We start from the raw sequence: 854,676 nt of genomic DNA on the forward strand, positions 1-854,676 counted from the left end.
CTAATTGGTGCCGCTTTTAGCAGTGGACTGTAATTTGAAAATGCTAGTGGGTGGATTACATATGTAGGGGGGGGGTTTACACAGGATGCCAGCTACTGACCTGTTATGTTGAGAGCGCTGGAGCCGGTTCGGTGTTTACGTACTCCGCGCGTAAACGGACGGTTCGGAATATCACTCTCACGGTTTCACTTTTGTTTTGGGATAAATGATGATGACAAGTTCAAGATGGATGCTAGACGCGACGTCCGCTCAAGCCGTATCAGATTTAGCGCAACGAAGGTTGAACATATACGTGTTTTGAGTCACTCTGTTGTTAACACGGCCTAGTTCGCATCGTCTCAGATAGAGCGGGATAGCTTTAACCAGCCTACGTATGGCAGCTGTCTTGAAGTAACTCAAGCTAACTCTTTCAGTCTGTATAATTGAATTAATCAATAAACGGTGGTTTAGCGGTAACAGGTCTATACACACTCGTTGTCTTGAGCTAACTTCGAAATGGTACTCGATAGATGATCACCTTATACACACAGCGGTGGACGATCAATTCACAAGTGCCAGTTAGCGATGGCTACGCTATAATAAGTCTGCACACGTCCGCTTTCTTGATGTTACTCGAGCTAACTGAATGTTATTCGCAATTACGGTTGTCTCATGACCCGTAATTGATAGTTACCCGGTCTTGTGATAATAATAAATAAGAATGTGAGGCAGGTGGGGAAATACGGAATGACGGCCACCATATTTGGCTCAACCACTAATAATATATGTTCAATATATTGAATGTAACATTCTCAAAGCTTGTGAATTATTTGTTGAATAAAAGATGTGGTGTATTAAGGTAAATTACGTTAATAATAGTGACAAATTTAAAATATCCAAACAGGCAGGGATGATTTTATCCTGTCTTCATATTATATCAATAGATCCATTTTTTCAATATTCTTTTCCAGTGCTATAAATGCTTACTTTAGAGTTTGTCGCAATCACAATGCTTACTTTTGCTATAAAACATCTAGTTCAGAATAACTTATAACGCTAAGGGTCGTCAAAAAGTAAAAGTAAGTGTGGCGCACACTAATATAATATGAGAAGGAGTGAAATAGGATGCGTCGCTTTTATATGAGAAGTGTTTTTATGGAAATTTTTATTTTAATATCATTTTCATTGAATCTCAGAATGGGGGTGCGAGTCCTATGTTGTCACACAGTTCGTCGCCAAAAACCCTGCACATACTTACTATATATTAAAAAATACACTGTAAATGTAAAACAATGATAATATTGAACGTACATAATTTTGAAAAATACTTCTGAGAAAATATATTATAACCAATAGAAAAAATCTTTTTGAAAAAAGTAAAACACCCGGCAGGATCGAACCTGCATCTTCTTGGAGATTAGGAAGAACACTGACGAGCAGGTATTAAAAGGCCAATAGTTTGTCGTCATAAGTATGTCATCTCGTAGCATAGTGGATAATGCGCGGATTGGGGCGTAAACCCAGGAGATGCAGGTTCGATTCTGCCGGGTGTCTTACTTTTTTTCAAAAAGATTTTTTCTATTGGTTATAATATATTATTTGTTTTTCAAAAATTATGTATTTTCAATAATTAGAATGGTACATTCTTAAATCTTGTGAATTACTCGTTGAATAAAAGAATTAGTTAATCAATGAAAATATATTCAGAATAAATACGTTGACAGCATACAATTCTTCTTTCTTCTTTTGAATATAATAATAGAATAGAATAATAATTCAGCATATGGGCCTTCACGAGGTGAAGGTTTGTATTAACAGATTTTTTTACGAGAAATGGATGTTAGCCACTTGCTCAACCTATTAGGGCCATACTTAACGTGACCATTTATTTTTTCCCCAAGCCGGCACACCTAAAAAAGGTAAGTACGTATCCATTTTAGGCGCCTCGCACTTTCATACTCGTACAATACAATAATTATTGACAAGATAGTAAGTAATGTGTTTTCATGTCATATTAGGTTACCTTTTTTATTTATTTATTTGAATATTATCGGTAGGTATGTTTGAGTAGGCGCATACAACACTTGAGTTCCTACATCTTTTTTAATAGTACATTTATTATTTTATTTATTAATGAAAAGTACACAATATAGGTATGATGAATACATGAAAATTTATATTTTTCCAAAAAACAAATTTAGTAGGTATATGGTGTTGATTTCTAAAACGAATGAAATTCTTGGCAGTGCTTTTTCGAATTTACTTTTATAATTAACATTGATTTAACGACATATACTTTCAACTGTGTTTTTTCACTCGTCTATAACTTATTCATAAGAAAGAAGACCCTTTCTATTGGTGCATTAGTGCCGGGTAGACATAAAATATATTCAATAATTATACGAAAATTTTTGTGACCTAAATTATCGGCGCGAAAGTGTTTGAATAACTCCACCCAACAACTTACGGTTGAAACATTCCTAGTGTTCCATTCAGACACTTTTTGCGGTGTAATGTAATTAAAAAAAATGGATACTCATCAAATATTTCTGTATCTTGGTCACAAGTTTCTTTCTTTTCGAAAACGGGACAATTTGGTGTCCCGAAGCTGTTTGGAAACACCGGGACACACCGCCTGAAAACGGGACGTCTGGTCACATTATCCATACTCTGACTTCAAACACAAATTGAAAAACAATATGTAAATTTGCCAGACCCAGGATTCGAACCTGGGACCCACGACACTATACGCCGACGCTTAAGCTGCTTGGCCATCGTTGGGCAACTGCATATAAAATGAGAGTATATGTTTAAATTAAGGAATTAAATGTTAGGTTAGCTTACATACAATAATTTAAATAATTGCCATTACTGCTACAGGATAGGGCAAAATGAATTTTAGATTTTTGAGGAATCTTAGTGAACGTTTTTTATTAGTTTAGAAACATTGAGGTCTGAGGCGCCCTCTTGATTTTTTTATATCCAATAAACCGCCATTCGGTGTTACAATACAAAATATGAGTAATTGGATTGGTTACTGGGTTTTGAAGATATACTTCTTTTGGGGCGAGAGTGAAATTAATAGCTGCGCGCCCACACCATTACGACAGTATGAAAATATCTGCGAATCAGTCAGCTGTTTACAAACGCAAGTTTGATAGTAGACTTGTTGTTTTGAAACGAATTTATTATTGTCGGCTGTTTGCAATTCCTTACGTAAACAAACGATTAAACGTCAGAGTGACAGTTGTTACTTTAAAAATAAAAACAACGAGAAATAACAAGATAATTAAGAGCTGGTAGAAGAATCTAGGTTATCACAAGTTTTGTTTATGTTTTGTTACGCCAAAGAAGTATAACTTCTAACGCGCGTACATAAGTACACGCACCGATTCTTTTTAATACTTCCATTATTTTTTTAACTAGGATCTCGGCATTTTCTAACGAAACGAACGCATCAGCTGCTTCATCGAAAACCGATACTGATCTCAAAACTTGTAATATTCGTGTACGTTCCTTCATTTGCCGCCCTTAAGTTTGGCAGGTACCCCTACGGTATGTCACTGGGTTGAGCGGGGTTCACTCTACCAACAAGAAAAAGTTTATCTTAAAAAAACTAGCATTAAGATGACGAATTGTTTTCAAACAATCGATGCTGAAATAGAGACATCTGTGGCCAGGCCTGGAAATGATAATAAACGAGAAAAAACAGTTCCCAAAGAAAACAAGGCTTCGATGTATGCACGCATCCTTTTGTATGGATAGCACTTAGGTGATATACTCAATTGTATATTATAGTGCATACGTGAAGGGTCTATGTATGAGAGGGTGTAAGATATTATTCTATAATTTTAGAAAGGGTGTTATATTACAGAGAATGCTAGAAAGTTCTATATGCTGTGGCTATATTATTATTTCCGGAATCGAATTTGAATATTTCAATTATTTTAAAGACGTGTCCGGAAACTTGTGCATATATAGTTGACCGTATTATAGTTCACCGTGATATTTTGTATCAGAAACCGATGTCCGTATAGTATTGAGATTAAATTCATATCCAAATAAAACACTTAAAAATATATAATGAAAACCACTGGAATACAAGCAAGCGACAGAATAAAATGTGTAGGATAGTACATTATAAATTATACAATCATAAATACAAATATGTATATAAAAATCTGGTAAGTACTAAGTCATACCCAATCAACGCCTAGTATAACTGAGCGGCTTACGTCGTGTGTCCCAGATTCAAATTCTTGGTCTAGCGAAATACAAAAATTGTTTTTTTTTAATTTGTGTTTGGAATCAGAGTATGGACCTAATAAGTTGAGCAAGTGACTAACGTCCATTTCTCGTAAAAACAATAATCTATTGATCCATCCCGCGTTTGACATGCCTGATATATATTATTATATCGCTGACATTTTTGTTAGATTATCTATGCTCAGCTTTAGCTCTATGTTTAAGTAACTTTTTCCAACTTATCAACCAACCAACGAATCTTTTAATGTTTAGAATTGAAAGATTTTTACGCGGGAAAAACTATAGCCAATTCAAAAATCGAAAGTCAAAAAAATGCCCATGATAGACTATGGTCACCCACGATTTACCTACCTTTCAGTTTGACAACGAAGCGCGTTACCAAATTTACTATTGAGACCATGGCAAATTTTAATGCACATGATTACTTAACAATGTAGATGAAGTTAACGAGACGGATTGGTTTCATTTTTAAGGGCCGGCTAACCGCGTAAATCGCTCAACTTCAAAATTGCTAATTGAAACTTAAATTCAGTACATCATGTATTCGAAGCATTACAGGCCTACAACATATAACTCGTCTAACATTGACACCTCGTATCTGACGTTCAATATTTTCGATAGGGGGAATTAAAATGTTATGAAAAATCAGGTTATCAATTTAAATACAAACAATTATTTTTGCACTAAGCGTATTTTTATTTTTATTTAATTTAATTTATTAGTTTTTTTATAGATCAATTTGACTCCCCCTGTCAAAAATGTTGAATGTCTAATACGAGGTGTCAATGTTAGATGATCGTTTGCTTATTTTACGTACTGATACAGTACGCCTTCAATGTTTTCAGGCTTAGCTCCCAAAAATACCCTAAATTCTTATTATATGATCATTATACAGTATTCATTCATTCCAACCATGCCCGATCCTAATAAGATCATATAGGCCTCTACATAGTGGTGGTTTGTGTTAACAAAATTTGTTTTTACAAGAAATGGATGTCAGCCACTTGCTCAACCTATTAGGTCCATACTCTGACTCATACACAAATTGAAAAACAATATATTGTGTACTTGCCAGACCCAGGAATCGAACCTGGGACCCTCGACACTATAGGCATATGCTTAAACCGCGCGGCCATCGAGGGCCCACATTAGGGATTGCAATACCGAATGAAAATATCAATACCGGTTTTTGTGTATTTCTTATTGAATACCGGTATTCGTTAAAACATAAAAAACAGAAGTAAGTACTTATAAGTAAATATAGCTATAAAATCTTTTTAAAACATTATTTTATAGCAAAAACCTACCTATCTACATTTATTATGTAGACATTTAAAAATATGTATTGATCATAATATTGTAGAACTGGTGATTTTTACAAATAATTTGAATATATTGATAATTTTAACCAAAGCCTCCAAAAAGGCAAATTCATTAAACAAATGCAAATAAGTGCGACTGCAGGAAAAGCTGCTTCAATTCAACACGACGTAATTTAATTATAGAATAATTGAATAATTGTCACTGATGTTTTCTATTTCGAAATGAAGTTAATTTATCGCGACATTTTTTAAATAGGTAGGTATATTTGATGGATTTTGTTTTATTATTATTTCACTTCTTTTGGATTCAGTCAATATATTTCCACTTTAGCACCGCATAACTTATACACTCAATTTAATAAGCAATGTAGTACAGAATAATGAAGAAATAACATCAAATCTATCAAATCATTTTCAAAACAGTAAACGAGTGTGGTTTCTTAATACCGAAACTTCCGATATTATGAAATTTTAAAACCGGTATTTCGGTATTGATAAATACTGGAATATCGGTTTCAAAATACCGGTGTTGCAATCCCTAGCCCACAGTATGCAGGTCCTTAAAGGAAATGAGGACGCGGCAAATCAACGTCGTTAAATTAGTAAATTTTACCTAAAAACCGATAATTTCACATACAAAGTAGTCCAAAACTTAATTATCTTCTTGTATTTCTGAATAGCAGTGATTTAATAACTTGTCTCATTCTCCCTTATACACAAAGATTTGTTCGTAATGGAAAAGTATCTTTCTCTTTTGATCGAAAGTTATCATATATATGGTGAGTTACATTTTCAATATAATATATTTTAACATACTTCATATTACTATCCGAGCATTACAATAATGGCCAGTGGCGTATCGATCCGCGATACAAAAGAGGCATATTATTTATTTTATCAGAGAAGATTAATATTATATTTTTAGCACAATAACGGAATTCCGGGCAGTCATTTTGGTCGGGCAGCTTTGCAAAATGATTGAAATTCTTTGTGCACGCATTGTGATTTCCAGCAATTCTTTTCCATCTCGTTCTATTTTTTTCCTTTTCTTCCACTCTTTTCTTTCCTTTATCGAAAATTGGGAAGGGGCGACTGATGCTATCGGCTGGTCTATCTGAGAAATCCAAGTATGTCACAATTTCTATTTTTTTTTTTTTAATAAATTATTTCATCTATTCCGAAATAATTTTCTACGTAATTAATTTATATTTATAGCACTAATGCAACGTGATTTTATAACAGTGTGGCTAGGGATTGCAATACCGGTATTTAAAAACCGGTATCACACTATTTTTGATACCGGTTTTAAAAATCAGACAATACGGATATATTCGACATTGAAAATGGTAACAATATGTATTAATTAACATAAAAGGTTTAACAGGCCTGTAATTTTTTGTTGGATTACGCAGTCTGGCTTATATCCGGTTGCATTTTAACGTCCTTGACTAGCAATAATAGATGGATGAATATTTTTGGCTATTATCTATTATGGCGTGGTTTACGTAGGGCTTACTTGAAATCAAAAAACTAACGAAAACTATCTGAAAAATGTAGGCGGTTCAATGATATCGAATATGTATGACTAACAAAGTTTAATGTGCACTATTTATGTCGGATCTTAACAGCCTACCTCCACCCTTTCACCACTGCTATATTATTATCATACCTTCACCAATTTTAACGGATTACGTCATATATGTATATACTTAATTATGCTATATGTTTTGGTATAAAATATTAATATTTTTATATCTATATTTTATTTCTAGATATTTCTGTTTCTTCCCCATATATTTCACGAATACCGGTATTAATACCGATATTCAATTGGAAATACCGAAATACCGGTATTCGTATTTTCATTCGGTATTGCAATCCTTATGTGTGCCACTAAAAAAACATATCGTACTTGCAACAAATATATTTTTAATTTGAAATGACTTGTAGTAGGAAATGCAAAATTAATGGGTACTGAAATACCTAATGGGTGTAGATTAATAGGCAATCGATCTCGAATGTGGAAGATTATAAGATATACTTGAACACGTGTCAAGAATACGTTATTCTAAGCTTATCCTTCGTTCTGACAACTGCCCTCAGTTTATGCACTCTCATTCAATATTGGTGTATTTGAAGGTTGCAACACATACTATTGCACGTCTATAACGTGTTTCATTTTCGTATGACACTCACACATCTAAAACCCTGCGTCAAAATGTAGCGTATTGGGTAGGGTATTTATATATAGCCTATCTGAAATATATTTATTTATCTGTTCTGTGCTTGTAGCAAACTTAATTATATATATTCAGTGATTTGCCATATAAGATTTGCTCTTCGCTAATTTCGTATATGTTTAAAGTGTGTATCATTTTTGACATTTCGTAAGGAATTACAAATGGCCGACAATAATAAATTCGTTGCCTAGGAATGGAACAATTCTACTATCAAACTTGCGTTTGTATACAGTTGACTGATTCGTAGCTAACTTCATACTGTCGCGCTCTTTCGTAACGGTGTGCGCGCGCAGCTTTCAATTGCACTCTCTACCAAACGCCCCAAAAGAAGTATAACTTCAAAAATAACTGTTTATATAAATAGTTAAATATTATGACGATATAGTAGTGTTATGGAATAATATTATGTGAACATTCCTTGTAAAGTTCCTTAACCATAGTGTCACAGTATAAGTGTATTTTTGTCATGAAAGATATCAAAAACATTTCTGATACAATATCTGAATTGTTAAAAAGTGAAATGTTTGGTTTTTCTACGGAAGCCTTATCAAGTTCCTAATGCGTGCGTTTTCCTTTCAGCATTTCTGACTCCCCGGTACCGGATGGAGCAAACGAATGCTGCCGACTGATTTATTCGCGCGGCGAAGTTTATTGAAAAAAATGTACGGCATCCGAATACAAGGTTTCTCCACGAGCTATCAGCTGATCGGTTCTTCTTCGTTATTAATCTGGGGAAATTAATAACCGGAAATTGAGAGCACGAGCAACATATTTAACAAGACATGCAACTCCACGCCTGCGGAAGTGTTATACACAATCGCCAGAACGGAATATAACCGCAAACATACATTCCCTTCATTTTGAATTTATGTAAATCGGCCTCAAAATCAATGAATTCGAAAGAAACGGTTTAGACTATTATAACTAGGTAGTGGCGAAGGCTCCATAGTAGGCGACTATTTAAAGCCTATCTTAAAAAAAAGATAGAAAGTATTTAAATTTAAATAAATAAAAAAATTGCGGGAACCACTCTATCATCAGAATAATTTATTAATTTTTAAAAAATAAAAGTGAGAGCCATCTATCGTTAGAATTTCGAATAAATAAAAAAATTAGTGTCAAACAGTGCCACGTGTTCTCTAGCGAGTATTGAAATATCGATTCATTCGAGATGATTTTGGCGTGCTTTTTGTATGAACTGCGTGTCACGTGACATCGGGGTAGTCTGGTTTTTTTTCATACGAATCTATGAGCTTAAAAGGCGAAATCTAAAATCTCCGCATATATTTAGTGTATATGACTGCCACTTTATTCAAATAAAAAATTGAAATGTATTATTGTGTATTAGCATAAATATTGAATGAGCGTTAGTGCATAAGCCAAGAGTAGTTGTCAGAACGAAGAACAAGTTTAGAATGACGTATTCTTAACACGTGTTTAAGCTTATCCCATATTCTTTCACACTCGAGATCAGTTGCCTGTTACTCTCCACCCGTTAGGTATTTCAGTTCCCATTAATTCTGTGTTCTCCAATTGACACATTAAAAGATACTAGCTGACTATGACGTTGTGTTATTAATTATTATTATTTACGTATAACATACGCTATTTTTATGACTGTTCATCCAATTATGGTGCGGTTATTTCACTGTTTACCTTTATTCAATAATTAGCATGGTCTGTTATTATGTAGGTAACTATAACTATACGTTGTATGATAAGATAATGTAAATGTGTTGTTCCTGCCATTCAGATTCACCGGTATTAGTTGATATAAGTAAATTATATTCAGATATTAATCGTATTACATCTTATAATGCTCGCAAGTTCAGTTCCTATGTGACATTTCTTCCATTGAAAAACTGCTATATATCGCAGTCTTTAGAAAACTGCATTTCCCGATTTCCAGGTTTTCTTGCAATATGGCTTCAGAGACTCCTTAGCCGAATTCAAATCAGCCATTCCTGATGCAGGTAGACGAACGATTTCCAATAAGGCATTTTTCTCAGCTTACACATGTTTTCCTTTTGAATTAGCATCAAGTAGAGTTGTTTTCGTGTCAAAGTTCTTAAAGAAACCTCGATATTAATCGCAGGGTATCCATAAAGGCTTTTAAAAAAGTATAGTGTTTCATGATCAAAATGATTTATGTACCTACATAGTTAGTAATATAACATGTATTTTTATAAGATTAATATATCAAACGAAATATCAAAAGTTTGCATAGAAATATCTAATAACCAAAAGTGAGAATTGTTTATCTTTTATAGCTTCTATAATATCATCCTAATATTTAACTATTTATATAAACAGTTATTTTTTTGTTACAGTTTTTATGGGACTATCTACAATAAAATTAATCAAATTTGCTTTGTAAAATTCCGCCAATATTCGTCAATATAGACATTGGTGTTAGGTGAAGGTAAAACGGAGGACGTCAATCCGTTTTTATGCCATTGTAACTATAATTATTGTAAAATTACAAACACACGACTGAAAACTCTATAGAATTCCGAACATGATCATAATATCGACCTCTACGGAGTGGAGGTTTGTATTAACAGATTTTTATTTTTACGAGAAAATGGATGTCAGCCACTTGATCAACCTATTAGGTCCATACTCTGACTCCAAACACAAATTTAAATAATTACAAGATAAAAAGAACTATTTATATACCTACCACGTTTTTAAATTTTCTGTTGAATCATATAAACCTGACAATTCTATGTATTAATAAATATAGGATACTGAAATTTTACATTTGACATTTCATTTTGATTTTCATAGTAACGCACGTATATATTAATAATTAAGTTGCTAGGACCCACATAGCAACCAATTAATAATAGTGAATAGTAAATATTACTTTTAATGATTTTTTTCGGAAACATACAATACAGAATTAACTGAAAATGAATTCAATTCTGCTTAAAGATGGCCAAAAGGATTTTAAGAAAATCATTCTTTACGTATTCTGATATATTCTAAAAGTTTCAAATGTCTAGCTAATCGGGAAGTTAGTTAAAAATCTTGGAAAAATAAGAAAAAATTTGTACGGGACAAACAAGAATACGAGCTAATAAAAACATGGTAAAAATAGTATATAGTAATAAAAATATGTGTATTTGCCAGACCCACGATTCGAATCTGGAATCCACGACATTATAGGCCGACGCTTAAACTCTATACCTACTCCCACTAAAAAAGAAAAATTTTAATGAAATATTTGTCTACGCATAATAAATAATAATGGTAGAAGACAGCGTTTGCTTTTAATTTAGTAGACAAAAAATAAGAAACCATATTATTAAATTGTCATTTAATGACTGAATGAATAACATTTTATTCAGCGATGGATTGAATTAAGATCGCTAAACACTAAACTCAGGTCATTTATACAGTTCTTAATGAGAGAGTACAAAAACATATTTGCCAATGGAATTTTAAATAATTAATCTTTTAAAATTATAAAACTTTTTTAAGGTCACCCGCCTCAAAAGCGATTCGAATCTTTCATCTTTCCTATCCTTAATCGGTCCTAGAAGAAATAAAAAGAAAAAAACCTTTAAAAAGCCATCCAAAACGTGTGTTTCCCCCCTTGCTGGAATTGACCACACATTCCGACACAGTGTCCCTGATTGAAATACATCCGGTCACCTTTTCCTTCCGCCAGACATGGATGTAGTACATTACTATAGAGTTGTGAGGTTACCTGACCTATATCCGAAACAGGTAATTCGGTACAAACTTAAAGTGGGACAGGATATGCTTTGTTGGGAAAAATACATATATAAACAAAAACCAATCAGATAATAAGTAATGGGTTTTTAATTTCAGTATTTTTTTTTTATATTTTCCAGAAGGAACTTGTCATTATTTATAAAAGTGTAGTTGGCTATTTCAGGCAATGTTAAGTAGCACGTAAATTAATAAATATTCTGTACATAGAGTTTCAATTTTGTTGGAATAAAAAAACAACGTAAAAATCAATGGGTTAGTGTAGTAGGGATTGCAATACCGCTATTTCAAAACCGATATGTCAGTATTTTTCGATACCGAAATATTCGGTATCGAAATTGAAAACAAAATGTTTTAACTTACACAAAAGATTTAATATTACTGTACATTTTTGTCGGGTTGCGAGATGCCTAGTTTACTTCCGTTGTCATTCGACGTGCAGTATAAAAAAATGCAATAAACTAATAAAACATTGGGTGGAATTATCAGTGGGGCATACACACACATCTAAGATCACTTCATAATATAAAGTTATTGAAAGTTCATTCGAAAAAGAAAATGTTAATCATGCAACTACTAAGTATTTGTAGACATCAACATCTCTACCATATCTTACTTTTACCTATTTTTAAAAGTTTACATATTATAATTTATGTAATTACGTATTTAGATATTTTTTCTTTAAAATATTAATATTTTAAAGATTTTTTTCTGTATAAGTATATATTTATTGGTAGATTTTAGAGGTATATCTATTTTTTCTTATATTTCACGGATACATACCGATGTTCAATAAGAAATACCGAAATACCAGCATTGGTATTTTCTTTTGGTATTACAATCCCTAGGTTAGTGCATAACCGATATTTTGTATTCAGTTTTTATTGATATTGAGTTGTTATACATACAATTTTGTCAGGATCACACATACTGTATGTGTGATCCTGACAAAATTGTATGTTTAAAAAATTACATTTCAATATCAGTGGTAAAGACTTGTTAGCAATCGATTGTTTAACATGTAATAATTATTCACGTTTATTTGTAAGCAAATCATTTACTTATTATTAAAATGTAGTTATTGGTAGAAAAAAATATGTATAATATATTTGTATTTTTATCAACCAGTGAAATCTCTTGGAATCATAGATATTTGAAGTATACTCAACAATATGCCTTGATTTCTTATTGATTATTGACTCATTTTATCGTGATTAGCTTCAGATTAGTATTCAGGTGACTTAATTTGTAAAGCATATTAGCCGGAATCCAATGGATGCGGGTTCGTGTCCCGATGACACAAATTTTTTTTTCGACCTGTCTGTTTCTGTCTTACGGATTATTTATGTTATATAGTATTATATATTTTTACCATATGGTTATATTATGTATAGTGTACGTATTATATTTCGCCGTCGATATCACAGTTCACCTTGACTTGCCGTACCGGAAACAGATGGCCGAGTTTAAGTGATGTTCTCGTAGCATTTCAGAGAGTAATATTCCAATTTCATTAGATTCAAACATAACATTAATTTGAAACTGATTGGTATCAAATTATTGTCGGATATTTGATAGGTACGATACTTCGAGTACCTACTTTAGTTACCTACTTTTTAATCATTCGGAATTTTTATTTATTTATTTAAAAAAAAACAAATAGAGCAAATTATTAATTCAAGACGTTCATCGACAGCATGACATTTAAAATTAAAAGTACATTTTATATCAATATAGGTATACGATATGATTTCATTAATTATTCTAAATTTACTTACCTACCAACATATTTACTTATATCTTAATCTTGTGTTCCGATAAGGTATATTAGTATTTTAAGTGTTTCATTTGGGCATGATTTTGGTCTCAATGCTATACGGCCGTTGGTTTCCGATATAATATTACACGGTTCTCCTTTTGGCCACGGATATAAGTATACAAAAAGTCTAGCATGTTGATTTTAAAGCAAACTTTGAGTAGAAACTTCATACTTTTTGCGGTGACAAGCATATTCCGTTGCGTAAAGCACAGACCTTTCATCTGGGGCCTCCGGGCTCGATGCCGGTGAGGTCACATTATATTTATGTAATTTTCCCAAAGTCTGAGTGTTTGTGATTGCGATTGTTTCGCATATAATTATTAACTACATTACTATTTCACTGCAGTACTGTCATTGAGCCTCACGGTCTGTTGTAGTGTGGAAAAAAAGAAGAGTACAATTTAACGTCATACGCCAGATGCATATTTTGCAAGATGCTTTTACATAAAAGATTCACACAGTTAAATTACTTCTTGCAAGTGAGGATTTTTTCAACTCAAGAACATTATATTAAAATCTTTTTCTCACAAAAAGCCTGGGATACTTGTGCATTTATTTTATTTTAACCGTGTTGGGTTAAATAAAAAGATTAGAATGATCGAATAAATGTCTCACTCGTAATACTCACTCGATAAGCACACTCGATCTTGCCGCTTCGTAATATCACTCCACATTGTATCTTGTTAGAGAACTTAGTGCTTCGGACAATAATACTTATATACCTCTCTGTTATATTGTACTATTCTATCATTGTATCACTCTACTTCTGTCCAACTCACAAATAAACATGCAATCTAAATCATCCTCAGACTTCAGTTCATATCCTCATTATAACACCACCACAACAACGTATCTAAACGTCTGACAAGATATAACACTAAGTTAGTAATACTGGTCAGTGGTTTGACCAAGCCACACAGGCATTTTTCGAAATGCAACGAATAAGACTAATAAACTAATTCAAATTTAGAAGACGACGTAAAAGTAAAAGTAGTATTTATATTTTTTTAATTAATTAAAGTAGCCGACATTATAGTCCATAAAAACCCCATGATTAAATAAGACATGGTAATGGTTTACTCAATAGATTATATTAAAGAAAATGTCTGCATAAATTTTAATGAGCACATATTTAATATTCAAATTGATAATAAAACGCCGTACATTTAATTTTAAAACTCCGTTTTAAGCAAAGTAAGCAATTTAAATTTAATTTAATATTCAAATTTTCTTAGATAGCGCAACGTAAGTGCAGAATTTTTGGTTCAATATTATATCATTACTTATAATGGCAACCCTAACCGCTTCCTAGTATATAGCTACACCATTAAAGTAAAAAATGTGCGCAGATACAATTCGGCTTTGACGCGCATTAGTGAAAATAGCTAGCTGACGTTGACAGTTAAGTAGAAAATTATGTTGTAACTAAGAACCTCTGCAACTCGACAATACGACATAGTAACATCTATCAACATAAAATAGAACTAACGATCACAGTCGATAATGAAGTACTCGATAGTCGATATCAAACCTTTCAATCAAGCACCACACAAATAATCTCTCAATTGAATAATCGTTCAACGCATACTGTGTTTTTCTAAGATTGGCGTAAAACTATTAATTAATACTTAATTCTTAACCTTAACCTTATCACCCAATGGGTTAGACAAATGGCTACATCTACATATAAATACATATAAATGTTGTATATTAATACCATTTACCATATTATAGTTTCGCATGTAAACCATCATTTATAAGATATAGCAATGGACTATTAGGAAAGCTAAGTTGATCATTCAGGATATGTAGGCTCTGCGACTGTTAATTCTCTACTGTTAGTTACTGTTAATAACTCGTAGAATAATTTATAATCACCCGTATGACTGTGAAGTAATTTTGCACCATTAGAATTCAAATTCCATCAAGTACCTTCGGTCGATAGTATTCACTTTTATTATGTTTACAACTACGAAATCATTGAAGAAATGGTTACATAATAAATAGGTAGGTAGAACGCTTATACCATAATCAATTCATTCGATTGACAGGAAAATTGATTTCACTTGTTTCAACTGTTCGATGTTTAAAATTTTACTTTATTTTTTCAGATCCGTTTCAGAATTGAATAATATCTACCTCTTTAAGTATTATGATACCCTAATATATGGTGATATTTCGTGTTGATTTTTGGTCTCACATTCCTTCCTTTAAAACGATTTTACGCCACAGCAGCTAATGAACTTTTACTTCAAAAAATATAACCGTAAATAGACGACGTGTAAGAATAACAAAATATTGTATAATACCCTTGGGAGGCAGTAATAATTGTATCGCGAACCTTTTGTTCGGACCCATTCATTCGTGACTGGGAGAAAATCGTAAAACCACGAAAGAGCACGCGTTTTTTTCACTCAGGAGTGTACCGTAATGAGTTTTTCTTTTATGCGTTTTCGTCGGAAAATGTAACACATTATACCGCTCTAAGAAAACGTGCTGCAAGAAGAAACGTATGGGAATGGGACCATTTGGCGCCAGTATATTCGGGACGCCGCCGATTTGGACAAAATCGTGTTAGCGTGTCCTTTGTATGCGTATAATTTGTACTATTTTATTACAACGTTTTTATTAGCTCGTATTCTTGTTTGTCCGGTGGTTGTTTGTCCAGTATAAATCTTGCAATCGATTTTTAACTAACTTCCCGACTAGCTAGACATTTTAAACTTTTAGAATATATCAGAACACGATTACAATGCATTCTTTTAATACTTTTAGCCATCTTTAGGCAGAATTGAATTCATTTTCAGTTTATTCTGTTTTGTATGAAAAGTTATTTCGGAAGAAATCCGTAATCCAATCCACTATTATTGGTTGCTAAGTGGGTCCTAGCAACAAAATTATTAATATATACGTGCGTTACTATGGAAATAAAAATGACAATTCAGTATTCTATATTTGTTTGTTTGTTGCAAAATAGCAAAAAAATGATTTGTTGACAATTTATTATCAATTGTCCTAATTTATTAATACATAGAATTGTCAAGTTTATATGATTAAACAGAAAATTTAAAAACATGGTATATAAAAAGTTATTTTTATCTTGTAATTATTTATATTACATTATTATAGTACATAAGTACATGCACCGATTTTTTTAATTATAAACTATACCTTTGCTTTGGCTTGAATTAAGCAGAGTTTAATTGAATTTTAAAAAGTAATAAACACTATCTACACGTTGTACTCTTAGCTCAGTGCAAAAAAATCTTGGAGTGATCCGTGACGTCGGTTAGTAATTGAAATAATACCTACATTGATTTAAAAATACAAAAGCCGATCGCCAATAGTAACTCAATTTGGAAAGTGCTTCAGAGAGTATGAAGACCCAATAGTGGTATATGTGCATGGGCGCGAAACCCGAGTGATGCTGGTTTGATTCCAGCTGGGTGTCGTATTTTTTTCAAAAAAGGATTTTTCCATTAGTTATATATTTTCTCAGACGTGTTTTCAAAATAATTTATGTTCAATAATTATAATGTTACATTCTTAAGTCTTGTGAATTATTCGTTGAATAAAAAAAATAGTTAAGCAAACAAATATGTTTGACTGACAAAGTTAAGTGTGCACTATAATATTATATAGCGCGGTTTAAGCATTGGCCTATAACGTCGTGGGTCCCAGGTTTAAATATAAGGCTAGCAAGTACACATATTGTTTTTCAAGTTGTGTATGAGTCAGAGTATGGACTTAATAGGTTGAGCAAGCGGCTGATATCCATTTCTATTAATATAAACCTCCACTCTGTAGAATGTAGAGGCCCACATGATCTTATTAGGATCGGACATGGTCGAATAAAATAATAATATTTATGTCGGATCTTAACAACCTACCTCCACCCTTCACCACCGATACCACCGTCAATTGACATTTGTTGTCCAAGATAGACTTAGTTGTTGACCTGCTTGATTTTAGTGCCATTATTGAGGATCGCTTTTGGTTCATGAAATGAGTTTTCATAAAATATAATAATTTTGAAGGTGAAAACATAGCATTAAAATACAACTTTGTAAAAAAAAATACAACAAATACATAAAAAATCTTCTACATTTAATGTTAACTTTCTTGTATGTTCATAGATGTCCATAGTAAACAACTGCTACAGGCTTATACAGGTAAACTGCGAACAAAACAGTTAGCTGTGTTAAGTCGCACACTCTAAAGGTAAGTAGGTAAGTAAATACTAAAGGTAAAAGCTGAATTCTCAGCGAGTGCCCAAACATGGAATGTTTTGGTAAATGAAATTCATTTTGGAGGCTCTTATTTCGTGCCAACATATTTGCAGATGCCTTTCAGGGGGTCCATCTGTAAGGGGATAATCGTAAAAAGCTTTTACTTTAAATACCTGGAAGATTAGGGAAACTATTTTCACCTAAGTTGGGGATAAAAAGCTCTCGATACGGGATTACATTAAGCTTTGTGTTTTATACAATCGTTAGGTACTTTGTACAAGATGTAAGCTTTGGAATAAAATATTTATTACAATTTTTATGACACATAATATTTTGTATTAAAATCTTCGTTTTAATATTATGTTCAGAAAGAAAAGCTAAATTCTAAAATCTTGTATTAATTCATTTATCTCTTTTCTTTTAACCATGTCCGATCCTAATGAGTTTAGTGGATGTGGACATAAAGTAGAGTTTTGTATAAACTTTTTTTTTGTTTTTTTACGAGAAATGGATGTTAGCCACTTGCTCAAACATAGAAATATCTAATAACTAAAAGTGAGAATTATTTATCTTTTATAGCTACTTTAATATCATCCTAATATTTAACTATTTATATAAACAGTTATTTTTTTGTTACAGTTTTTATGGGACTATCTACAATAAAATTAATCAAATTTGCTTTGCAAAATTCCGCCAACATTCGTCAATATAGACATTGGTGTTAGGTGAAGGTAAAACGGAGGACATAAATCCGTTTGTATGCCATTGTAACTATATTTATTGTAAAATTACAAAGACACGACTGAAAACTCTATACAATTCCGAACATGTCGTATCCTAATAAGATCATAATATCGACCTCTACGGAGTGGAGGTTTGTATTAACAGATTTTTGTTTTTACGAGAAAATGGATGTCAGCCACTTGATCAACCTATTAGGTATATACTCTGACTCCAAATACAAATTAAATACAACATGTATATTTTCCAGAGCCATAAATTGAACCTGGAACCAGCGACATTATAAACCGACGCTTAAGCCGCTCGGTCATCGTGGGCGGAACTAGTACATATATCGTATAATTGAAAAATGAGTTATTAACCGTTGTTTGCACCATCACATACATATATAACTAATATGCTCGAAGATCAAAGCTGGGATGGAGTGCTTTCGGACGTCTGAATAGTATATTCAAGAGTGACCTACCATTGTGTCTTAAGCGTAGGGTGTTCGACCAATGTGTGCTACCCGTGCTCACGTATGGCTGCAAGACGTAGACCCTCAGCACGAGAGATGTCCAAAGGCTAAGAGTCGCACAGCGAGGCATGGAGAGGTGTATGTTGGGCATCACGCGAAAGGACCGTAAGAGAAACGAATGGGAAGCAGACAGGAGTACGCGATGTAATGGACGTTGCCAAACAGCTGAAATGAAGATGGGCGGGGCACATTGCTCGCTGAAAGGACGGCCGCTGGACAAACGCCGTCATCCAGTGGTACCCAAGGGGCACGAAACGGCCACAGGGTCGCCCTAAAAGCTATATTGTCGCTGGATTGACAAACTGGTAAAGTTCGGCGGAAATACGTGGCAGCGAACGACACAGGGCCGAGAGTGTTGGAAGAAGCTTGGGGAGGTCTTCATCCAGCAGTGGATTGACCCCGGCTGATGATGATGATGATGATACATATATATTTATGCGTGAAATAAAATTCAAACATGTAACTGGTTTACATGAAAATTTACAAGCATTTTAGTCATAACATTTTATTATATTCCATGAATTCCTGTGTATATTTTTTTTTATTTTTATTTGAATTTTTACCTAATTTCTGAGTCATTTTTAAGATATTGAGCCACTTCAAAATTTACCCAGGACCGCCTAAATTCTAAAATGGCGGAGATAATTTAAATAGTGTATAGTTGCTGTCTGATTTGATTGATTTTCGGTTTGTATATATTAAGAAACTATTAGTTTCAAAGTCGGTTATCTTCATTATTACTTTTTTATAGTTTTCTTCAATCTCATTCTGTACGTACTTTTCCATCGTATATATTCATAAAATATCAAATCTAGCCCCGTTTTTTAGTCAAATAGAACTAAACCTGAAGTTTCAAATTCGTTTAAATTCATCATCAGCCATTTTTTTTTAAATATTTGACGACTAACTTCAAACATGATTTTATATTTATATTAATATGGTTAAGTACCTACATTTTATTAGCGATATGTTTGCAAATAGAAAATATTTTATTTGCACTCCTAAAATGTGCTTCACGATTTTTTGCGATTATCTGAAAATAGCGGAATATTGAGATTGCCTACTTTGAAACTAACCACCTCATGTATTTTGTGATTTTGTATAGTAATATTAAATTACACTTCAGATTTTGCCATAATTATTGGAAGCCCTATAATTTCCATCTGATTTGATTGATTTTCAGTTTATATATATAATATATATATATATATTGTATGAAGCTGAGAGGTTAAGCATGACATTTTATAATAGGAAGCCCATAAAATACCAATATGGCAACATATATTTTAATAACGGGGACCTGCTCATTATAGTATTATTATGAAAGTCAAAATTACACTGAACAATAACACTGTGCATCCATCACTTCAAGGTAAGTCCCAATCACAACAGATTAATAAATATAATTCCGATAGACTAAACTCTCACAAGACCCGAAAGACCTCCAAGGTAGAATGCAAGAACTCGCGGATGTCAGTCAAACGGTCGGTCTAAAGATAAATGTCTCAAAGACAAAAGTGATGAGGAACTGTTTTTCGGACCCTGCGATTATCTGTATTTCTGGCACCCAACTCGAGCAAGTCAGCAGCTACGTCTATCTCGGACAGCAGGTGTCCATAGACGGAAGCATGTACGATGAAATTGCTCGAAGAACAAAGCTGGGATGGAGTGCTTTCGGACGTCTGAATAGTATCTTCAAAAGTGACCTACCATTATGTCTTAAGCGTAGGGTGTTCAACCAATGTGTGCTACCCGTGCTCACGTATGGCTGCGAGACGTGGACCCTCAACACGAGAGATGTCCAAAGACTAAGAGTCACACAGCGAGGCATGGAAAGGTGCATGTTGGACATCACGCGAAAGGACCGTAAGAGAAACGAATGGGTTAGGAAGCAGACAAGAGTACGCGATGTAATAGACGTTGCCAAACAGCTGAAATGGAGATGGGCGGGGCACATTGCTCGCCGAAAGGACGGCTGCTGGACAAATGCCGTCATCCAACGGTACCCAAGGGGTACGAAACGGCCACAGGGTCGCCCTAAAAACCGCTGGATTGACGAACTGGTAAAGTTCGGCGGAAATACGTGGCAGCGAACGACACAGGACCGAGAGAGTTGGAGAAAGCTTGGGGAGGCCTTCATCCAGCAGTGGATTGACCCCGGCTGATGATGATGATACCCTAATAAACTACATTTTAAATCAATTAATCACATATTATAGACGTACAATGTGTTGCAACATTCAAGTACCCCAATATTGAATGAGCGTCAGTGCATAAGCCGCGAGCAGTTGTCAGAACGAACAACAAGTTTAGGATGACGTATTTTTGACACGTGTTGAAGTTTATCCAATATTCCTCCACACTCGAGAGCGATTGCTTGTTACTCCACACCCGTTAGGTATTTCAGTTCCCATTAATTCTGTATTCCCTGGTCCCAATAATATTCGTATTATGAACATGTTTTAACACTTAGATACACTAATAATTAATGTAAACCACATTAACATTAGTTTCTCTTCTCAGCGCCTCTTTCAACATTTTATCTAACATGATTTAAGGTTGTCTATTCATGGTGGTATATTATATAATATACCTACATGCAATTCTCGTAGATAATATATATTCAAAATTAATAGCTTTACTCTTGTGTGTTTTCAGTATTAGTAGGGGAATATAATAATGCAGTTGACGCCATGCCAAACTACGATAATTTGCACTGTGTGGTAAACAGTCCAGTCAATTTGCCAGTAATGGTCAGTTGTTGTTTACTTTAACAATATGGGTTCGGATACTAGCTACAATAGACTATTATTTAATACAGAAAATTAATTAAATATTTATTTATATCTTTGTTTTAATGTCCCTCACTATTGATGATAGTGACTTAAGCGCGAATTATAGTATGATGCATGTCGCGGACTATCACGTGACGTCACAGTAAGCTGCGGCTACGGGAAAAAGGTTTGTAATGTCGTTTTTCTTGGTGTTTAAAATGTTATCAGACTGATGCTCCAATCCCGTAGCACATTTTGAACCTTTAAACAAACATTGTCAGTGGGCAAAATCTGTCAAAATCACCAGAACAACAATGAGGTCACCTCACGTTGAACTGCACTGCATCGACACCTGCATGACTTAATGAACGTTTTTATCATCTTCTACATACTTACACTTACACTGACTGTCATGTCAAAATTTCGTTTTTTTTAGCGGTTAGCATTTTCTATAAGAATTATGTCTATTATCTATGGTCTGCAGGTTGGGCTCTGTTCAAAATATTATCTATGGATGTCATGTCGCAAGTCATTTTAACGTACGCACACGTAGAAACAGTTAATTGAAATTAGCATGAATAATGAATAATAATTCAAATTACTAATACATTATATGAATTTACAGAAATAGTGATCGTTCAAAATATTCTTCAAAATGACGAAACCATAGACTAAATTTGTCGCCGCGACAGCGTGACAATAGGCGACATGTAGACGACTTGCACCTCAATTTGATCAGAACTTTATTCAAATGATGGCAATAAAATAACATTTAAGATTCTTATAATTGTATTCGAGGCCCTTTTTTAAATATTTTGACGAATTGGTTAAACTTAGTTAAAAAAAATTCCCCCTGTAGTTATGCCTTTCCAGAGATTCGTGAAATCTATCGGCCGCATAGCTGAAGATATTGAGGGACTTGTAACTTCCTTCACTTGGTAGGACCATCGTGTATGTGACATGGCTCTTCCACGTCAACCTTTTTTGGGCAATAAGTCATTTATATTACTTTTCCTTCTTGCTATGTGACAAAATAACTACATAACACTCTGTGAGGCATATTTTTGACTTTAGAGAGTCTATCTTTCATGTTTATTTCTTTCAGTGCAAAGATATTCTTATTCATGCCATTCATGAAATTCATAGCATATACCTCGAACACCACATTATTTCGAATCCATACGTTTAATAGCGTCTATTATCTTTGTCAATAATATTATGTAGTTTTTGGTTTTCTTTTAAAATATTTTTTTTATCTAATTTACAATTTTTATAACTACTATTAAGTAGCGACGTCACGTGGAGTTACCTATACAGATAACGCACTACAATAAGGTGGCACATTCTAAAAGGCTGCAAATAAATAAATAAAAGATAGTAATACAACAAAAGAAGGTATCATCAAAACGTAATCTTTTTTCGCCTGCGGTGCTGAATAATAGAACCTACTCTACATTAGTAGACAAGCATATTATTTAAGTGAACCAAGTCCATTCTGGTTAGTTTTGAGTAAACTTGGTTTAAACATAATAATTGAGTATTTCTAATTCTGCAAGGTTTTTATGTTTGAATTATTTCAAATTATTATGTTTGAATCAAGTTTGCTCAAAAGTAACCAGAATGCTTTTAATTCACATGGTTTATAAACCCCTCATTTATATAATATCTGTATTCTAATTGCATTTCTGCAAAATTTGAAATAAAAGTAGAAAAATGATAGATGAAATTAAAGTAACTTCCAATAGATGAAAAAATACCTGTTATCCAACTTTTAAAAAAGTCTGCAGCTCTTGTTTTATTATTTTACTTGTTTTCTATAAAATAATTTTTGCTTTATTTTTGTTCTCTAGTTGATTTACTTGTGTGTACTTCTTATTCTAAATGTCATGTTGCATACGTCTTGAGTTAATAATTTGTTATGTGCTAAACGTGTATTTTTTTAAATAAATAAATAAATTACAAGTCACATCAAGACATTCAGTCATTATAAGAATGGTATCATGATATCACCAACAACGTCAGTGAATCTATATAATATCTTGGTATATAGGTATTATAATATCGTTACTTGCACGTATTTAAATGGACTGCATAATAGTTATGGTTAGGTCGGATTGACAAAAGTGTGGGAGTACAGGAACCAACGATGATATTGTCTGTAGATGATGATAATCTCACTATGTTCTTTTAGCCATCAAATGTGGGTCAAACACTCACTAACAATAAGCATGGTGAATGCTTGTAATATGTGGAATACATGTCGCGTTGACTGCAGGTAGATCACTAGTTTTTTATACTGCACTTGCGCGAAGATTCGTAATTTTTGTACGGTTGTGAAGGTAAGATGAATGACGTAGTAAATAAATATTGGTCACAGAAAAAATCGGTGTGTGTACTTATGTACGCGCGTTAGAAGTTATACTTCTTTGGCGTAACAAAACAAAAACAAAACTTGTGATAAACTAGATTCTTTGACACTCTCTTAATTATCTTGTTAAATTACACACCTAAGAAAAGGTACCGCTTATTGGAACGGCGTTGGTTTATTTCTATACACTTTAACTTATATTAATAAATTATATAATGGTTTCTCGTTGTTTTTATTTTTAAAGTACCAACTGTCACTCTGACAATTAATCTGTTGTGAGGGGATGTGGATGTTGGATGTGGTAGGTAGGTTGACTTCAATGAATCGAAGGTGGATGCGTAATTAGTAAATACCCAATTTATTTCCCTCAACAATAAATGATACAAAAATTACAGATAGTACATTGGTAGTTAAATATGAATTTGACAATTTAGATTACGACGACGTGTTATGAGAAAAGTTACTTAATCGGCGATCAGAGATTCGACCGTAGGTTGGAAAGATTTTATGACGTGTGGTAACAGATCTCTCGCGCTCCGAGCTTTTATATCGATTGCAAACAAAGTAAATCTATAATGGCTTGGGAGCTATGGCCTGAAGATGCATGTCACTGTTTATTGCATGAACTACGCAATGTTCACGCAAATATGACACCATCAGCATTTCCTAGTTGCATTATAAAATAATATAAAATAATTAACGATACATTTCTAAATACAATGTTGCTGAGAGTGCGTTCTAAATTATTACAAATAGCTAATTTTATCAAGAAAGCATTGTGTGTTGTTATGAAATTGGCGTCGGGCAAATAACTGAGGCGAGTTGACTGACCCCAGTACGTGCTGTCAACCAGATTTCATAAATGATATAACAAGCCTTTCTTATCAACTAACTTACAAAGTAACATTATTGGGTACTTAAACAAATTATCATAACTTATATACTATGATGGGAGATTTCATGATACACCCACAAATCGTTTGTTTACGTAATGAATTGCAAATTGCCGACAATAATAAAATCGCTGCCTAGGCAACGGAACAATTCTAAACTATGATATTATACTTTATAATCGTCATGATTGCAGTACCATACCGTGGCGTAAAGGTAGTGCGTTCGGCTGATAACCGAACAGTCGGTGGTTCGAATCAATCGAGTGCGTTTTATATATATATATATATATATATATAAATACACTCTGATCTGATTTCCCAAACGCGCCAAAAGAAGTATAATTTCAAAAATCTTTATTTATAATATATTGTCCTGCGTATTTTGTTTCAATTTCCAATATACGGTCTACTTTTCATCCTTCAAAAATTGCGACCACCTTGTTCTAGACAATTTAAAGTTTTTTCTTCGTAACTTGACTGACAATCTTCAATATAAAAATACCAAATAAAACTTTGAGATGCCTTCGAGGGCTTTCGCGTACAATATACTTCGTAATGAAAATTCCACATTTTACAACATTCAACAAATTATTTTTTTTACCGAGCAGTCAGGTCGGTGGATATGAATTATATTTTTTAATTTGTATGTAATTTGTAGCGAAGAAATTCGCTCACAAAATTCCAATATATGAAAATGTTATTACGATTTCATTTCAGTCGGTACCTACTTAGGTACTGCTTTCAAGGGGTAATTTGAAATATCCATACCTAACGGCCATGTGGGCCTAAAATATGACTATATTCTAATGTTTTAGAATATAGTCGTATCTCAGTACATACATGTGAAGTGGTGTTAAGATTTTTTATATTTATTAATTTTTAAAAGCATTTCTAAAACCATTAGTAAAATTTATGTCGACATTATTATAGTGAAATATTTACAATAAAAAATAATATTGATAATCTCTGTGATCCCAAATGTGACAAGAATTAAGCATTTTATTATTCAAAAAATGGGCAAGATTTATACATATAAAGATAATTTTAAAGATACCGATTATAAGCTATGTCTTTGACAATTCAAATGTGATAAACATTCTACCAATAATTTTTGCTTTATAATAATTATTGACCTAAGAATAAGGTAGTATTTTTTTTTGAAATACGCCATTTCTATTGGCATTTCCCAGTGGCTAAGCTACAACATACGGCCGTAGCCATGAATTGACAAACGATAAATGAAGTAGTCAGTAAGATCATGTTAACGCGCGTGTTTGAACATGTACCTAACAGAAAAAAAAATTTAAAAGACAGAGGGGGATTAATTTCAAGAGAGTTTTTGTCACGTTACCTTCGAGATTTGGCTATATAGACGCTTCCTTAGACTGACACGTAGACAAAATATGTTGACGTCCTCAAACGAATGGAAAATGACTAAGAAGTTATATGTAGTAGCAAAACCAAAAAAAATCAGTACATTGACATATTGTCACCTTACTATTAAAACCACGTAAGTCTGTTTGAGAAGAATGTTGAGGGGAAGGAAAAAACGTAATACAACTATATTTTAAACACCTCTCTAACCGATGAATCTGCCAACACTGGTTGTGATATACGAGGTTTTAATTCCATGTTTTAAACCATGAGACTTACGAGTTTTTAAAAATTGTCGATAGATGGACAGCGTATTAGTCTATAGAACCGATGTTATGATATGATTAAAAATATTTTTTTTGTTTACATTTTGTCGAACAAACTTCATTATCACGTTTTTCTTAGCTCGTATTCTTGTTTGTCCGGTCGTTGTTTATCCAGTACAAATCTTGCAATCGATTTTTAATTGAATATATCAGAACACGATGCCAATGCATTCTTTTAATACTTTTTGCCATCTTTAAATAGAATTGAATTCATTTTCAGTTAATTCTGTTTTGTATGAAAAATTATTTCGGAAGAAATCCGTAATCCAATCCACTATTATTGGTTGCTTAGGGGGTGGTCCTAGCAACTAATTTATTAATATATACGTGCGTTACTATAAAAATCAAAATAACATTTCAGTATTCTATATTTGTTTTTTTATTGCAAAATAGCAAAAAAATGATTTGTTGACAATAATTAATTGCCTTATTTGTCCTAAATTATTAATACATAGAATTGTCAAGTTTATATAATTCAACAGAAAATTTAAGAAACTTTGTATTTAAAAAGTTCTTTTTATATTGTAATTATTTTTCCATAATGTCGGACTTACGAGGTCTCAATAATAAGGTGACGATTATGAGAGCATTAATGTATACCAGCCCCAACACATTTTCAGGGGAAAGATCAACTGTATACATATCACATGCCGACACCGTACTTCGTCGCCTAAGAACCCCCGTAATTAAGATGTTATAGCAAAAACTGTCGCCATGATTGTGACCGACCCCCGATAGGAAAGAAGTATTTTCATGAAGAGTGCCTCCCTATATCTTGTATAAATCACATTTAATGGATCAGAAGACTACGACTTCAATGACATGATGGCATACAACAGTGGTTTCTAATCTTTATCTTACTATCTATACCCAATATTTAAATCGTGCAATACAGTTAAACGAAGCATTAAAGAATTAAAAATTAGAGAGATAAAAATTGCGGAGTTAACATGGAGTTAAATCCTAATCCTCCGTTTACATAGCGCTTGCAGCGTGCAATCAATGAGACACGGCATATATGGGTCTCTTTTCTAAGTCACGCCGCTACAAGGTTAAAGTTTTTCCGACCCCCTTTGAAGTAGTAGTTTAAATCGTGCCCCTAGTTTTTCATACAGAAAGATAATATGCCAGTGCTGCGAATAGGGATCCAATACCGGTATTTTAAAACCGGTATTTACTAATTTATCGATACTGAAATACCTGTTTCAACAATCTAAAATACCGTTATTTTCGGTATTAAGAAAGCATACACGTCTATGTTTTTTTTAAATGAATTGAATGCTCTTTTTTCATCACTTGCTATAATGTATATTAAATTTAGTGTATAAGAATAACGCTGCCAAAACGCAAATATTATATTGACTGAAACCAACAATAATTAAATAACAATAAAACAAAATCCCTCTAATATACTTATAGAATTGACATATTTTGAAAAAAATACATTCGTGGCAAATATTTTCAATAACTATTGATCCAACGTTGATAGTACATCAAACACACGTTTAATTTGAGAGAGATGTTCCTGTACCTGCACTCATAGTATTTGTAAAAATTAACAGTTTTAAAATATTATGATCTATACATATTTTATAAAGGTCAACATAATAAATATAAGTAGGTTCTGTAGGTTGCTATAAAATAATGTTTTTTAATAGATTTTTATAGCTTTATTTATTGATAGGTACTTTATTTTGTTTTACTATAAATTTTTTGACGAATACCGGTCAATAAAAAACTCCGAAATACCGGTATTGATATATTCATTCGGTTTTGCAATCTCTAGCTGGAAGTAATCAATTGAAAGAAGAACGGAATACCAAACAGAATAGAATTGTCAACTTGAAGTTGTCAGTGTCCTCCCCGGGCTGTAGTGCTAGAAAAAAAGAAAAATAAATAATATATCACATATAATGGCATCACAATATAAGTGACTGTTTTTCCAACAATTTTCATTGACTGCACCGGGTCTCTCGCTGTTAAGTTTGTAGCATAATCCGCTTATGTCAGACATCCACAACCGCGGGTAGTTACCGTTGCTTTAGTGCAGGTCATTACCAACTTCAAGTGCAACAATGACTATGTACACATTTACAAGTAGATATTACTAGCTCGAGAATCGAAACTTAACCACTTGTCTCCGGGTATCTATAGTTGCACGTTCAATACTCACAATACCTACAGGCAAAATTTAGTTTTTTAAGTTTTCAATTTTTTCTCGTAAACATTTTTGACGACTTGAAATCCTTTTTTATTTATATTAAATCTTATTTAGGTAGGGTCCTAATATTTAATCTAGTTAAATGCGTATCTTAACACACTGACTGCTGACTAGTTAATTACTTTTTAATTACCACATTTAAGTAGCATGCTAATTATATCGAATGGCCACCTTAATCGTTACGTGCTGGGCGCGTTTTTAGCATCCAATGTATTAAGTAGTTATCCACTTATTTATATGTTAATCAGTGATATATTATTATGATTAGGGATTGCAATACTGAATGAAAATATCAATACCGGTTTTTCGGTATTTCTTATTGAATACCGGTATTAAAACCGGTATTCGTTAAAACATAAGTACTTATCGGTGAATATAACTATTACAATCTCTTTAAAAACGTAATTTTATAGAAAAACCTACCTACCTACATTTATTATGGTGACATTTAAAAATATGTATTACTCACAATAATGCAGAATTATTGGTGATTTTAACAAAAATTTGAATAATATATTATTAATTTTAACTAAAGCCCTCAAAAAGGCTCGTTCATTAAGTGTAAATAAGCACGGCTGCAGGCAAAGCTTGTTCAATTCAACAATTGTACAATCATCAATAATGTTATTATAGGATAATTGAACACGTGTCACGGATGTTTTTTATTTCGAAATAATATCAGTATCAGTTTAGGTATGTTAATTTATCGAGACATTTTTATAAATGGGTATATTTAATGAGTTGTGTTTTATTGTTATTTCACCTATGTTGGATTCAGTCAATATTTTGCATTTTATCAGCAAAACTTATACACTCAATTTAATAGGAAATACAGTACAAACTAATGAAGAAATAACATTAAATTCATCGCCAAAAACGTAAACGAGTGTGGTTTCTTAATACCAAAAATTTCGGTATTTTGGATTTTTAAAACCGTTATTTCGGTATTGGTAAATACTGTAATACCGGTTTTGAAATACCGGTATTGCAATCCCTAATTATGATGAAGATAAATAAGTCCAGGTATGAGTTTTTTCGAATACTCATCTCAAACCTCCCTCCAACACGCACTCATCGCCACTGTGTAGTATTGTAAGTATAAAACGTGAATAACTGCTTAATACATATTACACGCGCCTCGGTGATTCGACAAGAGCTTTTAGGCAATTAAATAGTTGAGGTTATTGGTTTCAAAGTCGGTTATTTCCACTTTTATCTTTAATTTTTTTGTGACTCTGTTTTTTTAAGTAGGAATGTACTTGTGTTGTGTGTGTGTATGTGTAAATTTATTATAATTAAACCAGGGTTAAGTAACAAAATCGATTGTAGTCATCGGTCGTTGTTTTTTTTTATTTGTAGATTATTTAAAACATGGTTTTCTAGTCATTTTATTCTGCATTATTTCATTGTATTTCACCATTCGCCTTTTCTTATAATTTTATTATAGTCCCTACAGCCAAACTAGCCACTTCGTAGAAATGAATATCATTGTCACTTTCTCTCCGCGGGTTATTTAATAATACAATACTGTATGGTCAAAAAATAGGTCATACAATATATTATAGTAAAATATAAATTCGAATTAAAATTTATTTAGTTTACATATAATCAACATGGCAAATAAATTCAAAGCGTGCGACATGGCATAAAGTAAGTTTTAGCAATTTTCAAATAAATAATTACAAGATAAAAAGAACTTTTTATATACTACGTTTTTTAATTTTCTGTTGAATCATATAAACTTGAAAATTCTAAGTACAGTATAACCTCGTTTTTACGTGCCCGGATATTACGTTTTCCCGGCAATTGCGTGTAATTTTTTCAGTCCCGATGTATTTCAGTACATTTAATACCCGCATTTACGTTTTTCTTTCCCGCGATTTACGTCGGAAATATTCAAAATATGCGAGTTACGCGCGCTTGACAATGATTGGGTCATGACATTCGAACGGCGTAAGGTGTTTGCAGGGAAAACTCCGTATCTTTAGAATGGCGCACGGTGATTGGTCTTTACATAACAAAAAAACAAAAATCAATAATTTTTTTAATTGACTGTTGTTTTTTAATAAAACGTTATTTTTTTAGAAACATAATATTTAAATGTTCTTTTTTTCAATACCCCCCTTTTACATTTTCCCTCCAATTAGGTTTTTTTTTTCAGTCCCTTAAAAAACGTAAAATAGGGGTTATACTGTATTAATAAATACTTTTTTTTTGTACATGATAGAAATAGGTACTGCATAAATATTATAGAATACTGAAATGTCATTTTGACATTTCATATTGATTTCCATAGTAACGCACGTATATATTAATAATTTAGTTGCTAGGGCATCCGCCTTAGCAACCAATAATAGTATTTTAGTTTTTACGGATTTCTTCTGAAATAACTGTTCATACAAAACAGAATTAAGTGAACATGAATTCAATTCTACGTAAAGATGGCTAAAAGTATTTAAAGAATGCATTGGCATCGTGTTCTGATATATTCTAAAAGTTTCAAATGTCTAGCTAGTCGGGAAGTTACTTAATAATCGATTGCAAGATTTGTACTGGATAAACAACCACCGGACAAACAAAAATACGAGCTAAGAAAAACGTGGTAAAATACAGGGTAATTGTAAATAAATAATACAATAATAAACAACAGTGAACTAGGTTGATAGACCCTATCTTAGAAAGTCAATCAGATAGAGCCACAGATAATATCCATACAACCAAAAGTAAAGGAGTCTCAAAAATTTCTTCTAGACCCTCTCCACCATAAGGCCGTACATAAACTGATACGGGATCCAGACAATATACCCACTCTCAAATCTGCTTCTAACTAAGGAGTTATCGAAAAAAATTAGTACCGTAACATCCGAAAAGACCCGGGAAGTACGCAAGACAAAGCCCAACATTTGTCGCGACTTTTTACAAATAATGGTAACCATAATAATATGGTCATAATATTATGACTACTAAATGTCAGATTTATGTCACCCACGGTGGCCGCGCGGCATAAGCGTTGGACTATCATGCCGTGGGTCCCAGGTTCGAATCCTGGGTCTGGCAAGTACACATATTGTTTTTCAATATGTGTGTGAGTCAGGGTATGGACCTTATAGGTTGAGCAAGTGGCTGACATCCATTTCTCGTAAAAAAAATCTGTTAATACAAAACCTCTACTCTGTGGAGGCCCATATGATCCTATTAGGATCGGACATGGTCGGAAAAAAAAAAAAAAAAATGTCAGATTACTGTCAAACGTAATGCCAAGATTCGTACAGATGATATTTTCCAGAGAATTCTGCCATACATCGAATACTGGAAAAACAATACTTGTGAAGCTTTAGTAACCGATAAAATATTGCATTTATCAATATTGAAGTACACTTTGTTATGCCTGCCCCAATCTTATACTATTTTATTATTAAATTCATAGATGTTCTCATCATGAATCAAAGATAGAACATTCATTTAAACAAGTGAAATGCTATAAATTTGACTACTTCTAGGTATTTTACTAATATTGTGTTTGCAAAATAACTTTATTCTATTTACCATCCTATGTGTAAGTGTTTGTTTTTGTGTTAAAATATATATTAAGCTAACCGACTTTGAAACCAATTGCCTCAATTGTTGTTTTAAACTTTTATGAGTACCTAGACATGTTCAAAAATGACAATATAGTCAACTCTGTGTTAATCAACCAAAAATTGGTGTCAGTTATCACAGCGCACCCCTAATGAAATCTCTCGTACAGTTGTGAATATTTTAAACACGTCGGGTAGTTGTTCATTTTAATGTTTGGCAGTTAAGGGTTGAAGCCAGGGCTTAATTTGATAACTTGTCACCTTAACTATTTTACACTAAACACTTAAAATGGTCGTTTAGCGTGTAGTACAAAGTTAATCTCGGTTAAAACTATGCATAACAGAGATGAAATTCAATCTGAACGTAAAGCAGTGCAACTTTGGTTATAACTATTACTATCTCTCTTTCGGTATGAAAGTGCATTTCATTAGTGACATAACAAAGTTATTTAAATAAAATGTTTATAATAATAGTCCTTTGATAGTTAAATCTACTATATATTATGCAAAATGAAATGTCTATGATTTACTATTGACTCTCTTTCTTAACAACATCATAAATGGCCCAACAACCAGCCTCCTTCTAGAGTTTCTTTCATCTCCCCCTATCCTGGGCCAGTGTCCTCCAGGTGATTTACGAACGCTCTGATAACTTTGTCCGGAGTCCACGCTTGGCAGTCGACCTCCAACAGTACGGTCTAGCAGTGGCGATGGGTGGAGGTAGGCTGTTAAGATCTGATATAAATAGTACACATTAAACTTTTTTAATTCATACGTATTTGTTTTTATTTATCTAAGACTATAATAAATTTACAGATGTTGTCGGTTAGTTTTTATAAATCAATTAAACCCTGGCTTAACAAAACCATAATAATGATCGTATAGTACAAAATTGTGCTAACTTTTTAATTCATACTTATTTGTTTTCGTTGGATTAGGTTTGATTTATAAAAACTAACCAACAGCATCTGTAAATTGTAGTCTTATTTATATGAAAACAAATACGTATGACTGATAATATTTAGTGTGCACTACTTATGGCGGATCTGAACTGCCTACCTCCACCCTTCGCCACTGCAGTCTGGTATCCATGATTTCCGTCAAAGAGGTTTGACGGTATTGAATATACGGCCATATATTTCCGATACAACATTTCATGGTGAAGTGTGATACGGTGAACTGGATACGTACAAGTTTTCGGACACGGGTAAATACACACTGACAATGAATACAGTTTATTTTAACTTATATAATAAATTAATACAATAAAGTAAGTAAAAACTTTATCACCTACATATTAAGTCAAAGATCACGATAAAAAATATAACAAACAAATTATGAATAGTTGAAGTATTGTTGCTCCTTTTGAAGATGCCGAAAGGCGAAACTCGGGTCGTAAAGAATCGACTCAAATGGAATAGTACAAAACTTAAATCCATTAGAATTTAAATTCAAATTCCATCAAGTACCCTCGGTTGATAATAATTATTAAAATCCTTCTTCTTATTGTGTCATCCCCTAGCGGAGGTCGGCCACCATCAAGGAGATCTTATCTTTGTCGTCTGCTACCCGGAACAGTTCAGTGGAGCTGCACTCATACCAATCGCCGGCGCCGTCTTCTGCTACGCTTACCATTGATCTTTCCTTGAATGACAAGTTGGGGAATGTTGCATTTTTGTCCTCTCATAATGTGGCCGAGGTACTGTAGTTTCCTGATTTTGATACTACGTAGAACTTCTCGGTCCTTCCCTTATTAAAATCCTAATTAAATTAAAATACCATATTTACTCGCATAGGAGGCAGTACCAGGAAGTAAGTGTAATTTTATTTCGGCCTTTATTATCTCCAAATACACATAATACTAAATTTAACTCGTTTACTGGCCATTTTCATTATTTAGATAATGTATTACCTTTAAAACGTAATAAACGCTAAAGCTTTGATCGAAGTGCTTATAAAGCCTATTAACAACCCATTAATTATAACTATCTCAGTATTTGATCTTAATTCCAGGTATTGGGCTCCAAGGGGTATAATGGGTGGGTTGGCAAGTAGTAATATTATTTATTATATCAAAATGAATTCTAAAATTAAGTGTATGATGAAACGGGTTATGCGACATGTGTAAAAACATTAAGGGGAGTGTAATGAATATATTATACTACATCAGTTATCGCGAACATTTGTATGCTTATATTCCAAATAAATAAACAATTATGTTTAATATATTAGTGGTATATCAACGGTTGTTAGTTAATTAGAAACAATATTGATCTGTTTTGCAAATGACCAGTAAAATACAATTATACTCTTTTGGTCAATTTTTTTTGACTATGTCCAATCCTATTAAGGTGATGCCTTTACTGAGCCTTTTTTAAAGAGGCACCTAGCGGAAAAATATGAAGCTTGCAATTGAAGACATTTTTTTGATAAGTTACAATTTCAACTCTAATAATTATTAAATATGTATCTGAAAACTTAAAAAGAAAAATATTTTTTATTTTAAGTCAAAGATAAACCTACACTTTGAGGAAAATGTTATAAAATGTGAAAGGGTCCCACGTTATTATTACATATTATTTTATAGTCATATTTATTATTAAATTTTCTATTTTTTGACATAGAGATTTTTGACTAATTCATAGTTTTAATATTTGTATATAGATTTTAAAAAACATGGATTTTTATAAAAATATAAATGTGTATAACTTGAAATCCTTTTTATTTACTCGTATATCAAATCGAGCTTCAATATTTTTCAACATTTTTCTTAAATTGTAGGTTTATATTTGACTTAAAATAAAAAATATTTTTCTTGTTTTTCTAAATTACCAAAAACATGTCTCAAATTGCAAGCTTCGTATTTTTCCGCTAGGTGCCTCTTTAAAAAAGGCTCAGTAAAGGTTTCACCTTAAGATCACCACAAACCTCCACAAAGTGGAATTTTGTATTAACAGATTTTGTTTTTACGAGAAATGGATGTCAGCCACTTGCTCAACCTATTAGGTCCATAGTCTGACGCGTATGCGTTACACATATTGTTTTTCAATTTGTGTATACAAATTGAAAAACAATATGTGTACTTTGCCAGACCCAGGAATTGAACCGGGGACCCTTGACACTATAGGCCGACGCTTAAACCGCGCGGCCATCGAGTGGCTATATGATAAATTTAGAGTGTTTATACTACACCTAGAGACTCCTTGGTTGTGCAAGGCGTCTATAATTAAGAATTTTTTGATATAATCAAATGACTTTTCATAATCAATGAAACCCAGGTAGAGTAGTAGTCAATATTCTTAATGTCGTTCTATAACTTCCCTGACCATATATCAATATTATTAAAAACTAAATATATAAATTATAGAGAAACATACCTTCGACACAAACATGTGATAATATTCCATGGTTGCTCTTTTCAGTGGACAAGAACGGGGATGATTTGGATGCTGGGGGGGGGATTATACTAAGGATGCCAGGCACTGACCTTTAATGATGATGAGGCTGGTTCCGTGGTCTAGTTTTCACTCACTAGCACTACCACTCTCGTGCGTTAACTGGTTATTGAGTCACCCTGGGCACCGCAATTGATAGTCAAAACTACAGCACGTAAAGACGTATTAACACACGTCTTACAGGTTATAGGTATTTACAATCACACGGTTAAAGAATCACTACCTGTTAATAGTAGGCCCGGCATGAGTAATGATGTTCTACTTCTTCTTCTTCCACCCTGTCACGTCCCAACATTGGGGCATAGGGCAAGCACACATTGGCGCCACTTCCCTCGGTCCATCGCCAACTCCTGCGCCTCCCGCCATGTCAGACCTGCAGCACGTAGATTGCTTTAGTTTCACCACTGCAGGGTGAGGGAGGACCGGCCACGGCGACGGAACCCTTGAGGCTGTGCCACAAGGGTACGAAGTGCCGCACTCTTTGGCGGCATCCGGAATACGTGTCCCAGACACGTAAATCGTCTCTTCGTGATAATTTCAATCACCGAAGGCTGTTGTGTCTGCTCACGAACTCGGGTGTTTGAAACGCGGTCGTACCAATGTACCCCTAAGATTCGGCGGAGACATCGATTCTCAAAGCTCAAAAACCGAGACTCTTGAAGCTTAGTAAGATGCCATGTCTCACAGCCATACAGGAGCACAGGTAGCACGCATGCGTTAAACAAACGACATTTGGTCCTGATATTAGGTGGGGCAAACATTTATATTGTATTGTACTGCCATATTTGGCTCAACCATTCCATTATAAATACTGAAATCATATTTTACTTATCCCGTTATACTAAATATTGATAATAAATTTAAAAATATATTCAATTAGACACACAACAGTGTTAAATAATATTAATGAATTAAATTGCAAAACAAATTTATCCATGGTAATTTATCAATCATGTTTATTTATATTTAATAATTAATGGAGAATAATTCATTTATTAAATCTGTTAAAAATAATAAAATTTATACTTAGTCACAATATTCGTGAATAATAAATAACACAGCAGTTAATGAAAATTATCACAATAAATGGATTACCGTGATACTTTGATCTACTTGGAAGCAAATTATTTCAGGAAAGCCATTTTGTTGTTGAAGATTTATAACTTAACAAGGATTTACTGTGTTTTGTAATTTAAAAGCCTGCGAGTCTAATTAAAGAGATAATTGATTAGACTTAAGAATAAATAATTACTCACTAATAACAGTATTAATAAAGTAAATCTAGCTTTTCTGTTAAAGATACATAAATTTGCTTTAATACCAATCTATTACGAAATCACAAACATGCGTACATTTGCAATACCCGATAAGTTCACATAATAGCATATACGTAAAAAAAAATATATATGTAATTTCACATAACGTGTATTGATTATTAGTTATTTAAAAATATAATTACTTACTAAAGTCGATTAATCAGAATTATTGAAATAAATCCCGATTGTATGTCTAATATTATTTTGCTCTTAAGTATTACAATTATTTACAAGTTATTAGGTAATTGTACTAGTTTAAAATAAAACAAACTAACTAACGTTAAATAAATAAATAAATAAAACCAACCACTACACCATTCAAAATTATGAGTCAATTGCAAACTCCAATGGAGACTTTACCGAATATATTTTACTATAATAGTGCACGTTTGGCATAATAACAGCCAGTCAGCTTAGTCTGTTTAACACTGGCCCTTTTGAGATTCGTTTCTAGTGATAAGTGTGGTTTCTAGTTATCAAATATGATACCTACCTGAACTGAACTAATTCTTTGGCAAGTTCATCTGGTTATTTGTTGATTAAATCTCTCTGAACTCTGAATAAATACTCAATCCCCCCCCCCCTAAGAACCAAAATAATACAAAATAATTAGGCGAATATTACTTCGTCCTTTTCTTCCTCAAGACCTCATGACTGATGATAGTGCCGTCGGAGAGCCATTTTACAGGTTAGCCCCACTTCTCTTGACATTCTACGATACTCAAGGCCTGTATCAGTGGAAGACCCGAAGCACTGTACTATTATTGGGCTTCATGACGTATTGTATTTTTAAAAAGAATGCCTAGGTATATATTTTAATTTAATTCAAAAATAACCATATATTTAAGACGCATTGTGCAGATTTTTGGAAATACTGTTCGTCACGAACAAAATAATCTGGAAAGGTCTGTAGTTTTGGGTATCCTCAAGGGAAAAGGAAGCTGAAGAAAAGAGTTGGCGTGCTAAAGCGACCAAGATATTGCTTTTACTGAGAACTTCACTATGCCTTAAGGGAAGCAGAGGATCGTCAGAGGTGGAGAGTCTTGGATACTCAGAAGTTAACTGCATTTCAGGATAGTCACAATCTTCACCCATGAGAGATCGACCGAAAAGAAGTTACTAGAGCACGTACCAAATATTATCAGACTGATGCTCCCATCCCGTAGCACATATTGAACCTTTAAACGAACATTGTCAGTTGGCAAAATATGCCGAAATCACTAAAACAACAATGAGGTGACCTCACGTTGAACTGCACTGCATCGACACCTGCATGACATTTTGAAGGTTTTTATCATATTCCACATGCCTACACTTGTTGAATGTCATGTCAAATCACGTTTTTTTTATTTTTCGATAAGAATGTTGTCTATTATCTATGGTCTGCAGGTTGGGTTCTGTTCAAAATATTATCTAGTGATGTCACGCCGCAAGTATTTTAACGTACGCACACGTAGAAACTGTTAAAATTAATTGAACTTAGCATGAAGAATTATTAATAATTCAAATTACTAATACATTATACACTCTTCATCAGTGTCATTCATCAGCGAATTTACAGAGATGGTGATGGTTCAAAATATTCTGCAAAATGACGAAACCATAGACTAAATTTGTCGCCGCGACAGCGTGACAGTAGGCCACATGCACCATGACATGCACCTCAATTTGAGTCGCGCTTAGGAGTATTATTAGAATAGAAAGTACGCCGGGCTGTTGAGCTTCTGATGATAATAATGAAAAAAATAATTAAGTTGAAATATGTTCTTCAAATAGGAATCTATTTCGCTATCTTTCCAAGGCACATATAATCGCATTAAATTAAGAATAAATGTAACACTAAAATACGTCAGCCCCTAACGAATAATAAAGTGCATTATTCCCGATGCGATTCGATTCGACATTTCTCTTTTCCGTGAGGACGATAGATGGCGCCAGAGTCGCCTTCAATGGGACTTCAAATTATTTCCGGTAATTTCCATCGACAATGGCGACCGGAAATGGTATTGCAATCCTAACTAACGCTACGTCTATGGAAAGATTTCGCAAAGTTATAGGGTGGGAATTAATCGCACAATGCAATAATCAAAATTCACAAAAAAAAATTACTTTTACATTTGGAAAATAGTTTTCACATATATTAAATGATTTCACAAATAAATAGATGAAATCACATAAAATAGTTTGTTTCACAAAACAAAAATCACAAATCACTCATTGTAAATATAAATTCACTCAATTTTGACAACTGCACACATTTGTAAAATTGTTTTCACCGATAAATAATATATCGCACAAAGAAAAGGTAGAAATTCACAAATGTCAAACTAATAATTGTAACAATACAATTTTATTAGAAGGCAATCGCAAAAATGATGCTTAGGTGTCAATATAATTAATGTTTAACGCAGTAATATAAATGTGTATATATTATATTATTTGATGTAAATCTACAACCAAATAACACCACCTAGGTATACTTATCTTTTTCGGTTCATCGATATAAATTTTGGTAAATGTGGCGCAGATGCCGTCATGAGATTGTATAAGTATCTTTTTTGAACTAAACCTAATCTAACCTAACCTATTCTAACGTAACCTAACTTAATATAACTTAACCTAACCTAACCTGACCTGACCTAACCTAACCCAACCTAACCTAACCTAACCTACCCCAACCTAATATTACCTAATATAATCTTAGTTTGTGATAATGAAGTAAGTATCAAAATCTATGAGTATTTTAAATTAACAATTATTAGATCGAAAAACCTATGCGCCGACAGAAAAAGGTATTTATTATAATTGTCTACATGGTATAAACTGTCTTCGTAAAAAAAAAATCATAAAAGCTCGTGACGGCATCTGCGGCACAATTACCTAAGTTTTAAATAACGTCACTTTTTAAATAGGTATTTATAGTATTATTTGAATCTGAAAGTAGGTAGGTACCTAATACATACTTATGTTTGCCAAAATATTGTTTAAAATCATTAAACCTAATTTTCATAGTGTTTATATTCTTTTACGATTAATTGGGTTACAATAGTATATTAATACGTGAAGACTACTTTTCCTTGGTGCAAATCGATCATTTGATTGTTGTAGTTGATTTGTGAATATCATCCATTTCCGATGTGACGAACATCTTTTTAAATGTTGTCAGCGCTTTGTGAAAACAGTCTATTCAATTGTGCGAATATATATTCCCCAAAGTTATATGCTTTTCGATCGTCTGCTGATTTGTTAGTTTAATTTTGCAAAATTGCAACATTCTCATGAAGTGAAATTATTGTAATATAGTTATGATTCAAAATGTTATTTGACCGAAGTAATGTATTTTATAAATTTATTTTTTAGCCTTGTCTTGTGTATTTTTGAAGTTATACTTCTTTTGGCGCGTTTGGTAAATCAGATCAGAGTGTATTTTTGGCGTGTGACATGTAACACATAATTAATTTTTTCACACGAAAAAAACGCACTCGATTGGATTCGAACCACCGATTGTTCGGCTATCAGCCGAACGCACTACCTTTACGCCACAGTATGATACTGCAATCGTGATGATTATACATTATTATATTATAGTTTAGAATTGTTCCGTTGCCTAGGCAGCGAATTTATTATTGTCGGCCATTTGCAATTCCTTACGTAAACAAACGATTAAACGTCAGCGTATAGAAATAAACCAACGGCGTTCGGGAAGTTAGTTAAAAATCGATTGCAAGATTTGTACTGGACAAATAACCACCGGACAAACAAGAATACGAGCTAATAAAACGTTGTAAAATACAAACGATTTTCTGTTTAATTTCTTTAATTTTTGACAAAAAAACCTCTGCAGTTTGGATAAATAAACAAAAAATCGAAAAAATATGCGTGTATTTATTATTTATAGAAATATATTAGTCAGCTTTCAAAAAAATCATAACATTATCTTGTTATGAGAAATACTGTGTTAAAACCCGGTATGTTTTCTATTCCACTCAAGTTTCCTTTTAAAAGAAGTATCGATTTTAATCTTGTAATACAACCATAAAATTGTGTAAAATATGTCTAATTTCAGGCTTATTACGACATTTATAAAACAAAAATCGGTGTGTGTACTTATGTACGCGCGTTAGAAGTTATACTTCTTTGGCGTAACAAAACAAAAACAAAACTTGTGATAACCTAGATTCTTCGACTAGGTCTTAATTATATTGTTAAATTACACACTAAAAAAGGGCCGCTTATTGGAGCGCCGTTGGTTTATTTCTATACCTACACTTTAACTTAAATTACTAAATTATATAATTCTTTCTCGTTGTTTTTATTTTTAAATTAACAACTGTCACTCTGACGTTCAATCGTTTGTTTACGTTAGGAACTGCAAATTGCCGACAACAATAAATTCGCTGCCTAGGCAACAGAACAATTCTAAACTATAATATTATACTGTATAATCGTCATGATTGCAGTACCATACTGTGGCGTAAAGGTAGTGCGTTCGGCTAATAACCGAACAATCGGTGGTTCGAATCCAATCGAGTGCGTTTTCTTTCGTGTGAAAAAATAAATTATGTGTTACATGTCACACGCCAAAAATACACTCTGATCTGATTTCCATAACGCACCAAAATAAGTATAACTTCAAAAATATTAACAAGTTCAAGGAAGTTACAACACTTAAATATCTTTGAGTGATCCGTGACCTCAGTTAGTAATTAAAATAATACGTACTTTGATTTAAATACAAATGCCGATAGCCAATCGTAGCTCAATTAAGAAAACGCTTATATGAGCCATTAGTTAAAATTTGTCGTAATTAAGTATGGCACCTTTAGCATAGTGGACTATGTGCGTGTGCGCGAAAACCGAGAGATGCAGATTCGATTCCTGCAGGTCTTACTTTTTTCAAAAAGATTTTTTCTATTGGTTTTAATATATTTTCTCAGTGTTTTCAAAAATTATCTATGTTCAATAGAATATGATAAATTCGATTGACGAGTACTTTAGTATTGACTGAGATCGTTAGTTCTTGTTTACAACGTTTTTATTAGCTCGTATTCTTGTTTGTCCGGTGGTTGTTTGTCCAGTACAAATCTTGCAATCGATTTTTAACTAACTTTCCGACCAGCTAGACATTTGAAACTTTTAGAATATATCAGAACACGATGCCAATGCATTCTTTTAATACTCTCAGCCATCTTTAAGCAGAATTGAAGTAATTTCAGTTAATCCTGTTTTGTATGGAAAGTTATTTCAGAAAAATCCGTAAAAAGTAAAAGACTATTATTGGTTGCTAAGCGGTGGTCCTAGCAACTAAATTATTAATATATACGTGCGTTACTATGGAAATCAAAATGAAATGTCAAAATGACATTAGTATTATATATTTGTTTGTTTGTTTGTTTTTTTATTTACTTCATATCAAGTACAAGTTTAAGCATATTGAGCATAATAATTCAACAGAAAATTTTAAAACGTTGTAAGTATATAAAAAGTTTTTTTTTATCTTGTAATTATTATATACTTATATTTAGTTTCATGAAAAATCTTCAGTTGCTTTTTTCCGAAAGAGTTATTTTAAAATGTAATTTTCACATGATTCTCGTGTACATAATATTATATAAAACATTCAAATTATAAAATTCAGCACTTGGCTGTCAGCGCTCGGAGCTCCCAGCTGTGCGGCTGCGTGACCTAACGAAGGGAGATATTCCCTTCACAAACATGACATCACCGTACCTTAGGTCCTGAGCAACTGTATTAATAAAAAACACCTTTTTTTTCTTTCTTCTCTTCAAGGCGACACTACTAAAACCATCTTGCAATGCCGCGAATATAATTGGAGAAGTGAAAATGTAACAAACGAGAAGAGAGAGTGGACCTATTTTTAACTCAAATAATAATATTATACAATTTTTGCTGCACGATTTTCGTGTGAATGTATATTATTTTATCTGCAAGGTGTTTACAGGTGAGATAAACTTTGATCCGTATATATGTTACACCGAATGTGTGAAATTGCGTATTACATGAAATCGGCAAAATTTAGCCTAATTCATGAAAAATGCAAGCCCGTTGCCTTATTCATGAATAATTAGGCAAATTATCTGCCGAGTGCGTTAAAATTTTATGGAATACTCTTAAGTTTACCTCGCAGAACTCTTGGGTTCCGCGGATTACTTTTGGGTACCATTGTGTAGAACCTTATTTATAGGTAGTGGGGCCGCGAAACACCCTGCCCTGGGAACCCGCTTCAGGATGTGGAGGGCATGCCGCCACGTGTAAACCGTGTTTGGAAACTTGTACGTATGTAGTTCGCCGTATCACATTTCACCGTGAAATGTTCTATTGGACATATATGGCCGTATATTAAAGACCGTCCAACCTCTTTGGGTTGTATAGTACTGACATAAAATTCATGTCAAAATAAAACGCGGTTCTTATCGGTTTACAGGAAGTTTTACAGGAAGCCAGCGGCAAACAAATTTTGAAAATAGGCGATATAGGTACTGGATTATTTGTTAGGTTAGGTTACGTTAGGTTTTCATTTTTAATTCATGAATTTTTCCAAAATCAGCTATGAACATTGAATTTATGTTCATATTGAATGTAATAAAATTACAAACAGTATGACATACGGTCATCTCTTTCTAATAAGAAAGCTCACGGCGAACTGTGCAACGGTGTAATGTTTTACGTACAATTTACACCGCGGAATACCATTTGGATACCATAGTGTAGATCATGGGTAGTCATCCTGGTCCCTACTGCCCACTAGTGGGCATTTCAGCTTTCATGGTGGGCGGTAAGGGCTTTAAAAACATTTTCATTATGTTTTCATTAAATATAATTTCACTAGACTTCATGCTTCTATGTATGTAAAGTATAAATACAAAGGTAGGTTTAACTACAGTTAATTGTTTTATACAGATTTATACTGCCAAATTTAGCGAAGTATTTGGTAAGTAATTATTATTATATGCTTTAACTTGTCTTGCTGTAACTCTGTTTTATAAAGTAAAATTACTTCCCTACTTTATAAACCACCATTACTGTGGAACCGGTAGGCGGTTAGAAAATTTTACTACGGACAGAGATACAAAAGTGAGCGGTAGGTATAAAAAGGTTGAATACTCTTGGTGTAGATTGTAGAACATCAAAACACCTTTAAGCTTGGGATTATGTAGTAAGGCCGCCAAACATCCTGGCCTGGGAACCCGCTCCATTATAGGTCTGCATTCGTGCGAGTAGCGAGTGCTGATGATTATCATAAATCCCTTAATCATTTCCTAAGCAACCTTTTTTATTTCACAGCGGCATTCGCTTACCTCTTCACTTCCCCTGGTCCCGCGCCATTGCGATTAATTTTTACGATATCCCAAAAATGCTTAATGACATCAACCCGACGGATATCTGTTATGGCGCCCATGTAAATGGTGTATGTTTAACTTAAGCAAATGTTACTTATCAATGGGCGAGTGGCAGCGGTCGTCGACCCTCGCGATTAAGCGCCGCTAACGACATCAGTATGGTAATAAACCTTCCTAGCTGGAGCGCATTTATCAAATCTCCTCCTATTTCTCGAATAAACGTGTTTATAATGTTAAAAGGCTTTGTTATATTATGGCAGAAGCGAAAACATAAGAAAACATTTGAGGGTATTAGATGCAAATCGCCTACGACAATTCATCGCCGATAATTCACCGCCGAAAATTCAACTTCGATAACTTAAAGATAGAGAATATTATTTCTTTTATTCAACGAATACCCTGAACGGACCCTGAAGGCAAGGGAACGGAAGGCAATTGATGCTTTTGAGATGTGGTTGGCCAGGGAAGGCAAAGCAGATGAAGAGCGTGTGCGCGCTGGAGCGACCAAGTGAAAGAGCTGACTGGGGGCACCATCCATTCTTCCCTGAGAGAAGCGGAAGAACGAGAAGGATGGAAAGTCTTGGTCGCTCAAAGGATGACGAAATTCAAATGTGGTCACGATCCTCAGCCATGAGTGTACGATCAAGAAGAAGAGAAGACACAAGAATTCAGATTGTAACATTTTATATACTGAATATACATAATTTGATGTAGCATATACACACTAGAAAAAAATCAACGGAATTCGATATGCATTTCATGTTACAACTACTAGTCAAAGTTGTCGTAATTAACTAAGATGCCCGTAGTTCAATTGGAAAAAACACACTGGTGCGAATCCAGCAGATACAGGTTCAAATCCCGACAAGTGACGTATTTTTTTCTACAAAATGATTTTTTCTAGTGTGTATATGCATGAGATGTTTTCAAATTATGTATATTCAATATATGGAATGTTACATTCTCAAATCTTGTATCTTATTCGTTGAATAAAAGAAATAGTTTGAATATTTAAAGTGTGTTTTTAAATCCGTAGTAAATAACTTACATACTATTATAAATATTATATATCTTATAAATTAAACATACTTAATTGCTAGTTTAGAGTATTATAAATTTTAAATAATATATTAAAATTGTTACATAACTGAAATCAAGAAACAGATTAAACTCACGAAACTCATGAAATGTGGGAAACTATAATATAATATTTCGTCTTTTTATGCTCGCTGGCAACATTATAGTAATGATAAAATGTGGTTTCCAGTATACAGACATGTTTCTATCCTTAGGCCATCTGGTGAGTTTTTCTTTTCATCTACGTAAGTATAATTTAACTTTTTCCGGCGAGTCACGACGGGTAAGGAAGGCCCTTCCTCCAATATATTTTCCCATTAATCTAAAACCTTTTATTTTTCACTTCATTCTTGTGCGATATATCAAGTCGCCGTCCTCACGTGGGTTTTCAATCACAAATACAGGCTGTTGTCATAATAAAACAGACAGACATTTTGTTATCTTTTATCTCGATTTCGAACATTTCAAATCCTGTAACGCAATGTGTAAAACAAAAGTAAGTATGTCATTTGTTTTGAAGTTATACTTCTTTTGGCGCATTTGGGAAACAGATCAGAGTGTATTTTTAGCGTGTGACGAAGTTGCGCTCGCCGATGTAACGCATAATCTATTATTGGCGTGTGACGAAGTTGCGCGCGCCGATATAACACATAATTTATTATATTCATTTCGGTCGCAAGGGTACATACGCATGCCCATGGTGTCATTTAGTTAGTCGTTTAATACAACCAAATAAAGAGCACGTATTATGAACATAACTAATATTGTGTCATAATAAATATATATGTTTATAAACAAAATTCTGGAGACTAACATTCTAAACTGTTATTTTATATTCATAAAACTTTATTTATATTGGAGTGTATATTTATTTTTCATTGTAAAGATTGTGTATGAAGATTTGAGGCTATTTCTATGTTTTATTTATGAGAAAAATTATATATCAATAAATAAATAAATTTTGTGAATGATGAGTTGGTAAATAGTTCAAAAAACATTTTTATTTTTTATTAATTCATCATGGGCACTTCTGAATCGATTATAACCGTTGTATGGCAAAGATGAGTTTTGGTCCAATACAATAATTAAATTACAATTATCATGTGCTATATATGAGACACAGATGAATCGCGTACGTTTTCATCAACCTAATCCACTGTAATATTAATAGACTCAGGTAACGGCTTATTTTGTTTTGTTACGCCAAATAAGTATAACTTCTAACGCGCGTACTTAAGTACACACACCGATTTTTTTTTATTATATTACATAATGTGATATTTTAATAACGAATTCTAGTAATAACTCAAAATTCCATAATACATAAATTAGATAAAATAGTACATACATAATTTGAAAACACCTCAGATATGCACGTACTAGAAAAAAATATTTTTTGAAAAAATACGACGCCTGACAACATAAACCGTAACCACTAGATTCGCATCAATGTAGTTTACAAATTAAGTTACGGGCGTCGTATCTAATTACGACGAAATTAACTAGTAGTTTTTACATAAAACTCCTATCAAATTGTTAATTTTAGCTATCGGTTTTTGTGTTTTAAATCATAGTATCAATAATTATTGAGTCCCTACCCTAATAACTAACTGACGCCTGGAACACTCCAAATTTTAGTTATAACGTACTTGCACTTACTAATAATTTAATAAACTATTTCTTTTTTTCAACGAATAGTTAACAAGTTTCGAGAATGTAACATTCTATATATTATTGAATATACATAATTTGAATACACCTCAGATAATATATACTTATATACTTACTAAATAAACTCTTTGATGAAAAAATAAGACGCCCGATGGGACATGAACCTGTAATTGGATTCACATCAATGTGTTTTACCAATTAAGTTACATGTGTCATTAATTACGATGAAATTAACTAGTAGTTTCTACATGAAATACCTATCAAATTATGTTAATTTTAGCTATCGGTTTTTGTATTTTAAATCAATGTATCAATTGAGTGTCCTAATCACTCCAGATTTAAATTATAACGTACTTGTACTTGGTAATAGTTCATTAAACTATTTCTTTTATTCAAAAAATAATTTACAAGATTCGAGAGTGTAACATTCTTTATATTGAACATACATAATTTTAAAACATCTTGAATATATGACCATATTCCCCACATCCTGAAGCGGGCCCCCAAGTCAGTAGCTTTGGCGAGCCGCCCTAAGTATCGACACACAATAATCAAAAATTGTATCGCAAAATCACATATTTTGTAATGTTATTTTTTACGTAAAATAGCTACATTTTTACTATTAGAGCAAATTTCTGATGTAATATGTTTATCATAGTTATCTGGTCGACCCGACACACTGAGACCCCCTGAGCCCGGGCCCTCAGACTCAGACTCAGTCCTGTCACTCCCCCACCTCTTGTGGAGGCCATGTAAATACCAGATACCTACTACTTACCTACTTTTCAAATCATATAATATAATAATCTCAGAAACCCAAAAATTTAATCTTGATAATATTTATAAAACGTAATTCTCTAAATCTCAAGACGTATAAAAGTCTACAAGCAAACGACTGAACAATCGTAAAACTGTCATGATTTATAAAGGCAAATGAATTAATCAGAGTATGATATTTTTTTACGTAATTAGTTATAAAATTTATTTAAAAAAATACCTGTAGATAAATTCATTTTAGGACACCGCATATTTTTCATATCATAATAATATACTCTCATAGAGAATGAAAGTCGAGGTGTGTAAGTAGATAGCGAAATGTCATTTTTACTTTGGAGGGAAAAAAATCCTTCACTTTAATTCAAAACGAGATTTTTTCAAATTACCTACAATTCATCTTGGCGATAAGTTATTTGCTAAGTATATTCTTTCCTGCGCTAAGAATTTTAATATAGCCTCCCAGATTTTTATTTCTGCTTTTCAATTTATTTCAACACTCAATCTCTGTTCATAAAAAATAAAACTTCGTCATTCTATTTTTAAATTAGATATAAATGATGGCAACATTTAATTTAATATTTCATTGTTGGTATAACTTATAAGACTTATAAATTTAATAATGTAATATTTTTTTTTTATTCAACGAATAAGACACAAACAAGATTTGAGAATTTTACATTCTATATATTGAATATACATAATTTGAAAATATCTCGTGCATATACACACTAGAAAAAATCAATTTGCAGAAAAAATACGACACCCAACGGGACTTGAACCTGTATTTGCTAGATTCGCGCCAGTATGCTTTTCCAATTAAGCTACAGGCATCTTACGAAATTACAACGATGTTAACTAGTAGTTGTTACATGAAATCAATGACATTATTAATGGACGACTCACTTAATACAGTAGTTAGCAAATAAATTCACGCATAGCGACATTCGCACATGTATAGGTATACGTCACGCAATTTCCATTATGCGAGATCACGCATCGGGAATTTATAGCAATATCACCTTTATTGTAATGGCGTTAGAACAGTGTTTCTAGTGACAATCATCGTTTGAGCGAACCCGTTCGAACCGAACCATTCGGCAGACCCGACACAAAGCATCGGGAATTTATAGCAATATCACCTTTATTGTAATGGCGTTAGAACAGATTATGCCATTCGGCAGATCCGACAAAAAAGTGAGTGTCATTTTTCTTTCCAGATGCGTCGTCCATATTAATATGTCATTGCATGAAATGCTTATGCAATTGCTTACAAAATTATTTCTTCTAGTATGTATATGCATGAAATGTTTTCAAATTAAAGAGTTATAAATCAATATTTTGATTACATAAACATCTAATAATTCTTTTTTAATAACACTACATCAAAAATCCATATGGTTACCATTTATAGCAAGACGACAGAAATTAACCCGGGTCTACATACAACACATTATGAAAATCATTACTTATTTATTATTCATTACATCCAGTACTCGAGATAGACCGGAAGCCCAGAGCGCAGCTCTAGTTTGTAAATTCCTGAAAACTACCACTCCAACTCGTGAAAAAATAAAAATTTATAAAAAATTGTATTGTTTTAAAGTTTATAGGCGATCTGAAATGACTAAATAAATAAATTCTGATTAATGAAAGTTTTGTAACATTAAATTGTATGCTATATGATTTGGGTTTAGTATTTCAGGATTCGCTTCCGATATCATCAATGTAATGTCTGTAGATATTTATATTACTGATTGAACTAGTTAAACGATCGTTAATAATGATGGCCAAGCGCCTTACGCGTCGGCTTAATGTCGTGGATTCTAGGTTCGATTCCTGGGTCAGGCAAATACACATATTGTTTTTCAATTTGTATTTGGAGTCAGAGTATGGACCTAATAGATTGAGGAAGTGGCTAACATTCATTTGTCCTAAAAACAAAAATCTGCTATTACACACCTCCACTCTGTGGAGGCCCATATGATATCAGGATCGCACATGGTCAAAATGCTGCCTATATGATTAGCTTCGTTCTTTAATTTAATAAACAAGTAGCTTCATTTTCTATTTAGTAATTTCCATGTGCTTTTTCTCTCCCTGGCACTTTGCATTAGAGTAAACTCAGTAAACTCAGTCAGAGCTCACTTTGAGCGTAGCAATCTAAGTCTTGGGCATCTTCTCCCAGGACACTCCCAGGCCAATTCTTAGATGCTTCACACCACCACTCTCAATTAAGACCGGGGCTGGTACGGGGCGGGTTTGGTGAAGGGACTTTAACTTCAATAGTCAAAAGAAGAAGAAAAAAGAAATAATACATTATTTAAAAGTACAAAACAGTGACATCCCACTGGGTAGACAAACCATTCATTGCTTATATGCCGTGGATATATGGAGGAAAAATAATAATACCATTTTTGACAGCATATTTCGTTAACATTCGTTTTTTCCCCTGCGGCGCTGACAAACGTTGCCTGCATAAATCTTTAGTAGTAGTGTGATTTAGATGTCTAAAAAAATATGTTATTGAATTTGTCCGTCTAATAAATGTAACTAGTTAAATGTATGTCACTTTCATTCAGGGCGTCGATCAGTGTTATACTTACATTCAATTTGTTCATATTACTCGATGTTAAAACCTAAAAAATATTACTTACCAATTTGATCTTATCCTTATAATATATAACATTTTTTCGACCATCATGCGAGTACCGACGAATATCTGCGAGTTATCTGTAATGTATTTCCCCGAAAGTGTTGCGACACCCGTTATTAACAGGAAACTGTAAAGTGTGTATACAATATTGCTGGGATTTCCCTTAATTTCCAGGCTAGCTAAAAGCTTCTAATTTTTAAACTAAGCTGTTCATATTTACTTAAAGGTGAAGTGAAGAGACTATGGGCATGTTGTGGAATTAGCGAAAACTAATTAACAGGATTCGAAAGAGATTACAAGATTTCCACTAGATTAGCAAAATAAATGGCCGTTGACGGTGTCTATTCGAAAAATCAGTGGTACGTAATATTTTGTTTCGTGTAGGGGTAAAACAGGTGCTAAAAACCTAGAACAATAGTTCTAGTTTCTTCAGTTCAGTTAAAAGCCTAGGTACCTACAATACCAGACTCGCTGACTTACCACGCAGACCGTTGTCAGCAACCGTTGTTTTAAAAAAAATAACAATAATTACACGAAAAGATTCAGCTATCGACCCGATCGTGTTGATACTTGATTTGATTGGGTAGTAATACATGTAAAATAATAAATTTTTTCTTTCTATCTCGAGAGATGGTTTCCAATGCTGGCGTCCAAAAGAATTTAAGTTTATATGCGCCTATCAATTACCTACGTGGTCGCAGCTATGACCTATTCTGGGACAGAACTGTTTTCTCGAGTCATGCGTATCAGGCACCGTTAGCGAGGGTACAATACTATCAAATGCGCTCCACAGAGTGACACATCTAAAACGCATCTGTTCGATCTTCATTGCGCTAAATCTGATACAGTTTGCGTGAACGTCGCGTCTATCATCCATCCTGAACTTGTCATCAGTATTTATCTCAAAACTTAAGTAAAACCGTGAGAGTGACATTCCGAACCGTCTGTTTACCAGTGCGTGAGTGCGTGGACACCGAACCAGCTCCATCGCGCGCCAGCCCTCTCAACATAAAAAGTCAGTGTCTGGCATCCTGTTTAAACCACCCCTCACCCTAGATCCGTAATCCACAAGCATCTTTAAATTACAGTCCACTGCAAAAATCGCAATAACTACCTATATACTAAAATATAACTATAATGAATCGAGTATAAAATTAATGTCTACGGTTACCGCTTTCAACTCTACAATATTTCGATGCACATTTTTCATGTTTCATGGCTTTTAAATACATCCCTACACAAGAAGGGTTTCATTAACAACTTTGATCGGAACTATTCAAATCTGATTCTGAAGGGCATATTGTCAATCAGTTGCTCGTAAATTATATTTTTTGAAGTTTTCTTTTATAGAGAGTGAAATTGAGAGCTGCGCGCGCACATCGTTACGAAAGTGCGCGACAGTATAAAGTTAGCTGCGAATTAGTCAGCTGTATACATACGCAAGTTTGATGGTAGAATTGTTTCGTTCCTAGGCAACGAATTTATTATTGTCGGGCATTTGCAATTCCTTACTTAAACGAACGATTAAACGTGAGAGTGATAGTTGTTACTTTAAAAATAAAAACAACGAGAAATAATTATATAATTTAGTAATATAAGTTAAAGGGTAGGTATAGAAATAAACCAACGGCGCTCCAATAAGCGGCCCTTTTTTTGAGTATGTAATTTAACAAGATAATTAAGAGCTAGTCGATGAATCTAGGTTTCACAAGTTTTATTTTTGTTTTGTTACGCCAAAGAAGTATAACTTTTAACGCACGTACATAAGTACGCACGCCGATGTTTTTTCTTAGATTATATTTCGTTTGCTACCCCTAAAATGTACCCCAACTAGACATCACTGAACATAGCCACCATTTAAAATTAAAAAGATTTGCAACAAAAAATTCATACGTTATAAAATATTTTACATCTCCAACTGTTGGAAAAACGTCATAAATTGTAAAAGGTTTCAATTGTTGTCATCTTTTGCATCCAACATTATCTGTTATTATGTCATGAAATAAAAATGAAATAAAAACCACGGTATCATAAAATAATTATTTTTATTACATTTATTATTGAACTAGTTATTAGATTTATTCAAGTAGTATCAACCGATAAACTTTCCAATAATAATTAATACAATCGCTAAAACTAATGGCCCAAAACTAATTAAGGGTGACCTCGTTTTGCGGCGCCACTGCCGGCGACCTTTCACCTTGCCTAATCTTCAGACTTAACTGGAAAAGGATTTAATTTATTCAAGGGATGACATCACTTCCACTTAACGCGTGTTTGGGGACAACAGAGGAAAAAAACAAACGTAGAGCCTGGGATTTAAATTTTGAAAGCCTTTTTTACTTAACTAAGATGAAGCAATCAATGAAATCCTTTGCCACACGGACCGTTTTCATTTAGGTGATTCTAAGTGCTCTTTATTTTGTTTCATTTAAATTTGCATTCATAATAAGCTACGTACACCTCTGTATTATAGTGTATAATACTCGTATGTTACGCCAAATGTGCGAAATTGACTATTTCATGAAATGGGCAAAATTTTGCCTAAATCATGAAAAATGCAAGCCCGTTACCTTATTCATGAATTAGGCAAAATATCTGCCAAGTGCGTGAATTCGGTAGTAATTTTTCTGCCTCGTTCATGCATTGGGAAAATTAGATAGTAGCGCTACGGTGGTGTTTTTTGCAACTTAACCAAATGTGTCAAATGCTCATGCATTGGTCAAAATAGATGGTCGTGATCCGGTGGTGTTTTTTGCAACTAATCAAACTAACCAAATGTGTCAAATGTCATATAAAAATATACCAATCAATAACTACAATGACGTTCATATTCATTTACTATGCCCAAAAAAAATCTAGAACTATAATATGATAACAGAAGAATTTTATTAAAAGGTATTTTCGAGATTTGATTCGTGCTTGGGTGTATAATCTTGCAATGGTCGATTGTTTGTTTGTGATAGTATGATTTGATAGTTTGTTGACACTGCCTATATACTCACATATAACTATAATGAAGCGAGTATAAAAATGTATACCTACGGTTACCGCTTTCAAATCTACAATATTTCGATGCACATTTTTAATGTTTTATGGCTTTTAAATACATCCCTACACAAGAAGGGTTTCATTAACAACTTTGATTGGAACTATTCAAATCTGATTCTGAAGGGCATATTGTCAATCAGTTGCTCGTAAATTATGTTTTTTGAAGTTTTCTTTTGGGGCTTTTGGTAGAGAGTGAAATTGAGAGCTGCGCGCGCACACCGTTACGAAAGTGCGCGACAGTATGAAGTTAGCTGCGAATCAGTCAGCTGTATACATACGCAAGTTTGATGGTAGAATTGTCAAATGTCATCGATTATATAAAAAATATACCAATCAATAACTACAATGACGTTCATATTCATTTACTATGCCCAAAAAAAATCTAGAACTATAATATGATAACGGAAGAATTTTATTAAAAGGTATTTTCGCGATTTGATTCGTGCTTGGGTGTATAATCTTGCAATGGTCGATTGTTTGTTTGTGATAGTATGATTTGATAGTTTGTTGACACTTGTTAGCTAACCTCAAAATGGACATTCAGTTGAATTCAGAATTACAAAACCTAACCTAATAATAATAATATTATATTATGTCCAATTATAACTAATAAAACCATCCGTATTAAATTTACTTTTTCTACTGTCATGTTGACAGTTTAAGAATTCCATACCCTGGCGAATTAACGCACTCGGCAGATAATTTACCAAATTCATGAATAAGGCAACGGGCTTGACGATTACATGAATTAGGCAAAATTTTTCCCATTTCATGTTATAGTCAATTTCGCACATTCGGCGTAACATAATATATAATATTATATTATATATTGCTTTCCTATAAATAGTCTGAATTATGTAGTTGTTCATCACTTTCTGTCGGGATCACCATTTTTTTGTAGTTGTTTGGTATTTTAATTCGGTATGATGTCCAACTACTAAGTAATTTGAAGAATACATATTTGTTTTATAAAAACATAACTGGTTTTATGTATTTTTTTTATTGTATGCACTTGTACACTTCCCTTAAGCATGCTTACATACTGCAGTCTGCAATTTAGAAGAAATCTTTATTTAGCTACGTTTTTTTTTCGACTTATACGAGGTATAAATAAGAACTCTGCCAATACGGGCAGTGTTGACCTGTGTGTCCCTGATAACTATCATAGAAATATAGACCACCAGTTGTTTATTCTCCCAAGGTGCAGAACCAACCTGCCACTGGTAATGCCAATTGGGACGGCGATAACTATGTTCAACGAAATTGCTTCGGGTGTTGATATATTCCAGCTACGTGAGGATGAGTATAGGTGGACGTCGTTTTATAAATTCTTAAAATAGGATCTGCTTTACTCATCCGGTGTACTTCCTTGTACCTATCTAATTTATATTTTTTGTATTTACACATTTCTACTGTTTAATAACATACTATCTATCTCTATACTCATCTATCTCTTTTTTTATGTAATACTGTTTTATATTTCTTTATTTCTAAATGTCATGTTGTGAACGTCTTAAAATTATAATTTGTAATGTCCATAATATGTTAAAAAATAAATGAATTGAAATAATTTGAACTGTATTACATTTTGATAATGTAGATATATATTTAATTATCTGTGTGAATTTAGTATTTAACAGTTTTACGTCATTCTCGGACAAACACAGTATGCTAAGAACAATTATTCTATTGAGAGATAATTTGTAAACTGCTTGATTGAAAGGTGTGATATCGACTTATTATTATATCTAATACAGTTTAATATGATAATTTCGAGTGATGAATAATTAATTATTGTCTGAGATCATTAGCTCTATTTTATGTTGATAAATGTTACTATATTTCCGTATTTGGTGAAGAGGAGATAAATGGTTTTTGCTTTTGATAAAATAATTATAACCTTTCTTCAAACTCAATATACTGATTATTTTTACTTTTTAAGTACAATAAAATATAATCTGAGAGAAGAGCTAATGAATAAATAATCACAAGATAAAAAGAACTTTTTATATACAACGTTTTTAAATTTTCTGTTGAATCATATAAACTTGACTTGACTAGCTTAAACGATCAAAAAAAAATTTAATTGATAGAAATAATACTGAAATGTCATTTTGATATGGTTTATTGATTTCCATAGTAACGCACGTATATATTAATATTAATATTTAGTTGCTAGGACCCACTTAGTAACCAATAATAGTTTTACTTTTTACGGATTTCTTCCGAAATCACTTTTCATACAAAACAGAATTAACTGAAAATGAATTCAATTCTACTTAAAGATGGCTAAAAGTATTAAAAGAATACATTGGCATCGTGTTCTGATATATTCCAAAAGTTTCAAATGTCTAACTAGTCGGAAAGTTAGTTAAAAATCAATTGCAAGATATGTACTGGATAAAAAACCACCGGACAAACAAGAATACGACCTAATAAAAACGTTGTAAAATACTATGAATCTCTCGGGAGTGCACAATAAAATAAAATATTAGGTTCTTTAAAAAATGACATATTATTTGTATTTTAGAAAAAATAGCACACATCGAAAACGAAAATATTTACTTAACGTTTTTAGGGAAGTACTTTACATATTTTGCTTCACCACATTTTGATACAAGAAGTGAATAATATTTATATTGGATCTGACTGACGAGTCTTCAAAAAATCATATTTCTCTCGGGTATAGACTAGGGGTTGCAAATACAGACAATATTTAAATACCGGGATTTTGGCATAAGTATTTTTGATCCCGGGAGCCCAAGATTAATGAAAACATTTTATTAAAAATTACTAATTTTACTTCACAGTATTTACTTATTAATATCAATGAGAATGTTATTAATATTATTATTTAATATTATTATTTTATATTGTTATATTAATTATAAATGTTAATAATTGTCAATGTCAAAGAAATGTAATAGTGTTTAATGATATAACTATTTTAATAGTTTTTAAACAAAGTTTTTAATGAATTCTTTAATATTTTAGTAATTATTTCCACAATTGTTTCGGGCTTATTAACTAGTTTCAAAAAAATTTAAGATAACTTAATAATCCCAAAATGATCCTAAAATATAACAAAAATATAACGGTACCATGTGAATAATTGCTTCGCTCCTTTCGAATTGTCGTTATTTTCATTTAATTATTTTTATTTAATTTTATTGTGTATTCTTCATTACCATGTAGTTATAAGGTGTAAACAATATTACAATAGACGTGATGTGAACTTGTGCTTGCTGCTTTAGAACCACGTAATCAAATCAACTGTCTGTTAGTAGCAATGACATTATTAATGGACAACGCACTCAGTACAGTAGCTAGCAAGTAAATTAAAAGCATAGCAACATTCGAACATGTATAGGTAGACGTCACGTGACAAAATTTCGCAATTACCATTATGCGATATCACACATCGGGAATTTATAGCAATATCACCTTTATTGTAATGGCGTTAGAACAGTGTTTCTATTGTCAATGTTCATTTGAGCAAACGATATTGATATTAAAATATGAATTATGTCATTCGGCAGACCCGACAAAAAGCATGGGGAATTTATAGCAATATCACCTTTATTGTAATGGCGTTAGAACAGTGTTTCTAGTGTCAATGTTCATTTGAGCAAACGATATTGATATTAAAATATGAATTATGCCATTCGGCAGACCCAACAAAAAGCATGGGGAATTTATAGTAATATCACCTTTATTGTAATGGCGTTAGAACAGATTATACCATTCGGCAGACCTGACAAAAAAGTGAGTGTCATTTTTTTTCCAGATGCTTCGTCCATATTAATGCCATTGGTTGGTAGACTCTCGGTGAGAGAATTTATAAGCGTGTAATGTCGCTTTTTGTATATAAAATGTTATCAAACTGATTCTCCCATCCCGTAGTACTTTTTGAACCATTAAACGAACATTGTCAGTATGAAAGTTTTTTTATTATTTTCTACATGCCTACACATTTTCGACTAATGTCAAAATCGCGTATTCTTTGTTTTTAGTGGTTTTCTCTGTTGATTTTCTGTTAAATTATTATCTATGGTCTGCAGGTTGGGTTCTGTTCAAAATATTATCTATGAATGCAATATTCCAAGTAATTTTAACGTAGGCACATGTAGAAACTGTAAAAATAATTGAAATTAGCATGGATAATGATTAACAATACAAAATACTAATACATTAGAGTTGGTACTTCCATCATTGAATGTATAGAGATAGTGGTCATTCAAAATATTCTGTGGAATGATGAAACCATAGACTTAATTAATTTTTCGCCGTACCAGCATGTGACAGTACCTACGTCACGTGATCATAATGTATTTGAACCTTTAGACTTCTTCTATCTAGAGTTCAAATTCTTTGTAAATATCAAATTAACCGGAAACCCGGAAACTTCGAGCTTTCGCGATTGAAAACCCTGCTATAGACACGCAGAAAAGATTATTTTCCTACGCGCCAAATATTTTCACAACGTCATTTTAGCTCGCGTCCTACAAAAAAACTTCTATGAATGAGGGTATCAAAAACGAGCTCCGACGAGAATATTTCAACATGTACTGCTATATAAAAATAAGAAAAAAGCCTTATCGTCATTCTATTTTTGCCATATCCGGCTTTTGGTATATAACCGCGAGGCAGCGAACCGTAAAAAATATTAAAAATAATGCAAACACGTTATACTGTGCGGTATTCAGCCATCTTATATATTTGCAATATTGTTATTTGTCTATATTTTTAAAAATGCTTCCGTTAAATCTTAAAATAGAGCCTTCATAATAATATGTTACGTTATAATGTTTGCAAATTATTTACTGAAGTTTGTTTCTATTTAATATCGACACAACAAAATAACAATACCTACATTACATTTTAGGGTGAATGATAGTTATATATACATAATTTGATGATCCGATGACGCTGTCATATTCGACAACTCAATCGAAGGCATTCAAGAGACAATCAACAGGTTGCATAACAACTCCTTTCGCGTTGGTTTGAAAATCAACGCGAAGAAAACCAACGTCTTGTGTAATATCACCTGTCCTGATCCAGATTTCTTTCTGATTAGCGACGGACAAAACATCGAGAGCGTCGACAGCTTCAAGTACCTGGGGGTAGGTACACATCACGGCATTTTGCAGAAAGAGCTCGCTTTTCGAATGGGAATGGCTTTAGCAACATTCAACTCGATGCGGAATGTCTGGGACTCGGTACTCGGTCAAAACCAAATACCGCCTATTCGACGCTTGCATTCTGACGGTGCTGCTTTACGGTAATGAATCATGGCACCTTACGAAGTCTCAGAGCAACCGTATACTGAGCTTCGAAAACAGATGTTTACGACGAACACTGGGTGAGTGGTGGTATGACTTTAGGAGCAACGAGGAGATAAGTGAACGCACGAAGCAGCCTCTCATCATGCTGAAAGTGAAAAGGCGACGTTGGACCTGGCTCGGCCACGTGCTGTGGATGCCAGAAGAGAACTTCAACCTGGCTTGCCTGTTCTTCAAGCCGACCGGATTCCGGCGTCCTGGAAGGCCGCTAAATACAATCTACAGAGTGTATACGGCGGAGCTACGGGAAGCTGGTTTGACCTGGAACGAAGCAAGAAGACTGGCGAGCGACAGGGATTCTTGTAGGCGCCGCTTGGTATCCATATGCTCCAGTTAAGGGCGGGTATGGCAAAAGAAGAAGACATAATTTGAAAATACTTCTGAGCATATATAACCACTAGAAAATTCTGTAGAGCATCAAATTAACCGGGCTAAAAATACTACCCGGTCTGCGGTTTTTTTCGAAATACTAACCGGTTAACCAATTTAAACTGTCAGAATTTTTAAAAAATATGCATTTGCATGTTAAAATATCTTTGATATACCTAAATAATAACATTTGGAAACACCTCACACGCATACCTATTTGAAAAAATATGACGCCGGACAGGACATGAAACTTAATCCTTAAACTTAAACTAAGTAGACTAGCTCTCATGAATAATAATCAGGATATTATTGTTCTGTGGTAAACCAATTTAGTAGGTAATGTTTTATGTTTGTCATGCCGCACTGCGTAGTATTTTTCACATAATTCTAGTTTTTCCTTCGTACTAAAAATTTGGCCGGTTAACCGCGTAAAATTATCCGGTTTTCGGTTAGTTTACAAACGCGCAGTTACCTGGTTTAAGCCGGCTTGTATTCTCTAAAACAGAGCACATGGGCTATGGTTCGAATCCTGCTTCTAGTGGTTATATATATCTAAAGCTGTTTAAAAGAGCGAAATATTGTAGTAAATTTGCGACTATTGTAAAATGTGGAGGAATTTTTTAAGAGCAGTATGTTACTGTTTTTAATTTGATGCCCAAGAATTATTTTCAGTGAGTAATTTTGGTGGGCTGAGGAAAATGTTTAGACAGGAAAGGCGCCGAGTGACGTTATACGAAAAGTTTTAATACCACTGTTATAACTTACATTCTAATATTGTATACTTCTGAATGGTCCTGTTGCTTGACCTTAATAAAAAAAAAATTAAAAAACACTGACAGTAAAAATAGTGATAATATGCAGTATGTACCTATTTAAAGCTAATTGTATATCTCTATACGTCTATCTCGGACAGCAGGTGCCCATAGACGGAAGCAAGCACGATGAAATTGCTCGCAGAACAAAGCTGGGATGGAGTGCTTTCGGACGTCTGAATAGTATCTTCAAGAGTTACCTACCATTATGTCTTAAGCGTAGAGTGTTCAACTAATGTGTGCTACCCGTGCTCACGTATGGCTGCGAGACGTGGACCCTCAACACGAGAGATGTCCAAAGGCTAAGAGTCGCACAGCGAGGCATGGAGAGGTGTATATTGGGCATCACTGCGAAAAGACCGTAAGAGAAACGAATGGGTTAGGAAGCAGACAAGAGTACGCGATGTAATAGACGTTGCCAAACAGCTGAAATGGAGATGGGCGGGGCACATTGCTCGCCGAAAGGACGGCCGCTGGACAAATTCCGTCATCCAGTGGTACCCAAGGGGCACGAACGGCTACAGGTCGCCCTAAAAGCCGCTGGATTGACGAACTGGTAATGTTCGGCGGAAATACGTGGCAGCGAACGACACAGGACCGAGAGAGTTGGAAAAAGCTTGGGGAGGCCTTCATCCAGCAGTGGATTGACCCCGGCTGATGATGATATTCTCTATACAGGGTGGCCAGTGCGTCGATTGCGGACATAATAATATATTGTACTATTTCTTGTGAATTCTTATAAATTTCTTGTCAATAAATGAAAAGAGAATTCTTTTTCACTATGGCAAATGAAAAATATATTTGTATTATTTGTACTTCGAGTGTATCAATTAAGAAAAGATAAGATAAACTATGATGGAAATTATCCGCTTGGTTGAGTTGCATAAAAATAAAGTGAGACAATTTAAATCACAATTGTCTGGTCAACAGTGTTTTCTCACCAAGTTTAATAAAAAATCCAAGACAGCTACCCTGGCTTCTTTGGTTGTAGCAAATATTTTAATGAAACATAAGAAACCCTTCGATAAAGCCTCAATTACATTGAGCTTCTTTACGAGCTGTTTGTTGGCGAATTTATAATCTGCCTGTAAAGTCGCTCAGTGTAATCATCGAACAAGCTAACATGACATAACAGCTCGTAAAGAAGCTCAATGTAATTGAGGCTTAATGGTAAAATATTGAATATTTAAAAATTTTAAAAATAAAACTGAATAACTTGTCATCAAATAATGCAGTCATTCGAAAAACACAGGTGAAGAAACACAGAAATTCTATAGGAATAAATGTAAATTCCTATCCTTGCAATTTGACGAGTCTGTAGATTAGACGGATATTGCACAACTATGCGTTTTCATTCGATCGGTTTATGTCTATAATTGATTAGATAATATGTCTATAATTGTGTAACTATGTCGAAACTACGGTTAATGTATACCTATTTTTTTAGAAGTGAAATACATAATAATATGTACAATATTTATTTTCAAAATACATAAATACATATTTGAATTATAACAATTGGGTTTTTATTATTCTCGCATGATATAATTACAACTGAATACGTTTATTAATTAAGGCTCTAAGTACGAAAAAGTAGTATTGCCTGTAGTTACAAAATACCGAGTCATTGCAGTAAAATTGCATGAAGCAGACCTTTTGAAAAATGTGGTTTCACAGCGTGATCTGCTTGGCAGCTTCTATAATTTTAGGTATTAAGAACTCAAGTGTCAACACACCTTGGTCAGCCATTTTATATTGAATGCCGTTGACCACTGCAGTGGTAATTACACCATTATAAATAAAACACGCCAACGGACTGGCAACGTCGACAGGTTTAAATGTTTTGCTGTATTTTTTTTGACTTGCTGAGGCACTTAGACCATAGTTGAAGTTATTGTCGTTGGTATGTAGAACATTTTTATATAAAAATGTCAGTTTTTATTTTTTTGGTACTTAGCGCCTTAATTAATACACGTATTCAAGTGATATCAGTCGATCGCCATAAATATTTTTTTCAACACTAGTCGATCCTAGAAAAAAAGGTGTGGCGACCCCTGCTCTATAACAATACATTAAAATACATAAATGTACATTCCTCCAAAATACTCGTACTATCATCTTTCCGATCATAATATTTCCCTTTGCTCTTTGAAGTGAAACAATAATAATATGAAATTGTATTATGTATAAGTCGTTATAAATTCTATTAGCACGTTTAGTTCCTTTTAATCCTGATTTAATTATGCGAAAAATATAATGAGCAAGAGGCTTCAAAGGAATTATCATTATTGTATAAAGAAAAGCTCGAAATCTTCAAAGTTACAGCGAAATTCCATAGATTTGATAAAAGAGATACCTACTGAAGTAAATAATATTTATAATATTATATTATTATCGTCGTCTTGAATTTCAAGCATTGCGTACCTATCGAGCTTTTAATATCTGTCAGTTGTAGAAGCTTATTAAACTTCTACAATTTATTATTAAAAATTCTGTCATGTTTTTACTAATTATTATAAATGTATAATATAATATTATATTATTTTACTAGTAGCCATCTTTGGTACCCTGCCCTGATCCTCCGACAGATCCCGCACCGTACACGCATAAAACGACGACTCGCACTACTGACATATTTTAGTTCCATTATTTTGTAAAGTACATCAACGACACATATGTGCTTTTTTTTACATTTATTTAAGAAGAAAAAACATTGTGGACATAACAAATCTAAATTTAAGACGTTAAGAGAATATATATACCTAATAATAATAAAAAAAAACATGAGTACAATTTTATACAGAAAAATAATATTTCGAATACAAAATACATAGCACGTCACCGAAAATGTTTACGTCTTTGGAGAGCGCATTGACCAGTCTCGCACCCCTCGCTAATGGTGCCTGATAGGCTTGACACGAGGAAACGGTTACTGTCCGATAATCAAGCAATCTATGATTCTATATAATTACATGTTCTCTGACGTTTTCAATTAATATTTCGTCTATTTTCAGACATAAATATAACCTGACAACCATAGACTAGAAACAAAGATACGTGAGATCATTCATTCCGACCATGTCCGATCTTAATAGGATCATATGGGCCTCCACAGAGTAAAGGTTTGTATTAACAGATTTTGTTTTTACGAGAAATGGATGTCAGCCACTTGCTCAACCTATTAGATCCATACCCTGACTCACACAAATTGAAAAACAATATGTGTACTTGCCATACCCAGGATTCGAACCTGGGACCCACGGCGTTATAGTCCAATGCTTAAGTCGCGTCACGTGAGTTGAAAATAATATCTAAAATTACATAAAATAAAAAAACTTTTTATAAGGAGTGAAGTTATGGTGTGACGTCATACGCATGAACTGATGAACTTTACTATGGTTCTGATTTCTTATACATGTAATTACCAAGTAAAATGATGTTTCATATTTATTGATCATGACGCGAGTTGACTTTAACTCGCGTGTTAGCACGTGATATGATAATAGTGTGTTTCTGACTTAATTTCAAATTTCAATTTATTTATTTATTTTTAACATGTTGTGGACATTAAAAATTATAAGTTTAAGACGTTCACAACATGAAATTTAGAAACAAAGAAATATAAAACAGTATTACATAAAAAAGAGATAGATAGTATGTTATTAAACAGTAGAAATATGTACATACAAAAAATATAAATTAGATATGTACAAGGAAGTACACCGGATGAGTTAAGCAGACCCTATTTTAAGAATTTATAAAACAACGTCCACCTATACTCATCCTCACGTAGGTGGAATATATCAACACCCGAAGCAATTTCGTTGAACATAGTTATCGCCCTCCCAATTGGCATTACCAGTGGCAGGTTGGTTCTGCACCTTGGGAGAATAAACAACTGATGTTTTCTATTTCTAAGATAGTTATCAGGGACACACAGGTCAACACTGCCCAGAATGGTAGAGTTCTCATTTATACCTCGTATAAGTCGAAAAAAATACGTAGCTAAATAAAGATTTCTTCTAAATTGCAGACTGTAGTATGTAAGTATGCCTAAGAGAAAGTCAGTTGGATAAAGCCATGGATAGTATCCATACAACATCAAGTAAAGGTGTCTCAAGAATTTTTTTCTGAACCCCCTCCACCATAAGGCCATACTTAAGAGTTAGACAACGTGGCATGGAGATGTGTATGTGAAAAGACATAATCGAATACGAAATGACGCAAACGGGCGTAAGCGAAGTAATTAAGTATGCCAAAATCATTCAATGGAGATGGGCCAGATACATATCTAGCAAACAAGATGGCCGCTAGATGAATTCAATAATTGAATGAAATATCATGAATAATAAGACAACCGAAAGGCTGCCCCAAAGTACGTATTTAGATTCGACGGTAATACGTGACAATGAGAAGAACAGAGATAGTTTGAGGACGCTTTCATCTGACAAATAATTAAAACAATCTGATAATGACACGATTAATTAAACGTTTCCTTCTATATTTAGACCAATAATTCGTATAGCTCTTCTGACAAAGTATAGAACACAAAAAAGTAAATTACGTCATCTCGCAAACTTATTTCTTCTCTACATGTAAGATTCTTTAGTTTCCACGTGTTATCCCTTAATTGCATTCTATACAATGGAAGATGTTTTGAGAGTTATATTATATAAAAATCAGATATCTATATATAAAAAGTAGGTTCTTAATATATTACATAAACTAATATTTACAGAGTAACCAACCCTAAGGAGAGTACAAAATGGTATTCGAGACAACAGTTAGTAACTATATTTTTATATATATGAAAAACGTAAAATGACGAACTCATCATATTTCTATATATTTTTTTAAGTAGTGTGAATAAATAGGAAATACTATTATCTACTTTCCTAAGCTAGTGCTACAGAGTCTATTTTATATCTTCTTTTTTTTAATTTCAACCAAATAGACAAGTTTAACAACAAAATTATCGTTCCTAAACAATTTTGCCTCAAATTTCAACATTATGAATTGACCCTTTTATTTCATTTTTTTTGTGATAGCCAGCGCTGTTCACAATAGTATCGAAGTGAGGTTTTGTTAAATTAGTCTCCATATTTTCAGACATGTTTGCCCTTTTATAGGACTGTTTTTTTATATAGTTTATAGCTAGCGGCCGTTTTATAAACTATGCATTTGCAAACTGCAAACCTGTGGATAAATTAATTGAGTTAAACTTTTCGCGCCTCCCTTTGCAACACTCCGCGCCTCCCAGTTTGGAAATCGCTGCTATAGATCATTCAGACCCATGTCCGACCAAACAACCGTCATCCAGGTATCACTATCCCGCAGTGGATTATGGTTTGGTTGGGTCGGACTTTTAAAGAACTAACTAACACCATCTATAATATATAATATTATTAATTCAACGACAACAAATAAGTATGACTGAAAAAGTGTACGCTATTTTAGCATACTTAAATTATTATGGTTTGGCTTAAGCTGTGTGTAATTGAATTTTAAAAACTAACTAGCACTATCTGCAAGTTCAATGAAAACAAATAAGAATGTCTGACAAAGTTAAGTATCCACTATTTATGTCGACTGTGAACAGCCTACCTCTACACCTCGCCATTACTATCCCGAGCGTATTCTCTCAGGTTCTCTCCGTGAGGGACCCAGAGACCGAGTGCCTGGAGGCCAATTACCGAATGAAGCACTACCGAAGTATGGTCGAGGTGAGTAGCAAACTCACAAAAATTTCATAATGCGATAGTGTGTTCATTGACGCTTCCACGAAAGCATACCGCTTCTCCCTGTGTCCAATAATGCAACTAAAGTATCTGTACAACATTGCCAAAAATTGGGTGTACATTTATGATCGCCTAAGAGTTTGCATTATATTTTTGTCAATGCCCTCACTGACAGCTAAATTTGGCACGCAGGAGACGTTTTATATGAACAGATACGTCGGTAAGTGAACATTTATTTCAGATATATTGTCTCTTTTATAGAATAGTATGTAAAAATCATCCTGCGGGGGCTACATAATACGTTAAACGTATTTAATAACATGAACGGTGTATCTAAGTCTTCTTTTTTATAACAAATAAACGATATTATTCGAAAAGTTTTGCAAGACTATCAATGAGCATTTTTCTCACGTGTATGTTCAAGTCATCATAGTCACATGTCCACAACCTTTTTTCCTCTGCCTGACACGTGTTTTTCGTGCGGTCACTTTGGTAATTACATTGCTACGTTTTATAAACCCACAAACCTTTTTCTTGGCGTCTGCTTTTCGTCATTTCACCACCTCTATCTTTGCGGATTTCGTGGAAACGCTCCTAAATGTCACAATATATTTTGTTTGCAAACCTCTGAGCGTATTTTTTTGTTAATCCATATTGCCAGGATTAGATAACGTGATTAAATCAAAAGCCATACAAGTGAAATTTTCAAGATTTAGGCATGATTGTATTAAGGTTCAAATAGACTATATCGCACCCGAGGAATAATACTGGCACAACTCAAAAAACCTGTTTTTGCAGGAGAGCAGTTTTAATATCTTATTTTGATGTGTTAAATCATTTTTTTAACTTACTTTATAATAGCGTGAATATGACATACTTGAGTCATCTCATTTTGAACGCTATCCGCAATAACAATGTCATAATGATCATTGTGCCACTATTTCTGCTTGAATTCAAATAAAATATGATAATGACAAAAATGCTTTTAAGGCCACCATTATATTTTAAAGAATTATGCCATTCCGACATATACATACATATTGTATGACAGCTATGACATTGTATTTACACTATGTGACACTCTGTGACACAGGAAGCCAACATAAGAAACGGGTTTTTCGGCATTTATATGACCGATCGTCATTGAGTCTATTTCAGCCATTAAAACTCCTATCCAGAGACGTGTCTGTAAGAATATTTCGATCATTTGTGCAACAAGCATGCACATGCGCACACGAAGCTCGTTGACAAGATATATTATAAACAATTAGTAGGATTATAATATAAGAAGATGGTTTGAATTATTTTGATTATATTCACATTTTTTGTAGCATTATAACAATTTACGATATACGATGGTTGTCCAAGAGTTATAGACTTTCATTCATTTTTAGCGACGCGGGTGTACTTGCATGTAGCGTAGACTTCTCTCTCCAGAACGAGTGGTGAGCCGGCTCGGTAGATGCTTCAGTGTGGACTTTGTGTCCGTTTGAGATAAACGCTCCGCTGTCGAATTCCGCCGCCTACGAGGTGCGTTCAATCATTCGGTTTTTCAACCAGGAGGGAGTCCACCCTGTTGATATTCATCGTCGTCTCACATCCAATTATGGTAATGTGATGAACCAGCGGAATGTCAGAAAGTAGTGTACTGAGTTTTCGAGTGGTAGAACGAGTGTTCATTATGAGGAAGGGGGTCCTCAATTGATGAAGTTTTGTTGAAGAAAATCAATGATAAAGTTCGTGAAGATCGCCGTCTGACAGTCCGTGAGCTCGCAATATTGATCCCAGACGTCAGTTCTTAGAGCTCTTAAGCCTACCATAAAAACGATTTTGAGGGAAAAATTTGGGTATACAAAGGTGTGCTCGTTGGGTAGGTACCCAAAATCTTGACGGAAGCTCACAAAAAAAATTATGTGAAAAGCGCTGAGGTCTTTTTGAACCCCGACCTGGCGCCGGGTTATTTCCATCTTTTTCTTCACCTGAAGCAACATTTGGCCGGAAAACGCTTCGAGACCGACGAGGACGTGGAAGAAGAGGGTAGAGCCTTTTTTGTGGATGGCGACGCCTGAGTTCTACGACAAGGGAATCTAGTGCCATGGCTCACAAAGTGCATCGATCGTAACGTAACGTCGAAAAATAGTGGGGATACGTACCTAAAATTTCGTATGCTTATATGATATTTTAAACAATAAATGTCTTCAATTCTTGGACAACCCTCGTAATATTAGAATGGATTTCAACTCTCAAAACATGACGTCAAAATTTTACTGTACACGAATTTAATTAGGTACATGCTTTTAGTTTGACTTCTGGAAGGAAAGTAATTTGTATATGTTAAGATGTTTATGAATGAAGATAGTTGTATTTAAGTGGTCTCCGGTTTGTAATTCACTAGAGCATTTAATAATCAATTTCTTTTATTCAACGAACAATTCACAAGATTTGAGAATTTACCATTCCGTATATTGAACATACATAACTTGAAAACATCTCAGATATATACCTACTAGAAAAAATCACATTTGAAAAAAAATACGACGATTTGAACCCGTATATCCACTGGTATCACGCCATGTAGGACCTACTACTTTTAAGTATCGTAATTAAGTAGTAGGCCTGTAGCTTAATTGGTTAAGCTATATATTAGCTCGATACCAGTGGATATACGGGTATACGATGCCTGATGGAATTTGAACTAGTATCTTCTGGATTCACGCCAGTATGCTTTTCCAATTAAGCTACGAGCATCTCATTAAATTACGACGATTTTAACTAGTAGCTGTTTTTACATTAAATGCTTATCAAATTGCGTTATAATGATGGCTATCGGTTTTAGTAGATATATTAAATTAAATTAGGTATCAATTAAATCCTTAATTACTTACGTAGCTTAATTGGAAAAGCTTACTAACGCGAATCCAGCAGATACGGGTTCAAATTCCGTCGGGTATCGTATTTTTTTCAACAAAATGATTTTTTCTAGTGTTTATATGCATGAGATGTTCTCAAATTATGTATATTCATGGTATAAACGAAATGCTTTCTACTGAATTTATATATGTATATTTTTTGATGGTATAAAATGTAAATAATGTCGTTACCAGAGACTTAAATAATATTGTGTACAGCTTCATTTATTTTTATTTTATCCTGGGATTGAAGTAATACTATATTCCTAATTCAGTAATTCTAGCATTTAAAATTTCATTGGAATTGCAAATGCAATTTCTACCCCAAGCAATTACAATATAATATAAACGTTTCTTTTGTATTCTTACTCAATGTATAAAACACAATACAAACAACACAACGTAGTGATATTTTTTTAAAGTTATAACTATGGCTACGATTTTTGTAGTGTTTTATTATTATACGAACAAGGCAAATGGGACCGCAAATTAAACCTAATTGCTTTTTTCATGCAACAAAAAAATGCACGCTCATTTACCATCCGCCACGACTGCCTCACAATCAAGCCCTATCCGTGCATAAAACAGGGCTGTTCCCCATTTTCTATCCTGCAGTCTTCATGATGCAATTTGACCTGTGCGCCAACAAACTAAATACATGGCGTTTGCCATATGACAACATACAGTGTGATGAAAATAAACAATGTGTTAAGTTCAGTGTTCTAATTTCAAAATTTTCCATAGTTTATTTCATTTTTTGTTTGCATGTATGAGTTTCAATTCATAAGTCGTAATTTCTGTGATTACTAATCCAGTTAGGTAAAAAATAACTCTTTACCTATAAATAAATTACCTTAAGGGAATTCTTTACATAATGTTTATGTGCAGAGTAATAAGATACCAAAAATCTACACTCGTATGTGTTGTGCTACGGTCGCCATCTTGTAAAATGGTGGAGGATTTTTAGTTTTTTAGCTATATCTTATTTATGGCTGAAAATATCGAAAAAATTTACAAATAGAATTCTAAAAAACCTTAAAAATCTCATATGAAATGGTTACGGGTAGGAGAAAATGTTTTTTTATTTTGAATTTTGAGTTTTAATTTATTCAAATATAAATGTATTTATTTTACTTACAATGACCATGACAAATAACAAATTGAAAGCGTTCATGACATTACAAAAAAATGTTAACAATACATACTTAAATAATAATATATAAATATAATAATAATAATACAGCCAATTCACCGCGTGACCCTATTTTAAAAATATGTAAAACAACGTCCACCTAAACTCATCTCACGTAAGTGGAATATAACAATATCAAAAGCGATTTGATTAAACACAATTGTCGCCCTCCCAATTGGCATTATCAATGGCATGTTAGTGAAAACAAACATTGGATGCTGGATGTGATAATTGTGTTAAGACACTGTGTCTCATGAATGGCTAAATATTTTAAATCGACCGCTGTTTTCCAAGATGGCGGCAGACGGCAGTAATATTTACCGGAAACTGATGCTATACATATTATTCAAATCCTTTCCTTTAGGGAAATTATTGAAACGTTAAATATTTGTTATTAAAATTAAAATAAAATAAAAACAAAAGAATACCTAGAAATATTAGTTCAGTTCAACAATTATTGACATTAAACCTTTTCATATTATGATATTATTAGTATTTGACTTGTTTGAATCTACGGACATTATTGCTAACTCGTCATAAATGCCAGCGATATAAAATTATTCCATTTCGCTATGGGCTATACTATAATGTTATGTATAACCACATGAAAAAACACTGTCCTTAAACTTTACTAGCCTTGTGGCCTACATGCACAGTTAATCGCGTTACCTATTTAGAATACAGTTTGAGACTCAATCCGTTTAGTTAGGTCGCAGACGAGGTTGTGACGTCACATCGTAGACCAGAGGCGGAGTGAGGGACTACGGGTGTAAATTAATTAGGCGGCTGCCAGGAGCGATGTGGATTATTCGATTACTGCCTGCTATGTATGCTTAAAGTCAGCCAACAATCCTGGACCTTGTACATCAGTCGTAAAGTTAACAGGACGACATAAATCAGGTGATAGTTTTTCGTCTCATTCATATGTCCATATGGCAGCTGTTTGTCTATGGTAAAACTATAGCATAAACATTGATAAAAATATGCAAAATCAAATCAGGCAAACTTACTGTGACTTATTTGGTGAATTGTAATTTATTTACAATTTACTAGTTTCTGAAACTATTTTTGAATATTTTTCATCGTTGCCTCGTCCTAAATTCAGGCAAAAATTATACATTAATTATCAGGACTAAATCTGGACATATTACAACTAAGCTGACTTATAATATATTTATAAATAGTGACATCCCTAGATAAAATACCGCCCCATGTTTTTATACAGTATTTTTATCATCCTTTCATGAGTCCAATATCTAAGAAATATGTTGTATGGATACATTACAAACAAAATATCAGACTGTAATTAAATTTCGCAAATTTGCACGTGTCGTTTCTGGTCACCAAGGACATCGAAGGGCAACGGTAGTAAACAATACATCGCGAACCCGACAAAACCAGTGAGCTCAATTTCTTAATGGAAAGATAATTTCGTTATTATTAAGTTTAGGTAGCTATTTCTATATATACCAAATGATTCTCCTCGATTTGCTGCCCCCAAGCGACGCTCAATCTACCAACCCCCACCCCAATCACTGGTTAATCTAAAACAGGTACGCTCACAGAAAAAATGTTGTTGTGGTGTGTCCATTACCGAGATACGTAATATAAACAATAATCTGCATTATACTGTGTAGCGTGGATTGGACTCGCAACGGAGTTCAGAAAATCCACAGTTAGCTTGTGTTACTGACCTCCGTTCTTATCCCACTTACTACTTACTTCGCCTCGTCACTTCCACCGCAAATTACGTATACACTAATATTAACGTAAAATAATATCGTAGAATTAGGCGGCTATTGTGGTGCAGTGGGTAAGGAGCTGGTCTTCCACCCGAGAGTTCTGGCTTCGATTCCCGGTCATGACAAAAAACATTTATGTGTTTCTCTCAAAGCCTGGGTGTTTGTGATTGTTCAAAATTACTAACAACCACCTTGTACGAAAAAGCAAGGACATGGTTATTAATAATTCTAAAAAAAAATCGTAGGATTAAGTAAATAGGTGGTGTTAGTTCGTTTTAAAATTTTAATTAAATCCCGAACAAGAGATAAAATTTATAATTTATTTTGAAATCTTGTGTCATTTTCAATTATAGTGCAATTTGCTGATTTGTTTCGATATTTTTTTGGCAGTTGTCACAATAATCTATACAAAAACATTTTACATTTACGTACGGATTATTAAAGCCTTTGAACGCATGGACGTAAGATACATTGCGACAACTATTACATCGATGTATCTGCTAGTCAGCTACTAACATTGTAATATAAACTTATTACCACGTTTTTCTTAGCTCGTATTCTTGTTTGTCCGGTGGTTGTTTATCCAGTACAAATCTTGCAATCCATTTTTAACTAACTTCCCGACTAGCTAGACATTTTAAACTTTTAGAATATATCAGAACACGATGCCAATGCATTCTTTTAATACTTTTAGCCATCTTTAAGTAGAATTGAATTCATTTTCAGTTAATTCTGTTTTGTATGAAAAGTTATTGCGGAATTATTATTATATTTCACTATTATTGGTTGCTAAGGGGGTGGTCCTAGCAACTAAATTATTAATATATACGTACAGTACTATGGAAATCAAAATGACATTTCATTATTCTATATTTGTTTGTTTGTTGCAAAATAGCAAAAAAAATGATTTGTCGACAATTGCCTTATTTGTCCTAAAATATTAATACATACAATAGAATTGTCAAGTTTATATGATTCAATAGAAAATTTATAAACATTGAAGTTAATCCCTCCAAACCAAAACCCGCCACGCACCACACCCGGTCTTAATCGGGCGTATCACGTGACCCTACATTGGCGATGTGAAGCATCTAGTTAAGTTTTAGACCGGGAATGCCCTAGGAGGAGATACCCAGGACTAAGGTTGCTACGCTCAGAGTGAGCTCTGACTGAGTTTAAAGTTACTTTCTAATGCAAAGTGCCGGGGAGAGAAGAGCACAGGGAAATTATCAAAATAAAAATGATTCTAGTGTATATAAAACAAAATAATGAAGCTAATCATACGGACAGCAAAAATTATGTGAAGAGATCTTCACGCCCGCAGTAAGACGCCGCAAATTTTTTAAATGCAAGATAATTGGCCTTAGTAGCAACCAAGTCGGACGGCCCGATGGGCCCAACAGCTGGTTGGACCGACCTGAGCATCTCCTCCCGTTCGGAGCACATTCATTCCCAGAGGATGTGGTTGGCATCCTGAATCTCCCCTCCGCATGGACATGTCGGACGGCTTACAAGTCCAAGCTCAAAGAGCTTGCCAGCGAACCCACCGTGTCCAGTCACAAATTGACTGGTGTGATGGTCAGGAGTCAGATATTTGGTTATCTCCAATCGCCATTTAATATTTGGAAAAAACATATATGTGTGCCGGCCCTTGGTTGATTCATCCCACCGTCGCTGCCAGGTCTTCCACGCCGCGTCAAGCGTCATGAGACGTATTGTCCGCTTCAACGAGGTTACTTTTTCAGCAACAAGCCGAGGAGGCGGGGCTAGGTGAAAGTCACCAACAACGGCCTCCTCGCCTTTGAAGAGCATCGTTCACGCGCCGCTGACCTGTATGTGCAGATCTAGTGGGAGAATGCCGGCCAGGACCGGGAGCGCGGCCGTAGAAGTTGTTCGGTAGGCCTTGGTTATGGAAAGCAGTGCGCTGCGCTGTCCGCTTAAAAGAGTGCTTCTAAGTTTGACACTTTTCGGGATACGCAAGCACCACGCACTAGCAGCGTAGGCGGCAATCCCCATATAAATGGCGCCATAGGCAATCTTAAGCGCCCTTACTTTTAAGCCCCATCCATCACCAGCCATACGGCCCACCCTCTGGAAGGCCCTCCCAGCCTTATAGACTTGGGTAAAGGCATGGTGATGGAAATTTAACATAGTGTCCATTTGGACGCCCAGGTAGGTGACGATCTTTGACACTTTCACTCTCGTATCACCGAAGCGGACTGTGGGTGGCCGCTTACAGTTTAGTCGTCCCGGTCCTTTCAGGACAATGGCTTCTGTCTTGGAAGGTGCGAAAGATAGTCTGCTTACTTTACCCCACGCCTCAATTGACTTTAAGGCTTCGCCGACGGCACTCTCAATCTTCGCCCTGCTGTCGGCCTCCACCAACAGCAGCGCATCGTCAGCGTAGGCGATGACAGTGCAATCGGTTGGAAGCGGGATCCTAAGGAGATCGTCGAAGAGCACGTTCCAGAGGAGGGGCCCGAGGACAGAGCCCTGGGGGCAGCCCATGCTGGTGCGCCTCTCTATTGTGGTAGAACCAACACGAAACTCGATCGATCTATTCGTGAAATAACTCTGAATCGACGCGAACAAATTTCCTGGTAGTCTCTTGAGCCGAAGCTTTTGAAGTATAAGAGGCCAGGATGCACTATCAAACGCACCTGCAATGTCCAGGAAAACTCCTAGGACGTATTTACGGCGAGAATTTTCAGCGATGGCAATCACGTTTCTTATGGCGTCTGTCGTTGATTTGCCTCTTCTGAATCCAAATTGCTTTTCAGAAAGCGGCGCATGCTCTTCCAGGTGGGCTTCAATCCTGTAGCACAGAAGTTTCTCCAGCACCTTACCGAGAGCCGGCAAGAGTGTTAGAGAACGGTAGGCTTTGGGGCTTGACGGTTCTCGACCGCCGGCTTTGGGGATTACCTTCAGTAAGCCCCGCTTCCAGCAGTCGGGGAACGTGCCGCTCTTGATGCAGTCACTGAAAAGTTTGGTGATTTCTGGCGCGGCGATGGCCCATGTGCGTTTGACAAGTATATTGTCAATGCAATCCGGGCCTGGGGCTTTGCCAACAATCAACGTTCTAATGATGCGATTGATCTCCTGTTCAGAGGGCAACGATGAATGGTCGGTGTCGATAGGAAGAGAAGCCTCAAAGCGGACCATACTCATGGTGGCATCGTCCCTGGACTCGTCATCCAGGGGGATGAGTGCCTCGAGCAGGACCGCAGCCGTTTCAGACTCGGTACTGGTGTATCCGCCACCCGGTTTCTCGATACCGCACAAGAGGCTCGTCTGTCTGAGACCAAGCTTTATTGCACGGTATGGAGGACCCCAAGGGTCCGAACCCCCCTCGATGGTGACGAAGTTCCTCCAGTAGTCCTTCTTGGCTTGAGTAATTGCTTTCTTGTAGTCGTATCGGGCGGACTTAGCCATGGATGCAAGAAGATCAATAGAGGCAGGTGGTTGCTTGAGTCGGCGCGCACGTTGATGGACCTTGCGTGCTTTCCTGAAAAAGTCGCGCAGGTTCGAAACTTGCTGCGTCCACCACGGCGACTGGCTGGGTGGCTTGGGCTTGCAGCGTCCGAGTGAAGCTTCGGCTGCTCCGGTGATATCTGCAGTCAGTCGTGAAGCGGCCGAGTGCAGGTCCGGAAAACGGTATCTCGAAGTCCTATCAAGCTTTTTGGAGAGCGCCTTTTCAAACTTTTCCCAATTCCCGTCACGCGTTCTGAAACGCATGGGCGGGGAAGGAGTACGTCAGAGACGCCATCGTGCGAGGAGTCAGCGGCCAGCTCAAAAGTGATCAACCGATGATCATTCATGGAGGCGCTCGCATGGACCCTCCAGCCCCTGATACGTCTTGCGACGGACTCAGTGGCAAGAGTGATGTCGATGTGAGTGCTTCCGGAGTTTGCATGCGACGTGAAAGTCGGCATGCTATTCGGATCGTTGAGGACGACCAGGTTGTGCTGGTGCACCAGCTCCTCGATGACGTCCGCGTCGCACAAGGGGAGATCCACGGGCGCCCAGAGGGGGCACTGCGAGTTGGCGTCCGCACAGATGATGACATCCCTGCCAGCAACTGCGCGGAGGATGCCGTCAAGCAGCGATACCACGTGTTCCTTTGTACTCTTAAAGCTGAAATAGGCGGAAATAACCACCACGCTGCCTCCTCCGGGTAAGCTGATGTCTGCACACGCGACCAGCTCAGTCGACAGATGCGAGAGCGACAGCACGCCAAGGCGAGGGTCAAGAGCGAATATACAGGCCTTTGGCTCTGTACAACTGGCGCTGACAACGAGGCCCGCGCACCTAAGTCCCTTTTCAGCGAGCCTGGGGCCCTTTTCAGAACCCCAGTGGTACGGTTCCTGCACCAGCGCCAGCGACATGCCGGCGGCCTGCATAACCTCAATCAACTCCGCAGAGCCGGCGTCGCTCAAGTTCACGTTCAACTGGGCGAAGGTGATCATCGAGCGGCAGTGTAGTCCACCATAGCCCTTTCGCGCAACTCGGCGTGGAGTCTTGCAGGGCATTCGAGGCTATTGGTGGGATGGTCATGCGGCTGTTTGTGCTTGTAGCAGGCTACGCACTTGGGTGGGATCTCCTTGTGAGGGCAGTCTGCGCGATCGTGGCCGGAAGCAGTGCAGTGGCTGCATGTGGGAGTCTTTGAATTGCATCCCTTTGCCATATGGCCGTAAAGGTGGCACATATTGCACTTCACTACCCCCACAAAGTCCTTCAATGGGAAGGATTCCCATCCCATATACAGCCTGTCCTCCACCAAAAGGGCAGACCAAATTGCACCAGGGACGAAAACCACGAAGTGACATCTGCCGGTCTTCGGGCCAGCTTTGTGGCTGAGTCGAATATCCCTGTACGCCGATTCCGGCAGACCAGTCTGCTCCTTGGTGGAGGTGTAGATGGCTTCCCGGAGCTGGGGTTCTGTAAGGGTTGAAGGGAGATTAAAAATAATAACCCGAGGCTGTTTTTTCCCGGCGAGCTCAGCTCTTAGGGCAGCCTCCGAGGTCTCCATGGCCTTAACGAGGGCCGTGGCCTCGACTTCGAAGCGGGGGTGAACAATAATTCCTCCGTTTCTCACGTTTCGGATCCCTGTAATTTGGACCCCGATTGATCTGGGGTCAAATGCCTTCTTCAGGAGGTCCTTTGTGGCTTCCGATGTTTTTTCCCCAGAGCCGGTCGGGAAAAATAGGACGCCCGGTCTGGGGGCTAAAGGCAGGGACGGGAAATGGCTGTTGACGGTGGCCGGAGGTGGAGCGAGTATTGTGGAGGTTGCAGTGGGAGGGCGGCTTCTTCTGCCGAGGGCTGTGGCCCACGATGTGGGCGCTGGCATCGTTGCGGCGATGGTGGTGTGGAAGTTTGCCGATGCTGTTGGTTTTGGTGAATGAAGCGTCTTAAGGGTTTTGGTTTGCGTGTGCAGGTCTTTGATAGCCTTCTTTTGCATATTGAGGCCAATTGTCCTGTCCTTTAGTAGCCCCTCTAGGTGTTTAATATTGGCTTCTTGGGCAATGGTCTTTTTTTCTAGTTTTGCCATGGTCATGTTCTGCCTGCCTTGTGCTTCTGAGAGGCTCAATAGGGCGTTATTGATGCGTTCCTTGGCTCCTGCTTGCTTGCCGCGGAAGGCCGCAATTACTTCATTCATATAGGTGGACACGTCTTGATAGACGGATTCATATAAGTCCGTGTCGACGGCAGTGTATTCCCCAGTTTCCTCGTATTCGCTGCCGGAAGACGATGAAGAAACGTCGTTGTCAGCATGCCGAGGGGCTGGTTGGTGGTTCTTGGATTTTGGTTTTTTGGCTTCAGGTTCGGTGATAGTGTCCGGAGATGTGGCTTTTGATGATGATTTCTTCCCAGGTGACTTAGGCGAGCGCGTCTTGTTTTTTGACGATCGTATAGTCGTTAATGGGGCGTGGCCAGATGTGGATGCCGCAAGGGATGGTGTGTTGTGAGGATCAGGACCTTCCCGAGGAGGTGGAGTACGCTCCATGTTAGGCATTTGGGTTAGATAGCAGAATCAAAAGTAATTAGTAATAATTTATAAGTTGAGGGTCTTAATACACTAACATAATAATATTGTCTTTCGATCGATGCACTGGTCGTCCCTGCATATAATATATAGCATTTCCTACACTAAAACAATGTCAAAAATAGTTCCAGCAAAAACAATTTATCACGCAATAAATATTATATTATTACAATAATTAATTATTATTACAATACTATTATTAAATGAAGGAATGGAAATACTTATTTTAAAACACCAAATCTAACAACAACAACGCTAATTACATCTGTTTATAACTTGTAATGATAATTAAACTAATTAATTTAATGGTTATCAATTACACGGGAGCAATAAATTTATACAGAAATATGATTGTTCGCGAGTTCATTGCTGGTTGGCAAGGAAAAAGGCACATTTACCGGGAAAGTCCTAGGGGAAAACACACAAAAGTTTCACAAATCGTATTCCATGGGCAGGCGAAGGTATTAGTTAAAAAACGGGATCAAAAACTTGTGAATAGCAGGGTCAAAATTGAAAATAACGAAAGCGAAATGATAACGATGCAAAAACACGTCAGAACGGCTCGACCGTTATACTCAGTATTTATAAACGTGGTAAGTATATAAAAAGATCTTTTTATCTTGTAATTATTTTTATTAAGGTAGAATATAAATAATTGCCTGGTAAGGAATGTTCGCCGCTGCTGTGACACCCATAAAAGGTTATCATGTGTATGTAATCTTGCGGTTCTAATTAGTGTCCGTTTGTATCATCCGCGCCGTATTGACCGGTCTCTATATTATCTTCTTCTCTCTTGTGATGGTTATATTTGTTATAATGTAAATCTCATATTGTGTACGTCTTGAATTTAGATTTGTTATGTCCACAATGTTTGATTTTCTTAAATAAATAAAATAAAATCAAACATTTGATTTAATATGTGTGCAAAAGCAATCAAATGATGACTCATAAAAGTCAGTAAATCCACTTCTAGTGTGCATAATATTATGTTCTGTTCGGAAGGGGTGGATAAAAAATGCAATTAAATAACGAATACGGCAATATATTGCACAATGCCATTTCGCTTTATTAATGGCCACAATCTCAAAAATTGCATCGAGATTTTTCCTCCCTTAACCGAGAAATAAATGCGGAATTTCCGTGCGAGATAGTGGAAACGTTTAACCCCAAGCATCTGACCCCGTTTTGCCCTTAAGGCTTTCGCGCAACCCCTTTTCGGCGATACGCGTTATTGTGGTATTGAATTATAAAGATCAGCAACTGTAGGGGCCAATTTTATGCCTCGCTGGATCGAATCCGTTCCACGCCACTGGATTAAGGTTTATATGAAAAGGCGACATAATGTATACGTATATGTACCTACTACCCAGTCAATAATGTTTTTTTTTTACAATACTGCAATGGCGAAAGGTGGCCCTATACTTATTTTTGCATACACAGCGATTCCCAAGTGAGGTTCCGCGAGAATTTCTGTTTTTTTATAAAATCGTCACCTCAATACTAACTAATAACTTGATTTTCACCATTTTTGAGATAGCTGTTGAATATGTTTCTACATTTCTTTCTCTACGACATGATAAAACTAGGCAAGTCTGAAGTTAATGAGAACTGTATTTTGTGTTTGATTATATTAGATAACTTTAAAACCATAAATGCATTAAATAAATAAAATAATTGATATTATATCTACAATATTTTTTCCTAGAATTTAATATTATTTTATTATTGTTCCCAATCAGACAAGCACAATTTTATATTTTTATTTTAAATAATAGCCTAGATTTATGTTAATACAGTTGATAATGTCCCCTTGAAGAGGACGAACCGGTACAAAAATTTAATTAAAATGTGGAATAAGTACTGAAAAATTAATCAAATAATACAATGCAGTTCCACCATGAATTGACAGTTAACACTATAAAATAAATTATGTTAATCAAGTAAAGTTTAAATTTCATTTTCCCAACAATGACCAAATCAGATTTATCTAGTAATATTGTGGTGACGAAATATACTTTTGACAAAGTAGTTGAAGAAGTCTAGCTAAAATATTTAAACCCCAATTTAAACTATGTAGATGAAAACGTTCAAAATATTAATTATATTGAAAGTCCATCATTATAGTTACGATAATTTTATATTGAAATGGGTAATCACCACGTGAGCCTGCTTTTGGATCGGAAGTTTAGTGGTATCCCGAAATAAAGTTTTCGTTAGGTTAGAACGTTTAAACAGAGACAAGAGTAATTTTATTGTTTGTATATTTTCTGAATTATTATAGATTTTGCTTACCAAACATTTCGTGCTAATAAAAATTGCATATTTTGACAATATACTTATTACTTCCCCTCCACCACCCGCCATGTCTCCACACCCATTATGCAGGCGTATACCGTGGCGTAACGAACGATAGGCGCTGTTCAAATTTGTGCTGAAAGTGTCCCAGGAGCAACTTCCCAAGACCTTGGTTGGCGTGCACTAAAGTGTGCGTGATCTCTACTTCCATATAATGTATTACGGTCAATTCTCGATGAGAAAAGACCTTCTCGCTCGCCGTATAATGCCGCAAACTTTTTAAAAGCTGAGAAATTTTCTCTCGTAGATACCAAGTCGCAATGGCCGACCGGTCCAACTGAGGGTCGGACCGACTTGAGAAGCTCTTCCCTTTCAACCGACATATGGGGACACTCCCAGAGGATGTGATAGGCATCCTGCAAATCGCCACATAAGCAAGTCGGAGATTCTATTAGGCCAAGCTGACAGAGCTTGGAGGCAAAACCACCGTGTCCGGTTAAGAACTGAGAAGTCCAATGGTCTGGAGTCAATCTGGTTATCTCCATGCGCCACTTTATATTAGGAACAAAACAAATGTGTTTGTCTGCCCTTGGAAGAAGTGGTCCATCGCCCCTGTCACGTACGCAGCGCCGTGTCATACGCCAGGTCGCGTACAATACTTATTACTATAAGAAAAAGTATTTAAAAAATATGTTGCAAATTATAAAAAGGTTCCGTAGCTAAAACTAATTGGGAAACGCTAGTATAGGTACCCATGCTTGTCATGCATGCATTGAATAACAACATGTGAATAAAATGTCAGAGCCGAGACCCATCACAGAATGATTCAAAGACATGAACACCAGTGGCGAAGGGTGGAGGTAGACTGTTAAGATCCACCATAAATAATGCACATCAAATTTTGTCAGGTATACGTATTTTTTTCATTGAAATAAGACTACACTTTACAGATGGTGTTTTAAAATTCAATTAAACCCAGCGAAAACCGAGCCAAAATAGATAGTAGTCAAATAATACTCGTCTATCTATAAAATATCTAAAAATATTCAACTAAATCATACGTCATTATGGTTATTTATATATATAATAATATTTTTATATATTATAGTTTGGTTTCGGCAGGGCTTAATGAATTTTAAAAAAAATGGTACTATTCGGTTATCAGGAATACAGCGGAAAACACATTTTGAAAATACCCGATATACTGGATTATTTGTTAGTTTGGGTTAGTTTAGGTTAGGTTTGGTTGGGTTAGGTAAGGTTAGGTTAGGTTAACCTAACAAATAATCCAGTTTATCGGCTATTTTCGAAATGTGTTTTCCGTTGTATTCCTGATAACCGAACAGTACCAAAAAAATGAACCAACAATATGTGTAATATGTATTATTAATCCAACGAAAACCAATAAGTATGAATGAAAAAGTGTGCACAATTTTGTTGTATCACCCAAAATATACCAAAACTATTATGGTTTGGTTTAGGCAGGGTTAAATTGATTTTTCTATATGTAAATTATAGTCTTAATTCAATAAAACAAATACGTTTGACCAGGGCTTTTTTGTCCTTTTTACCTTTACCTTTTTTCACGATATTTTTAACGTTTAAAAAGCAATTAGATTAGACGAAACAGTGTTTGCGCTTACATAGTACAAAGTCAATTTTCCATAATCACCTCATATGAATAGACATGTCCTGAAAAACTATCGTGTTTGATACGTATATGCATTGAATTCTATAACCATTTCTTCAAGTGAATGTGAACGCGAATTTTCGCAAATGAATCTAACTATTACCCCAATAAGAGCTTCTTTGAAGACCGACACAGTTTCGGCACTTTTGTTTATCAAACTCGTCGGACCACCTTTCACACTTTTCGATCCTTCAAAATACGTTGATCAGTGGTTACTCAGTGGAAGACATTCGGCCACTAAGAAAAGGAATCGAGACGATTTGCCAGATGAAAATTGGACTGAACTTTGGATAATCACCATGGCCCTCACAAAGGGAGGGTTGACAGGCCTCTAGCCCAGGGAATCGACCAGATAAGTGAGATAAACGCACATCACGAATTTGTTCTAATCGTAAAAAAATCTTAAAATATGTTGTTGTGAAATTGCATTTTTCGGTTATTTGTTGATACACTGAATACCCTTAATTTTACCTCGAGCACCATTTTAAAAATGATACTATAGAACGTCACGCTGCCTTTAACCTTAGTGATAGGTAGGGGGCCCGACAAAGATCCTGGACTGGGGGCCCGCTTCAGGATGTGGGAGCCATGGAAATCACTATATACTTTTATTCAAATATATGATGTTTTTACAACTTTAGTTGTTTATTTGTATCTATTTGTTTGTTTATTTTTTATGCACTTCGTCGCATAGGAAAAGTTGCTTTAAATGATATTTGAATATAATTTTCTTTAGTAGGTAAGAAGTTTGGCAAGAAGTGAGTTCCGGCATCTTTTTTTGTTAAAAAAAGCCCTGCGTATGACTAAAAAGGTATAATGTGCACTATTTATGGCTGATTTTAGCCTAAATCCACCTTTTGCTACTGATGAACACAATAATTAAAATAAGTCTTTTTCTCGCAAATTTACTGTTAAGTAATTTTCTCTGGTAAAAAGCTGGTTACAATAGCCGATCAGTCAAACAGACTTGATCAGGCTTTCCCTTTCAACCAATCGACATATTATAGGGGTACCCCCCAGAGACTGTGATTGATATCTCTAGAGTCACCACATAAGTGACATCAGCATGTGTGATATTCTATTATACCAATCCATTGATTTAGGAACGTATTAAAAATAAAAGCATGCTCGATTTGTCAACAACCAAATTCGATTGCCAAAACTAAATATCTGGTTTAACAACGTGCAAGTTGTAAGTTAAAGCAGTTCATGTGACGCAAAATGATCCGTAATTCTCTGGCGATGCAAATTTATGAATATAAAAATGCAAGACGTTATATTAATATGGTTTCTCAAATTGATAAAATTCAAACAAATCGCACACGATTGTCAGTAGCTACAACAAAATAAATATTAAGTAGATGTTTTTGCAAAGTTAATATTAAAATTACAAATAAATGCATGAATTAATAATGTAGCACCAATAGCTGCCTTGAACTAGATGTAGGATGACTCAAATATTTGCTACGCGAAGGACAAATAAGTAAGAATGTACAAATAGTCCCGGCAAATTGCAATAATTTATCAACGCTCTAATTGCCGGGTCAATAAAATAAGCAAAATAGTTCAATATTATTATAATATATATTCTTTAATCAACACCACAATAGGCCGTGAAGCCCAATAATAGTGGTAAAACACCCAAGCTTGAGGAATTTACATATTAGATTATGTAAATATATTTTGACCTCACTGGGAATCGAACCCAGAACTCCGTGACGGAAGGCCTATATCTACACACTAGAAAAAATCATTTTGTAGAAAAAAATACCCTATATCTGCTGGATTCGCACCAGTATGCTTTTCCAGTTAAACAACTAGTCTATATCAGTGGTGGTGAACCTGCGGCACGTGAGATGATTTTGCATGGCACGCGTTTGAAGAGTAAAAAAACTTATAATAATAATAAACGCAGATTGCATTTTATAAAAAAAATAGTAGGCAAATACTCTTCAAGAATAAGCATTATGTTTAATGTAAATATATAATTGCATTGGTCACTCCTTAAACTTTATGCATCACATATAACATTATCGCACTAACCTCTCAGGCGGTGGGGAAAGCCGCGTCGCGATTTTTGATCGATTTACAATACTTGAGACCACTTATAGCGAGAGAATACATCATCTGATCGGAGCAATTCTAATATCAATTTGTGCGTAATAAACCACAAAAAAATGACTGCACCAAATAAGAAACAAAAACTTGGTGAAGCTAGGAGCAGTAATTCTGGCAAACAGTTTCAAAATTGGTGGACCCAGGGCTTGAAATGGACTGAAGCGCACCGGAGCGCCGTTCCGGTCCACGAAATCCCCAAAATTATCACTCCGTTTCGCTGAAAAATTTATTTGACCATCTGAACTAGATAGGCCATATAACAAGAAATCTAACGCATTTTTTTTAAATATAAATAAAATTAGATAACTACGTCAATATTTTCGATAAATTATTGAGCGCTCCGGTTCGTATATTTTTCCATTTCGAGCGCTGGGTGGACCAAGTGTATCGCGTAATTGAAAAAAGTTATAAAGCTATAAGTACGTTTAGGTACTATGTTCTGTGAGTGGTATCTAGAACATCATCATTTTTTTAATAGAATTTTTACAAACTATTTTTCCCCTTAACTCCTCGCCACGTTAGACAAGTTGAAAAATATTATTTGGGAAATTTGGGCACGCGTACGTAACAGGTTCGCCAACCATGGTCTAGATTCTAGAATGATTCTACAGTTTACCACGGCGGCATGTATACGAAAGGCTAGTGAAACATAACTAGGACATTTAAAAGTAAACAAGATCCTCAACGACGAGGAATACGTAAACGAACATCTAATAATAGCCCTTACTTCAGCCATTATAGCCAATTGTTGTCAGATGTGTTTTATTCTCCTCAGAAATACGCATTTACCTTTGTATTCTTCTCAAAATACATTTTCTTGAGCGCGACACTCGGAAATAAAAATAATGCAATAAACATGTATACCGAGAAAAACATGTGTGCTAAAGCGGTCCATAAATTCACTCGGTTTCCGCGTTCGCAAATGCTCGCCGTCCACATTGCCATGACTGCTACTTACTCGTGCAACGTGTGAAAATATTTCGCTAGATTTTGCGAACGAGCTGGTAAAACACTTGTACGGGGTTGAACGGGGATGTGATGGGACGCAGTGAATCTCCATGAATGAATGACAAACTAAATTGGTTTTATTATTATTAATATTATTTCACTCGTATGATAACAGTTTTTCTATTTCAAAATAAATGCAAATATTGCAATGAACCCTCTACCACACCCAACGATGTTGAAAACACCTTTTACTGTTGTAGTGATTGACCCTAAATATATTAAATTGAAGCAAAACAAAAACAACCAGTATAAATAATGCAATCTGAATATAACGGATTTCTATAAAATGTTAACAGCCCACGTGTGCCACGTAGGTCAAAATGGAGGTTTTATGGTATTTTCAGAGCATAATCCTGGACATTCTTTAAACGTTGTTGATAATAAATTTATACAATTTTGAAGCCTTCTTATTCTTTATGTTTATTTTAAACATTTGATGACTGCATAAAGTATTTTTATTACATAAAATAGTATTCTATTAAACCTCTCGATCTAATGTTTTAGAATATAGTCATATTTCAGTACATAATTGTGCAGTGGTGTTAAAATTTTTTACATTTATTTACTTTTAAACGCATTTATAAAACCATCAGTATAATTTATATCGACATTATTGTAGTGAAATATTTATGATAAAAAATTATATTGATAATCTCTGTGATCCCAAATTTGACAAGAATTAGGCATTTTATTATTCAAAAAATGGTCAAGATTAACACATTTGAAGATAATTCTAAAGATACTAATTATAAGCTATGTCTTTGACCATTCAAATGTGATAAACATCCTACGAATAATGATGGTTTTATAATTATTATTGACCTAAGAATAAGGTAGTATTTTTTTCCTAGTGGTTAAGCTACATCATACGACCGTAGCAATAAATTGACAAACGATAAATGAAGTAGGGAGGAAGATCATGTTAACGCGCGTGTTTGAACATGTACCTAACCGAAGAAAACGATTTTTTTTCGGTTCGGTTAAATCATTTAGAATTCTATAAATATATACGATATGATTATATTTCTAATTTACTTCCCTACCTATTTTCTTCTGTCTTTCCATTTAATCCCGGTGGTTTTTATTATGTATTATTTTTAAGTATTTTATTTAGTTTATTTATCTATATATATAAAAGAAAGTCGGGTTAGTTACACCATTTATAACTCGAGAACGGCTGGACCGATTTTTACGATCTTTAATTTGTTAAATTTGTTTCAGCCCTGAATAGCAGAATAACTATTAAAACATCGGAAAATTCACGGAAAAGAAAATTATGAATAAAATTAATTTTTCATACATTTTGTATCGAACGGCTTTTGACTGATATCAATGGATTTAAACGATGGATCTCGCGCATACGAAAACAAAAGAAAATCACAAAAAAATTAAATCCGTATACAACGCCATCTCTGATACATGACAGAAACAATAAACAAAAAACAAAAAAACAGAAGAAAGTATGAACATGGCGTTTTTGACAGTTGATTCAGTTCAACCTCAGATAATACCGAAAGATTTTGTTATAGACAAATAGCGATCTTGATCGTGATTTTCAAACAATAAGTTGCCTTCTAAAATGTTCACTTTCTGAGGTTATGAAATTTCGCGTATCGATAATTGCTTCATTATGTAATTTTGAATTGTGTGATTAATTTTCCAGTGTTATTTACAATGCCGCGAGCCAGAAGATCTAATCTATCTATCTATATAAAACAAAGTCGGGTTAATTACACCATTTATTTTATAACTCAAAAACGGCTTGACCGATTTTTATGATCTTTAATTTGTTGGATTTGTCTCTGCCCCGAATAGCAGAATAATTATTAAAACATCGGAAAAATTCACGGAAAAAGAAATTATGAAGAACATTCATTTTCTTATAGATTTCGTATGGAACGGCTTTTTTGATGATGTCTATTGATGATATAGAACTGATTGACTGATTTCGATGATTTTTTTTTGTTCGTAGTAAGAAAATCACAAAAAAATCCGTATACACCGCCATCTCTGATACATGAGTATTGCAATTCAGTAAAGTACATCAAATACATCTGCAAATATGTCACCAAAGGCAGCGATATTGTGGTTTTTGGCGTTCAAACTCCCAATACCAACGATAAAATCACGCACTATCAAGTTTGTCGATATGTGACCTGCAATGAAGCGATTTGGCGTATTTTCTCATTCCCCGTTCATGAACGTCATCCCACTGGTGTACATTTGGCGCTGCATCTGGAGAATGGTCAACGAGTTTATTTCAATGCATCGAATGTTGCTCAACGTGCTGTAACACCTCCAGCGACAACATTGACCAGTTTCTTTTCAATTTGTCAAAGCGATTCGTTTGCACGAACGTTGTTCTACTCTGAGACGCCACGTTATTACACTTGTAACGCTTCATCGAAGAAATTTCAACGTCGTAAGCAAGGCGATGCGGTTCCTGATCTTCCGGATGTGCATTCTAATAATGCTCTTGGTCGCATTTACACGGTTCATCCGAAGTATGACGAATGCTTCTACTTGCGGTTGTTGATGGTAAATGTTCGTGGGCCGACATAATTTGAATCACTTCGAACTGTCAATGGTGTAGTGTGTCCAACATTTTGTGCTGCATGTCAACAGCTCAATTTGCTTGAAAACGATATTCATTGGGACATGAAAATCGCTGTAGCAATTGTTTCTGCATCTCCAAGACAGATACGCACATTATTTGCTATCATTATTTCGACATGCTTCCCAGTGAATGAGGAGATACTCGTACATAACCAGGCTTTGCTTTTGATCGAAGACATGTGTTATCTCATGTGCGGCAGTTTGTTAGTCAAGTTAGGAATGCCAACGCCACATCATGGAATGAATGACGCTTTTAATCGAGAATTGGAACGTGAACGTGAATATGATCGAGATGCATTGAACCTATAGGTTCGATCGAATGTACCAATGTTGAACCCCCAACAGAAGGAAGTGTACGATACGTTAATGAAGGCAATTGATGATGGAAATGGTGGTTTATTTTTCCTCGATGCGCCTGGTGGAACTGGGAAGACATTTCTCATGTCATTGATTTTGGCCACTGTTCGTGCGAGATCCGAAATTTCTGTAGCAGTTGCTTCTTCTGGGATTGTTAGAAGGATGCCGAACGGCTCATTCAGCGTTGAAATTGCCGTTAAACCTTCAAACGACTGAAACACCGACAAGCAGTAATGCGAAACACTCAGCAATGGCCAAAGTTTTGGTAGCAAGTAAAAACATTACCTGGGATAAATGCACAATGGCGCACAAATGCGCATTGGCAGCACTCAATCGAACTATGAAAGATCTGCGCAATTACTCAAGATGTTTTGGTGGCGCAATGATTCTACCATCTGGCAATTTCCGCCAAACACTACCAGTCATTCCAAGATCGACCGCTGCCGATGAAATGAACGCTTGCCTCAAATCATAGACTCTGTGGCGCTATGTGAAGAAACTTCAGCTGACGACAAACATGCGAGTTGCATTGCTAAACGATCCATCTGCCGAAAAGCAATTGCTGACTATCGGTAACTGCCGTGTTCCTGTCGACGAATCGAACGGATTGATTTCGATTCCGCTGAATTTTTGAAATTTCGTCTCAGCGAAGGATGACCTCATCAACAAAGTGTTCCCGAACGTCATTGCTAACCACAAAAATCACAATTTATTGAGTGAACGAGCAATTTTTGCGGCAAAGAACAAAGATGTGGATCACTTAAACTTCACAATTCAAAATCAAATCGTTGGTGCAATGCATTCCTTCAAATCTATCAACTGTGTAATAAACGAAGACGAAGCAACCAACCATCCAAATGAATTTTTAAACTTATTGGATCTGCCTGGCTTGCCACCGCACAATTTACAACTGAAGATTGACTTGGTAGTTATCATGCTTCGAAATCTGAACCAACCAAAACTATGTAATCTATTTCATTTTGATTTGATTTTTGCACATTTATTGAACTTAATTCATTTTGAGTATTTTAATTCAGCTAATAAGTTAACACAAGATTATTGATTCTGAGGCGGTACGAAGTTCGCCGGGTGAGCTAGTTTACAATAAATAATACATTATATTTTATAAGCCGATAGTATTAATATTTCTTTACTGATATAGGGTATTATTAGAACACTTTTGTCTTGATTTCCTTTTTTCCCTTGGTATAATAGCGCCTGTATACAAGCATGGATTTATTGGCAGCAATAGAGCGTATTTTGACTGTCTCTCCAATATTCTTCAAGAGTAACCGAGATGGGATGTTTTCATTTTATGGTACTATTTGACAGGTAGCGAAAATCTGTTAACCTCAAAATGAGTATAGTTCGTTTTTTTTGCCGGTAGGTTCGCCACTATCGATTCTAGTCGGTTATGTGGATTACAGCGGCAAACAAATTTTGAAAATACCCTATATACTGGATTATTTGTTAGTTTTGGTTAGTTTAGGTTAGGTTAGGTTTGGTTAGGTTAACCTAATAAATAATCCAGTATATCGGCTATTTTCAAAATTTGTTTGCCGCTTTATTCCACATAACCGACTTGTACCCCACTATCATTCTACTGCGCAGGTGCAGATCGAAAGAATCCCTACTGTCGCATGAAAATTCAGAAGCTTCCAAACTTTTTGATTCATGCATGCAAGCTTGCAACTGCAGGATAATACAATATGTTTACCCATACATTTCCTTGTTATGGCCGCGATAATAGGTACTTACTGTCAACAGTAAATCCATGCACGTGTAAACGGGGTATAAGACTCTTTTCATATTAATACATCCTCAGCTCAGTTCTAACTTATTGTATGTTCGAATTATTAGCTGTGAGTTAAATGAATTCCATGATTGATTCACAATATATGCAATGTTAATAGAATGACACAGTAGAATTTCGCGTATTACATATTATTAGACTGAATGCTGGTTTGTAGTGGGAGTGATTCCCAGTATTTACTTATTTATGTATTTTTTTTAATATGTATTTATTTTGCAGAAAACATGTTCTTCGAATCGACTCACTCCATATCACATAATATACCTACGCATATCTCAAAATGCCCCATATGATTTTAATATTTACTCATCCGTGACAAGTGTTCGCTAATACTTCCTATATGGGAAAATATGGTCTGATTTGGGACTTGCTAATTGTTACTAAAGAATAAAATTATTACTTATAGCGATATGTACCTATAATTTAATGAGATATTTAAGAATATAATGCAAAATACAGCAACACCGCATGAATTAGAATATCTGGCATGAGAAAAAATGTTACGTCTCAAAATACTTCCTATGTGAAGAAATGTAGTCTGGATATGGGACCTGCTAAATGTTACTTGCATTCCCCTCCACTACCCGCCACATCTCCACACCCGTTATGCAGGCGTATACCGTGGCGTAACGAACGTTAGGCGCTCTTCAAATTTGCTAATTGTTACTAAAGAATAAAATTATCACTTATAGTGATATGTATAATTTGATTAGGTATTGGAACTATTTTTTAAATATATTAATGCGAATTACAGCAACACTGCATTAATCTACTCTGAAAATCTGACATTAACTTGTTGACCGCGGAAAATTTAATTACTTTTTAATTACCGCATTTAAATAACATGCTAATTATATCGAATGACCAATTAATTATTGTACAACAGGTGTTCCGTCCGCGTGGAAAGGATTAAGTGCTCAGTAGAAATAATACATTTCAAAATTAGAATATCTGGCGTGAAAAAAATGTTACGTCTCAAAAAAATACTTCCTATGTGAGGAAATGTGGTCTGATAATAATATGGAACTTGCTAATTTTTAGTAAAGAATTAAAATATTATAGTGATATGTATAATTTAATTAGATATAGGAACTGTTTTTTTTTAATATAATGCGAATGACATCAACACTACATTCATTTACGTTGAAAAACTGTCATTAAGTATTTACTAAAAATAATAAATTTCAAAATTAGAATTTCGGCTTGAAAAAATGTTACATCTGAAAATATCCGTAACGATTTCATTATATTAAATGATTATACTTCTCTGTAAAAAAAAGTCACGAACTTTCATTTGAAAACGCCTGCTTTTGTGAACACTAACGACACTTCCGGAGATTCAGTTATGCGAGGGGTTTTAGGGACAGGCCAGGGGGATTCTGATTATGCGCTACATACGATTCCTGATTAGTTAACACGGGTTAATTTGAGCGTTAACAAAATTGTCCCGCGCAAAACACGGCCGCGGCCATTTTGTTCGCGGCCCACTTTTGACACGGAACGTTAATTCCATTTTCGAATTAGGCGCTGCCTCGCAAATTGGCGCTTAAAACTTTTGTGAATATTGTCTATGGTTCGTTTATGACATATGGCTGAATATGAAAAGGAGAATTATAATATGTGGAAGTTTATGAAATGTGCCTTTGCACGGCTGTCTGTGAACGTATGAAGCACGCATTCTTAATTAAATTAATAATATTCTTAACTTTGTAAGAAAATTTTGCTCATTGAAATTAGTAAAGTTGGATAAAGCGCTGTCGTTGCCTTAGTACATTATGTATTTGAATGTGTGGCTTATGTGGTTGGTACACTGCAATTACTACATTTAAACATAACGTAATATAGTAATTATCAATTCAATTAAGACCTTATACATGGACTAAAAAATATAAACATGTATCGTTGTAATCATTGTACAAACAACAAATCATTGTACTTAACTTACCCATTGCCGACTCAAGTAGAAAGCCGATACATTCATAACGACTGGTCCTACTTTTTCCGCCCCTCACGTTGTTGTCTATGGATTACCTGTCATTGTTCTATAGAGTGCTCATACTGACGCGGCTGTCAGGTAATGGTTTGATTTGAATAGATGAGTTACATGATAAATAATAGCATTAACACACTTTCTACAAATGTAATGCATAGATCAATGCTACATATTTTTTGGAAATCGATATTACTACCGGTTTTTATGTGAAGGACTAGTCTGACTTTAACAGTTGATGAATAACATGAATGTACATTATTTATAAATAACACTGATAGTAAGTAAATATATTTAATTTGAGAATTTTTTATAATTCATTTTGAAACGAGAAAAGACGAATCAATATGTCAAGCAATCTGAGATCTGATTTTGACAGCTGAACAGTAGACCACTCGTTGCTTGTGTAAAAAGTTATGCTCAGGCTTTATTAATCTAAAGATGGCGCAGACTTACCTAAATTTACGTAGTCACCTACCTCTAGTGATTTCATTATAATATGAATAAAAGAACAATATGTCGTATAAGTACGTAGTAACAATCACTGTCGTTGAATTAAGAATACATATTACAGGTGGTGTCGGTTAGTTTTTTTTTAATTCATTAAGCCCTGCCTATATAAAACCATAATCGACAAAAAATATTCTTCTACATACTTATCTATAAAATATCTAAAATTATATATGGTTTAATGGCATAATTTTAGATGTAATTAATAATATGTAAGTAATAAACGAATATTTTTTAATTATTATCTACTATGGCTTGGAAATTAAGCAGGGCTTAATTGAATTTTAAAAACTATTAGCACATCGTAGTCTTAGTTGAATGAAAACAAATACGTCAAATTTTAACAGCCTACCTTCACCCATTGCCACTGTTATATTGGTTCCTTCATAAACTTTATGGTGAGCTTTAGATCCCAACTGAGTCTTCGCGCCCTCAAGACATTGACTATATTGGGCTTAAATTGTTCGCAAAGCACAGCATTAGTATGTATGCGCCACCTTTCATTTCCTTTAACCAGTCCATGTATTCTTCCGAAAAATAATTGTTTTCGAATACTTTGATAGCCTTCTCTTGTTTCTCCGTTAGACTACAGGTTTCACACACATATATTATAGCTATTGGTATTACGGCTACAGTGTATTTTGTATTTTTTCGTTAATAGCTTGGATCTGAACAGATTCGTCATTACAAAGAACGCTGCATATCCACTCTGCTGGCAAGTTCGAGATTCATCTCGTTCTTTTGGAAGATGTTAGTTTCCAACAACTTAAAAATATGTATTCTCTAGAATGTCTAGTTATCTGCCAAAATCCGGGTGTTGTTTATTCTTCTTTAACACTTTTAAGCACTTTATCCTGTCAATGATATAGCAGACTATAGTGAGATTATTATAACTATATGACAGTGTTTGTCAACGATATATATTGCACCTACGATGGCCGCGCGGCTTAAGCGTCGGCCTAGAGCGTCGTGGGTCCCAGGTTCGAATCCTGGATCTGGCAAGTACACATATTGTTTTTCAACTTGTGTATGAGTCAGAGTATAGACCTAGTAGGTGGAGCAAGTGGCTGACATCCATTTCTCGTAAAAACATTTTTTTTTCAATACAGACCTCCACTCTGTAGAGACCCATATGATATGATCCTATTAGGAATGGACATGGTCGGAAAATATATTGCACCACAATAAACTTAGATAGCATTTTGCAATGTCATAAAATTTTCCTATAGGAATACCTACTATGCTTTATATTTTAGTTTATGGACACAGTAAATGGTGCTGAGTCCGCGAGTCGTAGAATATCACCAATATAGTGCTAAAAAATTGGTTCAAAATAGTCAACATATCATACCGAAGTTCTCTAGGTTGTTGAAATAATTCTATGGATTTAATTTTTTTATGTACTTACTATTCCATTTGAGTCGTTTTTTGCGACCCGGATTTCGCCTTTCGGTATCTTCAGGCTCTGTGTAAAGTGTACACTCACCAAAAGGCCAATAAAAACTGACACCGAATACTATTAACTCTATATTATAAAACAAATCAATACAATAATGTAGGTAAAAACTTATCAACTACCTACCTATTAAGTCAAGGGTCACTATAAAGAAATATAACAAACAAATTATGAATAGTTTTGTAAAAAACCCTTTACATTATCAATAATAATACACTCGATAAGCAAATAAAAAATCGTCAAAACCTAATAATAGATCATTAATAATTATAAACAATAAAAATACTACACTCACATACACACACATAACATACTCACATACTTACATAAATATAATACTGACCCTTGACTTACTGGGTAGGTGATAAGTTTGTACCTATTTTATTGTATTGATTTGTTATATAAGTTAGAGTTAATAGTATTCGGTGTCAGTGTTTATTTGCCTTTTGGCTAGTGTACGCAGTGCCCGAAGATGCCGAAAGGCGAAACCCGGGTGGCAAAAAACGACTCAAATGGAATAGTACAAAACTTAAATCCATTATAATTTAAATTCAAATTCCATCAAGTACCTTCGGTCGATAATATTAATATTATAGAATAATTAAGCTTACTTAAGCCGAAAATAAATCACAATGCATGACCATGGATCGAGAAAAATGGAAGAAAAATGAAAGATGACGCTGAAGCATGATGTAAATTATACTCTGTTGACATCCTTTTTCGTGTACAGAAAATTTTCACAATAATAATAACACTTCTTTTGCGCGATGAATGTAATTTGTGGAAAAACTGCGACGTCCGTAAGCGCAATAAAAAAATATATGCTAAAACCAAGCACCCTCGCCGGACGTTCGGCCTTTTTTTGCAATGTGTGACGGAAAAAATGAACAAAAAAAACATGGCCGCAGTCAACGCTGTGAGCCCCAGCGGGACGTTGATGAAAATGGATTATTAGGATACGTTGATTCAAACGGAAAATGGGCGATCTTCGAAACAGAATGCAATATGGGAATAAAATTTTCATTGAAATCTGTTTACCCGATATGTATTTTTAGCACACCTTTTATTAATATCACAATAGATTCAAATATGTTGAATGAAATAACAATATCTGCAAAAATGTTGTTTGTTAAATAATATTAGAAGATAAAAATAATAATCGGTCTTCAATGAAACAGTTAACAAAACTATCTGTCAAAAGTCTCTGATAGCTACCTTAGGAATCGAGGGCATCCGTTGATTGTTATCACAACGTGCAGAACTAACCTGCCATTGGTAATGCCAATTGGGAGGGCAATAACCATTATAATGAAATCGCTTCGGATATTGAAATATTCCACTTACGTGAGGGTGAATTTAGGTGAACGTTGTTTTATAAGTTTTTAAGATAGGGTCTATCAATAGTTCCATTTACTTTTATTTTTCTTATTTTATTACTATATGTATTATGAACTCACATTTTGCTGTATTTTTATTTTTTAAATTGTTACTTATTTTATGTCATGTCGTGAACGCTTTGAATTTATAATTTGTTATGTTCACCATATGTAAAAATAAATAAATTTGATTTGATCATGATTCAATAATTAAATTATCATGGGCATTACAAATTGTTAATTTAAACGCTTACAATAATTACAATATTTCTCAAAATAACAAGGGATAATAAAAGTACCTAAATGATATAAACATAGTATCGTTGAATTGCATTGAAACAGCCACCATCTTTGGCAGCAATTTTGACTTTTCTATAATGTACAACTCCATATTATTATAACGCAATGTGCCATTTTAGTAATTATTATTTTATCTTATTATTCTAAATAATAATGTTTCAATATTTTTGTCTGCTTACCTAGGTACAAAATTTAACGCGGTCTATGCTTGGACATGCTACATTTTCATTATAATATGAATGTTTTAATTTCGGTACAAGTCACCCGTATGTGACGTTTGTCAATGTATATAATTAGGTAGTAATAAGAAAACAATTCCACCGATTCATAAAAAAATCAAGTTTCAGGGTTTATCGTGGTAGTTAGGGATTCCAATCCCGGGATCCCGAGCTATTTTCGATACCTATGAATTCCGGGATTGATAAACATAATCCAGAAACTTTCGGGATTGATATTTTTATCATTTTTTATGGAAAATAAAATAAAAAACAAAAATATAACAGAAAAAATACTTTTAATAACAAATAACTACTTTAGAAATAAACTGAGTTTGAATGAAGTTTGATTTATACCCATGTGTAAGGAGCCAATTCATTTTATGTTATCACATAAATTAATAAAAATGAGAAAGATTGTAAAAAAAACAATGCTTCGCACTTTTAACAAAGAAATTCCACCATGATCTCATACGTTTTACGGCAGTTTCATATTTGGCTGACTAATTAGATTTATGAAGCGGAAAGGCCAAAGTACATCATGATTTGCTTTACTATTTTAAATCTCGCTAACCCATTCATTAAGTTTTTACTTTCAGAAACAGCAATCTCATATTAAATTCACATTATTATTTATATTACAATATTATTTACTCCATTAAACTTATGTATTTCCAAGATTGAACGTAGGTATACAATATTAACAATAAATGTCTTAAATAGTATAAATTATACTAGATTAATTTTTGACCGATTTTATCAATGTTATTTGTAAATATAATTTTTTTATATTAACAATGAAAAAAAATTCCAATCCCGGGATTGTCAAATTGTAATCCCGAAATCCCGGGATCAGAATTTTGGCTCGGGATTGGATTCCCTACTGGCAATATATTTATTTGTATTAATTATTAATTTATCTACTCTGATTGAACGGATTTAAAATTGCATGTGATTTCTACAAATGAATCTGCAATGCGAATTGACTTACAGCTTAATTAATCATTAGTAGTACAGTTTTTATTTTCAGCTTCACTTTCTCATATTTCTGCTCCGTCGTACAGATTAGAGTTTCCCAACCATTGTACCATAAAATCTCATCATATTTCCCATTCTAATAAATAATATAACATGTAAATTCTGAAGTGATATTTTTTTTCATATTTTCCTCAAAAATTTAACTACTCTACTTCTTCTTTTTATTGTGCCATCCCCTAGCGCAGGTCGGCTACCATCAAGGCGATATTAGATCTGTCATCTGCTACACGGAACAGTTCAGTGAAGCTGCACTCGTACCAATCACGGAAGCTCTTAAGCTACGAAATGCGGCGTCGTCCTCTGCTACGCTTACCATCGATCATTCCTTGAATGACAAGATAGGGAATGCTGTACTGTTGTCCTCCCATAATGTGGCCGAGGTACTGTAGTTTTCTGGTTTTGATACTACGCAGAACTTCTCGGTCCTTTCCCATTCGATTGACAACTTCAAAATTTGTCACCCTGTCAGTCCAAGAAATTTTGAGGATGCGTCTTCTATACAGTCACATCTCGAAATCTTCAACTATCCGTGACATCTTGTATACATATCATCATCATCATCAGCCGGGGTCAATCCACTGCTGGATGAAGGCCTCCCCAAGCTTCTTCCAACTCTCTCAGTCTGTGTCGTTTGCTGCCACGTATTTACGCCGAACTTTACCAGTTCGTCAATCCAGCGGCTTTTAGGGCGACCCTGTGGCCGTTTCGTGCCCCTTGGTTCCACTGGATGACGGCATTTGTCCAGCGGCCGTCCTTTCGGCGAGCAATGTGCCCCGCCCATCTCCATTTCAGCTGTTTGGCAACTCTATTACATCGCGTACTCCTGTCTGCTTCCTAATACATTCGTTTCTCTTACGGTCCTTTCGCGTGATGCCCAACATACACCTCTCCATGCATCGCTGTGCGACTCTTAGCCTTTGGACATCTCTCGTGTTGAGGGTCGACGTATCGCAGCCACACGTCAGCACGGGTAGCACACATTGGTTGAACACCCTACGCTTAAAACATAACGGTAGGCCAGTCTTGAAGATACTATTCAGACGTCCGAAAGCACTCCATCCCAGCTTTGTTCTTCGAGCAATTTCATCGTCAGCAGCTACGTCTATCTCGGACAGCAGGTGCCCATAGACCATGGGAGGGCAAACTGCGGCCCGCGGGCCGCATGTGGCCCGCCGGGTATTTTTTGCGGCCCGCCATCATTAATTGTACTTCTGATTACGAATAACTTTTTTTATATTTTTTTTAAAAAATATTGACAATAGATTAAAATTTGAAGAATTTGTTGTTTCGTTAATGTATTATCTCAGTACGTCTTCCTTGCGTCTCGTCTCACACTATGTAACCACTATTTTCTATGTTGAACATCGTGACACATTTAAATACTTTTAACTCTGCGTTGCAAGGAAAAAAAATATATGCCCACGATATGGTGAAGAGTTTGAATGGATTTCAATTAAAACTCAAGTTGTTCCTTCGACAAATATCGAATAAGAACGTGGACCACTTTCCAACTTTGAAGTTGCTGAATATACCAGAATATAAATTTGAAGAATATGGTAATATTATTAAAGCTCTGAATGACGATTTTTTACAAAGATTTGGTGACTTCCGAAAAATTGAGACAAGTTTAGCGACAGTACGCGATCCATTTTCAATAGATATTGATAGTGTACTGACAGAGCTACAACTTGAGATTATTGGTCTGCAGTGTGACACTGATTTAAGAGAATTGCATCGTCGTGAAGATATATCCAAATTTTACAATGCCCTTAATTCAGACAAATTTGAACAACTTAAAGGTTATGCAAGAAAAATGTTCGTTGTTTTTGGATCAACCTATATAATATGTGAACAAACATTTTCGATCATGAACCTCAATAAAAATTCTTTACGATCAAATATCTCCGATGCCCATTTACAAGCAGTTTTGAAAATATCAACCACAAAATTAACATCTGAATTTGAAAAAATGTACAACACTTTCATTCTTCTCATTAATTTTTTTGTAATGTTTATTTTTCGTGATAATAAATAGTGTATATTATCTAAAAATGGTGTTTTACTTGCGGCCCGCCGCTCATTTTGAATTCTTGAATTTGGCCCTCCATCCAAAAAGTTTGCCCGCCCCTGCCATAGACGGAAGCATGCACGATGAAATTGTATACATATATATTATGTTGTATATTGTAAAAATTGTAAAAAATCAATATTATTTGGTATTTATTAACATTTTTAAGAAATTTTAGCTGGCGTCCACAATATAATATTTAAAAGTCGATAGTAAAATATTGTTTATCAATTCATTCTGACATATTATGTGTAATTCTTATTTAGAAATACTGGTTGTAATTTTGTATGACTAACCAAATCATATATCCTGAAACGATGTTTAATCTTCACGAGGTGTGATTTATACTAAATGTCATAATATGCTACCTTATAGTAATAATTGAAACTAAAATATATTATTCATGTACTTATTAGGTCCATTAGTATTCGTCAGTACACCGAAAAAATATATAATTCAGATAGTGTGTCGCAGTGGCGAAGGGTGAAGGTAGGCTGTTATGATCCGACCTAAATAGTGCACATTAAACTTTGTCAGTCAAATGTACTTGTTTACATTGAACTAATAATACAGTGTGTAGATTACTGTAGATAGTGTTTGTTAGTTTTTAAAATTCTATCAAGCCCTACAAATACAAACCATAGTAGATAACAGTCAAAAAATATTCGTTTAATAATTAATTAAAGTTAATTTATTAATAACTTTAGATATTTTAAAGATAGAAGAATATTTTTTATCGAATATGGTTTGATTTAGGCAGGGCTTAATGAATTAAAAAAAACTAACCAAAACCATCCGTAAAATGTATTCTTAATTCAACGAAAACTAATAAGTATGATTGAAAAAGTGTGCACTATGTTGTAGGATCGCCCATAGCATACTTACACTATTTTGGTTTGGTTTAGACAGGGTTTGATTGAATTTTTAAAACTAACCAGTACCATCTGCGAATTATTGTATTTTTATTTCCATTAAAACAAATAAGTAAAGCTGACAATGTTTAGTGAGTCCTATTTATGTCGAATCTTACAACAGCCTACCTCCACACTTCGCCACTGTTATGTCGTGACGCGAAAAATGTTGGAAAGCATTGGTCTAGAGTAGGGATTCCAATCCCGGGATCCCGAGCTATTTTCGATACCTATGAATCCCGGGATTGATAAACATAATCCCGAAACTTTCGGGATTGATTTTTTTATCAATGTTTATGGAAAATAAAATAAAATCGAAAATATAACAGGAAAAATACTTTTAATAACAAATAACTACATTAGAAATAAACTGAGTTCGAATGAAGTTTGATTTATACCCATGTGTAAGTTGCCGATTCATTTTATTTTTTCACATAAATTAATAAAAATGAAAAAGATTAGAAAAAACAACGCTTCGCACTATTAACAAAGTAATTTCACCATGATCTCATACGTTTTACGGCAGTTTCATATTTGGCTGACTAATTAGATTTATGAAGCGGATAGGCCATAAGTACCACAATGATTAGTTTTACATATATAATTTAGAAAAACACTTTCTGAGAGCATACATTATAACCAATAGAAAAAATCTTTTTTGAAAAAAGTAAGCCAACCCGACGGGGATTCGAACTCCGTATCTCCCAGGTATACGCCCTGATCCGCTGCATTACCATTATGCTACGAGGTGACATACTAATAGCGACAAATTTTAACTATTGGTCAATATTAATACCTACTCATCAATGTTATTCCAAATCAAGCTACTTTGGCAATCGATTTTTGTTTCTTAAATCAAAGTAGGTAACTATTTACTTATTACTTTGATTACTAACCGACGTCGTGGAATTTCTCCAATATTTTTTAGATGTAACTACTTGCACTTGCTAATAATTTATAATTAACTATTTCTTTTATTCAATGAATAATTCACAAGATTTAAGAATATATCATTCTGATTATTGAACATATATAATTTAGAAAAACACTTTCTGAGAGCATACATTATAACCAATAGAAAAAATCTTTTTTGAAAAAAGTAAGCCAACCCGACGGGGATTTGAACTCCGTATCTCCCAGGTATACGCCCTGATCCGCTAAATATTGGAGAAATTCCACGACGTCGGTTAGTAATCAAAGTAATAAGTAAATAGTTACCTACTTTGATTTAAGAAACAAAAATCGATTGCCAAAGTAGCTTGATTTGGAATAACATTGATGAGTAGGTATTAATATTGACCAATAGTTAAAATTTGTCGCTATTAGTATGTCACCTCGTAGCATAATGGTAATGCAGCGGATCAGGGCGTATACCTGGGAGATACGGAGTTCGAATCCCCGTCGGGTTGGCTTACTTTTTTCAAAAAAGATTTTTTCTATTGGTTATAATGTATGCTCTCAGAAAGTGTTTTTCTAAATTATATATGTTCAATAATCAGAATGATATATTCTTAAATCTTGTGAATTATTCATTGAATAAAAGAAATAGTTAATTATAGATTAGTTTTACTATTTTAAATCTCACTAACCCATTCATTAAGTCTTTACTATCAGAAACAGCTATCTCATATTAAATTCACATTATTATTTATATTACAATATTATTTACTCCATTAAACTTATTTATTTTCAAGATTGAACGTAGATATAGAATATTAATAATAAATGTCTTAAATATAATAGATTTATTTTTCACCAATTTTTTCAATGTTATTTGTAAATATAAAAATTTTATATTACAATAGAAAAAAATTCCAATACCGTGACGAGTCCCGGGATCCCGGGATTGTCAAATTGTAATCCCGAAATCCCGGGATCAGAATTTTGGCTCGGGATTGGATTCCTTAGTCTAGAGTGGATATGCCACCTTTATCGGTTGCATTTAATGTATTAAATTATGAAGCTATTATTTTTACACTTTGTCAGTCTACCTGCTATAAGAAACACCTGGCTATTTCACTAATAACTAATGCGTTTAATAAAATCGTAAAAATGCATCATATTTTCTTAATATCAGTAAGTAGGTAAATTTATCATCCGTTATTGCTTTCGCCCCTACGGTACCTTGAGCCAAGAAAAAAAAGAGCCACCCCATGTATATTTATTTCCCATTATTAATCTGAGCATGTCCATTGCAGGTGACTACTAACGTACCTAGCCATTTACCTTTTTTCGCCTTACCCTGCGTAATTTATTTTCTAATAAAATAGTCTCCTAATGGCGCGGCCCAATTCATTCACGTCGCCCCGAACTCGAGAGTAATGGCGGCCAGTGTTTAAGTTTTCATGTCCTCATTTATAACTCTTCTCGGGCTAAGGTAAGACATCTCAAAACCCGACTACACCTTCGCAAGTGGCGCTGGAGTGGAATTGGCTGAGACTTAAGCGATTCTCTGTTTGAAATAATAAAGCACCTACCACACGCCGATGGAGATAATAATAAAATCATATACTTACCCACTCTGCGAATTCTAAATTTGAATTATTTTGACAGGTAAGAATTATCCTGGATACAGCGGCAAACACATTTTGAAAATAGCGGATATACTGGATTATTTGTTAGGATAACCTAACCTAACCTAACCAAGCGGCTCTCGTGGTGCAGTGGGTAAGGCGCTGGCCTTCCATCCGAGAGTTCTGGGTTCGATCCCGGTGAGGACACAATATTTAGGTATTTTTCTCAAAGCCTGGGTGTTTGTGAATGTTCAAAATTACTAACAACCACCTTGTACGAAAAAGCAAGGACATGGTTATTAATTATTAAAAAAAACCTAACCTAACCTAAACTAACCCAAACTAACAAATAATCCAGTATATCGGCTATTTTCAAAATGTGTTTGCCGCTGTATCCAGCATAAACGTATAGAACCAAATTTTCTTTTGTTTTAAATTAAACATAGAACAAACAAGCATAACCAAAAGATTAAATTTTGTGACATTTTCAATGTGACAATTTATGTAATAGGTAATGCAATAAAATATTATAATAGGTAGGTAATAACTTAATATTAAATAATATACGAAACAAGTTAATAGTATAAAACAAAACAAACCTAATGCAATTCTCAGCAAAATCTATTTAATTTCCATAAATTAATTTATCTTACTTCTTACTAAATAATGACGCTATACTCGTATATGTAGTTAATTTATTAATCTATTTATTCAGAAAACAGTAATATTGCATATTCAAAAGTGGTTGACCAATGCGCCATAATACACAATAAAACATATGACCAAATTACTTAATAGTCAAATGGGTTAATATTTTTTTATTTGACACTTCCACCATTAATAAATTATACTTAAAAATATATCTTTTGGTGGGATTACATAATATGTTAACCGCATGATAGATAGCATCATGCCCGTCCTGCGATGGAATATCATGTTACTTACTACTTAAATCACCTTGTTACGGTCCAGCATTGGTGCGTAAATCAAGCAGAATTCCTTCGGTCCATCGCTACGTCTCGCGCAACCACCACGTGAGATCTGAGATCGCTTTTTAGTACCACTGCATACTGAGTGAGGGTCGGCTATGGCTATGCCTACTACAATCGCCGAGGGCTCACGATCTCGAGTGTCTGTATCGCGGTCGTACCAGTGTACCCTTAAGATATTCACACCAGACTAATATTTGCTAGTACAGAAGGATTATATATTATGAACCCGTAAAGAAGTTGGAAGAAATAATGTTTAAAAAAATCGCTCTTCGGGTTGACATTATAAATTCTCTAGTTCAGCGGTTCTCAAACTTGGGTCCGCGGTTTCGGTAGGACTGCAAAAAACGAACGCATATAGTTTATACTATTTATATTATAAGCAAAGCAGATGCATCCATCCCATAAAATTATTATTTAAATTTAATGATTACCTACATAACATGTAATATTTTTTGAATACATAATTGTTTGTAAAAAAATGTTTTATTCACAACAGCCTATTAGTAGTGCCGCGCCGTAGGTATGTGGCACCCTTGTGCAAAGTATTTGGCGCCCCCAATTTCTTTAAAATGATTTATTAAAGGGGTCCGCGAGTCATCGAACAATTTTTAAACGGACCGCAACGCAGGAAATTTTAAAAAGTTTGAGAACCGCTGCTCTAGTGTATTTCATTGGAACATCTTTTTATACCCGTGATCTCGCACATCAGTAACATTATTCTATCCTCATCCTGTGCGTCGTGTGTAATCGCAACTTTACGAACTTTTTTATCATCAATTCGCAAAAATCGCACGGCCCGCGCGGAATCGGCCATTTGCAATATTGAAAACGATAGTTTTTCCCGCTCGTGCGTGTGTTGCCACGTGAAATATTTATTTACGACGCATTTATCGGGGTTATCAGTTTTTAATACATGGCTTTTTAACGGCGGTACGAGGCATAGACGTCATGTATACCGGATCTTGTTATGTGACATATTTTCGGGATAATACACTGATATAAGACACTTTTTACGACTACCGAAATTTGTTTGTTTACACGACGGATTTTATATTTCCCACACAATAGAATGATCTAAGACAGATTATATTATATATACTACATGTAACTCACAGCATTGAGGAATTCTAACTATTTACAAATTAGTTACAACGTATTACAATATATTCAAATTATTTGTAAAAAATCACTAGTTCTACAATTATGATCAATAATAAATGTATGCATTATAGGTTTCTAATAACACAATTATTTGCATCTAATTTTGCCATTTGACCTCCGATCGAGCTGAAATAAACGCCAATATTTTTTTAAATGTACACATTCTAGCGACATTTTTAATAAAACTGGGGGTTGCAGCATTAACTTCCGCGTTTCAAGGCACTGTAGGTGCCGCTCTTTTTTGGCAAAAACCGTAAAACTGTCCCCGGAGTGCAACGGATTAAATTTGAATTTTGACACCCCAACAACGCACTCCGACAGATTGGCCTCCGTCTACTGTCCAAATTTTGTTGAAATCCAACAGCGCGTGTAGATTTGTATAAAGAAAGACCGAAAGACGATAGAAACATCCAAATATATATTTCCGCAGCGTATGAGACTTAGTACTACGATGTATTTTCAGGCTTCTGGGAACTCTTGCATTGGGTATATTCCCAATCTCCTGGTGCCTACAATATACGACGCTAGACGTCTCCAAGCACATCGTTCCTTTAAATCAGCTCATTTCCTGCAGTTGAATACAATTATTATCCAGTGATCAAAATGGAACCGAAAATAATACTGTCTCCTGGTTTCAGCAGAGTTAATAAAAATGAAAAAGAATAAATTTAAAACAGTTAAATAAATACAAAAAAAAGAGTTCCTTGTAAACGTTCTATGTTACATCTCGTGACAGAATAAGTAAGTCGTTTTTCATATAGATGGAGCCCAATATGCACTACAGAGTATAAAAAAAATAAAGATTTATAAAATGCCCGAGAGAATTAATTTGCCAGAGACGCGAAACAGCTAAGAAAAAAGCTGAGAGCTTAAATTCCAGACCCGCATTGACATGTTAATGAAATGGCCCTTTTTCGCTCGGGCAATATTCTAACAAAGATCTATACAAGAGATATTCCGGATAAAAGAAAGATTGTGTCTTGATATTATAGGGGGAAGTATGTAGATGTACAGTGTATATGTATATCCGCTCCGTGCCTCGGCTCAAATGAGACGTTTTCAACAAAAAATACTGATTTCTGACTTTTTGCGTACCGGCGTAATTTTTTTTTAATATTGTATTTTGCGTTATTTTAAGTGGTTGTATAATATTGAAACCACTTAACCGTTAATCTGCGTAAATGCAAATTTCTTCTCATACGCATGAACTAGGCAGCACTGTTGTGTTTATTATTATCATACATAATTTTTAAAGCACTTCTAACAAAATATATTATAACCAATAGAAAAAAATCTTTTTGAAGTTATACTTCTTTAGGCGCGTTTGGGAAAACAGATCAGAGTGTATTTTGGCGTGTGACGAAGTTACGTGCGCAAATGTAACGGATTAATTTGGCATGGGACGGAAGTTTTGCCCGCCGATGCAACATAATTTATTTTGCGCGGCGTCGTTCGTCAAAATTTAGAATTTAAAAAAAAATTAAATATTCTGCATAGTATACGTAATTGAAAGATAATATATTCAGATGGGTCTTTAGAGCCATATGCGATAAACATGACATGGCGAGGAATTTATAACCAAGAACTATTTAGTCAATCCTCCTGTAATCCTCTCGTACCTAAAGTAGGACGAATCTATTTGACCTTTTTTAGCTACGAATTCTCAGCTGAGGCTTATTTAACATTAAATAATATATGAAAGACTTATCTGCAAACAATATTATGTACATAATCATTATGAAAAATATGTATTTTTCATAATGAGTATAATATTCATAATATCATTTGCAGATTACAGTCTTTCAGAAACATTTGGATAGACAAAAATGCTCTTATATTTTGGCTGAACTACAAACATTTCAAGATGGTGTTTGATAATTATGATTTTTTTTAACTTCGTCTTTGACGATCATAAAACGGATATTACCAAACAATGTGATATATCTATATTATAGCTTCCGCATTAACATTTAGGTTCATTTATTATACCTAACTGAGCTAAGGTAGCAGACCACTTAACTACTAACCGCACATAACATCATAAGTTACTAAGAAAACTTCGAATTTAAAAAAATATTTCACACACTTATTCTCATACAGAATAATAATTTAAATACCTAATAAACATAAACATATTATTTTTCTGATAATCAATTCATTGATCTGACAGGAAAATTTTAATCAATTTACTTATTTTGAAAGATGTTTGTATATTAATTATAATTTAAATTCACTTATACGTATATTAGGTACAAGTTTGTTCACCGGAAGTCAGGCGGGAACTGCGCCAATTTTCATAGCCGGTTTTGGCAAAAATCATCAATTCAAGAATGAAAACCTAACCTAATCTAACTTAACCTAACTTAATAAATAATCAAATATATCGGCTATTTTCAAAATTTGTTTGCCGTTGGCTTCATGTAAACCGACAAGAACCGTATTTTATTTAGACATGAATCTTATCTCAGTACTATACGACTCAAACAGGTTGGACGGTCTTTAATATACGACCATACATTTCCGATATAACATTTCGCGGTGAAGTGTGATACGGCGACCTGCATACGTACAAATTTCTGAACACGTATATTTCCAGGTTCATTTAACGTGGAATTGAAAACCTCCTCGCATACCATTTTATCTTAAGGCTATACTTCAGCTGAGGCGTGGTCTAAAAAGATCGTGACTAGGCGATGCGCGGATTGTGCAAATGACGCGAGCCGAACGAAATATAATTTGTCATAAAAGTTCAACATGCGTCCTTTTAATGTTATGTTTATTATTATATTCGTGATAATAATAGTATATTCATTGAAATGTTTTATTAAGTACATACGTAAAGTTTTTAGTCATCTTTACACGACTTAAGAATATTTTCATCCGACGCCATGACAAAACGAATCGACGTGCTCACACCTCTACCGTCAGTCTCCGATTGGCGACGAATGCGAAATTTCGTTCCACCTACTGTTGAAAATTTGCCGTTTCACTTATGTATGCTCATAATAATGTTTAATATTTTGTAATAAATTTCGATCCCATATATTATATTACTGTAAGTTTAGTTTACGCTTCCGCGTTCATTAATATAATAAATTAATTCTTATAGCGGACGTATTTTGTATTATTATAATCCGACATTGAATGTGTTAACGGTCGTATCATTTTCATCAGACTGTTGGCAGCATCAATGCTGGCAGTGTGACACAATGCGGGACATTTCAGTCGCTGATTACGTCGTTTCATGAGACGCCTGATTTTCCCTTCAGTGAATAAATTGGTCGATGGAAAATTACTCACTCGCCGATTTAATGAAACGCCCAATAATCAGAATAATGAAATCTAGAATCATCTTTTTTTCTCCACCATATCCGCTATCGGAAGCCGAGGATATTTATGGCTATCTTTTCCCTCTACGTTACTAATGTACTTAAATAGAAATAGAGTCATCATCGTTAGGTATCATCAGCCGGAGTCAATGCTAGATGAACGCTTCCCCTAGTTCAGGGGTCGGCAAACTTTTGGACCAAAGGAGCCAAATTGAGTAGCACAACGGTAAAAAAAAAATCGAGAGCCATACTTATATTTTTATAAATATGATTTATTTAAGTAAATTAATTACATTTTATAATTGTTTATTTATTAAGTGAAGAAGATTTCCCGAATAAAACTAACGTAAATGTATATTTTTATTGTTGAAATTACAAATATAATTTTTACAGAATATGAATTACTTACAATATCACGCATTCCTTAAAACTAATGTGAACAATGACCTTCCTTGCATTTCTTTGGAGAGTTTCTGTATGTTGGTAATTTATGTAACTTGTAGCTTTTAATTTCAGGCGCAACTCCAAATTCTTATCGGTTATTTGGCTTCTCTAAATGCTATTTATATTGTTCATGTTTAAAAATGATTTTTCACATACATATTATGTAGACTCTAGTATGAGTTCGTAAAGCTATTCCGTGTATTAAAAACCGTAGTATCTACCCAAAGAGCCACATGTGGCTTGCGAGCCGCAGTTTTCCGACCCCTGCCCTAGTTCTTCTCTTCTCGGTCTCTAGTTTTTCGCTACCACGTACTTTCTCCGAGCTTTATGAGTTTGTCTATCCAGCAGGTTTTATGGTATTCTTGTGGTCGTATGGTACCACTGTATGATGGCATTTGACCATCATACACAATTCGTCCCCTTAGAACAGAACAAGCCTAACTGATTTTTTTTCAGTTTACAGGAGAGCACTTCTAAACTTTTTTTGTCGTTAATTTTAAAACTGTACATAAATATAAGAATATTGATTTAGAGGGCATCCATGGACTTAAGCCGTATGCGGTTTAGATCCGTGCGCCATACTAAACTTATGGTTTTTGTTCATGAAAATATATTTTCACAAAATTTGTAAGTGTGAGTGTATGGTATAAACGGATACGAACAAATGCTTATAATAGAGGAAGGGTGCCTATTATGAGATAGGTGCCTAATATGAGATATAGCAATAACTCAGCAACCGGACGATAATAAAATATGGTGCTGGTGTCACGCGGTAGCGAGGAGTAATAGCTCCAAACGACTGTCAAGCATGCAGCGCCTGTCTTTGGTGGTATATGTGTGTTTTTGTCAATCACTCGTCCAAGAAATTTTTCCGCGTGCTACTTTTAATGATCGTAGAACATCTCTAAGGTATCGTACAATGTTTATTTCTTAATTATACACTTAGTTTGGTAGTTTACTTTATATTTGAGTATCTTGTGTATCATTATCGACTCTAGAAGAAGAATAGTTAATTTTTTATGTCAAATTTTGAATGAGCCTAAAATGAGATACTTGGGTGTGCCCAATATGAGATATCTCATATTAGGTACACATTTTACTTTGAAACCATATCAACGTTTATAATGTGTGTGTATGTTTTATATTATATTTTCCATTGATGCCTCCGTCAAAAAGGAAAAGCTGGGATACCGAGTCTATGTTTCAAGCTCTGAACGCCGTTTGCAAGAAAGAAATGGGATATCTGAAAGCTGCCAAACAGTTCGGAGTACCAAAAGGCACACTGGAGCGTTATGTCAAAGATGATCGACACCCACAAATTACAAAAAGAAAAGACGGCTGAGGAAAAAAAAAAACTAGAATGGAAAAAGCGATGGGAAAGAAAAATTAGAAAGAAATTAAAAGGAAGAAAGAGGAATCTGAGTCGTCGTCAAGCGAAGGTGGAGAAGAGATGATATTTAAAAATTAATAACATTTTATGATAGTGCTGATGACGACGATGAAGAAAATGATGCCATGCGTATTTATTTACTGTAGTTGGAATTTTACGGAAGATCAAGAGTATAAAAATGGGCGCAGGTGTTTCAAATGGAGTCATGAAGATTGTGGTAATTTAACAGCAGGAGATGTTTTTATTTGTGTTTTTGTTATGATAATATTTGAATAAAAAGTGGATTTGGATTAAACGAGACCACGTGAAATGTAAACAAATATATAATTATTCATATCAATTACAGCTGTTGTTTTTTTCATAATGTTCCCAATATGAGATAGTCTCATATTAGGAACAGCGACTATCTCAAATTAGGAACACTTTTTGGAGAAAAGCTTATTTGACATTTTTCACTAAAATGCGAATCTAATATAAACTGGCTGAAAGAAAAATCTCATAACTACAAATTTATTAGTAAACAGTATGTTTGATGTATTTATAATAATAGATACCCTGCAATGAGTTTATTTTAGATTTGAGAATGTCACAAAAAAAGTATCTCATAATAAGCACCCTTCCTCTATACTTTGTGAAAATATATTTCCAGGAACACAAAAGATAAGCTTAGTATGGCACACGGTTTGAAACCGCATACGGTTTCAGCCCATGGATGACCTATTAAATATACAATAATGCATTAGTTAAAACATTGCTGAAAAAAAACATTAAAAAGTATATTCTATTACATATTTCGTCAGATGACGTCAGATGAGTTAATTTTGATCGAAAATATTTTTAAGATTAAAGTTAAGTTTGGAATGATCTAAACTGATAACCTTCTTTATGTTAATAATTCAGATACGCTTGTTCTGACTCCATATATAGAATCAAAAGAGGATTTTTTTAGTACAATAAAAATATTTTCACAAAAAATCAGTTAGGCTTGTTCTGTTCTAATGGGACAACCATGGCCCCCACAAGAAGGGGCTGACAGGGCTCTAGCCTGGGGGCCCGGCATGGCAAGTCGACTAGTTAAATGAGAAAAATATTCACTACAAATTTGCTCTAGTAGTAAAAAAAATTCGCCAGCGGCGCTATTTTCCTTGATGGTTATCAGCAATTCAAAATATGTAACTGTGCGATGCAATTTGATGCGGTTTGAAAGTTGATATAATAATTCATGCGTATAATTTTATTTTATGCGTATTTCCTTTCATATAAATGGCTTTTTATCCAATATGCCGAAAGGTTCTATAGTACCACAAAAGAAGGTCGCGATCAGTAATATTATACTGAGTGCCAACAACTCAATAAATCAACTAGATTTATTTAAAATCTCTAAATATACACAGAATACTCTTAACCCTGGGTTTCCGTAGAAACCACCTGGGAAACACTACTGTAAAAAATCACACTGCCCTTAACCTTAGCGATATTTAGGGGGCCCGCCATAGATACTGGCCTGGGGGCCCGAATTCAGGATGTGGGGGCCATGGGGACAACAATATGTTCGTTCACATTTTAAAAGCTTTATGCATGCACCAACCCTGGCCAATAGAAAAAGTATCAATAATTGTAGGTACCTACCATTGGAATTGTACAATTATAAGTTATGACGTCCGAAGGGTTGGCTATTCCCGAAGTGTTGTTGCGTTTATTCGGATACTCCAAACTAGAGGCGGGAAAACTGATCGATTTTGAAGACTAAGTATACTTACTACCAGTATAAAAAAACACTTAGTATCAAAACTTGTTCCAAAATACTTACTAGTATTTGGAATACTATATAGAGCGGTTGGCGTGCGTATGCGACATAAGTCTCATACTAAACTGGAACTAAAACTTAAATCCATATTAGTATTTGAAATATCGGCTTCAATAGAATCGCTAAAAATACACTGAACTGGGCTTTTCGAAATGTCCCAATTATTATAAATTTTTTAACACATTTTAAATTTATGAGTTGTTTTTATGTTATGTTATAATATTCTTGTTAACATAAAATGAATAACAATGATTTTTTTTTGTAAATTGCGTCCTCACCTGACCACATTTTTGAGGGAATAATATGCTGCTACAGAAAATTTATGACCTATTTGTTCATACATAAGATGATGTCATTCGCATGCATAGACTAATAAATTAAAATACAATTGTATTCACCTCGCTCGCGCGCATTTAACGTCAATAGTTATTGAAAGTCTACCAACTAGCCAGCGACTCGCGATGATATCATCACAAGTTTATTGGAACAACTTTATTGGGCTCACGTACTGAGTATGGATAGTTTCATCCGATACTTGAGTACACAAACTGGTGACAGTATTTCCAACTCACCTCTACTCCAAACAAATAAATACAGTACGCATATTAACTATACCGATACTGTCAGTAGAATGACTTGTCACCACAGTATCCCCTTCGTAGTGAAATTCTTTCACAATCGATAAAAAAGTATTCTTATTGCTGATGATGATGATGATGCGGCAATATTTTGGTGGTATCAATATAATTTTAATTATAATTTTAAATAAGAGTTTGTCGTGCATGTAAATTGGTATTGACAGTTGATAGAAAAATATTGTGTACAATATATTATTACATAATTATATTATATTCTTTATAACACTAAACCAGGCCAAGAGGCCCAATGACAGTAGTTTATGTTAGTAAAATAAGTAAAACAATCACAAACACCCAGGATTTGATAAAATCGCATAAATATATTGTGAGTTGTGACCCCACCGGGATTGAACCCGGAACTCCCGGATGAAATGCTAGCATCTTACGTACTGCGCCACGAGTGTTGATTGTGACAGTGGAAGCACCGCATTATTTACGGGATGATAGTAGGTATATCATTGCCATTCTAAATTTAATTTAATGTTGTCCATTGGCTCATTTACACATACGATGGCCGAGCGCCTACCACGATGACTTATAATGTCGTGGGTCCCATGATCAAATCCTGGGTCTGGCAAATACGCATATTGTTTTTCAATTTGTGTTTGGAGCAGAAGATGGATCGAATAGGTTAAGCAAATGGCTAACATCAATTTCTCGTAAAATACAATAATTGTTGATACGAAACCTCTACTCAGTGTAGGCCTATAATAAAATGATCTTATTAGGATCGGACATGGTCTAATAATAATAATTGGCTCATTCAAAATCACTGATTTAGCGCATTTTTTGCTAATAAATTACCAAAGAAATGCATTAATAATTTTGTCAGATTTACATAAATTTTCGGAGAAAGCGAAAAACGTATGTAATAAATGAATGAATACATTAGGTTTACACAACGATACTTAGGCATCCGTCTGTCAAGACCGATCCAGTTTCTCACTAAACAAAATTGGTTTGCTTTTGAAACGAGAGATGAAATACTTCTGATATCTCTGAATTCAAAATGGAAGTTGGATTTCCTCTAAATTACTTTTTTCAACGAAGCAACTTTACTAAAGGTATCTGTATCAAAGGTACGTAAGAAGTTATTTGTGTTTACTAAGAAGAGGGTATTGTTGATACGATAATATCATGTAATATTATTAAGCAGAAATATTTGTAGCACAATGAAAACTCGAGTTATATTTTATAAATAATATTTATAATTTTAATTTATAAAATTAAACATCATTTTTGTAATCCTTTTATTCAACGAATAATTCACAAGATTTGAGAATGTAACATTCCATATTGTATTAAACATACATAACTAGAAAACACCTCAAATATATACCTACTAGAAAAAATCACATTTAAAAAAATACGACGCCTGACGGGATTTGAACCCGTACCGTAAATGTCATTTTTTCTAGTGGGTATATAAGTCTGAGATGTTTTCAAGTTATGTATGTTCAATATATGTAATGTAACATTACATTGCTATTTTTACTAGGTACGTTGATAGTTAGATAGGTTAGTTAGGTATTGTTTTTATTTTATTTTATCATTGGGGCACAAAATCAATCAGTGAATCGGGTCTCTAAGTCCGCTACTGTCTAACTGTATTATTATGCATATCTCAATATTGTATAAGTGATGGAGAGAAGCTTTTTTATTTTTTACCTATCTACTCAATATCACACGTATTTTGCACATAATTATGTTAGGCCCAGAAGTCGAAACGTTAAACTAGATTACTCAAAGAGGAAGATTCAGTGACGTCCCGTGGGGGTAGGCAAATTGAGCGTCGCTTGGGAGCGGCAGTTACCCAAATGGCAGCAAATCGAGGAGAATCATTAGGTATACATAGAAAGCTACCTAAACTTAGTAATAACGGAAACATCTTTCCATTAAAAAATCAGCTCACTGGATGGAAACAAAATATATTAATTAGGTAACAACTATAAAAGTTTTAACAGGGTTTAATTTTTTGTCGCGTTCGCGATATCTAGTTTACTTCCGTTGTACTTGGAAGTCACATTCTTGGTGAACAACAAGGACACGTTCATACCTAATTTGAAATTTATCTTAATTTGTTTGCCAGTCACTCGCGAGTTTTGGAAGTTGTCAGGTGTATTTTTAAATGTACATATCTGAAACCAGAGCAATATTGTCTATTGAAGCAGAGATGGCATTTAAATTAGATTTAGTGGGATACCTACTGTCATTTCTCTCCATTTTGGCAAGTGAAAACACAAGCTGTCACTTTTATTTTGTTGTCTGGTTTTTCGTCTGGATTCGGGATATGGAGGTGAACAAATAACACACAGGAATTGTTTTGGAAACGGCAAGGTATATTTAAGTTAATCTCTATATATATAAAAATCTCGTGTCACGATGTTTGTGGTCGAACTCCTCCGAAATGGCTCGACCGATTTTTATGATTTTTTTTATGTATATTTGTTAGGTATGAGAATAGGTTAACAAGTATATTTCATACCGCTTGGTGATTAGGGTATCTCTATCCAGAAAAATTTTCTTTTATTTTTTTGACAATTTTTTTTTTGTATTTTTTTTATTATTTGGCATAAAAAAATACCTATAACCCAAAATTTTCACCCTCCTACCCCCATCCTCCCATTTTTTAATCGCGATTTTATTATTTTTGTATGAACAAATTTAACCGTCGTTCGTATTTCAAACAGAACGAAATTATTTATATTGTTGAATGACAGATGGCGCTACGTCCGAGAAGAATTCAAGAGAAGTGTCGCGTCATTTTGACATTTCATTCGGCATAATTGAAGCGTGCGCGCAAAATTTTGTACGATTTATTTTAATTTATCTATTTTTATGTGCATGTGTTACAGTGCACAATGCCAGCAAGACGCAAGGAGGGCCATTTGGGCCGTCGAACGAATAAAGCAACAAACATGCAACATCGACGCGAGAAATCGTGATTCGAAGAAGAAACAATAATCTGGAGTTCATCGCTGACACACACCGTTCATACGACGCTCTCCAATATCCGCTAATTTTCTGGAAGGGACAAGACGGATATTGCATAAACATTAAACAACGAGATCCTGTCACAGGTAATTCATTCATTATGAACATCATTACTCATTTTGAATTGAGAAAATGAATGGTTGATGTTTTTTTGTTTTTATCGGCGGTCATCGTATACAGCGCTCTATTCCTCTTTCTGTCATAGATCCCATCCTCACACACTTACGATACATTCGTTATTTTTTTATTTAACAACCAAAATATTCACTAGAAATAATTTATATGGCAGAACAACGTTTGCCGGGTCAGCTAGTATTATATAATAGTTACGAATCGTAAACGTCGAATCGAATACGTTTCAAATGGGGACCATACGGGGGTGTCACACTACCCATATCTTCTTAGTAATGTATCCATACAACACATTTCTTAGATATTTGAGTCATGAAAAGATGATAAAAAGTACTGTATAAAAAATTGTGGCGGCATTTTGGCACTGCTTAAGGGCGGCATTTTGTCTAGGGACGTCAATGGAAAGATTAGAGTATATAATTTTCTTGTTGTAAATTTAAACTATTTCAATATATCTGCTTGTTCTTCTGGTTAAAATTAATGATATCCAATTAAGTGTTGTTAATCTCTTCGCTGTTTGTTTCAATAATAGATACACTATTTCGCGAAGTAACATGACAGATTAAATTGAAAGCCAAAACATTTTACTAAAACCCACAACTTCGTGCGAGTGGTATCCAAAACATTTTAAATAATTTCAACTTTGAACTTTATTCTATTCTATTAGTTTCGTTGTTTTGTTTATAAGCACCTTGAGATACTGATTAAATAAGCTTAGCTTTTAAAATACACGATGTGTTTGAAACATAAACAAACTTAAACTGTTACCGAAATATTTTAACCTAATATTTTAATTATAATTATTAAAGGGTGTTTTTTAAGCTCGGTGTAACTTACAATCATAGAAAATTATATCAAAATTAACTTTCTACAAGGCATGCTCACTGTTCACTCTCTTGAATTTCGGAGGTCACTTTTTCTCTTGAGAAATTTTTGCCTGCTATCACGAGGGATGGTTTCCAATCCTGGCGAAGAATTTAAATTTATATTCGCCTGTCGATTACTTACCTGGTCACAGCCATGAGCTATTCTGGGTCAGAACTGTTTCCTCGAATCAAGCTTATCAGGCACCATTTTAGCAAGAGGTGCAAGACTAGTCGATGCACCCCATAAAGACATTGACATTTTAAATGACGTCTTGTACATTTTGTTACTGAAAAGTTAATTTACTATATAAAATTATTTATCTTTATTTTTTATTTTTTTCTTCTTCTCTCTTGTGAGAGTAATATTTTTTGTAAGGTAGATCTCATGTTATGAACGTATACAAATTTTGATTTGTTGTCCGCACGGCTGTTCTTCACGAAGCACTTTCTTGACTCCAACTTTTGGCTACTTTTTCATCGCTGCTGGCCGTACCTATATCACGAATAACACCAGGTAACTCAGAAATAATGGTAACCGAAATACCTAACGGATGTGGTGAAACAGCCAACCGATCTCGAGTTTAGAAGAATATGGGATAAACCTAAACACGTGTTAAGAGTATGCTTGTATTTCATTCTGACAAATTCTCTCATTTTATGCACTGACGCTCATTCAATATTGGTATATTTGAAATTGCAACACACACTATTGCACGTCTATAATATTTGGTTCAATTTCGTAAGACACTCACACATTCAAAACCCAGCTTCAAAATGTAGTGTATTGGTTTATAGCCTATCGGAATTCTATTAATAATCTTTTCTGTGAATAACACGAATAATGTAAGCTTCCGGTTTATCAGCATACACCTGTGACTTAGTACCGTAAGCTAACATAAAATAATCCAGATGTGTCAATTCACACGATCTCTAATGCCAATTAATAAGACCATTTTTCGAAATCAGCCTATCACCAGATTTTATTGCAATAAGTCGATTGTTGCGGTCACCGTATGGCACATAACGCCATCCTGTTGAAACCACATCTCGTCCGAATCAATGCCATCCATAAATTTAATCATTTATCCGGTAACGATCTTTATATATCATAAGCATTTCAAAGCCTCAGACATCCAACTCCCTTTTGCCCTTTAAAGCTTTTGCCAAATACCTCATTCATATCTTACTGCTTGCATATAATATATGTGTTCTGCCTATCAAAGTCGTCGACTCGAGATATGGCATAATATGAACCTCAGAAAGTAAATTGTATTTCCGGTTTTAAAGAACTATGAATGTATCTGTATTAAACTGTTTTTAAATGCCATATGAAAGTTAAATGAGTAATTATATTATATTTTTAAATTGTGAGAATCACAAAAGCAGCTATTAAAAATGATTGTCTCTGGGTGTAATATTCCACTACGGTGTTTGATTGGTTTATCCCTATGCAAAACCACGCAACCACCGAGCAGAATGTTGTTTTAATCAAAGAGATTGCTTCTAACCACGACCACAGCTCCGTAAGTGGCGTGCGGTATACCCACTCGATCAGCAGTGGCGTACTGAACATCAAAAATCATAACGGTAAATAATTACAATATTATTATATTATTTAATCCTACTATGATTTACAGACACTTTAGATTAAAGACACTTTCCAAAGCAGACTAAAGTAACAACCATCATCAATCCCATATTAACATTATTATAAATTGGAGTGTTGGGATCAAAACAAAACTAAAGGAAGTCAGTTATCTTTATAAGGAAGGCAGCCGCGCATTCAAAAAAATAGTTTGGGTAGGGTCTCATCGCTTCCGTGAACACCAGCATTTTTCGGGTATATTCCCCATACCAAGAGACTCCACATTTTGAGTCTAGCGATAAACACCTGGCCTGCAGATATAACTAAGGGTGGTCACATATGTTGGAGTTATTTTCGAATGCTAGTGGTTATTGTGATCGATAGTGTTCATTTGTGTCATCTACACTTCTGTATTTAAACATGCCACGTCAGAATATTATAACAAACGCTTTGTATATCGTAGAATGCCAAAAGGAGAAAGGACTATCTACTAAGAACGCTGTTCATCAGCCAAATTATCTGGGGCACGATCCTCGGTGATGAAGTGAGGTCCTGATGAAGATGAAATCATATTTCCTTAATCTACATAATTTGCATTGTTTCTCGGATCGGTTGGGACTACATTTCTCTCTCTCTCTCTCGGGTCGATCTCGAGTAATCTATACAAGTAAATACTTTCACAATAAGTGTATGTGTGCATCTTTGGATTATTATTTGACCATCGGGCAGGTTTCTTTACGGCTTTTCTCTACTCTTTTAGTCATTCAACGATATGCAGAGCCAATTTCAGTGGAAACCTGTGGCATTATTGATTTGGACCATATATCTCAAGTGAGCTCTTTCTTGTCCTCATTAACAAAGATGCTCGGGTTGAGATAAATATATTCGCTGGTTTTCAGCAGTAAACTTTGCAGCATTATATTATTAATTATTAGTATCTAAGAACATCGATTTCATCTTGTAATATATTATGCTTGTCTGTAAGATTTTAGTTAATTTAACAACTTCTTGTACAATCTACAAGCTCGACTACCAACCCGATACGACAGTAGAATTACGTATCCGACGTCAGGTAAATAATAAACATATGCCATGAATTTAATATTCATTTAATAGCCCCCTCGCGAGTACACCACTGTATTTTATGTATGAACGCCTCCTTTACGGACTATCATGAAGTTCTGTTCAGCGCGTAAAGCGGGTTACACAGACGGGGGTTGTTGTCACCGTCGTTAACCATACGTCAAAATATAATGACGTTGGAATAATTAAAAGATCCTCAGTCATTTATTATTGATTACAGTTGATGATAATATTGGTTACCTGTAAGTTGTACGTATGCAGTTCATCGCGGGACACTTATTCGTGCGCCGCAGTACGTTAAACATGAGTTCGTATAACATTTTATCAAATGACGAGTTCTTCGTTGAACATTTCACCGTGGAATACATTTGTACATATCTTACAAAATGCGGCGATAGTTTGCAAATAGTACTGTTCCAATTAGATTAACCCTAACCTAACCTAACCAAGTAAAGACATCTCCACATGTTGTAATATACGTACAAATATACTCCACGGTGAAATGTTCAACGAAGAACTCGTCATTTGATTAAATGTTACACGAACTTATGTTTCACGTACTGCGGCGCACGAATAAGTGTCTTGCGGTGAACTGTTTACGTACAAATTTCCGGATACGGATAATATTATGTGTATAATCCTCACAACCGCTCCCCTGCGCCACGCAATCATGTCACTTGAACGCAGCAACAGCTTTTAAATCAGAGCTTTCCTATCCGGTGTGCTACAACGCCCAAAACCGATTAGGAAGTGTGCCGAAAGATTTCATTATATTCCTTTATAAATTTTATGAATCCAATTAAAAGAAATTTTCTCCTACTTCAGTGGCAAATAGTGGACGTAGGCTGTTAAGATGCGTCATAAATAGTGCACACTAAATTTTGTCTGTCATACGTATTTGTTTTCATTTAAATAATACTACAATAATTTACAGATGGTGTTAGTTAAAATCCAATTAAACCCTGCGAAAACTAAGCAATAATAGATAATAGTCAAAAAATACTCGTCTATATATAAAATATCTAAAATTATGCAACTTTGGATATTTTATAGATAGAATAATATGGTTTATCTATTATAGTTTGGTTTAGACAGTGTTATACGTATTCTTAATGAAACGAAAACAAATAAGTATGAATGAAAAACTGTGCACAATTTTGTCGTATCACCCAAAATATACCAAAACTATTAGATATGGTTTGGTTAGGCAGGGTTTAATTGATTTTTAAAAACTAACCAACACCATCTGTAAATTGTAGATTTAGTTCAATAAAAACTAATACGTGACAAACAAAGTTTTATAATAATACTAGCTGACCCGGCAAACGTTGTTTTGCCATATAAATTATTTCTAGTCAGGGCTCGAAATGAACCGGAACGCACCAGAGCGCCGTTCCTATTCGTGAAATCGGTAAAATTTTCGCTCCGTCTCGTGGAATAGATAATTTGACCGTCTGAGCTGGATAGGCCATATAATAGAAAATCTAACACTTATTTTTATGAAAAAAACACATAAACTTTGATAACTTTACTATGAAAAAATCTTCAGAAAACTGTCGAGCGCTCCGGTTCGTAATTTTTTCCATTTTGAGCGCTGTTTCTGGTGAATATTTAGGTTTTTAAATAAAAAATAACGAATGTATCGTAAGTGTGTGGGGATGGGAACTATGACAGAAAGAGGAATAGAGCGCTGTAGCCGATGACCGCCGATAAAAACAAAAAAACATCAACCATTCATTTTCTCAATTCAAAATGAGTAATGATGTTCATAATGAATGAATTACCTGTGACAGGATCTCGTTGTTTAATGTTTATGCAATATCCGTCTTGTCCCTTCCAGAAAATTAGCGGATATTGGAGAGCGTCGTATTAACGGTGTGTGTCAACGATGAACTCCAGATTATTGTTTCTTCTTCGAATCACGATTTCTCGCGTCGATGTGCGGTCGCCAAACCATGATCCCAGCAATTTCGTCAACAACAGTCGCATTGAATCGACGTACGTGCTCTCCAGCTGGTGTTTTACCAGGATTGATGACAATACCGTGATTGTCACTTTGCAATTCGTGCATGTGTGCTTTGAAGAATTTCAATAATTCATTGTGCTCATTCAACAGGGCGTCCAGTTCGCCGACGATGCGCCTGGTATTAGGCGAATTGAGGCTATTGTAGCCGCAACGTGCATCCACATGATTGATGTCCTCACCGCCCATGAAGTAGATTTGTAAAAATGTATGTGGTTCGTTTGGCATTGGCAGCAATGAGCCTACTTTGTGGTATACTTGGCCTTTGATTTTGAACGTAGAATGGAATTGTTGACCATTTGCCGCAGTATTGTGAACTATTTCTGTTGCTCCGGACGAAGTCATTTGGAAGCATGAATTGAATGTGCGAATGGACTTCAGGAACAGGTTTGAATCTGAAACCGTGCCGATGAGCAAGCCGTTCAATGGTTCTGGTGGTATCTCAATTTCTGGTAGTTGCACTTTTCCTGATGCGCAACACATCCCGGCTGACTCATGTTTGAATTTGAGCGCATGACAATGGGGATATTCTTTGTCCATAGCACCAATCAGCACTTTCGGATGAGCGGAATATTCAATATCTGGCTCGTACTCGAATGCGAGACGAAGGAACGAAGCGGATGTAAATGTTCGATGTACTTGTTGGCGTTGTCGGTCATTTGCTCTGCGTATGTTAACTACAAACCAGCGCGTTTGGCTCCGTTCCAATTGTCGTTGTTGATTTCGTTCAGCTCGTGCCTCTTGCGATTGAGATGCACGCAATTGCGACATGCTTACACGCACGTTTTTGTTATCTTGTTGGATTTGTTCGTCTATTTTTTATGCTCTACTATTTCGCATGTTTGTTGCTTTATTCGTTCGACGGCCCAAATGGCCCCCCTTGCGTCTTGCTGGCATTGTGCACTGTAGTACACGCACATAAAAATAGATAAATTAAAATAAATCGTACAAAATTTTGCACGCACTGCGTTGTGATATGCCGAATGAAATGTCAAAATGACGCGACGCTTCTCTTGAATTCTTCTCGGACGTAGCACCATCTGTCATTCAACAACATAAATAATTTCGTTATGTTTGAAATACGAACGACGGTTGAATTTGTTCATACAAAAATAATAAAATCGCGAATAAAAAATGGGAGGGTGGGGGTAGGAGGGTGGGGGTAGGAGGGTGGGGGTAGGAGGGTGGGGGTAGGAGGGTGAAAATTTGGGGTTATAGGTATTTTTTTATGCCAAATAATAAAAGAAATACAAAAAAAAATTTCAAAAAAATAAAAGAAAATTTTTCTGGATAGAGATACCCTAATCACCTAGCGGTATGAAATATACTTGTTGACCTATTCTCATACCTAACAAATATACATTAAAAAAAATCATAAAAATCGGTCGAGCCATTTCGGAGGAGTTCGACCACAAACATCGTGACACGAGATTTTTATATATATAGAGATTATGCATAATTAGCTTTTTACAACTTTGTTCTATCTAAGCACTTAAAAATAAATTTAATTCAGTAGATAGTATTTTTATTAACGGTTAAAAAAAATTGCTTATAAGATATTATAAGCTAGGCATATTTTTTTATTTTCGCTACATCTGTTTGTGCATAAAAATACAGTAGTTTTTTTCTATCGCTGATTTACATAATTTTGTTTTTGAAGATTATAATATGATAGTTTCTTTTCCCTCCACCAACCCTCTACGTTTCCACACCCATTATGCAGCCGTACCTATACTGTGACGTAACTAACGTTAATTTTGTGATAGGGCAACACAAAATCAACTTTCAATACCTTGGATAGTATTCATTATTTGAATCTCATGCATATACCACTACTACCACTACACACTAGAAAAAATCATGTTGTAGAAAAAATACGCCACCCGACGGGACTTAAACCTGTATCTGCTGGATTCGAGCCAGTTTGCTTTTCCAATTAAGCTACGGACATCTTACTGAACTAAGACGATACTAGTAATTGTTACATGAAATGCTTATCGAATTGCGCTATAATGTTGGCTATTGGTTTTAGTATATTAAATTAAGGAAAGTAAGGTTGGTTGGTGTGTATGAGAGTGTGTTTAATTCCTATCGGGTACATGGCCCCCACAAGGGGGGGGCTGACAGGGCTCTAGCCTGGGAGCCCGGGCTCAGGTGGGGCCTGGCGTGGCGAGTTAACCAGATAAGTGAGATAAACACATCATAAATTTGCTCTAATAGTAAAAAAGTCGCCTGCGGCGCTATTGTCCTTTAATAATATTTTTACACAGTTTCTGTACAATATTTAATTGTGTATGGATACTCGACAACTCCATAATAATTAAAATATACAAAAAATATATATATATACACATTCATTTTACTGCGTACAACATTTGGAAAACGCTAAGTACTGTAGAGCGTCACTGCCTTTATCCTTAGAGAGAGGTAGGGTCTGGTATATAAAATATATAGATTTGGGAAGTCTGCTGCCATTGAACTGTAGAACTGTTTCAAGACGTGGTCATAGATGGTTTCTACCACAGAACAATAGGCTATACCCCAATACACTACGGTGTGACCCAGGGTTTTGAGTGTGTGAGTGTCCTACGAAAATTAACCACGCATTATAGACAGTTACATGTAAATTGTACGTAAAACTTTATAGTGTTACAGGGGACATTATTGAAGAGGACGAAGCCGGTACAAAATTTAATTAAAAAGTGGAAAAAGTACTATAAAATTGTTTCATTTAATTACAAATAATTAATCAAATAATGCACGTAAAACATTTTACCCTGGCACAGTTCACCGTGAGCTTTCTTATCGGAAAGAGATGACCGTATTTTTATTAGATTCAATATGAACATTAATTCAATTTTCATAGCTGATTTTGGCAAAATTCATGAATTCATGAATGGAAACCTAATCTAACCTAACCTAACAAATAATCCAGTATATCGCCTAATTTCAAAATTTGTTTTCTGCTGGCTTCCTGTAAAGTGTAAACCGACAAGAACCGTGTTTTATTTAGACATGAATTTTATGTCAGTAAGTACTGTACGACCCAAAGAGGTTAGACGGTCTTTAATATTCTTGCTATACGGCCATATCTTTCCAACGGTACTCTACAATATTCCACGGTAAAGTGTGATACGTAAAACTACATACGTACAAGTATAGAAGTGCAATAGTGTGTGTTGCAACCTTCAAATACACCAATATCGAATGACTGTCAGAGCATAACCCGAGAGCGGTTATCAGAACGAAAGACAAGCAAATTTTTGATACGTGTTTAAGTTTATCCCATATTCTTCTACACTCGATATCGGTTACCTGTTACTCCACACACGTTTGGTATTTCAGCTCCCATTATTTCTGAGTTCCGTAGTTTCTATGTTCAAGTATGTATGAATAGTGATATTGCGAACAAACCATGGGGCATCTGTGATCATTCTAAGATATATTTTGTTTAGTGTGAAGTGTTTTAAAATGTCAAAGGTCTCACAACAAATTTTATATTCATAACTTACATTTTGTTACTGCCTTCGCTGGATATTTTTGATATTCCTTTGAAGGTAAGCTGTAACTGATAAAATGGTTTAGCGCAGCCTTTATTGGTACATTGATAAATTATAAAGATTAATTAGTAGGTAGACATAATATTCTTTCATAACTATGCGTTGCATAGGGGCGGCACATAATAAACTGCGGCGAACGAAGAAACGAATATTATTACAACTTTTGAGAGCAGCTTTTCACAAAGCAGACAATAAAGTCGCTTTATTAGACAGCATCAACACCTTAGTTTAAATAATAATCGAATCATAAAAAGTCCTGCCAAGATAAATGGTATTGTATTAATTATTGTAATACCTACGCATTGTAATTCAAATTCAAATTTTATTTATTTTTACATAGCGAACATTACAAATTATTAATTTAACACGTTCATAACATGACATTTAGAAGAAAAGAAATATGAATAAAACAGTATTAGTATATAATATTACATAAAAAAAGATATATCAGCATTAAACAGTAGAAAAGTGTAAATACAAAAAATATAAATTAGATACAAGGAAGTACACCGAATGAGCTAAGCAGGCCCAATTTTAAGAATTTATTTAACAATGCCCACTTATACTCATCCTCACACAGGTGGAATATGTCAATATCCGAAGTGATTTGGTTGAACAGATTTATTGCCCTCCCAATTGGCATTACCAATAGCAGGTTAGTTCTGCACATTGGGAGAACAAACAGCGAATGCCCTCGATTCCTAAGATAATTATCAGAAAGTAGGTACCTAATACATATTATTTTATGGCGGTTTACGGCCCAGGCAAAATTTTGTCAAAGGTGCCTCCAAGCCTGTCAGCGCCTCTACGTCCCTAAAACCATCTCTGTTTGAGAGTTAAGTAGGTTTCCTGGAAATGCTCTAATTCTCATCAGATGATGTGCATGTAAATTTAAGAATTTTGGTGTATTTCAATTTTTAATTTAGAGAGTTTGTTTAATGGCAGTACTTTGACCAGGCATGTCACTGAGTAATATACCTACAACTGTCGGGAATGGGACAACTGGACGCCAGGACAATTGGACGCCGCAACATAACGTAGACGAGGAATTTTAATCAGTTTCTATCTACAACTTAGTAGTTTTAATTCATTTCACTCTCAACATAATGTTTTTTTTATTGCGGATTGAGAATTACCATGCCTAAGGCTTTATATAAAATAAAAACTCTGTTTTCGCTGTAACTTAAACATATGCATGATTAAATCATTATTTACGTGTGCATATTTCAATTCTCATCAACTATTAAATCATAATATAATAATTTAAATATAAATAATAATTTTAAATAATTTTTTTTAAGTTCGTACATATAAGTATCTAACGTCTATTTAATTTAGAATTGCGTGGCGTCCAGTTGTCCCGGCTCCAAATCGTCCTAGACCCCTACTGTCAACCCCGGAAAATTCAATTGCCGTAATGCACAGTAAAATGTTCACCCCTACGGCGAATGGATTGGTAATGCACGTTCTGCATATTATAGGTTATAATATTATCTGCAGTCATTTTTCAAAACTTCCCGCGCTCTGTCGAAGGCTACCACAAGATGGCTGATTTAAATAGGTCGGGAATACCCTCAACTACATAAACCAGATGCGGCAGACATGGAGAGTTATGGACGGAGGTGGTAGTGCTATTCAAGAGTAGATAATAAAAATGTCAAAAACCGAGGATTGCCGATTGATTTATATTATGCATGAGAAAATTTTGACAGGCGCACTGAATCGTTTATTTTTCAAGATGCTATTCGTTGTAGACTGGCATAGCAGTTTTCAGAGATATAGTGTACGGTTGACTATTATAGTTAGTTTAAAATAGAAAATTTCACAAGTCTCTTTGTAGGATAGGTAGACACACGAGGGGGAGGTTTTCAGATTCGTACCCCATCCCCTTGGGAATGTGAAATATATGAACTATTGAAGTGAATGGAATATACAGTCGAACTTAGTTATTACGAGGAAGATGGGGCCGACTGAATTTGCTCGTTATAAGCATTACACGTTTTATCGCTATATAACATTTTTTGCGCCACGTTGCATACAACATAAAAAATCTGAAAACCATCATACAAATTCCAAAAACAAGCATGGCATCCATAAACTACAATTACATATATACATAAACCAAAAGTTGTTTATTATAATAAGTGCTGGGCCGCCTGGTAGGTACCTACTGACTTCACAAAGCTTGGATTTTTTACATGCAATTTCAACCATATGCGTGGATACGTTTTCAATGTTGTCGGCGAAAACACCAATTAGGTACTTAGACACTTAACTAGTGTCATAAACGTAATCCGATCCCGGCGGCATCAGTCTAGCTAACTGCACATTCACGGTTTTGCTCGGTACACCCGAGAAATACCTCGTTATAAAAGTGAATAAATGTATAGAGAAAATCATAAACTAAAATGTCAACGAATGTTTCCTCATTACATCCGAGATCTCGGTATTTCCGTAATCGTAATAACCAAGTTCGACTGTACTTCTAATAAACGTTTTTATATGTACACCTAAAATATTACACAATTGATAATAATCATTGTGTCGTATGCCATGTGAATTTCCGCGCGTCTAAAGCAATCAATTTTCCGTGAGTCCTTTAAATCATAATTAACATAATCATTATTAATGTACCTGATTTCGATGTTTAGTTCCATGACACGACAATTATTAGCATATGGATTTCTAATAAACCGTTAAATAGAAGCTCCCAATATAATAATTATTATCCTTCGAGGGGAACTCTGAATTACATGTGCTTTGTTTGTGTGTACTGCATTTCCGAGCAATAATGCAAACACGAATTCGGTTCATTAACACGACCAATATAACTCAAATTGGTATGTTCGACAATGCACATTGCATTGTTATACGGGACAGGACTGTTGGTTGTTTCGCTCTGCGGAGCGTGCATTTGAATAAACTAGCCAGCTTCGTTGTTAATCGGAAAATTTTAACCGTAAACAGTGCATACGGCTTGTCATTCTACCTATGCATTTTCACATTCACCCTAATGAATGGCTACATTGTGAATTAGATCACATAATGTCAGTAGCGAAGGGTGGAGGTAGGCTGTCATAAAAAGTGCACGTTAAACTTTGTTAGTCATACGTATTTGTTTTTATTGAACTAAGACTACAATCTACAGATGTCATTAGCTAGTTTTGAAAAATCAAATAAACCCTGCCTACCCAAACCACAATATTTTTGGTATATTTTGGGCGATACGACAAAAGTGTGCATACTTTTTTATTCATACTTATTTGTTTTCGTTGGATTAAGAATACATATTATACATATTGTTGGTTCATTTTTTTTTTAATTCATAAGCCCTGTCTAAGCCAAACTATAATATTATAATAATATTAAAATATTATTCTATCTATATACTATTCAAAGTTTTGTATGATTTAATTACATCATTTTAGATATTTTATAGATAGACGACTATTTTTTTAGTATTATCTATTATGGCTTGGATTTTGCAGGGCTTAATTGAATTTTAAAAACTAACTAACACCATCTGTAAGCTGTAGCCTTAATTCAATGAAAACAAATACGTATGACTGACTAAGTTTGTGTGTAGTATTTATGGCGAATCTAAACAGCCTACCTCCACCCTTCGCCACCGCATAATGTAGTCTCCTGTAACCAAAAGGGTTTAAGAAAAAAATCTTATACCTTATTCCTCTTCTTAAATGTCCGCTCCTTAGTTGGTGAATATGGACACCACACGGTGCCTTTAAAGATCCTTGTCACTCACGAGTCTTCTTAGGTTAGGCCAGCACCTGTATATTCTCTAGGTCTAGCGTATACACCATGTGAATATTATTTAGTAGCCTACTGAAACACCATAACTGATTGGCTTGAAGAACAGGCAGTGTTTTTTTCCGACCATGTCCGATCCTAATAAGATCATATGGGCCTCCTTATTCTCTAGGTCTAGCGTATACAACATGTGAATATTATTTAGTAGCCTACTGAAACACCATAACTGATTGGCTTGAAGAACAAGCAGTATTTTTTTCCGACCATGTCCGATCCTAATAAGATCATATGGGCCTCCTGGGAGTGGAGGTTTGTATTAACAGATTTTGTTTTTACGAGAAATGGATGTCAGCCAATTGCTCAACTTATTAGGTCCATACTTTGAGTCATACACAAATTTAAAAACAATATTATGTGTTATTGTCAGACCCAGGATTGAACATTATTGAACATTGTTGAAATTATTGTCTTTCAACGTAATGAGATGCCGCGTGGATGGAATACTTATTCACAAATTCATACTTACGCACCCCCAGTATGTACCCGCTGCAAGCATCAATTCTCAAGCAGTAAAGCACCACCATCAGAATGCAGGTGTTGAACAGGCGGCATTTAGTTTTAACCGACTAAAGCCATGAGTCCCAGACATTTCGCATTGAGTTGTATGTTATCTTACCATATAAATACTATTCACCGAAGGTACTTGACATTTGAATTCAAATTCTAATGGATTTAAGTTTTGTACTAGGTATTCAATTTGAGTCGTTTTTTGCGACCCGGGTTTCACCTTTCGGCATCTTCAGGCGCTGTGTATACTCACCGAAAGGCAAACACATACTGACAACGAACACTATGTCGACACTACACCTGAAGATATCGAAAGGCGAAACCCGGGTCGCAAAAAACGACTCAAATAGAATAGCACAAAACTTAAATTCATTAAAGTTTATCTTACCATTCTCATTCAAAAAGCGAGCTTTTTCCGATCGAAAATCATGAGAAACACTAGATCGGAATAGGGCTATTGCACAAAACATTGATTTTTTCACCTTGATTTTCAAACTGACACTATCTGACCTATACATATTTCATATATTATGTATCCTCAAAGAAAAGAGAGACAAGTCAAAACCGTAAAATTGAGAATCTGATATGTTATATGGACAGTTTTATAACAAAATAAAGAGTGTGTAACCACTTTAGTTGTTTTCTCGAGATACGAGAATTTATTTACTTTGAATAGGTCAATGGTGGAGAATTCGGAGATGATCGTTTTTTTTTTTTTGTCTTCCTCCTGTTCTCAACGTTCAGCTCATTGCATAAATCCTTCATTCCAATCCCAACGAGAATTTTCATACGCTTGAACTTTTAAATGATCTGAGATCTACACTGAGATAAAAATGCTTTCGCTTTAGTGTCACAAGCCTAAAATAAGTTTTATACATTTTAATAAATTTATATATATATATATATGTATCGATCGTCCAGTTCATTAGTCAGACAACTTCAAAAAAATGAAATTTGAGAAAAAATATGCAGTTTTGTGTAAAACTGTACACTCTACCTGGTTCAGTACTCAGATATCTCCATAATGCCATCAAAAAAATGCTAAATGAAATGTTGATATTGTCTGGTTCGTTAAAAGAATATTTCTAAATGTCCTCTCTAAATGTCTCTAAAAGTACCTAATCTTTAAACACCTGTTGATAAAATATATAAAATTCGGGCATAAATCAATAATATTTGATTTTTTTGTGAACATTAGAATATTGCTTTTGCTATTAACTGAAAACTAGTTATTTGGAGTTGTCTGACTAATGAACTGGACGATCGATTATATATTAGTAAGTCACCAAAGCAAAACGTCAATCGCAGGCAGCCATTTGTTTTTTTTTTTACAAAAATATTACATAGTAAATTCAGTGTCACCGTTTGCTATCTAGGGTCGATCTTAAAATAGCATTAGCGAATTCAGATGACTGACTAGAGCACAACTGTACACTGATCACTTTCTTTACTTTCAAATAATGCCCCGTTCAGCCAGACACAATATAATCTGTCTTCTTCTTCTTGGTCGTTCCCTCATGGCTGAAAATCGTGACTGCCTTTGAATTTTGGGTAATTATGCCGCAAAGGTAGCCATGACCTTTTATAAAAAAAAAATTACAAAAACAGTTTATTCCATGTAGACAATTATAATAAATACCTTTTTTGTCAGCGCATCGGCTTTTCGATCCAAAAATCGTTGATTAAAAATTTGAAATTTTCATACATTTTGATACAACATTATCACAAACTAAGATTATATGAGGTAATATTAGGTATGGGTAGGTTAGATTAGGTTTGGTTAGGTTGTAAAGTTGTAAAATATCATGGCCACCTCTGCGGCACATTTACCGAATATTTTAATCTTTGGGCGATCAAGACTTTTCATCCCCCTCGATCCTCTCCTTCTCTCAAGGCAGACTGAATGCTGCCCCAAGTCAGCTCCCTTACTTGGTCTTTCCAGCGCGCCGATGCTCTTCCTCTGCTTTGCTTTCCATGGAGGCCACTCAAAACTATCAGTCTCTCCAGGTTGTCCGATCCGCGCCGACCAATATATCCAAAAAACTGCAGAATACGTCTCAGACATATTATCGAGAACCGTTCCTTTATCTGCAGTCTCTATATGATTGACTGGTTCGTCCTGTGCTCTGTTCAAGAAATGCGAAGCATTCGGCGCCAACACCACATTCCGAAGGCACCAATTGCCTTTCACTCCCTTGCCTTCAGGATACATGACTCACTCGACACCGTATAAAAATATGGAGAACACTGTTTTTTGCACAAGCAATCTAAACGTAGGTATATTCTATACTAAAAAACACGAAGTTTGTCCGGAATTTAAAGCCTACAAAACGACAGGCTCTTGAATGTTGAAATTTCTACCGAACTTTGGATAAAATTTAGATAAACGTATCTATTTTACACGTTTTTGTGTAATTTAATTCACGAGAAATTAACTTTTGAAGTTTTCCATATTGTATTATACAAATTTCCTTGATTGTGTATTCTTTTAATAATCGGTAACCTTGGTAACGGAACAACAAAATTCGACAAAAAAATGTATCGATTAAAAATTTAGAATCAATAATATACAGTCGAACTTGGTTATTACGAGGAAGATGGGACCGACTGAATTCGCTCGTTATAAGCATTACTCGTTATATCGTTATATAACATTTTTTGCGCCACGTTCTATTTAAGCATAGAACATAAAAAATCTAAAACCATCATATAAATCCCCGAAACAAGCATAACATTCATAAACCACAAAAGAAGTTGTTTATTGTGATGAGCCGCCGGCGCTGGTAGGTACCTACTGACTTCACAAAGCTTGGATTTTTTACATGCAATTTCAACCATATGCGTGGATACTTTTTCAATGTTGTCGGAGAAAACACCAGTTAGGTACTTAGACACTTAAATAGTGTCATAAACATAATCCGATCCCGGCGGCATCGGTCTGGTTAATTGGCCGGTCGGATATTATTGCTTAGGGTCGAAAATGTTGTTTTTAAACGATCGACACCTTAACAGTTTTGATCGGTATTATAGCCGAGACATAGAAAGTTTTAATAATGATAATATGCATATTACAATCATCCGTGCTGGTGATTTGTCAAAATATTGCCACCATATTACCAGATGAAACCCCCAAATCAAAACTGGGTATGAACGCCAGTAAAAATATATTTTATTTACTTCTTTTGGTGTTCTCTTCTATCAAAGGTTGGCGACAAAATTGCAGTACACACCTCCGTATCTGGAAATTAAATTTGTACGTAAACAGTTCACCGCAGGACACTTATTCGTGCGCCGCAGTACGTGAAACATGAGTTCGTGTAACATTTGATCAAATGGCGAGTTCTTCGTGGAACATTTCACCGTGGAGTATATTTGTACGTATGCTACAACATGTGGCGAATTTTATGATATGTCTTTACTAGGTTAGGTTAGGTTAGGGTTAATCTAATTGGAACAGTATAATTTGGAAACTATCGCTGCATTTTTTAAGATACGTACAAATGTATACCACGGTGAAATGTTCAACGAAGAACTCGTCATTTGATAAAATGTTATACGAACTCATGTTTCACGTACTGCGGCGCACGAATAAGTGTCCCACGATGAACTGCATACGTACAACTTACATATAACCGTACACCTCTCTATACTGTGGCAGTTGAATTAGATCTCCGAAGTCTTTAACATTTAGGTATTTACGTAGGTTATGTAGCAAAGATATTCTTCTTTTTTATTATCCTAAAACCTCCTCATTGGTAATGTGATCAGTACATTACTTACATTATTAACGCATGCCAATATAGCCACATTTCAAAATAATCCAATCTTCTTTTATAATAATATATAATATATACCTACCCGTATTGTGACATCGAATGTATATATGACTTTGATCCATTTTTTATGTTTCCGTCATATTTTGAAACGAATCTAAAACTTTCCTTATAACTGTCCGTTTCTATATCACAACGAAGATTGATGGAAAACCGTGAGAAACTTACAAAATTATTATTTTTATAAGCGAAACTATCCTCTGGGCCCTCTATCGACTGGCATCACCGAATAGTAATAATAATAAAAAATATAGACAACCCAATTTTATTTTCGCTGGCAACACTCGATGTAGTTATTGATGCTGACCATGATTAATTGTCTTTTTGTATTTCCCGCGGGGATGTTTTTTTTCGCTGTATGTAACACTGTAGAACAAAAAGGTTTTCAAATAAATATACCAACAGTGATCCCATGATTCAACCAAACTTAATTGGGATAGTGTCCGTTTGAAATATTATAAACGTTTGGTTTTGTGTTATTTTATTGAACATTTTGACTCGAGGCTATACTTCAGCTGAGGCACTGTCTAAAACGATCGTGACTACGCACGCGCAGATTTTGCAAACGACGCGTGACGAACAAAACATAATTTGTCATAAAAATTCAACATCCGTTCATTTAATATTATGTTTATTGTTATTTTAGTAATAATAATAATATATTCATTGACATGTTTTGTTTTTCGAGTAAATACGTAACATTTTTTAGTCATCTTTACGCGATTTAAGAATTAATTCCTCCACCGCCATCACAAAACAAATTGACATGCGAACAGGTCGACTATCGCTCTCCGACTGGCAACGCATGCAAAATTACGTCCCACATATTGCTGAAAATTATTTGCCGTTTCACTGAAGTATGCTCTTAAATTATAGCAACCCCAAATGATTAACCTTAAAACTTAATAAAAGCATTCATAATTAAATCATTTAATTACTATTTAATTACCGCATTTAAATAACACGCTAATTATATCGAATGGCCAATTAATTAGTGTACAACAGGTGTACCGTCCGCGTGGAAAGGATTAAATTCCATGATAAGTAGAAATAGATAGATTCAACCTATATTTCTCTTTTCAGTAAGTATGTATTTGTCTTCTTTTTTCTTCTTTCGACCATGTCCGATCCTAATAGGATCATATGGGCCTCCACAGAGTAGAGGTTTGTATTGACAGATTTTGTTTTTACGAGAAATGGATGTCAGCCACTTGCTCAACCTATTAGGTCCATACCCTGACTCATACACAAATTGAAAAACAATATTATGTGTACTTGCCAGACCCAGGATTCGAATCTGGGACCCACGACAAAATAGGCTAACGCTTAAGCCGCGCAGCCATAGTGGGTGTCGTATTTGTACCAAACTAATATTATTAATGAATAAAAACGGGGGGGAAAATACCGAATTTTAAACGTTTTAAAATTTTAAACCCTATAAAATACAAACTTTAATTTTAGCATAGAGTATCTGGGCATGGGGAACGCACGCGATAATGTGTGCAGGTCGGTAGTGGAAGAGACGAGATGTGGTAAGTAATAGTGGACGTTACGATGTTTAGATGTGGATATTTTAACAGTATAGGAAATGCACCCCACATCATGTGGTTAAGCCTCAATTACATTGAGCTTCTTTACGAGCTGTTTATTGGCGAATTTACAATCTGCCTGTAAAGTCGCCCAGTGTAATCATCGAATAAGCTAATAAGCAGGTTGTAAACACTCTATCGAGAAAAGTTGAAGGCCCGTCAACTTTACACGCTACACGCCGGCGTGTGGGCCTACTGCGTCTGCGCAGTAGGCCCACAGCACTGGCTTGTGGCTTCTCAGCGAATGGAAAGTTTTGTGTGTAATCATGAAATCGCAGTAGCTGAATCGCCCGCTTTTAAATTCGCCAATATACAGCTCGTAAAGAAGCTCAATGTAATTGAGGCTTTAGTGATCATAATATTATTTGTGTGAAATGTAAATATAACGATAAACGAACAATGTTGCTTTTAATTGTCTCACAATGCAATGTCTACAGTGCATAATGGTATTTTTGTAAGTATGTATTAAAACGAGAGAACATAATAATATTGGGAAGTCGGTTGCCTTCTGGGTGATGCTGTAACAAGGTTTAATTCTCGGGTATGAAGACATATAATATGTTAAAGAATATGTTATTTTCAATACTAACCTATTTATCATAATAATATGAATTAAAGTAGATATGTCACGTAAACGTGAACGTATTTGAGAAGATTCAAGCGGGCTTTGTATTTGTTGCGTTTTATGGCCTGACTGTCATTAAGTCGTAACGCGAAATGAGTTTCAAAGCTTCCATCTATGGCGACTGACTTTTCCATTTATGTATATTATAATATGTGATTAAAAGCAATTTAAATTTGCCGAACATCACCGCATCGTCTGGAGTTGGCTTTAGTTTTATAAGTTCAGTTGATTCATGTTGATAATATAATAATTATTGTCCTTAAAGGTTACAAAACTGGTCCCTGTCGTTAAAATTATGTGGATTAAGTATCAAGAAGAGACAATTAAAATTGTTTATTTTTAACATAAATAATGTACAGACCTACAAACTTATCTGAAGAATGGGATGGGGGAGCTACTGTCGAAAACTACCCAATCAAGACTCGTAACTGGACAAAATCTGACATTTTCAAAATGGCGTCCTATGGTAGTTCGTACAGACCTACAAACTTATCAGAAGAATAGGATGGGGGAGCCACTATCGAAAACTACCAAATGAAGACTCGTAACTGGACAAAATCTGACATTCGAATGACATTTTCAAAATGGCGTCCTATGGTAGTTCGTAGTTCCATTTTTGGCCATTCTACAGAATGATAAGTTTGTAGGTCTGTACACCGTACTTATTCCATTTTTAAATCGAGAAATTATGGAACACCTAGTTATATTTTAAATTTTATAACAATATTATCTGTAGGTACGTAATATAGATGGCAGGATTAATTTATTTGTGACGTGTCTGCGTTACGGCCCGACAAAGAGAACGCGTTTTCAGTCCGATTTTATGGCAAAATAAAAGGCAATTATTTATAAATTAATTGATGAGCTTTGCCGGCTGAAAAAGGCATCACTCAAAAGGCAGAAAGAAAATAAAATTTAAAAAAAAAAAACGAAAAAGCCCGCGCAGCAATTCGCGATAAGCCTTTGTGGATTTGACAATTATTATTTACTACAAAACGGATTATTCCGATGATGAAAGGGATTTCCCAGCGCGAAGAGAAATTTTTTTAAAGCAATTTTCTCTCAAGTTTTCAAACTGTGAAATGAAAAATTTATTTATTTATTGAACAACAAAATTATGTAGTTACAGCAAATAATTATATAAATAGGTACTAAATTACAATACCAATGTTTTACTTCGTATCAGAATCTTCATCTGCTACAGAACGTCATTCCACAATCTGGCAAAAGCAACCCCGTTCCCCTCAGTTTGTATGATCTCTTTGAAGTTGTATTTCAGTGGGCATGGTTTGCAGAGGAATACGTGTTCAATACTTTGCAACTGGTGATGCAGGCTGGTGATCGAAGATCACCTATTTCACCATTACCTTGATTACGTCCTACTTGAGTTCGAAGTCTGTTGAGGGCTAGAGTATCAAAACCAGTTTTAACCGAAACCGTATAATCGCTCGTTTTTAAACTAACCGAAAACCGGGTAATTTTACGGGGTTAACCTCCCGAATTCTTATTACGTATTAATTGTACAAAAAAACAAAATAGAATTATGTAAAAATATGTATAACCAACTGCGCTTGACAACACTTATCATTTTCGACAGTTTACCTGTTTACCATATTGCATTCGAAGAATAAGCAACAACTATTATAGCAATTTCAATGTTGTTCTACTAAATAGTAGCCTTTAACCTTGAAATTGCGCAGATTCCTATTTCTTCTAGTGCGCACGATTACATCCTTAGGGTAAATTTAATTATGTTTACCATTTTTATTTCTGACTGCTCTTACATGTAGACTCTTGCATCGTTTTCTTTCTCTCAGTGTCGCTCTAACTACCTCATATTTTCTGTCAAAATTATCGAAATTCACAGCTTCGTACCCCAGCCTGAATATAGTCGGCATTTAGTTTGCACATTGCAAACCACATCCTCTGGGAATGTCCGAAAATGTGCTCCGAGAGGGAAGAGGTGCTTAAGTCGGTCCAACCAGCTGTTGAGCCCATCAGGCCGTCTGACCTGGTCGCCACAAAGGCCAATTACCTATATTGCATTTTTTTAAATTGCGGACGTGAAGATCTCTTCACATAATTCAGTTTGTCCGTATTATTTTAGCATTGTTTTTTGTATCGTAGGTATATATCATTAAATTCGTTTATTTCTGTTAGGTCTCCGTGCCATTTCTCCCATGGCACTTTTTATTAAATTACGTCTTTCAGTAAACCCAGTCAAAGCTCACTTGGGCATCTGCTCCTGAGACATTCCCAGGCGTAAAAAACTGCTGATGCTTCACATCGAAACAAAGGGTCTCGTGATACGCTTGATTAAGACCGTGTGTGGTGCGGGTCCGATTGGCTTGGAGAGGTCTATGTTTGTGTTTCCATAGTACAGTAACAACGACGATTTATTAATGATTATAAAAATAAAGAAGAAAATGAATAATTTCACTTCTCTCACAATGTGTACAATATTATGAGTAGGTATGCGTGGCGAACTCATTTGTGTAAATTATTAATATTATTTTCATTCCTAATAAGTAGTGAAGTTTCGTTGTATATCATATAAATCAGTTCAGCACTAAATGTGTTCTATAAATAATAAAAGAAAATAAAACAAACACGTCGTAGCGACAGAGCTTGTCACAAAGGCGGATTTATTTGCGGCGAGTCCCGGCCGGACATTATTTTATTTCAAGTGTATTGAATGGTTTTTTTTTCTATTCCGTAGGTAACCCCCGTAATCCACCCCCTCTTTTGTACGTGTTTTCACCCTCTTTAGTCGAACATCCCATAGAATCAATTCAATTCACACCGACGCGATGCGATGATTGCTTCCTTTTGTGTGACGCGGTAAAAAATTAACTGGCAAAGTTCTCGAGCGGACGTGTGGGAAACGCAGCTAGAAAGTTCACTCTCCGATCTATAAAGCTGAGAAGTTACACATTTCCAAGTAGAATATATAAAGTTTTTCCCACCAACCTTTAAAGTTTAAAGGTTTTATTTGACAGTTGCTATCCATGCGTTCAGCGCTCTCGGAGTGAATAAGAATAATACTTCGCCTGCAGGGGCCCTATGTTAGAACTTGCGAGTGCCAGCTGCCCGGTCGACATGACGTCATATGACATTGTTGTTTTTATTTAATAAAACGCAATTTTTTTTATAGTACTTATTCCACTTTAATTAATATATTAATATATAGTATATCATATGACATCATTGTGACGTACTACCGGAGTGATAATAGCATTCGAGAAAATAACGCTACTCAGACAGCGGCGCTATTCATTGTCACCATACACATATAGGTGTTTCATCGTAATAATATCTACGGTGAGCACTGTGCGCTGGGCGACATGCCTCGAGCGTGTATTGGCTGACGTCACAATTACGTCATGTCGTCTGGTGCCACACGAGTCGATAGTTAGGAAATCGCGGTGCAGGCCTATATTATAACTGGTGATATAAAGTCACCCGACGACATGACGTAATTGTGACGTAAGCCAATACACGCTTGCGGCAAGCCATCCAACACACACTGCTCACCATAGATATTATTATGCTGAAACACCTATTTGTGTATGGGGACAATGAATAACGCCAGTATTTGGCTAGCGTTATTTTCTCGAATGCTATTATCACTCCGGTAGTACGTCACAATGATGTCATATGACGTCATGTCGACCGGGCGACTACAACTCGCAAGTTCTAACATACGGCTCCTGAGCATCTCCCACCTGGAGCCAGTCTCGGGTACCGTACATGGAAAGCCCTAAACAGGCTGAGAACCATGGTAGGGCGCACCCGAGACAACATGGTGAAGTGGGGGTTCTCCGATGATCAAACCTGCGAGCGCGGTGAAATGCAAAGCATGGAGCACCTACTTTCATGCAAGGCTTGCCCAGTAAGCTGCAATTTTGACGAGATCCTACAAGCCGAGGAGAATGTTGCCTTCACTAACTTCTGGAGCGACACATTGTCGCTATTGAAGACCCTACACGACGATGATACTTCGTTAACCCTGCTTGGCAAAATAAAATCAAAAACCCAATGCAGTAACGTCCAGTGGGGATAGGCAGTTTATGCACTGATTAAGGGTGGCATATTGAAAAAACCTAACACAACCTGCATAATCTCCCTATACTCGTAATATTTTGGCGTACTATTTCTGACCTAATCATTCTGATTGCTCACAAATTATTGTCAAACATTAACGGCCCACACGCTCAGCGTACGTCAAAATGAAGCTTTTATGCTATTTTCAAAGCGTGATCCTGGACATTCCTTAATTTTGAAATTTTTTAATAAAAATACTTTATGCAGTCATGAAATGTTTAAAATAAATATAAAGGATAATAAGGCTTCAAAATTATGTAAATAGATTATCTACAACGTTTAAGGAATGTCCAGGATCATGCTTTGAAAATAGCATAAAAGCTCCATTTTGACGTACGCTGAGTATGTCCCCCTTAATTATTGACATGAGTCAATATTCGTCCCCCATCTTTTTACTTCTACACATTCAAACATAATATAAAACCAATCTAGGTTACTATTGTCCGGTGGCTCGACTCTGCAGAACTATGAATCATCACTAATCGAGTGGAACTGTTTTGTTCTCTTGCCTCTTTTAAATAAAGTTGCTCCAAACAAAATGTAGGTACCACTCTTTGTAACTGGACGAGTGTATTTTTTCTTATATTGTCTGTCTTCTCTTCATGTATATTTGTTATACATGTCTTTCAGTATTTATAGGGCTCAAAATGGACCGGAGCGCACCGGAGCGCCGTTCCGGTTCGTGGAATCTGTAAAGTTATCGCACCGTCTCGTGGTTAAAATATTTTGACTGTCTGAGCTAGATATGCCATTTAACAAAAAAACTAGCACACATGGTAATATCCTCAGAAAATTTTCGAGCGCTACGGTTCGTAAACTTTTCCATTTCGAGCGCTGGTGTACTTACCTATATTTTGCAGTCTCTTATAAGTACTACCTATGTGTTTTTTTTCTTTTAATAATTTTAAAAGCTGTGTTCAATATTTGATTTAATTATGCGGTTCGCCTGTTATTGGGGACTATCACTAACTCTTTGATTTTATATTTTTATGTGTCATCTTACAGTCTTCTGTGATCAATCCTGTTGGTTGACCTACATAAAAATGATAATTAAAATAAATAATATTCTCATCTCATCCTTAGTTTGCCACCCACATGGGGGTGGGCAGATTGAGCGTCGCTTGGGAGCGGCAGTTATTTGCAGGGCGACAAATCGAAGAGAATCATTAGGTATTTATATAGAAATAGGTACCTAAACTTAGTAATAACGGAAATATCTTTCGATTAACAAATTAAGTTCACTGGTTGGAAACAAAATGTATTAATTAACATAAAAGGTTTAACAGGACTGTAACTTTTCTCGGCTTCGCGATGTCTAGTTCACTTCCGTTGTCCTTGGACGAATTATATTTTGAATTATAGGTAGGGACATACTTATCTATTTTTGCCAGTCATTCGCGAGATTTGAAAATTGTCAGGTGTATTTTTAAATGTATCTGAAACCGTTGACTCGCAATATTGTCTATTGATGTAGATATGGCATTTAGATTGGATTTAGTGGTAGGTATATATTTTGTTAGTAATGTATCCATACAACACATTTCTTAGATGTTGGAGTCATGAAAGGATGATAAAAAATACTGTATAAATAATGGGGCGGCATTTTGTCTAGGGATGTCACTGGCCACCCCATAAAATTTGCCGCCAATAAGCAACTTATAACGTATTTACTCTCACTGGACATCACTCACTGAAAATAGGCACCACCTAAAATTAAAAAGATTTGCAACAAAAAATTCATACGTTATAAAATATTTTACATTTTCAACTGTTGGAAAAACAAAATAAATTGTAAAAGGTTTCAATTGTTGTCATCTTTTTCATTCAACATTATCTAAAACAGAGCACCATTATGACATAGATGTCCACCATTTCCCTCGCAGCATATTCGCGCGTATTCGATTTGTCGCATAGCATAGGCACCGAGTTTAGTATAAAAAGTGTACAGACGCGCGTCCCAATGACAAATTGCGGAAAATGCAGAAAATGAGATAACCGGAAATAAACTTTTGAATAAATCACCCGCCATCAAAATGGAACAAACGTTTTTTGAATTTTAAACGGCTATTATAAAGAGTATTATTCGGTCATTCATTTTCAGTTTTTACGGCAGTGAAAATACAATGAACATTTATATTTTACGACTTTTCAATATTTTTATAGTCGTTTTATGACGGATATGAAACCGTTTTGTAATTATGATGAAGTGAACACTGAACAGATATTATAACATGACACGCCATCATTATTACAAGACTGCCATGATAACCAAATATATATTATATTATTGATGATAGATACATTAAAATAATTTATTTACTTTCAATAATATTCATTAAACTTAAATAAGTAGGTAATTTAAATTACTCAGTTCTGACCAAATAAAACCGAGGTTTTTACATACATACCTACATTTACATAAGTACGTAGGAACATAAAATTGAATTCGACCAATATCGATTTATTTAATACTAATAATATTATTTTCATCTTGTCAGCCATTATCAATCCACTGTTTGTTAAGCGCAGTCTATGGTAGTTCTCTTAAGACCCTTGTAGATTACAACATTCAATAAAAATATTTACTTACTTAGTGTTTTATATAAAATAATATTATGGCACTGCTAATTAGGTCTTCTTCTTCTTCTTCCACGGCGCTACATCCCGGGGTGGGATTTGGCCTCCTCCACTACCGCTCTCCACTCACTCCGGTCTCTCGCCACACTTCTCCAGTTACCGGGTTTTCCTATATGAACCCGGTCCACTTATACGGCGTCAGCCCATCTCCTTCTTGGGCGGCCTCTGGGTCTCTTCCGTTGGGGTAGCCACTTTGTCATGATCCTTGGCGCTCTAACTTCAGGCATTCTCTCCACATGTCCCACCCATCGTAGACTTTGGGACTTACAGTATCTTATGATTGTTTGCTGTTCAATCAGCTCTTCCAGCTCGTGGTTAATTTTTATTCTGTAGTTCCCATTTTCCAACGTGGGTCCAAAGATTTTGCGGAGTATTTTGCGCTCGAAGACAGCTAATTTGTTTTCCTCCTTTTGAGTTAAGCACCAAGTCTCACAGCCATAAGTGACCACTGGCCTTATAATTGTTTTATAAATTAGAAGTTTACTTCTTCGGCCTAGAATTTTCGACCCCACCAGTCGCTTGCAGGCATGCCAGCATTTATTCCCGGAGATAAGGCGGATTTTTATCTCCTCTGCTGTCTTATTTTGGGTATTTAGGCTGGATCCGAGATACGTGAACTTGTCCACCCCTTCATATGCATGCTGTCCTAATATATCTATATTCTGCAGCGGTACCTGATCGCGTGTGCTGACCATATACTTAGTTTTTGACTGGTTTATATGCCGCCCAGCGTTTTCTGCTTTTATTTTCATAGTGCCACCATGGTCGATCATCCTCTGCTTGGATCTGCATGTAATTACTATGTCGTCAGCATAAGCGCACATCTGCGTTGTATTGTTATCTACCCATCCTCTTATGTTGGTTTCACGAGCTATGGATTCCACCACAAGGTTAAATACCATAATGGATAGCGCATCCCCTTGTCTCACAACTGATTCTATTTTGAAGCTTTCAGTTTGCTCATTTTGCACAGTGACAACTGCTTGAGTATCCGTCAGTGTGGTCTTTATTAGCCTTACTACTTTTAAGGGAATTCCCAGTATTTTTAGGCTTTGCAGCATTTTATCCCTATTCACGCTGTCGAAAGCTTGTTTAAAATCAATAAACAGGTTGTATTCGTGCGCTTTCTCCATAGTTTGCCTCATGAGATGGATGTGATCTATGGTGGATCTATTTGCTCGGAAGCCGCATTGGTATTCTCTCAGGATTTCCTCACCATAGATCTGCTAATTAGATACAATATATTAAATGTATCAATATTATTATTAATCTCTAGTAAGTAAATCATCCAAAAATACTGCATAATGTTATTATGTACCTACCATTGAATTACACCCACGATGGCCGAGTTGCTTAAATGCCGGCCTATAGAGTCGAGGGTCCCAGGTTCGAATCCTGGGTCTGGCTAGTACACATATTGTTTTTCAATTTGTGTATGAGTCAGAGTATGGACCTAATAGGTTGAGCAAGTGGCTGACATCCATTTCTCGTAAAAAAACAAAAATCTGTCCATACAAACCTCCACTCTGTTGAGGCCCATATGATCCTATTAGGATCGGACATGGTCGAAAGAAGACCATTGAATTAAGTAAAATAGTATTATGATCATTTTAAAATAAGTGTTTTTACATTTTTTATTTTTGTAAAAAATACCTCCTCTACCCTTGGCCAGTGATGTAGTGTTAATTAAATAATAGTGTCAGGTCACATTTTTAAACATCTTAATTCCCCCACTTTTTCTAAATAATAATATAATTATTTTAATATTTCGACAGCTGCTACATACCAGTAATTGCATTTGCCCATAACCGGTAATGAATTGGACTGACTAATCGTTTTCTTCGCATTTTGATTTTAATTGTTTCCAAGTTAAAAAATAATAACAGCAAAATATTTTTTTTATATTCCGCTCGGGGTGCTCCGACTCACTACACCGCTGCCGAATGCAAGGTAGGTACTTCCACCACTGTCTGATGATAATATTATTCTTATTTGTTTTCACCTATTCACGACAATAATTTTTTACAGTTTTCATTTACAAATTCTTTTATTACGCTTACTACTTGACAGTGGACTACTTCCTTTTGATTCAAAATAAAATATATAAATAATATAAACAAACCATGTAACTCCTCTATCTTCTTTATTAATAAATATTTGGGGAAAATGGCCAGATTTACGCATTTATAACATTAAAATACTAATAGTGTTTTTTTAGATTTTCCTAAACCTGTCCGTTTAATTTTAAAACAGTTTTTTCTTCCTCCTGTAAAGTTGGTCAATATGGAGTTGCAAGTTCCACGCATTTAGAAGACGATATACCACAATCAAACCAAATTATTGCATGCATGCTATGGTTTGAGTATTCCAATATTCAAGTATTCACATTTATACGTATTTTTTTAACTTACTTTACTGTTAGTTGTCATTTTAATATAGTAGCAATACCACCTGTCAAAAGTTGTTTGAAAATGGCTGCCATGGAAATTTGAAAAGACAAACATTGTCTTGAAAGACATTTTTACCTTCTTCTGCGCTATTCTTGTCATAGTTTAAGTATATACATACATAAACAATGACTCTCTATTTCGATAGTAAAGTTAAATTCTCTGAAGCAGGAATAATTAGCACAATTGTACAATGGCACTCAACTGAATCACTTTTAGCAGTTGCTTCTTACAGCCAGGAAAAAGGAGGCTTTATCACTGTTTTTGACGAAAATGTAAGTGTACGAAATTACTAATAAACTACCAAATGTCAATACGGATGAATCATAATTAAAATAATTATCATTTCAAGCTAATAAAGTACCCACTAATTGATGTCATAGAAACTTAGTGAAAAGTTTTTCTATTAGAGATATTTTTTTATTAGAATTGTTTTTACATTGTTAAAGTTGAAAAACGTAATATTGTTATTATCATTTCAATGCATTGTACCCATTTTGAAAATGATAAAACTTTTAAAATCATATTTTGGATTAAAATTTTTTTTACATTCTTCCTGGGTAAAAGATACAGTAGGTCACTCATATCAATCACAGGTTCGGGTCTTTTTACTGATTCTCCGCCACCGCTCGTTGTCATCTGTCAGTGAGCGCAGTGTTGCCAACTGAACTATAATTATAGTACATTTTGGTTCGCGTACTATTCAAAAAGTTACATTTTCGTCCGCGTACTATTTAAAACGTCAAAAATACCACAATTTTGAAAAATTTTATTAATTGAATTCGCCGGTTTGGTTAGGGGTTCATATGTTGCGATGTTTAAAGTTCCGTAAAATGTTCGTACTTCAATCACAGAAAATCGTAGTAACGTGAAGCGAGGGACGTAGTAAGTATAATCTAGGTGTATAATAATATAAATAATATAAGATCTGTGTGCGATATTAGTCTATGGACGTGGTTTTGCGTTGTATACTTACTCTAAAAAACTAACGTGACAGTTAATGACGGCGGCCAGTGTTAGCATTTTTCGGTCGTAAGAGGTGTTATAATAAAGCAGGGCATCAGAATTTCTCGAATTCTCCGTTATGTTTATGTGACAAACAAAAAACTTTCATTTTCTACACATCCTATAATTTTTGCCGAAATACTATAATGGCTTGGACCGCGTACTATAATTCGATGACAAAAAGATAGCTAAAATCCAAAATGGCGACTGACAGATTACGATGACGGAGAACCAGTAAAAAGCACCACAGGTTCTTTGATATGAAATGCAGTGTCTTCTTCAGCAATGGATACTGTTGAACTTTCCTTGGATAACTGGGAAATACTGTACTTTTATCCTCTCTGTTTGAGATTGTCAATATTTGTCAACCTGTCGGTCCGAGGGATTTTGAGTGTATATGTGTTCAGTCACATCTCAAAGATACTCGAATCTCCTTGATATGTCCTGTATGGATACATTAGCGTCCATACCTTCATGCCATAGAAAAGGATTGAGACGACATAATATCAAACTATACGCAGTCTCAAGTCTAAGTTGAGGTCTCTATTCAGAAAGAGGTGTCTCTTTTAGAGCTCATAACTTCCGTGTTTCATGCTCATATAAAACAGAAAAACTATATCAAATATTTTCTGATTTTATCACCAGGGCAATGCGGTCGAAGACAGCAAAGACACTCCTCACTCCGGACAGCAAGCCAGCGCACTCGCTTGGCATCCCAAAATCCCTACCCTGGCAGCTGGCTGGGAAGGTGGATCGCTCCGAATATGGCGGTCAGGATCTACATGGCAACCACTGCAGGCACCACATTCTGCCCCACCACTACTTCTATCCTGGAGCGAAGGCGGAGGAAGGTTAATCGTCGCTGATGCAGCCGGCGCCGTAACTGGCTGGCGGTCCGTTCCGGCTGGATTATTAACCGCTTATCATTTAACCCTGGAAGAACCTCTCACAAATGTCGCATTCTGTTCTATTAGTTCCAGTGAAGGACTACTCCGAGGACTTGCAAAGGCTGCAGTAGCCGGTGACGAAAGCGCTTTAGATGTACTGGCGTCATGGCGCCCAAGAACTGCACTACGAATGTCCAATCAAACCGGAGATAACCACGCATTGTACGCCGCACAGCAAAACGGAAGTTTATTGTACATTGACGAATCCGGGACATGTTCCGAAGTCTTACCATCAACTGGAAACGTTCGCTTTATGACTGTGACCCAAAGCGGGTTTCTAATCGTCGCTTGGGAAATAAGCGGGACTCTTAGCCTAACTAGATTTACGATGAGCTCAATCAAAGGTTCCCTCGAAGCGAAAACCCACGTTAAAATGTCTACTAGGGTCGGTCTAGGTGTGACTAGCGTCGGCGGGTCATCAGTTGCTATCGTGACAGGCGAGACGTCAGTACGAATTTGGGACAGCGAAACAAACGACAATCTCGTTTTACCGCTTGAAGAATCGTCCCCATCGCATGCTTCGGAAATGTTTACGAGTATGGGTTTCAGTTCTTTCAGTGGCGGGTTGTGCTGCGGTTCTAATCAAGGCAGGATCTTCATCTGGCGTAAAGGACCGAACGGCCAATGGTCACTGATCAACATGAGCTCTGTCAAGGGAAGTGTAAAGCAAGTGAATTGGGGGTCGGAGTCCGGCTTAAGGCCCCTCCTGGCAGTGAACAGTATCACCAGCGTGTCAATTCTTCGTGAACAGCCGATTTGTTGGGGTTACACGAGGGAAGTATGGGGTGTACAAAAAGGACCGTCTCACATCTTGGTTGAAGGCCCGAAAGGAGTTCAGAGTAATGTTAAAAGCAGCATTTGTATCAGAGCAATGTGTATTAATGATACTTATATTGCGGTGGCGGATGGAAAAGAAGTTCAGGTTAGCACCTAATAATATTATGTATAAAATTTGTATTCATCAAGTACAGTGTTACTGTAGTCCTACTGGCCATACCAATGGTTGATTCGATATATTTCATTGAGCAATGTTCAGACTCAGACTAAATCAAAAAAAGTCACATTTCCCTAAAAATTTAATGTTTTAAAATTGAATTAAGAATTTATGTGAAAATTTCAATCCCCATTATAGAACAAGGTTTTTTGAGTGGAACTATTGTATATTATATAGAAGGATTTCGAATTCAAGTTAAACACATTTTTATTATAATAGGTATAGAAAAATTCTTTTTCAAAATACATTGAAGCCATAAATTACTCATGTTTCTCTCACCCATTCAAGAGAACCTATTAAACTTTAAGTAGGTACTTATAACAGTTTTGTTTTTTAATTGTAAATGTCTAATATTTATTTTTCTTTGTAATTTTTTTGGTATCAAATTGATTGCTTAAAACACTTTAAAATTTAAATTATCAGTAATAAATTGCATCTTTCATATTCTGTTGATAGACAGCCCAAATGAATTGAGTCTATGTTGCAATCAATGGGCATTTAAACATGCCCAAAATGAATTGAAATCAAAGTTTTTACCAGTTAATTAACGTATTTTAAACTATCGACACTCGTTGATAGGATTAAAAAATATCAATTTATTATCAGACAAGAAATATCAGTTATTTTAAACAAATCCAATCACATATTTTATTAATTAAAACATAATTTGCCTGTCTATCAAATTTTCTAATTTGTCAGTATAATCTAATCAAATTACCTCTTCACGTACAATATAAAATATATGCTCAAGTCATGCAGGCAAGTACTCATTTATTCTATATCCAGTTTCTGGTTCTAACTATGATAGGTTACTGTTTTCTAATAAAATAATGAGCTCACAGTAATTCTGTGAATGTCTTAATCTACAATGATTGCAATGTTCGCTCATGTAAATTAACGAATTTTAATTTTATTAAATAGATTGTAGGCTTAACATCAATATCCCTTGGATATTGGCAATTTTATTGTCCCCAAAACATAACAAAACATGTTTGAAACTAAATATAATATGTTTAGCTATATTATTAATCATATTATGACTTTATATTATATTTGTTGTATGATTACTTTAGAGAAAGCTTGAAATCTTTTTCAGGTTCTAAAAATGGGGAAAGACACGTTCAACTTTTTGCCAATCTACAAATTTACCTGGCAAACCGAAACCTTGCTCCTGCACGACGAAACTCTCGTCGGAATAGTCGGTGCACGTGTCGAAGCCAAGACAGTCTCCGGAACGGCACTCGGACCTCTGCCATCGGAAGACAGCGAAGGAGAACCCATCGGTATATCAAGAACCGATCGATATTTAGCCGTAGCAACGATCGACGGCTGTATAAAAATTGCTGAAATCACTAGAAAAGGTTTACGGTCACCGTACGCTGCAAAAAACTGTTACCAATTGTTTGATGACTTCGGTGAGATCATGTACGCTAGCGTAAACAGTGCAGGACGTTTGGTCTGTATGGCAATAGCTACCGCTAATTTAGTGCCCGAATCAAAGCTTTATTTATGGGACGCTGCCAGCGATGTGCTTTCACATATTATCCTCAAAGGAAAGACCGGAGAGCCGTGTATACCAGTTACTATCTGTTGGGATTCTTTCGATGCTAGATTTCTAGCTTGCCATGTGAGATCACCGTCGGATGATTCAATACGTTGCTTATTCGCGTATAATGGCAATTTAGTCGAGCATAAAGATTGGGGAGAAACGGTTTTAAACGAAACGGTTAATAATTTGTGTATATTAACCGCACCGTATATTGTAACTCTACAAGAAGGAAGACTCGTAAAGAATCCTTTAAGGGAATTTATCGGTAATGAAGAATGCGATTCTACCACGCGATCACACTTACTCGATTATCTATTTTACATGACCGTAGGACAGATGGAATTAGCTGTAGCGGCAGTTGGAAGTACAGGAGCCGGTGAAACTGTGTGGAAAGGTTTGGCCAAGGCTTGTGTACCACAGAAAAGACTCGATGTAGCAGCGGTATGTCTAGCGAGGATGAACAATGTCAAAGGAGCATTGGCTTTACACATCGCCATGGAAGATCCCAGTCTTAATCTCGAATGCCGTACCGGTATTCTGGCGATACATCTCGGTATGCTAGATGAGGCAAAGGCACTGTTTAAGGAAGCCGATCGACATGATTTGTTGTTCAGGCTTACGGCTGCTACGAGAGGCGGTCTGGATAGGTTGACGAGGGAGTCCGTGCAAGGAGAGGCTGCTCTTTTGATAAAGAACGCTCATTTTAAAAACGCCTGTTTGAAAAGGGATGCTGGTGAATTGGGAGCGGCTGCTGATAGCTTCGAAAAGGCTGGAGTGGAAGTTCCACAGGTATGTAAGTAGTATCAAAGAATTTGAACAAATAAAGAGCTTCCTCTTGAAAGAAGAGTTTGAGCTCTGTATTAAAATACTTCAGAATATTTTTAGTATGGATGTATTGTTAATTACAGAAATGTTAATAATATATTCCATGTTAACACCACTAATTACCTACATCCTACATTATTTCTATATAAAATTCTATTGGTGACCTACCTCCTTTGGTTATTCATTTACATATTGTTATTTTATGCGATTCTCATCTAAATAATCTTGGCTTATTGTATGAAACACTTATTATAGGCATTTTTATGCCACTAGAAAATAAATCTCACAGCAGAAAATGTGCAACCTGCTACAATGCAAAAAGACTTGGCGGCTAATCAATTGATGGCTATTTACACACTGTTACAACCGAAATTGCTATCAGCTGATAAACTAATACATATTATTATGTATGTAGAATTTGTATTATACTTTTTGTAAAATGGAATTCTCAAGAAAATTCTTAGTAATGTAATTATCAGCTTCATTACATATCGTCTCTGTTGTTCTGGCAGAACACTAACTGGAGAATACTAGTTTTGAGTAATTTGACTTTGAAGTTGTTAAAATTTTTGAAATGGTCTATCATGTGAGTTTATTAAGTAATCTTAAAAAGGATGACTTTAAAATAAAGACTGTTTATTTATTAAGAAGGTTTCCAGACGGTAAACTTTGCAATAAGGAACATTTTGGTATAACTAACTCAATATGTCATTTTTTCTAATTAGTGTCTTCTGTCAGAACAGTGACGATATATTTCTTGTTAACTTTTTTTAAATTGATAGGTACCTCGAATGTTATTACACAGCGGCCACGTCGATACTCTCAAAGACAAGGTGTTGGAGTCCAAAAACCAGGATATGCACCGATGGTGGGCTCATTACCTGGAGAGTCAGGGAGACCTCGAAGGCGCTCTAGACGAATATGAGATAGCTGGAGATGTGGGGTCGCGGGCCAGGCTGCTATGCCACACAGACAGGGTGCAGGAAGCACAGGCATTGGATAACCCAGCCGCGTCATATTACATAGGAAGGCATCTAGAGTTACAACCGGATAAAGCAGAGGAAGCCGTGAAGGTTTGATTTTTGATACAGTTTTATTTAGTTTAATATATATAGATATTACTTACAACACCCTGTTACGCTCCAGCATCAAAGGATGGGGCAAGCGCATTCCCTCGGTCAATCACTATGTCTCACACCTCCCGCCATGTGAGATAGAACGGTGGTTGCGCTTTTTATAGTGGACTGTAATTGATTTTGACGGAATGATTACGATGGGGAATGTGGATGCTGGAGAGGATTATGTTAGGATGCCAGGCACTGACCTTTTATGCTGTTGATGATCTTGCTCCATGGTCTGGTTGCACTATCACTCGCGCGGTATTGTTTGTTGGGTCACCCGGTGCCTGGCACTTGATGTTCAAAGGTGGTTTAAGTGGTAAGTGTTTGTAAGCGGGCGGTCAAAGTTTTTATATTAATAATCGGTTGACTACTGACTCGTAACTGCATTGTGCCTGGTCTTGCGACAATAATGAGGACTTGAGGTAGGAGGGAAATATAGGGATGAGGGCGACCATATTAGCCAAACCAAACGGTTTTGTTGCACCACTATAGGGTGATAGAAGGTTGCCAACGGCAACGGAAATCTTGATGCCGTGCCACAAAAGTATACTCACTGCAGTAATTCCTTATCAAAAATTTATTTGATCCAGTGCATGGACCCACTGAGTTGGATGAATTACTAACAACTATTCCTTGTAAATATAACCTCCACCCAATGGAGGCCCATATGCTTATTTTAAGAGCGAAAATGGTAATTTACTTTTAAATAAAGTTTTAAAAAATGTGCTGTGATTTCGTGTATAGGTCCATAATCGCCAAAATATTGCTTTATCAATCAATGTACATGCCATCATAAACCTAATTAATCAATGATATTCCGTGATCAGTGGTATCTCCGGGCCGGCGCGTCGACTGCAGCTGTAAGATGCGCCGCAGAAGCTGGTCTGTGGGAGCGAGTGGAACAGGCAGGATCCGTGGGAGCAGCTGGCTCAGGCGGGCCTACCGGCAACTCTCACACCCTAATGGCCGCCGCCACCTTGGAGAGTGCAGGACGGGTTCCTGCCGCTGCTCATCTTTATCATAAGGCTGGTAAGTGATTTAGAGAAGCTTTGAAAAAATACTCGAGATGGTGGTTAGTGTAATCTTTTCTATGCCTCACGATATTACTATGGCAGTATCTGACAGGCCGCATATTTTTAACAACACACGTTGAATGTAGAGCGAAGCTCTTACTAAAATCACTGTAATACAAATATATTGTGGCTTAGTATTTCATAATCGTTCAAACAAATGTCACTGTGTGCAAATCAATCGACAGTGGCTAGTAATTTTAGTTTAAAGTCAGACAAGATAACTCGTATGTGCGGCCTGTCGATCACGGCCTCATAGTGCGAGAAAACTTGCAGAAGGCATAGAATCGGTTAAAGAAAAAACTTTCTTCTATGGAGCTATGAGTCTTTATAATATAATATGAAAGTGAAGCTTTAGAAATTACAAGGGCTTACACCTAGTCGATATTAATATACAACTGTCTGCCACTACACAAAATGTGCACAAACATATGATTGAAACTCAATTTAAATATAGTTTGGACAGTATCCACAACTTAAAAATTTACTTCCTTTAATCAAAACAACATTCCACGAGACCACGTCATGTCATGACGTTTGATGAAACAAAAAAAATTCACAAACATGGCCATACCTACTTACTTATTTGTACCAAAAAAAAATATCCAAAAACATTTTATTTGATTTCATTTTAATACAAATGTTTGCAAATAGTTTTTAAACAATTACTTTTATACTTTATACTCTTATTTATTTCTTTCCGGATAAATATTATGTTGGTTTGCACTAGTAACAAGCCTAAAATGAGCTTTTTCACAATTTATTTACCATGGTGTGCAGTGTCTTCGTAAACCTACCTTTTATTTTTGTATTTGTCAGGAAAGCTGCACAAAGCTGTTGAAGTTGCACTGAAGGCGGAAGGCGATGCAGGAGCAGAGGCACTTCGAAGAGTAGCGGAGTCGCTTGCGGCAGCCGGCAGTTGCGACCCGCAGTTGGCTCGCCAGCTTGTGGAACCACTGCTTCAAGTCAATCAGCACCAACTGGCTTCATCTATCCTTGCCACTGCACATCTGGTATATCTTGTTTATTCTATATTGCAAAATGCTGTCAGTCGGCAAAAATCTATCTATCAGTACCTAGTCATTATTTCAGGAGAGAGAGATCCATATTTACCAAGTTCGCTTCTATCCCAAGCATTTTATGGTTCTTCATGGGGTGGAGCTTATAATAACAGACCTTTTATAATCAATGGTTGTTATCAATTCACCCAACCCATAGGATCCTTTCTATGGATCAAGCACACATTGAAATAATATCATTTTATCAGACATGGGCTTCGAACCCATGACCATAGGCTTCAGAGAAGGATGCTCTCCCACTACTCCACTATGGGTTTCAGGTGTGGGTGAAGAGAGGATTTACATGTTTCAGTTGATTACCAGGAACACGTTGAAGAAAGCCTTCTATAGAATTGGAACCCAAGTATTCAAAATTGAAAAAGTCATTTCGCATTGCAAACTCACACACACAAAATAATTTCACCTCTGTTCTCTCAGACTTGTTTGTCATGGCTGCCCTGAGATAAAAATATCTGTTCCCTGGTTACTTTAAGAAATATTGAAAAATGAGAATTTAATAAAAAATTGCTACAGATGTATGATTGCTGATAGATAGTCTGCTTATATTTCAGTATACGGAAGCCTTAGACCTGATCGAAGAGCACAGCATCGAAGTATCGGAAGACGCTGCGGAGAAACTGACTCCCGCCAAAGACGTGCCGATGCGGCAGGAGATCTTGCAAAGGCTGGCCGACTTGCTCGGGAGAAGGGGACTCTATCATTTGGCAGCCAAGAAGCTTACTCAGGCGGGAGATAAGGTATGCATGCTTTTAAAATAGGGAGAGAAATTGTGAATAAACTAAAACCACCTAACTTAAGGGGGAACATGCTCAGTGTAGGTCAAACACGCGCGTTAACATCATTTTACTCCCTACTTCAATTATAGTTTGTCAATTTATGGCTACGGCCGTATGTTGTAGCTTAATCACTGGGGAATGCCAAAAGAAATGGCGTATTTCAAAAAAACACTACCTTATTCTTAGGTCAATAATTATTATAAAGCAATCATTATTCGTAGAATGTTTATTACACTTGAATGGTCAAAGACATAGCTTATAATTAGTATCTTTAGAATTATCTTCAAATGTGTTAATCTTGCCCATTTTTTGAATAATAAAATGCCTAATTCTTGTCAAATTTGGGATCACAGAGATTATCAATATAATTTTTTATCGTAAATATTTCACTATAATAATGTCGATATAAATTATACTGATGGTTTTATAAATGCGTTTAAAAATTAATAAATGTAAAAAATCTTAACACCACTGCACATTTATGTACTGAAATATGACTATATTCTAAAACATTAGAGCGAGAGGTTTAAAAGAATACTATTTTATGTAATAAAAATACTTTATACAGTCATCAAATGTTTAAAATAAATATAACGGATAATAAGGCTTCAAAATTATATAAATAGATTATCTACAACGTTTAAGGTATGTCCAGGATCATGCTTTGAAAATAGAAAAAAAGCTCCATTTTGACCCACGCTGAGCACGTCCGCCCTTAATTAATTATTGATCTCGATAGCATGCATGTTGTTAATATTATACTCTTCTTCTTGGTCGTACTCATGGCTGAGGTCATACTCAACTGTACTTGGATGCATTGATTTAAACATATAAGCTAAACAATCTTATTAATTAACATGGCACGTCCGTTCATAGGTGTCCGCAATGCGATGGCTGGTGAAATCAGGCGACGTGGATAAGATAGCGTTCTTTGCATCGGTGTCACGGGACCGTGGCGTGTACCTGATGGCGGCCCGCGCCCTGCAAGCAGGCGATTGGCGGTCGCGGCCTGACCTTCTGAGGAGGGTGGCCGCTTTCTACGCCAAGGCAAGAGCCCCTCGACCACTCGCCGCTTTCTACGTAGCGTGTGCACAGCAGGAGATCGATGAATATGAGGTAAGCCTTTAAAATCAGCTTAGATTATCGTTTGAAATACTTACAGATATTCTCTCAAGATCTTGCAACTAAATTGTCACTCTAGATCTAAGACTGCCTAAACAATCGTACTCCAGACGTTTCTATCTCGCTCGTTCTCTTGTAGACCTTTTGAAGAGCTCTAGATCTGTCGCATTTTCACTAACTAAACATTTTATCTATCCCCACAATGGCCGCGCGGCTTAAGCGTCGGCCTATAGCATCGTGGGTTCCAGGTACGAATCCTGGGTCTGGCAAGTACACATATTGTTTTTTTCAATTTGTGTATGAGTCAGACTATGGACCTAACAGGTTCAGCAAGTGGCTGACATCCATTTCTCATCGGTTAATGCAAACCTCCACCCTGTGGAGGCCCATATGATCCTATCAGGATCGGACATGGTCGGAAAAAAAAACATTTTAACTAAAAACTGACTTATCATCAGCTCACCTTCGTGGTACATGATTAGTAGTGTAGTAACGCATTAATTCAACAACACTTATTATTCATACGCTCGACGAATAAGAAGTTCATAAGAGAATAGCTACAGGCATATTTTTATGCCTGTGTTTTGTGATTAATATATTTCTTTCTAAATCTTTCAGAATTATGACAAAGCATCAGGCGCTCTTGGAGAAGCTCTTCGATGTTTATCTCGTGTTACCGACCCACTCGCTGGTAAATATCTATGCAATATTGTTACATAAAAATCATTTTCATACAAATTTTTCAAGATATTATAATAATATGTCACTGTATAGTCCAGCTCAGGGTATTTTATAATTCGGTGTTTCATAACTGTCAACCTGTCAGGTCGATATTAGATTTTCGATAGTGCACTTTAATCAAATAAGTTACCGCATATTTGTGTAGTGAACAGTGAGAGACAAGTGCATTTCCTAGTGCAACCAGACGGTCATCGCAAAAAAGCATTATTGTTTATTTACTTTGGTAATTATGCCGCAGATGCTCACATAAGCTTTTATAATTTTTTTATTACGAAAACAGTTTATTCCATGTAGACAATTATATTTAATACCCTTTTCTGTTGGCACAGATGCTTTTCGATCCAATGATAATTGCTAATTTAAAATTTGAATTTTTCATACATTTCGATAAATCATTATCACTTTTTAGGATATATTAAGTTGGGGTAGTGAGATGTCCGGGGTTTCAGCGGCTAGCTCAAGCGTTGATCGAACCCCGGATTCACAAAAAAAAGTTAAAACGATTGGAGTGGAAATAAAACAAGGTCTTTCGTGTTCGTAACGTGGTCTTGTCTTATATTTTTTTGATTTTTAGTTTCACAAATTTATATCTGGGTTTTTACAATTATAGCTGCTGGTCCGTACATATTGGAAAAGGGACGCTTACTAACTTTCTTTTCTCTTTTTAAATTCCCCGTACCCACGCCGACCAGCAAAAAGGTCTCTCGTGGTTGGCCAAATTTTATCGCGTGATCCTTTTGATTTGACGAATCACGAGGACCACCTCGGCGCAGGCGCGCGGAGATTTTAACGTTGCCGGCAAAATTTATTAGATTTAAATACTTGTATTTTATACATTATATTTAGTCTTAAAATTATCTCTTTCATCCATCATCATTTATACTTTTTAAATCAAATAAAATTTATCTTAATTACACCTCCGCCCAGTATATGATTTTCACACACCGGACGAAGGCCTTTACTTATGAATAAAAAAAAAAATTTCGTAGTTGAGCAAGGAATCAGATTAGATGTTTTATGAAGCCGTTTCTAGAGGTCAGGGTTACGTTTCGACTTATGACTACTAAATGATTATTTTATACCGGGAGAAGCCCGCCTGTAACAGAGGTGTATCAGTAGGTTAGGTTAGGTTAGGTTCGGTTTGGTCTAGAGGTGAGTTAGAAATACTGTCACCAGTTTGCATACTCAAGTCTCGGCATGTAATACCCATACTCAGTACATACGTGTGTTGGTTTACTAGTTTTTACACATTAGTTTTAAGGAATGCGTGAAAATTGTGCGTAATTCATATTCTGTAAAAATTATATACTTACATTTATAATTTCAACAATAAAAAACATATAAATAATATAATATAACATAAAAAAATAAACAAATGTAACATGTAACTAATTCACTTAATAAATCGTATTTGTGAAAATATATTTATGGCTCTCGAAAAAATTCTAAACCATATTTGGCTCCTTTGGTCCAAGAGTTTGCCAACCCCTGGTGTAGATTATAGACTTTAATATCTAGACTCCTGAAATGTTGTGTTGATTTCAGCTTCAGATTCTGTGGCCATTCAAATGCAAGCAGACCAAGTCCAGAGGTATCTCGACATCGAGAAATCATTCCATCGCGGTGACTATCAAAATGGTAAGATTCAACAGCTTGTTATTACAACGATATATCGTACGATTATTAAAATCGATCTGGTAATATTTGAACCAAACCAACGGACTTGTTTAACATTGGAAAGCCAAATTGTAAATGAACATATTTTTGAATAGTCAGCTATATCAAAAACTATCGATACCGGCAACATTCAACTTGATGTGGAGTGTCTAGGACTCACAAGTATACTCAGTTAAAACCAAGTACCGCCTGTTCGATGCTTGCATCTTAACGGTGCTGTTTTACAGTAGCAAGTCATGGAAGGACATCTTACGAAGGCTCAAAGCAATCCTATAACAATGGCGAGGGGTGGAGGTAGGCTGTTAAGATTTGACATAAATAGTGCACACTAAACTTGTCATTCATACTTATTTGTTTTCATTGAACTAAGAACTAACAATTTGCAGACGGTGCTGGTTATTTTTTTAAATTTAATTAAACCCTGCCTAAGCTGTGGACTTTTACGTGATCACGTCGGATCTGTCTATCGTTTGCTACGCAGCATATGGTTACCATCGGTAGCTAAGGTTACTGTTCAAGTGTGCAGTATTCTTTTAAATCACCCATCGTTTACTTAACTCCAATTAGTCAGTCCTAAATACCCAGTAATTAGGTAGTCTTTGCCCACTGTATTGTGAATGATTAGATTGATTCTTAATTTTTGACTTCTTTTAGCTATGTCCAGTGGCCATCGATTCCTCAATGAACTTGAAAGAAAGGGTGCCATGAGTAATCCTGAAACACCAGTCAGAGCTCATCACCTCCTGCGCCTAATGGCTTCAAAGGCATCCGCCGCAGGGTACACTGACGATTCTAAAGGTGACATTTATTTACATATTGTAATTTTATTAATAATTGACACTTTTTTTTGTTAAACCTTATTGGACCTAAATTCACTAAATTACTCAAAGATGTTGAAAAAACCTTTTTCTATTAAAGTGATAGAGTCTAAAAGTATGAAATTGGTCTATTGATTAAATTACCACTGGTCTATTGATTAAATTAGCTACATGTGGACTTCGCATTGCATGTTCATTGGCAGAACTTCACACTACCTACTGTTATGCATGGGCGGCTGGCTCCTAGGGTCAAATAGTCAATGTGATACCGTCTAAACCATGGCATCCTCAGAGGATCCAAGGCCATGAGGCCTGAATCATCATTGGGCTGATTCATGCAAACATGAACAGATCGACTGCGAAGCAAATTTCTAGCCCGTAAGCAAATAGTAATTATTAATATCATTTTTTAATATTATTACCTACATTAGCCTTCATCCAATTTTGACCAATAGGTATTAAATTCGTACACTTAACTACATAAATATTGAAAGCAAAGTTCCCAGCCATACAATGTACCTAGCATCTAGAATATCTGATTTGAGATTACCTACTTTAAAAAAATATGTATTTGTACCTAGTTCAAATATTTCAAAATATGTACCTACCTAGCAAAGAAATGCAGTCCCTTTCAAAGCAGGTACCTAAAAAAGGTCTGACTGACTATTTCTGTTGTGAGCGAAATTCTCAGAAATAAGCCAGGTACATAATATGCAGAGTGTTTTTGTCATTTTTGAGTGACAGAATTTGTTTTATTTTATTCTTGCCTAGAGTTGACCTGCTCTCCAAAAAGGGATTATTCATCCCCATTCGGGTTTTGGTCTCTGCTGATCGGCTGTGGCGCCGCGCTCCCGGCGTCACTGCCATTTTAAATTTAATTATTTTTTTTTTAAATATTTTTTTGTTAAATATTTTGTACGCTGTACTTTATTGTATTTATATTCCGAACAATAAACGCCCTGTTTTCGCCTGTACTTCCGCGTTGTCAATCAACACAAACATGTCCCCGAAAGAAGCAGACGATACCACCGTGACTTGACATGACATTACATCATCAGGGGGGTCCAGCCCAGCGCATTTACCTACACCCCCCCCCCCTTTCGGAGGTGACAAATGACCTCCCAAAAATAAATATCTTACAATCTACCTGTACCGAATACTGGATACTTTTTGTTGAAAAATAATTAAAAATAGTAGTAGATATTATTAAGCCTTGAATTTTTGCATACATGTTAGGAATTTAACCTATAATCACATGTTACATTAATCAAAGTGTTAATAAGAGGCTTAGATTTATTGTTATTTTTTTAATGCATTTGTAGGATAAAATTGTCAGAAAAAAATGTGTCCCAATATTGGATATCCAGTATTAGGGAGCTGTGTTTCCTAATACTGGATATCCAATATTAGGAAACAACTTTTTCGCATAAATAAGAAAACATGTGACTATATTTATTTATTTATTTATCGGAGAAAATGTTTCATATACACAATATGTTGTCTTATAATAATGATTTGGTGATAAAACAATGAAAATGCTTACTGGATCAGGCATACGTATTTCACAAATGAAGTCAATCACATTGTTGTCTACCCCAGCACATAACTCATGACACCATCTTAAAAAGCAATGCATCGTATCCATTTCTCTCCGGCAACGTCACTTGAGTACAAATTAATACAAAAAATACATTCAACGTCCTCATCATTAGTGTCTTCGTCACCACTGTTGAGAAAAATTAGTTCTTCATATTGACTTTCTGATGAGCTTGAGTCTGCACGTTTTCATTTAGGTTTTTTAATAGCTCCCCTCTTAGAGGCTTTCCTTTTTCTATCTTCACTGGAGCTTGTTTTTTCTGTTATTTGTATTTCAAGTTCATGTTTGTATGGTGAACTCAGGGTTGCTGGTCTCTCTCTGGATCTGCCTGCTGCAGTATGGGATTTGAGTTGAGGCACTGGACTGATATCTGCAGGAGTAATAAAAGCCGAAAAAGGTCCTGGTGGTAATAATTTAGATGCTGCTACTGTTGCTCCTTCGATTTGTTTTTCTTCGGAGTCTGAGCTGGCTGAACCAGTATCAATTGCATCGTCCACATCAAGATTGCTCGTGCCCAAATTATATTAGTTTTGAAACTCTTGCACGGCGAAGTCAGTATTATTTATACAATGTTCCACGAGCAAAGCCTCTAGCTCTGCGTTGAACTATGGTTTACGTCCCAACATTGCGTTTATCAATTGATTAACAGTCATTGTTTTCTTTTTAACATAACTTTTTAATGTCGTGCGAGGTACAGCGATGTTTTTAGATAGCCCATTTCCTTTTTTTAATGGCATTATAAGCGTTTTCCATTGCCTCAGCGCTTTTGGAAACAAACAACAACAAAACATAAGCTTTGTAGACCAAATTAAATCCCCAAAATGCTGTATCCCAATACTGGATATCCAATATTAGGACGCACCTAGTATCCAATATTGAGAACCAAGTACGCCTAAATGCAACTGTCATTATTTTTTTTATGAATACGTTTCCATGCTTATAACATACCCTACATCCATCCAACATATGTATACTATAGCAACAAAATCATAATAGTACTAATTTAAGACCTTACCTGTATCAAATCGTATCTAAAAGGCCACTATTTCAAAAACTCCGATGACGACAAAAATCTGTAAATCACCTCGTGTCACCATTTCTCACAAATACTTCGATATATCTCAGCAAGTCGTGTTATTTACCAAGTAGCAAACGTTATGTAAACTTTTCGCTAGATGATACTGCTTACTTCTCCAGGAAGTCTGGTATCCAGTATTAGGAACGTATCCCATATTCGGTACAGTTCCCCTATTATCCTACGCCTTTTTCCGTTTTGGCGAGCGATTGTAACGTGACGCACGCTAATTTGTATGTACGTGTATCTAACCACCATACACACACACGTATCTCAACTCTCACAAGCGTTTCTCGGTCAATTTCATGAACGCCAAGATTCATATTTCTTAATAATATTTCTTTCTCTCTCTTTTCCCATATGTGAGACGGAAAGAAAGCACAAAACACGCCTTTTTTTCATATTGTTTTATCGCTTGCATACACTAAATTTTGGTCATTGCCGAAAACGAGACAGCTATACTATTTTCAATATGTAAAATGAAACAGAATGATATAAATTTTTCCTTAAATGTTTCAAGAGTTTTGTTCTGTGGTTTCAAGGTCTCATTTGTGCGCAAACCTTTTTATTCTTATTTGTTGTCGCTTATTATTTCAAACTGACCATTGTTCTCTGAAAGTTTCATATTATTATGTTATTAATTTGTAGTTCAGTTTAATTCCAACCTTTGAGTAAAACCCATCGACTGCATTTTCTGTATTAAACCATTGTGTACAAGTTACCGATTAAAATGTAATCTGCTATATTAATCATAAAGTTACCTTCTAATGAGATCAGTGGAAATATAAAAAGTGTTTATATATAAATAATCCCGCCATTCCATAACACTAGGTATTATAACGGAGTTTTTATTAAATGTGTTTGATTGTTTTAATCTTATGTTCTTAAATAGTATTAAGTACAACAGTTATTAGGTGTATAAATAGACACACAAAGTTTATTTTTTGACCTAATTTACAAAAAATTATAACGTGTTGGGTGCAATTTCGGTTAACGATGAGTTGACAACGTGAAAAATGGAATTTTTTTAAGGGTAAGTAACCTACATATAAAAATTTATAGTACTTCTTCTATAATGTATAAAAAGCTAATTTGCAATACGTCTTTTAAGTATACAACGAAAAGGCAAATTAAAATAATATATTCAAAATTGACCTACCCCGTTGCCAGGCTTAAGGCCGCTATTGCTGTTATGTATTCGTAACTCCCCTCTCTATGATATCTTCCTAATGACAATAAATTGTCTTTTGTTTAATTCATTGACACTTTAAGTTACTAATTATGTACCATTGTTAAGAATATTCGATAGGTGTGATTTCGACTATTGCAATGTACCTACTCAATACATATTACATTATTGATCAACCCCAATTTACCCACCTTATCTAGCTGTGTCACTACACACATAAACCCGTGTACGTGAAGTAAGTGTCACTAATAATATTACTTACTATTTCATATTCATTGTATACCATTGTAAATGATTATAAAATCATTCAACTCAGACGAGGGACTCAACTCTCTGGGTTGTTTCACTGCGGATCGAACTCTCCTGAGTTCTTTCCCTTTTATTTTTACACCTTGTAATTGTACTCTGAAACCATGACGAATAAACATCACTGAAGATAAACATCCATCGAGTCTTATTACTGATATACACCTTCCACTGGAGCACATGAAGGATCGGGGCCCGTTCCGTTGGTAAGGATTTCTGTTGCCGTAAACATAACACTACTATGACATTTATTTACCAATTTGCAGGGTGTATAAAAAGACTATCTGTCTCAATGAGTAGATAAGCAGTCAATAATAAATTAATTCTTTAAAATCACTAGACTAATAATGAGGTAATCTATCAATTTTTTTGTATGACTTGGCAGCGATTCTGGAATAATTTCATTATGTGTGCTTTTATTTCCTTCGTACATATTAAATCAATTAGAAGTCGTCTCAATCGATAGTAGATAATAATACTTCTATTGTTTCTACGAATCGTGACACCATTTTTTTTGTTTCATTCTTTGATAGAATTATCGGAGCAAGCCCGGCTGATGGAACGGCGAATGGAGATGCTGGGAAATAACAGAGAAGGCGCTGAATCGCCTTCGTCTGATCAAGACGTCCCCGAATATCTTCCAGAAGAACTCCAAACATAAATAAAACTTGATAAGTAATTTATTTTGCCATCTTTAACTGTTTAAATTAAAAGCCATCTACCCACAATTCTACGATTAGTTCACAATTAGTTTTATACTCGATATAACAAACTGCAAGTCATTATGATATAATTGCTGAAATATTATTGTCTTTAATACGTTTGGATTATAATTTTTTTTTTACTATCTACATCTTAACGGAAATTTTGGACCATTCTAAATTTTAGTTTTAATGTCCTTGTTAGTATATTTTTAATTAAAATGACTGCTTCTTTATCGTATGACATTTTGTTCAACAATATTTAGTCAGTTCGAGATTTGACAGTGTCAATATTGACGTTTTAACTATATCGAATAAACAGTCAACAAAAGCAATCATTTTGGCTTTTCTGTCTCATATTTTTACGTTGCGTCGACCGCCTTGGTTACATAATATCAAACTTCTATATATTTTACTAAATATTTAAGTTTGCAATATCAGTGTTATCTTAATGTTTAAAAAATCACAAATAATGCAATATATACTTAATTTAATAATCATTAATATTGATTGAAAAGTGACCAATCCAGGAAAACATTTCCGTCCGTAAATAATAATATTTGCCTTATGAAAGTTAATCAAGTAGGTATCGTAAATTATATAAATATTTAGCTGTATGTATATGTATTTCCATATTATGTCCATTATCATAGGTAAAATCTGTGTTCGAAAGGAAAACAAAGACGAGTCTAAAATCACTACTTTTCAGGAGAGCCAAAAGAAGATTGAGTTTTGGGCAACATTGTATGGGAACTTGTATAAATGTGCTATGTGAAATTGACTCTCCCCCTTTCTCCTTTTATGATTAATTTATCATGTTTAACTCATTTTTCAATACGCTTATCGTCTTCTTCCTTTCGCACACAGAAATGTTTTGTTTAAAATTAATGATCTCAATCATTGTACGTAGGCTCTTAATAATATTTTGAATCCATCACCCCAGATCTAACTTGTTTTAAGTGTTTAATAGATTAGTTTATTGAATTTGAAAATTGAAGTCAAATATAATTCGCAGTCCCAGTAAAATACTCTCATAAGTCAGAATTGTCATTTTAGAGTTATGAATCTGGTTGAATTTGTATTTTTTTTACTATTTTAATAAAATACTTTTGTAACTAAGTTACGACACCAGCTGATGTTATCGAAATAACTAAAACTTCGTTTTTAAAAATTGAAGATGTCCATATAAAATATTGTCGTCACCCGAAAAATTAAAATATCTAATTTTTTAAAGAAAAATATAATAATCCAGACTTTTCCTTGATTTACAAATATTTGAAACTTTAAATTACTCCTGAAAAAAGGCCAAATCAGACTTATGACAGTATTGTATTGGGGGTGCAATATGTGATGCTGGCATATTTTATTAAGTAGACTTCTAGGTAGTGAAGACTTCAGCCGATCGATAAAATACGACAACTTACCTGAAGAGAGACAAAACTACACACATTAATGACAATTCAAGTCATTTCTACCTTAGAGTAATGTCATTTGTAGTATAAATTATCAATATTTTTTTGAATTTACAACTAGAACAATATCTTATTATATAAATCTTGCTCCCCTAAACGGAACGGGTTTAAGACCAATAATAATCCTACGTTTAAAGCAGGATTTCAAGCTCAATGAATTAGTTACTATAAATTTAGATTACATAACACAAATAATTACATTTATATTATAATTGTATGCTATCAAATTTTCCTATGATTGTGTTTACATCGCTTCTGTCGTATCGGCTTGTCTCGCTCACCCCCATTTCTGCTCTTTCTTCTTACCTAACCGAATTATCGAACCTAACCTACAGTGTGATAGGTTATTTTATAAGTAGAAATTGGAATTATTGTTATTGACGAATGAAATGAATTTACTTACCATTATGTATTATTAATTTTAATATTTCTATTATGTGATATAGTATTTTAAATCATTATTTAATCGTGCAAGTAGGATCCGTTCATCTTTAACAGTAGAAAGGTATGACTGTGATTTAGTTATTACGTTTATTTAATTACAATATGTACCATTTTTACCATACATATAAATAAAATATATTTTTAATTAAATTAGGCCTCTTACGCACTGTCGGCTTGTCACAGCAACCACATGCATAAATGCTGATTTCCTTTTGTATGCCTCGTAGTTGCTGGTGACTGGTTGATGGTGCGTAAGGGGTCTTAATGAGTTTCATTTTTAATTCTGTTATAAAGTACACATTCAAAAAACAACCGTCAACCATAATTTGGAGGGGAAAAAAAATGAAAACCGCAGTTTAAATAATAAAAATAATTTATTCAATATTAATTTGTAAAATTTATACTATTAGTAAGGGTGTCCGATAAGGCGACACGATCTCACCCAAATTATTCACCACTACTCTGGAAGATCTATTCAGGTGACTTGACTGGGAAAACAGTGGAATCGTCATTAACGGCAAATACCTCAATCACTTGCATTTTGCAGACGACATTGTTGTCTTTGCGAACAACCCAGAAGACCTTCAGAACAGAATGCAGGAATTTGCAAATGAAAGCCGCAAAACAGGTTGAAAGATAAATGTCTTAAAGACAAAAGTAATCATAAACTACTTCGCTGAACCAAAAACAATCCTCATCAACGGCACTCAAATCGAGCGGGTCAACAACAACAACTACACCTATCTTCGACAACAATTGTCAATTGACGATGGTATGTATGACAAGATTCCACGCAGAATCAAACTGGCATGGAGTGCATTTGGGCGCCTGAATAGTATCTTAAAAAGTGACCTCGCATTGTGTCTTAAGCGTAAAGAAATCCAAAAATTACAAGTAGTACAACATGGCATGGAAAGATACATGGAAAGGCACAGACAAGTGTACGCGGTGTGATAGAGGTCGCTAAGCAATGGGCTGGACATGTCGTTCGGCGAGTGGACAACCACTGGACAAATGCCATTATACAGTAGTACCCAAAGGGCACTAAACGCCCACAAGGATGCCCTAGCTGGATAGACGAACTCATAAAGTCCGATGGACCGAGAAGAGTAGAGGGAGCCAGGGGAGGCCTTCATTCAGCAGTGGATCGACCCCGGCTAATAATGATGATGATTTATAAAAATTTTGTACCACGTTATACATTACATTACATTGACAGTCAAATGGGTAGCAGATTGTATTTACAATCTGAAATAAGAAGCATTGATATCGTGTTTCTCAGTTCATGTCTCCAAAAATCTTCAAAAATTTCGTCCAAAATCAAAGTTGAGAGTTTTTGTTTTAGCTCTTCAAATTGAAAGGTTAAGAACTTATACTTATAAGCTTTTCTACTTATAAATAGGTTAGACACTGCTACGCTCATCAGAATTGAATGCATGAGAATGGTATCAGGAAACACACCGCTACATTATCTTCTCTATTACATATATTTAATTGTCTTTTACATTAAATTAGTGAGAAAATTCGTAATTACAGAATTTCCCATACATATTAATTACATGATTATTATCTTTGAGTAGGTTCTATATAATTTGATTTTCCCAAAGGTGTTATCTTTTCAGAACATTGATAAATGTGTCTCGAGGTATATTTATGTTGGCAACACTCTTCATTTTCTTCTTTCCTTCGGCTTGTTGTTTCAGAAGTTTCATGCGTCTGGTTACGTCACCTCCATACTAAAAATAATACAAATCTAACAATTTAATAACAAGTGGGTACATTCTTTTCAGTTGATAGTCATATTATGTATATTACAGTAGAACCTCGATATAATGTACTAACCCGGGTGAGGGGGTGTGCGTTAAAGCCGAAAGTCAGTTATATAAGAACACAAACAAAATCCTGTTTATTCGTATTCGGATACTTGCAGACACACCCGTTGTAGAGTGACGTTAATGTTCAATGTCAACGCGCTTGCTTTTGGTAATCCTGCTTTGAAAAAAGAATCAAGTTTTGTTTACACTATTGAAGTCTGCTGTTTTTTTATAATCAACACTAAAATTACGAAAATGCGTGTTATATAGTTGAATTTCATTATCTGACGAATAGTCAATAAATATAATTAGATCATCAAGATGCGATCTTATCACTGATAACTTTGTCTTTGGGTGTGTTGTTTCTTCTTCTTCGCTATCTTCACTTTGATCCTCATTTTTCAAGATCATAACTTAATCTGCTATTTCACTTTCAATCGTGATGTGATACCCAGGCTCACCTTCATCTGCTTCTAACTTATTAAATGGAGTAATAAATGTATCCATTCGCTTTGAGTAAACAAATTAAACTGCTGTGCAACCGTGTGAATTTGCAGACAGTGTTGCAAACACCTTTGCTAGGTTAAGTCTACGAGCAGGACGGCATTATGACTCAAATTCAAGTGCGATAGGTATGACGTTATTATTGTGCGCAGAACATTTTTTACAAGCGGTGACACTTGGATTTAAACATGTATAACATTAACAGGATGTTATTAACAATTTACACATTTGACCAGTTATTTTGTCCATTATATTCAAAGTCTGTTATATTGAGGTCCGTTATATCGAGGTTCTAATATATATAAAATATATAACAAACTAAAACATGAACTACGCAGATGTCTTGACTATGACAAAATTGATGAATATTTGACCAACTATTCACAAATCGCGAGTACGATTTTTGGTAAAATAAAAGTACAGTAAAAGTACAGTAAAGTAATATGAATTCCATGGGACCTAAAATCGAAAAAAAATTCGAATTACGAAATATGAAACGTATGGGGAAAAATATTAAAATTTTGAAAAAAAAAACTATGGTTTTTTAATAATTTCGTTTCCGATCATAGATGTGCCTACCGAATTGGGTCATAAAATGTCAGGATTATTTTTATTACTTTCTAGTATTAGTAATTTTTGATGTTTTAAGAAAAGTCTGTCACAATTTTCAATGACTGGCTCATGAAATAGTGTACTTTATTACAATTTATTGAATATTTTTATATGCCAGGACTCTGAAATCATTTTGGATTACGAAATTCAAATTAAAGGTATGGTTTTATATGAAAATAATGTTCAAGGACTTTTTTTCGGGAAAATTTCGAATTACGGCGAATTTCGAATTATCAGTGTTCTTACTAACGAGGTTTTACTGTAACCGTGAAGCAGTGTTCTAAATTGCAATCGCTAGCGCAATGTCCGTGGAAATATACTTGAAAACTACATTAGTCAACTATTTTTTATTCTGAAGCTCAGGATACTTGTTCATGCTATTTTCTGATTGCCAACTAGTACCAATAATTCGAGATACACAAATAAAATAAGTCTTACTAGTTTTGCGGTGACGTCCTTTCTGTATGCCTTCAAAGTCTCCCTAGCAATAACTTTTCCTCCTATCATAGCTTGGATGGCAATCTGCAATTAAAATTTTATTTACTATCACAATAAGTGAATTTAATTTTTAGGATAGGTGAGCTGGTTGATTGACATTGACAATACAGTTTCTCAAATCTGGGAATGAAATTAAACATCGCCGTCCTGGAAGCAGACTGTATAGTATCTCGCAAATGCAATTTTGAGTTAACAACATATTTTTTATAACTATTCAATTCTCTATCGAATGGTTAAAACTGTCATATCTAAATTAAATTTTATTCTGGATTATTCCATCAGTGGAAAGGGCGGATGCGAAGCGGAAATAAGAAGGCGCACACAGATTGCAAAAAATACGATGACACACCTTACCACTATATGGAAGGATCGGGGAATTTCGATTGCCACAAAAATTATGCTTGTGCAAACATTACTGTTCTCGATATTTCTATATGGAGTCGAGTCGTGGACCCTGAAGGCAAGAGAACAGAAGGCAATTGATGCCTTTGAGATGTGGTGTGGGCGTCGAATGCTTCGCATTTCTTAGACGGAGCACAGGACGAACCAGTCAATCATCCAAAGACTGAAAATAAAGGAACGGCTCTCGACGAGATGTCTGAAAATAATTCTGCAGTTTTTTGGACATATTGTCAGGCGCGGACCGGACAACCTGGAGAGACTGGTAGTTTTGGGTAGCCTCCACGGAAGGCAAAGTAGTGGAAAAGCATCTGCACGACGGAGCGACCAAGTGAAAGAACTGACTGGGGGCACCATCCATTCTGACCTGAGAGAAGCGGAAGATCGAGAAGGATGGAAAGTCTTGGTCGCTCAAAGCATGGCAAAATTTTAATGTGGTCACGATCCTCAGCCATGAGTGCACGACCAAGAAGAAGGAGTTATTCACAAAAATTTTATCTTACTTCTCATGAAATTTTGTGTAAGCACTGCAGTAAAATATTTAATACAGTTTAGCCGTAGCTTGAAACTTATTACTTTTTACCTACTACGTGCTTGGATTTAATTATCTCAAAACTGATTTTTCACATTAGTATATAGAATATAAAAAGTGTAACTTGATGTGCGGCAGCTTAGTGAACTAAAATCGCCGCTCGCACTTCCCTATTCATTCCCCTCACCATGAAAACATTTCTTATTTGTGCGTGTTGTAAGTTATTTAGATGTGTTAATAATGGACAGCAGTGTTCATTATTTTTATGAGTACAAGCGGCGAATATTACCTGAATCATCTGCCTCGGTATCATTTCTTTTAATTTCTCGACAATCCGACGGCCCGATTGTTGGACGCGACTGGCATGTACAATAGTACTTAACTCTTCGACCAGTACGCCATTCAAATGTATTTCCATCTGAAAAAGGGCAGATTTTCAGAACTAGGGAATAAAATACAACAATTAAATGATAATTTATAAACTCTCATTAAAACTTACTTTGCAAAGTGGACTAACATGGAATCCATCATCATAATAATCAAAACTGGCATACCCCGATGTTACGCTCTTCAAAATGTCATGAAAATCTAACACCACCTGAAATTATTATAAATTTTAAAATAAACCTTCACCGACTAAAATATGATATAAATCCACTGTACTGCCCTCAATTACAATTTATCAGTATTACCAAACTTTTTCAGTTCATGGTGCCCAAATGTGCCGTATTTTTGGTAAGCAGTATTAAAAACAATAGAAAGCAAAAACAACCCAACATTTAACTAAATTTTGACATAAATGTGAGTTAGGGACTAAACATTTTTTCATTATGGACAAGTGGTAGAATGTCACTTTTGTAATTGTAGGTGGCGGGTTCGCTTCTTGCTTCTGTGCAAATTCACGTGTTTTTCAATGATTCTTTGGAGTCAAAGCAATGGATCTTATAGGATGAATGAGTGGTTATCATAGAGGTATTAAATAAAAAGAGGGGCAGGGAAGAGACTTTCTCATACAACTGAGTGAAGCAGGCCAGCAATAGCCGACAACTTACGAGAAATAGCACCGCGATAAAAAAAATTCAGGCATCACGGAGGATATACTTTGGTCATTATAACGTACCCATACAATATCATGTTAATGTGGAAATTTTGCCACAACTTGATTACCAGCCCGCCTCACCATACTTTTACACCATATCAGCCTGCTTCACCATACTTTCATATAACCAGCCGCCAGTGGCGAAGGGTGGAGGTAGGCTGTTAAGATTCGCTATAAATAGTGCACACTAAACTTTGTTAGTCATATGTATTTGTTTTTATTGAACTAAGACTACAATTTACAGATGGTATTAGTTAGTTTTTAAAAATCAATTAAACCCTGCCTAAACGAAACCATAATAGATTTGGTCTAATTTGGGCAATACGACAAAATTGTGTACAATTTTTCATTCATAGTTATTTGTTTTCGTTGGATTAAAACTACATATTACACATATTTTTGGTTCATTTTTTTGATTCATTAAGCCCTGCGTAAACCAAACTATAATAAATAAAAAATATTATTCTATCTATAAAATACTCAAAGTTATGTATGATTTAATTGCATAATTTTAGATATTTTATAGATAGACATGTATTTTTTGACTAATATCTATTATGGCTTGGTTTCTCAGGGTTTAATTGAATTTTAAAATCTAACCTACACTATCTGTAAATTGTAGTCTTATTTCAATGAAAACAAATATGTATGTCTGAAAAAGTTTAATGTGCACTATTTATGGCGGATCTTAACAGCCTACCTCCACCCTTCGCCACTGCCAGCCGCGCCCCTAGGTGGTTTTCATCCATTTCAATTTAAAAATACATGTCAAGAAATCTGAGCGTAAAAAAAAACAACAATAAGATATTTTTAACACCCATTTGCACTGACAATTTTTTTGCAGGGAGGTCTCCAAACCTGTCAGCACATCAGGCCTCCACTTACCTAAAATGGCCACTGGTTAATTGAAAACATAATACTGTCTCATTCAAATATGTCCATTTTGTCTGATTTTTAAATCATTCGAATCTTTCAAAATTTGATTTTCTCAGGCGTACAAAACATAATATGCGACGTCTGTAAACTAACCCATCGAATTATACTAAAACTAATGGCTTGTTGAAACAATAGCCACATCTAGGCTACTAATTGACCTTGCTCACTTGAGTAGTGTAAATTCTTCTTCTTCGACCATGTCCGATCCTAATAGGATCATAGGCCTCCACAGAGTAGAGGTAGTAGCAGAGTAGAGGAAATTATATCTTGAAACCCATGTCCCTCATTCAATCCATTAATTGAAATAGGTAGGTTAAGTGGTTTTTCATAATTTTAAGCATACACTACAGAATTATATATTTAAAATTAAATTCACGATAAAGAATATACCTCCGCCAGTGGTAATTTGAACTGCATCATGACGTGATTATCATCCATGGGGCTTGAGGGTAAAGCTACAGCTCTTCGCTCCATGCACAGAGATAAAACCGTACCTATATACTCTGTCGGTGTTATAATAGTTCCTAGAATTTAAAACCAATAATATAAGATATATCAATTATTTAACTGGCATTATAATACCTTACAAAGATGCAACAACTGTAGATGCATCTACTCTAACATTATAATATATTATATAGTTCGGATTTCAACTACGAGATAGCAGCACATAAATTAATTACAGACAACTGTCATTTTTTGCAACTCACTTCATACTGTAGCAGAATTATTTCAGTTACCCATTTGTATTCAAAAAGTCAATTCAGTAACATCTAGAATGTAAAAGATCAGGCTTCCAGGGGATCAAATCCAAAGAGGTTAGATGGTGCCACTTTGTTCAATGACTTAACTTTTCTGTCATTAGGTTGTAGTGTCTCAAACATTGAATTAATTAAAATTCATTCAAATGATTCTCCTATTAAATCCTGACATTTCCATGCGAGCCCATGACCTTCAACCAACTCTACATGTAATACAAAATTAAAAATGATTTACTCTAGGTTCACGTTAATGATGACTTTACAACCGTATACTGAGCCTCGAGAATAAACGGTTGTGGAAGATACTGTAGTGCAGCGATTTCCAAATTGGAAGGTGCGCCTCCCTGGGGAGCCGCAGACTATTGCAAAGGGAGGCGCAAAGAGGATGATCAATTTGGATTGACTACTGTTGAAAAGTCAAAATTGATTATTATAAATTATCATGTGATACTTCGTTGAAACAAAAATTTCGGGGTTTTCACTCTTTTCACTAGTTCAATTTTGGTTGAATCGAAGCAAAGCAATGCAAGTACTGCTACCATTCGTAACATCATATGTATGTGAAACGGGATTTTCTGCATTAGCTGCAATGAAATCCAAATATTGAGCCCGTTTAGTAGTAGATAAAGAGCTACGAGTAGCACCTTCCTCAATGACACCTAGATGTAATAAACTTTTTGCTAATAAACAAACACATCCATTGCATTAATTACCAATTAATTTAAATATACCTATATGATAAAACCTTGTTATTAGTCTATTAAAAACTTTTTAAATTTTTTGTATTGATACATTTTTTACCATTTATTACCAAATCAGTCTTTCTTTTTCAAACCTTTTTAAATAAAGGGTGGGTGGGAGGCACCAAAACTTTTTTTATGGGGGGGCGTAATAACATAAAGTTTGGAAATCACTGCTTTAGTGACTTTGCAGGAAACGAGGAGATCATGCAGTCTCTTATTACATCCAATGTGAAGATGCGATGTTGGACCTGAATTGACCATATGCTACGGATGCCTTAGAGGTCAAGCCTCATTTTCTTTATTCCAACTGAATTTCGGGATTCTGGAAGCCCAGTATATACACCAGAGTTAAAATACTCACCGATTACGAAAGGCTCATAATACTCAACAATGTTCGAGGCGAGAGGCAACTGGGCCGGATTTGTAATCAAAGTTATTTCACCTCGAAACTGTTTTATAACTTTTGCACCGCAAACTCTGAAAATATTAAATTGAAACGTTGAGAATATTTGTGTAATTAAAAATATTTTAATGCAGTTATTTTAACATAACATTATTTAAACTTTTAGTCAAAATCATAAGTGGAATTTTAATTGAAATGCAAAAAAATGACAAAACTATCAACATAAATAACTCTAATATAATAATCAAATAATCATAGAAACCCATTATAACAGAATTATATCATTAACATTATCATTAACGTAAACACCAGTCCAATTACATTAATAGGTAAAAGAAGCCTTACTTAATCTTGTAGGGCACGGATGGTGCTGTCAAGATAGCTTCAGCTTTATGCTCTTGGAAGAGCCGCTGTGTGAACACTTCCAGGTGAAGCAATCCCAGGAAGCCAATTCGCCATCCCTGGCCTAGAGCAGGACTGTAAAGTAACATGGATAACAATTTGTTGAGGATTAAAGGGATTCAAATTGACTGCTGACTAGATAATTACTCTTTTTAATTACCATATTTAAATAGCATGCTAATTATATCAAATGGCCACTTAAGCGCGTTTTTAGCGTCTAATGTATTAAGTAACGTAACCAAATTGAGTAAATCGGTTTCAAATTTAATGTTAGCACCATTACAAGCTGTTTTTAAATACATATAGTATACTGGTCGTCTGCATATTTCTCAGAAGAATACTATTTCTGTAAATATTGTATTTATAAATAACCTGGCAATATAATCACCTTGAATCTTGTGCAATACTGACGGCAGAATCGTTTAACACTAGTTTATCCAACGCACTCTGCAATACCATATGCTGTGACTGATCGATCGGAAAAACCCCAGCATATACCATGTGGTTAGCTTTAATTACATCCTGGGATACCTCAGCACCTTCGTCAAAAGGGACATTGCCGGACAACATGATGTCACCGACGGACCCGCCTCCTCGCGGCCCGCATCCCAAAACAGCCACCTGTCCGGCGACGACTCTACCTGTTGTTTTCTCTTCCGGTGTTAACAGGTACATATTCTTTATCATCAATAGTTTACTGGTCGTTTTCCATCTTACACTATCACCAATATTTAAACTGCCTCCTTGTATATACGACAGGCATAAATTACCTCTGTATCTGTCGTACCAACTGTCAAAAACTAGCGCTGAAAATTTATCTTCTTTTTTGACAGGCGGTGGCGGTATTCTTTCTACGATTGCGTCTAGGACTTCGGTTACGCCCCAGCCTTTTTTAGCTGATACCTGTAGTATTTCTTCTGCGGGTATTTTAAACAAAGCATATAATTGGTTTTTTACCCGTTCTGGGTTTGCACGGGGTAGGTCAATTTTATTGAGAACTGTTACCAGAGTCAAATTTGTTTTTTTTGCTAGTGAATGGACGGCTACTGTTTGCGCTTGCGGGCCGTCAGCCGCGTCCACGAGTAATATGGCGCCCTGGCATGCTTGCACTGAACGAACAACCTGTAAAAAAAAGAAAAAATAAAAACCACATTTCACATAATCTATTCACAATGCTACACCGCCCTCCATGTATAATATTCCCTGTACCTGGGAACCTCGCTCACACTCCAATTGGGCCACACAATAATTACTAGATCCACCCCTGTGTAAATTCCAAATATATTTTCTGTCAATCAAATATCATTAATAATTATTGTACATTGCCCAATAATTGCAACATTTCTTTAATTTCCATGACTTACTTCATAAACTTCAATCTACAATCCATGTAGGGTGCTTGCAATGACATTAATATGGACGAAGCATCTAGAAAATAAAATGACACTCACTTTGTGTCGGGTCTGCCGGATGGCGAAATTCATATTTTAATATCGGTATCCTACGCTCAAATGAACATTCTGCTTGCAAGCGGTCTGGCGACACCGCTGGGTCTGCCCATACAAAATTTCTGACTGTCAAGTTTCGACTCCACCGTTATTATTGTGTTACAAAATGCCAATGTGCCTAGTTAAAAATTGTAAAAAAATCTACTAAACACTCCAAGAAAGATGGGATATCACTTTGCATGTGTTAGTATTATTTATTATTTATAAAATGCCATTTTAAGATATTGATGAATGTTTATTCAATGCAATTGAATGACAGGAACCATTGGACAGTCAGTCGCCTGTGATTCGCTGAGCTCACTGGTGTCTAATCTCCGAGAAGTCGTAAGTAACCGAGAATCTGTTTCTAACGCAATGAGTCATGACACTAATACGCCATTACAATAAAGGTTATATTACTATAAATTCTCGAAGCTTGTATCGCATAATGGAAACGGATACGTCAATGGTCACGTGACATCTACCTATACATCTGTGAATGACTTTCATGCACAATTTCTCGTGCGCGCCGGGTATGAAGTGAGTCGTCCATTTAATATGTCATTGGGTGCTTGGCTACACATATTATATACCGAAGAAATAATTTTCTATAATAATTACGGGGGGGTCCTTATTATCCGAGTCCCCACAGTTACGAATTTGCAGGGAAATGCAAAAAAACTATAAAAATACATAAAATAATTACAAGATAAAAAGAACTTTTTATATACAACGTTTTTAAATTAGACCCACATAGCAACCAATAATAGTTTTACCTTTTACGGATTTCTTCCGAAATAACTTTTCATACAAAACAGAATTAACTGAAAATGAAATCAATTCTACTTAAAGATGGCTAAAAGTATTAAAAAAAATGCATTGGCATCGTGTTCTGAAGTTAGTTAAAAATCGATTGCAAGATTTGTACCGGACAAATAAGAATACGAGCTAAGAAAAACGTAAAATACACGCACAATAGCTCACAGTCGTCAACTGTCACTTTCAATCCAACAGTCCTACGTTATTTTTGTCTTGCTCACGTGACGTTTTCTTCTCTAAAGGTGTCCCTATTAAACCCATTTACTTAGTAATTTTGGTCCCCGTTTTAAGCGGATTCGCTCTAAGAGGTATTTTTTCAGTCCCAATTACCTCGGATAACAAGGACACCCCCCTGTAGCTACTATCGTATTCGTGTGACTAAAAATGGGTATGAAATTATTTAAATTATGACAAAAGATTATCCATTCAACTCAAGGCAAACAAACCACACAATGTCTATAATTGAGATTATAACTTCCCGATAAAAAAAAAAAAACAAATTGCAACATTATAATTTTAGTTAGATAAAGATTGTATATATTGTATTACATATTACTAACCTCGTTTGAAAAATCAACATGTCCTGGGGTGTCTATCAAGTTTAGTAGATACGGTTGTCCTTTATAAACGTAATTCAAAGAAGCAGTCACAGCTTTTACGGTAATACCTCTTTCTCTTTCAACCTTCAAATAAAAATCATATTAAAATAGATAACATGGCTACAAATACTTCATTATAATGTGAATGTTTTGGCTCTAGTACAAGACAACCATGTTGTGTTTTCGAAATGATCAACATACAGTCGAACTCGGTTATTACGATCACGGATATAGCGAGATCTCGGATGTAATGAGGAAACATTCGTTGACATTTTAGTTTGGGTTAGGGTTTGTGAAGTCAGTAGGTACGTACCAGTGTTCATTACAATACACAACTTCTTTTATAATTTATGAATGCTATGCTTGTTTCGGGGATTTTTACGATGGTTTTCAGATTTTTTATTTTCGACTTTTTGTGTTACGTGACCGCTCATTTAAAAATACCTATTCTCTGATATAACGAGTAACGCTTATAACGAGCAAATTCAGTCGTCTTCATCTTCCTCGTAATAACCAAGTTCGACTGTATTAGTATGTTGTGGGTAATTAATAAAACAAATTCAAGTCTCATTGGGGTTTATCTTGGCAATATTATGTACATTTAATAATCTATGGTGAATCTTTGTCAGATAAAGGTAATTATAGTAACATCTATTGACATAAAACAGAACTAACGATCTCAGATGATAATGAAGTACTTGTCACAAAAACAGTTGACATTAACTGAACTTATCATATTGTATTAGATATAATGAGTACCTAGTTGATATCTAACCTTTCAATCAAGCAGTTCACAAATAGTCTCTCAATTGAATAATCGTTCCTCGCATACAGTGTTTGTCCGCAATAGACATAAAACTACCAAAATAACAAACCCATATCATGTAATATTAAAAAAGATATGAAACAATAGACAGTTCTGTGTTTATAAATCAATCATGTATCCATATAAAAAACTAAACTCGGTAATTGAACGTAATACCAAATTAAAATATATATAAAATGACAAACATCTACATAATAACACTTCGAAGTTTGCTTCAAATGAATCCACAATGTGAATTAGCAGCGCAGGCAAAAATGACATACCATTCAGGAATCTAATCTGAAAAATTGAATTATTCGCATTACTTCCATAATTTATCACCCCTAAGCAACGGATGACCTTTCAAATACCTACGATTACTTATTGCATCTTATGACACATAAGTTATTTCAACATATTATTTCAATGGCATGCTAAAACTGTAACACTTTTTAGGTCTTTTGACTGGTTCTCCGCCGTCGCTCACTGCCATCTGTCAGTGAGCGCAGTGTTGCCAACTGAACTATAATTATAGTACATTTTGGTCCGCATACTATTAAAAAAGTATAATACGTCAAAAATACCACAATTTTGAAAAATGAAATTAATTGAATTCGCCGGTTAGATTAAGTTAGGTTAGGTTAAATGGAAAAATGCAATTAATTGAATTTGCCGATTAACATTTTTCGGTCGTAAGAGGTGTTTAAATAAAACGGCATCGGAATTTCTCGAATTCTCCGTTATGTTTATGTGACAAACAAAAAACTTACATTTTCAACACGTCCTATAATTTTTGCCGAAATACTATCATTTCTTGCACCGCGTACCACAATTCGATGACAAAAAGATAGCTGAATTCCAAAATGGCGACTGACAGATAAAGACGGTGGAGGACCAGTCAAAAGCACCCACTTTTTTACTACCTACGTTATCAAAAAGGATTTCAATATGTATTTTTAAACAATGTAGGTATTGAAAGTTTTCTGGGAATCATTAACATAATATTATCAGTTGTCCGTACTTGTAATTGATCCAGCATTTGTGCTTTCCCTTCACCAGCCTTGATAACCCCAGTTAATTCGAGGAATCTATCAGCAAGTGTACTTTTTCCATGATCAACATGAGCAATGATACTGAAATTTCTGATTCTTTCAATGGGAAAATCACCATTTTCGTCATGTGGAAATATCTGACTTGATGAGTAACACCTAAAAAGATATAATTCTTTATTAATACAGACAGTAAACAATAAATATCGATTTAAGGTTATGTTACTATTTTTTATTTAACATTGTCTCTTTATAATATTTGAATTAACCTCTTAGTCAAATAAAGCCTTGAATAAGATAATAAAGATGGAAAGCGTCTTATAACACATATTTCAATTAACGACATGTCAAATAGTGGTTTTTTAGTTCATCATTACACAATTTTTAACCTAACACTATTTCCAAACAAGAGATGTCAAAGTGACAGCAGATGAGAAGGTATTTTGTGGCTATTCAAATTTCAAAATATTTATTATGGTTACTTAATCATTGTAATTAAAATTTTAGATCCATTTACCTGGATCACCCAATGTTAAAACTCCAACTAGAGAGAATATAGAGGAAGAGGTAGGTACTAGAAAAAAGAGACTATAATCCTGTCAACCAATTTTATTATCTGTTATAATATACTATTACCTATTATAAAAAAAATCTAAAGAATTAAAAAAACTACTGCTACCTACCTAATTGCTACGGTTTAGTCATAATATTTAAATTATTTAAAACTTCTAAAAGAGGTGGAACAGTTCTAGAATTTTCAACCAAAACCTTTTTTAAAATAAGGCCCCTGGCCGTCGCTCGCTGCCCACTAAGCCGCGACTGCCGCCGCACCAGCTGCGTCCATTGTTTCCGCTCGCCTACCCACTGAGCGGCAATTGCCACCGATCCAACGTCGCCACTTTGACAGTTAGATTCAGTTTTGTCACGCTTTAACTAACTTCAGTGCTCGCCCGTATACTTTTTAACTTCAGTGTCATCGTGGAGAAGTACCTCGCCAGTGACTTTACCTTATTATCAACTTTGCCTAATCTTCGACTTTATAATAATTGTAACCTAATTAATAAGAAATAAAAATAAATTCTGTGTAATAATATCATCGAGTGTTTCTGTTCCCACCCCGCATCTTGGCCTTGACATTGTCCTCGGTCTGCATCTCCGCTGAAAAGCGAAGAAAGCCGGTGACAATATATATACGAATACCTACATGCTATGCAAAAAAATGCGTCACTTGCCACTATAAGTGTTCAACTAACATGTTATAGTCAGGTACATAATTATAATTACCTGTCTTTAAGCAATTATCCAAGCGAGGGTCTGTGAGCCTTGGTCGATATTTTGATTAAGTATCTTAAGAATATGTCGTAACACAGAATGAAGACATTTGTCTTAAATTAAGATAACTTTACTATTCTCTCCATCTATTTTTTTTTATGAAATTCAACTTGTTAGTGGAGTGACAGTATTATAATTTTATGGTATCTTGAAGGCGTATCAAATCGCACCCGGGGGATTAATAGTGGCACAACTCGAAAAACTTGTTTTTGCAGGAGCAGTTTGAATTTTTTATGTTGGTATGTTAAATCACTTTTTTTTATTTACTTTATAATAGCGTGAAATTGGTACACTTGAGTCATCTCATTTTGAATGTTATCCGCAATAACAACGGCACAATGATCATTGTGCCACTATTTCTGCTCGAATTCAAGTAAAATATTGTACTTAATATGATAATGACAAAAATGCTTCTAAGGCCGCTATTATATTTTTTAAGAATTATGCCGCTATTTGTGCGGATAGAAATGATATATAGGAAGATTTTTGCATACTTAACTCAAAAATGACCAATTGGACTTGTGCCACTATTATTCCCCGGGTGCGAAATATTCTCCGAGGGCGCACTGGCCGCATTGCCGATCCCTGCTTTAGAGCACTGTGGATTCCTCCAAAAGTTCAATTAGTAATATTATGCTCTCCGCAAATATAATAATATTAAATTTTATACATAACTTGATAGTTGATCGAAGGAAAGGGAGAGAAAATGAAATTCAACAATTATGATAAAACATAAATTTATTAAAATACTTAAAACTACCTATCTATTAACAATCATCAATCCCAGATGTACTTAACTGGTAGTCGACTTAAATTCAAAAATGTAAAGCAGGTGTAACGTATAATTTCTTTGCTTGGTCGAAATACACTACAATAAATCATCAATGTTATAAAGGAAAAATCATGAAATTTATGATACAAAAATTAATCAATTTTCTGTAGGTAGGTAGGTGCATAGGTAAGTATTGAAAGTAATACACTTCTGTGACCAATCAAAACGTGGGCGGCCAATCTTCTCAGGATGAGCACCATGCTGTAGAGTAGAGAGCCGTTACACGGCGCAACTCTTTTGACTCGTAGCAAAGCAATTTTAGATTCCTAGAGACGATTCGCTTACGACACAGCTCGAGCCATGCAAATCAAATCGTCCACATAGGTACATAGGTAAGTATTGAAAGTAATAAACTTCTGTGACCAATCAAAACGTGGGTGGCCAATCTTCGCAGGATGAGCACCATGCTGCAGAGTAGAGAGGCGTTACACGGCGCAACTTTTCTGGCTCGTAGCAAAGCTATTTTGGCTTCTTGGAGACGATTCGCTTACGACACAGCTCGAGCCATGCAAATCAAATCGTCCACATAGGTAAGTATTGAAAGTAATAAACTTCTGTGACCAATCAAAACGTGGGCGGCCAATCTTCTCAGGATTCGCACCACGCTGTACAGTAGAGAGCCGTTACATGGCGCAACTCTTCTGGCTCATAGCAAAGCTATTTTAGCTTCCTGGAGACGATTCGCTTACGACACAGCTCGAGCCATGCAAATCAAATCGTCCACATAGGTAAGTATTGACAGTAATAAACTTCTGTGACCGATCAAAACGTGGGCGGCCAACTTCGCAGGATGAGCACCATGCTGTAGTGCATGACAAACAAAAAACTTACATTTTCAACACATCCTATAATTTTTGTTGAAATACTATAATTTCTTGGACCGCGATCTATAATTCGATGACAAAAAGCAGAATTCAACAATGGCGACAGACAGCTGAAGACGGCGTACAACTAGTCACAACCACCGTAGCTTTTTAATTCCTTAGATTTTTTATAATAGGCAATAGACTAATGGTTTATTATCAAAGATACCAATGCCAGAGCTTGGTTGACAGGATTATAGTCACTTTTTTCTAGTACCTACCTACCTCTTCCTCTAGATCAGTGCTCCGCAACCGGTGTGCCGCGAGACGATACTAGGTGTGCTGCGGTGCAGTGCTTCCAAAAGAAAACAAATAAGTTTGTATAATATTATACAATACTTACTTAGTAGCCAAATTTGCGTACATGGTTGGTAATATATTTGAGCACCTGCATGAACTTAATAAAACAGAATGAAAATAATATATTGACATGCTCTGATAAATTAGAAGGAGTTGAGACAATGATTTCTACAAATGTACCAAAGGACCTACCAGACCACCATTGAAAACAAGCAATTAATTTTGGATCAGTCTCAAAAACATGCAAAAGAAATTTCATCATTACTTTCATACATGAATCAATACGACAGGATTCGAAACCCTTTTGCAACCAATGCCAAAAATTCTATAGAAGCGCTTTCCATTCATCCATTGTTAGTTCAAAAATTACAAATTTCATTTTGTAATGTGATATATGAATCATAAAACAACTAAAAGAAATATCAGAATTTAAAATGTGTCATAAAAATAATGTTTTATTATTTTTATGACCCTCTTTGGTCTCAAGTTCGACAGCAGAGCAATTATGACTTGTGAGTTATTAGGGTATGGCATAATTATAAACAATGCCAACACTAAAATAAATGTTAGTCACCACCCAACACACAGTGAATATAATGCTTCGTCTACATGAAGGAAATATGACGGGAAAAAATTTGGAATAAATCGTAAATTTGGTTCCAAACTTTCGGCCGATGGATCGGCCCAGATGGAGTTTTCGCATAGGTATGGTGGGCCGAAATATCGGCCCCGTGGGAGTAAAAGGCTTAAATTGCATAGATGGGTCCTTAGGCTTTATGCGTCACACATAATAATATTATAGCACTGACCTAATCAGGCGGCGGCGTAAGCCGTGTCGCGAACCTCCAATTTTGATCGATTTACAATCATTTTACAATGCTCGAGACCACTGTAGCGAGAGGATGCCTCATCTGATCCGAGATATTTTGACGTCAATTTGTGCGTAAAGAACCAAACTAAGTAGGTATTATAGTAATAATATTGAAGAACTCATTTGCTTATAATTTTTGACCTTTTTTAATATCATTCATATAACTATTTTTTCATTTTTTTTCCTGCTCGAACTACTCGAAAAACTGTTCGGCACGTCAGTCAAAAATTAATATTTGGGAAATTTTGGCACGTGAAAAAAGGTTGGCCATTCCTGCTCTATATTCTCTCTAGTAGTTTGCAATACAAATACCTGGCTATCACCGAGGAGCGAGAGTGTGAACCATAAGAAGTAGTATATTAGTATATTATTCTCATCAGAATATTATTTTCATAATATATTTTTCAAACCATGAGCTAATAAATTAGCCAATTCGCCATACAGTTAAGCAGTAATAGTGTATCAATGCTTTTACATTTTAAATTAATTGAAAAACAATCAAGTGGTCAATGGTTGAACCGACATGTATAATTATCTTTTTTTTTTAATTATGTACACATGTCATATCATACATACCTATCATACACATGACATTTTCTGTAAAATATTATTACGTTTATTTTTATTGAGATGGTCATCAAATAATACTTTTGACACACCTCTATATTAATACATCAACATCAGTGCTTCGAACTGTAACTAAACCGAAAACCGGAAATACACTTATTTTTGTCGGAACCAAACCAAAAAACCGATTTTTTTATTCTTCGGTTTTATATATAAGTTCAAACATGCACGTTAACATGATCTTACTTCCCATTTCAGATGCTGTTCAGTTATTGTACGCGCAATATTTGTTTTACGTCTTGGGTCTTGGAAACATTAAAAAAATAATCACTCGGAGCTGAACCGAAAACCGGAACCAAACCGATATATATTTTTTTACTTGAACGGGAATGAAAACCGAAATGAAAAAAAATAACGGTTCGAAGCCCTGATCAATACATTTGCAAATTTATGTTTGTTTCACTCGGTGGTGAGTCGATTACTCAAGAATTACGATTACAATACCATGAATTGAGGCTTTAGGGTACCTCGTTGCTGAGAACAATTTCTTGACAACCTGATTTTACATTGGTGCCTGTGGTTTGGTTCTGTGTGTATTGTCTATCTTTTACGCCCTCCCCGTCAACATTGGTATTGAATGAATGTGGTGGCCAATGTTAAAAATGAAAGAAAAAAACAATTCATTATATTTTATAGATTATATATTTTTATTAATGTAAACTCATTCACTTCAGTATCAATTTAAGTACAGACACATCTGTAAGTCGATCCACTTATAATAATAACGTTACAAGTCATTAATCATTATGATATTTTCAAGCATCAATATCGATCTCTTTCCATAAAGTATTGAAATTATGACAAAGATAAGGCAAAAGTTATTTTAGAAAGAAATTCTAATATTAAAAATACATTTTCAATATTAATTTATAGCAATCGTTAGTTTCAAATAGATTTTTCAATTACCTAATTAATACGCGATCAAAAAGATTTCAATTCTGTTATCCTAGCAATTGGAGAAAACATTTCCAATGCGTTTCAAAAAATATTTAGGTATTCGATTATAATATTATTTGTACATACTTTTTAAGATCAAAATTTCATACAATAGATATACCTAGCAAATTGCTTTTTACTTATTTACATCTATCGGCAGAATTGGATTGGTAGAATTACATAGTAAATATGCCAATGTTGTTTTGTTTTAAAACGGCATATTTACAAGATTTTCGTGTTTAGAAGTTTGCCACCACTGCCATTAACAATACTGTAATTATTTGGCAGTGTTTCGGTTTGAACAATTTTCCGTTTCATATTTTAAACGCATCTTCAATAAATTTAAGTACATGTTAAATATTACATTAAGAAATACTTTTCGATGGGTTTAATATTAGTATGGGGTGCTTGAATAAAAAAAGTTATGAAATTACCTCCTGAAATCTAAATATTATATTACATTATCAACTTCCTTCAGCACCTTTCAAGTTAGAAGTATGTATGTATTATTACACAATATGTAAATTAAATGTTTATTTTACATAAACTAGCTTAGTTTTATATGTCATACAGTCAAAAAGTAGATTTAACAAAGTATAATATAAATGCCTGTTTATATTATTATGATTAGTTTTGTCAATTTGTTTATTATACATACTATGGCAGTGTTACATACTTATTTTGACATGATAGTCATTCAAAAAATCAGTCGCATCCAATGGGTACATTCAAATTGTGAATTGGTGTTTGATTCTACAAACTGTTCATGCGTGCATATGAATGTACTGATTGAATACGGCTGCATTTTACGCGTGCACAGAACGCACATGCAAAATCCCAGCTATAACACGTTATGTACTGTTTCAGTTTTAATTGCGACACTCTCCGCATCGATTTTTAGGCCTATTGAAAGGTTTAAAACATGTTTTTTCATCAAATGGATAAATATTCTTTTTATAAGGTTTATCATTAAACAATTTTAGATTTGCATTAAAAAAACACGGTAAATAATATTAAAAATACTTCAAAGTTTACAAAAAACAAAACTATCTTTTGCATAAATAATATCTAATAATACCTATTATAGAATATTATTTAATATTATGTTAAATTAAATATGTAGAGGAAAATTAAAAAAAACACAAATTTAATAAACGGAATTCGTCGTTGAAACTAGAAAACTGTGTAACTCCGCTGTAATCAAAAATTTACTTAGAATGCCATCTAGTGGTCGTTGTTAATATCTACCCGTCTTGCAAAAATGATGTAATTCCAAAAAAAATTATAGCATTGTTAAATCATGGATGATTTAACTCCATAACCATTTATATTTGTATGGGAAACCATGTTTTTTTGTCTCTCATGTAAAGTAGTGTTATTGGAAATACACAATTTTCTAGTTTCATTGTCGATACGCAAAAATTAAGCAATCAAAATTATGACATTATATATATAATATATACATATATTTTTCCAATGAAAATAGGTTATAATGAACGTATAAGCGAAAACTTTGACTGCTCATAAAAAATTATAAACTCCATCATTATATTAAAATAATTATATATTTTCTTCAGTTTACATTTTTTTTTAATAAACCATTTTATCAGTTATTATGTTACAATCATAATGATTGTTCTTTGAAATTAATAATATGTACTATAGATCCACCAGCATAAGTTGTCCGTTGAGTGAGGGCGCCACGCGTTAACATTTGACATCCCATTCAATACTTCTTCTACTGTGATTAGCTTAGTTTTAACACCAGACGATTTATAATGGTCTACCTATAGCATGATATCTAATTCTAAAACAAAACCATTTGCGAATAAGAACAACGCAAAATAGATTGTCAAATTTTATTTCTCAAAATAATAAACTGTATTTTATCACCGCAATAACTTCAATTTTGACATTGTTGGTAAATTTTATTTGAAACATAGTTTGTACAGAGCTTGTATTAGATTTTTGGGATGTCATTGCATGTTCTTCTTCCTTCAGTACTTGAAGTTTCAGGCGTGTTACATAAGCTATTTTGAAGCGAATATTGTAGTATACTGTTAAATTAGGTTCATTCAGCAGGATCGAATTTATGATACCTGGTCGTAACTAACACATCAGTACTAATACTCTGAGAATTGTTCGCTGTCAGCTTAACTGAACTCTTTTCGACACACTTAGAGAAGAACACAAGATGACAACCAAGCATAATGGTCTCAAGTAATAATTCTGTTATGTTGTAAAATGTCAAATGGTAAGCAGCTGCCAGGTAACTGTAGAAATCTAACTGCAGATTTCAAGGCAACGAGGTTCCTGTTGAGTTATGTGTTAACCAGTGGCAAAAATTCCTTACTAAGCAGTTATTTATTAAAAATACGATTGCCGTAAATTTAAAATCGTTTACCTCGACTTTTTTGACAGAAATCATTTAATTATTAGAATTTATTAATCACTAAAATGTAAGAAAAAACAATATTTACTTGTGATTGATCATTCAAGCTTACGCAACGCTTTTAAAATTGAAAATGTCATAAACAATTTTCAAAAATATATGAGCGGATGAGGCAATTGGTGACTTTATGGCATACCAGAAAAACAAAACTGTATGTTTTTAAAATAACAATTTTATGGTAATGGTAGTGTGATATGGCGTCTGATGGCAATCATATTTTTTGGGTGGTTCGACTTTTTGTCGTGGCGTGAAATAATATAATGTAAATGGAAATTTTAATACACTGACTAAAAATCATTATTAAAATATATCTGAATAAAAATATACTAATTTTAACATATTATATAATTGGTGAATAAAAAATACTACATTATATTTATGCCAATAATATTAATCAGTAAAATGCTGAAGATGTAAAAAATATGACTTGTGAAGTGTGCATTGTTTTTTCAATTACCCATCGCTTACCTCCTTCCAGCAGGCACACTTCACCACTAGTTACAGATTGCATCATGCGGAGAATGAACTAATGAATCAGATTCTGAAGACATTTACTCAAAAACGGCGTAAATCAATTAGGACTTAGTTGTAGTAATAATGAGGTCACGATTCAACAGTGAAACTTTTTCGAAATAGTCAAGAACATGCACATATTATTATTATCTATTGTTTGTAAAAAAAAATAAGAATACGTACATAGAATGCAAAATACACAAAATAAAATAAATATGATACTCTCGTATCAATAAAACTACCCATATGAGACTTTCTACTACCTAACCTGACCTACAATTCAATAGAAATTAATCAAATTCATTAGTAACCCAATATTCAATACAGATTAGTACATATTAGGTTAGGTTAGGTAAGATGATTGTATTTAAAGTAACGCCACGCCATTGACGTAATACTTGGACACAGCTTATTAAAAATAATAGCGTTCTCATAAACCACCCTAGAAATAGACACCAAAAAATATAGTAAATTGATTCGCATTCTGCAACATTTTTAGTGTTATAGCTTTTCAAGTTATATTATGTAAGTATGGCAAACGCGTTTTCTGTAATTGTTAATTTAAATATTGTAAATAATCACGGTTCAGTGTATTTGGCTGCCATTCTACATACAATAATAATTGATGCGATCTGTTATGTCACAGGCAGCTAGAGCTGCATTTTCATTATATTGCGCGTGTTCTCAGAACAAGTTTCGAAATGGTCAATGTATATAGGAAATAATAAAACCATCATCAATTCGTAATAAATTCGAGCTTCAGCTTATCTTGGAATCTGCACATTCAATTTATGGAATTGATTGTTTGAGTAAATCTAAAATATGCGTGTGAAGTTTGCTACAAACAAATCTGCAATGCGAAATGACTTGCAGCTCATTTAATCACAGCCTCAAAACGCGATGCAGAACCATTTGGGTTAACTTGATAATAAACACCATTCAGAGTTGCAGTTAGGCGTATCTTCACCGTATTTTAAATGGTTTCATACTAGGCCACTGCCTTTTTTCCGTAGATTTTCTACATATGATGTATTATTATGTATGGATACTGTAGGCGATGCAGTCTAAGTTGCGGAAATTGGCCTCTTAAAGATAGGCGCGTATCTTAGGGACGCTTAAGTATGGTTCTGCATCGCACTCTGTCTTCTTTTCAGGTTCACTTTCATATATTTAGGCTCTGTCTCTAGATAACGTTTTTGTGGTTCTGCTAACATAAATTAAGATTTTGCTTGAAATGCTGTGTCCAAGTGTAAGTCAATGAGTTAAGCGGAATTCCCTCAATTATCAAATAAAAAAAAACAATATTTTATTACGTGCCCTACGATGGCACATGTGGACAAAAATATATAGTTTATCAAAATACAACGCCTTCCATTTAAAATATATAAAATTTATTATTACTCTGCCATTTTTTTTTCAATCTCACGCTGCGATTTACCAATCGACAATCCCAAAAATAATTTATAAAAATATCCCCGACATCTTATACAACACTGGGGAAAAGGAAAAATTTGTAGGAATTTTATTACAATAATTCAAAGATTTAATACAAAATAAATTACAATTAATTTTTTAAAAGAATAAATTATTCTTTTGATTCACAGTGAACTGGTTTGGTGTGTTGATTTTTTTATTTTACTATGATTTAGCTAATTTTTATTTAATAATCATGAATTTCACAAAATCTTAATAATATTTAGTTAATTTATACTTTAATTTTCATTTTAATTTCCAAAAATTAGTTAATCCGCTGAAAACTTTTACCAATACGAAGTCAGCATTTTTTTTCCTCTTAATATTGTCCAAAAGGATGGAAAGATTGTTAAATATTTAAATTAAAATCAATTTATTAATATGATTTATATTTTTAATATATTAATGTTGATTTTGACATTTCAGTTGACTGTCGATGTACCAGAGTGTATTGACACAACTACGGGATGCTGGTTTGACCTTGAACGATGCAAGAAAACTGGCAAGCGACAGGGGTGCCTCATGGTGTCAATATGCTCCAACTAAGGGGCGGATATGGCCGAAGAAGAAGAAATACCAGGATCGTGTTAACCAATTGTGATCGAGTCTACAAGTTACAGGTCAGTGATTACAACCCTACGTTTCACGCTTACCGTTCCCCCCTGTTGTTGCAGTAACCACCATTCAAATAGTTTTGTCAATGCAGAATTGCAACCAATAATTCTTATGCATTTGATTTGAATTCCGTGTGTATATTTACGGATAACTCGAAATTGGGTAAGAATATTAGGTATGATTATTTCATAGTTTTGAATACTATTGAAGATTTACCCGTCTACCCTGGTAAATTGAGAGTCAACTATAGTTAAAAAAGAAGAACCTATCATGTTAAATTTGAAACTATCTAAATTCTTGACGACACAAATAGATGTCACTCACGTACATAGACATATATTATACACCCATCGCTCGTAGTATAAGGCAAATTTGACAGAAAAGCATTATTATAAATATTTCATTGAAAAATTATTCCCCCTACCTTCGCAATAAATACTTCAAGTATTTTAGGCCGTAAGTACCTACTTCAATTTGGTGGACATAATACCCTTCATTCATAAGTACATTACATAACCAAATTCCAAAATGATAATACAATATTATAATGTATTTTTTAATATCACACACCAAAGATACAAACAAGTCAATATTATGATTGTGTAGATTGGCAACATTTTATCCAATTCCAGATTGCACTCATTTTTGTTGTCCACAAAGTCTCCGAATGTTGCTTGCAACTTTGGTGTGTCGATTCTTTATATCCAACAATTTTATAATACACTCCACAGACTCCCGTCACTTTTGATTTAATATTAATTAAAAGTGTGCAAAATTTTTATAAGAAAAGAAGTTATTTATGTCGACAGTAAAACTACGATTGCAAGTTTAAAATGATTTCTCCGAAGAAGTCTTTTGAAAAATCGGATAATAGAAACTCTCAAATTGAGACCGATTCAAACATTAAAAAAACGCTGTCTTTACAAAACCATAAAGAAGCCTCAACAACAATAACGTAAAAAAATATAACATACATACAAGATTGCGGCAATTTTAAATAGAAGGTTGGCAGTTTGAAAAAACTAAGAAACTCACAATACTGATATATGATTACATTGTGAGAGTAGCCATCTTGTTAAAGTTGCCACAGTCTATTAAAAATATTCAATACGGATACGAAAAAAACGAAATCAACATGCATACATACGTGTAATTTAAAAAAATATGTCTTCATTCGTAACACGTTAATTTTCTAAAAAATATTTTTATTACAGTGTATCCAAATATCTCTAAAAGAAATATATAAAAAATAACGTATTACAGAATTTACGGTAAGTTACGGCATATTATTCGAGTCTAGTTTAAATCTAATCACTCCAAAAAAATTATCAATTAATAAAAAATACACATAGATCTTCGTACGTTTCGAAATATTTCAAAAAAACATATATAAACATTCGATTCGAAGAAGATCCTAAAAATTACACTAGGCAATATTATTATAATACTAAAACATAATGCTTTAATTACATGAGCGGACACGCAGACTTGATGACTCACGCCAATCGTCAACGTTCTTTTTCGACCATGTCCGATCCTAATAGGATCATATGGGTCTCCACAGAATGGAGGTTTTGTATTAACACATTTTGTTTTTACGAGAAATGGATGACAGCCTCTTGCTCAACCTATTAGGTCCATGTCGTCAACGGAATCGTCAACGTTATACAGCAATAATTACATGCAACAATTCAGACACCAATTCAATTATTTCAACGCTTGTTTTGATTGATCCATAACATATCGTGGGTGTTACTGCCAAAAGTTGGTAAGTCTCTAAATCATTTTATGGAGTAATTTTAAAGTTTGACATGTCCTCTATAATCAGGCAAAATGCTAAAATTTCTTCGTGCTTTATGTGCATGTTCTATATATCGGATGACTTGAATATTTTTTCTAGCATACATATTAATATATAGACACATAATCCGCTATTATCTCTAAATACCTAAATTATCAACTTACCAACTTTTGGCAGCAACCCCCACATTATGTGGTTTTGCTTGTGTTCAAAATTATAAGTAGGTAATTATTATTGTTCAGCACGGAGGCTACACTGAACAGTCTTCCATCACATTTTATTATTCAAATGTCACCGCAAACTGTTCGAGATTGTATTTCAACAAAAACAAATTGTCGAATTATTATTGTCTATTTAAATAATGAATTAAGTCAGGTGACTATCATTATAAAAGCAAACGTCAAACTGACAGCATTCATTGACAGCGGAAATTAATGTCTACAAGCCAATCTGTTAACACAATCGTGAAATTAGATCAGATTAATACAAAAAAAATTCTATTTCGCTCACACTATAATTTAAAATATTCAAAATGATATTTCTCGATTAGACCAGACGGTCCAGGGGAGTCGTCAGGCCGGCAAATCCGCTCGTGTAATTTAGATATAAGTAAATATAACAAATAATCAAAGCGATTCGTTTCTTCGACGCCTCTTAAAAACAAAATGACAACAAAATAAGATGAGATCTAAGCGATACTAATACTGCCCCTTTGCGACAACTGCGACAGTTGTGAAATCTTCTCCATGTCTTTTTCCAGAGGGGCTGATCCGAGTATTCGGAAGTTCCTGGTGTAAGGGATGATGCCCACGAGAATGCCCGAGATTATGATCCAAACTCCGGCAAGGTAGAAGGATAAGTCCCAGCTTTGCGTTATGTCAAAGATATATCCTGGAAAAATATAATCACAACAAATCATTAGTTGAATGTACATATTTGTAATAGGCAGGGCTGTGGAGTCGGAACCGTAATTTAATATGTTCAGCGCATCTATTCTATACACAAGACTGCTTTCGGCCATTACGGCGGCTATCTTGGGTAGCTTTGTACCAACACTTATTGTAACAATTACAATAAGTTAGCCATGTAAACAGTTAAAACTGTCTATTTCGCTCTAAAATTTACTACAGCCAAAAGAGGTGCTGTTCAAATATAGCACTTGTTGTAACAATTAGAACTAGCTTATTGTAATTGTTACAATAAGTGCTATTACTTCGATACAAACCTACCCTAGATAGCTGACGTAGCGGCCAAAAGCAGTCTTGTTGTATAGAATAGATGCGCTAATTGAGTAAAAGTTGTCATAAATCGACACACTCACTTCACAAAGGAAATAAAAAACAATGACACCGGGCAGGATCGAACCATAGACTTTTGTTTGTTTACTGTACTGTATATTTCTTCGTCTTCTTTGGCCATGTCCGCCCCTTAGTTGGAGCATATGGACACTACGCGGCGCCTCCAAGAATCTCTGTCGCTCGCGAGTCTTGCATCGTTCCAGATCAAACCAGCATTCCGTAGCTCCGCCGAATATACTCTATAGATCGTATTTAGCGGCTTTCCAGGTCGCCGGAATCCGGTTGGTTAAAAGAATATATATGGTAGAAGAGACTTCCAATGAGTAACTCGTGGTTGCTATAGATATCGGTGCCTCAGTAAGTGCGCATGTCGAGAAGTTCCTTTCGGTACTTCAAGCTGTACAAGAAGTGGTCAATCTGTGTCCTAATGTGTACATCATGAGGCGTCCACGTGTATTTGTGGATGTCTTTATGGGGATAAACGGTGCCTCCGATGGCGAGCTCGTTCAGGGTGGCGAATTCTATGAGCCACCCACCATTGCCATTGGGGTCACCGAAGCTATGTCGTCCCATCACCGCGGGGCTGAGCACCGGGTCTGCTCGTAGTCTAGCATTATAATCCTCTATTTGTGTATTTACCCAAACGTCAAATATCAATAGTTACATTCTTTTACACAATAATTCTCTTACCAGCCAAAGGCGGCCCGAGAAGATTGCCGATTCCCTGGCACAGTAAGATGAGTCCATAAGCGGTAGTGAAGCGTTCCAGAGGGATGAGTTCTACCAGGATCACGGGCGTGAAGGAGAAGCTGCTGGCGAAGAACAAGCCGAAGAGAGCGGATGTGAGCATCAGAAGCCAATAAGTGTCAGTGACCAGTGGGTACATCAATGTGGAGATCCCACAAAAGAAGAGGCACACCGCGTATGTTTTGGTCACATTCATCCATGGCTGATCACCGGCCCAGCCTAGACCCACCTGATAAACAAAATGCATTTATATTCAACTGTTTTTGCGACAGTCCACTGAATAAAACTAGATAAATCCTACCCCTATTTTCTATTTAATAAATTTATTTGCCAAGACTGCACTGAGATAAAAATGCCTTGTGTTAGTATAGAAAGTATACATGTCGCACCGTGAATGTAAAACCAAGGCATCTGCAAAAGACATATTTTGGATATATTAGGGTTTGAAATCTTCGTTTTGTTAGGAGAAAATAGTTTCTAAAAAAAACCATAATATTTGGTTTATTTCTACATTATATTGCATGTTCTTTCAGTTACTTCACTTTTACATTTTCAAGTTCACGACTTTTGCAGTTGTTTTATGCCAGCGCTCCATTGGCGAGCCAAAAGTCCGAGGACAATAAATCGTCCGACTTGTCTATGCCCTGCTACTTACTGATCAACGAACGAATAAAAAAGTCGAGCTGTCAAAAGTCTAAAGTTGCGATTTTCGTAATGTCTTCCGATAATCCTACAATTTTGTGTTATTTATATATAGACTTGCATAAAATAATAGAGCAATGAAAACAACACAAGTTTTACGTTTTCTTTTATGAATTTCATAAATACAAATAAAAAAATACTTGATAAATCTCCATTTTAGAGTAAATTAACAAATTAATCAATGAAAATGTTTAAAACAATTACAGATTTTTTTTCGGTCCGAATGATTGCGTATTAATGTCAAATCGAATTTACATAGTGATCGACGGACAAAGTCTGGCAACTCGGAGAGTAAAATATCAAACATGTTTGAAATCCAACGAGCCTGGTCTGCGGATTAAAAAGTCCGCAGATCTGGGATGCTCCACGCGAAAAAAAATCTGAAGACTGTAAATCATCTGACTTGCGTGCCAATGAAGCGACATTACGATAATCGCAACATTTGACTTTTGACAGCTCGACTTTTTTATTTGTTCGTTGATTAGTAGCAGAGCATAGACAATTCCGACGATTTATTGTCCATGGACTTGTGGCTCGCCAATGGAGCGCTGGCATTTCATTTAATCTCGAAATTGAAAAATTTGCAGATGCCTTGGTTTTACACTCACAGTGCGATGTGTTCTTCGTGTATTGACTTGAAACACGTCAGTCAGCACAGCTGCTCATAATGCACCCAATGCACATTCGAGCCAACAATCATTTGACACAAACATTTATGTACATATTTAATGGAGACATTTCGTATGGTTTATTGCAAGCTTTGTTTTTTGGTGCATTGTATTTCTTGCATTTGCAATTGCATTGGTAGTGATAAGATTAGTCAAGAAATCACAGCATGGTCATGCATATTAAATGAACACCAGCGCAATCTTGTATTGTCTGGATTCTATTGAATTGGTATTCAGAAAAACTTCCTTAAGTCATCCACGGAGACCTCATAACCACATGCAGCGGAAAGAATAGCAAGGTGGTGCAAGAGTTATGACTACACGGACTATTCAGTGGCGCCCGACGAACATCACTGAACAAGTGATTGTCTGCCTGCTCGTTGCATACAGCTGCACCGTTGATGATATTTTAATCGATGATTGTGTAACATACCTAATTGCAAGCTTTTAACCCGTACACTGTGCTGGGATCAGTGTTGCCAACCGTACTATAATTATAGTATTTGTACTATAATTTTGGTCCACGTATTATGTACGATATAAAACAGGTATAGTACGCTCAAAATACTATAATTTTGAATATCTGAATAAAAATGTAAAAAGTACTAAAATTTCGATATTTCAGTTCAATAAATTGGTGCAAAGTACTATAGTTTCGCAATATAAGAAGATTTGGAGAACTTGGAAAAAAATTGCTCGAAAAACCTAAAACAAATCCCTTGACTTTGGTTTAAAATGAAATTTCTTGAATTCTTCTGTAAGCATTTTTGGTCGGAAGAGGTACCTAAATAAAAAGGGGTCTCGGAGCATCTCAAATTCTCCGTTATTTTTTTTCTGAGAAACATAAAACCTATACATTTTCAACAGATGACAACGCGTACTATATTTTTTCCCCAAATACTATAATTTTAGAGGCTCTGTACTATAATCCCAATTTGAAAAGATGGCAACACTGGCTGGGATTGTAAACATTCGCAAACGAATCGAGTCTATATTGCGATGGGTAATGAAATATACCAAATAATCAATACATTCAAATTTATTGTATTTAGTGTATTTAGACAGTTAAAAATTATTTGGACGGTATACCACATCAGTAAGAGTGAATAATATTAAATTCGTACCATTCCAATTGTGTTGGTGATGCCGATGATACTGAGCTGGAAGGCCGCTTGATCGTCGGAATAGCCACTCCTGGTCATGTGCTCTGCCAGGTAAAAGTACGGCACGATGAACCAAGTGAAAAGGAGGATTGTGCCCAAGCTCATCAGCAGGAAATGCAGCTCCAGGAACATTTTGAAGTCAAACATCGACTTTATCAGATTTACTGCGTCATCGTACCATTTCTGAAATCATCAATCACTTTTATGTTACCAGTTCAAAATTACAAATTTAAAGTCTAAATTGATGTATATTATTATCATGGCTGTGGATGTCTTAGAGGCGATCTGTGGAACTACAGCAAGTACATATCTATACCGCAACCCCCGCTTCTGTCTATTACACTACATGCATATTATGTAGAATAATGGATGATATTTACACATTTTTCATAAAGTAATGCTCACAAATATTGGTCAGTGGACATTTGCTCCCTTTTCAAGGGGGTGACACAAAGTTAGGGTTTAACACTCAACATCCAAATTATTTTTTCATACTTTAATTTAAGCTGTCATTATAATAATGTGTAACCAGAATCGGCATATTAGGCCAACGGTTAAGGATGAAAATACTCCAAATAATATAAGCCTCAACAATCCGTTAACTTTGTAGGAAAGACATTTGTGTCATCATGATGCTCCATCATTTCAGATAAAAAAGTATATCTTCTAGAATTCAGAATATAGCCAGGTTTTACTATATCAGATATCTGTGGTTATGGCACTTTTTCAACTTAAAAAAGTTTCTTTAAATATATTCAGTAAAGTTTTCTATTGGAGTTTGTAATTGACTCGTAATTTGCAAAAAAATTATTTATATTTGCCACAATATGATTTTGCATATTTTTATCTCAAGATATATTATTCTTTCCTAGGAGGAGGTCGCTAAGATTGTGCACCTTTCAAACGAAGTCACATTATTAATAAAAAGGCAATAGGATCGACAATGACTGAAGCAACAAGATCAGCGCAGAATCACTCCAGATGGAAGGAGATTGTTGGTAACACCTGTTATTTCATTGATCACCATCCTGAGTAATGTGACAAAAGAAATGAAGAGATATTCTCTACCATTTAATAAAATGTGCTCGAGTGGATTATAGCTTTACCGGTACCTCTTTAGTGGGCACTATTTCTTGCAAACGAGTTGTTGACTGTGGTTTTGTTTCCATGTTATTCTACACACATTCATAAAGAAAGAGAACTTTCCTAATTTAAAAATTCATTATGTACCTCTTCTTCCTCATGTGCGATATGTATCATGGAGTTTCTGTAAATATTAGGACAAGACGACGCCCTCAGCCTGTACTTCGAGATATTCATCATGGCGCCGCGGTACATCACCGAGTTTCTGTGCATCTTGATGTCTCTCAAGTAGTGCTGGTTCGTCGAGAATTGTCGCCTCAGCCACGGACCCTGGGTCTTCGCCGGAGACTTAAGGATGGGGCTCTTGAGAATGGGACTCTTGACGATGATTTCCTTGGTGGCGTCGGCAAACTGGAGAAGGGGCGAGTTGACGACGTCCGTGTTGGTGTCGAAGCTGGTTGGCTGACCTTCTGCCATCTTGGGCGCCTTCTTGGAGGCTTTCAGTTTCATGGACATGGTGACGGGAACCCGAGCGATGGGACTGTCGGCCGGCATCTTGTTCAGTTTGTTCTCGGAATTGCTCCTGCATGTTAGCAGCGAAGGGTAGTTTTCGAGGATGACGTTGTAGACTTTTTTGTTTTTATTCAATGCCTCCAGAACTTCCAGCGGAACCTAAAAAGACGAATAACAAATATTATTAAAGATATTTTAATAGTGGTGTTGATTAGTGACTGGTGACATCATCAGTTAGAAGCAGGTAAGAGAGTAGGTCTATTATCTGGGCCCCGCATCAGTTGAAGTACGGCCTTATGGTGGAGAGGGTTCAGAAGAAATTTTTGAGACTCCTATAATTGGTGCTGTATGGATACTATCTGTGGCTCTATCTGACTGACTTTCTCTTAGGTATGCTTACATATTGTAGTTTAAACGCTAGAAGATATCAATATTACATATTTTTTTCCGACTTATACATGAGAACTCTGCCATTATTGGTAGTATTGACCTGTGTTTCCCTGATGACTATCTTAGAAATCAGAAGCATCAGTTGTTAGTTCTCCCAAGGTGCAGAATTATTGCTGATGGCAATTAGGAGAGCAGTAACTCACTTTCAGATATCAATATATTCCACCTATGTGAGAATGAGTTTAAGTGGACGTTGTTTTATAAATTCATAAAATAGGGTCTACTTAGCCTATGTAGGTGTCTACTTTATATTTTTTGTATTTACTCTTTATACTGCTTTTATTAAGTACCTACTTTCTTCATATTTTAATACTTTTGTTTTTTTTTTCATGTGACGTTGTGAACTTCTAGAATTTGTAATATTATTTTAAATTTCTAGAAATAAATATAACTAATAATATTTTAAATCCTCCCATACTTAATTACAATATTACATTTTAAAAAATACCAAAAATCGTATGACATCATTTATGGACAACCCCTAAAGGTGTAGAGAGCGGGAGTAAATTAAATAATTAATTATCCCAATTTACTTAAAATTATTTTTTTTGGGTAAATGAATCCTAAAAAAACAAATGGAAGTATGGAAATTTTGTAATGTTGATTTTACGTTTGAATAATAAATATTTCGCATAATGGATTTACATCAAAACACTGTTAACGGTATTTTTTTCGACATTCATTTCCACACAGTCGAGCCTTGATTTTCAGTATATTTACCGATTTAACAATAATATAAATTGGGTTGGTATTGGATATCTTTCAGTAAAAAAAATAATATCCTGGTGAATAAATAACAAGGTAAGCATAATATTACAACATTGTAATTATTTCAAAGTGAATTCAGTACATATTATGCATTACTTTCTGCAATACGGAATTCTCCAATATTTATTTTATCTCCATATTATAAAAGTCAACAAAACATTGACATCCTTTGTTATGATAAAATTTTACCTACCTACTGATAAAAATAATAAACATTTTTTGTCATATTATATTATTTTTATCACTGTCATTATTCTATTTTTGACAGTGTTGATAAACCCACTCGATTAATTATTACAATATTACCTAAATGGATTCTTTATTAATAGAATTGCAAAAAACTAAGCCTTTCGTGGTTATATTATAATATATATATATGTCCAATTATTTAGGTCTATTCAAGCTAGTATGAATCCAATGAAGAATATTTTTTTCGAGAGAACAAAATAAGGATACAAATTCGATATGGGGCTTTATCTATTTTGTTTGCAGTCTTGACGAAAACGTGTATCATCCGATCGTGCTCAAAATAAATTGATAGGTGCCAAAGATTTTAAATCTTCATCCGGATGAAGCCTTCGGTTTGGCGGAGGTAAGTGCCACTTTTGTATGCACACAAGAACCCTGGACCGTGTTCGGAGTTTGTATACAAATTAGAGATAAGTACTAGTGGTCCTTTTCGCCAGCACTTAAATGGGTTTAGATTCCATCTCTATACGAGAAGGTTTTCTTCAACATCTTTGACTGATACTTGTTGTCATTTTGTTTGTAAAATGGTATCTACTCTTTTACGTTACGCCAAAATTAATTACGAAAAACTACGCCAAAAATATTTTAGCAAATAACGTTCGAAAAGCTAAAAATTACGAACGTTAATAAAATTTTCCATTTTTTTTAAAGGCGCATTGATTTTTTTTGCAGTACCTCTTTGATAGGAGAATTTTTTAAATCTCACATCCACATTTAATGCAAACTATGATAGGCAAATTATCAACGCCGCAAAAGAAAAATGTAATTTTTACGAAATCTAAGACAAATTACGTATTAAATTATAAGAGACAATATATTATAAAGTAGGTGAATTTAAGTATTTTCACGAACCGATGCTGTGCTCCGGTCCGCATCGGACCATTTCGAGTCCTCCATAATAGGTAATGGATGTTATTAAATTAATTTAACAATAAAAAATACATTTTTGTTCAATTTTAAAGTAAATTTTAGCGTAAAGTGACAAGGGTTGAATGAATTCCGCCGTAGGTATATTTTAAAATGTAACTGTAGTTATAAATTCTAAAACAGTTAAAATAAATAAAAATTCTAGTGTAGAACTTTTACAAATAATATGGTTTCAGTAATTCCTTTGGTTTGGATCATGTGTGATTCACATCGTCAAGACAGAAACAAAACCAAATAGTATTGCTTATTATTATGGTATTTCAAAACAAATGTCTTACCTTTTCACTCTGTCTCACAAAGGTTGGCAGATTGACGACCGAATTGTACAGTTGCTTCTGAGGTTTCTCATTCTGTATCGTGCCTTCCAGCTTCTCGCCGACAGCAATGGTCGTCGCCAGAGTGGTCAGGATGTACTCCGGAGTCTCTCCGCTCTTCATCAGCGACCTCAGTTCTTCAACGCCAGGAAAAGTGGACTCCACCCCGGCCGAAAGTCTTGAAACTGATCCACAACTCGAAGCTCCACGAATGGACTTGTTATTGAGAGCAGCTTGTTTCTTCTGCTCTTTAATCCACCATTCTGGTTCTCTCATCACCGCTCCGCACACGCACATATTGAAGAATGTTCCAGCGAGGAGCAAGATGGTTCCTCTCCAACCGTATTCTTGGATGAAGTATTGAGTCATGGGAGCGTATACGAAGGTTCCGATGCCGGTTCCGCAGGCGCCTAGACCCACGGCGAGAGTTCGCTTCTTGTCGAACCAGTAAGCTATCGAGACCACAGCGGTGACATAGCACATACCCAAACCCAGGCCTGCGATGGTTCCGAATGTCAAAAACAACATTTCAACCGAGTTGCAAAAGGCGGCCATCACGAATCCGGCGCAGGATATGACACCTCCCAGCATAGTCATTTTACGACAGCCGAAGTTATCAACCAAGGCGCTCATCACCGGTCCAGACATCAGAGGCACCGACATGAACAGACTGCCGATCCACGCAGTCTTGGATTTACTTTCGCCGAAGTGCTCCAAAAACTCTATGTAGAGCAATCCAAACGAGAAACTGATTCCGTCAGCTATCATCGAGAGAATCATGGAGGAAAATACAACGACCCAGCCCCAGCCTCCGTCGGGTATCTTCGGCTGGCCTTCGTCTTCATCTTCTTCGTCGCTCTCATCGCCGTACGAGCTGGTCGAGCATATACTGTCTTTATCGGGAATTCCCACAAACTTGACACCTTCATAAGTCGGGTTTTCTGTGACGTATGTCAAAGAAGTCGGTGGCGAAATGCGGTTCTTTCTATTAATCAATATCGGAACTAAAGATTTCTCATCCGGTTCTGGGATCTTTCCGTTGACGATATTTTTGTTATCGTCGAGATCGGGTCGGTACTCCGGATCATCTTCGTTTAGCCTGTCGTCGAGGAGATTTGGGGAAGACGGGAAGGTGGGTTCATCGCCTATGCTGGATATGGTCGGAGAATACGCAGAAACACTGGCAGAGGTCGATTTGTCGGGGGCGTCTTGCCCTATGCCGGAGCTAGCCGTCGAGGGAGCCGGGGAGACGGGCGGAGGGACGCGAGCCGGAGAGCCAGCTCGCTTGTCGCTGAGCGGGGAGCCGACGGGGGACGGTTCCGTCCACCCCACGATGGGTGCGAGCCCCGACTCTCGGGGAGCCGGCGAAGGCTCCATTCACCGCGGCGCGCGACCCGGGAATAATAACTAACTCGAAAAACGACGGACCACGGCGGACCGAAGCAGCGTCGGCGACGGACGCCGGCCGACGCGCGGGGCGGCGAAAAAAAGCTCGCTAGTAAACAATATATAACAATAATAACCTAACACAGAATACCAAGTAATGACTCGAGAATTATCACTCACGTAAATTAATTTCCTAAAACTCTCACTTTAATTATCACGTTCAGATATATATGTATGCACATATACCTCGGCGGCGCTACCTCCTCCCGTGCACTGGCTCTAGCACTCTGTCAAACCAAGATTTATCACCGATGTCGATACTACAATACCGTTAATATACTAAAATAGTAGCGTAGAAAGAGATAACTTTACGTATTTTATTTTAAAGACTAAAAGAGGATTATTTCGCGCAGTTAATTTTCTCTATATATTTATAAATTTATCAATATAAATATAGACGTACACATATAGCAACGATTTTTTAATCATTAAAAGGAGGATGTATGATCACAATGAACGCCGATCTCGTTAACGGCGCCGCCGATTAGGTCAGCGGAAGCGCAATTGGCCAATCTTAACCTGGGGTCTCTGGCAGAGTACCGACACGCGGAAGGCTCCAACTCCCTGGTTCCGTCGACGAAACGATTATCCGACCCAAGGACCATCAATGACCGGCTGCCGGGGTGCTTCAGAGGTGATGATGTGTTGGAAGCCAGCTCGACCGGCTAGAACGCCCCCAGGGCAATTTGTCACAGGACTTTCAGTCTCCCACCGGACGCTCGCGCCCTAACTCTTCGGCCTTTTCTCAGAAGGGCGACGATAAGGTGCCTTCCGATTTAGCTATCATAATGTCGAATTTAGAAATCAATCAGTTCCGTCACTTATTACAATATATCTGATATGTTTTTTGATCCCAATCACACCGCTGCGTCTGCAATAAGATACCCTTAGTTTATTTGTCTGAGTATTGCTTTTATATCTGTATGCTCCTGGTCAAGGTGTCCGTCTGATGTGGCAATCAGTCAGATCAGCAAGTTGAATCAGCGATTCTGTAAAAAAAAAAATATTAATTAGTTTAATGCATTCAGTGGAAATGCTCATCGTCAGCGCAAACATCGAGGGAGGTCACCTACGCTAGTGTTTCATAATTATAATAAAACATGTCTTCATACGTTCTAATATACACGCTTTTTAAGTCTAAGGAATTAACATATCTTTTATTTAGTGTGACCTGGCGACTGATGCAAACTAACAAGTTTTTTAATGTCTAGTTGCGATTTTGTTACGGTTAAAATATCGCGTACATTGTCGACCTACAGGTGACTGACTAAATCTAGATTTCAACAAAATAATATATGGAAAATGCAATAAAATATAAAAATAAACTCTCTCCCAGAGCTGTAGAAATGTACCCGCCATTTCCCTACTTATCCATATAATATTATCGTCGTTTTGTTTATATCTAACGTAGGCTCTCATCAGCAGCTCAGTGAGACTGTCTTGTAATTTAATTTCAATATAGATACATTTCATTACCACCGAATGGATATAATATTATTATGTATCACCCAATCTGAGGTATTTATATATTATTACACTCACACATTGACATGTCATTGTTTACATGTTACAAATTATATCTAAAGACAAATTAATACAACATTTTAGCTACAATATTATCAGGGAAATTTTCCTTATCGAATTTACTGCATTTTATTTAAATATACTTTTTAATAAATTTAACAATTTAATTGGTATTGAGTTTCAACAAATAATTGAATTCCTTTCTTTTTCGAGTGCAAGCATACAATACTTAAATTATGTTTACTATTATATTACAATTAGGTACAATAAAACGCGTTAAAAATGATGCGGATTAATGTCAGGCATCATTCTCTGCTGCACCAATTAGTATCACTGACATTTTTTTGCGAATTTCTCCGCTAAAGTAAATAGTCCCAGAATATAGCAATAATATTTTATAATATCGAAAAAAAGCTACCATTATCAATAGTTAAATATTATTCCAATATAGTAGGTATAAAAAACAGAGGTTTGTATATTTTGTTCGCTATTTCGACGAACTTTTGGATTTTTTTACCATGATTTATAAAAAACAAAAACACTGAAGATTGTATAAATAAACAAACAGTAATAAAATATTTAATATTCATTGAAATATAGATGTCTTTCAAAACAATATGAAAATATTATCTTAAACCCCTGCGATTTGTTGTGTTCCATTCAAGTTTCCTGATTCTGGAAATAAATGAGAAATAAGCGACACACTCTACGCTTCGTAGAACCATAGAGCGGAATGCACAATCTAAGATTTCGTTCCTAAGGATAAGTCGCCGAAAAGCATGACTTAACTATAGACAATCCTGAGTATAGAGTTAAGGAATCCTTAACCATAGACTACTTTTGTTATGAACACGCCCTCTTCTGTATTACCATTTACCACTGACAGCTGCTGTCAAAATAAATTCGCATGTCTATAACACAGTCCATACACTCAAATTCATTTGACAATGTATCTCAATATGGATATTGATAGTGTTAATTCGTTTGGCATGTACTTGCAGAATATTATTTTATTTTTATACGCCAGCCCGCAGAAATACAAAATACCAGATGAAGAATGACACTTGATGCTAGTGTTACCATGTAAAAAAAAATTTTGTGGTGCCTGTGGAATCACGTATAATGACTTATAACGGAAACATAAGAGTATTATAATTAAATATTAATATGTATTTATAGTTATTGCATTTATAAAATGCAGTTGTCATATTTTTGTCATCGTTTCACGATTATAAAATAATTTACCAAATTTACCTAACGAGAATTTTTAAATATGGTATTATTTTCAATAAAAATGATCTTAACTAAGGACAGTGTTTCTGCATAGTGTTTTCTGCTAAGGAAATTTTAGTCATGACAAATGTTTCTGCATTCCGCTCATAGCCAAGCTCTCTCTCTCTCTCTACAAGCATTATTGGGAACAGAATAGAGTAAGAAACTTTACTATCGGAGATAACTTACGTTATAATATATATTTTATACACTTGATGTTTACGCTATGATATTTAATATAGTTTAATTAAAAAAATGTTTATATTTCAGGCTAGACTCTTGCGACAGTGACCCAATTAGATAATAAATACTCCATAGACACGTTAGTATAGTGACTAGGGAATCTAATCCCGAGCCAAAATTCTGATCCCGGGATTTCGGGATTACAATTTGATAATCCTGGGATTGGCATTTTTTTCCATAGTTAATATAAAATTTTTATATTTACAGATAGCATTGATAAAATCGGTCAAAAATAAATCTAGTATAATTTATACTATTTAAGACATTTATTGTTGTTATTGTGTACGTTCAATCTTGGAAATACATAAGTTTAATGGAGTAAATAATATTGTAATATAAATAATAATGTGAATTTAATATGAGATTGCTGTTTCTGATGTAAAGACTTAATAAATGGGTTAGCAAGATTTAAAATAGTAAAGCAAATCATGGTGTATGCCGTATGGCCTTTCCGATTCATAAATCTAATTGGTCAGCCAAATATGAAACAGCCGCAAAACGTATGAGATCATGGTGGAATTACTTTGTTAAAAGTGCGAAGCATTGTTTTTTCCAATCTTTCTCATATTTATTAATTTATGTGAAAAAATAAAATGAATCGGCAACTTACACATGGGTATTTAATCAAACTTCATTCAAATTCAGGTTATTTCTAATGTAGTTATTTGTTATTAAAAATATTTTTCTGTTATATTTTCGTTTTTATTTTATTTTCCATAAAAATCGATAAAAAAAATTAATCCCAAAAGTTTCGGGATTATGCTTACCAATCCCGGGATTCATAGGTATCGAAAATAGCTCGGTATCCCGGGATTGGAATCCCTAATAGTGACAATAATCTATGCCAAGATTGCCAAGGTCACTTGGTCAAAGACACCAATATGTCGATCTTACCGTAATTTTAAAATGAATAATATTATTAATAATTATTACCACATAAGGGCATATTATAGGTCATATTGATAAATAAACGACTCGTATTCGTAACGGCACAACTTTACTATGACAATCACTGAAAGAGCAGTAGAATTAATAAGTATTATTATTATCGATGTAATAGAGTTAGCTAAAAACCTCAAATGGAAATGGGCTGAACACATAGCTCGAAGACGGTACCAAGAGGTACAAAACGTCCGAAAGACCTAGAGGCCGCTGGATCGATGGAATGATAAAGTTCTGTGGAAGTATGTGGCAACGCAACGCACAAGACCGAGAGAAGTGGAATCAGCTTGGAGAGGCCTTCATCCAGCAGATTCAGGCTGATGATGATGACGATGTCATAAATGGTAGAGATCTATGAAGGTGTGGGTGCGGATTCGATCCCGCGTCTGGCAAAAATTACACGCTATTTTTCAATTGCTGATCCAAATCTCGATTGATTGATTGAAGATTGAAGATTGATCCAAAATCATGACCTTATGGATACCTCGCATTTACCATCGAGTTTCTTTAAGTACTTTGTCACGCAAACTACTCTGCTTGATGCTAAGTCAAAGGAAATTTTTGCTGGCTGAGAAAAATGCCTTATTGAAAACAATTATTTTACCCGTCTACCCGCATCGGGTAATGTTTATTTAAATTCGAATTTTGAATCAAGGCTGTGGTGTTTCAGATGAATACTCATGGGTTGGGGGAATGGATAATAGTCATTCTTTGCAAAAGGTCTAATAATAAATTTAATGCGGACGCCTATAAAATACATGGTCCACTTAGGCGGGAAATTAGTGATTTTTTATAACTTAGTTTTATTATACTCGCGAAAGAATTATCAGCAGCAATAATGCCTTGGCATTTTAAAACCGCATATGACTCTATTGATAGAGAAGCTCTCTGGAATATATTGAAAGAATTTGAAATACCGTCAAAACTTTTAATAATATAAAAGTATGCATGGACGGATCCAGAAGTAGAATACATATGCAAGGCAGTATATCAGAATCTTTTGAGGTGACAGCAGGACTAAGACAAGGCGACTCCCTATCACCAATGCTGTTCAACTTAGCTTTAGAGAAAGCCGCTAGAGAAGCTCTGAAAGCAGAAGGTGGAGTTACCCTGAATGGGTCCCATAAAATATTGGGCTACGCAGATGATTTGGTGGTGCTCGGAGAATCTGAAGAAGAAGTCAGAGATATTTTCACTCCTCTGGAGGACACAGCGAAAAGGTTGAACCTACGAGTAAATGTGGGAAAGACCAAGTATTTGAAAATGACAAGAGGCATTGAACCCTCTGGAAACATTGGAATAAGAAACTCCTCGTTCGAGAGAACCTCTCTCTTCAAGTACTTGGGCTCCAACATTACCTCTAAAAATGAAATGTCCCTAGAGCTCTCTGACCGACTGAGAAGTGGAAATGCAGCGTACTTCGCGCTGAGTCGTCTGTTCAGGTCCAAAATGCTGTCCATCAAAACGAAATTCCGGGTGTATAACGTGGTCATCAAGCCAATCGTCATGTATGGATGTGAAACGTGGGGTTTAACAGAAAAATAAGAAAAGGCGCTCCAAGTGTTTGAAAACAGAATCCTCCGGAGAATACTTGGACCCGTCAATGAGAACCACCGGTGGCGCATCCGCACAAACGCTGAGCTCTTCGACCGATACCAACCTAGAATCACTAATATTCTGAGGTCAAGAAGGCTCAGATGGGCGGGCCACGTTGTACGATCTGAAAGATCTAGAACTCTCTATAGGATTTACAAAGGCACACCAGCTGGCACTCGACCTCTTGGCCGCCCTCGACGGAGATGGGCGGACAACATTCAAAGGGATGCGGAAAGGCTGGGGATAGTCAACTGGGAAGAGAGAGCGCTGGACAGAGATGCCTGGAGAAACGTTGTGCATTGAAGTTAAATTCCCTCCACCAAAACCCGCCCCGTACCACCCTCGGTCTTAATCGAGAGTATCACGGGACCCATCAATTGGTGATGTGAAGCATCTAAAAATTGGCCTGGGAGTGTCCTGGGAGAAGATGCCCAAGACTTAGGTTGCTACGCTCAAAGTGAGCTCTGACTGAGTTTACTGAGTTTACTCTAATGCAAAGTGCCAGGGAGAGAAAAAGCACATGGAATTTACTTTAAAGAAAAAGAAGCTACTATTTAATATAACAAAGAACGAAGCTAATCATACAGGCAGCAAAATTTATGTGAAGAGATCTTCACGCCCGTAGTAAGACGCCGCAAATTTTTTGAATGCAAGATAGTTGGCCTTAGTAGCAACCAGGTCGGACGGGCCGATAGGTCCAACAGCTGGTTGGACCGACCTGAGCATTTCCTCTCGTTCGGAGCACATACTCAGACACTCCCATAGGATGTGATTGGCATCCTGTACCTCCCATCCGCATGGACATGTCGGATGGCTTACAAGTCCAAGCTCAAAGAGCCTGCCAGCGAAACCACCATGACCAGTCACAAATTGACTGGTGTAATGGTCTGGAGTCAAATACTTGGTTATCTCCATTCGCCACTGAATGTCTGGAAAAAAGCTGTATGTGTGCCGGCCCTTGGTGGATTCGTCCCACTTTCGCTGCCAGGTCTTAATGGCCGCATCTAGCGACATGAGTCTAATTTTGCGCTTCAGTAGTGCTAATCCCTCGCCGGCTCGTCGAGGGGGGGGGGACGAGATGAAAATCACAAACGTTGTGCAGTCGGCCATGCACCTGAACGGCCCCTAGCGCCAGTTTAATAATAATAACAATAATAATAATGCCTTGACAGAGTATTTGACATCGGCCATCGAATACAAATCCAAGCCAAATCAAAATAAATACCACTTCTAATGGAGTTCAACGGACTTGGTTATCATCGTCAATTCTTCCTCGCACTACAGCGATGCTATAAGAGCGATGTACGCGTTACATGGCAAAAACTGTTGGATATGACACGACCCTGTACTTACCTTACTCTCCGAGGTTGGAGATGATGGTCATAATAGAACGAAAGTGAATTCAATCGTTCGTTTCTGCATGTAATAGCGCCTGTACACGTCCATGGATTTATTTGCAGCAATAGTGAGCATTTTAAATTATCGTGACAGTAACTGTTTACACGTAAAAGTGCTGACTGTCTAGCCAATCTCATTATTCAAGAGTAAACGAGAAGCGTTGATAGTACTATTTGACAGGTCGTGAAGATCGGTTAACCTCAAAATGAATCTGTGCAGTGTAGTTTGTGTGTTTTGCCGGCAGGTTCGCACTATCGCTCTACTGCGCAGGCGCAGATCCCAACTGTCGCATGAAAATTCAGAAGCTTCCGAACCTTTTTGATCCATGCATGCAACCTTGCAACTTGCACGACAATAAGTATTTACACGTGCATTTTCTAGTTATGACCGCGATAATAAGTAGTCAGCAGTATATCCATGCACGTGTAAACGGAGTATAAAACTTAAAGAATATTCCGTGGCGGGTTTAGTGACGTAGAGGTCGGACACACAGGCTGGCAATGTAATTTCAATTTTCCAAATAAATCGATGTATTCAAACAATTCATTATTTTAATTTTGTATAAATAATGCAAACACGTTTTAATTGAAACAGTCTCCGTTCTTACATATCACAATACATACAGCAGTACACCAGCCAATTTAGTATTCGGAAAAGAGCTTTCATGAATTTATAATATTAAAACGAAGTAGGTGAATTACAATAATGAAGGTATATTTCGCACCGTGAGTGTAAAACCAAAGCATCTGCAAATTTTTCAATTTCGAGATTAAATGCAAAACAACTGCAAAAGTCGTGAACATGATAATGTAAAAGTGAAGAAAATGAAAGAACATGCAATATAATGTAGCTATAAACCAAATATTATGGTTTTTTTTTAGAAACTCTATTTGTCCTAACAAAACGAAGACTTTAAACCCTAATATATCCAAAATATGTCTTTTGCAGATGCCTTGGTTTTACACTCACGGTGCGATTAATCAAAGCATTTTAAAATCTACATATTATATAAACTTCCATTTACACGATGTGACGTTAGCGCCGCAGGCAAAAAATCTCTTTAGCACGAAATCTACCATCAAATATGTGTGTGATATTCGTAATATCTGCCTTAATTTTCTGTCTCTAAACAACGCATGACCCGCCTGTATTAATCTACCAAATTACAAATATAGGAATTTTATTATGTTTTGGGTAATATTTTATACTCAGTTTGTGAGAAATACGTATCTTTTTATTTAAATTTCAATATAGTTTAATAATAATTATTGTGAGACTGGTTTTAAATCTTCGGAGGCTCGGAGAGTCGAAAAACGCGCCGTTGACTATATTATTGACAACCTGTCGTCATATGAGTGAATGAATCGTAATATTTGTATTATGTTGATCCGGTGCACTTATATGGTGATTTGTGAGAAGAATTAAAATAATAATTAAATAAAGATAATGTTACGGTTACATTCTTTGGCAGATATCAAAATGTCATTCACTATTACGCATTTCTGATAAACTTTTGGTTCATGGACACAGTTTATTTTCGACAACCCGTTTTGTTTTTGTTTTTATCAATATCATTGTTTTGTTAATGAAATAATAATAATATCTGATTATGTCACTTATTAATTTTGAAATTTCTTTCCCCGGTCTCTAGTTTCATTCGCCAAGGACTGATATGCAACAACAATTATATCGACAACTGAATGCATGACAGTAAAAACATTTAAGTGCTGTCAACATTCAGTATTATAAGAAGTAGTATTCTCGTACCTTTCTCTTATTTGTGGCTGATGTATTTGCTCGTGAGTTTTATAGTTGTGATTCCTCGCAGAACTTCTTGGTTCTTTCCCATTCGTCACATGGCGTCGACTAGGTATCTGACTTTATACATGTCCATGTCGCGGAGAAGACTGGACGTTATAACTATTATAAGTAATATAAGTAAGGCTGACTCTGCCTCTGTTGGTGCCAGTAGCGAAGGATGGAGGTAGGCTGTTAAGATTCGCCATAAATAGTGCACATTAAACTTTGTTAGTCATACGTAAGTATTTGTTTTTATTGAACTAAGACAACAATTTACAGATGGTGTTTTTAAAAATCAATTAAACCCTGCCCAAACCAAACCATAATAGTTTGACATACTTTGGACGATAGACAGAAGAAGAAGAATTGGTCACCTTGTCAACGGATCGTACTCTAAAAATTAAATTTTCTGAAATAACTATGGAGGAATTTTGGATTTCTGTCCAAGACGAATACCCAGCTCTCTACATGAGGGCACTGAAAATCTTTTTACAGTTTTCAACATCATATTTTTTGTGTGAGCTCGGTTTTTCAACAATAACTAATATAAAAACTAAAAACGAGAAAAACTTACGAATTTAGAAAAAGAATTGGGGATATGAAATATTCGACCTAATATTTCTGAAATCTGCAAATTCCGACAAGCTCAGGAATCACATTAAGTAATTGATTTTCACATCAAATAAATTCCATTTTGTTAAGGGTAATTTTAGTTTAGAGTTTTTTCCATATCTATACATAATATATTTTCTTTAATATTTTTTTCTTTGACTGATGTAATCTGTTTAATTTGTAATAAAAGTTATGTCCGCATTTTTTTTATGATCAAAAGTGCACCGTGACTTCGAAAACGTTAAGAACCACTGGTCTACGGCATAATATTACGATATCAAAAATTTCATAAAAATGATTTTGGAATTTAACAATTTAAATTAAATATATTGAATCGAAGTGGGAGTGGAGTAGATGGGTGACAATATTTTAAATTCTAATAATTAGGTAGGTACTGTTTCCACGATTTTCCCGCTAAAAACTTCCACCTAATCTACTCAATTCTAATTCAGAAATGTTAACTATGTCAAATATTTTTCTACCCATTGACAAGATTTTTGTACTTACTTCTATAGGTTACATAGACACGGTAAAAGCGCCTTGCAGTTTAGCTGCAATTTGTTTGATAGCAAACAGACATTGCAACACACAATTCCAATACATCCGCGAATCGTCTATAGTGCCACAGTAATATATAGAATTAACTATACTAGAGCTGTATAGCTTACTGTGTGAGTGAAAAACGTGTGGAATCAAACAGTGTGTACGTGGTAAATACGGTGATATACTTCTTTTGACATTATATGTAATTAAATATGATATGTCGATAATTAGCGGGTATTACGTTCGCGCAAGGCCTCCAAATAGTGTCCCAAGAAGCCACACTAAATTAAAGCGTTAAGAGCATACATAAGTGAAACGGCAAACAATTTTCAACAGTAGGTGGAACGAAATTTCGCAGTCGTCGACAATCGGAGACTGACAGTCGAGGTGTGAGCACGTCAATTTGTTTTGTGATGGCGTCGGAGGAATATATTTTTAAATCGTGTAAAGATGACTAAAAAACGTTCCGCATGTAGGTACTTGAAAAAGAAAACACGTCAATGAATATATTATTATTATTACGAATATAATAATAAACATAACATTAAAAGGACGCATGTTGAATTTTCATGACAAATTATATTTCGTTCGGCTCGCGTCATTTGCACAATCCGCGCATCGCCTAGTCACGATCTTTTTAGACCATGCCTCAGCTGAAGTCTGAAGTATAGCCTTAAAAATTAACAAATCATGTGATCAATTCTCTGTGTTTCGTTACGGAGTGTCACAAAAAGACACTTCAAATTAACGAACAGATGTAAAAGAAAAAAAAAGAAATAATGAAAATTCAAAAGCATTCCGTTATCACAATGAAAAAATTGGCTTTGCTTGTGTCAAAATTTTGTTTGGTAATTAATATAACAGTCAAATATTTTCATTCTCGTTTGCATTACAAAGGAATACGGTTGCTTGGTATGTGCCTACTTAGTACATTGTACAAAGTTATTGTATTACATTATGTTTTACTTTGTATTTGCATACCGAATAGCTAAAACATTTGAATGAATCGACTGTGTACTTTAATAATAATGTATTGTGTTTCGAAAAAAAAACAAATGGAAACGAGAAAACATAGCAAGCCAATCAGCCAATTTAAGTACCTAGTAACCAGGGCTTCCAACCGGAAACTGGAAAAACCGTTATGTTTTATCGGAACGAAAACCGGAACCGAACCGGAAAAAAAATCGGTTTTTTTCGATTTGGTACATGTTCAAACACGCGTTTTTTTAATTTATGGCTACGGCCGTGCGGTGCAGCAGATCCATTGGTTTCGGAGAGTGGCGCCGGGATTCCGGCTTTCTTTTCCATATCTTTGTATCAGTGGCGAAAGGTGGAGATAGGCTGTTAAGATCAGCCATAAATAGTTCACACTAAACTTTGTAAGTCATACGTATTTGTTTTCATAGACTACAATAATTTGACAGTGTTGTTAGGTTTTAAAATTCAAATAAACCCCGCGAAACCAAACATACATATTAGTAAAAAAAATACTCGTGTATCTATAAAATATCTAAAATTATGCAATTAAATCATACATAACTTTGAATATTTTATAGATAGAATAATATTTTTTATATATTATAGTTTGGCTTAACGGCCCACGTGCTCGTCGTAGGTCAAAATTGAGTTTTTATCGTATTTTCAAACCATGATCCTGGACACTCCACGTTGTAGATAATCTATTTATATAATTTTGAAGCCTTATTATCCTTTATAGTTATTTTAAACATTTTATGACTGCATAAAGTATTTTTGTTACATAAAATAGTATTCTTTTAAACCTCTCGCTCTAATGTTTTAGAATATAGTCATATTTCGGTACATAACTGTGCAGTGGTGTTAAGATTTTTTATATTTATTAATTTTTAAACGCATTTATAAAACCATTAGTATAATTTATTACGAGATAACTTTTGTAAAATATTCACGATAAAAAATTATATTGATAATCTCTGTGATCCCAAATTTGACAAGAATTAGGCATTTTATTATTCAAAAAATCGGCAAGATTAACACATTTGAAGATGATTCTAAAGATACTTATTATAAGCTATGTCTTTGACCATTCAAATGTGATAAACATCTTATGAATAATGATTGCTTTATAATAATTATTGACCTAAGAATAAGGTAGTGTTTTTTTGAAATACGCCATTTCTTTTGTCATTCCCCAGTGGTTAAGCTACAACATACGGCCGTAGCCATAAATTGACAAACTATAATTGAAGTAGGGAGTAAAATGATATTGACGCGCGTGTTTGAACATGTACCGTTTAAAAAATAAATAAAAAAAAATTCGGTTAGGTAGGTAGGTTAGGCCTCATTCGACGAAATGTTAACACTAATTATTTAAAAAAAAAAAAATAGCAAAGAGCACTCCGATGCGTATTGTATAGTAAAACAAAGTGGTCTATAGTCAGTACACAGTTACATACTGTTTTTACCACGTTATTCTTAGCTCGTATTCTTGTTTGTCCGGTGGTTGTTTATCCAGTACAAATCTTGCAATCGATTTTTAACAAACTTACCGACTAGCTAGACATTTGAAACTTTTAGAATATATCAGAACACGATGCCAATGCATTCTTTTAATACTTTTAGCCATCTTTAAATAGAATTGGATTCATTTTCAGTCAATTCTGTTTTGTATGAAGAGTTATTTCGGAAGAAATCCGTAATCCAATCCACTATTATTGGTTGCTAAGGGAGTGGTCCTAGCAACTAAATTATTAATATATACGTGCGTTACTATGGAAATCAAAAATATATTTCAGTATTCTATATTTGTTTATTTGTTTGTTGCAAAATAGCAAAAAAAATGATTTGTTGACAATTGCCTTATTTATCCTAAAATATTAATACATAGAATTGTCAAGTTTATATGATTCAACAGAAAATTTAAAAACGTGGTACTTATATAAAAAGTTCTTTTTATCTTCTAATTATTATGTATTATTTCTTCAAAATCTCAGTAAGTACTTGATAATATTTTTAGTTACCTTGTGACTGTCATCGCGTGCATCCCTAGTGGTTAACAGTCCGGGTACGTTGAAAAGCATCCCTTGAACCTAACAGGCCATTTCCCAAGGCCACTGCCGAACTAAATATAGAACGTCTTTATAGCTGAACTTTAGCTGAATTTCTTTGCCGCTTCGCTATCTCGGTTGCGCTATTATAATCTTGTTTGCCATGGTCAAGGTATTGATTTTCACCTATTCTTAATGCTTTTTGCACCTGTAAATAGGCATAAACGAGGTTAAACAGCCCTTAGAAAATTTGCTCGCATAATATGTAGGTATAAATTAGAACAGGGTTGGCGAACCTTTATGCGTATGCGTCCCAAAATTTTCCGAATATTATTTTTCAACTGTCTGACGTGCCGAGCAGTTGTAACGAAAAAGTAGCTTTTTAAAAAATCTATCGAAGTGAAGGAGGTTACTTGGGGTAGCCTTCACTCTGCCCAGAGAGAAGCAGAGAACTGAGTGGGGTGAAGTCTTGGTCACTCAGAAGATAACTGAATTTCAAGGTGGTCACATCAACTACGAGGGAACGACCAAGAAGAGAGATAATATCTTCATTATATATTTAAATTACTTTCAATACGTCAGAATTCAATTTGAAATTCTATCAATTTCAGTCGATATAATTCGATCAATAAAGATTTATTACCGTTATTATAACATAAACATATTTAGAGAAAAAAATCAGTGATCATTTTTAAGTTGAAGTATTAAAAAAACGTAATAATATTGTTCTTTCATCTAAAATCTTTCCCGAGTAAATAAAGCTCTTGAGCTTGAAATAAAGCTCGGCAAATTGAGAGAGAGAGAGAGCTTTGACTCTGAAATAATCACAGCGTTATGACGTCTCCATCTGCGTGTTGTTATACCTACCTACCTACGACTGTTTACCTACCTACGTGCGGAGAAAGAAATTCCGCCAATTCTAAAGATAAACAAAGTCGCCCTGGCTCGGGTCCCGCCAGAGGCGGTACCGTCACCTGACGTCTATCTCATGTTGTGGAATCACGAGACGAGATAATTTTGTCAAGCATACCAGACAAGATTTAAATTATACAATGTTAAAGCGATGCTTTAACGTCCGTTACCGTTTGCATTAATTCATCCATATACCCCGTTTACATGTACACGTAGGTACGTATTATCGCGACTAAAACAAGAAAATGCACGTGTAAACATATAGTACCTATCATGCAAGATCACATGCATGAATCAAGAAAGTTCGGAAGCTTCAGAAATTTCACGTGACAGTTGGGATTTGTTCGATATCTGCGCCTGTGCAGTAGAACGATAATAAAGAACGTGCCAGTAAAAAAACGAACTACACCGCGCAGACTCATCTTGAGGTTAACCGACTTGCACGACCTGTCAAATAGTCCTATAAAAAATGACAACATCGCGCCTTGCTTACTCTTGAAGAATGAGATTGGCGAGATAGTCAGCATTTTTACGTGTAAACACTGTAAACAGTAGTTATTATCGCGATAGTTTAAAATACATACTAAAGTGCGGCAAGTATACCTATGCACGTATAAAATGGTCCATGTGCAGATGAGGCGGTAGCTTAGTCAGAGAGAAAAACCCGTCTTTTTTTTTTAAGTCCTGGCTCATTCGGGTTAACTTCTTACTTTTTTATGTTTTCGTAATCATAAGATTACATTAACCGGACTGAAGATACAGCTGCTCTAGTATAGATAGGTGCATAGTTCTTGATTTCCATTCTTGAGTCATTCTTGAGACTCCTTTACTTGAGGTTAGGGAATCCAATCCCGAGCCAAAATTCTGATCCCGGGATTTCGGGATTAAAATTTGACAATCCCGGGATCCCGGGACTGGTCCCGGGATCGACATTTTTTTCCATTGTTATTATAAAAATTTTATATTTACAAATAACATTGATAAAATCGGTCAAAAATAAATCTAGTATAATTTATACCATTTAAGACATTTATTGTTGATATTGTATACGTTCAATCTCGGACGTACATAAGTTTAATGGAGTAAATAATATTGTAATATAAATAATAATGTGAATTTAATATGAGATTGCTGTTTCTGATAGTAAAGACATAATGAATGGATTAGCGAGATTTAAAATAATAAAGCAAATAATCATGGCGTACTTATGGCCTTTCCGCTTTATAAATCTAATTAGTCAGCTAAATATGAAACTGCCGTAAAACGTATGATATCATGGTGGAATTACTTTGTTAAAAGTGCGAAGCATTGTTTTGTTCCAATCTTTCTCATTATTAATAATTTATGTGAAAAAAATCAAATGAATCGGCAACCTACACATGGGTATAAATCAAATTCATTCAAACTCAGTTTATTTCTAATGTAGTTATTTTTTATTAAAAGTATTTTTTCTGTTATATTTTCGCTTTTATTTTATTTTCCATAAAAATTGATAAAAAAAATCAATCCCGAAATCCCGGGATTAGGTTTATCAATCCCGGGATTCATAGGTATCGAAAATAGCTCGGGATCCCGGGATTCCGGGATTCGGGATCCCGGGATTGGAATCCCGGGATTGGAATCCCTACTTGAGGTTGTATGGATACTATCCGTGGCTTTATCCAACTGACTTTCTCTTAGGCATGCTTACATACTGCAGTCTGCAATTTAGAAGAAATCTTTATTTAGCTACGTATTTTTTTCGACTTATACAAGGTATAAATGAGAACTCTGCCATTTTAGGCAGTGTTGACCTGTGTGTCCCTAATAACTATCTTAGAAATAGAGACCATCAGTTGTTTATTCTCCCAAGGTGCAGAACCAACCTGCCACTGGTAATGCCAATTGGGAGAGTGATAACTATGTTCAACGAAATTGCTTCGGGTGTTGATATATTCCACCTACGTGAGAATGAGTTTAGGTGGATGTTGTTTTATAAATTCTTAAAATAGGGTCTGCTTAACTCATCCGGTGTACTTCCTTGTACCTATCTAATTCATCTACTGATATATCTCTTTTTTTATGTAATACTGTTATATTTATATATCTTTGTTTCTAAATGTCATGTTGTGAACGTCTTAAACTTATAATTTATAATGTCCACAATATGTTAAAAAAATAAATGAATTAAATGAATAGTATTTAGTTTAAATACATAAAAATTCTAAATAAAACTTTCAATAAAAACACAATACCGTAGTAGAAATGTCAACTCTTCGCTTCAAATGCTCTTGACCTAAACCGCAAATATAACAATACGAGTTACGACCTGAACTAATAACGTTTATCGATTTCTTGTTTGTATACCGATATTTTCATATTATCCATCGTTTAGTTCTTCAGATAAGTATTGAATTCTCATAAAACAATATAATTTAATACTTCCGCCACCGGTTGTTTTGCGCTAAGTAGGTTCCCACAAAAATAGTTTCTGTAGTGAAACCAAAATTTTCCGCGTTATTATGAAAGTTGAAAAAGCGTAATATCACTGATAGTGGGTAGGGAAAACCAGCGTTGCCAACTCAGCGTTTTTCTTGCCAGATCTAACATTTTTGAATAGACATCTGACGTACGGCGCAAACAGTTTAACATTTCTTATAAAACGTTAGAATATTAACACCAGACTAACTTGTAAATGTAAATGTTAATCATCATGCAGGCCTTATGTACCCCATACCTCAACAATAAATTTAAATTATACATAATTTGAAGACATCTCATGCATATTATACACACTACAAAAAATCGGTTCCATGACAAAACAGAACAGTGACAAAACAGAACATGACAAAACAGAACAACGATAAATATAACTATGACCTTTCGGGAAAAATATAAATTTAATAATGAAATTGTCCTATCTCTATTATGTTGATAGATTTTTAATAGCACAGATTTTAAATACGCCATAATAAATCAAATTATATACCTAATTTCTGCATTCCTACTCGCTAGAAAGCCTCAAATAAACGGGACTTAACTCAGTGTTGCCGGCAAGCTTAGGATATATCATCTTAATCAATATAATATGTTCAAAATGATTGGGTGACTAGGTACAACAAAATAATGACCTAACCTAACCTAACATAAACTAACCTAACGTAACCTAACCTAAATAGATTCCACAAAAATTAATGTTTCATTTTCCCCCTGTTTGTTCTGTTTTGTCACTGTTCTGTTTTGTCCGGTTACCAAAAAATCATTTTGTAGAAAAAATACGACACCCAACGGGATTGGACCTGTATCTGAATCAATTAATACTTAATTCCATAAGTTCATTGTCCACATTATTTTTGAATCTATAATCGTATGTTGAGACTGAAATCTGCTTTTGGTTTAGGCAATTTATACATTATTTATTATACTATTATATATAATATGGCAAATGTCTTCATTAATTCTTATTGAAAAATACAAGATTTTCAACGCAATACTTACTATGAAACGAGATAATATATAAAATAAATAACGTAATCAAATTCCGAAGTAAATGAATTCAATACTATTTGTTTATTTACAAGTATTTTAATCGTTCATTGAACACAACCAGTTTGTTTGGAAAAACACTATCAATTGAATAAATAATCATATAATATTTAAATTACTGCAACAAACATACAAAAAACTGAATTAATTTGACATAAGGTAAATAAACATGTGACAAACGAATTTCGAATTCTAAGATGAAAACAATAAATGGTTCACAAAATGACAACAGGTTCTGTATTATTTAAATCCACGATTTATTTTCTTACTTTATGTTTAATATATTATACAGTATCTAATAAGGAAAATCCACGTGTAACTCTTTATAATATGGGTACTCAAAATTACATAAAAAATAAGACGATTTGCTACGTTATTTGTGGTGAAACAAATTGGTCCAAAATACACAATATTATTGTTTGGTTACGATATGGTGATTATAATTATTACTACGTTTTTATTAGCTCATATTCTTGTTTGACCGGTACAGATTTTTTCTTGTGCAGTACAAATTTTTTCTTGTTTGTCCAAGATTTTTAACTAACTTCCCGACTAGCTAGACATTTGAAACTTTTAGAATATATCATAACACGACGACAATGCATTCTTTTAATACTTTTGGCCATCTTTAAGCAGAATTGAATTCATTTTCAGTTAATTCTGTTTTGCACATGTCGGAAAAAAATCGTAAAAAGTAATATATTTTACTACTCACTATTATTGGTTGCTAAGTGGGTCCTAGCAACTAAATTATTAATATATACGTGCGTTACTATGGAAATCAATATGAAATGTCAAAATGACATTTCTGTATTCTATAATAATTATTTATTCAGTATTTCTATCAAGTACAATAAAAAGTTTTTATTAATACGTAGAATTGACAATTTTATATGATTCAACAGAAAATTTAAAAACGTGGTATATAAAAAGTTCTTTTTATTTTGTAATTCTTTTTCATTAAGATCACAGTGTTGGGCAACAGTTTTTTTACATGCGACGTAATCTTGCGAATCCATTCGCCCGTGCAATTGTAAATAAATTGTCCAGGTGGGGAAAGCTATACCCCGAGTTCCCTGACAAAATGTTTTATAGAACTGACTTAGGTACTCTTAGGCATGCTTACAGCTTACATATTATTATAGTTTAAAAGTTAAAACAGATCTTTGTTTTAGATGTGCATTGTTTTACGCGGTTCAATACTATTCATACTATGTACATAATATTTACTTCTTCGATTCCGAATTGTGCTATTGACATAATAATTAATTTATTAACTGAAATAACGGCTTAACGTGATTGTAATGGATTTTAAATAAAATTTTCTGTTATATCGTATGTATTTAAGATATTCATGTTGACATCTATTTCAGGCTATAAACCCATCTTCAGAACAGGAATATGAATGCCATTGCCATGCTGAAAAGATGGATTTATAGCCCGAAATAGCTGTCAACATTAATAAATCAAAAACCATAGAATTAACAAAAAAAATTCATTCTAAAACCATTAAGTATAACTTCTAAAATGTCATAATATTGTGAATATATTTAACTTATAATGTATAACGGAAATTGAAAAATACCTCCTTTTCAGCCGTCTTCCATAATTAAAACACGAAAAGTCATTTAATTAAATCAATAAACTCGAACAACACTTTAATTCGATCAAGTCAAAAAATAACAATTAAAATCCATAAACTCCATCGTGACTATTCACAACATCTCCCCACAATAGTTTTTTTTCTCCATATTATTTAGTTGGGTATTTTACACATCACACATTGTTGTCAAATAAGAGCACTGCGCCGGCTGACTTTGCATAACAATCGTAATAGATTTGAGTTTAAGAATAAATATTGTGTCTAGGGTAAAGAGAGCAGTGGAGGGAAGTTGTTACCGCGAGCGCGTCAGGCGACAGTCCCGACCTGATTGCTAGGAGGAAATTGGCAGACTGATTTTATTTGATCATATTAGAGCTGCGGAAAGTATATATTTTTATTATTTGGCAGTGCGTTGCGTGTGAGCTTTTTTCGCGATGTACGCTCGAGGAAATATATTACATATACTGTATACTATATTATCGCGTGGGTTTCATATACTTAACTACACGTATTTGTATTTGTTATTTTTTCAATTCGTATAATGTCGTTTACGTGGCTTTGAACTTATAAACACTCAAAAATAAAATTGTCGTTTTACAAAACTATCGCATTATAAATTATGTTGACAGATAAACAGACCAGTAGGTATATAGATAAATTATACTCAAATTACGATTTTTTTAAGGCTTCGGCCACATAGGCAGGTGCTTCGCTAGTCCTGAGCTAGATGCTATGCTTGTCTACTAAAAACACTACTGCCACATTGCACGCTACGTGCTTAGGTACAAATTCATTTCACATTTGGGAGCGTTCAAGTCAACAACGATATGTCACTCTCAAAACTAACCAGAAAGCTACTTCTCACAGAGAAATTATGTTTAAAATTACGAAAGTCTCAAATTCGAACTTGTTGGATGCATTCATCCCATGCGACATTATTCATGACCTCAAAATATACGGTGTTCGACGTTTATCATACTGAAGAAACATCCACCATCTTGCAAAATCCATAGACAATGGCAAAATCACTAAGTGACACAATAAAAATAGCCAACACGTTTGTTCGCCGGGAGACTTACGAGGTGACTCATAATCACGTAGCGAGGCGCGAAGCGTGCAGTGCGACCATTGCGATATAATAGTGTGCGATGGTTCACTAGGACATGTCACCTAGAACGTAGCCACCAAGCAAGGCACCTGCCTATGTGGCCGAAGCCTTACACATACATCATCGGCACCATTTCCATTTTCAAAACTTTATTTTCAATACTGAATACGCACCAAATTTAATAATGCAAGGTTTTTGAAAAGCTTCAGAAAATATACACTTGAAAAATTCATAGAAAAAACATCGACTTCTCAGACTCGAGACTCTCAAAACTCACCGGGACAGTGTGAGGTTCGAGTCCAATTTGGTCGGCCTGTTTTTTTTCCTAGATTTTTTTCTAATGCGTGTTTTATAAGGTCTTATATTATGCACGTTAAAATATTATGAAAAATTACTTCTAAATGTACGGCAGATAGGTACATACATACTAAATTCCCCTCTGGCGTTTCTCTGTTCCTTCCCCTCTCCACGAAACCATTTCGTCACCTCAATACTACAACTAGATAATTTTGATTTTCATTGTTTTTGAGATAACTATTGAATACGATTCCAGATTTCCTGCTCTACAAAATGATAAAGCTATGTAAGTCAGAAGTTAATGGAAACTGTATTAATTTTGTGTTTAAAAATATTAGATAAATTTTAAACCAATACTAGATATATCTACAATATTTTTTCATACAATTGAACATTATTTAATTGTTCCCAATTAGACAATCACAATTTTCCATTTTTATTTTAAATAATAATTATAGCCTAGATTAATGTTAATCAAGTAAAGTTTAAATTTCATTTTCCCAACAACGACCAAATCAGAGTAATCTAGTTGTAGTATTTAGGTGACGATTTGAAATTTCTTATTTGTCTGTACATTGTAAGTCGTTATGTAATGCGTTAATAACGCAAAAACTTTTGGAAAGTTATAATAGGAAGATTATAATTCGTACTGCGAAGAAGAAAAGCGACAAAAAGAGCTTATTCGCCCATAATGTTGACGAAAAAATCGTGGGGATGACAGGACAAATCCCAACTCAATGAGGAAAACATGCCATGTCATTGTATTTTATATTTTTGTTTGTATCAAGAAAGTGGGGAATAATATCTTGCAACCCTGGCAATACTATCACAATAGGCACTCCGGTAACAGCGTGAACGCCCCCACCAAACCTCGAGTTAAACTTGTCGTATTCTACAATGCCGACTGTAACGCAGTTAAGGTGACGCACCAGTGAAACGGCAAATAATTTTCAACTGTAGGCGCGACGAAATTTTGGACTCGCTCGCATTCAGTGAGAGAACGTCGAGCTAGAAACACGTCACTTTGCTTCGTGATGGCGACGGGCCAATTAATTCTTAAATCGTGTAAAGATGACTAAAAACGTTACCCATTTACTTTAAAAAGAAAACATGTCAATGAATATATTATTATTGTTACTAATAGAACAAAAGTGCCCACCACCACCCGTCATATATGCACAACCGTGGATATGCACGGCCGCTTTCTATGACGCTTTAAACGTGTCTGAAAGAAGTGATTTTAAGTGCTCATTCCGTCCCGAGACGGAGCCGCACGGGACTGATGCTGCAACCATGCACCGTAGTGCTTAAAGAAGAAAGTTAAGAAAGAAAATGTTTGTTTTTGGACTGGCCCTGCTGTCCGCTGACGTTAAACGCAATAGAACAATAAACAGAACATAAAATGGACGTATGTTGGATTTATATGACAAATAATATTTCGTTTGACAGGCGTCATTTGCACCCGCGACCCGCAATCCGCGCATCGCCTAGCAACGATCTTTTTAGACCGTGCCTCAACTGATGTACGGCCTTAACATTGCGGTATCAATATAATATCTTCCTCAGATGTATACATTTTTTTCAAACATAACTACGAAAAAATTGTATTACTGTAGGTATTATACATATATATCTACCCTTTTTTAAAGCAGTGATTTTCAACATTTCTTGGTTGGCGGGGCCCTTTGTAAAATCTGTACCGGATAACACATTAAGATACAGAAAGGTAAACATATACATCCATATACATTAGCATACCTAAGCAAAGTGGCATCCATAAGCAGATTCAAATTACCACCCTTCACTATGTGCTTGGTAGCCTCAAATTTTATGTATTTTCTACAAGGCAATTTTAAATGAATACAATATGTATTTATATTCTGATATAGACATCTCCAAAAATTTTAATAATGTTCGCGCCAAAACTTCAGTCCCTAAATAATCCATGATCCACGTACCTACACGGGACGTGACTGGCGTTTCCTACTACTATAATACTCCAATAATACGTTTCACTGGATATCAAACAAATATTTCAAAATACTTCATTGTTTAAGTTAAAACTTTCTTTTACTATATTAACAAAGGATTTATGTGAATTCTCGCGGAACCCCTGGCACTATTTGCGGAGCTCCATGGTTTTGCGAAGCTCTTGAAAAGTGAGAAATGGGAATGAATTCAATTCACGCGATTTTTCAACTGCAAAGTTGGGTTTATATGCAGACTTTTAAATTTTTTCATATTTTTAACTTTTTTTTGACCACGTCCGATCCTAATAAGATTATAATAATGTGGGCCTCCACGGAGTGGTCAGCGAGGGTTTGTATTAAGGGGGGACATTGCTCAGCGTAGGTCAAAATGGAGCTTTTATTGCATTTTCAAAGCATGATCCTGGACATTCCTTAAACGTTGTAGATAATCTATTTATATAATTTTGAAGCCTTATTATCCTTTATATTTATTTTAAACAATTGATGACTGCATAAAGTATATACGCGCGTTAACATCATTTTACTCCCTACTTCAATTATAGTTTGTCAATTTATGGCTACGGCCGTATGTTGTAGCTTAACCACTGGAAAATGCCAAAAGAAATGGCGTATTTCAAAAAAACACTACCTTATTCTTAGGTCAATAATTATTATAAAGCAATCATTATTCGTAGGATGTTTATCACACTTGAATAGTCAAAGACATAGCTTATAATGAGTATCTTTAGAATTATCTTCAAATGTGTTAATCTTGCCGATTTTTTGAATAATAAAATGCCCAATTCTTGTCAAATTTGGGATCACAGAGATTATCAATATAATTTTTATCGTAAATATTTCACTATAATAATGTCGACATAAATTATACTAATGGTTTTATAAATGCGTTTAAAAATTAATAAATGTAAAAAATCTTAACACCACTGCACATGCATGTACTGAAATATGACTATATTCTAAAACATTAGAGCGAGAGGTTTAAAAGAATACTATTTTATGTAATAAAAATTCTTTATGCAGTCATCAAATGTTTAAAATAAATATAAAGGATAATAAGGCTTCAAAATTATATAAATAGATAATCTACAACGTTTAAGGAATGTCCAGGATCATGCTTTTAAAATGCAATAAAAGCTCCATTTTGACCTACGCTGAGCACGTCCGCCCTTAAGAGATTTTTGTATTTACGAGAAATGGATGTTAGCCACTTCCTCAACCAATTAAGTCCATAATCTGACTACACACAAAATTGAAAAACAATATATTGTGTAGGTACTTGCCAGACCCAGGACTCGAACCTGGCACTCCACGACATTATAAGCCGACGCGTAATCCACTCAGCCATCGTGGGTGTCTTATTTTTTACAATTTATTTAAATAATATAAAATGCAAAAAAAAAGACTAATTTCCTGACATGTAGGTATGCAAAATTCAAGCATTAGCTACCATCCACTACTACTAAGTAGCCAGAGTAATTATTAAAGTTCCCTTCATTATAATTTATTTTATCCACCCCTCTCCTTATATCGGTGATCAATAAAAAAATACGAATTCCATTAAAATAACCTATACTGAGTAAACATCATTAGGAGTATGAGATTTTCTTGAATAACAGCCACCCAACGATAGCCTGTAAATTTTAAAACGTCCCTTAAAAAAACCACCCCCAGAAGACGTTATAAATAAATCCCCAGTATTACTGACAAAAATAATTTTACTGCCGGGTTTTCCTTTATTAGAGAGACAGGCTATCTTCACCGCTTGAAATATACGGCCTATTAAAAGGAGAGATAGAAATTATGGCCTATTACAATTTATATAGACGGCAAAAGAAATCTGGGGAAAATTTTGCATTATTATTATTATTACAACTTCAAAAACATGAATCCGTCCATCAAAAGAAGCCCAATAATTGAATTATCGGGCTATATTTCCCAACGGACTGTGCTTATCACGAGACGGAAAATTAAATCAAATTTCATTATATTCGTGTATTTTAAGGTCATCACCGAAAATAGAAAATATTTTAATTAACTGCGATGGTAAATAAGAATGCCTTGTATTGGTCGTTCTTGACTTGACTGGGTTGGGTTTGGGTGATGGGCGTTTTGAACGTACCCTGTAAAACCCTGTGAAGCCACACGAACAGACCTCGGGTAGAACACACCAACAAACGAAATGCTGGAGATCAAAGATAATAAAGGTGGAGAACCAAGAAGCTAAATTTGGCCTGTAGTACCATCCATTAAAAGAAGAATAATTTTATTTAAATAAATACAATAGTAAAAGACAGTATTAATATATATTTTTTTAAATTTACTTCTTGCAATATTTTATTATGAAAATCTGTCATACCTACCTCAAAGGTAGCGTTTTTCCTGCGGTCCGTTAAGGGGGGACATGCTCGTCGAAGGTCAAAATTGAGTTTTTACTGTATTTTCAAACCATGATCCTGGACACTCCTTAAACGTTGTAGATAATCTATTTATATAATTTTAAAGCCTTATTATCATTTATACTTATTTTAAACATTTGATGACTGCATAAAGTATTTTTGTTACATAAAATAGTATTCTTTTAAACCTCTCGCTCTAATGTTTTAGAATATAGTCATATTTCGGTACATAACTGTGCAGTGGTGTTAAGATTTTTTACATGTATTAATTTTTAAACGCATTTATAAAACCATTAGCATAATTTATTACGAGATAATTTTTGTAAAATATTCACGATAAAAAATTATATTGATAATCTCTGTGATCCCAAATTTGACAAGAATTAGGCATTTTATTATTCAAAAAATCGGCAAGATTAACACATTTGAAGATGATTCTAAAGATATTTATTATAAGCTATGTCCTTGAACATTCAAGTGTGATAAACATCTTATGAAAAATGATTGTTTTATAATAATTATTGACCTAAGAATAAGGTAGTGTTTTTTTGAAATACGCCATTTCTTTTGTCATTCCCCAGTGGTTAAGCTACAACATACGGCCGTAGCCATAAATTGACAAACTATAATTGAAGTAGGGAGTAAAATGATATTAACGCGCGTGTTTGAACATGTACCTAACCGAATTTATTTTTATTTTTTTTTAAACGGTACATGTTCAAACACGCGCGTCAATATCATTTTACTCCCTACTTCAATTATAGTTTGTCAATTTATGGCTACGGCCGTATGTTGTAGCTTAACTACTGGGGAATGACAAAAGAAATAGCGTATTTCAAAAAAACACTACCTTATTCTTAGGTCAATAATTATTATAAAGCAATCATTATTCATAAAATGTTTATCACACTTGAATGGTCAAGGACATAGCTTATAATAAATATCTTTAGAATCATCTTCAAATGTGTTAATCTTGCCGATTTTTTGAATAATAAAATGCCTAATTCTTGTCAAATTTGGGATCACAGAGATTATCAGTATAATTTTTTATCGTGAATATTTTACAAAAATTATCTCGTAATAAATTATGCTAATGGTTTTATAAATGCTTTTAAAAATTAATAAATGTAAAAAATCTTAACACCACTGCACAGTTATGTACCGAAATATGACTATATTCTAAAACATTAGAGCGAGAGGTTTAAAAGAATACTATTTTATGTAACAAAAATACTTTATACAGTCATCAAATGTGTAAAATAACTATAAAGGATAATAAGGCTTCAAAATTATATAAATAGATTATCTACGACGTTTAAGGAGTGTCCAGGATCATGGTTTGAAAATACAATAAAAACTCAATTTTGGCGTTCGACGAGCATGTCCCCCCTTAAGCTTAAAGTTTTATATGGTCTTCAGTGCCTTTATTCCATTGTACCCACCGGGAGTGGAATCTATCTCGCCGGGATTATTGACTTGTTAATTACCTTAGTTACTCTAACCAGTCTAACCTCGGCGACTCTCGTGGTGCAGTACGCAAGGCGCTAGCCGGCCTTCTATCCGGGAGCTCTGAATTCGGTCCCGGTGAGGACACAGTATATTCATGTGATTTCTCAAAGCCTGAGTGTTTGTGATTCTTTAAAATTACTAACAACCACTCTGTACGAAAAAGCAAGGACATGGTTATTAATAGTAATCAATTATATAGAGTAACCAAGATAATAACAACGCAATAATCCCGACGCGGTAGATTCCATTAGTCAGTAACTAAAATATTGCCAACCCCGGTAGCGTTGCCAATTTAGCATTTTTCTTGCCACATCTAGCATTTTTCGATAGACATCTACTTTGCAAAAAACGCGTCTGGCTTGTGGCGTTTTAACTAGCGTTTTGTATGCCTTTTTTTCATACGCATTAAATTTCTGACTATCAGATACGTATGCAAATTTCATGCATTATTTTATGTTTTTGTAAGTATATTATTCCGAATCTAGGTATATAAAATAATAATTTAACAATATTTGTTAATCTAAAAGGTATGTTCTTTAAGTATATATGTCTGCCCTACAGGCACTCGCCTTTAAACATGAAACAAAACTTGAACGCCGTTGACACAATGTTGGTATTTATTGTCAATTTTAAATAAGTATACTTCTGTTAAAATGTGTGGTTTTTACACGTATCGAAATTTTTCGATTTTTGCATTTTTTTCGATAAGCGAAAGCAAAGAGGTATTGACTTCGTTCTTGGTAAAATAAGTAAACTTACTTGAAATTTTATTTTCAAAAAATCAAGCGTTTTTTCCTACCAAATAGCTTGTTTTCATACCCCATCTGGCATGTTTTTGTCAGCGACAGTTGGCAACACCGGACCCCGGAATACATTATTAAATAACGTTTCTTCATTATTGCAATTCGTTTACCTCAATATACCTGTATTATTTAATAATGACAATTGGCCGAGTCCCAATAAAAAAGAAGAATTTAAATTTATTTACATTAAACTGAAAAAACTAAGTTTAACGATGTTATGATAAATATATTGTATAACTATCTGAGAAGAAATCACAGTATTACAGAGTTAGTAGTCAATCCAAGAATTGAAACTATGCTAAATTTTGGCAAGGAAACCGATTATAATCGACGGTCCGATGCCGTCCGTATCTTATTACGGAAAAGACACGATGTAATAATTGCAAATGATTATTAGATAACCATTTTCAGACTGAACTAGGCGCCGCATACGAAGGGATCTTAAAAATCGGGAGCATCAGTTGTTTATTCTCACAATTTGCAAAACCTATTATTGCCAATTGGAAGGACAATAACCCTGTTCAACGAAATCGCTTCAGATATTAATATATTCCACCTACGTGATGATGAGTATAGAAAAATTCTTAAAATATGTGTACTTCGCTCATTCGACGTAACTCTATAATTCATGTATTTGTTATTTTACTCTTGTACACTGCTTCTATTTCCTTCCTTATTTTTTAATACTGTTTGTTTTTTCATGTTAAGTTGTAAACGTCTTAATTTTGTAATGTACACTACATTTAAATAGATTAATATGAATTTAATTGATTTGAATCTCATGACAAAATTACGACATATTAAAATAATAATTTAGAATTCCTTTGAATAAATAAAATAAGGAAACAGTCAAGAGATTTGCGATGTAATGGAGTTCGCTAAAGGCCTTAAATGGAATTAGGCTGGACAGATAGTTCGAAGAAGCGACAATCGTTGGACGAATCTAGTCATCCAGTGGTACCCAAGAGGTACAAAACGTCCGCAAGGTAGACCTAGAGGCCGCCGGGTCGATGAAATGATAAAGTTCTGCGGAAGTGGGTGGCAACGCAACTCACAGGACCGAGAGAAGTGGAATCAGCTTGGAGAGGCCTTCATCAAGCATTGGATAGATTCAGACTGATGATGATAATGAAATAAAATTAATAACATTTAAAATCCTACTTGATTTATTATAAATTATATATTCCACACACACCGTTATTTTATAAATTCTTAAAATAAGCTCTACACTTGGTTAATACTGTCATGTCAAGTTGACTGTATAAGTGTGTAAATAATTAAATTTGGTTTTGAATTTGAGAAGCTTTTCATGTGTACTTATTTTTTTATAAAAAAACACACCAGCTTTATTATAAAAATAAAATCAATGACTGATATTACTTGCCCGAAGACGTCACTACTGTCATCGAAATGAAAACACTCAAACTATTTGTCGTTATAAAACAGAAAATACCAATGAATGCTTCTTGGCATTAGCACAAATAATAATAAATATATAAACAGTCGGGACATTTCAGTAAGTATACAAACGAGCTATGTACATAGTAATTTAAAAAAAACGTGTGAATATTTATTATTAAACAGATGTGGGTCTGCCTTTCGTCGTTTTATTGGTAAATTCATTTTATACGAATCACTAAAAATCAAAACAGCAATAAAACATTTAAAAAAATTACTAAAATTCACTCACAATAATTAACAATTTATTCACAGGTGTGTTTAGTATGTTTTTCAGTTAACATCTTTTCAACATATCTGCCATCATCAATGATTCTACAATACGGTGTGGATTTTGCATTGATATTATCATCATTGTTTGCCGGATTCGATCGTATCCTGAAATTTGTACGTAAACAGTTCTCCGCAGGACACTATTATTCGTGCGCCGCAGTACGTGAAACATGAGTTCGTGTAACATTAATTTAATCAAATGACGAGTTCTTCGTTGAACATTTCACCGTGGAGTATATTTGTACGTATGCTACAAACATGTGGCGAATTTTATGAGATGTCTTTACTAGGTTAGGTTAGGTTAGGGTTAATCTAATTGGAACAGTACTATTTGCAAACTATCGCTGCATTTTGTAAGATACGTACAAATGTATTCCACGGTGAAATGTTCAACGAAGAACTCGTCATTTGATAAAATGTTATAAGAACTCATGTTTCACGTACTGCGGCGCACGAATAAGTGTCCCACGATGAACTGCATACGTACAACTTACATGTAACCGGATTCGATCCACTGCTGGATGCAGGTTCAGATGGTAACACAATATGTGCTTGTAGACAACATGGCAGTGATGTTATTACTTATTAAACTAATGACATAACCATATAGATATATTCATAAAATAATACACAATCGATCACATTAATATTCTGGGTAGTACCTACCAAATGAACTTCAACTTTGCACAGAGATTTCTATATTATGGTCGAAAATATTGTTTTTAAATACTGCTGACGCGGACAATTTTGAACATGTCATATAACGCATGTCGCCATATATTCACGCGTTCACATCTAAACTCGCCTCGTCTGCTGCACAGCCGTAAATCAAACCTTCTAGGAACATCGATCCGATATTGCATATTATGAATACCGCGCATATCTACCTAGCGACAGTCGCACGTAACCTCTCGAAACGTATAGATATTTTGGAAGCGGCGAGAAGCGAGCCAGTATAGGAATGACCAATTCGTAGGTGTGTGTATGCGTTCTGGCGTCTTCGACTAGCAGCCCGAAACGCATTCGATGTGTTGATAGCAGCACTAGATTTTTTTTCAAACTAAAAAGTCGCATTCGACCAATGTGCGGAGCTCCATTTGGCAACGTGTGTTTTGTGAATAACGATGACGTCACATCGACGTATTCGGCACGTTGCAGACGAGACGAGTTTTGGTGTGCGAGCCGGCTAAAAATCAAACGCAACAACATGCCCCCATAGCAACTAGCCCCGCCCTCCCCTACTTCTTCACGACCAATAGTTTTTCGCATTTTAGATCTTGGCGGTTATCGATCCAGCGGGTTTAATATGGACAATGAAATGATTATTATATACGTTATTATATGGCGATAGTAAGATATAAAAAAAATAGTAAAAAAAAATACACCAGAAAACCAAATCATAAACTCGTCACATGACAAGTCACAGCGGATTCGGCAAGGCATCATTCAAAAAAACATGCTAACAAGTTGCAGGACTCCACGGGCATGACAATAATATTATACTCTATGTCTAAAGCGGGTATGGTGAAGAATGCTTATTGGCAGTTGCACACGTGTATTACTAATTAGTGGTGCACATGATACAGTACGTGTTGAAGTCTAATCATAAACAATTTGATCGATACGGATGTGCCAAAATTTAATTTCGATTAATATCTTATAAAAATATGTATTTATTTATAGTGCACGGAAAACGTGCGAGCTTGTTGCCAAAAATTTTATTGCGTCTTGGATGCAAACCAGTCATTGATCAGCATACTATGTAGGTACATATAAATATAATACACAACGTATTTCCTATATTAATAACAAAAAGTTATACAAACATTAATTTAATGATATCCGTTTCGTTGATTATGTTATGGATGGTGTGATCAACTTCATATTAACACCTTTTATATTAAAACTGGCTTTATTAGAAGGTAATATACTATAATGTTATAATCGTTTATGTTTTAGAATTTTAGATAATAACTAGTGAACAGTCTGATTTGGTACAGCGATTGAATGCAGTCGATGCGTTCTTCTTGAAGGTTAAATGAAAACTGAATTAAAAAGCTCTTTTGATTCTATATATAATATTACGTATGGCATTCTCAGACGTTGATAAGAAAAGTGGATACCTATACAACAATATCCGTTAGGTTAGGGTTAGGCCCGTTTCAGACGGGACACCGGTGTCGCGCTCGATATAATATAGCAGGCCTTTGTATTCGAATAAAGGGGTCTTTGTATTACGTTTATGAACGCCGCAGAGCTAATGAGTCAACGCATATCCGGTACACCTTTCTGTCGGCCGCTACATTCTCAAGCCGCCGATACACTTGTTTTTATTACCGCAGCCAGTTTTATGTTCTAATTTATAACGCGAAATTATGCGTTGACTCATTAGCTCTGGGGCGTTCATAAACATAATACAAAGCCCATTTATTCGAATACAAAGGCCTCCAATATTATATCGAGCGCGACACCGGTGTCCCGTCTGAAACGGGCCTTAGAGAGAAATTTGAAACAGTGGGCGATAAAGATGCATTGCATTACATTCGATTAGATCGACAAGAACAATGGTGCGATAAATCAAATCTTTATCAAATGCATTCTCAGCCATTAATTATGCATGCGTATTAATACTTGATAAGAATACAAAGATAGGCTCAAATCTGTGAAGTTATAACAATTACAAAAATGAATTAAAAAACGGCAATAATACCTTGTGCAACCAAGGAATTTACAAGCACTAAATATATAAACACCCTAAAGAATATAATATACAGTGATGCAACGGCGTGCTTAAGACTTCATATGCAGTTTTTTTATTAGTAAAGTAGTAGTGTCCGGCAAGGCGACACGTTCTTACCCAAACTATTCACCGCTACTCCTGACAGATCTATGCAGGCAACTTGACTTGGCGAACATATATATCCCCTTTAAAGGCGAATACATCAGTCTAGTGAAGAATGGAAGGAGGCTAGGTAGACCTTCGTAGCCTAGGCCAACTTCTTTTCATTCACTTTTGAGCTCATCAGTATACGGTTGTTCTGAGCCTTCGTAAGTGGCCATTACTCGTTCTCGTAAAGCAGTCAGAATGCAAGCATCGAATAGGCAGCATTTGCTTAGTAGAGAAATAGTAATTTACATAAAATTTCATACCTACTTAAAATGGTAGGATGGCTGTATGTTAATTCTGCAAAGGGTGGCACTTTGTATAGGCACGCCACTGAGTGTATGGAAGATATCACCTATCCACAATACATACCTACTTATTACAAACTGCATAATATATATATATTTCTTGTGTTTTTATCATCCTTGACTACGACCTTGAACTTCAACTTCATGTGTTTTGAATGCAAAATATATACAAACTGTAATGTGTATACATATACGTTATTATTTTATGTCACCTGCCCCAGAACTGGTTTTACATCACGTTGAATACAAATAACAAAAAGTACCATTGCCATTTTTTTTATTATTTAACGAATCTGCAATAAGCGATAAATCATAAAATTGAATTAATACTTAGTGTCTATTAAACACGCAGTTTTATTGAAATATTGCCTATAATTATTGGTAGGAAGATTAAAAAACAAATAGCCGACTAGCGACGCTAACCATTGATGTCTCATTAAACTTAATGACTATAGTTGAGTATATCGGTTTACAGAAAAAGTATATTAATGTGATCGAAATAGTATTTTTTTTTATATTTCTCAAATATGGAACGGATGTACGAAATTTTACAAAAAGTCGTAAGCGACTTGAAATGAATTTTTGACAGCTGATGGTCACCATGTTGTAGAAAAACTAGAAAATAGAAAAGCGTATTTTTTAAATACAATGCGTACCTACTTGAAGGTTGCATAATGCACATATTGTGAGATATTCAAAAAAAGTGTATGACTCAGGACGTGTCATATTTTTCTCTACATCAGGGAGGGGCAAACCGCGGCCCGCGGGCCGCATGTGGCCCGCCGGGTATTTTTTGCGGCCCGCCATCATTAATTGTACTTCTGATTACGAATAACTTTTTTTATTATTTTTTAAAAATATTGACAATAGATTAAAATTTGAAGAATTTATTGTTTCGTAAATGTATTATCTCAGTATGTCTTCCTTGGGTCTCGTCTCACACTATGAAACCACTATTTTCTAAGTTGAACATCGATTTCAATAGATAGTGTACCGACAGAGCTACAACTTGAGATTATTGATCTGCAGTGTGACACTGATTTAAGGGGGGACATGCTCGTCGAAGGTCAAAATTGAGTTTTTATTGTATTTTCAAACCATGATCCTGGACACTCCTTAAACGTTGTAGATAATCTATTTATATAATTTTGAAGCCTTATTATCCTTTATAGTTATTTTAAACATTTGATGACTGCATCAAGTATTTTTGTTACATAAAATAGTATTCTTTTAAACCTCTCGCTCTAATGTTTTAGAATATAGTCATATTTCGGTACAGAACTGTGCAGTGGTGTTAAAATTTTTTACATTTATTAATTTTTAAACGCATTTATAAAACCATTAGTATAATTTATTACGAGATAATTTTTGTAAAATATTCACGATAAAAAATTATTTTGATAATCTCTGTGATCCCAAATTTGACAAGAATTAGGCATTTTATTATTCAAAAAATCGGCAAGATTAACACATTTGAAGATGATTCTAAAGATACTTATTATAGGCTATGTCTTTGACCATTCAAGTGTGATAAAAATCTTATGAATAATGATTGCTTTATAATAATTATTGACCTAAGAATAAGGTAGTGTTTTTTTGAAATACGCCATTTCTTTTGTCATTCCCTAGTGGTTAAGCTACAACATACGGCCGTAGCCATAAAATGACAAACTATAATTAAAGTAGTGAGTAAAATTATGTTAACGCGCGTGTTTGAACATGTACCTAACCGAATTTTTTTTAATTTTTTTTTAAACGGTACATGTTCAAACACGCGCGTTAATATCATTTTACTCCCTACTTCAATTATAGTTTGTTAATTTATGGCTACGGCCGTATGTTGTAGCTTAACCACTGGGGAATGACAAAAGAAATGGCGTATTTCAAAAAAACACTACCTTATTCTTAGGTCAATAATTATTATAAAGCAATCATTATTCATAAGATGTTTATCACACTTGAATGATCAAAGACATAGCTTATAATAAATATCTTTAGAATCATCTTGAAATGTGTTATTCTTGCCGATTTTTTGAATAATAAAATGCCTAATTCTTGTCAAATTTGGGATCACAGAGATTATCAATATAATTTTTTATCGTGAATATTTTACTAAAATATCTCGTAATAAATTATGCTAATGGTTTTATAAATACGTTTAAAAATTAATACATGTAAAAAATCTTAACACCACTGCACAGTTATGTACCGAAATATGACTATATTCTAAAACATTAGAGCGAGAGGTTTAAAAGAATACTATTTTATGTAACAAAAATACTTCATGCAGTCATCAAATGTTTAAAATAACTATAAAGGATAATAAGGCTTCAAAATTATATAAATAGATCATCTACAACGTTTAAGGAGTGTCCAGGATCATGGTTTGAATATACAATAAAAACTCAATTTTGACCTTCGACGAGCATGTCCCCCCTTAAGAGAATTGCATCGTCGTGAAGTAGTCTCCAAATTTTACAATGCCCTTAATTCAGACAAATTCGACCAACTTAAAGATTATGCAAGAAAAATGTTCGTTATTATGTGTTATTATTATGTGAACAAACATTTTCGATCATTAACCTCAATACAAATTCTTTACGATCAAATATCTCCGATGCCCATTTACAAGCAGTTTTGAGAATATCAACTACAAAATTAACACCTGAATTAAAAAAAATGTTAAAAAATGTACAACAGTTTCATTCTTCTCATTATTTTTTTGTAATGTTTACTTTCGTGATAATAAATAGTGTATATCTAAAAATTGTATTTTACTTGCGGCCCGCCTCTCATTTTGAATTCTTGAATTTGGCCCTCCATCCAAAAAGTTTGCCCACCCCTGCTCTACATAATGATTTTTTCTAGTGTGTAATACTGTGTATACTGTATATACATGAGATGTTTTCAAATTATGTATATTCAATATATAGAATCTTATAATCAAATCTTGTGTGTTATTAGTTGAATAAAAACAAGAGTTTATTAAATTATTAGCAAATCTAAGTACCTACTTACGTTATAAAAACTAAATAATGGAGTAATCCGAGACGACCGTAAGTAATTAAGGAATTAATTCATACCTACCTTAATTTAATATACTAAAACCGATAGCCAACATTATGACGGAATTCGATAAGCATTTCACGTAACAACTACTAGTTAAAATCGTCGTAATCAAGTAAGATGCCCGTAGCTTAATTGGAAAAGCATACCGGCGCGAATCCAGCAGATACAGGTTCTAGTCCCTTTGAGTGTCGTATTTTTTCTACAAAATGATTTTTTCTAGTGTGTATGTGCATGAGATGTTTTCAAATTATGTATACTTATTAATTTATTATTTATAGTGACATTAACATGTGTAAAGTGAAACTATGTGAAAGGTTACCTGTATTAGTATTTACCTGTACCTATATACACAATGATTAATTATCTCATCATGATAATATATATTATAAACCTATGCTGCATTACAATTATTTACAATGCGCCGATAAACATAGTTATATTATTTCACGAACATGCGCCGAATAAAGAGATAAGAGTAAAAAGATAAAGCGAACATATTTGATTAATTAACATACTAACCTAGCTGTCTTTATGCAAAATGTCACAAAATATGCCATCACAATATTATACTTAATACAAATATACATTACAGATATCCTTACTAGATTATCCTAATATATTTTACCACAAACACGTCAGGCTAACCGCTAAGGAACTAATTAATGCATTGAATATAATATAATGCGCCGATATTCGGGTAACTAAATTTTACAACGGGTGCGTAGGGCCGAAACAAGTCTGACAACTGTCATATTACAAAGTTTAAGGAAATATCAATTAAATACAGTTTTTAATGTACCTAACCGAAAAAAAAATAGTTTTTTTTTTAACGGTACATGTTCAAACATGCGCGTTAACATGATCTTACTCCCTACTTCGTTTATTGTCTGTCAATTTATGGCCACGGCCGTATGCTGTAGTTTAACCACTGGGAAATGCCAATAGAAATGGCGTATTTCAAAAAAATACTACCTTATTCTTAGGTCAATAATGATTATAAAACAATCATTATTCGTAGGATGTTTATCACACTTGAATGGTCAAAGACATAGCTTATAATCAATATCTTGAGAATTATCTTCAAATGTGAATCTTGCCCATTTTTTGAATAATAAAATGCCTAATTCTTATAAAAATTTGAGATCACAGAGATTATCAATATAATTTTATATCGTAAATATTTTACTATTTAAATTAACGTTAATTTTACTAATGGTTTTATAAATGCGTTTAAAAATTAATAAATCTAAAAAATCTTAACACCACTGCACATGGATGTACTGAAATATGACTATATTCTAAAACTTTAGATCGAGAGGTTTAAAGAATACTATTTTATGTAAGTAATAAAAATACTTTATGCAGTCATCAAATCTTTAAAATAAATATAAAGGATAATAAGGCTTCAAAATTATATAAATAGATTATCTACAACGTTTAAGGAATGTTCTGGTTAATGCTTTGAAAATACCATAAAATCTCCATTTTGACCTACGTTGGGCATGTGGGCCGTTAATCAAGATTTATTCAACGCTGACAATCTACACATCTATAAATAGGCTATCCGTGGAATGAAACCGTATGCGGTTTCGAACCGTGTTTCTGTTCATGAAAATATATTTTCAAAGTATATTATAAGCATCTGATCGCATCCGTTTATACCATACACTTACACTTACAAATTTAGCTAAAATATATTTTCATGAACAAAAATCAAAAGTTTAGTACGGCACACACAACCGCATACGGTTTCAGTCCATGGATGACCTCCTAGGCCTGTGCGGAACATTTTTTAACATCGCTATATATAATTAAAATAGTTATGCAATGAAATGTCTACGGTATGTAGCAGAAGAACACCCCCCATCTCGATGCTTACGAAGTTCCGTGGTTGCTACGAGTCCAACACCACGGAACTGTTCCGCGTGTCAAGGGCATGGCCCCCACATGCCGAAGCGGGTCCTCTGGCCAGGATCTTTGAGGCCAATGTCAAGGACAGTGTGATGCTCTACAGTAGCTTTTCCCAAAATAATATACACGTGGATTATCATATAAGTATATCAATCATTATAGGTAGGCGGCTGTCGTGGTGCAGTGCGGAAGGCGCTTGCCTTCCACCCGAGAGTTCCTGGGTTCGATTCCCGGTCAGGACACACAATATTTATATGTTTTTCTCAAAGCCTGGGTGTTTGTGATTGTTCAAAAGTACTAACAACCACCTTGTACGAAAAAGCAAGGACATGGTTATTGATAATTCAAAAAAAAATCATCATAGGTACCTACCTACCACATAAAATTGTATCGCATAATCATATTTTAAAATTGTAACATTAACATAGTAAAATAGCGCCGCAGGCGAATTTTATAAAACCATTAGAGTAAATCTGTGATGTGTTTTATCTCACTCTGCCGGTCGACTCGCTACGCCGGGCCCCTGGACTAGAGCCCTGTCAGACCCCCTTTGTGGGGGCCATGGTCGAGGGATACAACAAGGATCCCCTGATGCTGGCCGATCTCCGCCGGGGGATAGCACATGAAGATGATCAGTGAATTTTCTTTTTGACAATATAGCATTATCGATATTTAAGCGAACAGAGGTATTTTCGTTTACGAAAAACAACAAGTTCAAGTAATTCGTCGGCTTAGTGTAAGAAGTCGTTAACTGACAAAATGATGGCATTATAGTAATGATTTCCTCCTCTTCGGTATAAATTCTTTAATGGGAGATAATGACTTTAAAACTATGTGTATTAAAAAATCAGTCAACGTTTCACACTTCGTGACTTCTTTCATTCATGGACTGCCGTTGAGAATAATGAAAGAAAAACAACACCAAAATCTCACTTAGTGGCTTCTTCCACTAAGAAAAAAATATCAACTTTTTATTCCCCCCTTTATCCACATTCAATATAAATGTATAATGGTATAATCACGTATAATACAAACCTAAAAATGATTGATACTCAAATAGCACATTCTTGCAAAGAATTTGACACCAGATGATAATATCCATGGTACGAGTATGTAAACATCATCAAATCTTAATATCTAGTTACAGTTCAGACTTTTTGCCACGTTAATATGAGAAAATGCGCTCAGAATAACACAATATTATTATTGTTACATAGTATACTTGTCGATGTGAAATTTTCATACATTTCTGTGGTTTGGTAGGTAGGTATATCAGAATCATGGCCTCCACATCCTGAAGCAGGCCACGATGTTTGGCGGGCCCCCCAACCCATCGCAAGGGCAGTGTAATGTTACACAGTAGTGTTTCCCAAATGATATTCCGCGGAACTCTAGGGTTCCGTGTAAAATAAAGATATTCCGTGTATTTTTAGCGATTTTTGGTATTTTTAAATAAATCCGCTTGAATTGTAGACGCTCATATTATGCAGCACTGATCGCGACCCCCTTTTGTAATAACCAAGTAACATCTGACCCTTCGCCATGTTGAATAAATAGTCATATTTATTATCCAGGAAACACACTAAAAGTAATTATAAAATAAAATTCTACTGCTGCAATAGCGATGCAGGCGACTTTTTTTACTATTAGAGCAAATTTGTAGTGTGTGTTTATCTCACTTAGCTGGTTGAGCTGCCACGCCGGGCCCCCAGGCTAGAGTCCTGTCAGACACCCCCTTGTGGGGGCCATGAGCATAATAATATTATCGAACAGTCTGTTGACGTGAATGGCGGCCATCTAGGACAGTGGTTCGCACGTGAAGTGGCCGCACAATTGACATTGACAGTTCTATAAAAACTTCTGGTGGCCGCACCGAATTTCACTTTTGTTGTGATTGAAAAATGAAAGCCAAATTTTTTTTAAGTACTAAAAAATGGATCAATTTATGTATAGCCAAGTCCATTTAATAAAAGACATTTGAACATTTTAGTACATATCTATTTATTTAAAAATAATAGAAATGGAAATTCCTCAATACTCATTTATTCCAATGCAAGCCGCATGGTTGCTTCTAAGTTTACATCTGTCAACTGGCTTCGATATTAAGTTTTTTATAAAGTGCATTACACTGAATATCTTTCACAGTGGGTATATACAGTAGTAGGAAAAATCGACTATATTAATAAAGCAATTGTTGCCAATTTATTGAATTGACTTGATTCTTGGTCGACGTATAACTTGGTGGCCACAGCAAAATCCTCTAGTGGCCGCATGAGGCCACCAGGACCGCACATGAGAACCACTGATCTACGATAAGGAGCTCCGATTTGATAATAAACAAAATGGTAGAGCTCCCAGAACCCCAAATCTCCAGCAAATAATCGTAGTCCTAAACCGCATCTGTTGTAGATATACCCACCCGATGTTCGTGTAACATGGATAGGTGGGGATTAAATCCGTCTGTTTTATATGAGAGCGGAGAAATCCAAGCCGCTGAGTATATTGTTGAGACCTACGCCCTGTACGCTAATGAGCAATAATAGCACGTTACGCGATGTCTGGTTTACTTCCGTGGCCCTTCATCGTTTATGGTAACAAACAATGACACATGCTATAAAATATTTATATTTTAAAGATATTTTTAGATATATTGTATTTATTGGTAGATACTTCTGTTTTTTACAATTATTTGACGAATACTGGTATTGGTATTTTCATTCGGTATTGCAATCCCTAATCTCTATGCTGTAGAATTCGCCCTGGCGCCATGAACTATTACCCTATATTAATCTATAGAAATCCCTTTATTACAAAAAATCTCATTAGGTTATTTTTCAATGTAAATATACGAATAAAACTTCAAAAAAACTAAGCACGAATGTGTTGTTCAGTTTGCCGCGATGTTATAATTTGAAGGGTTCCGTGACACGAAAAGGGTTATAAAGCACTTCACTACGTGATCCGACGGAAACGTTGATATTTTTCCTGTAACTGTACAAATTCCTTAATCCGGCGTAGTATTTCACTTATCCCATTACCATACTACATGTACGAGAGCACGTCATTAAGTACGAGGCATATAAATTTTCCCAGAACGGTCGATGAATTAAAATTCCCGAAATTGCGCGAAAATTCCTCTCGCTCGCTGGCGTATTAATCTCACACTGGCCTTTGCGATAATCATTTATATGTACGGTTGCCATACGTCCCATATTTACGAGACAGTCATCGTATTTCACCTTTTTGTCCCGTATTTATTTCCATCCCGATTTGACGTAAAACTTCCTGATACACATCGAGGGTCACCTCTGCGTTCTGACATACCTACACCTATAGATTATTTATATTGCACCACGCATACTTCGACTAGACCAGGGGTCGGCAGTTTGTCAAGTGCTTTGATAAGTACATCAATGTTCAAGTGAGAAGAACCAAATTGTCAAGGCAACAGGATAACAGAGGTACCACAGACCCGCATATGTAATGTTAATATACATATCTATATGTATCTTTAGGGGGAAAGTTCAAAATTTTTTATTAAAAAAAAAAAATTAGAATGGCGTCCATGCATCGCTGTTGATAGCTATACTATATCCGGCAAATAGCTACTTATTTTTAATTTAATACAGTCATAATTGTAAATTTTAATCCATTATTCTGTTTCTAAGTTTATTTTTTATTTCGTTCATATATTATGAGAATGTTTGTTCGCATATATGTACGTAGAGCCAAAGATTGTAAGAATACCAAAAGCTAGTTTTTTTTAACGCGTCATATCGACCCTTAATCGGCAGAACAACGTAAGCGACACTTTTTGGTAAATTACGTTTTAAATGGAGAACTGTTCAATATCACCTAGCGCATAAGTGACAAAAATATTAGAGCCCGATCTCAATCGCGTGACATTTTTTTAGGGCCTGTGCCTTTTAGCGTTTTAACTTGTATCGCATTATAAAGTAGAGCAAAACAACGTAACCGACATTATTTGATAGTGTAAGCTACGGTACGGTTTATTCGGTGGTCCGTCTGGTAGTGAGTTGTGCGAAAACCGATTTGGGAGCAAAGCTCGCGCCGTCCAGTAAAACTGGCTGAGATAAAATAAACCTGGTAATAGAGTTTATTAAACAATAATAACCCGCCGTTCCATCTCACTACTGTCGGAATAATCTACGAAGAATAGTATCTTCCTGTAGATTTTTGAAATGTTAAAAATGTATAAGTATAAAATTTATACTGAAAATTTGGATTCTTTGAATGAATCCACTAATGTCGTGATTCGGAATGTTTTCAGAAACGTATTTAATAGACAGTAAGTTCAACTTGGGTTTTCATCTACCAAAAAAGATAATAGTGTTCTTTTTGCGAGAAAGTAACAAATATGTCTGGTGACGAGAGACTTCGGCTAATTGAAACGGATACTTACAAATGTCCCCTTACCGTAAAGGATAAATGCAAGGAGATTTTCTTTAATGATCTGGCCAAAAGTAAAAATCACAATGACATTTTGTGCGCAAGTTTTGACCTCGAGAAGGTGCTAAACACTCCCTAGTCGAAATACGCATACTATAATGAAAGTATCTACGAAAGTGGAACAAATAATGGATATTGCTTTTTAAGGGGTGAAACTGATGGTAAACGTGGCAGTAATGAGATCTCAGCAATCATGCACAAATCTTTGGGCAGGACTGACAAAGCGGGAAAAAAATCAAGGAATTATTTTACTGTGATTGGTCAGAATAAGAACCGGTCAACACTGGGTATGCTATCTTATTTTATGAAAAATTCAACTTTCATTGAATTGATAGAAATACATTTTCTATTACCAGTGGGTCTATTCTGTATTTATCGATCGCTAAAGTGATAAAGTGATAAATATTATCAAACTTAGGGTAGGTTTGTATTATAGAATTAGCACTTATTGTAACAATTACAATACGTTGATTATAATTGTTGCAATAAGTACTAACACTTTTATATAAACCTACCCTAAGTTTGATAATATCTATCACTTTAGCGGTCGATAAGTATAGAATAGACCCACTGGTCGTACTACGATGCCGGTCGATTCCCTTCATGCGACAATTGAGTCATTTATATTCAGAGTAGTTTAGGCACTATCAGAATGACCCACCATCATTTCCAACGCTAGGTCATCATGTCATATGCAGAATTCCGTGACTGGAAATCTTTCGCTGCTACTTGCATTCCTTCAAAGTTCAAAATTAAATTTGGTGAATTACGAAAGGCATAATTTAAAAAACTTACCAAATATTGTACCTACTCTGGTGACAGTAGGACTAAACTGTTAGACCTAGAAAACGTCATCAGATCCCGATCAAGTGCTGTGATGCTTTAAGCGCAGCCACCCTTGCTGTATAGTGCTAAATCACCAATATCGGAGATCCAGTATAACGATCTTAAAAGTCTCTGTGTTAAATGTAATATCCCTCAGAGATGACGGATGAGTTTGTGAAACTGCCACATGGATTATCATTGGAAGATACTTTACCGGAATCCGATCAGGAAGATGTGAATGAGGATAATACAGCGATTACTGCTTAAAAAATGTGGGACAATATTTTTTTTGTAAAACTGAATAGTTGATTACAATTTTATTTTATCATAATTAGTAGGTCCCCATATTTAATTATGTACGAGTAGATACGTACCTATTTCATTTTGAAAAATAGCAATACCTGATAATATTAATAATATAAGCGAAACCTTAAAAATACCAATCATTTATTTTTATTTTACCTATATGTGATTAAGTATCTACAAGCAAAAATATTAATTTAAAAAGTCAAAGTATTTTTAATTTATTTAACAACGTCCCCTTTCGTAAAATAAATGGGTGCTTATGTTATTTATTTTAATACTTAATTAGTAATGCCCTGTGATGATAATTAGCATGAAATTTATAAATAAAAACGACTACGCCAAATAGCGTAAGCGACATGCCTGGAAAAAATATCGTGTCATAGACATAAGCAAAACAGCGTTACCGCCACTATCTCGAAAACTAAAAGCACTAATGCAATTGTTTTATAATTTCCGTATAGGCAGTAACCAATTATTATTAACCACATTAACAGAATTCATTTTTGGAACTAATTATGGAAATAATTTAAAAAAAACCTTCTCCTCTAAAATTTATGAATTGTCGCTTACGTTGTTCTGCCGATTAAGGGTCGATATGTTTCATGCAAACTATTCCATGTATCAAATATTATTGCTAAGGAATCAAAATTCATAAGTTATAAGGCTACTTGGTATTAGGTGAAATTTTAGTTTATGTCTGAAGAGCCGCAAACGTCTATGCAAAGAGCCGCTTCTGCTGACCCATGGACTAGACTGGTGAAAGGTAAGGAATATGTGAGTTGCCTAGTCATAACTCGCATATTCCAAAAATCGAATTTGGAGATAATCGCAAAAAACCATAACAGCACAGTTTTTTTATAATTAGAAGAAAAGTATTGAACTCTCTGGACTCTGGAATATTAATAAGCGAGTGAGTTGATTTACATTACTTTTTTTTTTTTTTTAATATAAATTATAATACTCCTAAGGCTGCAGACACACAGCACACTATGAACAATAGAGCTCCCTTATTGGTTAGAAAAGCTGTGAAAAAAATAATGTGTTATGATACCAACGGTCAACTTTGTCAACGATTTTCACATGGTTTAAAGTAACTTTTGATACCCAACTATTGGTCCTTATATAGATTAATGCATTCAGAATCACTTGGTATATTTAACTCAAAAATGATAAAATTGCAAAATGTGAGCTATGACTCTAGGAGACTCATGTGTATGTAAGTACCTACACGCTAAAAAAAAATATAGAAAAATCTTGAAAACTGCTAAAATGGCGGCCATGTCAAAATCAACTATGATTTTCACACTCTTACCATCTAAATCAGTACTTCCCAACTGCCGGTTCGCAAATAGTTGTCCCCCATTTCAAAATTCATATTCCGAAAATTCTAAGCAAATGTGAGAAGACATTATCGACTTTGTCAGTAAAAAACGAAACAGAGAAACCGAATGGTTGTCAATGTATCGCTTCCACTCTAGCAATGATGCAGCACCAGATTTCGCATTATTTTTTAAAACTAACTTTCTCAATTTTCCAGAAATACTGTGATAAATGACAATTTATTTACTGATCGGTATCTGATTTTTTTTTTTTGGATTCACAATCAGACCGTTATGTAAAATACTTGTTATAATATAAGATTTAAAAATGAATGAACAAAATATATAGATTCCGTATTCAGCAGAATGATCAAAATCCTCAGTCATTAGGGTGACTGAGACACTATGAAAATTTAATCCCCTCAAATCCAACCAACACAGAACTACCATCTCATATCCTAGATATTTATGGTAACCCTATTTATACGCCATGGAATTCTCTTGACTTTTATCCCTGATATGAAAAAAAATCGCTCATTTAATTTGGGTCGCTCTTTCGCGTGAAATAATAATGCGCTACGTGCTTCGGCTTAGGCGCTCGCTACCCGTTTGGCATTGACACACATTTGAGATTTGAGTCCCGGCGAGTAATACAACTGTCATAATACGTACCCATCTACATATAACGTGGAAAGCTTCATTTCGAAAACCATAATGCCAAAAGAAGGAATGGCAAAGTGTTGTCTGAAGTGTTTCAAAGAACGTGACTGCATTACACACCCAGTGGCGAGTCCGGCAATTTGTACGAAAGCAATTGTACGAATAAATTTTGACCGAAAACATTAGGCCGATAGACAAACGCCATAAACACATTCAAGTGGAACGGAATTTTTATCGATCAACAAGTTATCGAAGCGGTAATTTGATGAATTTGAATCCAATTATGTTAACCGTCAATTCTTGATGGAAAGCTTTGTATTAGTTAAAAAAAACAATATATTATTATCACATATATTCCACATAAATTAATACAATATGCCTCCTTTCAACAAATAAAACTGATGCCGTTGAGAAAGTCTTGTCAAACGAGCGAAACCAATCCTGATAATATAATATGCTATGTTATTTTAATTAAGGCAAATATGTAGGTAACATTTTGAATAACTAAAAAAAACACATTAACTCACCAATCGCTAACAAATGATAAAATACAAAAAATCGACTTCCATTATAATGTCGCTAGATTTCAAAATCAGCCAAGTCCGCCTTTAGGTATTTTTGACTTTTTGTGAATTGCTGAAGAACTACTGCTTTCTAACATTTCTGCATTATCGAAATGTGGAACTTTTTAATTTTAAATATTCTATAGGTACTTACTAGAAATAATATAAACTTTCACCCTTGTGACTGTGTATTTGAGAAAACAAAAAAACTGTTTTTCTCCTATTCATCCATTATGGACTTGGCTGATTTTGAAATCTAGCGACTTTATTAAATATGTCGATAGTGTTGACTAATCAATCAACCCTCGTACCTTTAGATCTCGCAATAATTGTATACCTATTGACGAATAGCTTATGATCCTTTTTCGTGGATCTAAGTGAGGGGAAAATAAAGGGGATAGAGGGGAGAGATTGTAATAATAACACCATCAAATCAACGGACAGTCTATATCATGAAAAATGATTATGCCTACCGATGGCGATGAATGTTTTAAGAGCATATATAAGTGAAACGGCAAATAATTTTCAACAGTAGGTGAAACGAAATTTCGCAGTCGTCGCCAATCGGAGACTGAAAGTCGAGGTGTGAGCACGTCAATTTGTTTTATGATGGCGTCGGAGGAATATATTCTTAAATCGTGTAAAGATGACTAAAAAACGTTCCGCATGTACTTGAAAAAGAAAACATGTCAATGAATATACTATTATTATTACGAATATAATAATAAACATAATATTGAAAGGACGCATGTTGAATTTTTATGACAAATTATATTTCGTTCGGCTCGCGTCATTTGCACAATCTGCGCATCGCCTAGTCACGATCTTTTTAGATCATGCCACAGCTGAAGTATAGCCTTAAACAGAGATGACAGTCACCCCTAATCCGGATCAGAACTCATGTTTCACCCAAACTATACGTATAGTTTGACATGATGTAACTTAAGATAACAATTTCAGACAACGACTAACCCTTATCAAAAAGTTATTGAGATTATAATGTGTAACATAATAAATAGAAAATAATTATGTTTTCAGATGCTTCCATGGTAGCGTATAAACAATGCTTTCCTCATACTACGCAAACCTCCTAATTTCATATCATTTATCTCCAAAATTACTTACAATCCAATGCGAAGTTTGTACAATTAAGAGGCAATCAAGCAGCCTACGAGGTGATAAAAAGATAAACCCGTAAACGTAAGTAATATATCATTAAAAGTTTGATAATTTGATAGGCATGGGGAATGGGGTGGCCGGACGCTCGAATTTACGGGACATTTTCCCCTTTTTTAATATCTCTGTCCCGATAAAGACTGTAGGTTAATAATAATCATCGGTATGACTTATAAATACTTATAAGATATAGATGTTGCACAACTAAATTATTAAACGACTGTACTTGTGTGTTTGCAAACTAAACAACCACAAGTGTAAAGGAGTGAACCTTTAAACATTAAACAAATCAGACATATCGACTGTAGAAAGGAAAAAGGGCGTAACCCTCAATTTTTTTAGAACAGATTGTATGTACACGACTAAATACACGTTGTGTCCAAATGATATAAACTGCAAATGCCGATTTATTATCTAAATTTAGGTAGCAATTAAAAAAAGAGACGTGGAAAAACGACTTGACTTAACCATATTTTTTTTTTTAATTAACTCAATAATTATTATCAGATTAGGGATATAAAACCAATTTATTATGCATCATGCACTATAAGGTTATGTTTATTTTGTATTTTAACTTTGACCAAATACCATTACATATACGTTTTTGGGCCTCTTGTAAAATTTGATTTGTGTGTATTACGCCCTTTTTCCTTTCCAAAAACTTTACAACTTTAAAAACCCGCCAAAACCACACGAAAATAATATTGAAAGATAATGAACTACAGAAATCGATTAATTCCCAGAATTAAATTAAAACTGGAGTCGGTCTGGGCCCTGGAGGAAGTCGCCTGATAGGGGTACAATAACCTGAATTGTGAGGGAATTAGAGTAGAGCTGCGATTAGCACACCTGCCAGATACCCTGAGAACGTCGAGGAACTGAAAAAATGTGCTCTGGCATTAGAGAAAACGGAAGATTGAAGACAGAATTAAGCCTCACTCAGAGAAGACGAGGTAATACGAAGGCGCATTGCATTCACAGCCTCGGTAAATGTATAAAAAGGAATACAATAAAATTATAAAACAGGGAAAAGACACATTTACAAAAAAATGTGCTGTTATTTTAAAGAATATAAAAATATATCCTCACATATAATATTGTCATGTATAGGGATTGCAATACCGAATGAATATATCAATTCCGGTATTTCGGTATTTATTATTGAATACCTGTATTAATACCGGTATTCGTCAAAACATACTATAGAAAAAATAAGTACCTATCAATAAATATAACTATTAAAATCTATTAAAAATACTGTTTTGTAGCAACCTGTCTACATTTATTATGTTGACCTTTATAAATATGTTGTACCATAATAATTTAGAACAGCTAATTGGACATAGTTAAGCAGAAAGTAGCCATTCCACAAAAAATAAAAAAATGAGATATGATATAGATCAGATGTGAGAAGGTTTTCTCTACGTTCTGCCGAACATAGCCAAGCCGCAAAAATAAAATATTCTTGAAATAAAATACTATTTACAATTTTACATACATTTTTAATATCATGTTGTTGCTAAAGTGCCATTATCTCAGCTCGACATTATTGTGAACTGGCTACATTCTGCATTACTACGTTCAATTTGTATAAATACTATAAGTACGGGTACAGGAGAATCTCTCTGAAATTCAACGTTTGTTGGATGTACTCAACGTTGGATCAATAGTTATAGAATAATTGGAAATATTTGCCATAAACGTTTGATTTTTTGAAATATGTTAATTCATCGCAACAATTCTATAAGTACTTATATTTGAGAGATTTTGTTTTAATGTTATTTAACTTTTGTTGGTTTCAGTCAATATATTTGCATTTTGGCAGTATAAAACTTATACATTAGATTGAATATACAATATTAGTAGTAGGTAAGTAATGAAAAAATATCATTAAATCCATTATCAAAAAAACATAAATACCGAAAATACCGGTATATTGAATTTTTGAAACCGGTATTTCGGTATCGATAAATAATTGAATACCGGTTTTGAAATACCGGTATTGCAATCCCTAGTCATGTATTTGCAAGGTTTAAATGTGGCCACTGTAGTAGCACAAAAATTAATGCTATACCTACATATAAAATAAATATAATATAATTAAGTAGGTATTTCAAGGAAGGACTCACCAGCTCGACGAGCACCGAAAGCTGGTACCACTGCTCTGTACGTTTCTCCACTTCGTATAAGTACAGAATTCTGTAACAGGGCAGAAAATATTTTTATTGTAAGGCTTCTTTTCAGTATTTAAGTCACGTTACCGCATTAAGTAATATGTATATCGATATTAAAATGAGGATTCCACTGTGTTTAATTAGAGGCATTTGCCAGTGGCGAAGGGTGGAACTAGGCTGTCAAGATCCGCCATAAATAGTGCGCATTAAGCTTTGTTAGTCATACGTATTTGTGTTTATTGAACTAACACTACAATTTACAGATGGTGTCGGTTAGTTTTTAAAAATCAATTAAACCATGCCTAAAACCAAACCATAATAGTTTTGGTATACTTTGGGCGATACGACTTAATTGTGTACACTTTTTCATTCATACTTAAATACATACATTCAAGAATACATATTACACATATTGTTGGTTCATTTTTTAAATTCATAAAGCCCTGCATAAACCAAACTATATTAGACAAAAAATATTATTCTATCTATAAAATATTCAAAGTTATGTATGATCTAATTGCATAATTTTAGATAATTTATAGATAGACAAGTATTTTTTGACCATTATTTATTATGCCTTGGTTTCGCAGGGTTTAATGGAATTTTAAAAACTAACCAACACCATCCGTAAATAATTGTAGTCTTATTTTAATGAAAACAAGTACGTATGACTGACAAAGTTTATTGTGCACTATTTATGGTGGATCTTGACAGCCTAACTCCATCCTTCGCCACTGGCATATTATACGCATGCCGATTAACATACTAGCATCCTCTTCGCTACTTCTGGCGTTGCCCTGGCTATACGAGAACTCCTGCAAAGACTGCCAGCCCCGATTACTTATGCGAAATGGTTCTGATTGTTGATTCAATAATTGTAGTCTCGAATTACAAAATTCCTATGCATCTCCAACGTATAAGTCACTTCGCTACCCCTGGCCATAAACCGAGTCACTGTGAACGATTTTTCTTCTTCCTTCACTTTACGCGGCACTTCTCGCTCTCTTGCAGGCCTATGTTATAACTGGTGATATGAAGTCACCCGACGACATGACGTAATTGTGACGTAAGCCAATACACGCTCGAGGCAAGCCGCCCAACGCACACGGCTCACCATAGATATTATTATGCTGAAACACCTATTTGTGTATGGGGACAATGGATAACGCCAATGTTTGAGTAGCGTTAATTTCTCGAATGCTATTATCACTCCGGTAGTACGTCACAATGATGTCATATATATGACGTCATGTCGACCGGGCGACTTCACTCGCAAGTTATAACATAAGGCCCCTGCAGCCCGATTTCCTAACTATCGTCATGCCGCCCGCTCGAGCGTGTATTGGCTGACGTCACAATTACGTCATGTCGTCTGGTGCCACACGAGACGATAGTTAGGAAATCGCGGTGCTGATCCACAACCACGTCTGTCTGACTAGCTTCTGTTTTCATATCGTTCATGAAGAGTTCTGACTGAAACGATGTCGTAGCTTTTGACCAATTACGTCATCAGTCAGTCGTGACGCATCCGCTGACAATATGCTTACGGCCAGCCTTTAACTCACGTGTCAAGTCAGTAGTATGTATGTCATGAATGAGACAACGCATATTTTGTTTTCGAGAATGACGATAAATAAATCACTACCTAACCTAACCTAACTTAACGGCGTACCTTTACTGTCACCTTTCACTACCTTTTATCGCACATTCAGCAAAGCCATTCATTAAAATTTAATTCCACAGTGCACCCATTGACCAAGGATTCGCTATATAGGTACCTATATAAACTCTGTGCTACCTCTATGCTAGGGACCAAATATTGCGTGGTGTGGAAATAGCTATTTGGAGGTACAACAATATGGTATAAGTGGTTTAATCTTAGTTTTAATATTACTATTACAATGAAAAAAAAATATTTACATTAATACCTATAACTTTTGTTTTATTACCTACGTCCTATATAGACCTATCTATATAATTAGTGTTAACATATTATTTTCTTGCTAATAAATATTCACTTAGAAAAATAGTATGATTATGAAAGTGTGAAAGTATGATTTATATACATTTTCTGGAAAATATAGGTAGGTCTACAAGAATTTGATCACAGATCAATAAAAAAAATAGTTAACGTGTCTCGTGCTATAAGCACTGTTCGGCAAAATCGGCGAGATGGCCCCCAAAAGGGCTTTGAATATAAATAAGCACTGGAAACAAAAAAAAAATGAAAAAGGTAGCAGTGGGCCAAATAAGTTTGAAAATCTCTGCAATGCAGTATGAATAGACGTAGTGGCTATATGCATGGCTCCCACGTCCTGAAACGGACCCCCAGGCTAGGAGTTTTGGCGAGCACCCCTACCTATCGTTAAAGATAAAGGCAGTGTGATGCTCTACAGAAGCGTTTTCCAAATGGTGTACGAGGTAAAATTAATGTGTATATTTAGTATTGTTTTATTACTATTAGAGAGAATTTGTGATGTTTGTTTATAAATCTATTATCTGGTCGACTCGCCACGCCGGGCCCCCAGAATAGAGCCCTGTCAGCCCCCCCTTTTTGGGGGCCATGGCTATATGGGTACTGAAACTATCCTAATACTCCAACCATATCACAAGTGGACGATCTAGTTATATAAAAAAATATTGCTGCTTCATTGATGCCAGTCAAGCACGATCCGAAAAAGCTCTATTGGAAAACCTTCAAAGCTTTTAGGCCCATATACCATATTATCTGGAAAATTAAAAACGCTAAAATGCGGTCGCAAATAAGTCTGCTGTGTAATTCATGCGAAACATAAACCTCTCTGTTTCAGTACGTATATATAAACAATATTAATATAGGTAACTGCCAACCGGTATAGATAATTGGAAATTACGCGGCCAATCTTCGGAATGGGCCGTTCCTCAATTTTCCACAGTGAATAATGGTCAGTTAAAATTTATATACACACACACAAACGACACCACGAAAAATCTCACTACATACAAACAATGAAAACATACGCAGGTACAGGTAGAAATATAATGTAGCAGTCTTTTGTCTTACGACCCCAGGTCACGCGAATATCTTTCCATAAAGTCTCTTACCTTGAAAATTAAATGAAGTCTTTTTCGAACTGTAGAGGCAGACAATAAATTTTACGATGTCGCCAGCAATTTTCTATTTTTAAAATGAATCGATACAAGAGACTTTGGTATTATAATGTAAATGCACAGTGGAAAATACACCCCTGAGCAATAATGCTAAAGAGAGAGGGTATGTCCAGTTATATGAAACCATTTTCTTAGCGTATTACGCACAGTCGAATATAACAATCATCTTGCTTTTCAGTACGGGAACTACATTCAACTGCATACATATTTCACCAACACATGTAATGTAATAATATGTACGCGGAGATATATATATTTTATTTATTTTTACGAGGGTAAAACAAAGTTATAATTATTTATGTAAACATATTATTTTATACAATATAATATAAATGTTAAAATTTTAGAGAGCATTATAAATATTAAGTTATTGTGAAAGTATAGACTAATAACTCAGTATTCAAATTTTATTTATTGTATGTAGTGAATATTAAATTATTAATTTAAGATGTTCACAACATAAATTAATATACATCATTTGTGAATGACAATGTCGGTAAATCTAAATAAAATATACGTATATATTTTAATAATATCATAGTAATTAATTATTATACTGATGATTGATGTAAATATAATTTTGTGGCATCTTTAAATTTATTGTATATAAAATCAATATATAAATATTACCGTATTCTAAAAATATGACCAAATAGATAAACACGAACTCATATTATGTCCATTAAAGGTAATAATTTATTCAAAAGAAAAGATTATAGATCATATTAATTTATATTTACACGAATGTGTTTAATATTGTTTCGGTGAATCGATAAAATACACAATCCACTAGTGAAATCATGATTTATTTTACCAACGTCATTAATGTGTATTTTATATCAATTTGTTTCTAATAAAAACAATTATAATCATAATAAATTCAAAGTAAAATTATTCGTGTATCAATATCGTTCAAGTATACCCTACTTAAGACTAATTTAAACACTACCCCTGTGTATTATCTCCGCGAACCTAATCTCCATAGTTTTTGACACTTGCTCTGCCACAGACAATAACTGTACGTATATGGGCACATCTGTTGACAGTTCGACAGATTTAAATGGGGTAGTTTGAACTGATCTGTGGTGTGCCCACTAACGTACAGTTATTGTCTGTGCCATGTTCAACCTGTTACTCAAACTGTACGTGTATAGCCACCTTATGGGCCTATATCGATTCGGCGGGTTTGTAAGATTTTAAAGTATGCACATAAATTATTATTTTACGTCGCACTTAATAAAAAAAACTCGCCTAAAAATTCGGAATAATAATATACTAATTCCGATTTCGCAATTTAATGAACATGCCAAAAAAATGGAATATTTTTTCGCGCTCAAATCATAATATTGGGTAGTACCTACCTATATTAAACGAACAAACGTAAGGGCGTTGCTATGGCAACGGAAAATTAATATTGATGGAATAGTTAATTTATTTATGTAGGTGCCCACCGTCGCTATTTATACACCAAAAATAAAAAGCAGGGCGTATTCCACATTATTATAAAAGAATTGTAAACAAATGAGCTAAGTTCCTAAACGTACATGCCATTATATATTTTTTTCATAACACTCATTAGGTATATTGTGCTATTCATTTTTTCACGGAATCGGAAAACATCCTCAAATATTGTATACTAAGAAAACATCTAAATTATCGAGCTTAGTCGTCAGAATATTTTCCAGGCAATCGAAAGGCGTGTCTTCAAATCCGACTCGTCCCGAGTGTTCTCGTAATATATGAGTTTCTGAGGATTTTCAGGTAGGTAATGTTTTTCAATAAAAATGTTTATCATAAGAAAAATCTGTAGAAGTCTGTTCACCGGAAGCCAGACGGGAACAGCTGCCATTTTCATAGCCGATTTTGGAAAAATTCAAGAATGATAACCTAACCTAACCTAACAAATAATCCAGTATATCGGCTATTTTCAAAATTTGTTTTCCGCTGGCTTCCTAAACAGACAAGAACCGAAAAATCTTGTATAATATAATAATTATAGCCAATCTTCAATGAAGTAATAAATTGACAAACAAGTTAAAGTGAGCATTCATTGATTTAAATAAATGACTTTTAGTTCAATTCGAATATGTTTAACGCGTAGGTACCTACATAGTTTAGGACATTTCGTAAGGCAATCCTGGACTTTCATTGATCAGTTTATAAGTATTAAACGATACATAACGTGGCCTATTCATATGGAGCGGGTAGCAGCCATTGAGGTTTTAAATCGTTAAGATTTAGTTAAGTCAAAATTGAAATTGGGCCAAGTACCTTAATTGCGCGTAAGGGCGTCTCCACTGAGGCAGCAAAAACTAAAGTGTTAAACCTCATTGGTAGTTAGTGTTAGTACGTTCAGCTTAATTGTAAACGTGGCACAATAAATACCTAAAAACACACGTATTGTTTACTACGAAATCCAATCGACTTTCATCTTAGATAAAAAAAATAAAAAATTGTATAATCACATACATGATAAGCAGCATTGTTCGAAAGTAGCCTAAATGATTAATGATGATCAATCGATTATTATCGTTTTAATAAAATTATTTAATATAATCTTTAAATACTTGTGTAATCGTTTGTATGTGTTGTATGCGTGAAATGTATCGAATCGGTTGAAACCTTTACTAGATTGTGTTCGTGTTATAACCTAGCTCGTCACGCATTAGTAAAATTGCTACGTGCCGTCTGGTTGACCAGGCCCCCTATGTTAGAACTTGCGAGTGCCAGCTGCCCAGTCGACATGACGTCATATGATATCATTGTGACGTACTACCGGAGTGATAATAGCATTCGAGAAAATAACGCTACTCAGACAGTGGCGCTATTCATTGTCACCATACACATATAGGTGTTTCATCATATTAATATCTATGGTGAGAACTGTGCGCTGGGCGGCATGCCTCAAGCGTGTATTGGCTGACGTCACAATTACGTCATGTCGTCTGGTGCCACACGAGACGATAGTTAGGAAATCGGGCCCCTGGTCGACAATCAATTTATATTACCTACATACCTAAAGACAGATGTCGTTGTCAATTATATTTTTTTGAAGAATATAAAATAACGAACTTATATTTAAATACGTTAATAGGCAATTATTCTTTTTTCATTAAGAAAGTACATAGTTTTTAAATAATCGCCTAGTATGGTGTATCCCCCACTGATTCGACGGATTGTAAAAACGAAACCTGCCATGAAGTACCTAAATAAAAATAATACAAATAATTACAAGATAAAAATAACTTTTTATATACCACGTTTTTAAATTTTCTGTTGAATCATATAAACTTGACAATTCTATGTAGGTATTAATAAATACTTTTTTTTGTACTTGATAAAGATATATAAATATAGAATACTGAAATGTCATTTTGACATTTCATATTGATTTCCATAGTAAAGCACGTATATATTAATAATTTAATTGCTAGGACCCCCTTAGCAACCAATAATAGTGTTTTACTTTTAACGATTTTTTTCCGAAACATACAAAACAGAATTAACTGAAAATTAATTCAATTCTGCTTAAAGATGGCCAAAAGTATTAAATCAATGCATTGTCGTCGTGTTCTGATATATTCTAAAAGTTTCAAATGTCTAGCTAGTCGGGAAGTTAGTTAAAAACCTTCAATCGTCCAATACAAATCTTGGACAAACAAGAAAAAATTTGTACTGGACACACAAGAAAAAATGTATACTGGACAAATAAGAATACGAGTAACGTACGTGGTAAAATTAATATAAGTAAATACAATATCTATTAATTAGGCACAAAAGAACTATAAAAGCTGTTCTGTAATACTAATAATATATTACTAACATATAATTAGGACGAATTTGTTATTATCTTTTTAATGAATATTAATTAAATAATATCGTAGCACTCATGTCATTACAAAGCTCGGTTTTCCACGCGTGTCGCATCGGTTATGTAAATTTATTTGCAATTCGCGCCGAAATCACGCAACGAACGGGAACGAAACAATATACAAATTTCCAACATTACCACCAGAGTTCAGTGAATAAACATAAGTTTCCGTGGCTCAACAAAAGAGACAACAATACAGGAAGCAACTTACAATACTAGAACATTAAAGCGTAACCGAATACGCATTATACGGGTTAATCACTACTTCTGCAATGAATATCGCCGTCTCACCGTTTCAGCCGTCTGCAGTACGCGTCCTTGAGCGGATTTTTGAGGGTATAGGTTGACCTTCCGCGGGGTTAACGGAAGAGGAGGGGTGGAAAAATTTTGTGGAGTGAGTTTTATTGAAGGACGATTAAATGAATATTATTTTACAACATTCGACTCGATAAGTTTCCTGGAATTTTGAAAGTAAGTACTTATGTCAAAAACGTAGAGCAGGGTTTCCCAAACTATGTTCCGCGGAACACCAGTGTTCCGCTGAACCTGAATAGGTGTTCCGCGACAATTTGGAAAGGTTTTATACACTTTTGCAATATTTTCCGAAAACTAGTAAGGACGATTCCTGGGTTCAGAAATCATTTTCCGTGACAGCTAAACCAGGAAGCTTAAGGGCAAGTGACTATGAAAATCTAATTGATTTAATTGGTGACTGTGATTTGAAACAAAAATACAAAGATCAGCCTTTAAATGATTTCTGGTCGAGTTTGTCAAAAGAGTACCCCAATTTATTGTTTTACTTCCGTTTTCTACAACCTACTTATTTATGCGAAGCGGGATTTTCTTTTTGTGCTGCAAGTCAAAGTGAATGAACAGGGTCGACGCCACACCAGATGTTAGAATGCAACTTACCAATATTGTGCCTGATATCAAGAAGATATGTAATTCAAGGACATAAAATCATCAAAGTCATTTATTTTTTGCTTTATTTATTAATACTTATATGTTTATTTTATATTATAGTTTTATATATTTTTTTAAATAATTACTAAATAAATACATTATTATTTTAATAACATTTTTTTTAAATTTATACTGTTAGGAATTGCCCAACCTAAAAAATAAGCTACCTAAGTGTTTCTAAAAATTTCCGGGTTTGCGAAGTGTTCCATTGCAGAAAAAGTTTGGGAAGCCCTGACGTAGAGAATAAAACGCATATAAATATATAAAATTAATAACGTGGAATAGTAGTATGTAGTAGTATAGAAATCATTGAATTTAATATTTTTCACTGTGCGTATCAATAAATAACTCATTTTAAATGAATATTGACTTACTGACTTCCTACTTACTTACTGACAATAAAATTATTGTCTGGTTCTATCTTGATTTAAAATAAGGTAAGTACCTGCTTACCTACCTGCGATTGTTTTAATTATTTCACATTATGTATTGAATACTAGATGAAAAGCTCACCCATGAATGTACGAAAAATATTAATATTCTAGTGATTTTTTTTTACTTTATTCTGGCATAATAATGTTTTAAAATTTGAAACGCGCAGAAGCCCTCCCCCCGTACGTATTTCTGGCGTATTTATTTTTGGAAAATTTTAAATTCCATCTTCATGTAAAAAATATAATTTTCATTTCCACTTTCGCCCATTTCTATATCAACTTCAAAAATGATTTCAACTACAATTGAAAAGGGGGAAACCAATCTGTTCTTCTAGTACCCACCACCTAAAACGTGGGTTCTAAACATTAAATTCGGCAGTCAAAACAATGTACAATGTGATATGCATGTTGGGCATAACGCGCAGGTATCGAAAGAAAAATAAACGGTTAACGGAACAAACAAAAGCGGTGGACTCGAACCAGCATCACCGGATTCCGGTCAATGTGATTTACCAATTTTGCCGCCTGTACCATACCTAATTACGGCGAAATTAACTAATATATATTATGCAACTGAATTGTTAATATTGACTACCGGTTTTTGTGTTTTAAATTAAGGTACCTACCAATATTCGATATTTGGTTTGCCCTCGATTCATAGCCGGCGTCAGGATATCTATATTTTTTTACCATGTTTTTATTAGCTCGTATTCTTGTTTATCCCGTACAGATTTTTTCTTGTTTGTCCAAGATTTTTAACTAACTTCCCGACTAGCTAGACATTTGAAACTTTTAGAATATATCAGAACATGAAGGGGATGCATTTTTTTAATACTTTTGGCCATCTTTAAGCAGAATTGAATTCATTTTCAGTTAATTCTGTTTTGTATGTTTCGGGAAAAAAATCGTTAAAAGTAAAACACTATTATTGGTTACTAAGGGGGACCTAGCAATTAAATTATTAATATATACGTGCGTTACTATGGAAATCAATATGAAATGTCAAAATGACATTTCAGTATTCTATATTTATTACATAGAATTGTCAAGTTTATACGATTCAACAGAAAATTTAAAAACGTGGTATATAAAAACTTCTTTTTATCTTGTAATGATTTTTGTCTTAAAGTACTTACACTTGCTAATAATTGAAAATAAACTATTTTCTTTATTCAACAAATGCACATATCACTAAAATTGTTTAAAAATTGAATGTTCTTCAATGTTGTAAATCATTCATTGTATAATAAAATGTTTAATTTAGCATACTTTTACTGTACATAATCACCACAAAAATCCACTATTATCAACATAATTTTAATTATCGAATCAACGTAAGTAACTGTTTACTTAATTTTAAAAAATCTCGAACCTGTTTTAAAATGAACCTCTGATGAAAAAATCGTTAATCACGGTAATGTCTATTACGCGTAATCATCTTGATTTGCATGTAGTCCCACAATTGTGTCCCACAAAATGTTAAAAACACATCGAAGATACATATCGTGTAGTATAAACCAGCCATTTCAAGAAAGAAAGAAAGAAATCCTTAACAATAAATCACTTGTATAGTTTTTAGTCCACAGAACTCACTAAACAATTTTAATTGTTACTACATTACTAAAATAAAATTGATTAAAAAAAAACTGTCAACCTATACAAGATTATGAAAATAATGAAAAAAATACATACTTGACTCTTATCAACTGCTGTTATCTGCGGTTGGGAAGATTTGCATTGGGCGTTCTTGAGATAAAAAAAAGCAGCAGTGCTCTATCAAAATAATTTTATACTATAGTAGCTATACGTAACTTTTAGCATTATTGACAGCAGGCAACAGTGTTAACCAACCTAGTCTCAACGTAAAGAAAAGAAACCCTTACTTATATTCTTTTCAGTGACAAAAGTCTCAATTTACAACAAAGCTTCTTAAAAAAAAAACATATCTCAATATTACGTGATTATTATTATATTAGGGGAAGGGACAATTAGGCGCTGCCAAAATATCCTGGCGCCTTTACGGGTAATGAAAAATACACGTATATATGTGTCGCTAAGTTTCAAAATCAGCCAAGTCCATAATGGATGAACAGGAGAAAAACAGCTTTTTTGTTTTCTCAAGTACACAAGTCACAAGGGTGAAAGTTTATATTATTTCGAGTATAGAATGTTTAAAATTAATAAGTTCCACATTTCGATAATGCAGATATGTTAGAAAACAGTAGTTCTTCAGCAATTCAGAAAAAAGTCAGAAATATCTAAAGGTGGACTTGGCTGATTTTGAAATCTAGCGACACATATTCACGTACACGGTACGCTACTGCTTGAAACACCAAGTAGAGGTGAATTTAATATTTAAGACGGTTAATAACACCAACATAATATTTGTTATCCGATAGAATTTGCTTTATATGGCTACCGATTGGCCGATATAAATAGTCAGTATTATCAGTTATTTTAATTAAATTTTATTGTATATAATCTTTCAGTTTAAAATATTATTTTTGAGCACAAAAAGCTACACAAAACCGTCTTATAAATTTGTACTGAGTCTACCTGCCTGTCCAAAGTAGAAAAAAATGACGTAGGTAGGTACTGTATGTAGAAGTTGTGGTATATATTATTTTATAATAATATCGCTTGAATATGTATGGGTTTATATACAATTTTATTGTGTGACACTATTAATAAATTGACGATCAAAACTAAACATATATAGACAGCGTAATAATAACTCTAACTAATTTTGCAAAAATTTACGATGTGTATAGATTATACCCTGTCCACACGCGCATGGATTTACTGCTGACAGTACGTATTATCGCGCCCATAACAAAAAAAAATCACGTATAAACACGTATTATTGTGCAAATTGCAAGATTGCATGCATGAATGAAAAAAAGTTCAGAACCTTCTGAATTTTCGCGCGACAATTGGACCGTGCAATATCTGCGCCTGCGCAATAGAACGATATTAGCGAACCTGCCGTTGAAAAAACGAACTGCACGGAGACTCATTTTGAGGTTGAACTCTTTTCACGACCTGTCAAATAGTATCTACCAAACAATGATAAAATCGCGTCTTGCTTACTCTTGAAGAATGAGATTGGCGAGACAGTCGGGACTTTCACGTGTAAACAGTTATTATCGCGATAATTTAAAATACACACTATTGGTGCAAGTAAATCCATGCACGTGTACTACAGGCGCTATTATATATTATTATATACCTACACACATATAAAAAAAATGGTTAAATTTATTAAGAATAGGACCACCGAGTTATGGTGCCACACTTTGCGCCTGGACCCGACCGATCAGTCCAGTGCGTAAGGCGCTGGCCGTTTCATCCAGGGGCTACGGTTTCGATCCCCGTTGAGGTCACAATAATATAATATGTAAGTATATGTTTTTCTCAGTCTGTGTGTTTGTGAAAGCTTCATTTCTATTACTAATTACACTACTGTTATTGATCATCCTGGCATGTAATACAGTGGAACCCAGATCTACCGTTCTCGCATAAATCGTTTTACCACACGGATCATTCATTTTTGAAAGTCCCGCCAAACAACCATAAGAACAATGACAAAACATAAGAATATAAGCACAAAAACAATAATCCCGTATTAACTGTTCCCCGATTTATCGTTTTCCCCGATCTATCGTCTAAATATTATGGTCCCGTCACAAATATCATCCTGATTGGCCGTTTTTGTTGAATAACTAATAAATAAGTCGCCACTAAAATGCCCCCCATGAAGAAAACTAGAACTCTGGCTGAGAAACTGAAAATAATTCAAGACGTCAAAAAAAATCTAGGAGAAAAACGAGTTTTTTTTAATTGTATATCCCGCATGTATCATCTTTTTTTAGGGTCCCTTGAAAATCATAGAATCGGGGATTCACTGTACTGTTGAAAAGAATATATTTATATAATATTATATAACTCAAGCTGTCGGTTACATGCTCGTGAAGCCAACACACATCAATAAGACTAACGTGTAAATTGTTGCAAACACAGGATTGGAAACCGCGACCTACAGATTCAAGGGCCGGCGTTCTGACCATTACTACATTACAGGAATTTTCACCACCCTTTTGACTGCGAAGCGCTTAAACAAATTTAAGATAAAAAGGTTGAACTACAAAAGGAATGATTTCTTCCAACGTATTTGGTTAGTTACCACTGACGTAGACTATAAAAATAAAACCAGTAGAGTAAGTTTAGCATTTATTGGTCGGATGAAATGTATTCCGACTGAGGTCTGGTTCCGTGCATCGAAAAAAACGCATTTTTTACAATACATTAACAAAAAATGTATTTCCGACGCCGATAAACTGCGCCGAACGTGCCGAGCTGGTTTGGCATCGGCCGATTACTAAAAAAAACCTAAAACGTTTTAATTCAAAAAAAAAATACGACTTGAGATTGGTAAAGTAAATGAAAAACTTCCATTATTTCTAGATAAGCAAATCCAGCCATAGCTGGGCGCCTATTATGTAAGACGTCTTTACTGTGAACCCGGAATCCATGATAATAGCAATAAAGGTGAGCATACACTATTCATAAGAGCGCATGCAGATACTATATTCCACTTTAATAATAATTGTTAACGTATCTGCTGGATTATAATATAAATAATATACACTCGTCACATGTTTCCGATTTTGAGAACTCCTCGTAGAGTCAACTCTAGATACCTCCAGCTAACCGTACGGTATCCGTTAACACCTGCGACTATAAGTATTATTATGAAATCGATGCTGAAATAACAGTTACCTACTGAGGATAATTATTATTAACAGAAAGTAATTTCAGGTATATTTATAACACGATTAACACGTGTAGGTACTCAGAGATTTATTGGATAAGGTCTCAACGAGATAGAAACGCACCAAGCTTAAAACAAATTCTCATTATTTAGTTTAGTCACTTTAGTTTAGATGAACGCTAACTGAATAATAAATATGAAAAGAAAGTAAGAAAATAAACACACAGTGTTTTTGAGTCAGAAACGTTGAAGCTCTGCCTTGAAAGTAACCCACCCTGTCAATGAAAATCCAACTGCCCTCGCTTGATACAATGATAAATAAGTATATTAATATATATATATATATAGTATAAATTATAAATTACTGTGCTTCGACAAAACAACGACGCGTACCGATGCATTGCTTCATCATCATCAGCCGGGGTCGATCGATTGCTGGCTCCCTTCACTTTTCTCGGTCCCTAGTTCTTCGTTGCCGCGTACATTCACCGAACTATATAAGTCTAGTAATACAAGTAATATATGTCTATCCAGTGGATTTTAGGGCGTCGTAAGTGTTTAGTGCCCCTTGGATACCATTGTATTACAGCATTTGTCCAGCGGTTGTCCGCTCGCCGAGCGACATATCCAGCCCATTGCAAATTCATCGGTTTAGCGACCTCTATCACATCGCGTACTCTTGTCAGCTCCTCATCGATTGGTTTATTTTGTGATCTTTCCGCGGTATGTCCAATACGCATCTTTCCATGCCACGCTGCGTTACCCGTATTTTTTTTTTATTTTAGTTACATTAAGAGCCCATGTTTCACACGCATACACGAGCGTTAATAGCATACATTGGTAGAACATTTACGCTTAAGAAACAGTGGGAAGTCACTTTTGAAGATACTATTCAGACGCCTTAATGCACTCCATGCATTGTATATGTTCGATTACTTCGAAAAGAAAATCGACGCCACTCATTTTTTTACATTTATATCTGGAAACATTACACGCGGAATCTATCTGTTGAGGTTTCAGATCGAAAGAGTAATATTGACAAATGATTTTTTTAAAGTACATTGTATGGAGTACGTCTGGGTAGGTACCGTACCGGACCACCTAAAATTTTTAATATAATATATTGTCGCTACATTATCACACATGACTGTGCCGAATTCCAAATCTCTAGGTATAAAGAAATATGGGAAAATTGAGTTTTTTTTCTATTGTATAATATGACGTACAGTAGGTACATATATGACTACTAAGATAAAATGAAATCGATTTATACGCCGTTATCGAAATGTGAGGGTGAGGTCTTATATCAAATTCAGTATTTAAGTCGGAAAGCCGATCAGCAAAGAGGCGTAAGTTTTGACGCATAAATAAATCGACTAATGGTTGATTTATTGTTTTAATTGCGTAGCTTAAATTTTAATCACAGGTATTGATCAACGCTACGAGTCGAGTAAGCAATTAGTGAAAACCCAATACATTTCAGCTGTATCCACCTGCCATAATGTCACGGTACAGTTTACTAGGTCTGAATTGGTAATTAATTATTACAGTGTAGCCCAGTCGATACTCAGTTGGCCCCTAAGGGTATTGTAAATTGTTAATACTTTCTTACTTATTTGCTGAGTTAAAAGCTTTCAAAGTGTTTCCCGAGAGAATTCATAAAAACAAAAGCACGCTACATTGTGAAATATAAATTTCCCTAGAGTATGCGGTAAGTACGGACGTAATGAAGAATAAAACAATACAATACGTTCCTAAGTAGTAGGTACACGTCGTATACCGAAAACATGAAGTAGATAAAATTGCACCGATTAAATTAGGAGATTACATGGTGGGAAATATTACTACAATACGGTTTGTATGTTTGGTTATTAATATAATATGTAATTCAGTGATTGCTTCATCTTCAAGTTTAAGGTGACGCATCAGTGAAACGCCAAATAATTTTCAACTGTACGCGCGACGAAATTTTGTACTCGCTTCGCATTCATTGAGAGAACGTCGAGTCAGACATACGTCACTTTGCTGCGTGATGGCGACGGGCCAATTAATTCTAAAATCGTGTAAAGATGACTAAAAACGTTACCCATTTACTTTAAAAAGAAAACATGTCAATGAATATATTATTATTGTTACTAATAGAATAATAAACAGAACATAAAATGGACGTATGTTGGATTTATATGAGAAATAATATTTCGTTTGACAGGCGTCTTTTGCACCCGCGATCCGCAATCCGCACATCGCCTAGCAACGATCTTTTTAGACCGTGCCTCAACTAATGCATGGCCTTAATAAATTTCAAGCCAGTAAAATTTCCATCAAAGATTTTTTAAACTAAATTCTATTATACCATATAGGTGGCAACCTCTGCCAAGTTCTGTGTCATTGAATTAGGGCATGGTTGGCGAACCTTTTTATGTACGCGTGCCAAATTTTCCCAAATATTATTTTTCATCTGTCGGACGTTAGGAAAAAATAGTTTTTAAAAATTAAACTATTACAAGATAAAAAGAAATTTTCATATACAACGTTTTTAAATTTCCTGTTGAATCATGTAAACTTGACTTGACTAGCTTAAAAAAATTGTACTTGATAGAAATACTGAATAATGAAATGTCATTCCATATTGATTTCCATAGTAACGCACGTATATATTATTTAATAATTTAGTTGCTAGGACCCCTAGCAACCAATAATGGTATCCAAATAACTTTTCATACAAAACAGAATTAACTAAAAATGAATTCAATTCTACTTAAAGATGGCTAAAAGTATTAAAAAAATGCATTGGCATCGTGTTATGATATATTCTAAAAGTTTCAAATGTCTAGCTAGTCGGGAAGTTAGTTAAAAATAGATTGCAAGATTTGTACTGGACAAACAACCACCGGACAAATAAGAATACGAGCTAATAAAAACGTTGTAAAATGATATCTTAGATACCACTCACACATTAATATTATTATAACTTTATCACTTTTTTCAATTATGCCATACATTTCGGTCCACCAATTTTGAAACTGTCTGCCAGAATTACTACTGGTGAATATAGACCAAGTTTTTATTTCTTATTTGGTGCAGTAATTATTTTTTTTGGGTAGAAATGAAATTGTTTGTTAATGTATTAGGTAATCAGCTTGGTTCTTATCGCACAAATTGACACGATAATTGCTCCGATCAGATGAGCTCAAGCATTGTTGATCGAACAAAATTAAAAGTTTGCGGCACGGCATCCCCCGCCGCCTGACGAGGTTAGTGCGGTAATATTATATGTAACGTCAATATGAAAGTCTAAGGACCAACCTATGCAATTATATATTTACATTAAACACAATGCTTATTCTTAAAGAGTATTTACCTGCTATTTTTTATACAATGCGATCTGTCATTTATTATTATTAAACGTATTTTTTTCACTTCAAACGCGTGCCATGCAAAATCATCTTGCGTGCCATAGGTTCGCAACCCCTGACTTAGGGCAACTTTACTCGTAGATTGTACAACTTTAGTGCATGCAGCAAACTCAATATCATATTCGCAGTTTGTGGGATCATTGGAGTATCCCAATTCCTCATATTATCATTTATTCTATACAGCTTATCGTCCATCAAAGTGATTTCCAACCAGTGGTTCGTTGAACCGTGGCCTCGCGAGAATTCGAAAATCTTCAAATCTTTTTGGTAACATGCTAAAAGTAAGGTTTAACGTGGCAAACAATGAAGTGTCACTATTTGTAACGTTGAGCTTTTTTAGATTTAAATTTTGCATCATAATTATGGGAAAAGGATAATTGGGCGCCGTACTGTCGAATGAAAATATAAATAATATACGTTCGATACGATTTTATACAGAAAATAGACGAGAAATTTTTATCAGTTTATACCTATCTACTACTTAGTAGTTTTAATTAATTTTGCTCTTAACATTATGTTTTTAATGCGGATTGAGAATTATTACCATGCTTGATGTTTTATATGAAAATAAAAGAACCCTCTTCTCGTTGGAACTTAAACATAATATGCACAATTAAATCATTATTTACGTGTGTATATTTCAATTCTCATAAAGTATTAAATAATAATATAATAATTTAAATATAAATATAAATAACAATAATAATATAAATAATAATAATAAATATATATTTTACTACCTAAGTACCTATCATTTATGAACGTCTATCTATTTTCGAATTTAATACGATGGCAGTTGTCCCGGCGCCGAATTGTCCTAGACCCATAATTATTGTTGAACTACTAGTGCAAATTCTACATAGGAAGAGAATTTTCCTAATCGCTATATGAAAGAACAAAATTGAGGAATGTAGTTGTATTAAAAACTGTAATATATTTTTAATACGTAGATGATGCGTAGATGAGAATTATTATTGCGTACTAACCAGAGGGTTGGAGCGGAGCTCGGAGCAGGAGCACTAAGCATTGGAGCAATGGGATTTTACCCGGAGCAGGAACGGAGCCGGAGCACCGAAAAAATTTAGTGCTCCATTGCTCCGGATGTTTTTTTTTATTATTAAATTTTCGTCTTAAAATTCAATGAAAATAGTATCTACATTTTGACACTTTGCAACACTGGAATTATTTGAAATATGGCAACACTGCCGAGTGATAAATAACCTCACTTTTTTGGCAGAAGAGGCAAATAATGAGAGACGATTAAAATGGTGATTATTTTAAATCTACGTATTTTTTTTTTTTTACATTTTGTATTCATATAATACTTGATTTCATTCAGGAGCGGAGCAGACCATGCAGCGGAGCCGGAGCATGTATTAGGTCCCGGAGTGGAGCTGGAGCGGAGCAACTCAAAAAAGGGTCCGCTCCAACGCTCTGGTACTAACCTTACTGGCAGTGATATACCGTGCCGATAGGCAGGAAGTACGTTGCTTATGGCAATATATCCTAAGACGACAGTGGCTTAACTCATTCGCTGCTGACTATATTATGAGATTTTAATTAGCACCTTTAAAATGCACGTTAATTACATCGATCGGCCGCCTGGTCATTACGCGCATGTGCGTCTTCAGCGTCCAAAGTATTAAACACAAAAAATCGAATAATAGAACGTTTTATGGTAGATTACAAATTTTTTAGCTGTGAATATGAGTAAATTTCGCATTTCGCTAACACACTTCTTAAACAATTCACTATATTATATTATTAAAGTCGGCACGTTCTTTAACTATGAATTTTGTTACCATACATTGCTTTGCTTGTGATTATGATATAAAAAAGTATTATTGTTATCATCGGCAAGAATGTTTATAGGTAGTAGGTACTGCCACCTGGTATTTTTTTTTTAAATATAGCTTCTAACGCTAACAATATTCATTCAACTATTGGTATTCAAAAGTTAGTATAATTTCCTTGTATATGTAATATATCTCATTGACGATGTGTGTTACTTCGTTAGGTAGTTTCCAAAGCAACAAAGATCTGAGGAAAATTCATTTCCACAATTTAATGACCTTTATTATAACGACGGTCTAGAAGACCGCTTATTCTTCCGAATCGTAGCACTTTTACTTTGTATAGTTTCTATACAACGTTCTAAGCTCGCTTTTCTTGAAAAAAGCACGTGATCAAAAAAGCTTTTACGTGTGTCAAGAAAACTCCCGGTGGGAATCAATATGAAAAGTGAAAGCTCGACTTTATTTACTCATGACGTCATATCACGTGACCGATATATTTCATCACGACTCACGTGGAAATGTCGTAAATCTGGCTTTTTGTGATTAAATAATACAACCTGCCAGCGGGATATAGGTACCTACGGCTAGAGACACAATAAAAACTACTTAATAGGGTGAATGCATATACTTTACAATACTAAGTAGAAAGTAAAGCAAAAACGAATACATCACGACAATAAATTATGTCATTTCTTTTTTGTATGACAACATTTATTCGAAAGAAAATTGCCCGAAACAAATTTACCGATTTACAAATGGAAGAAAATTGTTTAAGCCAAATGGATCACCACTTTGTCCTCTGATTCGCACATGTTAAATTGCTGAGGCTATTGTGGAAAGGACATGTCTACCCGATGAAATGACGTCTGATGGGGTAGAGCTACTTGGAGTGCTCAGCACTGACTGGAAACTACCGGGACCCGAAGAGGATTGAGCAGCATAAGGCTCGGAGGAAGGAAGCACGACGCCGAATCAATCAAACCAATACGTATCAAGTACGAATTAAGGCTATACTTCAGCTGAGGCATGGTCTAAAAAGATCGTGACTAGGCGATGCGCGGATTGTGCTAATGACGCGAGCCGAACGAAATATAATTTGCATTAAAAATTTAACATGCGTCCTTTTAATGTTATGTTTATTATTATATTCGTAATAATAATAGTATATTCATTGACAAGTTTTCTTTTTCAAGTACATGCGGAACGTTTTTTAGTCATCTTTACGCGATTTAAGAATATATTCCTCCGACGCCATCACAAAACAAATTGACGTGCTCACACCTCGACTGTTAGTCTCTGATTGGCGACGACTGTGAAATTTCGTTCCACCTACTGTTGAAAATTATTTGCCGTTTCACTTATGTATGCTCTTAATAAAATAAGTAATTACCATCGCTGTATTCTCTGAGGAGTGCATCATGTCAGACGTTTTAGGGGACTTCACACATCCATACGTGATATGCAATTAACAGAGATAATACAAAATTAAAATTGTTCGAATGCACTGATTTATTTGGAAAATTAAAATTAAATTGTTAATTTTTTATCGCAGAGGCCTCAAAATCAGTCAGTGCGTCGGACCTCTACGTCACTAAACGCGCCACTGCATGAATGATTACTAATATTATCGTAATATGCATATATTAAAGACATATTTAAACATTAAATCATAGCACAGAACTTCATTCGTATAAATATTATTAACTGCCTTATTAGTGATAACTGATTAATAACAAATTCCAACTCGTGCCAAGTACTGACTTAATTGGGTTTTCAACGAACAGTAAGAAACGACAAATGAGTTAAACTCCTGACGTATTTATAACAATATAATTACTCAAATTAGTATAAATTACCGCATTTTCTTTCACACCGTATTAATGAGTTATTTAGGACAACATGTAGTAATCAATAAATAAATTCTTCAGTTTTCTCATCTACAAAGCGCATGAATTTATAATGCCTAATAAAGCCTAACAACTGTGCGTAAACAAATGGACATTGTAAAAAAAAACTGTGTTAAGGTTGCATAAAGACTATTCAGGAACATTTAAAATATTTTCATACAAATGTTCACTTTTTGTAAGAAAACATGGATGAAAAACATGTGCAAAAATACTAACAAACCACGAAATTCAGCCATGTTTGAGGGTACATTTTTGGTGTTTCATCGGAAGTCGCTACATATGAACTCGTGGAATGCTATTTTGACCGAAGCGCACTAATTTCTACGATGTAAACCAGGGGTAGTCAACCTGGTCCCAACCGCCCACAAGTGGGCGTTCCAACTTTCAAGATGGGCGGTAGAGGTTTTAAGTAGAACTGTTAGAAATTAGATATGATGAAGAAAGTAAGCATAAATTCGATAATGGTGGATATGAAAACCTATGGCAAAATAAAAAAAAATGCCTGTCGTATATCCAAATACGTAGAAAATGATATTCAGTTGTTTATTGATACTTTTCCCTACCTCCTATCTTGTGGAATCGGGCTTTGCTGTTAATCATATTATGACCAAAGAAAGAAACCGCCTGAATATTTCCGAAAGAGGAGACCTTCGTTTGTTCCTCACAAAAATTTTGCCAGATATCCAGTATTTAGTTTTGCAGCTTCACCCCCAGGGATCTCATGAATAATTAAATTAATTAAATGTAATTTCGTCAGACTTCATGCTTCTATGGATGCAAAGTATAAATAAAAAGATAGATTTAACTACAGTAAGTAAATCTATAAATCACCATTTCTGTGGAACCGGTGGGCGGTTAGAAACTTTTACTACTAACAGAGATACAAAAGTGGGCGGTAGGTATAAAAAGGTTGACTACCACTGAGTAAACTGTTCAAATTATATTGAATTTTGATAAAGTCTGCGGGTGTGTACGTACAGTTTTAAACAAATGATTATGTACAGACATCGGTTATTGGCACAGATGTTTACAGACATTTTTATAATATATTGAAGGACATGTGTGTACACTAGGCTAGTAGTGCTGTCATATCGAAATAAAATTATCGATACTTGGTATCGGCTTCGTAGCCCAATAAAGGTATCGAAATATCGGTTAAAATCTATTGATTCTTTACTTACAATGAATATAATATTGGACAATAAAATCACAAGCGATACATTAAAAATGTATATTTTAAACGTAAGAATTAATATCAAATAAAAAATTGCCTTGAGTAACGGAGTTTTCTCAAAAGCCCATATAAGGCTAAAAAATAGTAAATTGTTATGTTGATATCATTTAACTTAATTCCAAGTCCAATGCCAAGTCTCAGAATAACATGACGTGATATATGAATAATTAATCTAAACATTAATTTAACCATATGCTTCCTACTTACAGACTGGACCAAATGTTGTCAAAGTGAGCGTCCCGGCGCCTCGAGGGGTCGCAGTTATTCCCCAAGGGCGCCACAGGATATTTGAGAAATCTTGGAAAAACCGTATAGGTAGTAAACAACAGGATCACCCTTCTCATTAATTGGTATTTTTAGAGTTTCGTGAACAAATCTTTATATAGGTGCTTTTATATAAAAGAACATGTTTGAAAACGGCTTGTATGAGCCAAGTATACCTACATACTAAAGTGAATTATTTAAAACAATTATTGGATCTAACATAATATTTATGAGATTATATATTTATATAGCCTTGCCTTCAAACTTATGGCAAAACTCATAAATCATTGGAAGCATATTGTAATATAATATACTACAATATACTCTTCTCTATTTATCCATTAGGGTAGACTGAGCATACTCCGTGATACAAATCTTTTTTTTTATTATTTTCAATAGAAGAAATGTATTTTTGGGTACATCTTTAACAATATTATTGTCACAAATAAGAAATGTATTTAGCAAAAGAATTATTGGCATATGAAAATAATGGTAAATATTGAGGTTACTCAGTGATATGAGGTAACTCTTTGATAGTATGCTGCCCCATAAACAAAAAGGCAGCTATTTGACAAAGTCACATTTTGAGATAATGAGACATTCACGTTTTTTCAACTTAAAAAAAATCAATAATGTGGATGAATATTTTGATTTATGGAATAAGCAAAAACCAGTATATTTTCAATCGATACTGTGTTTTTGCTTATGAATGTCTTTATACTGTCTTCTTGTTTAGAATAATTACTGTTTTCGCGAAAAAAACAAAAAACAATATGTGCGATTTTATACTTAAATAAATTTTACACTGCTTTTGACTTTGTCAAATGGTTCAGAATTTCACGTAGAGCATTATCTGTACACTAACTCAATTTGTCTGAAAAGCTGTCTTTTTTCCTTATGAGGGAGGGCAGTATGGCTCTAACTGCGTAATAGAGAATTTGTATGAGTTTTAACAAAAAGTGGAAAATACAAATAAATAATTCAATAGGTACCAATTTTAAAGTATCTCAACGCAAGACCACGAAATCGATGATTTGTGGCTGACAAAGAGACTTCTAAGCGCTAGGAGTAAAATTAATTAACTGGGAGAGTGGAAGACCGAATAGAATATTATTGTCGAGCCTACTTGAGGCGACCAAGGTCTAATGTAGAGGCAGAAAAGAAAAATAATATTATTGAAGAATAAAACTTAATTATATAATTAGATAACGAATGTCGAGTGGAGCAGCATACCTTATTTTAAAAATAATATAATATATCCTCCACAGCAGGGTTGGCTAACCTATGGCACGCGTGCTAGAGGCGGCACGTGAACGATTTACAAATTCTTTTTTTATGCATAGTGTTTCCGAACTCTTCATTTATATTTATTATCTTTCCGTACATCTATATTGTTATATTTGTTATCATTTTAGGTTATGCTTATTATTGGTTGCAATAATTATTATATCCAACTGATGTTCGTCGTAGCATGCAGTTAAATCAATCTAAAAATCCTATTTAACATGACTAGTGGAAATAAAAAAACACAAAAAATATTAAAATCAAGCAGCAGAGACTGAGTGAAACAGACAATATTGGCGGACTAAGGAGTATGGAATGATTAACGAAGACTATAAAGCAGGATATATTTTGTATTTTAGGACAGTTGTATGTATAATACGGTAAGTATTATAAGACAAACAATAAATCACTCATTGAGACAAACAAAAAGAATTTTTCGATCGGAAAATTAAAAATAAAAATAATCAACCAACAAACCTAATGAAATTTATCGGTAGTCATTCAAATATAACAACTGCATGTTATTTTGCCTCAAACAGAATCGCTAAAAATGGAAAACCGGTCGGTGAAATTTTGAAAACAAGGAAAAAACCTTTTAAAGAATAAAAGATATACCTTCGTCTAGAAACAAGAAGAATCTCAAGAACTCAATTGTAATTTTTAAACTTTTTCAATAGAAATTCTAATGGATTAAAGTATTATACTATTCTATTTGAGTCGTTTTTTGCGACAAGGGTTTCGCCTTTCGGCATCTTTAGGCACTACTGACAACGAATACAGTTAGTTCTTACTTATATAAGAAATAATACAATAAAGTAGGTAAAAACGTGATCACCTACCTATTAAGTCAAGGATCACAATAAAAAATATAGCAAACAAATTTCGAATAAGTAGTTGAAGTGTTTATAAAAAACCTCCTACCATATCACTAATAATACAATCAATAAGCGTATAAATCGTCAAAAACTTAATAATAGTTCATTAGATTATAATCAATAATAATACTTTCAATAGGTGTAAAATCGTCAATACTGGAAATTTAATGGAGTTAACTAATGAGATATACCAATAATATAACTATTTATGTAACCCGGGTCGCACTCAAAAACGACTCAAATGGAATAGTACAAAACTAAAATTAACATTTTAATTCAAATTTCATTTCAAGTACCTTCGGTCGATAGTATTAGTATTAATATTTTTCAGTAGAATTCTGAAAAACCTATTTTCATTTTTCCCCAACTGTCCGGCACGTAAAAAGGTTCGTCAATCCTGGTTTACGGCATATTATTATTTTGACAACAAACCAATCCATTTCATTCCCACGTCCGCCCAATTAAAATCCAAATACGGCGAAAGAAAATTCTCAAGCAGGCAAGTTAATAGACTTTCCACGAACCCAATTTCGGATACCCTTCGCAGCCACAAAGGCCCGCGACCTTGGGGGAAAAGTCAAGTGCAAAGCGACTCGGCCGTATTGGAAGGTATGCAACAAACCAATCCATTTCATTCCCACGTCCGCCCAATTAAAATCCAAATACGGCGAAAGAAAATTCTCAAGCAGGCAAGTTAATAGACTTTCCACGAACCCAATTTCGGATACCCTTCGCAGCCACAAAGGCCCGCGACCTTGGGGGAAAAGTCAAGTGCAAAGCGACTCGGCCGTATTGGAAGGTATGCGTGCACATATATTTATTTACAAGCCAGTTTCCGCTTCCGCCGCGAGCCGTTCGCGGGAGTTTCCGTGTTGAGTTGATATTTACCAGCCCTTAATATACAAGGGCCTTATTTAATTTCGTACACGTGTGGCAATAAGCGCGGCTTAATTCTACGATACATTACGTAGGCCAAATGAAAGCCCCAAAATTCATTGCCAGGTGATTCACACCTAATATACTTCGCACGAATACCCGTTTCAATGAAAGTACCTATTTATTAGGCCATCAAAGGAAGGACATGTTCCCATGAAAAGTGGTTAGAGTGGATGTTGCAAGGTTTACAATAAGAAGTAGTTATTTTTTTTATTATTATTATTAAGCGAAATCAACACGATCGAAGGCTATACCTCAGTTGAGGCATGGTCTAATAAGATCGTAGCTAGGCGATGCGCGGATTGCGGGTCGCGGGTGCCGCATGCCGACCGAAATATAATTTGTCATATAAATCCAACATGCGTCCATTTAATGTTCTGTTTATTGTTCTATTAGTAACAATAATAATATATTCATTGACATGTTTTCTTTTTCAAGTAAATGGGTAACGTTTTTAGTCATCTTTACACGATTTAAGAATTAATACCGTCGTCGCCATCACGAAACAAATTGACGTATTCACACCTCGACGTTCATTCTCCGAATGCCAGCGAGTCCAAAATTTCGTCGCGCCAATAGTTGAAAATTATTTGCCGTTTCACTGATGTATCGTCTTAAGCTCTAGCCGGAAACCATTCGACACCATATATTACGAAAGCATCAGTTACTTGCTTTCCACAAGATGCAGAACTAACCTGCCATTGTAAATACCAATTGGGAAGGCAATGACTGTGAACAATCAAATCTTTTCATAGGTATTGATAATATGTTATTTTATAAATGATAGGGTCTTTTTACTGATATGATACTTTTCTCCTAATACCAGTTCCGATACTTTCTGTCAAAATGGCATCCCTATATATACCGCATCGACATATCAGCCAAAATTAATATAGAAATTACTGTATTCTACATATTCCGTGATCATAATCGTAAGTATATAATTATTGGATCAATGAGATTTTTTTCTCTAAAGTAAGAAACTTTTTATGTTAATAATGTTAATATTTGGGCTGTCAACTTTTGAAATGTCTTTACTCCATGTTGCCTACCGCAAGCACCCTCCACTGCCTTAGCTACCGTATTTTTCGTCCTTGCGACATGGCCTGCCTAACGTAGTAACGTACTTACACGTCTGGGACGACATGGTCATTATTGACCAACGCGTATAAATAGCTTATGCCCGTACCTTACCTTCCTCGCCACGTGCCATTATTTTCCTACACTGTTCCGATGACCTTTCTCAATATATTCCTTTCAAAGATACAAGCTTCCTCCTGTCTTTTTTGATTAGGCCCACCACTCAAATAAATAGGTGAATGTGTGCCTAATGAGGGTTTACACAGCTTTATTTTAGATGTCTTCGTGAGAAGTCTTGATCAAAATGGTTTATTGGTTTGATGTCGTTGGGGTATTAACCACGAAATATATTAAGGTGCACGTCGCGTACTGTCACGTGACGTCACAGTAAGCTGCCGTTATGGGCAAAAATGTGTAATGCTTTTTTTTTTGTAGTTCCCGTAGCACATTAATAAACGAACATTGTCAATTAGCAAAATTTGCCGAAATCACTAGAACAACAATGAGGTCACCTCACGTTGTACCGCACTGTATTTTTTTTTATCATTTTCTACATGCCTACACAGTTTCAACTCATGTCAAAATCGCATGTTTTTTGTTTTCAGCGGTTGGCACTGTTTGGGTTGGGTTGTCTATTATCTATGGTCTGCAGGTTGGGTTCTGTTCAAAATATTATTGAGTTTACAGAGACTCATTACTAGGTTACTCCATCATTGAATTTACAGAGATCGTGTTCGTTTACAATATTCTGCAAAATGACGAAACTATAGACTAAATTTCTCGCGTGACAGTTCCCAAACTTTTCGAGTTGGCATTTTCTGTACAGTTATCCTCTAGCCGTCTGGCAATACTAAAATAGCGCTCGGGCATATGGCACTGGATTCAAGGGTTACATGTAAGTTTTACGTATGCAGTTCATCGTGGGACACTTATTCGTGGGCCGCAGTACGTGAAACATGATATCGTATAACATTTTATCAAATGACGAGTTCTTCGTTGAACATTTCACCGTGGAATACATTTCTACGTATCTTACAAAATGCGGCGATAGTTTGCAAATAGTACTGTTCCAATTAGATGAACCCTAACCTAACCTAGTAAAGACATCTCCACATGTTGTAGCATACGTACAAATATACTCCACGGAGAAATGGTCAACGAAGAACTCGTCATTTGATTAAATGTTACACGAACTCATGTTTCACGTACTGCGGCGCACGAATAAGTGTCCTGCGGTGAACTGTTTACGTAAAAATTTCCGGATACGAGATTCAACCAGTCCGGTTTCTGTCTACTGTATTTTTACATAACCTCCGATTCGCCGCATTAATTCCGAGTCGATTCAATTCAAATATCTGACATTATTATCTAAATAATATAAATTTTACTGGAATAATAAATATTGCAAATCCTTAATACTTTAAAACATAAATAAACATTACAACTGTAAAACCCTTCCAGATGTTTTACCACCGGCTAAAGTTAAAGCCATCACGTCACACGCAGAGACGTCCGTGACAAGGGGGATACAAAGGAAGAAAAATTCAATTATGGAAAACGAGGTCAGGGCCAACAGGAAAAGCCTCTCGAATTGAACCAGAATCCAATACCTACATACTTGAATATTCATTTCGAAATAATATGGGACCGCAATAACGCAAACAAATACCGACAAATCCAGTTAATGTAAGAGAAAATGTACGGAATAAATTATGAATGTTCTAAATGATTAAATATCTACTCAATTCACAACATATAAAATATACTTAATATATTTATAAAGACACCTGATACAATAAATTAATGTACCTACTTTTTAATATTATTCAACGAATAATTCACAAGATTTGAGAATGTAACATTCTACATATTGAGCATACATAATTTGAAAGCACGCATGCATATAACCTCTAGATAACATCTTTTTTAGAAAAAAGCGACACCCAACGGGACTTGAAACTGTAACCGCTAGATTCGCGCCAATGTGCTATCCAATTAAGCTATGGGCATCCTACTTTTATGTCTGTTCAATACACATAATTATAATATACATACCTATACAATAAACATAATGTACTAAATACCATCAACTGAGGGTAGAATTTGAATTTAATTCTAATTCATACTAGTTTCATACTTTTCCATTAAAATCCGTTTTATCAAACACTGTTTCACCTTTTGACATCAACATATTCTGTAGAGACCAAGGCCTGAACAAAAACGATGCATGAGTGCGAGTGAGAAAGTATTCGGCACCCTTACAATCTTTGCGACACGCGCTAGAGTAAGATAAAAGGTCTACATATCTGTGGGCTAGTTTCCAAAAGTATCGCCATCAAATCGGGGCGAAACGCTTCACATAGCGTCGATAACTTGCGAGCTCGAGTTGCTAAAATTGATATTTTTTGTGTTAAACAAAGTCAATGGTAAATATTTTTAGTTAATTAAGTAGAAAAGATGGTTCTGTGTGTTGTCATAAAATGTGGTAGCCGTACTGATAAGCAAGAAGATGGCATTACGTTATAATATGTAAGTTGATAAATGTTCGTGATAATTTATTTGTATTTTATTATATATTTTAATATCAATGACCTAGTGTTTCTTTAAAATAACTTAAATTATTGATATCTTTACCTAATGGTTACATGTTGACCGCTTAAAAATACTATATAACGTAAAAAAATAGAAAATTATATTTTAATTCTGAGCGTTTAGTGCGAGCACTTTGGGCGAGCACTAGCGAAATGGTCTATGGTCTCGAACATTTGTAAACGAATGCGTTCGCTCGCCCACAAACCAAACGCAAGGCACGCAGCTTCATTTAGAAATGCAACGGGTGGCGTCTAGATGTATCTATAGTCTAAGGTAGAGACACATCTGCCAAATGCATGCATACAGCCGACCAAAATTATCGTAATTTAATTAAATTTACGTAATTATATGCCAGATTAACTAAACAAACGATCGTTAAAATGACATAATACCTACAACAATATGTCATCATCATAGATGAGGTTTATTTAACAGTCCATCACTATAGCTGAGGTCATTAAAGTCGCTATAATACAATAGAAGTCTATCGGATTATTTCAAACAATGCCTACCTTACCAATTCAACATAAATACGGGAAGGAAAAATCATAGACTTTGTATAATGTACCTACACCGGACATAAATATTGTATACAATATATTTAAAAAAAAAACCCCTATCAATAACGATGGCGCATTTTCTACGTTTAAACTGTATCGTCAAATGGCAAAAAAGCCGTGTCCGGAAATTTGTACGTATGCAGTTCGCAATATCACACTTTACCGTGAAATGTTGTATCGGAAATATATGGTCGTATATTAAAGACCGTCCAACGTCTTTGAGTCGTATAGTACAGAGGTAAAATTCATGTCTAAATAAAACACGGTTCTTGTCGGTTTACACAAAGCCAGCGGCAAACAAATTTTGAAAATAGCCGATATACTGGATTATGTGTTAGGTTAGGTTAGGTTTTCATTCTTGGATTCATGAATTTTGTCAAAGTCGGCTATGAAAATTGAATTAATGTTCATATTGAATGTAATAAAATTGGAGCCCGTATAGTATACTGTCATCTCTTTCCGATAGAAACCTCACGGCGAACTGTGCTATGGTTAAATGTATTACGAACAATTTACATGTTACCAAAAAAAACCTCTTGGAAACACAATTTCTTACGATATATCCACATCTATTACGATGACGTATTACATCAATTACACTTAGTATTTATTCTTTTTCGAATAGTAAGGCCATTCACATATTCAATACTACCGTTCAAGAGCTCGTTTACAATAAAACTGTATAAATTTTCATTATGCAAATACACAGTTAATAAATAAATAAAAAAGAAGTACGATTGTATGAATGAATAAAGTGTTACTAGCGATTAAAGTTTAAAAAAAAAAAAAAAAAAAAAACAACATCAAAATGGTAATCGTGAAAAGGAAATAAATATCAACAGTATTTACCCAAACTTCTGAAAAAAATGCAAAGAGAGTTTTCAAAACAACTCATTAAAAGATTTAATTAGCTATGTTAATAATAATAACACGGGCAAAAGGTAAACACAATTTATCAAGTATTTCACCAAAAGAACAAAGCTAATTTTGCAAGCTTATCATTTTTAAATAAAAACGTTGAGACTTTTATTACGCCCAATTAGAGGAAATAAATTAAGCGATTAAGGCATTTTTTTTTTGTAAATTTCGTTTTTGCATTCTTTTAGTAATATATTCATAGTGAAAATTTGCAAAAACACAGCAAAATTATACCTAAACATGCATGATTTTTATTTTACAAAATAAACCTTATATTTTTAAACAGTATTCAAATAATATAAAATCAGTCATATTATTTGAACATAATTATTATCAATGACGTTTACTTAGTTAGATAAAAAAATAAGAATGTTCGTTATCTATCTGATTAAATTTCAGTAGACATGACGAGAACAACTGAGTTGCCTAGGGCCCTAGAGCGTCATTAATCATTACTCACATATTCCAAAAATCGAGTTTTGAGATAATCGCGAAATCCAGCAGAACACTGTTTTTTTGGAATTATAAGAAAAGTATTGAACTACCTCGAATATTAATGAGTGAAAGAGTAGATTTAATTATATTATATTATAATTTTGTATATTATATCTTTCGAGATGTGGCTGTAGGTATAGACGCATCCTCAAAATTCATTGTACTGACCGGGTGACAAATGTTGAAGTTCTCAATCGAATGGGGAAGGACCGAGAAGTTCTACATAGTATCAAAACCAGGAAACTACAGTACTTCGGCCACATTATGAGAGGACAAAAATACAGCATTCCCCAACTTGTCATTCAAGGAAAGATCAATGGGAAGCGTAGCGGAGGACGGCGCCGCATTTCGTGGCTTAAGAACCTCCGTGATTGGTACGAGTGCAGCTCCACTGAACTGTTCCGGGTAGCAGACGACACAGATAAGATTGCCTTGATGGTGGCCGACCTCCGCTACGGGATGGCACAATAAGAAGAAGAATATTATAAAACTCCTAATGCTGCAAACACACAGCACAATGTGAGAAATAGAGCTCCCTGAAAAGCCTTGATGACATAACTCACACTATTCATTGAAAGTGTGAGTTATGATACCAACAGTCAACTTTGTCAACGATTTTCACATGGTTTAAAGTAACTTTTGATAGCCAACTATTTTTCTTTATACCTATATAGATTGATGCCTTTAGAATTACCTAGTATATTTAACTCAAAAGTGTCAAAATTGCAAAAATGTGAGTTATGACTCTAGGCGACTCAATTATTCAGATACATTTTATTCGAAAGCTTACATAGCTAGGGACGTATATTATTGAGCTTCAATAATTGGCAGAGAGGTGGTGACATAAAATCTCATAAATATTGAATTCAATTATTGTTCAATAATTTCATATAATCGACGGAAACCAGTGATTTATTTGTGTTAATTATTCTCAATTGAATTAAATTTTTGATAATAATCATTTATAAAGTACCATCTCCACTATACCCATACTATATAATACATAAATAATAATATAACAAAGTAAATAATATATTGTCAGGCATTGCGACATTTACTTAGATTTCCCTATTCAAATATGATATGGGATGACGCGCGATCTCCAACCGTATTATTTTACCCAAGAAGGTATTATCAGAGGGATTCCCGGAAGGCCAATAACATTAAGACAAATAGCCTAGTTGGGCAATTCGGACACGTTAGCATTAAATTTGTCCACTTTGAAAATAGGGAAAGAACCTTCTCTGATCTTGATATGAATGGAATATCAGAGTGACAGATAAGCCATTGTAATATTATCAAAATGTTTATCAGGTCGAAATCAGCTTTGCAAAATGTATAATGGAAATATATGATTTTAGATATATATCTCTTACATTGTTAGATGATATTATTTTCCCACGATACATAGCTGTATTTTTACGACAATCTACAGATTTGATAATAATTATAATACTACATAATCTCAAACGTAAATTTATATAATCATACTTGATAAAGTTAACCATGTTAGTGAAACGAGTTTCGTAATGCATTTTTAATATACTACAGTGTTTCCCAAAGTGTGGTACGCGTACCCCCTGTGATACGGGAAGAATTTGGTGGGGGTACGCGCTGCACCGGGGTTGGCTGCGCCTGGTGCAACAAGCATTAATACGACATCCATGCTAAAAGGTTTATCGCATGCGGAAGAAGAGCGATTCTTGAAAAATAAATATAAGGAGTGTACTTTAACATCATTTTGGTTGCAAATGCAACATGTGTATCCAGTTTTAACAGAGAAAGTCCTGAAATACATCTTGCCTTTCCCTACTCTATATCTATGTGATGTTGCTTTTTCAGCATTCGTAGACATTAATACTTACAAAAAAAGGAACAGGTTTTGGATGTGGAACCGCATCTCAGATTAAAATTAGTAACCAAGCTACCAAATTGCGATGATCTGTCGTCTCAACATAAACAATTTCATCTTTCTCATAGATTATAATGAATGTTATTTATAATATAACTTTTATTTATTTTATTTATATTTTATTATGAACGAATTTTATTTTTCGTTCATTATTATTTTGTTTATGTACCTACTAAAAAAGGAAAAAAATAAATAGAATTTGATTGTTAATAAAGTATGTATATGCAATTTTTTTGACGAGGGGTACTCAGTGTTACGAAAATTATAGAAGGGGTACAGAGATGTCGAAAGTTTGGTAAACTCACTTTTTAAATTTAATTTAATAATTTATTCAATTGGAAACTGACTTCTGAACCTTTTGTGCATTAATCATTTGCTTTACAAAACTATTCAAAATCGCCAACGTATATTACATAAATTGAAATACTTCTAGCAATATTATCATAATATTATAATACTGATTTCGAAGAAAACCAAGAAGATAAAGAATAGCACACAAAATGAATGAATAGTATATTATATATACCTACAATAAATAAGCCGGAGGATATCCAGAATTCCTTTCATCGGCCCGAATCTAGGTTATTAGATGTAGGCTTTGCTCCCGGCACGTACTATACAACCTCATTGTGAATTGTTTATACGGAGCTCGTGACGTAGGCGGCGTCGGTCGATGCGCCGGCAGTGACGTCACGCCGTCGCGGCGCCCGCCGACGCCCCTTTCATTACAATATTCCCGCGCTGAATATCGTCAGTGTACAGACGCCCCCGAAAGCGTTCGACGATGTTCATGCTTTTATTAATTGATTAGGTTGCCCGAGTCAATTTGGGGCTTGTTCCTGGTGAATAGGCGTAAATTAATGGCATAGCAATTAATTCCGGACAAGGTTTGCCTGTTTTTAAACACGCCTTTTAAAAACGATCCTGCTGATTGTATAGATTAATAATTGAGTATGTGAGAGTACACTGGTAACAAGTACAGTGATGAAATTCAATTAAAAACAAAAATATTTTCGAAAATAATTGTTTTCAGGAGCCCAATAAAAATCGTCTAATGAAAATTAAGAAATATATATCGTATAATCTTAAATGAAAACAAAGAACAACATGACAACGATTCCTGGTATTTAGGATGTATTTTTTACACATTTTCCCGTTATATAGATACTAGTTCAAGGCCCTTCGCGTTTAAATCCGGCCATTGACTCAACATTAACCAAAGCATCCTGGACGTAGAGTATTGGCAGACACAAATCACGGTGGTTGGATGACGTAGCCAAGAATGCGCGAGCGATTGGAAGTGGATTGCCGAGGATAGACCGAACTGGAGACAACTTGGGCTCCAGACACACGGCATTGCAGTGGACGTGCGTAGACATGCGTCAACGCTCGAGTTCTAGTTATTAATTCAACAGCGATAAAACATGTTTTTGATATAGGTAGTTCAACATCTTCAATATTCATATTATAATATATTTTCTACGAAATTTGACCGCTTAACCAATGTTAATTTTACTGCTTATTATTACGTTATAGTGCGTACGACGTCTTGTCTGCCGGCCAGCTGTTGTCAGGTTATTTTTGGCGCCAAATCACATAAGTATTTCTTTTCTCGAAACTGTCAAAATCATGACAGTGCACGTCTACTCTATTTGCCCAATTTGCTGGCGCGGTAAATTAACATTTCGCTGATCATATAATAACAAATATGTACACAGCGCAGCTGGATTGTCGTCAATTTCCTAAGTTCAAGTTGATACGAAAATAACGACATAATATAGTCTAACGACGGTAAACTCTAAAGTAAAATTGCCAAAATAAATCAAATAAAATAGTGAAATAGGCTTTAATAATAGTAATATATATTTTCCATCCCATTCATTCACATAATTTTGTTTTAACTATATTTGCCCAGAGCTATCTACGTGTGGTGTGACCCACAACTTTACCCATATACCGACTCGCTTGATTACCATAATACTTCGAAGAAACTCACTAATACCTGGTTAGCGCTAACAGATGAACTTTCACCGGGACACGAACTGTCTTTCAATGTTTAGAAACCATTTTATATGCTGAAAGTCGGTTTCCCAATAGCAAAAGGAGAGTCAAATGGCGAGGTATCTTAACTGTTGAGGACATCCCATGTGAGTTTGGTGGGGTGCAGGATAGGTATATTAATGGTCTGCCCCAGCGGCGGCTCTACCTTAAGGGTTCGTAGGGACCATCTCCACATCGTTATGTCAAAAATACAAGTTCGATATTTTTATCACTGTCACGACTCACGATATACATACTTATTTACATGATTAAATTAACTATTTAATTTATTTTATCATACTGGGGAGCGAATCAAATGACCCCATGGTGAGCAAAAACGCTCGCTGTACGTCGTTGTTCATAACTGATAATGGTAAATCTATAATAATTATTAATAGGTATTAATTAAGTTAATATTTTAAACACGCTTTTTCGATGTGACTAAGGACGACTCAGATAATTATATTATTTATATATAAGAATAATTTGTATAATATGAGAAAGTAGGTAGGTAGGTATGTATATTTAATAATTAATGGCTAAACCCCACCACCTAGAAAGTCGGTGAGCCGCCACTGGTCTGCCCACGTATCGAGTGCAAATCGCCTTTTATCTATTTTGAGTTACTTATTACGGTAAGCGACAAAGAGACCCATGAAAAAAAATCACGAAAGCAAAGCTAATTCAATACATAAATCTTTGGAAAACACTTTTATGTCAGTGGAAGGTAAATTTACTTAAGTTTGGACTCTCCTCTAAAGCAGATCAAATGAGATACGAAATGTAATGAGGATGACATGCTGAATTCGACTGAAAAGGCAATCTCCTCTGCAATATTTTGGAGAGAAGTGATACGATTTTGGACACACTAAGTATAATACTTAGTACATACTCAAATAATTCACCGATCGATCACTAACCTAACCTAAACACGTATTTCTAAAAACACTTATACGCGAATTTAACTGCGTTTATCGTTCATATAAGAAGGTATCTTAAATTCATTTTATTTTCATGATGGAGGGCCATTTTCCCAAAGATTTGCTATCATGGTATACAATGTTATACTCTTGCAAAAACCTGATAGCAAGAGATTATTCATCGCGTACTGCATGAAATTTTTTTTTTTAGTTCACGTCAACATTTGTGATTAAATTTTACCTATTAGTATGCGAGTGCTTACAAACAGAGCTATGGATAAAGGCTAAGTAAGTTGTGCGCTATATTTCAACGCACCCGGTTAACCTGTGTCATACTTAACGCGACCATTTATTTTTCCCCCAAACCGGGACACCTAAAAAAAGGTAGGTACTTACCATTTTAGGCACCACACACTTTCATACAACAGAATTGACAAGATAGTAATGTTTTTCATGTCAATGTCATATTAGGTTACCTATTTTATTTATTTATTTGAAGATTACCGGTAGGTATGTTTGAGTAGGCGCATACAACGCTTGAGTTCCTAAATATTTTTTAATAGTACTTACATATTATTTTATTTATTAATGAAAAGTACACACAGGTAATGAATACATGAAAATTTATCTGATTTTATATTTTTCCAAAGAACAAATTTAGTATATCTGGTGTTGATTACAAAAACGAATGAAACTCTTAGCAGGATTTTTTCGAATTTACTTTTATAATTAATTTTGCTTTAAGGACATCTACTTTCAACAGTGTCTTTTAACTCGTCTATAACTTATTCATAAGAGAGAATACTCTTTCTACTGGTGCATTAGTGCCGGGAAGACATAAAATACATTCAATAATTAAACGAAATTTTTTGTGATCTAAATTATTGGCGCGAAAGTGTTTGAATAACTCCACCCAACGACTTTCGGTTGAAACATTCCCAGTGTTCCATTCAGACACTTTTTGCGGTGTAATGTAATTAGAAAAAAGTGAATACTCATCAAATATTTCTGTATTCTTTCTTTTCGAAAACGGGACATTTTGGCGTCCCGAAGCTGTGTTCGGGGACACCGGGACACGCCGCCTGAAAACGGGACGTCTGGTCACATTAGTCATACTACATATAGGCAGCGGCGGCTCCTCTAATACCATGCAAGTGCTACGCACTGCCTGCATTTTTGAAGACATCGCTCAACTTTTCATTGTTATTCATACGTGTATCACTCACTTCGCGAAGTAGAACATGTAGCAGTATTATGAACAATGCTCGGTTCATGAGCGCAAAGCGATTGCGATCCAAATAGATTTTCAGTTTGCACAGGATTACAATGAGGTCATTGTATACTACTTAAACGATGGTCGAATGTTCCTGAAATGGCGTTTTGTGTAGAATTTTTTACACTTTTAGATCGGCGCACGAAACGAAGGACTCTAGAAACAAAAACGCCAGTTTCTGTTTTATAACAATGTTGGCGAATTAATTTTTAACAATTTTACAGTTAACATATTTAATGAATCGCCAACATTTTACGAAAACACAAACTGCCGCGTTTATTTCTTAGCCACTCAAATACATTCAAAATAATAAAAAAACAGATCAGCGGTTATTTATTTGACTGACGCATTGTTCGCTCGGAGCGTAAAGCCATAAACTGTGACATTTATATTTTTTTATTGCTATTAAATCATTCTAGCTGTTCAAAAACTTTTTTGAGAAATAGTATAAATAAACAAAGACATATTTAATTTACCTTCTGAGAAGTCGGTAAGAGAACACGCCAGCCTTCTGTGATTGAGGTAATCATGAAAAGACGCTTTACGACTTAACGTGGCTAGGACACGTGTTCTGGATGCCGCCAAAGAGTGTGACACTTCGTACCGTTATGGCACAGCCTCAAGAGTTCCGTTGCCATGGCCAGCCCACCCTCACCCTCCAGCGGTGCCACAAAAGCGACCTACGTGCTGCAGGTCTGACATGGCGGGAGGCGCAAGAGTTGGCGGTGGACCGAGGGAAGTGGCACGAACTTGTGCTTGCCCTATGCCCCAATCCTGGGTCGTGACAGGGTGAAAGAAGAAGATCTTCTCTTTATAGAAGGTAAACCATTGCGCGCTACCAGAAAATGCTATTCTGAAGACCACCGGCCGCCACTGAATAGATAGGTATATATATTTTTGGCTAATGCCATGGGTTTCAGTTTCCTTTGACAGCGGATTATGAATTCAATCTGATTATCAATAAATCTGACAAAATAATAATAGAATTATATTAGTAAATAGTTCGAAGCCTCATACAAGATAACATGATGAACGTTGTAGACCAAATACCTACATGTAGTTATAATGTAGACAGTAATAGGTACAATGCTAAGTATAATATCAGTTGTATTTTAAAAATAGATTAAAGAATATAATACTCGTATTATAATCCCATACAATAAAAATATTAAAATAATTGTCAGTGATTGCCCTTTACACTCATAAATTTATTATCTAAAGATAATAATTCTTAAGCAAGTTTAATGCCAAACCAATTATTTTTATAATTTTTGTTGTTATCTGCATTAGTAACTGAGTTTTACCGACAGCTTTACTTTCAAATACCATATAATAGATCTTCTGCATAATGGATGGGTATATCTAATAACAAAATAATTATATCTTATTGGCACCGACTACACATTTAAAACACTAATAGGTAATACCTGTTTTCTCTAAGAGACTCTGTACATGACTAAAAACAAGGAAAGAGCGTTGCGCTCATTTGAGCGGAAAGTGCTGCGTGGTATCTTCAGACCCATCAGTAACGCACAGTTGGGGTAGGGACGAAGATACAAATATATGAGATGTACGCTTTACACGAGGCCCGCACACTGTACAGTCCATCAAATTTAGGCGCCAAAGATGGCTGGGCCAAGTATAATGGATAGACTTGTCACGCATAACAAATAAAAGTAAAACGAAAACCTGATCGACTTCGTACAAGGAGGGATAGTGTCGAGTTGAATTTATAGAAATTGGGTGTCCTAAACTAGATGACAGCAGCTCTGGACAGACCTAAAAGTAGGCATATGCTGGAGGAGACATAGGGTCACATTACCAGGAAGAAGAAAATAAATTTAAAATATCATTAGTCTTTGACAAAGTTGTAGAAATGAAAATTGGCGACTGACTCAGATGAAGTTATTACCCAAGTACCTTAATTTAATTAAGGCTCAAAAGCTAAAAAGATCGTGACTAGACGAAGCGGGTTGCAGGTGCAAATGACGGAAGCCGAACGAAATATAATTTGTCATAAAAGTTCAAATGCGTTCTTTTTATGTTATGTTTATCATTATATTCGTAATAATAATAGTATATTCATTGACATGTTTTCTGTTTTAAGTACATACGTAAAGTTTTTTAGTCATCTTTACACGATTTAAGAATATTTTCATCCGACCCCATGACAAAACGAATCGACGTGCAGACGCCTCTACTATCGATCTCCGAATGGCAACGCGGCCGTAATTTCGATCTACATACAGTTGAAAATTATTTGCCGTTTCACTTATGTACGCTCTCAATGTTATACACCGTTTACACGTGCATGGATTTACTGTTCACAGTAAGAAAATGTATGGGTAAACACGTATTATCCTGCAGTTGGCAAGATTGCGTCCATGAATCGAACAAGTTTGGAAGCTTCTGAATTCTGATAAGAACGATCATGACGAACCTGCCGGTAAAAAAACGAACTACTCATTTTGAGGTAAACCGATTTTCAATACGTCCTGTCAAATAGTAGGTACTATAAAATGACAACATCGCGCCTCGTTTACTTTTGAAAAATGAGATTGGAGAGACAGTCAGCACTTTTACGTGTAAACAGTTATTGTGATGATAGTTTAAAATAAGCACTATTGCCGACAGTAAATCCATGCACGTGTACAGGCACAATTATTAGACTAACTCACTTATAAGTTATAACTCATAGCACATCACGCATATAGGACTTTAGCTCGGAAAATACGCGGAGAAGGTTAACTTTCCAATAACCGAATAATACAAGTTGCAATCCATGGTCAGGTCCCGACGAAGAAAAAGATTTTCACCAATTCTGTGCAAAAAATTTATAAAGTTTTTCTGCATCTTCATTGCATTATAAATAAATCATAAATACCGCAATCGAGCGATAACTGAATCCTTCAATACCGCAAACCACAAGTAAATGTTATAATTATTATATAAACTGTAAATCTATGTCAACAGAGAGGGCGTGCTGAATTATAAATTACAATTATAACTGACAGTTACTGGTTAATAGTGTTATCGTCATTATACATTGTAAGATACCAATCGGTGCAGTCGCTATCTATTCAGACGTTCGCAACATTTCTATCTTTAAGGACGCGTAGGCTCAAGGCAATTAGTACGTCGCCTCGTAGCGTAGAGGATAATGCGCGGACGGGGCGTAAACCCAAGAGATGCAGGTTCGATTGCTGCCGGGTGTCTTACTTTTTTCAAAAAGATTTTTTCAATTGGTTATAACATACTTTCTCAGAAGTGTTTTTCAAGATTAGGTATGTTCAATAATTAGAATGGTACATTCTTAAATCTTGTGAATTATTCGTTGAATAAAAGAAAAAGTTAATTAGTAGATATAAATTCATAAAATCCCGGCACTGGTAAGAATTTCTTTAATCCCGAAATACGGGGTCTGAAAAATCCCGACAGTGAAAACTCTACCCGGTGTTCGTCTTCATAGATTCACCAAATTATATAATTAGTCAGCATCATGTCCGGAAATTTGTACGCATGCAGTTCGCCGTATCACAATTCACAGTGAAATATTGTATCGTAAATATATTATCGTCAGCTGAATGCAGAACTATTCTAACTTACATTTGAAATTTTTCAAGAGTTTTTTGAAACAACTTACTGAAATTATTTATTATCTTTATGGATAAATGTACGCATCATATTTTAGTAGGATTAAAATTTATAAAATATATAAAAAGATATCAAATAAATAACTGAAGTAGGCTGTTTCAAAAAAATCATCTGCAAAATATTTCAAATGTGAGTTAGAATGGTTATGCATTCAGCTGACGAATGGTTGTATATTAAACCGTAAGACCGTCCAACCTATTTGGGTCGTATAGTAACGAGATAAAATCCATGTCTAAATAAAACACGGTTCGTGTCGGTTTACAAAAAGCTAGCGGCAAACAAATTTAGAAAATAGCCGATATAATGGATTATTTGTTAGGTTAGGTTAGGTTTTCATTCTTGAATTAAAATAATGAAAGCGTTATTATCAGATAATTGAAACCAGTAAATATCAAATTAATGTTCATATTGAATCTATTAAATCGATTATTCTGTGCAATGCTCCACGAAACACGCGTATTTTTTTCATCTCAGAAAGAATGCAGAATATATTATATTATAATATTGTATATTATACGGTCATCTCTTTCCGATAAGAAAGCTCACGGCGAACTGTGTTACGGTGAAATGTAATACGTACAATTTACATGTAACCTGTATGCATATCACCGAATAATTGCAAAATATGTTTCAGAGCGCTTACAAAACGAATTTGCTTGGTTACGATCATTGTATCTGCATTCGGAAGACTACTCATATATATATATATATATATATATTACAATAATATATAGACAGTAAGTACACAAAAATAGCTCTCTCACCATCCGCTAGAAAGCTTCTTCGCTTTGATGTAGGTTAGAAGGATCTATTTTCGTGTTGCCCAAAATAATAATAATATATAGGTATACAAGTAGATAAGCATAAATCTCACAGCGCGCGTCACGGGAATCGATTCGACCATAGGAAAAGTTGGCAGTCCATCCCATGATCCAGGAATGTAATGAATTCCAATATTCCGAATGAAAACATGACTAGAATATTTTAATAGAAATGAGTCGAGTCCGAGGAGGGACGAGTTATGCACAGAATCTCTTTCAATATAAAACTAATATTTGTATGGTATATAACAGTAATTTTCAATTTATTGCCAATTTACAGTTTACAGTCATAATGGCCAAGGCTTGTCGTGGTCAATATTATCGTAGGTTTCAGATTCAAATCCCGGGTCTGACAAAATGTTGTTTTTCTCCTAAAAGCAACATCTCTGAATTCTCAACATTTAGTTAATAAACAATGCTTACAAAATCAGAGTGTTGGAGCGGAGCTCGGAGCGGGAAGCAGTGGAGCAATAGGGTTTATCCGGAGCACCGATAATCTGTAATACTCCACTGCCCCGGATGTTTTTTTTTATTATTAAATTTTCGTCTTAAAATCCAATGAAAATATTATATTTGATGCTTTACACACACTGGAATTATTTTAAATACGGCTACACTGCCGAGTGATAAATAACCTCACTTTTTTGACACTTTGGAAACACTACTTTAATAAGTTCGCAGATATTGGTTTTTATAGAATTAATAATGAAAATGATGAAAAATAAACCTTATTTTATCACGTTTGTATTAGCTCATATTCTTGTTTGGCCAGTACAAACTTTTTTTCTTGTTTGTCCAAGATTTGTATTGGACGATTGAAGATTTTTAACTAACTTCCCGACTAGCTAGCTAGACATTTGAAACTTCTAGAATATATCAGAGCATGACGACAATGCATTCTTTTTATACTTTTAGCCATTTTTAAGCAGAATTGAATTCATTTTCAGTTAATTCTGTTTTGGATGGAAAGTTATTTCGGAAGGGGGTCCTAGCAACTAAATTATTAATATATGCGTGCGTTACTATGAAAATCAGCATGAAATGTCAAAATGACATTTCAGTATTCTATATTTATTCAGTATTTCTATCAAGTACAAAAAAAAGTATTTATTAATACATAGAATTGTCAAGTTTATATGATTCAACAAAAAATTTAAAAACGTGGTGAGTATATAAAAAAATCTTTTTATCTTGTAATTATTTTTAAACTAAGTACCTACTTAGTTACTTTTTAATTTATTAACATTTGTGTAATATGCATAGTAGGTACTACTTATTAAAACTTTAGGAGCGGATCAACTAAAAAAGGGGTCCATTCTAAGAGGCTGTCCACATGGCGCGTTTTTACGCGCGAGTGACAAATGGCGCGTTCTCCAGGTACATGTGACCCAATTCAGCTGTCCACAAGTACTCGCGCGTTTTGACTCTCGCACAACGATCGCCTGCAAACGCCAGACTCTGGACAATCGCGGCGTTTACAGCCATTACAAAATGAAATACGACCGCTTAGCGCTCGAACGCGAGACTTTTTATTGCTACTCCCAAATAAATTACATCACCTAGGTTGTAAAGTACGAAGAATAGGTACTGGAAGTAATCGCGAAATACAAAATCTCATAGAAACCGACCAACACCATCGAGTGTAGTGCTTTTTTCTACACTGGCGTTTGTTTTTTTATGCCGATTCAAAAATAAATTACTTCACCTAATTGTTTCAAACGCGCAAACTATGCCGTATCTGGACGGAAGCCATTTCTGGTTCTCGAGCGTAAATCGCGATGGGAATCGCGCCACGTGGACAGGCCATTTTTATATCATATTTTTATATCATAATATATCACATTTTTATATACCTGCTGTACAAAATTGCTGAAATATAAAAAAAAACATAACACCATACCCACCGGTAGTGACATTTTCGACTAGATAATAATGTGACAGTCGAAATAGCTACGGCATAAAAATGAATTTATTTTATTAAGATATTTATTACAGGGATCTCAGAAATAATGGGAACTGAAATACCTAACAGTTAAGGAGTAGCAGGTAGCCGATCTCGAGTAAGGAAGAATACGGGATAAACTTAAGCACATGTCAATAATACGTCATACGTCGAATACTGACAACTGCTCTCGGTTTATGCGTTGACGCTCATTTAAATTGGTGTATTACACACACTATTGCACGTGCATAATGCGTGTTTCATTTTCGTAGGACACTCACATATTCAAAATGTAGCGTATTGAATCATAGGAATTCATAGCCTATCAGAATTCTATTTATTGTCTGTTCTGTGTCTCATGTTTGTGAACACACAGCTTGTGCAGCGTGCAACAAAGTAAAGTAGAAAAGAGATTTAGTAACAATGATAAAAACCAGTCTCGTCGGTGTTCTATAAATACACTTCCAACAGCGCATATAAAAGGTTTTTTCTGCTCTTTTGTACACAGCAGGCCGTAGCATAATTCAATCTGACAGTGGAAAATTTTGTCAAGAGATGTTATAAATAAAAGCTACCCACCACCGGGTAAAAAACCACGTTCTCAAAACAAAATTAGAATACACTATTAACCTACAATAATTATTTTATTGTATTCATCGTGGTGCACGTATAAGTCTGTGGTTTTTGCTGAATAATTAATAATATACGTAGATAGCACTGATATAGTGATATTTTGACTGATATATTTCTTAAAGCCGTGTTGACATGGTCCAAGTACGATCCAAGTACACTTGGACCGAACGACATCCAAGCGCACTCATACGGGACATCTTCCTATCCAAGCTACTTGGACCGCGTCCTACTCATCCAAACTAGCTTGGATAGGAATTATTAGTATGAAGATGTGTGGAACGAGTGCGCTCGGTCCAAATCAACTTGGATCGTGTCAACGATATTTATACTTCAGTTGAGGCATGGTCTAAAAAGACTTACACTTTATGCGGCACTTCTCGCTCTCCTAATCCATAACCACGTCTGTCTGACTAGCTTCTGTTTTCATATCGTTCATGAAGAATTCTGACTGAAACGATGTCGTAGCTTCTCACCAATTACATCATCAGTGAGTCATGACGCATCCGCTGACAATATGCTTACGGCCAGCCTTTAAGGCTATACCTACTGACACCCACATGATTTTCCGCCCCTGTGGGGGGCGCTCCCATAAGGAGTGGTGCCTCCCAGCCGCTCGGTCTGACCCTGGTAGTCAATGTGCCACCGGTGTAATGATTACGACCCTCGACAAAGCCGAACAAAAACGAACGATATTACATATATGTATAAGTCCCGCAGTTTGCTCTGGCAGCAGTGGCGATTCTCCCTTGAGAGCGCTGGAGCGGTGCACACCCACCCACTCAATTTATGCGAAAAGATTTTTTTTAAATGAGTATTTAATTTATATTTGATTAATTAAAAGTGTTCTGATCTATTACCGTAGTCATTAATTCATATACAAAAACAAATTCTAATATGTGTTTTTAAACGGCTATTTTAAATAATAATATTATATGTTGATGGGAGCGATATCCGACATCGCTCGTACCAAAGCGCCCAGTAATCTAATTTCGATTTCTTTGCAATGAGAAAGAGCGTCGTCTGTCGCGTGGAATAGCAATACGTAAATATTTTTTCTACGTGCTCCGGAGCGACGGTTTCGGTCGCTCTCGGCCCGAATGCGGCTCATCGGTTTTAAAACAATACAGCCCGTATCACACGTACAATTATTGTTTGACAATTTTTATTCAATATAATTATAAAAATTCTTTTCACAGTACGTACATTAAATTTCCGCACATGTTGACAACATTTCTCAAATTTAGGAGAAGTACAATTTAAAAACAAACTTCAAGTCTTTTTCAGTTTGATAACTAAATTCACAGTGTTTATCAATTATGATATCTCTCCAAACTAGCTCTGTAATACGTCTGACTTTTTAGATAAAAATAAACTCAAAAATGAATTGTCTGTTATTTACAGCTTGGATAATTTTTATAATGCTGATGGCGCCTCAGCATTATAAAACATTTAAATCGAAAAAAATCTCATTGACACATTTACGGAAACGGTTTTACTATTAAATTTAATTTTTACTATTCCGATGACATCAGTGGAAAGCGATAGATGTTTTTTCACACTCAAACGGATCAAGTGTTTTAGTAGAAACACCATCGCGCAATCAAGATTGAACGCATTATGTATGCTCAGTATCGAAAAAAGAATGATACAAGAGATTCCTGACTTCAACAAACGCGTAATTGAAAAATTTGTGTCGATGAAAAACAGAAGAATGGATTTCTCATACAAACAAATGAACAATAAATCCCGGTCACTGCCAGATACGAGATATTTCGGTAGTCGGTTCGGTCAAAACAAAATAGTTCGTGTCAACTAGTTTGTGTTAAAGTTTAAAATCCATTTTTTTCAAGAAAAACTGTTTTTAGAGGTACAACAAATAATAAATAGTGAGTTATTTATGATTTCTTTTAAATGTACTAAATTAAAAAAACCAATAGTTTTTTTTTTGATTTTTTGGTGAAGTTTTGATGAAGGCAAATGCCTTTTTACGGCAGTCAAAAGGTGAAAAAAGTGAACTCCCAGTAAAATAACTCACCGGTCGCCACTGTCTGGCAGGTCCCGCTACTTCCCAGGGTGAACTGTGGATGTATAAGTCGGTCACGGACCATGTATATATAAGGTAAAGTGTCATAGGATTAAATTTGGATTAAATGTATATTGGGTAAAGGGGTTAATTAAATTAGATTAGATGTAATATAAGATTTGATTTGTTATTATAATATGTATTGTAAATTGTAAATTAATATATGATGCAAGGGTTAACGAGGTAATAAAGGGGGACTTATAGATGGGCGTTAATAGTACATAGTAATTAAAGTAATTAAGGTGTATGTTATATTAAGGGTATATAGATCGATGTCGCTACGCATCGCGCGTACACGGCACAATAATTGTTAACATATGCTCATAGGCCTGTTGCGAAAACTTCCATTTGTACATATGTGCAATCACAAAGTATAGCAACACATAGGGCAATCATCGATCCGATTTTAATCACGATCCCGCGGAAATAATTTTCATACAAATTCGATTTCTAATAGCCCCGGCTGTTCCGCGCGCGACGTTTCCGAATCGGTATTCTGGCAGCTTTCCTGCTCTGACATACGACGGCGTCTCTGTCGTATGTGTTTGAAACCGATTTCGCGATCCGAATTTCCCCCTCTGCAGAGACAGAGCCCATCTCGCTCGCGTGTATGAATGACAGCGTCACGCTCACGCGCGACGGGAGAATTGGATCAATGATTTTTGTCGATCAAGGAGACCACGTACTAGAATAAAGTGCGGGAAATCTTTGATCGACGGAGTATGAGTATGTACTAAGCAATTATTACTGCCTATATGCTTGGTTGACGGAATAACATCCGTCAACTAATCGTAAGTATGTGCCTGTGGCGACACCGAGATATATTAGTTGATAAAGTAGGAAAGATTGCACGACCAGCACAAATACATATTCAATTAAAGTAACGTTCCCGCTGGATATTATTAAATATTAAGCCATCATTTTTTAAGTAACTTCATTACCTACCGATTTCATATTCTGAGACCGACGCCAAGGAGGTATTCAGGCCGTCGGAGGGCCTCAAAGATTGTCCCTCCCACGGTAGTTGGCCGAAGGGTTGGTATGCGCTATCGTAGGCCTGGTGCCGCAAATATGCCAATTTGACCACTGGGATATGACGCCTTACCACCCAGGCTAACTCTGGAGTACTCTTGTTTCTGGGTGAGAGGTACCCTCACGCCGCTAGAGCCTCTAGAGCCGGCCGCCTCTGAAACGCCCCTCCCTCAGCCATGGGGAACGCCACCACGCGGGGGGTGTGCTGTATCGATAGGTAATTCAATGACGAAGCCATCGGTACCAAGCGCTCTTTCGTACGTGCGTTTTTCGCGTGGCTGGACCGGAAACAAGGTGCTTCTGCTACTCTAAGTACGTACACTCAGTACGGACAAGTACTCGAGGCACGTAAGTGACGCGAGGCCGGCATAGCCCATCTGGAAGTGCCGCCTAGCGCCTATGAATTGACGTAACCGGTAGTTGTGTGGATGTTGCGGGTAATTAGTGATTGTACGATTTCCGCCCATCTTCATAATGAAACCGTTACAAGATTTTTTCGCCCTCTAAACGTCGGTCGAAGGGATGAAATCGGTCCAATTTGCATATAAACCCCTGATTTTTAAATTCATCATTAGTGTTCTTCCGCCTACACGACCCTGAACCTGCGATGGTCAGCGGCGTGATTTTTGCTCGCGTTTTCATACAAGTTTGTCAAAGACTTGTGAGATAGATCCAGTAGTACTGGAATCATCTCTTAGGAATATTCGCCGAGGTTCAAATACCTATTCGACGAATACCTACTGTCAGTCTGACAGATCGCGAAGCGAAGTGTCAATCATCGACTTAGACTTTTCTCGAACTTTAATATTTTTTTTATTAGACCCGGTCTTCAAACTTTTGCTGCAGTGTCCAGTGCTCGCGCAATCTCTCTTGTGAAATAATATAGAGTTAATATTAAAATAATAAGTTCTTAAACAATAAATAATAAGTGTATCTGTTCCTATAATTAATTACTATAAAATAAATTAAACTTTTATAAAGGTTTTGGTTTCGAACTTTAATAAGTTGAACTTTTCTTTGTTATTGTGGTTACGGTTCTTAATAAACTAGTATATAATATAGTAACCCGGTGTTTTAATGACTATGATAAGTGCCTACCTGCTCTCCAAGAAATTGAATGTACCTCCACTCCAGGCCCGGAGCTAGCCGAGGATTCGGAGGCCTACACTACCTCAGTTGAGGCATGGTCTAAAAAGATCGTGACTAGGCGATGCGCGGATTGTGCAAATGATGCGTGCCGAACGAAATATAATTTGTCATAAAAATCCAACATGCGTCCATTTAATGTCATGTTTATTGTTATATTACTAATAATAATAGTATATTCATTAATAGTTTTTTAGTCATCTTTACAAGATTTAAGAATATTTTCATCCGACGCCATGACAACACAAATCGACGTGCGCACACTTCGACAGTCTGTCTCCGATTGGCGAGTCCAGGCGACGAGTGAGAAATTTCGTCGCACCTGCTGTTGAAAATTATTTGCCGTTTCTCTGAAGTACGCTCTTAATTCGTCGCTGTAAACTGAGAACAGAAACGGCAATGGCATTTTTTTATACAAACTGTATATCAGCTTACTAACACTCCTTTTTAATAACGGTACCAATTTAGAGGTTCCCCGCCTGTGCGTGTTGTAAAAAAACCAATTCGCCATGCACTTGGTTGACGTTACCTCGTATTCATAAAGTTCATTCACCCTCATTTTGAAAGTGATTTAGTATCCACCATTCAGCGCGACGCCGCGAACTTTGGACTGTACCCACCTCCATGTCGAAGCAGTTCGAAGCTTTCTAAATATTATACAATATACTCCGAATCTTTTCCGCGCACACGCGTTGTGCCACACAATATTATATACCATCTATATAATTTCTACTGTGTCAATAAATCGGTTCACCAAAACAGTATTCATCTTGAGACAACCCACCCCCTCCCCCCACCAAAATCATTACGCCCCTCTCTCCAACGATTCCTACAACGATACGATAGCTATTTCGGTTGAACATCACTATCTTGATAATAATACAGACGACGACGCCGCATTTCGTGGATTAAGATTAAGAACACCCTTGATTGGTACGAATGCTGTTCCACCTAACTGTTCCGGATAGCAGATGATAGCCAAGATCGCCCTGATGGTAGCCGACCTCCATTAGGGGATGGTAATATTTAGTACACCTATGGTGATATGGGATGGTACGAGTATGATAAGAAGATTAGTATTTTCCAGACGGTGTAGTGCTAGTTTTCGTCTCCGGTGCTTTTAATTCCAAATAATATGTATTCGATACAAAAAAATAGACCGAGAGCTGGGATCTAATCCTACATAATACATAATAATTAGAGAGACGCACTTTATTTTTTGATTCGTCTCGTAAAGACAATAGTTAATAGTATGCACGAAAAATAAGGTGAGTAGTGGAAGCCAAGACCACTTCCGGGCCTGGCAGGGTTTAATTGAATTTAAAAAAAAAATTAAAAAACCAGCACCATCTGCAATTTGTATTCTTTTCATTGTTCAGTGAAAAAAATACGTATACTTAACAGCCTACCTCCAACCTTCAGGTGCAGACGATGTTCATAGTCTGGAATAGGCATTAAAACGAATATTGAGTGCCCCGCGTATAATAAAAATTATTTTCTAAATAATTTAAGTATAGTATTATGCTAAAACCAATGGATGAATATAAAACATGTTGAGGTATTCGACGAGATGTATTAAAATACATAAAATTAGTGGACTTAGCATAAATTACGAGCACGTTGTTTGTATTGATTTATTTTTTATTGAAATTCAAAACCAAAACAATCCAAAACCGGATTTTAAACCAGATATCTACAGGTTATAATATTATGATATGATAACATTAATAACAAAAAACACATATATATTAAAAATAAACTTGATTACTTCCTTAAAAAAGTACCTTCTATTTACACAATCTGCCATACAATATTCCCAGCAGGATCTGGCCCTTGATGGCAGTGCCAAAAGCAAACAATCGTGTATTTATAATTAAGGAGTAATGTAATGCTGACTATATTCAGGCCAGTGCTGATGCTAGTGCTGGTTATTGATTATCTTTGCAATGCGGTAACGTGTTCGCAATAAATGAAGATTAATTTCTATTGCATATATCATTCAAATTACATATTACCCGACTTGACACCCACGGTGGCCGCGCGGCTTAAGCGTTGGACTATAACGCCGTGGGTCCCAGATTCGAATTCTGGCTCTGGCAAGTACACATATTGTTTTTCAATTTGTGTCTGTCAGAGTATGGACCTAATAGGTTGAGCAAGTGGCTGACATCCATTTCTCGTAAAAAACAGAATCTGTTAATACAAACCTCTATTCTGTGGAAGCCCATATTTTATGATCCTATGAGGATCGGACATGGTCGAAAGGTACACACACATATTACCATTTATTTAAATGTGCAACAATCATCGTTTTCTACACACAGTTTACCATATTGCATTCGAAGTATGAGAAACAACTAGTTTCTTTTATTTTGTTAACTGTCAATTCATGGTGGAACTGCATTGTATTGTTGTTTTTATTTAATAAAACGAAATTTTTTTGTAGTACTTAATCCACTTTTAATCAATAGATTAGGACCGGTTTTGTCTGCCTCAAAGGGACATTTTCAACTCTTTCAACTCAGTTGAAAATGTCCCTCTGAGGCGGACGAAACCGGTCCTAATATATTGATTAAAAGTGGAATAAGTACTACCAAAAAATTGCGTTTTATCATATAAAAACAACAAGAAACAACTAGCACTACCATAGAAGTCTAGTTTCGAGTCACGGCCTGACTCTAGTGAACCTTGATAAGGAGCTCTTCTTCCGTTAACAACACTTTTTTGTATCACGTTTTCATACACCCCTCTGTCCAAATACGTCACATTTTTTATTTCCCTCACCATTTTAAACCGATTCGTTTAATTAAGTGATTACAGTATAATGTTCTCACGAAATATTTCATTCACAGGTAAAAATGAGTTTAAATTTTGTTGGTTTTGACGACCCCTAAAATCAGCTACAAACGTAACTGCATACTTGAGCGGTATACTAATACCGAACATGAAATCTGTAGCAATCATGCCACTCAACATTACATAGGTGACACACTTTAATATGTATGTTATGTTGTCAAAACAGAACAACATAACGAACACGATTGCCAGCATTTCCTCAATCATAACTAGATCAGTAGGGTATGTTATGATTTGTTAATTGCGACAATGTCCCTTGTAATATAAGGACTGCATTTGTATACATAAGGACAATCCATAAATCCTCACTCACTCATCGAGTCCGTCACCCGACGCACTACTATCGTCACGAGTCCGTCACTCAGTTCATTAATATAATCAATCTCTCGATCACATCGATCTCACAAGTACATCCGTATCCGCGATTATAGTCTTACGCTGTCATCTTTATCATCGTATGTATTGTATTATTGTAACGATAAATAAATTCTCCCCCCACAACATCCGTTCGTCTACGATCTTTTATGTTCTACACCTACCGCCAAAATACATATGTATATTCAATGTTTATTTGCGGAATGTATTTTATAGAATGGAAATTGTATAATTCAGCTGCGCTTACGATGTTTGTGACCTTCCAATGGCGGTCCGGGGCTAATTAGTTTTTTTTATCTCCCGACGTGAGAATTGTCAAATGCTTCTGGGTTGCTCGACACCATAAAAGTTGGTGATAGTAGACACTAGACATGCCGACGTAAAGCGCCATATCTTACCCGCGTCAAATAGTAAAAAATCAAAAAGCGAAAACTGGATTTCGTATGTAAAATTGAATATTGTATTCTTGATTATTAACAATCGGTAATAACTGTAATTAAAATCGACGTATTTAATAAAATGTAAAATAATTATCATTCTGTTTTTAATACTCAATGGCGGTTTTTCTCAGATGCTACAGATTTACCTAAAACCAACACTAAATACGATTTAAATAAATTCAAACGAGAAATCTAGCAAGGTCTCGCCAAACCGAATCATCGAAGAACGTCTGTCGAAAAAGCCGTCAGTGTGTGCCAATTAGTTAGAGATTGGAGACACTCAGTACGAAACAAGTTGAAGTCCCTCACGGAGTATTTTAATTGACGCCTCGCGTGTTGCCTAAGCACTGAATATTGTTTTGATTTTTTTTCGCTTTATCGGTCTTGACTTGACTCCTCGCTTCTGCTGGTGTACAACACTTCAACGAGGTTTTCAAATCTGCGCAGAGGAGGCGGGGGCGCTCTATTATTAACTTCATGAAATGCAGTAAAGATTTTAGTAGTAATGACTGTTTAAACGTTTAAAAAGCATTGCTTTGCAGGCCGAAGAGTTATTCGTCATATAGATAAACGTACATATTGTTATGATGAAATTGTTCGCAGAAGAAAGCCGGGCAGGAATGCTTTTAGCCACAAAAGTACCGGTGATCGCGGTGGATATGCCTAGGACACTTTAAGATCAACGGGGTATTTTAGGATTGTAAAATTGTGTACCAACCTAGATCTCAAAGAAGTCATCAAAACGAAGATGATAGATAATTTGATCTTCTCATTGGGGACGAATCGCAAATGTGTGGGGAATATTACTTTCATGAAGGTATTGTACATAAAGCATGGCCCCAACATCCTGAAGCAGGCCCCAAGGCTAGGATCTTTAACGGGCCTCCCTACCAATCGCTAAGGTCAAAGGCAGTGACACACTCTACAGTGGCGTTTTCGAAATGGTGTTCACATAGCATTTGGTATATTTTTAATACTTACATCCAATTGAATTATGGAGTTATCAAGTAATGACACACAATTATTGAAATTTGCATCGCAGTCATATATTTTACCACGTTTTTATTAGCTCGTATTCTTGTTTGTCCAGTACAATTTTTTTCTTGTTTGTCCAATACAAATCTTGTTTAATTAACTTCCCGACTAGCTAGACATTTGAAACTTTTAGAATATATCAGAACACGATGACAATGCATTCTTTTAAAACTTTTAGCCATCTTTAAGCAGAATTGAATTAATTTTCAGTTAATTCTGTTTTGTATGGAAAGTTATTTCGGAGAAAATTCGTAAAAAGTAAAACACTATTATTGGTTTCAAAGGGGGTCCTAGCAACTAAATTATTAATATATACGTGGGTTACTATGGAAATCAATATGAAATGTCAAAATGATATATCAGTATTCTATATTTATTCAGTATTTCTATCAAGAACAAAAAAAGTATTTATTAATACATAGAATTGTCAATTTTACATGATTCAAGAGAAAATTTAAAAACGTGGTTTATAAAAAGTTCTTTTTATCTTGTAATTATTTAATACTTACATCTACTTGAATTATGGAGTTATCAAGTAACGACACACAATTATTAAAATTTGCATCGCAGTCATATATATATTTTTTTTTTTTTTTTAATATAACCATTATTGACGGAAATAGACTTTTTTTACTAGTAGAGAAAATTCGTGATGTGTGTTTATCTCACCTATCTGGTCGAATCGCCACGCCGGGCCCTCCATGAGCCAGGGCCCCTAGGCTCTTGAGCCCTGTCAGCCTCCCCCTTGTGGGAGTCATGACAAAGCTTTATAACGTCCCAAATTTAGGCGACAGACAGTACTCGCAGATGTCTTGAAAAATATCGAGGGACTTTATCCTGGCATCGAAGAAGACGGAATACTTCGGTAAAATTGAAAACGTCTTCAATGAAATTGTAGTGAGCGTCTAAACCTAAACAACGGATCCTCAGATAGGATCATTGAGGCACAAAAGACGCTCTGGCGATTTTTTCTACTGTTTTTATAATAATAACTGACATAAAACGATAATGACAAGTACCCAAATTTGCAAGGAAATGTCATGCAATTTATAAAAAGGGGGTTTTGATTATATCAAAAGCGGATATGCAAAATTTTCAGACTGGGGTTTGCGAATCGATGACACATAGGTATTATAATTTTCTTCTGAACGTTGTTGCACGGAAGATGGTGTATAAAATGCCATTATTATTTTCATAGTAACCGTATCTAATTGACGAACCTCAACCTAGCTTGCCTGTTCTTCAAGCCGACCGGATTCCGGCATCCTGGAAGGCCGCTAAATATTAATTATAGAGTGTATACGGCGGAGCTACGGGATCCTGGTTTGAACTGGAACGAAGCAAGAAGACTGGCGAGGGACAGGGATTCTAGAGGCGCCGCGTGGTGTCCATATGCTCCGACTAAGGGGCGGACATGGAAGAAGTATCTAATTACAATGTTTTAGCCTGACTTGTCTTCTGTCAAACGTAAAGAAATATCATTATTTTTTCAAGTTATACTTCTTTTGGCGCGTTTTGGGAAAATAGGGAAGTTGCGCGCCAATGCAACACATAACTTATTATTATGATTATATTCATTTCGGTCTCAGAGGTACATGCGCAAGCAGCACGTGTTGTAAATATAACCAATACTGTGTTATAACAAATATATATGTTTATAAACAAATTTCTGGTGACAAACATTCTACACTGTGAATTTATATTCATAAAACAATACCTCATTTACATAACGTTGTAAACAGTTACGTAGAATTAATAATCGCATAATTAAACTTTGAAATCGATTCACTCAATTTAGTCACAGCACAGGCCCCCTATGTCAGAACTTGCGAGTGCCAGCTGCCCGGTCGACATGACGTCATATGACATCATTGTGACGTACTACCGGAGTGATAATAGCATTCGAGAAAATAACGCTACTCAGACAGTGGCGCTATTCATTGTCACCATACACATATAGGTGTTTCATCATATTAATATCTATGGTGAGCACTGTGCGCTGGGCGGCATGCCTCGAGCGTGTATTGGCTGACATCACAATTACGTCACGTCGTCTGGTGCCACACGAGTCGATAGTTAGGAAATCGCGGTGCAGGTACACTTGCGCATATTTGAGAAATACCCGCTATCACAATCACCCCATGTCTCCCCGTCTAGCAGAAGCACAGAGATAAATCACGTACACCGTCTGACATGTAATAAAAACAAAAAAGCACATGACTACCAAATCAGATGAAATTCAATTTGTTTTATTGATATTATTTGGCCATTAACCTATACAAGCGTGCAATATGTAGGCCAGTCATGCACAGTGCACTGTAGATGATTTTTTTGTACACGTCATGTTATTTATTTATCAGCAACAAAGGTTTTCCGAATTTTTAAAATTGTCATAACCTTCGGTTGAATTTTGTTATCTTTTTCATTATAATTATTTGCTTCGATAGCATATTGAATTTAGTGGCGAAACTACATTACGCAATACTCCGCAGCTAACGAGAAACTGGACCCTTTTTATTAATATTAAAATACATATTCCCATGTATATATTTTTTTAAATATGCACAAATGCTAGGTGGGTAATTTACATAGTATAAGCCGGCTCTCACATCTAAAGTCGTCTCGACTGCAACACGTCGAATATGTTCATATTTTTTTGTTTTTAAATTTCAAGGTGGTCAATTTATTACATTTCGATGGTTCAATCGGTTTATAATCCGGAATAGCTATCAACATTAATACCTCAAACATCGTATAATGCAGGATGTGGGGACCATGCTTATAGATATGCATTCTGCTGTCGTTGTTTGAGTTTGGCATTTTTTTTATTAAGTACCTAGTAAAACAATTACCTAATCAATATTATGTACTGTATTTCAAGGCGTCGAAGGAAGGAAGTCGTGCCATGAAGACGTGTGCCTACCTTCATCAATAAAGCAACGAAGACTGAGCTAACAACGGCTGAAATAATACAATACTTACTTCCTATAACATTGGCCTTTATTTAATTGTTTTATTTATTTCTATATTACATCATAATACCCAGTGACGTCCCAAGCCAAAGTGCCAGCAAAATTCGTTTAAAAAATTACATACACATCATCTACTTGATGATTTGAGCATTTCCGCGAAACCTACTCTGAAACATCGGTGTCTTTAGGTATCTACATGAAGGTCTGAGGCCGTGACAGGGTTGGAGCTCCACTCGTGAAAAATCTGCCTGTGCGATCAACCGCAATTTATTGTCCGTAGATATCGACACGTTCTAACGGAGCGACCGCACCGTTTGATTCATGGAAAATTGCCACTGCCCTCAAAAGTAGTAATATTTCCTTTATTTGCCACCTTTACAATTCGTCGCCTCTAAGCAATGCATGACATGCCTACCCCCACCATACGGAACGTCACTGATAATGCCAACAATTACATACGGAAAACCTACAAATGTAATTCTCTATAGATTTATTTATTTTACATACCTACTTAAATGAACATGATAAATTATATTCAAAGAGTTCACGACATGACATAAAGTACTTAAGTATTAACAATTTTCAAATAAACATAATGGTTTAAGTGAGTAAATAATATCTATAAAATAATAAAATAAGAAAAATAAAAGTACATGGAAGCACAGAGTGAACTAGGTTGATAGACCCTATCGTAAAAACTTATAAAACAACGTCCACCTAAATTCACCCTCACTTAAATGGAATATATCAATGTCCGAAGCGATTTGATTAAACATAGTTATTGTCCTCCCAATTGGCATTACTAATGGCAGGTTAGTTCTGCACCTTGTGAGAACAAACAACGGATGCCCTCGATTCCTAAGATAATTATCAGAGACATACAAGCCAATGCCACCAAGAATGGCAGAAGTCGGAAAAAATGTGTAGCTAAATAAACATCTCTTCTAAACTTTAAGCTACAGTATGTAAACATAAATAAGAGCAAGTCAGTCGGATAGAGCCACGGATAATATCCATACAGCCGATAGTCAAGGAGTCTCAAAAATTTCTTCTGGACCCTCTCCACCATAAGGCCGTACTTCTTAAACTGATGCGGGGCCCAAACAACAGTGGCGAAAGGTGACTTTTTGAAAGAGGTAGGCTGTGGGAGTAACCATGCATGTCAAATATATTTGCGGGAAATAAGAAGATAACCCAATATTACTACTGATGAATAGGTACGCTAAAACGAAGAAATTTCAAAAGCTTAACTGGTTTGTTATAATTAGTTCATAAAAATAAGCAATTAGCTTGAATTACTTATGTATTTTCCTAAACATTTATAAACGTAACATTTACGCTCAAAATATATTACCTCATCTATGAAAATATCCGTTGCTGTATTGTATGTATTATGTTCAATAACAATTTATAATTTAAACCGTAAAACTAGACATTTTAAAATACTTATATATTTAAAACACAGACTTAGGTAGGTACAATATCAGATATCTTAATTGTCTAACGAGTGAACTAATAAATAAATAAAAATCATGAGATAAATTATTTTATATTTTTAACAACAATCAATACATATTTATGTGATTTAATCCCATAGAAATATTTTTTTTTAATTATCTTCTTATTAATTATTTTGAATAAATGCGCTCTCGCGACGTAAGCGCTAACGAAACAGCTTGTACATTTGTATGCGGGACGCCAGACATTTTGAAATAATGAGAAAAAAACTTCATATTGAAAAACCCGTCGTTTCACGCGAAAATAATCCTATACAATATGTGAAGCGAAACGCGGTGTGTTCTATTTTTTTTAACTTTCGAGAGATGCCATAGATGGTGCTTATTGAAATATGGGAAAAGATCTTAAAATTATGACAATTTTACGATAGATGTCTTTGGGAATATTGAATATATTATTATTTGTGATTATATAAAAACGTCAACATGAAAATAAAAATTATAGAAGGTAGGCTTTAAATAATCGCCTAGTATGGAGTCTTCGCCACTGCCAAACAATATACCTACTCACTCTCAAGTCTGCTTAAGATAGTTAGGATATAATGACAAATGACGCATTTAATATCCCACAAAATTGCAATGAGAAAACCATTTGTGACAAAGATAAACTAAGTTATATACTCGCAGTATTTGTCTAATAGCAATTACAGATTATAGTTAACACGGTTTAACGTCAAACTGTTAAAAAATCAATTAAATCAATTATTGACGGCAGTAAAATGTAAATACGAGCTCTTAATGTCAAACAACACTATCTACAAAAGTGCAACTTTACAGGAGATCCAAAAAACGTTCTTTTAGTTTCATGTAACTCAACAAAGGAGATGTTTATTTAAAACCTAATGCCGGGTCCATACAGGCAACATATCGCGCGAAAACCTCGTTAAATTTTACGATAAGTATGATAATTATCGTAAAATTTTACGAGGTTGTCGCGCGACATATTGCCAGTGTGGACCCGGCATAATGTTCATATTTTATAATTTATTGTGTATTGTACATTTATCTTGCTTATGCTGATGCTAAAATTTATAGGTATGGTTTTCAAAAAATATTAAACAGGTAACTTTTTGTAGTTAACGTTAAGCTTTGCTGACGATTTAAGAAGAATCTAGAAAAGATTGACATAAAGGCCCGTTTCAGACGGGACACCGGTGTCGCGCTCGTATACAATATAGGAGGCCTTTGTATTCGAATAAAGGGCCTTTGTATTATGTTTATGAACGCCCCAGAGCTAATGAGTCAACGCATAATTTCGCGTTATAAATTAGAACATAAAACTGGCTGCGGTAATAAAAACAAGTGTATCGGCGGCTTGAGAATATAGCGGCCGACGGAAAAGTGTACCGGGCAGGCGTTGACTCATTAGCTCTGGGGCGTTCATAAACATAATACAAAGGCCTCTTTATTCGAATACAAAGGCCTCCTTATTATATACGAACGCGACACCGGTGTCCCGTCTGAAACGGGCCAAAGTTGTTTGACTGCCATGTAGCCGAGAATGTAAAATAATAGACTTTAAGCACTCGAATATATCTTAGGCATTACAATTTGCTACACTACATATCTGCAGAAACAAGTATGATACGAGGGTGGGTCAATAAGTCCTTAGAAAAGCCGACAGGTGGCGCGACTAGTACTGTAAGCGGTTTGTTTTCATGCAGCGGCACTACCGATTCAGTATGCTGCAAAGTTTCAATCAGATTGGTCGGGTTGTTGTGTTTCTCGTACATTTAAAAAAAAAATTGCTTGTGGAAAATGGAAAAATGGAAAATGGAGAAAATTGAGTTTAGATCTGTTATTAAACATTTTAATATAAAAGGGTTAACAGCAAAGGAAATAAAAAAATGAGTTGGATTTAGTTCACGGCATATCTGCTCCTTCACTTGCAACTATTTATAACTGGTTAAATGAATTTAAACGTGGTCGTACATCAACAAAGGATGAACCACGCTCAGGACGTCCTGTAGAGGTGACTACACCAGAAATGATCAATAAAATCCACGATGTGGTGTTAAGTGACCGAAGATTAAAGTTGAGTGAGATAATTGAGGTTACAGGGATCTCAAAAGGTAGCGTCATTTCTATTTTACATGACAAATTGGGCATGAAAAATATTTCTGCAAGATGGGTGCCGCGTTTGCTCACAGTCGACAATAAACGCAATAGGGTGGTGGCCTCTAAAGCCCTGTTGTCGCTCATGCAACGCAATCCGGATGAATTTTTTCGTCGCTTTGTGACTGTGGATGAAACATGGATACACCACTATACTCCCGAGACGAAAGAACAGTCAAAGTAGTGGATTGCGAAGACAAACCATGTCCAAAGAAGGCGAAAACCGTAAAATCAGCTGGTAAGGTTATGGCTACTGTATTTTGGGATGCACGTGAAATTATTTTCGTTGACTATTTGGAAAAAGGAAAAACAATAACAGGGGATTATTATGCATCTTTATTGGACCAGCTAAAAAACAAAATTGAAGAAAAACGGCCTCATTTAAACAGGAAAAAAATCCTCTTTCATCAGGACAATGCCCGTGTTCTCACATGTTTACGATCAATGGCTAAAATTGAAGAATTGAAGTTCGAATTGGTCGACCACACACCGTATTCGCCAGATTTAGCCCCCAGTGACTTTTTCCTTTTCCCAAACTTAAAAAAATGGCTAAGTGGACAACGTTTTTTTTCAAATGAAGAAGTCATCGATCGGACAAATGCTTATTTTGAGGACCTTCCGAAGTGTATTGAGCTCCAAGGAGATTATGTTGAGAAATAAAAAAAAAATACAAAAATAAAAACTGTTTTAATGCTTTTTTCTAAGGAATTATTGACCCACCCTCGTAATAAAAAAAATGCATAACATTGTACCTATCAAAACAAATAAGTACTTAATATAAACTGTACAAATAAAATGTAAATATTTATTCAGTTGTCAGCGACATTACAATGCATACATTAAAAAAAAAGATAAGTACGATGTACAATAAATTTATAAATAATATGTTCATAAAACGTAATTTTGATACAGAAATTACAACGTTTTTGTAAATTCTATTTGTTGGCACCTACATAGATATTTCTAGTTAAAACCTATGCAAATGTTACGTAAATGTACATTATTTATTTATGATTATAATACCTATAGCACGAAATATGTATTAATTTGACACGCACGTAAAAATTATTGCAGACGAACGACTTATTTTCAATAGCAGTTTTATTTCAGCGAACTATTAATAAATTTATGAGACACCTTTTCCTACAATCATCACCAGATGTCACTTTCTCTTTTATCCGAAATATTTTATTACGAGAGCGACAAGGATAGCAATGCAGAGAAAAACTTATCGCTATTTCCCTTTCACCAGTGGCGTAGTATTTAATTTTCATTTATATTAAACATTAAATTATATATTGCAATTTTAAAATGTCGTATATTTTAAAATGTAGACATACATTATCCAAAAGGAGAAATGTAATCAATCAGTTTCGGCCCTTCGTTATAAGGATATATTAATGTTGTATAATATAAGTACCTAATACAATGTTGATTTTTCTGCATTTTTACGCACATTCGCGAAAGTTTTTTTCCCATGGAACATCATATTATATTGTTATAACAAAAGTCCATAACATTGTGCTCATCTGTCGCTTACGACGTTTTAATATTACATATTATAGAATTTGCTTCTCCAAAGGGTCGTAAGCGATGATTTGCAATTTCACAAAAGACCAATAATTGTAAAACAAGACGTGTTTTATTGGTTTCGTGATAAACCTATGTATTTTTCATAGACCAAAAAACGCCCTAAGGGCCGCCAGACTTTTCTATACTTTCCAGATGTCTCGGTGAGACACGTGACGAGGAGACTGATGCCGACCCAGTCGACCCACTGGACCAGTCAATTCATGACTGGTCATGGAAACTTTGCGGCCAAACTGCAGGAGTGTGGTTTGGCAAGACATGGGTCGGGTTGCTCATGTGGACACGACCAGCAGGACGCAGTGCACGTCCTGTGGGACCGTCCACTTATGGGCCCCGAACGAGCGGAGTTGTTTGCCCGGGTCCGACCCCATTCGGGCCCAATAGGACACGCGGACATGGTGGCAACCGAAGCCAATTTTGCGGCCTTTACTAAATTCGCCAGAGCGTACGGGGAGCGGGACACTCTCGACTCCCCTTGCGACTCTTCAAATTAAAGTCACTCTGATAGTTTCCATATAAATTAACATCATGCATTCGCACTTCGGTGCAAGGTTGCATCACCAGTCCCGTGCGGCTCTGCTCGGGACAAAATGAGGGCTTAAATTCTTTGATCTGGCACACGTAAGGGTTATGTTAGCCGGCCGCGTATGACGTGCTGCATATACATAACGGGTGCGGAGGTGGGAGTTTTACACACCAGACCAAAAAACGGAATCACTGATTTTCGCCAAAATGTCCCGTTGTTGGTTTAGAAATGTCGATACATATTCTAAAACTATCCGGTGGAAACATTTTAAAATCTGTCCCCATGTGTACTTATCGGGCACTATTTTTTTCTAGTAGACATTTTCACTAATTTTTAGCGAGTCACCAAAGCATGGCCGTAAGATGACGCAAGTAGACGGTCTATGTATCCACGACCCGTGTGGCATGTCTTATCGACTTATCTTATATAGTGTTTTTTTCACCAACCACACTAGTCACACTAGACTGAGGAATCATTAATAACAATTTTAAATATAGCCACGCCAAACTATCATACTTCGGTATATTACTGGACGACACATTCCGATGTCATATTATGCAGACATAAATGTCACCCGTGCCTGTCACTGAAAACATGTCGGACGTCAGTGAGACAGAATATCGATACCCAATTTCTACAGGTAAACAACTCAAAATACCTTGTTCCAAGATAACGTTTGAAGATTTTGCACAAATTCTCATTTCAATGTCAAAGACTTGATTTTGAAGTGAATGTGTTTATTTTTTATTTAACTTAAAACTTTACAATACACAATGAAATTTACAGTTTAACAAATAATCAACACTGACATTTCCGTTTATAATGGAACTAATAACTGATCCTTTTTATTTAATCATACGGATAATTCACAAGATTTAATAATGTAACATAATTTTTATTGAATATACTATAATATAATTTGAAAACACTTATATAACCAATAGAAAAAATAAAAATAAATGAAAAAAACTTGACACCCAGCAGTATTCGAACCTGTGTCTCTCGGGATTCGCGCCCACGTGCATTGACCACTGTGCTATATGAATCTTATCGAATTGCGACGAATTTAAGTTAACGGTTCTTACAATACTCTCTCAAGCGCTTTCTAAATTGCTATGTTTAATAATTAATCCCAGAAAGGTAGGAATCGAATATGACCCGTTGAAGAAATTTTTGATTACTATTTTTTTTTGTTAAATTATAAAGAAAAGATCTTTCTACATCGAATGGACATTATTAACTCAAAACCTTAAAATTTTAAGTTGTTTCCCTATAGAAATTGGGTATCGATATATAAAAAATACAAAAAACAGCAAGATTAAGGCCCACTCACAATGTGCAGATAGTCTATGGAAAATGTACTCGGGAAAGTGCTGGGATCAGCAACGAGGCACATCTGTGATCTTTCTGAACTTCGTAGCGAGTTGCATCAGTCGCAGGAGATCGCACACTACGCGGCGTTTGCGGACGTCCCATACAAACAGTGCCGTATGGTTACCACCGGCGAATGTGTATTCAGTGGCCATGTCTTCCCGCGGCGTAAGATAATTCACATTTATATTTACACCTCTTGAATGGTATTTAGCTGGACGGTGGAATCCATTTGGCCTGGAGAAAAGGCAGATCAGGTGGAGACTCTTCCAAAGCATCAACGCCATGGTCAAGTCCAACAACAATTGCACTAAAGAATTCACCTGATGTTATAAGACCATTACAATTTGGCATTGAAGGAGTGTGCTGTACCATTCATAAATATTGAGTGGTAGTTTACTTAAAAAAAAACCATCGTTGTAACAAAATTTATATGAATAGTATTATGCAAATATTTATAAGCTTATTTTGGATTTGAGCTTTCGGGCAGTTGAATATATTTTGTTTTATCAACACCACAATTTGTGTAGACAAACTTACTGCATAGCAAGTACAATTAATTGACATCAAAAATATACTTTGTACATAAATTATATAACTCACCTTTCACTAATGAAAAAAGTAGATAGCGAAGACACAGTCAAGAGAATCGCCTGCAAGAAAAATTAATACAATTTGTGATTAGGGAATACTCTTAAACAGACAGGCTAGGTATTTATATCCTAAACTAAATGTCAGCCACGCCAGTAAAGAAAAAAAAATGTAGGTACCTACGTAAGTTAAATTTAATAACCTTTGACGTTTTATTTATTTTGCATCGAGAATCGCTGACCTTCAACATCACCCAAGGGAAAATAACTTGACATTGAAAGGACAAGTCTGGTAACTATACTATGTATGTCTATCCTGGGGACGTTTTAATATATGGATTTTAATTGTATTATATTGATGGTACGTATCTACGAAAAGTATAGTACAATTATTATATAATAAATACACAACGTTAAGTTTAAGTACCTATAAGAAGGGCGTAAGTGTTAAACTTTTGAGAAATATGCGTCTCTACGTTTCACTTAAGAGTGAGATTCAGCAAAAACTGTAATTTAATATATCTTACTTAGGGATTGCAATACCTAACGAATAAAAATACCAATACCGGTATTCATGAAATAGATAGGTAGGTACAGGAGTATCTACCAATAATCGTAGATACAAAAATATAATATTTAAAATATTGATATTTTATAGCAAAAATATCTACTTAAATATTATTATGTACCTACATGTAAAACTTGTAAAAATATGTAAAAGTAAGATAATATGGTAGAAATATTAATTAATACATTTTGTTTCCACTTTCAATAAAGAATATATCAGTATTGTCTGATTTTTTAAAACCGGTATTTCGGTATAGAAAAATACTGGGATGCCGGTTTTTAAATACCGGTATTGCAACCCCTAATCTTACTGATGACTTTCATTTTGAATAGTCAATACGCATCGAAAAAAGTTAAGAAGATTAAAAAAACCAACATAAAATGTAAATAAAATCATTTTTTTATCATCACTAGAATTTAATTTGATGGATTCTTCAAAAGGTGACAATCTAAACGATTTTTGAAAAAAATCATAGTTTTGTTATATTTTTTTTTTAATTAAAATTATCGATTTTTCTAAAAAAAATAAAATGAGGACAAGTAATAGGTAGGTACAAAGTTAATCACCATGTTTCATCCCAAGACGATTATAATATATGAGTGGTGGGGTTTGTATTAAGGCCATGCATTAGTTGAGGCACGGTCTAAAAAGATCGTTGCTAGGCAATGTGCGGATTGCGGGTCGCGGGTGCAAAAGACGCCTGTCAAACGAAATATTATTTCTCATATAAATCCAACATACGTCCATTTTACGTTCTGTTTATTATTCTATTAGTAACAATAATAATATATTCATTGACATGTTTTCTTTTTAAAGTAAATGGGTAATGTTTTTAGTCATCTTTACACGATTTTAGAATTAATTGGCCCGTCGCCATCACGCAGCAAAGTGACGTATGTCTGACTCAACGTTCTCTCTATGAATGCGAAGCGAGTACAAAATTTCGTCGCGCGTACAGTTGAGAATTATTTGGCGTTTCACTGATGCGTCACCTTAAGTAACAGCCACAGAACAGATAATTCTGGGTTCCCTGGTAACAGCCTTTTTTTGTTTTTGGTCAACCTATCATCCTAGGATTTAAATCCAGGACCCACGACATTATAAACCGGCACTTTACCGCCGCTCGGCTATCATGAATTACAATGCATAGTGGTATATGGATAACACAATACATTTAGTTTATTTTACATACAGCACTGCGCTAGTGGTATATACACGTTTTTAGTAAGGATTATTAGACAAATCTGATACTGCACAAGAGCAGCGAGATCAGTAGACTGTCTGATTATCACGATTCTTCGAGCCTCGAAGGATTCATTGTTTTTGGTAATATGTTCGGTAAAAGGATCAGAGATCGAACACCGATAAAGTGGAGTGACCAAGTGAAGGAATTCACTAAAAACGACAGCAAGGCTTGCAGAGGATAAGGAAAGGTGGAAAAGCCAATTCAGAGTTTCGCAGTACTCGAGTATTACGTCGAGGAAGAGAGATTAAGAAACAATTTCATACAATCGACTTATTACTTAATACTAATAAATTAATTCACACTATTACATTATGTATCGTAGTGTTAAATGAATATATTGGTCGCGGCGCCATTGATAGGTTTCGACGCCTCCCCCACATCCGGTGCCGCGTCGGGCGGAAGTCCCAGCGTCTTTGGGAGCGGCCTAAAGGGTAACATTACGAGAAGGTTGATTGCTGTATAGTGTATGGATGCCGACATTCTGTTCCGGTTCACGTGGCCATGCCTCGCAGACAAGGTCGTACGGTTGAAATGTCAGACAATATTGTCGATGACTCGTATGACGAAATCGATACAATAAAGACTTTCAATCCATTACTAATGTATATAAAGCTGCGGATGTATATAAGGATGTGTTCAAGATATTGTTTGGATACACAGACAACAAAACACATTCGCGGTTTTTTCGATAGTTAATATATTTTTTTATTTATACAAAGGCATTGATAAAATCGGTTAAAAATGTCTAGTACATATAATTTATACCTACTATTTAAGACATTTAATGTTAATATCGTGTACGTTCAATCTTGGAAATACATGGGTTTAACGGAGTAAATAATATTGTAATATAGATAATAAATGTGAAAGTAAAACATCTTCTTCCACGGCGCTACATCCCGGGGTGGGATTTAGCCTCCTCCACAACCGCTCTCCACTCACTCCGGTCTCTCGCCACACTTCTCCAGTTACCGGGTCTTCCTATATGAAGCCAGTCCACTTCTACGGCGTCAGCCCATCTCCTTCTTGGACGGTCTCTGGGTCTCTTCCGTTGGGATAGCCACTTCGTCATGATCCTTGGCGCTCTAACTGCAGGCATCCTCTCCACATGTCCCGCCCATCGTAGTCTTTGGGATTTACAGTACCTTATGATTGTTTGCTGTTCAATCAGCTCTTCCAATTCATGGTTCATTTTTATTCTGTAGTTCCCATTTTCCAAATCCCGGGTCCAAAGATTTTGCGGAGTATTTTGCGCTCGAAGACAGCTAATTTGTTTTCCTCGTTTTGAGTTAAGCACCAAGTCTCACAGCCGTAAGTGACCACTGGCCTTATAATTGTTTTATATATAAGAAGTTTACTTCTTCGGCCTAGAATTTTCGACCCCACCGGTCGCTTGCAGGCATGCCAGCATTTATTCCCGGAGATAAGGCGGATTTTTATCTCTTCTGCTGTCTTATTTTGAGTATTTAGGCTGGATCCGAGATACGTGAACTTGTCCACCCCTTCATATGCATGCTGTCCTATGTCTATATTCTGCAGCGGTACCTGATCGCGTGTGCTGACCATATACTTAGTTTTGACTGGTTTACATGCAGCCCAGTGTTTTCTGCTTTTATTTTCATAGTGCCACTATGGTCGACCATCCTCTGTTTGGATCTGCTTGTAATTATTATGTCGTCAGCATAAGCGCACATCTGCGTTGTATTGTTATCTACCCATCCTCTTATGTTGGTTTCACGAGCTATGGATTCCACCACAAGGTTAAGGAAAGTAAAACATAACAGTCATAAAATACGGCGTAGAAACAAGTGCCTGCCTGCACGTCCGTGGCACTGGCGGTTAGACGTCATTCGCGTGCCAGACCGTCAGTGGCGTCTAGCTGGTTAAATGAACGAATTTATTATCTTTACGATATTTTTACGATTGCGTATGGCAACAAAAAATGGTTATTTATTATTCGTGAGCATCCGGCGATTCCTCCTGTGACATGTGCAGGTACATACACTTCACTAAGATAATTTTGCATACATACTAATTGAGTGTAACTGATAAAAAAAACCAATCCCGAAGGTTTCGTGATTATGTTTACTGATTTCATATGCATTGAAAATTGTCCGGGATACCGGGGGATTGGATTCCCTAGACACGATAAAGAAGAAGTTTTGAACGATAGAGAATACATCTCAATATTAGTAGATAATAATAAAAATAAATCTCTGGCTCTTTACAAACTGATATTAAAACTGACCTGAATAGATAGTTGTGTATCTTGACTAAGTGTCATATTGATATTGTTGTATGAATCACAACTATTTATAATAATACGAGGGTGGGTCAATAATTCCTTAGAAAAATGCATTAAAACAGTTTTTATTTTTGTATTTTTTTTTTATTTCTCAACATAATCTCCTTGGAGCTCAATACACTTGGTAAGACGTTTCTCAATTTTTTTTAAACCATCAGAAAAATAAGTTTTCGGAAGGTCCTCAAAATAAGCATTTGTCCGATCGATGACTTCTTCATTTGAAAAAAACGTTGTCCACTTAGCCATTTTTTTAAGTTTGGGAAAAGGAAAAAGTCACTGGGGGGGGCTAAATCTGGCGAATACGGTGGGTGGTCGACCAATTCGAACTTCAATTCTTCAATTTTAGCCATTGATTGTAAACATGTGTGAACACGGGCATTGTCCTGATGAAAGAGGATTTTTTTCCTGTTTAAATGAGGCCGTTTTTCTTCAATTTCGTTTTTTAGCTGGTCCAATAAAGATGCATAATAATCCCCTGTTATTGTTTTTCCTTTTTCCAAATAGTCAACGAAAATAATTTCACGTGCAACCCAAAATACAGTAGCCATAACCTTACCAGCTGATTTTACGGTTTTCGCCTTCTTTGGACATGGTTTGTCTTCGCAATCCACTGCTTTGACTGTTCTTTCGTCTCGGGAGTATAGTGGTGTATCCATGTTTCATCTGCAGTCACAAAGCGACGAAAAAATTCATCCGGATTGCGTTGTATGAGCGACAACAGGGCTTTAGAGGCCACCACCCTATTGCGTTTATTGTCGACTGTGAGCAAACGCGGCACCCATCTTGCAGAAATATTTTTCATGCCCAATTTGTCATGTAAAATAGAAATGACGCTACCTTTTGAGATCCCTGTAACCTCAATTATCTCACTCAACTTTAATCTTCGGTCACTTAACACCATATCGTGGATTTTATTGATCATTTCTGGTGTACTCACCTCTACAGGACGTCCTGAGCGTGGTTCATCCTTTGTTGATGTACGACCACGTTTAAATTCATTTAACCAGTTATAAATAGTTGCAAGTGAAGGAACAGATATGCCGTGAACTAAATCCAACTCATTTTTTATTTTCTTTGCTGTTAACCCTTTTATATTAAAATGTTTAATAACAGCTCTAAACTCAATTTTCTCCATTTTCCATTTTTCCATTTTCCACAAGCAAATTTTTTTTTTAAATGTACGAGAAACACACAACAACCCGACCAATCTGATTGAAACTTCGCAGCATACTGAATCGGTAGTGCCGCTGCATGAAAACAAACCGCTTACAGTACTAGTCGCGCCACTTGTCGGCTTTTCTAAGGACTTATTGACCCACCCTCGTACATAAAGAACGAACATTTCCACCATTTTTTTAATGAAAAGGTCAATAGGCTCTGTGGTGGGTAAGTAAGTGACCTTTGTCACAATAAAATTACGTTAAGTACCTAGACCAGGGGTAGTCAACCTTTTTATACCTACCGCCCACTTTTGTATCTCTGTTGGTAGTAAAATTGTCTAACCGCCCACCGGTTCCACAGTAATGGTGATTTATAAAGTAGAGAAGTAACTTTACTTTATAAAATTTATAAAGCAGAGTTACAGCAAGTTAAAGTTTATAATAACAATTACCTACCAAATACTTTATGTCAGACTTTCGCTAAGTTCGGCAGAATAAATCTTTATAAAAACAACTTACTATAGTTAAATCTATAATTTTATTTATACTTCGCATAAATAAACAGTATAACTATTTTCTAAAATTTAAATTGTCACGGGGAATTTTATGAAAACATAATGAAAATGTTTTTAAAACCCCTACCGCCAACCATGAAAGCTGGAATGCCCACTAGTGGGCGGTAGGGACCAGGTTGACTACCCCTGACCTAGACTGTACGTATCCCTTTGTTGCCGTGCGACGATGAACAAAATACGTTTTATTTTATTAATGTTGCGTGTTTCCACTACTTAATAAAAAAAATGCCCTTTGGCGTGTTTATAATAAAAATTTTGAGGCAGACTCGATGAAAAGGGATTATTAATTAACCTTTATATTGACCCTAAAATAATTATAATACAAGCGTTTTTAAAGATAATATGTAACCGATAGCGACTTTTTATGACAAACAACCGTCTGGTCACTTCCAGGCCGGTCTCGTTCTTAAAGAGCATTTTGGGTTTACAATGCGGTTACATGTAAATTGTACGTAACCGACATGACCACACCAAACCCTCGCGAAAAACATTCCGCCGCTTTTGATCCGCGATTTCACCGTACCGAATCACGAGGACGGTTTGTTAGTAGGACCTACAAATCAATTGCCACAATCAGCACGGATCAACTTGGTATTCCATCCACAAGTCATGAAATTACAACGACGAGTCAGGATAACGACAGTCCAGGGACGTATTTACGTTCGAAAGCCCCCTGGACTAATAATAATAATAATACGCAGGGGCGGCTCTACCTTAAGGGTTCGTAGGGACTATCCCCACATCGTTATCATGTCAAAAATACACGCCCGATATTTATATCATTGTCATAATATACCTACTTAATTGCATGATTAAATGAACTATTTAATTTATTTTATCCATCTAAACCCGCCAACGTCGCAATTTTATAGAGATATTTATTATTATACAAATAAATAAAGCAATGGTTGTAAATTATGTAATAACACAATGATGATTACGCGGTATTAAAATAATTACTTAATTAAATTAAATACGCCCTATTTCGGTGACACCTATGTACAAATTAAGAAAGCTATGGCGTCTATTTTTCGCTAACTGGCGTCACTCGGTCTCATCCCGTCATCGCGGTACAAATCTCGTTCTACAAAAGATGTGAATGCATTAGCGGTAGTATACGCATACTGGGGAGCAAATCAAATTACCCCTAGGTAAGTAAAAACGCTCGCTGTATGTCGTTGTTTGATGTTTGATAATGGTACTTACGTCTATAATAATTATTATTATTAAGTTAATATTTTAAGCACGTTTTTTAGAAGTGATTAAGTAACGACTCAGATAATCCTATTATTTATTCTGAAAAATTATTATAAGTATAATGAATAATATGACAAAGTAGGTAGCTATATATATTTAATAATTAATGGTTAAACTCTACCACCTAGAAAGTCGTCGAGCCGCCACTGATAATACGTAAGAAATATGGACCCCAAAACATGTTATTAAAACATAATTTTAAAATACATGTTGGTACTTCTTTAATTAGAGCCAATTAACGTTAGCAATAATTGATTTAAACTTAAGATAAGTAATTATCATGAACGGATAAAATTACATTTCGCTTTGGCAATTAGCTTCATGTAAGTATATTGTATACGGTTCGAATCCTGGGTCTGGCAAGTACACATATTGTATTTCAATTTGTGTCTGTCAGGGTATGAACCTAATAGGTTGAGCAAGTGGCTGACATCCATTTCTCGTAAAAAACAAAATCTGTTGATACAAACCTCTACTCTGTGGAGGCCCATATGATCCTATTAGGATCGGACATGGTCGAAAGAAGAAGAAAGAAGTATATTGTATATATACTTAGAGAAATCTGACATATTTGTGCATTGTAAATATTTCTTCCGATTCGGTCCCATGTACTCATTGAATTAGATTTCAATAATATTATTTTATACTGAAAATACTTATAAGCTTTTTTTGTACCCCCAAATTCTTCGCTGCGGGGGCTTTTTTTCAAATTTATTTTTTAGGCCCCGGGGATCATACCTACTTGGGGGTTGAAAATGTCATACAGAAAGTTAATCCGGCTCTGAGCGATATCTTTAAATAATTATTGGATTTGTAATCGTAACATGTTTGTACGAACATAGCTTACAAGAATTTAAAAAAAAATAATCAGATTACATTATTTTGTGACATTTTCACTAAGAGCGTACATAAGTGAAACGGCAAATAATTTTCAACACTATGTGGAACGAAATTTCGGCCGCGTTGAGGCGCGTTGCCATTCGGAGAGGGATAGTCGACCTGTTCGCACGTCAATTTCTTTTGTGATGGAGTCGGATGAATATATTCTTAAATCGTGAAAGATGGCTTAAAAACGATACGCATGTACCTATTTGAAAAAAAAACATGTTAATGAATATACTATTATTATTACGAATATAATAATAAACATAACATAAAAAGGACGCATGTTGAATTTTATGACAAATTATATTTCGATCGGTTCGCGTCATTTGCACCCCCGACCCGCAATCCGCGCATCGCCTGGTCACGATCTTTTTAGACCATGCCTCAGCTGAGGTATAGCCTTAATAGTGTGTTTAAAAAATGATGGCAACATTACGTATTACAATATTGGAAACTCTTGAGAATGACCTCTACAACGAGAAAACGGGAAGGGATAACAGAAGGTGAACAAATACAATAATAATTATTATAATGTTTATCACGTGATTTGGTACATTATATAAAAACTAACTGTCACTTCACTTCAATCAACTACGAAAAAATATATACATCTGTTTACAATAAGAATTAAGATCTTGTTACAAGTATGTTGGTATATCAATTCAACTAATTTATTCATAACGTGATATAACAATAATAATAATATTATGTGCAACTTGTCTGTCATTGTGCTCTATTCGTCAGCACACGCAGGCGGATTTTCCACCAGATTTTGATCATTGGAATGGGCGACGATCGCACTATTATAGGATGTGTACTCTGCAAACCAATGGTTCAAGTTAGTTCAACATATTCCTGTGCCCATGCGCGAATCCAAAGCAATTTAAGGGTGGAATCAAAATTACTATAACGCCACCGAAAATGGCAGGTTAAATGTATTTAGTTCTAAAGAATTTGTCGTATATTTTCGTATTAATATCTCTGTCTCCGATCTTTGTATTGTTTACTATACGTAATGTAACAATAATATACAATCACCATAGTTGTTTTGGGTTATAACCACTTATGTCACATTGACTGCTGATTCTCATTCGACTTGACTGCCTTAGACTCTCACAGGATAGTTCTCTAAGAAATTAACGTAAATATTCTTCTTCTTCTTCTTTGGCAATATCCGCCCCTTAACTGGAGCATATGGACACCACGCGGCGTCTCCAAGAATCCATGTCACTCGCCAGTCTTCTTGCTTCGTTCCAGGTCAAACCAGCATCCCGTAGCTCCGCCGTACACACTCTGTAGATTGTATTTAGCGGCCTTCCAGGACGACGGAATCCGGTCGGCTTGAAGAACAGGCGAGCCAGGTTGAAATTCTCTTCTGGCATCCGCAGGACGTGGCCGATCCAGGTCCAACGTCGCCTCTTCACTTTCAGCGTGATGAGAGGTTGCTTGGTGCATTCTCTTATCTCCTCGTTGCTCCTAAAGTCATACCACCCCACCGCACACCCAGTATTCGTCGCAAACATCTGTTTTCGATGCTCAGTATACGGTTGCTTTGAGCCTTCGTAATGTGCCATGATTCGCTACCGTAAAGCAGCACCGTCAGAATGCAAGCGTCGAATAGGCGGCATTTGGTTTTAACCGAGTACAATCGTGAGTCCCAGACATTCCGCATCGAGTTGAATGTTGCTCCAGCCATTCCCATTCGGATAGCGAGCTCTTTCTGCAAAATGCCATCTCATGTGATGTGTACCCCCAGGTACTTGAAGCTGTCGACGCTCTCGATGTTTTGTCCGTCGCTAATCAGAGGGAAATCTGGATCAGGACAGGTGCTATTACACAAGACGTTGGTTTTCTTCGCGTTGATTTTCAAACCAACGCGAGAGGAGTTGTTATGCAACCGGTCGATTGTCTCTTGAATGCCGTCGATTAAGTTGTCGAATATGACAGCGTGATCGGCGTTCATATTCAATAAACCCTTATTTCAATTTAAGTGGAGTACAGATTTCACCTACATAGGACATGCGGATACTTGTTCATACGTTAGCAGAATAGGACAACAATGATGTAAAGACAGATTTTCAATTATCATCCGTATTGCAATGTACACAGATATTGTTTCAACCACTTGAGAATATCCAGAGCAGGGTCGTTGACGAGAGCCCTTATACTTTTAACAAACAGCGTCCATTAAATGCAATATTTCGAGACATCGGATTTCAAGTTAAGTACATTTAACAATAATTTCAACCTCATTTTCATTCTAGAGCTGGATTGCAATGTAATGAAGCATATTATTATACTCTACTTAAAGATTCTAGTCGTTAAATAGATTAGAGTATTACTGTAAAGTGTAAAAGATTTAGAGACATTTCCTGGAGGGGTGTCCAAAGTAATCGGGAAAAATCAACCGTTGTCCGCCCAAAAATTTCGCTAACGTGTGCGATAATATTCCTTTCTGGCCTTGTCAAGTGAGACTGCCAAATATATACAAATTAATTTATTAATAATATGATTGCGGTCTATGTTGTCATAATAACTTCAATACTGACTATTTATACACATTAAAATAATACTTATAAATAATTACAAGATAAAAAGAACTTTTCATATGCAACGTTTTTAAATTGTCTGTTGAATTATTATTTATTACGCTCAATATGCTCAAACTTGTTCTTGATATGAAGTAAATAAAAAAACAAACAAACAAACAAATACAGAATACTGAAATGTCATTTTGAGATTTCATTTTGATTTCCATAGTAACGCACGTATATATTAATAATTTAGTTGCTAGGACCACCCCCTTAGCAACCAATAATAGTCTTTTACTTTTTACGGATTTTTCTGAAATAACTTACCATACAAAACAGAATTAACCGAAAATGATTCAATTCTGCTTAAAGATGGCTAAAGGTATTAAAAGAATGCATTGGCATCGTGTTCTGATATATTCTAAAAGTTTCAAATGTCTAGCTAGTCGGAAAGTCAGTTAAAAATCGATTGCAAGATTTGTACTGGACAAACAACCACCAGACAAACAAGAATACGAGCTAATAAAAACGTTGTAATAAGTACTTATATAATATAATATGAAACGAAACCTCCAGGAACAGGACGATATCGACTCGAAGACGAGTAGATATCAATACACAACCACAGTACCAATAACAGCAAAAAGACTCGATTACATTGTCAACGCAATTAGAGGTCGTGATCGAGAAATAATCAAGTAACCAAACACGAACCTTGAGAAATCGATAAATTGTCACTAGAATAAGTTGCCGAAGAGAATATTTTAATCTCTCGGTTAAAAAAAACTCTTGACTTCTTTTTCTCCCTTCTTACTCTTAAGACTAATAAGACCTAAAATAAGGTCTCGACTTTCAATTCGAACGGCATTTCTTAAAAAAAATACTGTAAAGAAATTTGCCGGAAGAACTTTTTTTTAAATCGAGAAGAGGTCATTTTGTAATCGATGAGTATGTATATGTGTAAGCATCTTGTAGGTAAGATATTGAAGTGTACAAGATAAATATAAATTTGAATAGAAATTGAACTTCCATAAAGTATCATCGATCAAAAGTATTATGACATAATATCATGTCATGTCTTACTTACGTATTACTTTTTACACTACAACATGCCATGAGGCCCAACGACAGTAGTGTAGTGAAATAGTAGAGTAATGAGTAATACAGGTGAAACAATCACAAACACCTAGGCTTTGAGAAAATCACATAAATATATTGTGACCTCGCCGGGCCGAAACCGGAGCCCCCTGATACAACGCCAGCGCCCTACCCGCTGGACCACGATGTATAATTTGTACCTACTTTAATTTTGGTTCGCGTACCTATGTATTATGATTACGCAAAAAAATATATTACTAGCGGATGAAAAAATAAAAAATATCGCACATCTGATTTTGAAATCTTTTCGACTGATACGACAGAAGACCAAAAGAAAAAGTCTCGAATCTGGTGGTTTTGAAAGAGAATTTTAACTACTTACAAGATTTTTTCACAATTTTATTATTATTTAATTTCATTGCTATCGGCGACTATCGAGAGTAGTTTATCACAATTATGTATTGAGGTATTATAATTGTTACAATAAGTATTGAGGCGGTTCATTGTTAATAAGTATAAGTTGATCGTTTGAAATGTCAAAAAGTGCTATGTTTTAACAGCACCTCTCTTAGCTGTGTTAACTTTTAGAGCGAGATAGACAGTTTAGACGGCTAACTTATTGTAACAATTATAATACTTCGATACAAACATATGAGAAACTACCCTTGATAGCTGCCGATAGCAGTCTTGTGTATAGAATAGATGCGCAGAGGTGGATAAAACAGAATAATCCACCGTATGTACATAACTCATTCAATTGCTGTAAAAATCAAACCGTATTACTTATCGGCGCTACAAAATATAATTGTGTTGTAATTTACATTAATTTCAGTGATGTTGAATATGTTAATGCATCTATAATAATTGCACCTCGAATGTTGACGACGTTTGACTTGAGCCGAGGGTCGACTTGAGCCATTGCTCCTAGAGAATCCAATCCCGAGCCAAAATTCTGATCCCGGGATTTCGGGATTACAATTTCACAATCCCGGGATTGGCATTTTTTCCATAGTTAATATAATTTTTTTATATTTACAAATAACGTTGAAAAAATCGGTCAAAAATAAATCTAGTATAATTTATACTATTGAAGACATTTTCATTGTTAATATTGTGTACGTTCAATCTTGAAAATACATAGGTTTAATGGAGTAAATAATATTGTAATATAAATAATAATGTGAATTTAATATGAGATTGCTGTTTCTGATAGTAAAAACTTAATGAATGGGTTAGCTAGATTTAAAATAGTAAAGCAAATCGTGGTGTATGGCCTTTCGGCTTCATAAATCTAATTAGTCAGCCAAATATGAAACTACCGTAAAACGTATGAGAACATAGTGGAATTACTTTGTTAAAAGTGCAAAGCATTTTATTTTCCAATCTTTCTCATTTTTATTAATTTATGTGAAAAAATAAAATGAATCGGCAACTTATATATGGGTATAAATCAAACTTCATTCAAACTCAGTTTATTTCTAATTTAGTTATTTGTTATAAAAGTATTTTTTCTGTTACATTTTCGTTTTTATTTTATTTTCCATAAAAGTTGTTAAAAAAAACCAATCCCGAAATCTTCGGGATTATGTCTACCAATCCCGGGATTCATAGGTATCGAAAATAGCTCGGGATCCCGGGATTGGAATCCCTAATTGCACCATTAAATAAAATATGCATATTACATAATGCAAAACATATTCAATTAATTATCGCTAAAAGACAAGGTAGACATTAGTAGACACCCACACCAACAATAGTCCATCAATATACGGTCACGTAACTCGTTTCGGCTGAGGCAATTGATTTGAGTATGAAAAATAAGTGAAACGCAAACTCGCTTAGATACTATTGTAAATTGTCAATACATATCCATCACTTCCTCGACGGAAATTAAAATTTACAACCGCAGACAAAAACGAATAAAAAATAATTGTCAGTCTCAATACTTTATTTTTATACCATGCGATTTGTAACAGTTCTGCGGTTGTCAAATTACAACTAACACGTCTTATTATGTTGCTATGCTACATTTATCTACTTATATGTTTATTCTTTTGTTCTTATAACCTGACAATTTTATTATTATATAAATTAAATGATGTTATGGAATAATGTTATGTCTAGTAATTATTAGTCTTCATAATTCATCAATGTATCAATAAAGGCTTCGCCAAACCATTGTACCAGCATAGCTACCTTCATAAGAGCATCCAAACTAGCCAGTAGAGGCAGTAACAAAATGTATGTTAAGAATATAATTCTTCTTGAAGAGACTGATAGAAAAGGCTCACAAGAAAGCTACACTATTTCCCAACAAAATACAAAATTTTAAGTACAAGCACAAGCGCAAGGACGTAAGACTCCGTCACAAGATGATGCCCCCTGACCCTCTAAGTAAGACTCTGATGATCCACCCCCTCCCTACTCAATTACAGGTGCCTCGTCCACAGCGGATGCGACCGGCAGTACTCTGACCCCACGGAATCCCTTCCAGGGCTTAGCGGTAGAGGTAAAAGAATGTTTGGAAGCCCTAAGAGTTAAACTAGATAGCTTTAGAATGTACATCAGAATGAGACTCGGGCTCAAAGCCCAGGTGAGAGCTAAACTTGTAGAAAATAGGAAACGGGGTATACCTCGTAGGAACTGTTTTGAACATCTTTGATGCTATAAAATGATCCATACTAGATCATAATTTCAAGCCGAACATTCCGCTAACGGCTAAACGATGAACTTTTCGTCTGTTGGACCCATGAGGACAATATTCAGAAGAGGGCATTTCTCAACTGTTTTCGCTCGAAAGACTTGTTTGAAAAGCGAAGGTAAATGTAAATTAAGGGCTCAATACTTAGCTAGATCACGTGTGGGAAAGGCATTAATGTACTCACAAGACCCAACCCTAAAAATATAATTAGTCAGGAAACCAAGGTCTGCCTCTCAGACCTCACAAGGTATCAGTTTAAAAGAAAAGGTAGGGAAGAAAAAAAAACGTTCGTGACTTGATGTATAGGAAGGATACGAAGACTGGACCGTCTATCAGCCGGAGCTCCCGTGATGATTGGCGATCTGTATAATGCCGTATCATTAAATATTTTACTAAACTGCCGATGTAAATAATGTTAAAGTAACTCAGATTAAATAATGTCAAACAGTATGCGATTTAGAGTTCATTATTGTCGCGGTAGATGGCATGCGGCGCTCCCTTCACCTTTGCGTTGCTGTGATGGGCTAAGGCTTCATGGCCTGTCGCACATACGAAATCGCCTCGACTGCGACACGGTCATACATCAAACCAGTCGGCAATGATGTAACCACAGAGCAGATTAATAAGACAGAGATGTAAACGTTATCACCGATGACCACGGTTTTGAAGCAGAGTATGGCGGTCAGGCCATAAAACCTAAGTAAATTGACGTCACGAACTTTAATAGATACTATTACGAGCATGGCCCACACATTCTGAAGCTGGCCCCCTGGCCAGGGTCTTTGACGAACCCCTATGTATCGCCAAGGTTATGTGATACTCTACAGTAGCGCTTCCCAAATTCTACACGTTAATCATCATATCACATGAAATTGCCGCTCAACCATGTATTAAAAAAATACTATTAGAGCAAATTTTTGATGTGTGTTTATCTCACTTAGCTGGTTAACCCGCCACATAATAATAATGTGCCGTACCCATGTGACGTATGCCCTGCCTACCACTACGGGACTTAACTGACTGTGCACTTCTGGTCTATTCGAACAGTTTAATTTAAAACCAATCAAGCGAACGAATATCAGCTGTTTGCGTTGATTCTACCATAGAACACATAAATTACGAATTTATGTAGGTACATATTATATACTAATACTGAACCCTACCATTCGATCAATAACTTCTAGCGGCCGATTCTCTTTCTAATATATTAGCAACCTTGTCACGCACCAAACGACATTGCTGCAAGATCGGTACCTACTCCGTCTAAGATTATCATTCCTGCACTGGAAATACCGTTGTTCATGGCAAAATTCCACATTGCTGCCCGTTTGAATTATCTTGTTTATATCACTGACTTTGTTAAACAAATATACCTACGTAGTGGTAGATATACGCATAGGTATTAATTTTGCGTAGGACCGCCTCAGTCACATATAAACGAATCCAGATACAGTAGGGAGCCCTTTCGCACATAGAAACTCGTCTCGACTGCAACACGACGATTTTAGTGATATGATTTTGTTGTCATTCAAAACTTAAGGCCGTGCATTAGTTGAGGCACGGTCTAAAAAGATCGTTGCTAGGCGATGCGCGAATTGCGGGTCGCGGGTGCAAATGACGCCTGTCAAACGAAATATTATTTGTCTTATAAATCCAACATATGTCCATTTTATGTTCTGTTTATTGTTCTATTAGTAACAATAATAATATATCCATTGACATGTTTTCTTTTTAAAGTAAATGGGTAACGTTTTTAGTCATCATTACACGAATTTAGAATTAATTTGCCCGTCGCCATCACGCAGCAAAGTGACGTGTTCCTGGCTCGACATTCTCTCACTGAATGCAAGCGAGTCCAAAATTTCGTCGCGCCTACAGTTAAAAATTATTTGGCGTTTCAGTGATGCGTCACCTTAATGAACTGCCGCACATAGCGTTGGTGCGATTAAAAAAATCTGCTTGTCGCATGTACTTAACAAATTTCTCTCGATGAATGCGCAGAAGATGCTTTTTCATTAATTTCGGCTAGCTGCATGACGTCATTGTCCCTTCATAATCCCGCATGTGCGCACAGAAGAGAGCTACAACCAGGGAACACAGAATTAACGAGAACTGGCCTACCATACTGGATGGGTTATATCAGGCTACGGATCTCGAGTGTGGAAAAATATGGAATAAACTCAACCACACGCAAGGCTCGAAATGGACAACTAAAATCGGCAACTTGTCGTTCCTTCTGATGGAAAAAATTATTTTACCGCCATAAAACAAAAAATCGAACACACTTATTTTTATAAAACACACATAAAATTAGATAACTACTTATGTGAATATTTATAGAAAATTAACGGACGCTCCAGTTCGTAAAATTTTCCATTTCAAGTGTTAACCACACGTTAATAAGTCCGTCACGTAAACAAAACGAGCATTCAATATTTAAGGGCAGTCGACGCGATTTGTGTTGGGTTATATAATTATAAAAATAGCCCGACTTCAAAACCTTTGTCCAAGGCAACAGGCTTTCGCATATATTTTATTAATCTGTTCTGTGGATGGATGGTGTCTTTTCTCGTAAGCAGGTAGGTACCTAAATAAATTTTGTTTTATAAAATACATAATATGTTTTCTTCGATTCAATAACTAATTATTGGAGATCTCATGGAAAGCATAATTCGGATTGGAAGATTATTAATCAAGCAGTTAACAAATGAAGATACGTATCAACAACAAAAAAACCGACCGTTGACCATTATGGCAAGATTGGCTTTGGATAGGATAGACGATAGACACAATATAAATAGATTTTCTACAATATGAAAGATATACAAAATATATTATATGTTGGTAGGTTCGCTACGGTCTATCCGTAGATACAGTATATCTATAGGTACATATAACTAGCAAGCATATTCGGCATATGTATAGCAATTCAGACGGAATAAAAATGACATACCAGACGGTACCGGTTCGTACTGGTTCCCCCAGACAACCCAGTTGGTGTGAGAGGAGGCTAGGCGATATTGGGATATTATGAAACTTACTTGATATAATCAACAGACTTGCAAGAGTGATGAGAAAATAAGCTGAGAGAACCAACTAAGTAGGGTTTGCAATTTCGAGATCTCACTTGAATTCTTGTTCACGAAATACCATAATTCAAAATGTTGATATCCCGATATAAATTTTTAATATTTAATAAAAGACATGGCTATGTTCAACTGAAAAGGTTTAATATTAATACTATCGACCGAAGGTACTTGTGGGAATTTGAATTTAAATTCTAACGGATTTAAGTTTTGAATAGTACAAAACTAAAATCTATTAGAATTTGAAAAGGTTTGAAAGATATCCCAGAAAATCAAAATAAAATCATGTAAGTATCTATCAACTTTCGTAGCATTGCGAGAACGGAAATAATACGCACAATCTATGTAGTATAGGTATGCCAAAAAATAAACAAAAATATGTCACTTCTTAACTTCCCGAGCTTGAATATTCTGTCCAGATGTTGCCAAATAAATGCAAACTAACTGACAACTATGTATATTGGAGCACGTTTAAGCTGTATGTACACTACACTACAGATACATTTATTATAATATAAATATCGTATATTGGTCCATTGGAACGTCTCATACTGATACGAGGATAGATTGGAGGCTGCATTGCTGTCGGTAGCGGAAGGATCTTTTAGCTATGAAAAATTGAATCAATGTTCAGGGCGATGGACAATTTATTGATTCAACTGGGGCAACATGCATTGCTATTAAAATTTATTGGTCACAAACCTTCGAAGAAGACAAAACAACAGTGCACATAAATATATCGTAAGTATATAAAATATATCATTCTAAAGAACATACAATATATTGATTTTTTTTTAGAAAAAAATTGGAACGAGTGTGACTCTAACTAAAATATTAATTTCATTATTCAAAAGACTAGGAACATCAATAATAAAATTAGGCCAGCGCTGTACGTCGGTTACGATTAATACACAGTGATAATATCAATTCTACCAAGTAATTTCTAACTCAATTAATTAAGTTTGGAATTTAATTGACGATTTCGGTTCGATTCGTAGAATTTGAATTGGTACTTCGTCAGATAAACGTAGTTATTAGACTAAGTCGCAAGGACCGTAAAGGAAACAATAGCTTAAAGGTAATTCAAAAAGAAAAACATGTCGCAATTACTATGTCGCCTCGTAGCATAGAGGATAATGCGCGGACCCAAGATATGCTGGTTCGATTCCAGCCGGGTGGCTTACTTTGATTGAAAAAGATTTTTCTATTTGTATATTTTCTCAGAAAGTGTTTTTCAAAAGTATGTATGTTCAATAATTAGAATGATACATTCTTAAATCTTGTGAATTATTCGTTGAATAAAAGAAATAGTTAATTAAAAATTAATAGCAAGTTACAGTAAGTTACATCATGAAAATATTTGAGAAATCTGTGACGTCGGTTCGTAATTGAAGTAGTAGGCAACTACTTTGATTTAATAAACAAAAACCGATTGCCAAAGTAGCTTGATTTAGAGGAGCGCTGAAGAGCAGGCACTAAAAGGACAATAATTAAAATTTGTCGCAATTAGTATGTCGCCTCGTAGCATAGAGGATAATGCGCGGACGGGGCGTAAACCCAAGAGATGCTGGTTCGGTTCCAGCCGGGTGGCTTACTTTTTTCAAAAAGATTTTTTCTATTGGTTATGTTGTAATATATATTCTCAGAAAGTGTTTTTCAAAATTACGTATGTTCAAAAACATGTGAGTTTGAATCCCACGAAAGTCACAAGGTATAAATAATCTAACATTCTCCTAGAATCTAACATTCTTAAATCATAATTAAGTATATATTCAGTAAGTATTGAATATTACTTTAGTCAAGGCATAAAGCCCACCAAAAAAGCGTTCGGTGCGCTCACTACTGAGTAGGCCCCCTCCCACCCGCGCATTACCCTTAACCTATGTAATAAGGGGCCCAAGAAGCACAAAATAATTATTATTATCAGCGTCTCTCGTAACAAAGCAATAAAAATATTATATTATTTCTTGGGGCTTGTAATTATGCAATAACTAAACAATGAGTTCTCTGTTATTAAATAATGGCTTCTCGCCGACGACGACGGCTTCTATCGACGACGCTTCCAGCACCACGATTTCCTAACTATGACTCGTGTGGCACCAGACGACATGACGTAATTGTGACGTCAGCCAATATACGCTCGAGGCATGCCGCCCAGCGCGCAGTGCTCACCGTAGATATTATTACGATAAAATACCTATATGTGTATGGTGACAATGAATAGCGCCGCTGTCTGAGTAGCGTTATTTTCTCGAGTGCTATTATCACTCTGGTAGTACGTCACAATGATGTCATATGACGTCATGTCGACCGGGCAGCTGGCACTCGCAAGTTCTAACATAGGGCCCCAGGAGCGTGATTTTGCTCGCCGTGTTCAATGAATGGACTACGTTGTATTTTCGTTAATTCGTCCGGCTGAAAAGCCACCAACGGTGACTCATGGGGCAGGCGGGCACAAAGCGTCGTTAAATCCAGTGTGCGCTGGCGTATTTGATTACGTTGTATTTTCGATGATTTACACGCTACTTGTGAAATTTTGCGCACTCGCTCCGTTAAGTGGGTTTTATGCCTTAGTGTAATAATTTTGTAAATAGAATGTAAGTACGATCTTCGGCCAATGATACATAATATCGTGCGATAACAGTGTTGTCTGTAGGCATAATATTAGGGGTAATATAAGGGGTGAAAATAATATTAAATATAAGGTTTGTAGGCCCAAAGATGATAGATTGGAAAGCATGCAGACCTTCTGCATCTGTGTCCCCGCTGTCAAATTCGTAATATGGTGGGTGGTGAATTTTGGTATACATAATAACCATACCGAAGTAGATATTATGCGTGGCCTATATAATATGTATGTATGCAGTAAATATTCGAAAAGAATGTGAATATATTGAGAGATTCCTCAAAGTACGTGATTCAAAACCAACCAATTGCTATATTTTAAGATTATTTAAGGCTATACTTCAACAGAGACATGATCTAAAAAGATCGTGACTAGGCGATGTGCGGATTGTGCAAATGACGCGAGCCGAACGAAATATAATTTGTCATAGAAATTCAACATGCGTCCTTTTAATTTTATGTTTATTATTATATTCGTAATAATAATAGTATATTCATTGACATGTTTTCTTTTTCAAGTACATGCGGAACGTTTGTAGTCATCTTTACACGATTTAAGAATATATTCCTCCGACGCCATCACAAAACAAATTGACGTGCTCAAACCACGACTGTCAGTCTCCGATTGGCGACGACTGCGAGATTTCGTTCCACCTACCGTTGAAAATTATTTTCCGTTTCACTTATGTACGCTCTTAAATATTAGAAGAATATCAAATTTGTAATTGCTCTTTAGTATGGTTAGCAATCGCATATTCACGATTGATTTCTTGATTCCGAAATGCCGGAAATGTAAATGCTGAAATACCCGGAGATCGGGATTAGTAGTTGTAGGTATGTATGTGTTTTTTGAGAAATATTTATTATCAGTCAAAAAATAAAGTAGTGATTAGAGATGAAAAATTACTTTATAAAATGGTAGGTACATATATTTTCAAAAAAATATAGATTACACTAGTTCTGTAAACTTGAGTAGTAGGCAGAGACGTGTTAGGTATATTATTTATCTTTCCGTGATTATCCTAAATAGATGTGGCACAGTGTCGCTTTAAGATTCCAATCCATCACGAGATGATTCCACGGATTGTTTTCGGTAAAAAAAAATGTACAAAAGAGAAGCGTACTTATTATATCCGACCCCTTTTCATATTTTTTTTTCACAGAATAAACCGTCGGATTATCCCTTGATGGGATATACCATATTATACCACCCTAAAGCGGAAAAAAACAGTATAAAAATAATCCTATTTTTTCTTCGTAACAAATCCCAGAATTTATTTTATGAATTAAGATTTTAAAAATAAAACGATTTGCTGATAATTAAAATTTTCTTTCGAGGGTAAGTATATTATATAATATGTCGTCAGCTCTGTATTTATTCAGATTTTGCGCAGTTTCATCCCAGTTCTCCTTCCATCTTTTTAAAATCTCTTGGGAGAGGATTTCTCGGATGTGTTTATTGTATAATCTCTGGAGGTTTAACCAGCTATGCATCCTCAGTTTTAGGCTCCACAACATAACATACAGTTTTAGGTCCCGAATGTCATAATGTATGTATATAATATGACATGGGTTTATTTCTGCAAACAATGTCTTGTGGATGTCCCGAGATGGCTGCAAGTGTATTTAATTTCACAATTGATATTTTGGTAGCAGATTAGATCCACCCTTAATCTCTGAACCGCATAAATAACTTTATTAGTATATTCTTAATCTTAACTTTCCATCCGCCAATTTTTTTCAATACAACATAAAATTTAATGAACTACGTATTACACCGTTGTACTTTAAGAGTATAAAAAGATATATAATTTAAAGTACCATATGTACCAAATAGCCCATGTCCAACGAGTGGACCCGGATCGTCAAGCCCGGATTTTTGTTTATGCACGATTGTCTGATCGTAGGAATATTAAGAGGTTCAAGTTACGATAGTTTGGCAGCTTAATCAAATGCCTTCATTCCATTGCACTCTCATAACTCGCATTGCACGAAGTAACCAAGTTAGTAATACATAACTCAATAATCCCGTTGCAATACATTCCACTCGCAGTGGGTCCAATGAAATGAAAGCGCAAGATGAGCAATCAATAATTGTCACATCAGCTTTGAGGACGTTAACAGAAGACATCTCGCAAGGTTGCTGCCAAAAGTCGGTAAGTCATAACATAGATATTTAGAAATAAAAACGAATTAAATATGTATGCTAGAAAAAAAAATTCAAGACCATCCTATATATAGAACATGCACAAAAAGCACAAAGAAATTAGCAGTATGCCCGATTTTATAGGGCATGTCAAACTTTCAAATTACCATTACTCCTGAACACTCTTTTGAGACTTACTAACTTTTGGCAGTCGATTTTATGACGATAGCGACGCTAAGCCGGCTCGCACATCACAACTCGCCTCGTGTGCCTAACCGCCATAAATCAAAGCTTCCGAGAACGGGCAGGCGGTGTTTCTTGATAAAACCTCGCAAATCTGCCTAGCGATATCGACATTCGCCGCATCGGAGAGTCTCTCGTCTGCCATTTTTATTGTGTTGATTGTATGAACACACGTCCAGCGATGAGCGAGCAATGACAGTGTAGACAGAGATAGAGACAGAAATGGCCGATGGCCGCGGGCTGTGCGCTTGCGCGTAGTCGACTTTCTTTAGATACGACATGCAGGCTGTATTAAATTCGACATGTTGCATCTGCGGATCGTCTTGCGTTGCAGTTGCAACGGCCAATCTGCGAAGCTCCATTTGATAACGTTTGTTTCTTGGTTTACGATGACGTCACATCGACGAATTCGTCGTAAGACGCATGCGGCGAGTTCTGATGTGCGAGCCCTCTTACTCGAAGACACGGCTTACCTCAAGCTGTTACGCATGGTACACGGTATACGATTGTACCACTCTAAATAGATTTCATGAATAACAAATATAATTGATTTTTTTTTCAAAAAGCCATTAAGTATTTGTGAAGTTTCTAAAATACCACAGGTTTTCAAATGCAAATTTATTATTATTCGAGTGTCAGCGGAAATTTTACAAAATTAAAAAAATGGCGCCGGATTTCAACGCTTACTGTCAACCGGCGCCATCACATACCTGCGAAATTAAATACTAAGTATTGTTTGTCCCTTTTTTGTATGGCTGTCACTCATTTCTGATATTCGATACTTGGGTGTCACGAATGGAAATATACTCAAGAGTCAAGAGGTAAGCAGGCCATAAAAAAAACTGTCAATGGGAGTTTGATGGATTGCTCGATAGCCAGTAGCAGTCGATTGTTATCTTCTCAACCACACTATCGGCACATGTCTAGCATATCAATGCATAGTGCAATATTTCAATACTCTTCATAAAAGTGTTAAGTATCGACCAAAAGCAAAGTGTAAGTAGAGATGACATAAATAATTAATTCACACCTCAAAACAAAAACCATTAAGCAATATTGATTTTAATATTATACCTATTAATGTGTCGTTATGGTAGGTATTAGGTTAGACATGTCGCAGCTTACGTTAAAGTAGTTTTCAAATTAACTACGAGAAGCCCGCGTGACCTCGTTGTATCAATTGATTTGAATCGCATCACTCACGCCCTGCCGCAGGAGTGAGATAAAGAGAATATTCGAATATCCGCGCTTCAAATTGGGCCGTCGTTTTCATTTAATGTCACGCAGTAGAATCTTTGTATAGCAAAAGCATAGTTTGATGATCAGTTCGCAAAAGAAGATCAAAACTTATCATTTTCACGACGAATAGGAAATTTAGTATTTCTTTATGATAGTGAAAGACAATAGTGTTTTTTTTTATTTGTAATGACTCAGTGTCCTTAAGTATGTATATGTTGAAGAATGTCAATGGTGGAGTGTGGTAGATCACTGCCAGCTTTGATACTGGATAGATACTCGTAGATCACAGCCTATGTGAAGTTGGACATGCCTGGTGTAGGTATTTTTGACAACGATTTTCTTCCCAAATAATATGACATTTAAAATGTCTACATTCGAATAAATATTATATAATAATCTTGAGTAGGTACCAGTGGCAAGGGGTAGATGACATAAATAATGCACACTAAACTTTGCCAGTCAAAGCCATTTGTTTTCATTGAACTAAGAATACAATAATATATTGTACTTTATTTTATTATATTTGTTAGTTTTTAAAATTCAATTAAACCCTGCATAATCCAAACCATAGTAGATAATAGTAAAAAAATATTCATTAACCTATAAAATATCTAAAATAATGCCATAATGGCATTAAACCAGGGAACTCAGAAATAATGGGAACTGAAATAGGTACCTAACGGCCTAACGGGTGAAGCAGGCAACCGATCTCGAGTTAGGAAGAATACGGGATAAAAAAAAACACATGTCAAAAATACGTCATATGTCGAATACTGACAACTGCTCTCGGTTTATACATTGACGCTCATTTAATATTGGTGTATTACACAAACTATTGCACGTATATAATGCGTGGTCTATTATCGTATGACACTCACACATTCAAAACCCTGCGTCAGAATTTACTGTATTGGTATATAGCCTATCGGAATTATATTTATTATCACTGTTCTGTGGCAGCCTAGGGACGTCACTGAATGGTAATTTATTCTCTAGTGTTATTTACAGAAAAATTACAACTTGATTTACTAACTTTGGTCATTTTGTATAAATTGCTCTTGCAACCCCTTTTGAGTAGGTAATAGCCAGGATCATTGTATAAGGTGGGTTAATGGCTATGATCCTATGCAGGTATAAACAGGTAGTCGTGACGACAATAGTTTACACCAATGTAACTGAAGAAGTCGATAAAATCGCATTGTTTACAATATACCTATAATATACAAATATAATATTTATATTACGAATAAAAAATCGATGTTCTCAGTACAATTGACTTATGAACATAAATTTTATATTAGTATGAAGGTAGGTACCTATTCGATGTTATCTACAAATTGAACTTGCAGAAATGCCTCAGGTTTTCTGCAAGTCACTTCATAACAATAGGTTTTTACTGATAGGAAAGCTATAAGTCGGTTTGAACATAAACTAAAATATACCTAACCCATCGAAGATTGTCACTGCTTATATTGATAATAATTTTAACATCATAAATAGTTAGATACTATTCATACATTACAAAGCAGATAAAGTATAATCCAGATATAGAAGTTTCATTATCATCAATTTTTTGATATTTTTTACAATCAACTAATCCAAAGTTATCGAAGTTTTAATTAATAGTGATCAAAAATTTAATGACAATGACATAGGACATAGGTGATAGATCGTAGACAATGTTCTTTCAATTTCACATTTTTGGATATTATTAGAAATTTACAATATTGCGGATGTAACAAAAAAAATTTTACAATCAACATTTTTTTTCAATGAAGTGTAATTCAAATTAATAGCAAGTAGAGGTCTTTCGTTCTACAGGGACAATGTTGTACGCTAAAAACGATTTGCAGTTGCGTTGGTGTTCTTTGGTAGAATACACAATTACGGAAAAATAAGCATATTTTTATGGCTTATTGTTTTAATAAAATATGGAATAAAAATGCGTACATTAGAACGTAGGTACCTGTATATTATTTACTTATATACTGATAGTTACAATTCAATGAAAACATCGTGTATTATTATTTATTTAGTTGGGATTGGGAATATACAATGTTTTGGAATTTATGAATTAGCCTTAACGATATCATTATCGTTATTTAACAGATTAGTTATAAATTTATAGAGAACTAAACAATTAAAGACAATTATTACCGTAAATACATAATTTTGTTGGCAATGTCATTTAATTATACATATAATCATTAGGCCTTCTGAGAACAATTACAAATGGCATTTTCAACTATATGTATAATGCTGTCAAAGTAAAATAAATAATAGGAAGAACATAATTTCATACATTGGACACTAAAGACGCGCCCAGCTATATAGATAACCAGATAACCACTGTAGACGATCCCAAAGAATGAGTTTATAACCTGTTTATGACCAGCGACTCTCAATAACAATAGAAACTCCGCCCTTTACGCCCCTGCACTGTACGTCTAACCAATTGGTGATAAAGTAATAATTGCAGGCGGTTCTAAGTAGGGTTTTATTACAGGCCTTGATGCATACACACAAATAATACCAATCCAGATGCGAAGCAATTTTAGCGTACAACAGTGACTCTGTAAAGTGCGTGGACTATACTTAACCTAGTAAATAATATTTCTGTAAACACCTTCTCACCGGCAAAAAATAGCAAACCAGTGCTGTGTTGACATTTTTCAATTTTTCTGCCGGTTAGTTCGAAAATAAAACGTCGTCCTAGGCGTTATCAATGTGATTTTTTGACAGACAATGTCGTGAAATAATATCGAGTTGCACATGTCAACACAATCAAAACCCCGCCCCGCACCACACTTGGTATTAATCGAGCGTATCACGAGGTCATGCGTTTAGATGTGAAGCATCAGCAGTTTTATACGCCTGGTACTTAACGCGTCGGGAGCAGATACTCAAGACTGAGGTCGACACGCTCTCAAGTGAGCTTTGACTGAGTTGACTTAAGTTAATTAAAAGTGCCATGAGGCATAAAACGCACGGAGAACTAACATAAAAGAAAATGAATTTAATTATAAACATAACACAACAATTCAAGTGTACAAAAACTATGTGAAGCGATCTTCACGTCCTCAATGAGACGCCGTAATTTTTTTTAAGCTATAAAGTTGGCCACCACGACGACCAGGTCGGACTGGTCAACAGCTGGTTGGACTGACTTGAGCATCTCTTATCTCTCAGAGCACATTCTCAAACATTCCCAAAGAACGTGGCTTGCACCCTGTACTTCTCCGCCACACGGACATGTTGGTAATTATTAATAAGAATTAATAAGAGTCAAATTGGTTATCTCCAATCGCCATTGTACATTACGGAAAAATAATTATGTGTTGCAAAAAACAGGACATGCGATTATTAAAACTATGTAAGAGCCCCCACAAGGGTGCGCTGATAAGGCTCTAGCCTGGGGCCCCGGTTTGGCAGGTCGAGCAGCTAAATGTTATGGACAGAAGACAAAAGCAATTTTATAAAATATCGATTTTTGTTTTGTCCATCCAACAATTGTCATTTTTTTTCGACCATGTCCGATCCTAATAAAATCATGATGGGCCTCCACAGAGTGGAGGTTTATATTAACCGATTTTGTTTTACGAGAAATGGGTGTCAGCCATTTGCTCCATATTCTCCATACTCTGACTGATACATAAATTGAAAAACAAGATGTGCACTTTCCAGACCCACGATTCGAACCTGGGACCCACGGCGTTATAGGCTGACGCTTAAGCCGCGCGGCCATCCTGGATGTACATTAGGCACATTCTATTATCCTTTTGTATCATCATTTCAACTGTACAGTAGCGTTTCATTTATTAATGGACGACGCACTCAGTACAGTAGCTAGCAAGTAAATTCGCCCATAGTGACATTCGCACGTGCATAGGTAGACGTCACATATCCATTATGCGATATCAAGCATCGGGAATTTATAGCAATATCACCTTTATTGTAACGGCGTTAGAACAGTGTTTCTAGTATCAATGTTCGTTTGAGCGAACCTGTTCGAACCGAACCATTCGGCAGACCCGACAAAAAGTTTCGGGAATCTATAGCATCATCACCTTTATTGTAATGGCGTTAGAACAGATTATGCCATTCGGCAGACCCGACAAAAAAAGTGAGTGTCATTTTTTTTTCCAGATGCTTCGTCCATATTAATGTCATTGGTGAATAGTAAAAATAATCACCAGCTTCACATTTCAATTTATGTAACTCCGCTGCCCGTTAACAATTGGTATGGAGCTCGCCAAAAACCTCGATCCGAAGGCCCGTGTCAGGATGTAGGGGGCATGGATGCAAGTATCTGTGACTGTCTTAATTTCTTTAAAAATATGTGATCCTCTGTCGAAAGCTCTCGAGGATGTGGATCTAGGGGCGGCAGGTTATATGAAAGTATGGTGAATCAGGCAAGTATGGTGAGGCAGGCTGGTAATCAATTTGCGGCAACATTTCCACGTTAACATTATATTATATGGGTACGTTATAATGACCAAAGTAAACTCTCCGTGATATCTTGCATTTTTTTTTCGCGTCGCTATTTCTCGTAAGTTGTCGGCTATTGTTGGCCTGCTTCATTCAGTTGTATGAGAAAGCCGATTAGTTGCCCCTCTTTTATTTAATACCTCTATGATGTGGGTATTATATCGAAGTGAAATGTGTACGATCTTCAAAATTGCATAGCTTAACAATATTATGAACAATTATGTATATTTAATTTATTCACTTGACATCATTAACGACGACATTCTTTGAAAAATTAACCTAAATAATCTACCTACCTACTTGTATTAATGCATCACGCGATGTTAATTAAAGTGACTTGTTTTTGGACACATATAATATTCTTGGAATATTGACTTTAATTTATCTGCATCTTTGGATAAATTAATTTTACAATTACATTGTTTATCTAAATAACTGTCTTTAGAAACGTATTTTATATCAGTGTATAACGCACGTAGGAATAAGGTCACTGTCGTTTTTAAATTATGTAGTTTTGATATTGTGTTTTTATTGAAGTTGTACTTCTTTTGGCGCGTTTGGGAAATCAGATCAGAGTGTATTTTTGGCGTGTGACATGTAACACATAATTTATTTTTCCACAAGAAAAAAAACGCGCTTGATTGGATTCGAACCACCGATTGTTCGTTTATTAGCCGAACGCACTACCTTTACGCCACAGTATGATACCGCAATCGTGACGATTATACAGTATGATATTATTGTTTAGAATTGTTCCGTTGCCTAGGCAGCGAATTTATCATTGTCGGCCATTTGCAATTCCTTACGTAAACAAATGATTAAACGTCAGAGTGACAGTGCGTACTTTAAAAATAAAAACAACGAGAAACCATTATATAATTTAGTAATATAAGTTAAAGTGTATAGAAATAAACCAACGGCGTTCCAATAAGCGATCCTTTTTCTTGAGTGTGTAATTTAACAAGATAATTAAGGGCTAGTCAAAGAATCTAGTTTATCACAAGTTTTGTTTTTGTTTTGTTACGCCAAAGAAGTAACTAACGCGCGTACATAAGTACACACACCGTTTTTTTTTCTATAACTATTTAAGATATGTAGGTAAGTATGTCTTTCTTGCAAGAATTGACAGTTAACACCATTAAATTGTTAAAAATCAATAAATGGTCACCAACAAGAATAGAGTAAAGTTGTAGTATGTTATTTCACGAGCTTGTGTTTGTTTTTACAATAGAAAACAATATTATCATTAAATACATGAATGAATAATACGATAATAGTAAAAACAGTTGGTACTATTTTTCTATTCATGAAACTATTAATTCATTGATAATATTATTACTATATCGATTCGACGACCATTATAAACCCATATATAATTCTATTAATTACAATAATTTTCGTCAGACTGCAGTAATAATGAAAATCAAATTTCATTCATAAGGTTTGGTAACATGGAATACGACATAATAATAAAATGATTATTAATCTCTTTTATGTTTCGTCCATGTACCTACATATTATTTATTATTCATTTAAATTTTAAATTAAACACTCCAATACGTTCAATAGTCCATACGACTAAACGACAGTAATTTTTATTGCAGCAGGTAGGAGAAGTGAAACAATCCCATAAACATCCAGTCTTTGAGGGGTCCGACCATGGCCCCCACAAGGAGGGGGCCGACAGGGCTCTAGCCTAGGGGCCGGCGTGACGAGTCGCCAGATGAGTGAGATAAACACAGACCACAAATTTGCTCTAATAATAAAAAAAATCGCCTGCGGTGCTATTTTACTTCAATAATTTAAAATATTTGATTGTACGATGCAATTTTTAACTGTGTGCCGATACTCGACAACTCCATAATTCAAGTGAATGTACATGTACCGCGTACACCGTGAAAAACGCTAATGTAGCGCGTCACACTGCCTTTAGCCTTAGTGATAGGTAGGGGGCCCGCCAAACATCCTAGCCTGGGGGCCCGCTTCAGGATGTGGGGGCCATGGGTCCGACATAATATAATTTGTGACGAAAAGGATAGGATAGGGTTGTATAAAATGCGACGTCACAAAACCAACAAAACATTAACCATCTACCTGCCATTTACAGGTTCCATTGGGGAGTTCAGAAAAGCTCGGTAAAATTGTTGTTTTTTTTTTACAAAATTGGAAGGCCCCAAACAACGGATAAATACTCACTCAGAGGATAGGAGGGTTTATTATTATCATGACAACAGCTCACAGTAAACGCCTCGGTAAAATTAGATTTAAAAAGGTGATAAACGTACATCTTGCTTCGGCAAACAATATATCGATAACTAAGAATGTTATTTTTAAAACATACGTATAACGTATAACTATCGAAGTTTTGCATTACATATTTCAATATACTGAAATAAAATATATACTTTTACAATAGACATGTAGTGAAATGAAAATGATAAAAATATTCTACAAACAATACAACAAAAAAAGGCTCTGAATTCCACTACTATGCTGTCTCGAACATTTACGATTTTCCTGATTTTCTTCGGATTCCGAAATTCCAAAAGCCCCCCGGCAATCTTAGAGGATTCTAGTTTATTTTTTTCCTATCTAAATACAACTACAATAATCCATGGAAAACAAAATCTTTGACACGTGTCTTGCTAACAGCTAAGGAAGAATCATGGCCTGCGGAGCTATATTTTAGTAGTATAGTATTTTTACTATGATCCTCAAAAATAGTTTGTTCCTGGTACGTCCAAAAGGTTCTATCCGTCGATTCCCGTATTGGCAGGCAGGTCATGTATCGCCTAGGGGTGGAAAATTCTATGGGGCGACGTATAAAGGGAAAATTGAGCGTAATATATACATAATTGTCGTGAAAAGGAGAAATTTGGGGCACTGATAAAGCGTGTAGGTATATTCCGAACGTTAGCAGATATACTGTTTACAATTTAAGAAAGTACAGTCAAACTTGGTTATTACGATCACGGAAATTGTGAGATCTCGGATGTAATGAGGAAATATTCGTTGACATTTTAGTTTACAATTTTCTCCATGCATTTATTCACTTTTATAACGAGCTACTTCTCGGGTATACCGAGCAAAACTGTTAATGTGTCAATCGTTTATAAACAAAATTTTCGACCCTAAGCAATAAAATCAGACCGGACCGATGCCGCCGGGATCGGATTACGTTTACGATACTAGTTAAGTGTCTAAGTACCTAATTGGTGTTTTCGCCGACAACATTGAAAAAGTATCCACGCATATGGTTGAAATTGCAAGTAAAAATCAAAGCTTTGTGAAGTCAGTAGGGACCTACCAGCGCCGGCGGCGAAGCACTTCAATACAATAAACAACCGCTTTTGTAGTTTATGAATGCCATGCTTGTTTCGGGAATTTTTAAAATGGTTTTCAGATTTTTTATGTTATATGCTTAAATACAACGTGGCGCGAAAAATGTTATGTAACGATATAACGAGTAATGCTTATAACGAGCAAATTCAGTCGGTCCCATCTTCCTCGTAATAACCAAGTTCGACTGTATTTGTGTTGTACCGACTTGCTAGGCAGGGGAGATAATAAAATACAGTATGAAATCAATTTACATACAGTTTGAGACAGCGAATAAAAAATAGCCTATTTTCATTCTGGCGCCACTAGGGACGGCGAACGTCACTCTATTCTGCCACCGGTAATGAGTAGGTAGCAGTAGCGAAGGGCGGAGCTAGGCTGATCCGCCATAAATAGTGCACATTAAACTTTGATAGTCATTCGTACTTGTTTTTATTGAGCTAGGACTACAATTTACAGATGGTGCTGGTTAGTTTAACAGTCAAAATAGTCAAACCATACTAGTTTTGGTATATTTTGGGCGATACGACAAAATTGTACACACTTTTTCATTCATACTTATTTGTATTTGGAGGATTAAGAATACATACTCGTATTACACATTATTTGTACATACAAATTGTAGTCTTATTTCAATGGAAACAAATACGTATGACAGAGTGCACTATTTATGTCTGATCTTGATAGCCTACCTCCACCCTTCGCCAATGATCGGTAGCAAATTAAACAAGTGTCGCGTATAGGTAAGCGGATAATAACATGGTCATCTGGACTCTAGAGCGCATATCATCTTAACCATCAATGTATTTAATATAATACATCGATGATCTTAACAGACATTTTACAAGAATGGTCCATTTACAATCCGCTCAACTGATCGCATCTTTGCAATAGTGAATAGACCAAACACACGTTGAAAAAACGATACGTGAATATCGCCGGACGCGGGATTTGAGACGCGCTGCCAAAACATAATAACATTTAGGATTTAGAAACGCATGAAAGAGTATTTTATAGCTTTAGCAAGGATAAATATTTAATAAGCCGGGCATAAAATTGAACTAGACACATAAGTGTCACATTGTAAATAAACCGGTTTTAACTGAGGATATCGTCCTAGTAATTTTATGAACCGCCTGCGCAACGTAGGTATTTTAACTTAGATCAGTTATGTTATAAATACCTAAGTAACGGTAATTACATTAAGGCTATACTTCAGTTGAGGCATGGTGTAAAAATACCGTGGCTAGGCGATGCGCGGATTGTGCAAATGAGGCGTGCCGAACGAAATATAATTTGTCATAAAAAATCAAAATACATCCTTTTAATGTTATGTTTATTGCTATATTACTAATAATAATAGTATATTCATTGAAATGTTTTCTTTTTCAAGTACATACGTAAAGTTTTTTACTCACCTTTACACGATTTAAGAATATATTCATCCGACGCCATGACAAAACAAATCGACGTGCGCACACTTTGACTATCGATCTCCGATTTGCGACTAGTGCGAAATTTCGTCGCACCTACTGTTGAAAATTATTTTCCGTTTCACTGAAGTACGCTCTTAAGGCTATACCTAAGTTGAGGCATGGTCTAAAAAGATCGTGGCTAGGCGATGCACGGATTGCGGGTCGCGGGTGCAAATGACGCATGCCGAACGAAATATAATTTGTCATATAAATGCGTCCATTTAATGTTCTGTGTATTGTTCTATTAGTAACAATAATAATATATTCATTGACATGTTTTCTTTTTCAAGTAAATGGGTAACGTTTTTAGTCATCTTTACACGCTTTAAGAATTAATACCCCCGTCGCCATCACGAAACAAATCGACGTGTTCCCAGCTCGACGTTCTCTCTCCGAATGCCAGCGAGTCCAAAATTTCGTCGCGCCTATAGTTGAAAATTATTTGCCGTTTCACTGATGTATCGTCTTAAGCCTCAATTACATTGAGCTTCTTTACGAGCTGTTTATTGGCGAATTTACAATCTGCCTGTAAAGTCGCCCAGTGTAATCATCGAAATGTCAGCTTGTTCGATGATTACACTGGGCGAATTTACAGGCAGATTATAAATTCGCCAACAAACAGCTCGTAAAGAAGCTCAATGTAATTGACGCATTAATATAGTAAGTATGTATAGTTGCGAAATTATCTGTAATCCACCACGATATACCTACTTAATTTTTCGCGTAGGTACTAAATTTAAAGTGATAGGTTTATATTATATAGGTAGCTATGTTTTTAATGTTTTCGTGCTCGGACAAAATATTCATTGGAAAACTTTCTTTTCGTAAGCATAAAGAGTGTATGTCAAAACAAAATAGCTAATGTAATAAATAATAGTTGATACGATAACAATAAATATTGTATAGTAGGAATAAAAAGAGAAGTTTCTCTATATTGATATTTAAACTACAAAAAAAAAAACTCAGAAGATCGAATGAACAGGTATGCAAAACATTTATCTACTTATATCTTTCGAAATAATCTCATATTGTTACGTATATTCATAAAAATGTTTGTTACGAAAAATAGTGTGTCGAAATCTTGAATTTTTTGTGTTTCAATCCAAGTTTCCTCTTAATCTAGTACCTACCTACCTAAATTAAACCGAATTCTAGTAGGTACGTACCTAGGGGCGGCAGGTTATATGAAAGTATGGTGAAGCCGGCTAGTATGTCGAAAAAGTATGGTGGGGCGGGCTGGTAATCAATTTGTGGCAAAATTTGAACGTTATCATTATATTATATGGGTACGTTATAATGACCAAAGTAAATCCTCTGTGATGCCCTGAAATTTTTTAATCGCGTCACTATTTTTCGTAAGTTATCGGCTATTGTTGGCCTGCTTCATTCAGCTGTATGAGAAAGCCGATTGCTTGCCCCTCTTTTAATTTAATACCTCTATGGTACGTACCATAATCATCTTTGTTCCTTCCAATCCCACGACAAATACCGGCTTTTTACCGCGGATTCTTCCAGACGCATCCCGCAGCTTGACGATGTTACCCATGTTTCAGTTGGTTGCTAGGAATATCTCAATATAATGAAAGCATAGTGTAGGTATACGATTTTTAAGGTTAATCATACGAAAAAAAATATCAATATTTCATATCGATATTTACGATACCAACCAATAAAGATTCATAATGGGATATTTTCTCCACTCTGTGGAGGCCCGCCTATAATATCATCCTATCTGACCGTCATTAACGCTTATACAAAATTCTATGTCAAATTATTGTTCTATGGAGACTTTGCACTATCTACCCCTATTTTATTTTAAAAAAATCGAGCGTTTTTTCCTACCAAATGCTCGATTTTTTTAAAATAAAATAGGGGTACCTTTGCTTTCGCTTATTGAAAAAAATGCAAAAATCGAAAAATGTCGATACGTGTAAAAACCACACATTTTAACAGAAGTATACTTATTTAAAAATTGTCAATAAATACCAACATTGTGTCAACGGCGTTCAAGTTTCGTTTCATGTTTGAAGGCGAGATCTTGTTGCTTGTAGGGCAGACATAGATAATTAAACAACATACCTTTTAGATCAGGGGGGGGGGGGCAAACTTTTTGGATGGAGGGCCAAATTCAAGAATTCAAAATGAGCGGCGGGCCGCAAGTAAAATACCATTTTTAGATATACACTATTTATTATCACGAAAAATAAACATTACCAAAAAATGAATGAGAAGAATGAAACTGTTGTATATTTTTTAACATTTTTTCAAATTCAGGTGTTAGTTTAGTTGATATTCTCAAAACTGCTTGTAAATGGGCATCGGAGATATTTGATCGTAAATAATTTTTATTGAGGTTCATGATCGAAAATGTTTGTTCATATATATAGGTTGATCCAAAAATAACGAACATTTTTCTTGCATAATCTTTTTTAAGTTGGTCGAATTTGTCTGAATTAAGGGCATTGTAAAATTGGAGATTTCTTCACGATGATGCATCTCTCTTAAATCAGTGTCACACTGCAGATCAATAAGCTCACGTTGTAGCTCTGTCGGTACACTATCAATATCTATTGAAAATGGATCGCGTACTATTGCTAAAGAAATTTATTTTAATCTATTGTCAATATTTTTTAAAAAAATATAAAAAAGTTATTCGTAATCAAAAGTACAATTAATGATGGCGGGCCGCAAAAAAATACCCGGCGGGCCTCATGCGGCCCGCGGGCCGCAGTTTGCCCTCCCCTGTTTTAGATTAACAAATATTGTTAAATTATTATTTTATATACCAAGATTCGGAATGATATACTTACAAAAACATAAAATAATGCATGAAATTCTTCGTGTTTTATTTTTCACTAAAATATGTACCGATCTACCTGCATACGTATCAGATAGTCAGACATTTAATACGCATGAAAATAAATAAACTAAATATCTAGTGTTTTTAAGTTATGTTAACACATTATGAATAATGGAATAAAAAAACGCTAGTTAAAACGCCATAAGCCAGACGCGTTTTTTGCAAACTAGGTGCCTATCGAAAAATGCTAGATCTGGCAAGTAAAACGCTAAATTGGCAACGCCAGCGGGGTTGGCAATATTTTAGTTACTTATTAACGGTTACGCATGATTCATTAGGAACAGTAAAACTACTAAATTAACCAGCTTTCAAAATCCAGTATAAAATATACGACATGGAACATGTCGGTATTTTTATAAACTTATAAGCACTACAAAAACTAGCGTCCCTTCCTTCCAGCTGAGTCGGAAACGGAAATTTATAAATTCCCAAAATCATGGTCCATCAGCCATATGAACCTCTTGCGCCTTTTATCTCTTTATACCTACCGCGAGTGGAATCTACCGCGCCGGGATTATTGCGTTGTTATTATCTTGGTTACTCTATTTAATTGATTACTATTAATAACCATGTCCTTGATTTTTATCTACCCCTATCGTATTAAGGCTATACCTAAGTTGAGGCATGGTCTATAAAGATCGTGGCTAGGCGATGCGCGGATTGCAGGTGCAAATAACGCATGCCAAACGAAATATAATTTGTCATATAAATCCAACATGCGTCCATTTTATCTTCTGTTTATTGTTCTATTAGTAACAATAATAATATATTCATGACATGTTTTCTTTTTCAAGTAAATGGGTAATGTTTTAAGTCATCTTTACACGATTTGAGAATTAATACCCCCGTCGCCATCACGAAACAAATTGACGTATTCACACCTCGACGTTCACTCTCCGAATGCCATCGAGTCAGTGTTGCCATTTTTTTCTATGCTGATTATAGTACAAAGGCGTAAAAAATATAGTATTTCTAAAAAATATATATAGTACAGGAACATTTTTCATCTTGAATCTTTGAAAATTATAGTATTTTGGTATATTTGGCGTAAAATTATAGTATTTTACATTTTTCGCAGAATTAAAATTATAGTATTGTACTATAATTATAGTACGGTTGGCATCACTGCATCGAGTCCAAAATTCCGTCGCGCCTATAGTTGAAAATTATTTGCCGTTTCACTGATGTATTGTCTTAATAAGTTATGTGGTTATAAACGTACAACATACCACATTACCGCGAGGCTTGACGTAAGTACAGTCGACAATATCAACCGTAACAATAGTCGCATTAGCCCTTCCTGCTATTTACGCATGCTCATGGTTAAATGGTTCAAATAGCCACTCGCCCAACGACACGCACAAGTAATGGTCTGTATTCCAATATCTACACAATATAGTTTCACTATAATGTTATACGGGGATGATTTTCGTTGACGCAGATGACGCAATCGATTCATCAGAAAATTTAAAAGGGCCCTCAAAACAGTTCAAACCAGTCATAAAATTATTAAATTTGGTAAATACGTATTTTTTTACAAATTGAGTAAGTACCTATACAATATTACCCGAAGCATAACAATACCGATGCGTATAATATTTTATAGAAGTAGTTGAAAAATGTCCTACGACCTACACCAAGATGGAATTTTTACTGCGGTTGATTATCATTGATATTCGCAGAACTTCTATTTACGGGTTATGCATAGTCAGTTTGTTATCTAGAAATACTTACCTAATTGATAATCATTTAAAATCATGTCTCGATCAACAATTCATTTTACTTACCTACCTACTTAAAATCAATTAAATAAGTACCTACTGTTCCAGTGGCACAGCGAGGGCGGAGCGTGTGGGGTAGGTGCTCCCCAACTTTTTGTCTAACCCCCCGTTTCAGACGGGACACCGGTGTCACGCTCGTATATAATAAGGAGGCCTTTGTATTCTAATAAATGGACCTTTGTATTGTGTTTATGAACGCCCAGAGCTAATGAGTCAACGCATAATTTCGCGATATAAATTAGAACATAAAACTGGCTGCGGTCATAAAATATGTGTATCGGCGGCATGAGAATGTAGCGGCCGACGGAAAAGTGTACTGGACACGCTTTGACTCATTAGCTCGGGGCGTTCATAAACATAATACAAAGCCTCTTTTATTCGAATACAAAGGCCTCCTTATTATATACGAACGCGACACCGGTGTCCCGTCTGAAAATGGGCCTAAGACTAGTGCGCGACCCTAAATATTTTTAACTATGCTAATATCGCTTTTTTTCTTTCAAGCGCTCTTCACAACTGGATCATTTGAACACATCTTGGATAGATGTACTGACCACACGGCTAACTTCTGACTGACTTTTCATCTTCGAATTTGGCACAAAATAAATATTACTACTTAGGAACGAACCGTCATGAATGACGTCACGCTCTAGGGGGTCTGATATAATGTGACGTCACAAAGTAAAAAATATGTAATCGGGGATTTAAGGATAAACATTAAAAAGTTTAGGTGGGGGTGTCAAAAATGTGATGTAATGACAGGGTAGTAAAAGGTTATATTGTGACGAAATGTGATGATGGGGGGAGGACGGCCCCTTATTCTTTAATTACCGGTTCATAAAATCCCAAAAACTATCAGTCTCGTAGAAAAAAATATTTCACCGTCTGAGCTAGATAGGCCATATTATAATAAAAAAATCCAACACACTTATTTTTATAAAATACATATAAAATTAAATAACTACATACCTATTATGTCGTAAAATTATCAAGCGCTCCGGTTCGTAAAATTCTCCAATTCGAGCGCTGTAAATAACACAAATATTGTGTACCTACTTATCTTGGCTTTCATCCCTCTAAGAATATTACAATTAATCAGCGATCTGGGACGTTTCCCCATAATTTTAATGAAGTATTTATTTGTACCTACTATGTATGTAATAAAATTATAGTAAGTATAATATTCTGAATCACAAGTACCGTTTTTCCAAAGTTGATTTTCTGCGTTATATTATGTTAGGTTAGAATTGGTAGGATTTAGAAAATTTAGATGTTGAGAATCGAAAAGGTGTACATATTTTAAAATAGGGTAATTGTGCCGCAGAGGTAGCCATGAGCTTTTATAATATTTTTTTTACGAAAACAGTTTATTCCATGTAGACAATTATTATAATAAATACCTTTTTCTGTCGGCGAATCGGGTTTTCGATCCAATAATCTTTAATTGAAAATTTGAAATCTTCATACATTTTGATGCACCATTATCACAAACTAAGATTATAATATGAGGTAGAGGTAGGTTAGATTAGGTTATGTTAGGTTAGGTTTGGTTTGGTCTAAAAAGAAAGTTGTAAAATCTCATGGCCACCTCTGCGGCACATTTACCCCTACGTATTGACATTATTTAATTATTTATTCATTTCAAAATATTTATTTGAAAATTTTCCAATTTTCAAATTAAGAATCTTCTATAAAAAATTATATATTAAATGTTTCCCATCCTGATAATTATTATTATGAAACAGAACCGATACTAAATACCTAGCCAATTTCTAGTGAATATTTTTTAATGTTTAAACTCTTTAAGTAAATGTTTCACAATTTAAAAATACAAATTAATAACTCGAAGGCTAGATCTTCGTGTTAACTGCATTCTATAAATAAATGCACGTATCTAATTAAATTCGCGTTTACTGACTACTATAATTAGAACACACATAAAATTGTATATTGTGAAATTAACATTCGATTTCCATGGAAATATAATAGTATTTATGTGGAAAATGGTTATTTTTTTAATGAGTAGAATAATGAAATTGTTGCCCAATTATTTGACAGTCAAACCACGACTGATAACGATAAGGTAACGTGGGCTGCATAAAAGTAATGCAATAGATTTTATTATAATGTGGAAATCAGCCGCACATGTACCCAGCGAAATGTCATTTCAAAAATATAAATACACATCGAAATACTCACGTTTATTTGTTTGCACTTTAAAAAGTAGCGGGCTAGGATGTAGTCCTTTATGACAGTCTGCTTTCAAGACACAATTTACCAGGCTTGCAATAGTTTAATATTTAACAAAATAATGACGAAAGGGTCATTCGATAAAAAACACACAAGAGCCAGAGCAAACGAACACTAATGAAGTTGCAGCGAATCGTTTCGTTGCTAGCAGTTTGACAAACTTGACGGTGCGTACACCATAGACGAGCGACGAGACCAGAAACTACGCGAGAAGCAGTGTTGCCAAGTCAAAATTTTAAATTTCAGTTGATTTTGACAAAAAATTCAGTAGATTTTGGAAAATTAAGTATATTAGATATGATTTAAGACTAAGAAGAATAACAATAAATAATAATATTAATTTATTATAAACAATGATGATAAAAGGGTTAACTGGCGCTCTTGGGTAGAGTTACAATGATTTTTTTGTCAATGCAGAAGTGTCACTCATCAAAAAAGGGCGTGCGTAAATCATTTCACATTTATTATTAAAATAATCATCTGTTTACTTACAATTATTATGGAAAATACACAAATATCAGTAGATTTAATAAATATCGAAAAAATTAAAAAATCATTGCCTAATATCTACATCAATTTAATGCTATTAGGTAGGTACTTGCAATAAAAACAAAATAAAACAATGTTGTATGAATGACAATAATAAAATTATTAGTTGCAAGCATAAATTTTGTTACAATAATAAATGAAATAATAAATTACGATAAAGATTAGATATGAATTTTTTGATGATTAATTTTATGGATTTTATCATTATTATAGATAATATTTACAATATCAATACCGACGTAAAATAATATAACAGTTTACGTAGGAAGTACCGACATATATATTATGCATAGATAAATGTAGGTACATAATGCTGTTACGTAATAATTCTGCATTCGTATTTTGGCAATGGCAGTGGCGTAACTAGTAAAATAGTGACAGGTCCATTCTTAAAACATAGGTAGATAATTCAATTTTCTTGACATATAAAATTAATTATTATTCATATTACACAGTTTAAACATACAAATTGTCCGTTGTACCGTTGCTACTATTAACAGTGCAGATGCAAACAGGCACGTGCTGGTAAAATGATTAAATGAGAGTTAATTTATTCTGCTTCTGGAATGCTACAAATAAATTGAGGATCAATTAATTCTTGGATACGACATATTAAGACGAATGTATATACCTAACCAGCTTAAATTATTTCCATATACTTTTCTTTGTATTTCAAAATCAATCAGTTCGTGTACAACTGAGTTGATCACACTGATTACTTAACTAGGTACCTACTAGAGACATCTAGCAACGGAATTAATAATTATGAGATGGCAATCACATACAATAATAATTTACTGAACGTATTTTGAAATGAGTATTAATTTATTCAAACATTATTTGTTTAATATTCAAAGATAATCTACCAATAAAAACTGTAATCACATTATTTCATTCTTGTATCAACAAAATGTGTTTATATGTCTAATCGGCGCATGCTCCGACAATAAAGTTTTTTCATTTAATTTAATTCATAGTTTTAATGTTTTTGTAGTACATACAAATGCGGTTTACTATAAATTGGATATTATAATATGTAGGTAAACTAAGTCTAGCATCTACAACTTGACAATATGAGTATTTATTTTGATTAAATTACCATTTAATTGTATGCAATTTCGGCACTAGATACCTCTAGTAAGTAGATAACTACATATTATAATAACTTATTTATTTTTACATCTAATTTTAGTGGTGTATGTGTATTCTATATTAATTAGGTATTATATTAGAATTAGATCAACACAGTGATTTAGGTAAAAGTAATCTTTTGTCCTACCACTGTACTTTTTATACTACCCAATACGTAGGTACATGACAGGCACCTTGATTAGTTGGGTAATAAAGTAATATTATGAAATAATTTAATTTACATGCTAATTTGAGTATTTTGTTATTATTTAAACATCGAATAATTCTAATTCCTATAGAGAAAACGTAAAATCTCTCTAATCTAACTAGACCTATCTTCTATTTTTTTGAATATACACCTAGGTATAGGTACCTACAGTTCGGCGCATCCAGTAAACTGTGTGTAAACAGTTGTACGTGTACATTATATAGCCGTGAACATTTTATTCAAATGACAGAAGGCAGAATATCATTGTGACCAGATAACACGTTCTTCATCGAGCGGTAATTTGTACACATTCTAAAAACATCTAAATGTATATGAAATACAATACAATAATCGTAAATTATATTGTTTATTACATTAATATTAAAACTATATACTTAATTAAATATTCACGGCCATAATGTACCTACACCATGGCCCCTACAAGGTGGGGCTGACGGGGCTCTAACCTAGGGGCCCAGGCTCAGGGGGACGGTGTGGCGGGTCAACCAGATAAATTAGATAAACACACATATTAAATTTGCTCGAATCTCTGCGGCGCTATTTTACTTAGAGGTTATTACCATTTTAAAATATAATATGGTTGTGCGATGCAATTTTTGACTGTTGTGTATTGATACTCGACAACTTTATAATTCGATGCGTTAAATCATTAAAAATACACTGAATTTTATTTGACCTCGAACACCATTAAATTTGTAAAAATGCCACAGGGGGCGTCAAACTGCCTTTAACCTTAGCGATAGGTAGGGGCCGCCAAAAATCCTGGCCTAGGAGCCCGCTACATGATGTGGGGGCCATGACTTATACGTATAACTGTTTACGTGCAGTTTAGACGTAACCACAATTGGGTGTTTAATTTTATATTTAATCTTATCATATATGCACACATTAGCTTAAATTCAGTTTGACAACTGACGATTTTTAAGTTAATATAATAAATAAAACTTTCTCAAAAAGTTTTAGCAGTGACGGGCGGCGGAGGGGGTGGAATTCGCGAATGAAGTCTGCGCGCAGCTCGCGACCAGTGGCGTGCAGCAGCACAGTGGAGAGGAGACAAAAGAGCATCCGCCATGACACCAAGCCTCACCACGCCCGCATAGCGTTGGATTGTCAAAGACATACCTGAAAAACAAGTTAAATCTAATTACTTACATAAATTATCTACTATAATAGTACCTACCTAAAGAGTAAATAAAATTTACATATGGGCTTCCACGTAGGTCGTAGCAGATGTTATTTTAACAGTCTTTTTACGATGAATGGTTATTAACAATTCGCCCAACCCATTACGTAGATACTTTCACTGAGTGAAACTCACATTGCAAACAACATCAGCATGCATTATAGCCAGCCAGGGGGGGGGGGGGGGGGGGGGGTTGTACCCGCATCCCATGGCTTCCATGAGTCAGTGACGTCCCGTGAGGGTAGGCAGATTGAGCATCGCCTAGGGGCGGCAGTTACTCGGAGGGCGGCAAATCAATTGTTATATATTAAAATAGCTACCTAAACTCAGTAAGTATGTAATAACGAAAATATTTTTCCAATAAAAAAACAGCTCACTGGTTGGAAAGTAAATGTATTATGTAATTTATTAACATAGAATGTTTAACAAGACTGTATTTTTTTGTCCGGTCTAGCTTATTTCCATTGTCCTTGACCGATGACCTTAGTGACTAGAAAGGCACGTGATCATTAGGTACGTCGAGAACACGTGCAGATTTACGATTTGCATTATTTGAGCGCAGTTATACACTAAGCAGCCAGGCCACAATTTTGAAAAAAATGATGATGAAAAATGTGATTTTCATAATATTCTCACACGTTCGTTTTACGTTCTGCACAAATCAGTCAAGCTGCTTTCATACAAAAATCTCATAAATGCGTTTTAAAGAATTTACGAATCGCAGAATATGACATTTTCGATCTGAATAAAGCGACCAAGCTGCTGTCATACAAAAATGTTATATAAATGCGTTTTAAAAATATGCCATTTTCGATCTGCATAAAGCAACCACATGCTATTATTATGTAATTATTAAAATCCTGACTGTGTAAAGTGTGTTTTTCTACATTCTTGATAAACGTTTTTTCTCAATTATTACATTATATGCAGCGCTCGAAATGGAAAAGTTATCAAGGTTATCAAATTTTATGTGTATTTTATAAACATAAGTGTGCTAGATTTTTTTGTTATATTTTTCTATGGCATATCTAGCTCAGATGCTCAAATTATTTTGTCCGTGAGACGGAGCGATAACTTTACAGATTTCACGTATCGGAACGGCACTCCGGTGCATTCCGGTCCATTTCGAGTCCTGATTATATGTTTTTCATTTTATTATAAATATAATATATACAATATAATATAATATAATATACAGATTTTTCATGTAAAAATTAGTGGCAGGCAGCTAAATATTAATTTATAATTTACAAGTTTTTCGAATTATTTTCAGAACTTTGAAATTCTCATATTACTTAAGGCCGTGCATTAGTTGAGGCACGGTCTAAAAAGATCGTTGCTAGGCGATGCGCGGATTGCGGGTCGCGGGTGCAAATGACGCCTGTCAAACGAAATATTATTTGTCATATAAATCCAACATACGTCCATTTTATGTTCTGTTTATTGTTCTATTAGTAACAATAATAATATATTCATTGACATGTTTTCTTTTTAAAGTAAATGGGTAACGTTTTTAGTCATCATTACACGAATTTAGAATTAATTTGCCCGTCGCCATCACGCAGCAAAGTGACGTGTTCCTGGGCTCGACATTCTCTCACTGAATGCAAGCGAGTCCAAAATTTCGTCGCGCCTAAAGTTAAAAATTATTTGGCGTTTCACTGATGCGTCACCTTAAGTAATTTAAGAAAATAGATGCAAAAATAAAGATTGTTCATACAAAAATAGAGTTAGCTGCATTCCAGGATAGACAATCGAAAAAAACGGTTTTGCAAAACAGCCTGGAATGCTAAAACACCAAAATTTCATAGATTTTATGCTTTTATCTCTTTAAAAGTTACACAAAATCATATATGTATATATAAAATATCTATCATTTAAAATGTATAAACAGTATACAGAGGCTTTGTGGATTTAAAGAAACACACTTTACATAAAAGTGCTTCTATCAGTGTTTGAGGTTTGTGTGGACTGGCTGCTTTGCGTATAACTACGCTCATTTTGAATAACAGGTAAGTTACCAAGGCCTAAAAAAAACAAATCATAAGTGCGAGTGAGAAAACATACGACACACTTATAATAATTTACGTTATATTATGTGTTAGAGTAAGATAGAAAGTTTTAAGTTCTAAGAAATTATTTTTATGAGTTGTTTCGTACACGTAGCTAATAAATAATATTAGTTGGTTAAAAACTGCGAGCACGTCAAATTTATAGTTTTTGTGTGAAATATAAATTTAGTGGTCTAATGATAGGTACTTCATTATTGTTATTTAATTTAGTAGAAAAGATGGTTAATTGTGATGTGGATGTATTCCTACCTACCTACCTACCTACAAATGTGCTGTTGCCGTACTAAGCAGGAAACTGGTATTACGATTCATAGGTAAGTTTCTACATATTCGTGATAGTTTATTTGTATATTAGGTATTATATATTTTAATATCAAGTGATGTAGTGTTTTTTTTTTTACTAATAACTTAAATTATGGACCTCTTTACCTAATGGCAGTGGCGAGGGGTGGAGGTAGGCTGTTAAGATGCGACATAAATAGCGCGCACTATACTTTTTGTAAGTCATCCTTATTTGTTTTCATTGAACGCAGAATACAGTTCGCAGATGGTGCTGTTAGTTTTTAAAATTCAATTAAACCCTGGCTAACCAAAGTATAATAGTTCAGGTATGCTATGGGCCACCCGCCAAAAAATAGCGCACACGTTTACAGTCGTAGAGCGGAATGCAGAAACATTTGTCATAACTAAAATTTCCTTAGCAGAAAACACTATGCAGATACATTGTCCTTAGTTAAGATCATTTTTATTGAAAATAATACCATATTTAAAAATTCTCGTTAGTTAAATTAGGTAAATTATTTTATATTTGTTAAACGATGACAAAAATATGACTACTGCATTTTATAAATGTAATAACTATAAATACATATTAATATTTAATTATAATACTCTTATGTTTCCGTTATAAGTCAATATACGTGATTCCACAGGCACCGCAAGATATTTTTTTAACATGGTAACACTAGCTTCAAGTGTCATTCTTCACCTGGTATTTTGTATTTCTGTGGGTTGGCGTATAAAAGTAAAATAATATTCTGCAAGTACATGCCAAACGAATTAACACTATCAATATCCTTATTGAGATACATTGTTAAATGAATTTGAGTGTATGGAATGTGTTATAGACATGCAAATTTATTTTGACAGCAGCTGTCAGTGGTAAATGGTAATACAGAAGGGGGCGTGTTCAAAACAAAAGTAGTCTATGGTTAAGGATTCCTTAACTCTATACTCAGGATTGTCTATAGTTAAGTCATGCTTTTCGGCGACTTATCCTTAGGAACGAAATCTTAGATTGTGCATTCCGCTCGTAGGTACCTAATTTAGTTGTTTTCGTTGAATTAAGAATAAGTACATATTATTAAAGATGGTGTATGTTAGTATCGATAAAAAATATTCTTCTATCTACCTACATGATATATTAAATCTATGCTTCTATCTATAAAATAGGTATCTAAAATTGGTTTAATGGCGTTATATTTTATAGATAAACGAATAATTTTTAGTATTACATCGCTTAGATTAGGTAGGAATTGAATTTTAAAAACTGACAAACATTACCTACCTGCACATTGCAGTCAGTTCAATGAAAACTAATATGTTTGACTGACAGAGTTTAGTATTTATACATTATGTATACCCGATATGCACAACCTACCTCCACCTTTCGTCACTGTCTAATCTAATGGTTGCATTTTCACCGCTTAAAAATACTATATCCGTGGCCAGCAGGAGAAGTGGTATATATATGTCAACAATATTCCGAAAACGAGTTAAGCATGCAGATGTCTAAAATTTCGATCTTTCTATGCAGGAGAACAACGACAAGTGATGAAAAATGATTATGCCTGTTTTCGATATTTGATTTCGGTTTATGTCCCACGACGAATTTGTCATATAAATCCAACATGTGTCCATTTAATGTTCTGTTTATTGTTCTATTAGTAACAATAATAATATATTCATTGACATGTTTTCTTTTTCAAGTAAATGGGTAACGTTTTTTAGTCATCTTTACACGATTTAAGAATTAATACCCCCGTCGCCATCACGAAACAAATTGACGTTTTCACAGCTCGACTTTCGCTCTCAGATTGCCAGCGAGTCCAAAATTTCGTCGCACCTATAGTTGAAAATTATTTTCCGTTTCACTGGAGTATGCTCTTATGTCTAGGGACGTCACTGTCCATGACACCTGCGCTGCTAACTAGTCTACTGTATGTACAATAATATTGTTAGTATTGACATGTTCATAAATTTTCGTCAAAACAATAGATATATTACAACGGTAACATTATGCAAATTCAAGAGGTGCTTTATGTTAGTACTTCTCAAACTGGGGGGCGCGGCCCCTAGGGGGCCCTAGAGCTCCTACCAGGGAGCCGCGAAATATTTCAGTACCTATTTGAAAATTAAAAACAATAATAAAAACGTGAACACTGGACGATACCTAATACAAATCAGTAAAAATCTATCTAATCTCAACAAAGACTAACATTTTTGAGGGGAGCCTTGGAATTTTTTTCTGATTTAGGGAGCCATGGTATGAAAAAGTTTGAGAAGCACTGCTTTATGTCATGCAAACCTACCTACAATAAATTAGCAAGATGACAACATAATAATATATTATTGTTACATACGCATGTACCTACTTTTTGTTAATGATGTATTTAATTGTAGTTTATAATAAGTAGGTATATAAAATAAATTATTTACTTATTATTTTTTAAGTGGACATGTAGGTCAATAATAACTTATAATAATCCACAATCCAAGTAAACAGTCAAAATAACACATTTTAAAAACACAAATTAAATGTTGGCATTTTTCCAAAATGTCACTTAAGTGAAATGACTTCTTAGGCTGCGCGCACACGGCAAAGCGAAGTTTCGGATTCATCCGCCAAACGTCGTTTTCGGGTCGAATGCGTTTTGTTTGCGTTTCGTTTGCGTTTCGTTTACGGCGATATATCGACGATGCTGTCCAAACATCTGGACAGAGAAAACACAGTTTTCAAGGAGATTCATAAACGCCTTTTTTTGAAACTGCACCCTGCTGCGAGAGTATTTATCTCTCAGTACAGTGGTGTACAAGGGTAAATAAATCAATATAAAATCAGTACATAATATTGCATTATACCTACATTTATTTTCCCACTATTGCTTCTTTTGGAGCTGGACTGTTTTATATCGATAGCGTTTTGAAAATTACCTATTATTGTGCCTATTATGTATCATCATAAACTTTGTCTGATCAATACTATCGACCGAGGGTACTTGATGGAGTTTGAATTTAAATTCTAATTGATTTAAGTTTTGTACTATTATTATTTATTAATACAATAAAAAAAAAGATTATAAGTTAATACACGAAGAAAGGGTAAAAACCTTATTACCTAGATACCCACTAAGTAAAGGATGAAGTATAAAAACATAATATTGTGAATAATTTGAATACTTGCATTGTTTCTAAAAACTTGTTGTAAATACTATTAATACATTCGGTAGGTAAGCAGTTTTACAAAATAAAATAAAAAGTTTTGACACAGCACAGCTATGAGAAGAAGTATTTCATCAGAAGAAAGGCTCGCCATAACTAGAAGGTAAACTAAACTAAAAAACATACATATACCTATACAAGTACATAGGCACATACCTATCAATAGTAGTAGGTAGGTATTCATTATTCTCACTACAATATATTATTATTGGTACCCGTTTACATTTTAGTGTATATATATATAGATCATCTAGATGGACAGATTTTAAGGGAGATATTTCAAATGTTTATTTATAATATGTGACAAAACAGAACACCCGGAAAAAACCTGGCTGTTCTGTTTTATCATGTTCTGTATTGTTATTGTTTTGTTTTGTCATGTTCTGTTTTGTCATGTTCTATTTTGTCATGTTCTGTTTTGTCATGTCCTGTTTTGTCCGGTTACCATCTAAGTCATACCACGTGTCTGGGCAGTGTAAAAATAAAACCCAATCATGATGAATTGTTTGCAACCAGAAAGATTCACTTGAATGCTTAATGCTTATTTGGACTATGTCTGCATTTGCATATAGCTAACAAAAATCCGCATGAAAGTCATTTGAAATAATTTCTACACTATGAAAATATCTAGGTAAAACGGTAAAAAAGATATACTTAATAATATGTAGGTAATGTTTACATCTTAGTTCGCCACTGGCCTCTGAGACAAAAAAAGGTTTTTTTTTAATTCTTCGGATAGTGCAATAAATAAATTCTTCCATAATAACACTAGGGGTGAAAACAAAGACTACTACTATCAGTTTGCAGAACACAATAAGGCACAAATTGTATGACATAATTTATTACTTTAGTCCGAAAAATTTGAAAAAATTCTTCTTTCTTAATAATTAGTGTCATCAAGAATTTCACAGTGGCGCTTATGCAATGGGGAAAAAAACAGATATAATTTAATTAAAATATTTTATAGATGTTTTGTATATAATTTGTTAGAACAATGTATTATATTATAGGTAATCTAGGTAATATAGGTAAATATTATAGGTAATCAGTACCTACCTACATACATATTGTATTGTACCTACCAGTGGCGAAGGGTGGAGGTAGGCTGTTGAGATCCGCCATAAATATTGCACACTAAACTTTGTCAGTTATACATACTTGTTTTCATTGAAATAAGACTACATTTTAAGATGGTGATGGTAAGTTTTTAAAATTCAATTAAACCCAGCGAAAACCAATCCATAATAGGTAACAGTCAAAAAATACTCGTATATCTATAAAATATCTAAGATTATGCAATTAAATCATACATAAAATTTGGTATTTTATAGATAGAATAATATTTTTTATCTACTCGTATTATAGTTTGGTTTAGGCATAGCTTGATGAATTAAAAAAATGAACCAACAATATGTATAATACGTACTTATTCTTAATCTAACGAAAACAAATAAGTAAGAATGAAAAAATGTGCATAATTTTGTCATATCGCTTAAAATATACCAATACTATTATGGTTTGGTAAGACAGGGTTTAATTGATTTTTAAAATCCAACCAATACCATTTGTAAATTATATTATTTCAATAAAAACATAAGTATACATTTCACTGAAAAAGGTTATTGTGCACTATTTATGGCGGATCTTAACAGCCTACTTCCACCCTTCGCCACTGGTACCTTTATTTATTTTCCCACTATTGCTTCTTTTGGAACTGGACTGTTTTATATCGAAAGCGTTTTGAAAATTACCTATTATTGAGCCTTTTATGTATCATCATCAACTTTGTCTGATTAATAATAATTAATAATAATAAGTACTGATGGAGTTTGAATTTAAATTCTAATTAATTTAAGTTTTGTACTATTCCATTTGGGTATTTTTTGCGACCAGGCTTTTGCCTTTCAGCATCTTGCGCACTCGCCAATGGCAAATACACATTGACATCAAATTCTTGCTTATTAATAGGTACAATAAAAAAAAATTATAACTTAATACACGAAGAAAGGGTAAAAACCTTATTACCTACATACCTACTAAGTAAAGGATTACGTATAAAAACATAATATTTTGAATAATTTGATTATTTGCAGTGTTTCTAAAAAACCTGTTGTAAATACTATTAATACATTCGGTAGGTAAGCGTATTAAAATGTCATTTCTCGTAAACAATTCTCTTCCAAATCAAGCAATAATGGAAAAATTAAATTTACGTAAAATGGTAAAAAAGAAATACTTAATAATATGTAGGTGTTGTTTACATGTTATATTTTTTTATATTTTATTTATCTTAGTTCGCCACTGGACTCTTGAGACAAAAAAAAGGTTTTTTTTTATTCTTCGGATAGTGCAATAAATAAATTCTTTAGGGGTCACAAGGGGCCGAACACAATAAGGCACATATTGTACGACATAATTTATTACTTTAGTACGAAAAATTTGAAAAAATCCTCCTTCTTCCTTAATTAGTGTCATCAAGAATTTCACAGTGGCGTTTATGCAATGGGGAAAAACAAATATAATTTAATTAAAATATTTTATAGATTTTTTGTATATAATTTGTTAGAACAATGTAATATATTATTACACCTATTGTATCTTTTATCAAATAAACATTTAAAACATATTATAAATAAACATTTGAAATATCTCCCCTTAAAATCTGTTCATATTTCCAATAGAATACTATTGCTTAGAATTCAATAGCTACATTTTAATATTATTAAAAAGATAGCTATTTTAATGAGACTATATCAGGTAATTTTGTGTTAGTGTAACTACTAAAATTTCAATCTATTTTTTATGAGGTGTTTTGAATTGATAACTGCCAACTTTTTTAAAATATGTAATTTAATATGGTACTGTAGCGGCTGAATAGATAAATTATCTAAATTTTATTGTCAGTAATCGCAACTAATATATTATAACAAAAAAACAATAATTAATATAAATATACATATACCTATATAAGTACACAGGCACATACCTATCAATAATAGTAGGTAGGTATTCATTATTCTCACTTCAATATATTATTATTAGTACCCGTTTCCATTTTATTGTATCTATAGAAGATAAAAGTGTCAACTAATAAAAAAATTAATTAAATAAGTACATACTACAAAATAAATAATAATGGTTATGGCGAGCCTTTCTTCTGGTGATATACTTCTTCTCATAGCTGTGCTGTGTCACAACTTTTTATTTTATTTTGTAAAACTGCTTACCTACCGAATGTATTAATAGTATTTACAACATGTTTTTAGAAACACTGCAAATATTCAAATTATTCAAAATATTATGTTTTTATACCTACTTAATCCTTTACTTAGTAGGTATCTAGGTAATAAGGTTTTTACCCTTTCTTCGTGTATTAACTTATAATTTATTGTATTAATAAATAATATAGTACAAAACTTAAATCAATTAGAATTTAAATTCAAACTCCATCAAGTACCCTCGGTCGATAGTATTGATCAGACAAAGCTTATAATGATACATAAAAGGCTCAATAATAGGTAATTTTCAAAACGCTTTCGATATAAAACAGTCCAGTTCCAAAAGAAGCAATAGTGGGAAAATAAATGTAGGTACCAGTGGCGAAGGGTGGAAGTAGGCTGTTAAGATCCGCCATAAATAGTGCACAATAACCTTTTTCAGTGAAATGTATACTTATGTTTTTATTGAAATAATATAATTTACAAATGGTATTGGTTGGATTTTAAAAATCAATTAAACCCTGTCTTACCAAACCATAATAGTATTGGTATATTTTAAGCGATATGACAAAATTATGCACATTTTTTCATTCTTACTTATTTGTTTTCGTTAGATTAAGAATAAGTACGTATTATACATATTGTTGGTTCATTTTTTTAATTCATCAAGCTATGCCTAAACCAAACTATAATAGATAAAAAATATTATTCTATCTATAAAATATCCAATTTTATGTATGATTTAATTGCATAATTTTAGATATTTTATAGATATACGAGTATTTTTTGACTGTTACCTATTATGGCTTGGTTTTCGCTGGGTTTAATTGAATTTTAAAAACTTACCATCACCATCTGTAAAATGTAGTCTTATTTCAATGAAAACAAGTATGTATAACTGACAAAGTTTAGTGTGCAATATTTATGGCGGATCTCAACAGCCTACCTCCACCCTTCGCCACTGGTAGGTACAATACAATATGTATGTAGGTAGGTACTGATATTTTTATATTTATTTATTTACCCTTGTACGCCACTGTAATGAAAGATAAATACTCTCGCAGCAGGGTGCAGTTTCAAAAAAAGGCGTTTATGAATCCCCTTGAAATCTGTGTTTTCTCTTGGACAGCATCGTCGAGATATTGACGCATTTGAATCGCAATCGGCCCGGAAACAAAACGCAAACGACGTTTGGCGGATGAATCCGAAACTTTGCTTTGCCGTCTGCGCGCAGCCTTAATGACATAAATTATTGCCGCTTAAATTTCCACACAAAATCAGGCAATAAGTACTTAATTTATATAAATGTGAAATGTTAAAACTTACCAATATTTCCCTGTGGAGGTCTCCAGCACATCAAACTTAAAACTGTATGGCCCCATCTGGTCTCTCTTTGTTTACCGTCAGTACTTTCTGCCACTTCCGTCAGAGCAACTGAAAACCGCCTGGAACCATAATTCAGCGCAATCCTGGCTAGAACTGACGGTAACGCTTTAGCAAGCAATTTTCGTTTCCCTCCCAAAGCAAACAGAGCGCCCTGCTTATTCCTTACTCTTCTCACTTCTTCGGCCATGATATAAACATCCTCAATTCCTTCTCTGGTTTCACTTTCACCAACTGGAAGAGACAGGCAGACAATTCCAGGGATTTGTCCGCATCCACCAGTACTTTCTGCTGAGGCCAGTAGTGTATCACAAGAAACAGTCCTAGCTGTTGCTAATACTATTTTGGGTACTGGTAATGCTGCATGATGGAAGTATTCCTTTAGGCAACTCGTCGTCATTGCGAGAAGCACTTCTGTTTCTGATACTTTAGCTGCCGATGCTATTTCACCAACAGTTTTTCGTGACACTGGATGCGACCATGCCACAACTTTTCTTCCACACGTAGACATCGTTTGCAACTGATGAGGTTCCGGATTATCACTCATCAATAATTCTTCAATAAGTATCATTGGAGCAGTATAAATTAATTTACTAATATAAAATAATTCTTTGACTGCGGTGAACATCAATGGTAAGTAACTGTTCAAAAATGCAATTACAGTATTTGGATATGCATAGTATTGTCGATTTAAACAACAAAACATTGCCATAAATTCATAATAAGCTAAAATTGGTAATTTTAATGTACAAGTTATGCTGATATACCAGAAAAATCCCAATACTCCCTTGATTATCGTCAGCGGATTAAATGATACCAATCCTGAATTCAGCAAAGTCGTAAAAGAGATTCCTCGCCTTGCAGCTTCTCTGTGAAAAGTTGAAATTAAATAATTCACATACGAAGCAGGATCCGTTCTATTATTTTGGGACACAAATTTACAGAATTCTTTGCAGACAGAAACTGTAGTTATCAACAACATCGCAGCGCAATGAAATATCCCGGGGGGTGTTCTTAAAAGCTTCGGTGTTTCTATTGGATCATAATCGGATATGAACTCATTCCATCGATTTGAGAAACTATCACTGAGACGGTAATATAAACTTGGTAAAGCAGTTGGAGTTTCCAGAAAATCACTCAATGGACTCTTGCCCGTGTTGTCGGTAATATCGGGTGCTCTGTTTTCAGGAGACTGGCATTCTGGAGATCTGGCCAAAGGTTCGCCATCATCTGGCTTCATCAGTAGAAAATCTCCAATGTTTAGTGATTCATCGTCTTCCACAAGTAAATGGTGCACTCTAATCAGGATAAAGTATTTTTCTTCGTTTGCTAGCATGTTTGGGATGACTATTATCTGCCAGGGGGGATTGTCCGAGGGCAGATATTTCGTCACGATTTCGTTCACATAGTCCTAGAAAATAAAGTAATATATTGTTAACAGTATTTAAAAGTGTTTCCCATTATTTAAAACGAGACGGTTTGCTTAGAAAGTCTAATTGACTTAAAGCAATGAGTGAGCGACAAACAACCAATTTAAAATATGAAACAAATACACGAGTAAGTATGTCTAATTAACAAGACACGTATAATTAGTAACATCACAATTAAAATTTATTAAGTCATCTCGAAAGAAATACAATCATATTGTGAACATTATTTTGAGTGTATTTTTAAGCACGATTTTTTAAATACGATTAAAAACTAAATTGAGCAATTTACTTGTGAAAGTAGAACAATTTCACTAAAATTATCGTAAATGTCATGACGTGTTATCGGAGCGATATCCATCTTCCTTTTACCTCCACCACCCGCCACGTCTCCACACTTGTTATGCAGGCGTATACCGTGGCGTAACGAACGATAGGCGCTCTTCAAATTTGTGCCGAAAGTGTCATAGGAGCAACTTCCCAAAACTTTGGTTGACGTGCATTAGAGTGTGCGTGATCCCTACTTCGATATAATGTATTACGGTCAATTATCGATGAGAAAAGACTTTCTCGCTCGCCGTAAAATGACGCAAACTGAGGGAAAAAAGTTGAGAAATATTCCCTCGTGATATCAAGTCGCAATGGCCGACCGGTCCAGCTGAAGGTCGGACCGACTTGAGAATCTCTTCCCTTTCAACCGACATATGGGGACATTCCCAGAGGATGCGATCGGCATCCTGCAATTCGCCACAATATAAGCAAGTCGGAGATTCTATTAGGCCAAGCTGACAGAGTATGGAGGCAAAACCACCGTATCCGGCTAAGAACTGAGAAGTCCAATGGTCTGGAGTCAATCTCTAAACTCAAACAATTTTATTAATCCTTTAATACTTTGGACGCTGAAGACGCACATGCGCGTAATGACCAGGCGGCCGATCGATGTAATTAACGTGCATTTTAAAGGTGCTAATTAAAAAGTCATTATCTACTCAGCAGCGAATGCGTTAATAGACTGAAAATTTGATCAATATGTAGGTACATTATGTTTTTAGAATGTACTATTTCAGACGAACACCACGGGGGTTTTGTGGCATAGCCAAATCGCCCCACATGCCCAACGAAGGTGAAAATGGAGATTTTATGGTATTTTCAAAGCTTTAGCCTGAACATTCCTTTAACGTTGTAGATAATAAATTTATATAATTTTGAACCCGTATTATCCTTTATATTTATTTTAAACATTTGATGACTGCATAAAATATTTTTATTACATAAAATAGTATTCTTTTAAACCTCTCGATCTAATGATTTAGAATATAGTCATATTTCAGAACATCCATGTGCAGTAGTTGATGTTAAGATTTTTTAGATTTATTAATTTTTAAACGCATTTATAAACCCATTAGTAAAATTAATGTTAACATATAGTGAAATATTTACGATAAAAAAATATATTTTATAATCTCTGTGATCCCAAATTTGAAAAGAATTAGGCATTTTATTATTTAAAAAATGGGCACGACTAACACATTTGAAGATAATTCTAAAGATACTGATTATAAGCTATGTCTTTGACCATTCAAATGTGATAAGCATCCTACGAATAATGATTATTTTATAATAATTATTGACCTAAGAATAAGGTAGTATTTTTTTGAAATATGCCATTTCTATTGGCATTTCCCAGTGGTTAAGCTACAACATACGGCCGCAGCCATAAATTGACAAATGATAAATGAAGTAGGGGGTAAGATCATGTTAACACGCGTGTTTAAACATGTACCTAACAGAAGAAAATCGTTTTTTTTTGTAAAGCTCAAAATACCATATAATCTCCATTTTGACCTACGTTGGGCATGTGGGCCCTTAAGTCGCAGATGCCGGCAGTGTACAGGTTAGTTAAACATCACTAACTCACATAAGCACACAAGTTTGCATTTTGAAACTGCATTTTCAACAAAACAAGCAAATATCAACGCACGCCACTGCTACCGTATTATCTCTTATCGCTCTTATCGGATTTATCTAATATTAATAATAATACGTATAATATTTAATATAATAATATCAAGACCAATGTCACGGTCCATGTTGATAACATCCGGAAAATACTTTAATTATATAATACTTAAATGTCTTCGCACATTAAATCAGTGGCTCCCAAAATAAACGACGAAAAAAACGACAATATACTACTTCTTCCCCGTTTTTCAGTGACTTTCGTTATTGAAAGCTGACAATCATTAGACACTGTGGGGTGTGCAGGGCCCGTGCCAAGGGTAGTTGCCACATATTGCAAAATTGTCATCTCGCTACCCAATAATATAATTCTAATAAAATATAAAATATTTCTTTTAAATTTGAAATAAGTAACTATTTCATTTTTATTTTAAAAATTAATAACACTCGTATCCTACTATACGACTATAATAACGTCGGGCGATATGAATCTATTAGAAGAGTACCTACTATCACTCCCCTCCATTTTGGTATGAGAATTTCTCAACTGTCACTTTTATTTTTAGTTTCTGGTTTATCGTCTGCGTTTTAGGATTTGGAGGTAGATAATTGATACACCGGAATTATGATGGAAAGCGGCGAGTTTATTTACGTTAATATACTATATGGTTACATTTTTTTATAATATAATTCTACGGAGGGTGAAATGTACGCGTTCGCGATTTTGCTGCTTGTCGCGATCTCCGCGCCATCTTGTGATTTTTTTTTACGAAACCGTCGTCGAAAAGAAAGCGACGTTGCAAATCTCCAACGGTTAACAAAATTTACGGCATTGCCGGCTGGGCTCTTTTATTATTATTTATTTTCGTAATCAGCGCTTTATTATTTGTTGGCTTTGATACCGATTCGGGCGTCTCCAGGTACACAAAGACATCCCCAAATGGGGACCATACGGGGGTGTCACAAGCGCACCTCTCCGGAAAGGCCCGAATGGGGATCGGGCCAACTAAGGGCTGATTACGATAGCGTGTGTAACTGGACAGTGCGGCGGCTTGATAAGGGGTGGTTGCGTCTCTAGACGTTGAAGGATCGAAGCCCTTCCGGTACGTCGGCGGCTGGAGAGACTCGGATGCAGCACTGTAGCATAGTGGTTCGCGGTTCCCGGGCCCACCGTAAAGCTGCTGAGAGAGGAGGGCGTCGCGCCCAGCCCTCTCAACACCCTCGGACCGTCGGCAACCGGAGAGTTTCGGATGCAGCACTACGCCGCTTTGTGGGCGTAGTGGTTCGCGGCTCCCCATGTCTACCGTACGGGCGGATGCTGAGAGAGGACGTCGCACCCAGCCTTCCCAACAGCGACCGTCCGAAAATCAGTCGATCCCTCACGAAAATGCATACCGGCGCATTACTCGACCCCCTTTTTTGCTCGCTTGCCCTGCTGTGGCTATCGAATTACACGCACTACACTGATATTATACTAATATAATATGCAGAAAACTTAATTTAATACTTAAATGGCTTTAAAGTTTATAAAAATAATTTTAAAAATATATCAGGGCCCGAAATGGACCGGAACGCCATTCTGCCTCATACAACCGCTCCGGGTTGTAAAATTTTTCACTTCGAGCACTGAAATAACTTATTATACATCGCTTCCAAACACAAAACACTTAAAACTAACTAATCTATGATGTTAATGGCTGAGGATGCTGCTTGGCTGCTATCCGCTGATGGAGGCTGCTTTGCTCAGCTGAAGAAGGCCGCTTTGTAGCTCTTTTCATCATGGTGCATCTGGGCCAGGGCTGCTTGCAAGGCTCACAGACACGCTGCTGTTGACGAAGAGGGCTCAAGCGGCTGATGATGCAGGGCATTTGACGCCGTTTTCCCTCGTTGGAGCCAGGGTCTTGCCCGATACACTCGTCCGTGGGCCAAGTTCGCTGGCGGATGCAGTTGGTCGGGAGTACATCGGGAGCCATGACTTCGCAATCCGGGTTTTCTGCTCTTTTCTTCACTGGCTTGGCTTTGGCAGCATCCTCTTTCTACTGCTTTTTTATTATAGTTTGTTGAGCGCCACCAGAGGCAAGCCTCTGGATGTTTCTTCCTCGCCGTTTCCTATTCCGGTGTTTGGATCTCAGGGTGTGTCCGGGTGAAAGAAATTTCACCTGCTTCTTGATTCCAGACGATCAAAATCAAGAAGCGTAGTCCCACGTTGACTGGGGCCACTTATCACTCCCCTCCATTTTGGTATGAGAATTTCTCAACTGTCACTTTTATTTTTAGTTTCTGGTTTATCGTCTGCGTTTTAGGATTTGGAGGTAGATAATTGATACACCGGAATTATGATGGAAAGCGGCGAGTTTATTTACGTTAATATACTATATGGTTACATTTTTTTATAATATAATTCTACGGAGGGTGAAATGTACGCGTTCGCGATTTTGCTGCTTGTCGCGATCTCCGCGCCATCTTGTGATTTTTTTTTACGAAACCGTCGTCGAAAAGAAAGCGACGTTGCAAATCTCCAACGGTTAACAAAATTTACGGCATTGCCGGCTGGGCTCTTTTATTATTATTTATTTTCGTAATCAGCGCTTTATTATTTGTTGGCTTTGATACCGATTCGGGCGTCTCCAGGTACACAAAGACATCCCCAAATGGGGACCATACGGGGGTGTAAAAATACGAATACCTATTTTTTATAGTTGCCAAATATACCGTATTACCAGTAGCGAAGGGTGGAGGTAGGCTGTTAAGATTCTTCATAAATAGTGCACACTAAACATTAAACATCATACTTATTTTTTACCATTGAACTAAGAATACAATTTACAGATGGTGCTGGTTAGTTTTTAAGTTTGAATTAATACCTGCCTAAACCAAACCATAAGAGGGCTCGAACATCAGAACTCGCCGCATGCGTCTTACGACGAATTCGTCGATGTGACGTCATCGTAAACCAAGAAATAAACGTTATCAAATGGAGCTTCGCTGATTGGCCGATGCAACTCGACGCTGCGACGATCCTGCATGCAACATGTCGCATTCTGCTACAGCCTGCATGTTGTATCTAAAAAAAAGTCGACTGCGCGCAAGCGCACAGCCCGCGGCCATCGGCCATTTCTGTCTCTATCTCTGTCTACACTGTCATTGCTCGCTCATCACTGGTCACCGCGTTTGACGTTTGTTCATACAATCAACACAATAAAAATGGCAGACGAGAGACTCTCTGATGCGGCGAATGTCGATATCGCTAGGCGGAAGCTTTGATTTATGGGGGTTAGGCACACGAGGCGAGTTGTGATGTGCGAGCCGGCTAATAGTTTAGGCATGCTATGAGCGATTCAACAAAAATAGTGGACACTTTTTCATTCATGCTTATTTATATCGTTAAATTAAGAATACATAATATTATAGATGGTGTTGGTTAGTTTTTTAAAATTCTTTAAGCCCTGCTTATCGATGAAAAATGTTCGTTTATCTATAAAACATCTAAAATTATGTATGGTTTAAAGGCACAATTTTAGATATTTATAGATAAACGAATATTTTTTATGTATTATTAATCATGGCATGGATTAGACAGGTCTTAATTGGATGTTAAAACTACTAACCAACACTATCTATATAGATACATTGAAGTTTTAGTTTAATGAAAACAAATACGTTTGACTGACAAAGTATAATGTGCACTAAATATGTCGGATCTTAACAGCCTACCTCCATCCTTCGCCACTGCCGTATACGTAATATTTCAACAGAGTGAGAACCACTGGGACACAAAGAACTTCCAAAACTTATCAACTGTAATTAAATTAATTATCAACATCGATTATGAAAGCTGTCGTAATCCATTAATTTATAATATTAATATAATAAACAACTAACCGAAAAATGAGTAGATACTACTTACTTGTATGTTGTGATCCGTTACTGGCCGACCCCTGAATTTAGCAGTCCCTGCAATGACGTGGTTGTCCAAATTGAATTGCGTCCCCCTTCTCCAAGCATAGTTTCCCCAGCAGGAGACCAGCGCCGCCCGCAGCTTTGGGAACCGAAGGTGTCCGGTTCTGTCTCGCTTTTCCAAGACATGGTCTATCAAATTTTTTCGTACTAACTCTGGCACGCATGGACCTAAGAATAAAAGCCATATTGGTTAAGTTAATTGTGTTTTTATTTATATCCGGTCTCAGACGTAGCATATAGTCATCACTCTTTGGAGTAAGTATATACACTGTTTATTTTTTTGGTTACTTGTTACAAACTTTCAATGTTGTTGATTTTTTGTTGTACAAGAGTTTATATAGAATATAGAATCTGAAGAGGTTCCGGACGGTTACGACGATTAGTCATTACATTATCTATCCGTTTAAGATGAATACTCAGCCTACTGGAAGCATCTAGCGGTTGAATACGAAGCATTAAATTGTATTGATAATTTAAATTAATTAATCAATAAGTAGGTATCCAAAATGAAGAAAAGTAAATATTTAATAAACCATTTCTTTTATTCAACAAATAATTCACAAGATTTTGAGAATGTAACATTCCATATTATATTGAACATACATAACTTGAAAACACCTCATACCCACTAGAAAAAATCATATTTGAAAAAAATACGATGGTCGACGGGGTTTGAATCCGAATAACCACTGGTATTGCGCCACTGTGCATTAACCAATTAAACATGCGAGACAATACGATGTAATGGGGGCTCTCTGGAAACCTGTGATTGTGGCGAAATGCTTAGCATGCAATGACATTAATATGTCATTGATAGCATGTAACCAATATGTCCACTAAAATGTAATTTCAAGGAGATCCTGTTGAGGTAAAATTGTTGCTTTTGCTAACTTCTGGAGCGACACCGTGTAGCAATTTAATAACATGTTGATCCAGTTTTAATTCAAGCGTATGACTTTCCGTTAGCAAGCGCGTTATTCTGCCAAACGTTGAATGACGAGAGTTATTGCTACGATTTTTCGTAGAAGCGTAGAAGTCACGCCAACTGCAGTGCATTGTTTTTGTTTCTTATTTGGCTCTATAATCCTACGTCGATCTTTTACGACTCGACCGCATTGTCTATTGTTTAGAAACTAGTTTTAAGGATTTCCAAGATTGGCAGCATTTCCCAGAATGTCAACAGAATTTGAATTACTCCTTACGTGCTCAAATATAAGTTTAATTAGACTTAGTAGAATATGTCACCTCATCAATTTATTGAGATTATAATTAAGAATACAGCAAGTACATATCGGTAATAATATGTGGTAATTTATGGACTTATTATGTTATGACGTCAAGAGTGGGTAAACACTGTATATTACCAATATAATCTAGTCTATCTCATTCTCAATTGAACCGGTTGTTACCAATACAAATTCGACAGTTTTGGCTAGATTCATATGTTAATAGTGAGTAATAGTAATTAAGGCGTAGGTACCATTTGTTTTTTAACTTTTACGTTCTGATATCTTTATCGTTTATCATACATATGTATCATAAAACTAAATAGGTGCATTGTTGTTGTGTGTTGCCTACGCATGTGTCAGAATTAAAGGAATAGTCAATTAAACATTAAACACAAACATAGACCCCTCCAAACCAATCCGACTCGCTCTTAACACGGTCGTAATCGAGTGTATTACGATGCTTATGAAGCATCAGTAGTTATTTTAAGCCTATGAATATGTCAGGAGCAGATACCCAAGACTGAGGTCACCACGCGCTCAAGTGTGCTTTGTCTGAGACTTTCTAATAAAACGTGCAGATGGGAGAGAGGTGCACGAAAAATGAACGATTCTAATTAATAAATATACAGCACAAAAAACAAAGCATTTTCAATGCCAGCTCACAAAACCAATACAACTGCGAATCGCTTTTGCCGAATGATTCCAGTCTACGTTACGCGCAGCGCTCGAAATTGAAAAAAAATTACGAACCGGAGCGCTCGATAATTTTACGAAAATATTAACATTGTTATCTAAATTTAAATGTATGTTATATAAATAAGTGTGTTAGATTTTTTATTATATTATGACAATCTAGTTCAGACGGTCAAATTAATATTGTCACAAGACGGAGCGATAATTTTGAGAATTTTATGAGCTCGGGTGCGTTCCGGTCTATTTCGACCCCTGGTTACGCTTTTTCTATATGTATTTAAATAATGTGTTTTTATTTTTTTCATGTTGAGTTCGAATCGAATCGAAAACCTCCCTACACAATCATGTTACCCTGATACTTTATGATATTTCGTGACGATTTTTTGGTCTCATATTCCTTATATTCTAGCAATCTTACCATGATTCGTCTAAGCTAAGGTTTATGTTTAATGTTAAGCAACGTAAATATTTTAGTCTACAAGTATGCCTACCTCATAATATAATAATACTTACTTGCACAAAATGGTACTTACGGGTGTCGGGTGCTGCAAATGAATACAGGGATATCCCTATAAACCTATAAAATATTTCTTTTATTCCACGAATAAGACACAAGATTTCAGAATGTAACATTCTATAATATCTGAATACACATAATTTGAAAACATCTCATGCATATACAGTATACACACTAGAAAAAATCATTGTGTAGAAAAAAATACGACACAACATAGTACACAACGACACGACATAACGTTATAATGTTGGCTATCGGTTTTTGTATATTACATTAATGTATGTATTTTAATAACTTAATTACTAACCACCGTCGCGGATAACTCCATTATTTAGTTTTTATAACGTACTTATACTTGCTAATAATTTTAATAAACTATTTCTTTTATTCAACGAATAAGACACAAGATTTCAGAATGTAACATTTTTTATAGGTACTGAATATACTTGATTTGAAAACATCTCATGCATCTAGAAAAAATCATTTTGTAGAATGTTCCATAAATTTCATCACAATTTATTATGATTTTCAGTAATTTTCTTAAACTCCCGTTTCCCCTATTTCCACATTTTTTTTACATCCGTTTAAATTACATCACATTTTCCGTCCTATTCGTTAAACTTCAGTATAATGTTTTCGCGGTATATTTCATTCTCAGAAAAAAATGAATTTATATTTGAATGGTATTGTGACGTTTACTACAACCCCCTCCTCCTACCCCCCCTCCTACCCCCTCGTTATAAATCATCACATTATATTATAAGACCCCACTTAGGGCGTGACGTCATATTATATGATCGATCCTTTACCAACCTAACTACATACTACAGTGATGTAATATAATTAATTACCTTTTATGGTCATCAGCACATTAATGACGCCCTGGTTTCTGTACGTATCCAGCAGAGTTCTGACTGACGCTGTCTCCACAAATGCCAGGTGTGGGAATCTGTTTGATAATAACTTCATCCATAATTTTCTTGATGTTCGTACAACTGTAAAAATAATGTAATAAATATAGAGTTATGTATAATATATATTGGTATATATGAAAGAGCTTCGAATATTGGCTATAAATACAAAGAGAAATTGCTACCTACGCCCTATTTTTTTAAGCTCGTTTTTAGTGAGATCGAATTGTTTACGAACGTAATTGAAGCGCCTAGTTTCAAAAGCCCCTAAAACGATTTTAGGTAGTTCTGAGAAAAATGAGATAAAAGATTTTAGGTAGTTTTGAGAAAAATGAGAAAAACTCATATCTATTAAATCTGTGAACTTTATGTATTTATTTTTTAATTCGTTACATTCTAAAGAGTATTTTGGCTTTCCATTTTAGCGGTATTTGAAAAGCACACCCAACCATTTTAGCTGGTTTTGAAATTTACCCTAATTTTAGGTCATACGTATTGACGAATTTTGGCGTTTTTTAAAGTTCAATCTTAGGCAATCATATAGGTCACAAAAATATCCATCTAACTACAAATATCTAACTCAAAAATTTTCAAAAACCGTTTTAGGGGCTTTTGAAACTAGGCGCTTCAATTAATCAATTATTATCATCTGCCCCCGGCGTTGAATGCAATGGGTAATAGTAAGTACTATGTATTGATTAACACACTCGAAAGAAGTGAAACTTTTGAATTGTTCTCCATATTTTGTATGTTTATGTTTAAGTAGATAATGATTACCACCCATAATAAACTGTATTTATTTTTTAATTTGTGTTTTAATGATATTAGTATTTTTATTATAAACATTGAAATATATGGTGTCACGTACCTAAGTGATAGATTTTCAAAGAATTATATAATTAACCGATTTTGTATTGCCATCAGCTCTGCTGTTAATCTTAAAACAACCTTGTTTTTGGGTAATTGGTTTGCGTCTGTAATAATAGTTTTCATATTTATCGATTGAAAGAAAAATCTTGAAAAATCGACACTCTAATTTGAATTCCACAATAGGACACAGAATTCTCCTGTCTCGATGTGATGACAGAGAGAACCACGATATGATTTTATAACTAAATTTGAAAGAAAATTAAATGTTTAAATAATAATTGATCAGAATAATGCAATCATTGGCAGCATGCATCAGTTTGCTAATCTAAAGATCTATGAATCCATGGATCCCTCCCGCTTCCATGAATTTATATTTCGTTTGTCGGGTAAATCATGACGTTTTTTCGTTACAGATCAGCAAGATTTAATCCCTCGGAAGTTTTCGTGTACCACGCGTAAAAAAGTTTCACTTTAAAAATTGGCGGGCTTTTGTTGATGTCGTGTTTTGGTTAGGTTATTCGAGATATTTATACGATTGGGCGCCAAAATAATGATAGTTAATAACTTCTAGAGGAGTGCATTTAAGTTATAATAAATTAATATAAATACATTTCAACGTTTTGCAGCGAACAGCAACAATATCCTGCATTTCTTTAGTACTAAAAATGGCTGTGATTTATGTCAACCGCAATGTAATATTTAAAATTCAAATTTGGAATTATTTCACCAGTGTAGCCAACTTACCAACATAGGCGACCAACAACGCCGGTAACGCACATGCGCAGCAGACGAATGTCACCAACGTAAGCGCATGCGCGACAAAAGATGTCTTCGGTGACGTTTCGACGATCCGCACGCCCCTAAAGTTGGCGAACATTTTTGTTTTATACTGGCAGTGACATCTAGCGAATCTGTCGAGAAGTAAAACAACATTTAGTCAGTAATATTAAAAAACTTTGTGAAAAATCCGTGTTAGGGAAAAAAGCGCTATTGATATAATATAATATTATATTAAATTTTAAATAAGGAAACATAGTATGAACAATCAATCATTCGTCAATTTATAATACAATGACAATCGTAGATTATTATTTGTTTTTTTTTCAATAGATTGTCGCTATCTCTGTAGTAATAAATATCATTGTAGTTTACATTTAAGTTTGTATTTTTCACTAATGTTACCTACCTAAATAAATCGTATTTTTTTTAAATTTGGTATTTAAAGGCCCACGTGCGCCACGTAGATCAAAATGGAGATTTTATGGTATTTTCAGAGCATAATCCTGGACATTCCTTAAACGTTGTAGATAATCTATTTATATAATTTTGAAACCTACGTAGCGCACGTGGGCCGTTAACGACCAAATCACAGTAGATGTAGTTGTAGGTTTAGGGACGAAAAAATTTTTTTTTTTTAAATTCGGTTTTATCGAATTTTTATTTTCTCAATAGGCTTTACATATTCAAATATTAACATACCTACATCTAGGGCTGTCATATCGAGAAAAAAAGGATCGATAGCTGCAGGTGCGTACATAGAAAAATGGTTGGGGGGATCCATTTTGAATAATTATCAATAATATGTTTTTATTGATTTTTAAGACGGCGACTGCCACTGATTTCTACATTTACCCCGCCGTCTACTCATACATTCTCATCGCTCACTCAGCGCTCGAAGTGGAAAAGTTTACGAACCAGACCGCTCGACAATTTTCTGAAGATATTTACATGGGTATCAAATTTTATGTGTATTTTATAAAAATGAGTGTGTTCGATTTTTTATTATATTATAGCCTATTAAGCTCAGACGGTCAAATTACTTTTTCCATGAGACGGAGCGATAATTTTACCGATTTCACGAACCAGAACGGCGCTCCTGTGCTCCCCAGTCCATTTCTAGCGTTGCATACACTACATACTTCATACTCAGACACTCCACACTTCGAGCACAGCTATAAACACCTGACCTGCAGGTATAACTAAGATTCACCCACGAGTTATTGCGAGCTGTCGCAACTACAACAACAGTCATAATTGTTAGGATCATTAGTGTCCACTTATGTCATCCCGCTATGTTGTCTTTTAGGTATGTACTAACGCTGTTGACATTGAGCCTCTTACGTAGGTTGCGTCCCCAAGATATTATACTGCCCTCTACCTTTCCCTATATTATAAGCTGGAGTAAATGATGAAGGCTTTCTGGACTTGATTGTAGATCGTGATAAAGAAATCAGATGACTAAATATTGTGGAAAGAGCTGGAGATGTTGATGATGACGTCTAGTGGAAGTTGACGCATCATTCGGTAAGTGGCGGTAAATAAAGAAAGGAATTTGAACCTTCGATTGACTGTATGTTTAGAGGACACGAGTTTTTCGCCTGCAGCGCTACTAAGGTAAGTTCGCTCACAGCGTGATTGATTGTGTATATGAAGGTTACATGTAAATTGTACATAATAAATTTCACCGTAGCACAATTCGCCGTGAGCTTTCTTATCGGAAAGAGATGACCATATACTGGCGTATACTATACGGTTATCTCTATAACACCTAGATGAAAAAAATACGCGTTGTTCTGTATTTCTAATTTTCTACATACTGTCTTTCCCTTGTATTTCGGTAGTTTTTATTACGTATTTCATTATTATATGTTTTAGGTACAAGTCGTTTTACAGGAAGCCAGACGGGAACCGCGCCAACTTTCATGGCCGATTTTGGCAAAATTCACGAATTCAAGAATGAAAACCTAATCTAACAAATAATCCACTATATCGGCTATTTTCAAAATTTGTTTACCGCTGGCTTCCTATAAAGTAAATCGACAAGGACCGTGTTTTATTTAGACACTAATTTTATATCAGTACTATACAGGTTGGGCCGGCGATACTCAACCTGCGGCCCTTTAAGTTTTTATGTGCGGCCAGAAACACATTTATTATCAGGAATTTCGTATATCTTGAGATTCGTTTCGACTTTGACGCACAGATAGTGACACCCGAAGAGGATTGTCATTATGGTCCACATCAGATCTGGTATAAGAGTATCGCTATTGCACACGATTAATTTAAAAAACACGCATAATTTTTAAAATCCATAAATTTTTTCGTCACACCAGTAGTGATGCGGCCCGTGTTACTTTACAAATATATGTATTTGGCCAGAAGAAAAAAAAGGTTAAGTATCATTATATATTTCCGAGACAATATTCACGGTGAAGTGTGATACGGCGAACTGCATACGTACAAATTTCTGGACACGGTATGAGAAGATTTCAAAGATGTGCATTTCATAAATTCTTGTTCATTTGAGATAGCTAAAACATAAGCAGTAGATACGTACCTACTTATCTATTTAATATTTTAGACAACAAATGAACGAGGGCGCCATTTTACCTAGTGACGTCACTGGATGTTGATTGAATTAGTAATATCGAAAATAGATAACAGGTAAAATAATTATGTCAGTTTGACAACTTTAATATTTTCTTTTTAAATAATAAATGATGTTTTACTGGCGTATTCACTATTATTTAAACTACTTTATCCATTATTATAATTTTGTTTGGCTAGCTAGAGAAACTAAAGCGTAGTGTTTATTAATTATTTACAGTCCATATAACAACATGCGAGAATCGACAATGGACGATTGACAACTTGGTGGGGTTACAAAATAAACTTTATTTGTGTAAAAATGACAATAATATATTCCATACAAAATACGCGGTAGCAAGGTCAGGGCTAGATTAAGGCACGGGTTCTATGTGCTACATCCCAGGGGTAGGGGGCCAATACAATATAAAACAGGGTTAGCGAACCTTTTTAGGTACGCGTGCCAAATTTTCCCAAATATTATTTTTCAACTGTCTGATGTGCCGAGCAGTATTTCATGAGGAAAAAATAGTTTTTTAAAAATCTATTAACAAAATGATGATGTTCTAGATACTACTCACAGAACATAGCACACATAGCTTTATCACTTTTTCAATTAGGTACGCCATACATTTAGATCCACTAATTTTGAAACTGTCTGCCAGAATTACTACTACTAGCTTCATCAGTTTTCATTTTGTTTCTTATTTGGTGCAGTCATTTTTTGTGGATAGGAATGAAATTGTTTGTTAATATATGAATTAGTTTGATTCTTATCGCATAAATTGACATGAGAATTGCTCCGATCAGATGAGGCATTCTCTCGCTACAGTGGTCTCAAGCATAGTAAATCGATCAAAATTAGAGGTTCGCGGCGCGGCACCCTCCGCCGCCTGATGAGGTTAGTGTGATAATATTATATGCGACACATAACGTCTAAGGACCGACCTATCCAATTATATATTTACATTAAACGTAATGCTTATTCTTTAAGAATATTTGCCTGCTATTTTTTATACAATGCGACTGTCATTTATTATTATTATAGGTTTTTTTCAAACGCGTGCCATGCAAAATCATCACGCGTGCCATAGGTTCGCCACCCCTGATATTATACAACTAAAGGCTCAACCAAATGTACGATAGGTTGATGAAAAATTAAATTTTGGCGGAATTACGGAACAGCGAATAGCAAGGAGCCAAAAAGAATGGAGAAAGCTCGAGGAGTCTTTATGATGTGTATGATACTACATACATTATTATCTCAACCACTGGATCTATTGCTGATTAAAGACTTAACGTTGTGTCTTTAAGTTTCTCCTGTGACGTCCCTAGCTAAATTGCCGCCCTTATGTAGACTTATTAGACTTATTAGCCATATAGTTACCATTTGTAACAAGGCGCTTAAAATGTTGGGCTTCGTCATGCGTACTTCCCGGGTCTTTTCGGATGTTATGGTATTAAAACTTTTATTTAATTCTTTAGTTTGAAGCAGACTTGAGAGTGGGTCTATTGTTTGGGCACCGCATCAGTTGAAGTATAGCCTTATGGTGGAGAGGGTTCAGAAGAAATTCTTGAGACTCCTTTATTTGAGGTTGTACGGATACTATCCGTGGCTTTATCCAACTGACTTTCTCTTAGGCATGCTTACATACTGCAGTTTTCAATTTAGAAGAAATCTTTATTTAGCTACGTATTTTTTTCGACTTATACGCGGCGTAAATGTGAACTCTGCCATTCTTGGTGGTGTTGGCTTGTGTGTCTCTGATAATTACCTTAGGAATCGAGGGCATCCGTTGTTTGTTCTCCCACGGTGCAGAACTAACCTGCCATTAGTAATGCCAATTGGGAGGGCAATAACCATGTTTAATGAAATCGCTTCGGATATTGATATATTCCACTTACGTGAGGGTGAATTTAGGTGGACGTTGTTTTTTAAATTCTTAAAATAGGGTCTGCTTAACTCATCCGGTGTACTTCCTTGTACCTATATACTTAATATTTTTTTGTATTTACACATTTATACTGTAGAATAACTTAATACTGATCTATCTCTTGTGTTATGTAAGTACATAAAACTGTTTTAATAATATTTCTTTGTTTCTAAATGTCATGTTGTGAACGTCTTAAAGTTTGGAGGCTCCTTCATGCAATAAGCCGCCACCGGGTATTACAATACAAAATATAAATATTAAGATAACTCGATATTATGTGTTTTCTAATGGTACGATAGCGTCATCAGTTTCTTGGAAAACCGCCACTGATAAAAAAATCGGTGTGTGTTCTTATATACGCGCGTTAGAAATTATACTTCTTTGGCGTAACAAAACAAAAACAAAACTTGTGATAAACTAGATTCTTTGACTAGCTCTTAATTATCTTGTTAAATTACACACTCAAGAAAAAGGACCGCTTATTGGAACGCCGTTGGTTTATTTCTGTACACTTTAACTTATATTACTAAATGTATAATGGTTTCTTGGTGTTTTTATTTTTAAAGTACCTACCAAATGTCAATCTGACGTTTAATCGATTATTTACGTAAGGAATTGCAAATGGCCGACATAGAGCCGACCAGAAGAGTGATTGTTCTTTTAAAGCATTTCTTTTTACTTCTTCGTGGGTTCATTTACAATCCGTATATACAGGCAAATATTAATTTTCATGTTCCCACCAATATCACTCGTAGCTCTACGGTCTTCAAGATACCTCGTCGCACGACAGATGTTATGTTTCATGATGCTGTGTATCGTGCAATTAGCTTATTTGATGGCACCATAAAGGTTGATTTATTTATTATTAACTATATAATGTTTGTGGACGTGTTAAATATGTCAAATTTATAATTGTATATATTATCATGTTTCTTTAATATTTACATAATATACACATGCTGTCTTTTCTACTTTCTTGTTATATTAGTTGTTATTTGTAATTAAGATATTTTTATAATTTTGTATTTATTATGTATTATGGCGCATTGGCCAATCGCTGTAATGCCGTAATACTCTTTTTCTAAATAAATAAATAATAAATTCGCTGCCTAGGCAACGGAACAATTCTAAGCCATAATATTATACTGTATAATCGTCACGATTGCAGTATCATACTGTGGCGTATAGGTAGTGCGTTTGGCTGATGACCGAATAATCGGTGGTTCGAATCCAATCGAGTGCGTTTTTTTTCGTGTGAAAAAATAAATTATGTGTTACATGTCACACGCCAAAAATACACTCTGATCTGATTTCCCAAACGCGCCAAAAGAAGTATAACTTCAAAAAATGTCTCTAATTCTCCGTAGATGGTGTCAATTTAAAGATTTTGTATGTATTTGTCTGTTTTAGATCGCCGAAAATATATAATAACATAGGAAAGTAGGTAGGTACTTCTACTTAACGAATTTGTAGACTATTTTTAAGTAAAAATGAAAGGTGACGGCATTCTATGTCTGCTTAACGTGAACGCTTTTCCCAAGGAAGGTTTACATTATATTTCGTTAAGTCTGTTACTGATATAATCTAATACAGGGATGGCGAACCTATGGAACGCGAAATGATTGTGCATGGCACGCGAATGTTTCATTTTGAAGAGAAAAGAAATATTACTATTTTATATATATTTAAAAAATATTTTTTTTATATAAATTTTTTTAAAAATAAAATATATACTTAAGTACTCATATAATATTATATTAAAAAATAATGACGACATAGCCGTGCGTATTTTCTTCGGTTTTTCATAATATGTTTCTGTACCCTAGAACTGAACTATATTAAGTGCCATATCCAAAATTTCTCAGTAGAGCCATTTTAAATTTATTGAAATATATTTCTTCTTCTGTATTAAAGTTTTGGCAAAAGTTTTATAGTTCTTAATTTTTTTTGAGAAGACATTTGATTATTTTATATACTTACTTATCACAGTCTATGTGCATATTTCAGTGTTTTAACTTAGTTATATAGAAAATAAACACTTAATACTATTTAGCTTTAAGAAAAAAATATTATGTTACTTTTAGTACTGCTTCAAATACCAAATAGTATTATGTGCCATTAACATTCAGTGAAGGGATATATTATGTTGAATAAAGTACACTCAACATTGATTTAAAAATGTATATTAATTAATAATATTACAAAAATAATATATTTTTTAATAATAATCTCTAATAGTGGGATTGCAAAACTGGAAATTTATTAATATGATCTCGAACATTTTGTTTAATAAATTCTGGTATTTTTGTTGATGGCGGTTGCTTTCCTCTTTTATCGTGTTCAACACACAACAGACTTTTTAGATAGTGCAGTAGTAATAAATTTTTGTGAAATATTTAAGGTATTTAAAAAAAATACTTTACACACTTTAATAGACTGACCATCTAATTCAAAGTAGTATTGACGTGTATGATTTCTTTTATCGATCCTTTTATCATTTGTTATTCTCTTCCTTTTTATCGGTACGGACTTTACATTTAACACAACAAATTGCCGTTTGTGGTCAATGTTTTTTCACTTTTCCAAAATGCCTTGTGAATTTCATTTCTATGATGAGCTGAAAAATGTATGGAACATTTAAGGCGACATTCTGTCTTGCAGGGTGCAAGAACTCTTTGTGCTGGGATAGTTTGTGTTTTAATCGTACGTTCCTCTCCTGCTGCTACTTTTTGTTTTCTAATGTTATTTTTCCAATTTAATGGATTTCTCTTTCTTTTTTTTCCCTTTCTCACATTCAGTTGTGCTTCGTCCACGATATTAGTCAAATTTTGATTATCTGTATCTGAAATTTCCGAAACTGATACATCTGATTCAGAACCATTCTCGCTTTGATGGTAATCAGGATCGTCAGCTATACAATCTTCATCGATATATGTAGATGTTTCATGTACAATATTAATGTTATCGCATTGGAGAAGATCTGAAGTCTCGGAAGCGAGAGTGGGTTGTATTGGTTCAACCGATGTTTCCAACACTTCATAGTAAACGATGTTACCACTCTGACCAAATGCATACAGATTATCATCACACACAATATCACTATGGCTTATTTCTTGATAACCAGCCACAGTTTTGTCGACATAAATCAAGTCATCCAGAGGTGCATTTATTTGCCTTTCAATTGATGAACTCCCTGCATCGAAAACGAAAATGACCCATTATCAATCTTAAAAAATAAAAATATGAATACTGTATTTTTGTTACACGGATCTTTTGTCAAATCAAATTAATGGATTTAATACTATGACATTCGGCTAATACAAAATTAAATAATACTATTTCCAAACTCGAATAATCGAGCTACACTATTATCTTAAATATCAGCCAGGTTTAACGTACAATTTAATAACTTTTTTTTTTTTTTTAACAATTTAATAACATTGTTTGATTTCATAAAACTGATTATAAATTCCTACCTTTCGTTTCTGAATCGTTGTTTGACACTGCGGTAGTAATTCATCACAGTCATCAATAATATTATTGGTTTGTATTTTCACTAAGTCCAGAATACGTTTACTTCTCTCCGACATTATTGTAATTAACTTTTCTTATTTGAAATAAATGTTTCAATACAAAACTGTTTCAAACATTCGCACAAAGGAGTTAATACAACAAAAATGTGCGGTCGTCTGTCAAGTGTCAAACATTGTTCGTACTAACTCCGCAAGATAACACTTAATACTGTTTAATTGTATTGGTTGTTTCGACTGAGTGGACTTAATATCAATAAATAACAAAACACCCACAACTAAAGAGTATTAAAAGACTTAAGTATTCTTTGATTCCAAAATCAAGATGCACTTAATATTCTTTAAAACGCAATATCTCAGGAAATAATTGATATATGAGTTAATACTGTTTACCATGGGAAAGAAGAGGCAAAATCATGAAGTTTAGTGCAATAAAGTGACTTTTGAAAATTTTGGAGTTAATACAGTTCGGTTCTAGGGTACAGGTTTAGGTACCAATCGATGCGCAAACGGAAACGATGAAATTCGTGCATAAATAATGACAAATTGCATTATACAAAAAAATTGCAGGCAAATCATTACGTTTAATGTAATCATACGATTGCATAGATCGGTCCTTAAGATTGGGGAGTTAAATATAAAATTATACAATCAACAAACATTATGAAATTAATTATTGGCAGTCAATCAAATATTTTACCTCAAACATAATCTCTAAAATGGAAAACCGCTCAGTGATAGAGAATATAATATGAAAGAAGAGTGGTTTAAATGCTTCCACGATCACTTTGAGTAATTTGAAAACAAGGAAAAAAATATATAATGAATAGAAAATATACCTTCGGCTAGAAATACGGTGAAAGATAGAATGTCAATAACTCAATTGAAAATTTTAAACCAATTTAATAGAATTATTAACTATTTTTTTATAAAACTTTAAAAAAATCGCCTTAAAAAACTGCTTGGCACGTCGGACAGTTGAAAAATATTATTTGGGAAATTTTGGCACGCGTACGTAAAAAGGTTCGCCATCCCTGATCTAATACATAACTTAGATTGTAAATAGTCTGACTCGTCGCAACTGACTCATAGTACATTACCTACCTACCTAGCCCAGCTGCCAACAAAACCTTAATGCGGTCCTGAGCAGGATTGTAATCTATTCCAATTTCTTTACAATATTTACTTTATTGTAACTATGGACAAACTTTTGTCATGCATTTGAATGTTTGGTTATCAAATTCAAATATCAGCATTGAAATAACACTGTTGGAATGCCAACGTAATGGTTCTTCAAATTAAGGTTTGATAAAATCACTAATCACGATAAAAATACGTTTGTAAGTATGTAGTTAGTGTAGTATTTATGTGGTTTGTAATTATTAACTTTTTTAATATTCTAGTTTTCTACTGAATATGAATATGACACACAAGTCAGTAGCGGATTAAAACTCCTAGGTACCGAGCTTTGCGATTTGGTTTATAAAATAGCGAGAGCTGTGCGGCTGGTCAATGCACTCCCTAGAGATGTAGACATTTTTAGCGATGCATTGTATATTTTGTTTTTAAAATTCTATTTTATTGTCTAATTTGTATTTTTCATTACAGTATTGTATTATTTTTAACTCTGGGGTTTCGTGGAATACAATTTAGAGACAGTTACGTCCCGTGGGGGTAGGCAGATTAACCGTCGCTTTGGGGCGGCAAATCGCAGAAAATCATTTGGAATAAGTATATAGAAATAGCTACCTAAACTTAATAATAATGAAAATATATTTCCATTTAAAATAATCATCTCACTGGTTTTATCGGGTTCGCGATATCTAGTTTAATTCCGCTGCCCTTCGACGTCCTTGGTGATCAGAAACGACACGTGCAGATTTGCGAATCACATTTCTTAGATATTGGACCCGTGAAAGGATGATAAAAATACTATATAATAAAATGAGGTGGCTTTTTGGCACTGACGAGGGGCGGCATTTTATCTAGGGACGTCACTGTTTAGAGAACACTACTGTAGAACATAACACTGCCCTTAACTTTCGGGATACTTAGGGGGGTCCACTTCAGGAGGCACTGAGACAACTAGACGCCAGGACAATTAGGCGCCGCACTGTCGAATGAGATAACATCCATTAAATAAAATGACGTTCGTTACGGTTTGATACAAAAGTAGAGTGGAAGTTTAATAAGGTTCTAGTTACTACTTAGTAGCTCAATTCATTTTGCTCTTAACATAATGCTTTTTATTACGGATTGATAATTATTATACCTGGCGCTTTATACAAAAATAGTAACAAGATAAAAAGAACTTTTTATATACCTACAACGTTTGTAAATTTCCTGTTCAATTATTATGCTCAATATGCTCAAACTTGTACTTGATATGAAAAACAAACAAACAAACAAATATAGAATACTGAAATATCATTTTGATTTCCATAGTAACGCACGTATATATTAATAATTTAGTTGCTAGGACCACCCACTTAGCAACCAATAATAGTGGATTGGGTTATGGATTTCTTCCGAAATAACTTTTCATACAAAACAGAATAAACTGAAAATGAATTCAATTCTACTTAAAGATGGCTAAAAGTATTAAAAGAATTTATTGGCATCGTGTTCTGGTATATTCTAAAAGTTTCAAATGTCTAGCTAGTCGGGAAGTTAGTTAAAAATCGATTGCAAGATTTGTACTGGATAAACAACCACCGGACAAATAAGAATACGAGCTAATAAAAACGTTGTAATAAAAGAACTCTCTCTAAAGAAAAAGTCTCGTTGGAACTTAATAATATGCACAATTAAATCATTATATACGTGTACATATTTAAATTCTCACCAAGTACTTATTAAATAATAATATTAAATGTATATTTTAAAAGTAGGTAAGTACATATAATTTACGAACGTCTATTTATTTTCAAATTTCATTCGATTGCATGGCGCCCAGTTTTCCGGCGCCAAATCGTCCTAGACCACTTCAGTATGTGGGGACTATGACCTACCACAATTGTATCATTAGCCTTCGATAGTAGATAGAAGGTAACACTGAAATAAGAAGAATTAATTAACTTATTGATTACTTCAATTAGTTAAACTATTTATCTTTTCTTATCGTAGGGCGTAAAACCCACTTAACGCAGCAAGTGTGGCTCTCGCGCAAAATTTCACAAGTGGCGCGTAAATCAACGAAAATACAACGTAATCAAATACGCCAGCGCCCACTGGATTTGACGACGCATTATACGCGCCCGCCGCATGAATCATCGTTTTTTCGCGAATCACCGCTTCTCGGCGATACGAATGAAAGAAAATACAATGGAGTCCATTCATTGAACACAGCGAGCAAAATCACGCTCTGGACGGCGTCGTCGATCGACGGGCGAGAAGCAATTATATAATAACAGAGATCTCATTGTTTAATTTTATTGCATGTCCTATATTTCGCTGGTTGAATAATGTCGTCGTAAATATTAATTACAAGCCCCGAAATAATATAATATTTTATTGCTTTGTTATAAGAGGCGCTGTAATAATAATTATTTTGTGCTGTTTGAGCCGCTTATTACATAGGTGAAGGGTAATGCGCGGGTGGGAGGGGGCCTACTCAGTAGTGAGCGCGTCGAGCGCTTTCTTGGTGGGCTTTATGCCTAGGTCTTTGCAATATAAATCGTTGTTTACTAAACTAGTACCTCACACAGAGCAATCGATATAAATGGGTGGTTGGTTACACAAACAAGTTCCTTACGTATATGTGTCTGTTTGTTCTAACTACGCATATACCCACACCATAAAATTAGTGAATATTTTGATTTTGTTTGCTCTATGTACACTGAACTGACAATAAAATAACAAAGGCATACTGGGACAAAACTACCCGTAATATATGATAAACTATTAGAGTAGTTTTATGGCGACTCTTTCGTATATATTATATCAGTGGCGAAGGGTGGAGGTAAGCTGTTAAGATCCAACATAAATAGTGTACACTATACTTTGTTAGTCTTACGTATTTTTACCACGTTTTTCTTAGCTCGTATTCTTGTTTGTCCGGTGGTTGTTTATCCAGTACAAATCTTCCAATCGATTTTAACTAACTTCCCGACTAGCTAGACATTTGAAACTTTTAGAATATTGAATACGTGTATTAATTAAGGCGCTAAGTACCAAAAACATGAAAACTGACATTTTTAAAGAAAAATGTTCTACATACCAACGCCAATAACTTCAATTATAGTCTAAGTGCCTCAAGCAAGTCAAAAAAATACAGCAAAATAATTAAACCTGTCGACGTTGTAAGTCCGTTGGCGTGTTTTATTTAGTATTGTGTATTTATTAAGTAGCACTGCAGTGGTCAACGGCATTCAATATAAAATAGCTGACGATGGTGTGTTGACACTTGCTAGTTCTTAATACCTAAAATTATAGAAGCTGCCGTGATTGATTCACACTGTAAAACTACATTTTTCAAAAGGTCTGCTTCATGAAATTTTACTGCAATGACTCGGTATTTTGTAACTACAGGCAATACTACTTTTTGGTACTTAGATCCTTATTTAATACACGTATTCAATATCAGAACACGATGCCAATGCATTCTTTTAATACTTTTAGCCATCTTTAAGTAGAATTGAATTCATTTTCAGTTAATTCTGTTTTGTATTAAAAGTTATTTCGGAAGAAATCCGTAATCGAATCCACTATTATTGGTTTGCTAAGGGGGTGGTTCTAGCAACTAAATTATTAATATATACGTGCGTTACTATGGGAATCAAAATGACATTTCAGTATTCTTTATTTGTTTGTTCGTTGCAAACTAGCAAAAAAATGATTTGTTGACAATTGCCTTATTTGTCCTAAATTATTAATAGGTACATAGAATTGACAAGTTTATATGATTCAAAAGAAAATTTAAAAAGTTATTTTTATCTTGTGATTATTACCATGTGTAGATAGTGTTTGTTAATTATTTTTTTTGATTCAATTGTTAAGCTCTTCTTAAGGGGGGACGTGCGCCGCGTAGCACATAAATTGACAAACGATAAATGAAGTAGGGAGTAAGATCATGTTAACGCGCGTGTTTGAACATGTACCTAACTGAAATAAAATATCTTTTTTAAAAACGGTACATGTTCAAACACGCACGTTACCATCATGATCTTACTCCCTACTTCATTTATAGTTTTTCAATTTATCTCTACGGCCGTATGTTGTAGCTTAGTCACTGGGAAATGCCAATAGAAATGGCGTATTTAAAAAAAATGCTACCTTATTCTTAGGTCAATAATTATTATAAAGCAAACATTATTCGTAGAATATTTATCACATTTGAATGGTCAAAGACATGGCTTATAATAAGTATCTTTAGATTTATCCTAAAATGTGTAAATATTGCCCATTTTTTGAATAATAAAATGCCTAATTCTTGTCAAATTTAGGATCACAGAGATTATCAATATAATTTTTTATCGTAAATATTTCACTATAATAATGTCAAGATAAATTTTACTAATGGTTTTAAAAATGTATATATATAAAAAACTGCACATGGACGTACTGAAAAATGATTATATTCTAAAACATTAGAGCGAGAGGTTTAAAAGAATACTATGTTATGTAATAAAAATACTTTTTGCAGTCATCAACTGTTTAAAATAAATATAAAAGATAATAAGGCTTCAAAATTATATAAATAAATTATCTACAACGTTTAAGGAATGTCCAGGGTTATGCTCTGAAAATAGTATAAAACCTCCATTTTGACGCTGAGCATGTGGGCCGTTAATCTAAGCCATAGTCGATAAAAGATTTTAAAAACCCCATCCTCTCACAGTACCTTTAAAATCAATAAAAATATATTATGGACATTTTTTCAAAATGTATCCCACCCAAATTAATTTTCTGTGTGCGCGCCTGAATATATTGTTTTAAATAATAAGTTTCCCACAACAATTGACCATACAATTTATTGATAACATTGTTTGCGATCATATCAGCTGTGAAGTTATCTGTCATAGGGCAAATATTTTTGTCCAAGTATATTTTTTTTGTTATCAGTGCACAACGACAATTAATTATTATTGAATTAACATTAGTACATACCTACTTTATTTGTTTCACATTATCATAATTCGATTTTCAAATTAATTTTGAAATTAAATAACAAAGACAATACAGACCTACAAACTTATCTGTATAATGGCCAAAAATGGAACTACAAACTACCATAGGACGCAATTTTGAAAATTTCATTCGAATGTCAGATTTTGTCCAGTTATGCGTCAATTACATTGAGCTACTTTACGAGCTGTTTGTTGGCGATTTTTAAAGTGGGCGATTAAGCTACTGCAATTGTGATGATGACACACAAAACTTTCCATTCGCCGAGAAGCCAACAAGCTAGCGACTATTTTGACAGAACGTAGTTCGTTTTTTTACCGGGAGGACGCTACTACGCTTTACTGCGTAGGCCCACACGCCGAAGTGTGGCGTGTAAAGTTGACCAGCTTTCAACTTTTCTCGGTAGATTGTTTACAATCTGCTTGTTAGCTTGTTCGATGATGATACTGGGCGACTTTACAAGCAAATTGTCGATTCGCCAACAAGCAGCTCGTAAAGTAGCTCAATGTCGTTGACGCTTTACGAGTCTTGATTATGTAGTTTTCGACAGTGGCTCGCCCATCCCATTCTTCAGATAAGCTTGTAGGTCTTTAAATACCTAACACTAGTTGAGTGTAACACAAGTTGATGTGCGGTAGCTTGAAGAACTAAAATCCCCTCTCGCGTTACAGTATTCATTCCCCTCACCTTGAAATCATGTGACGTTTCTTATAACGCGGTATCAGTCATTTAGACGTGTTAATAATGGCAAACGTTTTGAAAGGTGACAGCAGGAAGATTATAAGTCATCTTATCTCATACTGTGAAAAAGAAAAACGACAAAATAAGCTCATTCTGCCCTTCAACAACGTTATCGAAATAGTTGCCGCGATGACAGCTACAAAACACACTTGAAATTTTAATGTTGCCATATAAAATTTATCCTAAGTTTCTGGGAAAAAATTTATGTACTTATATCATTGTATTTGAAATTTTCGAAAATATATACCTATTTAAGGAAGTGGGAAATAATATCTTTCAATCCTGGCAATACTCTCACAATACTTCGTATTCGAAAATTATACGTGCGCCGCCGCCAAGCATCACGTTAAACTTTTCGCTCTCTATTGACAATATTAAACGAGGAATCAAAATAGGTAGGTACTACAAACTATAAATAATGTCTTTGACGGTATTTGTTATTGTGTTTTTTTTTTATTGTCGCAGCGTGTTCTTGGTCCCTGTCAGAAGATAAATGACTCTATTACTCTCTTCTCTCTTGATAATGAATGGTCTTTGCAACTATCACTTCCGAAAGTAAGGGAGAGGAGCTTTTGGTACTCCTTCACACTGTGTTTGGAGTAGGAAGGGATTGCAATACCGAATGTAAATGTCAATACCGGTTTTTCAGTATTTCTTATTAAATACCGGTATATCTTAAACATTAAAAAACAGAAGTAGGTGCTTATCAATAAATATAGGTAGCTATTAAAATCTTTTTAGAATATTATTTTATAGCAAAAACCTACATACCTACATTTATTACGTTGACATTAAAAATATGTATTGATCATAATTGTAGAACTAGTGACTTTTTACGAATAATTTGATTATATTGATAATTTTAATTAAAACCCTCAAAAGTTCATCAAGTGCAAATAAGTCCAGGCAGTCTGCAGGCTTCTTAAATTCAACGCTTTTACAGTCATCAATAATTATAGAATAATTGAACATTTTTGTCATGGATGTTTTCTATTTCGAAATAATATTATGATATTTCATCGCGACAATTACTTATATAAATATATTTGATATTTGTTTTTTGTTTTTTTTTCATCTCTGTTGGATTCACTCAATTATTTGCATTTTAGCAGCACATAACTTATAATTCATTTTCAAAAACGTAAACGAGTGTGCTTTCTTAATACCGAAAATTCCGGTATTTTGGATTTTTAAAACCGGTATTTTGGTATTGATAAACACTGGAATACCGGTTTTGAAATACCGGTATTGAAATCCCTAGGTGTAGGATGACATGCTCTGCTGGTTACTTTGGATGATAAAAAAACCACGAATGGTGGAGAGAAAAACGGCAATATTTAATTACTGGAGAATGATATTTGAATGAATTTCTCGTAAATAAATATTTAAAAAAATGTAAACAATATTGTGCAGGTTATAAGTAGAGGACAATTTGATCTTCAATCGAACATGATAAAAATGACTTCAACAGACACCGTTCGCCACTGTATGGAATACACAGGCACTTTGTATTAATTAAATGAATACAAATTACTTCAGTGATATTTATATTTCTCATAAATTCATATATGTATCCGGGATATTGATAATAATATCCGTTTATTGATAACGCAAAATGATGATAATTTAAAAAAAAAATAGCACTGTATAAATAGCAATATGCTTTACCAATATTACTTATTATTGTAGTATTAATTTTTGTAAAAACATTACAATGCATGAATTGTTACTATACTATCAAATATCAACCAAACATTTTGTCATACATCCTGAGACTTCCTTAGATAAAATGTCGCCTCTAGGCAGCGCCAAAATGCCGCCCCATTTTTTATTCAGTATTTTTATTATCCTTTCATGAGTCCACTATCTAAGAAATGTGTTGTGTGGATACATTATTAACAAATATCAGACTGTAATTATTCGCAAATTTGCACGTGTCGTTTCTAGTCACCAAGGATGTCGAAGAGCAACGGAAGTAAACTAGATATCTCGATCCCGACAAAACCAGTGAGCTGATTTTTTCAATTGAAAGGTGTTTTCGTTATTAATCAGTTTAGGTAGCTATTTATATGTATCCCAAATGATTCTCCTGGATTTGCCGCCCTTTGAGTAACTGCCGCCCCCAAGCGACGCTCAATCTGCCTACCCCCACGGGACGTCACTGCATACATAATTAAATATAAATTATCAGCTATATATCTATTTATTTTCTTATTACTACATATCTTTACCTTACTATTGAAACCTCGTAAGTCGGTTTGAGAAGAATATTGAGGGGAAGAAAAAAAATATTAAAAACAATATTTTAAACACCCCTCTAATCGTTGAATCTGCTAACACTGGTTGTGAGATACGAGGTTTTAATTCCATGTTTGAAACTACGAGACTTACAAGTTTTTAAAATTTGTCGATAGATTGACAGCATACTTGCCTAGAGAACCGAGGTTTTAATATGATTTTTAATGTTTTTTGTTTAAATTTTCTTGAACAAACTTCATTTACCACGTTTTTCTTAGCTCGTATTCTTGCTTGTCCGATGGTTGTTTATCCAGTACAAATCTTGCAATTGATTTTTAACTAACTTCCCGACTAGCTAGACAATAAATCAGAACACGATGCCAATGCATTCTTTTAATACTTTTAGCCATCTTTAAGTAGAATTGAATTCGTTTTCAGTTAATTCTCTTTTGTATGAAAAGTTATTTCGGAATAAATCCGTAATCCAATCCACTATTATTGGTTGCTAAGGGGGTGATCCTAGCAACTAAATTATTAATATATACGTGCGTTACTATGGAAATCAAAATGACATTTCAGTATTCTATATTTGTTTGTTGCAAAATAGCAAAAAAATGATTTGTTGACAATTGCCTTATTTGTCATAAATTATTAATACATAGAATTGTCAAGTTTATATGATTCAACAGAAAATTTAAAAAACGTGGTAAATAAAAAGTTGTTTTTATCGTGTTATTATTTTTCCATAATATCGGACTTACGATGTCTCAAGGTGACGATATATTAATACAAGTGAATATCATTTGATCTACTTTTATGCGAGGTAATCAGGTATCAGTTTAGTAAATATGTAGTGGAAAAAAGTGCAAAGTTAGAAAACGTATAACTACAATATTTTCAATATCGTGTCATACATAATATTATTATAGATAATATAGAAGGAACGCATGTCTAGGCCATAATAATGTTGAAGGTCTCGCGGTGTGTTTACGCTAATTGCTGCTAAACAGGTGAAACACATTTTATCGCATCTCTGAATACATTATATTTTAGACGTGTTAGAATTCGCTTTCAAAATATTTTAATTCGTTTTATAAGTGTGCTTCCACTGCCTGGTTGTACAATATTGTGTATGAATAGTGAATACCTATCTAATTTGTTTTTAGACGAATTTTCGCTTTTCTGTGTCTATTTTATCAGGGCTCAAAATGAGCGGAGCGCCGTTCCGGCAATCAATATATCGGCAACATTGTCGTTCCGTCTCGTGGAAAAAAATATTTTACCGTTTGAATTAAAATGGCCATATTATAACAAACAATCAAACACACCTATTTTTATAAAATACATAAAATTAGAAAACTGTGTTAATATTTTCACAAAATAAACGAGCGCTCCGGTTCGTAAAATTTTCCATTTCGGGTGATGATTTTATGCTATTGTTGTAACAGACAATAAAGGCTCGATGACATTGAGCTACTTTACAAGCCGGCGAATTTACAATCTGCTTGTAAACTCGCCCAGTGTTATCATCGAACTAACTAACAAGCAGATTGTAAACAATCTACCGAGAAAAGTTGAAACTCTCTACTCGCTGGCGTGGGGGCCTATCTGCGTCTGCGCAGTAGAGCGATAGTGAAGAACCTGTCGGTAAAAAATCGAACTACTCAATACTTCCTGTCAAATAGTACCAAAAAATGACGGTTTCAACTCGCTAGTTTGTTGGCTTCTGAGCGAGTGGAAAGTTTTGTTTGTCATCATCACAATCGCACGAGTTGACTCGCCCGCTTTTAAGCTCGCCGACTAGCAGCTTGTAAAGTAGCGCAAAGTCATCGACGCTTAAGGCTATACCTCAGTTAAGGCATGATTTAAAAAGATCGTGGCTAGGCGATTCGCGGATTGCGGGTCGCGGATGCAAATGACGCATGCCGAACGAAATATAATTTGTCATATAAATCCAACATGCGTCCATTTAATGTTATACAACTTGCTCCTGCTTGTTGGGGCGACGAGCTGACCGGCACTTGAGCGTGCAACCATGGACGCCTTGGGCAGAATCCTTAAATGGGGGTTGCTGAACAAGCTGACCTTTGCCCCGAGCAAGACGGAAGCTGTCCTCCTCAGGGGTAGTTCTCGGGTCAACATAACTCGACGGCCGCCCACGTTTCGTTTTGGCCAGACCTCAGTGCGTTTCTCCGAAAGGGTTACGTATCTGGGAGTAATAATTCTTGATGACAAGCTGTCTTTCGTTCACCACGCCAAGACGGCCGTCTCTAAGGCCAATTCGGCCTATCAGAGAATGGCCCGAATGGCGGGCAGCAATTGGGGACTTAAGCCTAGAGCCCTTAAGGTTGCATACGGCGCAATTTTCATGGGAATTGCCGGTTACGCCTCCAGCATTTGGCATTCCCGAGTAAACTCCTTAACTATCGTGAGACGCGCACTACTAAGCGGGCAGCGACTTGCGCTGATCTCGCTTACCAAAGCCTACCACACAACTTCTACTGACGCGCTTGCCGTACTCGTGGGGGTGCTACCCCTCGATCTGCATGTCCAAGTCAGAGGATCGATCACCCTCCTCTTGAGGGGGATCAGAACAACACTCGCCGGTGTCCATCTGACACCACCACAGAGATCCGAGGACGTTCCTTACAGGAAGACTGTAAGTGACATTGTGTACAAGACCGCATTTGCGGCATGGCAGGCGAGGTGGACCGCCTCCCCCAAGGGGCGGCACACTTACCGTTTTTTTCGAGACGTATTCTGCAGGCACTAAACTAGAAAACTCCAACCTTCGCACTGGATTAGCCAGTTCCTCACCGGCCATGGCAACTTCGCCGCCAGACTCCACGAGTTTGGCTTGATAGTAGATGGGCCGGGTTGTACCTGCGGGCATGACCACCAAGATGTTGAACACATCCTCTGGGATTGCCCGCTTATGGAATTCAAACGAGCGGAGCTGTTTGCCAGGGTCCGTCCTCACATGGGCCCAATTGGTCATGGAGATCTGGTAGCAACCGAAGCCAACTTTGCGGCATTTGAGAAATTTGCAGCGTCGTATGGGGAGCGGGATAGTCCCGACTCTTCTGTAGACTCATCCATTTCAATTCGTGACACTCAGTATGCGGGTACACAAAGCGCTTAACGTCAGCGGACAGCTGAGCCAGTCCAAAAAACAAAAATTTTCTTTCTTAACTTTTTTCTTTAAGCACTACGGTGCATGGTTGCAGCATCAGTCCCGTGCGGCTCCGTCTCGCGACGGAATGAGCACTTAAAATCACTTCTTTCAGACAGGTTTAAAGCGTCATAGAAAGCGGCCGTGCATATCCACGGGTGTGCATATATGACGGGTGGTGGTGGGCACTTTAACGTATGTTCTATTAGTATCGAATAATAATAATATATTCATTGACATGTTTTCTTTTTCAAGTAAATGGGTAACGTTTTTTAGTCATATTTACACGATTTAAAAATAATACCTCCGTCACCATCACGAAGCTAATTGACGTATTCACACCTCGACATTCGCTCTCCGATTGCCAGCGAGTCCAAAATTTCGTCGCGCCTATAGTTGAAAATTATTTGCCGTTTCACTGAAGTATCGTCTTAACACCTTGACGCCTTCTTTCAATAATAACTTCACGAAGCGGCTTCTCAATTCTCTCAATTGGGGAATAGATTTGAAGAATCTAGTAGAATCAGAAGTAAACTGGATGTCATAATCGGAAAATTATCGAATAATTAAGTACCTAATCTGGTTTGTAAAATCATTTATTTTATGAATTTAGAACTATGACTGAAGTTTCTTCAAATCTTTGCCTCAATTGTCCAATTGTAACAATTGGGGCACCTCTTAATAATATTTAGAATGGAGAATAGCCGAATAGGCAATACACCAATAATCGAGCAAGTAGATTTTAAATCAATTGAATAAAATTAAGGTTCAATTGAAAATACCAGTATGCATGTAGGTACAGTCACAGCATAATAATGTATCCAAGAGAAACAACAAAAAACACACAGCATATCGTCTCTGTTCTGGCAGAACACACTTACTGGAGAATACAAGTTTTGAGTAATTTGAATTTGAAGTTGTTAAAATGTTTGAAATGGTCTATCATGTCTACTGCCTACCGTTAATAAAAAATCGGCTAGGTACATGTTCAAACACGCGCGTTAACATTATTTTACTCCCTAATTCAATTATAGTTTTTCAATTTATGGCTACGGCCGTATGTTGTAGCTTAACCACTGGGGAATGCCAAAAGAAATGGCGTATTTCAAAAAAACACTACCTTATTCTTAGGTGAATAATTATTATAAAGCAATCATTATTCGTAGGATGTTTATCACACTTGAATGGTCAAAGACATAGCTTATAATTAGTATCTTTGGAATTATCTTCAAATGTGTTAATCTTGTCCATTTTTTGAATAATAAAATGCCTAATTCTTGTCAAATTTGGGATCACAGAGATTATCAATATAATTTTTTATCGTAAATATTTCACTATAATAATGTCGATATAAATTATACTGATGGTTTTATAAATGCGTTTAAAAATTATTAAACGTAAAAAATCTTAACACCACTGCACATTTATGTACTGAAATATGACTATATTCTGAAACATTAGAGCGAGAGGTTTAAAAGAATACTATTTTATGTAATAAAAATACTTTATGCAGTCATCAAATGTTTAAAATAAATATAAAGGATAATAAGGCTTCAAAATTATATAAATAGATTATCTACAACGTTTAAGGTATGTCCAGGATCATGCTTTGAAAATAGAAAAAAAGCTCAATTTTGACTTACGATGAGCACGTCCGCCCTAAAGTAATCGTAAAAAGGATGACTTTTGTTTATTTATTAAGAAGGTTTCCAGACGGTAAAGTTTGAAATAATGAACATTTTGGTATAACTAACTCAATATGTCATTTTTTCGAATTAGTGTCTTCTGCCAGAACAGTGACGAATTTAGGCGAATGGAATTTCACCATGTGACATAGGGTAAAAAGACAGGAAAACGCGGCGTGGATGACAAAAAGATAATAATTATTATGATCGTTATATTTTACCAGCTGTTAGGCCCACCGGGCCGTCCGACCTGGTCGCCACAAAGGCCTTGTTTGATTTAATAAAACGCATTTTTTGTAGTACTTATTCCACTTTTAATCAATAAATTAGGACCGGTTTCCGTCCGCCTCAGAGGGATATTTTCAACTGAATGTCCCTCGGAGGCGGACGAAAGCGATCCTAATTTATTGATTAAAATTAGAATAAGTACTACAAAAATACTGCGTTTTATTAAATCAAACAATAATACAATGCAGTTATACCATGAATTATTGAAAGTTAAGTTAAGAAAACTATACCTATCTGGAAATGCGTTTGATAAAGATTTGATTTATCGCTCATTGTTTCAGACTTCTTTCTAACGGATATTGTCGTCTGAGAATGCCATACGTAATATAAGTGTTTGTTGTATAATATATATAAAATAGCTTTACAATTCAATTTAAATTCAACCTTCGAGAAACTCGCATCGACTGCATTCACTGTATCAAACCATACTGTAACAAATTATTGACTGACATAATATAACCTGCTATATATATATTATATTAATTAGCTTCTAATAAAGTCAGTTTAAATATAAAAGATGTTTAAGTATATGAAAATAATCCCGCCGTTCCATAACAATCTGTACCTACTGATTGATTTCTACTAATCGATAAAATATCTTGTGGTAAGTTTTCCAATCGTCGTGGTTTACTGGACGCTCTGCTGCTGACCCATATCTAAATATTATTATAATCTTGAAAATCGTAATTTCTAGTTACACACACTCGTCATAATAATATTTATAATAAATTGGTCTTTGGCCTCAGAAACATGATTACGTCCGTTTTATTTACACGACATTGATTATTTATACAATATATATTTTGATTTCATTTCTTACACACAGACATCCTGGTGATATGAAACACAATAAAGATTAAGATGCAATAGGGCAAAGGTATATTGATTCACCGGTGCCAGGGAATTTCCCGGTATTAAAATTCATTCCCTTTATAAAATATGGTATCCTGGTAGGTAGGGATTACAATACCGGTATTTCAAAACCGCTTTTCAAGTTATTGAGTTCCAGGTTTTCTAGCAGGAATAAATTATAAGTTTATGCCATAAAAGTAGATGAAAATGATTAAAAAGACAACAAGTTCCGACTTTGATTTAACATTTTTAAGGGTGATCAATTTAATTGTATGAATAAAGTTTATTTTGCTATGCAAAAAGCAGTAAGCAAAATATATCTTTATAAAAAATATTGTTCTATCAGGGTAGTCAAATAAGAATATTAAGTACTCGTAGTCTCAAATAAAAATAGATTTTTAAAATTATCACTTTCTTTGATTTTCTTCGCCTTTATTTTATTGATTTAAGGTGGTAGGTACTTGTGTCAAATTGGGATATTTTTTCTCATTATTTGTCAGCAGTGGGAACGAAATTGGTAGTGACAACCGGGAATAAACCTGCTCTGCTCCATCCCGCTCCACAATCCCTATAATCTTAAATACTGAAAAAAACTGAAATGTTGAGAACCACAATCTTTTCTTGGGGTAATTCCGAATTAATATTAACAAAATTTAGAGATTATGGATACTATTAGCAAAATTGATGATATGTTGTGTTAGGAGTAATTACAATCGAAAAAGAAAGATAAACCTTCGGTGAAAGTGCAATAAAATCAACTTTTGAATAATTTCTGAATTACCCCAAGATATTTCGTAATTTCCCCAATGCCAAAAAAATGAAATTCTCAATTTAAAGAACCCAACTATATATTTAAGAATCTATTATATTATATTTATCATAAATCTTTTCATTAAGTAAACAAAGGTATAACAATAATGGCAGTAAGTTTAAAACACTTTGAATAATTAACCGAAATATATAACCTCTAGTCATCTCATAGAAATTCCTGTCGGAATTACCCCAATACACCTTATATTAAATTTAGTGTATAAGATTAATGCTGCCAAAACGCAAATGTATTGACTGAAATTGACTAAAGTTAAATAACAATAAAACAAAATCCCTCAAATATACTTATAGAATTGTTGCGATGAATTAACATATTTCGAAAATTAAAATATTCTGTATCTATTGATCCAACATTGATAATACATCCAACAAACGTAATTTTCCTGTACCTGGACTTATAGTATTTGTAAAAATCAGCAGTTTTAAAATATGATGACCCAATATAATAAATGTAGGGAGGTACGTTCTTTACGTTGCTATAAAATAGTGTTTTCGATAGACTTTAATAGCTATACTTATTGATACTTACTTCTTTTTCTTACATAAAAACAGAACATGACAAAACAGAACAGTGAAAAAACAGAACAACCAGGGGAAAATAAAACATCCATTTTTGTGGAATCTATTTATTAATTATTAAATACTTATAAAACTTTAGTTTATAAACGAAATATATAAAAATATTTAATATTTTAAATTTTTTCAATTTTTAAGTGAAAATCATCAAATGTTTATTAGGAATATATAAATATTTTTTACAAAACCGTTATGTATTTTGAAAATAATGCATTTTTTATGTAAGTAAGTATAGAGATTTTCCAATATTGTCATGCCATTTATACAGCTGATAAAACATGCTGTGTGCTTTATCAAAATGTTCCGTCTCCATAAATGACATCTTTGTTTAATTCTGAGAAGCAGATCACGAAGCTTTTTGGGTCATCAGCTTCCGTATCATGCAAAATTTTATACACTACATAATATATAAAAATGCATTATTTTCAAAATAACGGTTTTGTATAAATATGTATATATACTTACCAAATAAAGAGTTGATGATTCCACTTAAAAATTGTTTTTTTTTTTAAGTATTACATATTTATATTTCGTTTATTTAATTAATAAATAGATTTCACAAAAAATAAATGTTTTAATATTCCCCCGGCTGTTCTGTTTTGTCACCGTTCTGTTTTGTCACTGTTCTGTTTTGTCATGTTTTTTGATCCATGCATGCAATCTTGCAACTTGCATGATAATACATGTTTACATGTGCATGTTATTGTTATGGCCGCGATAATACGTACTGTCAGCAGTAAATGTACGCGTAAACGGGGTATCAGGGGTAGTAAACCTGGTCCCTACCGCCCACTAGTAGGCGTTCCAGCTTTCATGGTGGGCGGTAGGGGTTTTAAAAACACTTTCATTATATTTTCATAAAATTATATGCAATTTCATCAGACTTCATGCTTATATGTATGCAAAGTATAAATACAAATATAGTTTTAACTACAGTAAGTTATTTTATAAAGATTTATTCTGCCAAACTTAGCGAAAGTGTGACATAAAGTATTTGGTAAGTAATTATTATTATATGCTTTAACTTGCTGTAACTCTGCTTTATAAATTTCATAAACTAAAGTTACTTCCCTTCTTTATAAATCACCAATACTGTGGGACTGGTGGGCGGTTAGAAAATTTTACTACTAACAGAGATACAAATGTGGGCGGTAGGTATAAAAAGTTTGACTACCCCTGGTATATATTGTCAACATTTGGAGCCATTTCATGCTGACATCAATCAACGATTTGATGCTATTCTTAAAATGAACATACCCGATTGGGTTTTACGCCCCTTTTCAATTACAAACACAGAGGAATCTATAAAATTACAAGAAAAACTTAATTATACAAGTAGCAACGAATGAAGAATCGAAATTTAAATTCAAATATAGCTATACTTTATCCTGGATATATGGGACAGTGGGCCAAATAACTTTGGGAATGTATGCTCAGAGTGACAAGTAGACCGAGTAGGTACAGCATTTTGGGAATCACTGAACTATTTAATAATAATACTAAAATGCAATAAATAATGTGTGTCTAATTAATTACGAATTAAAATGACGTTATTATTCGACTGCAAGAGTTGTAATATTTTTTTCACTTACCATTTATTTTGTTTTGTTTTGTTTCAATGACATTCATTCAGAGTAATAATAAATGATAACCAACTTCTGCGAACACTTGATTATTATAACTTTTGACTGAAAACATGTGCACTTTTTTTAAAAACAGATGTTAAACATAATAATTTATCGAATGATTGTTTTTTTGTTTACGTATTATCCTTCATAATATTATGGATTCACTAATAAAACAGCGCGATGTTACAAAAATGTTACCGTGTACATTGTAACGATTTAATTTATTTTATAATTACACCAAATATTAAGAATCCGTCTTCCTCGATAAGTCGACGACAACTAAAAATGATGTAAAAATAAAATTAATACTTGAACAACTTTGATCTTATTAGAGTTCGAAGTTCAATATAAATACCTTATCATCTTTTACGTTGATAATATTGAAGTAATAATTATTTATTTATACATAGCATATAGTCACCAAGAATAGTCTTATATTTATTCAGCGTACCTAAGTAAATTAAACATAGGTACCTACCTAAATAATAACATTATCATTATTATACAAGCTCGCACACGAGGGGAAGGTATTCGGGTTCGGAACCCCCCACGGATAAATAAAATACAAATTATTTAAGTAAATTGAAAATAAAAATAGAATATTATACCAGATTTGCTTGAAAATCAACATTCTGGTGTTATGTACACTTTTTCTTAAAAGTAAGATAAATCTTACATGCTAAATTTCTTACCTGGATTAATTTTTAATTTTATAATTTATTTTATTAGTTAAAATACAAAATTCTTTTTCGATCTTTGCTATTATAAAAACAATGTAAAAATGTTAGAAATAATTATGAGATAATTTTTTGAAATGCTAGTTTCTAGACACTTTACAAATATGAAAAAATCTAGCATTTATTTTTATTCTGCCATCTACTTTATTTTTTTATCCTATCTCGCATGTGTTTTTGTGAATGACAAGTTGGCAAAACTGCGTGTTAATAGAAGACCTGTATCGCCATCTTAGGCATACGATATTTGTTTTAATAGTATGACAAGACAAGACAGCACGGACGACACAAACGGACATTGATGATCCTAATAATCATGATGACAGTGCGATTCACATTCGATAACTACTTGTGAATACGACAGGTCACAATAACTGGTAGGTGTGAACCCGTAGCTATAGATGCAGACCAAGTATTCATCGCTAGGGTGTCTGGGTATGTAGAATGTGCCCTGAAAATTGCGGGGGGAGCCCGCGGTTAATGATATAAGTAGTACGCGGGGTAAATGCCGAAGTCAGTGACACCAGCTGCTGGTCCCGCCCCCTCCCGCCACCTTAAAAATTCAAAAATAAATTGTTATGTACTTTTTTTTAAATTAACCTCCCCCCTTCCCATTCAATTTTTCTGTGTGCGTGCCTGATTAGGTATCACATGGAGGTGTCCTTACATAGCGGGCGCGCTCACAGGAGTTGTATACGAGGGCGGTCCGATTGTAGGCCGTGAGCATCATGCTAAATCTATCAACTGCTAAATTAAGGTCTTTCAAAGCACGCGCGTTGCGTTGCAGTTACTTCCGCAGAACATAACTTAACTATGTCGTCGAACCAGCGGCCTCTAGGTTTACCTTTCGGATAGTATTTTATACCTTATTGGTACCAAATCCTAGATGTAAGATTGATGGGTACCACTGGATGTAGTCCTAGATGTAGGATTACCCTTGCGCATTGATATAGGTAAGGTGAGTGTTCATGCTGTTGCCCTCCGCCCAACGCCACGTCCGGCATCTTTCATCCGGCAGAAAATCATCCGTCCGCTCATGAACTCGAGTGTTTGTGATGCGTTTGTACCAGTGTATCAGTAAGATTCTGTCGAAAGATCGATTCTCAAAATACAAAAGCCGATACCCTTGAGTATCGGTTAAGTTCAATGTTTCAGAGTTATACTTGATCACAGGTAGCACGTACGCATTGAAAAGCCGGCCTTTGGTCCTTACAGAATACAATGGTGACCCACATTTGTTGTATTTTGTACTAAAACCATAAAAAAATCAGATAATTAATCAGGTAGGTACATTCTCTTAGAGGTTTACATTAGTATCTTATCAATGTCTGTAGAGAATTGAAGATTAATATTAATTAGTGATAACAATTAATATACCGAATTGAATCACCTACCTAAATATTCATTGATATAGTAATTAGTTGCTTATCGGTTATTGGTTATTACATTTTATGATTCATATCTGAGAGTGTTTCATATGCACTGTCGGACAATACGAATTTAATTTGCACTTTGCCCCAATGCCTGATTGCTCTAATACATGGCCCCCACATCCTGAAGCGGGCCCTCTACCTATCGCTAAGGTTATGGGCAGTGTGACGTTCTACAATAGTGTTCCCTAAATGGTATTAAACGGAACCCCAGAGTTCCACAAGGTAAAATTAAGGGCATTCCGTGTATTTTTAGCGATTTTGGTATTGTTAAATAAATCTAATGGAATCATTCAGTGGAATCATTCTAAATATTAAACGCACTAATGGCAACACCTTTTCTGGTAGCCAAGTAACGTGCGACCCATCACCATATTTGATAAAAAGCCATTTGTATTAGTCAGAAAATACATTAAAAATAAAATCCTACATGTGAATTATCATTTTTAATTATATTATTCATCATACCTATCACATCACATTCCATCACACAGCAAAATAGTTTAAAATGCTTGGAAAATAGCGTCGCCGGCAACTTTTTTTGCTATTGGAGCAAATTTGTGGTATGTGTTTATCTCGCTTAACTGGTCGACTAACCATGCCGGGTACCCCCTAAGTTCGGGCTCCCAGGCTAGAGCCTTGTCAGCCCGTTTTTTTGAAATACGCCATTTCTATTGGCATTTTACAGTCGTTAAGCTACAACATACGGCCGTAGCCATAAGTTGACAAGCGATAAATGAAATAGGGAGTATGTACCGTTTAAAAAAAAGATGTTTTGTCGGTTATGTACATGTTCAAACACGCGCGTTGACATTATGGTAGTCCCTACTTCAGTTATCGTTTGTCAATTCATGGCTACGGCCGTACTATGTTGTAGCTTAACCACTGGGAAATGCCAATATAAATGGCGTATTTCGAAAAAATATTATCTTAATCTTAGGTCAATAATTATTATAAAACAATCATTATTCGTAGAATGTTTATCACATTTTAATGGTCAAAGACATAGCTTATAATCAGTATCTTTAGGATTATCTTCAAATGTGTTAATCGTGCTCATTTTTTTTTTAGTAAATATTTCACTATACACTTCAACATTAATTTTACTAATGGTTTTATAAATGCGTTTAAAAATTAATAACTCTAAAAAATCTTAACACCACTCCACATGGATGTACTGAAATATGACTATATTCTAAAACATTAGATCGAGACGTTTAAAAGAATACTATTTTATGTAATAAAAATACTTTATGCAGTCATCAAATGATTAAATAAATATAAAGGATAATAAGGCTTCAAAATCTACAACGTTTAAGGAATGTCCAGGATCATACTCTGAAAATACCATAAAACCTCCATGTTGACCTGCGCGGCGCACGTGGGCCGTTAAATAATTTTTAATCAGGTATTTTTGTTTTTTTTGTTAATTACGATTGATCATTTTCTATATCCGCTAGCGGTAAACGTATTATAATGATAAAACAGATGCCATATATTTTTATTATTTGTTGTATTTATCTAAATATTTTACATGGCAGCTGTATCAATAATTTAATGGCAACTAAATATTTATTTATTTATTTAAGAATACAAAACATTGTGGACATAACAAATCTAAATTCAAGACGTACACAACATGAGATTTACATTATAACAAATATTACAATATAGAATATAATAATAATAATAACACAAAAACAAATTAAATCAAAACATACTTAAGTACAATTTAATACGGAGAAATAAAATTTTGAAAACAAAAAACATACAATTTTACACAGAAAAATAAAGTTTCAAAAACAAAATGCAAAGTACATCACTGAAAATGTCTACGTCTTTAGGGAGCGCATTTACTAATCTTGCACCCCTCGCTAATGGTGCCTGATAGGCTTGACACGAGGAAACGGTTCCGATCCAGAATAAATCATGGCTGCGACCACGTAGGTAATTGGCAGGCGCACGTAAATTCAATATTAGTACGCACCTATCATAAAGTTTAATTTATTCCACCGTGAGGTCAAATGTGAAGCGGAATATAATTTAAATTTCATGAACAGCTGAGAAGTTTAAATATTATTATTCAATTTTTCTTTCAGATGTTATATTATGGTGATTAAAGTCTTACACGGTTGCCATATTTTTCACAGTTAAGTTCGTAAATTTAATCAACTAGAAAGGTGTTAGAATCAGCGTTCGAAATGGACAATGTTACGAACCGTAGCGCTATGTAATAATTGTATGTACGTAAGTATTATATAAACATTATAAACGTATTGTATATATTAGATCTTTTTGCTATATACTTGCTGAGATTATACGGTTAAATGAGATGTGGCATGCAATATCTGGGCATAGTATTGTCGGCGCCGCAGATGAAAATTGAGGTTTACCTCACATCCGATAAGTTTCGTATAAACTTAATTGCAATAAGTGATTATATTTCTTTTAAATAATTCACGAATCGTAATGCAATTTTTCATTTTACGAAACCGACGAACCTGACGAACCTGACGAACCGTTAATCTCGGGGACAGAAACTGCGCTCCGGTGCGTTCCAGTCAATTTCGAACGCTGGTTAGAATAATAATTAGAAATAAAAAGCCCATATTCATCTAACCTAATGATTCCGAACATGAAAATCTATTCCAACTACCTAACTCCATAACGCACAATAACACCGTTTTGTTATAATTCCAATGTAACTCCAATGTTGCACGGAAACGTCAACGTGTACAAGTGATGTTTTTTTTAAATGAAAATAAAAAAAAAATATTAAAACTATGGATTAGTCAAAAATCTCATCACAACAATATAGGAAACTAAAATAAACTAAATTATAATAATAAATATGACCATAATTTCAATTTCAATTTATTTATTTTACATATTGTGGACATTACAAATTATAAGTTTATGACGTTCACAACATGACATTTAGAAACAAAGAAATATTATTAAAACAGTTTTATGTACATAACACAAGAGATAGATCAGTATTAAGTTATTCTACAGTATAAATGTGTAAATACAAAAAATTTTAAGTATATAGGTACAAGGAAGTACACCGGATGAGTTAAGCAGATCCTATTTTAAGAATTTAAAAAACAACGTCCACCTAAATTCACCCTCACGTAAGTGGAATATATCAATATCCGAAGCGATTTCATTAAGCATGGTTATTGCCCTCCCAATTGGCATTACTAATGGCAGGTTAGTTCTGCACCGTGGGAGAACAAGCAACGGATGCCCTCGATTCCTAAGGTAATTATCAGAGACACACAAGCCAACACCACCAAGAATGGCAGAGTTCACATTTACGCCGCGTATAAGTCTGAAAAAATATGTAGCTAAATAAAGATCCCTTCTAAATTTTAAGCTACAGTATGTACCTAAGCATCCCTAAGAGAAAATCAGTCGGATAATATCCATACAGCCGAAAGTAAAAGAGTCTTAAAAATTTCTTTTGGACTCTCTCCACCATAAGGCCGTACTTCAATTGATGCGGGGCCCAAACGACAGACCCACTCTCAAGTCTGCTTCTAACTAAGGAGTTATAGAGAATTTTTAGTACCGTAACATCCGAAAAGACCCGGGAAGTACGCAAGACAAAGCCCAACATCTTAAGATAATAATTATATACCTAATACCTAATAAGATGGGAACTTTTAACCAATTCACATTTTATAACATTTTCTTAAAATTCCAAGTTTTTCTTTGACTTTTTTTTTTTTTTACTTTTAAATGTTTTCATTTACATATTTATTAATTAAGGCGTATGGGTTTATTCGCAAGAAAAATAACAATGCTCGAAGCGTAAAAAAACAAAAATCGTTTCGCTCGGCTTCTCGCGTAGTAGATACGAAATCAGAGGTTTTAAAAGTGTTGAATTAATAATATTTTTTTCCTAACAAATTTTATAAACATTTTTGTAGTCGGTAGAATAAATTATAAGAATAAAAATAGTAGACCTCTAAATAAGAACCTCATATTATTGATATGCTGAATTTGTGAAGTGACACCTTTTCTTGAACCTATCATATTTAGGTTCAAATTCAGTGCAAATATTTTTCAAAAAAAAAATCTAATACTAAAAAACACGAAAGTGTAAACAAATATAATTTTATTCATTTTCATAAGCTAACATTACAAATTATAAGTTTAAAACATTCACAAGATGGCATGAAAGATTTCTGTTATTTATTAAATTATAAAAAAATGACTCATAAAAGAAAGCAATTCAATGAATATTTGTCGAGGAACGTTTTTTTTTTAATTTAGTACACAACAATTATGATTTAAGAAACAATTATTACAATAGCATGTATTTGACGGCAGTACGTTTTGGTCGCCGCGGAGGATTTCGGAACATTAGTGTATAGAAAATTAATAATTGGTTCCTTAATTAGTGTATTGGTTTAACGGTATGCAATGTATTAGAATAACTATTATAAATTGTTTTTTTTATAATTTTATTTTCTTTTCTATTGATAGCTATTAATTGATAATTGATATTATTATATTGAAAGATATTAATTGTTAACTTGATAATTATTATATTGAGGGTTTCTTATATCCATCGACCGTATTAGTCTAGGATCAAAGAGTTCAGGCAATGCACAATTCATATAAATCTTGTCACTTGTGATGTGAAGAGTAATATTGTTTTTATTATTCAATGAAATAGGTTCTTACCTCAATATATGTTTTACTTGAGTTAAATAATTACTAATAAATGCCTAAGGTGATTCCATTCAATTCAACTCGGCATTAAATATATTAAATTCTAAAAGTTTTGTACTATTTCATTTGAGTCGTTTTATGCGATCCTGGTTTCGCCTTTTGACATCGTCAGGATGCGCACTCCTCAAATATACACTGACAACGAAAGCAGCTAATTCTCACTTAACAATAAATTAATACAATAAAGTAAGGTAAAAACTTTATCACCTACCTATTAAGTCAAAGTGCACAATGAAAAATTTAACAAACAATTAATTATGAATAGTTGAATTGTGGCAGTATGAAAAAAAAAGATTTTACCACAAACCATCTGAAAAATACATACATCATAAAACATATACGTGATTTTGTGCCCCAAAACACTTATTTTATTATTATTTTGACGATTAGGAAAATTATGACACATGTTTCAGTGGCCATTACTATGACAGCATTCGAAAACGTATTTTACTTTAAATTTTCTACAAATTTACTATTTGTGACATAAACCACTTAAGATCGATAATAAATAGACCTTGAAAAATAATATTATTTTGTTTCTATTGATAATGCCAATAAACATACTCCTGGATACGTCCCTTTGAAAATAACAAAACATGGCGACCCAGGTACATAAAAACAGTATTAAGTACATGCAAAGTTTTTCAAATCGTTTAAAGCCCAACCAAGTAGGTATTTATCAAAATAATTAAAGTCCACCTATATTTTATCTAAACTGCTCAAGTCCAAAATATTTTTTTTTATAAATGTTGCACCGAACGAATACCTTTAGGACTTCTTTGTAGCCATCGTGGTTATAAGATTCAATTATCTTACAATATCTCACATGCTGCAACCATTTGTATTACAAGATAATAAATAATATAATATAACTACATTTTTCTCAGTTTGACATTCACTGGTATTTTATGATGTTTGATTTGTCAACACAAATTATAACACATGGTCTACGTCATGTGGTCTTGCCAATTTGATTGTTACTGCAATGCGAGTAAAGGTCATTTTTCTATGAGTTAAAATACTGTTCGCGACGGATAAAATTTTGGAAAAAAAAGACGTCCTCACCCGTTGAAATTTAGAAGCCTACTAAGGTTAGAAATGAGAAATTAGAAAAACTATATGGATTAATCGATCAAATGGTCTCTTTTTGTTAATTTTGCAAAATAATTATATATCTAAATTGTCTGAAAATAGGATAAATACATGAAAACGTACGACGTGTTTTGGTAATATAGCGTCACTAATTGTACCGAATTTATAGGGTTTTATTTATTTTTTCATTGTTAATTATTATTTATAGTATTACGGAAATGTTATATTATAATAAAAAAATATTTTTATTGTGCAGTATATATTATTTTGTGAGAAAAAATCATTCAAAATTGGCTGATGTATACTCAAACTAAAATGGCTTTAAAATCTTTATTTTTCTGAAATTAAAAAAAGTACGTGAGTTAATCAATGAAATGTATTGTTTTACCCATTTCTTTCATACAATATATACCTGCAAAACTATTATTAAGTTCAAAAATTCACTGTGGCGTGACAGTCGTTTTGGCCAATTTCGAAAACAGGACCGACTATTTGTCATTTATTTTAAAAAGTAAAGCGAATCAGAAAATTTTAATGACACAAAAAGTGTTATTTGAATATTATTTATTAGATTTTAAATAAATAAAGTGTTTATTATGTGTCAATTCGTGTCAAACGTCCTTGCCATTTCCACGATTCTGAGAAGACAGGAAAAAACGGGTCCAATGGCCTTAATACAATGATTTGAGTTTCCCCATATCCACCCGCCATGTATATGTAGCCGCGGTTTGTGCACGGCCGCCTTGCATGACGCTATGAACGTGTCAGAATGAAAAGATTTTAGTGCCACACTTCCTTGTCCCGAAGCGATGCTGCACGGGACTGATGTAGCAACCATGCACCTTAGTGCTTAAAGAAAGAGTTTAGAAAATAAAAAGAATCTTGACTTGCTCTGCCGTCATTTATCTTTAAAGACATGAAGTGTCCTCTGTACCCGTGTACTGAAACTCTGCCGAAACAGAGGAGTCAGGAATTGAAAGTGTATTAATTGTAAATTAACAAAAAAAAAAATTGCTAGCTTCGTATTTTTCCGCTAGGTGCCTTTGGTAAGTAGAGAAAACGCCTTAAGTGTATTGTTGGAGTTCAATAGACCAACATGGGGTGACATTTTTTACATATTTATATAAATCTGTTAGTTATCATGATTGCAAGGTTTAACGCTCTACTTTGAATTGCGAACAGAAATCAAAGTTTTTTTGGAAGGGGCGTAAATGCAGTGACGTCCTGAGCCAAAGTGCCGCCGTCTGCCTAAGGGCGGCAGTTTGGCTCGGGACGTCACTGAATTATATATAACAAATACAACCTATATTTTGGAAAAATTATTAATTACATAGTACATACCAACTACTGAGGATTGGAGCATTTCAATGAAATCTGCTTTCAAACAACGATGGTTTTAGGTACATGGAGGTCTGCGGCCCTGACAAGTTTGGAGACCCCCTTGTGATTGCTTAAAAATAAGATGTCGGTACTCTCTAACGAAACAACCGCATCGTCTACCGCTGTTTTCAAAAGTTGTAATGATCATATTCGTTTCTTTATATGCCGCCCCTAAACAACGCATGACCTGCGTACCCCCACGGGATATCACTGTGTAAATGTAATCTGATTAGAACATATCGTCACTTTACTATTAAAACCTTGTAAGCCTGTTTTAGAAGAATGTTGAGGGAAGGAAAAAAACGTAATAAAACAATATTTTAAAAACCTCTCTAATCGATGAATCTGCAAACACCGGTTGTGAAATACGAGGTTTTAATTCCATGTTTGAAACCACGAGACCTACGAGTTTTTAAAATTTGTTGATAGATAGACAGCATATGAGTACTAGTCTAGGGATCTGCGGTTTTAATATGATTTTAAATGTTTTTTTGTTTAAATACAAACTTCATTTTTCCATAATATCGGATTTACGAGCAGTGACGTCCCGTGGGGGTAGGCATATTGAGCGTCGCTTGGGGGCGGCAGTTATTCGAAGGGCGGCAAATCGAGGAGAATCATTTGGTATATATAGAAATAACTACCTAAACTGAGTTTTTTTTCCGACCATGTCCGATCCTAATAGGATTATATGGGCCTCCACAGAGTTAGCTAAGTTAATTAGCAAAAACACAATTTTGTGCGGCCCGTAAGCTATGGGTTAACAGATTTTGTTTTTTACGAGAAATGGATGTCAGCCACTTGCTCAACCTATTAGGTCCATACGCTGACACACAAATTGAAAAACAATATGTGTACTTGCCAGACCCAGGATTCGAACCTGAAACCCACTGAGTGATAGTCCAACGCTCAAGCCGCGCGACCACCGTGGGTGTCTAGCTAAACTGAGTAGTTACTTAATAAGAAAAATATATTTCCTTTCAAAAATTCAGCTCACTGGTTGGGAACAAAATGTGTTGATCAGCATAAAAGTTTTAACAGGACCTAAATTTTTTGTGGGATTCGCGATGTCTAGTTTACTTCCGTTGCCCGTCGACGTCCATGGTGACCAGAAACGACACGAGCACGGATGATACAAAATATTGTACTTCTAAAAAATGGAGCGGCATTATAGCGCTTCCCGGGGGGCGGCATTTTGTCTAGGGACGTCACTGCTTACGAGGTCTTAATAGTAAGGTGGCGATATGTATGAAATGTGAATGTTTATTACTCCGTGTTTTCATCCCATGAGGATTTGGAACCTGGATTCAGTTTGCTTTTGTTGATCAAGAAAAAATATATAAGAATCTCATGAATCCGAAAGCAAACCTGCGAGTTTCAAGAAAATCACACGATTGACAAACTCACAAATGCGGAATGAGCACCAGAAACAATACGTAGTTGAATTTTATGTTCACAATTGGTATTGATTTATTTTGATTGGTCAATTTATATTTGAATTCTATTTACTAAGTTAGAAGCTTATGTATTAGTTCAAATCAGGCGCGCACAAAGGGGGGGGGGGGGAGCTCGGTGCCGGAAAAAATATTTAGGTAAATGAAACATTACTTAAAAAATACACATTAATCGTGCATTGCCGACAGTTTTATTCGACTCAATAAAAATATTGATTTGAAACCAATCAACATCAAACGAATGTTATTATTGACAGGAAAAAAAAATCGTTTTTTTAAACGTTACATGTTCAAACACGCGCGTTAACATGATCTTACTCCCTACTTCATTTATCGTTTATCAATTTATCGCTTCGGCCGTATGTTGTAGCTTTACCACTGGGAAATGCCAATAGGTCTTAGCGATAGTGCCCATAGAACGCGTCGAGCGGGCGAAGTCGGCGTATGAAGCGTTTATTCATAACCATAATCACACGTCTCTTGCCGCGCATTACCATTCACCTATGTAATAAGCGGCCAAAGCAGCACAAAATAATTATTATTACAGCGTCTCTCATAACAAAGCAATAAAAATATTATATTATTTCGGGGCTTGTAATTAATATTTACGACGACATTATTCAACCAGCGAAATATAGGACATGCAATAAAATTAAACAATGAGAACTCTGTTATTAAATAATGACTTCTCGCCCGTCGATCGACGACGCCGTCCAGAGCGTGATTTTGCTCACTGTGTTCAATGAATGGACTCCATTGTATTTTCTTTCATTCGTATCGCCGAGAAGCGGTGATTCGCGAAAAAACGATGATTCATGCGGCGGGCGCGTATAATGCGTCGTCAAATCCAGTGGGCGCTGGCGTATTTGATTACGTTGTATTTTCGTTGATTTACGCGCCACTTGTGAAATTTTGCGCGAGAGCCACACTTGCTGCGTTAAGTGGGTTTTACGCCTTAGGTCAATAATTATTATAAAACAATCATTATCCGTAGGATGTTTTTATCACATTTTAATGGTCAAAGACATAGCTTATAATCAGTATCTTTAGAATTATCTTCAAATGTATTAATCGTGCCCATTTTTTCAATAATAAAATGTCTAACTCTTGTCAAATTTGGGATCACAGAGATTATAAAATATAATTTTTAATCGTAAATATTTCACTATATAATGTTAACACTAATTTTACTAATAGTTTTATAAATACGTTTAAAAATTAATAAATCTAAAAAATCTTAACACCACTGCACATGGATGTACTGAAATATGACTATATTCTAAAACATTATATCGAGAGGTTTAAAAGAATACTATTTTATGTAATAAAAACACTTTATGCAGTCATCAAATGTTTAAAATATATATAAAGGATAATAAGGCTTTACAATTATATAAATAGATAATATACAACGTTTCAGGAATGTCCAGGGTTATGCTCTGAAAATACCATTAAATCTCCTGTGGGGCCTTAAGAATAAACACAAGAAAAAACTTTGTTCCGAAACCAAGTAATTTATTTTTCAGCAATGTAATTATTATATAATATTTAAAATTAGGTACTTAATCATTTTATGAACTATGTGCCATACCTATTTTCTTATGTCTACTCTTACTTACATACCAAACTGCGATACATACGTTTACTATCGATAAATAGTTTATTTTTAAATATACAATTAATATTATGTAAATATATTGTGTTTCGTAGAGTTTTTTTGTGTTGGCATATTGTCGGCAACTCTGACAAAGACAGCTGATTGAAATCGCTACGCTTTTGCTCCCCTCTCGTATCGGGGCGACATGGGGTTTCCCTTTCAATTTTATCCACCCTACGAATTATAAATCCATTCTGCGCATGCGCGGACAAAATGGCGAAACGTCAAAAAAATAATATTCAGCTTTTGCCACTTTTTACCGCTCGTATTTACAATGTCATTTAGCACTTAAAAACGCCGTGGAAATATTCTGTTGCCTCAACAAACCGAATTAGAATCGTCTCAGTTTTACGCAGGCGGCGCCAGAATACGCTCGTCTGGAATTTTATAATGTTTCTAATAATATTATTTTGTCGATTTAAATTATCGCTTCGAAATGAGGTTATGTGCGACTAGTGTTTTATTATTTTTGTCACTTTAATTCGTTTAATTTGGTGCTGCCCACTTTGGGAGTGATTTATTGTGAAAAATGTGTTTTCTTTCTGTGCTTCATACCAAAACTAGTTTCCACACGAACTAAGGTAATAATGCCGAAGACATAGTTAATTATGTTTTTTCATCATGTTATTTTCAGTTAATCTTTTAAAAAAAAAGGTGTGATGGTATTAATATTTCATTTTTTTCATAATACTCGTAATTATAGCAATTGATATAGCCACAATACAATATTAATTCAAAAAAAAATCATTTCTATAAAGTTTTATAATGGTGGAGTAATGAATGCTAAAGCTGTGCAAATGAAGGTTTCTCCAATCACCACGGTTATTTCGTTCAGACTATGATAGATTAATCATGTAGGTATCTTCACCAAATTCAATTTTCGCTATACGACTGTTTTTTTTAAATAAATCTTAAATGTAAAATTACCTATGTAGTATTTTGGTAATTTTATAATACTCCATAATATTATCGTCATTCAGATTACAGTGTTTTGAGACCAAAAACTAAACCAAAACCTAACAATCTACTCTAGTCTGTAACCCAAAAATAAGTAGCTTGTGTTGTTTTTCAGTACCTAGGTTGTGTTAGGTTTTGGTTTTGTTTTTGGTCTCAAAAGACCTCGACCACAAAAACGATATGGAGTATTATAACTACTTTTCCATTATTTTCATTTCTTCTTATTGTGCCATCCCGTAGCGGAGGTCGGCCACCATTAAGGCGATCTTAGCTTTGTCATTGCAACTCTGAACAGTTCGGCGGAACTGCACTCATACCAATCACGGAGCTTCTTAACCCGGCACCTGCCTCAAAAATCGTATGACGCACCATAACTACGCATGAATTTCATTATCGTCTTTGTTCTATACTAAAAAAAGCAATAAAAAATATGTCACAGCTCCAGTCGAGAACCCAAAACCATTAAAATAATTTCGACACACTAAAAAACCGTAATAAATCAGTTATAATATCAGAAACACTCGAACAAACGAATGCTATCCAAATTTGAAAGAACTCACCGTAAGACGCCATTTTGTAGCCAATAGTTAGAGCTCTGCGCGGTGTGTACTATTTCGACACTTGTGCATTACGTTCCCACGAATTGAAGTGTTACTAATTTTCAAGTGCATATCGATAAATCACATATTAATGTCTTCGGGTTGAGTCGTAAACAAATATAAAGGGGACCCTTTTAATATATTTAAACTACACAAACACTTAACTTATTGAATATTATTGATAAATTAACACGAACTCAGATATTAAAAAAAAAACAAATACAATAATAAACCTATTTTAAAATTCTTTTGACGTGTGATATATTTTAAAGCAAGGTGACAGACATAACGCAACATCACACGTTGGGCACATATAGCGAGAGAGTTTTGTTTTTTTCGGATTTTTTTTAGAATTCCCGCATACGAAACATCTCCTTCTAGGCTTATCGGTATTTTGTGTCGGTAAAATGTATTCTGGCAAATGTCCCGTTGCACTTTTGGGCAATAATCGTACGGGATTATCGCTAGTTGACGCTGTCGGCTTGGGCAGGGGTGCATTTGAAATTCTCACACAATATTTGTTCACTAATTGTTTTATTACACAGAGTTGAAAATCGCCCAATGTTTTTTTGTCACATTTAATAAATTTATATAAATAAAAAGCATTTAATAAATATAAGTCGATCATGTGGAATGCGACCTTTTTATACCACTTGATCGACTTTCTCATACACGACAAGTTGCTAAGCATCATGTCGGACTTATCTACCGTACCCATATTTTTGTTATAATCTATAACACATTTTGGTTTTTCGATGTTTTCGCCAGTTCTATAGTTCACTTTTCCCGTTGGTCCAAATGATGCATCGTGGAGGGTGGATAGCATGTGAACATCCCTCCTATCGTGCCATTTCAGAGCCAAAAGTGGACTATTGTACTTAGACTCGGTATCTCCCTTTTTCAGTTTGCTGAACTCTGGCATATCTTTACGATTTTTTCTCACTGTACCGCAAGCATTCGTTTTGTGAGAGTGAAGGTATTTAAAAAGCGCCGGACTCGAATACCAGTTATCACACCATAAGGTGTGACCTTTCCCGATGTAGTCTTTCATTAGCGTTGTCACTACCGCACCGGAAATACCGAGATTTTCATTGTCTTGTATGTCAGTCCCTTCCCCACAATAAATTATAAAGTCAATAATATATCCTGTCATTACGTCACACATCACAAACATTTTTATTCCAAATCGATGTCTTTTGGAAGGAATGAATTGTTTAAAAATTAATCTACCCTTAAACACGATTATGCTCTCATTTATGCAAAGATTCTGATACGGTATCATCGTTTCCCTAAAAATTGTTCTTGTGTGTTCTAACAGTAATCTAATTTTAGCTAGTCTATCATTTGAGGCGGTCACACTAGGATCAGAAAAATGAAGCATTTGTAAAATAAGTTGGTATCGATTTCTAGCCATTATTTTCCCAAAAATGTCTGCATGCAGGTAAGGATCGGTACTCCAATGTTCCTCTATCGACGTGTGCTTATTTCGAGTCATCAGCATTGATACGGCAAAAAATGTATACAACTCCGGCACTGACGTGTCTGTCCAATTGTGTGATCGCGATTTCGGTCCAAGGTCTCCCGCACTGTACGAATGGTTAAAAAATGTATTCGTTTGGTTCACTATTTCCGACATTATATTTTTATTCAAAAAATGTTCAAAGAAAAGACATTCGGGAGAGGATTCGTTCAAGTCGTTCGATGTCACGCCAGATCGACAATCATTGAATTCGTGAACTATTGGAATATACGGGCCAGTTCTCCACGACCGCAAAAATTCAATTGGCTCGTCAGAGTCCGTATCGTCGACGTCATGATCAGTCTCATGCTGTTCCAATTCCTCTTCCGACATATCATAATCTGAGTCCAATTCCTCATTAGTACGCACATTTTCTTCCTCCATATTTACGCACTATAAAACTATGAAATGTTTTTAAAATGTTTAACTACAGTATTAGGGAACGCCAAATCACAGAAACCATTAAACTCACACACAATAGTTATTGATATCAGTATTAATTTTCACATTCACTAAAATGGGACACGGTAGACAGTACAAAAAGTATTTTAAAAATCGCGGTAAAATAAAATCATACGTTCAATAGTTAATCATGCCAGTTTTAATGTGATAAGTACACCAGACAGCAAAAAAAGTATTTATCAACGATTGCGGTAAATATTCAACTTGTATGCGATAAATACAATCCCGCGCAATGGCCCGCTCGGTTGAAAGTCTGTCGTATACTGCGCAGTCGCGGCGCGCAGTTCAAACTGATTTCTGTCGACCGGCAAAACTTGGCCGTACGAATTGGTTCGAAACTTTGGTGATTATTTTATATTTAGAACCAATGCTTTTAAAATATGTCATAGGTGGCAGGAGAAGGACAAATCAAGCCAAATTTACGTGAAAAAATCAGTCCCGTATGATAAATATGGACGCGGTGACATCGATTTATACACATGCGCATTGCGAATTTGGCCGATTTGTACAAGGTGTGTGACATCGGCGCCGGCCGGGTTAAGTCTCAAAATGCGGCGTCATCCTCTGCTACGCTTACCATTATCTTTCCTTGAATCAACTGGCTTACCCTACCGTGTTTAGCCGTTACCTACAGGGTACGGATCATGAGTGTGAAAAATTTGTGTTAAATAATATTATCTTATATTTAATAGTTAGATATGTGTCATAATATGCATTCAAGTTTGTCACGCATTCAATATTTGAAGACAGTCGGTGTCCCTTGGTTTTATAACCTAAAGTAATAAAGTGAACCTTGCTTCAAAATTGCTGCCCTAGCCGTTAGGTTAAGTCAGTTTCCAGTAATTTTGTGTTCCTGGTGCGGACAAAATATATTCGCTTTACAAGTAGGGATTGCAATACCTGTATTTTAAAACCGGTATTCCAGTATTTATCAATACCGAAATACCGGTTTTTTAAATCCAAAATACCGGAATTTTCGGTATTAAGAAAGCACACTCGTTTACGTTTTTGAAAATGAATAATAAGTTATATGCTGCTAAAATGCAAACAATATATTGAGTGAATCCGACAGAGGTGAAAAAATAATAAAACAAATTTCATCAAATATATATAAGTAATTATTGTCGCGATGAATTATCATAATATTATTTCGAAATAGAAAACATCCGTGACAAAAATATTAAATTATTCTATACTTATTGATGACCGTAGGTACAAGCGTTGAATTTAAGAAGCTTTTCCTGCAGCCGGGATTTATTTGCACTTGATGAACTTCTGAGGGCTTTAGTTAAAATTATCAATATATTCAAATTATTCGTAAAAAATCACTAGTTCTACAATTATGATCAATACATATTTTTAAATGTCGACATAATAAATGTAGGTATGTAGGTTTTTGCTATAAAATAATATTTAAAAAAAAAATAGCTATATTTATTGATAAGCACCTACTTCTGTTTTTTTTAATGTTAAAGAAATACCGGTATTCAATAAGAAATACCGAAAAACCGGTATTGACATTTTCATTCGGTATTGCAATCCCTATTTACAAGTAATTCAGAAAAATTAAGTTTTGGTATTGTCTTGAATTTCATAATGCTATATTTTCCTACCATTATTCAAGTTATTTCTTATACGTGTATATTTGCCATAATCTGTAAATTTGATAATTTTTGTTTATACATACCCGCCGAAAGACGTTGAAGAAAATAATATAACACCTGTCAAAAACCGCGAACATTTTAACATGGCTTAAGACAATAATTATTGAAATGTGCGGATATTGCCGAAATCCTGTTTCTTTGTAAATGGAAGATTTTATTGTTTTATGAATTATTACATATTACTCACATTACATCGACCATTTCCGATACAAAAATTTGTATCGGAATCAATATATTAATATTAAGTACTTATACCTAAAACACGTGTACCTGCCTAATTACCTGTAGAAGAACAGACTAAGTCAATAATTGTTATCGTAGCAGCATACTACCCCGAACCAGGGTCGCGCCAAGTTTAATGTAAATAGCCCGAACTCAGAAATAATGGGAACTGAAATACCTAACGGGTAAGGAGTACAGGTAAACGATCTCGAGTAAGGAAGCACCCAGGATAAACTTAAACACGTGTCATGGATACTCATACGTCGAATACTGACAACTGCTCTCGGTTTATGCATTGACGCTCATTTAATATTGGTGTATTACATACACACTCACACATTCAAAAATGTAATAATATAGCCTATCGGAATTCTATTTATTATATTCTGTTCTGTGTGTAAAACACTCGGGCAGTTTGTAATATGAATTGTCATTTTGACATTTCATATTGATTTCCATAGTAACGCACGTATATATTAATAATTTAGTTGCTAGGACCCCCTTAGCAACCAATTATAGTGTTTTACTTTTTACGAATTTTTTCCGAAATAACTTTCCATACAAAATTAACTGAAAATGAATTCAATTCTGTTTAAAGATGGCTAAAAGTATTAAAATAATGCATTGTCGACGTGTTCTGATATATTATAAAAATTTCAAATGTCTAGCTAGTCGGGAAATTAGTTAAAAATCTTCAATCGTCCAATACAAATCTTGGACAAACAACAAAAAATTTGTACTGGACAAACAAGAATACGAGCTAATAAAAACGTGGTAATATGTATAATTTAGTAAATACTTGATATTGATTATATATCGTAATTTGATAGTACAAATTTCTCAAAAAAACTATTTTTACGAAATACTTAGGTAGGTACCTGTTTTAATTTTTACCATATTCTGTATGTATGCACTATAATCCGCCGCTTTCACTAATTGTACACTCGTCTGGTTTTGGGGGTGGCGGATTACTGAGAGAGTACTAAACAAACTTTTTATGTGACTCCCTCCAATTATTATGTAGGGCATTAGGCTCTTTGTATTTTCCTAATAATAAGGGAGACGCTCCATTACTGATGATTGATGGTACATAGTGTCGTATAAAAAGGATATAAAAAATATAAATATTGCGATACTAATGTGATTAAATCGCTGAAATGCCAGTTAACTAAAAAAAATACCAATGAACCATCCTCTTACTACAGTGGTGACTAACCTATGGTACGCGTGTCAAAGGCCCGTTTCAGACGGGACACCGGTGTCGCGCTCGTATATAATATAGGAGGCTTTTGTACTAGAATAAAGGGGCCTTTGTATTATGTTTATGAACGCCTCAGAGCTAATGAGTCATCGCATAATTTCGCGTTATAAATTAGAACATAAAACTGGCTGCGGTAATAAAAACAAGTGTATCGGCGGCTTGAGAATGTAGCGGCCGACGGAAAAGTGTATCGGACACGCGTTGACACATTAGCTGTGGGGCGTTCATAAACATAATACAAAGACCCCTTTATTCGAATACAAAGACCTCCTTTATTAATAGAAGCGCGACACCGGTGTCCCGTCTGAAACGGGCCATAGGTGCCAAGCGTGGAAATTATGTTAAGATAATATTAGTTATTACATAAATAAACAAGCGACGTGTTAAATATATTATACAAATCGTTCAAATGTTACTGTTGCCAGAATACGTCGATGACCAATACTTGTATAAACGAACGATTGTTAAATTCTGATACATTTAATTTTTTTTTAAGTTATACTTCTTTTGGCGCGTTTGGGGAATCAGATCAGAGTGTATTTTTGGCGTGTGACATGTAACACATAATTTATTTTTTCACACGAAAAAAAACGCACTCGATTGGATTCGAACCACCGATTGTTCGGTTATCAGCCGACCGCACTGCCTTTACGCCACGGTATGGTACTGCAATCGTGACGATTATACAGTATAATATTATAGTTTAGAATTGTTCCGTTGCCTAGGTAGCGAATTTATTATTGTCGGCCACTTGCAATTCCTTACGTAAACAAACGATTAAACGTCAGAGTGACAGTTGGTACTTACTAAAAATAAAAACAACCAGAAACCATTATATAATTTAGTAATATAAGTTAAAATGTATAGAAATAAACCAACGGCGTTCCAATAAGCGGTCCTTTTTCTTGAGTGTGTAATTTAACAAGATAATTAAGAGCTAGTCAAAGAATCTAGTTTATCACAAGTTTTGTTTTTGTTTTGTTACGCAAAGAAGTATAACTTCTAACGCGCCAACATAAGTACACACACCAATTTTTTTTTGAAAAAATGAGAAAATTAAAAAAATGCATCTCATTAAAATGTTTTACTCGAATACTTATGTGTTATGTGTCACATCACATTTTGCGTGCATATCTACAAACATGATGAGGATGATATGGTCCTTCATAAAGTGGAGTTTGTATTAACAGATTTTCTTTTTACGAGAAATGGATGTTGGCCACTGGCTGAACTTATTAGGTCCATATTATTACTCCAAACACAAAATACCTGGGATCCTCAAAATTATAAGCCGACGTATAAGCTGCTCGGCCATCGTGGGTGTGAGAAAACACTAATAAATATCTGTAAATTTACAATTTTATCAGTAATTAATTATAATACCTTCGTATGATGGTAATTTACCATATTTTTCTAACATATGCGCCACGTTTCGAAACATTTTTGACTACTCTCAAGAGGGATGGTTTCCAGATTCCAATCATGACGTCCTAAAGAATTTAAATTATATGAATCCGTCAATTATCTACGTGGTCGCAACTCGCAGCCATGAACTCTTTTGGGTCAGAACTGTTAAGCCTAGTACCCACACACGTTCTTGCTCGACGGTTTTGCTCGATCGAGCATGTTGACTTGGAAGCATGCTCGTCGTTAAAGTGCGGCCACACCGAAAACAAGTCGCGCGACAACTCGTTAAATTTTACGATAAGCATGATAATTATCGTAAAATTTCTTAAGCAATTATGATAATAATCGTAAAATTTAACGAGTTGTCGCGCGACTTGTTGCCGGTGTGGACCAGGCATTACGTCCACACAGTTGAGCAACTCGACACAAGACGCCGTGAAGCCACCATCGCACCGCCACGACTTCGACCACGAGTGAGAGCGAGGCCACACTAGCCTTGCCGATGCGTCCTCACTCCCTCACTCAAATTACATCGCGCAAGAATTACCCATATATTTCCGATACAACATTTCACGGTGAAGTGTAATACGGCGAACTACATACGTACAAGTTTCCGGACACGTTTCTTGTGAGAATAATATTTGCTGTGTATGTATTTTTTTTAATGAAAACAGTTATTTTTCAAGTTAAATCTCATGTTTTGAACGTCTTGAAGTCTGATTTGTTTGTCCGCAATGTTTTTTTTTTAATAAATAAATAAAAAAGGTTCAGAATCGCTGCCATTCTTCTAGCATTGTCCACTCCTAGCTTTCAGGGCAGGTCATGAAATTAAATGTCACGCGATGTCTTTCTCCAGAGACGATTATTAACTGACTTTGGTGCCTACCTAATTACCTCGATGGACTGCACTGAAAACTAGTTAGGTAATTCATCGATTTTCTAATTAACTAAAAATGAGTATGTATAAGAGGCGATGGCTCGGTGCTAAACTAATATTTAACGTTTGCATTTAAACATTATTTAATTGCGAGCACATAACATTCAAGTATCACAAACAGTGACGTCCCGTGGGGGTAGGTAGATTGAGCGTCGCTTGGGGGCGGCAGTTACCCAAAGGGTGGCAAATCGAGGATAATCATTCGGTCAGTATATAATAATATATCGAAATAGCTACATAACCTTAGTTATAACAGAAATATCTTTCCATTAAAAAAAATCAGCCCACTAGTTGGAAACAAAATGTATTAATTAGGTGCTGCAAAAGTTTTAACAGGACATTATTTTTTTGTCGGGTTCGCGATGTCTAGTTTACTTCCGATATTCTTGGACGTCACATTCTTGGTGAACAGCAATGACACTAGGAGATCTGCGGATTATATTTGAAATATAGGTAGGCAGATACTTATTTAATTTAAAATTTATCCAAATATGTTTGCAAGTCACTCGCGAGTTTTTGAAATTGTCAGGTGTATTTTTAAATTTACCTATCTGAAACCGTAGACTCGCAATATTGTCTATTGAAGCAGAGATGGCATTTAAATTAGATCTAATGGTAGGTATATCTTGTTAGTAATGTATCCATACAACACATTTCTTAGATGTTGGAGTCATGAAAGGATGATAAAAAGTACTGTATAAAAAAAATGTGGCGCCATTTTGGCACTGCCTAGGGGCGGCATTTTATCTAGGTACGTCACTGATCACAAATAGTGCTACTTGCTCATATGCCCATAATACAATTATTGTTTAATACCTACTATCACCTCCGAAGGTGGGAAGAGAGAGCTTTAGGCATCCCTCTCGCTTGGTTTAGTGGTTTAGTCGTTTAGTGTAGGTTGTAGGTTAAATGGCGTCGTCTGTTGTTTGTGTACTTCGGGTGATAAAAAAAACACGGATCGATGCTCAGAAAATGGCCAGATTTATTTACTGGAGAATTGAATATGGTTTACAATGTTTACATTATGATTTCTACATTACATTACTGAGCCGCATCGCAAAACAAACGGGCGGCCGAAAAAAATTAAATATGCTACTGGTTTCTTATCAGCGCAAACTCTGTCATCTGTTGAAATTTTAAAAGAAAAGCTCATCTGTGCGAGTGCAAAAATGCAGCATCAGACACAGAGCGTCTCGCTGGAGTCAATCGGCAACAAGCCAGATCACGTGACTCTGTGCGCATGAAAATTGCGGGTACAAAACAAAATTTGAATGACATTATTACCACCAAATAATTATATTTTTAGCTTGAAAATTACTGTTTTGTAGTCAACGATGCTCATATTTCTATGAGTCTGCCCGATAATTATTCCGGCCTCTTTAGTGTTTAATGGAATTAGATCCTTAGGGAATGATTATAGGATATTACTACATACTGTGATAAAATAACTGATAATAATTTATTAGGTTTAAATTAAACATAATATGTACATAATAGTAATTCTATGTATTAGTTTAAAATCTCTGATATAAACTAATGGCATACATCAGTTTGAGTAACCTATGGCACACACATAATTGGAATAATAGACACATTTTGTTATCATTCGGAAATTTATATTTAGTCACTAATTGTCACATGATAATCGGTATTAGACATATGGAATAATGCAAAGTACTGACAATTTGAGGGCGTCTCCTCATACATAGAAACTAGATACTGTATGTGGATCAATCCACCCAGTGACGTCCTTAGACAAAGTGCTGCCAGACTGAAAATTCCGCCCCAACTACCAATTAAAAAAAATGCTAGCCGACCATAATTCTTTTCGCAGCTTCATCGGTATCTGGACACTTTTTTGTGTTTTCCATAAAATCAATGAAAGCACTTTTTTTTTGTTTTTTTTTTTGTTTTGTGATTTTACCGAGGCTTTGACTGCGACTCTCTGTCATATCGCCTCTTCTCTTCTAGAAGGGGATCCGTCGATCAGGTCCTCACTTCTATTCTGTTAAATAGCTTTATAATTATTTTGCCTATCTCTTCCGTTTTTCTTTCTTTCTTCTTTAGACGCCAGTGTTTTATGCACCAGAATCGCTCTCGATACATCGTGTAATCATTGAATTTCAGATAGTCTAATTTAGACCTCAGCCAAGTCTCTGAGATTAATGCTATTGTTATTTTTTGTCTTATTTAGTAAAGTTCTATATCATTCTTTTTTTGCTTCATACTTCTGGCATTCCATTGTAAAATCTTAATTTGTTTTTTCTTATCCATTTTATTGCAGAACCTCCCCTAGAATTTCTCCTAAATTTCCTTCTTTGAAGTTTTTGCATACCCAGTCCACTGCTTTAATTATTAATTGTTTAATGATCTGCTGCCAGTCTCCCCCTTTCAGCAAGACTTTCATAATTTCTCCCATCGCATTAACTTCTGTCTTCCCCTTTGACTTTTTCTTATTTTTTGTAGGCTTTACGCTACTACCTGTTGCTGTTATTGTTGAGCCTGAAGCTTCTACCACCACTTCTTATTTCTTTTTGTTTTCCTTTATTTTTTTAATTATTTCGCTTTCATCTCTTACCACGATTTTTTGTTGTTTTAATATGTCAGCATAGCTTTTACTTAACATATTTTTTTTGCTTCCTTGAAAGGTATGTTCATTTTTATCATTGCTTCTTTGCAATTCTTTTCTTCTTGCCACTTTGGGCATTTTTGGCTGTTTGCCGCGTGGTTACCTTTGCAATTGATGCACGTAATTTCCTCATTTTTTTCGCAAGTTTTGTGGTTTTCACCGCACTTGGGGCACGTTTCTACTTTACTGTCGCAATTGTTCGCAATGTGCCCATATTGCCAGCATTTTTAGCATTGCATTACCCTGAATACACACGGTTCTACAGCAAACGAGACGCCATATATGTAAATTGTTCTCGGCAATATTTTCTCCCCAAATTTAATACTGCCTGACGAGGTCTTCGTAAGCTCTCCTGTTTCAGTTTTTCTTGCCAACCTCTTACGGTTGGTCACTTTTGCATCACTTTTGATTTCCATTTGGAGTTCTTGGAGGTCCATATCAATGTCGACTTTTCATTCTCTTTACTCACAAAACCGAGATCTTTGAGTTCTCCAGCTTGTTTCGTACATAAATGTAAGTACTTATTATTTTATTATTCTGTCTAAAAATATGGGTCATCTTTGATTTATTTCTAATGACCATATTATAAGGATAAGGGAATATCTGAACATCTTATTTATTACAGACCATCATTTAAAAAGAATAAAAGGTATTCAATCAGTACTAAGTTAAATTTATTAATCGAAAAAAATATTTGTCATTTCATTAAGCGTCGGCTAGATGCTCATGCTTTACCACAAGCTTACCTGCGCAAACCGGTTTGTATCGGGAAGCCTGTGTGTATGGATGGGAAAACTGTAGCTCGCGCAAACCGCATTTTCTGCACAAACTATATAGCGCAGGCAATCGCTGCCCTCTAGCCTGCGCATTACATGTAAATCTTCAGATTCATTCCTTCTTAAATTTGCCGCCCTTCAAATAACTTACTGTCGCCCCTGTGCGGCGTATATTCTCTCTGCTCCCACGGGACGTCACTGAATATACCTACTAAACTGATATAACTAAATATTTAGATATTCGAAACAATTATCACATATTATAATAATTATCACTATTCAAAATTCAATCACAGCTACGCTTATTCTAACCAGAAGTGTGCTGGGTTGACGACCCTAGAATTTTTTCTAGAAATATCAAAGCATTACTTACTCAATAAGTTCTTTAATTTAGCTGTATTTTAATAAAGAAGAATCAAAATATTTAATAATGTAGTAATCTTTCTTCTTATCTGGCGATACAGCCCAGGGTGGACATTGGCCACCACAAGCAGGCTCACTGTGCCCTTTCTCTGTTAACCACCGAAGTTGTAGTCTTCCCATACTACGTTTCCTTTCTGTTTACGAAGTGAGGCGTTTTGTTGGTGTTTCTTCATCCATTCTATACGCCCTTGCTACCATGTCGCAGGCGTTCTTCTTTTTATTGTGCCTTCCCCTAGCGGAGGTCTGCCACCATCAAGGCGATCTTAGATTTGTCGTCTGTTACCAAAACAGTTCAGTGGAGCTGCACTAGTACCAATCACGGAGGTTCTTAAGCCACGAAATGCGGTGCTGTCCTCTGCTACGCTTACCATTGATCTTTCCTTGAATGACAAGTTGGGGAATGCTGTACTTTTGTCCTCTCATAATGTGGCCGAGGTACTGTAGTTTCCTGGTTTTGATACTATGTAGAACTTCTCGATCCTTCCCATTCGATTGAGAACTTCAACATTTGTCACCCGGTCAGTCCAAGGAATTTTGAGGGTGCGTCTATACAGCCACATCTCGAAAGTTTCAAGTCTCCGTTACATATATCTTGGTTTAGTGTCCATACTTCCATACCATAGAAAAAATTGAGAGAACATAACAACGTACCATACGCAGTCTCGTACCATACCAGGTTAAGGTCTCGATTGCTAAGGAGGCGTCTCATTTTGAGAAAGGCACTCCTTGCGATCTCAATTCTAGTTTTTATTTCCTGAGACTGGTCCCATTTCTCATTGACCCATGTACCTAAATATTTATAGTGGGTCACACGCAGGCGTTGGGTTTTGATAAATCTGTCAAGGTCAGGATCGTCCAATATATAGGTAGATCTCGTGATTATACGGAGCCGAAGAGCATTCCAAGTACTATGTTGTGGGTAGAGTTGGGTTTCGGGAATTTCCCGACGGGAATTCTCGAGAATTTTTCGGGATTTTCCATCCCGAATCTCGAGAATTTAACATTTCGGGAAATTCCGGATCTCGAGAATCTTTTCTCGGGATTCGGGATTTCTTTATTATCAAATATCAATTGAAAAAAAAACTATTTTCTATATGGAAAATGTGGACAGAAAACACAACATTCAAGAATTGATCGGGGCATTTAACACAATTAAGCCAACGTCGAATCAAAATGAGCGCAATTTTTGCAACATCAGGGAATTTTGTGTCTCAAAAGCGTACGCGTTTGTCAGACGCAGCGATTGACAGTCTGTGTTTTTTGAAATTCTATTTTAATAAGTAATGTTTTAAATTATTTTTGTTTTCCTACTTCTATTTTGTTTGTCTTCTTACATAAATAAAAAAATCATATTTTTTTGGAATTAGTCTGTTTTTACACAGATTTTAGGATTTTTTTTTAAGTTTTTTTAAATTGCCCGATTTATCGAGAATTCTTTTCTGGAAATCCCGAATCTCGAGAATTCAAAATTTCATCATTTCGGGAAATACCGAATCTCGAGATTGAGATTTTCTCGGGAAATAACCAACTCTAGTTGTGGGTACAAATATGTAGGTATCTATATATGTTCCTGAAATGCCCCTAATAAAATTATGAAAATATTACATTTTAATAATATGTTGGAACAACCCAAAATAGCATTAATTTTCCATCTGCACTTATTTCCCACTCATGTAAATAAATAATCACATATCAGATTTCCTTCGGAGTGAATGGCACCAACAGCAAAATAAATGGGTTTTAATTTCACGCACGTTTGATTGTTGACACCAATTGCAAATTTTAAATCGCTCTGCAGAATAACCATGCGAACCGGTCATAAATTCTGGGAATAAAGATCATAAAGACCGGGTGCTAACTAGAGTTTCGTATACATAATATAAGTAGTTTCTATTGTTGTTTTTATTTAATAAAACGCAATTTTTTTGTAGTACTTATTCCACTTTTAATCAATAGGTTGGACATTAATATTTCATACTACGTATTTCATACTACGTAATAAAGTAAAGTTAACTGTTTGATTTGTATGAAACAAATATTAAAGTTCAATTATTTCTATCGCTTTGGATTTTGTTTGATAAATATTGTTTTAAAAAATGTATTCAGTTGAAAATGTCCCACTGAGGTGGACGAAACCGGTCCTAATATATTAATTAAAAGTGGAATTAGTACTATAAAAAAATTGCGTTTTATTAAATAAAAATAACAATACAATGCAGTTCCACCATGAATTGACAGTTAAAAGAAAAAAAAGAAAAAAAATGTACGTAAAACATTTCACCGTGGCACAGTTCGCCGTGAGCTTGCTTATCGGAAAGAGATGACCGTATACTATACGGTATTCAATTTTATTAGATTCAATATGAATATCAATTCCATTTTTATAGCTGGTTTTGGCAAAATTCATGAATTAAATAATGAAAACCTAAACTAACCTAACAAATAATCCAGTATATCAACTGTTTTCAAAATTTGATTGCTGCTGGCTTCCTGTAAAGTTTAAACTGACAAGAACCGTGTTTTATTTAGACATGGATTTTATGTCAGTACTATACGACCCAAATAAGTTGGACGGTCTTTAATATACGGCCATATATTTCCTATACAACATTTCACGGTGTAGTCAGGTAGTGTGATACGGCGAACTGCATAAGTCCAAGTTTCCCGACACGGGGTAAGTGCTGCCCTCAGTCAGCTCATATACTTGGTCGCTCCAGTGCACTGACGTTCTTTCTCTGCTTTACCTTCCCTGGAGGCTACCCAAAACCACTAATATATCCAGGTTATCTGGTCCGCGGCGAACACCATGTCGAAAAAACTTCAGAACGCATATCAGACATAATGTTGAGAACTGTCGATTTTAACCTGATCAAATACCATGGGCTTTATCAGGTTGTTATCCTACCTGCGCGGTATGGAGCCATAAACTGGGAACCCTAGTACAGGTAGTAATGGCGGATGATTATTGGCTACCTGTAAGACTCTACTATATAACGTTTTGAATTTGCAGTCATTTCAAATTAAGATAAACTGATTTCTTGGTAACAAGCCGGGATACAATATGAAATTTTCTTTGACCTCGTATACAAACGTTACTTGATTTAAGGGCTCTAACAAATGGGTGGTTCACAATAATTATGGATCAAGTCCAATTTTCATAAAATTCGTTTTTTTTTTTTGTTTCAGTGGCTAGATAATGTTATATTGTGTGTTGATATCATAATCGTAGCTTTACAATTTTCCGCATAAATAGCAATAACTAGTATTGATAAGACATCAAATTGAATGTGAATCATGTCCGTTTTGACGGTTACTTCAGCAGTATAAAGAGATATTTGCTAATATTAATAAAGTCTGAATATACTTTATGTTTCGACTATTTATTTTAATTGTTCCATGTACTATCAACATATGGTAAGTACATATGCCTATACAGTGAAAACATTCCTGAATTTTATGAAAGGAGTTTTAAATTTAGGTCCAAATATCTCAGGATCCATTTTGATGTACTTGATCCATGATTATTGTGAACCACCCAAATGTAAGTGTGCATTTTACGACACCTCAATCAGTTAGCTAGTTAGCAGGACTTTTTAACCGACCGTAACTTATCTGTGACTTTTTGTTGTATCCTATCATAGAATTTAGATAGACGAATCTCGAAAGAAACTGTATCATTGATATTATACATACGAATTTGAGGCTTGGTTCCAAGTTATGGAAGGGAGGAATAGGATCCACGACCGCACCGTGGCACCGTGGCTTTTTATGTAAATTATCGTCTCTGGAAGCCGAATCACAAAAATAACTGTCTCTCATATTGTGCTTACGAAACTCCACTCAAGCGATGGTGCCCACAGAACGCGTCGGGCGCCGCACTCGCGCAAAATTTCTACAAGTGGCGCATAAATCATTGAAAATACAACGTAATCAAATACGCCTGCGCCCACTGGATATGGCGACGCATTATACGCGCGCGCCGCATGAATCATCGTTTTTTCGCGAATCACCGCTTCTCGGTGATACGAATGAAAGAAAATACAATGGAGTCCATTCATTTAACACAGCGAGCAAAAACACGCTGCGCGAGGCATCGTCGATCGACGGGCGGAAAGCAATTATTTAATTACAGAGAAGTCATTGTTTTATTTTATTGCGTGTTCAGTTTATCGCTGGTTGAATAATGTCGTCGTAAATTTTAATTACAAGTCCCGAAATAATATAATATTTTTATTGCTTTGTTATGAGAGGCGCTGTAATAATATTTATTTTGTGCTGCTTGGGCCGCTTACTACATAGGTGAAGGGTAATGCGCGGCGAGAGACGTGTGATTATGGTTATGAATAAACACTGCATACGCGGACTTCGCGCGCCCGACGCGTTCTTTGGGCACCATCGCCAAGACTTAGTATAGACCGACGATATTAATATAATATGCATCTCCATTTCTAACTGTTTGTTTTAATGTGTCAAGCCAGACGAAAAACGAATAAAAAATGAAGTACCTAGTCATAAAATTTGAAAAATATTCACGTTGACTGTTCGTAAGGCAGAAAATACATAACAGATTAGTACATTGTGAAGGCAGTCGCCATAGAGTCCCTTATTTTCAGCATCTGCATATTAATAGGCGAAAATGGAATGGCGGGAAAGATAATTAATTGTCCAATGAAACTTACATAACTTAGACAGAATATTATATAATAAAAAATGAAAATTATCCTAGTCAAGACAGTTTATTTTGTGATTCGTTTACCTGAGACGATATTATACACGAAAGGTCATAGTGCTAGGGACATTGGCCGGATTTTTTTTTACTAGGTATGTTTCTGTCGTATTTTCAAATTACGTATTCAACGACATATTTTGATGTGAGTACCTAGGTACTTTAAAAGATTCTATTATTGAGTTTTCTATGTATATAGGCATTTTTAGTTGGTGTTTGTGTTCTTTAATTAAAAAATTATCGCGTACCTAGGTAAATTAATTTTCTAGATTCGCCCTTAAATAATAACACTTCAAAATATTAAAATAAATTTATTCAAAAAAATAGTATTATTGTATTATATTTTCGTAAAATAATGTATATTTAATTAAATCATGGCCAGCATCTACTACGAAATCAACGTATGATAAATCATCAGACCCGCCCCAATGGATTCAGTCGCCCCCGTGCGAAATATTAAAAAAACCGCCCAGATCGTTTTAAAACGGTTTTAAAATGGGTTTTTTTTAGTTATGACGGACAACACAAATTAGATTCCTGAAAACCTATTTATAATGTGTTTTCTTGTGTATTGTATGCAAATATGATGGAGTAAACTACCAATATATTATTATAAAAAAGGTCGCAACCCAAAAGAAGTAGTTGGGAGTCTGTAGTGTAAGGAATATTACTCACAATACATTAGCCAAACTAAAATGTGGCTAAAATCTCAACCCAACCTACCCCTTTCCTTGTGGGCGCGCATGTGAATTCGGTTACATGTAGCTAAATTGTACGTAAAATATTGCACCATGGCACAGTTCGCCGTGAGCTTTCTATCGGAAAGAGATGACCGTATACTATACGGTCTCCAATTTTATTAGATTGAATATGAATATTAATTCAATTTTCATGGCTGATTTTGGAAAAATTCATGAATTCAAGAATGAATACCTAACTTAACGTAACAAATTAATAATCCTGTATATCGGCTATTTTCAAAATTTGTTTGCTGGTGGCTTCCTTTAAAGTGTAAAGTGAAAAGAACCGTGTTTTATTTAGACATGGATTTTATGTCAGTACTATACGACCCAAAGAGGTTGGACGGTCTTTAATATATGGCCATATATTATATCCGATACAACATTTCACGGTGAAGTTGTGATACGCCGAACTGCATACGTACAAGTTTCCGGACACGTGTGAATTCGGGTGTCACAACAAACAAAATACCTATATTTAAATGGCAAGTGAAAAATTGATTTTTCAAATGGTTGATTGTAAAACATCGCGAGGTCCTTGACTGTATCTATAGTTAAAAATCGATCATATTATGCATACACATCTTAGATGTGTTTCTATCACAGATATTCAGGGAATCGCATTCAAAATGACACCGGGGTCAAAACGATCATGTTTGGCGATTAAAATGGACCTTATCTTTTTTGCTGTCGTGCAATAATTACACGTGTTGTTACTGCCAAAAGTTGGTAAGTCTCAAAATCATGTTATGGAGTAATTGGAATTTTAAGTTTGACTTTCCCCTCTAAAATCAGACATAATGCTAATTTCTTTGTAATTTATGTCATCATCATCATCATCAGGGGCGCGACAACCCGGTGGCTCCTCCAACAGCTCCTTCCACCTGTCCCTATCCAGTGTGGCCGCTTTCCAATTTGGTACCCCCAGAATACGGCAGTCACTGGCAGCTCCATCTAATCAGCGAATCTTTGGCCTCCCTCTTCTTCTACGTCCTATTGGATTGCTGGACATCACTCTCTTTGCCGGTTCATTGTCATTCATACGGTGCACATGACCTAACCGTCGCAGTCTCCCAATCTTAATTGATTGAACTGCGCTGCAATCTTCGTACAGCCCGTAGAGCTCAGCATTATATCTTCTCCTCCAATTGGTGCCATTCCTGATCGGTCCATATATACTGCGGAGAATTTTTCTTTCAAAGATGTTCAGGGCTCGTTCATTTCGCAGAGTTAATGTCCAGGTTTCCGATGCGTAGGTGAGCACTGGCTTTACAAGTGTCTTGTAAAGAGTGCTTTTAGTTCGACGAGATAGTAAGCGGGACTTAAAATGTCTTAACAGACCAAAGTAGCATTTATTCGCAGACATGATTCTCTTGTTGATTTCTTCTGTAATATCATTGTGTCGAGTTACAAGAGATCCAAGGTATATGAGACTGTCGACCGTATCAAACTTGTATGCACCAATATCTAAATTTATGTGCCTGTTCTATATATCAGAAGACCATTATTTTATTATCTAGCATACATATTTACATTTAAACACATAATCCGTTTTTAACTTTAAATACCCAAATTATCGATTTTGGCAATAATTTAGGCAATTTTTGGCACCAACCCCACGATATATTATATTATGTTTATTAATTCATTTTTACCGAATAACTTAAAAATAGTTTAAAAAAAACATGAAGAGAGAAGAAAAGTATCACGTTGGTTCGGTAAGATATTCAATAAATGGTAATACTTACCTACTTACTATTGAAACAATGATTTTTTTTAATATAGTTTTTTAGAATTAATAGTATTCGCCTCTTTTACCTAGGGTCTGATCGGATTTTACATTGTCTAGGACCGGCCCTGATCGTTGTAGTATATACGGGGCGAGCCTGCCAATCATGATCATTGATCAATCACACTATACATACGTTGATGACTGATTATTGATTAGTATACTCGTCAAATTCTTCCAGCACGATACATTGTTTCAATGCTTGGGCCCACATGCCCAACGTAGGTCAAAATGGAGATTTTATGGTATTTTCAAAGCATTAGCCTGAACATTCCTTAAACGTTGTAGATAATCTATTTATACAATTTTAATGCCTTATTATCCTTTATATTTATTTTAAACATTTGATGACTGCATAAAGTATTTTTATTACATAAAATAGTATTCTTTTAAACCTCTCGCTATATTGTTTTAGAATATAGTCATATTTCAGTATGTCCGTGTGAAGTGATGTTAAGATTTTTTATATTTATTAATTTTTAAAAGCATTTATAAAACCATTAGTAAAATTTATGTCAACATTATTATAGTGAAATATTTACAATAAAAAATTATATTGATAATCTCTGTGATCCCAAATTTGACAAGAATTAGGCATTTTATTATTCAAAAATGGGCATGATTAACACATTTGAAGATAATTCTAAAGATATTGATTATAAGCTATGTCTTTGACCATTCAAGTGTGATAAAACATCCTACGAATAATGATGGTTCTTTACAATAATTATTGACCTAATAATAAGATAGTATTTTTTTGAAATACGCCATTTCTATTGGCATTTCCCAGTGGGTAAGGTTACAACATACGGCCGTAGCCATAAATTGACAAACTATAACTGAAGTAGGGAGTAAAATCATGTTAACGCGCGTGTTTGAACATGTGCCTAACCGGAAAAAAATCGTTTTTTTTTAACGGTTAGGTTGGTTAAAAAGGCTATTGCTTTGAAAATACCATAAAACTCTCTATTTTGACCTACGTTGGGCATGTGGGCCGTTAAGATGTTAAAGGCGTATAAACCAGGTGTTATTAATATGACGTGTTTTCGAGAAAACCCTGCAAACTGAAGAAATCATTTTTGTGAAGTATACGTGTGTTGGAATTTAAAAATAGATCTTGACGGAGACCATTGAGACAAATGCTTGGCTCCCTGCCAATCGCGTGTTATTTCATTTCTCCTGGTATCCGCAATTCGGTGAAATCGGTCACTACAGCTGATATCAATACAATAACTTGCTACGTTCAATATCATTGAGGTGATGTTTGGTGTCTGCAATCGTTCGCATTTACCGACAGAATTACTCACGAAGACCGCATCAAAGAATAACAAAACTCTGCAAATCCAACTTGCATTATTTAACAAACATATAATTAGCAGTTGCGAAGAGTGGAGGTAGGCTGTTAAGATTCGACATAAATAGTGCACATTAAACTTTGTTAGTCATACGTATTTATTTTTATTGAACTAAGACTACAATTTACAGATGGTGTTAATTAGTTTTTAAAAATCAATTACACCGTGCTTAAACCAAACCATAATACTTTTGGTATATTTTGGGCGATACGACAAAATTGTGCACAACTTTTCATTCAAACTTATTTGTTTTTGTTGGATTAAGAATACATATCACACGTATTGTTTTCTCATTTTTTTTAAATTCATTAAACCCTGCCTTACCAAACTATAATACATAAAATATTATTCTATCTATAATATATCCAAAGATATGTATGCTTTAATTACATAATTTTAGCTATTTATAGATAGATGAGTATTTTTCGGCGCGATGGCCGCGTGGCGTAAGCGCCGGTCTATAGTGTCGAGGGTCCCAGGTTCGAATCCTGGGTCTGGCAAGTACACATATTGTTTTTCAATTTGTGTATGAGTCAGAGTATGGACCTAATAGGTTGAGCAAGTGGCTGACATCCATTTCTTGTAAAAATAAAATCTGTTAATACAAACCTCCACTCCTTGGAGGCCCATATGATCCTATTAGGATCGGACATGGTCGAAAGAAAAGAGTATTTTTTTACTATTATATATTATGACTTGGTTTGTGCAGGGCTTAATTGAATTTTAAAAACCTGTCTGTAAATTGTAGTCCTATTTCAATCAAAATAAATACATATTAAGTACTGATAAAGTTTAATTTCCAGTTTGTGTAGCGGTTCTTAACAGCCTACATCCACCCTTCGCCACTGATAATTGGTAGGTATGTATACATGTTTCGGAAACATGGTTACATGTAAATTGAACGCAAAACATTTCACCGTGGCACAGTTCGCCGTGAGCTTTCTTATCGGAAAGAGATGACCGTATCGACGTATAATATACGGTCTCCAATTGTATTAGACTAAATATGAACATTAAACCAATTTTCATAGCTGATTTTGGCAAAATTCATGAATTCAAGAATGAAAACCTAACCTAACCTAACAAATAATCCAGTATATCGGCTATTTTCATTTTTTTTTGGTGCTGGCTTTGATTGTTTGGGATTGATTGCTGGATGTTTTGGGGGCCAATGTGCAAATCGTTAATATTTGATACATTTTTTTGTTTGTTAAAAAACGCATTTTCTAAACCATGACTTTCCGAGAAAATACTGTAGTCATTTCCATTATAATATTTAGTCGAATGCGACGAATTAGCGCTGTAAATGATTTGTTATTGAAAAAAAGAAATCATTTTGATATCACAAACTGTGGAGATTTAAGATTAAAATTGAACAAGTTAGTACCTCACATAAAAACTCTTTGCAGCTCACATTAAGCACAAGGATTGCACTAATTTTTTCCGAGTTGTACATCTAATTATACTGAATATACATACCTAGGTACTTACGAAAGTTAAATTGAAAATAGTATTGCCTATGTGCATTTTTTATTTGAACCAATTCATTTTTTTTTTCAGAATTTGTTAGTTAGCATAGCTAGTGACATCGGTTTTTTCGGCACTCATCTTGGCGCCTCTTAGCCGGCGCACGATCGTTAAACCGATTTGCACACTTATTGGATTGACACTTACCCCAGAAGACGCTTTTCAAGTTCATTTCCCTTCATTTGAAGGCGCTTTAGTATTTGAGTATCTATCTGCCTTTCCGGCGTGTTATTAACCCAATAGGTACTCTTCACCTCTAAACACGTTGCACAAGAAGTAAAATAATATTTAGACGCGTTCAAAATAATAATGTTCCGACCTCGCTATCGAACCAAGAAGAATAATGATCATTGGTTAGAAAGCATTATTTCCTCACTTAAATTAAATTGTGACTAAAAGATTTCCGTCTATTTTAGTCACGGTTCGTTCTCATTTTGTTCATTTGACTATTTTTAGAAATCACAAAATTTTCTAGTCAACTGATTTCTAAATAAATAACAATAGCTGTCGTCATGCCGCAAATGCGTAAGTAGGTACAGAGGTATTACCTAAAAAGGTAAATTAACAAGGTAATTTTACTATAAGAAGAGGTATCCATACGAACTGTTTGTGTGACAGCGTTACCATTGTACACAACAGCAATCATATTGTATACTATCATTGCCGACTCAAGTAGAAAGCCGATACATTCACAACGACTGGTCTTACTTTTTCCGCTCCTCCCGTTGTTGTCTATGGATGACCTGTCATTGTTCTATAGAGTGCTCATACTGACGCGTCTGTCGTGTTCACACGGGGAATGGTTTGATTTGGATAGATGAGTTACATGATAAATAATATACTAGCATTAACACACCTTCTACAAATGTAATGCATAGATTAATGCTACATATTTTTTGGAAATCGATATTACCACCAGTTTTTGTGTGAAGGACTACCTAGCCTGACTTTGACAGCTGATGAATAACAGGAATGTATATTATTTATAATTTATTAATATTTGATTTGAGATTTTTTTATAATTCAATTTGAAACGAGAAAGGGCGAATCAATATGTCAAGCAATCTGGGATCTGATTTTGACAGCTGAACAGTGGACTACTCGTTGCTTGTGCAGAAAAATATGTTCAGGCTTAATTAATCTAAAGATGGCGCTGATATTATTAATCAAATTTGAGACTTCCACCGGTTATAGAGTGCATTGTTGATATCGAAACTCGAATATTGTAGTTTGTTATGGAACTCTCACTACAGTATTTATGTCAATAGGTTTACGTTGGAATGAGAGCAAAAACTTTTTGTAAATCAACTATCTTCCATCAATTACTTTCATATTGACTACCTACTTAATTAATCTTACCAAATCGTAATGGCTTAAAAAAATTCTTAGGAATTGCGCGTACTATTTCTGACCAGTGTTGCCAACTGTCGTTGACAAAAACATGACAGACGGGATAAGAAAACAACCTATTTGGCAGGAAAAACGCTAGATTTTGTGAAAATAAAATTGCAAGTAAATTTAGTTAATCTACCTAGAACGAAGTCAATACCTTTCCTTTGGCGTATGGAAAAAATCGGAAAAAAATGTCAATACGCGTAAAAACCACACATTTTAACAGAAATATATAATTTAAAATTGACAACAAAATGTCTATATTGTGTCAACGGCTTTTAAGTTTCGTTTCGTGTCATTCTGATAATCGTCAAACTAATGTCACATACCTAAGCACATATTAAATTATATCGTACCATTTCACTATAAAGCCATGAATGCTCCTATTGTTTCAACATGTTAAATTATTTTATTTTATTTCCCGCGGTACTAAAATAGGTACTGACCTACCCATGGTCCCCACAAGGGGAGGGGGCTGACAGGGCTCTAGCCTGGGGGCCCGGCGTGGGGACTCGACCAGATAAATGAGATAAACACAAATCACAAATTTGCTCTCATGGTAAAATTTTTCGCTAGGCGCTATTTTTCTTCAATAATGTTATTATTTAAAATTATATGCTTGTACGATACAATTTTTAATTGTGTATCGATATTCGACAACTCCACAATTCAAATGAATATATTCAAAGATACAAAAAACACTAAATAAATATACACATTAATTTTACCGCGTACACCATTTGGAAGACGCTACTGTAGAGCAGCACAGTGCCTTTATCCTTAGCGATAGGTAGGGGGGGCCGCCTAAGATCCTAGCCTGGGGGCCTGCTTCGGGATGTGGGGTCCATGGATCTACCTACCTGCATTAAGTGGGTATTTGATAAGTCAGAAATTTGATCCGTATGAAAATAAATAAACTAAATACACGTATCTAGCGTATTTTCAGCTCTTGGAGGCATGAAGAAATGCTAGTAAAAACGCCACAAGCCAAATGCGTTTTTTGCAAGCTAATGATTTTGCAAGAAAAACGCTAAATTGGCAACGCTGTTTCTGACCTTATTTTTATCGTTAAATTAATTAAGACGCATTCAGATTGACCACAATTACTGTCAAACATTCAGTTTTACATACATAATTTTGATAACACTTCTGAGAAAATATAATATAACCAATAGAAAAAAATCTTTTTTGAAAAAAATACGACACCCAGCAGATACCGAGCCTGCGTCTCCCGGGTTTCGCGCCCACGCACATTGACCACAATGCTATAAGTACCTACCCTATCTAATTGCGACAAATTTTAACTAATGGCTCTTACAATACTCTCTGGTAGCGCTTTCCAAATTGAGTTAGGTACTATCCATGATAACCTGTTGGTTGACCTAAATAACAATAAAATAATATCAATTTAGCAGAGTTTTAGTAAACTTTGATCTCGATATCTCAAAAGAAACTTCTCGATATAATTGACAAGGTGCATGCTTCTCGGGCTGCGAGTCGAAGACGACAGAACCCATACACATACCTACGAATTGGTCATTCCTATACCGGATCGCAGGATCCAAATATCTATACGTTTCAAGGGTTACGTGTGACTGTCGCTAGGTAGATATGCGCGGTCTTCATATGCAACACTGGATCGTCGTTCTTAGAAGGTGCGATATATGGCTGTGCGGCAGACGGGCGAGCTTAGATGTGAGAGCCGGCTTATACCCACCCCGATCCTCAATTCGACTCGAAGCAATTCATTTTTTTTTTCAGAATTTGTTAGTTAACTATGAAATTTTGATAGGAGGGGAATGGAGATTTTTGAAGCGTTGGCACAAATGGGAAACACTGCCTAATGACTAACTTAATAACAATGACTAATAGCCCGTATCTTGCCTTTAAACTTTAGTTGCAAGATACGGGCTATTACAGGTTTATTCCTGCAATGTTCATATGCGGGAAATTACTAAAATGGTTGTATCATTTTTGTTAAAATAACTACAGATACGGGAATTTCGTAGTCGTTGGGCAGTATTTTTGTTGTTTTTAGTACGTCAAAAAGTAATTATCGTCATATAGGTCAGATACGGGGTATTAACATTAGACTTCTTCTTCTTATTGTGCCATCCCCTAGCGGAGGTCGGCCACCATCAAGGCGATCTTATCTTAGTCGTCTGCTACCCGGAACAGTTCAGTGGAGCTGCACTCGTACCAATCACGGAGGTTCTTAAGTCATGAAATGCGGCGCCGTCCTCTGCTACGCTTCCCATTGATCTTTCCTTGAATGACAAGTTGGGGAATGCTGTATTTTTGTCCTCTCATAATGTGGCCGAGGTACTGTAGTTTCCTGGTTTTGATACTACGTAGAACTTCTCGGTCCTTCCCCATTCGATTGAGAACTTCAACATTTTTGTCACCCGGTCAGTCCAAGGAATTTTGAGGATGCATCTATACAGCCACATCTCGAAAGCTTCAAGTCTTCAAGTCTCCGTGACATCTCTTGCTTTAGCGAACATTAGACTATCGATATGTAAAATAAATAAATTTGATGTTCTCCCTAAGTCAGAATTAGAATGAAAGTAGGCACTTAGCTAACATTATATGCCTAACTAAGTTTTTTCTATTATATTATAATATTAAGTAGGTACCTTATCGGTGCTATATTTTTGACCTGAGGTGACTTATGATCTTTATATATTTGACCTTTTACGTTCATCATTATTATGCTTTATTAGTCAAACGACCAAACTTTGACAATAAACTATATTGTTATTTTCCCCTTTCTATGTTGTGTTACACATTTTCTATTATTATTGTAATGTTTATTTCGAATTAGTCTGTATGTCCTAGCAAGACCTAGATAAATATGGATAAACATTATAATAACCACACAAAAGCCATTATTATTATCAGATTATTTTACCTGGAAATGTAATTGTAGGTAATATCCAAATGGATAGGTACGTTTTTAGCGGCAAACATTTTTTTAATACTTAATAATAATTACTGAGGTGCTGCTGATTGCACGAATTAACCTTCCCTTTACGTAGCTAATAAATTCCGTCCACTCCGGTGATGTCACTTTGGGTTACCTGGTTACCATATGAGATTGACAACATTACAGTAGGTGAAAGGAAAATGCCTATTTTCGCTACATAAATAAGTCTGATAAGGTTTCATCATCATTATTTACTATTTTTTATTTATGAAATGATCAAAACTCAATTAAAACTATACTTGGGGTCCAGGACGATTTGGCGCCGGGACAACTGGGCGCCACGCAATCAAATGATATTCGAAAATAAATAGACGTTCGTGGAGTATCGGTTCTTTTAAAATATATATTTAATACTATTGTTTATATTTAAATTACATAATTATTTAAATACGTACACGAAAATTATGATTTAATTGTGCAAATATGTTTAAGTTCCAATGAGAAGAAAGTTCTTTTATTTTTATATAAATTTTCATGCATGATAATTCTCAATCCGCAATAAAAACATTATGTTCAGAGAAAAATGAATTAAAACTACCAAGTAGGAGATAGAAACTGATTAAAATTCCTTGTCTACTTTCTCTATAAAATCGTAACGAACGTCTATTTATTTTATTGGACAGTGCGGCGCCCGATTGTCCCGGCGCCCAGTTGTCCCATTCCCAAATATTACTCCAGCCATTCCCAAAATTCTTCCCTTCCCTTATTAATTCCCTTAGCAAACTCAATGTACTTCTTTGAACTACTATATATTATGTATAAGTGTAGGTATTTTCACTGCTTTTTTATCTTCATTTTTATCGCTTTTATTACCTTTTCCCCCTTCTTTATAATAATGTTTCATGTCATGTAGTGAACGTCTTAAACTTAATTTGTAATGTCTACAATATGTTAAAAAATAAATTTATTGAATTGAAATTCAAAAAGCGGTCGCTTTCTTATTTTTAATAATAATTTAAAATGCTAAATGACAATACAAAAATACATACCTAATATTTATTAAAAAAATTAAATGCATCTTTATAACAAAAATTCTTTTTCACTTTTTCACAATATTTTATTGCCATTAAAAATATGATTATTTTTATACGCTGATCAGCATATGAAATTATAACATATTGCCGCTTTGTGTTTATACATGTTATAACATGTTTATTCTGTAATTTTACTTAACTTTAGTGACTACCGAACTAAAAACAGACAGCAAAAAATGTTTGCAGGAAACGATTAGACTTTCGCCAGTAAATATAAACATCATTGACAAAGATCTCATAGCTAGGATATCTTATAAGTAGAATCTCGAGAGATCAGTGGCGAAGGGTGGATGTAGGCTGTTAAGATTCACCATAAATAGTGCACATTAAACTTTGTCAGTCATACGTATTTATTTTTATTGAACTACACTTTACAGATGGTTAGTTTTTAAAAATTAATTAAGCCCTGCACTAAACCATACTAGTTTTAGTATATTTTAAGCGATACGACAAAATTGTGCACACTTTTTTATTCATTAAGTTTGTTTTCGTTAGATTAATAATACATAATATTACACAAATTGTTGGTTATTTTTTTTAAATTCATTAAGCCCTACCTAAACCAAAGTATAATAGATAAAAAATATTATTATATCTATAAAATATTCAAAGTTAAGTATGCTTTAATTGCATACTACATTTTTTGACTATTATTTATTGTGGCTTGGTTTTCTCAGGGTTTAGTAGAATTTTAAAAACTACCAACACCATCTGCAAATATTGTAGTCTTATTTCAATGAAAACAAATACGTATGACTGACAAAGTTTAGTATGCACTATTTATGGCGGATAATATCAGCGTTTTACAACGTTCTTGAATTAGCGACAAACTATAATATAATTAATTAGAATTTCGTGACACACCATAACTGTTAAGTTATAAAGTTTTGCTTAAACATAATAATACACTTGCACTTTGCATTATGATTATGGATACACCTGAGTCATCCTTGCGAAACACTGATTGAGTAACACTGGTATAATATTGTCATATTATAAGGAAACTTGAGTGAAGCCATTGCAGACTCAAGAAGAAAGCCGATACATTCACAACGACTGGTCTTACTTTTTCCGCCCCTCCCGTTGCTGTCTATGGATGGCCTGTCATTGTTCTATAGAGTGCTCATACTGACGCGTCTGTCGTGTTCACACATGGAATGTTTTGATTTGGATAGATGAGTTACATGATAAATAATACATTAGCATTAACATTTATTCTACAAATGTAATGCATAAATCAATGCTACATATTTTTTGGAAATCGATATTACTACCAGTTTTTGTGTGAAGGACCAGTCTGACTTTCACAGCTGACGAGTAACAGGAATGTATATTATTTATAAATAACACTATGGTTAATATATTTGATTTGAGAATTATTTATAATTCAATTTGAAATGAGAAAAGGCGAATCAATATGTCAAGCAATCTGGGATCTGATTTTGACAGCTGAACAGTGGACCACTCGTTGCTTATGCAAAAAGATATGTTCAGGCTTTATTAATCTAAAGATGGCGCTGGTGAAGCACAAAAAAAATCGCATGGTAACTGTTAGGGGTAATTAGGTACCTGTTCATTTAAAATTATTTAAGGTAGGTAGATATTGTATTTATACCTAGAAGTCAGACAGGTAGAACAAATTTAACAATACAAGTTACAGCTAAATTTAGGTATCGTGGCTATTGTAATTTGATAGGGATTTCTGTAGTATTTTGTTACCTTTTCTTTATTGATTATTCTGGAAAATAGTAGGATTTGTAGGTAGGTAGTATGGATTAATTTAAATGACAATTATGCATATTTCTAGAAAAGCACTTTTCTTGATTGCTTTTTTATGTAAACCATTGTAAAGCAGAATAGCCTTCCATTCAGAGAAGAGCTCAATTGCTTCCAAATAAAGAAAAAAAAAAAAAGATATTAACTTTCTCACCTGTTTTTCCTTCGTGAGCTGCCACTCCTTGTAACTGCACGGAGTTAATATTCAATAGACCAGGGTTTCCCAAACTTTTTCTGCAATGGAACACTTCGCAAACCCGGAAATTTTAACGGAACACTTAATTTATTTTTTAGGTTATTTATTAGCGCAGCTAACCGTTCAGCTAATTTTGGCAACTGTCGCCAGTCAGTTAAAAACAATATACCCCATCTTTCATCTTTCATCAAAAGATGGTCCTCCGCCTGTACATCCCGAAGCGGGCACCCTACTTATCGCTATGATTAAAGGAAAGGCAATGTGACGATCTACAGTTGCATATTTCAAATGGTGTTCGAGGTAAAATTAAAGGTATTTTTAGCGATTTTTTTGTATTTTTAATACACCCACTTTTATGTTGATATGCACAATTATGGACATGTCAAATATGGATAATAATCAAAAATTGTACCCAAGTATGGCAAAACCACACATTATTAAATGTTAGTATGTTTGAAGTGACAGTTTTTTACTATTAGTGCATGTTTGTGACGTGTGTTTATCTCACTTGGCTTGTCGATCTCTCACGCCGGGCCCCCCGTAAACCCAGGCCCCCAGGCTAGAGGTCTGTCAGCCCCCCCCCCCCTTGTGGAAGCCGTGACCTATCTAGATACTTGACGTCATAAACATCAGTGTAGATTGATCATCACTCGCTAGATTCTTTAATTATTTTAGTTTTACTTATTTTACTTCTACCTAGTAGAAGATCTTGAAATGTGTTACACTGTATAAAACCTTTCCAAATGGTCGCGGAACACCTATTCAGGTTCGGCGGAACATAGTTTGGGAAACCCTGCAATAGATAGTCTTTATCTCAACAGCCTTTGCTATATATTATATTATGTGGGTTCCGTACAGTTTTAGTCTGCCAATTAATACTGTTGCGCTACAGAACGAATTTTGAATATACGCTACAGATATATTGAAAACGGTATAGGTATAGCTAAGATTGTGAAGACTTTAATTTTATATAACAAATGTTCTTCCTTACTTCTGCACCATAGAGTTATCAAATAAGAGATATTATATATTTAATTTAACTATTAATAATTTGATTGTGTCACGAGGTGTATGGCATGTTGCACCATCTTGTTGGAACCACATATCGTCCAGATCAAAATCATCTAACTACATTGCTACTTTGCTTCATCGCTGAAGATGATTTTTTCACGAAATAATGGGTCTCCAAAATGATCATTAGGTTTCAGTTCTAGCGTTAACTATTTTTTATACGCCTTCAAATGCACAATTTATGGAGAATATTCCATGATGCCATAATAAGTCCAAGTAATTGACAACGACGTGTAATTGATTGTTCTGGATTTTTATTCACACTTTGATTCACAACATCGATATTTTCAGCAGTGCGTTTACGTTTTTGACGAGTTGGATTCTTAACATCACAAACATTACCATTTGACTCGAATTCTCCAGTGAAATTACGAATAGTGAGGTCGATTATTTTGACCATAAATTTCACGCCTGAAAAGTAGATTCATTATTGTTTTATCTTCTGTACCTGTATGCTTTATAACTATGTAGGTATCTTCCCATGATGATTTGCCAAACAATACTGAACATGAATGCTAATTTTGGTGGGAAACAGAAAAAAATATGGCTGCTATGACGTTTCAACAATGTATAATACTAATTTGATAACCCTTTATAATATTATAGTGATACCTGCGTCATAAATGATAATTTATCTATTGATATTGTATTATCACCATGGACCCCACATCGTGAAGTGGGCCCCCTACCTATCGCTAAGGTTAAAGGCAGTGTGATGATCTACAGTAGTGTTACCCAACTGCTATTCCGTGGGTAAAATTAGGGGTGTTTCGTCTATTTTTAGCGATACTTTGTATTTTTAAATAAATCTAGAATTATTGAGTTGTCTTCACTTGGCATCATAAATATTATGAAGCGCTGATCACGAGTCAGAGTAGTCAAGTAACTTGCACACCTTCATCATATTGGATAAATAGTCATTGTCATTAGCCAGAAAATACACTAAAAATAACTATAAAAAAATATTTTACATCAATCATCATATTACACGTGATTGCATCTCACAATATTACAGAAAATTTGTGGCTTACTTAACTGATCGAATCACCACACCGGGCCCCTTTTAAGCCGGGGTCTCCAGGCTAGAGCCCTGTCAGCCCCCCCCCTTGTAGGGGCCATGATTATCGCATCATGTCGCCAAATCTAATTTAACAAAGTAATTTTTATATGTTTCCTTTTTTCTTTTTAGGTAATCATGAAGTGACTTCGTCGACATAATGGAAGTTATAGTGTTTATATTATAATGCGCCAATTAACACATGAATAGTCTGCCAATGATGGCCTGAATGACGTTGTTAAAATAAATTGAGTGCAGTGAGATATTAAGTAAAAATGACACTGCTAACAGCCATTTTGGGGAGGTGCAAGGCGCTTCTTCGCGGCGCCTTCTGGAGCGGAAAAAAGTGCAAATTGGCCGGGTTCAACGTCTTCAAAGTGTCGATATGCCTGGCTGCTCTTCTTCTATTATTTATCTATCATATTGGTATATATCGGAACTTTACGGATTCGATCATCTGCTTCGATGACGCCGTCGAGAACGGATACCCTGACATCACAGACGAGGCTGAAACTCCTCCCGCAAAAGGAAAATCAATATTCTTCCACGAAACATCTTGCAACGCTCTCTCTGGCTATACGATAACTGTCAAAGCAAGACAAGCATGCGCCGTTGAATCAGCAGCGAAACTTAACCCAAATCATACAGTATACCTTTTATACACTTCTCCAATCAAATATCCAAATACCACATTGCCGCCAACTAGAAGCGATAGGCTTATCGGCGAGTTACTTAAATATAAAAACATTAGAATAAGAAGAGTGGATCTGAAGATGTACACGAAGGGCACGCCTTTGGAAAAGTGGTACCTCACTGGGGAGCTGCACAGGTCGACGTACGCCAACTCACACGCCAGCGACGTGCTGAGGTACCTCTCGCTGTGGAGGTACGGCGGGATCTATATGGATCTGGACGTGGTCGTCATGAAGAATCTGGACCAACTCGGGATGAACTTCGCAGGCGCGGAGTCGAAGGACAACGTCGCGGCTGGCGTACTCAATTTCGACCACCAGGGATTTGGTCATGAAGTAGCTGAGATGTGTTTAGGGTATGTATATAAAAATATAGCAGTCACAATTCTTGCTGTCATTAACTTGTTTACATAATGATAATATTATGTATTTTAACGTATGCAATATTCTTATTTCAAAAGAAATCACACAGGTAAAAATAAATTTTAAAGAACCGCACAAAAAAAAAACAAAATTTATATTTCTATTTGAAAAAAAGTGAAAATATACAATTTTCGGTCCTAAGTGGACCGTATGAGATTTTCACCCTACGCATATGGGCGTCCACAGAGATGAAAATATATTAACAGACTTTTTAAGACGAATGGTTGTTAACCATTCACCCATCCCATTAGGTCCGTTCAACGGTCAAGCTAAGTTGTGTAGTTATAATCGTCATTACCATAGAATAGTAAGCATATCGAAATAATTATTGATGATGTAATTTCCGTATTTTACGGAGATAAAAATTACATCGCAAAGTTATTGCAATCCAACTAATTATAGGTAAGTACCTAAAGATGGCGTAATCACTCTAAAATAAAAAAAGAATTTCGACCTCCAATAGAAAAATAATTAAAAAATGGTTGTCTCAATTCACTAGTAATGAACAGGAAACCTTCCTCGAGCTACTCGGCACGAGATCTTTTCTGATAATAAAAAGGAATGCTACATTCTTAAATCTTGTATAAATACAGTCTTGAATAAAATAATAATTTATTTAAATATTATTAGAGTGCTAAGACGTAAAAACTAAAATTTGAATTCTACTCTTGACACCATCTATAAATAAATTAGTTGTGTTATAAATATGGTAGCCATCCCTTGACGGAATTTGAAACACCTCAGATAGCGTACCTACCGAGTTATTTATAATTATTATTAATTATTATTATATATATAAGGACACTTGGATTGGTAGCTTGATTGGTTAAGAGCACTCAACCGGCAAGTGAAAGATGTGGGTTCGAAACCTACTTGATCCGAGACTTTTTCTAGGATTTTTTTAATATCCACGTATTTTTTGTAGACTTAAAATTTGTATTCAATTAAAATAATGTTGCATTCTTAAATCGTATGTATAATTTAAAATAATTAGCTAGTGCATGGACATGTAAATTTCAATTTAGATTAGTCTTAAAGCATCTATAAATCAAGTTAGTAGTAATATCATTACTTGGCTTTAGGTTATAAATATGGTGGCCATCTATTTTTTGGAACTTTAAAACCTCAGATTGCGTAGTTATTAGAAATTATTAGCAAGAAGGAGTCCGGGTTGGTATCCTGCAACTGAAAGATGTGTATTCGAAACCAACTTGCTCAAAGATTTTTTTCTAGTAGGTACATTTATGAGACTACTCAAAATGATATAAGTATACATAACACATTTAACTAACTTTAAAAATTCGTTTATTTAAAATCTGTACTTCAGAGTCAATGTGTCTTAAGTCTGATTATGCTCAAAACTTTTGCTACAGATATTGTAGATACCTAAAGTATCATAATATCTTTCAGAGACAAATTCACATTTTGAGTCTATTCATGACGAAACCCAAAATACCTTGCCTTAAACCATTAAGACGTAAGTCCATTAATATTAAATGGCTGGATTGCATTTTACCGGAAATATTATTTTTGGAGTTACGATGGACTGGCTCTCAGGCACAGAATTATAACACCAACACCATTATTGTTTTATTTAAATTCTACAAATTAATGTTTCAGAGAAATTAGCAACAACTTTAGAGGTTACGACTGGGGTTTCAACGGACCTGGTGTCATAACAAGGGTGCTGAAGAAAATCTGCACGACCAATCATGTTTGGAGTATGAGGAAAGAAAAATGCAAAGGTAAATAAAACTCATGAATAAGGATATTTCAATTTAATTATGCACCTAGAATTTTCTGCAAAAGAATTGGAAAACTTTCACCTTGCTCCACAAAAACATGAGAGGACGTTTGGCAACATAATTTATTATAAATAAGGGTTATATTTTGCATCAAGTTGGCGATTTTGTAAATACAGTCTTGATTAGAAAAATATTTGCATTCTCTTCAGTGTTTACGTGCCAGTGGCGAAGGGTGTGGCTAGGGTGTTGAGATCCGACACTAATAGTGCACACTAAACTTTGTCAGTCATACTTATTTGTTTTCATTGAAATAATAATATTAATAGTTAGTTTTTTAAATTCAATTAAACCCTGCCTAAAGCAAGCCATAATAGATATTTATTATAATTAACTATTTCTTTTATTCAACGAATAATTCACAAGATTTAAGAATGTACCATTCTAATTATTGAACATACATAATTTTGAAAAACACTTTCTGAAAAAATATCCAATAGAAAAAATTTAAAAAAATATTGGAGAAATCCACGACGTCGGTTAGTAATTGAAGTAATAGGTATCTATTTTGATTTAATAAACAAAAATCGATTGCCAAAGTAGCTTGATTTAGAAGAGCGCTGATGAGTGGGTATTAAAAGTGGCCAATATTTAAAGTTTGTCGTAATTAGTATATCACCGCGTAGCATAGAGGTAATGCGCGTACGGGGCGTAAACCCGGGAGATGCAGGGTTCGATTCCCTGCCGGGATGGCTTACTTTTTTCAAAAAAGATTTTTTCTATTGGTTATAATATAATATTTTCTCAGAAAGTGTTTTTCAAAATTAGATAAAAAATATTCTTTATAGAAAGAAACATATTTTTATCTAGTATGGTTTGGTTTTTTTTATAACCATGTTCGATCCTAAGAAGATCATAATTATGGGGGCTTCCACAGTGTAGACTAGTATTAACAGATTTTTATCTTTACGAAAAATTGATATTATCCACTTGCTCAACCTATTAGGTCCATACTCTGATTCCAAATACACATTGAAAAACAATATGTGTACTTTTCCAGACCCAGGATTTTATCCTGGTAGTTCAACATTATAAGCCGATGCATTAGCCACTCGGTCATTGGCCTCGGGTTTAGGCTGGGCTTAACCGGCTCTCTGCCTTCAGCGAGTTATCTCGCTCTATGAGGCCGTGATCGGCAGGTCGCACATACAAATTTTAACTTTAAACTGAAATTACTAGCCACTGTCGATTGATTTGCATAATCTAAAAAATTAAACACACAGTGACATCTGTTTGAATAGTTATGAAATACTAAGCCACAAATTATCGGTATTACAGCGATTGTAATAAGAGCTTCGCTCTACATTCAGCGTGTGTTGTTAAAAATCTGCGGCCTGCCAGATACTGCCATAGTAATATCGTGAGGCATAGAAAAGGTTAATTGAATTTTAAAAAGCAATTTTTATTCTTGGTTTAATGAAAACAAATAAGTATGATTAACAAAGTGTGTATTATTTTTGTCGGATCTTCACAGCCTACCTCTACTATTATTGTTTGGTCTGAGCAGGGTTTAATTTAATTGAACTTTAAAAACTAACCAATACCATCCAAGATTGTAAATTTTAATTAAGTACTTAATTTTATTCTCAAGCGTGGTTGCACGTTGCAGATTTATGATTAGAAAATTTGGATGAATTTCACTTCCCAATATGACATTGAAATCATAAATGTACCTACATGAATTTAACACATAATGTTATTCGGTCTGACTTAGTGCTACATCTATATGAAACAAGTGAAGTTATTATTTGTTAGTGGGTTTCTGTTTTATCGGTCGAGTTGATAAATTATTTCAATACTGCCATCTCATGATGCAAATCAAAACTATACAAATAGCAAATACATATTATTATTATTTATGTACAGATGTCGCAACAGTCAAGCCCACCATCAATTTTGACCACTGTGAAGTTAGCTGCATGATCACAATATAACACCCCATTGGCTGCACACCACTTTGCCGGCCAATGAATATGGCGATTACCTTACATGAAACACCAAAATTATTCCTAAATTTTAAAACTATGAATCGTAAAACCTATACAAAAGTATCTAAAATCGTCTCCTATATAATATTATTTCAATGGAGATAACTCAATGGTACCGATGGATTCACCCAGTGGTGGGTTTAGGGACTTGGAGGCCTGAGACACTGGCTGATATTGAGGCCCTTATGATAAAAAAATAAAATATAAGCCATGAATTCCAATTACCAACCAAGAATCACACTGATGACACGTAATATTATTGGTGGTTCATTTTATTTTGTATGAATTATGAATGTATCGGTTGGTTACAGGGATTTTATTATGCTTTTATACTTACTTCCTTTAAGAGAAATACGTGTCTTTGATCTTGGTCTAATTTAATAATTGTATGACCGGCTTGAACTATTTCGTGGTCACCTTTTAAATCTGTTGACGAATCGATTGCATCATTTGTATCAAAGAAAATTGCCATCAACCGTGGAATTTTGCTACTTCTTTTATAAAATTCATGATTTGTTGTAACTGGCTATCACCACAACTCATTGCTTTGTGAAAGCAAACGACAAGTAACTTTTTTATATTCTGATAACTTTATTTATCATTAAACTGTCTTTTTCAGGTTTCAGCGTATTGCAGCCTGAGGCTTTCTACCCGATCCGGTGGCAGAAGTGGTTCGTCTACTTCGACACAAAGAAAATCAAGTCGGCGATGGACCAAGTGAAGAAATCGTACGCCATCCACGTCTGGAACAAGTTTAGCTTTAATCACACGATACTCACGCAAGAGAACGACGTCGCGTACGGAGTGATAGCCAAAAAGTATTGTCCAAATGTTTACAGAGAGAGTGGACCTTATTTTTAACTGGTATATTAATTTAATACATGCAAAACTCGACAAATAGACCTGCCCATTCGAACACCACTAACTGGTTAGTAGCAACAGATTAAACAAATAAAACTGTTTTATTAATGTCAACTGTAATAATGGGACGTATTGAAAAGCACCGGATTTATCTTTCATTCGATCCAATATGGCGGTGTATTTATAGAAGTCAATTTAACAGAATTGGTTTTATTGATTTTTGTCAACTTATAATGTGAGTAGGGATTGCAATATGAATGAAAATACTAATACCGGTAAAAGTATCTATCAATAAATAATATATATTTATATAAATCTCTTTAAAATATTAATATTTTATAGTACGTACCATTCCTGGTCTCCAAGGGCGTTAAAGCAACGGAAGTAAACCAGACATCGCGTAATCCGACAAAAAAAAAACAGTCACCTTAAACCTTTTATGTTAATGAATATATTTTGTTTCCACTTTCAATACTGAATATATCGTATTACCCGATTTTTAAAACCGGTATTTCGGTATCGAAAAATACTGGTACATATTGCAATCCCTAAATGTGAGTCAACGTGCCTTACTTACTACACCCTATTACGATCAAGCATCAGAGAATATAATTACAACTACAAGTACATGGTTCTGAATTGTCATTGTTATGTTTAACGCTGTTCTGTTTTGTCACCGCTCTGTTTCTTCATGTTCTTTGATATTTTGTTCTGTTTATTCATCGAGCTGTGACAAATGAATTAATAGTTTCAAAAGCATCTCCACCAATGATAAAGTTGCTACATATTATCGTAGCTGATGCTCTGTGGAGAACTGGCATTTGAATTTCGCTTCTGGAGACCATGCCATGGCACGAAGTTTATAGCCAGTCAAGAAATTGTGACATTGTTTTTATCAGTGGTGCTTTTCAAATATCATTATACCAGTTAAACAGTGTATTGATTTGTTTGTGGAATTATCAGCCTTTGGTATGTCAAATAGTGCAGCATTGCAGACAAGATAGTTATGTATGTTTATTGGGCTTTATCTCTTCAAGATGTTCCTGTAAACACATTGTGATACTATTACATAGCAAACCATCGAACCATAGATAAACATGTCATTTATTGGGACTATATTCTACTGCAGTTGATTCCCAACCTTTTTTGTTTGGCGGAGCCCTTGAGACATCTTACTAAGCAGTCGACAGTGACATACCTAAGCAGAGAGTCGTCCATGAGCAGACTCAAAATGACGATGTTTACTATTTTACTCTCAAATATTCATTACTTACCTACTACAATTTATTTGTTAATATCTTAACCGGTTCTATGCTCTCAGCGAGTTTTCTCGCTCTATGTGGCCGTGATCGACAGGCCGCACATACAAATTTCGCGAGTTATCTCGTTCGACTTTAAACTCAAATTACTAGTCACTGTCGATTCATTTGCATAATATAAAAAATTAAACACACAGTGACATCTGTTTGAATAATTATGAAATACTAAGATACAAATTATTGGTATTACAGTGATTTTAGTAAAGCTTCGCTCTTCATTCAACAGGTGTCGTTATAAATCAGTGGCCTGTCAGATACTGCCATGGTAATATCGTGAGGCATAGAAGAGGTTAAGCAAAATTTTTGTTATTATTACATATTTGTATTCCTTCTTTAATCTGTCGCCCTCTTATAATGTCATTCCATGAAAAACACACGATCTGCCTACCGGTAAGGTATGTCACTGCTAGTAGTGTTAGTAAACAATAATTAGTAGGTATCTACGTATTAAAAATATATTATAATCAGGCGCACACACAGAAAATTGGTATGGGAAGGTCCATTTCAAAAAAAAATATCCACAATAATATATTTATGATTTTTAAGACAACGGAGGCGCAAGGTTAATAAAATCTATTTATTCTGCCTACTACATACTTCCGTGTACATCCTCCATATCCAGACACTTCACATTTTGAATCTAGCGATGAACACCTGACTTGCAGCTATAACTACGGGTGTTCATCTATGAATTATTATCTACGAGTGATTATCGAATGTACGTGGCTTCATCATCATCGGCACTACAACGCAATGTGGGTCTTGGCCGCCTCCAGGAAACGTCTGCACTCCCTTCTGTCTGCCGCAAGCTCCCTCCACCGTCTCAGTCTCAGGATGCTGTGTCTCTTTCTATACAGTCCAGCTACCGCAGTCTAGTTCTCCCGATCCTCCTTTTCCCTTCTGGTCTGTTAAAGAGAAGCCTCTTTGGTGGTTGGGTGTCTTCCATCCTTGAGACATGGCCTGCCCAACGAAGTCACCCCACTTTCACGTGTGAGACTACAGGGGGATCTTCATACAACGCATATAGTTCATGGTTGTACCTTCCTCGCCACGTGCCATCCTCCTCACATACAGCTCCGAAGACTCTTCTTAATATCCTTCTTTCAAAGATATCCAGCTTCCTCTCATCTTTTTTTTGATAAAGCCCAGCATTCCGACGCATGTTAATATGGGTCTGATGAGCGTGGCTAACGGTCGTAATTATTAAGATGGTTAGTGTCCGTTTGTGTTGTCCACACTGTCTTGTCTTTTAGACATGCTACGTCAGAATATTAAAGCAAATATTGGATGCTTCAGATGGTTGCACCAATTCATGAGTTTCGTTGATAAATCATCTGGATCACGTTATTCAATCATGGGGTACTAGCGAAGAAGAAGCGGTGTTCTATTAACCTAAATAATTTGTATTTCGTTCTTGGGGGGGGGGGGGTTGACAACAAAATCCCCCCTTTGTGTGCACACCTGATTATAATAGTTTTAATAAAACTGAATTCCTCAATTTTTATTCCTTCATATTATTTGATATCTAAAACTAAACAAGCTCAACTTTACAATACTCCATTACATCCTTAAATACTTTTAGCCTATTAGCAAAAAGGTTTCAAGATTTACCTACCTTTCAGGTGAGGTTTTCCGAAATTTTCGCAGAGCCCCTGACAGATCTCGCAAAATCCGGTTGGGAATCACTGTACTACTGTATACATTTCATTTTGGAGAAGAATCTCAGGTTTTTTCTGTTTAATGCTGAGTTGTTTAGACTAAAATAGATAATGGTGCTTGATGTTATTTAAAATATTATATTGTGTGACATTAAAAATGTAATACCCAATTTATCTTGATTAAGTCTAAGAGAGAGATGTACATAATGACTAGAATGATATATTAAACTTATATAGGAAATCAGTTTGAAATGAGGCGTCTAATTCCAAAAAGCGATAAGTCCACATTTGGTCAAAATCGAGAAAAAAATATGCACGTATTCTTTGTATAATTTTTCACAATATGTAATGATCTATAAATTCCAAAACGCGACAACCCTACGAAAAAAAATATTTTATGTCTTGATTTATTACAAAAAGCGCTAAGTCCGTGTTTCATATTATTTAAAGCTTGGTTGATTTCGCGCGTGTTTAAGTCAACCAATAAGGGAACGTTCAATATTGAAAAAGGCGTCTCCCATGCTGTAGCATCTGGTAAACTCATGACAGTGCCACGGAAATATGTGCCTTATCCGGAATAAATTAAAAAGTGAGGTACAAGTAGCGCTACGTCCAATTTTATTTTGCCTATATTTATTACATTTAACAGTTTATCGGCTGAAACAAATTGCCATTTGGTTCTAATTTCGACATAGAATACAACGGAAAAAAAAATCTCACGTTAAAACAAATAATTGAAGCTTGAAACATAAAAACGTTGTTTCCCGAAAATATTTAATTGTGGACTTGTCGCTTTTTGTAATTAGACGCCTCAAATGAAAAATAGTTATCTATTTTATTTCTATGTAACGATTTTAGTTAGTTTAGTTGAATTTTTTCCTCAGCTATCGTAGTTACATTATGATATACGATGACAGAAACACTGATAAATTTACATATGTAAAGATTTACACTGAACTCCCCATTTACACGGTAGATACGTTCCACACGATACCATTTAAAAAAACGTGTAAAAAAAGTAAACACTAAAAACACTTTAAAAAAATCAATTATTGGTCTCCTACATGCATTCAGAGTTGATGGCTTTGCACAGTGTTATTTCGAAATCGTGTAAAAAAAAAAACCGTGTATAAAGGGAATTCAGTGTATACCAGAATACCGTTCAATATTTTAAACTTAATTAAAATAGTACATAAAATGCATTTAATCTCTAAAGTAGACTCGCTAGAGGCTGAGTTTTCATTGTTTTTAAAACTAAATAATTCAGACATCTATTTTCAAATACTGATATGTCCACGTATGGTAAATGACGCTTTTGTATTACATACGTAAATGAATGGTTTTAACATTAATTTATTTTATGCTTCATATTATGTTCTAAATAATTAAAATAATAAAATCCTTTCTATGAAGGTGAATGCATACCAGAGGCACCTAGCGAAAATATATGAAGCTTACGATTCGAGACATTTTATTATTTTTTTTAATGATTTATTAAAACACTAAAACATAAATTGTCTCAGATTTCAAGCTTTGTATTTTTCAGCTAGGTGCCTCTGGTAGGCGGAACATTCACCGTAACTGTCAACTCTTAACTGCAATAAATATAAACTAAAATTGGACATATTGGTATGATTTATATCTTTTCAATTGATCGCCTTCGCTAACTATATTGTATTATTTTTGAAACATTTTTTTATTATGCTTGTGTAAGTTATAGATCATAACATGTGTGAAATTACATATTATATTATGTCCAATTATTATGTATATTATATACCTTCTTTGTTAAATTGTGACCTTATTGTGGACAGTCTTTGGATATACCTAGACTCATAAATTATGTTGTCGATTAAAATCATGAAATATATACAAAGACCACAAGCAAATATCATTCTATGTCACATCTGTATCATTTTGAGTAAATCTATTCTTAAAGTTTCAAACTCTGAATATTTGTTGCATTTAATCTTTCACTATAATTTTTAAACGATTTTTATAATTATTTAACATATGATTAATAAACACTACCATTTATTTGAAAATTTACTCAATTGACAAAAATACAATACATATTACCCAATGACATTAATATGGACGAAGCATCTAGAAAATAAAATGACACTCACTTTGTGTCGGGTCTGCCGGATGGCGAAATTCATATTTTAATATCGGTATCCTACGCTCAAATGAACATTCTGCTTGCAAGCGGTCTGGCGACACCGCTGGGTCTGCCCATACAAAATTTCTGACTGTCAGGTTTCGACTCCACCGTTATTATTGTGTTACAAAATGTCAATGTGCCTAGTTAAAAATTGTAAAAAAAATCTACTAAACACTCCAAGAAAGATGGGATATCACTTTTCGTGTGTTAGTATTATTTATTATTTATAAAATGCCATTTTAAGATAATGTTTATTCAATGCAATTGAATGACAGAAACCATTGGACAGTCGCCTGTGATGCGCTGGGCTCACTTGCGTCTAATCTCCGAGAAGTCGTAAGTAACCGAGAATCTGTTACAATAAAGGTTATATTACTATAAATTCTCGAAGCTTGTATCGCATAATGGAAATGGATACGTCATATGGTCACCTGACATCTACCTATACATCTGTGAATGACTTTGATGCACAATTTCTCGTGCGCGCCGGTATGAAGTGAGTTGTCCATTTAATATGTCATTGATATTACCCAGTATTCATGCACATAGAATGATCTTTCCCTGACCACCTTTATTAGAAACACATTTTTATAGAACACAGATTTATTTTTCCAAAGATGTTTTTACACAGAAAAATACGTTAAGAAATTCTCCACAAGATGGCATTAACAGTTCATTTTATACAAAAAATGGACTTGGAATGATATTTGCTTGTAGTCTTCATACATAATACCGAAATGTTTAAACTGCTGTCAAAAATGATAGATATGCAGATATGTTTCAATGCGGCAACGTAAAAATTATAAAATTTTCTTTTCTTATCAATTCAATCATTGTGGCATCGCCATCAAATGATGTAATACAAGTTGATTAGACTCCATATTGCTAAGGTCCAAATTCTTTGATTACGATTCCGAATGGCTATTACTAATATTGAATTAAAAAGTCTCTATGTTTTGATATTAAGTCTCATTGTATCTTCACATACTTATATTGGTTTTGCAAACTGTATGATTTACAATACGAATTTTTAATGCGGTTTAATTATTACCTCGACCCGTTTATTTTGAAATTTAATATACAATTTCAAAGAAAAAGACAATAGAATGAATTGTTATTGGGATTCGTAAAATTATGAAAGTTACAATTTGTTCATCTCAGTTTACTGATAATAATTGTATTTGTATGTTATTTATAAGTTTTAATGCAAGAGTTTGTATATTATATGTTCACTTAAAAGATTTGCATTATTTTATGCACATTTTGAAGTGTCGTGTATTGCAAACACACCTATAGTGAGTATATTTATTTTTAATTTATAATATCTGTACCTGATACAGATATTCTATTAAATTAACATTTATTTCAGAATTAGAATATCATTTTGAAAAATCGTAAAATATGTTCTTTTGGCTTTTGTTTGTTTTTGACTTAAGATACACTGGCTCCCAGGTACAGAAATGCTTTTGAATCTCAAAATATAGTGTTCCTGTATTGTTTATGTCTATTTAGTTGGTATTACGTTCATTTTACTATTTTGACATCACAAATTCACGCCGACTGTCATGAAAAATTGTCAATATAAGTAGTGGTATACTTTGGGCGATACGACAAAATTGTGCGCACTTTGTCAATCATGCTTATTTGTTTTCGTTGGATCAAGAATACATATTACACATCGTCACTGTTCTGGCAGAATACACTAATTCGAAAAAATGACATATTGAGTTAGTTATACCAAAATGTTCCTTATTTCGAACTTTACCGTCAGGAAACCTTCTTAGTAAATAAACAGTCTTTATTTTAAAGTCATCCTTTTTACGATTACTTAATAAACTCACATGATAGACCATTTCAAACATTTTAACAACTTCAAAGTCAAATTACTCAAAACTAGTATTGTCTAGTTAGTGTGTTCTGCCAGAACAGAGACGACATATTCTTGGTTAATTTTTTTTAAGTTCATTAAGCCCTGCCTAAACCAAACTATAATAGATAAAAAATATTATTCTATCTATAAAATATCCAAAGTATGTATGTTTAATTGCATAATTTTGGATATTTTATAGATATACGAGTTTTGCAGGCTTTAATTTTTTGCAGATTTTGAAATTAACCAACATCATCTGTAAATTGTAGTCTTATTATTTCAATGAAAACAAATACGTATGAGTGACAAAATTTAGTGTGCACTATTTATGGCGGATCTTAACAGCCTACCTCCACCCTTCGCCATTGGTTGATAGCTGCTGATAGCTGCCTTGTGTGTAGAATAAATCCACAGATACCGATTGGCCTGTCTCGATGCTTGTTGTGATGATTAAATATATACTATAGCATGCACTGTGCTGCTAGAATTGAAAATTATAAGTACTTACACCAAAAAATATCTCTTGGTCAGCTTGGTGACTTCCATAAACAGTCTTCTCTACTACCTAGTTTCTTATTTCATATTATTATTGTCTTTTCAAATAATTAATAACGTCAGTTACTTATTGTAAAACAAACATCTCTTCTGACGATCTCAGTCGCTTTAGCTAATATTTTTAAGCAATCATCCAATCTTTGAGTCCGGTCAGGTAAGAATAGAAACTTTTCTATTTTGTTTCAAAGTGACATATTTTTATAATTCAAACAGCTGTGTCGTGTAATTTGAGCATAAAGCCCGTATGTACAGTGCCGGTAAGTGTAATAAATCTTTAGCCAAAGAATCTTCAATCTCAATGGGTATCTCCGACTGCTTAGCTAAAGACTTTATTAAAGGCACTGCATAGAACTTTTTGAATCTTATTTAATTATTAATTATTTATAAGTTGTATTTTACTTACGAATCTCTAACACTTTTATTTAATAAATAATACTTATTTTAACTAACATTAACAATATTGAAAACGACCGTTTTCAATCAAAAACTATTTACAATAATATGTAACTCTACTCTGCTCTAACAAAATAATAAAATTAAAGTGTATATAATTTGTGCATCATTTACAATTATTTGGAATTGAATTTCCAACCTACAAATTAGTTATTCTAGTCACAAATCTTGTATAAAATAACCAAAACAATATTCTAACTTATAGTCAAATAAGAATTGTCATTTTTTAAGGCTTTTGTACCTACTTATACGTAAGAAATGTTCCTTAGGTTATTCAGTCGGTTCCTTTATCTAATTTACGTAGATTGTTTATTTTACTGATTAATATTGATTGTTTCCTAATAAGTATTAATGTATGTATATGTGTTACCGGTTAAGTGCCTATAGTGGAACAACTTAACCTTAATATTGTGCAGATTGCGATTTCGTCTACTGCTCACGAATTACAAAAGGTATATTTAATTATCTTTTCCAACTGCTCTTACACGAAGCCTATTGCATCGTTTTCTTTTGCTCGGCATCGCTCTAACTACGTCATATTTTCCGTCAAAACTATCGAACTTCAAGCTTATGTAGTATGTTTATAACACCCTAATATTAATAATTTATACAATACCAATACATATTACGTTTTGAATTGATATTACCTTTCATATCCGTGTATGGCGTGAATCTGTTGATAGCTATGCTAAGCTGCTGTCGACAGCTATGAATTGTAAGCTTGGTTTTCTGTGATAAATGAGGAATGTTTATAAATTTTAGTTTGTTGACAATTTACAAATATTTTACTGAAATTTAAAAACATCCAAAAACATAATAATCTGATTTACCACAGAAAGCCGAACGTACAAATAGCTGCCTTGAGAATTGATGTTTTTAGAGTTTTAGACTAATCAACATATTCATGTCATATATGGATATAATATGTTTATCTTGATTTACCTATCTATATTCTGTCTGTAACCCAAGAGAGAAAACATGTTATGTAGGAGTGAGTAAGACATATTAAAAGAGGTAAGGTTATGTCAACGCAAATTCTAAATTTGATAAAATAAAGTGACACGCAAATAAACTAATCGTTTATTTTAAACGTGTTATGAAAGAAAACCAATGATAGGATACTCTCATAATAGTGCAGTACTAGCATACCGAGTATATAGAACGTATTAAATGACATTACAATCAATTTGTGACAGATTGACGGAAATGTATAAAGAAGTGTTAAGGTGTCGAATAGGAACACACATTAAGACAATGAGGTATACATAATATACTTTCAGTACATAATATAATGCTAATTTTCTGTCCCATCAATTTCGAATTAGCGGGATTTTACTGTACATCCATGCATTATCTCACCGCTTGAGTCTCACTACTACACTAATAAAATCGGGCCTCATGTCCTATTCAAAATTACAGTATTTAAAGGTGTTATTAGTTTCTCACGGTGTCTTGAAGATATTAGAAAATTCTTGAACTTAAATACCGGTCAATGTAAACGTTCAAAAATCACTTAATTTCGAGTCTTTCCCACTGGTGTATTATAATATTTCTATTGTGTATTATTTAATTTTTCAATTAATGGCAATTAAATTGGTATTGATTGCTGCTTTTTAACTCTTATATTTTTGCTATATTATATTAAATTGTTTTAAGAGTGTCAAACTTATACCCCGTTTACGCGTGCATGGATTTACTGCTGATTACATATTATCGCGGCCATAATAAGAAAATGTATGTGTAAACATGTATTATCCTGCAGTTGCAAGATTGCATGCATGAATCAAGAAGTTCGGAAACTTCTGAATTTTCATGTGACAGTTGGCAAATAAATTAACTATACTCATTTTGACGTTAACCGATTTTTACTACCTGTCAAATAGTACCATAAAATGATAGCATCGTGTCTCGCTTACTCTTGAAGAATGAGATTGGGGAGACAGTCAGGACTACAACAGTTATTGTCACGATAGTTTAACATACACACTATTGCTGCCAGTAAATCCATGCACGTGTACAGGCGCTATTATGCTAAGCATTTTTTTAAATCATGTAGGTACCACGTGAAATCGTATAGAAATACTTCACACCCAAGAACAGAAAAGGCATTATTAAAAAATTTATAGCATGATGTTATAAAAATGTTATATAATAGTAGGTGCTTACTATGACATTAGTATTTCGAGTTTTAAGAAACGACACCTCTTAAGTGACATTTTGTTTAAAATAAGTTTTTTGCAATATTGAATAATACAATGGTAGTATTGACATCTATTGACGAAAGCTGAAAATTATTCTTAAAAAAATATTTAGCTCTTGAAAACGTTGTGGACAATATCTCCTATCTACTATGTGAACTATTCAACTGATGATAACTAGTAAATGCATAATTTTGTTTACCGCCAGCCACCTGTCAGATGCATGTAAGTAGTTCTGATATTACTGTGGCCATCATCGGATCCGTGTGACCCAGTTATCGAATTAATATCATTTATTTAATCGTCATTTATTTATTTAATGATTCACAGGCTGTCAGCAGTTTTTAACGCTGACTCGGTGAGAAAGGAAAAAATATGTTTCTCATAACATATTATTCTTTTCCATACAAAATTCACACAGTCACTATATCACTGTACTTCTGCCAAATTGCAAATAAACACGCAATCTACATCATCTTCGGACTTCAGTTCATCTCCTCTTCAACACACCATCACCATTATCACCTACCGCCAAAGTGATGACCTCAACAACGTCCCTAAACATACATACATTCACTGTAGATGATAAAAACATTAATTTGTAATATCAAATATTAGACACATGGTGTGCAGGCGAGTTTTTTCCCTTTCCTGTAAGTTTTTATTTTGTCACTACTTGCGAGGTATCGTTTCTTAACCCTTGTTTTGCTGCTCTATATTATGTAGGTATGTACAAAGAAATGGTTTTATATTGATATCAATTTACTCTTCTGAAGACATATGAACACCAAAGAATTTAATGACTTTTTTATTTGCTTTTATTTAGCTATGGTGTAAATAAATTTAAACCTACTACAGAGATCACTAATTGTATAGATGTACTAGAATAAATTGTCCGTCAAGCGAGAATGCTACGCTTCTATAATGCGATGAGTTTAGTTCCAGATTCAATCAGCGGATGATTTATTTTAATATATCTATAAGAGGAATGCTTATATTAATTATTATAGCTAATCCATTATTATGTAAAATTACCTACAACTCACCAGTTTTTATAATTATTGAGTAAAACATTAAGCAATTGGGTTGGTTAGATATTTGAATTATTATGGTTTTTATTCAATAACAAAATTATTACGAAATGTACATATTATTAACATCATTTGATTGTAACTAGTAATCCAGACATAAAGTGATAATTTTTGTCATTTTTTTACTATTGTCATATACCTATAGTCTAAGCTCGTGATCCTGTATTTGAAAGGTTTTAGATATTGACATCTGTATTAATAGTTATTCAAAAAAATACTTTTAATTGAGTATACTTAAACATTTTTTTAATAATTAATGTATGTTTTTTCCTTACCTATATCGATAGTATCTTTTGTATGTTCAAGTTGATATTGAAATTTGTATGATAATATTATATTCTAATACATTATCAATAAAAAATGAGTGAAAATGAAAGGTATTTTTATTTGTTCCTTGTAGGTCAATCTTGTTCTTTCTGAAAAAATGGAATCATTCAATAACACAATAAAATTCAAACTGATATTAATATAAAGTATAAGCTATTGTGTTAACATTATAAAAAATAGCCAGGTATGTAAAAGTATTGGTCCGCGAGACACTGGGAGTAGTCACAATAGGAATAAATTGTCCCAAATGTGGTACCTATGCTAAACATTTTTATTGCAAATCAATACAATCCAATAATAAGATAGAAATCATAATATAAATTTGTCAGTTGAATAATGCTATTCTTGGGTTTTCATCGTGTTGCATTAATTAATTTTTTTTGTTGCCCCTCGAGCTATTTATTTAAGTAGGTATTCATTAACATATTAATATTATCTACGCGGGTTTGAAAAAATGTTTTTTATTCAATGCTATAATAATATATTCTGTAAATTAATATTTTGGGCCTATGGACTAGAAAATTTTTATTTTGGGCACCAAAACTCCCCTGAGGAGTATCAAAGTACCAAAATATGTTAGTGAATCAAATATGTATTCAGATGCTCATTTATGAATGAGTAAAAACATCAATAACATTTAAATAAAAAAATTATAAAATTTTAACAATATTATTTTGGTTTCTTGTCACAAACTAGGTACTTACATAGATGGAAAGAAGGACAGATTTTTGCGGCAACGACGAAATCACTTTTGAATAGTGTTTGTGTAATTATTTAAAAGTTACAATACCAACACCTAAATAAGTTGCCTACATTGTCAAAAGAATCTGACACCATTCCACCTACCTACCTACCTATCTATTAAAGAAAAGTAATTCTTTTGAATTGACTGATACTAAAAGTAACATATACCATATGCTAGTGAGTGCAGTGACGTCCCTAAACAAAATGCCGCTCCTAGGCAGCGTCAAAATGCCGCCCCATTTTTTTATACAGTATTCAGTTTACGAACCGGAGCGCTCAATAATTTTCCGAAAAAAATCGTACACACGTATACACGTACGTACTTTGGATGTACAAATGCAATAATAGACTTTAAACTTCTTATGTGTATGTATATAGGGCAGGTGGGCAGAGATTGTTAGCGCAGCGGGCGAAAAAAATCTTGTTTCAACAAAGTATACAGTCAAAAATTATATTATTCTTTATTCTTCCTATGTCTACCTACCACCCATAAACAGTACATGATCTGCATTCCACCACTCGTCACTACTTATAACTTATATTAATGTGTTATTTGGTATAGTTTAGTTTGTCAATTAATTGGACATAACAAACAATATGTCCACATACTACCCTAATGATTCAATTTAAACATTTATTTACATAGGTATAGCAAATTTTACAAATTTCAAATTCAAGACGAGCAAAGAATATTAAAAAAATAAAGAAATAGTGCTAACATAGTGTTTCAAAAAAAGAAATATATGCAGTACATATTAGAGATTTAACAAAGAGATTGGACAGTCTTCAATCTCTTTATTAAATATCTATATACAGAGAAGAATAAATACAAATTTTATAAAGTACCAGTCTGTACACCGATTGAGCCAAGTAGACTCTTTAATAATTTAAGAAGTTATAAAAGTTATAAAAAAATATAAAACAACGTCCACATAAACTCATTCTCACGCAAGTGAAATGTAGCAATATCTGAAGCGGTTTGGTTGAACACAGTTATTTCCCGCCCAATTATCATTACTAATGGCAGGTTAGTTCTGCATCTTGGCAGAACAAACAACTTATGTTCCCGATTTTTAAGAAAGTTATAGAGGTCACATAGATTGAGGCAGAGTTCTCATTTGTACTGCGAATAAGTCGGAAAAGTACGTAGCCTAATATATCTAGTTCTCTTTTAACTTTCAGACTACAGTATTTAAGCATACATCATAAATCAATCGAGTAAAGGATCCTTTTCCACCATAAGGGCCGGGCCATAAGGCCATACCTACTTCGAAGAAATGTTTTAAGTCTTATCGAAAAATGTGAATATAGCATTTTCAATTACCAATGATAGTCGTATATTTTAATTGGAAGATATTCCTATTTTTCTAAACAAATTTGCATACAAAAATTAACTAAAAGTTCTCTGCATACCTATTATTTCCACTAATTTTAATTCGCTAGCTATAACTTTGTATGTAATTGTAATACAATAAACAAACTCTTTGTGGAAGGCTATTCAATAGTCTTCTCCCAAAAACATTTTTGTTGGAAATTGGCATAATTGTGCATTCATTCATTATTCATTGTAAAAATAGGGGTTCCAACACATCATAAACCTTTTTTAACAAGAGTCAATAATTGTTGAGATGACCTTGAATCAAGGAATCCTGTTGCCACTTAAATGCTTATTGTAGTGTAGTGTAATGTGGTTTTAAGAGTTTTTAAATAATGTCAGCAAGGTACATTTTTTTGGGTGATAAAGTAATTTACGCTTGCAGCTTGTTGTTTCTTATTCAGACAATGCATTTAGGCACGGACATCGACACAAAATAAGAAGATTGAAATAAATTTTGGGATGTCATAAATTTTATTTTTAACCCTTGCGCACCCGGCATAACGTAATTTCGTTAATATTTAATTTTGAGAAAAACTTTAAAAGAAACATTCATGCATAAATATGTCAATTTAACGAAACGGAACACAATTTTAAATAAATCCACGAGCCGGAACGGTATTTTTTAGAATTTCACGAACCGCAGCGGTGCTCCGGTGCGTTCTGGTCCATTCCGAGCACTGGATTCCACCCAAATCATCAGTCTCGGGTTCTATTTGGTTGATATTTTTTGACACATTTGGTTTGTACCATTTAACAGTACACGGATTTATTATTTTCACACCATTTTTATTATGCTAATATTGTAGAACATGTAAACAAAACAATTTTAGTTATTTCTATATATTATACCAAATGATTCTCCTCGATTTTCCGCCCTTCGAGTAACTGCCGCCCCCAAAGAGATTGGACTCAATTTCAATCTCTTTGGCCGCCCCCAAGCGATGCTCAATCTGCCTACCCCCACGGGGCGTCACTGAGTGAGTGATGTTATCTAATTTATAATAATAATAATAAAAAGGTTATTTAAGTACACTTCTTATTTAAAAGTAAATTCAAGTTAAAAACAATTAACTAAGTACTTTTTTTTATTTTATATACTATGCTTACCAACAATTTTATTTATTGATAAAAATGATAACTCTATTCCTATAAATAATACTATGGAGATAAAGCATAGATTCCGTTTACATAGGTAGGTACATGTTTGAGATACACTTCCTATCTATAAATATTATTTTTAAAAATTATATTGTTTTTGTTGTAATATATAATTCATATTTTGCTACGTTTACTAAAAAATATTGATAATAAATAATAATATTATTAAATTTGACAAGGTGAACGTGAAGTTTTGTGAGCAGACATATTTCTGAAATGTCGTGGCATTATCGAACACCTTATAAGAGAAGTTAGACACCAACATGGCCGCCGTGGTTGACAATTAACAGTGAACGAAGTGATTTTTTTGTTTATGTGAGTGTTTTATAAGGTTATCATGATTAGTGATTTTGAAAATCTTTCCCTTGGTGCTCCGGGCGCATCTGGAAGTCATGTCGGGTCTTACACGCAAACAGGTTTGTTGAAAAATCCATATTTATCCCCCGACATTTGTTTACGATCAACTGTCACACATTTCAATTCAGTTTTCAGAGCTATATTAATTGTTTTGCTATCTATTGAAGCATATTATATAAACTCATAAGGTTTAACCTCAATATTAACTTATTAATTTTTCATAATTAGCACCGACGACCACTTTTCTCTCGTTCTAAAACATGCAATGTTTACTATTATTCAATTTTTTCCATGGAATGTTTTGTGTTGTTTTCGTGCGATCAACACAAACGTAACACGATATTAGTGCTTTCAATTAGTAGGAACGAGCATTAATTTCAAATAAATACAAAACAGTCTTGATATTGTATATTTATATCATTATAAATAAACATACCTACTGTCTGTGACAGTCTGTCAAATATATAAATGTCTGCATGCTGTCTGTTACTATATTTTGCCAGTATTAAGTAAATTGACAGCGTATTATTTTATGGATTCGTATGTTTCTTGTCTAAAAATATTCTCCAGTTAGATTGCCACAGTCAATAATGTCATTTACCTTTAAATAATAATAAAAAACTGTATTATTAAGAGCATTGTACAATAGTATATAATATACCCAATGTCATTACTATCATACAGTCTGAGCTGTCAGACTACAAAGATATCTACTTTCGTTTTGTATGAAAAACATGCTTTTAGTTATTGACTACTTAGAGTCAATCAAGGTATATTTTTTTTTTAATTTATCTCATGTCTGGTAAGATTTATATACTTTCAATTGACTCATGGTTTCTTGGATTGTTAGATTTAGTAACTCACAAATCAACACATTTTATCAATCAATGCATATTACGACGATGCTGTCTATTTTGCGTTTGACCTATTTTATTTTATTGAATAGCATCATTAAGTTTGGTTAGTTAAATTAAGCATAATTTTAAATTGATAAAATGTTCATAAGAATAAAATTATGCCATTAAATCATACACATTTTTAGATATTTTATAGATAGACGAATAGTTTAATTGAATTTTAAAAACTGACCATTGCTATCTACAATTTGTATTTTCATTTCAATGGAAGTATGACAGACAAAGTTTAGTGTGCACTATTTATGTCGGATCGTAACAGCCTACCTCCACCCTTCTTCGTTTTACTTATTATTTTTTTTTTATTTATTTTACATACTTATTTGTAAAAAGTCTATCGGTTTTGTATCCATTACTTCAGTCTACTGGTAATCAGTGCATACCTATATGCATGTAAAGGAGCTAGGTATATCACTGTGTAATTCACCAATAAAATAAGAACTCATTGGTGTGTGACCTATTATTATTACAGTAAGATATTGTTTTAGCTTCATGACGGTATGAGCCGAGTGCTCAGGATGCATTTAATAGATTTGTGCATTAGTGTCAATAGGCATAGATGCGTTTGCTTGTGTGCAACCCACTTTCAGCAATGTTGCATAGATACTTAAGTATGCAAAATGCGCTTGGTTATGCCAATTGATACTAAATGCATGCGGATAATTGAAATGATCATCGTCAACTCATTTAACCTGTTATCATAATAAATAATACCTACTATTTTATTACATTTGTCTTTGTACAAGGTGAAATAAATGGTAATCTTAGATTCGGATTGTATGCATTTATATTTATTTGTTTATATAATTTACACTAGATATTTACTTTCAGCTTTGAAATAATATTAATGATATTATGAAATGTTTATAAAAAAATCCTTTAACAAAATTGTTTTGCCATACTGATCTTGTCACAAAAATCTCTGTACTTATATAATAATTTATTCATTTTACTTAGAGTTTAAATCCTAATGTGCCTCACAAAGGAAAATTAAAGAATATATTGGCAGTAAAGGAGAAGCCGTCTGTTTTTGATACAATAGCTCTGCATTGCTGCACTGCGAACTGCATTATGTATATTTTACTCCAATGCTCTCTGCCACTCCACACCACTCAGTGCATTGGCGAGTTGTAAAGCTATTCCAACTCTATATGCCTGGCATGAAGAAACAGTTGGAAGTGAAAGAAGATTTTGAAGTTGACCTCGACGAGAACTTATTAATGGATAATATCAGTTGGACATCATTGGAAAAATTTAACTCCTACTAGAAAAAGTATAGTTATCTTAAAATCCTTTGTTTTGAAATGTGTAATAGCGTTTAAACATTACACCAATTTAAAAATCATGTAATTTGTGCTTCTCGTCACCACTCTGATACTTCTACTGCCATCTGTTGTCGAGATTAAATAATGTTTTTGCTGCTACATAATATGTAGATAAATTTAATGTATTGCGCATCATTTGAACTGATTTACTGAAAGCTGACTTATTACAATACCACTCTTTCCGGATTAGTGCTAAATTGTTAAAATCAAGATGAAATCCATCACAGTATGTAGAAATTACTATGATCACCGATTCATACTGATATCTTTTATTTTTGCTTATTTTAGAACTCACACCTGAGCAACAGAAGATATTAATTGATATTAGAAGAAGAAGGACGGAGCTACTGCTTGAAATTCAGGTAGGATTATATTATTTACTGACTTGAAGATGATTTTTGTTTTGGAATTAACTTTTCAGGTGTTTGTAATTGCATCTTCTTATTCATCATGTCGGTTCTTAAAAGGCTCCTACTCAGTTCGAAGAATCTCGTTGATCGTATTTTAGCGGGGATGCCTTGCTTGAAAACAGATGTTCCAACCTTTGCATTTCGTCGCACACGCAGGCTTGGCCATGAGATATCCCTATTTCACCATAATGTATTGGGTATGCCCCATCTTTATCTTGATGAGTCTTCGCTTCACCAACAGAGTCTTTATATGATTCAGTTTTATGTACCCATTTACAGTTGAACTTGGTTATTACGAGAAAGATGGGACCGACTGAATTTGCTCGTTATAAGCGTTACTCGTTACATCAGAAAATAGGTATTTTTAAATGAGCGGTCACATAACACAAAAAGTAGCAATTCAAACAAAAATACACAATTAGAATCTTTCCCCGAAACAAGCATGGCATTCATAAACTACAAAAGAAGTTATTTATTGTAATGAACGCTGGTAGGTACCTAGTGACATCACAAACCTTGGATTTTTACATGCAACTTCAACCATATGCGTGTATACTTTTTCAATATTGTCGGCGAAAACACCAATTAGGTAGGTACTTAGACACTTAACTAGTGTCATAACTATAAGTTTTAAGAAAATTTTTGATGATATTTTAGCTCGGTATAACCGATAAGTAGCTCGTTATAAAAGTGAATAAATGTATGGAGAAAATCATAAACTAAAATGCATCGTAATAACCGAGTGCGACTGTAATTAGTTTTCTGTTACTTTTTATTGAATTTGCCTCCTATAAATTCAATAGTAGTCTTACAAACATTCTTTTTACATGAGTAATTTGAAAATTACTAGTGACAACTACACTAATTTTGTTGAGACATGACATAACAAAAATTAATTGGCATTGGTAGGTATGTAATATAACAACTACATACAGACAGTAGGTAATGTAGAATGATGCTCCTTTAAAATATTGTAGTCAGTCAAGCTGTGCATTTATGAACATGCATTTGATAAAATTCTACTAATAATATTTTATATCTACGAAAAAGTGACATCATACCATTAAAGTTCATCCTCTTGATAGTCTTGATTTTTCTAAATACAACCATTGTCATAATGAATGGTGTAATTTCATAGCCCTGCCTGGGACATAGATGTAATATTTGACTCATAATTAATTTTAGCTGCAGGTAATTTCGCTTTCACATTTTTGTCATTTAAGGTTTATTCGCTTAAGGGGGTACGTGCTCAGCGTGGGTCAAAATGGAGCTTTTTTTCTATTTTCAAAGCATGATCCTGGACATACCTTAAACGTTGTAGATAATCTATTTATATAATTTTGAAGCCTTATTATCCTTTATATTTGTTTTAAACATTTGGTGACTGCATAAAGTATTTTTATTACATAAAATAGTATTCTTTTAAACCTCTCGCTCTAATGTTTTAGAATATAGTCATATTTCAGTACATAAATGTGCAGCGGTGCAGATACTAATTATAAGCTATGTCTTCGACCATTCAAGTGTGATAACTGATAAGCATCCTACGAATAATGATTGCTTTATAATAATTATTGACCTAAGAATAAGGTAGTGTTTTTTTGAAATACGCCATTTCTTTTGGCATTCCCCAGTTTTTAAGCTACAACATATGGCCGTAGCCATAAATTGACAAACTATAATTGAAGTAGGGAGTAAAATGATGTTAACGCGCGTGTTTATATTTGTCAATAATTATTATAAAGCAATCATTATTCGTAGGATGTTTATCATGTTTTGTAAATACACTTTTGGTTTTATAAATGCGTTTAAAAATTAATAAAAGTAAAATTTTTTAACATATTTCAGTATCTACACATTTATGTACTGAAATATGACTATATTCTAAAACATTAGAGCGAGAGGTTTAAAAGAATACTATTTCATGTAATAAAAATACTTTATGCAGTCATCAAATGTTTAAAATGAATATAAAGGATAATAAGGCTTCAAAATTATCTAAATAGATTATCTACAACGTTTAAGGTATGTCCAGGATCATGCTTTGAAAATAGAACAAAAGCTCCATTTTGACCTACGCTGAGCATGTCCCCCCTTAAAAAAAGCCTTGCTTTAGTGTTACGAGCTTATAAGATTTTTATTCAATTCACTGTCATTATTTAGATATTTAGATGAACAATCATAAAAAACAGTAAGTACTCACGTATGTGGAACGTTCTGGTGGGTTGAAGATGAAGAGTAAGAGAAGTAGCTTGATTTGGATGAGCGCTGATGAGCAGGTATTATAAAAAGGCCAATAGCTAAAATTTGTCGTAATAATTATGTCACCTAGTAAGTAGCATACGTGTAGACGGGTCGTAAACCCAAGAGATGCAGGTTCGACCTGCCGGGTGTCTTGCTTTTTTCAAAAAAGGTTTTTTCTATTGGTTATAACCAATAAAGCTGCACCATGTTTATAAAATCGCTTATTTAATTTTCATTCAATTGTGATTGAATCAGGTGTGGTTAATTACTACTTGGGTAGTTAATATTTTTAATTGGTAGCCATGCTTTTATCAGTGTTGCCATAGGATGCTTAAACACGTCCTATTCAATTGAAAAAAAAAACAGTGTTTCATACATAACATAAGAAATGATGGAAATAAAATCCACGATTTAATCAATTTAATTACCAGTATATCAGAATGAATGCCTTCCAGCTTTTTCCACTCTTCTCTGTCCGTAGTTCTTCGCTGAATGTACGTTAGCAGAACTTGATGAATTCATCGATTTGACGGCGCGTAGGGCGGACCTATGGTCGTTTAATGCCCCTTGGTTGTCTGAGCTATGACTGTATCTATCGTTGGTTGTCCATTCGCTAAGTGACGTTTTGATTCATTGTGTTATTCTTCGTTTTTAGTTTTCTCTTACATTGCGGGTCTATGTTTCATATTCATACGTGCGCACTGGTAGATCATATTGCTTGAACACTTGGGCTCAATTGTATTTCATGACAGTTTGGTTATGCGAGTAATTTCGTCATACATACATATTATGCTCCGTCAATTCTCATTTTGTTGTCCAAGATAGACGTAACAATTCAACTTATCAAAATTGGAAAGTTGCACGTTAGGTATTAGTATAGATAGAGAATGACAATTCTATTACGGTTTTCATAATTTAAAAAGTGTATTATTGTCAGTCACAGATGAGCTGGAAAACTGAAATATTGGTATGGAGTTGAATACTATAAAATAATAAAATTACAGTAGGTAAGGTATTAAAATGACAATCTTTAAAAAATATCTTCTACGAAGTAAATGCTAAAAATAACTCATCACTGTAATTTATTTTGTCATAATGTATTTTTTTTTATATTGAATGATAGGTACCTATATCTATTATGTATTCATCTTGTCGGTTCCAAACGGTCAAAATTTAGTTTTGTTGATTTTTCAATTACTTACCTCATGTGCTATTAGTTATAAAGTACAAAATCAAATGAATATTAATTTGTATTAACATTGTGATGTCAGCAAATTAGTTTGGTAGTTTGTCAAGCTGGCAACACTCGTATATTTACGGAACTGACCTCATGCAATGCTCCATTAACTCTTTAATTGGATGTTTATCAACAATTTTTGGAGTAAAATAAATCATCTGTTAATCGTAAATTAATAATAAATTACTTAATCAGTTTTTAATTAGATAACATTATCTACTATTATTTCGTGTACTACCTATTACTATTATCATTATTACGTTTGATAACATGTAGCTAGGTGTGTACTTAATGTATTTACATAATATGATATTATATTTAAAAGTTTTAAAATAAATTACACTGTGATTCCCAACCAGTTTCCGCGAACTCGTGCCGGGTTGTGCATGAATTAAATAGCTATGTTAAAATATCAAGTTTGTGTTGTTTGTCCGATCTTCAGTCGGGATGATAGGCCATTACAACTTCGTTTCTATGAGAGAGAAAAAAACATTTGAAATCAAGGCTCGACAAATATTTCAATCGGAATCAAATTCCTAAGTTTTTATGATGAAATTATAAAATTTGATTTAAAATAATCGATTTGATATTTAACTTCTTTACTTCAGATTAAGAGTAATAAAAGAATATAATATGTATGTTTCTCCATCAGGATATCCATGTTATATTCCAGCCACTCTAGCTTAGTTCTCCCGATCCTCTTTTGCCTTTCGGTATATCTAGAGTTGGGTTTCAGGAATTTCCCGACGGTAATTCTCGAGAAATTTTCGAGATTTTCCACCCCGAATCTCGAGAATTGAAGTTTTTAGCATTTCTTTATTATCAAATATTAATTAAAAACGATTTTCTATATGAAAAAAGTGGACAGAAAACACAAAACTTTCAAGGACTGATAGCATTTAACACAATTAAGCCAACGTCGACTCAAAATGAGCGCAACTTTTGCAACATCAGGGAATTTTGTGTCTCAAAAACGTACGCGATTGTCAGACGCAACGATTGACAGTTTTGTGTTTTTGAAATTCTATTTTAATAAGTAATGTTTTGAATTATTTTTGTTTTCCTACTCCTGTTTTGTTTGTCTTCTTACATAAGTAAAAAAAATCATAGTTTTTTGGAAAATAGCTCTTTTCACACTGATTTTAGGATTTTTACAGGTATTTTTTTTAAATTTCCCGATTTCTCGGGAATTCTCGAGAATTCAAAATTTCATCATTTCGGGAAATCCCGAATCTCGAGATTGAGATTTTCTCGGGAAATACCCAACTCTAGGTATATCGAAGTGGAGTATATTGTGTGGTTAGGGTTAGATGTATTCTATTCCAAACATGAATAGGAATATGTATATTGTATAGCAGTATAGCTTGCAATATACAAACTTGTAGATAATATTATGTTGATTTGAAGGCTATTATACCGATGATTATTTTTCCGATCTAGTGACACTGCACCGACTGGCACAACACAAGAAGTGGTACCGGATCGTTTTTAGCGCGATGACGTTTTTAATTTCCAGTGGTGTCCATAAACAGTGTCACCGCTTGCTACAAAGAAGCAGACCAGTTCAGCTAATTTACTAATCATGAGTGACCCCACACACACGTTCACTTTCTTCGCCCTACTTTCGCGCGCCGCCTCGCCGCCTGGCATTTCGCGAGAGCGATTAAAATTAACATGGCGACGAGAATTATTTACTCTTTTATTTTGGTTTGGTATTCTCAGCGAATTAGGGCCGCCTTTCAAAACGTCGGTCTATAAATAGCGCAGTCTACTTAAATTACATTTTTGTTTTACTATTGTATCTTGATGCTATGTATATTTTAATTATTTCGTTCTTAGGCCCGTTTCAGACGGTACACCGGTGTTGCGCTCGTTTTAATATAGGAGGCCTTTGTATTCAAATAAAATAGCCTTTGTTTTATGTGTATGAACGCCCCAGAGCTATTGCGGCAACGCATGTTCGGTACACTTTTCCGTCGGCCGCTACATTCTCAAGCCGTCGATACACTTGTTTTTATTGCCGCAGCCAGTTTTATGTTCTTATTTATAACGCGAAATTATGCGTTGACTCATTAGCTCTGGGGCGTTCATAAACATAATACAAAGGCCTCCTATATTATATACGAGCGCGACACTGGTGTCCTGTCTGAAACGGGCCTTACTCGTGGAATTTAAACTTTCTTGGGAATTTTGGCCTCCAACAGACACATCTATGAAAAAGGCGCCATTGTCCAGTGTGTACAATTTTACAGAAACTGAGTTAAGTACAGAATGTGTATCTTTCAGAGCCAATTCACCTTTTTAGTATACTCACAGTAGGATGCTGAAATTTATACAACTAGAAAGCCACGTCCATAGACATTTTAGACCTTTTGAAATATTGAGATGACACCGAATTTAAAAATCGGAACCAAGTATGTAGTCCATAAACCGTACATGTGTCATGATTATGCACGTGCATTACGTTAATAGTGTATTGAACTAAGACTACAATTGAACGTAGTTATGCAGAATGTAGCCAGTCCACAATGATGTCGAGCTGAGATAATGGCACTTTAGCAACAACATGATATTGAAACTGTATGTAAAATTGTAAATAGTATTTTATTTCAAGAATATTTTTTGCGGCTTTGCTATTTTCAGCAGAACGTAGAGAACACCTTCTCTTGTCTGATCTATATCATATCTGATTTTTTTTGGACTGGCTACTTTCTGCATAACGATGTCCAATTTACAGATGGTGTCGGTTAGTTTTTAAAAATAAATTAAACCTTGCCTATACGAAACCATATTATTCTATCTATTAAATATCCAAAATTATGTAAGCATGATTTAATGGCATAATTTTAGATATTATTTTATAGATAGACGAGTATTTTTTGACTATTATAATATTATGGGTTGTTTTCGCAGTGTTTAATTGAATTTTAAAAAACTAACCAATACCATTTATAAATTGTAGTCTTATTTCTATGAAAACAAACTTGACTGACAAAGTTGAGTTTGCACAATTTATGGCGGATCTTAACAGCCTACTTCCACCCTTAGATAGATATTCAGGCGTATTCGTTTTGGATTTGGTAAATTTTGCAAATCGCTCAGTATCGCTTTGTCTCTCGCTCCAGTTCTTGGCTTGCTGATGAGGATTTTCGACAAGTGTCGGTAATGTTGTCACATTATGTAAAACCACAGGCAGCGGAGCATTTCTCGCAAAACCGCATTGTATGGTGAGATTTATCTTCTTTGCCAGTAAACAGAGTTATTGTTACGGCCATAAACAAGTTTTGCCAGTTGTGTTCTTCTCATGGGTATAGGATATAAACTGCACTATCTCGTTTGATGACATTTTGCACAGTAAGTAATTCATCAATAGTCAAGGTACATAATTATCATAATAAATACATACATAGGTACTTTTTCTTAGTTTACACGACGGGTGATTCTTTTATAACCTAACTTAATCTAGCCCTTTTCCAGTCATGACCCCTATTTATAATGGCAAAGCAACCTGCAACCTTTGCCACACAGGTGCAGTTCATTAAGTTAATACGGTTTCTGAAATACTAAGTAAGTAATACGATTAGCATTTCGTGTAACAACTACTAGGTAAAATCTTCGTAATTAAGTAGGATGCCCGTAGATTACTTTGGAAAATCACACTGGCGCGAATCCAGCGGGTACAGGTTCAAGTCACGTCGGATGTCGTATTTATTTGTACAAAAAGATTTTGTATGGTGAGTATATGCATGGGATGTTTTCGAAATATGTGTGTTCAATATTATATAGAATGTTACATTCTCAAATCTTGTGTCTTATTCGTTGAATAAAAGAAATAGTGTATTGAGAAGTATTCGGATATTATTTCTGAAAGATAGAGAAAGGGTCACACGCCTCTTTCTTCGAGTTCAATACTTAAGCAGAGACAAGTCATTCATTTTAGTAATCTTGAAAATGGTGTGACAACCGAAATAGCTATCGACCAATAAACTTAAACAAAATTTATATTATACTTTTGTAACACGAAATTCTGCCAAGTAAATGCTAACTCGATTAATAATATTATTTTGAGTAGGAATGGTCAAAATAAACATTAGAAAGTAATCATACCTTGATGTCAGCCTTGATGGTGTCGGTGTATTACGATCAACCTCGAGTTATAGTTGTCGGTATATGTTTGTTCGCCGACAAACATTCAAACATTACACTGTTTGGCACAAGAGTTCGCTTCTACTTTTAAATTAACAAACATTGCATTTTGTCTCACTTCGTTTGTTGACGGTCAGGCATACTGTCTTGAATACAAATTCTTCAGATTGTAGAATATAATACAATATATGTTAAAGGTGTTGCTTCGTTATGACAAATGACTCTGGTTCTCCAATATGTTACTAATATCTCACTCTTAATTACTGCAAAATACAGTACCCTAGTTATTTACACATTTCAATGCTCAATAATTGTGAAACAATGTAAGCTAAAAACTTGGTTCATGCCATTTTCATCCACAGAATTGACCGAGCAGAGTGGAGATATGGTCAAATGTGCACATCCAAGAGATTATCTATAGTTTGTCGAGTAGATTCATGCATTGCAAACTGGTCGCGTTTCGCCAATAAGCACGTAGGGTCGTTAGTATCAATTACTGCTAGATTTGCACAACGCATTTGAACCGAGTGTAGTCGAACTGTACAGAGAACAACGAACATTTCTTACACTGTACTTATTTATTTCTAAAGTGTATTTTAAAAATGCTTGCAATCAAATTTCTCGAAGAAAACCTTCTAGATATATTAAATTTTAGCTTAATGATAGGGATTCATGAAAGTAGTGCGGCGCAGTGACGTCCCTAGATAAAATGCCGCCCCTAGGCAGCATCAAAAAGCCGCCTCATTTTTATACAGTATTTTTATCATCCTTTCATGAGACCAATATCTAAGAAATGTGTTGTATGGATACATTACTAATAAAATATCAGACTAATTATTCGCAAATCTGCACGTGTCGTTTCTGGTCACCAAGTACGTCGATGGGAACGGAAGTAAACTAGATATCGCGAACCCGATAAAACCAGTGAGCTGTTTTTTTTAATGGAAAGACATTTTTGTTATTACTATGTTTATGTAGCTATTTCTATATATTCCAAATAGTTCTCTTCGATTTGCCGCCCTTCGAGTAACTGCCGCCCCCAAGCGACGCTCAATCTGCCTACCCTCACGGGACGTCACTGATGCGTCGTGGTAGCCTCCTCATATTTTATTTACCAAAAATATTTTTTTTTTAAACTCACTGAATCACTATGTGAAACCTTCTTTAGAAGACGGAGCCTGAAACGAGTAACTTGAATAACATGTGAAGCTTTAAAAAGCTCTACTATTGCGAATAATTTGAAGCAATTTTCACTATTATTAACTAATTGTCAAAAGCTGTAAGTATTTCAATATAAGTTTAGGTTTAGATTCTCTCAAATAGATTTCATCTGTCAATAATATTATACTGATATTGCTTGAATAACCCATGAAACCTGCATTATCATCACTGTTCTGGCAGAAGACACTAATTTAAAAAAATGACATATTGAGTTAGTTATACCAAAATGTTCCTTATTTAAAACTTTACCGAAACCTTCTTAATAAATAAACAGTCTTTATTTTAAAGTCATCCTTTTTACGATTACTTAACAAACTCACATGATAAACCATTTCAAACATTTTAACAACTTCAAAGTCAAATTACTCAAAACTAGTATTCTCCAGTTAGTGTGTTCTGCCAGAACAGAGACGATTTGTTATTGTTTTTGTGTCATGTTGTAAGTACCTACTGAATCAAACAATATACATTTAGCTGTAACTATCAACTGGTATCTACCTAACACTGCCAGGTATAAGGTAACAACCACGTAACAACTTATCATACGAACTATACATACGAAAAGTCAAGCTTAGATTCAATAGCGGCCTTAAGCCTGGCAACGGGGTAGGTCAATTTTGAATATATTATTTTAATTTGCCTTTTCGTTGTATACTTAAAAGACGTATTGCAAATTAGCTTTTTATACATTATAGAAGAAGTACTATAAATTTTTATATGTAGGTTACTTACCCTTAAAAAAATTCCTTTTTTCACGTTGTCAACTCATCGTTAACCGAAATTGCACCCAACACGTTATAATTTTTTGTAAATTAGGTCAAAAAATAAACTTTGTGTGTCTATTTATACACCTAATAACTGTTGTACTTAATACTATTTAAGAACATAAGATTAAAACAATCAAACACATTTAATAAAAACTCCGTTATAATACCTAGTGTTATGGAATGGCGGGATCATTTATATATAAACACTTTTTATATTTCCACTGATCTCATTAGAAGGTAACTTTATGATTAATATAGCAGATTACATTTTAATCGGTAACTTGTACACAATGGTTTAATACAGAAAATGCAGTCGATGGGTTTTACTCAAAGGTTGGATTTAAACTGAACTACAAATTAATAACATATGAAACTTTCAGAGAACAATGGTCAGTTTGAAATAATAAGCGACAACAAATAAGAATAAAAAGGTTTGCCGCACAAATGAGACCTTGAAACCACAGAACAAAACTCTTGAAACATTTAAGGAAAAATTTATATCATTCTGTTTCATTTTACATATTGAAAATAGTATAGCTGTCTCGTTTTCGGCAATGACCAAAATTTAGTGTATGCAAGCGATAAAACAATATGAAAAAAAGGCGTGTTTTGTGCTTTCTTTCCGTCTCACATATGGGAAATGAGAGAGAAAGAAATATTATTAAGAAATATGAATCTTGGCGTTCATGAAATTGACCGAGAAACGCTTGTGAGAGTTGAGATACGTGTGTGTGTATGGTGGTTAGATACACGTACATACAAATTAGCGTGCGTCACGTTACAATCGCTCGCCAAAACGGAAAAAGGCGTAGGATAATAATATATAGGAGATAATTGACATTGTATAATGTATATAGATTGTAAGATATTTATTTTTGGGAGGTCATTGACTATTTGACCCTAGGAGCCAGCCGCCCATGCTTAGATTATAATATCATCACCAGTCTGGATTAATTCAGTGCTGGATGAAAGAGTCTCCAAGCCGTTTCTATTCCTCTCGATCCTGTGCGTTGCGTTACCTCGTACTTCCACATAGTTTAACTGTATCGTCTGGAATAACTCTTGGACGTTTTCTACTTCTTATGTACCAATAAGGTATAAATCATACGGAACGTCAAGCCTAGATTATATCATCACCAGCCTGGATTAATTCACTACTGGAAGAATGCGTGTCCAAGCCGATTCCATTCCTCGCGATCCTGTGCGTTGCGTTACCCGTACTTCCACATAGTCTAACTGTATCGTCTGGCCTAACTCTTGGACGATTACTATCTCTTATATACCACTATGATATCGACATTAGAAAGGAAAAAGGGCGAACCCTCAGTTTTTTTTTCAAAATAGGTTTTACATAATATCGACTAAATACACGTTGTGTCCAAAGGATGCAATCTGCAAATATGCCGATTTATTATCTAAATAATTTAGCTAGCAATTAAAAAAAAAGAACGAATTAACTTGGAAAAAACGACTTATCCATAATTTGTTTTTTTAATTAACTCAATAATTAATATCAGATTAGGCATATAAAAACAAAATTATTAATTATCATGCACTTCAAGGTTATGTATATTTTGCATTTTATCTTTGACCGACAACCATAACAAACACGTTTTTGTGCCTCCTGTAAAATTTGATTTATGTGGATTACGTCCTTTTTCCTCCTTTCCACAGTCGATATAGTAATAAAAGACAAAATCCATACGTCACCATATCTGCCAAAATGGCTACACTTTTTCTGACAGGCGAATGGCAATTCAACGACACTACATACTATTCAGAAATGCCAGCAAGTTTTGTAATACCTACTAATAGTTTTTTGCTGACAACACTGTTGATGCAGTTTACTTACTTACTTGGGAATACTAAAAACTAATTATTATTGGGAGTACCAGTTTCTTCATCGATTAACCTTGATAAATAAATAATAGTGATATCATCTTATCAATTGATTACTGTTATATTAGTAAAAAAAAATAACTAAAATCACTGATAAGGTTGATATCGTATAAAATATATCTATAAATTTTATCAGCGATTTTTCTTGTGCCAGTTATTTGACTTTTATATTTTTAATGTGCTATATTGAATGTATTCTTTTTATATCGAAATTGGTTTATTTGATAATTTCACATGTTTCTTTGAATTATTTATTGTGTACATTTTTAATCCACGACGTAAATTAGTGCTAAATCGAAAGTGCCTGGATTAATATCTAAACATACATAATATGGGTTTATATGAATATTTTGGATTACATTTTTAATATTGACACTATAGTTACATACCTAGTATGAAAGAGCATACATAAGTGAAACGGCAAATAATTTTCAACAGCAGGTGGAACGAAATTTCGCAGTCGTCGCCAATCGGAGACTGAGAGTCGAGGTGTGAGCCCGTCAATTTGTCTTGTGATGGCGTCGGAGGAATATATTCTTAAATCGTATAAAGATGACTAAAAAACGTTCCGCATGTACTTGAAAAAGAAAACACGTCAATGAATATACTATTATTATTACGAATATAATAATAAACATAACATTAAAAGGACGCATGTTGAATTTTTATGACAAATTATATTTCGTTCGGCACGCGTCATTTGCACAGTCCGCGCATCACATAGTCACGATCTTTTTAGACCATGCCTCAGTTGTAGTATTAGCCAATTCATGCCAAACCATTCAATATCCTAGTTCTATGAAGAAACAGCGCACAATTTAATGGTGTGAGTTACTAACGCCATTCGATGTAGAAAAGTCTCTTATAATTCAATAAAAATAATCAAAAATGTCTTCAATGGCTGATAAAATCGAATAACCCTTTCTGAGATTAATCATTAATTCCATAATTATAGACGGAATTGTTTGAGTTGATTATTTGTTAAACTATAAAATTTCATTGTGCATTGCTAATTTAATTAGAAATAAATAAAAAAATAAACACATTTTACTTTAAAAAATTCGAGGCTTTAACATTGAAATGGGAATTTGTGCAAATTTTCAAATGTCATTATCTTAAACTAGAATGTATCGCTTTACTGTAGAAAACATAATATTCCTTGCGTGGACAGCATTGTTTGTAAATAAAAATGGAGTCCTGCTTTGAGGTTTTCTTGGTTTACATACTTACTAGTTTATTGGAAAAAAATAGACGTTTAATGCATGGCGTTTTATCTCAGTATGGCTCTAGCAAATATGTTTGAGAGCATAATTTTACTACAAATGAACCTGCAATGCGAAGTCACTTATAGCTATTTTTCAACTTATATACATCGGGGTCCATTTCATCAGTTGAGATAATGTTTTTTTTTGTATTTAACGATGTCAGCGTAATTAGTATTTCTACGTAAAATGTGTATAAAATTATCTCCCTATACCCCCTTTAGGAATTTAATACCTTTGAGATTAATGGTAAGAAAAATCTTACTGGCAGTATACATAACGGATTTATTGTCACTATTTTTTTACCCGGCGTGTTCGAGAATTGCACCCCGCGAGCTTTTTATCCGTGCACTTGTCGCGGCGCGGGATTTGTGGCTGTCGCGAACACGCACTTCTCTTGTATGTACTTCTCGGCAGGTGTCTCGCGGACAAGATTGCTTATCGCGAGCGAGGTGAGGCGGTATGCAGGTACGCTTAGCGCCAGGTATGCAAAGGCCGCGAAAGAAACCGATCCGAGGTAGGTACCTATTACCATGCGGGAATCTATAATATTAATAATTATGTGATTTTGAAAATTGGAATAAACTAATATACTTACCAACTTTAAAAAAAAAAGTATTCCCTAGTTTAGATTAGCTATATTCTGAAGTAATACCTTTTCCTTCAATAATGTTATATTATAAAACTATGTGGTTGTAGGTATACCTACAATACAATTTTTAATTGTTTATCGATATTTGACAACTCCATAATTCAAAATATACAAAAAAACACTAAATATACACATTTAGAAAACTCTACTGCAGAGCGTCACACTGCCTTTATCCCTAGCGATAGGTAGGGGGTCCGGTTCAGGATGTGGGGGGCATGGACCTAGGTATTATAGAATTTTGTCATAATTATAATAGATCACAATGGACAGGAATGGGGATGGATGTCGCTAAAAGAGAGGATAATCAGTGGTGTGTCTGATAGAAACACCTCCGCAAAGGCACTGAAGCTAATGTGCCCACCAAACCTCTTCTTCTTCTTCTTCCACCCTGTCACGTCCCAACATTGGGGCATAGGGCAAGCACAAGTTGGCGCCACTTCCCTCGGTCCATCGCCAACTCTTGCGCCTCCCGCCATGTCAGACCTGCAGCACGTAGGTCGCTCTTGTAGCACCGCTGCAGGGTGAGGGAGGGCCGGCCACGGCGACGGAGCCCTTGAGGCTGTGCCACAAGGGTACGAAGTGCCGCACTCTTTGGCGGCATCCGGAATACGCCCACCAAACCACAAACGCAAAATCTTAATCGGATGTATCTCGGGACCCTACGATAAGAAGCATATTTTTTATGACTGGTAGTGTCTCAGGAGTAGTTACCCAAAACTGAGGTCGACATGCACTCGAGTGTGGCTTGACTGAATTTACATGACTAAGTTAAAAGCGCCTATGGGAGAAGAGCGCGTATAGGTAACAAAGATAATACAAACGTCGGCAGTATGACGTCGAAATTTTTCGAAGTGCAACCTCACTGGTCTTTACGGCGACCAGGTTGGACGGTCTGATGGGTCCAACAGCTAATAGAAATGACTTGAACAGCTCTTCCCTTTTCGTACACATTTTAGGACATTCCCAGAGGATCTTGAACGGGTAACAACATCAAGCTCATACAACAGGTCCAGCCAAAAATTGGTTGGTGTAATGGTCCGGAGTCAAAGCAGTTATATAAATTCGCAAAACATACACTTATGTTTGCCTGCCTTTGGTGGAGGCATCCCATTTTTTCTGGCAGGTCTTTAACGCCACATCCGGCGTCATTAGACGGATAGTTCGCTTGCTCATGATTACTCATGAAGGCAAATATATTGACGAACTCCTAACAGTATTAAATAATAAAAGAATGTGCAGGATGTCTTCATCCAGTGAAAGATCGTATCCGGTTGGCTAAGATAATCTATCAATTAAAAAGATAAAATAATTTTCATGTACCTACCTACTGATTATAAAAGCCTTTAAGGGCCCGCTGAAGAGCCCGCCGTTCAAATATAATTTAGTATAAAAAGGACCTCGGCGTCGTAACTACGTCAATTTAAATCGATCTTTTCGCAAAAATCACTAATCATCGTAGATTTTATTTCAAGAAATATTATTATTATTACTGATAATTTCTGCCGCGCGGAGAATTATTATTATTTTATGAACACCTGCGAGATGAAGCCGATCAGAAAACAGGGCTGTCAAAATAATATTAAGCATTCATATTTTTTAAATGTTAATTTCATCATGGTCTTTAATCAAACCTGTGCAAGTACGTACTGATAACTTGGGTGGATTTTGTAGCAAACATACTATTGATATATATACGGGTATATTATTATTATAACCCAATTCAAATTGAACATAGGTTGATACTCAAATACTATTATAGTATGTTTATGATTTCGAGAAAATAATACGATGGTATAATTAATCCATATCAATTATTTGAAAACATTACATTCGCACTTTGCACAAAATTACAAACACAATCGAAGTTTGCCGCACACGTACAGACCACGTGATATTTGTTTACGCAAAATCGTCGCTTTTCAAAATGGCGAATTTGATTACCAGATTTTACTGCGATGAATCAGTATGTTCCTTTTTGTCTTTTTTTATTCGTAGGTTTGTTTACTATGTACACCGAGAAATTTCCATTTATAAACTCGGAAACGATTTTTACAGAAGAGTTTTGGAATATAATGCAACCAAAACTGGAAAAAATTCTATCATGGGTGTTGACTTCCTGAATTAGCTAACCCCAGGTCCATGCCACTACGTGAACCACAGTGGATATTAAGCCATTTCCACACTGGCAACAAGTTGCTGGCAACCTCATTAAATTTTACGATACTTACCATAATTGCTTAAGAAATTTTACAATAATTATCGTAAAATCTAACGAGGTTGCCAGCAAATTAACTTGTTGCCAGTGTGGACCCGGCATTAGATGCACAAAACTTAAATAATATATATTATAAATAAAAATTTAAAATTATAAATATATATTATGATTTATGTCTTCGACAGCCCTGATGAAATGAATGTGAAATATGAGTCGGATCAGTCACAGAGCAAATTTATTAACACAAACAACTTTGACACGACCTTTTTATATTAACTAGTAGACCAGTTATTATGGACCACATGTTAAAAAATCATATTTTCAATTCTCAAGGCCAATTCTGTAGAACGTCCTCTATAGTCGATAACAATAATTCGTCCTTGATTGTTGAATAAAATTATTTTAACGTGCTGTTGTTTGGATTTATTTTTATTTCAAAAACTTTTAAAAAAAAAATATTTAAAAATTCGTACTTTAGTTGGAGTCTTTTCTGCAGGGTTATTTAGCTGCTTAAGACGTAATGCATAAAACGACCCTAATTTGACGTACATGGCAATAATTCATTAGGCACTGTTCTTTGTTTTTGCTTAGTATATAAATATACTTATCCGTTAAACGAAAGTACATAACAAAAAAATGACACGATACTTTCTAGCTATAGACTAAACTTTTAATTCCGGTTGTTCAAGTGAAATATGCATAATAGCTTTTAAAAAATGATCGTTTTTCTTCAGTGCAGTAAAATTTTATTACTTGAAAAGTATGCAGTAACCCGAAAAATATTGTGCAAAATACTTTGATCGGTAAGTACCTGCTGCGAATCATAGTAGGTACCTACCCTGCGCAAATGATTAACATATTAGTCGTTAGATATTCTGGCGAACTGCATAATTTTTAAATAGGTTAAACCATGTAGGTTTGGGCTACATAAAGAGTGATGTGCATGGCCTCCACATCCTGAAGCGGGCCCCCAGGCTAGGATCTTTGCCCCCCCTACCCATCGCAGGGTTAAAGACAGTGTGATGCTCTTCAGAAGCGTTTTCCAAATGGTGTTCCACGTAAAATTAAGGGTATTCAGTGTATTTTTTGTATTCTTGATTACACCGATTTAAATTATGGAATTGTCGAATATCCACACAACAATTAAAGATTGTCTCACACAACCACACATCTGAAAATCTTAAGACTCTTCAAACACAACAATTAAAGATTGTCTCACACAACCACACATCTGAAAATCTTAAGACTCTTTAATTGAAATAGCGCCGCTGGCGACTTTTTTACCATTAGAGCAAATTTGTGATGTGTGTTTATTTCAATTATAAGGTAGACGCGGATCTTAAGGCTATACCTTAAAACCTCTAAAAAGATCGTGACTAGGCGATGCGCGGAATGCGGGTCGCGGGTGCAAATGACGGAAGCCGAACGAAATATAATTTGTCATAAAAGTTCAACATGCGTCCTTTTTATGTTATGTTTATTATTATATTCGTAATAATAATAAGTAGTATATTCATTGAGATGTTTTCTTTTTTAACTACATAAGTACGTAAAGTTTTTTAGTCATCTTTACACGATTTAAGAATATTTTCATCCGACGCTATGACAAAACGAATCGACGTGCAGTCGCCTCGACTATCGCTCTCCGAATGACAACTCGGCCGTAATTTCGTTCTTCATACAGTTGAAAATTATTTGCCGTTTCACTTATGTACGCTGATTAGAAGACGCTTACATCTTATTTGGCTTTTATCTTCATAGAAAATGCACAAGTGAGAAGTGAAGAATACTTACAAGTGACATTTAAGTATATACAATAGTTTTTTGTACGTATTTATGGATGAAAAACGATTAATACGTGTAGCTGAGTTACCTGCATGAAAAGTTATAAACATTGTACCTATTCCTAGATACTATATTGGATTACACGTCTTCATAAAGGGAATGGGACAACTGGACGCCAGGACAATTGGACTCCGCACTGTCGTATACACGTAAACAGAACGTAGACGATGAATTTTAATCAGTTTCTATCTACCACTTAGTAGTTTTAATTAATTTTACTCTTTACATAATGTTTTTTTTCTATTGCGGATTGAGAATTACCATGCCTAAGGCTTTATATAAAAATAAAAAAACTCTTTTTTCGTTGGAACTTAAATGTATGCACGATTAAATCATTATTTACGTGTGCATATTTCAATTCTCACGAACTATTGAATCATAATATAATAATTTAAATATAAATAATAATATTAAATATTTTTTTAAATGTATGTATAAGTACCTAACGTTTATTTATTTTTGAATTGCGTGGCGTCCAGTTGTCCCGGTGCCAAATCGTCCTAGACCCCTTCATAAACGCCTAATTTAAATATTTCTGCCTGACTTGTAGTTACACGTCTTGTAAACACTAATACACATAAATTAATATTTATTTTTTCTATGAATAGTACTAATGAAGTAATGGATAATTTTTTAATTAGAGCATTATTTACGGAATGTTTTAAATAGTGTAGAATTTCCATTCGCACACTTATTTAAAGTAGGGTTACCTATGCACCATTTAAATTGAGATTCTTTCGAACTTCAGTTCCTCATTTCCTTATTAAGGCGATACATCAGTGAAACGGCAAGTAATTTTCAACTATAGGCGCGACGAAATTTTGGACTCGCCGCCATTCGGAGAGAGAACGTCGAGCTGGCAACACGTCAATTTGTTTCGTGATGGCGACGGGGGTATTCATTCTTAAATCGTGTAAAGATGACTAAAAACGTTACCCATTTACTTGAAAAATTTATCATGTCAATGAATATATTATTATTGTTACTAATAGAACATACCGTCACCATTTTAGCAAAAGCATCTATGTGCACTTTCTCAAATTGTGCAGAAGAAGGATAAAACTGAATAAAAAAATAATGTTACATTTAAACATTAAAATTATGAAGAATGCTTTATTATAATCAGAAAATGGTCTAAGATTATTATTTTGTTTACAAAAATCTTTTATTTTTAATACAAAAATAATAAAAATACAGTTTGTGATGTCACATAAGTTGTTTTGACCGTTTTGTAAATACACATAGTTTAATTTATTCATCAAAATGTGAATAATAATAAATTCATGAAAAACTGTTACATAAATAATAGTTGAAATATACATAGTGCGTTAGTGATAAATTGCAATATCATTTTATTAATTATTAATGCAATAGTGAGATGATATTATATTTATAAGTTCGTTTACTTTCTATTAGCAGGTTTAAATGTTAGGTTATCGTAGAAATAGTGGTGATCTTTCTCTATTACACTTTTTAATTCCTGAAGATGTATGTATTTCGACTACGATATTGGCAATGATTCATTATATATATTACAAAGGCAGTCAAACGGTTGCACTGATAAAGTTGAGTTTGTAAAAGATTGTTCCATCTGGTAGATACTGTAACATTTTAATATCATATACAACAGGATCTCCGATTCGTTTTCCTGGTCTGATTGAACTTAATCCAGATTTAATCTTATCCATAATTCTTAAAAATTAAAAATCAATGACATTAATTTTATAAGGTTGTTTGGTCTTGCTAGCCGCATACGTGCTATATAATCAGATGGTGAATATATTGGAGGCTTAAAATACTTTTCTTAGGTGGCATGTGCACTATCAGCCTCTATCATGGTGTGGCCTTTTTCCAGAAAAAGCTGTTGAATCTCGATGTTTTTTCTCTCTAAATAACTTAGAGCAGTAGCGAATAATTTATTTCGGTTTTGATATCCACACCCATCCGATATTAGAATTATTTCATTGTATTGTCCTGCTTTCGGTGAGATGAGACAAATTCATTAGAAGATACATTATGAAGAATGTATATGGTGAAATTGTGTAGTTGCAGCTTTTGTTTATAATACATTTGTGCCTGTGTTTTGGACATAGCAGCACACTTTGGAGATCCATTGTGATTACTAACCGTCCAGTAATACTTCTGGTACTCTCCTTCATTTCATTTTTGGTCTTCTAGCATCTTTTTTTTTTTAATAATGTGGCTATTGTATTCCATTTCTGAAACATTCTTCATTTTATAACTACAGCAGATGGCAGTGATGGCACACTGATCTTTACGTGGTTGGTGGATACTGATTTTTTGGTGGTAAATATACTGGAGTATATTCTGCTGCTTTATGACCATTTTCCAGAGACCATTTTTTATATGCATAATGCATTTGTATTTTGGATTGGAAACACGATTCCACATACACCCTGGAGGTATTTTCTCTGCAATAATGGCTGGGAACTTTGGAATTAGATCCAACCATAATGTAACATTTTTCCACAAATCTCTCCGTTTTGATTTTTGGTTGCACTACCAATTATTTATCTTCAGTCAGATTCTTATTACCTGTCATTGTTGCTTTCAATTGGCCACTGTCATCGAGACGTTTGTAGTTGTTTATCCAACTTTTAAATTAATTCTCGCCTATACCCTATTGACCATGTAGGCATCTTCCAGAAATTATTGAATATTTCCTGTCTCTCTTTTTGAGATAGCATCTTTCAAACCGTCGTGCAAGACCATAATGCATAGCATATAACATAGAAACAAACTATGTGTAGCCAAACTGTAAAAAAACATTACACTCTCGATATCAAAATACCATCTATATGTTACTATAATATACACATAGTTGTTTTTGTGAACCGTGGTTTTTGAACCTTACACATAGCTGTTTTTTATTTTTTGAAATAACTTCGGAGCGAGTTTACCCAACACATAGATCATTTTACTGGCCTATAGAGAAAAAAATAAGGAATGACTTGGTATTTAAAAGTCATTTTTGATAAAAGTGACACATAGATGATTTTGCTAAAACGGTGACGATACGTTAAAGTGCCCACCACCACCCGTCATATATGCACAGCCGTGGATATGCACGGCCGCTTTCTATGACGCTTTAAACGTGTCTGAAAGAAGTGATTTTAAGTGCTCATTCCGTCCCGAGACGGAGCCGCACGGGTAGAACAATAAACAGAACATTAAATGGACGCATGTTGGATTTATATGACAAATTATATTTCGTTTGGCATGCATGTCATTTGCAACCGCGACCCGCAATCCGCGCATCGCCTAGCCACGATCTTTTTAGACCGCTGAGGTATAGCCTTAAATCAAAATGGTCTCTGGTTTTTACCGTTACCGTTCATTGTGTGCTGGAAAATCAGTATATTTCCTACATTGAGAGTCATTATGCAGGCGCCGCGAAAACGTAAAATCCTTTTTACCCCAACGTTACCCCAACAATACATAAAAGAGGTTTGTTTCTGTTTAGCGTGTTAAATTTAACGCATTCCCGTCAAGTGTATCTAATTCGGAGGATAAATTTCCAATAAACATAGTGTGTACAGAGTTTGCGCCTTAAATTTCGACTTTTATCGCCAGAAACCTTTAATACAAGCTGTAAATCAGTCCCCTGTCTTGTCCCTCCGCTCTGGGTTTATGTTTTAAAGATTTTTTTTTCTGTATAGGAAGTAACAGCGGCGTATAAAAACATTGACACATAATAAATTTCTATAGTAATTATTTAATCATTTGTATTCTTCTTCTTTTTCTTCGTGACCTGGATGATTTTCTCACCTGGCTCGAAATATAGGTATCTAGTTTCAATTATTTTTTTTTAAAAACATATTGTGGACATTACAAATTATAAGTTTAAGACGTTCACAATATGACATGAAACATTATAAAGAAGAAAAGTAATAAAAACGATAAAAATAAAAATATAAAAAGATAACATACTATAAACGCAGTGAAAATACCACTATACATCTATAGAAGTTCAAAGAAGTACACTGAGTTTGCTAAGGAGACCCTATTTTGAGAATTTATAAAATAGCGTCCACCTAAACATATATCAACACCTGAAGCAATTTGGTTGAACATAGTTATCGCCCTCCCGATTGGCATTACCAGTGGCAGGTTGGTTCTGCACCTTGGGAGAATAAACAACCGATGCTCTCTATTTCTAAGATAGTTATCAGGGACACGCAAGTCAACACTGCTCAGAATGGCAGAGTTCTCATGTATACCTCGTATAAGTCGAAAAAAATACGTAATAAAGTTCTCTTACACTGGGCCCGTGCCAGTGGAAACCCCTTGGCATATTTGATTTTATCAACCCATTTAGAGTGAGGTTTTTCCTCGTCCTCTACAACCATCGATCTGTCAAAGTCCAACAGGTTTTTCCATATCGTCATCCTCCCTTCGAGCTAGGTGTATGACCAAAAATTGGAATTAATCGTTGGTTCGTTTCGCCATCCACGAGACTCTCAGAATCCGCCTTCAGTACCATATTTCTAATGCCTCATTCCCTTGCGTTATCGTTCAAATCTCACAGACGTATCTATATAGAAATTGCGACAGAAGATAAGAGATCTTACTTGACACATTTTAATCGTTTTGATAATACGATTTGGATACGGCATTTTAAAAAAAAATCTATTGGCAACGTGGAATATCTGTTAAGGCTTTTCAGCTGGGGCACGGTCTAAAACAGGGGGGGGGGCAAACTTTTTAGATGGAGGGCCAAATTCAAGAATTCAAAATGAGCGGCGGGCCGCAAGTAAAATACCATTTTTAGATATACAGTATTTATTATCACAAAAAATAAACACTACAAAAAAATTAATGAGAAGAATGAAACTGTTTTTTTTAAATTCAGGTGTTAATTTTGTAGTTGATATTCTCAAAACTGCTTGTAAATGGGCGTCGGAGATATTCGATCGTAAAGAATTTTTATTGAGGTTCATGATCGAAAATGTTTGTTCACATAATTATATAGGTTGATCCAAAAAAACAATTTTCTTGCATAATCTTTAAATTGATCGAATTTGTCTGAATTAAGGGCATTGTAAAATTTGGAGATTTCTTCACGACGATGCAATTCTCTTAAATCAGTGTCTGCCGATCAATAACCTCAAGTTGTAGCTCTGTCGGTACACTATCAATATCTATTGACAATGGATCGCGTACTAGTGCTAAAAAAATTTTAATCTATGTCAATATATTTTGTTTTAATTATAAAAAAGTTATTCGTAATCAGTTCATATTCGTATTCGTTATCATAATTAATGATAGCGGGCCGCAAAAAATACCCGGCGGGCCACATGCGGCCCACGGGCCGCAGTTTGCCCCCCTCTGGTCTAAAACGATCGTGACAACGCGACGCGAAGATTGTGCAAATGACGCGTGCAAAACAAAACATAATTTGTCATAAAAAGTCAACATGCGTCCATTTAATGTTATGTTTATTGTTCTATTACTAATAATAATAATATATTCATTGACATGCTTTCTTTTTCAAGTAAATGGGTAACGTTTTTCAGTCATCTTTACACGATTGAAGAATTAATTTCCCCGCCGGAATCACAAAACAAATTTACGTGTTCACAGCTCGACTTTCGCTCTCCGATTGCCAGCCAGTCCGAAATTTCGTCGCACCTATAGTTGAAAATTATTTGCCGTTTCACTGAAATACCGTCTTAACGGAGAATTCGTTTATTGCCAGGACCTACTCTGAAATATGAACACAGTAAAGTGTCATGTGTATACTATATGTATCTACTATACCTATTATATTTTTTGTAGTCGGCGGGGTTAAGAACTCGTGCTGGAATCCGATGCAGGTTCGAGTCCTATTATAGTCGCATGCGTATCTATTCTACGCAGGAGATTTTCGTGAATATTGTTTATACTTATATTTTTTTGTTTTATTATTTTTGTCAAAAATGGGCTAGGTGACTAACTACTTAGGTAGATATTTGCATGATTAAGTTGCAGCAAGGCCGACTATATTCAGGCTTTGGCACTGAATGGCGAATTACGTTGGTATTGCTAGTTGTTGATTATCTTCAAATGCAATGCGATAACACCTGCAATAAATGAAGATTTGACGATTGGACATTTCGTTCAAATTGATACAATTTATTTTAATATAAAACAATGCTCATATTTTTCTACAAACACTCGGAAGTATGAGCAAAAACTACCACTACCATCAAAGTTTACAACTACGTATCACAGCCTGACTAATAGTGGGACCTTGAGTTGCAGTAACTACACGGGAATTTACTGATCGTTCGTTTCCCCCGCTGGTTATGTCTTTCGTACCGCCACTGGGCAGGGTACACGTGTGTCTATGGTACTTACCCGAGCACTCCCCATCGGCATTGCCACATCCATAAATAATTCCCCATTCTCATCGATCTATTTCCAACAAAATTGTATGCGGTCCCGCTGTAATACATCAACAATGTTCTCTAAATCATTAATAATATCCACGATATTCTATTCACTGGCAACACGTTGGCGGATTATGATGTTGGCCAATGCCAGATACCTACACCTGCGACATTCTTTATTTATCGAATTGGCATTTCATAGATTGGAGCAAGTAATTGGTTTGATAAAAATGGTTTTATCTGTATTATGGCTGACGTCATTTATTATTGTAAGTCATTGCGTTATACTTACTGCTCCTTGTTATCGTAGACAAAATGCTGTATAATCTTTTATTGGTGTTGATTTTACAATGTTGTATCTACTGTTATGGAATGGCGGGATCAACTTCATATAAACACCTTTTATATTTAAACTGGCTTTATTAGAGGGTAATATAATATATATAATAGATTATGTTTTAGGGTCTAGACTCTATTTAGTCTATTTTAAGGTAGATGAAGAAGTTTCCAAAGTATTTTTAGAACACTTACATAACTTGAAAACAAATCTTTTGCAATATTTTCCGAAGACTAGTAATCCATTTTCCGTGACAGCTAAACCTTAGGCGCCAGTGACTATAAAAATCTAATTGATTTAATTAGTGAATTTGATTTGAAACAAAATACAAAGATCAGCCTTTAAATGATTTCTGGGCGAGTTTGTCAGAAGAGTAAGCCATATTTGTCAAAACAATCTATTATTGTTTTACTTCCGTTCTCTACGACCTATTTATGCGAAACGGGATTTTCTTTTTGTGCTGCAACGAAGTGCAGGAAAAGGCTCGACGCCACACCAGATATTAGAATGCAACTTACCAATATTGTGCCTGATATCAAGATGATATGCAATTCAAGGACTCAAAAGTCATTAAGTGCTTTATTTATTCATATTTTTTATGTTTATATTATATTATAGTTTTATATTAAAAAATAAATAATGTGTTTTAATAACATTTATTTTTATTTTTTACTAGCAGGAATTACCCAACCTAGTGTTCCGTTAAAATTTCCGGGTATGCGAAGTGTTCCATTGCAGAAAAAGTTTGGGAATATAAAATATCTCTGTGGGTGTTTTGTTTACATTTGAAATGTTTTTAGGTTATTTAAATTTAAATGTATGTAGCGGGTAGGCTTTCAATAAGGAGTCTTCGCCACTGCCATGTGCTCCACCTAAGGAGCGGGCATACAACGAATATAATTTAATCATATCGAGAGAGTTTGACGGTAATAAAAACACAGTAGATTCGTCAGTAGTAGAGTCTATTGAACAAAATCTAATTAATGTCTGGACCACTGCACAAATTAATTGTTTTTGTTCGGAAAATTCTTCAGCGATTGCCGTGCGCGTGCGCCAGACGATGCAGGTTCCCGGTTCGCCCGTCACGCGTCGCCACCGCCGTACGATTCTGTTATCATTTTCCTTAGTAGGCGTTCGACCGTCGTGTCATTCGGTCGCGTTCGCTCGTATCTCTAAATCTTATACCGTGAGGCTGCGATCTGTTTGTTTTCGTGTTTGGCACTGTTTACATTACAGTGCCTTTTTATCTACGATTCAGTCGCCAACTCCAGGTGAATGTTTAGTGATCGCGTTCTAAATTCAAATAAAAAGTGCGCAATTTTGCGATAGGTATATCGTATACCCGATATATTTCGTAGTTTTGTGAAACGACTTTGCACGTTCAAGGAAGAAAATAAAGGTGAAAAAGGAATATTATATAAATATTCTATAATATATAAGTATATATATTTCATGGTTTGTGTAAATATTGCTGTGTATTTATTCTCATTTTATATGTGAGTAAAAACACATGTTACTCATTTAAATAGTGAGTGCAAAGTTTACATTGAAAAAAATGTTGTGGTTTTTTAAGTGCATTTTTCAAAAGTGCAGTTGTTTTCGTTCTGTGCTGAATCATCGACATCATCATCAGCCAACCTCTAATGGAATCTGGTGGTGATGTGATGATACAATGTGTCATGCGACACCGTGAGGATCTTGATAACATCGGCAATAAGAAATAAGGACATTTTCATATAGTTTGTATAATATATTTTTTAATTGTCTTATTTACAGGTTTGTAGGTTATTAATGGAATTCTGACATATGTCTATCTATTTATTATTTTAAATGTATTTGATGTGAATATTTTTTTGTAGCTAATTGTCAATTGCGCCCACGATGGCCCAACGGTATAACGTGTCGATTTATAAACTATTCCTCGTCAAAATAAAAGTAGGTATCTGTTAATACAACTTTAAAACTCTGGAGGCCCATAATATAATTTTACCCCTGTTTCAGACGGGACACCGGTATCGAACTCGTATATTATAAGGAGGATTTGTATTATGTTTATAAACGCCCCAGAGCTAATGAGTCAACGCGTGTCCGGTACACTTTTCCGTCGGCCGCTACATTCTCAAGCCGCCGATACGCTTGTTTTTATTACCGCAGCCAGTTTTATGTTCTAATGTATAACGCGGAATTATGCGTTGACTCCTTAGCTCTGGGGCGTTCATAAACATAATACAAGTGCACCTTTATTCGAATACAAAGGGCCTCCCGTATTATATCGAGCGCGACACCGGTGTCCCGTCTAAAACGGGCCTTAGGATCGAACAAGGTGACGTAATTAAAGTAATCAATTAATTGATTCGGTACCTGGGTGCCTACTATGTATTATTAATACTGTTATCTGTAACGTGTTATCTCTAAAGAAGGTTAATAATTAGGCAACTACTTATTTTACAAACAATCAAATCTTAACAATTTTTAAATAAAATTCACACCTTCTTATCTAGCAATAAAAATATTGAAAATATGTGTCTGCTGTCCTTTGTCAGAGGTCGATCTTCATTTAAGTGACTGCTGTCCGGGAACGGTTCAGTGGAGATTCACTCGTGCCAGTCATGGAGATTATTAAGCCACGAAATGCAGAGTTTTCCCCTACTACGTATATTGTATCGTTGATCTTTCCTTGAAGTATGGCCGGGTAAAGTTATGTTTAATACTAGTCAGAACTTCTTGATCCTTTCGCTTTCGCTCGCGACGTAAGCATTAATCACCCTGTCAGTCCAAGGGATTTCAGTATACGTACATCTGTCATACATCCATATTATTCGAAGATCTCAATTCTCCATTAGTTCAGTGTCGTGCATGAAAATAATTGAGGAGAACAATTATTCTCGATTTCAGGTGCATTCCTTCTGTCAAGTATTCTTAATTTATATTATCATATTTCTTAAAAAAAAAACCGCAAATATCTATGGATGAAACAACGTCATAAATAGTCTGTATCCTATCAATTAAAGCACACCCAGTGACGTTTTGCCATGAAGCAGATGAAATGGTTTCTTCGTCAGAAAGGAAATTTTGAAAAAATACGCATTTTCACAACATGCTTATACCTACTTTAAAAAAAATCTCTCACCATAACTATTTGTGTGTGTTGTTCCAAGTGCCGCCTACAGTGGCGCACCCAGGGGGGGGGCAAGGGGCCCTGGCACCCCCCAAAAATGAAAATTATCAGAATGGTTTTAAACATTGAAATTGAAAGCCAATAAACCATACCGTTGGGCTTATACAAATAAAGACACGGCAAAAAAATGATTTGTAATAATTCTCCAGCACCCTTTTTAGAAAAATTTCTAAGATTTTAATTTCTAACACAAAAATTTCGAAACACTAATGTCAGGTTTTTTTAGAAACACAATCCCTAATGGGACTGTCAAAAAAATCTCGGTGTCCACCTGATTTCCGGAGTGGCGTAGGTCATGGCTGGGGAGGGCTGACAGAGCTCTAGCCTGGAGGCCCGGGCTGTGGGGGGCCCGGCGTGTCGGGTTTACCAGATATGTGAGATAAACACACATCATAAATTAGCTTTAATAGTAAAAAAAAGTCGCCTGCGGCGCTATTATACTTCATGGCCATGAACATTTTCAATTACTTATATAATTGTGCAATATACTTTTTGATTATTATGTGTCGATACTCGACAGCTCCATTATTTAAGTAGATGTATTAAAAATCGCCAATAATTTATTGTATAAGTACCCTTAATTTGAACTGAAACACAATTTGAAGAACGTTAATGTAGTGTTTCACACTGCCTTTAATCTTAGCGGTAGGTAGGGGGGCCGCCAAATATCGTAGCCTGAGGGCCCGTTTCAGGATGTAGGGACCATGGTGTACAAAAGACCGATAAACGAGAAATTAGGCTGTGAAGAAGAAAAAGATCCTATGGGACTAATTTACATTCTCCTCCTTGCCCCCCCCCAATATTAAATCCTGGGTGCGCCACTGGCCGCCTATATAGGTATATAAATTATACGTAAACAGTTGAACGTTATACATCATGGGCGTGTACATTTATTAAATTAACAGAATAGTATTAAGACCCAAATGGGACGTTCTTCGTCAAGCATGTCACTGAGTGGCAATTTGTACGTATTTTAAAAACATCTATATCTGCATGAAATGTGATAAGTAATATCGTACTTATATAGTTTAAATATTAACTTAATACACTTATATTACTTCGGATTTCAGATGTTATTGTATTTCATACATTCCTATACCGATGTTTTTAAAATGCGTGCAAATTAGCGTTCGGCGAAACGTTCGATGAAGAACCTGTCATCCGGTCTCAATGATATTCTGCCATGTGTTATGTGAAGAAACGTTCACTACCAAAATGTATACGTACAACTGTTTATGTATAATCTACCGGACACGCCACTGGGTACATCACCTACATCTCTAGTGTTTACATTGCATATGAAGAATAATACACAAGGCTGCTATCGGCGGCTATCGATGGTAGTTTATCATATGTATGTAAAGAGCGGTTAATTATTACAATTAGTTAACCGTCTGAACTGTCGAAAAGTGCTATGTTTTGACAGCATATCTGTTAACTTTTAGAACGAGATAGACAGTTTAGACGGCTAACTTATTGTAACGATTATGTATAATATCTCAATACACAAAATATGATAAACTACCCTCGATAGCCTCCGATAGCAGCCTTGTGTATAGAATAGATGCGCTGGGTATGCCCATATATTACATATTTCATTATTTCGTAAATATGTGGATACAAATGAATGTGGTTGAACAATTAACTCTACTTAAATTGCAATGAAGGTGGATATTGAAAATTCTCATTGATGGCTTTGACTTAGGTATGTTAAAGTCTAATTTTTTAAAATAGTTTTTTAGTAGAAGTATTTATTAGTCAACGCGTAGGTGCCATTTATTTATTTCTTTACAATCGATTGAATAAACGAAATAAGAGATAATTGGCATTTAGTCACCTATTATTAACATAATTTTATTTTATAATTTTTCTTCAGTCAAAACATTTTTTTTTGTGAATTCCACTTTTTTGCTGATTCGTAGGTGGGTGTCTATATGCATATTAAAAAAAAAGTATTATTTTTCATAATCCCGTACAGTTATTATTAAATTTCAAGAATTCTTTATGAACGATTTCACCAGCGCGCTTCTTAATCAAACTTTTACCACTACAAGAATTAATTAGTTAATATTACCTGTTGTTAGTAATAACTTCTGCTTCCTTCAGTTTCCAAACTGACGATTGGATAATACGCGTTTCTCAGCGAGTATCCTCGGAACATTGTTTCAAAACGACCGTGCACTTACTTACAAGTCGAGTTAGTAGACATTTACTCGCATTGTGAATCGCTTTTGTTTCGTTGCGAATACTTATCGCTATTGGGAAATTCTCACTTTTCGCAACTCAGACAAAAATCGATAATTTATTTTAGTGCACAAGTATACGAAACCTGTCTGTTTTGGTTTTTTTTTGCCAGAGCTGTTCTATGAATTTTAGAAGGTCTCCCGCCCGAATATGGTCACGTATCGAATTAAATTTATGCGATAAAAATAATGAATATTTCATGAAATTTTTATATTAATATAATATTTTTTCAATTAACGGCAACTTGTTTGTTTAGTACTAAGCTAGTCAAGGAACCAAACTAAACCTCAATATTTCTTGTTATTCAAGTTTTTTTCACAATAATGAAGGTTGTAAGGTAAGAGGTTCCACTTTTTACTGGCAACCACTAGACGTTGCGTCAAATGATAAAAAAAGTCACGGACGATTAAGGCTATGTCATCTAGTTAACACGATGACACGCTTCCGTTATTTTCATGGATCTGAAATAACACGGATATCACTCGGGTCAATTCTGTATACAAGGCAGTTAACTGAATTGAAAATTAACACTTAACAGACGCTCAACACTTAGCAGACCTTCAACTGCGCATGCGCTGATTTTTTAAAAGTGTTACGTCACTTTGACGTTTCGTCAGCTGAATTCAGAATATTCTAACTCACATTTGAAATATTTTGCAGAAGAGTTTTTTGAAAAAGCCTACTTCAGTTATTTATTATTTATGTGGACAAGTGTATGCACCATTTTTTTCATCAATAATCCTACTAAAATATGATGCATCCATTTATCCATAAAGATAATAAATAATTTCAGTGAGTTGTTTAAAAAAACTCTCTCCTCAAAAATTTCAAATGTAAGTTAGAATAGTTCTGCATTCAGCTGACGGTTTGTTTAACATAAAAAATTAAATGATGTAGGTACACGCTATATCTTAGTTAGATTTTATATGGCGTTTATAATACATTATAATATAATATTCAAAGGCACACTAGCCGTTACAATTTGTTAAAAAATAATCACGGCTAGCGGGCGTGTAATAGGCCAACTGTGGCTTGGCTCGCTGCGCGATGACGCTGATGTCGCCAATTTTAGTATTATTTATCAAAATCGCCACATTTTAAGATGTAATTGCCGTCCTATATCTCGCACTAAACAAGTAGCGCGACCATTCGGGCCCGACATGAAAATGTCACGCCGGAAAGTTCACATCCCTGGATAATTAATTCTCAGAATACGATGTAGCATATTTTTTATCACATTAGTTTAGGTGTAGTTTTTGTTTTCATGTATCATAAAAAATAAATTAGGTAGATGGGTAGGTAATATTGCTTTGTAGATTCGACCCAAGCAATATTTATCAAGTTATCTAGAATTCAACGTCATAACAACAATATTATGGTTTATCTCCATGCATGGGCGAAGAAAAACCGGTTTTGGATGCAATTTATCTTCATTGGTGATTCATGTTAAACTATTACAAATGATCTTATCTACGTGTTCTTAGTATTGCAATGACGATATTGATAAAGGTTTAATGATGCTGTTACCCGTCATCACAAATATAATGTATAGATTTGATAATGGTGCAAACGGTGAAACCTTTTCCGTTACAATCTGCACCATGTATATTATTAGTACTTATATTAGTTGTTTCTATATTAATCTCTGTTCAAGGGGAGGAAAAGTGGAAGAAAGAGAATCGTGTGCCTGGAAAAAATATAGGTACCTATATTAAAACAAAAAACAACTGAGTAAAATGTACATTTTTCGCAATGCGAAGTATAATTTACTCCACCCCATAATGCAGGGGAAGTATAAGTAGAAGGACGTTCTCTTAGCTACGCAACTTCCGTTATTAGTTCAATGTCCAGCGCGTAGACGATCTCATACGAACGACTGGCCCAGGATAGCGAGGTCTATTGCAGGTTGACCGCCAACCTTCGATAGACGACGCCACAGAAAGAAGAATAAAATGCATATGCTGTTTTCATCGTGTGTCATCTATTGTTTCAATCAATTAGACTAATATATAATTATACAATTATACTTATTATCAACTAAGACGTTTTAATTGCTGCAATTTCTGGTATAATATTATGTTTTTGTGATCGACACACCTTCGCATCACCTCCAAGGTCCGGATTTGAACCTGACGGGACTGGAAGCATATTGGTGCGAATCCAGTGGTTACAGGTTCAAGTTCCGTCGGGCGGGTTTGTTTTATAGTAGGTAAATATATGAGGTGTTTTAAAATTATATAGGTACATTCAATATGTTATTGTCGTACACTATCTCGCTCTAATACAGTTAACAAGGTCATGCCAGGCTGTGTTAAAAAAAACATCATGCCTGGCAGTGTATATCCCGGGATAATAATCAACTGTCTGAATACGATATAGCATAGTTATCCCCCTTTTTATCGATTTTGGAGTTAAGTGGTAATAGTGTTTTTCATCTCTCGTTGGGTATGAACAACTTTAATCAATTTGGGTTCCTACGTAAAGTGATATCACTGTTAACACTCGCCTTAAGATTCACAGAATATAGCCTTACAGGGTTGCCTTTGTTTTGCCTCTCCTTTGAAAAGTAAGTTTTCTCCCTCACAGTGTAAATTTCCAGTATTGATATAAGTGTGCCTAGCTCATGTTGGTATGTGATATCGTGATGCATTCATAACGTTTCCACGAAATCTTCTATCCGCACTGAATGGAGCCGAGATGCGGGCGCCTTGTTCTGATGTCAGATATAATATTTGTCTTTTATAATAATAATATAAATGAAACCATTTGTTATGCATTATTATTGTTATCGCCAATGAAACTTCTGTGTGCTTTCAACTCGTTTTGAATGTTTCGAATACCAAAACTAAAAACAACAACATGTTATTATTTTCATTTTCTTATCAATTTGTGACTGATCCTTGCCATAACTAATTGTTTGTCACTGCATAAAGCCAGTGTTTCATTTCTTTTTTTTTAAATAACCGTGCCCTTGCTTTTTTGTACAAGGTGGTTGTGAAGTTAATTGGATTGAGTCATTCACATATTCGCATTTATGGTGATATTGAAAAATTGGCTTTCTGAAGTTGATTATATTGTTCCATGTATGTCTTTAATTTTCTTTATGGCCAAAATTACATATTTTTTGTAGTGCTCGTGTGTTGTTTAGTGTTTAATACAATATATACTTAAAATGTAAAACTTGGCATATTGTTCATTTAGATAACCTAATGATGATTAAATAGTTCTAAAATCTTATAAAAAAATATAAAATCTTTTAATCCAATAGTTACCCTTGATCATTGATTCAATATGTATATTAAGGAAATCAGATGAAATAAAATTTATATATTAATTAAAATGCACAATAAACCTTTTGGAATGTGTATTTCGTTAGGTATCGCAAAATACTATAATAATTATTGAAGTTCCTAGCGACAATTTTACTTGGGAGGGTAAGCTTTATTTATAGCAATAAGCAATGGACTAATTATTGATCAATTCAGTTGTCAGTAATGAATGTCGCCTCCTACTACGCACTGCTCTTTTTTCCTGTCAAAGCAGTTTACACGTAGGTACATTCACTGGCCTAGATGTAAAAAATTGCAAACATTGTAGGTCGTGATAACTCCTCAAGCTTGATCCGGTGTGAGGATGCTCATCTTAGGGGTCCTTAATTTTTGGGGTTAGAGTGGAGGTGATTTAAGGGAGAGCACAGATGATTTAAATTTTGCATCATGTATTAAAACATGGATTAGAGGCATTGCTCATTTTTTATGACAGAGCATTATGTCTGTCTATTCTAAGATTGTGAACGTTGTGAGTACTAGGTAGTTAGGTTAGGTTAAATTGGACACAAACGAACACTGTAAATAAGTCGTCTTAGGTAGGTACTGCAAATATAATATACATACTAATATTATGTTATGTTCGTTTCATTGAGTTTCTAGCAGTACTTATGTACACTCTCTTATCAAATCGGCCTAGCACGCACGGGGTGTAGGATGTCGCATTGTATATCTCTATTGACTTATGATATTATTTATCAAATGTACCTACAGATATTTACGGAGTTTTATAGTGTACAAATCGTTATAGAGTAAATAGAAATTTTGCCACGGCCGGAATATTTCACAGAATGATAAGATAACGTAGCCAGTGACGCCTAGCTGTATTTATACGGATGATAAAGGATTGCTTACATGATACCGCAAAATAACTCTTTTGATAGAATATCTGATAAGCTGTGAAAAAAATTGAGATAAAATTTTTAACAATAGTTTAAATTCATGTAATCCGTATTACACCGTAACGTGTAAAACTCGATTAAACTTGAGGCGACGACGACTCAAAATATATTTTTTTAGTAGTAGATATTTATAGCTAGGCTTGCCATACGTCGCGGTTTCACCGGGATCGTCCCGGTTTCACACATTAGTCCCAGCGTCCCGGCCGGTTTGGCATTTTGTCCCGGCTGTTCGGTCCGCGTATGGATTGTCTATAATATTGTCATAATTGGCCGTAGTAGCGTATAATATGTGATGAGATAGCGGCAAAGGGTACGAAAAAAGTTCATTCCAGCGAGAAGTCAAGAATTACGACTGGTACAATAAATAAATAAAATAATTTAAATTTCTTCTGCAGCAGGCCTTCTGCATTCTTGTTTTTTACACAACATACTTTTAATAGGTAATAAAACATTTTTTTGTTGTTTAATTAGTTTCTTTGCCCTATACCCCGTTTCTGTCCCGGTTTAGAGTTTCATAATTTTGATAAGCCTACTTATAGCTAGTATAGAGACATAGTATTAGCATAATGGTTAATAGATTGGCACGTCGTAATCATGAAAACGATTGTAAAGGAATTTTATAATAAATTTCTCTCTTAAAGTGCGGCCACACCGGCAACAAGTCGCGCGACAACTCGTTAAATTTTACGATAATTATCATAATTGCTTAAGAAATTTTACGATAATTATCATGCTTATCGTAAAATTTAACGAGTTGTCGCGCGACTTGTTTTCGGTGTGGACCCGGCATTACAGAGTCATTTGACGCGAGCAGACGTTTTTACTATTAATAGGTAGTCTGTTTTGATAAATCTTGATATAATATTATAATAATTTGATAAGTTTACCTCATCAACTGTTCTAGAGACGTGTGATTATCGACGTCTCTGTTATTACCCTTTTGCCGATTTTGTGTCTCTTGTAGTACCACAGTGTGACTATTTCCGTCCACTGAAAGCACACTGCGAGCGGCCGTGCGATGCGCGAGAGGCGTAAAAAGCAAGTGCTGTTTAGGCCCCTGCGCAATTCGCGCATCACACGGCTTATTGCAGTGTGCTCGTCGTATGTCGTGATAATGAAACGGTTCGATCTTTTGCACTCATCGTCAAACTATTCTCCTACTGTGCACAGATCCTATTGCGCGACTATAAGAGGAAATTACACCTCAGTTTAAAGCAAGGAAAGTAACAATGCCTCTTTTTCTCACTCCTGCAGCAGGCCGTGAGTGATGAAATACGAGTCACGTGATACGACGAGGTCACGTGGACTTCCTTGTGTTTAATTAGAAAAATACTTTCACTTAAGGTTGTTGGTTGTTAATGAAATAAAAATTATTATGGTTAATGATCTCCCAAAATTTCAATGAATGTAAGTACACGCTTTTTATCGTACATTCTCACGACTCAATTCATACGAGAATCAATCATAAATTGCAATTGAAAAATGTAAATGTTTATTCATAACTCTAGGATTCATATTGTGAGAATCAATTTTGCTTTGTTATCTCTCGGTGATTATGATAGGGTTGTTAGGTATAATATGGGCATAATTTTAGTTATATCGAATAAGTAATTTAGCTTGACGACGCGTAGTCATATATTATTTCGAAAGCGTTTGTAAAATAGGTAACCATGTAAATGACATGTACCCACCTGTGTCAAACTAAAATGTCATTTATTTGTCCAAAACGACTTAAATATGCCTTAGTTTTGAGATGGTAAGCCATTCATGCCTCGGTTATCGTTCGCTTTGATGGATGGAGCAATTTGCGCGTTTTCGGAGCGAGTAAATGACCATTATGGCTACACTATCCCTCATGAAATAGTTAGCTAAGCTACATTTTCAAGGTATTTTCTGCCCTTCCCTCTTTACGATGTGGCTGGGTCAAGATTCCGGCCATACTAGAAAGTATAATTTCATCACTACATTTTATACTTCATATCATTGTTTCTTTTTAAGTGAAAATATATAATATTATTATATAGTATATCTTGATAAACGCTGTCGTAACGTGATATTCGGTCTATTAAGCCTGTTTCAGATGATACTCTTCATTTGTACCTAAAATAACAGAGGAAGGGAGCATGGATATTAAACTCATATGAAAAGTTTCACCGAATGTGTATCTCTCTCGCCCGTTTCCTCATGGATCGTGAGGATTGTGTCCACCTTGAAATGCAGTCATTTTCTGCGATAGTAATACTTTCCACCCCACATGGTGTTCTGCTTCTCTCGGGTCAGAGTGAAGACTACTAACACTAAGCTCCTTTACTTAGTTGCTCTGGCGACGCTCTTCCTCTGCTTCGCCTTCCGCGGAGGTTACCCAAAATCACCAGTCTCTTCAGGTTATCTGGTCCGCGCCGAATAATAAATACGTCAAAAAAGTGCAGAATGCATTATTGAATGTTAGGTGAATATTCAATTAAATGCATAAAATAATTCGATAACGACGGATATCGTTTGTAACGAAAAATTTTGGTAACGATTAGCGTCTATTGGGTTTTATCAATCTAGGGATTCCAATCCCGGGATCCCGAATCCCGGAATCCCGAACTATTTTTGATACCTATGAATCCCGGGATTGATTTTTTTATCATTTTTTATGGAAAATAAAATAAAAGCGAAAATATAACAGAAAAAATACTCTTAATAAAAAACACATTACGTGTAAAAAATACATCAGAAATAAACTGAGTTTGAATGAAGTTTGATTTATACCCATATGTAGGTTGTCGATTCATTTTATTTTTTCACGTAAATTATTAAAAGTGGAAAGATTGGAAAAAAACAATGCTTCGCACTTTTAACAAAGTAATTCCACCATGATATCATACGTTTTACGGCAGTTTCATATTTGTCTGACTAATTAGATTTATGAAGCGGAAAGGCCATAAGTACGCCATGATTATTTGCTTTACTATTTTAAATCTCGCTAATACATTCATTAAGTTTTTAATATCAGAAACAGCAATCTCCTATTAAATTCACTATATTATTTAAATTACAATATTATTTACTCCGTTAAACTTGTGTATTTCCAAGATTGAACGTATACAATATTAACAATATAGGTATGTCTTAAATAGTATAAATTATACTAGATTTATTTTTGACCGATTTTATCAATGCTATTTGTAAATATATTTTTTTTATATTAACAATGGAAAATTGCCAATCCCGGGACCAGTCCCGGGATCCCGGGATTGTAAAATTGTAATCCCGAAATCCTGGGATCAGAATTTTGACTCGGGATTGGATTCCCTATATCAATCTGACTAGAAATGTACTAACTACTAGCTTTGTATGTTCGTCGACACCAAACTGCTCATAGTCTACAGTAGAAAGATTTCAAGGACAATAGAATTGTTTTTTTTATTAGACATGTTGTTATCAATTATTATTATTCTCTTGCTTGCGATTATCACAAAACAAAGCATTTTAATACAAGTAATTATTATGATTTTGTTGTTCAAATTCTTATTATTAAAACAATATCCATTGTGTATTCTTTTTTATAATACTTATTTATAATATCTGTACTTTGGGGTAAATGTCCGCCGTCCAGTATAATATATTGTTATATTATACGGGTGGTTCACAATAATTAATTATGGATGGAGTCCATCAAAATGAATCGTGAGATATTTGCACCTAAAGTTAAAACTCTTTTTAAAATTCAGGAATGATTTCACTATATATATACTTACCATATTTTGATAGTACATTGATCAATTAAAATAAATAGTCGAAACATGAAGTATATTCCTGCTTTATTAATATTAGAAAATTGATGTTAGCAAATACCTCTTTATACTGATGAAGGAACTGTCAAAATGGATATGATTCACATTCAATTTGATATCTTATCAATACTAGTATTGCCATTTATGGGGAACATTGTAGAGTCTACGATTGTGAAATTAAGACGATACATCAGTGAAACGGCAAATAATTTTCAACTATAGGCGCGACGAAATTTTCGACTCGCTGGCATTCAGAGAGAGAACGTCGAGCTGGGAACACGTCAATTTGTTTCGTGATGGCGACGTGGTATTAATTCTTAAATCGTGTAACAATGACTGAAAACGTTACCCATTTACTTGAAAAACAAAACATGTCAATGAATCTATTATTATTGTTACTAATAGAACAATAAACAGAACATTAAATGGACGCATGTTGGATTTATATGACAAATTATATTTCTTTGGCATGCGTCATTTACACCCGCGACCCGCAATCCGCGCATCGGCTAGCCAAGATCTTTTTAGACCGTGTCTCAACTGAGGTATAGCCTTAATACTCTATATTGAAATCTGTTTTATCTAGCCAATGAAACAAAACAAAAATCGTAAAATATCATTTGCAGAAAGAATGCATACTCAGTCATCTCATCACTATAGCCTATAAATTTAGAGAAAATACCTATTTTACTAAAAATTAATTACACTTAGGTTTGTACGCTTTCATAATTTAAAAAAATGGCTCGTAAGTGGAGTTTACGACCATCAGATTTTTTTATGATTAATGGTTGATAGCCATTTCGTTGCACGGGTAGGTAACTAATAATTATTTTTTGAAAGTGTCAATATTTGATTTGGTTTTGGCATTGGTAGATTATTTTTAATTGTCAGTTATTTTTCTGCGGTGCCTTAGGTACTTTCTGCCACGGTTAAATAATACTGTACTATTCGCTCAGTATTTTATTCTCAGACTTTGGTATCTAGAGCAGAAATTTAAATCTCGATTTCTACATTCAAAGCATTTTTTTTCATTATTATATCTCTCTCTCTCGCCTTTCTGATTGCTTGACCGCGTACAGCTACAGCACGGCGCGCAGCAGAAAATAATTAATCGTAGAATTTTTGAATACTACTCAACGTTTCCTGTGAAATTATTAATGGGTTTTAATTATGATCAGAGCCCTCTGTCCCTTTAAATATTTCTTTGAAGATATGATGTTTACGAATCGCAAAAATTTCAGTGTATTGACTGAAGACATTTTACCAGTGTTGAATGTGGAGGTAGGCTGTTTAAATCAGTCATAAATAGTGCACACTAAATTTTGTCAGTCATACTGAATTTTTTTCATTGAAATAAGACTACAATTTTTACAGACGGTGTTGGTAAGATTTTAAAATTCAAACACACCTGCGAAACGAAGCCTTAATAAATAATAGTCAAAAAATACTCGTCGTCTTTCTATAAAATATCTAAAATTATGGGATTAAATCATACAAAACTTTGGATATTTTATAGATAGAATAATATTTTTTATCTATTATAGCTTGGTTTAGGCAGGGCTTAATGAATTTAACAGAATGAACCAACAATATGTGCATATGTATTCTTAATCCAACGAAAACACGTAAGTATGAATGAAAAAATGTGCACAATTTTGTCGTACCGCCCAAAATATGTCAAAACTGATGGTCTGGTTTAGGCAGGGTTTAGTTGATTTTTAAACTCTTACCAACACCATCTGTAAAAATTGTAGTCTCATTTCAATGAAAACAAATAAGTACCTACCTATGACTGACAAAGTTTAGTGTGCACTATTTATGATTGATCTTAACAGCCTACATCCACCCTTCGCTGCTGCATTTTACAATCTATCGAAAACAACTTAGTTATAACTACCTACTCTGATACAATACCAAAATAGTCGTCAAAAATGGTACCAGCCGTATTTAAATTTCCCGGTATCAGTTGGGTAAACTACACTTAAGGGTCAAGGTACTGTGTGATTGTCGAAAATTAATCATTTGTAATTAAATTATTGGTTTATGATAGCTTATACGGTATAGATTTTGTTATTACTATCTACTATAATATTATATTCTTGTCGATACTGTGTAAACTGTAAATCATAGTCCCAGATTTTTGATAATCCAACGACACCTCAATTTCATTTGAACCGTACCAAAAAATTGGTATGTGGAGACTAGAGAATAACGGGAAAAAGTGTCACACGCGACAACACTGAACCCGTTTCGAGATCACGTCGGGGTCACCAATTTGGCTATATGGGTTGACTATCTATGAATTAGGTATCAGAAGGTTGTATTGAAAGCCATGGTTGTGTTCACATTTATTGGCAGTTAAATAAGTTACATTTACTTTATGGAATCTACTTAGGCACGCAGGATTGGGGATCAGTAAAGGCTGGAGAAACGGATGACACGTCAGGCGCACTGGAGATTGAGTAGCGGAATGAAGATGGCAGTGCCCGTTGAAAGTGTGGCGATCCGCGTTCAGTGTTGTCGCTTTGACACTTTTTGCCGATATCCACAGTTAGGTCATGCATACGTTAGCCACTCCTTCGATTGACTGACATTACACTTGAGACAGAGAGTGTGAGAGAGAGAGAGTGAAATGCGTCGTTTTTATTACTGTAGCATTCGTAGCAAGCGGCTTAGTTAAATTTTTCGTTTAATTTCGATTTCCATTGAACGAATTTACACCCGTGTCTAAAGTAGTTTCACTAAAAAATAATTTTATTAAGACGTATTTTGTGTTTTAATAAAAAAAAATAGCGTTAACTCTACAGTCGTTCCGTTCTAACCGGGTTCCTATGACATAATAATCGAATCATGCAAATTTCAATAAAATCATCAACCGCTACAATAAATTAATTCAAGTATTCGCTACTGTTCCGATTTCATTTTTCGCATTAGCCTCGGCAATTTCAGGCTTTGAGATCTATTAAAAAATCGATTATACATATCTCGAATGCTCTATACTTAAAACCGATGATTATTAACATTCAAATCTAATCTCGCTTAATGCTCATCAGTAAATCTAATAGCCAACAGAAGGTAGTGATTTTACTACCGGCATATTTTTTTATACAGCCATATAATAATTTTCAGACAGCTTCCGTCTGTGAACCATTAAATCCATGATAGCGAAATGGTATCTGTGTACCTTTGTGAGAAATTAATTAATATTTTGAAAGCAATTTGTATTGATTTGTTAATGTGGCACGACTTTTTGATACAAACAGTAGCTAAGCATGTCTTAAACTTAAATTTTGTTTGAGAATTTTTATTTCTGCTTCGATTTATAGAACTGTGCATTGTAGGTACAATCTAAAAGTCGCGGAGGTTTATTAGTTTCATACGCTTCCCCGGTAGAGGGGCTAGTTTGTCGCTAATTTTGTTTATTTCGCGATTTGTCGCGATCGTAAACAGATTGAACATCGTAACGCAACGTTGGCTTGTAAATATTATCGTTAGAAGTGTTATTTTGTATTTAAATTGTTATTAAAGTATTTATTGTTATTTTGTAATATAGGTAGGTACTTACATATATATTTTATTAATATTAGGTTTGTACAATATGTACATCGTGAGTTCTGTTTACATTTTTGTATTTATCATTGTAATATCAATATTACGCACCTATGGCATAAAGCCCACCTAGGCCACCATAGGCCCCCTCCCACCCGCGCATTACCCTTCACCAATGTAATAAGGGGCCCAAGAAGCACAAAATAATTATTATTATCAGCGTCTCTCATAACAAAGCAATAAAAATATTATATTATTTCGGGGCTTGTAATTAATATCCACGATGACATTATTCTACCAGCGAAATATCGGACACGCAATAAAATTAAACAATGAGTTCTCTGTTATTAAATAATGGCTTCTCGTCAGTCGATCGTCGACGCTTCCAGAGCGTGATTTTGCTCGCCGCGTTCAATGAATGGACTACGTTGTATTTTTGTTCATTCGTATCGCCGAGAAGCCAAAAAACGATGACTCATGGGGCGGGCGCGCATAATGCGTCGTCAAATCCAGTGTGCGCTGGCGTATTTGATTACATTGTATTTTCGATGATTTACGCACCACTTATGAAATTTTGCGCGAGAGCCCCACTTGCTGCGTTAAGTGGGTTTTACGCCTATAAGGTAAATAATTGACGTAGCTTCTTTGAGGATAAATTAGATACCTACTTTAGGAATAAGTTGTTTTATTAATGCTACTATACTAATAAAATGTGATAATTTCATTAATTATTATATTTTAGGTTATTTTCCTGTTTACTTGTTAACTTGAGCTGTCGTGGAATACAAAGATTAAAATATAAAAGTGGGGCCACACCGAAAACAAGTCGCGCGACAACTCGTTAAATTTTACGATAAGCATGATAATTATCGTAAAATTTCTTAAGCAATTATGATAATTATCGTTAAATTTAACGAGTTGTCGCGCGACTTGTTGCCGGTGTGGCCCCACTTTAATACAAACTTACGCGATCATAATTACGCTCAAATTTACGTGGCATATTCAGACACCGTTCGAAGCATCATGCTTACTGTTTAAGCTATTTCGCTTTTTCAAGCAAGTTTTCATATTACATGATACCTACTGCTTTCCGCTGTGGGCCCTGTTCTATACATATCATCTCCTTTAGTATTGTATCTAATTAACCAATATTGAAGATTACAAAGTAAAATAATTAATATGTTGATCCTTGGTACACGATTGCATATAACTGTTATATCACTCGCCTATGAAGCCTGTGTGTCGCAAGTCGTTTCCCGGAAGCCCATTCTCCGGCGCTGATAATGCCAGAATTTTTAATGATAATGATAGTAAAATGTTGTTTTACAGTACTTCAGTTCTCCAGTTTCGTTGTGGTGTTTTTTTCTTTATTGTCGTCGAAAGCGATACTACTAGTTACTACCGGTCATCGTTCAATGGGCACTGGTCAAATGTCATTACTTTGTAATTGTTATTGTGTTTTTTTTTTGTTTTGGTTTGTTTAATAAATTTATTTATGTAGAGAACGTGTATGTTTATGTCATACAAAAGAAGATTTTTTATGATAACTGTACCTAGGGCCGTCAAAAAAGTATCGACACACACTTTCATTTGAGTCTATACTGATTTTGTATTTTTTTTAGAAATAAATCCCGCACGGAATGAATGGGAGCAGAAATACCCGACGGGTGTGAAGTAACAGGCAACCGATCTCGAGTGTGGAAGAATATGGGATAAACTTAAACACGTGTCCAGACTACGTCATTCTAAACTTGTCCTTAGATCTGACAAGTGCTTTCGGTCTATGCACTGACTCTCATGCAATATTGGTGTATTTGAAGGTTGCAACACAAACTATAGCACATGTATATTTTTCGTAAGACACTCTCACATTCAAAACCCTGCTTCAAAATGTAGTGTATTGGAGCTGCTATGCTGCTATCGGCGGCTATCGAGGGTTAATTGTTACAAAAAGTTAACCGTCTGAACTGTCAAAAAGTGTTATGTTTTTACAGCACTTCTCTTGACTGCGTTAACATTTAGAGCGAGATAGATAGTTTTGACAGTTTATATGGCTAACTTATTGTAACCATGTACCTCAATACATAAATATGATAAACTACCCTCGTTAGCCGTCGATAGCAGCCTTGTGTCGTCGGTGCTTTGTAAAAATGGCGAATTAACCAAAATGCTACTTTACAGGAGGAGGATTTTTAACTTTTAACATTTATTTGTTTTTTACCTGTAGATGATTATAAACATCTAACAAGTTTATAATAAAGCTTAGAAAGAATACTGTCATTATAATAGGTATTATTATATAATATTTTAAAAGGCCTAATATGTCACATTTGCTTTTTATTTCGTAATTTTAATTAATTTAATTTTAGTCGATTATCGTTTTTAAGTACTTTTCTGTGGAGATAAAAATTCGCCGTTTTTACACAACAGAGCTAGTGGGGTACATTTGTATTTTCATTAAAATCTCGATTTCGCCAAAATGATTGATTCGCCCTTTTTACAAAACACCGACGATGTATAGAATAGTTCCGCTGAGTTGTATGTACTAATCTTTTCTGTGTTTGATAATACCAGTATCGACGTTTTTTACTATTGGTGTTGCCCTCCGTATGTAAATTGTTTTTTCACAAAACCGACTTGTTGAAATTTTGAATTACATTTGAATCGTGTTCCTTTTTAGCGGCTGTTTAGAATTAATAGTCTGGATGAACTCTTTGCTGTATTGCCTGATATTGTACTAGTTAGTTCGACAATTTACATTATTATCGATGTTGCTACTATTGCGTGTCGCTCACACTATGTCCTCTCGCTTATCACTTCCCGTCGGACCTTATCAAACGCGTTTCCGCACACTCGACTATCGACACCAACTAGCGTTAAGTTTTGACCACAAAATGTTGTTTTTTTTTTTAAATATTTAACTTTGGTGATTCATAATATTGTGTTGTTAAGTAATCACGAAGTACTTATCCACAACGTTGATGTTTGTATTTAAAACTATCTTAGGACCATTCTACATGTGCAGGTTACCGTATTCCGAAAACTTCTAAATTTTGCAAATTACTTATGAACTTCAAAACGCAGCCGACGAAGGACGACCAAATCGCATCGATTGGCAGAGATGACTATATCGTAGCGTCGATTATAAACAATATATGTGTCCTCCCGAGGCGTTCCGACCGCTGCCTGTTTTCCGAACGCCTCCTCCCGCGACCGGTAAATGGCGGTGGTTTCATAATATAGATGGATTGTTTTTACAATTAGACACGTGTTTCTCTCACACGGTGAGCTTCGTCTAGTATGATTACCTAAATTTACTTTTGAGTTTATGTAATGTTATGATTATTGTCAATATTCTGGGGTCGGTGTAGAAAAGAGAAATGCTCTTAGGTAATCTGGGAAAGAGATAGTTGGTTATAATAATTGAATGTAGGGGGTGGAATTTTTTATGGGAAAACCGTGACGAGTCACCGATTGGAGTTTAAAATGTTTTAAATGTTGTAATTGCTGTTAATATAAATTTCTTTTATTTGGAATTCTAACTGCTTAATATTATTTTTAAACCTACCTTTTCGTGCGATGAAGGATTTTAAAATTACTATCATTAAAGCTATACCTCAGTTGAGGCCTGGTCTAAAAAGATCGTGACTAGGCGATGCGCGGATTGTGCAAATGACGCGAGCCGAACGAAATATAATTTGTCATAAAAATTCAACATGCGTCCTTTTAATGTTATGTTTATTATTATATTCGTAATAATAATAGTATATTCATTGGCATGTTTTCTTTTTCAAGTACATGCGGAACGTTTTTTAGTCATTTTTACACGCTTTTAGAATTAATACCCCCGTCGCCATCACGAAACAAATTGACGTGTTCACAGTTCGACTTTCGCTCTCTGATTGTCAGCGAGTCCAAAATTTCGTCGCACCTATAGTTGAAAATTTTTGCCGTTTGGTCTGTTCTAAAAACATGTTTTTAGGCATCTAATAGGTTTATTGACTCTTTGCTAAAACAAAAATAAACCTTTAAATGACAGCAGCATTTTTTAATCAACTTGCAATGATTGTGATTGACTGTATATCGGCAAAACTCCAGGAACACCTAGAAGTAATTAGTGAAGGTGCATTTTACGTGGATACAAGGCAGCACCAGATACTATTCTCATCTCGTCAGCGAATGTGTAGAAAACCTGTTATTTGTACATAGGTTCTGTAATAAATACATTTTTTTCCGTTTTTAAATTTAATGATGAAAAGTGTTTGGCGATAAATCGTGCTTCTGCGAATTAATTTGCATAACAATCGCGTTTTTGAAGGTTTTAATTGCTTCCCGGTATAATATTATCGCCAGCCACTCTCCCCTCCCATTCCGCAGCTAAGCGAGTGGATTTTCAAACTTTCCATATTTACATTTTATACGGCTTAATTCTGAATTAATGAAACGTACGTATTCAGGCACACCCAATGTGTATTCGGTGTTGCAGATACTAGCGGATTATTTAGTACGTATATACATTTAGCGTAACATTGATCACATGAAAACGACGTAGAACGTTCAAATTGCCAACAACGTGACTAGAGATTGCAATACCGGCATTTCAAAACCGGTATCCCGGTATTTTTCAATACCGAAATACCGGTTTTAAAAAATCAGACAATACGCTATATTCGGTATTGAAAGTCGAAACAATAATATTTATTAATTAACAGGACTGTATTTTTTGTCGGGTTACGCGATGTCTGGTTTACTTCCGTGGGTCTTCAACGTCCTTGGTGACCTCCGATGACACGTGCTATAAAATATTTTAAAGAGATTTTTACATATGTAAGTATATAAGTACCTACTTACTTTACTGGTATTTTTTCCAAATATTATACGAATACTGGTATTGGTATTTTCATTCAGTATTGCAATCCCTATACGTGTCGTAGCAATGTTGACATTGTTGAGGTATCGTAGCGGATTTACTGAATAATGTAACAATCTTGTAGATATCACTGGTTTGTAGTTAGCATTGCTTGCCAACGGTGGAGAAGTGGCACGGAAAACTAAAACATTATTTTTTCTACATGATATTGATCCAGAGCAAGGACCTAAGAACTGGATGACTAACAACCATACCTCATAAAAACCGTGTTAAGATAATTTCCACCATTTTACGTGGTATTTCTCTTTTTACGTTTTTTTTTTAAATTATATTGAAGTAGGTACTATTATAGTAATATGTCGAGTGTTGGACATCAAAGGGGATTAACAAATTACTAAATAATGTAAAAATATTATATGTACCTATTACCGGTTTGTATTTAGCATAGCGTGCCCACGGTGGAGTAGTGGCAGAGCGTCCGCTTCTGTTTCCGGTACGGCAGGTCACGGTGAACTGTGATATCTACGGCGAAATATAATACGTAGATCGTAGTATATTCTTGGGTTTTCACCGTGTCTCCTTCTTCCTTCTTTACTCGACGTTTCGGGCTCGTTGCAGAGGCCATTATCAAGAGATAAAAAAACAACCGTGAAAGCCTCAAACATTATATAATACGTAGACTATACATAATATAACCATATGGTAAAAATATATAATACTATATAACATAAATAATTCGTTTCGACAGAAACAGACAGGTCGAAAAAAATATTGGTGTCGCCGGGACACGAACCCGCATCCATTGGATTCTGGCTAATATGCTTTACAAATTTAGTTACTTGAGCCATAGCTAATCACGACAAAATGAAGAAGGCCAAAAATTAATGCGTTATTTTTTCTGTGTGTTGTTGAGTGCAAAAGCTAAAGAACTGAATGACACAATCATTCCTCATAAAAAACCACCACTGCTCCACTACTTTACCATTATGTTCCGCATAAGAGAAAAAAATGTAACTCCCTTGCTTTTGCATACAACTTTGTATGTTTTTTTTTAAATCTTTAATTATATAGTTGGGTTACTGCCAAAAGTTGGTAAGTCTTGAAGTCATGTTATGAAGTAATTGAAATTTGAAGTTTGACATGCCCTCTAAAATCAGGCATAATGCTAATTTTTTTTTGCTTCATGTGCATGTTCTATAAATATCGGATGACCTTGGATTTTTTTTCTAGCATACCTACTATTAATATATAGACCGTTTTTCTAGCATATTATTAATATATAGACCGTTGTTTCTAGCATATTATTAATATATAGCTATTAATATAATTATATAGATCCGTAATCCGTTGTTAACTCAAAATACCTAAATTATCCACTGACCAACTTTTCGCAGCAATTTATTAAGCACTTATTATGTTGTCTATCGGACTGAAGTAAAATATTCAATTATAATATTTCGTCTTTTACGACCACTTTGTAATTATTGCACAGGCCTGCTTAGTATATTTTCATGGGATACGGTATTAATAAAACCCCAAAGGATTATTTTAATCATTGAAATTATTTCTCATTCAGCTGAATTAATATTTTTTTTCTCCTTTTCTAAACTGCTTCGTCATCCCTCCCCCGTAATACGCTTAAAGATGGCATAAAATAATAATTAGGTAGTTCTCAATATTTACTTATAGGCACTCACATCGGATTTTGCCTAGTACGCTCTTTGGTTGCACAGATAAGAGGGTTTTTTTTAAAACTTGAAGTACCGATGGTGCGTTTAGATCCGGGGTTGATGTTTTTATTTTATATCGCATTAAGTACTTACGCTCGGTAATTTGTTGAAAATGATGTCATTTATTTTAAATATTTTACCAATTACCAATTACAAAGTACCAATTTTTTCAACCCCGTGATTTCGGTACTACCTATTAATTTTGATTCTGGACTTTACAGGGAATTTTGGCGAAACTTATTGTTATCATGTTTGTAATATTTGCTTGATGACAAACTACCGTACAATTTTTATATACTGACGATCAGGTCCGGTTTCGTCTGTTTCACATGACATTTTTAATTGCTAACGTATACAATAAATATTTTTTATCGTCTTTAATTTGTTGGTATAAAATATAAATGACTGTCGGAATTTTGGTACATTTGAGAATGTACTGTTTAACGAACGAAACTGATCATCATTTATCATTATGTGAATTAAGTATCATTTAGCTCCTTCCACTCTGATCGGTCCCCAGTTCTTTGCTGCCACATACATCCACCAAACTGTATACTTATGACGTTTTCATATGGGTACATATTCAAATTTATTCCGCTACTTATCACATAAATAAGGAATTTGAATACTTACCTTTATGAAATTTGTATTGAGTAATTAGGTAACTCTCACTCATGATAGCCGAGTGGTGACGTGTCGGCTTATAATTTAATGGGTTCGAATCCCGGGTCTGGAAAATTCATGCGTGTTGTTTTTTCAATATTTATTTAGATTCAGAGTATGGACCTGATACGTTGAGCAAGTGGTAATTCTGGCAATTCAACCACCACTCTATATGTATGTATCTAATTAACTTACCTAAATTATATAAAAAATATTTCCGAAATCTCGGAATTGCAATCTTATTTGAAATTGAGATTATAAACCTGCGAATGTGGATATTAACAATTATGATTGCATTTAAGAATATTTTTTTTACAGCGTGCCTACATTATAAAAAAAATATTTATCCAACAGAAGATTAAATCTCTTCTTTTATTTCTTTTTATTACGGATACCTGTGTAAAAATTTACAATCACATTGTTGTGTGTCTATCAACGTAATATCGTGCGTTCCCACGCATTTTCCAAAGCAATAATCATTTTATTTTATTAGTATTACCAATTCAAAAGATACCCCAAAATAAAAGGAAATAATTTAATCAGGTAATCACCGTTTAAAAAAAAATACCGTCGGTCTTAAAGAGGATACCTGTTTAATACCCGTGGTCCCGGCGGCTCTCGTGGTGCAGTGGGTAAGGCGCTCGCCTTCCACCCGAGAGTTCCTGGGTTCGATTCCCGGTCATGACAAAAACATTTATGTGTTTTTCTCAAAGCCTGGGTGTTTGTGATTGTTCAAAATTACTAACAACCACCTTGTACGAAAAAGCAAGGATATGGTTATTAATAATTCTAAAAAAAAAAAAAAATACCCGTGGTCCCACTTTGGTGAATCGTTAGGAATCAGCAAATTAATATCGTAGCAAGTGTTTTGTAACCGTTGACAGAATAATGTTTAATACATGACTGCGAATTTGCAACAATCATTTCATTTCTTTGATTACACGTGATTTTTGTCATCTTTTATTTCCTGTCTGTCGCTGCTCAAAACAAGGATGTAGTGCTAAAGCTAAACTCATAAGTCTCTGGGATTATTGAGCTAGGGCGTCCAAGTATCTACGTCTCCACTCCGTATATCATTTTCGTTGTGATTGCCAGATTTAGGTTGTGGCTACAAAATATTTTTCTATGCAATAAATATGCACCCTTGCAATTTAGGTAGAGTTATTTTTTAACCACATTCAGCATTCTGGGTTGGTCTGTGCTACATCTGTATTACCATAGTTTTAAGCCAGATGTATTTTGTTTTTCGTCGTCGTTTCACGTTGTTATCACGTCGGGGTCACTACTTAGGCCCGTTAGGGGGTAGGTGAAGGTGGATGAGATTGAAGGTCGTAGTTGCTTGGTTGTTTGGAGGCGAATTTATTGATGGTTATAAATAAGAGTACACTGGATACAATAATAATGATGATAACGTGAGATTATAATCGCGGGTAATGATGTACTGGTGAGATCGATGTGATCAAGAGATTATAAGATTATTAGATTATATTAATGAACTGAGAGACTTCATTCGAGTGGAATGACGTTGACTATGTCGACTGAAGGACTCGTGACAATAGTAGTGCGTCTCGTGACGGACTCGATGAGTTGAGTGAGGATTCATGCATTGTCCTTCCAATTTATAGGTACAAATGCAGTACATATATTACAAGAGATATTGTTGCAATTAACAAATCAAAACAGAACCTACTTATCTGGTTATGATTGAGGAAATGGTGACTTCGTTTTTCGTTATATTGTTTTGTTTTGACAACAAAACATACACATTAAATTCGTAATCGTAAAGAGTGGTATGATTGTTACATGTCTATAAGGGCGCGATTGTCAGATGATATGCCTATATAGATTAATGCCTTCAAAGCACAAAATATGTACTAAATAACAATATTTTAAAACATTGACATATTCTTATTATAATGTAGCTAAATATTTTACACTGGTTACCATAATTCTGTCAAACGGGAAGACATCAATGCCAGTATTGTAAAATAATGAAATATATTTTTTAAATTATCTTAGAAAACGTACCATAGAAGATGATATTGTTAAAATTGTGCCTACATTCGCTTAAAACTGTCAAATATTTTGGTTTCGTTTCGTAATGCCCTTTTTGTATTGCATCGTATGAACTTTTAGATAAGTAACTATATAAAATGCAGTAGCTGAATCTTATCTGTCTTATAAAATTCCTAAGCGTTCAGTTATTTTTATTAATATGCGATATCCGTTCATTTTTTCTCGCATATGAAATTGAATGTTGGTTTCTTTGCACATGTTTCGGGACGTATTTTTTATTCATATCTTGTCCCAACGACTTCCTTTTAATGAATAATTTACATACAGGGATGTGTTTATGTTATGTTATTTTTTTTGTTTTCTCCTGACAATATGTTTCGTATCACGAACGGTTTATGTTGGAGAAAAAATATCAAAGATAACACATCGAAAGAATATGGCCGTATTTACATAACGTCTATTACTTTTACCCAAGTGGGTTAAGAAAACTTTTTTTTTACGTTTGCCTGTTCTGGAGTTTTTAAAATTAATCTTCGAACAAATTTATTTATTATGAAGTCGATTTAAAATGCTATTCTATTTAGGTATTACACGAACTTGTAAAATATCTTATTTTTATGAGACACAAATAATTGATATTATACTGTTATAAATGCTATAATTGATATAAATTGAATAATATGAGACACAAACTAGACATACAATATCTTTGCACTAAACTGACTAAACCATAATAATTGTATCTTATCAAATTCAAAGTAGGTAACGCTTCTTTAGGGAATAGGAAACTGCCCAAAATTTCAAGGTTTTGAGTTGATAATGGCCATTCGATGTAGAAAGGTCTTTTCTTTATAATTCAAAAAATATTATTAAACGGGTTTTTTAACATTTATATTTGTTACTGTACACTTTAATTGTGCATTGCTAAGTTCATTTGAAAAGTAAACATATTTACCTACCTACTTCAGAAATTAAGGCTTTAGCATTGAAATGAAAATTTATGGTATTTTGAGTTGTTTGTTGAGAGGTATTGATATATTTAAAAATCTATTATGTGTCAGACTTTGTAGTCCATAATATTGCTTTATCTTGGTAATTTGTCATCATTAAAATAATACTTTTACTTTGTATTGACAACTTAAGAGCTTTCTCTAAGTAATGACAAAAAATGTTTGGTCGTAGACAGGCGTAATAATACTGACTATATTTTTGACTTATAAAACGACTTATATCAATACCGAAAATCTAAAAAAAGAATATTTGATTTTTTTATATTCTAAGAGAAGTTCTCTTAGAGAAAACCCTTATCAGAATCGGACAATATACTCTCGACTTCCATTGTTGAAATTACGCACTGGTTTTTCAGTATGATTTTATTCCTCTATACCAGTGGCGACGACTCGATACTAAACGATTCTCGATTTGGAAAAAAATACTGTAATAACGATCACATACAATAATTAATGATACAGATAAGGGAAATTGTTTTATTTGTATGTGGTTTTAAATTAAGGACATCACAAGAAAACAATTAGTGATAACTGCTGATTTATCCCTTCTACTATTCGACTGTAATCCTTGTTTTAAAGTGTAGGTATGAAAAACGTCACCAGTGCTAAAATAAAAAATATAATATTAATTATTAGATATATATATAGATTGTATGAATGCTGAGAGGCGATAGCACCGCTTGTCAGGTATTCAGAAGTATCGCTTGGACGACGGTCACACTATATCAAGCTGAGTCGGCCGTGGCCCACGAACAACTTCTGAATCAGTCTGTAGGTATAATCGAATTAATCAATATCATTATTTTTAATGTTTCGTACGTATAACTTTACATTGTCCAAATATGTAGGTATGTAGGTACTATTCTTTTCGGTTGCGAATTGTTTCAAGTCCTCCCAACAGGCAGTCTTCACTACTGTCCTATAAGTGTCAATACAAACCGCTTAGCATATAAAATGTAAGCATTCTTTTTTATCACCTCAATTTTATCAATTCATTCATTATTTTATTATTATTGTAAAATTCCCTGTTGTAGTAATAATTTATAATTTTTATACAATCAATGTGTGTCATTCAAAGAGATTGGACTACAGTCTTTCAATCTCTTTGGTGTCATTCATTATTCATTATATTATTTTTCTGCTTTACGATATTTTGAACGCGTTCTACGATTCAATACGGAAGCTGGCAACGCTTGCCTTATTGTGTTTAGTTGAAAGCTACCGTCATGTTATCGGCTAATTGGACGTGGGTATATTGTGTTCATGTTATCATTAAATAGCCATTTCTATTTGTATACAATGTATAAATCATACATAACGATTTCACAATAAAATTCAGTCACCAATAGAACGATTCAACTTTGTTGGCATTGAGATTTCCACTGCCGGATGTAGTAGGTGTCATAATTATTATGTAATTTCAGTAAAAAGCAAGCCATTTTAATTAAAGCTATCTGAATTCTACAATAATTAATAGTTATTTTATGATTTTGCCAATGCTTTGGCTGCGAGTCGATGTCATATCGCCTCTTCTCTTCTACAAGGGAATCCGTCGATCAGGTCCTCACTCCTATTCTGTTAAAGAACTTTACAATTTGCCAAGCTCTTCCGTCTTACCCACCTCCAGGCCACCTTTGAATTTGTTGACATTCTCAAAGATATCCGCAATTCGCAGCTGTACTCTGTGTCGTTCATTTATTTAGGGCATTGTACAGCTATATGTACAATGTCCTCGAAAACATCGCAGTCATCGCAGAGCTGCGAATCGCTTCTACCTATGAGGACATCAAATATTTTACGTATTGTGTGACCTGTTCATAGCCTCAGTATCAGCTTGAGCTCATTTCTCTTCAAAGGAGACTACAAACCAGGGCACCGTTAATAGTTAATTAAAATATTATACCGCATTCTATAATCTGGTTCGTTAGTTAATAACTAACTGTTTCAGATTTCTCATAATTATCAAGACTGTATTTTTCATAATTTTATATTAATGATGGCTTTTCGTGGCTGGGACATATTGTGTTCCGGGTGCCGCCAGAGAGTGCGACACTCCGTACCCTTGTGGCACAGCTTCAGGGTTTCCGTCGCGCTGCAGGTCTGGCTCTGGCATGGCGGAAGGAGCGATAGTTGGCGATGTACCGAGAGAAATGGTGCGAATTTGTGCTGCCCTATGCCCTAATGCTGGGGTGTGACAGGGTGAAGTAAGTAAGTAAATAATGTCGTACAATCGTTTTAGCTATATTTCGACTAGACACGAACTGTATAAACTAACCCAATTTATAAATAGCCAATATATATTTAAACCACTTGCAATATAATAAACATCGATGGACACCACGCGGCGAGTCCACAAATCTCTGTCTTTCGCCAATTCTCCGATCTTTCCAGAATTAATTGTTACTTAATTAATTAATAATTGCACTCTCTGGCTAAATGCTTTTTAACCTTCTTCGGTGGATGGGTACAGGGTATCACTCCAGAGTAAAGACTTCAGAATATAGCAAAAGAAATAATACAATTTTCCTCAACTTGTAGGATCTCGTTCAAGTGGCATTTTAGTGGACATGGGTTCCCTATAAATATGTGCCCCATGCTTTGCATTTCACCGCACTGGTCATCGGCGAATCCCCATTTCACCTACATTTTTCTCAGTCTATTGGTGGCGCTCCATGTTCAGTATAATACATTTTTCGCGAAATCATTCGGTTAGAAACACCGATGTGATGTTGAAAATAAGTATCGATGACGGAACTACGTGCGCTAGCACTTTCCTCACGAAAACCAGTTTGAGGCAGGCAATGCGCAGGCTACGCATGCACTGCGATGCGTTCATCTGACGAACGAAAAAAATGCCCGAAAGAAGAGTGCTATACTTCGAGATGCCCGTAGGTTTGATTCGCTTCTCAGAGGGATACTTCACAATTGGGTCTTCTGCCCTCGCCAATGTCAGTTTCCCATCTTATTATTATATTTTGTTCAAACTGATTTTGTCTGAGTTAACAGTTTTTTCAGACAGTAAAATAAGTAAAGGAAGAACAGTATATGTATGTCCAGTTAGTCCAGTCCCATGACCTATATTTTATACAAATATAACAGTTCTACATTACATTGCAAAATGAATCTTTTCGGCATGAATACTCTGCGCGGTTTAAATCGTATTATTATAGTTATGCATACAATTTTTCATGTCCATTCTTCATTTTAATTTTTGTTTTTTTTGGTTCCGCTTTGAAATATTTTTTTTCGCAAATAATAATAAAATTGTAGGGCGTGGGAATAGGTACAGGAAGTTTTAAAACTGTCGGAGCTGTAAAAAACATTTCTTTCGCATAAATCAAAATGTTGTTCGGTATACAATCGAAAGCTATTTAAAACAGTTGATCGTTTGGCTCTTAATAGTTGCTGGTGTGTTGCTATTGTCTTGTCTGTGTAAGTACTTTTGTGCATTAATATTAATGCGTACATATTGTTGATATCTATGGACCCATTCTCATTTAAAAGATAAATGATTACCTTTCATCGTTCAGACTACTTATTTCATCATAAACTGATCCATATTAATCTCACTTATTCATATTGTCATAGAGCAGGGTTGGCGAACCTTTTTACGTATGCGTGCCACAATTTCCCAAATATTATTTTTCAGCTGTCTGACGTGCCGAGCAGTTTTTCATGGGTCAAATCGTTTTTAAGAATCTTATTTAAAAATTATGATGTTCTACAATCTAGATACCTCTCACAGAGCATAGCACACATTTAGCTTTATCACTTTTTTTCAATTACGCCATACATTTCGGTCCACAAATTTTGAAACTGCCAGAATTACACCCAAGTTTTTGTTTATTTGGTGCAGCTATTTTTTGTGGATATAAATTAAATTGTTTTTAAGTGTATTTATTAGTTTGGTTCTATACGCACAAATTGACACCATAATTAGTCCGATTAGATGAGGTATTCTCTCGCGACAGTGGTCTCAATCATTGTAAATCGATCAAAATTAGAGGTTCGCGGCGCGGCAACCCCCGCTGCCTGATGAGGTAAGTGCGTAATATTATATGTGACGTATGACTATATAAGCGAAACTGGTAGTTATATTGGTTTGCACAGAACATATAATAAACAGAATTCCGATAGGTAATATTCAATACACTACATTTTGAATGTGTGAGTGTCCTACGAAAATGAAACACGCATTATGCACGTGCAATAGTGTGTGTAATACACCAATATTAAATGAGCGTTAATGCATAAACCGAGAGCAGTTGTCAGTATGAGACGTATGATGTATTCTTGACGCGTGTTTAATTTTATCTCGGATTATTCCTTACTCGAGATCGGTGGTTACCTGCTACTCCTTACCCGTTAGGTATTTCAGTTTCCATTATTTCTGGGTTCCTGTTGGTTTGCTTATATTCATATTCCGAAGAGGTTTGAATATAATATGACATACGTATCATATATAATTTTTAATAAACACATCAAATCAAAATCAAATCATGTCAAAATATTTCTAAGTAACTTAGTAATTCCTTTTTATGTCTAGTCTAGATAAAGATAAATCTTTGCGTGTAAAAATTACAGGTGTACCTATAAAAATTGTTTGCGAACATTCGGTTCCCATATACGAAAATTTACTATGTTCTGATGTTATAGATGTCCATATTTTTTGCATTCCGCCGATGGAGAACACCGTTTACACGTACGGATAAGTTTGATCTTGATCTGGACTTGCCATTAACCTCAAGTTTGTACGGTACATATTTAAATACACCCGAAACCTATTCATGTCGTCTGAATTCCTTGCATTGCCCGCAACACGTGAATAGTAATAATTACTAACCGCTCCGTTTACACGGTGGCCTGCCGTTAGATTCGGCGACCATTGTCCCGTTGTCACTAACGATTCGTTTAAAATGGCGGTCGGTCGGCCGTTTATTATTATTTTTGTTTGTTCGCATGCCCGCACCGACCGGACCGGAAGTATTATAATTTCCCCGCGCATTTCGTTTCCCGCCCAGACGGCCTTGTCGGCCATAATGGCTCACGATTTTTTTTATTATTCCGTAAGTATACTTAATCCATTGAGACCTGTTATACATTGCATAACACGACGAAGGATACTTCGTCAAACGAAGGTTTTTGTTGATATTGACCGATAATTGCATGGTATTACGTAACGTAACTGCAATAATCGTTGACAGTGAGTGCACCATTGGTTGACACTTTTACAATATATTAATTAAAATAAGAAAGCCTGTGCGTGTATCCATTCGAAAACAGCCTAGAATATGCACAATGGCATCAGTGATGAACCTGTCTGTAGCGGCCGACGGAAAAGTGTACCGGACACGCGTTGACTCATTAGCTCTGGGGCATTCATAAACATAATACAAAGGCCTCCTATATTATATCGAGCGCGACACCGGTGTCCCGACTGAAACGGGCCTTACTGTTATGACTTATGACATGACAATATACCTGTTCGCTTGTAAAAATATTTTAAACTTCGCGATGTCTTCTTACGTTGTTGTTCTCTGCGAAGTTAACTTCGTCGTTCGAATACACATTGTTTCGTTATGACGCGTAATGTCTCAATTAGTAAACGCGTTATCAAAACCGAAATTATGCGTCAGCAAACTCATTAAAAATGAATTGTGTCCGGGAATATATATATTTTTTTACAATTCTGAAGCATTACGCAACGCTACAACAAAATATCACGTTATCAGTGTAATTACTAATCTCTGTTTTTACTTCTAGTATTCTGGAATAAAAATAATACACTTAGAAAAATTCGTCGTGATTTTATGGTGAAGGTTGCTTAATTGGTAAAGCATATTGGCTGGAATCTGATGAATATTTTTTCTAGTACCTCTGCATTTTTCTGAGGCACCTATTCCGAATAATATGGCTGTTCGATTATGTAAATCTTATGTATTTATTATTCATTGAATTAAAAAAACCTTAAAATATAAACAATATAGGTCAATTCTATTTGATTTAAGTTACCCGTTTTCGACCCTTCACGCACTATGCGCACTAACCAATGGTGAATGCACACTGACAACGAATATAATATACACAATTAACAACTCTCGTCTATATAACAAAAATAATACAATAAAATTAGGTATAAACCTCATTACTTACCAATTTTACAAAAGTTTGATGATCCGGATGATCACTTTCGAAGATTCGTTGATGAATGTGCGTTTACACGGGTGACTGCAGATGATTCCTCCGCGATGATTGTCAAAAGTGAACCATGTAAACGGGACTTAACCGATTGCGTAGTCTGCCCAAAACCAGCGCCTGATGTTGGCCTTTGGTATTAATGTTTGTAGGAAGTTATCATTGTGATAATAAGTGTTTATTTACTTTGACACCCCACCCCGTTGTGCTTCATAATTTTCACAAATTATCTCGTAGTGTAGGGGACTTGAGTTAAATACATATGTACCTAACTACTCGTCTACAAATTTAATTGGATTAATTCATACCGCCGCGTGACATCACATGTCATAATCATAATGCACATGCCATGTTGCAGACGTAATTCAATTAGATTCCAACTAAAATGATGATTCTAATTTACGAGTTGCGATTATCTCGTTTGCCAGCTAGCGCCGCGGATACTAATGCTATAAATTTATGAATTAATGTGCTTCTGCTCGAAGGCCTTTAGCGCACTTTATTCAACATACATATTTTGCAACTATTCACAATTCACAAGAAACGTTCGATTAATAAATTATTTATGTACCTATGTACTATTTTTCAAAGGAGAGCTTTTCCATTATAATATCCAGATTCGATACACTATTATTGTCATATATTATACTCAGCAATACACTGAAGGTTCCTTGGTATCTACATAACATTATCATCCGCCACGTTTGTTAAAATGCTAGATAAATATACCTTCCATATCCACTCATCACTGTTCTTAGATTTTGATATTTTTCGTAGTGTCCAAGACCGGGTTAAGTTTATTATTTAAGCCATAAATCGCAAGAAACACAAGGGTGACCTAACATATTTCCAATATTGATTGCGCGCTTCGTTTATTCGACAAACCTTAATGTATAATATGATACATAACATGTAACTTTAAAATAACACATTTTAATCTTTTCCATGCGGACGGCGCACCCGTCTGTGCCTTTATTAATTGGCTATTCGATATAATTAGCATGTTATTTAAATGTGGTAATTAAATAGTAATTAAATGCAACGTTTAAGTTTATTTTCTACACATTCAAGATTTAAAATGGGCTACTATCACACCCAGAATCTAACACACCTCCCATTGTTTATAAATTATGTTCCTTGGTGCAGTGGTACAATGTTCTTATTTCACACAGCCGAACTACTCGAAAATTTCTAAATAGAGATAGTAGTCAGACGTTAATATTGCCAGTCTGTTTTATTTGCAAATTTGCACATGGTAAGTGATACCGATACCTGGTAAGATGGTAACGTAATTATCTACTGACATTTTAATTCATAGTTCACTTCTCGAGATTTATGCTGTAATGATAATGCATGTGATTCTTGATAGATAATAAATTGATTTCTTTAATTCCATGTGCATGCACCTGGTTTTTGTGTGCAGAACTGTCATGAGACCTTTAAGGAAAACTGCCATTGATTGCAACAACTACTAGACTGTCGTGTTTTTATGGGCACGTGTTTTTATGCTATAGGTACTTGTGATATGTCTTGTACGTTAAAAGAGCTTCCCAACTGGAGTGCCGCGAGTGACTGGGAAGCGTTTCACAATTTTATTTGCGACGATTGACGATTTTTTTTTTAAGTTATCCGAAGACGTTCCTTCGAGCTAATGTAGGTACCAGTAGTGGCTTGGAATTAAAATTCAAATCTAAAAACGTTAATATTCAAGTATTAAAGGCTGTCGGTGCAAAGATTTTGTTAATGTCCACATTAAATAATGTTCTCGTTATCGCGGCGCATCATCAATTCAGTGTTGCCATATATTTAGCATATCACCATTCGTAATTCGAAATTATTCGTCCCGACTTGCCACAGTTTTTATATATTTAAAATACGGTGTTACGGACAAGTTTGATGTATAGTGGATTTAGTGATTTTCGGGTGAAATATGCAAAATGTTTTAATTTAAGATTTTCAAAATGCGATATAAGTATATAAATATTCTTTTTAACCCTAAAACAGGCCATGCCACTAAATGACAGTATTGTAGTGAAACTGTTGTGTATTTATTAATATAAATAAAACAATCACAAACATACTTTGAGAAAATCACATAAAATATTATGACCTCACCGGAATGGAATCCGGAGCCTTACGAGGGATATAGTAGGTATTGTATAATAAATAATGTTAGGATGCGGTGCCATGCCGTGAATAAATTTGAGAAACACCGAGTTAAATACATATTAAGTTTTGCATTATATTTTTTAATACAGCAAGGTTATTTTATCAATAGGTATTTTTTTGTTTGCATTACCAAGTACGTACTGTTTACAAGTTAAATACTTCCGCGTATTATTGTTTTTCAGGTCTTAGAAACAAATTATAATAATATTATTCTTGTATTATTCAATGAAATACATTAGCGGATTATTTTTATTCAAGGAAAATGTAAATTAAATAAATCTTCATTCAGCTTTCAATATGAATTAAAATATATATATATATATATTATGTATATGTAAATCGTTTTACAGTGGCACCATGGGTACGGTAAATGCGGCTTGCAGTGTAGTGATATTGTTTGCTAGCATTGAAACAGGCATTGTCGCAAGCAATTCAATACACGCGCGAATCGCCTATGGTGTCACTGTAGAATGATTTACCTATACCTATATCTACCTAATAAAAACGTCCAAGTGATGTCGTTCCATATTTTTCTTCACGACTAATCGTCTTCTCTAGCCTGTTGACGTCGACTATTGGAGATAGGTCTCTCACATTTCTCTTCATTGCGTCTGGGCTTGTGCTTTCTGCATCCAATTTAGGGGGCCTTTCTGATAGCATCCGTCCACCTGGTAGGGGGTCTTCCAATACTCTGATGTCACATTCGGGGCATCCAATCTAGTTTCTCTCTTCCTTCCCGTTTACCCCTTCTACTCATGAGGCTGGCCCACTCCGACTTAGTTCCATGCTGTTCCATATTACATGGGGCCTTTTTATTTCTATTTCTTAGTACTTAACTACTACAGCCGACCACGAGGGCACCAATTATTGTCTTGAAACGTATCACAAAAAATCACAGACTTAACAAAATTACATTTCGTATCATAGTGATACTCTGGCAAATTAGAATTTATATACATCCGTAAATTACACGTGCGGTCGCAGCCATGACCTCTTTTTGATGAAAACTGTTTCTTCGTGTTAGACTTATCGGGCACAAATATCGAGGGCTGGGCGGCTGATCAATGCACTCCCTAGAGACTTTTTTAGTGATGCGCTATGTATTTTGTTTTTAAAATTCGACTTTTTTTGTTTAATTTGTTTTTTTCTTGAATTATTTTTGTTTACATTATTTTTTAACTTGTTTTTATCTGTTCTTTTAACTCTAAATGTCATGTTGTGAACGTCTTGAATTAATAATTTATTATGTACTCTTGTAGGTACTCAATGTTCTTTTAATAATTTTTTTACATACCTACTTACCGTGAACATTACAAATTATAAATTTAAGACGTTCACGACATGACATTTAAAAACAAAGAAACAGTGTAAAGAAGAAATAAATATATGCAGTATCACAAAAACAGTATGAAAAGTAAAGTAAAAGGTACAAAAATTATATAAATTATAAAGCATGGAAGCACACCAAACCGAATGAGCTAAGTGGACGACCATGTTTTAACAATTTATAAAACAACGTCCACCTATACTCATCCTCACGTAGGTGGAGTGTAATATCAACATCCGATTACATATTAATTCCACAGTTTTGTTATACTTGGCCCAAATTCATATTTTTTCCCTCACCATTATTTAAAAAAAATTGTGATGATTCAATTAATAGCTATTACAAGTACAGTTTATTACCGTTATCAACTAAATGTGCTTGCAGTGAAATAAGAGAGTGGTCCATGTACCTACATACTAATTGGTCGAATTTTGTAATTCATTACGTTTGATGGAGATTGACAGACGCAGGAATTAATATGAAGCCGGCGGATTGATGATTAAATTTGAGTTGATGGAGCCCTTTACTGAAACAATTAATCCGTTTTGCCTTTGGCCTTATCAAACGGTCAAAAAAATGTCACGCAAAACGAGCATGGTCTGTCTTGCCTGTTCACCGCAGAGGTTCTCAAATATAAATTTAATAATTACAATCAATTTGGAAAAAAAAAGTTGTTCTGTTAATGTTTAAAAATTTTGTTTTGGCGTGACAGCCAAATAAATGTGTGAGATCATTAAAAAAAGCTTTTGTGCGGATCTTAGTTTACTGGGTTACGAGAAAATATCTCTTCAGCGCCACCATTTGCAGTTTGTCGTGTACGAAAATTTATACGTGATACGACACTTGGCCGTATAGTATTACGATCAAATTCGTGTCTAAATAAAACACTTAAATATACGTCACAAAAACCACCGAAATACAAAAGAAAATATAGGTAGTTAGAAAGTAAATTAGAAATACAATCATATCGTATAATATATTAATATAACATTCTGGTAGTAAGTAGGTGTCAAGTCGTACCTATATAATATCAATGATGTCAGTGTCTTGAATCAATTAAAATTGGAACATTACTGTCTGCAGTGCTCCGCGAACACCTCTTTCCGATACGACACCTCATGGTGAACTATGATGCAGAGAAATGTAATACGTACAATTTTCATGTAGCCGTTTAGAGCAGTGGAAGGCTGTTGGGAAATAAAAGATGGCAAAAATCATCGCCGGCTTATATTCTGTTAACGTGTCTAAATTAAATGTAATGCTGTGTCCAAGTGTAAGTAATGTTTACAAAAATGATAAATTAATGCTCTACGAACATCTCTTTCCGGTACGACAGGTCACGGTGAACGGCGAAATGTGACACGTGCAATTTACATGTATCTAACCTATGTTTACGGGATCATTTGAGTGTCCCGAATTCCTCATATTATTCATAGTTCTGTTTACTCTGTTCTATATGCGGTATATTTTCGTCTGCATACATCCATGTGGAAACTTCTCGTCTTTAATCACTGGAAAGACTGCATAGTGTTAGAAGTTTTCTTACTTATTAAAAAAACATTGCATCAAGTACGACAGATTGACGTGAACTTCTTCAGGGCTCTTAGTGGCGGAGTACACAGCAAGAAGCCGTGCGATGCGCGCACGGCGTAGGGGGCCGAGACAGCGTAGTGCGCAATTGTGCGCATGTATCCCGGATCGGACGCCCACTCAGTGTGATTTGTTGCTTATGCTTTTCCAATACTCTACTGTAAGTATTTTATGCATTGCTCTACTCTATGCTTTTTGTCTTTCTATACGATCTCAGTTTTAGCCTCTCGATAACCCTTTTCTCTTACACTAGGTAGATACTATCCATAAGTTTTAATTTAAAATTACGGTTAATATATGGATCAGTGTTAATGTATTCGCTGTAGTAACCTAATGTTAGTATAAAATAAATTTCACTGCCGAGCTCTTTATGACATTGTCCATTTTTGTTCTTGTTAAAAGTTATTATATTTTTATCAAAAGCGTATTTCTTAAGTAAAGTGTCAGTGTATTTTTTAAGTTTTTTTTCGGTCGCTGCTGTGTGGAGGGGGGGTGGTTATAATTAATCAAAACGTTGAAAAACACCGGCTCTCGCAACCCCCCCCCCCCGCGACTGTGTAAGTCCACCGCGTAATTGTGCCATCAATCAGCGTCTCCGCCCAACGCACCGACGATCGCTCCTCGTTTTGAGGGATTTGTCACCAGGCGGGCCCCCCTGCTCACAAATTATCTCCACGTCACTGTTATCATCCGTCGACCGGAAGTAATTCGTGCCCCCACCCCCAAATCAACCCACCCCGCGTTGCCCCATTCGTGATCGTTACAACGCCCCCTTTCCGAAAACGTGATCGGAATGTCGAGCCCTGGACCCCCTGGCAAACTTCATAACGCAGTACCTATTTGAAGTTTTTTTTCCATCGGTTTCTTTGAAGCGTAATTTTATCTGTTTTCTTCAAGGAAGCGTTTTCTCAATTTAAATCAGCAAAATACTTACGAACGTTTGTACCTTATAAGTCTTATAACATTTTGGTAAATATAATACATATATTACCTATAAATAAACCTTATTACTACATGTTACTGAAAAACTACTTACCTCAGTGATTATGTCCACTTGTGTATGTAGGGTTGCCAAGTTATTGTGAGACAATTACAGGACAAGTATAAAATAATTTGTTATTTCCCTCATTTTTTCTTCAGCTTTTTCACCACAAAAAAAACCATCCAGAATCTAAGTCGCTAGCAATATTGTAGTAATAAGTAAACTCTTATAAGAAAGTAGACATATGCATTAATCAGTCGATTTTCGGAGTCATAGGAGACTGGTGAAATCGAAACAAAAGTGACAACTGTCATAGTTACGTATTGTAAACAATTCAAGTAGGTAAACATAGTCTTGAATATTGAACTACTAATTTAATTATTTGTGCAATTTTCATATTTCTACCACTTTTCAATTAAAAAATATTTTAATAATTTACGGAAAAAGACAATATTTTGATTGTCAAAACAAGCGTTGTCACCTTAGACTATAGATACATCGTTGTCACGTTTTTATACTGTCTATTTGTTAGGTATTCATTTTTGGGCATGTCTTGAAGAAAATACTGCATTGTACAAAGTAGTGTATCGTCACAAGCAAGCACGCGCACATATTGTATATAAATAGATTAAAATAAATATGGATCGCTGTCCCGCTAGGTGGCAGCACTGCTGGTTGTGCTTAAGCTTAACCTAGAACCATTAGTATTAATTTTAAACATTTCTGAAGTAAATTAAATTGCTTGGTCATTCATACATCAACGATAAATTTTATATGCCCAATCAACCAACGACTCCACGATGGCCGCGCGGTTCAAGTGTCGTGGGTCCCAGGTTCGAATCCTTGGTCTGGCAAGTACACATATTGTTTTTCACAAAGTGGACCGTACCTAATAGGTTGAGCAAGTAGCTAACATCCATTTCTCGTAAAAACAAAATCTGTTAAATACCAAACCTCCACTCTGTCAATGGCCCTTATTATGATCTTATTAGGATTGGACATGGTGAAAAAAATATCAACCAGCACAAAAATTAATAATTTTGAAAAAAAAAAAAACATTTTTAAATGGACAATTAATGGAAGTAGGTTTATTCTTAAAGTAATTAATAATACGGCCAATGTCTACGCTTGTGAGGCTAATGCTTTGTACGCATCTTTTTGCGTCGGGCAGACAGTGCGGAATAATTCATCTTGCACAATATGAAACACATAGGTGGTTACACAGATTTGCTTTTGCATTAATATTTGGAGAACTGCCAAATATAATTTAAAATCAATAAATATATTGGCATTATGTACTGGTATTATACAGTATCCTTGAGCAGAATAATATTTTATTAGTTTGTACAGCAATGAAGTATTGAACATAAATACTGCAGACTGGTTGGATGAAAATATTGGTCTATTTGTATTTATGTAGACGGGCTATGGTTTTTTTTTTTTTTTAAATATTATCGGTGTAGTAACTATACCAGTGGTACGCAAGTGGTGCCACCCGGGCTATTTGTGGCAGTATATAAAAAAAATGATAACTGAAAATTGTTAGGTAGTTAAAAATCGGACACGGTATTCATTTATAAGTAACACTTAAAAACTTCATTTCATGAAAATATTTATATTTCGAATTAATATTAAGTACTTATGATAATTTGTAAAATATATTTGATGAAATTTGTTTGATTATTTTTTCACCTCTGTTTGATTAACATTTTAGCAGCACATAACTTATAATTCATTTTCAAAAACGTAAACACGAGTGCTTTCGTAATTCCGTAAATTCCGGTATTGTGGATTTTTAAAACCGGTATTTCGGTATTGATAAATACTGGAATACCGGTTTTGAAATACCTGTATTGCAATCCCTATCTCCAATGAGACCCCACTCACGTATGGCGTGACGTCATATTATATGCATGACCTATAATAATGCACTTTGAACTGTATCGACGATAGCTGTTCGATTTTTCGATGAAAGAATGTTTAAATCAGTTGGAAAAAACTCTTGTACCAAAATGCATTCTTGAGCAAGCTATGTACATTAACTGTTTCCGCATGCTTGGGTAGGTGGGTATTTCCTGCGTTTTCCCAGCACGGCCTACTAATCTGTCGCATTTGTTCCACTCGCGCGTCGTCTTATCTCTTCGCCTCGATGGCGAACGCTCTGTGCTTTGAATTTCGATTTGGGATGCCTTTCTTTGGTAGATCGGTATATGTAATTAGAGAGGAGGTTCCTTTTTTTTTTAAAATAACATAAATTTCATTAATACTTAGGTATAGTCTCATTAAAAGGAAGAGGGTCGTATATGCGTATTCTAATTGTTTCAAAATAATGCCGAGTCGCTGTCAGAGTTAGCTGCTTTATAAAAATCATAATTGAAACTAATATTAATAATGAATGTTATACCTATGCAATCGTTGTTTTTTTTAGTATTTCATGAACTATTGAAATAATTCTGTTTGCTACTTTGTGCTGCTATTTGAGTGCATAACAGCTGATAAAACGCGATAACAATAAATTAATCTTGTCCGCCGTTGAACATATATTAATAGCTTCATCTAAAACCAAAGTACCCTGTCTACTTAATTCAATGAGTCTTTATATTTCTTTTTTTTTTTATATTTTCCCCATAACACGAGAAAAGGCTCTTTATTATCGTAATGTGCGGCTCTGCTGTAATAAATTATCAGATTTATCTTAATAGCCGGTGTATTCCTGGCGCTCTTTACTCAGAATGTGTTGTTTTCTTTCTGTTTGTTCCGAGAAGCAACATTTTTGTGTGAGCATCCACGTAGTGATGTTATTGCGTCAGGTAGGTAATACTTCGTATGTCGTGTCGTAGATATTGTCTTCGATATTCCCGTGGGGTCAAAGTAAATATATGTCGGGAGATTCTATTATATTATATTATGCTTATATAGTTCGAGGAACTTGAATTTTAGACGTTCGTCTTAACAATAGGCTTAATTCAGGGGCGGTTTAATCGGTACTCTGTAGTCAGTAGTGCACGCAGGCGTAGGCAAGGGCTGAAATCAGTATTATATAACGGTATATTACAAAAAATGCATGCAGTTGATACATTTCTACAGTCAAAAATGGCATTAGCTTCTGTCGAATAACGAAAAACATTTCGAGTATTTTTTTATGATTTTACCGAAGCTTTGACTGCGACTCGCTGTCATATCGCCTCTTCTCATCCAGGAGAGGATCCGCCGATCAGTTCCTCACTTCAATTCTGTTAAAAAACTTTACAAATTTGCCAAGCTCTTCCGTCTTACCCACCGCCAGGGCACCTTTCAATTCGTCGACATTCTCAAATCTCATTCTCGTAATTCGCAGCTGTACTCTGTGTCGTACATATTTAGGGCATTGTACTGCTGTATGTAAAATGTCCTTCAAAACATTACATTCATCGCAGAGCTGCGAATCGCTTCTTCCCATGAGGACATCAAATCTTTTACCCATCGTGTGTCCAGTTCTTAGCCTCAGTATCAGCTTAAGCTCATTTCTCTTCAAACCAAGGCACCATACACTGTCTTTGGTAGAGTTTATAGATAAACTCGAATATGATTGAAAAGACAAAATGCAACAAAACGTAAAAAAAAAAAAAACTGTTATATTGAAGACTTTGCAACTATTTTTAAGAGAAAACTCAAGTTTATTGTGTAAGCAATTAACACGAGTCTCTGCTAACGCTTGATCTGTGATGCTTTAGTTGTGGAATTACATTTTACGCATGGAGTCAGACGAAAAATCAGAGCATTATAAATTACTAACTACACACTTGAAAGCTACCTATCGCTTACGTTCACTTACGAAATTGAATGAATGTGGAATACAGGATTTAGCGCTATGTTTAGGTAGGTAGTGACAGATGGTAAATATGTTTTTTTTCTATGGTGAGTGCCAATTGGTACTGTGAGTAGGGCCTCCAAATGGTTAATTACGCCCCTGGCCTAGGTTACATATTTTTAACTTAGTTCCCTCAGTTTGAAGAAGGCTATAATTTTAAGTGGAGAGGATGCTGTTATCTTGTATTGAGGTAGCGGTTTATACTGAGCTAGTAAGAAAAAAACCAATCTGTTTTTTATGTCGTTGTACATACTTATACCTATTCTTTCTCTTAGTTATGTTATATAAAAAAAATGGTTTAATTACAAGATTTTTTTAACTGTCTTCATCGTATGTAGGTATAGCCCGATTATTTTAAGGCATGCTTATTGTAGTTTTCGACACTAGCAATAAGTCAGGTATACTTAAGGGAGATAGATATAAAATCAAAGATCTAAGCATATTTTGAAATATCAGGGAAATGCCCGTTAAAAATAATAATAACTTGGCACGGAAATAAGAGAGAAAGTGTACATTTTTAGTGCTTCCCCTTATTTTGTCTTACTTTTTTCGACTTATAAATTTTTCAAATATTCTTACCTCCAAGCACTAATAGCACGTCGTTTGTATAAACGTATTCCACCTGCGTAATCCAATAATTTTCCAAAGTCGATTTATATTGGCAGCCTGAAAAACTTCCAGCGATTGATGGAATCTGGATGGTTATTATTACAATGCTTGACATGTCCCGTTCATGCCGAGAAGTAAACTCCAATTCACGCAGTTATTCCAGAAGCTCTGTCTCCATTCGCGAGGCTTTCAAACGCTGTAACAATCTACATAATAAAAGGGTTAGCCAAAAATAGTTATTAATTTAATGATCTTTAATATCTAATAAACAATGAATCATTAAATTAATAATTACATAGGTATAACATGAAAAAAATATTATATATTTTCAATCTATTATAGATATATCTACCCACTTATCTACTTAAATCAAAAATATAAACACAACTTTTTTTATTTCGTTCTATATTAATGGCGTGTGGTGTCTTTTGATATCAGGCATGGTCTTCAAAAGCACCACCAATTTTGAAGTGCATTATTTCTACTGAATACTCGATGACATATTATCATGTAGTGGGGTTGTAATTATTGTCCCTAAAGAAATTATAATTTGACCATGCTATATTAAAATAATGGGGAACTGTTTGCAAAGCATGTAAAAGAACTACCCACATAGAAAGTTCCATACCACAACACATTTGCTCTTGTAGGTAGCGATATCGGGCAGCTAGTATGTAATTGAATTTATTTATTGCTTTTGTCGATAGTTAAACTATCATACATATAAACTAATTGGTTTATCAATTGCAATCAACTAGAATTTAAATTCCATCAAGTACCCTCGATCGATAGTTTTAATTATCAAAATATCATTTTGGAATAAATAAGGCATGCGCCGTATCCACAGCATCTATGGACTGCACACCACTGCGTATACGTACATATCGAATTATGCCTTATTAATATTATGAATTATTCCTACCTACATAATAAGTCTTGAATATATATATATATATTTACACCATATATATGGTATTAATATTTAACTATTGATAGCCTATTTGATCGCTAAAATATAAATAATTGCACATTTTGGGACTATTTACAATACAAATATTACTCCGCGAGACGTCTCTACAATCGTTCATCAGATTAGATGAGCGACGCCTCACTAAGTGACATGACGTTGTGTTTACAATAAACTATGACATAAAGGATCTATTATTTCCCGAGTAAAATAAATCAATCCAATGAATATTTGTCCCAGCACGAAAATAGTAAGAGAAAACTACGAATACGAATCTATTTATTCGATAAAAAACAAGATTAAGAAATCATTATACTCTTGTGTATTTTTACACTTTTTACATATTTAACCGTTGGTATTCTTATGTGGCACGGACTCTAGTATCTAGAATATCTAGATGTCTTACTGTCGCGTTTCATCTGTATTTCTGTTTGTCAAACATCCATATTTTGAATATTGCAAAAACATCTGAATATAATATAAGTATAGATCTACCATCATAAATTGGCATTTCAGCGAAGGCGCTAGTATGACATTGAGAATGTTGCCATAACTAACAAAAAAAATGGTAATTTATGATTTTTTATTGTTAGTAGATTTCTGTAAAAATATTATTAAAATAAAAATTAACACAATCAAAATAAAAACGTGTTACTTTTTTATAACCACGAGGAAGAAATGCATAGTTGGACAAATCAGAAATTGGAAAATATAAAGTAGTACCTATTGTGTATATTTTAGTCATGGAAATAAATATAATAAAAAAAACGAAAATAAATTAAACTCTAAAGACAGTTAAATAGTATCAACATAAATGGAATTTTAAATGAAACACGATAACCATAAATTACACAAACAATGTAGAAATTATATAACTACCATAATGTTTCAATTCCAGATAGACTATCATCCGATTCTGTGGTGTCACTCTCAGGACCATTTACGGTAAAAATAAAACCAGTCGATGTCATATTATGGAATTCAAACTTGTAAATGTCAGTTTAATTAATATACTAAATTTCTTTATAAATCCGTTTACATACACAAATAATAAGTAAGTATTCATTTATATTGCTATCCGACATAGATTTTTATTTATATCATAACTTTGAACAAAACTAAAAAAAACAAGAAATTACTTGCATTGTAATATAAATGCAACTTGGTAACACTGAAAATAAATCTTCAACTGTCATGGCGACTGCCCGTTGTATTCCATTATCGATAGAAATAATCAATTCTTTTTGTCCTTTTTCATCATCGCAGAATTGCCATACTTTTAAAATGATGTCTCTGGCATTCCCACAAACTGTTTTACAACTTCTTGCCATTATGCACTATACTTATTTCTTCTGTATTTTCAATAACACAATATATATCCCGAATTCTGCACGCTGACGTTTCAAAATGTAAACATTTGACTCAGTCTGGAATAAATTTGTCATAACGCCCAATCAGTAAACACTACATACTGCGAAGTTATTTTCGGCTTGCACTTCGTCTGCGGAGACATAATTCGTTGTTGATTATATTAAAATATAGCTTACTTTAAATACTTACCAAATAATTGGTGCTAAGTAGCTATCGAATAATGTCAAATATTGAAAGGTCACATTCGTTTATTAATAATCTAAAATGCTCTTTATGTTTTCAAATGTACAAACAATAAAAATCTTGCGAGCAAGAAAATCAGCGTACCTACCTAAATTAGTAACAAACACTCATTCGATTATAAAATACTATATCAAATATAAAATTATGTATTAGGTACATTCCTTATTTATAAGGAAAAAGCTTTTTTTACTTGTTGATCTCTTTTTTTTATAGGTCGGTATATTTTATTTATCAACACTAAATATAATGTGTTTTTGATATTTTAACGCCATGAGAGCTAAATAAACGCAAGCGCAATCCATAATTCGAGAAAAATGTTGTAAAAATAAATGGCATTTGTGACAAATTTATCCTCGATAGACAATTTTAGTTTCAAATTCGACCGGCTGCCAACTTACGATGGTAGATCTATAGTACATCTTATCTTTTATTCATTATGCAAATATAAGTATTTTTAAATTTGTTTTTTAAGGATATACATATATATGACATGTATTTATTCGTCCGTATCGCATGTTTCATATGAGGTAATCCAAATGATTACTCAAGCAATTAAGTGATCTCTGCCATCAAAATTCCAATTATAGAAACATTTATTTAGATTTTGACACTGAACAGAGGCTATTCGCTAGAGAGGCAGAATATAAACAAGACATAACGCTAATATCAATCTGGCACATCTCGTTGGTACAGTTTTCTTGTTTTATTTTTACACTAGTCAGGTATATAGGTTACCTTCGTGTATCAGGTGGTTTTTTTTTTTTTTTTTTTTTTTAATTATTTTTCTTCTTATGTCGCGGTTAGCATAAAATCGACTGAAGGAAACGAATGAAGTATCAGGGCAGCATGGAGAAGAGTTTCCATTCGATTCGAAATCACACCTGAAAATAAAAACAAATTTAAAATGTGCAACATTTGAAACAAATGAAATGAATTGAATTGTCAGATCAATGAATTTATTTATTATAAAATAAATTTCTTTTTGGTGTGAGAAGAAGCCGATTTACTAGTCCTAAAAAAGCACCTTACGTTTTTTTGATAATGGTCATTGTTTAGCTTTAACCGGGTCGGACATCTAAACTGGTTTCGACTGCAACACGTCGAATGTCGAATATGTCGATGTGATTTTGTTGGTATTCACAAAACACATGCAATTTAATGTGCCTCCTCCGCAAACAGCTCGAAAGCAACATTTTAGTTTGAATAAAAAAAAAGCCGGTGTCGTTTTCATGGCGCAGATGTAATATCAAAATGTCGCACTTCGCCCGTTCATTTTGACTAGCCGCGTGACGTCACTGCCCCAGCATGGTATCGCCTATGCGCACGGTAGAAAGATGCAACATTGTGCTCAGTTTTGATTAAATTTATGACTATACTTATCCCGTCAAGACGATTTTCAATGTGCGACTGGGCTTACTCCTAGGAGCCATGCGTGGAGGCGACATCAATATTTTTAACAGCGGCTGAATTTAGTCTGTACGAACTATGCAAAGCTTACTTCTCGACGTATATAAGTTCCTTCAATATTATTTTTTAGTACCTATTTATATTTATATTCGTAGGGGAAGCTATCAAAGCGAAAAAAATATTGTAACATAATCACTCCCCTCGAGAATATAGTACACCAAGTGTGCCTTGAAAAATGGATATTTGTAGCGTGTTTTATTTAAACTGAATGGGTAATAAAATAGCTCTATACTTAGAGAGAATCAGAACTCTATGAGAAATATGATTTTGCATTCCCATTTAAATGCTAAACAGGCGGATCGGATCCTCTCTCCCACCCCCAATTCCCTGATGCTTTTATTCGAAGAGCCTGACTTTAGTTTTCCATTTGTATAACATTTTGGAATCTTGTCTCTGCTGTATGATATTGACTTATAGTGATTATTTTATATGGATAATTTTATTTCATACGCGATTTCAATGGTTACACAAACATATAAAGGCATTGTAGAAATAAATCACAACAATTTAGATATATCAGAATTATTTGTGTTAGTTCGGATATTGTGAAATACTTAAATGGAATGGGATTATAGAGAAATGGACAGAAAAGGTCGAAATTTTAAGCGACGTTATGTATATAGTATAATAATTTACCTGCATAATACATTTTTGCTTGACTAATATGACCAGTGGCGACCGGTGAGTTATTTTACTGGGAGTTCACTTTTTTCACCTTTTGACTGCCGTAAAAAGGCATTTGCCTTCATCAAAACTTCACCAAAATATAAAAAATAAAACTATTGGTTTTTTTAATTTAGTACATTTAAAATAAATCATAAATAACTCACTATTTATTATTTGTTGTACCTCTTAAAACAGTTTTTCTTGAAAAAATGGATTTTAAACTTTAACACAAACTGGTTGACACGAACTATTTTGTTTTGACCGAATTATTAGTACTACCGAAATATCTCGTATCTGGCAGTGACCGGGATTTATTGTTCATTTGTATGAGAAATCCATTCTTCTGTTTTTCATCAACACAAATTTTTCAATTACGCGTTTGTTGAAGTCAGGAATCTCTTGTATCATTCTTTTTTTGATACTGAGTATACATAATGCGTTCAATCTTGATTGCGCAATGGTGTTTCTACTAAAACACTTGATCCGTTTGAGTGTGAAAAAACATCTTTCGCTTTCCACTGATGTCATCGGAATAGTAAAAATTAAATTTAATAGTAAAACCGTTTCCGTAAATGTGTCAGCATTATAAAAATTATCCAAGCTGTAAATAACAGACAATTCATTTTTGAGTTTATTTTTATCTAAAAAGTCAGACGTATTACAGAGCTAGTTTGGAGAGATATCATAATTGATAAACATTGTGAATTTAGTTATCAAACTGAAAAAAAACTTGAAGTTTATTTTTAAATTGTACTTCGCCTAAATTTGAGAAATGTTGTCAACATGTGCGGAAATTTAAATGCGTACTGTCAATCAAACATCGTATCAAACAATAATTGTATGTGTGATACGGGCTGTATTGTTTTAAAACCGATGAATCTGCGTTCGGGCCGAGAGCGACTGAAACTGTCGCTCCCGAGCACGTAGAAAAAATATTTACGTATTGCTATTCCACGCGACAGACGACGCTCTTTCTCATTGCAAAGAAATCGAAATTAGATTACTGGGCGCTTTGGTCGAGCGATGGCGAATATCGCTCCCATCAACATATAATATTATTATTTAAAATAGCCGGTTAAAAACACATATTAGAATTTGTTTTTGTATATGAATTAATGACTACGTTAATAGATCAGAACACTTTTAATTAATCAAATATAAATTAAATACTCATTTAAAAAAAGTCTTTTCGCATAAATTGAGTGGGTGGGTGTGCACCGCTCCAGCGCTCTCAAGGGAGAATCGCCACTAAATATGACTAATAAATAGGTACTTCAATCGATTCATTAGTCTACATGCGAAATATAATTGTGACGCTAAAAAACAAACGTAGCCATCTCCATCACAAGTGAAACTGAGTAAATCAACTTTTTTGTTTTTGTGGTTAATTTGAACCCGTAAGTTAATAATTTCCTAATTTATGATTATATTTTATTTAAAAGATACGATTTAAACAATGCTCAATAATCGCGAATCTTTAACAAACAAGATATTTACGATTTTATGTTGGAGATGGCTATGTTTGTTTTGTATCATCTAGATTTGACCAGGTTTGAAATAAATACTATTGGAGATGGACAGTTTTGTTTTGTATTCGATTGGTTTGTTTTGTATTCTAACAAACAGGGTTGTGTTAAAATGGGTGCCGGACGAAATCACGAATGCTGAAATCCCGAATGCCGACATCCCGAAAGCCAAAATCCCGAATGGCCGAAATTCCGAATGGCCGGAATCCCGAAGGCCGAAATCCCGAAAAATAAAAAAATATAAACAGTATTAATTTTCAACCAGCGGTTCCCCAATAGGCGGCGCTTTTTCTTGGGTGTGTAATTTAACAAGATAATTAAAATAGTTATATAAAAACTGTTATTACTTATGGAATGAAGCAACAAAATAATTTTCAACCAGCGGCACCCCAAAAGGCGGCGCTTTTTCTCGATTGTATAATTTATCTAGATAATTAAAATAGTAATATTAAAAACTATTATTAATTATGGAATGAAGCAAAAAAAATATTTTCAACCAGCGGTACCCCAATAGGCGGCGCTTTTTCTTGAATGTGTAATTTAACAAGATAATTAAAATAGTTATATAAAAACTGTTATTACTTATGGAATGAAGCAACAAAATAATTTTCAACCAGCGGCACCCCAAAAGGCGGCGCTTTTTCTCGATTGTATAATTTATCTAGATAATTGAAATAGTAATATTAAAAACTATTATTAATTATGGAATGAAGCAAAAAAATAATTTTCAACCAGCGGTACCCCAATAGGCGGCGCTTTTTCTTGAATGTGTAATTTAACAAGATAATTAAAATAGTTATAATAAAAACTATTCATAATTATGGAATCAAGCAACAAAATATTTTTCAACCAGCGGCACCCCAAAAGGCGGCGCTTTTTCTCGATTGTATAATTTATCTAGATAATTAAAATAGTAGTATTAAAAACTATTATTAATTATGGAATGAAGCAAAAAAATAATTTTCAACCAGCGGTACCCCAATAGGCGGCGCTTTTTCTTGAATGTGTAATTTAACAAGATAATTAAAATAGTTATAATAAAAACTATTCATAATTATGGAATCAAGCAACAAAATAATTTTCAACCAGCGGCACCCCAAAAGGGGACGCTTTTTCTTGATTGTATAATTTAACAAGATAATCAAAATAGTTATATAAATTAATTATGAAATAATGCAAAAAAATAATTTTCAACCAGCGGTACCCCAATAGGCGGCACTTTTTTTAGAGTGTGTAATTAAACAAGATAATTATTTTCTTACTTCTTTCCATAATTAATAATTGTTCTTATATAACTATTTTAATTATCTTGTTAAATTATACAATCTTTATCTGTTTGAATTGACCAGGAGCACAGAACTGTTAAGAGGTATCCGTAATTACATAACCTTCATTTCCAACGCTAACTGCACAGTTCGTCGGTATGTGCGGTTTAATACAATGTTAAGTACAAGTCCGGAATGTAAGTGAAGCCGCATGTTCGCCTGGTATAACAATAAGTTTATCCGGGCGTAATTATGACATTCCGTCACATCACGCTGACTTGTGAGTCCACTTCGCTGTTCCAAGAAAATCGGTCTTTCGACCAGGTAGCTTTGACAATGGACTAGGGATTCCAATCCCGGGATTCCGAGCTATTTTCGATACCTATGAATCCCGGGATTGATAAACATAATCCCGAAACTTTCGGGATTGATTTTCTATCAATTTTTATGGAAAATAAAATAAAAACGAAAATATAACAGAAAATATACTTTTAATAACAAATAACTACATTAGAAATAAACTGAGTTTGAATGAAGTTTGATTTATACCCATGTGTAAGTTGCCGATTCATTTTATTTTTTTCACGTAAATTAATAAAAATGTGAAAGAGTGGAAAAAACAATGCTTAGCACTTTTAACAAAGTAATTCCACCATGATCTCATACGTTTTACGGCAGTTTCATATTTGGCTGACTAATTAGATGTATGAAGCGGAAAGGCCATAAGTACACCATGATTATTTGCTTTACTATTTTAAATCTCGCTAATCCATTCATTAAGTCTTTACTATCAGAAACAGCAATCTCATATTAAATTCACATTATTATTTATATTACAATATTATTTACTCCATTAAACTTATGTATTTCCAAGATTGAACGTAGATATACAATATTAACAATACATGTCTTAAATAGTATTAATTATACTAGATTTTACCGATTATTTGACCGATTTAATCAATGTTATTTGTAAATATAAAAATTTTATATTAACAATGGAAAAAAATGCCAATCCCGGGATTGTCAAATTGTAATCCCGAAATCCCTGGATTAGAATTTTGGCTCGGGATTGGATTCCCTACAATGGACTGAATCTGAATTAGATTGTTATCTATACAAAAAACTGCGCTCCTAGTCTTGGAAAACAGACGAAGCAAGACTGTTTTGAATACAGAATACTATTATACATTTTGTTCGGTGTTGTATTTTCACCTTTAGAGTTTCGATTAGTAGTAGGTAGTAGCCATTACTAATACACTGTTACAATTGGTATTTTATAGCGATTATAATATTGTATGCACTGTCATGTTACATATTGTATAATTCGATGTTCCGGTACTGAATGCCAACTGATGGTTTTATTTGATTTTACCTAGGTGCAATAATCAATGTATGCCCTCGAAAGTCTATAAACAGTTTACCAATGTTGTATAAGTGCTCATTAATTTACACCAATTTGCTAATAGAAGTGTGCTGACATTTGTTTTGGCTGCCTTTTCATATGTTTCCATCTTTATAAATAGCAATTGGCCACTTAGCGACGCGATGATAGATTGCTAAAAATAGTAGATAACGTAAAAGTATTAGTTTAGGTGGGCGGCAAATGAAAATGATGATCGATCCGATATTGCAACAGTAATTATCGGAAGCTAATTTTGTGTGACCATCTATTTCTACCTCCTGATCTATTTATGTATTATGTTGCCCTGATAATTCAAATTGCATCTTCACCTTAGCACCTCGATTCGATACTGCATGAAGGCGTCTTCTCGCTGTATCCACTCTTATCGGCAGTCGTTTCACTGAAAGATTGTCTCATCGCTTCTTGTGTACCACTGGATGATGTGATTTGCTTAACGGCCCACATGCTCAGCGTACGTCAAAATGGAGCTTTTATTCTATTTTCAAAGCATGATCCTGGACATTCCTTAAACGTTGTAGATAATCTATTTACATAATTTTGAAGTCTTGTTATCATTTATATTTATTTTAAACATTTGGTTACTGCATAAAGTATTTTTATTACATAAACTAGTATTCTTTTAAACCTCTCGCTCTAATGTTTTAGAATATAGTCATATTTCAGTACGTCCATGTGAAGTGGTGTTAAGATTTTTTATATTTATTAATTTTTAAAAGCATTTATAAAACCATCGTAAAATTTATGTCGACATTATTATAGTGAAATATTTACAATAAAAAATTATATTGGTAATCTCTGTGATCCCAAATTTGACAAGAATTAGGCATTTTATTATTCAAAAAATGGACAAGATATACACATTTAAAGATAATTCTAAAGATACTGATTATAAGCTATGTCTTTGACCATTCAAATGTTATAAACATTCCACGAACAATGTTTGCTTTATAATAATTATTGACCTAAGAATAAGGTAGTATTTTTTTGAAATACGCCATTACTATTGGCATTTCCCAGTTACATTTTATTATCAGCAGTTTATTTATTCAACATTTTACCCGGCGATTTAATCGAATATTTTCTTATCGGTAAAACAATGATAATATTAATTTAATGCCCTGATGCACAGAGTGTCACGTTATGCAAAACTAACCAGTTAAAAGCGCTATGCATAGATGAAACTGTACTGACAGATAAGCAATACAGTGACTAACATGTCAACGTCGCTTCCCGGAGTGTTGTCGTTTTTAAATTTATGTTTCGTAATTTTTTGAAACATTTTTGAATACTGATAAAACTATGGAAACTGCACAATATAATAATGGAATACTTGTATATTAATGTTTACTTTATCACTGTTTCAATTATAACTGCTCGCATCGCGGATAAAGTATTGCCTCCATCAATTTAATTTATTGTTAAAATGCCAACAGGCCATGTTCATTGATAATATACACAAAATTCTCCATTCTTTCATCTATTAAATATTTTCATAATATTCATTCTTCTTTTGTTGGTGTTTGCGTAGATAATCGTTACTCGATACAATATACTCCATATCCATTTACTGATTGGTGTATAAGACAGGAGCCGCCTCATTAAAATAAATAATATTATGCATAGGCCCCTAAATTTATCAATGCGTATAATTTAGGCGAACATATTTATTTGCACTGAGTTATGTTCAGATATCACGTTTGTATTTAACCACAAAACGGTATTTATAGCCAGGTACTATAATAATAAACTGTATTTTGGTATTGATTTAAATTAAGTACTACCGCGAGTTATTAAATAGAATGTAGATTATAGATTGTAGCAGATGCTAGTACCTATAGGCGAACACATTATTACCTAATAGGTATCTCATTGGATTGAGTTACCACTTTACTATTAAGTCAATTACCTAATTATTGTAACATTAACATATTACTGTCACAATATTATGAAAGATTAATGTTGATTTATCAAATTTAATGTTGACGGTTTAGATTTTGAATTTATAATGCCAACTGACACAATAGTGATAATAATATTTATCTCATAATTAATATACTTACCTAATAAATTATGACGTAACTATTTACTAGTATGACTAGATTGTGTAAATATTTAGCAAATTAATTCACAAATTACTACATATTAATAAAAATAAATATAAATTACATGCTATAACTCTGCTAAAACTCTGCTAATTTAATTAAGACAGCGACGGGTGCTGGATCGATGTTAATTCAACAATCGTCGGTGCAAACACGTTCCATCGACTAGTCTAGCGTAGTAAATATAAATAGACAGTTTTTTCTCGATTGAATCGCATTGGTAGTGATGTCATCACTGTTTGACATCACCGCGACACTCCCAGAGTGCCAATAACAATTTAATTCATAGAAGAAAAAAAGAATGCCCATTGGCTTATTTATGCCCGAATGATTTCAGAATTTTAATAACTAACTAATAATATGCCCGGAACAACTCCCTACGGGAGCAAATGTGATATGGTAAGATTTTCTTTTTGTTATTGAAAATAAAATTTGGTGAGTGGACATTCAAATTTTTGTTTTTTTTATACTACATAACAGTAAAATAATATGTTAATACTGCTGAACCAATAATACGTTGCCCACTCCACATGCAGTTTTGTTAAATAAGCAATAATTCTTAGATCTAAAGATTTAATTAAGCTCGGACATAAACTGAATGGAAATTTATCATAAAGTAGGCAGAGAAAATACATTTATAAATTCTCAGGGCACCCAAGTTTCCTGATGGGTTTTTAAAAATGACGCTTTCTGGACATTAGAGAATAAGTTGTCGCAAGCAAATGAACATCGTATAAAAACTGTTCACAAACATTTCTATAAAAAAACGTTTTTTATGTTTTAAGTAAGATATTCGTGTTAAATTCCGCCGCGTAAAACATTGTTCACGTACAAATGTATATTGCTCTGGAGTAGGAACATATATGATAAGTTCTGCATTTGAATGCATCCATTTAAACTGTAGTACCTACCAATAGGTATAAATATTACATCGTTTTTGCCTGCGGCGCCGCTTTCCTGATGTAATTATTTTGACACTAGTATTTTAATTATCTTAGCAACATTGAATTTAATATACGTATCGCTGTGACTTAATACATATTGCTAGAACAAGAGTAAAGTCGACATTGTTCAAGAATCAAGATCGACCGGTTTTCAACTGCTATAATTTCGTAATCCACGAAGGCATAATTCTATGACGAATTAGCATGCCAAAATATTATATTTATTGATTTGTTATGCTCGGTAAAGGTCGCCTGCATCAGATGCAATACGCTTATTATTTTAATCCTTTTTTGATATGTTGATTTTTTCCCATGTGATTAAATACTATATAAGTATTCGATTATTTGTTTATAAAAACATTATTGAATAATTTATTCGTGGGAAAATCGTGTTGTTATCTAACCATTTTGTTATGTTAAAAATTGACATTTTCTTAGTTTATTATCTATTGTTTAACGGTACTTGGTTGTAGTCCATATCAAGAAAAGTGTCGATACTGTCTTCGAATCGGAAGAAATGTATCTGACGGTCCTAGTATTCGACCACACTAGACACAGCACGTATTACGCATCCACTAAGCTGCGATCATTATAACTTGAAGTGTCATGGCCGCCGTCGTGGCGCTGCGATATAATATTATGAAAGGATTGTCAGTATTAGAAGACTTTTCCCCCCTTATTTGGTTTAGAATGTGAATATCGAATACAATACTTTTCCAATCTGTCGGGATATTTTTAGTTATATGGGAACACTGAAATGTCAAAGAATATCTACATGTCACTGCATCGACTCTATCATCTACTTTATTTATAAGCCCAGTGGGCTCATTTTGTTTTTTTTCTTCGCAGTACACGACTTATAATCCTCCTGCTATCACTTGTCAACACTTTGTGCATTATTAACACATTTAAACACTTTACACGAACTTGCAGCATGCACAAATAACGAACGAAGAGGAAAGGGCTAGTGAGAATTGTAGTTCTCGAAACGGCCACGCTTCACGTTATACTTGCCGCAGTCTACCTTTGCGACTGTTCTCTGTGGTACTGACAGGCGTTCGGGACCCCTGTATCTCCCCGTGTCAAAACCGTCTCTGGATTGAACACAAAACTTACAACTTCTTACTGTTTGTCGTAACGTCTAGTCTAGTGGCATTCACCTTCGCGCAGCCCGATAACTTCGATAAATAAATATATTATATTGATTTTAAAGAACGCTAGTCATAAAATATTCATTAATAACATTTCACATACCTATATAATTATAAGTTTGAGCGTTTTCCCAACACTTTGAGTTTTCCGCAGATTGTGAAAAGTGCGAACCGACAAGGCTTACCGAAATTTCAATTAATACTTGGGGCGTAAGTTTTTTCCTAACGCGATCGTTGTAGGCTGTTTTCGTGTTATACGCCTCGTCTTATTTGCATTTATACGAGAATTGTGTTTACAACAGTGTACATAACATAAGGGGTGACTTGGGTCAATATAGGGCTACTGCAGTTAAACGCAGTATCGGGTAACTTATATTTTAAATGTTAACTTTACGTAAATTAATTCGCTAAATGGTAAAGTAATAAAAATAGCACAAGTAATTTGTTCCCAGTTCTTTACGACGGATAGAGTGTGAACAGTTCTGCGACAGCTTGGACATAGGGATATTTCGCGCTGGTGCGGAGTGTCTCATGTCCATCTATATGCGGCATGATTAAACGAACTGCGACTGGTTGGCGCGTGCGAGGCATCTGCATCAACTATCCATAAAATACTCGCATATATTGCCGCAGCCCGCGGCTTGTAGTTGCGTCTAGTCGTCGTTATGGGCGTCGACCTTTCGGCCATTAACGTAAAGTCTCAATAGCTTATAGATTCAAACAAGTAATCGTTAATCATAAATAACAGCTATTACACGCAACGATTTCGGTACCAATTGGATCGTCTCGACGCTTGTTTTGATCGACCCTTGTGTTGCAAGTGTTTATATGTACTAAAAATATATTTTAATCAGCTTGATGGCTACATTAAACATTTTCGGCTGTGCTGCAATCCAAGGTGATTAATCTGACCCAATACCCTTGGTCATGGGTCCCATATCCTGAAACGGGCTCCCAAGCCACGATGTTTGGCGGGACCACCTACCTATCTCTAAGGTTAAGCGCAGTATGATGCTCAACAATGGCGTTTCCCAAAAGGTATTCTGCGAAATTCAATAATTGAAGAATTTGAGAATGCTATATTTTGATCCTATCATATCTTTGCTACCATAGCTTTCTAGTTACGCAGAACCCTCTGTGATGACGTTAACATTAACCATGCCACAGTCCAAGGAATTTTCAGTATACACTCACATCTAAACTCTAAACTCAGCATGATCTTTTTTGTAACAATTATGCTTAATTTATCACAACTTTCTTATACACCTCTACTCATACGCATGAAGTGTTTTTTTTTCAAAGATCTTTACTTTCGTTGCGAGTAATTGATTGCTTTTCGGCGTTTTTTAGAATAGTTTTTAGCCGAAAGAAGGCGATTTTCAATGATACCGATTTGGCACCCAAAAGACTTATCTCTGACCCACATGCAGACTAAACGAGTTTTTAATTGATGCATTATGCCCGTGGTAATTATATTATTTTGTCGAATGGAATGAGGACCTACGTGGGCAGAGAGATTTTGCCGAAATCCAACATAGAAACGATTGGTTAGGTCAGGGGTCAAATGAACGGATTTTTTCCACGAGATTTAATAACACACTAATATCGTTCGCGTGTTGAGTGTTGTCTTTTTTCTTATTTAAAAAAATACATTCGATATTGTGCAGTGTCTCTAAATGGCATAATTGTTGGCATTCTGTATCAACTGACCTTCAGTAGCTGGAGATGATAATAATAAGAAACACCCACTAGTTTAATTATTGTAAAGGTGTGACTATGACTTCATGGCGATCAAGGGATTTTCCTCTTCATTTATTTCATTGTCATCTCAAGAGTATTATTAGATATGTGAGAGTTAGGCTCGTCGCACATTAATTACAACGGCTAGGCGTTGCCACAGTCGCAGGTTTGATGTTCGACATAGGAGGATTTTTGCGTAGACTCTCTATCTATATCTCTCATACTAGTCATTGGAAACGAGTCACTTAAATACGAATTCAGTCTAAATCTCGTTCTGATTAAGTAAGTTGTATCTTTTAAACGCTTCCACGGATTCACTACTGTTTTAAAAGCGTTCACGAATCACGTCGGCTGGACGGAAACGTAGCTTGTCTGTGACGTCGCGATTTGTGATATGACGCATATGCGTAGACTATGACGTACGGCTGATTAACGGGCAGCCGTCGTAATGTGCGAATAGCCTTAAAGTGTAAGACCCGTTTCACACGGAACACCTGTGTGGCGCCACCGGCGTGGCGAGATTCCGCATTTACATATAATGAACGCGACACTCGTGCCCCCCCCCCGTCTGAACGCGCCCATTCAGTTATATTTATATCGTTTTTTAAAAACAACACCGCGTAAGTCCCCATTTGGCGGTTTTGAGTTTTGAATAACATTCGGTAGGTAAAAAAACCTACACCGTGTTCCTTCTATGGAAAAATTCTTCTTGAATGAAAAAAAGATTTATTATTAACTAAACACAAAAAAAATGAGTTAAAAGGTATCAATTTTGGATTTTTTGAGACGTTTTTTGTATCCCCTGAAAATTTTAATTAATACTTTGGACGCGGAAGACGCACCCGGCGCGTAATGACCAATCGGCCGATCGATGTTATTAACGTGCATTTTAAAGGTGCTAATTAAAAAATCATTATCTACTCAGCAGCGAATGAGTTAATTGACTTCCGCGGTGTTGTTTTTTAAGCGACGATATACTGAATCTCGCGACGCCGGTGGCTTGCCATAGGTGTCCCGTGTAAAACGGGTCTAAATGTCAATACGTTAAGCCAAATTTTAATAAATAAAACAATAGAATTCCGCAACCGTATGTTGAGGTTCGAGAATATTTGCTTACGGTGGATACTACGTGTGCAGACTTCAAAAGTAACGAGTGAACAAGAAAAAGTACCATGCATACGTCGTGAATATGCAACGTTGCACTTGATTCGACCAGATGCTACGGACGTCACTAGAGAGTCAACCTGGCCAGCCTTTAACGGGATACTGGCATAATTTGGGAAGATGCTAAAAGATTCGCCGTGTCCTATATACCAGTGGTCCCCAACCCCCGGTCCGTGGATCAAATGGCACCAGGCCGCCCAAGGATCATTAAATTATTTCCATAGAAATAGGATAGGATATCAGTGGGAAGATGAATAAGATGCAATAAGATGCAAAGATGCAACAACAGGTTTCGCATTAGTTTGATGAAAAAACCCATCGTTTTTGTTAAATTTTAATTGTATCAGACTATATGTATATTTGTTAGTTATAGTTATGTCCATCTGTCACAATATAAGATTAAAAAAATATTACGTAAAAAAACATTTTTATTTCAGTATTATTGGTCCGCGATTTTTTTCCCTTTTTTTACCGGTCCGCAAAAAAGTTTGTAAAAAGTTTGGGGAACACTGTTACAATACACAGTATATACAATATAATCATGTTCTGACTCGGTCATGTTCGATGTTAAAAAGTATCATATTGTCCGGTTTTTATTATTAGTATGTTTTTAATACGTCTGACTCTTGCTTCCAAATAAACCCTGGGATATTACGAGAGAAATTTTGACTGTAGGCATTGCGGCCAATTTTACATATACGTTAGAATGTGTATACCATTAGTGATTCTGTATTTTTTTGGATAAAATCAACTCGCCGTGTAAAAAAAGGCAAATCTTTTCAGGAAGGAAAAGAAAGGTGGACTTGCCGTAGGCCGGGATCCGAGTCCTTTTTTGTAGGCACGTAAGCTTTTAAAATATGTATTGTGATGTGTCGGCAAACACGCTCTGTCTACTTCTCAAGAGGAAAATCGTTTGCCTCGGCCGTACGTTGGATTTTCTTGCGGTAACCACTTTAGGGTTTTTTTTTTGTCAAATAATAACGGATGGAAAATAGTACACTTGCTTGTCGGAAAGTTTTTATACTCAAGACGGACGCCATCGCAAATAATCTTTTAGTTCGGCTTTCAAAGCTTTTTTTTTTTTTTTTAAATAAGGTATTAACTTTGGAAACTCAACTTACTGTGGTTACTCGTTTGGCATACTGCCACATGCAGACGTCAAAGTTTATCGGTGGTCATTTGAAACGTATAAAAACAAACCGAAATTTTAACACAATAAAAAAATATTTATTTACATAATATAGTAAACATTACAAATAACAAATTCAAGACGGACATGACATGAAAAAAACAAAGAGATATTGAAATTATAATGGATTTAAGTACTTACTATGTATTCCATTTTACACAACTTAAATCCATTAGAATTTAATTCAAATTTCATGAAGTCCCGGATCGTACCGGTCGCTAGTATTAATATTAAAGAAATATTATCAGTAGGTATTATAAAAACAGTAAAGTCCATGGAATTACGCCAAATTGGCTAATGGACCCATTTTAAGAATTTATAAAATGACATCCACCTATACCTACTCATCCTCACTTGGGTGAAATGTATTAATATCCAAGTCGACTTAGCGAAGGCAGGTTAGTTCTGCACATTGGTAGAATTAACAATAGGTGTTCCCTATTTCCAAAATAGTTAGCAGAGATACAGATCAAGAGGCCATCCATGGACTAAAACCGCATGTGGTTTAGAACCGTTTGTTAGTAAGTTAGTAAGTGGAAGTGTGTGGTATACAATCAGATGCTTATAATATACTTTGTGAAAATATATTTCTATGAACAGAAATCATAAGTTTAGTATGGCACACGATTCTAAACCGCATACGGTTTTAGTCCATGGATGGCCTCCAATACTACCAATAATGGCCGAGTACGCATTTGTACCTTCGTTGTATAATTCGGAATAAAGTACTTAGCCAAATATATATCTCTTCTGACTTTTAGACTACGGTGTGTAAGCATATCTAAGAGACATCGATTCTCAAAGCTCAAAAGCCGAGACCCTTGAGCTTAGTAAGATGTCATGTCTCACAGCATTACATGAGCACAGGTATTGAACAAACGATATTTGGTCCTCACAGAATACAGCCTTGACCTCCGTGCGACTCCAAGTTGGCAGTATTTTTAGTTTACTTAATTATATACAATTTTCATTGAAACCTACTGATAAAAACTGTGACATCTTCAGAAGCATTTACATTATTTTTAAGGCTTTCCTTTGATAATATGACAAAAATTTTCACCGTATCTACCCTCGGAAATATATTTTAAAAGATTTTTTTCTTTTTGATACTTTAATCAAAACAGCAATCTCGAATCACACGAGCGCTGATATGAATATTCGACAAATCACAATCAGTACCTACTTGCATTGTTTATATTCTTAAGTTGTGATTGTCTGTTTATATTTTAATTACTGTATGCGGTCTGTTTTTTTTATTAGGCGTATGGTAACCAGAATGAGATTAAACACTTCAATATATCCCTATAATATCGACGTCATATTAGGCGTACTGTCTAGTCGCAGTCCATATTTAGATGTGGCCATATGTTAAGATCCCTTCAGTGCACACAACTGTAGAATAATTAGTGACGTAGGTTATTTCCAGTTCGTTTGTAAAATATGTAGAATTTTGTTTTTATAAACAGGAAAGCACTTTTAACCCCATTCGAAAACATGTGTTGACAGCTTCCTACAAATTAAACGCCGGCGTTTTTCAAAAGAGATTGATGACATATATTAAGTTACTTGCCGCCCGAAAGAGTTTCATATAATTGTGTAGCCGTATAGTGGTTCTTGAAAAATATCTATTTTTGGTAAAACGTTAATTTAATTTTTAAATCTGAGGTTTTTCGCGCACGTAAATCCGGCTCGTAATTGAAACTGTTGTACAAACGAGCTTTTAAAACCGTTCAGTTTTCTCATAAGCAATCCTCTTGATAAAGCAGAGAGAGAATTACCTTATATAATATATATTTATTTATCTTGGATTATCCGTAACGGATGATAGAAAACATATCAAAATGTGTAAGAGAGAGCGAGGCGTGCACGCATAAACGCAAATTATAAATGTTATCTCTAGGTATTTTAAATAAAATCGTTAATCGAAAAAAACAAATGATAATCTCACAATAGTTTGACAAATGTATACACTGCGGTAATAGCTTATCAAGTGATTAGAGTATTGAAAAATTAGGGTATTATCCAAGAGAATTAACGGCAGCATACGCATTAAATAATAAAATAGAAACACGGATGAAGAAGAACCATCAGCTAAGCGTCGCCGCTTGATATATGAACGAGTTCGGAGATGGCGTGCTCGGCTATACTAATACTAACTACTAATACTCCGTCAGACTAGTGCAGCATCTCATAGAGAAATAATTGAGTCTGAAATACCAGAACACAGGCAGTAAGGCAGAACATACCCGTAAGCGTATGAGAGAGAGAGGGAGACAACGAGAAGACGTATGAGTATGTTGACAGGTGGTACTGCCGCCTGGTAATATCAGCCGTTGTCAACACAGTGACACACCACCAATATGATGTTTGCTATTGGTATATTATATTTGTATACACATTAAAAAAATAACAACAATGTCTTAATTAAACGTTTACGAGCTTATTAAATATTATGATTAAAACATCTATATCAATTTATTTAAATTTCTTTTCATAACCTTGACTTTTTGGACTTTTTATATTTCCCTCTATTTTAAATACCGACAAGTATCTTGAAATCGGTTCCAAGTTTCAACGTTATCCATAAATTTTAAATGTGGTTGGTTGTCTTCGTGAACTTGATCACTTCACCCCATCCAACTCAACCTCAGAAAATAATCGAGTTCGAATCACAGATCGCAAAATTTTCCTTTGTAGGTACACTGCCACATTTTACGATCTTACGATGCAGCGAGTAGATTTGTGTTGTAGCACTGTTATACGGGAATAATTCTACAGTGGGCGATTCGCAAGTGTATTGGGATTGTTTACTGCAATGCCTGTTTCAATGCTAGTAAGCAATACTTGCGCGAATCGTTTTTACCGTACCCACGGTGTCACTGTAGAATGATTTACCTATACGAGCTGAAGGTATGTCTGCAACATTTTACAATCATAAAATAGTGATACTATCTATTGTATGTTTGTTTTCTTTTGTGAATATATTATTTTTTCGTATGCAGATATAAAATGAATTATTAATGAATGGCATTTTGATAAACTTGTCGACCCCGATAGTCAATAAATTCCGTGAACGGTCTCCGGCCAAGGCGGAGTTGAACGGGATATGAACGCAAGGTCGTTTGTTTGCAAAGTTAAGCGTCACCCAAGTGCATTTTTCGATTGAGTGCGTCGTTGGGTTATTATCGCTGTGGAATTACCTCAATAATTATTAATTATTGGTACATAATGCATTCGTAAAGGTCGTATGCGTAATGAATTTTAATCAATTTTGTTTCATAAAATTGAAGATCTTGGCATAAAAACAGCAAATGTCACAAAACACTTTTTTTTCAGGAGAGGGTAAAAACATAATATCTTGGTTGTCAAAATTTTTTTTAATAATTTGACAATGAGAAATTATAGAGAAACCGTATATGCACTATATGAATGTAAAAAAATATTAAATTTATTTCGGTTAAATAGATATTTAAAAAAGAATGAGTGTGACATTTGCTGTTTTTACACAATTTTTGGACATTTGTTGTTTTTATTGCAAAATTGAAAAGATCGAAATGTAAATAGCATGACTAAAACTATAATGTTATTAAATAAAATAAAGAATATATATTTCTGTTATTTTTTTTATCATAATACAACTTTTAATAAGGTTTGGAAATATTATTTACCTATTAACAAACGACTTCAATGTTTCTAAAAAATCAAGAATTAAATATTTGAAAAAATGTTTTAATCATGTTAATACTGATTAGCTTCATATTATTATTATTGATTTAATTTAATAAAACACATTTTTTAGTATCTACTTATTCAACTTTTAATAAATAAATCTGAACCGGTTTCATCCGCCTCTGTTTTTCTGCTAACTGTTTTCAACAGTCGAAAATGTCCCTCTAAGGCGGACGAAACCTATCCAGATTTATTTATTAAAAGTGGAATAAGTACTAAAAAATGTGTTTTATTAAATTAAATCATTAACACAATGAATTTCCACCATGAATTGATAGTTAACACAAAAAAAAAAGAAAACCGATTTGCCTCGTCTGACACCTTCACTATCAGCAAATTAAACGATACATTTATTGGGTTTTGTAAATATTTAGCTAATTTTAAAATATATTTTTTATTTAGCTCCTTTCAATGGAACTAATCCACCATATGTTGTTTTAAATGCAATCGTGACTTGCATTTGATTTTTATTCACAACATTGAATCTATCCCACAGCCTAGAGAGAAACTGAAATGTTCGCAAAGCACTTCTCCCTTACTAGCTTAGTCTATTTTGTACATTATAACTAGCCTACAAATTTTTACCGATGCCAAATGCCAAAGTTTTAACCTATGTTTCATATAAAAAAAATCTTTTTCTCCGGTCTCTTTAGATTTTATAATGAAGGGCCCAGAATTTTCCTTATTGCATCCAACTGAACAATAATGAAAGTCACCGTTATTTGGTAAAAACGTTTCATGGTTTTGTTAATTTTTCTCTTTCGAGACGTTTCAGATGTCTATGCTAGTAATATCCATGATAAAATATAAAAACAATCATAAGAAAACGTCATAAAAAGCAATAATTAAATGAATCAAGGATAATTTGACAGCTCAGACACTAAATTGTATGGAATATATACTAACATTACTAACGCCGCCTGGTGATAAAAGTGTAAAACTACTGGACCTTTGCTGTTTTCACACAAAAATGCCTGGACTATTGCGGTTTTTAGAAAAGTGGCATATTTTTGAGAGCAGATTTGAGAGACTTATGATTTTTTTTTTAAATATATCTTTGCACAGTTGTATGTAATCATACACAGGGAATATAGAAATGCAATAAAATGAAAATGGAAAAAAGTGGACATTTGATGTTTTTATGCCAAGATCTTCAATTATCAGCGAATTTTCACCTGCAGGCCGGAAGGACCGGTTTTTATAATCAACAAACAAAACTCGTCGAAGAGACAACATGTCTCAAAATATTTTCTCATTTTTATACAATACTAGCTGACTCGGCAAACGTTGTTCTGCCATATAAATTATTTCTAGTGAATAGTTTGGTTGTTAAATAAAAAATAACGAATGTATCCTAAGTGTGTGGGGATGGGATCTATGACAGAAAGAGGAATGGAGCGCTGTAGACGATGACCGCCGATAAAAACAAAAAAACACCAACCATTCATTTTCTCAATTCAAAATGAGTAATGATGTTCATAATGAATGAATTACCTGTGGCGGGATCTCGTTGTTTAATGTTTATGCAATATCCGTCTTGTCCCTTCCAGAAAATTTGCGGATATTGGAGAGCGTCGTATGAACGCTGTGTGTCAGCGATGAACTCCAGATTATTGTTTCTTCTTCGAATCACGATTTCTCGCGTCGATGTGCGGTCGCCAACCATGATTCCATCAATGTCGTCAACAACAGGCGCATTGAATCGACACACGTGCTCTTCATCTGGTGTTTTATCAAGATTGATGACAATATCGTGAGTGTCACTTTGCAATTGTGAATTCGTGCATGTGTGCTTTGAAGAATTTCAATAATTCATTGTGCTCATTCAATAGGGCGTCCAGTTCGCCGATGATGCGCCTGGCATTTGGCGAATTGAGGTTATTGTAGCCGCAACATGCATCCACACGATTGATGTCCTCACCGCCCATGAAGTAGATTTGTAAAAATTCATGTGGTTCGTTTGGCATTGGCAGCAATGAGCCTACTTTGTGGTATACTTGGCCTTTGAATTTGAACGTAGAATGGAATTGTTGACCATTTGCCGCAGTATTGTAAACTATTTCTGTTGCTCCGAACGAAGTCATTTGGAAGCATGAATTGAATGTGCGAATGAACTTCAGGAACAGGTTTGAATCTGGAACCGTGCCGATGAGCAAGCCGTTCAATGGTTCTGGTGGTATATCAATTTCTGGTGGTTGCACTTTTCTTGATGCGCAACACATCCCGGCTGACTCATGTTTGAATTTGAGCGCATGACAATGGGGACATTCTTTGTCCTTAGCACAAATCAGCACTTTCGGATGAGTGGAATATTCAATATCTGGCTCGTACTCGAATGCCAGACGAAGGAACGAAGTAGATGTAAATAAACAATGTACTTGTTGGCGTTGTCAGTCATTTGCTCTGCGTGTGTTAACTACGAACCGGCGCGCTGGGCTCCGTTCCAATTGTCGTTGTTGATTTCGTTCAGCTCGTGCCTCTTGTGATTGAGATGCACGCAATTGCGACATGCTCACACGCATGTTTTTGTTATCTTGTTGGATTTGTTCGTCTGTTCTTTCTGCTCTACTATTTCTCATGATTGTTGCTTTATTAGTTCGACGGCCCAAATGGCCCCCCTTGCGTCTTGCTGGCATTGTGCACTGTAATACACGCACACAAAAATAGATAAATTAAAATAAATCGTACAAAATTTTGCACGCACTGCGTTGTGATATGCCGAATGAAATGTCAAAATGACGCGACACTTCTCTTGAATTCTTCTCGGACGTAGCGCCATCTGTCATTCAAAAACACAAATAATTTCGTTCTGTTTGAAATACGAACGACGGATAAATTTGTTCCTACAAAAATAATAAAATCGCGATTTAAAAATGCGAGGGTGGGGGTAGGAGGGTGAAAATTTGGGGTTATAAGTATTTTTTATTGCCAAATAATAAAAAAAATACAAAAAAAAATTGTCAAAAAAATTAAAGAAAATTTTTCTGGATAGAGATACCCTAATCACCTAGCGGTATGAAATATACTTGTTGACCTATTCTCATACCTAACAAATATACATTAAAAAAATCATAAAAATCGGTCGAGCCGTTTCGGAGGAGTTCGACCACAAACATCGTGACACGAGATTTTTATATATATAGAGATGTATGCAAATATTAAAAAATAAGTTGTTTTAATTTAAAGTAAGGTTTATTATTCGTCATTTTGTTATTGAAGTGTCTCCAAAATGTGAAAAAATGCCGTGCATATTTTAAATAAGTCCAGTATTGCAGAAAGCGTCAAATACAATTTTTTCGTTGGATTTTAGTGTGAAAATTTAATAATAATAAAAACATCCAGAGCAGTGGAGGAGCACTACAAATTTTCGGTGCTCCGGGTAAAACCCCATTGCTCCACCGCGCCGCGCTCCTGCAGCGAGCTCCGCTCTGACGCTCCGATAATAAAGCAGTCACTTTCATTCATAAAAATATGTCAGATAGGGAAAGAAAATAAGCTAGATGGCTGAATAAAATGCTGGATTTTTTCAAAATTGAAAGTAGAAATTAGCATTTCAAAAAAATGTGAATAGGTTATAAGATTAAAATGCCGATACGAAATTTATTCGTTATTTGGTGTTTCACATTTAATGTATTAATTATATAATGAAGATGCATACATTAGTCGCCTTGATTTATCAGCTGTCTGCAACGCAGCGCAAGACACACGCTGACGCACACGCTTTCAACACATTGAACGCATTTAGCGCATCGACAAAAATGCTGACAGGTGGCACTACCACCCTGTATTTGTTCTTATTAATATAATATTATAAAGTGCGAAAGACCAGCACGTTGATTCTCAAGCAAATCTCGTATAGGTAATATTCTAGGATTTTTATGAGAAGTTTTACGCTGTAAGCGGCCTTATTCAGGCCATGATACATATTGATACAATTAATGTGTTTTTAAATGTGGTAATTAAAAGGTCAGCAGTGATTGTGTTACAGGTAAAGTCAACATCGTATTCGGTTCAAAAGTCCAGCGAAATATTTAAAATGTTTTAACACAATACAACTTTGACCCTCGTAGTCAAGTGCGTTAGACGCTGACCTTTCATCTGGGGTCTCCGGGTCCGGGTTCGATCCCGGTGGGGTCACAATATACTTAAGTATGTGATTATCTCAAAGTCATGATGTTTTTTGTGATTATTTCACTTTTATCACTAACTTCCACTGCTGTTATTGAGCCTCATGACCAGCTGTAGTGTTAAAAAAGAATATTTACCTATGTGTATAAGTAGATACCTATTTATATATTTTTATTATTTTTATCGTATTATAAATGTAAATATTTTGTATTCTACCGCAGATATAAAATATTGTTCACGTTTTCATCAACCTCTATGAGCATCAAATAGCGTCCGTATTTTTCTGGTCAGTATTGGACTCGTTTTGTGGCTCTTGTATTTCAGGTGAATATTTGCCAAAAGAAAATCATGCTAATACCTCTGTAGCGTGTTCAAATCGTTGTTAGTTTACATATATTATGAAGTATTTTATAAAGGTCAATTTTGATAACCAGAATCTTGTCACTCACTATAGATCTACCATCATAAATTGGCATTTCAGTGAGGGCGCTAGTATGACATTGAGAATTTTACCATAACTAACAAAAAAATGGTAATTTATAATTTTTTATTGGTAGTAGATTTCTGTACAAATATTATGCAATCCATAATTCGAGAAACATGTTGTAAAATTAAATGGCATTTATAACAAATTTATCCTCGATAGACAATTTTAGTTTCAAATTCGACCGGCTGCCTACTTACGATGGTAGATCTTTACATTAATTCTTTGAATATCACAATGACGGTTGTAAGTCACGCTGCCGGCAATGTCAATCCAAATGCAGGTAATTTATCAATAACCTCTTGCACTCGCGTTGATCGTGAAGAGGAAGTGTCCAATCAGGCCATTCGAAATCATATTCTCAATATTACACTCCGTCCATGCAGAAGTTCTTGACTTGGTCCGGTTTCCAGAATAAAGGTCTGTTGAAATGTCCGCTATGTAACACGTATTATTTTGCACTAAGCAATTGAAAAACGCTTCGGCCCTAACTTCGAATACCTACGTAGTGTATTTTGTATTAATTTTAAACAACAACAAGCATTTATTTCGGTATATGTGGCGAATTATAATTTTTTACTTGCATTTATTTGCTTTTAGTTCAACACTAAAATTGCGCACTGTATAATATTATTATTTCTGACTATTGTCGCATTTACGATATATCTTATCATACGATAATAAAAAAATCTCTGTGGAATTAGAGTCTTTTGTAATAAAAGCTTGTGTGATTATCCTGGAGACAATTAATAATAATATTGACATGCAAGCACTTTTGCTGAAGTCGTTTGCATTTTGTAAATTCTTCTAGCACGTTTTAACCAGGCTGGCTACCACAACTTAGTAATTAACGATTTGATATTATTAAAATTCTTTATTGGATTCAAATAATTGACAATCGTATAATCGGGTATTTAACATACATCTCAGAATGGCGTCAGGAACAGGGAATGGGACGACTGGCCTCCGGACAATTGGACGCCGCACTGTCGTAGACATGTGTAGACGAGGTATTTTAATTAGTTTCTATCTACTACTTAGTAGTTTGAATTCATTTTACTCTTAACATAATGTATTCTTTATCGCGGATTGAGAATTACCATGCCTAAGGCTTTATATTAAATAAAAAACTCTTTTTTCGTTGGAACTTAAACATAAGCACGATTAAATCATTGTTTACGTCTGCATATTTATATTCTTACCAACTATTAAATCATAATATAATCATTTAAGTATAAATAATAATATTGAATATTTTTTTTAAAGTACCTATAAGTACCTAACGTGTATTTATTTTCAAATTCAGTGGCGTCCACTTGTCCGGTGCCAAATCGTCCTAGACCCTCAGGTACAAGAGTCTGTCTTGCATTAACCATATGCTCAATATAATATACGTCTAACACTGCATAGGTATTACTGCACTTGCGATCTTCCCACGGACAAAGGTCAAGGGGAGAATATTGTGTAGGTCCCTCAAACAGAAGGTGTTCTACAAAAACATTATAAACCATCGATTTTATGGTGTGAACAATTACAATTCATTGTGGGACTATAGCTAGTTCTTAAAATGACGCAATAAATATAGTCTAATCGGTACTTAATCAAAAAGGTATACCTGTATACTGTGGGAATTCGGTCAGTCATACATTTACTTATTGATTCATGTCCTATATTATCCAATAATATTTTATGGCAAAATGTGGCATTTAAATCCCAGGTCACAATCATACTAGGATAGTCATACTTATACGGTATCGTCAAAACCCAGCGTCGTTTGAACTGGAATCACCAATTTGAATTGAAATTCTTGTCAGGGCGAAGAATACATCTATATACCTCTGACTAACGCTGATTCAGCTGATTTGCATGAAGTTAAGCGAAACAATAGAACTTCACCTGTCTTCAGAGGTGTTTTGCATTCATCGGCCTTTTACATCTTATGATAATTTTGTATGATTATCTAGCAATAACACTATCATTTATTTATAAATGGAATATTATGTGAACGATTCCATATGCAATCAAACCACCATAAATTAAAACAAATAAAATACTTAACAGCGGACAAAATAAGGTACTTGCGTTCTTTATTGTACAGCTAAATATGTATAAATAAGAAATGCAAAATATCAAATCGAACATATCATGTTTAAAATCTGATAACAACAATGATGGCGTTATTATCAGAAATTTGAAAGCAATCAATTACAAATTAATGTTGTATTGTATCTAATAAAATTGGAACATTATTGTCTGCAATGTTCCACGAACAACGCGTATTTTTTTTATCTCTTTCCGATAAGAAAGCTCACGGCGAACTGTGCTACGGTGAAATGTAATACATGCAATTTACATATAACCCGGAAGAATGTGATCCTCGATATTGCAATATGATCGTTAGCACACATACCTAACAACAATTTTGCGCTACGTTGGTTGGTATATTTTTTTCTCGTGGCTAGAAAGTTTTATTACTTTTATGCTATTTTACCGTAAATACTAATACTAAACGGTGAATCATTATTGTAAGGTTGTGTATTGCTTTACCACCGTATAAATACGTTTTCCCGGCGTTTTATAATCATAATGAAATGTCAACTCAGTCGTAATGCTACATTATTATTTGCGGTTTTCAAACGGAAGGCGGTCGCAAATATTGAAAATTCCCTGTCTTACAAATATTGTAAATGTTATTAGCAGTAACATGCGTACCTTGAATGATATATGTGCAAAATGACAATACCTATGATAGAGGTGTAATATATACTTATAGGTAAGTCACTCTAGAAATAGATGTTTTCGCACTGGTTGAGCTCTCTTCACCATTTTAATTATTATTGAAACGCATTTGATTGCAGTAACCCGCGGCATCTTGCAGACAAAATAAATGTACACTTGTGGTATGTAATTATTGCAAGTTGATGCTGTTTCCTGTTCGTGTTAGATATGGTCGAAACTAGGGATTGCAATACATGTATCCCAGTAATTTTTGATAACAGAATTGCCTGTTTTAAAAATCAGAAAATACCGGAATATTCGGTATTAAGAAAGAGAAATTAAAATTTATTAATTAATAAACATGGGACGTATTAGTAAACATAAAACAGATCTGTTATTCTTATCGGTTTAACTTACCTTTACCTACGTTTAAATGTTAAAGTACATAATAGTATGTACCTACGTATTTAGATATTTTTGCTATAAAATTGCTGTATTTATTGTTAGATACTTCTGTTTGTTCCATATATTTTACGAATACCGGTATTCAATGGGAAATAGGTATCGAAATGCAGGTATTGATATTTTCAAGCGGTATTGCAATCCCTACCTAGCTGAAACATTGTGTACTATCGTAAAAATACTACAAAAAAATGCATTTAAACCGGTCCGGATCGTTATTAAGTTATGTGGATTATCTTCATGCAATATTTGATTGTTTCAATACTAAACTATATATTTCGATAATACACGTCATGTCAGTTACATTTACACTATAGGACACGTCCACCATTATTTATTGTTATTATTATTTATAACGGTGCCTTCCTTCTTCTATTGGTAGTATGATAAATAAAATTCTATTACATGTAACATTTTCTTATGTTTTTTTATTATAAGAAAACCACTTTATATTATGGATAGAAGCCACATACAAGAACATTTCAGTATACATATATATATATATCTAATCTATGGACTGTTATTTTGGTAATGCGAAATGATGAAACGAACTGTATTTCATATTATGTCATTGTAAGTGGATAAACATCGTAACGAAAACGTCTTGGGTTTGAGTGATCTGATTATGAATTCGCAGCTTGAGTTATCAACTCTGCAAGTTTTTGCAAATCGTTCAAGGTAAAATTTCTTTTATAAACGCCATGATTCTCGCAGCGTGAGTTCTACTATAAATGCGATATGTGCGCAAAATGATGACGAAATACCGTTATTGGAAAAAAACAGCACATAATGGAATGCAGCAGTCAACAGGTTGTAGCTAATACTTGTTTCTTGTACACGCTGTATAATAATGTCTCTTAACCTTTGCGACGACTCATACCAGGTACATCTCTAGTATAAATACAGGCCGAGACAAAGTTTGGCGGCAAAACTGTGCGGTCCTAATTAGCAATTACTTATTGTCAAAATCAAAATGTATCTAATTTTGATTAAAAATTAATAATTTAAGAAGATTTTTTATCTTGTCATTCAAAAACCAAACAGTGTTTTTTGTACAAAGTGTATTTAAAATTTTAAGCTTGTTTCCCAACCTTTTTACTCCTGCGGACCGTAACCTAAAATAATTAGAAGATAAAAAGAACTTTTTATATACCTACCACGTTTTTAAATTTTCTGTTGAATCATATAAACTTGACAATTCTACGTATTAGTAAATACTTTTTTTGTACTTGATTGAAATACTGAATAAATATAGAATAAGTACTGAAATGTCATTTTGACACGTCATATTGATTTCCATAGTAACGCACGTATATATATATTAATAATTTAGTTGCTAGGACCCCTTAGCAACCTTTAATAGTGTTTTATTTTTTACGAATTTCTTCCGAAATAACTTTCCTTACAAAACAGAATTAACTGAAAATGAATTCAATTCTGCTTAAAAATGGCTAAAAGTATTAAAAGAATGCACTGTCGTCGTGTTCTGATATATTCTAAAAGTTTCAAATGTATAGCTAGTCGGGAAGTTAGTTAAAATCTTCAATCGTCGAATAAAAATTTTGGACAAACAAGAAAAAAAATGTACTGGACACACAAGAAAAAAATAGTACTGGACAAACAAGAATACGAGCTAATAAAAACGTGGTAATAACCTAGCCTACGTTGGATTATACATTTTTTAAAACTTCAAATAGAGTCTATATTCTATAAGCTGGCGTTCTGTTACAAGTTTTCAATGGGAGGGAACGCGAGGGAATGCAGTGCTGAATGCTGAAGCGGAGGAGACCGCACGCCAGCTTATAGAAGACATACTCTACATATTAAGCAATAATTATCATAAACTAATTTTTACGATACCTACTCTGAATTTGTACATTATATTAAGTACACAATTTAAATAATATGAATTCAAGGATTATATACTTACAGACGTCTGTTACAATAAAGTTAGTAATGTCATTTAATAACAACTTAATTGGTCGTTCACAAAGCTGATTACCTACTGATTGGTAGAATTTTAAGTACTTGTTTAAACGTCAATATAAGAAATAATTCACATGAATCTTAGATTAGACAGATCGATAGCTTAAACTAGAGGCTAAAGCACTCGCCCGGATAGTGGATAAATTGAGTTCGTGTCCCACTCGGTCCAATTTTTTTTCTAATAGGGGTTTTTCAAAATTATATTATTTCTATTCATTTTCAATTAGGTAACTACTAAGTATACAATTATGTCGACGTTGACGGCTGCAAAATAGTGCCAGCGAAATTTTGCGTGAAACTTTCTGTTGGGCCTGTGCGCTGGAGATGGCCATGCTTCGTCCCACTAGACGTCCGTCGATAGACACGGTCTCTTCTCGGTTGACAACGTGACGAGTGATTTATACTGCAGGCACTTTATTATGCGAAAATGGCCTTAGGAAATCTCGTTTTGTGATGGAACGGCGTACTTATTTGGCGTAACTTGGAGTCCATGCAAAGTTTCAATAGGCAATTTAGCTCATTGTAAATAATAGTCTTTGTGTGCAGATGATGTGTGTATACAAAGACTCGGTTACAATACTTGTTAAGGTCTTTTTTTTTTGTTAACTGTCAATTCATGGTGGAACTGCATTGTATTGTTGTTTTTATTTAATTAAAGTGGAATAAGTACGATAAAAAAAATGCGTTTTATTAAATAAAAACAACAATACTTGTTAAGGTATTTTTGAACAACTATGATATTTTGTTTGCTCACGTGTTCTAGTGATACATGAGTAATAATTATGGAATCATGGGAATGGGTAAGGACTGTAAAGCCTTCCCCGCTCACGAGAATACTCAAAAAGACAAGACTGAAACTAAAATTCTAGCTAGTATCCAGCTAATGTATTTCAATGACGGCTCGCTCACGGCAAGACAGGAATCTCTTAGTTTCAAAACGTTCGTGACTAAACTGAAGAGACGCGACTTGCTAGTCTCCCAAACTCTCAGTTTCCAGTGCCCCGTAAAACAGGGGTGCCAATATCAGTAGAACAACATTTCAATACGTCAAAAGTTAAATTACAGGCTGCTAGAATATTCCCGTTTATATTTTTGATATATATTATAATAATATGTTATATACTTTATATATTTATTTTGACAGTTTGAGGTTATGAGATTATTATTTCAAGTGAGTTTCAGTAGCTCCGTGTACGAAGCATCAGTCATTGGCCAGTTTATGAGTTCTATCAGCAACCAGTTCGTCGGATTTTAGTTTCTCCGTGAACGAAAGACCTAAGGAGGCACAAGTAAGTTCTCGGTGTGGTAGATATCGCCAAACTGATGCAACTGGTCTAGTGAAAAAATGCAGTTGTATAGTGGTACACGATGAGCCACCCTAAAGTTCGCTGCATCGATGAACCCATGAAGTTTGGCGGATCTACGTGAAAGCGAAGAACTAGGGACCGAGAATGGAGGAAGAAGCTAGGGGAAGACTTCATACAGCAGTGCGAACCGGCAATATGATGATTGTTTTGACAATAGATTTTGGAAAAAAGTTAAAATAAAATTTATTCTAGTACCTAATTAGCCAAAATCTAATGTTTTTTATTGGACTATGTAGGGGAAAATTATATATACATTAGGGGTAGCTCAATTATTGTATGAGAAAAATTCGAAAATATGTTTGTAATACTATCCGAGTCACGCCTGTTATATATGTTCATAGCTAATGTAATAGCAAGTAACGGTCCCTGATTATGTACATTGAGGAATAATTGTTTGTTTTAAGGCCATGCATTAGTTGAGGCACGGTCTAAAAAGATCGTTGCTAGGCGATGTGCGGATTGCGGGTCGCGGGTGAAAATGACGCCTGTCAAACGAAATATTATTTCTCATATAAATCCAACATACGTCCATTTTATGTTCTGTTTATTATTCTATTAGTATCAATAATAATATATTCATTGACATGTTTGCTTTTTGAAGTAAATGGGTAAAGTTTTTAGTCATCTTTACACGATTTTAGAATTAATTGGCCCGTCGCCATCACGCAGCAAAGTGACGTGCGTCCGACTCCACGTTCTCTCAATGAATGCGAAGCAAGTACAAATTTTCGTCGCGCGTACAGTTGAACATTATTTGGCGTTTCACTGATGCGTCACCTTAACATCTAAATGTGGTGTGAGTGAAAAAAATAAGTGATAGTAACCTACCTATTTTACATTACGGTCTATTCTATGCCAAAGTGATGGTACTGTAGGACGCTTGTAGGACGATATTCCTACAATGAACACCTCACCTGCGACTTATTTCTACGTCTTTTGGTTGTATGTGCGGCCTTATTCGTTGAATTTTTGTAGCAGGCAATTTTTAATCTTTGATTGGTATGGAAAATATTGAATACACTGTTTTCGTTCCACTATTCGGTTCAATGTCCATTGTGCATAGTTCTTTCTATGCAGTACATGAGTACACTCATCCATTCCCACAAAGCAAATGCACTCATGTATATCTTAAACAACAACCGTTGTGTTGCATCCATTATCGCATGCAAATTATTGCAAGTCCGGAGTCAAATGGGTGCACTTAAAACGTCATCGGAATCGGCGCAGACATTGTCGTGACGGCTATATCCAGCTCATTGATTCAGGGATGTTAAACACTGCGTGGATATTCACTACCTAATTACTGTTTACTGTAACTTTTTACTAAAATGAACGATTAGATATAGAATAATACTGGGTATTTAATTTTCTGCCCTAAATGTACGATAAGTGGAAATAATACTTATTAGATCTCTGCATCTCTGACGCCCTCGGTGGCCGCGCGGCATAAGCGTTGGACTATAAAGCCGTAGGTCCCAGGTTCGAATCCTGGGCCTGGCAACTACACATATTGTTTTTCAATTTGCGTGTGTCAGGGTATGGACCTAATAGGTTGAGCAAGTGGCTGACATCCATTTCTCATAAAAAAACAAAATCTGTCAATACAAACTTCCACTCTGTGGAGGCCCATATGATCCTATCAGGATCGGACATGGTCGAAAAAAAAGAAGATCTCTGCATCACGAATAATTATCTTATTTATTGGTTGAATATTATGACAGGTATTATCAAAGTATTAGCGGTCGAACTTCTTCAAAACATTTCCGAGAAAGATATAACTACTAAAAAAATCTTTTTGAAATCAAATACCCCCCCCCCTCCCCATGTGCTCTGATCACTAAGCTATATTGTCCTATCTAATTATTGTGACAAATTTAACTAAAGTTTTTACAATACTCACTGAAGCGCTTTCTAAATTGGTGTCGTAATTTCAATTTATATATGTTCAATAAATGAATGTTATAATATTCTAAAAATCTTGTGAAAATTTCCCAACCGAACTGTCAACCGGAGCTGAGCGGAAAACAGTTGTCAGTTACTGAACTGATAGTCTAAATCAGGGGTTCACAAACTTTTTCGTCAGAGACAATTTTGAAAAATCAAAACTATTTGGATTGTAAATATTGTCTGTCTTTGAAAAACATAAGACAAAAAAATAAAAATAAATATATTTTATTGTGTAAACTTATATTATTAACTAAATATACATTATTATTACTCTTATTAATACCTATACTTCTAAAAATTTCACCATGCATTTTTATGCAATTGTTTGATTGAAACTAAATCCTGCAATCTAGGCTCAAATTTTGTGGTGTGACTACGCAAAACAGATGCGATATGGTTGTCTGTTAATTTTGATCTTATAATGTTTGATTTATTAATGCTCATTGTGGAAAATGTTTTTTCACAAATACAGGTAGGTACATACTTCCAAATAAAGAAGCCATTTGATGAGTACGTTTAACTATATTTGAATATACCTCAAGTGAAAGTCCTTTGTAGAATTCAATTAAATTCTTATCACGATAAGATGCTTTTGCTTCCACGTTCTCTTAAGGCTTATACTTCAGTTGAGGAAAGGTCGTGGCTAGGCGATGCGCGGATTGTGCAAATGACGCGTGCCGAACGAAATATAATTTTTCAAAACAATCCAACATGCGTCCATTTAATGTTATGTTTATTGTTATATTACTATAGTAATAATAGTATATTCATTGAGATGTTTTCTTTTTCAAGTAAATACGTAAAGTTTTTTAGTCATCTTTACATGATTTAAGAATATATTCATCCGACGCCATGACATAACAAATCGACGTGCGCACACCTCGACTGCCGGTCTCCGATAGGCGAGTCCAGGCGACGAGTGCGAAATTTCGTCGCACCTACTGTTGAAAATTATTTGCCGTTTCATTGAAGTACGCTCTTTAAATAAAGCGCTTATAAAATTCATCTAACACACATTAAATGATCCTGGAGTATTTAATTTTAAATGTATTTTTTAATATTCCCATCAAAAAGTCACGCAGGATATACCTCAGCTGATGCATGGTCCAAAAAGATCGTGCCAAGGCGATGCGCGGAATGCGGGTCGCGGTTGCAAATGTCGGAAGCCGAACGAAATATAATTTGTCATAAAAGTTCAACATACGTCCTTTTTATGTTATGTTTATTATTATATTCGTAATAATAATAGTATATTCATTGACATGTTTTCTTTTTTAAGTACATACGTAAAAATTTTTAGTCACCTTTACACGATTTAAGAATATTTTCATCCGACGCCATGACAAAATGAATCGACGTGCAGACGCCTCGACTATCGCTCTCCGAATGACAACGCGGCCGTAATTTCGTTCTACATACAGTTGAAAATCATTTGCCGTTTCACTTATGTACGCTCTTAACCCCTGATGTAAATACACCGTCATTTCAAAACTGAACTGACATCTAAAATGTCCTTAATGGTTCGAAATACAAACATAACTCCAATAATATTTACTAATTGTTAGCGACGTTAAGAAGATATTTATTTTTGTTTTCATTGGATTATCGTTAAGCGAATGAATCGTATGATACCTGCGTATACCTACACGCAGGTACCTATTGGATTCGTAGGAACGATTTGTCTATTCTCTGTTAATCCGCAATAGAAACAATTCAATTTGGTTTATTGAAAGGCCTAGCGGAGATGGATTGGAAGCTGCATGCTGTTGTCCGCTTTACCTTGTTTTGCCCTACTCTATTTCAGGGGCTAAATACGCCCTCGGGAACTGATGCGACCTTAAAGGGTGAAGTGTACAAGGTATTGTAGTTCAGTTCTACACAATTGGGTGATTTATTGAGGATATTTAAAAATAGATCGTTGTTTCCTATAAGAGAACACAAAAATAATGGAAAATGTCTGCTTTCTGGGTGATACTGTGACAAGGTTTAAATTGAAAATGGAGTGTTGAGAGATATGTAATAATTTAAAACACGTCTTGAAAATATGTTATTTTCAATAGTTACGCATATGTCGGAACATAATATTTATATATTTAGGTTGTCACATAAACGAAACGTCCATTAAACATTGATAATATTGAAGGCATGGTTTGTGTTTAAGGCCTAACTGTCGTTAAATAGTAAACCGAACCCAGCTTCGAAATCACGGTCCGTAGTGACCTTCATATTTTTATATTATTAATCTGTTCTGTTTTGTAATAAACAGTAATTGTCAAATGGGCACATACATTAGGCACCCTTCACCAAGAATGTGACAAGAGCGACCTTTCTTTTTACCCAATACACTGTATTTTGACGCAGAGTTTTGAATGTGTGAGTGTCCTACGAAAATGAACCACACATTATAAACGTGCAATAGTGTGTGTTGCAACCTTTAAATACATCAATATTGAATGAGTGTCAATGCATTAACCGAGAGCAATTGTCAGAACGAAGTACAAGCGTATTGTTAATACGTGTTCAAGTTTATCCCATATTCTAGCACACTCGAGATCAGTTCCCTGTTTCTCCACACCCGTTAGGTATATCAGTTCCCATTATTTCTGAGTTCCCTGGTAGCAACCATATGAATTGTTAATTAAATAAATAGAATAGAAGAAGTAAAAAAATAATCTTGATTTGCTTTGTCTTCGTTTATTGTAAGACATAGTTAATGCAGTGCAGGTATTGTGGCGAGATATCTCAATCAGGCTCTCTTCCTTGCCGGGGTAAGGTTAAAATAAATGATGATTGTACGCTGAATGAACGCTTATGAAGTCTTGAATATGTATATAAACTTCTCAATATTATTTTCTTTAAAGTTTTTTTGAAACCATGGGTCTAGAACCGAAAAAGTTTTATAGTTTCTATGGTATGCCGTGACGTGAAAATCATTACAGTGTGCGCGATTTATATTTTTCTATTTTGATATGGTATGGCTTTGTTAAGAGAACAATTTTATTAAACCAATCTATCCATAGTACCATTTTTTGATCATGTCGCTGGTTTCGAATTGGCGACGTCACGAAGGACAATATTATCTTTTATTGCTATATTATTATTTGCGCCTTTCTATCGCTCTATTAACGTGCATCAGTCCATAACAAACAACACGTATTGTAGTAAGAAACGTGTAGTCCCTTGATTTGAACAATCCAGTCCGCTTTCTGAAGGTAGATACATACATAATATTAAATTGAAGTTAACCATCCAACGCAGCGTGTGTGGTCGTCTTAACGGGTGGTTCTGGGTTCGTTCAGAGGATGTAGGTACTTACTTAATGCCTTTTGAACCCTGTCGAATTAAACGAATGCCCCCTTCTTCGACAACCGGTAGATATTTTAGTCACATTAGTGTTTTTATGGTATGGACTCATATAACCCTTTTTATCGTCCGGCTGGTTATTTGTTTCTTATTATGATATTCTTCCTGTCGTATCATATACTATATAATTATACGTATTATCAAACGAAAAGTAGTACATTCAATCACGTTATAAATGCTGCCAAAAGTCGGTAAGTCGATAATTTGGGTATTTAGAGTTAACAACGGATTATGTATGTATATAAGTATATAAATATGTATGCTAGAAAAAAACATGGTCATCTCATATATTATAGAACATGCACATAAAGCACAGATAAATTAGTATTATGCCTGATTTTAGACAGCGTTTCAAACTTCGAATTGCAATTACTCCACAAAATGATTTCGAGACTTACCAACTTTTGGCAGTCATCATCATCATCAGCCTGAATCTATCCACTGCTGGATGAAGGCCTCTTCAAGCTGCTTTCACTTCTCTCGGTCCTGTGCATTGCGCTGCCACGTACTTCCGCAGAACTTTATCATTTCATCGATCCAGCGGCCTCCAGGTCTACCTTGCTGACGTTTTGTACTTCTTGGATACCACTGGATGACTAGATTTGTCCAACGATTGTCTCTTCTTCGAGCTATGTGTCCAGCCCATCTCCATTTAAGGCTTTTAATAAACTATATTACATCGAAAACCCTTGTCTGCTTCCTTATCCACTCATTCTTCTTCTTGTCTTTTCGCGTTATGCCCAGCATGCACCTCTCCATACCACGTTGTGCTACTCGTAAGTTTCTGGATCTCTCTTTTACTTAGGGTCCATGTTTCACACGCATATTTGATCACGGGAAGCACACACTGGTTGAACACTTTGCGCTTTAGGCACAGTGGAAGTTCACTTTTGAAGACATTATTCAGGCGGCCAAAAGCACTCCAGCCTAGCTTTACTCTGCGAACAATTTCATCAAATATATCAAACATCAAATAATTTTGGCAGTAAACCCACATAATATGCCATTCTAAAGAGACATCGTGTGCTAAGTTTATGGATGTTTTGTATTATGAAAAGTTCGCATTCATTGGAATCATGAAAATATCTTGACAATTACAACTTTGCAGTTAGGTATGGAATATTCCTGGTTCTTCTGTCGTTGTCAGGACTTAATGACTGATGATTGACTGACTGTTGGTTTGGCTGACCAACAGCTTTAATATGCTGACGCGGCATTCTAAAAGACAAGACAACGCGGACCACACAAACGGAGAATAACGTTCCTAATAAGTATGACCGTTGGATCCAGGGTTATTATTTCGAAAGAAAAAAACTATCGATACAATCTACTCTATAGACAATGATCGGCGGTTATCAAGGGTAGTTTATAGTATTGAAGCGGTTAATTGTTACAATAAATTAAGACTATACCTCAGTGAGGCATGGTCTAAAAAGATCGTGACTAGGCGATGCGCGGATTGTGCAAATAACGCAAACCGAACGAAATATATTTTTTATAAAAATTCAACATGCGTCCATTTAATGTTCTATTAGTAACTACTAATATATTCATTGACATTTTTTCTTTTTCAAGTAAATGTGTAACGTTTTTTAGTCATTTTTACACGATTTCAGAATTAATACCGTGATATGCCATCACGAAACAAATTGACGTGTTCACAGCTCGACTTTCGCTCTCCGATCGCCAGCGAGTCCAAAATTTCGTCGCACCTATAGTTGAAAATTATTTGCCGTTTCACTGAAGTATGCTCTTAACCGTCCGAACTGTCAAAAAGTCCCATGGTTTAACAACACCTCTCCTGGCTGTGTTATCTTTTAGAGCGAGATAGACAGTTTTGATAGTTTATTTCGTCACCGTTCAGGCAAAAGTCACCAACCCTAAAAACATAGTTTTAAGATATCGCAATTTGAAAGTTTGAAAATGCAGGAAAAATCAGATTTTAATGTTTTTTAGGTTTTATCGACATTAAATTATTTTCTCATGTCTTCTTAATAATTTTTTAAGGTACTTTTACTTTTTGATGCTAATTAAAACATCTGGAAGGTTTTAAAGGAGGCAAGGTAGCTCAAATTATGGTTTGGTGACTTTTGCTTGTTAATAATCTGAACAATTTTAGCCAAAATAAGCATCAGTAAAACTCACCATCCATAGTATAGTGACTTTTGCTTGTATATTTATAACGAAGGATTTTTTTTTTATAGAGTCAATAATGTCTATTCACCTATAATGACTTTTGCTTGTTAAGATTTTATCGAAAGTCATTTAGTGAAAAACAAATAATTCGGATTTAAGCAAAATTTTACTAACTAATGTACCGAGGTGAGTTTTGCATCTTAAAGAACATAATTTTACGCTTCGGGTGACATACTCAACTCAAAACTGCCATTTTCAGGGTTGGTGACTTTTGCCTGAACGGTGACGATTTTTTGTCAAGCACACCTGCCCGCTTCAATAATCGAAAATTAATTGTTATGAATATTTTTCTAAATGGATCTCCCCTATACTATGTAGTTATTTAGTCCTTGCTATGCTATATGTAATGTAATGGGCGTCATTTTATTTAGATACATATCTACATAATTATTATGACGTTGGAGAGATTTCACGATTTGCCCAAAATGCATAATTTAAACGTGGTTCATTGTTTTCGTCCAACTTACCATTTGTATAATATAAATAAATCAAGACGGTAACAAGACTCAGATTTGTAATTAATAACATTTCGAATTCAATTAAAAAGTAATATTCCCACTTTGAATGGTTTTCTAATTTAATTTATCATGTTTCTGCGGGCAAGTTCCTAAACTCAATTGGTACGAGTTGAAATATTTTTGTAGTAAATAAGTGCCTACTCAGATCAAATGCAGCTTTGGCGTGTTATCAAGTCATTATGATAAAATGCTTTTCTCGTATGCAAGATTTTTTTTTTATAATAAACACTTAGCCCACTTGTTTCGTTATTTTTTTGATGAGTTTCCTGTGGAATTTAGATTGAGTTGAAAATGCATTTGGTGTTAAGAAATGTGGTTATTACTTTCTCTCATTCATTCATAGATAGCCGGATTATGATGGCATTTTTATTTCTTAGGCGTAAACTAACTAATTGATAACGATTTTTATCAACATGATGACATTATAATATTATGTAAAGTATATTAATTGAGTTAGCATTTACTTGGTAGAATTCCATTTTACAAGAAATGAAAATATAATTAATATTAAATTCTACAGGTTTTTTTAAAAAGGTTTGTCGATAGCTATTTCGGTTGTAACACCATTATCAAGACTATTCAGATAGGCCGTTTGCCTTTGCTTAAATACTATACGTGTATAGATAGAGACAGAATACATTTTCTTATTCGTTCCAGCAATATTATGAATTTTTACATTATTATTAATTGTAATATTATTAATACTTTGAAAACCCTAAGTGGGTTTTTTAAAATGGATATCGAAATTTTCAAAATTTATCAAAATTACAGTATTCGATGGTTATTTATTGACATTATTGATCAATTAAAATATTATTAGTATAATTGTCTTAATCGTGTGTTTAGATTATATTTAATAGTGGCGACGAATACATTACCAAATTTTCATTAATTATGTCATTACTTTTGGATAATTCGCGATTAATTTCCAACTGTTCAAGTAAATTTAATTTTAAACCTTTATTACATATATGCAAACATTGTGGCGTTTCATTGTTACTGATGCTATGCGAGTTTGATATCAAATGTTTAGCAAACTGAGAATCTGTTTTACCATTCTTAAAAGACCGGAGGTGCTCTTCAAAACGAGTTTTTATTGACCTGCCAGATTGACCAATGTAGCATAGACTACATGTGCCACATGTTATTTTATAAACTCCGCTTTTCTCCAGTTTGTTGATTTTATCTTTACTATTTTTTAAGTTTAATCCTAGATTATTATTAGCTTTGAATGCTACGTTAACGCTATGTTTAATTTCTTGATAAATTTTGTCTGAAATAATGCCGTGATAACCAATGGACTTGTAATAACGATTTGAATCTTTAACGTTAGGGTATATTGTTGATCTAGCTAATTTAAGTTGTTTTTTATATAATATTTTATCTACCATTGATGTTTCATATCCATTATTTAAGGCTATTTGTTTAATGGTATGTAGTTCATCCTCAAAATCTAATTTGTTCATGGGTACGCTAACTAGCCTGTGGATCATGGCATGGTATGCCGCCAACTTATGAATCCATGGATGTTGCGATCCTTTATGTATAGTAGTTTCAGTAAAGGTGGGTTTTCTATATATTTTGAAGTTATGTTTATTATTAACCCTCTGAATAGTGAGGTCTAGAAAATTAATTCTGTTTTCTATCTCTACTTCGACCGTGAATTTAATATTACAGTGCAATGCGTTAGCCCTTTTGACGAACGAGTTAAGTTGACGGTCAGTTCCTTTCCAGCAAATCAAAATATCATCCACGTATCTATGGTAATATAATATGTCAGCTACTGAGTCTATTTTAAGTGATTCCGATTCGAATTTGTCCATAAAAAGTTCTGCGAGCAAAGGACTTAAAGGAGACCCCATAGGGACTCCGTCAAGTTGATTATAAAACTCTGAATTAAATGAGAAATAGTTATTTTCTACACTGTGTAGTACTATTATCCTTTTTTTATTCAACTAATAATTCACAAGATTGAAAAATGTAACATTGTAATTATTGAGCATACTTTAATAATTTTGAAAACACTTGAGAAACTATAATATTATTTATGACCAATAGAAAAAATCTTTTTTGAAAAAAATAAGACACCCAGCAGGAATCGAATCTCGGGTTTCGCGCCCATGCACATATACCACTATGCCATATGCGCCATACTTAATTGCGACAAAATTTAACTAATGGCTCTTAATACTCTCTGAAGCGCTTTACAAATTGAGTTATAGTAGCGATCGGCTTTTGTATTTTAAATCAAAGTAGGTACCTATAACTTTAAGTACCAACAGACGTCACGGATCACTCCCAAGATTTTTTGTTGTAACTTACTTGAACTTGCTAATAGTTTTTAATTAACCCGAGAGATGCAGGTTCGCTTCCTCCCGGGTGTTTTACTTTTTTCAAAAAAGATTTTTTCTATTAGTTATAATATTTATTTTCTCAGAAGTGTTTTCAAAATTATTATGTGTGTTCAAATTCATTAATAATTATTAATTTTGGAAATAATATTTTTATATACGCACAACATTTTCCTTGGTACCTAGTTGAAACAAATGTTGATGAGTGTAGGTTAGACGTATCTACCATTTTTATAGGGGAACTTAAGGCAATCTTTTTCTGTTATTTTACATTCAAATTCATGTTCAAATTCATTCACGTAAAAAACAAAGAAATAATATTACACGAGGCACGTTCATATATTGATGTCAGCATAAAATTCCTAATGACTATTAACAAGAATATTTCGTACATTTTTGTATTTATTTTTGTATTTATTTTGTATTTATGTCCGCGTAGTAGGTAGCTATAAAAAATAAAAAAATAAGTATACAATTGTAAATACAGTAAACAAAACTATCTTTTATGTTAGAGTCAAATTTAACTAGATATTAGAAGCATGTGTGAATCGAAAGACCTTAGTAGACCGTAGTCTAAAATTGAAGGAAAGTGACTGTGGATAAACCCGGACGGATGGTCGTGGATGTCAACATCCACTATATATGCATAGCATATTTCTATAAGAAAAAAAAGAAATATATATTGTTCTTCGTGTTGTGCTAATATTAATATGACCGTGTCCGGAAACTTGTACGCATGCAGTTCGCCATATCACCGTGAAACGTTGTATCGGAAATATATGGTAGTATAAGACTGTACAATCTCTTTGAGACGTATAGTACTAACATACAATTCATGTCTAAAATAATAAAACACGGTTCTTGTCGGTTTACACTTTATATTATAGGAAGCCAGCAGCAAACAAAATCTGAATATAGCCGATATACTGACTTATTTGCTAGGTTAGGTTAGGTTTTCATTCTTGAATTCAAGAATTTTGCCAAAATTTGCTGTGAAAATTGAATTAATTAATGTCCATATTGAATCTTATAAAATTGGAGACCGTATAGTATACGGTCATTTCTTTACGATAAGAAAGCTCACGATGAACTGTGCCACGGTGAGATGTTTTACGTACAATTTACGTGTAACCCAGTATGACATCGGAGGCCACCATCAGGACGATTTTCATTCCTTATGTCTAATACAGAACTCATCACGTCTTGTATTGAATAATATATATATATATATTGTTTTTCTTGTACCATAGTCAGCATCTGGGCTTTACTCTGTTGACTCTTGAACTGAACAGTTCAGTGGAGCTATAGTACCATTCGCGGAGATTTTAGTGTCTAACGTAGCATTCATCATTGCAGCCACTGGTAGATGAGAGATTTGATGAGCAATGTTTGCTATGCTAGTATATTTTTATTTTCTGACGTTTTGTTTAGTGTTTTCATTTATTTTTTATTTGCAGCGCGGCACTGAAAACTAGGTTGAAAAATCTTTCTATACGGGAAAGTGGTTAACTGCCTAATTGGCGGAAGCGTGAAAAATGACTAAGTATTATTCTAATGGCACGCCACTGGTCCGGAAAATTTCCCGACTTTTCAAAACGTTCTCACGAGTGTTTGTGTAATTTTCTTCGCGTTTATATTTTCCTCGCTAAGTATGGCGGAATATTTTTTTAAATATAAATCCCCCGAGCGAAGTGTCAAATAAATACAATCATCATCACCATCATTATTATTGCCCGAAAGAGAAACAAGACGACGAAACAATTTTTTATATAATATGATATATATACCACCTACATAGAGAGAAAGGAATTGCGACTGGGATGAATTGGGACGGGCAGGGGATAAAGTACCACGGCAAAATCAAATTTTCCTTTCACGTACGCATTCAAACGAAGCGAGCCACTTTTTTTTACACTTGCGTGTCCTTTGTGAGGTTGTATTTATGTTGAATAAATAATTATTTTCAATTTAGCCTGTGCCATCTATATTTATAAAGAACTAAATACAATTAGGTGTTGAGAAAATTATATTATCAACGAATTTCGCAGTTTTAATTTTATATACATAACCGTGTCACCAGAGCTTTACATGCAAATCCACTACACGAATAATGAATAAGCTGATAATAGCTGTATCGTCATAATCATCATCATCGGCCGAGGTCAATTCACTGCTGGATTAAAGCCTCCCTTAGCTTCGTCCACCGTTCTCGGTCCCTTAGTCTTTGCTGTCATGTACATTCACCAATCTTTACGAGTTTGTCTATCCAGCGGTTTCTAAGATATCGCCGTTGTCAGTAAGCGTCCCTTGTTTGAAAAAAACATTCAGTTGTAATTGAATTGTGTAGGTATATGAAGTGTCCTTCAAATATACATTAAATAGGCACTAATATAGTAGCGTTCTTACACATTAGTGTTTTTATACAGGAAGAAAAGGCGTCGCTTTTCGGGGCTCACGCGTATGTCAGCGTTTTGTTGAAGTGTGTAAGAATGCATAGCCGGCTCTCACATCTAAACTCGTCTCGTCTACCGCACAACCGTAAATCAAACCTTCCAGGAACGTTCATCCGGTGATGCATAAAATTAAGACCGCGCACATCTATCTAGCGACAATCGCACGTAACCTCTCCAAATGTATAGATATTTTGATGCGGCGATCGGCGAGCCGGTATAGAAATGACCAATTCCCAGGTAGCAGCCCGAGAAGCATGCGATATGTTGATAGCAGCACTAGATGATTTTTTGAAACTAAAAAGTCGCATTAGACCAATCTTCGTTGCTCTATTTGACTAACGTGTATTTTGTGAATAACGATGACGTCAAATTGACGTATTTGACACGTTGCAACGAGGCGCGTTTAGATGTGAGAGCTGGCATAGACTACGTGGAGAAGATTCTGGCTGAAAGTTTAGACCGCGTCTCATTAATGTTCATGTGCTATACGCAATGCTTAAAAAATCGCTAGTGTGTCTGTCTAGTGGAAAATCCACGGCACTGATTCATCCATTTCAAGGCAGTTCTCGTGAAGTGAGACAAGATTTCATCCCCTCTGCGTTATTTTTTTTTATTCTGTCACGTACGAAAGATTAGTGAATCAAGAATGATAAATGATCAGTTATTTAATAAACATCGGCAGCAATTAATTTCTGGAGTGAAGGATATTTCAGCGAGAACTTAGTACCTAAGCTGCTAATTAAATCTCTAAATATAACGAAGGCTCTTTCTTGGCATATTATAATAAATGATGAGACTGTAATATTATGAAGTTTAGAAGTTAAGACACCTACTTCTATTAAATGTAATAATTAAAGCTTGAACATAATATAAGTGAAGTCTTACATTACGTCACAATTTAAACGAATTTATACAAGAAGAAAATATCATTAATTGAGTTATCGTATATTTAATTGAATTCCTGTGTAATGCTTATAGTTTAATAATAATACTAAATTAAACCTTCTTAATGACGTAAAAGTCAACATTGTAAATGTTGATATTATTATAATTGGGTATTTATTAAACTGAAGAGTATAGCAGTGGCGAAGGCTAGGCGATTATTTAAAGCCTACCTTCTAAGAAAAATAGATCTTCAAGAATTAAATTTAGAATAAATTAAAAAAATATGCGAAAGCGCTATCTGTGGCAACTATTATTTTGAAGGATTTCAGATATATTTTGCAAGACCGTTCGATCACGTGACATATGCTCAGTCTACCGAAATGCATGTACTGCGGTAGGCTTGAACAGTGAAGCACCTTTGCGCATAATATTATTGTCAATGACTGCAGCTTTATCCAAAATAATTCATAATAAATAATTTAAGAAAATCTATGACATTCAATCACATATAATATATAGACTGTTAATAAATTTTTCTCATGATTTTTATAAATCACTTATTTCAGTCATAGACTAATATAATTTGTTCAGTTATTTGTCATGTCGAGATATCGATGAACACTATTTTGATTTGTAAGATTTGTGATCTAAATTTAGTTTGCATAATTTAAAATATATATATATATATATACATTACTATGATTATAATATGTGGATAGTTTTCACAATTCACAATGAAAAAGATAACGACATATCAATGACCTTAACTCTGATTTATTGTTAGATTAGTTTAGTATTATTAATTTTGTTTAGTTCAGTTCTTGGTAATATGTTGGATTGATCCATTTTAATGTATGAAATACCCTATCATTCCTATCAAATGTGTATATTCCCACCCCTATAATTGATATAGTATCAAACGTTTTGTCACCCTTATAATGTAGTTATCCAGTCTAAAAGCCAGTTAATGCCAATATAGTACAAAGGTTAATAATTTTTACCCTAATCACTTTTCCCAATAATTATTATTATGTACGTATTGTGATTAGAATCTGGCATGGTCCAATGAGTGAGAAATTGTCCTTATAGTATTGGCTGTAATACATTGCTTTTCTTAGGTATGTTTTAATAAAAAAAAATATTTAAAAACGCTCTATTATATTTGGGATGGGTGAGAGTTAAGTGACGTACTAAGTACCAGGTATCCATTGCTTGATTACAATATTATGAGTTAGTCAAATACGGTAGTTTGATCACTCTTCGACTTTCCCACGCATTATTTTACGGAAATTACGATCGCCAAAATGATCGCAAAATGTCTCAATTTACAATAAGTAAGTCGTCGTAAAATTGGCTTTCTTTTCTTTCTTTCATTCAAAAGACGAGCCGTTTAAAGTAATTACGCGGGAAAAACGTCGTTTCATGTTTATTTAGTTTACTATTAAATAGAATTACTTATTTCGCTACTAATTTTAGTATTTTTTTCATTGCTTTCTTACGCTAGTTGTAGTTGGTATCTGAATAAATATATTACAGATATGTACATAACGCTGAAAGCCTCAAAAAAATACATATTATCTTTAAATTGGAATGGTCTTGCTTGATTCCAAATGTATACAATGACAATGCGTTGCCGTGTTTCTTGGCCATGGCTCCTTCAAGGGAGGTGCTGACAGGGCTCTAGCCTGGGGCCCAGCGTGGCAGGTCGACCAGTTAAGTGAGATAAATACACACCACAGATTTGCTCTAATGCATGCGGTGCTATTTAACGAGTAGAAGTTTAATTTATAATTACTTTTAACGTGTTTCTTGACGAATAAAAATGAGTATTTATCCAACATGGCGAAGGGTCGCATGTTACATGGTTATCACAAAAGCAAGTCGCGATCAGTGCTTCATGATGCTGAGTGCCAACAATTCAAGCGGAATCATTTATAAAATACCAAAAATCGCTTAAAAATACACGGAATACCCTTTATTTTACACGGAACCCTGGAGTTTCTGTAGAGCATTATACTGCCCTTAAGCGTCAATTACATTGAGCTTTTTTACGAGCTGATTATTGGCAAATTTATAATCTGCCTGTAAATTCGCCCAGTGTAATCATCGAACAAGCTAATAAGCAGGTTGTAAACACTCCACCGAGAAAAGTTGAAAGCCGGTCAACTTTATAAGCTACACGCCGGCTTGTGGGCGTATCGCGTCTGCGCAGTAGAGCGTGGTGGTGGAAAAACGAACTACTCATTTTGAAATTTACCTTTTTGACGTTTAATGGAAACATTATTATGGAGCGTAGCGACCTCCCGGCAAAAAAACGAACTACGTTCCGTCAAAATCGCTCGCTGGCTTGTGGCTTATCAGCGAATGGAAAATTTTGTGTGTAATCATGAAATCGCAGTAGCTGAACCGCCCGCTTTTAAATTTGCCAATAATCAGCTCATAAAAAAGCTCAATGTAATTGACGCTTTAACCTCAGCGATAGGTTGGCGTTCCGCCAAACACACGTGGCCTGGGGGCGGCTTCAGGTTGTGGGGGCCATGGTTTTGGCTCTCTACCTACGCTGAGGTGTTTTTATATTAATTAATAATGACTATCAACTTTGTAATAACATTACTAACTTGATTCAAAGATGTCGTAAGGATCGCTTTAAATTTAATTTTAACCTCTTTCGATTGCACGCTTACGCAAAGAAAATATGTGAAAGAAAAACATCTTATTCTAAATTTCATTTCAATATACATATAGCTGATAGGAGAAAGAGTCTTTGTAGACACGTGTGAAAATGGCACGTTATACAAACCATACTATACGTTGTTGATAATAATGATATGACACAATACACTACTATTTGTTATTTTTGATTAAAAAATCGGGTCTGAGGAGTATACGGCAAAGTGTCTCTTCTTTCCGAAGGGTGATAAGAAAATAAAAGTATGCGAAGAGCTTACTCGTATATCGTTCTCTTTTTTTGGCACTTAGAACCTATTTAGGTGATATTCTTCTTTTATGTTATATATGTAATATGTAGAAGGCAGAGGGGCATAATAAGAATAATATGTTGTCTTTAAAATGTTGTTTATTTAATGAATCCTTCTGATTGATTATGATTTCCTAGTAGATAGGTACTCTTTTAAGGGATGTTGGTTGTTGTCTGGTGTTACTACTACATACGTTATTAGTTTATCAGATAGGTTACTAATATGTGTGACATATTGTGTTCTGGTAGATATGAATAATAGAATAATACACAGTCGTTGGCGTTTTATATCGTCAATAATTAATTATGGCGTACCTTTTTGGTTATACACGGTAAATAACACAGTGTTGAATTACATTAAATCACTAGGGTTTACAATGTTTACATGAAACTTTTAATTTGATATTTTAGTGAAGGACCGAAGTGCCCTTGAATCCCTACGTAGGACAGCGGTTACTAGAGAACTGTCAGATTGGTGTTTCTGTTTCACTACTGTTTATGCCACTGTTTTACAAATATTTTTTTATAGATTCAGTGTCCGTCCTAAAAATGTCCTTTTTTTTAATTATTTATTTTTCAGCAAAATCGGCTAAAATAATTATTTTAAAACGATTATCTCATAGAAGGACGTCAAAAAAATACACAAGAAACTAAACATCCACCAGTAGATATAAGTTGTCCGCTGAGTGAGGGCGCCACATATGCTAACATTTGACATATCATTCTATACTTTTTATACTGGGATGAGCTTAGTTCTAAATTCGAACACCTGACATTTTATGATGCTATATAGATAGTTGTTTATCTGATAAATAAGGCTATACCTATATATTTTGGAAAACCTCAGAAACATATCTATTATATTTGTATCGAATGCGATCTCGAACCAACAACCATCGCAATTTAGGCGTTGTGGTTTATCAATAATTCATAAATTTAGAATAAAAAGTGGTTTAATTTGATTATATTATTTAGACATAACGTCAAAACACCTTAGTACCTAACAGAGAAAAGTGTTGGAAAAATATAGCGCCGGATAGTATCCACCTACTCGAAACTGCATTCATCGAATTTCAGCCAATTTGCTTTACCAATATAGCCACCTGCGTCCTACCTAATTACGACGAAATTAACTAATATCATGTAACTGAAGCGCTTTTCAATAATTCGTCGTAATTGGGTAGAGTAGGTACACGTGGCCAGATTGGTCGTAATTTGATGAATGCAAGTTTGAGTATTGTCGTATCCTGTTTTTTTTTTAAATTTATTTCCTATGTAAGTTTTTGAGGTGTTTCCAAAGAGTGTGTGTTCAATAAAGAATGTGACATTCTCAAATCTTGTGAATTATTCGTTGAATAATAAAAAATGGATAAATATTATGTAGATCTTCTTTCTGGGATTGTATGGCCACTTCAATAATAATGCATTCTTGGGAGATATATTAAAATATTTAAACATTTATTTACCCTTGCTTGCAAGACTTGTGTATCTTCCGCTGACACGCTTCCTCTACTTCTCTGGAGTGTTCTACATAATGTAATATTATGAAATAAAGACGCCAAGTAACTTGCTTCGAAGGGCCTACGGGCGGTGCTGAAATTCACTTTCAAAATTCCTTTGCTTCTGTTTCCCCCTTAGGGCTAAGATACACGGCGCTGCAAAAACAACTGCGGCACCGCAACGCCGATCTGAGCCCCAGTTTACACGGTCTCATTTTGTTTCGAGGATGCCAGCAGTCATGTAATTAAAAAAAAAATAAGGATCTCAACAGACAGTGGCGAAGAGTGGCTTTTAGAATTGGGTTGGCTTTGGGGACCAGTCATTGGTATAATAATAGGTACACACTGATGTGAACGGAGAATTAAGACAATATATGGCGTTAGTTAGTTTTTAAATTTAATGAAATCCTGACAAAAAACTATGATAGATAAAATTTCTGTTTTTAAATATACTTATATTATTCAAATTAAATAAGTATGATTTAACGGTGTAGAAAAATCTTTTTTGAATTATATTTATTTGCTTGAAGGCTAATAATAAAAAAATCCTTCAAACTCTACTCTAGATTCTAGAACCATCACATTATTAAGTGTGATTTTATAGCGCTGTCAGTGCATACATTTATTCCTCCTTCCTCCTATAGTTCCTCAGATTGCCACGAAAACGTCCGCAGCCAAGATATAGTGCGTTTTGCCGATAAATGTCACGATATTCTATACAAAAACATGTTAAATTTACGTGTGGATTATTACAGTTTTGAACGCTTAAATATACGACGCACCGCATCTGTGTCATGTGTTGCGCATCAATTTTTATTAATATAAGCTCTAAATAATCGCCTAGAAAAGAGTCTTCGCCACTGGTGCCTGATGATATAACCAGTTGTACTTCAGATACCTACTTCATTCCGGGCATGGTTTGCTGGAAACAATCCTATTATGTTTTACTTTACATTGTTACTTCTACTACTCTACAATTTATTGGTTCTAATATGTCTAATATTGATATTAATTATCTCTGTTTTGAACGTGGGCTGACTGTGGAATTTTTGACCGTAATTACTAAAGTATCATTATTTCTAGCATTCTTTTCATTTTCTTCGGATACATGAGTTCTCACATGCTTGCGTTACCTTGCTTAACTGGTAATCAATGGTTTAATTTAAGGCATAAAGCCCATTGAAGCAGCGAGTGCGGCGCTCGCGCAAAATTTCTACAAGTGGCGCGTAAATCATCGAAAATACAACGTAATCAAATACGCCAGCGCACACTAGACTTGACGATGCCTTCTGCCCCGCCTGCCGCATGAGTCACCGTTTTTCGCTTCTCGGCGATACGATTTAATGAAAATACAAAGAAGTCCATTCATTGAACACGGCTACCAAAATCACGCTGCTCGAGGTGTCGTCGATCGACGGGCGAAAAGCAATTATTTAATAACAGAGAAGTCTTTGTTTAATTTTATTCCGTGTCCTATATTTCGCTGGTTGAATAATGTCGTCGTAAATATTAATAACAAGCCCCGAAATAATATAATATTTTTATTGCTTTGTTATGAGAGACGCTGTAATAATAATTATTTTGTGCTGCTTGGGCCGCTTATTACATAGGTGAAGGGTAATGCGCGGCAAGAAACGTGTGATTATGGTTATGAATAAACGCTTCATACGCCGACTTCGCCCGCTCGACGCGTTCTGTGGGCGCTATCGCTAAGGATTAAAGGTTTCGTACGTTACTCTCTCTATGTAATATGTAAACGTCTCTTGCAATCACATTTGAAGACATTTATCTATTCGATGTTTTTATTATCTTCGTTTTTTATTGTGTGCATTTTTTTGTTTTTATTTACAGTCTATGTCACCACCTACCTGTAGGTAGGTTTCTTCGCTTAATAAATTAATTAGTAATAAGCCGACATGTAAACCTGATCTCTAACTATACGGCTTAGTAAAACGCCTAAAACGCTTCCTTGTCTAATCATATATAATTGTTTATCGGTTCACAGGTTTTTACGCTACCCGTCCGATATGTAAACATATCGAACGGGGCATCGATTGCTACGAACAAGGTAATACAGTATAAAAGAATGATGGATGTGAAATTGCCTTGTTCTGCACAATAAAACCTGTGACTATGTTATTATAAAGTGTTAGATATAAATGTATTATGTAACTGTATATTAGTATAAAAGGACCAGAATGATTGTCAAAATAAAGAGACGAATGCAGTAGCGAGAGATTATTATAAGAGTGTATAAGTGTAATTAATATATTTTGTAATAGTATGAAAGAAGAAGAATAACTGTTAACATAAAGAAGAAGAACGCGGTAGCGAGTGATTAGTATTAAAAGTGTATATAAATAATTAATATGTCTTGTGGGACACACTAATCGAATAATATTTCAATCCGTAAAATCGTTAATATTAAATTAATAATTATAGAATCAATGTATAACATGGCAACACCAGCCAACGCGTTGGTGTGTGTGCGTCGGTGTGTACGCAAAAATGTCTCGCGCATAGCAACGGAAAGCCAAACATGTCGGGACATGTTCGTATCGTAGATAAACGGGCATAGCGACGCACCAACGGCCGGCCGATGCATTGGTATATGTGTGCATCGGTGTACGTACGCAAAAATGTTTCCGCTAGAAAAGAATTAAGCGCGCGAAAACAAATCATAGCATCATAGAGTTCCTTAAATTCAACTTTTAGGAAATATTATTCGATTTTTGTGTTCATAATAATTATATCTGATTATATGAATATAGGATTAATATGTATTTGTAAAGGGTAAAGGCAACAGACAAGTTTACATCGTAAAATCACAAATGTTTATGTGAAGGTCGGTGGATGTCAATTACAGGGCCTATTATTATGTCAATAGGTACCTAGTAAGTAGTTGTAAATGCATGTAATTTAAACGCTAATCAAATCGTGTGTTTACTCCTGGTATAAGACTAAAACCGCGAGTTTATGCCGGAGATAGCTATTTAAATGCTCTAAATAAATTCATATAAAATCCATAGAATTAGATAGACGATATTTTATAACGTCAATATAACCATCCACGTGCACAGAATATATTATCTCTTGATACTTGGTCCTTCTGACACTCCAGTAAATTCATATTAAATAAACAAGAGATATTACGTAGTACGAATTAACGGACATAGTAAAATCTTTGGTCACCCCTTCTCAAACTCTTTGGACCAATTAGAATAAGGGAGGCTGCTATAAAAGAGGGCGCATCCGAGAGATTTTTATCAGTCTACCGGATCCTCCCTCGGGAACAAGTCTCATCTCTACTAGCAGCCTCTCTTCAAACACTCTGGACCAGTCTCACCAGTTTTCGCCGCGCATCTCTTCGCTTCTTGAACGCCAAAGTACTCCCCGGGGAGAGTTTCACATCCCGTTTACCTACGGGTGGGAAACATCTCTCGCGTTCGCAGTCATCGGTCGTCACGTATTCCTGTCTGCCGCCTTCACCTACATTTGGCCTGTGAAAAAATATTATTTACTAGGCGCTACATACAAGAAAATAAAACCAAGTCATTACCGACTTTTTCAAATTCTAAACAGCGTTATTATTAATAACCCCTCACCGACTGAGCTAGAAAAATTCATCAACGAAGTGCGCAGTGGCGTATCGTTGAGGGGGTGTTGTTAATTTGGCGCCACAACGTTTACGGGCTCAGAAAAAGTTTCTTTTTTCTCGGATCCAGACCCCGACTACCAAGAAGAATATATATATATTTCGTATATATATTATATATATGAGAACTAGATCGCAGACAAAGGACCCACACACACCTAGCGAAGATATGGCGGACCCACCACTGATGGAACCGATCCAAAGGACCGAAGACATAGAAGAAAGTATGCAAATACCTGAGCGCAGTATACCAGCGTTCGTGAGGAGCCCGGGCACGGAGTCTTCTTTACCAAGCATTAATCAGGAGACTAGGACCGGGGAATTTCCAAAATACAAAGAATGGATGCATAAACCTGAACTAGAGGTGACGTTCAGCGGAGCGCCTCAGCACAGAGTAACCGAATTTCTTGAGGAATGCGAGAAATATTATGCAGCCGCCAGGAGCCCGTCACTAAACTGGACGCGACTCGCTATACGCCAGCTCCGAGGTGAAGCCAAGACCTGGAGCACGAAAGTAGATCCCGAAGACGACTGGGAGTCTTTCAAAAGCCGGATGACCCGGTTCTTTGAATCTTCCACAAGACGACGAGTACAGGAAAGCGAGCTTAAAACTCGCCGACAGAAACCTGACGAGGACGTATTTCCGTTCTTGCTGAATAAGAAAGCGCTCGCCAAAGTTTTGATGCCGACTACGGGTGGAGAGGAATTGGCGGAGATTTTCTTCGACCTTCTTAACCCTCACGACCAACTTCGAGTTGGCCAGAGTGGCTGGAAATCGCTAGACGGACTGCTGGAGGTAGCCAAACGCGTTCGACCGATGGCACCAGACTACCTGCCTCCAGTACCGATATCACATATTCAGAGGCCAGCAACTAAAAGAGACTGCGGGTGCCACTGTACGTGCCAGCCGCCACCACGCGAAATAAACCATTCCACAATGGAAACGCGCCCAGAAAACGTAGACCGGCATAGACCGTCGATGGAAGAAAACCTCACAGATAGAACACCGGCCGGAGCCTATGTTGGCCGAGGAGGATATTTTGTGAACCGCGGAAACTTCCGTGGTAGAGGCCGTGGCGATTACCGAGGGAACTGGCGCGGTAACTACAACCGACCCGAGTACCAAGAAAGGACGTCAACGGCTGAGAACGTCCAGATGGAGCAATGAAGAGGCCTTGCAGGAGCTAGACGTCACCCACGGCTCGACGGTGATGACTGGGGATCTGCGAGTGCCAGATATTCTGGTGCTAACAGTGGGAACATTCTTCCGATGTCCTTGAAAACTAGTGTTAAGTGCGGAATACAGAACGTTCTTCCAACGGCTGATTATAGTGAATATGGGAGACCTCTTCAAGGTTATAGAAAAGATTATGTTAAAGAAAAATCTTACGTTCCATATAAATGTGTAGCGTCACCTAACAACGCCGAAATAAATAGTAGTACTCATACAAAAATACCTACTATAGGTATTATGACAAAACGTCAAAAAGCATTTGATTCGGCGTTGTTTAGTGAAGTAATTTGTAACCAATATGGAAAACGTAAAAAGGTATTAAAATTAGATGAAAGAAAGGTGAAGAATGATTGGAATCAAGTTTTTTCGACACACAGAGAACGTCTCTACGGCGCAGTCCCTCCAGAGACCTCGCGAAACCAAACCGTAAGTAAACATTTAGCTGAAACTGGCAAAATTATTAATTACCCGGCTCCTAAAGCATTCGTAAATTATCTCAAAGGCCAAAGTAATAAATTAACGTCAAATCTTAACGTCAGGCCAGACGCAAAATTTTGTTATTTAAATTCTTGTTATAAAGGCATTGATCCTATTAATAATAAAATCCAATCCTTTTTGAAAAATATTAACGTACTATATCAATATAACATTAATCAGGACCCCATTATGTTAACGACGAAAGTAAATATGGTATCTGAATTAAATAATAACATGTATATCGAAGCTGATATAAATAATGCGGCGAGTACGAAAACTCGATTAAAAACATTGAGAAGCTGTGAAATACCGTTGAACGCATCTCGAGTTACTAAAAATAGCTCGACAAAAACACGTATTAGTACGATCCAACCGGCCAGCCATACAAATAATATTCAACCGTATAAACAAAAAGGAATTATCGTTTCTTCATCTAATTTAACTAGAAATAATAAACCGAGCGTGATAAATAAATTAATTATCACCAATGATAACGCGGATGATAACAAATTAAGAAGAAAGAAAAATATAAAACCAAAATTGCCATGTAAAAATAAAACTAAATTGTTGCCCGCGCAAGATAGGGTTGATTTTAAAAAGGATTACAACAATGATAGTGATAAAATATATCTATCTAGTAAAAGTGTGAAAAATAATTGTGAAAGTTTGATATTAAATAAAAATAGGTATAATAATAGTGTTAAGTGTAACAATAATATAGATATAGTAGATAAAGTGAATAGTATTGAACTTAATGAGAACAACGGTTCCTTGAAGTGTATTATGTCGGTTGGCGAGACTTCTGCAGGAGCGTACTTGTCTGGGGGGGGGTCGAACTCACATGTTCATGTGAAACCTCTCCTTAGATTACCTCTGCGTATTGACGGAGTAACAGGGAGTTACGAAGCCGTTATCGACACCGGAGCTACGCGGACCTTAGTCAGAAGAGACTTAGTGTGTCCACCATATAAAGTTAATGGAGTGTCACCAGACCTGGTCACTGCCAATGGCGAAACCTTACGCACCGGAGGTGAAGTATTTATTCGCGGATATTTACGCGATAGCCCGGTAGAATTGAACGCTCTCGCGTTTGACGGTTTAAGCGTGGACTTACTACTGGGCTTGGACTTCTTGAGTAAACAAGAAGCGGTCATTGATCTGAAAAGGCGCTGCATGCACTTCGGTGACAAGAAGAGGCAAACCATTCATTGTCAAACCACTAAACCGCATCAACCATGCGGACCTATAACGTTGGCGGAATTAAATCCGGAAATACCTGAAGCGGCACGCATCTCTTTGACCAAAGTTATGAAGGACTTTGAAGACAGATTTGCTGATTCAGGTCCTCCAAGTAGGACCAGCGAGCTGAAAATCTTTCTAAAGGATAAAGTTCCTTTTAGATTGATGCCATATAAACATTCTGAGGCCAAGCGAAAGCAGATACAGGAAGACGTTGAGCAAATGCTCGCTGATGGTGTGATCGAGCCGAGCACCTCCAGTTATAGTTCTCCTGTAGTCTTAGTGGCCAAGAAAGACGGATCATCTCGATTTTGTATCGATTTTAGAAAACTTAACAGCAAAACCATAGAACAAGCAGCGACTCTGCCATTAATACTAGACACCTTGAAGGATCTAGGCACGGCAACCATCTTCTCTAGCCTGGACCTGGTTTCTGGGTACTGGCAGGTCTTGCTGCATAAGGACACGAAGCCGCTGACTGCCTTTGCCACCGCTGATGGCAGCAGTTACCAGTTCCGTGTGCTTCCATTTGGCTTGAAAAACGGAGTGACGCATTTTCAAAAACTGATGTCCCAAGAGGTTCTTGTGGGTTTAATCAATAAATGTTGCATGGTGTACTTAGATGACATCATCATCTACAGTAAAACGTGGGAGGACCATGCAAATCACTTGAGATTAGTGTTTGAGAGGTTACAATACCACGGCCTACGAGTTGCACCGGCGAAATGCCGAATTGGATGTCGCGAGGTGGATTATCTGGGCCACCGTATTACTGCCACCGGCAACGAACCCCAGCTACATCACCTTCAGGAGGTAGAAGCAGCTGCTCAACCAACCACCCGAAAGGAGGTGCGTAGTTTCCTCGGGTTATGTAATTGGCTTCGCGAATACATACATCGTTTTGCGGAAATGGCCGTTCCATTAACGCGCTTACTGCGTACCACAGTTCGATTTCGGTGGACAGATGAGGCCACAGAAGCCTTCGAATTAATCAAAAAGGCACTGAAACAACCCCTGCGACTTGCGCGACCGGATTTTGAACGACCTTTCTGCCTGCAAACCGACGCTTCGGGCCATGGAATTGCGGCTGTGCTCTTTCAAAAGAAAGATAGCGGAGACCGAGATGTTATCGCATATGCGAGCAGACGAGTTAACGACGCCGAAAGCCGGTATCACAGCAATGAGCTAGAAACCTTGGCCGCAGTATGGGGAATCACTAAATACCGGGGGTACCTCGAAGATAGAAGATTCACCCTTATTACCGACAACCAAGCGCTAACTTGGCTTAATACAGCGAAGCATCAAAAAGGCAAACTTGCTAGGTGGGGAATGCTCTTGAGTGAGTTCAACTTCGACACAGAGCATTGCCCTGGATCGGAAAATCATCTAGCCGATCATCTTTCGCGGTTTCCCCAAGAACCCGCCGATGATAATAAAAATCCTGATGAAGAACACGAACGAATGGCTGCTCCTATACGCAGATCAAAGCCAGTAACGGCTATGTTGCTAACTACCGTAGCACTAAGGCAAAAGGTTATCGAACGCCAGCGAACTGACCCGATAACCAGAGGACTAATGCATCAAATTCACTCCAACGATGGTTCGAATAGAGGACTTACGGGATTAGCTATTAGAAACGGGTCGTTAGTACGAATAGGTAGCGGGCAGAACTTACAACTCGTAGTGCCCGCCTCGTTAACTAAAGAAGTACTAAAAACTTTTCATGACGAAAATGGGCATCCAGGTGCTTTAGAAACCGACTACGCAATTCGTGAGGGATTCGCGTGGCATAAGAGACGGACTGAAGTGGAAACTTATGTCCGGGCCTGTAGCATTTGCGCCACTCGAAAACGAGGCGCCCTACAGCCCAAAGCCGCCCAAACGACTCACGTAGAGGCCAAAAGGCCGTGGGAAATTCTCGCCCTCGATATTATGGGACCTTACCCTACATCGCGAAAAAGGAATCGCTTCCTATTAGTTATAATAGACTTATTTTCACGATGGACGGAAGCTTTTCCGATGAGATCCGCCGTAGTGGGTAATATTATACCCTTGATCCATGATAATATTATCCTACGCTACGGTAGCCCAAGGGCAATCTTATCCGATAATGGAACCCAGTTTAATCACCCGGCCTGGATTGCGGCACTTGAACGCTGGGATTCCTTGCAATGGAATACGTCCATATGGATGCCGCGAGAAAACCCCACGGAAAGAAGAAATCAAGAAATTAAGAAAGGGTTACGAATTAGGTTGGCCGGTTTGGAACAAAATACATGGGATGAACATGTTACCGAAATTTTAGGCGATCTTAGACGCCGAAAAAACGCAGCTACAGGTTTTTCCCCAGCTGAAGTATTATGGGGGCAGAAAGTGAGTACGCCGGGCTACTGGTCGAACCCTCTGCGGGATATCGGCAGTTATGAGGTAGCGCGAGATAGAACCGAGATGAATACAGCAGTATTGGCCAACCAAGCAAGGTACGTGGAACGGCGTCGGCAAGAACGTGGACCCGAACCACCCACATACGGGGTTGGGGACTCCGTTTTTACGAGGGAATTCCCAAAGAAACGACCTGGTGCGTGTGCCGGTTTCGATCCAAAATGGAGCGGCCCGCATCGGATCATTTGGAAAGTCAGCGACGTAATGTTCTACGTAGATCGACGTGGACGTCCGTACAAATTCCACATCGATCATATTAGAAAGTATTACCCTCCAACGGAAGAGGAAGTTACCGAAAATGTGGAGGACGAGAATGACAATAATGATGAAGGACGGATGGAAGCCATACTCGCCGAACCCAGTGCTTTGGACGACGATTCCGAACGACTTGCGATACCGGAGGAGGTGGAGCGGGGTAGTGCACGACCCCAAACCCCTTCACCGCGACGTGAGGAATCGGAAGACGAGTTGCCCTTAGCACAGGTTAAGGAAAGGACATGGAGAAGAATACGTCCTTTTAAAATACTTCCCAGTATTTGCGAGGAGACTATGCCATCAACTAGTTCGACGCAAGTATCGACACCCAAAACAATTATCACCATAGGAATGGATGTGGCCACACCTATTCCTATGAACGTGAATAAGAATCGAAAGAAAGTTAACAAAAGAATGAGTAAGGCGCGAGCATCTGAAGACGCCCGCCCCCGTAAAATTGGCACTCGAAGAAGTCAACGACTGCAATTACTTAAATTCTCTACCGAGCTGCAGTCAGACCAGTGAATTATAAATTGTAAATTGTAACGATAACTTGTAAATGAAAACGAAATGTCTTAAGGACCTGGATAGAACGGCAAAATAATTGCCGTATATCCGGAAGACAGGAAACAAAAACCATCTATAAATTAAGATAATTAAGTAGTCATAAATATTAGGATTATCATAAATAATAAGGCTTTAGGGTAAACTTTTCTGAAATATGGCTCGATATGTACAAAACGTTCGAGACAACAAATAATACTTCCATATCGGACACTTAAGTAAATATAATAATATCCTAATCCGAGGCTGGAAAAATGAAACTAAAATAAATATGTTATGTGTATAATGGTTGAACAAGGAAGGTATAGGCGGCCGATGAGGTCAGGCTGTACATGTCGGCTTTCATCGGGGGAGGGCGAATTGTCACCACCTACCTGTAGGTAGGTTTCTTCGCTTAATAAATTAATTAGTAATAAGCCGACATGTAAACCTGATCTCTAACTATACGGCTTAGTAAAACGCCTAAAACGCTTCCTTGTCTAATCATATATAATTGTTTATCGGTTCACAGGTTTTTACGCTACCCGTCCGATATGTAAACATATCGAACGGGGCATCGATTGCTACGAACAAGGTAATACAGTATAAAAGAATGATGGATGTGAAATTGCCTTGTTCTGCACAATAAAACCTGTGACTATGTTATTATAAAGTGTTAGATATAAATGTATTATGTAACTGTATATTAGTATAAAAGGACCAGAATGATTGTCAAAATAAAGAGACGAATGCAGTAGCGAGAGATTATTATAAGAGTGTATAAGTGTAATTAATATATTTTGTAATAGTATGAAAGAAGAAGAATAACTGTTAACATAAAGAAGAAGAACGCGGTAGCGAGTGATTAGTATTAAAAGTGTATATAAATAATTAATATGTCTTGTGGGACACACTAATCGAATAATATTTTAATCCGTAAAATCGTTAATATTAAATTAATAATTATAGAATCAATGTATAACATGGCAACACCAGCCAACGCGTTGGTGTGTGTGCGTCGGTGTGTACGCAAAAATGTCTCGCGCATAGCAACGGAAAGCCAAACATGTCGGGACATGTTCGTATCGTAGATAAACGGGCATAGCGACGCACCAACGGCCGGCCGATGCATTGGTATATGTGTGCATCGGTGTACGTACGCAAAAATGTTTCCGCTAGAAAAGAATTAAGCGCGCGAAAACAAATCATAGCATCATAGAGTTCCTTAAATTCAACTTTTAGGAAATATTATTCGATTTTTGTGTTCATAATAATTATATCTGATTATATGAATATAGGATTAATATGTATTTGTAAAGGGTAAAGGCAACAGACAAGTTTACATCGTAAAATCACAAATGTTTATGTGAAGGTCGGTGGATGTCAATTACAGGGCCTATTATTATGTCAATAGGTACCTAGTAAGTAGTTGTAAATGCATGTAATTTAAACGCTAATCAAATCGTGTGTTTACTCCTGGTATAAGACTAAAACCGCGAGTTTATGCCGGAGATAGCTATTTAAATGCTCTAAATAAATTCATATAAAATCCATAGAATTAGATAGACGATATTTTATAACGTCAATATAACCATCCACGTGCACAGAATATATTATCTCTTGATACTTGGTCCTTCTGACACTCCAGTAAATTCATATTAAATAAACAAGAGATATTACGTAGTACGAATTAACGGACATAGTAAAATCTTTGGTCACCCCTTCTCAAACTCTTTGGACCAATTAGAATAAGGGAGGCTGCTATAAAAGAGGGCGCATCCGAGAGATTTTTATCAGTCTACCGGATCCTCCCTCGGGAACAAGTCTCATCTCTACTAGCAGCCTCTCTTCAAACACTCTGGACCAGTCTCACCAGTTTTCGCCGCGCATCTCTTCGCTTCTTGAACGCCAAAGTACTCCCCGGGGAGAGTTTCACATCCCGTTTACCTACGGGTGGGAAACATCTCTCGCGTTCGCAGTCATCGGTCGTCACGTATTCCTGTCTGCCGCCTTCACCTACATTTGGCCTGTGAAAAAATATTATTTACTAGGCGCTACATACAAGAAAATAAAACCAAGTCATTACCGACTTTTTCAAATTCTAAACAGCGTTATTATTAATAACCCCTCACCGACTGAGCTAGAAAAATTCATCAACGAAGTGCGCAGTGGCGTATCGTTGAGGGGGTGTTGTTATCTACTTCCGCGATTTTAAGACCGGCCCCACCTTACAGATTAATATGCATTGTCAATAAATTGATAACAAACGGCTTAAAATTTACGACATTCCCCGTCGATTTTGACTATTTTCCGGCGATTGATAGATAGATCGTGCCTAACAATTGTTATTGTTAGGACGTCAACGTCAGCAAGGTGCGGGAACGTGCGCTTGTGGGTTTATGACGAAATATTATTTTCTCGCAACGCAGCGGTTCTCGGCCAGAATTTCCTGCGAGCGAAACAATTTACTTGGGCGGGCGCTGCTCCGTTCGCCAATTTCCCCGGCGCCGCGGCTAAATTAACCGTGACTTTTCATTTTTGCTTCCCGGATATCACGATGATGACGTAGCCAGTGAACGCACGTGGGTACTAGGCTTAAGACTAGAATTTACAGATGGTATTGGTTAGTTTTTAAAAATCAATTAAACCCTGCCTAAACCAAACCATAATAGTTTTGGTATATTTTGGGCGATACAACAAAATAGTGCACATTTTACCACGTTTTTCTTAGCTCGTATTCTTGTTTGTCCGGTGGTTGTTTTTCCAGTACAAATCTTGCAATCGATTTTTAACTAACTTCCCGACTAGCTAGACATTTGAAACTATTAGAATAATATATCAGAACACGATGCCAATGCATTCTTTTAATACTTTTGGCCATCTTTAAGTAGAATTGAATTTATTTTCAGTTAATTCTGTTTTGTATGAAAAGTTATTTCCGAAGAAATCCGTAATCCAATCCACTATTATTGGTTGCTAAGTGGGTGGTCCTAGGAACTAAATTATTAATATATACGTGCGTTACTATGGAAATCAAAATGACATTTCAGTATCTATTCTATATTTATTTTGTTTGTTTATTGCAAAATAGCAAAAAAATGATTTGTTGACAATTGCCTGATTTGTCCTAAATTATTAATACAGATTCAACAGGAAATTTAAAAACGTGGTATATAAAAAGTTCTTTTTATCTTGTAATTATTTCAATCATACCTACTTATTTTGTTTTCGTTGGATTAAGAATGCATATTACGCATATTAATGTTGTTTTTTTAAAATTCATTTAAACCCTGTCTAAACCAAATAAAAAATATTGTTCTATCTATAAAATATCTAAAGTAATTTATGATTTAATTGTATAATTTTAGATATTTTATAGATAGACAAGTATTTTTTGACTATTATCTATTTTCGCTTGGTTTTCGCACGGTTTAATTGAATTTTAAAAACTAACCAACTCTATCTGTAAATTGTAGTCTACCTACAGTTTTACACTAAAAAAGTTACTCATTACGTGATAACATGAACTTTTTGTATTGCAACTAGGATTGCCAAATCGTCCCGGAATCGAACTCCATGGATCTTATCAGGGATGCAAAGTTTACTGAAGTTTTTGAGGAAGCCATAAACACTATCATTGCTCTCTCTAAATTAGTTTTAAGTGTATGGACGAAGGAAAAGTACAGAATGACCATCAACTTTATAAAGGCGGAATCGAAAGTCAAATTATGAGTGCAATATGTAAATATAGACTGACTTAGGAAGGCTTTTCTAATAGTATTAAAGAACTAGAAGAAACATTAGTAAACTTCCAGACACGTCACTCATTAAGACATATTTTTTGGATACTTGTTGATGAATGTTATTTTCTACCATTTTAGTTGTGCATAATGATCTCTGCGACATAGTAACTATTCATAATGAGATAATTTGAATTGACGTTTACATGGGATAACTCCATTGTAATGATTTTTAAAACAGAGCTGCTACACCGGGTAGAGGAAGAGTGTCGCAAATACGGCCTCCTTGTTAATAGGAATAAGACCAAGTTAATGGTTGTTGATCGGGCCAACCTTCTACCAACACCAAGTACACTCCAAAACCTCAAAACAGTCGACGAGTTTGTATATCTTGGATCGACCATCAGTGGAAAGGGCGGATGCGAAGCGACACGCCTTACCACTATATGGAAGGATCGGGGAATTTCGATTGCCACAAAAATGATGCTTGTGCAAATATTAGTGTTCTCGATATTTCTATACGGAGTCGAGTCGTGGACCCTGAAGGCAAGAGAACGGAAGACAATTGATGCATTTGAGATGTGGTGTTGGCGCCGAATGCTTCGCATTTCTTGGACGGAGCACAGGACGAAGCAGTCAATCATCCAGAGACTGAAGATAAAGGAACGGCTCTCGACGATGTGTCTGAGAAGAATTCTGCAGTTTTTTTGACATATTGTCAGGCGCGGACTGGACAACCTGAAGAGACTGGTAGTTTTGGGTAGCCTCCAGGGAAGGCGAAGCAAAGGAAGAGCGTTTGCGCGATATAGCGATCAAGTGAATGAGCTGACTGGGGGCACCATCCATTCTGCCCTGAGAGAAGCGGAAGATCGAGAAGGATGGAAAGTCTTGGTCGCTCAAAGGATGGCGAAATTTAAATGTGGTCACGATCCTCAGCCATGAGTGCACGACCAAGAAGAAGAGAGATAATGACCAAGGTAGTCCGCTCTTAAAACTGTTTTAACACCAAAAGGTACATCAAAGTCTGTAGAAGCTAGCGAAATAAATAAAAAGTATTGAAACTACGGCACTGTTGTGCGAAGAAAAGCTATTAGATTCTATATCTTTCTATCATGATTTGAAAGTTACCTACATACCTACATACTATACGATATCATAGACATATCTCATTATTTAACGCTATTAAACTCCCAATACGTTCCCATTGTTCTCAGAATGGACGATTTTACACCTCTTGAGTGTAGTATATCTATTGTTTGTAATTACTAATTATCTATTATTAGTTTTTGACGTTTTATACGCTTATCGAGTGTATTATTATCAGTGATAAGGTAGGATTTTTTACAAACACTTCAACTATTAATAATCTTGTTCGATATATTTTTTATTGTGATCCTTGACTTAATAGGTAGGTGATAAGGTTTTGACCTACTTTATTGTATTAATTTGTTATATAAGTTTGAGTTAACTGTTTTCGTTGTCAGTGTGTACCTATTTACCTTTTGGTGAGTGCACATAGTGCCTGAAGATGCTGAAAGGTGAAACCCGGGTCGCAAAAACGACTCAAATCGAATAGTACAAAACTTAAATCCATTAGAATTAGAATACTTACATACGTTCAGTTTGAGTTTTTGAAAATTATTTTTTAAAACCATTATTCAAAGAAAGCCTGTTCATATCACTGTCTTGTCTGAAGATCATTTTAGATTTTCATAGACTTAGAACTTTATATTATTATTATTGTTTTTTTTTCCTTCAAGATATGGCAACCTCTAAAATGATTGTGTCCGATAATCCAATCCTTTCCGCCCAATTTTCCAATATTTTTATTATATAATATTTACACGTATCCTCTTCATACGTGTGCGGAATTTATCGCATTGTGTGTTGGGAAGGTGTCTGTAGATCGGTGGTTTCCAAACTTTATCTTACTACGCCTCCCTTTTAAAAAATCTAATCTTGGCGCCTCCCCCCCTTTACTTCATTAAATAATACAGACACCTTATCAAATAGTCAACAATGTACTAATACAAAAATGAAAAAGGTATCACATCAAATTGCAACGCACAACCACATACTTATAATATTTAATAGCCCTGAAACAAAGCAGCGCCTTTTTTACAACTTTTTTTTACCGTTAATAAAATAATCTGAAAAGTGCATTTCACATTATTTTATTAACAGTAAATTTTTTATGATGCCTTCACTTTGTCTTTTTAAATCAGTGAATGAAATTTCAACCAAATAGACAATTTAACAACAAAATTATCGTTCCTAACCAAATTTGCCTCAAATTTCAACATTATGATTTGACCCTTTTATTTCATTTTTCACGAGGTAGCCAGCGTAAGGTATTATAAAATTAGTCTCCATATTTTTTGACAGGTTTGCCAACAATCTTTTATAGGATTGTTTTTTATGTAGTTATAACTGGCGGCCGTTTTATAAACTATGCATTTGCAAACTGCAAACCTGTGGCTACATTAATAATAATTGTGGAAAACTTTTCGCGCCTCCCTTTGCAACACTCCGAGCCTCCTAGTTTGGAAATCGCTGCTGTAGATGCACATTATCTGAACTCCATGCCCCATGTCGCTAATCATACGCTGTGTCGTGTTGCATACTAATCGAACAAGTCTTATTTTTTCTCTCTCTTCAGACATAAAAGACTCGGACAAATTTTTGGGTCATTGGTGCTCTCATATTATATTTTTTATAAAACATACTTATAGACAGTATAACTGAAACAATGATGCTTAGAGCGCTCGTTTTGCTGGTTTTGTGCAATTTTGCATTCTTAATATTTCGTTGTGTTTTGTCATTAAGCCATTTATAATGGGTGGGAAACAAACTTTTGCTAATTGTACAGTTTCGAGTTGGGGATCTTTGCGTGTTTCAGGTGTAACGTCCTCAACTCGTAATCCGATCATACAATATGGATCGTAAAATATTGCAATTAAAAAAAAATGTCAATTGTAAACGTCAATATTAAGTTTTACCGAAGATAGTTTTCCATGTAATTTTCTTCTCCTTCTCGTGCCGTCTACTATCGGTGTTCAGCCACTAGCACCAGGAAGATCTTCGGTTTATAGTCTGCTACTTGGCGGAGCTGCACTCGTACCAATCACGGAGAATATTAAGCTACTAAGTGCAATGTAATGACAAGTGAACGTTTACAATAATACTTACATTTTTATAGTATAGATACGTATAGAGAAATATTAGCATGTGTGTGCATTGTGCTGCGTACAGATAGATAAATTAAGACAAAAATTTGATGTTTATTCATATTGTAATGAGAAAATATATGGCATCATAATGACATAACTTTCCTAGCCCTCTGGCACTCCTCGTTGTCGATCTTTGTACGGCACTCCCTTACCATAAGGTGAGAATAAAATAAATATAATCATGTTTTGTACATTTATGTTAAATGTTCTGAGTGAGCTTTTGTATTTATTTAAGAAAACAAAACCAGAGCGTTGGAGCGGACCCTTTTTCTTTTCTTTTGCTCCGCTCCAGGGTCTGCTCCGCTCCGAGTAAAAGTTTTAATAAGTATTAAGTATATGTACTTATACAAATGTTAAAAAATAATCGTCATTTTCATTATTAATTCTAAAACAAAACCGACAGCAAATCGTCTCTCATTATTTGCTTCTTCTGTCAAAAAATTGAGGTTATTTATCACTCGGTAGTGTTGCCATATTTCAAATAATTCCAGTGTTGCAAACTGTCGAAATATACTATTTTCATTGGATTTTAGGACGAAAATTTAATAATAAAAAACATCCGGAGCAGTGGAGCACTACAAATTTTCGGTGCTCCGGCTCCGCTCCTGGTCCGGGTAAAATCCCATTGCTCCAGTGCTCCGTGCTCCGCTCCAACGCTCTGAACAAAACATTGTGGATATATCAAATCAAAATTCAGGACGTTCTCAACATGAGATTTACATTATAATAGATATTTCTCCGACAAGAGAGAAGAAAAAAAAGAATTAAAAAACAAACAATTTTATCTTTGATGTATATTTAATCGTGTAAGTATTTTTTTATGTGATTGCTAATTTGGCGCCGAGAATCTATTTCTTTGCGCACATAATGTATTTACCTTTACCAACAAGCAGTCGTCCTCCCCATAATAATAATTGACTCTGATTGTTCTTTAAAAATGTAAATAGCGGCAGAAGACAAAATTCTTTCGTGCCATTCTGCCTATTCCGTTATGGCCGCAAGTCATAATTTCTTCTGCCATCGTTGCGTTATTCGTGATTTCCTTCACAAACATTACGCATAATCACTATTTAAGTATCAAAATATACTTCTAAATCTGCTAACTTGGACGTACTCAGTCACGATGTACCAAATCACATGTGTTTTACTTGTTGTTTTATTTTTGTCAACTGCAAGGCAAGGCACGTCATTTAATTACCTCGCTGCTCCAGTTCGATTGCGCGAATTTACAATGCGCCGGCTGACTAATTTTAATTTATTTCTCATTCATTACCAAGTAGTGATTTAGCTGTAAATAAGGTGAAGATATAAATATATTCACACATGTGTTGTAGACATGTCACTCGTTATTAAATAGTAGCTACACAATGTTGGATTCGCAGTTATAGAGAGTTATAGCACGAAGGAGAGAATTAATTATTCTTCCTCTTTGTCCATTTCCGATTCTTAGGTAGAGCATAATTTTTATTAGAGCCGTCAAGAACCCCAGATTTCCCAGGTCATGCCAATATCTGGTAGTAGGTATACATACATCATTTGGGTGGTGATGGTAAAATGATTTGAGTTACTTGCAGTATGTATAAACGTGTCTGAATAAAAATATTTTACTTCCAAATTTCCTTGTTATGAGACTATGCCGCACGGGACTAATGTAGCAACCACAGAACAGATTAATAAATATAATTTTGATAGGCAATTCCCCAATACACTACATTTTGACGGAGGGTTTTGAATTTTTCCTACGAAAATGAACCACGCAGTATAGACGTGCAATATTGAATGATTGTCAGTGCATAAAACGAGAGCAGTTGTCATAACGAACGACAAGCGTATTCTTTACACGTGTTTAAGTTTATCCGTTAGGTATTTCAGTTACCATTAGTTCCCTGGTGGTAACCATGCAACTCGGTAAATCAATGAACAGTTTATTAATAAGTAAAAAAAATAATCTTGATTTGCTTCGTCGTCGTTTATTGTGACATAGTTAATGCAGGTATTGTCGCGAGATATCTCAATCAGTCTCTCTTCTGAATTTTCTGAATTCCTTAACCAGTTGGATCCTGTCAAGTGTATAAAATACAAACATTATAGGAAATGCATCCCGCAGCATATGGTTACCACTCGTAGCTGTGGTTAGGTTAAGCCTCAATTACATTGAGCTTCTTTACGAGCTGTTTATTGGCGAATTTACAATCTGCCTGTAAAGTCGCCCAGTGTAATCATCGAATAAGCTAATAAGCAGGTTGTAAACACTCTACCGAGAAAAGTTGAAAGCCGGTCAACTTTACACGCTACATGCCGGCGTGTGGGCCTACTGCGTCTGCGCAGTAGAGCGCAGTACCAACCTCCCGGTAAAAAAACGAACTACGTTCCGTCAAAATAGTCGCTGGCTGTGGCTTCTCAGCGAATGGAAAGTTTTGTGTGTAATCATCAAATCGCAGTAGCTGAATCGCCCGCTTTTAAATTTGCCAATAAACAGCTCGTAAAGAAGCTCAATGTAATTGAGGCTTTAGGTGTCTACGCGTATTGTCAATCGATTACTCATTTTCTCACCTAAAGAATAAAATTGTAGTCTTATATTGGATGACGAATAACTGAGATCTCCAGTAAAATTAACTTTGGTAAATAAATTTGACGTATCCGTGCACGCCAATAATTCCGCACGTTTCTAGCTCCGCACTGTTTTAAATTAAACGTTTTAATCCCTTTTTATTTAATTTAAAGACATTTTGAATGCGAAATAAAAATTACAAATAGTGTCTGGTCGTCGTCTGTCGTCTGGTTTGGACTTCATTCATGCCTCATCGCATTCCGTGTTCCTATGTTACGTCACCTGATTTATGATATCAATTTGTAGTCTTCATTTTTATTTCAACGTTTGATCAGCTGGTATTAATCTACCCACAGTATTTTTAAACCGCTCCAATTCACGTCATGTAGGATATCTGGGTGATTTGGCAAATTATGATAATGTCAGTAAGTAGGTATTTTTTTTAATATTTAATACCTACTGAATAATTTACACAAGATTTAAGAATGATTTTGATGAATGAATTTTGTTATTTTTTGTATCTATCTTCGTATGGGTTTGATACAATGATGGCTTTCTTCGTATTTTCAACGACTATCTTCCGTCTACTCATATTGCGGCAGAGTGTACCTATTCGGCAACATACAAATATCCAAAGAATCTGTACAACAGAGCCACTAACTTCATCACATTGTCATGAAATGTTTATCACTAAGGAGGTACCGATCGAGTGAAATCAACTTTGCGGATATCAGAAAGTCCCTCCAGGAATGTAATACCTACATAACTCGTCTCAATAACATTTTGGATTTCTCCGCATCCACACAAAGGAGATGGATTTAATATTAACATAATGATGTATTTGTGGGAGATTTAACCACCTGGGAGCTCTGCATTTTGGGTTCATCAAAATCAGAGTTTCTCACCCCACATGTCTGCCATTCACAGCTCTAGACTTGTTCAGACTCAACATTATAAATGGGGGCTAATAAAGAAATGAATACAAATATGATAACCTTTAAAAGTAGTAGCGATTTTCCATGAAGTAGAGAAGTAAACAATGCTGTCACTTCATTAGAAAGTATCGACATCTTAGTTTAAAAAATAACCAAAGCGTTAAACCTAATTATAGTAAACATACTTACATAATTTTGAAAAACACTTCTGAGAAAATATATTATAACCAATAGAATAAATCTTTTTGTGTTGACACTATTGGTTATAGGTAATATATTTTCTCAGAAGTGTTTTTCAAAATTATGTAAGTATGTTCAATAATTAGAATGGTACATTCTTAAATCTTGTGAATTATTCGTTGAATAAAAGAAATAGTTAACTAATTATGGTAGTGTAATACATATTGTAATGGCGGTTTATCAGTGCCTCCAAACCAGCGTTTCAGACCTCCACGTACCTAAAACAATCACTGTTTCACAAATGAAAAAGGCCTAATAGTGTGTACCTATATCAATTTAAAGATTTCTGGTGTATTCGTCTGTGTAAGATAGCCGAAAATAAATAATAAAATAGGTAAGTAAATAGGTACCTATCGAATTTGCAAACAATTTTAAACGAAAAATGAAAGAGAATGACACCCTTCAGGGCGATACTGCATAGGTATATATACCTACCTTGCCCTGTCGGATTATTGTAGGTGTCCGACACGTGTGCCCAAGACCAAGCCATCTCAGAAATCAAGCCCCGTAACTTATTGGTTGTCATGTGTGACTTCAATTACTGCCCTGAATAAGGTGGACCAATCGCAGTTGGGTCACACATATGATTTTCATAATAATTTTATTTTTATCGTGGATAATAAAAACGTCCCGCTATAAACACTTCATTCAAATTAGACTAACTGAAGTCTTATTTTTTTTCTACTTTAGATGACTCTGGCAAATACAATAAATCAACAGTGAATGTCAGAAACGGTGCACATGATAAGAAATACATGTCAAAATGTGCCCCGGGGTATAGTAGTTGTGCATGTTGACTCGGTTGGTTTTCTGGTTGTTTTATTTTCCTCCGACTTTTTACGTTTTTGGCTTTAATGTCGCGCGTTTGTTTTCGCACACGAAAAAAAGTTAATTTATGCCTTGTTACTTGTTAGTGTGCTTTTTTTCCATTGGGGTAGTAGTAACGCAGGGGTGCGTTACCAAAAAAAACAAGAAAAACTTATTTGGCAATTAAGTAGGTATGTACTATTTTTTTCCAAATGGATTATCAGTTTAAATATAATGCTTAATTTTTCGTACTGATTCCACTTTTATTAAATATAACTTAACCTCTTTCGTCCGTCTCAGGGGGAAATTTTCAATTAAAAGTATCGGGGGTTATCGAAGATGCCGATGTAGCCCCGATGTTAAAGTTCGTATCGTAGAAGGTATATTCGGGACAGAGTTGAATAATACACAGTGTTGGTATTTTCATGGTTTTATATTGTTGAATAAAATTTGGATGAACACGGCACTATTATGGGACCATCACATTGGTTTTATCTTGAGTTGGAAGGTTTACATTATAATTTGAATTAAGGTTGAAAGTTATGCGGAGTTGCGCGCGTATATTGACTACATTGTTGAAAGGCCAAATTGCAACTGTTTTATCGACTGTCATTTCATTCATGTTCGTATTATTGTCTACGCTATATAAATGAGTATAGACAATAATTCGTAAGTTGTAGAGTTGAGTAAACCTCTACAAAAGAATATAGGTACAACAAACATACATGTATGCCTACCTACTAGATAAATTTAAAAAGAGACAAATACATTTAAATAGCTTGTCAAACAATATTATTATAATCCCATTTTGGTAAGTAATTAAATGAATAAATTCAATATTAAGATTTCCTAATGAATCATATTAATGATTCTAAAATGATCTAAAACCAAGTTTTTAAATTATTCACATAAAACGTAAACTATACAAGAACTAATCACTTAATCCACTATCGACCGAGGGTACTTGATGAAATTTGAATTTAAATTCTAATGGATTTAAATTTTCTACTATTCCATTGAGTACCTAATCCTGAAGGCATTGGGGATTCCGAATGGGTACTAAAATCCATTAAAATTTAGCCACTTAATCACTAACACGTTATCACAAAACAATTAGTTATTAATTAATCAATGTTTATTGATAATATCGATCTAGATTTCACAAACCAAACACATTGAACAATGGAAACTCAGTGATTTCCCGTGAGAATAGGCAGATCATGCATTGCTAAGAGACTGCAAATTATGCAAAAAATACTAATATCATAATATACTTACTTCATGGTAGATTCCGTGGCTGTAATTTTTTCTGGATCAGAAGTCTGTTTACCCGAATAAATTGTAATTAAAAGTGACTAAATCAAGTTTGTATAAATTATACAGAATGAAAAAATCGATCGAATGTACATTTTGCGCTCCGAACTGAATAAGGCTGAATACCTACTTCATTGCTTGTATAAATAAATGGACTGAAGCCATTTCTGGGTGACTAGTTTCATCATTGATGAGAATTAAGTGCTTCACCCGTTCACGATCTTGCATCGGAGTCCAATTCGCGCCATTTCCATCGGTGCAATGCAACGTCCTGCTTTTCATGCCCTGTCGGAACGGCAGAAATGCAATTGAAATAACAAAAAACACACCGATAAAAATTAACTAGTTAGTTAAAATCCACGGTTAATTCGAGATTACTAATAGATTGCAAATTGGCGCTATTGGTTCGTGTCCTCTGACTTATTCGTTAATTTCGTGACTCCGCGACGTGTGTTCGTGGTTTTGGCGTAAACGCCCGAACGGCGTCGTTGGTGTGTGCGGTTTTCTTTTCTTTTCGCTTGTTTTTTGTCTGACATAAAAATTTACAGCCAGTTTTTCTTGCGTCTGTTCCCTTCAACAGGTTTCAATGCGATAAATCTTGACTAAGCATGTAATATCGAAAACATGGCTTAGTTATATGCTATATATATTCCACATCACTATTCAAACAGTACCTTCCCCATCCCACCGTCAGCAAAGACAGTTTTACCTTTCTTCTTATAGTATGTATATCCTACCGACTAGGGGTTGTAATCTTTGATAGAATTTTTATTCCGGGATCCCGTTTTTTTTAACTGAACATAAAATCATGAAATCGGAAAGTTACTGATTTCAACCTATTATCACTTTCCGTCCTCAAGTCAATCCGCCAATATGTAAGTAAGTAGATAGAAACATGTATTACAATTAATCGCCATGTTCGGGCTATTCATAACCAGTGCATGATCCCCACAAGGAGGGGGGGGCTGACAGGGCTCTAGCCTGGGGGCTCTGGCTTAAGGGGGGCCCGGCCTGGCAAATTGACCAGCTAAGTGAGATAAACACACATCACAAAATTGCACTAATAGTAAAAAATTTCGACTGCGCCGCTATTTCACTTTAAGCAAAATTAAAAGCATATGGTTGTGCGATGCAATTTTTGATTATTGTTTGTCAATATTCGATAACTCCATAATTCAAGTGGGTGTATTAGAAATACAAAAAAAAACGCTAAAAATACCCTAATTTTTACCTCGAACACTATTTGAAATACACAACTGTAGATAGTCACACTGCCTTTACCTTTAGCGATAGGTAGGGGGGGGGGGGGGCGCCAAAGATTCTAGTCTGGGGGCCCGCTTCAGGATGTGGGGGCCATGAACCAGTGCAGAGGGTAAATTTAATGTAAAAAACAATAAACTCAATTACCTAATCCAAATCATCGTAATACATGTAATGTAACAAAGGTAATACATGTGGAGTGTTTGGTTTCAGAGTCACCCTTTTCCTTTTTCTTGTTCTTTGACTGGTCACAATTTTTGTGTCCTGTCACTTGGAATTCTTTTAGTATGGACCCATCTATCAAAGTCTTTGCGACTCTCAGAATCTACCAATGGTTTGCTGTGCAGTTAGGTTGCCCAGATCATTTTTTGTCTTTATTATGTAACCCCCCAAAATGCTTAGTGTGGGTCGAAAGGTTTTCTTATATAGGTAGACTACTATTTTTGCTACAATATCATCGTGTGAGCAGAAGAAAATCTGTAGGTAGGTACCTACTTAAAACCAGTTGTATGCCTTATTTATTGAATTCTAGTTACGTGGTCCAACGTAACTTTGGCTGTAATACCTATATCGTATCCTGAAATTTGTGTATAAACAATTCACCGCAGGACACTTATTCGTGCGCCGCAGTACGTGAAACATGAGTTCGTGTAACATTTAATCAAATGACGAGTTCTTCGTTGAACATTTCAACATGGAGTATATTTGTACGTATGCTACAGCATGTGGCGAATTTTATGAGATGTCTTTACTAGGTTAGGTTAGGGTTAATCTAATTGGAATCGTACTATTTGCAAACTATCTCCGCATTTTGTAAGATACGTATAAATGTATTCCATGGTGAAATGTTCAACGAAGAACTCGTCATTTGATAAAATATTATACGATTTCATGTTTCACGTACTGCGGCGCACGAATAAGTGTCCCACGATGAACTGCATACGTACAACTTACATGTAACCGTAATATATTATGAGGGTGCTAATAAGATTTCTGGTACCTAGATGTTTTAGCTGATCGCCAGCGATGTGTATGAAATAAAGAAATAATACATCGCCCGTAGTTAATATAGTGGGCAGAATATTTGTGTCTAAATCGTGCACCTGAATCAAATTTGCATGATTTTTAATGTGTGTTTCGATCCATAGCATGCACCAAATGGCTAATATAATAAAATAGTCCTCATGCAAAAATATGTAAAACGTAATTTAACGTCTTATCTTATATTTAATAGAATAACAAAATGATTAATAACTTGAATAGCATATTCTAAGAAAAACCATTATGTAGGAACCTGCCTATTCCTTACCTATCCATTATCACTTGATATGTCTTTCCATACCATCGGGTTAATCGATCTAATTTTAATATTACACATTTAAAGGTACCTACGCTTAGTATGGAAATTAGTTTTCCACGGGATATCCTGCCCTGACCCTTTCTGACACGTGTTTGTCGCGTGCTTTATTAATCATTAACTCATTAGGGCCCGTTGTTGAAAATTATTAATAGCTAACAATAAAAATATACAGCAATATGTGAAGGCTATCGCTATAATTTAGGCATATTAAAGCAATTAACATTTTTTATCTGAAATTTTGTAAGTACATCTTTTACATTTTAAATTTGTTCTTACAAAAAAAATGTAAAAATTTAAAGTATACTAGGTACCAATTTATCTAAGTATCATCATTGCGTATTCCGTTGAAGGTATCTTCAAACTAATTTTATTACTATCGGCCATGTATGTTGCATACTTAACTACTTCGTTGATCCAGCAGCCTATATGTTTACTTTTCGGACGTATTCTACCGTTTGCTTATTTTGGTGTCCTGCTTATTTCCATATAAGATTGTTAGCAAACTGTTCCGTCGCACACTTGGCAGGCGAGTAAGTCAATAATGGATACAGATGCAGGCCAGGCACTCATCGCCAGAATTAAAGAGCGGAATGTTTGGGCATGAGGAAATTACCTACGCAGGAAAGTGGGACAGTGGTGGAAGCAACGAAGCGTGGTACGTTAGTAGGTGAATAGGTATATGTAGGTATCTCAGTAGTATATCAATGGGTACGAGCGATGCACAGTCGCGCCGGTTAGAGCCAAGGCACACGTGCAGTAATTCTTATGACACACGGCGCTGCAATATGCTGCAACTTGACGCAAATTGTTTGCAATTAGACTATAGACAATGCAATACACATCTGGTAAAACTGAATACTCACAAACATAATAATTTATTACCTTCTCAAAAGCAATTGAAAAAATGCATGTCATCTCACAGTGGTGAAGTAGGGTAAATAGCAGTAGAAATTTTAGTACTTAATATTGTACCGTGGTTAGCTGTGGGTTTTCCAAACTCCGCAGTGAGTCGCGTCCGTTCGTCGTACGCTACACATCGTTCAAGCAGCATGGGAAATGCAGTCCCCAGCGTACGGTTGCCACCAGTGTCTGTTATTAGTGGTAGTATTTGTGCGCGGCATAAGACTAGAGAAAACTATGTATCATCTCTCTTCCTGTTCCCACGCTTGTTCTCCTCTGCTTCTCTCAGGGTAGAGTGAAGGCTGTCCCTGGTCAGCTCCTTCCCTTGGTCGCTCCAGCGCGCCAACGCTCTTTCTCTGCTCCGCATTCCGTGGAGGCTACCCAAAACCACCAGTCTCCAGATTATCAGGTCCGCAACTAACATGTCCAAAAAACTGCAAAATGCGTCTCAAAAATATATCTACTATAAATAAATGCCCATAAAGGAAATTAGGCATTAAAATTTTCCAGATAACACATCCGTGACACATTTTCCAGCATGAGAAATTCTTTACTAAATTCACTAATAAGTACAGGAAACGTTTATAGTACAGTACACGCATTGCAGTAGTGAAATATTTATTTTTTATTATGCGGTTAATAATATGAACTGCGAGAATTTTATTTTCACACATTCGTTTGACATTGAACTTTGTATTTCTAAAAAAAATCTGGCATCCGTTTTTCCAAATTGCAATGCTATTGCTGGCTTTCGAGAATTTACAGCACGAAATGTTTTTTTTTTTTTTTTAAATAAATGTATCGACGGAGGAGTGTCGTAGTCATTAATGCGTTGCTTTGAAATTGCGATTGTTGGGGTCTGTGGTTCGAATCCCGCTGACATAGTTGACACAATTTAGTATATTATGATGTTTATTCTCCCTCGTGGTTTCCGTCAGATATGGTAATTATGATTTGTTTTCTATTTTTATTAATTATTGTTACTTCGCGTCTTTGCTTCATCTCTCTCGGTATTTATCAGCACCTGTCCCAGTGGAAAATACAAGGCACCACGAGTTTACGCAAGTTGTCGTGCTCTTTGCAGGCTATGTACACCTCACTGAGGAATTTAATTTAGAACAGCTTCAAAAACGTAAAGTGCCTTGATAAAATCTTCGACTAAAGGAGTTCGAACCAAAGATGTTTGAGAAATATGCACCCCTCGGTAACAAAAATGGCACTTACGTCAAACTGGAACTAGCTTCATCGATTTATTTTAGGGAAACCAGAAAATACTCGATTTGGAAGTAGATTCAACATCCTCGGTTCAAACTTATATAGGTAGTATTACATCGCAGTTCGGCGAGAGCTTTACTAATAGGTAAGAACCTATTTGGGTTGGTAGCTTACTTAGTAAAGCTCTCACGACAATGACATATATGTGAACTCTAACCCTATTTAATAAAAAAATACGTATACTTAGGTATGTATATTCATATGTTTTTGAAAATCTTCAAGTAGATACGAAACATATATGATATTATTTTATTATTAATTTTTATTGCCATGATTTTTCAATATTTAATATTTCCTGTTATATTAATGACTTTAATGATAGCTCTTTATCATTAAAATATGCAATTAATATTGACAGAAAACATCCTGCCACTTTCTTATATGAGTTATTATTAAGAAATTTAAATTCCGGTCTTTTTTCACTCGCATCAGACGAAAGCAAAATATTTAATTTTTTTTCTTGACAAATTGTCCCCCTTTATGACGTTTATGAGTTTGTGACAAATGGGATATTTTCACTTTAAGAAGTCATATTCGGTGGGCGGAGGGCTGAAGCACTTTGTCATACAAACGATCTTATTAACCGAGCTGGAATTTCCTCCATATTAATTCCGTACTTGGGGACGACTCTAAAACGTCCAATATCACTTATAATATTTCATTCAGTTAGAGTTAGAAGAACATATCATTCGCACTTAAAATGTAGGTAATAGGTGTATACTTATTCAACATTTTTAGCGATCAATATCGGCTGTTATTATCGACACACCTACGTTAAAGTCTCCTGAGTTAAACGTCTCACAAATAATTGATTGACAGGTGTTTGGGTTATAATTAATAGTGCATCGGTAAATGCATAAATTGTAAAGGGTATCAACTGATTATTATGATTGGGTATTAAGTGATTTGATTAAACATCTTCTTCGGCCATTTCAGCCCCTTAGTTGGAGCATATGGACACCACGCAGCGCCTCCAAGAATCCCTTTCGCTCGCCAGTCATCTCGCTTCATTCCAGGTCAAACCAGCATCCCGTAGCTCCGCCGTATACGCTCTATAGATAGTATTTAGCGGCCTTCCAGGACGCCGCCGGAATCCGGTCGACTTGAAGAACAGGCAAGCCAGGTTTAGATTCTCTTCTGGCATCATAATCTTGTTTAAATGCTTGTTACGTTAAATCTTACCTTTTAAACCACATTCTTGCGGAGCTCCTGACAGATATTTCGAAGGGAGGCCAAGGGTTTCGCCGAACTTCACTGCCTTACGTGATAGGTTATATTTCTGATTCTGGAAAAAAATCTATCCTTTTCTCGGATATCTCTTGTATATAACATTTGAGTCTTAATCAGTTAGATTGTTAGAATAATAAGCCAATCGCAATTTATTACTAATTTAAAATGTCCCCAATTAAATTCGTTATCAACTTCCTCAATTTGTGAATATTCCACATTCAACGGTAACAGCTGAAGCTGATCGGTCCGCGTGGTGTCCTCCGAAACATTTTGAATTGCTGCCAACTATCTGAATCAGACGATACAAGTAAACATTGCAAAGGTTAATTCAGCCTATAGAGAGAGGTGTATCTGTCCTATTCTATTATTATGAATCATCACTGTGTTCTCGCTTTGCTGTCGAAATGATGCTGATACTTCTAGAATCCATATTATAGAAACTGCCGGCGTATTAATTCTAGTTGCGTTATTTTTTACACGCGTAAAAGTCCATCCGTATCTTTACACATCCAACGTGGCAAACACGACGCGTATTCCTAAATAGATTACCTATCGGCGCTTTCGTATTTAACGTGTTGTCGAAGAATATTTATCATGTCGACCACGTTACTTGTTTAGATCTTCTGGTCATTTACGGGTCGTACTTACAAACAGTTGTGTCATTGCAAAGTGGACGATTTTCATAACGAAATGTCATTCGACAGTTGGTGTAGGAGTGTGTGCAGGCTTGTTACCCCCAAGTCTTCGTCGCAAGATATTTCAAGATAATACGTAAATACGATGCTTCAATGCTTGTTACCTCTTGGCGTTCGTGCGATAATATGGATGTTTTTTGTGTACACTGTTATATATACATTGATTATTCAGGCCTTTCGTTTATCTAGTCGCTGTAGTGAGTGCACCCCCGTAGATTCTCATAGTCCTCGGCGACGGTCGTAATCATACTTTTGGTCATTTTTTGTTTTATAACTAACATCATATTTTTTGCATTGTCGGTAAAAATTATTTTATTAAATGCGGCTATGTATTAGAATTAGACAGACACCCAGTGGCAAAGGGTGGGGATATGCTGTTAAGATCAGCTATAAATAGTGCACACTAAACTTTGTCAGTCATACGTATTTGTTTTCATTGAAATAATACTACACTTTACAAATGGTGTTGGTTAATTTTTAAAATTCAATTAAACCCTGCGAAAATCAAGCCATAATAGATAATAGTAAAAAAATACTCGTCTATCTATAAAATATCTAAAATTATGCAATTAAATCATACACAACTTTGGATATTCTATAGATAGAATTATATTTTTATCATTTATAGTTTGGCTTAGGTAGGGCTAAATGAATTAAAAAAAAATGAACCAACAATATGTGTTAAGTATATGTATTCTTAATCCAACGAAAATAAATACCTAAGTGTGCACAATTTTGTCGTATCACCCAAAATATACCAAAACTATTATGGTTTGGTTTAGGCAGGGTTTAGTTGATTTAAAAAAAACTAACCAACACCATCTGTAAATTGTAGTCTTAGTTCTATACAAACAACTAGGTACATAATACTAACAAAGTTTAATGTGCACTATTTATAGCGGATCTTAACAGCCTACCTCCACCCTTCGCTACTTCAGACACCCACTGCTAATTAATTGATTCAGATTTATAAAATAAAACACTTCTATCATGTTTTTGGATTGTCACCGTGTGTTATTCCTCCTTGTTTTCTCAACGTTTCGGGCTCGTTTAACTAAATACGGTAACAAACAACCGTGAAAGTGTCAAGCAATACATTGTTTTAAATTTTAAACTCTGCCCGAGTTATTTACCTACCCGCTTCATTCCGTTAGTCAAGTTAGGTACATTTGATTATTTCTCAATACAATATGGCGCTTAGCTATATAATTCTCAAAGACATTTGCGATTAGCCAATACCGTAGTATAATAATGGGATTCTTGTCTTAGTCCAGCTTATCCGCTAGTCTCTTGTAAATTATCGAGTAGATATTTCGGGCGTAGAATTCGTCGTAGACATCTTGATCGCAGTCTGGATCAACTGAAAACATTTTATTCGAATTCTAGTTAGTATCCCATTTGACGAGTCAGAGGATTTTCGGATTTTTTCTATAAACTTGTAATTAATACTATAATTGGGTTAAGTTTACTAACTCGGATAAGCGACAGGGTGGCTGACGAGACTTGACTAGCTAATTTATTTGATTGGGTACAGGATTAAGTGGAATTGAAAAAAATACTTCTTATAAACATATAGCCCATTATTGACGAAAAGAAACAAGTGTTATAATATATATTTTTTATTTTATTCTTTTGTTGTACCTAATAAATTATTGTTAATTTATTATGGAATGATAATACGACAAAACTTTCGTTAAAGTCGTAAGTAGATGCGTACAATTTATGAAGGAATTGTATATTGTATTAATCAGTTTGAGCCTTGCTTGGAAGATACAATTTATTATCATCAACGCATCTATTCTATACACAAGACTGTCATTGACCGCTATCGGCGGTTATCGAGGGTAGTTTGTCATATTTGTATTGATTTATTATAATTGTTACAATAAGTTAGCCGTCTAGACAGCCAAAACTCCCTATCTCGCTCTACAGTTAAGAGAGGGGCTGTTAAAACATTGCACTTGTTGTAAAAATTATAATACTTCAATAAACAAATATGAAAAACTACCCTCGATTGCCGCCGATAAAGTCGTGTGTACAGAATATATGCGCATAACAGCAAATAATTAATGTGATAGATCGCCGAAAGACATTTTTATTTATTCCCTTTATTTTTTAAATATAATTTATGTCATTTTTGGACAGGGTAAGATTTTCAGAAACCCTTTTCCTGTTTTCTTTACTCTGTAACTCGCAACGCTGAATATTTTAACAGTGACTTGTCATTTCAGAGATTATGAAAATGTAGTTATATATATCAACTTACAACTTGTACGTATATTATATATTATACAGTTTTGAAGGCGTTTCTCTTCAAACGAAACCATTTGAAAAGTTAGTTAGTAGGACAATTTTTAACCTGTGAGTACAAATTCTATTGCAACCACACTTCCATTGTATATGAAAATATTGCAAATGCAGATAAATAATATCATCTGTTTATCCATCGAGTGGACATAATTTTTCATTTAATACTGATTATACACTAGATTGTGGATTATTTTTAGTGAATTATTATATTTAAAGGTAATTATTAATAGGATTGTAACATTTTTAAATCATGCATGTATTCACAATTCAATAAAAAATATTCGTAACTGCACGCACCTGACGCCACCTGTAATCATGCTAGTAATATAATTAAGGGGGGACATGCTCGTCGAAGGTCAAAATTGAGTTTGTATTGTATATTCAAACCATGATCCTGGACACTCCTTAAACGTTGTAGATGATCTATTTATATAATTTTGAAGCCTTATTATCCTTTATAGTTATTTTAAACATTTGATGACTGCATGAAGTATTTTTGTTACATAAAATAGTATTCTTTTAAACCTCTCGCTCTAATGTTTTAGAATATAGTCATATTTCGGTACATAACTGTGCAGTGGTGTTAAGATTTTTTACATGTATTAATTTTTAAACGTATTTATAAAACCATTAGCATAATTTATTACGAGATAATTTTTGTAAAATATTCACGATAAAAAATTATATTGATAATCTCTGTGATCCCAAATTTGACAAGAATTAGGCATTTTATTATTCAAAAAATCGGCAAGAATAACACATTTCAAGATGATTCTAAAGATATTTATTATAAGCTATGTATTTGACCATTCAAGTGTGATAAACATCTTATGAATAATGATTGCTTTATAATAATTATTGACCTAAGAATAAGGTAGTGTTTTTTTGAAATACGCCATTTCTTTTGTCATTCCCCAGTGGTTAAGCTACAACATACGGCCGTAGCCATAAATTAACAAACTATAATTGAAGTAGGGAGTAAAATGATATTAACGCGCGTGTTTGAATATGTACCGTTTAAAAAAAAATTAAAAAAAATTCGGTTAGGTACATGTTCAAACACGCGCGTTAACATAATTTTACTCCCTACTTTAATTATAGTTTGTCATTTTATGGCTACGGCCGTATGTTGTAGCTTAACCACTAAGGAATGACAAAAAAAAAATGGCGTATTTCAAAAAAACACTACCTTATTCTTAGGTCAATAATTATTATAAAGCAATCATTATTCATAAGATTTTTATCACACTTGAATGGTCAAAGACATAGCTTATAATAAGTATCTTTAGAATCATCTTCAAATGTGTTAATCTTGCCGATTTTTTGAATAATAAAATGCCTAATTCTTGTCAAATTTGGGATCACAGAGATTATCAAAATAATTTTTTATCGTGAATATTTTACAAAAATTATCTTGTAATAAATTATACTAATGGTTTTATAAATGCGTTTAAAAATTAATAAATGTAAAAAAATTTAACACCACTGCACAGTTCTGTACCGAAATATGACTATATTCTAAAACATTAGAGCGAGAGGTTTAAAAGAATACTATTTTATGTAACAAAAATACTTCATGCAGTCATCAAATGTTTAAAATAACTATAAAGGATAATAAGGCTTCAAAATTATATAAATAGATTATCTAAAACGTTTAAGGAGTGTCCAGGATCATGGTTTGAAAATACAATAAAAACTCAATTTTGACCTTCGACGAGCATGTCCCCCCTTAATAATTACCTTGATTAATTATAAAAGTTAGTTGCTCTACCATTGGCGGAAATTGAAGTTAGAATTAATTCGCATGTCCCATCAATGTTGCCAACCGATATAATTATAGTATCTACAATACTATAATTTTGAATCCACGAAAAATGTAAAATAGTATAATTTTACGCAAATATATATGCTAAAAATACTATAATTTTGAAGGATATGAGACGAAAAATGTTTTTTCAGAAATATTATTATTTTTACCCTTTTGTATTTACTATAATCAACATAGAAAAAGATGGCAACACTTAAAGGATAATAACAATAACACTCACTCGGATAGTGAAAGATGTGAGTCCGACCGAATTCTACTTGGTCCAACATTTTCCCCCTAGAATTTTTCTATTATGTATGTTTCTGAGGTTTTTCAAAATTATATAAGTATTTAGATGTTTTCACTGTGCAATAATCTAATATTCTTAAATCTAGTATTTAATAAAAAAAAAATACATTATAAAACCTATATGACTGCTATTATGTGTCCCCACGATGGCCGAGCGGCTTATAATGTCGTTGGTTAGAATTCAGGTTGTGGCAAATTGAAGTCAGAGTATGGACCTAATAGGTTGAGCAAGTGGCTAATATCAATTTCTCGTAAAAACAAAATCTGTCAATACAAACCTCCTCCCTATGGAGGTCCATATGATCATATTATGATCGGACATGGTCAAAAGAATAATGTGTAGTGCATTATTCATTTTGAGAATTCCAACCACACCATTAAACATGTTGTAATATATAAAATAATTTGTATGGGTAGCCTTCACTGCTTTTGAAAAGCTCGCTCTTGCGACTGCTCATATTTCGGAAAAGTTTTGATTAGTTACTTCTTACCAACTTGCCGACAATCTGCACATCTCGCTTGGATTTCACTCAACTCATTTATACCAGGAAGTGTACTTTGTTAAATGATTGAAGATTGCCACAACCCAAAATCGACTACTCCAACAGAAGACGGGCTTTCGGGCTATTTAATCAAAATATTCGAAGATTAACACGCGTAATATTTTATATAATATAAATAATACAAATTCTTAGTGTTGTGGAATTAGTAACCGTAGATAAAAAGTAATATTCTTTGCGTTGATTTGGATGCATTTTTTAAAATACATCCAATTCAATTTCAATGTGTTACATTATACCTACATAATGGTGTCCTGCTGCTAACATATTATCTCGGTGATTGTTCATTTAAATATTTACCCATTCACTGCTGACCAGTTAATTACCACAATTCGGTCAGTGCTCAAGATACGCCTGGCGTCTAACAATTAGCATGATAATTAAATGTGGTAATTAATTGGTCAGCAGTGAATTTATATGTAACTAATGGCCACAGGCGTGTTTTGAGCACTGGACGTCTTAATGGTCCAACGCAACTGGTGTAATTATACGGATATAATTAGCATGTTATTTAAATGTGCTAATTAAATGTTAATTAAAATGTCCGCAGCGAATGGGTTTTAATCAATCTACAATTCGAATTGACTTCCAGTTTAATAATTGTTAGTTTTTGAAAAAATTTGACAGCTATATTTTCATAATATTATATTATTTTATCATGCTTATATTGTAGAAGAATGTTTATCTTCAACGTCTTTGTGTGTATAATCATGACATCCAATGTCATATTGAATTTGTCTCGAATTCCCTGTAGCGTGATGTCAAAGGACAAAGTACACAATTTGTTCAATACTTTTATTCACTCAAGTTGTCGCATGTCATGGACTCGGTACGGTTTGAGGTATGTCCTTCGGACAATAATTGCGTAAAACTAAAACTATCTCTAGGGAACCTTAGATAATAGATATACAATATAACTAGGTCTTTTAGGGTAGGTATTCGTGAATTTTAGCTGTTTCGTGACATGTTAGGTTTATTTTGTTGAGTAAGTCAGTAATAAAAATAATACTATTATGAAATTGATACTGTGCCTAGATTGCCAAGGCTCTAATATTATTAATTTACTAATACATACTAGCAATACGTAATCTCTTTATTATTTTAAATGAAGTACCTACATATATTATATTTCATAGTACACTTTGTTTTGTTCCATGCCCTAAGAGAATAACTACCTATCAATTTATCAATCCTCGTAAAAAGACTTTAGTCAGTATGGAATACATACTTCGGTTCTAGAGGCGAAATATACTTAAACCTAAACCTAACAAAAAGTAAGTTGAACGAAAATTTGCATAGCATAAACATGTGTAGCTAGCTTCACCATTGTGCTATAATATATATTTATCATGGCCGCCCTGAAATAAAAACCTTCTTTTTGTCCAAATCTAATTTTTTTTTTCACAATGAACCATCTATTATTTTATCAATTACTACTATGGATTGCAATACCGAATGAAAATACCAATACCGATATTTCGGTATTTCCTATTGAATATCGGTATTAATACTGGTATTCTTAAAATAATTGGGAGAAAAACAGAAGTTTCTACCAATAAATATAATGCCGGGTCCACATTGGCAACATGTCGCCGGCAACCTCGTTAAATTTTACGATAAGTATGATAATTATCGTAAAATTTCTTAAGCAATTATGATAATTATCGTAAAATTTAACGAGGTTGCCGGCGACATGTTGCCAGTGTGGACCCGGCATAATATACTTACATTATGTAAAAAACTCTTTATAATATTAATATTTAATAGCATGTGACATTGCTGGTTACCAAGAACGATGAAGGGCCACGGAAGTAAACCAGACATCGCGTAACCCGACAAAAAATACAGTTCAGTTAATTTTTTTTATGTTAATTAATACATTTTTTTCCACTTTCAATAGCGAATATTTCGGTATCGTCTGATTTTTAAAACCGGTATTTCGGTATCGAAAAATACTGGGATACCGGTTTTGAATTACAGGTATTGCAATCTCTAATTGCTATTATGTAAAACACTTTTTTTGTATACAAACAATGCTGCCACGACATATTGTATAAAATTATATTATTTCATATTAGTATTTTTTCGGGTATGGGTAAATCATTATGCAGTGGAACCATACGTATTACGTACGGCAAAAGCGCTTTGCAGTGTTGTAGTATTATTGTTTACTAGCAGCAGCGTTCATCGAAACGGGCATTGCAGCAAACAGTTATTCTAATACACCCGCGAATGGCCTACATTGCCACTGTAGAATGATTTCTCCATACTTCGCACAATTACCAATGGAAAACGCACAACCCACCAAGAATATAGTTAAGTACCGTCAAATTAATTAATAATAAAAAAATAATAGACTAAAACATTGCGAAAGCATTATTATTAAGGGGGAGAGGCATAGAAATTCATTATCAAATTAAAGCTTTAAACATATTTTAATCGATCGATACCTATCTAAATACAATGGGAAAAATAAAATATATTTTTTTATTTCAAAGAGAAAGCGACAAATTTGAAAAAACGGCTAAAAATAAGGGTTTTACTAAAATAAATATTTATTGTTCCAAGTAATTTCTTGAAACAAAATTATCGATTTAATGTTGTTTAATAAGTTTTCTTGGAACTAGTGAATCTCTTTTGTCAATTAATTATAGTTTTAATGTTTTTTTTTCAATCTAAAATCAATCGATTTTTACGAAAAATAAAAATGTTCAATTTTCAATAATTGCATCAAGCGAAAACGTGGGCCTGTTCAATATATTTTTCTTACTTTTTAGATATATTTAACGTAATATTTTAATTTATATTTATTATGTTATTTACTAATTTCAAATTAAATACAGTCGTCAAGGACGTGCTGCCTCTAGCGGCAACAACGTGCGATACTGAAATAACTGTCATCTGTATTAGATTCTAGTTCGCATGAATAATAGGTACCTACCTCGTATGTAGATACGTGCGGTTAGTATGCATGCACATTGTAATATATTTTATTACGAATGGTCTGAAAAAATTTGAGAAATTTATGTTAGCATTTACATTAAGCCGTCTTCTCATTTGTTTACTTGTATTTATATTGATAAAATTAAGCAAACATTCATCAGTCAATTTCAATACACTGCTAGCAACGTTCCCTCTAATTTTTCTATTGTGTGTGTGCGGATCATCAACGCATTTGAGCAGTGGCGTAAATAGGGTTGGTGTCACCCGTCAGCCGGTGTGGTAAATTTACACCCCCCCCCCCCCCACAAACAAACACATACAATTTTTCATTAAAACTTATATTGTTAAGGTAGGTACCTATGTATTAATTTCAGCGATTTTATATAATAATAACACTAACAACGATAATTTTTGAAGTACCTACTTAAATAAAAAAAATAGGAAATAAAGAAAAAAAGTAAAACGTCCGATCTGGTCCCACAAAAGCCAATTTGTTGCATTTAGAAAGTTTGCGGCGTCATACTGTCAACGTGAAGATGTTTTTACTTCCTTAGATAATTCATAATTATCAGCTTTGTATGAGCTACCAAAATTTTTAATTTTGCTTATGTGTTCCTTTCTTTCATGGCCACTCTTGACTAGTCATATAAATTCGGTTAAAGCACACTTGAGTGCATGGCAACCTCAGTTTGGGTAACTGCTCCTGAGACATTCTCAGTCATAAAAAAGCAATTAGACGAAATAATGTTCGCGCTTACGTAGTAGGTAGGTACAAGTTAATTTTCCTGAATCATCTTATATGAAAAGACACTGAAAAACTATCGCGTTTGATATATTATATGCATTGAATTCTATTACCATTACTTCAAGTGAATGTGAACGCGAATTTTCGCAAATGAATCTAATTATTACCCTTTTATCTATTGTCTTTTACGTCTTTTGTCTATTGCACTCGGTGTACCTACACCATGGTCCCCACATCCTGAAACGGGCCCTCAGGCTAGGATATTTGGCGGGCCCCCTACCTACCGCTAAGATTAAAGGCAGTGTGAAACACTACATTATCGTTTTTCAAATTGTGTTTTAGTTCAAATTAAGGGTACTTATACAGTGAATTATTGGCGATTTTTAATACATCTACTTTAATAATGGAGCTGTCGAGTATCATCGACACGTAATAATCAAAAAATATATTGCACAATTATATAAGTAATTGAAAATGTTCATGGCCATGAAGTGTAATAGCGCCGCATGCGACTTTTTCTACTATTAAAGCTACTTTATGATGTGTGTTTATCTCACTTATCTGGTCAACCCGACACGCTGGGCCCCCCACAACCCGGGCCCCCAGACTAGAGCCCTGTCAGCCCTCCCCAGCCATGACCAACACCACTCCTGAATTCAGTTGGACACCGAGAATTTTTTGACAGTTCATTAGGGATTGGGTTTCTAAAATTTTGTTTGTTTTTTTCGTTTTTTTCGAAATTTTTGTGTTAGAAATTAAAATCTAAGAAATTTTTCTAAAAAGGGTGCTGGAGAATTATTACAAATCATTTTTTTGCCGTGTTTTTATTTGTCTAAGCCCAAAGGTATAGTTTATTGGCTTTCAATTTCAATGTTTAAAATCATTCTGATAATTTTCATGTTTGGGGATGCCAGGGCCCCTCGATCCAGGGCATATCGACTTGGACACTAAAGACGTACCTAGTGCGTAACGATTAGGTGGCCAATCGACATAATTAGCATACTATTTAAAAGTGGCAATTAAAAAGCAATTATCTAATCAGCAGTCAATGTGTTACGTAATTAACATACCTACTTAATATATATTCATCGAAAATAAAATTGACACAATGTTTGTAAGTAGCTACATAAAAAAAACATTGCTTATAAAATATCTGCAAACTAAATAATGTCAAAATTAATTATAAAATTAATTTGAGATATACCTATTCAGATTTAAATAATTAGATCAGTCCTTATTTGGTTTTACTTAATCAGTTTCCAATATTTGTATAAGTAATCAGAAGTATTTACCTACCAAAAATAATCTCGACTGGCATATTTATACCTAGTCACAAATCAAAACTGGCGCAACATTGCTTGTTTGCAATGGTCCGAGACCACAGAAAAGAAAAAAAAATATTTCTATTGATATATTACTAGGTAGGTACCTGCACAACTGACAGATGCTTTCCAAATAAACCCTGCAGTGTGCCTGCCTACATATTATTATTACCTACGTTTTGTGAATGCCAAAAAAAATAAATTATCAACACATTCGACGTACTGTTTTGAGTCCCTATGGGTCTATTCTATTCAGATGTTAGGTATATTTTCTTATGATGAGAATAAATTATTATTGTCAATGTTTTGGGTATATTTAATTATTTTCAAATCACCAAACCGGCTGTCATCTTCGGATTGTTCTAATAATGTATTGATAATATTTATATTTTTACTTAGGTAACCTAATCATTATTTTCTAAAAATGTGTTGTAAAATAGTCTATGACGCCATTTTTATGGAGATCATGTGTATGGTCTAATGATTCCATACCTAATTAATTATCTTCATTACTATGAGAATGTCAATAATTCACAGATTGTTATCACATATAAATATCATTACACAATATTATTATATGTATATATTTTTTTAATATCACTATAAAATCCAAATTCTAATACAATCCAATCCATTCCAATTAAACTCACATAAGTAATTATTATAAGGTACTACCAGGTCGATGGTCCACGTATATTTTTATAATAATCTGACAAAATATAAAAAAGTCCGATTGAAATAAAATGCAAAAAATATATATACCGTTGTTTAAATAATAACTGTAAATATATCATCTGTTTTTAGATTTTTTATTAATATATAATTACAGTGACATCTAGATAAGATGCCTCAAAAATTCATTCAAATTGGATTGTAATTGGAATTAGATTCTGATATAATTTTTACCTATATGCTTTGTAATTCGGGGAATAGATGGCTCTATAAAAACGAAACTTTTGATGACATCCCCCTTAAGCAAACAAATAAGTATAAAATAAAAAAGAAGCACATATTTGTAAATTGAATCATACTTAAACATAGATAGATATTCACCGCTAATATCAACAACAAACCTATTAAAATGTCATTAGTCGTAAGCAACTTAACAAGGTAAATCAATTAGAATTCAAATTCCATTAACTTTCTACCCTTACTTAATTAGTATTTTTACAGTTACTATTAAACCATGCTAAAAACGTCAATCCACTGTTGGATGAAGACCTCCCCCAGCTCCTTCCACCCTTCTCGGTCCCTCGCTGCCGCATACATGCACCGAACACCGCGTACTTCTTTATCCAAAGTTTCTTCTGTGGTTTAAAATGCACTCTTCGTTTGTTTTGGCTTTGGCATATTATTCATAATTGTTTCCAATTTCAATTTTCAAGAAATATTTCTTCGTATAACTTTAAGTCTTGCACGTGGATCAGAAAATACGTATTATAAAGTTAAAAGCCCGGACAATTCGGTGAAGTAGGGACATGTAGAAGCTTTATTATATAAATGTAATCTGTGTTATATATTTTATTGATGATTGAGGTAGATACTTATCTGATCGTTGCTAAATAAAACGTCTAATAATTTAGTTGTAATCGCCATCATGGATTTGTTTCTGTAAAAATATGGTTTTAATTCATAGTAAGTATCTCCTAATGGGACTATTGATTTAAATGTGTCTAAGTAAATATATATGTGGAAATGAAATTCATGTCAGATTTATATTTTGAGAGATACGACTATAGCCTCAGCTGTATACATTCCCAAGTCAAACTCAAAAGACTTAATCACTTCCAGCTCTTGCTATGGTATTTTTCTTGTCTTGCTGTTGATGATCTTTAAGCCAGAGTTTCTCAACGGGCTTCTGGCGGCGGGCCAAGTGCTCCGTCGATAAATAACAAATCAAAAGCCGCTCGGGACGATTAGCGAGCGCATTATGTGGGAATTTATGAAAGACGGCGATACGGTTTAAGTTGCTTGCTTAGTAACCTCGTTTTAAAGTTTAATGGAATCCACTGAGTATAGTATCTTCACCAATTAGGGCTTATGTTATTCTTGTGTGGAGGTAGTGGCATATACAGTAGTATATAGATAATATACCATTCCATACATACTTAACACTTTCGGGAATTAAAATCTATCGATGCGGAGGTGTATGAATTGTAGTTAATGTTTGACTTTCGCTGATTTTGAAAAGTAATTTTAATAAATAGGCAGGGTAAACGGGGTAGATGAAGGAAACTGCTTTACGTCATTTCTTCACACCCTGTTCCGAGAAATGGTGAACGTTTGCGTGTTTCCGTAAACACACTTATGACAGAACTAGTTTTAATGTACTTGTTGTACCAACCTATCTCCATTTTTAAAAATATATAAGATATTAAATCTAAACGATGTAAGGCAACTATATACATAAATTTAATTGACATATTATAACGTGAAACTGTATGAATCCGATTGCCAAATAAATAGACCTGGACGGCGTAATAAATACAGTATGACGTACGTATACGGTTGATCTTTACTTAGATTTGAGAGCAAGCTGAGGATTGCTATATTTTCCGCTAGTTTTGATACTACGCAGAACTTACCGGTCCCTGATAATGTTAACGTTATTCATACTGGCATTCCAACGATTTTTGAATATATGTTTATACAGCCACATATCGAAGGTATGATATGATATTATATATGATATTTATGAAGCCACATATCATAGTACCATAACCAAGGGGGGGCTGATAGGGCTCTAGTCTAGGGTCCCGGCGTAGCTGGTAGATCAGATATGTGTGACAAACACACATCACGAATTTACTCTAATACTAAAAAAGTCGCCTGCGGCGCTATTATATAGCATGCAGTTGTGCGGTGCAATTTTTGACTGTTTCTCGACAATTCCATAATTCAAGTAGATGTACTTATCAAATTTCCAAAAAAACGCTTAAAAATTACCTCTAACTCAATTTTGAAAACGCTTCTGTTGAGCGTCACACATGCCTTTATACTTAGCGATAGGTAGGGGGGCCGCTAAAGATCCTGGCCGGGGGGCCCGCTTTAGGATGTGGTTGGGGTATGACCATAACTATTAGATACCTACATGATGGAAAAAACCTTCTATCATCTATAAATGAGGAAATTAAATGTATGCAAGTGAAATTGAAAAAAGGTTACCATAGCTAATGATGAAATTACTTTTTACTAAAATTAATGATTAAGTTTACGCCCACGATGGCCGCTTAAGCGTCGGCATATTGCGTCTTGGGTCTCAGGCTCTGTCTTGAAAATACACATATTGTATATCAATTTGTGTTTGGAATCGGAGTAGGTATAATAGGTTGAGGAAATGGGTAACATCTACATATTTCTCGTAAAAACAAAAAATCTGTGAATAAAAACCTCCATTCTATGGAGGCCCGTATGATTATATAACGATCGGACATGGTTAAAAAAATGATTAAATTGACTACAAATACAATTCATAGTCCAACGCTACCTCCAAGGCATGCGTATGTGCGCGCGCACACTTCTAAAAAAATATCCGCACAAATATTTTCATCGTCCACACAGAGGCTCTCGTGGTGCAGTGTGTACGGCGCTGGTCTTCCACCCGAGAGTTCTTGGTTCGACCCGGTGAGGACACAATAATGATGCATGTATTTTTCTCAAACCCTGGGTGTTTGTGATTGTTCTAAAAGTAAAAACGTAAAAAAACCTTGTACGAAAAAGCAAGGACATGGCTATTAATAATTCAAAAAAAAATATCTTCACACAGAAATTGCACAGGAAGTAAATGCGATACCAGATAAGATACGAAAAGTCGGGTGCGAATATTGCGCAATTTACATAAAAATATGTAATAATTACTTTCATAGTTTGTTACTTTCTTTTGCGGCATACTAATTTGACGAGTTCATTTATTTACGAAAACATGTGAATCTTTATAATATTAATATTATCGACCGAAGATACTTGATGGAATTTGAATTTAAATTATAATGGATTAAAATTTTTTACTATTCCATTTGAGTCGTATTTTGCGACCCGGTTTCGCCTTTCGGTATCTTCAGACACTGTGCACTCACCAAAAGGTAAATACACGCTGAAGTGTAAACTGTAGGTATATTTACACGTGCATGAATTTACTTGCAGCGATAGTGTGTATTTTAAACTATCGCGATAATAAATGGTTACACTGAAGTGTGCACTGCGTATTTCCCCTTTGGTGAACACATAGTGCCTGAAGATGCCGAAAGGCGAAACCTGGGTCGCAAAAAACGACTCAAATGGAATAGTACAAAACTTAAATCAATTAGAATATGAATATTTGTTCACGTAAAAAATACTGCTCAGATGAGTTTATAATCCGCACGCACAATATAAAAATTAGAGTAAACGCTGGAAAACTGTAACTAATTTCCCAACTGGAAAAGTGTATTATTTAGTTTGACAATTTTCGTCTAATGGTTGTTTTTCGTAAGTAAAAAATAATTAAATCTAAATGGATTGCTGACACTAGACATTATTGGGATATTTTCCGCCCTGTAAGTGATGTCAAAATTAGTCAAATATATTACAATATATCGTCGCAAAATTCCATCGAAATATTCTCTCCTTCCAGCAGTTTACCCAGAATCGACGTCTCGGCCTGTAATCATGATAAGTGTATTCAGACATATTGGGGCCCGCCCCTCTCCTCCCTTGATTTGTTTGTGAAAACTTACATCTTCACTTCAACAATGGAGTCAGTCTCCTCCGTTTTGGCACCGTTCGCGCGCTGTGATTTATTGCTGTTTTCGCATGGGAAAACTTTGCTTGATTCTCCGTAGGGGGTCGCAGAGACTCAAGAATAAATATTATTGAAAAGTTATCCGGGTACTAAAGAATTATATCTTTTTAATTGTCAACTATGATAAACTTAGTAACTTTTAGCTGAAGATGTAAGACTATAAGTTAAATACAATAAATTTATAATAAACAATTTTTTTTTATTCAACGAATAATTTAAAAAAAATATGAGCTTTATTGAGCATAATATATTAAGTATATAAATTGAAAATACCTCAGATATATTATCATCAGCTTAGATAGATTTTTCTTCTGCACTCTTTTCAGTCCATCTACCGAACTTTATAAGTTTTAGGGGATCTCCGTGGTTGTTTAGTGCCCCCTGGGTTCCACTGTATGATTTCCCATTGTGTTTTAAGCGTTAAGTGTTCAACCAATGTGCGCTACCAGTCGACACGTATGCGTGTGAATCATGGACTATTATTGTAAAATAAATTCACGTTGAATTCAGTAGATGCGGATTTGAGTCCCGTCGGGCGTCGTATTTTTACATTACAACGTTTTTCTTAGCTCGTATTCTTATTTGTCCGGTGGTTCTTTGTCCGGTACAAATCTTGCAATCGATTTTTAACTAACTTACTGACTAGCTAGACATTTGAATCTTTTAGAATATATCAGAACACGATGCCAATGCATTTTTTTTTAAATACTTTTAGCCATCTTTAAGTAGAATTGAATTAATTTTCAGTTAATTCTGTTTTATATGAAAAGTTATTTCGACACCATCATTGGTTGCTAGGGTCTGGGGCCTAGTAACTAAATTATTAATATATACGTGCGTTACTATGGAAATCAATATGACATGTCAAAATGACATTTCAGTATTATTTATTAAGTACAATTTTTTTTGATCGTTTAAGCTAGTCAAGTCAAGTTTATATGATTCAACAGAAAATTTAAAAACGTTGTATATAAAAAGTTCTTTTTATCTTGTAATTATTCTTAAGTTTTTTCTAGTAAGTATGTGTTTTCAAATTATGTATGTACCTATATTCAATACTTAAAAATACAATTTTTTGAAAAACCTCCCACATGCTTATATTAAAAAAATCATAATGTGATTATTCTTAATGCAGATCTTTTGCTTGCCACGTAAGTGTTCTATACGTGTCGTCCTTGTAAATAATTCCTAACAATAATAATAGCAGTGATTTCAAATTCCACCAAAAATAGCTACTGAACCATGTTGGTCATTTAAATCAAGGACATAATATTATACCCTGTTTACACGTGCATTGATTTACTGCTGACAGTATGTATTATAGCGCCCGTAACAAGAAAATGAACGTCTAAACATGTGGTATCATGCAAGTTGCAAGATTGCATGCATGAATCAAAAAAGTTCAGAAGCTTCTGGATTTTCTAGTTCGATAGTAGAACGGTTGTAGCGAACCTGCCGGTAAAAAACGAACAACGCCGCGCAGACTCATTTTGAGTTTAACCGATTTTCACGACCTGTCAAATAGTACTATAAAATGACAACACCGCGTCTCGCTTACTCTTGAATAATGAAATTGGTGAGAAAGTCGGCACTTTTACGTGTAAACAGTTATTATCGCGATAATTTAAAACATACACTATTGCTGCAAGTAAATCCATGCACATGTACAGGTGCTATTATATTACTTAATTTATAGATGATGACTATAAATTGCAAGAACGTCAAAATATAGACGCAAATCAAATTAGTTATGTCGTTAACTGATTTAATTTACAAATGATAGTGGACTGCATTTGCAACCTCGGGATGCCGTATGTTCCCAGTTACTAGGATATATTCTCAAAAAAAAAAAATGGCAGTTAGGTCGGTGCGGTTGGCATAAAGAAAATGGTGGCCTGTTTGAGATTCTTAAGGCATCCGTAACACGTAGTCGAACCAGGTTCATCGTCACATCTTCACCATATTATACATATGACGAAAGGCTGGATGGTTCGATTTCTTTTTTCCTCACTGATGGTAACTTCATCACAAATACTATTCAGCGTTTAGTTGGTACCTTTATTCACAATTCTCCACGATCTAATATATATTGTGTCATTCATTACATACGCCAATAACGGTAAGGATCGGATTCGTTAGTTTATAAAACCATTTTTAACTAATAAAGTGTTCATAATATTAATATTATCGACCGATGGTACTTGATGGAATTTGAATTTAAATTCTAATGGATTTAAGTAAATGGAATAGTACAATACTTAAATCCATTAGAATTAAGTTTTCATTTGGCGGCAATACATATTTTAATTTGTGCGTTGATCACTGTGTGCATACAGAGAATTTACTTTGGCATACGATAAGCTAAAGCTTCTGCTTTAAAATGTTTTAAACCGAGCGATTATGATATATCGTGGGCGTTATAATTTATTATTTTTTGCAAAAATTATTACGACCGTAAATAAAAAAAATAATTTATAAAAATGCGGCTTTTGTAGTGGCGCCCTCGTGCGTAGGCCGGTCGGCCCACCCTCGCCTAAGTACCTCCCTGCGCACACCAGCCCATGAATTAACGTCAGAATGTGATATTCCGCAGCTACTGAAAAAGAGGTGATCCATCAACTTTGCGATACACTACGCATCCATATGTAGGGTACATGTTATAATAAAACCAACGATAACTTACGTATGATACGTTCTGACATTTATTTAATAGGATATAAGTGCCAATCGCAAAAATAGCAGCGGTTCTTTCGATGTCGTGAATATTTTAAGACATTTAACTCATTATAAACAGCTAAATATTTTTGTTTATTGCTTCAATAATTATTAATGTTCTTACAGTCTTTACAATTATACATAAAAAAACAACAAAATAATGTAGATTGGGGACTATTTTTATGAGAATGAAAATGGTAACAATTTTTTAATATTCTACGATATCAGCATATGAAGAACTATGTGTAGCTACTCAGAGAAATGATATATAGAGAGCGCCTATTTGTCGGCAAACATAAAAAAACAACAAAATAATGTAGATTGGGGACTATTTTTATGAGAATGAAAATGGTAACAATTTTTTAATATTCTACGATATCAGCATATGAAGAACTATGTGTAGCTACTCAGAGAAATGATATATAGAGAGCGCCTATTTGTCGGCAAAATGAAGCCGTGTTTCTTGCGTATAACGCACAGTGGAACCTCGATTTTATTATTATCAACTTAACTGTGAAACGTTATACCATCGTGTTGCTTCTCAGTACGGCTACCAAATTTAAACACAACATAGTTAACTATATTATGTTTTACTAAAATAACTAAAAATAATTACCACTAACTTTATATTCAACACAAAAACAATAAATTTCAACAACACGTGCTCGCAGTTTTTAAATGCATCAGTCAAATACATATTTACCGGCTACGTTTACAAACCATTTTTAATTCAGCCGTAGAAATTCTATCTTACTCTAACGCATAGAGCGGAGATATAAGTACCTTTTAACTTATTTTTTTTGTGTTTAGTTAGAAGAAACATTTTTTTAACTAAACACAAAATAAATACCTAAGTTAAAAGGTATCAATTTTCAATTTTTTGAGACGTTTTTTGTTTCCCCTGAAAATTTCAATTAATTGACTTCCGCGGTGTTGTTTCTTAAGCGACGATAAATAAAATGTATTTTAAGAATTAACGCTTGGTACCTACTTACATTACAATAAGGATCGTTATTGCAAATCAGCGATCTGTCTTTACAATCATTCGCCAATGTTGTGAAGAATACACAATGTGGTATCTAGTTAAAAAAAAATTAAACTTACCCCTACGTTGTAATAGCGGTGATTATTGGAGATTTTGAATTAAATGTTCCCTTACATAATATAATATGTCGAGTTTTCAAAGTCAGAGTCAAATTCCTATACAATATATGGCTGCACTTTGTTATTACTTTGGGTTGTTTTCACATATAAGTGTGCTGTTGGTGCCGCGAGACCCTACATTACACCTTCCTTTTCACACATAACATTATGACAAGATTGATCACGCGTCACGTTTAGTATAAAAGAAACCATGATAAGATATACCTACAACCCCTTAATATTAGTTGTTATGTTTCGGTGGTAACATAACCTACGCTTTCGTTGGTACGTCTATATTATAACAAACTTAATATTGCCATGTTTTCACGTCATCTTTGCGTCAAAAGTGGATTTTTTTTGTTGTTGTTTTTGTTGTAGAAGTGTAAATATATTTATTTAATTTAAAATGTTTTGTATATCCAGATACAATATTTGGATAAGATAATCTCTGTATGGTAAGTGTATGGATTTGAATATTAATACTTTCGACCGAAGGTACTTGATGGAATTTGAATTTAAATTCTAATGGATTCAAGCTCTGTACTATTCCATTCAAGTATCCATTCAACTTGAATGGAATAGTACAGAGTATGGATTTGAGTATCGTATATTATGATAATTAGCTTATTTAACATATTGAACTGAACTGACTGGTATGGGTATTTTTATTAACGTTGCCAATTTAGCGTTACTATTATGAAATTTTTTTTTTCACTAGTCACCTACCGTGGAATTATTGCTTTTGTCAAGTAGTTAGCGTTAAATCTAAAGTTTTTATATACTCGCTGGTCATATATTATATATCATTCAAAAAAAAATATTTTTTGAAAAGAAATTCTTTAATAATTGCAGCTAGGTGTTTATTCTTAAAACCTACCGCAGTCTCTTTTCTTCTCTTTCATATTTTTCCTTCGACGACAAAGCAGATCTACGGTTTTTTCCTGGAAATACCTAGCTTATTTTTGTTCATTCCGTTCGGAATATATTTTATCGACAATTAGAGTTAGTAACGTTGTTTGCTAATATTCTCTGTATCAATTCACTGTATTTGTAATTTATAGTAAACAAGGAAATTGTCACTTTCGCTCTCAGTGGTAGCATATGGGCACACGCCATATTGTACTGAAGGCTATGCTAACTTATTTTATGGGGGATGGTTGGTAATTTTTCGCCCTACCCAATTCTGTCCTTACCCTAGATGAAACACACATTTAAAAATAAATTTAGGCAATCGTAATTACCCATACCCACAGTTTCAGAAATGGGTAGGTACTGTAGGTGTTTTTCATCGACTGTACTTAGGTGTGACTAGAGTTGGGTATTTCCCGAGACAATCTCAATCTCGAGATTCGGGATTAACAGAGAAGAATTCTCGAGATATCGGGAAATTTAAAAAAAAAAACCTGTAAAAATCCTAAAATCAGTGTAAAAACAGACGAATTCCAAAAAGATATGTTTTTTTTTATTTATGTGAGAAGAAAACCAAATTGAAGTAGGAAAACAAAAATAATTACAAACATTACTTATTAAAATAGAATTTCAAAAAACATAGACTGTCAATCGCTGCGTCTGACAATCGCGTACGCTTTTAAGGTACGAAATTCCCTGATGTTGCAAATATTACGCTCATTTTGAGTCGACGTTGGCTTAATTGTGTTAAATGCCCCGATCAGATCACTTTTGTGTTTTCTGTCCACTTTTTTCATATAGAAAATCGTTTTTTCAATTAATATTTGATAATAAAGAAATCCTGAATCCCGAGAAAAGATTTTCGAGATCCGGGATTTCCCGAAATGTTAAAAATTACAATTCTCGAAAAATTCTCGAGAATTCCCGAAACCCAACTCTAGGTGTGACCATAGTAACTATTTTTTAATGTATTAGTTTCTGTTAACTATGCATTGACTGTAGAAGGATGACGTACTTTACTCTCCTTATTAAATTATGGGTTGCCGAACGTCAAAGCGAGTATTTATGAAAGATTTTGGATTTTTTTTTATTAATATCACAAGACAAAGGTATCCGTGGATAAAAGGGCAGGGCAATGGAATTAAAAGACCCCAGACTCTGTTGTAAAAAGTGAATATAATTATTTTCAAAAACTGCGAAGCATTTCTTTTTCGACAGGATAATTTCGCGTCCTTGCTTTAACGAACCCCGTGACTGCCTTGATCTTTTATACGTCAGCTGCTGTGAACTGTTGGGTTTCGATAATTAAAGTAAAAATATAAGTATAGTTGTTAGTCACTCGCCAAATCCTTTGGGTCCTTTCATTAACTTAAATTCACCTTCAAAAAAAATCATTTTTGACTGGCTTTGCATTTGCGCTATTATCGATTAGGTATACTATTAAATGAAAATATGTTTACTTAGCAGAAATCCATTTTACAAAATGATATATAATTTATGTTTTAAATTTGTTATATAGGTACCTACCTACTTAATGTAAATTATATGCTTAGTAGAAAAAAAATATTTGCACCAAATTCAAAATCATTTATTTACACATGTGAACTTTACAAATTCAAGACATTCTCAATGTGACATTTAAAAACAACGAAATAGACTCAGTATTAGAAAAACAGTATGAAGAGTGGCGCATGAACCCATAAACCTTACATTCAAAGCGCTTCATCAAGTTGCAAATAAGTCCCGGTGCAGGAAAAGCTTCTTAAATTCAACGCTTGTACAGTCATCAATCATTTATAGAATAATTCAACATTTTTGTCACTGATGTTTTCTATTTCGAAATAATATTATGATAATTCATCGCGACACTTACTCATATAAATATATTTTATGAAATTTGTTTTATTATTTTTTCACCTTTGTTGGATTCACTCAATATATTTGCATTTTAGTAGTAAGTAGAAAAGTCATCTTGAGCAATCAATTCGTTATTACTATGTAATTATGTATCTGCATTGTAGAATGGTGTCAGATTCTTCGGACAGTGCAGGCGACTCATTTAGGTGTTGGTATCGTTACTTAAAAATAACACTAACACCTTTCCAACGTGATTTCGTCGTGGCCGCAATGCCAGAAGAATCTGTCCTTTCTCTACCTAGTTAATTTGTCGTATATTATAAAAACATTGTTTGGTATCCCTGGCCATTGCCGCGGTAGACACAAAGATTTTCCCGTGAATAGGCAACGGGTGTGAGAACGCTCAAAATGAAAAAAAAGCTCAGCGAGGAAATGTTTTTTTCTTTAATACAAATAAAGGTATAATAAAAATTATAATTACGTCGGAAATTCGGGGATAAACTTGGCAGTGAAAATAAATGAAAAATGTTTTTTTTGCCTTTTAATTAATGTTGTTTTATAATATTTCGACGATGCGAACGCGGCTTGTTTAATTAGTTTTATCAATTTTTATTGAAATGATTATTATTTAATGAAATCTTTAGGAAAAAATCATAATTCCAAAGAGTCGACACTAAACGATTATTTAGCTTTACCTTTATTAATTCATCATAAAACCAAACATAATATTTAGATACTTATTCCACATATATTATTTTTAACACATCAACAGGCCATGAGGACAAATAAAAGTAGTGCAGTGGAATAGTAGTAAGGTAATAGAATTGAGACTATTCATAACCAACTAAGCTTTGAGATTAGCTATTTTCAAATCTACTGTCGACTTGATTTCACATTAATGTTACGCATGTTTATTTAAAATTTTAAATCACGATTTTATATTGTACGTGTACTTTTAAGAGTTCACCGATGTGTAGTGTGTAGCGTGTATTCATATATATGTAAATATTTCAGAATATATTTATACGAATATATTATTTTAAGGACTATAACAGGCCATTAGGCCAAATGGCAGTAGTGTAGTGAAACAGTAGTGTAATCGGTAATAGAAGTGAAACAATCACAAACAGACAGACTTTGAAAACATCACACATATATTGTGATATATAATATGAAAAATAGATCGTAATCATATTTTTAACAGTTTCGTAACATGACTGTCCACGTGCGTACTGTTATTTTCTGTTACGAATCATTTACCTCCCTCGAACATGTTATATTTGGCACCATTATGCATAGGTATTCAAATATGTAACCAATATATAAATTTTATATTATCATACATATACTTAGGGTATATTTTTTTTTAATATGTCAGAATTCCATTATCTACAAACTATTTCTTTACGTTAAATTTATATCATAATATAATAAAAAAATATTTTGTGTTGAGATCCTTACGGTGAGTTTTTACGAGATTCATTAAATTTTAAATCAACAGTTATATGATTATAATAAGAAATTATAGATCTGTTGTTTGGACCTTGTCGGTTCTAAATGACCACTTTCATAATTGTATTAAAATGGTGAACATATTAACCCCTCTGTATGGTTAGGGATGTGTGCTGTGCCCTCATTCCTCACTCACGGTTGTTTTTGTGAATATGTTGTATTCATTTGATGGTAAGTTATCGCAGAGATGCCGAACTGTTAGCTTTTGAAAAATGCACTTTTAGAACCATACTAATTTTCCACTTTCTATAGGTTCGATATTGGAATAAAAATGAGGCAAGTTTTAATGAAACAGTTGAAAGAAATTATTTTACAAGTCAGCTAATTGCAGTTGTTTTTTATTTTACCAATGAACGTTAATGATAGTGACACCTCAAAAAGACAAACGAGAAGAGAAAACAAGTGTTCGAGTTTGTTGCCCGCGCTTAGAAAAGGAATGCGAGCATCCAGAAGATCTTTTTTTATATTTGCATTCAAATACACTTAATTTAATGCTTAATGCAATTTATGAGATGTGAACGTTGTGTGTTGCCAGTGCGAATTTGCGAACGGACTTGCAGTATCAAATGCAGTGAAGTACTTAAACAAATAAAGTGATTGAGGCCATACAAAGAGCTTTTAAATATAAACCCATCCATTAAGTGCTACTTGACAAGAGCTTTCGAACGAAGGTTTTAAATGACAATAAATTCACAAACAAACAAAAAACGATACAATCAAAATTAATATTTATGCCATTTAAACAATAGTTAATAAAATTATAAAAAAACCTACAATAAATCTCTTTGTATAATAAATAATTAACATTTTTAATCGAACTGATAAATTAAACTGATTATTAAAAAAAAACAGTTGTAACGAAGAAAGTGATTAAATATAAAGACAAATTATTAAACATTTTTTGTGTTAAAGACTAATTAAAAAAAATATATAGACATTTTTCGACTTGATACAAGTTTTTGAGAAGATAGTGTGTCAGAAGTACAGAGTAAGTGCTAATCGGACTGAAATCGGAATCCTGAAAATGTTCATCAAAGCAGTACAGCAACAGGCCCAGGACAGAGAGCGGCGGTCTTCCGTGTCGGGATGGTTCAACTCCTTGAGACGGGGCGCGCGTGGGCGGCGGAAGGATTCTGTACCGACTATTCCACCTCCCGCCGTCCCGATTTATGGATCATTGGGAAGGAGACGGGGAGGACCAGCCGCGGCACCAGCCAAGGCTCGGTCGGCCTGGGATCTTACGAGCGTCTCCAGACTGGTTTGTCACATTTCTAATTTATACCTGTTGTAACTACCTGTCTTATGAGTTATTTTTTTGTTATTACATATTTGGTCTTTTGCATATTATATTATTATTTATAAAGTTGTCATTACTGAGTTATATAATGTAGGTTCATAATCTTACAAGACTTCTTATTATGGATTTTTATTTGCTGAAAGTTTCCATATATAAATTATAATATACTTAAGTCATAGAAAATAATAATAACATAAAATAGAAAGAAAAATAAAAGAAAAGAATATTGAATAATTATAGATGAAACCGTAACATTTTTATATATTATGTGTTAAGAATTATTGAAATGTATAGATATGAGTAATCTAAGATAAAACAGAAAGAGAGAATAGTAAGGTAAGAGAAAAGATATACATTTGAAATACGATTAAGTTATTTCAATTATATCATATTTTGGAAATGGCGCGCTTAAATGAAGCATGTGAGTTATTGAATGGATCAACGGTGGAGAAATAAATATAATTCAGACAAGAGCGCCGAATAAAGGAGTTTAGTGTAAAATTAAAATCACTACAAGTGACATGGTACAAAACTTTGGTTAATCACTAAGCTATGTGTGTCCTATCTAATTGCGACGAAGTTATTTAGTGTTTTTACAATTTTCTCTGAAGCACTTTCTAAATTTCGTTATTGTTAGACAATCGGCTTTTGTATTTTAAATAGAAGTTTTATAATTACATCAATTATTACTAACCGGTGTCAGGATCTCACGAAATTTTGGTTATTATGTCATAATTTATTGCACTTGCTAATAATTTAATAAAATATTGGTTTCGACTACAGATCAATAATTTTATATTTTAAAGTGATTTCTTTAATTGCGTACTGAATAATAAATCGATTTTCACTATCCGTGGGAATTGTATGTTTAACAAAGTCTCTTACACATTAAAATACTCGTTTAATACAGTCTTCAGCACGACAATTATTCAAATTTATTCATATATAAAAGCTGTATATTCTATAACTGTACAATAAATATAAATCTATCCCCTGAGAAAAGAATGAAAATAATTTTACAGCTTGTAATGGAACCATTGCTTACAGGATCAGATTAAGATTTTATAAGCCCTTGAGCTACAAGTACTGTGAGGCCTCCCAGTAATATTTTCGCATTTTATGAGATAAATAATTACAAGATAAATATAAGTTTTTATATACCACGTTTTTAAATTTTCTGTTGAATCATATAAACACTCGTCCAATACAAATCTTGGACAAACAAGAAAAAAATTGTACTGGACAAACAAGAATACGAACTAATAAAAACGTGATAAAAAATAACCTGAACCACAGCTTTCATCAAGTATAATACAGTATCTAATCGTATTCTTCTTCTGTTACGACGCATGAGAGGTGCTTGTAAACTAATTGTCCAGTCCACATCAAGGTCGGGTGTTTGCCTTGAATCGGGCAGTTTCTGTTTTATTGTGTATTGGTAAGATCAACCAGCACATCGTGCAGGGACCGCCACGTGCATAATCTTACCATGCCCTAACTCTAAGGCATAAAGTCCACTAAAGCAGGCTTACGGGGCGCTCGCGCATTTTCTATGTGAATCATCGAAAATACAACGTAATCAAATACGCCAGCGCACACTGGATTTGACGACGCATTATGCCCGCCTGCCCCATGAGTCACCGTTTTTGGCTTCTCAGCGATACGAATTAACGAAAATACAACGTAGTCCATTCATTGAATACGGCAAGCAAAATCACGCTCCTCGAAGCGTCGTCGATAGACGGGCGAGAAGCCATTATTTAAGAACAGTGAACTCTTTGTTTAGTTATTGCGTGTCCGATATTAATTACAAGCCCCGAGAAATTTAATAATATTTTTATTGCTTTGTTATGAAAGACGCTGATAATAATAATTATTTTGTGCTCCTTGAGCCCCTTATTACATAGGTGAAGGGTATTGCGCGGGTGGGAGGGGGCCTACTCAGTAGTGAGCGCACCGAACGCTTTTTTGGTGGATTTTATGCCTTACATAAATAAATTGAACGAAGCGATATAGTCTAATAATGGACGTAGAAAAGGACGTATCTAATTAGGTTTTTATTTTTATCTCCAATTTGATATAATTCTTTGAGATGCATTCTATAACGAGTGATTTAAATGCCTGGCCTGGGCAATCGTCTAGGCCTGGGCAAACTACGGCCCGCCAAGTACTTATTTCTTTGGGACCCGCGAGCTTTAATCGTATTTTTGAAAAAAGTCTACTTTTTTCTACATTTTAACGAATTTAAAAAATAAAATTGAATATACATGAATTGCACTGTTGAGAAGAAATCTGCAAATTAGTACGTAAACAGTTCACCACAGGACACTTGTTCGTGCGCCGCAGTACGTGAAACATGAGTTCGTGTAACATTTAATCAAATGACGAGTTCTTCGTTGAACATTTCACCGTGGGGTATATTTGTACGTGTGCTACAACATCTGGCGAATTTTATGAGATATCTTTACTAGGTTAGGTTAGGGTTAATCTAATTAGAACAGTACTATTTGCAAACTATCGCCGCATTTTGTAAGATACGTACAAATGTATTCCACGGTGAAATGTTCAACGAAGAACTCGTCATTTGATAAAATGTAACACGAACTCATGTTTTACGTACTGCGGCGCACAAATAAGTGTCCCACGGTGAACTGCATACGTACAACTTACATGTAACCGTTGAGAAGAAATCTGCAAATTCGAACAACTTGAAGATGCTGCTCGAAAAATGTTGGCTATTAGAGAATCATATTTTTTTTTTTTGAATTTCCTTTTTCATTATAATAAATAAAGTATGTCTAAAATCTAAAATAGTATTATACTTGCGGCCCGCCGTTAATTTTATATTCCTAATATGGCCCTTCGTCCAAAAAGTATGCCCAGGCCTGCTATTTATGAATAAGTTCTCATATAATTGGGGAAAAAATGTTTCTTCGTCTGGTGCAATCCCCTATTGAAAGTTTGTATTCATCAAGTCATTGGACGCTAAAGACGCACCTAGCGCGTAACGATCAGGTGACCATTCGATCTAATTAGCATGCTATTTAAATGTGGTAATTAAAAAGTAATTATCTAGTCAGCAGTCGAGGCGATCGTTATTTATCATTCGGTGGACCTGCACTCTTACTAAGCACGGGAGGTTCGTAACCAACGAAATGTGGCGTCGTCCTCTGCTACGTGTACCTTAAAAATATTGATACTTGTATAAATAATGTATCATGAAAATATAAAAAAATGTATTCGAAACCCTAAACTTTGCCTTGATTCGGCCCCGATCGCTTAAATATGGATATTTTACTATCAAATAAACGATTTTTTTTTACGCACGTGATAATATATGTACTTTTAAAAATCCACGTGATATATTATGTGAAGAAATCTTCGTATATTCGGCGACAATCTCCGGCCGGTGGAAGATGCGGGCGGCCGTTTTACGGCCCACAAATCGTCAGGAATAAAATTATATAACGCAGCTTTCGGCGGAAATGAAACTCGCTGGTCTCCGGCGGCCCATAAAGCCCAAAAGACTGCCGATGATTATTTCGGACTATTTTCCGAGGAGCTTCGGCGCTATTTTATTTGCACCCAATGTTTTTATTATCATTGGGCGAACAGGGACTTCGACTTGGAGATGGTCGAGTTGACGTGTTTTCAATTTGGGCCGCGCGCTATTCGTTGGACGCGAATCATATTATTATTAGGGATTGCAATACCGAATGAATATATCAATACCGGTATTCCTTATTGTATATCGGTATTCGTCAAAATATATTATAGTAAAAGAAAAATACCTATCAATAAATATTGCTATTAAAATCTATTGAATGAATACGTGTATTAAATAAGGCTAAGTACCAACAAGTAGTATTGCCTGTAGTTACAAAATACCGAGTCGTTGCAGTAAAATTTCATGAAGCAGACATTTTGAAAAATGTAGTTTTACAGTGTGAAGCAATCACGGTAGCTTCTATAATTTTAGGTATTAAGAACTCGCAAGTGTCAACACACCATCGTCAGCTATTTTATATTGAATGCCGTTGACCACAGCAGTGCTACTTACACCATTATAAATAAAACACGCTAACGGACTTACAACGTCGACAGGTTTAATTATTTTGCTGTATTTTTTTTTGACTTGGTTGAGGCACTTAGACTATAGTTGAAGTTATTGGCGTTGGTATGTAGAACATTTTTCTATAAAAATGACAGTTTTTTATTATTTTGGTACTTAGCGCCTTAATTAATACACGTATTCATTTTATAGCAAGCTAGAGAACATGCATACATTTATTACGTTTACCTTTATAAATATATATAGATAGATCATAATATTTTAGAACTGCCAATTTTTACAAATACTATAAGTCCATGTACAGGAAAATCTCTCTCAAATTCAACGTTTTTTGGATGTACTATCACATTGGATCAATAGGCTATAGAATAGAATAATAAATTCTAAATATTTGAAAGGAATGTTTTCTTTTTCGAAATATGCCAATTCATCATGTCAATTCTATAAATATTTGAGAGATTTTTTATTATTATGCAACTTTTGTTGGTTTCTGTCAATATATTTGCGTTTTGGCAGCATTAATCTTATACACTACATATTTTAATATATAGTATACCTACTTAGTTAATAATGAAAAAATCACATTAAATTAATTTTCAAAAAACATAAAAGTGTATGCTTTCTTAATACCTAAAATACCGGTATTTTGGTATCGATAAATAATTGAATACCGGTTTTGAAATACCGGTATTGCAATCTCTAATTATTATAAGTTAGATCTCGCACCGTATAATTTGACAAACGATAGATAAGCAACAATGGGCGAGTGCGATATTATTGCCATTGACAATGACAACTCGTCTGCGGTGTGCACTGATTATAAGGCATAGTATTTAGGTTATGCGATATATTATTAATTATTATAATGCAATAACGGTAATATTTACCCATGCATTATTCGCAATGAATAACAATTCCGTTAATTTGGATCCGCCTAGTTTGAATATTGAAAATACCTATTACTTATTAATTTTATTTTTCTGAAAGAAATAATGTTATTTTTTATTTCCACATTTTGTTATAACCCCATGACCATTTTCATCTTTCGGTATTAATGATTTAAGATTCTTTTATCAACATGATTATCTCCTTTCATCACCCCATTTCTAACATTTGTTATAAGGGAAAATTACCCTTTTAATTAAGTTGTGTCAAGAATGCGTAGGTAGCTGTGGTCTCACTTCAGTTTCACTACCATTTTATGTCAATCGGATAAGTATATCGTATAATAATATATTTGGATCAAATCTTGTGAACCTACTAAAAACTAATAAACTACGCGTACCACAGTTATAGCAGGGGTGGCAAAATGTATATTTTGTGAAAAACTCGCTGATGCTTACACATTTTTTACCCATATTGAAAAATATCTAACCCTATTTGCAGTTTTTGTGCTTATATGATCACAACTTTGCTAAAATGAAGGAATAGATTTATTGAACATAGGTATGGATTCATAGGAACATAGATATAATATTTATTAATTTGAAAACACTTCAGATATACCTACTAGGAAACGTATTTTTTTTAAATACGATGTGGACTGGCTCGAACCAGCTTCCACTGGATTCGAGCCAATGTGTTTTAGTAATTTAGCCAACTGCATTCAATTTAATTGCGACGAAATTAGCTAGTGTTCATACATCCAAATCGCCTTACAAATTGCATTATTTTTGGCTTTGTTACATTCTCAAATCTTGTGAATTAAAAAAAGTACTTTATTGAATGTATTTATTTTAAACAGATTATTAACTTTATTAAAGAAAATTTATTTAAAGAAAAAACGCTTGATTATTATATACCTAGTTCGTTTTGATAAAAATAATCATTATATTAATATGACCATACCAACGGCATGCTGGTGTAGTACTTAAATTAAAGATCATAGTAGTTGCGATCCAATATTGTTTCAAACGGAAATTCAATGTTGCTGCACTGATAATATTGTTAAAGAGACTCGTGTGTGTTATTAGTTTTCTATGGAAATTATTTTTGTACCAATCTAACTCTAAATCCCTTTATCGTCTGTAAATATTATGTTTCCTTATTGTGTTAGATAATTAAATCCATTTAATTTTTTCCAGTCATAGCTAACTTTCGATCATTCTACATACAACTATTACTGTTCACCCTCAAAGAACATTGCCTTAATGCATTTCGCGTGCGATGCAATCGTAAATATTATTGAATTTCAACGCTATTGCTTGTCAAACAATGAAAACTTTGATCTGCCCATTTCGAATGCACTATAAATGCATAGACTCTGTTTTGCGCTGTGATTCCGATGATACACTGTTTAAATTACTCGTGTTTTATTTATTACTGTACAAAACCGAACCATCGTGTAGACGAGCTCCATATTCCTCGATATTTTCGCTTGTGTAGCATTGTCTAAGTCAGGGTTTCCTAAACTATGTTCCGCCGAACCTAAATAGGTGTTCCGCGACAATTTGGAAAGGTTTTATACACTTTTGCAATATTTTCTGAAAACTAGTAAGGACGATTCCTGGGTTCGGGATCCATTTTCCGTGACAGCTAAACCAGTCGGCTTAACCGCAAGTGACTATATGAAAATCTTATTGATTTAATTAGTGACTCTGTTTTGAAGATCAGCCTTTAAATGATTTCTGGGCGAGTTTGTCAGAAGAGTACCCCAATTTTTCAAAACTAGCTATTATTGGTTTAATGGCCTCCACAAGGGGGGACTGACAGGGCTTTAGGCTGGGGGCACGGGCTCTGGGTGGGCCCGGCGTGGCGGGTTGATCAGATAAGTAAGATAAATAAATACACATCACAAATTTGCTTTAATAGTTAAAAAAAAAGTCTACTTCATGACTATTAACATTAGCTAATTTTGTGTTTTAATAAAAAAAAAATTAAAATCTTAACTAGTAGGAATCAATCTAAAAAATAAGCTAAGTGTTCCGTTAAAATTTCCAGGTTTGCGAAGTGTTCCATTGCAGAAAAGTTTGGGAAACCCTGGTCTAAGTATTGTTTACTAAATTTCATAATTCTCTATTTCTATCAAAGGTGTTCTAAAAACCCTGAAGATAGAGCCTAATTATATGACAGCGAAGCTGAAATATGTTTTCTAATGCTAATGATAACATTCATCTTCTTCTCGTATGACCGTAGGGTGCAGAATACAACACAGAATTACGCACATAAACTAATAAATTATACATGTACTTTGTCTCATGGTGCAGATGTTAGGATATTAGGTGTTAGGATTACGAATTTTAATTTTGTTTCTAGAATAACGGTTTTATGATTGATCGTACTAAAACCGTGAGATTTGATAATAATATGATAGTCGTCAGTTTTATTATTGGCGGCATTAATTGAGTAAACTAGGATGGATATTTGAAAGCTGCCCGTCAAATCCTTTCGACCTCAGAGTAATGATATAATATTTAGTATCTAATGATTTATTTTATTCCAAAGATAGCTGGCCTACAAGTGTCCACCTAGTAAAAATTGGCTGGCAGTGATAAGGTAAACATGATGGGGGTTATTAAATACTGTGGAACCCTTGACATCTTTACACGAACCTACCTCTACGGTTCCTTTCGTTTCCACTGCGGAATTTTAAAAGCCCGTAGCGGTGAATTCCTTTAGAATTGCTTAGGTTAAGATTAGAGCTATTGCATTGAAAAGTCGATTTGATACAGTAAGAGGTTTAATAATACATTTTAAACGACAAGTAGGTAATACTGTTATATTTGCTATACCGACTAGTGATAAGGCAGTACGATAAGAATGAATTCTAGTAATAAATATCACTTTTATCAACATTCTATATCATTAAGTAGGCATTCGTGAGATAAATTATCTAACTTTAGTAATATGTATATAATTCGACACTAATTTATATAGTATTTATACTTATTGAAGCCTTGTTCCTATTCCGCATATAGCCACCGAGTGGGATTTAAACTTAACGTTTGGTCTAGAAATAACAACAAACTACCACGTAGAATGGAAGGCCTGCTTACCTGAGACACGTATTTTGACACTAATAAACAACCCTACTTTAAAGTTCAATTATAGTAACACACAAGCATGGGACCTAATGAGTAAGACTGGGATAACTTTACATATTATTTAAAATACACTTGTGAAAACACGTTGTTATAGTTGTATAACGTCATCTTGCTTGGGCGAAATGCAACAGAGAAGGACGAGATGTCTACCGATTTATTTTTGTCCAAATAGTTTCAAATGTTGTGTTCATATACCACATACCAATAGCAGGGTGGCTAGACAGAAGTGATTACATTATTTTAACCCTTATTCTGGGCGTATTAGCAACAACTTCTGTTAAAATATTGTATTCTTAATAAAATTAGTGTGCGATTATATTAGGTATGTTATTAACTAGTGCAGGGATGGCGAAACTATGGCACGCGAATGTTGCATTTTGAAGAGAACAGAGATTACTATTTTATATATATTTAAAAAATGTTTTTAAATATATGTCATTGTGTTTAATGTAAATATACAATTGCATAGGTTGGTCCTTAGAATCGGGCAATTAAAAATAAAAATATTCAATCAACAAAACCTTATGAAAGTAATTATCGGCAGTCATTCTAATATACATAATAACTGCTTGTTATTTTGCCTCAAATTAAAAAATGGAAGACCGTTCAGTGATGGAGAATATAATATGAAAGAAGAGTGGTTTAAATGCTTCCACGATATCTTTGAGAATTTTGGAAACAAGGAACAAAATATTCAAAGAATAAAAGATATGCATTCGGCTAGAAAAGCGATGAAAGATAGAGTATCAAGAACTCAATTGTAATTTTTAAGCTATTTTAATAGAATTTTTAAAAACTATTTTTTGGTGAATTTGATCAAGAAAAACTGCTCGGCACGCCAGACAGTCGAAAAATATTGTTTGGGAAATTTTGGCACGTGTACGTAAAAAGGTTCGCCAACCCTGAACTATTGGATAAAAATACATTAGCTTTTTTTAGAAATTAATATTTAATACCCGCACACCCATAACCTTTGTTGTATTGCTTTTTTGGATATTTATCACTGTATGGACTGCATTTCTCCAAATGTTGTTCATTTGCTAGCCCGTTGCCATTTCAGCGTATATACGACAATATACCGATGCTATATTTTGGTCTCGTTTCGCGAAATGGCCAACGTGCACCTTCCCATACCAATTTGCGCTATTCATTTTTCATACTTAAATTTCACACGACTATTACGTGAGCATTTACAGTATCTGGATTGGTAAAAAAATCCACTTTGCAACTATCTCCAGAAACGTTTAATCAATATTCTCCTATTCAATATAAATAGATTGAAACTGTGTATTCCGACAACTTAATTTAATTCTTGCCGGGTGTTCGTGTTAATTTTTTCCGTCGTGTAAACATATTCGTTGTGCAACAGTTTTAACACTCTTCGCCTGTTTACACGCACTGCTTATTTTTAACACCTCAATTTACTACTGAAGTGCCGATGGCTGGCTTCTTAATCGAATTCTATACTTCAAACCGCATGCGAAACCTACATATGCATAGGGATGTCGTGTTGAAAGGAATATATAAATACCTATCAATACGTCTTGCAAGTATCGTATTGAAAGTCGTGATTTTTTTATATGTCCTCGCTAGATAAAATATAATATCTACTCGGCATGGCTGTGGCGAAGGGTGGAGGTAGGCTGTTAAGATACGCCATAAATAGTGCACACTAAACTTTGTCGGTCATACGTATTTGCTTTCATTGAAATAAGACTACAGTTTACAGATAGTGTTAGTTTTTTTTAAATTCAATTAAACCCTCCGAAAACTAAACCATAATGGATAACAGTCAAAAAATACTCGTCTATCTATAAAATATCTAAAATTATGCAATTACATCACACATAAATCACAATATTTTATGGATAGAATAATATTGTTTATCTATTATACTTCGATTTTTCTTTTATTTTGTTAACTGTCAATTCATGGTGGAACTGCATTGTATTGTTGTTTTTATTTAAAAACGCATTTTTTTCTAGTGCTTATTCCACTTTTAATCAATAGATTAGGACCGGTTTCGTCCGCCTCAGAGGGACATTTTCAACTTTTTATTGACAGTTGAAAATGTCCCTCTGAGGCGGACGAAACCGGTCCTAATCCATTGATTAAAAGTGGAATAAGCACTACAAAAAATGCGTTTTATTAAATAAAAACAAAAATACAATGCAGTTCGACCATGAATTGACAGTTAACAAAATAAAAGAAAAATCGAAGTGTGCACATTTTTTTCGTATCGCCCAAAATATAGCAAAACTATTATGATTTGGTTTATGCAGGGTTTAATTGATTTTTAAAAACTAACCAATACCGTCTGTAAATTGTTGTCATACTTCAATAAAGACAAATACCTCCATGACAAATACGCATGACTAATAAAGTTTAATGTGCACTATTTATGGTGGATCTCAATAGCCTACCTCCACTCTTCGCTACTGCTACATGGCAAATGAAAAGATTATACGAGAACAAGCAACGGTATGCACCTATGCGAGTTTGCTAAATATCTTTAATGGGTATCGACAATACATAATGTAGCGCAAAGTACCCACATCAGAATGATGGAAAAAAATTTAGTCAGATGTGCCCGAAAAGGCGTAGACGTTAATATAAGATACAAAGGAACATTGGTCGAAAAAATTAGACCGATTTACGAACGACAGAAAAGACAAATGGACTTTTTCATAAATCAGCACTTTATCGAAGTGGTCATTTGTACGAGTTAACAATATATGGAGCATTTATTTTAGATATGACATTTATCTGAAAACAACGATGTTCCAATTGAATTTGATTCAAGTTTTTTGAACATTTAATTTTAAATTGAAAAACAAATGATAATAATATTACATCCTAAATGCTTCCACCGCTTTACATTTACATATTAATTTATTTATTAAAAGACGTGCAAGTTTCATTTATTCAGAATGAAATAAAAGTAAATAGGTAAAAACCGTAATTACTATCAAATATATAATGTCCAATTTTCTATTTGAACTACCACATTGCACAAATTAAATGTAGGTAGGTACTTATCTCAATTAAGTGATATTATTTTTTAAATTGCTTCAAATTACCGCTTCGCAAATAGTTAAACGATGAAACTTATATTCGGTAGTAACTGAAAGTTTTTTCTGCCATTCGTAAATCGGCGTAATAGTTTCGGTCAAATTTCCTCCGTATGAATTACATGTATGTAATCCCTAAAGTAGAAAATCTGCATTTATAAATGATCAATGGAATTAGTTTGGAGAGGCTTTCACACAATAGTGAATTGATCCAGACTGATGGCGTAATGTATCGAATCGATACAGGAATAGCGTATTTTCATTTAAAAGCTATCGTTATTTTTACATCTCTAGCAACGCCCACATGAATCGCGCTCTTCTTGAAAAATACATCACTTTGGATAGTCGCTTATTGATTCTACGAAACGTAATGCATCACTGAAGACTTAATTTATTTATATTTTATAATAACAGGTAACACAATGTATATGACATCATTCGAACTGTTGTGTTTACATCTGGTGAAGTATAAAATAATGTATTATGTCATATTTATATTGACAACATTGTTGGCTAAACGCTATGAAAATCGATTACGTACATTCTTTAACGCATTGTGTACCATTCAACGTAACAATAGGAAATAATTAAAATTCGTAGTTTTAGCTTAAACTATCAATATACATATAATAATTCAAACATATTTATCAGAAACTATCAGTTTGAAAGGCTGTATGTTACGTCACAAAGTGAAGTGGCGAAACAAACGTACAGGCTGTAAAAATGTAATTAATATATTAATTATCGTCGCCTATATAGAACCGTATAGTGGTTTTCTGTTTTCATGCTGGAATAATTATACATTGAACTGTTTTATTTTCTAAGGAAAAGTATAAAGTTTTTACGTCATCATTTAGTAATTTTGTGCTTTAGGTGATTCATCATTGAAACGGCAAATAATTTTCATCCATAGGCGCGACGAAATTTTGCACTCGCTCCCATTCGGAGAGAGAATGTAGAGCTGGTAACACGTAATTTTGCTTCGTGATGGCGACGGCCGTAATAATTCTTAAATCGTGTAAAGATGGCTTAAAACGTTACCCATTTACTTTAAAAAGAAAACATGTCAATGAATATATTATTATTGTTTCTGTTAAAACAATAAACAGAACATTAAATGGCCACATGTTGGATTTATAAGACAAATTATAATTGGTTTGACATGCCTCATTTGCACCCGCGACCCGCAATCCGCGCATCGCCTAGCGACGATCTTTTTAGACCGTGTCTCATCTGAGGTATGGGCTTAAGAGACTGAGCCACGTCCGATGAATCTGACACATGATTGGACAGAAGTCTCGTGGAGTAATATTTTAGACTAAAATAGTCCTGTGGGTCTATTCTATACATAAGCCTGCTTTCGTTCCGCTACGGCAGCTAAATAGGGTAGGAAAGTGTCGATTAATTAACACTTATTGTAACAATTACAATAATTTAACCGTCTGAACTGTCAAAACTGTCTATCTCGGTCTAAAATTTATCACAGGCAAGAGAGGTGTGCTGTTGAAACATTGTACTTATTGTAACAATTATAACTGAATTATTGTAATTGTCAACATAAGTGTTAATAATTTGATACTTTCCTACCCTATTTAGCTGCCGTAGCGGACCGAAAGCAGCCTTGTGAATAGAATAGACCCGCTGACATGTTCAATAATTTATCACAGTAAATTAAAAAAACAACATAACTTTTCAATTAATAAATATTATTATGATATACTTACCTACTTATCTAGTTGGTATAAAAAAACTAAACGATTACAGTTTTTATTTCTTCAATATTTCGACGCAAACGTTTCCATGTTTCGTTTGCGTTGTGTTATATACCTACCATTTTAACAAATGGATAAAAATTTAATAAAGTCTTTCGACAGAATTCATTGTTGGTTTATTATGAAAACACGTATTGAAAACATGAATTTGTTTGTGTTTCACTTGTGACAAGACGTTCTCAATTTGATATAAAAATATAAGGAATATAAGTGAGTATGTAACATTATTCAAATGAGATAATTCACACGTTAAGTAAAACAAAATTTCAATAAATTAACCCACAGTGTACAAACACAGTTATTACTTTACTATGGGTCTTACAATAACAAACGCTTCAAAACAAATAAAACGTGTTCAAACGTCGATGTAGGTAGGTATATCGTCGCTATAGGATTTGTTTCCCGAATATCCATTTTTGTCGAAATCGACATTTTAATGCAGTTCAATTTCTTTTATCGAACTCTACCGAAATCATTTATAAAAACAATATATTTTTATCTAGGGACAGAGATATTTTTTTAAAAAACCCGAATACGCCATGTTAAGTTACAATTACTCCGTGGTGTTCTCCCGAATGTCCAACTATTCGTACCTGAATATCCAAGTTAATTTCGGTCGAAATATATCTCTGGCTGAGTGTTTATTTCCCGAATATGACTTTAGCCAATCAAACCGCGCTCACGCCGTGCATCTCGCTCCCACATTCACGCTGTCTAGCTCTAAAACAATCACGCCCACTTTCATATTTTTCGGCCGTCTGGAGACTTCTTTCAAATTTCGTCTTATTGATATTGTTTTTAACGTTACTATTGTTTTAATAGTGAATTCATCAAATTTGAAGAGATCAATCATAGCTGATACATCACCAGTTCGCCCTGAACTTAAAGTAGAGTTGTGGAAGTGAGTATTTTAACCTAAATAACTGCATTTTGTTTTGATAAATGACACAAAATCCCAACGGTTATATGAATTCTACAGTATGACCCGGCAAATACTATGACGTAAAAAATAATTATTATTTCAAATTATTATTAATCAAACATTGTTTGTCTTTATTTTACTTTTAATCTAGGTATTTCTATGAAAATAAAGGCGATGCTATTATTTATTTTTGAATGCGCTGATAGTTAATTTAATTTAATATGTATGTTAGTAACTATTTATTTGGTGGATATTATATACTTAGGATATTGGTACCTACCTAATATTAGCAGCCAATGGTAATTAATTTATACATGCTATTATTTTGTGTTGTTATTCCTTACAATAGTAAATATATAATATTTATTTGGTGGTTTTTAATAAGTTTAATTGTCAATTATAGAAATATATAGATATAACAATATACAGATATATATAAATAGATTTTTTTTTTTTGAAAAAGTATTAATATAAAATTGTTAGCAAGTACGAGTAAGTACCTACCATCATAAAATATTGGAGAAATGACCGTGACGGCGGTTAGTAATTGAAGTAGTACCGTATAATATATTTTCTCAGAAGTGATTTAAAAAAAATATGTAAGTATGTTCAATTATTAGAATGGTACATTCTTAAATCTTGTGAATTATTCGTTCAATAAAAAAATAATTAATTACTTAAAAACTATTTTATTACTTAATCCGAAAAAAACCGAAAAAGCGATTGCGCATGTTATTATTACATACGAACTTGGGTGATTACGATCATTAAGTATTTAAATAGTAGAGGTAATTATTAACAATTATCATGTAAATAAATATAACATTTGAGGCGCGTACTTTTTGACCACTCAGTAATCTGTGGGCCGTGCAGCAATACGCTACGGTCTTAAATCCCGAACGTCCATGTTTTGTCCCGAATATCCATTATTCTGAGAGAGCGCTAAAAATTTCCCGAATATCCACAGTGAGTACTTGTAAATAAAACGTATTTTCTGTGCATTTAATGATTTATACCAGTATATTATTCTTGGAATCTATTCTTAGATAATGTTGCAATCTTACAGTATAGATAGAATGATTGATACATCTACTGATATTAAAATATACGACAATGAAATTTGTTTTTCGTCTCCTGTAAAATTGACATTTGGTCTATTCGGGAAACAAATCCTATAGCGACGATATGAGTCCATAGAGTCAATATTGAGTTAAATATTTTGCACTTTGTTAGCACTGCTGTTGCAAAATATTTGATCGAAATATTTACTGTATCGTGCACATACTACAACACAAATCGTGATGAATAATATCCTGCTATCTAATTATATCATAATAATAATACAGTGATTTCCAAACTGGGAGGTGCGGAGTGTTCCAAAGGGAGGCGCAAAAATTTTAACACAAATGTAGCCACAGGTTTGCAGTTTGCAAATCCATAGTTTATAAAGAACCTGGGGCCCGGGCATAACAGACATCACAAATTTAATCTAATAGTTAAAAAAGTCGCCTGCGGCGCTGCTTTCTTTCAGGACTATTAAATACTTTAAATATGTAGTTGTGCATCGCAATTTGATGTGATACCTATATGATTGCTATATGTATTTAAATGATATATCCCGTGTATAATTTAGGAAACACTACTTTAGAGCACCACACTGCCCTTAACTTCAGCGATAGGTAGGTGGGCCCGCCAAAGAATTTGGTCTGGGGGCCCGCTTCAGGATGTGGTGCCCATGAGAATCCATTTGTCAATGAACGATGATGAATTTGGATTGACTACTATTGAAAAAGAAAAAGAAAATGATACAATTATCATGCGACAAGACAATTCATTGAAACAAAAACCCTAGTTCAATTTTGATTGAATCGAAGTGAAGAAATAATATAATACTTTGTCAAGAAAAGCAATGCAAGTTGTAAGTAAAGTATGTGGGCATTTTCGCCAAAGTTTGTACATTGCGTTTTTGGCATGTCCCATGACTTTGATTGATTTTTTCATAGTTATTATATTATAAAATGTTGGAAAGTTATGTACTTTTAACATGCAAATTTATTAATTTACTCTATTCAATCAGTTAAATACAACTATCTGACCTGTATATATTTTTAATTGATTATTTAGATCGAAAGGTAGTGCGTTTTTACCATGTCCCACCCATAAATTCAAATAAACAAAGTCTGATTTCGTCATTAATTTTGAGTGTGTAAAATTAAATTCGTAGTGTTTTCAACAGCTTACATTATATATTTTTGGAAAATATATAGTTTTTTCGTAAATTTGTACCAATATTGAAAAAAAATCACGTTTAAAGTGTGTCCCAGGATATTTGAAAAAGTGGAACTCCACATTCCGTTACCACGATTTTAGCATGAAGGCGAAAAATTTTCACTATAAATATGTTTTTTTTTAATGTAGCAACATTTTTGTATAACACTGATCGCCATGTACACTTTAAATTGTTGGTGTGTGTCGGTATCGCTATCGGAACAGGTTGCTTTCTGGGTTGGTCATTTAAGAAGTTCCACTACTGTTACCACGATTTATAAGGTAAGAAAACACATATTTCTATTTCACATACTACACATATGGAGCTTATCTTTCATACTACAGATATAATAAAACATATCGCAGGTTTAACAATAAAACTAAGCTAAATTTTGGCTTCAAACACTTCTGAAACAGAATCCGTTACTTCCACTCCGAAACTATATTGGTGGTAACGTATATGTGGAATGTAAAAGTAACGAAATGGCATGCATAAAGTTGGGTTTACAGTGTGTGTTTAGTTCTTCATAGATTATAAAAAAAATTATTTTGTCTGTTCGTATGAAAAACAAAAATATTTTCATTAAAAAATATAAAAAATAACCTGACTATAATATAATAAAGATTAAAAAAGTATGTGATATGTCTGAATACGCAAAAATAGCGCACATAAAAGTATGGAGATAAAAAAAAACAACAGAAGGAAAAGAAAAAACACCAGACTGAAATAATTGCGAGACAGGCACTGGCTCTGTCATACTCTTTCTGTTATACGCCACCAAAATTTTAAAACTTCTCCATACATTTTAGGCATAGAAATTTATAAAAATGTATGAAAAAGTATTTTTTTGTCACGTTTAACAGAAATGTGTACTCGATTAGATTTAATACCTAGAACTGTAGGTATTCACGAAATGTCAGAAAAGTACGTCTTGATTACAATCAACCTGTATAGCTACATTTTATGTTGATGAATACAATTAAATTTCAAGACAACATAAAGTCGAACTTGGTTATTACGAGGAAGATGGGACCGACTGAATTTGCTTGTTATAAGCGTTACTCGTTATATCAGAGAATAGGTATTTTTAAATGAGCATGTCACATTACACAAAAAGCCGAAAATAAAAAATTTGGAAACCATCGTAAAAATCCCCGAAACGAGCATGGCATTCATAAACTACAAAAGAAGTTGTTTATTGTAATTAACGCTGGTAGGTACCTACGGACTTCACAAACCTTGGATTTTTCAACCATATGCGTGGATACTTTTTTATTATTGTCGGTGAAACACCAATAAGGTAGGTACTTAGACACTTTACTAGTGTCATAAACGTAATCCGACCCCGGCGGCATCCTGTCCAATCGGATTTTATTGCTTAGGGTCGAAATGTTTTAAAACGGTCGACACATTAACAGTATTTTAGCTCGGTATATCCGATAAGTTGCTCGTTATAACAGTGAAAGAATTAAATGTATGGCGAAAATCATAAACCAATTGTCAACAAATGTTTCGTTATTACATCCGAGATCTCGCTATGTCAGAGATCGTAATAACCGAGTTTGACTATAATTATTTTCGTAAAAGTTATATACTCCGTGCCGCGCTAGGAACTCGCGTCTGAATCCCTTGCTGATTTTTTTTTTCATATATTGTTAATTTGCTTAAAAATATTTTTTATCTGAGTTACAAATAATATAAATGCCAAATAAAGTTATGGTAATGTATAGTGTGTCAAAATTATTACCTACCTTATTTTACAAGTATTGTGAAATTTATTATAAAATATGTCTATTTTAGTGATTAAGTTTGATTTGTTTTGTTATTTTGACGCACGTTGAATATTTATCTGTCTATCAAAAAATTCAAATAAATTTCATAAAACAAAAATTTGTTTTTATGGTAACATGTAACTTAAGCTTTACAAATTACACTCCGTTACCATTTCGTTCCATTCCGAAAATGTCCCCAAAAAAGTTGAACGTTAACTATTTTTCATTTGATTATTAAATAACGAAACTTATTTATTTTTCCAATAAAATTTAGTAAAAGTGATTATTGTCTTTAAAAAAATAGCAGAACGAACATTGATTGGTTTTTTCAAATACTAAAGGAAAAATGCTCTGCCATTATAGACATAGGGTAACGGAGGGGAACGAAATGTGCCCAAGAATTAAAATTCAATAATATTTTTTGACTATTTGTAGTTTTATTTTGAAGTGTATGGTTTTTTTAATCTAATAGAGCTCTTTTAAGTGATAAAAAGTGTTTCATTCATGTTTTAAAAGCTAAGTTTCGTAGTCACGGAACGGAAACTTATTATGCCCAATTTCATAATAAAAATGATATAAATATTGTATTAATCAATATTTTGCTGAAAAATTGCTATCACCAATTCAGCAATAGAACAAGGAATCTGCTAGCTATATAAAAATGGTTAATTTGAGTGAAAAAATAATATTACCCAAATTTCAAACATGTACAAACTTTGGCGAAAATGCCCATGTACTGCTATACCATTCGTAACATCATATTTTTATGCGAAACGGGATTTTCTGCATTAGCTGCAATGAAATCCAAATATCGACATCGACCCCGTTTAGTAGAAAAAAGCACTTTGTGCTAAGAAACAAGCACATCCATCGCATGAAAAACAAAAATAATTATATAGTATTTCATTTACTCTCTACACTTCGGATATACGATGTATTTGAGCATACATACTTCTTGATTGTCCAAAACTAACGTGATAAACAAAAAAAAGCAATACGTATCAATGCTTTGCTGTAACGTCAACGTGTAATTTTTAAAAGCTTTACCTGAAACAGAATAACAGTGCGTAGTAGGCAGTGACATTAAATACATAATGACAACTGACCGCATTATTTATTCCTTGATGCTACAAAAATGTCCCTCCCACGCAAAACTCTCGCTACCTACTTCAATATTAACTGTGGCCCAATATTTAACCGAAAATTTTAAAATACTGTATTGTTTTAGAATTAATTTATTAAGATTCAAGATTTTACAAATTATCGCTGACCCGGTTGGGAATCACTACAAGTAATTCAAACTATTTTAATACGTCATGTCTTATGTCTTTGTCAGAAATAATTATCTAAAAATTTTAAAACAACAGTAAATAAATGTTTTTTTAGAGATTCCGCGTTTCCTGTATGATGCAGTATTTAAATATATTTATTCATAGCTTCGCGAAAGCAATGCGTGTCGTATTAAATAATAATTTTAAATTGTGTGAACACCAAATATGATAGATAAATATGATAAAACTTAAGAAATGGGACGAATAACACGAACAGTGTTCACGCTCTAATATTTTCGTTGTCAGAGACCAAGTCAAATGAATACAATTTCAAAATATTCGCTCAATGTTAATAAAAAAATGCGAATTTGTAGGTACATCGAGTTTTAATGATAGGAACATATTACATCAATTTCATCTTAGAGCCGAAGTGCAAAGTTATGAAGCATATACTTTACCAATATTCTTCCATCATTTGGGAGGTCTCAGTATATCATAAAAATCATCATCAGCCGGGGTCGATCCATTGCTGGTTGAACTTCTTCCCTGGCTCCTTCCACTCTTTTCGGTCCGTACTTCTTTACTATCACGTACATCCACCGATCTTTATGAGGATCTGTCCAGCGTGTTTTAAGGCTTCCTTGTGTACCACTGTATTACGGCATTTGTCCACTTGACGAGCGACATGTACAGCTCATTGTTATTTCATCTGCTTAGCTATCTTTATCATGTGACGTACTCTTGTCTGTTTTTTTTTATCCATATGCTTATTTTGTGGTCTTCCTGCGTTATACCTAATGTGACCATTTATTTATTTCCCCAAACCGGGACACCTAAAGAAAAAGGTAGGTATCTACTTACCGTTTTAGACCCCTCACACTATCATACAATACAATTGACAGGATAGTAATATTTTCATTTCCCACATATTTTTTCATAGTAGGTACATATTATTTTATTTAGTAATGAAAACTACACACAGGAATGAATACATGAAAATGTGTTATATTTTTCCTAAGAACAAATTTTCTTAAATACTTACTTGATTTTAAAAACGAATGAAATTCTTGGCAGGATTTGATCGAATTTACTTTTCTAATCAACATTGCTTTAAAGACGTCTACTTTCAACTGTGATTTTTCACTCGTCCACAACTTGTTCATAAGAGAGAAGACCCTTTCTACTGGTGCATTAGTGCCGGGCAGACATAAGATATATTCAATAATATTGTACGAAAGTTCCGGGCAAAACGGAACGTCTGGTCACATTAGTTATACCCAACATACACCTTTCCGTGCCACGTTGCGTTACTCGTATTTTTTGTATTTCTCTCACGTTAAAGTTCTATGTTTCACATGCATTCGTGAGCATTGGTAGCACACACACATCGGTTGAACACTACGCTTGACACAAAGGTGGTCACTTTTGAAGATACAATATTTTGAGTTATAGTTCAATCTTTGCCACGTGTAAACTCCAAATCTTTCTCCTCTATAATTTCCTTATCTATACCGTATTTTAGACATCGCAAATATCACCAATCTGTTTTATAATATATTCACCGGATTCCGCTGCGATGCATCTGATTATTCTAATTTCTAAGTTTCGTAGCATACGTTTAGTTTTGACTGCCTGCAATACATTCTATCCCATATTATGTCACAATAATTGGTTTGAGTCAAATTTTATAAACACGTGTTTTTTTCTCTATTCGCATGCCCTTGTTTTTTTTCCAAACGATGTCTTGTGGATATCTTGAGACAGCTGGAACTGTATTTACTTCCCATTTAAATCCATTATTGATATTTGGAAGCTTATATCTGAACTACACAACCTGCTGTATTTTTGTACCTTGAATCATAAAAACTTCACATTCAAGTTCAGTAATTTGTATGATATTTCACGACGCCAAAAATGTTTAATACCCATATCAGCTGGATAGTTAGTTTGTCAATGTTTCCATCTAATCAAACAGTATTCGATATTCGTGACGTACTAGCTATAGAGAGTTGAAAATTCACGTTACGCATGTATTACGAGTAGGTATATTAGTTAGAGGAATTGAAAATACTTAGGCAATGCCAATAATGGTCTGAATCCATCATGAATAAATTTTATCAATTTGCAAAGTTTGCTCGACCGTTATTAGATTATTTAGAACTTACTGATAGTTTGCGCATATTTCAAAAACTTTGGTAGGTAGCTGTCTGAAAAACATTAAACTTATCATTGACATTGTAATATTTAATTCCATGAAAACTCACGCGAAGAATAAAATTAACTCGTCACCAGTGGAACGTTATTAGTGTAATTTATAACTTATTGTATGCATTCATGGAAAATACAATGCATGTTATATTTCAAACACTGATTACTTTCGACTGATTTACGTTTACGTACCTATATTAATGTCTGATCTCCGGATACGATACATGTAATTTTCGCTTTTCATATTTAGTTATTTTGTCATATCGGAAGTTTGTGAGTGAATAATTGACAGCCGGGAACTCTAATGATGATGATACATATTATTATTGGCGACATACTAACCCGTATGCCGTTATGGTATCCGGATACATTCATTACCTGCCATTATCCTCGTCCATATGAGTGAAACTTCAATTATTTAGAGATTTTATCGTAACTTCCATTCAATAAGATTTAATAGCTAGGCAGCATTCATAACTGATTTTAAATGATAGGAAAATTCTATCTACCTCTTTTTCGTTTTGTGCTCTTAATATGTTTTGTGCTGTGTGGTTGTTATTTTGTTGTTTAAAAAAGATAAGAAAAAGGGAATGATTAAATTAATAATCTTTAACAGTAGCCATGCTCATCGCATGTACTGTTGAATAAAGGCATCTTATAGTATAGGTACGTAAATTACTCTAGTTGTTTGAAAGTTGTCACTTATTTTATCTTTTTTAAATTTTTATTATGAATAATGAATCCTCTTCGTCTGGTACCGCAAAGGTTTAGGCATTTTAATGTTAATAAAATTCTACGCGATATCGAACATGCACTGAACCTTATGGCCACGGGTTAAGTAAATGCTGGGGGATGGTTTTAGTTAGGGATTCCAATCCCGGGATCCCGAGCTATTTTCGATACCTATGAATCCCGGGATTGATAAATATAATCCTGGGATTTCGGGATTGATTTTTTTATTATTTTTTATGGAAAATAAAATAAAAGCGAAAATATAACAGAAAAAATACTTTTAATAAAAAATAACTACATTAGAAATAAACTGAGTTTGAATGAAGTTTGATTTATACCTATGTGTAGGTAGCCGATTCATTTTATTTTTTCACATAAATTAGTAAAAATGAGAAAGATTGGAAAAAAACAATGCTTCGCACTTTTAACAAAGTAATTCCACCATGATATCGTACGTTTTACGGCAGTTTCATATTTGGCTGACTAATTAGATGTATGAAGCGGAAAGGCCATAAGTACCTACGCCATGATTATTTGCTTTACTATTTTAAATCTCGCTAATCCACTCATTATGTCTTTACTATCATATCACTCATCAATCTCATATTAAATTCACATTATTATTTATATTACAATATTATTTACTCCATTAAACTTGTGTATTTCCAAGATTGAACGTATACAATATTAACAATAAATGTCTTAAATAGAATAAATTATACTAGATTTATTTTTGATCGATTTTATCAATTTTATTTGTAAATATAATTTTTTTTATAAAACAATGGAAAAAAATGTCAATCCCGGGATCCCGGGATTGTCAAATTGTAATCCCGAAATCCCGGGATCAGAATGTTGGCTCGGGATTGGATACCCTAGTTTTAGTTCCAGAAACAAACGCGGTGACGTAGAAGACTTGATATAGAGTCGCACTGTATTTCCCCCATTCACGACCGCCGCGATTCTCCCCTATTCATCTGGAGACCTACGTATCCATTCTATACACAATACTACTATCGGCCGCTATCGGCGGTTAACGAGGATAGTTTATCATTATTATTTGTATTGAAGCTATAATTGTTATAATAAGTTAGTCGTCTAAACAGTCAAAACTGTCTATCTCGCTCTAAATTTTATCACAGCCAAGAGAGGTGCCGTTAAAACATCGCACTTATTGTACCAATTACAACTAACGTATGGTAATTGTTACAATAAGTGCTGATACCTCGATACAAAAATATGAAAACTACCCTCGTAAAGTACTCGCAAAGTACTAAATAGATATTGGTCTATTTTTTTAAATCAAACTATGCGCATAAATCATATATTATGATCGAATGAATAATTTAAACGAATTTCATACATATATGTTGTATCTACCTACTTATGAATATAATGTATTGAATCCTACAGTCCGGATACGTACAATTTCAATTCGTCTCTGTTGGGATAATTATTAGAATTTGCGAACTCAGTCAGTTGGTAGCCGGGTGATGGCAGTTGTTTGATTTCCACCCGTCTCGATTCGACGCAAACAGAAGCCCTTTGATATAAACTTTGTCTCTTGTAACCTACCTGCAAAATTATTATTAATATTACTCGGCGTTTTCTCTCGGGTTGGTTCATTATGCAGTGTTCATGTAGCTAATTCGGAAAACATCATTATGGGGGATCCGGATACATTGTTGCTAAGTATTTCCACAGTAATCCCGTCTTATTATCATATTTTGGCATGCCAGTTTCGTGTATATGTCGAGTACAAACATATTCTAAAATTTCTCCATTATATCTAAGCATCATCAATCAGTACTTGCATTTTCATAGTTGGATAAAATAATTGCATAGGGCTCGATACTCAATACATGTATGCGTTGACTCATTAGCTCTGGGGCGTTCATAAACATAATACATACAAAGGCCCCTTTATTCGAATACAAATGCCTCCTATATTATATCGAGCGCGATACCGGTGTCTTGTCTGAAACAGGCCTAAGTGGACTGTTTTGTGTATCTTTGCCAATTATTCTTCTCACGCCATTCTCAATTATAGATCGACCATTATTTGGTTACATTACACCAAACATTAGTCACCCGGTAGCAACTCTATGTGACATTTCCTGGTTTAGCGTCTATACCTCCACGCCCTAGAAAAGGATTGGTAGAACATAACAGCGAACCATACGCAGTCTCAGGTCTAGGCAAAGGACACGATTGCTAACTAGGCGACTCAATTTTTGGAAAGGTACTCCTCGATATCCCAATTATTGTTTTTATTTCTTTCTTGTACTATTGTACCTTTCGCTGAATCGGTTCGCGAATCTACCCCACCATAAGACGGCACATCAAATACACTAGGTACTTTCGGTTTGCACCACCCACGTATCAACCATTTCCTTATGTTAAACTATCAATATTCAATCAAGCCTCACTAATGCGCTATATGAAACATTCCAGTTTCCTCAATAATTGCTAATAACATCTCAGATATGAGATAGTTGTAGCTGTGTACTGGGTACCTATATAGCGGCAGTGCGGTTTTAATCGTAACCACGTACACGGAATCCATTAGCGAATAGATGTGGGACATTGTAATTTATCGAGATCTACCCTTGCTTCCTACACAGGTAAATTATTTTACCAAAGAATTGGAGCACTAGACTTCGAACGAAATACCATTCGAAGCAAGCGGATATTTAATATAGGCAAAATATAACCATAGTAAGAATAATGCTTTTAATGTCTAATATAACATGACTTTATACCGGTAGCTAAAGGTGGAGGTAGGCTGTTAAGATTCGCCATAAATAGTGCACATATAACTTTGTTAGTCATACTTATTTGTTTCTATTGAAGTAAGACTGCAATTTCCAGATATTCTGTCTATAAAATATCCAAAGTTATGGGTATTTAATTGCATAATTTTAGATTACATTTAACTGAATTTGAAAACCTAACAAACGTCATCTGTAAATTGTAGTCTTATTGTAGTCTGTAAACAAATACGTATGACTGACAAAGTTTAGTTGTGCACTATTCATGGGGGATCTTGACAGCTTACCTCCACCCTTCACCACCGCTTTATACCCAATGTTTTTTTTTCTATCCGAGAGTAATAAATGAGACTAAAGAGAAGGATTTTTCTGGCTATACGTATGCGGTCGTTTTCTATGCGTAGTAATAAGAACATACGGCACAGTAGAACCTCAACTATATGGAATAATTAGGATAAAAGTAGACGATACTCCAGGAGGGCAAGGCTATTAATACTAACATACCACGTAACCACAAAATCAATAAAAAGTGATAAAATATGATAATATGCCTTTTATTGTGTTAACTGTCAATTCATGGCGGAAATGCATTGTATTATTGATTTAATTTAATAAAACGCATTTTTTTTGTACTTTTTACACTGACGAAACCGGTCCAGATTTATTTATTAAGTGGAAAAAGTACTAAAAACATTGCGTTTTATTAAATTAAATCAATAATAATAAATGCCGTATTCAGGTAGTGAATTATCCCGGGAAGTTAAATGGGCTTTCAAAGGTCGTTGAGTAACACAGTTAACATGTCTTACTTGATTCCAAATAGATCCCATTAGAAAAATCTCTAGTTTTTTATCCAGATCCAACAGCCTTTTTTCCGTGTTATTTTGTAGCAATGCAAATATTATGTTACCGTGTTAACTATTTACGAGTAGAATAGCCGCCTTATAATAAACTTGGACAGCAATAAAATGTTAACCCCATTTTACTTCCGGAATAACCCATTTTCATTACATTTTTTTTTAATCTTATTAACATATGAAACTGGTGATCAGTGAAGATAATCAATAATCTGGATAGTCGTGTTTTGGATACTAGAATATTTCGTCTCTGTTCTGGCAGAACACACTAACTGGAGAATACTAGTTTTGAGTAATTTGACTTTGAAGTTGTTAAAATGTTTGAAATGGTCTATCATGTGAGTTTATTAAGTAAACGTAAGAAGAATGACTTCAAAATAAAGACTGTTTATTTATTAAGAAGGTTTCCAGACGGTAAAGTTTGAAATAAGGAACATTTTGGTATAACTAACTCAATATGTCATGTTTTCAAATTAGTGTCTTCTGCCAGAACAGTGACGATTTACTGTATTAAAGTAATATACCGTTTATGTGAGTTTTGTACTTACTATTCCTTGTTTTAGCGACCCGCGTTTTGGCATCTGCGCTAAAAATGATTCTCATGGAATAATACTCCAAAACTCACACTACTTAGTACTAAAATGATTGCAATATTGGGTTGGTGTTGCATTCTCGTATTTTCGGATGTTTTGGATTATTTGCATCTTTATAAGATTAGTGTTTTTAAAACTTGTTTTTCTATTTGTACCTGGTAGCAGCAGCAGGTTTTTTTTCCTTCAAATGGTATCCTTTCTCATGTTCGCAACGTTAAGGGGACGCTCTACAGAAATGCCCTTGAGCATTGAAAATATGATATTTTTATATGTGGTCCGATATAGCTGGTCTACTAGTAATATTAAAAAGTCGCCGCCGATACGTGGGTCAAAAGTAATGGTCAATAAATTAAATTTAAAACAAACAAACTCACTTCAGCTTAGTGAGTATGGGGTGACCAAAAAATAATATCTTTTAATATACTTAAATGTTACTAAATTCAATATGTTAATCAGCTTTTTGGTGGGAAGTATTACAACCAATATGGTGGATATTGTGACGTTTTTAAACTTAGAGTTTAGTTTAGTAGTTTAGAAACTTAGAAATAGATTAAAAAACTTTTTAACCTGAAATTGTACGAGAACTAAACATACAAAGGATTTTGAAACACATTATCTACCTACATTTTTATTTCATGTGCTATCCAAAAAACATAATTAATGAATAGTTTTTATTTTTAATGTGTAAGACCTACATAATTATTTAAAAAAAAAAATAGCTAAGTATTGTTTAATTCTAATGCATATTTAAAAAAAAACGTACAATATATCTAGTGATGTACCCGAGTTTAGAGACACTTTTACAAACTAGTAACGCAATTACTTTTATAATATAATATGTACTAGTGAAACAATAGGTAGGTACCATTATTGTATTTTGTTGGTTGAGTAAAGCCAATGCACGAAATAATTTATAACGCCTAAAAATAAATATTATCGTATAAGCACCCCATATACTGTTATTATTTTTCACATTGTTTTACATTACGCCGGCTGGCAAGAGCGTTCACGGCACCTAATAAATCATTGCAAAGAATTGCTCTAGCGACAATTATTATTATTAAGTTTTTAAAATAAAATCTTCGATGACCAGGGATTTTGTTGTAAATTTCATTTAAAATGACGTGCTACTCGCTCTGTGGACTCTCTTCGAATGAAATATGAATCACACTGGGTCCTGTTATACCCACTCTTTTCGGTCTGCAACATTTTAGGTCACTGGAACATAATAATTTTAATAACCGCTATGTTGGGTGACCAGTTTTAGGGTAGAATAACCCAAAGCTCTGTACCTTTAGTATTTTAATTATATTATTAAAATACATCAATTTAATTTATACGTGGTTAAGCCCAACCCTTTTGCTAACTCTGTGTAAAAGAGTTATTAGTTATGTTGGGTTTGTAGGAAGGTCTAATTCATTTTGCTCGAATTTACTATAAAGTCACCGTAGACAACTAATGCCAAATCTAAATTAACAATTCGGAATAATGTAATAATGTTTGCAGACTTGTTTCCGATGATATTTAAGAAAAACCTTAATATTAAAGAATCTAAATATATGAAAGTAACAGCGGTAAAAGAGATCCTACGACTTATGATTAATTGCTATCAAATTTCAAACTCTAATGAAAATATCAGCGTTGCTCTTAGAGTAATAATATTATAGAGAAATAGTATTGTCCGACTATATGAAGCTGTATTAACTTAAATATAAAACGTTATACCATCATTATCTTGCTTCTCGGTAGATACGGCTATCAAATTTAAACACAACACAGTTAACCATTTTTTCTACCAAATTAATTAAAATATTGACCAGTAACTTTATAAAATAACTATATATTTGAGCAACACCTACTCCCGGTGTTGCCTTAAGCACATCAGCTAAACCAGGGGGGGGGGGGCAAACCGCGGGCCGCATGTGGCCCGCCGGGTATTTTTTTGCGGCCCAATATCATTAATTGTACTTCCGATAACGAATAACTTTTTAATATATTTTTTTTTAATATTGACAATAGATTAAAATTTGTTTAGCAATAGTACGCGATCCATTTTCAATAGATATTGATAGTGTACCGACAGAGCTACTGAGATTATTGATCTCCAGTGTGGCACTGATTTAAGAGAATTGCATCGTCGTGGAGAAATCTCCAAATTTTACAATGCCCTTAATTCAAACAAATTCGACCAACGTAAAGATTATGCAAGAAAATTGTTCGTTATTTTTGGATCAACATATGTGAACAAACATTTTCGATCATGAACATCAATAAAAATTCTTTAGGATCAAATATCTCCGATGCCCATTTACAAGCAGTTTTGAGAATATCAACTACAATATTAACACCTGAATTTAAAAAAAATTGTACAACAGTTTCATTCTTCTCATTAATTTTTTTGTAATGTTTATTTTTCGTGATAATAAATAGTGTATATCTAAAAATGGTATTTTACTTGCGGCCCGCCGCTCATTTTGAATTCTTGAATTTGGCCCTCCAGCCAAAAAGTTTGCCCTCCCCTGAGCTAAACCAATATTTACCGGCTTCACAACTAGTTTCACTACGTAGCTTATTCATATACATATTGTCTTCTATCTTACTCGAACGCATATTGCGGAGATTATACGCGTGCCGAATGCTTTCTCATTCGCACTTATGGTTAGTTTTTGTTGTGTTGCTAATCATAAACTATGCAATTAATTGACCTTGTGTAGAAATAGTGCAAGCAGGTAACAAATAATCATTTACAATACTAATACTATCGACCGAAGGTATTTGATGGAATTTGAATTTAAATTCTAATGTACTTGAGTTTTGTATTATTGTTATGTTGTATTATGTACTATTGTACAATGTTTATTTGCCTTTTGGTGAGTGTACACAGTGCCTGATGATGCCGAAAGGCGAAACCCAGGTCGACAAAACGACTCAAATGGAATAGTACAAAACTTAAATCCATTACAATTAAAATCATTTACAGTTTCAGATTACAATCGTATCGTAATGTAATAGCATAAAATACAACAATCTTAATATCTATTTGGATCGAATTTGACACACGTTTTTGGATAGGTACAGTACTGTAGAAAACAAATACGCTTGGCCAATGGGTTAACTAAGCAGCAACGTGTGCGATATTCATAGCCGATTTTAACCCATCCATTGAAACAGAATATAAATAAGCAGTTCGCAATTCCTATCCGGTTTCGATTTTTACCTGCCTGCACCTGCGAGGCAAGGTCAGAGCAAGGGCGCTCAAGGTCGCCCGAGAGCTTCGCGGCCTTCTTATAATGAGGTCATCGAACTCCGTGTGGTCATCCGAGATGTGATGTCACCGTTTGCGAACTCCGTGTCATGTCTTTATTGATCACTCTGATCAGTAAGCAGTTAATAATTATTTGTTTATTTATTTGTGTGAGGTCATACTTGTATCTGTTTTGCATTTAATAATATTTAAAATGTCATTTTTCTTCGGGGTTAATTAAATTTGTTATGTCGACTCCGTTTGCAACCAGCGTATCCCGGAAACCTTACATTAGGATCCGTGAGTTACAGGCGTATCAGAGATTCCATAAGTATTTTTTATCGAAAATCTCATCGGGCATTACGGAGGGTTTGTTCGCAATATATTATATACCTACCCACTTCTCTTCTTTCTGTCGATACAATCCTACGTGAGTCGTGGTTTCGTCTAGTACAGTGATTCACATATGGGGGCAATTTGAATGTTTTGGTGGTCATCTTGAAAACCACTTGAAGACGAAGCATAGTACAAGGATCGCACGAATTTTCTTCCGAGTCGTCATTTAACGTAATATACATACATATTATTAACTTACGAAAGTTAAATTAAAAATAGGATTGCCTATGTGCATTTTTTATTTGAAGCAATTCATTTTTTTTTTTCAGAATTAGTTGGGTAACTATAAAATTTTGATAGGGGAGGGGGGGCATAGAGATTTTTGAAGCGTTGAAGTGGTGCTTGGCAATAATACGGTTGAGAAACACTGGTCTAGCATTTAGATTTTTTTCTACTATTTTCCCATCTTGCAAGAAGTCGACCAGACTTTTGTTTGCCTCGCCGCTTTCCGAATGAAACGGAATTGAATACCTATACCTATACAGTATTGAATATCAGGTACCGATTATCTACGCAAACACGAAAGATCAACAGTGTTGCGATTATTAATATGTACTTGCAATGCAAGTAGTATTGTCGGAAGTCGGAATGCACTATATCGGCGGTGCGCGTATAGGTATATTATATTCAAATAAAGTAAGTATAAACCGTTGTCAAAGCAACCATTTTTTTTTATATTTATATTAAAATATAATATATACCATCATAAATCGTCATGTGTTTGAATTTAGAACTAAGCTCAACATGTATTAAAAGTGTTGAATGATATATCAAATGTTAGCATGTGGCGCCCTCACTCAGCTGACAACTTATACTGGTGGATCTATATAACTACATATTCAATTTATTTAATGCAGTTTTCATACTTTCACCATTTCAAATAAAAAAATATTATGTCAGAATTTTAGAAATGTCTATCACCGTCTATAACAAAGAGTCTATCACCAAAAGCTACGTTGCCATGCTATTTATTGTTTTGTTAAACTGTCCAATTCATAATAATTACATAGTTTTAAATGGTCATGTAGGCGTCTTTGCATTTTGTTCCTTTTTTACAGTCTCTCTCTGTAAGCAACTTGATTCTAAGTAAGCCTTGTTACCGGAAAACTACAATCTTGTTATTTTTTACATTAAAAATTATTACATCTTTATGTTTATGACAATGAACTAGAAGTCAAATGGCAATAATGCTATTTGCAATTTTACTAGGCCCGTTGCCAAAAATTATCGCGACATTTAGCTGACCGACGTTTTGAGTTGTCCTATGTCCGTTAGTAAAGCATAATATGTACAGGTAACATACCTTTACCCACGTGCAAATAGATCGTGTTATACAACTTTTCAACACTAACTGATCGAGAACTGATGAACTATTATGAATGGGTATAAGTTTGATAAAGCATGATCCCGACTCCGTCTATTATCTAAATTCATATTTTTCCTACGTTGGAACACTAGATAGGGTTAGATTCCTTTAGATAGGAGGCTCGTAGCATAATTGGTTAATGCACAGTGGCGCGATACCAGTGGTTATACGGGTTGAAATCCCGTCGAGCATCGTATTTTTTTCAAATATGATTTTTTCTAGTAGTTTATCTAAGATGTTTTCAAGCTATGTATGTTCACAATAATAGCTACCTATATGGAATGTTACATTCTCAAAATCTTGTAAATTATTCGTTGAATAAAACACGATAGCCGTGCAGCTTTAGCGTCGGCTTATAGCGTCGTGGGTCCCAGGTTCGAATCCTGGGTCTGGCAAATACACATATTGTTTTTCAATTTGTGTATGAGTCGGAGTATGGACCTAATAAGTTGAGCAAGTGGCTGACATCCATTTCTCGTAAAAAATAATCTGTTAATACAAATCTCCACTCTGTGGAGTCCCATATGATCCTATTAGGATCGGATATGGTCGACTCGGGATATATCTGAGGTGTTTTCGAGTTATGTATGTTCAATATATTATGGAATGTTACATTCTCAAAATCTTGTGAATTATTCGTTGAATAAAAGAAATGGTTTATTAAAGATTTTTTCGTTGAATGCTTTCATTGAAAATTCCAGTGTCGGTACATTTTGTTGCATAAAGTGAACGTAGGACATTATGGAAATGTGCCAGCGTCTTTGAGGGTTAGATTTTTCTGTATTTGAGAGCGTGCAGCGTTGTAATATTTTTGTTTTCTTGGCTTACAATCTTGAAACATCGGGACGCGAGCTTTTCTGGCGTTTGGCCCATTCTGGATTTCTGTTAGCAATAATACTGTGTCAGCAGAACTGTCAAATAAACTTTATACTTGCGTGAAGGCGGTCGTGAACTTTAGGCGAAGCGCCGCGCCGTCGGTTTTGTGCGTCTTTCAGAATAACCGAACACTTTGTTTCAAGCATATCCGTTTCTGTTCGAGTTTTATGGTTATGGGTTGCATTTTATTTTGCTTAATGGGCCACCGACACAACTATTACACAGCAGCACAGGAGAAAAGGGTATCCTGGTGTGGACCGGTCACAACGTCACCAACGAAGGTGTGTTAAAGGCGAGTAAGAATGTCAAGAGAACTGGTAGACTGTGACAAGTTTAACAAAGAAGTCGAAGATGGCGCTCGTGTTTTTATAGAGGTATTGTGGGGGTATTATCAGGATAGGCAATTTTGTTCCCTCACTCTCCTTATATAAGTATCCATGTACCTATACGTGAAGCCTTTCTAACTTTCGTGAATACGTTAGGCTTCGGCCACATAGGCAGGTGCTTCGCTAGGTGATATGCTTGTCTACTAAAAACACTACTGCCGCATTGCACGCTACATGCTACAATGGTAAAGATCTACCATCGTAAGTTGGCGGCCGGTCGAATTTGAAACTAAAATTGTTTATCGAGGATAAATTTGTTATAAATGCCATTTAATTTTACAACATGTTTCTCGAATTATGGATTGCATAATATTTGTACAGAAATCTACTACCAATAATAAATTATAAATTACTATTTTTTTGTTAGTTATGGTAAAATTCTCAATGTCATACTAGCGCCCTCGCTGAAACGCCAATTTATGATGGTAGATCTATAGTTACAATGTTTGTTTGGTGTAGGTAGAGTGATCAAAGGTTTGGTGATATTAATGAACTGTTGACTATGTCGAGTGAACGATTCGTGACAATAGTAGCGCGCCTCGTGACGGACTCGATGAGTCGAGTGACGACTCCTGTATTGTCCTTCTAATTTGTACAAATGCGGTACATATATTACAAGGGATATTGTCGCAATTACCAATCATAATATACCCTACTGATCTAGTTATGATCGAGGAAATGCTGACGAATATTATCGCTCTATTGTTTTGTTTCGACAACAAAACGTACATATTAAAGTGTGTCACTCTTGTAATGCTGAGTGGTGTGATTGCTACAAATATGTCACCTCAAGAAGTAAGATGATGAAAATAAGACGTTCGTCAATACAACATAGAGCTCATTTGTAAAATAAATCATGATAACCACGACAGTGAAGTCTGTGACGATCTTTGCGATCTTGTTCGCTGCAGAACTCAAGACGGCAACAATTGACACTTACGATTAAGAATTTTGAAAATGAATCGGCTTTTTGGAGGTCTCCCAAAGCCACCGGTCCGTGCAGATTCTCCAGTCCACGACAAGTAATAAATGTAGAACCCGTTTTAAACATATTGTCGAAACCCGCGCGTTTATTTTGTGTCTCTGTACGACTTTATTCAGCTAATTCTATAGCATCACATTTCAAAAGCTGTTCTTTAATCCTAAGTAAAAAGCCATTGTTCGTTTTATTAATTACTAGCACGCTTCTGACAATAATTGCACCTATTTTATGTGCATTTGATAGCATACAGCTAGTTTTTTTTATGTAAATTGTACGTATACATTACCACAATCACTTCTAAACTTTTAATTACCTTTTAATTACCACATTTAAATAACACGTTAATTTTATCTAATGGCCAACGACTCCAAACGCGCCAGTCGCGGTGTTAGCACTAAATACTAAATGAGTTACCACCGTGAGCTTTTAGTACAGCATTGATACCAAACGTTGTTCGTGGAACATTTTACTGTGATGTAATTTTTACGTATTTTACATAATCGTCTTGAGTTTATTTAATGTGCGACGCTTATTTATAGACGGTAATGTTCCAATTAGATTCAATAATACATTTTGACATTGATTGGTATCAACTATTTGATAGTAACGTTATCCTAGTCGCCTGTCATACTGGCATTTTCAATAGATGATTTTTTTAAATTACATATCTGAATAGCCAATTAAATACCATTTAACAAACATAATTTTGAAAAACACTTCTGACAAAATATATTATAACCAATAGAAAAAATCTTTTTGAGAAAAGTAAGACACCCGGCACGAATTGAACCTGCGTATCTTGGTTTTACGCCCCGTGCGCATTGTCCACTATACTGCATGGTGACATACTAATTACGACAAATCTTAACTATTGGCACCTGCTCTTCAGCGCTCTTCCAAATCAAGCTACTATTGGCAGTCGGTTTTTGTTTATTATTAAATCAAAGTAGGTACCTACTATTTTAATTACTAACCGACGTCACGGATTTCTCCAATATTTTATGTTGTAACTTACTCGAACTTGCTAATATTTTTGAATTAACTATTTATTTTATTCAACGAATAATTCACGAGATTTAAGAACGTACCATTCTAATTATTGTACATACATAATTAGAATGGTACATTCTTAAATCTTGTGAATTATTCGCTGAATAAAAGAAATAATTAATTAAAAAATATTTTATATTGACAAGACTGGTAATTCATTGCAATGTTATTGTTAAATTTTAATACTAGAGCAGCGTCTCCCAAATGAGAATAAGAATGTACCATTCCAATTATTGAACATAATTGGAATGGTACATTCTTAAATCTTGTGAATTATTCGTTGAATAAAAGAAATAGTTAATGAAAAACTATTTATCAAATAAGCATCACAGAAAATGCCGTACATTTATTGAATTTGACTTATAAAATTTCGCCCTCATTAAAAATATATTAGTATTAATAAACGCGTAAGTGGGCTAGTTGTGAGTTGTTTTTAGAACAACCAGCCACTAGTTCAGCTTAACGTCAGGTGTGAACTGGATAATTCACTAATATTAAGAAAAAAGCAGAATAAAAAATAGTTTTCGTATCAATTATATGCCATTCTACCAATTAAAAATACGTCAAAACATATTGTGTGTTGTCTTTATTAAATTGTTATCATTTTTTATGTTGTGCTACTTGTACTCCCAAATACTTAACATACTTTCCTCTTGAATTTCTGTGTATATATTTCATAATATAAATTATTTTAAGCGATCGCAACAAATTTAATATAGTGGTTTATTAATATCGCACTTATTGGGTTTTTGGGTTGTCATTGTCACAGTGTGTTCTTCCTCATTTCCTTGAGGTTTCGAGCTCGGTGCAAATGCAAATTTCAACAGTCGCACGGTTTCATACTGTGGCAAGCCAAAAACATAATACAATAACAAATAACCGCGAAAGTCTCAAACAATATATAGGGGGTTAGTAGTTATCTATTAGATTGGTAGATTGCATTTAAGCAAAGGCAAACGGCCTATCTGAATAGTTTTAATACTGGTGTTACAACCGAAATAGCTATCGACAAAACCTTTTTTAAAAAACCTGTAGAATTTAATATTATTTATATTTTCATTTCTTGTAAAATGGAATTCTACCGAGTAAATGCTAACTCAATTAAAAACCTTAATTATAGTAATCATAACATGTGCGTCAAAAGTAGGCGGCCATTTTCATTATATTTAAATGTATTAAGTTAGGGCTATACCTCAGTTGAGGCATGGTCTAAAAAGATCGTGGCTAGGCGATGCGCTGATTGCGGGTCGCGGGTGAAAATGACGCATGCCAAACGAAATATAATTTGTCATAATATAAATCCAACATGCGTCCATTTAATGTTCTGTTTATTGTTCTATTAGTAACAATGATAATATATTCAATGACATGTTTTCTTTTTAAAGTAAATGGGTAACGTTTTTAGTCATCTTTACACGATTTAGGAATTAATACCTACCTCCGTCGCCATCACGAAACAAATTGACGTATTCACACCTCGATGTTCTGTCTCCGAGTGTCAGCGAGTCCAAAATTTCGTCGCGCCTATAGTTGAAAATTATTTGCCGTTTCAAGTATCGCCTTAAGCTATCAATGCTGCAGTAATACTGAAACTACAGATCAGTCAATAAGGTGTGTTCCTTGAGTGATGATGGTTCTGGAATATACATCAAGTGTTGTAAACTTCCCTTTATATTTGAAAAAGCTCAGAATAAAACAGAGAATCACATAGATATAGAATCACTGAGCGGGGAATGGGACGCCTTTCTTTATAAATAAGTCCATACTTTTTGGTTTCTCCTATAATCCGAATTCGTGAGTGAAATTATTAGCAGCTCCGAATAATGACATCTCCAACTTTTACTTATCTCATTGTTCTTGATTGTATCAGCTGTCTTGTCTGTCTGCTACGCTGATGGCAATTGTGCAGACATGAAGCTTTTTTTCCGTTTGCTATTCCGTGACTAATTTTGTTGTTTCTCTTTCGTTTCAGGTAAGTGGATCGAATTTGGCGATGCGAAGACGGTAAATTTATTTGCCATTTACGTCTGTATTATCAGTGGACCTATCGTTTAACGGTAAGCTTAGTAAAATATGGTTAATTCTTACTCTATTACGGTAGAAGATTAACGTTTTTGGCGAAACCTACAATTTAATACATTTTGCTAATCAAATTAATTTTAAATGTAATAATCAAACTCATCAGTACATTAAAATATATAAAATATGCGTTTTATTAGGAGGTAGGTACATCGTATTTTATGAATATTCTTTTTTTATTAAAATGTAGTTTAATAAGTTTTTCAAAAAAAATTTCAAAATTAAATTAAAGGTAAAAATTATAATTGTTTATAAAACAATCTGTATTACGTGATTAAAAAAAAACTTTGATAAGAGCTTTGATGTGGTCATAATAATGGTTTTTGAAAAATCGACTTGTCACCTATAGAACTACATTTCAATGATAAAAATATTTCTATAAAAGATAAAAGTACCATCATAAATCGTCAGGTGTTAGAATTTAGAACTAAGCTCATCACAGTATAAAAAGTATTGAATGGTTTGTGGAATGTTAGGATGTGGCGCCCATACTCAGCGGACAACTTATAATGTTGGATTTTTTTTTACAAGAATATTTTATTTAAAATGAAAATTATCAATAAAATGTAATACGTACATTAAAATTTTCAAATTCAGTCATTATTATGATCATCCCTTATATAAGTTTAAGGTGGAATATCCATGATGTGACACCTAGCGAAAAAATACGAAGTTTGCAATTTGAGATTTTTGATAATTTATATTTTAAAGTATTTAAATTAATAAATACGTATCTAAAAACATTACAAAAGTCGAATATAAACTTTCAATAATTATTCTTAATAAAAAGAAACCTTATAAAATATGAATCCGTTAAGGCCAGCTAAGGCATGGTCTAACTAAAAAGATCGTAACTATTCAACGCGTGGATTGTGCTAATGACGCGTGCCGAACGGAACATAATTTGTCATGTTATGTTTTATGTGTTATGTTTATTGTTATATTAGTAATAATATATGCATTGACATGTTTTCTTTTTAGAGTACCGGAATAACGTTTTTTAGTCTTCTTTCCACGATATAAGAATATATTCTTACGACGCCATCACAAAAATAAAACGACGTGCTCTCACCTCGAATGCCGCTCGCGATTGGTGACGACTGACGAATGCGAAATTTCGTCCCACCCATTGTTGAAAATTATTTTCTGTTTCACTTATGTATGCTATTGATGGATATCATCTTATTATTGCATAATATTTATTGTATGGTCATTTTAATTTTTAAATTTAGTTTATATTTTCTCTAACGTACAAATAAGATTCATGGGTTTAATATTTTTTATAGGCTGTTCGACAGCCAAATTAATCAGGTCACGATTCTTAGTCATGAGGTCCTGACGAAGGTGAGGAAGACGTATTATCCCACCCATGCACCACTGACAGGGCTCTAGCCTAAGGGACCCGGCTCAAGAGGGCCAGGCGTGGCAGGTAGATCAGATACGTGAGATAAACACACTTGCTCTAATAATTAAAAAAAAAGTCGCCTGCGACGCTATTACACAGATGAGGCTATGCGGTGCAAGTTTTGACTGCTTTGTGTTAAGGTGACGCATCAGTGAAACGCCAAATAATTTTCAACCGTACGGGCGACGAAATTTTGGACTCGCTGCCATTCACTGAGAGAATGTTGACCCAGGAACACGTCACTTTGCTGCGTGAAGGCGACGGGTCAATTAATTCTAAAATCGTGTAAAGATGACTAAAAACGTTACCCATTTACTTTAAAAAGAAAACATGTCAATGAATATATTATTATTGTTACTAATAGAACAATAAACAGAACATAAAATGGACGTATGTTGGATTTATATGACAATTAATATTTCGTTTGACAGGCGTCATTTTCACCCGCCACCCGCAATCCGCGCATCGCCTAGCGACGATCTTTTTAGACCGTGCCTCAACTAATGCATGGCCTTAATATCTCCATAATTCAAGTAGATGTATCAAAAATACACTGAAGATCCTTACTTTTACCTCTAAGAGACACAATTTTGAAAATGCTTGTGTTGATCGTCACATCTGCCATTAAACTTAGCGATAGGTAGGGGGGAGCCAAAGATCCTGGCTGGAGGGGGCGCTTTAGGAGTGGGGGCTATGATCCCACCCCTCTTGCGTGCGCGACTGCTTCAACGGTACCTATATCTATTTTCTCAATAATATAATTACCCTGATTTCATATAGTCGTTAGCTTGCACGTCTCCCAGCGGCATCACACACAGTGACGTTGATAAAATACCATGGGATGCAACTTTGTAACTCTTTCGATAATACTTCCCCGGCGTATCGGATTCGACATCGTGTCGCTAATGTCTTTTTGGGGGAAAATGAAATGAAACTCGATAGGTAACGTATTGTTGTTACGGCCCTTTGACAGCGATATGTCGAGTTTGATTTATTGTTGTTTTCATAGCGTTTTTTTTCTACGCATGGCATGCTCTTTCAATATTAAAAATATAGGCGTAGAAGTGATATCTGCATTTTGGTCTACCTCCGAAAACTGATTAGTATTTGACGAAACTGGTTATTTAGTTGCCCGGGGCCACATGTAGGTAGCCCTCGGATTGGACACGCCTGCTTTAGTATATTGATTTAGTACCTGTGTACACATATAAACATAATCTGTACGTAATTCGGTATGCATAACATATTAGTTCTACGAGTGTCATTGATTAGCGTGCCCAGTGCCTGATTATAGGCGACAGCCGGATAACGAAAAACTATTGAAAATGAAAAAGAACAAAACTTTTATCAAATATTTTTTTTACAAGATGTGTTTAACATATTTATCAGGTAACACAGTATTAATGGGAACTGAAGTGGTGTGGAGTAACAGGCAACCGATCTCGAGTGTGGAAGAATATGGGATAAACTTAAACGCTCGGTCAATAAAACGTCATTCTAAGCTTGTCCTTCGTTCTGACAACTGCTCTCGGTTTGTGCACTGACGCTTATTCAATATTGGTATATTTGAAGGTTACAACACACTATTGCACGCCTGTAATGTGTGCTTCATTTTCGTAGGACACTCACACATTCAAAACCCTGCTTCAAAATGTAGTGTATTGGGGGTATGGTATAGCGATCTCAATTATATTTATTATTCTGTTTGTATTTATATTATCTATACCTATATAGAAAACAGTGGAGAAGGGTGGAGGTAGGCTGTTCAGATCCTACATAAATAGTGCACAATAAACTTTGACAGTCATACTTATTTTGTTATTGAACTTATAATATGTACAAATTGCAATTAATGTTAGTTAATTTTTATTAAAATTTAGTCGGGTAGTTCAGTTAGTAGTATTGAATATTTTAATCTATGCACTCATCTATTAATCCGACCATGTCCGATCCTAATAGGATCATAATATGGGCCTCCACAGAGTGGAGGTTTCTATTAACAGATTTTGTTTTTACGAGAAATGGATGTCAGCCAATTGCTGAACCTATTAGGTCCATACTCTGACTCATACACAAATTGAAAAACAATATGTGTACTTGCCCGACCCAGGATTCGAACCCATGACATTATAAGCCGACGTTTAAGCCGTGCGACCATCGTGGATATACCTCACCTATAAGACCAATTTATATATTAAGTATTGTACGTCACAGCGCTGCGTATGCTTACACTCTTGCGTCACGTTATTTTTGCCTGTTGACGTGTCATATCTTCACAATACGTTTACATTCTAAATAATGCTTATAATCTGCTTTCGCATAGATTTAGGCATTTTAATGTTAAGAAAACTCCACGCGATATCGAACATATGGGCGCGGAGAAAATAAATGCGGGGGAGGGTTTTAGCTCCGGAAATGACCGTGGTGACGTAGAAGACTTAATATAGAAGACGCACTGTAGCTGTTTCGTTTACTCTAATTGTATACTGACATAGATTCCGGAATAGTTAACCGCGTTTGCCAATCTGACACCAAGTGGGTAGTTCATATTCTGGCGATGAGTCTCCATAAGTTATCGCTCCACACATTCACCGACATTGCGTACTTGCCTATTGTAGAGCGCTTTTGATTGAGGGCTCCTGAAACATACCGACTTCCGGCAGAGGCGTGTAGATTTAAAGGAACATAGGGGTACAGATTTTTAATTAAGAGGAACACAAAACATCGGAGGTTTCAAGACACTTAAAACGAAATATGATTCTTTCGAAAGATAGATAAATATATTTATTAAATATTGTATTTTATTACTGAGAATATCCTAAGTACAAAACTAGTCTTGTAACTATAATAATTGTGGAAATGACTTCAGGAAATATAAACATCTAACTAAAATAATTAACATTGGTTAGGTGTTTATTATTTTCTTTCATTGTTAATTTTTGTTGGTATGACATGTTTATGTCAATTATAGGTAGTTAACTGTATTTGTTATACTATTTCTCACTACTAATTTATAATTTCCGTCCAATTTTTGTTTGTTTTTTTTTTATAATACCACGTATTTATGTCCATAAACTAAAATCAGTGAGAGAAAAAATATTGACCAATTTTTTTTCGAACGTTCTGCGGCGCCTCTGCGAATTGTTCACAAGGATACCACTGAACTATTCGCTTATAAAAAAGTCAAAAAAATATTGAATTATTACAGTTAAACTATAATCTGACAGTATCATTTCGTAGGCATAATACATTGTTTCAAATCCTCTTCTAGAAGTGACGCGTTTGTCGTAGGCAAGGAGTTTGCCCTACTTAATCCGGTATGTCAATTTCTTGATTGGACACTATTTATTCCATGAGTGCACTGCACTGGTTGTGGCGGCTTTAACCTGAACTGGCGGACAAATTGACTGCTTCCCGCTCCTGTCGGTCGCCTTCTTGCCGTAGGTAGGTGGGTTGCTATTGTGGAGCAAGTGTGATTTATCGACTCGCCCCATTATGCGGATTGCCGCGTTTGTTATTTTCTATTCCGGGCCCATTGAAGAGGCTTGCGAATCTCCTCCAAGTCGGCGTCATCTACTCACCGCTGACGTCATCGCGGTGGTTGATACACGCGACGAGATACAATTGGGTGGTTCACAATAATTATGGATCAAATCCGTCAAAATGGATCCTGAGATATTTGGACCTAAAGTTAAAACTCCTTTTGTAAAATTCAGGAATGTTTTCACTGTATATAATTACCATACTTTGATAGTATGTACATGGATCAATTTAAATAAATAGTCGAAACATAAAGTACCTATTTATATCCATGCTTTATTAATATTAGCAAATACCTCTTTATACTGCTGTAGGAACTGTCAAAATGGACATGATTCACATTTAATTTGATCTCTTATCAATACTAGTATTGCCATTTATGCGGAAAATTGTAGAGCTACGATTGTGATATTAACACACAATATAGAAATCTGTTTTATTTAGCCACTGAAACAAAAAATCTAATTTTATGGAAATTGGACTTGATCCATAATTATTATGAACTACCCAATTTATATTGCTTCCGATAGGGAACCCATAGTATAGATTCGATACCATTTCCATGTATCAATATTTTCTTTCGTTTTTTTTTTTACCATGTTCGGTCCTAACACAATCATAGGGCCTCCACGGAGTTGCGGTTTCATTAAGGCCATGTCCGGACGGCGCGATTTGACTCGCGCGTATTTCAGGTACATGTGACCTCATTGAGCTGTCCACATTTAATCGCGGCGAGACACGCGTCATCTAGATAAGCTCTATGCAACACTTTTGTTTTTACGAGAAATGGGTGTTGGCCCACTCGCTCAACGTATTAGGTCCATACTTTAAGTTCAAACATATTTATTGAAAAACACCTCGTATTTTTTCTAGACATGGGATTCGAACATGACACCGATGGAATCATAGGCTGACACGTTACCGCTCGGCCATCCTAATTACTTTCTTTCTATACTTCGATATAAAAAGTAAATGTATTCAATTTATAATTAATTATCATCAAGCAACCTACGTTGAGAGGATAGTTTGGAAAATGGATTCCTGTGTAGCATATTTTTTATCAGTGGGACAGATTTAATTCACTCTGCCATCAATCAAATATCCTAACTGTAATACTATATTGTTATATTATAGCCGGAGTGTTCGGACATTTCAAATTAATTGGCACGATGAACCACGTCGACAGTGAGCTAAAAATATCCACCGCCGCCCACCGATCTATTGTCTGTTTTTCCCGACATTTTTGTCTGACGTCAAACTGTGTTATTAGTAGGCACCTACCTACCTGATCTTTATAATATATGTCGACTTTTCAAATTAAAACTTCACTGGAAACGGCTATATCTAGTCCCTAAGGCCCGTTTCAGACGGGACACCGGTGTCGCGCTCATATATAATATAGGAGGCCTTTGTATTTGAATAAAGGGGCCTCTGTAGTATGTTTATGAACGCCTCAGAGCTAATGAGTCAACGCGTGTCCGGTACACTTTTCCGTCGGCCGCTACATTCTCAAGCCGCCGATACACTTGTTTTTATTACCGCAGCCAGTTTTATGTTCTAATTTATAACGTTGACTCATTAGCTCTGGGGCGTTCATAAACATAATACAAAGGCCCCTTTATTCGAATACAAAGGCCTCCTATATTATATCTAGTGCGACACCGGTGTCCCGTCTGAAACGGGCCTTAGTCGACGTACAATACGTATATTTCAAATACATAGTTAAATATATAATCTATAGGTACATAGATGTCTTCAGTGACGTCCTGTGGGGGTAGGCAGGCCATGCGTTGCACATGGGCAATACAACTATTACGACTTCTGAGAGCAGTAACGGTTTTCCACAAAGCAAGCGAAACGATACTGTTGCATCATTAAAAATATTGACATCTCAGTTTAAAAAATAATTGAAGCATAAAAAATCTTGACAACATAACTATTATTATACTGTAATACATATCCTAATGTCGGTTTAACACAGGCATTTTTTCAAGGGTGCTCCACAAACCTCCACATGGAGTTTGAGAGTCGGTTTTGTCCAAATGCTCTAAATCCTTTAAATTATGTGAATATCGATTTTTTTGTGTAAGTATTTGTTTGTTTAAGATAGCCGAAAATAAATAATCAAATGGATAAGTAGGTACCAATGACATTAATATGGTCGACGCATCTGGAAAGAAAAATGACACTCACTTTCTTGTCGGGTCTGCCGAATGGCATAATCTGTTCTAACGCCATTACAATAAAGGTGATATTGCTATAAATTCCCGATGCTTTGTGTCGGGTCTGCCGAATGGTTCGGTTCGAACGGATGCGCTCAAATGATGATTGTCACTAGAAACACTGTCCATTTGAAACTTTTTTTTGACCATGACCGAGCCTAAGAATATCATATGAGCCTCTGCAGAGTAAGTAAGTATCAACAGATTTTTGTTTTTACGTGAAATGAGTGTCAGCCACTTGCTCAGCCTTTTAGGCCCATACGCTGACTCCAAACACACATTGAAAAACAATATGTGTACATGCCAGATCCAGGATTCGATCTTGAGACCCACGACATTATAAACAGACGCGTTAGCCGCTCGGGCATCGTGGGCTAATTGAAGGAACTAAGAATCTAATATTAGAAACTCTACTATCGCTTGTTTTTGTAATTTGGAAACCTCAGAAATATACATACTTATTAGGTATTATAAAAAAAACTTCAAATTCACGTCTATGTGCTTTACCAATTTATAAAAGCTTTTTCTAATATGTATTGTTTTTGAGGTGGTCCAAATTATGTATGTTCAAACACCAATGCTGCATTTATTCTGTGTAACACAAACATGTTTTGTAAGTTTTGCAGTTAGCCTTACAAAAATAAATAATAAGCACTGTGATTGGTATCATAAAAATCATAAAATAGACGATCAAAGTAAAGTATAATATGACTGCATTTTCTCTTTTTAAATTATTCTCCCTGTGGTAGAAGAGCACATTCTCTTTGACGAGATAAGTACGGTACTTTTTTATCGACCTCTCAGCTATCGTGACAGCTGTTTGTTGTCCTTACCTTATTCACTCTGCACTTGTATTGCCGTTTAAATCAACAGCATTATCGATTCTCGCTCAGTGCATTTAAGGTCGAACGTTTCTGACGTAGAAAATTATTGAACATATCTACCTACTAATTTATTTTTACACTGGAACTCAAAGCCACATCCATCGGATCACAGCTAATGTGCTTTATCAATGGAACCACCTACGTCCTACCTAATTACGATGGAATTACTAGTAGTCGTGCAACTGAAGCATTTATAAAAATTCATTAATATTGGCAATCGGCGTTTGTACCAATAATACGTATTTATCTTGGTTATTAGCCGACGTCAGCATCTCTCCAAATTTTAGTCTTAAGGGCGGACGTGCTCAGCGTGGGTCAAAATGGAGCTTTTTTTTCTATTTTCAAAGCATGATCCTGGACATACCTTAAACGTTGTAGATAGTCTATTTGGATAATTTTGAAGCCTTATTATCCTTTATATTTATTTTAATTTGATAATAAGTAGTAGCCATAAATTTGTCAATTTATGGCTACGGCCGTATGTTGTAGCTTAACCACTGGGAGATGACAAAATAAATGGCGTATTTCAAAAAAACACTACCTTATTCTTAGGTCAATAATTATTATAAAGCAATTATTATTCGTAGGATGTTTATCACACTTGAATGGTCAAAGACATAGCTTATAATGAGTATCTTTAGAATTATCTTCAAATGTGTTAATCTTGCCCATTTTTTGAATAATAAAATGCCTAATTCTTGTCAAATTTGGGATCACAGAGATTATCAATATAATTTTTTATCGTAAATATTTTACTGAAATTATCTCGTCATAAATTATACTATTGGTTTTATAAATGCGTTTAAAAATTAATAAATGTAAAAAATCTTAACACCACTGCACAGTTATGTACCGAAATATGACTATATTCTAAAACATTAAAGCGAGAGGTTTAAAAGAATACTATTTTATGTAATAAAAATACTTTATGCAGTCATCAAATGTTTAAAATAAATATAAAGTATAATAAGGCTTAAAAATTATATAAATAGATTATCTTCAACGTTTAAGGTATGTCCAGGATCATGCTTTGAAAATAGAACAAAAGCTCCATTTTGACCTACGCTGAGCATGTCTCCCCTTAACGTAATTCACTTGTTAATAATTTAACAACCAATTTTTTTTTATTTAACGAATATTTCACAAGATTTGATATCGTTTTTACTGCGTATAAATAATTTGGAAACATCTAATAAACTTACATAATATTTAGTTGGATAAAGCATATTCGCCGGAATCCGGTGGATGTGGGTTCGAGTCCTCGGCGTCATATTTTTTTCAGCGATTTTTTCTAGCAGGAATATTTCTTAGGTGTTTTCAAATTATGTATGTTCAATAAAGTATGTTACATTCTAAAATCGTGATTGAATTATTTATTCATTATATTACTATAATATAAATTATACTAAATTCTACGGGTTGTTTTTAAGTCGATTTATATTTCGCTTATAACACCATTATCAAGACTACTTATGGCATGTACTTATGCCACGTACATTATAAATGGTTGAGAGAAAGCTTCTATCAAACTTGAAAACGTATTTGGACACCTTATATTTCATCGTGTATATTTAGTATACCTAGTTAGGCGAAACCGAGGTCGCGAAAACTGATTCCTGTTGAATACAATTCCTAGTAGGTACAAAATTCACCCAAATAGAATATTTATTTTATTTTTATTATCAACATGGATTTGTTTCGCAGCATCTCCTACCTATTCTTTTCACATGTGAGTAGGTATGTAATTTAAATATCCTAATCCGATCTAGTTACATAGGTACGTATCTACCTACATTATATTCTCATGATATTGATTAGTCGACAATCTTCAATGTTTCCGGCAATTCTTTTAAATTTTCGTATTGCTTAATCGTGGTTTTATTTGAATTGAAATGTCTAATGCAGGTATACCCAACCCTGTGTAACATAACCTAGCTCATTTGCATGCGTCCTTCGCAGCTCACTTGTAGCCATTATTATATTATAAAAAGTGCGCTAAGAAAAATATATTATCGACTTTAATTAAGTTAAAACACCGATTAGGTACTATTAGATGGGCGGGTAAGACTAAAAATGCTACCATTGTTGACTATGAAGAAAAAAAATATCTTCATACAATTAATTGACATATTGGGTTATTATTCTTTGTAAAAAAATAATTCCACATTTATAAATTCTCAATTCTTTAACATACATAATTTTGAAAAACACTTTCTGAGAGAATATATTATAACCAATAGAAAAAATCTTTTTGAAAAAGGTAAGCCACCCTCAAGCATAACTATCATACAGCATGGAAGGCTGGGCATGATCAGACTGACTATATCATGTTTAGCATCTATCGTTCGAAAGTGAGACACGCTGTTCGACGGGCCTATCGAACATATATGGAAACGGTAGGAAATTCCATTCGCGAAAATCCTAAATTGTTTTGGAATTACGTAAAATCGTTAAGAAGAGATGGTGGGTTTACTGATAGGATGAGTTGGAAGGGCGAAGAGGTGACCGGACATGAAGTGGCAGAAGCATTTGCGGGTCATTTCAAGTCTGTCTACGCAAGTAGTATTCCAAATCTGGATGTTGCCTCAACGTCAGGAAAACCATCATGTGGTGCCCAATCCGTCGATAGTTTTTCAAATAATGAGGGCGATGTACTTCAGTTTATTAAAAAACTAAAGAACACTTTTTTAAAGGGTTGTATTGACTTGGCCCGCTTTCATATAATTTAATCTCGCAATGGAGACAGGTATCTTCCCGGAAACGTGGAAGATGTCGAAGGTTACTCCAATCCATAAGAATGGTACAGAGTCATCAGTGGAGAATTACAGGCCGGTAGCTGTTCTCTCTGCACCAGCAAAAGTTCTTGAGATGATCATGCACAACATGATTTCTCCAAAAATTGAGTCATTTATAATAAATGAACAGCATGGATTTAGAGCAGGCCGATCAACGGAAACTAACCTGATGGTATTTACCGATTATGTGTCATCGGCACTGGATAGAGGCCACCAGGTTGACTGTTCTTACAATGACTTCTCGAAAGCATTTGACAAGGTCGATCATGACATCCTGATGGAGAAACTCCAACTTATTGGATTGTCGGATCGATTTTTGAAGCTATTCGGGAGTTATTTTAGGAACCGTCAACAATACGTATCGTACAGCCTTTATCAGTCACAGACCTTTTACACATTTTCTGGTGTCCCCCAGGGCTCAAACTTAGGGCCGTTGATGTTCACGATTTTTATCGGTAATAAAAAATGCTATGTTTTTGTTGTTCGCTGATGACTTGAAACTCTTTTTGGAAGTTGTCACCTTGGACGATTGTCGTCAGCTCCAACTTGATATAGATAATGTATTAAATTGGGGCAGGCGTAACAAACTAGAATTCAATATTGATAAATGCAATCTTTTATCGTTTACCAGAGCCTCAAAAGTTTTGTTTTTCCAATACTCGATGCATGGCAGAGTTCTGTCACGAATATCATCTGTAAGGGATCTTGGCATTACGTTTGAGAGTAAACTGACATTTATTAGCCATATAGTTACCATTTGTAACAAAGCGCTTAAAATGTTGGGCTTCGTCATGCGTACTTCCCGGGTCTTTTCAGATGTTACGGTATTAAAACTTTTATTTAATTCTTTAGTTCGAAGCAGACTTAAGAGTGGGTCTATTGTTTGGGCATCGCACCAGTTGAAGTATGGCCTTATGGTGGAGAGGGTACAGAAGAAATTCTTGAGACTCCTTTACTTGAGGTTGTATGGATACTATCCGTGGCTTTATCCAACTGACTTTCTTTTAGGCATGCTTACATACTGCAGTCTGCAATTTAGAAGAAATCTTTATTTAGCTACGTATTTTTTTCGACTTATACAAGGTATAAATGAGAACTCTGCCATTCTGGGCAGTGTTGACCTGTGTGTCCCTGATAACTATCTTAGAAATAGAGACCATCAGTTGTTTATTCTCCCAAGGTGCAGAACCAACCTGCCATTGGTAATGCCAATTGGGAGAGTGATAACTATGTTCAACGAAATTGCTTCGGGTGTTGATATATTCCACCTACGTGAGAATGAGTTTAGGTGGATGTTGTTTTATAAATTCTTAAAATAGGGTCTGCTTAACTCATCCGGTGTACTTCCTTGTACCTATCTAATTCATCTACTGATATATCTCTTTTTTTTATGTAATACTGTTATATTTATATATCTTTGTTTCTAAATGTCATGTTGTGAACGTCTTAAACTTATAATTTGTAAAAATACGTTAAAAAACATACAATATGTTAAAAAAATAAATGAATTAAATTAAAGATTAAAAACCCTGCATCTCCTGGGTTTACGCCCCGTCCGTGTATTACCTCTATGCTACAAGGTGACGTACTAATTGCGACAATTCAAAAAGATTTTTTCAATTGGTTATAATAATATATTCTCTCAAAATTATGTATGTTCAATAATTAGAATGGTACATTCTTAAATCTTGTGAATTATTCGTTGAATAAAAGAAATAGTTAATTCTTTGTTAATGCAGGTAGAAATTGTTTTAAAGTAGTAATAATATTTATTCGTCTAATTTATACTACAGAATCTGTATTTATTGTATTTATTCTAAGTTTTGTTGGAAAAATATTGGGCTCGCAACTTAATTTTAGGTTATGAAAATGCTTATCATACACAAGTTGGAACCCCCTGGTTTAATAATTTTGTGTCTGACACAAAAGGCATTAAAAACTTGCTAGTTTACATCAGTCACTTCTTTTTTTCTTTCGACCATGTCCGATCCTAATAGAATCATATGGGCCTACACGGAGTGGAGGTTTGTGTTAACAGATTTGGTTTTTACGAGAAATGGATGTCAGCCACTTGCTCAACCTATTAGGTCCATACTCTGACTCATACACAAAATGAAAAACAATAATATTGTTACATATTATGTGTATTTGCCAGACCCAGGATTCGAACATGGGACCCACGACGCTATAGGCCGACGCTTGAGCGCAGTGGGCCTACACGGAGTGGAGGTTTGTGTTAACAGATTTGGTTTTTACGAGAAATGGATGTCAGCCACTTGCTCAACCTATTAGGTCCATACTCTGACTCATACACAAAATGAAAAACAACAATATTGTTACATATTATGTACACATATTATGTGTATTTGCCAGACCCAGGATTCGAACATGGGACCCACGACGCTATAGGCCGACGCTTGAGCGTAGTGACAAGGATGAATAAATTAAATGTGAATTTATCACATTGAATAAACAAGAGTTCCTAGTATATAAGCATAAGAAATGTGATTCAATTAATTTAATTAAAAATCTATTTTGAAATTGATTTATTTTTCCTTCAGATCCACTTATAGGTAGGGGGGCTACATAAAAATATTTGACTCAAAGAGGGCCACATGCTAAAAAAGGTTGAGAACCAATTTTCTAATGCATCATTTCACTGCATAAAAATCGTTTGTAATGAAAGCAGAGATACACAAAAATGTTGAGAAACACTGGCCTAATGCATTTTTCACTGCACCGAATTGTAAAACTTGGAGTGTGTAAAGAAATCAGCGACATTCGGGCTTCGTAATAAGATTTAGCATTTACAGTAAACGTGGTACCAATAATTATTGCTGACGCTGATTTCTCGTCTTTTCCACTAATTACTTATCGTTATAGATTTCATCAATACAGTGATGATATGTTTTATCATGAAAACAGTAGTTGCCAAAGGCGTGCCGTGCCTTTTTAATTTAAACCTTTATTTATGGAAGCGATTGAAGAACTACGCATTGCACATATCGCTAGTCAACAATAGCCCTGACAAAAGAATAGCAGAGAGAGGAGGGGTAAACACAGGCACTGTTGTCATTATCGGCATTGCTTGCGGGAGTTATTCCCTCAGAGGCGGGGATGTTTTCACCCCCCGTTGGCGTTCATTCTATTATTTTACGGTTGCATTTTTAGATTTAAAATGTAATTACGTGAAGCAAAAATGTAGTGGTCTTATCATCGTGTCGTCGGGAGACTGAAGCATTTTCCTCTAGAACGAGATTTTACGAGATTAAAGGCTATACCTCAGTTGAGGCATGGTCTAAAAAGATCGTGGCTAGGCGATGCGCGGATTGTGCAAATGACGCGTGCCGAATGAAATATAAATCGAACATGCGTCCATTTAATGTTCTGTTTATTGTTCTATTAGTAACAATAACAATATATTCATTGACATGTTTTCTTTTTCAAGTAAATGGGTAACGTTTTTTAGTCATCTTTACATGATTTAAGAATTAATACCCCCGTCGCCATCACGAAACAAATTGACGTGTTCACAGTTCGACTTTCGCCCTCCGATTGCCAGCGAGTCCAAAATTTCGTCGCACCTATAGTTGAATATTATTTGCCGTTTCACTGAAGTATGCTCTTAATACTAATCTTCTTTATCGTGTTAATATCGTCAACATAACAACATTCTGGTCAATATAATCTGGTACAGGATTCTGCGGACAGTCATAATTTACTCCAAATGGATTAAACACAAAATAATTAGAGGCAATGAAGCATTCGTAAAAATAATACATTAAAGTGGAAAAAAGTGAAACTATAACAATAATGACTCAAGTGGGTGTTGTCTTTCTGTCATCGCAACCCAGTGTGGTTTATGGCCTTATTTAGAGTCCGCCTCAATGAATCCCTGTCTTGAGAAACTTCCATTGAATGTTCAGGGGTTTGGGTTGAAATCCCGAAGGCCAGAATCCCGAAGGCCGAAGTCCCGAATGCTGAAATCCCAAACGCTGAAATCCCGAATGGCCGAAGTCCCGAATGGCCGGAATCCCGAAGGCCGAAATCCCGAAAAATAAAAAAAAATACAAACATCAATTGCGCAATTTTTACAAGAGAGACAAAACCCCATTTTTGTGGAAAATGGGTTTTTGTCTCTTGAGAACAAAAAGATTGCGCAATTTTTTGTGGGAGATACAAAACCCATTTGTTCCACAAAAATGGTTTTTTTGTCTCTCTTGTAAACATTGCGCAATTATTGATGTTTGTAATTCGTATATTTGTATCCTTGGATCCATTGGATATTTGTATCCTTCGGGATTCAGCATTCGGGATTTCGGCATTCGAGATTTCGGCCTTCGGGATTTCGGCTTTCGGGATTTAGGGTTTCGCGATTTCGGCCATTCGGGATTTCAGCATTCGGGATTTCGGCCTTCGAGATTTCGTCCGGCACCCAATGTTCTGTACTATCTTAAGCTTAACTGTGTTGTCGTTTATGCATTTCTTTATCCTCCTGGCCGACTAATTTATCGGTCCGAAGATTCTATGAACTACTCTCCAGTTTCCACCATACAAAGGTGACTCGATAGCATAATACTATGTTCAATTTTTATGGTGGCAACGATTTTTTCGCATATTATAGTCAATATCGGTTGTCTATAGGTGTGTGATTTTCTGACAGGCTTTTTCCAATTAGGTACATTGTTTTTTGAAATGAATTCCATCGCATGTTGTTATTATTTAGAACTTAGTCATAACTCTTTATTGTTTCATGGGGATATTGGCATAAAGTACCTATAAGAATATTATCAGACGGGATCAAATGGAATTACCAGTGAGCCTCGATTGTGGTTTCACAGAAATATAAGACAAAGGATAAACTAAGCCACAATACGGATAGGATTTATATTAAATTTTATGTCTGAAAGCACTGAGTGCAAGTCTTCCGATAAGACTTTCCTAACGAAGCATTTGTTTTCTTTTCTTTTTGAATAATGGAAATTGGACCGGTTATGTTTATAAAATTGGAACCGACCAGCTCGGAATGATTAGATGCAGTCTAGATGGAGGAGTGTTGGAAACCAAATTGAGATGGTTAAACCAGAGCCCACCCCATGATGTGAAAATCTAAGTCTCTGTTTTTTAAGTATTTTTTAAACGGAATGTTTTTGAAACAAGGTTATTTTTGTTTATTCTATATAAACCCATCTTCATAACGGTAGACTATAGCGCATATAGCCCGAAACAGCTGTCAGCCTAAATGACTCAATTAAAGTAGAATTAACAAACATAACTTTGTTTTAAAACCATGATAATAAAGTTCTACCACATAAACGCCAGTTCAATTTATAATGCTTTATAGTTCTTCAATAGATTTTATTGGATAAATGTGGTTGTGTGCTATTCATTCTTATTACGTACGTACATCGTAATATTAAATGACTTTTTAAGTACTTAAGTATGTATTAAATTGTCGACCTTGAGAAAGGTATACAATTATTAATTTTAAAAGAATTCTACAAGTTTTTGTTTACTCTGAAGTCTGGGGATTTACCGGAGGGCGGTGTAATATCATTTTAAACACATAGATTTTGGATAATTCCTAAAAATAGTTCTTTGACCCGCGTATTTCAAATAATGGTCCACCTGGTTGGGAAGATAATCACCTATTTTTTCAACCATGTGAAACGTGGAATGCAAAAATTACCTTCTGTATCTCCCTGTACATACAGTGTCAACACTTGAGATACTTACTGTCACACCAGCTCGCAAAACCTTGAATAAACGGCCGTATACTATTCGCAATGAATTTAGATTTTTTCTTTCCTATTTTCGTATTCTCCCATGTTTGTTATGATAATAACAGTCAGTATAAAGTCTTGATTTATAGTTATTCGGTCCCAGGCGCGCACACAGAAAAATGGGTGGGATCCACTTCGAAAAAATCACAAAATCTAGCAGGTGCTACCGCGTTTACCCTGCCTACTACTCACAGCTTGTCGCCGCTTCAACCGCACTTAACCGGTACATTCCCCATACCCAGACACTCGATTCACAATGTCCTGCTAGCTGGGAGTTATTGTGACCTGTCGCATCCACAAGTGGTTGCCTAATGCGCATGGCCTAACAATCATAATTATTACGATCGTTAGTAGGTGTCTGTTTGTGGCATGTCTCTTAGACGTTCGAATATTAAAATAAATATCGGATGCCACAGATGATTGCTCCAATTCATGAATGCTACGGGTCTTCCACTGATACAGGCCTTGCGTGTCGTAGAATGCCGAGAGGGGCTACCCGTTGAGAAGGCTGTTCAATTACCAAATCATACGGGTAATATCATCAGTCATGGGGTAGTGACGAAAAAATAATTTTTCTTTCACGCCCACAATGGCCGGGCGGCTTACGCGTCGGCTTATAATGTCGCGGGTCTCGGGTTCTAATCCTGGGTCTGGCAAATACATATATTGTTTTTCTAATAGGTTAACCAAGTAAGTGGCTACATCCATTTCTTGTAAAAAAAACAAAAATCTGTTAATACAAACCTCCACTCTGTGGAGGAACATATTATGATCTTATTAGGATCAGACATGGCCAAAAGGAAGTATTTTTTTTCGTTTCTTGGGGGAGGTCCGGTCCTGAAACATCCCCCCATCGTATGCGCCAGTTGGGTCCCCATCTTGTAAAAATAGTCTCAAAATAAATCAAGTCGATTTTGTATCCGCTCTCTATAATACACTTACTAGTGTTGTATCTGTTTAGTATAGTAACTTACTACACTGTCTCTACAACAATACCGAGTAATACATTTTTCTCTCCACGGCGCATATGCCCGTCGTGTTGAGTTACCTCGAAAGCCTGCAGCGGGCGTCCCATGGCGTCGACGGCGTCGATTTTCCTCGCGTTTAATCAATCCTCCCTGCAAAAGACTGTGTTGCAATGGTTTATCTTGAGTCGCATCGTATCGTATTGTTCAGTTGTTTTATTCCCTCGCTTATATGGAAGTTTACAATATATTCAATATAAATAACCTGTATTACAATACACACTAAGTTAGTGATGGCAACCCTCGGAGTGAATTACGTAAGGCACTCGTATCACATTTGTGGGGCTCCGGATTCGATTTTCGATGAAGTTTCTCAATACCTGGGTGTTTCTGCTGTTACTCCATTATTGTCATTAGGGTGTCATGTGCTGTTGTAGTGTTTAAAAAGAATAAGTAAAACTGAAATATAATTTAAAATTAATTACCATGTGTAAATAAATAATTTAATTACGAACATTTTTTCATCATCAGATATCCACTGCTGGATGAAGCCTTCTCCAAACTGATTCCACATTTTTAGGTCCTGTGCGTTGCGTTGCCACGTATTTCCGCAGAACTTAACCATTTAATCGATCCAGCGGCCTCTAAGTCTGCCTTGCGGACGTTTTGTACATCTCGCGTACCACTGGATTTGTTCAGCGATTGTCTCTTTTTCGAGCTATGTGTCCGTCCCATTTCCATTTGAGGTGTATGGCTCTCTCTCTTTTAACTCTATTACATCGCAAACCCTTGTCTGTTTTCTTATCCAATCATTCCGCTTTTTGTCCTTTCGCGTTATGCCCAACAAGCACTTCTCCATACCACGCTGTGCTACTCTAAGTTTCTGATTATTGACCCATTATATTATGTAGACGTCATCCAGTGGTAAAAAAAACTCGGAATTTAGTAGCGCGTTGTATACGGCATAATCTGTAAGTATTTATTTTGCAACGTTGGGCAGAACGCTTTGAGCGTCTTTTAAATTCAAATGCCAATACTTCATTATGTTAACCGTACGTAAGTGCGGTGACGAATGTGATGTAAAAAATCATATCCGACTTCACCCAATTATAGTAAAAGCATGTGAGCTAGAATATATCACAACTGATTGTAAGGTGAGAGTCCATAATATGTCCACCCCACAAGAAGGATGATATCCTGAAATGCTCTTAATATAAATGGGTAATAATACTTCTTAGCATATCGTTTAAGGTGTTTGTATACATATACTCTTCTATCGCCTATTGCTATATTGTGAAGATGCTATTGTGCAGTACCAGAGTGGGTTTCATCCGTTAAAATACACAACGGATTAATCATACTGAAGCTGTACTATGCCATTTTTTAAGGAAATTTAACACACCGGTTAAACTAAGACGGGAAACTAAACTAACCATGGAAAACACATGTGCAGTACCAGAGTGGGTTTCATCCGTTAAAATCCACAACGGATTAATCATACTAAAGCTGTACTATGCCATTTTTTAAGGAAAATTAACACACCGGTTAAACTAAGACGGGAAACTAAACTAAACATGGAAAACACATCATGCTGGGTCAAATTTCAAAATGACCTATCAGCGCCACGTTTGATGGCTGAATATGCCGATAATAATTTAAAAAAAAATATCCCTCCCGTCTGACAGAATTCATCCAGAACAAATCGTCGCCGACTGTTTTGATTAAGTTCCACTCCTGCAGTGTTTTCCTAGAAGCATGTCTGAATCGATGTCCTTTTAGTTCTGCAACCCCCCTCACCCGACTACCCATCCCTCGCAGTCTGGCATTATATGCCCTGTCTGGTCTGGGGTACTTTGTAATATGTACCTACTTATATTGTGGAATAATATGCATCGTCGCAGCAACTTCCACGAAGTAGACATCATTATTATTTAACTACAAATTTACAACATTTACCAAATTATTAATAGCTCTTGCGATATCTATGTGAAAGAAGAATATAGAGAATCTCCTCCTACCCACGTTTCTGCTGCCCTCTACCCTTTCTAGTTTATAAATCATACTTAGGTGCCTACTTATACTCATACTTCATAATACAGAATATTAGCCTGTTTTCCATGCTGCAAAAATGAGTGTGTGTTTGTTTTTCTCACCATTTTTGGACACTTACATTAGTAGTACCAGCCATAGTAAATTCTGTATTATACTTTTTGAAGTGTGCGGCGCTTATTAATTTGTCTAACAAATATAACAACAATGTCATATTGCCATATGTTAATACTAAAACATAAATATTCCTGCGGTGATCTTTTCTGTGAAGGTTACTGGAATTCACGAATCGTGTGGCGATATCAGCTTTTGTGACAAATTTTCTCAATACTCGAAAAAGAAATCGGTGTGCTATTCAGATTTGGTTATTGGATGTCAAAGGCTTGCGGTTCCCTGATCTAGTGAACAGTGACAATGACAAACTAGTCCATCGCATCAATTCTATACACAAGACTGCTATCGAGTGTAGCTTTTCATATTTTTGTATCAAAGTATTAGCACTTACGTTAGTCGTAATTGTTATAATAAGTGATATGTGCTAACAGCACCTCTCTTGGCTGTACTAAATTTAAGAGCGAGATAGACAGTTTTGACTATTTACACGGCTAACTTATTGTAACAATTATAATACTTCGATACAAACATGAAAAACTACCCTCGATAGCAGTCTTGTGTATAGAATAGATACGCAGGTTCACTCAAAGGGGGTCTGCGAAGGTAAAACGTCGAAAACACTCTAAAACGAATTCTTCCGTAAAGCATTAAATATACTTACCACCCACTGTTGATGTAATAATCTTTTAAACCCCCATTTAAGAGCTCAGACACATATTTTGCATTTTAATTTAATTCGCCTTCGAATTTATTTTAAAATATTCCCTCCTGCGAATTAATCAGGCTTCCGCGACTATAATGCCTTCGAAACAAACACATTTAGCCATGCCTAATGCCTTCAGAGGGCTGGAAGCTCTTCCCTGCGTGGGTTGCGACTGGGGACGGTATCTGATATTAGTCAGTCCCAGAAACTTTGTTGTTCGGGCCCTTAAAAATGTTTTCCGACCTTTCTATAGATACAGGTAGCAATAGCTGATTTGGTATTTTATGTTAACTACGTAGATTTTTATTGATTTATTGCTTTGTAAACGTTAATTAATAAAATAGTTTCCTCTTCCCATTACAAATTTATTCTTGTTTAAACAACTATCTATCAGTCTGATAAATAAACATTTTTGTTATCTATGACTTGGTTTTAATACGGTTCGTATTTCATTTATACAGTCACCTACATTTATTAGGTATAGGTACCAACGTACTCATATTTTACAATTTAGTTTAAAAACATTTTTTAGAATTTTCAAACCACCACCTTATCGAAAATAACCCGAAGTTCATTAAAAACGTAGAGTATTGTCATAAATCAAAGAACACTGTTTATATACATATGGGGCTGCACTTACTAGCTTCATTCTTTAATCAGATGAATGGGGTTGAAAAATGAACACTAGCATGGGCGATGCGTTCATGTCATTATGGTCCTGTTTCCCTATTTTGTTAAAGTATCTGCAGGTATTTTATGTATACTTATAATAAGTATTGCTGGATGAAGGCATCCCCTAGCTTCCTCCACTCTTCTCGTCCTCTAGTACTTCGCTGTCATGTAGATCCACCGAACTTTGAGTTCGTCTAGTCAGCGGGTTTTAGGCCATCCCTGTCGACGTTTAGTGCCCCTTGGGTACGGCGTTTATCCAGCGTTTGTCTACTCGCCGAGTGCATAATGTACGTATTTAAACAATTAACTCTATTTCACTTGTGACTTAGTAGATTACAATTCCCATAAATAAATATGAAAATATTAACAGATATAATAGATTAAGTAGGTACACGATTAACAACATTTGAAATCCAAATTTCTATTTAAAAAATCTTACCTCACTCAATTGACGCTACACAAAGCCCATTAAGGTTTCCTGAGTATACATTTTTAGGGTAAATTTAATATGAAAGTGGATAAATAGTTTGTTACCGTAGTTTCAACAATAGTGTTGCAATTTGTACTGAAATAACTATCGGATAAAAACTAATTCTGTGGAAATTAATATGATTTATATTATATTTCATAGCTTCAAAAAATAAATAAAAGGTCTTTGGCGTGTTATTCTGGCGGCCGATAATAAAAATATATTCGTATCCCTTATTGAAAATTCGAAACGTATTGAAGCGTTAACCCTGTTAAATATTTCCTGAATTTCGCTCTTTGATTTCGACTACTTGTGTTATGCTTTTTATACAATTTTATTCAGCGGGGCTTTTATGCCAGGAATAGATACGACCGAGGAAAAATATTGAAATCATACTGTCTTCTCAAGACGTTTTATTTGTCAGACTTAATATTATTTAAACAGTTATTTCGACGGTGGGTGAATAACTAACAACCGAACTTCGTAAAGAAAGAAAAAACACCCAGGCATGAGGCAAATGATGCCGTACCTCCTGTCATCACAGAATTAGTAATTCAATGCGCTTACAAGCAACATATTTCTATAGATTTCTTTCTTAACCCATAGCTTACGGGCCGCACAAAATTGTGTTTTTGCTAATTACTTTTCAAATGCAAATTAACACGTTAATTACAAAATTAATTAAAGGGGCCCGTAAGCATTGTGTTAATCTAAACTAAATTATTTGGATAAGATTTTAGTACCCGAGTGGAATCCGAAAACGTATATTTCGCTTGCCGAGTTCGTGCTCTTAAACAACATTTTTGTAATTTAGTATCTAATGTCATTACTATATATCAGCTTGATTTCAATTACAATTATTGTAGCAAAATTTGAATGCATTTAAGTTTTGTACTATTCCATTTGAATCGTTTTTTGCGACCTGGGTTTCGCCTTTCGACATCTTTAGACACTATGTACACTCACCAAAAGGAAAATACACACTGACAACGAATACAGTTAACTCTAACTAATACAATAAATTACCTAGGTAAAAACTTTATCACCTACTTTATTAAGTCAAGGATCACAATAAAAATATAACAAATAAATTATGAATAGTTGAAAATTAATGTTTGTAAAAAAACCCCCGATAATACACTCGATAGGCGAAACCCGAGTCACAAAAGGAATAGTACAAAACTTAAATCCATTAGAATTCAAATTCCATCAGGTACCTTCGGTCGATAGTACCTACTAATATTATAAATATTGTAGCACTAAATTGACGGATTTTAGAACAACTAAAATAGGATTAGTATGAACTCTTTGCAAGAAAAACACTTGGATAGTTAGTTAAGACCCACTCTCCTTAGCAGGCGACATATGTGTATTCGAAAGAATTTTCCCTACAGACTTAAATATATTATATATTATTTTTCTGAACCCTTTTCAAATTATTTACCTGTGTTTTCATACTGTGTAAAGATAAAATTTTTGCCTTGAATACAAAATAATTGAAAATTTATTATATGTACCTACTATGATACAATTAAACAAGACAGTGGTTGTCTGAGATCAAACATCAAATAAATGCAGTTTTACAACAATTTATTCTCAGTAAAACCAATTAAACGTTGTCAAAGGATTTCTAGATATTATTTAACCGTTGAAAACTCGTCTGGTGTCTTGTGAACGAAACCACCACCCTTTCGGTCGGTGCTTTGACCCCGTCTTCGTGCGCCGGATTAAAATTCATTTGCATTCTACGTTTCCAGGGACTTTTCAATTACGGATCGGTATGTGGTGTCACCCCTATCACAATCGTATCTACATAGTTCTAGTACACATGCATTATTCGGAACGTTGTTAATTTATTGTCAATTGTATAATGGTTACGAGCGTTTTTGTTATTATATTGCTGTTTTTGGAAAGCTAGACCATTCTAATTGAAAATCATATGGCAATTATTTTTTTAGTATAATTTATTATTTAATTGGTATCTATAAATTGGTTAGTATAGTCATCTGTAAAATTGGATGAGTGGCAGGGTGGATGTCAATCTGATTCTGAAACCGCCGGGTTTGATTTATGCGTCTGACGAATTTGCTTGTGTTTTTAGATCTAGAGAGCTATTTCGCAGAGCGTTGGAGCGGACCCTTTTTTGAGTTGCTTCGCTCCAGCTCCGGGGCCTAAGCGCTTGTACGCGCGTTCGGCGGAGCGCTGGGCGGAGCGCGCAACTCAAACGTATAATCGTGTGTGAAAATGTTCGTAGACAATGTCTTTTTTTGGTTATACGTTTATACGGTTATACGTTTTAGTTGCGCGCGCCGCTCAATGCTCCGCCAAACGCGCTTACGCTGGACGGGGCCCAAGGTCTGCTCCGCTCTGAGTAAAAAGTTAATAAATATTATACGTAGGTAGATACCTATACAAATATTTTAAAAAGTAGTAAAGTTTTTAGTTTTAAAATTTCAAAAAAAAATTAAAATAACGACAGCAAATCGTCTCTCATTATTTGCCTCTTCTGTCAAAAAAGTGAGAATATTTATCACTCAGCAGTGTTGCAAAGTGTCAAAATATACTATTTTCAATGGATTTTAGGACAAAAATTTAATAATAAAAAAAACATCCGGAGCAATGGAGCACTACAAATTTTCGGTGCTCCGGGTAAAATCCCATTACTACAGTGTTCCGTACTCCTGCTCCGAGCTCCGCTCCAACGCTCTGCTATTTCATTTCGCATAATTCGGCAGGCAACGAAAATTCACACCAGCGCATCTATTCTATACACAAGACCGATATCGGCAGCTATCGGTGGCTATCGAGGATAGTTTATCATATTTATGTATTGAGATATTATAATTGTTACAATAAGTTAGCCGTCTAAACTATCTATCTCGCTCTAAAAGGGAACACAGCCTGTTTAATCATCTGACAGTTCAGACGGTTAACTTATTGTAACAATAACTGCGCCAAGACCTACATAAATATGATATACCACCCTCGATAGCTGTTTATCAAAGAGATCCGTCCATAATATGTGCAGCCAAGGTTAAAGTGACATAAAGTCATAGGAATAGCGTTGTAGTTGGTGTAAAAGATAAAACCAATCGTGTGTATTTTTCTAATTGGTCATCCCTATACATGTTTTTGATTAATTGCAACGTGACACAGTACACAGGTACTTTGCGTTGTGACTGTTTGTACACCGACGAATACGGGAGAATAAATGAGGAGCAAACATTCAAAAAGTGATTTGTCACACAGATGTTGAGCTGAGATACTCAAGAAAAACATATTGTACTCAAAATGGTTTTTTTTATTATAAAACTGTTTAAGGAAAGAATTTTAATCCTGGTATTTTGTATAATCCAAAATTCGCGGAAGTGGTTCATTTTTTGATTTGAAATTTGGACAAAACACGATTTTCATGAAACTTGTGGGCAAAACACTATTTGAATGAAAATCACGGCATTATATTTTTTATAAGATAAAAGGTTCTTTGAACACTGATTCTGGTTTCCTTTCATAGATTTAAATATGGACTATCAGAATTGACAATAAACGGCATTTTTCAAAATGTGTGATAAATCACTTTTTGAATGTTTGCTCCTCAAATATTTTCGGTCCCAATATTCAACGGCATTTATTTTGAGTTCACTGGATGCCCAATTTGCTAAGCAGAATCGAATCAAAATCTACGCCACCGTATTTGGAACAATACTCATGCAAAGTTAATCATTGCAGATCTCGTAAAACCTATATTAATATAGCTCCATGTACAGAGGTGAGGTACATTATATTATATTATGTTGAGTCCCCGACTTTCCATTTACTTCTAAATCAACATATAAAATTCAGCGAACCCGCAGGTTACGATAAATTCTTAGTAAAATATCTTACAGCTTTTACTGAAAATTTTTAGTCTGTCTTTATAACATTGTTATTGAAAACTCCTTCATCCGCGAATTGCAAAGCAAGCGCGCTGCCATTTCACTAATTTTACCAATTCTCTCCTCGCTATTTGCGTAATGGAAATGTTTAACGTCTGCGTCTCTTGGGGAGGATTAAAACGACACATTTACACCGGGGGACGACTGCCCGATGCAAAGGGCGCCGGAGACAGTATTAAAAATATTCAAACTTCTTACTAAACTGAACAAAAATAGTATACTTTGATAAATCTATCCTATCAGCAGCTGACGGGTGTTTTAATGACGTTTCACATTTAAGTAATTGGTGCAGTCACGGGATGAGTCTTGAAATAGAAAAAAAATAATACACGAAATACGTATAGCAATCTGTTTACGCTTTAAAATGAAATGCAGAAAACAATTTTGTTTATTTTATCATTAACATAAGTAGCCCAACAAACCGAGGCGGGTCCTAGCCTCCTCCAAGAATCTCCATCTCCTCTTTTTCCGGGTCAGTGTCCTCCAGGTGTCTGGGCCTGCCAATTGACCTCCGACCGTCCGGTCTGGTTTCCAGGATTCCCCATGGCGGTTGAGCACTGTCGATTCTTGCTACACGCCCCGCCTATCAGAGCGTGTCAAGTTTGACGAATGCGGAGACACATTATTCTTTGAAGAGGTTGTAGACTTAGCTATTGGATACAAAATAAAAAATATATTTATTGTATTTAATCGGTATGTATTAGTTGGCTGGTTTCGTTTAAATCGTAGAGGTCTCGAAATTAATCAGCGCCTAAAGCATTATTAATACATATGTTACACCGAATGTGCGAAATTGACTATTACATGAAATGGGCAAAATTTTGGCTAATTCATGTAATAGTCAAGCCTGTTGCCTTATTCATGAATTAGGTAAATTTTCTGCTGAGAACATGAATTCGCCAGGGTATGGAATTCTTGAACTGTCAACATGACAGAAAAAAAATAAATTTAATACGGATGGTTTTATTAGTTATAATTGGACATAATATAATATTATTATTGTTAGGTTAGGTTAGGTTTTGTAATTCTGAATTAAATTATTCAACTGAATGTCCATTTTGAGGTTAGCTATCAAGTGTCAACAAACTATCACAAACATTCAATCGACCATTGCACGTTTGATACCCAAGCACAAATCAAATCGCGAAAATACTTTTCAATAAAATTCTTCCGTTATCATATTATAGTTCTAGATTTTTTTTGCGCATAGTTAATGGATATGAACGTCATTGTAGTTATTGATTGGTATATTTTTATATTATAATCAATGACATTTGACACATTTGTTTAGTTTGATTAGTTGCAAAAAACACCACCGGAGCGCGATCATCTATTTTGACCATAGATAATATATGTACATTTTGACCAATGCATGAGCATTTGATACATTTAGTTTAGTTGCAAAAAATACCACCGTAGCGCTACTATCTAATTTGTCCAATACATGAACTAGGTAGAAAAATTACTGCCGAATTCACGCACTCTCCAGATATTTTGTCTAATTCATGAATAAGGCAACGGGCTTGCATTTTTCATGATTTAGGCAAAATTTTGCCCATTCCATGTAATATTCAATTTCGCACATTCGGCGTAACACATACATCAAATAGCCACGCGATAAACATTTTTATTAAAAATTGTGAACAATACGCGTTTAGATTCAAAATATGATAGAAAATAATATGGAATGAGACCATACGGAATTATTCCTGCCGTAAATGAATTATGCCCAATGATTGTTTTCTTTTTAGAACAAGTTGGTACCTACACACAATATTACATCACGATGTTCGACATCAAATGACAATAATATGTGCTCCACAGAATTGATGTTGTTTGCATTACCATTTTTTTATTTGTTGTTAGCAACTTGCTGAACCTGTCAACCTGGGTACCCATATTGTGTAATTATACTATTTATGTATATTTTTATTGGTATTTTGCCCTCCACATGGTGTGGGTTATATAAGCAGACGTTTTACTATGCTTTTAGCTATTTTTTCAACGCATTGGGCCTTGCACTGAATCAAACACACATTAAAAATTCATGTTTGCCAGATGTAGGATCTAACCCACGACTTCAGAGACGGGCACTTTACAGCCGTGTCTGGCAACTTGTACGTATGCAGTTCGCCGTATCAAGGTCATCAGTACCGTATACAACAACGCCACTCTTTCCTTTATTGAATTATCCGACCAGACGTGGCACTTCGAATGCAAAAGTATTTATGATTTTCAAATGTTTGTGTCTAGAGATCCCAACAATGACAAATTAGGTCGTTTATTTCGCTGAATTGAATTAAATGCAAGGTTGTATTTATTATTATTGATGGATCCCAGTCAGTTATCTCAGTTTTGTTGTAAATGTAGATCTCGTCAAATATATCTTGTGATTTGTGAAGCTCTATATTGGACGAATGTAGTTCGATTGGAAGTGCAGATTTCCATAATAGTTCGTCCCAGTAACATCTCGCAGTTTATATGCAAAGTAAATTCGGTACGTAACTCTGAAACGGAACAGTCCGACTGTTTATATACGTGTTCGGCCACCGCCATTGTGGAAATTTTGAGCGTCCGTTTCCCATTTAGTCTCGATGGAATTTCCAAACATTGTCAAATATATACTGTGTACCATAGTTATTGGTCTGAGGTCGATCCACTGAAAAACGAAGGCATTCTCCTCACTTTTCTCGGTCCATAGGTCTTCGCTGACGTGTATGTTCGTCGAATTTGATAAGTTCGTCAATCCAGCAGGTTTTTGATCGTTTGACGTGCCCTCGGAGCTACATGTCCGGTCCATTGCCATATCATCAAGTCTAGGGATTGCAATACCGAATGAAAATGTCAATACCGGTTTTTCAGTGAATACCGGTATTAATACCGGTATTTCTTAAACATTAAAAAAGGTGCTTATCGATAAATAAAGCTATTAAAATCTTTATAAAATATTTTTTATAAAAAAAAACCTACATACCTACCTACATTTATTGTGTTGACATTTAAAAATATGCATTGATCACAATTATTGTAGAACTAGTGATTTTTTACAAATAATTAGAATATATTGATAATTTCAACTAAAGCCCTCAAAAGTTCACCAAGTACAAATAAGTCCGTCTTCAGGAAAAGTTTCTTAAATTCAACGATTGCACAGTCATCAATAATCATTATAGAATAATTATTGAACATTTTTGTCACGGATGTATTCTATTTCGAAATAATATTATGACAATTCATTGCGACAGTTTACTTATACAAATATATTTGATGAAATTTGTTTTATTATTTTTTCATCTCTGTTGGATTCACTCAATATATTTGCATTTTAGCAGCGCATGACTTATATAATTCATTTTCAAAAACGTAAACGAGTGTGCTTTCTTAATACCGAAAATTCCGGTATTTTGGATTTTTAAAACCGGTATTTCGGTATTGATAAATACTGGAATACCGGTTTTGAAATACCGATATTTCAATCCCTAATCAGCTCGGTAACACTTATATTACAGAATAAATATTATTTTGAAAAACCTCAGAAACGTACCTACATACTAGAAAAAAAGGTTGGACCGAGTTTACCGAGAGACCACGTCTTTCACTTTCCTGGTGTGTGCCTTTAAGCTATCGATCCGTCTATGACTAGTGCGAATATTATTTCTTATAACTACGTTTTAACTGAGGTACCTTCATCAACTTACACCAATCAGAAGCATTTTTTTCAAAGCTATGTTTTTACTGTAACTACCATTCTTAAACCTTATTTATATGCAGTATTGAATAAAAAAAATAACCTTTGCTTCGTAATATACCTACTCTTAATTTTTAGAGTTCTTTCACATTAAGAGGCTAATCCATTCCAATCTGTCTTCGATTTCTTTAATATGTAGGTATTTTCCGAAATGCCATGTTGTGAACATCTTAAATTAATAATTTATACTGCTATATTATTGCTCTAAAATGAATTCATTAAAGTCAAATAGTTATCACAAGCTTTAATTAAGTACATACTTAAATACATTTTAATATCATACAATATAATTGAAAATCGTTCATTACGAGTTATAAAGAACTACCCTAACATAATGCCCATTTCAAATGCCAAAGTGCATTTTACCAATATTCATTTTAATTAAGTGCAAGTTTTTCTCTATGTTTGTATAATTTTGATGAATTTCATTTCCCTCGAGTGAGAGTTTTCTAAATATTGACATATCACCGCCACCCCCCACCCGCCACTTAATTCTCCCCAACCCCTCCTATGAAATATTTTACGAGCGATCGGTTTGTTTTACGGCCCCGTGCCTTGTCCGCCCCTTCAAAATTAAATATCGCTTACAATCTTCCAGCGATCGCCTAAATCCCACCCTTTTCAAGCCCACCAAAGGCAACATGAGTGATTCTTAAATAATTACCTTAGAATACAAGACAGACATTTGTGTGCTTTCCATTTTGAGAAAGAATAATAATTTTGACAGTTTCACAAAATTCTTGTATTGTTTATGGTAGTTCAGTACTTATAACCAGGCGTGCATACAAGGGTGGGGTGGAGGAGTTTCGGGCCCGGACTCAACATCGATGTAGATCTTGACTTAAATTGTTCAGTTTCGTATGCTGGTGTTCTTCCTCTTTTACCATTTACTCTCCATATTACGATGATCACCAGATAATTAAAGATTCCGTCTCGAACGGATGATTACCTTCTGTTCTACGTTGACATTATTAGGTAACTTAACGTAAATTAGTCCAACAACTTAACACACCATTGTGCATCCTGGCGGTCCATGCTGAGTTAGCCTTCTTGAATGACGACAGTGTAAAAAAAACTCGTGATGTTTATTAGGTCGAAGGTCAGACACTATTAGGCAGAACTCCCTTCAGATAGAAATCCCAAATTTTGCAAAAACTTTTCAACTGTCATCTATCTAAATTTCTCTTTAATGGTTATGGACCGACTAATAAGCGTGTTCCAACTATGCTCAGGCCATGACACGATACTATGAATTTCGGCCATAGTGCGTGCTAGTTGTTGCTTATACCTACTGAGAATGTAATGTGGTAAACTGTTTGTCGAAAAAATGATCGATTTTTTCACTTAGAAAAACATCGGTAATACGTTAATTAATTTATATATTATATAACATGTTACCACGATGTAAATATGTATGTTACAATTTAGTGCCGCGGCCTGACTATTAGACGGCCATGGTATTTACATCCAGGTCAATGTTTTAATAAATTGAGCGAAAACATTGTTATGAAACCTCGTGGCGTTGGCAAGATCATCAATGGATTTTAGAGACAAATGAGAAAAACAATAATAAACAGTTAATTTGTGTCGATGTAAGTATCTGATTTTTTGATTAAATCCATCGTCCATTTGTCTCGAAGCGATCTATCCCCGTGCTCCCTTCCTTCGAAAATTGATGTATTGAAAGATAATAGCCCTAAAACGTCCCGCCCTCTGGGAAAGTCATCTTGTATGGACGTAGATACCTACTTGCAGCCCTGTGTTATGGTAAGGGGTCCTAACGACGTCAATCGATCGATGTCGTTTGATCGCGAACCAAATCTTATCACGAGCTTTTGGGGATTAATAATAGATTATAACGCTTAAAAAATTCTTTTAGAAGTTGGTAGACTCTATACAGGATATGGGAGTCCATGGTATTTTTGTATGAGGTAGTTATTACGTTCAGTTCATATCATCATCCGCTGCAGGATGAAAGCCTTTTCAGGCTGGTTATATTTATCTACTACTGCAACACATAACTACCCTTGTTTATTCCGATATCTCAGAGGCTCTTAACCTACGGGTCGCGACCCAAAATTGAATCGATTGGAATATTGATCGGGTCACGAAGTATTTTACAATATTTTTTTAAAATAAATACAATACGTCTTTACTAACATACAACAATTATTTAAAAAACCTTTTTAGAAACCACCACGTCGAAAGTAGTAGCTTGTTTGTATTAAAAAATCGTCCATTATGGCGACTCCCCACATACTGTATTTATATATCAGATAGAGTTCTACTGTCTCTCATGACTGTACAATATACATGCTGTGTAATGGTCGAAGTGAAGTATTTTGAGTACCTATCTTTGCGAGCTTCGCCTAGGCCCTAGGCCCTAGTTAATCTATAGAATTTGTCGGAAAAACGTATTCGACGGATTAATCTGCAAACCGGCCAACTCCATTTGGTCAAATTGTTCATATCGAGCGGAATGGAATTTGACATTTTTATTCAAAAAATACACTTGGAAGTTTTTGAAAGTTTCATTCTTTCCCATTCAAAAAATGCTAAAAAATCACAGAAAAGAATAAATTTATAATAGAACATGTTTTTTTCATCAGCGTACTGTCGGCAATTGAATATTTTCATATACTTATTTAAATCAAGTTCTTGTAGGTATATATTTTGAACAGTGTAAATCCTTATATTATGTACTAAGGTATATTATTGAACCACTGGTTATGAATGACTGATGTATGCAATAAAAAGATTAGAGTGTTTTCTTGGATGCGTCGCGTTTCTCATTTTTGCGTTTTTTTATGTGTATCTAAATATTATGGAACTTTTTATGACTGTATTTTTATTATCGAAAATAAAAGTTCAGTTTATACTTATTGACGTGCATCTGGCAACAAACACATAATTCAATAATTAATATTAATCATGTTTACCAAATTATATTAAACATATTATATTGATAGTATAATATTTTATTATCGGGGCTTGATCTATTACTAGACGCCGACGGGCATATGGCCACCGCGGCAGTTCTTGACTAGGCGAATTCTGGACGTCAAATTTTGGGGTACTTTTTAGAGAACTAATCATAAATAACGCGAACAATGTTGCCTTCCAAAGCGTCAATTGTCGCTGGTTTATCAGCGTAAACCAGTGATGACAACGTAGCTCCCCAAAAAATAATCCAGATGATGCTAATTTCCAGGTCTATTTCTGGAAATCAGATTCTGATTTCAATAAATCGATGGTTACGGTCCCCGTATAGCACGTAATGTCATCCTGTTGAAAGTAAATCTCGTCCAGATCAATTTCATTTGTACATAGGTATATATACTTACCTATTTTAAAACGATTCCGGTAACATTTTCCATTGACCGTGTAACGAGCTCCGGCCTAATTTTGATGAAGAAATAATGTACGATCGTGCCACCAGGGTGTAAACCGCACCAAATGGTGCATCGTAGTGGATCTAATGAAGTATATAATGTCTTTTCTGGATTGGTCTCACCCCGTATGCAGCAATTTTGCTTATTAATAACCCCGTTAAGCTAAAAATGAGTATCATTGCTGAACGCAATTATGCGGTAAAACAACATCTATAAATTGCGCGAATCGACGACTGATTTTTAAAGTAAATTTTGATTTATACTTAACTATTTCTTTTATTCAACGAATAATTCACAAGATTTAAGAATACATCATTCTGATTATTGAACATATATAATTTTGAAGAACACTTCCTGAGAGAGTATATTATAACCAATAGAAAAAATCTTTTTTTTTTGAAAAAAGTAAAAGTTAAAATTTGTCGCAATTAGTATGTCACGCCGTAGCATATTGGTTAAATGCGACGGATGGGGCGTAAACCCGGGAGATACGGTGTTCGATTCCCCGTCGCACAGTAGGAGAAAAGCCCAAAATCGTGGCCAAAACCTGAAATGACCTCGGATTTGAATAAAAACATACAGAGGCTTTGAAGGTCGCTGATTATGAATCCGAAAGCCAAATTATCGTAAACAAAATGGCCGATCCAATATGGCGGACATGGAAGTTAAAAAGGTGCCAGATCTTGACAAAAATTGGTATATACGGGTTTTCAAGGTCGCTGATTACGAATCCGAAATCTAAATGATCGTAGACAAATGGCCGATCCAATATGGCAGACATGGATGTTAAAAAGGTACCAGATCTTGACAAAAATTGGTATATACGGGTTTTTAAGATCGCTGATTACGAATCCGAAATCTAAATTATTGTAAACAAAATGTTACACAGTTAAAAAGTGTCAGATCATGACAAAAATTGGTATATGCGGGTTTTGAAGGTCACTGATTACGCATTCAAAAGCTAAATTATAGTAAACAAAATGGCCTATAAAGCACAAGATGCACCTATTCCGCAGGTAACTTTTGTAATATTCGCAAGGTTATACAATAAACTAAAGGCCTAGACTATGAGCTTTGCAAAATGTGACAAAATATATAACTTTTCGAATAGTTGAAAATGTAAGTTTTTAAAATTATTCAATTTTATTTATGCAGAAATTTAAACTACATTTCAATAATTTATACATTAAGTTTAGACTCAACCAATGTAAAAATATTTTCTACATACCTCCAGAAGTCGTATTCATGTTGCAGAATTGAAATTAAACACTTCACTTGAAATTTATGGGTTTTCAAAGTCACCGTTATTTTCGTCTGTTTAGCACGCGACGCGTACACTCTCCACGAAGGCTAACTTCCAACTTACGCAGCGACGAAGGTATATGGTCAAAACGCTTCCCCTTTCACAATGAAATGCAGTCATTAATCCTCTACCTGACTGACTACTCAAGTATCCCCATTTCGAAAATTCATTTCTGGGGTTTTGGCCACGTTTTTGGGCTTTTCTCCTACTGTGCGTCGGGGTGACTTACTTTTTTCAAAAAAAGATTTTTTCTATTGGTTATAATATCGTCTCTGTTCTGGCAGAACACACTAACTGGAGAATACTAGTTTTGAGTAATTTGACTTTGAAGTTGTTAAAATGTTTGAAATAATGGTCTATCATGTGAGTTTATTAAGTAATCGTAAAAAGGATGACATTAAAATAAAGACTGTTTATTTATTAAGAAGGTTTCCAGACGGTAAAGTTTTAAATAAGGAACATTTTGGTACTAACTCAATATTTAATTTTTTCGAATTAGTGTCTTCTGCCAGAACAGTGACGATATACTATATACTTATAAATTATAAAAATTTTGATTATTTGGTAGCGTTGTATTCACGATGATTTTCCAGTCTATAGGTAACCACTCGAACATGTTAAAAAATGAGCATAGTATCACAGTTCGTCTTGACAGTTAACCCTTTCGTAAGTTCTATAAAGTAAAAAAACATCCGTTATTAATTCAAAAATATATGTGTAGAATTTAATGTAATTGTTACTAATAGTTACTGTTTTCAAATTTCAATGAACGCTTTTTTCAATTTGTATACGTATTTTAGTTGCAGTTTGCATAGGTAATAATATAATTGTTAGCTATGACAATGGAGCTCAAATAGATGAAGGCATTGCTTATTCGTGCATATCATTGGAGGTGAAAGATTTCCATTGCACATCTTGTATAATACTCATAATCCCTATTAGGTATATGCGCGCGGTAACGTCATAAAACTCTTCACACGGAGAGCGGATTACAATAAGCCATCTAGCTGCAGATTACCGTGCAAACTTCGCCGAAATTCCTCATCTGCAGCTTCTTCCGGCGCCGCTATGAAAGCTCACTTCCGGTGCTTTACTACGACCCCCCGTAGACGCGTCGTAGACCCTACGTAGCACCGTAAAGCTACGCCGCTCTACGGACATAAAGCCTCGCATGCAACTATCTAACTGGCGACTACTTCGCTGTTTTATACTTTTTATGTAAAGCCATAATGTACCTACCCACTTTTCAGGCGGAATCCTGGATAAAAGTGCATCGTGAAAGTGGGCTCATATCAGCAATGATCAAACTTTATTTACTGCTCAGATTCTCAAATAAATACCGTTATTTTTAAGGCTGTGCTTTTAGTGACTGTTTTAGTAAAAGTAATTTAATATAGGTATACGAGAAATCACAGTTTCGGTGTGGTCACAAAGCACAAAGGTCTAGTTATATTCACATGTTGAGTAATGAAAAGACGTTTTGATATATTTTGCATTAAAGCTATTTGCAGGGAACTGCATAAGCAGTCTTTTAATTTATTCCAGAGATTCCAGACGACGTGTTTCCCGCAGGTAACTGCCCTATTCGATTGCCATCATCACAGGTAAATATCGATAAGGGATAGTCCATATATAATGTCACCCCCTAATTGGGAGAAGAGGGTCTAGTATAATTTGATGATTTGTAGCAAAGGGGAAAGTGGATGTAGGTAATCTGACGTAATAAAACTAACTTAATGAACATGGTGATATTCCATGATAATACGAGTAGGCACCTACCATACCATAGTGAATTTGATAATTTTTAACATTTTCTTAACGAATGAAGGGGGCTTAAAAATGTGATGCTATTTAGATGGATGTAAAATATTTTTTAACGGGGGGGGGGGGGCTAGGGGCAAATATAAAAATTCATGTCACGTAATACGGAATAAATGAATATTGTATTTTTATATGTAATTCTTAATTTCGTAGTTATTCAATATTTAAATAACTACTTAGTTTGACATTATTGTTAATATATTAGGCACATGTGTATTATCGTTGGTGTCTCTATAGCAGGGATGGCGAACCTATGGCACGCGAGATGATTTTGCATGGCACGCGAATGTTTCATTTTGAAGCGAAATAAATATTTACTATTTTATATACTTAATATATTAAAAAATATATATATAAAAAAGTTTTAAAAATAAATATATATGTCCTTAAGTACTTACTTATATATAGGTATGTAGAATTAAAAAACAATGACGACATAGCCATGCGTATTTTCTTTGGTTTTTATATTATGTTTATGTACCAATCGATGCGCAAACGGAAACGACGAAATTCATGCTTAAATAATGACAAATCGCATTGTATTAAAAATTGCCGGCAAATCATTTTAAAGAATAATCATTACGTTTAATGTAAATATACGATTGCATAGGTCGGTCCTTAGGATGGAGGAACTAAACTAATAAATAAAAAATAAAAAAAACTGAAAAAATACACAGTTAGCAAATCCTATGAAATTAATTATCGGCAGTTATTCATATATAATAACTGCTTGTTATTTTACCTCAAACATAATCTCTAAAAATGGAAAACCGCTCAGTCATGGAGAATATATTATGAAAGAAGAGTGGATTAAATGCTTCCACGATCTCTTTGAGTAATTTGAAAACAATGAAAAAAAATATTCAAAGAATAAAAGATATGCCTTCGTCTAGAAATATGGTGAAAGATAGAATATCAATAACTCAATTTAAGCCTTTTTAATCGAATTCTTAACTATTTTTTTAGAAAACTTAAAAAAAAATTCGCCATAAAAAACTGCTTGGCACGTCAATATTATTTGGGAAATTTTGGTACGCGTACGTAAAAAAGGTTCGCCATCCCTGCTCTATAGTATCTGAATTAGTTCCAGTTAGTAGAGTTAGTTTATCACCTTAAAAAACCGTGTTTGGCTGTAATAACGAACAAGCCATAAGTAATATTGGGGGTATACTGTATCTATTCTCTAATATTATGGAAGTTTCATTGAGAAAAATAGGTAGCCGCCACTCCCCGTTTGATTATAAATGTGGTTCTTCTTTAAAACCAATTGGGAACCCCTGCGATATACGTACTGTGGCGTAGGTATAAGGTAGCGTTTACATATTTTTTGCTAATTTTAAAACTACTCTAATTGCTAATTGAATTGCAACTCGGTGTAGCTAAATGAAGTATTATCAAGCACCGTCCACTGTATAAGCACGTAACATGTTGTGTTTTTATACCTCTCACTAGAGTACTACTGACTTTGTTGCATTACTTTTAGCGTGGTACATAGAAAAGTACTTAACTTTAACGGTGTCAAAGTAATGTCACACGTATCATTGTAACCATTAAACATGGGATTACTTTACCTCTATCCTCTATGTAGGTACTCTAAATTATTTCCTTTTTTGGTAATATTCAAATAAGTACACTTTGTTTCTAAGAGCGCGCTGCAGAACCGTTGACGCTAAGTGGATCCGACAAAGTGGAGTTTAACAGATTTTTGTTTTTACGAGAAGTGGGCAACAAGCCACTGCTCAACATATTAGGTCCATACTCTGACTCCAAACACACATTAAAAAACAATTTGTGTATTTGCCAGACCCAGGATTCTAACCTGGAACCCACGACGCGTTAGCCACCCGACACTCGTTCGACGACGTTTTATTTACGTGAGGGCTTAATTGAAATTTAATTTCTCCAACACCATCTGCAATTTGTATTCTTAGTTCAATGTAAACACCAATATCCGCCATAAAAAGTGCACATTAAACTTTGTTAGTCATATGTATTTGTTTTTATTGAACTTGGGCTACAATTTACAGATAGTATTGGTTAGTTTTTAAAAATCAATTAAACCCTGCCCAACCAAACCATAATAGTTTTGGTATTATTTTGGGCGATGCAACAAAATTGTGCACACTTTTTCATTCATATTTATTTGTTTTCTTATGATTAAGAATGCATGTTAGGTACACATATTTTTAGATCATTTTTTTTAATTCTTAAACCCTGCCTAACCAAACTCTCATAGATACAAAAATATTATATCTATAAAATATATCAAGCTTCAATACTGGGACCATACCTAAAATAAAATTTGATATAAATAAAAAGAATTTTAAGTTAGGTATACACATTTATATTTTTATAAAAATTGATGTTTTTTAAAATAAATATTGAAAATATTAAAACGATGAATTAGTCAAAAATCGAAGCGTTAAAAAATTGAAAACTTAAACTATATTTTAATAATGAATATGACCATAAAATATAATTTAATAATAAGAGTGACCCTGCAACATTTAATTTTTTTTTTACAATTGTAAGTTTATCTGTGAATTAAAAAAAATCTTTTTAATGTTTTCAGATACTTAAGTACATATTATTATTAATTAGTAGGTACAGTTGAAATTGTAAATTATCAAAAAATATTCACAAATTGCAAGCTTCGTATTTTTCCGCTAGGTTCTCTGTTGGCATATAGGACCCCCCTTAAAGAAGACAGACTCTAGTTTTCTAGTATGTCTTTTTTGGAATCAACTCGTGGTAATTATTTCACACATTGCCAACAGCTTTTCAATTACTAGGTTGGTAAAAAATACGTGGCGTCAACATTTTTGGTTATTTTCGTATTTTAACAAATGTGTGAATTAAGGTTATTTTATTTTATTAGTGCAGTTTTGTTATTTGCAATGAATTAGTGTTGTTTCGAGTGTCTGCAAAAATTTAACAGTGATTCGGGCGCATCCGCTGTCCGGTGACATTTAATATCCTGTCATGTCGCAATATTTTCGGCCAGACGATGGTCATTATCGACGGGATGCCCATAGTTATGACCGACGGTTCCAGGAATAAGTTGGTGCACAATGGCAGCATTTCATTCATACGCGCAGCCTTGTCACACGACGCTCGTATATTACTTTATTATTGCGTGCATTTGTGCAACTCTCCGATGCATTCCTGCTGAAAACTGTGCATGTGTTTCGGTTCGTGAACTTTGACAATGAGACGTTTACATGCATGATATTTATTGATGATTTGCATTCCGCTGGAAATGATTTGGCAATACCTACCGCACAATTTGTACTTGTGTATAGGCGTGGAGAAGGTTCGATAGGAGACGTTTATTTAAGTTTGCACTGAGTTCGACGCCAGATAGATGTGTCATACCATTGCCGACTCAAGTAGAAAGCCGATACATTCACAATGACTGGTCCTACTTTTTCCGCCCCTCCCGTTGTTGTCTATGCGTGAACTGTCATTGCCTGCCATTGTTCCATAGAGTGCTCATACTGACGCGTCTGTCATGTTCACACAGGGAATGGTTTGATTTGAATAGATAAGTTACATGATAAATAATACACTAGCATTAACACACATTCTACAAATGTAATGCATAGATCAGCGCTGCATATTGTTTGGAAATCGATATTACCACCGGTTTTTGTGTGAAGGACTAGTCTGACTTTGACAGCTGATGAATAACAGAAATGTATATTATTTATTAGTAAGTAATAATAACAGATTTGAGTTTTTTTATAATTCAATTTGAAACGAGAAAGGGCGAATCAATATATCAAGCAATCTGGGATCTGATTTTGATGGCTGAAAAGTGGACCACTCGTTGCTTCTGCAAAAAGTTATGCTCAGGCTTTATTAATCTAAAGATGGCGGTTGGCATACACACATTAAAACATATCAATGATTAAAACCTACCATAGGCGGCGTTGATGGGTGCGCAATCTTACAGACCTACAAACTTATCTAATGAATGGATGGGGGAGCCACTGTCGAAAACTACCCAATCAAGACTCTGTATTGGAGAGAATCTGACGTTTTCAAAATGGCTTTCCATATGGTAGTTCGTAGTTCCATTTTTGACCGTTCTTTAGATAAGTTTGTAGGACTGTACTTCTGGTTTGAGCTACAGACCATACAAATGGCCGACAGCACAACCATCCTCCAGGAATATATGCCGTGCTCTCTTCTCTCTTTCTCCAGTTGGTCACAAGGGATGAGTGCCTACTGGACTTTCTGCATACACCATGTGAAAAGTGAGTGAGAGAGAGTTTTGTAATTGGAAATTGGAAATCAGCGATTAGAAACATAAACTTCAAGCCAGACAATATTATATAAAATCACGTTATGTTTTCAACCCCGATTCTATAATGTGTATTGATAATTTAATATTAATCATAGATTTTTTTGAATGTCAAAAAAAACCTTCAGATAATAAAAAGTACCTATTTTATACTGTCATAAGATGCATGTAGATATACATGTCAAATACAGAACTCAAATTGTTGCAATCTCTCCAACATTGAAATTGAAGATACACCTAATTAATACATTTGTTGACAAAATGGTAATTTGGTTGATAAATAACCATAAACATTAATTTGTCGTACTAAAAATGGGGTTGTTCTCAATTTTAACGCGACAATTTACGTTTACAATAATACGAGGGGTTTATTAATTGTTAATTTATAAGATATGACAAAAGATAAGGAGTTACAATGACATAATAATATACATTGTTCCTTAAAAGTCTACAGGTTATTCAGGCTTACTTAACTCGCAAAGAATCTTAATTTTCCACCTTTACATTTTTTTTATTCATTTCGTGTGTTCTACCTGTCTAATCGTTTACTTCCGTTCAACAGACAGTATTCGCCAGTGAGTCAATATTACACTATCGGGTGCATTACTTATATTGTTATTAGGGGTATATTCGTTGTATGGAATCTATCTATCTAATCCTAAACTACTAAAAATTAATTACATCAAACCAACTCAGTATTATATGACGTATATCTATTAGTGATATTTTCCTGGAAAAACGCTAATTTCATTCAAAAAATCCGTCCAGCCGAGGACATCCATTCATATAATATGTAATATAATACGTTGTGTAGTATTGACCGGCGCGGTATAATATTGTATTTACTCAGGCGTGAAAGCTAGACCTTTCCAGGAAAACGGTATAAGTGATGTATTGTATGGGCACTCAACACTCATTCCGCCAGTGGGCAGACGGTCTTGAACTTGACCCCAGATATTTGCTTGACCCCAGCGAGAGAGCTTTTTGCAACTTTTTGCGCGCACTGAGCTTATTTATTACTATTTACTCTGTGTTTTAGTTTGACCGCTGTTATGTCTATAGCGGACAGCGATGTGAAAATGTGTGTTGAATGGATTTAGCATTTTGTTTCAGCTTCTATAACGTTTGTTAACTACTATCTACATTATTTACTTAGACCTGCAGTGCTTCAACATTTAAGCAGAGGGCCTCGTCGATTCCATCGGTTTAGTGCCTCTTGCTATGTCGGACATGAATATCATAGATTTTTCTCGTCAGTCTGTTAGTGTATCTCGGCGTCTGATGATAATCTGGTTTTAATTTAAATGGAAATCATTCGGAAATTCAGCAGGCTTTGATTTCGCTTATAACCGCACCAAAACCAGTTAACCGGGTAACCAAGCGTTTGTAAACTAACCGAAAACCGGGTGATTTTACAGGGTTAATTAACCGAATACTTAGTAGGCATTTGTACAAAAAAGAGTCATGTAAAAATACATGACAAATAACACATAACCTACTAAAATTGTTTGCTTTCCTGTAATAAACTGAAAATACTTATATAAATCTTGACTACGGTATATCCTTTTTAATCTGCTCTACAATCCGATAAGGGTTTTGGTCTCCTCACGGAAAGGTTTATTACAAGAAATAGATGTTAACCAATAATTGCCAAAGCTTTTTATTTTTTAAACACATATTGATATCCACGTCATGTAAATTTACCGGTAATCGAAACCGAAACCCACGGCTTCGTAAGCAGACACGTTACTACATTATTTTACTATATTATTTATTTCATTTCTTGTGATATTTTTTCCGACCATGTCCGATCCTAATAGGAACATAATATGGGCCTCCACATAGTGAAGGTTTGTCTGATGATAATCTGGTTTTAATTTAAATGGAAATCATTCGGAAATTCAGCAGGCTTTGATTTCGCTTATAACCGCAACTTGGCAGCTGTATCACGAGAACGCACTAGCCCATTAATTGCAACTGTTTCAGACTTTCTTGAACCAATACAACACTTCTATGATTCTTCATGGTATCTACCAATTCTTTAGAAATGGACCCGATTTGAATCCACTTGTACTCCATTCTCAAATAGGAATACTTCCAGCAACGGCGGTTCCGCTGTTTGGGATTGTTCTAAATGGAATTAATGTTTCAGACCTCCACGAGAGTAATTGTATTTTACCCGGCCAAAAATCTGATATTGATGAGAATTGTGACAGGGTGGAGAGGTCTGGAAACTGGTAAAGGACAATAGCCAGAGAAAATGGCTAAATTCCGCTTTAGTTGGAGCGCCGGGAAAGATAGATGTATGGATACTAATATTATATTGTATGCGATGGGTGCGCGGCTTAAGCGTCGGCCTATATTGTTGGTCCCAGGTTCGAATCCTAGGTCTGGTAAGTACACGTCATATTGTTTTTCAATTTGTGTATGAGTCAGAGTATGGACCTAATAGGTTGAGCAAGTGGCCGACATCCATTTCTCGTAAAAACAAAATCTGTTAATACCAAGGCCTGAACAAAAACGATGCATGAGTGCGAGTGAGAAAGTATTCGGCACCCTTACAATCTCTGCGACACGCGCTAGAGTAAGATAAAAGGTCTACATATCTGTGAGCTAGTTTCCAAAACTATCGCCATCAAATCGGGGCGAAACGCTTCACATAGCGTCGATAACTTGCGAGCTCGAGTTGCTAAAATTGATATTTTTTGTGTTAAACATAAAGTCAATGGTAAATATTTTTAGTTAATTAAGTAGAAAAGATGGTTATGTGTGTTGTCTTAAAATGTGGTAGCCGTACTGATAAGCAAGAAGATGGTATTACGTTTCATAGGTAAGTTGATACATGTTCGTGATAATTTATTTGTATTTTATTATATATTTTAATATCAGTGACCTAGTGTTTCTTTAAAATAACTTAAATTATGGATATCTTTACCTAATGGTTGCATTTTGACCGCTTAAAAATACTATATAACGTAAAAAAATAGAAAATTATATTTTAATTCTGAGCGTCTAGTGCGAGCACTTTGGGCGAGCACTAGCAAAATGGTCTATGATCTCGAACATTTGTAGAGGTACGCGGCTTCATTTAGCAATGCAAAACGGGTGGCGTCTAGATGTATCTATAGTCTAAGGTTAATACAAACTTCCACTTTGTGGAGGACCATATTATCATCCTATTAGAATCGAACGTGGTCGGGAGAAATAATATTATTATGGTATTGCTTGAAGCACTTATTCTATAATTTTATTATAATAATATCCAACAATACATATAGGTACTAACATAAAACTTTAACCTCTGATACAGCGGTTTTATGTTTAGCTCGCAATAAATGTTTCTGATCTCAAAGTGTACTGCAGCGATTTCCAAACTGGGAGGTGCGCCTCCCTGGGGAGGCGCGGAGTGTTGCTAAGGGAGGCGCGAAAAGTTTAACACAAATGTAGCCACAGGTTTTCAGTTTGCAAATGCATAGTGTATAAAGTGCCTGGGGGCCCTTGCAGAACACACATCACACATTTATTCTAATAGTTTAAAAAAGTCGCCTGCGGCGCTGCTTTATTTCAAGACTATTACATATTTTAAGTAAGTGGTTATGCGTTGCAATTTTATGTGATACCTGCGAGTGTATGATGATTGCAATACATAAATGATAACTCCCGTGTATAATTTAGGAAGCACCACACCGCCCTTAACCAGCGATAGGTAGGTGGGCCGTCAAAGATCCTTTCCTGGTGGCCTGCTTCAGGATGTGGAGCCCATGATAGAATCCATTTGTCAATGAACCATGATGAGTTTGGATTGACTACTATTGAAAAGGAAAAAAAATGATAGAATTATCATGCGATAATTCATTGAAACAAAAACCCTAGTTCCATTTTGGTTGAACCGAAGTGAAGAATAATATAATACTTTGTCAATAAAAGCAATGCAAGTTGTAAGTAAAGTACTGCTAACATTCGTAACATCATATTTATCCGAAACGGGATTTTCTGCATTAGCTACAATGAAATCCAAATATCGATCCCGTTTAGTAGAAAAAGATGTGCTAATAATAAACAAGCATATCCATCGCATGAAAATAAATAAATTTAAAAATTTATATAAAAAGTATCAGTACATAGTAAAACCTTGTTTATTTTTATAATTAAGTTTTTTTTTCATTTTTGTGTATTACTTAGTTCATTTTTGACTATTTAAAAAGGGGTTTGTATTATTTAATGTAATTAAGGGGGGGGGGGGGAGCGCCAAGATTAGATTTTTTTTAAAGGGAGGCATAGTAACATAACGTTTGGAAACCACTGGTGTATTGGGTGAATATTTTTTGCATAAATAATAAGTCGTAATTGTTACGTCTTTTTAGCGCCCATTGTTTCCGCGTCGTGCGTTTTATTAATGATTATAAAGATTTTGCATTTAAATGGATTGCAAATTGCCGTGGAAATTTATGACGAATGTTATTTTTTGGTTCAGAGTAAAGTTGTGATTCACGATTTACAAACAATAATAATTACTTGTTAATCATTTTCCGTTACTCACTATGCGCTGTTATCTTGAATTATTTCGAAACATTTGTATACTGAGCGACTCATTAAACAAACTGCTTATCACAATTTAGCTAGTATGTATCTGAGAGCGAGTATTCTTAACATATAGTTATGATTGCACAGTTATAATTACGGATTGCAATCCAAGACAGAAACTTTAGAATTCCTCTTATTACGAGGGTGGGTCAATAAGTCCTTAGAAAAGCCGACAGGTGGCGCGACTAGTACTGCAAGCGGTTTGTTTTCATGCAGCGGCACTACCGATTCAGTATGCTGCGAAGTTTCAATCAGATTGGTCGGGTTGTTGTGTGTTTCTCGTACACAAATTTGCTTGTGGAAAATGGAAAAATGGAAAATGGAGAAAATTGAGTTTAGAGTTGTTATTAAACATTTTAATATAAAAGGGTTAACAGCAAAGGAAATAAAAAATGAGTTGGATTTAGTTCACGGCATATCTGCTCCTTCACTTGCAACTATTTATAACTGGTTAAATGAATTTAAACGTGGTCGTACATCAACAAAGGATGAACCACGCTCAGGACGTCCTGTAGAGGTGACTACACCAGAAATGATCAATAAAATCCACGATATGGTATTAAGTGACCGAAGATTAAAGTTCAGTGAGATAATTGAGGTTACAGGGATCTCAAAAGGTAGCGTCATTTCTATTTTACATGACAAATTGGGCATGAAAAATATTTCTGCAAGATGGGTGCCGCGTTTGCTCACAGTCGACAATAAACGCAGTAGGGCTAAAGCCCTGTTGTCGCTCATGCAACGCAATCCGGATGAATTTTTTCGTCGCTTTGTGACTGTAGATGAAACATGGATACACCACTATACTCCCGAGACGAAAGAACAGTCAAAGCAGTGGATTGCGAAGGCAAACCATGTCCAAAGAAGGCGAAAACCGTAAAATCAGCTGGTAAGGTTATGGCTACTGTATTTTGGGATGCACGTGAAATTATTTTCGTTGACTATTTGGAAAAAGGAAAAACAATAACAGGGGATTATTATGCATCTTTATTGGACCAGCTAAAAAACAAAATTGAAGAAAAACGGCCTCATTTAAACAGGAAAAAAATCCTCTTTCATCAGGACAATGCCCGTGTTCACACATGTTTACGATCAATGGCTAAAATTGAAGAATTGAAGTTCGAATTGGTCGACCACCCACCGTATTCGCCAGATTTAGCCCCCAGTGACTTTTTCCTTTTCCCAAACTTAAAAAAATGGCTAAGTGGACAACGTTTTTTTTCAAATGAAGAAGTCATCGATCGGACAAATGCTTATTTTGAGGACCTTCCGAAAACTTATTTTTCTGACAGTTTAAAAAAAATTGAGAAACGTCTAACCAAGTGTATTGAGCTCCAAGGAAATTATGTTGAGAAATAAAAAAAAAATACAAAAATAAAACCTGTTTTAATGCTTTTTTCTAAGGAATTATTGACCCACCCTCGTACTATGACAATTATTGATAATAATGTCAACTAAATTTACATTTAGAGAAAGCAACCGTAAAAGCAAAGCCTACCGTAAAATCTTAAAAATATGAGATGAAATATACAATAATTGTAATTTTATTTAAATTTTTTAATGAAACAAACAGTATATTATTGATTAAACATATTGATTACAAAAATTTAAAATACAATTATGAAAAGTTATTGCAACCAGCAAAGTTTCCATGTATAAATTATAATATAGTTAAGCCTAACAAGAAAGAGAGTTATAACATAAATATAAAGAAATTACATGAGAAAAATGAGGAAGAAAAATTAATAATTAAATTATACACAAAAAGTAACATTTAAAATATATATATACCTATATATCTATTTATACAAAATTTTGGAGATAGCGCGTTTAAATGAAACAGGTGAATTATTAAAAGGATCAACGTTGGAGAAATACATATTATAATTTAAACAAGAGCGCCGAATAAGAGTTTTGTGCATAATTAGAATCGCTACGACTGACGTGGTACAAAGTTTGGTTTCGCGTAAATCTTGATGGACAATGGAAACCCACCCTTTCGAGTAGGTTTGGCGAGTCAACAAAACCATTGATAATTTCAAAAAGAAAATATTGAACAGACATAGAACGTCGACTTTCCGAAGATGGTACCATAAAAGTTGCAGTGGTCGAAATAGAATTAGAAAAATCATAACAGTAAGCTTTAAAATCGACGTGCTTACGAAATCGGTTTTGTACCGCTTCGAGACGGTTTATGTATGTTATATTCTGGTGTTGGTCAAATCAAGTCCCAGCTATCTTTCTGCCCACTGGGAACTCGACGAGGATGACAGCCTGCAGGTTTTCCGTACAACGCGATGTGTAGAATCCAAGATTACAAGAAGTGTATTGCAGAATTTTACTAATTATCGTCCCTCTTCTTCTTCTGCTTCTCATTACAGAGGTTCTAGTTTCGTTCCCTGGGAGGTCACAATATATCAAGATTCTTTGATATGTTAGCAAACTTGTATATTTCTGTGATTTTTTCACTTGTACTACTACACAATTGTTTCAATAATATTACACTGCTGGAATCGGGCCTCATTTTTTATTGTATTGATTGGACCTTATTCATCAACTCATACTACTACACAATTGTTTCAATAATATTACACTGCTGGAATCGGGCCTCATTTTTTATTGTATTGATTGGACCTTATTCATCAACTCATATATTTTTCGCTTTTTGTCGGGTTACAGGAGGCCGATATATTGGATTGAAAATAGCTGATATACTGGATTATTTGTTAGGTTGGGTTAAGTTAGAATTTCTTGTCTTAATACGAGGGTGGGTCAATAAGTCCTTAGAAAAGCCGACAGGTGGCGCGACTAGTACTGTAAGCGGTTTGTTTTCATGCAGCGGCACTACCGATTCAGTATGCTGCGAAGTTTCAATCAGATTGGTCGGGTTGTTGTGTGTTTCTCGTACATTTAAAAAAAAATTTGCTTGTTTACAAAAATGGAGAAAATTGAGTTTAGAGCTGTTATTAAACATTTTAATATAAAAGGGTTAACAGCAAAGGAAATAAAAAATGAGTTGGATTTAGTTCACGGCACATCTGCTCCTTCACTTGCAACTATTTATAACTGGTTAAATGAATTTAAACGTGGTCGTACATCAACAAAGGATGAACCACGCTCAGGACGTCCTGTAGAGGTGACTACATCAGAAATGATCAATAAAATCCACGATATGGTGTTAAGTGACCGAAGATTAAAGTTGAGTGAGATAATTGAGGTTACAGGGATCTCAAAAAGTAGCGTCATTTCTATTTTGCATGACAAATTGGGCATGAAAAAAATTTCTGCAAGATGGGTGCCGCGTTTGCTCACAGTCGACAATAAGCGCAATAGGGTGGTGGCCTCTAAAGCCCTGTTGTCTCACATGCAACGCAATCCGGATGAATTTTTTCGTCGCTTTGTGACTGTAGATGAAACATGGATACACCACTATATTCCTGAGACGAAAGAACAGTCAAAGCAGTGGATTGCGAAAGGCGAACCATGTCCAAAGAAGGCGAAAACCGTAAAATCAGCTGGTAAGGTTATGGCTACTGTATTTTGGGATGCACGTGGAATTATTTTCGTTGACTATTTGGAAAAAAGAAAAACAATAACAGGGGATTATTATGCATCTTTATTGGACCAGCTAAAAAACAAAATTGAAGAAAAACGGCCTCATTTAAACAGGAAAAAAATCCTCTTTCATCAGGACAATGCCCGTGTTCACACATGTTTACGATCAATGGCTAAAATTGAAGAATTGAAGTTCGAATTGGTCGACCACCCACCGTATTCGCCAGATTTAGCCCCCAGTGACTTTTTCCTTTTCCCAAACTTAAAAAAATGGCTAAGTGGACAACGTTTTTTTTCAAATGAAGAAGTCATCGATCGGACAAATGCTTATTTTGAGGACCTTCCGAAAACTTATTTTTCTGACGGTTTAAAAAAATTGAGAAACGTCTAACCAAGTGTATTGAGCTCTAAGGAGATTATGTTGAGAAAAAAAAAAAAAAAAAAAAAAAAAAAAAAACTGTTTTAATGCTTTTTTCTAAGGAATTATTGACCCACCCTCGTACTATGGTAAGGATTTAAATTCAAAATCCATCAAGTACCATCGGTCGATAGTATTAATACTATGGTAAGGATTTGACAGACTAGCTATAACGAAACTGCATTGCGCAGTGTATAAAACAAACATGTTATTATTATTGATGTATAGAATAATATATGATATGGAATAACGCAACCTCGTCCAAATTGGTGTACATACGATGTATACTATTATTACTAAACAGTTGCTTGATTTCTTTCGAAATTATTTGCGTGAATTATTTTCTGCACATTGTTATTACGGGCTGCGTTGCCGGGAAGCAGAAAGCCTCTTAACCCTCTACTCGGCAGGCATCGTTTATCATATTATTAGTATTTGTTTTAATTGTAATTAACAGTCGGGGCACGTGTTTCTTAGGTGTTAAAATGTACGCTCCGGCACACTGCGAAGACTTTTATTCGTAACTGGAATTTATTCTTAATTGAAACGTTACCTTTGTTTAATGCGAATACTTACTCGTGATATTTTGTTTTCAAAATGGCGTGAATGTAATATCTAATATGACTTAATGAAATAAGCATACAACGTCGTTTGGTATGATATCACGTTGTGGAGTAATTGTAGTAGGTAGGTATATTAATTAAGTACCGACCTGCCGTTCGTATTTATTTATTAACCGGTTAATAGTTTAACATTTTCATATATAATAATATTTGTCACCATATGAAATATTAGTATGCCACCTCTGGAAGTCAGTGGCGCCCAAAAAAAAACAGGTTATACTTAATAGGAAAACTAAATTAATATTCTACATACTTTTATTTTACACAAACAATTTTCCGATTCATTGTTGTCGTGTATACCTACATGAGCGAATTTTATATTTGCGAAGTAAGTGATTATAAATAACTATGTCACACATAAATTACAATAAAAACCATTTAGCGGTAGACGATGATGTGAATATAAAGGTTGTTGTTGCGTGGATGTTTGGAGGCGAGTTGATTGATTATTACAAGAATACATTGAATACATTAATAAGTATGATAACGTGAGATTATAATCGCGGAGAATGATGTACTGGGTGAGATCGATGTGATCAAGATATTGATTATATTAATAAACTGAGAGACTTGATTCGAGTGGAATGACGTTGACTATGTCAAGTGAAGGACTCTTGATAATAGTAGTGCGTCTCGTGAGTCTCGATGAGCTGAGTGAGGAATCCTGCATTGTCCTTCCAATTTATACAAATGCAGTACATATATTACAAGAGATATTGTCGCAATTGCCAATCTTAACAGGCCCTACTGATCTAGTTATGATTGAGGAATTGCTGACGAATATTATCGCTCTGTTGTTTTGTTTTGACAACAAAACATACATATTAAAGTGTCACTCATTTAATGCCGAGTGGTATGATTGCTACACTACTCTCTAACCACGACATTTTTATTTGTTTCGTATTTTCTGTTTGTGGATGTCGTCGTGCATTCCACAATTTTCAGGATTGATGTATATTCAAAATGATTATATAAATAATGCTTACTTAAATGCTAACTCAATTAATAATTGAGTAGGTTAAAAGCAATCGGTTAATCCGCCATTTTTAAACGTACAACCGCAACTATTCATAATGTTTAAATTAAAGCACATTTTTATTTCAACAATGATTTAAGTACCTATCTCAGTATTTTCTGGTAATATAATAAAACTTATAATGCAGATACCAAAACCACCCCCAAAACTCTGTAATTATTTTTGTCCACATATCGTAATGATGGATAGTAGCCATTTTGATTTTAATTAATTATTAATTGTGTAACTGTGTATAGTTTTTAAAAAAATCCACCAATCACTCTCAGTTTATTGTAGTAATTTTAGTATTACACCTTTTTTGATTCGGTACTAGTTATGTAGCATAAATTATTTCTCTCGCTCAAATGAGCGCTATTGACAGATGATCGGTATTATAGTGTGTCATGCATTCGTAAATTGCATTACCCGTTACGCCTAGATGCATCGATGAATCAATGGTAAGTCTTGTTAATTCATCACGATGAACGCTTTGTTAATTATCATATCAAAAGAATATGCTAACCTTACAGGAGTGTTACACAGTAGCCGATGATTCGTTAATAATTTGTGGTTAAATGCTACTTACTACCGACCGCTACCGGACTGTTCATTCAATGGCGTGAATCATTGGAAGAGTTTCTGAGAACTTATTGTTCATACAGATCTAGGAATATTTTGGAATGCAGTATCTCCAAATAAGCGCCACGTTATTTTTCTCTATGTTATGGTAGAGTAAGCTTGCTAATTTGATCTACATCCGCGTAAAGCTCTTGTCTCATTTACACAGAAGGTATCTTGTGTGTAATAATAATTAATAATAATAATGATGCTACAGGTATTTAATGTGTGATATCTTTTAGTAACTCTAAATGAAGGGATCTGTAAGTAAATTTTACGTGCGTAAAGGAAACTATTAAAAACGGTAATATTTACAGTAGATAATATTCGAAAAAGAAAAGAAAATATTTGTTCTAAAGATAATTGTAACTTTTCCCATATGCCATAATATAATATATATTTTTTCAATCGCCTGTGTTTCAATTACTATAATTATAACCAGTTCTTTTAAAGATTGGTTTAGTTTACTTAATTATCATGTTATGAAAGCCCTGAATTCTGATTTATTATGTAGGTAACAATTTTTTTTAATACAATATGTTCCATACATTAGCTGGCGAATATTGCATTTTTGGTTGTATTCAAGAGTCAATTTGTGCGCAAAATCCCTCTAGCACCTACCCATTGCCTCCATGCTCATCAATGCAAGCCTAGGGGGTAGGCCTTCTCTGTCATATCCAATCTATTGTCATGCCCGATAGTGAAGGTAACTACGTCTGCGAGAGTTGATTGATTTAGGGAGGAAATTCAATGGAGATACTCGTTTATGGTTTCCTTAATATGCTGGGTAGACTTTTTCGAATTGGATGAACGCTATTACACGCCTTCGCAATAAAAATAAAACTCCTTTATCGTCATGTACTAATGTCATCTGACTATAACTGAATAATATTACGTAGGTATCTGGTTTAGTCAAAAATGTTGTTATTGAAATAATGAACATTTTGATTGTATTTATCAGTATTTCTAAAACTATTTTTTTTCTCCTTTCTCCTCTTTAATGGTGTTATCAATTCTTTGTGGAAAGACAATTTATTATGTAGTACTTATTCGACATAGAATAATCATCAGGGCCGGGTTACACCCGCTTTAATAGTAATTAGTTGACAATGTCGCATTATGGAATAAGGTCCTGCCACGTATTATGTTTATATTAATAGATAATGTACTCCTTGCTTAGTAATTACAATTTGGGTTTACAACTGTATAAAAATTACTTTGAATTAGATTGAATACTATTGCTACTTACTTCAATTTGTCTACTCTAGGGGCATAGTGGAAGGATCCATCATAAATATAAACCCACTGTGCAAAGAGTATTGTCCTAGAGATGAAGATTGTTTCTTTGCGCATTGCATTCTTGTCGACGTAACACAATTTGAGTTTGGACATTTGAGCGTACATTCAGAATCAAATAATAATATCATTCGTATTATCGAAAGCCGACGTTGATGAAATGCGCAAAAAATCTCCTCATCTACGACGATGAATGTCCATTACAAATATATCTTAAGCTCTATTCAACATGACCATAATCTTATATATTGATTAAATGAGCAATAGTTTAGTACTCTTTCTATGTTCTAATTTGAAAACTCGTAGTTCATACCAATATTATAACATATAAACAACATATAAAAATAATATTTCATAAAATTAAACACACCATTTGGAGAAAATAGACTATAGTTTAATTTGTTTATAAATCAATACTATTTTGATTGAAACGAATCTGTCGCATGCCATGACATGAAACTATTTGTGTGAAAGGAAAGGGGTTAGTGTCCCTTGTTTATAACAAATATTTGTGGTCAAATGGTCTCCTTTTCATGTCGAAGTCTCAAAACAGGGAAAACGTGTTGGATGTAGGTAGGGGGCACCTCCCGGTTAAATAATCGGTAGCGGTTAACTGTTTTCCCGAAATTCGAAATAATTAATTACTATTTGATGTCGCAAACATAACCGGCTAACTGAAACTAACCAAATTTATCGCCGAAGCTTGCAACGATTCGAAACTTTGTTGCATCGTAATGGCTGTTTACTTTCGAACTTTCAAGTTTTCGACTTTTCGAGATACGTTAATAAATTTTGTTTTCAAATACTTTGAAAAATAAATAATTTCAGTCGGAAAGAACATACATGCTTCATAATTCATCACTGAATTTTCCCAGACTTAAATCGAGATGCATTGAATATGGAGTGGTCAATTCAACGGGTTTAGGTCTGTCCCATGCCCCTTACATCTTGAAGCGGGCCTCCAGGCCAGGATCTTTGTCGCCCCCCCCCCCCCTATCCATCGCTAGGATTAAAGACAGTAGGACGCTCTACACAGAATCATTTTCTAAATGTTGTTTTAGGTAAAATTAAGGGTATTCGGTGTATTTTTAGCGATCTTTTTTATTATTGAATAAATCCACTTGAACTGTGGAGTTGAATATCGACACACAATATTCAAAAATGTCATTACATAACTAGACATTTAAAAAAATATTTCTCTTCAAGTGAAATAGCGCCGCAGGCGACTTTTTCCCAATTAGGGAACTTTGTGATGTGTGTTTATCTCACTTATCAGGTCGACCCACCACGCCTGGCCTTCGTTCGGATGTTTTCTTCTATTTTTTGGGTACCATTTTTTTTAAACGATTGTTTGAACTATGTGTCCTGCCAATTTCCATTTGATATTTATTATTCTCCTAAAATTAAAAATATACCTTGAGAAGTTCGTTATTCACATATAAAAAAAGTATATGAAAATAAATTAGTGTTTTGAATTGTAAAAAAATACGTCTTCACTGTTTCAGTGAAATTGCATTGGGATAATTAGCGAAGTAATTAATTCTTCATTCATTTGGTGAAACTCCCTTATAAGTTTTCCCGCGAAGAGTTGCCACATTTTAACATAATGTGTAAGGCTTTCATTACCGTTTCCAATTTCCCAGCCGAAAGCCATTTAAGGTCTGAATATTGCCTCGCCAGATGAACGCCCGAGATTCGGAAAATCTGTCGCCATATGTTCGCATTTTCTTTTATCCCTAGCTTGTTTTATTTTCCCGGATATAGTAATAGTAAGGGGGAAATAATATGATAGGTTATAACAGCTGTTTAACGCAAATGAATTTTATTTTTAGGAGATTTTTTCCGCAGTCACATAAGTTACATAGTAATAATTCTCAGGACTATTTTCAGTGTAAGTGAAATGCATTTATAATCTTTGCCATTTGCAGTTGGTGGTAATAGTAGTTTAGATGCCGTAAAACTATACCTACAACTACAATTATTATTACAGTAAAATAATCTCAATACAAATACTCCATTAACATTTCTGGCTTGATTTAGGCTTTATTTGATTGAGTTACAAGTTAGAATACATGAAAAACTCCATGTTATGTATTATTGTATATGGTTTATCGTTCTTTAGTCACATTTTTATAAGTGATAATCGTGTAATTTTTTTACATCAACACTTTTAAGAACTATTGTGGCATATTTTCTAATGTAAAATTGATTTTCAGTGTGAGTACACTGCACAATTGCCTACAGTTTGACCTACAGTGCGACTTCTATCTACTACATTCCCCGGCCCATAATTCAGTGTATGTTCGATATCGCGTAGTGTTTTATTAACATTAAAATGCGTAAACCTTTGCGGACGCAGACGAAGACGTTACCCCGAAAATAACTCGTAAATTCGATGAGTAATAATAATTTCGTTCGATTGTTTAAATTTTCCCAAAGCGCTTCGTAAATTTTATTTTCAATCCAACATAATCTCCTTATTAACGACTATATTTCAATTTGATTTTTTTCCCACTTTATTTACAAATCGTATACCCTTTAAATTGAAAGATTGAGATAATATACTGCGCCAATTTGCTTTTTATTGCGCTATAAATATAAAGCGAAGTAAAAATATCGGTCCGCTAATCAAACAAAGTGCCGAATATCGGATCGCGCTTAAAAGGTCAGCTGATTTGAAATATCTTCTTGTTTTTTTTCACTCTCTCGATTTTCCCGCATCGCTTTTAGCAAAATTGCCCGAAAGGTCTTACCTATCCACACCTATGCTTATCTGGTGCTTACGTCACTATTACTGGGGGTAGGTAAGTGCCCGGGTGAATTTATGCCTGTCGGCAGGGGCACTTTGGCCGATGTTGGGGACGAATTTGGTGACAAGGAAGCGTGGCAGTTATGAATTAAATATTAATTTAGAAAAATGAAAATTTTTTTTCGGCAGTTTGAAAATTTCTAATACATACGTGCTTTTGTATTTATTTCGATATTATAAATTCATTTGCAGAGATGAACTACCTGAATCATGATGTTTTAAATTAACATCTATATAATATACCTATAATATTATATTAGGCCACTGGGGACTGTAATCTTAGACATACATTTTTAATCATTGGGGTCCAAGATTACTCAATAGTAATTATTTTCTACGTTTCTTTTCGAATCTCTTTTTGCGACCCCGGTTTCGTTTTTCGGCATCTTAAGATACCATGCACACCCAACGATGTTAAACGCACAGTGGACAAATGGAATTTCGCTTGGAGTTTTCTTTATATCAAACACCTACAAATATCGAAATTTACTACTTATTAGTTAACTAGATTATCCGTTCTAGTCAAATTATTTTTTTAAATTTTGCTCTTTTAATGAGAGACTGTATATTTTCTTTATCGATTAAACGATCATTTACGTGATAGATTTTCGTTGTATAGTTCAGAAAAATAAGTAATAATGTATTTTTCTCACATATCAGATTTAAAAAAATCAATTACTTATCTGAAATATGGGGATCAACAAAACGGGCGGAATTCGGAATACCGGATTGCGGAATTGCAAACCATACTGCAGTGTACACTCTTGGTATTCACTACATATAAAAAAACGCATACTATCTTGAAAACAATAAACCACATTGCTTTTAAAAATAAATCGCAGAAAATATTCCTCGCTTATTCAATTATTCTTATTTACGTTTCTGCTTTTTCCTTTGTCTGCGTTGCTATCAAATTAACTTAATTATTTACCTTAATAAATTAGGAGTACATTCCTCAGAAACATACATACCTAGATATTATTAGAAAAAAATATTGGTGTTTGGCGGTTTTAATTATTTCCATATTGAATGAATTGTGTATATTCATTCAATAAGTAATGTTTCATTCTGAAATCTTGTGAATTATTGAATGAATAAAAAAATACATATTCATTTACCTTAATAGTACTTATTCCGCTCATGAAAGTGTTTGTTATTTCTAATAACATGTCGTTCTACCAAAAATTACTCAACATGAATAAAAATAAAAATATTGTTTTCTACTTATATAAAAAAAATGTTTTGTGCAGGTACTTATTGCCTCAACTAGACTGTTGAAATATTTATGCCGTCTTTGTAACGAGTAGGCTTAGGATTCTTGGGTATTTAAATATTTTTTTTGAGTGACCCCACAACAAAATATCAAAAATATCTTATCTGTTTCAGATAATTTTGAAACCTTTAAGCCCTATTTGTTAGCACCTATTTTTACATATTTTAGGTTTAAGCACATATTTTCACATGAACACAAAATTAATTAATACAATAACACTAGTAAACACAATTGAAATGTTAGAATCATCTAGAAAGTCACTAGTGGAGCAAATTAATATTTTAAACAATACTGCTGCTAAAATAAGAAAATGGCCAAGACCAATTGGAATAAAATAAGTGCAACATTAAATAGTATTTTAAATAAAAATACTGGACTTAAAACGCTGCAGAATATTAAAGCTATTTTGGAAAATCAAATCAAATGCTCAGATGTTTCAATTTTTTTTTACTTCAGAAATAGTTTCATTTACATACGCAATAATAACATCTGTAGAAGTGGAAAGAAGTTTTCCCTTGTATAAAAAATTTGCTAGGATCAAATCTTAAAAGATTCACTTTTGAAAATTTGAAGCATTATTTTATTATTTATTGTAATAAAGCGTTTTCTGTTTGTAAATAAATAATAAATTAAACTGTTGAAATATATATGATTTATTGTAATTTTTACTTAAATTTTTAGCACCTATTTTTGTTTTTTAGCACATAATTATGAAATTTTAATGACATATTTTCCAATTATATCTACATATTTTAGGTACCTATTATTCATTTTTAGCACCTAAAAATCCTAAGCCTAGTAATAAGGTGTATTTTATAAATTACTTCGAAACTGGTATTGTACATATTATGTAGGTAATTATTTACAGACTCAAATATAGTGAATTTCTAGCAAATAGTTTCCAAGTTTATTTTTGATAGTCATTCGATACTTTGAAGAGACAATGAGTGCCATTCGAGGTTTATATCTGTTTTTGAATGCCTCATGTGAAATTATTTACATTATTACTTACCTATACAAACAAATTCACCACTATATACCTAAATCTTCACTACAAAAGTCTTCTAATCAATTACCCGATTATTTAACCGGCATACACAAGTAGTTGGCTCTCTTTTGTGTATATACTGCAAGATCACCCCCGTGTAAGCAACGCTATCTCACGATTTAACCCCCAAGGCTCCCGGGAGTAGTCTGCTGATTGATGGCCAGGCCATTGAATACATTGTTTGGCCTGCGATACCGGTGCTGGTCAGCAGTCAACCACTCCGGTCACCGGTCGCCGGAGTGAGTCACGGCGATAACGCGTCTGTTGACCCTCCGGCGGCAGTCATTCATTCACCGCACTCGGCGACGTTCACCCTTTCGGTCACACGCTTTCACTTACTATCGGACACTGCTTTGTAAACAAAATATCAAAGTGGACACGTTAGCAGAATAAGTCAAACGCATAAACACGAACTATCAATATCGTCACTGTACTGGCCAAGTAGCGTAACCCTCAAATAGAATCAAATTGTTCAGGAAGTGAACAAAAATGTGGGCATTGGATTTACTTATTATTTTATATAATATCTCTTTATAATTTTATATATATTATTTTATTACAAATTGAGTGGCTTACTTTGTACGTACCCTGTGGCTTACGTTTAGAGAGGGTTACAGCATTTGGCTGGAATATTTTTTGTCAAGTTACAAATGGCTTAAAAATAGGGTAATAGGGTAATAGCAATAATATTTTTTGGGATGTATGATACTTGGCTAGTTCGTGTAATAATATGCAATAAGTCCGTTATCATCAAAATGTCACTTTAGTGAATAGTGAGGGTTACGGCAATTGGCCTGTACAGGGACGAATTATGCTCCAGTGTCGTGCAGTGATCTTGTCTGTCAACCTGTGGGTATGCGTGTTAATGTTTGTTATGTATACTTATTTCGCCCTGTTGACACCAGCATCGAAGCATATGGGAAAGTCAAGATCGCGCCACTTCCCTCGATCCATCGCCACGTCTCGCGTCTTCTGTCATATGAGACTTGTGGCGCTTAAATCGCTTTTGTAGTACCTACCGCTCATTAGCGATAGAACTTGGTAAAGTGTTCGGAATTTAATTAAATTAGCTAATGAGTTAATAAACAAATCCATAATTCTTAAACTGAATGCACCAACTGTGGCTTTAAGAAGGGTTTTCACGAGTTATGACTAGGGCCCGGATTTGTATGCAACAAAAAACATGGTTATATGCATGCACGTATGCACTTAAAAACCCATAAAATATGCATTAAAACCGAAGAAATATGCAGTTAAAAATTGACATTTTTTGTGGGAAAAAATTGTAAATACCCACTTTACCCAATATTACTGACAAAAAATCGAATAACTAGTTAATAATTTTTCAACATAATACGATATCAGAACAAAAAACACAAACAAAGAATATAAAGTTAATCAATTACAATTTTCAAAATATTTTTTCACAAGTACCTACAAATAATTGAATAATAAATGCAATGTAAACCAAACATAACTTAAAAAACAAAAACGACACACTTAACTATTCCTAAATACTATTTTCTGGTTTTTGCCCGAAAAAAAATTACATCATTTTTTTCAATATTATGCTCTGGCATAAAAATTTTCCGCATAGGTACGAGTATCTTGTCAGTATTTTGTTTATATGCGGAAAACTACCTCTCAACTTCCACTTGGGCAAACTTTAAATAATAGTGCCCGAGTTGACTTCACTTTTTCCACTGATAAATCCACAGCTCGGAGATGGCATTAAAAATGCAAGTGCATCTAAACTATCTTCCTTCCTAACTTACTTATATTTCGATAAAATAATTAAAAAAAACTAAAATTATACATTCAAAAGCTCTAAAATAATGTCTCAAATATGCTCTAACGTCTCAAATATGCACACAAGCACAATAAAATTTTATTTTTGGATTCTGTGTCTTTCAAAACAGATTTCTGTGCAACTCTCATAGCTGTACATACTCCCTAACAAAACATGCACTAGCATATAAATCCGGGCCCTAGTTATGACAATATAATACTATTATTAAATGTCTTAATAGTGAATCTAATGACATATCTACTACGGGTTTTTACGAACATTTCAAATTTCGAACATTAGTTTTTATTCTTGCTCATTTACTTGGTGTTTAGATTTCATATGCATTTATTGTATGTATTAAGTAATTTGTTATATAAACGAAAATTTACTGTATTCCTTATCGGTGTGTAGGTATTTACCATTGGCGAGCGCGCATAGTCCCTAAAAATGCAGAAAAGCGAAATCCGGGTCGCACAAAAAACCATTCGCGTGGAATACTACAAAACTTGGATCAATTCGAATTTTAATTCAAATTCCATCAAGTACGCTAGTGTTGATTAGTTTAAATTAAGTGGTTTTTATTGTTTTTATCTATCAGGACATTTCCGTTCATGTAATTCGCTATTGTCTCATTTCTTTCCAGTTGGAATCGTGAGTGTTAAAAGGCATAGCGCATTGAAGCGAATCGAGCGACAATTCTTTTCCTGCTAAGATAACACGCTGTTAATATTTCAGCGGAGTTTTGTGACTCATTTATTTACGCCGTAACCCACTATGCCCGGTTTCGCATCGTTAGCGCATCTTTAACCCTTCTGCGTCGCTGCGCCCCTGATAAATTGATGAGCAGATAATTGCCTTTACGCTAGAATTCACAATAGATACGCGGAATTTCGGAAAGAAATCATAATTGACGGTATCTAGGTATCATTACATGTGGGTTGATTAAACAAACATAATGTGTGTTGTACAAAATCACAAGTAGAAACTTTCCCTAACTCAACATCTACTAGATAGATAGAGCGTTTAATGAAAAACGTTTTGTATGTTTTCGGTTTTGGTTTGGTTACGTTTACACCCAAGGCCGTCTATTATTTAAGCCGTGGCACTGAATTGCGAATTAGGATGGTGGTGATAATTATTATTCATTATCTTCGAATGCAATGCAAATGAAGATTTCCGATTGCATATTATAATTATTATTACAATGTATTTCAATACACAACAATCATCATTTTCTACAAACAGTTTACCATAGTGCATTCGAAGTATGAGCAGTAATAACTAGCACTACTATCGAAGTTTACTGGTTCGTTGCACGGCTTGACTATAGGAGAGTTGGTTACACCATCTCCGGTTTCGAAACCAGAACGTTAAAGGAACGGACCCGATGTTGAGTGTGAGACTGGATTATTTCGAGTTGTGACATGAGTTGATCACTTGATTTCTTTTATTGTGTTAACTGTCAATTCATGGTGGAACTGCATTGTATTATTGATTAATTTAATAAAACGCAATTTTTTTTAGTATCTACTTAATCTACTTTTATTATTTATTAAATTTGGACCGGTTTCAAATGCTAGTTGAAAATGTCCCTTTGAGGCGGACGAAACCGGTCCAAATTTAATAAATAATAAAAGTGGAACAAGTACTATTTTTTTTTGCGTTTTATTAAATTAATCAATAATGAGTTGATCACGTTACCAATTATGTTCAATAAGCCAAAAGAGCTTATAGCCTAACTAAAAATTGTGCTCATAAATGTTTCCAAACTCCGTATGTCTCCACAGAAATGTTGTAGAACGTAGTGTGCGATGTCAGATACATAGTTTGCACAACTAGACTAAATATAAATTTACATTAAGACAATTTCTTTCTTGTTAGGTTAAGGCTCGCGGCATAATAATTTGACGAGTTCGTTTATCTATGCGAAAAAATGTGTGAATATTTGCGGCAATTTTTTTTTGTACAACATTTACTGCTCGGATGGGATTATGATCCGCACACATAGTAGAAAAAATAGACGGAATCTATAAATATTCTAATAATCAAAATACCAATCTCGAATACTCGAGATTTCTCGGTAATCTCGAGAGATGAAAAAAGTCGAGAAATCACCAGCTCTAATCGAAATGGATGAACATGTTACTATGCTTATTGCGTTGTGATAAATTTAGAATTTCATAAACGAACATCCACCAGATATCCGTTGGCGAAAGTTTGTTCACCACGTCGATAGAGCCTTTAACCTTTAGAGTCCTTAACGAGTTAAATATACGAAAACCCTCTAACTAAAGCACGGCCATTTTCTGCGGTGTTGTGTTTGTGTTCCGAAAGACGCATTAGCTTGCCAGAAAACAAGCGAATTTATTTGTCGCGTGTTCCAGTCGAAAGGACTAAATTTAGTACGTTTTGCAAGTGTAACTTTTAAAACGTTAGCTTCCCAGATTACACAATCTTATTTATGTCTTCAGCAAGTTAAAACATTGTGTTGGCCAACTGTATAGTGCAGAGTTAAATTGACGATATACTTAATATCAAATTCATCGACATTTCCTAAAACTCTACATAGTGGATATAGTCCGGACAGACTGCAATTATAACTTTTCAGCGATCTAATTTCTTAGTAAATTAATAAACGAAATAACCTAACCAATTCTACGTGTCTAGCTGTGTGAACCCATTCACATGTATGTATTTCTCTTACAACACCAATAAATAGGTTACAGATAACATCAGGTTTTTCAACCATCATCTTTCGCACATGGATCACTCAATGCATTAGCCATCACAAAATGTTATCCGCGCCCACAGAACAGAATAATAAAAATATAATTCCGATAGGCTATATTCCATACACTACATTTTGACGTAGGGTTTTGAATATGTGAGTGTCCTACGAAAATGATCCACGCATTATAGACGTGCAATAGTGTGTGTTGTAACCTTCAATACACCAATATTAAATGAGCGTCAATGCATAAACTGAGAGCAATTGTCAGTATTTGACGTATGACGTATTTTTATCCCGTATTCTTCCACGCTCGAGATCGGTTGTTTGCTTCTACACCCGTTAGGTATTTCAGTTCCCATTATTTCTGAGATCCCTGTCCGCACCAAATCAAAACATCTAACCGAAGTGTCAAAACTGGACAAACAACAACAATCAAAGTAAAAATCAAAACAATTGAAGTCAATCAGTGAAAACCAAATCAATGAGTACAAATTAAAAACAATGCAAATATGTTTTTAGTGTGAATTTTTCTATTTTTGTAAACTAAAGGCATAATATAACTGGTGATGCAACTATTTATTTATAAAATACCCTATCGTTAAAACAATAGTGACCAATTAATACCAGATTGTTTTAAGAAATACTTCTTTAAAAATACTATCTTTAAATTATCTGAGATTGAAACTATCCATAAACGTGTAATATTCATTTGGAATTTTTTCATTGGGTAACATTAATATTTATATTGAAAATACTGTATTTTGTTGGCAAAAAATCTTACGTTTTCACCACTCCCGGGTGTGAATATTGTGTACTGGATTTCAATCCCTAACTGCAATTTTGCACTCAAATAATTTCAAGCATAATAGCGCCTCTACACGTGCATGGATTTACTGGCAGCAATAGTGTGTATTTCACACGATCGTGACTTCAAGAGTAAGCGAGACGCGATGTTGTCATTTTATGGTACTATTTGACAGGTCGTAAAAATCGGTTAACCTCAAAACGAGTCCGCGGTATAGTTTGTTTTTTTGCCGGGAGGTTCGCCACTATCGTTCTACTGCGCAGGCGCAGATCGAAAAAATCCCAACTGTCGCATGAAAATTCAGAAGCCTCCGAACTTTTTTTGATTCATGCATGCAATCTTGCAACTGCAGGATAATACAATATGTTTATACGTACATTTTCTTGTTATGGCCGCGATAATACTTACTGTCAGCAGTGAATCCATGCACGTGTAAACGGAGTATTATACCTTCTCAATAGATTTCACTGTCTCATTTAAATATTAAATTTATTTCTAGATTTTTAAATGGTGACCTAAAGCTATTAGAATTTATGTAAAACCCAATAATCTATTTCAATACAAGTAGTACATAATATGTAGTTGTTTATGCACACGCTATTTTATATTAGAACTTACTCGTCGTAAATATATAATGTAATAGGTAATTATTTATTGGTTTATATAGTTATTACTTATTATAATTGAAATGTGTGATTTTTCCACTCTTTTAAACCACAAGTCCCACATCCTTATTCTATTTATCATTACATTACGATAGCATTTACTTAATCGATTACTGTCCTCGTTTTGTAATAAGTTTTGCGGTAAGCATGTAAGTATGATTTATTTTTAAATATAATATCCATAACTTAACTTTTAACTTAACTATATGTTTCATATCTAAAAGGAAAACTGTACCAAATGAGTGGACATTAAGACTGAGGCACACTGCGTTGCAAATCAATATAGGTCTTGCTTGATTACAAATGGATGACATTTAAATCAAGCAAGAACCACCAGTTTGCGTCAATTTATTACGAATTGTACCTCTGTATGTCTTTTAATCCTTATATGCTAACGAAAGCTTCTTGCTTATACGCAAATGGAGGTTTTATATATTCAATCCTTAGTGATTAAGCGTCATACGTGTCTTGATATTTATTTATTATCCAGAATAATTGGCATTAACTTTAATTTAAAATAAAAAAATATGTGTTCAAGATGGTCAAGGAATTAGAGTAGTACCTATAACTGTGTTTCAGGTTGGTTCAGGAATTAAGAAATTAATATAAAAAAACACGAGTTATTCTAAATCGATGGAAAATTCAATGAAACAGACAGTGTGTAAGGTACCCTCGAAACTTAACCTAACAAGGTATTTCATTAACGAAGGCGGAGGCCGTCTAAACGAAAATATTTTATAACATTATTATGTTTTAAAAAAACTGAAATTCTGAATGTACCTAATAAAGACAAATTAATAACCAATATATTATTTTTTTTTGTAGGATTGTCAGGATTGGTTATTAAATTTATTAAATTTCATTTATATGATAATAATTAGTCCTTCTTCTTTATGGGCAGTCTTTCGAACGAATATTGTGTGTTTTGTAATTACAAAAGTGTCACATTCCTTTTTGTACTCGAAACTCGTTGAGAAAATACGATTTAGATACTTTGCGGAGAACGGGAGGAAAGTGGACTCAATTGCGAATCGATGGGTAGGTAATTATTGACAACCGGCACTTTATTTTTAAACAAATAGTTTTATTATGGAACTACTTAATTAATTACACATTTGACAAAGCACATTCATATTATTATGATAATTATACAATATACGCTGTTATGGAAATGATTTTTATTTTCTTATTGAAAGATGTCGATAATACATTCTCTCGCCTCGGAAAAAAACTAGCCTGGATAAGTTATATTTTGAATGGAATGCATGTTCGTGTTCTGTTTGCAAGGAGGTTTGAAAGACGGTTGACCCTTTTTTAGGTATCTCAAACAATGTCGGAAATCGAAGATACTTACATTATATTTTGTTTTCGCAACAAGAATTTCAAATTAAATCAAACCGGCTCTGCTTTAGTCAATCGATCACGACTACAGCAATAAGACATCGATGATGAATTATACGATGGTAAGATTATATAGGTATGTAAAATCGTACACCTACTGAAAAATTTATATCATATTCATGGGTCTAGTTTAGCGATAATACAGAAATTGTCATTCAGAACATTTTCACGCGTATCCGGTAGGAATTTTCAATCTCGCTTAATTTCCCGGACATGCCGCCGCGCGTGCTGACAATATGAATGCATTTTTTTTCACTGTGGCTGCAACGTGATGTAGAGGATCGACGACCGCCGACGTCATTAGGCGTCGGTGCCGTCGTGAGGATTCATCCGTTCGCGCGCCACTCTCGTTTTATGACCGTACGCGCCGCGCCGCATGTTCGCTCCGTTCACGTCTAGAGATGTCCACATGCGGTCAAAGGGACGGAATTATCTGTCGGTATTTTTCTATATCCCTTATATCGTAAGCAATTGAAAATCGGTGTGAAATTTGGTAACGACAACCAGAATAAGGGCGTGCGATTTTTAAACTTTCTTCGATTCTCGAATTCACAAGATTTAAAAACGGAACATTCTTTTATTGAACATACATAATTAAAAAAAACCATAGCCAAAATATAATCAATAGAAAAATCTTTTTGAAAAAAATACGACGCCCGGCAGGGTTCAAACCCGCGACACCTGGAATTCGCGCCCATGTGCTCTACTAACTACGCCATGTGCGTCCTATCTAATTGCTACTGGATTAACTAGTAGTTTATACCTGAAGCGCTTTCTAAACGGCGAATATTTGCGAAAATTATAATATTTCATTATCGAGAATTCAAGATTAATTTCTTGAAATATCGAAAATTTTCTGAGATATCACATTTTTATTTAAGGTAATATGTTTGCCAGTAACTTTTCGTATCTCAGGAACGTTTAAATCTCTTCTAGTGAAGAAAAAAAAATCTCCGAAGCCAAAGAAACTATCTCATTCTCATTAATGAGACTTTCCTCAACTTTTCTCAAATAGTCTCAACCAAAAGTCATTGTGTAAATATGGCCGATGAAAGCCGACATAATTGATGTCGTCCATTTTATGTATGTACTACGATATATTTCCCCACCGTGTATTATAAATATGTACGATATAAAGTAAGTATGTACATATCTCGTAATAGAAGTCCCTGTCCAGGATTTCGCTAAGATCTGAGTCGCAAAATGGCAGAGACCAAATAAAAAAGCTCGCCAATGCGATACTAAATGAAAAATATTTAATTGACGGTTTGGAACATCTAAAAAAAGCATACACCCGAATCTGGAAAGAAATTTTTGATTTTGCAATAGAAAATATTAAAAAAAAATGGTCTCAGAATTCAGAGGGAAAACTCAGATAAAGTTGGAGTCTAAATTTATGAAGATAGGGGTAGGAAGTCATTCGCATTGAAGATTGTCTATGCTCTGAAATATATTTGCCCGTGAAGCACTGAGATAAAATCGTCATGGATTTGTGTTCTACAAAAGGATATTTATACAATGAAAACAATCATTTAGAATCGCAAATAACAGTAAGTAAAACGTCAACTGATGCGCAAGCGGTGTAGGTACTTATTCATATTTACTCATTTAACGTATTCACCTTATACATCTATGTTATTGTTTTTCTTCTTTTCTTTCGACCATGTCCGATCCTAATAGGATCATATGGGCCCCCACAGAGTGGAAGTTTGTATTAACAGATTTTATTTTTACGAGAAATGGATGTCAGCCACTTGCTCAACCTATTAGGTCCATACTCTGACTCATACACAAATCGAAAAACAATGTGTGTACTTGCCAGACCCAGGATTCGAACCTGGGACCCTCGACACTATAGACCGCCGCTTAAGCCACGCGGCCATCATTAAGGTACCAAAATGTCAATACGTAGATATTTCTTCAATGTGGAAGTGGAACATCTCTTATTTTGACCCTTCCGCACGTGGTTTATTCTCCCCCACCTCTGTCTCCACAGACTTGCACGTGACATAAAGTTACTATACTACGTTCTTACTGTTGAGGGAATATGTATGTGCGACTGGCGTAGTATTTTTGGCGAAAGCGCAATGCGATGTCAAGATTATGGCAATAATTTAGTAGACATTGGAATTGCATTAACTGTTTTGGGAGTATTAAATATTTTATTAGGTTTTATGACTTCGTAGCTTGGCGGAAACGCTTTGCCGTTTTCGCTTATTTTCATATTAACGTTTGGGGGTGAGACAATGAATGCACCATACGCAGTAATGTGATATATTGTTTTGCTTCCGACTTGGCCAATGGGGGATCGCAGTGTGATTCTATGCGTCTATTTGACAAACCCAAACTGAGAGGTAGTCGGCGGTTGGATGAAAACCTGTTGGATGAAAACCACCAATAGATCCATTCACTGTTATCGTTTTCTAGTTCTTCGCTACCATGTACATCCACAGAGCTTTATGAGTTCATCTATCCAGCGAGTGTATGGGTACCACTGTATGGTGGAATTTGTCCACTCTCCGAGCGACATCTTCAGCTCATTGCTATTTCATCTGCTTAGCAACCACTATCACATGGCATACTCTTTTCTTGCTTCTTTATCCATCGGTTCCATTTGCAGTCTTTCCGGGCTATGCCCAACATGCAGCTTTCCATGTCACGTTGCGCTACTCGTAATTTTTGGATTTCTCTTCCATGTTTCATACGTATACGTGAGCACTGGTAGAACACCTTGATTGAAGACTACGCTTAAAATATAATCTAATTTTATATTTGCGGAGATATCATACGGTAATGATAGAAAATAAAAAAATTGGCCACCATCTTGGTATTTTATGGGCTTCCAAGTGCAAAATGTCAAGTATTCAGCAAGCATCATAAAAAAACTCGTCAACACTGGACATCAATTAAATCAGACAATGATTATATTAATTTTTAATTGTGTAATTCAGTGGATCCAGCGCATCTATTCTATGCACAAGACTGCTTTCGGCCGCTATCTAGGGTAGGAAAGTATCACAAGTATAGGTAATAAATATATAAGTAATAATAATATTGTAATTGTTACAATAAGTGCTATGTTTTAACAGCACCTCTCGCTGTGATAAATTTTAGAATGAGATAGACAGTTAATAATAAGTGTTAATATTTCGATACTTTCCTACCCCGGTTAGCTGCCATAAAGGCCGAAAGCAGTCTTGTGTGCAGAATAGATGCGCTGGGGAAATTTTAATAGCTCAATATCAATATCTTAAAAAAATTACCCATATTATATATTATGATTGATTTTCCGAGCTTATGCCGCCAGATTATAAGTATAGTATTCAAACTATGGAATTATTACGGAATTAGGTTTTTTATTTATTGTAGGCATATGCGTCAACTGACACAATTTCAATAGTAAATATTTTGTTATATTACATAGGTACGTCAAAAAATAACGTTCGGATGGTGAATGACACTATGTAGGTACTATAACCCCGGTGCGTGTATTGACTGAATGTTTATAATATTACCTGTTTATTTATTATATTATATTGTGCAGTATTCACACATTTATCAATCAAAATTGTCGTGTGTCAATTTAAAATATTTTAATAATTCACGGAAAATTATTGTAATTTTCCGTTGCCATCTAGTGTTTATTTTTCTATAACAGTCATCTATGCATAGTTTTCATAAGTAGTTATTTTTGCATAAAGTCGTCATTCTGTGCATCAGGGTCATGGATGTTTGCACGTACACTGAACATGTACTCTTACTTACCTTGGTCCTAATATATCGCACATTTTTTCGTAAAAAAAATATGTTTCACGAATAATAACAGGGAAAACTGTCATTAAATTCCTGGGATGCCAATACCTACATCAGGCCTATCCAAAGCATCGATCGCAACATAGGATAGGTCCAAAGGAATTAAGTCGTACCATATAAAAATCATAGGTATACATTCAAACTAGGGATTGCAATACCTCTATTTCAAACCGGTAGGTATCCTAGTATTTTTTGATACCGAAATACCGGTTTTAAAAATCAGATAATACCGATATATTCGGTATTCACAGTGGAAATAAAATGTATTAATTAACAGGCTTAACAGGACTATCATTCGGATTACGCGATGTCTGGTTTACTTTCGCGGTCCTTCATCGTCCTTGCTATAAAATTATAATATTTTGAAGAAATTTTTACATATAGATAGTATATTTATTGGTAGATACTTCTGTTTTTCCAATTATTTTACAAATACCGGTATCAATAGGAAATTCAGAAATACCGGTATTGTTATTTTCATTCGGTATTGCAATCCCTAATTCAATCGACATGTAAGTACATAATATGATTCGATTGAGCTTCCAAATGAGAAACATTAACTATTCTTATTTTTATTTCCTTAAGTAACTTATGTGAAAGTCGTTTTCAAATTGTTAACAATGATAAAATCTGGGTGACCTGGTCGTATCACTTGATTCGTATTGCATTATTCACGGCCTGCTACGTAAGTGAGAGAAAGACGATTTACAGATGGTATTGTTTAGTTTTTAATAATCAATTAAACCCTGCCTAAACCAAATCAATTTTTTTTTTGGTATGCTATGGACGATTCAACAAAATAGTGCACACTTTCATTCATACATATTTCTTTCGTTGAATTAAGAATATGTAGGTACATATTACAGGTGTTGTTGGTTAGTTTTTTTTTTTAATTCATTAAGCCTTGCTTATACCAAACTACACTCGATAAAAAAAATCTTGTATCTATACAATATCTGAAAGACAAACGAACATTTTTTTTACTATTATCTATTATGGCTTGATTTTCGCAGGGTTTATTTGAATTTTAAAAACTAAGCAAAGCCATCTATTGTAGTCTTAGCTCAATGAAAACAAACACGTATGACTGATAAAGTTTAATGTGCACTATTAATTGTGGATCTTAACAGCCTACCTCCACCCTTCGCCACTGCTGGATAGTTAAGAAGGTACTTCAGTGAAACGGCAAATAATTTTCAACTATAGGTGCGACGAAATTTCGGACTGGCTGGCAATCGGAGAGCGGAAGTCTAGCTGTGAACACGTCAATTTGTTTTGTGATGGCAACGAGGGAATTAATTCTTATATCGTGTAAAGATGACTAAAAAACGTTATGCATGTACTCGAAAAAGTAAACATGTCAATGAATATATTATTATTATTAGTAATAGAACAATAAACATAACATTAAATGGACGCATGTTGGATTTATATTATGACAAATTATATTTCGTTTGGCATGCGTCATTTTCACCCGCGACCCGGGGTGAAACCTTTTTATGACAAATTATGTTTTGTTCTACACGCGTCATTTGCACAATCTTCGCGTCGCGTAGTCATGATCGTTTTAGACCATGCCTCAGCTGATGTATGGCCTTAAGCTATTTGCACAGTATTACTTAGGGCACAAGGCGTCGTCAAATCCAATGTGCGCTGGCGTATTTGATTACGTTTTATTTTCGACGATTTACGCGCCACTTGTAGAAATTTTGCGCGAGCGCCCCACTCGCTGCGTCAATGGGCTTTATGCCTTAGGGATAGTTGATGACCAAAATTTACATTATTCACGACGAATTGGAAATCGAGTATTTCTTTATGCTGATCCAAGACTGTGTTGTTTAAATTTGTAACGCCTCAAGTGTTCTTTGCAAAATATGATACGTTTGTTCAAGTTTAGGAATGGCAACGAAAGGGTGTGATTGCTCACTGCCAATTTTGATACTGGATGTCTGGATAGTCAAACACAGCCTACTTGTAGTTGGACATGCCTGCTATACTATATATATTACAATTACGTACTTGTGCGGTTTGGCATTGTGGTGACTTGTGATTAATCGAACTGGGTGACGGACCTCCTTGTTTGTTTTATATTATAACGATTTAGCATTCAGTATTAATTAATTATTAGTGACAAAAACACGTATTTGAACGAGTAAATCCTGTGAATAAGTTAAAATTGTTGTTTGTGTAACGAAAATAATTATATTACATTTTATTTGCGAGTGCGTGAACGACAATGATTTTATTCAAGTGCTTGTGTCTGTGTACGGATTTTATAAGTGATAAAATAAACTCTTTATCGGTGTCGAAGGGCGATTTTTGGAAAGAGGTATGCTATAGGGATCCAAAAAAAATATTGCTCATTTGTCAGTTACTTAGGGCAACTAAGAGGATAATAATAATATAATATTACTACTAATAAAAACGACAAAATCTCACTGACAGTCACTAAAAAATCTCTTGTGTTAACAGGTTAACCGCTTCCAGTTGTATATTTATCATATAAGTTGGTGGTAAAGAAAATGTATAATAAAAAAAAAATGTTGTGTGTAAATTTAAATGGGGTGCAGATAGCCTAACTTGTATATTTTTTTTAACAGAACGTTTTCGCAAACCTAAACTCCAATATATTATTGTGATCTGTCAGACTTCGTTTTCACCGTCAAAATTAGACCCTTTTTAATAGGTAGTTAATTCTTTGTTATTAATTACGAAGGAATGAAACTCAAATAATCATAATATGAATGATAATTTTCTTGAAAATTTTTAATCGATGGGTAATTTCTTTTTTTAAATTCATTTTATTTCTGAATAATACAATATAAGAGTTGACAATTCAATTTTATTTTTTTAAATTATATTAAGATTTAATAGCGTTAAAAATGATTTAATTTGCTTAATGGCTTTAAATACAAAGGCTTCATGCTCTATACAATTTCCTTAACTACTTCCATAGTATCAACTAGAACTAGATGACATGTAATATTCTACGAAAAAATATGATCGAAGTATGTACAGATTATTAAAGACTTTGAACGCCAAAGTATTTGTGTGTCATTGCGATAACTACCAAATTATATTAAACGCATAGGCGACTTTGTTAATAAAAAATATTTTACATAGGTACCTACATAATTTTGATAAACACTTCTAAAAAATATATTATAACCAATAGAAAAAATCTTTTTGAAAAAAGTAAGCCACCCGGCTGGAATCGTACCAGCATCCTTGGGTTTACGCCCCGTCCGCGCATTATCCTCTATGCTGCAAGGCGACGATCTAATTGCGACAAATTTTAACTATTGGCCTTCTTAATACCTGCTCATCAGCGCTCTTCAAAATTAAGCTACTTTGGTAATCGGTTTTTGCTTATTAAATCAAAGTAGGTAGGTACCTACTACTTTAATTACTAACCGACGTCACGGCTTTCACCAATATTTTCACGTTTTAACCTACTTGAACTTGCTAATAATTTTTAATTAACTATTTCTTTTATTCAACGAATAATTCACAAGATTTAAGAATGTACCATTCTAATTATTGAACATACATAATTAAAATGGTACATTCTTAACTCTTGTGAATTATTCGTTGAATAAAAGAGAAATAGTTAATTAAACAATATTTTATATCAACACTCGACAACACTGGTAATTCATTGCAATGTTATTGTTAAATTTTAATACTAGAGCAGCGTTTCCCAAATGGAGTTGGGTGGAGGTTGCTTGTTCTTGAAGATATTAATTTGACCAAAGGATTGAAGAATATAATACTAATTAACATATTTAAAATGGATGAAGCGGTCCAGATAACCAATTTCAATAAGACTTTACCATTACAGTCATGATTATTTAAATTATTAGTAAATCAATGCGTAATCACCACTCAACCTTAATTGAACGTAGTTATGCAGAATGTAGCTAGTCCACAATAATGTCGAGCTAAGATAATGGCACTTTAGCAATTTATTAAAAATGTAAAATTTTAAATAGTATTTTTTGTTTGCGGCATGGCTATTTTCAGCAGAACGTAGAGAAAACCTTGTCGCATCTGATCTATATCATATCTCATTTTTTTTTAATTTTTTTGTGGACTGGCTACTTTCTGTCCTAACTAACTATGTCCAATTTGTATTCAGGTGTTCAGTGGCTTGAACTGCGACATGAGTGGTTGCATTATCACCGACATCACAAAATTAAATTAACGCTACAAGAAAAAAACTTAAACATTTTTAATGCTTGATATGAACTTTGTTCTCTGTCTCATGAGTTTTGGGTCTTGGTTATGGGGCAAAATAGGACTCTTATAAATCTAAACTTTAAATTAAAGAATACATTTGCAACGAAAAGAAGAATGAATTGGATTTAGCATAGCCATTTTTTCTTATGTCTCATTCATTGTCATAATTTTATTATAGTCTTGTGGGAAATGCGGTGGTCATTTAGTCGGATTCTTACATTACCTATAAATAGGTTTCTATCTCACCTTTCACGCCTTTATCAAATTCACAACAATTGATAATGGTATAAAAAAAATAGATAGGTATTCTACTTTCTCCATTCATTCATATTTAGATCGGCGGACTTCCGACTAGTGTAATAAATTAACAATGTACCTATTGTGTCGAAAAAATATGTAGCCGAATCCATATTTCTGTCTTATGTTACAAAAATAACAATTGGTTTTTTCTCTTTTTTCCAGCAACTGAAAGATGAACTCGGCGAGGTGGTCGCGGAGATGGAAGGTCTGGAAGGGACGGACGAAGGAAAGCAGAATAACAAACCCAAACAGATGACCATCGGCAGAAAGAAATTCAACATGGACCCAAAGAAAGGTAGCGAGATTTTATTGTTAATTAATAATGTTTGTAGGATGATCCTCCGATCGCCGTATATGTAACAAGTAGGTACCTACAATGTTGAGTTTTCTCAGCTCTCCTGTACGGATGTAAGATGTATATAGATTGTGAAAATACAGACTATGAACGAGGTATCATGAAAAAGGATCCAGTTTTTTTATGAATACGTATGCTTAAAATATCGTGAAAAGATTAATATAAGAAACGACCCGGTATTGCAGTGAATAAAAATGCACTTAAAGCTATATATTACATAAGTACCGCAAAACGCAGAAAAATAGACTTAATTGCTTGGTTAAAAGTAACACACCCCAAAAACAGGAAAAAGAGGTTCGGACAGAAAACGACATCAAGGGCTGAACAAAACGAACCATAAGTGCGAGTGAGAAAGCATTCGGCACGCTTATATCTCCGCAATATGAGTTAGAGTAAGATATAATTTATACGGCTGAATTAAATATTTTTTGTACGCGTCGCCGGTAAACATTGATTTAAATGACTACATTCATTTGAAAACTGCGAGCACGTGTTACTGAAATTTATTGTTTTTGTTTTAAATATAAAATAGTGGTAATTATTTTTAGTTAGTTTAGTATAAAATATAGTTGACTATGTTGTGTTTAAATTTGGTAGCCGTACTGAAAAGCAACATGATGGTATAACGTTTCATAGTTAAGTTAATAACACTAAAATTGAGGTTCTACTGTGCGTTATTCGCAAAAAAACACCGCTTCATTTTTCCGAACAATACCCACTCTCATAATATTATTACTCTGTGAGTATCATTGTAAAGGAAGTTTTAAGAATATGGTTTGGTCAGAGCACACACGGTCTTGTTATTCAAAGGTGGAGATTGATTTGATGATCAAATCAACCTTCACACAGCAGATGGTACTTAATTAATATTACTTGCTAATTTCACCCTAACACAGCCATGGGGTAACAATAGATTCACGCCAGTTACCTTGGCCATGACATAATATGCCCTTTTCGACGGCACGATTGATTCGTTTACGGCGTCGAATTCGGTGTTTGTATGTTTGTAGGATACGGATGTTCTATAACAGTGTATATTAATTACATAAGTAAAAAGAGTCACTAAATCCAGATCCTTGTAAGTACGTCTGAACGCTGTTCCAATGCATTGAAGCGAATTCAGTGCTTTAATGCTTGCGCTAGACTACCGAACTATAAAGTCATCATGAATGGATTATGAGAAATAAAGCAGTCTTGAAACTGAAAGTACCCATCGTGCTTTAAGCCGCATAGTGGAATTTAGGCGTGGGCGACCCTCAGAAGTAATAAATTAATGTTACACGTTTATTATGTCTTCTTTATCAAATTTGATTGACCCCTTGGCCCTGTTTTGTGTCAGCGTTAAACTTAATATCTTCATTATATTGAGCGTCATTATATAGCCACTGCATGGCTTTCGAAATATCCGCATTGTTACCAATAGTCCAGGCTCCCATAGACTTTTCGTATACATCATATGCGGAACGCATTCTGACAATTGATATAGGTTCTAGCGGTGACAAAGATATATAATATCGATGTTGCCAGGAAATATTATTGGTCATTTTTTTATTGAGGTAATAATAAAAAGCAACCAATTTTCTTCAATAAAGATAATAAATAAAAGTAATACCGAAGGACCGATCGGTTGGAAATTCTATTCTATTGCTTACTCACTTACCTATACATGCAACCTACATTGTTTCTGGGTTAACAATTTTAGTGCCATATTTATATAATTTATATTTATTAAAAAAAAAAAATTATAAATGTAGTATAAAAAACCAAATTGAGTGATTATATACGCATACTACTAAATTAGGCCATCGAATCCAAGAATGATCCCAAGAATCGAGAATTTTGAACACATTGTACTACCGACTATTTTCATTTTCCAAAGTGGACGAACCGTTTTGCGACCGTGCTGATGGCATGGTAAAAATTATCGCATTTCCAATCGATCCGTGCTTCGGTCTTACTTTTATTGAAGAACAATTTTTGGTTGTTTTTTTTTACTTACCTCAATAAAAAAAAATTGGCCATTAATATTTCCTGGCAACATCGATATAATATAATATCTTTGTGACCTCTAGAACCTATATCAATTGTCAGAATGCGTTCCACATATTATGTATACGTAAAGTCTATGGGAGCCTGGTCTACAACATTAATTATGTGGAGCAGTGCGGAATAGTGCCTATTGGACGGATGTAAACTAAAATCTCTAATGTAAATCCATTTTAAATTTATCAGTAAAACGGTCGCATTTACCGGAGCGGATTTTGACACCTGTGTACGGATAACATTGCTATAGTAATATGTTTATAATAAATTGCGGTTTAACTGTAAACGGGGCTGCTAAAATACTGCAGCTTTAAAAAGTAATAGAAGTTGTGATTTTTCCGCAATTTATCTTCTTTCTGATTCACTAAATTTTAGACGTTTCATCATACCGATTGTCAACTCGACCACTCTGGCACTCAGCGGTTTAAAAGATTGAAAGCACGGGTTATTGTATTGTGAAAACACAGAACTGGACCGCACGGCTATTGTTTATTTTTACATGTTACGTATTGAAAGTTGCAGCAAATTATCATTCTAAACAGTCAATGATAGAATATTAATTTCTATTACTTTTCTTTTCTCGAATGAAGTAATACTTCTCGAGAAGACAATCTTCCAAACAAATGCAGTACGCTTCGCGTCTCTCAGAGACAGGGATGCGACGATCGGTAGAGGGTGAAAACATGACGCCAGATAGCATTCGTTTTTAAGAGACGCATTACTTTTGCACTTTCGGAAAAATTACAATTTTTCACTAAGTATTTATACTGATTGGGTGGGACTAAATTTGTTTTGTAGGCAGCACTCTGTTATCTTCGTTTGGTAACATTATGTATCAATTAACGGGCCCATGTCATATTGGGCTTTTGATTATTCTGATAACCTCAAATTCTTCTTATTCTCTCATCTTTTCATCTTAAGTAGGGCGAGTAGCTGCATGGTCGTTCTCTTATATCTTCGTCACTTACTAGACAGCCAGTTACCACTGCTAGTATATATTCTGAAAGTACAGCAAGTACGTTTCTGTGAGGGTTCCATGACTCGCTATTACCAGAATGCAAGCTTTGAATAGGCGGAATTTGGTTGTGGCCAACTACAATTGTGAGGTCTAGTTATTCTGCATTGTCTTGATTGTTGCTGCAATAATTCCCATTCGGTTCGCAAGTGAACTTTGTGAAGTGCCATCTTCTATGATGTCCATTCCCATGTTCTGTATGTTGCTGATTAAAGGGGAAACTGGATCGGGACAGATGCTAGTGCATTATAACGTTTTTCTTCACATTGATTTTTAGCGACATGAATTATTCGGTCTGAAGAGTGTCAGTTGAATGACAGACATGATAAATAAGCCAGTGTACTCCACATTTGGTGTGACAGGTATGTAGCATCAGTCAGATGAATATTGACGTTCGTAGTATGAAAAGGTCGATGAAGAAAAACGGAACAAGGTCGCAACCCTGTCTAACTCCAGTCATGGCGCCAAACCATTCTGTGACATTAATCCTAATATAAATTGGAATACTTTCACGTAGGTAATTATTTATACTTTACCTACGTAAACGAATATACCCCCGCTCCAAATTATTTCATTACCTCGAGCTCAAGTGTTTTAATTTAGTTACCTTTTGTCTGATTTCCTTTCGACGTGCGTTCTTGTATAATAATTATTAATGATACTTATAGTAATATCGTTAATCACTGCGCATATTTCGCTTTTCTACAGCTCCCTAGTTAATGTAGGTACCTTTATAATTTATAAGGAAATGCTTTGGAATTTAATGAAATCCCGCATGTAACTATTTGTGGAGCAGGGATTTCAAATTGGAATACCGGTTTTAATTGTGCCAAAAAACCGTATTGGATTCGGTTATTTGGAGAAAAGTAGTTTTTAATTGATTTTCTATTATTAACTGGTGGTTGAAAGCATTCCTATGCTACTCACGCTGTCTAACTTAATCAATTCTTCTACGCTACGTCACATGGCAGTTCAATTTATTATGTTTATATATTAATATTTTTTGTTTTCATTGGGTCTACAATCCGATGTGGATATTGGCCTCCTCATGAAGAAGTTTTGTAACAGATTTTTTTTTGTTTTACCAGAAATGAGTATTGACCACTTATTCAAGGTTCGTGCTCTGGGTCCACACACATAATAAAAAAACAACGTGCAAAATTACCAGATCCGGGATTCCAATCCGAGACCCACTAATACTGATACGTTATCAATCAGCCATCGCGTGCGCTCTTTTCTGTACTTCTTTATTATTAGACGATGTTTAGTAACAATTCCCAAATAAAATTCAATATACAAGCATAAGGGAGGGAAACGATGAACGAAACGACCTTGATTTAAATTTCAAAAGTGGTAGTTATATTATGTTGGTTGAATTTTAAACACGCACTGTACAAAATTCGCAAGGAATTTGCTCTTGGGTCTAAAGTCTACAGCTTAGCGGATAGAGCTCTCGTATTATAAAGCGAAAGGGTGCGGCGTAAGTTGTATGTTTCCAAATTAGGTGAAGCTTCTCGTAAAAAACAAATTCTGTCAATACAAACCTCCACTCTGTGGAGGCCCATATGATCCTATCAGGATCGGACATGGTCGAAAAAAAAAAAAAAAAAAAATATCTTGGTAATAAATTCTGCCTCTTCTGTTATTGCAAAATCCGGTTTTCCGGTATTGTAGTCCCTAGCACACACGTGAAAACGCTCACAAAGGGACGCTAAGAAAATAAACACTCGGTATGGTGCGAGTATGGGAGGCGGGAAGAGGAAATCTTTATCAGCGGGCTGCTGTTGTGTTGTGCCGGGAAAATCCCTCATTGGGGGAAATCTGTTTCCGAACGCGCGAAATATTTCACTCCTGTTTGAAATACCGCCAACGTCAGGCTCGTGTATCGGTGATCGGTGCTCAATCTTTTCTGTTCGTATGCATAATCGATTATTATTCTTCCCTATAATCGATTATCGGGATGTTTAAATGATATTTTTTGGAGTGCTGTCGGCGTGTGTTTGCTGGCTCCCATGGGATAATACGCAATAAATATGCACACCTGCTTTTCTTACGGGGTACCGTCCGTATAATATATCGTATCGTGTGTTCGAGTAGGTTAAGTTACGTTGTGATTTCTTCATTTTTTTTTTTTGTTCTCGAGAATTTCATTTGGTTTTTCTAGATATTGCTTTTGTAATGTCTTCCGGACTAAATCTTTTTAGGTCATACGGCATACCTTTTTCGTAAATGCGATGAATGCGGGTTCCAGTTCCGTTTGGTCTCAATGTTTGAAGTATTATTAATTGATGTTACATATTAGTTACTTTCGATTGGTTGAATTCCTAATAACTTTCAGTTCTAATTATTATCAATAAACTATTTCTTTTATTCAACGAATAATTCACAGGATTTTTGAGAATATAACATTCCATATTTTATTGAACATACATAACTTGAAAACACCTCAGATATAATATACCCACTAGAAAAAATCATATTTGAAAAAAAATGGTTATGGTAATGGTTAATGTACAGATTGGCGCGACGCCAATGGTTATACGGGTTCAAATCCCGTCGAGGTTCTTATTTTTTTTCAAATATGATTTTTTCTAGTGGGTATAACATATCTGAGGTGTTTTCAAGTTATGTATGTTCTAATTATTATCATTGATTTTATAAAATACTACCTACCATTTCATCATCATCATCATCATCAGCCTGAATCTATCCACTGCTGGATGAAGGCCTCTTCAAGTTGCTTCCACTTCTCTCGGTCCTGTGCATTGCGTTGCCACGTACTTCCGCAGAACTTTATCATTTCATCGATCCAGCGGCCTCTAGGTCTACCTTGTGGACGTTTTGTACTTCTTGGATACCACTGGATGACTAGATTTGTCCAACGATTGTCTCTTCTTCGAGCTATGTGTCCAGCCCATCTCCATTTAAGGCTTTTAATAAACTCTATTACATCGCAAACCCTTGTCTGCTTCCTTATCCACTCATTCCTCTTTTTGTCCTTTCGCGTTATGCCCAGCATGCACCTCTCCATACCACGTTGTGCTACTCTAAGTTTCTGGATCTCTCTTTTACTTAGGGTCCATGTTTCACACGCATATGTCATCACGGGAAGCACACACTGGTTGAACACTTTGCGCTTTAGGCACAGTGGAAGGTCACTTTTGAAGACATTATTCAGGCGGCCAAAAGCACTCCAGCCTAGCTTTACTCTGCGAACAATTTCATCAAATATACATCCATCTATAGATACTTGTTGTCCCAGATAGATGTAGCTTTTCACCTGTTCGAGCTGAGTGCCATTGATGAGGATCTCTTTTTGGCCTGCAAAGCAGTTGAACATGACTTTCGTCTTTGTTACATTTATTTTCAAACCTACTTTGTTGCTTACTTCAGCGAGTTCCTGCATTCTGCTTTGGAGGTCTTCTGAGTCTTGCGAGAAAATTACTATGTCATCGGCAAAGCGCAGATGACTCAGGTATTCTCCATTTATGGGGATCCCTTTGTCATTCCAGTCAAGTTGCCTGAATAAGTCTTCAAGGGTAGCTGTAAATAGTTTAGGTGAGATTGTATCACCTTGTCGGACTCATTTGCTGATAGGAAATCTGCGCGATGGTTTATGGAGATTTACAGATGCTGTTGCGCTACTGTATATATTATTGAAAATATTTATATAGCGTCCAGGGATTCCTTGTTTTCTGAGTGCGTCGAGTATTGAACATTTCTTTATCGAATCAAACGCCTTCTCATAGTCTATAAAACCCATGCATAGTGGCAGTTTGTATTCCTGGTACCGCTCTATGATTTCTCTGACGACTTGGATATGGTCCATAGTGCTGTATCCTCCTCTAAATCCGGCTTGTTCTCTCGGTTGGTTCTCGTCTAGTACATTTTGCAGACGGTTTGAGAGAATTTTTGTGAACGTCTTGTAGAGAATAGGGAGTAGACTTATTGGACGATAATTTGCTAGGTCTTCTCTGTCACCTTTTTTGTGAAGAATGACAATGCTGGCATTTTTCCATACCTCTGGGACATCCTCTTTGCATATGCAGGCTGTGAACAATTGTGCAAGTACTTCATTTGCATCCTTTCCTGCTTTTTTGAGGATATCTATCGTTAAACCGTCTTCCCCGGGGGCTTTCCCACTTTTCATGTAATTTAAAGCATGGGTTACTTCCCAGGATGTAATTTCGGGAGTATGGTCTTCCGAATTTCCATTTCTCTGAAGATCTAAGTCTATAGTCGTATTGTCAGTGTCATCACTGTAGAGTACCATTTATATTAATGAATTCTGTGTAGGTAAAACTATAGAATTTATTTTTTAGAATTCAATATTTAATTATTTTTCGTGACAATTGTTAAACGGGCGAAATCGATCCTCATATTATTTGTTAAATTATGTCGAATATATCTACGTATTGTGTTTGATTTTAAATAATATACTGTCTTTCCACCACGAATATACAGTTAACCTAACACCCATTGTAACTACTTACATAATATTATGTGCCTGAAGTGATCATTCTATATCGGTGGCGGCTAAGATTCGCAGTGCATATAGCTCTGGTAATGGTGAATCATAACTAAAAAATACCTACCCCCTTAGTTTGAGAGTCTTCGCCCCAACGCACTTCCGTATTTCGTTTTAGATTTCGATAATGTTTCTCCGAATGGCGCTGTATTGAATCGCTCTTTGTAACAAAGGCAAGTGTTCCATTCAGCTCAATCATTTGACAACATTTCCATATGTTTCTTATCAAGTTTTGCCAGATATCCATATAACAGACTTACATAATTATTATGCTACTCATACTTGAAGAGGTACCTTCATGTGTAATGAGCTCACTCAACCATAGATGATATTGCCATGTACATTCAATAATTGTATAGCTATCCTTTTAAATTAATTAAATTGGTTTGCTCCACGAAACCGAGGCTCTGTCATTTTGTGAACCACTCGGAACTGTATATATATATATATATATATATATATATATATGTAATAATTTTGAGTAATACTGTGAAGTGATCATCCATAGATTGATTAAGATAACATATATTATGTCATGTTAGTTATGTGTGTGCGTTTACTTGTGAGATTCTATTGGAATACATTACATATATTATTATCTATTTGGGATATTGTAATTAACTGAATCTTGACCAACGCCTGATTAAGGTAATTTCGATGTTTTGTATTGCAGACTAAAAGTCTATGAATATAAACATGATCTAATAATATTGAACGTAAACAATGCCATGGAAGCAATACGTAGGTATATAAATGGAATAGTACATTAAATATTTCGGGGCGTGCTCTGCATTCACAGCATCTGTAGAGCACGCCACTGTTACATATGCTAACTTTACCTTACTGAATCCTATATGGGTCATTTATTATAGAAATTTGATTTCGTTTCGTTAGTTATGTTATTTAAGTTATAAGCAATTATTGATAACATCAAGTTTTTCACCGGAGTCGTAAAGCGAAGGAAAACACTTGTACCGGGCAGGTATACCATTGTTTTAATCTTTTTCATCCTATCCTGCCCTAAACCCAGCGTCAGTCAGAGGGGTTCTTTCTCAGATATCAGGATGTAGAGTGACAGCTGGTGGATTTATGCCGAACGGAGAAGGGAAACGGAAAATGAGGGTGAAACGTTTTCTACTTGATTCATCTTTGGTACACTGCGATAAACGGTGCACCGGTATGCAATGAAAAATGTCTAAAAAAAACACATGCGGCTTGGTATTATCTGTTAATAGTATCTAAAGTATTTACTACGGGTTTTTACAAACACCTTGACATATTCAAATCATTCATATTTTGTTTAAGTAGTAGTAGGTGATAAAGTAGTAGTAGGTGGAAATTGTTTTATAAATTCTTAAAATAGGGTTTGCTTAACTCATTCGGTGTACCTACTTGTATCTAATTTATATTTTTTTTTTGTATTTACACTTTTCTGCTTCTAAATATCGTGTTGTGAACGTCTTGAATTAATAATTTGTAATGTTCACTATAATGTGTAAAAAATAAATAAATTTGAATTGAATTGAACGGTTTTACATTCTTTTATTGCATTAAATTATTACTATATAGTAAACAAAAATTAACTGTTTTTGTTGTCAGTGTGTATTTGCCATCGGTTAGAGCCAATAGTGCCTGAAGATGCCAAAAGGCGTAACCTGAATCGTTAAAAATACTCAAATGGCATATTACGAAACTTAAATCAATTAAAATTTAATATCTACGTGGATTGAAGTCTTAGTTGATATACACTAAACATCATGCGTCGTGCTAACATTATTTTTCCTCTTCTTCTTTCACAGTGACATTATGCTTTTTCTTCGTTTCCCGTCGACCTGGCTCGTTGACTTCGTTTCCTGGCTCTATAGCAGTGGTAGTAAACTTGGTCCCTACCGCCCACTAGTGGGCGTTCCAGCTTTCATGGTGGGCGGTAGGGGTATTAAAAACATTGTCATAATGTTTTCCTGGATTCCTAACAAAAATTGAGCCAGATATCCAGTATTTATTTTTGGAGCATCAGTCTCAGGGATCTCATTAATAATTTAATTAATTAAATGTAATTTCATCAGACATCATGCTTCTATGTATGCAAAGTATAAATAAAAAAGATAGACTTAACTTCAGTAAGTTGTTTTTAAAGATTTATTCTGCCAAACTTAGCGAAAGTCTGGCATACAAGTATTTGATAAGTAATTATTATTATATGCTTCAACTTACTGTAACTCATAAATTTTATAAAGTAAAGCTACTTCCCTACTTTATAAATCACCATTACTGTGGAACCGGCGGGCGGTTAGAAAATTTTACTACTAACAGAGATACAAAAGTGGGCGGTAGGTATAAAAAGGTTGACTACACTTGCTCTGTAGGGATAATAATTTTTCAGCAGAATTTGTAGGTAGATTTAAAAAAATGCTCCCTCGCGAACGGCCTGCCTTATTTGATGGGGTTTCCATGGTGACCCAACTCAATAGGATATCAGTCTTGTGTTTGTGACAATCAAATATTCATTATCAAAATTATATCTCAAATTGAAAGACAGTAATTTTCTTTCTGCGTCCCACAGTATAATATATATATATTTTTTTTTTTACGGAGAATATAATATAACGATATCATTTTTGGAACGCACCATATTATTCTTACATCCCTTAAATCGAGAGGCTCTCATTTTTTTATTGTTCTTCACTAACCCCAGTACTTACCTACTCATTAATGTTTATAAGTGAATTATGTATGTTTTTATCATCTCGACAACATTATAATATACGAGGGTGGGTCAATAAGTCCTTAGAAAAGCCGACAGGTGGCGCGACTAGTACTGTAAGCGGTTTGTTTTCATGCAGCGGCACTACCGATTCAGTATGCTGCGAAGTTTCAATCAGATTGGTCGGGTTGTTGTGTGTTTCTCGTACATTTAAAAAAAAATGCTTGTTTACAAAAATGGAGAAAATTGAGTTTAGAGCTGTTATTAAACATTTTAATATAAAAGGGTTAACAGCAAAGGAAATAAAAAATGAGTTGGATTTAGTTCACGGCATATCTGCTCCTTCACTTGCAACTATTTATAACTGGTTAAATGAATTTAAACGTGGTCGTACATCAACAAAGGATGAACCACGCTCAGGACGTCCTGTAGAGGTGACTACACCAGAAATGATCAATAAAATCCACGATATGGTGTTAAGTGACCAAAGATTAAAGTTGAGTGAGATAATTGAGGTTACAGGGATCTCAAAAGGTAGCGTCATCATTTCTATTTTACATGACAAATTGGGCATGAAAAAAATTTCTGCAAGATGGGTGCCGCGTTTGCTCACAGTCGACAATAAACGCAATAGGGTGGTGGCCTCTAAAGCCCTGTTGTCGCTCATGCAACGCAATCCGGATGATTTTTTTCGTCGCTTTGTGACTGTAGATGAAACATGGATACACCACTATACTCCCGAGACGAAAGAACAGTCAAAGCAGTGGATTGCGAAAGGCGAACCATGTCCAAAGAAGGCGAAAACCGTAAAATCAGCTGGTAAGGTTATGGCTATTGTATTTTGGGATGCACGTGGAATTATTTTCGTTGACTATTTGGAAAAAGGAAAAACAATAACAGGGGATTATTATGCATCTTTATTGGACCAGCTAAAAAACAAAATTGAAGAAAAACGGCCTCATTTAAACAGGAAAAAAATCCTCTTTCATCAGGACAATGCCCGTGTTCACACATGTTTACGATCAATGGCTAAAATTGAAGAATTGAAGTTCGAATTGGTCGACCACCCACCGTATTCGCCAGATTTAGCCCCCAGTGACTTTTTCCTTTTCCCAAACTTAAAAAAATGGCTAAGTGGACAACGTTTTTTTTTCAAATGAAGAAGTCATCGATCGGACAAATGCTTATTTTGAGGACCTTCCGAAAACTTATTTTTCTGACGGTTTAAAAAAAATTGAGAAACGTCTAACCAAGTGTATTGAGCTCCAAGGAGATATGTTGAGAAATAAAAAAAAAATACAAAAATAAAAACTGTTTTAATGCTTTTTTCTAAGGAATTATTGACCCACCCTCGTAGTACATATTTTTTCGGCGGTGTAAATGAGAGTAGTATTGATAAGTGCGTGTCCCTGATGGCTATCTTCGAAATCGGGAGTTCAGTTGTTTGTTCTCCCAAGGTACAGAACTAACCTGCCATTGGTAATGCCAGTTGGGAGGGCAGTGTTCAACCAAATCGCTTCGGATATTGATATATTCCACTTGCGTGATATTTATTTAGATGGACGTTATTTTATAGATTATTTAAATTCGGTCTAATTAGCTCGCTCGCTGTAGGTACTTATATGTATTTTTTTTAGATTTATGTTTAGTCTCCTAATTTAGTTGATTTAGTTTTTTTTGTCCCCTTGTCATGCTGTGGACGTGTTGAATTTATAAATTGTAAGGTTCACTATAATAAATGTAAAATAAATATTTTTTTATTTGAATTTGCGAGACTTTAATTATTATACGAAACATTATCTATTTGAAGTAGACTTGGCAATATTGAATTACTCAATCAATCAATTGGATGAATGCACCACCAGGCAGTACTTATTCGTGGAAGGATATGATATTAAATCATCCAATATGATAGATAGCATTACGTCCTTATATCCTATTCATCGTAACAGTTGGGGAAATAGAAAGTTTCCAATGTTATTTAATATTCATTCACTATGCACTTTAATTAAGATAAGGTGACTAGGCAAACAGGAAATGACGTTTTTGATAATGTCATATTATTCTATATATAGTCGACACTGTCACTATGCACAACCCGCTTTGTGATATTTGATATACTTTACAGTGTTGCCAACTTAGGGTTTTCCTTGCCAGATCTAGAAATTTATATATATAAAAATCGCTGTGTGTACTTATGTACGCGCGTTAGAAGTTATGCTTCTTTGGCGTAACAAAACAAAAACAAAATTTGTGATAACTAGATTCTTCGACTAGCTCTTAATTATCTTGTTAAGTTACACACTCAAGAAAAAGGACCGCTCATTGGAACGCCGTTGGTTTATTTCTATACACTTTAGCTTATATTACTAAATTATATAATGGTTTCTTGTTGTTTTTATTTTTAAGGTCCTCTGACGTTTAATCGTTTGTTTGCGTAAATAATAATAAATTCGCTGCCTAGGCAACGGAACAATTCTAAACTATAATATTATACTGTATAATCGTCACGATTGCATTATCATACCGTGGCGTAAAGGTAGTGCGTTCGGCTGATAACCGAACAATCGTTGGTTCGAATCCAATCGAGTGCGTTTTTTTTCGTGTGAAAAAATAAATTATGTGTTACATGTCGCACGCCAAAAATACACTCTGATCTGATTTCCCAAAAGCGCCAAAAGAAGTATAACTTCAAAAATGTCATATTGTTCTATATGTTCGACACTGTCTCTATGTACATCCCGCTTTGTGATATTTGATAACTTAGCCTTTTTCTTGCCAGATCTAGAAATTTATATATATAATAGGCATATTATATCTACCTTGCAAAATACTCTTCTGGCATATGACGTATTTCAACACCGCAAACAAAATCCTTATAAAAACGCTGGAATATCACTCAATGTTTGCGTTAAAATCAATACGCTGACCTAACTTAGCAACAAAATAAATGTAACATACGATATTATTTAAGTGATGTCCAAATTCATACCAGCATTAGTTTTCAGTTGTATGGATTATATTTTGTTGGTGACGAAGCATCAAATTCTTCAATATTTTTGGAATCGTGACAACAATGTCCATAATTAGATATAACTTACTTTTTGAAATGCTAGTCTCTTATTTTCTTCTTCTTCGATGGCACTACAGCTCAAGTCGAGCCTTGGCCTCCTCCACCGCCACTTTTACAGTTTCTGATTTTTAAAAGCTGGTTGGCATCTTCGTAACGTTATCACCCGATCGTGTGCGTGGCTTTCCCACTGGCCTTTCCCCCCCTGGGTTTCCTTCCAGGATCTTCTTCGGTATCCGTGACTCAGGCATGCGTTGGACATGGCCTGCCCAGTTTAGCCTCTGGAGCTTTATGAAGGTGGAGAGTTTCGAATCTTGGTATAAGCTGTATAGTTCAGTGTTGTACCTAATTCTCCACTCCCCACCATAATTCATGGGTCCGTATATCTGCCTCAGGATCATTCTCTCAAAGCAATCCACCATTTCAGCTGCTTTTATATTTAGCGTCCATGACTCGCACCTGTATGCAGCGACCGTGTTTATGACGGTTTTATAGAGCCGGGCCTTTGTTTTTCTGTGGACATTTCTGGATTTGAATATAGGCAGCAGTGAGAAGTACGATTTATTTGCAGCGGATATTCTCTATTTTAGTTAGTCTCTTATTTTACAAGTTATTTTCTTACTCTATCTGGCATATTATTATGAATGATAACACTAAACCTTTACTATTGTTTTACATTTATAATTCATTTTCATTTTTTACACATTATACAAAAAACAGGTCTACCGAGTGAGATAAACTCACTATATTTTAAGAAATTATAAAACATCATTTAACTAAATTATTTTTTTACATAAATGGAGAATACATCCCAATACCCAATGGAATTTGGTTGTACACACTTGTCGTTCTCCCAAGTGGCATCACCAATGCCAGGTAGTTCTACAGCTTGAGATAACTGTTATTTTCAATTGTTTTATGCCTAGGCCCTAGACTAGACCACATTGGCGAAGGGTGGAGGTAGGCCGTTAACATCTGACATAAATAGTGCATACTAAACTTTGTCAGTCGTACGTATTTGTTTTCATTGAACTAAGCCTACAAATTACAACTAGTATTGTTTAGTTTTTAAAATCAAATTAAACTTCGCGTGTAAACCAAACCATAATAGATAATAGTCAAACATATTCGTATGTCTATAAAATATCTAACAGTATGCCTTTGTATATTTTATGGATAGAAGAATATATTTTATCCGTTGTGGTGGTTTTGTTGGGCAGGGCTGGGTTTTAAAAAACTAACCAACAAATAATATGTAGTTGTATTCCCTATTCAACGAAAACAAATAAACATCACTTAAAACTTTTTATCAGATCGCCCATGGCATAACTAAACAATTATTGGCTTAGGCAGGGTTTAATTGATTTTTAAAAACCATGTGAAATTTGTATTATTAGTTCAATTAAAACAAATGGACTGGCAAAGTTTAGTATGCACTATTTATATCGGATATTAATAGACTACATCCACCCTTCGCCACTGCAGTTGGCCAAGATACATCGGTTCGGTAATCAAGTGAACATGCTTCATGAACATGGAATTCAATCTACATTACAATATTGCAAATTAATTTCCAATGCTGATTTTCCGCAGAGTGCAATATCGTAAATTGTCGACCATTGACTCAAATTTTGCTATGCTACCATATCAATGTATGCTACTGATTGAAAATACTATCACCTTCACACAGTGGCGAAGACTCCATACTAGGCGATTATTTAAAGCCTACCTTCTCAAGAAAAATATTTTTTAATTGCATATTGACATATTTATATACTTAATCACTTCGTTATTTTATGTTCTATAAAAAATAATTTATTTTGCCAACGACAGATGTCGTATATGTAGGAATGTATTACAGTATTACACAGTTTACAAAACAATCTGCAAAGATATTAAAAAAATCACACACCGCGCCATCTATCTTGACGTAAATAAATTTCCGATTATGTGTGAAATAATTCTGAGTTTTTTTCGTATGGACTTTACGTCTCGTAACCTCAGCAAGTCTGTTTATTTGTATGAAATAAGGTAAGCTCCTATCGATCTATCTTCACGTAAATAAATTTCCGATTATGTGTGAAATAATTCTGATTTTTTTTCGTATGGACTTTACGTCTCGTAACCTCAGCAAGTTTGTTTATTTGTATGAAGTAAGGTAAGCTCCTATTGCAGAGACTAAAACATTCGCGCATAATATTGTTGTCACGACTGCGCACTTGTCCAAATTCATTAATAATTAGATGATTAAAAAAAATATTTCAACGGCGTTTAATCGAATATTAATAAATAAGTAAGTATATATTGTTTTTAAAAATAAAAATAAATTTTATCTAATGATTTTTGATAGGTATAAATGTTTTGAAAAATACGTAATTTAAACACATCGCTCATTTTTATGTCGTCAATGAGTTTTTAAAGTTTCATTGAATTAGTGTGTCGTTGTCATTTATTAGTATGTACCTATTCATTAGTTGTAAATATCGTACTATTCTCGTAAGTATACCTGACAAGTGTGCTCTTTTTATCAGATCTCCACAGCCTACTTCTTTCCAAAAGTCACCCTTCGCCACTGCCTTCACAACCATATATAGACTCGGAGTGGAATAAAAAAAATACTTTGACAATCCTCACACCCTGCCTTCAAGCCTATCTAGGTACGAGTACATAATGTAATCAGAGCATCCTTTCTAGGCAACAGACATTACTCGAAATCCATCTCGTTTCACGAAAAGGGGGTTTCCCATTTTCTATTTTTTCTTGGCCAAATTACCCCCATGTCTCTTTATCATTGTCCTATCGTTCTTTGTCTGTCTCCCATCTCCTGCTTTCGCAATTTTTCCTGTGTATTAAATTTAAATCGAGGAGCTATTATTATTATTATATTGCTCGGTGGGTCGCTAAAGTGGTTATTAATCTGAACCCCCTTGGGAGGGTTTTGGCCGCAAGTATTTTGATATTCAGCGGAATTTTATAGTCTCAACCCAAAAGCGAGTAATAATGAATTCTTGTTATACAGTACATACTATAATATAGTATAATATAGTAAATATTAAATTGTTAAAATTTAGAATAATAATCTGTTTATTATAGTGAACTAAACCTTCAATTATAATAGCTGTTTTGACGTTCCCGTGTGTACTACGTTTTTTATTCAAAACTGAATTTCTTTCAAATTCTAGCTTGTGACTTTTAAAAAGCACTCTAAAATAATAGGTACGCAGAGAATCTGTTAATGGTTTACAAGAGATAACTTGTATTTAGCACTGTTTGGATCTTTTGCATAATGCTTGTTTCCCAACCTTCGTCACGTCACAGTTCACTATTCAAATAAAAAAACCATGTTGAAATTCTCTGTAATCGAGGTTTTTTCATAATTATAAGTATTATAAATAAAAAAATTAAATAAACGTGTAAAAATAGTTGTGTGGTCCATGAGGATCCCTACTAATGCTGTAATTATCAGGTTACTTTATAATAAATTAAACGATAAACATTTTGACGGATTTAAGTTTTATACTATTCCATTTGAGTCGTTTTTTGCTACCCGGGTTTCGCCTTTCCATCATTAAATCCATTAGAGTTTAAATTCAAATTCCATCAAGACCTTCGGTCGATAGTATTAATATTATATCTAATTTATAATAAGTAGGTAGTTTTTTTATTGGGCTGGCATTGAAAATAATCATATAGATAATTGTTATGTCTACCTATTAATATATTATTTAAAAGAGATACGCTTACACCTTTTTATGTCGCTTTTACTGGTTGATGCTTGAAAGAGCTACTCGTAATTCATGTTCAAGAAATTTTAATCCATGTTTCGCATGCATTTTATGTTAGCTCTGGTAGCATACATTCGATGAACACCTTACGCTTTAGGCATAATGGAAGGTCACTTGACTGTAGAGTTTAGACGATGCTATTCAGGCCCCAGTTTCGTTCTGTGAACAATCCTGTCGTAGATACCTCTGTCATTTATTGACATTTGTTGTCCAATATTAATGTAATTACTGAGTCTTGAGTCAGTAAAGTAAATTTTAGTCGAATTAATGAATTTTAAAACAACTTAAACTCTTATCAACTACATACGATATACTATGTATTATTATTATTACTCATATTATATATTATTAATTATTATCAATGTATCCGTTTCATGAAATAACAGGTAAGTACAGACAATCACCTTGGATATTATCTAATAATTAAAATTGTGAGCAAATTACACACTACATAAGTGCTTAATACTTTTGCGGTCTGTTTTCTTTAGTAAATGGTTTCTTAATATTCAGGTCACCTCTGCTACTCTATTGGCTAATTGAAGTCAACAGAATTATAACCACGTTGGTAGTATAGCTTTAGTGATATAATCTATTTCTTGTAAATTGCGTCGTGTATTGAGTTATTTGCCAAATAATACAGCTTTCGAAAACCGATGCAACTCTTATAAATGACAGTAGAGTAGAGCAGATAAGGACGCCCACTGATACGATGTCACAATGGCTGGTCGGTGGGTATAACCATAACCACAGCCGCAGTCCGTATTTAGTGTTCTATTTTATTGTCCGTATATGAAAAGTGGAAACAGAAATATGCGGGGGTACCGCTTCGGAAGTAACAAGATGCGTCAGTCCAGTCTTTTACTTGTGACGGAGAATTATTACAGGATGCAAACCACATCCTCTGGGAATGTCCGAGAATGTATTCCGAAAGGGAAGAGATGCTCAAGTAGGTCCAACGTCCAACCGGCTGTTGGGGCCATCAGGTCGTCCGACCTGGTCAAGTTTGTGGTGTAAAGATCTCTTCACATAGTTTAGTATGCCCGTATTGTTTTGGCTTTGTTTTTGCATACCTACCTACTTATATGTAAATTAATTAGAATATTTTTTTTTTAATTCTCCGTGCTCTCTCTCCCGTGGGCACTTTTATTAGAAAGTCTATGTAAACTAGTAGATTTTTGGGTTTCCACCGTGTGTCCTTCTTCCTTCTTTACACGACGTTTCGGGCTCGTTACAGAGGCCATTATCAAGAAAATGTGTGTAGGTATGTGAATGTAAACGTTGCTCTAAGAATGTCAAAAGGAATCCGATTAGCTAAGAGCAAACGTTGCTCAGAGTAATCTGTCAATCGTTACGACCAAGGATAGGTACCGGCTCGAATATTGGATTTTGCTGATAATTAACCGTAATCCATCATCCCTATTAATATTTTCAGGGTTTCTATGGATTTCAATGGACTGTAACGAGCCCGAAACGTCGAGTAAAGAAGGAAGAAGGACACACGGTGGAAACCCAAAAATCTACTACGATAAAAAACAACCGTGAAAGCCTCAAACATTATATGTAAACTCAGTTCACATTCAAACGTAGGGCCTCGCGATACGCTTGATTAAGACCGAGTGTGGTGCGGGGCGGGTTGGTTTGGGGGAATTATTAGGTGGTCTGGCTAGTGTGTCCCGCAGATAATCTGCCCCCCCCCGCGAGGCTCACTATGCGTCGAAAACGTCTGGTGGTTATACCCACCAACAAGCCGTTGCAATGCACCTGTGGGTCTATTCTATACGTAATTCTTACGATAAGTACTAATACTTTGATACAAACCTACCCTAAGTTTGATAATATTTATCACTTTACCACTTTAGCGGTCGATAAGTATAGAATAGACCCACTGGAACCAGACTGTAGTATATGAGTGAGTGTCCACAGTTTTAAGATATTTGAATCCAAAGATTTTAGCCTAAACCAAACCATACATATAATAGAATATTTGGTAGAAGTAAAGATAATTTGGTTAAATAAAAACAAATAGCCCAGGAACAACCGTGATAGATCTGAGTCTGACATTTATGTAGATATATCAAAGTTAAAAGTAATAAATTTTAAACCCCGGATAAACTGTATTAACTATTTAACTAAAATCCAATCTAGTGCATACGCATAAATTCATCAGACAGTTTGTTGTAGGTCAACATCGCAGATTTGCATCAGTACTCCTTGTATTAATTTAATTCGCATTCATCTTTCAACTACTTTCATATTATGTTTACGAAATAATACAATTCGTATTAGCAGACCTAAATGTTTATGAACTTTACAAGTGCCTTTTTATTTTGTACATGCAACGTCTATTAGTATTAGTAAGCCAATTGGGCCATTGCTAAATTTTCAGAAGCTTTTCATCCACAAAAGCGATTGAATAAAAAAGCACAATGCGATTATCAAACCCCAAAGTATAATCTGCTTTCTTACGTCGTTGATTTTATTTTAGTTAATTGCTTTCCGTCGAATACTTTCTTGCCTATAAGAATTTTAATTTTAGTACTCATATTCCATCTCGGGGTTACAATAGAAATAGTCTTTAGTGACCGGAATAGAAATAAACACCCACGAAAAATTATGTTGTTATCTTTTTCACTTTGTCCGGAGAAGCTTTTTTGTACCGCGCCCGTGTGAACTTTGCACATTAATCCGTGTTTTATCGGCCGTGGCATGTTTTCGGCCCCGAAAACTTTTGCCACTTGAAAAGGTATCTTTTTGTGGCTTTAGTGATTTAAGTGGTTGTTTGTGAATAGTTTCCCTGACACTTTAGATATCAGGTGCCAACGGTGATCTATTATATTCGCTCTAGTTTTTTTCATCCCTCTGCCGTGAGACTTCACTTCTTGGTTTAAGCGTCAAATATTTATGATGCACGTCGCGTACTATCACGTGACGTTACAGAAAGCTGCCGCTACGGTGAATACTGTCTAATGTCGTTTTTCTTGGTGTTTAAAATGTTATTAGACTGATGCTCCAATCCCGTAGCACATTTTGAACCTTTAAACGAACATCAGTTATCATCACGTCAGTTAGCAAAATCTGCCGAAATATTTTGCCACCACCATTTTGGCACCATGTATTTTCTATAAGAATGTTGTCTATTATCTTTGGTCTGCAGGTTGGGTTCTGTTCCAAATATTATCTAAGGATGCAATATCGCAAGTAATTTTAACGAACACGTAGAAACTGTTAAAATTAATTGAAATTGGCATGAATAACGAAAATTAATTCAAAATAATTACATTAGAGTTGGCACTCTCCATCATTGAATTTACAAAGATAGTGATCGTTCAAAATATAAATAACCGCCTAGTTCTATAGGGAATCAACCCAAAATTCCAAGGGTTTGAGTTAATAATGCCATTCGATGTAGAAGGGCCTTTTCCTTATAATTCAACAAAAAAAAATCATCAAATCTATTTTCAACCGGTCATAAAATCGACCCCTTCTGGTAATAACCAGAATGACTTGTAATAAACACCAATAATTCAATTATAAACGGGAATGTCTGGGTTGATTATTTGTTAAACTGTAAAATTTCGTTGTGCATTTAAACTAAACAAAAAATTTACTCAAAAAAATCAAAAAATTTCAATCAATCAATTGAAATGAAAATATCTGCGAAATTTTCAAACGCCATTGTCTTAGAACAAGATATTTTGACTTGTTTCCGTATAGAAGTAAGGTATCGTTATGATGCGTTTCGAAGGTCACGATCCTCAGCCATGGAGTAACGACCGATAAGTGATTATTTAACTATTTATTATATTGGATGGCTTGCATTTATATGAAAATGTCCAATGTAATAAACACTATGTCGAGACTTTGCAAACTGAGCATTTACTTTTTAAAACTAAATGTACCTAATATTGTCAATCAATAATAAAATTTGTAATAACCGTGACTTTGTGTAAAAATAACTTTTAATTAAAATTTCAATCTTGAAAATAACCGCAGAATTTATTTCAAAGAATTCTAAGTTATACATTTTGTGGCGTTTCTTATTGAAGTTATTTAAAAACTTTATTAAATTAATCATGAAATTTACCACCAAGTTCATGCCGAATTCACTAAAAAGCTAATAAGCTAATTAGTTGGGTCCATTTGCTAAAATCTTGAGATGTCTATATTAAATATTATATTTTTTATCTTTACTGCCTACTGATTTTTTTTATAACTACGACAGTCGAGAGTATCCTTTGAGGTTTTCGTAAAGTAAATTTACAAAACCGGTAGAAATGTCTGAAATAAGATACGCTGGATTATTTATGTAAAGAATTATCAGTGAAAGATAAGGGTTCGATATAAAAAGATGTTGGTTAATTCCATGCCAATCATAATCAGCTTGTTCTTATAAATATTATAGTCTTTTGGTGTTTTCCAACGTTTGCATGACATTCTTTAGAGTTAGGTTATGTGCGATGTTAAAAGCATACTTCAGTGAAACGGCAAATAATTTTCAACTATAGGTGCGACAAAATTTTGGACTGGCTGCCAATCGGAGAGCGAAAGTCGAGCTGTGAAAACGTCATTTGTTTTGTGATGGCGTCGGGGGAATTAATTCTTAAATCGTGTAAAGATGGCCAAAAAACGTTACCCATTTACTTGAAAAAGATAACATGTCATTATTATTATTACTAAGAGAACAATAAACATAACATTAAATGGACGCATGTTGAATTTTTATGCCAAATTAGGTTTTGTTCATAATTTTCGCGTGGCGTAGTCACAATCGTTTTAGACCGTGCCCCAGCTGAAGTATAGCCTTAAACACATCGGTATGACAGCGAAATAGTAACTTATTCACGATATGTTTTCACTCGAATGCGTTCTCAGGGCGGCAATGCATAAATTGCAAACTTTCCGGGAAAAGTTTGCACGGTTAATACCGGCGAAACAGCTAAATCGTTTAAAGCGGCATTCCTGTCCGACCCACCTTCACCCCACAGGCTCGTTTTAACCGCATCTCCCCGAAGGAAATTGCATTCTAAATAATGCGACATACAAAAGAGGATTGCTTATTACTTATTATAATATAGGCACTCCTAATATCTTGTGCGCGAAAGTGGGTGCTATCTTCTGCATGTGATTCTGGAAAGCGGAATTAAATGATGAAGAGATATGTTGGAAGGCAATCTACCGGCATATAAAATATCAGTAACTGGACAGTCCAGAGCTCAGCGAGTAGAGAACCTGCTCGGAATACCACAAGGTGGGATGGCAACAGCGTTTCCAATTAAGCGTTTTTCTTGCCAGATCTAGCATTTTTCGATTGGGTTGCATAGTTTGCAAAAGAATCATCTGGCTTGTGGCGTTTTTACTAGCGTTTATTGATGCCTTCAACAGCTTTAAATGTGTTGAAAAAACACTAGATATTTAGTTTATTTATTTTCATGCGTATCAGATAGTTAATGCAGGTAGGTCGGTGCCTATTTTTAGTGTTTTATTATTTCTAGTTTTAAATTTCTCTTGCCTATAACGGGTTTCCGTTCATTTAAATTCGTAAATAATCGCCTAGTATGAGTATTCGCCACTGCAGTCAAAAAGCATCAGCAAAAGTTTATTTCCTGTCCTTTAGTAGACGAAGTCTTGTACTTACGTTTATTTTTATTATATTATCTGGCCCAAGCATAACAATGAGGAATGTTTATTATGAGATTTGTTCGTTGGCTATTCGCTCGGTCAATATTGTGTTCCATAATACCTAAGTATTGTGATCTGTTTAAAAGCAAGATTTAAACTATTTAAAGCGTGCCGTTGATGGTAATGTAGTTGTTATTAGTTATTTTGGCAATTTGTCTATAACGAGGCAACGATGCAATGCGAATATTAATGTAAAGGTTGATTACGCAAAAAAATACTTTTGACCATTTCACAAGACCACGATGTGTCTTAATTAATGTAGTCAGTAATTTGCAGAACGTTGGTTATAGTTTGCCTTGTAATCGTTTTCAGTGGACCAAAACTCCCAAGAAATTTACTGTTTTCCCAAATTATAAGTAGGGGAAAGTGGGTAATATATTTGGGGTCGTTAGCACTTGAGCGATGGATTTCGCGGTGGATATTATTATCTAATTTATTCACTTGCAGAAATAGGGGACGCCCATTGTTTTAATAAACTCGTTGAAGGCATGTGTTGTTCTTCATACATAACAATATACATTTATTATACTTACAGGTATATATTAGTCTTAATAATTTGAAACATACAAGTATTAAATATACCTTAATTTATTATGGTACTGTTCGGTTATACCGGAGGCAGCGGAAAACGCATTTTGAAAATAGCCGATAAACTGGATTATTTGTTAGTTTGGGTTAGTTTAGGTTCGGTTAGGTTGGGTTAGGTTAGGTTAGGTTAGGTTAGGTTAGGTTTGGTTAGGTTAACCTAACAAATAATCCAGTTTATCGGCTATTTTCAAAATGCGTTTTCCGCTGCCTCCGGTATAACCGAACAGTACCTTTATTATTTAGTAATATTGCTAATTAATACTAGTAGTTTAATAATATTAGCTACTAATACTATCTACGTCCCGCCCCGACCCCTCTAGACTTTAAGCCGGATCTCACATCAAAACTCGCCTTGCCTGCAACGTGTCAAATACGTCGATGTGACGTCATCGTTATTAAAAAAACTCACGTTGCCAAATGGTCATTGAGCACCGCACATTGGTCGAATGCGACTGTTTAGTTTGAAAAAAAAACTGCTGTTGCAATCGACAAGTTGCATGCTTTTCGGGCTCCGAGTCGAAGACGCCAAATCGCATACAAACACCTACGATTTTTTTTCCGTTCGCCACTATCGTTCTACTGCGCAGACATCGAACAAATCCAAACTTTCGCGTGAAAATTCAAAAGCTTCCGAACTTTTTCGATTCACTCATGCAATCTTGCAACTTGTAAGACAATACATGTTTACACGTACATTTTCTTGTTATGGCCGCGATAATACGTACTGTCAGTAAGTAGTAAAATTCATGTAAACGGGGTATAACGTTATAAAAATTTACGCTTGAAATATAAAAGCGCTGTTTACCACATATATCGAATTGTGAACTTATTGTTAAATTAATACAATGATACTCAACCTTTTTTTTTCTTCGGGCCAAATACATATATTTGTAAAGTAACGCGGGTCGCATCACTACTGGTGTGACGAAAAAAATCATAACCCCCCCCCCCTTTTTTACAAAACATTTTTGAGATTTTAAAAATTATGCGTGTTTTTTGAATTAATCGAATGCGATAGCAACACTCTTATACCAGATCTGATGCGGATCATAATGACAATCCTCTTCGGATGTCACTATCTGTGCGTCAAAGTCGAAACGAATCTCAAGATATACGAAATTCCTGATAATAAATGTGTTTCGGGCCGCACATAAAAGCTTAAAGGGCCGCAGGTTGAGTATCGCTGGATTAATAGATGCCTTACGACGTGTAGGTACATTATACACTCTGGAAGAGTAACGGAATGAATTTTCTGTGTTGAATGTTTACCAAATCGTACCTTTTCTTCCTTATTTCGGTATATTTTTCCAATATCAAATATATCCAGATTTAATGATATCTCAGGTTAGATCCCCTGCAAAACTCAATTATTACATTAAATATTGTCTAGAAGTTGTAACACTCACATACAGTAGTCTTGAGCACGGAGATGGTAATAATTGGTTTCTGAATCTATGGGGCGCATCCATTTAACCTGCAGGGTGTGAAATGAAAACAGCACCGAAACCCCATGTCCAATTTACCTCAGTTTACCTGGGGCGCAATTTAAACTTGATATTACTTGTAAATACCATAATGTAATCCTAACATACACGCGTGTGACTGTAGCTAACTTGGTAGCCCCCTACAAAAGTCCTATACTTTCGAGAGTTGGTGTATTTATTTTGGATTTGGGTAACGCGTGCATTTAGATCCAGGCTTTCATTGTTTATGATGTTATCTTTAGTTGCATGCTATTAGTTAATTTCGTCGTAATTAAGTAAGACATAGGTGGTTAAATTACTAAAGCACATTGACTGGAATCCGATGGATACATGCTCGAATCCTGTCCGGCGTTTTCTAATTAGTTAATTATTATAATGTTTGAGACTCTCACGGTTGTTTTTTATCGTAATAGAAATAGATTAGATTTACACTGCGTGTACTTCTTCCTTTTATCCTCGACGTTTCGGGCTCGTTGCAGAGGTGTGATGAAGTGTAGTGTATGTGTATAAATGCAAACGTCGCTCTAAGAATGCCAAAAGGAGTCCAATTAGCCAAGAGCAAACGTTGCTCAGAGTAATGTGTCAATCGTTACGGATAGAGACAGAGCCAGATCTCTTGATAATGGCCGCTGCAACGGGCCCGAAACGTTGAGGAAAGAAGGAAAAAGTACACGCGGTGGAAACCCAAGAATCTATTATGATGGTTAATTAATGTTCAATAAAGAATGTTCCAATCTCAAATCTTGTGAATTGTTCGTTGAATAAAAAACATAGTTTATATATTATAATTTTGTTGTATGAAATAATATATTTGTGCTTATTGGTTTCGGGGTCGAAAGTGTTAAAGCAGGGGTGCGAAAACTTCCGGCCTCATCACTTTGTGCGCGGTGATTAATCACTTTTAGAGACACTGCAGCGTTATTGTTTTAATATAATAAATTGTATGCAAATGCCTCGCCATTTGAGTCTAACCCACACAAATCGTGCTGAGGATTTATTCACCTACAGAGCTCCTCAGTACGATTTGGCTGGAATTATTTCTGTTGGAATTCTGGACCATTCATCTTGATGAACAATAGATGTAAATTTGTCATTGTTTGATTCTGCAGGGCTTTTCTAACATATCGTCTAACATATATTATAACATATATCGTGTCCGAAAACTTGTATGTAGTGTTGGGTATTTCCCGAGAAAGTCTCAATCTCGAGATTCGGGAATTCCCGAAATGATGAAATTTTGAATTCTCGAGATTCGGAATTTCCAGAAAAGAATTCTCGAGATTCCTTGAGAAATTGGGAAATTAAAAAAAAAACCTGTAAAAATCTTAAAATCAGTGTAAAACAGACAAATTCCAAAAAAATATGATTTTTTTATTTATCTAAGAAGACAAACAAAATAGAAGTAGGAAAACAAAAATAATTTAAAACATTACTTACTAAAATATAATTTCAAAAAACACAGACTGTCAATCGCTGCGTCTGACAATCGCGTACGGTTTTGAGACACAAAATTCCCTGATGTCCAAAAATTGCGCTCATTTTGAGTCGACGTTGGCTTAATTGTGTTAAATGCCCCGATCAGGCCTTCAACGTTTGGTGTTTTCTGTACACTTTTTTCATATTGAAAATCTTTTTTTTTTAATTAATATTTGATAATAAAGAAATCCCGAATCCCGAGAAAAGATTCTCAAGATCCGGGATTTCCCGAAATGTTAAAAATTTAAATTCTCGAGATTCGGGATGGAAAATCTCGACAATTTCTCGAGAATTCCCGTCGGGGAATTCCCGAAACCCAACTCTACTTGTATGTATGCAGTTCGCCGTATCACAATTCATCGTGAAATGTATTGGAAATATATGGCCGTATATTAAAGAGCGTCCAACTTCTTTGGGTCACATAGTACTGACATAAAATTCATGTCTAAATAAAACACGGTTCTTGTCGGTTTACACTTTACAGGAAGTCAGCAGCAAACAAATTTTGAAAATAGCCAATACACTGTATTGTTTGTTAGGTTAGTTTCGGTTAGGTTATCATTCTTTAATTCGTGAATTTTGCCAAAATCAGCTATGAAAATTGAATTAAATGTTCACATTGAATCTAATAAAATTGGAGAACGTATAGTATACGGTCATCTCTTTCCCATAAGAAAGCTCACGGCGAACTGTGCAACGGTGAAATGTTTTACGTACAATTTACGTGTAACCACAATATTATATGCACCGACCCGTACATATTAAAAAAAAATACATCACGAACAAATTCAAGACTATATTATCCTAAAATAACATTTAGCGTAGAGCGCTATAAACCCTGTTTTAGCATGCTGCTAGATTGCCTACTTACCGATTTTTTTCTTTTTTCAAAGTTAAATTAACCTCGTTAATTTTTATACATTATTAACAACCCTTTTAAGCAAACTCTTCAAGGGGTTAAAAAAAAGTTTTTTTTTTCCAACGGGAAGACGCCTTGAACCCTACCTTATAAGTAATGCCTTCGGTTAACTCAGTTAAATGGCTCGACGTCCCCAATGCCCGCTGTCGAAACTTTTCACCCCCACCCATTTCAACAGTTTCCGAAAGTTGTAGGTACATTTTTTTCCGGTTGTGTTTATTTATGTACGCCCTTGTTTATTTTGTGTATTTTTTTTTATCGCCGCGAGGAAAATTAGGGAAACACCCGGCGAATGTTTCTTTGCTTGCTCTGCGAGGAAAAGTTTGAATTTTGACGGCTTATAAATGTTATTGTTTTATTATGTCTTGCAAGTACACTTGTATATTCTGAGAAACATTTAGCTTCCCATCGTTCCTAGTTGTTATTAACCAATCGTCGTGTGTCCGGAAACTTGTACGTATGCAGTTCGCCATATCAATTCACCGTGAAATGTTGTATTGGAAATACATGGCCGTATATTAAAGACCGTCCAACCTCTTTGGGTCGTATAGTACTGACATAAAATTCACGTCTAAATAAAACGCGGTTCTTGTCGGTTTACACTTAGCAGCAAAAAAATTGAAAATACCCGTTTTAATAAAATTTGAGACCGTATAGTATACAGTTATCTCTTTCCGATAGAAAACTCACGGCAAACTGTGCCACGGTGAAATTTTTTCCGTACAATTTACATGTAGATAACCCAATAGTCGACGGTCGTAGTTAATTGGTTGGTATTGGTACGTGCAATGAGTCTACCATACAAAAGGTTTCGGACTCGAATATATCGAAGACAGAAGTAATTAAAATACACATTATCTAGTTTCGAAAAGAGCAAGAAACTATATATTAGTAAGTTCAAATAATAGAAAAAATAACATTCTTAACTCATCATGTTTATCGAATCTTGAATAATATGTGCGTCTTAAATGTGCAAGAGCATCATAACTAAATTTTGGAGTTATTCTGACGCCATCTATAAATTATGCTAGTAGTGCCATTACCTCAGTGGCGAAGGGTGGATGTAGGCTGTGGAGATCCGACATAAAAGGTGCCCACTAAACTTTGTTTTCATTGAACTACGAATACAAATTGCAGGTGATGTTGGTTAATTTCTAAAATTCAATTAAACCCTACCTAAGCCAAACGATAATGGTGAAAGTAGTTTGCGGAGATCAGAAAAAAATAGTGCACCTTTTTTCGATTGAATTAAGAATACAAATTGCAGATTGTGTCGATTGGTTTTTAAAATTCAATTAAACAGTGCCCAAAACAAACCATATCTTATTAAAATTACGTAGTTACATGGCGTAACTTGTAATCGACATACGTTTAATGAGAGTGGCGAAGGGTTAAAGGTGAAGGTAGGCTGTTAAGATCCGACATAAATAGTGTACATTAAACTTTGTCAGTCAAACATATTTGATTTCATTGAACTGCGACTTCAATGTGTAGATTGGGTTTGTTAGTTTTTAAAATTCAATTAAACCCTGCCTAATTCAAGCCATAGTAGATAATAGTCAAAAATATTCCTTTATCTATACAGTGTCTAAAATTATGCTATTAAACCATACATAATTTTCAGCGCTCGAAATGGAAAATTTTACGAACCGGAGCGCTCGATAATTTTACAAAAATATCAACTATACTACCTACATTAATTGTAAATATGATTTATAAAAATGAGTGTGTTATTTTTATTTAATTATATGAAATATCTAGCTCAGACGGTCAAATTAATATTTCCACGAGACGGAGCGATAATTTTGTGGATTTTATGAACCGGAACGGCACTCCGGTGCGTTCCGGTCCATTTCGAGCCCTGATAATTTTAGATATTTTATTGATGGAAAAATATTTTTTATCGATTATGGTTTGGTTTAGGGAGGGCTTCATGAATTTTAAATAACTAGCGAACACCGTCTGTAATATGTAAAAAACAAATAAGTATGACTGTAAAAGTGTGCACTATTTTTGTCGGATCGCCCATAGCATACTTAATACTTTGGACGCTGAAGACGCACATGCGCGTAATGACCAGGCGGCCGATCGATGTAATTAAAGTGCATTTTTAAGGTGCTAATTAAAATCTCATTGTATAGTCAGCAGCGAATGAGTTACTATTAGATATGGTTTGGTTTAAACAGGGTTTAATTGAATTTTAAAAACTAACCAGCACCATCTGCAAATTGTATTACTAGTTCAACGAAAACAAATAAAAATGACTGACAAATTTAAGTGTGCACTATTTATGTCGAATCTTAACAGCCTAGCCACCCTTCATCACTGCTTAATGATTGGAAAAATAATACTTTACTGGTAGGTACACCAACTTTGCTTAGTTGCAATATGATATACTGTAGATCAGTGGCGAAGGCTCCATACTAAGCGATTATTTAAAGCTTACCTTCTATTTTCAAGTATTTTATTTAAATAAATAAATATCTATATTGTCTAGACTCTAGGACAAGGTTATAATAAAAATATTGATTGACATCTATCGTCGTTATTTATAAGTAGAGCGTTTAATTTAGTCAAGTTTCGAATCAAAAATAAATGACGGAACGTCACAACGTGAGTGCTATTTTTATAATTATTTCAACCATAATCCAAGCCAAATTTTCTCCCGCAATTCAGTTGCCAACTTCATGCATGTCTGCGTTTTTGTTCCCCACTTGGAAGCGTAAACAGGACAAGCTTATGCGCTATGTTGATTTGTTTGTTGTCTATGATTATCTTTTAAAGCAAATAATAAATAATAAGGATGATTAAAAAAAATAATAAATATTGTATTAATTCGCGATTATTATTTAGGTTACTTCAGTCATAGACAAACATAACGTCATGCTATTCACAGTTCATGTCATTTTGACATTTCAAAGCGGTGATAAAGGTTTATTTTATATTACAAAATTCAGCGTGTTACTGTGTTTTGAATGTGGATAAATTATCTCATATTGTACCGAAATCATTCGCCAGTGCTTTAAATATTATTAATTAGTTTAATAAGTATTTATTAAATTGTGTAGTGTCCCCATAGAAAATGTGCGAACGATTGCATTTAAAAAAAATCATTCCCGAGTTTGACGTTTCTTCGAAAATTAAAAATTATCAAAGCTTGACCTTCCAAGGGTTCATTTAGATTTGAATAAAGCAAAAAAACTTATATTAGACATTTTCACAACAATGTATATGATAAATATTTGTTTTTAACTGGCAGTTATACATTAAACAAACTTTTTTGTTGGCGATGCGTATAGTTTGCTAAAGAAAAGTATGCATGGAATTCTACTGCCATAAGTGATTTAAATAATTTGACCTATGACCATTTGAAACCTATGACCAGTGTGTCGTTGTCATTAGTGTGCACCTATTCATCAGTAGTAATATCGTAAGTATTATCTTCTTATTTCCCGTAAGTTACCTGACAAGTGTGCTCTTTTTCTCTGATCTCCACAGCTTACCTCTTTCCAAAAGTCACCCTTCGCCACTGCTGTATATATAATATTATGTAACTTACTGTATACATACCACCTATAACTTGTGAGGAGAGCATTTTCGCGATGGCTTTTTCTCTTTTAGAATCTGGGGTACGAGTGAACTAAAAACAAATAAAACACCAAAAAAAAAGTCTGAAATGTTCATTCAGAGCTCGCGCTTTCCGGAACAGTGAAGAAGCGCATTCGGAAGTTGAGACTTTCTTCGCCGCACTGTATCTCTACTTTACTCTCTCACTACCTATCCATAGTAATGATAACAAAAACTTTCTGCGGTTCTAACTTTTAACATTGCCTTTGTACTTATTCATAATACGCGGTTTTGGTACTATTCATACTAGTTTTTATTCAGGACTGAATGTACATAAGATTTAAGATTTTATCGTTAGCACCAATGACATTAAAATGGACGAAGCATCTGGAAAAAAAAATGACACTCACTTTTTTGTCGGGTCTGCCGAATGGCATAATCTATTCTAACGCCATTACAAGAAAGGTGATATTGCTATAAATTCTCGATGCTTTTTGTCGGGTCTGCCGAATGGTTCGGTTCGACGGGTTCGCTCAAATGAACATTGAAAACACTGTTCTAACGCCATTATAATAAAGGTGATATTGCTATAAATTCCCGATGCGTGATATCGCATAATGGAAATTGCGTGACGTCTACCTATACATGTGCGAATGTCGCTATGCGCGAATTTACTTGCTAGCATTGAGTGCGTTGTCTATTAATGATGTCATTGGTTAGCACTGACTAAGCAAGTGCGATCGACAACTACCTGAACCCCACTTCATCACTCCATCGCTGCTATCTGTCTACCAGTGGCGAAGGGTGGAGGTAGGCTGCTAAGATCTATCATAAATCGTATTAAAATTATCAGTCATACGTATTTGTTTTCATTGAAGTAAGACTACAATTTACACATGTTATCGGTAAGTTTTTAAAATTCAATGAAACCCTACGAAAATGAAGCCAAAAATAGATGATAGTCAAAAATACTCGTCGATATATAAAATATCTAAAATTATGCGATTAAATCATACATAACTTGAATATTTTATAGATAGAATAATATTTTTTTATCTACTTAATATAGTTTGGTTTAGGCAGGGCTTAATGAATTTTAAAAATTAACCAACAATATGTGTAATGTATTCTTAATCCAACGAAAACAAGTATGAATGGAAAAGTGTGCAAAATATTACATAATATTATTACACATTTTTGGTTCATTTTTTTTTTAATAATTCATTAAGCCCTGTCGAAACCAAACTATAACAGATAAAAAAAATATTCATCTATCTATAAGATATCCAAAGTTATTTTTGATTTAATTGTATAATTTTAGATATTTTATAGATAGACAAGTATTTTTTGACTATTATGTACTTCGCTGAATTATTTTCGTAGAAATTACAACTGACATTTTAAAATACAGCCCTTTGAAGATAATCTTAGAAAACGAAGTTGATTCCAAGCAAAAAGCCCCGTTAAAATTTCCTGGATTTATTCCGTCCATTCCAAGATATACAATGACGTCAGAGGGCGCACTAGTGACGTCACTTGAACTGCATTCGAGCATGATTTGTATGGAATGCCCACCCTACCAAGTCCTTATTCTGCTTCTGAATGCACTACCTCGTTGACGTCACACTTTGTATTATTATTTTCTTCTTTCTTTCTCCTTTACTGGGTCAAGTGGAGAGCGAAAGAGACCTCTCTCGTTAGGCTTACAAAATGTTACTGCACCTACTACTTTTTAATATTTGAATTTCGAATATTTTTGTTTTTGTTTTTGGTAAATAAATCCATAAAATAAAATTATTCTATTTTGTTTACGTGAGTTGATTTTAGATGTTCTATGTCTATATAATAAATGTCAATTATTATTGAGCATATTTTATGATAATGACTTTTAACATAGGTACATATAGCTGATTATCATTAATTTATCATTAAACTTGAGTTTTAAATTAAATAAAAAATATATCATATCACATCACATTACGATAGAGTAGTCTATATAGAATGCCTTGCTTGCGGGCTCGTGTCCATATATTATAAATTTCTATGTAGGTATATTAGTAAAATGTTGCATTAAATTTATTTTACAACTTATCTCAGCCACTCAACGCACTGCTGGATGGAGGCCTCTCCTTACAGTGTCCACTCTTCCCGGTCGTGTTTCGTTGTCATTTACCGTTATTAATGTGTTTTAATATTTGTTGGGTAAAACTGGATGCTGTGATATGTCACGTATCTCTACATCTGAAAACATTGCTTCAAATAAATGTAATTTGGATAATTCACTTTGTACACTTTTGCGCGTTTTAATCAAAGCAACACTCCGAGAGACTATGCGTCGCTAATTTTTTCCCGCAAACATGTCCCACATTTCGTTAGCATTTGTGTAAAAAATGTTTAAATGCAGAGACGTCCCTAGACAAAATGCCGCCCGTAGGCAGCCCCTAAATGCTGCCCCATTTCTATACAGTATTTTTTATCATCCTTTCATGACTAAGATATCTAAGAAATGTGTTGTAGGTATAGATATAGATACATTACTAACAAAATATATCATCATCATCAGCCGGGGTCAATACACTGCTGGATGAAGGCCTCTCCAAGCTTTCTCCAACTCTCTCGGTCCTGTGTCGTTCGCTGCCACGTATTTCCGCCGAACTTTACCAGTTCGTCAATCCAGCGGCTTTTAGGGCGACCCTGTGGCCGTTTCGTACCCCTTGGGTACCACTGGATGACGGCATTTGTCCAGCGGCCGTCCTTTCGGCGAGCAATGTGTCCCGCCCATCTCCATTTCAGCTGTTTGGCAACGACTATTACACTAAATCTAATTTAAATGCCATCTCTGCTTCAATAGACAATATTGCGAGTCCACGATTTCAGATAAGTACATTTAAAAATACACGACTCGCGAATGACTGGGAAAAACATTTTTTATACATTTTAAATTAGGTAAGTATGTACCTACCTATAATTCGAAAATCGGAACATGTCATTGCTATTGCTGATCATCAAGGACGTGACCTAAAAGGTTAACGAAAGTAAACTAGACATCGCTCTGTCTAGTTCTGTGAAACCTTGTATGTTAATTAATAGGTAGTACATTTTGTTTCTAACCAGTGAGCTGATTTTTTTAATGGGAAGATGTTTCTATTATTACTAAGTTTACGTAGCTATTTCTATATACACCTAATGATTCTCCTCGATTTGCCGCCCTTCGAGTAACTGCCGCCCCCAAGCAATGCTCAATCTGCCTACCCCCACGGGATGTCACTGTTTAAATCGAGTGCTTAAAGTCAGACAACGTTATCTACAAAAAAGTTTTTTTTTTTTTTTTTGAGATAACGTTATTTTACATTTACGGCTACATGATAGTCAAACAACGTTATGTCAATCTTTTCTAATTTCTTATTAAATCGTCAGTAAAGTTTAACGCTAACTACATAAGTTACCCTTGTTTTCATATTTTTTTTAAACTATCCCTATAAATTTTCACATCATCATAAGCAAGATAAATGTACAATACACAATAAATGTTAGGTTTTAAATAAACATTTCCCTTGTTGAGTTACAAGAATCTAAAATAACGATTTTTGGCTCTCCTGTAAAGTTGCACTTTTGTAGATAGTGTTGTTTGACACTAAGCCCTCGAAATGTTTTTATATATTTGTTCGCTGGCAGATGTATTTTAAGTCATGTTACGACAGTGGGTATGCGGATCTAATATTCAACAAGAACTTAACGGTGCAAAGGTATTTATGTTAAAATGACGGTTATATTGTATACCTACAATAGTCAATAATAATGTGAATCTATTACGGTAGCCGGCCGGCTAAAAGTACAGGAGCAGAATCCTTGTACCCTACGCGACCTCGGATAAGCTGCAAATCACGACAAATGTCAACAACCCCCTCTCACTCACAGTTGCCATTCTCTTAATTTGAATGCCGATGCTTTGCTGAGTTGCCCTTCTTAGAATTTTGGGTACGTTTACATTCGATTGACCAGGAATTTAGTTGTAATTCTTAAAGCTAACTATCAGGGAACTCAGAAATAATGGGAACTGAAATACCTAACGGGTAAGGAGTAGCAGGTAACCGATCTCGAGTAAGGAAGAATCCGGGATAAACTTAAACACGTGTCAAGAATACGTCACACGTCGAATACTGACAACGGCTCTCCGTTTATGCATTGACGCTCATTTAATATTGATGTATTACACACACTATTGCACCTGCATAATGCTTGTTTTATTTTCGTAGGACACTCACACTTTCAAAACCCTGCATCAAAATGTAGCGTATTGAATATAGCCTATCGGAATTATATTTATGGTCTGTTCTATGCCAACTACATTTGGACAGAAACGTAAAATACCTACAACTAAATTTAAGTTAATGTCAGTTCCAGCCTAATTCCGGAAGGGAAATTAATATTATAGTAAATAGAAGTCCGTATTTACTAAGTTGGGCACAGAAATATGTGTCCCATTTGCCGTATATTCTATAAGATCGTTAGCATGCACTTCCAACACTAAAGGCACCAATCTTCAAAAATATAATGCATATGCTTAAAATAATTTTCTTTATCGGTGATTGTAACGATTCTAAAAAAAAAGTAACTACATAATTACATATAATAGTTGCAAATATCATGCATTCGTATTTTTTATCATTTGCATTAATTGGCCATTACTAGAAGGCTGCGCTCTGGCTACACTTTCAATTTCTCACGACTGAAATACATTTTGCTTTTTTCTCAACTTTCGCTTGTGTCGGCTATTTAAAGAGATCACGGTCTCTGCGTTGTTGGCAACTGTTTACTTTCTGGCTGACCACAGGTTCACCACAAATGATCAAATTAGAGTTTTATTCAAAGTGGTCGAGTGGTCGACATGACCAGTAACTTTATACTCGTGATAACTTTGATTGTAATCTAAATAAAATTGGACTAGATATGTTTTTTTTTTGTCCGGATAAATAAAATTCAATAATGTGTAGAGCATTATTATTTATGTGAGATCTATTAGAAATCTTTTTGCATTGGTATTTGGTACGTAAACATATCTGTTTGGTTAGTGTAATACCGGCAATTACCGTATAGGTGTTCTTAATAAGCTAAAAATTGACATTCGGGGGTATGTTTGCGATTAAAGTTTAAACAATCAGTACACTTTGTTGTAAATATAATATAAATAGGTACAAGTAGGTGTGCTTAGGGATTGCAATACCGGTATCACAGTATTTTTCGATACCGAAATACCGGTTTTAAAAATCGGACAATACCATATTCGGTATTGAAAGTGGAAACAAAATGTATTAATATTAACAAAAAGGGCTGACCTGTTAATTAATATTTAATTACCATATTTAAATATCATGTTAATTATATCTAATGGCCAGGTAATGAAAACGCGCCAGTCGCGTTGTTAGCGCTAAATGAGTTACCAGAATTGTATTTTTTCTTCGGGTTACGCGATGTCTGAAACCCTTCACCATCCTTGATGACCAACAATGACACATGCTATAAAATATGAATATGTTTAAGAGTTTTCTTTTTACATAATATATTATATTTATTTGTATGCTTCTGTTTTTTCCAATTATTTTACGAATACCGGTGGGTATGTAATAGGAAATACCTAAAAACCGGTATTGGTACTTTCATTCGATATTGCAATCCCTGGGTGTGCTATTATGATACCATATCTTTGTAATTTAATTTTAACTTTAGCATTAAATGAATGAGAAATAATGGAAAATACACATCCAACTTTACAATCAAATCAATTACACACTTCAATATAAAGTTTTACCGAATATATTTTTACTATACAATGTTATTAAAGAAACAAATTGAAAAGGTGCTATATAACCACGAAATCTTCGTTTGGTGCCAAATTGCACGACACCTCTCTATTCTGAACCACACGTATCAGATCAACGTCTTAGACATGGAACCACAGCCAAGAATCTCTTTCTACCTACTACGAAATAATATGTCTTTCTTTATTCATCTATCATCAAATAATGTTGATTCATATTGAGAGAAAAGATAGGGCATCGTAATGACACACACAGCTTTACTACGAAATGTATTCATGGATACCCTACATTTTCGACATGTATGTCTTCAATTAAAACTATTTTTTTCGTGTCAAGGTAAATGGTAAATGTAAAATTTAATAACTGCTTAGTATCGAGTCTTCCCCACTGATACTGGGCACTTTGCTTGTAGCTAAAGTTGTACCAACCATAATAGATGAATAATTAATATCCAGCAAGTAAGCCGAGTAAAGCTCGGTAAATTCCGCAGATTTAGCGTTTCATAATGAATGGTACGCAAGTAACTCTTTTCGTTTGTAAAAAAAATACACTTAAGACGTGTATTTCCCCGGGGCTTTTCATTCATCAAAGAGCGGGTCAAGTGGACGCCGGAAGACGTCGGTACCTGAGCGCCGCGACGTCTAAAACTTGCGTCTCAATATACCGGCTTAGTGGTAGGTAATAAGTAATTTATTACCTTTATAGGCTAGAGGCGTTACTATCTAACTTGTGGTTATGGTAATATTATTGTTAGGTGTATATCTGATATCTGTTGATTAGCTGTGTTTTATTTGAAGTATTCTTGGCGCATTGATTAGGTATAGTAGAATTTTTCGGAATTGAGCTATTTATTTATGTAGTAAACTGGTACCGGCTTCTTATCCGAGGGTTTCAAGTTGAAGTCGCAATACATTTACGTGAGTTTATCAAAATTTGAGTGTTTCTGTGATTATTTCAATGGTACTATTTCATTGCTGTTCCATTACTGTGTTCTATTGGAAGTCTTGGTCAGATGTGCCTCTATAAACAGTAGATACGCCTACATTGTAATAGAAATAGAATTTGTTTACCTGTATAATTTTAATGTAAATTTTTGAACGACCGTATTTAGGCATGTTTTTTTGTCTTAAGTTGATTGAACTGGTCACCAGTTCCCTTGGCACCTTCTTCGTGTGAGATAAATATTTCTTCTAGAGCTGATTAACTATAATACGTTACATGGGTTTATTTTAGGTCATATATTGATATTGTTGAATAAAGACGGGCAAGGGCATCGCACTGTCTGGGACCAATATTTTTTATTATCTGTCGATATTTTTCTCTGGTACTTTCCTGCTATCGGGACTGTGCAATTTTTTCAAGGGGCCGTTTTTCCCCCTTTCATATTTTTGTATTCTAATGGAAAACGTTCGTATATATTTATCTTGTATTTATTTATTCGTTTGATGTTGTACAAATATCAGAAAGTAACTCACAGCGGAAAATAAATTCGATAAGAAAATAAATAAACATTGCAGGGAATATCGGGGAATTGCTTCGATTTGCGTTGTGATTATATAGACCGTTTTAAGCTCCTATTCGTTATCCCAAAATTGTAAGTTGCAAGTTGTAATTGATTATCAATGATTTAATTCAACAGCATTAACTCCATGTCCAATGTAAATTTAAAACAATAAAAAACATTGTTTCAGCTTACTGATTGTTTTTATTAATAGGTTTAGAGTCACTATTGGATTTCCATATAATATAAACATTTATCTATACAGATTATAATAAATATGAACCATTTATCTATACACACTATAATAAATATGAACCATTTTACTGCTGTAATCCATATTCTATAATCTATAGTTTCTATATTTATCTTTCCTCTTTTGACCATGCCCGATCCTAATAGGATCATATTATGGACCTCCACAGAGTGGAGGTTTGTATTAATAGATTTTTGGTTTTACGAAAAATGGATGTTAGCCACTTACTGAACCTATTAGGTCCATATTCTGACTCCAACACACAAATAGAAAAACAATATATTTACCAGACCCAGGGTTCAAACCTGGGACCTGCGGTCTATAGTCTATATACTAATAAATACAATTGATATTTCTGTTTGCCCGTGATTACGAATTATTTGCCCTTTGATCAGCATTTCGACTATTTCCATGATACCTAAGCATTACATAATATCTATGGAGGATTACTCGTAGTTATAAAAAAAATATATGTTTCATTAGATCAGTCGAACTTAGTTATTACGAGGAAGATGAGACCGACTGAATTTGCTCGTTATAAGCGTTACTCGTTATATTAGACTTATTAGAGAATAGGTATTTAAAAAGTCGAAAATAAAAAATCTTAAAACCATCGTCGAACGAGCTCTGCTCTTAAAACAGCAGGGCATTCATAAACTACAAAAGAAGTTGATTATTGTAATGAACGCAGGTAGGTACCTACTGACTTCACAAACCTTGGGTTTTTTTTACTTATTTCAACCATATGCGTGGATACTTTTTTCAATATTGTCGGCGAAAACACCAATTAGGTACTTAGACACATAACTAGTGTCATAAACATAATGCGATCCCGGCGGCATCCTGTCCGGTCGGATTTTATTGCTTAGGGTCGAAATGTTTTTAAACGATCGACACATTAACATTTTTGACGATATTTTAGCTCGGTATATCCGATAAGTTGCTCGTTATAACAGTGATTAAATGTACGGAGAAAATCATAAACTAAAATGTCAACGAATGTTTCCTCATTACATCCGAGATCTCACTATATCCGTGATCGTAATAACCGAGCTAGACTGAAATGATTGCACTAATATTTTAAGCATCCCGTTGGCAGAATATGAAAACAATGCTGTGCTGCACTTTTGCAATGCGAATTTATTTTCAACTACATTTATCTGTAGTATAGGTATATAGAATTTATATGATTAGATTATATGGGTGGGGACGTTTACGAGGAAGTTTTTATTATTCAGATGCCGCATCCGCTAATAAGTCAATGGCCTGCCCTTACAAAATACTGTACTCTGCACAGTGGCCTTCATGTCAAAAATAACGAGACACCAATTGTATTATCATTCCATACACACAATAAAATAACTCTACAAAAGGAATTTCCCGTGTTTTTTTTCTTTGATCTGCCTGTGAGCTTCTAAGTTTTATATAACAAAGAGCAAGGGATTTTCTCTTTGCTATTAATTTATTTCTGATTGTCATGAACAGATTTTCCCTTTTGTTTGCAGACAATCATTTTGATTGTTCGAATTAGACGGGCCGCTGTAAATATTACGAATGTTTCTTTTCATAAGGTATAACGACCTGCTATCATTGGATTTAAGGGACTGGACGCAAAGGCCGCTGGCTGATTTTGAGGTCCCCAACAGTGGAAATTTAACCAATGGGCTTAGAGTAAAATATATAGTCGAACTTGGTTATTACGAGGAAGATGGGACCGACTGAAATTGCTCGTTGTAAGCGTTTCTCGTTATATCAGAGAATAGGTATTTTTAAATGAGCGGGGTGGTCACATAACACAAAAAGTCGCAATTCAAACAAAAATACACAATTAGAATTTTTCCTCGAAACAAGCATGGCATTCATAAGAACACACATAAATTCACAAAAGAAGTTGTTTATTGTAATGAACGCTGGTAGGTACCTACTGACTTCACAAACCTTGGATTTTTTACATGAAATTTCAACCATATGCTTGGAAACTTTTTCAATATTGTCGACGAAAACACCAATTAGGTAGTTACTTAGTCACTTAACTAGTGTCATAAACGTAATCCGATCCCGGCGGCATCCTGTCCGGTCGAATTTTATTGCTTAGGGTCGAAATGTTAACAGTTTGAAGAAAAATTTTCTGTTAATTAATTAATAGTAGGTAAGCACTGTGTATTTTTGAACACATATAAATTTTACAAAGTTCGGTTTTTTTACATTTAAGTCCATTGCCTAAACAGAATGTGGAAAGTACGTAGGCATATGTTGTATACAGTGACGTCCCGTGGGGGTAGGCAGGTTATGCGTTGGACAGGGGCTGCGTATGATGAAACGAATACAAAATAATACAACTTTTAAGAGCAGACGTGTGCTATCGTTGTATTGTAAAGCCTAGTACCCACGCACGTTCTTGCTCGACGGTTTTGTTCGATCGAGCATGTTGACTTGGAAGCATGCTCCTCGTTGCGTCCACACAGTCGAGCAACTCGACACAGGACGCTGTAAGGCCACCGTCGCACTGCTACGACTTCGACCACGAGTGAGAGCGAGGCCACACGAGTCTTGCCGGTCCGTCCTCACTCCCTCACTCAAATTACATCGCGCAAGAATTACGGATCTTCAATCTTTTTCGGATAGCGCAATTTGTCAAAAAAACCATCGAACCAGAATGGTACACCCGTTGAGACATGTTGGAATCAGCGTAAAATCATCGAGCAAGAACGTGCGTGTGTATTTACTGTTATACATATCTTAATATCGGTTCATTACATAAAATAGGTAATGAGTAGGTACCTAACGAATTTGCAGATAATTGGAAACCAAAAAGGAAGGGAATGGCGTTCTAAGTCTGCTTTAAGGGCAGCTTTCATTGGTTACATAATGTTTGATAATCGTATTTTACCCAAAAGCAATCCGGGGTGACCAAATGAAATCGAAAAATTTGGAATTTAAATAAATTGAATACGATGAAATCTTGTCACATTATGACTTTTCCAGCTACATATTTTTTCCGACTTATACGCGGCGTAAATGGAAACTCTGCCATTCTTGGTGGTATTGGGTTGTGTGACTCTGATAATTATCATAGGAATCGAGGGCATCCGTTGTTTGTTCTCCCAAGGTGAAGAACTAACCTGCCATTGGTAATGCCAACTTTTTTTTAAATTCGTTAAACCAAATCACTTCGGATATTGACATATTCCACCTGCGTGAGGATGAGTATAGGTGGGCATTGTTTTATAAATTCTTAAAAAATAAGGTCTCCTTAGCTCATTCGATGTACTTCATTGTACGTATCCAATTTATATTTTTTTGTATTTACACTTTTCTACTGTTTTATTAATATTTCTTTTCTTTTACATGTCATGTTGTGAACGTCTTAAATTAATAATTTGTAATGTTCACTATATCGTCGCCGTAGATGTCAAGGGAGCCAGTCCACAAAATCATAATGCTGAGAAATCGGCGCGCAAAGATTTTGTGTGACAAAAAAAGGAACAGTTTTTGTTGTAACTTTTTTATTTTTAAAGATAGAATTGTGAAACTTTGAACGTAGATACTTTGTGATATTATCTTTTTATTATTTTGAATGAATAACTAAAAAAAATTGTATTTTAAAAGTAATGTGTGTTATATCTCTTGACCACTGAATATTGACATGTACAGTTGGCATACTTGTGCGGTAGTCAAAAGAGTTAGGCCTCTTATGCCTGTTGAACACTGAGAATTTGTGGACAAAGCACTAACATTTTGTGGATATACTCTAAAGAAAAGTCTATTATTGACCTTTTATGGTGCCCACCTTAACCTAGAATCTACCTGATTTCATTCAGTATGTGAACATAGTCGTCTCTAAACAAAAAGTTAGCTTTTCAAAAATATAATTACATTGTTGTTTTAATTTAATCAAACGCTTTTTTTGTAGTACTTATTCCATTTTTAATCAATAAATTAGGACCGGTTTCATCCGCCTCAGAGGGACATTTTCAACTTGTTCATTTCAGTTGAAAATGTCCCTATGAGGCGGACGAAACCGGTCCTAATTTATTGATTAAAAGTGGAATAAGTACTACAAAAAAATTGCGTTTTATTAAATTAAAACAACAATACAATGCAGTTACACCATGAATTGACAGTTAACAAAATAAAAGAAAAAAATATATAATTACAATTAAGTTACAATAAAACTAGACACACATTTTAATCATCTCCATCGCTCTCTGAGCTGCTGTTTTTCTGAGTTGGACGATCTTCAGGCTCCAAATTTTTATAGAAGTCGTGATAGGTTGACGGAATGCTACCTTTTTGGCATAGTTTTGACAGATCTTTTAGTTTACCTTGGTCAATTCTAGGTTTGGAACTGTACAGCCTTGGTACTTCTAGGGTAGGTACGTTTCGATGCCGTCTTCGCTGGATTTGTAGTGACTCAAAGTTATTCTGGCTCAATTGGTATTTATAAAAGATAGTCGTGGGTTCACCTTTGCGATATTGGAACCACTTTACCTTTAGCCACTTCATTTTGTCTCCATTTTCCGACAGAGTTTTATTGGTCATCACTTGACTGCAATATTTCTTGTAATCGAAGAAGTCGGAATATTCCATTTCCACAACCTTATGGTAGGGGTTACTAGTTTTCGCGGTACGGGCGACCATATACCATCCTTCTGGTGTGAATACGTCCACTTTCCTTCCTCGGGCCTCTATTGTGGAGTGCACAGAATCGCACTCCATTTCGGAGTGCCCTGATTCCATAAATTTTTGGTTTATTGTGTTGATGGGCAGCTGTTCCACGGCACGTAATAACATTGTAGATACAACTGAGTTGCGATTTTGACCTGAAGCTGTATCCGAATACAGAGTTACTTCTTTTTTGGGGCCTACTGAAACCAAGAGCTTCCACAGGCACGTGGCGACCTCCGAAGCACCCTTTGTACCTGCACCTTCATGCCACATGTAGTTCGTCGCTTGTCTAGTAGCCAGGTCATACACTGTGAAATTGTAGGTTTTCAGCTTTTTGGTATAATACAACTGTCCTACTTGCAAACTTGGAGTCAACAATATTTTTTCCAGATCCATGGTAAAGCAACTAATTGTTGGATCACACATAGCTTGGGCCTTGTCGATTTTTTTGTGTTCTCTCGCTTCCTCTTTTCGAGTCAAGTGCAGTTTGTATTCCTCCTCGTCTTTTGCCTTCTCTTCGTCTGACTAGTTCTTGTACTGAGTACAAAAGTCACACTGATCCTTTTTAGGAGTGTGAAAGCCGTAGTTAAATTCTGTGACAAAGATCGATTTGTAGAAGCCGTGCTTTTCTGGTTCAACATTATGCTCCTTGCAATACTCTACATAGTCCATGTAGATACGAGTCTCGCTCAAACCAGAAGGCAAGTATTTTCTCTTACTGCTGCTCCGGCAGTAATGGGAAGCAACTACGGGCAACGATTTGATGTGGTCCCTGATTATGTTCCTCACTTCCTCTGGTTTTTTGTTGGGCGGTTCTTTGTGACCTCTCCGATCTATATCAGTGACACCTGAAGGAGTCAACTTTTTCATTGCATTTTCAACTTTTTTGCTCGAGATGTCATATGTCGCCAAAAAGAACTGTTTGCACACTTGGGCTCTCAATTCATTACACATCACAGAGTATTGCAAGGTATACTCTCGTTTGGTGCAGTCTCCATGGTACCTTCGTTTCACTGGGATACGATTTATACTGTTACCAATGAAGGCCCATCTTGCTCTTTCGGAATCCAGACTCAGATAGTCGGCCAACATTTGCTCCCGCTGTGATTTTCCTATTTTGGATGTGCATTTATAATGGCACTTACAGTTAACTTCTCTTATCGCCCTTGCTCGAATTTTTTTTCCGGATCTGCTTTGATATTCGCTGCCTGCCATTCTCAATATCTTTTGTGAATTCCGCTTCCACATTTTTGGGTTTCGCTTGCGTTTCCTACTTAAATCATCTGTAGTCTGATCTGTAGAAGTGGGGATGGATGATACAGGATTGTTACTATGGTTGCTCTCGGTTATTTCAGAAGTATAAGTTCCTGAAACATTAATGTTGTGTTGATAATATGCAGGTTCCTGCTGGCATGACTCATTTGAATCTAGTAGTGTTGGTGCCAGGTTGACGTTCCAATCTGTAAAACAAAACAAAGTAGTTTATTTCTTTGAAACTACCAAGGTAAATATTAATAATTTGTTATTAGCAAATGACTCTCTGATGGTCACAGGTTTTAATCAAACCAACAATTATTGATAACCAACAAATTAAAATATTGACCTCCCACGTGTGTGCTTGGAGAGACATTTTGGAGCTCTGTATATATGGCTGGACCAGCAATCTTGTCCGGAGCTTGCATATTCAGCTCGAGGTCTGCACATCCAGCTTGTACGGCATTCCCGTGAGAGTCTGTAAAAGAAATAAAACTAATACAGCTTGCGCACACATTACTCATTGCTGTCAAAGCAGCCTGAATCAACATTTTTAACTAGTAAGTGTTTTTAGCTCAATATTTCATCGACACTTACCTTTACGGGTATGTTGATTAGTAGAATTTAAAACGGCTGCAACCATTAGTCTCCCACGTGAATAGTTCATTATTTAGCACCTTTTCTCACTGAATCACAACTGAATACAACAATCACACTAAATACACTGAATAAAAATGCTTACAGTCGCAAACCCAAAGAAAAAAGATCACCAAATAAACCAACCGCAATGTTAGTATGAATAATATGACACGATACAGGTGCTGGCGTGAATAACCCGACTCGCTAAACTCAGTTTTCTCTGTTTCTTATGCTGAGTTAGAGCAAGACAACACTATAAATCTTTGTCGAATGTGAGCCGAGGCGTGCGTACCGGGCCACAGATTGAGCGGGAAGTCCCAGTGGTCAACAGCGTTAAGTCACATAATCATGTGAAATTATTCGGAAGTCAAAAGACTTATGCGGCTTGTCGTCATTGACTACTTTAATGTATGTGTGCTAGGTCTATTGGCAATTTACAAAATACTCATACATAGGGCTTTTTGTGGCTCAAATCCATTGACCACGGCATCTTTGATGGTTTTAAAATGCTTTTGTGTACTTAACTCATTTTCGCCAAATGTGTGGCTTGACTCCCTTGACATCTACGGCGACGATATGTAAAAAAAAAAAAAAAAAAAAAAAAATGAAATTTTAATAGTATATTAATAATATTATAATATATCAATAATATTAAAATATATCAATATTAATTTAGCACCGTTGATTAGCCCTGTTTTATTTAGTCTTATCAAACATCTACAACTGAATAAAAATATGGCCCTTTAAATTAAATGATGAATTATTCGATCGTTCATTTCTAATAATGCTTCTTTCTCTCTTCTTCCAGGCATAGAATTCCTGTACGAGAACGGTCTTTTGCAGCGGAATCCGGAAGACGTGGCTCAGTTCCTACACAAAGGCGAAGGCCTCAACAAGACGGCCATCGGAGACTATCTCGGAGAGAGGAATGACTTCAACGAAAGTGTACTCAGAGCCTTTGTTGATCTCCACGACTTCACAGACTTAATATTAGTACAGGCTTTAAGGTTAGTATTAACAAAAACTTGTGTATTTTCAGCATTGCTGAATTAAATTTTTGTCCCTTATATTTCTATAGAGTTTCATTTCGATGTCTGATTAACACAAAAACCTATCTACAAAAAGTCGATTTTTCAGAAGAGGCAAAACAATTTTTTTAACAAAACTAAGAATGCTAGAAAGATGAAATTTTCAACTTCTTAAAGTATAATAATTTCTCTTCTAAATAAATTAAAAAACAAAATGTAATTTTGATGATCTGTATTAAAAAAAATACCGTTTTAAAAAAAGTCGACCCACTTACGTTTTTGTGTTACCAATAAATTTTCAAAAAATTATTATCTTTGCAGTTTGTTATTTACCTAATACCAACAAATACCTAATACCAACAACATATCAACAAATTGGCAAGTTTTAATGAGTGGAGAAAATAAGTTTTTTCAAGATTAGACTTTACCAGTTAGCTCTTTAGCAAAACAAGTATGGATAATAAAGTTATTTTAATGCATCGGATTGATTTTTCCCCCTTTCAATACAGTGAAAAGTTATTTGAGATTCATCATACCTGATGTTTCATTATTTATAAAAATTGGGATATCATCCTATGTTTTTGAGTTACCAAATATTGTCTTTTTATTTTCACTTCATGAGAAAAAACTATGTAAAATGACTTCCAAAAAAAAAAAAAACAGTTTAATAGTCGTAATACAAGGCGATACGTTTGTGACTTTCCAGAATGTCTGAAAAAAAATCCATAAACACAAAAATGTATCAGCTGATATGTTTTTGTGTTAATTATTTTTTCCTTACTCATAGTATATATACGGAGATACGTCTTACAGATAGAACCGATTATAGTGAACAATTCTGCATACATACTCAACTAAAAAACGCATTTTTTGTAGATACGTTTTTGTGTTAATCACCCCATCGATATTTTCTTGTTATACAAGGTGAAATATCTTTGAATTGAAAGTTAAATTTTTTCATGGTGAAAATAACTACACGTTTTATCCTCTTTCATGTCCCATAAATAAATGCTGCCGTCTTACATACTTGCAAGGGGAAAAAATGTAATTAAATTGATTAATAACAATAGATTCATTAAAATAAATAACTAAATTAAAACGTAATTTAATGACAATGTCTTGTGATAATTATCTTAGTAATATTGTCATATGCATCTACATCATAATCGAATGTCTATATTTTTTTCTATGGCTTCCAATTCCACCACACTAAAAACGTTGTGAAATTGAAATCTAGTGTTGTAGTACAACAATTATTTCACATGACTCCCTACAGTAAAGTAATAGGAAGTGTGGTCCAAGTGATTAACAAATTGTTTTACAATTTGGAAATACTTTTCACTTAGCAGTGAATTTATTACATGTAACGAAAAATGCTTTGCAATACTTTAAATTTATTGTATTTAATTTTTGCCCATTGTCTATTCTTGCCTACAACGTTTAGTTGTCTACACTTTTATTAAAAAGTGGAGGTTGGTTCCTATGGCCAACAATATGGCATTGCATTTTATTGCCCTTTATCTTCCCCATATTTTCCCTAAACTAATCAACAGCAATGAATACTTGCTACGTATTATGTTTTTCTGATGCCAACTTCATGTCCTGTGATCTTTTCAGACAATTTTTATGGAGTTTCCGGTTACCTGGTGAAGCGCAGAAGATCGACCGTATGATGGAGTGCTTTGCGCAACGCTACTGCCACTTGAATACTGACATCTTCACTAATACAGACACGTGCTACGTACTCAGCTTCGCCATCATCATGCTCAATACCTCCCTGCACAATCCCAGCGTCAAGGACAAGCCCTCGCCCGATCAGTTCATCAAGATGAACCGGGGGATTAACAATGGGGGAGATTTGCCGCAAGAGCTTCTTCTGGTGAGTACTCTTTTTTTGCCACAAAATAAACACAGTGGCTGAGTGATTACCATGTCGGCTTATAATGGCGTGGGTCCCAGGTTCGAATCCGCAGTCTGAAAAATTCACATATTGTTTTCAAATATGTGTTTGAATCAGAGAATGGACCTAATAGGTTGAGCAAGTTACTAACATCCATTTCTTGTAAAAACAAAAATCTATTAATATAACCTCCACTTTGTAGAGGCCCATATGATCTTAGTATTGGACATGGTTAAAAAAATTAATATAATATCAATATTAGTTGATTGAGACGACCTCTATTTCCAAATACCAATAGGGGTCATCACCAATGGTGGGTCACAAATTTCTAAGAAAAATAAAACCTTAGAAACATCATTACTTAGTAATATATTAAAAGTATATCATAAAGACTTGCATATCGGTTAAGGATGTCACCATGATTACAAGAGATGGCAAGTATATTGTGTACAATATATTCATTTATTTAAAACAACCATCCTGGGCTGTAGTGAGTGTAAAGTACAGCTTGTATACACGCTCTTTCTCTATGGCCGGCATTGCATGCATGGATTTGTAGAGCGTGTAAATGTGCTTGTGGCATACATCCGGTTAATGAGAATTTTTTTTGTCTTGTTTTAATTTTAAAATATTTTTTTCCCATTTATTTGTTGGATTTTGAAAGTATTTGACTATTATATTATTACACCAATAAAACCAGAGGCAATTCAACAACAAGCTAAAAAGTCAGTAGTCATTGAATGTCTTGATTATTGACAATAAAAACAAACAGTTCCCTTGCGACGTGGTCTATCGGAGTGGAAAAAATGGCAGGGTCCTTAACGGACACATTAAAAAAGGCCCAGAATGGAGGCAGTCATTTGTTCATATTCAAATATTTGGTTTTTCCTCAATCTTCGTTGACATTTATTATTATAGTAATATAAAATTTATATTTTTCCTCTTTTCCAGTCGCTCTATGAATCAATAAAGACAGAACCTTTCAAAATACCCGAGGACGACGGCAACGACCTCATGCACACCTTCTTCAATCCAGACAAGGAAGGATGGCTTTGGAAACAAGGCGGAAGGTAAATATATATTCATCATGATTCATAAAAATAGTGTATCACTGTAAATTTTAAATACTGCTTTAACCAAAGATATTTAAGAAAAACTCTCTTTTACCAAGATGTTGAAAAAAGATAACTGGAACTAATGTTTATATTAACTGCAAGTCATTTCTCACTGCAGATTCATTTGTAGTAAAATTAAATTGACACTTGTGCTATGTGATTTATTTGACAGTGCTGCACTGAGATAAAAATACCATGTATCATAATATAGTTTAGCAATCACGTAAGATCGCAAATAATAGTAGCTACGTAATTAAGAAACCAAAACAAGACATTAACACCAAGCTGCCATATTATGCTAAACAATAATATAAATATTCTGGAATCACTATCGAGTCCTTCACCAGTGGCCTTTGTAAGGCACTGGCTTCTCATCCGGGGGCTCCAGGATTGATCCTGGTAAAATCACAATACATTTATGTGATATTTTGTTTGGGTGTTTTTGTGATCTTACTATTTTTGGGAACTTACTATTGCCATTGGGTCTCAAATGCCTGTTGTATTGCTAAAAAGTAAAAACTACAAGTTTCTATTAGTACTTCTTATATTAACATTATTTTCATATAAAGAAGCACTGTAGCTAATTTCTTCTACCAGTCACAATTAATTATTATATGACATTATACCACTTTCCTAGAAATTCTCTTGCTGCAATTAAATCAGTTACTTTATATCCTGTTAATGTCTACAGCGGGGTTGGAGAACCTTTTTACGTACGCGTGCCAAAATTTCTCAAATATTATTATTTGACTATCTGACATACCGAGCAGTTTTTCATAGGGAAAAAAGAAAAAATAGTTATAAGAATTCTATTAAAATTTTTTTTAAATATAATTGAGGTCATGAGTATTAACTGTATTGCTTAGTTTAGTTCTTTACGCACAAATTGACGCTTGACAAATTGTTCTGATCAGATGAGGCATTCTCTCGCTACAGTGGTCTCGACCATTGTAAAATGATTGTAAATCGGTCAAAATCAGAGGTTCGCGGAGCAGCTCCCCCCGCTGCCTGTTGGGTCAGTGTGATAATATTATGTGTGATGAATAAAATCTAAGGACTGACCTATGCAATTTACATTAAACGTAATGCTTATTCTTGAAGAGTATCTGCCTGCTGTTTTTTGTACAATGCGATCTGTCATTTATGCATGAATTTCGTCGGTTCCGTTTGTTCATCGATTGGTAAATATTATTGAAAACCTTAGAAAATACAAATGGCTATGTTGACATTATTTTTTAATATTATATCTGACTTGATATATATTTATTTGTAAAACTTTTTTGTAATTTTTTTTCAATTATAAGTTAGTATATCTATTTTTTTCTCTTCTACATAAAACATTCACGTGCCATAGGTTCGCCATCACTGGTCTACAGTGTAGACATTTAATTATTAAAGAACTGGTTGCATCAAGTTTGAACTGTAGATTTCTAGTTATGCATAGGTACTTACCTATTATGGATGGTACCTATGACATGGTTAGTAAGAAACTTGTATATTATGATGCACACTATGAACAATAAATTAAACTCTTATTCATAATTTTATTGACACCTTGACAGCTAGCCGACTGTAAATGTAATGTCAGCTGTAAAACAAGCTGTCAAAATAAAATGAATGCCAGTGGGAGTTTTATTTTTGACCTGTGTGTCATCAGATGGCAGTCTCGAGATGTGATAAACATATTTTTATTGCTTTCCTCAGGATGTGATTCAGAACTTAAGCATTCTTTTGTGTCTATTCTTATGACAAAAAATTATATAATTAAGATAATGTGACAGTGGCTAGGTACTTAATAGTCCAACAGATTTATTCTGTTGCCTGGTTGTTCTCTGTTTTATCGGATTTTTAATGGCTACAAATTGTCGCTTGAAATTGCATTTTAATGGATATATGCCTTGACTGAAAATAGGTGTTTCGTGCACTATTCTTTGAGTGAACTCCATTATAATATAATGAATATACAATATTCAATTTCAATATATACTTACAATTTTAATCCTTATTTGGTTTGCCAGTGGCGAGGGCTGGAGGTAGGTTGTTAAGATTCAACATAAATACTGCACACTAAACTTTGTTAGTTTTCATTGAACTAATAATACAATTTGCTGAGGGTACTGGTTAGTTTTTGAATTTCAATTATATTCTGCCTCAACCATACCATAATAATAGTTTAGGTATGATATGGACGATCCGACAATGTTTCAGTCATACTTATTTGGTTTCGTTGAATTAAAAATATATATTACAGAAGGCGTTGGTTAGTTTTTTTTAAATTCATTAACCCCTCCCTAACCAAACCGCAACAGATAAAAAATATTCTTCTATCTATAAAATATCCAAAAGTTTGTATGATTTAATGGCATAATTTTAGATATTTTATAGACAGACGAATATTTTTTGACTTATCTATTATGGCTCGGTTTACACAGGGCTTAGGCCCGTTTCAGACGGGACACCGGTGTCGCGCTCAAAATAATATAGGAGGCCTTTGTATTCGAATAAAGATGCCTTTGTGTTATGTTTATGAACGCCCCAGAGCTAATGAGTCAACACATAATTTCGCATTATAAATTAGAACATAAAACAGGCCGCGGTAATAAAAACAAGTATATCGGCGGCTTGAGAATGTAGCGGCCGACGGAAAAGTGTACCGGACACGCGTTGACTCATTAGCTCTGGGGCGTTCATAAACATAATACTAAGGCCCCTTTATTCAAATGCAATGGCCTCCTTAATATATACGAGCGCGACACCGGTGTCCCGTCTGAAACGGGCCTTCATTTAACTTTTAAAACAAACACACACTATCAACACATTGTGGAATTAGTTCAATGAAAACATCCGTTTGACTGACAAAGTTTAGTATGCAATATTTATGTCGGCTCTTACTCCTACCTACTAGCCTACCTCCACTCTTCGCCACTGGGTGTTGCTATGTGTCGTTGATAAAAATATGCTAAACAGGGTAAGAAAATGATTTCAATTAAGATTTTTAAAAATGTTTAAAACTGGTATTTGTAAAATAAGTTATGAATTTACGCATTGATTGTTTTTACGAGAACAGAGATTGATGAAAAATTTGTTCATTTTAATGGGAAGCAGGGGCCTGAATTTGACATGGAGTCGAAATTCACTGTGCGGAGCCCCAATAGTTAAATATATTACTATATCTTTTCTATTGTTTTTTTTTCCAGATACAAATCATGGAAGAGAAGGTGGTTCATATTAAATGACAATTGTCTTTATTACTTTGAATACACAACTGATAAAGAACCCCGGGGGATAATACCACTAGAGAATATTTCGGTAAGTTTCTCAATTGACTACGTTAATTCTTAAATAAGTTTATTTAACCTTCTCTTAACCTACTTTAACCTACTTAAATAATATTTATTTAACCTACTCTATTTTAAAGTAGACTTATAATAAATAATTATTGAATTATCCTTCCACACTATGAATGAACTTCACAAATTAAGATTGTATACTAAATACTACCAGGAGGGAAATTTTTGAATCAAGCAATATCATAGAATAAAACCTGCTTGAAAACGCGAAATAGCTTCAAAAGTAAGTATAGTGCTTCGAACGGTTTCCAATAATGCAACGAAAATATTGGGCGGGCATTTACGGTCATGTAAGAGTTTGCATTATATTTTTGTCTATGCTCACATGACAGCCAATGACATCTCAAGTTAACGTGTAAATAAGAAAATAACCTAAAATATGGTAATGACATTATCATATTATTTTATTAGTAACCGTTATAATAGCGTTAATAAAACAACTCATTCTTTAAGTACGTAGCTAATTTATCCTTAAAAAAGCTACATACTTACGTCAATTATTTACCTTATATTGATATTACAATGGTAAATACGAGAATGTTAATAGAACTCGCGATATATTTGACAAACATAATATTAATAAAATATGTATGTTTCTGTATTACAAAATCACGATAAATACTTAAATGAGAATTTAAATACGAAATAATACTTTCAACGATAATAATATGTAAAAGACCAAATACAATAAATAACAGAGCCTTTCAATGGTATGTTTCGTTACACCTTATGTATAACAAGGTGACTATCAACGGTAGTTTATCATATTTATGTATTGAGGAGGTTAATTGTTAGAAAAAGTTAACCGTCTGAACTGTCAAAAAGTGCTATGTTTTAACAGACCCTCTCTTGGCTGTGTTAACTTTTAGAGCGAGATAGACAGTTTAGACGGCTAACTTATTGTAACATTAATCGTAATACATACATATGATAGACTACCGTCGATAGCTGCCTTGTGTATAGAATAGACTCGCAGGAGGGCAGGGTTTTAGTAAAATACATCGGGTCACATCGCATCATGTAAAATAAGTCGTAAGACTACTGAAAACACCTTAAGAAACGCTATTTTAGTATAAAATAAATAATAATAAAATTGAATATAGTATAATTATGTAGTTTTTTGTCCGTCCTATAAAGTTTACATTTTGGGAGTTAGCAAATTTACAAAATAAGGTATTGAATTATTGTATTTAATTTATTCCTTTCTTCTACAGGTTCGAGCTACATGCGATAGACAGAGGCCTCACTGTTTAGAACTATACGCAAGCGGGGGCGGAGAACTTATAAAAGCCTGCAAAACGGATTCAGAGGGAAAAGTTGTCGAAGGAAAACACACAGTATACAGGTGAGCACAATCGAATACTTTCTATAATGATTGTACCGGTCTAATCAAAATAGCCATAGTCATTGTAAATATTTTAACGAATTTTGTATTAATTTTATCTAAGTGGAGTTACACTCAGTGCAAAAAAGAGTAGCCAGTAAACGCCAAGTAAGCCACCTGGCTATTTGTACTATCATACAGATTAATTCATTTTAAATATTATCGTGGACCGACATATTAAATATTACAGAGAAAATTCACAAGAGAATCATTTCAACAAACAAATGTTACTTCGGTCCATCGTTCAAAGACATTTTAAGTTCCCCCTAATACGTTGCCGAATTAAAACTACACTTTGCAATACTGTTGTAATTGCAATTTTAAATGATGACAAGACAAATTAAACAGTATTAAAATGATTACCGTAATATCTTACTATAGACTTTTCAGTTTTAATTTGCAAATGTAATATCTTTGAAATGTGTAGCAGTTAGTATTGCAGATGCCTGTCACATCTTGATACATGAACTAATGGTTTTTTTGACAATATCATAAACATGCTACATATATTTGCCCAGGTTTTATGGGTATTTCTACCAGAAATGGAATCTTTCAGATAGATGACGCAAGAGAAAGAAATATTATTTTAATGTGAGGTTGATAGTTTTAACACTAGTGTTAAATACATATAATATATTATTGTATTTTAAATTGGTATGAATTTTCTCATTTAAATTGCATGGATGCAAAAAATATTACAATATAATTTTTTCATTTATGAAATGATAGTGTTTTAACTTTTCTCATCTTGTGATGTCAAGTAAATTACAAAGGTTCTAACAATCAAGAATGATAAATATATTAATCTATAGACGTTGCCAAAATCAGCATTTCCGTGTTAAAATACTGTCTTATCATGAAAGTAGTGGGGTAACGCAATATGACAGAACAGAATTTATTAGCACAGTAAGAGAAAGATCAATATTTTCAATTTGTATATGTAATAATGTATTCCTTCTTGTTTCAGAATGTCGGCAGCAACGCAGGAAGAACGCGACGAATGGATAACAAGGCTCTCGAATTCAATCAGTCATAATCCGTTCTACGACATGCTGGCGTCGAGAAAACGCAAAGCCACGCAGCACGCCATCAACATTGCGGCAGCTCACGCCGCCCAGCAGTGAACTAATAATATGTTACGTTAATTAATACGTACCTCCTACTATTATTTTGAATCTATGTAAATAAAATTGTTAACGTAGATAAGGTTGGAAGCAAGCGGTGCTGCAGCACAAAAGGAGAATGAGCTTTTGGAAGTACAATGGCACACTAAAACATTTGTATATTACCTTATGCTTGGTTTGCCATCAGATCTCGCTATTCATTCAAAATTGTAATCATATTCGCCCAATGTTATTTTAAAGGTGTCGTTGTTTTCATTGATATACTGAATCTTATGAATCGGGTTTGGTTTCATTTTTGAAATATGTATATAATGAAACTCTTCATAGATACATATGAAGTAGTCCAAGCAGTAAAAAACAATCGTGGAGTTACTGCCAAAAGTTGGTAAGTCTCAAAACCATCCGGAGTACTTAACTGCAATTTGAAAGTTTGACATACCATCTAAAATCAGGCATAATGCTAATTTATTTCTTTGTGCTTTATGTGCATGTTCTATACATCGGATGTCCTTTTTTTTTTTTTTGTAGCATACATATTTTATATATAGTCACATGATTCATTGTTAACTCTAAATACCTAAATTATCGACTTAACAACTTTTGGCAGCAATTCCACGAAATTCATAAAACTACTAATAACCGGCAATATGTAATCGCACATCTGGAATTATTTAAAACCTTGATTCATAGAATTCAGTGCATTATCATTTGTAAAGGTAGTTATGTAGTGTATATTACTTTTTGAATGTTGACATTTTGTGAGAGTTTGTGAAATATTTACGGAAATGCTGAGTGATATTATAGATGCGATGTAATTAAGCATTTTTGTTGGATCAATCTGAATTCTCATCTTTCTTTCTCGAAAGAAATGTTGACGAATACTGCCATTGAAAGGCCCGTGTTAATTTTGAATACATAACTAACTGTTGATTGTTTATATCGCTTGTTGATATATAAATATTATGTATTATTTAATATTTATTTTAACGGTAAAATATCAGAGGAATATCTCATTAAAAATAATGACAAATGTAGGCAATACGTAAAGAATGTGAGATGACAAATGGAAAATGGTTATACTATTAATATAACGCGGTATAATATAACACATAATATACTGTTATTTCTTGAACATGTAAAACTTATTAAGTAATAATTAATTTTTACAGCAAAAAAATTATTAAGTAAATAACGAGATAAAAAAATAATTACTATTTCTACTCTAAAACTAAGCATATTGAACGACAGTATGCGAGTTATACCCGTTTTGTAACTTCACGTTTAATCAACTCTTGCAGACCGATTAACATCACTAAACTTTTCATAGAACACGATGTTTTGTCGACATAATCATTGTAAATAGTGTAAGTAAGAAGTCGGAAACATAAATATTTAAAAATCTGTTATATTTTTGATTTCATAATGTTTCCGCATAACACCAATATTAAAAAAATCGTACACATTGATAAATTTGATAATATGTACGATGAAGAGAATAAGTAGACTAATTGTTAAGGTGTTTTTTTTTATTCTGTAGAAATATGACAAAAATTGATAGTGATAGACTGTCGATCACGCGATGGTACTGATTTAAAATAACGTTTTATAAAATGAAATCAAAGTTTTTGGAATGACATGTATATCTTTATTTGTAATATATAGGATTTTTACATCAATTATTATGTATTATTAGATTAGCCAATTCGTTACAAATGCCGTGTTTTGTAAGTGACAATGTTGTAATGTTATCGAAGACTGTGTTACTTTTTTTTGTAAATAAACAGCAAGCAAATTACTAAGTAAATACAAAATCATTTCTCAAAAGTAAATATTAGATGTTTGAAAGAAGTCGCTAAATTTTGTACAGGTAAAACTTGATAAAAATCTACAAAGATTTAACCAATTTTGCCTGTAAAGGAAATTTTTTAACAACTATTTACTATTCAATTTGTACTTGAATGTAGAGGTATCACACAAACATAATGCACTGTCAATGCATATACTACAGTGTTAGTGCACTATATTAATGTTGTTATTCCAGGGTAAATCATATATCGTCTCTGTTCTGGCAGAACACACTAACTGGAGAATACTAGTTTTGAGTAATTTGACTTTGAAGTTGTTAAAATGTTTGAAATGGTCTATCATGTGAGTTTATTAAGTAATCGTAAAAAGGATGACTTTAAAATAAAGACTGTTTACTTATTAAGAAGGTTTCCAGACGGTAAAGTTTGAAATAAGGAACATTTTGGTACAACTAACTCAATATGTCATTCTTTCGAATTAGTGTCTTCTGCCAGAACAGTGACGATATAATGTAAGAAGAGTATAAAATCCCTTATTGAGAGCTGCTGTACATTATGAGTACTCAAAAAAGACGGATAACTGGTGTACTAACACAGTCTTCTGCACACATATAATGCAAGATTTGTGTAATTACTACATAAAAACAACAGTTAGGAAGAAAAAAAATTCTTTGAAAATTTTTCCTACAATATAATGTACTTATTTAATAAATATTCTACTGTGGATCACATTCTTGTATTTACTTCTGAGAAATGCTCCGTTTAATAATATATAAACCTAAATAATATTCAGTAGACGTTGTAAGGAAAATAAATTATAATATAGAAGACAATTATGTACATAACCTGTAAATTATTTTAGCGGTAAAAAACAATTTTTATACTCATTCAATTTAGGGTTGCAACGATTTCGTAACTTATTCCGTCACATTCGATAATATTTGAGTATTATTTTATTTCTATTAATTAATTAATACTGTTTCATGTATTTCATAAACTTCTCAAAATATATTATTATTTAATAATATTTATTTCCATCTCGACATTCAATTTGGGGAGCTTTTTAGAAGAGGGTTGTAAGTGATAATATATTGTTTTGAAAACAATATATTTAAACATTTTAGTTAACACAAACAATATGTTTTGGTTTTTCGTACATATTGATAACTGTAAAGAATTCTAAAAACATTGTCATAACACCCCAATTTTACTTAGGCCATTCTTCTATCTAGCTGCCCAATTTTGCTTTATAATAATTAACCGTATTTTATCTCATTATGTTGCCAATGTAAAATCACTTAAACCTGTGAAATATAATGGCTAATATTTCTAAAGTCAATACAATATGCTATCTACGTGATGACACGTGTGATTTTACTTATGTGATCATCACAACCAAATTGAATGTGTACATTCAAATGGCAGTGATTTTACTTGTGCCAATATGACACTGAACGCCTTTAACAAATGCCTATCCGCATGTTCTCCCCTGCTATGCGATCGTCGCATAAACAAAATCACCACGTATAATACTTGATCTCGTATCAAAATCAAGACATACAGTTAGGTTTTAACCCGAATATACTGAATAATAAACAACTTTCTTTGGGCGTATTAGTTGCAGTCTTAGTTTTTGACATTTGTAACTTGTAAGTACTTTTCTTTCGTGTGTAAGTTAATTAACTATTCCAACTCTTTCCACTAGTAAAATTGGGTCAAATACAGAAGAGTCAGAGTATGGACCTAATAGGTTCAGCATGTGGCTAACATTCATTTCTCGTAAAAACAAAAATCTGTTAATACAAAACCTCTACTCTGTGAACGCCCAATGATCCGATTAGGATCGGACATGGTTAGAAGAAGAAGAATATTCAATTTATAATTATAAATTAAATACTTAAAACCTCTCTTATATAATAATATTTTTTTTCGGAAGTAAATGCAGGTAACTGACTGCAACTAATATTCTCAATAATTAATTTGGTCTTGGATTCTTTTGGTAACGCAAAATGTTAATCTACATTGAAAATGTTTAATAAAGTGAACACTTACATATTATATTAAATAGAAAACCATCTTATCATTCGAAAGGGAAATGAATTTGTAATAAAATTTATAAAATGTTTGCTATAATAGTAGTATGTACACCGAAATTAAGTATCGCTTGTAAAATTTGTAAATTTGGCTCTCGATCAGGTTTATTATTGCAAGGCGTATTACTCAAGTTAACCAACGCAGTGATAGGCAATGGTATAATATTATTTTTTCTACAAAAGTAGTTTTGTAACATAATACACAATATATGCCTGTTTTTGTCACAACGAGAGAAACCGCTAATAATTTTGTCATTGGTGCTTATAAGTTTGATACAGTCGACAGTTTTATCCATCTTGGGTCTCTCAGAGGAAATTAACAAAAGAATCATGTCTGCGAAATAAATGAGTCCTGAACAGTAACGTTCGCGGAAGGAAATACAATGCTGAACTCCACGGTCTGTAATCAAGAATGGGCTACTGCGCTGGCTAGGTCGTGTACACAGTATAATCTGGCAAAGTATAATGTCTAACAATCCAATAGGGCGCAGAATGGGCAAGTTAAAAACTCCCTGGTTCAGTGGGGTTACCATTGACCACCAAAACTTAGGGTACCAAACTGTAAAGCGGACACCTAGGTAGAGAGTGTTGTTAAAGAAAGCTAGGACCCACACAAACCATGATGAAAACAGATATATACGGCGCACATTTAAAAAATTGACATATATGTCACAAACCTACTCATTTATAATTTTTAAGATATCTAAAAATACAGTACATGAGGTACATAACATCCCGGAAAAATATGTATGTTTAGAACTCGAAATATATAACTTCGACATGTATTTTTTAAATAATTTGTAATGGCCATACAATTTACATTTTATAATGTAACTTTATGCTATTGTTTTAAATATAGAAACAGTTGAATCTTGATTTACCGGAGTAGATGGTGGATAATAAACTCTTCGATCAATCCATAACGTCGATGAAAATATTCAAATCTACACGCAATTATCATAATATTCCTACCCAATTTTACTGCACGTGTTAAACACAATATATATATATTACAATCGCAGCAACAACAAATGATTTGATCATAAAAATATAATAATACATATCTTAAAACTTCTCAGTGGGTACCGAAATTCAAATCTTCTTTTTTACTAAGACAGTTGTATCACATTACCAACGCTTTGGAAATTAACCCACTTATTATGGGGATTGCACAGCTAAGAAATTTGTCTGGCCATGAGCTGGAGTAAATCACACTTTTCATTGCGGAAAATATGGCCCGGCTAACATAACACTGGTTAATCAAGAGTCAACTGTAATAACATCAAATATTTATACGGTTAAACTTATTTCTAGCTAAACTTCAGATGATCCGTACTCTACTATATTATACTATTGTAAAAATTAACTGTGCTCTAATAACTGTAGGACGCAATAATTTTACAATGAATTGTTGAATTTAGTTGCTCGTAAATTATTGTCTCAATGTTAGTTGTTTATTTATGATTAATAAATTATTTGCATGATTTTACAAAAGAGGTGCTTAGGATTGAATGAATACAATTAGTGTACCGGTGGCAGAGTTGATTAAATCGTTTGAATATGCAATCGTAAATTAAAACTAACCGTTTTAAACATTCTGTAAATGATGTCTCCTTCTCAAATGATCTTTCATTGTCCACCTCGCCTTGTACACATGGCGCGTTTTGACTTCAGGTACAGGTGACCTCATTGAGGTGTCCACATGCGCTCGCAGTGAAACACGCGCCATGTGGACAAGGCCTTAACATTAAAATTATATTTGGTTGTTACGATAATAATGACATTTTATACACAATTTCCATTTCCATAAAGCAGTGTTAGGACAAAAATATGTATAACTTTACATTCAAAGCAGTTGCATGTGTGAATCTTGTTTCACTTGTACTTGTTAAATCCTCGGCACCTCAAATAAGAATAAGTATTATTTGAAATATTTAAACAGATATTATGGTATGCTGAGAGCTCAAGTGGTATATTTCATATTATTACTTAGTTATAATATTATATTATGTAATTTGAAGCGAAATGATTACATACATACAACAAAGTAATTTATATTTTAAAGTTTCACGGACCTGTTATATTTTGACGTTTACATTAAAATACCTGAATTATATTAAGATACGATTAATGATTTATGCCACTTAAGTTTTTTACTGAAAAATTGTAATATATTTATTAAAAACATAAGCTTTTTAAAAGTTATAAAAATGAAAGGAAAACCGGTGCCTTTGGTTGGAGTTTACGTTTTGTAGCATTGTATAAAAAAATAGTTTTACCAAATTTCTTTTTTGTAAATAACATAACCTTCTGTAGGACAATTCTGTTTAAAACCTGTAAATATAGTTTGTAAACTTTTGTTTATTGATAAAAGATTTGGTTGATACATATTATTAAGTTGGGCTACATTCAGATTTATATGATTTAAAAAAATGTATTGAGTGTCCAATTACGTGCATCATATCATTATAATTGTGGCAAGCAAAGTGTTTTATTGTAATTATTATTTAACCTTAATATCATTTGTATTAATTAATAAAAAAGTAAATTAAAAAAAAGTTTTTCATTTTAAATGTAATATTCCCTGATGACTTATTACCATGTTCGATAATAAAATCATATAATGCAAGTAGCAGCGAAAGATTTCCAGTCACGGAATTCTGCATATGACATGATGACCTAGCGTTGGAAATGATGGTGGGCCATACTGATAGCACCCAAACTACTCTGAATATAAATGACTCAATTGCCGCATGAATTGAATCGACAGGCATCTGACCAATTAGAGTACCTATAATAAAATTCTTGATTTTTTCCCGCTTTGTCAGTCCTATCCAAAGATTTGTGCATGATTGTGGAGATCTCATTACTGCCACGCTTACCATCACTTTCACCCCATAAAAAGCAGTATCCATTATTTGTTCCATTTTTGTAGATACTTTCATTATAGTATGCGTATTTTCGACTATAATATAAATTTACGGATTCATTGTGGGGAGTGTTTAGTACCTTCTCGAGGTCAAAACTTGCGCACAAAACGTCATTGTGATTTTTACTTTTGGCCAGATCATTAAGGCCATGCATTAGTTGAGGCACGGTCTAAAAAGATCGTTGCCAGGCGATGTGCGGATTGCGGGTCGCGGGTGCAAAAGACGCCTGTCAAACGAAATATTATTTCTCATATAAATCCAACATACGTCCATTTTATGTTCTGTTTATTATTCTATTAGTAACAATAATAATATATTCATTGACATGTTTTCTTTTTAAAGTAAATGGGTAACGTTTTTAGTCATCTTTACACGATTTTAGAATTAATTGGCCCGTCGCTATCACGCAGCAAAGTGACGTATGTCTGACTCGACGTTCCCTCCATGAATGCGAAGCGAGTACAAAATTTCGTCGCGCGTACAGTTGGAAATTATTTGGCGTTTCACTGATGCGTCACCTTAAAGAACATCCTGCATTTATCCTTTAGGCTTAGGGTAAGGTGACATTATTTCTAAGTTCCGTTTCAATTAGGCGAAGTCTCTCGTCACCAGCCATTCAACAATCATCATCAGTCCAAATTGCGAATGAAGTCCTCCTTCTACTATTCTCGGCATTATAAATTGCTATATTTATAAAAAATGTGATATTTTATTATGGCTGTTAACATATGTTTTTTTTGAACCGATGAAAATTATTTAAATTTAATTACCTAGCTAATAATATAATCCAAAAATATTTAAAATCTATTCAACAACTCGTGATATTATATAATATACATAACTAAATCATTATCATCGTCAGCCTAAATAAATCTACTGCTGGATGAAGGCCTCACTAATCTAATTTCATTCCTCTAGTAATATCAAAGAAATTGGATAATAGTAAATTTATCATTGTAATCCACTGAGATACAATTTTGAACATAATAATATTATTTCAGTGGGTAGGTATCTACATTACTGATATTCAAATAAATTACTATTTTCACTTCTAAGCAGAGCATTTCAAAGCACACGGGAAAGTTTTCGTACAACTTTTAGGAGAGATAGTTAGGTATTTTGTCAAACTGTTAATTAGAAAGAACAAGTACCTACCTAGAAAACTATAGCGCCATCAATGCAAATATTTTTCATTAGTTTTACTATTCAATAATAATTGTGAATTCAGCGCTCGAAATAGAACATTTTACGAGCCGGAGCGCTCGATAATTTTCCAAAAATTTATGTCTCCCCGAATTTTTGTTACATCTATAAGTACCTACCATAGAAGGACAAATGCAAATAGCCATTAAACATATACATCGACTGAAGATATGGATAGGCAACGGCTATCAGCGCCGCAGGCGACAATTACTACGAAATATATTCTAAAAAATATATTATTTTCTTTGTTGTCTTTATTTTCCGCATAATATATACCATCTGCCCGTACGGGACGTCACTGTCTTTTTACTTATAATTTTATTATTAATGTATTTATTTATTTTGATTGATTTGAATTAATATCTTGATTTAGCAAAAACACAATCAGTGACGTCCGTAGGTTTGATATTTTTTTCAACATTATTTGATAACAAACGAGTGCGTTTAAACAAATGCGTTTAAAAATTAGTAAATCAAAAAATCTTAATACCACTGCACATGGATGCACTGAAATAAGACTATATTCTAAAACATTAGATCGAGAGGTAAAAGGATACTATTTTATGTAATAAAAATATTTTATGCAGTCATCAAATGTTTAAAATAAATATAAAGCAAAATAAGGCTTCAAAATTATATAAATATACTATCTACAACGTTTAAGGAATGTCCAGGGTTATGCTCTGAAAATACCACAAAACTCCATTTTACCTACGTGGTGCATATGGGCCCTTAAATAGACTGAAAATGCCGCTTTTCCGTATTTAAAGAAAATATATTGTATCGTTTAAGTACTGAAGTAAGTATATTAATTTTTAAAAAAAAGATTTTTATTTAAATGGATAACAATATTTTTAGAATAGTAGTTAAATTATAAAAATATTAAAGTTTTAATAACATAATTATAATATTACTAAGCGTACCTGTGTGACTTGTTTTTTTATACAAATTATTGCTGACGATAGTCGTTTTTGCACCAAACTTCACAAATATTTTAATTAATCGAAAAAATATACCTACTACCACATATCCGTTAAATGCCTTTATACAATCAAAATTCAAACGTAAAGTTATTCAAAGTGAGCTTAGTTATTGTAATCTATAATTATTAGACTATACGTTTTTTTCTAAGTGTCACTATTTAATATTTAATATTTGTGTAATATATTATTATATTATATTGTAGCACACTTAATAATTTGGTTATGGATGCTTGAAATTACAGTACCCGATAACAAGCCAACTTTATTGTAAGAAGGCCTGCAATGTTATGTACTTATATGTAAATGCACTATTTTGTTATTTTATCATAAATATGCTGTGATATTTTAAAAGTAAATTTTAACAGTAAACTAGTAAACAATAACTAGATAGGTACTTCAATAACTAGAATTCAACTTTTAACAAATCTATTGTCTTGAACGATTTTGTGTCAGACGGTCAAACGTCAAACTGAAAATTTTAATTTGAATTGAATTTCACAAAATACAGATGTTGCCTAGGTAATAAAACATAACTTCTCAGAATAGGGTGAAGGGACGTGAAAGGACAATTTTTTTTGTGCGCTACGGAAGCGTGTGCAATAAAGCTACCCTAATTAGCCTTTTAAAATAATATATCTCTTCAACAACTAGAAACGTTTAAGTATTTTTCAAATGATGAATACACTGTTCTGTTCATTCAAGTTTACGCAATGCGATATTAGTTAATGTTTATGATACGAGGGTGGGTCAATAATTCCTTAGAAAAAAGCATTAAAACAGTTTTTATTTTTGTAAGTATTTTTTTTTATTTCTCAACATAATCTCCTTGGAGCTCAATACACTTGGTTAGACGTTTCTCAATTTTTTTTAAACCGTCAGAAAAATAAATTTTCGGAAGGTCCTCAAAATAAGCATTTGTCCGATCGATGACTTCTTCATTTGAAAAAAAACGTTGTCCACTTAAGGTTCAAATAGACTATATGACGATCGGGCACATATATGCTAAGAGCGATTTAGTGTCTATGATCAAATCTATGCCATTCCGACATTTATACATACATATTGTATGACAACTATGACATCGTATTTACACTCTGTGACACCCTATGACGCAGGACGCCAACATAAGAAACGGGTTTTTCGACATATATATGACGAATCGTCATAGAGTGTATTTGAAGCATTAGCCATTTTTTTAAGTTTGGGAAAAGGAAAAAGTCACTGGGGGCTAAATCTGGCGAATACGGTGGGTGGTCGACCAATTCGAACTTCAATTCTTCAATTTTAGCCATTGATCGTAAACATGTGTGAACACGGGCATTGTCCTGATGAAAGAGGATTTTTTTCCTGTTTAAATGAGGCCGTTTTTCTTCAATTTTGTTTTTTAGCTGGTCCAGTAAAGATGCATAATAATCCCCTGTTATTGTTTTTCCTTTTTCCAAATAGTCAACGAAAATAATTTCACGTGCATCCCAAAATACAGTAGCCATAACCTTACCAGCTGATTTTACGGTTTTCGCCTTCTTTGGACATGGTTTGCCTTCGCAATCCACTGCTTTGACTGTTCTTTCGTCTCGGGAGTATAGTGGTGTATCCATGTTTCATCTACAGTCACAAAGCGACGAAAAAATTCATCCGGATTGCGTTGCATGAGCGACAACAGGGCTTTAGAGGCCACCACCCTATTGCGTTTATTGTCGACTGTGAGCAAACGCGGCACCCATCTTGCAGAAATATTTTTCATGCCCAATTTGTCATGTAAAATAGAAATGACGCTACCTTTTGAGATCCCTGTAACCTCAATTATCTCACTCAACTTTAATCTTCGGTCACTTAACACCATTTCGTGGATTTTATTGATCATTTCTGGTGTAGTCACCTCTACAGGACGTCCTGAGCGTGGTTCATCCTTTGTTGATGTACGACCACGTTTAAATTCATTTAACCAGTTATAAATAGTTGCAAGTGAAGGAGCAGATATGCCGTGAACTAAATCCAACTCATTTTTTATTTCCTTTGCTGTTAACCCTTTTATATTAAAATGTTTAATAACAGCTCTAAACTCAATTTTCTCCATTTTCCATTTTTCCATTTTCCACAAGCAAATTTTTTTTTTAAATGTACGAGAAACACACAACAACCCGACCAATCTGATTGAAACTTCGCAGCATACTGAATCGGTAGTGCCGCTGCATGAAAACAAACCGCTTACAGTACTAGTCGCGCCACCTGTCGGCTTTTCTAAGGACTTATTGACCCACCCTCGTACCTATGTCACATAACAAACCAAATATTTTTTTAATATGACTTGCTGTTTATTTATTCACAAATCACAAGACTGCAATACTGTATTGAGTTTGAGATGTTTCATTTTTTGTAGGTAATAAAGTCATTTTTATGCATCAGGTATTGATCATTCACAAACATTCCCAAGATCAAAAACTATTTGACAACACTCGATTTAGATACTTACAATCAGTTGAATTTTATGGTTGATACCAAGGGGTTGAAATTTCAAAACTCGGTGGCATATATCAGCATCTCGGTAGTATACTTAAGTAGGTGCACAAAGTTTAATTCACACCTCTACTATTTTTGTACAATATTTAACAAATTAAATATTTTACAACTTATGCAACATTTTTGTCTTTAATGTGTTTTATGAAAATCCCAAAAGTCCTAGTGTTGAATTATTACGTTATTAACTTAAGTACGTACCTTCACTTTATTATGCAATATGTATCTACAATGTTGGTAGAAACTTTGATATCGAACATACAACCGCAGAGAGTTAGATAAGTCTTTTTATTGTAGATTTCTTTTATATACAATGTACCTACCGATTTTCTAATAGGTACATATACTTAAACTAATATTAAATTTGATTCTTTCCTTAAAACCATAAATAAATAATTAAGTCTTTTGTGTTTCTTATTTTAAACAAAAATCTTCGTTTTCAATAGTTATTATTGCACCCATTGTCATACCGTCGCTAATAGGATTTGTTTCCCGAATATCCATTTTTGTCGAAATCGACATTTTAATGCAGTTCAATTTCTTTTATCGAACTCTACCGAAATCATTTATAAAAACAATATATTTTTATCTAGGAACAGAGATATTTTTTTAAAAAACCCGAATACGCCATGTTAAGTTACAATTATTCCGTGGTGTTCTCCCGAATGTCCAACTATTCGTACCTGAATATCCAAGTTAATTTCGGTCGAAATAAATCTCTGGCTGCGTTTTTATTTCCCGAATATGACTTTTAGCCAATCAAACCGCGCTGACGCTGTGCATCTCGCTCCCACATTCAAGCTGTCTAGCTCTAAAACAATCACGCCCACTTTCATATTTTTCGGCCGTCCGGGGGCCTCTTTCAAATTTCGTCTTATTGATATTGTTTTTAAAGTTACTATTATGTCATGTAGTGACTATCATGTGGGCTAATGAGGGTAAACACCCTATTGTATTGAACATTTATTGCCAAGTTTGCCACCCCATTTTTATTTATAATCAAAGCTACTTTATTCGATGTATTGTATGTCTAACATTCTATAGTACTACTAACCATTTAATAGTAAGCGAATCTAATTTTATTGCATGTTTCATTACACTCATTGAATTCATGTGAAAACCAACATATTACTTTTAGGGCATTTTATTGTATTATTTCCACCCCATCAAAATCAATAAATCGATTTCGATATTGTATTGTATTGATCAACCCTAATGTAATCCCCTAACCTAACACTTGTGATATCTAACAAATACGTGTTCAACCGCATCACTGATACTCACAAGTGTAATTATTATATAAAGAGAGTAACCCCTCTTATTAGTGACATTCATTCTTGATATTTAATTGAAACACCATCTGATCTCTGAATCTGTATTCCTGTATTGCATACTTTATAATTGTGCACTTTAGTGACGAATAAAATATAAGTTCTTAATAATCTTCAAAAGCCTTTGATTGATACACCTACCACTCCTGTTGCTAAGATAACCACATAACAAATTAATTGGCGCAGCCGGGTAGGATATTGTCGGTGTGACTGATCATCACATTAAGTTCCAACTTTTAACTGACAACTATCTAACAGCAACGTGGTAGAAATCAATCTGATTTGGACGGCGACGTGCTTCCAAAATCACCGATTTGAATAATCTGGAAAGGACAAGATCTTCAGGATCAGGACATCAGAAGTCATCACAACATCACAGTAAGAGCAGTGAAGACCTCGTGCGTAGCAGCCAGAAGACTTCGCTCGCATATTCAAGTAAGAGCAGTGAAGACCTCGTGCGTAACAACCCGAAGACTTCGCGCGCATATTCAAGTAGGAGCAGTGAAGACCTCTTCCCCGTGCAGCCACTTCTATCAGAGCAGCAAGGTCCTCATCTTGGCAGCAGACGTCATCAGTAAACTCTACGTCCGTGTGAGTAGCAGCCAGAAGACTCTTCGCCCGCATATTTGGTCGTCACGATGTTCCAGCTCATAATCATCATAAAACTGTAAGTTTTTACATAAATTGTCTTTTGTGCCATTTGTTTTGTTTAAACGTGTTACACAGTTTAGGTATACATCACACACAATTAAATATGTCTACTCCACAGCTTGACGGAAAAAATTTGTCGTTAGACACGTTAATGAAGTTTGTCCCTACATTCAATGGAGAGATAAAAAATTTAAATCCTTTCATTAGAGATTGCGACTTTGCAATACAATTAGCAAACGAGGCATTAAGCTCAACATACTGTAGTTAATTTTACTTTTGACACTTGGTTAGAGTTAAGAACATTTCTCATTAAAACTTATTCGGAAAATAAGCATACTTCACAGTTAGAACTAGAACTAAGGTCATGTAAACAACGCTTTAATGAACCAGTTTTCAATTTTTTGCAAAGAATAGAAACTTGTATGAATAATTTATTAGATTCTAATAGGTATACAACAGAAAATAAGTCAGAATTAAAAGGTCGTAATGACGCGATTCAAGAAAGCGCACTTAATACTTTTATATTAGGTTCTATGCCAAGAATTTCTTCTGCTATCAGGTATTCGAAAGCCTCTACATTAACCGAAGCTGGTCATGTAGCTATGCAAGAAGAGAAAACTCTTAAGGCAATGGATGAATTAAGTAATTCGTTTTCCAAAATGAATAGACCAAGTCACACGTCATCTAATTATTTTCCAAACAATAGTCAGAATCGTTCAGCAGGTAATCCAAATAAATTCATTAAGAAAAATGAAGGTAGAGTTAGTCATTTTAATTCAAGTAAAAATAAACCGAATTACAATAATAAATTTTGTGAATATTGTAAGCGAGCAGGTCATGTAGTTAATGATTGTCGTTATCGACAGTGGGATAATAGGCCTCAGGTTAACAGGAATAATCATGTTTCTAAAGATTCTTTAAACGGAGTGAATTCCGGAACAACTGCCGTGTCCCGGAAAATAAACCTAGCAATGGCAGAATATTAAATACTCAGTTAACCAGTGCTTATATAAATATATCTGCAATAGAATCGAAAAATAATTCGTTAAAATTATTAATTGATTCCGGAGCAGACGTGTCATTAATTAATTGTGATTGTTTATGTTCTAATGTACCAATATATAACGAAGAGCAAATTAATTTAAAAGGAATTAACACTTGCGATACATCATTAACAACATTAGGTTATTGTTTTGTAAATCTTAATTTTAACAATTTCAATTACATTCATAAAATGCATGTTCTACCAAAAGAACATAATGTCCCTTTAGATGGAATCTTAGGTGAAGATTTCCTTAACAAGGTTGAAGCCGAAATTAGTTATAAAACTAAATGTTTATCATTTCAAGAATTAAGCATTCCATTTTATGTTAGAGGAGACGGATCTTCTAATACAAATAATGGATATATTTTTATGCTTCAACCTAGGTCAGAAACATTCGTCGAATTTACTGTTTTAAATCCTGAAATTAAGGAAGGATTCGTTCCGGACGTAAAAATATTAGACGGTGTTTATATATCTAGATGTATGACGTCAGTCAACTCTAGTTCAAAAGCTTTTGCAAGCATTTTAAATACTACAGAAAAAGTAGTAAAAGTAAAACATTTATCTCTTAATCTGTATTCCTGTATTTCATACTTTATAATTGTGCACTTTAGTGACGAATAAAATATAAGTTCTTAATAATCTTCAAAAGCCTTTGATTGATACACCTACCACTCCTGTTGCTAAGATAACCACATAACAATTATTATAATAGTGAATTCTTCAAATTTGAAGAGATCATTAATAGCTGATACATCACCAGTTTGCCCTGAACTTATAGTAAAGTTATGGAAGTGAGTATTTTAACCTAAATAACTGCATTTTGTTTTGATAAATGACACAAAATCCCAACGGTTATATGAATTCTACAGTATGACCCGGCAACTACTATGACGTAAAAAATAATTATTATTTCAAATTATTATTAATCAAACATTGTTTGTCTTTATTTTACTTTTAATCTAGGTATTTCTATGAAAATAAAGGCGATGCCATTATTTATTTTTGAATGAGCTGATAATTAATATTTTAATTTAATATGTATGTTAGTAACTATTTATTTGGTGAATATTATATACTTAGGATATTGGTACCTACCTAATATTAGCAGCCAATGGTAATTAATTTATAGATGCTATTATTTTGTGTTGTCATTCCAATAGTAATTAATATATAATATTTATTTGGTGGTTTGTAATAAGTTTAATTGTTAATTATAGAAATATATAGATATAATAATATACAGATATCTAATATATAAAAATTAATATTTGTGTGTTTGTGTGTTTGTTTGTTCGTATTTAATGCGCAGCCATACCGTTCTTTCGATTGCGATAAAACTTTGTAAACTTATTGCTTGCACTTGCAGAAAGAGTATAGGCTATACTAATATATAAAAATGAATGTCTGTCTGTCTGTATGTCTGTCTGATTGTGTGTCTGTCCCGTATGCGTTCCTATACCATTCATCCGATTGCAATGACATTTTGGTAAGTGGTTGTATGCACAGCCATGAAGGTTTCTAAATTAGAAAAATCATCATCTTCTTCATTATATCTTCTTTTATTCGTATGGTTCCTATACCGTTCATCCGATTGCAATAAAATTTTCGTCAATAATTGTGCCAACACCCGCGAAGGTTTCTGAATTAGTACAACCATCTTCTTCTTCTTCTTCTTCTTCTTCATTCTATCTTCTTTTATTCGTATGGTCCCTATACCATTCATCCGATTGCGATGAAACCTTCGTCAGTTATTGTGGTAACACCCGCAATGGTTTTTGAATTAGTACAAGTATCTTCTTCTTCTTCCTTGGTTCCTATACCATTCATCCGATTGCAATGAAATTTTGGTAAGTGTTTGTATGCACATCCATGAAGGTTTCTGAATTAGAAAAATCATCATCTTTTTCTTCTCTTCATTCTATCTTCTTTTATTCATATGGTTCCTATACCCTTCATCCGATTGCAATGAAACCTTCGTCAGTTGTTGTGTTAACACCCGCAAAGGTTTCTGAAATAGTACAACCATCTTCTTCTTCTTCTTCATTTTATCTTCTTTTATTCGTATGGTCCCTATACCATTCATCCGATTGCAATAAAACCTTCGTCAGTTGTTGTGGTAACACCCGCAATGGTTTTTGAATTAGTACAACCATCTTCTTCTTCTTCTTTTTCTTCTATTCTATATTCTTCTATTCGTATGCGTTCCTATTCCATTCATCCGATTGCAATAAAATTTTCGTCAATAATTGTGCCAACACCCGCGAAGGTTTCTGAATTAGTACAACCATCTTCTTCTTCTTCTTCTTCATTCTATCTTCTTTTATTCGTATGGTCCCTATATCATTCATCCGATTGCGATGAAACCTTCGTCAGTTATTGTGGTAACACCCGCAATGGTTTTTGAATTAGTACAAGTATCTTCTTCTTCTTCCTTGGTTCCTATACCATTCATCCGATTGCAATGACATTTTGGTAAGTGGTTGTATGCACATCCATGAAGGTTTCTGAATTAGAAAAATCATCATCTTCTTCTGCTTCTTCATTCTATCTTCTTCTATTCGTATGCGTTCCTATACCATTCATCCAATTGCGATGAAAATTTGACCAGTTGTTGTGCGCAAGCCCACGAAGGTTTCTGAATTAGTACAACCATCTTCTTCTATTCGTATGCGTTCCTATACCATTCATCCGATTGCAATGAAACTTTGGTGAGTTGTCGTGCGCACGCCTGCAAAGGTTTCTGAATTAGTAAAACCATCATCTTCTTCTTCTATTCGAATGCGTACCTACACCATTCATCCGATTGCAATGAAAATTTGGTGAGTTGTCGTGCGCATGCCCACAATTTTTCTGAATTAGAAAATCATCTTCTACTTCTATTCTTATGCGTTCCTATACCATTCATCCGATTGCAATGACATTTTGATCAAGTGTTGTGCCCTTGCCCGCAAAGGTTTCTGAATTAGTACAATAATCTTTTTCTTCTTCTATTTGTATGCGTTCTTATGCCATTCATCCGATTGTGATGAAATTTTGACCAGTTGTTGTGCGCACGCCCGCAAAGGTTTTTGAATTAGTACAACCATCTTCTTCTTCTTCTATTCGTATGCGTTCCTATACCATTAATCCGATTGCAATGAAACTTTGGTGAGTTGTCATGCGCATGCCCACGAAGATTTCTGATTTAGAAAATCATCTTCTTCTATTATTCGTATGCGTTCCTATACCATTCATCTGATTGCGATGAAACTTTTGTCAGTTGTTGTGCGCATACCTTCGAAGGTTTCTAAATTATTATTATATAAAATACAAAGTTTGTTGTTTGTTTGTTCCATCCAATTTTGATTTTTTTTTTACTACATATTAATAACATTAATAACGTTTTCATATTTTGGATTCGATTTTAATTTAGTGTTCTTATGTTTGACCTTTACAACAACAACAACAACAAGTATTAATATAAAATTGTTAGCAAGTACGAGTAAGTACCACCATAAAACATTGGAGAAATCCGTGACGTCGGTTAGTAATTGAAGTAGTAGATACCTACTTTTATTTAATAAACAAAAACCGATCGCCGATAGTCGCTTGATTTTGAAGAATACTGATGAGCAGGTATTAAAAGGCCAATAGTTAAAGTTTGTCGTCATAAGTATGTCACCTCGTAGCATAGTGAATAATTCGTGGACTAGGTCGTAAACCCAGGAGATGCAGGGACGATCCTGCCGGGTGTCTTACTTTTTTCAAAAAGATTTTTTCTATTGGTTATAATATATTTTCTCAGAAGTGATTTTAAAAATTATGTGTGTTCAATTATTAGAATGGTACATTCTTAAATCTTGTGAATTATTCGTTCAATAAAAAAATAGTAAATTACTTAAAAACTAGTTTATTTGGTACTTAATCCGAAAAAACCGAAAAAGCGATTGCCGCATGTTATTAATACATACGAACTTCGGTGATTACGAACATTAAGTATTTAAATAGTAGAAGTAATTATTAACAATTATCGTGTAAATAAATATAACATTTGAGGCGCGTACATTTTGACCACTCAGTAATCCGTGGGCCGTGCAGCAATACGCTACGGTCTTAAATCCCGAACGTCCTTATTTGGTCCCGAATATCCATTATTCTGAGAGAGCGCTAATAATTTCCCGAATATCCATAGTGAGTACTTGTAAATAAAACGTATTTTCTGTGCATTTAATGATTTATAACAGTATATTATTCTTGGAATCTATTCTTAGATAATGTTGCAATCATACAGTGTAGAAAGAATGATTGATACATCTACTGATATTTAAATATACGACAATGAAATTTGTTTTTCGTCTCCTGTAAAATTGACATTTGGTCTATTCGGGAAACAAATCCTATAGCGACGATACTATGAACAAAGCAATAAATCTTATGACTGTGCAAGCTTTTTTTCAATACAATTCTGTTACGCAAAAAATATCAGTTCTGTGAATTACTATTGATGGCCTGTGAAGGGCAATTTGGTTGAATACAATTATTGTTTTGAAAGTTTAGGTAGATGTATGTTCTAGATTATTTAGTTGTTAACCAGCTAACCGCTGTTTCGCACATTCATAAGTCTAAAATTTGTATGGAACATTACAAACTCAGAGATACTCAACAAATTACTTTATTTTTAGTAGAAAAATTATTTATTATATCATGTTTAGGTATTTTTATATAACAAATTTATTTCAATTAAATCTGAATCGTAATGCAATATTATATATTCTGATGAGGGTCAAGGATTTTGCGAGACGGCTCGCTGTCCTTCGGGGATTTTACGAACCGGTACGCCATCCTCGTGATTCTTACGAACAGGAACGCCATCCTCTGGAAATCTACGAGCCGGAGCTGTGCTCCGGTGCGTTCTGCTCCATTCCGAGCGCTGTGTGAATTATTGTATTAATTTCTAAAACCATGTCATTAGGACACCAAGCTTTCTGCAAGACCTAGCGAGACAGCTGATTCTGTTGGTATTATTATTAATTAATGACATTGTATGTTAAAGTATCCCCACTTATGAAGCAATATTAAAAGTGCATTACACAGAATAGCCATAAATGTTTAAAAAGCAAAGTTTGACATTTTAACTGTCAAATTCAGACGTCAGTTTGATTGAAGGCCAGTATAAAAATTCGTTGAAAATGACAGATGCTCAGGATATTTTTCACAAAATCTATAGAACGTAGAAAAGAGTATATAGTGAATTGATCTTATTATGTCTTTTTAATAATATTAATGTGATTTCATGTCGTAAAATCCAAAACAAAATGTGGCGACGTTTCACAACCACGTTAGCTGACGTCCAGCAACAACCCATCGTATTTCCTGAAATTATATCAACTCCAAAGATGGCCTCGAGTATTTTTACATTCCGAAAGCAAGAGGTAGAATTATTTAACTGGCTAATGTCGGTGGCTCCCTGCTTTCCAGTCAAAGCGAAGAATGTATCAATAATCAACGAACCCAAAGATTTCTACGATACACTATTGAAAAAATGCCAAAATGCACAGAAAAGGATCACCCTGGCTAGTCTGTACCTCGGGACTGGATTACAAGAGAAAAAACTGATATCTGTCATAAATGATAACCTTAAAATTAGTGGCGATTTAAAAATAAACGTTTTATTGGATTTTCAAAGAGGAACCAGAGGGGAAATTAGCTCAAAAACAATGCTCTTACCGTTATTAGAAAACCACAAAGAAAACTGTAGAGTTTCATTGTATCACACACCGTATTTGAGAGGTCTTTTGAAAAGATATATACCACAACGTTGGAATGAAATCATTGAATTACAACATATGAAAATATATTTAATAGACAATACTGTTATAATAAGTGGTGCAAATTTATCAAAGGATTATTTTACCAATCGACAAGATCGGTACGTGGTGATCGAAGATAAGAACTTGGCAGACTTTTATGCGAATTTGGTGGGTGAGGTGCAAGAGTGTTGTCTGCAATTGCAGAAAGATGGTTCAGTTGAAGTAGCGCACGAATCACCGTCCCCTTTCAACGATGATAAGAATAAATTTATTAAATACGCGCGGGGACGAATTGAACAATTTTATCACAATTCAATTACGAAACAACTCGATAAAGGACAGAATCATATAGGTAAGACCGTTATTTACCATATAGGATAAACTTTAGCTAAATTCACATAGATTTGATGCGTACACAATTTCTGATATTTTTTAAAGCATTCAATGGGGTTTTCAGCCAATGAGATTTTATATCACTGTGATGTAGGTGAACCCAAATTCTTGAGAATTCTATTTACAATTTTATATTTTTAGACTGCTCAACTAAGTAATAAGTAATGGGTAATTTTACAAAAAAAAAACTTCATTTACTTAGGGCCGTATGCATGAGATTCCCAAATATTTTATAAGCTGCAAATGTAATCCGTTGTTTAGCGACGTCACGAATGTGACGTCATATGTGTCATGGCGTCCATATAATGGCAAACTTATAAAATTTCATTCCGTGATCATTAATTTAAAATTTTGAAATTCTAAATGTGTCTTAAAGTGTGCGAACGGTACCATATTTATTTAATAATAATTATAAATGAATAATTATTATGAACTTTTAGTAATTTATCAGTTATTTTATCACATTTAATTTATAATTTTACTGCACGAAAGGATATAGTATTCCCAGTAAACTTTTCCATAATGGGCAATACATGCAACATTTCTTTATCTTGACATTTTGTCATAGCATTTCTACATTTTTCGTATAATATTAAATAAATGTAATAATATTATTTTAAAAATGATACTGAACACTTGCACCAACAAACGTCTGCTGCATAGCTGTTAATATTATACGTGTTTGCTGTACGGAATCCATTATTGAAGTGACAAATAAAGAAGCCATTTTGAATGATGTGTGACGTCACATTGCTTACTTCAGAAACAGTAGATCAACGCTATATGGTGGAATATCGGTTGAATAGCTTATAAAGTATTTGGGAATCTCATGCATACGGAGGTTAGGCTTATAAAATAATGTAATGCAACTTTCATAACGTTTTTTTTAAATTCAATGAAGTGGGAATAAAGTAAGAATGTTGAAGATTTTTCTTCAAGTTCTTATAACTAATTGAGTTGTTTTTACAATATTTCAGATAGCAGTGATACATGGGTGATTCCCCTTATTCAGGCGGGAGGCCTAGGAATCACATCAGACAGTGAAGCTACAAGACGACTGCTTTCATCCGCTCCTGAATCAGGCAAAATTCGACTGGCTACGGGATACTTCAACCTCACGAGGGAGTATGCAGAAGCTCTGGTCAATGAATGTAACGCCGATTGCTCACTCCTCATGGCACATCCTAATGTACGTTCAATGTTTCTTAGTTAAAAGAAATAAGGACACAACTAAACACATTCACTGCTGACCAGTTAATTACTAATTAATTACCACATTTAATTATTTTTATTTTATTTTATTTATTAAGGAAACAAGCAGTTACATATTGATTACAAAAATTTTAAATATAATAATGAAAAGTTATTGCAACCAGCAAAGTTTCCATGTATAAATTATTATAATATAGTTAAGCCTGACAAGATAGAGAGTAAGAAGAACATAAATATAAAGAAATTAAATAAGAAAATTACATGAGAAAAATGAGGAAAAATAATGAATAATTAAATTATACACAAAAAAGTAACATTTTACAAAAAATATATATATAAGTAAGTATGTAATATATCTATTTATACATGAAAAAGGTGGATTATTAAAAGGATCAACGGTGGACAACACATGCTAATAGTATCTAACGGCCACGCGCCTAGCGCGTCTTTAGCGCAGAAAGACTTAATAATACACATCATCATTATCTGGAGCACGGCAATTCTGTAGTGGGTCCTGGTTCTTCCAATAACTCTCTTCAACTGACCCTGTTCATAGTGGTCGTTTTTCAGTTTGGCCATCGAGCCAGAAATTGTTTGGTCTGCATCTTTTGCAGCCTATATGATTACTCAACATTACAGCGAAGTCTTCCAATCTTAATAGAAGCTCTTTGCTGCTATCTTCGTACAGATCATACAGCAGTGATGAAGGGTGGAGGTAGGCTGTTAATATCCAACATAAATGTGCACACTAAACTTTGTCAGTCATACTATCATTGAACAAAGAATACGAATTGCAGATGTTGTTGTGCACTTATAATAGATTCACAAAAAACCACAAAATTGAATAAAATAGAAAAGTTATTGGACCAAAATATTTTATCAAAATGTCTTCTTTTTCAGGCAAATGGTTTCAAAGGTGCAAGAGGACCAGCTGGTGGTGTACCTGATGCGTATTCATTGTTGGCCAAGAAGTGAGTGTACTAAATTTATCATATTTTTAAATATTTTGACTACCTCCAAGGAATGTTTCCACTCCTCTCTGTTTGCCGTAAGCTTTCTCCACAGCCTTAGCCCTGAGGATACTGTGTTTCTTTCCACATTATCCAACTACATACTGCAGTCTTGGTCTCCTTACCCTCATTTCCCTTCGTCCTATTGGAGAGGAACCTATATAATCTGAATCAATTGTGTATTTGCATAGTGTCTTTATACCAATGGACGAAACCCTGGCTAAATTCAAATTCCATCAAGTATCCTCCTCAGTGGAAAGTATTAAATATTTTACTGTTTATCTTTCACAGATTTTACGAGTACGTTGAATCTAATAGGCAAGAAAATCGCATCACTTTACTGGAATATGAGAAACCGGGATGGACTTACCATGGCAAAGGATTATGGTGAGTTGTATTAATTGTAATTTGTATCATACTGACGTACACCTCGGTCCCGGAATAATCTCAAAGGCATTTAATCTTCAACCAGCCCTGCCCTTAGACCGATTGAGAACCTTTGCTTAGCTAGCTCAATCTTATTTGGGAGAGGGTGGTCACCTAAAGTTCTTGTCCGACACTATATGAATGCACTGTGACAATATTATTTAACTTTTTATTGCTTAGAATCTCACCTAGTAGTAGGTTGACGTCTAGGTCATTAATTATCTAATTGACCTTCAAATCAAATTTACTTTCGTAAATATTTACGTAATCACCAATGACAGCTGATCTCCTGTCACTTGTCTTTGAATCAGATGTTTTCCGTAGAATACATCGCGGGTTATTGTTTTAAATAAAAAAAAATAACTTCTTCGATAATACTGATTTAATTGTTTATTTAAATTAATTTCAGTAAATAGATTTATTATAATATTCAAATGTTTATTAACAATTACACAATTTATTTTAGCTTCAAATAATTACTTAATTATTTTATAAACTTATTTTAGTTACTTAATTTTATTATATACGTATTTATTTTAATACTTATTTAATTACACACGTCACACATATTCATGAGGTGATAGTCAACGTCCTCTAGATTGAGGGTTATTGATTTTAGCACTTAAATCCTCGTAAGGGTACTGCAAACCGGTTGTCATACGCGGCTGATGATGAATGATGTCATCGTAAAGTGATGCAATTGTTTACATCGAACGCGAGATAATCGTCACAATTACGATATATTTACTTTTAATGCCTTTCGAACTCTAATCGTGGCAAGGGCTTTCTCACAGAAAACAAATAAATGCATCAAATGCCTCACTATTTACGCAGTTAAATCTCGTATATTCTTCCCGAGCGAATATTTTCAACTTTTTCCCGGCAGAGGAACCAACACAACCTTCCTCTGCGGATTGTACTTTCCCACTCCCAAGATCCTGGACGCTATCGGAAAAATGACAACATTTCTGGCGAATCATAGTCCAGTTAAATGATGACATTCTTGTTTAATTTTATACTGATGCCCATTGGTCGAGAATGTCTTCGTATTCGACCAATTGAATGCTATAAAAATGTCATCATTCTACTAAAGATTTTACATTGCCCAAAATAGATCAATTACGTTATTGATTATTTTTATCCTCTCTCGCGCGGATTAAAAATATTACGTATATGTACGTAAAATGATTTTATATAATGCAAAGAAGATTATAGTTATAAACTAGCTTTAGTTTACTATTGCTATTGCATTTAGCTATTGATATCGCATAAGCTATTTACATGAAATGGTTTATGTTTAACCTTAAACTCTAGACTTCTTAATTACTTACATTTTACTTACAAGACCGTTTGGTCTATCTGAAAGAAATCATCCATAGTTCACTCTGAGTGGCTATGAGCTGCTCAGACTGTACTATGGGACTCATTACATAATTGTTATAGCTTTGTTTAGAGGTAGGCCACGTATTTTCAAACAAAAATCGACATTTAAGGTCGGACTGAAAAGTTGTGACGTCACAAATTTATTGCAATAAATGCCAGCTGAAGACGTGCATTTTTATGGCCTTGTCAATACTACACAATATTATGTATTCAGACTATAATCTAAAAAAATAGTTTTTAGTTATAGCCATTTTTAGAGTACCTACTTATTCAGGACAAAATTTTCAAATGGGATTAAGGGTATGCCGCCTAAGTCTTTGCATTGTATTTTATTACAAAAAATTCTTGATTATCTTCAGTTTCTTGGCTTCACCAATTTACTGAGAATGAATCAGATGGAGATCCGTTAAAGTGAATAGCATTTTCAGATTCTAACATCAAACACACATTGATAGAACAACATGCATTTCTTCGTTGCTCAGCGACTAAAACAACATGGGTGCAATATTATAAAAAACATGTTTCTTTAAATAAAATCTTATAAATTTAAAATTCCTCACTTAAAGAGTTGCTGTTACATATTAACTTATAGTCTTACTACCTATGTAGCACTTAAGCGGCACTCGTAGTCCAGTGCGTAAAGGGCTGGTCTTTTATCCGGGAGCTCCTCGTTCGATTCTTGATGAGGTCACAATATTTATGTGATTTTCTCAACAACTTTGTGATTTTTCACTTCTATTACTAACTAGACTACTGTTTTATTAAACTACTCCTCATGGTCTGTTATAGTCTTAAAAAGAGTATATTATACGTAATATCTCTATATATATAAAAATCTCGTGTCACGATGTTTGTGGTCGAACTCCTCCGAAATGGCTTGACCGATTTTTATTTTTTTTATTGTATATTTGTTAGGTATGAGAATAGGTCAATAAGTATATTTCATACCGCTAGGTGATTAGGGTATCTCTATCCAGAAAAATTTTCTTTAATTTTTTTGACAATTTTTTTTTTGTATTTTTTTTATTATTTGGCATAAAAAAATACCTCTAACCCCAAATTTTCACCCTCCTACCCCCAACTTCCCATTTTTTAATCGCGATTTTATTATTTTTGTATGAACAAATTTAACCGTCGTTCGTATTTCAAACTGAACGAAATTATTTATGTTGTTGAATGACAGATGGCGCTACGTCCGAGAAGAATTCAAGAGAAGCGTCGCGTCATTTTGACATTTCATTCGACATATCACAACGCAGCGCGTGCAAAATTTTGCACAATTTATTTTAATTTATATATTTTTATGTGCGTGTATTACAGTGCACAATGCCAGCAAGACGCAAGGGGGGCCATTTGGGCCGTCGAACGAATAAAGCAACAAACATGCGAAATAGTAGAGCAGAAAGAACAGACGAACAAATCCAACAAGATAACAAAAACGTGCGTGTAAGCATGTTGCAATTGCGTGCATCTCAATCACAAGAGGCACGAGCTGAACGAAATCAACAACGACAATTGGAACGGAGCCAAGCGCGCCGGTTCGTAGTTAACACACGCAGAGCAAATGACCGACAACGCCAACAAGTACATCGAACATTTACATCCGGTTCGTTCCTTCGTCTTGCATTCGAGTACGAGCCAGATATTAAGTATTCTGCTCATCCGAAAGTGCTGATTGGTGCTATGGACAAAGAATGTCCCCATTATCTACCAGAAATTGAGATACCACCAGAACCATTGAACGGCTTGCTCATCGGCACGGTTCCAGATTCAAACCTGTTCCTGAAGTCCATTCGCACATTCAATTCATGCTTCCAAATGACTTCGTCCGGAGCAACAGAAATAGTTCACAATACTGCGGCAAATGGTCAACAATTCCATTCTACGTTCAAAATCAAAGGCCAAGTATACCACAAAGTAGGCTCATTGCTGCCAATGCCAAACGAACCACATACATTTTTACAAATCTACTTCATGGGCGCGTGAGGACATCAATCATGTGGATGCACGTTGCGGCTACAATAGCCTCATTTCGCATAATACCAGGCGCATCGTCAGCGAACTGGACGCCCTATTGAATGAGCACAATGAATTATTGAAATTCTTCTTAGCACACATGCACGAATTGCAAAGTGACAATCACTGAGATCCTGTCACAGGTAATTCATTCATTATGAACATCATTACTCATTTTAAATTGAGAAAATGAATGGTTGATGTTTTTTTGTTTTTTTCGGCGGTCATCGTCTACAGCGCTCTATTCCTCTTTCTGTCATAGATCCCATCCCCACACACTTACGATAAATTCGTTATTTTTTATTTACCAACCAAAATATTCACTAGAAATAATTTATATGGCAGAACAACGTTTGCCGGGTCAGCTAGTATGTTATATTATGTAACATGGTATAATTACTAATTGAGTAGAAATTCATTTTACAAAATGGTTATATAAATTTTATTGTGTTCTATAAATTTGTTTATTAATCGATGGCTATTTGGGTTGTCACGCCATTATCAAGAAGATTGATCTTATTTATTTAATCATTTTGTATGAAAAGAAGAACAGGAAGAAGTATGATAGAAGTATATTATAATATTGACATTATGCCACTATTTAAAATTTTTAAATAACTTAGTATGTAAGAGTGTTTTGTATTCATTTTTGATAAATGTGTTTTATAGACGAGACGCATGTTTTAAAATGAAATTTGACCAGAGAATTATATTGAACGAAGTTTAACATTACAAAAACATAATTATATGAAATATCCATATTTTATAGGTATTACCCGCCCGGTGAATCTCTGCCAAGTCTCACGCTGATCGGCTCACCGAATTTCGGTGAACGTTCCGTCAATCGCGACCTCGAAACCCAGATCGCACTTGTCACCACTAACAAAGAGCTCCGAGAAAAACTGCACAATGAATGTGAGACTCTCCATCAGGATTCCAAAGAACCCGGCAATGAACTGCGCCAGAGATATATTCCCACTTGGGTGCACATGACTGTTGGTGTATTTCGTAACTATTTTTAGGCCATGACATATCAAGAATACGTAAATTTGTATAGTAAGTCGTCATACTATAATTCTTTTGTTTATTATCAGTTTTTTCGATGTAGAACTACAAGTTGTACTGGTAAGGGGGCATATATTATAAAGTTTTGGATATCCCAAAAAGTGCAGAATTTGAAACACTTACTGCTCAGAAACTATAAGAGGTTAATGATTCATGTACCATTGGATAGAGGATAGAGGTATCTAGATAACACTATGTAAACTGATTGTGCCTGATGCATGAGGGGTGCGGCAGTCTTTAGCGACCCTCGGCGCTGCTGCTTGAGTTAGTGCCTGATTGTGTCAGTGTTATTTGATATATGGAAGTGAGCAGTATCTCATTCTGTAGCTTAAAAAACACTATCAGTAGGTTATAAATACCATTTACCAACAGGTTATATAATGAGAGTTACGACATAAGAGTTAGTGAAAGTAGCAGTGAAAATTTCAAACATGCTCTAGGAATTCAAAGATGACATCACGACCGGCGAAATGCCCTCAATGAGATAGCCGATGGTACAAGGGTTTTTAAAAGGTCACGTATGTCGGAAACCACGGACACAAGAGTACAGGTCTAGGTTAAAGTTCGTGTCCGATCTCGTCATCGCATCCGTCAACTAGCAGAGCATCTGATCTCACCCTATAATGCACAACTTTCATTCAATGTGCATCACCAGACGTAGTTCTTTATGTTATTTTTTTATATTCTTTGAATTACCATCTTGTAAGAAACGCTCTCTTCAAGAGAAGCTAGTACCATTTAAGTAGTTTTTATTAAAAATTCACGTAATTTAATAATTTATACAAATTACTTTCATCGTATTGTTATTACCTACTTAGAATATTTATTACCTGGGAGATATCTTGTAGTTTTCAACCAAATTAATTATAAAACTCAAAGAACATTATTAAAAAAAAAAAATTTATGATAAATGGATGTACCATGTACTGTGTTATATTTGCCCGGAAATTTATACATACATATGCAGTTTGCCGAAACACAGTTCGTCGTGAGATGTTCTATCGGAAATAGATGCAATTACTCCTTACGTAAATAAACCACTTGAAAATACGTTATTAAAACCTCCAGAATACAAGGAAAGACGAAAAAAAATCGGTATATGTAGGTACTTATGTAAGGTCGTTAGAAGTTATAGTTCTTTGGCGTAACAAAACAAAAACAAAACTTGTGATTACCTAGATTCTTCGACTAGCTCTTAATTATCTTGTTAAATTACACACTCAAGAAAAAGGGCCGCTTATTGGAGCGCCGTTGGTTTATTTCTATACACTTTAACTCATATTACTAAATTATATAATTATTTCTCGTTGTTTTTATTTTTAAAGTAAACTGTCACTCTGACGTGTAATCGTTTGTTTACGTAAGGAATTGCAAATCGCCGACAATAATAAATTCGTTGCCTAGGCAACGGAACAATTCTACTATCAAATTTGCGTTTGTATACAGCTGACTGATTCACAGCTAACTTCATATTGTTGGGCACTTTCGTAATGGTGTGCGCACGCAGTTCTCAATTTCACTCTCTACCAAAAGCCCTAAAAGAAGTATAACTTAAAAAAATAGGTAGGTATGGAAATTAGAAATGCAATCATAATATTGTATAATTTATATAAAACTGTGGTAGGTTCTCGTATCAAGTCGTACCTACAAATATCTGATTATAATGACAGCGTTATTGATGCCAATCAATATCAAATTAATGTTCTTATTGAATCTCAATGCTATACAGGAATTTCTTTCCGGTAAGACAGCTCACAGTAAACTGTGCCATGGCAAAATGTAATATGTACAATTTACATGCAATTTGTCTGGCAACCACAGGAGAACATAAACACAGTTTTGAAATCGATTAAGCAAGAAATTGTAAATCTACGTTTATACATACTACATTTCTACATCAAAACAAGAATAATTACCATCCTGATGTACATATTATAATTATATAGATGTTATCATTTGATGTAATATTTGTGTTTAAACTCTTTCGCCTCATGAAACTCATTGCGTTTTTAAATGGCATATAGAAACTTATTTTCTCAGCTCAGTAAATATAATAGTTATCCAGTTGTATGCTTTCGCTAGGTACATCAAAAATTATAATATTGTAGAAGGACAGATTCTTCTGGCATTGCGACTACAACAAAATCACTTTGGAATGGTGTTAGTGTAATTTGAAAGTAACAATACCTACACCTAAATGAGTCGCCTGCACTACCACAAGAATCCGACACCATTCTATTAGCAAACTATATTGGAACAAATCTCAAAAATGCCAAAAACTGCACGTACATAAACCACTTTTGTCATCATAATACGAAGTTATTTAAAGTACCTAGGTAAAATACTCATTTGAATATAAATACAATATTATTTGATATTATTCCTTGCTACGGATTCTATGGAATGGTATTTATTAATGGTAGAATTATATTGAAAATTACATAATTATTGACATTCTTTGTATATGTTGTTATGAACTGAATGCAAATTTTGCACAAATTATACCAACAGTGTTTATCAGTGGTGAAGGGTGGAGGTAAACTGTGGAGATCAATCTTTGTCTTCTTCTTCGGCCATATCCGCCCCTTAGTTGGAGTATATGGACACCACCTTTGTCTGCGCGTTGAAATCCTCAGTGGAGGCGTAGCACTGAAAGATGGTCAAGGAGCTACCAGGAATCTTGAAGTAGGCATGTATCAGTCTCTCTGAGACCGGTTCCCATTTCACGAGGCAATAGGCCGCTCCCTTTGACATCAATACTGCCACTCCCTGGCGATGATATTACTCCTGACCTGAGTAAACAATAGAGTAACCCTCAATCAACTCGGCTCCTTTCCCGCGTACTTCGCTCAGCCCTAGGATGTCCATACTGTATGTGTGCATGATGCGTGTGGCGTGCAGGTCCTTTTCGGAGGTACGCATGGTGTGAACAGTATATGTACCAATGCACATGCTCGAGTTGTCAGAGGGGATTACTCTATCGGTTTCGTTGCCCATATCCATGCTGGGTCGTTGGTTTACAGAGCCGGTTGTCGTCCAAGGCTGCTGTGATGGTATTAATCGGTTGTTTTTAAGGAGGCAAGGTGATTAGCCCAGCGATCCCAAGGCCTGAGCCACGATAGCCCTGAAGGTTGGCTCGACCAGGTTTTTCTGTCAGGGATTTCCTTCACTTAGTGAGGAGGCCAGTTTTATGGCACCAGTTGCTAGCCCTTCGCCCCCTGCTGTTAGCTACAGCTTACGCTGCATTGTCCGGAGGTCGCCGCGGGGAGGCCAGCAGATAGGACTTGCTGGCAGTTTGACATTTCCCAACTTTTGCTACGGACACATCTACTGACGTCAATGTGTCCACTTGGGGCCGACCAGCCGTTGACCACCACCAACATAAATAATGCACACTAAACTTTGTCAGTCATACTTATTGTTACTGAACTAATAATATAATTATTGCAGGTGATATTGGTTAGTTTTTAACATTCAATGAAACCCTGCCTAACCAAACCATAATAGATATTAGGTAAAAAAAAAATTATCTGTTATCGTTTGGTTTAATCAATTAATTGAAGAAAAACCACCTGCAATTTGTATTATTAATTCAATGAAAACAAATAAGCATTACTGATAAAGTGTGCATTATTTTTGTTCGATCTCCTCGCCTACCTCTACTATTATGGTATGGTAGGCAGGGTTTAATTGAATTTTAAAAACTAACCAATAACATCTACAATTTGTATTCTAGTGCAATGAAAACAAATAAGTATGACTGACAAAGGTTCTTTGCCCATATCCGCCCCTTAACTGGAGCATATGGACACCACGCGGCGCCTCCAAGAATCCCTGTCGCTCGCCAGTCTTCTTGCTTCGTTCCAGGTCAAACCAGCATCCCGTAGCTCCGCCGTATACACTCTGTAGATTGTATTTAGCGGCCTTCCAGGACGCCGGAATCCGGTCGGCTTGAAGAACAGGCAAGCCAGGTTAAAGTTCTCTTCTGGCATCCGCAGCACGTGGCCGAGCCAGGTCCAACGTCGCCTCTTCACTTTCAGCGTGATGAGAGGCTGCTTGGTACGTTCTCTTATCTCCTCGTTGCTCCTAAAGTCATACCACCGCACACCCAGTATTCGTCGCAAACATCTGTTTTCGAAGCTCAGTATACGGTTGCTCTGAGCCTTCGTAAGGTGCCATGATTCGCTACCGTAAAGCAGCACCGTCAGAATGCAAGCGTCGAATAGGCGGCATTTGGTTTTGACCGAGTACAATCGTGAGTCCCAGACATTTCGCATCGAGTTGAATGTTGCTCCAGCCATTCCCATTCGGATAGCGAGCTCTTTCTGCAAAATGCCATCTCCCGTGATGTGTACCCCCAGGTACTTGAAGCTGTCGACGCTCTCGATGCTCTGTCCATCGCTAATCAGAGGGAAATCTGGATCAGGACAGGTGCTATTGCACAAGACGTTGGTTTTCTTCGCGTTGATTTTCAAACCAACGCGAGAGGAGTTGTTATGCAACCTGTCGATTGTCTCTTGAATGCCCTCGATTGAGTTGTCGAATAGGACAGCATCATCGGCGTATTCCAGGTCGCATAGCTTCACCGTGGGGGTAACAGGTATGCCTCGGTCGGGTGGTATTGACTTCCGTAGTATGAAGTCAAAGAGAATGATAAAGAGAAACGGTGCAAGGACACAACCCTGTCTGACTCCGGTCGTGACCCCGAACCATTCCGTGACAGTGTCTCCAATTCTGACACAGCATTCGCTATTCATGTTCATTCAAAGGTTAGTGTGCCCTATTCATGTCAGATCTCCACAGCATATGTACCGTCACCCTTCGCCACTGGTGTTTATATATAAATCTTTTGTTTTTTAGAAATACAACCGAACTTAAAGTCTGTATTCTATAAACTGGCGTACACGTCACACGAAAGCATTGTGCCTTCGCGTTCAACTGTTCAAGTTTTCAATGGGAGGGAACGAGATGGATGGTGAAGCGGGGGGGAAACCGGCATGCCAGCTTATAGAAGACAGACTCTAGTCAATATCTCAGTATTCGACATACATAGTTTTCAATAGTTTATAGGGTTGCTTATATTACCTGTATCTTTAATATTTTGTACATTAGATTTGTGTTTTGAAATCTTAATTAATGTTAGATTGTATTAGAGTTTTGTATAATGTAAATTTTAAGGCATCTAAAATAATTTTCTGGTGATTTTTACGTACCTGCTCTAACATTCGTTGATAAAAATAATTTTAATTAGATTTATACCTGTCTATTGAAAACTTAATATTAGTTTATGTTTTGTCGTGTGTCAAATTATCTTAATAAAATTTTGTTATTTATCTATGAGTTTTTATTGTGTTGATGATGATGGTGATGTAGTACAGATTGTCATATCGGACAATTATCGGTGAGAATCACCAATGACGTCCCTAACAAAATGCCGCCCCTAGGCAGTATTAAAATGCTGCCATATTTCTTTAAAGAGTAGGGGGAGGCGGGGCTAGTTGTTACGGGGGCATGTTGTTACATCCTAGATAACTCTCCCGTTATATGGTCCTGTGGCGTAGGTGTCACACAGGAGACGTAAACATCCTGTCCGCAGTTGCTGACGAAAGGTCGCCTGCATTAATTGTATGTAGTTGAAATAAAACCATTTTGAGTGAATTTCGTGTCCAAAGCAACTTTTGTTGGCCAAATTTGAAGTTTGATTGTTACCAAACTATAAAAGGTAAGTTTTTTTAAAGTATGCTATTAAAAATCTATATATTTATGCTCGTATTTTGTATATTTATCGAAGTAAATATAATTCCCGTGTTAATGTTAAAACAATTTCAATTTTTTTTGGGTCAAAGGGGCTAGTTGTTACTGTATGAATTAACTCCACTCACTACCACTTTACTACAAATTCTTTGTTATCTTCTTTATTTGCAATAGGTAGGTACTTATACCATCTATTTTTATCCTTCCAGATTACAATCTTACAATGGTAAGGACAAAAAAAACAAAACCGATAGAGGTAAAATTTCCCAGGAAACCGACAACAGAGCGGCTAAAGAAATATTTGAAAACAGAATATCTCTTAGAAAAAAGCTGCCCAAGCATACAAAGTAAACTATATGACCTTACAATATTATATTGAACATAAAAAAAACCGTCAGACCACTTCCAAGTTAGTGGGGTTACGCAAAACCTCGCCATATATTTTCTGTCGATCAAGAAAACGAGCTTGCAACATACATAAGAAAATGTAGCAAAATATTTCATGGCCCAAGGAACTAAGAAACTGAAAAAGAAAGTGGTGTTATCTTCTTCGGACGCAGAGAATGAAGAATGCTTCTGTTTGGAGAATTATACTTTCTTTAAACCTGGGCAAGAGTGTATCCAATGCACAACATGCAAAAATTGGGCTCACATTTCCTGTATTCGTGGGGATAAAGTTAATTTCATGTGTCAGAATTATGATGTTACTGACTAAATATAAATGCAAAGAAAATCACAAGCAAAAAACTTACTTTTACATACACTTTCAATTATTGTTTTAGTTGGTAACAACGTGCCCCTACCCTGTAACAACTTGCCCCCGGCTGGGGCACATTGTTACACTTTTCATTTTTTGTTTTTAATGCTATTGTAATTTTTGTAAGGTATGTATGGATACATTACCAACAAGATATATACCACTAAATCTAATTCAAATGCCATCTCTGCTTCAATAGACAATATTGCGAGTCTACGGTTTCAGATAGATAGGTACATTTAAAAATATACCTGACAACTTCCAAAACTCGCGAGTGAGACTGGCAAACATATTTGGATAAATTTTAAATTAAGTAAGTATGTACCTACCTATAATTCAAATATAATTCGCAAATCTCCACGTGTCATTGCTGCTCACCAAGAACGTGACGTTCAAGAACAACGTAAGTAAACTAAACATTGCGAACCCTACAAAAAAATCTGTTAAAACTTTTATAGTGGTACCTAATTAATACATCTTGTTTCCAACCAGTGAGATAAATTTTTTAATGGAAAGATATTTCCATTATTACTAAGTTTAGGTAGCTATTTCTATATATACGAGTACCTAATTATTCTCCTCAATTTGCCGCTCTTTGGTTGACTGCCGCCCCCAAGCGACGCTCAATCTGCCTACCCCCACGGGACGTCACTGAGAATCACGTCGGTTCATTGAAGTTTTGGCATAAAGTATTTTCAAATAATCCTTAAAATTCGATTGTCATATAATATGTAATGATGTATTTTTGAATGGATGAAATTATATTAATTGGGAACATACCTACTAAATAAAATAGTACCATTATTGAATGATAACATATAAGACCTCCGCGAAGAAATCCAACGCATCCCATGACCTCCGAGATGGTCAACAGGGCCATCAAATAGCTGAAGGAATGTGCTCGAATATGTAAAAGTTTTTATGAATTTGAAGATATATGAGAAAATAAAATATTATTGGTTACAATTTAAATGTTTTATTTATTTTTAGAAATCCATTCCAAAAACATTATCCTCTTGTTTTAATAATTATTTATTTTCATTTGGATCAGTGGTAGGCAAACTCATTAGTCAATAGAGCCAAATATCAACAGTACAGTGATTGAGATTTCTTTTGAGAGCCAAATTTATTAAACTTAAACTAGATATATATATGTAGGTACACTGCTTAAACTTAATATACTTTAATTAAACTTTTAAGACTTTATTCTATTCATGGCTGAGGATCGTGACCACATTTGAATTTCGCCATCATTTTATTAAACTATAGGGACACTCATGGCTTTTTTTTAAAAATAAAGGTGCCGAAACGCACTTATTGCCAAACTTCTTAACTACTAAAGAGAATTATGTTCAAATATCATTTAAAGTAACTTTTTCTATGCCACGAACCGCACGAAAAATTAAACAAACAAACATTAATACAAATAAACAACTAAAGTTGTAAAAAATATAATTGTAAAAACATCATATATTTGAATAAAAGTATGTAGTTATTTCCATGGCCCCCACATCCTAAAACGGTCCCCAGTCCAGGATCTTTGGTGGGCCCTCTACCTATGACTAAGGTTAAAGGCAGTGTGACGCTATATAGTAGCGTTTTTCAAATGATGTTCGAGGTAAAGTTAAGGGTACATATTCAGTGTATTAACAATCGTAAAGGAAAAAATGCAATTACACAACCGCATATTTTTAAATGGTAATACCCCTGAAGGAAATTAGCGCCGCAGGCGATTTTTTTACTATTAGAGCAAATTTGTCATGTGCGTGTCTCACTTATCTAGTCGATCCCCCAGGCTAGAGCCCTGTCAGCCCCTGTGTAGTGGCAATGGTGATCTCCAGAATTCAGTCCACTTCTCGTCTGGCATATTGTCTCGATTCCTTTTACTCATGGCCGAATGTCTTCCACTGAGTAACCACCGATCAACGTATTTTGATAGGATCGAAAAGTGTCAAAGGTGGTCTGACGAGTTTGATGAACAATAGTATCGAAACTGTTTTGGTCTTCAACGAAGCTCTTAATGGGGTAATAATTAGATTCATTTGTGAAAATTTGCGTTCACATTTACTTGAAGAAATGGTAATAGAATTCAATGCATATATCAAACGAGATAGTTTTTCAGGATATGTTTTTTCATATGAGATGATTCAGGAAAATTAACTTGTACTATGTAAGATAGAAAGTAACATTGTTTTGTCTAATTGCTTTTAAAACATTAAAAATACCGTGTAAAAAGGTGCCGGAATGCCATTCCACCGCGTTGCATTACAAAAAAAGCCCCGGGTACACTGAATATAACTTGATATAATACTTAATAATGATTTTATTTATTGATAAAAACTAAATTGTTAGTAAGGTAGCCATAAAATTAATCATGACAAACATTTAATGTGAACAATGGTCTTCCATCTCCTTGAAAAGTTTGGGTAAGTGACGACACCCCGGTCCTGGTGTGGCGCAGGGGCGCTATAATTCTGAACCGGCCCTGTTCCAAACCAGGTTGAGAACCCCTGCTCTCGGCTAGCTCAGGCGAGGGGTGGACGGAGGAGGTCAAATAAGAGTTCCGATTGAGTACTGGTAGCACTCCACTGTATTAGTTTATAAAAGCCACCTAGTATTAGAATGACGTCAGGTATTGTATATATTATTATTGAAAATTCGCGGTCCCCGCATGAATCACCAGAATCAGCTGTCCACTATTTACTGACATGAAAGGTTCATTACCACCATTAATTTTTACTGGCCAGGGTTATATAGTGACCTAATTACTTTAGGGTTCAAGAACTATATTAAATTAAAAGTCCATATTAGTGTTATAATTATTTATTTATTTTAAATTTTATAATTATAGTAATCTTTATAATTAATTTTTATTTAGATAAATTTATTCATATAATTTCTCTTCAACACCTTTCTTCACAAAGATTTTATTTATAATTAAATCCGAAAATATCTATTTATATAAAAACTTATTTTATTACACTTAATAATTATTTCTTATATTTAGGTATATTTATTTATATCAAGCTACGTGAATCTTTACACTTGGGTAGCACTTTCTATAAGGTTGGAAACCGCTGGCACTTTTCTAAATGTACCTCGAGGTACCTCACTACTAAATACTTATTGATGACTCACTTACTTAGCTAGTATTCATACTATGACGTCACACGCTGTGATGCACTTACGCGACAGAGGTACTTATGTACGTATGACTCCCGAGATATCCTATTCGGAGGATTTTCCTCGGAAAATTCCCACTGGATTAAGACTGTCATTTGAAGCGGCGAGATCTACTGAAATTTGTATGAAAAAGGCCCAGTTTTTATAATGAACCTACAGGTTTTTCCCGGAAAATTGACATCAGAGGGTCTGATGTTTTTGAAGGTTTTGGCGATTATCTCCTCAAACTTCAAGAAATCTAATCAGAAGATACTAAAGGTAAATAGCGACTATAATTATCCCTCCTATAGTATATATTAAATGACTCTGAAATCTACGGAAATGTGGAAAATATGTATACATAATTTTTCCGCACCAATGGAACCACCTCCATCCCCTTCCACCAGGAAAAGACAACATTTTCGGACCAATTGAATCGTTTTCTCGCTTCTTCCACCAGGTGAAGGCAATACCTTTGAAGCAATCATGGAAAAGTAGTTCGTTTTTCTATTTTCCGAAAAATTAGGGATCTCTAATCACGTTAAAAAGGTCCGCTCGTCAAGCACTTTCGGTAACCAGACAAAACAGAACATGACAAAAGAGAAAATGACAAAACAGAACAGTGACAAAACAGAACAGCCAGGGGAAAATGAAACATTAATTTTTGTGGAATCTATTTAGGTTAGGTTAGGTCATTATTTCGTTGTACCTAGTCACCCAATCATTTTGAACATATTATATTGATTAAGATGAGATATCCTAAGCTTGCCGGCAAAGTCCCGTTTATTTGAGGCTTTCTAGCGATTAGGTATGCAGAAATTAGGTATATAATCTGATTTATTATGGCGTATTGAAAATCTGTGCTATTAAAAATCTATCAACATAATAAAGATAGGACAATTTCAATATTAAATTTATATTTTTCCTCAAAGGTCCATAGTTATATTTATCATTGTTCTGTTTTGTCATGTTCTATTTTGTTATTTTCTGTTTTGTCATGTTCTGTTTTGTCACTGTTCTGTTTTGTCATGGAACCGGTATGTAATAAAGGTAATGGTAAAAGGTAAAGGTAAATACCTACATGACTGAAATTACAATTTCATTATTTATATTAGATTCACGTAACCATCAATTACAACATTCGATTATTTCTTCTTATTTTAATACGTATATAAAATCATTATTTGTACTACAAGCATGGCCCCCACAAGTGGGGGGCTGACAGGGCTCTAGCCTGGGGGCCCGGGCTCAGAAGGGGCCCGGCGAGGCGAGTCGACTAAATAAGTGAGATAAACACACATAAAAAAATTATTTAATAGTAATAAAAGTCGCCTGTGGCGATATTTTCCTTTAATGATATTATTATTTAAAGTCATATGGTTGTACGATACAATTTTTAATTGTGTATCAATACTCGACATCTCCATAATTCTAATGGATGTATTAAAATATACAATAAAACACTAAATATATACACTAATTTTACCGCGTATACCATTTAGAAAACGCTACTGTACACACTGCCCCTGTACTGCCACTGTACATAGGTAAGGGGACCCGCCAAATATCCTAGCCTGGGGGGGCCCGCTTCACGATGTGGGGCCCATAACTACAAGCATTTCCATACGATCGAAACATAGCTTTTCTTAATAAAATTTAGATCTATTTGTGTCTCGCTTATTTGTATGACACAATCGCATTTCTCTTTTTTACACATAGTGTCTTACCACTAGTTTTCCAATGGGTGAGATTACCTTACTATCTCGCTCATGCATGAAACCTATTTGCTGAGAGAGTTTCCTTCTCCCACTCATGGCGTCTCACTGCATACGTTTTATACACCGCGTATGTGCATAATATTACGCGATCTATTTTTATACGATGCAAAAGATTGAATAGTTAATGAATTTAGCTATGATTTACACCATTTAGACATCATTTATTTAATTAATCTTACATACTAAATCTTTTGGTACTTACATTTTACTTAATAATGACCATTTGGTCACCCTTTAAGGGCATCCACAGCTCACTCTGAGTAGCTGCAAGCTAATCAGATCGAACTGTGGGACTCATTACATATTTATTTAGCTTCGCCGTGAGGTAGACGTTGATATTTTAGCGTAAGAGTTGACTTCAAAGACCAGACCAAAATAGTTGTGACGTCAAAATAATACTACAAAAATGCCGACTGAAGGCCAGCATTTCGTGGCCGTGTCATAAGTCAGGTTTGTATGTTGTTGTTTTTAATTTTAGGCACGATTCCAGGTTCTTGTCAATAAGACGACTTCTCAATTTACTCTTGATAAGGTTCATGCTTGAAAAATATTGTTCGCATGAATATGTAGAACCAAAAAAGGAAAGATCAGCAAACGCTAGTTTTTTAACTGATCATATTATTATGAGTCAGGAATACTATTCCAGGTGTTAAAAATCATCATGTCTTCCTTCTCCAGGTCTTTCAAAGCAGACTACTTGTGCTGTGAACCATGTTCATATTTGTTTTTCTCCAATATGTCCATATAAAAAGGAATAATTTGTTTTCGAATTAAATAACTTCTTCTAACATCGAAAAAATTGTGTTTCCTTCCCCCTGCAGTTTACGATTAAGCTGGTTTAGATGAGACGTTACGTCTACCAAGAAATATTTTTTTTTGGATCAACTGATCGTCCATTATATCTGGATAGTGAACACCCTTCTACTCTTTAATTTCTGTTAATAAAGAAGCAAAACGTTTTAAAACATATTCTCTTGATAACCAATGTATCTTGTTATGCAGCAGAAGATCTGCGTACTCGCTCTCCATTTAAACTAAAAAATCTTTAAATTGGCGATGATTAAAAGCTTTAGAATGGAGTTGATAATCTTAATCACAAATTCCATAACTTTGTAAATTTCTTCTGGAAATGTCTGCGCACAAAGCGCTTCTTGACAAATGATGAAATGGTAAGCAAGTATCTCGTGATTATTTTTTTTCTTTCAAAATAGTAACAAACCCTTTTCTTACGCCGGGTCATATGTTTCGCCCTGTCTGTTGAAATTGACACAATTTTATGACGTTTTTCCATGCACTCAATTACAGCGTTTGCAATATCCTCTTCATGTGTTTGACCTTTGAGTGGCAATAATCCCTTTCATCTACAAGTCCTCTTTAGGACCTGTAGATGAAATAAATCGTAGAAATTTGTGCTGTATCATTTATGTCACAAGACTCGTCAACTGCTATTGATAAAGCTGAAACCAATTTAAGATCTTCTACTTGCTGGTTGGTTATATTCGAAGACATTTTGACTGTTCTATCTTTCACTGTTTTAGCCTGTATGTGATGATTTGTGGCAGAGCCACACTCAAGGGGCCAAAGAGCCACTAGTGATTTGGATGAAGGCTTTCCCAGTATACATAGCTTCATAGTTATTAAATTTGTTGTTGATATTTCCCTTGTTATTGTCATATTATATTTATCGATTCGTTAATCCAACGGCTTAAGTCAATGATTCCCAACCGGTTCTGTGAGAATTCTTATAAACTAATTAGTATTGATTACTATAATACATACAAGGTTTATGTTTAGGATGTAATTTGAACTTTTTTGTACACTAAATTTCTAATACTTACAGCAAAGTAACTATTGATTTATTTTACAAAATGTAAATATTTGTGTGTCCAAAGTGTACGAAATAAAATATTTTTTTGCAAAATTATAAGTTAATAATCATATTTTACTATATTTTCTAAATCATACTTTTTCTAGGGGGCAGCACATTACAGGGGGTGGCAAATTAATTACACTCATTACTGAGGATGGTAATCACTCAAATTACAAGCATTGCCAACGATCTCTATAGCGATCCTGCACTGATCTTGTTGCTTCAATCGCTTTCTTGATGGATATTAATAATTTGATAACTGAATTGATCCAGATCTATCCATCAAACGTTCAAAGTATATGTCCATCTCGGTTTCCATTTAGTTTGATAATATTATCTATGGGACAAAATTGTGACCATTCTCAGATTTGGGTAAAAAATAAAAGAATTCTTATAATGTCTTAACCATTTTTAATATAAAATTACTTTTTTTTATAAATAATTATTACTGATTAGACACATAATTACACAAATCAACTTAATTCCACTCTTAAACAGTAGGCATTATTTAATCAATAAATAACATAAAAAACTTTACAATTTGTTCATTGGGTTTTTCAATTTGAAATCAAAAAATAATATGAATTTATACAATATTATGTAAATTTATTATTGCTTTTCAAATAATATCAGGTAGAATGTATTATATTACAAGAAAGAATTGGTTATCATTTATTTGAATCAACAAAAATGAAATTGTCAAAAAGAATATGGAAAATATACATAGTTATTTCTGTACAACATGTGGTTGTAATTTACAACACATAACGGTAAGAAACATATAAAAACTTTGGAAAGATGGAATGAAACTACTCCAAAGCCGCATTTAGACCAAGCGAGCAAATGTTTGTTCTTCTCCCATTCCAGCGAAATTTTTATGCTTGCACAACAAAAAGTGTTTACGGCAAGAAAATTTCGCAGGAGTGAGAAAAGAACAAACATTCGTTCGCTTCGTCTAAATGCTGCTTTAGATTAGTTTCTATTTAGTCAGAATTTTGTAACTGAGAGTTAGTTTACACATGTTGTAAAGATAGTAAATCATTAATGACGACGGAATGAAATTCCAATATGTATTTGTGCAATTGAAAATGCAATCTTTGGTTATATTAGTTAAATATAATAATAATAATTAATGTGAATCAGAATAAGCAAAAATATAATTATGTAATTTAACTAAAGTTGAAATTGGTTAATTCATATTTTAACAATAGGTTTTATAACTTTTGAAGATATAAGCTGTTATAAATTTATATATCATTATCAATTGACTTGGTTTTGGATGACCAAACATAATCTAATATTATGACATGATTAATGTGAGAGGTAGTTGAAAAAAAAAATAGAGAATAACATTAAGGGGGGACATGCTCGTCGAAGGTCAAAATTGAGTTTTTATTGTATTTTCAAACCATGATCCTGGACACGCCTTAAACGTTGTAGATAATCTATTTATATAATTTTGAAGCCTTATTATCCTTTATAGTTATTTTAAACATTTGATGACTGCATGAAGTATTTTTGTTACATAAAATAGTATTCTTTTAAACCTCTCGCTCTAATGTTTTAGAATATAGTCATATTTCGGTACAAAACTGTGCAGTGGTGTTAAGATTTTTTACATTTATTAATTTTTAAACGCATTTATAAAACCATTAGTATAATTTATTACGAGATAATTTTTGTAAAATATTCACGATAAAAAATTATTTTGATAATCTCTGTGATCCCAAATTTGACAAGAATTAGGCATTTTATTATTCAAAAAATCGGCAAGATTAACACATTTGAAGATGATTCTAAAGATATTTATTATAAGCTATGTCATTGACCATTTAAGTGTGATAAAAATCTTATGAATAATGATTGCTTTATAAGAATTATTGACCTAAGAATAAGGTAGTGTTTTTTTGAAATACGCCATTTCTTTTGTCATTCCCTAGTGGTTAAGCTACAACATACGGCCGTAGCCATAAAACGACAAACTATAATTAAAGTAAGGAGTAAAATTATGTTAACGCGCGTGTTTGAACATGTACCTCACCGAATTTTTTTTTATTTTTTTTTAAACGATACATGTTCAAACACGCGCGTTAATATCATTTTACTCCCTACTTTAATTATAGTTTGTCAATTTATGGCTACGGCCGTATGTTGTAGCTTAACCACTAGGGAATGACAAAAGAAATGGCGTATTTCAAAAAAACACTACCTTATTCTTAGGTCAATAATTATTATAAAGCAATCATTATTCATAAGATGTTTATCACACTTGAATGGTCAAAGACATAGCTTATAATAAATATCTTTAGAATCATCTTGAAATGTGTTAATCTTGCCGATTTTTTGAATAATAAAATGCCTAATTCTTGTCAAATTTGGGATCACAGAGATTATCAATATAATTTTTTATCGTGAATATTTTACAAAAATTATCTCGTAATAAATTATGCTAATGGTTTTATAAATGCGTTTAAAAATTAATAAATGTAAAAAATCTTAACACCACTGCACAGTTATGTACCGAAATATGACTATATTCTAAAACATTAGAGCGAGAGGTTTAAAAGAATACTATTTTATGTAACAAAAATACTTCATGCAGTCATCAAATGTTTAAAATAACTATAAAGGATAATAAGGCTTCAAAATTATATAAATAGATCATCTACAACGTTTAAGGAGTGTCCAGGATCATGGTTTGAATATACAATAAAAACTCAATTTTGACCTTCGACGAGCATGTCCCCCCTTAATAAACTTACAAAAAAAAAATGCGGAAAACTCTTTTAGGTTCGTGCCCAAATCAAAACCCACATGTAAATGAGTAAAAAAATTAGGAAGACAATCCTTAATAAGTTTTTCTTGGTATGTATTATCTTTATTAGTGAATATTTTATAAGTTTTTGTTTACAATAAGCATTTACTGACTAGCATGGTCACATCACTCATGTTTTTCTCCATTTTATTAAATATCTTTAACGTGAACATGCATTGTAACATGTTTTCATAATTTTTAGTTAAATATCAAATTATACAATGTAACTTCACGTGGTGAATTAATTGAAAATGGGAAAACACTGTTTAATTATCAGACTTGATAAATCCTGGTTTAATTGTTTTTTGTTTCATGTTACTACACACCTGTCTCTCGCTTTATGGAAAGGAACATTCATAATATTATAGGTGTTACATCCAAAAAAAATTTGATATAAGCGTGGACAATTATTATTAGTACATCAATTTTATTTTGAATATTGATTTGAGACGAGTTCAGTGGTGGAGTGGAGTAGTGGACCGGTGCGTGCGGGAGTAGCACCCATCGTTTATTATGTCACTGTTATTTTTAACTTGGAAACAATTTTGAGAACAGCTAGTAAAATGGATGTCAAAATGTAATGGAAGTGATTAGTCAGTTCAATTTCTGGACGATTATGGGGAAAATATATTGATCTTTATCATCCCGT

General features: G+C 34.6%; 8 protein-coding genes across 12 annotated transcripts; 4 read left to right on the forward strand and 4 right to left on the reverse strand.

Annotated features, from left to right (window-relative positions):
- Positions 1–143,875: 143,875 nt before the first annotated feature.
- On the forward strand, positions 143,876–162,490 carry rempA (intraflagellar transport protein rempA). The gene is made up of 12 exons (XM_085949512.1): positions 143,876–144,022; positions 145,398–146,621; positions 147,790–149,031; positions 149,850–150,140; positions 151,016–151,217; positions 152,078–152,271; positions 152,889–153,074; positions 153,990–154,229; positions 154,854–154,926; positions 156,522–156,614; positions 157,308–157,451; positions 162,172–162,490. Exons 1-12 carry the CDS (start codon positions 143,876–143,878, stop codon positions 162,297–162,299), a joined length of 4,164 nt encoding a protein of 1,387 aa, XP_085805638.1. The 3' UTR covers positions 162,300–162,490.
- Positions 162,491–164,610: 2,120 nt separating this feature from the next.
- waw (Translation factor waclaw) lies at positions 164,611–178,134 on the reverse strand. The gene is made up of 11 exons (XM_085949323.1): positions 177,987–178,134; positions 177,690–177,876; positions 175,825–175,947; positions 173,347–174,080; positions 172,902–173,033; positions 172,515–172,630; positions 171,040–171,173; positions 169,114–169,212; positions 168,904–169,032; positions 167,624–167,707; positions 164,611–165,991 (listed from the first exon to the last, which is right to left on the reverse strand). Exons 1-11 carry the CDS (start codon positions 178,061–178,063, stop codon positions 165,866–165,868), a joined length of 1,941 nt encoding a protein of 646 aa, XP_085805449.1. The 5' UTR covers positions 178,064–178,134; the 3' UTR covers positions 164,611–165,865.
- Positions 178,135–185,425: 7,291 nt separating this feature from the next.
- On the reverse strand, positions 185,426–352,552 carry LOC147070482 (monocarboxylate transporter 14-like). Of its 3 annotated transcripts, XM_085949513.1 has the most exons (8): positions 352,353–352,552; positions 312,559–312,608; positions 249,112–249,181; positions 199,179–201,649; positions 196,141–196,665; positions 194,872–195,093; positions 192,321–192,606; positions 185,426–191,223 (listed from the first exon to the last, which is right to left on the reverse strand). In XM_085949513.1, the coding sequence occupies exons 4-8, from the start codon at positions 200,589–200,591 to the stop codon at positions 191,021–191,023; spliced, it is 2,649 nt and encodes an 882-aa protein (XP_085805639.1). In that variant the 5' UTR covers positions 200,592–201,649; positions 249,112–249,181; positions 312,559–312,608; positions 352,353–352,552; the 3' UTR covers positions 185,426–191,020. The 3 variants fall into 3 exon arrangements, with proteins under 3 accessions (XP_085805639.1, XP_085805640.1, XP_085805642.1); XM_085949514.1 differs by lacking the exon at positions 312,559–312,608; XM_085949516.1 differs by lacking the exons at positions 312,559–312,608; positions 352,353–352,552 and adding an exon at positions 258,947–259,216.
- A 2,603-nt stretch (positions 352,553–355,155) lies between these two features.
- On the reverse strand, positions 355,156–404,483 carry LOC147070483 (uncharacterized). Its single transcript, XM_085949517.1, has 6 exons — positions 404,167–404,483; positions 377,980–378,146; positions 376,306–376,449; positions 372,963–373,183; positions 365,613–367,080; positions 355,156–355,434 (listed from the first exon to the last, which is right to left on the reverse strand). The coding sequence occupies exons 2-6, from the start codon at positions 378,110–378,112 to the stop codon at positions 355,262–355,264; spliced, it is 2,139 nt and encodes a 712-aa protein (XP_085805643.1). The 5' UTR covers positions 378,113–378,146; positions 404,167–404,483; the 3' UTR covers positions 355,156–355,261.
- Positions 404,484–416,988: 12,505 nt separating this feature from the next.
- LOC147070484 (alpha1,4-N-acetylgalactosaminyltransferase 1-like) lies at positions 416,989–460,016 on the forward strand. 2 transcript variants are annotated; one of them, XM_085949415.1, is made up of 4 exons: positions 416,989–417,273; positions 449,330–450,245; positions 451,933–452,057; positions 454,722–460,016. In XM_085949415.1, exons 2-4 carry the CDS (start codon positions 449,473–449,475, stop codon positions 454,961–454,963), a joined length of 1,140 nt encoding a protein of 379 aa, XP_085805541.1. In that variant the 5' UTR covers positions 416,989–417,273; positions 449,330–449,472; the 3' UTR covers positions 454,964–460,016. The 2 variants fall into 2 exon arrangements, with proteins under 2 accessions (XP_085805541.1, XP_085805542.1); XM_085949416.1 differs by lacking the exon at positions 416,989–417,273 and adding an exon at positions 427,695–427,710.
- A 10,101-nt stretch (positions 460,017–470,117) lies between these two features.
- Positions 470,118–811,228, forward strand: step (cytohesin steppke). Of its 2 annotated transcripts, none has more exons than XM_085949519.1 (9): positions 470,118–470,294; positions 472,763–472,836; positions 754,951–755,083; positions 800,944–801,142; positions 802,781–803,042; positions 804,015–804,133; positions 807,376–807,487; positions 808,743–808,873; positions 809,880–811,228. In XM_085949519.1, the coding sequence occupies exons 1-9, from the start codon at positions 470,216–470,218 to the stop codon at positions 810,034–810,036; spliced, it is 1,266 nt and encodes a 421-aa protein (XP_085805645.1). In that variant the 5' UTR covers positions 470,118–470,215; the 3' UTR covers positions 810,037–811,228. The 2 variants fall into 2 exon arrangements, with proteins under 2 accessions (XP_085805645.1, XP_085805644.1); XM_085949518.1 differs by lacking the exons at positions 470,118–470,294; positions 472,763–472,836 and adding exons at positions 498,227–498,500; positions 643,924–644,929.
- LOC147070486 (uncharacterized) lies at positions 798,768–800,710 on the reverse strand. The gene is made up of 2 exons (XM_085949877.1): positions 799,846–800,710; positions 798,768–799,702 (listed from the first exon to the last, which is right to left on the reverse strand). The coding sequence occupies exons 1-2, from the start codon at positions 800,045–800,047 to the stop codon at positions 798,768–798,770; spliced, it is 1,137 nt and encodes a 378-aa protein (XP_085806003.1). The 5' UTR covers positions 800,048–800,710.
- Positions 811,229–829,697: 18,469 nt separating the features above from the next.
- Positions 829,698–839,037, forward strand: PGS1 (Phosphatidylglycerophosphate synthase 1). Its single transcript, XM_085949520.1, has 5 exons — positions 829,698–830,738; positions 831,757–831,968; positions 832,892–832,962; positions 833,293–833,388; positions 837,596–839,037. The coding sequence occupies exons 1-5, from the start codon at positions 829,892–829,894 to the stop codon at positions 837,846–837,848; spliced, it is 1,479 nt and encodes a 492-aa protein (XP_085805646.1). The 5' UTR covers positions 829,698–829,891; the 3' UTR covers positions 837,849–839,037.
- The last annotated feature ends 15,639 nt before the right edge of the window (positions 839,038–854,676 follow it).

Source organism: Rhyacophila brunnea, unplaced genomic scaffold (genome assembly GCF_057557595.1).
Source record: "Rhyacophila brunnea isolate RB1 unplaced genomic scaffold, BYU_Rbru_1.0 scaffold_22, whole genome shotgun sequence".
NCBI classification, from domain to species: Eukaryota; Metazoa; Arthropoda; class Insecta; order Trichoptera; family Rhyacophilidae; genus Rhyacophila; species Rhyacophila brunnea.

Excerpts from the sequence above, each read along its gene's own strand:
- waw (XM_085949323.1), bottom strand. The coding sequence starts at position 178,063 with ATGTCGTTAATTGAAATATGTGTTATAAGACGCTTTCCATCTTTATTA. Across the intron at positions 174,081-175,824 it reads ATGTTGATTTTTCAAACGAG|GTTGTTCGTTCAGTGCAAGC; the intron begins GTTAGTAATATG and ends TTTTTTTTACAG. Across the intron at positions 167,708-168,903 it reads TACCGAGGCAGATGATTCAG|ATTGCCATCCAAGCTATGAT; the intron begins GTAATATTCGCC and ends TTTTAATTGCAG.
- step (XM_085949518.1), top strand. The coding sequence starts at position 644,696 with ATGTTCATCAAAGCAGTACAGCAACAGGCCCAGGACAGAGAGCGGCGG. Across the intron at positions 644,930-754,950 it reads TTACGAGCGTCTCCAGACTG|CAACTGAAAGATGAACTCGG; the intron begins GTTTGTCACATT and ends TCTTTTTTCCAG. Across the intron at positions 801,143-802,780 it reads ATATTAGTACAGGCTTTAAG|ACAATTTTTATGGAGTTTCC; the intron begins GTTAGTATTAAC and ends TGATCTTTTCAG.
- LOC147070483 (XM_085949517.1), bottom strand. The coding sequence starts at position 378,112 with ATGTTCGCCAACTTTAGGGGCGTGCGGATCGTCGAAACGTCACCGAAG. Across the intron at positions 376,450-377,979 it reads GTTGTTGGTCGCCTATGTTG|TTGTACGAACATCAAGAAAA; the intron begins GTAAGTTGGCTA and ends TTATTTTTACAG. Across the intron at positions 373,184-376,305 it reads TGTGCTGATGACCATAAAAG|GTCCATGCGTGCCAGAGTTA; the intron begins GTAATTAATTAT and ends TTTTATTCTTAG.
- LOC147070482 (XM_085949514.1), bottom strand. The coding sequence starts at position 200,591 with ATGGAGCCTTCGCCGGCTCCCCGAGAGTCGGGGCTCGCACCCATCGTG. Across the intron at positions 195,094-196,140 it reads TCGCACATGAGGAAGAAGAG|AAATGGTACGATGACGCAGT; the intron begins GTACATAATGAA and ends TGATGATTTCAG. Across the intron at positions 192,607-194,871 it reads TCACCAACACAATTGGAATG|GTGGGTCTAGGCTGGGCCGG; the intron begins GTACGAATTTAA and ends TTTGTTTATCAG.
- rempA (XM_085949512.1), top strand. The coding sequence starts at position 143,876 with ATGACTCTCTATTTCGATAGTAAAGTTAAATTCTCTGAAGCAGGAATA. Across the intron at positions 144,023-145,397 it reads TCACTGTTTTTGACGAAAAT|GGCAATGCGGTCGAAGACAG; the intron begins GTAAGTGTACGA and ends TTTTATCACCAG. Across the intron at positions 150,141-151,015 it reads AAGCAGAGGAAGCCGTGAAG|TGGTATCTCCGGGCCGGCGC; the intron begins GTTTGATTTTTG and ends TTCCGTGATCAG.
- PGS1 (XM_085949520.1), top strand. The coding sequence starts at position 829,892 with ATGTGGCGACGTTTCACAACCACGTTAGCTGACGTCCAGCAACAACCC. Across the intron at positions 831,969-832,891 it reads TCCTCATGGCACATCCTAAT|GCAAATGGTTTCAAAGGTGC; the intron begins GTACGTTCAATG and ends CTTCTTTTTCAG. Across the intron at positions 833,389-837,595 it reads TACCATGGCAAAGGATTATG|GTATTACCCGCCCGGTGAAT; the intron begins GTGAGTTGTATT and ends CATATTTTATAG.
- LOC147070486 (XM_085949877.1), bottom strand. The coding sequence starts at position 800,047 with ATGTTGATTCAGGCTGCTTTGACAGCAATGAGTAATGTGTGCGCAAGC. Across the intron at positions 799,703-799,845 it reads TCCAAGCACACACGTGGGAG|ATTGGAACGTCAACCTGGCA; the intron begins GTCAATATTTTA and ends TTTGTTTTACAG.
- LOC147070484 (XM_085949415.1), top strand. The coding sequence starts at position 449,473 with ATGACACTGCTAACAGCCATTTTGGGGAGGTGCAAGGCGCTTCTTCGC. Across the intron at positions 450,246-451,932 it reads GTAGCTGAGATGTGTTTAGG|AGAAATTAGCAACAACTTTA; the intron begins GTATGTATATAA and ends TTAATGTTTCAG. Across the intron at positions 452,058-454,721 it reads GAGGAAAGAAAAATGCAAAG|GTTTCAGCGTATTGCAGCCT; the intron begins GTAAATAAAACT and ends TGTCTTTTTCAG.